The following is a 1,153,433-nucleotide window of genomic DNA, read 5'->3' as shown; positions in this document are numbered from 1 at the left end:
GAGGCCTGCCAGAAAAGGGGGTAAATGTATCAATCACGGGCCACCTTTGCAATTGCGAGAATCCCTCTCCCACTGCCACATCGGGTTCCACCCCCAGCCTTTGCATCCCACACCCCAGCCCCCTACCCACCCACGGGTATCCTGTCCAAATCCCACTGACACCCCCACCCCCCAAAACTTACTTTGCATCTGGCCCAGGTTATTCTTTGCTGGTTGCAGTTCCAGCAGTGGTCACTACTTCTAGTGGCGCTGCTAGGACCAGAGGCGGCTGGCCAATGAGATGACCAGCAGCTCTCAAAGGCGAGACTTCTCAGCCTGATTGGGATAAAAGCCCCATCTCCAGATAATAATGCTCCTCAAGAGTATTTATTGGCTGCAGGGTCGCCATCCTGTTTATAGGAGAGTTCATAATTTTTTCAGCAAAAAAACCCCATCAATCTTTAAATGCTGGCCTTGAACACCAGCATCACTCTTCACATTTCATCCAATTTCACCTATTGCCCTGACCTCACTGTCCCCTCTGACCATCTCCTCTCTGACCTGAAACAATTAGTCTTCAGCGATGGCCTCAGCTTCATCCTTGTACACAGACACCTGAATGAATCTGGAGCATGGCACATGCTGAGCTCTTCTTCCATTGCCTTTCCCTAAGTGGCCACTTCTTCAACCAGAAATCTTGCCCCTGCACAGAGGACCATTTCTCCCATCATCAGAATTCTCTTTTCACCTGGATCCACTCCTTTGGGTCTCTTAGCCACTCTAGATCTTGTCATTGCGAACAGCTAGTGTAAATATTGGTTATTTAAATTTTTCTCCTCTGCTCACTCACTCTAAGCTATCTCCCTCTGAACGTCTGCACTGCATTCTCCAACCCTAACATTGTCATGAAACCAGCTGACAATGGGGACTCTGTTGGTGAATGAAACTTCACCTTGCAGAAACCAAACTCTCTAACACCTCCTCTAATGTCCTCCAAATATGGCCCTCCATGGAACATCAGTGATCATTTCCCAGACTATCACCCACCTCATCTACTTTGAAGATCTTCCCTCCATGGTCTCTAACCTCTGTTTCCAAACCCTACAAAGCCTACCTCCTTCCCAAGATTTATGAATAGGATTGCCCCGGCTGACTCACATGACCTAAATCCTCCCATCCCGCCTGCTGAGGAAATTGGCACAGGCAGGTTGGAGAATTTGGCGGACAAGCAAAAGGTCCATTGACCTCGGGCAGGAATTTCTGCTTCTGGGGCGGGTGGGACTGGAAAATCCCACCCATAGTTTCAGCCAGATCTTGACCCCCATGGAACTGATGTCTTCCTTTCTCAACTCTATTTTTCTCCCCTTGTGTTGTCTTTCCATTCACAATTCTTCCAACGCCCTCCTCCACTTTAACAGTTTCTGATGTTTTGGCATTAACCATGATCTTGTCACCAAATTGCAGTATCCTCCATCTCCTTTCAGAATGGCGTAATGACCCTACACTTCTTCCTTGAACAGAATTGCAACAACTCTCCATCCATTGCCACCCTCCTTCCCTGGCTGAACTTGTTTTCATGTTGACTCCACTCATTGGCAGCAGACTCAAGTTAAAGTTTGTTGAACAACACATTTAGCGGGGTGTTTCTCGGTACTGCAATGGCATTTTGCTGGGTTTTTTTGCTTCAGAAAGATTCTGATCGCCAAGGCCGCACGTATTGTTACAAGTAGGCTTACAGTACACTGCAATGAAGTTGCTGTGAAAAGCCCCTAGTCGCCACATTCCGGCGCCTGTTCGGGTACACAGGGAAAATTCAGAATTTTCAAATGACCTAACAACAGGTCTTTTGTGTGGGAGGAAACCGGAGCACCTGGAGGAAACCCACGCAGACACAGGGAGAACGGGCAGACTCCACGCAGACAGTGACCCAAGCCAGGAATCGAATCTGGGAACCTGGGGCTGTGAAGCAACAGTGCTACCCACTGTGATACCATGCCACCCTTACAGGGTATCTTGCAGATTGGGGTGCCATTTTGACTAGCTGCCCCGATCTCCCCCCATTTTTGTGACCCTCCTCATCCCCCAACCTCGGGGAGGCCCCTGGGAACCCCCCCCCCCCCCCCCCCCCCTCATCCTCCCTCTATCTGGCAAGACCCCAAACTCTGGCAGTGCTAGCCTGGCACCTGGGCACCCTGGCACTGCCAGCCAGGAACCCTAGCTGTGCCAACCAGCACCCGGGTTCCCAATGGGAACCTCTTTGAGTTCTATTTGGCCTGTTCCCTTTGTGTGAAATAAGCATTAATGACTGTATTAGTACTGTATCCTACGCTCAACTCAAACTGGAAAATGTTATTATCTTTCTTTCCAATTTTCACCCTTCCTTCCATTTCACATGGTCCATCTCTAACTCTTCCCTTCCCCTTCTCAACTTCTGTATCACCATTTCTGGTGATAGGCCCTCGAGACGTCCTACCTGGCTCAGCAACATTCACCTCTCCTAGTGGGACTGCCGAGGGTCTAGAAATGACAGCATTGGGAGCCTGCCTGATTTAGTGGCAGCACGATGGCACAGTGGCTAGCATTGCTTCCTCACAGAACCACGTGCTCCGGTTTCCTCCCACAGTCCAAAGATGTGCAGGTTAGGTGAGGTTACGGGAAGTGGGAGTGGACCCAAGGTAGGGTGCTCTTTCAGAGGGTCGGTGCAGACTCATTGGGCCGATTGGCCTCCTTCTGCACTGTCGGGATTCTATGATGCTATATCTATGGAAACGAGGAGGGGTAGGAGCAGGGCAGCTGATTATTCCCTGTTGCAAATTGTGAAAGAATTTTGGTCATTGACAGAATGCTCTTCACCTATCTTTTCTCCAGTTTCCATCATCAGCCAGTCCAACATATAGTGAGCTATAACAGAGGAACTTCCAGACCACACAATTAAATTGCCAAATAAGAGACTGTCACTGATAAACACAGTAAATATTGAGAGCTATCACTATCTAAAATTGAATCCTGGAAGAAGGCCCCTTGCAGTTAAGATTTGTCAGTAACAGGGAGGTTTCTTCAATAGCTTCTTAATTGAGATTTGATCTATACTTTAATGCTTAAGATTTATTATTTTCTATTTCCAAAGAAGCAAAAGACATTTTAAAAAATGGAAATGAATTATTAAAGAAAAGACGATTGAATATCTTGATATCTTCACTAATTAATCTGCATTGGCAAATATTTTTATAAAATAAAACTACCATTGCTTTCTTAGATCATTTAGTAATTTATGAGTAATGAAAGTTCTAACATTGTTGAGATGAATTTGTTGAGATGAATTCTAATAAAATGGTAATTTTCTGCAAACCTCAAATTCCTTTTTGGATAGGTTTAGCAATAACACCAAGTATTGAGGGCATATGATCGTCATCAGCTTTGAGATGCTCATTATCATTCTCATTAGGATGTCATGATAGATATATGAGAATTTCTGTCTCAAATACCTCCTTTCTGACAACTGTCCCTGGGTCCAGTAGGGTAGAGGGCTGGGACTTAGATTCAAGTATGGTAAACCACACCAGCCCAGCAAACAGACGAGTTTAAATAATTCAATGTTTAGTTAACATCAGATTTCCTTTGTTAGGATACCGGACCAGACCCCAACAATTGTTTTAATTTGTAAAACTTTCAGGAAAACTTTAAGGGCAGCACGGTAGCACAAGTGGATAGCACTGTGGCTTCATAGCACCAGGATCCCAGATTCGATTCCCCGCTGGGTCACTGTCTGTGCGGAGTCGGTTCATTCTCCCCGGGTCTGCGTGGGTTTCCTCCGAGTGCTCCGGTTTCCTCCCACAGTCCAAAGACGTACAGGTTAGGTGGTTTGGCCATGATAAATTGCCCTTAGTGACCAAAACATTTAGGAGGGGTTATTGGGTTCCGGGGATAGGGTGGAAGTGAGGGCTTAAGTGGGTCGGTGCAGACTCGATGGACCAAATGGCCTCCTTCTGCACTGTATGTTCAATGTTCTATGTTCTATGAAAGGATACTTCACCCCAGGCATGATGAATGATCAATATGTATCTTTTATGTTAAAACAAATATTGATTTAAACACAGAATGAACCACATTAACATCAAAGAAAATAGCTTTATAATTATCAGTTAAACCGTTCTTGAACATAAGAAAAAACTTGAACTTATTACCTATACCTGCTACTAACTCCAGTTTAGCAACCCAATACAGTTCAAATGCTCCTTGTAAATTCAGTTAACAAACAGATTAATTGCTGAGTTGTGTGGAGCTTTTGGAGAGAGAGACCCTTTCAGGAGCAGAACCAGCTCAACCTAACAACATTTGGCAAAACTGCTGTTCAACTTAAAATCCTTCTGTCTTGCCAGACTCAAATCCTTTGGCAAAACTGTAACAGACCTGGCTCCTCCCATTAATTACATCATCTGTAACCCATGAAGATGTCATATGACCTGCTTAGCTTGGACTAAATTGTCACTTCTCCAGGAAATCTCCACCAATCATGTTCCATTAGCCCTCGATATGTAAACAAGTAGATGGTTAGAATCAATCGTGACCTCACCATTTACAACTTCTTCCTTACAGCTTTAGCAGACTCACAGTGTGGACACTTTAACCTAGGTTATTTAATAATATATACTTTGACACAGGCTATTAATAACATACTGTCACAAATATAAAATACAATGGGCGGGATTCTCCGACCCCACGCCAGGTCGGGAAATTGCAGTGGGGGGGGGGGGCGCGAATCACGCGACGCCGCTGCGACGCCCGTCCACCAATTCTCCGCCCCGTCCCCCCCTCCCCCCACCTCACCAACGATTTTCTGCGCTCAACGGGCCAAATGGTCGCCGAGTCCGGCCGAGTCCCGCTGGCACCGTTCGCGTGTGGTCCTACCCAGTGGGACCTCAGTGTTCATGCTGCGAGGGCCATCTTGGTGTGAGGGAGGGGTATCCGACTCCGGGGTACGGTCTCCACAGCGGCCAGGCCCGTGATCGTGGCCTACCGATCGGCGTGCGGGCTTATCCCGGGGGGGAGGGTGGGGGTGGGGGGGGGGGGGGGTGGGTGATGTTCCTCCGTGCCGGGCCCCTGTAGTGCTCCGCCATGTTGCCCGGGGGCTGGCATGGAGAAGGCAACCCACATGCATACACAAACTCCCGCCGGCCGTGGCACGCATGCACGAACCCACGCCAACCGTGCCGGCGTCCGTATCAGCAGCTGGAGCTGCGTGAAGCGCTCCAGTGCCGTGCTGCCCCCCTGTGTGCCACAGGATCGCTGATCCTAGGGGCCAGATGATGCCGTCGTAAAACACTCCAGCGTTTATGACGACGTCAACACTTAGCCCCAGGATCAGAGAATCCCGTCCAATATATAACAATTTGTTCATTCGTCATAGTACGCACACAAAATGCATTTCAACCCAAAAGAAGCACAAACCTCATTAATAGGTCAGCAAAAGGCAGGCATAAGACAGAACCTTTTCAATACACAGCACAATTGACAAAAATATATCAGCTCAGCAACAGTCAATCTTTTCCGTCAATCAAACAGATACAATTCTGGCTTCATCACCAGCTCACATTGATGAGCAGCTAAGGTTTATCAACCTCAGTGAGTTTGATATCCCATCTTAATTTTCAGCCTGCAAAGGAACCTCAGAATTCAATTTACCCAACCTCCTCTAAATAAGCCGAGGATTTTGTTCACTTATTGGCAGGATTCTCCGTGACTCTATTTTATTCCTGACAATGTGGTTTTATGCTTTTTCATAGTGCCAGGCTAATTCTAAGCAGAGGCCCGATTATGATTACAACGGTTCTCTGTTCCAAGAGGCAACAGCCCTAAAGAAGAAAGGAGAATTCGTTCCCCTGACAATGTTGCAACATTAAGAATAATACTTAGGAACAAACCTGAAATGCCTTCATCATTCAAATCCATCTGGTAATCACAGGGAGAGTTTTACAGTCCCCCCCCCCCCCCCCCCCCCCCCCCCCCCGCCTCCCCAATTTGCATGTATGAAGGGAGTGTAGGGGTGTAAGTACAGTAAAATGGGTGGCTAGCCCACCACCTTCCTGCCCACCCCTGACCTGTCCCCCATAGTACAGTGAGTGGATAAGGTGTCAACCAGCCAGCATGCCAATTAAAGGAAACTTAAATGGGCAGTCCATTATTAAAAAGTCAGAAAGCGACTTCCGGTGGCAGCCTTGGTTGAGTGGTCGCACATTTGGTGGCTCCTGCTCGAAGTGGATTCTTTCAGCCCTTGCCCACCCAAATTGGGCGGTGCCTGAGGGCAAAAGGTGCATGAGTTCTGAGGGAATGTGATACTCCTCTGGAGGGATTGGTGCATGGCTCATCGGTTAAGGAGTGCCACGAGGAAGAGAGAGCAACAGGAGCAAGAACATTTTTGTGGTGCGACACAGGAGAAGATGTTGGAGGGCAAGGGGGCAACGCTGCCCTCCTGGTGATCGACGGAGCAGCTGGTGGAATTCCTCAATGGCAAATTTCAGCAGCAGAGGAAGGAGGCCTCAGAGAATTTGGCCAAGGTGGTGGAGCTGCTTAGGGCGGCAATCAAGTGGGTGGAGTAGAGGTAGGAGGCTCAGGGCCTGGCGATCCAAAAGGTGGAGGCGTTGGTGAGGATCAGTTGACCTCACTGGAAGCGGAAATGGGGATGGTGTTGAGCAGCCAGAAAAGGCTGAGGGAGAAGCTGGAGAGCATTGAGAACTGCTCCAGGAGGCAGAACCTGTGGATTGTGGGGATGCTCGAAGGCATTGAAGGTGTGGAGGCCGGCAAGTACGTGGCGAGCATGTTGGAGAAGCTGATTGAGGAGGGGCCTTTCATCAACCCCTCGAGGTGGTTCGAGCACACAGGGCACTGAGAGGGAGGCCACAGGTGGGGATGCTGCCGAGGGAGATGGTGGTGAGGTTGCATCGGTTCTTGGATAAGGAGAAGTTCCTAAGGTGGGTCAAGCAGACCAAGAAGTGTACCTGGGAGGGGAGTGAGCTGCGGATTTCCCAGGACTTGGGTGCAGAGCTGGTCAAGTGGAGGGCTGGGTATAAACGTATACATGCAACCCTTTACAGGAAGGGGGTGAAATTCAGGGCTGTGTCCCCCACTTGCTAGAGGAGTTTGAAGGCAGACGTTGTGTCTTTTCAGGAGACGCACCTGAAGTTGGGGGACCAGACGATGCAGAGGAAGGGATGGGTGGGGCAGGTATTTCCACTCTGGAGACGTGGACATGAAGACGAGCGGGTGGCGGTGTTAATAATAAAGTAGCGTTTGGGGTGGGGAACATTGTGGCCAATCCGGGGTGGGCATGTGATGGTCAGTGGGAAGCTGGAGGGGATGCCAGCTGTCCTGGTGAATATTTATGCTCCGAATTGGGACGATGCGGACTTAATTAAACAGGTGTTGAAGAGGATCCTGGACCTGGACACGCAACAGCTGATAATGGGGAGGGGGGTCAGGAGGAGGCTAAGATGGATCATCCACTCAGCACTTCTTTCTGAGGATGATTGCAAATGCTTCAGCCTTAACATTTGCACTGATGTGCTGGGCTCCAATATCATTGATGATGGCGATGTTTATGGAGCATCCTCCTCTGGATAGTCGTTAAACTGTCCATTATCATTCACAACTGGATGTGTCAAGACTGCAGAGCTTTGATCTGATTCATTGATTGTGGGAATGCCTATCTGTGCCTATAGTATGCTGCTGGGCAGCAGGATAGCACAGTGGTTAGCACTGTTGCTTCACAGCTCCAGGATCCCAGGTTCGATTCTCGGCTTGGGTCACTGTCTGTGTGGAATCTGTACGTGCTCCCTATGTCTGTGTGGGTTTCCTCCGGGCGCTCTGGTTTCCTCCCACAAGTCCCGAAAGTCGTGCTGTTAGATCATTTGGACATTCTGAATTCTCCCTCTGTGTACCAGAACAGGCGCCAGAATGTGGCAACGAGGGGCTTTTCACAGAAACTTCATTGCAGTGATAATGAAAGCCTACTTGTGACAGTAAAGATTCTTATTAAATATGAATTTGGATAGTAATTGGCTGCTATTAAATGGGATCCAGGTTGGTGCAAATACTGCATCTTTTCCCTTCAATGCTAACAGAATGTTGTTAAAATGAATGTGTTTGTCGGTGACAGTCTGAGAGGAGGCCTTGGGATGTCAAAACCTAATTTATAAGTCTGAGCTATTAAATTATGGTTTCTAGCGAGATGGACTGCTTGGAATTAGACAGGAAGATATGCTCCTGCTCACCAAGGCTGAAGTGCAGGAATTAAATTATACATTTTCCATGTCAGTACTCAAAAGTGTTTAAACACTGGCCTCACTCAGAAGGAATGCATACATTTCAAATGCCCAAAACTTGTTACATATAATGAGTGGGTGAAGACTAGCATTAAGATTGTAGGTGATGTGGCAAGCTCAAGGTCACCCTCATATATCAATTCTCAAGTGCATGAGGAATTTTAACTACTTCATAATCAATTTGATCAATGTCTGAAGATTACAGAATCACTGATACTAACAGTACTAAATTATAAATGTATGTTATACATTGATTCTATGTTATACACATTTATAAATTAGACTGTTATTATTAAGTGCTGTACATTTAATCACAACTTTGTTGAAAGAGAGTTAATTCTTTATTATGGTTCATTAAAATTATCATTGCATTGGATGAACTGATTTGGGGACAAAACTGCCCAACATGATGAATCCCCGGGACCTGATCACTTATATCCCAGAGTGTTGAAAGAGATAGCTATTGAAATAATGGATGCATTAGTGATCCACTTCCAAAATTCTCTTGGTTCTGGAATGTTTCCTGCAGCTTAGAAGCAAGCACGTGTCACTCCACTAGTTTTAAGAAGGGAGGGAGAGAGAAAACAGGACACCACAAACCTGTTAGCCTTACATTGGTAGTAGAGAAAATGCTAGAATCTATTAGAAAGGATGTGGCAAATAGAGACTTGGATAATAATGATCTGATTGGGCATAGTCAACATGGATTTATGAATGGGAACTCATGTTTGATGAGCATGTTGGAGTTTCTTGAGACTGTTACTAAGAGAATTGATAAAGGGGAGTCAGTGGATATGATATACTTAGATTTTCAGAAGTCTTTTGATAAAGTCCCTCACAGATAGGAATAAACGGGTCATTCTCGCATTGGAAGGATGCGTCAAGTGGGGAACTGCAGGGATCAGTATTCAGGCCCCAGCTGTTCACAATACACATCAATGATTTGGATGTGGGGACCACATGAAATGTTTCCAACTTCGTGGATGACACAACACTAGGTGTGAAGTGTATTGTGAGAAAGATGGAAAGTGACTTCAAGAGGATTTGGGCAGACTTTAGTGAGTGGGTAAGGACATGGCAAATAGAATATAATGTGGAAAAATGTGAGATTACCGACTTTGGTAAGAGGAACAGATGCGCAGATTTCTTATTAAATGGTTAGATATTCGCAAATGTAGATACACAAAGGGTCCTGGATGTCCTCGTCAATAGGTTACTGAACATGCAAGTAAAACTTACAAAATAATTAACGGTATAGACAGGGTAGATGCAGGTAAGATGTTTCCCCTGGTTGGGGAGTCAAGAATCAGAGGACAATATTTCAAAAGAAGGGAGAGCCACTTAGGACCCAGATGAGGAGAATTTATTTTACTCGGATGGTTGTTAACCTCTACCTCAGAGGGCTGACACAGAAGCTCAGTCATTGAGTATGTTTAAAGTAGAGATTGATAGATTTCTAAATGCCAACGGCGTAAAAGGATATGGAGATAGTGTGGGAAAAGAGCATTGCAAGTAATGAGCCGTGATCATATTGAATGGCAGATCAGGCTCAATGGACTGAATTGCCTACTCCTGCTCTTAATGTTCATATGTTGGAAGCGAATTTCCTGTTATTGATGAGAATAGAGATTGAGGAATCTTTTGATTGCAATCCCACTCAGATGCCACTCTGAAAAAACATAAGCAATTTTCAAACCAACATTTAATGTCAGTTTGTCAATAAGCTAATTCCCCAATCAGGCATTCCCTGGGTGCAGCTGTGCTCTCGGGGTGCGCTGCTCAAGAGATCCTTGCCAGTCAAGCCACTGATTTCCTGTCCATTAATTTAAATGTATAAAAAAATCAGATTTTGCAGGCTCACAGAATGTAAAAAAGCGAATTATGCATCTAAAATTATGCAAATAAAAGCATTAATATGCATGTCTGTTTTTTCTGAGATTCTGGCAAATGTCTGTCCAACATTTATCCTGCTCAAAATGCACATCAAAGAACAATATACAGCACAGGAACAGCCCTTTCGGCCCTCCAAGCCTGTACTGGTCATGATACCAACTTTTGCCAAAACCCTCAGCACTTCCTTGAGCTGTATCCCTCTATACCCATCCAATCCATGTGTTTGTCAAGATGCTTTTTGAACTCCATTAATTTAACTGCTTCCACAACCTCCCCAGGCAATGTGTTCCAGACACTCACCACCCACTGTGTAAAAAGACCTGCCTCGCCCATCTCCTATAAACTTTTCCCCACGGACCTGAGAGCTTTGCCCCCTGGTGACTGACCCCCCTCCACCCTGGAAAATAGTGCCTGCCCCTCCACTCTATCCATGCCCCTCATAATCTTGTAGTCCTCTATTAGGTCACCCCTCAACCTCAGTCAATCTCATGAAAACAGTCCAAGTCTATTCAGCCTCTCCTCAGAGCTAACACCCTTCAGGCCAGGCAACATCCTGGCAAACTTCTTCTGCACCCTCTCCAAAGCCTCCACATCCTTCTGGTAGTGTGGCGACCAGAATTGTGCACAATATTCCAAGTTTGTCAAAGACAAACAAAGGGTGGGATTTAACCACCGCGTTTTGCCTGGTGCAGCTCGAGGTGAATAGCCGGAAAGGTCAAAATCAAGTTTCGCTTCGGGTATAAACCAGTTTGAAATTCATCCAGCCTGTTCCCGATGCCGAGTTCCGGATCTTGCACAAAATTGGCGAGAATATCATTAACACTCATTTGCGTTCATATCAATCTCATTAGCAAGATTGAAGTTGATTGCAGCGATGACCCAACTCCCCAGCGTAAAATCACGCATTGTTTTGCACTTTTTAAAAAAGATGAAGCTGGCACAATGGCTTCTGAGGGGAACTGAGGAGGTGAATAGCCATTTCGATTTTCAGGCATGCCATCTTAAAATATTGTGGAGACCTATAATAGGGGCAATTACAGCCACAGCCTGTCTGTCCTACCAAACACTTTCAGGACAGGATCCTGCTGTAGCTTCTATCCCGAAAGTCAATTTAACCCACGTTGACTGGGAGCAGCCTCTAGCTTCACAGCTGAAGACTATTTTAAATGGAGAATTAGCCTTGTTAGTTGTGATAACGCTTCACGCTCCTCAACCCTCAAGTGTCTCCTTGAGGGCACATGCGTCTCAGAGGATGGTTAGTACATAGCATGTTAAGCAAACTTTGATACCTGAACAGTGTACTTGAACTCTTAGCACCCTAGCGGCAGTTGCCAACAATCAAACACCATGGGCGCGATTCTCCGCTCCCCACGCCGGGTGGGAGAATCGCGGGAGGGCCGGGCGACTCACAACACGCCCCCCTGGCGCTCCCCGCGATTCTCCCACCCCCCCGCGCGGAAGAATCGCCGCTCTCCGTTTTTCACGCCAACCGGCGATTCTCCGACCCGGATGGGCCGAGCGGCCTGCCGTTCGCGACCGGTTCACGACGGCGGCAACCACACCTGGTCGCCGCCGTCGTGAACATGGCGCCAAAAGCTGGATTGAAGCTTGTGGGGGCGGAGAGGGAAGTGAGCACCACGGCCGTGCTCGGGAGGGGACTGGCCCGCGATCGGTGCCCACCGATCGTCGGGCCGGCATCTCAAAGGGACGCACTATTTCCCCTCCGCCGCCCCAAAAGATCAAGCCGCCACGTCTTGCGGGGCAGCGGAGGGGAAGATGGCAACCGCACATGCGCGGGTTTGAGCCGTCATCCGTCATGACGTCAGCCACGCATGCGTGGGTTAGAGCCGGCCAACCTGCGCATGCGTGGCTGATGTCACATAGGCGCCGCCGTCACGTCACTCTCGGCGCGCCGCCCGGCGGGCGAGAGTTACGGAGCGGCGCTCCTAGCCCCGCCGGGAGGGGAGAATAGGGGGCGAGGAGCGGCCTCTGAGGCCGTCGTGAAACTCGGCCGAGTTCACGACGGCCCTCCCGATTTTTCCCGGGAGCGGAGAATTCCGCCCTAAGGGTGCAATCGAATGGCCTCATCGTGCACAACTAGGTGACGTGGCAAGGCCGGTAAATCTTGTCAGAGGTCTCTCGCGGAATGCTCTGTGACCTGGATCTCCCTCATTTAATAATAATAATATTATTTACCACGTTCTCCCCCCCAAACCCCCAACCTCCATTTCTCTCCTTCTCCCAATCCCACACCTCCTTCATTTCCTCCTTCCGCCCAACCCCCTCCTCACACTTATTCCCTACCCCCCCCCCCCCCACCACCCCCCCCCCCCCCCCCCACCCCCCCGATACACTTCCCCGTCCTAGACCACCCTGTCCCACCCTCCAGGAATTTGTGTAACATCACTCCAGGGGGACGGGCCTGTCAACAGGTCACTATACAAATGAGGATGCCAGACTGGTGTCACAGGCATCCCCGTGACAACCTGCTCTGCCCAGTGCCCTTGTGATGCACTGGTTTCAGGAGGGGCGCATTCGGAAGAACTGGAGACCACCGTTGTCTCCATGGCGGCAGGCCCCGGGTTGGCCTCCAGCACTTACCCCTCTTTGACAGTGCCCATCGGGCCCAGGGGACTTTATGAGCTGAATTGAGCTCTTGAAGCCTCTGACTCATCTGGCTCTGCCAGTTCTAAAGGCTCCCCACCATGTTGTCACTGCCGTCAGCGATCTCCTCAGTGACTCCCCACACTCTGAAGTGTCATGGCAACATGCACCTGTATCTGGGACATGTCCCTCATCAACTGGGACATGATGTTGAGGCCCTCAGCCATCGTCGCCACAGACTGAGCCATGGTTTGGCCACCATCACTCAAGATGCGGACGATGTGCTCCAGGTTTTCCACTGCGGTCACCACCCTAGCAGCGTTGGTCTCGGTGCCATGCATTGTCGGCACTATCTCCTGCGCCTGAAGCCTTTGGGACTCCTCCAATCGGTTTGCAGTCACTGGAATGTCGCTGGAACCCATTCTCTATGTCAAGGCTGCGTCCTATCATCTGCATCACCCCTGGTGAACGTCGTCCAGAGGCTCAACATCTGACTGGACCCGGCTCAGTCCTGGGGTCCAGCAGACCTCCAACTGCTGACTCCCTTGGATATTTATGCCTCCACCTGACGTGCATCAACACCAGTGTGGTGCTCACCAGATTGTGTCCCAGAAGCCTGTCCATTAATGTTGCCCACCGAGATGTATGACTCTGCGCTGGTGGAGGTTGGGAGTGATAGCTGTGATGCCTCGATGGTGGTCTCCTCAGAGCTCTTCTCAGAGGTGGTCTATTGGGTGGCAGGGAGGGGAAATGAACTCACTTGAGACAGTTCATCTGGGTGAAGGGGCAGGGGATCCTCAGCTCTGTGACGCAGGTCAACCTCGCGGTCAGTGACTGCTCTCTCTTCGGACAATCCTGCAATTTCCAGGGCCCATTCCTCATAGGTGAATGCCTGAGGAAGGAGCAGTGCTCCGAAAGCTAGTGATTTGAAACAAACCTGTTGGACTTTAACCTGGTGTTGTAAGACTTCTTACTGTTATAGGGATAGGGTGGGGTGGGCAGTGGAGTGGAACTGGGAGAGTACTTTTTCGGAGGGTCGATGCAGATGGCCTCCTGCTGCATTGCAGGGATTCTACAGACTCTGTATTAATGCTATTAATTCACACATCTTGTTATAAATGCTGCTTTCAGATAAAGAACTGGAAATTCTGTCTGTTTCTATTTCCTGGTACACTCTTGTGCTTGTATGCTCTACCCCCTCCTGCCACACTCTGGTTATCATTCCATATATTGCCTTGTCCTTTCTTGTTAACTTTCTAAATCTCCCCTCACGTGAATCCTCCACCCCCCACAAAAACTACTTTGTTTAAAGCACTATTTACAGTCCTAAATAGTGAATGATTCCATAAATGTTATTATCAAACAGAATGATACCACTGTCTCATGAGTAATCAGAGAGGAAAAACTGAGTGGTTGAGAGAGACTCAGGATAATGGAACAGAAGAAAGTGGTGCAGTGTGCAAATACGATTGAAATGTATCTATACCTCTTCATTGACAAATGTAGGGCCCATCTACAGTTGAAGGTCGGACTAAGGACCCTTGAAGAGGTCCAGCAATTTGTTCATGGTGGTTCTTTTACAAAGAGGCTCACAGCTGAATTTGTTATGGGCAACTGCTTGCCGAGGCATCAAGACTGCATCTTTCAGACTCTTCACATCGATCAGGCAAGATGTTCCTCCAGTAGACCGCCACCTGCATAAAGATGAATTATCGCCACATACTCCAGTCAGGGGTTGGGAGGGTAAATATCCAGATCACAGCCTAAAGAAATCTCAAGACCAGAATAGTCTATCGAGTTGTACACAATGAATAATTTATGGTTATAAAATATGTTTCCTGCCACTTGTACTATAACCAAGTTTGGTTTTAACTACTTGAAAACAATATGTAACTGAAATGTTTCAGCATTGCATAAAACGATATCCCTTGTATAAAGTGCTATTGGGGAAATGTATATTTTATGTGAGGTGGTGGTCCCTTAAAGAACTAGGATCTGAGTTCCGGTTTAAAAAAAACAGCTGGGTTCCAGTAAAAGATCATGTGATAAGGTTGCTTAGGACCTGAACAACAGAAAGAAAACGGTCAACATGTTAATAATACTGCTGAGTAGGTTCCTAAATAGGGGGTATGATCAACAGGCCTCGTTGCGCCTGACGTGGGACGCGACAAGGCTGGTAAATCTCGCGGATTTACGATGCTCATTACACCTTGCGGGATCTAAAGAGATCTCGCGAGGTGTAGCCATCTGGATCCTGTCCTTTAAAAATGGCACCCTGATCTCTTTCTGCACTGATGAGCTGAGCTTGTTAATGCAGGAAATGAGTCGAAGTGCGGCTGTTCCTTGCCGAGGCCCAGAAAAGAAGCAGAGCCCTGTTTAATGGCGGGGTCGTTTTAGGTGCTGCAAGTGCCAGGAAACACCCAGCTGAGCGTGCCCTAAATGCGACTCTGTTTCTTTTCATCATGCCCAGGGTTTTTCTGTTCAAGTAGCTCAGGTTGGGAGTTTAGAATATGCTAGAGTGAAGGAAACATCTCTTCCAGCAGAATTCAGTTGAGGTTCTTGGCGCTGGCTAAAGAAGTTAAAACTCTTGTTTTCTTGTTTCGTCAGTATTCACTCAAGAAAAAGATAATATTGTGGAGGAGAATGCTGAGACCCAGGCTATTAGAATAGATGGCATTGAGGTGCGTAGGGAAGAAGTGTTGGCAATTCTGGACAAGGTGAAAATAGATAAGTCCCCGGGGCCTGATGGGATTTATCCTAGGATTCTCTGGGAAGCCAGGGAAGAGATTGCTGAGCCTTTGGCTTTGATTTTTAGGTCATCATTGGCTACAGGAATAGTGCCAGAGGACTGGAGGATAGCAAATGTGATCCCTTTGTTCAAGAAGGGGAGTAGAGATAACCCCGGTAACTATAGGCCGGTGAGCCTAACGTCTGTGGTGGGTAAAGTCTTGGAGAGGATTATAAAAGATACGATTTATAATCATCTAGATAGGAATAATATGATTAGGGACAGTCAGCATGGTTTTGTGAAGGGTAGGTCATGCCTCACAAACCTTATCGAGTTCTTTGAGAAGGTGACTGAACAGGTAGACGAGGGTAGAGCAGTTGATGTGGTGTATATGGATTTCAGTAAAGCGTTTGATAAGGTTCCCCACGGTCGTCTATTGCAGAAAATACGGAGGCTGGGGATTGAGGGTGATTTAGAGATGTGGATCAGAAATTGGCTAGTTGAAAGAAGACAGAGAGTGGTAGTTGATGGGAAATGTTCAGAATGGAGTTCAGTTACGAGTGGCGTACCACAAGGATCTGTTCTGGGGCCGTTGCTGTTTGTCATTTTTATAAATGACCTAGAGGAGGGCGCAGAAGGATGGGTGAGTAAATTTGCAGACGACACTAAAGTCGGTGGAGTTGTAGACAGTGCGGAAGGATGTTGCAGGTTACAGAGGGACATAGATAAGCTGCAGAGCTGGGCTGAGAGGTGGCAAATGGAGTTTAATGTGGAGAAGTGTGAGGTGATTCACTTTGGAAAGAATAACAGAAATGCGGAATATTTGGCTAATGGTAAAATTCTTGGTAGTGTGGATGAGCAGAGGGATCTCGGTGTCCATGTACATAGATCCCTGAAAGTTGCCACCCAGGTTGATAGGGTTGTGAAGAAGGCCTATGGTGTGTTGGCCTTTATTGGTAGAGGGATTGAGTTCCGGAGCCATGAGGTCATGTTGCAGTTGTACAAAACTCTAGTACGGCCGCATTTGGAGTATTGCGTACAGTTCTGGTCGCCTCATTATAGGAAGGACGTGGAAGCTTTGGAACGGGTGCAGAGGAGATTTACCAGGATGTTGCCTGGTATGGAGGGAAAATCTTATGAGGAAAGGCTGATGGACTTGAGGTTGTTTTCGTTAGAGAGAAGAAGGTTAAGAGGTGACTTAATAGAGGCATACAAAATGATCAGAGGGTTAGATAGGGTGGACAGCGAGAGCCTTCTCCCGCGGATGGAGGTGGCTAGCACGAGGGGACATAGCCTTAAATTGAGGGGTAATAGATATAGGACAGAGGTCAGAGGTGGGTTTTTTACGCAAAGAGTGGTGAGGCCGTGGAATGCCCTACCTGCAACAGTAGTGAACTCACCAACATTGAGGGAATTTAAAAATTTATTGGATAAGCATATGGATGATAAGGGCATAGTGTAGGTTAGATGGCCTTTAGATTTTTTCCATGTCGGTGCAACATCGAGGGCCGAAGGGCCTGTACTGCGCTGTATCGTTCTATGTTCTATGTTCATTCAACAGTGAGTTTAGTTTCTGGTATTTCAAAGTTGAGGAGCAAGAGATACAAAACTCCATAGTTAAAGAAGATTAGAACAAGGAGAGTTCTTATCTGAGGTGGCTACACCCATGTTGAATGGGAAGTTTGCAACCTGAGGAAGTTTGGAGGATATTTGAAGGAACCATCTTGTCAGAAGTGAATGGAAGGCCTAAGAAATCTCAGCCCATGTATGAATTTTTGACGTCCTACTCTGCCCGAGTAGTTAATCATTCATGCTTTAATAAGTATTTGACTGACTTCCGGTGGCGGCGATGTTTGAGTGAGCCGCACATTCGGCGGGCTCTCACTCCGGCGGGGCTTTAGGGCTGATTCCCCACGATAGCGGGACCACGGACCTGTAGGAAGGCAGCAGCGAAAGTGCTGAGGAGCGGGCTGCGGCACATGGAACAGCGGGAGTCCAGAAGGCAGAAGAAAAAAGAGAAAAAGGGACAGAGGCAAGGACCTGAAGAAACTTACCTGGGACCTAAGATGGCGGACACACGGACCCTGGACTCAGCAATCCAGCAGGCGCTGGATAACATGCTCCAGGTAATGAAGTCCAGTTTTGAAGCGCTGAAGCGGGACAGCTTGGACCCAATCCAGAAAGCGGTGGCTCAGCTGAACCAGAGGATGGATGCGCAAGATGTTAAAGTTAAGGAGCTGGGAGAGGCGGTGGAGGAGCAGGCGGATGCGCAGACGGTTGCGGCGCTAGAAATTGACGGGCTGAAGGAGCGGCAGAGAAGATTGCTGGACAGAGTGGAGGAGCTGGAGAATAGAGTCCGCAGGAACAACCTGAGGATGGTCGGCCTCCCGGAGGGGGCTGAGGGAGCTGATGCTGCAGCGTTTGTAGCAGACCTGCTGAAGCAGCTGATGGGGGCCGAAGCCTTTCCGCGACCGCCGGAGCTGGAGGGGGCACACAGAGTGCAGGCGAGGCAGGGGCGGCCGGGCGGATCCCCCCCCGCCCGATGGTGATTAGGTTCCACAGGTTCGTGGACAAAGAGCGGGTGCTGCGGTGGGCAAAGAGCGCCAGGAGCAGCACGTGGAACAACAGTGTTCTCCGCATTTACCAAGACCTAAGCCAGGAGGTGGCTCGGCGGCGAGCAGCCTTTAAGAATGTCAAGGAGGTGCTGTTCAAGAACCACGTGAAGTTTGGTCTGCTGTTCCCGGCTCGCCTATGGATCACGCACCAGGGTCAACACCACTACTTTTCCGAGCCTGAAGAAGCGATGGATTTTGCGAGGGATCAGGGGCTGGTCCCGAAAAGAGGCCCCACGGACGCAAATTAGGGCCCGAGGATTACCGTGGGAAGGTACGCCGAATGGGCCTGGACTGCTGTTCAATGGTTTGCTGGGTCAAAGGTGCCAAGCGGAACATTTGGGACTCTTTCCTTTGTTCATGGACATTGGTTTAGGGGGTTTTTTTTTTCTCATGTTTTTGTTTTTTCCTCTTTTTTCTGTTTTTTCCTTTTTGGGAGGATTTATACTTTTTGTGCAACTCGCAGAGGACACTGGAGCCGGCACGGTAACGAAGTGGGGCCGGTCAGCAAGGGGTTCCTGTGCCAGTGAGTTTGCTCCAGTGGGTTGGAGAGGGGGATGGGGCGCCGGGGAGTGGGGAGGAGGACGGGGAAACAATGGGAATGAAACAGGAAGGCGCCGGAGTGTTGAGTCACTGGGCTAGCAGATTGGCTAGTCAAGAGAGTCAGGTGGGCGGGGAGATCACAGCCAGTGGATGGCAGGGGTGGGGGTATCGGGGGATGTGGTTGGGGGGGGGGTTGTTCTGCTGACGTGGGAGGGACTTAAAATAGGCACTGAAAAGGAGGTCGAGGGTGGAGGCAGCCAACGGGCGGGCCAGGAATGGCGCGACGCACGGCCTGGGGGCCGGCCCGAGAAAGGCTATGGCTGACCGGCGTGGTGGGGGGGTGGGTTGTGCCCCCCGACCAGACTGATCACCTGGAATGTCAAGTGACTGAATAGGCCGGTTAAGAGGGCGCGGGTGCTCGCGCACTTGCGGGCTCTGAGGGCAGACGTAATTATGTTGCAGGAGACACATCTGAAAGTGTCTGACCAGACCAGGCTAAGGAAGGGCTGGATTAGCCAGGTCTTCCACTCGGAGTTGGACTCGAAATCCAGGGGGGTGGCAATCATGATCAACAAGCGGGTGCAATTTGAGGCGGAGGGCATAGCCGCAGACAGGGGGGGCAGATACCTGATGGTACGGGGCAGACTGGAGGGGAGAAGAGTGGTGCTGGTGAATATATATGCCCCGAACTGGGATGACGTGGACTTCATTAAAAGAGTGCTGGGGAAGATCCCGGACCTGGACTCTCGCAGGCTAATAATGGGGGGGGGGGGGACTTTAACATGGTCCTTGACCCGGCTTTGGATCGGTCGTGTCCCAGAACGGGTAGACTCCCAGCAATGGCAAGGGAGCTGAAAAGGTTTATGGAGCAAATGGGGGCAGTGGACCCCTGGAGAGATAGACAGCCGACGGGAAGGGGCTACTCGTTTTACTCGCACGTCCATAAAGTATATTCTAGGATAGATTTCTTCGTACTAAGCAGGGATTGTATAGGGGAGGTAAAGAACACGGAATATGTGGGGAGGCTGCAGAAGGATCTAGACAGTTTGGGAGAGTGGTGCAGGAAATGGCTGATGCAATTCAACGTGAGAAAATGTGAGGTCTTGCACTTTGGAAAAAAGAATCCAAGCATAGACTACTTTCTAAACGGTGAGAAAATTCATAATGCCAAAGTACAAAGGGATCTGGGAGTGCTAGTCGAGGATTCCCGAAAGGTAAACATGCAGGTTGAATCTGTGATTAAGAAAGCGAATGCAATGTTGTCATTTATCTCAAGAGGGTTGGAATATAAAAGCAGAGATGTGCTACTGAGCCTTTATAAGGCTCTGGTTAGGCCCCATTTGGAGTACTGTGTCCAGTTTTGGGCCCCACATCTCAGGAAGGACATACTGGCACTGGAGCGTGTCCAGCGGAGATTCACACGGATGATCCCTGGAATGGCGGGTCTAACATATGATGAACGGCTGAGGATCCTGGGATTGTATTCATTGGAGTTTAGAAGGTTAAGGGGAGATCTAATAGAAACTTACAAGATAATACATGGCTTAGAAAGGGTGGACGCAAAGAAACTGTTTCCGTTAGGCGAGGAGACAAGGACCCGTGGGCACAGCCTTAGAATTAGAGGGGGTAAATTCAGAACAGAAATGCGGAGACATTTCTTCAGCCAGAGAATGGTGGGCCTGTGGAATTCATTGCCGCGGAGTGCAGTGGAGGCCGGGACGCTAAATGGCTTCAAGGCAGAGATAGATAAATTCTTGATGTCGCGAGGAATTAAGGGCTACGGGGAGAATGCTGGTAGGTGGAGTTGAAATGCCCATCAGCCATGATTGAATGGCGGAGTGGACTCGATGGGCCGAATGGCCTTATTTCCACTCCTATGTCTTATGGTCTTATGGTCTTAATATTCGGCAATTACTATCTCAGACCATGCCACGCACTGGGTAGACCTGCAGATCGGGGGAGCGAGCTACCAACGCCCGCAATGGAGGCTAGATGTGGGACTGCTGTCAGAGGAGGGGATCTGTGAGAGGCTTCGGAGGTGTATGCAAAATTACTTGCAGGTGAATGACACGGGGGAGGTCTCAGCGGCGACCCTGTGGGAGGCGCTAAAGGCAGTAGTGCGGGGGGAGCTGATTTCAATTGGGGCCCAAGGCAGACAGGGCAGAGATGGATAGATTAATCAGGGAAATGGGTCGGATAGATGAAGAGCACGCAGAGTCCCCGGGGGAGGTTTTACTCAGGGAGAGGCAGAGACTACAGGCGGAACTGGGGACACTATCCACGAGTAGAGTACTCTGCGTGCTCTTCATCTATCCGACCCATTTCCCTGATTAATCTATCCATCTCTGCCCTGTCTGCCGTGGCTCTGTGGGCCCCAATTGAAATCAGCTCCCCCCCGCACTACTGCCTTTAGCGCCTCCCAAGGGTCGCCGCTGAGACCTCCCCCGTGTCATTCACCTGCAAGTAATTTTGCATACACCTCCGAAGCTTCTCACAGATCCCCTCCTCCGACAGCAGTCCCATGTCTAGCCTCCATTGCGGGCGTTGGTAGCTCGCTCCCCCGATATTGTGGAACAGCTTAGGAAGCCGAGGGGAGTGGTGTACGAGCATGGGGAAAAGGCTAGCAGATTGTTAGCGCAGCAACTCAGGAGGAGGGAGGCGGCCAGGGAAATAGGTAGAGTGAAGGATGGGGAAGGGCGCAAAGTGGAGGACCCGGCAGGATTGAATAAGGTATTCCGGGACTTCTATCGCAAGCTGTATACTTCGGAGCCGCCGGAAGAACCGGAGGAGATGAAAAGGTTTCTGGACGGGTTAACCTTCCCAACAGTAGGTGGGGGGCGAGTGGATGAGCTGGGGGCCCCGATTAGAGTGGAGGAGGTATTAGGGGGCCTAAAGGCCATGCAGTCGGGGAAAGCCACGGGGCCGGATGGATATCCAGTAGCGTTCTATAGGAAGTTTTCTGAGCTGGTGGGCCTGGTCTTGGTGAGGGTTTTCAATGAGGCAAGGGACAGAGGGACCCTGCCGCCGACAATGTCGCAAGCCACTATATCACTGATATTGAAGCGGGGTAAAGACCCGGAGGCGTGGGGGTCCTATAGGCCAATCTCCCTGATTAATGTTGACGCCAAGCTCCTGGCAAAGGTACTGGCGGTTAGAAAGGAGGACTGCGTACCGGAGGTGATTGGTGAGGACCAAACTGGGTTCGTGAAAGGTAGGCAGCTTGCGGCCAACCTGAGAAGATTACTTAATGTGATAATGATGCCCCCGGCGGGCAGGGAGGTGGAGGTAGTGGTGGCGATGGACGCCGAGAAGGCCTTTGACCGGGTGGAGTGGGACTATCTATGGGAGGTGCTCGGACGGTTTGGGTTCGGGGAGGGATTGGTGGATTGGATCAAATTATTATATCAGGCCCCGAGGGCCAGCGTCAGGACTAACAGAGAAGTGTCGGAGTACTTTAGGTTGTACCGAGGGACCAGACAGGGCTCCCCGCTCTCCCCGCTGCTGTTTGCGCTGGCCATAGAGCCGCTGGCGATTGCGCTGAGAGCCGCAGAGGGATGGAAGGGGATGGTGAGGGGCGGGGTAGAACATAGGGTCTCTCTTTACGCAGACGACCTGCTCCTGTACGTGTTGGACCCAGTGGCCGGGATGGGAAGTATACTGGGAATGTTGAGGAAGTTCGGCCAGTTTTCAGGTTACAAATTAAATACGGCCAAGAGTGAAATGTTTGTGGTACAGGCAAGGGGCCAGGAGAACAGATTGAGAGGGCTACCGTTTAGGCTGGTTGAGGAAAATTTCCGGTATTTGGGAATCCAGGTGGCAGGAGACTGGGGCAGGCTGCACAAGTTAAATTTGGCCAGGGTGGTGGAGCAAATGAAGGGAGAGTTTCGGAGATGGGATGCACTCCCGCTGTCGCTGGCAGGGAGGGTGCAGACTGTAAAGATGACAATCCTCCCTAGATTTCTGTTTGTTTTTCAGTGCATCCCGATCTTTGTTCCACAGTCCTTCTTCAAAAGAGTTAACAGGATGATCATGAACTTTGTCTGGGCGGGAAAATCCCCGCGGGTGAAGAAGGCGATGTTGGAGAGGAACCGCAGCGAGGGAGGGCTGGCTTTGCCGAGTCTGATTAATTATTACTGGGCGGCCAACATCGCTATGATAAGGAAGTGGATGGTGGGTACGGGGTCTATCTGGGAGCGGGTGGAGGCGGCTTCGTGCAGGGGCTCCAGCTTGGCAGCCCTGGTCACGGCTCCTCTACCGCTGCCGCCGGCCAAGTACTCCACCAGCCCGGTAGTGGTGGCGACCCTGCGGATATGGGGCCAGTGGAGGAGGCATGTAGGGGAGACGGGGGCGTCGGTTTGGGCGCCAATCTGCGACAGCCATCGGTTTGCCCCCGGGAGTATGGATGGGGGGTTTCGAGTATGGCGGCGGGCGGGGGTTGGAAGGGTGGGCGATATGTTCCTGGAAGGAAGCTTTGCAAGTTTGAGGAGCTTGGAGGAGAAATTTGGGCTGGTAAGGGGAAATGATTTTAGGTACCTACAGTTGTGGGACTTTGTTCGTAGACAGGTCCCATCTTTCCCACGCCTCCCGCCAATGGGGATCCTAGACAGAATAGTCTCTAGGGGGGAAGAAGGGGAGGGTAGAGTCTTGGGTATTTATAAGGTGCTCATGAGGGAGGAAGGGTCCCAGACGGAGGAACTGAAACTTAAATGGGAGGAGGAGCTAGGCGGGGAAATGGAGGACGGGCTGTGGGCAGAGGCCCTGAGTAGGGTAAATTCGACCGCGACATGTGCCAGGCTCGGGCTGATTTAATTTAAGGTTGTTCACCGGGCCCATATGACGGTGGCTCGGATGAGCAAATTCTTTGGGATAGAGGACAAATGCGCTAGGTGCGCGGGAGGACCAGCGAACCACGTTCACATGTTTTGGGCATGCCCTAAGCTGAGGGGGTACTGGGAGGGATTTGCGGACGTCATGTCCCGGGTGCTAAAAACAAGGGTGGCGATGGGTCCAGGGGTGGCAATTTTTGGGGTTTCGGAAGACCCGGGAGTCCAGGGGGAGAAAGAGGCCGATGTTTTGGCCTTTGCTTCCCTGATAGCCCGGCGACGAATACTATTGGCGTGGAGGGACTCAAAGCCCCCGAAGACCGAGTTGTGGCTTGCGGACATGTCGAGTTTCCTGGGTATGGAAAGAATTAAGTTCGCCTTGAGGGGATCTGTACAGGAGTTCGCCCGGAGGTGGCAACCATTTATTGACTTCTTTGCGGGAGAGTGAGCATCAGCAGGGGGTTGGGGGGGGGGGGGTAGAGTAGAGTAGAGTAGGAGGGATAAAATGACGGGTAGTACCGGTGGGAGAGGAGCGGGCTTGTGCAGTATGTTACGATTGAAGTATTGAAAGTACATGGATGTTTGCACACTTTTGCCTTTTTTGCTTTCTTTCTGTTGATGTCTGTAACTGTTTACAAAGCCAAAAACTACCTCAATAAAATTGTTTACTAAAAAAAAATAAGTATATGACTTGAGAATTTTGGAAGACAAGTCGATGCGTGGAAAGTGGAGTGAAGACATTCAATTTAGAAAATAAGTAATTCTATTCTATTTTATTATCTTTAATGTAACTAACTATTTAAGATAGTGCAGTTATTGTAATTCATAGTCTTTGCTTTTTGTGGTGTAAAAATATTTTGTTTAAATGGTGAATCTTGTGATTTCATTCTTAAGTTTGTACCGGATTCTTCTATTAAGGCATTTCTAATTTTATAACAATAAACGATACAAATACAAATGTAAACATAGTGCAAAATACATATCTCCAACTCTCACGAATCCCACCTACCCTAAACACAAAGTAGCCTAACTGCCCCCCCCCCCCCCCCCCCCCCCCACCCCCTTTATTGCCTCTGCTGACAGTTTAGCTTTCCTAGAAGAAGTTGTTAAACGGCTGTCACCTCCAGACGAACCCGAACATTAACCCTCTCAGGGCGAACTTAATTTTTTCTAGTCTGAGAAACCCAGCATGTCGCTAACCCAAACCTCTGATTTTGGGGGCTTCGAGTCCCTCAACACTAATAATATCCGTCTCCGGGCTACGAAGGAGGCAAAGGCCAAAACGTCAATCTCTCTCATCCCCTAGACTCCAGGATCTTCTGACACTCCAAAAATCGCCACCTCTGGACTCAGCGCCACCCTTGTTTTAAGTACCGTGGACATGACATCTGCAAATCCCTGCCAGTATCCCCTTAGCTTCGGGCATGCACAAAACATATGGACATGGTTTGCTGGCCCTCCTACACATCTCGCACACTTATCCTCTATCCCACCGTCATGTGTGCCCAGTGAACCACCTTGAATTGTATCAGGCCGAACCTGGCACATGATGAGGACGTATTGACTCTATTCAGAGCATCCTCCCACAGACCCGCCTCTACCTCCACCCAGCCCATCTTCCCATTTACCCTTTAGCTCATCTATCTGAGTTTCCTCCCACTCCATAAGCTCTTTGTAGATATCCAAAACCTTCCCCTCCCCCGCCCCCGTTCTAGAAACTACCCTGTCCTGTATCCCCTATGGCGGTAGGTGTGGGAAGGTCGAAACCTGCCTTCGCACAAAATCCCTTATCCTCCGATATCGAAACCCATTCCCTCCCGGCAATTTGAACTTCTCCTCCAAATCCTCCAAACATAGAAAGCTTCCATCAATAAATAGATCTCCCATCCTCTCAATCCCTGCTCTGTGCCATCCCTGAAACACCCCATGCAGCCTCCCCGGAACAAACCGGTGATTATCACAAATTGGAGCCCACACCGATGCTCTCTCCCATCTCATATGCTTCCTCCACTGCCCCTAGACTCTCAGGGCTGCCACTACCACCGGGCTTGTGGAGTACCGGGCCGGTGAGAACGGCAGAGGTGCCATTACCAGTGCGCCCAAACTTGTGCCCTTACACGATGAGGATTCTTCAGATTCTTAAAAAAAAATTACTGATCGCTGCTGAGATCACAACACTTGCCAAAATGAATCCAAAGTTCCAAGTCACGATAGTGCCTAAAACTGCAATTGAAGCAATTCGACAGCAGATATATGTAGAAAACAATAATGGAACTAAATCTTCAATTACTGGTTTAATTTCCTTGGGAAACATCTGAACACAAAAGGCCTGTTCTTGCTTCCAAGATAACCAACGTCTCAGCACCCACTGTAACATGTGAACAATAGTATTTGATGCCAAGTTTGAAAAGCAGCATATTGTGAATGCTGGAAATCTGAAACAAAAGCAGAAAATCCTGGAAGCACTGCTGCTTGAGCTGTTGACTTAATTTGACTGTGTCTTAATTAGTTTTTGACTGGTTTCAAAGTACAGCATCGTAACAAAAAGTCCAAAGACTGGCAATATAGTATTTCTAAACTTAAATTATTTTTGTTGTTAAGTACAAGTATGAAAATTTTCTTTAGTTGTCCATCATGATCCATTGGGAGAACTCTGGCCTCGCAGTCAAAGGTTGGAATTTCAAATCCTGCACCTGAGATGTGAGCACAAAATTTAGGTTGCCTGTCAGGTGCAGTGCTGTGTGAGTTCTCTATGGCCAAACGTGCAGGGGACTAAATTCAACAGCCTCTGAATGTGAGAATAGGGGTGAGGATGTGGTATTCACCCAAATCCATTGCTTCTGATGCAGGCAACATGCCAATTATGTGCTGCATGCTAATTGGTATCATTGCTGCGCACAGTCAGTGCTAAACATGCTGTTGAATGATTGCACACCTTAGCAGGAGGCCCAAGTTTGTAAAGGTTAGCCTGCATTGCTTAAAGGCAGGGTGCAATCTGAATAAGGAGGTGCTGGAACTGTTTGTGGAATACATTCTGAGCAGCAGGATGAGTGAAATATGGTGAAACAAGGAAGAGATTGTGCTTCAGGATGCTGATGTTCCTCTCAATGTCTTTGGGGAGGAGGTGGAAAGGAGGAGAGAGGTTTGTGATGTTCTTTGCTTTCTGATTAGGATGGCTTTGATATGTAGTGTTCATGTAAAGTAACAAAGCTGATTTCTTAACACTTCTCAGAACTAAATTCAAATGTCTCACGAAGATACAAAGGTTGCTCAATAAACTATACTACAACTCTATCTACAGATCTCTTGAACACACGACTACTCTCTATCACGCCTAATCACCTTTTCCCAGAATCAAGGGTGTCACGTGATCTACGTGACTTCTCTTTATCACCATCAGGTGTTTAGAGCATTTACATGAAATTGTTAACACTTCATTTACCATACAATATCCATATTGTCATAATCCCCTTTCTTTGAAATTGTTTGGAGACTTGTACAAACATATTTACATGATATGATCAATGTTTGTGCTGTACATGGTTTCATTGTTACTGTCCATGTGTTAACAATTTTTTATTTTCTTTAATGTTCACAAATTGAGTCTGTCCGGTTTCTTTTTTATACGTGTGGACCTTTTCAGGTGTGTTGGTTGTTCCACTGCCGCCGTGGTCTTCACTGCTGTAACAATGTCTCGCTGTTGTGCTGTGGAATTGCCTGAAGTAGATCTGTGTCAAGCTCTGTGTGCGGAAATACAGGTTGAGCTGTCTTCACTTTGACAAGTGCTCTACGGTTCCTTCGTAGGATTGAACCCTCATTTGTTATGACAATGTATGAGTGTGGAGCTGCCTGGCGAATTACACGTGCCATGCAAGACCATCCTCCAGTCAGAAGCTGTACCTGTATATTATCTCCTGGCTCTAGTATTGCTAGATCCTTTGCTGTCCTGTCATAGTAACATTGCTGTTTCTGTTTGTTTTGCTTGAATTTCTGCACTGCATCGTTATTGTCATGATTTGCTGTAGGTAGACACAGTAGTGTAGTATGTAGCTGTCGATTCAACAGTTGTGCTGGTGAGAATCCAGTCACTAGTGGTGTCACTTTGTAGCTTAACAAAATTAAATATGGATCGCTTCTGGAATCCAACACTTTTTGAGTAGTTGCTTGGCTATATGTACACCTTTCTCAGTCTTCCCATTGGATTGTGTATGAAGCGTGCTGGAGGTGACATGCTGATGGTCGCATTGTTTTGAGAACTCCGTCCAGTCACAGCTGTTAAAACATGGTCCATTGTCACTCATGACAGTTCCTGGGATTCCATGCCTTGCAAATATCTTCTTTGTAGCCTTTACGACCGCTTTCTAACTGGAATTGGGTAATTTGATCACCTCGGGGGTAGTTCGAGAAGTAGTCTATGACTAACAAATAATAATTTCCGCGGAAGAAAAACAGATCGATATCGACCTTTGACCATGGTGTCGTGACTATTTCATGCATTGTAAGTGTTTCCTTCTGTTGATGGGACTGGTTCTTCAGGCAGGTTTCATGTGCTGCAGCAAGGTTATTAAAATCCTCATTGATACCTGGCCAAATATGTGCTGACGAGTTCTTCATTTACACTTTTCCATCTGCAGGTGGCCTTCATGTACTTTGCTGAGGTCTTGTCTCAGCAGGAATCCATTTACACTGCTCAGATCCAATCCTATCCTCCTGTAGTTGGGCCAACATGTTCCTTTGGGCCAACCATCTCGCATGTAATACAACACATGTTGGATTGTTTCATCTTTGGATGTTCCTTCCTTGATTGGTTTCATCTTTTCATCAGCGACAGGTAGACTTTCTTGAACCAGGGTTGCTTGCGCTTCGATGAACTGGATGATGTCGATCATCCCTGGATCTTAAGTTGCATGCAACAGTGCATCCGCTACAACAATTTCTTTACCCGGCATGTAGACTAGCTCAAAGTCAAAACTCTGAAGTTTAAGAACCATACATTGGAGTCTCGGAGACATGTCATTCAAGTTTCTTTTATAGTGGATACGAGAGGACAATGGTAAGTTTCCACTGTGAAGGTGGTTAATCCATACACAGACTTATGAAATTTGTTCAGAGCAGTGAGGAGACGCAATCATTCCTTTTCAATTTGCACATAGTGCTGCTTGGTTGGTGTCATCGCTCTTGCAGCATATGCAATTGGTTTCCATTGCCTGTCACATGTCTGCTGTAACAGCACAGCTCCTATACTGTCTTTGCGAGCATCTGTAGATATCTTTGTGTTACTCTAGGGATCAAAGAAGGACAGGACTGGTGCTGTGGTGAGTGCTGTCTTTAGGTCAGACCACTCCTTCTTGTGTTCTTCAGACCAAGTGAAAACAACATTTTTCCGTATTAGCTGTCTCAGAGTCATAGTCCATTGTGACAAATTCAGAATGCAGGCTACCACGATGTGTGCGACCCTCAGAGGACTCTGTCAGAGAGTCTTACCAGAGTGGTACAGGCAGCGGATGCACATCTTAAAAATACCGAAGTACCGCTCAATTTCGCTCCTGGTTGCTGAATGAGCGTCATTACAACAGTTCTCCTTGATCTGGGGTCTCCACACAGGAGTCGTCAGCCATGACCTCAGGGGTTATGGCTTGTCACCCACTAACCAACCCCTCGTCTGAGGTAGCGCCTCAAAAGTGTCAGGAACCTCAAGACTGCACCAGGATGTAAGTGCCATGCACGCTGTCTAGGTATCGTGCACAGACTTCCATGATGTGCAGGTGATTGACAACTAACTGCACGTTCAAGGGGTGGAACTCAAGGGCACTGGTGTATATGTCCTTTCTTTGGGGTTAGCTCTGTTATTCCCCTGCTTTCTCTGGTGTGCAGCTGTGCATCGAAGAAATTCAGTGAGGAATGCCGACACCTGGTGGTCCGGCAATTGGTCATGGCCATGCCCATCCCCTTGATTATACTGCTGAGGCATGAGGGTTTCAGATGGGCAGGCTGTATGGGTCTGCATCTGATCAGTAGACTTCAGAGCATTTCCTGGATACTGGCAGTGCTTTTAGAGCAGCAGCAGTTCTGCCAGGGCACCCCGGTCCCGAGAGGGGCAACCTGGGCACACACACTTGTTACACAGTTGGTCCTCACTAGTCCCAGAGTTCCAGGCATATAACATCTAGCAAGCCCAACAACACCCAGAAGCTCAACACCATCCAGAGAAAAACAGCTTGATTTATCAGTACATAGAACATAGAACATAGAACGATACAGCGCAGTACAGGCCCTTCGGCCCTCGATGTTGCACCGACATGGAAAAAATCTAAAGGCCATCTAACCTACACTATGCCCTTATCATCCATATGCTTATCCAATAAATTTTTAAATGCCCTCAATGTTGGCATGTTCACTACTGTTGCAGGTAGGGCATTCCACGGCCTCACCACTCTTTGCGTAAAAAACCCACCTCTGACCTCTGTCCTATATCTATTACCCCTCAATTTAAGGCTATGTCCCCTCGTACTAGCCACCTCCATCCGCGGGAGAAGGCTCTCGCTGTCCACCCTATCTAACCCTCTGATCATTTTGTATGCCTCTATTAAGTCACCTAAAAGTACCTTTAAGTACCTTAAACATTCACTCCTTCCACATGGGGAAAAGGCAGTGGGTCCATAAGCATGATCCTACTGCCCTCCCTCAGAATGACAATATTTGGTCCCTCACTCCTGCCTCTCTACCAGTAGTCCGATTGATGCCCATGCCAAGATTGTACATTCCAATGTCGGGCTTAATGGGGCCGGGGCTACTCGCAATTGTACCAGAGTCACGGGCCAAGTGACCCCCACAAAGCGACATGCATGCAATCAATGGCATCCTGCAAGATGGGGAAACCTCTAATCTTTGCAAAGCAACATGCTCGCTCTTTTGATGAAACAGAATGAAATGTACTCAACTCTTTTGGAATACAGAGCCTTATGCAACAGTGGATGGAAAACTGGCAGATGTTGCAAATATTGCCAATTCCAGCCTAGAAAGGAGGGTTTCTAAAATGTTCTTTGTCCGAGTGATGTGAGAGTGCCTTTAAGAAATGGGTGTACATAAATGGGTGTGTATATAAATAACTGTAGTGAGAGTACCTTTAAGAAATGGGGGTTTATTACTGCAGTGATGTCAGAGAGTGGATGGAGCTGGGCTGTCTGTCAGCTTTTCACTTTTGTTTTAGGCTGTTTGCTGCAGGGTGTGTTTTAGTTTCGTTTTAAGAGCTGGATAGCTGCAGTCACAGCCAGAAGGTGTATGATTGGATTGGATTGGATTTGTTTATTGTCACGTGTACCGAGGTACAGTGAAAAGTATTTTTCTGCAAGCAGCTCAACAGATCATTCAGTACATTGGAAGAAAGGGAATTGAACAGAATTCAAGAAAGTACATGAGAATACATAATAGGGCTACACAATATATACAATGTAACTACATAAGCATTGGCATCGGATGAAGCAGACAGGGTGTAGTATTAATGAGGACAGTCCATAAAAGGGTCGTTTAGGAGCCTGGTGACAGTGGGGAAGAAGCTGTTTTTGAGTCTGTTCGTCCGTGTTCTCAGACTTCTGCATCTCCTGCCCGATGGAAGAAGTTGGAAAAGTGAGTAAGCCGGGTGGGAGGGATCCTTGATTATGCTGCCTGCTTTCCCCCGGCAGCGGGAGGTGTAGATGGAATCGATGGATGGGAGGCAGGTTCGTGTGATGGACTGGGCGGTATTCACGACTCTCTGAAGTTCCTTGCGGTCCTGGGCCGAGCAGTTGCCATACCAGGCTGTGATGCAGCCCGAGAGGATGCTCTCTATAGTGCATCTGTAAAAGTTGGTAAGGGTTAATGTGGACATGCCAAATTTCCTTAGTTTCCTGAGGAAGTAAAGGCGCTGTTGTGCTTTCTTGGTGATAGCGTCGACATGAGTGGACCAGGATAGATTTTTGGTGATGTGCACCCCTAGGAATAGTCTCTCTCTCTGTATTCTAAAGACTGTAAATCGATCTGCTCTCAGTCGTGACTTTAACCTGATGTGCTTCTGTTTAAAGGTTTTTTTAAAGTCTTCTGTATGTTAAAAGGACAGCTTACGGATTACTTAGTGTTGTATTCTTTGGGGGTTGTATTTGGATTAATGGTTGCTAAGATGTTCACTGTTTGTTTTTAAAAGGTTAACTTGAGTTAATAGAATAAACATTGTTTTGCTTTAAAAAATACTTTTTCCATTACTGTTGTACCACACCTGTAGAGTGGACCATGTGCTCCCCATATCACAATCTATTAAAAGTTGTGGGTCAGGTGAACTCCATGATACACTTTGGAGTTCTCTAAACCCTGGCCCATAACAGCTGGGTCACCTTCACAGCCACTGGCTTGTCATTCTCACCCTGCCCTGATGTTGCAGCTGTGGTTGCAGCAGGTGGCAGATTTCAGGTTGAATGTTCTTACTGAAGCACAGAGTATCCAGTACTTACACTAGAGACCACCAGGATTTCCAGCCTCCTGGTTTTCTTGCTCTTGCTGATAGATGTTCAAAGAATCAAGGTTTACGCAGGTGAAGGAGACACAGCCGGAGTGAGTGAGACACATACAGAGTGGGAATTGGAACTTGGTAACTTAGTGCAGTGAGGTAATCAGGAAAGGTAATATTTTGGTTTATTAACAATTCTACAGTTACATATCAAAAATTACCACACGTTGCAAAGCCTTAACACACTTCAACAGTTACATAGCAAAAAACAGTCGCTCGGCACAAAGCCTTGACACACTTTAACAGTTACATATCAAAAACAGTCACAAGATACAATATCTTCAGTACACACACACATACAACCACCCCCACCCTGAATGGCCATGCCACACCAGCGGAAAAGAAGCTCCAGTGAGCAACGCAGACCACCGAAAATGGGCACTCCAACATAGGGCATTGTACGGGAGAGAGAGTAGGAAACACCCCCCTCTCCCAGAAAGTGGTCATAATGGCACCACCTGCCATTACTGTAGGCATCAATTATAAAGTTGCAGCTTAAACTGGATCCCTATTCCTTGTCACAAATTCCAAGCCCTGTTTTAGAAATCAGGTTCAAAAGTAATGCATGACCAATTATTCTGTGACCAATGATAAAGATGTAGGTATGGACTCTCTGTTTGATTCGCCATCTAAGTATAGTTGGAGCTGCTTGTACTCATTCAAGTATGCAATAGCAACCCACCACCTCCAGTGTCCCACAAGATGCCTAAAATCTCTTACCAGCTTGATAATCATCTCATCAGTGCAGGGGTGATGCCTGACTTTTTGTTCTCCATTAACACTGGGACTGGTTGGTCATTAGGATCACAGAATTCCTACAGTGCAGAAGGAGACCATTTGGCCCATCGGGCCTGCACCGACCCTCCGAAAGAGCAGCCTAGGTAGGCCCATGCCCCACCCTACAATGTAACCCCGTACCCCACATAACCTTTTGGACAGTAAGGGGAAAATTAGTATGGCCAATCCACCTAATCTGCACATCTTTGGATTGTGGGAGGAAACTGGGGCACCCACACAGTCACCCAAGGTCAGAATGAACCCGGGTTCCGGGTCCTGGTTCCAAAGCCTTTTGCAAGGAGGTGAGAGCTATTTTATATCAAAGTGCATTGCAGTACCAAACCAGTAAAGCAATCAAATTGCATTGACACCTGTTATAATTGATAGGGACCGTATTCCAGGTAATTTTATGCTGTTGCACTGGAATATATAGCTATGTATTTGGCGGGAATTCGGCTGTTGGAGTGGGCGGAGCTACAGAGTCGAGCGGTGAGTATTTAAACTAACTGCTTCGCGGATTCGAGTCTTTTCGGCGGGAATTCAGCTGTTGGAGTGGGCGGAGATACAGAGTCGAGCGGTGAGTATTTAAACTAGCTGCTTCGCTGCTTAAGCAGCGGCCACAGGGTCTTTGGGGATAGATTTAAAGAGTGAAATCACAGCAAAGCAGTCACCTGATAGGCTGGGAAGGAAAGTGCTCCAATTAGCAGTAGCTCGTAGAAATTTAACTCTTCGTGTGCTGATAAGTATTGTGATTGGTAAGTAAAATCTTTATTCCTTTCACTTATTCATTATTTGATATTATATTTGTAATCAGTTAAGGTAAAGTGTAAAAATGGCAGGAGATCCCAGACCTGTGTTATGCTCCTCATGCTCAATGTGGGAGTTCAGGGACGCGGCCGATGCCCCTGACTCCTTCATGTGCGGGAAGTGTGTCCAGCTGCAGCTCCTGTTAGACCGCATAACGGCTCTGGAGCTGCGGATGGACTCACTTTGGAGCATCCATGATGCTGAGGAGGTCGTGGATAGCAAGGTCAGTGAGTTGGTCACACCGCAGATTAGGATTGGTGAGGGAGACAGGGAATGGGTGACCAAAAGGCAGAGAAAGAGCAGGAAGGCAGTGCAGGTGTCCCCTGCGGTCATCTCCCTCCAAAACAGGTATACCGTTTTGGATATTGTTGGGGGAGATGACTCATCAGGGGAAGGCAGTAGTAGCCAGGTTCATGGCACTGTAGCTGGCTCTGCTGCACAGAAGGGCGGGAAAAAGACTGACATGGCTATAGTCATAGGGGATTCAATCGTAAGGGGAGTAGACAGGCGTTTCTGTGGTCAAAACGAGACTCCCGAATGGTATGTTGCCTCCCGGGTGCACGGGTCAGGGATGTCTCAGATCGGCTGCAGGACATACTGAAGGGGGAGGGTGAACAGCCTGTTGTCGTGGTGCATATAGGCACTAACGATATAGGTAAAAAAAAGGGATGAGGTCCTACAATCAGAATTTAGGGAGTTAGGAGATAAGTTAAAAAGTAGGACCTCAAAGATAGTAATCTCAGGATTGCTACCAGTGCCGCGAGACAGTCAGAGTAGAAATTCAAGAATAGTCAGAATGAATATGTGGCTTGAGAGATGGTGCAGGAGGGAGGGGTTTAGATTTTTTGGACATTGGAACCAGTTTTTTCCAAGAGTGGGGGTGTCAATTACAAGGGGTCACGATTTCAAGGTGAGAGGGGGAAAGTTTAAGGGAGATGTGCGTGGAAAGTTTTTTACGCAGAGGGTGGTGGGTGCCTGGAACGCTTTGCCAGTGGAGGTGGTAGAGGCGGGCATGATAGCATCATTTAAGATGCATCTAGACAGATATATGAACGGGCGGGGAACAGAGGGAAGTAGATCCTTGGAAAATAGGCGACAGGTTTAGATAAAGGATCTGGATCGGCGCAGGCTGGGTGGGTCGAAGGGCCTGTTCCTGTGTTGTAATTTTCTTTGTTCTTTGTTCTTTATTCAGGTTTTGCCTGCAATATAACCTGAGATATACCTTCTTCCTTTATTGTATTTTGATCCTCATCATTTTCTAATAATTTTCTAAGTGTTGACTGTACCTGTCTAAAATGTAAACATCTGTATGCATTAAACAGTCATATGTTTTGCTTTTTGAACCAGCATTGAATTCCCATTCCTAATTGCCCTGTAATTTAGCCAGCCACTTAGAGGGCATATAAGAGTCAACCACATTGTTTTGAGGGCAGTACGGTGGCACAGTGGTTAGCATTGCTGCCTATGGTGTTGTGGACCCAGTTCGAATCCCGGCCCTGGGTCACTGTCCATGTGGAGTTTGCACATTCTCCTTGTGTCTGCGTGGGTTTCACCCCCACAGCCCAAAGATGTGCATTGTTTTTTTTTAAATTTAGAGTACCCAATTATTTTTCTTTTCCAATTAAGGGGCAATTTAGCATGGCCAATCCACCTAACTTGCACATCTTTTGGATTATGGGGGTGAAACCCATGCAGACACGGTGATAATGTGCAAACTCCACACGGACAGTGACCTAGGGCCAGGATTCGAACACGGATCCTCAGCGCCGTAGTCTCAGTGCTATCCACTGCGCCACCATGCTGCCCTCAACCACATTGTTGTGGTCAGGTAAAGACCAGGGCCGGGATTCTCCAATTCCGTGGCCAAGTTCTGACGCCGGCGTGAAAAGCGGCGGCAACCACTCCAGCGTCAACGATCCTCGATCATCAGGTACGCTCCCCTTCCTCGGGGGCTAGGTTGGCGCCGGAGTGGTCTTTGCAGCTCCAGCCAGCGCGGCAAGGCCGGCGTAAGTTCGCGCATGTGTGCTAGAGCCGCCGCGAGTTCGTGCAGCGCACCAAGGCCGGCATAATGCCATGCATGCATGTGGGTTCCTGTCTCTGCGCTGGCCCCCGAGCAGGGCCTGGGGAATCGCCGACCGGGGGGGGGGGGGGGGGGGGCTTTCAACGGCTCCCAACCAGCGCAGCGGGGATCCTGCAGGCGCCTGAGAATTGGCACCGGAGAATCAGCGAGCCGGTGTCGGGGCGACGTGGCGCGATTCCCCCGCCCCCCCCCCCCCCCCCCCCCCCCCCCGGGCATTCTCTGACCCGGCGTGGGGTCGGTGAATCCCGGCCCAAGTAAGGATGGTAGATTTCCTTTCTGAAGGACATTAGTGAACCAGATCAGTGTTTCTTTCATGACAATGGGTTCATGGTCATCGTTAGACTTTAATTTCCAGATTTTGTTTTATTGACCCAGGTCCCCAGAGCATTATCCTGCATCTCTGGATTACTAGTCCATCGGCAATACCACTAAGCCACGCGCGTCCTTCCCATTGGTTTCAGCACAGAAGGAAGCCATTTGACATGTCAACCTTATGCTGGCTACGTGCAAGGGCAAATTGACGAGTTCCACACCCCTGCCCTTGCTACCTACCCTTGCATTTCCTTTTTCCCTTTCAGGTGCGTATCTAATTCCTCTTTGAAAGTCACAATTGAATCTGCCTCCACTACCCTTTGTTCAATTCCAAAAATTCAGTTGGTGAAGCTCGACACTGGAGCCAATCGCTACTCAGATTTACATTTATTTACAACTTGAAACATTACAAGACTACATTTCCTAACTCAACCACAGCAACAGTTTCAGTAAGTGTCTCTTTTTAAAAGCTCAAACAAAACCAAAACGATTGTCCTACACATTTGTTTAATTAAACACACACTGATATCCAATTAACACCCTTAAAGTAGATTCCAGATCATAACCACTTGCTGCACTTTGGCTGAGGCGATCAAAAGAACGAGGTGAAGATAGAATTTACAGTGCAGAAGGAGGCCATTCACCCCATCGAGTCTTCACCGGCCCTTGGAAAGGTCACCCTACCTAAGCCCACACCTCCACCCTATCCCCACACCTCCACCCGTAACCCCACCTATCCTTTTTTGGACACAATGGGCAATTTATCATGGCCGATCCATCTAACCTGCACATTTTTGGACTGTGGGAGGAAACCGGAGCACTCGGAGAAAACCCACGCAGACATTGGGAGAACTTGCAGACTCCGCACAGTGACCCAAGTCTGGAATCGAACCTGGGACCCTGGAGCTGTGATGCAACTGTGCTAACCACTGTGCTACAGTGGCTGATGGGGGTCTGAGTTACATTCAGTACTCTGGAATCTGTGCACAAGCAGTGAGGGCTGCCCTAAAACCTCAGTACCAAGCAGAGGCAAAGAAAGCAGCAGATGTAAATGTCTAACTAAACAAGTTGAAAGAGTAATGTGACATGAGCAGCGGCCACAGAGTTGAGCTTTTGAACTGGAGAACTCTTTGAGCCATTATCCTGGAAGATGGAACTGCAAATCCATTTAAAGACAATTGCCGTGAACAAAAGGTCTTGTCGCGCCCGACTCAGTGAAGCAACAAGGCTGTTAAATATCACAAGAGGCCTCTCTTGAGATTTTCAATGCTCGAGGCACCTCGCGAGATCTATCGCAGCATCGCAATCTGGATCTCATCCTTACTTGGCGGGATCCAGACTCGCATATTTAAATGAACAGTTAGCTTAACTAAATATGCCGGAGTCTCCCAAGGCACGAGATCAAACGCCCACGGATACCGCCCTGTGACACCGTTTGCACTTGATTCCACAAACATGGACCAAGCGTAACAGCACATTGCGGGCGTCCCCCAGGCGATCGGAGGCCTGGGAGACTCGGAGCTGGTGGTCAGGCCCTGTGCAGGGTGGTATCCTGGCACCCGATTCCACTCGCACACCTCAGCACTGCCAGCCTGGCATCTTGTCAGTGGCACCCAGACATTCTTGCAGTGCTACCCTGAAAGTGCAACCCTACCAGTACCAGGCTGACAGGCACATTGTTAGGGTACCAGGCTGGCAGTACCAAGTTGCCCAGGAACCAGGCTGCCAGTGCCAAGGATCGGGCCCGGGGTGCCCTGCCCTGCCCTAATGGGGTGGGGTAAGGGGGGGGCTCGAGGATCCCCCTAATCGGTAAGTTGGGGGGTTCTGGAGACCAAGGTGGGCGATCTGTTCCTGAATTAACAAGCTGAGCTCCTCAGTGCAAGAAGTGAGGTAAGTGCGGCTTCAGTGGCGCAGTCTCCACAGTGGTCCCAGAAAAACAAAAGTCCCATTTGACAGCGGGGCCATTCTTGGCACTGCGGGTTCTGAGAAACAGTCCACTATTCGCGCCCGAAACAGGACTATTTTCTTTTGTCAAATTGTGCCCTGTGACTGCAAAACTGACTGATAATCAGTGGACAGAATCCTCCGCCGGCGGGATGCTCCGTTTTTCCGGCAGTCCGAGGATTTCCCGACTGCGTGAGGCTGCCCCACAGTGGGAAACCCCATTGGCCGGCCGGCGTAACAGAGCATCCCACCGACAGGGTGAAGCAGAAATGTGGCACGACGGGGCGGAGAATCCCGCCTCTTATTTTCTAAAAAAGAGATTTTCCTCATGTCACCTTTGGTTCTTTCGCCAATCACTTTACATCTGTGTGCTCTGATTTTCATTACATTTGTCAATGGGAACAGTTTCGGTCTAACTACTCTGTTCAAACCCCTCATGATTTTGAACATCAGCTATTTTTTTTAATAAACATTTTATTGAAGTATTTTTGGTATTACAGCAACAACAAAATAAACAATGTACATGAAACTATATAAACATAGTGCAAAAGCCGTCTCCCTCCCTTACAGTTCCCACCTTTATTAACCCTCCATTCTATGTAAACTAACCCCCCCCCCCCCACCCCACCGCCCCTTCTGCTGACGATAAATTTTCCGCGAAGAAGTCGACGAACGTTTGCCACCTCCGGGCAAACGCTAACAGTGACCCTCTCAAGGCGAACTTGATTTTCTCCAAACAGAGAAAGCTAGCCATGTCCGATAGCCAGGTCTCCGACTTTGGAGGTTTTGAGTCCCTCCAGCCTCATAGTATCCATCTCAGGGCTATCAGGGAATCAGGGAAGTACATGCCAGAATGCCTGCCTCTTTCTCCTCCTGGATTCCCAGGTCTTCCAACACCCCGAAAATCGACACCTCTGACTCAGCGCCACCCTTGTTTTTAACACAGTGGATATGACATCTGCAAACCCCTGCCAAAATCCCCTGAACTTCGGACATGCCCAGAACACGTGAACATGGTTCGCTGGTCCTCCCGCACATTTTTCACACCTGTCTTCCACCCCAAAAAACTGCTCATCCGAGCCACTGTCATGTAAGCCCGAGGAACGACCTTGAATTGTATCAGGCTGAGCCTCTGATTCTGACTCTATTCAACGCGTCCGCCCATAGACTATCCTCTATCTCTCCTCCCAGCTCCTCCTCCCACTTGCGCTTCAGTTCCTCGGTTTGCGCCTCCTCTGTCAGAGGCGCTCCCTTCTCCTACCCACCCTTTGGAAATTACGCTGTCCTGAATCCCCTAGAGTTGGGGCAGGAAGGTTGGCACCTGTTTACGTAGGAAGTCCCGCACTTGCAGATACCTGAATTTGTTTCCCGTCGCCAATCCAAACTTCTCCTCCAGGGCCCTCTTACTCAGAAAGGTCCCCTCTATAAACATATCCCCCCATCCTCTCAATCCCTGCTCTCCGCCATATCTGGAACCCCCCATCCATACTTCCCGGGGAAAACCGGTGATTGTTACAAATCAGGGACCAGACCGATGCTCCCCCTGCTCCCACATGTCTCCTCCATTGCCCCCAGACTCTCAGGGCCGCCACCACCATGGGGCTGGTGGAGTACCGTGCCGGCGGGAATGGCAGAGGCACAGTTACCAACGCCCCCAGACTGGTGCCCTTGCATGAAGCCGCCTCCATACCCTCCCATGCCGACCCCTCCCCCCACCACCCACTTCCTGATCATGGCTATATTCGCCGCTCAGTAATAGTTATTAAAATTTGCCAGCGCCAGCCCGCCCTCTCCCCGACTCCGCTCAAGCATTACGTTCCTTACTTGCGGGGCCCAAACGAAGCAAGTGATCACTTTGTTGACCCATTTAAAAAAGGACCGCGGAATAAAGATGGGGAGACACTGAAATACAAACAGGAATCTTGGGAGGTCCGTCATCTTCACCATCTGCACACTCCCAGCTAATAACAACGGGAGCGCGTCCCACCTCCGAAAATCGTCCTTCATTTGGTCCACTAGTCGGACCAGAATTAATTTATGCAGCCGGTCCCATTCCCGCGCCACTTGAATGCCGAGGTACCTAAAGCTTCCCCCTACTAATCTAAACGGCAGCTCCCCCAATCGCCTCTACTGTCCCCTCATCTGGACCGCAAACATCTCACTTTTCACCATATTTAGCTTATAGCCCGAAAACCGGCCAAATTCCCCTAGAATCCTCATGATTTCTTCCATCCTATCTAATGGGTCCGATACATACAGAAGCAGGTAATCTGCATAGAGCGAGACTCTGTGCTCCCCCCCCCCCCCCCCCCCCCCCACCCGCACAGATCAGCCCCTTCCAGCCCCTTGAGCCTCTCAGAGCAATTGCCAATGGCTCTACATCTAGCGCGAACAACAGTGGGGAGAGGGGGCATCCCTCTATCGTCCCCCGTTGCAGTCTAAAATACTCTGATGTTGTCCTATTCGTTCGTACGCTTGCCACAAGAGCCTGATACAGCAACCTGACCCAGTCAATAAAGCCCCGCCCAGATCCGAACCGTCTAAGCAACTCCCACAGATAATCCCATTCTACCCGATCAAAAGCCTTTTCTGCACCTATTGTGATCACTACCTCCACCTCCCTACCGTCCGGGGGCATCATGATCATGTTTAACAACCTTCTTACATTGGCCACCAACTGCCTACCCTTAACAAACCCCTTCTGGTCCTCCCCAATAACATCCTCAATCCCGGAGGACAAAATTTTGGCCAGCAATTTGGCATCTACATTCAACAGGGATATCGGCCTGTAGGACCCACACAGCTCCGGATTCTTGGCCCGCTTCAGAATCAGCGAAATTGTGGCCTATGACTTCGTCGGGGGCAGCACCCCTCTTTCCCTTGCCTCATTGAACATCCTCATCAACACAGGCCCCAACATCCCAGAGAACGTTTTTATAAAACTCCACTGGGTACCCGTCTGGCACCTGAGGCTTTACCCGACTGCATGGCCTTTAGACCCTCCACTATCTCTTCCAACCCGATCGGGGCCCCCAGCCCTTCTACCAGCTCCTCGTCCACCTTTGGGAAATTCAGCCCCTCCAAGAAGTGCCTCATCCCCACCAGTCCCTGAGGGGGTTCCGACCTATACAGCCTACTGTAGATATCCCTAAACGCCTTATTCACCCCTGCTGAATCTCCAACCAGGTTCCCATCTCCGTCATTTACTTTCCCTATCTCCCTGGCTGCCTCCCTCTTTCTAAGCTGCTGTGCAAGCATTCAGCTGACCTTCTCTCCATGCTCATAGATCGCCCCCTCGCCTTTCTCAGCTGATCCACCGCCTTCCCTGCGGTTAACAAGCCAAACTCCGCCTGTCCTCCGCCGTTAGCTTAAAAGCCCTGCCTCTGGAGTCTCCGCATACCTCCGATCGATCTGTAGTATCTCCTATACCAGTCGGTCCATCTCTGCCCTGTCCACCTTCTCCCTATGGGCCCGTATCGAGATCAGCTCCGCTGCTGAAATTTCCCCGTGTCGTTGACCTGCAGGTAGTTCTGAATACATTTCCTCAGCCGCTCGCACACCCCTTCATCAGTCAAAAGTCCCACATCTAACATCGGGCGCTGGTTACTGTCTTTACTAACAGGTCAACCCAGTGCGGAGCATGGTCTGAGATTGTGATCGTCGAGTACCCCATGTCCACCACCCCTGCCAGTAAGGCCCTGCTCAAAATAAAGAAATCAATCCGGGAGTACACTTTATGCACATGAGAGTAGAAGGAGAACTCCTTCACCCTCGGCTGCCCCAATCTCCATGGATCCACCCCCCCCCCCCCCCCCCAATCTGCTCCATGGACCTGTTTAGTTCCTTTGCCATTGCTGGCACCCTGCCCGTTTTTGAGCTTGACCATTCCAAGCCAGGGTCAATAACTGTGTTGAAGTCCCCTCCCATGACCAACCTGTGTGAGTCCAGGTCCAGTATCTTCCCCAGCAACCTCTTTATAAACTCCACATCATCCTAATTTAACGTATACACATTTACTACTACCACCTACACCCCCTCCAGTTTCCCACTGACCATAATGTACCGACCTCCCACATCCGAGACTATTCTACCCGCCTCAAACACCACCCACTTATTGATCAGGATCGCAACCCCTCTAGTCTTTGAATCCAGCCCCGAGTGAAAGTCCTGACTGACCCAGCCTTTCCTCAATCTAATATGGTCAGTTACTCTAAGGTGCATCTTCTGCAATATTACCACGTCCGCCTTCAGTCCCCTAAGATGCGCAAACACATGTGCCCTCTTCACCGGACTATTTAAACCTCGAACATTCCAGGTGATCAGCCTAGTTGTGGAGCTTATTCTCCCCCCCTTCGCCGATCAGCCATCCCCTTTATTGAGCCCGCCTCCAGCCCATGCTCCGCACCCCCATGGGCCCACCCCTAGGCAGGCTCCGCCCCAACCTCCTCTCTGTCTCTTCGCCCAAGCCCCTCCCTCATCAGCAGAACATTTAGCCCCCCTCCCCCCCCCCCCACTAGTAACAACACTGTAATCCAATCCCTTTACTAAACCGAACATATGCACACCCCCCACTGTGCTTCCATGAACTAGCCCACCCAGCCAGCTTGGTGGCCCCCATCCCTGGTGCCGGATAATCTCCCACCTATTGTTCCCTCCCCCCCAACCTCCGCTCATACAAACATAACTCCAACATCAAACAATCCCCGACAGAAAAACACCAAGGTCTGAACAAGCACACCTCCAACCCCCACAGTGCAAATGAAACCCTTAACTCACTCAGCCCTACCGCTGGTCCCAAATCAATGCAAAAGGCATTACAAACAGCTCCCACAAAACGAAAAACTTTTTTTAAAAGAACAGAAAAACAAAAAAAAAAGCATGAACGTTGCAGCAAAGTTCAAAAGTTCTCAGTCCACCACCAGTGCTTTCCTTTTCGCGAAGTCCAGCGCATCCTCAGGCGACTCGAAATAAAAGTGCTGTTCCTCGTACATGACCCAGAGAGGGGCCGGATACAGCAGTCCGAACTTCACTTTTACTTAAAAAGGATCGATCTAATCTGGTTGGAGCCTGCTCTTCTCCTGGCCACCGCCACACTCAGGTCTTGGTAAACCCGCAGGATACTGTTGTCCCACTTACAGCTCCGTGTCTGCTTGGCCCACTGTAGAATGCGTTCCTTATCCAAGTACCTGTGGAATATCACCACCATTGCTCTCAGGGGTTCTCCCATTCGCGGCTTGCTTGCGAGTGCTCTGTGAGCCCTGTCCACCTCCAAGGGCTGGGATAATGTCCCGTCCCCCAGCAGTTTCTCAAACATGTCTACGACGTATGCCCCAGCGTCTGCTCCTTCGGACCCCTCCGGAAGCCCAACGATTCTCAAGTTCTGCTGGCGGGACCTATTCTCTAGGTCCTCCACCTTCTCCAGGAGCTTTGTCTGCTGGTCTCTCAACACCCCACCTCCAACTCCACTGCAGTTTGATGTTCCTCCTGCTCAGCCAGCGCCTTCTCTACCTTCTGGATCGCCCAAACTTGGGCGCTCAATTGACTCTTTTATCAGGTCCAAGCAGTCCCGTTTCTGCTTAGCAAAGCCCTGCTGAATAACTTGCATCAGCTGCTCCGTTGACCGCTGGGTCGACAAACCGTCCTCCGCCATCCTGTCTCCTGCTGAGCTTCAGCCCAAGCCTTATCTGTCTTTCTGTTTCTGCCATTATGAGCACTTCTAGTCCTTCTCTCCATGCACCGATGTGGGAATTCAGTACAGAATTGCCTCTGTCATCAGTTTTACAATTCAAGTCCAGTAGAAAATCAGGGATAAAGGTCCAAAAGTCCGACCCGAGCGGGAGCCACCAAATGTGCGACTTACTCCTTCATAGCCGCCACCGGAAGTCTGTGAACATCAGCAATGAGCTGGCTATGACAGACTAGGAAACATTACTGACATGAAGGACAGCAGGCAGGCAATGGCAGGCATTCGAGGAACGAAAAGGTGAACTCCAAAAGTTGTTTATTCCTATTTGGCGCAAGAGTAGAAAAGGAACTGTGACGAAACCATGGCTTAGAAGGGAAATTAGAGATAGTATTGGAATCAAAGAAGAGGCATACAAATTTCAAGAAAAAACAGTATACCTGAGGATTGGGAACAGTTTGAAATTCAGCAAAGACAGACCAAGGGATTGATTAAGAAGCGGAAAATACAATTTGAAACAAAACTAGCAGGGAATATAAAAACTGACCGTAAAAGTTTCTATAGGTATGTAAAGAGAAAAAGGTTAATAAAAACTAATATAGGCCCCTTACAGTCATAAACGGGGGAATTCATAACAGGGAACAAAGAAATGGCTGAGGAACTAAATTTGTACTTTGCTTCTGTCTTCACAAAGGAAGACATGCATAATGTGCCAGAAGTTCTGAGAAACACAAGTTTTAGTGAGGAGCTGAAGGAAATTAGTATTAGTATTCCAGAGTGGTTAAGGAATTCGCCCTAGAAATAGTACATCTATTGGTGGTCATTTTCCAAAATTCTTTGGACTCTGGAATGGTTCCTACAGATTGGAGGGTAGTGAATGTAATCCCGCTATTCAAAAAGGGAGGTAGAGAAAAAACAGGGAACTATAGATCAGTGGGCCGAACGTCAGTGGTAGGGAAGTTGCTGGAGTCAATTATCAAGGGTTTCATAGCACAGCATTTGGAAAGCAGTGGTGTAACCAGACAAAGTCAGCATGGATTTACAAAAGGAAAGTCATGCTTGAAGATGCAACTAGTCGAGGTGACCAGGGAGAACGGGTGGATGTGGTTTATTTAGACTTTCAGAAGGCTTTCGACAAGGTCTCACACATAAGATTAATATGTAAAGTTAAAGCACATGGGATTACGGGTAATTTCTTGAGATGGATAGAAAGCTGGTTAGCAGACACAAAGCAAAAAGTTGGAATAAATGGGTCTTGGAGTATTTCCAAATTTACAGATGATACAAAGCTGGGTGGGGGGGTGAGCTGTGAGGGTGAGGAAGATACAGAGATGCGTCAGCAGGATTTGGACAGGCTGAGTGAGTGGGCACTTGCTTTGGTAGCAAAAGTTGGAAGGCAGATTATTATTTGAATGGGTGTAAATTGAGAGGTGGATACTCAGCGAGACCTTGTTGTCCTTGTACATCAGTCGCTGAAAGTAAGCATGCAGGTACAGCAGGCAGTAAAGAAGGCAAATGGTATGTTGGCCTCCATAGCGAGAAGATTTGAGTATAAAAATAGAGACGTTTTACTCCAATTGTATAGGGCATTGGTTAGGCCACACACTGTGCAGTTTTGGTGACCTTATCTGAAGAAGAATGTTCTTGCTATGGAGGGAGTGCTGCGATGGGATTCCTGGGATGGCGGGGCGGTCATATGAGGAGAGACTAAATCAGTTAGGATTATATTCATTGGGGTTTAGAAGAGTGAAAGGGGATCTCATAGAAACTTACAAAATTCTAACAGGATTAGACAGGGTAGATTCAGAGAGAATGTGCCCGATGATGGGGGACTAGGGGTCAGAGTTTGAAGATAAGAGGTAAACCTTCTAGAACTGAGGTGAGAAGTTTCTGCAGCAGAGAGTGGTGAATCTGCAGAATTCACAACCACAGAAAGTAGTTGAGGCCAAAACATTGTGTAATTTCAAGAAGGAATTAAATATAGTTCTTGGGTTAAAGGCATCAAGGAATATGGGGGGGGGGGGGGGGGGATCAGGGTATGGAACTTGACGATCAGCCATAATCATAATGAATGGTGGAGCAGGCTCAAAGGGCCAAATGGCTTCCTCCTGCTTCTATTTTCTGTGTTTCTATCAAATCTCCGCCAATCTTCTCTGGAATAGCCCCAGCTTTACCAATATATCCTCGTAACGGAGGCCCCTCATCCTTTTCTGCACTCTTTCTAAAGCCTTCACACCCTTCTGAAATTGTAGTGCCCAAAATTGGAAGCAATACTCCATGATCAAACCAAAGTTTTATAAAGGTTCATGATAACCTCCTTGCTTTATACTTTATGTCCTTACATTTAAAGCCCAGGATCCTATTGGCATTTGTAACCACTTTCTCAATTTACCTTGCCACCTTTCACAATTTGTGTTAATATGCCCCCAGGTCTCCCTGTTCCTGCATGCCCATTAAAATTATACCCTTTGGCTTATATTATCTCTCCACATTCTTCCTATCTCTGTCTCTTCAGCTTTAAAATCCTACCAACCACCCTAATTAGTCAGGAAATCTATCTTTATGCCAATTAAGGGCTTACCCACTGAAAAATATTAACTTGAAACAATTTCCCAATGGAGGCGTGTTTCTGACCTGGTTACTGCTTCTGTACTAAAATTTCAACCTTGATTCTAATGTAAATTATCAAATGCTTTTTGTAAGCTATATATACCACATCAACCCCATTATCCTCATCAACCTTCTCTGTTAGCTCATCAAATGATTTGCATTTAATAAATCCATGTTGGCTTTCATTAATTAATGCAGACGTATCCAACTGAGAGTTAAATTTGGCCCAATTATCATTTCTAAAATCTTTCCCACCCTGAGGTTAAAATTACTAACCTACAGGTGCTCACAGGTTCACACCAAAGGTGCAAGTTTCAGTACAGCTAGCACACAACTGGCATAGCCTTCATTACAACATTAATTGCAACCACATCAAGTTCTATCTAAATCATCCACCACTCAAGTAAATGCTCTATATCTATATCAATCTTGCTTCCTCTTCTTTTCCTGGTTCATCACAGCAAGAGCGGGGGGAGGGGGGGGGGGGGGGGGGGGGGGGGGGGGAGTAGGAGCAGAAGTAAGCAATTCAGCCCTTCGAATCCACTCTGCCATTCAATCAGATCATGGCTGATCTCTTCCCGGTCTCAAATCCATCTCCCTGCCTGTTCCACATATCTCTTTCACCCGTTATTTTTATCAGAAATATATCTATCTCCTTCTTGAAACCATTTTATGATTCAGACTCCACCGCACTATGGGGCAGCAAATTCCACAAATTCACCACCCTCTGCGAGAAGTAGTTTCTCCTCCTTTAACGTGTAAAACTAGAGTCAGTGTAGAGATTGAGGCTGATCTTCAAATATTCTTATGACATTTGCTTATGGTACACATGTGGAGATTTCATTGCGACATGTGCATAGGTGCCCTTTAAGAGCTTTGTGATGATTAGCTACATTAAACTCACTTTATAAATGCAAGCACTTGTCTCAGTGAATTACCTGGGTTCAGAAAATAATCATAAATAAATACATCAGCTGCAATCTGATAGTCACAGCGGGATAGCCAGTTGCATCCCCGCCGTTCCAGGCTCCCCATCCTGGTTTAAGGATATTAAGGACCCACCGGTGGGGGGTGCGGATACGGGACCAGACACTTATTGAAATTTTGCTTTAATTGGCATGGAAACAGATTACCTGTCCAATTAAGGGTAGCGGGCAGACTTTCAAAGCTGGAAGTCCAAACAGAGACCTTCCAGCTTTAGACGAGGACCTACCCCAGCAAGAGGTAAGTAACTGGCTGAGAGGGTGTTCAAACAAGAAAAGGTGTTTTCTCATCAACTTTTTCAAAACTTCAATTGAACAATAGAGAAAGCACCCAAGCTCCATCAGTTGAAGTGGATAGGAGAGCCCTTCTGCAGAGCAGCCTTTGGCTGCACTCCCATCCAGATAACTGAGGACCTGTAGGCACTTCAGCCTCCCACTGATTTACCCCATTGTTTTGCTTTTAATTAGGGGCAGCACGGTAGCATGGTGGTTAGCATAAATGCTTCACAGCTCCAGGGTCCCAGGTTCAGTTCCCGGCTGGGTCACTGTCTGTGCGGAGTCTGCACGTCCTCCCCGTGTGTGCGTGGGTTTCCTCCGGGTGCTCCGGTTTCCTCCCACAGTCCAAAGATGTGCGGGTTAGGTGGATTGGCCATGCTAAATTGCCCGTAGTGTCCTTAAAAAGTAAAGTTAAGGGGGGGTTGTTGGGTTATGGGTATAGGGTGGATACGTGGGTTTGAGTAGGGTGATCATTGCTCGGCACAACATCGAGGGCCGAAGGGCCTGTTCTGTGCTGTACTGCTCTATGTTCTAATTGGCTTCATGGGGACAGGCAGCCCTGCACTCTGGGCCTTCGGGCACTCTGGGCCTTCATTCCCAACCTCAGCAGGGCCTGAAAATCCTGCCTCAAGAGTGTCTTTCCATTACAAAATCTAGCTAATTCTTAAATCAGGTGAATATCCTGGCTGCAACTATCTTTTCTGGCAACCTCTGTGTAAAGAAATATTTCCTAATTTTTTTAGAACTGAACCTACGCTCTTTTATTATACTGACCTGCCCATCCAGGATGAAAAGTCCACGCTTATCAAGTCATTCCGGAGAGCTCTTCCCTCTGACACAAGACTGCTGCTGACTATAGCATTGTCTGTGGGAATTGGATGGCTCTCTGATGTCGCAATGATCAAAACTATATACGATACCCCATATTGCTGGCTGATCAAGGAATCAGAACACAACTGATTTTGCAATATAGCCCAGAATATTATTTGCTTTGTTGCTCTTCTGATTTTCTGAATATTTCCACATTGTTCACAAAAGGCAGTGAGTGAAGAGAAGGAACAATGAGCTTCCTGCATGCCTCTGCTTTCTTGTGTGTTCAGCTAAAGTCAGCAGTATGATTGAAAGCTGGTGTATGGGTAAATCGGTAATCCCACCCCCCCCCCCCCCCCCCCCCCCCCAACCCCGCCTTGTGCTTTTACATTTTGTTTTGTGTTATGTTCTAAATGTTATTTTTAGGGTAAGTAATGAATTCATTGAGAAATTAGTCAGAGAAACATTTTTTAAATTTGGGGAGGGGGAAAGAGAATGTGGAATAAAGGTTTTGTTGTTTAAACGAGTTAACAAAATGGAATATATGTAATTAGAGAGCCGAGGATCACAAATGCTGCACAGAATAAAATAAAAATTCCATAGCAAAGGGGATAGAAAATGCATACACTTAACCGGAGAAGAAATGGACATAATCTTGACAACAATTTGTTTAGGATGTTCATGATGTTTATTAAAGGGGAGTTTTATTATATAGTAGGTATATTTCACTGATCTGTAACTTTGCCTAATTCCCAGGTCATTTACTATTTTTTAAAATATTTTTTATTCTCCTCCTTTTTCACATTTTCTCCCAGATTTACACCCAACAATAAATAATGATAAGTAACGAATATAATGTCAATCCCCATATCAATAACAACTATCCCATCTTCCTACCAAACCCTAGACATTAGCCCGCATGTTAACATAAACAAATGACAAAAAGGAATCAGGAATCACCCATAGTCACCATTAACACATACTGTTCGTCTCCCCCCGAACCCCCCAGCACCTCCCCCCCAATGTTCGATATGATCTAATTCTCGAAAGTGCATAATGAATAACGGCCATGAATTGTGGAACCCCTTCATTCTTCCCCTCAGTTCAAATTTGACCTTTTCAAGCGTCAAGAATTCCAGCAGGTCCCCCCGTCACGTTAGAACACAGGGTGGAGAGGTTGATCTCCACCCTAACAGGATCCGCCTTCGGGCATCAACGAGGCGAAGGCTACAACATCTGCCTCCACGCCCGTTTCCAACCCGGTTGATCCGACACCCCAAATATGGCCCACCAAGGGCCCGGGACCAGTTTCATGTGCACCACTTTAGAGATTACCCTAAACACCTCCTTGCACTAATCCTCCAGCTGTGGACACAACCAAAACATATGAACATGGTTTGCGGGGCCTCCCCGCAACATTCACACACATCTTCTACCCCCTCAAACAGCCGGCTCATCCTCGCCCTTGCAAGGTGCGCTCTATATGCCAGGTCACTTATTATAACAAACTAATTTTGTTCCAAATACCACGGGCTGGATTCTCAAGGACCCGACGCCGAAATCGCGTTCGGCGATGGGGCGGAGAATCCAGTTTCCCGCATTGGGATCGGCGCCGGTTCAGCAATTCTCCGCCCCCCACCCCGAAAAGCGTGCCGATTATAGAATCATAGAATTTACAGTGCAGAAGGAGGCCTTTCGGCCCATCGAGTATGCACCGACCCTTGGAAAGAGCACCCTACCCAAGCCCACACCTCCACCCTATACCCGTAACCCAGTAACCCCATCCAACCTTTTTGAACACTCAGGGCAATTTAGCATGGCCAATCCACCTAACCTGCACATCTTTGGACTGTGGGAGGAAACCAGAGCACCCGGAGGAAACCCACACGGACATGGGGAGAACGTGCAGATTCCACACAGACAGTGACCCAAGCCGGGTATCGAACCTGGGACCCTGGAGTTGTGAAGCAACTGTGCTAACCACTATGCTACCGTGCTGCCCTGGATGGTGATTATCCACCATCTGAGGCTATTGCCATGAGGCCCGCCCCTCTATTCTCCACCCCCGACTGGCCAAATTCCCGACGGCGTGGACCACTCATGGTCCCACCATCCGTGATACCCGCATGGCAGCTGCGGACTCAGTCCGGGGCCAGCACAATCATGGGAGGGCCGATCAGACGGCAAGGGGGGCCTCATTCAGGATTAGTTTTTTTATGCGGGTGGTCTGGGTCGCGCAAGCGGCCAATCGGGAGCACTATTTCCGCGGGTCCAGGTCCGCGGTCTGAGTCCACCATGGAGCGCAGCCTCTGACCCAGAAGTGCAGGGAGCCGTATCGGCAGCAGGATCTGCGAGCTCCACGCCAGCTGCTTGATAGCTCCCTGCAAGGCTGTGAATCTGTGGCCTTTTGACGCCAGTTTTTCTGGCATAGTAGACCACAGCTTTCACGATGGGGTGGGGACATAGTCCCTGAAACGGAGAATCCAGCCCCATGTAATTATTAATAAGTTCTAAAAAATGGAGTGTATTAAATGTGGAATTAATGAAGGGCATTGCAAAATGACATAGTTTTGTGTTCCTTGTGTCAGTACATGGTTTATTTTTAAATTGAATAGCTTTACTGATGCTTCTCACCATCAGGCACAATAGCAACCAACATCACAGCCAACTTCACCAATCATCAGATGGCATAAAATTTCATTTATTTTGATATCAGAGATTGTAGCCCCAAGGGTTTCCATGGTTACTTGATCAGATGATATATCGTACAGCTTTCCATGTCCTGTAGTCATTGTCACTGTGCTGTTTCAAGCCAAGCCACCCACTGGGATTTAATTGGGTAAAACCACAGACACTATCCTTTACATGCTGCATAATGAGCGCAGTAGCTCTCGAACTGACAAACTAAGTAGAAAATGCCTAAGAAACAGCACTTAATGTAAAAAATACGATGGCACAAATCTTCAGGCTAATTATTTGTGCATAAAGCAATTCAAAATTCAATGGATTCATTCTGGTGTGTTATCGGTATCTAATACTGCAATATAATTCTTCCATAAGTAGATCACTATCTTGGTGGTTCAACAAAGTAATACATTTGAGTGCAATGTTAATGTAAGTTTCAGTGTCTTTCAAAAATCCTCTTTAGTATTTACGCAAGAAATACATTTACAGTCGAACTTGAGGGATGTCTCATTACATGCGGTTACAGACAACAAAATATTCTCAGAATTCTTTGTATTATATTACTTAATAAAAAGTTTGAATCAGTTTTGACAAAACATGATGAGTTGAAAATCTAAAACCAAAGAGAAAATGCTGAAATCTCAGCAGGTCTGGCAGCACCTGTAGGGAGAGAAAAGAGCTAAAGTTTTGAGTCCAGATGACCCTTTGTCAAAGCTGAAGATCTGATTGCCTCTGAAAGCGGGTGGGGGGGGGGGGGGGGGGGGAACGGACGGACACAATGCGTGAATCTGCGCCCGTGTAAAGTAAACAGGCAGCAAGCAAGTTTAGCATGAATGTGCATCGGAAGCTCAGGCTGAGGTCATGGAATCTCAGCTTGCTGCATTGCAGGCATAGACTGCTGCCACTACGGCTACTTAAAGGGGATTTCAGCATCTCATAACAATCCAACAATCTGTGCTCCAACACATGACTCAGATTGCTGAGACACTGTGCAGGAGCTGTGCCAGTGGCTCCTTGGAGCACAAAGCTGTTGCCCTCCTTCAAGAGGACAGTATTTGTTCCCCCAAATCTGCCACTCCACTATTGCCCTTGATTATGTCTGTAAGTCAGCAAGCCCAGATTGCTGCTGCCCCCACTTAGAGGCTGCGGTCCAAAGCTGAACCTTCTAGGCTCGAGGGCATCCTGCGAGGCCACCTGCAGTCTCCCCTTACACAGCTGAGTATGAACTCCACCAATCGAGGGCAGGGTTTCCCCTTAACAAGTATAAAAACCCTGATCTGGGTGCAGGTCAAGAAGGGTGGAGTCTTTCATAGTTTAGTGTACACCATAATAAACCAGTCACAGTTCCTACCCTACCGTGTGTTCCTGTGTGTCTTTCCTGTTCGGCTTCTACACTGGCGACGAGGAGGGATACCAGGTTGACCGAAAGGGCTTCACCCAGTGGAAGACAAGGTGCTGGCCATCCAGCAGGCTCCAATCCCTAACTGAGCTCTGTTCCTTTTTGGGACTCATAAACTACTATGGAAAATTCATCCCCAACTTGGCCATGCTGCTTAGTCCGCTCCATAGCCTATTAAAAAAGGGGCACCAGTGGGAATGGAACCGCCCTCCCCCGTACCAGAAACCATTCCAAGAGGTAAAGAGGCAGTTGTCCTCTGAGAAGCTATTGATGCACTTCGACCCAGCAAAGCCGCTTCTTCTGATATGCGACGCTTCCCCCTATGGCGTAGGTGCCATTCTCGCACACCGAATGCCCGATGGGTCAGTGTGACGGATAACTTTTGCGTCTCACACACTGGCCCAAATTGAGAAGGAGGGTCTGGCAGTGGTATTTAGTGTCTGAAAATTCCAGCAGTATGTTTAAGGCCATTCATTTACTGTCCATACAGACTACAAACTGTTACTTGACCATTCAAGGAGGATCAAGTGATTTCCCCCGATCGCATATGCCAGGATCCAGCGATGGCCATTGCTCCTGGCTGCAAATAAATACACGCTGGAAGATGGCCCGGGAACGTGGATCCCATACGCCAATGCATCGAGCCACCTGCCCCCTTCCTCAAAACCACCGACCCTGGCCTCGGTCTGTTGAAGCCCTTGACGCTGAGATGTCTAGCGCCTCATCGGAAGACTCCAACGCAACTCAGACATGGACATTGGCCTGTACGCCGTGATCGTCCAGCCACCCGCAGTGCAAATCCCACCGCCAGCCATGCCACCCCCGCCTCGACGATCTACTCACAAACATCGGTCATCGGTATATTACACACCTCTCGGACCCGCGCCGTCAACACCGGACTGCCATCCACTCCCGAAGTGGAAAAGAGAGCCTTAGCCTGAGGACATGGACATAGATTCATAGAATTTACAGTGCAGAAGGAGACCATTCGGCCCATCGAGTCTGCACCGGCTCTTGGAAAGAGCACCCTACCCAACCGCACACCTCCACCCTATCTCCATAACCCAGTAACCCCACCCAACACTAAGGGCAATTTTGAACACTAAGGGCAATTTAGCATGGCCAACCCACCTAACCTGCACATCTTTGGACTGTGGGAGGAAACCAGAGCACCTGGAGGAAACCCACGCACACACAGGGAGAATGTGCAGACCCTGCAGAGGCAGTGACCCAAGCCGGGAATTGAACCTGGGACCCTGGCACTGTGAATCAATTGTGCTAATCACTATGCTACCGTGCTGCCCACATTTCTCCGGACTTGCATGGGGGGGGAGAGAGGTGTTATAACCCCCTTGGGGACCAAGGACTGTGCTGCATGCCAGTAATATTTTGGTTTTCAATAAGACGAAAGACTCAGTTCAAGTTACTACATTGCATTCATATTGCACTTAGTCTTAGACACAGGTTTGATCCTGCCTTATTAGGTTCTTGATTAATAAGGGGATCTGGGGTTATGGGGAGAAGGCAGGAGAATGGGGATGAGAAAATATCAGCCATGATTGAATGGTGGAGCAGACTCGATGGGCCAAGTGTCCTAATTCTGCTCCTATGTCTTATGGTCTCTTCTCCGATGTGCCCAAAATGGCAGGTAGTCAAGGGCGATTATATGCACTGTTTATAGACTTTAATCTTATTGGTCAGGTGTGGTCAGGAAAACTGGAGAGAATTTTTGACAGAGCCTTAGAGTCTAATCTTGCATTTCTGATCCTGGGTCTCCGAGGTGGGAAACCACTGATTCTAATGCAGAAAGATGACATAATATTCTGACTTTTGCCGCTTGCAAAAACATACTATGCTCCTGGATAAGTGACAAATATCCTTCTATTCAAAACTGACATAGGCTGATTATTGAATGCATCCCTATGGAATTTTTGACATCTGTTCTCAGCTCTAAATCAGATGCATTCTGTAAAGTATGGGATCACTATCTGAAAATTCATAGGCTCCACTTTAGCTGACTTCCTCCTGTTGGGCTTTCCACAAGCGAATTCATCTCATTTCAATTCATTTTAATGCATCTCATGTTGTTAGTCGGAATCGTGATACTTTGGGGTGTGAGATCTGTATTGTTATCCTTCTGTACCAATATAGTCTTGCCCTCTATTTCCCCACTCACTGTGTTAACTTGTTGTTGGATTGATTCAGTTTTGCAGCTCTGGTCCCTCAAGTTGTCCTGTTCTAAATCTATTCTGTACTGTTTTGCTTGTATTTATGCTAGCAATAACACTTCTTCTGTCTGTACCCGTTTGCAACAATTTGTTCTGTTATTTGTCATGTGCATTGTTTAGAAAAAAAGGCAGAAACCTAATAAAAAAATATTTTTTTTAAATCACCTGTCTATCCATTCTGCCAGCCTGTCGAATCCTCTTGAAGATTATCATTGTCCTCCTCACAAATTATTGCACTTCCAAGATTTGTGTCATCTGCTAATTTTGAAATTGTGTCCTGCACACTCAAGTCTAGGTCATTCATTTAGATCAAGGAAAGCAGTGGTTCTAATACTGACCCTGATGAACTCCAATATATATCTTCCTCCAGTTCAAGAAACACCATTACCATCTGTTTCTTGTTAATTGGCTAACTTTGTATCCATGGTGTCACTGTACCATTAATGCCATGGGCTTCAAATTGAAGTTGGTGTGTGAACTTTATCAAACACTTTTTGTAAGTCCATGTACACCACATCAACTGCATTATCCTCATCAATCCTTTCTGTTACTTCATTTAAAAACTCAATCGAATTAGTTAAACACAAGTTGCCCTTAGCAAATATGTCCTGGATGTCCTTCATTAATCCACATTTGTCAAGTGTTAATTCAGTCCTGGATTATCATTTCTAAAAGTTTACCCACCACAGAGGTTAAACTGATTGGCTGCAGTTGCTGGGTTTAGCCTTGAATCCTTTTTTGAACAAGGATGGAATAGTTCTATTTCTCCAATCCTCTGACACCAACATTGTATCTCGGGACGTTTGCATGTTTACGGTCAATGCCTCAGCAATTTCCATTCTTACGTCCTTCAGTATCCTTGGAAACATCTGATCCAGTTCTGGTGTCTTAGCAACTTCAAGTAGCCTTTCTAATACGTCCTCTTCATCAATTTTTAGCCTGTCCAGTGTCTCAACTATCTTCTTTTCACAATGACTGACAGCATCTTTTCCTTGGTAAAGACAGAAGCAAAATGCTAATTTAGCGCCTCAACCATGCCTTTCATCTCCGTATAGAAATACGCTTTCTGATTCATACCTCACACTAATCCTACTTTTATCACTATTTTACCATTGATATTACTTGAGTAGACACTTGTATTCCCTTCTCATATTCGTTCTTTGCTGCTTTATTTTTTTTCACTTCTGTACTTTTTTGTTGATCCTGGTTCTCACTTGTATTATCAATCTTACATCTGCCACATACACCCCTTTTCTGTTTCATTTCACTCTTTACCTGTTTGGTAATCCAGAGAGGCCCTGCTTTGTTTGCTGTACAGTCTCCCTCATGGAAATTGTGGTAACTTGACCACAAAAAGGTCATGGAAATGCGTTCTAAAGGTTAATCTTCTTTAATATATAAAAATGACAACGTTTAAAATACAGCATGGATTCAAAAACGGAGCAGCTAGCGAAATAACAGTAACAGAACTAACGGCCGTTAAATACAAATATACACAGGTAACAACAACAACTAATCATGTCTCAGCACTTACTGACATCAGGAATGGATGTAAATAAGAGGAAGGATAATTGTAAAACTCAATAATCTACCTCTTAAATCCCCATGGGTAAAAAGCAAGGATGCGGGGGAGGGGTGGGGGGTGGGTGGGGTGGGTGGGCTGGCCTTGCAAAATATAATGAACTATTATTGGGCAGAGAATATAGCCCTGGTTAGGGAGTGAGTAGTGGGGGAGGGGTCGGCATGGGAGCTGATGGAGGCAGCCTCATGTAAGGGCACAAGCTAAGGGGCATTGTTGATGGCGCCTCTGCCGTTCTCGCCGACCAAGTACTCCACGAGCCCACTGAAGGACGTCTCGCTGATTACCAATGCAAAGGCTCCTGTGTCCACCTCCATTTTGATTTTCGGTCCATCGACCTCCACACTGCATGCCCCTCACTTATATTAATCATATCGCATTGGTGTTCCTCTGCCTGTTCTGAACTTTCCAAGCAATGCGGCATTGAACGAGGCATCCTTGCATTTGAAGTTCCATGCTCAGCCTTCAGCTTTCTCTTAGCACGCCAGCACTTCTTTGCTAAATGTTCCCCATTGTTGCACTGGTCGCAAACAGCAACCATAAACTTACAATGATTCACATAGTGTGACCCCATTTATGGAGACCACAGAACATAGAACAGTACAGCACAGTACAGGCCCTTCGGCCCACGATGTTGTGCTGACCATTTTTCCAAAACTAAGATCAACCTAACCTACACCCCTTCAATTTACTGCTATCGATGTGCCTGTCTAAGCGTCGCTTAAATCTTCCTTGATGGAACCATCAATTCAGCGAACACATGTAGTTAGATCTGAACAGAGGCTTCAATACACTTATAACAGAGCCAGCCTATTCGTCGTTGAACTCCAGATGACTGCAGGCTGGCTCTAAGGCACTGATCTTTATACATCGATTCCAGCGGGAGGAGTCCTGGGCGGAGCCAAGGGAGGAGCCCAGTACAAACGCCCGCGTACTCCCAGAGCAACTCCCCCTGGTGGATGGATAGTGCAACTGCACTTACAATGGTGGATAGTGAACATATATACACGGAGTTATATTGGCAACTATATACAGCATTGATCTTACAGCAGGTAGATAACGAACATATATACATGGAGTGATATTGGCAACTATATTTTTTTTTAAAATAAATTTAGATTACCCAATTATTTTTCCCAATTAAGGGGCAATTTAGCGTGGCCAATCCACCTACTCCGCACATTTTTGGGTTGTGGGGGCGAAACCCACGCAGACACGGGGAGAATATGCAAACTCCACACGGACAGTGACCCAGAGCCGGGATCGAACCTGGGACCTCAGCGCCGTGAGGCGGTTGTGCTAACCACTAGGCCACCGTGCTGCCCATTGGCAACTATATATAGTGTGAATCACATTCACCACATTCACCCCCTGTTAAAAAAATCAAGTCCGGCGGGGGTGATGGCTCAAAGAGTCTGTCTGTCCGGTGGATGAATTGTCCGTTTTGATCTGCGGAGCACCGGGGTTGCAGCCTCTTGCTGTGGCTGGGCGGGCGTCAAGGTCTGGGGTACGGTTGCCGGCTCTGGGGCGAGTCCCGGAGGGATACTGTGTCCTGGCGACCGTCCGGGAACTCAACAAATGCGTACTGTGGGTTGGAATGAAGCAGGCGCACCTTTTCAACAATGGGGTCGGTTTTGTGCGCCCTGACGTGCTTCCTTAGGAGAACCGGGCCTGGTGTCCTCAGCCACGCCGGAAGTGAGACTCTTGAGATTACATTGGAAATCCAAGCCTAAGAGGAGTGGCGCGCAGAGGTCGGGCAAGACATACAGTTTAAATTTGGAATAGCTAGCGCCTCGAATCATTAGCGTTGCTGTAGTGCGGCCTTGGATTTGGATGGAATGGGAGCCCGAAGCGAGGGCGATAATTGGTTGACGGGATAAATAGGGAGGGAACAGCGTCATACCAGCTCTGGGTGTATGAAGCTCTCTGTGCTCCCGGAGTCGAAGAGGCACGTTGATCTGGACCTCCGTCATCTAATTTCTCAGATGCTTGGGGCGAGATTGGTCGAGGGTGACCGCGTTGAGTTGCGGGCTGCGTGGTGGGTGCCCGGGAGAGTCGAATTCTTCCGTTCGGGCGTCCTGTCGAGTAGATGCCGCTGCGTTCTGGCGAGCTTGATGCAGGAACACTGCACTGAGTTGCGGGCCATGTGGTGACTGCCCGGTGAGATCGTACTCCTCCGATGAGCTGTTTGAGTCTGGGGATGCAGCTAGGGCCCGTGGATTGCACGTGGAGGGTGGTGATGAAGATGGCGTCCAAGATGGCGGCCCCCATGAATCGCACGTGGCCGGTCGCATGGTGGAGGTTTGCCAAGATGGCGGCCCCCATGGATTGCACGTGGCGGGAGGGGGTGGAGCCTGAGCGTAGGCCGCAGCGTTTCGGGCCTGCTGGTACTGGGGGTGATGTTTTTGGACTGTTGGGGTGTTGAGGGCTGGGGCCCTTCTGCCGAGGCACACTCTAGCATAGTGGCCTTTCTTCCCGCAGCTGCTGCAAGTCACGGATCGGGCTGAGCAGTGCTGCCGCGGGTGCTGGCTTTGTCCACAGAAGTAGCAGGCTGGAGCAGTTGAATAACTGGTTTGGGGAGCTGAATAGTGGCAGGCTGGAGCAGTTGAATAACTGGTTTGGGGAGCTGAATAGTGGCAGGCTGGAGCAGTTGAATAACTGGTTTGGCGTGCTGAGTAGCTGGCTGGGGGAGCTGAGTAATTATCTGGAGCAGCTGGATAGCTTGAGTAGTTGACTGGGACAGTAGGGCGACCGGCTGTGGCAGCACGATAGCTGGGGGGCCTTGCGGCACAGGTTTGGGGGGGTCCTCAGGTCGGGGGCCCATGCGGGGTTAGCGGGGTCCGCAGGAAACGTGTTGAGGCTGCGGAAGGAAACTTCCATTGTGATAGCAGCCTCTACGGTAGTCTCTAAGCCCTGGGCCCCATTTTCTAATAGTCTCTGGCGTACATAGTTAGATCGAAGGCCCGCTACAAAAACGTCCGCACAGCAAGCTCCCTATTTTCGGCCGCGGTTACAGCCTGGTAATTGCAATCATTTGAGAGATTGTTCAATTCGCGTGCAAATTCAGCTAAAGTTTCAGTAGACCATTGTCGGCGAGTCGTGAACATATGGCGGGCAAAGACCTCGTTCATGGGCCTAATATACATTTTGTCCAAAATCGCCAGCGCTGCGGTGTAGGAACCGGCTGGATTTAGTTGTGTCGAAATTCTGTGGCTTACCCTCGCGTGCAGTAGGCTGAGCTTTTGTTCCTCCGTAGTTTCAGCGGTGCTGATCTCGGCCAGGTAGGCCTTAAAACATTTCAGCCAGTGGCAGAAGGTTTCTTTCGCCTCTGCATCCTGCGGATCGAGTTCTAGACGTCCTGGTTTTAGAGCGGATTCCATGCTTTACTTCGGCAGCTTCTTAAGTGTATTAAATTGATGGAACCATCAATTCACCACATTCCTAATGACTCTGATTCCACCACCTCTGCTGGCGGTGCATTCCACGCACCCACCACTCTCTGTGTAAAGAACCTACCTCTGACATCTTCCCTGTACCTTCCTCCAATCACCTTAAAATTATGTCCCCTCGTGACAGCCATTTTTGCCCTGGGGAAAAGTCTCTGGCTATCCACTTTATTCACACCTCTCATCACTTTGTACACCTCTATCAAGTCACGTTTCTTCCTTCTTCGCTCCAATGAGAAAAGCCCTAGCTCCCTCAATCTTTCTTCATAAGACATGCCCTCCAGTCCAGGCAGCATCCTGGTAAATCTCCTCTGCACCCCCTCCAAAGCAACCACATCCTTCCTATAATGAGGCGACCAGAACTGGACACAATATTCCAAAACCAGCACTGAATGGTGCTTGCCCGAGATCTACAAGTGTTAGATCCCATTGCCTTAGGCAGGTTGTGGGAGTGCATATTTGAGCAAGACTAGCTGTCTTACCCTAATATATAGATTTACCAAAAAATGATCCACCCACAATGAGCCGGATTCACATCGCGATGTCTCACGAGATGGCGGTAGACCTCGCGAGGCGTGGCGAGGCGGGGAAATCCTGGAAGAGGAATCTCGGCATTTACTGGTCACACTGCGCCACGCTGCCTTTCAGGCATAACACGGCTGGTAGATCGCGCACTCTGTCCTTGTCCTCTCCAGCACATTCTCTCGCTCTCCAGCACTAATATAATTCTGAATCAATATTATCACCCCTCCTTCTTTTATCTCTTCCCTATCTTTCCTGGACACTTTGCATCCAGGAATATTTAGCACCCAGTCTTGCCCGTTTTTGAGCTAGGTCTCAGTATCATAAAATCATACTTCCACATGGCAACAGATTTAGATTCGGCATTCATCTGGCGCGCACGTAATGTCAATGTTAATGCCAAGATAGTGTCAGCCCTGCACCTGTAGGAATTACAGGCGCGGCAGGGATACCATTTTGCTTACAAGGCGGCACCAATACCACTGAAACAAAGGAAATTAATTTTACAGATAGCGTTTTCTCTGGCTCTTAAAAAAAGTGAAATGTATTAGAAAATAAAAGTAGCCAAACATAATGGCCTGACATTTCTGCATGATTTCTGATTTTTTTAATGAGAATGCATGATGCATGCTTTCCCCACTAATCTGCAATGTGCAACCACAGAGGGAGGAATAAGTGGGGTGGCCTATTGATGCAACAGGTGCCAAATACACTTGTGGCTACTGCAGTATGAATTCATACAATTGTGCAAATGATCAGAGAATTGCTAAATGTTCTTTAATTTGTCCTTTTCAGCCTGTCATCTTTATTTGATATGATGTGTACAATTCTGAATGAAAACCCAAAATTCCCATTTGCTCTGATATAGAAAATGGAGAAATTTCACTGACATCCAGAATATAATCATAAACATTTCAACTGCTTTCTCATTATGTTTGTAATTGGCCCCCTTCTAGTTCTTTCAAGGCCTACAGTGAATAATGTCTACTTAGATACTGGAGAGTGATTGAAATCTCTGCACTCATCCTTCCAAACAGCTAATGATTTCAGGAGAGGGAAGGAAATTAACTTCCGTGCATCCCATCATATTACAGCATCAACTTGCATTTATCTAGTGCATTTAACTTGGTAAAACATTCCAAGGTATCCAACATCCAAAGAGCATTTAAAAATATACTTTAACATAAAGCTATATAAGTAGATATGAGGGCAGATGACCATAAACTTGGTCAAAGTCATCTGTTTTGAGCAAAACACTGTGGATGCTGGAAATTTCTGAACTTACGAAGTAGCTTATGAACTTACGAAGGAGTATAGAGAATGCATAAAAAAGAAAATAGAAGGGTAAAGAGAGGCCGGAAAATATCATTGGCAGACAGGATTAAGGAAAACCCCACAGGAATTTTATAAGTATATTAAGAGCAAGAGGATGACCAGGGAAATAATTGGGTCCATTAGGGTCTATAGGGGCAATCTGTGTGTGGAGCCAGGAGACATGGGTGAGGTCTCAAATGGAAAATATTTTCATCTGTATTCACAAATGAGAAATAAATGTGGCAGAATTCTCCATTCCTGAGACCATGGACACAATCTTCCCAAAAGGGAACAAAGTCCCCGAGCGAGTGTGTTTAGCCGCGTATTTCCCAGCACTGGCAGTGCTGAGAAACACATGGCTATTCAACATGACTTGCTTTGAATAAGGGGTCTGAATGAGGAGCGAACGGCTGAGGTTGCACATAGCCATATTTTATGCAATGGGATACTCCGCTCGCCGGAACTCCCCGTTGTAGCAAGAGATCAGGACGCGGGGCCTCCTGGCTTTCAACGGCTGCGTTGCGCTGTGGTGAGCTGCTTTTCCGGTGCAGCATGGCACAGTGGGATATCCTGTCTAAATAATTTAATTGAGTTTTTTGAAAATTAATTAATTTGTTGATTGTAGGGAATTCAGCCATGGCAATGTCATTGAATGTCAAGGGGTGATAGTTAGATCGACTCTTGTAGGAGATGGTCGTTGTCTGGCCCTTGTGTGGCGCGAATGTAACTTGTCAGCCCAAGTCTGGTTATTGTCCAGGTCTTGCTGCATTTGGACATGGATGCTTTATTATCTGAGGAGCCTCGGATGGTGCTGAACATGTGCAGTCATCTGCAAACATCCCCACTTCTGACCTTATGATTGAAGGAAGGTTATTGATGAAGTAGCTGAAGATGATTGGAGCTCGGACATTTATAATGTGGAGTTTGAAGTGTTTTGGTACTTGTCTCCGTCTCTGACCACCTAGATCCCACTTCCAGTCAAAAATCTCCCTAATATTTGTATTAACATTTCTACTTATTTTATTGGAAGAACAGAGTACACAAAATTGCATGAAGTGAAAGATACAGTCGTAATGGGCATTCATAATACAAGCCAAAAAAAGGTATTTTACAGATTATTCTCAGAAACCAAATTAATATTTACAAGCTATTGTGCATGTAGAAATTTTAAAGAAGACACGCAAAGATCAACTTTGACTTTATCAGCAGGATTTTCTCGCTTCAACTGTTCTGGAAGGTTGTCAGCATATTAATTCATAAATCGTGTTTGAGTTTGAGTTCAAACTGTTTGTTCACCATTAAGTCTAGTGGCTGGAGAAGATCTGTGCACAAAACAGGAAAGGATATCAGTACTGCATCTCACTTTTTGAGAATCTGGAGAACATTTTTAGTCATGTGTGCTGAAACAGACCCAGAACGAGGGTGATGTGATGTACTGTTCATGTGGTTGAGCCCTCATAAATTTAATGTTTGTCATGTGCAGTAGCAAAATGGTGTTAATGTAATATTTCCTCCCATCATGGTTGGTCTACTGCATGATAGCCCATTCTAAGGGGATTTGAAAGGCTACATGACATTGCAATGCATTTCCTTCAGAAATGATTAGGAAAGCAAGAGATCCTTGAGCAATGTACACGATAACACAAACAAGCTAAGGAAGTGCCATGCTTTTAATACAGGAGATGTAACACTTTTCATTGTCCAAAGCACCAAACGCACCTTACAGGTAAAGCAGCAATTGAATTGTACTTCTTTCATCTTAGTTTATTATATTTGCTGATCACAATATGATACATATACCTATACACTGGGGAGACCAAATGCTGACTGGTGACGGCTTTACAGAACACCTCTGTTCAGTGCACAGGTATGACTCCGACCTTCCGGTTGCTTGCCATTTCAATTCATCACCTTGCTGTCATGCTCACAGTCCGGCCTTCCAATATTCCAGTGCAGCCAAACACAAGCTTGTGCAATAGCACCCAATGAGACAATTTATAGTCTTGCGATCTCAACATTGAGTTCACCAATTTCAGACTATGGCATTCAGAGAGCACTGGCCTTTATTCTGAGATTAACACATTCTGCTATTTTACTTTCAGACAGCACTAGCCTTTATTCTGCAATTAACACAAACTGTTATTTTGCTTTCAGACAGCACTGACCTTTATTCTGACATTAACACTTTCTGCTATTTTGCATTCAGACAGCACTGACGTTTATTCTGACATTAACACGTTCTGCTATTTTGCTTTCAGACAGCACTGACGTTTATTCTGACATTAACACTTTCTGCTATATTGCTTTCAGACAGCACTCACATCTCTACTCTGTACCAACACTTCGCTCCTTCTCTTCCCACTCTCTTTGCCTTTTGCTCCGTGAAATCTGTACAATCTAATCTCCCCCATCCTCAAACCTATCCTTTACCTTCCCTTTTTGCTCCATCTGACCCTCCCCTTTTTCCAACTGCATAAATCTCAATCACATTTTTGTTTCTCTTCAGTTGTAAATAAGCCAATAATGGACTTTGTATGTTAATGCTGCTTCTCTCTTCGCAGTTGCTGTCAGACCTGCTGCATTTTTCCGGCACTTTTTGTTTTTAGTTATTCTAGTTACTCAACAAATTTATTTTGAGAAGCCCCCATTGTTAACCAATGAGAAACTATCTTTTATAAATGGGCATTTTCTGGTATCACATCTGGGGAATATGGCACTCATTATAAATTAACTAAGATCAATTCAATGAACCTAGGAACCATGGTTGCTGGGTTGTTGTAAACTAGCACAGTAAATGGATCGGTCTGTTAATCTCACCAAATTCAATGGGATTAGTTCATTAACTTCATTTTGAGTTACTTTTCTCCATGTTTGGCCACAAGCTCATGGTGCACATTGACTGCATGTGGGTAGGCAATATGAAGATAAGCAGCTCTAAAAATGAGGGTTGCTACTTTGGAAATATGCTGCTTGTTGCTTTCGGACTTCAACAGAGAGCATTCCAGAAGAATCCTTTCAATCTGGCCCAAAAAAGGTCCAATGGTCTGAACAGTAGGTATGAAATGTCAGAATCCTCAGAATCTCTTGTTGCGTTAATTATTATCCAAGTGAGTCTGCATTTCAATGCTTATATTGTTTCTACCAGTGGAAGCAAGAACTTCAAGAGTAACCTGTATAAAGAGACCTCCAATGCAGATGACGTTTGAGAGACTATGGGCTGGATTCTCCATCCCGGGATGCTCAGATTGCATTCCCGGAAAATCGGGTGTCGGGCAAAATTGGATCGGCACTGGGTGCTGACCCGAATGCAATGCTTCAGCTCCCCGCTGGTGGCATGAACAAGTTCCACACCGCACGCCAACGGAAACATGTAAATAAATGCTAATCATTTGCACCTATTTAGTGGGTCTGCTGCCCTATGTTGCGCCCTTCCGTTATTCTCCAGTCCCCATGGCTGGAAATCACAAGGGGGCGGTTCACTTGGAGATGCAGACACAGAGCCAGGGTCTATAGGAGGGGGTGTCAGCAACTTTCCAGCACCTGCAGGTGGAGTGGAGGGTCCAACATGCAGGAGATCGTGCTGACAACGTATGGTACCCAGGTCAACACCAAAAGAGTGGCATCTGCGGTGGAAGTCTTGAGTGAGAAGGTCGCAACCATGGATCAAGGTATCCAAGGCTTGGGGCACACTGTGCGGTCGATGGCTGAGGGTCAGGACAGGGGAGCATTGGGACCCAGGTTGAGACGAGAGCGAGCCTCCAGGACTGGCAGCACCTGCAGACAGTGGAGCCTCCGGGGCTCACTCCGGTCTCACCTCCATCCCATGGCCTAGCCCAGGGGCCATCGAGCACCCCAAGGGAGATAGGAGTGATAGGGCCCGTGTTGGTGTCCCCTGTAGGGGAGGTGCTGGAACACCCCAGCGCTTCTGAATCTCTCCAACCTGACATTGGACTGATGGGCAGTGGGCAGAATAGATTGGCACCTCATCACCTGTGACACTTGAACGTCGGCCAGGCCCATCCAGGTCCAGGCCATCCAGAGCATGTCCGGCAATGGCACATCAGGTCACAGGGTAAGAAACACAGCAGGCCGCCTCAGTGTCTTTTTAAAAAAAATGTATTTTATTACAAACGTGTATCAAAACATGTTACAATACATAAACACCCCGGAAAACATACTTCCCAGCAATCAACTATACGGTCTGGACAAATATTTTCCCCCTTTTCACTCTCCCACTGGTCGCCTCATTGCTGATGTGTTGTCTGGGGAAACACGTAGAAGAAGTTAAACACCAGTTAAGTTGGCATGGGTGCAGCACATAGGTTTGAGTTCAGGGTCAGGGCACAATAATGTACATAGACACAATAAAACAAATTTGCTCTGAAATTTTGACCTGCCTCAATCGTAGAATCATAGACTCCCTACAGTGCAGAAAGAGGCCATTCGGCCCATCGAGTCTACACCGACCCTCTGAAAGAGCACCCTACCTCGGCCCAAACCCTCCGCTATCCCAGTAACTCCACCTTGGGCCAATTTAGCATAGCCAATCCACCTAAGCTGCACATCTTTGGACTGTGGGAGGAAACCGGAGCACCCGGAAGAAACTCACGCAGACACGGGGACAAAGTGCAAAATCCTCACAGACAGTCACCCATGGTCGGAATCGAACCTGGGTCCCTGGCGCTGTGAGGCAGCAATGCTAACCACTTGTGCCACCGTGCCACCCATAATTCTTTGTCTAATGGGTGTGAGGGATGGGCAATGCTCGGTGTAGAGTGTGCCACGTGTCGGTTGTGGGAGGTTGGTGGTGTGTAATGTTGGACGATGGTACGGCGCAGGACAATCTAATGTTCCACCTAGGGTCATCCTCAGAGGCGGCAGGGAGCAGGGACACAGTATGGGGGTGCCATGCAAGACAGCCTATCCAGTGAGTTACCCATCACCATTCACCATCCCCATTACCGCACCGCCCCCCCAGACACTCAGAGGACATATGGGCCCATGAGATGGAATGGCCAGCAGGCATGCTGGGATAACCCGGGCGGACAGTGGAATGTGATCCCGAAGGCAGAAGTCAGACTTTGTCAAATAATGAGGAGCCCCAGAGCGAGTAGTAATCATCCTCCATCCTGTGGACAAGACCTGGTGAGACTGCCAACTCAGGGCCCACAACCTATAGCGATGCTGGCAGGACTCTTGGAAAGGATGGGGAAGCTGAGGTGGAGGGCTGGAGTGCAGTGAGGAGGGACGGGGTAGTGGTTGTGTGGGAGTATGGAAGGGTGGGGCAGGGTGGCTGATCTGCAATTGGTCAAGCCCCCCAGCCGGCGAACATGGTGGTGATGACGTTTTCCCGTGTGTGATTCCCTGGTGCACAAGTAAGGTGGCCCCCTGTGCCTGCTTTTCCATTTCCTGGTCCTCCTGACCATCAACCCCATCCCCTTCGTCAATTCAATCCTAGCGTCTTCCTCCTCTTCCACCAGCATGTTCCTCCTCTGCTGCGCGAGGATTCAGAATGCAGCAGGCCACCACGATGTGCGAGACCTCCTAGGGTTATCTCGGAGAGCCCCACCATAGCGGTCCAAGTATCAGAGCATCTTCAGGACACTGATGCACCTGTCACTGACGCTCCTGGTTGCTGCATGGGCATCATTATAGCGGTTCTCCACCTCGGTCTGGACCTCCAGATAGTGGTCATTAGCCAAGAACTCAGCGGATAACCCTTTTCGCCCAGGAGCCAACCCCTCACCCGGGGAGTGCCTCCAAGGTGCCGGGAACCGACGGTGCCTCAGGGTGTCGGCGTCGTGCGCACTGCCCGGGTATCGGGCACAGACGAGTATAATGTGCAGTAGGTGCTCCTATAACATCTGCACATTCAGGGAGTGGAAGCCCTACTGCTGATGAAGTGCACCCCATCATGAGTAGGTGCTCATAGGGGGCGATGTGTCCTATCTATCACTCCCTGGGCCTGGGACATGCCACTGATGGTGGTGAATCCTGCTGCCTGGGCATCCCGGTGGGCTTGGTCCATACTAAGGTTCATGTAGTCTGCCGCTGGCTGGGCATATAGGGCAGCCATTACGGCATGGATACTCCTGTGTGCCGATGTGTAAAATATCCCACACAGGTGTCCGCTCGACACCTCGAAAGACCCCGAGGTAAAAGTGTTCAGGGCGACCGTCACCTTGACGGCCACCAGGAGCGGATGTGCTCTTCCAAACCCCCACGGTTCCAGGTACGCTATCATCTGGCACAGATGTTGCACGGTCTCCCTGGCGACATGCTCGGTATGGCGGGTCCCTGAAGGACAAGCACTGACGGTATATACGTGCTCTGATGTGGCCCCTCCTTCGCACCTCTTCTTTAGCCTATTGGGCGGATGGCTCTCCAGCCTCACCAACTGGCCCCTGCTCTTCTGGAGCAGACTCCTGTTCTGCAGAGTGTTCCCTGAGCCACACCTGTGCCTGCAGTATTTGTGTATTCGCAAGGGCAGCTGCAGCCAGGTAGATAGCAAGCATTCGTGGCTGTACTCTGAAATTCATTCTCTGCAGAGGGGGAAAAGAGAAGACATGTTAGGAAGATGTGTATTCCCTTGCCCATCCAATTCCAACAGGCTAACGGTGACCCCGAGTTGTACTTCAGCTTCACCCTCCACGTGCTCCCCCACAAAACCCACCCTCACTCCTCAACCATCCCCACTTACATGTTGCCTCCACATTGCACCTCTGATCCCATCGTTGAGTGTCACCAAGAGGCCTCTATCTCTGTCTCTGTCTCTGTCGACAGAAGTACCGGTGACTGCCACAACCCATATCAGTGGTAGGCACTGCGGCACCCAGTGTCTCCCGGTTGGGTCCAATGTGGGTGTCCTCACTGGGTGGGCTGTGTGTTATTCCGCCAGCAGGGTGGCACCTTGTTGTGCAGTGGAAAGGGTCACAGTGTGCCACCAACTGCCTCCATGCTTGGAGGTTTGTTGGTGGGCAGGTTCTACAGATGAGGTTGAGCAAGAAGGGTGGGCATCTGCTGGGGAGTTAGCTGCATGTGATGTGGGTCCTGGGTGTGATACACAGGTTGTGACAATGTGTCCGGGACAGGATGGATCCTTGTTTATAAATTCCTCTGTATACTTGACCCTCCCTAACTCTATCATCTCCTCCAGCCCTGCAGCCCTCTATGATATCTGCCTCCCCTAATTCTGGCCCCTTGTGCACTCGCAATCAAAACCCTTTTTAACTAAAGTTTTTTGTCATTTGGCCTAATAAAGCCACATGTTGCTCAGTGTAATACTTTGTTTAATAATGCTCCTGGAAAGCGCCTTGGGACATTTAATTACATTAGAGGTGCTATATAAATCTAAGTTATTGTTGTATTTTCAATATACTCAACCTGTTGACTGTGTTATGAACACACCTTCAAGTTGGCCATCAAGTTCTGGGGTTGGACTTGAACACAAGCTTCTGGCTCAAAGGTAGGGATGCTACCTATTGTGCCACAAGACATCAGAATATTGGATAGGCTATATAGTAATTTAGCAATTAGAGGAGTTGTCGAAAACTAACACCATGTTTTTGAATGATGACACCAAGGAGCAGCACATTAATGAGAAATAGGAAGGGGCCAAGGATAGATCTGCCGTAAATACCAGAGGTAACAATGTGGAAGCATGGAGAGAAGCAATGTCAAGTGATACTCTGCCTATCATTATATAGATAAGAATGGAAGCAGGTGAGAGTGATCTTACCCAGCTGGACAACAATGGAGAGGCATTAGAGCAGTCCATGCCCAAATGCAACAAAACCAGGACAATATGCAAGCTTGGACTGACAAATGGCAAGTAACATTTGTGACACACAAATGCCAGGCAATGACCGTCTCCAACATGTGAAAATCTAACCATTGTTCCTTGACATTCAATGGTATAACCATTGCTAAAGCCCCCACCCACCATCAACACCTTGGGGGTTATCATAGATCAGAAACTGAACTAGCCAAATAAATACTGTGGCTTCAAGAGCAGGTCAGAGGCTAGGAAACCTGCTGCAAGTAACTCACATCCTGACTCCCCAAAGCCTGTCTATCATCTACAGGGCACAAGTCAGGAGTGTGCTGAAATGCTCTCCACTTGCCTGGATGAGCATGGCACCAACAATACTCAAGAAGCTCAATACCATGCAGAACAAAGCAGCCTGCTTGATTGCTACCCCTTCCACAAACAGTCATTTCTTCCACCACCACGATGAACAGTGGCAGCAGTGTGTACCATCTACAAGATGCACTGTAGGAACTCACCAAGGTTCCTGAGGCAGCACCTTCCAAACCCACTATCATTACTATACAGAAGAACAAGGACAGCATGGTAGCACAGTGGGTAGCATTGTTGCTTCACAGCTCCAGGGTCTCAGGTTCGATTCCCGGCGTCGGTCACTGTCTGTGTAGAATCTGCACGTTCTCCCTCTGTCTGTGCCCTGCTGCCTCACAGCGCCGAGGTCCCAGGTTCGATCCTGGCTCTGGGTCACTGTCCGTGTGGAGTTTGCACATTCTCCCCGTGTTTGCGTGGGTTTCGCCCCCACAACCCAAAGATGTGCAGGGTAGGTGGATTGGTCATGCTAAATTGCCCCTTAATTGGAAAAAAAATGAATTGGGTACTCTAAATTAAAAAAAAAACAATGGAGTTCCCTGTGTCTGCATGGGTTTTTTCGGGGCGCTCCGGTTTCCTCCCACAAGTTCCGAAAGACATGCTGGTAGGTGAATTGGACAAAAAGTATGAAAGACAATCACAGTCTTGGTGACTTTCCACCAGAGTTACACTGTGAAAATCAAACTTCCTAGACCTGCCTCTATTTTAACTCCAGCTTGGTGGGGAGGAAGATGAGTTGGAAACATCCCCACTGCTGTGAAATCAAGAATACCAAAATATTTTAATTCCTTCTCTTCATTAACATGCTGTCAGTTCACTTCTCTCCCAGAATGGGCAGGAAATGGCTACCAGCCCATGAAGAATTAGGTAGATCGTGGATGTACTGTAGGATCCAGTCAGGTGTTGGTAAGGGATAATATCATTAGATTTATTTATTAGATTTCAAGAAGTTTACTTCGGTTACACAGCTTGGCTGCTCATCCAAGAGACTGCAAAGAAATGACAGTTGGCAGGATTTGTGCAGTTCAGGTTGGAATAAAGAACCGGATTTAACTGCCCACCCAACTGCTGATGGGCAGATAGGCATTATCCATGCACCTCGCCCATGTATTTTACCTTCAATATCTTCATACATGAAATATATCACAACACAATTGTATGAATGGAAATTTCAAATGAAACACAGAGTAGAAAATCTATTTATGCCATCAACATGTTCTATTCAACTAAATTAAGCTACATAGTTTAATTATCTCTGAGATTCATGGTCTGCAGGAGTCAGGAAACACAATAACGTCTATTTCCACTCACAGTTTACAAGTTAAATTACACTGCGAATACAGTTTGGAAAACATAAATATTGTTCTAATATTAACAAACTGGATCGAGCTGACTTCAGTTTTTACAATTTAACCTTTACACAAGTGAGTGCCTCGAATCATTATGATTAAGAACATGTGTTTCCTTGGTGATAAGTCTTCCATTTGCTAGGCAACACTTGAAATAGAATGTGCGAAGCTGAATTCTCCCCTGGGATGTAGCAGTGCACTTGCTAAATCTCTTGCATTTTGATTCAGTAATTAGTTTTGAAGACATTTTACTTTATATGGGAGAATGTTTTGTAATCAGTAGAAGCAGCTTCTTAATGTATGATTCCAACATTTTACAGAATTTGATTTGTAACAAGAATATAAAAAAATGCATAAGTCATAGTCCTTAACATACATTGTATAAAGCACAGGTGTACAAATGACCCCTGTGTTATTCAATGCTGACGAATACAATATAGGATGCAGAAAATGTATCTAAATCACAGTAAATGTCTCTCTCTGGTACTTGAAGGATTGCTTTGGAAAATCTGTAAGGATTGATATTCATTTCACGTCACCCAATCTTTATTGATACCATAGTGGAATGTTAAATGCTCAACACCATAAGTCACAGTCCCATCACTTTGGTGTTTTAATCAGTTAATTTCAACTTTTGACATTCACCTGTCATGCTCATGTGGTAGTATGCGGGTCTGCACATTGTGATGTCCCAATCAATGATCATATGAAAGGTTAGACACTATACATAAAAGGCTAGCTACTTCTCCATGGAGAGGAATGTTTAAAGGGAGTTTACCGAAGACCAGGTTCGTTCAACACATGGCCCGTGGGTCACCACCCAGCCTGCCAAGTCTCTCTATTCGGCGTGCAGATCCTGTGTTCAAATTGCTGGTGTGTCAATTTGAAGATTCTTGAACAAACCGCTCCTCCAATCACAGGCCATTTCTCTCCTGCATTTTCTGTTGCTTGGTGAGCCAATCAACAGCGAACATGGGAGAAAGCTAGTCTCTCTTTGGAGAAACAGCTTTATTCATACAAACATCTGGAAGTATGGCGCAACGGCAGTGGTGACTCTGCTGAGGATAGGGGGAGGTATTCAGGGTGGAGGCAACCAGAGGGGTTGTCTGGTGCTTGGAACGTGCAGTGGCTTCCGAGTTTTGGGGGGGGGGGGGGGGGGGGGGGGGGAATGGCTGCCGGTAGGGACAATGTGGCTGCCAAGTGGGGGGAATGTGGCTGTCAAGATTTCGTGAACCTGGCATGACGGCTGTGGACTGTGTCCAGTGCCGCCACAGTCGGGGGGGGGGGGGGGGGGGCCATTCTGCTGGCCGGGTCGTCTTCAGTGAGGACTGGGGAGACTGGTGGGGGTGGTCCGGGGATGATGAGGGGGTTTACAGGGAGGGGGGCACTATCTGGCAGGCCGGGTTCCCGTGCGGCTGGCGCCACGTTGTACGGCGCAGCTGTCGCTGTGCGTGCTCACGGCGATTCTGAGTCCATATCGGCAGGTAAAGTGGCTTTATGTGACGTGCGGCTGCTAGTCCCCCACTGGGCGGTGTATCGGTGCGAGGGCGGTGACAACTTTTTGGTCGTAAGACCAGACATTTCCTCCGGACATAGCCACAAAATCAGAGAATCCAGCCCAATGTTTTCCCGCTGGAGGAGAATTGCTACCGATATATGTTCACCTGAGAGCACAAATTTATGCATGGCGAGGAATACAAGGGATTCCAAAATGAATCCCGCTATCAGGCTGATATTTTGAGAGGGCCATCAACTGCAAGCCATTCATTGATTTCTAGTAAGTAAAGTCGCCATAGTCTCAGTTGACCTTCGGCTTCTTTTCCTCGGCTTCTTTTCCTGTTTGAGGGGGAGAGCTGACTGGTGGTAATTTAACCTGAGGATCATCACACCTCAGGTGAGGGACAACATTGAGAAGGTGGGACCTTCATGAATAACCTCAGCTGGTACAGGAATTGAACCCGCGATGTTGGTCTTACTCTGCATCACAAACTAGCTGTCCAGCCAACTGAGCTAAACCGGCCCCCATTCCAGTCACTAAGGGCGCGATTCTCCCAAACAGGGAGAAATCGTAAGGCTGGCGTCAAAAACGGGCGGGTTTGACGCCAGCCTCCCCCCCCCCGACTGGGAACCGATTCTGGTCCCCGGTCGGGGCTAGCATGCCGCGGCCGTGAACTCCGGCATCGCGGGCTTAACGAATTTCGTTAAGCCCGCTTGCCAGAGTTTGCGACGGCTGACGCGTCATATGACGTCAGCCGCGCATGCGCAGATTGGAAGACTCCAACCCGCGCATGCGCAGATGACGTCATCGCGCATTTGCGCGAAACCCGCGCATGCGCGGGCCGGGATGCCCCTCAGCCACCCCGCGAATGGATACAGCGGGGCGGCGGAAGGACAAAGAGTGCGCGGGAATCGCACCGATCGCGGGCCCATGGCACCCTTGGCACGGCCGTGGTACTGCCGTGCCAATCGGTGCCATGGTTGCCAAGATCCGAACTTTACGGCCGTTTTTACGAACGGCCAGACCAGGTGTGTTTGCCGTTCGTAAAAATGGCCGTAAAGGGTTTGGACTTCGGCCCATCGGCCAGCTGAGAATCGCTGCTCGCCGTAAAAAAACGGCGGCAGCGATTCGTGTCGGGAGTCGGGCGTGGGGGGGGAGAATAGCGGGAGGGCGTCAGACTAGCGTGGCCGTAAAAATTTACGACCCCCGCTATTCTCCGCACCGTCGTGAGTGCGGAGAATTGCACCCTAAGTGTATAACAATAACTCAAGCACATAACCTCAATGCACTTACAGCTCTTTGATGTGGTTGGTGTTCTAAACATTGTTGTTTCATCACTTAGAGTCACTCATCCATGAACGGAGGTGAATGAATCAAGGCTGCTGCTGTTTCGTGGAATCTGTCAGTGACAGCCCCCTACAAGAAATGAATGAAAGGCTTGCATCTAATGGATCAGAGGGGTTGGAACACAAGACACAGCTGTTCTCTTTCCAGAAATGAGCAAGTAGAGCATCCAGGTAATTTTTACAGCTATAATTCTTTCCATTTGCTAGCTAGTAATATCATACTGATGTGCGAGCATGAACTTTGATCCTACCGCCAATGGGGGAATTAGAGCGCCGGGTTCGGATCAGCACCCCGGGATGGAGAATCCACCCGGAGTGGCTGCCGAGCGTGAACGGAGTGGCTGCCAAGCAGGGAGGGAGTGGCTGCCGAGCGGGAACGGAGTGGCTGCCGAGCGGGGATGGAGTGGCTGCCGAGCGGGGACGGAGTGGCTGCCAAGCAGGGAGGGAGTGGCTGCTGAGCGGGAACGGAGTGGCTGCCGAGCGGGAACGGAGTGGCTGCCGAGTGGGGACGGAGTGGCTGCCGAGCGAGGATGGAGTGGCTGCCGAGCGGGAACGGAGCGGCTGCCGAGCGGGAACGGAGCGGCTGCCGAGCGGGAACGGAGTGGCTGCCGAGCAGGGAGGAAGTGGCTGCTGAGTGGGGTCGGAGTCGCTGCCGAGCGGGAATGGAGTGCCTGCCGAGCAGGGAGGGAGTGGCTGCTGAGCGGGGTCGGAGTGGCTGCTGAGCGGGGATGGTGTGGCTGCCAAGCAGGGTGGGAGTGGCTGCTGAGCGGCAATGGAGTGGCTGCCGAGCAGGGTGGGAGTGGCTGCTGAGCGTGAACGGAGTGGCTGCTGAGCGGGAACGGAGTGACTGCCGAGCGGAGATGGTGTGGCTGCCGAGCAGGGAGGGAGTGGCTGCTGAGCGGGGTCGGAGTGGCTGCTGAGTGGGAACGGAGTGACTGCCGAGCGGGGATGGTGTGGCTGCCGAGCAGGGAGGGAGTGGCTGCTGAGCGGGGTCGGAGTCGCTGCCGAGTGGGAATGGAGTGGGTGCCGAGCAGGGAGGGAGTGGCTGCTGAGCGGGGATGGTGTGGCTGCCAAGCAGGGTGGGAGTGGCTGCTGAGCGGCAATGGAGTGGCTGCCGAGCAGGGTGGGAGTGGCTGCTGAGCGTGAACGGAGTGGCTGCTGAGCGGGAACGGAGTGACTGCCGAGCGGAGATGGTGTGGCTGCCGAGCAGGGAGGGAGTGGCTGCTGAGCGGGGTCGGAGTGGCTGCTGAGTGGGAACGGAGTGACTGCCGAGCGGGGATGGTGTGGCTGCCGAGCAGGGAGGGAGTGGCTGCTGAGCGGGGTCGGAGTCGCTGCCGAGTGGGAATGGAGTGGGTGCCGAGCAGGGAGGGAGTGGCTGCCGAGCGGGGACTGAGTGGCTGCCGAGCGGGGACGGTGTGGCTGCTGAGTGGGGACGGAGTGGCTGCCGAGTGGGGACGGAGTGGATGCCGAGTGGGGATGGAGTGGATGCCGAGCGGGAACGGAGTGGCTGCCGAGCGGGGATAGAGTGGATCCCGAGCGGGGATGGAGTGGATGCCGAGCAGGAACGGAGTGGTTGCCGAGCTGCCGAGCGGGGATGGAGTGGCTGCCGAGCAGTGACGGAGTGGTTGCTGAGCTGCCGAGCGGGGATGGAGTGGCTGCCGAGCGGGGATGGAGTGGCTGCCGAGCAGGGACGGAGTGGCGGCCAGGCAGGGGCAGAATGGCTGTTCAGCAGGCAGCAAGAGTCTGTCAAGTGGTGCCAGAGTAGGTGCCAAGCGGGGTAAGTAGCTGCCAGGTACGGGGTAAGTGGCTGCCGAGCAGAGGAAAAATGCCTGCCAAGTGGCTGCTGAGTTGGGGAATGGAGCGACAACCAGGTGGGGAGAAGAGACTGGTTTCTGGTGCGTGTGTAGTGAGGGAAGAGAAGTTGGCTGCTGGTGAGAGGAGGGAAACTGGATGTTTGTGGGGGCTGAAGAGACTGACTGCTGGTGCAAGAGGCAGGGCGAGACTGGTTGTTGGTTGGGGAGGGAGAAACTGCTTGCCACTTGTGCACAATCAATGGACATAAAACGTAGGTGAAGTCCGAAACGAAAGGCTTTAATTAGCAAGAAGTGAGCCCGGCAGCAGACGTACAGGAAATGGCCTGGCTGCAGGGGAACACGGGTTCTTATACCCGCCTCGTAGGCGGAGTTACCTTCCTCTTAGCCAATAGGGATAAGAGGCATACGATACCTGGGCCAATGGGCAGCGAGCCCTCTGCACCAATGGCAGCTCACACTCCCAGGTACCGTAATACCCCTAGTCATACTACCACACCACTCTGTGTAAGAGTGAGTATAGGGAGCACTCCCTCCGAAGTTGGCCTCCCCATACTCCATACTCATAAACTGCTCCCCTTGTCCACCTCAATTGCCGCACCGCCTTCCCCGTGGACAGCCGATTAAAACAAGCCTGCAGCTCCCTCCTTCTATCTGTAAGTGCAGGATCTGCATCCCCTGCGTAGCACCTGTCCACCTCCAAATTCTCATTGATCAGCCTCTGCCGCTCCACCCTCTCCTCTTTATTCGCCTTAGCCTTAATCAATGTCACCTCTCCCCTCGCCACCACCTTCAGGGCCTCACATACCACCCACTGCGAGACCTCCCCCGTGCAGTTAAAACCCACGTACTCCTCAATTACCCTCCCGGTCTTTTTACAAAAACTTCGGACCCCTAGCAATCCCACGTCCAATCTCCACTCCGGCCTCTGCACTGTCCCCTTCTCCAAGACCATGTCCACCCAATGCGGCACATGATCTGAAATTGATCTCGCCGAGTACTCTGACCCCTTAACCCCAGCCAACAGCGCATTCCTTACTACAAAGAATTCTATCCTCGAATAAACCTTGTGGACCGAGGAGAAAAATGAATCCTCCCTCTCCCTCAGGTGCAGGAACCTCCAAAGGTCCACCCCTCCCAATTCCTCCATAAGCCCAGTCAATGCCTTCACTGACCGCCGCCCCCCCCCCCCCCCCCCCCCCCCCCCACCCCCCCCCCCACCCCCCACGCCACTGGGAAAGCGAGTGTGGCTGCGGCCTATCCAGCCTTGGCACCTGCACAAAGTTCCAGTCCCTAACCACTATCAGCTCGTGCAGATCCAAATCCAGAATGTCCCCACATACCTTCCTCGTGAACCCTACATCATCCCAGTTAGGGCCATACACACTTGCCAACGCCACCAACCTCCCCTCCAATACCCCTGTTACTATCACAGATACTACCTCACTGGTCCGCCACCACCTTCTCCGTCTGGAACATCCCTCTCTCACTGACCAAAACCGTCATCCCCCGCGCCCTACTGTCAAACCCCGAATGAAACACTTGGCTTGCCCAGCCCTTCCTGAGTCTCACCTGATCTTTCACCCCGAGATGAGTCTCCTGAAACACAGCCACATTGGCCTTTAAACTTTGTATGTGCGCAAACACCCTCGACCTCTTCACTGGCCCTCCCAGCCCCGTCATCCTCTTCACTGGCCCCTCCCAGCCTCCTCATGTTCCTCGTAACTAGGAGTCTCTCCCCCCCCCCCCCCCCGCCCCACTCCCCTCCTATGCACCATCATCATAACTCCGGGCCCTGCCCACTGGACCTGACCCGCCCCCTCCCATTGTTACCATCGAGCTCTTTCCCCATCCCAAAATCCACTTCCTCTCGAAAACACCTCACCCAGTATCGATCCCCTCCCCTTCCTCTTCACACCTTCTAGGCCCATTGAAACCTGCTCACCTGGCTCCAATGATCGCCATCCCTCCACCCACCACATCTCCGTTCATTAGCCGACTTAGGCTTGCTAGTGCGGGGGGGCCTGCCCAGCCCCACTCCATTCCCCTCCCCCTGCCCAGTCCCAGGAAAACAACAAGAAAATACATACCCCTCACAAATAAACATACCCAGTGTAAACATACAGAGCCCACAAAAACCATTGCTATAAAAAACAAAGACAGAAACCGCACCCCCCACTCTTATCTTATCTGAAACAACAACGCTACCCTGTTTAACCCATTTTAACAGCATGAAATAAAAAAGAGGACTATATACACTCTTCCAACTCCCCTCCCCTCAGTCCAAGACCAGTTCTCAGTCCCATTCCTCACTTCTGCCCCAATCCTTCCGCCTTCACAAATGCCTCCGCCGCCTCCACTGCCTCGAAATAAAGGTCTTTGGAGTTGCAGGTCACCCTCAACTTCGCTAGGTACACTAAGCAGAACCACACCCCACTGTTATACAGTGCTGTCTTCACTCAGCTGAAGGCCGCCCGCCTCCTCGCCAACTCCACAGTTAATTCCTGGTAAATATGCACACCAGCTCCAGCCTGCTGCACCTCCCACTTCTGCTTCGCCCAACTCAGGACCTTCACCTTCGCGTGGTACCTAAGGAAGCAAATAATCACTGCTCTTGGCAGCTCATTCGCCTCTGTTTAGGCCTCATCGACAAATGAGCCCGGTCCAGTTCATACCAGGAGGGACCCTGTCCCTCCCCCACCAACTCCGCCAACATCTTGGCAAAGTACTCAGTCAGCCTCGGGTCCTCTACCCCTTCGGATACTCAGTCAGCCTCGGGCCCTCTACCGCTTCGGGCAGGCCCACGATCCTGACATTTTGCAGCCTCGATCTATTTTCCACATCCTCCACCTTAGCTGTCAACCTTGTTGGCCTCGACCACCCTCTGCAGCTCCTCACCCATCAGGGTGAGCTAATCACTGTGCTCCGACATGGCTTCCTCCGCTCCTTCATTTTCTCACCCTGCTCCCGCACATCGGCCGACACCTTCGACATAGCCTCCTTTACTAGGGCAATTGCCTCCTCCACCAACACCTTCAACGCCACCATAATCTCCTTCCGCATTACCTCCATGCGCTTTGCGAACTGCTTCTCCAGTTCCAAAGCCATCACCAAAGCCATCACCTTGGTCATCTTTTGTGCTGTAAGCAGTGCAGTCACACTCAGCGACCCAGCCTCCACCATCTTGCCAGCTACCAGGCTGGTCCTTCCACTCTTGCCCTAGGATCGGGCACTAAACTCTAAAACATCAAGCCTCAAGCAGGATCCACCCAAAGTGCGACTTCCTCCTCCATGCTTTCACTGAAAGTCTACAATATTTTGTTTATTAACAATAATAATAATCTTTCTTAGTGTCACAAGTAGGCTTACATTAACACTGCACTGAATTTACTGTGAAAATCCCCTCGTCGCCACACTCCGGCACCTATTCGGGTACACTGAGGGAGAATTCGGAATGTCCAATTCACCGAACAAGCACATCTTTCGGGACTTATGGAAGGAAAGCCAAGCACCCGGAGCAGAACGAGGAGAACGTGTAGACTCCGCACAGGCAGTGACCCAAGCTGGGAATTGAACCTGGGTCCCTGGCGCTGTGAAGCAACAGTGCCAACCACTGTGCTACCGTGCCACTGTAACTTTCCACATAGCACACTAACTATTAAACAACAAGGAAATATCACCGTTCCATATTGGTAACAATACAAAGCTGTAGCAGCTCATTTTCACAAAAAAAATCCTCACCCGACAGGTTCCTCAACAGAAATGGAAGCTGTGCCTGCGAATGCGTTATCATCTCGAGAACATTGTCGTAGAAATTATCTGCCCATCAATGTGTTACTTGTTTCACTTATTAGTACCATTCTCCTTCCAGAGCAACAGCTGTGCAGGCCCTCCACCCACCCCAGGGTGACCCTCGACCTGAAAAGCTTCAGCCCCCCGACCAAGCCCAACTCACTGAGGGGTCCGTCTCAACTCCAGTGCCCTTAAGCTGCATGCCGGAAAATGAAAATGGCTACTCACCTCCTCAGTTCCCCTTAACAGCCATTGTACCAGTGTCACATTTTTACAAAGGAGTATTAAACGATGCTCAAACATTTCAGAAAGAAAGGTGGGCTTGGAGCTGGAGTAGGAATGGCTTCTTTACTTTGCTGTGGACCAAAGCTGGCATTCTCCTCAGTATCTGAGGAGTGATCATGCTGGTCCTCCTGGGAATCTGCTTGAACATCCACTCGGCTGTCCGGGTTGAAGATGTCCCGTTCACTGGAGAGACTTTGAAGATCCAAGCCCCCCCACAAAGAATCTACCGACTGTACGAGTAAGTCAGCTAAACTATACCAGCGTGGTTTCTCACTGGGAAGCTGGTGAATTCCCGGGAGGCCATTGCATTCGATTTCAATCTTGCTAATGAGATGAAAATAAATGAAAATGAGGGTTAATGATATGCTCGCTATATTTGGGCTATCGGGAGTGGGCCGGTTAAATGGCAAACCAATTCACACCCGGCGCAAATCTTGATTTTGCCCTTTCCTGCTATTTAACCGACACTCCCAGATCCTGGCCAGACGCAACGCTGTGGTTAAATCAGTGTTCTTCAAACTTTTTTTCCGGGGACCCATTTTTACCAACCGGCCAACTTTTGGGACACAACCCGGCCGACCTTCGCGACCCACGCCAGCCGACCTCCGCGACCCACGCCGGCCGACCTGCGCGACCCACCATTTTCTCTTACCTTGTTTGCTGCTGACAAAAATGGAGGAAATAGTTTTGATCCCTTTGGCCCTCGTACACGCACCTCCAATGGAACCAGTTGGATGAAGGTGAAGCCTTCCGGTGTCGGAAAGTATGGAGACTCCATCTGTCCAAAGTTCTGCAATTTTTCCTGTAAAATTTTATCAAATAAACCCCTCCCCCTGAACTTGTAAAAAAATAAAATGAATAAAATAAATGAAAAAAAAATTAAATGAATACAATAAATGAATAAAATGAATAAAACCCCCCGAACTTGTAAAACAAAAAGCTGCGACCGTTTAAAAAAAAGTGGCCGCAGTGCGCATGCATGCCCGATCAACGGCGCGCATGCGCATAGTTTTGTGCATGCGTGCCGATGATCTGGCAAGCATTCGCAGTGCGGCCGCATTTTGTTTTACATGTTCGTGGCCATGATCGGGAGCGCCGCAACGGACGGCTCCGCGGCCTTCCTGATACCCGCCTGCGACCCATCCGCGGGTCACGCCCCTGAGTTTGACAATGCCTGGGTTAAATCAAGTCCTGTGTGTGAGCGGGAGAGTATGTGTGAGCGGGATAGTGTGTATGTCTGAGTGTGCGTGAGCGAGAGGGTGTGCGTGTCTGTGTGAGATCGAGAGAGTATATGTGGATTCTAGAAAGGGGATTAATCAACCTTTGTAAACCAAGGAAGTTAAGTATAGTATTAAATGAATGAAATAACATACAATGTAGCAAAGATTAGTGGTAAGCCAGAGGATTGAGAAAGATTTATAAACCAATAAAAGATGACCAAAAACAATAAAAAAAGAGAAGATAAACTATGAGACTGAACTAGCAAGTATAAAAAAATAGACAGAAATAGCCTCTTTAAATGTATTAAAAGAAAGAGAGAGGCCAAAGTCAACATATGCCTCTGAGGGAATGAGACTGGGGAAGTAATAATGGGGAACCAGGAAAAGGCAGAAGAGTTAAATAAATACTTTGCATCAGCCTTCACAGTGGAAGACACTCCAAAAATGCAAAATAATCAATGGGCAAAAGGAAGGGAAGAAATAAATATAATAACTATCACTAGAGAAAAAGTACTAGAAAAACTAATGAGAGTTAAAGGCTGATAGGTCCATTGGGCCAGATGGGTTGCAGCCTAGAATATGAAAGGAAGTAGCTACAGAGATAGTGAATGGACCGGTAATAATCTTTCAAGAATAAAGTCCCAGAGGATTGCAAAACTGGGAAAGTAATACCTTTAATGAAAAACGGAGGGAGCCAAAAAACAGCTTAACATCTGTCATTGGGAAAACGTTGGAATCCATTATAAAGGGTATATTGGAAGAGTCTTTAGGAATACATAATATAATCAGGCAAAGTCAACATGGCTTCATGAAGAGGAAATCATGCCTGATAAATCTATTAGAATTCTGTGAGGTGGTAATGAGCAAGATAGATAAAGACAAACCAGTAGATGTAATGTACTTGGATTTCCAAAAAGCGCTTGATAAGGTAAGAGCCCAGGATGCTGCGAGCAGTATATTAGCATGGAAACAGAAGGCAGAGAGTAGGGATAATAGGTGCATTTTCATGATGGCAACCTGTAACTAGTGGAGTGCCACTGGGATCAGTGCTGGGGGTCACCATTATTTACAATGTATAATAATGACTTGGACGCGGGTAGTGAATGTACAATTGACAAGTTTGTGGATGACACTAAAATAGGTGGGAAGTCAAGCGGTGAGGATGGCACATAGAATCTACAGAGGGATACAAGTTAAGAGAACGGGCAAAAATTTAACAGATGGAATATAATGTCGGAAAATATGACTTTATGCAGGTTAGCAGGAAGAATAAAGGAGCTGAATGTTATTTAAAAGGAGAAAGACTGCAGAAAGCTGTGTCACATAGAGATTTGGGTGTCCTCGTGCATAAATCACAATAACCTAGCACGCAAGTTCAGCAGGTAATAGGGAAGGCAAATGGAATGTTGGACTTCATTTCAAAGGATATCAGTATAAAAATAGGTAAGTCTTGCCAAAACTATACGAGACACTAGTTGGACGCTACCTGGAATACTGTAAACAGTTTTGTTCCCCTTATCTAAGGAAAGATATACTGGCATTGGAGGCAGTCTAGAGAAGATTCACTAGGTTAATCCAGGGTACGGAGGGATTTTCTAATAAGGAGAGGTTGAGTGGGTTGGGCTTGTACTCGTTTGAGTTTAGAAGAATGAGAGACGATATTAAATGAGACATATAGGATTCTTACGGGGCTTGATAGATGCTGAGAGGTTGTTTCCCCTTGTGGGAAGGCCCAGGACCAAAGGGCATATTGAAATTTATGTTTAATGTTGCACCAAACCTTGGATTGGATTCTCCATTTTTTGGACTATATCCCCACGCTGTCGTTAAAACTGTGGACTTTCAAGCCTGAAAAACTGGCGTGAAAGGGCCACATATTCCTAGCCCTGCAGAGGGCAAGCAGGGACCCAGTGTACATCTAGCAGATTTTGCTACAGATACGGGCCTCAGCACTTCCAGGTCGGAGGCCACGGATGCGCAAAGTGGCGGCCTCCAGCGGCCGCACCGTGGTCCATGGCGGACTCAGACTGTGGAGTTGGACACTAAAAATAGATCCACCCGATCGGCCGCCTGACCGCCCCAACATTGCCCGGCCGCATACAAGGTCCCCCTGCCCTCTGCAACCGACACGCTAGTTTCCCGACCATGAGTGATCCATGCCATCGGGACTTCGCCGGTCGGGGGCGGAAGGGGCCTCCAGCAATAGCCGCAGGTAGGTGCGATGTGGCTCAGAGTACTCTCCATAAACACTGCTTTTCGGGGCCTGCAGAATCAGGGAACTGGCGCCAGTCCCAATTCCGTGCTGGAAAATTGATTGTCCGCCCTGGATTCGGCCGCGATTTCGGCGTAGGGGTACGGAGAATCCAGCCCCTTATCTTTTCAAAATGCGCTCATCAGCCACTTGGGTGAGAATTTTTTAAAAATGTGGCCACTTGGAGGTTGGATGAGGGCTGCCCTAGGTTTTCCCATTCACGTGAAGTTGACAGTTCAAGAAGTACACTTTTTATTAGGAATTAATGTGTGGCCTAAAACCTACAATGGGTATAATTTTTAAAACAAATTGTGAACTCATCACATTTTTTTAGTTTCATATGAGACTACTATTGTACCTTTGCCCTAAAAGAGATAAAATCACAGCCTTGACACGGTTTTCCAATAAGAACTCCTCAGATGATATTTTTACTATTGATCTACAAGAGCATGAAATTTATCAGGAGATTTTCCAAGGTCCTGCCTGAATTGAACAGGATCACAGCAACTTTGATTAATATTGGCGCCCAGAGGGCAGCACAGTGGCGCAGTGGGTTAGCCCTGCTGCTTCATGGCACCGAGGTCCCAGGTTTGATCCTGGCCCTGGGTCACTGTCCAAGTGGAGTTTGCACATTCTCCCCGTGTTTCCGTGGGTTTCGTCCCCCAAAGATGTGAAGGGTAGGTAGATTGGCCACGCTAAATTGCCCCTTAATTGGAAAAAATGAATTGGATATTCTAAATTTATAAATAAATATTGGCGCCGAGACAATTATTAAATCCTCATCCTCCCTCCATAAACATGCATCTCCCTATCTGGGTATCTTTCTCCAAACCTCGTTCTACCCAACTGAGAGATCTGCAATCCGGCACAGTAGCACTGTTGCCTCACAGCTCCAGGATCCCGGGTTCAATTCCGGCCTCGGATGACTGTGTGGAATTTGCACATTTTCCCGTGTCTGCGTGGTTTCCTCCGGGTGCTCCGGTTTCCTCCCACAGTCCAAAGATGTGCAGGTTAGGTTGATTGGCCATGCTAAATTGCCCTTAGTGACCAAAGGTTAGGTTGGGTTACAGGGATAGGGTGGAGGCATGGGCTTAAGTAGGGTGCTCTTTCCGAGAGCAGGTGCAGACTCAATGGGTCGAATGGCCTCCTCTACACTGTAATTCTATGATTCTATGATCCTCCCACTCCCATTTCTTGTTTATTCTCCCCTTTCCTTATGCATATCATTTGTGGCCATGCTTGCAATCAACTAGACCTTATTCTCCTCCCTACAATCCGGCCTCCAAACTACCTTGTTTAGTCATATTCCAATAATTCTACCTTTGTTAATTTAAACATCAAGGCCGGAATTCTCCACCGTTGGGACTCTCTGTTCCAGCTGTCAGCACACCCCTGCCCATGGATTTGCCGGTCATGTGGGGCTACAATGGGAAATTCCATGGACAAGCGACGGCACAGAATCCCACCGCCAGCGAACAGCCAAGAAGCACACTTCTGGGGGACCGGAGATTTCAGCCTCAGGTTTTACTCATATTTTTCATATTTTTGCTAAAATTAAAGACAAAAATGTTATTATTCTGTGAGAAGATTATTTTGTATAATCTCGGTGCGAACTGGAAGATATTTAAGCAGAAGTTTCAACTGTACCTCGAAGCCACCGACCTTGAAGCCGCCTCAGATGCCAGAAAGATTGCTCTCTTTCGCTCCACGGCCAGGGACCACGCCATCCACATTTTTAACTCCCTCACATTTGCTGAAGGTGAGGACAAGTCCAAGTTCAAAACAGTTCTGCTCAAATTCGACAGCCACTGTGACATCGAAGTCAATGAAAGTTTTGAACGCTACGTCTTTCAACAGCGTCTGCAGGGTAAGTATGAACCTTTTCAATCTTTCCTCACCCATCTTCGCATCCTCGCACAATCCTGCAATTACGGCTCCACCACCGACTCAATGATCCACGGCCAGATCATTTTCAGAGTGCACTCGGATCCCCTATGCCAGCAGCTCCTTAAAGTGAAACAGCTCACCCTCGCTATAGCCATCAAAATCTGCGTTCTGCATGAGCACGCCACTAACTGATACTCGCACATTCAAGCGGCAGAGACAGCGCGGCAAGGCCCCCACGATGCGGAGCGGGTGCAGGCCGTAAAACAGCTCCAGGGCCTGAGCCTGGATGAGGGCAGCCATTTTGCACACTTTTCCCGGGCTCCCGCGCATGCGCGCAACGACCGAGGGGACGGCGAGGCCGAAGACCGAAGTGCGCAGGCGCGCACAACAGACGACCGCACCGTGCATGCGTGGTGGTGCACTGAGCGTTCTGACTTCACAACATGCAACAACTGTGGCTCCTCCCACTTGAAGCGGCAATGTCCAGCGAAATCTCGACGCTGTCTCCAGTGTGGCAAGCTTGGCCACTACACAGCACTGTGCAGGTCTGCTCAAACACCTACCTCCCGTCGCTCCCAGCAGCAGCGCAAGGACGTCCGAACCGTACAACAACCAGTCACACATTCTGACTCCGACATGGTTCCAGATCCTGACACCGAGGATCTCAAATCCCCATTCCAGGTGGGCATCATCACCAAGCATACGATGCTTCAAAAAAAAAAAAGTCCAAGCCCTTCCCAGTGATGAGCATTGATCCAGACGTTGAGTGGTGTGCCACCCTTATGGTCAGCCAGAATTTGTCGCCCACCACAGAGACTGAATTTATGAACTGACTGAATTCATGAACTGATTGTTTCGTTACCCTGGTTCTTTGTTTGCTCGTTTGTACATACTGTTATTTATATCCCATGTTTTGTTACATACACTCTATCTGCAATAGACACCTTCCCATGTAAATATGTTAGGATTTTTGTATAGAGCCAGGATCATGGTCATGTAAATATGCTCACATGCTCTCTATATAGTCAGGCACATTCACATACGACACTATTTATTGCCACGTACACATATTTTTTTCAAAAAAGGGGAGATGTCATAATATACACACAAGTATATGATGGTGCATAGACAGACACTGATTCACACACTGAATGACCAATCAACACACAGAACACAGCAGCTAATCACCAGACAGGACACGGCCTCTATAAAGCCAGAGGGCACTAGTTTTCCCGCTCTCTTGGGATGCAGCCTCTGAGACAGCCAGAGCCTGTGATCAGCAACACGAACATCTACCATGTGCTAGCAGTATAGTCTGGTCAGGTTAGCCTCAGGTCTCCAGTCAACTTAACATAGTGTCAACCCACAGTGCAAGTATGTTTAACAGCTCATAGTTAAATAAAATAGAGTTGTACTTCTGCAAGTGTTGGCAGCCTGTCTCTTTCACTGCTATGGTAAACGCAGTCCTCACAGACCCAGCATACCCAACACATCAAGACCCGCGCAGACACAGAGAGAATGTGCAAACTGCAGAAGGACAGTGACCCGGGGCCGGAATCAAACCCAGGTCCTCAACACCGTAAGGCAGCAGTGCCACTATGCCACCGTGCCACGTCCTTTCTTTTACATTTGCTTCACTAATTAACTCTAATGGACAAATTGCTTAAATCATAAAGCTGACTTGCTTTATACGCAAAGCATCTTTTTGCAAATATTAGGAGAAGGTAAGTATAACCTACCCTTTTCAAGCTGTACTGATTTGAGCTGCGTAATCGATAACTGATTACATTACATTTAAAAGAAAATGAGTAATTTATAATATTATTAGAATTTTATGACATGACTAAAGATCATGACTAAGCACATACTGTCTGAGTAATAACACAGGAATTGGTCTATGGTATGTCAGCATCACTTGACAGTGCAATCAGCTATGACATATATTAAAATATATGAAATACATCTTGAGCCTCTCTTCCACATGATTCTGCTCTTTGACATCACATCTAGCTCTTCTCTTTCACAATTTCTCTTTTGTGGCCTCTCCTACATATCAGTATCCTTCACATTTTGTCTTTGCTCGGTGTTCTCCTTCACATAGTTCCTCACCAAGTCTCCTCCTGTCTTCATTGTAATGCTATTCACGACAACCTGCCCTCTGTTAGCCTCCAGCTTGCTATCCTCATTGTTATGTTTTCTGCAGCTCACATCATTTGGCAGTCACATTGTCACTGAGGCTTCAGCCTTGCAATTACATCTCAGCTTCAATAAAGTCTCAGAAACATAAATGCCAATTTTTCTGCCACCGTAATCCCGTGCCTTCCCAGTGGAGCAATGCACCCAAAGTGTGCTATTCTTTCTGATCCTTACTGGGATGTCCTGCACTTCAAAGGCAGATGCACTCCTAGCAAAGCCTAGCACCAGTGCCACGGTTAGGAAAAAGAAACACCTACAAATCTCTCAGATGGCACCTGTTTAGGGGTAATGATAAGGACCATCTGCAGATTAGATTTGATTTCAGGGGTGGTCTTTCACCCCTAACTACAGGTGGGTTTAGGTAGTGAGGGATTTAACACTTCTTACAATTCACACCCAAATCCAACCCACTTGCTTCCGGTTTTAACAGCGCTGGGGCAAGTGGGGGACTGGGTCGGGGAGGTAAATGACCAATTTGCTAAGGGGACAGGTTGACCATTGAAAGCTTACTATTTCTAACTCCTGTCAGCTCGTTTCTCTGACCTTGGGAAACGTGGCTCATAAAAGTAAACACAAAGAGATGGATCATATGTGCATTTACAGCATTTCTTATGGGCCAAGAGGAGGAGTGTTTTTTCCCAGCCCCAACAAGCTTGCCTGCAAAGTCCTCGCCAATCTGTCCACCATCTCTGCAATCCCGGACCCCGTGAATGCTCCCTGATCATGCCACAATCTGTCCAAACTCTGCGTTGATGACCTATAAACTCTCTTATGAATTATTAATCAGCCTAGTTCTCAGGCAGTAAATGAAAACACTGCAGAACATTCAGAAAAACTTGTTCTGGATTTCCCTTCCATGATAAGCACATCCACTCTGAGAACATGCTTGGTAGATATCAAGACCCGAGAGTTTCAAGAATGGGGGTAGGAATTATTAAATGAAGGGGACTATCTTGATACATTCGAGCTGAGCAGGATCCCCTCGCACCCTTTGGATAGTTAAAATTCAGGACAGGTCACAGCACCACCATTACGGGGCAAATTTAAGCTGGAGCATCCAACAAGCTTAAGGCCGTCAGAGGTTGAAACAGCAGGCCAGGAACGCCTCTCTTACCTCATTCAACAGTTCTATAAAGTCAATGTCTAGTGTAGGCATAGCCACCCTCTCCTACCCACCATGCTAAAACCCTTTCTATTCCTCAGACCACAGGAAAGCCCCAGAAATGCAGGTTCAGCAAGAAAGGGCAAAGTCACAGGGGTGCAGTCCTTCATCCCTTTTTCCTTGACTTTTAAACCAGGGAAATTATCATTTCCATGAACAAGAATCATAAAAATCTGTCCTATTGAGAGCAGCCGATGCAAATAATCATAGCATTGCAGAATCCTTTAACTGAGACTAGCTCATGCAATACTTTTGCAATTTCAATGCTACCAACAATCCATAAAGCAAAACAAGTAAAACTAATTATCTTTGAAACATTATCTTGCACAAAGCAACATTAAAAAAAAATACAAATTGGATTAAATAAGATGTACAATGGTTTATGAGTTAGATTTTACAAAGTAATTAACCTCCATCATGTAAATATTAATTTGAATGAAAAAAAACAACTGAAGCAAGGGTTACCACTAAGATTGAAAGTAGGCTGTACTGCTTAAAGCATAAAGCTGAGGAAATTACTGAATAGTTGAGATCATCCAATCCACCAAGAGGCAAAACCTTACCTTGGAATCTGAGAACAGAAGTCATCATTTGTTTCATTATACCCTGAAATTAAGCTGATATTAAAAATAAGAAACCTTTTCACTCTGTAATTTCCAGCAGCTGCTTGGACATCGTCTATTATTTTAAAGCAATCACAACTGCAAATTATTAGTGTGAAAATTACCTACTGTAGCTATCTATTAAATTGTAATTGTACAACAGCTGCTTAGACATTAGGTATTACTTTAAGCACCACATTGCATACAATCACAGCTTAGAGTTGTCAATCAGAAAACTAACATCTTTTTCTGGTTTGTTAGTAGGTAGCAGTAAAATTGGAGGATAGAAAATCTGGTTGGGGGACAAAGGTGCAGTGTAATCCGAGGTGGAACCCAAATGTGGGTAAAAGGATCAGGCTTGAGTTTAAAAGTACGTCTTTTTCATTTGTTGTGGAAAGCTTAATTTTAACTGCAGGGTCTTAACTGAAAGAGCAATGTGGGCAAAAGTATCTCTTTCAATGATGAAGCATCAGTAGTCTTTCTGCAGCAATGGAGGTGAAGCAGCCAGTGTCATTTTACGCATTCAACAAAATAAGTTTTCAGACATCTGCAGAAATGGCAAGTATGTTCACATTCATTTGCGCATTTGCTGTTTCTTAGCTCCGTGGAAAGTGTGGCACACATGATTTGTTGTTCACTTTCCCCCTCAGGGCAATCTGTTCCCCTTTCCACGGTACTTTTGCATCTAATACAAGATGCAGGATAATTCTGTAGTTGGATGCTTTTACATCTGTCAGTTAACATTTGTAAATCTCTTCATGCACAGTACTGCCATGATAAAGATCACACTATTTTCTTAGCAAAGTGAATAGTGAATCAATAGTGAAAAACAAAGAATTTGCTTTATTTTGTGCTTTCAGATGCTCACCACATTCCAAAGCACTTCACAGGACAATTAATTTCTTTTGACAGCTTTGTAGGCAAACATAGCAAATTTGCACAGCGCACAACCAAGCCCCGGGATCTATCTGGCTCACTATGCCTCGTGAGATCTAACTCATTCTCGCAAGATGTTGCAATGTAAATTCCGCCCATATCCCTTTTTGGCAAATCTGCATCTTAGAGCGAGGCAGTTAGTCTCACTTTAATATGCAGTTTCCCGAGGCACCCAATCCGTTGGCACCTATCTCCTTCACCACAGAGACCTCGGGCGAGTTCAGTACTTGTCTCCACAAACAGGGACCAGACAGAATGGCACTCCTGTGTGTCCCCCAGTGGATCAGAGGCCCCCATCTGTGCAGTGAGACACTTTGGCACTACTGGTGCCACCTGGGCACTGCCAGCCTGGCACTGCCAGGTTTGTAGTGCCACGCTGGCATTTTTCACGTGGCAGCAATTGGGATGGGGTGCCCTGTGCAGTTGTTGGGATAATTTTTAAATTATGTCCTGATCTCTTGCTGCACTGAAGAGTTCTGGCAAGCAGAGCTCTTCTCAGCCTCGTTTTCTGCACTATGTGAGGACTTGGCCGCGCATTCCTCACCGAGGCCCCCGAACTAACTGGGAACCACGCGGCTAAATGCGCTCGCTATGGGACTTTATTTCCATTTGGTTAAATCGTGCCCATAAGGTAAATGGCTGGTTAATGTGTTTTGTTTCCATAAGTTGGGATAAATGTTATCCAGGGCACTAGGCAAATGAATTATGGCATACATTTTTTTATATCGATAGGATAGAAATATCTTCATTGCTTTTATTATCCAAAGATGGCACTTTCAACAATGCAGCCCACATTCAGTACTATGCTCTAGTATCAGCCTAGATTTATGTGCTCAAGTTCTGGCTTGGAATTTCAACCTTTGATTTTCTGACTCAGGTGTGTGGGCTAAATGTGCCGTCTGAGGTGTGGGAATAAGTTCATTTCATATTTTTAATTTGGTTCTGCTTGCAAGGCTGCAAATTTCCAGTGGGAGAGGATTTTGATAAGTGGAAGCGAAGACACCTTTGAGGCTTTGGGTACTGCCTCCTCCTCCTCAGGGAGAATGCCCACATTATGTTCCCCTAAGACCTTTAAAGGGATGACAAGGATATGTTTGAAGATGTGGCGTCATCACCCAGTAAGTATTTTTCACAGTCCATCCTTCATCTTGTCTCTGGTGCCGCATTTGCTAAGCAACTGTTTCACACACGATATGTTACATTGATTTTATGGTAATGGCTTGGGGATGCAATGTAATTGTACTTGAATCTGTGCTTGAAAGTAACTGCTATGTGTTGTATGTAGTGTTTGTAAAATACTGTCTCAGACAATGCCTGAGACATCACTATAGTATAGTATGAAGAATTTTCTCAAATCCCAGAAGCAAGTGGGAGGGAATTGGTGACAACCAGGCAATCTAAGACAACCAGGCAGGTAGTGCAAGAGTCCATCTAGCATGCTAATTGGTTTTCCATTTTGGATGTTATTGAGGGTGTTGGCTCCTGAGAGGAATGCAGCCAGAGCCAAGCCTGTGGCTCCACAGGCAGCTCACTGTGCAGGGGAGGAAGAAGAATAGAAGAGGAATAGTGATAGGGTATTCTATAGTCAGGGGATCAGACAGGCATTTCTGGGGCAGTAAGCATGACTCCATGATGTTGTGGAGTCTCCCTGGTGCCAGGGTCAAGGATATCACGGAATGGCTGCAGAACATCCTTCAGGGAGAGGGGATCAGCTAGAGGTTGTGGCCCACATTGGTACCAATGGCATAGCTAGGAAGAGGGATGAGGTCCTGAAAGCAGATTTCAGGGAGTTAGGAAGAAAATTAAAAAGCAGGATCTCATGAGTATTAATCTCAGGATTACCCCCAGTTCCATGTGCTAGTAAGCACAGGAATAGGAGAATTGATACATGGCATGAAAAATGGTGTTGGAGAATGGATATCAGATTTATGAAGCATTGGGATTGGTTCAGCTGCAGATGGGGTACATCTTAACAGGACTGGCACTAATATACTTGCAAGGAGATTTGCTAGTGCTGTTGGAGTGGTTCTAAACTACCTTGTCATGGGGATGCGAACCTGAGCTATGGCCCAAATTGGAAGAAAGTAAAATTGATAATAGGAAGTAGTAGTGGGACTAGAAGGCAGGAGGAACAAAGAAAAGCATCAAGTATGTGTCGAATGTGGAATTATGTCAAAAAGACAAAATCAAGGGCGCTCTACCTGAATGCGTGCAGCATTTGTAACAAAATAGATGATCTAAAGGCACAAATAAAGATAAATGGATGATATAATTGCCATTATGGAAATATGGCTGCAGGGTGATCAAGACTGGGAATTGAATATTCATGGATATTGAACGTTCAGGAGGGACAGACAAGAAAGGAAAGGAGGTGGAATTGGGCTGATAATAAGGGATGGGATCAATGCAGTAGTAAAGAAGGATCTTTGATCAGAAGAGAAATATGAGGTAATACGGAATTCATTAAGAAGATGCTGGTAGCCACTCCGGACTTAGACTCATACCAATTGATTATGGGTGGCAATTCCAACTGAGGTTTAGATCCCAGGATGGATAGCTCAAGCCCCAAGTCATTGAAAACATCAGGAATGGCGAAAAGAGTTGGGGCAATTCGGGTTTGAGACCACATTTATCCCTTGGGTGAGATTGCTCTATGCCACCCACACAGTGAGTGTAAGGATGAATGCGGTGAGCTCAGGATAATTCCGGCTGCATAAGGGCACACAAGGTTGCCCGCTGTCCCCGCTGTTGTTTGCGTTGGCTGTTGAGCTTTGGGTATTGTTTTGCGAGCATCAAATGAGTGGAAGGGTATTGAAAGGAGAGGGATGCAGCACAGGATATTGCTCTATGCGGACGACCTATTGCTATATGTCTCAGACCAGCTGACGTGTATGGAGAAGATAACAAGCCTATTAGGGATGTTTGGCACCTTTTCAGGTACAAATGCTATGTGCTGAAGGTGCGATATTCCCGGTGAACCCCCAGGAGAGAAGCACCAAGTTGAGAGCCCTGCCATTCAAGCTGGCCAAAACAAGGTTTAGGAATCTGGGGATTCAGGTGGCTAATAATTGGGGTACGATGTACAAATGGAACTTGGCCAGTTGGTAGAGGGGGTGAGAGCGGTTCTAAAGGGGTGGGAAGCCCACTCTGGTTGTCCTTGGCGGGGAGAGTCCAGACCATTAAATGGTAAGAAATTAGAAGGTGTAGCAGTACAAAAGAACCTGGGTGTCCTTGTCCATAAATCACTGAAGGCTAGCATGCAGGTGCAGCAAGCAATTAGGAAAGCTAATGGTATGTTGACCTTTATTGCAAGACGATTTGAGTACAGGAGTAGTTAGGTCTTGCTCGACTTGTATAGGATTATGGTTAGACTGCACCTGATGTACTATGTGCAGTTTTGGTCCCCATAGCTCATAAAGGATATTATTGCTATAGAGGGAGTGCAACAAAGGTTCACCAGACTTGTTCTGGGGATGGCAGGACTATCTTATAAAGAGAGATTTGGCAAACTGGACCTGTATTCTCCAAGTTTCGAAGATTGAGAGGTAATCTTATTGAAACCTACAAAATACTTAAAAGGAACAAGGATAGATGCAGATAAAATGTCTCCCTTGGTTGGGGAGTCTAACATCAGGGGGCACAATTTTAAAATAAGGGGGATTCCATTTAGGACCGAGATGAGGATAAATTTCTTGACACAAAGGGTTGTGAGTCTTTGGAATTCTCTACCACAGAGGACTATGGAACCTCAGTCATTGTGTATGCTTAAGGTAGAGATTGCTAGATTTCTGATTCACAATAATGTAAAGTGTTATGGGAATAGTGTATGTAAATGACAGTGAAGTGTCTAATCAGCGATGATGGTATTGAATGGCTGAGCAGGCACGATAGGCTGAATGGCCTACTCATGTTCCTATGTTCAGCATTCACAAAACTGGGAGGAACCAAGCACTGAAGGAATTTTCTCATAATTTCTGTCACTGTTGCCATTATGTGAATTACGCGAACACTCGGGAGTCTGTTTCTGCTGGACTGGAAAGACTCAAAGGTTATTTGAAAAATGAACTGATGGTGGCTTGATCTAGTGTTGCAGGATGATGAGGTGTACTTCTGCACCATGGACAATGATCCTTCTAACTTCTCCATAGATGACAACTGAGTTTGACAAGACACATGGTTCTTTCTACCAGAATAGTCATTAAAACGTAGGGCGGCACAGTAGCACAGTGGTTAGCATTGCTGCCTCACAGCACCAGGGACCCGGGTTCAATACCGGCCTTGGGTCTCTGTCTGTGTTGAGTCTGTACATTCTCCCCGTGTCTGCATGGGTTTCCTCCAGGTGCTCCGGTGCACGGTAGCACAGTGGGTAGCACTGTTGCTTCACAGTTCCAGGGTCCCAGGTTCGATTCCCGGCTTGGATCACTGTCTGTGTGGAGTCTGCCCATTCTCCCTGTGTCTGCATGGGTTTCCTCTAGGTGCTCCAGTTTCCTCCCATTAGTCCCGAAAGATGTGCTGTTAGGTAATTTAGACATTCTGATTTCTCCCTCTGAGTACCCAAACAGACGCCAGAATGTGGCGACTCGGGGCTTTTCACAGTAACCTCATTGCAGTGTTACCGTCAGCCTATTTGTGACAATAAAGATTATTATAAATTATAGATGTACGGGGTAGGTGGATTGGCCATGCAAAATTGTCCCTTAATGTCCAGTCATATGAAGGTTAGGTTATGGGGTTTATGGGGTTGCAGGGATAGGGTGGGACATGGATCAGTTCAGACTTGATGGATCGAATGGCCTTCTTCTGCACTGTAGGGATTTTATGATCCTGTGTCAAGGCCTCAGAAAGATGCTTTCACTATATTTATAAATCAAGCAGGTTTTGAAATATATTTCCAATAATGTTTCCACATAGTTGTAACTTCCTGAGCCCTGGACAACGTTTCCATTTAAAAAGGTTAGAACATGGACATTCCTGGGAGATGGGCTTAGTACTTTTGATGTAGAAATTCATAGAGTAGAGCAACATGAACACCATCACCCAAGGATCTGACAGCCGCAAGAACCATCAGAGTTATCAATTAAATGTTTTCATTTGGATAATAAAGTTTACCTTCGTCATTACTGCTGTTATTCTTTCACACCCATCCTAGAACATCATATCACCTCATTGGTCCCAAATGACTTTGCAAGTTTTAATTGTGTATTTTATATCTTAGATCTATGTAGAGATAACACTAATTTCTATGTGCGTGACATGGTTTTGAAATGTTTACTCCATATTTGGAGCTTTGGTATCCAGCTCTTGGTACAGTTTGTTTACTTTTCCCTAAGTCCCCACCCAGGCTAAGCCAATCAAGCACAGTGGGCATCGATCAATTCCAAGACTTCCATAATCAAACACTGAACAATTGAACAGTTCGTCTTTTTCCTCTTGTAAAACTAAAGACAAATTAAACCATTCTAGACAACAAATTATGCACATCTTACTGAAACAGTCTGTGACAATATATAACAAAGCCTGGACAACATTCAAGCTCGGGCTGATATGTGCCAAATAACATTTGCATCACACAAGTGCCAGGCAATGACTATCTCCTACAAGAGAGAATCAAACCATTTCCCCTTTACATTCAAGCATCTGCAAAGCACAAGTCAGGCGTGTGATGAATGCTCTTCACATGTCTGGATTAATGCAGCTCCAACAACACTCAAGAAGCTTAACACCATCCAGGGCAAAGCAGGCTGCGTTTCTGGCACCCCATCTACTACCTTCAGCATCCACTCACTCCACCACGACACACAGTGGCAACAGTGTGTACCCTCCAAAAGATGCACTGGAGCAACTCACCATGGTTCCTCCGACAGTACCTTCAAAACCCATGACCTCTACCATCAAGAAAGACAAGAGCAGCAGAGGCATGGCAACACAATCACTTGTAAGTTCCCTCCAAGCTACACAGTATCCTGACTTGGAACAATATTGCCATTCCTTTACTGCACTGGGTCAAAATCTTGGAACTAACAGTACTGTGGTTGTATCGACACATCATAACCTTCAGCGGTTCAAGAAGGAAACTCACCGCGGCCTTCTTAAGGGCAATTAGGGATGGGCAATCAATGCTGGTCTATCCAACGACGTCCACATCCCAGGAAACAAATTTTAAAAGCATTGAATTATCTCTTAAAGTTCAGCTTGTCCATTTTCAAGCACAGAAATAAACGTTGAAATATAAAGGTCTCAGGTGAAACAGTCTACAAATTTCAGATTGTAGCTCTTGCTGTGTGATCAACTCGGCTGGGTCATCCTGTAAAGTACTCAATCTCACATTTATGCTGATGGAGATGACTTGACCATCTGTAGATGTGTGGAGGTTGATAATCAGATCCTGCCACGGCCAACAATGTGGTTAGCGCTTCTTGATCAGCTCAGAGAGCGAACTTTCTATCATCGAGATACATGTGCAAATGTTCACAAGTGCAGATGCAGGATTTGGATCCTGCTCTCCTGCAGGTATTTCCCTTCAGTTTCCAATAACGGCATGATGCCTAAGTAGGATGGTGTGTTGCCTACCGCGTGCCAGGGTCAAGGATGTCACGGAACTGCTGTAGGGCATTCTGAGGGAGGAGAGTGAACAGCCAGATATCGAGGTCCATGTTGGGACCAATGATATAGGAAGAAAGATAAATGAGGTTCTGTTAGGTAGGGAGTTAGGTTGGAATTTGGAAAGCAGGATGTGACAGATAGTAATCTCCAAATTCCTCCCGGTGCCATGCAATAGTGAGTACAGGAGCACAAACATAGAGCAAATGACTGAGCAACTGGAGAGATGGTGCAGGAGGGAGGGCTTTAGATTCCTGGAACATTGGGACCATCTCTGGGGGAGGTAGGATCGGGTACAAGTTGGGCAGGTTACATCTGAACAGGATGGGACCAATATCGACGCGGGGAGGTTTGCTAGTGGGATCCAGACAAGTAATTCAAAGGGGAGAGCTGAGATGGAATTAGAAGTTAAAACGCTAGTAAGTGTGTCTGAAAGACCGAAGAGACAAACATTAGATGAGAAGGAAGTGAGTCTAGCAAGGTTAAATGGATCATACATTACTGCAACAAGCCTGAGGAATAAGACAGGCGAGCTGAGGGCACAGATAGGCACGTGGGAATATGATATCATAGCCATGACCGAGACTTGGCCAAAAGATGGGCAGGATTGGCAGCTCAACATACCTGGTTCTAGGGTATTCAGACAAGATAGAGGGTTATAGAACATGGGGGTGGGAGTCTCATATTGCTGAAGAAATCATTTATAGCAGTGAGGAGGGATGATATTCTGGAAGGACTAACAAATGAGGCCATATGGGTAGAAGTAAAAAACACAGAAGGGGATTACACACTGTTGAGTGTGTACTATAGGCCCCCAGGGAGAGATAGAGGGTCAAATATGTAATCAAATTTCAGAAATGTGTCGAACTAATAAGGCAGGAATAGTAGGGGATATTAACTACTGAAATATTTAGTGGGGTAGTTTAGTGTGCAAGGTGGAGAGGGAGCAAAATTCTTACATTGCATCCAGGAAAACCTTTTTAGTCAGTACATAGAAAGCCCAGCAAGGGAGGGGGCAACTCCAGAAATGAGCACGGGAAGGTGAAAGGCATATCAAAGGCAAGAATTATGGAGCTTTGACCATAATTCAGTTAGATTTAGGATAGTTATGGAAAAGGATAAGGATGGACCAGGAATAAAGGTGCTTAATTCAGGAAAGGCTAATTTTACTATGATAAAAAACGATTTGTCCCAAGTGGACTGGGAGCAGTGGGAGACTTTCAAGGGAGGAGATATCAAGAGTACCAGACAAATATGTTCCCATAAAGACAAAGGGTGGGACCAAAACCAGAGAACCCTGGATGTCAAGGCACATAAAGGTCACGATTAAGAGAAAAAGAGAAGCCTATGGCAGATACAGATGGCTCAGTACTTCAGAGTCCATAGGAGTATAAAAAGTGCAGAGCCGAAATTAAAAAGGAAATTGGGAAAGCTAAGAGAGTGTGTGAAAAAGCTCTAGCGAGTGGAATAAAGGAAAATCCAAAGGTTTTTAAAAAAATTATAAAAAGCAAGAGAATAACTGGGGAAAAGAAGGATCAATTGTGGACCATATAGGTAACCGGTATGTAAACCCGGAAGATGTGGGTACAGTCCTCAATGAATACTGTGCTTTGGTCTTCGCATTGGAAAAGGACGATGCAGGCGTAGACATCAAGGTGGAGGATAGTGAAATATTAGACAAAATTAACATAGAGACAGAGGAGGTACTATCAGGTTGAACAGTCTTAAAAGTGAACAAACAGGACCGGATGAGATGCAGCCCAGACTGTTGAGCAATACAAGGGAGGAGTTTTCAGGAGCACTGGAGTAATTTTCAAATCCTCTCTGGCAACAGGTGAGGTACCAGAGGACTGGAGGATCACTAACATTGTCCCATTATTTAAAAATGGAGGTTGAGATAGACTCGGAAATTATAGGCCAGTCAGTTTAACCTTAGTGGTGGGGAAGTTACTAGAAAGAATTCTGTGGGACAGAATATATCTTCCCTTGCATAGACATGGGTTAATCAGGTTTAGTCAGTATGGATTTGTTAAGGGACGGTCAGGTTTGACAAATTTAATCAAATTTTTTCAGAAGATCACCAGGAATTGATGAGGGTAATGCATTTGATGTGGTCTGTATGGACTTTAGCAAAGCTTTTGATACAGTACCTCGTGGAAGACTGGTCAACAAAGAAAGGATGCATGGGATCCAAGGCAAAGTGGCACAATGGATCCAAAACTGGCAAGAAGCAGCGAGTGATGGTAGAGGGATGTTTCTGGAACTAGAAGTCTGTTTCCAGTGGGGTTCCACAGGACTTGGTGCTGGGACCCTTGCTATTTGTGGTATACATTAAAAATTTGGCCTTCGATGTAGGAAGCGCAGTGCATAGCACTGCTGCCTCACAGCGCCATGGACCCAGGTTCAATTCTGGTCTTGGGTGACTGTGTGGAGTTTGCACGTTCTCCCCGTGTCTGCGTGGGTTTCCTCTGGGTGCTCAGTTTCCCCCCCACAGTCCAAGGATGTGCAGGTTAGGTGGATTGGGCCATGATAAATTGCCCCTTAGTGTCTAAAGATGTGCAGGTTAGGTGGGGTTATGGGGATAGGGTGGGGGAGTGGGCCTAGGTAGGCTGCTCTTTCAGAATGTCAGTACAGACTCGATGGGCTGAATGCACTGTGAAGATTCTACGAATTCTATGGATTAGAAGGTCGCGGATGACACAAACATTGATAGGGTGGTAACTAGTGAGGATATCCGTGTATTGCCGGAGGGTATCAATGGACTGATCAGGTGGGAAGAGCAGTGGAAAATGGAAATTAACTGGGAAAAGTGGGAGGGAATGTACTTGTGAAGGGCTAACAAGGCAAAGATTTGCACTATGAATGGTAGGACACTGTATAGAACTGAAGATCAGAGGGAACTTAGAGTGCATATCCACAAATCTCTAAATGTAGGGCAGATAGATAAGGTGGTTAAGAAGACTTACGGGATACTTGCCTTTATTAGCCGAGGCATAGGATATCAGGGAGGTCATGCTGGACCTGTATAAAATACTGATTAGGCCACAACTGGAGTGCTGCGTGCAGTTCTGGTCACCACATTATCGGAAGGATGAGATTGTACTGGAGAGGGTGCAGAGGAGAATTATCAGGATGCTGTCTGGGCTGGAGGATCTGAGCTACAAGGAGAGATTGGTTAGACTGGGGCTGTTTCACTTCATTCTTCATTTTCCTCGGAGCAGCAAAGGTTGAGAGGGCACCTGATTATGAGGGGCATAAATAGGGTGGATAGGAAGTCACATTTTTCCATTGGCAGAGGAGTCAATCACCAGGGGGCACAGATTTAAGGTAAGAGGTGGAAGGCTAAGAGGGGAGTTGAGGAGAAACATTTTCACCCAGAGGGTGGTGGGAGTCTGGAACTCACTGCCTGAAAGGGTGGTTGAGTCAGAAACTCTCATAACATTTAATACATATTTAGATACTCACTTGCACTGCCATAACCACCAGGGCTATTGGACAAGCACTTGAAAATGGGATTGGTGTAATCAGATCTTTGCTGACCGGCATGGACACGGTGGGCCAAATAGCCTCCTTCTGTGCTGTAAACAGCTGCAAATCTCTGCGAATCATTTGATTGTTCAGGTTCCTCAATTGTATTTACTGACAAATCAGTTGTGCCATATATTTCTCCGTCTGGGTTGAAGTGCGTGATGACTAGCGGAGATCTTCATCTTTAACACAAATGGAATTTGCTGTGCGATTATACATTGCCATTGTGCATCTTCCGAATAATTTCCGCAATCTCGACATACTTATGAATTTGTTATAAAAGTTGGTAGTACTGATGAATGATGCCAACTCCTTCATGTTTGACAGGGCCAGGTGCGCATGAATGGCTTTGATGTCGTCGTGTGTAGGCCGTACTCCAGCTACGATGACTGTGTGCGAGAAAGTCAATCTTTTTTTTAAAATGTATTTTATTCCAAACAAATTCAAAGGTCAAAAACATCAGTAAATCAAAGAACATTCTCCACTTCACAGTTTGTGCAAGTTTTTCCCCTTTTCACAACCTCCCCGCTCTCCCGCGACGAACGGTTCGTCAAACATGGTCATGAACAATCCCCAAGGTGTCACAAAGCCCTCCACTGATTCCCTCAATTCTAACTTAATTTTTTCCAGCCTCTAGGCAGGACGCCAACCTCAGTGGCATTGTCGACCGCCATTCCAACAAAATCCTTCGCTGGGCAACAAGAGAGGCATTCCTCCCCTCCATCAGCTCCAGCATTTCTGATCCCAAAAGAATCGCCACCATAGTGTCCGGCCCGGCCTCTATCCCCACAATCTTTGATAGTGTCCCAAACACTCCCTCCCAGTATCTCTCCAACTTCTCGCAGCCCCAAACATATGTGCGTGATTTTCTGATCATCGCCCACACTTCTCACACTCATCCGCCATCCCCTGAAAGAACCCACTCTTCCTTGCCTGAGTCATATACACCCTATGCATCAACTTAAACTGAATCAAACTCATTCTCACACACAAGGAAGTTGAATTCACCCTACGCATTACCTCACTCCACACTCCCATCGTGTCTCCATCTCTCCCCCCCCCCCCCCCCCACCCAGATCCTCCTCCCATTTCTCCTTAATCCTCACCACCTGCTGCACTCCTGTATATATCCCCAATCCTACCCTCCCCTTCCACATACGGGAGCAGCAACCACTCCAACAAGGTATACTCCGGCAGCTTGGGAAACTCTCTCCATTCCGTCTGCTCCAAGTACTTCACTTGCATATACCTGAACTCGCTTACCTTCAGAAGCTCCACCCTCTCGGTCAGCTCTCCCAGACTTTCTAACATCTCCTCCAGATATAAGTACCTCGCCCACACCAGCCCCACCTCTCTCCATCTCCTATACATGGCATCCGTCTCCCCTGGCATAAACCCATGGTTCTCAACAACGGTATTAGCACCGACATCCCCTCCATCCTAAAGTGTCTCCTCAACTGGTTCCACACCCTGATCATACACTGTACCAACGGGCTCTCCATATACCTCCTCGGTGCCAGCAGAAGTGCTGCCGCCACCATAGACCTCAGGCTGGACCCCCTATAGAATTCCTCCTCCATCCTAATCCATTGTAACCCCTCTCCTTCCCACCACCGTCTCACCTCTCCGTATTCGCCGCCCAACAGTAGTGCAACATTTGGTAATGCAAACCCCCTTTCTGCCTCTGCCTCTGTAGCAGGGCCCTCTTCACCCTAGGTACTTTCCCCACCCATACAAACTCCAAAATCACTGCATCCAGTTTCCGGAAAAAAACCTTTGGAATGAAGATTGGGAGGGTTTGGAATACAAACAGGAACCTTAGCAGAACGTTCATTTTTACCATTCTGGACCCTCCTCGCCAGTGTCAGGTATAACAAATCCCATCTCTTAAAGTCTTCCCTCATCTCCACCAACTTTGTCAGGTTCCATTTGTGCATTATCGCCCACTCCCCCATCACCTGAACCTCCAAATGCCTAAACCTGCCCTTGGCTACCCTAAATGGCAACACCCCAAGCTTGGCTCCCTGACCCGCCGCATTCACCGGAAACACCTAATTCTTTCCAACATTGAGCTTATAGCCTGAGAAGGCCCTGAATCTCTCTAATATGTCCATAATTCTCCCCATACACTCTAATGGGTCCGATACAAACAACAGCAGGTTGTCTGCATACAGGGACACCCGGTGTTCCCAACTCCCCCTCACAATCCCCTGCCATTCCACTGACCCCCCTGAGGGCCATCGCCTAGGGCTCAATTGCAGTGCGCACAGCAGCACCGACAGCGGGCACCCCTGCCTAGTTCCCCTATGCAACCCGAAGCTCCGTGAACATAACATAAGAATGAGGAGCAGGATTAGGCCATCTGCCCTTCGAGCCTGTGTTATTCCTTTTGTCTGAATAAAGCTCGTAGTCTTACAGTTGAAGTAGATGCTTTATTTGTATGAGTTTGTTCTCTCTCCAGCGCTTATACGATGTTACATCTGAGCTGCCTGTCTGCATCTTGCTCACCAGCTGCCACTCCTGTGAAGAGTCCTCTGACTTCACGTCTGTCTGTATTTATACATCTCCCGTGCTCCCTCTAGTGATTGCTTAGTTATAGTGCATCTACATTGACCCCTTGTATGTATACATATATATACAGATCACTACATCCCCCCTTTTTTCTTGGACAAACCAGTTGGATTAATTATGATATGTATATCTGTACAAGTGGTGATGATATTGATTATTATACAACGCCAATTAATATTTATGAGTCCAATCTTAATAAAAAACATTTCTGAGTCCAAACTTTATGAATTTGTTCGGTTGAGTTTTTTTTTCTTCTGTTGTTGACGTGGTGATGTTGATATTGTAATTCCTGTGAATGTCGTCAGTGTTCTTGTTTTTAAGTAACCAACAAGTCATGATGTGGCGTGGCCACTGGAGGCCACCGCCGTGCACATGCGTGGACTCGAAACCGGAGGTGCGGGGGCCCGTGTCTGCAGCTGCGTGCAGCACTCTGGGTCCCTGCTAGCCCCTGCAGGTAAGTGAATCAGCTTGTATATTTTTCAGGAAACTTGGGAGTGCAGTGCCTGCGTTTTTACGCCGGCGTGGGGACATAGCCCCATTTTGGGAGAACCCAGCCCCATATGTCTCTTTCCAAGGTTAAATCATCATTGTCCATGAGGAGACATTCCATAATTCATGGAATTGAAGTCTTTTCAATTGGTCACAAATGAACTTGTTGTTCAGTGTTGTAATTTACATGCAGAAACTAATTCCTGCAATTTTACCATGTACTGTCTATTGCGTTCACCATTTCCTTGGCATCTCTACCAGAATATATATCCTTCAATCATCATATTTTTATTTGGCCAGGAGTATTTTTCAAGAACATTTATCGCCATATGAAACATGAACATGTCTTCCATGAACTCTCAAATATTTACTGCCATTCTGATCTGACCTTCTTGCAGACCGCTGCCACATTTGGACTTTCCATCCCTTTGGGGCGCAATTAGGTCCTCAACAACAAAATCCATTGATTGTAGGGCATGGACGGTTCTTCCGGCAAAGAAAGCAATAGGTTTGTTGCTATTTTGTTGTATGTTTCATATCTCAGATTTGTGAAGAGATTGTTTTAAAGCGCTGCTCATTCACAAAGTAAAGGAAGAAATTGGAACCAGGCTTTCCTTAATATAGGTTTATTCACAAAACTCAGGGAACAAGACTACCTCTTTGTTCCCCCACACAGGTGGAAGCCAGATCTTGTATAGACTTAAGAATAATGTCCTAACCTTTCCCCAGTTAGTAACTGCTACTCTCACTGACAACTGCAGCATGCACTTCATTGTTACAGGATTGCAACATTAGCAGAGATTACATAAGTTTCTAAGTGTGTGACAGGTTTTATTCACAATGCATTTAAAATGTCTACTCCACGCGTACAGCTCTAGCTTACTGCTCTTCGTACAGTTTGTTTGTTTTGCCCTGAAACATCACCCAGGCTTAACTAATCAAGCATAGTGAGCATAAACCAGTTATCATACTCACATAATTAAACTCCGAACAATTGGAACACAACATTAATTAATAGAATATCAGCATAAAATAAGGACACTTTTTCTATATATGACAATCTCCTTCAGCAGTTGAGCACAACATAGTAATACATGGTAATTAAAAGCCAATCTCCTCTTGTGTTACATCATTCTTTCTCCTTGGTAGCCAAACATACATTTCTTTTCCAAGTAGTTCCCTTGCATGCAAATTGAACAGTAGTATTGCAAAATATCGCTGGTAACTATCATACAAAAGACTCATGGAACTGAGGTGACTTTAATTTTATGTCAGCTTGCACTTGAGAGAGAGCAGCACTTCTAAAGTTGTTCTTTCGACTGTCTGGAATGCCCCTTACATGACACTTGTGTGGTGCTCTGGGGGATAAAGTCAAATGCCTAGTTTATGCTGTTTCTATGAGAAATAACCATTCCATGGGCTCTCTGCCCACACGGATCAGCAGACTGGCTGCTCCAATGACAGCTATTAAATTCTGAGAGACAGCAACCAAGGCCTGAAAGCTGGTATGGAGTTGTCTACTCTGGTACCTACAGCCACAAGAGCTCCCACAAACATTTCCATCGAGATAGAGGACGTTCCGCTAGATCCCAGTCCACTACTGAGGATTCCTTTCGTACATCTCATTTAGCAGTGCATGAAGGTCATGTCCTTTAGTTAAAAATGCCTGAAAGTACCACAAATTGCACATGAACCACTCATCACAGCTTATTGTCAGTCAAATCACTTTGCCAAACATTCTCCTGCCGATCCTGAGCCTACTGCTGCAATATTCGGCAATTCATGGTTTTTAAAAGTCTGTGTTTCCGATTTTCCAAGCCGCTCCAGAGTACACTGTTACACTGAAGTTACATGACTAAAGCACGATTAATAAATAGCTAGGTCAACACTGATTAGTGTCAGTGGAGGCAAGTCCTGGTTTGGGAGCAAAACATGGAATAATGTGGTCAATATCTCATTGCTGTCAAATACAACTAATTTTAATCTACAAATTGAATTGGAAAATGCAACGGTAACTAACTCAGACCATAAACACTTAATTTTGCTTCTTCTGTGATCAGGCTGAAAATCCAGCCACCCTCGGGTGTTAATTTTACATACTGCCATATGTTTCTGAAGGTGCCTAGTTAACAGCCTAAACATTGATTAAGGATATCAATATGCTCTTTACATTGAACTATTTTCACAATGTCTTGCATTTTAATATCTCCAGATTCTGGAAACCACTTTTCAAATGTTCAAAACAGCTCTATTGTGAATAAGATCATGGCAAACAAGTAATTCCAATGGAAATAAGATCAGACGAGATGTAAAATGTGCTATGAATTTGTATCAATCTTTTTACACTATCACACAAAGTCAATATTATGTCCAGTATGTTCATAGTGCTCCCTACTCTGTTAATGCAAACATTACCATGAGTCCAGAAAGGTTCGATGACAGGTGCTTGCTATTTTAGCTTTTGGCTGACACAGCTCATTTCACATCAAGTATGTCGCATGCTAGTAGAAATACTTGAGGTACCTGGGAAATATAGTTTCTAGCTGTAAAATGTCAGCATTAGTATATTTGTCTGAGATTTTCTTCCTCACACTATTTTGTTCACATTAAAGGTTTTTGCTATCCTAACTTAACCTTAAAACCACGTCTCGCAACAATGTCTGTCAAACTGTAGTAGGTTTTTTTATCTGCTCAAGACTAGGCTGGAACTGCCAGAATTCATTAATCTTCCCTGCCGTATGGAAATAGATCTATTGTGATCTGTCCAAGGGGGAATTTGTTTGCAGGCAAAACATAACCTTTCCCACCTGTTGATTGACATTTCCAAACAACTGAGAGATAATTCTGTTGAAAATTATTTTTAAGCTCTATCGATCCCAGATTTTATAAAGGATTGATATTTTTCACATGCATTTTGTAAGAGCTGCTGAAGAATAGAGACAATGATTTTAACCCGGAGCAGGTTTTGGGCCAGTGGGTGGTATGCTGCGTTTGAGACCCACCAGCTGCACTAGAAACAGGCCAGAGTTATTTTAACCCACAGGCTTCAGAGGAATTTCACAGGTGACTTTCCCACCTGATGCGCTGACACCATTGATTGTGATGAGTATACTTCAGCTAAATTATTTAAAGGGGCACTGCAAAGATGACAGTTGAAGGATTATCTACGTGTTTGAACAGAAGAAGAAATTGTACCAATGGATTTTCCATGTGGAAATGCTGTATTGTCAATTCACAGTCTCCCCCCCCCCCCGAAAGCTGGTGCTGCGTTCTGCAAGGATCGGCAGGGACACTCTCCTGCTGCTGTCTGAAGGAAGAAGCCAGCCACAGAGATCAAGAACATGGCTGGAGATTGTGATAGGGGGTTAGCAGCAGGAGTGCCATGCCCTTAGTGGATTTACCGGCCACATACAGCAAGGATACATTACAGCTCCCATACCCATTCAGATAGGGAACATAAGCACCAGACACCCTGTTGTTTTAGTCGACTTACTCTAAACAGCCGAGCACATTCTAGGCATCGATTTTATGAGCTCCCATAATCTTTCCTTTGACCCAATGAACAAATGTGTATGGCGAATGGCCAAAGCAGCTCGGCCCCCCGCTGCGCTCACAGTAGGGGATTATGAACATAGGATTTGCTCAAGGCGAGGGTGCTATTGGTTTAATCCGCAAACAATTAGTGCAGACCAGGCGATCAGCGAGGTCCTCGTGAAACACAAAGCTTTGTTCGCACAACACAAAAACGATTGTGGGAAGATCCCGGCTACAGTCACAATTTCAGGTCCCGATCCAAAACCACGGAAGCAATACGGTTTTCCACAGCAAGCCGAGGGTGAGATATCAAAAGTTATTCATAGTTTATTAGACCAAGGAGTTATTCGGCCCATAGCATCAACAAATAATGGCCCAATTTGGCCCATAAAAAAGCCAGATGGTTCATGGCGATTGACGATCAACTACCGAGAACTTAACAAGGTAACTTCTTTAGCAGCCCCCACCGTTGCCACGAGTCCCGAGACCATGCTCAAGCAGGGAGTACAGGCAAAGTACTTCACAGTGCTGGACATCAGCAATGGCTTTTGGTCCATCCCGTTAAACAAGGCCTGTCAGTATAAGTTCATGTTCACATTTCAAGGGCAGCAGTATACGTGGACATGCCTCCCGTAAGGATTCCACAACTCCTTCTCCATTTTCCACCGACAATTGGCCAACAGACTTTCCAAATTTTCCTGACCCGAATGCCTATACAGTATGTGGACGACTTATTCCTACAGGTGGACACAAAAGAAGAGCATGTAAAGCTCCTTTCGGAATTACTACGACCCCCCGCCGGGTCAGAGAATCGCCCGGGGCTGGCATCAATCCCGCCCCCGCCGTGTCCCGAATTCTCCACTCTCGAGTTTCGGCAGCGGCGGGAACGCACTGCGCGGGTCGGCAGGCCCGCCGCGGCGAGCCTCCGGCCCGCGATGGGCCGAAGTCCCACCGCTGACTAGCCTCTCCCGCCGGCATGGATTAAACCACCTCTCTTACCAGCGGGATTGGCGGCGCGGGAACCGGGGTCCTGGGGAGGAGGGGTGCGGGTGATCTGACCCTGGGGAGGTGCCTCCACGGTGGCCTGGCCCGCAATCGGGGCCCACCAATCGGCGGGCGGGCCTGTGCCATGGGGGCACTCTTTTTCTTCCGCCTTCACCATGGTCTTCACCATGGCGGAGGCGAAAGAGACCCCTTCCCCTGCGCATGCACCGGTACAGCGTCAGCAGCCGCTGACGCTCGGGTGCATGCGCGGACTTACACCGGCCGGCGAAATCCTTTCAGCCCCGGTTGGCTTGGCGCCAAAGGCCATTCACACCAGCCGGCGGAGTGTGAACCATTCCGGCACGGGTCTAGCCCCTCAATGTGAGGGCTTGGCCCCTAAAGGTGCGGAGAATTCCGCACCTTTAGGGCGGCCCGACGCTGAAGTGGATCACGCCACTCCAATGCGCCGGGACCCCCCCGCCACTCCAATGCGCTGGGACCCACCCCCCCCCCCCCCTCGCCCCGCCGGGTAGGGGAGAATCCCGGCCACTGACTCTTGTTTCGGTAATGCTTTTACAACGCTGTTTGGTACAGAATCCTGAGGTTTCCAGATGATGAAAAAAAGACACCGCCTAAGAATTAAGGTTGTCCTAATTTCTGATGGCGCCTGCCCGCCTTTTTTCCTTCTTCTTTTTCTTCTCAATACATGGTTTTAATTAATGTTGGCCTGACACCCAATTTCCTGATACAGTCATAGTTACTCTTCTCACAGAGACACAGAAGCAATTTACGGACCAATGGCCGTTAAAGGCACAATTGTTGGATCTCACATGACTACAAATTATTTCCCCTTGTTTCGGTCACCCAGATAGGGAGTAACGGCACTAATCCCCGCCCTACCTCAGGACCCCAAATGCATCCGGTCAGTTAAGCTCAGGTAGTGGAGCAATGGCACTGATCACCCCCCTACCCAGGGTTTCCACCCATTCTTGCCCTGCCGCGGCCCACACACTCGTCATTTCGAGTACTCTGGAATGGTTCTTCACACATTTCACTGTCCTTGGCAGGTCTTAGTTTCCCCTTCTCTGCTCTTTTATTGTGGTTTAAAGAATGCCCTTTGCCATGCTCTGTACACTCACCCCCTCTTTCCTTTACCTTCCGCGGCCCTTTGGTCACTCCCCACCTGCTATTTACATATATGACACAATTGGTTGCTGTACACGCTGCGCCACGTAAACTACCTCTGGACCCTGGGACAAAGAAACTTTATCAAACTGGCCGCCCTGAAATTCGGCTGGTTAAAATAAGCCTCAACCTCCCATGGTTGTGATTTAGGAAAAGACTGGTCGAGGAAATTGTCATACCACTCTCCACATCGACCACAAGCTGCGAGAGTCTCTGTACTTTTAACATTGGTATTTCTTGTCTCTCAAAACGTTATTTCAAAAAAAAATTGAGGGAGTCACACATGGTGCCGATCATAATGGGTAATTGGAGTAAGGAGGGAAAGATAAATAAAACGAGAAGTAACACTTGTGTGTAAATAAACCATCTTTGAACTCGAACTGACTAACTGGTTGTGTGGTCATTTGACCTGTATGCTGGAAAGCCTTGTGGTTCAGCAAGAGAAATAGAAACACCCACGGTATTGGCGACACTGTTGGGACATAACATCATACCATAAATAGAGCCTCATCACATAAGGAACATCATATTGGTGACTTTAAAGAGCAACATCCCTTATTTCCCCCTTCTTCATTTTTGCTGTTATCATTTAATGGAATATTAAGTCAAGCAGCAGAGAGAATGAGGAATTTTAAAAGTTGCAACATAGTGTGTGGTGGTGGATTTTCAAACTGGCGAACTTAGACACTTGACAGATGGGATGGGACTAGGTTCGATTGGTCGGCTTGTGGCCAATGAATTGGGCAAAAGGCCGTATTCTGCCCGGTAACAGGTGGTGATTGGGTCCTACTCAAGGACCTCAGCTTGAATCTTGGACACTCAGGGGAAGGGCCTGCCCTCTTTTCTCTCTCTCTCTCCCTAAAAAGGCTGGAAGTTGTTGTATTTCTGAAGCTGCAGAGACCTGAATGAATCTACAGGGTGAAACTATTACAGGCTGCAAACAGAGACCTGCATCTGAAAACTTACTTTGAAGAAAGGTCTGCTTAAAGACAACCATCTGAAACAAAGACTCTTTTTACTTTTACTTACTATTTTCGCCTCCCCCCCCCACCCCTCCGTGTTTGTATAGAGGATGGGAGCAAGTTAAAGTGGGGCATTAGGAATTAGATAATAGTTAACCACTTGTATTTGCTGCATGTTTCATTATAGTTCTTGTTAGAAATAAAAAGTAATTGTGTTTAAATTTACAAACCTGGTGCTGTAATTATTGGACAGCCAAGGGTCAAAGACTTTGGGTATTTTCTAAATGTTATTTATTAATTCAATTGTATTGCGACTCCGTGTAAAGGGGGATTGAAATTGACCGTGCCCTAGCTCGGAATCTCATAACAAACCTAATTAGGTCAGGATGTGAATGCAAATTGAAGATTCTGATATGTGTTGAACTCCAACTGCTCCTTACTCTGCCTTCCCAAGCCTATTCTGCACATCGCACACATCACAAGTGAGCAAGAGCAGGTGGTGGAGACAGGGATAGCAGTGAAGTGTTCCCATTTGAGAGCACATTGTGCTCCAAGCTCTGCACAGCTGGACACAGATGCTAAGCCTCAGGGGCCATTAATGAAAAGGATGAATCTGGAGCAGTTTCAGAATATCTGTGAGGTGTTGGCAGCCTTTCCAGCCACACTCTTCACACTTGGAGAGAGGGATTAAAGGAGTCTGTCTCAGACATGAGTGCTGTGATGTTTCAGACCTTTCTGAATTGGCCACCTGCATGGAGCATCAAACACAACAGTCAAGTGAGTGCACACTGGCCTTTCACTGAATTACATACGTACTCAGAATGCCTCCTTGATAGAAAAAACAGAAAGTCAGAGTATTTCTTAAATGGTGAGAGGTCAAGAATTGTAAAAAGGGACCTGGGGGTCCTTGTTCATGAGTCACTAAAAGCTAACCTGCAACTACAGGAACATATTGGGAAGTGGTATTTTCACTGGACTAGTAATCCAGAGACCGAGAGTCACCCAGGGACCGGGATTCGAATCCCACCAGAGCAAATGGTGGAGTTTAAACGCAATAAAAATATCTGGACTTAAAAGTCTAATAATGACCATGAAACCGTTGTCAATTATCGTCCTTTAGGAAAGGAAACCTGCTGTCCTTATCTGTTCTGGCCTACATGTGATCCATAGCAATGTGGTGGATTCTTATATGCTTCTGAAATGGCCCAGCATGCCACTCAGTTGTATTCAACCACGACAAAGAAAACAAAAATGAATGAAACTGCCCCTTAGTGTCCAAAAGGTTAGGTGAGGTTTCGATCCTAGCTTCTTACTATCCTGACTTGGAAATAGATCACCATTCCTTCATTGTCACTGGGTCAAAATACTGGCATTCCCTCCCGAACAGCACTATGGGCATATTTACACTTCAAGCTCGGATTCGTTCTCCCTGACTGTAGAATCTGGAATAAGAGAATATAGGGCGCACGTGATCTTTTGGCATCGTTACAATTGCACTCAAGCATCACGAGGCCGGTGAATAGCGGGAGAGGCCAAAAATGGGAATCGGCCAGACACCAAACAGTTCGCGATGCAACTGGCCCATTGCCATATTCAAATTCTGAATCACACTGCAGCGTGGCGAGATACCACTTATCACCACTTAAGGGCAATTTCCATGCAATTAACGAGAACCAGCAGTCATCCAATGGCCTCCTGTCATTCACCGGCCTCCCCAGCAAGTGCTCACGTGAACCTGCCGGGGGGCTTCTGTGGCGAGCCGAGGAAGGAAGTAGCAATCTTTGCGCACAGGCAACGAGAGCGGGATGCTGTCCTTGCCAACCCAGTGCCTGGCAGGGGATGGGGGAGCCTCGTTTGGGGTGGGCCGCCATGGAAGGGTGGGGGGGGCACTGTGGGGGCAACCACTCACGGCACATACCATGCCATCCCTTGGATCCCAAGTGCATGTCAGGGGCAACCCCGTCCCTGCCCGTCTGCCCCACCAATAACCCACACTGACTACTGAGGACTCGGGCTGCACGACTGAAGGCAATAACTAATAGGGAACCGACAATTGTGGTTAAGTGAGCACTTGACACACGCCAAGTGAGTTCCCGAAGGTAGCATGTAGCATGTGGGAGTTATTGCCTAACATACATGCCTGTGTGGGGGTCATCACCATGCACGCAGCAGCCATCATCCGAACACGCAGTTGATGGGGCACAGCTCCAGGGACGCGACCACGGCCGGAGGGTGGGTTTGTGCCACGGGGAGAGGGGGTTGCCTGAAGAATCAGGCAAAGGGTTCGAGGGTCAGCCCGCATTACAGAAGAAAGTGGCAGAAACGCCATAATGTTTCTGCAAAGAGTTGTTTAATATGTTGTACAACACCCCATTCCCGATCGTGCCCCACCCCAACAAGCCTGGCCCCCAACCCCCCCCCCCCCACCTCACCCACTACCTAACCTCTCCCCTACCCCAGTGCCCTTAATGATGCTCAACGTGCTTGGACCTCTGACATCTACCACTACGTCTTGGTGCTTCCCTATCTGAGATGGGGGCAGCCAGTTGCCTAACTCATCCCATGGCCTTCAATGCCCCTGGTGGGCGTCCTCTTGAGGCTCTGGTATCGGAGAGCCCCGACTCACTTGGTGGCGGCACATGTACAGCTGTGCTGCCTCATCCCGTATGCTCGAGACACGGCCTCGTCAGAGGTGTGGAACTTGGGTGTGCTGGTGGCTAGCCTCGTCACCACATGGTACGGGCCCGGGTTGCCACTCAGCGCCCCCTACTCCCAGTCAGTGCCCACAGGGCCCTGGGGTTCACCTTGGGATAGAGGGGCAGCTGGTTCGAGCCTCGGCTGCCCCTGCATCATCTGGCTCTGCCAGCCCTAGTAGTTTCCCATTGTCCGCACTATCGTGTTGACGCACCCTCGGCGATGCTCCTCAGTGAATGGGACATATCCCCCCTGTGACCAGGCCATTTTCTGCAGTGCCTCAGCCATGCCCACCTGCCCACTGCAGCGCCTCGGCAATTTCCATCTGAGAGCGGGATATGTCCCGCAGAACCCCATCAAGGTCAGCCTGGTACTGGGTGACATCCGCCACCGAGGCAGAATTACTGCCAAGACCATCGGTCATGGCCGTCACCGACGGAGCGACGCCTTAGATACCTTCGCTCATGGTGCCAACATCGTGCACCATGTTCTCCACTGTGGCCTCCACCCTAGTAGTGTTGGCCTCGGTGTCACTTATTGTCAGTGCCATCTCCTGCGCCTGTAGCTTGTTGGACTCCTCCAATTGGCTCTGGATATGCGAGAGTGACACTGACATCTCCATCTGAATGTCCCAGCTGCTCCCTAACATCTCCATCAGCTCCGGGAAACTCTATGCCAGAGTTGCAGCATCACGCTGGGACCCAGTTGACTACAGAGATCTAGCAGACATCCGACTGCTGTCTCGCCTCTGGGTTCCTGCCTCCACCAGATGTTCATCAGCAACAGTATGGTGCTCACCAGATTGTGCCACAGAAGCCTGACCACTAACATCTGTGTCACGACTATAACAGTTGCATCCTCGGAGCTCTCCTCCAAAATGTTCTCCTCGGGGGGGGAGGGGTTCCTCACCTCTGCGGCGTCTGCGAGCCCCCGCGTGGGTGACCGCCCTGTCCACGGCCACACCGACACCTACAGGGCAAGTCTGGACTCTCTCCCGCCGATTATGGGATAGCTTTTCCTGAGGGGACACCGGGGGCGCGGGGGGGGGGGGGGTGTATGAAGGGAGGGTTGGGTGGAGGGAGCGTTGAAGGGGTGGGTGCAGGGTGTGCAGAAGGGGGAGGCAGATAGAGGGAGAGTTGGGGTCGCCTGGGGGGATGCTTCCTTGGGAGGTTGGGGGTGGGATGTTGGTGTCGACTCACTCATGCTGCCTGGTGTAGGCTATTGACCTTCTTCCGACACTGTAGGCAAGTCCTTCTGGTCACACTGCCGGAGCTGACTGCTGCCGCTACCTCGACCCAGGCAGCACTGGCTGCTTTGTGGCTCACTCTCCAGGACCCCCGGGAGAACAAAACATCCCTCCTGGGCTCCACCGCGTCCAGGAGCCTCCCCAGGTCAGCATCCCCGAATCCTGGGGCAGGCCTTCTCGGCGCCATTGTTATGAGCTGGCTGGGCTTGGCTGAGCAAGTGCATCCTAAGCGCTGCTTGAAGTGTTTAGCGGGGGGCTGGCGAGCACGATACCGGCAAATTAGCTAGCGAGCCAGCATTCGGGGCAGGAAACCCGTGAGGACTCATTAAGTGGACCAATTAACATTGAATAGTGCTGCCGGCCTCACCGAGCACCGGGAAACCCGTGGCAATTCCTGCTCAATTGGAAATCTTTCCGGAGAATCGTGCCAATCGTCTCAGAATAAGGGGCAGGCCATTTGAGACAATATCAGGAAGAATTTCTTCAATCAGATGGTGAATCTTTGGAATTCTATATCCCAAAGGGCTGTGGAAGTTCAATCATAGAGCATGTTCAAGACTGAAAACAACAGATTTAGGACAGGAATGGAATCAAGGGATATGCAGATAGTGCAAGAAAGTAGCATTGAAGTACATGATCTAATTGAATGACGCTGCAGGGTGATAGGCCAAATACCCTACTAATATCCTATGTTCCTAAAAAAGACTGATGAAAGCATAGGCTTGGCCCTTCTGTGCTCCACTGATGTGTTGCAAAGTACTTTCCAGGGAAGTACAGGTAGACCATGAAAGTAAAAATGAAGAAAAGGAACATGGAAGCGGGGACTCTGCTCAAAGTTCTTCCACTTTTCAACCCCTCAGTCAATGCCTGCCTCTCGTGTTGTTGGAAGAGTCTACTTCTGCACAGACGTGGGTGGACCAGTCTTTGGTGAAGCCCTTACACGCTTTAAAACCCAGAGCGCATCGGTCAAGAGTATTGGAGCAGTCAGAGCAGGGCTAAAAGAAGCCTGCCTCTACCTCAGCTGAAGTCATAAAGGTTGCACCAAGGAGAAGCAAAAGAAGACCAAAGATTTGTCTTTACTAAGGATATGCACACAGGTGTTTAACAGAATGTAAGATTCTTAAGTTTCTGGTCAATTTTCCAGTCACATAAGCTTGATCACCAGGTCTAGTTCACAAGTAAAATTCTTCCCTCACCTGACACAATCTACCCCCAATAGCAATCTCCATCATCACCGTCCCCCCCCCCCCCCACCCCGACCCCCCGCGCCAACCACCATCTCTCTTCCCCTCAAGCATCATTTCACTCCCACAATCTAGCCATGATCACAATCTGACACCTGACCATTATCAGCCCTCCACTTTAGTCTGTCCCAGCCTCCTCCACTACATGACCGTTCCTCTCCCACCCAATTTCACAAACTCCAAATTTTGAGATCTCTCTCTCCCTCCGTAACTATTTCCCAGCTGCTTCCTTATAGTGTAGGCCTTCCTGCCCAAAATGCAAACAGACTAACAACCATGCTAGTTGTTGAGTGGAAAAAATGCAGGAAAAACATGAAAATGTATGCTGCACTCAACATCTGCAGGATATCTGGATAGTCCCAGATTTCCCATCAGACAGGCAGATGAGTGAAGAATCAACACAGGAACACTTTCCTTTTCCCAAACATCTTCTCCCTCGGACAAATGCCTTTAAAACTGCAGCTTTTTGAAGTGTCAGAGACTTCAGTGCAAGGCCACAGCACTTGAAAAGGCTTCAAAACCCCTGAGGTCCTTTGAAATGCTAAGCATCCATTCAATTTCCCAGAGCAATACCTTTCACAAGCCTGTGATTGAGAGCTTAATGGTTCAGACGGAGCTGGTAGGGGATTTCCTTATTTATCTTTCCCTTCACGCTTGAATGCTTCTCTCTGCTTTGATGCTTCCCTAATGTAAATAATTCAACCCACCCTAACTACAACTTCTTCAGCCAATGGGAGGGGTTTTCTAGCCATTCCCGCTGGCGTGATCTTCTTGTCTCAGTGATGGTCCCCCCAACCCCCCACCACAGGTTCCGGGTAGTGGATGAAGAAATTTCTCCTCATCTCAGTCCTTAATGGTTCACCAAATATCCTGAGACTGTAACTCCCTGGTTCTAGACTTCCCCGCCATTGGGAACATCCTTCCTGCATCCACCTTGTCTAGTCCTGTAGAATTCTATAGGTTTCTAAACTCCAGCGAATATAATCCTCACTGACCCAATCTCTCCTCAAACATCAGTCCACAGTCCCAGAATTCTCCAAAATTGCGGCAAAGTGTTGACGCCGGCATAAAGACTGGTGTGTTTCACGCCGATGTCCACGGGCCTCTTGGCCCAGAGATTCTGCAACCCACAGGGGGCCAGCACGGCACCGGAATGCTTCACGCAGCTCCGGCTGCCGAAATGGGCCCCAGCACTTCCGGGTCCATGAATGCAGGCGGCAAGAATCGCCGCGGGGGCCTCTTTCAATGGCCACCGACCAGCGGCGCGTCGACCAGCGGCGCGTCGACCGCGCGCGCGCAACTGCCGTTGAGTCGCCAGTCGCTGGAAAATCGTGTCTCGGCATCGGACCCGATCGTAGGCATTCTCCATCCTCGCGCTGATCGCGATTTCGGTGCGGAGGCTCAGAGAATCGCGCCCAATATTCCAGGTCTGGTCTCACTGTAAGGTTAACTTACTATTTGCCTTCATTACCGTCTGCTGCATCTATAATAAAAATCAATTATTGTCACAAGTAGGCTTCAATGATGTTACTGTGAAAAGCCCCAAGTCGCCATATTCCGGCGTGTTCGGGGAGGCCGGTACAGGAATTGAACCTGCGCTGCTGGCCTTGTCCTGCATTATATGCCAGCTGTTTAGCCCACTGTGCTAAACCATTCCCTGCATGCTTCCTTGAAGGGACTGCTGTACAATGACACCCAAGTACCATTGCACATTCCCCTCTCTCAATCTATAGCCATTCAGATATGCCTTCCTGTTTTGCTACAAAAGTGGATAATCTCGCAATTATCCACATTATACTGCGTCTGCCATGCATTTTGCCGCTCATTCAATTTGTCCAAATTATACTGACATATCTCTGCATCCTCCTCACAGCTCAGCCCACCACCCAGCTTTGTGTCAATTGCACATTTAGTTCCCTCATCTAAATCATGAATAAACATTGTGAATAGCTAGGGTCCGAGATTCACTATCTGGCATTTGGAAAAAGAATTGTTTATTCCTACTCTTTGTTTCCTATCTGCCTAACATTTTTCCATCCATCTCAATACACTACCCTCAATCCCATGTGCTTTAATGTTACATGCTAATTTCTTTTGTGGAACTTTATTGAAAGCTTTCTGAAAGTCTGTAGTAGTCACCACTGTTGTATATATCACATACGAGATGTAATACTGTACGACAGGTAGGGGGGTAGATCCCTACCTGCTGACTCCGCCCAGTAGGCGGAGTATAAATGCGTGGGCTCACCAAGCTGCAGCCATTTCGGCAGCAGCTGCAGGAGGCTACACATCTCTGCTTAATAAGGCCTCGATTACACTCTATTCTTGTCTCATCGTAATTGATAGTGCGTCAATTTATTACGCAGAGATTTTACAATGATGGACCTCCGCATCAAGCCAGATCGCCTGCAGCTGCACCCTCAAGCAGACAACGTCAAGTCGGCCTTCGCCCATTGGCTAGCTTGCTTTGAAGCCGACATCGGATCTGCGACAGAACCACCCTCAGAAACTCCAGATCCTGTACACGCGGCTCAGCTCCGATATCTTTCCAACCATCCGGGACGCACCGACCTACGCTGATGCCATGGTGTTTCTGAAAGAGAACTTCACACAGCAGACCAACAAACTATACGCCAGACACCTCCTGTCCACTTGGCATCAACTCCCCGGTGAGTCTGTGGAAGATTTCTGGCGTGCCCTGCACGCCCTGGCAAGGACAGCGATTGCCAGGCCGTTGAACATTTTCAACTCTTAATCAGGGACGCTTTCATTACGGGCATAGGGTCGGCGTACATCCGCCAGCGCCTCTTAGAAGGGGCTACCCTCGACCTCGCGGCGACCAGGAAACTCGCGATCTCACTAACAGTTGCCTCCCGTAATGTACAAGCGTACGCCCCGGACCGCACGGCGCCCCCCTCCTGGACATCGTAGACCCCACCAGCGACCGCTCCATCGTTCACCCCACCAGTGACCGCCCCCAGCCAACCCCAAGCCTGCGCCACGCGGCAGCCAGCCAACCTCGGGGGACCCAAGTGCTACTTCTGCAGACAGACAAAGCACGCCCGGCAGCGCTGCCCGGCGCGGAGCACACTCTGCAAGGCCTTGGGGAAGAAAGGACATTTCGTTGCTGTGTGCCAGGACCGCTCAATCGCCGCTGTAACCAGGCCCATTGTTCCTGCACCCCCCACATGCGACCCATGGGCGCCGCCATTTTCGCCCCCGCAACCCACGTGTGGCCCGTGGGAGCCGCCATCTTCCTCGCCTCAGAACACGTGCAGCCCGTGGGCGCCGCCATCTTGCTTGCCTCAGGATACGTGCAGCCCATGGGCACCGCCATCTTTAACGCTTCATCCACACCGAAACGGTAAGGCTCTGCTCCCTCCCAGGATCCGTGGAGATCCGGGGGTTCTGCACCGCCACCCTCACCATCCAGGGCGTAGAGTTCAGCGACTTCCGGCTCTACGTCCTCCCCAACTCTGTGCTGCCTTCCTACTCGGCCTGGACTTCCAGTGCAATCTCCAAAGTCTCACTCTGAAATTCGGCGGGCCCCTACCACCCCTTACTCTATGTGGTCCCACGACCCTCAAGGTCGACCCACCTTCTCTGTTTGCAAACCTCACCCCGGATTGCAAACCCGTCGCCACCAGGAGCAGATGGTACAGTGCCCAGGACAGCACCTTCATCAGGTCTGAGGTCCAGCGCCTGCTCCGGGAAGGCATCATCGAGGCCAGCAATAGCCCCTGGAGAGCCAAGTGGTAGTTGTGAAAACTGGGGAGAAAAACAGGATGGTCGCTGACTACAGTCAGACCATCATCGGTACACGCAGCTCGACGTGTATTCCCTGCCACGCATATCTGATATGGTCAATCAGATTGCACAGTATCGGGTCTTCTCAAGAGTGGGTCTGATATCTGCCTACCACCAGCTCCCCATTCGCAAGGTGGACCCCCGAACACCGCGTTGGAAACGGACGGCTGCCTTTTCCACTTCCTTAGGGTTCCCTTCGGGAATGGGGTCTCGGTCTTCCAATGGGAGATGGACCGAATGGTTGACCGGTAAGGACTGCGGGCCACCTTCCCATACCTGGATAACGTCACCATCTGTGGCCACAACCAGCAGAACCACGACGCTAACCTTTCCAAATTCCTCTCATTAACTCCACCGCTTTCCCCCTGACGGCTGAGACTCACCAGGCATTCAACCGTATCAAGGCCGACATCGCCAAGGCCGTGATGCACACGGTCGATGAGACACTCCCCTTCCAAGTTGAGAACGATGCATCAGACGTCACTCTGGCCGCCGCCCTCAACCAGGCAGGCAGGCCCGTGGCATTCTTTCCATGCACCGTCCATGCCTCCGAAATTCGGCACTCCTCCATTGAGGAGGCCCAAGCCATCGTAGAAGTTGTGCGGCATTGGAGGCATTACCTGGCCAGCAGGAGATTCACTCTCCTCGCTGACCAACGGTCGGTTGCCTTCATGTTCAATAACACACAGCGGGGCAAGATCAAAAATGATAAAATCTTGAGGTGAAGGATCGAGCCCTACACCTACAATTACGAGATTTTGTATCGCCCCATAAGCTCACCGAGCCCCCCGATGCCCTATCCCGAGGTACATGTGCCAGCGCACAAGTGGGCCGACTCCGCACCCTATACAACGCTCTCTGTCACCCAGGGATCACCCGGTCCTTTCACTTCATAAAGGCCCGCAATCTGCCCAACTCCATTGAGGAGGTCAGGGCTATCACCAGAGAATGCCAGGTCTGTGCGGAGTGCAAATCGCACTTCTACCGGCCAGACTGCGCTCATCTAGTGAAGGCCTCCCGCCCCTTTGAACGCCTCAGCGTGGATTTCAAAGTGCCCGTCCCCTCCACTGACCGAAACACAGACTTGTTAAGGTGGTCGACGAATACTCCAGATTCCCCTTCGCTGTCCCATGCCCTGATATGATGTCTGCCACAGTCACAAAAACACTCAACACCATCTTCGCCCTGTTCAGTTTTCCCGCCTACATCCACAGCGACCGGGGTGCCTCTTTTATGAGTGATGAGCTGCGCCAGTACCTGCTCAGCTCGGGCATCGCCTCGAGCAGGACGTCCAGCTACAACCCCCGGGAAACGGGCAGGTGTAGCAGGAGAATGGGATGGTCTGGAAGGCCGTCCAGCTGGCCCTACAGTCCAAAAATCTCCCGGTCTCCCGCTGGCAGGAGGTCCTCCCCGACGCCCTTCACTCCATCTGATCGCTACTTTGCACTGCAACTAATGCAACCCCCCACGAACGTCTCCTTGCCTTCCCCAGGAAGTCCACCTCCAGGGTTTCGCTCCCAACATGGCTGGCAGCTCCAGGACCCATTCTCCTCTACAAGCATGTGCGGCTCCACAAGGCGGACCCATTGGTCGAGAGAGTACAGCTACTCCATGCAAACCCGCAGTACGCCTACGTGGCGCACCCCAACGGCCGCCAAGACGGTCTCCCTCAGGGACCTGGCACCAGCTGGTTCCCCACCCTGCCCCCTCTGCCCCGGCGCCACCCTTCCTCCCCCCAGCACACCTCGCCACAGCCCCCACTCCAGGACAATCCGTCCTCCCCTTGGTCCCAACCGGGGATGAAGATGAGGTCGACACACTCCCGGAGTCACCGGCGACCGAGGCGACGCCTACATCGCCACCGGGACTGCAGCGCTCAGAACGGAGGATCAAGGCACCCAATTGGCTGAATTTGTGAACTTTCCCCAAAATGTTAACCTGAAAATGCATGTAAATAGTTTTTCCACCATCCCCGCTGGATTCTTTTTAACAGGGGGTGAATCTGGTAGTCACCACTGTTGTATATATCACATATGAGATGTAATACGGTAAGGTTCCTGTACTACAGGTACGGGGGTAGATCCCTGCCTGCTGGCTCCGCCCAGTAGGCAGAGTATAAATGTGTGTGCTCACCGAGCTGCAGCCATTTCGGCAGCAGCTGCAGGAGGCTACACATCTCTGCGTAATAAAGCCTCGATTACACTCTACTCTCATCTCGTCGCAATTGATAGTGCATCAAAGTCGAAATAAATTGTATCCACTGGCTCCCCCTCGTCAGCTCTGCTAGTTACATCCTTGAAGAATGCCAGAAGATTTGTCAAGCATGATTTGTCTTTCATAAATCCTTGCTGGCTCTCTCTGATCCTGCCACTGTTTTCCAAGTGCTCTGCTATTCAATATTTTACAATCGACTCTGGCATTTTCCCCACTACCAATGTCAGGCTGACTAATGTAAATCCCTGTTTTCTCTATACCTCCCTTTTTAAACAGTGTGGTTACATTAGCTAGCCTACAATCCCTAGGAAGCAGCAAATGTGTATGGAACAGTTCTACGCAAGACCATATTTTGAACTGTACATAGTTAACGTCTGCCAATAAATGTGTTTATGTTTAAAAATACAAGCCTCAAGATCTCATCAATGAACCATCACCAGTGCAACATTTAAAAAAAACCATATTAAGTACATAATATGAAACTTTGGTAGTGGATCAAGTTAGATCCCTGGAATTTTCGTCGCTGAGACTGGACCCCTGTTCCAAGTAGACATGGAGGGACGGATCGTTCATAAACATGCGGACCACTTGAGGAGTAGAGAGACACTCCCAACAGTCAGTGTTGCCATCAAGAAATGTTTTTGAACCCGTAAGTACCTGATCAACCTGTTGCAGACATAACTTAGGTCTCTGTGTCAGCAAGTAGTAATGAACTGCCTGTGCCAAAACGGGTACCCTTTATTGCAATTGTTATCAATGTCTATCCTGTGGAAACATCTCAGAACCCTGAATGTCTCTGCAAGAAACAGAAAACCATCCACCTCATGTATATTGGGCGCGTTTCTCCGCTCCCCATGCCGGATGGGAGAATCGGGGGAGGGCCGCTCTGGCACCCCCCCCACCCCCACGATTCTCCCGCCCCACCCAAATGGCATGTCGCGTTTTGCGACACGCCGCTTGGACAATCGCCACTCGCCGTTTTTCATGGCGACCGGCGATTCTCCGGCCCCGATGGGCAGAGCGGCCTGACGACCCCGACGGGTTCACGCCGGCGGCAACCACACCTGGTCACTGCCGGCGTGAACATCGCACGACAGATAAGTGTGGGGCCTGTGGGGGGCGGAGAGAGGATCGAGCACCATGGGCTTGCTCGTGAGGTGACTGGCCCGCGATCGGTGCCCACTGATAGCCGGGCCGGCGTCTCTAAGAGACGCACTCTTTCCCCTCCGCTGCCCCGCAAGATCAAGCCGTCACGTCTTGCGGGGCAGCAGATGGGAAGACGGCAACCGCGCATGCGCGGGTTGGAGCCGGCCAACCTGCGCATGCGCGGCAGACGTCACTTAGGCGCCGCCGCCGCGTCATTCTCGGCGCGCCGCTTTGACGCAAGCGTCAAGGCCCGGCGGCCGAGTTTCTCGCAACGCCACTCCTAGCCCCCCCCCCCCAATAGGGAGCAAGGAGCGGCCTCCGACGCTGGAGTGAAACACTCTGGGTCTCACTCCGACGTCGGCCGTTGCGGAGAATCGCGCCCATAATGTTTAGTTAGTATTTAGGACTGAGTAACATAGTTTTTGAAGATTGTATAAAGGAATTAAAGGGAGAAAGGATGGGATGATTTGTGATGATTGTCCCTTTAAGGGCAACACTGCCGAGCAAGGGTCATCTGGCGAATTGAGACTGAGAGTGGGTAGTCACCCCAGGGGTAGAGCCCTCTCTGAGGCAGGAAACATGTAGGGAGTTAGGTACAACCATGTGGCTGATGTTTTTATATTAATAAATCCTTTTTTGTGTTCTGTAATAAGTCCACAGAGGCAGAAGTCCCGTCACCAGAATTTATTTTATTTACAAACCCAACAGCTGAACAACCATGACCATTCAGTCTGCTGTCTACACCAGGAGTACAGAGGATCTGGCACTCCCTGTTATATACACAGAAAGGGGTTCCCTGATTGGGCCACTAATCAGGGAACTCGTATTCTAATTGGCCAATCTCAAAGGCCTGGCCTAAGTCATTTCGTGTTCACAAAAGAAAACTTGTGTTAAAGCTCAAAAGAGTGAGATCCGAGGCCTGTGTTGAACAAAAATCTTCCTGTGCTGACAGTTATGTGGATTGGCCATGCTAAATTGGCCCTTGGTGTCCAAAGATTATGGGGGGTTACAGGGATTATGCAAAGGATTGGGCCTAGGTAGGGTGCTCTTTCGAAAAGTAGGTGCAGACTTGATGGGCCAAATGGCCTCCTTCTGCACTGTAGGAATTCTGTGATTCTATGAATTGGATAGATTTCTTGGCAATTCCCATTTTTGAGGTGATTTCCAGAAGGTTTGGATTATTCTCATGTACAATGGTCATGACAGGCGCTAAGAAGGTATGGACAAATATATGAGCAGACCGTTTGGGAAATGGACCACAACATTTACCCAAGGGATAATAACTGGTCATTCTCAATTGCTTTTAGTAAACTGTTGCTTAAATACTAATGTATGAGTCTCACTAATGCTTAAGTAAAATTATAACTGTTTCTACTATGAAGTCACTTTTAAATTATTGGACAGTGTAAAGAGGTTCAAATTTACTGCATTTGACTTTTGAAAGTGTTCTGCTATATGATTTTAACAAAGCATTGCTCATCACTGAAAGACATAATAAATAACCTATTGCAACCAATTAAGGATTCAAAGACAGTAATTTTTTTTTAAATTAATGTTTTTTTTTAATGCAGCAAACATTTTATTTGACAGTCTTAGAAAAAATGATTAGTTAATTTATTTTTTTAATGAATAGAAATGTTGCATTGTAACTGAATGTAATGGTTATCACAACTGCTGACTACTTACTAACTGAGCTGACAGTGAGATATAAGCACAGCATCCATAAAATACACAGTCTCAACAATTTTTAATTCGGCCCTACTGCAAATGTTCGATTTATGAAGTGTAGGGATTTGACCAAGACAAACGCAAAGGTTAATTTAAAAAATCCTTCTCCCAATATCAACTGTGCGGTTTACAGATAGTCGGTTCCAAAACTGGATCACACAGGCACACTTTTCACTTGCTTCACGACACAGCCAAAATTGTCCCATCAGATGAGGATTAATGTAGTTTTAATGTTCATAAAGTACACTAACTTCAGGCTCGTGATGTGACGGCTTGGATTTTCCAGGGTTTTTCCAACATAGCTCTGGTAGAATACATATTCTTTGCAAACATTCTGCTGGCTCCTTCATCATCCACATTACTGCATCATTTTAAGTGAAGCGCAGATCTGAATGGGTGCATTACAATTAGAGGTGGCTGACAAGAATATATAAAATTATGTGATTGCAGTTGTTTGTCTAGTTGATATAAATCATGTATGTTCACTGCACAGAAGGAGCCCATTTGGCCCATTGTGCTTGCGCCAGCTCCACAGTATTCCAAACTATTTTCCAAATATTTAATTCTAGCTCCTTAGATTCGTGCTTCAAGTATTTTCCTGCTCTCCTGAATAATACAGTGATCTTTGCTTCAACAACTCCCAATGTCAAAGGCTTCAATTTTGCAACGTCTCTTTTGCTTCAGTAACAGTTTTAAATTGATGACCTCTCACCACCAACTTCCTAATGAGAGGATATACTTGCCCTATTTAATTCATCAAACAACTTCATAATCTTAAAATACCCTACTAAATCTTCATTTTTCCTTTCCTTCTCCAATTGAAATAGTCCCAGTGGGTGAAACTCTCCACCTCATGATGCCGCAAACGAAAACCGCGATCAGATGGAGAATTGGACGTCCGGCCAAAATTGTGATCCGTGCCCAGGACCGATACAGGTGTCGTGCTCCACCGGTCCTTCACTGGTGGCGGCAACGAGGTTTCCACCCTGTGCCTGCAGCAGCATAGAAAAACAACATTTGCATGCATTTAAATGTGATTAGCGGGTTGGACACAGTATGCTCCACTCTTCCGCGATGCTCTGCTCTTCTCAGTGGAAGTCTGATGGGTGTGAATTACTACAGGTATTTACAAATGTGGACTGCGGGTCATGACTGTGGAAGTGGAGTGGGAAGCTAAAAAGACACTGAAAAGCCGTTGAAAATTGTCGGACTTGCTGGGGGATGGGGACAGTTGTGGGTAGTGACTTGGTGCCAAATCAATGGACTTGGGGTTTCCTGCTCGAGATTGAAGTGGCCTTGCTCAGACCACCGTTGCTGCTGACTGTGCTGTTTTAGCACAAGGCTAAAGAGTTCAATTCCCGTACCAGCCTCTCCGAACAGGTGCCGGAATGTGACGACGAGGGGCTGATGTGTTATCTGTGTTAGTCTAACATCGACTGCAACTGGATGCAGTAAAACGAGAAACAAGCTTCCAACACAGGAGATGGTCCAACACTGTTTTATTGAACCTGTTGATTGCTGTACATAATCTGCTGTGGGTTAACACTCTATTAACCTAACTGATAACCTCCTACTGGCTTGACCAGACTAGCTCTCTATCACATGGTGATGATGTTCATTGGCCTGTGCACTGCGACTATCTCCCTGACCGTGTCCTGTGAGAGAGGGAGAGCCTTAATGCCCTGTGGGTTTTATAGTAATGGTGTCCTGTCTGGTGATTGGTTGTTCTGTGTCATGTGCGTTCATTGGTTATCCTGTGTGTCAATCACTGCCTGTCTGCATCTCATGATATACATATTATGACAGGGGCTTTTCACAGTAACTTCATTTGAAGCCTACTTCTGACAATAAGCGATTTTTATTTCATTTTAAATGCACTCCTTTGATTCTCCTTTCATGCTGCTAACAGGCTGCTCACCCTGCTGACTGCTGCCTATGTTCTTTAAATGCTCAGAAGGCATCTGGTCATCTGGGGGCCCCCGCAGGTTGCTCTGGACACCCTTATACCCCAGTTGTATCATCAAGGGACAAGCTCAATCAGGAGCCCCCAGGTGTTGGCACTCCTCAGAACTGCTGCCCCATTGCAGATGATGTGGAGATGCTGACGTTGGACTGTGGTGAGCACAGTAAGAAGTCTTACAACACCAGGTTGTTTGTTTCAAACACTAGCTTTCGGAGCACTGCTCCTTCCTCAGGTGAATGAAGAGGTATGTTCCAGAAACATATATATATATATATATATATAGACAAATTCAAAGATGCCAGACAATGTTTAGAATGCAAGCATTTACCGATAATTCAGTCTTTACAGATCCAGATATAGGGGTAATCCCAGGTTAAAGATGTGTGAATTGTTGCAAGCCCAGGTCGGATGGTGGGAGATGAATGTAATGCGACATGAATCCCAGGTCCCGGTTGAGGATGCACTCATGTGTGCGGAACTGGAACATGCCTCTGGAAGATACCTCTTCATTCACCTGAGGAAGGAGCAGTGCTCCGAAAGCTAATGTTTGAAACAAATATGTTGGACTTTAACCTGGTGTTGTAAGACTTCCATTGCAGAGGAAGCAGAGCTCACCCCAACCAGGAGGACATCAGCACTGCAGCGTTTGGAACGCTCCCTGGCGACTCCTCTGCCCCTCAGGTCAGAGGACTCACCAGTGACCCCCATCCCTCCGGTGCGTCTTCCTGGTAAGACTGGTAATGCTGACTGCCTCTGCCACCACCTCCCAGGCAGTGTTCAGAACGGCAGGCTTGAGTCTGTGGCCCATGCTGGGAAGAGGGTATCTCTCCGCTCCTCACTGGCATGAAGCTGTGGGTCCACCTTGGGCTCGCAACCTCTGGTGGGCAAGTCTTCTTTGAGCCATCTTGGTGACTACAGTGAGTGTGCAGTAAGTGGAGCACTTATAAACAGCTCAAGCTGTCAGGCTCTTTGGCACTAATTCCAGGCCCTACGTTTAGAATGTCCGCTTGATTGGGAATTACTCAGAATCCGTGCCATCAGAAGGCTAGCCCATTAGCATTTCCTGATTTTCTCCACAAATTGCACCCTCAACGGGAACACGAACCACACGCAATTCAATCCTGTCATCAACACTTAGGGCGCAATTTAACAAAAAAAACTCCCATTTTGGGCGCATTTCGCGGGATGTTTCTCAACATCTGCAGCACCGAGAATGACGCCACTATCTAACAGGACCCTGCAGGTAACACCGTGCCAAGGCCACACTTGTCTCATTTCCTGCACTGACAGGTTCAACTCAGAATACAGCCCGGTCTTTCGGCCCACGTCAGAATCCCCACCTCATGCCCCCATCCCCCATTGCCCTAACCTACCTCTTAGGGGGTCTCAAACATACCCCGTCACTCCACCACTTAAGGGTAGGGCACTCCCGGGCCCAATTCCTGGCACGAAGAATGATCTGCCATCCTAGCAGTCCCACCCTTGCAGTGCCAGGCTGGCAGTGCTAAAGTGCCCAGATGCCAGCAAGAGTGCCATGGTCCAGAGCCTGACCACCCGCGAACCGCCAATAAACTGAGAGACCCTTCCAGGTGCCATTATGCCTGATCCACGTTTGTGCGGACCAGTGCAAAACAGTGCCATGGCCAGGTTTCCCAGGTGAGGTCATTAGTTCCCCAGCCTCAGGAGAATCGAGGGTAGATGTATTTAAATGAGCCTAATGGTTCTTATCAATACGTTAATCTGGATCTCGCTCAACGAGGGCATGATCCAGATCACAATGTTTTGCGAGATCTCATTAGATCTCGCAAGGCATTCCTAACTGCTTGAATCTCATCAGAGGCCTCTCACAAGATTAAACGGCCACATCATGTCACTAGGTCGGGTGCAAAGAGGCCATTAAATTGGACCTTTAGTCTCCCTTGCGCCTTTAGTCTCCCAAATGGAGAATTTCGCTCGGTATCTCAAGTCTCTGCTGTCATTTTTCACAGCTGAGCAAGACAGCTAAAATCCCTACTGAAGTTAGCATGTTACTATGGAAATAGACACATCCTGTAGAATCCCATTACCAACCTTATAAGCTGTATATTATCTTTTGTTGTTCATTATTGCATTATTCTTTTAAACCTTGCATCCACAAGTGGCCATGAGGCACTCTCAATTACGACGCGAGAGCGAGGTCAGTAATCAAAGGCTTTAATATACAGAGAACAGGACTGCATCCCAGAGAAGTGTGCTCGCAAAATGGAGTCTCATCTTATATCCTGTTTCCAGGGGGCGTAGCCAGAGGCAGAGTCCCCCAGGGTTCCAAGCCTCTTAAAGGGGCACGGTATTCAAGGTAAATACCGATCATCACAGGCCATAAAACAGCAGCTAAAACCTTGTTTAAAAAATGGCCACACTGTTTTGTAAATCTTGCTGCTCTAACTTCCTTAAAGTGCAGCGAGGATTATAAAGCAGTGGCACTCTTTTCAAATTTCTGAAGTTCAATTGAGTATCAATTACATTGGTATGAAGAAGCTCCATCCCAATGCTTTGACAACACCTGCTACTCCATTTCGCATAAGCTAAAATAATAAAATAATGAAATGAAATGAAATGAAAATCGCTTATTGGCACAAGTAGGCTTCAAATTAAGTTACTGTGAAAAGCCCCGAGTCGCCACATTCCGGAGCCTGTTCGGGAAGGCTGTTACGGGAAATCATGAGGTGAGATTGGAGTTCGAGATTCTATTTGAAAAGGCAGAATGTGAACTCAGTTTAATGTATAGAATCACTGGGCTAACTTACTGCATGCACGTTATTTTAATCTAATTTGGGATTCATTAACAATCACCACCCACTCAAGCTGGGCGTTGGAAGCCTGCGTAGCAAGAGGTAACAACAGCAACTAGAGCGAGGAGGAGGTGACAATGACACCTGGAGAGAGGGGAAGAAGGTGGGTTGGAACAGTTGGGTGATCGGCCTCAACTAGAGAAATCTATTACTGAGTGAAGATAGTGCAATCTGCTAGAAGCTGCCCAAATACCATCAACTCCCCACCCAGACACAAAATATGAGGTAAATCAGTGTCTCATCTGACACCTCCAAGTCTCTCCTGATGATATAGTTTGCATACTCAGCATCTTTCTATTGATTCTCAGTGCAAGTTCGCACTTTAATATCCTTTCTATAATGGAGCACATATTACTCGGATGGTGGCCCAACTAATGTTTTATCTAAATTCATCAGTACATCTTCACTCTTGTGGTCTATGCCTCATCTATAAAACCCAAAGCCTTTTTTTGTGGTTGTATCTACCTTCAAATGGGCCGGAATTATCTGTCCGTTCAGGACAATGATTAAACTCCCCCTAAGGATCAGTCTCATATGAAGTTAGATTGAAGTTTCAGTCATATCGATAACTTGATTTACAAACAACCAAAAAAGGGACTTATTTTTCGATCATCCTTGATATAGGCTTTTTTTTTAAATAGTTGAATGATAGAACGATGTATTAATAGTACATTGGATTTAGATTTTTTTTTTTTAATTTCTACTTTTCTTCAGCTGCTCCAGAGACCAACACCTATTCTGCACTCTGACAAGATCCTGCCACCGCCAATCTCTAAGTCAACATGCCTGTCAAAATAATTAAAATAATGTTGAACCTGCAAGCCTAAATAGAATTGGGACATATCTTTGCACTGCCAGAATTTCTACAATGCTGCATTTCTGTTACCAATGTGTAAAATATCTCGGTTCACACATCAAGTCATACATGATAAATCCATTCCCAGTAGATTGATCTTTTTCACAATAGTGAACCAACCAAGTAACATAAGAATGATGAAATTGTATGTGTCACATCTAGTCATTTTACAAGGAAAACATATGATATGGAAAACCCCGTTATTTGTTCCTTTGTGGAATATATCCAAGTCTTTAGTAAAATAAATGTAAATACATTTGTATCATAGCTAGAAATTATTGTTAACAATATAAATGAATGGGCAGCATGGTGGCATAGTGGTTAGCACTGCAGTCTCACACCGCAGAGGTCCCAGGTTCGATTCCGGCTCTGGGTCACTGTCCATGTGGAGTTTGCACATTCTACCCATGTTTTTGTGGATTTCACCCCTACAACACACCGATGTGCAGGGTAGGTTGATTGAACACGCTAAATTGCCTCATAATTTGAAAAAATGAATTGGGTACTCTAAATTTATTTTAAAAAACAATATAAATGAATGATTGCATTCACTTGAAATTTTTCTGTCCACTATTTTATTGCAGGTGTTAACTTGATTATTTTAAATAGGTTAACATCTCTGCTCACAAGAACAAATGAGATAGGAGTATGAGTAGATAACACAGCCTGTTGAGCTCTGCCATTCAACATTATCATGGATAATCTTGGGCTTCAATACTTTCCCACTTAGTCCCCATACCTCTGGAGAGTCCAAAAGTTGTCTATCCAAGCCTAAAATATAGTTAACCACAAACCTCTGGGATCGAGAATTTCAAAGATTCACAACCCTTTGAGTGAAGAAATTCTCCTCAACTCAGTCCTAAATGATCGATCCCTTATCCTGAGTCTGTGTCCCTGTGTCCTAGATACCTCAACCAGTGGAAACCACCTTCCAGTGTCTGTGCTGCCAAGGCCATCCAGAATCTTGCATGTTTCAATGAGATCAATCTCTTTCTTCTAAACCTCAGAGTATAGGCCCAATTTATTCTGTTAAAATGGCAAAGGAAAAAAAATACATTCCTTATATCAACAGCAGTAACATTGAGGCTATTGAGTATATTTTATTAATAATAATAATCTTTATTGTCACAAGTAGGCTTACATTAACACTGCAATGAAGTTACTGTGAGAAGCCCCTAGTCGCTACATTCCGGCGCCTGTTCGGGTACACAGAGGAAGAATTCAGATTGTCCAAGTAACCTAATAGCATGTCTTTCAGGACTTGTGGGAGGAAACTGGAGTACCTGGAGAGAAACCCACGCAGACACGAGGAGAACATGCAGACTCCTCACAGACAGTGGCCCAAGCCGGGAATCGAACCTGGGACCCTGGCACTGTGAAGCCATAGTGCTAACCACAATGCTACCATGCACAATTCACCCAAAAGCAATACTAATCAAATAATGGCAACGAATTTCAATCATAACTATTTGTTAGTGACAAAACCACAATTCCTAACTGAGACCATTGGCGTGATTCGACGGACACGTCACACCAGACCTAGTGGCATGAAGAGGCCAACGGACCTCTCTCTCGAGATTCTCGATGCTTAAGACCTCTTGCAAGATTCAACCGAACCTCGCGAGACATCGCAATCTGGATCTCACCCTCCTTAGGCAAAATCCAGATCATCATATTTAAATGAGCCATCCGGCTCAATGCCCACTGCCAAGGTGCCCAGGTGGCAGTACCAGGGTGTCCAGCTGCCAGGATAGCAGTGCCAATGGTCTGGCCGTCATGCCCATGAAAGGAGGCATAAGGGAGGCAATGAAAAGTAGGGGGCGTGTGAAGGGAGAATATCAAGGGGCCTAATGAAGGTTGGGAGGGGTGAAGGGTGGGGGTCCTGAAAGGGGGGCCCAAAGTGGGGGTGGAGAGGCCTGAAAATGGAGGGGGCCCTCAGTGACCCTATAGAGGGGTGCCCTCACTTAGGGGAGTGGAGGGTAATGGCTTTATGTGCAGGGGATGACACAACCCATGGGTGGGGTCTTGTGGGGGACCTTCAAGCTCACTTGAAAGTCGGGGCACTCTTTCAAAATGGCACCCCGAGCTCTGTGGAGTTGATCTCACTAGTGAGTTCAGCTGCTCAGTGTGGGCTTAACCGGGGAGAAACTCCCCAAGGCTCAAAAAATTACAAAGTATGGTTGAAAAGCGGTGTCGACCTCAGCCAAAAAGCCAGTGATAAACAGCCGTCAAACTCACCCAAAATGACACTTAGGGCTATATTCTCCGGCCGCACTAGCTCGATCACCGGAGAATCCCACCTGAGGCCAATGGACATTTACATGGTCTGTGCCCCGCCCGTGGAGATTTTATGGTGGGGGAGGCAGAAGAATCCAGCCCTCAGAAATCTTTTGGTTGAAACACGCCCCATATCAATGGACCTTTTTAGTATTTGTCTTTGTCAGTTCTTTTACAGTTCTAGCTACATTGCTTCATTATGTTCCATTTTGTTTTTCTTGAAATATTTGAACATTAGGACTAATAATGTGCATATTCATGAAATGCTAGGCATTATTAAATAATATGAACAGCATCTAAATACTAGCAATTTAAAATCAAAGCTACTGAAGGAAATTGGGGACAACAACCTTCAAAACTCCAAATAAATTGCTTGATATAAAAGCAAAAAAACTCAGGAATATTATTTATTACTTAATATTTCAAATCAAATATGCTTAAACGTTTTTATTTGTAGGTAAGAACATTGTGGCAAGTATGCAGGGTGAGTAGATATGTGACAATTGCTTATTTGTAAAAAGTACAAAGAGTATATAATCCATTTTGGTACATACACTGTTAACTATAACTAAATATGAATTTCCCATGTGAACTTAAACCGCTCTAATTATTATGCATTCACTATGCATCTCTTATGCTACTAATTTGCTGATGTCCGGTAAATTAATCATTTTAAAGTTTTACCACATGGATGACTCATCTTTGGATATTCACTTGGAAAGGGTATCATTGAACGTTTTTTTTCATTGGTGTCATTGCTAAAAATGTGGCTGTGATAATGATATTTGAAAGAGGTAATGCTTTGGAATTTTCTGATTTATTTTCTCTTTAACTCAGTTTTATTCTCTCTGTCATTTGCCACCATATACCTCCTCTAGCTGAATGAACAGAATCTGGACTCAATCCTGTTCTGTGGCCAGAGGAATTATTCAGGTGGAGTGAATTCAACATTATCCATTTTTCCTCTCCTCAAGTCAGAATAGCCAGCACTGTAGGTGAACATGAAAACAGTCAGCCAAGTGAAGCAAACATAATTTGAGATCCCAACATAAATCAGAAAATGCTGGAAATACTCAGCAGGTCTGGCAACATCTGTGGAGAAACAAAGTTAACGCTGCAGGGTTTTTAAATTGCTCACCCCAAATTGTCCTTGAAAAGGTGGTGGTGAGCTGCATTCTTGAACTGCTGTAGTACAAGTGGTGGAAGTACACCCACAGTGCTGTTAAGGAAGGAGTCCCAGGATTTTGACCCAACGACAGTGAAGGAACAGCGATATATTTCCAAGTCAGGATGGTGAGTGGCTTGGAGAAGAACATTGAGGTGATGGTGTTTCCATAAGTCTGTTGCCTTTGTCCTTCTAGATAGCAGTGGCCATGGGATGGGAAGGTTCTGTTTAAGGAGCATTGGTGAGTTCCAGCAGTGCACCTTGCAAGTTATACATACTGCTGCCACTGTTGTTGGCGGTGGAGGGAATAAATGTTTGCGGATGGGGTGCTAATCAAGCAGCCTGCTTTGTCCTGGATGGTATTGAGCTCCTTGACTGTTTTTGGAGCTGCACTCATCCAGGCAACTTTTCCATCGTACTCCTCATCTGTGTCTTGTAGACAGGCTTTGGTGAGTTAGGAGGTGAGTTACTCACTGCGGAATTCCTAGCCTCTGACCTGTTCTTGGAGCCAAAATATATATGGCTTGTCCAGTTCAGTTTGAGGTATGTAGTAGCTCCCATGATGTTGATAGCAGGAGAACTCAGCGATGATAATGCCATTGAATTTCAAGGGGCCACGGTTAGATTCTCTCTTATTGGTGGTGGTCATTGTCTAGCACTTAGGTGGCATGAATTTTACTTAACACTTGTCAGGCCAAGCCTGGGTATTGTCCAGGTCTTGCTACATTCAGACATGGATTGTTTCAGTGTCTGAGGAGTCACAAATGATGCTGAATGTTGTGTAATCAACAGCGAACACTTCCATCTTGGATCTTTTGACGAAGCAGCTGAAAAGGGTTGGGCCTAGGACACTACCCTGAAGGACAATTACCTTTTATCAGAAAAATTATTGGATGAAAGATCCATGACTTGAAAAATTAATATTGTTTCTCACTCCATAGATGCCGCAGATCTGTAGAGTATTTGCAGCATTTTGTGTTTTTGTTTCAGATTTCCAGAAGCCACAGCATTTTGCTTTTGAGTTTCAGATAGATGTGCAGTTCAAACTTCAGAAACTTTAGTTACTAGACAAACAAACAATTATTTTGTCTACTAGGGAACTTACTTTGTGTATCTTTAAAGAATTATTCCCCCCTCAAATTCAGCTGCTAATATAGTCAACTCAAAAAAAATCACTTTCCAGATTAGTGGAGCACAAATATTTACATTTTAGTTTTCAAAATAATAAATATGTATTGTGCCAAAAAGCATGAATCAGCAGTGCAATATTTCATTTAATTGTCAATCAAGGGATTGTATTGCCCTTTGTGTATAGACATGAGTAAGCATCTTGCAGAATACTTCACAATGGTGATACTGGTCTTGTAGCTATCTGAAATTCAATTGTTTCTGCTTATTTCACAGGATTATGGATGAAGATTTCACATTTGATTGTAGCTAACAAAATGTGTTATTCAAAATAACAGTGCTAGATAAAATAAAAATATGTGTGATCAATGTGAATATTAAAAAATAACCATTTATTGTTCTGGTTAACAAACTATAATCTGAAATATATTTTTACAGATCCCTTATGACATATAACATTGGTTTCAGTAAACATAAAATGGCTTATTATGTTACCCATAATAATCATAACATGCATCTTTAATAGTCATTCTGAAACACCACTTGGAAAGGATTAATCTTTAAAAAATGATCTTAACCTATATCATTATTTTTTGTGTTAAGTAAATTAGATATAGGAGTCAAGTAGTAAATTCAGGTACTACACGTCTGAACTGCAGACCCTACTCCAATTACTAGCATTAGCGATACAGCACTACTTGACCAGAAGATACCACCACAAATAATAAATATATACTTTATTCACACACCAATTCAAGCTTAATAAACTTTGTTTTTTTAAAGCTTTTCAATTTTCGTCAGAAAAAAACAATTGCTATTTGTATAGAGTTTTGAAAGTGGCAATTATTCCTCTCCATTTTGAGGTCTATAAATGTAGTCAAAATACTTCATTACAAAATCTCACGACTGGGTTCTTATCACACTTTAATGGCATTAATACATTTTGGTACAAATCACAAAAACTCGAAGGCTAGCTAAGTACACGAAATACCCCATTGCTCACTGTCTTCTAAACAAACATCATTCATACCCTCCGGGTTTCTACTAAGCCAATTATATTTACCATCTGGAAAGGAAACTTAATTTACGATGAATTATATTCTTTAACTAAGCAGTCATAAATGAAATTACCAGGATTTATCAACAAAGAAATGATCCGCTGTGGTAACATGATTTTAGAAAGAAGAAAATTAGATTCCAAGTTCCCTTCTGTACGGTTGCTTTGAATACGGTTTGCATTCTCAGAAATGTGGAAGAAAAGAAAATCGAGGCAAAAGATAGCGAAAACCTCTCAAAAACGATTGACTCTTCAGTCAGTGTGTACAACGCAAAATATTAATAAAGTGAAACAAGTCATAAGATGGGGGGCAACGCAGGCATATCGATTGGCAAATGGTAATGTTTAACGTATGCCATATGTTTGGATACAAGAACTGCCCTAAAACGCCATCCTTCATATCATCGAATTCCAACGTCAAACATTTCTAGTCATCAATTGCTCGCTGCCAAATGTATAACTGGACCTTGTTCTTTTTCAAACTGTGCATGGTTAGAGGGGGGGCGAAACATTTCAAACGCACTAGTTTGTGCAGTCATTCAGACATAACAGCCCCTCGCCTGAAGGTATAAACAACTGGTATGGGGAAGGGGCGGCATCACGTTCTCCAGAGAAAACCCTGATTACATTTGTGTTGGGAGCCAGATTCATGACTCCGAACCAGCAGCATGCACAAGCCATCTTACTGAATCCGGCAAATCCGGCAAACTGTTCCTTTTGAACCAGAGACAAATCTTTTATTCTACTTCAATGTCAAGCCAACGACAAATAAGTCACCCAAGTCAAAGGGCGTTGCAAAGTAATATCTTAAATTCACTCTCCCCTTCTGAAATGTCACAAGTGGATTTTGTGCAAAACTTACCCATTCGAGGAGGCGCAGAAACCCCAGGGGCTCCTTGGCGATGCGAAATGTACCAGAGGCGACAAGCTGGCGGGATAAAGTGCAAAGAAGATTTATTTTCAGGGACTCCGGACAATCTAACCGTCACTCTATTTCACCCGAATGCCACTCGCGACCTGTGGAAGGAAGTCTCTTACCTGATTGATGATGTCCATCTCGGCAGCCTGAGAGAGTGCCGGTCGGTCTGTCGGCGTGGGGACTTGGAAGCAGCCGCTTGTTGACAGCTCCCAGTCTCACTCTCCGAAGGTCGGGCTGCTGCCGGAAAGTGCCGAACGTGGACGGAGCTGGGATGAAAGGCCTTCTCCTATTGGACAAGCCGAGCTTCGCTCAGGCGACCAAACCGGGAGTAAGCCTCTCTCCCATTGGTTGCCAGCTCCCCTCCCCCCACCACGGGCCCGGAAAGGGTATTTCTATTGGTCAGTTACCACCGGCGCCTTTGTTGCCTTGGAGATGTCAGGTACTCGTGACTCGGGGCGAGGGACCCAGCGCTGAGGCTGCTCCAGTACCAGGGACTGGCGATGTTTCAGCACTCGGTCAAATAGCACATCTTAAAAGTACCACATGTTGCTGTGATTGGAACGTTTGTTTTGCAACCCCCCACCCCACTCCGGTTTCCTCTGACTGGAGGAATGTTTAGGGTGGAGTTCCTCAATTGCTTGACACCTTGATAGCCTGGACCTTGGCGTCCTGGACACAGTTTCAAAGTTTGCAGATGACACAAAGCTTGGAAGTATTGTGAACTGTGATTTGGGGAAGGGGCTGAATGAAAGTGGTGAATCGAATTTAGTAAGTGGTGTTTCTAGAACAGGGGGGGGGGGGCAATATAAAACATAGGGTACAATTCTAAAGGGGGTGTCAGAGCAGAGGGACCTGGTCATATTCAAGCAGAAATTGTTAAAGCTGTCCAGTCAGGTTGAAAGTGCAGTTAATAAAGTATATAGTATCTGCTGTTTTAATGTTAGGAATATTGAATGCAAGAGCGAGGAAGTAATGTTAAATTTGTACCGAATGCCCTTTTGGCCTGAACTAGAGTATTGTGTCCAATCCTGGGTGCCATGCTCTAGGAAGAATGTGACGATATGTGAGAGGCTGCAGAAAAGATTCATGAGAATGGTTTTGGGGGTGAGGAACTTTCAGTTACATGGACAGTTTTGCGGGTTGGACCTATTTTTCTTGGAGAATGGAAGGTTGACAGAAGATTTGATAGAGGTGTGCAAAATTGTGGGTCCAGACTGGAGTAGATCAGGAGAAACTTTCCATTGGTGAAAGGATCAAACAAGAAGGTACATATTTAGGATAATTGGCAAAAAAAAGGCAATAACAACACGAGGAAAAACCTTTGTACAGTGAGAAATTAGGATCTGGAATGTGCTGCCTGAGATTGTGAACTTCAGTTGAGACATTCAAAAGGGAATTGAATTATTACCTGAAGAGGAAGAATGTGCAGGGCTACAGGGAGAAGGTGGGAAAGTGTCATGCGATGAATTGCTTCTTTGGAGAGCCAGCATAGAAAGGGTGCACTGAATAGTCTCCTGTGCATAACCATTCTGTGATTATTGCCCACCAGGGAGTCTTTGTTGTGTCTAGTGCACTCGACCATTTCTTGGTATCACCTGGCGTGAATGGAATTAGCTAAAGACCTGATGCCTGTGATGGGTGGGGCCTCAAGAGGCCGGGAAGAATCACCCACTCGAAACCTTTGGCTCAAGGTAGTTGACAACATTTCAGTCATTTGCAGTCATACGCAGGATAATTGATAACAGTGATATCATGGCGCCACTTCCTTTCATTCATGGCTTAATTATCCATTACCATTCACAACTGGATGTGGCAGAATTGAAGAAATTTGGTCAGATTGCTAGGTTATGGAATCATTCAGCAATATCTATAACATGCTGTTTCTGCTCTTTCACATGCAGATTTTCCTATCTGCTTCACCAGATTGGCACCTCATTTTCAGATATACCTCACGCTGCTCCTTCTAGGTTCTTCTACACTTTTAATTGAACTCGAGTTGATCATACTGAATAGTTGGTGAGGGATGTGCCAGGCCGCAAGATTACTGATTGTGGTGTTGTGCAATTTGGTTATTACTAATAGGCTGCTGCTCTTCTGGATATCCAGATTTAACATGTTAAATCTCGTCTCACTAGTTGTGAATGGTGGACTATAATTAAGCCATGAATGAAAGAAAGAGGCTCCATCAATATCACTATTGTCAGTGGGGAGACAGTGGCATAGTAGTATTTTAACTGGACTAGTAATCCAGAGACACAGGGAAATGCTCTGGGGAACTGGGTTCAAATCCCACCAGGGCAATTGGTGGACGTTGAATTCAATAAAAATCTAATGATGGAGTCCCTCACCAAGAGTGCATTCTGTGTCTTTTCTACCCTTCGTGGTGATCAACATTATCAGCTGTGGAAGTCTGTTGTATGTGATCAGCAGAACTTTTCCCTATCTATTTGACCTGAACTGTGAGACTTAATGGGATCTGGGGCCAGTGTTGAGGATTCCCTGGAAACCATTATTGCCCACTCCTCCCATTCCCCCACAACATACACCGCTGTCACCCCACTCTGTTGTCCTGCCCATGATTCGGTACTTGCAGAGTAATAATTGTTGAAGGAACCTGGAAGGTTGGTTAATAGGATTGATTCTGTAAGTACCAATGACAATGTCAGATGTTGTTTTACTAGCCTGTGAGATGGCTCTCCCAACTTTGGCACCAGTCCCAAAATGTTAGTATGGAAACCTTTGCAGGGTTCACCTGTGCATGTCATTGTCGCATCCTGATTTAATATTTAGGGATTAGCTGAGTGGCCAGTCCTTTCTTTGTTTCTTTCAAGTGCTTTGACACAGCTGAGCGGCTTGCTAGGCCAGTTCGGAGAGCAATTAAGAGCCAACCATGTTGATGTGAGACTGGAGTCACATAAGAGGCCAGGCCAGGTAAAGAGGATGCATTTCCTTCCCAAAATGACAGTGGTGAACCAGTTCCTGCGGCCAATTCTATAAAATCAGTATTTTTTAAAAATGCAATTGCAAAATTACCAGATTAGTTGCTGAAGTTTCTTGTTTTCCATTGCCACTGAAATATTTAAAGTATTTTTGTGGCCAATGCTTTGCAGTTGTTTGATTTCCTAACCCAGCTGCCGTGGTTCCACAATTGAAACTGCTCAACATCTGTGCTTTTTTTTGAAGAAGGACAGTAACCGAGGAATGCTAGGTAGGTCGGCCTGCATCCCTACAGTGGAAGTATACAGGCAGAAATGCAGCTACATCCATTTGTACAAGGTTTGGTGGCACTGGAGGTTTCAGTTCAGGTAAAACATAACGAGGTTATGGTATGTACTGGCCATGACAGACACGGCATGTCATTGGCTGTGAAAATTGTGTCCAAACCAAGTGTTTATGCTTTGGGAATATTTCAAGCTGCCAGTGGAGATGTTATGAATGTTAACCGATCAGCTGTGAATAGATGTGTGAAGGAGGTCACAGCTGAATTGTTTGCTTGAGCATCGCATCTCATTTCCCTCATCGAAATAGACAATTGCATGATCAGACTCTGCAATGCTACAGACTGGCCAGATTCCGAAAGATGCAGGGGATTGTGGTTCACAAGGATTCTAATTTTCAATCCTTTCTACAACACCGGTACCAGATTGTACAAGTAAATGCTTGCTTTCTGGACAGCTATCACATTGCCTTTCATTTTAGGTTCACCGTTTTACTGATATTGATCATTAAAAACAAATCTCAGGAATATTCCTTGGTGTTCAAGACTATCCTGTACAACCACAGCTGATGATGTCTCTGTGTCAACTTTGGATTCCACCTATAATAATCTTTATTGTCACAAGTAGGCTTACATTATCACTGCAATGAAGTTACTGTGAAAGGCCTCTAGTCGCCACATTCCGGCACCTGTTTGGGTACACAGAGGGAGAATTCAGAATATCCAATTCACCTAACAGCATGTCTTTCGGGACTTGTGGGAGGAAACCAGAGCACCCGGATGAAACCCACACAGACATGGGGAGGATGTGCAGACTCCGCACAGACAGTGACCCAAGACGGGAATCAAACATGGGAACCCGGTGCTGTGAAGCAACAGTGCTACCCTATGAGCTACCGTGCTGCCCATAACTGTAGATATGGCAAGGTTCATGCATCGCACAATATTTTTAATGCTGAAGCAGTATGCTTGGATCAATCTGATGGTGATCTGTAATAATGCCCAGCAAGAGACTTTGGGATTGTTCCTGCCTGCTGTATAGTTTTGCAAACCATGGAAGAAGTAAACCTCATGAGCAGCATGGAAACCAGGGATTTGGAAGACTCAGCAAAAGAAAACATTGGGCGCGATTCTCCGTTGGTCGACGCCAAAATCAGGAAAGACGATTGGGTGGAGAATGGGTAAACCACTGTCCCGATGGTTCTGCCTCCCCTCGGGCCTGGTATAAAAATGGCTAGTCTCTGCCTCTGATCCAGTTCGGGATCAGAGGCCAGGAGGCTTTCAGTTTAGTTTATTAAAGCCTCAGTTTTTTTTTAAATAAATTTAGATTAGCCAATTATTTTTTCCAATTAAGGGGCAATTTAGCGTGGCCAATCCACCTACTCTGCACATTTTTGGGTTGTGGGGGCGAAACCCACGCAGACGCAGGGAGAATGTGCAAACTCCACACGGACAGTGACCCAGAGCCGGGATCGAACCTGGGACCTAAGCGCCGTGAGGCAGTTGTGCTAACCACTAGGCCACCGTGCTGCCCTTTAAAGCCTCAGTTACGTTCACCACTCATCGTGTGTTCATTGATGGCATATCGATTTAATAAAAATCTAAGATGAATTCTAAGAGAAACTACTCAAGCCTGATCGCCTGAAGCTGGACTCACAGGCAGCCAACGCCACTGCAACATTCGAGCACTGGCTATGCTGCTTCGAAGCGTACCCTGGATCCTTCACCGAAAACTTCACCGACCTCCAAAAGAAGCAGATCCTCCACGCACTGGTAAGCCCGCCATCATCCGACCCGGGTGCGGCGCAAGCCTGTGCCGAACAGCAGCCCGCCAACGCTGGAAGCCCGAAGTGCTACTTTTGCGGCCAGGGTAATAATCCCAGTCAACGCTGCCCTGTACGGAACGCGACCTGCAACGGGTGTGGGATGAAGGGCCACTTTGCGAAAGCCTGCCAGGCCCGATCTCTCCCTAAAACTTCTAGGACCAGCAGCGCTGCCTGCTGCCTGTTGGGGCTGCCCCCAGCTGCCGTGCCACCCGCCATGTGCAACCCATGGGCGCCACCATCTTCAATTTCGGCCGCCACGTGCGACCCAAGGGGGCCGCCATCTTTAACGCCATCGCCGATGCCACCCGCCACGCGTGACCCATGGGGTCCGCCATCTTGGAACCACCCTGCAGCCTCCAGGGAGTCTACTCTCCCGATCGTACGCTGGGCACCGCCACCTCCGACTGGCCTACCCATCACCTTCCGAAGCTTGCCTCCATCACGCTCGACCAGTCCCGGCCTCATCACCACACAAAATCTACGATGACTGTCTGGATCAACGGGCACGACACGGCCTGCCTTTTTGACTCTGGGAGCAGACGGCTTCATACACCCAGATACGGTAATGCGCTTCTCCCTTCCAATTTTACCCGCGACCCAGAAAATCTCCCTGGCTTCCGGATCTCATGCAGTAGAAATCCGGGGGTACTGTGTCGCGACCCTTACTGTACAAGGTGTAGAGTATGCTAACTTCAAACTGTACATCCTTTCCCATCTCTTCGCTGCCCTATTACTGGGGCTCGACTTCCAGTGTCACCTCCACAGCCTTACTTTAAAGTTTGGTGGGCCCCTGCTCCCGCTCACCGTCTGTAGCCTCGCGACCCTTAAGGTCGTCCCACCCTCGCTCTTCGCTAACCTCACCCCGGACTGTAAGCCCATCGCTACTAGGAGCAGATGACAGGGCTTTTATCAGGTCAGAGGTCTAGCGACTCCTACGAGAGGGGACCATTGAAGCTAGTACCAGCCCCTGGAGAGCCAAAGTGGTGGTCGACAAGACTGGGGAGAAGCACTGGATGGTCATCGACTACAGTCAGACAATCAACTGGTACACGATGCGTACTCCCTCCCCCGCATATCTGACATGGTCAACCAGATTGAGCAGTATTGAGTCTTCTCCACAGTAGATTTGAAGTCCACGTACCACCAGTTCCCTATCTGCCCGGATAGTCCACGTACCACCAGCTCCCTATCCCGCCAATACACTGCTTTTGAGGCAGATTGCCGCCTCTGCCACTTCCTCAGGGTCCCCTTCGGCGTCACCAATGGGGTCTCGGTCTTCCAACGCAAAATGGACCGATTGGTTGACCAGTACGGGCTGCAGGCCACGTTCCCGTACTTGGATAACGTCATCATCTGCGGCCATAACCAGCAGGACCATGATGAAAACATCACTTCCTCCACACTGCTAAACTCCTGAACCTCACCTATAATAAGGAAAAATGCGTTTTTCGCACAACCCGCCTAGCCATCCTTGGCTACGTTATGGAAAACGGAGTCCTGGGGCCCGACCGCATGTGCCCCCTCCTGGAACTCCCCCTCCCCCACTGCCCCAAGGCCCTGAAGAGATACCTGGGTTCTTCTGTTACTATGCCCAGTGGGTCCCCAATTATGCGGACAAGGCCCATCCACTTATTAAATCCACCACTTTTCCCCTGACGGCTGAGGCCTGTCTGGCCTTCAACCGCATCAAGGCAGATATTGCCAAAGCCGCATTGCACGCTGTGGCCGAGTCCATTCTGTTCCAGGTGGAGAGCGATGCACCGGACTTTGCTCTGGCAGCCAGGGCCGGCCCAAGGTACCGGCAACTCGGGCAGTCGCCCGGGGCGCCATGTGCTAGGGGGCGCCAGAGACTCGGGTCCCGCGCATGCGCAGTTGGGCCGGTGCCAACCAGCGCATGCGCGGTGGCCGCCCTCCCCCCCCCCTCCGGCCACCCCCCCCCCCTCCGTGCGCCCCCTCCGTCCCCCCTCCGTCCGCCCCCCCCTGCCGGCAGTTCCTGGCCTCTTCGAGGAGCAGCCCCCCTCCCCCCACTGGAAGATTTGTTCCTGGGCAGCAGGGGTTACCCACTGCGGTCTTAGCTGATGACGCCTATCTGGAGACCATAGACCAACTATAACGACACCCATGCCGCGACCAGGGGCATGATCGAGCGGAGCTCCTGAAGATGCTGTTCAGGTCCCTGGCCAACTCTGGAGGGGCCCTTCTGTATTAGCCTGGGAGAGTCGCACACATCGTGGTGGCTTGCTGTGTCCTCCACAACATGCAACAGAGGCACGATGTGTTTGAGGAGGAAGATGAATGCCAGGCCTCATCTGACGAGGAGGATGTGGGGGAGGGCAAGGATGGGTCGGACATGAGACTTGGGCAGGCACAGAAAGGCCGTACAACGTGTGAGCCAGGGCCAACAGCCGTGGGATGCTCTGATCAGCTCCAGATTCACCAACTGGGGGGGCAGGACTGGCCAGGGGCACGGACATCGCATCCCATCCACAACCCCCTCTGTTACACCTACCAGCCGCGCTATGGGATGTTGGCGCTGGGTTGACAGTCACAGCGGGTATGGTCCGTGGGATAGAGGATGGTGACAACCCGCTCTGTGATGAGCTCTGGTGCTGCGCATTGTTTGACAACGTCTGACTCCTGCCCAGGGTAACACTTCCCATCGTTCACCTGGATGATCCCTGCAAGTGAGCTGGGCATTCTGCCACACAGTCCCATGGAATCCCTGGGGTGGCGGAGGTGGGGATGGTTGGGGGGTGGAGATGCATAGGGAGGATAGAACACCAGAGCGGTGAGCCCTGACTGAACCGCGGTCCCTGGGCCAAGCCCACCCCCGACGTCCGCCGATTCCCCACTTTCCCCAGACCAGCTCAGACCAGACTATCCTTCACACCCTTTTGACAGAGCACCGAAGCAGGTTGTAACATTGTGCATGAGTGTTTACTGTGATAGCATATGTACAGATTCCCAGAAGGTGAATCCCCAGAAGGTACATCAGGAGTGGAGGCGGTCTGCTGTGATTCCCATGCTGCGACCTGGGTCCCCTCTGGTGACCATCTTCTTTCTGAAGCTGCTGCTTGTGTGCCCCAGGTGGTGTAGTGCTGCCCGCTGCCCATGTGATATGCCAGGGCCAAGGGAGGGGGGGGGGGGGGGGGGTTGTCTGAGCGCTGCGGAGTTTTGGCACCTCTCCTGTGAGAGTCACCGGCATGGGCCCCATCATCTCCTTTCTCGATGTCCTCGATAGCTCCTGGGCTACTCCATGGGACAGGGGTGCGAGCGGACCTATCCTCTGAGGCTCCCCCATCACCTGGCATGTCCAGTCCTGGAGGCCCACTGCTGTCTCGACCTGGGACTGCATGTTCACTGCCATGGAGCTCAGGGAGTGGACCACCTCCATCTGGGAATGTATCTCATCACGCTATGACTCTGCCATCACCTGGTGTGTGCCATTTCAGCCAGTGACTGTGTGATCTCCCTCTGGGACTGGGCCATCTCCCTCTGTCTGCCACGTCAGCCATCACCTGGGCAATGCTGCCGATGCAGTCAGCCATGGCCCCCTGTGACTGGGCCATGCTCAGGAGCACCACTACAATGTCCAGGTGGCCCTGGCACAGGGCTGCCTGGGAGTCGGCCACCGCCTGCCGTGAGTGCCCCAGGCCTTGAACATGTTCATCCATGGCCGAAGCCTTCGCTCCCAAAGCCTCCACCATGGACACCGCCCGTGTGGTATTGGCCTGGGTGGCACTCCTGCACCTGCACGCGGTTGGACTCCTACAACTGCACCTGCAGGTGTTTGATGCTCGCTAACATCCCCTCATGTCACCTCTGGCTCTGCAACTGCATCTCCGATGGGGCTGTCCATTGCAGAAGCCCAGAACGGCAGCTAGTCCCTGAGGTCAGCCTGCATCTACCACCCTCCGCCCTCCCTCCGGTGTTCCCACCTCCACCTGCTGTGGAGCATGTGTTTGGTACGCACGAGATAGTGCCCCAGGAGCCTCTTCACTAACATGCACAAGTGAGGTGAGTGTCTCTGGGATGATGTATGGTGGAGGGTGTTGGAGACAGCTGTGATGGGAAACCTGTGGCATCCCCAGATTCGAGTATCCTAGGATTTGGGTGGCGGGCTCCCATCTGTATCAGTGACATCCTCGTCGCTGGTCGGCACCTGGGTGCTGGCTGGAGCTGTGGCTGGTATCGGAGTCAGGGCTTGGGGACATCAGAAAGGCCTGCCCCATCATCAGCAGCTCCATGCAAGAAGATAAAACCTGACTGCATCGCGTGCCGAGGGAGAGTGGGGTGGTGGGGGTGTGTTGGGGAGTGGTGTGTAGGGGTGGTGGTGGAGCTGGGGTGTAGGAGTGATGGTTGTGCTGGAGCGGGTGTGTGGGTGTGGTGCACAGGTGGTGTGGGGTGGAGGTGGTGTGAGGGTGGTGGTTGGAGGTGAGGTGGCACACACGCCATGGGGAACCACAACTTATAGGGGTCTAATTTCCTTGCCCAATGCCCACCTCCACCTCGGCAACTGCCCTTTCTTTGGGTCCACTGACCACGTCCAGTGCCCTCTGCTCTGCTGCGGTGAGGGGCCGCAGGTCGGACTGGTCCCCTCCAGCACTGCCAAAGTGCCAAGCTGGCATTTCTGTGTGGTGGCAATTGGGCTGGGGGTGCCCTGCGCAGGTGTTGGGAGGGTGCGGCAGGGGCCTGAGGACCCTCCATTAGTGCACTGGGGCTTGCAGGTAGGGCCGGGGATCATTTCAAGGTCTCCAGAGATGCAGAACGCTATTTAAAAAGGGCAACCCAATCACTCGTACACTGAGGAGTTTCGGCAAGCGGAACTCCTCGGTGCACAAAATGGGGCCATGAACCATCTTGGCCGCACGTACCCCACTGAGGCACCCTTTCTAATCTAGGTGCTGTTTTATAGCATTTCTCTCTGCTCCGAGCGCCAGGAAACAGGTGGCTAAACGTGCTCGCTATAAGACTTTGTTCCCATTTAGTTACATCCCGCCCAATAGACTCAATTGAATGGTCATGTCTCACCCGTCAAGCAGCTCGCCACAGCGCAACACGAGACGTTGCGATGCAAATCCCGTCAGGATCATTTTTTGGCAAATCTGCATATTAAAGCGAGACAGCTAATTTCATTTTATGGGCAGCATGGTGGCACAATGGTTAGCACAGCTGCCTCATGGCGCTGAGGACCCGGGTTCAAATCCCGGCCCTGGATCACTGTCCGTGTGGAGTTTGCCCATTCTCCCTGGGTTTGCGTGGGTTTCACCCCCACAACCCAAAGATGTGCAGGGTAGGTGGATTGGCAATGCTAAATTGCCCCTTAATTGGAAAAAAGTCATTGGGTACTCTAAATTTATATTAAAATTAGAAAAAGAAACTAGTCTCACTTTAATGTGCAGTTTCCCGATGGAACCCGAGGGGTTGGGATCTATCCCTTCACCTTCGAGACCTCAGGCGAACACCATTCAATACTGGTCTCTACTAACAGACACAATGGAACTCCTGGAGGTCTCCCAATGAATCAGAGACCCCCTCCCCCCCCCCCTCCCACGTACTTGCCCTTTGGGTAAGGTGGTACCCTGGCACTGCTGGTGCCACCTGGGCATCCTATCAATGAACAGCTTGTCGTATGGGGAAGGGTTTAGGACTCTGGGCCTGTATTCGTTGGAGTTTAGAAGGATGGGGGGGATCTTATTGAAAGTTACAGGATGCTGCGAGGCCTGGATAGAGTGGATGTAGATAGGATGTTTCCACTTGAAGGAAAAACTAGAGGACACCACCTCAGACTAAAGGGACCATCCTTTAGAACAGATGAGGAGGAATATCTTCAGCCATAGGGTGGTGAATCTGTGGAACTCTTTGCCGCAGAAGGCTGTGGAGGCCAAATCACTGAGTGTCTTTAAGACAGAGATAGATAGGTTCTTGATTAATAAGGGGATCAGGGGTTATGGGGAGAAGGCAGGAGAAAAATATCAGTCATGTTTGAATGCGGAGCAGACTCGATGGGTGCAGTCGCCTAAATCTGCTCCTATGTCTTATGGTCTTCGAACAAGAACATAAAGCATACAGTGCAGAAGGAGGCCATTCAGCCCACCAAGTCTGCACTGACCCACTTAAGCCCTCACTTCCACCCTATCCCCGTAACCCAATAATCCCTTCTAACCTTTTTGGTCACTAAGGGCAATTTATCATGGCCAATCCACCTAACCTGCACGTCTTTGGACTGTGGGAGGAAGCCGGAGCACCCAGAGGAAACCCACGCAGACATGGGGAGAACGTGCAGACTCCACACAGACAGTGACCCAGCAGGGAATGAAACCAGAGACCCTGGCGCTGTGAAGCCACAGTGCTATCCACTTGTGCTACCATGATGCCCCATGGTCTTATACCCTGACAATGCCATCTGGGTGCCAGTCTGGCATTGCAAAGGTGCCCAGATGGCACTGCCAGGGTGCCAAGTTGGGATTCTTTGCACATTAGCAATAGGGCCAGGAGTCCCTGGGAGGATGTTGGGAGGGGGGCTGTGGGCACTCCCATAGCGGCTTGTGTGTAGGGGGTTGGGGATCGCTTCGGGGGCTCCAGAGATGCGGGACGCCATTGAAAATTGGCGACACAATCTCTCACTACAAGAGGCTTCAGCGAGCAGAGCTCCGCAGGGCACAAAATGGGGCTATGTATGGACTTGGCCACACGTTCTTCACTGAAGCTGTTGCTCGTTCTGGGTGAGTGTGCTTAACACTCAATTTGGTTACTTAGCTCTGGAGTCGCCAGGTATCGTTAAGATACCGCCACAAGTTTCAAGGTCAAGTTCAAAGCAATAAAACCACACCAATTAGTAAGTTCAAACAAATGAGTTTATTATAATCCAATTATAAACTACTCACGCACACGCTAAGATGATTAAACTATTCCTACCACTAAATATACCAATACTTATCTGAATAAGGAACGGCCGGTTCAGGGGACAAGGCCTCTTGCTCTGCACTGGGTCCGCAGACTTCAGGTTGGTACGGGTTAAAAAGGGGTCAGGAGTGTCTATCTCTGGTAGCGATCGTTGTGAGACACTTACTTGCTGGCGGCTGCTGTCCCAAACCTCTCCTCTCTCTCAGTCAAGGTCTTCTTCGGTAAAGGCTGGTCGAGAGGGCTGGTCAAGAGAGGAGGGCTGGTCAAGAAGAACGAACTAAGTTTGGGACCTGTCTTTTATAGGTCCCAGGGCTTCGCGCCCTTTTGGGTGGACCCTCTATCTGCTGGAGATCAATTGGGGTTCTCCTCAATCGATTTGTTTGAATCCCCCCAATACTGAGGCTGTCCCTCGGTTACTGGGCAGGTCTTCAGGTGCTTTGTCTTCGAACCCCGCTGGTGCCGGGGTGTCTGGTATCCTATACAATGTTGCAATCACTTCCCTATTTGTGTTCATTGTCCCTGGGATCGTTCCATTACGATGTTAACTGTCCTAGAGATTGCCTCATTAGTATGCGGAATGTTCGTTTCGGTGCTGTCTGCTCTCTTAGCAGACAGAATACTCAGTGGCTTATTGCAGCCTGCTTGTGCTGCAAACTTTGTCCATTTTACCCTGCAAGCTTTGCGTTCCTCCATTTTGTATTGAGGGAATGGCCAACTTCGGTGGCTACACTCCCTCCTTGTGATCCTCATGAGAAATCATGAAGGATCACCCAAGGTTGGTGTCTTTGGGTTCCCTGACCTCAGCGAGTTCCATGACTTCTATACTTTCCTCAATTATGGCAAAAAAAATTTTAACTAACAATTTCTGATCGGCGCTATGTCAAAGGGGACAGGCATTATCAATTAGAATCAGAAACCTCTAACTATCCTCAATAAACTACTCTCATCTCATATGTAAACATTCTACAACATTCTAAATCCTTAATCATTCACACAGCAGCATCATTACATTTCATTCTCTCTGACTCGGCAGTCGAGCTCAGAGGTACATCATTAATAGAAAGAATCTCTTTATTGTGCAAAGGCATCGAGTGTAAAAATAAATACTTGATTACATTTCCAGGGGTTCGGGGGACTGGTGGAATCCAAAAATAGGGGATCTCACTCTATACACTGTTGAGGCACGAGAGCGGTAGGCTCTCCTTCTCCATTTCCTCATCCTGAGGGTTTGGACTATAATACAGATGATCGCCATTTCTAAAAGTGATTCTATAACGTACGACAAGGAGTACCATGTCAGAAATCTGGTACACCAGGTCGGGGTACAGTTACCATTGACTGGGCTGGGAGTGGTCTGGGTTTGGGAGAAGTTAGCAAACGTTGTACTGTGGGAAAGGGGGTTCGCGTCCACGCGCAACCACGCAGATGCCACAAAAGCTAAAAAAATAGCAATTGGAGTGCTCTTCATCTTCTCTGTCTCTTCTCTTCTCTTCTCTTTCCTTCCTGGGATCTTGCTGTGCTGTTGCTTCGGTTCCTCTCTCGAACGTCCGAAAGCTATGGAATCAAGCATATTATCTGTTAGTGTTCAGCTTAATATCTTGACTTTAAGTATATCTGTCCTCTTGTTCCAAATTTCCCTTTATGACGGTCACCTCCATGTGACTCCCTCATTTTTTTTTTCAAAAGCGGATTTAGGACCAGACATATACTTATCTACTAAACCAGTGCGAGCCGTCTTGCAGAGTGTTGCAATTTACCATCCCAAAATGTTCCTGAATGTAAATAGCATATGGAGTGGCGGCCGAAGGGCTACCTTAAACAAAATGAAACCAAGCTTTAGAAATGAAAGGTCGAATGAGTTGCGTATGGGCCGCGACGGGTAAGAGTTGAATAGGATCCCCGGGTAGGGCGTGCTGTGCTGTACCCAAGCTTAGCTGACCAGAGAGGTGGTCCTCGGACAAGGCTGGTCCTCAATGCCGTTTCTCCACTGCCTGAGCAACCTGGAATGAACGGGCATGAATGTATTCATTGTGGAATTTGCAGCCTCTATTCCCAGAATAGAGGGGCACCTAAAAAAAAAGGGGGAGCCAAGATGCTCCTAGTGGGGTGAAGGGTGAAGCCTTAAGTTGGGCTCCAGACATTGCAGCTGAGTCAAGTTCTCTGGAATATCGGCAGACAAACTAACGTGCATGTGAGGTGGTCACAAGCTTTTCGGCTGAAAAGCGAGTGGCCAATCTCCATGTCAAACATTTAACAAACAAACATACAAACATGCGTGCAGGTTCCATCAGAAAGGACAGCGTTTCTCTCAAGCGGTTCCTCTTTTACATCATCGGGACACCTCACTTCTCTTCATTCTCTGCGAGCAGGGTCGCAAAGGGGTTGCCGTGTCGGGAGCCAGACTCAGAGTCATCCACTTCTCCCGGATCCCATACCCTTGTATGGATCAGGCATGCAATTTTGGCATTATGTGACCGGGGGTCACTCTCATCATTGCGGACAAGTTGCCATGAATTGTCCCTGTGCCAAATCGTGGGATCTAAATTTGAAGGAACGTTGTCGGGGTCGTCATAGTTGGGCGGTGGGTTTGGGTTTGGGTCTGGATTTTTAATGTAAGTGATCTCTAAATCACTGTTGTCGGTGTCGGAGTTGCTGAAGTGGGGGCTGTAGGGTGGAGTGCTGTGGCTGTCCTCAGTCTCACTGTCACTGTCTCTGCTGTGGCAGCTTGTGGGCGTTCCGGGGCGTGTCCTATAGTCGGTGGGCGGAGTCGAGGTCAAGTCCAATGAGGAACTGGTCTGTGAGGGGGAGGGTGGAAAAGTGTCTCTTGTGGGTGGAGCGAGGTGTTCTGCTGTGTCTAGCAGGACATGGTGCGAGTGGTTTGACTGTGTTCCATAAGCCTTTAATTGGTTAATATGGAACCACACAGTCTTACCGTTGGGGTACTTTATCCGATATACTGCCGGGCTGATTTTGTCCGAAATTGAGTACGGGCCGGAAAACTTTGGTGCCAAAAACGTGCTGGGGTTATACACAGATAACATTACTTGTTGCCCAACCTGAATTTCTGTGGTATGGACATTTTTGTTGAAACAGGCCTTGCTGTGTTTCCGCCTTTTACCCAATTTTACTGTGGCTGCTATCTGAGCAGACCTCACAGTCTCAACTAATTGTTTCACTGCTTTTTCGTGTGTGAGGGCCGTCACTTCTGGGATGGTCATGTCGAGTCCTAAAAGGAATTCTGAACCTTTCATAGGGCGTCCGGCCATGAGTGTGTGTGGGGTGAAACCTGTTGATGAAACAGTATTTCTTATGAACATTAGAGCGAATGGGAGCACTGAATCCCAAGTTGAATTGTTCTCCTGTCCCATTTTTCTAAGGGCCGATTTTAGAGTCCGATTCATGCGTTCCACTATCCCGCTTGACTGGGGGTGATACGCAATGTGAAAATTTTGTTTGATTCCGAATATGGTCAGGACGTTCTTCATGACCCGTCCTGTAAAATGAGATCCCTGATCTGAATCTATACTTCTGGGGAGTCCCCATCTCGTAAAGATGTGGTGGGTCAGGATCTTTGCGGCTGCCTTTGCTGTGTTGGTGTGGGAAGGGAATGCCTCTACCCATTTGGTAAAGGTATCTATGACCACCAGAACATATTTATAGCCATTCCTGCAAGGGGGCAATGGACCTATAAAATTGATCTGGAGGTTTGTTCAGGGGCCATTAACGGGGCGAGTGTGGCTGAGTTGTGCCTTCTTTGAATACCTCTACGGGTTATTCTGTGCACAAATTAAACAATTCTCTATGTAGTGGGTAACATCTTCTCTTAAATTGGGCCACCAACAGAGTTGTCGAAGGTGGGCTGTGGCAGGGTCAATCCCTTGGTGTCCATGACCATCATGGAATAAGGCAATCATTTGATTCCTGTCTTTCTCAGGAACCACACAACTGGTCTTTGATGATCACACCCTCATGTGTGGTCAAAGCGTGTTTGAATTTGTCTTACTGGGCCACAAAGTTTCCTTTTAAAATCTCCCGGAGATTTTCGTCCTGCTTCTGTGCCTGTACTAAATCCTCGATGTCTGTCTGAACTCACAGGGGCGCTAGCTGGTGCGCTAGCTGGGGGTGTCCAAAGATGACCTCGCCTGGAACCTGCTTTAGCCAGTGCGTCAGCTTTCACATTACCGGGGGGGATGATCGATGGTGGCTTCTAACCTTAATAATTCCATACGTCCTATCCTTTGCCTTCTCTAGGATATGGCGGAGTAATGGGGCTGATGGAAGGGGCTTCCCATCCGCGGAGACAAAACCTCTTGTCCTCCACAGGGGTAGAAAATCTGAGGCTGTTACATACATATAGATTGTCCGAATATATGTCTGCTGGGCTGAGGAACGAATCTGGGTGGTCCACTATGTATGCAATGGCCGCGGGCTCTGCTGCCTGTGCGCCTAAGTGACCTGATAACTTTAGTGCTATCTCTTCTAGTGCGCGTTCCTGTGCATCTTCAACATAAATCCCGCATTCTGTAATGTGTTCACCATCTAAAACTGTGGATGAACCGTCCACATATATCTTTTTTTTAATAAATTTAGATTACCCAATTATTTTTTCCAATTAAGAGGCAATTTAGCGTGGCCAATTCACCTACTCTGCACATTTTCGGGTTGTGGGGGCGAAACCCATGCAGACACGGGGAGAATGTGCAAACTCCACACGGACAGTGACCCAGAGCTGGGATCGAACCTGGGACCTCAGCGCCGTGAAGCGGTTGTGCTAACCACTAGGCCACCGTGCTGCCCAACATATATATCTTTAAGGGGGCACACGTGTCTGTGTGCTGGGGGCTCTGGCTTGAATTCCCTATCTTCCTGGGGGGTGTCTCAGCAATGAAGGGTCCTGTGTTGTATAGGGGTGCTACTATTTCGCATTCATGGGGTTGTCCTGGATACTGTAGGTTGTCCGCTAAAAATGTGTGTGTCTTGGTCCGTTTAACTGTTATGTCCCGTCCTTGTAACAGAAGTGTCCACCTAGCTGCTCTTATCTGGCTCACTGAACCGTCCTTCAGTCGTCCGTCTAAAAGTAACTGTGTGGGGGTGTGTTCGGTCAAAATGGTGATGGGGTTGAGTCCGGTAATGTAGGAAAAATATTGTACTGCCCAGAATACCGCGAGCAGGTGCCTTTCGCAGGCTGAGAAACCTTGCTCCACAGGGTCTAACTGTCTGGAGGCATAAACCACTGGCCGTAGCTGCTCGTGCCGTTCCTGAAGGAGCACGGTCGAGAGGGTCAGATCGGTACTAGCTACCTCTATTGCATAGGGGGAGAGTTGGCCCGGAACTTGTAGCGCGGGTGCTGTGCTGAGGGCTTTCTTTAACTCTTCCAGAGCCTCTGTATGCTTCGGAAGCCATTCCCAAGGGGCTCCTTTCTTAAGGAGGTCTGAAAGTGGGGCTGCCTTGGTCGCAAAACAATCAATATGGTTCCGACAATACCCAAATAGTCCTAAAAACGACCGGAGGGCTGAAACATTTTGGGGAAGGGATAATTTGACGATCGAGTCAATTCTTTTGAACTCGATCCCGCGTTTGCCGTGTGTGATGACTGTACCCAAGTACATCACTTGATTCTCCAATATTTGGTCCTCTCTGGGGTTAACTTTACATCCAATGTCTTGCAATAGTTCCAGGAGTTCGGACAGAAGCGTGATGTGCTCTGCCTTGGTGTCTGTCTGCAGTAATAGGTCGTCCACATACTGTACCAGACATTCGGGTCGGGAAACGTTTGCTAGTCCATTTGCCAGCTGTCGGTGGAAAATGGAGGGGGAATTGTGGAATCCTTGTGGGAGGCATGTCCACGTGTACTGCTGTACTTTGAATGTGAAGGCAAATTTGTACTGGCACGCCTTTGCCAATGGGATTGACCAAAAGCCGTTGCTAATGTCCAATACCGTGAAATATTTGGAGTGGAGTCCCTGTTTGAGCATGGTCTCGGGACTTGTTGCTACCGTGGGGGCTACTGCTGGGGTAACTTTGTTGAGTTCCCGATAATCAATGGTCAGACGCCATGATCTGTCGGGCTTCCTCACTGGCCAAATAGGGGCATTATTAGTCGAGGCTACTGTCCTAAGTACACCCTGCTCTAATAAGCTCTCTATAACCTTTCCAATTTCTCCCTATGTTTCTAGGTGAAATCTGTACTGTCTCTGTGGCCTCGGGTCAGGTCCAGTAACTTGAACTTGTCCAGTCATTCTGCCGCAGTCGTGCCGGTGACTGGCAAATGCTGTCCTGTGCTTATTCAAAATTGTCCTAACCTGTTTGTCCGTGCTAAGGGTGGTCGGGTCAAAACAATAGTCGCCTACTGCGCTAATCCTATTTGCGTACTCTCCTACTGTGAGCGTTGCGGGTGCTCTGTCAGATTTCGCCATTTGCCAGACACACTGATTTACTGGATCGAACGACAGGCTGTGGGCATTCATGAAGTCAATGCCCAGTATGTGTTCTGCTGTGCGGGGCAGATTAACTAAAACAACGGGGTGTCTGGTGGAGATATTCTCTAGTTGGATTGATACAGGGGCTGTAATGTGTCGCTGCTGCGAGTGGCCTGTAAAGACGCTGAGTGTAATTGTGGATGTAGTGGGCCACGTGTCTGCCTGTGGTGTAGTGGAGGAATTAATGGTAGTGCGGGACCCTCCTGTGTCCCAAAGTAATTCTATGGGCTTTCCCCGAATTTTCGCCGTGACCACCGGTCTTCCGGATCGGTCCCAGAGGGTGTCACAGACCCAAGTGGGGGAGCCCGAACACCGTCAGTCCGTTCCGTCCACATTGGTCTGTCCTGACTGCGTCCCTATACTATGGATAGGTTTAGCTTTGTTCCTGGTCAGAGTGCCTGTCTGCTGGCCTTTCTGAGATTTCTGCGGACCATTGCATTCCCTAGCAAAATGCCCCTACTGTCCGCAGTTATAACATTCTTGTGACTTCTGTGGGGGGCTATTCTTTCCTTCATTTACCCATGTGGGGTTTTGGTGTGCTCTCACTGCCTGAATATCTGCTGCAGCCTGAGTTTCTTCGGGGTTCTTTACTTTTATCTTGCCTTGGACGGATTGCTCCCAAGCGTGGAACAATCTTTTCAATACCCATTTCGCATTATGTGCCTCTTCTGAGGGGCCGTAATTGCTGCAGACATTCTGTCCTGCATCTGTGGCGTGGGAGATGATGGTGCGGGTCCATTTGACCATATTATCTTGGGTTAAATGTGCGGGGCCTAAACCATCAAAAACAGCAGTGAAATGAATCCATAGCCTTCCTGCGAATGCTGTTGGGTGCTCGGTTCTTTTCTGCCTACACTTATTTAGGCCTTCGACTGGGTCTCCTCTGTTGTACCCTATCGCATCTAAAATAGCTGTATGCATCTCTTCGAGGGTGCCTCCGCCAATGTTCTGTGGGTCGGGGAGGGCTGCTACTACTGATGAGTCTAAACTCAAAACTGTGAGCTTCACCTGCTCTCGCTCATCCAGTCCGTACATGGTCGCCTGCTGTTTCACTCGTGCGAAAAATTGGTGGGGGTCTGCAGTGGGGAGGAAAGGGGTGATTTTCTCACATGCATCCCTTAGTTGTGTTACAGTTAAGGGGGTGGTGTATGTGAGCTCGGGTGTGCCTTCTGCGGTTGCTTTTCTTTGGGTGGTGACTGGGTTCATTGGTGCGGGTGCTATCTGATCTGTGGGGGGTTGGGGCGCTTTCCTTTTCTGTTGCGCTGCTGGCGCACATGTCCCCTGAACATAGCGCTGCGCGGTTTCATTTAATTCCTGCCAATCTGGGGCATTCTCTTCATCTAATTGTGACCCAAATGTCTCTTGGAACCCATTCTGCACAGAAAGCAGAGATTGCAGCTGCGCAATCTGCTTCCTACATTTTGCATGGTCCACTGTGCTTTGCCTTTGCTCAGTGGTGGCAGCATGGAGTGCCCTTAAAGCTGCCTTTAGGTCGCTACACTGTTTCTTTAGTGTCTCTACCTGCTTTTCTGCTTCTTCTCTTATCAAGACTGCACGCTGCACATCTTGATAGGCCTTTTCATATTGAACCTGAGAACTGCTCAGATGGGCTAGACAAGACTGATGTGCCCTCTTGGCATCATCCACCTTTCTATCCTTATCTACCAGTCGTTGCCTTAAACCTATATTCTCCTTTTCAATGTCCCTGACATCCACTTTGCTCATTCGGTTCTTTTCCTCTAACTCTGCTCGGAGCGTCCTGACGACCTCCTCTGTGCCTCGCAATTGTGACAAGCAGGACACAATTGCCATCGGCTTGCGTGCTTTACCTAAACTCTTTTTATGAATTTGAGATAGGTTCTCCCACCAAGTATGTCCTATACTCCCGGGACCTGTCTCCTCATTCACACAAAATTCACTCCAAAGGGGCCATCCTTTCCCTTTGAGGTACTTCCTGAGTTCCAGCTCCCACACGGGACACTGACCTACTCTGCTGATGTTGGTCGCTGCGACCACAAACCGTTCTGGGTTCATGAGGCGTTCCATTGCCTGCATGGCCATTTCTTTTTCTCCTATGCTCTCTTTTAATTTGGAACGAGGGATAATAAGGCAATGCTTATAAAATACGGATACGGCTTTCGCTATGTTCCGACTTATAAAACTCCCGACAGTTTGTCGCTACAAAAATCTATTTTTTTACCTTACAACCCTGTTAGTTACGCATGCAAAAACACACTTCCGAATTAGGAGTATTGGTTTGAACTACTTGAACACTTGTGGTTTTTCCTTTTCCCAATTGGATTTCAGATTCAAATTTCTGGGTTCTCTCGGAGGGGGGGGGGGGGGGGGCACTTCTAATCGAGTCCCGGCGGATGTAGCCACTAAATGGTGCTCGTTCTGGGTGAGTGTGCTTAACACTCAATTTAGCTCTGTTTTGTTACTTAGCTCTGGAGTCGCCAGGTATCGTTAAGATACCGCCACAAGTTTCAAGGTCAAGTTCAAAGCAATAAAACCATACAAATGAGTTTATTATAATCCAATTATAAACTACTCATGCACACGCTAAGATGATTAAACTATTCCTACCACTAACTAACCAATACTTATCTTAAAGGGAACTGCCGGATCAGGGGACAAGGCCTCTTGCTCTGCACTGGGTCCGCAGACTTCAGGTTGGTACGGGTTAAAAAGGGGTCAGGAGTGTCTATCTCTGGTAGCGATCGTTGTGAGACACTTACTTGCTGGCGGCTGCTGTCCCAAACCTCTCCTCTCTCTCAGTCAAGGTCTTCTTCGGTAAAGGCTGGTCGAGAGGGCTGGTCAAGAGAGGAGGGCTGGTCAAGAAGAACGAACTAAGTTTGGGACCTGTCTTTTATAGGTCCCAGGGCTTCGCGCCCTTTTGGGCGGACCCTCTATCTGATGGGGATCGATTGGGTCTCTCCTCAATCAATTTGTTTGAATCCCCCCAATACTGAGGCTGTCCCTCGGCTACTGGGCGGGCCTTCAGGTGCTTTGTCTTCGAACCCCGCTGGTGCCGGGGTGTCTGGTATCCTATACAATGTTGCAATCACTTCCCTATTTATGCCCATTGTCCCTGGGATCGTTCCATTACTATATTAACTGTCCTAGAGATTGCCTCATTAGTATGCGGAATGTTCGTTTCGGTGCTGTCTGCTCTCTTAGCAGACAGAATACACAGTAGCTTGTTGCAGCCTGCTTGTGCTGCAAACTTTGTCCATTTTACCCTGCAAGCTTTGCGTTCCTCCATTTTGTATTGAGGGAATGGCCAACTTTGGTGGCTACAAAGCCCCCTATCTAACCCGGGTGCCATTTTATAGCGTTGTGTTTCTCAGCACTGTGAGCGCCGGGAAACACGCGGCTAAATGTATTCTCAGTGGAACTTTGTTCCCATTTTGTTAAATCCCGCCCAATTTGTGAAGTGACAAAACTTTGTTTGTTAAACAGTAAGTTTTATACAGTATTGCATTAACAATATGAGTTGAAGTTCAACTTTGTTAGGTAATGTTAACCAAATTAAACTGTTCCAATAAATCACGGGCTAATAATCTAATATCAGCAAGATTCTTCATACCAGATATTTCTTTATAAATTTAAATAATCAATGTATATGCAATCATTGGACCATTTAATCCATTAAAATGACCCACGAATATCTCAGCTTTAAAGTCAAAAACATTCCTTGTAAAATGTTTTCAAGCATTTTTACTTGAATTTGTTCAGAAAGCTCTCAATCCTTGTTCAGTGTTGCAGTAGGTAGCTCTGGAGTTAGTTATGGCTCACATATCAAATCAGAATTTGAGAAAAGACAAGACTGATCAAAGTCCATTTGGCCCTATTACAAGGCCAAATTTAATCTAGCAAATATGGTTTTAAAACTTCCAACTGACTGGAAATTTTGCAATTTGAATTGAGACAGAGCAAACTGTTTAAAAAAGCAAGGCCACATACCACGATGAAGTTGAAAAAGCACCAAATTACCCTCAGGTGAATGTGAAGAGAGAGACATTTTGTATAATCCAGACATCAATCGAAATTCATAACTATTTCAGGAAGAGACATTAAGAAAGCAAAGTACTGGAAATTGAAATAATAACTGTCACAGACAGACCCACCCAAAACCTCTTGGAAATACAGAATGGGTGAAGCATTTCAAAGGCAGGGCTGACAACCACTAATATCACTAGACAGATTACAAGTGACACAGGCGGTGCAGAAAGTCTTCAGCAGAGGAAAAAGGCTGAGGTCTGCTCACTTTCTACTTCTCTCTTGGAATAAACGTGTAGCCTGTTCAAGAAGCCAACTGTACTAGAAACCCACCAGCGAACTGAGATCTCGTAATAATTGCAACATCTACTGCATTTGACTACCTTCAAGAAATCATAAAACCTCGGCCTCATGTTAAAAATCTATGCCTCCAGGGCAATCAAAGGATACTTAAGCATATATTCTTTTACCTATTTTATTGGACACTAACTCCATTCATTTCTCATACCTGTATGTGTGTGTGAGTGTGTGTGCAGCAGGGTGAGGAGATGTGGGGGTGCAGATGGTGAGAATACTTGCCATAACAAATTTGCCCTTTCTTTGATTCAAAACAACTTTGTCCATTTGGCTCCTTATTGCTCACAGCTCAAATAGTTAAATGCATTTGATTTGGAAAAGACATATCCTCATGAAAAAATAAATTAAAACCTTTGTTGCCACCAACAGGAGATTGAATAGAGGGGAGCCAGTTCACCCATTCTCACCAGGTCACAACAGATACATAAATGCTCAGTCTTCTATTATCTTAAACTTCCATGAAAACATCTAAGTTTATCATGCACAACCTCAATATTTTTGCCAAACGTTTAAAAATTACTTTTCATTAACTGTTGTTTACATTCTCTGGTGCTACTTTCCGGGCTTGCTTTGAAACTAGTCTGATACACTGGGCGAGATTCTCTGGCCTCCCCACAGCATATTTATCGGAGGCGGGAGGTGGCCCACCATTGGCCGGTAGCAGGATCTTCTGTTCTCGCCGCTATCAGTGGGATTTCCCATTGAATCCACTCCAGCCACCGGGAAACCTGTGGTGGGGGTGGACTGTCGGTGGGACCAGAAGATCCCATCAGCATGAACTGGAAGATCATGCCCAATGATTTATGATATTTGCAATATGTCAAAAAAGCCCCTATCTGATCAATTCCTTGCATTACTCTCCACCAATATTGTTCTTCATTCTCCTAATCCCACATCCTTTGTATCCTCTTTTCCACCAGGTCACTACAGTGGCACTTGGAAATTCTCAACGGTCTTTGGACCTCCATTTACTGCAACACTTCTGCAGCCATTTAGAGTAATTGGATTTCCTTCAGCGTCTCTCACTAAAGGTATGGCTCTCAGAGCAGTGAGATGATCCTTCCCTCCTTGGGCAGCACGGTAGCATAGTGGTTAGCATAATTGCTTCACAGCTCCAGGGTCCCAGGTTCGATTCCCGGCTTGGATCACTGTCTGTGCGTAGTCTGCACATTCTCCCCGTGTGTGCGTGGGTTTCCTCCGGATGCTCCGGTTTCCTCCCACTGTGCAAAGATGTGCAGGTTAGGTGGATTGGCCATGCTAAATTGCCCTTAGTGTCCAAAATTGCCCTTAGTGTTGGGTGGGGTTACTGGGTTATGGGGATAGGGTGGAGGTGTGGACCTTGGGTAGGGGGCTCTTTCCAAGAGTCGGTGCAGACTCGATGGGCCAAATGGCCTCCTTCTGCACTGTAAATTCTATGGATTCTATGAATTAACTAGACCATAGTTAACATCAGAGTCTCCTCCTTACTTGGGGATTTAAGCTAAATATTATTTGAATCATTGACAAAATCCTACTTAAACGTTTTACTGTAATAATATTTGGATTTTAAAATTGGGTTCTCTACCAGAAGTATGATTTTTGGCATGATTGAATGGCCAGGCTGCGCCCGAAAAAGTGTTAACTTGGGCCTTTGGATTCTCAGTCTGATGACATTTGCACTACACCACTATCTCCCCCCAACAAACAGTGTGACAAATCAGATGCAGTGGAAGGGTTGAGTGAGGAGGTTATGGGGTTGAGTGTGCGTCAGGAAAACCACCTACCGGAGTCTCAGACTCGTTGACTGACCCAAATCACAGGGAAGTAATGTTGGGGATGGGGGGGGGAGGATTTGAGGGCGGGGGGGGGGGGGGGGGGGGGGGGGGGGGGGAGGATCACTGAGTGAGGCTGGGTCAGTAGTAAAGACAAGATGCGGCTCTCAGCAGGCCCCACACCCACATCCCAATGTCGAGACCCTCAATCACTGAGATGTCTTCTAAAGGTGATCAGCTGGCTGAACAACATTACCTGCTGTGTATACTGCATGTTGACAGGCTTGCCCACCACTGGGTTAACACCAGTGGCAGTAGGATTAAGCTCTAAAGTGGTCATTAATGGGTCTCAAGAGTCTCAAAAGGAGATGGGGCAGGAGGATCAGCCATGGGCCTCCCTGCCCAAAATGTAATTCTGGTGGAGGTGGAAAGGCGGTGAGTTTCTGATACCCCAACATCCTGCCTATTTACATGCCCTTCTCAACTCCAAACTCACCACTGGTGAGAGCACAAGATTCTATCCTCAGTATCTACCTTCTCAAGTCCCTTAAGAATTAAAAAAAATAAATATGATCACCTCTTATTCTTCTGAACCCTGGGGTACAAGACCCAGTGTACAAAATTGCTCCTTGGGGGATAACCTCCTCATTCCAGGAACTGACCCAGTGATTCATTGTTGCACTTCCTCTAAAGCAGACTTGTCCAACCATTTCCCATGGGAGGAGGAGGAACATTTCAAAACCCGATCAAGGGTTAGATGAGCAAATTTCAGAAAGATAATGTTAGGCACAACATTAAACATGAATTTCCAAAAAATACTGAAGTATGAAAAGAAACAAATTGCTGAACAAAAAACAACAAATAATAAACAAAAAGATGAGTATTAGCGTGTAATAGGGTGAGTGCGTTTCCAACTCACTCTCAGGCTGTTTCCTCAGTCACCCTCATCTATCAGAGTGCATGAGAGTTTATGGTGGTGTGGGTGGATGAGTGTGAGTGAGAAACCTGATACTAGGGGTGAACCAGACCGAGGAACATATTCTGCCCCTGCATCTCCACCCCCCACCGCTCCATACACTTTTTTTTTAATTTAAAAAAAAATAAATTTAGATTACCCAATTATTTTTTCCAATTAAGGGGCAATTTAGTGTGGCCAATCTACCTACCCTGCACATTTTTGGGTTGTGGGGGTGAAACCCACGCAGACACAGGGAGAATGTGCAAACTCCACACGGACAGTGACCCAGAGCCGGGATCAAACCTGGGACCTCAGCGCCGTGAGGCAGCTGTGCTAACCACTAGGCCACCGTGCTGCCCTAGCTCCATACACTCTTACCCTCCCCACACTCCCTCACTCCCCCGTGCTCTTTCTCACCTATCCTCGCACCCTCTCTTCCCCCACACTCTCTCTTCATCCACACTGTCTAACCCAGTACCCTCTCTTTCCCCATACTCTCTCTTTCCCCATACTCTCTCTTTCCCCATACTCTCTCTTTCCCCACACTCTCCATTCCCCCACACTCTTACCCCCACATTCTCTCACCCCCGCACCCTCTCAACCCCCACACTCTCTCTTCCCTCACACTCTCTTACCCTCCCACACTCTTACCCCTTCCACATTCTCCACCCCCTCATACTTTTCACCCCCTCTCAGAATTTACAACCCCCTTCGCACTCTCTCTCTTCCACAGTCTGCAGTCATTCACTCACTTCGATGCCAGTGGGCCCCACAGCTTTTGCCACATGCTCAGCTCCAGCCACCTGGGTGGCCTGGGTCCAATTCATGATATCTGGGCCCCCCACTCCCCAGTACCCATGCTCCCCACCACCACAAAAGAAAATATTTTTTGGAAGCAGAAGTCTCTGAAAGAATTCACAGAGCTTTAAGGCGTAATGTACGGCTATCAAACACCGTTTATCAGCAAGGTGACATAGTGTACTATAAGAGAGACAAGAGAGGGGAGATAGCAAAAATTAAATGGTTAACAGTAGCTATCAATTGTCTGATTGTTTTATGAAAAGAGGGGCTATTTTGCAGAAACGTTTGGATATTATTAATGAAGGTCGCCTGTTTCTGTGACTGCTTTTCTTTTCATTCCAAAAAAAGGAGGAAAAAAGGGAGGTGGAAATTGTGTGTGTTTTTGAGTTTCTTGTAATTTAGTTGATTTTTTGGAAACCAATATTTACCAAATTATTTTTTTTCTCCAAGGAAGGGAACACTGTTAATAAATGGCTTAAGGGACATTCCAATTAGATGTCTCATTGATGTTACGTATCCAATAATTGACACTGATACGTAAAGGGGTTGCAGGTGGAATTTGTTTAGTGTGGTGTGGTGATAGAGGTTTGTATAGAGTGTGTTCCAGGAAAATAGAGGTGCCTTGGGAAAGGAGCAAAACTCTTGACTTTTTGCCCAACAGCGGCCAGAAGCTAACAATGACGTCATGCTTATTGATGGTGGAGATGATTCGAGAGGTCAGGAGGTAAGCTATTCATTACAAACCACCCAGAGCTGAATATTCTATGAGTCAGAAGGGCTCTATGCCTTAGCCAAAATGACACTGGAGCTTGGAATCCAGAAATCCTGCCCTCAAGCCCAGGACTCACCATTTTTGCTGGTGTGGGGGGAATGGGTGGGCAGCTGCATATTTTAAAGTGCATCTGCCTTCAAACTGAAGCAATTTTGATTATTGAAATTTCAGAAACATGAACCAACAACTTTAGACACTTGAGAAAAGGTCAGGTACCCTGGAGAGTCCCATATCCCTTTAGGAGAGCTCAGGTAATCTTTTCAGATTGTTAAGAGTAGACATGAATGTGCGGAAAATGTGGATATCTCTGTGGAACCATCAAGCTATCAAGTCATTTAAATATTTTGCCCTTTAAATTTTGGGGGGAAAACAACCAGTGTGAAATTGAAAAATATCAGTGCTTGCAATCTCACGAGTTGTTTGTTGACAAAAACCTGAATGTTATAATTATAGTATTATTTCTGCTTGACTGCTTCCACTACCTATCATTATTACAGTGAGGATCCTTTAAGTACATGGTTTGATTAATAGTTCAAAGTGGATATAAAGAGATTAGCTGGGGATAAGAATACAAATGTTTCTTTTTATGTTGGATTAAGAACTTGAAATAAAACTTTGTTGTTATTAGGGATTAAGTGTTTGAAGGGATTTACATGTACTGAATGGGCTTTTATCTATTAAAGTGCTTGTTTTAACTATAGATAAATCTCTAATAGATACGCAGAACATCATCTCACCACAGATCCCAAGGTCTGCCCATGGTGGATACTGGGTGGATTTGCGTGCAGGATGTAAGGGAAAAGGGCAGTTGATACGGTCATGAGTTGGCACAAAGTTGACATTGGGGCTGTAAAAGGATGGGGTAAGTGGGGAGTCATGGTTTGGTTTATTGGCTCTTAAGTTGGAATGAGGGATTATGAGGGGACATGGGGGTGGATAGAGGGGCATAGGTTGGCATGGAGGATATGACGGGCCACAGGGGATAGTTGGGGGACACGAGGTTGCATGAATGAAGGGTGAGGGCATGAAGATTTTTTGTTTGACTGTGTCCCAGTTGTACAAAACAAAGTTGCAGAGCACCAAGGTGGGCCTTTTCGCCAGACCGCTTTGGCACTCGGCACCTCGTGTGGCTGTTTCTGAACTATTGCTGTGGGCAGTGGGCCCAACTCAACTCTGGTTAGCACCTGTCCTCCTATCCCCCCTACACCTCAGAAGGAAAATCTAGAATCCCAACTCTGCACTTCCAACCTGGGAGGTCAAATATGGGCCCCAATCTCTTACCTTGATCTTCTAGCCATGTTGTTTATATAGTTTATGCAATTTAGCCTCAGATCAGTGGCAGTTATCTGCTTTCTCTGTCCCGCACCTGCCCGATTCGCACTTCCAATTAAATTCAGGCTATTGGGTCCAGTCCGTAAATTAGTGTTAAATAATTGCAGTGTAAAAAGAACCCACCTGTACAATATAATCAGCTAAGGCCTCCATATTTCATACATGACTCAGAAAAAAGCAGAGTAAGTGCTAATTATCTGGTTCAATTTTTTTTATCAGTATTGTGTAGCGATTTCAAAATATTAATTTGCTTCTGAGCAACACTATTGTGATTTACACTAATTTATTCCATAAGAATAATTTTTTGACTAGAAGGAAAAGTATTGGAAATACATCTTCATTTATTCTTCATACTTCCTCGGTTTCACGTTTCCTGCATGTATTTCCTGTATTTACAACAATGCTCTGTAATTTAAATTTGAGCCTATAATCTAGCATCTGTGCTGCTGGAATCATGTTTCAGCTTCAGTCTCCAATATTGGTTAATTTGAATTAATGGCCGGTAATTCAGAATCAAGACCATTGCTGTAAGATCTTTCATTCACATCTACATGCATTACATGATATTTGGAGGACCTTTAATAAACTTAATTTTCATTGTACTGCCTTTAAAATCCTAAAATTTCATCCATAGATTTAATTAAAATTAAGATCACATCATGATCATAATGAAATCACAGACCATTCAAATGACTGAATTTGATTTGAGAAAATTGATTGGTAATGAATTTGATAGTGTATCTTAATTTATGTTCACAATAAATTAATGTAAAATTATGCTACAAAGGTATCTTGTACGTTTGAGGGAAAATATATTATTTGATAGTTCATTTAGAAAAGGTTAAGTAGTTAATGCTGTAGGCGGCACGGTAGCACAGTGGTTAGCACTGTTGCTTCACAGTGCCAGGGTCCCAGGTTCAATTCTTGGCTTAGGTCACTGTCTGTGCGGAGTCTGCATATTCTCCCTTTGTCTGAGTGGGTTTCCTCCGGGTGCTCCGGTTTCCTCCCACAAGTCCTGAAAGACATGCTGTTAGGTGAATTGGACATTCTGAATTCTCCCTCTGTGTACCCGAACAGGCGCCGGAATGTGGCGACTAGGGGCTTTTCACAGTAACTTCATTGCAGTGTTAATTAAACCTACTTGTGACAATAAAGATTATTATTATGATGCAAGTCAGTGGCTGTTGATTTTTATTCTTACATTTTACTGTTATCATACAACATTTGTCCACTTAAACTTTATAAATAGCTATTTTATCATTTGCAATTGGGAGTGAAGCATGTAACTTTGAAATGTTAGTTAAATCTGGGATAAATGAAAATATGAGAGTAACAATTAATGAAAACGATAATCAGTTGTACATTCTTCATTAATTTACATCATGAAGTCATCACTTTGGTAAACATATTGTGAAATTTCATTTTGAATGATGTGAATTATCATACAAATACTTAATTTGAAATGCACAGCCCTAAAAGTGACACATTCAGAGTACATTTACATAAGCCATCTCTGCAAATGTCACATGATTAGTGATCAAGTTTATTCAATATGAGATCAATTAAAGATACTCCACAGCTTAAGCAAAGCCTGAAGATGGCTCCTGTTTAGAAATGATGGAATTCAAAACTTGCCCCAAGGAAATTCACATAGCATTCTCTGATGCATGAAATATATTTATTATTTTGATACTATTTTATCGCCTCCATGTGATGCATTCACAGCACTACAAAAATAATCACTGATCGAGCCTCGAGTATTTCACCCAATAAATAATGAACAAGGAAATATGCATATATATGGAGATAAATACTAAAGAAACACTAGAGGGCTTACTCACCCCATTACAGTGAAGACATGCTGCATTACCTTTGAAGCTGGGTCAATAATTCTAATACAAGTCATTTGTCACCGCTATTAAGGCCACAGTGTGTTAATACCTATTAAAATATGTGAGTTGATATGATGAAAGGTCTAATTTTCAGCTAATTTAAGAATTTCTGGTAATTCTTACTGCGGGGTTTTTTGAGAAAATGTTTGGCTTAAGGAACTCAGCTAGGATCACAAATATCCCAAAGGTGGTATAAAAAGAATTTACTGTATTTATATTTACGTAGAATTCACAAAGGCGATTCAGCAAAAGACCATTTTGTAATTATGAATGAATAAACTGCATATTTTATAGTCAGTGAGTATTTTGAATTGTCACCTTAATGTTTTTGATTAATATTCTTCCGTTTATTTCATGATGCAAGTGAGTTTAACTGCTGCAATAAAGCACTTGTCTCTATTCATTTACAGACTAAACAAGCTTCATACTTACTAATTTATGTGATTCAAAATGTCCAGCTTATACTTTATTGTATAAGTAATAAAGCACACCATCGTTATTCAAAACTCCTCTGACAACTTTTTAATACCTCTTGGATGGATTCAGTTTGTTTTCACTCAGCACCAGTGACAGTGAGGCTGTTGCTGGGGTGAAGCACATTTTAAGTTAACTTATTGCGATTCTTGTTCATTCTGACCATCAGAATTTTAAGTTCTTGAAAAAAATCTGATGCATTAGCTGTTTTAACTTGGTAGAAATTAATTCAAGCTGATAAACTGCGCAATCCAAATGTATTTGAACAAACATTTTACAAGGCGGAGTTAGAGCTGTGTCTATTCAAGCCATCAATCTAACTGTAGTAAAGCAAATGTTCATATCCTGCGATTTATTAGGAGCCATTTGTCCCTGCAGATTAGCAGTTTCTCACAGTTGGACAGCAAGAAATGAGCTTTTTTTTCATCTCTTTATATTGCCTTTCCAGAAGACTAGGAGAGGGTGGCTAGCCAGGATTCACGGCGATAACTTCCCAGTATTGGACAGTAGAGAGATTCCTCGGTAGTTCCCACAGTCCGCTTTGTCTCCTTTCTTGAAGATGATGCCGATGACAGCAACCCTGATGTCGGCATGAATTTCATATCTGTTCCAGATTTTCAGCAACAGCTGATGGAGCTGACGGGTGATCTCTTCTCCTCCAAGTTTGCAAAATCTCCGCTGGGATCCTGTCTACTCTTGCGATCTTTCCACTCTTCATGTGTTTAATGGCAGCTTCGACTTCGTCCACACTTGGTGAGAGTCTAAGATTATGTTTGATGGGGAGTTGGGGGATTTTCTCATTCATGTCCTCATTTATGGATGTATCACGGTTTAGGAGTTCTTTGAAGTGTTCTCTCCATCGAAAGCCAATGTCTTCTCTGTCTCTTGAGAGGATTCTGACCTTACTCCACACCTGTTTGAGGCCTAGGGTGTTGGGTCTGTATATTTATTTGATAGCACTGAAGAAGCCCCGGATGTCATGCTTGTCAGTGAGGAATTGCAGCTCCTTAGTTTTCTCAGTCCAGCATTGGTTCTTGATTTCCCCAGTTCTTCTTTGTACTTGTAATTGCTGAGTTCTCCTCTTTGCTTTGCTGGTTATGTTCTTTCACCAGGTGCGGAGAGCTTTCCTCTTCTTGTCAATGATGTCTTGGATGGTGTGTTTGTTCTCATCGGACCAGTCTTGATGTTTCCTGGTCTTGTAGCCAATGATTTCTTCACAGCTTAGATGATGGCTGTCTTCAGCTCTTTCCAATTTTATCCACTCCATTAGAAGACATTCTCCATTGGAGAAGACATTATTAGATGTTCATTAGCATGCTTGGCTCTTGAAGCCATTCAATATTGATCTTTTTTCTGAGTTGTTTCCTCATCTTCTGCTGCTTCTGGTGGAGTTTGATGGACATAGAGAATGGGATGAGCCGGTAGCAGATTAGCTGTTCTCCACAGTTGGACAGCAGGAAATTACGTTTTTTAAAAAATCTGCTCGTGGGCTGTTCAAAGAATGTCAGATTGCATATTTACATATAAGTAAATATATGTATAATATGTCATCTTAAATATTTGAGCTTAACTGAGGGGGTCGGTTAACCCAGTTGGCTAGAATGTTAGAGTGTGGTCTGGTTTAACACTGACGACATGGGGTTCGATTCCCATTCTGGCTAAGGTAGACTTGGAGCCTGACTCATGATACAATAACAGAATAAACCCTGTGGTTTGGCGATCCTTGAATAATTGGGGTGCTACCTGGAGAAGAATGAGATCTGATGGAACCATCAATTCACCAGACACGTGTTTCCGATATGGATCTAGGCTTTAATCAACTTACTTCAGAGCCAGCCTGTTACCTGTTGATGAACTCTCTGTGAACTGCAGGCTGACTCTGGACAAGGGTATTTATACAGCAGCACTAGGGGGAGGAGTCATGGGCGGAGCCAAGGGTGGAGCGCTGGACAAGCTCCTGAGCATTCCCAGAGCTACTCCCCCCCCTAGTGGTCGGGTAACGCCACTGCGCTTACAATATACAGTGTGAATTTACCATGTTATATTCACCATAAGATCTATTTAACAGTCACCTTTACTGTGCTTGACTACAAATAAACTATGAATAGTGAGATATAAAGTTTGATATCATGATCTAATTTAAATGTTTTATACTTAATGCAATGGAACTGTCTTTGGTAATTGTTACATGGTGCATTAGATTGTACATAACAGTTCTGGACATTATCTGCCTATTGGAAATGATTTAAGGTTTCAGATCAATCATTATGAAAAAGTAATTTCTGAGGCTTTTGTGGGTTTTTTACCTGTTGACACTGGGTGAAATGAACAATTCTTGTCTTTAACAATTTTCTTTGAAAGGTTGGTTCATTGGGGTACTGATCTTTTACTTAAGCAATGAAGGAATTAACCAAGTTGCCCATCTATGTCTCAATTACCATCTCAACTTCCTTCTTGTTATTTGTGTCTGTGTTGCCTCGGTGCTCTCGCCTCAAGCTCATGATCTAAATGGAACTCGCTTTTGTGTTAGTGCCTGTAGGCAGTGAGGTGAGTGACTTTATTTGTGTGAAATGATCCATTCCAAATGGCCCTAACTGGTTCGACATCATATTTGGAACAAGTTTACATAGAGGGCAAAAGATGTGTTGCCATATTTCCAGGATACAAGATTTTGTTATAGAGATAAGATCCAATGGCTGGTTTAGCTCAGTTGGCTAGACAACTGGTTTGTGATGCAGAACAAGGTCAGCAATGCGGCTTCAATTCCCATACCGGCTGAGGTTATTCATGAAGGCCCGCCTTCTCAAACTTGCCTCTCATCTGAGGTGTGGTGATCCTCAGGTTAAATCATCACCAGTCAGCTCTCCCCCTCAAAGGGGAAAGCATCCTATGGTCATCTGGGACTATGGTGACTTTATCTTACCTTACCGTGGGCAGCACGGTAGCATGGTGGTTAGCATAAATGCTTCACAGCTCCAGGGTCCCAGGTTCGATTCCCGGCTGGGTCACTGTCTGTGCGGAGTCTGTACGTCCTCCCCGTGTGTGCGTGGGTTTCCTCCGGGTGCTCCGGTTTCCTCCCACAGTCCAAAGATGTGCGGGTTAGGTGGATTGGCCATGCTAAATTGCCCGTAGTGTCCTAAAAAAGTAAGGTTAAGGGGGGGGGTTGTTGGGTTACGGGTATAGGGTGGATACGTGGGTTTGAGTAGGGTGATCATGGCTCGGCACAACATCGAGGGCCGGAGGGCCTGTTCTGTGCTGTACTGTTCTATGTTCTTATCTAGATGTGTTCTTCCTCTGTTCTGAATGAAACGAGAAAAGGTAATAAAACAAAACTCAAAATTGATTGGCAGCGACAACAGTCCTGCATAGTCTCCCTCCCTGTCCCCTGAGAGACAAATAGGCCAATAAATAAACCAAAAAAGGACTTACATTTTATTCTGGCCTCAGGACATCCCAAAGTATTTTACGGCAAATTAAGTATTCACTGTTATAATGCAGGAAATACAGTAGTAAATTCCAGCAAGTTATCACAAATGAGATAAAAATGGAAAATGCTGGGAAAACTCAGCAGATCTAGCAGCATCTGTGGAGAGAGATAAACAGATGTATCAAGTCCAATATGACTCTTTGAAACTGGACAGACGTAGAAATGAAACAAAAATCACTTATTGTCACAAGTAGGCTTCTAATGAAGTTACTGTGAAAAGCCCCTGGTCACCATATTCCTGTTCGGGGAGGCTGGTACGGGAATTGAACCCGCGCTGCTGGCCTGCATTAGTCTGCTTTAAAAGCCAGCCATTTAGTCCTGTGCTATACCAGCAAATGTGATAGGCTTTATGCTGTTGGGAAAGTGGGAAAGAGCAGATGGAGCAAAATAGAAGGTCAAGGATATTATTAACACATTAACGTATTCTGCTATTTTCTTTTCAGAAAGTATCAACTTCCTTTCTGCTATTAACGCCCTTTCTGCTATTAACGCATTCTGCTATTTTGTTTTCAGACAGTGCTGACCTTTATTCTGCTATTGTTAAGAAGAAGAAGGAGACTTATGTAAGGCTGAAGAAATAAGGTTCAGACAGGGCGCTGGAGGGATACAAGATAGCCAGGAGGGAACTGAAGAAAGGGATTAGGAGAGCTAAGAGAGGGCATGAAAAATCTTTGGCAGGTAGGATCAAGGAAAACCCCAAGGCCTTTTACACATATTTGAGAAATATGAGAATGACTAGAGCGAGGGTAGGTCCAATCAAGGACAGTAGCGGGAGATTGTGTATTGGGTCTGAAGAGATAGGAGAGGTCTTGAACAAGTATTTTTCTTCAGTATTTACAAACGAGAGGGGCCATATTGTTGGAGAGGACAGTGTGAAACAGACTGATAAGCTCGAGGAGATACTTGTCAGGAAGGAAGATGTGTTGCGCGTTTTGAAAAACTTGAGGGTAGACAAGTCCCCCGGGCCTGACGGGATATATCCAAGGATTCTATGGGAAGCAAGAAATGAAATTGCAGAGCCGTTGGCAATGATCTTTTTGTCCTCGCTGTCAACAGGGGTGGTACCAGAGGATTGGAGAGTGGCGAATGTCGTGCCCCTGTTCAAAAAAGGGAATAGGGATAACCCTGGGAATTACAGGCCAGTTAGTCTTACTTCGGTGGTAGGCAAAGTAATGGAAAGGGTACTGACGGATAGGATTTCTGAGCATCTGGAAAGACACTGCTCGATTAGGGATAGTCAGCACGGATTTGTGAGGGGTAGGTCTTGCCTTACAAGTCTTATTGACTTCTTTGAGGAGGTGACCAAGCATGTGGATGAAGGTAAAGCAGTGGATGTGGTGTACATGGATTTTAGTAAGGCATTTGATAAGGTTCCCCATTGTAGCCTTGTGCAGAAAGTAAGGAGGCATGAGATAGTGGGAAATTTGGCCAGTTGGATAACAAACTGGCTAACCGATAGAAGACAGAGAGTGGTGGTGGATGGCAAATATTCAGCCTGGAGCCCAGTTACCAGTGGCGTACCGCAGGGATCAGTTCTGGGTCCTCTGCTGTTTGTGATTTTCATTAACAACTTGGATGAGGGAGTTGAAGGGTGGGTCAGTAAATTTGCAGATGATACAAAGATTGGTGGAGTTGTGGATAGTGAGGAGGGCTGTTGTCGTCTTCAAAGAGACATAGATAGGATGCAGAGCTGGGCTGAGAAGTGGCAGATGGAGTTTAACCCTGACAAGTGTGAAGTTGTCCATTTTGGAAGGACAAATATGAATGCGGAATACAGGGTTAACGGTAGGGTTCTTGGCAATGTGGAGGCGCAGATAGATCTTGGGGTCTATGTTCATAGATCTTTGAAAGTTGCCACTCAAGTGGATAGAGCTGTGAAGAAGACCTATGGTGTGCTAGCGTTCATTAGCAGAGGGATTGAATTTAAGAGCCGTGAGGTGATGATGCAGCTGTACAAAACCTTGGTCAGGCCACATTTGGAGGACTGTGTGCAGTTCTGGTCATCTCATTTTAGGAAGGATGTGGAAGCTTTGGAAAAGGTGCAAAGGAGATTTACCAGGATGTTGCCTGGAATGGAGAGTAGGTCATACGAGGAAAGGTTGAGGGTGCTAGGCCTTTTATCATTAGAACGGAGAAGGATGAGGGATGACTTGATAGAGGTTTATAAGATGATCAGGGGAATAGATAGAGTAGACAGTCAGAGACTTTTTCCCCGGGTGGAACACACCATTACAAGGGAACATAAATTTAAGATAAATGGTGGAAGATATATAGGGGATGTCAGAGGTAGGTTCTTTACCCAGAGAGTAGTGGGGGCATGGAATGCGCTGCCTGTGGAAGTAGTTGAGTCGGAAACGTTAGGGACCTTCAAGCGGCTATTGGATAGGTACATGGATTAGGGTAGAATAATGGAGTGTAGATTAACTTCTTCTTAAGGGCAGCACGGTAGCATTGTGGATAGCACAATTGCTTCACAGCTCCAGAGTCCCAAGTTTGATTTCGACTTGGGTCACTGTCTGTGTGGAGTCTGCACATCCTCCCCGTGTGTGCGTGGGTTTCCTCCGGGTACTCCGGTTTCCTCCCACAGTCCAAAGATGTGCAGGTTGGGTGGATTGGCCATGAAAAATTGCCCTTAGTGTCCAAAATTCTATGATTAACCTAGGATAAAAGTTCGGCACAACATCGTGGGCCGAAGGGCCTGTTCTGTGCTGTATTTCTCTATCTTATCTATCTAACACCAAACCTAGACCAAAGCTTTTGTCTTTGTACTAACATTGCCACTACCTTTGCCTTGTGTTCTACGGCATCCTTGTCATTTAATCTCGACTGTCATCCAACCCATCCTGACCTTTCATTTTTCTCTGCCTGCCCCGCCCCTCTTTTTCAACGACAAATGGCCCATTCCATTTCTACCACCCTCCAGCTCTGAAGAAGAGTATTATTGGATTTGAAACATTAACTCTGTTTCTCTTTCCACCAATGCTGTCAGACCTACTGTGTTTTCCCAGCTTTCTGTTTTTATTTCAAATTTCCAGCATCTGCAGTATTTTGCTTTTCTTTCCTCAAATGAGATAATCAGCAGATATTCGGATTCCTTTTAAGTAATATTGCTTGAGAGATAGATATTGGCCATTTCCTCACGTTAGATCAGTTCCAGCTGTAGTTCTCTCCTGCACGTACACATTCATTTTTGACGGTTGAGCAGCCTTTTCCTGCAGGCACATGCAAGACATTCAGATGATAAAAATTGTCAGAGCACCCAGCTAGCCAGCCCTATGGCTAGTAAACATCCCTTCTTGTGTGGGTGTAATCCATTGCAACATGCAAGACAATGGCACAAGCACAGAGCAGTAATGTCAGCTTTAAGATGCCACAATGCACACTAAGTCTACGCTGTGCAAAGTTGTGAGTATGCAGCTTTTTTTCTGTCCTATAGAAAAAGAAGAGTTTTGCTAAGTCTCCTTGATGCCAGTCAAATGCTGCATTGATGTCAAGGGTAGTCACTCTCACCTCTGCTCTTCAGTTCAGTTCTTTTGTCCATGTCTGCACCAAGGCTATAATGAGATAGGAAGCAGAGTGAATCTGACTGAATCCAAACTAAGCACAATGAGTAGATTATTGTTGATGGAATGCTGCTTAATAGTACTGTTAGTGACCAGCACACTGATGATGAACAGTAGACTGATGGGATAGCAATTGTGCGGGTTGTATTTGTCCTATTTTTTTGTGGACAGGATCTGACTTTCCCTATTGTATATAGTGGCTGATTCTGGTGATAATACTGTAATGACGATGACTACCCATTCCAAGAGCTACCAGCCCAATCAGAGTCCCAGCTGCTCAGAAGCACTGGCATTAGTGGTGACAATATTAGGGTGGCACCTGGAAATGTGGCTGTATCAACAATTGCAGTGCACCCTCAAAAACAAATAATTGGATTTCTGGTGAGCTGACCAGACAGGCAGGTCCAGTTGTTTGGACGTGGGTGCAGGGCAGGAGAGTGCATGGCAATTATGCAGGGCGAGAAGGGATGGTTGTCATGATATTAGGGCATTTGTGGTTGGAAGGGTCAATGTACCACGGGGAAATAATACTACTCAAATTATGATGTACAGAGTCACATCAGGGTAGAAGAGTCTAGTAGGGCATCTGGTAGCTGTCAGCTGGGAGATGGCACCCAGTCAGGACAGTACATGTAAATAGTTAAGTGTTATTAATAAATAATTACTGCTCAACCTCTTCATGAAACAACACACATTACAACATGGCGGCAGCAGGTGAAGGACCCCCAAAACCCTGAGAATTAAATAGTAAAGAAACTGAAGTCTGACCTGAGAAAAGTCTAACTTGAAGACCTCAACTACACAGCTAATGATTGCCTATGAAGTTCCATTACTAGCATGGAGGCTGAAAAGCTTGAATAAGAAAACAAAGACTGAACAAGTAAATATGCTATTCTATTCAGTAGGTGCCAATAGCTGATGATATAATGGACAATCAAGGAATAAATTCATTTTCTGAGACCATTAAGTCCTTTGCCATCTACTTTAACCTAAGAAGCTGTAAAAGTTCGGAGGGAGCTAAACTTAAAAGAGTCCAACAGCCTAGTGAACCCAGGCACTCTTTTGTAAATGAGTATAGATTAGCTGAAGGCTGTAACTGTGGTGATCTTAAGTCAGAGCTCATAAGAAACTTAATAGTAGTAGGAGTGGCTGATGATACTCTATCAGATGCACTCCAATTTTAAAAAGTTCTGACTTTGGAAATGCCATTCAAATCATCAGACACTAGGACTCCCACCAGTAAAACTGATCCATTTTAAGTGGCAACATTAAACTGTGGTGCAAAGCAACCCCAACAGTCCAGCTGATATAGCAAGAAAAGGTCAAGGAGATATGGGAAAAGAAAACATGTACCCAAATAAAACACAAGATGGTGGCAGATCATGTCAGTGCTGTGGCACCAAAAGATCTCACAATGCTCACTGTTGAGTGATTTCAGTGCAATCGCCTGGGACACTTTGGAAACGGGTGTAAGTCGTAAATCCCACGGCGTGCAGAGGATCCTGAACGGGCCCGTGAGATAGATGAGCCATCTCAAGTCCTAAATTAATTGGGATAAATTAAGGGTCATATTTTAGAATGCTGACATACCTGTAAATGATCACGCCAGAAATTTTGAGTTAGACACAGGAGCCAGTGTGATGGTCCTATCAGATTAGGAACTCTGCCTACACAATTTCTGATGTGGAGATGCCGGCGTTGGACTGGGGTGAGCACAGTAAGAAGTCTTACAACACCAGGTTAAAGTCCAACAGGTTTGTTTCAAACACTAGTGTTTGAAACAAACCTGTTGGACTTTAACCTGGTGTTGTAAGACTTCTTACTGTACACAATTTCTAGCTATGGATGGCAAACACACCACTGTATGTTGCTGGAGGAATACAACTACCAGTCATAGGAATAATTCAATAGCCACTCCAGTTTGGCCACAAGCAAAAAAGCAAAATTCTCTCTGTCATCCATACTAAACCCTTTTCTCTCCTGAACAGAGATGCCTGTGTTGCCTTCAACTTCCCCAAAACAGAAGACATCAAAACAACCACTGTAGCCAACTACACTGAATCGGAGACTCCTGAGGGATCCACTAATGTCAATGATCTTGACTGGGACTTTAATTTGGAAATTGACCTCACTTTTTGCAGTGGCAGCTATTCCAGTTCTTTTGCAGACAGCAAAAAATCATCCACTTTGGTCAGACCAGAGAAACCTCCAGGTAAGCACCAACAAAATTACAACAGAAGATACAGAGAAGAAGGAGCAGTAGCAGAAGGTTGAGCCCAAACTTCAGAGTCAAACAATTACCATCACAAGGCTTTCAACTGCCTTCACCAAGGATCCACTTCCAGGATTGCAATCTCTCCTTTCAATACTTCTCTGCCTTGCCACGTACATTCAAGCTTCCACACAATTTCTCAGGTACCTAGCCGTGCCAACAGAATGCCACTGGGGGACTTCCGGTAGTGGCAATGAAGGAGTAAGTCGCACATTTGGTGGTTCCCGCTCGGGTTGGACTTTTGGACCTTTTCCCCCGATTATCTACCGGTCTTGAATTGTAAAGCTGATGACAGAGGCAATTGTGTATCAAATTCCCACATCGGTGCATGGAGAGAAGGACTAGAAGTGCTCGTAAAGGCAGAAACAGAAAGACAGAGAAGGCTTGGGCTGAAGCTGCAGCAGGAGACAGCATGGCAGAGGACCGGACCTCTGGTTTGTCGACCCACTGGTCAATGGAGCAGCTGATACAAGTTATTCAGGAGGGTTTTGCTAAGCAGAAATGGGACTGTTTGGACCCAATAAAAGAGTCAATTGAGTGGCTGGAGCTTAGATTGGACGCACAAGATCAGGGGATCCAGAAAGTAGAGAAGGCACTGGCTGAGCAGAAGGAACATCAAACTGCGGTGGAGGTGGGGATGCTGAGAGACCAGCAGAAAAGGCTCCTGGAGAAGGTGGAGGACTGAGAGAATAGGTCCCGTTGGCAGAGCTTGAGGATCGTTGGGCTCCCAGGAGGAGTCCGAAGGAGCGGATGCTGGGGCATAGATAGCGGATATGTTTGAGAAGCTGCTGGGGGAGGGGACATTCTCCCGACCCTTGGAGGTGGACAGGGCGTACAGAGCGCTTGCGAGGAAGCCGCAAACGGGGGACCCTCCGAGGGCAATGGTGGTGACATTCCACAGGTACTAAGATAAGGAACGCATTCTACAGTGGGACAAGCAGACACGGAGCTGTAAGTGGGACAACAGTATCCTGTGGGTTTACCAAGACCCGAGTGTGGAGGTGACCAGGAGAAGAGCAGGCTCCAACCAGATTAGATCGATCCTTTTTAAGAAAAAGGTGAAGTTTGGACTGTTGTATCCGGCCGGTCTCAGGGTCTTGCACGAGGAACAGCACTTTTATTTTGAGTCGCCTGAGGACACACTGGACTTCGCGAAAAGGAAAGGACTGGTGGTGGACTGAGAACTTTTAAACTTTGCTGCAACTTTCTTGTTTTGTTTTTTTTGTTTTACTATTCTTTTAAATAAAAAGTTTCTCATTTTTCGTTTCGTGGAAGCTGTTTGTAATGCCTTTTGCATTGATTTGGGACCAGCGGTAGAGCTGAGTGAGTTAAGGTTTTCATTTGCACTGTTGGGGGATGGAGGTGTGCTTGTTCAGATCTTGGTGTTTTTCTGTCGGCCAATGCTGTGGGGATTGTTTGATGTTGGAGTATGCTTGTCTGAGTGGGGGGGGGAGGGAACAATAGGTGGGAGACTATCCGGTGCCAGGGATGGGGGCCACCAAGCTAGCTGGGTGGGATTGAGACGCACCTTCGGGTAACTAACCAGATTAGATTGAGGAAAGGCTGGGTCAGTCAGGTCTTTCACTCGGGACGAGACTCAAAGACTAGAGAAATCACGATCCTGATCAATAAGCGGGTGTTGTTTGAAGCGAGTAGAAAAGTCTCAGATATGGGAGGTCGTTACATTATGGTCAGTGGGAAACTGGAGGGGGTACAGGTGGTATTAGTAAATTTTGTATGCGCCAAATTGGGATAATGTGGAGTTTATAAAGAGAATGCTGGGGAAGATACCGGACCTGGACTCGCACAGGTTGGTCATGGGAGGGGACTTCAACACAGTTATTGACCCTGGCTTGGACTGGTCAAGCTCGAAAACGGGCAGGGTGCCAGCAATGGCAAAGGAACTAAACAGGTCCAGGGAGCAGATGGGGGTGGGGTGGATCCATGGAGATTTGAGCAACCGAGGGTGAAGGAGTTCACCTTCTACTCACACGTGCAGCAAGTGTACTCCCGGATTGAGCAGGGCCTTACTGGCAGGGGTGCTGTACACGGGGTACTCGGTGATCACAATCTCAGACCATGCTCCGCACTGGGTTGACCTGCAGGTTAGTAAAGACAGTAACCAGCGCCCGCACTGGAGGTTAGATGTGGGACTTTTGGCTGACGAAGGGGTGTGCAGCGGCTGAGGAAATGTATTCAGAACTACCTGCAGGTCAGCGACACGGGAAATTTCAGCAGCGGTGGTCTGGGAAGCACTAAAGGCGGTGGTCAGAGAGAAGCTGATCTCGATATGGGCCCATAGGGAGAAGGTGGACAGGGCAGAGACGGATCGACTGGTTAAGGAGATACTACAGATCGATAGGAGGTATGCAGAGACCCCATAGGCAGGGCTTTTAAGGGAACGGCGGAGGCTACAGGCAGAGTTCAGCCTGTTAACCACAGGGAGGGCGGTGGAGCAGCTGAGTAAAGACAGCTGGCGAGCGGGGTGATCTATGAGCATGGAGAGAAGGCCAGCTGAATGCTTGCACAGCAGCTTAGAAAGAGGGAGGCAGCCAGGGAGATAGGGAAAGTAAATGACGGAGATGGGAACCTGGTTGGAGATTCAGCAGGGGTGAATAAGGCGTTTAGGGATTTCTACAGTAGGCTGTATAGGTCGGAACCCCCTCAGGGGCTGGTGGGGATGAGGCACTTCTTGGAGGGGCTGAATTTCCCAAAGGTGGACGAGGAGCTGGTAGAAGGGCTGGGGGCCCCGATCGGGTTGGAAGAGATAGTGGAGGGTCTGAAGACCATGCAGGCGGGTAAAGCCCCGGGGCCAGACGGGTACCCAGTGGAGTTTTATAAAAACGTTCTCTGGGATGTTGGGGCCAGCGTTGATGAGGATGTTCAGTGAGGCAAGGGAAAGAGGGGTGCTGCCTCCGACGATGTCACAGGCCACAATTTCGCTGATTCTGAAGCGGGACAAGAACCCGGAGCTGTGTGGGTCCCACAGGCCGATATCCCTGTTGAATGTGGATGCCAAATTGCTGGCCAAAATGTTGTCCTCCAGGATTGAGGATTGTGTTCCAGCCATTATTGGGGAGGACCAGACGGGGTTTGTTAAGGGTAGGTAGGTTGTTAAACGTGATCATGATGCCCCCGGATGATAGGGAGGTGGGGGTAGTGATCGCAATGGATGCAGAAAAGGCTTTTGATCGGGTAGAATGGGATTATCTGTGGGATATACTGGGACGGTTCGGATTTGGGCAGTGATGTACCATCAATTGAACGCGAGACGAGTTGCTGTACAAAAGTATGGCTTTAATTAGCTAGATGTTAGCCCTGCAGTCGACTACAGTAAATGGACGACCACAGGGCGTACTGGGTATTTATACCCCGCCCTGGAGACGGGGTTAACCCAGTCTCTCGACCAATCGAGGAGCCGTCACATGACTGGTCTCAACCAATTGGTCGAGAGGCACATGACCGACCAGGGCAATGGTAAGCCGGTGTTCTGCACCAATGGCAGGCAGCTATGTTAATCATACCACCATATTCACCCCTTGCAGAGAAAGAAGCCGGGGGGGGGGGGGGGGGGGTGTCAACGAGAGCTGGGGGGGGGGGGTGGGGGGAGAACTGGTGGTATGAGTAGTAGCGAGAGAAGGAAAAACAATGTATCCTTGGCTTTCCACTGGCCCAGACATTTAACAACAGTACATACTGTCCATACAAGGTCCATGGTGTTGTTGAAAGTTAAATAGACTCGAGCAGCCTTTTCGTTGCCCGTGACGTCCTGGAAGACCGCCGCAGTGGAGTTGGTGACGCTGGTTCAGCCAATGGTGGTGGTTCTGCTGATGTCCTGGAGTCCGGGAGCGATGGTCCTTGAACTGTCTCCGTCACCCGAGCTGGTGGTGGAGACGCCATGGATGGGGGAGGGGTGGCCTGGGTGGGGTGCTGGGGGAAAAAGAACAGGAGGGGTGTCTGTGGTGAAGAGGGGGGAGGGCCGCACGCCGGCGGGTGCCAGGTCCCGGAGGGAGACCGTGTCCTGCCGACTGTCGGGGTACTCCACGTACGCATACTGCGGGTTAGCGTGGAGTAACTGGACTTGTTCCACCAACGGGTCGGACTTGTGCACCTGCACATGCTTCCGGAGCAAGATGGGTCCGGGGGCGGCCAGCCACGTCAGGAGAGGGGATCCGGAGGACGACTTCCTGGGGAAAACAAGAAGGCGTTCATGAGGTGTATGATTAGTTGTGGCACAGAGGAGTGAGCGGATAGAATGTAGGGCATCGGGGATAACCTCTTGCCATCGGGAAATAGGGAGATCTCTGGACCGGAGGGCCAGTAGTATGGTCTTCCAGATGGTGCCATTCTCCCGCTCGAACTGTCCGTTACCCCGAGGGTTATAGCTGGTCGTCCTGCTAGGGGCAATGCCCCTGTTGAGCAGGAATTGACGCAGCTCGTCACTCATAAATGAGGACCCCGATCGCTATGTATGTATGCGGGGTTGCCGAACAGGGAGAAAATGGAGAGGAGGGCCTTAATGACGGTCGATGTTGTCATGTCGGGGCAGGGAATGGCGAAGGGGAAGCGGGAGTATTCGTCGATTACCATCAGGAAGTAAATGTTGCGGTTGCTGGAGGGAAGGGGCCCCTTGAAGTCATTGCTGAGACATTCGAAGGGGCGAGATGTTTTGATCAGATGCGCGCGCTCGGGGCGGTAGAAGTGCGGTTTGCACTCTGCGCAGATGTGGCAGTCACGGGTTGCTGTCCTGACTTCCTCGATGGAGAAGGGCAGGTTGCGGGCCTTTATGAAATGGTAGAAACGGGTCACCCCTGGATGGCAGAGGTCCGCGTGGAGGGAGCGGAGGCGGTCTATCTGCGTGCTGGCGCAGGTACCGCGGGACAGGGCATCAGGAGGCTCATTGAGCTTCCCAGGATGATACAAGATCTCATAGTTGTATGTGGACAACTCGATCCGCCAGCGCAAGATCTTGTCGTTCTTAATCTTGCCCCTCTGTGCATTATCGAACATGAAGGCCACTGACCGTTGGTCTGTGAGGAGGGTAAACTTCCTGCCGGCCAAATAGTGCCTCTAATGTCGCACAGCTTCGACTATGGCCTGGGCTTCCTTTTCCACAGAGGAGTGGCGGAGTTCGGAAGCCTGGAGGGTTCTGGAGAAGAAGGCCACGGGTCTGCCCGCTTGGTTCAGGGTGGCCGCCAGAGCTACTTCTGATGCGTTGCTCTCGACCTGGAAGGGGAGGGACTCGTTGATGACGCGCATCGTGGCCTTTGCAATGTCCGCTTTGATGCGGCTAAAGGCCTGGCAGGCCTCTGTCGACGGCGGGAAGGTCGTGGACTGAATGAGGGGACGGGCCTTGTCGGCGTAATTGGGAACCCATTGGGCGTAGTAAGCGAAGAAACCCAGGCAGCGTTTGAGGGATTTGAGGGTATTGGGGAGAGGGAGTTCCATCAGGGGGCGCATGCGTTCAGGGTCGGGCCTATCACTCCGTTACGCACTACGTAACCGAGGATGGCTAGATGGTCGGTGCTAAACACGCACTTATCCTTATTGTAAGTTAGGTTAAGGAGTTTTGCGGTTTGGAGAAATTTTCGGAGGTTGGGGTCATGGTCCTGCTGGTCGTGGCCGCAGATGGTGACGTTATCGAGATACGGGAAGATATCCCGTAATCTGTACTTGTCGACCATTCGGTCCATCTCCCGTTGGAAGACCGAGACCCCATTTGTGACACCGAATGGAACCCTAAGGAAGTGTTAGAGGCGCCCATCAGCCTCGAACACGGTGTACTTGCGGTCACTCGCGCGGATGGGGAGCTGGTGATAGGCGGACTTGAGGTCCACAGTGGAGAAGACTTTGTATTTCGCGATCTCGTTTACCATGGCGGAAATACGGGGGAGAGGATACGCGTCCAGTTGCGTTAACCGGTTGATGGTCTGGCTATAGTCGATGACCATCCGGTTTTTCTCCCCAGTCCGGACCACCAGCACTTGGGCTCGCCAGGGACTGTTGCTGGCCTCGATGACCCCTTCCTTCAGCAACCTATGGACCTCGGACCTGATGAAGGTCCGGTCCTGGGCGCTGTACCGTCTGCTCCGGGTCGCGACGGGTTTGCAATCGGGGGTGAGATTAGCAAACAAGGAGGGGGGGTCCACTTTGAGGGACACGAGGCTGCAGACAGTGAGGGTGGTATAGGGCCGCCGAATTGGAAGGTCAAGCTCTGCAGGTTGCACTGGAAGTCCAGTCCTAGGAGTGCCAGTGCGCAAAGGTCAGGGAGGACAAGAAGTTTATAATTTTTTAAAACCTTCCCTTGGACCGTGAGGTCCGCGATGCAGCAGCCGGTGATGCGGACGGAGTGCGAACCTGAGGCTAACCCGATTTTGTGTTTTACAGGATGGACAGGGAGCGCGCAGAGGCTTACCGTGGCAGGGTGAACGAAGCTTTCCGTGCTCTCGGAGTCCAGCAGGCAGCCCGTCTCGTAGCCGTTGAGGTGGATCAGCGTCGTTGTTTTGGCGAGCGTGCGTGGCCGTGACTGGTCGAGTTGAATGGCTGCGAGCCGTGGAGAAGATCCATCGTCGTAGTCGTCGTCGGCCGAGTAGGTGCTGGCAGGACCTTGTGTGCCAGTCCAGGATGGCGGCGCCCAGGATCCGCACGTGGAGTCGGGGCCCCAAGATGGCAGCGCCCAGGACCCGCACATGGAGTCGGTGCCCCAAGATGGCGGCGCCCAGGACCCGCACGTCGCGTCCGGGGCCCAAGATGGCGGCGCCTGCGGGACCCTCGTGGTTGCTGGGGGCGTGGTTAGCGGTGCCGGCGGGCCGATCGGAGCGGCTGAGAGCGGGGGCAGAGAGGCGCGCAGGCCGGGCGCAGGGGCCCGGGGGCGGGGGGGGGGAGAGATAGGCGCGGTGCGCTGGAAGGGCCCGGAAGGGCCCGGAGCAGGAGGAGAGGCACGCAGGCCGGCCGCAGGGGCCCGGGGGCGGGGGGGAGAGATTGGCGCGGTGCGCTGGAAGGGCCCGGAAAGGCCCGGGGGGGGGATCCCCGGTTGCTGCGTGGTACAGCAGCGACCGATTTGGCCTGGCAGACCGACGAAAAATGGCCCTTCTTCCCGCAGCTCTTACAGAGGGCGGAGCAGGCTGGGCAGCATGGGTGGGGGTGTTTTGCGAACCCACAGAAATAGCAGCGGGGCCCCGCGGACTTGTCGGGGCGTCCCGTGGCGCAGGCCTGAGGGGGGTCGGGAGCGGCGGATGGCAGTAGGGAAGCGTGCCAGGAGGCCCAGGGCGCTGCAGTGCGGCTGGGGACATAGGCGCGGGCGTTTAAGTCGGCGACCTCCAGGGAGGTGGAGAGAGTCCGTGCATCAGTTAGGCTGAAGTCGTCTTTTTCTAGCATCCCCTGGCGGATAGCGGCGGACTGCATCCCAGCCACGTAAGCATCTCTAATCAAAAGTTCCATGTGCTCCGTGGCTGAAACTTGGAGGCAGGTGCAATTCCTCCCCAGGACAGCGAGGGCCTGGTAAAAATCGCCTAATGACTCACCGGGGAGCTGTTGTCTGGCAGCCAGCAGATGTCGGGCGAACACTCTGTTTGCCGGTTTAAGAAATTGTCCTTTCAGCTTATCATGGCCATGTCATAATCTTTTTCCTCCCCTATCATCGCGTAGGCTGCCATGCCCTCGCTGGAGTGGAGGATATGAAGTATGTGCTGTACAAAAGTATGGCTTTAATAAGCTAGATGTTAGCCCTGCGGTCGACTACAGTAAATGGACGACCGTAGGGCGTACTGGGTATTTATACCCCGCCCTGGAGGCGGGGTTAACTCAGCCTCTCGACCAATCGGGGAGCCATCACATGACTGGTCTCAACCAATCGGTCGAGAGGCACATGACCGACCAGGGCCAATGGTAAGCTGGTGTTCTGCATCAATGGCAGGCAGCTATGTTAATCATAGCACCACAGGCAGGGCTTTATTGACTGGGTCAGTTTGCTGTATCAGGCTCCTGTGGCAACTGTACGGACGAATAGGACAATATCGGGCTATTTTAGATTGCACCGGGGGACGAGACAGGGATGCCCCCTCTCCCCACTGTTGTTCGCGCTAGCTATAGAGCTGTTGGCAATTGCTCTGAGAGCCTCAAGGGGCTGGAAGGGGCTGGTCCGTTGGGGGGCGGCGGGGGGGGGGGGTAGGGGGCGGGGTGGAGCAAAGAGTCTCGCTTCTGTATGTATCGGACCGAATAGAGGGGATGGAAGTAATCATGAAGATTCTAGTGGAATGTGACCAGTTTCCGGGCTATAAGCTAAATATGGGGAAAAGGGAGATGTTTGCGGTCCAGGCGAAGGGACAGGAGAGGCGATTGGGGGAACTGCCGTTTAAATTAGTAGGGGGAAGTTTTAGGTACCTAAGCATTCAAGTGGCACGGGAATGGGACCAGCTGCATAAATTAAATCTGGCCCGACGAGTAGATCAAATGAAGGACTATTTTCGGAGATGGGACGCGCTGCCGTTGTCACTGCTTGTCACTGCTTGGGAGGGTGCAGACGGTGAAGATGACGGTCCTCCAGACATTCCTGTTCATATTTCAGTGTCTCCCCATCTTTATTCCGCGGTCCTTTTTTAAACGGGTCAACAAAGTGATCACTGGTTTCATTTGAGCGGGCAAGACCCCACGAGTAAGGAAGGTAATGCTTGAGAGGAGTCGGGGAGAGGGCGGGCTGGCGCTGCCAGATTTTAGTAACTACTACTCGGCGGCGAACATGGCCATGACCGGGAAGTGGATGGAGGGGGAGGGTTCGGCATGGGAGCATATGGAGGCGGATTCATGCAAGGGCACCAGTTTGTGGGCGTTGGTAACTGCTCCTCTGCCATTCCCGCCGGCACAGTCCTCCACCAGCCCCGTGGTGTTGGCGGCCTTGAGAGTCTGGGGGCAATGGAGGAGACATTTGGTAGCAGAGGGAGCATCGGTCTGGTCTCCAATCTGTAATAATCACTGGTTTGCCCCGGGAAATATGGATGGGGGGTTCTGGATATGGCGGAGAGCAGGAATTGAGAGGATGGGGACATAGAACATAGAACATAGAACAGTACAGCATAGAACAGGCCCTTCGGCCCTCAATGTTGTGCCGAGCCATGATCACCCTACTCAAACCCACGTATCCACCCTATACCCATAACCCAACAACCCCCCCCCCCTTAACCTTACTTTTATTAGGACACTACGGGCAATTTAGCATGGCCAATCCACCTAACCCGCACATCTTTGGACTGTGGGAGGAAACCGGAGCACCCGGAGGAAATCCACGCACACAGGGGGAGGATGTGCAGACTCCACACAGGCAGTGACCCAGCCGGGAATCGAACCTGGGACCCTGGAGCTGTGAAGCATTTATGCTAACCACCATGCTACCCTGCTGCCCCTAATGTTTATTAGGACATGTTTATAGAGGGTAGCTTTCTGAGTATGAAGGTGTTGGAGAAATTTGGGATGGCGAGGGGAAACAAATTCAGGTATCTGCAGGTGCGGGACTTCTTACGTAAACAGGTGTCAACCTTCCCTCTCCTACCGCGGGGATTCAGGACAGGGTAGCTTCCAGAGGGTGGGTAGGAGAAGGGAGTGTCTCGGACATTTACAAGGAACTTATGGGGTCAGAGGAGATGCAAACCGAGGAGCTGAAGCGCAAGTGGGAGGAGGAGCTGGGAGGTGAGATAGAGGATGGTCTATGGGCAGAAGCGTTGAGTAGAGTCAACGCGTCCGCAGCATGTGCCAGGCTCAGCCTGATACAATTTAAGGTTGTTCACCGGGCTCACATGACAGTGGCCCGGATGAGCAGATTCTTTGTGGTGGAGGACAGGTGCGCAAAATGTGCGGGAGGACCAGCGAACCATGTCCACATGTTCTGGGCATGTCCGAAGCTTAGAGGATTTTGACAGGGGTTTGCAGATTTCATGTTCACGGTGTTAAAAACAAGGGTGGCGCTGAGTCCAGAGGTGGCGATTTGCGGGGTGTCGGAAGACCTGGGAATCCAGGAGGAGAAAGAGGCAGACGTTCTGGCCTTTGCTTTCCTGGTAGCCGGAGACAGATGCTATTAGCTTGGCGGGACTCAAAGCCCCCAAAGTCGGAGACCTGGCTATCGGAAATGGGTAGCTGTCTCTGTTTGGAGAAAATCAAGTTCGCCTTGAGAGGGCCACTGTTAGGGTTCGCCCCGAGGTGGCAAACGTTCGTCGACTTCTTCGCGGAAAATTAATCATCAGCAGAACGGGGGAAGTTGGTTTAGCTTAGAGTAGGGGATTAATAAAGGTGGGACCTGTAAGGGAGGGAGACGGCTTTTGCACTATGCTTATAGTTTCATGTACATTGTTTATTTTGTTATTGTTACAATACCAAGAATACCTCAATAAAATGTTTATTAAAAAAAACAGAACGCCACTGCTTGACAGGCTGCAATAAGGTGTCGACAACCTGAGATTACTTTAGATGCCTGGCTTCTTGTGAGTTAACTTCTCCAGGTCTGCACCCCACAGCTCTGTCCTTAACTGGGAGCCTCTCTGCTCCTTTTTTTAACGTCAGTGAACAGTACCCCATGTTCAGATTCCAGGTCTTTGTGCCTTTAACTTAAGTGTTTTCATTAAGACATACTTTTTTCCCCAACTCCTAGGTTTCTGTATTTCCTTTTGATCCTTTGGGAAGTATCCTCCTTGCAGCTGTCTTGTCCTGTCAGTGTCTTCTGGGTCCAGCTTGGAACTAAACTCAATCGTTATTTCCAACATAGGGTGGCCCCCGGTTGCTAAACAACAACTAGTTTTTCCTTTAAACCCGTTTTACTTTCACATTGTGACATGGGAGTGTACCTTTAAGAAATGGGTATTATCAAATAGCTGCAGTGATGTCACTGTGGACCTGGGTGGTGTCTCTGGCTTTACTTTCGTTTTGAGCTGGAAGCTGTTTGTGGCTTTGTGTTTTACTTTTGTTTTAGGCTGTTGAAAGCTGAATTCAGACAAGGAAGGTTCATTTTGTCTCTCTCCCTGTATGTTAAAATGTGCCCAGATCACTTGATAATTTAAAAGTGATAGCTGCCTTGTGTAAATAATTTAAACCTACTGCTTTGTTAAAAAGGGGGTTTGGCTTATGGATGTTATTAGGGAAGTTATTAAGTGTTACATATAGAGTACTGTATCTGTGGGGGGTAGTTATGTTGGGAGTTGATAAAATGTTTACTGTGTGTGTATAAAATGTTAGCTGAATTCATAGAATAAACATTGTTTTGTTTAAAAATACTTCAGGCCTCTTAACACTTGGAAAGTAGGCCCTCGCGCTCCTCATAACCAAAATCTATTAATTGTCGGTCAAGTAAACGCCATGATATACTTTGGAGTTTTCTAAACCTGGCCCATAACAATTGTACATCCTTTAATTACAATGCAGTCACAGTTTAGCATGACCAAAAACCACAGACATGTGGACACATTTGTTTAACAGGAAGCCAACTAAAGTTTTAACACTTTTTAATACAGAACCACAAAATTAAATTTACTTGAAGCTATACTTTTGCTCCTAATATGCACAAAAGCAAATATAGATCATTTAAAACTGTTTCTGTTTCTTGACAACGACATGATGTCGATATTGGAATAGGAATAAAGCGATAACCAATTCACCAAGATAAAACTCAGGAAGGTGCCATTACACATGAGTAAACAATGTGCAGCATTAGAAGCCAAACTGTATGATGAGGAACATACAAATATAAGGAAGGTAAACTTTCAGCTTTTAGGAAGAACATGGTATACCGCACCAAAAAGGAAAACCCAACTCCACTCTATGTATGAACAGAGCGAATATTCCATCCAGAGAGAGAGGGATAAGCCCATGGTATCTCATCAAAGTGAAATACAACACGAAGGAGCACAAGAAGTGAGCCAGACGTTAATACCAAACAATTGAAAGTACTGAATCTTCAACTCCAGACCAACAAAGTCAGCCCAAAGCAATTGATATTGCCACTCCATAATCCCAACCAAGCTCATATTAAAGCTGCAAAACCTGTGACTTGGCTCCTCCCTCTGCAACTGGATCCTCGACTTCCTGACCCATAGACCACAATCAGTAAGGATAAACAACAATACCTTCTCCAGGGTAGTCCTCAATACTTGGGGCCCTGCAAGGCTGCGTACTTAGTCCCCTACTATACTCCCTATACACACATGGCTGTGTGGCAAAACTTGGTTCCAACTCCATCTACAAGTCTGCTGATGGCACGACCACAGTGGGTCGGATCTCAAACAACAATGAGTCAGAGTACAGGAGGGAGATAGAGAATCTAATGGAGAAGTGTAATGACAACAATCTCTCCTTCAATGTCAGCAAAACTAAAGTGCTGGTCACTGTCTTCAGGAAGCAAAGTATTGTACACAGCCCTGTCTACATCAATGACACCGAGGTGGAGATGGTTGACAGCTTCAAGTTCCTAGGCGTGCACATCACCAACAATCTGTCCTGTTCAACCCTCATCATGCTACGACCAAGAAAGCACAAAACTAAGGAAATTCGTCATGTCCACATTGACTCTTACCGATTTTTACAAACGCACCATAGAAAGCATCCTATCTGGCTGCATCACAGCCTGGTATGGCAACTGCTCGGCCCAAGCCCATAAGAAACTACAGAGAGTCGTGAACACAACCCAGTCCATCACGCAAACCCGCCTCCCATTCATTGACTCTGTCTACATTTCCCGCTACCTTGGGAAAGCGGGCAGCATAATCAAAGACCTCTACTATCTGGGTTATTCACTCTTCCAACTTCTTCCATGGGGCAGGAGATACAAAAGTCTGAGAAAACACACTGACAGATTCAAATACAGCTTCTTACCCGCTGTTACCAGACTCCTGAATGGTCCTCTTATGGACTGATCTGATCTCCTCACACAACTTCTCTACTGAGTAGTATTACATTCCTGTATGCTTCATCCGATGCCTGTGTCTATGTATTTACATTGTGTATTTCTGTATGTTCTATGTTTTTTTTTCTCATGTGTGGAATGATCTGTCTGGACTGTACGCATAACAATAAATTTCACTCTACCTCGGTACACGTGACAATAAAACAAATCCAATTCAATCCTACAAACTTGAAAAGAACGAGAGTTGGGTGAGTCACAAAGCCTCCAGACCATCTGAATCTGGAAAGTCAGAGATTTGGAGAGAGAAAGGGTACCGTGTAAATATTATTATACATACATTTGAGTAAAGACTTGGGGGGGGGGGGGGGGGGGGGGGGGTAATATTAGGGTGTTTGGGATTGTAAGGTTTAATGTATGATTGGGGAAACTGTATCACCCACATTACGATATAGTGAGTCACATGTAGTAGGATTGTGCAGTAAAAATCTGGTAGAAGCCAGCATGATAATAACACCTAGTCAGGACTGTATCCTTTATATATGTATATATTTGTGTGCTGTTAATAAACAGTTATTATTTAACAATACAAGCCTCATTCAATATTAAATAGGTGTCACTGAGAGCCGGCCCTAATGTGGGGGAGGAGATAATCACTACGGTCAGACCCATTGTAGGGGGTTGTGCAAATTCTGACTGCAGTCAGGCACAATTGTAGGGGGTGGGGCAAATCTCTCTTTGTGGTCAGGCCCCGTTGTGTGGGATAGGTATTCATGGTGGTCAGGCTCCATTATCGGGGTTAGGGCATGCTCACTGAGGGTAGGTTCCATTGTGGGGGCTGGGGGGTCGACAGGTGTTCACTGCAGTCAGGCACCATTATGAGGGGCAGAGGTATTCATTGAGGGAAGGCCCATTATTTGGGGGTGGGAGAAGGTGATCTCGGCAGGCAAGGTGCTCAGTGAGAGCAGGCCCCATTGTTGGGTGTGTGTGGGAAAGGTTGTACACTGTTATCAGGGAGTCGGCAGTGGAGGTGTGGTCTGCTGGTATGTCCTGTTGAAGTAGATAGGGGAAGTGTTCACTGTGGGCAGGTCCTGTGGAAGTAGGGAAGGGAAGTGCTTATAGTGGGCAGCTCCCCTGTGGAGGGGGAGTTGTTCACTCAGGGCAGGCCCCATTGAGGGTGTGTGTTTTGTTGAGGGCACCCTTACCATCAGGGCTGTTCAAAGGGTTCTGCCTCTCCCAGCAACAGACCCCTGCACCACTTGAGACAGGAAAAGGCTCTTAATTGGAATATGCTACCAGCAGGTAGCTCATTTGCCATCCTTCCCACAATAGCAAATGGCATTGTCTTCCCATGCAATTTTGGACACTTTCCCACTTCCCAGGTCGTACCTAAAATTCAGCCTATAAGGGGCCTCACGGTAGCATGGTGGTTAGCATCAATGCTTCACAGCTCCAGGGTCCCAGGTTCGATTCCCGGCTGGGTCACTGTCTGTGTGGAGTCTGCACGTCCTCCCCGTGTGTGCGTGGGTTTCCTCCGGGTGCTCCGGTTTCCTCCCACAGTCCAAAGATGTGCGGGTTAGGTGGATTGGCCATGCTAAATTGCCCGTAGTGTAAGGTTAATGGGGGGATTGTTGGGTTACGGGTATACGGGTTACGTGGGTTTAAGTAGGGTGATCATGGCTCGGCACAACATCGAGGGCCGAAGGGCCTGTTCTGTGCTGTACTGTTCTATGTTCTATGTTCTATGTTCTAATGTATTAGGCCTTATTTGTTTACATGCATAAGTCTTTGAACTTTAATAATAGATTTCAGATGAATAAACAATAATACTTCAAAAGATTTATCAGCTCTATATTGTATGTTGAGGCTGCCCAATAACTACTTATGGTAAATGTTACTGAGAAGGTAATTTCCTCTCCTGGGGAGATGGTGGCACATCGTTATTGTCACTGGGCTGTTGATCCAGAGACAGGTTTGAAACCTGCCATTGCAGATGATGAACTTTGAATCCAATAAATATCTGTAATTAAGTATCTAATGATGAGCGTTCAACCATTGTCGATTGTCATAAAAAGCCCAGCTGATACACGAATGTCCTTTAGGAACAGAAATCTGCAGTCCTTACCTGGTCTGGCCTACATGTGACTCCAAACCCACAGCAATGTGGTTGACTCTAAAATGGCCTGGCAAGGCATGCAGTACAAAGCCTAAAAACTGGAAAGAAACGGACTACCCAGCATCGACCTAGGTACTGGAAATGACAACGGCAGACCCAACCCTGCAAAGTCCTCTTTACTAACATCTGAGGACTTGACCAAAATTGGGAGAGCTGTCTCACAGACTAGTCAAGCTGCAGCCTGACATAGTCATACCTTCAGATAATGTCTCAAGCATCATCATCACCATTCCTGAGTGTGATCATTCACAATAATCTTCAGTCAGAAGTGCCGAGTCAATCATCCATGTTGGTCTCCTCCAGAGGCCCCCAGCTTCACAGATGCCTAGGTTCAGTCAATTTGATTCACCCCACGTGACATCAAGAAATAACTGAAGGCACTGGATACTGCAAAGGCTATGGGCAATATTCTGGAAATAGTACTGAAGACTTGTACTCCAGAACCTGCCATGCCACAAGCCAAGCTGTTCCAGTACAGCTCCAACATTGGCATCGATCCAGCAATGTGGAAGATTGCCCAGGTATGTCCTGTACACAAAAAGCAGAGGTGGTCATAGATAGTGGCTTTAGGGTTGTAGTTAATCCAAAGAATCAAGATAGATGGGTGACTGTGAGAGGGGCTGGGAGGAAGCAGTCAGTGCAGGGATCCTCTGTGGTTGTTCCTCTCAGTAACAAGTATACCATTTTGGATACTGTTGAGGGGGATGACCTACCAGGGGTAAGCCACGGTGAACGGATCTTCAGCACTGAGTCCGTCCCTGTGGCTCAGAAGGGAAAGAGGGAGAGCAGGAGCGCAACAGTTATTGGGGACTCGATAGTTAGAGGGACAGATAGACAGTTCTGTTGCAGCGAAAGAGACTCACAGATGGTATGTTGCCTCCCGGGTGCCAGGGTCCGTGACGTCTCGGACCATGTTTTCAGAATCCTTAAGGGGGAGGGGGAAACAGACACAAGTCGTGGTACACATCGGTACCAACGACATAGGGAAGGGAAGGGACGGTGATTTAAAACAGGAATTTAGGGAGCTAGGGTGGAAGCTGAGAGCCAGGACAAACCATGTTGTACATCTCTGGTTTGTTGCCGGTGCCATGTGCTAGTGAGGTGAGGAACAGGGAGAGAGTGCAGATAAACACATGGCTGCAGGGATGGTGTAGGAGAGAGGGTTTCAGGTACGTGGATAATTGGAGCACATTCTGGGGAAGGTGGGACCTGTACAGACAGGACGGTTTGCACCTGAACCAGAGGGGCACCAATATCTTGGGCGGGGAAATTTGCTACGGCTTTTTAAACAAATTTGTCAGGGGGCTGGGAAAACGAGTTGTAGTCCAGAAGCCAATGTTGATAGTAGTGAGGTACTGAGGAGGGTATCAAGGTCGCAGGAGTGTACCGACAGACAGAAAGGATGGTTGAAGTGTGTCTACATCAATGCAAGGAGCATCTGGAATAAGGTAGGTGAACTTGGAGCGTGGATTGGTACTTGGGACTACGATGTTGTGGCCATTACAGAGACATGGTTAGAACAGGGACAGGAATGGTTGTTGGAAGTTCCGGGGTATAGATGTTTCAGTAAGAGTAGGGAAGGTGGTAAAAGAGGTGGAGGAGTAGCATTATTAATCAAGGATAGTTTAACAGCTGCAGAAATGCATGTCCGAAGGGGATCTGCCTACTGAGGTAATATGGGGCGAAGTTAGAAATAGGAAAGGAGTGGTCACATTGTTAGGAGTTTTCTATTGGCCCCCAAATAGTAATAGAGATGTGGAGGAAGAAATTGCAAAACAGATTTTGGGTAGGTGTGGCGGTCTCAGGGTAGTTGCCATGGGCCACTTTAACTTTCCAAATATTGATGGAACCTCTATAGGTCGAACAGTTCGGATGGGGCAGTTTTTGTACAGTGTGTGCAGGAGGGTTTCCTGACACAATATGTGGATAGGCCGACAAGAGGGGGGGCCACATTGGATTTGGTACTGGGTAATGAACCGGGCCAAGTGTTAGATTTGTTTGTGGGAGAGCATTTTGGGGATAGTGACCACAATTCGGTGTCTTTCACTATTGCAATGGAGAGGGATAGGGCCATATGGCAGGGCAAGGTTTATAATTGAGGGTGGGGTAATTATGATGTGATTAGGCAAGAATTAGGGAGCATAAGATGGGAACAGAAACTGTCAGGGAAAAGCACAAATGAAAAGTGGATCTTGGTAGAGAAACACATACTGCGTGTCCTTGATAGGTATGTCCCTATCAGGCAGGTCCAAGGCTTTTTACTCTTATGTGAGAAATAAAAGAATGACCAGGGTAAGAATAGGGCCGGTCAAGGACAGTAGTGGGAACTTGTGCATGGAGTCAGAAGAAATAGGAGGCGTTGAATGAATACTTTTCTTCAGTGTTCACCAAGGAGAGGGGCCATGTTTTTGAGGATGAGAGTGTGATACAGGCAGGTAGGCTGGAGGAGGTAGATGTTCTGAGGAAGGATGTATTAGCAATTTTGAAAACCCTGAAGGTCGACAAGTCCCCTGGGCCAGATGGGATATATCCCTGGATTCTTTGGGAGGCAAGGGATGAGATTGCAGAGTCTTTGGCTTTGATCTTTGGGTCCTCACTGTCCACGGGGATAGTGCCAGAGGACTGGAGAGTGGTGAATGTTGTTCCTCTGTTCAAGGAAGGGAATAAGAATGACCCTGGTAATTATAGGCCAGTTAGTTTTACTTTGGTGGTCGGTAAGTTAATGGAAAAGGTCCTGAAGGATAGGATTTATCACCATTTGGAAAGATGCAGTTTAATCCGGGATAGTCAACACGGATTTATGAAGGGTGTCTTGCCTCACAAATTTGATTGAATTCTTTGAGGAGGTCGTATACATGGATTTTAGTAAGCCGTTTGATAAGGTTCCCCATGGTCGGCTCATGAAGAAAGTAAGGAGGTGTGGGATGGAGAGAAATTTGGCCAATTGGATAAGTAACTGGCTATCACATAGAAGATAGAGGGTGGTGGTGGATGGGAAATTTTCAGACTGGAGACCAGTTACCAGCAGTGTACCACAGGGATCAGTGCTGAGTCCTCTTCTGTTTGTGATTTTTATCAATGACTTGGAGGAGGGGGCTGAAGGCTGGGTCAGTAAATTTGCTGATGACACCAAGATTGGTGGAGTAGTGGATGAGGTGGAGGGCTGTTGTAGGCTGCAAAGAGACATTGATAGGCTGCAGAGCTGGGCCGAAAAATGGCAGATGGAGTTTAACCCTGATAAGTGCGAGGTAATTCATTTTGCTAGAAAAAATTTGAATGCGGATTACAGGGTCAACGGCAGGGTTCTGAGGAATGTGAAAAGAGAGATCTTGGGATTCATGTCCACAGATCTCTGAAGGTTGCCACTCAAGTAGATAGAGCCGTGAAGAAGGCTTATAGTGTGTTAGCGTTTATTAACAGGGGGCTTGATTTTAAGAGCCGTGGGGTTATGCTGCAACTATACATGGTCCTGGTGAGACCACATTTGGAGTATTGCAGTTCTGGTCACCTCATTATAGGATGATTGTGGAAGCATTGGAACAGGTGCAAAGGAGATTTACCAGGCTGCCTGGTTTGCAGGATAGGTCTTATGAGGAATGGTTGAGGGAGCTAGGGCTTTTGACTTTGGAGCTGAGGAGGATGACAGGCGACTTGATAGAGGTTTATAAGATGATGAGGGGGATAGATAGAGTGGACGTTCAGAGACTATTTCCGCGGGTGGATGTAGCTGTTACAAGGGGGCATAACTATAAGATTCAGGGTGGGAGATATAGGAGGGATATCCGAGGTAGATTCTTTACTCAGAGAGTGGTTAGGGTGTGGAATGGGCTGCCTGCTGTGAGAGTACAGTCGGACACTTTAGGAACTTTCAAGTGGTTATTGGATAGGCACATGGAGCACACCAGAATGACAGGGAGTGGGATAGCTTGATCTTGGTTTCGGACAATGCTTGGCACAACATCGAGGGCCGAAGGGCCTGATCTGTGCTGTACTGTTCTAGGTTCTATGTTCTATCACTGCTGGAGTCCCTCAGGGTAGTGTCCTAGACCCAATCATCTGCAGCAGCACGGTAGCATGGTGGTTAGCATAAATGCTTCACAGCTCCAGGGTCCCAGGTTCGATTCCCGGCTGGGTCACTGCCTGTGCGGAGTCTGCACGTCCTCCCCGTGTGTGCGTGGGTTTCCTCCGGGTTCTCCGGTTTCCTCCCACAGTCCAAAGATGTGTGGGTTAGGTGGATTGGCCATGCTAAATTGCCCGTAGTGTCCTTAAAAAAAAAAGTAAGATTAAGGGGGGGGGGGTTGTTGGGTTACGAGTATAGGGTGGATACGTGGGTTTGAGTAGGGTGATCATTGCTCAGCACAACATCGAGGGCCGAAGGGCCTGTTCTGTGCTGTACTGTTCTATGTTCTATCAATGACCTTCCTTCCAACATAAGATAAGATGTGGGGAGGTTCACTGGTAATTCCACAGTATTCAGTACCATTTGCGACTCCTCAGACACTGAAGCAGTCTACATGCAAATGCAGCAAGAGCTGGACAATATCCAGATTTGGGCTGACAAGCGGCAAGCAACATTTATGCCACACAAGTGTCAGGCGATGACCATCTTCGATAAGAGAGGATCAAACCGTCACCTCTTGACTTTCATTGGTATTGCCATCACTTATGGCGGCAAAGTAGCACAGTGATTAGCACTTGATTTGATTCCCAACTTGCGGAGTTTGCACGTTCTCCCAGTGTCTGCGCGGGTTTCCTCCGAGTGCTCCGCTTTCCTTCCACAGGTCCCAAAAGACGTACTTGTTAGGTGAATTGGACATTCTGAATTCTCCCTCAGTGTACCTGAACAGGCGCCGTAACGTGGCAACTAGGGGATTTTCACAGTAACTTCATTGCAGTGTTAATGTAAAAGTATTTGTGATACTATCAAAGATTATTATTATGGATCCCCCACTATCAACATCCTGGTGGTTATCATTGACCAGAAATTGAACTGGACTAGCCATATGGATGCTGTGGCCACAAGAGCAGCTCAGAGACTTGGAATCCTGCAGCGAGTAACTCACCTCCTGACTCCCCAAAGCCCATCCATTACCTTCAAGGCATAAGTCAGGAATACAGTGAGAATTCTTACAACACCAGGTTAAAGTCCAACAGGTTTCTTTCGAATCACTAGCTTTAGGAGCACTGCTCCTTCCTCAGGTAAATGTAGAGGTGGATTCCAGAAACATTTATATAGACAAAGTCAAAGATGCAATACGATACTTTGATGCAAGTCTTTGCAGGTAATTAAGTCTACAGGTCCAGATGGAGCAACTGGAGAGAGGGATAATCACAGGTTAAAGAGGTGTGAATTGTCTCAGGCCAGGACAGTTGGTAGGATTTTGCAAGCCCAGGCCAGATAGTAGGGGGTGAATGTAATGCGACTTGAATTCAAGGTCAAGGTTAAGGCTGTACTCGTGTGTGGAACTTGGCTATAAGTTTCTGTTTGACGATTCTGCGTTGTCGTGTGTCCTGAAGGCCGCCTTGGAGAACGCTTACCCGAAGATCAGAGGCTGAATGCCCTTAACTGCTGAAGTGTTCCCCGACTGGAAGGGAACATTCCTGCCTGGTGATTGTCGCACGATACCCATTCATCCGTTGTTGCTGAGGGACCTGGAAATCGTGCACACGTGTTCTGGTCGTGCTCAAAGATGGCGGACCTTTAGACATCCTTTTTTGAGACTATGTTGGCAATCCTGAAGATTGGATTGTAGCCTTGCCCATTGCTCGCCATTTTTGGGATTTCAGTTGTGCCTGAACTCCGAACGAGGGCGGAGGCACACGTCCTGGCCTTTGCCTCACTTGTGGTAAGGAGGGGATCCTCACGAGCTGGAGGTCGATTACACCGCCAAGTGCTTCAGCGTGGCTGGGTGACTTGATAGTTTTTACATCTCAAGAAGGTTTAGTTTCCCGTGAGAGGGTCAATGGCAGGGTTTTACCGCAGATGATGCCGATTTATATTGTACTTTAAAGAGTTGGTCACTGTTAGCTGTGGGGGAGGGGGGAACAGGGTGGTTGGGGAGAGACATAGTAACTATGTTTTACTGTTGTAAGGAAAGGGGGGAGGGGACTCTTATTGTTTAATTGTTATTCTATGTTTTTGTAGGTTTTGTATTACAATTGTTAAAAGATTTTACTAAAATTATTTCCAAAAAAAAAGAAATGTCACTTATATATTGAGATGAGCAGTGCTGATCTGCTCTCACTATATGTCAGTTTTCATCTGTACTTGAACCAAATATTTTAGCAAATTGAAGTGAAATATGAAACTCAAGTTTATTTTGGTCAAAAAGACTTTAGAATAAATCATATGTGACTTTGTGCCTCTAAAGAACGTGACATAGCATCATACAGCACAGGCCAATCATGTCTAAAGTACTGTCAGCTTGAAGCTGAAAACTATTACCTTTTTTGTTATTCTTTTAATCTTTTTCAAATGTGTATCCAATTTTTGTAAGCCATTGTTATTGGCTGTTTCAGGAGCAGGGCCCGATCTCCAGTGCGGGCAAGCTACCACCTGGGCACCATGACATTGCCAGGGTGGCACCCAGGTGGCACTACCAGGAGCCTGGGTAGCAGTCATAGGTGCCTGTCTCGCAGTGTCACAGTGCTCCAGTGGCAATGAGAGTACCAGCGTACCACGCTGCCCAGGGCTCAACGACCCAGGCGTCCTCCATCGCCTGGGAAACACCCCACCCCCCACCCCCAACCAAGTGCTGATAATCCACATTTGTGTAAACCAGTGCTAAACAGCACCATGCTTGGGGGGTCTCCAAGCTGAGGCTAAAGGTCATGAGTAGATCCAGGGTAGACATATTCAAGTGAGACTAACTGCTTACTTGAATATCTACAGCTGGGTCTCGACCTCAATGGGCGGGATCCAAATCGCGAAGCCTCGTGAGATTTACCGGCTTCACCGATCCCATTATCTGCTGTCCAATCTTTCTCAGTACCTGGATTCTTTTCTACTTTAAATTCTATCATCTTATCTTTGCAGATTCCACATCCTCGTCAGTATTTCTACTTTCACGTTCCTCTGTGAGAATGAAGGTGCAAAATTTAGTAGCATTTCTAAATGGTTCCACCTCTTCTTTGACTAATCCATAATTTACTTATTTTGTGTTTATAAAAAGCCCCAGTTCTTACCTTCACATTGACTGCCTTTTTCATACAACCTGTTCACATTCCAAATTTTCTCAATGATTCCTTCCTATACTTTGTATATTTCACAATTTTCTTCTGAATGATCTTCCCTATATTTATCATACATACATCTCTTTTTAGAACATAAATTTTGCTCTAATTTCACATAATTATCCATGAAACCTCAGCCTTTGACACATCCTTTTAGTACCAGTCAAAATATATTTAACTAGTATCATAATGATCCTCTATTAAATATTTCCCATGGCTGGTCTCCTGTTTCAAATGCCATTTTATCCAGCCAATTAATCTGTTGGGCCTCCTTTCATTCAACTTAGCTAAATTATAGTTCAACACCTTTATCTTGAATTTCACACTTTCTTTATCGATTTTAAATGTAAACCTAATTATATTCTCGTCACTATCTCTCTTGCTGTCCTTCCATCAAGTGACTTACATGTCTTACTTCCTTACCCAGGGCCATATCTAGCACTGCAACCTTCCTTGTTGAACATGTGCCATTCTGCAAAGTAAAATGGTATTCGGCAATCTAATTACCAACATGAAAAATAATTTGAGCCATTTACCAATATTCGAATGTCTACTTTTACCCTTAGTAACTAGTGAACAAAAAAATCAGACAGTTTCTAGGTTTAGTGTTCTTTTAACTTCATTTTACTTGGGACATCCTATCGTTTATTAGAGCGGACCTAAGATAATCACGTTTTTGGGAAAGAAATACATTTTTAGAAACACCACCAATTCCACAGTGTAAGATTATCCATCCTTGGTGCCACATTAATTATTAAGTCTGTTCTTGACTGTATGGGGTTTGGAGTAATTTCTTTCCTCTTTTTCTACCATCTCGCGTGCATATTAACAGATCGACTTTTGAATATCAAGTTTGCATAATTACCATGTTTTAGTTCGAATTTCCCCTGTGATCTGATTAGTATGCACAGAAATTGCTGTGCACATTTTTCACATATTGGAGGTAATGTGTCCTATTTACAGTTTCAAAATCCAAATGCACCGAAATCTGCACCTGCAGATATGGGCAGAAAAGGAAACTATTGATTTTAACCTCTGGTTTACTGAATCTGCAACATTAAAAATCCATCTCTGGGTGAATTTGTTTGATATTTTGTTTGATTACAGCAGTGATGTTGCAGAATATGTTGACGGAACAATGTTTTATTGCACGAGTACATTTCATATTAGAAGTTATGAAACAAAAGTTCCAGGTGAGATTGAGCAATATTGATGAAGCTCATAAATTGAATTTTGAAATGAATTAAATGCTAAAAATACACTGTTTACTTTATTTCTAAAATGGATGCTGTCATGTCTATCTGAATTTTGCTTTTGTAGACGATGGAATGAGAGACATGGTTTCAATTCCAGCTTCAGCTGTCATTCATACTTAAACTTCCTCCAGATGGTAAGTTGTTGATCTCAGCTGTTACACAGAGAAGAGGCAAGGTAGCTAGCTGACAAAAGAGGGAAAAATCAGCAGGGGTGCAACCTTGGCTTCTACTTCAACATCCTCACTGACTAGCCACAGAGTGACATTGGCAGATGTCATGTAAATGACGGCAGTTGCCTGTGATCATTTCAACCAAATGCATGTACATGCCCATGGAGACCATGAAATGAAAGATCCTGGGACTATATCATATTCAAGGAGTCATTTATGTTCACTTGGACAACCTTAAAACTACTGAATCACCATATTTATTCCAAGCCAATTAAAAGTCATGGATTATTCATAATTATTACATGATACTAAGGGTAAGACATATGATTTGATTCAGTTTGCACCGTGAAAGATAGGTGGGTGTGCAGTCAAACTAACTCATGGGACATAGCAGCACTGATCCCAGTTGCCTTCTTAACCTTCTCTGAGCAAGTGAACGTGATACCCACCAATAGCAGCGAGGTTCGCTTTTAAACATACAGATAATGTTATCAGAGCCAAAATACATTTTAGTTACAGGTCTGGTTGGGGAAGCTGTTGGATTTGTTCATGCAGTGGGATCCTGCTGACGGGCCTGAAAGCAAGGGGAAATGCAACTTTGGCAGTCTGCGGGTCCCAAGACCACATCTTGCCATGAATGATTTGGACTTCTCCTGGACACAACGGGCTGTATTCTATGGAGGTGAGGGGTGATGGGGGGCAGTGAATTGCCCATCATCTTTCCAGAGCTGTGCTATCTTGCCGGCAAGGGATAAGGTGCAGCGGATAGTCCTTCATCTAAAGAGCAGCATGGTGGGTATAGTGGTTAGCACTGCTGCCACCCACCGAGCTCCGGAGGGGGAATCCTCCTGTTCTTGCATTCTTTATTCCAGAGAGGGGGCCCCTTCCTGCCATATTGCAATGGCACTGCCTGCTCTCATCAACGCCCTCCACCCCCTCAGTGGGGCTGCCTGACAGGCATCCATCCATGGCATCCTCTTCTTCCAGGTCTACTGCCACTCTCCGATTGCTCAGCTTCCTTTGTGGGAAAGGCGAAGCAGGAGAGTTCCTTTGGGTGCTACAACAAAATATTCAGCCTCCAGTACTCTGGCCTCACCTCCTCACAGAGCCTCTTGCCTCCTGACAACCCACTCCTGCCCAACAGCCAAATGCCATTTCCTGGTGGGATACTGACAGGGTCCTGTGGCTGAGGAGTCAAATCTCCAATGCCATCGCACAGAAAAACAGGGACAATTTCCCCTGCACCTCTGCTTCTGCCATCACAACACCTGCCCCGAATTTAAAACATGCCTACGATATTCCATAAACCTCTGTGCTGTTTCACTGCAGGATTGATTTTATGTCATATTGCATTTGTTTGAAAACCTCATCCAGAAGGTGGTGCCACAGGCTTTTCACTGACTACAGGGCTGTATCATTCGTGGAAGCATGCACATTAGTTTCAGGAACTGGAAGGAAAAGCCTCAAGCAATGAGCCTATAAAACAATAAATATATTTCATATCAAAAATGTCCCAGCTGATGAAAATCTGATTATAATGGATAACTGAAGCTCTGGGGCCAGTTATCTGTCTGTGGTAAATACAAAGTTATAAATGTGTTGCTCTAATTCTGAGTGTGATTTGGTATTGTGTTTACTTGGTAGTGTCCTGCCATTGTAGAAAGGGACGCTGATTCCGATAGACATCGCTATCATTCTGTAATGTGTTTTCAGCTGTGTTGAGAGGAATCGTGTTTCAGGCTGATGAACGTGTTCACATGAATGACTTTCTTTTTTCTGAGTTCTGTTCCATTTTGACATTTTGGAACCTGAATCCGAAATATACTTTCAGAGCTTTGTTCTTTTGAGATACCGGGTACAAGAATTTCATTAATTCAGTTTGTTTACTGCAATGTCGTTTTTCTAAAGGCGACATCCAATTTCTCCACAGTTCTTGTCTGCAGTCCCTTTACTGCTGATTAAATGAACAGAGACTGAGCAATTTGTCATTAATTAGCCTGATGAAGCACAAAGAAGTGAGCTGGACTGTAAATTTCGCCTCAGGCAAAGTACAAAAATTGCAAATAAGAACAGCTTCCTGTGCCTGCCAAAGTGATGACACTGTGAATGCAAATTAGCATAAGCTATGCTGACAACTGAGCTATTTCTGTCGACATTATGGCTGCTAGGCACACCAGCTTTAGGATGGCTACAGCTGTACTGTGAAGATCTGATATTAATCCTGAAGTCGTAAGGGAAAAATAGAGCATGCAGGTAGAAAGCATTTTTAATGACAAAACAATAACAAGAAATATTGATATTTACTAGCGCAAATATACTATCAATTCCTCAAATTAAAAGCATTTAGACCTACACCCTCGATATCACCATGTACAATTGTTTATTGAATGAATTGTGCAGGCTTTTCACACAAGTAATAGAACCACCATATCCTCTGACCTTAGTACAGTTACACTGTTAATTATATAAGCTTAATGCTTTTGTGAACATTCACTCTCTGGTACTCATTGCATAGCACCTCCTTACCCAGATCAGGCTAGCCTAGGTGCCTGCACACAATTATCCCCATCTGTTCGCAGTTTTCCCTTGTGATGTAGGCTGATAGCATCATCTGTCATTCTCTGAGTTTGGTGCCCTCCAACTAGTCACAAAGCAATGCAACTGGCAAACATACCACTCTTGTTGCCAAAGACTGTGATCTTGTTGTTGCCAAGTCTTGTCTTTCAGGCCGTCCTCCAAGTCTTTCTGCACATGATCTCAATTTCTGAATCACTTTTCCAATTCATGATTTTTTATGGAGCTTTTAATTTTTGAAAAGTATTTGACACAAACGCTCTCACTTTTGATTTTTTTTTTGCTGCAATGGTTTACATCAATACAGGCATTCAAGATCAAACACTGGGCAGACATCTAAGATTTCTGAAAATCAGTACAGTTTGCATTTATATCAAGTGATAATATCAACAAAAGTCTTTCCCTTTGCCCTCCTGGATATGATACACATGTCAGGCTCTTCATCGTGTTGACTGACTTTCAGCCAGATGGGTCACCAAGAGACTATATTACGGCCCTCTTTGGAGTTGTTCTCAACACCTTTCTCAATCTCATCATTAAAGGCAACTTCCATAGTTGAGTTGATACTTCCTACAATCAAAAATTCAGAAACGTAACCTTAAGCATTCAGTTTATGGAACAGTGTGCTGCACTGAAAATAACTGTATGGGCGGAATTTCCCCCCCAAAATGGCAAAGTGTCAGGTTCAGTCAGTAAGCTGGTGTGTTTCTCCGGATGGGATCTTCCCATATTTTGCCATTTTTTTGAAGAGGGCATGTTTTGCACTATCTTGTGAGGGGCTGGGCCTAAAGATGAGGTCAAGACTGGCATAACAGAGATCAGGACAGCAGTTTAAAGTGTGCACTGAGCTCAAAGTGAAGTTAAAGACCCTCCTCCAACCCCCCCCCCCCCCCCCCACCACTAATGGACATTGGAACTCCCCCTCGTTGATGGCATGTTTCTTCCACCTCTCCCCTTCCACCCACCCCCAACTCCCACGACCAAACATAAATCACAGGCCTGATCTCCAACACCTTCCACACCCGGCACACCCCTGAATATAGATCACCATCCTTGGGGTCCTCCTAGGCAACAGATGAGTAAAAGTATTAACACGCACAAGCAACCTCCGGTCAGTCTGAGGTCACCTGACTCTAACATTCACTTATATACTAAGGAGACTCCTGGAGGTCAGTTGGTGAATTACAACACAACATGATATTACCACAAGGTTGAATTCGAGAATCTCTGGAATTCTGGATCGTCAGGTCTATCGTGACTTGAGAGAGAGGTCTCTCGAGGTCTGCTTTGCTGGTGATAATCATTTATGGGAAACCTTGCACCTTGTGGAATGATTGTTGCGATTTGGTATGGTGGGGAGAAGTGAACCGCTGTTGGAGAGTTAGGAATGTCTTTGAGACCGTCCCTTTAATGTTACATAGCTGCGAAGAGTAAAAGCGTTTTGAATAAAGGTACTTTGTAAAGCATCATTTCATTGTTAGTTAGTGATTGTGAAACATATCTTTTTCTTTAGTTTTATGCATCAGTTGCCTGTTAATTGATGTTTTATCTATGTTCGTTTTAATTTGTTTACTACAACAAAAGTCTTAAAAAGTGAGATCTTGACCTTCGGTTACTCCCATTAACATTGTGGTGATTCAAATCTTTTTTTAAATTATCAGTCTCTATGGGGATTGTAATAAAGTCTAAGTTACAACATGTGAAAAATATTTCTCCGCGTAATAAGATGTTACATAATACTAACTGCAGCACAGCTCAGAAATCAAAACCCTCGATTTCCCTGAAGGCAATATGTAAGTGTCTGGCATATAAGGGCCAGAAAAGGTGGGGAAATTTAAAACAGCAGGCTTTTTTCAAGCTTGGATAATAACATTCAGCTCTTATGTCTCTCTTCTCACTCACTCCCACTCAAGTGTACACACAACTGCAGAAACATCATGTACGGTTAAATGTCTTGTAATACGAGCTCTATTTGAAGATATATTTTGGAATCAAGACTTTAATATTTGTTCCTCTTCTTTCATTGTGGGCCTACAAGTGGCCAGTCATGCCAGAAGAATGCAGCAAGATACAGCACCCTGCATCATCCTTGCTAAAATTAACGAGGAACAATAGAGTTACACGTTTCCCAAAGGCTATTATTTGTGACTTTAAGGATATCGCAGTGGGTGAATCAGAGTGCACAAGGAAAGAGGAACAAATGTACTTGAGGCACATCCAAATTTACCCTTTTCATTAGCTATACCTTCACCTGTCAACTATCATGGGACACTGCACCTTGAACTTAGTTGTCCTCTGGCTCCTTATTCACCTGTGAAAGTTGGTAGTGAAAAACTTGTCTTCATGGACCCTGTCTTCTCCCATTCTCCTGCTCTGAAGTCAGGAAATGTTTCATTTATTTTTGAATTTATGGTGGACAATAATGCACTATGATTTTCAGGACATTTAGAAATATTCATCGCTATGAATACATAAAATATGGTTGCTCGACTTCCGGTGGCGGCCATGGAGTAAACGGTCCCAAATTCAGCAGCTCTCGCCCTTAGTGTTGTTTTTTTAATGGTGTTTAAGCCGGATTTTTCAGAAAATTTCTCAACAGAAGTTGATCGAAGGAAGAGGAAAAGGAGGTGACCCTCAATTTATGGAATCGTGTCCAAATAAGAGTTGAAAAAGGAGAAACCAAAAGATGAGTGAAAGCAAGAATCAGAGATCATCAATCTCAATGGTAACGAGACAAAGTGTGTCCACGCCAGCTCACTGGTCAATGGAGCAATGGGTCGAGTACCTGGATGAGAAGTTAGCCCGGCATCGCAATGAGTGTACAGAAGATGTCACCCAGACGATAGCCTCTATTAAGGAGGTGGTTGACCGGGTGGAGGAGACAATGACTCTGCAGGGACAGGAGATTCTAAAGTTGCAGGAGCTGGCGACTGAACAAGAGGAGTCCGCTGCAATGGCTTTGGAAATTAGCATACTACAGGACAGCCAGAAACGACTGCTAGATAAAGTGGAAGACTTGGAGAACCGGTCTCGCAGGCAAAATATCCGAACCGTCGGGCTGCCCGAGGGGAAGGAGGGATCAGATGCGGGAGCGTATGTGGGAAAGATATTGCAGGAGATGGTCAGGGCCGATGTGTTTGACAAGCCGCTGAAGGTGAACCGGGCACACAGGGTGCTTGCATGTAAGCCCCAGGGCCGTGAGACACCGAGGGCCATGGTGGTGAGGCTACATTGATTCCTCGACAAGGAGCGTATCATGAAGTGGGCCAGGCAGACAAAACGGTACACATGGGAAGAATCAGAGATCCGGGTGTACCAAGACTGGGGACCAGAACTCGCAAAGAGGAGAGCAAGTTTCAACAAAGTTAAGGAGGCCCTGTTTGAGAAAGACATTAAATTCGGACTGTTATACCCGGCGCGTCTTTGGGTGACCTACGAGAACCGGGAGCTGTACTTTTATTCTCCGGAAGAGGTGGTTACTTTCATGAAAGACAAAAATCTGGCTTAAGGACTCTTAAATTCTAACTGTGGTGAGCTGAGTTTGAGGGAAGGGATGGAGTGGCGGGGAGGAGAGAAAAATGATGCTGTGTTCTGCTTTGTCTTGTTTAAAAGTTCAGTCCTTTAATTCTGTGAGTTCAGTTGCGATGTTCGGGAAGTAAAGGGTTTGGGTGTTTTATTTTCAAAAGAAAAAAAATGTTTTCCTCTCTTTTCTTTTCTCTCATCTTGTGTAATTTGATTTAGATTTAGTCTCCGTAACAAAGATGGTTTTTCTTGCAAGCATAATTTTGATTAAGCTGCTTGAACCTTCTTCATTTGTGTTTGATTCTCTTTGAAGGTGACGTGACTGATAAGAATCGGTCGGGGGGGGGGGGGGGGGGGGGGGGGGGGGGTGTAGAACCTGGCAATCTGGTGTAACAACTTTTAAACTCAAACTGTGGTGGTCTGAGTTTGGGGGATGGACAGGATGGCGGGGAGGTGAGAAAAATGGTTCTGTGTTTTGCTTGGTCTTGTTTAAAATTTCGGTCTTTTAAGTCTGTGAGTTAAGTTGCAATGTTCGGGAAGAAAAGGGTTTTGGTATTTTTTTTTCTTTCTCTCTTGTTGTGTAATTTGATTTTGATTTATTGCTTTATGTACTGAATCACAGAGAGAAGAACTTTTAGATGCGATGGGGTGTTTCAATTTCTGCAAGAAGGATGGTTGATTTTAGCATGCATCATTTCGCTGAAGCTGCTTGAACCTTCTTTTGTGCTGGATTCTGTTCGAAGGTGATAGGACTGATAAGAATTGGTTAAAGGGGGAGGGGTTTGCCTCATTGCCTGTGCGTTGGGAGATGGTATATTTGCTTTTTGGGATTGTTGTTACTGTGTTGAGTGTTTGTGTTATTGCTAGGTCTGATAGAATCTGGCAGTCGGCCAGATGGTGGCAGATGCTGAGCCAGCTGGATAGCTGGTTCACGGGAGCAAAGTGGGGGGAGAGCTGAGGAAAGATGAAGTAGGGGGGCAGGAGGGGGGTACTACTGACTGTAAGGGACAGTTAGGAGACTGGAGATGGAGATCAGATGGCGGTCGCCGCCGAGGGGCAGATCAAGTGAGGTGCGGAACACGGGCTCGGAGCTGGCCTAGGAAAGGTCATGGTTGACCGAGAGGAGAGGGGGCAAAAGCCCCCCCCCCCCCCCCCCCCCCCCCCGACCAGACTGGTTACATGGAATGTTTGTGGACTGAATGGGCCAGTTACGAGAGCTCGTGGGTTCGCACACCTGAGACAGTTAAAAGCGGACGTGGTTATGTTACAGGAGACACACTTGAAGCTGGGAGACCAAATTAGATTAAAGAAGGGATGGGGTGGGCAAGTGTTTCATTCAGGACTGGACTTTAAAACAGGGGGGGTGACTATCCTGATTAATAAAAGGGTGACATTCGAGGTGGGGAGGATAGAGGTAGACCTGGGAGGCAGATTTATTATGGTTACTGGGAAGCTAGAGGGAATGGCAGTGGTGCTGGTGAATCTATATGCCCCAAACTGGGATGATGTTGTGTTTATCAGGAAGATGCTGGGGACGGTCCCAGACGTTTACTCACACCGGCTGATCATGGGGGTGACTTTAATATGGTCCTGGACCCGAGGTTGGACCGGTCGATTACTAGATTGGGGAAGCTATCAGCAATGGCAAAGGAACTGCAAGGGTTCATGGAGCGCATGGGAGGGGTGGATCCGTGGAGATTTGAGAGACCAAGGAGCAGGGAATATTCATTCTACTCCCATGTACATAAGGCGTACTCCAGGATAGATTTCTTCATGCCAGATAAAATACTGTTAGCAGGGGTTGAGGACACTGAGTACTCAGCAATTGTGGTTTCAGATCATGCACCACACTGGATAGACCTACGGGTAGGCACGGGAATGTCCCAGCGCCCACAGTGGGGACTAGTTAGCAGATGAGGACATCTGTGAGCGAGTGAGAGAGGCCATTCGGGGGTACATAAAGATCAATGATGTGGGAGAGACTGCAGCTGGGGTGGTCTGGGAGGCAATGAAAGCGGTCATTAGAGGGGAATGTATTTCGATTCGGGCCCACAGGGATAAAACTGAGCGGTCTGAGCTGGACAGGTTGTAGGAGAAATCCTACAAGTGGACAGGAGATATTTGGAGTCTCCATAGAACATAGAAGATTACAGCGCAGTACAGGCCCTTTGGCCCTCGATGTTGCGCCGTCCTGTGAAACCATTCTAAAGCCCATCTACACTATTCCCTTATCGTCCATATGTCTATCCAATGGCCATTTGAATGCCCTTAGTGTTGGCGAGTCCACTACTGTTGCAGGCAGGGCATTCCACGCCCCTACTACTCTCTGAGTAAAGAACCTACCTCTGACATCTGTCCTATATCTATCTCCCCTCAATTTAAAGCTATGTCCCCTCGTGCTAGACATCACCATCCGAGGAAAAAGGCTCTTACTGTCCACCCTATCTAATCCACTGATCATCTTGTATGCCTAAATTAAGTCACCTCTTAGCCTTCTTCTCTATAACGAAAACAGCCTTAAGTCCCTCAGCCTTTCCTCATAAGATCTTCCCTCCATACCAGGCAACATCCTGGTAAATCTCCTCTGCACCTTTTCCAATGCTTCCACACCCTTCCTATAGTGCGGCGACCAGAACTGCATGCAATACTCCAAATGCGGCCGCACCAGAGTTTTGTACAACTGCAACACGACCTAATGGCTCCTAAACTCAATCCCTCTACCAATAAAAGCTAACACACCAGACACCTTCTTAACAACCCTCTCAACCTGAGTGACAACTTTCAGGGATCTATGTACGTGGACACCGAGATCTCTCTGCTCATCCACACTACCAAGAATCTTACCATTAGCCCAGTACTCTGTCTTCCTGTTATTCCTTCCAAAATGAATCACCTCACACTTTTCTGCATTAAACTCCATTTGCCACCTGTCAGCCCAGCTCTGCAGCTTATTTATGCCCCTCTGTAACTTGTAACATCCTTCCGCACTGTCCACAACTCCACCGACTTTAGTGTCATCTGCAAATTTACTCACCCATCCTTCTACGCCCTCCTCCATGTCATTTATAAAAATGACAAACAGCAGTAGCCCCAAAACAGATCCTTGTGGTACACCACTAGTAACTGTACTCCAGTCTGAACATTTCCCATCAACCACCACCCTTTGTCTTCTTCCAACTGGCCAATTTCTGATCCAAACTGCTAAATCACCCTGAATCCCATGCCTCCGTATTTTCTGCAATAGCCTACCGTGGGGAACCTTATCAAACGCTTTACTGAAATCCATGTACACCACATCAACTGCTTTACCCTCATCCACCTGTTTGGTCACCTTCTCAAAGAACTCAATAAGGTTTGTGAGGCACGACCTACCCTTCACAAAACCATGTTGACTACCTCACTGGTCTATTGTTACCGGGGTTGTCTCTACTCCCCTTCTTGAACAAGGGGACATTTGCTATCCTCCAGTCATCTGGCACTATTCCTGTAGACAAAGATGACTTAAAGATTAAAGCCAAAGGCTCAGCAATCTCCTCCCTAGCTTCCCCGAGAATCCTGGGATAAATCCCATCCGGCCCTGGGGACTTATCTATTTTAACACTTTCCAGAATCTCTAACACCTCCTCCTTATGAACCTCAAGCCCTTCTAGTCTAGTAGCCTGTATCTCAGTATTCTCCTCAACAACATTGTCTTTTTCCTGTGTGAATACTGACGAAGAATATTCATTTAGCACCTCTCCTATCTCCTCGGACTCCATGCACAACGTCCCACTACTGTCCTTGACTGGCCCTACTCCTACCCTAGTCGTTCTTTTATTCCTGACATCTATAGAAAGCTTTAGGGTTATCCTTGATCCTACCTGCCAAAGACTTCTCATGTCCCCTCCTGGCTCTTCTTAGCTCTCTCTTTAGATCCTTCCTCGCTAACTTGTAACTCTCGAGCGCCCTAACTGAACCTTCACGTCTCATCTTTACATCTGCCTCCTTCTTCCTCTTGACAAGTGTTTCAACTGCTTTAGTAAACCACGATTCCCTCGCTCGACCACATCCTCCCTGCCTGACAGGTACATACTTATCAAGGACAAATGAGGAGCTCCTGAAGGAGCGTCAGAGACTTCAAATAGATGACCATCAGAGACTTCAAATGGAGTTTGGGCTCCTTTCCACAGGAAAGGCGGAGGGTCAGCTGAGGAGGGTAAAAGGGGCAATATATGAACATGGGGAGAAAGCTAGCAGGATGCTGGCACATCAGCTGAGGAAACAGGAAGCCGTGAGAGTTGTAGGGAAAATAAAGGAATTGAGGGGGAAGACAGTGACAGACCCGGGGGCAGTGAATGAAGTGTTCCGAGAATTTTATAGCCAGCTATACGAATCGGAACCCCCGGTTGGGGAGGAGGACATGAATGAATTCCTGGGGAGGCTAGAGTTCCTCAAGTTAAATGAGAGGTATGTGGAGGCCCTGGGGGCCTTGATTGGGCTTGGGGAGTTGATAGAGGGACTGGGGGCGATGCAATCGGGTAAAGCCCTGGGACCTGATGGATTCCCAGTGGAATTTTATAAGAAGTTCTCTGGGTCACTGGGGCTGCTCCTGGTTAAGGCTTACAACGAGTCCAAGGAGCTGGGCATACTCTCCCCCCCCCCCCCCCCCCCCCCCCCCCGCCCCCCAACGTTCTCACAGACATCAATTTCTCTCATCCTGAAGCGTGACAAGGATCCGGAGAGCTGTGGATCGTACGGGCCAATCTCTCTCTTGAATGTAGTTGCCAAATTATTGGCAATGACCCTGGTCACATGAATAGAGGATTGTGTCCCAGAGATAATTGGGGAGGATCAGATGGGATTTGTAAAGGATAGGCACCTGACATCCAACAATAGACAGCTTCTTAATGTAATTATGATGCCAGCGGAGGGGCGCAAGGCTGAGGTGGTAGTTGCCATGGCTGCGGAGAAGGATTTCGATCGAGTGGAGTGGAAGTATCTATGGGATATTTTAGGCAGGTTTTGGGTTTGGGCAGGGATTTGTGGAGTGGGTCCGGCTACTGTACCATGCCCTGGTGGCAAATGTAAGAAGTAACCGGGTGCGGTCAGAATACTTTAGTCTTTGTGGGGGGACAAGGCAGGGATGCCCGCTCTCCCCATTATGGCCATAGAACCCTTCGCAATAGCTCTGGGAGCAGCGTATACCTGGAGGGGTATAGTGAGAGGTGGGGTGGAGCACAGGGTCTCTCTCTATGCGGACAATTTGTTGCTTTATATCACGGACCCGGTGTGGGGGTTGACCAAAATCATGGAGGTATTAGGAGAATTTGGGTGATTTTCAGGCTATAAGTTAAATATGGGAAAAAGCGAGATGTTCGTGATTCAGGCACAGGGCAAAAAAGGAGACTGAAGGAGGTACCTTTTTAAAGTGGTTGAGAAGACTTTTAGGTATCTGGAGATTCAAGTGGCCAAAGATTGGGGACAGCTTCACAAGTTAAATTTGGGCAAAGCAGTGGATCAAATGAGAAGAGATTTTTGTAGATGGGACATGCTCCCATTGACGCTGACGGGGAGGGTTCAGACGGAGAAGATGACGGTCCTTCCGAGACTGCTTTTCTTTTTTCAATGTCTCCCAATTTTTATCCCAAAGGCTTTTTTCAGAAGTATGAATGTGGCTATATCAAGGTTTATATGGGCGGGTAAAACCCCGAGAGTAAAGAGGACACTCCTGGAACGGGCTCGCGGAGAAGGGGGATTGGCACTCCCGAGCTTTATTAACTATTACTGGGCTGCCAACATATCAATGGTCAGGAAGTGGGAAGTGGGGGAGGGGTCGGTCTGGGAGCGGATAGAGGCAGCATCCTGCAAAGGTACGAGTCTGGAGGCTTTACTGACGGTGCCCCTGCCGTTCTCGCTGGCTCGGTACTCCGCAAGTCCTGTGGTGGTGGCAGCCCTGAGGGTGTGGGGGCAATGGAGGCAGCACATGAGACTGGAGGGGGCCTCAGTTTGGTCCCCCATCTGGGACAATAACCGGTTTGTCCCAGGGGGACTGGATGGGGGCTTTAAGGTATGCCAGCGGACAGGGATTGAGAGGTTTGGGGATCGATTCATCTAGGAGGGCTTTCCGACCTTGGAGACATTAGAGGAAGAGTTTGATTGGACAGGTAGGAACAGGTTTCGGTATCTTCAAATGCGGGACTTTGTACGGAGACAAGCCCCAAGCTTTCCTCGCCTCCCCCTGAGGGGACTACAGGACAAAGTGCTGTCAAAAACAGGGGTTGGAGGTGGGAAGGTTTCGGACATATACAGGGAATTGTTAGAATGGGCATTATTACGAAGTGCGAATACGCCACACCGGACACATCGCGAGTCCAATCAATCCTGGCTGTGGATTCCGAGGACGAATGGCATGCAGTGATGAAGGTCAACCAATGCCCCACCCAGTTCAAACTGGACACAGATGCCTCCGCCAACCTGATTTCTCAGGTGGACTTCAAGAGAATCAAGAAACCCCCCACAATCCTTCCAGCTGCCTGCAAATTCCTGGACTACAATGGAAATGCAATCAAGTCACTGGGGTCCTGCCATCTGCAGATGTCCAGCCGACACACACAAGCAAGCTTACGCTTCGAGATTGTTAAACCAGACAGGGCGTCCCTGCTAGGTGCGCACACCTGCAAGCAACTGAACCTCCATTCAAAGGGTCTACACCACAACGCCATCCCATTCGGATCTTCAGGCCAGCATCGACAACATCCTAACCCAGTACCCAGATGTATTTAGCGGGATGGGCACGCTGCCATACGAGTACAAGATTCTACTGCAGCCTGATGCTAAGCCAGTTGTCCACGCACCACGACGTGTCCCTGCTCCACTGAGAGAGCGCTTGAAGGCAGAGCTCACGAGTCTACAACAAAAAGGCATCATCTCCAAGGTCACTGAACCAACCGACTGGGTCAGCTTGATGGTGTGCATAAAAAAGCCTTCGGGGGACCTATGCATCTGCATTAACATTAACCCCAAGGATCTAAACAAAAACATTATTCGGGAACATTGCCCCATCCCAAAGAGGGGAGAAATCACGAGTGAGATGGCACATGCACGCTTCTTCACAAAATTGAACGTATGCCAAGGATTTTGGCAAATCCAACTTGAAAAATCCAGCAGAAGCCTCTGCACCTTCAACACGCCTTTTGGCAGATTCTGTTACAACTGAATGCCATTTGGCATCATCTCGGCATCAGAGATTTTCCATCGCATCATGGAACAGATGATGGAGGGAATAGAAGGGGTTCCTGTCTACGTTGACGATATCATAATCTGGTCCGCAACCCCAGAGGAACACGTGTCGCGACTCAAGAAAGTATTCCGACGCGACATGAACATGGCCTGAAGCTAAACAGGTCCAAGTGCTGTTTTGGGACATCCACGCTGAAGTCCTGGGCAATCAGATTCCGCAACATGGTGTGCGCCCAGACACAGACAAAATTAAAGCCATCGAGGCAATGTAAGTCCCCGAGGACAAGAAGGCAGTACTGTGCTTCCTGGGAATGATCAATTTCCTTGGCAAGTTCATCCCGAATTTGGCCACACACACCACGGCCCTATGCAACCTGGTGAAAAAATCAACCACCTTTGAGTGGAAGGCGGAGCACCGAACAGAGTGGCTGGAGCTGAAAGCCAAGCTCACCACTGCACCCGTCCTTGCATTCTTTGACCCAGACCGAGAGACCAAGATATCTGCAGATGCGAGTCAGGGTGGCATTGGGACAGTGTTGCTTTAAAGAGACGGCACATCATCCTGGGCACCAGCAGCATACGCGTCACGGGCAATGACACCCACTGAGACCAGATATACGCAGATTGAGAAGGACTGTTTAGGTCTTCTCACCGGCATCCTCAAATTTCATGATTATGTCTACGGCCTGCCGACATTTACTGTTGAGAAGGATCATAAGCTTCTGGTCCACATCATCCAAAAGGACATGAATGACATGGCGCCTCGTTTGCAGAGAATTCTGCTCAAACTCCGGAGGTATGATTTCAATTTGGTGTACACAACTGGCAAGGAGCTCATCATCACCGATGCATTGTCCCGCTCCGTCAACTCACCCAGTGAACCGCTGGAGATCATCCAGCACATTGAATTGCAGGTACAACTGTGTGCAAGCACTGTCCCAGCAACAGAAGACCCGGTGCTGCAGAAGATGCAGCAGCTTCGCGACAGCCAGAAGCAGGGTTATGATGCACATGCCAGCGACCTGGACGTGCTATCCCTGGCAGACACGGTCAGGAACAAGATACCGGATGGGGTGGTCTGCCCTGGCTGTCATTGTTCAACAGGCCGCACCCAGATCTATGTCATACGTATGGCTGATGGGTCCATTGTGCAAAGGAATCGAAGGGCATTGCAAAAAATTGCTTGCCCACAATCACTTTCCCCTCCGTTTCCACATGTCGAATTGCCACCTCCAGACACCTTGAAACACAAGGCGACCTGTCATGCCTCCCACTCGCCTGTCAAGACACCGTGATCCCCTCCACCACCTCTCCGGTGGTCGACAAGGATCAGACGCAAGCCTCAGAGACTGGACTTATGAGCATTTGTTTTGTTTGTTCTTTTCTATATTCCTCAGTCAGTCACATTAGATAGACACATTCACATGTATATACATTTTTTAAAAAGGGAGATGTCATGATATGCAAACATGCAACCCATGAACACTCAAAATAGGACACAACCAATGGGCAGTCAGGACACTTCAGAGGTAGCATCACCACAAGGGGGCATGACATAAACACTATAAAAGGGATGAGGCACTCACACCCTGCCTCTTTCCACAGACAGACATCTAGAGAGTTCGACATGTTTGATCAGCAGCATCACACTCCAGCGCATGGCTTAGAGCAAGCTGGTACAGTCAGACTGAGTTACTACAGCTAGATTAGCAGAGAGTCGAACTTATTTGAGAACTGTGTTAATAGTTCAATAAACACGTTGAACTCATTTCAGGGTCTGGAGCGTCCTTTAGTTAAGACTGCATCAAGTAGCAGCCTGCGTTATCCGAAGCAGCATAACACAACAAATAGGAGGCATGGTAATGTTAAATAAGGACAGGGAATTTAGTATATGGATAATTGGGGCTAGGACGGGAGAAGTGGGGTACGTGGTTTACTGTGTGTTGTTATTTTAGGGGTTATTTTGTGCGTTTACCCGCGCGGTTGTTTAAAAAATTTCCATAAGTTAAATCGTGAAAATTACAAATGCTTCAATAAAATATTTTCCCAAAAAAAAATGGTTGCTCCAAAAAAAATCCAAAAATACTTATTTTTAATAATCATACAAGCATTGAAAATTTTGGAATCAAACAATCTGAACCAAAAAGACACTTTTAAGTCGGAATTGAATAATCCTGTTGACCTTTAAAAGCTCTGTTGTACATGGAGTTCCCCTTGATCCCATTCTAAATGAAATTTGAAAGCAAACAGTGCAACACGGGTGTAAAAGCCAGGAAATGGTGGCATGTATGCATTTGAATATTTTCAGATGAATTCTGAGAACTAAATGAGCCTTTGACATAAAATAAATGATAATACTTTGACAAACAAATGCAGCTGTCTAAGCTGTTTAGAAAATTGGAGGATTAAGAAATTAGATCTAAAACGTGCCGAAGACTCATTTGCCAAAACTTACAATCCCTTAATGTCGATTTTGAATCTGCATAACTGCATAATAAATCTCTGTTCCTGTGTCTCAGCCACAAGTTGACCTTTAAGTAACATACAGCTTATATTTTGAGTGCGATATGTTTCTTAAAGCCATTGAAATAAAAGTGAAAAAAATAAAACAATTGATATAATTCTATTTTGGCACAACCTTATCATGCCAACTCATAGGAAGGAGAGGATTATACAAGAAGGAGGTACACGTGAAGACATTTGTAACTGCACATGTCTGAGGAGATTTGTACAAGGAGATTATGATTTATGAGGGATGTTGTGACAGAACTACGCAAGTAATGCAACAAGATATTTGAAACCAAACTGAACTCTGGGACAGCTCCATTATTGGCAATCAGGGTGACAGCTACAATACATTTTATGCCAAAATGTTATTCCAGGTATCAGCAGAGGATACCTGATGAGTATTCAGAGCTTCGGTGTCATGTCTAGAGTTCCAGGCATCATACAGGTGACAAACGTATTATTTAGTCAGCTAGAGATTTTCTTGGTCCGACTGAGGAGGAAGAAGACTATCCATGGAACCCCTGGTTTATGATTACTTAGCACACTAAGATACAAGAAGAGATTAGGAATGCAATGAAGCATGCACACTATCAGAATCTTGATGCAGTAGACCATTAGATGTTTAAACAAAGATTCAGCTGGTTCAATGCTGTCAGGGAAATTCAAATGTGCAACTCAGACATCCCCGATTATTGTAGTCAGCCTTGTTTTATAAAATGTTGTCCATTGAAGATTCATTTTGCCGTGGATCAATGAGAGAAAGAGAGGCAACCTCAAACCAATGGCAGAAGAATACTCCAGCCAAGAATCAAAATAGACTGCAGCTAGCTGACCCCACTGTATACCTGGGAGTCTTATGTCAAGCTCAACTATTACTGCTTTACTTAAGAGCCAATACGCAGCAGTAATTTACACAAATACATAATACCTTAATTTTTCTTTTATTTGTCCATGGTGGGATGTGAGTGTTGATGACTGGGCCAGCGTTCATTGCCCAACCCTGAGGGCATTTAAGAGTCAACTACATTGATGTGGTTCTGGAGTCACATGGCGGCCGGACCAGTATGGATGACAGATTTCCTTCCCTAAAGGACATTAGTGAACCAGATGGGGTTTTTTGACAATGGTTTCACGGTCATCATTGGACTTTTAATTCCAGATTTTTATTGAATTCAAATTCCATCATCTGCCCTGGTGGAATTCAATCTCAGGTCCCCAAAGCATTACCCTGGGTCTCTGGATTACTTGTCCAGCGACAATACCACAACATCACTGCCTTCCCATAATAAGGAAATTCCACCATTGTCTTCGACTTAACTTCAATACTAATGTATAGTTCTCTTGTTCTCCATAACCACAGAAAGGTTGAATAATAATCAAATTGGATGGATTATCCTGCAATGGCTGAAGCAACAGAAACAAAGTCGATCCTGCAAAGACCTCACTATCATCTGGGGACTAGTGCAAAAGTTGGGAAAGGTACAAAATGGTCACAGACTGCTTCAGTAACTGAGGAGTTTTGCATGCTACTGAGCACTGTACATCCCCACTTCAGACCATCTGGTGGGAAGGTAATTGATGAAGCAGTTGAAGAGTGCTGGACCAGTAAGAGAATTAGAAATAGGAATAGGCCATTCAGCCCATCGGGCTTCCTCCAGCATAAGTAAGATCACGGCTGATCTTAACTCCACATTCCTGCCTGCCCTTCATAGAATTTACAGTGCGGAAGGAGGCCATTCGGTCCATTGAGTCTGCACCAGCTCTTAGAAAGAGCACCTTACCTAAGGTCAACACCTCCACCCTTTCCCCATAACCCAGTAACCCCACCCAACACTAAGGGCAATTTTGGACACTAAGGGCAATTTAGCATGGCCAATCCACCTAACCTGCACATCTTTGGACTGTGGGAGGAAACCGGAGCACCCGGAGGAAACTCACGCACACACGGGGAGGATGTGAAGACTCCGCACAGACAGTGACCCAAGCCGCAATCGAACCTGGGACCCTGGAGCTGTGAAGCAATTGTGCTATCCATAATGCTACCGTGCTGCCCCGATTCTGGAGCCCGCAGCTCTAACAAGGTCCTCCTCAAAGTTATCAGGGAGGCAAAGGCCAAAATGCTAGCCTCTCTCCCCTCCAGCACTCCCAGATCTCCTGACACCCTAAATATCACCACCCACAGGCTCGGGGCCACCTTCATCCCCAAGATTTCCGACATTGCCCCCAAAAAGGACTCCCAAAATCCCACTAAGTTCGGACAGGACCAGAACTTGTGGGTGTGGTTCGCCGGCCCCCTTAAACACTGCTTGCATCGGTCCTTAATCTATTCATGCAAGTCTTTGGCATGTGCACTCTTTGCACCACTTTAAATTAAATTGAACTCAATCTCGCACATGAGGAGGTTGATCTTTTCCTACGCAAGGCCTCATTCCAAACTGCTTCTCTCAAATGCCACACTCAACTCCTCCTCCCACTTCCTCGGTGTCCCTCGGCATCTGAAACCTCTCTACCAGTCCCCCCAACTCTGCTAATCCACTTTCCATGAAAACCTCTCTACCCCTCCAATTCCCAAACCCCTATATGTCGAATTCAAACCCACTGGCATAAATCTATGACTTCCACAAATCGGCACCCACAGTGACATGTCCTCCAGCTTAAAATGTTGCCTCAACTGATTTCAAACTCTGAACCAGGCAACCTGCACCGGTCTAGTAGAGTATTTGGCTGGCGCGAATGGAAGCGGAGCCATCACCAGTGCCCTCAGACTTGACCCTCTACACGAAGCATCGTCCCCCAAACGGACCCTCCCTTCAAGGCCCATTTCTGAACCTTCTCCACATTCGCTGCCGAATAATAATTAATCAAATTCGGCAACGACAACCCCCTCTCCCCCTGCCCCCCCCCCCCCCACCCCCCAACTCCAAATCTGAGGCAATTTACCTGCCCACATAAAGGCCAAAATTATCCTATTTACCTTCCCAAAATTAATTTAGGCAGGTCAATTGGGAAATTCTGGAAAATAAATAAAAACTTCGGAAGGATCGTGATTTTCACGGTTTGAACCTGCCCTGCCAATGATATTGGAAGAACATCCCACCTCTTTAAATGCTCCTTCGCCCCCTCTACCAGCTTGTGCAACACAGCCCAGCTATGCAACACCCATATTCCCAGATACTGAAAACTTGACCTGACCAACCAAAACAGCAACTTTTCTAGGCTCCTACCTTGTACCTGGGAACTTACCGAGAACACCTCACTTTTAATTTATTGCCTGAAAAAGAGCCAAATGTAGTCAGCATCTCCATAATCCTACTCACACCAGACAGCGGGTCCATCACATACAACAGCAAGTTATCCGCACATAGGGACATTCAATGTTCCAAACCCCCTCTCTATTCCCCTCCACTATGTCAATGCCCTCAGCCCCATCGCCAACGGTTCAATTGCCAATGCAAAAACCAACAGGGAAAGTTAACGTCCCATTCGTTGATCCCTTGTGTGAACACAACTAGCCAGATTTGTTGCGTTAGTACGAAGACTAGCCATGGGGACCCTGTACGACAACATAATCCAGCCAATGAACACCAGTCTAAAATTAAACCGCCCTAGTACCTGTAAAAGATATACCCATTCAACCCGGTCAAACGCCTTCTCCGCGTTCATGGATATTATCATCTCCGTTTCTTGACACATCGGTGGCGTATCACCACGTTCAATAACCTCCTAATGTTGGACAACAATTGTTGCCCCTTCACGAACACCATCTGATCCTCAGCTATCGCCCCGGCACAATCCTCCAGGTGGGTTGCCAACACCTTGGCCACAACTTTGCATCAGCGTTTAACAGTCATATCGATTGATAAGCACCACACTCCTCTGGATCTTTGTCCTTTTACAAAATTAATGACATCATCAACATTCCTGTCTCCAAAGAGGGAATCCTATCCTCGTGATCAGCAACCATCTCCTCCACCTTCTGAATTGACACATTCTGCTGTTCCACCATCTCCAGAGCAGCCTCAGTGACCATCTACCTTCGTTTTTTTTAATTTGGCTGAAAGGAACTTGCCCAAATTCTTCATCGACCACTGTGCGGGTAACAGGTCCCTCCATTATCTTTTCCCCTGCTGCACTACGCGTATCCTCAAGGTTTGAAGAATGCCCCTTGCTCGACACACTCCTTGCCTGGTAAATCTTTGGCATCACTCCCAGAGGAGGAATCCTATTCTTCAATATTATCCTTTTTCCACCTGCATCACCCCCCGTAAAACAGGCAAGAAGACCAAAAAAAAATCCTCAGGCAGAAGCCACCTGTGTGCGACCACTCACTCCATGGCCACCACCAGAAGTTACTGATAACTTGTTAACCAATATGACAACTACTGGACCTGATAATAAATCACACCCCAATTGCACTTTATACAATGGAACTGGAATATAATCTCCACTTATCCCATTCACTAATACACTAGCTGTCATTGAACTCTCTCTCCAGTAAAAGAGTTTGTATAGCACCTGTGTCCCTTAAAATAGTTATGGATTTGGCGACATCATTTGATGAAAATTGAGTGATCTTCCCCTTTGACAAAACCCGACATATTTTCACCTACCTCATTTCCACACCTGCTCCAACAACAGTGGGTCTCCTAGTTCCAGTCAAAGTTAAATGATCTTTTTTATTGTCACAAGTAGGCTTACATTAACACTGCAATGAATTTACTGTGAAAAGCCCCTAGTCACCACATTTCAGCACATGTTCAGGTACACAGAGGGAGAATTCAGAATTCTCAGCTGGTATAGGAATAGAACCCACGTTGCTGGCCTTGTTCTGCACCACAAACCAGCTGCCTAACCCGCTGAGCTAAACCAGCTCCTACATACAGCTTAGTAGTATTCTCCACTTTCTTTCCCTTTTGGAGTTCTCCTTATGAACCCCAATATGCCCCAAGGGCTTTCCTCGCAATGTCCAACATGTTGAACGAACATCCCCCACTTGATTGCAATGATAATACTTAGGCTTTAGAGTCTCTCCTCCACCCTCTGCCTTCCTTCCTTATCTGAGGAGGAGATCTCAGAACATTCCCAGCTATCCTTCCCTACCTTGGCTATGTGCCCTCCTTTCACTCTCCCACAAATCTTTTCTTTTTATACCTCTTTTTTTTAACAAAAAAATCATGTTTAATGTTGTGCAAACTTTATCTTTCCGAAATTTGCTCATTGGCCCCTTGAGGCAGCAAAATTTTAAAATGTGCCCCCCCCCCCCCCCCCCCCCCACTCTCCCACCTCCCAAGGGGGCTGGACAACCCTGGCTTAGACACCATGCCTCCTAACTCAGATGTAACAGTGCTACCACTGGGTCAAGGCTTTTTCAACATAATACTTCCTCAATCCAAAAACAATTCATCAACTGACTAATTACCCCCTCCCCCTCCCTTTTTTGTTGCTGAATGAGGCTCATTCCTCAAAGTGAGAAATAAATGGACACCATCTCTTGTGAACCCCTCCTCATTCCCTCTGAAGCTAAATTTAACCTTCTTTAGGTTGATGTATTTACCTTCCATAAAATTTCGCACCAACACCCTTCCTCCAATGTCTCCCCCAATTCCTCCTCCCATTTGGCCTTCATCCCATCCAGTGATTCTGATCCTTCTTTCATAATTTTTCCATAAATAACTGAGCTAACTCCCCCCTCTATTTCCAACACCATCAACACCTCTTTCAAGATTTTGCTGTTGACTAGCTTTACACTGTTTATTATCGTTGGGTGTACACTTCAAGCCAGTTTCACTAAGAGAGATTTATGCAGATGATGAGGTACTTTGTTAGTTGCCTGCAGGTTTTGATTAAGCTTTAATCAGTTTTTGTACACACACATCTAATTCGTTTCAACTTAATTTCACAGTTATTCAGTGCTCCTAGACCAGAAAGTGACCCTGCCTGTGAGCCTTCACATCATCTGTTTCCAGGCCACCACCAAAGTTTCTTGAAGCCTCCTGCAATAAATGTGACAGTTGCTGCGAGATGACTTGCTGTCTAATTTTCTTCCCCATAGAGAAGTGACTGGCATTTATTTGCCTGGCAACAGACCTGTGATTGACAAGCATTGCAGAGCGGTAAATCAATGGCACAATCGTGTGTCTCATAATTCTGCGGTGCTGCATGTTGGAGCTGTACCAGCGCGCCAGCTTGTGCCTCATTATTGCTCAGATAGTTAAGTTATTTGTCGGGCTTGAGCAGAACGCTACATACCTGGTTTTGTAGTTTGTGGACTTCACACGGAACACCTTGCTTTGAACCATGAGCAGTAAACACTGTCATTCATATATTGCTGCCTTATCTGCCAAAGACTGTAACCATATAAACTGATGCATACACAATGTTATGGAAGCATATGCCTCATAATGAATATATGCTGCACTTACAGATGGTACAGATAAATTCATCTATCTTGTATAGAAAAAAACTTACATTCAGGTACAGCCTTTGGAAACCTCAAGACATCCCAAAACACGTTATAGCCAATTAAGTACTTTTGAAGTGTTCCCTCCCTCAGATCCCAAGATGGTCCAATCACAAGTTAATTTCCCAGCACGGTTTTACTCGTATTAGTTTTGCAGGGTGTCCACATCATTGTATTTTTTTTTATGTGATGGACAGGCCTCTCTCTAACCTGGATGCCTCCTTTTCTGTAGAAGCATTTTATTTACGCAGCTCAAAATGGTGACATATTACCAAATGAGGGACGAGTGTAATTACTAAGCACACTTGGTTTGCGAGTTTTCAGTTGTCATCATGAATATTTATTTTATAACTGAAAGGCTTGCTAAATCATGATGCCTTTGGAATAAAACTTTGGAAAATATTAAAGTGAGTACACCACTAAATGTAGAGTGTTCCAGTATCTTTAGCCATCCTGTTTTCTATTGCTGGCAAGTGCTGTTTCTAACAGAGCTCCCAGATAGGAGGTGTTATTGTGCAGTAGGTGTTGAAAAAAAAACAAGCTAATCACCCCGAGGAAGATAAGTGATAACTTTCCCAACCTGGCAGCCATACAAGTGGATAAATCAACAGAAGTTCCTGCAGAGATCTGTTGCTAATTTTTTTTCAAAATTCTGCGACATCACTGGCAAGGTGGCATTTATTGTGGTGGATCACCTTCTTGTTGCAGTCTGTGGTTGCGATTGTTTTGATATAACTGAGTTGCTCACTTGACCAGCTGATGGGACAGTTAAAAGTCAACCACATTGGTGTGGGACTGGAGTCACATTAAGGCCGAACTGGGTAAAGACAATATACTCGTGAATCAGTAGAGGAGGCCATTCAGCCTCTTCAGTCTTTTCCGACATTCAGTTGGATCTTGACAAATATGTATTTCAACTCCATTCACCCACTTTTGCTCCAGATACCTTAATACCCTTATTCAACAAAAATCTATTTCTATCTATCTATAGCAAGTAACATATGTCATTCTTGAAATTTTCAATTGACCCATTGGGCACAATTCTCCGGAAAATATTTTACATGTGGTAGCAAGCGGGAATTGCTGCAGCTTCCCGGCGCTCGGTCCAGCGAAGCCGGCAACGCAATTCACCGTTTATTGGGCCATTTAATGGGGTCTCATGGGCTTCGCGTCACAAATGAAGGCTCGCCAGCTGATTCGCTGACACCGCGCTCGCTAACAAGGTCGAGCAAAACTGAAGCTGCACTTGCTCACCAACCCCAGCCAGATACCCATTCCCTATGGCCTTGAAGGTCACTGCAGCCTGGAACATTTATGCCACTGTTTATTCCACGGCTCAAGCAGGGACTTGTGTGGAATATCACAAGCTATAGCCCACAAGCGCATCCGTAAGGTCGCGGATGCCCTGGACAGCTGACTATATCAATTTTGAGCTGGACCAAGCCCATCAAGATGCCCAGCCACAGGATTCTCCGCCATCGTCAGGGTGGCCCAGGCCCAGCGGGTTACTGATGGCATGCATGTCGTCTTGCACGCACTTGGCTACCAGGGAGTGCCTTTCGTTAACAGGAAGGGGTTCCATCCCTGAATGTTTCATTCACGTGCGACTACCACCTCCGGATTATGCACTTGTGTGCACGCTTCCCAGGGAGCATGAATAATAGTTACATTCTGGGGCAGTCGGATATCCCTGGGCTCTTTGAGGACCACCCCCGGATGACAGGTTGGCTCTTGAGGGTTAAGGTGTGCCAACTGAGGTCCCAGCTGTCGATGCCAGTGCAGAGGCCAGAGACCATGGCTGAGAACTGATATAACTGAATTGGGTTACAGGAATATGATGGGGGCATGGGCTTAAGTAGGGTGCTCTTTCTAAGGGCCAGTGCAGGCTCAATGGGCCGAATGGCCTCCGTCTGCACTGTAAATCCTATGATTCTATGATAGCGAAGCCCATATTGCCACCCGTGCTGTAATTGAGCAGTACATTGCCTGCTGAAAATGCAGTTCCGATGCCAGGACCGCTCTGGTGGTGCACTGCAGTGCACTGCAGTACACACCACAGAAGGTCTCCCACTTGTGGTGGTCTGCTGTTCCCTCCACAACCTGGCACAGCAGCGAAGTGACATGCTGGAGGAGGTGGGGGGACATAGGAACATAGGAACATAGGAACTAGGAGCAGGAGTAGGCTGATCTTTTGTGGACTCAGCTCCACTTTCCGGCCCGTATACCATAACCCTTAATCCCTTTATTCTTCAAAAAACTATCTATCTTTACCTTAAAAACATGTAATGAAGGAGCCTCAACTGCTTCACTGGGCAAGGAATTCCATAGATTCACAACCCCTTGGGTGAAGAAGTTCCTCCTAAACTCAGTCCTAAATCTACTTCCCCTTATTTTGAGGCTATGTCCCCTAGTTCTGCTTTCACCCGCCAGTGGAAACAACCTGCCCGCATCTATCCTATCTATTCCCTTCATAATTTTAAATGTTTCTATAAGATCCCCCCTCATCCTTCTTAATTCCAACGAGTACAGTCCCAGTCTACTCAACCTCTCCTCATAATGCAACCCCTTCAGCTCTGGGATTAACCTAGTGAATCTCCTTTGCACACCCTCCAGCGCCAGTACGTCCTTTCTCAAATAAGGAGACCAGAACTGAACACAATACTCCAGGTGTGGCCTCACTAACACCTTATACAATTGCAACATAACCTCCCTAGTCTTAAACTCCATCCCTCTAGCAATGAAGGACAAAATTCCATTTGCCTTCTTAATCACCTGTTGCACCTGTAAACCAACCTTCTGTGACTCATGCACTAGCACACCCAAGTCTCTCTGCACAGCGGCATGCTTTAATATTTTATCGTTTAAATAATAATCACGTTTGCTGTTACTCCTACCAAAATGGATAACCTCACATTTGTCAACATTGTATTCCATCTGCCAGACCCTAGCCCATTCACTTAACCTATCCAAATCCCTCTGCAGACTTCCAGTATCCTCTGCACTTTTCACTTTACCACTCATCTTAGTGTCATCTGCAAACTTGGACACATTGCCCTTGGTCCCCAACTCCAAATCATCTATGTAAATTGTGAACAATTGTGGGCCCAACACGGATCCCTGAGGGACACCACTAGCTACTGATTGCCAACCAGAGAAACACACATTAATCCCCACTCTTTGCTTTCTATTAATTAACCAATCCTCTATCCATGCTACTACTTTACCCTTAATGCCATGCATCTTTATCTTATGCAGTAACCTTTTGTGTGGCACCTTGTCAAAGGCTTTCTGGAAATCCAGATATACCACATCCATTGGCTCCCCGTTATCTACTGCACTGGTAATGTCCTCAAAAAATTCCACTAAATTAGTTAGGCATGACCTGCCCTTTATGAACCCATGCTGCGTCTGCCCAATGGGACAATTTCTATCCAGATGCCTCACTATTTCTTCCTTGATGATAGATTCCAGCATCTTCCCGACTACCGAAGTTAAGCTCACTGGCCAATAATTTCCTGCTTTCTGCCTACCTCCTTTTTTTAAACAGTGGTGTCACGTTTGCTAATTTCCAATCCACCGGGACCACCCCAGAGTCTAGTGAATTTCGGTAAATTATCACTAGTGCATCTGCAATTTCCCTAGCCATCTCTTTTAGCACTCTGGGATGCATTCCATCAGGGCCAGGAGACTTGTCTACCTTTAGCCCTATTAGCAATCCTCTCAAGGTCCTCACCTGTCATAGCCTCATTTCTATCAGTCGCTGGCATGTTATTTGTGTCTTCCACTGTGAAGACCGACCCAAAAAACCTGTTCAGTTCCTCAGCCATTTCCTCATTTCCCATTATTAAAACTCCCTTCTCATCCTCTAAAGGACCAATATTTACCTTAGCCACTCTTTTTTGTTTTATATATTTGTAAAAACTTTTACTGTCTGTTTTTATATTCTGAGCAAGTTTACTCTCATACTCTATCTTACTCTTCTTTATAGCTTTTTTAGTAGCTTTCTGTTGCCCCCTAAAGATTTCCCAGTCCTCTAATCTCACAGCAATCTTTGCCACTTTATATGCTTTTTCCTTCAATTTGATACTCTCCCTTATTTCCTTAGATATCCACGGTCGATTTTCCCTCTTTCTACCGTCCTTCCTTTTTGTTGGTATAAACCTTTGCTGAGCACTGTGAAAAATCGCTTGGAAGGTTCTCCACTGTTCTTCAACTGTTCCACCATAAAGTCTTTGCTCCCAGTCTACCTTAGCTAGTTCTTCTCTCATCCCCTTGTAATCTCCTTTGTTTAAACACAAAACACTAGTATTTGATTTTACTTTCTCACCCTCCATCTGCATTTTAAATTCCACCATATTATGATCGCTCCTTCCGAGAGGATGCCTAACTATGAGATCATGAATCAATCCTGTCTCATTACACAGGACAAGATCTAGGACCGCTTGTTCCCTCGTAGGTTCCATTACATACTGTTCTCGGAAACTATCGCAGATACATTCTATAAACTCCTCCTCAAGGTTGCCTTGACCGACCTGGTTAAACCAATCGACATGTAGATTAAAATCCCCCATGATAACTGCTGTACCATTTCTACATGCATCAGTTACTTCTTTGTTTATTGCCTGCCCCACCATAACGTTACTATTTGGTGGCCGATAGACTACTCCTATCAGTGACTTTTTCGCCTTACTATTCCTGATTTCCACCCAAATGGATTCAACCTTATCCTCCATAGCACCGATGTCATCCCTTACTATTGCCCGGATGTCATCCTTAAATAACAGAGCAACACCACCTCCCTTACCATCCACTCTGTCCTTCCGAATAGTTTGATACCCTCGGATATTTAACTCCCAGTCGTGACCATCCTTTAACCATGTTTTAGTAATGGCCACTAAATCATAGTCGTTTACGATGATTTGTGCCATCAACTCATTTACTTTATTCCGAATACTACGAGCATTCAGGTAAAGTACACTTATGTTGGTTTTTTTACCTCTGTTTTGAATCTTAACATATCCAGTTTTATTCCTTTTGTTATTACTGGGCCTATTCACTGAGCTCCCCTCAGTCACTGTACCTTGTACTGTCACCCTTTTAGATTTTTGACTATGTCTTCTCTGCCTTGCACTTTTCCCCTTACTTCCTTTTGCTTCTGTCCCTGTTTTACTACCTTCCAACTTGCTGCATCGGTTCCCATCCCCCTGCCACATTAGTTTAAACCCTCCCCAACAGCTCGAGCAAACACCCCCCCTAGGACATCGGTTCCAGTCCTGCCCAGGTGCAGACCGTCCGGTTTGTACTGGTCCCACCTCCCCCAGAACCGGTCCCAATGCCCCAGGAATTTGAATCCCTCCCTCTTGCACCATCTCTCGAGCCACGCATGTGGCCTTATCTGAGGAGGAGGAGATAGACCAGGAGGGGATGGTGGTACAAGCTCCAAAGGGAGTTGGAGGGGGAGATGGAGGATGGAGGACAGGCGTAGCAAGGGTCCGGCATGCCCAATGGACCAGGGAGACCCTCATCCTCATCCACTTCTCATTGGACAAGGCTTTGTCAGCTCCCCACCCTCACGTCCTGTGGCCTTTGATGCCCTTTGGCGGATGTCCTCTGGAGGACCTGCAGCCGGAGGGTCCTGGCCATCATATCAGTGCCACAGGCAAGTCTGTGGCACCTTGCTCTGCCCAATAACCTTGAGACGTGCCAGTGCCAGAAGTGGGGTATGCAAAAAACTTATATCACTGTCTTCACCTTGGTGATAGACACTAGGTTGGCACTTTCTCCTCCGCTACAGTGCCCATTGGGCCCTTGGAGTCTCCATGGTATGGAGGGGTAGCTGGAGTGAGCTCCAGAAGCCTCCGAGTCATCTGGCTTTGAGACCCTCATGCATGGTCATCACGGACTTAGCCACACCTTGGACACCACCACTCCAGACACTGACCTCATGCTCCAGGCTTTCCAGTGTGGTCACCACACCAGCAGTGTTGGCCTCTATGCCATGCATTGTCACCATCATTTCCTGCACCCATAGCCTTTTGGACTCCTCCAATCAGCTATGTTTTTGCCATAATTGAAGGCAGCACTGTAGCATTGTGGATAGCATAATTGCTTCACAGCTCCAGGGTCCCAGGTTCGATTCCAGCTTGGGTCACTGTCTGTGCGGAGTCTGCCAATCCTCCCTGCGTGTGCGTGGGTTTCCTCCGGGTGCTCTGGTTTCCTCTCATAGTCCAAAGATGTGCAGGTTAGGTGGATTGGCCATGATAAATTGCCCTTAATGTCCAAAATTGCCCTTAGTGTTGGTTGGGGTTACTGGGTTATGGGGATAGGGTGGAGATGTGGACCTTGGGTGGGGTGCTCTTTCCAAGAGCCGGTGCAGACTCGATGGACCGAATGGCCTCCTCTGCACTGTAAATTCTTTGTCTATAATGTCACTGACATCCCCTCCTGAATCTCACAGCCAGCATCTATATCATCTCTGGGTTAACCTTGTCCAGAGGCTTGGCATTTGACTGGGACCCAGCTGAGGCCTGGGATCTAACCGACCTCTGACTGCTGTCTCCCTTGAATATTCCTGCCTCCACCTGATGTGCAGCTGGTCAAGTGTGATGCTCAGCACATTGTGCCCCAGAACCCTGTCCACTAATGGCACCCATTGAGGTGTGTATCTTTGCACTGGTCGAAGGTGGGGGTGGCAGCTGTGATGCCTCAATGGCGGTCTCCGCGGCACTCTCCTCCCAGGTGTTCTCTTGGATGGGGGGCTCCTTCAGATTGCGGAGGAAGGATCATTTTGTCTGACATGAACAACTCACTTGAGGCAGGTCATCTGGGTGAAGGGGCAGTGGATCCTCACCTCTGCCGCACAGGCCAACCTCACTGTTGGTGAATGCTCCTTCTCAGTCAACCCTATGATCTCCAGGGCCCATTCCTCATAGGGTAGGACTCATATCTCAGGTACTCTGCCTCCCGTATTGGCACTTTCCTGTTTATTATGGGCTACCTTCTCCTGTGGGAATGAAGAGAGGGCATTGTGAACTGCCGCTTTATGGATCAGGGTGGTCTATATCACGTGGCATATGTGGGCACCACACATGGGCATGAAGATGTTGTACTAGTGGGAGCCAGGCAGTTCTGAGGAACAATCATGAAGATTGGTGTGGGCAAGGTGCGAGGTGTCAGCCAGGGGTTGGGGATTTGTGGGCTGGCAGGTGGAATTGATGCCAGGAGAGAGATGGTAACTAACCCTTGCAGCTCGGTGGAAGTCATTGGTCTTCAGCCAACATTGAATGGCGGTCCTTCTGTTCATGCTGCCCACAATGGCAGCCGCTGTCTCTGCCTTCTAGGCGGTATTGATGACCACTGCTGCTGCCCCTCGGGTCCCTTCCAGTCTCACATCCACTGTGTCTAGAAGCATGGCCAGGTCAGCATTGGGGCTGGTTTCGCTCACTGGGCTAAATCGCTGGCTTTTAAAGCAGACCAAGCAGGCCAGCAGCACGGTTCGATTCCCGTACCAGCCTCCCCGGACAGGCGCCGGAATGTGGCGACTAGGGGCTTTTCACAGTAACTTCATTGAAGCCTATTCGTGACAATAAGCGATTTTCATTTTTCATTTCATTGTCCAAGTGAGCAGCAGGTCTGTGCGTTACCATGCGTGTGTGTTGTCTGGAGTGAGTGGTGAGGAAGTGTTTAAAAGCAGCTCCCCCTAGTTAATGGAAAGACGCTGATGCGTGAGTCTAGCGAATCAGATGGCTAGACTGCCAGTAATGGTGAAAAGCTCATGGGAAAAGCTAATTACTGAACAAGTGGTGTTAAAGGTGGGCCGCGTTCTTGCCAATACAGCCATCAAGAAACACCCCGCCAAGCTCGCACAGAATGACACTTAGAAATGTTTCCGTGAAATCGCACTCGATTATGTAAAAAGCCCACAAGGCAAAATTCACTATTGGATCTAGAATGAGCCAGAGTAGGGAAGAAAAGTAAAAGTAGGGAAAAATCTAAGCAATAGTGGCCATAATATAATAGGTTTTAACATGAAGATAGAGAAGAACATCAGTATGATGAAAGCCAGTTTAATAGATGGGTAAAAAGCTGATTTTGAGAGACCGAAAATGGAACTTGGATAAATAAAATGGCAACAATATCGATCAACAACAATGTAGAACAACAGAAAACATTTAAAATAGTGCTCAGCAGAGTTCAGGCAAAATATATTCCACTAAAAGGAAACTACAAACTAACATTAGTGCAACTCCATGGACAATAAAGACATGAGGGATTAGGAAAGATAAACATGAAGTGCATAGGCAGTGTCATAATATCCACTCATGTATATAATGAGGTACAGACAGGCGTGATTGACATACAGGACGACCAGTAAGCACACGACACAGTGCAGCCAATCACCAGACAGGACACTACCACTATAAAGCCAGAGGGCACTAGGTTTCCTGCTCTCTCTGGACCCAGCCACTGAGACAGTCAGAGTCCACGAGCTAGCCAGTGCAAACACCATGCGGTAGCTAGTGAGTCTGGTCAGGCTAATACAAGGTCTCCAGTCAGTTCAGTAGAGTGTTAACCCACAGCTAAACATATATATCAGTTCTTTCATTAAATAAAACAGTGTTGGATTTTCACCAGTGTTAGACATCTGCTTCTAACTTCTCTGCATCAAGTGCAGTCCACATCGAACCAGCCTGCCTAACACATCATGGTACCAGAGTGTTACTGATATTGACCTTGAGTGAATCAGCATTGACCAGCAAGCAGCCATCTGGTAAAATAAAAAACATCCATCCTCCTCCGCAGCTCCGCATCTCCGGCAACCTCGGCGCCAATTGGAAGATCTTCAAGCAAAAGTTCCTCTTGTACATCGAGGCCTCCGACCTCGAAGCCGCATCGGATGCCAGGAAGATCGCGCTATTTCTCTCCACAGCAGGGGACCATGCCATCCACATCTACAACTCCCTTACGTTCGCTGAAGGTGAAGACAAAATGAAATTCAAAACAGTCCTGCTGAAGATCGACAGCCACTGCGACATTGAGGTGAATGAGAGCTTTGAACGGTACGTTTTCCAGCAGAGGCTTCAGGGTAAGGATGAACCTTTTCAGTCTTTCTTGACCAATCTCCGCATCCTAGCGCAGTCATGTAACTATGACTCGATGGCTGATTCCAAGATCCGGGATCAGATAGTTTTCGGGGTACACTCCGACTCCCTTCGGCAGCAGCTCCTGAAAGTCAACCAGTTGACCCTCCCTGTCGCTATCGAGATGTGCGTTGTCCATGAGCATGCTAAGAATCGTTACTTCCACATCAGGGCAGCAGAGACTGCAATGTTGGCCTCCCACGAGGCGGAACGGGTGCAGGCCATCGCACAGATGCAGGGCCTGAGCATCGAGGAGAGTGGCCGTTTCACGTGCTTTTCCCGGGCCCCTGCGCATGCGCGCCACTACCGAGTGGACGACGAGACCGACAACCCAACTGCACAGGTGCATACGCCGACCGACCGCATTGCGCATGCGCAATGGCGCACGGAACGCGCTGACTTCGGTGTCATGAGGTGTCCGAATAGTGGTTCCACTCACTTAAAGCGGCAAAAGGACGCCGGTGTCTACAGTGTGGCAAGCTTGGCCACTATGCAGCCCTTTGCAGATCTGCTCCACCACTCAACAGCCAGCGATCCCACCTGCGCCGCAGAAGTGTTCGCTCAATACAACAAGGCATGCCAGATTCTGATCTCGACAGCCCAACAGACCCTGATGCTGAGTGCCTCAAGTCCCCATGCCGGGTGGGCGTCATAACTACACATGTGCTGCCTTCCACCACAACGGCGAAACGCCTCTCCATCCTCAGTGTGGATCCCGACGACGAGTGGTGTGCTGTCCTCACAGTTAACAAGGCTCGCATCTGGTTCAAACTGGACACCGGTGAATTAACAAACCTTGGGCTGAATTCTCCACTCCCACGCGGCATCGGGAAGGCCGCCATGAACTTGGCCGAGTTTCACAACGGCCTCGGAGGCCGCTCCTTGCACCCTATTCACCCCCCCAGGGGACTAGGAGCGGCGGTCCGTAAATCTCGGCCGCCGGGCCTTGATGCTTGCGTCAAGGCGGCGCGCCGAGAATGACGCGACGGCGGCGCCTATGTGACATCAGCCGCGCATGCGCAGGTTGGCCGGCTCCAACCCGCGCATGCGCGGCTGACGTCACGCCGGCTGCCAGCTGCAACCCACGCATGCACGGTTGCCGTCTTCCCCTCCGCTGCCCCGCAAGATGTGGCGGCTTGATCTTCCAGGGCGGCGGAGGGGAAAGAGTGCGTCGCTTGGAGACGCCGGCCCGACGATCCCAACGGCCGTGGTGCTCACTCCCCTCTCCACCCCCCACAAGCCACAAACGGAGATTTGGCACCATGTTCACGATGGCAGCGACCAGGTATGGTTGCCGCTGGCGTGAACAGGTCGGGAACGTCAGGGCCGGAGAATAGGCGGTCGCCGTGAAAAACGACGAGCGGCGATTCTGCGAGCGGGCGGGTGGGAGAATCGTGGCGGGTGCCAGGGCGGTGTGTCGCCCAGCCCTCCTGTGATTCTCCCACCCGGCATGGGGAGCGGAGAATTCCGCCCCTTATCTCAAAATCCGACCTCGACACCATCCACGCCAGACCAAACATTCTTCCACCGGCCTGCCAGTTCCTTGACTACAATGGCAATGCCATTGCTGCCAGTGGCTCGTGTCAACTAGGGGTATCCAACAAGGCGATCAAGGCCACGCTGCGGTTTGAAATCGTCGGGCCTGACAGAGCATCCCTGCTCGGTGCTCGAGCCTGCAAGCTCCTGAACCTGGTTTAGCGAGTCCACACCATGTCATCATCACCGGCAACGGCCTCACCTGATGGAAACTTGCAAGCCGACATAGATTACATCATCACGCAGTACCACAGCGTATTCGATGGGATGGGCACGCTCCCATACCGATATAAAATCCTGCTCAAGCCGAACGCCACCCATGTAATTCCTAGAGTTCTAAAGGAGATAGCTGAAGAAATAGTGGAGGCGTTAGTTACGATCTTTCAAAAGTCACTGGAATCAGAGAAAGTCCCAGAGGATTGGAAAATCGCTGTTGTAACCCCCCTGTTCAAGAAGGGAACAAGAAAAAAGATGGAAAATTATAGGCCAATTAGCCTAACCTCGGTTGTTGGCAAAATTCTAGAATCCATCGTTAAGGATGAGATTTCTAAATTCTTGGAAGTGCAGGGTCGGATTAGGACAAGTCAGCATGGATTTAGTAAGGGGAGGTCGTGCCTGACAAACCTGTTAGAGTTCTTTGAAGAGATAACAAATAGGTTAGACCAAGGAGAGCCAATGGATGTTATCTATCTTGACTTCCAAAAGGCCTTTGACAAGGTGCCTCACGGGAGACTGCTGAGTAAAATAAGGGCCCATGGTATTCGAGGCAAGGTACTAACATGGATTGACGATTGGCTGTCAGACAGAAGGCAGAGAGTTGGGATAAAAGGTTCTTTTTCGGAATGGCAACCGGTGACAAGTGGTGTCCCGCAGGGTTCAGTCTTGGGGCCACAGCTGTTCTCTTTATATATTAACGATCTAGATGACGGGACTGGGGGCATTCTGGCCAAGTTTGCCGATGATACAAAGATAGGTGGAGGGGCAGGTAGTATTGAGGAGGTGGGGAGGCTGCAGAAAGATTTAGACAGTTTAGGAGAATGGTCCAAGAAGTGGCTGATGAAATTCAACGTGGGCAAGTGCGAGGTCTTGCACTTTGGAAAAAAGAATAGAGGCATGGACTATTTTCTAAACGGTGACAAAATTCATAATGCTAAAGTGCAAAGGGACTTGGGAGTCCTAGTCCAGGATTCTCTAAAGGTAAACTTGCAGGTTGAGTCCGTAATTAAGAAAGCAAATGTAATGTTGTCATTTATCTCAAGAGGCTTGGAATATAAAAGCAGGGATGTACTTCTGAGGCTTTATAAAGCACTAGTTAGGCCCCATTTAGAATACTGTGAGCAATTTTGGGCCCCATACCTCAGGAAGGACATACTGGCACTGGAGCGGGTCCAGCGGAGATTCACACGGATGATCCCAGGAATGGTAGGCCTAACATACGATGAACGTCTGAGGATCGTGGGATTATATTCATTGGAGTTTAGGAGGTTGAGGGGAGATCTAATAGAAACGTACAAGATAATGAATGGCTTGGATAGGATGGACGTAGGGAAGTTGTTTCCATTAGCAGGGGAGACTAGGACGCGGGGGCACAGCCTTAGAATAAAAGGGAGTCACTTTAGAACAGAGATGAGGAGAAATTTCTTCAGCCAGAGAGTGGTAGGTCTGTGGAATTCATTGCCACAGAGGGCGGTGGAGGCCGGGACATTGAGTGTCTTTAAGACAGAAATTGATAAATTCTTGATTTCTCGAAGAATTAAGGGCTATGGGGAGAGAGCGGGTAAATGGAGTTGAAATCAACCATGATTGAATGGTGGAGTGGACTCGATGGGCCGAATGGCCTTACTTCCACTCCTATGTCTTATGGTCTTATGGTCTTAATTCATGCACCACGCCGGGTGCCGGCACCCCTCAAGGATCATCTGAAGAAGCAATTACAGGACCTCCAAAACCAGGGCATCATATCAAAGGTCACAGAGCCCACAGACTGGGTCAGCTCCATGGTCTGCGTAAAGAAGCCATCAGGGGAGCTTTGCATTTGCATTGACCCGAAGGATCTATAACGCATCATCATGCGGAAGCATTACCCAATACCAAAACGTGAAGCATTGACCAGTAAGAGCGCTCATGCCAAATTCTTTACAAAGCTGGACGCCTCCAAGTGTTTTTTGCAAATACAACTGGACGCGTCCAGTCGCAAGCTGTGCACGTTCAACACCCCGTTCGGTCGCTACTGCTACAACCTGATGCCCTTTGGCATCATATCTGCCTCCAAAGTATTTCACAGGATCATGGAGCAGATGATGGAGGGCACCGAGGGGGTGCGAGTGTACGTTGACAACGTAATTTTCTGGTCCACAACGCCCCAGGAACACATCGCTCGCCTCAAGGGCAGCACGGTAGCATTGTGGATAGCACAATTGCTTCACAGCTCCAGGATCCCAGGTTCGATTCCCGGCTGGGTCACTGTCTGTGTGGAGTCTGCACATCCTCCCCGTGTGGGCGTGGGTTTCCTCCGGGTGCTCCGGTTTCCTCCCACAGTCCAAAGATGTGCAGGCTAGGTGGATTGGCCATGCAAAATTGCCCTTAGTGTCCAAAATTGCCCTTAGTGTTGGGTGGGTTACTGGGTTATGGGGATAGGGTGGAGGTGTTGACCTTGGGTAGGGTGCTCTTTCCAAGAGCCGGTGCAGACTCGATGGGCCGAATGGCCTTCTTCTGCACTGTAAATTCTATAATTCTATGAAGAAGATATTCCAGAGAATCCATGAACGTGGTCTCCAGCTCAACAGGGCCAAGTGTTCATTTGGTCAATCGGATATCAAATTTCTAGGTGAGCACATTTCGCAACAGGGCATGCGGCCAGATGCCGACAAGGTCTCGGCGATCAACGCCATGAAAACCCCGGAGGACAAGAAGGCGGTCTTCCGCTTTCTCGGGATGGTCAACTTCCTCGGGAAATTCATTCCCTATATGGCATCCCATACCACGGCCCTCCACCATCTCGTCAACAAGTCGACGGAATTCCAGTGGCTGCCCACGCATGAAGAGGAATGGCGTGAGCTGAAAGCAAAGCTCACCACAGCCCCGGTTCTAGCGTTCTTCGACCCAGCCAAGGAAACCAAGATATCAACTGATGCAAGCCAGGACGGCATTGGGGTGGTGCTCCTTCAGCGGGATGACTCCTCGTCCTGGGCTCCAGTAGCGTATGCCTCCAGGGCCATGACGCCCACTGAGCAACGGTACGCTCAAATTGAGAAGGATTGTCTGGGCCTCCTGACAGGGATAGTCAAGTTTCATGACTATGTTTATGGCCTGCCAGAATTCACCGTAGAAATGGACCACAGGCCTCCAGTCCACATAATCCAGAAGGATTTAAATGACATGACACCTCGGTTGCAGCAAATCCTTCTCAAGCTACGCCGCTACAACTTTGAACTTGTCTACACGCCAGGCAAAGAGCTGATCGTTGCAGATGCCCTATCCAGGTCCATTACCACACCGTGTGAACAAAGTGACTTCATCTGCCACATAGAAGTGCAAGTTCAATTGTGTGCCACTAACCTTCCGGCCTCTGATGAACGGGTGGTCCAAATTTATTAGGAAACGGCCAAGGATCCTCTGCTGTAGCGTGTGATGCAGCACCTTACCAATGGCTGGCAGAAGGGACAATGTCCCCAGTTCTATAACGTAAAAGACGACCTGACGGTGGTGGAAGGCATCCTTCTGAAATCCGACAGGATCGTAATTCCTCAGAGCATGCGGGCTATGGTGCTGGTCCAACTCCATGAGGGTCACCGTGGAGTCAAGAAATGCTGACGCAGAGCTTGGGAGGCAGTCTATTGGCCGGGCATCAGCCAGGACATTACCGACACAGTCCTCAACTGCCCCACCTGTCAGAAGTTTCAGCCAGCTCAACCCAAAGAAACGTTGCAGCAGCACGAGATTGTGACCTCTCCATGGTCCAAAGTAGGTGTAGATCTCTTCCACACCAAGGGGCGTGACTACTGGTCGACTACTTCTCTAGTTAACCAGAGGTGGTGAAACTGTCCGACCTCACGTCGTAGGCGGTATTCAAAGCTTGCCAAGAAACGTTAGCCCAGGCATGGGATACCGCTCACGGTAATGAGCGACAACGGATCTTGCTTTTACAGCCAGGAATGGTCTGATTTTGCACAGTCCTACAACTCCGTCATGTAACCTCCAGTCCCCACTACCTGCAGTCAAATGGGAAGGCCGAGAAAGGGGTCCATATTGTAAAGCGGTTGCTGTGCAAAGCTGCAGACTCAGACTCCGACTTCAACCTGCCAATGCTGGCATACAGGGCAAACCCACTGTCCACTGGATTGTCTCCAACGCAGATGCTCATGAATCGCACTCTGAGGATCACAGTTCCAGCCATCCATGTTCCAGACCTTGACCACCTCATTGTCTTACAGAAAATGCCGCAATCACTGGCCCAACAGAAAGCCACATACGATGCTCATGCTTTGGATCTACCCGAGCTGGCCCCTACTGATCATGTTTGTGTCCAGTTGCCTGAGGGCGGCTGGTCAGCCACAGCTGTTGTGATCAATCAAGTGGCCCCAAGATCGTTCCTTGTCCGCATAGCTGATGTCTCCCTGCTACGGCGCAACAGACGGGCACTGCGAAGAGTTCCACGCCCGCTACCTGACCCACGTGCCCCACCGCCTACGATGCTTCCTCCGGATGTACCCTGCCACGAGGCCACCAATCTATCAGCAATCCTGCCGGCCCATGTGACCACCGCGATGGCAGCGATCCTGCCTATCCAAGTGCAGGCGGCTCCTGGTCCACCTTCGGACAGGGGCTGGTTTAGCTCACTGGGCTAAATCGCTGGCTTTTAAAGCAGACCAAGCAGGCCAGCAGCACGGTTCGACAGGCGCCGGAATGTGGCGACTAGGGGCTTTTCACAGAAACTTCATTGAAGCCTACTCGTGACAATGAGCGATTTTCACTTTCATTTCATTTTCTGCGGCGATCGACAAGAATTCGTTACCCACCACAAAGACTAAATCTATAGGCTGAACTCTTGTACATTTTGTAACTTCATCGATTTAACCTTATCGAACCAGCCAGCCTAACAGATCAGGCAGCAGAGGAGGGAATGTCAGAGAGAATATGAAAAAGTCAAATAAATTAGGGAGGTAAAGAGGAACAATAAAAATAAATTACCACGAAGCATAAAACAAAAAGTAAGATATTTTACAGATGCATCAATAAAAAGGAAGGCAATAATGGAAATTGGACCATTAAGGCATAGATAGGATAATATCACAGGGAACAAAAGAGAATGGAAGGAAAATTAAATCATTAATTTGCTTCAGTATTTACCGGGGAGATAGGACAGGTAGACAGGACATTGATGAGATAAGCAATGCAATAGTTTAAAATTAAAAAGAGGAAATGTTGAATGAACTAATTAAACTCAAGGCCTTAGTTCAGATTGATTGCATCCACATATTTTAAACGAATCCAGCGAAGAATAGTGGAGGTACTACTCCACGGGCGCGATTCTCCGCTCCACACGCCGGGTGGGAGAATCGCGCGAGGGCCGGGCGACTCACGACATGCCCCCCTGGTGCCCCCCGCGATTCTCCCAACCCCCCCGCTCGGAAGAATTGGGGCTCGCCGTTTTTCACGGCGGCCGGCGATTCTCCGGCCCGGATGGGCCGAGCGGCCTGCCGTTCCATACCGGGCATACTCCTAGCCCCCTGGGGATGAATAGGGTGCAAGGAGCGGCCTCCCAGGCCGTCGTGAAACTCAGCCGAGTTTCACGACGGCCTTCCCGATTTATCGCGGGAGCGGAGAATTCCGCCCCACATGTTAAGTAATTCATTAGAAAAAGATGCAGTGCAAAAAGATTGGAGGATAGCTAGTATAATTCCTGTATTTAATAAGAATATATCCACGGAATTAAAGATCACTCAGCTTAACATTTGCGCCATGAAAAATAATGAAATCCTGCAAAAAGAATAGAATAGAAAGGTATCTTCAAACTAAAAATATAGCAAAGAATATTGATTTCACAACCGCAAAGTCAAGATAAATAGTAATAAGTGACTACCTATTCTTCATAACAAAATGCGGCATGGTGGTACAGTTTTTAGCACTACTGCCTTACAGTGCCAGGGATCCAGATTCAATTCCAACCTTGCTTGACCGTCTGTGTGGAGTTTACGCCGGGTGCTCCGGTTTCCTCCCACAGTCCAAAGATTTGCGAGTTAGGCGAATTGGCCATCATCAATTGCACCGAGGTGGCGTTACAGGGTTAGTGTTGGGGATTGGGCCGAGGTGGGGTACTATTTCGGGGGGGGTCAATGCAGACTTGAAGGGCTGAATGGCCTCCTTCTGCACTGTAGGGATTCTATGATTCTATGAAAAAGCAATGAGTGAGAGTAAACGGTGGTTATTCAGAGTGCCTGAAGGTGGGAAGGTGTGTTCCATAAGATCCATGCTGGGAGCACTGCTAGTCACAACTTACATTCATGATTTAGATTGTGGAATCAAAAACAGAATTTCTAAATTTGCGAATCACTCCAAATTGGTGATGATAGGAAAACTGTAACAAATTATAGGAGGACATTACTGAATGTGCAGAATAGGAAAGTTATTGGCAAAGGAAGTTCAATGCTTTTTGTTAGGAAAAATAGGGTGGTCACTTATTACTTAGAACATGTAAGGTTGGGAGAGGAAACTTGGGGTACAAGTGCACCACTCACTAAAAGTTGTGCCACAGCTTAGCAAGGCCAAAAAAACAAGCATTAGACTTTATTTCTAGAGGGTTAGAATTGAAAATTGGGAAATTATGTTAAACCTAGGTTACACCATGCTCAGAGTACTGTATGCAGTTCTTGGTGCCATGTTATTAAAAAGGATATAGAGGCACCAAGGGTGCAGAAATGATTTAAAAGGATAAAACCTCAGGAAAAGATTGACAGACTGTGGGCTGGGTTCTCCGCTGGTGGGAAGCTCCATTTTGCCGGCAGCCCAGGGGTTGCCCGACAGCCTGGGGCTGCCCCACAATGGGAAACCCCATTGACCAGCCGGCGTAATGGAGCATCCCGCCAGCGTGCTGAAACAGAAATGTGGCGGGGTGGAGAATCTAGTCTTGTATCTCTTTTCTCTTGAAAAAAGAAGCCCAAATTGAAGTGGTAAACAACACCCATGGGCACATTTATAAACATAACCATGCTATTTTTTTGGGGGCTAATGTTCTGACTTCCATTACAGCAAAAAAACTTGCATCCAAAGCCAGAGTGCTGCAGTGAAAGCTCAGACTACTGTCATCAGAGCTGTGGAGGGCTTTGAAATATGCCGGCCGCGATTGGCTTTCAAGAATGCCAGCCGTCCGACGCATATGTGCCCCCTCAGCCGGATGTAGCAGTGCGCAGACCCGGAGCCCAACACGCAGACCGCCTCCTCTGTACATCAGTGCACTGCTCCAGGAGCAGATTTTAAAAAAAAAGATTCTTCTTTCTGCCAGAAGCGGGGGAAGAGACATGGGGCGAAATTCTCCGACCCCCAGCAGGGTCGGAGAATCGCCCGGGGCCGCCGAAAATCGCCCGTCCGCCCCCGTCATGTCCAGAATTCTCCCACCCGCAAAAAGTCGGCGTGCCGCCAATCACGCCGCCCACCTCAGAGAATGGCGGGGGCCGGCGGGAAGCTACGGGTTTCTGTGCTGCCATTATTCTCTGGCCCGGATGGGCCGAAGTCCCGCCACTAAGAGGCCTCACCCGCCGCCGTGGTTTGAACCACCTCTGTGCCGGCGAGATCGGCGGCGCGAGCGGGCCCCCGGGGCCCTGGTGGGGGGGGGGGGAGGGGTGATCGGACCCACGGTGGCCAGGCCCGCAATCGGGCCCCACCAATCGGCTGGGCGGGCCAGTGCCGTGGGGGCACTCTTTTTCTTCCTCCGCCGCCACTACCTCCACCATGGTGGAGGCGGAAGAGAATCCCCCAGCGAGCATGCGCTGGTGGTGACGTCAGCGGCAGCTGACGCACCAGCGCATGCGCGAACCGGCGAAGGCCTTTCGGCCAGCCCCGGTGCCGGGCAGCGGGCGTCAAAGGCCGTTGTTGCCGATTTTGGAGCCAGTCGGTGTGGTGCCAACCGCTCAGGCGCGGGCCTAGCCCCTCAATGTGAGGGCTTTGCCCCTAAAGGTGCGGAGAATTCCACACCTTTGGGAAGGCCCAATGCCGGAATGGTTGGCGTCACTCCGCTACGCCGGGACCCCCCGCCCCGCCGGGTATGGGAGAATTTTGCCCCAGGACACATGCCCGGTACACTGACAATCGTGTACTCGGCATGAAATTACTGAGGAGAGCTTCCCTCATTATTTAGCTGCCAGGGGCAGCAGGGTAGCATGGTGGTTAGCATAAATGCTTCACAGCTCCAGGGTCCCAGGTTCGATTCCCGGCTGGGTCACTGTCTGTGTGGAGTCTGCACGTCCTCCCCCTGTGTTCGTGGGTTTCCTCCGGGTGCTCCGGTTTCCTCCCACAGTCCAAAGATGTGCGGGTTAGGTGGATTGGCCATGCTAAATTGCCCGTAGTGTCCTAATAAAAGTAAGGTTAAGGGGGGGGTTGTTGGGTTACGGGTATAGGGTGGATACGTGAGTTGAGTAGGGTGATCATGGCTCGGCACAACATTGAGGGCCGAAGGGCCTGTTCTGTGCTGTACTGTTCTAAGTCTAAGGACTGTGTGAAGAATTGAAGATGGATCTTCTTGGACTAAGGAAGAGATGGCCAGAGCACAAACGGCGAGGATCTCACAGCTGAATCTGCTGGAGAGAGCTTCACAGGAGTGTCAGAGCAGGACAAAGCAGTGCTGGTGTAAGCTCCAGACCATCTGAAGAACAACCCATACAGAACTGTAACATTGAATGACAAAGCAAGTGAGATCGTGAGGACCAAGCAGGCTCACCTGTCGCATTAAAGGTAAGTGAAAATGGTGGGTCGCGCAGCTCGGCTGGTTGGTAAAAATAAGTTTGAAAAACACTGCCATAGCGAATAATTGGAACCTCACCTGCTTATGAACTATATTAATGAAGGAATCATCTATATTGCAGCCAAATTTGCTGATGATCCTAAGATAGATAGGGAAGGAGTTTGTGAGGAGGGTTCAAAGATTTTTCAAAGTGTTTTGGATAGGTTAATTGAGGGGCAAGAAATTGTGGTACTGATCAAAATTAATGCAGTATAAATGTGGGAAAATGTGAGAGGCTGGATTCTCCGATCCCCGACGCCGAAATCGTGTTCGGCGACAGGGCAGAGAATCGCGATGACGTCCAAATTAGGTGCAGTGGCGCTTTTGCGACGCACCTTGAAAAGCGGCGTACTCGCCGTACCATGGCCTCCGTACAGTGGCTGAGGCCCTCCCCGCAATATTCCGTTCCCGATAGGCCGAGTTCCCAATGGCGTGGGTCGCATTTGGTCTCACCCGTCGGGTACTCAGCGTGGCAGCTGCGGACTCAGTCCACAGTCACAGTCGGGGAGGGCCGATCTGCTGGCAGGGGTGGACATATTCAGGGTTGGGTGCACTGTGGTGGAGCAGTCCAGGGCGTGCGAGCCGGCCCAAGGGGGGACTATTTCATGGGGGGGGGTCCGCGAGTGGCATCTGCCACAAAGTTGCAGGTCGCAAAGTCGCTGCAGGCCACCGCCGCGTGCACATGCGGTCATGGACCTGACAATTCTCTAGGTCATATCGGCAGCTAGAACCGGGTGCTTTACGCTTCCTCCCTGCTAGCCCACAGAAAAACGGGGAATCAGTGGCCGTTTTGCACCAGTTTTCCTGGCATACGCCACCGTTCCCATGCCGGCGTGGGGACATCGTCTCCAAATCGGAGAATCCAGCCCGAGGTGTCCACTTTGACAGAAGAATAGAAAAGCAGCATTTTCCTTAATGCTGTGGTATAGTGGGATCTGAGTATCTTCGTACCTGAATCACAAGAAGTTAGCATGCAGGTACGCAAAATAGTTTGGAAGGGAAGTGGAATGTTGGCCTTCGTTGCAAGGGGGGATGGAGTATAAAGGTACAAGGCACTGGTGAGTTACCACTTGCCTCAACAATTGTGTGTTGAGTATTTTGTGCAATATTTCTTACATAAATTGCGATATACTTGAAGTGCAAGCTGTTTAGCGAATACTCACTAGGCTGATTCTTGGAATCAAAGGCTTTGTACTCTGAGGGAAGGTTAAGCAGGTTGGGCCTGTACTCAGTGGAGTTTAGAAGAATGAGAGAGATTGACTTACATCCTGATGGGATGTTACAATCTAGAACAAGGGGACACAGTTTAAAAATATCAATCAGGTCTCCCATTGAAGACTGCGATGAGGAGAATTTATATTCTCTCAGATGGTTGTTAAGCTTTGAAATTCTCTTCCACAGAGAGCAGTGGAGGCTGGGTCATTGAATATATTCAAGTCTACGTTCGAAAGACTGATGTACCATCAATTGAACGCAAGACGAGTTGCTGAACAAAAGTATGGCTTTAATCTACGAGATGTTAGCCCTGCGGTCGATTACAGTAGAAGGACGACCACCAGGAGTACTGGGTATTTATACACCACCCTGGAGGCGGGGTTAACTCAGCCTCTCGACCAATCGGGGAGTCGTCACATGACTGGTCTCAACCAACCGGTCAAGAGGCACATGACCAACCAGGGCCAATGGTAAGCCGGTGTTCTGCACCAATGGCAGGCAGCTATGCTAATCATACCACCACATTCACCCCTTGCGGAGAAAGAAGTCGGTGGGGGGGGGGAGGGTGTCAACGAGAGCTGGGGGAGGGGGGGGCGAGAACTGGTGGTATGAGTAGTAAGGAGAGAAGGAAAAAATATATATCCTTGGCTTCCCACTGGCCCAGACATTTAGCAACAGTACATAGTGTCCATACAAGGTCCATGGTGGTGTTGAAGTTAAATGGACTTGATCAGCCTTTTTGTTGCCCGTGACATCCTGGCAGACCGCCGCAGTGGAGTTGGTGACGTTGGTTCAGCCGATGGTGGTGGTTCAGCTGATGTCCTGGACTCCGGGAGCAATGGTCCTTGAACTGTCTCCGTACCCCGGACTGGTGGGGGAGACGCCATGGATGGGGGAGGGATGGCCTGGGTGGGGCACTGGGGGAAAAGGGACGGGGGGGGTCTGTGGTGAAGGTGGGGAGGGCCGCACGCCGGCGGGTGCCAGGTCCTGGAGGGAGACTGTGTCCTGCCGACCGTCGGGGTACTCCACGTACGCATACTGCGGGTTAGCGTGGAGTAACTGGACTTGTTCCACCAACGGGTCGGACTTGTGCACCCGCACATGCTTCCGGAGCAAGATGGGTCCGGGGGCGGCCAGCCACGTCGGGAGGGGGGATCCGGAGGCTTCCTGGGGAAAACAAGAAGACGTTCATGAGGTGTCTGATTAGTTGTGGTACAGAGGAGGGAGCGGATAGAATGTAGGGCATCGGGGATAACCTCTTGCCATCGGGAAATAGGGAGATCTCTGGACCGGAGGGCCAGTAATATGGTCTTCCAGATGGTACCATTCTCCCGCTCGACTTGTCCATTACCCCGGGGGTTATAGCTGGTCGTCCTGCTAGAGGCAATGCCCCTGCTGAGCAGGAATTGACGCAGCTCGTCGCTCATAAAGGAGGACCCCCGATCGCTGTGTAAGTACGCGGGGTAGCCGAACAGGGAGAAGATGGAGAGGAGGGCCTTAATGACGGTCGATGTGGTCATGTTGGGGCAGGGAATGGCGAAGGGAAAGCGGGAGTATTCATCGATCACCGTCAGGAAGTAAATGTTGCGGTTGCTAGAGGGAAGGGACCCCTTGAAGTCTATGCTGAGATGTTCGAAGGGGCGGGATGCTTTGATCAGATGCGCGCGCTTGGGGCGGTTTGCACTCTGTGCAGATGTGGCAGTCACTGGGTACTGGCCTGACTTCCTCGATGGAGTAGGGCAGGTTGCGGGTCTTTATGAAATGATAGAAACGGGTCACCCCTGGATGGCAGAGGTCCGCGTGGAGGGAGCGGAGGCGGTCTATCTGCGCGCTGGCGCAAGTACCGCGGGACAGGGCATCAGGAGGCTCATTGAGATTCCCAGGATGATACAAGATATTGTAGTTGTACGTGGACAACTCAATCCACCGCCGCAAGATCTTGTCGTTCTTAATCTTGCCCCTCTGTGCATTATCGAACATGAAGGCCACTGACCGTTGGTCTGTGAGGAGGGTAAACTTCCTGCCGGCCAAATAGTGCCTCCAATGTCGCACAGCTTCGACTATGGCCTGGGCTTCCTTTTCCACAGAGGAGTGGCGGAGTTCGGAAGCCTGGAGGGTTCTGGAGAAGAAGGCCACGGGTCTGCCCGCTTGGTTCAGGAAGGCCGCCAGAGCTACTTCTGATGCGTTACTCTCGACCTGGAAGGGGAGGGACTCGTCGATGACGCGCATCGTGGCCTTTGCGATGTCCGCTTTGATGCGGCTAAAGGCCTGGCAGGCCTCTGTCGACGGCGGGAAGGTCGTGGACTGAATGAGGGGACGGGCCTTGTCGGCGTAATTGGGAACCCATTGGGCGTAGTAAGCGAAGAAACCAAGGCAGCGTTTAAGGGATTTGAGGGTATTGGGGAGAGGGAGTTCCATCAGGGGATGCATGTGTTCGGGGTCGGGGCCTATCACTCCGTTACGCACTACGTAGCCGAGGATGGCTAGACGGTTGGTGCGAAACACGCACTTATCCTTATTGGAAGTGAGGTTAAGGAGTTTCGCGGTTTGGAGAAATTTTCGTAGGTTGGTGTCATGGTCCTGCAGGTCGTGGCCGCAGATGGTGACGTTATCGAGATACGGGAAGGTAGCCCGTAATCCGTACTTGTCGACCATTCGGTCCATCTCCCGTTGGAAGACCGAGACCCCATTTGTGACACCGAATGGAACCCTGAGGAAGTGGTAGAGATGCCCATCTGCCTCGAACGCGGTGTACTTGCGGTCACTCGCGCGGATGGGGAGATGGTGATAAGCGGACTTGAGGTCCACCGTGGAGAAGACTTTGTATTTCGCAATCTCGTTTACCATGGCGGAAATACGGGGGAGAGGATACGCGTCCAGTTGCGTAAACCGGTTGATGGTCTGGCTGTAGTCGATGACCATCCGGTTTTTATCCCCAGTCCGGACCACCAGCACTTGGGCTCACCAGGGACTGTTGCTGCCCTCGATGACCCCTTCCTTCAGCAACCTATGGACCTCGGACCTGATGAAGGTCCGGTCCTGGGCGCTGTACCGTCTGCTCCGGGTCACGACGGGTTTGCAATCGGGGGTGAGATTAGCAAACAAGGAGGGGGGGTCCACTTTGAGGGACGCGAGGCTGCAGACAGCGAGGGGAGGTATAGGGCCGCCGAATTGGAAGGTCAAGCTCTGCAGGTTGCACTGGAAGTCCAGTCCTAGGAGTGCCGGTGCGCAAAGGTCGGGGAGGATAAGGAGTTTATCATTTTTAAAAACCTTCCCCTGGACCGTGAGGTCCTCGATGCAGCACCCGGTGATGCGGACGGAGTGCGAACCTGAGGCTAACCCTATTTTGTGTTTTACAGGGTGGACAGGGAGCGCGCAGCGTCTTACCGTGTCAAGGTGTACGAAGCTTTCCGTGCTCCCGGAGTCCAGCAGGCAATCCGTCTCGTGCCTGTTGAGGTGGATTTGCGTCGTCGTCTTGGCGAGCGTGCGTGGACGTGATTGGTCGAGCTGAATGGCCGCGAGCCGTGGAGAAGATCCATAGTCGTCGTCGTCGGCCGAGTAGGTGCTGGCAGGACCTTGTGTGCCAGTCCAGGATGGCGGCGCCCAGGACCCGCACGTGGAGTCGGGGCCCCAAGATGGCGGCGCCCAGGACCCGCATGTGGGGTCGGGGCCCCAAGATGGCGGCGTCCAGGACCCGCACGTGGAGTTGGGGCCCCAAGATGGCGGTGCCCAGGACCCGCACGTGGCGTCCGGGGCCCAAGATGGCGGCGCCCGCAGGGCCCTCGTGGTTGCTGGGGGCGGGGTTAGCGGTGCCGGTGGGCCGATCGTAGCGGCTGAGAGCGGGGGCAGAGAGGCGCGCAGGCCGGCCGCTGGGGCCCGGGAGATTGACGCGGTGTGCTGGAAGGGCCCGGAGGAGGAGAACCCCGGTCGCTGCGCGGCACAGCAGCGACCGACTTGGAGTTGCAGACCGTCGAAAAATGGCCCTTCTTCCCGCAGCTCTTACAAAGGGCGGAACGGACTGGGCAGCACGGGTGGGGGTGTTTGGCAAGCCCACAGAAATAGCAACGGGGCCCTGCGGACTTGTCGGGGCGTCCCGCAGCGCAGGCCTGAGGGGGTCGGGAGCGGCGGATGGCGGTGGGGAAGCGTGCCAGGAGGCCCAGGGTGCTGCAGCGGGTGGTGCAGCGCGGCTGGGGACATAGGCGCGGGCGTTTAAGTCGGCGACCTCCAGGAAGGTGGAGAGAGTCCGTGCCTCAGTTAGGCTGAGGTCGTCTTTTTCCAGCATCCGCTGGTGGATAGCGGCGGACTGCATCCCAGCCACGTAAGCATCTCTGATTAAAAGCTCCATGTGCTCAGTGGCTGAAACTTGGAGGCAGGCGCAATTCCTCCCCAGGACAGCGAGGGCCCGGTAAAAATCATCTAAGGACTCACCGGGGAACTGTTGTCTGGTAGCCAGCAGATGTTGGGTGAACACTCGGTTTACCGGCTTAAGAAATTGTCCTTTTAGCGTATCCATGGCCAAGTCGTATTCCTTTTCTTCCCCTATCATCGCGTAGGCCGCCATGCCCACGCTGGAATGGAGAATATGAAGCTTCTGTGCCATGGTGGGGGGGCTGCTTGCAGTCGCCAGATAGCTATCGAAACACGGCAGCCAATGCTTGAAGATTTCCAATGCGTTCAGAGTTTGCGGGCTGATGCGGAGGCATTCGAGCTTGATCCGGAGCTCCATCTTCAAATTTCTAATAGATTAAATTGATGTACTATCAATTGAATGCGAGACGAGTTGCTGAACAAAAGTATGGCTTTAATCTACTAGATGTTAGCCTTGCGTGCGGTCGATTACAGTAGAACGACGACCGCCGGGAGTACTGGGTATTTATACCCCACCCTGGAGGCGGGGTTAACTCAGCCTCTCGACCAATCGGGGAGTTGTCACATGACTGGTCTCAACCAACCGGTCGAGAGGCACATGACTGACCAGGGCCAATGGTAAGCCGGTGTTCTGCACCAATGGCAGGCAGCTATGCTAATCATACCACCACAAAGACTTGTTGAATTACAGTCATAATCAGATCAGCCATGGTCTTATTGACTGGCGGAACAGGCTCGTGGGACCAAAATGGCCGACGTACTCCTGCTCCTATTTCTCACGTTCTCATGTTCCTAAGTGCGGCGCAGGTTATTTTGGATTTCTCAGGCACTTAGTTACAATGTATAGGCATATCACAAATCAAATACCCATCCTATTGTTCTAGTTCTGACGAAAGCTTTCTGGATTGTGCAGGTGCAGGCTATTTTGACAACACTAAGCCATTATTCATTCACTTTAGGACTTTGAAAATTGAAGATATGCAGTTTTTACAAAATGCACTCCCTATGTTTCCATTCCACTCCAATCAATTGCCATCTTTTTGGACAAGCCTAGTTGCAACAGCAGTGAACTGCAATAAAAAAGAATAGCCAAAGCTAGTGTTTTGCCACAGGCACACATCACTGAAATGAAACAAGGCAGATGAACCTTATGGAGTACAGAATATATTTTGAAGCTTGCATGTTAGTCAATTGCTGAAAATATTTTCCCGTTTCCAGTCCTATAATGCAGGCATTTTAAAGTGGGGGTTACAAGCCACGGGTGGGTTTCGGGAGGGTCGTGGAGCCATCCATCACAGCGATACCAATTGCGGGAATTCACACGCAACAGCCACAGCAGCCAGCTTTTAACAATGCCGGCTGCGAGTGGCTTTATAAATGAAGGCTGCGACCAGCTAAAAAAATGCGGGTGCACTCAGCATGAGTGCCTGCTCATCAGTGGAGCCCAGCGAAAAGCGTCACCTCCTCCTGACGTCAGCGCGCTGACCCAGGAGAAGATTGTTTTTCAAATTGAATGCAATCTTCCTGCCTGAAGCGAGGCAGAGAGCAGGTCACGTGCCCCGAACGCTGATTACATAGATTACATAGAATTTACAGTGCAGAAGGAGGCCATTCGGCCCATCGAGTCTGCACCGGCTCTTGGAAAGAGCACCCTACCCCCTATCCAAGGTCAACACCTCCACCCTATCCCCATTACCCAGTAACCCCACCCAACACTAAGGGCAATTTTGGATACTAAGGGCAATTTATCATGGCCCATCCACCTAACCCGCACATCTTTGGACTGTGGGAGGAAACCGGAGCACCCGGAGGAAACCTACGCACACACGGGGAGGATGTGCAGACTCCGCACAGACAGTGACCCAAGCCAGAATCGAACCTGGGATCCTGGAGCTGTGAAGCGATTGTGCTATCCACAAGGCTACCGTGCTGCCCCCCTGATGTCATGTGCTTTGGGAGCGACTCCGAATCCTCCATTTTGTCAGCAGCAAACAAGTAAATGAGGACCAAGCAGGTTCACCTCTTGCATTAAAGGTAAGAGAAAATGGTGGGTCGCGAATGTCAGCCGGCGCGGGTCGCAAAGGTTGGCCGACGTGGGTTGCAAAGGTCAGCCGGTGTGGGCTGTGAAGGTCAGCTGGCTTGGATCCCGAAGATTGGCCGGTTGGTAAAAATCGGTCCCTGGAAAAAAAGTTTGAAAAACACTGCTATAATGTACATCTGGTCAACCCAAAGATTACTTTAGCTTATAAATTAATAAGACAGACTGACCTAAGTATGTGGAATTCAATACCCCTGGACATATGAAGCAGCGTAACAAAACTTTTATTCAAGTCTAAAGTGAAAGCTTTTGCCATAATAGATAGTACTGATAATATAATAGCAAATATCTGACCACTGGTCTCTTCTATCATTCACACTCTTTATACACATTAAGAACTTGTCATTTTATTAAGCTTTAATCACAAAATGTATGAGCTTCTTTAATATTTATCTGACATTCATAAAATTTATGATCCCAATATTAACTATTGCACTAAAGCTCATATTTCTTCAAAGTTCCTTCTAAAGAGTCCAGGGACCTGCCCTTTTCATCACATATTGAACCGAGAAATGTTTGAAAGTAAATTCCCTGGTTTCATTTGTTGCAGCTTTTAAATATATTTATCCAATCAATTCTGGGAGCAGAAACACATAAATTAAAATATGAAAATCTAATGATTACCTCTCTCAAGGATGATCTTAAGGATGATTTTCATTAGTTACATTTTAATATGGAGTATAGACTTGGAAAAGGTATTAATATTAATTGGGGAAATTGAAGTTCTTATTCCTGATGAACAAAAGATAAAATATTCATTAAGTTCGACAAGTTATTAAATTCAACTCTTTAGGGTTTTGGCCAAGGGTGGTATAATGACTGGTACGGGCTTGGAGGGCCTGTTCCTGTGCTGTACTGTTCTTTGTTCTTTAAGTCAAAAGGACTTAAAAATTGCTGAATTATCCCAAGATGACTTGAAACAGAAGTTGGCATGAAATATCATGTAACTATTTCCATTCATCAGAGCGAGTATCGATAGCCCATGCAGGAGCAGGAAGTATGTGAATCCTGCTCAGGGACAACAAACACTGGATTCCATTCATGACCAGAAAATAACAAGAAAAAATTAACTTGAATGTTTATAAACTGCCTTTCACAACTTCAGGATCTCCTGAACAAAAACACAAATTAACCAGCCAATTTGTTATTAAATTATAGAGTCATTGATGTCTACAACACAGAAAAGGCCCTTTGGCCCATCGTGTCTGCGGCAGTCAAAAACAACCACCTAACTATTCTAATCCCATTTTCCTGCAGTTAGCCTATGATCTTGTATGCCTTGGCATCACAAGTGCACATTTAAATACTTGTTCAACGTTATGCAGGGCTCTGCCTCCACCAGCCTTTCAGGCAGTGAGTGCCAGACTCCCATCACCCTTTGGGTGAAAGATTCTTTCCTCACATTCTCTCTAAACCTTCTGCCCTTTACCTTAAAACAATGCCCCCGGTCATTGATCCCTCCAACAAGGGTAAAAGTTTCTACCTGTTTAGTTTATCTATACCGCTCATAATTGTATACATCTCAGTTTCCTCTCCTCAAAACAACCCCAGTCTGTCAAATCTCTCTTCACAGCTAAAACTCTCCAGCCCAGGCAACATTCTAGTAAATCTCCTCTGCACTCCTTCCAGTGCTATCATATCCCTCCCATAAAATGGATTCCAGACTGCACACAATACTCCTGATGTGGCCGATCTAACATTTTATACAGTTCCAGCATATCCTTCCTACTCTTAAACTCTATGCCTCGGCTAATAAAGGCAAGTAAACCATATGCCTTCTTAACCACTGTATCCACCTTAGGAGACTGATGTACATGATCCTCTGATGCTTGGTGCTTCCAAGGGTCCTGCCATTTATCATGTGTTCCCTTGCCTTGTTTGTCCTGCCCAAGTGCATCACCTCACACTTATCCAGATTCAATTCCATTTGCCACTGATCAGCCCATCTGACCAACCCGTATATATCCTCCTGTAATCTAAGGCCATCCCCACTATTTGAACCCCATCAATTTTCTATCATCCACAAAGTCACTGGAAGCACGGCTCAGTTGTACCATTTCGAGTCAGAAAGTTGTGGGTTCAAGTCTGACTCTAGACACTTGCCGAGACTCCCATGCAGTGCTGAGGGATTGCTGCACTGTTGGAGGTTACATCGTTTGAATGAGATATTAAAACGAGCCTCATTTTCTCTCTCAGTTGCCATAGCATTATTTCGAAGAAGAGCAGGCCCTCGAACACCATAATTAAAAGACAGATTATACGGGCATTATCCTCATTGCTGTTTATGGGAGCTTGCTGTGTACAAATTAGCTGCCTACATTACAGAAAGTGACGACACTTAAAAATTGGTATTTAAAGGCCATTCAGCACTTGGGACATCCAAAGGTAGTAAGCTAACTCGATAAAAGCAAATCATTTTTTATTTGTAGGAAAATGCAAGAGCCAATTTGTTTGCAGAAGTTTCACAAAGTCCAAAATAGATAAATGATAGCAGAATAGTCTTTACTGTTCCTGTGTCAACCAGAACAGGAAGATTTAATAGTTCAATTTAGTTTAATATCTTGTCTTCTCACAATCCAGCAGCACAGGCATTTCATGATGTGAATATGCACTTGCAAACCATACATGACTAGTCAACATTTATATTCCATGCAGGATCAGCAAGCACAGTCCCTACTGCCTATTGTTATAGAAGTAATTTACCTGCTATAAGCAGTACAGAATAAAGCCAGTCTCTGCTTCATAATAACAGCCAGTCACCAAAGCCCCTTGTTTGAGACCAAGCAAACATAAAATATTCGCATATTTTCATCTTCATGCAGCTAGATCATGTTTTAGGGTCTACGCTCCAGTCTATACATATTAATTCACCTATTGTAACACGTAGTAGTTCCAGTGATTTTTTTTTCAGTGGCGACATGGGGATTTTCACAGTAACTTCATTGCAGTGTTAATGTAAGTCTATTTGTGACAATAAGAAAGATTATTATTATGAGAGATACTTTAATCCCCTGTACCACTGCTTCTGCAACCATTAAATCCTAATTTAACTTGGAACAGTTTATCACAGACATTCCCATGCAGTACATAAAAATGAATAGTAAACAGGGGAGAGGGGTGGTGTAAAGCCGACTGTAAATTTTTATGTAGCTGGGATTAACAAAGTACAAAGCATGGGCGAAATTCGCCCCTACCTGGCGGGGCGGGGGGTCCCGGCGTAGCAGAGTGGCGCCAACCACTCCGGCGTCGGGCCTCCCCAAAGGTGCGGAATTCTCCGCACCTTTGGGGCTAGGCCCGCACCGGAGTGGCTCCCGCTCCGCCGACTGCCGCCAAAACTGGCGCCAACGGCCTTTGGCGATAAGTCGATCGGCGTCGGGGCTGGCCGAAAGGCCTTTGCCAGTCGGCGTGAGTCCACGCATGTGCCGGAGCATCAGCGGCCGCTGACGTCACCATCGGCGCATGTGCGGTGGAGGGGGTCTCTTCCGCCTCCGCCATGGTGGAGGCCGTGGCGGCGGCGGCAGAAGAAAAAGAGTACCCCCACAGCACTGGCCGGCCCGCCGATCGGTGGGCCCCCGATCGCAGGCTAGGCCACCTTGGGGGCGCCCCCCAGGGTCCTATCGCCCCGCGCCCCCCCCCCAGGACCCCGGGGGCCCGCTCGCGCCGCCAAGGTTTAAACCACGTCGGCGGGAGAGGCCTGACAGCGGTGGGACTTCGGCCCATCGCGGGCCGGAGAATCGCCGCGGGGGGCACACAATCGGCGGGGCGCGATTCCCGCTCCCGCCGATTCTCGGGTGGCGGAGCATTCCAGCCACGGCGGGGGCGGGATTTACGCCGGCCCCAGGCGTTTCCCCGACCCTACGGGGGGTCGGAGAATTCTGCCCCATGTGTTGAATTGTTCAAAATAGCCAGATCACTTCCTATATTTAAAGTGCTGCCTGTGTAAGTGATTTCTTTGGTAATGAGAACTGGTGAATGGTCCAATATATGAGGCAAGTATGGGGACTGTCCCTGGATTACAGGTAAGGGCAGTAACAACCTTAACCCATACTGAAGCAGCAATGGCACATGCAGGAGTAACAAGTAACCGTGGAGCTGATCAATGCTATCAGCACTAATAAACTGCCAAGGCCAAGGTTGTACTAAAACATCAGATTATCGCACATCCCGTGCAAGGTGGGGTGGGAGGGCTTGAGGATCACCCAACAACTGAGTTGAAGCGTTTGGGGGTGGGGTGGGGGGGAGGGGGTGGGGGGGGGGGGAGATCTGGGGGTCACATCGGGGCTTGTGTGATTGGGGCATCATTTTATAAAAAATATTTTTATTCTCCCCATTTTCACATTTTCTCCCAAATTTACACCCAACAATAAACAATAATTAGTAGCGAATGCAATGTTAATCCCCATGGTAATAACAACGATACCATCCTTCCACCAAACATTAGCCCGCATGTTAACATAAACAAATAACAAAAAGGAATCAGGAATCACCCATAGTCACCATTAACACACACCGCCCCCCTCCCCCAACTCTCCCAACCCCACCACCGCCCCCTAATGTTCGATGTGATCCAATTCTCGAACGTGCATAATGAATAACACCCATGAATTGTAGAACCTCTCCGTCCTTCCCCTCAGTTCAAATTTGACCTTCTTAACAGTCAAGAATTCCAGCAGGTCCCCCCGCAACATTCACACACATTTACTACCCCCTCAAAGAGCCGGCTCATCCTTGCCGTTGTGAGGTGTGCTCTATATACCACCTTCAGCTGTATCAGTCCCAATCTTGCACACGAGGTGGAGGCATTCACCCTCTGGAGCACCTCACACCAGAACGTCTCCTCCATACCCTCTCCCAACTGTGATGGGGAGGGGGTGAGGCTCACTGGAAATGGAGGGGGATGTGCATGGGTGGATGTCCCAGGTTCTGAGAGGGTTGTGGATAAGGACATTGTCAGGACTCCTCATTGCTCACTTTGATGTTCTCCTCCTTTCAGTTTTTGATTCTAGAGAATCATGGAGCCAGTCAGGTTGGCAATTCGTTTGGTTGTGATTGACCAGCAGCAGTAATATTGACATGCCATTGCACGCGACCAGCAACAGTGCCCTGCAGAGGAGGGGGAGGCAGTGCCAATTGATTCTCCAGGAGCTAGGCTGCAAATGGCTGTGCCTCGGAGAAGACACCAACAGCCACACGGTATTCTGGTGTACAACTTCTTATATCCAGATATCAAGGGCTGCATTCTCCATTTGGGAGATTAAGTCCCCATGCCGGTGTGAAAATGGTGGTGTTTTACGCCAGGCAAACTGACGCAAAACGGCCACCGATTCCCTGCCCCGGGGGGTGCTCGCAGCCAGGTGCGTGGAGCTCCAAGCTCTAGCTGCCGATACAGACCGGAGCATTGCCGGGGCCGCTGGCCATGCATGCGCACATCTGTAGCCTGCAGCGGCCGCGCCGTACTTCATGGCGGATGACGCTCCCAGACCCGGCCCACAAATATAGCCCACCCCCCCTTCGGCTGGCTTGCGCACTCCAGACCCCCCCCCCCCTACAGTGGCCCCAGCCCCGAATAATGCCCCCCCCCCACCCACAGATCGGCCCTCCCCGACTGTGGTGGCACTGGACTGAGTCCGCAGCCACCACGCCAAGTTCCCAATGGGTGAGACCACACATGCCGCACGCTGCTGGGAACTCGGCTGGTCGGGGACAGAGCACCGCAGGGCTAAGGCCTGAGGCTGTGGATACAGAGCGCGGCGCAGGGGGCGGAGCATCGCAAAAGCGGTGCCGCTCCCGATTTCGGCGTCATCGAGGATTCTCCGCCCTATCACTGAACGTGATTTCGGCGTCGGGGATCGGGAAAATCCAGTCCCAGAGTTCCAATATCAGAGAAGACTTGATCTGTCCTGGGGGACGGTAGACCACCTGTTCCAGGTGATGCAAGAGTTGCCACCATATAGACTGGGAGGTCACCCATTGCCTGTGATTCTGCAAGATACTGCCCATCTAAACTTCTATGCCAGCAGCTCATTTCAAGGCTGCATGGGTGACCTGTGTGGCATGTCCCAGTCAACGGCACACAAGTGCATAAGGGAGCGCAGATTAATGTTTGTGAAGGCCCACAGGTACATCAAATTGAACCTGGACTGGTCAAGACAGGACGCCAGGGCCATGGGTTTTACCCACACAGCAGGCATTCTCCAGGTGCCGGGTGTTATCGACTGCACCCATATGGCTCTGCACTCCCCATGGCGGCATGAGTACCATATTCGAACTGCAAGGCACTCCACTACTTTAATGTCCAGATCGTCTGTGACCATGCAAAACACATGGTACAGGTGTGTGCCTGTATCCTGAGGAGCGCCATTATAGTGTATTTTGGAACATTCACAAATGCCAACCATTTTTGAGGGAGAGAAGCAGCTGGAGGGACAGCTACTCAGGGACAAAGGCTACCAACTCAGGAGGCTGATGACACCAGTGTAGAGGCCAGAAAGACCTGTGGAGACTCGCTATAATGAGGTTGATGCTTCAACGCATGCGCTGGTCGAACAGGTGATTGGACTGGTCAAGATGTGGATCCGGTACCTGGAGCAGTCGGGGTAACTCTCCAATACAACCCCAGGGGGAGCCCCACACCATAGTTGTCTGCTGCATTCTGCACAACCTGGCACGAGCGGGTAGAGGAGCTGTACCAGGAGGAGATGGGGCAGCGCCACATCTGCTCGGATGAACATGTCGAGGAGGGTGGCAAGTGGCAACACACGGAGGAGGTGGAGGAAAGACCTTGGGCAATGGCCGGTGCCCACCTGGGGCGTTGGGCGAGGGATGCCCTTGTTGACTTTCAATTTAGCGACGTCCAGGACGACGTCATGAAGACCTCTCCTACCATAGGGTCTGACATCCACTCACTGTTGAGGTGTCTACGTGAGGCCATCGTGATGGTGGCTACATTCATGTGCAGGGTGCTAAAGCAATTGGCTGGACACTGCAGGAGAATGATCATAACTTGCAGTGAGGACAGAGCAGTGCTCCTCTCATCCTCAGTGATATGTCTGACTGCTGCCTGACAGAGAGCTGAACGCACTCTGCCAACGGACAGATGTAACATGGGACCCAAAGACGCTGGATGACAAATCTCAGCTACTACTGCCTCCTCCAAGGTTAGAGGTCCTAGTATTTTTCTCCACCCTACATTTGAGGTGGACAGGCGCTCAACACATTTTCAGCCCTTGGGATTCTCATCACTAGAGAATACTGGCAGACAGGCCGGGCCTGAGCATTGAAGCTTGGCCGTGGGGGAGTGGGGAATGGAAGGGGGGAGGTGCGGGGCGGGGGGGGCTTTGGTGTTTCTTTCCATGGATGGGGGAATGGTGGGGATGGTGGGGCTGGGGGGCATGTGTCAGCAGGGTGCGACTATATGATTCGTCAGTGTGGAAGGTGGAAGAGGAATAGCGCTGCCATTTCTCACATTTCACAGAGCTGAAGTCCCGAGTGTGCACAGGGGCTTGCAGAGGATATTGCCATGACATGATAGCATGGAGGATCTTTATGGGGAAACAAAGAGCAATATTACAATGGTGACTTACCTCTATGAGTGTCTACATTCACCATGCCCACCAGATGTCCATCATTTATTACTCTTGCTCACCTTCCCGCGATATCTAAGTGTATCCCAGGATCCGCAAACAGCTGAGGTTGAGAGAGCCTACTGAATTCCATATCCTGTTGCTTGAAATGACCTTGGCGTGCATCCCCCAGGGAACCTGGCCTTTGAGGGCCCAGGCCTACCTTTGGTTTGCACGGGTGTTGCAGTGCTGCCTTCCTCGGTGTTCAGGGCTGGAGGTGTGTCACTCACAGGAAGGGGGGTGTCAGATGGTTTGGACACCCCAGGGTCTCCTAGGTGAATCATCGTCCCTTCGAGTTCCTCCATGGGATGGAGGGGCAGCTAGAGTGAGATGCCGAAGCCCCGCCATCCTCTGTTACTGACACGAGTGGATTCCCAAGTTGAAGCCCTCCACCATGGAGCTGAAACATGGAGCGGGTATCCCCTGCCAAAGAATGCACATCCTGCGGCAAGCTCTCTATTGCGGACGCTACCCACTGAGTGTTGGCCTCGTTGCGCAGGAGTGTCGGCAACATTTCCTCAGACAGAAGGCGATGGGGACTTCTCCAGTCAGCCTTGGAGTTCGAGGAAGGGTGCGCTGCGATCCCGCCCTGATGCTCGCAACTCTGTCTCTGTAGTTCCAGCAGCTCTGGGATGACCTGACCCACTGGCACACCATTGGCCTGGGCTCTGGCATCCCTCTAAATGCTGGTTCCTTGGGATGTTCCTTCCTCCACCTATGGATCTTCAGCTGTGAGGGGCAGCACTGTGGCACATTGGCTAGCACTGCTGCTTCACAGCGCCAGAGGCCAGAGTTCAATTCCTGCCTCAGGTGACTACCTGTGTGGAGTTTTCACTTTCTCATTGTGTCTGTGGGCGTTTCCTCCAGGAGCTCCATTTCCTCCTTCATCCAAAAATGTGCGGGTTAGTTGGATTGGCCATGCTAAATTGCCCCTCAGTGTCCAGGGATGTGCAGCTGAAGAGGGTTATGGGAGCTGCAGGGATAGGGTGGGAGCCTTTCAGAGGGTTGGTGCAGACACGATGGGCCGAATGGCTTCCTTCTGCAATGGAGGGATTCTATGATTCCATGAGGTGGTCACCAGTCAGCGACCCAGAAGCCTGCCTACTAGTTAATCCCACAGAGGTATGAGTATCAGCATTGGAAGAGGGTGTGGGTGCCAGCTGTGACGCCTCCTCAATGCTTGTCTTCGAGATGTCTCCCTCTTAACTGCTCTGGTCTGTGGTGTTTAGAGGGTGTGATGATGGTCCGGGCTAGTCGACTGATTGACCTACAAGGGAAGCAAGATGGAATTAGTGCATCATGGGGCATTAAATGATGGGAGAAAGTTAACTCGCCTGAAGCTTGTACCATCGCAGCATATCTTTCGGGTTTCTCACTTTTGTCTGCTGCCCTCAGCTTGCCCTCTGAACAAGTACGGTCCTGCACCTTGCCTGCTCAAGGGCTCTCTCCTCAAACAATGTCAGGCATCTCAGCTCGGGCATGACTGACAGGCTGTGCCCACTCACGCTGGTTGGGCTCCGGTTTGTCCTGCAATGAGACAGATGGGGAGAGTATAGGTGGGAGGCCTGTCAGGTCAGATAGTGATGAAGTCTGGTATGCGTGGGACATAGGAGTGAGCGGGAAGGTGGGGAACAGGCTATCTGCTGGGGGAGGGGGGTGCTGGTGGGAGACCATGGGATGTGGGGGGAGGGCGCCATGACGTGTTGGGATCCCGTGAGGTGGCTGAGTGAGAGATCACAGTGGAGGTGTAATGGGTGTGTGAAGGGATGCAGCTTAACAATTCTCTTGAAGGTCAAGGTACTTTCTTAATCAAAGGTGTGCCATTAATTGTTGTAAGTTTTTAGAACAAAATGCATTAAACATAAAGAGCATAAACTTCATCTTGTGCAGTCATTTGTTGAGGGTTATCCCTTGAGCGATGTACTGGATTCATCAAAGGCAGTTGAATAAAAGCTCTCGGCTGCCTTGCTGATCAGAAATACTCCTGGACTGATTTTAGCACAGCATATTAATGAGGCGTTTTCTACACCTTGTTCGAGAGTTTATCATTCACAGAAGGTGCAAATATATACACATGAAGTGCTCAGCCTAAGAATCAACACTGCACTAATGAAACTTCCGTCCTTCCCCAGGTACACTTTGTCCAGATGCATAATTTTTCATGTAAAACTTAACAAACACAGACTCCTGCAAATTTCTTACTTGCAGAATCATACTTATTTTGAAGTCTGCACATTTGTGAACAATTTACCGACTGCTGTTTCAGAGTTTATATAATTGAAAGAAAAGCTACTTGCAAATTAAAGTAAAATCTGCCTGTATTGAACCACTAGCCTTCCTTCTCTCTAAGGTATGAATGTCAAAATAAAAAAATACTGTAGATAAAGGTGCTCGATATCAAAAAGGATACAGATTAGCCAAAAACCGCACTGTCTGGTCGAAAGCTGGGCAGATGGCCACCCTATTTTGAATACTCATTAAGCTAAAAGTTTCAATAAAGTCCTACCCTTGTTATAAAGTCAGTGACATACAAGTATCTCATGGCATATTGTCATCATTCTTTAAAGGGAGCGTGCACGTGCCGGCTCTGTGCAATTGTGACTAAGATAAGCAGGTTTCCATGTTGAACCCAGTGGCACAAGGTGCTGGGAGAAACAAGGTTGGTATTCGGGTGCAGGAAGGTGTAGATCAGGAACGGAAGGTGGACAGAGAGGATTGTTTGGGTGTAGGGAGTTGCAGAGGAAGGAAGGGCCTAGCTATCTAGGTGTGGTGGTCCTGTGAGGGGGTGGGGATGGGTGTGCAAGCAGGGATTGAAGGATAGATGAAGGATGTAAAGAGGGAGGTCGGTGCTATCAATGGTGGGGCCATGAGGGTTGAATTAAGGGTGCTGGGTGGTGGACGGAAGAGTCAGTCAAGCGGGGAAACTGTACTCAGCATGACGGTCGGTCCTGAGTCAAGTTTGAGCATTGGATGGTCCATTGGGGTGCATCACAGGAGCGAATAAAAAAATGGAGGAGAATAAAGAAAAGGTTTAGGGTGGGCATTCGCATGGCCATGGGAGCAAGCACAGTGTGGGGGGGGGGGGGGGGGGGGGGGGTTGTGTTTAATGTCACCAATACAAAAAGACCTTCTCCAGGGACCAACAACTTTTCTTGTTTATCTTGTCCATTGAAATGATAGCGGAATGGACAGGTTTTAAATCTCAAAAATCAAAGCTATAAATTCTTCTACAGGTCCAATGCATCCATCTTCTTAAATATAAAATGAGCTCCATAATTGTCATAATATACATGTCATGGTGCAGACACACACTGATGGACACACACAGGGACCAATCAACATGTACAAACACCGCAGCCAATCACCAGTTAGAATACACACACTATAAAGGCAGAGGGCACCACAGTTCCCGCTCATTCTGGGTGCTGCCTCTCAGTGTAACAAGAACTCATCCAGCCCAGCACAGACTCACACCACGTGCTGAGAGAATCAACTGGTTCGGACAAGGCTTAGGTCTCTAGTTTAAGTTTGCATCATTTAGACCCACAGTCATTGTGTGTTAGTTAGTTAGAAGTAGTTAATAAAATTGAGTTGAACCTTCATCAGTGTTGGAAGTGTCTGTTCATCTCTCAAGTCTACACTAGCCAACACATCAATAATTACCTGAGTCTTGATTTAAAAAGAGAGCATCAACTCCCCAAAGTACAAGTCCAATTTCCTTTGAGGGCTTAGAATGGCTACCTACAGTAAAGATGCAGAGTTTTGTTAGTAGTAGTACAAAAAAGGGGAATTCCTAACACCATAGGCTGGATTCTCCGTGAAGTAATGCTGAAATCACGAAACGCGATAGGCAGTAGAATCGGCTCCGACGCCGAAATCGGGCTTGACGCCAGTTTTGTGTCGATTCAGCATTCCCTGGACTCCACAACCCCACAAAGTCGCAGCACACGCCGTGCGGCCCGGAAGTACAGTATCCATCTCATTATCTGCCCTGACAACCGATTCTCCAGGGCCTCAGCAATTCTGGGCCCCCGATGGGTCGATTTCCCAAAGGCATGTTTTAAATGTGCTAAAAAGATTGTGAAGCCGGCGTGCTGGCTGAGGCAGCTGCGAGAGGTAGGAGTTGGCATGGGGGGACCGCGGGCTCCCGTATCGGACACTGGCCGTGCTTTCTGCAGGGAGAGGGCCCTGCCAGGGGCGAGGGGGGGGGGGGTGAGACCCGGCCAGGGGAGGGGCGAGGAAGGAGGGGGACAGTCCGAGCAGCCACGGAGCCCCAACAGGACAGGGCAGTGCCCGCTCACCAAGCACCATTATAGCAGCCATCCTACTGCCCACCCACCCCGGCCCCTGGGTGGATCAAGAGAAAACAGCCATATGGGTAGGTGCCCCCACCTCCCTGGCCACCCCACGCACTCTGCTGCCACCAACGGCAGCCCCCAGTGAGGGAACAGCATTCAAACGGTGGCCCTGGCAGCAGGGACAGGCACCAGGGCAGGGGACACTGATGGGGCCGGGATGCAGAGCATGCGTGGTTGGGGCACGGGGTGACAACTGGGGCCACCGTGCAGCCCACAGTACCTGGTTGTGCATGGGTATATGCGGGATGATTACATTTTTTCCCCTCAGCCCCTGCAGATAATTATGGCATTCGGTCATCAACCAGCGATGTTGGTGGCCGTGGAAAAGGCCACTGCCCTGTGGCAGCATGAGCGGGGATGGCTCAGAGAGGAGGTGGAGGCTGCAGCAGAGGAGGCAGGCTGGAGGGCCGGCCACCTGACAGGACGAGGAGGAGGAGGATGAGGTGGAGCCAAGGAGGCACGTATGCCACGACTGCATGTCCTTTGAGGACCTCCCGGACCGGTCATGCAAGTGGAGACTGCAGATGAGCAGGGAGACAGTGAGACACATCTGTCACATGATGGCACACATGGCACCGCATGGGAATGGGGGAGGACACCCGCTCCCGGTGGCCGCCAATGTGACGGTGGCACTGAGGAGCACTGCTGCAATGTCCAGCTAGCTCCGGCACATGGTTGTCTGTGAAAAGGTAGCCCTGGCCTGGGTCTTAGCCCCCACCTGCACAGAATGCCCTTGGCCTTGCAGCCATTGACCCATGACCATCACCATCGCCCCCCCCCCCCCCATTGCCTCCACTGTGGATGCCACCTGTGTGGTTTCGGCCTGGGTGGCACGGATGACCGGCACTACTCCCTGCTCCTCCATGCAGATGAACTCCCCTACTTGCCCGTGTGGTGTGGGGTGAGGGGGGTGTGGAGTGTGGAGGGTTGGGGTGTGGGGTGAGGGGGGTTGGGGTGTGGGGGGTTGGGGTGGGCACACTTGTGTGTTGGGGATAGGGGGGTTAGTGCCAGGGGCACAGCGCTGGGTACTCACCCTGGCTGCCCCGAGGATGTTGTGCAGTTTTTTCCTGCACTGGTCTCCAGCCCGTGCCACAACCCCAATGGCACTCACGGCGGCTCCCCCTCCACCCAGCCACGGCGAACTATGGCGTCAACACTTAGTCTCCAGAATGGAGAATTCAGCCCCATATGCTTGTTGAATGAATCAGTCATTTATTTTCAATAAACATTATGGCGCTTGATGACCTCGTCCCGGCTCGGGGTACAGCACCAGCCTCCTCTCTTCCACGTCTTTCCACCCCCATAGGAGAAATAACTTGAGTTTATTCTAGACACAGCACTAAGATTTCTGAGTAACACGGTATAAATAGTCTAAAAGAAATTTGACAGCTACCAAAAATTTATAATAAACTCTTTCTCAGATCGTTGAAAGTAAAAGTTGTGTTTTGACCGTCAAGATAAATAATAAATAATTATGAGCTCAGCCTTTGTATTATAAATATCTTCACCAGTTTCTAGAACATTGTCCTTTCCACTATATATTAAATTGAGTCACTTCAAGTACATTAAAAGCAGAAATTATTAACTTTCAGACATTTTTAAACTTAAATCATTTTACTGGTAGTTTGTTAAGCTTATTTATGCAAAGCGTTACTGCCATTTTAGCTTTGAGCCAATTGGCAGTAAAGTGAATCTAATGCAGGGGTGGGCAAACTTTTCCGTGCAAGGGCCACATTCAGAAATTCACAATTTTAAAGGGCCGCATAGTATATTAAGTAAAATAATTACTTCACCCGGTTATGATTCTGGGCGCCTCATATAGGACATAGAACAGTACAGCACAGAGCAGGCCCTTCGGCCCTCGACGTTGTGCCGAGCAATGATCACCCTACTCAAGTCAACGTATCCACCCTATACCAGTAAGTAACCCAACAGCCCCCCCCCATTAACCTTAAAAAAAATAAAAAAATAAAAAAATAAAAATAAAAATTAAAAAAAAAATTATTATTTTTTTTTTAATGACTTGGTGGGCCGCATAAAGACCTTTGGCGGGCCGCATGCGGCCCGCGGGCCGTAGTTTGCCCACCCCTGATCTAATGGGATGTAACACACTTTTGGTACATTGCATCACTTGGTAACTAATTTCAATGTTCGACTACTTGGAATTCAGACATGATTGAGGCAAGATTCAGAAAGAAAGGTTTCTGGAGCATTGACGTTAATAAGGTTCCAAAGTACAGTGCATAAATTGGATACTTCTCCATAATTCTGCCCCCCATATAAGCAAGATTACAGATGCAATGGAAGCTTGCAAAATCTGATTAACGTCTCTTTGCTTGCTGCATGTCGGGTTCGGGTATATAAATGTCCTCCTTTGTTACTGTACTTTGTTCAAAGTGAGGTGGGTTTCTTAAAGGGTTATTATTTAAACATTCAATAATCAAACATTTTAGTATATTTCACTGAGCTTTCAATCCCTTCAACCTCAAAAGATCAGAATTTGGTAAGCGTTATTAAACAATTTTATCTTAAAATCTTAATTGGCTGTCAGGAACAAGAAGATCTGAAAGTGAGGTGGATAGATAGATAGCTAGAGAAATACAGCACAGAACAGGCCCTTCGGTCCACGATGTTGCGCCGAACTTTTGTCCTAGGTTAATCATAGAATTTTGGACACTAAGGGCAATTTTTCATGGCCAATCCACCCAACCTACACATCTTTGGACAGTGGGAGGAAACCGGAGTACCCGGAGGAAACCCACGCACACACGTGTAGGATGTGCAGACTCCACACAGACAGTGACCCAAGTCGAAATCGAACTTGGGACTCTGGAGCTGTGAAGCAATTGTGCTATCCACAATGCTACCGTGCTGCCCTTAAGAAGAAGTTAACCTACACTCCATTATTCTACCCTAATCCATGTACCTATCCAATAGCCACTTGAAGGTCCCTAACGTTTCCGACTCAACTACTTCCACAGGCAGTGCATTCCATGCCCCCACTACTCTCTGGGTAAAGAACATACCTCTGACATCCCCTCTATATCTTCCACCATTTATCTTAAATTTATGTTCCCTTGTAATGGTGTGTTCCACCCGGGGGAAAAGTCTCTGACTGTCTACTCTATCTATTCCCCTGATCATCTTATAAACCTCTATCAAGTCGCCCCTCATCCTTCTCCGTTCTAATGAGAAAAGGCCTAGCACCCTCAACCTTTCCTCGTATGACCTACTCTCCATTCCAGGCAACATCCTGGTAAATCTCCTTTGCACCTTTTCCAAAGCTTCCACATCCTTCCTAAAATGAGGCGACCAGAACTGCACACAGTACTCCAAATGTGGCCTGACCAAGGTTTTGTACAGCTGCATCATCACCTCACGGCTCTTAAATTCAATCCCTCTGCTAATGAACGCTAGCACACCATAGGCCTTCTTCACAGCTCTATCCACTTGAGTGGCAACTTTCAAAGATCTATGAACATAGACCCCAAGATCTCTCTGCTCCTCCACATTGCCAAGAACCCTACCGTTAACCCTGTATTCCGCATTCATATTTGTCCTTCCAAAATGGACAACCTCACACTTAGAACATAGAACAGTACAGCACAGAACAGGCCCTTTGGCCCTCGATGTTGTGCCGAGCAATGATCACCCTACTCAAACCCACGTATCCACCCTATACCCGTAACCCAACAACCCCCCCCCTTAACCTTACTCTCTAGGACACTACGGGCAATTTAGCATGGCCAATCCACCTAACCCGCACATCTTTGGACTGTGGGAGGAAACCGGAGCACCCGGAGGAAACCCACGCACACACGGGGAGGACGTGCAGACTCCACACAGACAGTGACCCAGCCGGGAATCGAACCTGGGACCCTGGAGCTGTGAAGCATTTATGCTAACCACCACGCTACCGTGCTGCCCCAAAGTTTACCCTTGTCAGGGTTAAACTCCATCTGCCACTTCTCAGCCCAGCTCTGCATCCTATCTATGTCTCTTTGAAGCCGACAACAGCCCTCCTCACTATCCACAACTCCACCAATCTTCGTATCATCTGCAAATTTACTGACCCACCCTTCAACTCCCTCATCCAAGTCGTTAATGAAAATCACAAACAGCAGAGGACCCAGAACTGATCCCTGCGGTACGCCACTGATAACTGGGCTCCAGGTTGAATATTTGCCATCCACCACCACTCTCTGTCTTCTATCGGTTAGCCAGTTTGTTATCCAACTGGCCAAATTTCCCACTATCCCATGCCTCCTTACTTTCTGCACAAGCCTACAATGGGGAACCTTATCAAATGCCTTACTAAAATCCATGTACACTACATCCACTGCTTTACGTTCATCGACATGCTTGGTCACCTCCTCAAAGAAGCCAATAAGACTTGTAAGGCAAGACCTACCCCTCACAAATCCGTGCTGACTATCCCTAATCAAGCAGTGTCTTTCCAGATGCTCAGAAATCCTATCCCTTAGTACCCTTTTCCATTACTTTGCCTACCACCGAAGTAAGACCGAAGAAGGATCTATACTTTAACTACTAATCTTTACATATTGTATGAAGAATAAAATGATCTCTCAAGTACTGTAACAAATGAAGCTTGAGGGAGATGGGGAGAAACTATTCCTTCTCGCTCCGAATCAAGAGGCCTTTCAAGAAGGAGAATATAAACAGAATACAACTTAAATGAGTGAAAATCTTTAAAACTCCCTAGCCTTGTTAAGGGCAAGGAATATATCATTGAGGACATTGTTAGAGTGCTCCATCCCTTTGCAAACATTTGAAACTATCATTATTGAAACAGTTATCGCACGTTGGATTTAATAAAGATAACATGAGAATGTTAGATTTAACCTCAAAATATTGCCACACCAAAGCAAGTATAATGCACAGGTCAAATGTGCCTTGCTAAATAGGAAGCAGTGCAACCCCTCCAACCCAGTATGTCACATAAAAAGAGTTATGTATTCTGTTCCACCTTTTGATTCTTTATGGACTAGATGATGGTCCATTATTTGATAAAACTGCTTTGGGATGCTGCCCGCCTGAGAGGAATCTCTCCGATTACTTTCAATAGACCTTTATCTAAAAGGTCATGTTTTAAATTAAAACTGCAGCAGTGCATTGTCTTTAAAAAATCTCCAAAAATGATTTGCCAGTATCATCAGTGAACTCTTGGTTCTCTCGCTTTTATGACGTCATCATCGTGTTTTTGCCGTGTTTTGAAAATGAAGGCATCTAACCGTGTCCTTGGTAATATTAAGAAGTATCAGGATCTGTCTACAGCTACACAATCCAGTGAAGTATGTAATAGGAAGGAATTTCTTTTCTGTCCTTTGTTTTCCCAGCCATTTCTGTGGTTCAGAGTTGCTCCTGCCAGGACCTGTTTTCACATTCATCACGAGTTCATTTGTGTATCCAGCATTGGATAATCTCTGTAAAACTGCGTTTTCTGTTCAGCTTTTGATGGATCGATGTGCAGCAGCTCTAAAACCACTTGAGGAAAGGTCAAAAGTCTACTTCTTGAATTTAATTTAGTTCATTTGAGGGCCTTAACTATTGGTATTCAGAGGGATTTGGAGGACTTTTTTACATGAATCTCAGCAAATTAACTTGCAGATATAGGTAGCAATTAGGATGGCAAATGGCATGTTAGCTTTTATTGCAAGGGAATTGCAAGAGTAAAGAAGTCAAGTTTTGGTCTCAAAACTAAAGAAGGATATACTTGAGGGTGGATGCAACTAAAGTTCACAAGTTTGATTCTTGGGTGGGGAGGGTCTGTCCTGTGAGGAGAGAACAAATAGAATGGCCCATATTCTGTGGACTTTAGAAGAATAAGGGGTCTGTCTCATTGAAATGTGTGAAGTTCTGAGAGGGATTGACTGACTAGATGCTGGATGGTTGTTTCCCTTAGCTCGAGATTCTAGAACCAGGAGGTATGCTCTCAAGATAAGGGATTGGCCATTTAGAACTGGAGGAGAAATTTCTTCAGAGTGAGCTGTAAATCTTTGGATTTCTCTGCCCTAAAATCTGTAAGTGTGAATTCAATGAATATCTTCAAATTGAGATCAATAGGTTTTTGATCACTGCAGCATGATGATGCAGTGGTTAGCACTGCTGCCTCACAGTGCCAGGGGCCTGGGTTCAATCCAGCCTTGGTTGACTACGGGGAGACAAGGCATTGTCGCCTTGTTTTCATGGGTCTCCTTGGAGTGCTCCGGTTTCCTCCCACAGTCCAAAGACGTACGGGTTAGGTGGATTGGCCATGCTAAATTGCCCTTTAGAGTCCAAAGATGTGTAGGTTAAGGGGTTATTAGGATATTAGGACGGGGGAATGGGCTTGGGTGGAGTGCTCTTTCAGAAGGTCGGTGCAGATTCAATGGGCTGAATGGCCTCCTTCTGCACTGTAAGGATTCTATGAGGATAGGGTGGGAAAGTAGAATTGATATTAAAGTTCAGCCATTTTTAAAAAATATTTCTTTATTCTCCACCTTTTTAACATTTTCTCCCAAATTTACACTCACCAACAATAAACAATAATCAGTAACAAATATGTCAATCCCCATATCAATAACAATGATCCCATCCTCCCACCAAACCCCAAACAGTAACCTGCATGTTCATATATACAAATTACAAAAAGGAATTAGGGATTACCCATAGTCACCATCAACACACACCGTCCCCCAACCCTCCCACCCACCCCCCCCCCCCCAACTAATGTTTGATGTTATCCAGTTCTTGAAAGTGCATGATGAATAATGCCCATGAATTGTAGAACCCCTCCCTCCTTCCCCTCAGTTCAAACTTAACCTTCTCAAGAGTCAAGAATTCCAACAAGTTCCCCGCCATGCCAGGGCACAGGGTGGAGAGGCTACCCTCCATCCCATCAGGATCCGCCTTTGGGCAATCACCGAGGCGAAGGCTACAACACCTACCTCCGCACTCGTTTCCAACTCTGGCTGGTCTGACACCCCGAATATGGCCACCCGGGGGCCCGGGTCCAGTTTCACGTGCACCACTTTAGAAATTACCCTAAAAACCTCCTTCCACTAATCCTCTAGCTTTGGACAGGACCAAAACATATGAACGTGATTAGCGGGACCCCCCGCAACATTCACACACATCTTCTACTCCTTCAAAGAATCGGCTCATCCTCGCCCTCATGAGGTGTGCTCTGTATACCACCTTCAGCTGTATCAGCCCCAACCTCGCGCACGAGGTGGAGGCATTCACTCTCCAGAGCACCTCACACCAGAACTCCTCCTCCATATCCTCTCCCAACTCTTCCTCCCACTTTGCTTTGATCCTTTCCAATGGTGCCTTCTCCTCTTCCAAAATAGCTCCGTAAACCGCTAACACTACCCCCTTCTCCAGTCTCCCTGTCGTCAGCACCTCCTCCAGGAATGTGGAGTCTGGCTCCTCCGGGAAGTTCTGTATCTCCTTTCTGGCAAAACTCGAACCTGAACATTTTCCCCTGCTCCAGCCCATACTTCGCTTCCAGCCCCTTCAATCCTGAAAACCGACCCCTAAGAAATAAATCTTTCAGTGTCTTAATCCCCTTCTCCTCCCATTTCCGAAAATTTCCATCCCACCTCCTTGGCTCTAATCTATGCTCCCCCGAATCGGCATTTCCCTTGAACCTGCCCCCAACCCGAAGTGTTGGCGAAACTGCCTCCAAATTCTCAATGAAGCTATTATTACCGGACTCCCTGAGTACTTCCCCGGAGCTATGGGGAGCGGCCCTGTTGCTAGTGCTTTGTTCAGCCATGTTTTTATTGAATGACGGAGCAGGCACAAAGGGTTATATGGCCTGCTACTGTTCTTATTTTGTGCCAAGAATGTCTTTTAACTACACCATATATGAATCAGCAATAGTTTTGATGCCATCTTCCTTTGCCAGATGGCCACGGTATCCATTGTGGGTCAAGAGGAACATTTGCCTCCTCTGACTACTAATCGGAAATTAAATGGAATCTAAAAATAGGGGAATTACAGTGTTGCTCTTTCCACACTTTACATAGCAACACAAGTTATAAACTGGCTATTATTTTTTATTGTGAAAAATATTAGCGTGGAGTTTTCCAGATATTTCTAACAAAACATTTCGGAGCACAAGATCAGCCAAGTTGACGAAGAAACCTGTTTCAAAGATATCCTGAAAGAATCCTCATTTAATAAAGTGGATTGAAGGTGCTATAGTTTGAAGAGGTCTGCTATTTGATAAGCATTTTTGGGTGCTGATATGAAACCACATTGAAAAAAAGTATGCTCCCCTACACTGATTGTCAAAACACTTTGAAGGTTATGTACTAAATACATGAGGTCTTTGACTCCTGGCTAGTGTCTTAATTACATTGGCTTGGGGAGGTTGACGTGAGGGACGAGAGGGAGGCCGCAATTGGCAAAGGTTTCCCTGAGGGATGGGTGAAGAGCATTCCAGAACTTTCGGGCCCATGTTATCGAACAAACTTAACTTCTGGAGTCAGGAGCATCCACCACCAAATTGCTGCCTGACTTTCCAAGCCACGGGAAGTCCAGTCAGCAAGAGCTAAATTTAAATCAGGCTCATAATTGCACTGTGAAACTCTGATTTAAATATGTTAATGAATTGTCCCATCTTGGACAGGTCAAGCTGCCCTTCCACCATATAAATGGCAGCAGCTTATATGCATCAGTATTGGGGCTGCATTTACTTTTATTTAGGATTAACTGCCCCATCCCCAGGCTCTTCCTTCCTGTCATGCCAGAATCTGAACCGTTTGTTTTTCCTCGTTTCAGTGGCTGGGATTTGACATTTTGTAACTTCGATAAGTTTAATAAAGCCCTTAACTACAACTCATTCACAAATCTTTTCCATTAAAATGCGGCCAAAATATTCTTAAATGTGATATGTGTTAGCTTCTGGCTGCTGTTGAGTAAAGAGTCAAGAGTTCTGCTCCTTTCCCAAGACACCTTTATTTTCCTTGAACACACTCCATACAAACCTCTCTCACCGCACCACACCAAAGAAGAGCCACCTACAACCCCTTTACATATCAGTATCAATTATTGGATACTTAACATCAATGAGACATCTAATGGGAATGTCTCTTCACCCATTCCTTAACAATCTGAACATTAACATCTCTTTTTTGGTCAGCACGATATATCTGGAATAAACAATTTTTGGTTTTATCCCATTATGCATATGCCAATTTTTAATTTAACTGCTGCTTCTGTAGATAAGATAAGCTTGGTAGTAATAAGTCTCTGACTTCAAAAACACATTACAGGTTATTCTGTTTTACAAATAGACTGTCAACGATATGACCAGATTTAGTTTTCCAGCATCTCACTGACAGTCCTAAAATTCTAAGTGTATAATTAGGAAAAATTAGGTCCTCTGGGAAGTATCTGGCAGTCATTTATTTTTGGATGTGGGGGAGGGGGGTTGAGGATCTGCTTATTTTACGCCCCACTTAAGTTCTGCTCCAAATGTGGTCAGAAATGAGGCGAGGAAGGCTAGACGTGTTCATTCTAGCAAGACTGCAGTCAGGCAAAAGACGGGTTTAGGCTAAGATGATATAATCTGTCCTGCATTCCGTAATTATTGCTCCAAGAAGGACTCATCAGTCTATAAAGCAGGTTGCTTACCACAGCAACTGATGAAGGCTGATGCTGGAATATCAAAGGTGGATTATTGCAATGTCTCAGTGTGTTGTTGGACAGGTCCTTTGTCAAAAAGATTTTGCTCTTTATTGCTGATGTCCTCAGCTCCATTTAAAAGTCTCACGAGAAACTGTTTCCTAAAGTGAGAGAGCAGGCTAGAGTGTACGGCTGCTAACTGAGATTCCACCTTTGTGGCATACATGTTGGAGGAGGCACAACAGAGAAGTTAAGCTCAGACAGCAGCACCGAGGGAGATGAGGTCAAACTACCTTGCTCCAGGGTGTTCAAGCTCAGATCTCACTTCAATATATCACTGCAGTAAAACATAGAGAGGTTATAAATCAACCTAAAAGACCCAGAAGAGCTTTGCTGCATCCTACAGGGAGATCTTCAAATTTCATCACAAATCATGTCCACATCAAAGTGAAAACTTAGTATAATTTGGAATAATGTTCAAACACATCCGCACAACTATTCCTCCCGAGTTTGGCTGCAAATTCTACATCTATTAAAATAATATTTATGTTATGTTTAACTAATAAAGGCGTTCAAAGTAATGTTATAGCTCATTTAATTTAATCCTGCTGGATGGGACACAAATGCGATCCCCATTTGGTATTGAGTGTTTGAGAGGACTGTGGGAATGAGGGGCAGAATTATCTGATATTTTTTCCAAGTGTGGCGCTAACAATTGTACACAAAGACTCGAGTCCAGTACAAGAGAGGCTTTATTACAGTGAGATGCTATTACTCCGGCGGCAGCTGTAGAATGGCATCTCCTTGAAACTTATGAATATGTATACTGCTCCCTGTGGACGGAGCTAGCCGGCAGGGGCTTACCGGAGAAACCTGTAATACAGGTACGGCCATACATCCCCCTACTGCAAGCACACATATGTACATTGGTTAGATCACCACATTCACCCCCTGTAAAAATGAGTCCGGCGGGGGTGACGTGGAACTATAATACATCAAGTGATCTATTTACAAAAGGGCAAAACAAAAGGCAACCAAGAGTCCATCAGGCAATCCGGTCACAGGTTGAGTCTGATCTGCGGTCGAACGTTCCGTTACGAGCGACGTAGCTGTGGTGGCGACGTCTGCACAGGCGGCGTTGGTGACGACGGTGCAGGTGCTGCCGGTGTTGGTGCTGGCCAGTGGCTGGATGACTCCGGAAGCGAGCCGAAATCTTCCATGTCCTCCAGCGTGAGCAGGGAAACGACGGATAGACCTGGTGGGGATGAATACAGGGGCGCTGGGGAAAAGGACGATGGCGCGGGGGGGGGGGAGGGGCGTGGGCATGGGATCGGCACCCAAAGGAGCCAGGTCCCGGAGCGAGACTGTGTCCTGGTGGCCAGCGGGGAACTCCACATAGGCATACTGGGGGTTCGCGTGGAGTAGGCGTACCTTGTCCACCAGCGGTTCTGCCTTGTGGTGCCTGATATGCCTACGAAGGACTGGGCCTGGAGCCGTGAGCCAAGTCGGGAGCGACACCCTGGATGTAGACTTCCTAGGGAAGGCAAAAACACGTTCATGGGGTGTGTGGTTAGTTGCGGTGCTCAGCAGTGACCGAATGGAATGGAGCGCGTCAGGGAGGACCTGCTTTCCCGTTCTCCCTTTCTACCTGCCCGTTACCCCGGGGGTTGTAGCTGGTCGTCCTGCTGGAGGCGATAACCCTGCTGAGCAGGAACTGACGCAGCTCATCGCTCATGAATGAGGATCCCCTGTCACTGTGGATATAGACGGGGAAACCGAACAGAGCAAATATGGAATCAAGGGCCTTGATGACAGTGGCAGACATCATATCTGGGCATGGGATGGTGAAGGGGAACCTAGAGAATTCATCGACCACACTAAGAATGTAGGTGTTGCGGTTAGTGGAGGGGAGGGGCCCTTTGAAATCCACGCTGAGGCATTCAAAGCGGCGGGACACTTTCACCAGGCACGCACGGACCGGCCGGTAGAAGTGCGGCTTGCACTCCGCACAGACCTGGCAGTCTCTGGTGACTGTCCGTACTTCCTCAACGGAGGAGGGCAGATTGCGGGCTTTGACTAGGTGGTACAACCGAGTGACCCTCGGATGGCAAAGGCTCTCATGCAAGGCGCGGAGCTGGTTCACTTGTGCGCTGGCACATGTACCTCGGGAGAGGGTGTCTGGGGGTTCGTTGAGCTTGCCGGGGCGATACAAGATCTCGTAATTGTAAGTGGAGAGCCCGATTCTCCACCGCAAGATTTTATCATTCTTGATCTTGCCCCGCTGTGTGTTGTTAAACATGAAGGCTACCGACCATTGGTCAGTGAGGAGAGTGAATCTCCTGCCGGCCAGGTAATGCCTCCAATGCCGCACAGCTTCAACGATGGCTTGGGCCTCCTTTTCAACAGAGGAGTGTCGGATTTCGGAGGCATGGTGGGTGCGGGAGAAGAATGCCACGGGTCTGCCGGCCTGGTTTAGAGTGGCGGCAAGGGCGACATCTGATGCATCCCTCTCTATTTGGAAGGGCAGTGACTCGTCTACTGTGTGCATCCCGGCCTTGGCTATGTCGGAGCGGATACGATCGAAGGCTTGTCGCGCCTCGGCCGTGAGGGGAAATTGTGTGGACTGGATCAGTGGGCGGGCTTTGTCCGCGTATTGTGGGACCCACTGAGCATAGTAAGAAAAGAACCCCAGGCATCGCCTGAGAGCCTTGGGGCAGTGAGGGAGGGGAAGCTCCATGAGGGACGCATGCGGTCGGGATCGGGCCCCAGTAGTCCGTTTTGGACTACGTAGCCGAGGATGGCCAAGCAGTCTGTGCTAAAAACGCACTTCTGCTTGTTATAGGTGAGGTTGAGGAGAGATGCAGTGTGGAGAAATTTGGCAAGATTGGCGTCATGGTCCTGCTGATCGTGGCTGCAGATGGTGACATTGTCTAAGTACGGAAACATGGCCCGCAGTCCGTACCAGTCAACCATTCGGTCCATTTCACGTTGAAATACCGAGATCCCGTTAGTTACGCTGAAGAGAACCCTAAGAAATTGATACAGTCAACCATCCGCCTCAAAGGCAGTGTAGGGACGGTCCGATTTACGAATGGGGAGCTGGTGGTAAGCGGATTTCAGGTCAATTGTAGAAAAGACCCAGTACTGTGCGATCTGATTGACCATATCAGATATGCGAGGGAGGGGGTACGCGTCGAGCTGCGTGTACCAATTGATGGTCTGGCTGTAGTCCACGACCATCCTGTGTTTCTCCCCAGTTTTAACCACCACCACCTGGGCTCTCCAGGGACTGTTGCTGGCCTTGATGATACCCTCCCGAAGCAGCCGCTGGACTTTGGACCTGATGAAGGCCTTGTCCTGGGCACTGTACCGTCTGCTCCTGGTGGCGACGGGCTTGCAATCTGCGGTCAGATTGGCAAGGAGTGAGGGAGGTTCGACCTTGAGGGTCGCGAGGCCGCAAATGGTATGGGGAGGTAGGGGTCCGCCGAATTTGAGAGTGAGGCTCTGGAGGTTGCATTGAAAATCCAGGCCCAGTAAGAGTGACGTGCAGAGGTTGGGGATAACGTACAGGCGGAAACGGTCGAATTCCACGCCCTGTACAGTGAGTTTAACCAGGCAGGAGACCCGGATCGGGACAGAGTGGGAACCAGAGGCGAGGGAGATCTGCTGGTTGGCGGGATGGACCGCAAGGGAGTAGCGCCTTACCGAGTCCGGGTGAATGAAGCTCTCGGTGCTCCTGGAGTCGATGAGGCAGGAGGTCATGTGGCCGTTGACGAGCGCCGTCGTGGAAGAGGGCGCCAGGTTGCGAGGACGGGTCTGGTCGAGCGTCACGGAGGCAAGTAGCAGGCAATCGGCCGACGAGTCTGACTAGTCCGCCGAGTAGCGGCAGCGACCCGGGTCCCGTGGTCCCATCCCGAGGTGAGGACAAAATGGCGGTGTCTGGAGTACCTGTGAGGAAGAAGGTGGCGGTGGACAAGATGGTGGCGCCCATGGAGTGCACGTTGTGGGGGCAGGACAATATGGCGGCGGGCAAGATGGCGGCGCCCACTGATCGCACGTGGGGTCGGGGGCAGCGGACGGCAGGGCCCATTGTGCGATCGGCTGAGGCGAGGGGGGGTTCGGGCGCGATAGCGGCAACCGTTCAGGACTGGCACACCGCTGCAAAGTGGCCTTTCTTGCCACAAGCTTTGCAGGTCGCGGTGCGGTCCGGGCAGCGCTGGCGGGGTTGCTTCTGCTGACCGTAGAAGTAGCAGCGGGGACCCCCAGGGTGCGCGGTGCGGTGAGCAGCGCAGCGGTAGTGCGCGGGGGCAGCTGGCGTGGGGGGGGCGGTTGCGGGGTCCACGAGGGGTAGGACGGGTGGGCCGAGAGGCTAGCGGGTAAGGATCGCACATTACAGGAGGCGGCCGTCATTGATAGCGCCAGAGTCTTTGTAGCTGCGAGATCGAGAGCGGCCCCTTCCAGCAGTCGTTGCCGGATGGGGTCCGATGCAATACCCGTAACAAATGCATCCCGCATGAGTAAATCGGAATGTTCTGTGGCCGTGACGGCCTGGCAGCCGCAGTCTCGTACTAGAGATATAAGGGCCCTCCAAAAGCCCTCAATCGGCTCACCCGGTTATTGGACGCGAGTAGAGAGTAGATGTCTCGCAAACAGGGTGTTCGCCGACTGTGCGTAGTTCTCTTTGAGCAGTTCCATGGCCCAGGCGAAGTCAGGCGCGTCTCGAATTAGCGGAAACACGCTGGAGCTGAGTCTTGAGTAAAGAAGCTGTCATTTCTGAGCCTACGAAGGTGGAGAGTCCGCTGAAGAGATGTAGGCCTCAAAAACTGCAAGCCAGTGAATTAAGTCTTTCCTGGCGTGGGGCGACTGCGGATCCAGCTGCAGGCGGTCAGGTTTAATCCTGATGTCCATGGTGTAAGGAAAATCTCACTGTAATAAATTGTGGGACTAACAATTGTACACAAAGACTCGAGTGCAGTACCAGAGAGGCTTTATTACAGTGAGATGCTATTCCTCCAGTGGCAGCTGCAGAATGGCATCTCAGTGAAACTTACGAATATTTATACTGCTCCCTGTGGGTGGAGCTAGCCGGCAGGGGCTTACCGGAGAAACCTGTAATACAGGTACGGCCATACATCGCCCTACTGCAAGCACACATATATACAGTGGTTAGATCACCCGGTATGAAAACCAGGGAGAATCCTATCAGCAAAACGTGCCATATATTCAGCCTCCTTAACAAAACATTTTATTTCTACGTATTTCACATGGCACTCATGGCAGCTTGCCTCTGAATGGATCACCCCGGGTAAGTTCATCTTTGTAATCAGTGGGGCGTTCCTTTTAAATGCCTCTCCAGCACTTGTTCCAAGTCGGTTCGGGGAATGACTGTCATGTTTCACAGAGATAGCCCTCACCAAACGTCTGGATGGGTGTCGAGCAGAGGCGTGACATCCTTTACTCGCGATCGTTCAGACGTCCAGCAAACAAAGTCACCAACCCTGCGAGGCTGTGGCCGTGTGAGTGAGTGTCAGCTCGCTTCAGAAGAGGACAGGGCTCCAGTGCCGAAAGAAGATGAATAGCGTTCTTTGTGCTCACATCTCCCGCTGCACCCCTTAACACACCCATCACACCTCCACACTGATATCTCTCCCAACCACCGTCCATCCCCCTGACCCGTCGCTCATACACCCTCCCCCCCAGTAGATAATCTTCTCCTCATATCCCCACTCCTACTCACCTCCCATGCATGCCAGATGTCATCACCATCTGACCTGAAAGGACTCCGGTCGACATTCTCCCCGTCTGTCTCATTGCAGGACAAACATGAGCACAATTGGGGTGAGCGGGTACAGCCTGCCGGAGTTATGCCCAAGCTGGGAAGCCTAACTCCCTGTGAGGAGAGAACTCTTGAGCTGGCTGGCAAGAAGCAGGACTGTACCTGTGCAGAGGGTGAGGCGGGGGCTAGAGACTAAAGTGAGAACCCTCAACACTCTGGGCTGGTTTAGCACAGGGCTAAATCGCTGGCTTTGAAAGCAGATCAAGGCAGGCCAGCAGCGCGGTTCAATTCCCGTACCAGCCTCCCGAACAGGCGCCGGAATGTGGATACTTGGGGCTTTTCACAGTAACTTCATTTGAAGCCTACTTGTGAAAATAAGCAATTTTAATTTTGTTTTCAACACATGCAGCCATGGTGGAAGTCTCATGTGAGTTAACTTTCTCCCATCAGTCTGCCCCTGTGATGCACTAATGCCATCTCGCTTCCTCTGTAGTTCAATCAGTCGACCAGACTGACCACTCACGTGCCCTTTGGAGACCACAGACCGAGCAGCTCTGAGGGTGACTCTCAGAGACAAGTGTGCGGAGGTGTCACTGCTGTCACCCACACCATGCACTGGCGCAAATATTCACACCATGGTGGGGATAAATGGCAGGCTTCTGGGGAACTGTCTGATAAGCACTTCACAGCAGGCGGAGGAAGGAATGTCCCAGAGACCCGGCACTCAGAGGGATGCCGGAGCCCAGGACTCTGCTGAGCCCAATGATGTGCCCCTGGGTCCGCTTGTCCCAGAGCTGCTGGATTTACAATGACAGAGTGGTGAGCAGCATCCCTCCCCGGACTGCAAGGCTGACTGGAGGAGTCCCATCACCTTCTGTCTAAGGAGATGGTGCCATCAGTCCAACACAACGATACTGACACCGCGTGAGTGACATCCGCAGTGGAGACCTTGCCGCAGGACGTGCACTCCATTGTGGGGGATGACCGCTTCGTGGTTCAGCTCATGACCGCCATGGTTGAGGGCACAACTTCCATGGTGCAGCGCTTCAACTGCATGGTGCAGGCACTGGTGGACATACACGAGTATCAGTGCCAGAGGATGGCGGGGCTTCTGGATCTCACTCCAGATGCTCCTCCATCCCATGTCTTTCCCACCTCACACATTGAAAAGCCGCACCCAACACCCCCCCCCCCCCCCCTGCCCCACCCATGGAGCATTCCTCCCCCACCCCCAACAGTAATGCTCAACCCTCTCCTGTCTGCCGGCATTCTATAGTAATTGGGATGTCTATGGCTAAAAAGGTGTAGAGTCTGTCCACCTTGTCAATAGGTGGAGAAAAACACCAGGGCCCCTGACCTCGGAGGAGACAGTGGCAGCTGAGATGTGTCATTCAGTCTCTCTGGGCCCCTAGATCATCCTCTTTGAAGACAGGTCGCATTCAGGCAGGCAGGCAGGCGTCGCAGAGGATAAGAGGAGCAGCACACTGATCTCACTACAACTCATCATTCTCCTGCAATGTCTGGCCAATCGCTTCAGTGCCCTGCCTATGAATGTAGCCACCATCACAATGTCCCCCAAAGGTACTACAGCAGTGAGAGGATGTCAGACCCCCTGGTGGGAGAGGTCATCACACCGTAGTCCTTTCATGCAGTGCAAAAGGGCATGGAAGACATTTCCACGAGTTGGCTCAAGCTGTGGGACTCCGACTCCCGAGGCGGGGGGGGGGGGGGTTCGGGACTTAGAACCAATGTGAAGTTCAATGTGAAAGAGAGAGAGGTGCAGCGCAAGGCGACCGTGTTCCAGTCTTTGAACAGGTCCTGATAAAAGATGGGTAATGCCTACAGAGGAGTTACAAAGACCTGTTAGGTCTATGAACAAGGAGCTGCACATCATAGTTCAGGCTGTGCACCTGGCAGGAGAAGTACATTGCCAGGGCACACCATCTAGGAGGGGGCTCGATGCAGGGTCTGAAGGATGCCACCTGGATGTCAAGGCACATCAGTGACACGGGAAGCGCGGCCAGCATACCAGCTGCTAGATCCCTTCAAACCTAGAGACTCACAGCCATTAAGGACTGTTAAGACCTGAGAACGACACCACAGCCCCCACCTCCGGCCCCTTGTGAGTTACACTTATCTGTGTCCCATGCAACCCCTCCGGTGCCCCTTCCACCATTGGCACCCTGGAGTGTGATGGCAACCTGGGCGTTCACCTCTGATATCCCCTTCGGAGGCGAAGTTGCCAGGTTCTCATTTTTATACAGTTGTTGTAATCGGGGGGTGTTACTCGCTGATGAGATGCTAACATATTCAAATGAGGTTCCGATCCAGGGTTCTCATTACGTCACTGGCAAGAGGCCTGGGGAAAAAGAACCCGGAAAATGTGATCTCAGCGCAAATACCACCTTTCCCGATTCTCACCCAAGTCATCGTTCGCACTTAGCCTAACCGGGCTGAAAATTCAGCCAGTTAGTGTTTGTTAAGAGGCTGAAACTGTAAGATTTAACAGTGTGCTGCACTTAAAGCAGAGCCAGCAGCTCAGTGTTTCCACAGCTACTTTCATCATTGCTTCCACCGCATTTAGAATGTTAGTGAGGGCTAACATTCTCACAAAATGATTCTGTTTCCGTTGGCATGTGTCATATATAGTTATGACATCCTTTGGCAACTACTCAAAAGTTATTGTTTTTTTTAATAAAGGTAGTTTGATGCTGTAGAGACACCAGTTAAAATACAAATGACAGGTTTCTTCAGCAATGGTGTCACTCATAATACCAAATACCAGGCAATAATGATACAAAATGGAATTAATTTTTGATGCGCATACAAAAGCTTGTATCTGAGCTTTTAGAAAAATTAAAACCACCGTGAAGCAAAAGCAAGTTGCATTTCTACAGTGTCTTTAACATAGAAAAACAGTCCAAAGTGTTTCAGTTGTATTCAGGAGTAAAGTATATACTGAAGCAGAGAATAAACTGTGTAGATTTTGAGGAGATTTTGAAAGTAGAGGTGGGGAGGGAAGGACTTACAGAGCATTTGGTCTCGATCAGGATTTTTCAAAGTGCGGGTCGCAGACAGGTGTCAGGAGGGCTGTGGAGTGATTGATTGCAGAGTTCCCACGGTGGTCCCGATTGCGGGAGAAGCGTGCAACAGTCCCTACTAGGAGACAGGTTTAGATAAAGGATCTGGATTGGCGCAGGCTGGGAGGGCCGAAGGGCCTGTTCCTGTGCTGTAATTTTCTTTGTTCTTTGTTCTTTGTCATTTTTATTGAGAATGGCGGCCGCTGCCATTTTTTAAATGAGAAGAATTGAATCTGTGTGCAGTTGTTCAACCAGAAGTGGCAGCAGAGAGCAGGTCACATGCCCTGCACATGCACAGAGGAGCAGCACGGTAGCACAGTGTCAGCACTGCTGATTCACAACGCCAGGGACCTGCCATCAATTCTGGCCTCGGGTGACTGTCTCTGTGGGGTTTGCACATTCTCACTGTGTTTGCTCCGGTTTCCTCCCACAATCCAAAGATGTGCAGGTTAGGTGGATTGGGCATGCTAAATTTCCCCTTAGTGTCCAGGGATGTGCAGGTTAGGTGGGGTTACAGGGATAGGGGTGGAGACAATTGAGGATAAGGGGTAAACCTTTTAGGACTGAGGTGAGGAGAAGTTTCTTCACCCAGAGAATGGTGAATCGGTGGAATTCACCACCACCAGTTGAGGCCAAAATGTTGTATAATTTCAAGAAGGAATCAGATAAAGCTCTTGGGGTGAAAGGAATCAAGGGATATGGAGGGAAGGCAGGATCATGGTATTGAACTTGATGATCAGCCATGATCATAATGAATGGCGGAGCAGGCTTGAAGGGTAAAATGTCCTCCTCCTGCTACTATTTTCTATGTATGTTTCTGTGCAGGATTATGATGTTGTGACTGCTGCCAGAATACCAGGCATTCACCAAGAGGATCTACTGGTCTTGGCCACACACCAACTGGATGGTGCAGCTATGAAACACCTTCCCATTATATTGCTGCTGGAATTCCAATGTCCATTGTCTGCAGGGGGTGAAAGGCCGACATGTTGGCATGGTGCGTACCGCCACGCACAACCAGGTCCAATGGGCTACATAATGCCCCGGTTGGCACTGTGGACCCTACTTGTGCATGTCCCCCTCCCCATCCCCACACTACTAGCCCCATCAGTGCCCGGCACCATGGAGGCCCCTGGCCCTGGTGCATGTCCCTGCTGCCAGGGATACCGTCGATTGGTGCTGCCCTTGCCAGTGATACACTCTGTGGCACCCATCCAGCGCCTTCCCTGTAGGGGCTACAGTGGGCATTGCCCTGGATGGCCCGCCTTGTGCCCGCTGGTGGGTGGCAGTGGTAGGGGGAGGTATGGCAGAGGGTGGGGTGCGGGGGTGGAGGCTAGTGTGATAAGGTGGGGGCACCCATACGGCCGGTGTCACTCTGCAGAACCGGGGCCAAGGTGGGTGGTCAGTGGGGTGAGCAGCAAGATGGGTGCCTTGCAGGCCGCGGCAATGGCGGTCCATGCCTGAGTACTGCCCCTGTCCTATGGGAGGTCACCCCAGCCTCATGGCCCATTGCCCCGTCACAACGCCCCCCTCCTGCCTCCCCCCCGCCCTGACTGGGCCATCCCCACCCCAGTCAGCGTGACCAGTGTCTGGCTCGGCAGCCCACAGTCGCTCCTCTCTGTGTCCTCGCTCCTCCTTCTCCCTCTGCAGCCAATACGCTGGTTTCAGGTTTAAAAGCACAAGTGACCCGTGAGGAATCCACTGCAATGGTGGCGAAGAATTGCAGAGACCCCAGATAATACTGGGTCGGGCCCTCTTAACGATTTGTCAAGGTTGTTTACTGTAAAGGCATTGTTCTGAAACGCATTGACGCTGCTGTCAAGGCAATGGAAAATTGCAATTTGGCGTGAAACCGGCGCCCGCCACGATTTAGGTGTCGGAACAGATTCTCCACCCAATCATGGTTCCCGATTCTGCCAGTGGCTGACAGGGAATCCCGATCTCTAAAGAGAGCCTTGCAGGAACGTTTTGGAGCAAATTGTGGGTCTGCTGAAGCAATGGTCTTGTTGCCTGGACCATTCAGTGATATTGTCACTGGACCAGTAAACCAGAGACCCAGAGTAATCCTCTGGGGACCCAGGTTCAAATCCCACCACTGCAGGTGGTGAAATCTGAATTCAGTAAAAATCTGGAATTAAAAGTCTAATGATGGCTATGAAGCCATTGTCGATCTGGTTCACTAATGTTCTACCTGGTCTGGCTGACATGTCACTTCAGACCAACAGCAATGTGGTTGACTCTTAACTGCCCCCTCAAGGGCAATTAAAGATGGGAAATAAATGCTGGTGCAGCTTGCAATGCCTACAAATAAAAAAACAAATTAAAAAATGTTTTTAAAGTATTTGCCAGAGTATGACATTAAAGTTCCTGGTGGGTTGCTGCCTCTTCCACAATCTCACTCTTATAGGGATGCAAGCATTGCCACCAGGCCTTTGGAAGGTGCTTAGTGAAGGCAGGAAAGGGGCTTTGGGGCCCTCGTGCTCCGGATTGACTGCAACGATACTGATACTGCAGTTCCCCCGAGATGTCATCCCAACATTACAGTTGCTCCAAGATTCTCCACTTTCAATCCATCTTCTACAGACCATCACAATGTCCTCTTGGCCAGTGTCCTGCAACAAATGTCACAACAAAATAAACATTATATAACATTTTCCACAACTTCCCCTCCCATCCGAACAGTCTGTACCGTTGTACATTTCTATTTCTTTAGTGTATGTTTTGCAGGTGCCTTTGTCTGGCTTAGTGTTCTTCAGCAGCCTTACACCAGTGTCTGTGGAATATCTGCTGGCCTTCACTGGCAGAGACTGCAGATGGCCTTACCAGCAGCTCTGGGCCTTGTGACCAGGCCTCAGGGCAGAATCTGCACGTAGTCTGGCCTGACTAGCAGAACGACAACAGCAAAAACACTGGTGCCATGATAGTGTTGGGTGCAGGAATGCTGAAAAACTGAGCGGGAATGGAGCCACTGCCACTCCTAACCCTCCCTCATGCCACACCACCTGTCTCCATCACTCCTACAACCAGTGCAGCCTCAGCAATCATAGTAATTTGTTACAGCACAGAATGCTGGTTGGCTGGGAGAGCCTTTGAACAGAGATCCATAACCATGATGAAGACAGTTTGCACCAGCATGAATCTCATCACCTCAGGCCGAGCTAAACAGCCACACTTAAAGAGGGCGTCTTCCTCCTCCGCATTGGCCACCGGATGCTGCAGCACAGTTGGGTTAGCAAGTGCTGTCATGGAGACATTCTGGAATAAATGGTCTCCAAGCTCTGAGTGATGTCCTATGCCGAGTTGGAGACAGATAGCTCCATAATCTGTGCAGTGTCGGGAACTTGGGAGACCAGTCGATGCAGCAAGCATCTCATGCTGCCTGCCCAATGTTCTTCTCCACGCCCCCTCATCGGAGTCTTCTGCAGCAGAATTTGGCTGTGAATCTCACTCTCTGGGAAGCTGGCACATAAACTATCATTTAAAAAAATAATAATAATCTTTATTCATGTTTAGCTCAGTGGGCTAGACAACTGGTTTGTGGTGCAGAACAAGGCCAGCAGCGCGGGTTCAATTCCTGTACCAGCTCACCTGAACAGATGCTGAACATGGCGACTAGGGGCTTTTCACAGTAACTTCCTATTTGTGACAATAAAAGATTATATTATTATTATAAGTAGGCTTACATTACACTGCAATGAAGTTACTGTGAAAATCCCCTTGTCGTCACATTCCAGCGCCTGTTTGGGTACACAGAGGGAGAATTAAGAATGTCCAAATTACCTAACAGCATGTCTTTCGGGACATGTGGGAGGAAACCGGAGCATCCGGAGGAAACCCACGCAGACTCAGGGAGAACATGCAGACTCCACACAGAAAGTGACCAAAGCCGGCAATTGAAATCAGGTCCCTGGCACTGTGAAGCCACTGTGATAACCGTTGTGCTACAATGCCACCCACTCACATGTCTGGTCCCAATTCTGTACTATTCCCTATTTGAGCTGGAGGCTGTGACTGCCAGGTCAAATTACATTGCTTCTTCATCAGAGGTCAGGTGGAGCAGTGGTCCTTCAGCACAAAGCTGCACTACTGGCGAGTTGATAGTTCTTGGGTACCTGAAAACATAACTGCAGAAGTGAAAAGATGGAGTAAAGAAGGAGGGTGGGGAGGAAAGTAAGATGCCCTCTTGCAGTTTGCATGCAATACCAGTTAGCCGCATAAGGGTAAGTTGGGAGTTGAGAAGAGTGAACAAGGCAAGAACAGATCATTGTCTTGAATGTTCATGGTGATGCTGCTTCAATGACCTCAGGCCCCATAATGCAGAACACCATCTGTAAGCTCAAGCCATGCATGTGTGCCTATCCCCCATTAGTTGTGCACCAGTCCTTGCAGTTATGGCCACCTGGTTCTGCAAGAGAGGGAGGAATGTCAATGAGTGTGTTGTCCTGTGTTTGGGAGATGTGCCTATCATTGTTGAACAGCTGGGAGGTATGTGGAAGCAGCGAGAGATGGGTGTCAGCTTGAGCATTGGTCGTTGTCTGTGCATGAGGTTGAGTATCTAAGTCTCGATCGCTAGAGGCTGCTAATAGATGAGTGCTGGGGGTGTGTTGCATCGAGCGGCTTGGGGTGGTGGTGGAGCGGTGGATAGGCAATGTTATTTGAAGATGCGATAATTGACCCAGGACGGGATTGTCCGTTTCTGAGACTAAGGGCTGGATTCTCCGATTGATATGTCCACAGGATACGTCTGGTCTCACGACCAAAAAGTCGCCGCCGCCGGTTAGCAGCCATTCCACGTAAAGCCCCTTTATCTGCCAATATGGACACAGAATTGGGGAGTCCGTGGCCGCGCATGCCTATGGCGGTGGCCTATGGCGGCCGCACCGTACAACATGGCCTTCTACAAACTGCCCTCTGTAACCCTCCTCGCTACGCCCAGACAACCCCCCACCAGTTCTCCCAGCCACTGCCAAAACCCTCCATGCCCCCCCCCCCCCCCCCCCCCCCCCCCCGGACAGTTGCGGCGCTGGACTCAATGAGAGGACAAACGGCCCACACCATCAGGGGACTCGGCCCATCGGGACTGGAGCATCAGAGGAGGGCCTCAGGTGATGTCCTGAGGGTGTCCCGACGGCATGGGGCATACTCCTTGAGAACAACATTTTTGAGGGGGGCGGAGTATCGGAAAAACGCACCGCCACTGATTCCGGCGTAAAAATGGATTCTCCGGCTGATCGCCGAACACAATTTTGGTGCGAATAGGCAGCAGTGTGCTACTGGCACCAATCCTTGTCCCACACACCCATAACCCAACCCCTCCCCGGAGGGTGGCCGTACCCCCACCCTGCACCACATACGGGTACCCATAGCAGCCGCCATGGCCAGGTGCCCTGGCCACTGAGGTCATCACTTACCCACCACCAACTGGGCTGCTTTGGATTGTCTAAAACTGTCCTTTCCTGTGTCCCCACAGAGATCCACCACCCCATCCCCCAGGAGAAGGCCGTGAACAACATGGCTACATGAGGGATTGACAGCGAGCATCCAGTACCTGCAGGCGCAGTTGGAGGAGTTCAACCGCATGCTGTAGCTGGAGGTGGTACCGACCATGCTTGCCACACAGGCCAACACTGCACGGGTGGCATCCGCGGTGGAGGCATTGGGGACGATGGTCTCAGCAATGGATCAACATGCCCAAGGCCTGGGCATTCTGTGCAGGTGGTGGCCGAGGCTCAGGACAGGATTGCTGCCTCACAGGTTGCCATGTCCAGAGCCACCTCGATATTGAAGCGGTGCTCCTAAGCGTGGCCCAGTTACAGCAGGCCATGGCTGGGAACATCAGCTGCATTGCCCTGGCACTGGCGAATGTGGCACAGACACAGAGTGAGGTGGCCGAAACCCAGAGGGAGATGGCGCAGTCACATGTGATGTGGTGTAGTCCCAGACAGAGATGGTCCACTCCCTGTGCTCCATGGCCATAAGCATGCAGGCCCTGGTTGTAATCAGAGTTGGACTCCAGGACTGGCAGCATCAGGTGGCGGGGTAGCCTCAGGGGATACCTCCCTCACACAACCGTCCCACGGAGTAGCTCAGCAGCTATCAGGGCATCCCGAGGGAGTTGGTGGTGATGGGTCCCGTGCTGGTCGCAGGAGAGGTGCCAGAACACCGCAGCACCTCGGACTTCTCGGGGGCAGCACGGTAGCACAAGTGATTAGCACTGTGGCTTCACAGCGCCAGGGTCCCAGGTTCGATTCCCTGCTGGGTCAGACTCGATGGAACAAATGGCCTCCTTCTGCACTGCATGTTCTATGATCCCCCCTCCTGTCCTTGGCACACCTCTTGGGCAGCGGGCTGAACAGGGCGGCACTACGTGACCCAGGCACCCGAGCAGGACCGGGCTTCATCCAGGCTCGGTCGCCCCAGAAGACACCCGCCAACGGGGACCCATCTCGTAGGGCAGAAATCGCAGCATGCCGACTCCACTCCTGCTGTACTGTCTGGGGAGCATAGTTTTACACCCGTAAGGCCTGAAAGTTAGACACCAGTTAAGTTGGCACAGGTGCGGGCACAGTTTAGTCATGGGGCTGGGGCACAAATCTGTAAATATTTGTTCACAATAAACACCCGTTACCACTGTTACAGCCTGTCTGGCAGGCTTGTCTAGGCTGGCTGGAGGAGGTGGGGAGGGGGGCGGAAATGGGTAGAAGTTGGAGGGAGGAATGGGAAATCCGTGACCATCCCCACCACCGCCAGCCAAAGGATCCGATGGGACCGTGTGATGGAATGGCCAGCTCAGATGGACAGTGGAAAGTGCTATCGTGGGCAGGCGTTAGATGCTGTCAAATGATGTGGAACACCAGAGCTCATCGCAGAGCGAGTTGTCATCATCCCTTCATCCCATGTACCAGACCCGTTGTTACTGCCAACCTAGGGCCCTCACTCTGTCGTGTGACAGGTATGTATCACGGAGGGAGTCGCAGGCAGGGGGTGGCTGGGGGGAGGGGTGAGTGAGGGAGTGTGGGGTTGGGATGCAGTGCCCGTGCCCCTGGCAAGTACACCCTCTTAACTCCTAATCAATCAACCTGGAGGCGATCAGAGTGTCCCGTGCATGTTGGCCCTGTCGCACCCATTGTGCAGTCTCCCATGCCTGCCCATCCTCGCCCTCCCCCCCATCCTGCTTGTCAGACGAGGCCTGGTGTTCCTCCTCCTCCTCCTTCAATACATCGCCCCTCTGTTGTGCGATGTTGTGGAGGATGCAGTAGGCCGCCACAATGCGGGCGACCCCAGCATCGTACTGGAGGGCACCTCCGGAGCAGTCCACGCACCTGAACCACATCTTCAGGAGGCCGAAGCACCGCTCGGGTGTCGTTGTAGCGGGTCTCTGCATCGGTCTGTGGCCTCCGGATAGGCATCAGCGACCATGATTGCAGCGGTTAACCCGTCACCCAGGAGCTGGGGGTGGGGGGGGGGGGGGGGGTGTCGTGCACACTGCCCGGGTATCAGGCACAGACATGTATGATGCACAGCTGATGGTCACACACCAGCTGCACGTTCATCGAGTGAACCCCCTTTTGGTTTGTGAAGAGCGGCCTGTTATCTGCAGGTGCCCATAGGCATCCCGCTGATCACCCCATGTACCCGGGGACTCCCGTCGATGGTGGCGAACCCCGCTGCCCAGGCATCCTGGTGGGCTCGGTCCACACTGAAATGGATGTATTCAACCGCCTGGGCATATAGGGCCTCCATGATGGCACGGCTGCACCTGTGTGCAGAGGTCTGTAAGATCTCGGACAGATACCCACTCGGTGCCTGGGAGGACCCAATCGCATAAAGGTTCAAGACGACCATCACCTTGACGGTCACCAGGAGCGGGTGTCCTCCCCCTATCCCCGCAGGTGTTCCACGATCTGGCAGATATGTCGCACTGTCTCTCTGTTCAGCTGGAGTCCTCGAATGACAGATAGTGCCAGTACACGAGGCCTCATGCAGCGCCTCCTTGGCACCTCCTCCTCCTCGGCCTGTTGGGCAGCCGGCTCTCCAACCTGGGCGGCTGCCACCTGCCCCTCTGCTGTGCGCTCCGCTGCTGCAGTTTCCTCCTCCTCGAGCAGGGCCAGCTCTTATAGCCGCAGGTCATCCCCCAGGGCTGCGGCAACCATTGCTGGTTGTATTCCAATATCCATTATATGCAGGGGGTGAAAGGCTGACATGTGAGCATGGTGTATACTCCTGTGCCCAACCATGTCCTACCAGGCTAGATGGTGGCCCCGGTTGGCACTGTGGGCTCTGCACCCGCATCTCCCTTCACCCCGCCTCCCCGCAGCCCTGGCCCCGTCGATGCCCAAAACTGTGAGGGGTTCTGGCCCGAGCTCCCTTACCTGATGCCAGGGTACCATTGGCTGGCACTGCCCTCACCTTGGGCTACTGTGGGTGTTGCTCTGGGTGGGACACCAGTGGGAGGTGGCTGGGTGGGGGGGGGGGTGGTTGGTTTGGCAGGGGTGTGCGTGAGTCGGGGCGTCCATACAGCCGGTGTCATTCTGCAGAACCAGAGGCCAAGGTGGGTGGTCAGTGGTTGCACAGTAAGATGGCCGCCATAATGGCAGTCCGTGCCTGGACACCGTCCCAGTCCCATGGGAGGCTCACCCCAGCAACTCGGCCTGTTTCCCCCATTCCCCCCCCCTCCCCAGCCCTGGCAGGGCCTGCCCCCCAATCCAGCCAACCCAACCAGTGTCTGGCCCGGCAGCCCGCAATTGCTCCTCTCCGTGTCCTACCTCCCATCTCTGCCACCATGCCAGTTTCACGATTTTTAAAAGCAGAAGAGAACCGTTGGGAACTCGGCCCATCGGTGGAGGAGAATCGCGGAGGCCCTGGAGAATACCAGGTCAGGCCCGCTAATGATATGCAAACAGTGTCTACTGTATGTGCATTCTGGTACGCATTGATGCCGTTTTCTAGGTGACGGAGAATTGCAATGTGGCGTCAAATCGGCGCCCGCTGTGTTTTTGCCATCGGAACCGATTCACCGCTCAATCGGCTTTCCCGATTTCGGCATTGGCCAACGGAGAATCCTGCCCCTAACTTTTCTGCGGTCACTGACTTAGACTTTTCCTTGGCAAGGGGAAATGTAAAATGTGTGTGCTCCCTGACAGGGAGCCAGATAATCGCGCATCATCATCTCGGCAGACAAAAATGGACCAGGATGAATTTTTCTCCCCGAATGAATAACTTCTTTAGAAACTCGTGATATTGGGACATTTATTGCCAGAAGGTACCTGCAGAAAAATCGACAAATTGCCAGGGATATTTAAACAAAGTTGTATTATTGAAATGGCATTAAAAACATGTTCCATTTTAATGTTCTTACAGAATATTGTTACTGATGAAATCTTAAGAGCCTGGTTTCTTTTTTTTAATGGACTGATCTCATGGCAAATGAAGTCTGATGGTTTCAGCTTGTGGTTCTTTTTTCCATCAGCTGACATTACTTCAACTAATGCGTCCAGGTGACTGCACAGCTATGGATTTTGCTCTAATGCTACGGCTTTTCTTTTAGCGGACATCTATATGCGGGCTCTGCATTTGGCTTGAGATACTGCAAGTCACCTGCCTGCAGCTTGGCATTTTTTCGGACCTCTGCAAGTGTGTAATCTTGGAGAATATTTCCATCCTCAAAAACAGTAACCAGGAGGTCCTAAAGACAAGTAAAAATAATCATGTTAGTTATTTATAAAGCTGCAATAACACTTTCTCCACAATTTATGTCCAAACTCCAAAGCAAAACCCGAGCCATTTCAACTTGTCTTATAACCTTGGAGATAGAGAGAGTTCAGCTTCCAAAGTGTAGCTTAGATGTTACTCAAACACAAGTAATAGCATTACAGGAGCACTTAAGAGTGAACCTTTTCAAAAAAGTATCAAATGTGCCAAATCCAGGAAGTGGATACTTCAATCGCCGGGCAATCTTAAAGGTGCAACAAGCTATTTAGATGACATTCACAACTGAATAGGCTTAGACAGCAGAACAGATTAAAGGGATGAATGTATTTATCTGACAATGGACTGGGGCCATCAGAGTTCAGTGAGCCCCAATGGGGTCAGGAACACTCATCTTGAACACAGTGTCACGCGAATTCTGCAAACGATAGTTTTTTGCTAACTTATCGGTATGATGTTTCAGTGTACCGCCTTCTACAAATATTTGTTACAGTTTGGGTGGCTTAACACTATCTTTGAAAAACTTAGGACAGAGGTCTGCCATGGGGTAAGTCCAAAGTTGTCCGGACCACCCCAAACAGAAGAGTGTGAAGGTTATTCCTACATAAAGTTGAACGTTGTACATATTGTGCTGTACTTGACCCTGAATGTCAACCCTTTTTGTTTTCATGATTGTTTGATCAGGTCTGAACTATCCTGGCGGATAATCAGATTAATAGACATAGACATAGAATTTACAGTGTAGAAGGAGGCCATTCAGCCCATCGAGTCTGCACCGACCCTTGGAAAGAGCACTCGACCCAAGCCCACAACTCCACCCTATCCCAGTAACTCAGTAACCCCACCTAACGTTTTTCGACACTAAGGGCAATTTAGCATGGCCAATCCATCTAACCTGCACATCTTTGGACTGTGGGGGGAAACCGGAGCACCCGGAGGAAACCCACACAGACACGGGGAGAATGTGCAGACTGCGCACAGACAGTGACCCAAGCCGGGAATCGAACCTGGGACCCTGGAGCTGTGAAGCAACTGTGCTATCCACTGTGCCACCCTAAATCCATGCTGCCAAATTTCACTATCAAAAGTATTGCAGGTGTTAATCTCGGATTTGTCACATCAACATTTCCCTTCACTGTGCTTATTCTTCCCCCTTTCCCTCGAGTAAAGACACATTTTCAAAAGAAAAGAAATAAGAACAGAAGTAAGTTGCCCATACCTCCTCCGGATTCCCCTTCCCCTCTTGTATTGTTTCAAATATTCCATCTGTATTTCTCCTCAGAATTAGCTGGCCCCTCTTTGAATCTTTGATAGGATCAGTTACTGGCTGTTTGTAGACATCTAGCTAATGATAACACACACACACACACACACACAAGTAGTTAAATGCTGAACCAGGGGTAGATGTTGCTGATTGTCACTCTTGCAAAGCACGCATGATCAGTGAATAAGCAAAACATTTCAAATCGCCACTCTCATAAATGTTCTTTAAAGACAGAAAAGTTCACAAACAGAAAATGTGGCTCACGAAAATAACAGTATTTGCTAACTGATTAATTACATGTGTCAACATCATTAATTCATGTTGACCTTCTGACCTACGACATCTATTACTGACAGAATTCAGATGAATAGGGAAAGGCAAGTTGGGCTGCTGGTGCTTGGGCACAGTTCCTGTTGAGCTGGTGCTCTACGGCACTTTCACTCTGAATTGTGAAAATCACTTCCTTCGCTTTTGAGCACAAGCCTAAAACAACACTCCGGGCATTCCAGGGAGGTTGACGTTTCTTTTTCCCTGTTGTTTGGACAGACCTCTTTCCCCCAGTATTGACTCATGAAAATCAGATGTGAAGGGAATGTGGAACTCTCATCTTCAAATGGGCAAAGCCAGACACGGTATTCTCTAATGAAAATATGTGCATATCAACGAACTGTGATGAGGATACAGAGATCCGACAGCATGATCTGGACAGGTTGGGCAAGTGGGCAAATCAATGGCAGATGCAGTATAATTTGGATACGTGTGAGGTTATTCACTTTGGAAGCAAAAACAGGAAGGCAGATTATTATCTGAAGGAGAGTGTGCAGCAGGACCTGGGTGTCCTTGTACACCAGTTGTTGAAGGTAAGCATGCAGGTGCATCAGGCGGTAAAGAAGGCTAATGGTATGTTGGCTTTCATTGCGAGAGGTTTCGAGTACAGGATTAGGGATGTGTTGTTGCAATTATACAGGACCTTGGTTAGGCCACACCTAGAATAGTGTGTGCAGTTTTGGTCTCCTTTTCTGAGGAAGGATGTTCTTGTTCTCGAGGGAGTGCAGCAAAGGTTTACCAAACTCCTTCTAGGGATGGCAGGACTGTCATATGAGGAGAGATTGAATAGGTTAGGATTGTTCTCGCTGTAGTTCAGAATAATGAGGGGGGATCTCATAGAGACTTTAAAAATTCTAACAGTACTAGACAGGGTAGGTGCAGGGAAGATGTTCCCGATGGTGGGTGAGTCCAGAACCAGCGGTCACAGTCTGAGGTTCAGGGTTAACCATTTCAGACAGAGATGAGGAGACATTTCTTCACCCAAAGAGTGGTGACCCTGTGGAATTCATTACCACAGGAAGTAGTTGATGCTAAAACATTGAATATATTCAAGAGGCAGCTAGATATAGCACTTGGGGGAATGGGATCAAAGGTTATGGGGAGAAAGCAGGATAAGGCTATCGAGTGGGATGATCCGCCATGATCGTGATAAATGACGGAGCAGGCTCGAAGGGCCGAGAGGCTCCTCCTGCTCCTATCTTCTATGTTTCAATGTATCTATGTAACTCAAAATGTGAGCAGATTTTCCATGCTGTGATTTTCCACAATTGATGATAGGAAACTGAGATAAGGATAGGAAAAGAGTGACCTTGGGAGTGCATGTTGGCAGATTCCTGAAGGTGGGGAATAAGCAGAAAAGGTGGTTAAGAGGCATATTGGGTACTTGCCGTCACCGAGATATGGAATAAAAGAGTGGGAATATAGTGCTGGAATTGGCCAAGGCACAGCCAGAATGCAGCTCTGCCCACCACACTCTCAGAAAGATGTGACTGCACTCAAGAAGGGATGGAGGAGATTTATTTTCCCTGGACTGGAGAATTATAATTGTGAGGAAAGATTGGATAAGATAGACTTGTTTTCTTTGGGTCAGAGGTGGCCTGGGGTGACTTTTTTGAAGTGTATAAAATTGTAAGGGATCTGGACAGAGTAGGTAGGCTCAATTCCTCTCGGTTGAGAGGTCCATAACCAGAGGGCACAGATTTTGGGTTCGAGGTAGGGGGTTTAGAGGAATTTGAAGGGAATTACTTTTCACCCAGAGGGTGGTGGTGAATTGGAACTCACTGCCTGAAAAGGGTAGTGGAGGCAGAAACCCTTGTAACATTTGAAAAGGATACTTGGTTACGCACTTGAAATAACCTACAAGCTTATGGACCAAGAGCTGAAAAGCGGAATTAAGCTGGTTGGCTACTGTCGGCTAGTACGGACACAATGGTGTCTTTCCCACCTGTACATTTATGAGTCTATAATTCGAAGACTATTCATAGATATTTATTTAAGGCTTTGAAATTAGTCAAGACAGTCAAAATGTCTTTATAACAAGTATATGCAAATATAAATGTAAACCAAAAGGTGCAATTTTTGAATGATCTTTGTTTCATCCTTCGACATCATTTTAAAACACTCACTCAGTGATGGTTATGTATTCAAAGGACAAAGTTGAATACCGGTTTAGGAAAGACTGCTGAAAAGGGATTGCGTCCTGCAGGAAGGGAAGCTTTGCCCATTGGAAATGGATCATTAAAATTTAAAATACACCTGCACATTGTTCACGGCTTTCCAACCATAATGTTGGACCGCAGTCAGGCCCAATTTCCAGTCTGCCCTACATCGTCCTTTTAAAATAATATATTTTAACCACACTGGTGAACCGGAAAACGTATCCACGCATCAAAAATAATCAAAACTTGGCAAAATATTTGATAGCTATTGAGATGACAGATGTGTATTCAATGAGACAGCATCATTTGCGGGGGGCGTAAAAATGCGGCATAATCTTTTGTTCCTACCCTCTGTAAAATCAGAGGTCTGTTAGATGATATTTTCTGGCAATTCCCATTCACATTCTCAAAGTCTTGGTGTGCTACCAACTGTAGCCCTTATCCGGAGATTTTCTTATTATTTGTAACTCAAGCCAGGAAGCATTTTTACCCCTTTTCCATTTTGTTCAACATAGCTACATTTGAAAGAGCAACTCAGGGTATCTCTGTTGAGCTTCTGCAGAAGAGCACTGCCACAACCAAAAAAAATATTCTCTGCACTCCAGTCTTCACTTTTAAGAGCTGTTAGGATCTGAAAGACAAAATAAAAATCCAGATTTGACAGTAAACCTTTATGGACGAAGTTCATTTGTGGGTCCAATAAAATACTGAAAACAAAAATCCACGTACTTTTTCTATGGAATTTAGATTTATTGCGTCTCCTTGAAAGACACGGATGAAAGATGGTAGCAGCTTATAGCCCTGATGGTTCAAGGTACTTCCAAAGACTTCTTCCAGAATTTTAATGACCTGTAGGTTATGAGAAAATGATCATTGCTGCACAATAGCTCAAACTGTGGCCTTTATCATTTCAATCATCTCCATAAAACCAGCGCATCACCTCTGCTGGACAGTCATCAAAGCTCATAAATGTTAATTATGTTAATAATTTAGGCATGACAATAGCAACAGCTGGCTCAGTTAGAAGCTTGGCATTGTCGACGCGGGTTTTACAAAAGTATTCTGGTAATGCTCTATATTAGGCTATTCATCATTATTACCTGTGTGGACCACCAAAGAATAAGGCAATCTTTGTCCACATTGCTTACAGGATTCCCAATCAACCGATCAATTCCTGCATAAAAGGAGTACGTCTTGTGGGGATTGGTTGATACTTATATGCTTGGGTTCAAATTCAGCCCAGAAAAAGGAAAAGAAGGCTTCTCTTGTCAGCTTTGGACAGCCCAAATTTTTATGTCGAAATGTGGACACTTTGCAAAGCTTTTTTTTTTAAATTTTAGATTATCCAATTATTTTTTCCAATTAAGGGGGCAATTTAGCGTGGCCAATCTACCTACTCTACACATCTTTGGGTTGTGGGGGCGAAACCCACGCAGACACGGGGAGAATGTGCAAACTCCACACGGACAGTGACCCAGAGCCGGGATCGAACCTGGGACCTCAGCGCCGTGAGGCTGCTGTGCTAACCACTAGGCCACCGTGCTGCCCGACACTTTGCAAAGCTGACATAGGTGGACATTTTCCACCTCCTCTGTAGTGTGTTTTGTGATGATAGAATCTTTAATTTACAGTGCAGGAGGCCATTCGGCCCATCAAGTCTGCACCGGCCTTTGAAATGAGAACCCTACTTAAGGCCACATTTCCACCCTATCCCCATAAACCAGTATCCCCCCCCTAATCTTTTTTTTTACTCTAAGGGACAATTTAGTCTGGCCAATCCACCTAACCTGCACATCTTTGAACTGTGGGAGGAAACCGGAGCACTCGGACGAAACTCAAGCAGACACGGGGAGAAAGTGCAAACTCCACACAGTCACCCGAGGCTGGAATTGAACCTGGGTCCTCAACGTCGTGAGGCAGCAGTGCTAACCATTGTGCCACCATGCCACCCACAACACGGTATTACTAACTTTAGTATCATCAAGATAATAGCCAGAATTCTCCGTTTCAGAGACTAAGTGCTGACGCCAGGACTCAATCACATGAGTTCTTTGACCCCGGTCCCGGAGCTGCAAGTAGCAGAGACCATGAGCCCCATCACCAGGACTGGGCAACAGTGCCGGAAGAAGCTGCACGACCTCCTCAGGGTGGCCAGGATGAATCACCAGCTCCATGCCCCTGGTACCAACCCCATCCTACAGCCTTCCCTCCACCAGACAGACCAGTAGGCAGCGATGTGCGAGGATGGGCAACACCCCCCAGGTCACACAGGGTGGGTCATCACCACCACCGTGACCCTGGCACCACATGTCAACACCTACACCGCCCGCCATGGATGTAAAACGTTTAAGGTGCATGTTTTCACAATTAGAAAAGTGATTATAATTGCAGTTCATGTGGGAAGATGTGACCTCTGACCTGAGTTACTGACGAAACAAATACAATTATTGCATTGTTATGCATGTGTCCCATTTTCCTTCTTGCTGTGTTGTTGATTTTTTAAAGCAGGTGTCCTCCACTTCATAGCTGCACACATTACATTGCGTTGTATGCTCTGCTTTTTCTTTTTGAACAAATAGATAGATCATCTGACAAAACACTTTAGTGGTGTTCATATGAGGACAGTATAAGCTTGGTGGCTACTCGGGTAGCAAATGATTTGCAACTCCTGATTAAAAAGGTTGTGAATCACAGTTGCATTTCTTGAGGTGGTCACAATCTAGTGTCAGCTGAATGCTTCTTTGATATTTACACAGCCCGAAAGGCAGGATTTGGGATATAGGTTTCCGTGATCCCCTGCATGGCAAGAGAGATTTTGAAGACTTTTTTTTGGATTTCTTGAAGCAAGGGCAAAGTTTTGCAGTGGAATTATTCCACTCGCTGCCTTGGTGCTTCTCCGGTTAGAGTTAGTGCTAGGGAATGGAATGTTTTTCCATTTTGAACATCAAGCAATAAAATTCCCTCTGTTCCACCCCAACAATAAATCTCAAACTCAATCTCAGAAAAAGCCCTTTACAACAATGATGTGACTTTTATTCCAGATCTCTAAATTCCTTCATATCCAGTTTATACCCAGTTAGCAGCATTTTTTATGGTCTCCTCAAGCTGTCAAGGAGTTGGGTTTCGATTACTCAGCCTTTTCTGGAGCCTGATAGTACCTTGGTTATGTTACTAGATTGATAACCCAGAAGACTGGCCTAATAACCCAAAGAATAGGCTTTCACTAGGCGGCACAATGGCAAAGTGGTTAGCACTGCTGCCTACGGTGCTGAGGAACCGGATTTGATCCCGGTCCCGGGTAACAGTCTGGAGTTTGCACATTCTCCCCCTGTCTGCGTAGATCGCACCCCCAAATCTCAAAGAAGTGCAGGTGAGGTGAATTGGCCATGCTAAATTGCCTCTTAATTGGAAAAATATAACTGACGACTCAATATTTATTTTTTAAAAAGAATATGCGTTCAAATCCTACCGGAGTAATTTGAAAATTAAGATTTATTATCGAAAATTACCTGGAATTTTAAAAATTCCATTTCAGCAACCATGAAACTGTTGGATTGTGATAAAAATCCAACCAGTTCCAACCATACCACAGCTCCAGGGTCCTGGGTTCAATTCCAGCCTCGGGTGACTGTGTGGAGTTTGCACTTTCTCCCCGTGTCTGCATGGGTTTCCTCTGGGTGCTCTGGTTTCCCCCCACAGTCCAAAGATGTGCAGATTAGGTGGATTGGCCAGGCTAATTTGCCCCTTAGAGTCAAAAAAAAAAATTAGGTGGGGTTACTGGTTTATGGGGATAGGGTGGAGATGTGGCCTGAAGTAGGGATCTCAATCCAAGGGCCGGTGCAGATTGATGGTCTGAATGACCTCCTTCTGCACTGTAAATTCTATGATTCCATCATCACAAAACACACTATGGAGGCGGGGGAAAGTGTCCGTCCTATGTCTGCTTTGCCAAGTTTTCACATTTCGACAGTGTTTAAATAAAACTTGGGGGTGTCCAAAGCTGGCAAGATCAGCCTTCTTTTCCTTTTTCTGGGCTGAATTTGAACACAAGCGTATACGTATCAACCAATCCCCACAAGATGTTCTCCTTTTATGTAAGAATTGATCGGTTGATTGGGGAAATGAAATGAAAATCGCTTATTGTCACGAGTAGGCTTCAATGAAGTTACTGTGAAAAGCCCCTAGTTGCCACATTCCGGCGCCTGTACGGGGAGGCTGGTACGGGAATTGAACCGTGCTGCTGGACTGCCTTGGTCTGTTTGCAAAACCAGCAATTTAGCCCTAAACCTGCCCCTAGCCTGTGAGCAGGTGATTTCATATTGCAAATATGCAATAATATGTTTACTCTGACACGCAGTCACTGCTGAACTCCGGAGGTTATCTACCTACAACAGGAGTTTAACAGGAGTTGAAACGTTGAACTTGTAATGGTAGGGAGGTAAATAGCACATTCAATACACATGCTTACCTGCACTGGAATCTGGGCTATAACTTCCTGAATTTATATGGGAACAGTATTCCACATGTAGAAGTATAAATTTGGTCCAAAGCCACAGTAAAAATGGCATAACTTGCTCAAAACATTAGTCTTTAAAGTACCTCCATAATGGTCTCTACAGGATCCCCTGAATCAAGCCGAATAACCAGCATTGAATCCGCGTTCCTCTGCTCAACAAAATTTTTAAGATCATCTCCCCAGATTTGCTTACAGGCGTTGAAAATGTCATAACTGTCACTGACTATTGAAATAGGAGTGGATGGAAATTGTTTGAGCAAATATTCAAATGCATCTTTTTCACGACTCCTTCCCCAAGAGATGATAGTGCTGAGAAAATAAAAAGTTGAATATAAATGTCTTAAAAGGAGAAAACATAAATTTTAAACACAAACATAAATTTAAAAACAGGTAAATAAACAAGGTCTGACTTCCCAAACTAAAATGGTTATGTTAAGAACAGATGCATCTTTGCTGTTGGGAACAGTGATTATATTGGTCAACAAAAAAGCCAACTTGTGCTAATATTATATAACTTCATAATAACAAGAAAAGTTATCACAGGATCCGAAAATACAAAATCAAGGCAAGCAAAACATTCCTTATGCCCCTCCACACAGGCAGATGGCAGCCTCATGAGTACATGTACATTCAGACCATTCTACTCAATTGTAATAGAAAGTCCTGGAATTCCTAACTCACCAATGGCATTTAACAGAACTGGGGCTGGATTCTCTGATTTTGAGGTTATGTCCGGAGGATGTGTCTGGTTTTACGACGAAAATGTTGGTGCCACACCCGCACCGATGCTCCGACCGGTGAAGGGCTAGCAGCCGCACCACATAGAACCGCCGGCCTCCACCGCTGGGTCCGTGGCTGCCACGTGCACACAGCGACGACCGGCAGCGGTCACGCCGCACAACATGGCGCCGATCATGCGCGGACCCGGCCTGCCAGATAGTGTCCACCTGGACACCCCCTTGTCATCCCCTGGCCACCCCCACCAGTGCCCGAGCAGCACAGCTCCATGCTGACTGTGAAGCCGCTGGACGCAGTCAGCAGCCGCCATGCCGGGTTCCTGAAAACTGAGAGCACGCGTCCCCTGCGCCGTCGGGAACTCGGCCCATCGGAGGCAGAGCATCGGGGGTGGGCCTTGAGGTAACGTCCCAACGGCATGCGGCGTACTCCTCGATGATGCTATTTTGGAGGGGGCGGAGCATCCAAAAACAGGCGTCACTCCCAATTCGGTGGGAAACAGGGATTCTCTGCCCAATCGTCGATTACAATATCTGCGTCGGGCAACGAAGAATCCTGCCCCTTGTCTTTCAGAGCTACTGAGGCAGTATTTGAAGAGGCACCTAACGATCAGAGTATGCATGTGCCATTGTGCTGTTTGGATTGTCAGGAAGATTATTAGCATCCAGAATGATTGCTTCTGATTTTTGTTTTGCCTTACTTGCCCTAAGTGAGCATCATCTGCTCATCACGGATGTTATTGTTGTCAGTTTGATTTGGACGATGGGAAGAGGTTGGGCAAGATGAGCAGCGGGCATCTAACAGCCAGCATCAGGAACAGTTGTGGCCATCACAAGACAGCAGGTAAGGAAGACTGCACACAGGATGCGATACTGAGCACACAGGCTGATTGATCTGATCTTGACCTCAACTGGTACCTGTTCCCCATGACCTTTGATGCACCTATAGGTCAAGAATCTGACAAACTCAGCCTTGAAAATGTTCAATGACTCAGCCTTCTCAGCTTTCTGGGAAACAGAATTCCGAAGATTCATGACCCTCTGTTAGAAGGAAGTTCTCTTCATCTTTGCTTTAAATGGCAGATCCCTTCTGAAGTTTCAACTTCCAGTGGCGGCCATGGATGGAGCAGTCGCACATTTGGTAGCTCCCGCTCAAGGTGGAATTTTTCAGTCCTTTACCCTTCTGAGGGATGAAACTTTTGGATGGTGATGCACTATCAATTACGCAAAGAAGAGAGTAGGATGTAATTGAGGCTTTATTACACTGAGATGTAATATTATTACACTCCTACAGCAGCTGACGAAATGGCTGCTGTACGGGGAACACACATATTTATACTCCGCCTTCTGGGCGGAGCCAGCAGGCAGGGATCTACCCCCGTACCTATGATACAGGGGCCTTACCGTAAAACACATATATATATATACAGTATATTTATCAGTGCTGACTACCACATTCGCCTCCTGTTAAAAAATGAGTCCAGCGGAGGTAGTGGAGAACTATATACAAAAAGTTGTGTTTAAAATTACAGATAATATTACAAATTCTGGCGGTCCGGTGCCTTGATCTGCCGTCGAGAGCGCTGCAGTGTTGGTGGCGACTCAGGCGGCAGCTTGGTCTTCAGTGACTTGGGAGCGTGTCGAAATCCTCTTCATCCCCGGGTGGGAGCATGGGGAGGACGGATTGTCCTGGAGCGGAGGCTGCGGTGGGGTGCGCCAGGGGAAGGGAGGGTAGCACCGGGGCAGAGGGTGTGTGTGTGTGGAATCAGCTGGTGCCAGGTCCCTGAGGGAGACTGTGTCTTGGCGGCCGTCGAGGTACGCTACGTAAGTGTACTGCGGGTTGGCGTGAAGAAGCTGTACCCTCTCAACCAATGGGTCCGCCTTGTGGAGTCGAACATATCTACGGAGATGAACGGGTCCTGGAGCTGCCAGCCATGTTGGGAGCGAAACCCCAGAGGTGGACTTCCTGCGGAAGGCAAAGAGACGTTCATGGGGGATTTCATTAGTCGCGGTGCACAGGAGCGACCAAATGGAGTGAAGTGCATCGGGGAGGACCTCCTGCCAGCGGGATGCCGGGAGATTTCTGGACCGTAGGGCCAGCTGGACGGCCCTCCAGACCGTCCCATTCTCCCGCTCCACCTGCCCGTTTCTCCTGGGGTTGTAGCTGGTCGTCCTGCTCGAGGCAATGCCCCTCATGAATGAGGATCCCCGGTCACAGTGGACGTAGGCGGGAATCCGAACAGAGCGAAGCTGGTGTTGAGGACTTTGGTGGCAGACGTCATATCGGGGCATGGGACGGCAAAGGGGAATCGGGAGTATTCATCGACCACACTGAGAAAGTACGTGTTCTGGTCAGTGGAGGGGAGGGGCCCTTTGAAGTCCACACTGAGGCGTTCAAAGGGGTGGGAGGCCTTCACCAGGCGTGCATGGTCTGGCCAGTAGAAGTGCGGTTTACACTCCGCGCACACCTGGCAGTCTCTGGTGATAGCTCTGACTTCCTCGATGGAGTAGGGCAGATTGCGGGCCTTAATGAAATGGTAAAAACGGGTGACTCCTGGGTGACAGAGATTGTCGTGCAGGGTCCGGAGTCGGTCCACTTGTGCGCTGGCACATGTACCTCGGGACAGGGCATCAGGGGGCTCGTTGAGATTACCGGGGCGATACAAAATCTCGTAACTGTAGGTGGAAAGGTTGATCTTGCCCCGCTGTGTGTTGTTAAACATGAAGGCAACTGACCGTTGGTCAGTGAGGAGAGTGAATCTCCTGTCGGCCAGGTAGTGCCTCCAATGTTGCACAGCTTCGACGATGGCTTGGGCCTCCTTTTCGACGAAGGAGTGCCAAATTTCGGAGGCATGGAGGGTGCGAGAAAAGAATGCCACGCCTGGTTGAGGGTGGCGGCCAGAGCGACCTCTGATGCATCGCTCTCGACTTGGAAAGGCAGCGTCTCGTCGACCACGTGAATCGCGGCCTTGGTGATGTCGGCATTGATACGGTTGAAGGCCTGGTGAGCCTCGGCCGTCAGGGGAAAAACGGTGGATTGAATGAATGGGCGGGCCTTGTCCGCATAGTTTGGGACCCACTGGGCATAATACGAAAAGAATCCTAGGCATCGTTTGAGGGCCTTAGGGCAGTGGGCGAGGGGGAGTTCCATGAGGGGGCGCATGCAATCGGGGTCGGGCCCCAGAACTCTGTTCTGGACCACATAGCCGAGGATGGCTAAGTGGTTCGTGCTGAACACGCATTTCTCCTTGTTATACGTGAGGTTGAGGAGAGTGGCGGTGTGGAGAAATTTGGAAAGGTTGGTGACATGGTCCTGCTGATCGTGGCCGCAGATGGTGACATTGTCCAGGTACGGGAAGGGGGCCCATCTCCTGTTGGAAGACCGAGACCCCTTTGGTGATGCCGAAGGGGACCCTAAGAAAGTGGTAAAGGCGGCCGTCTGCTTCGAACGCAGTGTATGGGCGGTCCACCTTACGGATTGGGGGCTGGTGGTAGGCAGATTTCAGGACCACTGTCGAGAAGACCCGGTACTGTGCAATCTGATTGACCATATAAGATATGCGTGGGAGGGGGTAAGCGTCTAGCTGTGTGTTCTGATTGATGGTCTGTTTGTAGTCAACGACCATCCTGTGTTTCTCCCCAGTTCTGACCACTACCACTTGGGCTCTCCAGGGGCTGTTGCAAAAAGGGAAGGCGGGTCGACCTTAAGGGTCGCGAGACCGCACACAGTAAGGGTGATAGGGGCCCGCCGAATTTCAGGGTTAGGCTCTGGAGGTTGCACTGGAAGTCCAGACCTAGTAGCAAGGCAGCGCAGAGGTTGGGGAGGATGTAGAGCCGTAAGTCGCTGAACTCCACGCCCTGGACAGTGAGGGTGGCGATGCAGTACCCCCGGATTGCCGTGGAATGGGATCCGGATGCCAGGGAGATTCTCTGGGTAGCGGGGTGTACCGCGAGGCAGCAGCGTCTTACCGTATCAGGGTGAATGAAGCTCTCAGTGCTCCCGGAGTCCAGCAGGCTGGACATCTCGTGCTCACTGACCTTCACTTTAGTTGAAGCAGTCACGAGGTTGTGTGGTCGAGCCTGGTCAATCGTGACCGAGGCGCGACGCGGCTGGTCGTCGGCGGTTGCAGGCGATGAGCGGCCAGATGAGGTGCCCGATGGTCAGGGGTTCTGAGTCAGGTAAGATGGCGGCGCCCATGGGCCGCATGTGTCGTGGGGAGGCAAGATGGCGGCGCCCTGGGGCTTCACGCGTTGTGAGGAAGGCAAGATGGCGGCACCCGTTGGTCCTGGGAGGGACAAGATAGCGGCGCCCACAGGCCGCACGTGGTCCTAGGAGGGGAAGATGGCGGCGCCAACTGGCCGCACGTGGGGGTGCCGGGACAATAGCGGTGATTGAGCGGGCCTAGCACACTGCAGCGAAATGTCCCTTCTTGCCACAGGGCTTGCAGAGGGCGCTCCGCGCCGGGCAGCGCTATCGTGGGTGTTTTGACTGCCCACAAAAGTAGCATTTGGGTCCCCCCCCCGGGGTTGGTTGGCTGCCGCGCTGCACAGGCGTGGGGTTGGCTGAGGGCGGTCGCTGATGGGGTGGTCGCTGATGGGTCCACGATGGGGCGGCCGTCTGCGGAGTCCACGATGCACAGTGGGGGTGGGCCGTGTGGTCAGGGGCATAGGCCTGAACGTTGCGTGATGCGACTGTAAGTGAGTGCGCTCGTTTTTGGTCGCCCCGAGATCGGGCATGGCCCCTTCTAAGAGGCGCTGACAGATACAGTCAGACCCTATGCCCGTAACAAATGCATCTCTCATTAGTAAATTCGAGTGTTCTGTGACCGAAACGGCCTGGCAGTCACAGTCTCTAACTAGGGTGAGCAGGGCACGCCAGAAATTTTCCACCGACTCACCGGGAAGTTGGCACCGCGTGGAGAGGCGGTGCCTGGCGTAGATTTTGTTAGTCTGCTGAGTGTAGTTTTCCTTCAGTAGCGCCATGGCCTCTGCGTAGGTCGGCACGTCCTGGACGAGGGGAAAGACATTGGAGCTCAGCCGCGTGTAAAGGATCTGGAGCTTCTGTTTTTCTGGGATTGTGTCTGACGCAGACCCGATGTAAGCTTCAAAACAGGCTCGCCACTGTTCGAAGTCCTTTTTGGCGTTGTTTGCTTGAGGATGCAGCTTCAGGTGATCCGGCTTGATGCGGAGGTCCATCACTGAAAAATCTCAGTGTAACAAATTGATGCACTATCAATTATGCAAAGATGAGAGTAGGACGTAATTGAGGCTTTATTACACTGAGATGTGTAGCCTCCGACAGCAGCTGACGAAATGGCTGCTGTACGGGGAGCACACATATTTATACTCCACCTACTGGGCGGAGCCAGCAGCCAGGGATCTACCCCCGTACCTGTAGTACAGGGGCATTACCGTAAAACACCTATATATACAGTATATACATCAGTGGTGACTACCACAGGTGGAAAGAGGTGCAGGAGTACCTGGAAAAGGTGTAACTCCTCTGGTGTGGCTGATGGATGGATCCACGAACTAGGAGTGGGTCAAGAAAAAGGGAGCTGTTGGAGCAGGAGAGTCTTCGAGGTGAACCAGAGAGTAAGATGGCGGAGGGCAATGGGCCTGTTCTGCCCGCCCAGTGGTCAATGGAGCAGCTGGTGAATATTTTAAATGATAAGTTCAGTCAGCAGAAGAGTGAGGCCCTCGAGGACCTGGCCAAGTTGGTGGAGCCGCTCAAAGCGGGTTTTAAGAGAGTGGAGCAGAGGCTGGAGTCCTCGGGCCGGGCGATCCAGAAAGTGGAGGAGGCGATGGGGGAGCACAAGGAGCAGTTGGCCTCATTGATAGCCAAGATGGGGGTGATGCGGGAGACCGAAAGGAGGCTGGGTGCCCCCTCTCCATGTCGCTTTTTGCCTTGGCTATAGTGCTATTGGCAATGGCACTTAGAACGTCGAGGGGTTGAAAAGGGATTTTGTGGAGGGGGCCTTGAGCACGGGTTTTGCTGTATGCGGACGACCTGTTGTTATATATTTCGGACCCACTGGGTGGCATTCGGGGCATTATGAGGATTTCGGAGGACTTTGGCCGGTTCTCCGGGCACAATTTGAACATGGGAAAGAGTGAGGTATTCCTGATTGAGACCAGAGGCCAGGAGAGGAGGTGAGGGGATTTGTCATTCAAGGTGGTGTGGGTGAGCTTTAGATACTTGGGCATTCACGTGATGTGGGGTTGGGCACAATTTCTCAAGTTGAATCTCACTCGGCTGGTGGAGCAGATGAAGGGGGATTTTAAGAGGTGGGATGTGCTGCCATTGTCGTTGGCGGGACGGGTACAGACAGTGAAGCTGATGATGCTGCCAAGGTTCCTGTTCATGTTTCAGAACCTCCCCATCTTTATGAAGGTTGATGTGCTGATCTCGGGGTTTGTAAGGACGGGAAGACTCTGCAGGTCCAAAGGGCTTTTTTGGAGCGGGGGGGGTGGGGGGGAGTTGGTCTGGGGGCGGATGGAGGAGGCCTCTTATTGGGGAACGAGCTTGAGGGCATTGCTAACGATATCTCGCCGGCCAGATGCTCCATGAGCCCAGTGGTGGTGTCGGCCCTGAGGGTATGGGGGCATTGGAGACATCATTTGAGACTGGACGGTGCCTCGGTGTGGCCACCAATCTGTGATAATCATCTGTTTGCTCCGAGGGGGTGGGGGGGTTGGGGGGGGGGGGGGTGCTGAATGTGAGGTTTCGGTTATGGCGGCAGGAAGGGATTAGGTGATTTGGTGGCCTGTTCATAGGGAGCAGCTTTGCAGAATTAGAGGACCTGGAGGAAGAGTACAGGCTGCCGAGGAGGAACATTTTCAGGTACTTGCAGGTCCAGGATTTTATGGACAGAGGTGCCGTCCTTTCCTGGGTTGCCGCCCCTGGGGCTGCAAGATGATGTGCTGTCGGGGGAGGGGATAGGGGAGGGAATGGTGTCCGAGGAGCTGATGGATTGGAAGGGGGCCCTGGTGAGGATATCTTACAGTATCAATACCTCTCGCTTTCTATGCCTTTTTGCTTTGACAAAGAGTCATCGGACTCGAAACGTGAGCTCTTTTCTCTCCCTACAGATGCTGCCAGACCTGCTGAGATTTTCCAGCATTTTCTCTTTGGTTTCAGATTCCAGCATCCGCAGTAATTTGCTTTTATTCTAGTTAGCTTCCTAATTACTTGCTCTACCAGTATGATATCATTTTGTTTCATGGAGGATGGCACTTCAATCCCGCTGTAACACTAAATTCTCCATTGAAATAATATTTTGCTTTTCTACTTTCCAATTTTCTCACATTACACTCCACTTGCCATTTTCTTTCCTCTCAGCTAGTCAACCTATCTCCCTTCGCAGGTGCTTTGTGTCTTTCTCACAATCTTTTTTGGCATCTATGTTTGTATCATCAGCATATTTGGCTGCAATACAGTCAGTCTCTTCATTCAAGTCACTGATATCGATCATAAATAGTTGACACCCAGCACTGATCTCTGTCACACGTCACCAGTAACAGCTGACCAACCTGAAAATTATCTATTTATCCTAATTTTCTGTTTGGTGTTAGTTCGCCAATCCTCTATCCATGCTAACTGCTAATCTGAACACCAAGAGCTCTTATCTTGTATATACCTTCCATATAACAGGCAATCAAATATCTTTTGGAAATCTGAAAACATTACATCGACTGGTTCCCCTTTATCTGCCCAGCTATTTATATCCTCAAAGAACCCTCATAAATATGTCAAAGAGGATTTCTCTTTCATATGACTCTATTGACTCTGCTTGATTGTGGTACGATTTTTAAAACATGTCCTGCTACCGCTTCTTATGGATTTACAAATGACAGATGCTGGATAACGGGTCTGTAGTTTTCTACTTTCTGTCTCTATGCTTTCTTAAATAGGGGCATTTCATTTGCCATTCTCAAATGCACTGGGACAGTCCCAAAATTCAGGGATCTTTGGAAGATTACAGCCATTGCATCCACTATATCTGCGGCACAGTGGTGTGGAGACAGGGCTCAGAAACATCATTATAAACCAAACCCTAATGGCACAGTTGCTAGACTGGGTCTGCAGCACATGGTGAGGGAACCAACAAGAGGGAAAAACCTATGTAACACCATCCTCACCCAATTTTAAATGCATCCGACCAGGATAGTGTTGGCAGGAGTGACCACCACACTGTCCTTGTGTAGATGAAGTCCTGCCTTCACATTGGGGATACCCTCCATCGCGTTGCGTGGCTCTACACTTGGAACAAATCTCGCAATTCAATTGCTGTGGGTCATCAGCAGAATTAATCTGGCTTTTCGCTCATTCTACTATGGTGGCAGACAATTACACAAATAATTGAAGGATAAGGCTCCATGAACATCCCATTCTGAATGATGGTGAAGACCAGCACTTCAGTGCAAGTCAAGCCAGAAGTCTCGAGTGGGCAATCCATCTTCGCCTCCTCCCGAGATCCCGTTCATCATGAATGGCAGTCTTCAGCCAATTTGATGTTCTCCACTTCAAATCAAGAAACAGCTGAGCACATTTGATACTGCAAAAGCTATGGGTCCTGTCAATTTACCAGAGTTAACATGGAAGACGTGCTTTAGAGCTAGTTGTACCCCTAGTCAAGTTGTTCAGTACAGTTACAACACTGGCATCTACCCCGCAATGTGGAAAATGTCCACAAAAAGCAGGACAAATCTAAAATGGCTAATTGCTACATAATGCTCTATTTTTGATCATCAGCAAGGCAATGGAAGGTGTCATTGAGTGTGCCTTCAAGCACTACTCATCGATGTTCAGTTTGGGGTCCACCAGGGTCACTCAGCTCCTGACCTCATTAACAGCCTTGAACCAAATGTGGGCAAAAGAGCTGAATTCTAGAGGTGAGGTGAGAGTCACTGCCCTTGACATTAATGCAGCATTTGACAGAGCGTGGCTTATAGGGGCCCTAGAAAAATTGGAGCCAATGGAATCAAGGGGAAAGTTCTCCAATGGCTGGACCCATTCCTAGTACAAAGGAAGATGGTTGCAATTGTTGGGGGCCAACCATCTCAGTGCCAGAATATCATTGCAGGAGTTCCTCAATGCAGTGGTCAAGGCCGAACCATCTTCAGCTGCTTTATCAATAACTTTCCACCTCCACACAAGGTTAGAAGTGGGGATGTTCTTATATGGTTGTACTGTGTTTGATATCTTTTGCAACTTCTCAAACAATGAAGAATCTGCGCCAACATGCTGATCAATGTTGAGGTTTGGGCTGCTAAGTTGTAAGTATAATTCATGCCACACAGTGGCAGGTAATGACCTTGTCCAACAAGAAAGAATCTAATCACCTCTCTTTGACTTTCAACTGTTTTACCATCAACATCCTGTGTTTTACCATTCTGCTGGAAATTCTGTTCCATCTCCAAAAAGACTGATTCATTTCTGCATATTTATCCCATGTTGTGAAGCCAGTTCACCAGAAAAGTGAATTATACAGCACTGGTTTTCAACCCGTCGACTTCAGGCAAGGAATATCTAATTGGACTTTGATTCTGGAACCCACACAAAACAATATTTATGTGGTCTCTGTTCTCGAGACCCTTCTTCTCTCTATCCCTCCTTTACTGTATGATTATGAGGGAGTGACATTGCGACCCTCCTTTCCATATTTTGAGTGTTCAAATAAATTAACCCTTTGAGTTTATTCCATCTCAGATTTGCTGCAGGGTTATTAATTGAAAATTGGATCACACCAAAACTGAGGGGTTGGGAAAGAGGGAAGCCAATCAAAAATACTTTTCATTTACAGATGAGTGGTGAGAGGAGGAATTAGTGTTCGTTAAATTAACCTTCCCTCCTGTCGGTAACAAATTTTTATTTTTATAGGACTAGGCGGAGCAATGTAGCCCTCTTGGATCCACAAAACAAATCTTCTGGCTCAGAGCCGCCCCTCTGAGATAGTGGCTCCCCATGTTAAAGCCTGACCTGCCACCCAACACAGCCAAAGTCTCACCTGCGGACTGCTCCAGGACATATGTTTGCCAGCTGCAGCTTGCTATCAGCATTTTTAAAGAGCCAAACATCAAAATGCAAGTCTTCTTTGTGCAAAGAAATGACCCGCAAAAAGGGTCCACTAAATGAACGACCTGAAACAACCTGGACAGTCCACTGTGTAATGCTCCATACCTGTGTTCTGCTGCTGGGATTGAAAATCCAGCTATTTGGCAGTTGTAAAATTGTTTGGCCATCAAGAGTCCGGCCACTGTGTCCGTGCTTTGGAAATTCACCAGATGGGCGGCCCCTCCGAGAGCTGCAGACTGGAAGGAAAGTCAAACAACCAATCAAAGATAATAGCAACAACCAATCAGAACCTGCACAGAGTCAGGGACACTTGCACAGCTTTTCTAAACCTTGACTGTTCAAATACTTTTTGCTTTCAATTAGAATCACAGGGTTGAATTTCAATCTCTTAAAAACCCCAAACCCTGGAGGTGGCGTTGGTTATTTCAGTATTATAATGAGATTGAGAGCCTCACATTCAACCTGTTTACATGCTCTCACAGAATAGAATTATAAAATGGGTTACAGTGCAGGAGGCAGCCATGTCCACGCTGATTCTGTGCAAGAGCAAATCAGCTATTCTTAGTCTCCCGCTCTTTCCCCATAGCCCAGCAATTTTCCTCTTATCAGATGCTTATCCAAGTCCCTTCTGAAAGCTATGGCTGAGCCTGCCTCCAGCAGACTCTCAGACAGCTCATTCCAAATCCTAACCACTTACTGCACCAATGTTTTTCCTCATGTCCAGAGTGCTTCTTTTGCCAATCTTCTTGAAATCACTACCCTCTGGCGAATCACTGGGAATAGCCTCTCTCTGTCCACTCTATCTAGTCCACTCATGATTTTGAACACCTCAACTAAATCTCCTCTGAACTGCTACATTCCCAGTTGGTGTCACGACTGGACAATAAGATCCCAGAATGGAACCCCCCCCCCCCCCCGCCCCCGGTTCAATAGGCCATAGAGATGTGCAGGAACAGATTCACAGGACTTTCAATTAGCTTTCAACAAAAGAATAAATCATTTACAAAACATCAAAGGTTGACTATAATACTCGACTTCTTCACCCCCCCTTATATCAAAGCTAAATACTGCAGATGCTGGAGGTTTGGAATAAAAACGGAACATGCTTGATAAACTCAGCATGTCTGCAGCAATTGTGGGGAGAGGAATCGAGTTAACGTTTCAAGTCCAATATGATTCTTCTCCAGAAATGGAGAGAGGTAGAAATGTGATGGGCTTATGCTGTTGAGAAAAGGGGGAGGGGCAAATGGAGCAACATAGAAGGTCAGGGATAAGTTCGAGGATAGGGGAAATTAAAGGCAAATAAGTTATAGAACACAACACAAAGGAATTGGTAATAACAGTATTGAAGACAAAATCTTTGTCCGAGTGTAGGTGTTAATGGCTTTCCATGAATGCTACCAGTCCTATAGAGTTTTCCCAGCATTCTTGTTTTTATTTCAGATTTCCAGCATCTGCAGTATTTAGCTTTGATATAGCTGGGGTGAAGGAGTCCTGTATTATAGTCAAACTTTTTATGTTTAATAAATGTTTCATTCTTTCGTTAAAAGCTAATTGACAGTTCTGTGACTCTATTCGTCCACATCACTTTACAAATAAAGGTCAGCACTGTCTGAAAGCAAACTAGCAGAAAGTGCTAAGAACAAAGGTCAGCACTGTCTGAAAGCAAAATAGCAAAATGTGTTACTAGCAAAATAGAGGGGCTGGATTCTCTGTTTTTGGGACTATGTCCCCAAGCCGTCGGGAAAACTGTGGTCCTTTACGCCAGGAAAACTGGCATGAAAAGGCCACAGATTCCCCGTTTTGCTGGGGGCTAGCATGCAGCTCTCATAGAGTTGCAGCTCTAGCTGCCGATGCGGCCCCCCACACTTCCGTCCTCCAGCAGCCGCGCCGTGTTCCACAGCGGACTCAGCCCACGGTCCTGGACCACCAAAATAGTGCCCCACAACGGCCGCTCGCGCGCTCCGGACCACCCGCACACATTGTCCTCAGCCCGAATGAAGTCTCCGCTGCCCACCGATCGGCCCTCCCCAACTGTGACGGCCCCAGACTAAGTCCGCAGCCGCCACGCGAGAATCACGGATAGTGGGACCATGTTAGAACCATGCCATTGGGATTTCGGCCGGTTGGGAACAGAGCATCGCGGGGCGGGCCGCCTGAGGCGGTGGATATGCGGCATGGCATACTCCACGAGTATGACGATTTTCAGGGGGCGGGGAATTGCAAAACTGCTGCCGGTCCCGATTTTGTGCGCCAAAAGGGATTCTCTGCCCCGTCGCCGAACAGGACTTTGGCGTCGGGGGGGGGGGGGGGGGGGGGGGGGGGGGGGCGGAGAATCCAGCCCAAGTTCAGTGCTGTCTGAAAGCAAAAACATGAGAGCAAGATATAGACCAGAAGCTGGTGGAATAAATCAAAAGGAAGGGCAGAGTTCATGGTTTGAAGTTGTTCAACTCAACATTGAGTCCAGAAGGCTGTAAAGTGCATCAATCACATGCCGTTCCTGCAACTTGAGTTGGACTCCATTGGAACATTGTAGCAGGCCGAGGGCAGAAGTGTGAGCATGAGAGAAAGACCATGACTGGCGAGTGACTGGAAGGTCAGGGAGATGTTTGTGGGCAGAGCAAAGGTGTTCACAAAGTGGTCACTCAGACAGCGTTTGGCTATCACAATGTAGGGGAGACCACATTGTGAGCAGCAAATACAGGAGACTAGAACATAGAACATAGAATGATACAGCGCAGTACAGGCCCTTCGGCCCTCGATGTTGCACCGACATGGAAAAAATCTAAAGGCCATCTAACCTACACTATGCCCTTATCATCCATATGCTTATCCAATAAATTTTTTAATGCCCTCAATGTTGGCGTGTTCACTACTGATGCAGGTAGGGCATTCCACGGCCTCACCACTCTTTGCGTAAAAAACCCACCTCTGACCTCTGTCCTATATCTATTACCCCTCAATTTAAGGCTATGTCCCCTCGTGCAAGCCACCTCCATCCGCGGGAGAAGGCTCTCGCTGTCCACCCTATCTAACCCTCTGATCATTTTGTATGCCTCTATTAAGTCACCTCTTAACCTTCTTCTCTCTAACGAAAAAAACCTCAAGTCCATCAGCCTTTCCTCATAAGATTTTCCCTCCATACCAGGCAACATCCTGGTAAATCTCCTCTGCACCCGTTCCAAAGCTTCCACGTCCTTCCTATAATGAGGCGACCAGAACTGTACGCAATACTCCAAATGCGGCTGTACTAGAGTTTTTTACAACTGCAACATGACCTCATGGCTCCGGAACTCAATCCCTCTACCAATAAAGGCCAACACACCATAGGCCTTCTTCACAACCCTATCAACCTGGGTGGCAACTTTCAGGGATCTATGTACATGGACACCGAGATCCCTCTGCTCATCCACACTACCAAGAATTTTACCATTAGCCAAATATTCCGCATTTCTGTTATTCTTTCCAAAGTGAATCACCTCACACTTCTCCACATTAAACTCCATTTGCCACCTCTCAGCTCAGCTCTGCAGCTTATCTATGTCCCTCTGTAACCTGCAACATCCTTCCGCACTGTCTACAACTCCACCGACTTTAGTGTCGTCTGCAAATTTACTCACCCATCCTTCTGCGCCCTCCTCTAGGTCATTTATAAAAATGACAAACAGCAACGGCCCCAGAACAGATCCTTGTGGTACGCCACTCGTAACTGAACTCCATTCTGAACATTTCCCATCAACTACCACTCTCTGTCTTCTTTCAACTAGCCAATTTCTGATCCACATCTCTAAATCACCCTCAATCCCCAGCCTCCGTATTTTCTGCAATAGCCGACCGTGGGGAACCTTATCAAAAGCTTTACTGAAATCCATATACACCACATCAACTGCTCTACCCTCGTCTACCTGTTCAGTCACCTTCTCAAAGAACTCGATAAGGTTTGTGAGGCATGACCTACCCTTCACAAAACCATGCTGACTGTCCCTAATCATATTATTCATATCTAGATGATTATAAATCGTATCTTTTATAATCCTCTCCAAGACTTTACCCACCACAGACGTTAGGCTCACCGGCCTATAGTTACCGGGGTTATCTCTACTCCCCTTCTTGAACAAAGGGACCACATTTGCTATCCTCCAGTCCTCTGGCACTATTCCTGTAGCCAATGATGACCTAAAAATCAAAGCCAAAGGCTCAGCAATCTCTTCCCTGGCTTCCCAGAGAATCCTAGGATAAATCCCATCAGGCCCCGGGGACTTATCTATTTTCACCTTGTCCAGAATTGCCAACACTTCTTCCCTACGCACCTCAATGCCATCTATTCTAATAGCCTGGGTCTCAGCATTCTCCTCCACAATATTATCTTTTTCTTGAGTGAATACTGACGAAAAGTATTCATTTAGTATCTCGCTTATCTCCTCAGCCTCCACACACAACTTCCCACCACTGTCCTTGACTGGCCCTACTCTTACCCTAGTCATTCTTTTATTCCTGACATACCTATAGAAAGCTTTTGGGTTTTCCTTGATCCTACCTGCCAAAGACTTCTCATGTCCCCACCTTGCTCGTCTCAGCTCTCTCTTTAGATCCTTCCCCGCTTCCTTGTAACTATCAAGCGCCCCAACTGAAACTTCACGCCTCATCTTCACATAGGCCTCCTTCTTCCTCTTAACAAGAGATTCCACTTCTTTGGTAAACCACGGTTCCCTCGCTCGACCCCTTCCTCCCTGCCTGACTGGTACGTACTTATCAAGAACATGCAATAGCTGTTCCTTGAACAAGCTCCACATATCCAGTGTGCCCAACCCTTGCAGCCTACTTCTCCAACCAACACATCCTAAGTCATGTCTCATGGCATTCAACTAAATTGAAAAAACAACAAGTGGCCCATTCAATACAGAGTTCAACAAGTTCAGACCATGAATAGGGCGGCACAGGGGTGCAGTGGTTAGCACTGCTGCCTCACGGCGCTGAGGACCCAAGTTCGATCCCGGCCCGGGTCACTGTCCGTGTGAGGTTTGCACATTCTTCCTGTGTATGCGTGGGTCTCATCCCCACAACCCAAAAGATGTGCAGGGCAGGTGGATTGGCCACAGTAAGTTGCCCCTTAATTGGAAAAAAATAATGTTTGGGTACTCTAAATGTATTGAAAAGAAACTCCAGATCACAAACTCTGTACTCAATTTTGATTTTCCTCGGCCAACCCCTCATGTTTTTCCTTTCAGACTGATCTCTACCTTTTTCTGCTCCTAACGCATTCTACTATTTTGCTTTCAGACAGTGTTAACCTTTATTCTGAAATAAATACACAAAATGGTGGGAAAACTCTGGGGGCATCTGTGGAAAGAAAAACAGAGTTAACATTTCGAGTCCACATTCTTCAGAGCTGACCTTTATTCTGCTATTAACAGCTGGGAGATGATGGGAGAAAGCACTTTTATTGCTTTCTGCATCCTATTGACACTCCCTGTTTCCGTGGCCAGTGGTGAGCAAAGCTTTTCCAAATTAAAACTGATCAAAACGTACATTAGCTCCTCAAAGGTGCAAGAAGGACTTGACCTGAAGGAACTCGTTTCTACATTTTCAGAACTCAAAGCATGGACAGGTATATTCTGAATCTTCATCAACTTTCAGGAACATGCACAGTTCAGTATCATGTCATGTGAGCCAATATTACATATTAATGCATGTGTATTGTACACATAATATCCTGTGAACTGTGTACACCAGGTTTGGCCAACCTTTCCAATCGGGGGGGGGCACATTTCCATTTTCTACTCCCTCATGGAGCCGGAGCATATTTTGGAAAGAAAAGGCTCGGCACAACTTCATAAATAAAAAATTGAGGTATTAAGAAAATAGACAATTGCTGAGAAACAATGGGTGGAATTCTCCAAACCCCCATAGGGTCGGAGAATCGCCCGGGGCCAGCATAAATCCCGCCCCCGCCGTGGCCGGAATTCTCCGCCACCTGGGAATTGGCTGGGGCCGGAATCGCGCCGCGCCAGTCGGCGGGCCCCCCGCGGCGATTCTCCAGCCCGCGACAGGCTGTTCCCGCCGGCGGGAATCAGAGCACATCTGGTGTCGGCGGGAGCAGGCGGCGGGAGCAGGCCCCGGGGTACTGGGGGGGGGGGGGGGGGGGCGCGGTGATCTGACCCCGAGGGGTGCCCCCACGGTGGCCTGGCCCGCGATCGGGGCCCACCGATCGGCGGGCTGGCCTGTGACGTGAGGGCACTCTTTTTCTTCCGCCACCACCGCAGCCTCCACCATGGCGGAGGCGGAAGAGACCCCCTCCACCGTGCATGCGCCGGGGTGACGTCAGCTCACGCCGGCCGGCAAAGGCCTTTCGGCCAACCATGGCACCGGTCAGCGGGGCGCCAAAGGCCGTTTGCGCCAGTCGGCGGGGTGCCAACCACTCCGGCGCGGGCCTAGCCCCTAAAGGTGCGGAGAATTCTCGCCACTCCGGTACGCCGGGACCCCCCCGTCCCACCGGGTAGGGGAGAATCCTGGCCAATAAAGCAATGGCACAGCAATAAGTTTCAAAGTTTAAAAAATGAGCAAATAATAAAAATGACCAGACGCATTCACAGTCTTAAGGTACTCTCTCACTAACCCACACCCACTTGTGTGTGTGTGTGAGTGTGTTGGTGTACATTGGTGAAAGTAGGTGAGAAACATCAGACTGGGAGCAAGGATCACACACAATCTCTCACTTCCCAACACCCTCCCCCATCTCCTCCACACACACTTCCTCTCAGTCACCCACACCTGCCCCCCCCCCCCAGTCCCCATCCCCTCCCCCACCCACCCACACACACATACAATCTGTCTCATTCACAGATATTCCCACTCTGGCCTCAGGCAGAAAGGGGGCATCTCTCATGGCCCCCTTTCCACATGAGGGACCCCCCATCCCACCCCAGGTGCTCCCTCCTCTACTGGCACCTTCATCAAGGCTCTTCACCCTTTCTCCCCACCTCCCCAATTTAAGAACCCCTCTATACTTACCTGGTAATAATAAGAAAAATAATAATCGCTTATTGTCACAAGTATGCTTCAATTAAGTTACTGTGAAAAGTCCCTAGTTGTCACATTCTGGTGCCTGTTCGGGGCAGCCGGCATGGGAATTGAACCCACGCTACTGGCCTTGTTCTGCGTTACAAGCCAGCTGTTTATCCCACTGTGCTAAACCGGCCCTTCTTAAGAGTCCTGGACTCTATCTTTTTAAATTTAGATTACCCAATTATTTTTTTCCAATTAAGGGACAATTTAGTGTGGCCACTCCACCTATTCTGCACATCTTTGGGTTGTGGGGGTGAAACCCACGCAGACACGGGGAAAATGTGCAAACTCCACACGGTCAGTGACCCGGAGCCGGGATCGAACCTGGGACCTCGGCGCCGTGAGGCAGCAGGGCTAACCCACCGCGCCACCGTGCTGCCCTCGAGTCATAGAACATAGAACATAGAACAGCACAGCACAGAACAGGCCCTTCGGCCCTCAATGTTGTGCCAAGCCATGATCACCCTACTCAACCCACGTATCCACCCTATACCCGTAACCCAACAACTCCCCCCTTAACCTTACTTTTTATTAGGACACTACGGGCAATTTAGCATGGCCAATCCACCTAACCCGCACATCTTTGGACTGTGGGAGGAAACCGGAGCACCCGGAGGAAACCCACGAACACAGGGGGAGGACGTGCAGACTCCACACAGACAGTGACCCAGCCGGGAATTGAACCTGGGACCCTGGAGCTGTGAAGCATTTATGCTAACCACCATGCTACCCTGCTGCCCCCTGGACTCTTAAGACATCTTGGGACGATGTGTCGTCCCAGTCGCAGCCACTGCTGGGACTACAGTGCTGCCGGCCGATCAGATTGGCTGCCAGCTCCCCGAGGCGGGACTTGCACCTGAGCGAGGAGCAGAAATCTCTTCGCCAGCCAATTAATACTGGGGAGTTGCTGTGATTCGTGAGGATGCTTTTCCCATTGGGACAGGAAACCCCACTCTCCAACTACTCCTGCCCTCAATTTACTAATTGAATTTAGTGCCCCCAGCTATCTTGGTGGGATTTAAACTCATTGCTGGTGCATTATTCTGGACCTTTGGATTACTAGTCCAGTAACATTACCACTTTGCTAGTTTTCATTACCGTGCTAATTTGAACCTATTTGACCCAAGCCAACACTGTTACATTTTGCTCTCTGATAGAACTTCTGACCCTGACGTGAAGGGATAAAATAAGGTAAAGCTTACCATACTTTCATCATATGACTTTAGTGAACATTCAGATTCATAATTTCCTTTTCCTTCCCTCTCTTTTTCTGCCAGGCATCCTCCCACCTCTGACCTTTGAAGACCTTGTCCATGTAGCACAGACTAACTCATGTAACTGGATCATGCTGAGCGACATACCGCACCTTTATTTGATCAATAGATATTGATATAAACAGAACCGAGCTGGAGAAGTGGTGACCTTTTCTTCAATGACATTGCTAAACGACTTGGCCAGTTTCATTGGCCATACCCACAGGTGCCAAGCTGGCTGAAGGACACAGGCATAGAGTTCTTACACATCAGGGTAAGTAACAGCTTCCCATTGAACATCAAATTATTGTCAGTTTCACAAATCTGAAATTAAACCAAAATAATTCCAAACTGATAACACCATATTCACACATAAATAATTCCAGTAACAGTTATCCTGACATTGGGTCGTGAGCAGAGATAAAACAGTACGAGCCTGCAATTAATAGACTGATATTTCTCACTCTGCTCCTTCATCTGAAAAGTTCAGGGTACAGGCTGTGGTGATATGCATCACTGTAAATACACAAGGAGTTAATGTAAATACACTTAGACTAGATAGACACTAGAGGGAGCACCGGAGACATGATACACAGACATTCAACCAATAGACCAGTAAGATAGGACACGACCAATGGGCATTCAAGAAACACACAGAGGTGACACTACTACAGGAGGGCATTACGCCAACCCATATATAAGGACACAGCTCACATGATCTTCCTCTTTCCAGTGGAGACACTTAGTTAGTACACAGGGTTGATTGAAACACATCACACCCACCACGTGGATTGTAGCAGGCTGGTTAGATAGTCTGAGTAGCTATAGCAGGATTAACAGGAGAGTCGAATCCAAGTAGGAGAATCGTTAACAGTTTAATAAATGTGTTAAAGCTATCTCCAAGTCTGAACCTTCCTTTGTCAGAGTGCACATCAAGGAAGCAGCTTATGCTACGTCAAGAGCATAACAAAACACAGGCCTGTAAACCAGGCTCCACTTGGATTGAGAAACTAAGGGAATTGGGAAGTTGTAAAGCCTAAAGTTGAGAAGGAGGAAAGACTGAGAGGGCAAAGGATTTCCGCATTTATCAGGGAATAGTCTGGCTACATGAAACTGGAATTCAAACCAGGAGGGGGGAAAATTATTCACGGCTGCTAACTTGAAGCTCAGAAAAAATAAAATTTAAAGTAATTCAACAAAATTGTAAAAACTGGAAGGAGGAAGAGAGAGGTTGGAGGTGACAGTAAGGAATGGGTTGTCTATGCTATTGTATCCTGTCCAAGGGTGGAACAGAAGGAACTTCAGCTGCCAGTCAGGTTCGCAGAGTCAGGAAAATTCCCCATTCCACAAACCCGACTTTTTAAAAATGCCTGCCCCCAAGTCAGTTTTCAGTCTGGCTGGTATTAGGAGTTAGGGTGGGCGATCCCAGTAAGTAGTGAATGATCAGAGGCGGGCCCAAGGTGTCTCAGGCACGGAAAAAAGTGGGCCTTCAGAAAGGCTCACGAGAGAGGTTAGTCGTTCATACTTACCTTCTTGTATGTCTGAGGAGATGTCATTGTCTTGAGTGTAAATAATATAAATGTTGTCCAACTTAGCTGATCCTGAAATGGATGGCTTATCAGGGACTTGAATTGTCATTGTTGCTGCTGATTCACAGTGTACTCTGCTGAAACACTGGAGCCGTGGAGTGGATTCTCAATACACCATAATGCTGATGGCATTGTCTTACCACCACGATCTTGAATATTCTGCATTGATGTACTTAGCTGCCAAGACTCAGAAGATGAATAATGAACAATGTCCTGCTCATGATCCCATTCACTTCTCTCTTGCCACCCATCATTCAGCATGCGCCCATAGTGTTGCCCCTTGGCCAGGACTCCCACATCTGCACACTGTCAAGTCATAACAGCGTAACTAAGAGGGAGGAAGCCAGTAGAGCTCTCAGTGGTCCTGGCGCACAGAGTTCTTCTCTCCACCACATTGTCAACAGTAATCATTGAAATACAGAAAATTATAATAATCATAATAATCTTATTAGTATCACAAGTAGGCTTACATTAACATTGCAATGAATTTAATGTGAAAATCCCCTAGTCTCCACATTCCGGTGCCTGTTTGGGTACACAGAGTGAGAATTCAGAATGTCCAAATTACCTAATGTGGTGATATGCATCACTGTAAATACACAAGGGGTTAATGTAAATACACTATGACTAGGTAAACACTAGAGGGAGCGCCAGAGACATCATTACATGCAGACATACAGCTAATGAACACATAGAATAGGACATGGCCTATGGGCAGTCAAGGCACCCAGAGGTGACACTACCACAAGGAGGCATTACACAGTCCATATATAAGGACAGGGCACACATGCTCTGTCTCTTTCCACAGGCGACACTTAGAGAGTAGGACAGGGGCAGATCAGAAGATCACACCCACCACGCGACTTAGAGCAGACTGGTTAGTTAGACTGAGTTAATATAGCAAGATTAGCAGGAGAGTCAAACTCATAGAGAACTGTGCTAATGGTTCAATAAATCAGATTGAACTTTAAAGTCTGGAGTATCTTTTGGTTAAAGCTGCATCGAGTTGCAGCCTGTGTTATCCCAGAGTACATAACACAACATGGTACCAGTAGTGCCTGTTGAATCTATATAGTTCAACTTAGTAAGATCCGTGACTACCAGCAACAGCACCCAGACAAGATGATCAAGACCCCGCTTCCTCAGCAGCTCAGGTACCATGGCAATCTCAGTGCCAACAGGCGTGCAAGCAGAGATTTGAGATTTACATGGTAGCATCCGACCTAGATGGCGTGGCTGATGCTGAGACGATAGATCTTCTACTCACCATTGTAGGTGAAAGTGCAACAGAAATCTTCAACTCCTTCAAGTACTCCAAAGGGCAGGACAAGAGAGACTTCCAGACAGTCGTGAACAAGTTTGAAAACTACTGCGAGGTGAACACAACAGAAATCAGTAAAACTGGTGCCTATACTCACCACGAGGCAAAGGTAGGCTTGCAACAGAAGCAAATGGCAATTTTTATTGGCAGCCATCTTGCGCAAGGCGCGCACATCCGCAGTTCCTGAGAAGACGCGAACCGGCGAAACAGTGTTTTGCGCATGCAAGAGAAGCCGCGCATGCGCAGTTGCGAAAAGAGCGCACAGTGAAGGAAAAGCGATCTGCGCATGCGCAATCCATTCCTGCGCTCTACATCACAAGCGTCATGACATCAGAGGCACCAGACCACGCCCACTTAAAGGGGAAATGTCCGAAAATAGTGGGGAAAAAAATTAAAGCCAGAAAGCACAATTCTTTCACCTGGAACGACAGCACAATGCCTGAACTTCGACCAGTAGCTGAGAGTAACCTCTGCAAAACCCTGCAACGAGCAGTTAGCACCCCCTAAGAGATGATTTAGTCCTTGAAGACTACAACTCAGACGATGATTTCATCATTGAACGTGGCGACCTCAGTACCAAATCTGAACTGCAACGAGATGTGTTGTACATTGAAGCATCCGACACAGACATGGACGAGTTCTTCAGATTTGAGGATCCTCAGCCCAGCATAGACAACATCCCGACCCATGAGTACAGGATTCTGCTGCGGCCTGACGCCAAGAGACAGAGAGCGGTACAAGCCCACAGAGAGCAGCCTGACTCCAAGAGAGTGGTCCATACACCACGAAGAGTCCCCGACTCCGCACAGAAAGCGATGACAGACTCCACAGCGAGACCACTGCTCGACTCCACACAGAGAACACAGAAAGACTCCACAGAAAGACCACTGCACGACTCCATTTGAGAGCACACAGATCGATTCCACAGCGAGACCACTGCATGACTCCACACAGGGAAAGATGCCAGACTCCACAGAAAGAGCGATACAAGCCCCCACAGCGAGCTAATTGACAGATTCAATGATGGAAGCAATGCAAGACTCCAGAGTGCAGTCCTTGCATGAACAAGACCATGAAGGTCTAGCAACCCTATCTGAGCAACCAGCAGCAGACAATGCAAGTCTGCCACGCTCAAGTGCACAGCAAGACGACTATGGCAGTCTAGCACGCTCACGTGAACAACAAAAAGACTCTGACAGTCTACCCAGCTCATCTAACCGACAAGAAGACTCTGAAGGTCTACCCACTGTAAGTGCGACAAGTGACAAAGGCTTCACAATTCCCATACAAGATGTGCAACATCTCAGCGAGACTGACAGATCTCAGCTAATATGTACAGAGGAACTCGACAATCAAAGTGAGGCTACTAGTGCCTCCAGTGACCACGTTAATTCAAACCTCATCTACTCGAGCCTCTCCACAAGAACCTGAAATTACTCCAGACGGGGAGCATCGACAAGCCAAAGATGATTCAGGTGAATCGGACATGACTCCAGACGGGAAGCACCGAGGAATCAGAGACGTCACGCTCAATGATACAGCAGATGCCACAAAGGACACTGACACAAGTAACTTTGTGAAGAACTCGAATTCTCCACTCGGTGTGGTTATTGAGCGCAACAAACACAACAACAAAACCTACAAAATAACAACAAAGACAACAACAATTGGTACGACATGGTACAATTCTGCCCATAAAGGACAATGTTGCTGCTCAGCTCAGAATGATGACGAGAGTGCAAACATACCATGGCATGTCAACGCATCTTACCAATTCACGTTTGCTATACTACGGACAAACAAACCAGCTTTCAAGAAAGATGTCATCAAGAATTGCTGCCACAAGCATAAAAAAAAGAGTCCACCTCAGACAATGAAGTGATTTGACCATTTGAACACCTTCTGATGACTTCCTGGTTGCGTAAACACCAGGACACTGATAGCGTTCACAAGGGAATGACAACATCAACATCGACACTTCCATAACAGCACAAGAAAGCCACTCGACCGTGTAAATTCATGAACTTTGGACTCATAACTATTATTTGGTATTGTATAATGCTCAATGTAATCATAACTATTCTTTGATCTTGTATAGTCATCACAGTCATCATAATTTGTACATGTCATCACTTATTTACCTGTTTTTGTTCAATTTTTCTTTAACATTGTACAGAAAATATGTAACACGAGAAAGGGGGGAATGTGGTGATATGCATCACTGTAAATACACAAGGGGTTAATGTAAATACACTATGACTAAGTAAACACTAAGGGGAGCACCAGAGACATCATGACATGCAGACATACAGCTAATGAACACACAGAATAGGACATGACCAATGGGCAGTTAAGACACCCAGAGGTGACACTACCACAAGGGGGCATTACACAACCCATATATAAGGACAGGGCACACATGCTCTGTCTCTTTCCACAGGCGACACTTAGAGAATAGGACAGGGGCAGATTAGATGCATCACACACACCACGCGACTTAGAGCAGACTGGTTAGTTAGACTGAGTTACTATAGCAAGATTAGCAGGAGAGTCGAACTCATAGAGAACTGTGCTAATGGTTCAATAAATCACAGTGAACTTACTTCAAAATCTGGAGTATCTTTTGGTCAAAGCTGCATCGAGTTGCAGCCTGTATTATCCCAGAGTACGTAACACAACACCTAACAGCACATCTTTTGGGACCTGTGGGTGGAAACCCACACAGACACGTGGATAACGTGCAGTCTCCGCACAGACTGTGACCCAAGTCGGGAATCGAACCCGGGATCCTGGCGGTGCGGAGCAATAGTGCTAACCACTGTGCTACCATGCTAAATTGTTGCTGCATGATTGTACACAAAAGTGAAAAGCATCTGGGAAGGACGTGAACACCTAGAGGTTCAATGCCAAGAGGCAACTGAAGCCTCTAGAGGGCAGCACGGTGGCCTAGTGGTTAGCACAACCGCCTCACGGTGCTGAGGTCCCAGGTTCGATCCCGGCTCTGGGTCACTGTCCGTGTGGAGTTTGCACGTTCTCCCCGTGTCTGCGTGGGTTTCGCCCCCACAACCCAAAAATGTGCAGAGTAGGTGGATTGGCCACGCTAAATTGCCCCTTAATTGGAAAAAATAATTGGCTAATCTAAATTTATAAAAAATAAAAAAAAATAAAAAAAACTGAAGCCTCTAGGCATGTGGCAACCTGGGCACCTCACCCACTCTCCTCCAACCACCGCCTACCCCACCTGTGACTGAATCAGTAGGTTTTACATTGGACTCCTCAGTTATCTAAGAAGTCATTTTTATTGTCGATGCAGGGGCTGCCCAAAAAGACAACGACAAAAGTGAATCAGAACATCTTTATCTGAATTGCTCATGCTTTTTGCATTGTTGATAGAATATCACATCGCAGAGTTGCAGGGCAAGGGATTGGTCCGGATGCCCCACCCTGTTCACGACCTTCAAGTGTTCATGGAGGAAGTACAGAAAAGAAGACCAGTACTTTACCCTGCTGGCCATCAAAATCCATCTCCTACAACCAAGAAGGTCTGAATGAAAATGGCGGCCGCAGTGAGTGTAGCAGGTTCATAAGCTTTCCTGGAATCAGTGCCGGAAAAGGTTCAGTAACCAATTGTGTTCTGGCAAGGGGAGTAGCTTGACTCGTCCACAAAGAGCTCCGAGGGTAGGGTCATACCTGCATGCTGCAGCTAAGGTGGGTGACCTGGTTCATACCTCGAATTCACCATTGAAGCTTGTATGTACAAGCAGCCTTTGTAGGTGCGTAAAGGATGCATGCGAATCAGCACTGTCATGCTCAGGCACAGTGAAGAGAAATATCACTGCATATACAATATATTAGAATGGGGCACAGTGGGCTGTGGTTAGCACTACTACCTATGGTGCTGAGGTCCCGGGTTTGATCCCGGCCCCAGGTCACTGTCAGTGTGGAGTTTGTACATTCTCCCCGTGTTTGCGTGGGTTTCACCTCCCAACTCAACAATGTGCAGGGCAGGTGGGATTGGCCACTCTAAATTGCCCCTTAATTGGAAAATAAAATAAAAATTGGGTACTCTAAATTTTAAAAAAATACAATATATTAGAACAGCTATGAACGCGAGGGGTCAAATGGCCTACATCTGCTCATTTTTGTATGTTCATATTCGGTTCACATGAATTCATATTGTCGCTCCAGCCGAAAAGAGAAAAGGACACTAAGGAGATGGCCTAGAATTGGAAGTGTGTCAGCCTGGCTCAGAACAATTTGCTTGGTTGAACAGTTGCCCATAGTGGTTGCCAGAGTCCCTGAGAAGCTGTCTGTTGGTGATGGTGAATCGCAGGTAGCAGGTAATAAGAAGTCACCCTGTTGCATAGTGAAAGCCATACAGTCACTTCATTGAGCACAATGGGACATTGGTGTCTGAGGGAGTTCAAGTGTTAGGAAAACAAAGGTAGATTTAAGGGAGTTCTATTTGTACTGGTAAATGGCTATAAGAAATTGCTTTTAGAATACTAAAGAGGGAACATTTCTCTCAGCCAGCCTCGCTAGAAGAAAAGCCAGACTATGTAGTAATGATTAAGAAAACAGATGCCGGAAATCTAAAGTGCAACTAGTTAAGGAAACTGGAGAAGTGTCAAAGAAGTCCAGAGTTAAGTGAACAGAGACCAAAGTATTGTTTAGAAGAATTCAAGGCAGCATAAACAAAGTGTTCAGTGTTAAAGGGACAATTGCAGTAACCAGATTCAAAATGGGACAGTAGCCTTCAAAGAAACATTGCAAAAGCAAGGAAATGGGCAGTGGAGGAGCAGTCAGTTTAGGAGCAGATAGAGGCGGCCTCGGTTAGGGGGAACCACCTTGGGACATTGTTGTTGGTGCCCCTTCCATTCTCGCTGGTTCGGCACTCCACGAGTCCACTGGCGGTATCAGGGCTGAGGGTTTGGAACCAGTGTCGGCAGCACTTTGGATGGCAGGCATGTCACTGTGGGCGCCGATTGGCGACAATCATACGTTTACCCGATGGGGTTAGATGCGAGGTTCCAAGGGTGGCGGCAGGTGGGGATAGATTACTTCAGGGATTTGTTCATGGGAGAAAAGTTTGCAGGCCTGGAAGTGCCCGAGCAGATGTATACGCTGCCAAAGGGGAATAGGTTCAGGTACCTGCAGGTTCGCGACTTTGGCCGGAAGGAGATGTCATCATTCCAGCACTGCTGCTGTGCTGCAGGATAAGCTTCTGTTTGGTGAATTATGTGCATATCTTTCAGGCATGTCCGAGGTTAAGGGGGTTTTGGAAAGGAATTTCTGACAAAAAGGTCAAAGGTTTTGTGGGTAGAGGTAGCTCCGAGTCCGGAAGTGGCGATATTTGGAGTGTCAGGAGGATCCGGAAGTTCAGGTGGAGAAGAGATGCCGACATGTTGGCCTTTGCCTTGTTGATAGCCTGGAGATGGATTTTGTTATGTTGGCAGGACTCGGAGCTGCTAAAGGCAGGGGGTATGGGTGAGCTATTTGGCAGAGTTTCTGAATTTGGAAAAAATTAAGTTTGCCAGTCGAGGGATGGAGGAGGGGTTCACCTTGAGGTGAAGCTGTTTATCGCCTTCTTTAAGACGCATTGAGTCATCAGCATGGGGTGGGGGGGGTTACTTTTTGTTTGGGCAGCAGAGGATGGAGAGCTAGGTTGGAAAAGGGAGGTGGATACCGAGGTGACGGGGTTGGGGGATTTGTTACCTATTGTCACGGCTGGCTTTTTTATTTTTGTGAATATGTATCTATTGAAAATGCCTTCAATAAAATATTTTTTGAAAAAACAATTTAAAAAAAGAACCGGTGGGGGGAATTATTCTGGTGTCCTGACGGATTATCTGTTCATGATCACATTAACGTTGGTGGAAGCCTGCTGTGTAGACATTGGCTGCCACCCTTCCTATATTACAAGAGCAGCTACACTTTAATGTACTTCACTGGCTGAGAAATGCTTGGAGATGTCTGGTGGTCACTAAATCAAATCAATTTATGTTTTCTCTGCAGAACTTGTCTGTGACAAAGTCCTCCAGTGAGTGAACTATCCTTGACCCCCCCCCCCCCCCAGCCTGCATGCCGTCTATTCATGCTCACATGACTTACCAACCCAATACCAGCCTTCAAGCGGTATCTGAGCTGGAGGCTGAGTGTCAGATTAAGTGATGGGACCTCTTCATTAGTGCTTTGCTGAACAACCAGTAATTCTTGCACATTAAAAGCAGGAACTGAGATGGGGAGGTTAGGTTAAGGTGAGAAGCACGCAGTCATGTTCATACAACCTACAGCTTCCTCATCCTGCTGGGCTGCAGGATGACAGTGAGCTGGAAGTTGAGAAGGAGCGTAAGGTAGGAACATATCGTCACCCACAATGTTCTGTGTCACCAGATGACACGGGTTCTGTCACTATTGCTGACAGCCATCTGCGTCATCAATTCCATTCTGCTATTTTCCACTATTGTCCTACAAAGGAGATAGCAGTGTTAGTGATTTTGTGACGTGCTGCCATACTGAATAGCTGAAAGTATATGGAGTCAGTGAGATGTGAAATTGCCAAGATTGATGGGGTGTGCAAGGATAAGGTGATATATATGAAAGTGAGTCCTGTGTGCCAGTGATTTCTGATGGCTGAGTGAGCAGTACCAGAGGTTAATGGCTTGGAGGGTATGAGATGTCATTTGAAGATGCAAGCACTGACCTTGAACACATACAAAAGGTCATTCTACTTCTTGTGGTGCTGCTGTCAGGTCTTTGGTTCCAAATGCCTTCCCATCCATTTGCACCCACTCCTATGACAGGGTGGTCCTTGAGGGCCCCCTGGCCACCTCGCTCCTGCTGCCCATCTCCTCCACTAATGTTCTTTTTTTTTAAAATTCCAATTAAGGGGCAATTTAGCATGGCCAATCCACCTACTGTGCACATCTTTGCATTGTGGGGGCGAGACCCACATAGACAGGGAGAATGTGCAAACTCCATACGGCATCCTGAAGGGGGAGGGCAAACAGGCAGAGATTGTGGTACATATTGGGACTAACCACACAGGCAAGAAGGGGGATGAGGTCCTGCAGCAGGAGTTCGGGGAGCTAGGCAGAAAGTTAAAAAACACGACCTCAAGGGTTGAAATATAGGGATTACTCCCTGTGACACGTGCCAGTGAGGTTAGAAATAGGAAGATAGAGCAGCTAAACACGTGGCTAAACAGCTGGTGTAGGAGGGAGGGTTTCAGTTATCTGGACCACTGAGAGCTCTTTCGGGGCAGATGTGACCTGTATAAGAAGGACGGGTTGCATCTAAACCGGAGAGGCATAAATATCCTGGCCGCGAGGTTTGCTCGTGTCACACGGGAGGGTTTAAACTAGTATGGCAGGGGGGTGGGTACCGGAGCAATCGGTCAGAAGGTGAAAAAATTGAGGAGGAACAAGGAAATAGGGCCAGTATGGCTCTGAGGAAGAGCAGAGAGAGAGATGTTGCTGAACACAGCGGGACTGGTGGCCTGAAGTGCATATGTTTTCATGCAAGAAGTATAACAGGTAAGGCAGATGAACTTAGAGCTTGGATTAGTACTTGGAACTATGATGTTGTTGCCACTACAGAGACTCGGTTGAGGTAAGGACAGGATTGGCAGCTAAACATTCCAAGATTTAGATGTTTCAGGCGGGATAGAGGGGGATGTAAAAGGGGTGGAGGAGTTGTGCTACTGGTTAGGGAGAATACCACTACTATACTGCCGAAGGACACCTCAGGGGGCAGCGAGGATATATGGGTAGAGATCAGGAATAAGAAGGGTGCAGTCACAATGTTGGGGGTTTACTACAGGCCTCCCAACAGCCAGCGGGAGATAGAGGAGCAGATAGGTAGACAGATTTTGGAAAGGAATAAAAGCAACAGGGTTGTTGTGATGGGAGACTTCCCAATATTGACTGGGACTCACTTAGTGCTAGGGGCCTGGACAGGGCAGAGTTTGTAAGGAGCATCCAGGAGGGCTTCTTAAAATAACATGTAGATAGTCCATCTCGGGAAGGGACTGTACTGGATCTGGTATTGGGGAATGAGCCCGGCCAGGGGTAGAAGTTTCAGTCAGGGAGCAGTTCAGGAACAGTGACCACAATTCAGTAAGTTTTAAAGTGCTGGTGGACAAGGATAAGAGTGGTCCTAGGGTGAATGTGCTAAATTGGGGGAAGGCTAATTATAACAATATTAGGCGGGAACTGAAGAACCTAGATTGGGGGCGGATATTTGAGGGTCAATCAACATCTGACATGTGGAAGGCTTTCAAATGTCAGTTGAAAGGAATTTAGGACCGGCATGTTCCTGTGAGGAAGAAGGATAAATATGGGAAATTTCGGGATCCTTGGATAATGAGAGATATTGTAGGCCTGGTCAAAAAGAAAAAGGAGGCATTTGTCAGGGCCAGAAGGCTGGGAACAGACAAAGCCTGTGTGGAATATAAGGAAAGTAGGAAGGAACTTAAGCAAGGAGTCAGGAGGGCTAAAAGGGTCATGAAAAGTTATTAGCAAATAGGGTTACGGAAAATCCCATGGCTTTTTACACGTACATAAAAAGCAAGAGGGTAGCCAGGGAAAGGGTTGGCCCACTGAAGGACAGGCGAGGGAATCTATGTGTGGAGCCAGAGTAAATGGGCGAGGTACTAATTGATTACTTTGCATCAGTATTCACCAAAGAGAAGGAATTGGTGGATGTTGAGTCTGGAGAAGGGTGTGTAGATAGCCTGGGTCACATTGAGATTCAAAAAGACGAGGTGTTGGGTGTCTTGAAAAATATTGAGGTGGATAGGTCCCCAGGGCCTGATGGGATCTACCCCAGAATACTGAAGGAGGCTAGAGAGGATATTGCTGAGGGCTTGACAGAAATCTTTGGATCCTCACTGTCTTCAGATGATGTCCCGGAGGACTGGTGAATAACCAATGTTGTTCCTTTGTTTAAGAAGGGTAGCAAAGATGATCCAGGGAACTACAGGCCAGTGAGCCTTACGTCAGTGGTAGGGAAATTACTGGAGAGGATTCTTCGAGACAGGATCTACTCCCATTTGGAAGCAAGTGGTTGTATTAACGGTTTTGTGAAGGGGAGGTCGTGTCTCACTAACTTGATGGAGTTTTTTGAGGCGGTCACAAAGATGATTGCTGCAGGTAGGGCAGTGGATGTTGTTTATATGGACTTCAGTAAGGCCTTTGACAAGGTCGCTCATGGCAGACTGGTACAAAAGGTGAAATCACGTGGGATCAGAGGTGAGCAGGCAAGATGGATACAGAACTCGCTAGGTCATAGAAGGCAGAGAGTAGCAATTGAAGGGTGCTTTTCTGATTGGAGGGCTGTGACTAGTGGTGTTCCGCACGGATCAGTGCTGGGACCTTTGCTGTTCGTAAATATATATATATAAATGATTTGGAGGAAAATGTAACTGGTCTGATTAGTATGTTTGCGGACGACACAAAGGTTGGTGAAATTGTGGATAGCGGTGAGGACTGTCAGAGGATACAACAGGATTTAAATTGTTTGCCGACTTGGGCAGCGAGATGGCAGATGGAGTTTAATCCGGACAAATGTGAGGTAACGCATTTTGGAAAGTCTAATACAGGTAGGGAATAGACAGTGAATGGTAGAATCCTCAAGAGTATTGACAGTCAGAGAGATCTTGGTGTACAGGTCCACAGGTCACTAAAAGTGGCATCACAGGTGGAGAAGGTAGTCAAGAAGGCAAACGGCAGCTTGCCTTCATTGGCCGGGGCACTGAGTATAAAAATTGGCAAGTCATGTTGCAGCTGTACAGAACCTTAGTTAGACCACACTTGGGGTATAGTGTTCAATTCTGGTCGCCACACTACCCGAAGGATGTGGAGTCTTTAGAGAGGGTGCAGAAGAGATTTACCAGGATGTTGCCTGGTATGGAGGGCATTAGCTATAAGGAGAGGTTTAATTAACCTGGTTTGTTCTCACTGGAACGACAGAGGTTGAGTGGTGACCTGGTAGAGGTCTACAAAATTATGAGGGGCATAGACAGAGTGGATAGTCAGAGACTTTTTCCTAGGGTAGAGGGGTCAGTTGCTAGGGGGCATAGGTTTACGGTGCGAGGGGCAAGGTTTAGAGGAGATGTACGAGGTAAGTTTTCCACAGAGGGTAGTGGGTGCCTGGAACTCGCTGCCGGAGGAGGTGGTGGAAGCAGGGACGATAGTGACATTTAAGGGGCATCTTGGCAAATACATGAATAGGATGGGAATAGAGGGATATGGACCCCGGAAGTGTAGAAAATTTTAGTTTCGATGGGCAGCATGGTCGGCACAGGCTTGGAGGGCCAAAGGGCCAGTTCCTGTGCTGTACTTTTCTTTGTTCTTTGTTCTTTGACAGTAACCCGGGGTCGGGATCAAATCGGGTCCTCGGTGCCATGAGGTGGCAGTGCTAACCACTGTGCCACCGTGACACCCTGGCTCCTGCACTAATGCCTCCAGTACTGCAAACATCACCATGAAATCCTCTCTTTGCCCTGGTGTTCAATTTTCATCATTTAAATTCTGATATTATTCAATGCTGCTTCGCTTCAAGATGGACAGCCTGTCCTTCGGAAGATCAGGATGGCTGCACCACATGGGTATCTGCAAAACACTACTTCACTCCCCTGCTGAGCATAGATACAACCACCTACATGAAGGAGGAGGATTACATGCAGAGGAGGTGAGTGGATCAAATTTGTCTGCTGCCTACCTCGAGCGGAACCAGCATTCGAGAGCCAAGAACCCAAAACCTGAGGCGCACAAATGTCTAGCCAGTTATTTTGATAACCCTCTGGTAGCCATGTAATTGACAGGAAGCACTTTCAGGAACAAGTTAATGCTGGAATAGCCAAATGGAAAGGACATTCGGCAGTGTTTGTGACAGGCCCAGGTATCCAATATCGGCAGTTATCCACCGCTGCCAAATTTTAAAGTTAGCATCACCCGTAAAACTGTAAACCGCAAATACTGGACTCGGGCACCCAATTTCCACTAGAAAACCGTTCTTGCCAGCTTGTACAGTAAGATTACATAGAGAAGGGGGGGAGGGGGTTACATTTTATTTCATTTATATCCTCCATTTTATGGTACTGTCACAGTAGTACCAATAAAAAGTAAATCTCTGAAGTACTAATGTGTCAAAACTGACATCTTCGGAAAACAGATCTATAGATTGTTTGATTGAAGGTCGGGATTGCTTCATCCTGTTATTTTACAGACAGACTTTAAGCAATCTTCATTGGCTACAAGGGGGAATAGAGTTTAACTTCATCGGACAGCTGTTGACCCACTAACTGATATAAATTCTACTCGTCCAACATTAGATTGCTTTGAAATAAGTTTGTTAGCCTGCAGTGAATTCTGCACTTGACTTCCAAGAGATAGAAGCAGCAGTAACATAATCTCAAGGGAGAGGTGAAAGTCATAACAAATCAAAGGTTTCAGATAGAATGCAGGAATAGCCCAAAAACATCATTTAAGATAAAGTAAATGCTGGATCCATTGCAAAAACAAATTACGCTGATATATTGGTAAATTGAAAATATGAGATCCCGATTCTGCAGGAGAAACACAAGGTCACACCTGAACCATGACTAGCTGAGAACAGTATAAACATCTGCAGTAACTGGATTAGTCCCTCAGTGAAAGACAAATTCTTCGCTGGTGAAGGATATCTGAAGAACATGCCTGATACTTAACCTCCAAACAGTGAGGCTCACAAACCAATACCAGCACATGATATCCAACCTCTTTACCCACAGAGAGATGGCTGAAGTTGGCTATGTTGAAAATCTTGCCAAATGAGTCTATGTGAGGGTTAGCTTAAAGTATAAAATACAGATCTGTGAGCAAAGATGATCAGGCTAGAGCCAGCCGATCTTCCAGGGCAATCCAAATGGGGTGTTGAGGACAAGCGTGGTCATCCAGGTGAAATGGCATTGTGAGGTGGCATAATAATTCGACCAGAGTTCGCAGATATATTTCAGATTCCACTTTTATAGCCAGATATTTTATTCTGATAATGGAAACTACCTGTGCAAATGGCCTAAAATCAGTCGGGCTCTTCTTTAAATGAGGGCCTAAACTTTCAGGTTGGCAAGCATTTGGTGCCCACCATCTGGAAAGTCAGTGTTTTGTTACCTGTGTGGTAGGTAACATGTGCTACTCAATCCTTGACTGATGAAGAGGTCTTCTGAATGTCGATGAAGAAGACTCGAACTGATCCAGTGGTAACAAAAGGTTTATTGAGTAACTACAACAATAATTGCATGAGTTCTTTACTTTATCTTTGATACTAGTGGTAAGGTTAACAAGATCTAACTACAGTAAATATACATAACTCCACGAGCCATTTGAACTACTCTGCTATTGCCCTGGTCACAGTGCGCCCCCGAGAGAGCCAGAGACCCAATGTGGTTGTCTTTTGTACCCCTGTTGGTCCGGCCCTCTAGTGATCATGTGGTGCTACTGATTACACATTAACCTCTTGTGTACATGCACATACAGAGATCACTAGTCAACAGGGCAACTCCTGGTCAACGAGGCCAGTGGATGGCGGGAGAAGCCAAGAATGAGAACCTCGCCAGGCGCCAACCAGTTTACGATGCAACCAGCCCGCTCTCCTGGGCTAAATCAGGATCTCACCGTAGCTTGGCGAGGAACCAATTATCATCACTTAAGCCCATTTCCATACAATTAACGGGAGCAACCCCATATCCAACGGCCTCTCGTCATTCAGCGAGATCCCCAACAAGTGTTCACACTGGCACCGATTAGTACTCATTTTGAAAAACGTGAACCTGGTGGAAGGGCTTCTGTGGGCAGCCGATGAGTTGAGTAGCCATCTTTGCTCACAGGCAAAGAGCCCAGGGGCGCTGGCATGCCACCCCAGCGCTTGGCTGGGGGTGGGGAACCCTCCGCAGGGGTGGGCTGCCATGAGAGGATGGGGGGAGGTGCTGAGGGGGGAGGGGGGTCTGCATATGACACCACCATGCCAACCTCTTGATCATCTGTACCAGTTCTGGGGGCAACCCTTGCCCCTGCCGGTCTGCCCCACCAAACACCCATAACGTCCATCGACTGCTGAGGCCTCTAGCCGTGCAGCTGAAGGCTATTGATAATAGGGAACTGACAATCATGATTAAGTGAGCACTTCACACAACCCAAGTGGATTCCCATGGGTAGGCGGGCCTTGTAGCATATGGGACTCATTACCTAGCATCCTAATCACACCTTGATGCCTGGACTGTGCCTGAAGACTGCAGGAGACAACACCACACACACAGCAGCCAACATCCGAACACCCAGGCGATGGAACGCAGTACCGGGGACTTGTCCACGGCCAGAGGGTGGATGAATGCCACAGGCGGGAAGGAATGCCTGGAGAGATGGGCCAAGGGTTCTGAGGTCAGCCTGCATTGCGGAAGAAAGTGACAGAGGCATCATACTGGTTGTGCACAAGGGTGTTTATAGTGTGACAATTCCCCACTCCGCCAATGGTGCCGCCCCCTTCACCCCTACTGCCCACTCACCCATGACCTACCCCCCATCCCCTCCCCTGGTGCTCTCAGTGATCCTCTATGTGCTTTGTCTTCTTAGCTTGACTGCTACATCTAGGTGTGTCCCCAGGATGCACATCAGAGGTGGAAGCAGCCAGCTGCTTACCACGACACATGGCCTTCGATGCCCCTGGCAGGTGTCCACTGAGGGCTCTGGGGCCGGAGGGCTCTGGCTCACTTGTCGGAGGCACATACGCAATCTCATCAGAGGGATGGAACTCTGGGGAGCTGGTGGCCACAGTCGGCACTCCATGGTATGGGTCTGGGTTGGCACTCAGAACCCCTCTTCCCAGTCGGTGCCCATAAGGGCCTCGGGTTCACATTGGGCTGAAGGGGCAGCTGGGCATCATCTGGCGCCGCAAACCCTGGTGCTTCTCCATGGTCTGTACCATTGTGTCGCCCCCGTCAGGGGGTCGGAGAATTCCGCCCCTGGTTCCTCGCACTGACTACATAATCCGTGCCCAAAGCATAAGGCATTACTTTGTCTCTTCTTACAAGATGTCCCTTGAATTGTTTAGCCAAGATCAAACACACAGTATCCCTCACCAATGATCTAAACCCCAGAGGTCTTTCAAACATAAACAATATTCCATTAGCTAGCTATATGTAAACAAGTAAATGGATCTCAAGATCTATCATCAGAACACTTTACCTGGAACACGATGATTTCCCCTCTTTTCCAACACCTTCATCACTGCTCCAGCAGCCATACTGCCTGAATGCATCTTAACCCAGGTTTTAATAATAATGATAGTAACAATCTTTATTAGTGTCACAAGTAGGCTTACATTAACACTACAATGAAGTTACTGTGAAAATCCCCGAGTCGCCATACTCCGGCACCTGTTCAGGTACACTGAGGGAGAATTTAGAATGTCAAAGTTTAGAATGTTTCCTCCCACAAGCATGTCTTTCAGGACTTGTGGGAGGAAACCGGAGCACCCGGAGGAAACCAACGCAGACACGAAAAGAACGTGCAGACTCCGCACAACAGTGTCCCAAGCCGGAAATCAATAACATTACTGTAAAAAAACAAAAAATATAAAATGTGACAATTTCTTACATTCATCACAAATGGTAATGTCCCTGAGGAACCCCAGTATATACTTCCCCCCAGGTTGAAAAACAGCCATTCACCACTATTCTGTGTTTCCTGTTGCTCAGTTAACATCACATCCATGCTACTACTGTCACTTGTATCCCAATGGCTTTAAGTTTGTTGACAAGTCTGTTACATAGCAGTTTATCAAATACTTTTTGGAAGTCCACCTACCACATTAACTGCATTACCTTCATCAACTCTCTTTGTTACCTCATTAAAAATCTCAAGCCAATTAGTTAAGCACGATTTGCTTTTAACAAATCTGTGACGGTTTTCAATAATTAATCCACATTTTGCCAAAGTGACTGTTAATTTTGTCATGGATCATTTCGAAAACATTTCTCACCACTGAGGTTGAACCACCCGGCCTGCATATGCTGGGTTTATCCTCAAACCTTTCCTTGAACAAGGGTGTAACAACTCGTAAAAGGATCTGAACACCCCATTAATGTCCCTGCCACTCCGCACCAGGTTCCCTCCTGCATCTGTGACTCCCCCTATCTCTCTCACTGCCTCCCGCTTCCGGAGCTGGTGGGCCAGCATCCGGCTTGCCTTCTCCCCGTATTAATATACCGCCCCCTGCGCCCTCCTCCACTGCGCCTCCGCCTTCCGGGTGGTCAGTGTATCGAACTGCGACGCTTCCTCAAAAGCCCCTCTTCCGGGACATCCGCATACCTCCTGTCCACCCTTACCATTTCTTCCACCAACCTCTCCCTCTCAACCCTCTCCCCCCTCTCCCTGTGTGCCCGAATAGATATCAGCTCCCCTCTAACCACCGCCTTCAGCGCTTCCCAGACCACTCCAACTTGCACCTCCCCGTTATCATTAGCTTCCAAATACCCCTCTATACCCCTACGGACCCGCCCACATACATCCTCCTCTGCCAGAAGCCCCACATCTAACCTCCATAGCGGGTGCTGATCCTTCCCCTCCCCCAGCTCCAGGTCCACCGAATGCGGAGCATGGTCAGATATGACTATCGCCGAATACTCCGTCCCCACCACTCTCAGGATTAGCGCCCTGCTGAGAACAAAAAAGTCAATCCGGGAATAAGCCTTGTGGACATGGGAGAAAAAGGAAAACTCCCTACCTCCCGGCCTCAAAAACCTCCAAGGGTCTACCCCTCCCATCTGATCCATAAACCCCCTCAGCACTGTGGCCGCCGCCAGCCTCTTGCCTGTCTTAGACTTCGAACGATCCAGAGCTGGATCCAACACAGTATTAAAATCCCCTCCCAAGATCAAGCCCCCCGTCTCCAGGTCCGGGATCTCGCTCAACATTTGCCGCATGAAACCTGCATCGTCCCAGTTGGGGGCGTACACATTAACCAGAACCACCCGCTCCCCTTGAAGCCTACCACTCACCATTACGTATGTACCACAGCTATCCACCACCACACTCGACGCAACGAACGACAAGCTCTTACCAACTAAAATCACCACCCCTCGATTCTTCACATCTCTCCCTGAGTGACACACCTGTCCAACCCAGCCTCTTCTCAGCCTCACCTGATCCGCCACCTTAAGGTGCGTCTCCTGGAGCATAGCCACGTCTGCTCCCAGCACCTTTCAAATGCGCCAAGACCCGGGACCGCTTCACCAGTCCATTCAGCCCCCTCACATTCCATGTGACCAGACAAATCTGGGGGGTCTTCCCCCTCCCTCTGCGCCGGTCAGCCAAAGCTCTCCCTTGGCTCACCAAGTGCCCGCAGGACCCCCCAGGCCCGTTCCCCACGGTGGCACACCCTCCTCCCAACCTCCCCCATCACCAGCAGTTCCCCTTCGGCCCCTGCAGCAGCAACCCGGTACCCCCCCCCTCCCCCCCAGCTGCTTAACCCCTTCCATCGTCCTTCCGTAAGTCAGCCGACTCCTGCTGACCCCGGCTGCTCCCACCATCCCAACGACACCCCCCCCCCCCCCCCCCCCCCTGATGCAACACAACCACCATTCCCCCCTCCCAGTGCCGGCCCCGCCCACTGCTCCACCAGCGTGTGAAGAAAACCCGCGCTTCCATCCCAAACCCCGCCCCCCGACCCAACACGCGGGAAAAAGATGGCCACATGACCCAGCTCCCCAACCCTCCACCAATGAAAAAACGAAAAAGCAGCCAAATAAATAAGTAACAGTCCCAAAAAGCAAAAAATCAGAAAAGCAAAAAGGCATCATCAAACACAACCAATAAAAACAAAAGGATACCAAGGAGGACAAAGCCTCCGGACTATGTACATCATTTCCCAGCCCCCCAGTCCTCAGTCCTGATAGATCCTGATCTCTGCATTCTCCCACTTGCTGCTCCTTTCTTTCTTCACCCATCTCAGCACACACTCACGGTTAACGAAGCGGTGAAAATGGACCAGCACCGCCCTAGGAGGCTCGTTCGCCCTGGGCTTCCTCAACAGCACTCGATGGCCATCCTCCAGCTTCAAGGGTCCCTGGAACGACCCCGCTCCCATTAACGAGTTCAGCATCACATCCACATAGGCCCCCAAAATCCGAACCTTCCAGCCCCTCCGGGAGGCCCAGAATCCACAGGTTCTTCCGACGGGAGCGGTTCTCCATCTCCTCCATCCTCGCCAGCCACTTCTTGTGGAGTGCCTCGTGCCGTAGCTCTTGGATCTCTACACCCTGAGCCGTCTGAGTCGCCATGAGCTTGTCCAGCGAGGCCTTAAACGGTTCCAGGATCTCAGCCTTCAGCTCTCTGAAGCAGCGCTGAAGCAGCTCCTGCTGCTCCTGCGTCCACTGCTGCCACGCTGCAGGTTTCCCGCCCACCGCCATCTTGTTTTTCCTGCCTCGCACCTTTCTCTGCTCCAAAGCCGATTTTTGACCGCTTCGCTCCTGGTTCAGTCCATCCACCGGCAGATAAGCGTAGTGGATGTGTTCCCACACAGGGAAGAGTCCAACCAGCACCGCTACAGGCTTCCAAGACTGATCCATCTCTACATGCCTATCCCATTGTGTAAAGTCAACACCACCAAAAAAGTGAATTCGGCAATACTGTTTTTTCAGCTCACAACCTCCATGATGAATACTCATTGGACTTTGATTCTGGAACCCACGTGACCCAATATTTACTTTTGCTGTGGACTCAACACTGTAAATCCTTCTATTCTCTATCCCTCCCTTTACTTTGAGTATGAAGGTGACATTGCGACCCTCTTACCATGTTAATGCAAATAAACTGACCCTTTGAGTTCAGCCTATCTAGAGTTTACTGCGAGCTTATTAATAGAAAATCCGATTGCACCAAGAGGAAAAGAAATCAAAACAACTTTATGTTTACAGATGGCTGGTGGGGGGAGAAATTAGCACTGTTTAAATTAACCCCCGTCCTGTCTATAACAAGGTGCATTTCTGTGAAGGCCTTTATCCGGTTGTTCTTCAGTGATTTGAAAATAGAAGAAAAATCAGGGGCAGGATTCTCCGAACCCCCGCCGGGTCGCAGAATCGCTGGTTCCGTGTTCCTGGTTCGTATCTATGGGTGACTGTATTGGGTCTATGGGTGGGTGTGGTAACTCCAGGAACCCGGGACCCGTCTGGGCGGCAGATGGTTGCTGGGTCCGGCCTGCCCCCCGATGGCCCGGCCCCTCGGCTGCTCCTACCTCCACCTGCTGTACCGGTACGGCTGTGTTGTGCGCACCAGACAGAGTACTAGAAGCCTCATCGTTAAAGTGCCCAACCGAGGTGAGTGTCTCTGCGATGGTGGAGGGTGTTGGAGATAGCAGTGGCGTTGTGTCATGATCATCGTCCAACCCAGAATCCATGGTCCCCTGGGATGGCGGTTCCTGTCCATCTGTCCACTATGTTTCAGTGTCCTATGTGTCGGTGTCATGTGTGTCAGTGTCCCGGGTAGGGCTGTCCTGGGTAGTGGTGTCCTGGGTAATGGTGTCCTGGGTAATGGTGTCCTGGGTAATGGTGTCCTGGGTAATGGTGTCCTGGGAAGGGCTGTTCTGGGTAGGGGTGTCCTGGGTAATGGTGTCCTGGGTAGTGGTGTCCTGGGTAGGGGTGTCCTGGGTAGGGGTGTCCTGGGTAGGGGTGTCCTGGGTAGGGGTGTCCAGGATAGGGCTGTCCTGGGTGGGGCTGTTCTGGGTAGGGGTGTCCTGGGTAATGGTGTCCTGGGTAGGGGTGTCCTGGGTAATGGTGTCCTGGGTAATGGTGTCCTGGGTAATGGCGTCCTGGGTAGGGGTGTTCTGGATAGGGGTGTCCTGGGTAATGGTGTCCTGGGTAGGGGTGTTCTGGGTAGGGGTGTCCTGGGTAATGGTGTCCTGGGTAGGGGTGTCCAGGATAGGGCTGTCCTGGGTAGGGCTGTCCTGGGTAGGGGTGTCCTGGGTAATGGTGTCCTGGGTAGGGGTGTCCTGGGTAGGTTTGTCCTGGGTAGGGCTGTCCTGGGTAGGGGTGTACTGGGTAGGGCTGTCCTGGGTAGGGCTGTCCTGGGAAGGGCTGTCCTGGGTAGGGCTGTCCTGGGTAGGGGTGTCCTGGGTAATGGTGTCCTGGGTAGGGCTGTCCTGGGAAGGGCTGTCCTGGGTAGGGCTGTCCTGGGTAGGGGTGTCCTGGGTAGGGGTGTCCTGGGTAGGGCTGTCCTAGGTAGGGGTGTCCTGGGTAGGGGTGTCCTGGGTAGAGCTGTCCTGGGTAGGGGTGTCCTGGGTAGGGCTGTTCTGGGTAGGGCTGTCCTGGGTAGGGCTGTTCTGGATAGGGCTGTCCTGGGTAATGGTGTCCTGGGTAGGGGTGTCCTGGGTAATGGTGTCCTGGGTAATGGTGTCCTGGGTAGGGGTGTCCAGGATAGGGCTGTCCTGGGTAGGGGTGTCCTGGGTAATGGTGTCCTGGGTAGCGGTGTCCTGGGTAGGGATGTCCTGGGTAGGGCTGTCCTGGGTAGGGGTGTCCTGGGTAGGGCTGTTCTGGGTAGGGCTGTCCTGGGTAGGGGTGTCCTGGGTAGGGCTGTCCTGGGTAGGGCTGTCCTGGGTAGGGCTGTCCTGGGTAGGGGTGTCCAGGGTAGGGCTGTTCTGGGTCGGGCTGTCCTGGGCAGGGCTGTCCTGGGTAGGGCTGTCCTGGGTAGGGGTGTCCTGGGTAGGGCTGTCCTGGGTAGGGTGTCCAGGGTAATGGTGTCCTGGGTAGGGCTGTCCTGGGTAGGGCTGTCCTGGGTAGGGGTGTCCAGGGTAGGGGTGTCCTGGGTAGGGCTGTCCTGGGTAGGGGTGTCCAGGGTAATGGTGTCCTGGGTAGGGGTCTCCTGGGTAGGGCTCTCCTGGGTAAGGCTGTCCTGGGTAGGGCTGTCCTGGGTAGGGCTGCCCTGGGTAGGGCTGTCCTGGGTAGGGCTGTCCTGGGTAGGGCTGCCCTGGGTAGGGGTCTCCTGGGTAGGGCTGTCCTGGGTAGGGGTGTCCAGGGTAATGGTGTCCTGGGTAGGGGTCTCCTGGGTAGGGCTGTCCTGGGTAAGGCTGTCCTGGGTAGGGGTGTCCTGGGTAGGGCTGTCCTGGGTAGGGCTGTCCTGGGTAGGGGTGTCCTGGGTAGGGCTGTCCTGGGTAGGGCTGTCCTGGGTAGGGCTGTCCTGGGTAGGGCTGTCCTGGGTAAGGCTGTCCTGGGTAGGGCTGTCCTGGGTAGGGCTGTCCTGGGTAGGGCTGCCCTGGGTAGGGGTCTCCTGGGTAGGGGTGTCCTGGGTAGGGCTGTCCTGGGTAGAGGTGTTCTGGGTAGGGCTGTCCTGGGTAGGGCTGTCCTGGGTAGGGCTGTCCTGGGTAGTGGCGTCCTGGGTAGTGGTGTCCTGGGTAGTGGTGTCCTGGGTAGGGCTGTCCTGGGTAGTGGTGTCCTGGGAAGGGCTGTCCTGGGTAGGGCTGTCCTGTGTAGGGGTGTCCTGGGTAGGGCTGTCCTGGGTAGTGGTGTCCTGGGAAGGGCAGTCCTGGGTAGGGCTGTCCTGGGTAGGGGTGTCCTGGGTAGGGCTGTCCTGGGTAGTGTTGTCCTGGGAAGGGCTGTCTTGGGTAGGGCTGTCCTGGGTAGGGCTGTCCTGGGTAGGGGTGTCCTGTGTTGGGGTGTCCTGGGTAGGGGTCTCCTGGGTAGGGCTGTCCTGGGTATGGGTCTCCTGGGAAGGGCTGTCCTGGGTAGGGGTGTCCTGGCTCAGCTGCGACGGGGGCCTGTGGCTGCCCCCCTCGTCGCTGGGTGTCGCACACCTGTATCGCCGCACTCGCACGATGCGGGGGCGTCGTCTCTGTGTTGCTCCGGGCCTGTCCCTGTCTCATGGCCGCCCTGGGGCATCGTGTGTGTGTCGCCTGTCCAAGAGGCCGGGTCTCTCCCTGTCTCGTGGCCGCCCTGGGGCATCCTGGGGGCGGTCGGCATCCGCGGGGACGGGTGCCTCGACGTTTGGTCCTGCAATACACAATACAGCAGCATGGTTAGACATGCGGGTGGTGATCAGGGGATATGGGGAGGGGGGATATGGGGGAGGGGGATATGGGGAGGGGGGATATGAAGGAGGGGAGATATGGAGATATGGGGGATATGGGGAGGGGGGATATGGGGGAGGGGGATATGGGAGGGGGGATATGGGGGAGGGGGATATGGGAGGGGGGATATGAAGGAGGGGAGATATGGAGATATGGGGGATATGGGGAGGGGGGATATGGGGGAGGGGGACGGGCCGTGGGGGCTCACTTGGTGTTGCGCCCTCGACCTCTACATCAGCAACCTCCCTCGCTCCGCCTGCCAGTTCCAGGGCCCTCTCCTCATGAACGGTGAGTGGTCTCTCATCAGCTGGGTCCCCGCCGGTCCTCTCACGCTCCCTGTTGTTGTGTGCGCGCTTCTCCTGTGGGGGGCGGGCGGGTGGGTGGCAGGGATAAAGGGCAACAGTGTTAGGCAGGGATATACATGCAGGCCAGCGGTTGTGCGTATATTGGCATAGGTACGCAGCTCATTAGGATTAAGGTTAGTTGCACCTGAAGGGGTGCTGGCACATCAGTGGGGGAGGGCTACTCACCCTGGCAGCTCTGACAAGGTCATTCCCTTCTTGTGGCACTGGGCGCCTGTCCTTGGTGTCACAGCAACAGTGCTGACGGCCTCTGCCATCTCCCTCCACAGGCACCGGCTGAGGCGTGGGGCAGCCCTGCGGCCGTGTCCGACGTACAAGGCCTCCCCCCTCTGCTCTACTGTGTTCAGGAGCGCCTCGATGTCGCGCTCCTGGAACCTCGGAGATGCGCGGTGGGTGGCCACCTTGTCGAGTCTCCAGGGGAGGGGGGTCATCTTTAGTGCTGTGACGCTGCGCGTCCGCGACGGGTGACGCCGTCGCGAATGCCGTCACGCCGCTACTAGCCCATTCAGGGCCGGAGAATTTGTGCCGTTTGGGGGGGCCCGACGCCCGAGTGATCCACACCGTTTCTGGCGCCGGGTTCTGGCGATCGCGCCGATTATGGGAGATTCCTGCCCCAGGTTGATTAGTTCCAAAAATCCAATTTTTTTAATATACTGTGCGTCTTGTTTCTCCAATGCATTGGATACAAATCAAGGAAAATCACACAAATATGTAAGCATACTACATTGTCATTTTCATTGGAATGATCTATGTTATAAACTAAATTTCAACATTGCAGAATGAAATCCTTTGATTCATGTCAATACAGAAGAAGTTATTAATGCAATTACAGTGTTATGGGCCAGGGTTTAGAGAACCCCAAAGTGTATCATGGAGTTCACCTGACCCACAACTTTTAATAGATTGTGGTATGGGGAGCACATGGCCCACTCTACAGGTGTGGTACAGCAGAAATGGAAAAGTATTTTTTAAAGCAAAACAATGTTTATTCTATGAACTCAAGTTAACCTTTTTAAAACAAACAGTGAACATCTTAGCACCATCAATTCAAATACAACCCCCAAAGAATACAACACTAAGTAATCCTTAATAGCTTCCCAAACAACATCCAGAAGACTTACAAAAAACATAACCTTTAACAGAAGCACATCAGGTTAAAGTCACTACTGAAAACATGTATAATTCTGAATTCAACAAATGAACAAGAGATAGTCTTTTCCTGGCAGAGAGAACAGCAGTACAGCAGCTTTGTCTGACTTCAGCTCCAACACTGAAAACGAAACTAAAACACACCCTGCAGCAAACAGCCTAAAATGAAAGTAAAACGCTGACAGACAGCCCAGCTCCACCCACTCTCTGACATCACTGATAAACACCCATTTCTTAAAAGTACATTTCTTAAATACCCATTTCTTAAAGGTACTCTCACATGACAACAGTCTAACACATTTGGGTAGCAGTACAAATTCCCTTGCATACAAAAACATGGGGCTAAATTTTACGGGGCAAACATATGTTGGCCATCAGCCGAAGGCAGCCCGGCAGCTGGTGGGTTAAAAATGGTGAGAGTGGAATTCTTCTCCCCATACCTGCCTAATTCCTCCTCCCCAAGTAGGAGGCAATCCCCCACCCTTAATAAGTGCCCATCAATCTGATTGGCCAGCAGCTCCATCAGTCCCAGCAGCACCAGAGTTCCGTAGCGGGTGCTGCCGGGACTTTGAGGAGGAGCAGGAACAGGAAGGCTGCTGGAGCTCGGTAAGTTCCAGGCTTTTACGACGGGAAGTATCCAGGGAGGAGGGAGATGCAAGTGGAGGGTCAGGTCTTGGAAGGCAGATGGAGAGGAATGAATGGCGGTTTCCCCTAATGTACACAGGGCACGCCCCTGAATGGTACCCCCACCCCCCACACCCAAACTAATTTGAACAAATTATCCCAATAAAACCTACCAAAATGAAATGAAATGAAATGAAAATCGCTTATTGTCACGAGTAGGCTTCAATGAAGTTACTGTGAAAAGCCCCTAGTCGCCACATTCCGGCGCCTGTCCGGGGAGGCTGGTACGGGAAACTTTTCTCATTTAATGGAAACACCTCCCAAGTTCATGTTTGGTTTTTTTGCTGTCATCATACGCATCAGTGGGCGGCACGTGGCACAGTGGTTAGCACTTCAGCCTACGGCGCTGAGGACCCGGGTTCCTCCCGTCCCTGGGTCACTGTCCATGTGGAGTTTGCACATTCTCCTCATGTCTGCGTGGGTTTCGCCCCCCACAACCCAAAGATGTGTAGGGTAGGTGGATTGGCCATACTAAATTACCCTTTAATTGGAAAAAATAATTGGGTACTCTAAATATTTTTTAAATCATACGCATCAGAATGGTTTATTGGTCATCCCCAATCAAAATTACATCATAAAGCACAAAATCCAATCACAACCACTGTTGAAATGAAATGTAAAATAATAGTACCTCCTGAGAAGAAACTCCCCTGTAACCAAAGTCATGTAATCTGAATTCCAGAGTGTCCAGGCTGCCTGATGTATTGTGTAAGAACAGAGCTAGAATCTTCTTAAATTCCCTGGATATGGTCGCAACAGTAATAGGATACCAGGCCTGTACCAGAATGGTCTGTTGAGAGAAGGCATAGATTCATTATCGCTAGATTATTACTAGGGAAAGATGGAATACAGTCTATTCAGCTCATTTTAATCACAGATTCTCAAAGCAGAGCTTCGTTACTTGTTTCAGGGTCAGTGCCGGTTTTAATTTTCCAACATTTCTGAGATTCTGGGAAATTCCATTAGATTGGAAAATAACAAATGTAGCTCCTACATTCAAAAAGAGAGGGAGACAGTATGCAAGAAACTGCAGGCCAGTTAGCTTAACATCTGTCATAGAAGCTATTAGAAAAGGCACTGTAGCACGGCCGAGTCAACATGGTATTGTTTGATCATGTTTAACCAATTTATTGAAGCTCTTTAAAGTAATGACAGGTGCTGTGGATAAAGGGCAATGGATGGATGTACTGCATTTAGATTTCCAGAAGGCATTTGATGAGGTGCCACATCAAAGGGTATTGCAGAAAATAAAAGCTCATGTTGTAGGTGTAACATATTGACATAGAACAATACAGCGCAGTACAGGCCCACGATGTTGCACCGACATGGGAAGTCAAAAACTAAAGGCCATCTAACCTACACTATGCCATTATCATCCATATGCTTATCCAATAAACTTTTAAATGCCCTCAATGTTGGCGAGTTCACTACTGTTGCAGGTAGGGCATTCCACGGCCTCACCACTCTTTGCGTAAAAAACCTACCTCTGACCTCTGTCCTATATCTATTACCCCTCAATTTAAGGCTATGTCCCCTCGTGCTAGCCACCTCCATCCGCGGGAGAAGGCTCTCACTGTCCACCCTATCTAACCCTCTGATCATTTTGTATGCCTCTATTAAGTCACCTCTTAACCTTCTTCTCTCTAACGAAAACAACCTCAAGTCCATCAGCCTTTCCTCATAAGATTTTCCCTCCATACCAGGCAACATCCTGGTAAATCTCCTCTGCACCTGTTCCAAAGCTTCCACGTCCTTCCTATAATGAGGCGACCAGAACTGTACGCAATACTCCAAATGTGGCCGTACCAGAGTTTTGTACAGCTGCAACATGACCTCATGGCTCCGGAACTCAATCCCTCTACCAATAAAGGCCAACACACCATAGGCCTTCTTCACAACCCTATCAACCTGGGTGGCAACTTTCAGGGATCTATGTACATGGACACCGAGACCCCTCTGCTCATCCACACTACCAAGAATTTTACCATTAGCCAAATAGTCCGCATTCCTGTTATTCTTTCCAAAGTGAATCACCTCACACTTCTCTACATTAAACTCCATTTGCCACCTCTCAGCCCAACTCTGCAGCTTATCTATGTCCCTCTGTAACCTGCAACATCCTTCCACACTGTCTACAACTCCACCGACTTTAGTGTCGTCTGCAAATTTACTCACCCAACCTTCTGTGCCCTCCTCTAGGTCATTTATAAAAATGACAAACAGCAACGGCTCCAGAACAGATCCTTGTGGTACGCCACTCGTAACTGAACTCCATTCTGAACATTTGCCATCAACCACCACCCTCTGTCTTCTTTCAACTAGCCAATTTCTGATCCACATCTCTAAATCACCCTCAATCCCCAGCCTCCGTATTTTCTGCAATAGCCGACCGTGGGGAACCTTATCAAACGCTTTACTGAAATCCATATACACCACATCAACTGCTCTACCCTCGTCTACCTGTTCAGTCATCTTCTCAAAGAACTCGATAAGGTTTGTGAGGCATGACCTACCCTTCACAAAACCATGCTGACTATCCCTAATCATATTATTCCTATCTAGATGATTATAAATCGTATCTCTTATAATCCTCTCCAAGACTTTACCCACAACAGACGTGAGGCTCACCGGCCTATAGTTACCGGGGTTATTTCTACTCCCCTTCTTGAACAAAGGGACCACATTTGTTATCCTCCAGTCCTCTGGCACTATTCCTGTAGCCAATGATGACCTAAAAATCAAAGCCAAAGGCTCAGCAATCTCTTCCCTGGCTTCCCAGAGAATCCTAGGATAAATCCCATCAGGCCCCAGGGACTTATCTATTTTCACCTTGTCCAGAATTGCCAACACTTCTTCCCTACGCACCTCAATGCCATCTAGTCTAATAGCCTGGGTCTCAGCATTCTCCTCCACAACATTATCTTTTTCCTGAGTGAATACTGACGAAAAGTATTCATTTAGTATCTCGCTTATCTCCTCAGCCTCCACACACAACTTCCCACCACTGTCCTTGACTGGCCCTACTCTTACCCTAGTCATTCTTTTATTCCTGACATACCTATAGAAAGCTTTTGGGCTTTCCTTGATCCTACCTGCCAAAGACTTCTCATGTCCCCTCCTTGCTCGTCTTAGCTCTCTCTTTAGATCCTTCCTCGCTTCCTTGTAACTATCAAGCGCCCCAACTGAAACTTCACGCCTCATCTTCACATAGGCCTCCTTCTTCCTCTTAACAAGAGATTCCACTTCTTTGGTAAACCACGGTTCCCTCGCTCTACCCCTTCCTCCCTGCCTGACTGGTACGTACTTATCAAGAACACGCAATAGCTGTTCCTTGAACAAGCTCCACATGATTGACATTGGGAGAAAAGTGGCTGGCGAACAGGAAACAGAGAGCAGGCATAAATGGGTATCTTTCTCCTTGGCAAGATGTAACAAGTGGTGTGCCACAGGGATCAGTGTTGGGGCCTCAATTTCGTACAATTTATATAAATGACTTGAATGAAGGGAGCAAACGTATGGTTGCTAAATATGCTGATAACACAAAGATAGGTAGGATAGTGAGATATGTGAAGATGACAGATTGAAGAGGACAGAAAGCGGCTATTAAGGGATATAAATAGGTTAAGTGATCGGGCAAAGATCTGGCAAATGAAGAATGATGTGGTAAAGTGTAAAATTGCCCACTTTGGCAGGAACAAAAAACATTATCGAAATGGTGGGAGATTGCAGAGCTCTGAGATGCAGAGGGATCTGCGTGCCGTCGGCGTGAATCATAAAAGGTTAGTGGGCATGTACAGCTAGTTATAGAATGTTACCATTCATTGCAAGAGTAATTTCATACAAAAGTAGGGAGGTTGTGCTTCAGTTATATAGGACATTGGTGAGACCACATCTGGAGTATTGCCTACAATATTAGTCTCTTTAGTTAAGGGGCTGGTTTAGCACAGTGGGCTAAATAGTTGGCTTGTAATGCAGAACAATGCCAACAGCGCGGGTTCAATTCCCGTACCGGCCTCCCCGAACAGGCGCCGGAATGTGGCGACTCGGGGATTTTCACAGTAACTTCATTGAAGCCTACTCATGACAATAAGTTATTATTATTATTATTATTATTATTATTATTATTATTATTATTAAGGAAAGTTGTAATTGCATTGGGAGCAGTTTAGATTTACTAGACTAACACCTGGATTGGATGGATGTCTTATGAGGACAGATTGGACGGGCCAGGCTTGAATTTGTGGAGTTTAGTAGAGTAAGGGGCAACTCCACAAGAATAGTCACAGTGCAGCTGGCCATTCAGTCCATTGAGTCTGCACTGGCTCTCTGCTTGATTGAAACATATAGGTCCGTAACTTCCTCAGAGTGGCAATCTCTGTAAAATTGCGTGGTGAGACTGGGAATGGGGAGGGGTTGGGGGTGTCCAGTCCGTGGTTGGATCTTGGTTATTTTTAATAGTTATTCTGGGGTTAGAAGTGATTTCTTTCCTTTAACTCTTTCAGAGTAACTATTAGGGTAAAACTGGCAGAACCATTTAAATTGCTTCTGTCGGATGGTTCCCAGCCCAGCGCAATTGTCCAGAGGAAGTTAGCACTTCTGGGCAATGTCTGGGTAAACCCTTACGTGGCAACTGTCTAGAGAGATACCCCAGCGCATCATTGGGGTACCCCCTAAATGCTACATTGTAGGTTAAGGGCCGACAGATCCTGAAGGGTGGTGGAAGCAGAACCTTTGAATATTTTTAAAAGGCAAAAGCAGATAGATTCTTTACAAGAAATGGGGTGAAAGGCTATCGGGGGTAGGCAGGAATGTGGGGTTGAGGTTATAATCAGATCAGCCATGATCTTATTGAATGGCACAGCAGGTTCAAAGGGCTATGTGGCCTACTCCTGTTCTTAATTTGCATGTTTGTATGTTGTTAAATGTTCGTAAGGTTTTCAATGGATACTGTCCATGTGGTGTTTGTACATTCTCCCCATGTCTGCGTGGGTTTCACCCCCACAACCCAAAATTGTGCAGGGCAGGTGGATTGGCCACACTAAATTGCCCCTTAATTGGAAAAAAATAATTGGGTACTCTAAATGTTTTTTTAAAGTTTTTAATGGATAGTACAGAGAAATGGTGATGGCAAATGGAGCAAGTAGTACTTGCATCCACTCCCTTACAACCTGACATCAAAAATGCAGATGGATAGCATTAGTCACTGAAATTCCTACTATTCGTGACTCTCATGCTCCCAATATATAGTATGCCTAAAAGAGTCTGAAATTAGGTCTACAAAAGTAATTCCTATCAATTTTATGACCTGGAACACTGGAGAGAAGTAGATTCTGCCACTTGTGATACTGATTTCCAGTTTTCACTAAAATATCTAACTTGACTTGTTGCCTCTGCCTCCAAGGGCTTGTCTACCACCATATTTTCCCCAAGCGCCATCCCCAGTGTGGGGCGAGGGGTGCAAAACAGCTGGACCAATCCTGATGTTGGCAGCTGCTGACATTATGCAGATGACCTGATCGTTGGAATTCTTAGATCAGGCATCAAGATTTAACGATAAGCAATGAAAACAAACCTCAATGTAGTTTGTCAACCAAAAGCAGTTGGGATCCGTATTCTCCACCGTGAAAAGGACATTACCACGAGGGATGATGCTTCCTTCGGGAATGGCTTTAATACGAATTGGTAAATGTCCATTATGTTTCTGAAACAAAAGATTTCAAGGCACTTTCAGATGGATCATACTATACAATGATAATGAACTTTATTAGCGTCACAAGTCGACTTACATTAACACTGCAATGAAGTTACTGTGAAAATCCCCGAGTCGCCACACTCCGGCGGCTGGTCAGGTATACCGATGGAGAATTCAGAATATCCAATTCACCTAACAAGCAGGTCTTTTTGGACTTGTGAGAGGAAACCGGAGCACCCGGATGGAAGCCATGCAGACACAGGAAGAACGCAACGACAGTAACCCAAGCTATTGCCAGATCTGCTGGGTTTTACCAATTTTCTGTTTCTACTTGAGATCTCCAGCAACCACGGTATTTTGCTTTTATTATTGTAGTATACTTCACTGTATTTTCTAATAATACAAAGGCCTAAGATCTATTTCACTCAATAGGACATAAAAAAACCCATCTTAACAGGTGGTGCACAATGCATTGTGGGAACAAACAGCAGCCTATAATTTCAGATGTAGATTGAAGCAAGATTCAGAAGTCCATTTAAATTAGTTTTGCTTAACAATAACGAAAAAAAGGTTTTCAGAGCTTTTTGTAGACTTCAGAAATCAAATAGATGTTTTTGCAATCACTGGAATGTGTCACCTGACCTGGGCATTTGTGTAGGCCATTAAGCTGCTACGGGTCAATGTGCTCCAGTCCGTGGGTACTATGTTTTCAAATCACGTCCCACAATTACATTGAGCAGTTCAATTGTGAGTTCCTAAGATGCAACTTTGACAGAGTGAAAAAAGTTCAGTAAAAGTTCTGGATTATAGGGAATAAAAGCACAGCAGTTACTGCTGAGAAAGATCATTTAAATCCCCCCAAAATAATGCCTTATTTAACGAGGGCAACTCAAGTTCAAGGTGTGCGTCTATGGATTGGTATTCAAGCATGAATCACATTACTGACAGTGACATAGCTGTATTTGCAATTTAACTGTGAAACTAATACATAATAAAAATGGTAAAGAAAAACATTCCGCATCATGAATATACTCATAGGATTGATCTAAATAGAACTGCTTGTACATTCTAATAACACCCTGAAGGGATAGATTTTTACCTTTACAATGTATCGCCATCCTTCCTCATGAAAAACAGACTGCTTGAAATGAAGATCATAGATTTGTTTGGCTTGTTCAATCTTTTCCTCTGTCACAACTGAACCTGTATAGGATGTATTAATGAGGCAAAATGGTAATATGTCAATGCAGGACCCAAATGAATAACTGAATGAATCTGTGTCCCAGGACAAACTGAAATAGTTAGGTACTAATAGTACTCCCCTGGCCATAATGGGCACAAATCAAAATTGCACTCCTCTTTCACCAACCAATTATTAAAAGACCAAATAAAAACTTCTACTTAAGTGTCAAACAGTGAACAGTGTAAACTGCAATCTACTTTAGTCATGTTGCTGCTTAACATAGTCATTCCATTCCTGTGAAACTAATAGCAAGACGGGAACCAGGGAGAACAATTCATATCCTTTACCCTGCCAAGTGTTCAGAACTATTTTGTAGTAATTACAGATGGAGATTGAGCTGTAATGGCCATAGTATTCCTGGAAATCATGTGTGTTTTCTCATAGAATATGTTAGTCTGCTCAAGACTGGCACTTTATGCCAAGAGCTAGAAGAGCTTAGAAGCTGTTGAGGCTTGGGAGCATCTTAGAAGGAGAAAGAGAGAATTTGCGTGAAGTTGTAGACCAGAGTTAAATGAGCTATCAGAAATCAAGGATATCGAAGTTGGAGTCACTAAGCAAGAGGGCAGTGAAGCCCATGTTTGAGCTGCTGTGTCCACAATCATGAGGTACTTCAGAAGAGTTGGAAGGTCACTTAACTAAATGTTAGCATAAGGACCCCAAGAAATCTTGTACCTTGAAGAATATCAGGAACACTGAGGAGAATCACAGTGAATTCCTGAAAGCTGTGGCACACCTTGGTTTGATCCCAGGAGAAGAGGAACACTTAAGATCCTGTAACGAATAGGGAAACGCTTAGGTGGAAATGAAAATAGAACACGAAGAGTCCTGTTGTGATTTACGGGCTTAAAGAACGAGAGTTTACAAAATATAGTTTCAATTTGTTTTCCAATTTAAGGGGCAATTTAGCGTGGCCAATCCACCTGCCCTGCACACCTTTGGGTTGTGGGGGTGAGACCCACACAGACACGGGGAGAATGTGCAAACTCCATATGGAAAGTGACACGGGGCCGGGATCGAACCCGGCTGCTCAGTGCCGTGAGGCAGCAGTGCTAACCACTGCATTACCATGCTGCCATAAAATGCAGTTTCAAGTTAGAAATACTTGCATTGTTTAGCTCGTGTAGAGTAAAAGTTTTTTTGTTTAAAACATGAAACCTTGTGGTGTAATTCTTTCAATTAATAACTCAAGTGTTTGGATTTAAAGGTTAATTGCTGACCCTCACCTAAAAATAAGAGAGAACCACATGGACACACGGGGAGCGATAGTGGAGGAGTGGGGAGACAGGATGAACAAGAGAACAACAAATAGATGGAAGGAATAAGGGTGAGAAAAAAAATTCAGAAAACAAAATTTACACTGTCAGCATGCAACATTTTACAAACAAAATACAGAAAATGCTGGAAGTATTCAGCAGGCCAGGCAGTAAGTTAGTCGGCAGAATTTCATCCAGCCCATTATGGCAGAAAATGTGGCAGCCAGGCCCACTTAATCAACTCCTTGCAGCAGCAGAAACTCCCGCAACTATGATGGAAGCGTAAACGGGCCATTGCAGGAAATTGGCCTGCTGGTGCTGGAATGTTGATTGAGGCTCATCATTGAGTCAATTGACACTGATTATCTCTGAACCCACCAGGATCTATCAGTAGCTCAGGGATTAAATGCGGATGGCACAGCTATTCCGTGCCTCCCGAATGCTGCCATTCAAAGACTTTGCCTGGGCTTTCTTGGGGGTATGGGCAGCACGGTAGTACAAGTGGCTAGCACTGTGGCTTCACAGCGCCAGAGTCCTAGGTTCGATTCCCCGCTGGGTCACTGTCTGTGCGGAGTCTGCATGTTCTCCCCGTGTCTGCGTGGGTTTCCTCCGGGTGCTCCAGTTTCCTCCCACAGTCCAAAGACGTGCAGGTTAGGTGGATTGGCCATGATAAAATGCCCTTCATAACCAAAAAGGTTGTGATGGGTTGTTGGGTTGCGGGGATAGGGTGGAAGTGGGGGTTTAAGTGGGTCGGTGCAGACTCGATGGGCTGAATGGCCTCCTTCTGCACTGTGTGTTCTATGTTGTGGTTGAAAGGGTGTCCCTCTTTTAAAGAGATATAGTGCCTGATGGAGGAACATGGCATAGGGAAGGCTGGACGGATGCAAAAAACTACCCCCTGCCTTCAGCTCACACTGGGACTGCTGAAAAATAGAGATCTGCCGTCCTCTGATTGACTCGCAGCTTGAGAGATGATATTTCTGCCAACAGGGTTCTATATCCTCAGGTACACCTGGCACTGGTCAGTTAGGCCTCCCCACAGAGGGGACATGGGTTTCCCCTCCATTCTCCAACTGGAAGGTAGGATCCACCTTAAGAACATTAAATTCTGCCCAACGTTTCAGGTCAGTGATCTGTCATCATAACTCAGAAATGTGAAACATTAACTCAGTTTCTCTCCCTACAGGTGCTACATTTCCAACAATTTCTGTTTTTATTTCAGATTTCCAACATCTGCAGTATTTTGCTTTAGCATTTCATGGCAGCGAAGAGGTTTGAATAGAGCTCTTGCTGCTATAGTATGGGGCCTTAAGGGAATCTGCAGCATAGCTAAAATTCTAGGCCAACTTTCATTGAATTCGGCCTAGTTAAGGATGTGTTCTAGTGAATCCCACCTCTCAGCCAGCATATAAAAATGCAAAATAAAATTAGAATTTCTACTAAATTGTGGCTTGTCTACTCAATGGTTTACAGTATAGATTTTTGTTTTAAACCCCTGGTCAACAATATTTTACCTGACAGATATTTTTTCAGGATATACTGTAATCCAAAGAACACAATTTCTTTGAAGTCATCAGCTTTTCCTTTACGACATTCAAAATAAGAGTAGATTTTACAGGTGTTCGGTGGATACTGTTTGAAATGGGTAACCTGAGGAAACATTAAAAATCTTTAATGTCAATTGTTTTAAGTCTCAAAATAAAATTTACCCACCTCAATGGTGAACATTTGAAAGACAGCTGTCACATTTCACAGGCTTTTAAAAGATCAAGTTGTCAAGAGTGCAAAGATGGAGAGAGGAGAAAGACAGAGAGAAAAGGAGAAACAGATCATGAAAGAGGGGAAAAGAAAAAAGCAACAGAGCGTAGAGGTGTGAGTGGAGAAAGAGAATGTTAAAAAAAAAGTATTTGTGTGAAAGAGCCATACTACACAGTTAGACAGACAATTATGAAAGATCAATTATATCAGTGCTTGTCATTAACCAAAGTACAATCCCACTGTTGTTATCTAGCTCTAGCTGCAAGGAATCATTTAACAGGCAGACACAATGTTAATATAAAATCATGGGGCGGGATTCTCCGATCGGCGATGCCGAAATCACGTTCGATGATCGTTCCGGAGAATCCCCATTTGCGCCAAAATTGGGGGCTGCGCCACTTTTGCAATGCTCCGCCCCCTCAAACACACCTTTGGGACGGCCTCAGGACATCACCTCAGGCCCTTCCCCGATCCTCCCCCCTCGATGAGCTGAGTTCCCGATGGCATGGAACACTTAGGGTGTATTTTTTCATGGACCCTGCATGGCGGCAGCGGACTGTTTCCAGTCAGTGGGGGGGGCGGGGGGGGGGGTGCTACTGGCCGGGGGTGCTTGGGCGAGGGCTGGGGGGGACTGGTGGGGGGTGGTACGGTGGTGGCAAGGGTGGTTATGGGGGACATTATTTTGGCAGGCTGGGTCCACGCGCAGCAGGCGCCATGTTGCACGATGTGGCCACCGAAGGCGACCGGCGTGCGCATGCGCGGCCATCGACCCTGCCATTCTCCGGCCGTATCTACAGGTAAAGGGCCTTTACGATGCACGGCTGCTAGCCCCCACCGGATGGAGGATCGGTGCAGCTGTTGTTCCATTTTTTCTGGCGTAAAATGCCACTGTTCCCATGCCAGCGTCAGCACTTAGTCTGGAAGTCGGAGAATCCAGCCCCTGGCATTAGTATAACCTAACAACTGTAAAAATCAAGATTGTGATTCCATTTGCTACATGACGAAACAATTCCAGTCGCTGCCGTTCTCAAAGGGGGCTTCCGCTGGCAGCAAGATTGACTATTAGTTTCAGACATCAGAGCTTTCTAATATGCAAATAGAGGTGGAATGATGACCAAGTCATCGACAACGAAACTTTCAATTGCCCAACTTCCCAACTCATTATCATGAAATCGGGAGATTTCTGTAGCCATTGATTTGTTCAAACACACCCTCATTTCCATCTTTGATGCTCATTTGATATTTTTACACCTTTATTCTCTCCATTCTGTTTAGCCTTTTTTGTTTCCTCAAGTCGGGGGTGGGGGGGGTTTTGCAGATGAGCGAATCCGGACCACAGCTGGCTGACCTCGATTGAAATTTTGCTGGACAGACAGGAAAAGGCAGAAAAAGCACCAAAACATATTTCTAATTTTTTTCTGTGTAGCTAGGAGGAGCAAGAATACTGTTCCAGGCTACAGAAGAATGATGCAGAGTGCATCATTTCTAACAGTAAAAGCTATTCTGGACAGTCAAACATGATCACAGCTTAGACAAATATTGTCATTCCTTCAACATTGTTGGTCAAACCCTTGGATGTCCCTAACTCACAACATTGTGAGAGTGTGTTCATATGTAGTTTAAAAAACAAGGCCCACCATCACTTTCTCAGGAGCGACTAGAAATGGGCAATAAATTTCCAGCAAAATCCATATCCTGAAAATGAATTAAAAATACCACTGCAATATGTTGTGCTACAAAATGCAGCTGCAGAAATGGCAATAATAGAAGGCACGGAAATAAAATGTCCAGATGGTTGTAAATGTTTTCAAGCAATAATACTACAAGATTACATCCTTGATTGCTAACAGTAAAATCTCTGCTCTCCGGATTTTATGTAACATTTGCACTGTTTTCCAAATCGGTGGAGTGTAGCACAGGTTTTTAAACAGTCACCTGCTTTCCTTTGTACGATCAACAGTGAAAATTGCAATGTGGGAAGATGACCTTTCTTCGAAGGTTACCTTCACACTGCAAATGAAGCAATATGACAAAGAGATTTTGCTTCACAACAGTAAAAAGTGATACTTAAATTCAACGTTAAGGCCCAGCTCGACCCCAAAGAAATTCGGAGGAAGGCTGCTACTTTCTTCATTATTCCAACCTCCTCCAGTCAGGTTGGGGTCCCTGACTGTAGATTCACACTACCACTGCAGTTTATTTTTTCATTTTTAGAGTGTGGACTGGCATGGCCACGCTCATTTTGCATGCAAATACAGCTGCAGCATTTATTGTGCAACGTGTTTCTCCAGGAAAATAAAGTAATGAAATTATGCTATCATATCAGGCATATGTGGGCAGTAATTTACACTAACAAAACAGCTGCTCTCCAGTGTCATGATATGTATATTGGCTGGGATGTAAAGGCTTAACAAGTTAATGGTAATGATTCATACCACGAGAGGGCAGCACGGTAGCATTGTGGATAGCACAATTGCTTCACAGTTCCAGGGTCCTAGGTTCGATTCCGGCTTGGGTCACTGTCTGTGCGGAGTCTGCACATCCTCCCCGTGTGTGTGTGGGTTTCCTCTGGGTGCTCCGGTTTCCTCCCACAGTCCAAAGATGTGCAGGTTAGGTGGATTGGCCATGATAAATTGCCCTTAGTGTCCAAAATTGCCCTTAGTGTTGGGTGGGGTTACTGGGTTATGGGGATAGGGTGGAGGTGTTGACCTTGGGTAGGGTGCTCTTTCCAAGAGCCGGTGTAGACTCGATGGGTGAATGGCCTCCTTCTGCACTGTAAATTCTATGAATTCTATGATAACCACTGGACAGTCATATATATATATCATGTGACTCTGGGATAAGAAGAGTGAGAAGATTAGATAGAGAGTTGTGAAAGGGAGCAGTTGTATACTTGAGAGTTCTGTAAGTTAGAGATAGCATAGTTTTAAACAACAATCTTCTACTTTAGGAATGTGAACGAATCTTAGTTCGCAGTGTAAATAAATTAATAGTTTTGTTTGTTGACAAAGCTTTGTTCAACACTGTGTATCAAAGCCATCCAGGTAAAGCAGAATAGAGAACACAATTTCCAGGCCATGTGACTTTAAGAACCGTGATATAGTTGAAGAATTTGCTACAAAATAAACGTTTCAGTGTACAGTAATCCTTTTAACTTTGATGCTCTGGGATAAATCAAAAACTCAGTGCTCAAATTTGCACAAATTATTTGGCTTCAAAATTTCAATACAAGATGGTTAAATTTGAAGAGGGTAACCACAGTTTTTAAAAAGAGGAAAGCAAAACAAGTTTTCAAATACAATTATTCAGTTAGTAATGTAATTTTCTTTAAACCAATATTATTTGAGTGAAAAGGTGAGATTTCTGCAATGACATGCAATGATACAATTCTTTATATAAACACTGGGTACTTTACAGTCGGTGAATCTGAGCTGCTTTTATTACTTAAGCATTAACAAACAGTTTTTAAAAACTTATATAAAATTGTGCAGGTTGAGCAATGAAACTGGACCCCATTGGCACTTGTGCGCAAACACTTGTTCACAACTGCAAAAAGATTTTTTCCTTCATCCCAGAGTTTCAAAAAACCTGCTGAACAACAAGAATGGGTATATAGATTCCAAGTTGACAAACTGTAAAGGATTATACTCTGAACCATTATTTTGAGCAATGTTCCACTCTCCTATTTGTGGATAATATTACATGCACTCAGCAGTGCAACCTCCCACCAGCAGGTGGCATCAGACATCAGTCATGCGACATCCAGCTATCGGCAGAAGGCTGCAAGGTGTACATTACGACAGTCACACATAAGGGTAGTTCCAGGAGAGTCTCATGTAATTCTATGATAACTTGGTCTGCATTGCATTTTGATTGTTACCTTACCACTTGTACATCAATAAATCATCATTCTGGTTAAGTCGCCTATGCAATGTAGTTCTGTACAAAACTTGCAACGAGAAGATCACAGAAAACAACATGCAACTGGGAGTGCTGAAGATTTTAGGGTAACATCGGAAAAGGCAAAGTTAAATCGTTTGAAGAACCGACCTGGTGAACTGTGACCATTGGCGACTCAATGCAACAAACGACACTGAAGTTCGAGGTGGAGGGTTTACAAGCACCCCACCAGCTTCAAGTCTTGGATAATGTAGACGAAAACTGGCGTGTTTCAAACAGCAGTTTAAGCTCTATGGGCAGGATTCTCCGACCCCCCCCCCCCCCCCCCCGCCGGGTCAGAGAATCCCCGGGGGGGGGGGGGGGGGCGGCGTGAGTCCCACCCCACCGCTCCGATGCCGTAGTCTCTGCCGCCGGTTTACAGGCGGGATTTACGCCAGCAATTCTCCGGGCCCCGATGGGCCGAGCGGCCATCGTTTCCTGGCCAGTCCCACCGGCGTGAAATGGACATGGTCCACCACGGCGGGACCTGGCTTGTCAGCCATCTAGCGGGATCCTCGGGGGGGGGGGGGCGTGGGGGGCGGCTCATGAGGGAGGGTCAGGCTCCGCTCCGAGCTGACACTCACTAGTCCGGGGCAGTGTATGTCACCTTGCTGTGCGCAAGGGACATACACTGAGCAGGCATATCATGTCTATGGACACACTAGTTAAATTTGTTCATGTTGTTTATACCAAACCAAAAGTAAAGATTTTAATCATGTTTGTACATAAACATCAATATCTCCAAAGGAGGGGGATGTGGTGCTATGCCAGTGGAGAATATTACATGTACTCAGCAGTGTGACCTCCCACCCAGCAGGTGGTGTCAGACATCACTCCTGTAACATCCAGCTATTGGCAGAAGGTTGGAAAGCGTACACCAGGACAGTCACACATGAGGGTAGTTCTAGGAGAGTCTATGATAACTTGGTCTGTGTAGCATTCTGATTGTTACCTCACCACATGAACATCAATAAATCGTCATTCTGGTTAAGTCACCTTAGTTCTGGACAATACTTGCATGAACACGATCACAGAACACAGTATTCACCTGCCCACTGGCCTTTGTGTTGGAGCAACAAATGCTTCAAGGCAACGGATATACCACAACTATTTTTCATCTTGTCAATCCAGCTCACCTGGAGAGAAACAGGGCTGGCTATTTGGGGGAACAGATTCTCCACTTAATCCTCTACCCTAGTGAAGGTTCAGAAAGTGTCAGTCAGGATTAGTAAGTGTTTAAATCCAGCACACGTTGTGTGCTCACACTGAAAGAGTTAGCAGGCATAAAAAGTAGAACTTGTATAATAGAAACAGTGAGTTTTTTCCCAGCTGTTCTATTCCAGTTGCAGTCACTGCCAGTGGCGGATGTATCAAGTGTGACTATTGCTCGTTGCAAGGCTGCAGGTTGATCAGTCAGCCCCACTGAGTCCAACACCGCAGGGCACAGGTAACAAAGAGGCTGACAATGAGCAGCTGACGCCCGGCTCCCCGGCTGCAGCATCAGCCTTTCACTCTACCTTGTAGGAATCGGTGGCCAACAAGATGTTGAAGTCGAATGAAGCAACGTCGGGTGCAGTGGCGGCGGCGGCTTCAGCCATAGCCCCACGCACTGAACTCTGCCCCGGACTAGTGAGTGTCAGCTCGGAGCGGAGCCTGACCAAATCTAACGTCAACCCTGACACAGCGTCACAGCCCACGGCGGAGACGGGACAGAAACCAGCGCAATCCCGGATTTACACCGGAGTCATCCCGGATTGCCGATCTTCGGGAGTGGAGTAATCTAGGAATTATCCTGGATTAATCCAGAACTCATCCCAGATTTCCGACTTCTGATGAGGAACCTGGAGTGATCCCAGAGTAATTCAAGAGTAATCACAGAGGGATCCCCAAATGCCGGTGGGTGGGGTGGGGGGTGCTGGAGTAATCTCGGCATAATCCTGAACTAATCCAGAAGTGATCCTGGATTGGTGGCTCCCGGGGTTGGAACCTGGACTCATTCTGGAATGATCCAGGAGTGAACCCAGATTGTGCCAGGATTTCCGACTCCTAGGGAGTCTTCCCTGAGTGATCCGAAAATAATCATTTAGTCCAGGAATGATCGCGGAGTAATCCAGAAGTGTTCCCAGACTCCTGATGAGAAACCTGGAGTATTCCTGGAATGAAATCAGATTGTTCCCAGAATAATCCAGGAGTGATCCCAGAGTAATCCAAGAGTGATCCCGGATTATCGACTGCTGGAGGTGGAACCTGCAGTGAACTGAGTTGGCATGGAACAGCTTTTCTCTATCCTTATTGGTTTGCCTTTTGGTGCCTTGATTGGCCTTTTGGTTAGAATGTCCCAATTGAACCAGATTTTGAGCCGGAGGTGAAGAAATGGTTTTGAAAAATTCCTTTTTACCCAAACTATCAGACCAGAAAATGTAAACTGAGAAAAGTACATCCCTCTGAAGGGGATGGCAAAATCAGGGATAATTCAATTTTTGCAGAGGGGGTTTGAGGGGTAGAGGAGAGGATCAAAAACTGGGGCTGGACTCTCCGTTTCAGCGGCTTAGTGCCGGCTCGAGAATTCGCGGGAGGTTTACGACCAAAAGTTCGGCGCCGGCCCCTCACCGATTCCAGGACCAGTGAGGGGCTAGCAGTGGAGCCGGCTGAAACTCCCAGTTTCCCACACCAAAAATAGCTCATGAGATTGCTGTTCCACTGGTTTTAATGATGGTTACAAAATGTCTGCTGACAGAAACAAATATATATGCAGAGTAAAGTTCCACTGGGACAATCAAAATGATACTCCCTATCCGGGCCGACCTTTATTCTATGTATTTATGAGCACAATAGCAGTGAATTCATATTCCATGAGTACCACGGGGAGATCAATCAGGGTATCCCCATGGACCTCATGGGGGTTATTACATGCCCACCCCAGGCCTAAACGTTCCCACTCTGCAACCATCTGAGGAGGCTTTCTGTGCCAATTTGCAAACAGTTACGCATCTGCCAGCAGCAGTTTGGGGGCAGGAAGCATATAGGGGTTTGTAGACTGCCTTTTCCGAGATGATCTCCAGAGGGTTTCAGCTCTAGACATGACGCCGTCCGTGAGCGTGGACGCTTTGGTTTCCATCTCCAATCCTGAGTCGTTACGTGATGGTCTGGGCTTTGGACCAGGGCGGCTTGCACTCCATGGCTAAGGAATGGTCCATAAGACGGTGGAGGTACTGATGTCCCTGGATGGGCGTCTTCTGAGGCGGGCTCTCATCTTTTCAGATGGTCGATATGCTTACACAAGATCTTCCCTTAGGTCTTGACCTTCTAAGATATGGGCCCTGTTTTTTCCAACACAATCCTCAGGAGCCAAAGGGCGCCATCTCCGAAATTCCATATATAAGTAGCATCTGCCAGTTGAAAGGTTCTCCCCGACGCCCTGTGTTCATTATGCCTCTTTTGCATATCTCGTAACAACTCGACTTGGGAAAGTCAGACTTAAACGAGTTTGGAGACACTGGCCCATTAGCGGCTCTGCCGGCGCTACACCTGTCATGACCTGTGGTATGGTTCTGTAACGAAACAGAAATCCTGCCAATTAGGTGTCCAGGGAGCCCGTGGTCTGCTTCTGCATGCTCCACTTGAATGTCTGCACCTCTGCTCTACCAAACCATTTGAGGATGGGTAGGACAGGGTGGTACAGTTGTGTCTTCTCTTTTTTTTGTCTACAAATGTGGAGAACTCCTCGCTCCTAAACGGGGTCCTATTATTGGTAACCAGCGCCTCTGGAATCCCATGGGGGCTAAAAAAGCACCTTCATTTTTCAACAGTGGCTCTCGAGATGGTGGAGGTCACCCTGCATACATTAGAATGGGCATCCACAAGGATTAAGAACATGGTCCCCATGAAAGGTTCGGTAAAGTCAGCATGCAACCTCACCCAGGGCACCCTGGCCATTCCCAGGGGTGAAGAGAGGCTGAAAGAAGTGCTCTTGACATGCTGGACATCTTTTCACTACTCGTTCGATGTCTCCAGCGATACCTGGCCACCAGACATTCCTCCTTCCCAACATCTTCAACTTTGAACCCCTGGGCGACCACTATGTAAGTCCTACAGGATCAATTCCTAGCCGGAATGACACCACAAACTCTCCACAGGAGGATGCCTTCTTCTACACTCAGCTCCTGCTGTTTCAAAACTTAGGTCTGCTGGGCCAGGGGGAAGAGGAGGGGGGTTTCCCTGGGCGTTCCCTGTAATCTGCCATGCAGTATAATGTGGTGATGCTTCACCAATGTGCCATTCCTCTGTGTCCACATGCAAATCTGTGTGGCTGGTGGAGTTTCCATGAAATTTAAAGATGCCACGACTTTGTCCACCGGGTGGTGCAGTGGGGGGGAGGGGGGGTGGGTGCTCTTACAGGCAGGGGAAAACAGCTGAGGGCATCGGCATATGCTATTTGCACCCCTGGGGATATTGAAAGGTGTATTCATATGTTGCCAGTAATAGAGCCCAATGCTGAATGCAGGCCGAGGCTAGAGGGAGAATGTCCTTGTGCACCTTAAAAAGACCCAGGAGTGGCTTATCATCTGTGATAATGCGAAATTGCCACCTATAGACATATTCATGGAATATTTTACCGCGAATATCACATCCAAGCCTTCTTTTTCAATCTGGATGAGGCAGAGTTCCATATCTGCCAGAACTCTGCAAGCATATGTGTTGGGGCGTCCTATGCCATTGTCCCATCTATGGGATAGCATCGCGCCGATGGCATATGGAGCACACATCCAGGCAGCTCCAACACTCAAGAGGCTCAACAACATCCAGGACACAGCAGCCCGCTTGATTGATCCTCCTTCCAGAAACATTCAAACCCTCCACCACCGGCCAACAGTGGCAGCAGCATGTACCATCTACAAGATGCACTGCAGTAACTCACCCCCCAAAAAAGATTTCAGTACAGGGGTCAAGCAACACTATGGACACTATAGTCCATGGAACCTTGGAGTTCCTGATCCCCGTTCTCGCTGGACAGCATTAATTCAATTACTCTCTTCAAATCAAGCATATGCTTTGCCAACAGCTTCCCCTGTGTGACCATGTTAATAAGGTGGTGAAAAAGGCATATGGTACACTTGCTTTTATCAATCGTGGCATAGATTACAAAAGCAAGGAAGTCGTGTTGGAGTTGTATAGAACATTGGTGAGGCCACAGCTGGAGTACTGTGTGCAGTTCTGGTCGTCATGTTATAGGAAAGATACACTGGAGGAGATGCAGAGGTGTTTCACCAGGATGTTGCCTAGGATGGAAAATTTTAGTTATGAAGAGAGGTTGGATAAGCTTGGGTTGTTTTTGAAGGAGCAGAGAAGATTGAGGGGCAACTTCATTGAGATGTACAAGATTATGAGAGGCATGGAAATGGGTGTAGGGAACAGCTTTTCCCCTTAGTTGAAGGGTCGGTTACGACGGGACACAAGTTCAAGGTGAGGGGCGGGTGATTCAGGGGGGACTTGAGGAAAAATGTTTTACCCAGAGGGTGTTGAAGGTCTTGATCGCACTGCCTGGGAGGATGGTAGAGCCCGGTTGCTTCACATCCTTTAAAAAGTACCTGGATGAACACTTGGCACTTCTTAACATTTGAGGCTGTGGGCCAAGTGCTGGCAAGTGGGATTATGATTGGCATATCAGGTGCCTTTCATGCAGAGGTGCAGTGTCGATGGGCCGAAGGGCCTTTTCTGTACTGTATTTTTCTGTGATTCTGTGATATTGTCTCCATTGTTCTTGCCACAGAATTCAGGCCATTAAATCTTGTTGCTGCCCAAAACTTGATTTTTTTTTTTGCATAACTGTCAATCAGTGCTAAACTATAGTGGCAGGAATGTCTGACCTCCTAAATTTTACTACTTTATATGCTGCTGTGTGTGTAGATTGTAAAATGAAGAGGGACAACATATTAGTTACCTTCTTATGATCTTAATTTCTCAGGGCATTCTCCATTCAACGCACTCCCTCCTCTCATCCCTGCAGGCTTTGATAAAGGTTTATATCGAGAATTCAAGGTGCATTGTCTGGTTAGATAATGTAGCTGTAAGTCAAACTGAACAGACAGGACAGGAATATGGCCTTTTATAGAGGATAAACCAGTCAGTCATATGTTAACAATGAGGCCTGTGACATCACATTTTGCATATATGACTCCTCGATCAATAAGATTAAAGGACAGATTCCTAAAGTGCGTAGAGAATGTTCGCAATCAAAGAACAACTGTAGGCAATTGTTAAATATGATACGGAATGGAAGGAATGAACTTCACCCTCCAAGTACCTTTCAAAACAAAGAGAATCATCTGGGGCTCCGTTAGTGATGAAAATCATCCAGTTGGGTGGGATTGCACTCAACTAGTTCCATTCTAATCGATCGAACTGTAGCTAGAGGCGGTCTTGTGATGCAATGGGTAACACCTCTGCCTCTGAGCCAGAAGCTCCGGGTTTGATTCCTATCCCAGGACTTGACAGCCACGATTGGGGGCGTCCGTAACGTGGCCAAGCAGGTTAATTGTCAAGCTGTAAATACTTTCAATAGATTGATGGTAAGCGGTAAGAGTGGGAGAGATTCCTGGTCAGCCAGTCTTGATGAGGAGTGGTGCCCCTCAACCTCTATCCCCTGGATTCAGGCTAGCAACCTGTTCCGAGAAAAACAAGTTGCACAAAACACACATGAGAATGGGCATTTCCTGCCTCATGCATCGCTAGCCATGGGAAATCTTCTAAGTCTAAATCTAATTGCAGCCAGAGAATTACCTGAAATAGCTTGCTGGCAACAAGCTAAACTAGCAGACTTATTTTAAATCATTTAATAAGATCTGTTGATGAAAATAAGAAGAAATTATGAAGGGGAAGAATCCATTTGCCACCTGGAACTAATTCTGGACAGTATACCATTTTGTAACTATTGTCGAGGTCTCCAACTGACCAAATCGAAATTCCTGAGAAAGGAATATATACTATGGTGTCATGTGAGAGTACCTTTAAGAAAAGGGTGTTTAAGTATGTACTTTTAAGAAATAGGTGTTTAGTACTGCAGTGATGTCAGAGTGTGGGTGGAGCTAGGCTGTCTGTCAGCTTTTTACTTTTGTTTTAGGCTGTTCGCTGCAGTTTTAATTTAGTTTTCAGTGTTGGAGCTGAAGCCAGACCAAGCAGGTGTACTGCTATTCTCTCTGTCATCAAAAGACTATTTCTTGATCATTTGGTGAATTCAGAATTATAAATGTTTTCAGTAGTGACTTTAACCTGACGTGCTTCTGTTAAAGTTCTTTTTTTTAAGTCGTATGGATGTTAAAAGGAAAATTAAAGGATTAATCAGTGTTGTAGTCTTTGGGGGTTGTATTTGAATTATAGTTGCTAAGATGTTCACTGTATGTTTTAAAAAGGTTAACTTGAGTTCGTAGAATAAACATTGTTTTGCTTTAAAAAATACTTCTCCTTTTCTGCTCTAACACACCTGCAGAGTGGGCCGTGTGCTCCCCATACCACAATCTATTAAAAGTTGTGAGTCAGGTGAACTCCATGATACACTTTGGGGTTCTCTAAACCCTGGCCCATAACAATAGGATATAGAGCATAGAAACATAGGGCGGGTTCAACCAAATATTTGAAGTGCCATTTTGGGTGAGTTTGGCAGGGTGATTCCCACTGGCTTTCTGAGTGAGATCAAAACCAGTATTCACCCACACTTAAGATGCGATCTATCGGCCGGCCAGAATCAGGGCGCGACGTGACCTGTAGATCCCGGAGGAGGGCTCTCCCAGGATTCTCGCCAGCCGTTACGTCTTGTGAGATCTAACCAGCTCTCTTGAGATCGCATTCTGGATTTTGGCCATAATGACGGGACCCAGTCTCGCACGGCTAAGTGAGTTCAAGAACCCACTTAGCCGTGCTGCCGCCGGGTCTAACCACCACCCAGCATCTATCGACCTCGCTGAGGAGAACCCAGCCGGGCACCGTTCAGTACTGGCCCCGACAAATGGGGACCAAGAGCAACAGCACCTGGGGGGGTCCCCCAGGCGACTGGAGGCCCTGGGTAGTCGACGTCCAGGCTGGGTGGCACCCTGGCACTGCTGGTGCTTCTCTGGCACCTTGGCACTGCCAGATTGGCATTCTGGCAGCACCACCTGGCATTGCCAAGGTACTCAGATGGCACTGCCAGGCTGGAAGGAGCACTGCCAGGGTGCCAGGCTGGCAGTGCCAAGGTACCATGCTGGCATTTTGCCCACACCAGGGATCAGGCCCGAGCACGTCCTGCCTATGTGAGGTGGGATGCGGTGCCCCGAGGATCCCCCAACAGGTGAGTTGGGGCACGGGGGGGGGGGGGGGGGGTGGGGGGGGGGGGGGGGGGGGTGCATTGGGGTTTGTGTCAGCTGATGGAGAGATCAGGGTACCATTTATATATGGCATCCCAATCTCTTACTGCACTGAGTAACTCCACTCACTGGAGCTCCTCAGTGCAGGAAATGATGCTGAGTGTGGCCTCGGGTAGCATTCCCCACGAAAAAAACCAAAGTGCCATTAAATAGCTGGGTAGCGCCAGGTACTACACTCCTAATCCCACCCAAACAGACTCAACTTTATGGATTGGATTTGTTTATTGTCACATTTACCACAGTACAGTGAAAAGTATTGTTCTGTGTACAGTTCAGACAGATCATTCCGTACATAAAAAGAACATACATAGTGTACAGTACTTTGCTTCCTGAAGTCAATGACCAGCACTTTAGTTTTGCTGGTATTGAGGGAAAGATTGTTGTCGTTACAGCACTCCACTAGATTCTCTATCTCTTTCCTGTATTCTGACTCATCGTTGTTCAAGATCCGACCCACTACTGTTGTGCAATCAGCAAACTTTTAGATGGAGTTGGAGCCAAATTTTGCCACGCAATCATGTGTGAACAGGGAGTAAAGTAGGGGGCTAAGTATGCAGCCTCATGGGACCCCAGTATTAAGGACTATCATGGAGGAGGTGTTGTTGTTTATTCTTACTGATTGTGGTTTGTGGACCAGAAAGTCGAGGATCCAGTGGCAGAGTGAGGAGCCACGTTCTACGTTTTGGAACTTTGATATGAGCTTGGGCGGGATTATGGTGTTGAAGGCGGAGCTGTAGTCAATACATAGGAATCTGGTGTAGGAGTCCTTAATGTCGAGATTCTCGACGGATGAGTGTAGGACCAGGGAGATGGCGTCTGCTGAGTACCGGTTGCGGAGGTATGCAAATTGCAGTGGGCATAGGCATTCTGGGAGTATGGAGTTGATGTGCCTCATGACCAACCTCTCGAAGCACTTTGTTACATTCAATGTAAGGGCCACCGAACGGTAGTTATTGAGGCACGTTGCCTGGTTCTTCTTTGGCACCGGTATGATGGTGGTCTTCATGAAGCAGGTGGGGACGTCGCAACGGAGTAGGGAGAGGTTGAAGATTTTTGCGATGTTAAGCTGAATGTTGAATTCATGATTTGTGCGAAGTATCTTTATCCTAATGTATCCAGGGGAGAAGACAAGCAAAACAGGAGTCAGAGGAGGGGTGGAGAGCTTGGGTTGGTAGAATTAGTTCTGTTCTCACTATGCTCGAGGAATGTTCCTCGAGTGAGAGCTAATCTTTTTTTGCCGTGCTTTTTTCCCCCTCAGGCCAAGGCAGACTGTGTATTATCCTGTTGAGGACTGGGGTTCATTGGATCCCCTTTAAACGGGGAGTCTGTCGTTTCTCCTGATACACTCTTTGACTGTCCTAACTGCTTTCAGAGCTTTTGTGAGTGAGGCCAGTCTGAGGAGTTAGTTCTACAGTTCTTGCTTTTCTTCTTCACTCTTCTTCTGCCTTTGAGAGGTTTGGGGGGTCTTGCTTGTATTTCTCTCTTAGTATTGGTGCCAGTGAGGGCTGGCTCTTGTGGCGTTGGATGGTGGGTCTTGGTGTCATGGACATTCAGATGCAGATCTATGTTGGCTTTGGGATGGCCTTATCCTTCCTTTTTCTGAGTGGCCCTCGTTGTGGGGAGGGGATCCCATGGTTCTGGGCAGTGGGTCTGCCCTCCCTCCCAGGGCAGTCCCCAGTATTGTTAAGTAATGGGTTAAGAGACATTGCAATTAGTTGTCTCATTTATGTTACGTGTTCAATGATTGTCTCATTTATGTTAAGTGTTCAATGATTGACACTGATATGTAAAGGGGCTTCAGGTGGACTCTGGAGCTTGTGATGATCTGTAGAGTTCTGTGCAGAGTGAGTTTAAACCATTAAAGGTGTGTTGGTGAAAAAGGAGCTGAACTCTTGCCTCTTCATACCACAGCATCTAGTACATGTTAACAATGGTAGCAGAGGATGTTTGCTGTGTAAATGTGAAGGCTTGAAAGATACAATTTTTCCAGATCAAACCAGGGAGTGAAAAAAAAAAGGGAAACATGGCTGAAACCAGGACAAAGATGGCTGGTTATGATTATCCTCCCCTATTTTCTGAAAGGAATCATACGACCAATGGAGAAGTGCAGTAGTTATGTGGACTAAGGTGACTGTTTTAGGAAAGAGAAAACAAGGTATGGCATTGGCTCTTTCTTTACCATATGGCAGTAAAATCCGAAACAAAGTGCTTTCTGAGCTGGAGTTGGAAGATTTAGACTCAGAAGAAGGTCTGGTGACTTTATTACTTTATATGGACAAGATTTATAAGAAAGATGACTTGTTAAGTGCGTATGAAGCATGGTCGGATTTTGATAAGTTCTGGAAAATGGAGGATCTATCTATGGAAGACTATACAATGGAATTTGGCAGACTATATAAAAAGCTGCAGAAACACAGGCTGGAATTTCCAGTCTGTGTTGGCTTTTAAATTACTTGACTGTGCTAGAGTGAGCAACATGAATAGGCTCCTGGTTTTGACAGGAGTTCAGTTTACGGATAACGATACCTTATTCGAACAGATGACAGCAGCTTTAAAAAAAAATTTGGGGAAACATTCGATTCCAATGGCTCTGATGACCCAAATAGGTCAGCCTGCTATAAGGCAGAATATGGAAGATACACTACTAACAGGATGGCAAAATCGTATGGCTACGAATAGGCCTCAAGACTATAAAAGGAGACCGAGACAAGGAAATTATGAAGCCAGAAACCCAGTTAGAACCTGCAATAGGAGGATGAACCCCAGAAATGCACGGGGCATGATAAATCGATGTTTTCGATGTGACTCTCAATACCATTATGCTTTCAACTGTCCAACTCGTTATGATAGAGTATTGAAGCGACACATGACACGGAAGAGTCAGAAGAGGAAAAAGATAGTGACCAGAAAGAAGGCATTGTCCTATTAACAAGCTGTTTTACGCCGGTAATGAGGGTGTTGGTTGCAGAATCCTTTAACTGTGCTGTATTGGACAGTGGCTGCACATCTACTGTGTGTGGGATTGACTGGTTAAAATGTTATCTGGACTCATTGGATGCTGAAAATTGTAACAAGGTTAAGGAATTTAAAGTTCCACAAGTTTCAGGTTTGGGGATGATAATACTCTGAAGTCGCTGAAAAGAGTGGTGATCCCTTGCAATATTGCTGGAGTGAATCATTTTATTAGCACAGATGTTGTATCAAGTGAGATACCTTTGCTTCTGAGCAGACCGTCGATGAAGAAAGCACACATGAAGCTGGATATGGAACAGGATAAGGCAACAGTTTTTGGAAAGACAGTGGACTTACAATTTACACAGTCGGGACATTATTGTATTCCATTATTGACAAATAATGTTTCAAGTAGAGTGGTTAAGGATGTATTAATGACAGTTGATAATGCGACTTTAGCTGATTAAAAAGCTTGTTGTAGTAAAACTGCATAGACAATTTGCACATCCGTCTCCTCGGAGGCTGAAAAATTTATTAAAGGATGCAGGGGTAAGGGATGACGACTATACTAAACTGATAGAACAGGTTAGTGATTGCTGTGAAGTTTGCAGGAAGTACAGAAGGACACCAGCACGGCCGATAGTAACCCTACCTTTGGCCAGGGATTTTAATGACATTGTGGCCATGGACCTTAAGATCTGGGATAAAGCAAATAATAGCATTTATAATAATAGCAAATAATAGCAAATATTTAGCATTTTGTGGATTTAGCTACCAGATTTAGTCAATCAACGATTGTACGAAGTAAAGAAAAGAGAGTAATTTTGGACAAAATTGTGGAAAAATGGATCGGGACAGGAATGGGTCCACCAGCAAAATTCTTTACGGACAATGGGGTAGAATTTGCTAATGATGAGTTTAGGGATATGTGTGAAAACATGAATATCAGAGTTATGAACACGGCTGCCGAAAGCCCGTTTAGTAATGGTGTCTGCGAAAGAAATCATGCTGTTATCGATGACATGCTTCGGAACATTTTGGGAGATCGACCAAACTGCACGCTAAATTCAGCTTTAGAATGGGCGCTACATGCAAAGAATTCATTGCAGATGGTTGGGGGGTATAGTCCTTATCAATTAGTGTTTGGTAGAAATCCTAAAATTCCCTCCATTTTGGATGACCAGCCGCCAGCTTGGGAAGGGACTACAATTAGCTCAGGTTTTGCTGAACATTTAAATGCGTTACATAGCAGTAGAAAAGCTTTTTTGGAAGCAGAAGTCTCTGAAAGATTCCGCAGAACTTTAAGACATAATGTACGGCCATCAGATGCCGTTTTTCAACAAGGAGAAATGGTATACTATAAGAGAGACAATTCTAATGAATGGAAAGGCCTAGGGAAGATCATAGGCATAGATGGCAAAACATTTATTTTGCAACATGGTAATCAAACTGTTAGGGTACATTCATCAAGGATAATGGGTACCGATTACAAATTTTCAAATTTAGACAGAGCAGACAGACAAGACGAGGAACCAGAGTCATCTGGTACGCATGTGTTACAGAACTATGAGGACCAGTTAACTGATATAGACAGGGTTTCTGTAGCGGAACACGACACTTCTGATAAATTAGATCAGGCCATTTTTCCGAAAGGGCAACTGACAAAGGTTGGTACAAAAGTGACATACTTGCCTGAAGGGTCTAGTCAATGGAAGGATGCAACTGTTATTAGTAGAGCAGGGAAAGCCACTGGAAAGTATAAACATTGGTTGAATGTACAGCATTCAGGGGAGGAAGTTAAGACAATGGATTGGGAAAATGAAGTTCAAAAATGGAGGGCACAGAAATGCAGTCCTAGTTCAGATAGTACATTGGATAGTGAACAAGTTCGCAGGAAAAGGTCGAGAACTATTGAAAGGACATCCCGCTACAGAAGAGAAAGATCAAGCAGTAGCAGTACAGAACTAGATACCAGGCAGGAAAGGGGACGTAGTTTATCAAGATCTCGGAACAGGAGTAAGACTACGAATACTAATAGAAGTAGAAGCCCACATGCACGTGAGATTTTGGTGGCTTCAAATAAATTAGATGAAAAAGTTATCAAAGTTGCTAAACAGCAAGAATTGCATAGTTGGAGTGAATTTGGGGTATACACGGAAGTACCGGATAGGGGACAAAAAGCTCTATCCCACAGATAGATTTGTACAGAAAAGGTTCTTCCAGATGGAACTTATAAGGCAAAGGCCAGGCTTGTGGCAAGGGGATTTGAAGAAAACTTAGATGATCAGGACTTAAGGGTAGATTCACCTACAGCAGGAAAGGTTATTTTAAAGATCTTCTTGGCTCTATTAGCCACAAAGGCATGGGACTGCAAATCGAGAGATATAAAAGCTGCTTTTTTGCAGGGGCATCAGCTCCAGAGAGACATTTTTCTCCGTCCTCCTAAAGAAGCAGCTAACACAGAAGGGGTACTGTGGAAGTTGAACAAATGTGTATATGGATTAAATGATGCATCTAGAGTGTGGTACTTTTCGGTGAGGTCAGTCTTGTTAAAGTTAGGCTGTTGCCAGTTGAAAGCAGATCCTGCAATGTTTTACTGGCACTATAAAGGAAATCTTGCTGGCATCTTCATGATGCATGTCGATGATTTTTTGTGGGGTGGGACTAGTGATTTTGAAGCTATTGTAATCTCTGGTTTGAGGAAAGAATTCAGGGTTGGAAGTCAGGCTTCCAGTGCATTTAAATATATTGGTTTGGAAATCGGACAGACTCAGTTAGGGACAACTTTACGTCAGCAATCTTACTTGGAAAGCATCAGTCCAATAGCAATTAGTCGTGGCCGGGTTTCACAAAAAGACGCAATGGTTTTGAAGATAGAAAAAGAGCAACTGCAAAGTTTAATTGGGAAACTGAACTGGTTAGGAACACAGACTAGACCGGATGTGAGTTTTGGTTTTTAGAGTTGAGTACAAAGGTGAATGATCCCAAAGTGGAAGACATAATAAGAGCAAATAAAGTGTTGGCCAAACTAAAAATGCAGGAGTGTGTTTTGAAGTTCCCTGTTTTAGGTGATCCTAGGCATTTTAAACTCATAGTTTATAGTGATGCGTCCTATGCAAATTTACGTGATGGAGTTTCAAGCGCAGGAAGTTTTATAATTTTTCTTTTGGGGAACAATGGTAAATGTTTCCCTCTTGTGTGGGAAACAAAGAAAATAAGGAGTGTGGTCAAAAGCACTTTGGCTGCTGAGACATTAAGCTTCGTGGTGGCGGTGGATATGGCCTTTTATATAAGTCAGATATTGACAGAAATTTGGGGATTAGAGGATTTAGGTAATATACCTATTGACTGTCACATTGACAATAAATCTCTGTGGGAAAATGTGCACTCTACAAAAAGTGTCAATGAAAAGAGGTTACGGATAGACATCGCAAGTTTAAAGCAGATGTTGGACAGAGGGGAAATAACAAAAATTAAATGGGTTGACAGTAGCTATCAACTGTCAGACTGTTTCATGAAAAGAGGGGCTAATTCACAGAAACTTTTAGATAACGTGAATGAAGGGCACCTGTTTCTGTGAATGTTTTTTTTTCTTCTACTTAAAAAAAAGGGGTGAATCAGGTGTGTGTTTTAGTTTCTTGAAATTTTAGTTTCTTGAAATTTTGTTTTTTTAACTAATTTTTTTTTTCTCCAAGGAAGGGGAGACTGTTAAGTAATGGGTTAAGAAACATTGCAATTAGTTGTCTCATTTATGTTAAGTGTTCAATGATTGTCTCATTTATGTTAAGTATTCAATGATTGACACTGATATGTAAAGGGGCTTCAGGTGGACTCTGGAGCTTGTGATGATCTGTAGAGTTCTGTGCAGAGTGAGTTTAAACCATTAAAGGTGTGTTGGTGAAAAAGGAGCTGAACTCTTGCCTCTTCATACCACAGCATCTAGTACATGTTAACAGTATGGGGGTCGCTCAGATGGCCCTCCCGTCCTGGAGTGGATTTTCTCCCTATCTTACAATTGGGACCAGTTGATATTCATTTTGTCCCTTAGCCCCCTGTTGTCACTTTGAGGGCGGTACTGCTGCTGGTGGTTGGGCGATCTGTTTTATCCTTTAATCTGGGGCATGGAGATGGGATTCTGGAAGTTTGGATTCTTGCTCCTGTTCATGCTCGATGACCTGATGCTGAGTATTATGGTTTGGTTGTACCTGGTCCTCGCTTTGTATTTGTTTTTGTTATTTTGCCATCTCGAGGATATTGGATAGCTGCCTGTTCCATTCTGGATCTGGAAAAGAGTTTAAATTGCACTGCAAGCGATAGTCAATTTCCCCTTCGCACTGGGGTTCTCGGGGTATTGTTTACTTTTTCTTCACTTTTGTTTTATAGCTTTGAGTGAGATGGAGGTCTATAATGGTGCTCGTATCCTGTTTGGTTGTAGATCTATCATTTACCCGTGGAAGAAACATGTTGTGGATTTGTCCCTGACTCATCCTGTCTTATTTGTTAAAAGCAAATTACTGTGGATGCTGGAATCTGAAACCAAAAAGAAAATGCTGGAAAATCTCAGCAGGTCTTATTTGTTCCCAGTTATGTAATGACTATTGTTTTGTGCTGTCCCTGTTTGCATGAGTTCATCCTGTTTATTTTCTTTGTTCACCTTTCTTTGTTCCATGGACCCAGCATTGGAATGTGCCTTTAAGTAGAAGAGTCCGAGTTGAAGCAGCTGCTTGCCGGGACACAACATTGCCAGCTTTTCTTTTTGGAAAGGAGAAGTCGGAGAGTGGTCTTGGAAACCAGGTTTGGAGGGAGTTTGATTGATTGGTTAACTGGCAATTAGTGGGTTGGCCGGTGGCTGGTTCGTGTGTGATGCTTTCTGAGAGAACTGGACAGAAGCGTTCAGACCTGGAAAGTGAAAGGAACACCCTCTCTCTCTCTCTCCTGTTACCTGAAGTGAAACAACTGCTTCATTGTTCTGAAAGCGGAGAGTGCCCAGCACAGTCTTTGCTGTGAACTTGGAAAGATGAAGAGTCTGCAGAACATGAGAGACAACCTTGCCAGAGAAGGTATCAGTATCAAAACAAAAACTGAACTTTGGAGAGACAAGGAAGAACAAAGAAAATGACAGCACAGGAACAGGCCCTTCGGCCCTCCAAGCCTGCGCTGACCATTCTTCCCATCTAAACTAAAATCTTCTGCACGTCCGGCGACCGTATCCCTCTATTCCCATCCTAAAAGAACAAATAACCAGAAATCAGCCCAGTGCATCAAAGATCTTTATCCTTTTATTTTATTAATATTGTCTTTACCCTTTCCCCTCTGTGGTGTTTGTATGTGTGTGTGTGTGTAGGGAGAGTGGGGATAGTGAGGACGGGAGGGTTGGGAAAGGGGTATTAGACAGTTACATTTCAGTCAGTCTAATTATAATACTGCACCAAATAAAAGGTTGTTTGTGCTAAAGTTACAAACCTGGTTACTGCAGTTTATTGGCCAAGGACCTCGGGTATTTTAAATAAAATCTAATATTGCTGTGTTGTGACTCCGGGCCAAGAGGGGCTGGAATTGCCACGCACTAGCCCAGGGTGTTGCAATATGTTGCGATACTTATAGCTTTTTCTGCTTTTGTTTGTTTGATGTAAGTTGTTGTGTTACAAAATGTAAAATCCCAATACATTTCACAGTAACGTCATTGCAGTGTTAACGTAAGCCTACGTGTGACACTAATATGACACGAGTCAAGATTATTATTATTATGAGATTTTTTAAAAAATAGATGGAAGGCTCATATGATCTGCTACACTTGTGATCTTTTTGGGTATGTCAACTTAATAGAATAACAGAAATAAATTTAAGGATAAATTAAAAGGGGGCAGCTCCTGGTAGGGGCACTGCCCAAAAATAACAAAAAGCAACGGAAGCTTTCAGCCACCTTTGTTGTGCTGGGGATTGCAGGATGAAGTTAAGGATTGTGTTGAGTGTAATCTGGAGGCCTGAAATGAATTAGGTTAGCCTTGTCTGCCATAGGAGGAAGTCATTTCCCTAATAACATCCCTGGTTCTTCCTTGACGAATTATGCCCATTAAGTCACTATTGTAATGCATGATCCTGCCACTGATTGGCGCCCACCAATTAACCCTTTGTTGGGAGCTGAGCCCCCAAGCATTGAACTCCATGGCTTGCACTCACGTTTCAATAAGCGAGAGGTGATGCAGGTTTAGCCCCCAATACAGAGACAAAGGTAACAGTGCTCAGCAGGCAGCCCTGAAACAAGAGCCATGTGCGACTGCACATGGATAGGACCAGTGCCCTGCAGAGGAGGGGGTGGCATGAGTGCAGGACCACACATTGAGGTGCCTCAGAGGCGATACCACCAGTCACGGGTGTACCAGAGGAGAACGTACCTCCAGATAATGGAGAACCAGTGCCAGTGACAACTGCGTCTGTCACAAGGGATGGTGGATCGCCTGTGCCAGGTGATGCAGGAGTTGGTGTCACATGGACTGGGAGGTCATTCATTGCCTTTGGCCCTGAAGGTCACAGTCGCACCGAACGTTTATGCTAGCAGTTAATTTCAGGCCTACATGGGTGACCTCTGCAGCATCTCCCAGTCTGCCACACATAAGTGCACAAGGGAGGTTACCAATGCTCTATTTGCCAGGGTACATAAGTTCATAAACTTTTACCAGGACCAAGCTGGCCGGGACACCAGAGCCATGGGCAAGGTCTGATTGACTGCACGCACGCGGTTCTGCATTCCTCATGCCAGCATCAGGCACCATAAGGGATTCCACTCCCTCAATGCGGGGATCATCAGCAACAGCACCAAGAGCATCATACAGACAAGTGCCCAATTCCCAGGAACCGTCCACGATAGCCACATTCCCGGCTGCTCTCAGCTCCCCGCCGTCTTTGAGGGAGACCACTGGCTGGAGGGATGGCTTCTCGGGGACAAGGGGTACCCCCTCATGAGGTGGCTGATGACGCCAGTAGGGATTGTACAAACACCTGCTGAGACTCGAGACAACAAAGCTCATGCTGCTACACGTGTGCAGCTGGATCAGATGATCGGCCTGCTGAAGATGCAGTTTCAGTGACTGCACTGGTCCGGGGGGGGGGGGGGGGGGGGAGAGCTCTTTAGTACAGTCCCAGAGGGTTTTGTGCATTGCCATGGTGTGCTGCACACTCCATAACCTGGCACTACAACAAGGGTGAGGAACTGGATGAGGAGATGGAGAACCGACATATCATCTCAGATGAGGCAGGGTGCCTGTGACCAGGATTACATCAGCATCATTGCATCATTACAGTGGAAGGGGGACAGCGACTATTCAGCTGCCATCCCCTCTGAGGGGAGATTGAGGATGAACCGGCATAGTGTTTCCAGCCTAAACGTAAGGGCTGGCTATGCATGCTGCAATTAAATAAGAGCGGGGAAGCATTTTAAAGATGCTTAACTTGACTTTTGATAGATTAAACGGTGCTAACATAGGTGGTTAATATCTACTTGTGCTTAAACTCACCCATGCATACTCTGTGACTATAATCTCTTAACCTTCCTTACCCATGTGTCACGTCTATATGTTTCCCCGGGATCCACAGCTGAGGTTGAGGTGGCCTGCTGACTGCCAAGCACTGTTGCCTGTGATGACCCTGGCGGGGGTCCCCTGGAACCCAAGACCTTGAGGGCCAGACCTGCTTTCAGACAGCATGGATATTGCAGTGTTACCCTCCTCAGTGTACGGGACTGGAGGTACTGTCATGTGAGAGTACCTTTAAGAAATGAACGTTTATAAATGGGTGTGCATATAAATATCTGTAGTGGGAGTACCTCCCCATACCACAATCTTTTAAAAGTTGTGCGTCAGGTGAACTCCATGATACACTTTGGGGTTCCCTAAACCCTGGCCCATAACAGTATGTCAGTCACAGGAAGTGGGTAGTCAGATGAGCTAGTCTCCTGGGTGGAAGACCCCAGGCTGTGCACTGGATAATCCTCCTCCATGAATGGAGATCCAGAAGCCCCACCGACCTCGGGCACAGCCACTCATGGATTCCTAACAGTGCCTGCACCATGCAGGTGATGCCCCGAGGCATCACTAGGCAACAACACCTCCTCCATGATCATTATCAACACCGGTGCCCCGTGTCCTCAGCCCCCTACCATACTCCTTATATACCTATGACTGTGTGGCCAAATTCCCCTCCAACTCGATTTTCAAATTTGCTGATGACACCATCGTAGTGGGTCGGATTTCAAAAATGACGAGACAGAGTATATGAATGAGATAGAAAATCTAGTGAACTGGTGCGACGACAATAATCTCTCCATCAATGTCAACAAAATGAAGGAGATTGTCATCGACTTCAGGAAGCGTAGTGAAGAACATGCCCCTGTCTATATCAATGGGAACGAAGTAGAAAGGGTCGAGAGCTTCAAGTTTTTAGGTACACAGATCACCAACAGCCTGTCCTGGTCCCCCCATGCCGACACTATAGTTAAGAAAGCCCACCAACGACTCCACTTTCTCAGAAGACTAAGGAAATTTGGCATGTCAGCTACGACCCTCACCAGCTTCTACAGATGCACCATAGAAAGCATTCTTTCTGGTTGTATCACAGCTTGGTATGGAGCCTGCTCTGCCCAAGACCGCAGGAAACTACAAAAGGTTGTGAATGTAGCCCAGTCTATCACGCAAACCAGCCTCCCATCCATTGACTCTATCTATAATTCTCGCTGCCTCAGAAAGGCAGCTAGCATAATTAAGGACTCCACGCACCCCGGACAGACTCTCTTCCACCTTCTTCCGTCAGGAAAAAGATACCAAAGTTTGAGGTCACGTACCAACCGACTCAAGAACAGCTTCTTCCCTACTGCCATCAGACTTCTGAATGGACCTACCTCGTATTAAGTTGATCTTTTCACCTTACTAAAACTGTAATATTATATTCTACAATCTCTCCTTACTTCCCTATGTACGGTATGCATTGTTTGTATACCATGCAAGAAACAATACTTTTCACTGTATACTAATACATGTGACAATAATAAATCAAATCAAATCAATGAGCTGTACCATGGAGAGGGCAATCCCCGCCATGCAGTCCATGTCCTGCACTAAGCTCTCCCTTGTGGTGCTACCCAGTTTTAGCCTCATTGCCTCGCTGTGGCGGCCCCATCATCTCAGAACAGATTCAATCTGCCCTCTCACGTCAATTATGCTCGAGCTTGTCCTGAAATGAGACAGATGGGGAGAGTGTAGTCAGGGCATTTTCTGGGTCAAATGGTACAGATGCCTGGCATGCATGGCAGATGAGTGGGAGTCGGAATGTGAGGATCCACTGGGGGGGGGGGGCGTTTAAGGCCGAGTGTTGGGACCCCGTAAGTTGATGGGAGTGGAATGAATGTGGTAGTGGGTGCGGGTGGAGACATGAGAATGGTGACTTACCTTGGCTGCATGAAGAAGATCATTCATCTTAAACCAGTGGATACCTGTCCTCTTATTGAGCGAGCTGGCACTCACTAGCGCTGCCATCGCCTCCCATGTGGGATAAGTCACCTTGTGGTAGACTGTCTGCCCGTGCAAGGGGAGAGAGTGTCACACCTCTCTCTGCTCCACCCCATTCAGCATCTTCGCCAGGGCTCCCTCCGAAAATCGTGGGGCTGTCTTGCAGGCTGCCAACCCCCCCCCCCCTCCCAATTGGCCTTGGAACAAGTGCTGGGGAGGTGTTTAAAAGGTGTACCTCCCACACCACCTGATTGCTGAGATCCAGCAGTCATGCCAGGGTGAGGCAGGTCACAACGAGCACAGTGTGAAACTCGTGAAAAAATACTTTACTTGCAAAGTGGTCGAAGATACGTCGGTATCTCTTTTCCAACAACGCCATCGAGATTCTCTCCTGTTCTTTTGATGAAACTAACATTTTGTAAAAATATCAGATGATTTCACTCAATGCATCCAGATTCTCTGCATAAAGAGGTTTTTCCTTATGCTTCTCGTTCATTTGTCATTGACCTTAAATCTGTGTCCCCTGTTTCTCAACCGTTTCACCAATGGAGCAACCCTTTCACCAATGGAGCAACCCTTTCACCAATGGAACAACCCTTTCACCAATGGAACAGTTTTTGCCTGTCTCCTCCTCCTCGGGCAGCACAGTGGCACAGTGGTTAGCACTGGTGCCTCACAGCTCCAGGTTTCCCAGGTTCAATTCCAGCCGTGGGTAACTGTGGAGTTTGCACTTTCTTCCTGCATCTGCGTGGGTTTCCTCCGGATGCTCCAGTTTCCTCCCACAGTCCAAAGATGTGTAAATTAGGTGGATTGGCCATGCTAAATTGCCCCTTAGTGTCCAAAAGGTTAGGTGGGGTACTGGGTTATGGGGATAGGGTGGAACCATGGGCCGGTGCAGACTTGATGGACTGAAAGGCCTCCTTCTGCACTGTAAATTCCATGATTTTGAACACCTCTGTCAAATTTCCTGTCAACTTTTCTTCGATACGGATCCCCAACTTCCTTCAGAATGGCTTCTGCCTTCACCTGGAGAAAATTGAGAGATCTGTCTTTCAATTGGCTTTTTTGAGGCATGGAAGAACCACTAATGCAATGGGAGGATTTGGTTCACTCAATTATCCTTTTCAGGCTCACATCATCTGGTTTTCAGGCTGTATTTTGAACACAGAAAAATGCCCTGTCCATCCATGTAAGAAACGTAAGCCATTCCTTCCCCTCTCGCATTGGGATCCACTTATTTTTCCTTTGCTTGATTTGGCCATTTACTGATTAAATGGTAGTTTTGGATCATCTCATCTTGTTGGTTCCTTCCGATCTGTCATATTCTTCTCAATATTTCAGCTCCTCATTTAATCCCATGTAAAATGTCATTAAAAGTGAAAGGTAATTAGTGTTTTTTTCCTTCTTACTTCTTCTGGTCAGTTGGAATATTTAATTGTGATTGGGGGCTTATTGTGCTCTGTGACATCACTGTTAGATGGCTGGAAAATGCCTTTACTTTGTATTGAATTCAAACTGACAACAGGAAAGGGGAAATCCACACCAGAGAGATCATTCGATCTTTGTGGGCAGCTTTCCTCCAGGTTAGGGGTGAGCATTGTCACTTTGCAGCTGACCATAAATCCTGGGCCAACAACAGAAATTACATATAAAGCAAGAATACCTCTGACTAAATGCACTGTATTTTTGCACAACAGATAGGCAGGTATGACGCTGACAGACAACTGCAGAAGCAGTGCTAGGCCATGAGCGAAAAGTGCACCATTTCAACTGCTATCACAAAGTGCATGATATGCTCTTACGTACAGCTGCAGTGTCTGTCATACACCTCGGTAATCAAGAAGGCTCCAGGGACAGTCTAATGGCAAATTAAGCCATTCATTTCAAAGCCAAACTCCATACATTTCCCAAAATTAAATAGCAGTGGGACTGATGTGGCACACCCTAATACCAGTATATCTTAAACATACAAACCGGGTTCTGTTCATTGGCCAAATTAGTAGGAGGTGGTTATATTTGTTTGACATCCCAGATAAGCACCAACAAAATATAAAATGTTGGAACTCCCCATAGCCTGTTTGAAATGCTTCAAAATTAGTTCCACAAAAGTACCCAAGCCAAAGGAATTGGCTGCTGAAACATAGCAATTATACTTTGATATACAAAGCATTTTTCAATTAATTCATTACTTTGGAAATGCAGTCACTATGTTATGCAGGCAAACAGTAGCCAGCCAGGTTCAAGGGACAGTAAATGAAGCAATTAACCAATTAATTAATTCAGAGTGTTCATTGCAGGATAAATATTGGACAGGACATTGAACAAACTGAAAGTGTGCTTCAAATACTACCTTGAGATAATTTTGATTCGCCTGAACAGGCAGATGGTACCTCAGCTTGACATTTCATCCGAAATAATCTTTATTAGTGTCGCAAATAGGGTGGCATTAACACTGCAATAAAGTTATCGTGAAAAGCCCCTGGTTGCCACATTCCAGCACCTGTTCAGATACACTGAGGGAGAATTCAGAATGTCCAATTCACCTAACAAGCACATCTTTTGGGACGTGTGGGAGGAAACTGGAGCGTCCGAAGGAAACCCACGCAGACACAGGGAGAACGTGCAGTCTCTGCACAGACAGTGACCCAAGCTGGGAATCGAATACAGGTCTCTGGCACTGTGAAACAACAATACAGCACTCCCTCAGCATTGTACTAAATTATCAGCAGCTTGTCGGCTTAATTCCTGTATGATGACCTTGAACCCATAGTTGGCTGAGTGCAACCATCTCAGCTCAAACTAGGTAAACAGGAGTAAAGTTATAATTGAAAAATGCACATTTTCCATCAATAATATTATTCTGAACCTTGCTCCTATTCTAAAATAATTTAATGAGGCAATATTTATGCAAAAACGTTTTAAGTCTTTTGAAGTAAACAGCAAAGGAGAGTCCAAAGAGTTGATAAGACATTTATTCAGCATAACTCCATTTGGACATACACATTATTGAAGTTACGTCTACGGAGCAGGATGGCCCCAAGGCATAACTCCCAGTACAATCATTTCTCAAAAGCATTGTCTGCAGCACAATTGCACTCTACCTGCATCTGGATTAGCTTTTCAATTGACAGAAAAGATAATCATTGACCTTTTTTATTAGAAAGAACAAAATATAGCCCAAAGAACTAAAGAATAGCTCAGAAATCTGCCAACCATTGATATCAATATAATATTTTCATTTATTGGAGGGGAAAACAATTCATAGAATCCCTACACTGCAGAAGGAGGCCATTCGGTCAATCGAGTCTGCACTGTCCCATTGGAAGGGCACTTTATCCATGTCCCCTTCACCCTATCTCCATAACCTAACCTGCATATCCCTGGACACTAAAGGGCAATTATCACAGCCAATCCACCTACCCCGCACATCTTTGGACTTTGGGAGTAAATCGGAGCACCCAGAGGAAATCCATGCAGACATGGGGAGAAAGTGAAAACTTCACACAGACAGTGACCCAAGGACAGAATTGAATCCAGGTCTCTGGAGCTGTGAGGCTGCAGTGCTAACCACTGTACCACCATACCATCCTAATTGATTTCATTAAATCTAATATAGCTGTCAAATATGGGGTAAAATCAAAATGGGGCAGTTTTTCATCCTTCCATCAGAGGGGAACGTGGTTGTGGCATGGCAAAAGTGATGCTGCATAAGCCACTGTGGTGCCAATAGTCACTGAGATATCACTAATGATGCAAGCCAATTGTGTTATCAGTAGTTTCTCTGTAAGGGAAGGCGGTCTAGTGCTATTGTCACTACTACTAATGCAGAGACCCAGGGCAATACTCTTCCATGTTGAACACCACTTGGAGGAAGTACTGTTATGGGCCAGGGTTTAGAGAACCCCAAAGTGTATCATGGAGTTCACCTGACCCACAACTTTTAATAGATTGTGGTATGGGGAGCACACGGCCCACTCTAGAGGCATGGTACAGCAGAAATGGAAAAGTGTTTTTAAAACAAAACAAAGTTTATTCTATGAACTCAAGTTAACCTTCTTTTAAAACATACAATGAACATCTTAGCGACCATTAATTCAAATACAACCCCCAAAGACTACAACACTAAGTAAACCTTTAAGCTTTCCTTTTTAACATCCGTACGACTTAAAAACATGACAGTACTGAGGATTGCAAGGGACGTCAATGGTAGGACCACCACAGACTCAGCTGGTCGGGTCCGAAACGACATAGCAGCTAGATAGGTCTGTGTCAACAAAACGAAAAAACATCCTTGAGCTCATCCTCACCAGCCTGGCTGCTGTAGATTTGTCTGTTTGTGACAGTATATGTAGGAGGAACTACCGCACAGTCCTTGTGGAGACAAAGTCCCGGGTTCACATTGAGGATACCCTCAAGCTGTTGCAGTATAGTTACAACATCCGGCAATGTGGAACATTGACCAGGTGTGTCCTGTACACAAGCAACAGGATAAACCCAACCTGGCCAATTACTGCTCCATCTGTCTACTCTGAATCATCAGTAAAATGACGGGAGGGGTCATCAAAATGATAGTGCTATCAAGTGGAACTTACTTAGCAATAACCTGCTCACTGATGCTCAGTTTGGGTTCTGCCAGGGTCACTCAGCTCCTAACCTTGATTCAAATGTGGACAAAAGAGCTGAACACCAGAGGTGACTGCCCTTGACATCAAGATAGCATTTGATCGAGTATGGAATCAAGGAACCCGAGCAAAACTGGAGTCAATTATAATCAGGGGGGAAATCGTCCATTGGTTGAAGTAATACCTGGCACAAAGGAAGATGATTGTGGTGGTTGGAGGTCAAGCATCTCAGCTCCAGGACATCAGTGAAGGAGTTCCGAGGGGAGTGTCCCTTGGCCCGATCATCTTCAGCTGCTTCATCAATGGCCTTCCTTCCATTATAAAGTCAGAAGTAGGAATATTCGTTGATGATTACAATGTTCAGTACTACTTGCGACTCCTCAGATACTGAAGAAGTCCATGGCCAAATGCAGCAAGACCTGGGCAAGGTGGCATGTAACATTCGTGCCACACAAGCGCCAGTAAATGACCATCTCCAACAAGAGAGGATTTAACCATTGCCCCTTGACATTCAATGGTATTACCATCAGTGCATACCCCACTGTCACCATCCTGGGGTTACCACTGACCAGAAATTAAACTGGATTAGCTATAAAAAAAATACTGTGGCTATAAGAACAGATCAAAAACTAGGAATCCTGAGGCAAATAACTCGCCTCCTGACTCTCCAAAGCCTGTCCACCAACTAGAGTCACAAGTCATGGCAGGGGTGTGATGGGATACTCTCCACTTGGCTGGATGAGTGCAGCTCCAACAACACTGAAGAACAACGTTGAACTGAGTACTCCGGTTTCCTCCCACAAGTCCCAAAAGATGTGCCGTTAGGAATTCTCCCTCAGTGTACCCGAACAGGCGCTGGAATGTGGCGACTAGGGGCTTTTCACAGTAACTTAATTGCAGTGTTAATGTAAGCCTACTTGTGACAATAAAGATTATTAATTATTATTATTATTAATTAAGAAGCTCAACACCATCCAGAACAAAAGTAGCCAGTTTGATTGGCACTCCTTCCACATTCACTTTTTCCACCCCGACTAACAATGGAAGCTGTGTGTACCATCTACAAGTTGCACTGCATGAACTCACCAAGGAACCTTAGGCAGCATCTTCCGAACCCATGACCAATACCATCTAGACAGATAAGAGCAGCGGATACCTGGGAACACCACCACCTGGAGGCTCCACTCCAAGTTACTCACCACCCTGACTTGGAAATATATCTCTGTCCCTTCACTGTCACTGGGTCAAAATCCTGGAATCCACCCTAACAGCACAGTGAATGTACTTACACCTTAAAGACTGTGATGGCTCAAGAAGCCAATTCACCACCACCTTCTGAAGAGCAACTAGGGATGGGGCGATAAATGCGGGCCCAGCCAGTGACGCCCTCATCCTGTAAATTGATTTTTAAAAAAATTAAATTGGAGTCCCATCATGCAGGTCGAAACCAACCTTCAATTTAAACTTTGAAAAAAAGAGGAAGCCACTGTATATGTTTGACCTGCACCGGAAGCTGGCTAGCCATGTGGAGCAACATTTAAAGGGGCCATAATATGGCAGTTTTTGAATCAGTGGATGTTACTGGAATCTCAAAGGGCTAATGTTTTAGGAGGTTCCAATTCTGCTGCTAGGTTGTTCCCACATTGAGTCTCCTGCAGCCAAACCTGGCATTCACAATGAGAGGCAGCTATGTCTCTGACGATAATGTTGCACAGCATGTCTGAATGCAATCCTGAAATCCATCTGTTTTCATCTCCAGTTCATCCTAAGCTGCAGCAGGTCACACGTCAGCTCACTTCGAAGATTATCAATACCACTTTCTAAAGGGCCAGCATGTACTTCAAGTTTGCCTTGAATGACAAAGACAATTGGAGAGGACGTTGTACTGTGCAAGCAAAATACAATTCACCCAAGTGAAGTGAACTATGGATTGCACACGTATTCTCATTTGGACCATGAACCAGTGGCATTCCAGAACAGAAAGCCGTATTATTACTGGCACCAAATAAGTGAAATTTCTTTCATTGTAGTAAATTATTCCTCTGAATTAGTCCTTGGAAATATTATATTCGCTTGCAAGTTATATAAGATCTAGATTGACTTGATACAGAATTAGGAGGGCTAGTATTAAAAGTGCGGAGTAATGTTTGTTGTAATCTATTTTGTCACACTTTTATGTCAATTGTTTTTATTAGAAATGTTATATCGACATTCATATTGGAAACACCTCAGTAAACTTCGCAAACAATCTAACCACCAGGTTTATTTGTGTCCAGTTCGTGAAAAGCTTCACAGAGCCTCTCAGAAAACGTTTGAGTCTTCGTCCATCATTTTGTTTCTCCCTCTGGTATATTAATGTTTCGGGTTTGTCTTGCTTATTTCTCAATTATTTTCTGAAATGTATACAGTCTGTCAGCCTGCAGTCTGTTTGCTCCGATTATTAAATAAAGCTTTGACAGGAACAAGAATAGACCAATTAATGGCTCATGCCTGTGCCACTATTCAGTTGAATCATGGCTAATCTGATCCTCAGCTCTATCTACCTCTCTTTGTCCCACATCCCTTGATACCCTTACATAAGAGCATCAGAATTAGGAGCTCAAGTACACTATTTGGTGGGTCTTCTACCCCAACATCACTTTCCCATACTCTCCCCAGCTCCCATCATTCCCTTAAATGTATTGATCTCAGTCTTGAATATCCTCAACAACTGAACATGCACAGCTCTGGGGTGGTAAATTTTAAAATTCACAGCCCTTTGAGTAAAGACATTTCTCCTCATTTTGGTCCAGAATGGATGACTCTTATTCTGAAGCTGTGACCTTATGTTCAGATTCTCCAGCTAGGAGAAACATGTTCCCCATCTCTATCAAACCCCACACAAATTTTATAAGTTTCAAGTTCATAAGTTCAAAAGAAAAAGGAGCAGAAGTAGGCCATTTGGCCCATTGAGTCTGCTCCACCATTCAATCATGGATGATCTCATCCTGATCTCAACTCTGCCATCCTGCTTCGTTCTCCATAACCCTTCAACCCATTACCAATTAAAAATCTGTCTAATTCCTCCTTAAATTTACTGACTGTCCCAGTATCCACTGCACTTTGGGGTAGCGAGTTCCACAGATTCACAGCCCTTTGGGAGAAGTAGTTTCTCCTCAACTCCATTATAAATTTGCTATCTCTTATCCTAAGACTATGACCTCTTGTTCTAGAATGCTCCACAAGAGGAAGCATCTGTTCCACGTCCACTTTGTCCATACCGTTTATCATCTTGTATACCTCAATTTGATCTCCCCTCATTCACGACAATTAGATCACCTCTTATTCTGCTAAATTTTGGAGAAAATAGCTCAAGTAGTTATGGCCTACCCGAGTGTGTCGTGTTTATTCCTACTCCGTGTTCTGTCCGTTGACCAATCCTCAATATATGCAAACTATTACCCTTCATCCTATAGTTCCTAATATTGTGCAATAACCCAACCAAAGTCTATCAATCTCAGAATTGAAAAATTTAACTGACCCAGACCCACAGCTCTTTAGGAAAGAGACCACTGGACTTCCATTCCCTTTTATAATAAAAAGTGCTCCCTTTCTCCTAAATAGCCTATCTTTAATTTGAGGATTGGGCCTCCTGCTTTTGGATTCTGCCACCAGAACATAGGCTTTCTGCAACCACTCCTTCAGATCCCTAATCATTTTCAGTTGTTTGATTAGATTGCCTTTCCTTTAATCTTCTAAACTCAAGGGAATATGCAACCCGCTCTCGTAGCCTTGATATTATTTTGGCCAATCTGTACTGTCCCCCTTCTAAGGCCAATATATACTTCCAGAGATTCAGTGGCCAAAAGTAAGCACCGTACTCTGAGATTCTAAACAATGAAGCATCATTTTGTCACCATTGAGATACAGCCCAACTTTGGGAGGGCAGGTAGCATTTGTTTAAACAATAAAAGGTAAGAATAGATGGGATGTTAGGCTTTCTTGTTTTCACAAAGAGTAGTGAGCCTCTGGAATGTGTTGCCAGCTGTGATGGGTACTAACTCTCTGGATGCCTTCAAGAGGGAGATGGACTGAATCTTGATTGAACCACAAATTGCATCAAATAGAAGGAGAGGAATTTTGCAGGGTATTTTGTCCCTATTGGCCCTGAGTTTTTCTTTGTTTATATACCTCTCCCAAGAGATCACTGTGATGGATAGGAAGTGTCCAGTCATGGTGTTCCAGACATCATGAGTGCGGTTTGATGGACCAACAGGTCATTTCCTGTCCATCATTTTTGTGTTTTCATACAGTCTTTTTGTTTACTTTGTTCATACCTGTACACTAAACCTTATTGTTCCTCCACAGCTCCTAGCCTCTCAATGTAAAGAAAATATTCAGATTTTGCATTCTCAGATCCAAAGTCAATGATCTCATGCTTCCTCACATGGAACTCCAACTGTCACATATTTCACTATTCCCTCAGTCTCTCAGTCACTTTGTAAATCCTTCTCCCATCCACGCAATTTTCTGCACAGCTTATCTTGGTGCCATTTTCAGGTTTGGATGTACAACTTGATTTCATTGCATCACAGCGCCAGGGTCCCAGGTTTAATTCCCGGAATGGGTCACTGTCTATGTGGAGTCTGCACGGTCTCCCCGTGTCTGCGTGTGTTTCCTCCGGGTGCTCCGGTTTCCTCCCACAAGTCCTGAAAGACGTGCTGTTAGTGTAATGACTTTGGCCAGGCCTTTGAGATTGGCCAATTAGAATACGAGTTCCCTGATTAGTGGCCCAATCAGGGAACCCCTTTCTGTGTATATAACATGATGTGGAGATGCCAGCGTTGGACTGGGGTGAGCACAGTAAGAAGTCTTACAACACCAGGTTAAAGTCCAACAGGTTTGTTTCAAACACTAGCTTTCGGAGCACTGCTCCTTCCTCAGGTGAATCAGGTAAATAAAAGGAATTCTGGTGACGGGACTTCGGCCTCCGTGGACATATTACAGTTAGGTAATTTGGAAATTCTGAATTCTCCCTTTGTGTACCCGAACAGGTGCCAGAATGTGGTGACTAGGGGCTTTTCACAGTAAATTCATTGCAATGTTAATGTAAGTCTACTTGTGACAAAAAAAATATTATTGTTAGCAGTAGATATACTGTAACTAATATCTAGTGAAAAGGAGGGGTCCCACTATGGATTCCTGGAGACACCTCACCTTGCTAATCAGAGTATTAATGCTTTATCCCTAGTCGCTGTCTGCTATCTCCCAATTAACCAATGACCAAGGTTAACTCCAACTCCATAGGCTTTCATTTTTGCTACTTTGAGTAGGATCGTATGAAATGCCTTCCAGAGGTTCATATGGTTAATGCCTTTAAACAATCCCCTATCCATCATGCCAGTGACCTAACCAAATCCTGAACTAGATTAGTTAAACATGGCTAAGCCCTCACAAATCTATGCTATTCTCTTCGATCAGCTGATATTTGGCCAAGTGATGAGTCATTCTGTCTGTGATAATAGATGCCAGTAACCTCCTCATAATTTTAAAAAAATACATTTAGAGTGCCTAATTCATTTTTTTCCAATTAAGGGGCAATTTAGCATGGCCAATCCACCTACCCTGCACATCTTTGGGTTGTGGGGCCGAAACCCAAGCAAACACAGGGAGAATGTGCAAATTCCACATGGACAGTGACCCAGAGCCGGGTCGAACCTGGGACCTCGGCGCCGTGAGGCATCAGTGCTAACCACTGTGCCACCGTGCTGCACGCCTCCTCATAACTGATGCTAAATTGGCAACTCTGTAGTTAGCTGATTTCTCCCGCCTTCCTTTCTTAAATAAGGGAGTGACATCTGCAATTTTCCCAATCCAGCCACACAGTTCCTGAATCTAGCGACCTTTTAAGATCGTGACAAATGCACCTGCAATTTCTTTACGTATTCCTTTCAATACTCTGAGTTGGAAACAGTCAGGGCCGAGAAAGGTATCCATCTTAACTCAAATTATTTTCTGCAGCTCCATTATTTACACTTAAGTACAATTCGAGTAAAAAAAACTTAAATCTGAATTTTTTTCTCCACCCCTAATCATTGTTGTCTGTATTATCAACAGATCTTCACATTTTGAACAATGGAAATGATCACAATAGAGAATTCAGCAAAAAGTACTAAAAGCCTTTTCTCCAATTTAATTTAACTGTCAATGCCACTCTCTGTTCTCATAAGATAGCCTTTCTTATCCTCGCCCAGTGGAACCAATTGCTCATAACAATCTTGCACTTTGAAGTGAACAGTGGCTTTAATCAACTAGAACAATGCCTGCCAGCAACTGCTCTGTAAATGAGAGCCGCCTACAGGGCAGCTGCTCTTTATACCTCCCTTCAAGGGGGCGGAGCCTGGGGCGGAGCCCACAAGGGCACCAACATGATACAATCAGTGTAGTACATTACAATGGTCCATAGGTGGAGCCCACATGGGCAACAGCGTGGTACAATGTAGTACAGTGGTAAATGGTTACCATAATACGTTCACCACACACAGTGTCGGGGGAGGCATAATGCAGTGAAATACTGAAAAGGAAAATCGACATATTCTCTTAACTAGAATGTGAAGACTAGACACTATAGATAATGAAAACATCTTTAACACCGCATTCACAGGCTTGTGGTCTAATAGTTAGATCTTCACCATTTGCCCCATTTCACTGTATAGGAGTATATTAACCTATTTTCCAGAACTTCACAAATTCTTGTACTTTGCCCTAACACCCATCATCTGTTATTTGGTTCCAAAGTCCCCTCGCACTGAACATGTCCAACATGCAATGCCCCTTCCCCTTTGAAGCTTAATTTCCAATACTTCCCTGACTCAGAAGAATGACTGCAACGTTGACACTCCTCCCCTTCTGGTGATAATTTTCAACACCATCCATCCCAAACTCTCACTGAGAATTATGAAATCCTCCATCGCCATTATGTATTGATTCCAGGCCATGCCTGTACAGCATGATTTCCACTACCCAGCTCTGCCCGGTGAGGAGCTTGCCCAGGCAGCACCCAAAACTCAGATCAATAGGTTGCTAAATCTTCTGCAGTTATAAATGTATTTGAATGGGTTTAAATGAAGCATTTACTCATTTTTCCTCAGACGCTACCTGATCTTTCCCTGTAGCAGAGTAGCAGAGAACAAAAGGAGGAAGGGAGAGGAGGAGAGATGGGAAGGAAGTAGAGGGAAGGGAAGAGGAGGTGCAGAGGAAGAAAGAACTGGAAGGAGGAGAGTGGGGGAAGAGGAGGACTGTAAGATGGGAGGAGGGAGAGGAATTCTGTGCAGTATAATTTGCATAAATGTGAGGTCACCCACTTTGGGAGCAAAACGGGAAGGCCGATAATTGGTATGACAGCCTTCATAGCGAGATGATTCGAGTACAGGAGCAGTGAAGTCTCGCTTAAATTATATAGGGCGTTGGTGAGGCCACACCTGGAATATTGTGTGCAGTTTTGGTCTCCTTTTCTGAAGAGGGATGTTCTTTTTCTAGAGGGAGTGCAGCAAAGGTTTACCAAACTGATTCCTGGGATGGCGGGACTGACGTATGAGGCGAGATTGAGTCGGTTAGGATTGTATTCGCTGGAGTTCAGAAGAATGAGGGGGGATCTCATAGAAACCCATAAAATATGAACAGGACTAGACAGGCTGAATGCATGAAGGTGTTCCCGATGGTGAGTGTGTCCAGAACCTGGCGGCACATGGAACACAATCGATTCCAATGAAATACGGTGCAGGATTCGCCAAGTCCGTGATTGATACTCGGGAGGCTGACAAGCTGCAGCCGCATATACAGATTACAATCCCCGCACACACCATGCCAGCCAACAAGATGGCACTGGATGTGCTGGTGTACGCCCATACAGCTGATGGGTTAGCTGGGGCCAGAAGGCACCTAGGGGGGGTGGCCTGGGGGAACACCCATAGGACATGTGGCCCTAAGTTCACAGTGGGCCAGCAGCGTGCGCAGCTGCATGTTTGCCTTTCCGGCTGCAGCAATGGTGTTCCATGCCCGTCGACCCTGACCCCACAGCCCACCCCCAGACCTTCCACCCTGGCCAGCGGCACAACTGTCAACAAACTATGGCAATGTTGGACACTTTCCATACCCCCTCAGCAGCCACACGATTTTTAAAAGCACAAGTGAACCGCTCCGGCAGGAACTCTAGCCCGTCGGAGGTGGGGAATCACGGAGGCCCCAGAGAATACTGGGTTAGGCCCACTAATGATATGCAAACGTTGTCCACTGTCTGTGCGTTCCGGACTGCATTGATGCTGCTGAGGTGATGGAGAATTGCGATTTGGCGTCAAATTGGTGTCCATCACAATTTTGGCGTCGGAACCTATTCTCCACCCAATCACGTTTCCCGATTTCGGCATCAGCCAACAGAGAATCTCGCCCTGTTTCAAGAATCAGTTAATTTAGCATGTGGGGCTGAGGAGATCAAAGGATATGGGGGAAAGGCGGGATTAGGGTATTGAGTTGAATGGTCAGCCATTATCATAATGAATGGTGGAGCAGGCTCAAAGAGCTGAATGGCCTCCCCCAGCTCCAGTGCTCTATGTTCTATGTTAATGGCAGCATTAAGGACTGAAGAAATGCTGCTGGTTGTATAAAGGTGAGATAGCAGAATATGTGAATGGGTGAACAAAGGTCAGTATCCAGTGAAAGCAAAACTGGAGAACAAGTGACAGGGGGCCCTGTGGATGCTGAGTTCAGGAGACTAGACATAGACGAGGTGACCACTTCGCACAGTTCACAAACATTATCCCAACCTCCCCGGCACTTGCCATTTCAACTCACCATCTTGCTCTCATGCCCACATGTCTGTCCTTGGCCTGCTGCATTGCAATGTTCCAGTGAAGCCCAATACAAGCTGGCGAAACAACGCCACACCTTCAGAATGGGCACATCACAGCCTTCTGGCTCAACATTGAGTTTAGCAAATTTAGACTGTCATCTTTTCCCTCCATCTTGATGCTTTTTTGACTTTGTAGCCTCGGTTTGTTCCAATTCAAACAACACCCTCCCCCACAAGGCCATATGTCACTGGTTCTACCCATGCAATGTTTTTCTGAAGCACTGATTAAGATGTTTCATCTCAGCCCAGTTGATACCAACATCACTTACTGTTTTTTTAAAAGATATTTTTATTCAACTTTTTAAATTTTATACATAAACAGCAAAACAATAACCAACACCCCAGAACGCCCTCCCCCCACTGTGCAAAAAGAGCCCCAACAGAATGCCCCCCACCCTCTCCTCACTCCCCCTCCCTAACAGCTAACGGTGACCAGCTCTTTTAAGTACAGACTAAACCGTTGCCATCTCCAGTAGAACCCCTCTATTGCCCCCCTCAAGGTGTATTTAACTTTCTCGAGATATAAAAACTCCATAAGATCCCTCTGCAATACTGAGGCACTGGGTGGAGAAGCTGGCCTCCATCCCAGCAGCACTCGCCTTCGAGCAATCAGTGAGGCGAAGGCCAGAACATCATCTCCAGCCCCAGTCTGCAGCTTGGCAGTTCCATTACCCCAAAGGTCTAGTTAGTTATAGTTAGCACACTTAGATTAGTAGAGTGTCAACCCACAGCAAGTTGTGTGCACTGCTATAGAAGTTCAATAAAATGTATTGAACCAACGTCAAAGTTTGGTGTCTATTTTCCAGTACAACTGCATCCAGTTGCAGTCCGTGTTACCCCAGGGTGATTAACACGACAGGCTTCAGTTGAATTTGTAGTATTACCAACATGGTGCTTAAGAAGGAGACCCAGAACCCCAAGAGCTTAGGACACGATCAGAAAATATGCACATGATTTGGGGCGGCGCGGTGCTACAGTGATTAGCACTGCTCCCTCACAGCACCAGCGACCCAGGTTCGATTCTGATTTGGGTGACTGCCTGTGTGGAGTTTGCACATTTTCCCCGTGTCTATGTGGGTTTCGACCTACATCCCCAAGATGTGCAGGTTCGGTGGATTGGCCATGCTAAATTTCCCCTCAGTGTCCAAATGTTAGGTGGGGTTATGAGGATAGGGCAGAGAGATTGAGCCTAGGGAGTGTGTTCTTTTGGAGGGTCGGTGCAGACTCAATGGGCTGAATGGCCTCCTTCTGCACTGTAGGGAATCTATGATTCTATTCTATGATTAGCTGGCCTCTCCCACAACGCTCACACTCATCTTCCACTCCTGCAAACAACCTGCTCATCCTGGATTTGGTCAAATGTGCCCTATGCACTACCTTCAGCTGTATCAACCTTAACCTCGCACATGATGACATTGCATTCACCCCAATCAGAGCATCACACCAACCCCCTTCTCCAACTCCAACCCCAACTCCTCCTCCCACTTAGTCTTAACCCCTCCACAGAAACTGCATCTTCCACCATAATCCTACCTTAAATCCCTGATGCACTCCCCTCCTCCTTCTCCGCCAGCGACAAAGCCTTCTCCAACAACGAGGACGGCAGCATTACAGGGAACGTCAGAAAGATCTTCGTGAAATTGCAAACCTGTAGGTACCTAAATATGCCCACTTCTGAAGCCCAAATTTCTCTGACAACTCCTCCAAACTCGCGAATCACCCCTCCAAAAACATCCCTTCAACCCTCTTCTCTTCCCACCCCCTAAACCTAGTATCCAACCTCGCCGACGCAAACATGTGGTTCGCACAAATCGATGCTAGCCTCGATGCCACCCCTAATTCAAAGTGCTACCAAAATTGTCTCCATATCTTCAGTGTGTAGACCAGCACTGGCTTTGCAAAATACTTGAAAGGAGAAAACGGCAGCGAAGCCATAACTAACATCCTTAAATCCGACCCCCTACATGACCCTGACTCCTTCCGCATCCCTACAGCCTCAGGATCCCCACACCATGCCAGCACCTTCTCAGCATTTGCAGTAATAATATACCAAGCTCGGCAATACCAAGTTCCCTGACTGCTGGTCCCTCTGAAGGACAATCTTCCGAATCCTGGCCACTTTACCCACCCAGAAAAGGCACAAAATCAATCTCTTCGCTCCCCCAAAAGGATTTTTGAAGAAAAACTGGCCAAACTGGAAACAGAAACAGAAACCGTGGTAAAACATTTGTCTTTACCAACAGAATTTTGCCTGCGAAGGACAGAAGGAGACTATCCCACCTCTGTACGTCAGCCTTAACCCTGCTCACCAAACCCGTGACATTCAACTTCTGTAGCTGGGCTCAATCCCAAGCTATCTGAACCCTTAGGTACCTAAAATGGAAACTCGTTAAGCAGAAGGGTAATATACCCAGATTGGTTCCCGTCTCCGGCAGAGTGACCAGAAAACAGTCACTTTTCTCCCAATTAAGTGTACACCCTGCAAAAGCCCCAAAGCGCTTCAGCAGCTTCATGATAGCATCCATTGTGGGGATCGAATCCGTCATCAGCGTATAAGGGCACCCTGTGTTACAGCCCCCCTACTCCACCACCCCAATTATCCCTTTCCACTATACCAGGCCTTCAGGGCAATGGCCAAAGGCTCAATTACCAACGCAAACAAGGAGGGGGGACATGGGGCACCCCTGCCTCATTCCCCAGTGCAGCTGAAACTATTCCGAACTCACGTTATTTGTACAGACACAAACCTTAGGTGCCTTGCATAACTACCAAACCCACTACACAAATTTAGGCTCTATCGCAAACTGTTCCAACACTGCAAGCAAACATCTCCATTCGACCTTATCAAGCACCTTCTCAGCATCCAATCCCACAATAATCTCCTGCTCTTTCCCTTCTGCCTAGGGCGATACCACGTTTAAAAGCTGCCTCACATTAGACGACAGCTACCGATCCTTCACAAACCCCGTCTGATCCTCCCCAACAACCCGAGGGAGGTGCTCCTCCAACCCCAACGTTAAAAGATTGGCCAAATTCTTGGCATCCACAATTAATAAAGAAATAGGGCAATACGACCCACATTCCACCAGGTCCTTTTCTTTCTTTAGCAGAAGCGAGATGAATGCTTGCATCATTGTCTCCAGAAAGACCCTACTCAATCCTCAAACATCTACACCAATGACGGCACTAGTCGAGCAGCAATCGTTTTATAACAATCCTCCGGGAACCCATCTGCCCCAGTGAAATGGTGCTTAACCTGGAATCAGTGTTTTGGGCCTGGGATGTTAAGCATGGAAGAGGTAAAGGGACAGGTGTTACACCTTCACTTTCACTTGCACCTCTTTCAATTTGGTCTATTGCATTTGCTGCTCCCAATGTGGTCTCCTCTATATCTGAGAGACCAAATGTAGACTGGGTGGTCGCTTTACTGAGCATCTTTGGTCTGGGCACATTCAGGACCCTGACCTTCCCGTTGCTTACCATTTTAACACAAGACCCTGCTCCCATGCCCACATATCTGTCCTTGGCCTGCAGCAATGTTCCAGTGAAGCTCAATGCAAATTGGGGGAACAGCATCTCATCTTCCGGTCAGGCACGCTCCAGCCTTCCGGGCTCAATATCGAATTCAACAACTTCAGATGATTAGCACTACCCCACCTTGTCTGCTTTGTTTTCATCCCATTTCATTTTAACTGTCTTTTACCTTTTATTTCTTTCATGTCTTTCTTTATCTATATTTTCCCCCCACTCTTTTCCCCATCTTATCTGCCTTTCCTTACCTTATCTCCCCTTTGCTGCTCCCTTCTTCTCAATTTATCTCTCTCCCACCCAAGTCCCCCCCGCCACCCAAACACATCTACATCTGTCACAACGTACCCTCTGAATTTAGTTTCTCTGCTATTTGGTCATTCACACCTTTTATTCTCTCTGGGGATTGCCATGAGCACTCTTTCCCCTTGCTTTCTGTGGCTATGACTCATCTTTTATTCCCTCAGCCTACAGTATAAATATCTCCCGCTTTCTAAGCCTTTTAGCTTTGACAAAGGCTCATCTGCACACGAAAGTTAGCTCTTTTCTCGCCTGACAAATGCTGTCAGACCTGCTGAGATTTTCCAGCATTTTCTCTTTTGGTTTCAGATTCCAGCATCTGCAGTAATTTGCTTTTATGAAAATATGTTTCTTTACAATGCAAAAAAGGCAAAATAACATATACTAGATCAGATTTTTACAGTAACATTGTGAATATTACAGTTTTGAAGAATAACTATAAATTGGCTGTACCTTGAGGTTAAATGGTTGCAGTTTGATGATAAAGTAATTTTAGGAAATGTCAGTTACTTGGATATTTTTGAATCACTTGAGCTATAGTGAATTGTTAGGTTAGCTTTCTGACTGTAGATTTCAGCTGGCAGCACACTTGCTGTTGGGTTTTTGTGACTTTTTTTGAGGACCAACAAATATCAAAATGTCTAATCAAAACATTAATATAACCCATTGCATGGAGTGACTATCAGTTATAACCCCATAATAATACTCTCAACAGACTCATCTGATCTTGTAAGCGTGACACCTTTATTGTTTACACTGACCTTGGCAAGATGAGGTAAAAGTCCCTCAGTGGATCCATTGGTGCTGTATCTTTTTAAGGTTAGCTGCATCTCCCTAACTTGACATTACTACATAAACATGTCCCATCTAAATGAGATTAGTACACAAGTAAGTTTACCTAATACCATTGTGGTAAGTGACATTTCTGCTTCCTTCCTGCATTTGCAAATGTGTATTATTACTATTCTTTGTGTTCATTGTTCTTGCTACATGAATGATCAGGGAAGTCAGACACAGCCATCAATTATCTAACTCACTATTTCTTCTTCAAGAGAGAGAGAGAGAGAGAGAGGGGCGAGAGAGAGAGAGAGAGAGAGAGATCTATTAATTCCTTACATTTTCTTGTAAGTCCAGAGAGTTGCCATCATTCCTGCTCATTTAAATTCCTTTTCTTACATCTTTGCACTGACTCCTGCTTGTCTTTTAACTTAGAAACTGACTATGTCCCTATTAATGCATACAGAGACTATTCAAGTTAGTTTAATAACTCTTCTATTTAGTGTGTTTAATATCACACCACTCGGCACAGTGGGTACCCCCTTTGCAATCTTATTGTAAATGCTATTTGGAGGAAGGAAAATGGTGAGGAAGAACTTTTGAACATCAAGGAAATGAAGCACTGTCTTAGGAGGCAGTGATGGAGAATGGCTCTAGGTTATGTTGGAGCATGGTGCATAACTTATTGATGGTTTCTTTTGTTATATTGTCATGTGAGAGTACCTTTAAGAAATGGGTGTTTATAAATGGGTGTGTATATAAGTATCTGTAGTGAGAATACCTTTAAGAAATGGGTGTTTATTACTGCAGTGATGTCAGAGAGTGGATGGAGCTGGGCTGACTGTCAGCTTTTTACTTTTGTTTTAGGCTGTTTTCTGCAGGGTGTGTTTTAGTTTCCTTTTCAGAGCTGGATAGCTGCAGTCACAGCCAGAAGGTGTATTAGAGTCTCTCTCTGTAATCTAAAGAATGTAAATCGATCCTTTGGTGATTTAAAACTAATAACTGCTCTCAATAGTGACTTTAACCTGATGTGCTTCTGTTTTTTTTTAAGTCTTCGAGATGTTGAAAGGGCAGCTTAAGAATTACTTAGTGTTGTAGTCTTTGTGGTTGTATTTGAATTAATGGTTGCTAAGTTGTTCACTGTATGTTTTAAAAAGTTTAACTTGAGTTCATAGAGTAAACATTGTTTTGCTTTAAAAAACACTTTTCCATTTCTGGTTTACCACACCTGTAGAGTGGGCCGTGTGCTCCCCATGCCGCAATCTATTAAAAGTTGTGGGCCAGGTGAACTCCATGATACATTTTGGGGTTCTCTAAACCCTGGCCCATAACAATATACAGTTGAGGAGTTGGATCAACTGAAGGGCGAAGAACATCAATCTGTAATATGGGGTGTGAGGATTTTAGTTGGTGTATGCTGTATGTTTCTGGCACTGCCTGACTTTTCTTCATTCCTCCGCTTCAACAGCTTCAAAAAGATAATAGGAATTGTGAATGAGGCCTCATTATTGCCTTTTTAGAATGTGAATGTGAAAGCCCCACAGCAGGAGCCACAAAGGTGAATGCTCAAACAATTTCTGCAGACAAAATGGAGCTAAATAAGCTTTCTGTGAATTCATTTAGTCTTTCTATTGGGCTCTTAAACTTACCGTTGCCATTTTTGCAACATCTAGCAGTGGAACATCATTAGAGCTGATGGAAAATGATATGATCAGAATGGAAAATAAATAATTACCCAGCAATAATAATTACCTATGGTGAAGTGCTGACTTTGAAGGAAGAAGTCCAGAAGAATGCACTCTGTGGCATGGATTTCACCCTTCCCAATGTTAATTTGAATGATACAAATTTTGTGATTATAAAGTCAGTGAAACTGTCCATCATTGCTCAGTTTTCAGACTTGGTGACACTTAGCTGCACGTTATTTCTCACGGCTCCTCAGCTGCCTTCAAATGATAAGACTGCTTGCCCAACATCCAGTGCAGATAAGCATAAATTTCCTCCAATTATACATTGGAAAGATCAAAACCACGGTCTTTGGTCCCTACTACAATCTCTATTCATTAGCCATAGACCCCATCACTTTCCCTTGCAACACTCTTGAGGCTGAAGGTTTGCAATCTTGGTGACTTATTTGAGAGAAACTTTCAACCACAAATTTATGTCATCATTAAGGCCACCTATTTCTACCTCAGTAGCATTGCCTGACTCTGCCCTTAATTCACCATCATTCATACCTTTGTTGCCTCAGGACTTGATTATTTCAATGCACTTCTAGCTCGCTCCCAACAATTTACCTTTCAGGAACTTGAAGTAACTAAAAACTATGCTGCCATATTCTTTGCTCACACAAAATCCTGATCACCTATCATCTCTTACTCACTATCCAACAATTGCCTTTCATCTGTACACTCAATGACCAACAATCACTTATCATCCCTGTACTTGCTGACCCACAATCACCTATCATCTCCATACTGACTGACCTATATTGCTGTTGCATGCCCATATTCAACAAAAAATGACCAGAGTTCAGGGCATTCATACGAACACTTGCAGTGGATGCCTTAAACAGTAGCCGAATACAAGAAATAAATTTGTTGCCAAAACACAGATCTTCCAAGAATCTCAAATAGAAACTCCCATTCCACTCTGTCGAATGCCTTTTTGACATCGAGGGAAAAATCATCTCCAGTTTTGGCACGGAGGAGGGGAAAAGGACAACATTGAGCAAGTGACATATATTAGCCAACAATTTTTGACCCTTCATGAAGCCGGTCTAACAATAATAATAATCTTTATTGTCACAAGTAGGCTTACATTAATACTGCAATGAAGTTACTGTGAAAATCCCTCAGTTGCCATATTGCGGTGTCTCTTCGGGTACACAGAGGGAGAATTCAGAATGTCCAAGTTACTTAACAGCATGTCTTTCAGGACTTGTGGGAGGAAACCAGAGCACCTGGAGGAAACCCACGCAGACACGGGAAGAACATGCAGACGCCACACAGACATTGACCCAAACCGGGAAACAAACCTGGGAGCCTGGAGCTGTGAAGCAACAATGCTACCCACTGTGCTACCATGCTGCCTAATCCTCCATGATTACATTTAGGAGGCAGGCCTCCAGCCAAAGCGCCAACACCTTTGCAAGTAACTTTACATCCGCATTCAACAGTGAGATAGTAGCATTGCTGCCTCACGGCGCTGACGTCCCAGGTTCGATCCCGACTCTGGGTCATTGTCCATGTGGAGTTGCACATTCTCCCCGTGTTTGTGTGGGTTTCGCCCCCACAACCCAAAAGATGCGCAGGGTATGTGGATTGGCCATGCTAAATTGCCCCTTAAATGGAAAAAATGAATTGGGTACTTGAAATTTATAAAATAAAACAGTGAGATAGGTCAGTACGACCCACACTCCATTGGGTTTTATCCTTCTTAAGAATCAAAGAGATAGAGGCTTGTGTGAGGGTTGTTGCAGCACCCTGAGCGAGGGCGCTGTCAATTCCAGCTCTCCTTTACCCCGAGTCACAAAGCAATTGAATTAACAAATAATTCTTAGAATAATACCCGCAGTCTTTGGTCCTTGGCTGCCCAGTAATTACAGTCACCAGGTTTGTAAATGTAAACACAATTACTTTTTATTAATTGCAAGAACTATAATGAAATATGCAGCAAGCCCAATTGGTTCATTATCAACTAATTCCTAATCCCCACTTCAACTTTCCCCCCACCCTCTACACACACACATATAAACAAGCAAGGAAGAGAGAGGTGAAAATTAATAAGCAAAAGAAAAAAGAGTCTTTATTTCAGATTGTTGTCCCTTAGTACAGCTTCCTTCAAACTGGGCTTTCAGGTCGAGGTCACTGTTTGCACTCTGTAATGGTTTTCAATGTAGATTCATTCATTCAGGTTCTCTGTAGATTCAGGAGGACAGCAGCTCACCGTATTTCTGGAGAGAGAGAGACATCGAGAGCAGGCGCTTAAAGCTCCTTCTTCTTCAGCGGCCACGACCCAATTGCTTTCTTTGGGTACTCAAGTAGGACCCAACCACTACCTGTTAGTACAGAATATGGCCTTTACTAAGTCATTGGCAACCAGCCAACCAATCAAACCAAGTCCCACCCCATCCCTCAGGTGCTAAAAGGTTTGAATTCTCCAGTTTGAAGACCAGCACCATATACTATGTTGCAATTTCTTGAATTCTTCATTCCGTCTGTTGCTTGACTTACAAATACATATCCATTAAGCATCCATGGATCAAAAATGTTAATGGCAAAAATAAAGAAAGGGGAAATAAGGGAATCAACAGGAAGGACCCTTACAGAGTGGAGGGCAATGAACCCCGGGATAAGGAGCCATTATTAAAGGCACCCGTGGCACTGGGCACCCGCACCTAAACAGAACTCGTCTTCAGGCTATTAGCGAGTCAAAGGCTCATTCATCTGCACTCGTCCTTGTCTGAAGCACCGGTGAGTCCACCAACAGTCATGGCTCCAGCTGAACACCCCAAATCCCTGGCATTGTATCAAAAATGGAGGCGCAGAAACTAACGAGCTTGTGGCAAGACCAAAACATCTGTGTGTGATTCACCAGCCCCATAGAGCACCACTCAAACCTAGCCCCCCCCCCCCAAGAAGAACCCATTCATACACACTCTGGTCAGGTGTGCTCTGTCACCACCTTGAACTGGATCAGGCCTAACCTTACACATGAGGAGGTGAGGTTGACCCTGTGAAGAGTCTCACTCCAAACTCCTCCATCAAAGACCAAGCCCAGCTCACCCTCCTACTTCCTCTTCACCTCCTCCAATGGCTTGCTGATGTACAATCGACTATAACTGCACACCCAACCAGGGTGTGATAAGAGTACTAACTGACCAACAACAGCCTACCATATCCACACTCACTGACCTACAATCACCTATCATCACTACACTCACTGACCTACAATCACCTATCATCTCTATACTCACTGACCTAAAATCTCCTATCATCTCTGTACTCACTGACCTACAACCGCCTATCATCTCTACACTCACGGACCTACAATCGCCTATCATCTCTATACTCACTGACCTACAATCGCCTATCATCTCTATACTAACTGACCTACAATCGCCTATCATCTCTATACTCACTGACCTACAATCGCCTATCATCTCTGTACTCACTGACCTACAATCGCCTATCATCTCTACACTCAGTGACCTACAATTGCCTATCATCTCTATACTTACTGACCAACAATGGCCTATCATCTCTATACTCACTGACCTACAATGGCCTATCATCTCTATACTCACTGACCTACAACCGCCTATCATCTCTATACTCACTGACCTACAATGGCCTATCATCTCTATATTCACTGACCTACAATCGCCTATCATCTCTATACTCAGTGACCTACAATTGCCTATCATCTCTATACTCACTGACCTACAATGGCCTATCATCTCTATACTCACTGAGCTACAAACACCTATCATCTCTATACTCACTGACGTACAATTGCCTATCATCTCTATACTCACTGACCTACAATGGCCTATCATCTCTATACTCACTGACCTACAATCGCCTATCATCTCTGTACTCACTGACCTACAATCGCCTATCATCTCTGTACTCACTGACCTACAATCGCCTATCATCTCTGTACTCACTGACCTACAATCGCCTATCATCTCTGTACTCACTGACCTACAACCGCCTATCATCTCTATACTCACTGACCTACAATCCCCATTCATCTCTATACTCACTGACCTGCAATCCCCATTCATCTCTATACTCACTGACCTACAATCCCCATTCATCTCTATACTCACTGACCTGCAATCCCCATTCATCTCTATACTCACTGACCTACAATCGCCTATCATCTCTATACTCACTGACCTACAATGACCTATCATCTCTATACTCACTGACCTACAATCGCCTATCATCTCTATGCTCACTGACCTACAATCCCCATTCATCTCTATACTCACTGACCTACAATCCCCATTCATCTCTATACTCACTGACCTACAATCCCCATTCATCTCTATACTCACTGACCTGCAATCCCCATTCATCTCTATACTCACTGACCTACAATCCCCATTCATCTCTATACTCACTGACCTACAATGGCCTATCATCTCTATACTCAGTGACCTACAAAAGCCTGTCATCTCTGTACTCACTGACCTACAATCGCCTATCATCTCTATACTCAGTGACCTACAAAAGCCTGTCATCTCTGTACTCACTGACCTACAATCGCCTATCATCTCTATACTCACTGACCTACAATCGCCTATCATCTCTATACTCACTGACCTACAATCGCCTATCATCTCTACACTCACTGACCTACAACCGCCTATCATCTCTATACTCACTGACCTACAACCGCCTATCATCTCTATACTCACTGACCTACAATCGCCTATCATCTCTATACTCACTGACCTACAATCGCCTATCATCTCTGTACCCACTGACCTACAATCGCCTATCATCTCTATACTCACTGACCTACAATCGCCTATCATCTCTATACTCACTGACCTACAATCGCCTATCATCTCTATACTAACTGACCTACAATCGCCTATCATCTCTATACTCACTGACCTACAATCGCCTATCATCTCTGTACTCACTGACCTACAACCGCCTATCATCTCTGTACTCACTGACCTACAATCCCCATTCATCTCTATACTCACTGACCTACAATCGCCTATCATCTCTATACTCACTGACCTACAATCGCCTATCATCTCTATACTCACTGACCTACAATTGCCTATCATCTCTATACTTACTGACCAACAATGGCCTATCATCTCTATACTCACTGACCTACAATCGCCTATCATCTCTATACTCACTGACATACAATTGCCTATCATCTCTATACTAACTGACCTACAATCGCCTATCATCTCTATACTCACTGACCTACAATCGCCTATCATCTCTGTACTCACTGACCTACAATCGCCTATCATCTCTATACTCAGTGACCTACAATTGCCTATCATCTCTATACTCACTGACCTACAATGGCCTATCATCTCTATACTCACTGACCTACAATCGCCTATCATCTCTATGCTCACTGACCTACAATGGCCTATCATCTCTATATTCACTGACCTACAATCGCCTATCATCTCTATACTCAGTGACCTACAATTGCCTATCATCTCTATACTCACTGACCTACAATCGCCTATCATCTCTATACTCACTGACCTACAACCACCTATCATCTCTATACTCACTGAGCTACAATCGCCTATCATCTCTATACTCACTGACCTGCAATCCCCATTCATCTCTATACTCACTGACCTGCAATCCCCATTCATCTCTATACTCACTGACCTACAATCCCCATTCATCTCTATACTCACTGACCTGCAATCCCCATTCATCTCTATACTCACTGACCTGCAATCCCCATTCATCTCTATACTCACTGACCTACAATCCCCATTCATCTCTATACTCACTGACCTGCAATCCCCATTCATCTCTATACTCACTGACCTACAATCGCCTATCATCTCTATGCTCACTGACCTACAATCCCCATTCATCTCTATACTCACTGACCTACAATCCCCATTCATCTCTATACTCACTGACCTGCAATCCCCATTCATCTCTATACTCACTGACCTACAATCGCCTATCATCTCTATACTCACTGACCTACAATGGCCTATCATCTCTATACTCACTGACCTACAATCGCCTATCATCTCTGTACTCACTGACCTACAATCGCCTATCATCTCTGTACTCACTGACCTACAATCGCCTATCATCTCTATACTCACTGACCTACAATCGCCTATCATCTCTATACTCACTGACCTACAATGGCCTATCATCTCTATACTCACTGACCTACAATCGCCTATCATCTCTATGCTCACTGACCTACAATGGCCTATCATCTCTATATTCACTGACCTACAATCGCCTATCATCTCTATACTCAGTGACCTACAATTGCCTATCATCTCTATACTCACTGACCTACAACCACCTATCATCTCTATACTCACTGAGCTACAAACACCTATCATCTCTATACTCACTGACTTACAATTGCCTATCATCTCTATACTCACTGACCTACAATGGCCTATCAACTCTCTACTCACTGACCTACAATCGCCTATCATCTCTGTACTCACTGACCTACAACCGCCTATCATCTCTATGCTCACTGACCTACAATCCCCATTCATCTCTATACTCACTGACCTACAATCCCCATTCATCTCTATACTCACTGACCTGCAATCCCCATTCATCTCTATACTCACTGACCTACAATCGCCTATCATCTCTATACTCACTGACCTACAACCGCCTATCATCTCTATGCTCACTGACCTACAATCCCCATTCATCTCTATACTCACTGACCTACAATCCCCATTCATCTCTATACTCACTGACCTGCAATCCCCATTCATCTCTATACTCACTGACCTGCAATCCCCATTCATCTCTATACTCAGTGACCTACAATCGCCTATCATCTCTATACTCACTGACCTACAATCGCCTATCATCTCTATACTCAGTGACCTACAATCACCTATCATCTCTATACTCACTGACCTACAACCGCCTATCATCTCTATACTCACTGACCTACAATCCCCATTCATCTCTATACTCAGTGACCTACAATCGCCTATCATCTCTATGCTCACTGACCTACAATCGCCTATCATCTCTATACTCAGTGACCTACAATCGCCTATCATCTCTATACTCACTGACCTACAATCGCCTATCATCTCTATACTAACTGACCTACAATCGCCTATCATCTCTGTACTCACTGACCTACAATTGCCTATCATCTCTATACTCACTGACCTACAATCGCCTATCATCTCTATACTCAGTGACCTACAATCGCCTATCATCTCTATGCTCACTGACCTACAATGGCCTATCATCTCTATGCTCACTGACCTACAATCGCCTATCATCTCTATACTCAGTGACCTACAATCGCCTATCATCTCTATACTCACTGACCTACAATCGCCTATCATCTCTATACTAACTGACCTACAATCGCCTATCATCTCTATACTCACTGACCTACAATCGCCTATCATCTCTACACTCAGTGACCTACAATTGCCTATCATCTCTATACTCACTGACCTACAATGGCCTATCATCTCTATACTCACTGACCTACAATGGCCTATCATCTCTATACTCACTGACCTACAATGGCCTATTATCTCTATACTCACTGACCTACAATCGCCTATCATCTCTATACTCACTGACCTACAATCACCTATCATCTCTATACTCACTGACCTACAATTGCCTATCATCTCTATACTAACTGACCTACAATCGCCTATCATCTCTATACTCACTGACCTACAATCGCCTATCATCTCTATACTCACTGACCTACAATCACCTATCATCTCTATACTCACTGACCTACAATCGCCTATCATCTCTCTACTCACTGACCTACAATCGCCTATCATCTCTATACTCACTGACCTACAACCGCCTATCATCTCTATGCTCACTGACCTACAATCACCTATCATCCCTATACTCACTGTCCTACAATCGCCTATCATCTCTATACTCACTGACCTACAATTGCCTATCATCTCTATACTAACTGACCTACAACCACCTATCATCTCTATACTCACTGACCTACAATCACCTATCATCTCTGTACTCACTGACCTACAATCCCCATTCATCTCTATACTCACTGACCTACAATCCCCATTCATCTCTATACTCACTGACCTACAATCCCCATTCATCTCTATACTCACTGACCTACAATCACCTATCATCTCTATACTCACTGACTTACAATTGCCTATCATCTCTATACTCACTGACCTTCAATGGCCTATCATCTCTATACTCACTGACCTACAACTGCCTATCATCTCTATACTCACTGACCTACAATCGCCTATCATCTCTATACTCACTGATCTACAATCGCCTATCATCTCTATACTCACTGACCTACAATGGCCTATCATCTCTATACTCACTGACCTACAATCGCCTATCATCTCTATACTCACTGACCTACAATCGCCTATCATCTCTATACTCAGTGACCTACAACCGCCTATCATCTCTAATCTCACTGACCTACAACCGTCTGTCATCTCTATACTCACTGACCTACAATGGCCTATCATCTCTATACTCACTGACCTACAATTGCCTATCATCTCTATACTCACTGACCTGCAATCGCCTATCATCTCTATACTCACTGACCTACAATGGCCTAACATCTCTATACTCACTGACCTACAATCGCCTATCATCTCTATACTCAGTGACATACAATTGCCTATCATCTCTATACTCACTGACCTACAATCGCCTATCATCTCTATACTCACTGACCTACAATCGCCTATCATCTCTATACTCACTGACCTACAATCGCCTATCATCTCTATACTCACTGACCAACAATCCCCATTCATCTCTATACTCACTGACCTGCAATCGCCTATCATCTCTATACTCACTGACCTACAATCGCCTATCATCTCTATACTCACTGACCTACAACCGTCTGTCATCTCTATACTCACTGACCTACAATCACCTATCATCTCTATACTCACTGACCTACAAAAGCCTGTCATCTCTATACTCACTGACCTACAATCACCTATCATCTCTATACTCACTGACCTACAAAAGCCTGTCATCTCTATACTCACTGACCTACAATCGCCTATCATCTCTATACTCACTGACCTACAAAAGCCTGTCATCTCTATACTCACTGACCTACAATCACCTATCATCTCTGTACTCACTGACCTACAATCGCCTATCATCTCTATACCCACTGCCCTACAACCGCCTATCATCTCTATACTCACCGACCTACAATCGCCTATCATCTCTATACTCACTGACCTACAATCGCCTATCATCTCTATACTCACTGACCTACAATCGCCTATCATCTCTATACTCACTGACCTACAATCGCCTATCATCTCTGTACTCACTGACCTTCAATCGCCTATCATCTCTATACTCACTGACCGACAATCACCTATCATCTCTATAGTCACTGACCTACAATCGCCTATCATCTCTATACTCACTGACCTACAATCACCTATCATCTCTATACTCACTGACCTACAATCGCCTATCATCTCTATACTCACTGACCTACAATCACCTATCATCTCTGTACTCACTGACCTACAATCGCCTATCATCTCTATACTCACTGACCTACAATCACCTATCATCTCTATACTCACTGACCTACAATCACCTATCATCTCTATACTCACTGTCCTACAAAAATCTTTCAGCTCAATAATCCCTGGCCTTCAATCACCCAACATCGCTTTACTCAATGTCCTTCAATCACATATCACCTCTGTACTTAATAACCTATCATCTCTGTACTCATTGACATACAATCACCTATCAGCTCTGCATTCACTGACCTACAGTGGCTCCTTGTCAAGCAACATCTTGATTTCATAAATTTCATCCAATTGTTTCCCTATCTTTCCGTGACCTTGGCCCTCTTTATCTTTCTACGTTTCTCCTTATCTGGCTCAGTCTATAAGTTTGCTTGATAGCATTCTTGCCAACTGCGTTGGGACGTTTTGTGACCTTCCAGATGTTCTACAATTACAAGTTGTTGTTTTTTAACTCGATGTTCCTGACAGCATCTTCTGGATTTCGATATTTAACATGTTGTTGGACAGTTTCTGGATGAGTGACATCTTCTATAGCTAGTGGCCACTCCACGCCATGAACTTGTGAGATCTTTGTGGGCAGCTTTATTCGAGGTCGGCAGTGGGCATCGGCACTCCACTCACTGCAAATCTGGCCCATAATTTGCTGATAATATCACCGCCTCATCTGAAGATACCTGAACACTTAAGAGTGGGCACTTCCACCGTGGGCTGGGAACGCTGGTGGAAAATTGGGCAAGGGCAAACACCGATGGTGATCAGGCATAACTCCCTGCTCTACCCTCCTGCCAGAATACAACCTGAAAATATACTATGTTGAAGCACAAGTTATGACTGCTGCTTCATATAACGCGCTATGGATATTGGTTTTACATTTTATGAATGGGTCTGGAAAATCCTCTGCACTACCTGTCTTTATCGTTTCTTTGCAGCAGGGGGAGTAAGTGGTAGAATTCCGTTGAAGGCCACTTTCAGAGGGAGCGAGTAATCCGCTCTAATGTTAGGATGTTTCATGTGAAACCTTTAACAATTGTGTCTCTAAACACGTCGACAAACCTACGCAATTTAGAATATGTGAAAGGGTTTTCATGAAGCGATTGAAATGAAGGTTCCAATAGAAAATTCACCTGAGTGCACATTGACAACGTTTATCTGACAATTGCTGTGTGTGTGATTAAATGGTGTCTTATATTGTGTCATGTAAAGAGCAGAAAGCTCCAAACTTTTAACTTCTCGATGTGGGAATTTCGTTTCTGAGAATGAGTAAATTGGCACAATCTAGTTTCGCTCGCGACAAAACAGCGGATTTAAAAAAAATGGATTATCTCAATCGTCAGGAAATTATTTTTGTTTATTCATTTCCCTTTGCGAATTGTCTCATTTATAAATGCACGGTTTGAATAAAGTGGGGGTGAACTTCAATGACACCAATGAATGGATATTTCCGATTTTCACAGTAGCCTCATTGCAGTGTCAGCCTACTTGTGACAATAATAAAGATGATTATTAGTTAATTTCACAGTTTCTGTTCAATACTTTGACATGAGATATGCCAATGAAAAGTGACACTGCGTGTGTCTGGGTGTGAAATATTGTTACATATTTGCCAGTCGAATCAGATTCTTAAGCGGATAATCCTGGCAGTGAATAGGTGCTCTTTTCTGTGACCGTCCTGAATAAATGTTTTTTTTTCCGCTCCTCGCTACGTTGCAGACCTGGAGCAGGAAGTGCTGGCCATCGATCACATTGTATTGACAGAATCCGGCTGGCAGAAAGGGATTGTGGTTGAATAAAGCCTCGATCCTGAGCTTTGCACATCCCCTCCACCCCTAATACCTTCTTCCCTCGGTGAGAGCAGAGTTAAACCACACAAACGTAAGCAGTCGGCTTCCTGCTTGCTGACAATCCGGGCAAAGCACAGAGAGAGAGAGAGAGAGAGAGCTTCCTCTCTTGCCTGGCTTTACTAGCACACGCTACCTGCAGTCTCTTGTCCCTCTGCACTGTGTTCACAGTGTCAGTGAGTGTGTGCAGGCAGCGGACCCACGATGTTGGACCCGTCGTCTAGCGAGGAGGAATCGGAGGAGATAGTCGAGGAGGAGAGCAAAGAGGTGCAGCCTCCGGCCCCGGGCAGCCGGTTGTCCCCGAGCAGGACGAGCGACAGCAGCGGGGGTTTGCAGCCCAGCAGCCGGAGCAGCAGCATCCGACCGTCCAGCCCTAGCCCGTCCGTGGTGAGTGAGAAGGAGAAAGAGGAGCTGGAGAGGCTGCAGAAGGAAGAGGAGGAGAGGAAGAGAAAGCTCCAGCTGTACGTTTTTGTGATGAGATGCATCGCCTACCCGTTCAATGCCAAGCAGCCCACAGACATGGCGAGGAGGCAGCAAAAGGTAAGGCAAAAGCCAAAAAGGGGGATGAGAAATCCCTGCCTCCGAGCATGAGCAGCCTTTGTGGGTACAAGGGGGCACCTCAATCCCTGGCAACAGCTTTAACCCTCCTGTTAATCAGCTGCTGACCAAAAATAAAAAATTGCAAGCAGCTTTTGACATTGCCCGTGTCTTAGGGAGGCTGGAAACGGATCGATGTGGGTGCTTATTTTGCTTCTCACTGCAGTAACAGTCCTTCATCCAGTTACAGAGGAGCCAGTCTGCGGAGAAACACTTTATTGCACTTGCGCCCTTTAAATAGAACCAAATAATTAGCACTTCAAGGTGACTTCTTAATCATGGCGGGGAAGCCGAGACAACTTTGAGGTCGCTCTTGGCTTTGTGGCCCGCTCTCAGGAATTGCAATCAGGCCGAACTCTGGCCAGCTAATGCAAAAACTTGATTTCCAAACGCATCCTTTCTGAAGAGATGTCTGGATATGTCCCTTTGTTCTCTGAGATGCGCATATTTCATTAATGCCCTGCAGCACATACTGTGCAGCAAAGCACTGCCATTAAATAAACCCAAGACCGATTTTGGACGTGCTTAACCTGCCCATTTTTTTTAGGAACTCTTGTCCTAATAGACAAATAATCATACCTGCACTCGGATATGGAACATGGGGCGTCATCATCCTCATGTATGGATCAGTGTCACCGCCAAGTGGCGCTCACAATGGTTATTCCAGCATCAGTGCTAATACATTTCAAAATCAACACAATGCATAGCTTGTATCAAACTCAAATCTATTACTTTCAGCTGCAATACATAGATTTAGAGAGCCTGTTAGTAAAGTGAGAACACTAGAGTTGGAACACCCCTGCCCTGGCCTGTCACCCTGTAATACAGACTGTATTCCCAAACTGTTACCCACAGATCATTCCCTCCTACCCTGGGAGGACGACCCTCTTCTGCTGCATACACCATTTACTGTCCCTCCTGGCACCGCTGTCATCTGGAACCGTCTGATTTGCTTTGGGAAATATTATGCCTGCTCTTTGCAATTTGGGTTAGGCACTTACTTCGGAAAGGGGAGAAAGAAACCAAAAAGCTGGATGAATTCCAGTGTCCATACTCTCTTTGGCTGTGTGTATTAATTGTAAGCAGTTATTTTCCACGTTATTTGGGTATGCCACATTTTGTAGCACATGATGTATTATTTTGCAAGGAAGCAATTTAAATGTAAAACTTCACTAGGCCAGAAGGTTTGAACAATAAATTGGTCATTTAACGTCACTGTAAATCCCAAGCTCTAAGGCGAATAAAGTGCCAACTTACTGCTGTTTAGGTTAAAAAAAAGTAATATTGATACACTTGATACTTGTCTAAATCTCTCTTTAGATTTGACAAAGAGTCATCCAGACTCGAAACAAACGTTAGATGCTGTCAGACCTGCTGAGATTGTCCAACATTTTCCGTTTTTGTTTCAGATTCCAGCATCCACAGTAACTTGCTTTTATCTCTTTGGATTGTTATGGATCTGTATGACAAAATAGTTAAAGACTTGTTAAAACATCAAACAATGGCATATAACTTAAAGAATCAAAGGAATCTTGGTCTGCTTTGGTAGAGAATTCCTTCAATTTAAATATGGCACTGAAACCATACAGTCACGATTGCCACTGTAATAATATGCTGAAGTGATACTTAAATAATTCCGCAGTTCAATATCTTTAATGGACGTGCCAGATTTTCAGGAAGAATCATGGTTAATCGATCATTTAATCTGTGAATTACCCGGACTTTGCATTTGGAACAAGAACATAATACTCATTGCGTCCTGCATAATTTGAAATGAAGTATAAATCTTTGGCATCACAGAAGTACTCCACATGCTGCCAGATTAAATGTATGTTTTGTACTCTAACAATTATGTCCAAAATACAACCTTGACTTATTAGGCATCACAAATTGTAGTGTGTCACTGAAGAGTTATGGCATAGCTAGGGAGAAAAAACATCGGCTATACACATATATTAAGATTAGGTTATCCGCATAATAGGTGACACCACCCAAATTCCTTCCAATAAAGGAAAATCCATGGCTATCGGATACAGTGAAGGTCAATACTACAGTTTATGTCTGTCAAACACACGCCTTTCATCTCAGCTTGTATTCTGGGATTCACAGATATATTTTCTCATTTCGACTAGGTATGTTTGTCCACTGTTGCTCAATTCCTCTGGTGCCAATATAGCTAAGGAACAGCTCCCTCCCATTTTTCAATTCAGTTAATGAAATGACTTCTCCCTTACCTATCCTGTGAGGCTCTGTCTGATTTCAAATCAGTAGCAGACGCTAAAGTTGAATTTGGGAGAGGGAAGTACGAGAAACACCCAACAATAGCAGCTGGTTGCAATGTAGTGATAAAGCATTGTTGCTGGGGCGACCACCTTTTGCTTGGGTAGTAATTCGAGGAGAGAAAATTGACTTGGCATCACACAACACCACCCTTCACTCATTTATCCACTTTTCGCCCCAAATTGTGTCAAAAAGTTTTGTCTTAATATATAAATATATTTTTTAAATGCATTATTTGATTTGGTAATGAGTGGTGAGAATTACTGTTCTTTCGACGTTGTTCCCAACAATTAAATACATTTATAACAAAAGTAAGAGGCAGTTTGAGTTGATGATGCAGAAATTCAGATTTAAATCTGCATGCCCCAAGAATCACAAAAAACACAGAAACATAATTTATGTTGTTAGAGGTTTGAAGCTGTTGGGGCACCCAGCATGTTTGGTATCAACCTCTAGCTTAATTTTATCAGGGATTTCCTGAATGCACAATTTATTTTTACTTAATGTCAATCAATTGCTGGTCACTTATTGATAGACTATATTGAATGCATCACAGGTGTCCTAATCTGTACTATGAGTGTTTGCGTGCATTTGACAATGATCATTTACAATAATGGGTGATTTGGGCCTAAAATTAGTAAAGGTTGATGTAGCATAGCTTGGATTCTTCATTGGACAATAAGTAAATGGCTATAAAATGTGGAAAATATCTTCACTAGGCTAGGCCATTTCCCATCCCTAGTTGACCTTGAGGAGATGGTGGTGAGCTGCTGCTGTAGTTCATGTGGTGTAGGTACACCCACAGCGCTGTTAGGGAGGGAATTCCAGGATTTTGACTCAATGATGGTAAACAAACGGCGATATATTCCCTAGTCAGGATGGTGAGTGACTTCGAGGGGAACCTGCTACCCTTGAATCTGCTACCCTTGTCCTTCTAAATGGTAGCTGTCATGGGTTTGGAAGGTGCTGCCTGAAGAGCCTTGGAGAGTTCCTGCAGAGCATCTTGTAGATGGTACACACTGCTGCCATTGTTCGTCGGTGGTGGAGGGAATGGATGTCTGTGGAAGGGGTGCCAATAAAGCTGGCTCCTTCACCCTGGATAGTGCTAATAGTGGCAGTAGTAAGTACGTGGAACAATATAGTTGAAGGCAGGTCAATGAAATTATTCACCCTTATTCCATGTTCCAGTTAAAGTGTTACTGGAGAGAGGGCCAACTGGATTTTAATCTCAGTTTTCTGGTATCAACAAGTTAAAGATAAGGGGCGGTATTCCCCTCCCCCCCCCCCCCCCCCCCCGCTGGGTGGGAGAATCGCTGGGGTGGCACGCGAATCGCGTCACACCACCCCGACCCCCACACGCGATTCTCCCACCCACCCCATAACCAGGGCCGTGCGAATCGTGCCGGGCTGCTCAGAGAATCGCCGCAAACGGCGAGCGGCGATACTCCGGCCCGGAAGGGCCGAGCGGCCAGGCGTAAATGGCCTAGTCCCATCGCCGCCGTCCACAACTGGTCGCTGCCGGCTGGTATTCGTCACGAAGACTTGGGGGGACGGCCTGTAGGGTTTGGAAGGGGGCTCCATTCCCCCTCCCCGGGCCTACTTCCTTGCGCAACCGGCCCCAGAACTCCGGCGCCATGTTGGTGAGGGGCCGGAATTCTCCGCGAGGTTACCGCGCATGCGTCGGTTGGCACCGGCGCCACTGTGCATGCGCTAGTTGGTGCCGGTCCAACTGCGCATGCGCGGGACCCAAGGCGCCATGTCTTTTATGCGGTGCCACACCGAGGCCCCGACCCCGTAAATCGCACAACGCCCCTGCCAGCCCCATGGAGGGCGGAGAATAGGGGTCTGGGAATGGGCGCCGACGCCGGAGTAAAACACTCCGGTTTTTACTTCGGCGTCGGCACTTAGACGCCCGTTGGGAGAATCCCGCCCAAAATTCTCTTCTGTTTGGCAGGTTGTGGGGGTACAGTAGAGGAGTGGTTATGTTATTGAACTAGCCATCTAGAGACCTGGACTAATGACCTGTGGACTAGAGTTCAAATCCCTCCATAAAAGCCTGAGAATTTAAGTTCAGTTATTTAAATAGCTGGTGACCAAACGAGAGGTGCACTCCGCACCTTGAGCTTGCTAGACCTTTGTGGGCAGCTTTCTTCGAGGTTAGCAGCAAGGTGCTGTCAGCAATTTTCCTACTGAGCAGCATATGTGTGTTGGAACAACTTGGAAAGCGACACGTAAAACATGTTCCTTTGTAAAGTACCACAAGATGAAAAAATTGACTGGTTACTCACAAGAACATTTTAGAAGGAACATTGAGTGCCGGTAGTGGTGACCATGAAATTGCTACATTGTCATTTTTTAAAAAATCATTTGGATAATAACGTCTTTTAAGGAATAAAATCTGCTGCCCGTACCCAGTCTGGACTGCATGAGATTCCAGACTCACAGCAATTTGCTGGGCCTTTTATATGCCCTCTGAAATGGCTAGCAAACTACTCAGTTGGGGCATGGCTCCAGCATATGTACTTTTTTTCAACATGATTCCATGAAAGTTGGCCGCGACATTACCTCTGATCAGCCATTTGTTTATTATAATAAGTGGGTAATGTCAGAAATTTTAAATTCATTACAGTGAGAGAAAGGTCTAGACTGTATGTTCTGCAGACTAAGAAATCCCAGCAAACCAAATTGAACCAGCCAACTCATTTTGGGTTTCATTTGACTGTCATAATCCGCTTCACATTCCGTCAAGTGTCGCAATATTGCTGAAGTCATTGACGAAATTATTCTTTTGGAATTACTCTTATTTGTCTATTATTATTTTTTTAATCAATGCATCATAGATTCATAGAATTTACAGTGCAGAAGGAGGCCATTCGACCCATCGAGTCTGCACCGGCCCTTGGAAAGAGCATCCCACCAAAGCTCACACCTCCACCCCGTAACCCAGCAACCCAGCCTAACCTTTTTGGACACTAAGGGAAATTTAGCATGGCCAATCCACCCAATTTGCACATCTTTGGACTGTGGGAGGAAACTGGAGCACCCGGAGGAAACCCACGCAGACACAGGGAGAACGTGCAGACTCTGCACAGACAGTGACCCAAGCCGGGAATCAAACCTGGGACCCTGGAGTTGTGAAGCGACTGTGCTAACCACTGTGCTACCTAGCCGCCCATATTTTTATTATTTTGTGAATTATACAGTATATATGTCCAAAGTATCCTTTGACTTCTAAATGTGTTATATTTGCATGATAATACACAACATTTAGACATATCTTGGTATGTACTGCATCCACATTATATTCATGCTGTTTCTTATTGTCTTGATACGTGTTGTGAATCTTCCTTTGCAACTCATTCTCTTTTTGTTTTCTCATTTTCTTTCAAATTCTCTTGAGCCTTACTCCTCAGCATCTAGTCCTAAACTCAGTCCTGTCATTGAAACATTACAGGTCAAGTTACCCAACATCACACTCAATCGTTGGTCACTTCCATATACATTTGCTGAAGACAAAGCCAAAATATACTTCTAATCAAATAACCTGAACCATGTTTGACCGTCGCAATTACATACATTGCAGAGTTTTCTTTGAAGTTAAAGGACTTGTTGAGGTTTGATTGCAATCTATAAACTTGTTGTTTAAATTTTAGAGTACCCAATTCATTTTTCCAATTGATGGGCAATTTAGCGTGGCCAATCCACCTACCTTGCACATTTTTGGGTTGTGGGGGCGAAACCCACGCAAACACAGGGAGAATGTACAAACTCGACACGGACAGTGACGCAGAGCCGGGATCGAACCTGGGATCTCAGCACCGTGAGGCCACAGTGCTAACCCACTGTACCACCGTGCTGCCCTTGCAATCTATAAACTTAAGGACATGTATGCAAATAATTCCAATGAGAAATCATTGCTATATATTTCTCAACCTTCATTTGAATGCATTTAACAAAGTTTTAGCTCAACAACAGTAAAAACCACTTGTATCAACCTAAGGAGGTAAGCAAACCTTTGAATCTTTTCGGGCTTGCTGGGGGAATGTATGCTTGGACTTCAGAGAGTAGCAGGAAACAACTTGGTGACAAGTGCATGGACTCGGGGCGTTCCCCTCGGGATTGGGGCGCCCTGGCTGAGACCCCCATTGTTGCATAATTTGTTTAAACCCACCCCATGGCTGCACCTTAAGACTCCTGGCTGTTGAGGCTGCTGACAGTGTGCTGCAAATGCTCTGAGGGCTTCTGGACATGTATCAACCCACCCAAACCTCCCCTCTGGATACCCTCATATCCCATCAGTATCATCAAGGGGATGGGTGTGGCCATGCGTAGTCAATGGCTCACCAGGTGGAGTAAATTTTTAGAAAACTTACTGTTGGGAGTTTCCAGCTGAATCCGGTCGGAGTGGGGACAGAGTGACTGCTGGGTAAGCAGTAAAGATTTAAATTGTTTGCGCAGGCCCATAACCTGCTGTTCTTGTGTGGGGCACAGTGGTTGCTGGTTAAGTGTTTTATTTTTAACCTGTATTTAAGTTGGGCAGTTCCTAAACCCTAGACACTACACTTGTAGTGTCCCCCATCCTTCCACCTCCTTTAATCTAAGAGGTCGAGTGAATAACAGGTAAGCTCTTTCTTTCTTTTTCTTTTTTTATCTAGAGGGGATGACAGGGAAGGCAGTGCAATGTTCCTCCTGCAGAATGTTTGAGGTGAGGGACGCCGTCAGTGTCCCTGCTGATTTCACCTGTGGGAAGTGCACCCATCTCCAGCTCCTCATAAACTGCGTTAGGGAACTGGAGCTGGAGCTGGATGAACTTTGGATCATTCGGGAGGCAGAGGAGGTCATAGATAGTAGCTTCAAGGATGTAGTTACTCCGAAAAATCAAGATAGATGGGTGACTGTGAGAGGGGCTGGGAGGAAGCAGTCAGTGCAGGGATCCTCTGTGGTCGTTCCCCTCAGTAACAAGTATACCGTTTCGGATACTGTTGAGGGGGACGACCTACCAGGGCTAAGCCACGGTGTACGGATCTCCAGCACTGTGGCTCAGAAGGGAAGGAGGGAGAGCAGGAGAGCAATAGTTATTGGGGACTCGATAGTTAGAGGGACAGATAGACTGTTCTGTGGCAGCGAAAGAGACACGGATGGTATGTTGCCTCCCGGGTGCCACGGTCCGTGACCTCTCGGACCGTGTTTTCAGAATCCTTAAGGGGAGGGGGGAACAGTCACAAGTCGTGGTACACATCGGTACCAACGACATAGGGAAGAGAAGGGACGGGGATTTAAAACAGGAATTTAGGGAGCTAGGGTGGAAGCTGAGAGCCAGGACAAACCATGTTGTACATCTCTGGTTTGTTGCCGGTGCCATGTGCTGGTGAGGTGAGGAACAGGGAGAGAGTGCAGATAAACACGTGGCTGCAGGGATGGTGTATGAGGGAGGGTTTTAGGTACGTGGATAATTGGAGCACATTCTGGGGAAGGTGGGACCTGTACAGACAGGATGGTTTGCATCTGAACCAGAGGGGCACCAATATCCTGGGAGGGAAATTTGCTACGGCTCTTCGGGGGGGTTTAAACTAATTTGTCAGGGGGCTGGGAAAACGAGTTGTAGTCCAGAAGCCAGTGTTGATAGTAGCGAGGTACTGAGGAGGGTATCAAGGTTGCAGGAGTGTACCAGCAGACAGAAAGGTGGGTTGAAGTGTGTGTACTTCAATGCAAGGAGCATCTGGAATAAGGTAGGTGAACTTGGAGCGTGGATTGGTACTTGGGACTAAAATGTTGCGGCCATTACGGAGGCATGGTTAGAACAGGGACAGGAATGGTTGTTGGAAGTTCCGGGGTATAGATGTTTCAGTAAGAGTAGGGAAGGTGGTAAAAGAGGTGGAGGAGTAGCATTATTAATCAAGGATAGTTTAACGGCTGCAGAAAGGCAGTTCGACGGGGATCTGCCTACTGAGGTAATATGGGCCAAAGTTAGAAATAGGAAAGGAGCGATCACATTGTTAGGAGTTTTCTATTGGCCCCCAAATAGTAATAGAGATGTGGAGTAAGAAATTGCAAAACAGATTATGGATAGGTATGGAGGTCTCAGGGTAGCTGTCATGGGTGACTTTAACGTTCCAAATATTGATTGGAACCTCTATTGGTCGAACATTTAGGATGGGGCAGTTTTTGTACAGTGTGTGCAGGAGGGTTTCCTGACACAAGATGTGGATAGGCCTATAAGAGGGGGGCCACATTGGATTTGGTACTGGGTAATGAACCGGGCCAAGTGTTAGATTTGTTTGTGGGAGAGCACTTTGAAGATAGTGACCACAATTCGGTGTCTTTCACGATTGCAATGGAGAGGGATAGGGCCATACGGCAGGGCAAGGATTATAATTGGGGGAGGGGTAATTATGTTGCAATTAGGCAAGAATTAGTGAGCATAAGATGGGAACAGAAACTGTCAGGGAAAGGCACAAATGAAAAGTGGAGCTTGTTCAAGGAACAAATACTGCGTGTCCTTGATAGGTATGTCCCTGTCAGGCAGGGAGGAAATGGCCGTGTGTGGGAACCATGGTTCACAAAAGAGGTTGAATGTCTTGTCAAGAGGAAAAAGGAAGAGTATGTAAGGATGAGAAAACAAGGTTCAGTTGGGTCACTTGAGGGTTACAAGGTAGCAAGGAATGAGCTAAAAAAAAGGGCTTAGGAGAGCTAGGAGGGGGCATGGGAAGTCCTTGGCGGGTCTGATCAAGGAAAACCCTAAGGCTTTTTACTCTTATGTGAGAAATAAAAGAATGACCAGGGTGAGGATAGGGCCAGTCAAGGACAGTAGTGGGAACTTGTGCATGGAGTCAGAAGAAATAGGAGAGGCGTTGAATGAATACTTTTCTTCAGTGTTCACCAAGGAGAGGGGCCATGTTTTTGAGGATGAGTGTGTGATACAGGCGGGTAGGCTGGAGGAGGTAGATGTTCTGAGGAAGGATGTATTAGCAATTTTGAAAAACCTGAGGGTCGACAAGTCCCCTGGACCAGATGGGATATATCCAAGGATTCTTTGGGAGGCAAGGGATGAGATTGCAGAGCCTTTGGCTTTGATCTTTGGGTCCTCACTGTCCCCGGGATAATGCCAGAGGACTGGGGAGTTGTGAATGTTGTTCCTCTGTTCAAGAAAGGTAATAGGAATGACCATGGTAGTTATAGGCCAGTTAGTCTTACTTCGGTGGTCAGTAAGTTAATGGAAAAGGTCCTGAAGGATAGGATTTATGACCATTTGGAAAGATGCAGCTTAATCCGGGATAGTCAACACGGATTCGTGAAGGGTAAGTCATGCCTCACAAATTTGATTGAATTCTTTGAAGAGGTAACTAAGTGCGTAGATGAAGGTAGAGCAGTTGATGTCGTATACATGGATTTTAGTAAGGCGTTTGATAAGGTTCCCCATGGTCGGCTCATGAAGAAAGTAAGGAGGTGTGGGACTGAGGGAAATCTGGCCAATTGGATAAGTAACTGGCTATCACATAGAAGACAGAGGGTGGTGGTGGAAAATTTTCAGACTGGAGACCAGTTACCAGCGGTGTACCACAGGGATCAGTGCTGGGTCCTCTGCTGTTTGTGATTTTTATCAATGACTTGGAGGAGGGGGCTGAAGGGTGGGTCAAAATTTGCTGACGACACCAAGATTGGTGGAGTAGTGGATGAGGTGGAGGGCTGTTGTAGGCTGCAAAGAGACATTGATAGGATGCAGAGCTGGGCCGAAAAATGGCAGATGGAGTTTAACCCTGATAAGTGCGAGGTGATTCATTTTGGTAGAAAAAATTTGAATGCGGATTACAGGGTCAACGGCAGGGTTCTGAGGAATGTGGAGGAACAAAGATCTTGGGGTTCATTTCCACGGATCTCTGAAGGTTGCCACTCAAGTGGATAGAGCCGTGAGGAAGGCTTATAGTGTGTTAGCGTTTATTAACAGGGGGCTTGAGTTTAAGAGCCGTGGGGTTATGCTGCAACTATACATGACCCTGGTGATACCACAATTGGAGTCTAGTGTGCAGTTCTGGTCACCTCATTATAGGAAGAATGTGGAAGCATTGGAACGGGTGTAAAGGAGATTTACCAGGATGCTGCCTGAATTGCAGGATAGGTCTTATGAGGAAAGGTTGAGGGAGCTAGGGCTTTTCTCTTTGGAGCGGAGGAAGATGAGAGGCGACTTAATAGAGGTTTATAAGATGATGAGGGGGATAGATAGAGTGGACGTTCAGAGACTATTTCCTCGAGTGGATGTAGCTGTTCAAAGGGGGCATAACTATAAGATTCAGGGTGGGAGATATAGGAGGGATATCCGAGGTAGGTTCTTTACTCAGAGAGTGGTTAGGGTGTGGAATGGACTGCCTGCTGCGAGAGCAGAGTCGGACACTTTAGGAACAAGGTTGTTGGATAGGCACATGGAGCACACCAGAATGACAGGGAGTGGGATAGCTTGATCTTGGTTTGGGACAATGCTCGGCACAACATCGAGGGCCGAAGGGCCTGTTCTGTGCTGTACTGTTCTATGTTCTATGTTCACTCCTCAGTGCACTCCTTAGAAGCACAGAGGAAGCAGGGGACCGTCACTGGCACACAACCCCTCTCAGAGTAAAAGCCTCACCAGTGACATTGTCAGCTAGCTCACCCTTGAGGATCACAAGATGTCTCTGCCTGTCCACCACGCCGCTGAACCCACCCATGTCGCCCCCGGCCACAAAACCTGACCAGCTCCCTCTCACTAACTGTATGTAAAGCACAGATTCCACATCACACTGTAGCTAAGGTCCAAGCAAATGTACGCTTCCCTTGCCCACCCCCATAATGTACGACCTGCCCGCACTCCAGGCTCTTATCATGGAGATGAATGACTGCACATTATGAATGTCTCCATCACACAATCAGTTGCCACCCTCCTGGCGGGAGAGTTAAGACCCAACCAGTGAGGAAATCCACAATAGAACCCACTCGGAGAAACAAGACAGGGGCCGAGCTTATCGCTAACACTAGTTGCTTGCAGCAGCCACCAGTACTCTTGTTGGCAGGGAAGGGTAGTGAGGATAGAGGCTCTCCACATCACCAGGCTGCGTGCTGGTCACTGATGGGGTCAGGGATGCAGTGCGGACACGTCATTTCAAAGGGGTCGGTGTGGGGCAGGGGGCATGTTGAGGTGGCGCAGCAGTACAACTCAGGGTGACCATGTAGCCTGGTGGTATTGGATGGTCAAGGGGATCCTCATCTTGCTGACATTCTCTATCGCTCTTCACCCCCCCCCCCCCCCCCCCCCCAAACTTCCCTCTCAGAGACATGGATTTCAGACTATAACCAGCCATGCTTGCTATCTACCAGACTGCTGCTGCCGTTGTGGATGCACAGCGGTGAGAGCGTCAGTGCCAGTCCAGGGAGGACCCTCCATGAAAAGAGCCTGCCTCGGAAAACCAGGGGCCAGCTGACAAGGCTCAAGTACCGGCCTTCCAACAGGCCGAGTAAATGGTGCAAAGGGGCACCACACCAGGCCACATTTATACTGTGGGCACCTGACATCAAGGAGCTGCCGGATTGCATGTGCTTTCTCTGGCTCACCAGGGAGACTGTGCACACCTGCGGCAGATGCTGGTTCACCTGGCACCGCAAGGGTTAGGAGGAGGACAACCACTCCCAGTGGCCGGCACGTGGCGGTCGCCCTGAACCTTTAAGATACTGGCTCATTCCACAGCTCGAGCGGGGACCTGTGCGGGATCTCGCAAAAGTCCGCAAACAGGTGCATCTGCACTGTCACAGAAGCCTCAAGCGCATCGGACTACATTACCTTCAACCTGGGCCAGGCCCAACAGGATGCCCAGGCAGCAGGATTTGCTGCCATTGCTGGCATGCCCCAAGTCCAGGAGAAGATCGATGTCATGCATGTCTCCCCCTGAGCACCGGTTTGACATGGGGTGCACTTCATGGCAAGTTGCCCTGCTGCTGCGCAATGTTATTGCACATTCAAGAGAATGTGCAGTTGCTGTGCGGCCAGCAGCTGCACATCATGCACGTCTGCATCTGTTTTGCAGACAACATGCATGATGCATACATCCTGGCGTGTTTATCAGTTCCCAGCACCTTTGAGGCACTCTCTTGGGTGAGGGACTGGATAGTGGGCAACAAGGATTACCTGCTGGTGTCATGGCTATTGACACCAGTGCAGAGGCCGCAGGCCGAGGCGAAGAACCGTTATAATGACGCTCACTCTGCAACCAGGAGCAACATCAAGCGGTGCAATGCAGGACTGCTCTGATGGGGCACTCCAGTATAGCCGCCAGAGGGTCTCAAGCATTGTGGTGGCCTGCTGCTTGCTCCATAACATTGCGCAGCAGCAGGGCAACATGCTGGAGGAGGAGGCCACCACAGCCAGGACAACCCCATAGCCTCCCGATTTACCAACAAGGAAACCAGGCCACCAGCAGCTCCACCACCGTGTCCCACATCTTTCACCCCGCCACCCAAAGTCCAGTTTCCCCTGAGCCTCTCAACCCTGTCTGCGGGAGGGAGCAGGATAATGATGAACCACAGTGAGATGAGTTCTGCTGCTCCTCATTGACAAGGTCTGTCTCCTGTATTTAAGATAACATACCACTGTCCACCCGGGTGATCTCATCATGTGTGCTGGCAATTGTTTCTCACAGCCCCAAATACGTTGGGGGGTATGGGGGATTTGGAGGAAGATGGTGAACAGTTCGGGCTTGCACACTGGGGGTGCTGTCATACAAGGCGGACTCACACTGCTTACCCCCATGCCTTGTCACGCCTCAGTGAGGATGTAAGCATGTGGTCCATTCATGTGTCGTGGATGCCCTAAACCACCCCACCCACCACCACCCGCCCCATCTGACCACCGCACAACACCCAGCCGCAGCCCATCCTTCACACCCATGAGACAGAGACAGATTAGACTGGTGGTGCAGAAGTTTTTAATGATGAGTATTGACATCATGTGTGCCCTTCCCCATTCCTATCTACTCTCTACTACACCCGCGCCAACCTAAGAGTCATCTATCTTTCTAATCTTTCCTGGCCTATTGTATCTACCCCAGACAGCACATCTGAAGTGGAGTCGGCTTGCTGCTTGCCTCGCCTTCTGCCCAGTGATGCCCTTGCCTGGACCTGGACAACCTTTGGGTGTCACAGCTGATGACGCGTCATCCTGTTCTGACCGCAAGCCCTGCAGATGTGCCAGTGTTAGGTGGGCGTGATTCGGAAGGACTGAGCTGCTATCCATCACTTGTCCTTGTCTCGGGGTGCTCACTGGCCCCCCCATGCTACTCCATGGGTGGAGGAGAGGATGAAGTGAGCTCCGGAGGCCCCACTGTCACCTGGCGCTGCCATTCCTGGGACCCGCCCTCATCTTAACCATAGCCTCTATGCCCTCAGCCATGGCATGCTGGGACAGTCATGAGCGACAGTGACTGAGCCATGCCCCTCACTGTCTCGGGCATGTCCCTCTGTGATGGTGTCATGACCCTCAGTTCCTCAGAATGTCCATCTGTGTCTAGTTATTGTCCCTCAGTATCCGATCAATGCGCTTGATGCCTCAGCCATGACTCTTTGTGAATGGGCCAAGCTCTGGAGTGCTACAGCAATGTCTACTTGCGTCCAGGACATGTCCGCCTGAGGCTGGGCTCTTCTGTCCTGTGCCTCAGCCATGCACACCACAGTCTGCCCCAAGCCTTGGACGTCCTGATACATGGCTCTGATGCTTTGCCTCAGGCCTTCCATTGCAGATGCCACCCTATCAGTGTTGGCCTGAGTGCCATGCATTGTTGGCAACATTTCCAGTGCCCTAAGGTGGCTGGATTCCTCCAGCTGCACTTGCAGGTGCATGAAATTTGCTGACACCCTCTGCTGTAAATTCTGGCTCTGCTTCTGCATCTGTGCCAGTGATGGGATCATCTCTTCCAGAATCTCGGCGACAGTTATTCCCTTGGATTGGGCAACCCTCCGTTCATCTGCTCCTTTAGAGTCCCTACCGCCACCAGATTTTTAAAGGGTGGCAGGGTAGCACAGTGTTTAGCACTGTTGCTTCACAGTGCCAGGGTCCCAGGTTCGATTCCCGCTTGGACCACTGTCTGTGTGGAGTCTGCACCTCCTCCCTGTGTCTGCATGGGTTTCCTCCGGGTGCTCTGGTTTCCTTCAATAAGTCCCGAAAGACATGCTTGTTAGGTAATTTGGACATTCTGAATTCTCCCTTAGTGTACCTGAATAGGTGCCCGAATGTGGCGACGAGGAGATTTTGGCAGAATTTCATTCCAGTGTTAACGTAAGCCTACTTGCAACAATAATAAAGATTAATAAAGATATAAAATGTTATTTATTTAATTCATTCATTCATTTCCACGGGATGTGGGTTTCGCTGGCGAGGCCAGCATTTATTGCCCATCCCAAATTGCCCTTGACAAGATAGTATGTACTGCCTTCTTGAACCGCTGCAGTCCATGTGGTGTAGGTACACCCACTGTGCTATTAGGCAGGGAGTTCCAGGGTTTTGACCCAGCAATTGTGAAGGAACAAAGATGTATTTTGAAGTCAGGATGGTGAGTAACTTGGAGAGGAATCTCCAGGTGGTGGTGTTCCCATGTATCTGTTGTCTTTGTCCTTCTAGATGGTAGTTGTTGTGGGTTTGGAAGATGTTGCCCAAGGAGCCTTGGTGAGATGGTGCAGTGCATCTTGTAGATAGTATACACGGCTGCTACTGCGCGTCGATGGTGTTAGGAGTGAATGTTTGTGGAAGGAGTGCCAATCAAGCGGACTACTTTGTCTGTATGGTGTCTAGCTTCTTGAGTGTTGCTGAAGCTGCATTCAAGCAGGCAAGTGGAGAATATTCGATCACACTTCTGTATTGTGCCTTGTGGGTGCTGGACAGACTTTGGGGAGTCAGGAGGTGAGTTACTCGCTACAAGATTCCCAGCCTTTGACCTGCCACATTATTTGTATGGCTAGTCCAGTTCAGTTTCTGGTCTCTGGTAACCCCCAAGATTCAGTGACGACAATGCCATTGAATGACAAAGGGAAATGGTTTGATTCTCTCTTGCAGAAGATGGTCATTGCCTGACACTCCTGTGCAATGAATGTTACTTGCAACTTGTCACCCCAAGCTTGGATATTGTCCAGGTCTTTCTGCATTTGCACTTTGCCTGCTTCAGTGTCTGAGGACTCGCAAATGGTGCTGTTTTATTGAAGCAGCTAAAGATGGTTGGGCCTTGGACACCCTGAGGAACTCCTGCAGTGATGATGGACCTCAAACAGCCACAATTATCTTTCTTTGTGTCAGGTATGACACCAACCAGCGGAGAGTTTTCCCCCTGACTCCCATTAACTCCAGTTTAGCTTGGGCTCCTTGATGCCAAACTCGGTCAAATGTTGCCTTGATGTCAAGGGCAGTCACTCTTCCTCACTCATTCAGCTCTTTTGCACACGTTTGAACCAAGGCTGTAATGAGGTCAGGAGCTGAGTGACCCAGATAGAACCCAAACTGAGCATCAATGAGCAGGTTATTGCTAAGTAAGTGCCCCTTGATAACACTGTTGATGACTCCTTCCATCACTTTATTGATGATTGAGAGTAATCTGATCGGACGGTAATTGGCTAGGTTGGATTTGTCCTGCTTTTTGTGTACAGGACATACCTGGGCAATTTTAGGATAGATGCCAGGTTTGTAACTGTACTGAAACAGCTTGGCTTAGTGGTGCAACAAGTTTTGGAGCACGTCTTCAGTACTTTTGCTGGAATATTGTCACGGCCCATAGCCTTTGCAGTATCCTGTGCCTTCAGCCGTTTCATGATATCATGTGGGGTGAATTGAATTGACTGAACATTGGCATCTGTGATGCTGGGGACTTCTGGAGGAGACCAAGATGGATCATCCACTTGGCATTTCTGGCTGAAGATTATTGCAGATGCAATCACATTTTTTGCATAGATGTGCTGGACTCCTCCATCATTGAGGATGGGGATATTTGTAGAGCCTCCTCCTCCAGTGAATTGTTTACTTGTCCACCACCACTCATGACTGGATGTGGCAGGACCGTTGGTTGTGGGGTCGCTTAGCTCTGTCTGTCACTTGCTGCTTATGTTGTTTGGCATTTATGTGCGACATGTGTCTTGTGCTCACAAGAGGGTGACCCAGGAGCCTGATAACTAACATTACCCATCGAGGTTATAGTCTCTGCGAAACTGGATGGTGCTGGTGAAAGCAGTGTCGAGACGTTGCTGTCTTCCCCAGAGTCGTGCTCTGAGAGTTTGCATGGGGACAGCAACCTCGGATGGCCCGGCCTTGTCTGATGGGGATCTAGCAAGGCAAAAGACATGGGATGAGATATTGGGAGGGACTGCTGGTGACTCACATGCTACAAGGACATCTGTGTTGCATTGAACTCTCATTTTTCTGGTGCATGCCAAACTCCATTCCAACCACTGGCCTCTCCTTGGACTCCCCCGCAAGTTGCAGGGCCCTTTCCTCAGATGAGGTGTGGACCCGAATATCTGGGGCTTCCCCTCCCGTCTGCTGTCACTCCTGAAGACTGTGGCCTGCTTTATCTTTGAGGTAGGCACTATCCTTTATCCTTGGGGACACAGAAAGGACCGAGTGAGAAGCTCGGATGTGGGTTTTAGGGGGGATTTGTAGCTGGTGTCATGTGTGTGCAAGGCTCCTGGCCAAAGAGGACAATACGTGTGTTGGGTGTTCATGGCGGTTGGGCTGTAAGGGAGATGCAGGCAGGTGGGATGTTATTGATCTCTAGGGGATTGGAGATAGATGTGAGGAGTGAGGGACGGGAGTGATGTTTGGAGGCAGCAGTGGAAATGATGCCAGGGGCACACATATGGTTACTCGCCTAAGTGTGCATGCCGGTCCTGTTGGTGAGGCTGGCAGCACTCACAGTCTCTGCCACCTCATCCCAGGCCTCGTTCAGTATAGGGGCTTGAGTCTCTACCCCACCTTGGGATAGACAATGTCCCTCAATGGCATCCGGCATGCGTTCAATGTCAATGGAACTTTGGTGCTGGTCTTATTTTAAAACTGCAAAAACGTTAATAGTGAATAAATCCCTTCAGATATGCCAGAACTAATTACTTTTGTAACTGTCATAATTGCTATACCTTTACAAAATTAGATTAAGTAAAATGGGCAAATTTGTGCAATTTAGGATGTGGATTATCAGTTATATAATCTTTCTAACCTGATAAATTTTAGCTCAATACCTTCAAGTTACCATTATATTTGCTTACAACAGTGACTGCATTTTAACAGTTATCAATTGGATCTAGAATTCTTTCGGATATCGCTGGGATGTGAAAAGCAGTATACAAGTGCTCATTTTTCTTTGCCATCTTGCACCAAGTTACCTGTTTAAATTCAGCATTTGCATTTTATTGCACCTTTTAATGTAATAAAATGTCCCAAGTTGTGTTGCCCTATTATATATTTTCGTTTATTTCCTTTTCTTTTCATGTACTTAATGATCTGTTGAGCTGCTCGCAGAAAAATACTTTTTACTCTACCTTGGTACACGTGACAATAAACAAAATCCAAATCCAATCCAGGTGCTTTACAGTAGCATTATAAAATATGACACTGAGCCACATAAGGTGTTACGATCCCTGTAGTGACCGATAGCTTTTAAAATGATACTTGAATTTCTAGTGACTGATTTGATCACATGGCAAGATTTCAAGTTTTAAGACTTTTACTGTAACAAACTAAAAGCAACATTTTATGAACAGTTTTTCAGTAAGCAATTTATATTCCAATGTTTCCTCATTTCCATAGATATTTCAAAGGCTGGATGAGATCACAGATATATGAAGGGTATTATTCTAAACTTTACAAGCATAATTTATCATATAAATCGATGCAGTTCAAAATAAAATCAGTCTTAGATGAACAAATGAATACCTGCGAGTGATTACAAAGATGCAATCTATAGTCTTGAGATGATGCCCAAATGCTTTACTGGAAAGGTGATTCATATTTAATCTGAAACCTTGTATTAATTTCCTTTCATCTCTTTCTTTGGAGAGAGTGTTGATTCAGTTCTAGTCGGTTTTGTGCTAACTGCAGATTTCAGCCCCCTTCATGTCCTTGACGTTCACACAATTCCATTATGTTGTAACATCCACAAATGAATCAGGGAAAACTACGGAATCAATTGCTGTGAATCATCTGAAATTCAGTTTTCAACCAATTTAGCCTGAATCATGAAAAACATTTCAATACATTTGTTTGTATTAAATGTAAAATAAAGAGCAATTCATAAAGTGGACAAATATGTATAAACAGGCAGATGACGTTGACCTATAGAAAAGTGTCAGGATGTTATACCAACATTTCTGTTGGTTATTGTGAGCTCAATGCTCACACAAAAGCATTAGTTTAGCCTTGAAGAAGAACAAGAAAAATCCACGTTTCTGGCAAATGGTGTTCGAAACTGCATTGTAGCACACTCCCATTTTTGATCCTTAAGACTGTTGTGAATTTAAAGCTGTGAATAGAACTGTGCCCAGCTCCCCGCCGTTCACAATTACTTCCTGCGGTACACTAAAGCTGTCAAGAATATCACAACAACATTTTGTCAACCATAGATATTTTACATAAAACAGCTATTAGAAAACCTACTCCGACATAACATTTTTCCCAATTCGGCAACTGTAGCCATTTGAAGAGTTAAAAATTAAATTGATTCTTCTTGAACGCTCACTCTCGTTTTTATTAATAAACATAGATGAAGGGCGAAGGCCAATAATAGAGTACCGCCAAGGTTACAAAGCATGAAATGGAAAAATTATGTGTCTTGGAAACTCAAGAGTTTCTGAAATTATTATTTAAAATATTTCCTGGAATTGAAGCATTTTAATTATGAGCCAAGCAGAATTAGACTTTTTATTGAACAATCTTTTTTTTCATTTTTACTTGTTCCCCAGTGCTTGACAATATTACTAAGTTTGTATTGTTGTTCCATTCATAACATGTTAGAAGTTACCATATAAATAGTTAGCTTGCTGGATTGATGTGTGTTATTTTATGATTCTAGTTCAGACCAGTAACTTTAAACAGAAGTCTGAAATCCCAGTTATTTAAAGAATGAAAGAACAAGATTCTACTATTTAAAACTAAACAATTTTTAACATACAAAAGTCAGACAAAGCAAAAACTAAATACATCTAAAACCCCAAATCATCATAAGTTAAATATGAATTAACGGGCAAATTGTGGTCAATTATAAATGACACATTAAATGGCAGATACAACTAAGGCAGATCTTAATAGGCTTGGCAGCCCTTTCAGCAGAGATGTAATCAATTTCAGTCCTTAAAACTCTGTGTTCCTCACAGGAGAATTTTAGCTCCTTTTGTAGGATTTAGCCTGATCCTCTAGCTGACAGGAACCCAAATTCCACAGGCACGATCGCCACCAAAAATGGCACACCTTTGCACATACCTCAACTCTGCTTACAATAATCTGGATGGTGTAGATACAACAATCATATTTGCAACTAACAGAAACAGCTGTAGCTGCTGTTATTTGTCCATTCAGTTTCTATTCCTAGCCTCTGTCTTCTTCAGTCTGCCTTTACTGCACCACTGGGATCATCATCTGAGCTGTGATGGGTCCCTGTCCTTTTACATGGTTTCAACCTGTCTTAGTCTCCCAGGAATTTTGGTTTCCAATTATAGTTTTAGTCCTAATTTCTTTAGGAATTGGAAGGCGAGCTTCTCAGTTTCACTTTTCAGTGTCTACTTTCAATTATGGTCTATCTCAGAAAATACAAACTTTGAAACAATAGATTCCATCACAATCTAGAACACTTTAGCCTATTTAGCTGTCTGGTGGTATTGTCTCTCCATTCAGTATAACAGTGATTCATCATGACTATGTACCATATCAAGAATGGGTTGGTTGATGTCTAAACATCCTGTCATCATAATTGTCTTTAATTAATCATGCATATTGAATAGGTGTGCCAATGATAAACAGATTGTAAACAAGCAATGGGCAGCATTATATTTCTGGTCACTTGACTATGATGCTGTGTATAAATATTAATGAAGAGTCAAGAAACAACTGACATCAAATTAAATGTATTGAATTTGTGTAATATACCAAAATCCATGATTTATGTGTCCCCAAACCGCTAATTTGAGTTTAAAAGAAGTGGCAATTAATTTGTCTCCATAGCTAGTTCAGGTTCAGTTGCTTTTGAAGGTTTCTTCTTAGGTTCTGCCATATGTCAAGATTGCAGTTTTCAGTCTTATTGATGTTAAAATATTCACAATCGTGCATTTCCTCAAATAAGGCAAGGATCCCATAATACATGTATTTAGTGTAGCATTGAGTGAGGGCTGGATTTTGATTACATTGGGAAGCAACTGCATTTGCTGCTGACTCTGAAGAAAGGTATCCACAAACAAGGTCCCCTTTTATTTATGCGTATAGTCCCATTAAATGTTTATGTAACCATGCACATATAGTACCTTAGACACTGACTTGTGCATGGCCTGTGTGTGAACTTTCCGCTTGCTGCGTTGCTGTGCAGTTTACGGGAAACATTGTGCACAAAGATGGGTAAAGTGCTCATTTGAAGTGTCGGTGCAGACCAGATGGGCCTCCTTCACTGTAGGGATTCTATGATCTCGCAAACTTGGTGGCATACACTTCCACTTTCCTGACACCAGTTTAAATCTGGTATCAAGTGAATGGGATCTCCTGGTGTCCAACTGCAGTGATGTGAGGAAGCAGAGTAAGCAGCCAATAACATTGATGCATTCTCACAGGCCGCAAACTAGGAAGTTAATTACACTGCATCTCTGCACTTTTAATTTACATTTTCGTAAAGCAAAATAAATAATTATGATTGGTTAAAATACAAACTAAATTATAAATAGGTGGAGTTTTCTACCGTGGAAAGAATTTACATTCCACACAGAGAAATTGGCTTTTCAGGTGCAATGAGTGTGTTTAGCAGTAATTAAGGAGTTAGATGCCACTAAAACCTGGTACATCTTATTCACCAATTTGTAACACTGGAACTAAGGAGGTTGAGGGGTGACCTGATAGAGGTCTACAAAATTACGAGGGGCATAGACAGAGTGGATAGTCAGAGACTTTTCCCCAGGGTAGAGAGGTCAATTACTAGAGGGCATAGGTTGAAGGTGCAAGGGGCAAGGTTTAGAGGCGATGTACGAGGCAAGTTTTTACACAGAGGGTAGTGGGTGCCTGGAACTCGCTGCCGGAGGAGGTGGTGGAAGCAGGGATGATAGTGACGTTTAAGGGGCATCTTGACAAATAAATGAATAGAATGGGAATAGAGGGATATGGACCCCGGAAGTGACGAAGATTTTAGTTTAGACGGACAGCATGGTCGGCGCAGGCTTGGAGGGCCGAAGGGCTTGTTCCTGTGCTGTACTTTTCTTTGTTCTTCGTTCTTTACTTGTTCACATTAGGTGGGGACTCCCATCAGTTTCAGTGCAGTAATGATGGTGAACGCTGATAGTTTTACCGCAAATGCCACCACAAAATCCAGGCCATAGAATTTACAACATAGAAACAGATCACAGAAGCATCTTGTTAGACAGTTGAGGCTTTACTTTCTTACCTGTAAATAATGAAGTATTTAACGTCTCACACTATTGTGCCTTCCAAGTTCCTTCTAATATATATTGTTTTCATTAGATTTGTGAAAACACGGATTATAACACAGTTTTAGCTTTGGCTATGAACTTCTGTTATTCTGCAGTGTCTCTTTGAATACTGATACAGGGATCATGTTATTTTTACAAAAATCATCTAGTTTCATGGACATCATTACTGTTTTATTTTTATTATTTTTTTTAATTTAGAGTACCCAATTATTTTTTTTTCCAATTAAGAGGCAATTTAGCATGGCCAAACCGAAGAAGGCACTCCCAGTGCAGACTGAGGTGGAGAATGGCTGCTGCTGTTCTCTCTCTTGGTCTCTCTCTGGGCTGGATTCTCTGCCCTGCCACATTTCTGTTTCAGCACGCCGGCGGGATGCTCCGTTACGCCGGCAGGCCAATGGGGTTTCCCATTGTGGGGCAGCCCCACGCCGTCAGGAAAATCTCCGGGCTGCTGGCAAAAGGGAGCATCCCGCCAGCTGAGAATCCAGCCCCTCTGTCTCTGCTTCTCAGTTTGCTGCCTGTTTTCAGGGTTAGTTGCTGCTGAGCAGCCTGGAGGAAAGAGAGGGGATGGAAGGAAAGAGAGAAGGACAAGAAGGCAACTTCAACACCAAGGTGGAAGCAGAGCCCTTTGGACGGTTTGTTTGCTGGACCCCTCCCAGACTGAAGGCCCTGCCTGGCTCAGCCAGGTTCTCCTATTCATCAACATTTGGCTTCAGCAAATACAAAGCCTTCCTTCTTCCATCAGATGTGCTTGTTCCAGCACAGGGGAATCCAGTGGACAGTGTGTTTGTTCCTCCCGGGCAGAAGACCTCGTACACCAGCGGCCTCTTTGGGCAGGGAGGACATCGGACTCCATCAGTGTGGTCGTCCTGGGGTAGGAGAACGGACTGTGTTTTTGCTGGGCTCCCTCACGGGCTGAAGATCTGCTTGTGCTCACTTATCCTCCCAACCTCCAACTTCACAGGAGTCTCAGGAGTCTCCCACCTCAGGCACCAATCCATCCACAGTGCCTGACCCTCCTTTGACACTATCCTCCTCCTCCCGCTGTGGCCCTTGCTCTCACTTCCCTTCCTTACCTTGTTCCTTCGCATACCTTCTGAGGGGCAAGAGTACATTGTTCCACCTTGCTCTTCCTCTACCACCCCCCCCCCCAGTCTATTTTCTAATCTACACCGTCACGGTGAAGACCACATTGGGGTGGGCGTGGCACTTGCCCTGAGTGCCACTCCACTTAGGCCAGTGGAGTGGCAATCTAGAGCCTCTTTAGCCCCCATTCCTCCAGCAGCCCTGCCATCTTCCCATTGCTAACCCAGAAACTGGGGGTTAAGTGCTGCGCTCACCCCACCGTCACCATAGAGGTGTGTGTTCGTGCAATGACTGGGGTCATCAGCCCCTTGCCATTGTGGCTGCTGCTCGTATGGACAGGAAGATTGTATTGTTCTTGAAGACTGTGAGGGCGGTCCACCTCGCCCTTGAAAAGGGGCTCATGGTGGGCGGGATCTACGTGGTGGAGGACCATCTTGAGCCCACCACCAAGAGGGTCATACTCTCCAATGTCCCGCCCTACCTCCCTATGGAGCTCCTCCTCCCCCACCGTTAAGGTACTTTCCGAGGTGGTGCCGGTTCCTCTGGGCCTAAAGGATGCCCCCCTCTCCTATCAAGGGGAGACTTCCATAAATGTTGGTCTATGGATGGCGTGTGATGCCGTGCCTGCGAGAAGGTAATGTGCAAAAGAATTGCCCCACCTTCCAAGGCCACCATGGACATCAACGTGGCCAAGGCTGGCACTTACGCCCCCTATCTCCCCACTGATGTTACCATCCCATCCCCACGAGAGCACCTCACACCAGCGCCTACCAGCCAATTGGCTACCGGCGTGGAGGAGGACCACAAGCCCTTAGGAAGGTGAGGCGGGGATCGTCCCCCGACACCCCGATCCCGTCGGCCGAGACAACCGTGCGACCTGGAACTCCGGCTCGGGGGGGGCTACTGACAGGCATTGCCCCGCGGACACTCCACCTCATCTGGGGCGCTTTTACGCACCCTGTAGGCGTTAGTTTTCACGACCATGGAAGGCTGCGGCAGCTCCCCAACCTCAGGGTCGGTGGTGGCGTGGAGAGCACCCCTCCCTGCCCCAGCCTCCGACGCCGGGGCCTTCCATTTCCATCCCAGAGCATTTCCGGAATTATTCCCGGATCTGTCTGGTGGCCCGGCGTCGCAAGAGGAGACGGGATCTGAGCCACCGCCTCCCTCTGCCCCAGTTCCCCGAGAGGTGCCCGTGAGCAAACCGTCAGTTGACGATCCGGGGGGGGGGGGTGGGGATCGAGGCAGACCCAGAGCTAGTTGGTGGGTCCATGCCGTCCAACATACTCAATATGGCGTGGGAATCGGTCCCAGAAGGCAACTGTCTGGAGGAGGACAGCTCGTCGGTGGGGGCATGAGGATGATTTTGGGTCCATCTGTAACGAGGCAGTGGACTCCCTCGTACTGACACCGAGTCACCCCTCATCCCCCAAGGGGAACTATGGGACCTTCTAAATGCCAACTGCGGTTGTCAAAATCGAGTACAGCTAGCCCTAGACCGGTGGTCGGACATGGCACTGCTCATTAAGTCTTCCTGTGCCAACGTTAAAGAGGCGGAAGATGCGGGTGCGGCTGAGCAGCGCTGGCTGAAAACTTTCCTCGCCGGACTCCAGAGGAACACCTGAGTCACCTGACCTCACATTTAGTCGGAGTGGCGATCTTGTTCTAATAATCTCATAATAATCTTTATTAGTGTCACAAGTAGGCTTACATTAATACTGCAATGAAGTTATTGTGAAAATCCCCCAGTCGCCACAATCTGGCGCCTGTTCGGGTACATAGAGGGAGAATTCAGAATGTCGAATTCGCCTAACAAGTACGTCTTTTGGGAGGAAACCAGAACGCCCAGAGGAAGCCCATGCAGACACGGTGCCAACGTGCAGAATCCACACGGACAGTGGCCCAAGCCGGGAATTGAACCCGGGATCCTGGCGCTGTGAAGCAACAGTGCAAACCACTCTGCTACTACGCCACACCACTTTTTCAGCTGGAGATCTTGGAGGTCAAGGAGCCAGTACCAGGCTGGTTGCTGCACCTGACTGTCCGAGGTACTTCACTTTGTGAATATCTACGCACCACAGGCTGGCCAGCAGCAGACAACTTTTTTCGAGCAAGTGTCCTCTCATCATGGCACCATCGCCAAAGGCGATCGCGTGCGTCGCCCTGGGGGAGGGGGGGGATTTTAATTGCACCCGCGGGACAAAGGACCACCTCAGTACCCAGTGCGGTGGTGAAGTTAAGGAACCTGGTCGAATTCTTTGACTTGGTGGATGTCTGGCGGACTCTCCAACCGGGCTTCAGCGTCTTCACACAGTGAGGCCGGGGGTCGGAGCGTCCAGAATCGCCTGCCTCTACATTTCAAGGGCATTCCTGTCCTGTGTCCCGATAACTTCTGTGCAGCAGGTGTCAAGCTCGGACCACCGTCTGGTTTAGGTGGAGCTCATCCTTTTTCACGCTCAGTCGCGGTCCTCATAATGGCATTTTAACAACCTGCTGATGGAGGACGAGCGGTTCCTGGATTCGATTTGTCGCTCTGGACCATCTGGAAAATGAAGCGTGGAGGCTTCTCCTTCTTGAGGCAAGACTCCCGTGCGTACATTTTGTCAGGAGTATGCGAGGGGGACGACAAAGAGGCAGAAATTCTGGGTGGAGGAGTTTAAGAAGGAGGTACTCGACCTGGAGTCACATCTCAGTCTGTCCAATGAGGACCCGGTCCTGTGGCTGGTGTACAGAGAGAAGAAGGGCACGATGCAGGACCTGCAACTTGTTGAGTCCCGGAGTGTGTATGCGAGATCGCGGATCCAGATCCTCACGGACATGGACCACAGCTTCCCCATCTTCTACTCGCTGGAAAAAAGGCTCGGGGTCCATCAGCAGCTCCTTACACTGCTGGCCGACAACGGGTCCCTCGTCTCGGATCCGGATCAGGTTGGGGCCCAAATTCGAAGCTTCTCCAGCGCCTTCTTCTCTCCAGGTCCATCCAGCGAGGATGCTTGCAGAGTTTTGTGGGAGGACCTATCGCAGATCGGGCAGGAGGGTTCCGGGAGGCTTGGTACCCCTCTATGCTTGGAGGGGGGCTGATCAGCGCCCTTGCCAACCTGTCCAAGGGCAAAACCACAGGGCTGGACGGGCTGACCGTGGAGTTCTTCAGGGCGCTCTGGGATGCCCTGGGGAGCGACGTCGCGGGGTCCTGGGGTAAAATATCATGACATGCCCCTCGATAGCGCAGGGCCACCATTATCCTGATGCCTAAGAGGGGGATCTCTGCCATCGTAAAAACTGGTGACCGGTCTCCCTCCTCAGCACAGATTACAAGATCTTCGTCAAGGCAATGTGTTTGCGCCTTGGCACTGTGCTGGACCACATGATCCACCCTGACCAGTCCGACACAGTCCTGGGCTGCGCAATCGATGACAACATCCATCTGATCCGAGACCTGGTCCATAACTCCCAGAGGCCTGGTCTCACGAATGCCTTCCTGCCCCTTGATCAAGAGAAGGCGTTAGACAGGGTGGTATATATTCGATACTCTGCAAGCATTTTGGTGCCCAGATCCAACTTCTGTGCACTTCTGTGTCCAGTTAAGGTTAACGGATCCCTGATGGCGCCTCTTCGCTTTGGGACAGGAATACGTCAGGCTGCCCCTTGTCCGGTCAACTCTATTCTATTTGCTGGAGCCTCCTGTGGAGGACGTTGTCGGGACTGTTTCTGTGTGGGCTGGGCATTGGGGTGGTCCTCTCGGCTTACGCTGATAACGTGCTTCTCATGTTCACCAACCCTGTTGTCCTGCGGAGGATGCAGGAGTGTCAGGCTGTGTATTCCGCTGCATCCTCTGCCAGGTTCTAATGGGCCAAGTGTTCCGGACTCCTGGTCGGTCTGTGGCAGATGAGACGCCCTCCCAGAGGACCTCAGGCCTTTCAACTGGAACAGGACCAGCCTCCTCTATTTGGGTGTCCATCTTTGCCCGGCTGAGGAATCCTGGCCGGCTAACTGGTAGTTGCTGGAGGCCAAGGTCACTGCTCGCATGAGACACTGGGCAGGACTGCACCGAGTGCTGACTTACAAGGGTCGGGTTCTCGTCATAAACCAGCTGATAACCTCTGTGATGTGGTACTGGCTGATCACTTTGACCCCTCCCCCTGTCTTTGTCACATTACTTCAGAAATGCTTGTAAAGCTCGACTGGAACAGGAGACCGCACTGGGTGGCTGCTGAGGTTCTGAGCTTCCCGCTTAGGGAGGGCGGCCAGGCGCTGGTGTGCCTTCGCAACCAGATGATGACCTTCCAACTTCAGACCCTGCAGCGATACCCTTACATGAGCCCCCTCCACGATTGTGTGCCCTGACGACGCATTTCTTCCGCCAGATGCACGGCTTGAGTTATGACGTGCAGCTCCTGTTCATAGATCTGCAGGGTCTTCGTTATCCTCTGCAGTGCTGCCCGTCCTATACCAGGACCTGATCAAAGTATGGAGCATGGTCACGTCGCGCTGCAGCTCATCCCCATCAGGAGTAGTAGCTGTCGTTAGGGAGCCACTGCTCAGGAATCAGCACCTCCACCAATACATTTCAAGTGGCTGGCAGAGGAGCAAGCTGTGTCTGCCAAAGTGACCAGGAATGGGGATATGCTGGGTGGTGGAGGAGTGGGCTGGATGACAGCCCACGAGTTAACGTAACGCACAGCGGTGGACATCCGGCTTGCGGACATCCGAGACCTCATAACATTTGTGCTTGGACCCAGTGACACTCACGGTCTGGAGGGCGCGCAGGTGTGAGATGGTATCCTGTCAGGGCGAACCCCTGCCCGGATGGAATTCCACATTGGCCCCAGGCCCTGAAACCTCCCTCGGGGCTCGTGCCCCACAATCCTAGCCGCCTCGCGGAAATGCACTCCGTGCCTTTTCCCACTGAATGGACAGGTTTCCTGTACAGGCTGCTGCTGCACACCTTTCACATCCTTACCCTTACCCGTTGTATGGACACGCCATGGTGTGCCTTGTTGCTGTCCGGAGGCGGAAATCCCCACTGGAGATCCCTCGATGGAAGAGTCCTCCCCCTCAATCTTGGGGACTTGGGGTGGAGGGTGTTGCATGCAGCACTGCCGTACAATCACCGACTGCACCGGTTCACGGACTCCCAAGAAGCCTATCACTTTTGCAGCCTTGTGGAGTCCGTGGACCATGTCTATGTATTTTAAAATAAATTTGGAGTGCCCAATTAATTTTTTCCAATTAAGGGGCAATTTAGCGTGGCCAATCCACCTACCCTGCACATCTTTGGGTTGTGGGGGCGAAACCCACGCAAACACAGGGAGAATGTGCAAACTCCACACTGACAGTGACGCAGAGCCGGGATCGAACCTGGGACCTCAGCGCCGTGAGGTAGCAGTGCTAACCACTGTGCCACCGTGCTGTCCCTTGGACCATGTCTATGTTACGTGTTATATAGGCTGCACTCCCTTTTTAGTTTTCTGACAAATCTTTTCTTGAAGTTTTGTTTGCATTTCAGCCCCACGCTCCTGATGTACGGTTACCCGGTGAGGAGAAAGGGAAGGTGGAGGGCCTCCATGTGAACCTGCTCCTGGGCCTGCCGAAGCGCGCCATTTAGAGGTCCAGGCAGCGGGCGACCGAGGGGGTCGTCCGATCAGACTGTCTGCAACCTCTTCCATGGTTACATTTGCGGCTGGGTCTCCTTAGAAAGGGAGCATGCGATGTCCATGGGCACCACGGGCACCTTCCACGCCCGGTGGGCACCCCAAGAGTTGGGGTGCTTTATTGTGCCCTTTAATTGCACACTCATTTGCTGTTTTTAAGTTTCCGTTGATCTTTGTTACGTTCGGGCGGTGTCCCTAACAGGATTGGCCCTTGTTGCTTTGTCCATAAGTTTGTTTCCTTTCTTTTATTTTGTTGGTTGACCTCAAAAGAGTGGCCAATCCACCTACCCTGCCCATGTGGGGGTGAAACCCACGCAGACACGGGGAGAATGTGCAAACTCCACACGGACAGTGACCCGGGGCCGGGATCGAACCAATGTCCTCAGCACCGTGAGGCAGCAGTGCTAACCACTGTGCCACCGTGCAACCCCATGACACCATTACTGATGTCACCTCCTTATTGCAGATTTAATTACATTGAATCTCTTGCTGCCGTAGTGGGTCTTGGATATATCTCCAGATCAGTAGTCCTTGTTTCTGAATTATTGGTCCAGTAACATAAGTGGTGTGCTGTCATATTCCATGTGGTAGACAACTTTATCTGTTTTTTTGGAGTGCCTGACAGGGCTGCATATATTAAATGACAGTATTTTCCGTATTTCTGTGGTGTCGCCAGCAGAGAGTTCGCCTGTGTTTTCCTGTGGATTAGTTACAGCTGTTCCCTTTTGTTATCAGACAGCTAATTCAGACTTGCATAATTCATGATTACAAGGTGTTTGCACTTGATGATAAAAGAAGCTGATGTTTAATTTACAAGCTTCGTGCAGGATATTGGACTCCCCAGATACGCAAATAGCTATGTTAATTGAGAGCAGCAGCACCCATGTAATTCCGTTGACACTGTGTCACGACTTTAAAAAGTTGTTTGCCTTTCGAAGCGTCACACTCAGTTAGATATAGGATCCGCATTGAAGTCATGTGTTTGTTGGCGCTTCTCTTGAGTAGATTGGTCTGGGACTGCAAAAAAGGATGGTTCTGTTACATCAAACAAGGCATGTCTTTTGTTTCTATTTTTGAATATGACCGCATGCTGTCCGTTGGCGAATTTATTTTGTCTCGAAAAGCACCATGTTTTTGTCTGTGCCACATATTAATAAACAAAGAAGCATGATTTGACTATGCACTGAATTCAGGTGACTACCAAAATTTGAAAGGCCTAGCTTAGTTATATGTTAAAGTTGGGGGGGGCGGGATTCTGTGATCCTGAGGCTAAGTGTTGACGCCGTCGGAAACGCCGTTGCGTTTCTCGACGGCGTTAACACGGTCTCAGGATCAGCACGGCACTGGAGGGGTTCATGCCGCTACAGCTACTGATCCCGGCGTCAAATGGGCGCCGTGGGATCTGCGCGTGTGAACTGGCACCGGCGCCAATGCAAGCATGCGCAGTGGCTTCCTTCAACGTGCCGGCCTCGACGCAACATAGCGCAGAACTACAGGGGCCGACGCGGAAGAAATGAGGCCCCCAGCCACCAAGGCCGGCCCAGTGATCGGTGGGCCCTGATTGCGAGCCAGGCCACATTGGAGGCCGCCCCGAGCCTTCCACGCTGAGTTCCCGTCGGCTGAGAGCAGGAGTGGACGGTGGCGGTGGGACTCGCTGTTTTTACGACAGCCGCTCGGCCCATCCCAGTCCAGGAATCAGTGGGCTGGCCGCATAGAGTGGCCCCCGACTGGTGCCAGGTGGACCATAGCGACGCCAATGGCGCCGGTTCTCCGCTCTGCGGAGAGCATAATGAACTAGAAATCTCATGCATGTTCCCAATGTACTCCGCTCTGCGAAGAATCGCGTGCCGGCGTCGGGGGGGGGGGGGGGGGGGGGTCGTGCGTGGTATATGTGCCGGTCGCTGGGATTGCTCGGCCTCAGGTTGAGAGAATCCCGCCCATTGTTCCCTAATAACTGCAATCAGGATTTGAGGCCCTAGGCCATGTTTGCCCGGCTAGCAATAAAGTCAGGTAAGACATTTTTTAGACGGTATAGAGTATGTGCGGGATTCTCCTTTTCGGTATTAAAGCCGGCGGAGAATTCGTGGACTTCCACAACAGAAAAACTGGCACTGCACCTGGACCGATTCTGCTACTGTTAAGGAGCCAGCAACCAGCGCCATGCAGAACACATATATTTGTTTTGTTTAGTTGAGGGGAAATAGTGCATTCAAAGATTTGAGTATTTCCATAACTTTGTACACAGCTTTATCAGGCAAAGTTAAAACAAAAGCAAAATCTAACACAGCTGCTTAGTAACTCAGTGCTGTGGCAATGGTAATCTGACTCATATTCCTCCGTACAAAGCTATTGTAATAGATTACAGGATATGAATTAGGATTTCCTTTCCAAGGACGAATTAGGTGTAACCAAATTGAAAACTCCTTTAGCAAATTAGGACTTCCTGTTTAACAGCAGAAATTACATCAAACGTTTTAAAAGGAAAGGTAGGCAGTTTGTGAAACTTGGGACTAAAGTGAAGCTATGGGCTCTTGAGTTTTTTGAATTGTAATAAATTATAATTGGCCAAATTGTTAAAAGCAAGAAAAATGATTATGTTGATTCAAATCCACAAATCTATCTTAAACATAATGAGCTAGAAATCTCATGCATGTTCCCAATGTACTTACCAATACACATACAAGTAATTTTGAAATGCAACCCATCAAAGTGATTTTTGACATGTTTTGTTTTCATCAGTCTCGTTGAAATCTGGATTGCGTAGTCGCAATTCTCTTATTTTCCTGTTTTAGTTATCCCTCGCGCCTTTCTTGCAAATGTCTTTCACGTTCTGGGCGGCACAGTGGTTAGCACTGCTGCCTCACTGCTCCAGGAACCTGAGTTCAATTCCGGCCCCGGGTGACTGTCTGGAGTTTACACTTTCTCCCTGTGTCTGTGTGGGTTTTCTCCGGATCTTCCAGTTTCCTCGCACAGTCCAACAATGTGCAGGTTAGGTAGATTGGTCATGCAAAATTGCCCCTTCGTGTCAACAAGGTTTAGGTGGGATTACTGGGTTAGGTAGGGTGCTCTTTCCAAGGTATAGTGCAGACTCGATGGGCCGAATGGCCTTCTGCACTGTAAATTCTACGATTCCCCATATCTGTAATTTACTCATATTCCCTCGATCATAGACATAGAATTTACAGTGCAGAAGGAGGCCATTCGGCCCATCGAGTCTGCACCGGCTCCTGGAAAGAGCACCCTACCCAAGGTTAACACCTCCACCCTATCCCCATAACCCAGTAACCCCACCCAACACTAAGGGCAAATTTGGGACACTAAGGGCAATTTATCATGGCCAATCCACCTAACCTGCACATCTTTGGACTGTGGGAGGAAACCGGAGCACCCGGAGGAAACCCACGCACACATGGGGAGGATGTGCAGACTCCGCACAGACAGTGACCCAAGCTGGAATCGAACCTGGGACCCTGGAGCTGTGAAGCGATTGTGCTATCCACAATGCTACCGTGCTGCCCAAGCCCTTTGTTCCTTTTCCTTTCATTCTTTCTCTCTTTGTCTCATTTAATTTTGTTATTTAAAAGTTATAATTTTAGGCTTATACCTAGATAATAAGCACCTGAGATAATGACACATTTTCATCTTTTTATTTTTTCCTATAAACATGCCTATCAAATGTTCTTTTTGAAATGCGACATTGAATTTAGGGCCCTAACTTCATTAGGATGTTGTGATGTATCTGAAAATGGTACAACACCCCCAGTGTTAAGCAGTTAATATATTACAGTAAGTTCAAATCATATAGGTTTCCTAGCCTGGAAATTTAGGAAAGAATTTCTCGAGACTGTGGATTAATGTAATCTCTTTTCCTTCTGTCCTATGTCATATTCAACAACGGCCTGGATTTTCTGATCAAATTAACATTGAAGTTAATCAGTCTCACAATGACTGTACAATAAACCAGATAGCAACTTCTAGTGTTCTCACCACCGCATGGTAGCACTGTGGCTACTGTGGCTGCCTCACAGTGCCAGGGACCCAAGTTCAATTCTGGTCTTGGGTGACTGTCTTTGTGGAGTTTGCACATTCTCCCTATGTCTGCTTGGGTCTCCTCCGGGTGCTCTGGTTTCCTCCCACAGTCCAACAATATGCAGTTAGATGGATTGGCCATGATATTGTCCAAAGATGTGTAGGTTAGAATACGAGTTTGCGGGAATAGGGTGGGGGAGTGAACTAGGTAGGGTGCCTTTTGGAGGGTTAGTGAAGATGTGATGGGTCGAATGACCTCCTTCCCTGCAGAGATTCTGTGCCCAGTTAAACACAGAAACTGGAGTTTGTTCTGCAAGTGGCCATGCTTCTCTTAGAAGCTGTTCTCACCGAGAGACTCATTCAGATACGTGGAATGGTTGATTTTGAAGAACTTACACGCTAGATACACATAATACTAGGAAAAGTGTACATGAATTTTTACCTGCATGATAAGTCTTAATTACTAATAAGCAACCTCTTGTGCACAGAAAAATAACGTCGACAAGTGTGAATTCTCATTTCTTCTGATTTGAGAATATAAGAACCATAAAAAAGTTATGGTGCAGAAAGAGGCCATTCAGCCCATTGTGTCTTTGCCAGCCAAAAAAGAGAGAAACAAACTAGCCTCTCATTGTAATCCCACTGTCCAGCACCTTGTCCGTAACCTTGCAAGTTACAGCAATCCCGATGCAGATCCAGGTGTCTTTTTAAATGAGCTGGGCATTTCAACCTCAGCCACCAACTTGAGCAGGGATTTCAAGATGTCCACTACCCTCTGGGTGAAAAAGCTTTACCTCAAGTCCACTCTAATACTTCTACCAATCACCTTAAATCTATGTTCCCTGGTAATTGACCCCTCAGCTACGGGAAATTCTTTCCTGTCTACCCTATCTAGGCTCCTCAAAATTTTGTGCACATCAGTTAGGTCGCCCCTTAGCCTCCAAAACAACCCGAGCCTAACCAATCTCTCCTCATGGCTGCAATTTTCAGGCCTTGTCAACATTCTTGTAAATCTCCTCTGCACTTCCAGAGCAATATGTCCTTCCTATAATGTGGTGACTAGAACTGTACACAAAATTCCAGCTACGGCCTGACCAGTGTTTTCTACAGTTCCAGCATTATATCCCTGCTTTTGTGTTCAATACCTTGCCCAATGAAGGAAAGCATTCCATATGCTTTCTTGACCACCTTGTCCACCTGTCCTGCCACCTTCAAGGACCTGTGGACACGCAGTCCAAGGTCTCTAATTTCCTCAACCCCTCGCAATATCGTATGTTTAGTAAGTATTCCCAAGCTTTACTCTTTGAGATTTTTAATAAATATAAAGAATACATGTATTTAGCATTTTTATTTATCTTTTATCCGTCTGTTACTCCTCTCTATTTTGCTTTATGTACATGATTTAACATCAAATTTAACATTCTAACCTACACTTTGGTTTAGACTCTGCATATCTCAGTAAGAATTCTTCAATCTGTTTGGTAAAGGAGACACTTTGTTAGTTAACTTGTTCACATAGGTCTACGATCCCTTGTTTCGAGTGTTACCTTCTAACACCTGTTCCGGCACAATAATCCACAGAAAATCTACGGACAAGCATAAGTGTGAATGAATGATCAGTGTCATTGACTGCAAAAGCTGGACCATTATGTTTCTCTTCAAGCTACAAATTCAATTTTACCTGGAAGATATCTGAACGTTTGCTCCTGCAGGCTCCCTGAGTAAACTATAGTAATTGCCTTTTCCAATGTTTCTCTCTCTTAACTTGAACTTCTGCTGTCCATATTTTGATTGTGCCAAATCCTGTTCATCCATTACCTACCGTACCTCAATTTTAATATTCTTAACCTGGTTTTCAAATCACTCCGTGGCCTTGCCCCTCCCTATACCTGTAAGCTTCTCCAGTCCTACAGTAACCCACTGAGGTGTTTGCACTCCTCCAATTCTGGCCTCTTGTGTAATGCTGATTATAATCGCTTGCGTTTTGTGCCTTCAACTGCCTCAGTCCTAAACTTTGGAAACCCCTCTCTAAATTTCTCTACCTACCCCTCCCAACTTGATACCTGACCAGGTTTTTGGACACCTCTCCAGATACATCTTATCAAATTTTGTTTGCTATCGCTCCTGTGAAGTGCATTGGAATATTTTACTACATTAAAGGCTCTATTTAAGGACGTAGAACATTGAACATACAGTGCAGAAGGAGGCCATTCAGCCCATCGAGTCTGCACTGACCCACTTAAGCCCTCACTTCCACCCTATCCCCGTAACCCAATAACCCCTCCTAACCTTTTTTGGTCATTAAGGACAATTCATCATGGCCAATCCATGACCTGCACGTCTTTGGACTGTGGGATGAAATCGGAGCACCCGGAGGAAACCCACGCAGACACAGGGAGAATGTGAAGACTCAGCACAGACAGTGACCCAGCGGGGAATCAAACTTGGGACCCTGGCGCTGTGAAGCCACAGTGCTAGCCACTATGCTACCGTCCTGACAGAATCCAGCACATTTGAACTCCTGTTCCTTTGTTTTGCTGGACCGGAGGAGCCCACTGGTGGGAAGGCCTGGAAAATTCCGATCCCTGAGACTTATTAATTGTAAAACCTTGTACTTATCCCTCCATAATTTTCTGCTTTTCAATATAGATAAAGAATATTGTTGTGACTAATGGCAAATTTTCTTATTCTGTATTTTGTAACATCAGGAGTGAGGACATTGCCAGGAGAGGTCATAAAATGTTCAGAGCCAAACTTAAGTCATGGAAGAGACATAGAAATTTCACAAGGTGCCATTTGCCAGGCCTCATGAAGATTAACAAGGCACATGCACCCTCCTTTGGCAAAAAAACCCAGCTTTCATTCAGTGCATAGCTCTGTTAACAAGGTGAATCGTGCAAAGTGAACACAGACCTTGTGCAATCATACAGCACAGAAAGATGATAGTCAGGACATTATGTCTGTCTCTTTGAAAGGCTGTCTAATTAGTCCTCGTCCCCTGCTCTTCACCACAGCCCTGAAAATGTCTCCTTTTCAAAAGCAAATTCATAACTGTGCTAAAGACAATTGCCTGTGTAGCTAAAGGTGAAGTACATTGAAATCTTCTGGGAACAGAATCACTTACTAAGTTGAACATATTTATCGTCAATCAGTTAAACTGAGCTATACCTATTTGAGGTTGTTGAGCATTGATTAGAATTAGTGCCTTGGGCATATCTGTATTCATATTTTGAAATGTTAAGCTATAAGCCACAGGAAATCAAAAGCAATTTATTGATCAGGCACATACAGAATTGTACTGTTGACTTGTTCAATGCCTTTCAAATCTATTATTATCTGAGCAACAGTCCTCAGTTGAATAGATAACTTTACCTGAACAACCACCATCTAAAGGAGAGGACTTCTTTTAAGCTGTTTAGTTTGCTGATGAACCTTCCACCAGTAGTTTTATATAATTACATTCTAACTTGTCACCAATAGCGCTGACATAAATATGACCATTCTGGTTTTCAACGCGTGATATTTTAGTCATAAATTACTTTTTCCTCCATTGTTATTTTCCCATCTCCTCCTGACAGCATTGATTCCCTGCTGAAGTAGTTTCTTTCTGTGCCTTGGCAATGACCAAAGAAGCTGCTCCAAGTGACATTTCATCCAAATGGCTCAATGCAGGAATAAAGTCCTCATCTAATGATAGACACTCGCTGGCTCAAATTGTGGGATTGCCTTTTATGGAATTTAAGGCAATGAAATAAATTGAAAATCGCTTATTGTCACAAGTAGACTTCAAATGAAGTTACTGTGAAAAGCCCCTAGTCGCCACATTTCGGCGCATGTTCGGGGAGGCTGGTACGGGAATTGAACCGTGCTGCTGGCCGGCCTTGGTCTTCTTTCAAAGCCAGCGATTAGCCCTGTGCTAAACCAGCCCCTTCAATGAAGTAGACACTTCTATATTCAACAGCAGCAACAAATCATGTCTGCATGATACCTTTTAATGTAATAAAATATCCCAAGGCTCTTCATAGGTACCTTTTATAAAGCAAAGTTTGATAGCAAGCCACAAAACACATTATCAGGTTAGGTGGCCAAACTGCTTGGTCAGAATGGTCAGTTTTAAGGAGATTCTTAAAGGAGGAAAGAGATGCAGCTTGACAGAGGTTTAGGAAAGAGATTCCGATGTTTAAGACCGAGGCAGTTGAAGGAATATCCATCAGTGGTTGATCAATTAAAATTGGGGATGCTCAAGAAGCCAAAATTATATGAGTGCAAATATGAGGGTCAGTGCATTCTGCACTGGTTCCCCTCACCCCACCATTGCAAACACCGCTCTGCTGAGTTAGCCTCCCAGCTGTCTGCTAGTGCCATGATGAACATCGGCAGAATGTCTGGTTGGGGTATGAAGATGGCCAGGGAGGTCAGCTCCCAGTATTTGAACCTGAGGACTTGACAGCAGTGCCACAAGAAGACTCCTGCTCTCATTCGGACGGTTAAGGAAAATGACTGCATCTTGATGTATTTACCACTGCACTGGCTAGACCACCAGCCTCTCACGCTGCTCAATACATCGCTCATCCAGCAATGCTCATTGACACACAGGACTGACTCCTAATAGCTAGATACTCAACCTCAAACACCCACCAATGCTTTTAAAAAAAAAAAATTTAGAGTACCCAATTCATTATTTCCAATTAAGGGGCAATTTAGCGTGGCCAATCCACCTACCCTGCACATCTTTGGGTTGTGGGGCGAAACCTACGCAAACACGGGGAGAATGTACAAGCTCCACACAGTAACTCAGAGCCAGGATCGAACCTGGGACCTCGGCGCTATGAGGGAGCAGGGCTAACCGTCTCCGCCACCGTGCTGCACTATCCACCAATGCTGCCAACCTCGCACCTACCTTTCACTGCCTCTGCATACCTACAATTATTCAGCACTGACAGTCAAACACCCAAACAAAAGGAAACACGATCACTGACATTCTGCCATTTATATTGCAGCACAGGGTGAAACACAATAGAAGGGAGCAGAGCTGAGACAGTGCATTGGCACTGTGGTTAGCACTGCTGCCTCACATCTCCAGGGACTCGGGTTCAATTCCGGTTTTGGGTGACTTTTCAGTGGAGTTTGCACTTTCTCCCCATGTCTGCGTGAGTTTCCTCCGGGTGCTCCGGTTCCTCCCACAGTCCAAAGTTGTGCAGGCCATGGTCAATTGTCCCTTAGTGTCCAAAAAGGTTAGGTTAAGTGGCGTTGTTGGGTTAAGAGATAGATTGGGGCCCTTCCAAAGGTTTGGTGCAGAATCGATGGGCCGAATGTAGTGATTCTATGGGGGAACAGGATGTACTGAAACCAATGGAGAAGACGGTTCTCTGTATCATGGGGTTGGCTGTGACAGAGGCTTTCGTGTCTGGTGAAAGTTTAGGATGATGATAATATGTTCTCAACTCCCAGGTCACCCCAATGCTGCTGATTGGCATGATGAACAAGCTGCTGTTGGTGTGATTATGGATCAATTCCAACCCCCTCCCTCACTCCAACTTTTCCTTTCTGATTTCCTGTTTTCAGCCACCCAAGAACTTCCACCTTCCCAGCCAGAGCAGCCCTTGCAGGAAGTGTGAGAGCATAGCAGTGCAGTAATGAAGAGGCCTTGACACTTCATCAGAGACTAGCAGCCACAAGAGTTCAGATACTGGCACTGTGCTTGCCTTGGAGTCTAACGTAGAGTGTGGATTATCCATGGTCAGTCACCGGGCATGTGGACTGCAGACAGACTGGGGTTAAAGGATGGATCCATTGTTATTTCACCAGACGGTGACGTGAATAGCAAGTACTGTTGTGAAAGATCAGATGAGGGACTCAATGGGATGACATGCAGAAGAATGCTGAAAGGCATACATACTATGGTGCCAAGTGCATTTGCTCGCCAGCTTGGCCAAAGATGGAGGAGTCTGGATCCAAGCTGGCAGTGGGCATTATGCAGAGCTTGCCTTCTATGAAGCATTTCCATGTCAACCTGTAGACCCAGGGGCACTGCCACTGCTTTATTGCAACCTCTGTGTATACAGTTCACCAGACCCCCCCGACCCCTGGCAGTAGCACTGCCTGCTAAATTCAGGAACTCCCAATACCTCCAGCAATATTTCAGAACACTTTCACACTTTGCAGCAGCAGGGGTTCTTCACATTCACCTTGTCTGTAAGTTGGGTGCGTGGCCCTTAAAATATCACTGGTGCTAGACCTGTCTTTTGCACTTGTTCTTTGGTGAATGATATGCACATTTGTTGAATGGCTCTGTGTGGTTCGAATTAGGTCAATGGGTGTCACATCAGCCCGTAAGACAGTGCAGTATCAGGATAGCACTAGCTCAGCCGCATCTGGTGCATGCAGGGAGCATTTCTGTGAATGGCCTTCTTCGGGTGGAGGGCTGAGCAGGGCGCACTGGAACTGGCACCCACCCCCAGGAGTGGGATGGACTTCTGTATTGCTGCTGAAAGCGATGCTATGGAAATGGATTCCATCCCCTAGCCTCGCCTCAGCAAACACCTTATTAACTTTGATCTATTTAGCTGCTCCATTAAATTTGGATCTCATCGGGGTGCGCGCAAACAAATTTGTGCAGCAGCATGCTGACTCAACGTTTCGGTGAACATTCATTCAGACTGAACTGGAATAAATGGAGGGAAATTGAATTGTTGGGTTAGATCTTTGATTAGCTTGCTAATGCAGAACTGAATACAATGCAGCAATTCAGGAAGGTGTAGGTTTTCTTCCTTTTATTAGCATGATGGAGGCAGTGGAATTTGTGCTCTTTGCTGGTGTTTTATATTGTTATGGAACCATTCGCTGGTGAATGCAACCACAATAAAGTAACAGCTTTGGATACTTTTCATCATCCTGCAGAATTAACATGCTCTCTGCTTTATAGTTGGCACAGTGGGAGAATCTTACCACCCATAGTTGATGCAAAGGAAATAAAATGTGTGACTGAGAAGATGAGAAACAGCTGGAAGTTGGAGTCTGAGATTGCTGCTGTCATGAATAGGACTACACTGTTCAAGGCAGTTGTCAAATTTAGCCCCATAGGTATTAACTTAAAAAAAGCTGCTCTTGACAAAAGAAAAACAATTGCAACCAGCGTAGGAATTTTCATAATTCTACTACTACTAAGCCAAGGGATCAACTCTGGTTCAATAAGGAGTGCAGGAGGGCACATCGCCAGGGCCCCAGTTTCGATTTCAGCTTTGGGTGACTGTGTGGAGTTTGTATGCTCTCCCGTGTCTTGTGTGGGTGCGCCAGTTTCCTCCCACAGTCCAAAATCTGAATGTTAGGTGGATTAGCCATGCTGAATTGCTCCTTAGTATGCAAAGATATTCAAATTTGATGTGGTTATGGGGATAGGGCAGGGGAATGGGTCTAGGGAGGGTGCTCTTTCAGAGGGTCAGTGCAGTCTTGATGGGCTGAATGGCCTTCTTCGGCACTGCAGGGATTCTGTGGATTCAGACCTAAAAATGAGGTAAAGCTACAACACAGGGCAACTTGTATGTCAAACAGCCTAAGCAGCAAGTGATGGGCAGAGATAAGTGATCACGCAGCCAACAGTTCAGATTTAAGCTCTGCATTGCTGCCACATACAATTGTGAATAGTGGAGGGCATTTAAACAACTCACTGGAGAATGAAGCTCCACAAATACCCCCATCCTTAATGATGGAGGTGCCCAGCACATCAGGACAAAAGATAAAGCTGAAGCATTCACAACAACCATCAGCTATAAGTGCTGAGTGGATGATTCTTATCGACCTTCTCCAGAGGTCCCCAGCATCGCAAAGGCAGTCTTCCGCCATTTTGATTCACCCCACATGATGTCAAGAAACGGCTGAAGATACTGGATACAGCAAAGGCTATGGGCCCTGAGAATTTTCCAGCAATAGAACTGAAGACATGTGCTCCAGAATTTGCCGCACCTCTAGCCAAGCTGTTCCAGTACAGTTATAACCCTAGCATCAACCCGTCTTATGGAAAATTGCACAGGTATGTCCTGTACACAAGAAGCAGCACAAATTCCACTCGACCAATTACCGGCGCATCAGTCTACTCTTGATCATCAGTAAAGTGATTAAGAATGCAATTAAGCAGCACTTGCTTCATAATAACCTGATCACTAATGCTTAATTTGGGTTCCGCCAGGGCCACTCAGCTCCTGACCTCATTACAGCCTTGATTCAAACATGGACCAAAGACCAGGGGCTGGATTCTCCGGAGCCCCGCGCTGAAATTTTTTTTTTTTTTTTAAATAAATTTAGTGTACCCAATTAATTTTTTTTCCAATTAAGGGGCAATTTATTGTGTTCAATCCACCTATCCTGCACATCTTTGGGTTGTGGGGGTGAAACCCACGCAAACACGGGGAGAATGTGCAAACTCCACACGAACAGTGACCCAGAGCCAGGATCGAACCTGGGACCTCGGCGCCGTGAGGCAGCAGGGCTAACCCACTCCGCCACCGTGCTGCCCTGCCCTGCGCTGAAATTGAGTTTTTAGTGCGGGGCGGAGAATCCATTTTTACGTGGGGATCGTGCCAGGCGCCGCTCCCGTGATTCTCCCCCGGAGAATCGCTCACACGCGGATTACGTGGCTGGGGGGCCATTGATAGAGGCCCCCTGGCGATTCGCGGGGCAAAACTGCCTGAGTTCCCGACGGTGCGGTTCTATCCATGTATTGCCTGTCGGGAACATCGGGTGGCGGCTGCGGTCTCAGTCTGCGGCCGCCCTGGTGGGGGCGGGAGGTTTGAGCACTGGGCGTGAGGCCTCACGGGAGGCTCAGATCTGCGGGTGTGTGCCATCTTGGGGGGGCATACATTTCTGAGGTCGCTCCGCTGTCCGAGTCCTCCATACCGCATGGCGCAGCCCCTGCAGGCTGCCGCCGTGCACATGCGCGGACTCCCAACCAGACATGGGGACCAGTTTCCGGAGCCAGATCTGCGAGCAGCTCCCCGGGGCCCTGCTAGCCCCCTGCAGGTAGGAGAATCGCTCTTAACCTTTCCAAGGAAAGTCAAGAATGAAATGCCAGCGTTTTTATGCTGGCGTGGGGACATAGCCCCAATTTCTGAGAATCCAGCCCCAGAGGTGAGAGCGACTACCCTTGACATCAAGTCATTTGACCAAGTGTGACATCAAGGAGCCCGAGTAAGCCAGGCGCGAATGGGAACTGTGGTGGGGAGGGCATTCTGCCTGTTGGACTCCTACCTAGTACAAAAAGCAAGATGGTTGTAGTTATTGGAGGTCAGTCATCCCCGCTTGAGGACATCACTACAGAAGTACCTCAGGGGAGTATCCAAGGTCCAATCATCTTCAGCTACTTCATCAACGATTTTCCTATCACCATAAGGCCAGAAGTGGGGGTTCACAATGATTGCACCATGTACAACACCATTTGTGTCTCCTCAGATACTGAAGCAGTCCATTTGCAAATGTAGCAAGACCTGCACAATATTAGGCTTGGGCTGACAAGTGGCAAGTAACATTTGTGCCACACAAGCACCAAGTAATGACCATCTCTATCAAAATAGAATCTATCACTCCTTGACATTCAATGACATTACCATCACTGAAACCTCCACTGTCAACATCCTGGAAGGTTACTGTTGACCAGAAACTGAAGTGGACTAGTGGCTACAATAGAAGGTCAAACACAAGGAATGCTGCGATGAGTAACTCACCCCCTGACTCCCCAAATCCTGTCCACAATCTGCAAGGCACAAATCTGGTGTGTGATGGAATACTCTCCACTTGCCTGGATGAACGTAACTTCAATAACACTCAAGCTTGACACCATCCATGTCAAAGCAGCCCATTTGATTGGCACTCCTTCCACAAACATTCACTCCCTCCACCACCAACAAATAGTGGCAACAGTGCATACACCTACAAGATGCAATGCAGGAGCTCAGCAAAGCTCCTTAGGCAGCATCTTCCAAACCACAATCACTACCATCTAGAATGACGAGCAGCAAATAGATCGGAACACCACCACCTGGAAGTTCCCCTCCAAGCAATTTGCCATCTTCACTTGGAAATATTTTGCTGTTTTTTCACTGTCATTGAGTCAAAGTCCTGGAACTCCCTCCCAAACAGAACCTACAGCACATAGACCGCAGCAGCTCAAGAAGGCAACTCACCACCACTTTTTCAAGGGCAGTTAGGGATGGGCAATGAATGTTGGCCTAGCCAGTGAAGCCATATCCCTTGAATGAATTTTTAACAATGTATCTGTGGCTAACTAAATGATCTACATTTGATCAGATTGATTCATGTGTTTCATTTTACTTGGAAAACACTTTCATTAGTTAGGCAAAATTAATGATATCTTGTATTGAATAATACTGTTATGTTTGTGAACAGTTTTGATATTTTTTTCCTACATGCATTACAGCTTGTATTATATATTCAAATATAGTAAATAAACTAGCATTGATTCTCACAATGTTTCTCAGTTTAGATGTGATATTGGCAGGAACTCTCGGGCCTATGTGATTCACTTTTCCCACCGACAGCGCATCCCCGCTCGCGGGTTTCCCGGTGGGGTGGGGAGGTTACGACAGGAAATCCCACTGACACTCGGCGGGAAGATAGAATCTCGCGGCCAACGAGCATCGCGTGGACTGAGAAACACGCAACTGGTGGGCGGGAGAATCCCGCCCATTGTTAATTCTGCGACACATTACCATAGCCCTGTTTTTGTGGAAGTGATTTTCTTTTGATCCTGTCACCTTTTATGTTCTCTAACTTTAATGAGAAAGCTTGGCAATAAGAAGTGGCCAGTTGTATGGTTCTAGAACAAATCTGTTTTGAAAATAAAATTAGTGATATTTGGCAACGGAGCTATAGCAATTTGTCTTGAAGCTGTGGTGTTGAGTAATATGTCTACTAGCTTTATATAATTATAAAACGGGCACAGGGATCATGATTACTTGAATGTTTGCTTATTTTTACAATTTTAATTCTTTCTGACTCCATGCAACATTGCTGCTTTTTTTGAACTGTTCCAGTGCAACAGTTTTGTTGACTGGGTACTCTTCGATGAACGGACTTGTTCTATCAGAGCTCACAGGTCTGAGTAATGAGCTAGTGGAAGACCTCTGCAAAAGCATTACCAAATTAATGTGCGGTGAGAGCTGCTAATGGATAAGGCAGATTGCCAGCATTTTGTCATTTCCAGCCTCTGTCCTTCTTTAAAGCATACATTAACCTTCTCTAAATGCTTCTGTTTCTTTTTCTTGCTGATGTGCAAGGTTAGGACAATTCAATAGTAACCTATTCTGAAGTACTGTAGTTTGATCTGTACCGTATAGAATGAACTTCCTATTCGTATGTTTTGATCATATTTCTAAAAATAGAAATAACTGCAGGCAGTACATTTAATTACCTCAGCACCAGTAATTACAGTAACTGGATCTCTTTCAATGCAGTATTAGTTACCTTTTGACAGTCTTCACAAAGATTTAATGGAGCAGCATAATGCATGATGATTTGTAACAGTTCCTGTTCATTTCAAGTGCGTCAGCATGAGTTATGTCTATTCATAGTGTATTAAATTAGTGTTACAATTAAGAGGTTTACAAGATGGCTATGTTTTGGGACTGTGTCTTTAACTTAAGTAAAATGAAAGGGGTTATTTGACCTGTTCTGAGGTCTGCTTGTCAGTAAGCCTGGGTCATGTGATTGTTAGAGATGAAAGAGAACTCAGATTATTTTACAGAAAGAAGATACAAGGGGCGGGATTCTCCTGTACCCGGCGGGGCGGGGGGTCGCGGCAGGACGGAGTGGAGTGAATCACTCCGGCATCGGCCCGCCCCAAACGTGCGGAATCCTCCGCACCTTCAGGAGCTAGGCTAGCGCTGGAGTGGTTTGCGCCCCACCGGCTGGCGTGGAAGGCCTTTGGTGCCATCCAGCGAGAGTCCGCGCATGCGCGGGAGCGTGATGTCATCCCCGCGCATGCATGGGGGGGTTCACCTACGCATCGGCCATCGCGGAGGCAGACACGGCTGACGCGTAGGAAAAGAATGCCCCCATGGCACAGGCCCGCCCGCGGATCGGTGGGCCCCGAACGCGGGCCAGGCCACCGTGGGGGCACCCCCCGGGGCCAGATCGCCCAGCGCTTCCCCCCCCCCCCCCAGAGCCCCCCCACGCCGCCAGGCCCTGCTGGTAAGGGACCTAGTCTGATCTACGCTGGCGGGAGTGGCAAAGAACCAGCGGGAATTCAGCCCATCGCGGGCCGTAGAATCGCCGACCGGCGCAACGCGATTCCTGCCCCCGCTGAATCTCCAGCGCCGGAGAATTCGGCGGACGGCGGGTTCGTGGTTCACGCCCCCCCCCCCCCCCCCCCCCGGTGATTCTCTGACCCGGCAGGGGGCCGGAGAATCCTGCCCAAGGTGTTATGCAGCAACCTGTATGCTTACAGTGGGATAGACCTGTGAGTCATCAAAATCACGGACAGGTGTTCAGATTCTGGGTTGCAAATAGTTGTGCATTAAACTGTCCATTTAAAGTTCCAAGAAAAAAGAGGTGGGCTGTCAAGACTAACTAATCGGTATTTGAATACAAGGCCCATGTGATTCATGTTGATAGCCTTTGAGATGGCAATTTTACAGATAACGTGACAGACTTTCCTAAAATATCACTGGGCATCATAGCCACGGTCCATACGTGAGAGGAAGAGCTAGAGGTCGGCTGCCTCTATAGTTTGCCCCACCACATTGGTAGAAGCTTGTGCTTTGATTGAAAAGAAAAAAAATTGTGAGGAGTTAAAATGAAACTGGACGATTTGCCTAGTTTTAGCTGGAGTGAGACATCACCAGTTATTACTGTGAAGGATAATTTTGAGATTAACTGTTAGCTGAGAAAAGAGCAGAACAGCAGTAAACCTTTGAGAGCGAAGAATCATTTTGGACTGATTCTGGGAGAAATGAAAGTCTTCTTAAAGGACAGTGTAATATATGCCAGTGAACTGTATTTTTTCAGTTGAGCTAAAAATAGGAAGGGAGATATTCCATTTTAAATATAAATTGTCTATAAAGATGCAGCTAAAGTGGTTTAAAAGCATTCCGGAAAGGCTGCATCATCATGGAAATGGGTAGAGCTTTAAGAAGGTTCTCTGGTTTCAATTTATCAGTGTGTCTGTTGGGAGAGTGAGTAGGTTGCAATTTAGACCTTGTGTGATTTGCAGCTCACAGAGAACCTCTGGGAGCTATTAGGCTTCAGGCATTGAGGGTTCAGTGAAGTCCTAGGAGAGCTGAGATGGCGGCGGAAGGTCACTGGTACTGTGTCAGGCAGTTAGGGCTCAGAGAAGCCCTGGGAGCTATTTGTAGCTTGGTGCAGCCAGGACATTGGAGTTCAGAGAAACTCTGGGACAGAGACAGCTTAGTGAAGCTAATAATTTGCAAAAAGAGTTGTAATTGTGCCGGCAATTCGAGGCTGTAGTACAGCTTTGCGAATCCCATATAACACAGTCCCAAGGGGAGAGATTGAATCAACAGGAGGTGAGCCGTCATTGATGTAGTCAGAATTGGAGCAGCGTTTGCGGGAATTTGGAGGTTTTATTTTCAAAAGTTAATAATTGAAATCCCTTGCGAGGGAGAGAGAGTTTTAACAATATATTATAGCTCACAGTGTTCACTGATGTCTGGATGGGTTCGTGAGAAATTTCTGGAATGTCCTGTTGGTCACATCTTCCTTTAAATGTGCAATGTTCCACCACAATGTGCCTGTTAATTCATATTTACCTCATGTTAATTCTGAATGTTAGAGTATAAAATAGATCTTATAAATTGTTTTACTTTTCTGACTTTATATAGTGACATTTATTTTGTTTGTTTAAAACTATGGAACCTGGGTGGCACGGTAGCACAGTGGTTAGCAGTGTAGCTTCACAGCACCAAGGTCCCAGGTTTGATTCCCAATTGGATCACTGCCTGTGCAGAGTCTGCATGTTCTCGTCATGTCTGCGTGGGGTTCCTCCAGGTGCTCTGGTTTCCTCCTACTAGTCCCAAAACACGTGCTTGTTAGGCGAATTGGACATTTCTGAATTCTCCCTCTGTGTACCCGAACAGGCGCTGGAGTGTGGCAACCAGTGGCTTCACAGTGGCTTCATTGCAGTGTTAATGGAAGCCTACTTGTGACACTAATAAAGATTGTATTATTACTACTGTATTGTGGTTTTATTCTCCAAGTGGGTAACTGGCATTTCAGACTTAATCTACTTTAAACAAAGTTACTGGTCTCTAACTGGATCATAACTTGAATGGTTGAACCCTTTGGTTGTATGAGGCACATCTTGTGCTTAATAGCAAGTTAACAAAATGATCTGTATAGAAGCATATGTGAGGCTCTTTTGAGAAATTGATCTTCTTTGATCCCATTTTCTCGTGGTAATACCACAGTGCTACAGCTGAATACCTCATCTATGATGATTGCAACCAGACTAGAAAACCTATCAGGAGTGCACTAGGTATGTGCAAGTATCCTCATGACACCTGATGTATATTCTTATTTTTTCTTAAAGTTGACAGGCTTTCTAATTTGGCTAGTGTGTTTGAATTGGAGTGCCACCTATCTATTTGATTGTTATTTAAATAGGACAAACATGTGTTGGGAACTGTTAGCTAACTAAGTGAAAAATTAAGCACATAATCCAAAATCGATGCTTGAATGCTTAATGCAATCTTGACCTCCAGTCCAGCATTGACCTTACTGAAATATGCAGTTGTCTGTGATAAAAAGCTACCTCTCTGGTTTTTTTAATAATCCTTTTAATCTTGGATTATTTGTATGCTGTTCCCGTGTCTTATGTAACATCTGGCAGAGACACTTTTCATTTGTTGGTTTTACACTAAAAAAAAAAGCAGCTTACATTTCTCAGTTCTGTCTGGATACAGAATCCAATAACCAAAATATGGACCAATGGTCTTGACACCATCCTCCATTGCTGATAAATAGAGAGCTGGAAAGTCATCTAGTTTAAAAATTAAATGGTAATTGATTTTCCTTCCCCTTGTTAAATCTCCTCTGAGGTGATTAAGCCTCTGTATTGAAATGTTCTGTATTAATATAGTCAAGGGTTATATAGAATGACTTCATGCTTTTGGGTTTGGACCATCTACTAATTGCGAATGATGTCTCAGCAAAGGAAGAACCAATTTTCATTCTGCACCACATATTTAACTGCACCACAGAAATATTAGAATGTTCCCAATGTGGAAGAGCACAATTTCACCTCATTGCTTTTCAATCAGAGGGAGGCAACATAGTGAAGTTGGAGGGTGGTAGGAATCAGTGGCGGATTTTAACCTTCCACGTCTGACAATATCTGGGTGGCCGTGTTTAAAGTACACTGGGTAACTATGTCCTCCCTGGATCCCACTGTTGCCAAATTTTACCTGAATTTCTCGGTGGATGGCTAACCCGTTGCTTAAAGCCACTGGAGCCCTTATTTAAATATGCAGATTGGGGATTGAGTAATGTCATTAACTCCAGCCTCAGTGAGTAGCTTCATCCGTACCTGTGTCAGTGATGACCTGTCAAAAGAATTCAAAAGCAGAAGAGGCCGTGTACGGCATGGGCACAATTCAGCGATCGTGTTGTACCCGCGCATCTGAGCATGCCAGATGAATCCCAGGAGAGCCCCAAATCATGCTTCAAGCCGGGCTGATTCACCTGGCATGATCAGGATCTCGTGCTCACTGGGCATGATCCAGGTCAGCATATTTAAATGAGCCATTAGATTCCTGTAAAACGTGGGTGCCAGATTCACCCGGCGCCTGGGAAGCAACAGCAGCACTTGCGAGACCTCGCCAGGGCGTCATTTAGTAAATGTCTACACAAACGTGGACCAGGAGTAACAGCATGTAGGGAGGATCTTGCAGGGCAATAGAGACCTCCTGGCCCATGGCACTTAGCACATTTGCTTGGGACACTGCCAGAGTTCCAGACTGGCAATGGCAGGGGTCGAGCCCAGCGGGCCTTACCAGTTGGGGGCTTCCTGGAGGCCGAGAGAAGATTGGTGGGAGGAAGGGGGGACCTGAAAGTGGGGTGGGTGGAAGGGGGTAAAGATCGGGGCAGCCGTTCAAAATGGTCCCCCATCTGCCAGCAGACGTTGCTGCTGGTGAGATCAACGGGATACAGGGGACCCTCCCATGTTGAGTTGGGGCTGGGGAAGAGGTCAGAGATTCATTTTGTGGCCTCAGCGATTGGGACGCCATTTATAAATGGCGTTTAAAAATAGCGTCCCAATTTCTTGCTACAACGGGGAACAGCGCTCACTCAGGGACTTTGTTTCCTTATGGGTTGATCGCGCCCTGAGTCATTTTGTGAGAAAATTCCACCCTAGATGATTCTAGAGTAGGTGAGTAAATGCGAATGACAGAATGATCGTCAGCTGCTGCCTTAAAGCAAACAAAGGGAAAAAACAAGACAGCAAAAACAAAGCATCCAAAGCGAAAGGAAACATAATGGGTGCAGAGGTTTTGGTCTGAAATCATTGAACTCAAATGATGAGTCCGGAAGGTGAGGTGTTGTTTCCTCAAAGCTATGTCGAGCTTATTTGAGGAAGGATGGAGTTGCATTCGAGGCAATTCAGAGGAGGTTAATTAGATTGATTCCAGAGGTGAGTGGTTTGTCATATGAAGAGAGATTGAACAGTTTAGGCCGAAACTCTCTCAAATTTAGAAGAATGAGAGGAGATCGAATTGAGGTATATAGGATAATAAAAGGTCTGACAAAACAGATGTTGACCGGATGTTGCCTCTTATGGGGTGATCTACAACCAGGGTCACACTTTTAGGATAAGGGGCAGCAGAGTTATAAGGAGAAAAGGTGAGGAGAAATTACTTTACTCAAAGGGATGTGAACTGTGGAATTCACGACCCCAGAGTGCGGTGGATGCCGGGACATTGAGTAAATTTGAGGAGGAGATGGACAGTTTTTAAATTAGTAATGGGTTGAAGGGTTACGGAGATGGGGCAGGAAAATGGAGTTCAGGCCGGGATGGGATCAGCGATGATCGTATTGAATGGCAGAGCAGGCTTGAGGGGCTGAATTGCCTACTCCTACTTCTTGTTCTCATGTGCATTGAACTTCATTAGAATACGACATGAGGTCAGGGACAGTAATGTCAGCGTGCGAGAAAGGTGGAGAATTAGAATAACAGATATACAGGAGCAGAGTCAAACTTGCAAACTGAATGGAGTCATTCCATTCCGCGTTTGTTCTCCCCAATGTTGAGCAGACCACATCATGAGCAGCAAATGCAGTATAATAAACAACTACATTTACAAAGCACCTTTAACATTATGAAACACCCAAAGGTGCTTCACAGGAGCATTATAAAATTGAATTCAACAGTAAGCCACGTAGGTGATATTAGTCCAGATGACCAAAAGCTTGACCAAAGAGGTAGGTTTTAAGCAGTGTCTTAAAGATGGAAAGCAGGGCAGAAAGATTTAGAGAGGGAATTTCAGAGTTTCGGGCCTAGGCAGCTGCAGGCATGACTGTCAATGGTGGAACAATTACATTTGGGTGCTGAAGAGGCCAGAATAAAATGAGTGCAGATATCGCGGAGCTTTCTGGGGTTGCTGGGGTTTGCAGAAAGGGAGGGACAACGCCATGGATGAGGATTTTCAAATCAAGATATTGCTTTATCGCGAGCCAACGTAAGCCAGCAAGCACAGGGGGTTTAGGTGAACAGGACCTGGTGTGAGTTAAGGCAAGAGTAGCAGAGTTTTGTATCTTCCCAAGTTTACAGGTGGGTGACCAACCGGAGTGCAGTCAAGTCTCGAAGTAACAAAGGTATGAATGAGGGTTTCAGCAGCAAATGAGCTCAGACGGGGACAAAGTTCAGCGATGGGAGTTAATATGGCACCAAGATTTTCAGTTTCAGTCAGTTGCAAGGGAGAGGGATGGAGATGGTGGCTATGGATCGGAATTAGAGAGGGTACCAAAAACAATGGTTTCAATTTTCCGAATCTGTAATTGCAGGAAATTACTACTCATCCAGTATTGGATGTCGGATCAGGAGTCCGAAAATTTAACAACAATGGGGGAGTTGAGAAGGGAGGTGGTGAAGTTGAATTGGGTGTCGCAAGTTTAGGTGTGAAAACTGATGCTGTGCTTTCAGATGATGTCATTGAGGTACAGCCTGGGGGGGCACCATTGATAATGGTGCAGTTAGCAGGAAGGGAAGCGATCGTCAGTGAAAACTCTGGCTACAATTGAACAACATTAAAATTAGATTAAAATAAAGGGAGAACACTGTTTTACCTGGAAGGAGTAATTGGAGACCTATCCAGAAGAATGATCTAAAACCACCACTGTTGTATCTTCTTGGGCAGCACGGTGGCACAAGTGGATAGCACTGTGGCTTCACAGCGCCAGGGTCCTAGGTTCAATTCCCCGCTGGGTCACTGTCTGTGCGGAGTCTGCATGTTGTCCCCGCATCTGCGTGTGTTTCCTCCGGGTGCTCCGGTTTCCTCCCACAGTCTAAAGACGTGCAGGTTAGGCGGATTGGCCATGATAAATTGCCCTTAGTGACCAAAAAGGTTAGGAGGGGTTATTGGATTACGGGGATAGGGTGTAAGTGAGGGCTTAAGTGGGTCGATGCGGACTCGATGGGCCAAATGGCCTCCTTCTGCACTGTCTGTTCTATGTTATACAATCGCAAGAGGTATAGATAAGGGAGGGACTGTTGAGATGTGAACTGGGGTATTAGGGAAAGAATGGTCCCTTTGGAGTGCTGAAAGGGAGAGGAGGGGAAGATCTGTTTGGTGGTGGCATTATATTGGAGGTGGCAAAAAAGGCAGTGGATGATCCTTGGATATGGAGGCTGGTGGGGAAATTCACTTCCATCTGCCACCAATTGAGTTTCAATCTTTCCTTTTGCCTAGTTTGAGGCATGTAAACAATAGTCAGTTAACTCCATAGTCTTCATACTTGTGACAATAATAGGTTATTATTATTTTGTGTTGGCCCATCCTTAGACAAAGGGGTGTATGAATTTGAAAGAGAAAATGCTGGGGGAAGGGTCGTATGAATTCCTTGGATGTCGATATTTAATTAGGTATTCAAATGAAATTTGCTATGCCTGTAGCTCAATAGATCGCATGATATGCAGCAGCCATTTTAATAGCTTGCTTGTGTCCAGTTCTTTAAAGTATTTCACTGGAAGTTCATGATATACATGGGCATGACACAGTTCAAGCAGGGAGCTTACCACACCACCTCAGGGTAATTTTGGAATGATGTCATTGCCATGGAATGTTAACTTTATTTCTCTCCATCAATGGATTCTGCCAAATCTGTTGAATATTTCTGGCATTTGCTGTTTTTTATTTCAGTTTTCCAGCATCCACAGTATTTTGCTTTTGTAATGAATTGCCAACGACGCCCAGATTTAAAACAAAATCCACTCAAAATAGAATACTACAGATCCTGGAAATCAGAAACAAAAACACCGAAAATACTGAAACCACTTAGCAAGCCCTTCAGTATCTGTGAAGGAAGGAAAACTTTATTCTAATGGCCGATAATAATATTTCCTCTTTCTTTGCAGCTTATCGAAAGGTTTGATTTTGTTTCTATGTAAATCTGATTTTTGCTCGCGCACTGGTTTTTCATGATTAGGTTCTTTGTAGCGATGTCGGTGTCATCTTTGTTCTTCTTTCCTGCTTTGCCACATGAAGTGACATGTTTCTCCTGCAGTATTTAGTTGTTTTTCTGCATGGAGTTGGTGCTAAGGCCCCTGGTTTCCTGTCTCAGCGTGGCTTTCCTTCAGCGATTCATATCTGTACTCACTATTTCCTAATTTGCTTGAGGTATTGTTTCTTCAGGAAGGGAAAAACATTGGGGTGAGAAGTTTGACAGCAACCAACAGAATAATTAATGCTGGTTCACTTTTGTGTCTTTACACTGGCTGCCTTTAATGCCGTCTGACTCACCCACCAAAAGCAGCACTTTGATGCATCAAAGTGATTGCTGTGTAAGGGCAGAGAAATCATAAATAAATCACGTTGCTGATCTATTAACCATGCAGTAGTTTACAGAAATTACTTTGGATTATTAGTAAGTGAGGAAAGCTACTTGGGCCCCATTACCTTTTGGGGGGGGGGGGGGGGGGGGGGGGTGGGGGAAGAGCAATGCGAGTTGCAATTAAGAGAATTCACCAAAATAAATAACCATAGCAAACTCATGAGTCCAATTCGTTTTCGAGTAATGGTACAATAGAATTCTCCTCCATGTAAATAAAGATGTGAACAGGGGATGTTTCCATTTGCATATTGCAAGTAACAACATTAAGGAAAATGGAGCGAGGAGTGTCCAGTAGCAGCCCTACTGGATGTAGGTGAAGAGGAATGTTGTTGGAACCATGATGTACTGGGGAACCTCAATGTCTGAATTTTCTCTCATTCATTACTGAAATTCCATCCATTCATTCTTTACAAATCTTGTGACCTGTTAATTTGCAGGATTTATTAGTTCTGATACGAGTGTTCCCTTTTGACTTCCTTTGCTCATCTAGTGAAGGATATTGGGACTAGAAATTAAACATTTCTCATTTAAGTTAAACAGAGAATCTGGAGTTTTCCTGTATATACCTTTGGGATATAGAGGGAAAAGCCTGAAGAAGCTTGTGTAAAGAAAATAAAAATTAGAAATTATGATGTGCAATATTACCATTTAAATGGCAATTTTAACCTGAAAGATTTCCCCAGCTACTTCATAAGTGGAAAAATATATACAGGAAAGATGGCAAGTTATTGAATGTGGGATTTGAATGAGCGACTGCAAGAAAATATTGATTTTGAGAAAGAAGAGATTTAGCAGTTCAGATGTTTCAGACAGTTGAATCGAGACTATTGAAGGATCTCCCGCTAATGATGGAACAAGGAGGAAATTAGGAAAAGTTCAAAGTTGGAGGACCTTGGCGGGCAACTAGTTTCTCTATCCACTGCCAGATCTGATTGGACCACATAAAGCACTATCGGGTCCTGTTCTCATCTGGTAAAGCTACTCATTCCAGGATCAGATTGTTTGAACCTTGGTGTCATATTTGACCCCTGAGTTGCACTTTTGACCAGATCACCAAAACTATCTATTTCCACTTTTGTAACATCGTCCGACTCCACCCCTGCCTGAGCTCATCTGCTACTGAAATGCTCATTCATGCCTTTGTGACTCTAGACCATTATGCACCCTGAACCTGGATCAACAAATGTTTGACATTTCTACCAAGTTGGGTGGATTGTTAGCTCCTTGAGAAGGGTTGAAGGATTAGTGCTGCAGATGTATCATGACTGAGTGATATTTTAGATTGCCATGAATGGTATTTGGATTATGCTCATTCCCATGATTTTGTAGAAATCCATTAATTTCAACAAAATACAGCCATTTATTGTAATTGCTGAGGAAACATGAGCTTTGGCCTTTGCAACAAAATAATAGTGGGAGAGGAAAATATGGGAAATCTGGAAAGGAGTCGAAGGTTCCTGTAGCCCGAGAATAGAGCAGAAGAATGATAGATTGACTCCAGGCACATGAAGCACCTTATAGGCTGTAGACTTTAGGGAGTCCACATTGAAACCTGCAGTCTCCACGTCCTTCCCTCCTAGTAGCTCTGGTGCAACCAGTTTCCATTACCAGCACCTGCCTGAGGGAAAATGGCTGCAATGGTTACGATCTAAAGCTGGCAAACTCAATGTTGCATTCTGAAGGCTGTAAAATGCTGTCTAGAGCAACAAGGTGTTGTTCCTTGTGCTTCCATTGGGTTTTGGTAGAGCAGTGTCAGAGACCAAGGACAGCGTGGAAGTCGAGTAGGAATTAAAGATACAAGCAACTGAAAGTGCAGAGTCAGCTTATGGACTGAATAAAGGTGTACAGCAAAGAGATCACTCCATCTGTGTTTCATCTCAACAGTGAAGGCAAACCACACTGTGAGTAGTGTATGTTAAGTTGGAAGATGTACAAGTAAATCACTGCTTCCCTCTACGAGACTGTTTGGGACACTAGACTGTGTGAAGGGAGGAAGTGAAAGACAGATGTTGCATCTCCTGTACTTGCATGGGCAGGTGCTGGACGAGATGGAGCGGGCTTTGGAGTTATGGAAGCATGGATCACCAATTGAAGTAACAGTCCCCCAGATGGATAGAGGAGAGGGGTGGTGGCATCTCATTCTCAGTGTTGGAAATGGTGGAGGATGATCTGTTGAAGGTGAAGGCTTGTTGGATGAAAAATGAGGACAAGGGGGAATCCTATCAAAGTTCTGGGAAGAAGGGAAAATGGTAAGAGTATAACCGTGGGAGATAGGATGGACAGTCACAGGCCCTGTCGCTCGTGGCGGAGGGGAATCTTCAGCTGAGGAAAAAGAAAGACATTTCGGAAGCTCTTTTTGTGAGAAGTGACATTGTCAGAATAGATACAATGAAGGTACGGAGAAAATGGAAGCGTTCTACTGGGAAATGGGGGAGGAGGAATTACAATTGAAGAAGCTATGGGAGTGGATGGGTTGCTAGCAGCATTAGTAGACAGCCTATCCCCAGAAATGGAGAGAATGTCTGGAAAGGAATCTCCAATGACCAGTCTTGAGCAAAATAACAGCAATGGCACATAAGGCACCTGCCATAGTGCATAATATGGAATGGACTACAAAAGGGGTATGGTACCACGTTGGAGCCAGAGGTAATGGCCCTATTCTACCAATTCTAATTGACTTTTTGATCATGTGTAGTGTGTCTTGATTTGATTCTTTCGATGAAAATGAGGCTTCAAATGAAGTTACTGTGAAAAGCCCCTAGTCGCCACATTCCGGCGCCTGTTCGGGAAGGCTGTTACGGGAATCGAACTGTGCTGCTGGCCTGCTTGGTCTGCTTTGAAAGCCAGCGATTTAGCCCTGTGCTAAACAGCCCCTATGTGTACATACCACAAAATATATGATGAAAAGCCTGTGTTCCTATATCATTCACTTTCCTACACCATTAGTCTTCTTCAAATTATACTCCAAGAAGGTTACCCTAGTGCCATAATATTGTTTAGCTGTTCGAAGATTTTCATTACTTAATGGCACTGCGCAAGCAAAAGAAAGTGGTGTGTGTGCAAATATGAAAGACCAAAAGACTTGATATATGCTGAATGAATCGAGCCAAATTGTGTTTCAAATCTAATTTGGAAATTACAATCAATTTGTCAGAATTCATTATTCAATTAAAATGTCTGTCACATGCTTGAAGCTTGTACACTCCTCAGTCAAAAGACATTTTATTGGCCAGCTTCTGTTTTCTATATTTATATTCCTGCATGGAAGAGTTAAAAATAATTCTTCATACCTGTCACTTGTCCTTGTGTGAAGTATTTGATGATTGAAAAGGATATTAAATGGGGAATAATGGATCGCCAGAAGTGATTACAAAACAACAATGTCATTGAAGGACTCAGTTGATGTTGTAAACCCACAGATGAAATTACAGCTTTGAATTCATGCCCACATCTCCATTATATTTCTAATGCACTGTCAGATCATCCATGTCATTTCATGCAATGAGTGAGAGGATGTGATGGTGGGTTTTAACTGCCTGTCAGTCACCCGGCCTGCAGAGCAGGCGGGTCAGCTGCCCAGGTTTCTTCAGGTGGGAGGTCTGGTATGTTTCAAGGACCAAGTTTAATTAAAATGCAACTGACGAGCTGCAAGCAGTGAATGGGCAGCCTGAAGAATTGTGGCAGTTGCGCAGGGTAGAATTGGCCCATGTTGGTTTTGCATATTTTTGGGCGGAGCTCAGTAGTTCATTCAAATTACATTTGGATCCAATGTACATCACCGGATGATGATAGAATCCCTACAGTGCAGAAGGAGAACATTCGGTCCATCAAATCTGTACCAACCCTCCGAAAGAATAATCGACCGAGGCCAATGCCCCCTCAATCCCATTATCCCATCCAACCTTGGGACAATAAGGGCAATTTAGCACGGCCAATCCATCTAACCTGCACATAGAACATAGAACATAGAACGATACAGCGCAGTACAGGCCCTTCGGCCCTCGATGTTGCACCGACATGGAAAAAAAAAAAAAAAACTAAAGGCCATCTAACCTACACTATGCCCTTATCATCCATATGCTTATCCAATAAATTTTTAAATGCCCTCAATGTTGGCGAGTTCACTACTGTTGCAGGTAGGGCATTCCACGGCCTCACCACTCTTTGCGTAAAAAACCCACCTCTGACCTCTGTCCTATATCTATTACCCCTCAATTTAAGGCTATGTCCCCTCGTGCTAGCCACCTCCATCCGCGGGAGAAGGCTCTCGCTGTCCACCCTATCTAACCCTCTGATCATTTTGTATGCCTCTATTAAGTCACCTCTTAACCTTCTTCTCTCTAACGAAAACAACCTCAAGTCCATCAGCCTTTCCTCATAAGATTTTCCCTCCATACCAGGCAACATCCTGGTAAATCTCCTCTGCACCCGTTCCAAAGCTTCCACGTCCTTCCTATAATGAGGCGACCAGAACTGTACGCAATACTCCAAATGCGGCCGTACCAGAGTTTGGTACAGCTGCATCATGACCTCATGGCTCCGGAACTCAATCCCTCTACCAATAAAGGCCAACACACCATAGGCCTTCTTCACAACCCTATCAACCTGGGTGGCAACTTTCAGGGATCTATGTACATGGACACCGAGATCCCTCTGCTCATCCACACTACCAAGAATTTTACCATTAGCCAAATATTCCGCATTCCTGTTATTCTTTCCAAAGTGAATCACCTCACACTTCTCCACATTAAACTCCATTTGCCACCTCTCAGCCCAGCTCTGCAGCTTATCTATGTCCCTCTGTAACCTGCAACATCCTTCCGCACTGTCTACAACTCCACCGACTTTAGTGTCGTCTGCAAATTTACTCACCCATCCTTCTGCGCCCTCCTCTAGGTCATTTTTATAAATGACAAACAGCAACGGCCCCAGAACAGATCCTTGTGGTACGCCACTCGTAACTGAACTCCATTCTGAACATTTCCCATCAACTACCACTCTCTGTCTTCTTTCAACTAGCCAATTTCTGATCCACATCTCTAAATCACCCTCAATCCCCAGCCTCCGTATTTTCTGCAATAGCCGACCGTGGGGAACCTTATCAAACGCTTTACTGAAATCCATATACACCACATCAACTGCTCTACCCTCGTCTACCTGTTCAGTCACCTTCTCAAAGAACTCGATAAGGTTTGTGAGGCATGACCTACCCTTCACAAAACCATGCTGACTATCCCTAATCATATTATTCCTATCTAGATGATTATAAATCGTATCTTTTATAATCCTCTCCAAGACTTTACCCACCACAGACGTTAGGCTCACCGGCCTATAGTTACCGGGGTTATCTCTACTCCCCTTCTTGAACAAAGGGACCACATTTGCTATCCTCCAGTCCTCTGGCACTATTCCTGTAGCCAATGATGACCTAAAAATCAAAGCCAAAGGCTCAGCAATCTCTTCCCTGGCTTCCCAGAGAATCCTAGGATAAATCCCATCCGGCCCCGGGGACTTATCTATTTTCACCTTGTCCAGAATTGCCAACACTTCTTCCCTACACACCTCAATGCCATCTATTCTAATAGCCTGGGTCTCAGCATTCTCCTCCTCAATATTATCTTTTTCTTGAGTGAATACTGACGAAAAGTATTCATTTAGTATCTCGCTTATCTCCTCAGCCTCCACACACAACTTCCCACCACTGTCCTTGACTGGCCCTACTCTTACCCTAGTCATTCTTTTATTCCTGACATACCTATAGAAAGCTTTTGGGTTTTCCTTGATCCTACCTGCCAAAGACTTCTCATGTCCCCTCCTTGCTCGTCTCAGCTCTCTCTTTAGATCCTTCCTCGCTTCCTTGTAACTATCAAGCGCCCCAACTGAAACTTCACGCCTCATCTTCACATAGGCCTCCTTCTTCCTCTTAACAAGAGATTCCACTTCTTTGGTAAACCACGGTTCCCTCGCTCGACCCCTTCCTCCCTGCCTGACTGGTACGTACTTATCAAGAACATGTAATAGCTGTTCCTTGAACAAGCTCCACATATCCAGTGTGCCCAACCCTTGCAGCCTACTTCTCCAACCAACACATCCTAAGTCATGTCTAATGGCATCATAATTGCCCTTCCCCCAGCTATAACTCTTGCTCTGCGGGGTATACTTATCCCTTTCCATCACTAACGTAAAGGTCACCGAATTGTGGTCACTGTCTCCAAAGTGTTCACCTACCTCCAGATCTAACACCTGGCCTGGTTCATTACCCAAAACCAAATCCAAAATGGCCTCACCTCTTGTTGGCCTGTCAACATATTGTGTCAGAAAACCCTCCTGCACACATTGTACAAAGAACGACCCATTCAATGTACTCGAACTATATCTTTTCCAGTCAATATTAGGAAAGTTAAAGTCTCCCATAACAACTACCCTGTTACTTTCGCTCTTTTCCAGAATCATCTTCGCCATCCTTTCCTCTACATCTCTAGAACTATTAGGTGGCCTATAGAAAACTCCCAACAGGGTGACCTCTCCTTTCCTGTTTCTAACCTCAGCCCATACTACCTCGGAAGAAGAGTCCCCATCTTGCATCCTTTCTACCACCGTAATACTGTCCTTGACTAGCAGCGCCACACCTCCCCCTCTTTTGCCCCCTTCTCTGACCTTACTAAAGCACCTAAACCCCGGAACCTGCAACAACCATTCCTGTCCCTGCTCTATCCATGTCTCTGAAATGGCCACAACATCGAAGTCCCAGGTACCAACCCATGCTGCCAGTTCCCCTACCTTATTTCGTATACTCCTGGCATTGAAATAGACACACTTCAAACCACAGACCTGAACACTGCCGCCCTCCTGCGAAGTCAAAACTGTGCTCCTGACCTCTCTACTCTCAATCTCTCGCACCCCAAAACTACAATCCAGGTTCCCATGCCCCTGCTGAATTAGTTTAAACCCCCCCAAAGAGTACTAACAAATCTCCCCCCCAGGATATTGGTGCCCCTCAGGTTCAGATGTAGACCATCCTGTCTATAGAGGTCCCACCTTCCCCAGAAAGAGCCCCAGTTATCCAGAAATCTGAATCCCTCCCGCCTGCACCATCCCTGTAGCCACGTGTTTAATTGCTCTCTCTCCCTATTCCTCATCTCACTATCACGTGGCACGGGCAACAACCCAGAGATAACAACTCTGTTTGTTCTCGCTCTGAGCTTCCATCCTAGCTCCCTAAAGGCCTGCCTGACATCCTTGTCCCCTTTCCTACCTATGTCGTTAGTGCCAATGTGGACTACGACTTGGGGCTGCTCCCCCTCCCCCTTAAGGACCCGGAAAACACGATCCGAGACATCACGTACCCTTGCACCTGGGAGGCAACATACCAAACGTGAGTCTCTCTCGCTCCCACAAAATCTCCTATCTGTGCCCCTGACTATTGAGTCCCCAATTACTAATGTTCTACTCCTTTCCCCCCTTCCCTTCTGAGCAACAGGGACAGACTCCGTGCCAGAGGCCCGTACCCCATGGCTTACCCCTGGTAAGTCGTCCCCCCCACAAGTATCCAAAACGGTATACTTGTTACTCAGGGGAACGACCGCAGGGGGTCCCTGCACTGACTGCTTCTTCCCAGTCCCTCTTACAGTTACCCATCTATCTCCAGTCTTTGGTGTAACTACTTCCCTGAAGCTCCTATCTATGACCCCCTCTGCCTCTCGAATGATCCGAAGTTCATCCAGCTCAAGCTCCAGGTCCCTAACACGGTTTTTGAGGAGCTGGAGTTGGGTGCACTTCCCACAGATGAAATCAGCAGGGACACTGACGGCGTCCCTCACCTCAAACATTCTGCAGGAGGAGCATTGTACTGCCTTCCCTGACATCCCCTCTAGATTAAAAAAAAAAACAAGAAAAAGAAAAAGAAAGGAAGAGCTTACCTGATATTACCTCAAACCCTGATCCCGCTGAAAGGTAAGCAAATTTAAAGGCACTCACTCACCTTCACGACAGGCCCCTGCTCCCGCTTCCCAACCACCGTGGGGTGGGGGGGTTGGTTAGAGGAGGAGGTAGGGTGGGAAACACTCACAAAGTGTTTCGGGTTTAACTGTCACTTGCTGACAGCCCCTCCACAAACCACCTTCAACTTAGGCTGACCGCACTGCACGTATGCAAATTTCCCCAGAACAGCTGATCAGTAGCTCTGCTCTGCTGCCCTCTGCTGGTTGCTTGCCTTTACTCAAACTCCTTGGGTCTTCTTCGCAGGTTCACCTTCAACTTAGGCTGACCGCACTGCACGTATGCAAATTTCCCCAGAACAGCTGATCAGTAGCTCTGCTCTGCTGCCCTCTGCTGGTTGCTTGCCTTTACTCAAACTCCTTGGGTCTTCTTCGCAGGTTCACCTTCAACTTAGGCTGACCGCACTGCACGTATGCAAATTTCCCCAGAACAGCTGATCAGTAGCTCTGCTCTGCTGCCCTCTGCTGGTTGCTTGCCTTTACTCAAACTCCTTGGGTCTTCTTCGCAGGTTCACCTTCAACTTAGGCTGACCGCACTGCACGTATGCAAATTTCCCCAGAACAGCTGATCAGTAGCTCTGCTCTGCTGCCCTCTGCTGGTTGCTTGCCTTTACTCAAACTCCTTGGGTCTTCTTCGCAGGTTCACCTTCAACTTAGGCTGACCGCACTGCACGTATGCAAATTTCCCCAGAACAGCTGATCAGTAGCTCTGCTCTGCTGCCCTCTGCTGGTTTCTGTGTGGAGAAACCGGAGCAACTGGAGGAAACCCACACAGGGACAGATGAAATTACAAACTCCACACAAACAGCCACCTAAGGTCAGAATTGAACTCTGGTCTCTGACACTGTGAGGCAGCAGTGCTAACCACTGCTGTGATTTGCACAGTTTAGTAAAACTCCCGCCTAATCCACCTGGTCTCTTTGGCTGCCCAGCACAAGATGACACTGGTGCAAAAATCAGATGGTAAATTCATAACTTCCATTTCAATTACCCAATGTCAACTTTTGCTGATCGAATGAGAGATTTTGGCCGGGGTCCTTCAACCCCGCGCCGGGTCGGAGAATAGCCGGGAGGGGGGGCACAAGAATCACGGCACGCTGCACCGACTCCGGCTCGCTGATTCTCCGCCGCCAACGGGATCGTCGCTGCGCCGGTCGAGGGGGCCCCCCGGTGGTTCCGTAGGGGCCTATGTTCCTCCGCGCCAGACCCCTGTTGGGCTCCGCCTTATTGTCCGGGGGCCGGCGCGGAGACGGGAACCCACGCACATGCGTGAATGTGTGCCGGCCATGGCGCGCATGCGCAAACTCGGGCCGGCCATGGCACGCTGGCTTTCAGGTCCGGAGCTGCGGACACCACTCCGGCACCATACTAACCCCTTAGGAAGGGGTGGATACCTACCACTTGAGGCCCGTTGATGCCGGAGTGGCTTGCGCCGCTTTTCACACCGGCGTCAGAACGTGGCCGCAGGATTGGGCAATCCCAGCCCTTAACTCCCCTCTTTTAATATACTGGAAGTATATAAGTCGCATAGATTTCTTCCAACATACTGTCAGATTATAATCAGACGAGTTACTTTATTTTCATAGTAAATTAGGTTAGAAGACATTTGCTCCCCAAAATTGAACCCCCTAGATTGACACAGTCTGAATGGAATCCTGGGTGAGCTTGTTGTCATGAAAGGCTAGTAACACTGTAGCTCTAAGATTCCAGTTTTTGTATTGCCAATAGACTCAGTAAGTTAGAATAAGAATTACTTAGTGCAAGCATTGACAGGATCAGATGGGAGAGATGGTATTGAGGAGTTTGTGAGCCTGAAGAATGTGAAGAGTTTTGATAACTGCAGTTGGGATAATATGCATCGTTTCTGTTTTGATATCCTCCCAGACGTAATTGTACTTGCTTTGCGACTAGTGGAGGAGTAGAAACTGCACAGTAAAGTAATATACTCCAGCTGCAAAACAATATACAGACAACACGGGCCATGATGGAATCTTGGTGTGTTCTATGTCCTATGTGTATATGAAGTGTGCACCATCAAAGAGAAAGTCGGGGATTTATGATATCTGCTGCATGAGGACCTGAAGCTAGAATCATCTTAGCTGTAATTCTCTCTCTCTCTCTCACTTTGGCTATGATGGTGATGCATTATTTTTCAGTTTTATGATTCAGGGATATTTCATGTAGGCACAGCCAGATGACTCGCAGGAGAGCGAGGGAATTCCTCACCTTTGACATTGTAGTAAAGCATCAGTGAGACTAGGCCTGCAAGTTTCAAAACATTGTTGGCTTTCCTGCTGTTTAGGGTGCAGCAGTTAACTTCGACAGAAAGTATCTTCAATCGGAAGGACTTCCACTCTCTGTGCAAGTTGTGTGCAACAACAGACAAAGGATCCTACACCTCAATGGGAGATGTGCTGGAAGTTATCACAATGTAGTCTCTTTAAGAAAATTTTTTGTCTTATCACTTGGCTTCAGTGATGTCATTTTGTGGGTGGAGCTGGGCTGTGGCACTGTGAGCTGTGTTTACTTTTGCTTTTCATTTTGGCTGCTGTGGACTACAGACAGAGAAAATACATTTTTTCGCCTGTCTCTCTCTATTTTCATTTTAAAGAGTTATTCCAGAAAAAACCCCATTGATTATAGCTACCTGTTTTGGTAACTTAAAAGATATAGTTTGCTTTCCGGAAGGGTTTAAACCAGCTGGTGAGACGGGGTCAGGATCTCGGGGAAAGCCAGTCTTACTCGAGTGAGAATGCGGAGTGCTGGGCCACGCCCTTGAAAAGTGGTTTTTGGTTTATGAGATTTTATTTTTGAATTGGAACAGTTACGGGGAATTCATTAAGTGTTATACATAGATTACTGTAACTGTGGGGTATCTTTATGTTTGTAATTGATAAACGTTCTTGCTGTGTGTTTATATAAATGTTAACTAAGTTCTTAGAATAAAGCTTATTTTGATTAAAGTGTCTGGGAAGACAGTTGAATCACACCTGAAGGGAAGGTTCTTGTGTTCATCCTAGCCAAATTCAATATAAAGGTTGTCGGTCAGGAGGACTTCATAATATACTTTAGAGTTTCTAAGCTCTGGCCCATAACATCATCCTTTAAGTAATGTCATTGGATAGCTTGTGGGTAGCTAAGCTTGCTTGCATGGATAATGACCCGACCAAAAGTAGCCTGAGTAACAGCAGGGGAACACAAAGTATTTACCTCCACAATAATTGTCACTGAGTGACCCATGTGAGTTCAAAGAGGACTTTCATTGTTACAATGGGGTGAGAGGCTTTCTACAATATGCTTCAGCTTGTGTATCACATTTGGTTGTAGCCGATATGGCCCAGCACATCTTTTGCCATACAAAATACCTTGGACGTAGACTTGTTAGGAAGGCAGCCTTGGTTAGGTGGATTGGCCATGCTAAATTGCTCGTGGAGGAGAGAATATCATAGAACCTCTTAGTAACTGCTGCAAGAGGCATCCAAACACTGAAAACATCACTGAAAACTTCTCTTCCACCTTTACTCAGTCTAACTTTGATACGAGAGCTTTTGCCTTCTTCATCCTCCAAATGTAAACAAAAGACTGAACCTTCAATGTATTTTTCACCTTGACCATGGCAACAAATCAACCTTCTTTGTTCCATATGAATAATAATCATGCATTCAAATTCTGCTTTAATATAACAAAGCCTAAAATAAATACAAACAACCTATCCTTTCCTACATTGTGCTTCTTTCTTTCATATCTTTTATTGCAGCTGCTGCGAGCTGCAAGCGATTGTTGGCTGGCTGTGTTCTACAAAGAGTTATAAAATGAAAGCTGTTTTCCTCTCATGGCAGTTGTTTCTGTAAATGAGCCATTCCGGGCAGCATCTTGTTATTGTGCTGCCATTATTCTTGTAAGGGCAAAGAGTAATCTGGTCAAGTCATTAAAAGTTCTCTAATAGTGGACTACTGTTGTTAGCACTGATGCCATCTCTCTGTACATTGCACAAGTGTATTCCATAGACATCCAACACCTAATCTCGCCTGTATGCTATTTCATTTTGGACATAATGAAATTGTGATATCCTTCTCTTCCATGGTGTCTTCTTTCCTCCCTCTGCTTTGAAAGTCATTCAGTCATAAGAAATGTAGTCAATCTTTTTGACAGTTAGCTCTGAGTGAAGCATGACTTCTTGTGATTCTGTTGCTCCCCGAGGTTGCTGCTGCAAACTTCAGCATGATCAAGCTTTTTAAAGGCTGCTCTCTAATATCCACACACCCCAATTTAATATTTCAAATTGAGCTTTCCACCAATCCATATTCCAAAGTTTATCCTATACTTGTCTGGGAAGTTCATCTCCAGCCCACATGTGGAACTCATTTTCTATTGGCAATGCAATTCACAGTGTGGAGGTTTATGTTATTGCTCTCCCCCTTTATACATCATATACATACACAGACACAAGTAAGTTTGCATATGTGAACTACAAATCTTTTTTCAGTATCAGTTACTTTTATGTTCCTTTTGCATATATATTTCCATTGTTAAATGTTGATATGTTATCTCCTTCTAATGATATATTGTTTTCTTTATCATTGAAGCAATGGAATCACAGAAAATTATTTTTGGAAAATAAAAGTTTGTCTGCAATTTTTTTCCCCAGTCCACAATAAAACTTTTTGTTTTACAATAGCTATCAAAATGTGCTTACAAAATTGTTTGTCTCTTTTCATAGCTTCATGAAAATGCTTACCTGAAGGAATCGGTCAGTCTCAAAAGTTTAGAAATGACTAGATATTGTTACATTAGATTCAGTCTTTGATATTCAAAGTCTCATTACAAAGTATTGCCTGGATTTTGCAGCCAGTGGTGAAACAAGGGCACTCACTCACTGCTGATTTTTAGGAAAGCTCTGAGGGGAAAAAAACTAGTGATTTCTGTGGCCGGGGAGATCATAGAATCCCTTCAAAGCAGAATGGGGGCCGCTCTGCATTGAGTCGGCACCAACCCTATGAAAGAGCTCCCTACCTAGGCCCACTCCCTTGTCCTAACCCTGCAACTCCACATAACCTGTACATCTTTGGACTGATGATGGTTTCGAGGTAATGTCAATGTACTAATAATCCAGGTGCCTAGACTAATGCTCTGAGGACATGAGTTCAAATCCGAACATGACAGCTGGTGGAATTTAAATTCAATTTAAATCTGGAATTAAAGTATGACTAGTATCAGAATGGTGACCAGGAAATGATTGGATTGTCATTAAAAACCCACCTGGTTCATGAATGTCCTTTAGCAAAGTAAATCTGCCATCTTTACCCAGTGTGACCTACATGTTACTCCAGCTCTATAGCAATGTGGTTAACTCTTAACCATCCTCTCAAATGGCCGACCAAACTACTGGGTTCAAGGGCTATCAGGGACAGGCAGTAAATGCTGCCCGTCTCATGTTTTAAGTGAAATTCTCCCATTTGTGATAGAAGTTTAAAGCTTGCGCAGGGTGATGGAATGTCGTGCCATGCAGCAGTAGCGATCACTATTTACTCTGCTTGGTGACAATATTGCAGCATTCTCACAGGGAGCAAGCTAGGAAATTAAAAGCGCTTAAAATTCTCCACTTTTTTCATTTGATTTTTCAGATGGCAAAATAAACGTGGAACTGTATTAAGTTAGAAGCTTGGCAATCAAGGGGTAAACCGACTTTTAGAAAGAAAAAAGGTTTTGAGATTGTGATTATGTTTTTTTTAAACATTAGGAAGAAATGTATCTTTCCATAAATATAAAATTAGTTTTTCTGGGCCAGTGAGGGCTTTTAAAGCAATTATGAAGTCATTCTGCTCATTGAATGAGCTTTAATGTTTTTACAACAAAACTAGCCATGTAAAAGTGAATGTTTATGTCAATTCATGAATGCAATGGAGATTATAATCTGTGGAGTTCCGACAGTGCATCGTGTGGAAGAGCGTAGAGGCACTGACAACAATTTCTGGATTTCCACATTATTCTCAATGTCCCAGCTACATTACTGTCAGTTTCAGTGGAGTAATGATGGCAAATGTTACCAATTACCCCATTATTACCACTTAAAGGAAGCTACAATTCAAACATGACAATTGGATTGGATTGGACTGCTTTATTGTCACTTGTACCGAGGTACAGTGAGTGATAAGTATTTATCTGCGAGCAGCTCAACAGATCATTAAATACAGGAAAAGAAAAGAAAAAGAAAATACATAATAGGGCAACACAAGGTACACAATGTAACTACATAAATACCGGCATTGGTGAAGCATACAGGGGTGTAGTGTTAATCAGGTCAGTCCATAAGAGGATCGTTTAGGAGTCTGGTAACAGCAGGGAAGAAGCTGTTTTTGAGTCTGTTTGTGCGTGTTCTCAGACTTTTGCATCTCCTGCCCGATGGAGGAAGTTGGAAGAGTGAGTAAGCTGGGTGGGAGGGGTCTTTGATTATGCTGCCTGCTTTCCCCAGGCAGCGGGAGGTGTAGATGGAGTCAATGGATGGGAGGCAGGTTTGTGTGATGGACTGGGCTGTGTTCACGACTCTCTGAAGTTTCTTGCGGCCTTGGGCTGAGCAGTTGCCATACCAGGCTGTGATGCAGCCAGATAGGATGCTTTCTATGGTGCATCTGTAAAAGTTGGTAAGAGTTAATGGGGACATGCCTAATTTCATTAGTTTCCTGAGGAAGTATAGGCGCTGTTGTGCTTTCTTGTTGGTAGCATTGACGTGGGTGGACCAGGACAGATTTTTGGTGATGTGTACCCCTAGGAATTTGAAGCTGCTAACCATCTCCACCGTGGCCCCGTGATGCTGAAAGGGGTGTGTACAGTACTTTGCTTCCTGAAGTCAATGACCATCTCTTTAGTTTTGCTGGCATTGAAGGATAGATTGTTGTCACTGCCCCACTCCACTAGGTTCTCTATCTCCCTCCTGTATTCTGTCTCGTCGTTATTCGAGATCCGTCCCACTATGGTCGTATCGTCAGCAAACTTGTCGATGGAGTTGGAACCGAACATTGCAATGCAGTCATGTTTGTACAGGGAGTATAGTAGGCGGCTAAGTACACAGCCTTGCGGGGCCCCGATTGAGGACTATTGTGGAGGAGGTGTTGTTGTTTATTTTTACTGATTGTGGCCTGTGGATCAGAAAGTTGAGGATCTAGTTGCAGTTAGGAGCCAAGTGCTAGGTTTTGGAGCTTTGATATGAGCTTGGCTGAGATTATGATGTTGAAGGCGGAGCTGTAGTCAATAAATAGGAGTCTAATGTAGGAGTCCTTGTTGTCGAGATGCTCTAGGGATGAGTGTAGGGCCAGGGAGATGGCGCCTGCTGTGGACCGGTTGCGGCGGTATGGATTGCAGTGGATCAAGGCGTTCTGGGAGTATGGAGTTGATGCGCTTCATGACCAACCTCTCGAAGCATTTCATTCCGACTGAAGTCAGGGCCAGTTAAATAACAAAGTTTATACTTATAGCAAATAAGACTTTGGATACAACCTGTTAATAGTACAAGGTTCTGAGGTGATTAAACTTCCAGCGATCTAAAGTCTGTCCGGTTCTACTTTGGGAAAGATTGGAATATTCTGTGCTTTGGACCCACACTTTGAAATGAATCAATGAGTGATTAGTGTGTACAGTGTTTCCCAAGCCGCACAACCACCGAATAACTTCCTCATATTCCACAATTAGTGGGAAAGTTAAGCATTGGTTCTGATACTATGACCCACAAAGAAAAGTTAACTCCAGGAGACAAAAATGTACGGAGGTTTATTAAAGTCCGTTAAACAGGTGCAATAGCAACTGAGTATCTAAAATCCCTATTCTAAAGAAAAGCCTGCATAAAATACTGTTCACACACTAGTTAGAGTTTTCTCCGCATTTGTGCATTCTGAGATTACATTTTAAGCATATTCTTATATTCTGATTTTAAGAAAATAATTTAGTCCCAACATGGAGTTTCGATTGGAAGTTAGATCCGGCAGGGAAATTAAAATGATCACGACAGCTAATATCATAGCATACTGCAATGCTACCACTCTTAAACCTTCTCTTATGATTTTAATTTGTACGTAATCTCTTTCTTGATCCACTGCTGTATGTGCTATCTGGACTTATTGCTCTGTTCCATTGTCTGGTTCCACTGCTGTGGTGCGCTCTTTATCTTCCTACATCCTAGATCCACAGTAGCATTGTGGTTAGCATTGTGGCTTCACAGCGTCAGGGTCCCAGGTTCGATTCCCGGCTGGGTCACTGTCTGTGCGGAGTCTGCACGTTCTCCCCATGACTGCGTGGGTTTCCTCCGGGTGCTCCTGTTTCCTCCCACAAGCACCAAAAGATGTGCCGTTAGGTAATTTGGACATTCTGAATTCTCCCTCAGTGCACCCGAACAGGCACGGAAATGTGGCGACTAGGGGCTTTTCACAGTAACTTCATTGCAGTGTCTTGTGTCAATAAAGATTATATTATCCTTCGTCCAGTTATATGTTCTACAGCTCTTTGCTACTCAGCTCAACTCTCCGCTATTCTCCCAAGTTGCCCCACCTCTGCTGCTTCTTGCTCCCTAGCTCCCCTCCTGTAAGCCATTCCCATCTCAGAATGACATCAAGTTAAACATAACCATGTTTATCAGGCTATGCATGATATGGTCAATCCTCCATTGTATGAATAAAAATGTAATATTGTCGATTACTTTTAAAAGCCAACTTCATTATTTTATGTCCTCTGTTAAGAACAGTGAGTTCTCTCAACATTTTAGTGATATTGCAGGTGTAAATGTTTTGAATGTAATATAATATCTAGTGACATAAATTTATAATGACAGAGCCATCCAAAGCAAAAATAAGGAACCTTTTAAGAATATGCCGAAAACCTTTTTTGAAAAGGAAAGCAAGGCGCTGAACTCAGAAAGATAATTAAAACATATGAGCTGGAAAACACTCGCAATTGATTGCGGTTGAACGCAGTCTGCAAAGAGGCGACACTCTGAACTCATCAATTAATGTCAAAACTGCAAAAAGATTACCAAAAAAGATTCCCTTTTGAACAATTTTGGCTTCTATAAACTATAAAATGACTGCTGGAAATTCCTGTCCGTTATGGCATTATTAATCCCTCACTAGTTGGCTTCTATGGAAATAGAAATCAGGAGAGGCATAAAATGGGGGAATCACTAACTCCCATTTTCCATGATTGCACAAAATTAAGGCCTCCCTTTCTCTGATCTTTCACCCACCCTCCACTTTTTACACAAAGAGTTCTTGACTCGTGCAACATCACAGGAGGTCAACCCAGTATCTTAAAAATGTATTCAACTAAATTTAATTTTGTCATATAAAGGCTGACGTCAACGCCCCAAGCCTTGCCCTCCCCAGGATTAGCTCAGTTGCCTAGATGGCTAGGGTGTGATTCAGAATAACGTCAAGAGGTTCAATTCCTGCTCTGGTCAAACTACCACTGACAAAAACCGCCAAAGAAAACTGTTCAGGATAAATTATCAGCAGAGAGTGAGGCAAGGACATGTCTTTGGGCAGATGCCCTTCCTGATGGTAATGGGGTGCATGGAGTGGGCATTAAATTGTTGCAGTGTGGTTTTCATCTTCACCACGTCATATCTGTTCCCTCCATCATCCAAACAGGCACATTCTGGGCAGCATGTATGGATCCCTGTCTGAAGCAGGTGAGGACTTCATAGATATGCAAATATAAGACTGTAAGACCATAAGACATAGAAGCAGAATTAGGCCACTCTGCCCAATGAGTCTGCTCCACTATTCAAAGATGGTTGATATTTTTCTCATCCCCATTTTCCTGCCTTTCCCCCCCATAACCCTTGATTGCCTTATTAAGCGTCTTACATTAATATCCATGTCTGATGATGCCATTAAGACTCAGTATGATATTGTGATGCAGGTGTATCCTTACCTTGCTCTGGTGTCGCAAACTGTTATTAGACGGGCATCAAAAGGCAGACATGCTGAGGAGAATCAGCTTAGCAGCTTCAATGGTGAAGGATCAGTGAAGGACCAATCTTCAGTGCTGCTTTACAGGAAATGGGCGATGCATTCAATGATGAAAACAATCTTCTCAAATCCAGTTTTTGTTGTTAAAGGTGTGCTATTTAATTCTCAGCAGTTGCCTCTAACAGGGCATAGCTAATCCCTTGGTTCTTGCTTAAGCAGTAACCATGTTCTAGACCCATGTCCTCGACCTCTGCAAACCCTTAGTACTTGTCTTCTGTGCTCACTTCTATTCAAGTATTCCAGTAAACTATTCTAGTATTTCCCCAATGACTGCAGCATGGGTGACGGAACATTTGCTGAGCGTCCATTTCGGGCACTTCAATGTCCTTACTTAGTGTCGTTGAGAAGCTTTTGGCCTCAAAAGCTTGGCTATAGACTGTAGCATCTCTGCATTGTCAAGGCAGTTTGTGTTGGCTGGCTCTGTACCACTAAGATCCCTGGCAGAGTGAGTGGTGTAGAGCATCCTGAGAGAGGACAGGAGATGCGTCAGCCATGAAGCTATGGGGACTCTCTGAGGGCAATGATTCAGCTCTGTGCAAGAACAACAGCCAGGAGGACTGTGGTGCTCCAGAAGACCCTTGCCAACACTGGCCCTCAAAGCCAACTTAGCAGCCATCTGGGTTTCCATGACAGTAAGTGTGTGTTATAACCAGGGAGTGAAGGATAGAACTGGAGCTTAGTCTTTATACACTTAAAAGCTTTCATTTACAAAGATACACATTGCACGTTGTGCAACTTCTATCTGACCATCACTGTTTGAGTCTGTTCCAGTGAGCCAAGGTGAGTCCCCAATTAATGCCCACAAGCTGAGTTATAATTAAACACCCAATAAATATAGAGTTAACAGAGTGAGCCTCTATGGGAGCTGTCAGAACAGGCTGATGGGTGGCTGCCACTTCCATGTTCACAGAACAGATCACTCGACCAATGTTGTAGAAAATGTTTGCCATGCTCTGTTCAAAGCCCCAACATAATTGGAGCTGCAGTTCTTCATACTTTGACCTCACTGACAGGCAACTGGTAATTACTGATATATTCCTACCAGCCTTTTCCAGTAAACTGAGCCCTGAACGTTAACGTCCTCAGCAGCAGAGCTGAATTATGATTTCATGCACCCAGTACGCCACTTAATTAAATCCCCTGATCTAGCCCGTGCACACTTGCAGCAGGTAATTCACCTCTAACCTAACCTGTGAAGTACTCCTGGTGTCAGTCTCTTTGCAACTCCCTATTGGGAACGCAGCATTATTGGACTTACCGATAAGTTCAATAGTTGTGATTTGTTCAATGGGGCCTCGTTCTTATCAGTGTGACATACATAATATTTCTTGTGTATTGCTTCAAAAAGAGACACACCATCAAAGCCTTTCATTTTGCACTGATCAAGACATGCAAGAATCCTAATGTTGTTTGTTAAAATATTACTATAATTATTATATTGTTTTCACCAATAGTTGTTAAAAGAAGAAAAACATGCAAAATGTGGAATTAAAGTACACTCCTCCCTCCATAAGCTCTTTCTATAATGAGCAAAACACTGAGGATGCTGGAATTGGAAACAAGAACAGAGGATGCTGGAAAAACTGTGCAGGTCTGTCAGCATCTATGAGGAGAGACAATGGACACGATTCTCCTGATCGGAGACTAAGTGCTCCCACCAGCGGGAAAACCAGAGTGATTCCTGCTGGCACTGGGTGCTGCCCTGATGTGCCATTCAGTGGCACTTAGGAAAGGTTTTGCCCTCAATCGGGTTTTCAGTGCCATTCCATGGCACACGGGTCCTTGCTGGAATTGCCTCCACCCTAATCACTGGCACAGGGCCCCCCTCTCAGTATCCTCCTCCAGCCACCCCCCTCATTCCCCTTCAGTCCCTCCCATTCCCTTCTCATCCTGCAGCCCCACACCTTGGCAATGCCAACATCTGAGGGGTGGCAAGAGGGTGAGTGCCCTCCCTACAATTGCTTCCAGGTTGCCAAGGGGGGTCCTTCATGAGAGGAGACCAGCTTTTTCTATATATATTGTGCACAGTGTGTAAGCTGGCATGTGTTTCAAAAACATAACACATTTCAGGATGGAGAGATCATAATTGTGACATCTGTTCAAATCCTTGATATATAGACATCTTATCACATCCCACAGCTTCTGTTTCCTCCAGCCCATTGTGTTTGTAAGTATCTTTATTCCTCTACTTGGGTAAAAATAGACCAGAAGGATCATGCCTATTCAGTGGGAAAATGCTCAAGATATTGTAATGTCTTTTTTTGCTTGTATATGAAAAGATAATTTTAACATATCAGTTGCCTGCCTTGAACAGTTGCTATGGTACCCATAAAAATAGTACATTGTGATACCCTCAGTAAAATGTGGCTATTCAGATTGTCTGTTCACTTCCAAATGTTCTTTTTGTTTCATAGAAAGAGAAGGTTAGCAGATGGATTGACAAAAACCTTTCATTGTAGACCCAATTTTTTTTTAAAAAGCTGTTGTGTTATGCTGCTTCGGATAATACAGGCTGCTACTTGATGCAGTCTCAACTAAAGGATGCTCCAGACTCTGAAATTAGTTCAACGTGTTTATTGAACTATTAACACAGTTCTCAAATGAGTTCGACTCTCTGCTAATCTAACTGTAGTAACTCAGTTTGACTGTACCAGCTTGCTCTAAGCCACATAGAACATACAGCACAGAACAGGCCCTTCAGTCCACGATATTGTGCCGATGCTGGGGTTTGATGTTGCTGATCAGCAGGCAGCTGGAAGGATTGTGGGGGGTTTCTTGATTCTCTTGAAGTCCACCTGTGAAATCAGGTTGGCGGAGGCACCCGTGTCCAGTTTGAACTGAATGGGGCAGTGGTTGACCTTCATCACTGCATGCCATTCATCCTCGGAATCCATAGCCAGGATTGATTGGACTCGCGATGTGTCCGGTGTGGCGTATTCGCACTTTGTAATAATGCCCACTCGGTAAGTGCTGTCCAGGTATTCATCACCTGGATCCGTTGCACTGCCTGGATCAGAGTCATGCATTCAGTGTTGCACACTTATGATGCGCCGCTGTCGGAATTGGGAGTGCTGGCTCCTGACTGGTGGTGCAGATCTGCAAAGGGCTGCATAGTGGTTTGATTTCCCTCAGTTTAAACAGCGTTTGCCTCTTGCAGGGCAGGTTTTTTAAATGGGCGGTGCCGCAGTTCGCCCATGTCATGACGTCGGCATCATGACGCTCAGTGCATCGTTGCGCACACACAGTGCGGTTCTCGGACGTCTGCACCTGCGCAGTGCGGTTTCCGGCCGCTTTGTGTTCCCGATCGCATTGCGCATGCGTCGGGCCCTGGGAAGAGTGCGCAAAATGGCCGCTTTCGTCAATGTAGGGGCGCTGCATCCGGGAGATAGCCTGAACGCCCCCCACCTCGTGGGAGTCTTGTTTTTCACTTTCTGCCGTTTTGTACAGTGAATAGCGATTTTTAGAGTGCTCATGCACAGTATACGTTTCAATTGCAATTGGCAGGGTCATGTGCTTGATTTTCAACAATTGTTCTCACAGAGGATCAGAGTTGACTCCAAAAACAATTTGGTCTCTGATCATGGAGTCAGTGATGTCACCGAAGTTGCAGCATTGTGCTAGCAGTCTCAGGTTAGTTAGATAGGAGTTGAAGGATTTGTCTTTACCTTGCATCCTCTACTTGAAGATGTAGCGCTCGAAGATTTCATTGGTGTCCACCTCGCAGTGGCTGTCAAATTTGTCCAGGATGGTTTGGTACTTTGTTTTGTGCTGCCCTTCGGAAAAGTGAAAGGAGTTGAAGATCTCTACCGCATGGTCACCTGCAGTTGTGAGTCGAAGAGCTATCCTCCGAGCATCGGTCGCGCCATGGAGGTCGGATGCTTCCACGTATAGTTGGAATTTCTGCTTGAATGATCGCCAGTTGGCACTAAGATTGCCGGTGGTCCTGAGCTGATGAGGAGCCTGAATCTTGTCCACCGTGCCTGTATTCAGTAGCTGGTTGTCACGGATCTTGCTGAGGTGAACTAAATAGAGTGAACAGTCACTCCTGGTATCATGTGTTATGCTGCTTCAAATAACACAGGCTGCTACTTGATGCAGTATTAACTAAAGGATGCTCCAGACTCTGAAATGAGTTCAACGTGTTTATTGAACTATTAACACAGTTCTCTAATGAGCTCGACTCTCTGCTAATCTAATGTAGTAACTCAGTCTAACTGTACCAGCTTGCTCTAAGCCATGCGCTGGAGTGTGATGCTGCTGATTAACCCTGTCTAACTCTCTAGACGTCTGTCTGTGGAAAGAGGCAGGGTGTGAGTGCCTCATTCCTTTTATAGTATTTATGTCATGCCCCCTTGTGGTGATCCCCTCTGAGTGTCCTGACTGCCCATTGATTGTGTCCAATTCTGAGTGTTCATGGTTGCATGTTTGCATATCATGACAAAAGCCACACTGGATTTTGTTGCTAATGCTGTTATCGTGTGTTTTATTTGAGCTAAATGGGTCTGTTTAAGAGAGCTATGAACAATGTGCTGGAAATACTGAGCAGATCTGGCAGCATCTGTGGAGAAACCGTTAGTGGGCCAGATTTCACAGAGTTGCACCAACTCTGGAGGCCTTTAAAATGCCAGGCAGGATCTGGATCCAGACGCCCTGCCCCTATTTCCGGCAGATCTCACTTTTGCCAGCGGGGGTGGGGTAGGGGCATGAATCACACTGGCAGGAATCTCGAACTCAACAAAGCCATTTGAAACTAGTGATGAGTTTAAACCAACCCTATTTTTTCTGTTCCAAGGGTCTTAACTCATAATATGGAAGTCATGAATTTCTGAAGGAGGTAAATGCTGTTAATGGTCATTAAGGTCTTGTAATGACTTAGGCCAGGCCTTTGAGATTGGCCAATTAGAATGAGTTCCCTGATTAGTGGCCCAATCATGGAACCCCTTTTATGTATATAACAGGGAGTGTCAGATCCTCTGCACTCCCGGTGTAGACAGCACACTGAATGGTCATGGTCGTTCAGCTGTTGGGTATGGAAACAAAACGAATTCTGGTGATGGGACTTCTGCCTCCGTGGACTTATTACAGGTCTATTTAATTGTCATTACCTGAAGTTATTTAAATCCTTGGCAGCTTAAAGCTGAATTAAAAAGTAGGCTGCAGCTTTCACGTGGAATACAAAAGGAAGACAACGGCTGCTGGTGTACATTGCATGACAGGCCATGTGGTGTGGTTTAGAGATAAAACATTAGTTACCTCTTCCTGAAGTTTGGGAACTTCCGGTGGCGGCACGTAGGAGGAATGCGCACATTGGGTTGCTTATGCCAGAGTCCTGAGTTTTGGGCCCTTTTCACCTATTTTTTTGTGGGGAAAATTGCATGAAAATATTTCCCTGTCAAGATTGGTTGGTGGAGAATGGCCAAGAACCTGCGGATAAATCGGGGGAGGAAGGATCCAAACGCTGGTCCGTCAGGAGGTTTGAGCACAATGAAGTGTTCGTGGGCAGGGGGTGGGCTGGGAGGGGCAGCCTATATAACGGTGAATACATTGATGGAAGTGATGGCGGTAGAGTTTTAACAGCAGTTCATTAAACACTTTGAGGGTCAAGGGAAAGAGATGCTGGAGTCCGTCAAGCATTTGGTGGAGGGCTTTCCCTGATAAGGGATACACTTGGAAGAACGTCGGAGATAGTGCGGGAGCAGGGTAAGGTATTGAAAGGGGTGGAGGAAGCACTGTCAAGGTATATTGACCAGCTCCCCTCGCTTGAAGCCAAAATGGCCAAGATGGAATTGGGGCCTGAGAGCAAAGGTGGAAGATCTTGAGAACCGGTCTTGGAGGCAGAACATACAGATTATGGGGCTGCAAGGGATGTGGAGTGTCTGAGGTCAACAGGGTTTATAGCAGAGATGCTGAGGAAGCTGATGTGTAGGAGGAAAATGTCCCCCACCTTTCACCGCCCCCTGAAGTCAGATAGGGCCCATCAATCGTGCTGACTGAAGCCACGGGGGAATGAGCCGCTGAGGGCGGCGATCGTGTGCTTTCATAGCTATCAGCTGAAGGCGAAGGTGCTGAGGTGGGCCAAGCAGGCCAAGGAGATGAAGTGGGAAGGCACTGTGATTCGAATTCACCAGGATCTCACACTGGATTTGGCGAAAAGGAGAGTTGCCTCCAATAAAGCAAAGGCGGCACTGTATAAGGGTGAAGTGCCCTATGGGGTGGTCTTCTCAGCGAAGTTGAGGGTCATGTACAATAGGAGAGACCATTATTATGAGATAGCGAAGGAGACGGAGGTATTTGTTCAAACAGAAGGAACTGGGACTTGGCTGGATCATGGCGGATGAGGGACATTGGTGTTGGAGCTGTATTGGGGCTGGTGAGGGAACTAATTTTTTGATAAATTTGTATGTTTTGTTTTCCTAGCTGTTCTAATACCCTTATTGCCTTGGAGGGCAGCTGGGAAGGGGGTAAGAGTTCAGGGGCCGGTCCTTTGGTGGGGGTTTTGTGTTTTTCGTGGGGAGATATGGGGTGGAGAGATTTTGATTCCTTTGTTTGAGTGGGGGGAAAGGGACTCTGGTGGAGGGGCGACCACACTAGAAAGCGTGGTTAGCTAGTGAAAAGGAGCGGAGTGGGGCAAGCTGTGGCCTGCCAAACCTGTTCAGACAGGTTTCGGTGAGCCTAGGCGGTATGAATATTAGGAGGATGGGTAGGGTGAGGAAGATTTCAGCTCTGGAGAAGGTGAATAGTGTTTGAGGTGTTTTACAAAACTTGTACAGCTCGGAACCTCTGGAGGACGATTCGGACATGTTGATTTTTGGAGGGATTTGGAGCATCCAAGGGTGGAGGAGGAGGACCGGGAGAGATTGGAGGAGCCCCTGGGGGCAGAGGAGGCCTGGAAGGCAATTGGGAATATGCAGACGAAGAAGGCATCGGGGCCGGATGGGTTCACGGTTGAGTTTTTTATATAAGGTTTGTGGACAGGTTGGTCCCGATGCTGATGGAAGCATTTTCAGGATGCGATGGCTCGGGAAGTGCTCCCAGAAATGATGGCTCAGACTTCCATTTCACTCCTGCTGAAGAATTTTAGGGACCCAGTGGAACGTGGGTCATACCGACCAATCTTGCTGTTGAACGCATAGATTTTAGTGAAGGTGTTGGCGGCGCTCAGGTTGGCGGGTTATTTCCAGCAGGTCATTGGGGACGATCAGATGGGATGCATGAAGGGAGGGCGATTGTCTTCCAATGTGGTGTTGTCTCAGGCAGAGCGGGATAAGCAGGAAGTGATTGTGGCGCTGGATGCAGAGCAGGCCTTTGATAGGTAGGAATGGAGGTATCTGTTCATGGTGCTGGAGTTATTCGGGATAGGGCTGAAATTTGTGTCGGGGGTTAAGTTGTTGTATCAGGAGCCAACTAACTTCAGTGTGAAATGTGGTGCAAATGTTCCACCTTCATGAAGATTTACATGGGGAAGAAAAGGGGTCAGGGTCGCAGATAACATGATCAGCAATTTGAGTTTTATGATATTCATCACACATTGTGAGGTTTAAAATGTACAATACTCATCAAGGTCGCTAAGTGCATTTAAATTAAAGGTATTTACCCTGTCGCCGCATGCAGCGTTCAGAGTGATTTCACCACCCCCTACCACCGCACCCCCATATTGTTTTTGTTGTCCTGTAGTATGATAATGGTAAACCATGACAATTATGTCAAATATATAGAAAAATGTCTTAAACAATCACAATAGAGATATTTTGCGACACAGAGAAAAATATTCCTGGAAGGTGACATGGTTCATGCAATGCGAAAATAGCAGTGTACTGAGATACTTCTCAACAGTACCGGTCGTGTGCTAAAATTAAACTGCAGTGTACCTTGTTCTATTTAATCAGATTTCTCATCAGCTTTATTCCAGAGCTTTATTCTGGGAGGAAGAGAAGGTTAAAAGATTGTATGCCCAGTAGTATTACATTTTTCCATTACATTCTCTTAAAGAGCAACACGGTGGCACAGTGGTTAGCACTGCTTTCTCACAACGCCAGGGACCCGGGTTCAATTCCCGGTTCGGGTACCTATCTGTGTCGAGTTTGCACATTCTCCCTGCGTCTCTGGGTGTTCCAGGTTCCTCCCACAATCAAGTGCAGGTTATTTGGATTGACCATGCTAAATTGTCCCTAAGATTAGGCAGAGTTACGGGTTTGTGGGAGAGTGAGCCGGGTAAGGTTCTCTTTCAGAGGGTCAGTGAAGACTCGATGGGCCGAGTCCTGCACTGTAGTGATTCTATGATTTCTATGATTGTTTGGCACTCAACAACTGAAGTATGGTTCTTAGCAGTAGTTACCCATTGTGGACTGTCAGGAAACCAAATTTCTTATACAAGTAGTAAATGGGTATATTAGGTGCCAGTATTCTGATTTCACAGGCACGAACGAATGGCCTTGTCACGCCCAACTCAGAATCCCTCACAAATTTAACAAAATCTTGCAAGACATCGCAATCTGGCTCTCGCCCAGTGAGATCAACACATTTAAACGAGCCATTAGACTCATTTAAATATGTCACTGCCCGATTCTCCTGACGCCCGGGAACAAACGCCTGTCCCTGGGAGACCTCACCGTGGAGCCATTTAGCACTGGTCAATACAAACATCGACCAGACATAATGGCATGTGAGGGGGTTTCCCAGGCCACCGGAGGGCCCCCAGATTGTACCCTGGCACTCCTGCCAGCCTGGCATCTTGGCACTGGCATGTGGACACCCTGACAGTGCCACCCAGGCACCCTGACAATCCCAGGTACTGCAAGGCTGGCAGGGCATTGCCAGATTGCCAGGCTGGCAGTGCCAGGTACCCGGATGCCAGGTTGCCCTTGTCAGGGTTCTGGCCCGGGTGGTGCCTGCCTTTGAGAGGCAGAGTGAGGGGGTTCGAGTACCCCCCCCCCCCCCCCCCAAGAGGTAAGTTGGCGCAGTCGGGGGATCTGGAGGTCGCGGTGGGGCGTCCGAAGTGGGGGGGGGGGGGATTGAGAGATTCGGGTGGCATTTAAAAATAGTGCCCTGATGTCTTCCTGCACTGATGAGCCAATGCAGGAAGTGAGGTCAGTGCTGCCTCAGGCTCGGAAAAACAACAGAATCCCATTTGATAGCGGGGTCATTCTTGGAGTTGCAGGTGCCGAGAAAGACCCTGCTACACGTGCCCAAAAGGGGACTCTGTTTTTTGCAGGTTAAAGCGTGCCCTTTATTTTATAGTTCCGCTAAGATTGGTATCTATTCATGTGGTTTCTGACCATAAAAATCTCTATTGTTTTACTTTGGTGCTGAGTAAAGGAACAAAACCTATTCTTGTTTTGGGGATTCAATGGCCTAACGGGCTATATCTATGCCCTTTCATCCTAGCACTCTAGCTTTGAATCTACCTCAGGCTGGTGGGATTAGAATCTTCTTTCCCTGTCATTTGGACGCGCCGCGTGTGAAATTAATGTAGGAATATTCAACTCAGTTCCCAAGAAGCACACAAAACTAACGAACAGCAGTGGAACAAACAGGGATTTCTGTGGCTGCAGACCACTTCCTGGTTGGTATGTTGCCTGCTTGGTGCCAAGGTCAAGGATGCCACTGAGTGGCTGCGGAGAAGAGCCAGAGGTTATTATCCCTATCGGTATAAACTACCTGGGTAGAAAGGGAGATGAGATCCTGTAGGCAGATTTAGAGCTAGGAAAGAAGCAGGTCCGAAAAGGTAGCAATTTCTGAATTACTCCTGGTGACACATATTCATAGGCACAGAAATAGTGCAGCTGGATGCATGGATGGAGTGTTGGTCCAGGCAGGGAGGGCTTTAGCTCCTGGTCACTGGGATCGGTTCTGAAGGAGGTGTACAAGCTGAATGGGTTGAACAGGACTGAGGTCAGTGTCGTCGTGGGGTGGTCGGCTAGAACTGAGAGTGAGAGTTTGAAATAGCTAAAATGGGCGGGGGCGGGGGGGGGGGGGGGGGGGGAGAGGGGAGGTGGGAATCTGAGTGTTACATCTTTTGCCCCAAAACATGAAGAAACTAGACTCGTGCCGGAAATCTCCCACGGCAGGATTAGTGGGGCAGCTGTGGAGAATCGGGCAGGAGCCAAAACTCTGCTTGTGTCTAATCACATTGCAATTCTCTTAATGGCGGGTCAAAGGCTGGCCGGTCTTCCCGCTGGCTGGTGGCGTGAACGTCATTTGAATTAATTTACACCTCGTGAATGCTCATTAAAACAGCTGCCCGCCGGAATTCCGTCAGGCCTTCCAGTCTTGCATCATGCCAGTGGGAAGTCACAGCTGTATCAGATCTGATTGATAAGCACTAGAATGTGAGTGTAGCAAAGGCTACATGCTACAGTGCTGCTGCATTGCTCCTGATGCACTGTTCACCACTCTGCTGGGGCAGACCGATTCCTGCTCTCCATCTCCATGCCGAACTGGGCATCATGGACAGCACCATGCTGTTCTAACCCCCACCCACAGAGCCACAGACCAGTGTCTATCTGGACAGCACTGTACTGCAGCCAACAAATGTCCGAAGTTCGACCGGGATGTGTGGCATGATGAGGATGAGCGAAGATTAGGGGGTGCAATGTGGAAGGAGGGAAGGAGGATTGTGCAATGAGGGGGGTAGTGAAGGGCAAGGCTTCATGGTGGTGGGCAGAAGGGCAAGGACATGGATGACGAGGTCAACCAGTGGAAGGTGAAAATGAAAATGAAATGATAATCGCTTATTGTCACAAGTAGGCTTCAAATGAAGTTACTGTGAAAGGCCCCTAGGCGCCTGTTTGGGGAGGCTGGTACGGGAATTGAACCGTGCTGCTGGCCTGTCATGGTCTGCTTTAAAAGCCAGCTCTTTAGCCCTGTGCTAAACCAGCCCCAGATCGATGGAAGACCAAGGGCAAGCAAGCTGCAGGCTGCATAAAACACAGACAAATAAGGTAGTCAAATGGATAGCACGTGTCTGACTGGAATGAAGATTGCAGATTACGGGGTGGTGGCCTGTTAGTGTGGTATATTAGGTAAGGTTCACAGAAGTATTGAACAGGATGTGGCTGCAGTGCTTTATTGTCGTCCAGAGCCCTCTTTGGAAGCAGGAGCTATGTCAAACCCCCGTTTGAGTCCAGGTGCTGGCAGACAGTCAGAGTCCAGGCATTCCTGCTGCAAAATGGAAAGGAATCACAGATGATGGGGCTATGTGGGTCTCACAGTCCGAGGTGTGGGAGGACGGCTAAGCTAGGCTCTGGGGCTCCTTCTTGGAATGCATACTCACTTGTTGGTGCCGCTACAGTGGACAGGATCCAGGTCTATTACACAGGGCACATACCCTGTTGCCCTGGAAGCAACAGCAAGCCAGTTTTCTGGATTTGCGCTTTTAAATTGCAAAAGCTACATAGTGGAAGACAAGAATGCAGCCTTGGAGAGCGGAAGCTATACTGAAGGGTGCACAGCTGCATCAGTATGCCATCCCATCAGTGAAGAGGAATCTCAGGTTAACAATTAAGGTCATTCGTCAGTGGCCAAACAGATTGCAGTCATTCATCATGAGGGAACAAATGCTCCTAGCTATGCCAAATCTATGAACAGAGCTCAGAGGCACATTGGTTCAACAATGTAAGGCACAACTTCTCACCCCTGACAAGGCTCCAGATGTCCCATCTGTGGAATGGATGGCTGCTGACCTCTGTGTGTGTGTGTGTGTGTGTGTGTGCGCGCGCTAGAGTCTCAGGGGTAAGGTAGCAGGAGGAACAATACAAACCAAGGTGCCAAAGCTCAGCTGCCCAACTTCTCCTATAGGTCTATTGTTCACACATTTATACTCAACACCTTTTAACCATTCTGGTCTTCAATATCTCTTTTCAGAGAGGAGGCAAAAATGTGAATGGATCCAGTGGTCCAGGGAGCTTTGTTCATTCAAGGCAGGAGGCGAAGGAGGGAAAGGTGTCGACGTGTACAGTCTCTACAGCATGTTCTGCATGTGGGACAAGGCCAGGGGAAATATGAGCATCAACAGTAGACTGAGGAGCAGAGACCCAGATTGCAGAGACAACGCACCACATCGAGGGTCTATCATACACAAGTCTCCATTCTACAAATAGGTGAGACGCAGTGCAGGGCAAGGCTAGTCCACCACATATGCCACATGCTCTGAGAAGACCTGATACCATGTGTGTTTGGAGGCTTCTGCCTGTCAGTGGCCCTGTAGGTCACAGCAGCACTCCATTCTTTGGCTCCGCGTCTTTCCAGGGAACAACTGGAGACCTGTACAGCATTTCACCGTCAGCACACTTCATTAAATACAGGAGGTGACCAATGCTCTTTACAGAAATTCACGGGTTTCGCAGCTGTAATTGGATTTCCCAGGATGCAGGGTACAATAAACTGCACCCATGTGGCGAGAGGGGTTCACTGGCAGCAGCCCTTGAGGTTAATCAACCACAAAGGCTTAAATTCCTCTGCAGTCACTCCCCTGGTTCTCAGTGTCCTTGATCACTGTGTTGAATCATTTGATGTCACCATTCGATTGCGGGTCGTATCACGGTGTGAATTCTGTAGCTTGCTTAAAAACTCTGTGAACTGACTGGGGACGAACTCAGGTCCATTGTCCATAATGAAAGTCTCTGGAAAACCCGACTCTGTAAACAACTGGCCTAAACTGTCAATAATCACAATGGTGGTTATTGAATTTGTTGGAACAATTTCTGGTCATTTGCTGTGTACTTCATGAACAACAGGCAAAAAACTGATTGCGAAGGACTGCTTGCACTTCTCTGAAAATGTCATTGAGTTATTGCGACGGTTTTGTTGGCCATGGAGTCAGTTGTAAAGTTGCAGGGACATGGTTTAACTGATTTTCCACTGAGTGTACAAAACTATACAGCTTTAAAGAACTCTCTTAAGTGGCACCTATTGCCGTCCCCATGACTTCTTTGTGGGATCGTTGTTTCATCTTAACAACACCCAGACGTCCTTCAGGACCAAGATGAAATACATGTTGCTGCAGCACTTTCAAGATAACCACTTGAATTCAGCCTGCCATGCAATTGCTATTGAACAATGTGTATTCAATGCATGTCATGGAGTGTGGGACCAGTTCTTCCTCTATTGTGCAAGGTTGGTCGAATTTTAGGTGCTGGCTTACTTTCTGGAATACATTGTCTGCCACAGACTCTGCCTTCAACTCCTCTTGCTTCACAAGATTCACAGTCCTTTGAGAAATCACCACCATTACATTGTTTCCAATGCCACAAGTAACTTCGCCATCACTAAAACTGTCTGTGATAGTCGTGCGGCTTTAGTAGTGTGGCTAAGCATGTCAGCTCACAATGTAGTCAGCACTTGGTGATTGGTGCAGAGAGTGAACTTTCTAATGTATGGATAAGGCGACAAGGTGGCGTAGGCGCAATGGTTAGCACTTCTGCCTCACAAAACTGAGGACCCGTGTTCAATCCCGGCCCTGGGTAACTGTCCGTGTGGAGTTTGCACAGTCTCCCTGTGTCGGCGTGGGCCTCACCCCCACGACCCAAAGATGTGCTGGGAGGTGGATTGGCCATGTTAAATTGCCCCTTAATTGGAAAAAAGAGGAATTGGGTACTTTAAATTTAAAGAAATTCTAGTGTATGGATGCATGTGTCAATGTTCACAAGTGTAGATACAGGTTAGTGCTTCCCACTTTCCAGTGGACTATTTGCATTCAGTTTCCGATGACAGGTGTGACACAAATGCAATCAGTCATTCAATGTTCTTTGAGGATGCAGCTTCCATTGTGTTTCCTGACACGATTGTTGTAACTTTCGGCACGTAGGTTGAAATTCGCGAGGACTGGCTGAGATGCTATCTTCACGTCTAACATGCCAAATGTTATTTGACGTACAGTTGTCCACTTACATCATGTATCTTTCGCAGTGGCATTTGAAGAGGCTGTGCAGACTTTAACGTGCCCACTACGTGTGGAATTGGAGACTTCACTGTGATGCACTATCAATTACGACGAGATGAGAGTAGAGGGTAATCGAGGCTTTATTTTTTTGTTTTTTTAATAATTTTTATTGAAAAATTTTGAATTTATACAACAATAACGCACCAGAGTAAAATACCAAAAATAACAATAATATTAACAATCATAAACATTCGCCCCACCCCCATGCACAACACAGCATTTTAACAATAACGCAAATTAACACAATATAAAGTTACAGAATAGAAACTACAATAAGGAACACCCCCCCCTCCCCCCCCCCCCGGGGTTGCTGCTGCTATTGACCAAGATACCTATCTTTGCGCCAGGAAGTCCAGAAAAGGCTGCCATCGTTTATAGAACCCTTGTATTGATCCTCTCAGTGCAAGTTTGACCCTTTCCAGTTTTATAAATCCTGCCATGTCACTGATCCAGGTCTCCACACTTGGGGGCCTTGCATCCTTCCACTGTAGCAGAATCCTTCGACGGGCTACTAGGGACGCAAAGGCCAGGACACCGGCCTCTTTTGCCTCCTGCACAATCGAGGCTTTATTAAGCAGAGATGTGTTGCCTCCTGCAGCTGCTACTAGAAGTGGGAGCAGCTCGGTGACCACACACATTTATACTCCGCCTACTGGGCAGAACCAGCAGACAGGGATCTATCCCCGTATCTGTCGTACAGGAGCCTTACCGTATTACCTCTAATACACGTATTATACAAACATTGGTGACTACCACATTCACCCCCTGTTAAAAAAGAGTCCAGCAAGGGGGGGGTGGAAATAACAATTTACAAGTATGTGAGAATTTAATGTTTACAGTCTTTTGAAAAATTCACAAATTTAGCCAGTCGGGTGCCTTGATCCTCCGCTGAGAGCGCCGCAGTCCCGGTGGTGATGCATGCGCCGGCTTGGTCGCCTGTGACTCCGGGAGCGTGTTGTCCTCATCTTCATCTACGGGTGGAACCAGTGGGAGGACGCATCGTCCTGGGGTGGGGGCTGCAGTGAGGTGCGCTGGGGGGAGGGTGGGTGGCGCCGGGGTAATCAGAGGGGGGGGGTGCTGAGTGGTGTGGGGCCATGGGTGGGGATCCAGCTGGTGCCAGGTCCCTGTGGGAGACTGTGTCATGGCGCCCGTCAGGGTACGCCCCGTAGCGTACTGCGGGTTTGCATGCAAAGCTGTACCCTTTCGACCGACGGGTCCGTCTTGTGGAGCCGCACGTATTTGCGGAGGAGGACGGGCCCTGGAGCTGCCAGCCACGTTGGGAGCGAAACCCCGGAGGTGGACGTCCTGGGGAAGGCAAGGAGACGTTCATGGGGGGTTTCATTAGTCGCAGTGCAAAGTAGCGATAGGATGGAGTGGAGCGCGTCGGGGAGGACCTCCTGCCAGCGGGAGACCGGGAGATTTTTAGACCGCAGGGCCAGCAGGACGGCCTTCCAGACTGTCCCATTCTCCCTCTCCACCTGCCTGTTTCCAAGGGGGTTGTAGCTCGTCGTTCTGCTCGAGGCAATGCCTGTGCTGAGCAGGAACTGACGCAGCTCATCACACATAAAGGAGGATCCCCGGTTGCTGTGGACATAAGCGGGGAAACCGAACAGGGTGAAGATGCTGTTGAATTCTTTAATGACCGTGGCAGATGTCATATCAGGGTATGGGATGGCGAAGGGGAATCTGGAGTATTCATCGACCACGTGCAGGAAGTACGTGTTTCGGTCAATGGAGGGGAGGGGCCCCTTGAAGTCCATGCTGAGGCGTTCAAAGGGGCGGGAGGCCTTTACCAGGTGCACTCGATCTGGCCGGTAGAATTGCGGCTTGCACTAAGCGCAGATCTGGCAGTCTCTGGTGATAGCCTTGACCTGCTCAAAGGAGTAGGGCAGGTTGCGGGCCTTTATGAAGTGAAAGAATCAGGTGACCCCGTGGGTGACAGAGGCTATCGTGTAGGGCCTGGAGTCGGTCCACTTGTGCGTTTGCACATGTACCTCGGGATAGGGCATCGGGGGGCTCATTGAGCTTCCCGGGGCGATACAAAATCTCGTAATTGTAGGTGGAGAGCTCGATCCTCCACCTCAAGATTTTATCATTTTTGATCTTGCTGCGCTGTGTGTTGTTAAACATGAAGGTAACCGACCGTTGGTCAGTGAGGAGAGTGAATCTCCAGCCGGCCAGGTAATGCCTCCAGTGCCGCACAGCTTCTATGCTGGCATGGGCCTCCTTTTCGACAGAGGAGTGCTGAATTTTGGATGCGTGGAGGGTGCGGGAAAAGAATGCTACGGGTCTGCCTGCCTGGTTGAGGGTGGCGGCCAGAGCGACGTCCGATGCATCGCTCTCGAGCTGAAAAGGGAGGATCTCATCGACCGCGTGCATCGTGGCCTTGGCGATGTCAGCCTGTGGTGAGATAACCACAGTAGGGGGATGTATGCCTGTACCTGTAATACAGGTTCCTCCGGTAAGCCCCTGCCGGCTAGCTCCGCCCACAGGGAGCTTGTCTATAAATATGCATGAGAGCTGCTCAGACCCTTAGTCTACAGTTGCAGATGGAGGGACAACATCGTACAACAATAAAGCCTCTATTGAACCAGTCTCTCGGCTTTGAGTATAATTGTTAGCGCTACAATTTATTGTTGTACGATGTTGTCCCTCCATCTGCAACTGTAGATGCAACCTCCAGAGCCTCACCCTCAAATTCGTCGGACCCCTACCTCCCCTCACCGTTTGCGGCCTCGCGACCCTCAAGGTCGACCCTCCTCACTCTTTGCCAATCTGACCACAGATTGCAAGCCCGTCGCCACCAGGAGCAGACGGTACAGCACCCAGGACAAGGCCTTCATCAGGTCCGAAGTCCAGCGGCTGCTTCGGGAGGGTATCATCGAGGCCAGAAACAGCCCTTGGAGAGCCCAGGTGGTAGTGGTTAAGACCGGGGAGAAGCACAGGATGGTCATGGACTACATCCGGACCATCAACTGGTACACGCAGCTCGACGCGTACCCCCTCCCCCGCATTTCTGATATGGTCAATCAGATTGCACAGTACCGGGTCTTCTCTACTATTGACCTGAAATCCGCCTACCACCAGCTCCCCATCCGTAAATCGGACCGTCCCTACACTGCCTTCGAGGCAGACGGTCGTCTATACCAATTTCTTAGGGTTCCCTTCGGCGTCACGAATGGAGTTTCGGTATTTCAACGAGAAATGGACCGAATGGTTGACCGGTATGGACTGCAGGCCACCTTCCCATACCTCGACAATGTCACCATCTGCGGCCATGACCAGCAGGACCATGATGCCAACCTTTATAAATTCCTCCACACCGCATCTCTCCTTAATCTCACGTACAACAAGGAGAAATGCGTGTTCCGCACAGACCGCTTAGCCATCCTTGGCTACGTAGTCCAAAACGGACTACTGGGGCCCGATCCCGACCGCATGCTCCCCCTCATGGAGCTTCCACTCCCCCACTGCCCCCAGGCCCTCAAACGCTGCCTTGGGTTTTTTTCTTATTACGCCCAGTGGGTCCCACATTACGCGGACAAGGCCCGGCCACTTATCCAGTCCACACATTTTCCCCTCTCAGCCGAGGCACAACAGGCCTTCGCCCGTATTCGCTCAGACATAGCCAGGGCAGGGATGCACGCAGTAGATGAGACTCTGCCTTTCCAAGTAGAGAGCGACGCTTCAGATGTCGCCCTTGCCGCCACGCTGAATCAGGCAGGCAGACCCGTGGCATTCTTTTCAAGCAGCCTCCACGCCTCCGAAATTCGGCATTCCTCTGTTGAAAAGGAGGCCCAAGCCATCGTTGAAGCGGTGCGGCACTGGAGGCATTACCTGGCCGGCAGGAGGTTCACCCTCCTCACTGACCAACGGTCGGTAGCCTTCATGTTCAACAACACGCAGCGGGGCAAGATCAAGAATGACAAAATCTTGCGGTGGAGAATCGAGCTCTCCACCTATAATTACGAGATCTTGTATCGCCCCGGCAAGCTCAACGAGCCCCCAGACGCCCTCTCCCGAGGTACATGTGCCAGTGCACAAGTGAACCAGCTCCGTGCCTTGCACGAGAGCCTTTGCCATCCGGGGGTCACTCGCTTGTACCATCTGATCAAAGCCCGCAATCTGCCCTACTCCGTCGAGGAAGTACGGACAGTCACCAGAGACTGCCAGATCTGTGCGGAGTGCAAGCCGCACTTTTACCGGCCAGATCGCGCGCGCCTGGTGAAAGCATCCCGCCCCTTTGAACGCCTCAGCGTGGACTTCAAAGGGCCCCTTCCCTCCACCGACCGCAACACCTACATCCTTAGTGTGGTCGATGAATTTTCTAGGTTCCCATTCGCCATCCCATGCCCGGATATGACGTCTGCCACCGTCATCAAGGCCCTGGATTCCATTTTCGCCCTGTTCGGTTTCCCCGACTATATCCACAGTGACAGGGGATCCTCATTCATGAGCGATGAGCTGCGTCAGTTCCTGCTCAGCAGGGGTATCGCCTCCAGCAGGACGACCAGCTACAACCCCCGGGGTAACGGGCAGGTAGAGAGGGAGAACGGGACAGTATGGAGGGCCGTCCAGCTGGCCCTACGGTCCAGGAACCTCCCAGCCACTCACCGGCAGCAGGTCCTCCCTGACGCGCTCCATTCCATTCGGTCGCTACTGTGCACCGCAACTAACAGTACACCCCATGAACGTGTTTTTGCATTCCCTAGGAAGTCCACATCCGGGGTGTCGCTCCCGACGTGGCTCACGACTCCGGGCCCAGTCCTTTTCCGTAGGCATGTACGGTACCACAAGGCGGAACCCCTGGTGGACAAAGTACGCCTTCTCCACGCCAACCCTCAGTATGCCTACGTGGAGTTACCCGACGGCCGCCAGGACACAGTCTCGCTCCGGGACCTGGCTCCCTCAGGAGCCGATCCCATGCCCACACCCCTTTCTCTTCCCGCGCAAACCCCGGCGCCCCCCTATTCGTCCCCACCAGGTCCATCCCTCATCCCCCTGCCCACCCTGGAGGACACGGAAGATTTCGGCTTGCTCTCAGAGTCATCCCGCCAGCAGCCAGCACCAACACCGCCAACACCTGCACCATCGTTGCCATCACCGCCGGCGCCGACGTCACCACCACAGCTACGCCGATCACAGTGGAACGTTCGACCACCGATTTGGCTCAACCTGTAACCAGCTAACCGGATGGACTCTTGATTTTCCTTGTTGGGCCCTCTTGTAAATTGCATCCTTTGTATTAGAGTTACATGTCACCCCCGCCGGACTCATTTTTTACAGGGGGTGAATGTGGTGAGATAACCACTGTAGTTATGCGTACTGCAGTACGGGGATGTATGCCTGTACCTGTAATACAGGTTCCTCCGGTAAGCCCCTGCCGGCTAGGCTCCACAGGGAGCTTGTCTATAAATATGCATGAGAGCTGCTCAGACCCTTAGTCTACAGTTGCAGATGGAGGGACAACATCGTACAACAATAAAGCCTCTATTGAACCGTTCTCTCGGCTTTGAGTATAATTGTTAGCGCTACACAGCCTTGATGCGGTTGAAGGCCTGGCGGGCCTCAGCCGTCAGGGGGAAAACTGTGGAGTGGATGAGTGGGCGGGCCTTGTCCACATAGTTCGGGACCCACTGGGCATAATAAGAAAAGCCCCGGGCATCGTTTCAGGGCCTTGGGGCAGTGAGGGAGAGGGAGTTCCATGAGGGGGCGCATGCGGTCGGGGTCGGGCCCTAGAACTCCATTTTCCACAACATAGCCAAGGATGGCTAAGCGGTTGGTGCGGAACACGAACTTCTACTCGTTGTACGTGAAGTTCAGGAGTTTGGCGGTGTGGAGAAATTTGAAAAGGTTAGCGTTGTGGTCCTGCTGGTCGTGGCCGCAGATGGTGACGTTATCTAGGTACGGGAAGGTGGGTCGTAGCCCGTACCGGTCAACCATTCGGTCCATCTCACGTTGGAAGACCGAGACCCCGTTAGTGACGCCAAAGGGAACCCTAAGGAAGTGGTAAAGTTGGCCGTCTGCTTCGAACGCAGTGTATTGGCGGATGGGGAGCTGCTGGTAGACAGATTTCAGGTCCACTTTCGAAAAGACCTGGTACTGTGCAATCTGATTGACCATATCAGATATGCGTGGGAGGAGGCACGCGTGGAGCTGCGTGTAACGATTGATGGTCTGACTGTAGTCAATGACCATCCTCTGTTTCTCCCCAGTCTTTACCACTACCACTTGGGCTCTCCAGGGGCTGTTGCTGGCCTCAATAATGCCCTCCCGCAGCAGCCGCTGGACCTCCGATCTGATGAAGGTCCTGTGTTGGCCACTGCACCGTCTGCTCCTGGTGGCGACGGGTTCGCAATCCAGGATGAGGTTTGCAAACAGGGGAGGTGGGTCGACCTTAAGGGTCGTGAGGCCGCATAGGGTGAGGGGTGGTAGGGGTCCGTGGAATTTTCGAGTTAGGCTTTGGATGTTGCACTGGAAGTCCAGGGCAAGTAACAGGACAGCGCAGAGGTTGGGGAGGGCGTTGAGTCGGAAGTTGTTGAACTCTACCCCCTGGACGGTGAGGGTGACGATGCAGTATCCCCGGATTTCCACTGAATGGGATCCGGAGGCCAGGGCGATTCTCTGGGTAACGGGGTGTACCGCGAGGGAGGAGGGGTGGATGATACTTTCTGTGCTCCCGGAGTCAAGAAGGCAGGATGTCTTGTGCCCTTTGACTTTAATTGTCGTCGTCGCAGTTGCGCGATAGTGCAGCAGAGACTGGTTGAACGTGATGGAGGCGAGTTGTGGTTGGTGTTGGTAGGCCCCAGGCTGGTCGGCGGCGGTGGCAGGCGATGAACGGCCCGATGAAGTCCCCGACGAGCAGGGGTCCTGAGGCGCCATCCAAAATGGTGCCGAAGATGGCGGCGCCCACGGGGTGCACATGGCGGGTGTTGTTAAAGATGGCGGCGCCCACGGGTCGCACGTAGTCGGCTGAGAGGAAGATGGGGTACCCGCATGCTGCACGTGTTCTGCTGGGAGGAAGATGGCGGCGCCCACAGGCCACATGTGGTCTGCGGGGACGAAAATGCCGGCGCCCACAGGTCGCACGGGGGGTGCAGGAACACTGGGCCTATGTACAGCAGCGATCGACTGCGCCTGGCACACGGCAGCAAAATGTCCCTTCTTTCCGCAGGCCTTGCAGGTTGCAATCCGTGCTGGGCAGCGTTGTCGGGAGTGCTTTGTCTTCCCGCAGAAAGAGCACTTGGGCCCCCCCGGGGTTGGCTGGCTGCCGCGCGGCGCAGGCTTGGGGTTGGCTGGGGGCGGCCGCTGGTGGGGCCCACGATGACCATGAGGGTGCTGTGCGATCGGGGGTTTATGCCGTGCGGTCAGGGGCGTACGACTGCATGTTAAGGGAGGCTATCGTTAGCAAGTTTGCGAGTTGCCTGGTCGCCGCGAGGTCGAGCATACCCCCTTCTAATAGGCGCTGGCGGATGTACGCGACTGTAAGCCCGTAATGAAAGCGCCCCTGATTAAGAGTTCTGTATGTTCCACGGCCAAAACTGCCTGGCAATCGGAGTTCCTTGCCAGGATGTGCAGGGCACACCAGGAATCGTCCAATGACTCACTGGGGAGTTGCTGCCTCGTGGATAGGAGGTGCCTGGCGTAGAGTTTGTTGACCGGCCGGATATAGTGTCCTTTCAGAAGCTCCATAGTTTCAGGGTAAGTGGGCGCATCCCGGATAAGGGGAAAAATCTCGGAGCTCACCCGTGAGTACAGGATCTGAAGCTTCTGTGCGTTGGTTGCTTGAGGGTGCAGCTGTGGGCGATCTGGCTTGATGCATAGTTCCATCGCTGTAATATCTCTGCTTAATAAATTGATGCACCATCAATTACGATGAGACGAGAGTAGAGGGTAATCGAGGCTTTATTATTCCATTCCAGCCTTTCCATTCACCTGAAGAAGGAGCCGTGCTCCGAAAGCTCGTGTTTGAAACAAACCTGTTGGACTTTAACCTGGTGTTGTAAGACTTCTTACGAGGCTTTATTAAGCAGAGATGTGTAGCCTCCTGCAGCTGCTACTAGAAATGGTAGCAGCTCGGTGTGCACACACATTTATACTCTGCCTACTGGGCGGAGCCAACAGGCAGGGATCTATCCCCGTACCTGTAGTACAGGAGCCTTACTGTATTACCTCTAATACACGTATTATACAAACAGTGGTGACTACCACACACTGTCTGCAGTAGCGTACCCATACCTTATTTCACTCTTAGGAATAGATTCCTCCACGGAACTGATTGAAAAAGTCGTCATCGTCTTTGACTGCATGCCTTTGTGAAGCGATTCATCTTTGCCATAGATTGCACCTTTCACTCGGTGCTAGCATAATGATAATAATCTTTATTGTCACAATTAGGCTTACAGCAATAAAGTTACTGTGAAAAGCCCCCAGTTGCTACATTCCAGCGCTTGTTCGTGAGCGAGAATCAAGAATGCCCAATTCACCTAACAGCACGTCTTTCGGGTCTTGTGGGAGGAAACCAGAGCACCTGGAAGAAACCCATGCAGACACAGGAAGAACGTGCAGACTCCGCACAGACAAGTGACCCAAGCCGGGAATCGAACATGGGACCCTGGTGCTGTGAAGCAACAGTGCTACCCACTGTACTGTGAATCCATAGTTAGCTCCACAATTTAGATATGTGTTTGAGAGTATCTGACCATGATGAGGCACGGATTGATAGGACTGCTGAGGTCCCTTTGTCTCTGTCTCTAACCCTTACATTTGAACTGATTGATTGGAAAAGCTGTGTCTGGAACCCTGATCTTGAGGGTGCATTTTTGGGTAACATCTTCAAATCTAACAGGGCAGATTCTATTTGGAAGGCCAAGGTCAAACCATTACCCTCCATGGGTGGGTGTTCAGTAATTCGTGAGATTGAGATTTTTTTCAATAAATTGGTGATGGATTAGCTCATTATTTAGTGCGCCAAATTTGCATATGGAAGCCAACTGACAAAACACTGCCACATATTGTTTGTTGAGTTCACCACTTTCCTAGAATGTCTGGCAAATACATATAGTTCAATTACCCCAATTTTCTCCAGGCCAAAGTATTTCTCAAGCCTTGTTGTCGTAACAAATGAAGACATGTCATGCATTAGATGTTTGAATGTAGTTTGCCCTCTGCTCTGAGGTAATTCACGCACATCACCTTCTTGAGCGTCACTGCTAAACCCACGCCCGTAGCGAGCAAGTAGGTTTCAAATTCAGAAATCCATCTGTCCCATGAAATGGGCAGATCTCCCAGTGATGACAGGAAAGGCACTGGGGCTAGTGGATTTAAATTACTCCCCATCCTCATTGCCAGATGTTATGTTTCCTACCCCAAAACGCAAAGAAAGCAGACTCAGGATTTCTGAGTGCAAAAACATTTATTCAGGATGGCTACACACAGACTGAGCATGTGTAGCAATTCCTCTCTGTTTACATTCCAGGGGACTGCGCCCTCTTGGTTGGCTGACAGCATTGAAGGCAGACTCACGAATTTAGAAGGGACGGCAACAAAGCTGGAAATGAAAGGCAGATAATTAATTTTTTTGCAGTTGTTCATGGGATGTAGGCATCGCTGACTGGGCCAGCATTTATTGCCCATCCCTGAGGACATTTAAGAGTCAACCACATTGCTGTGGATCTGGAGTTACATGTCGGCCAGACCAGGGAAAGCGACATATTTGCTTCCCCGAAGGACATTAGTGAACCAGATGGGTTTTTGCGACGCTGGTTTCATGGGCACCTTTTAATTCCAGATTTTTAAAATTGAATTCAAATTTCACCGGCGGGATTTGAACCCGGATCCCAAAAGCATGACACTGGGTCTCTGGATTACGCCACTGCCTCCCCAGTAAGCCAGATAGAAAGCAGAGAAAACAAAGACAAGAAATAGGTGACAAAGCAGTTTGGCAAAGTCAATGCAATAAGTCTGGTGAGTAAGTTAGATGAGCTGAGGACACTGACAGATTGCTGGAAGTATGATATCATTGCTATTTCTGAAATATGACTTAAAGAAGGGAAGGAATGGCAGCTCAACATTCCTGGTTACAGGATTTTCAGACAAGATAGAGATGGGAATGACATTTTTAAAATGTTAATGATAGCGATCATAATTCAGTTAGATTTAGCGTGGACAAGAAGAAAGATAGGCCAGAAGTAAAAAGCCAATTTTACTGAGCTGAGGTGAGATGCTTCTAGAGCTGCAATAACTGAATTATGATCGCTATCGTTAACATTTTAAAATAATGTCTCTATCTTATCCAAAAATTCTGAAAGCTGGAATGTTGATCTGAGATGAGATTTAGCAAAAAGGGAGTGGAAATAGTGAAGTGAAGGTACATCAGTGTCAGAACAGTGTTGTACCCTGGAGGCAGGGCCGGCTCAAGGCACCGGCAACTCGGGCAGTCGCCCGGGGCGCCATGTGCTAGGGGGCGCCAGAGACTCGGGTCCCGCGCATGCGCAGTTGGGCCGGTGCCAACCAGCGCATGCGCGGTGGCCGCACTCCCCCAAGGTGGCCGCACTCCCCCACGGCGCCCCCCCCCCTCTGTCCACCCCCCCCCCGTCCGCCCCCTCGGTCCGCCCCCCCCGCTCGGTCCGCTCCCCCCCCCCCCGGTCTCGGGTCCGACCCCCGCCCCCCCCTCGGGTCCGCCCCCCCCCTCCGCCCCACCCTGCCCCCCCCTCCGCCCTGCCCCCCCTCGGGTCCGCCCCGCCCCCCCTCGGGTCCGCCCCCCCCTCGGGTCCGCCCCCCCGCTCGGTCTGCTCCCCCCCCCTCGGGTCCGCTCTCCCCCGACCCCCTCTCGCCCCCGACCCACTCCCTCTCGGCCCCCGACCCACTCCCTCTTGGCCCCCCCTCTCTCGGCCCCGCCCCCCCTCTCGGCCCCGCCCCCTCTCGGCCCCGCCCCCCTCTCTCTCGGGCCCGCCCCTCTCTCTCGGCCCCGCCCCCCTCCAAGGGCGCCAAAGTTCAACTTGCCCGGGGCGCCAGCAACCCTAGGGCCGGCGCTGCCTGGAGGAGTGTTTACTCCTCAAAATTATTGTAAATCACATGTGATGCTTCACCGTATGGCATTGGGGCAGTTTTGTCCCATCGAATGGACGACGGCCATGAGTGTCTAATCGCTTTTGCCTCTGGGATGCTGGCTGCGGCCGAAAGAAAATATGTGACCACTTTGACACTTCGCACATGGTTACATGGTGTTCATTCATAACTTCAACAACCGTGCTTGCCGCCTCTCTGGAAATATTATCCGCCAAACGAGATCAGTCTCTTACCGAATTCGGGTCCAGGGGCAATAATGAAATGACACCTGGATATGCAGGGACCTGCATATTGGGGCGGCACGGTGGCACAGTGGTTAGCACTGCTGCCTCACCGCGTCAGGGACCCAGGTTCGATTCCAGCCATGAGTGACTGTCTGTGTGGAGTTTACACATTCTCCCTGTGTCTGCGTGGTTGAGCTTGGTAGGGTGCTCTTTCAGAGGGTTGGTGCAGACTCTACGGGCTGAATGGCCTCGTTCTGCACTGTAATGATTCTATGATCATACTCGCTCACGGAGTTTGCTCCCTTGTGAAGTGCCTCGAAAGAAGCCAAACCTGGATCCTCTAGCTCCATTGACGAACCAGCCTGCTGTGACACCTCCAGTCTCAACCGACGCTGATATGCCTGATGTGAGTCTTCCAGCTCTGAAATGGAGACGCAGACATTGGAGGTCTCGGATGCCGACTCTGTAGTTCAGCCACCTCCTGCCGACCGTCCACCACATCGTTCCTGCCGGAGCTGGCGTTCACCAGCACGGTATATGGCAACTGATCTGGCGCATTAACTCCATCAGGACTTACTGGAGCCAAAGAAACTCTGATGTCCTCCGCTTACTCTTCCTTCTCCATCTCATCACTCGTCGACGGGTCTTCAGACTTTTGGGGGGTAGGAATGTAATATCCCTCATGGGACCTACGGGGTGAGAATCCTTGTTTTCCCCGTACTTCTTGAGGAGGAGGAGCTCCCACGCTAGGGACGGGATATCTCAATTACCCAGAGTACATAAGGTCAGCCTGTAAGGCACCGATCTTCCCGGGGATCTACCGGGGAGTGTATATCTATATAGTTTGTAAATAAAACTTTGTTCTTATTTTTACTTGGTGTCAACTCCCCATGTCTTGGTTAAACTGAGTCTGCATGGGTTTCCTCCGGATGCTCCGATTTCTTCCCACACTCCAAAAATGTGCAGATTAGGTGGATTGGCCATGCTAAATTGCCCCTGAGGGTACAATGATGTGCAGCTCAGGGTGAAGTTACAGGGATAGGTCAGGGGAGCGGGTCTGGGTAGAGTGCTCTTTCAAAGAGTCAGTGTAGACTTGATGGGCCGAATGGCCTCCTGCACTGTAGGAATCCTATGATTCTGTTCTATAAATCACCAAGCTGCTAAGTATATTCCAAGATTGTAACAAGAAACAAGGGAGAAAATAGTGGAGTCTCTGACCATCATTTTCCAAATCCTTCATCTCTATATGTATGCTGCTGGAGAGTGAGTTCAGGTATCTGCAGGTTAGGGACTTTGCACAAAAGATCTGCAGGGGGTTCCCTAGGTAGCCGGGATACACCCTGCTGGAGTGACTGCTGATTCCAGATGTGGAAGGGGAGGGAAGAATTGGGGATATATACAAGTGGCTGGGGGAACAGGGAAGCGAGCGGGTGGTGAAGATCAAGGAGAAATGGGAAGCGAAGTTGGAAGGGGAGATCAATTGGGGAGTATGGAGTGAGGCACTGCATCAGGTAAACAGGACCTCCTCTTGGGCAAGGATGAGGCTAAAGATGGTGCACAGGATGCATATGATTTGGGCAAAAATGAGTTGGTTCTTTCAGGGGGTAGCAGATGAGTGTGAGAGGTGTGGGCAGGGGCCAGCAAATCACACGCACACACTTTGGAGTTGCGAAGAATTGGGAAGATTCTGGGCGGGAGTGTTCACGGTCTTGGTCAGGATAGTGGAGGATGTGGACCCTTTGGTGCCGATATTTGGGGTTTCAGAGAAGCCGGAGCTCGTGGAGAGGAGGAAGATCGATGTTGTGGCCTTTGCCTTTCTGATTGCACGGCGGCGAATTTTACTGGAGTGGTGGTTGGCATCGCCACCGGGGGTAGCGGCTTGGTTGGGTGACCTGTATGACTTCCTGCGGTTAGAGAAGCTAAGGTATGAGTTAAGGGGCTCATTCGCCGTGTTTGAGAAAAGGTGGGGGATGTTTGTGACCGTGTTTGAGGAGCTGTTCGTCGCAAGGGGGTGGGGGTGGGTGATGTGGAGGGGAAGGGTGAGAAAAGGAGAATAATCTGTACAAACTGTATAGCTGATTGTTGGGAAGTATGTTTCCCGGGGTGTTTATTTGCTATAACCTACATTGAAACAAGTTTGTCATAAAACGCGTTTTTAAAAAAAATTACAGGATGAAATGATATGAACACTTTACAAGTTTGTCCGAAATGGCTTTGTGCTCTATTGTAACAAAGCATGAACTCATTTATTTTAAACATTCGTACGCTGTTACCTACACTGTAATTTTAGGGCCCTAGTCTCCATGCAGCCACAACGTGGAGGTGAATATCATTGGATGAAGGGCAGCATCACATTTACACCTGCAAACTTCAATGTCTCAACATCCATCCAACATTTTGAGCTCCTGATTTAGAATGACCAACTCAGGAATCTAAATTACGATCCTTTGGCCTGCATTCCATCCTTTGGATGAGACGTTAAACTAAGATCCCATAGATCCCAATATTTACTCCTGCACCATCACTAAAACAATGGGGAGGAAGGCCGATGTGGTGGCCTTCCCCTCTCTGGTTGCAAACAGCAAATTTTACTGGAGTGACGGTCGGCATCGCCACCGAGGGGAGCAGCATGGTTGGGTGACCTATACAACTTCCTGTTGTTGGAGAAGATAAAGTATGAGTTAAGGAGCTCTACGGGGGGGGGGGGGGGGGTTGAGAAAAGGTGGGGATGTTTGTGACCGTATTTGAGGAGCTGTTTGTTGCAGGGGGGGAGGGGGGGGGGGGCAGAAGGAGTGGGGTGAAAAAGAGGAAAACATATTTGTACAGGTTGTAAAGTTGATTGCTGGGAAGTATGTTTCCCGGGGTGTTAATTTGACGTAATCTGTGGTGATACATGTGTGTAATAAAATACAGTTTTTAAAAAAATGCATGTTGCTGGAGAACTTCTAATGTTCTTTAAAAAGGGAGAAGGCGATAGATGGAGTTAGAATAGCCCAGTCAGCCGAACCTCTATGGTGGCCAAATTAGGATGATAGCACTTAGGAGCAGGAGTAAACCATCCAACCCTTCAAGCTGCTCCTCCATTCAATAAGCTAATTACTGATCTGGTCTCAGCCCATTTTCCTGTCTGGGCCCCCATAATCATTGACTCTATCTGTCTGACTCCCCTTGAATAAATTTAATGGCCCAGCCTCCACTGCTTTCCAGGGAGGCGAATTGCACAAACTAATGAGAGAAAAAAGTTTTTTTTTATCTCCGTCTTAAATAGTGGACCTCTCATTCTTAAACTATGTAAAATTATGGAAGAAATTCTGAGGGAGAATATTAATTATCATTGAAAGGCATGGATCAATGAAAGACAGTCAGCATTTAAAAGAAAAAATTTCAATTAAGGGGCAATTTAGCGTGGCCAATCCACCTACCTTGCACATCTTTGGGCTGTGGGGCTGCGACCCATGAAGACATGGGGAGAAATTGCAAACTCCAAAAGACAATCAGCATTTTTCTGACAAAATTGCTTGATTTTATTTTGAGGAGGTAACAAGAAAGATCGGCGAGGGTAGAGTGTTTGATGTATTTTAGCTCGGCTTTTGACAAAGTCCCATGTGGCAGATTGTTCAGAGTAGTAAAAACCCATGGGATCCGTAAGACGTGGCAAGTTAGATCCAAACTTTGGCTCAGTGGCAGCAGGCGAAAGCTAATGTTCACAGGTGTTTTTGTTATTTGAAAGCTGTTTCCACTGGGGTTCACAGAGTTCAGAACTAGGTGCCTAGCTTTGATTTGCTTATCATTGATTCGATCTTAAATATAGGAGGTATGATTAGGAAGTTCGGCGATGATACGGAATTTGGCCATGTGGTTGATCGAGGGGAAGGAAGCTAAACTTGCAGCAAGATTATTATCAAGTAAAATAGTGGCAAATTGAATTCAGTCCAGAGAAATGTGAGGTAATATGTTTAGGAAGGACAAAGGAATGCACAATAAATTGTAGGTTTCTGAGGAGTGTGGACAAATCGATGGACCATGGATTGCATGTCCACAGATTTCTGAAGGTAGCAGCACAGTTATGTAAGGTGATTGGGAAGTCATATGGGACGCTTTCCTTATTAGTCAAGGGTAGAATATAAGAGGCAGGGAGGTAATGCTTGAACCATATAAAGGAGGAGTTAGGCGATGTAAGAGCACTATACACGGTCCTGGTCACACATGAGAGAGCATGAGGATATCAGGAAGGGAGAATTTTAACGACGAGGAAAGATTGGATACAGGGGGGTTGTTTTCTTTGGAACAGAAGCTGAGCAGTGATTTAATTAAGGTGCATAAACTTGAGGCCAGAAAGGGAGACTAGGGAGGACCTGGTACCCTCAGTTGGCAGGTTAACAAGTAGGGGTCATCAATTCAGAAGAACCTTCTTTATCCAAAAGGTTGTGAGAATGTAGAACTTGCCACAACAAAAAAAGGTTGAAGCAAATATATATATGCATCTAAGGAGAAGCTAGACAAGCATGTGAAGGCGATGAGAATAGAGGTTATTGTGATAGACTTGGATGAGAAAAATAGGAGATTTAAGTGGAGCATAAACATAAACCCCAGTATGGATTGTTTGGACTGAATAGCCTGTTTCTGTTCAGCTACATAAATGATGTTATACCAGCCTGGAAATTGTCTGATGAAGATGCTTTCTGGTAAAAATTGAGTTAACATCCAGTTTCCGATGAAGAGAAACCAAAAACTAAAAAAGAAAACTTGGCAAAATACCTTCCCACCTGGCAGCCTTGAATAAACTTTACCAGGATTGTTTACTAAGTTAGCCATGAACCAAAGGTGGCTAATTAGGAAGCCAGGTTTTAAAAATTGCATTTCTAATTAGCACACAAAGAGTGATAGACACCAAGGGCTGGATTCTCCGCTGTCGGGATTCTCCGTTCCGCCGGCAGCCTGGGGATTTCCCGACGGCGTGGGGCTGCACGCAAAGGGAAACCCCATTGGCGGTTGGCGAGACGGAGATTCCTGGGGGCGTGCCGTACCCATCCTGCCCCAAGTTTGGGCATGTGAATTCCACTCATTCTCACAATGTGTACAGGAGAAGGAAAAAATGCCAGTTACAAGGCGTACTTCCAAAGAGAGGAACTTCATGGATTTAATGTAAGTTTTCAATGCTTATTTATTAGGATTATCAATTTTTTGCAAAAGATTTGCATCAAACAAACAAAAGCAGAAAGATAGCGATTGGTATCAGTGTACAGCAGGTACAGCTCAGAACAGTAGTCATTACATAACTGGGAATAAATGAGACCAAATGAATCGGGGACAAAATCCCCAACATTTTCCTTCCACAGATAAATGACCTGTCCGCAGGATACGGGCAACATGATAGACCTACATCTCACACAGCTGTAAAACAAAACTGAAGAAAATGTAAACAATACTCCGAGAACCCCAGGGCTAAGGGGAAATTAACTATCTCTTGCAGCGCAATTTAAACTCTTCTCCAGATCCAGAATGGACAGGCAGCCATCCAATACCTTGGAGATGGCAAAATAACAAAAAAAAAGATTGGATTGGATTTGTTTATTGTCACGTGTACCGAGGTACAGTGAAAAGTATTTTTCTGCAAGCAGCTCAACAGATCATTCAGTACATGGGAAGAAAAGGGAATTAAACAGAATTCATGAAATAAAACGAGGACCAGGTACAACCAAACAGTAATACTCAGCATCGGGTCTATCATAGAAGAAGTAAAGAGAGAGCATGAACAGGAGCAAGAATCCAAACTTCCAGAACCCCATCACCATGCCCCAGATTAAAGGATAAAACAGATCACCCAACCACCATAAGACCACAAGACCATAAGACATAGGAGCAGAATTAGGCCACTTGGCCCATCGAGTCTGCTCCGCCATTCAATCATGGCTGATATTTTCTCATCCCCATTCTCCTGCCTTCTCCCCATAACCCCTGATCCCCTTATCAATCAAGAACCTATCTATCTCTGTTTTAAAAACACTCAGTGAATTGGCCTCCGCAGCCTCCTGCGGCAAAGAGTTCCACAGATTCACCAGCCTCTGGCTGAAAGAATTCCTCCTCATCTCTGTTTTAAAGGATTGTCCCTTTAATCTGAGATGGCGTCCTCTGGTTCTAGTTTTTCCTACAAGTGGAAATATCCTCTCCGCGTCCACTCTATCCAGGCCTCGCAGTATCTTGTACGTTTCAATAAGATCCCCTCTCGTTCGTCTGAACTCCAACGAGTACAGACCCAGAGTCCTCAAACGTTCCTCATTCGACAAGTCCTTCATTCCAGGGATCATTCTTGTGAACCTCCTCTGGACGCTTTCCAAGGCCAGCACATCATTCCTTAGATATGAGGCCCAAAACTGCTCACAATACTCCAAATGGGGTCTGACCAGAGCCTTATACAGCCTCAGAAGTACATCCCTGGTCTTGTATTGTAGCCCTCTTGACATGAATGCTAACATTGCATTTGCCTTCCTAACTGCCAACTGAACCTGCACGTTAACCTTAAGAGAATCGTGAACAAGGACTACCAAGTCCCTTTGTGCTTCTGCTTTCTGAAGCTTTTCCTCGTTTAGAAAATAGTCTATGCCGAGATTTCTCCTTCCAAAGTGCATAACCTCACATTTTTCCACATTGTATTTCATTTGCCACTTCATTGCCCACTCTCCTAGCTTGTCCGCATCTTTCTGCAGCCCGCCTGCTTCCTCAATACTACCTGTCTCTACAGATCTTTGTATCATCTGCAAACGTAGCAACAGTGCCTTCAGTACCTTCTTCCTGATCATTAATGTATAGTGTGAAAAGTTGTGGTCCCAGCACAGACCCCTGAGGCACACCACTAGTCACTGGCTGCCATCCTGAAAAAGACCCCTTTATCCCCACTCTTTGCCTTCTGCCAGTCAGCCAATCCTCTATCCATGCCAGCATCGGACCCTGAACACCATGAGCTCTTAACTTATTTAACAGTCTCCTAAGCGGCACCTTGTCAAAGGCCCTCTTGAAATCTAAAGAAATCATGTCCACTGATTCTCCAACTTGCTTGTTACCTCCTCAAAGAACAGATTTTTTAGACGCGACCTCCCTTTGACAAAGCAATGCTGACTCAGTCCTATTTTACCATGCACTTCCAAGTGCTTCGCGATCTCCTCTTTCATAACAGACTCTAAAATCTTATCAATGACCAAAGTCAGGCTAACCAGCCTATAATTTCCCATCTTCTGCCTCCCTCCCTTCTTAAACAGTGGTGTTACATTAGCCACCTTCCAGTCCTCCGCCCTTCCTGCATCCAGTGATTCCTGAAAGATTATCACTAATTCCTCCACAATTTCCTCAGCTATTTCTTTTAGGACCGGTCCAGGTGACTTGTCCACCTCCAGACCTTTCAGTTTCCCCAAAACCTTCTCCTGAGTAATGGTCACTGCACTCACCTCTGGCCCCTTGTTCTCCTGGAGCCATGGCATCCCACTGGTGTCTTCCACCGTGAAGACTGATGCAAAGTAACTATTCAGTTCATCTGCCATTTCTTTGTTTCCCATTATTACTTCTCCAGCCACATTTTCTGGTGGTCCAATGTATATTTTTGCCTCTCTTACCTTTTATGTATTGAAAAAAATCTCTTCCTTTCTTCCTTTATATTGCTAGCTAGCTTGCACTTGTACTTCATCTTCTCCCCCTTATTGCTTTTTTAGTTGTCCTCTGCTCGCTTTTAAAGGCTTTCCAATCCTCTAGTTTCCCACTAATCCTCGCCATTTTGTATGCTTTTTCCTCAGCCTTTATGCTGTCCTTGACATCCCTTGTCAGCCATGGATGCCTTGTCCTCCCCTTAGCATGTTTGCTCCTCCTTGGGATGAATTTCTGTTGTGCCTCCCGAATAACTCTCAAAAACTCCTGCCATTGCTGTTCCACTGCCTCCCTGCTAGGCTCCTTCTCTAATCAACTCTGGCCAACTCCTCCCTCATGTCTTTGTAGTTACCCTTACTTAATTGTAATACTGTTACATCTGATTGCAGCTTCCTACTCTCAAACTGCAGGGTAAATTCTATCATATTGTGGTCACTGCTCCCGAATGGTTCCTTCACCTTAAGTTCCCGAATCAAGTCTGCCTCATTACACATCACCAAATCCAGAATTGCCTGTTCCCTAGTTGGCTGTCACAAGCTGCTCCAAAAAAAATCTTAGACATTCCACAAATTCCATTTCTTGGGATCCACTACCAACCTGATTTTCCTAGTCCACCTGATTATTGAAGTCCCCCATGATTATTGTAATATTGCTTTTTTTTACATGCCTTTTCTATCTCCTGATTTATGTTCTGCCCCACATCCTGATTACTGCTAGGGGCCTGTACATAACTCCCGTCAGGGTCTTTTTATCATTCCAATTCCTCAGCTCCACCTACAGAGATTCTATGCCTTCTGATCCAATATCGCTCCTTGCTATCAATTTAACTTCATCCCTTACTAACAATGCAACCCCGCCCCCTTTGCCCATCTGCCTGTCCTTTCGAGAGGACATATATCATTGGATATTTAGATCCCAGCCCTGATCCCCTTGCAGCCACGTCTCTGTGATGCCCACAACATTGTACTGGCCAATTTCAATATGTGCAACAAGCTCATTTACCTTGTGCCGTATACCGCGCGCATTTAGGTAGAACACCCTCAATCCTGCATTGGCCACCTCCCTTTTCACACTCTCCTCAGTCACTGTACCCTGTACTGTGGCCCTCTTTGATTTTTGACTATGGCTTCTCTGCCATACATTTTCCCCCTTACTGCATTTTGTTTCTGGCCCCGTTTTACTCCCCCCCCCCCCCCCCCCCCCCGACTTCCTACATTGTATCCCATCCGTCTGCCACATTAGTTTAAACCCAGCACCAGTACTGCCCTCAAGTTGACAACAGAATATTGAGGGGTCAAAAGCCAACAAGAATATCAACTGGTCCCAGTTGTAAAATAGGGAAGAAAACCACTCCAGGATGGGAGGGCCGTCTGAGTGACGCCCATACTGGGGACTTCCCTGGGCAACCCACTGCCCAGAACCATGCGATCCCTGCCACAAATAGGGCCACTCAGAAAAAAGGATTAGGCTATCCTAAAGCCAACATATCCGTACCTGAGTGTCCATGACACCAAGACACACCATCCAACAACACCACAGTCAGCCCTCACTGGCACCAATACTAAAACCTCTCAAAGTGAAAAGAAGAATGAAGAAGAAGCAAGAGCAGTCAGAACAAACCCTTCAGACCGGCCCTCACTCACAAAAGCTCAGCCAGCAGTTTGAACAGTCAAAGAGGGAGACTCATATCGGGAGCCGGAGGATGGAGGACAGGCGGTGGTAAGGGTCAGGCATGGCTGGGAAGGTGAGGGAGGCCCTCATCCTCACCACATTCTCTAGGACGAGGCTGTGTCTATCACCTCGTGCCATCCGTTTCACTCCCTCCCCCAGCCCCCCATTTCCCTCCTTTGCCCCTCAATTCCCTCCTTCCCTCCCCAATCCCTTGCTCCCTACCCCATTTCCCTCCTATCCCCCATCCTGCCATTTCCCTCCTTCCTCCCTCTTCCTTCATTCCCCCCCCCCCTCCTAATACCCTCATCCCTCCCCCCTTCCTCGCCCACCCTGTTGTATCCTCCAAGGTTCTGTGTAAGATCACTCCAGGATGATGGGCCTGTGTCGGCACTGTCAGCGGGTTAATATACAAGGCAGGAGAGCGATGATATCCCACGGTGAGGAAAGCTACAGTGCTCCTCAGTTTATGCCAAAGTCTGATTCCTATCTTTCTGCCAACAGTGCGCTCACACCCATCCTCTGAACCTTATCAGAGCTGGGGCTGGTTTAGCACAGTGGGCTCAGACAGCTGGCTTATAATGCAGAACAAGGCCAGCAGCGCCGGTTCAATTCCCGTACCGGCCTCCCCAAACAGGAACTGGCAACTAGGGGCTTTTCACAGTAACTTCATTGAAGCCTACTTGTGCTAATAAGTGATTATTATTATTATTATCCAGAGGCTCGGCATCTGACTGGGAGCAGCTGAGTCCTGGGAGCCACCAGATCTCCGACTGCTACCTCCCCTGGATGTTCCTACCTCCAACTGATGTGCACCATCAACTGTGTGGTGCTCACCTGATTGTGCCCCAGAAGCTTGCCCACTAATGCCCCACCCAGTTGTGTGTCTCTGCACTGACGGAAAGTGGGGGTGATAGCTGTGACACCTCAATGGTTTTCTTCTTGGAGCTCTTCTCCAAGTTGTTTTCTTGGGTGGCCAGGGAGGGGTGGGGGAAATGACTCCGGGTGGCCCACCCTCATCAGATGGAGATCCTGCAAGACCAATGACAGGGAAGGACGAGAGCTGGAAAAATGATTTCACTGTTCTTGGTCAATATCCTGGAACTCCCTCCCTAATAGCACTGTGTGTATACCTACACCACATGGACTGCAGCAGTTCAAGAAGGCAGCTTACGTCCACCTTATCAAGGACAATTAGGGATGGGCAACAAATGCTGGCCCAGCATTTATTTGGCCACTGAACTACAGGCAACGAACGGTTAAAGCTACCTATTTATTTTTTTTAAATCCAGAACTTCACTCATATTACAAGCAAAATCTTGCAATGTGCAACCTACAATAGAATGTAATTGAAATTACAGCACAGAAACTGCAATTTGGACCAACTGGTCTATCCTGGTGTTTGTGCTCCACATGAGCCTCCTCTAGCCCTATTCATCTCATCCTATCTGTATAATGTATTCATTTCTTCCTTGTGTATTATCTAGCTTCTCCACCTTTAATGCATTGAGGAACATGGCTGATTTGGTAGGCTTGTTGATACACCAGAAATATTTTAAGGGAATAAAAAATATTCAGTCCACAAAAGTTACCCGTAAAGTCTCAAGCTTTGCTTTTATAACCTAATAAAAAGGATTTGTATATACCCTGTTTTACAGTTATTGTTAAAATGGGCAATTGTGAAACAGACTGTGTACTGCTCTCTGCAGCTGAATTGAGGATTGGGTTTATTTTAAATACCCCTATTTGCCTTTCCACCTGGTGAACGATCTTCTTGACCACTGCAGTCCATACGGGTATACACCAACAGTGCTGTTTGTTGGGGTGGGGTGGGGGGGTAGGAAGTTCCAGGATTTTGACCCAAAGACAGTGAAGGAGCGGCCTTATATTTCCAAATCAGGGTGATGTGTGACTCGAACGGGAACTTGCAGTTAATGGTGTTTCCATGCATCTACTGCCCTTGTCCGCCTAGGTGGTCGAAGTTTGCAGGTTTGGAAGGTGGTGTTGAAGGAATCTGAGCGGCATGGTTGCACAGTGGTTTGCACTGCTGCATCACAGCGCCAAAGATCCGGGTTCAATTTCGCCCTTGTGTGACTGTGTGGAGTTTGCATGCTCTCGCTGTGTCTGCATGTGTTTCCTTCGGGTGTGCCACTCTCCTCCCACAGTCCAAAAATGGGCAGATTAGGTGGATTGACCATGCTAAAATTGTTCCTTTGTGTCCAAAGATGCGCAGGTTAGGTGGGTTATTGGGATAGGGTGTGGATCTAAGTAGGGGCTCTTTCACAGGGTTGGTGCAGACTCGATGGGCCAAATGGCCACCTTCTGCACTGCGGTGCCAGTGGGATCTGAAGAACAAGCGCGAGGATCAGATGTGAGGAGGGTGCAAGGTGTCAACCAGTGATTTGTGGGGGTGGAGGTTTGGGAATTTGAGTGGTGCCAGTGGTGCCTGGTGGCACTTCCAGCCAGGCAGCATTGCTGACCCTGCTGTTGGTTCTCTGACCTCCCTCAGGGAAACAGGATGCTCCATCTCACGTCAAGAAACCTGGCAAGGTTGGCATCCCCAAAGTGAGGAGCAAGTCAGTGCGCTGCCTTGCTTGTGTGTTGACTGGGAGTGAGTGCTGAGGGAGTGTTTAATAGCATCTCCCTTGCTTTTTTAATGTATTTTATTACAAACATGCATCAAAACCGGTTACAGCAAATAAACACCCTGGAAAACATACTTCGCAGCAATCAACTATACAGTCTTGTACACCTTTTTCACCCTCCCCTCCCCTCCGAGCAGCACTCCCTTGTTAGCAATGAGCTGTTCAGGCGCGAGCCAAGCGAATCAGACGGCGAGAAAACCAGTAAGGGCGAGAACCTCGTAGGGGCTCATTTTCGGCACTAAGGGCTGTGAAATATGGGCCATGATCTCACCAATGCGGCCATCGAGGAACACCCCGAAACGTGCCCAAAATGCCATTCAGGAATTTGTCTGTTAAAGCGTGCCCTTAAGAAATACTTCACTTTGCCTTAAATTAGTGAAGATTTTCAAATAATTAAGCGGTGGATTAAATAATTAAGGCAATTATATTTTAATGAGGTGAGAAAAGCTTATTGAATTGCCCAAAATAGGCATTGCACTTAACAAGCAGTGCCTTTGCAATTGACTTCAGTGCAAATGAAAAATGAATAACACCATTTTCTCGAGGTTACTTGTAATAAACGTAAGGGTGGGAACTATATTTGTAATGAGAACCCACAGAGTTAGAAGTTTTACATTAGTTGTGAATTGGTTGACAACTGAGAGCCATGGGGTTGAATTTTTATCTGGGTGTAGAGGCGTTTTTAGTGCACTAATAGCCAGGCTTAGGCTTTTTTGGAGGAAGTCTGAGTTTCCTCCGCATTCCTGAACCCGTGGAATTTTCCTCTTTTTTGTTGGTCAGCAATGCCTAGTGTGCCCATCCCCCTGATGCTGAGTCCACCTTTTTAAATGGAGGACAAAAATCAGATTTGGTCTTGCACACAATTTGTATTGTATGGTGTGAGGTTTTTGAAGCCCATTAAAGAATATCAGGCTTGAGGGATTCTGAAGAAAATGGAAAGCCTGCTGAGGAGACTGGAATCTTTTGAAAGGCAAGTTCAAAGTGTTTCCACATCTTCAAATGTCACTAAATGCTCCTGGTAGATTTTTTAAAAAAAAATGGATTTTGACCATTGGAAAAAATCCACTCTTTAAAACAACTTATTTGAGAGTACCCAATTATTTTTTTTCCAATTAAGGTGCAATTTTGCATGGCCAATTCACCTACCAGACACATCTTTGGGTTGTGGAGGTGAGACCCATGCAGACACGGGGGGAAACATCCACTCTTGAAACAAATGTAACCACTTTCATTGATTGACAGGCACTCTACTTTGAAATGTAAAGGACTAGCTGTTGTTCTTCTCAGAGATTAGACAATTGTCTGGACAGCTGTGACCATTATCAATACTTGACTGAGTTTCAAGTACTAATGGATTTCGGCAGTGTTCCATTCAACTGTGAATGAAATGCAGTTTCAAAAAGCTGTAAGATTGTCCCGTTGATGTATTTCCTGGTTTGTTGACAGAAGTTAATAAGATTACCAATATTACAAAGTTTGTTCACATGGTAGAATGCAGTGTTTCTCCATCAATGATATGGGCTTTTGTTAGATGATGAGAAGTTTATTTCATCCCAAGGAATGTATTTTCCATTGATATTGCATGGAATCTGAAGACTGTACATATTGCTTACAGGGTGAGTGGCATTGGAGGATTCATTGGGCATACAGGTGGCATGGAGTAGCCTGGATGATCTGAGGGGAATGGGCTCGCCCTGGGGCGGGTCAGTAGGGGAGGGAGAGGGAAATGAGCTGTGAAATTTAGGGAGTTTTGAAAAGAATGTTTGAAGCTGGGAAACTGTGTCGAGAACCAAGGCAGGTTTTCTATCTGGCTCATCTCCACACCCCCACTCTTCACGGTCTCCAGTCTGTTCACAAATTGCACTGCGAGCCTGACCCCAGTGTGAAATGTCAAAAATGGCATGTGACATCACATAGGTCAAGTGTGCAGTTTGTGAATTGCTTGATAGCGCCAGGGTCCTGGGTTCAATTCCTGCTTGAGTCACTGTCTGTGCGGAGTCTGCACGTTCTCCCCGTGTCTGCGTGGGTTTCCTCCCAGTGCTCTGGTTTCCTCCCACAAGTCCTTTAACAAGTTTGTTAGGTGAATTGGACATTCTGAATTCTCCCTCAGTGTACCCGAACAGGTGCCAGAGTGTAGCGACTGGGGGCCTCAGCTTTTTGTTACATATGTGTGGATGAAGGAAAGCAGAGTTGTTTCAGATGACACTTCGGGGTGGGATAAACCCCCCCCCGCCCCCCCCCAAGCATGTTTTCCAGTGGTGGAAACGAACAGCCTTGGCCTTCCAGTCCCGCCAGTGCCAGTCCCGCCAGTGCCAGTCCCGCCAGTGCCAGTCCCGCCAGTGCCAGTCCCGCCAGTGCCAGTCCCGCCAGTGCCAGTCCCACCAGTGCCAGCCCCACCAGTGCCAGTCCTGCCAGTGCCAGCCCCGCCAGTGCCAGTCCTGCCAATGCCAGTCCTGCCAGTGCCAGTCCCGCCAGTGCCAGTCCCGCCAGTGCCAGCCCCGCCAGTGCCAGTCCTGCCAGTGCCAGTCCTGCCAGTGCCAGTCCTGCCAGTGCCAGTCCCGCCAGTGCCAGTCCCGCCAGTGCCAGTCCCGCCAGTGCCAGTCCCACCAGTGCCAGTCCCGCCAGTGCCAGTCCCACCAGTGCCAGCCCCGCCAGTGCCAGTCCCACCAGTGCCAGTCCCGCCAGTGCCAGTCCCGCCAGTGCCAGTGCCGCCAGTGCCTACAGCATTTTGCGTGATTCTCAATCTCTGCTGCTGGGAAACCCACTATGGGGGTTTGCAATCGATGGGACTGGATGATCCCACCGTTGAAGGGCCAGAAGATTCAGCCCGAAGTTAGGAAGTACGGTAAGATGTGTGGGTGGGAAGAGGAAATTGCAATGGAGTCAAAGACAGACTCATTGAATTTGCAGAATATGTCAGTTGGAATACAATGTAATGAAATGTAAGGCCTTTCATTTTGAATGTCAAAAAGACATCTAAATATTTTATTGGTAGCGACTAGAAACAGTGGAGGAACCAAGAAACGTAGATATCTTGTCCAAAAATCATTAAAAGTCTGCGCACAAAGCACACTAAGTAAAAGGTTAATGGCATATTGGCCTTTATCTCAAGGGGATTGGGTTGTAAAAGTGAGGGAATCATGCTTCAGTTATACCGAGGCTTACGCAGACCACATTTCGAATGCTGTGTTCAATTTTGGACACTGAGTCTCATGATAGTTAGATTGGTCTTAGAATCGGTACATACAAATTCACCAAAAGGTCACCATGAAGACATAAGGGTTTAAATTACGAGGTCAGGCTGCTTGAACGAGGCTGCATTTCTCTGGGAGGTTTAGAACTGACCCAATTCAAACATTTAAAACCTTCAAATGCACATGTTGAAAAAATACTTTCAAGCATAATGTTTGAAATTATTATAGTTATAAAATCGCTGTCATCGATAAAGCCATTTCTCATGGTTAAATACTTTCCATGACCCTCTCATGATGCACAACTCAATTATGTCATTGTAATAGGTCACAGGGGTCAAATTTGGGTCAATCTGCAATTTTTAAATCGATGGTGAAGACAAGGGGAGTATATTCTGACTTAACCTGTCAACCTCACAAGGTTAAGCTTCAGAACCGAAAGACATTTGCCTCGCGATTTTGAAATACTCCCTCAACATTTTAATGCAGCAGTATTGATAGTTTTTTGAGTAACGTGTTTATCTGCCATGACCTCAAGAAGAAAGTGCTGTGTGCCATGTTCTGATATGAATGATGCACTACAGAACATCTAGTTTAAATAATTTATTATGAAACAACTGCGTGGTAAAGAACTACAGGATTATTGGAGGGAGGCGAATGTTATTCCCCTGTTCAAGAAAGGGAATAGGGAAATCTCTGGGAATTACAGACCCATCAGTCTTACGTCTGTGGTGAGCAAAATATTGGAAAGGATTCTGAGAGATAGGATTTATGATTATTTAGAAAAACATAGTTTGATTAAAGATAGTCAGCATGGCTTTGTGAGGGGCAGATCATGCCTCACAAGCTTCATTGAATTCTTTGAGGATGTGACGAGACACATTGATGAAGGTCGGGCAGTGGATGGGGTGTATATGGATTTCAGTAGGGCATTTGATAAGGTTCCCCATGGTAGGCTCATTCAGAAAGTTAGGGACATAGGATACAGGGAAATTTGGCTGTCTGGATTCAGAATTGGCTGGCCGAAAGAAGACAGCGAGTGATAGTGGATGGAAACTATTCCGCTTGGACGTCGGTGACCAGTGGTGTCCCGCAAGGATCTGTTCTGGGACCTCTGCTCTTTGTGGTTTTTATAAATGACTTGGATGAGGAAGTGGAAGTGTGGGTTAGTAAGTTTGCCGATGGCACGAAAGTTGAGGGAGTTGTAGATAGTGTTCAGGGTTGTTGCAGGTTACAGCAGGACATTGACAAGATGCAGAGCTGGGCTAAGAAGTGGCAGATGAAGTTCAACCTTGATAAATGTGAAATGATTCATTTTGGAAGGTCGAATTTGAATGCTGAATACAGGGTTAAAGGCAGGATTCTTCGAAGTGTGGAGGAACAGAGGGATCTTGGGGTCCACGAACATAGATCCCTCAAAGTTGCCATCCAGGTTGACAGGGTTGTTAAGAAGGCGTATGGTGTCTTGGCTTCCATTAACAGAGGGATTGAGTTTAAGAGCTGCGAGGTTTTGCTGCAGCTTTATAAGACTCTAGTTAGACCACACTTGGAATATTGTGTCCAGTTCTGGTCGCCTCATTATAGGAAGGATGTGGATGCTTTGGAGAGGGTACAGAGGAGATTTACCAGGATGCTGCCTGGACTGGAGGGCATTTCTTATGAAGAAAGGTTGAGGGAGCGAGGGCTTTTCTTACTGGAACGAAGAAGACAGAGAGGTGACTTGATAGAGGTGTACAAGGTGATGAGAGGCAAGTGGATAGCCAGAGACATTTCCCCAGGGTGGAAATGGCTGTCACGAGGGGACATCATTTTAAGATGATTGGAGGAAGGTACAGGGGAGATGTCAGAGGTAGGTTCTTTACACAGAAAGTGGTGGGTGTGTGGAATGCACCGCCAGCAGAGGTGGTGGAGTCAGAGTCATTAGGGACATTTAAGCGACTCTTAGACAGGCACATAGACAGCAGTAAATTGAAGGGTTAGGTTAGGTTGATCTTAGATTAGGATAAATGGTTGGTACAGCATCGTGGGCTGAAGGGCCTGTACTGTGCTGTACTGTTCTATGATCTATGTTCTATAACTGGAATAAATAAATAACAAACTACTGACACTATCTAACTATTATAAAGTTACTGCAAACTATGTCTCTCCTCCAACACTACTTACTCCCAACTGCCTCGAGGCACAGGGCTGCATGGTAGACTTACACTGTGATAGATTCAACCATTTGGTTTCAGCAGCACTTTGCGATTACTGGAACTCGGTAGAAATTTAAGTTAAAACTTCTCGGGTGCAAATAGGAATTGTTTTATTTGTCTTCTATTGATTACAATTTTAAAGTAATTTTAAAGGCAATTCGTAGACAATTTGAAGCTTTCAAAGAATCACAGAAATTATCTTCTTGCTTAGGCAAACCTCTCGCAATAACTTTAAAAGTCAAAGTCTGAAAATGAAATATGAATACAGGAAGACAATGAATAGTTCAGATCAAAGTATAGATGATTCATGAAAAAGAGAGAGAGAAATAAATCCAGTTAATGATCCAGCCCAGCTCCAACAACAACAACTACAAATGGCCGAATGAAACTTGCAGCTATACTGTTTCATATCTGTCTTAAGCCATCTAATCACACCCCAATATAATCCTAATCGGTTTGGGTTAGACTCAAACACATCTGATTTGACGGCAAGCCGTCCATCTTTAATATGCAACATTAGTTCTAATTGTTTTGTATCTGCATACTTGTATTTGTTAAAGAATCCGATATTGTGCTGTTATCAAGGCCAGTTTGAATTGGTCTTTTGCTGGCTTAGCAGTCATAACGAGAGAGCCTTCATGTTACCTTGCCGTGCCATGCTGGGCTATGGCTGTTACTGTGGATCCTTCTCTGTCCTTGCACACCGTCTTGAAAAATGTATTCATTAAATCAGTTAAAGTGTTTGTTTTAATCTAGTAAAGTGAATTATGCTGCTTCTATGCTGTTTTGTAAACTGTTAAGTTTTGAGTTGACCTGAGGTTATGAGAGTGTAGAAATCCTTAATTTTAAAATGGGTAAAACTGGGGCTTAATATTTATCCTAAATAACTATCCTCTACCTATTAGGTGTGCCAGGAAACAGTTGACTTCTACATTCCCTGCTTTTGATAAATCGAAAGATTAAGTGAGGTATACCACACTGCCACCTGCTGGTCGGAGGTTCTGTACTATATTATGTACAGAACTGCTTTATGCATATCATAACACTGTGGTCTGAAGCATCACAAATAACTGAGGGAAACCGAATACCGCATCTGTGATTCCTCGACTGTGATAAGTGAGAGACTGAGAAGAAGATAAATGCTTCCTGTAGATAGGGAGGGAGAAACGGAGGGCTGTTTGCTGAGGACTGTTCAAGAGGACAGTTCTCTCCAGTAGGAACCTGTATGGTCACGGGCAAATTTCATCAGGGATAAAAGCTGTATGGACATGGGGAAATGTCATCAGGGAGAAATAGAGTTTCTATGTATGATATCATTTTTGAAATATTTCCAGTTGCTTTGGGAGTAATTGTTGCTTTGAGAGTGATTGCTGCTTTGGGAGTGATTGTTGCTTTGAGAATGATTGCTGCTTTGGGAGTGATTGTTGCTTTGGGAGTGATTGTTGCTTTGGGAGTGATTGATTGTTATTGCAGTGCTGCATTACTCAAGCATGAAGGAGAAATTGAAAACATTACACTATATTTACGAGGATGAACCATGGAGATATCAACACTCCAGTTTAAAAAAAAATCAAAATGTTCAGTTCCAATTATTTAGACAGGCAAACACCGTACCTCAGGGGAAGAAGGGTGACCAAAAACAGGAGGCCAGGTTGGGATTTAAATTATGATCTAATGCTTTAGGTAAGAATGATATCAGAGACAACAGCTTGCATTGATATTGCATTCTTAGCAGTAATGTTACTGAAGACTTTGAATCCTTAAGTTACAGAATCACGCACCTGATTCTACCTGAGGGAAAGGAAGGTCCAGCGAGGAAGTTTGTTCATGGATTTTGGTGGTGGTGGCCAGTTAGGAGCACTCTCGCCTTCTCAAGTGCAATTTCATTTCATATACTGCCTTAAATTGAAAAGGAAAACAGCAGAGGAATAACTATGCTGTCAAAATTGCAGCTATTGACAGAATATATTAGTCGTGAAGGCCTAATAGTGATTCGAGAGGCCTGAAGCATTGCAGGTTTGAATGAAAAGGCTCAATCTGTTATCAACATGATTTCTTTGGCGAGATCCACCAAAACTGTATTTAAAGTGAAACCTTTTACGTGGCATTATTGATGCAGCATTTTTCTGTCCCTTCAATCTGAATGGCTTTTAAATATTTCAATGTTTGTACATAGTTATTTATTATTCCTGTTTGTCTTTTCTAGATAAATAAGCAGCAACTGCAGACAGTGAAAGATCGCTTCCAGGCTTTCCTGAATGGAGAAACACAGATTGTGGCAGATGAGGCCTTTATTAATGCTGTGCAAAGTTATTTTGAGGTAAGATGATTTTTCAGGTGATATTTTTGCTCGTAAGTTAATTGCCCGAATCTTCCAACGTGAGAAGGGTTGTCCGACTTACCTTGCATTGCTAATAAACATCCACACCTGAGGAAGTCCTGGTGTGTGCACATCCATGGTACCTACAGGGAGGGGAAAGCACCCTGCCCGGATTGCCTGTGATTCCAACTACAGCAGGATCAGATGGCCAGAACCCCAGAGATTTGGGCTGTTTGTGCTATATCTACCTGGCTTTTCACACAGGTTTATTTAGGGATTTTCATAGTAGGCATAAAGCCAGCAAAACCCTTAAGTAAATCAGTAGGAGTGTCAAAGCACTTGACTAAATGTTTATCCCGCATTCCCTGCCCTGGCAACGTTCACCTACCTCCTGGCAATGCACCCCCCCCCCCCCCCCTCCTCCTCCCCCACCCCCACCCCATGCTCTCCCATCTCTCAGACGTCACAGGGATATTTGAACTGTACATGGAAAAAGCATGAATGATTGTACTTTAAACTCTGATTCAGTCTCAGTTAGTGTGCAGAACTTTCACAGGGCCAGTGAGCATATACTCCACTGAGTGTTCATCAGAGACAGAATTCTCCAGATCGCCTGCAGAATTACCGTATGGTTTAGACGTTTAGGAGAGGGGGGTAAACGCTGTCAGGGGTGGGCAGGTACCACTGTCAGGGGTGGGCAGGTAACACTGTCAGGGGTGGGCGGGTAACACTGTCAGGGGTGGGCGGGGTAACACTGTCAGGGGTGGGCGGGTAACACTGTCAGGGTGGGCAGGTACCACTGTCAGGGGTGGGCAGGTAACACTGTCAGGGGTGGGCGGGTAACACTGTCAGGGGTGGGCGGGTAACACTGTCAGGGGTGGGCGGGTAACACTGTCAGGAGTGGGCGGGTAACACTGTCAGGGTGGGCAGGTAACACTGTCGTGTGGGCAGGTAACACTGTCAGGGGTGGGCGGGTAACACTATCGTGTGGGCAGGTAACACTGTCAGGGGTGGGCGGGTAACACTGTCGGGGTGGGTGGGTAACACTGTCAGGGGTGGGCGGGTAACACTGTCAGGAGTGGGCGGGTAACACTGTCAGGGGTGGGCGGGTAACACTGTCAGGAGTGGGCGGGTAACACTGTCAGGGTGGGCAGGTAACACTGTCGTGTGGGCAGGTAACACTGTCAGGGGTGGGCGGGTAACACTGTCAGGGGTGGGCAGGTAACACTGTCGGGGGTGGGTGGGTAACACTGTCAGGGGTGGGCGGGTAACACTGTCGTGTGGGCAGGTAACACTGTCGGGGGTGGGCAGGTAACACTGTCGGGGGTGGGTGGGTAACACTGTCGGGGGTGGGTGGGTAACACTGTCAGGGGTGGGCAGGTAACACTGTCAGGGGTGGGCGGGTAACACTGTCGGGGGTGGGCGGGTAACACTGTCAGGGATGGGCGGGTAACACTGTCAGGGGTGGGCGGGTAACACTGTCAGGGGTGGGTGGGTAACACTGTCAGGGGTGGGCGGGTAACACTGTCAGGGGTGGGCGGGTAACACTGTCAGGGGGGGTGGGCGGGTAACACTGTCAGGGGTGGGCGGGTAACACTGTCGGGGTGGGCGGGTAACACTGTCGGGGTGGGCGGGTAACACTGTCGGGGGTGGGCGGGTAACACTGTCAGGGGTGGGCAGGTAACACTGTCAGGGGTGGGCGGGTAACACTGTCAGGGGTGGGTGGGTAACACTGTCAGGGGTGGGCGGGTAACACTGTAAGGGGTGGGCGGGTAACACTGTCGGGGTGGGCGGGTAACACTGTCAGGGGTGGGCGGGTAACACTGTCGGGGTGGGCAGGTAACACTGTCAGGGGTGGGCGGGTAACACTGTCAGGGATGGGCGGGTAACACTGTCAGGGGTGGGTGGGTAACACTGTCGGGGGTGGGTGGGTAACACTGTCGGGGTGGGTGGGTAACACTGTCAGGGGTGGGCAGGTAACACTGTCGGGGGTGGGCGGGTAACACTGTCAGGGGTGGGCAGGTAACACTGTCAGGGGTGGGCGGGTAACACTGTCAGGGGTGGGCGGGTAACACTGTCGGGGTGGGCGGGTAACACTGTCAGGGGTGGGCAGGTAACACTGTCGGGGTGGGCGGGTAACACTGTCGGGAGGGGTGGGCGGGTAACACTGTCGGGGTGGGCGGGTAACACTGTCGGGGGTGGGTGGGTAACACTGTCGGGGTGGGCGGGTAACACGGTCAGGGATGGGCGGGTAACACTGTCAGGGATGGGCGGGTAACACTGTCAGGGGTGGGCGGGTAACACTGTCAGGGGTGGGCGGGTAACACTGTCGGGGTGGGTGGGTAACACTGTCGGGGTGGGCGGGTAACACTGTCGGGGTGGGCGGGTAACACTGTCGGGGGTGGGCGGGTAACACTGTCGGGGTGGGTGGGTAACACTGTCGGGGGTGGGCGGGTAACACTGTCGGGGTGGGCGGGTAACACTGTCAGGGGTGGGCAGGTAACACTGTCGGGGGTGGGCGGGTAACACTGTCAGGGGTGGGTGGGTAACACTGTCAGGGTGGGTGGGTAACACTGTCAGGGGTGGGCGGGTAACACTGTCGGGGTGGGCGGGTAACACTGTCAGGGGTGGGCAGGTAACACTGTCGGGGTGGGCGGGTAACACTGTCAGGGGTGGGTGGGTAACACTGTCAGGGTGGGTGGGTAACACTGTCGGGGGTGGGCGGGTAACACTGTCAGGGGTGGGTGGGTAACACTGTCAGGGTGGGTGGGTAACACTGTCAGGGGTGGGCGGGTAACACTGTCAGGGGTGGGCGGGTAACACTGTCGGGAGGGGTGGGCGGGTAACACTGTCGGGGTGGGCGGGTAACACTGTCAGGGTGGGTGGGTAACACTGTCAGGGGTGGGCGGGTAACACTGTCAGGAGGGGTGGGCGGGTAACACTGTCGGGGTGGGTGGGTAACACTGTCAGGGGTGGGCGGGTAACACTGTCAGGAGGGGTGGGCGGGTAACACTGTCGGGGTGGGCGGGTAACACTGCCAGGGGTGGGCAGGTAACACTGTCAGGGATGTGGCGGGTGAACAGTGTCAGAGTGAAAGAGTGGTTGAACACTGTTGAGGTAAGGGAAGGGTGAACACACTCGGGGTGAGGGAGGGGGTGAACACTGTCAGGGTGAGGGAGGGGTAAACACTGTCAGGGTGAGGGAGGGGTAAACACTGTCAGGGTGAGGGAGGGACATGGACACTGCCAGGGTGAGGGAGGGACATGGACACTGTCAGGGTGAGGAAGAGACGTGGACACTGCCAGGGTGAGGGAGGGACATGGACACTGTCAGGGTGAGGGAGAGACGTGGACACTGTCAGGGTGAGGGAGAGACGTGGACACTGCCAGAGTGAGGGAGGGACATGGACACTGTCAGGGTGAGGGAGAGACGTGGACACAGGGTGACGGAGGGACGTGGACACTGTCAGAGTGAGGGAGAGACGTGGACACTGCCAGAGTGAGGGAGGGATGTGGATACTGTCAGGGTGAGGGAGGGACGTGGACACAGGGTGAGGGACGGACGTGGACACTGTCAGAGTGAGGGAGGGACGTGGACACTGTCAGGGTGAGGGACGGACGTGGACACTGTCAGAGTGAGGGAGGGACGTGGACACTGTCAGGGTGAGGGAAGGACGTGGACACTGTCAGAGTGAGGGAGGGACGTGGACACAGGGTGAGGGAGGGATGTGGACACTGTCAGGGGTGTGGGGAGCAAACATTCTCAAGGGGTGACGGAGGGACCAAACACTGTTGGGGTGTTGGAAGGGGTGAAAAATGGCGGGGTAAACACTGTCAGGGTGATGGAGGGTTAATCACTGTTGGGGTGAACACTGTCAGGGGTGAGGAAGGGGGAGAACACTAGCGGGGTGAAATTGCCAGGATGTGGGAGGGGGGTCCAGGGTGAAGGAGGGGGTGAAAAGTGTCAAGGGTAAGATTGGGGTGGACTGTGTCAGGATTGAGAGAGGAGGGATGAACACTTGAGGGTGAGGGAGGGTAAACACTATCGAGGGTGAGAGGGGGAATGAACACTGTCGAGGGTGAGAGGGGTAAACACTGTCGAGGGTGAGGGAGGGTAAACACTGTCGAGGGTGAGGGGGGTAAACACTGTCGAGGGTGAGGGGGTAAACACTGTCGAGGGTGAGGGAGGGTAAATACTGTCTCGAGAGTAGGGTGGGGGGGTAAACACGTCGGGTCGAGGGTGAAACACTGTCGAGGGTGAGAGGGGGTAACACTGTCGAGGTTGAGAGGGGAATGAACACTGTCGAGGGTGAGGGGTTGAATGCTGTCAGGGTTGGGACGGGGTAAACAGCGTAAGGGAAGGGGGAATACTGTAGAAGGTGAGACGAGGTGAACACGATTGGGGGTGAGATGGAGTAATCATGGCCTGGGGTCAGTGAGGGGGGGAAATACTGTTGGTGGGGGGGGGATGAACACTGTGTGGGGTGAGATGGGGTAATCATGGTTGTGGGTAAGGGAGGGGGGTAATACTGTTGACGGTGAGGGGGGTGATCACTGTCTGGGTGAAATGAAAAAAAAGAACGAAATGAAAATCGCTTATTGTCACAAGTAAGCTTCAAATGAAGTTACTGTGAAAAGCCCCGTCGCCACATTCTGGCGCCTGTTCGGGGAGGCTGGTGCGGGAATTGAACTGTGCTGCTGGCTTGACTTGGTGAGTTTTAAAGCCAGCTATTTAGCCCTGTGCTAAACCAGCCCCATGGGGTCAACATGGTCCGGGGTAAGGGAGGAATACTGTTGAGGGTGAGACGGGGTGAACACTGTCGGGGGTAAGGGAGGCGGTATACTGTTTGAGGGTGAGAGGGGGGGTAAACACTGTTAGGGGTGAGGGTGGAGAGGAGAACATTACCAGGCAGTGTCCATTGTTGGGGTGGAGGTGGTGTTAGCACTGTCAGTGGGGATGAGGCTGTGTAGCGTTGGGGTTAGCATCGCCATTGAAAACAGTGTAAGCCAATGAACTGAACCTTAAAGAGCATAAGACCAGAAGACCATAAGACATAGGAGCGGAAGTAAGGCCATTCGGCCCATCGAGTCCACTCCACCATTCAATCATGGTTGATTTCAACTCCATTTACCCGCTCTCTCCCCATAGCCCTTAATTCCTCGAGAAATCAAGAATTTATCAATTTCTGTCTTAAAGACACTCAATGTCCCGGCCTCCACCGCCCTCTGTGGCAATGAATTCCACAGACCTACCACTCTCTGGCTGAAGAAATTTCTCCTCATCTCTGTTCTAAAGTGACTCCCTTTTATTCTAAGGCTGTGCCCCCGCGTCCTAGTCTCCCCTGCTAATGGAAACAACTTCCCTACGTCCATCCTATCCAAGCCATTCATTATCTTGTAAGTTTCTATTAGATCTCCCCTCAACCTCCTAAACTCCAATGAATATAATCCCACGATCCTCAGACGTTCATCGTATGTTAGGCCTACCATTCCTGGGATCATCCGTGTGAATCTCCGCTGGACCCGCTCCAGTGCCAGTATGTCCTTCCTGAGGTGTGGGGCCCAAAATTGCTCACAGTATTCTAAATGGGGCCTAACTAGTGCTTTATAAAGCCTCAGAAGTACATCCCTGCTTTTATATTCCAAGCTTCTTGAGATAAATGACAACATTACATTTGCTTTCTTAATTACGGACTCATACCTTTAGAGAATCCTGGACTAGGACTCCCAAGTCCCTTTGCACTTTAGCATTATGAATTTTGTCACCGTTTAGAAAATAGTCCATGCCTCTATTCTTTTTTCCAAAGTGCAAGACCTCGCACTTGCCCACGTTGAATTTCATCAACCACTTCTTGGACCATTCTCCTAAACTGTCTAAATCTTTCTGCGGCCTCCCCACCTCCTCAATACTACCTGCCCCTCCACCTATCTTTGTATCATCGGCAAACTTGGCCAGAATGCCCCCAGTCCCGTCATCTAGATCGTTAATATATAAAGAGAACAGCTGTGGCCCCAACACTGAACCCTGCGGGACACCACTTGTCACCGGTTGCCTTTCAGTTCATGAGAGGAAAAGGGGGCATGGCTGCACTGACTGTTTGCCTTCCAACTGTTTTTGTCCCTGCATCCGTACTGGAGCCAGCATCAGAAGGTGTAAAGGCTGCAGCCTAAAAGGTAAGTGGGCAGTTTAAATTACAGTCAGTGTTGCATACACCCTCAACAATGCTGACTGGAAGATATGGGCCATTTCTTTCAGCTCTGTTATTACATATCCATTTATAAAGCAATAATTTAAGATTGCTGAGTGCCACAATTTGGACATTTTTCTTGCAAATATAGCTTTCTTCCTCCACATTTGAATATCCTTGAGAGGGATCACTCACTTATCCATTGTTTTGTTCGAATGTGACTGATACAATTGGGACAGTTAACGAAAAATACCAGAGAGTACAAATGGTTTGCAGCTCAATATTTGTAGCACAAACGAATATGCAAGTACCCGGGTATTAAAGAAGAATACTATTCTTACTTCTAATCTTCAAGAGTATATAAAGTATAAAATATTACATTATACTGGTATGGTTTATGGATAATTTTGTAATGGCTTCTGATCAATACAGTAACCATTTATATTAGGGGAACATTAGAAATTCCAGTTAGTAGTGAATTCCAGTTGGGAGAGTGTCAGATAGCACAACATCCACTGTATATCATAATGTAGTGATGTCCACCATTGCGTCATTTACTATTGGGTCACGACAAGAATTTAAATGTGTCACTGAAATCAACCTCACTCTTTATTGAATTCAGCAGTCACAGAGATATTAGAACATAGAACATAGAACGATACAGCGCAGTACAGGCCCTTCGGCCCTCGATGTTGCACCGACATGGAAAAAAACTAAAGGCCATCTAACCTACACTATGCCCTTATCATCCATATGCTTATCCAATAAACTTTTAAATGCCCTCAATGTTGGCGAGTTCACTACTGTTGCAGGTAGGGCATTCCACGGCCTCACCACTCTTTGCGTAAAAAACCCACCTCTGACCTCTGTCCTATATCTATTACCCCTCAATTTAAGGCAATGTCCCCTCATGCTAGCCACCTCCATCCGCGGGAGAAGGCTCTCGCTGTCCACCCTATCTAACCCTCTGATCATTTTGTATGCCTCTATTAAGTCACCTCTTAACCTTCTTCTCTCTAACGAAAACAACCTCAAGTCCATCAGCCTTTCCTCATAAGATTTTCCCTCCATACCAGGCAACATCCTGGTAAATCTCCTCAGCACCCGTTCCAAAGCTTCCACGTCCTTCCTATAATGAGGCGACCAGAACTGTACGCAATACTCCAAATGCGGCCGTACTAGAGTTTTGTACAACTGCAACATGACCTCATGGCTCCGGAACTCAATCCCTCTACCAATAAAGGCCAACACACAATAGGCCTTCTTCACAACCCTATCAACCTGGGTGGCAACTTTCAGGGATCTATGTACATGGACACCGAGATCCCTCTGCTCATCCACACTACCAAGAATTTTACCATTAGCCAAATATTCCGCATTCCTGTTATTCTTTCCAAAGTGAATCACCTCACACTTCTCCACATTAAACTCCATTTGCCACCTCTCAGCCCAGCTCTGCAGCTTATCTATGTCCCTCTGTAACCTGCAACATCCTTCCGCACTGTCTACAACTCCACCGACTTTAGTATCGTCTGCAAATTTACTCACCCATCCTTCTGCGCCCTCCTCTAGGTCATTTATAAAAATGACAAACAGCAACGGCCCCAGAACAGATCCTTGTGGTACGCCACTCGTAACTGAACTCCATTCTGAACATTTCCCATCAACTACCACTCTCTGTCATCTTTTAACTAGCCAATTTCTGATCCACATCTCTAAATCACCCTCAATCCCCAGCCTCCGTATTTTCTGCAATAGCCGACCGTGGGGAACCTTATCAAACGCTTTACTGAAATCCATATACACTACATGAACTGCTCTACCCTCGTCTACCTGTTCAGTCACCGTCTCAAAGAACTCGATAAGGTTTGTGAGGCATGACCTACCCTTCACAAAACCATGCTGACTATCCCTAATCATATTATTCCTATCTAGATGATTATAAATCGTATCTTTTATAATCCTCTCCAAGACTTTACCCACCACAGACGTTAGGCTCACCGGCCTATAGTTACCGGGGTTATCTCTGCTCCCCTTCTTGAACAAAGGGACCACATTTGCTATCCTCCAGTCCTCTGGCACTGTTCCTGTAGCCAATGATGACCTAAAAATCAAAGCCAAAGGCTCAGCAATCTCTTCCCTGGCTTCCCAGAGAATCCTAGGATAAATCCCATCAGGCCCCGGGGACTTATCTATTTTCACCTTGTCCAGAATTGCCAACACTTCTTCCCTACGCACCTCAATGCCATCTATTCTAATAGCCTGGGTCTCAGCATTCTCCTCCACAATATTATCTTTTTCCTGAGTGAATACTGACGAAAAGTATTCATTTAGTATCTCGCTTATCTCCTCAGCCTCCACACACAACCTCCCACCACTGTCCTTGACTGGCCCTACTCTTACCCTAGTCATTCTTTTATTCCTGACATACCTATAGAAAGCTTTTGGGCTTTCCTTGATCCTACCTGCCAAAGACTTCTCATGTCCCCTCCTTGCTCGTCTTAGCTCTCTCTTTAGATCCTTCCTCGCTTCCTTGTAACTATCAAGCGCCCCAACTGAAACTTCACGCCTCATCTTCACATAGGCCTCCTTCTTCCTCTTAACAAGAGATTCCACTTCTTTGGTAAACCACGGTTCCCTCGCTCGACCCCTTCCTCCCTGCCTGACTGGTACGTACTTATCAAGAACATGCAATAGCTGTTCCTTGAACAAGCTCCACATATCCAGTGTGCCCGACCCTTGCAGCCTCCTTCTCCAACCTACACATCCTAAGTCATGTCTAATGGCATCATAATTGCCCTTCCCCCAGCTATAACTCTTGCCCTGCGGGGTATACTTATCCCTTTCCATCACTAACGTAAAGGTCACCGAATTGTGGTCACTGTTTCCAAAGTGCTCACCTACCTCCAGATCTAACACCTGGCCTGGTTCATTATCCAAAACCAAATCCAATGTGGCCTCGCCTCTTGTTGGCCTGTCAACATATTGTGTCAGGAAACCCTCCTGCACACATTGTACAAAGAACGACCCATCTAATGTACTCAAACTATATCTTTTCCAGACAATATTTGGAAAGTTAAAGTCTCCCATAACAACTACCCTGTTACTTTCGCTCTTTTCCAGAATCACCTTCGCCATCCTTTCCTCTACATCCCTAGAACTATTAGGTGGCCTATAGAAAACTCCCAACAGGGTGATCTCTCCTTTCCTGTTTATAACCTCAGCCCATACTACCCTCGGAAGAAGAGTCCCCATCTAGCATCCTTTCCGTCACCGTAATACTGTCCTTGACTAGCAGCGCCACACCTCCCCCTCTTTTGCCCCCTTTTCTGAGCTTACTAAAACACCTAAACCCCGGAACCTGCAACAACCATTCCTGTCCCTGCTCTATCCATGTCTCTGAAATGGCCACAACATTGAAGTCCCAGGTACCAACCCATGCTGCCAGTTCCCCTACCTTATTTCGTATACTCCTGGCATTGAAGTAGACACACTTCAAACCACCTACCTGAACACTGGCACCCTCCTGCGAAGTCAAATCTGTGCTCCTGACCTCTATACTCTCAATCTCCCGTACCCCAAAACTACAATCCAGGTTCCCATGCCCCTGCTGAATTAGTTTAAACCCCCCCAAAGAGCACTAACAAATCTCCCCCCCAGGATATTGGTGCCCCTCAGGTTCAGATGTAGACCATCCTGTCTATAGAGGTCCCACCTTCCCCAGAAAGAGCCCCAGTTATCCAGAAATCTGAATCCCTCCCGCCTGCACCATCCCTGTAGCCATGTGTTTAATTGCTCTCTCTCCCTATTCCTCATCTCACTATCACGTGGCACGGGCAACAACCCAGAGATAACAACTCTGTTTGTTCTCGCTCTGAGCTTCCATCCTAGCTCCCTAAAGGCCTGCCTGACATCCTTGTCCCCTTTCCTACCTATGTCGTTTGTGCCAATGTGGACTACGACTTGGAGCTGCTCCCCCTCCCCCTTAAGGACCCGGAAAACACGATCCGAGACATCACGTACCCTTGCACCTGGGAGGCAACATACCAAACGTGAGTCTCTCTCGCTCCCACAAAATCTCCTATCTGTGCCCCTGACTATTGAGTCCCCAATTACTAATGTTCTACTCCTTTCCCCCCTTCCCTTCTGAGCAACAGGGACAGACTCCGTGCCAGAGGCCCGTACCCCATGGCTTACCCCTGGTAAGTCGTCCCCCCCACAAGTATCCAAAACGGTATACTTGTTACTCAGGGGAACGGCCGCAGGGGATCCCTGCACTGACTCCTTCTTCCCAGTCCCTCTTACAGTTACCCATCTATCTCCAGTCTTTGGTGTAACTACTTCCCTGAAGCTCCTATCTATGACCCCCTCTGCCTCCCGAATGATCCGAAGTTCATCCAGCTCAAGCTCCAGGTCCCTAACACGGTTTTTGAGGAGCTGGAGTTGGGTGCACTTCCCACAGATGATATCAGCAGGGACACTGATGGCGTCCCTCACCTCAAACATTCTGCAGGAGGAGCATTGTACTGCCTTCCCTGACATCACCTCTAGATTTAAAAAAAACAAGAAAAAGAAAAAGAAAGGAAGAGCTTACCTGATATTCCCTCAAACCCTGCTGCCGCTGAAAGGTAAGCAAATTTAAAGGCACTCACTCACCTTCACGACAGGCCCCTGCTCCCGCTTCCCAACAACCGTGGTTTTTTTTTTTGGTTAGAGGAGGAGGTAGGTTGGGAAACATTGACAAAGTGTTTCGGGTTTAGCTGTCACTTGACAACAGCCCCTCCACAAACCACCTTCAAATTAGGCTGACCGCACTGCACGTATGCAAATTTCCCCAGAACAGCTGATCAGTAGCTCTGCTCTGCTGCCCTCTGCTGGATGCTTGCCTTCACTCAAATATTAAAGCAAAGGATTTAAATAATGAGTCACTGTTGGTGAATCAGTGTTTCTGTTACAGAAAATAAACTTTCTCCAAAACGTAGAAAATAGGAGTAGGCCAATCAGCCCATCAAGCCAACCCCGCCACTCTCAGTGTGAGCATGGCTGATCTTCTATCTCGGTACCATATTCTCCCCGTACCCCTTGACTCCTTTAGTGTCAAAGAATCTGTCTATTTCTTTCTTAAACACAATTCAGTGACTTGACCTCCACAGCTTTATATGGTCAAGAATTCCAGTTAAGAAACAGAAAATGGAGGATAAACTCAGCAGGTCTGGCATCATCTGTGGAGAGGGTAACTCAGTTAGTCTATCAGATTTCCAGCATCCGGATTATTTTGCATTGATACATGAGAATTCCACAGTTCACCAGCCTCTGAGTGAAGAAATTTCACCACTTCTCAGTCCTAAATGGCCCACCCTGTGACCTTTATTCCTAACCCCTCAGCCAGGGGAAGCAACATCCCTGTATCCAGTCAGTCCAATCCCACCAGAATTGAATATGTTTCAATGAGATCCCCTCCAATGAATACAGGCCCAGTCGACCCAATCCCTCCTCCTATGACAATCCTGCCATCCCAGGAATCAGTCTGATGAAGCTTGGCTGCACTCCCTCAATGGCAAATATATCTTTCCTTGAGTAAGGAGACCAAGATTGCACCTTGGATGTGCTCTCACTACGAGCCACTACAGCTGCAGTAAGACATCCTTGTTCTTGTACTCAAACACTCTTGCAATGAAGGCCAACATACCATTTGCCCTCCTAACTGCTTGCTGTAGACTGAGGGCATAACTGAGATAAACTCACTAATTACTCTTCAACAGTTTATCCTAATAAATTATTCATATTGTTGTTTCACTCTCTCTCCGTTCTTCTCTCTGTTTCTTTCATCCCTTTCTCAGTCGCTTTCTCTCTATTTTCTTTGTCTGGAATAATCATTCTCTGCAATAACTTTCACAAGGATCTTTTTCCCACCTGATTTTATCCTCACACCCTGTGCCTGCATTCTGTCCATGAATCACGGCATTGGCCTTCCTCTTCTCCATGAGCTCCGGCTTCTCTGAAACCCCAAATATAACCACCAAGGGGTCCCGGTCCACCTCCTCCTCCACTATCCTGTCGCTCCTGTAGGATGTATCCGGCAACCCAGGGAACCCTCGTCAGACCTTTTGCGCAAAGTCCCTAACCTGTAGATACCTGGACTCATTACCCCTGGGCAGCGCTACCCTCTCCCTGAGCTCCTCCAGACTGGCGAACCCTTCCTCCAAATACAATTCCCTCACCTTGACCAGCCCCACTTCCCTCCACCTCCTGTATACACTATCCATCCCTCCCCGGCTCATACCCATGATTCTCGCACAGCGGATTTAGCACCAACATACCTTCCACCCTAAAATGCCTCCTCAGCTGATTCCCTATCTTCACCGTGGACTGCACCACTGGGCTCCCTGAATACCTACTCGGAGCCATTGGCAATGCTGCCGTCACCATAGCCCTCAAACTAGGCCCCTTACAAGATTCCTCCTCCATCCTAACCACTTCTACCCCTTCACCTTCCCACCACCGCCGCACCTGTCCACATTTGCCGCCGAATAATAATGAAGCAAGTTTGACAACGCCAACTCCCCCCCCCCCACCCCTGGCTGCCTCTGCCTCTGTAGCAGGGTCCTCACCACCCTTGCCACCATCGCCGCCCATACAAAGTCCAAGATGATCGTGTCCACTTTCCAAAAAAAGGTCTTTGCTATAAAGATCGGGAAAGCCTGAAAGATAAACGAGAACCTCGGCAGAATATTCATTTTCACCACTTGGACCCTCCCCGCTAACGTTAAGTGCAGTGTATCCCATCTCTTAAGATCCTCCCTGGCCTCCTCCACCAGCTTCGTTAAGTTCCACTTATGGAGCCCCGTTCATTCCCTCGCTACCAGAATCCCCAAATACTTAAACCTATCCCTTGCGACCATAAATGGCATCCCCCCTAAATTAGCCCGCTGTGCCAGTTCATTCACCGGGAATACCTCGCTTTTTGCGACATTCAGTTTGAACCCTGAGAACCCTCCAAACCTCCCCGACAGACCCATAATCCTTCCCATACTCTCCAACGTATCTGAAACATACAGCAAGAGGTAATAGGCATGGAGTGATGCCCGATGCTCACTCTGCCCCTCATTATCCCCCACCACTCCGCCGATCCCCTGAGAGCCGTCGCCAATCGCTCTATGGCCAGCGAAAACTGCAACGGGACATTGGGCACCCCTTCCTCGTATCTCTCTGTAAGTCAAAGCTTTGTGAGCTCATATCATTCTCCCTCACCCTTGCCCTTGATGCCACATACAGCAACCGCACCCATGCCATAATTCTCAGCCCAAACCCAAACCTTCCAAAAACCTCAAACAAGTACCGCCAGTCTACCTAATCAAATGCCTTCTTCGATCCATGGACATCACCACCTCTGATACCAGAGCCCCCGACGGATTCATCACTGCATTCAACAGCCGCCTTATATTACTCGTGAGCTGCCTGCCCTTCACGAAGCCTGTTTGATCTTCTGCCACCACTCTCGGGACACAGTCCTCCATCGTCCCCGCCAACAACTTAGCCAATACTTTCACATCCGTGTTCAATAGCGATATGGGTCTGTATGACCCACATTCAACCGGATCCTTCCCTTTTTTTGGGATCAGTGTGAACACTGCCTGCGTCATCGTCTCCAGAAACTCCCCCTTCTCCAGTGCTTCATTAAACACCCGCACCAGATTTGGTGCCGGGTCCGCCGCAAATTCCTTATAAAATTTTGCCTGGTACAATCCAGCCCAGGGGCCTTCCCTGACTTCATATCGCTGATGCTATCCAACACCTCCCTCAACCCCAGGGGCTCCTCCAATGCCTGCCCCTTTGCTTCCTCCACCTGGGGATATTCCAGCTTGTCCATGAACCTCCCCATGTCCCCCGCCTCTCCCCCCGAATCTATCTCATGGTAATACTCTCTGAATGTCTTATTTATTTTCCCCGACTCCGATACCACATCCCCAGCCCCAGTCCGGATCTTCAATATTTCCCTGGACGCAGCCTGCCGTCCGCAGCTGGTGCGCCAGCATGCGGCTCGCCTTCTCCCCATACTCATATTGCACCCCTCTTGCCCTACGCAGTTGCACTACCATCCTCCCGTTGTCAGTCTGTCAAACTGCCCCTGCAACTTTTTCCTCCTCACCAACCTCTCCATGGTGGGCACCCTCGAATATTCCCTGCCCACCTCCACTAGCTCGCTCACTAGACGGTCATGTTCTGCCCTCCTTTCCTTATCCAAAAGAACCGTAAACAAAATAATTTCTCCCCGGACCACTGCCTTCAGTGCTTCCCAAAAAATGCCTGCTGACACCTCCCCAATCTGATTCAACTCCACATATTCCTTAATCGCCGACCACACCTTATCACAAAAGTACATCTGCCAACAACCCAGAGTCAAACCTCCACGCCGACCTCTGCTCACGTCCCGTTCTAATCTGAATCTCCAACCAGTGGAGTGCATGGTCCGAGATAACTATCCCGGCATAATCTGCCCCCTCCACTCCAACCAAAATCTCCCGACTCACTACAAAATAGTCAATCCTCAAAAACACCTTATAGACGTGCGAAAAGAAGGAATACTCCCTTTCCCCTGAAAACGCCATGGGTCCACCATACCCATCCTCTCCATAAACCACCCCCCCCCCCAGCTCCCTTGCCATTTGCACCCTACCCTTCGACCTGAGGCTCGACCTATCCACCCTCGGCTCCAGGACACAGTTAAAATCTCCTCCCATGATCAAATGGTGCGCAACCAAATCTGGGATCGCTGCCAGCAACTCCCTCATGAAATCCACATCATCCCAATTTGGGGCATACACATTACCAGCACTACTGGTGCCTCTAACCCGGGGCTGGTTTAGTACAGGGCTAAATCGCTGGCTTTGAAAGCAGACCAAGGCAGGCCAGCAGCACGGTTCAATTCCCGGACCAGCCTCCCCGAACAGGCGTCGGAATATGGCGACTAGGGGCTTTTCACAGTAACTTAATTGAAGCCTACTCGTGACAATAAGCGGTTTTCATTTCATTTTCATTTTTCTTTTCTCTCAGACAGGAGGGAATGAGCGGTAGGGCTGGAGCCAGGATTAGACATTGAGGAGGTAGGACTCACTCAAGTAGAATCAGGAGAGTGCAAAAGGTGGACAGTGGTCTGAACATAGAACACACAGTGCAGAAGGAGGCCATTCGGCCCATCGGGTCTGCAACGACCCACTTAAGCCCTCACTTCCACCCTGCCCTCGTAACCCAATAACCCCTCCTAACCTTTTTGGTCACTAAGGGCAATTTGTCATGGCCAATCCACCTAACCTGCACGTCTTTGGACTATGGGAGGAAACCGGAGCACCCGAAGGAAACCCACGCAGACACAAGGAGAACGTGCAGACTCCGCACAGACCCAGCAGTGAATCGAACCTGGGACCCTGGCGCTGTGAAGCCACAGCGCTAGCATACTGCCCCTGCAGGTCTGCTTGGGCCTGAGAGGCAACAGTTGGAATGCAGTGAGCTGGTGTCCGCAAGAGAGTATTATAGTCCTCCCTTTGCCTCCAGCTCCCAGCCCCATCCTGTCTATTCATTCCAATGGTTGCTGCAAAGTGCAGCTCTGAAAGTAGGCAGTGATGAAATCCAGTGCTAGGATTTGGTGACAGTGAAGGCCAGCATTGGATGAGGATTGGGAGAGACCTGTAGTTGAAGAATCGGATGGAGAGCTGAGGAGTGGCAGCAACCAGGCAAAGGGCTAGGGAACACAACCTGGAGCCTTTAAGAACACAAGGGAGCTGCAGAGGCAGGGGTTGTAGCAGTGGTGGGCAATGAGACTGGGGTACCATACAGCATGTATGGCACAGGTTAGCTGAAGGAAGAAAGGAGAACATCACAGCCACTTCAAACAAATATCTGGGCATTTATCTCATCACTGTATGTGAGAGCATGAGTGAACAAATGCCTTTTTCATGTATTGGCATAGAATAGCATAGCACAGCAAAAGGCCATTAGGTCAGTTAGTGCCATTTCCCTGATGTTTCCTTTTGCATCCTGATTTTTTTTACTCCTTCAAGTACTAATCCAAGTCCACTTTGAAGGCTACTATTGAACTTGTATCCATCACCTTATCAGACCGAGCATTCCAAGTCCTAGCCACTCGTTGCATAGAAGTTTTTCTTCATGTAATCTCTGTTTCTTCTGCCAATCACCTTAAATCCATCCTCTTGTTATCAACCCTTCAGCTATCAGAAATAATTTCAGCTTATTGATCCAACGAAACTCTTTATCATGATTTTTAACACCCCTGTTAAATCTCCTCCTCGCCATCTCTGCCCAGAGGGGAACACCACCTTCTCCAGTCCATCCATGTATTTGTAATCCCTCATCCTTGGAATGATTCCAGTAAATCCCTTCTTAACCCTCTCCAAAACCCTCACTTCCTTCTAGAATCGTTCAAAAGTGCCATTTATTTCAACTTCTTTAGCTGCTTTTCATAGATCGATCCGTATCTTGTTGTGAAATATTTGAGAATTTAATTTGAAGCATTGTTTGTGAAGAAAATTTTTATATGTGACTGGAGGAAAAAAAAACTAACGGTGGTAACTGTTGTTGAAACCACTTCATATATTCTAGGTGTTTCTGAAGAGTGATCGTGTGTCCAGAATGGTGCAAAGTGGTGGATGCTCTGCCAATGATTCTCGAGAGGTGTTTAAGAAACACATTGAAAAGCGAGTTCGAAGTTTGCCGGAAATTGATGGCCTCAGCAAGGAGACAGTCCTGAGTTCCTGGATGGCAAAGTTTGATGCTATATATCGCGGTGAGGAGGACCCACGCAAGCAGCAGGCCAGAATGACGGCGAGTGCAGCATCGGAGCTGATCCTCAGCAAGGAACAACTGTATGAAATGTTCCAGCAAATCCTGGGGATCAAAAAATTTGAGCATCAACTACTATACAACGCATGTCAGGTGAAGGAACCTTTTCTTGTTTCCTGTTATGGCCCACCCCTATTAACTCAAAGCACTGAAGGAAGGCAGATTGCAGACACTGTTGGTTCAGTTATTTCGTGATTGTTGTTGTTTCGATTTGTCGAGCAGCCAGAGGCAGCAGTTTTTAAAGAGCATGATCATGAGGTCTCTGAAACCAAGACAGAAAATGGTGGAAAATCTCAGCAGGCCCAACAGCAGCTGTGGAGGGCGAACGGAGCTAACGTTTCGAGTCTGGATGACTCTTCGTCAGAGCTAGGACAAAAGGTCGTCCAGACTTGACACGTTCGCTCCCTTTACTCATCACAGATGCTGTCAGACCTCCTGGGATTGTCCAGCATTTTCTGTTTTTGTTTCTGATTCCAGCAACCGCAGTAATTTGCTTTTATATTATTATGATCATGAGGTCTCACCTGGTTGCAAAACAGAAATAAAGTAGTCGAAACATTTCAATGTGTAAGAAATGCTGCGTGCAAGTGTGCGTTATTTTTGGAGTGTTGTCACAAGGAGGTTCCAGACCTCCATATTGTTAAAGATGTCAACATTCTTGAGGTCCATTGTGCTTGCTGTTGAACGTGCTGTCATGTTGCTGTTTATTTTATCTGGCAACTAAAACAAAGCATTATTTAGTCACATAATTCATTCCACTTGTTGAAATAGAAATGTAAAATTGTGTGGATGGAAGAATATTTCAGAAATTGATGAATCGATGTCAACACTTATTTTATAAATGTAGTGGGAGTTATTGATTCGTGTTAGGTGCAAGTGCAAAGAATTATAGGAACGTGGCAACTTGTTTTTCAGTTTTTGAATGATGAAGTTTAGGATGCAGGTAAGAATCTGCCCGAAAGTCTGGAGTTTGAGTGAGGAGGATAATATGATTAATGGATGAGCATGTTGCATCGTTATTGGCTGAGAATAGTTTCCTCAGGCCACTTGAAGGCCCACACGTTATCCGAATGAGAATTTATTCAAGACTGTAAACATTTGATGATAGCAGCAATGAAATAAGTAAATTTCAAGTGATCTCACCCCCCACCTCTCAACCCCAGTTTGTCAGAAGAGGATTTTAAATAAAGTAATACAATTTTTTTTACTTGAACAGACATAAGTAATAGGAAAAGGTCAAAATTAATTTTATAAGTTGGGCCATTGAAATGGACAGGCATGTTCTCTTGCATCCTCTATCATGCACCAAGTGTGGAGCTCACAGGCATATTGATAAGTGGATAAAAGCAAATTACTGCGGGTGCTGGAATCTGAAACCAAAAATAAAATGCTGGAAAATCTCAGCAGGCCTGGCAGCATCTGTAGGGAGAGAAAAGAGCTCATCTTTCGAGTCCAGATGACCCTTTTCAAAATGTTAGCTCTTTTCTCTCCCTCCAGATGCTGCCAGACCTGCTAAGAGTTTCCAGCATTTTCTCTTTGGACATTGATGAGTGGGATTTTCTTGTGTGATTTGGGGTTTATAATTCATGAACAAGTTTTGAAACAAAGGCAAAGAACCATTGTTATCCTCATTACGCACACAATATATGTATGTATATAATATGTTTTTGTCATTGTAATAGTTCTCTAAATACCTGTCAAATACCAGGACAAATCCTTGTCAAAATACTGGATTTCTCTTAGTGGTAACTGCTCAATTGGCTCCACAAATGCACTGTTTCGGAATTAGGATCTCTAACTTGACATTTTTGATTGGAAATTGCTCCATGCCTGGAAACGTTAGGCAAAGAAATTCCATGTTTATTGCCTGTAATTTGTAAGAACTTTCCTCTTCAGTCAAAAAGAACTGCAAATCTTGGAAATTTGCAGTCGTGCAAAAAGTTGCTGGGAATGTGAATCAGGTCTGTTGGTGTTTGCAAGAAAGAATGGCAGAATAATGCATCGCTATGGATCATTATCAGTTCTGATGAAGGACACGCACTTGAAAAATCACGACCTGTCTTTTTTTCTGCTGACTAACCTGCTCTGTCTCCAGCAATTTGTGTTTTCATTTGAAACTTCCTGTCAACTGCTTTCAACATTTTAAGTTACAAGCCAGTTCCAGTTTTTTGCCCAGAGATTTATATCCAGGTCGAGCCGTTGCTCATGGATTGCACGGTAATTATTTTAAAAGTATTTTGGGCTCTTGACACAAGTGTTTGCATTGATATAATTTAGTGCCATATTTTTATCAGGAGGAAATAAGGGAAAAAAAGCCATGTTTCTTCTTCTATGGTACATTTTCTGGGAGAACATTGAGACCATTGTTTTAGTGATGATGCAGGAGTAAATACTGGGATCCATGGGATCTTAGTTTAACGTCTCATCCAAAAGACGGAATGCAGGCCAAAGGATCGTAATTTAGATTCCTGAGTTCATTTGAAATCAGGAGCTCAAAATGTTGGATGGATTTTGAGACATTGAAGTTTGCAGGTGTAAATGTGATGCTGCCCTTCACCTAATGATATTCACTTCCACGTTGTGGCTGCATGGAGACTTTGGCCCTAAAATTACAATTAGGTAACAGTGTACAAATGTTTAAAATAAATGAGTTCATGCTTTGCTACAATAGAGCACAAAGTCATTTCGGACAAACTTGTAAAGTGTTCATATCATTTCATCCTGTAATTTTTTTTTTAAACACGTTTTATGACAAACTTGTTTCAAAGTAGGCTATAGCCTCCAGACTGGCAAACCCTTCCTCCAAACACAAATCCCTTCACCTCCTGTATACACAATCCATCCATCCCGGCTCAAACCCATGATTCTTGCACAGCGGATTTAGCACCAACATCCCTGCCACCCTAAAATGCCTCCTCAGCTGATTCCATGTCTTCACCGTGGACTGCACCACTGGGCTCCCTGAATACCTACTCGGAGCCATTGGCAATGCTGCCGTCACCATAGCCCTCAAACCAGACCCCGGGAAACATACTTCCCAACAATCAGTTATACAGTTTGCACAGATTTTTCTCCTTTTTCACACCCCCCACCCCTCCACATCACCCACCCCCCCACCCCCCTGCGACGAACACGGTCACAAACATCCCTCACCTTTTCTCAAACTCCCCCTGCTGAGCCCCTTAACTCATACTTTATCTTCTCTAACCGCAGGAAGTCATACAGGTCACCCAACCAAGCTGCTACCCCCGGTGGCGATGCCGACCGCCACTCCAGCAAAATTTGTCGCCGTGCAATCAGAGAGGCGAAGGCCACGACATCGGCCTTCCTCCTCTCCATGAGCTCAGGCTTCTCCGAAACCCCAAATATCGCCACCAAAGGGTCCGGGTTCACCTCCTCCTCCACTATCCTGGCTAAGACCGCAAACATCCCGCTCAGAATCTTCCCAATTTTTCACAACCCCAAAACATGTGTGGTCCCCGTCCACACCTCTCACACTCATCTGCTACCCCCTGAAAGAACCCACTCATTCTCGCCCGAGTCATATGCACCCTGTGCACCACCTTAAACTGTATCAGGCTCATCCTTGCACAAGACGAGGTCCCGTTTACCCTTCGCAGTGCCTCACTCCATATTCTCCAATTGATCTCCATTCCCAACCCCGCTTCCCATTTCTCCTTGATCTTCACCACCCGCTCGCCTCCCTGCTCCCCCCAGCCACTTATACATATCCCCAATTTTTCCCTCCCCTTCCAAATTTGGAAGCAGCAGTAGCTCCAGCAGGGTGTATCCCAGCAATCTACGGAACCCGTTCCAGATCTTTTGCGCAAAGTCCCTAACCTGTAGATACCTGAACTCATTACCCCTCGGCAGCTCTACCCTCTCCCTTAGCTCCTCCAGACTGGCAAACCCTTCCTCCAAACACAAATCCCTTCACCTCCTGTGTACACAATCCATCCCTCCCCGGCTCAAACCCATGATTCTTGCACAGCGGATTTAGCACCAACATCCCTGCCACCCTAAAATGCCTCCTCAGCTGATTCCATATCTTCACCGTGGACTGCACCACTGGGCTCCCTGAATACCTACTCAGAGCCATTGGCAATGCTGCCGTCACCATAGCCCTCAAACCAGACCCCTTACAAGGTTCCTCCTCCATCCTAACCCACTCTACCCCTTCTTCTTCCCACCACCGCCACACTTTGTCCACATTCGCCGCCCAATAATAATGAAGCAAGTTCAGCAACGCCAACTCCACCTGCTGCCTCTGCCTCTGTAGCAGGGTCCTCCCCACCCTCGGCATCTTCCCCGCCCATACAAAGTCAGAGATGATTGTGTCCACTTTCTGAAAAAAGGCCTTTGATATAAAGATCGGGAGAGCCTGAAAGATATACAAGAACCTCGGCAGAATATTCATTTTCACCACTTGGACCCTTCCCACCAGTGTTAAATGCAGTGTATCCCACCTCTTAAGATCCTCCCTGGCCTCCTCCACCAGCTTCATTAAGTTCCACCTATGGAGCCCCACCCATTCCCTCACTACCTGAATCCCCAAATACCTAAATCTATCCCTCGCTATCGTAAATGGCATCCCCCTAAATTAGCCCGCTGTGCCAGATCATTCACTGGGAATACCTCGCTTTTCATTACATTATGGTTTAGCACAGTGGGCTAAACAGCTGGCTTGTAATGCAGAGCGATGCCAGCAGTGCGGGTTCAATTCCCATACCGGTCTCCCCGAACAAGAATGTGGCGACTAGGGGCTTGTCACAGTAACTTCATTGAAGCCTACTTGTGACAATAAGCGATTATTATTCTTATTACATTCAGCTTGTACCCCGTGAACCCTCCAAACCTCCCCAGCAGGCCCATAATCCTTCCCATACTCTCCAACGGATCCAAAACATACAGAAAGAGGTCATCAGCACAGAGTGACACCCGATGCTCCCTCTGTCCCCTCATTATACCCTGCCACTCTGCCGACCCCCTGAGAGCCATCGCCAATGGCTCTATGGACAGCGCAAACAGCAGCACACCTGCCTTGTACCCTTGTGTAAGTCAAAGTTTCGTGAGCTCATATCATTCGTCCTCACCCTCACCCTTGGTGCCACATACAGCAACCGCACCCATGGACACCACCACCTCCGGTACCAGAGCTCTCGACGGATTCATCACTACATTCAACAGCCGTCTTATCTTATTCGTGAGCTGCCTGCCCTTCACGAAGCCTGTTTGATCTTCTGCAACCACCCCCGGGACACAGTCCTCCATCGTCCCCGCCAACAACTTAGCCAATACTTTCACATCCGTGTTCAATAGTGATATGGGTCTATACGACCCACATTCCACCGGATCCTTCCCTTTTTTGGGGATTAATGTGATTACTTCCTGCATCACTGACTCCGGCAGTTCCCCTTCTCCAGTGCTTCATTAATCGCCCCCAAGCAAGGTCCGTCGCAAATTCCTTATAAAATTCCGCCGGGTATCCATCCGGCCCAGGGGACTTCCCCGACTTCATACCCCTGATATTATCCAGCACCTCCCTCAGCCCCAGGGGCTTCTCCAACGCCTGCCTCTTTGCTTCCTCCACCTGGGGAAATTCCAGCTCGTCCAGAAACCGCCCTATGTCCCCCTCCTCTCCTCCTGGGTCTGCCTCATAAAGTCCCTGATAATACTCTCTAAATGCCTCATTTATCTTCCCTGGCTCTGACATCACATCCCCAGCCCTAGTCCGGATCTTCAATATTTCCCTGGATGCAACCTGTCTCCACAGCTGGTGCGCCAGCATGCGGCTCGCCTTCTCCCCATACTCGTATTGCACCCCTCTTGCCCTACCGCCCTCCCCATTGTCAGCCTGTCAAATTGCCCCTGTAACTATTTCCTCCTCGCCAACCTCTCCACGGTGGGCACCCTCGAATATTCCCTGCCCACCTCCAGTATCTCCCTCACTAGACGGTCATGTTCTGCCCTCCTTTCCTTATCCAAAAGAACCGTAAACAAAATAATTTCTCCCCGGACCACTGCCTTCAGTGCTTCCCAAAAAATTCCCGCTGACACCTCCCCATTCCGATTCAACTCCACATAATCCCTAATCGCCAACCGCACCTTATCACAAAAACCTCCATCCGCCAACAAACCCGAGTCAAACCTCCACTCCGCCCTCTGCTCTCGTCCCGTTCTAAACCAAATCTCCTGCCAGTGAGGTGCATGGTCCGAGATAACATATCTCGAGATAGCATTTGTCCTGTAATTATAGTGTCTTTAAGCAAGCTGATTGTCAGGAAACAGTCTGAACATAATTTAAAAGAATCCAGACCGCTTCTGCTCCAAGCCGGCAAGAATTTGGAGCATGTATTAAAATGATCACTTTATAAATCTATGGCATAATAATCCAGACCTTGTTGTCTTGTATTCCCATGTTCTGATCTCTTTGGAATATTGGGACAGGTGTAGCCCATGTATTCCCTTGAGCCTGTTTCACTACCAGACATGAACCTGCTCCCGCAAATAGAATTTTCTTGCTGGTCGCTGTCTGCCTCAAAAGTAACTGTCAGAGCCTTCCACACTTTTATTGCCAGAGCATCAAAACCTTGCAGCTGTCAACTATAGCCCCGATTTTAACTCTCTTTGGGAGTCAGGTGCATGACCGAGGGCCAAGTTCAACATCAGTCATGAGAAAGCTATTAGAATTGTCACTTGAACAAAAACGAGTGCATCCAAAATGGCCAGCATGATTTTTTGAATTTGTCCTTGTAATACAAGCAAGGGATGTGAAAACTAGAATTTATTGCATCCCTAATTGCCCTTGAGAAGATGATGGATAGCGCCTTCTGAACCACTGCAGTCCCTGTGGTGTAGGTCAAGCCACAGTGCTGTTAGGGAAGGGTTTTGACCCAGTGACAGTAAAGGAATATTTAGTTCCAAGTCATGACATTGTGATATAGAGAACTTGCAGGTGGTGGTGTTCCCATGCATCTGCTGTTTTTATCCTTCTAGGTAGTAGAGGTCACGAGTTTGGTAGGTGATGTTAAAGGAGCCACGACAAGTTGCTGCAGTGCAGCATGTGATGGACAGAGCACATTGCTGCCACTGTGTGTCAGTGGTGCAGCCAAGTAATCTTTTTTTTTTAATTTAGAGTTCCCAATTTATTTTTTCCAATTAAGGGGCAAGTTTGCGTGGCCAATCCACCTACCCTGCACATCTTTGGGTTGTGGGGGAGAAACCCATGCAAACACAGGGAGAATGTGCAAACTGGACAAGGACAGTGACCCAGAACGGAGATCGAACCTGGGACCTCGGTGCCGTGAGGCCGCAGTGCTAACCTGTGCGCCAACATGCTGCCCTGCAAATTAATCTTAATGGTAATTAATGGGGTGCTGATCAAGCAGGCCGCATTGCCTTGGATAGTGTCCAAATTCTTGACTGTTGGAAGAGCTGCACTTCTCCAGGCAAATTGAAAGTATTCCGCCGCATTCCTGACTTGCGCCTTTTAGGTGGTGGACAAAGCTTGGGGAGTGAGGAAGTGAGTTTTCACAGCAGAATTCCTAGCTTCTGACCTGTTCTTGGAGCCACGGCACTTCTATGCCTGGTCCAGTTCAGTTTTTGGTCAATGATAACCCCCAGAATGTTGATAGGGAGGGGCGATTAGTGAACGTCAAAGGGAGTTGGGTTGGATTCTTTTTTGGAGATGGTCATTGCCTGGCACTTGCCTGAAGCGAATGTCACTCGTCATTATTATCCCAGGCATGAATATTGTCCAGGTCTTGGAAACAACATCTTCAGTACCTGAGGATTTGTAAATGGGACTGAGCACCTGTGCAATTCTCAGCTAATATCCCCACTTTTGACCTTATGTAAGAGGGAATGTCATTGAGAAGCAGCTTGAAGTGGCTCAGGACACTACCGTGATGAACTCCTGCAGTGATGCCAAAGGTAAGTCATATCTGACTTAAACTAGTCGGGCATTTTGAGGAGGTCAGAGTAAATGGGTGCTATCTATATAGACTTTCAGCAGGCATTCAATAAAGTGCCACATGAAAGATAATTGGAAAAAAGAGAGCAAATTGAATTGGAGCCTTTTGACTTGCGTTAGAAATTACTTGGGAGATAGGAAAACAGAGTGACACAGAGGATATGTACTGGGATGAACGAGAACGGCTAAGTGATATTCCCAGGTATCTGTTCTGGGCCTCAACATTTCAGCATATTTGTGACTTGGTTAAAGGAATAGAGAGCTGTAGCTCCAAGTTTGCAGATGACACAAAATTAGAAGGGACGACTGGTGCACATAGGAGCAAGAAGCTGCAATGGGAAGATAGATGAAGTGAATGAATCAAATTTTAACAGATGGAGTTAAATGTGGGCAAGTGTGAACTTATTGGGCTGGATGCTCCACAGGCAGGATGCTCCGATTTGCCGGCAACCCCGGGGTTTCCCAACGGCGTGGGGCTACCCCACATTGGGGAACCCCATTGACCGGCCGGCGCAACGGAACATCCCGCCGCCGGCGTGAACCTGAAATGTGGCACAGCGGGATGCAGAATCCGGCCCATTGTCTGAAAGCTAAATTTGAATATTTCCTAAATGGTGGGAAAGTAGGAATAATAGAGGAACAAATAATTTTGAGAGCTCAGGCATACAAAGCATATAAAGACGTTTTTTAAAAGTTCTAAATTCTACTTGTTTTTGAAATCAAAATGTCAGGGACTAGGGGATTATATAACGGTACATTCATTTGTTTTGTACTCCTTGGAGAATAGAAGGTTAAGGTTCCATCGAGGTATTTAAGATGTGAAAATGATTTGATTGGGTACATGCAGAGAAACTGTTTACTCTGGTGGAAATCAAGAACAAGAGGGACATAATCTCAAAGTTTTAAATTTCAGAGGGAATTCAGGAAGCACTGTTTCAGATAAGAGGTAGGAGCAGTCTGAAAATCTCTCCCTTAAAGCTGGAAGAGTCAGAACGTTAAAGGCTTAATTTGATCCAATTTTGATAGGTGGTGGTTTGATGGGATATTAAATCATGGTGGGTAAATGGAATTGAGGTACAGATAACCGATAACCCAATTGAATGGTGGAGCATGTTCAGAGCTAATCTATCTACTCCCAGCATGAGTTACTGCCAAGCTCAGGCACCTGATCCAGCAGGAAGTCATGTTGCAGGATCATGCCAGGAGAAATGCAGACTCCTAATAAACCTCCCTTCAGGTGGAGCCAAGAACATGGCTCCTGGTGTGTAATATACCCTTGGTGCTGGATATGGACTTCTGAGCAGCCCCTCACCTGCTGTCTTCTAAAACCTCTGCTGTTGCTCATGCTGGCCGCCTAGTTTGCTGCTGATGTTGCTACTCCTGCCACTTCCTATTCCATCCCATGGAACTGGTGGTAGCAGCAGGTAAAGCTTGCTAAGGGAATGTGATAGAGGCAGAAATGCCAGAACGAAGCAGCCTGCAAGTTGAAAGCTCTCCTGGCGATCCTAACAACACAACTGAATGCAGATTGTATGACCCAGTTACTTGCAGGTAAGGTATTCAAGTTCTGTTTTAGTGTCTCTGAAAGACCAATCCTGCTACTTTCCATTGCTAATTTCTCACTAAAACAAATTTCCATTAAGCCCATAACATAAAACAGGATAAGAGGAGATATATAAACGCGCAGCTTTAAATCAGGAGCAACAGTCGAACATATCGTTAGACAAAAGAGAAGCAGTGGACGTGATTTATTTAGATTTCCAGAAGGCCTTTGACAAGGCGCCGCATAGGAGACTGTTAAATAAGTTAAGATTCCATGGTGTTCAGGGTCAGATGCTGGAATGGATAGAGGATTGGCTGACTGGCAGAAGGCAGAGAGTGGGGATAAAGAGGTCTTTTTCAGGATGGCAGCCGGTGACTGGCGGTGTGCCTGAGGGGTCAGTGCTGGGACCACATTTCACAATATACATTCATGATCTGCAAGAAGGAACTGAAGGCACTGTTGCTAAGTTTGCAGACGATACAAAGATTTGTAGAGGGACAGATAGTAATGAGGAAGCAAGGGGGCTGCAGAAGAATTTGGACAAGCTAGGAGAGTGGGCAGTGAAGTAAATAGAATGTGGAAAAGTGTGAGGTTATGCACTGTGGAAGGGGGAATTAAGGTACAGACTATTTTCTAAATGGGGAAATGCTTAGGAAATCAGAAGCACAAAGGGATTTGGGAATCCTTGTTCACAATTCTCTTAAGGTTCACGTGCAGGTTCAGTCGGCAGTTAAGAAGCCAAATGCAATGTTAGCATTCATGTTGAAAGGGCTAGAATACAGGACCAGGGATGTCCTGCTGAGGCTGTATAAGGCCCTGCTCAGACCCCATTTGGAGTACTGTGAGCAGTTTTAGGCCCCGTATCTAAGGAAGAATGTGTTGGCCTTGGAAAGGGTCCAGAGGAGATTCACAAGAATGATCCTTGGAATGAAGAACTTGTCGTATGAGGAACGGTTGAGGACTCTAGGTCTGTACTTGTTGGAGTTTAGAAGGATGAGAGGGGATCTTATTGAAACTTACAAGATACTGCGAGGCTTGGATAGAGTGGAAGTGGAGAGGATGTTTCCACTTGTAGGAAAAACTAGAACCAGAGGACACCATCTCAGACTAAAGGGATGAACCTTTAAAACAGAGGAGGAATTTCTTCAGCCAGAGGGTGGTGAATCTGTGGAACCCTTTGCCGCAGAAGGCTGTGGAGGCCAATTCAGAGTGACTTTAAGACAGAGATAGATAGGTTCTTGATTAATAAGGGGATCAGGGGTTATGGGGAGAAGGCAGGAGACTGGGGATGAAAAAATATCAGCCATGATTGAATGGCGGAGCAGACTCAATGGGCCGAGTGGCCTAATTCTGCTCCTTTGTCTTATGGTCTTATGGTATCATATTTAATCTTTTTGTTGCAAATTCTGTTACTCAAGATGTACCTAAGTCATTGACTGTTGCAGAGAGGAGGAGAAGGCAGTTAATAAAGCACACAGTATCCTGGGCTTTATTAATAGGGGCATGGAGTACAAGACCACAGTGGCCCAGTGGTTTGCAAAGCCTTGGGTGACTGTGTGGAGTTTGCACATTCTCCCCGTGTCTGCGTGGGTTTCCTCCGGGTGCTCCAGTTTCCTCCCACAGTCCAAAGATGTGCAGGTTAGGTGGATTGGCCATGATCAATATGCAGGCTTACGAGGATAGGACGGGGTAGTAGGCCTTGGTAATGTGTTCTTTTGGAGGGCCGAATAACCTCCTTCTGTGCTCTAGGGTTTCTATGGAGAGCAAGGAGGCCATGCTGAACTTGTATAGGACACCTAGTTATCTTGCAGATAGAGTATTGTGTATAGTTCTGGGTGCCACACAATAGGAAGGATTGTGAACGTGTTAGAGAGAGTGCAAAGCGGTTTACAAGAATAGTTCTAGGGACAGGAACTTCAGTTATGAAGGTAGATTGGAGAATTTGGAGCTGCTCCCCTTGGAGAGGATAAGGCTCAGAGGAGGTTTTATAGAGTTATTCAAAATCATGAGGGGGCTGGGCAGAGTAATTAGGGAGAAATTGTTCCCACTTTTAAAAGGATTGAGAATGGGTGGGGACAGATTTCAAGTAATTTGCAAAAGGAGCAAATCTGATCAAACATTTCCACACAGCAAGTGGTTCAAGTCTGGAATGCACTGCCTGAAAGTTTGGCGAAGGCAGGTTCAATTGAGACATTCAAGAGGGCATGAGATGATTATTTGAATAGAAACTATGTGCAAGGGTACGGAGAGAAGGTAGGAGAATAGCACAAAGTCATGATGCTTATTCAGTGAGCTGGCACAGACACAATGGGCCAAATGGCCTCCTTCCGCACTGAAATAATTCTGTGACTCCGTGAAGAATATATTGTCAAATTAGGCAAATCTATATTTGGAATATGACCCAAACAAATGGTAGTGTGTTGGTCAAAATGATTCTGTCGATTTGCCACTGCTGTCCTTTCAATCCGAAAACATTTTTGCCATTAATATTTCATTTTGTCAACCTGAGAGAGATTGGGAAAGCAGTGAAGGTTCCCTAGAGGTTGCCAGCGCTCTTCATTCCCACTCTGGTTTAATGAAAAGCTTCCTGAAACATTTTCTGAGTATGGGGCCTCACGGTAGCATTGTTGGGTTACGGGTATACGGGTTACGTGGGTTTAAGTGGGGTGATCATTGCTCGGCACAACATCGAGGGCCGAAGGGCCTGTTCTGTGCTGTACTGTTCTATCTATGTCTAGGTTGTGGAGCATGAGAAAGGCATCACCAATATATTTCAGCAACTCGGAGAATTCAAAAATGGCAGTCTACTGGATAATGTTCAATTAATTTTCCAAACAGGTATTGTCTGACACTTACCCTGTTCTGGTCACCATCGTTGTAAACGCCTGAATTTGTGATTCCTGAATATCAAGATGGCTATCAAAAATTGACTATTGAAGGAAATGGCTGTGACTAATGTAGATCAGCTATTTTGCAATGAAGTAACTTTTGTTCAGAAAAGGCTATGTTAGAATATATATAACTATGGCTTCAGTGAGCATCATGCTTTGTGAAGGAAGCCTATGGACGCAATTCTCCGAGCCCCGCGCCGGGCCGGAGAATCGCCGCAACCGTGCCATGACGCCCCGCGCCGGCGCGCGATTCTCCGAGGTGCGGGGAATCGCCGCCATTTGCGCTGGCGCGTTTGATGCACTGGAATCGGCGGGGCAGCCGATTCTCCAGCCCGGATGGGCCGAGTGGCCACACAGAATAAGCAGAGTCCCGACGGCACCGTTCACCCTTGGTCGCTGCCGGCACGAACTCTGCGCAAAGGGTTGGGGGGGTGGCCTGTGGGGCGGGGTAAAGTGCTCCTTCATCAGGGGGTCCTCCGATGGGGTCTGGCCCGCGATCAGGGCCCACTGATCGGCGGGCCGGCCTCTTCCCCCCCCCCCTGGGGCCTACTTTGTTGCGCGACCAGCCCCTGAACCCCCACGCCACGTTGCGTAGGGGCCAGCGTGCTGAAGAAGTCCCCTGCGCATGCGCGGATTGGCACGGCCCAACTGCGCATGCGTGGGTTGGCACGGTGCCTATTTGGCGCCGGGAAGGGAGGCTGGAGCGGCGGGAACCTCTCCAGCGCTGTGCTGCCCCCCTGTGGGGGACAGAATCGGTTGTCCCCGTGGCCGTTTCGCGCCGTCGTGAAACGCGACAGCGTCCCCCTATGTGTTCACAGAAATCATATTTTTATTTGTCTTTACTGCAGGAATGAATTAACACAACCAATGTTTATTCCTTTAACCTGACAAGTTGTCATATTATGTTGCATTCATTTATTTCAGTTTTATCTCTATCTGGCCATTAACGCATTGCTCTTCATGGGTGCTTGCAGTGCACCAATTGACTATACTTCAAAAGTGTTTAATTGGGTGGAAGGCACTTTGGGGTGTCCAAACTTCATGATAGGCACTCTATAAATGTAAAATCTTTTCTCTCTCCTTTCATTTAACATCATTAAAAGAGATTATTGTCCAATTGTTTCCCTTATCTTAAAGCTTGGTGTTGGGCTGAAGGAACTCCTTCTGTCTCGTGCTTATAGCCATGTCAAAAGCAACTGACATTATGCTCCTCCATACTTGTAAACTAATTTTCAGGTCCGCAGACATTGTTCAGCGGTATTTGTCTTATTAAGCTGTTCAAAGCTCACAGAGCTGAATGCACTTGCCTTAACTTTCCATCTATCTTTAATGTGGGAATGGTGGTGAATTAGTCCCAAGTCCATGTCACTGCAGTGATCTCAGTGTTGAATCTATCTGCAAAGACTGCAGCAGTGCACTTTATGCAGGAGAGCGGCATTTCCATGTTTAACTAAGCTTGGTAGGGATGCCAGAAGTTGCCATCCGACATATGCTGTAAGAACCGCCGGTACTGATAGCCTCAGCTTTGAGATTCAAATGAAATCTGGGCTGTAGGAACTTTAAATTTGTGGCTTTAGGACACCGGTAGTTCAACAAGAACCGAAGTGATCGATGAACAGGAGTTGGTGTGGAGCAGGATATGAGCAGGAGTGTTTTGAATGGACAACAGTTTATGGGCTACAATAGAAAACGGAAGGCCAGAAAGGAAAGCATGAGATGATGTGGGGTGGCAGTGGTGTAGTGGGATTGTCACTGGGCAAGTAATCCAGAAGCTCAGGGTAAAAGCTCTGGGAACCTGGGTTCGAATCCCATTGGCAGATCACAAAATTTGAATTCAATAAAAATCTGGAATTAAATGACCAATGATGACATGAACCATTGTCATCTGGTTCACAAATGTCCTTTAGGGAAGGAAATCTGCTGCCCTGACCTGGTCTGGCCCACATGTGACTCCAGACTCACAGCAATGTGGTTAACTCTTAACTGCCTTCTCAAGGGCAATACGGATGGGCAATAAATTGGATTGGAAGTGGATTTGGATTTGACTTATTGTCACGTGTACAGAGGTACAGTGAAAAGTATTGTTCTGCGTACAGTCCAGGCAGAACGTTCCATACATGAAAAAGCATAGGACATAATAAATAAACAATGTAAATACGTAGACACAGACATCAGGTGAAGCATACAGAGTATAGTACAACTCAGTAGAAAAGATGTGTGGATAGATCAGTTCAATCCATAAGATATGCTGCCTGCTTTTGGAAGGCAGCAGGCAGTCTAGTCAATGTATGGGAGGCGACTTTGTGTGATGGACTGGGCTGTGTTCACGACTCTCGTAGTTTGTTACGGTTTTGGGCCGAGCAGTTGCCATACCAAGCTGTGATGCAGCCGGATAGGATACTGGGCCAGATGGCGACGCCCACATCCCATGAAGAAATACATTAAAAAAGATAAGGGGCGGGATTCTCTGGTATCCAGCGGGTGGGCCGTACCGTCGCCAAAGAGTGGTGTGAACCATTCCGGTGTCGGGCCGCCCGAATCCTCCGCACCTTCGGGGGCTAGGCCGGCGCTGGAGTGATTGGCGCCGGCCGGCATGAGTTGGCGCATGCGCAGGAGCGCCAGCCTGTTCCCAGAATTGCCGCCATGATTCCTGCGCATGCGCAGTGGGTTTCTTCTCCGCGCCGGCCATGGCGAAGCTTTACAGCAGCCGGCACAGAGGGAAAGAGTGCCCCCACGGCACACGCCGGCCCGCAGATCAGTGGGCCTCGATCGCGGAACAGGGCACCGCGAGATACCCCCGCACTCCTCCGAGGATTCTGCAGGCCGCCCGCAAAGCCAGGTCCCGCCGGTAAGAACCTTGTGTAATTTATGCCTGCGGGACAGGCCGAAAACGGGCGGCCGCTCGGCCCATCGCGGAGCAGAGAATCGGCGGCGGGGGGGGGGGGGGGGGGGGGGGGGGCAGCTGCCAATGGCCCCCGACCGGCGCGACGCGATTCCTGCCCCAGCCAAAAAAAACGCCGCCGGAGAATTCGGCAGCTGGTGTCGGGGCGGGATTCATGGCCTCCTTCTGCAGGCATTCGATATGGATTCTATGGAGAGCAGTCTGCCAATATAGCGCCTTTTGAGAGATTGTTAAACGTAGAACTGAGTGTCGTCAAGTATAACCTGTCCAAGTGGTCATGTCGATGAGGTATTGGGGGATTCAAGGGCAAATCTTTGGGGCACACTACATTTAAGAGTTGGAACAGAAGGAGAAACCATTGCTTGATATGTTCTCGATACAATCAGATACTTAAGAGTAAGGAACTATGTGAAGCAGATTCCGATGAATTGAACAAGGATCAAAAGATGTTAAGTGAACTTTCAAATGCGTATTACTGTTAGATTGAGGCATGTTTATGGTGCAGATCCACAATTACTAAGAACGGTGTTCAGATTACAAAAACTGAAAATGCTGGACAATCTCAGCAGGTCTGACTGCGTCTGTGGAGAGAGAACTGAGCTAATGTTTCGAGTCTGGATGACTCTTTGTCAAAGCTAGCGAGAACTGGAAATAGGATGGGATTTATACTCTTGTTGGGGGGGATGGGGATGTAACATAGAGCAGTGGGACTGGATAGAGGGCCATCAATAGGTGGAGATTGACAAAGGTGGACCATGACCCCACCACCGAACATCAAGCCATTGTTTCCAGGACTGTCACTGACCTCATCTCCTCTGGAGATCTTCTCTCCATAGATTCCAATCTCCTATTTCCCAACCCCAGACAGCCCCGCTTCTACCTTCTCTCCCAAATCCACAAACGGGATTGTCCCAATAAAGCCATTGTGTCAGCCTGTTCCTGCTTCACTGAATTCATTTCTTCCTATCTTTTTCAATTTCACTTCCAATTTCCACACCTCCATCACCTTCACACCCTTCCCTTCACTTCTTTAATCTCTCTATCTCCATTTCTGGAGATATGGGCGGTATGGTATGGTCTCTGTCTGTGCGGAGTCTGCACGATTTCCCTGTATTTGTGTGGGTTTCCTCCAGGTGCTCCAGTTTCCTCCCACCAGTCCCGAAAGACATGCTGTTAGGTGAATTGGATGTTCTGAATTCTCCCTCTGTGTACCCAAACAGGCGCCGGAATGTGGCGACTAGGGGATTTTCACAGAAACGTCATTGCAGTGTTAATGTAAGCCTACTGGTGACAATAAAAGATCACCAGCCTGGTAAATATATTCCAGGATTGTTCCAAGAAACAAGGGAGAAAATAATGGAGGCTCTAACCATCGTTTTCCAAATCCTTCATCTCTATATGTATGTTGCTGGAGAACTGTTAATGTCGTGCTGTTCTTTAAAAAGGGGGAAGGCGATAGATGGAGTTATAACAGCCTAACCTCTGTGGTGGCCAAATTAGGAACATAGGAATTAGGAACATAGGACATAGTAATATTATTATTACTCTTCCTGCAACCCCACCCTGAGGGGCAATTTAGCATGCCTAGTCCACCTAACCTGCACAACTTCGGACCGTGGGAGGAAACCAGAGGAAACCCTTGTAGATTCAGGGGGAATGTGAAAAATCCACAGAGACAGTTACCCGAAGTTGGAATCGAACCCGGGTCCCTGGCGCTGTGAGGAACAGTGCTAACCACTGTGCCAAAGGACACTTACTTTCCATTGCAGCCAACTGAGATGATGATGTAAGCATTCTGCCCCACTATCTTTGGCAAGCCTCCGCATTTCTCAATTTCCTAAAATTATCGGTATTCTTACCCTTGAGTTCATTCTCCGATAATATTGCATTTCATGAGTCTTCACCATGAAGTTGTCAGTTCTCGTTGAACTTCAAAGCTTCCTGGGAGAAATGCATTAACAGATGGTGAGTTGAGCAAAGATGTGGCCACATCCAGGTACAATAGATTGATATTGGCATGATGTCAAACTAGTATATCTTTATGAGCGAACAGAAGTTTTCTTTTACTTTCATTTTAGGGACGTGGGAAAGAAACCTTCAGAAATAAAATGTCAGGTGTTATCATGTTAGTGTAATTCTTGTGGTGCACAGCACATAAACCAGTTATGGCACTCTGAGGAAATGCGTACTTCAGACTGTTTATAACTCTGACAATTTACATTTCTACATGCATTTTTATAGCGCACTAATGGATCATAGCAACATTGGCAACATACGCTATTTTGTCAATGATATTCTAATTTTCCACTATTGCTTTAATGTACGTGACTTAATGAGATTGAATCTGTATGGTTCCATGCATTAAAACCAGAATGCAAAAACCAATAAATCATCAATGAAATTCTGAGTGTTGGACAATACGGTGACTGGATTGTGTTGCTCCTTTATGTGTTATGTTTTAAGTAATTGCTTTAAATAATCCATGATATACTGGGCTGGATTCTCCGATCCTGTGGCTATGTCTGTAGAATCCGTCTGGTCTCATGACCAGAAAGTCATGAGACCAGCTTGGTGGGGGGGGCTAGCAGCTGTACAGTGTAAAGCCACTGGCTTTACCTGCAGATACGGCTGCAGAATGGCCGAGTCCATGGTCGCACATGTGGACGGCGGCGGCCTGTGGCCGCCACGCCGTGCAACATGGTACCGGCCGTGCGCGGACCTGGCTTGCCAAAAACTGCCCCCTGTAACCAGCCCCGCCACCCCCGGATCACCCCCCACCAGTCTCCCCAGTCCCCGCCGAAGCCCCCTTGCCAGCGGAACGGCTCCCCAAAACAGATGAAAGCACACGTGAGCATCTGCGTCGGGGACTCAGCCCATCGGGGGCGGAGAATCAGAGAACGCCTCAGGTGACGACCTGAAGCAGTCCATAAGGCGTGCAGCGTACTCCCTGAGTACTCTGTTTCTGAGGGCAGAAACTCTGTTTCTGAGGGCCCCGATTCCAGCATAAACATGGATTTTCTAGCCGATCGCCAAACGCGATTTCGACGTTGCCGATCGGAGAATCCCACCCACTATATTTAAAGCAAGGAGAGTCAGTTTGTATATGTGCACATTAAAAAGTATTGTGACTTTTGCAAAGAATGGATTGGATTTAAAAGTGATTAATAATTTCTTGTCCTTCACTTACTCGTACATTTTTGTTCATTTACCATACTTCAGGAAGGTAACCAAGATAACTGGGAAGTTCTGAAATACTTGTCCTTTTAAGAGATTGACATTAGAATTGCTTACTCTTCTCGAATGTAAGGGAAACCTTATCCTCACTACCAGCAGCAGTTTGCCCCTGCTATCGAAAGCCACTAACACTGCAGAACACAAAAGTCTAGTGTTTCTTCAGGGTGCCATAACTGGTTTATGTGCCATTGTATGATTCCCTTATTCCCTCTTTCTTTATTTTTTTTGCTGTTATCATTTTGATCTATGGCTGCTTAATGGACATGTACCTTTAAGTCAAGCAGCAGAGAGAATGAGGGGCAGAATTCTCCGATAAAACAGGGTGTGGTGTGAGATGAGCGCCAGTGTGTGTGTGTGTGTGTGGGGTGATAGAACGTTGGCCTCAGGTGAGTGTGCCGCCTCCTCCCCCCGGTCGCCCTCGCCATTCCCCGGGCAGATGTCGGGACCATGCGCTGCGGTGTTGCGGCCGCATGTAGGGATGGTCCGGTTGGAGGGTGGTACTGTGGCCATGGGTCAGGCATTGTCCAACGATGTAGAGCCCAGAGCTCATCGCAGAGCGGCGTGTCATCATCCTCCATGGCCTGCAATAGACACGCCTCCACTGGCGACTGTGTGAGCCCTGCCCGTTGTGCCGCAGGTGGATGTGCAACGGAGGGGTGGTGTGCATGCGGGTGGAGTGAGGGTGGTCGGTGGTATGCATGCGGTGGGGTGAGGGTGAATGAAAAATGAAAATCGCTTATTGTCACGAGTAGGCTTCAATGAAGTTACGGTGAAAAGCCCCTAGTCGCCACATTCCGGTGCCTGTTCGGGGAGGCTGGTACGGAAATCGAACCGTGCTGCTGGCCTGCTTGGTCTGCTTTAAAAGCCAGCGATTTAGCCCAGTGAGCTAAACCAGGTTGTTGGTGGGTGGGTGAGGGTGGTGGGTGGGGGGTGAGGGTGGTCGGCTGGTGCCGTGGTGTGCAGTTTGTGTCCATGCTCGGCGATTCCCATGCATCCGTAGTCAGTGAACCAGCGGCTATCAGCCTGTCCCTTGCTCGCTGGCCCAGCCGGTAACGGTGGGCAGCCTTCCGTCCATGTCCAGCCCGTCTGTCCTGACCATTGCCCCCATCCTCCTCATCTGGGGAGGTCTGCGCCTCGTCTTGCTGCTCCTCCACTTCTCCCTCCTCTGCCTGCGGCACATCGCCCCTCTGCTGAGCTATGTTGTGCAGACGCAGCAGACCACAATAATGCGGCCAACCCTATCTGGCGGGTACTGGAGGGCCCCTCCAGAGCAGTCCAGGCACCTGAAACGCATCTTCAGCAGCCCAAACACCTCTCTCTCACACCCCTGGTCGCTGCATGGGCATCGTTGTAGAGGTTCTCTGCGTCAGTCTGTGGCCTCCGCATAGGCGTCATCAGCCACGACCACAACGGGTAACCCCTGTCGCCCAGCAACTAGCCCCTCAGCTGTGGGGGGCGTTCCTCGAACATGCCGGGGATAAAAGATTGCGCCAATACGAATGAGTCATGTACACTGCCCGGGTCCCGGGCGCAGGATCATCATGCGGTGGTCACAGACCACCTGAATGTTCATGGAATAGGTCCCCTTCCTATTGGTGAACACGGCCCTGTTATCTGCAGGTGGCCGCAAGGCGACGTGCATCCCATCGATCGCGCCCTGGACCATGGGCATCCTGGCCGCCACAGTGAAGCCCGCTGCCTGGGCATGCTGGCTGGCCCAGTCCACCGGGAACTAGATGTAGCGGTCTGCAATGGCATATAGGGCGACTGTCACTGCCCGGATGCACCGGTGCACCGATGTCTGCGAGATGCCGGACAGGTCCCAACTCGGTGCCTGGAATGACACTGTGGCATAAATGTTCAGGGCCACCGTAACCTTGACGGCCACGGGGAAAGGGTGTCCTCCCCCAGTGCCACGCGGTGCCAGGTGTGCCAACAGGTGGCAGATATGGGCGACGGTTTCCTGGCTCATCCGGAGTCTCCTCCTGCATGCCCGGCCAGTGACCTGGCCACTGAGAGAGAAGGACCTGCTCGCTCCTTCTGTATCTCTCTCTCTCTCTCTCTCTCCAGAAATGCTGTGAGCTTCTGTATTTCTGAACCTACAGTGAATCTGAAATGAATAAATCTACAGTGGAAACCATTACAGACCAAAAATATAGACCGCGACCTGAAAGCTTGGTTTGAAGAAAAGTGTACTTCAAGGAAAACATCTGACACAAAGACACTGTCATTTTACTTATTATTTTCATCCTTCTCTTGCCCTCTGTGTTTGTTTGCCTTGTGTGTTTGTGTGTGTCTGTGTGTGTGTGTGTGTGTGTCGAGGGTGGAGTGAGTTAAATTGGGGGATTAGGAATTAGATCATAGTCAACCAATTGTATTTGCTGCATATTTTATTATAGTTCTTGTGTTAAATAAAAAGTAATTGTGTTGAAATTTACAAACCTGGTGACTGTAATTATTGGGCAGCCAAGGGCCAAAGACTTTGGGTATTTTTATAAGAATTATTGGTTAATTCAGTTGTGTTGCGACTCCGGGACAAGGGGGGGCTGGAAATGAGCTCACCCTAACCCAGGGTGCACTACAAGAGTTACACGGACATGATGGCATCTGACATGAATTGCCTGAAATTGGCCAAACCAGCATAAAAGATTGAGGAATTTTAAATGAAATGAAAAATGAAAAAAATGAATGAAAGTTATGTTGAGTTTTTTTGATTGCTCATACTAACTTGAAACACTTGCTGTGGGAAGCAAGTCCTGTCCACCAAATTGGCCTCACCTCCAAACCAAAATAATTAGCATGGCATGTTTCCACTGCTCATGTCCCTTTGTAAGTGTTCTAGAAGGGTGATGTTCTCCAAGGTCAAACAAAACATTTTGTTTTAGGTGCAAAGATACATATATAAGTTTTAAACATTTAAAGAATTTACCCAGAAACTGACTCGTGTTTAATATAATTTTTTGCCATCTATTTTCAGCAATTTATAAATCCGGTTACTCGCAGGCGGACTGACTGATTAAAAACACTTATTTTCATGAAAAACCCATTTTCAACTGTATTAATAAACCGACACCACTTCAACATATCAATTGCATTTTTACTGCAAGGGAACTAAAATAAATAATTATGCGCTGTTGGGCTGAATGATTCGCCCTGCATTTACATTTTATCTTTGTGATTATGCAAATGAGTTTCAGTGGAAATTTGAACTGCAATTCCAAGCACCATTGATGCTCAGGTTGCTGATTGTACTGAAAGCAGAAACTACCCTCACGCTTATTAATCTGCTTTCAGTCTTCTGTTTCCTAATAGGGTGTTTTGCATTGAAATAGTTCATGGGGATATATTATGAGGTACTGCATTCAGCAAGATAGGAAACTGAGAGGCCTTGCTTGGAGTGCATGTCCACAGGTCTTAGAAGATGGCAAAACAGTGGATAAGATGGTTAAGAAACCATATCTGGTACTTTATGGTCAGAAGCGTTTCTCTGCATAACGTTTTCCTTGAGGAACAGGTGGTATACCACGGTCCATCTACTTGCAGCGTTCCCTGATAGCGTGGCCAGACCCATCCTTCATAACACCGGGGTCAGGTAAAACCACAACACGTAGTGATATTTGGTGTTTGCGTACTGAGGATCTTTTCTCAGCTTGTTGCAGCCACACACAAAGGTGACCAACAGGATTCGGGCGATGTTTTTTCTCTTTCATCTGGCGGTCTGTATATCACGTCCCTGCGAACGCCAACCATTTTCAACCACCAGATGAAGCGGAAAATGGCTCGGCTAATCACCACAGCGCAGGAATAAGGAATTTGGAAGACCTGTGCCATGTACAGCGACACTGAGAGTGCGTCATACCGGATGACCAGCAATGGAGAGGGTGCGTTTCTCCCCCATACAGTTTTTGTTTCATTATACCTACTCGCTCTTTCCAGTTTCTAAAGTAACAGTCTGCCCAGTTCCCATTGAACACGGCCTCGATCTTGCCACGATTTACCTGGGCACCTGAGGCGAGTTTGAATTGGTCACAGATATTGATTGGCCTGCCCACCAACAGCGGACCTGAGCAAAAGATGGTGATGTTCTCCATGTACAGGAGGGCTTTGACCTGAGTGCCTCCACTGCCTGGGACCATCATTCCTCTAATGCTCGAATCTTTCCAGATGGATTCAGGAAAGAGTTCTATGCCAGACATGAACAGGACATTTGAGACGTAGAATATTGCGCAGAGCGGTTATCCTACAAATTTATAAAACACTAGTTAGGCCACAGCTAGAGTACTGCATACAGTTCAGCTCATTACAGAAAGGTGTCACTTGAGTAGATAAAGGGAGATTTAGGAGGATGTTGTCAGGAATGGAAAATTTAGCTCTGAGGAAAGATTCTGTAGTCTGTAATCGTTTTCTCTGGAACAGAGGCGGCTGAGGGCGATTAGGGATAATGGGGAGAAATCGGGAGAATAGGGATGAGAAACATATCAGCCATGATTGAAGGACGGAGCAGACTCGATGGGCCAAATAGCCCAATTCTGCTCCTATGTCTTGAAAATGAATGAAAAAATGAAAATCGCTTTATTGTCACAAGTAGTCTTGAAATGAAGTTACTGTGAAAAGCCCATGGTCTTAATGAGAATTATAGGGCTAAGTGCCGGATGGAACGGAGAATTTGTGGGATGTTTATGTGGAAAAAAAATCGGCGTGAACCCCTCATTGATTCCGGTACCGATGAGGGCCTAGCACCAGCACTGACTGAAACTCCTGCCTCCCACGCCGAAAATGGCCAGGTCCCGGGCCGTGCAACGCATGGCTGATGACCTGCAGTCGTGGCGCCGTGCAACATTTAAAAAAAATAAATAAATTTAGAGTACCGAATTCATTATTTCCTTTTTAGGTGCAATTTAGAGGAACCAACTGAACTACCCTCCCCCCCCCCCCCCCCCCCCCCCCCCCCGGCCAGCGGCACAGATCCCAGCCGAGTGTGGCGGCACTGGACACAGTCCACAGCCGCCACACCAGGTTCTTGATTTGTGTGACCACACGTGTCCCACACCGACGGGAATTCAGCCCATCGGGAGCGGAGCATCGTGGGTGGGCCGACCGATGAGGCGCCAACATCATTGCGACTGCATGCTCCACGATGTCACCATTTTAGAGGGGGTGGAGCATGGCAGACCAGCGTCAAACCGACGCCAGCCCCAATTTTGGCGTTGGAGCCCATTCTCTGCCCAATTGCCGAACACGATTTAGTCGTCGGGCAAAGCAGAATCCCGCCCACAAATAGAGTCCTATCGAGTCCATTCCAGCTTTCAGTGGAACCAGCCAGTCCCCCTCCCCTGCTCGAAACCTGCAGCTCTGCACGTTTATTTTCTTCAGGTGACCATCCTATTTTCTTTTGAAATCATTGATTGTTTCTAATTACAGCCCCCTCATGGGCAGTGGTTTTCAGACTATTGCCACTCGCTGTGTAAAAAAATTCTTCCTCAAATTCCCCCTGGATCTCTTACCCAAACCTTAAATCTGTGTCTCCTATCAGCTAACGGGAACAGTTTTTTCCTGGTCTACCTTATCCAAACCTGTCATAAACATTTCTATCAAATCTCCCCTCAATTTCCTTTGCTCCAAGTCGAACCACATTAACATTTCCCACTTAACCTTGCAACTAAAATCTCCCATCCGTGGAACTATACTGGAAAATCTCTTCTGCACCTTCTCAAGGCTCCTCGTATTCTGCCCAAAGTGTAGAACTGGTTGCAATACCCTAGATGGGCCTAACCATAGCTTTCCTAAGGTTCAGCATACATTATTGAGGTGTATAAAGTTATGAGAGGCTTAGATAGAGAGAATAGAAAGGACCAAAATCCCTTACCAGAAATGTCAATAATCTGGCGGCTTAGACTTAAAGTGGTGGTCCTGTAGTACAGCGGGTAGCGTCCCTGCAGCTCTGGGTTTGAGTTGCACTCCAGCACTTGACGGCCAAGGAAGGTGCATTCATGATGTGGTCAAACAGGTTGAGTGTTAACTTTCAAACCCTTCCACACATGCCAATGGCCATTGGTATGAGCGGGAGAGACTCCTGGTCAGCCATGTCTGATGCGGAGTGGCACCCCCTCAGGCTATAAGCTTCTGGTGACAGACTAGCAACCTGTTCCAGGAATGACTAGCAATGAAAAGAGACAAAAGTCTGCCTTAGTGCGTGACGAGGTGCAGGAAGGGAATTGGAATTGGAATAGATTTGAAGTAACTGGTAGAAGACTGAAGGAGAGTTGAGATGGTTTTTCACCCAGTTGGTGATGGGAGTCTGAATCTCACTATCTGAAAGGGTTGCATGTAAAAATCACTTGGATATGCACTTGGATGCTGTAACCTAGTGATATGAACCAAGAGCTGGTCAGTGGGATTGGGATAGCTCTTTTTTGCTGGCATGGGCATAATGGGATGAATGGCTCCTTCAGCACCATAGACTTTTACGATTCTGTGAGGGAATCGGAAAAAAACAAATGCCATTTGTAGTTGATGCCTGATTCCAAATATTAGGATGGAATTCTCCTGAATGCAAAATTGCTCTTCAATTGCAAATATCTGCTTTCTTTTAACGTCGTGTTCCCGTGCATATTCTCTCAGGATCATGAATTCTGATTATCCTGTTTAAAGCTAATCAGCTTCCTCTTCCTGCTTGTTTTCAAGTGGCAGCATATGGTATAAACTGTGCTTTAAAATCTGTTTGGCGAACCAGTGATTGGACATCAGGAACGGGGTCCATTCTAGGTTTGGTATCGAGGAATGAGCCAGGCCAGGTGATTGATGTTTCAGTGGGTGAGCATTTTGGGCTTGTCGAGCATAATTCCATAAGGTTTCGGATAGTCATGGATCAGGATAAGAGTGACCCGTGGGTGAGGGTGTTTAATGTGGGAGGCTTTTCAAGACCAGTTGATTAAAGTGCAGGACAGGCATGTCCCTACAAAACTGAAGGATAGAAATGGCAAGATTCGGGAACGATGGATGACAAGGGAAATTGTAAGCTTAGTCAAAAGGAAAAAGGAACCATACGATAGATCTCGGCATCTTAACCATCCGATAGGTCTCGGCATCTTAAAAACTGACAAAGCAGTTGAGGAGTACAGTGAAACTAAAAGGGGCCATGAAATGCCTTTAGCAAACATGGTCAAGGAGAATCCCAAGTCTTTTTATGCATATATTAGGAGCAAGAGGGTAGAAAGAGAAAGAAAATGCCTGTCATGTTAAGCACACTGAGATAACACGGGCTGCAACTGGAAAATGTCAGGTGCACTGGCCTATAATTTGCTGGATTATCCCTACTTCCTTTCTTAAACAAGGGAATAACATTGGCTGTTCTCCAGTCCTCTGGAACCTCGGCTGCGGTCAAAAAGGATATGAAGATATCTGTTCAGGCCCCAGTTATGTCTCACTTGCCTCTCGCAGTAACCTGGGATAGATCCCACCTGGCCGCGGGAACTTGCCTCCATTAATGCAATTTAGATTACTTAACACTTCCTCCTTTGATATATTTACGTTCTCAAGAGCGATCACAGACCTATAACTGAAATATACTCCAGACCTTGAAGTTCAATTTGATTTATTGAACCTGTCACACAGTTACCTCAGTTCTCCGTGACTTCGACTCTTTGCTAACCTAAGTGTGATTACACTGTCTGACTGAACCAGACTAGCTCTCAGTCATGTGCTGTAGGTGTTATGTGATATATACACCCAATTCACTCTGTAGATTTCACCAGGTGTCTGAGGGCCGTGGTGTGTGAGGCCAGGTTTGGGATAAACTTGCCCAAAAAGTTTACCATGCCTAGGATGCGCAGCACTGCCTTCTTGTCTTCAGGGGTCTTCATGGCTTTGATGGTCTTGACCTTGTCTGTGTCCGGGCGCACATCATGCTGAGATATCTGTTCACCCAAGAACTTAAGTGTCGACATGCCAAAGCAACACTTGGCCCTGTTCAGCTTGAGGCCATTGGCATGGACACAGCGGAATACCTGCTGGAGATGAGAGATGTGCTCTTCAGGGGTTGTGAATCATATGATAACGTCGTCCACATACACAGAACCTCATCAATGCCCTCCAGCATCTGCTCCATGATTCTATGGAAGATCTCCGAGGCCGAGACAATGCCGAACGGCATACGATTATAGCAGTACCTGCCAAAAGGTGCGGTGAAGATGCAGAGCCTTCTGCTGGACTCATCCAGCTGGATTTGCCAGAATCCATGTGACACATCTAACTTTGTGAAAAATCGGGCATGTGCCATCTCACTTGAGTTCCTCCCGCTTCGGGATGGGGTAGTGTTCCGTCATTATATTCTGGTTGAGATCCTTAGGATCAATGTAGATGCGCAGCTCCCCCAAAGGCTTTTTTACACATAACATCGAGCTGACCCAGTCAGTTGGTTCTGTAACTTTGGAGATGATGCCCTGGTCCTGAATATCCTTTAGCTGCATCTTCAGGCGCTCCTTCAGTGGAGCATGGATCCAGCGCGGTGCGTGGACCACAGGCGTGGCATCAGGCCGCAGCAGGATCTTGTACCAATATGGCAGAGTGCCCATCCCGTCAAACACATCCGGATACTGAGCGAGGATGTTGTCAATGCCGGCTTGAAGATCCACGTTGGGGGAGGTCATTGTGTAGACCCGCTGCATAAGGTTTAGCTGCTTAAAGCATGTGCGCCGAGCAGGGAGGCCCTGTCTGGCTTGACGATTTCAAACCTTAGCCTTGCGTGAATGCTCCTGTTGGAGACGAGCAGATGGCAGGATCCCAGTCCTGTGATGGCATTGCCGTTATAGTCCAGGAGCTGGCAGGCTGCTGGAAGGTGCTTGGGTGGCTTCTTGATGCGGTTGAAATCTGCCTGTGAAAGGAGATTGGCAGAAGCACCGTGTGTCCAGCTTGAACTGGATAGCGCATTGATTTACTTGCATCACCGCACGTCATTCGTCCGCAGAATCCACAGTGAGGATGGGCAGGCTCCGTGATGATGTCGGTGAGGCATGTTCACGTGTGGTAATGATGCTTACATGGTAGGGGGACTCCAGGCAATCGTCCTCTGGATCCATTGTACTACCAGGATCAGAATCCTGTAAACCTTGTTGGACACTCCGAAGGCACCTGCGTTGGAGTCGGGAGCGCTGGCCCTTGACTGGTGGTGCAGACCAGCACAAGGCTGCATAGTGTCCAGTCTTTCCGCAATTTAAACATCGCCTGCCTCTTGCAGGGCAGTGTTTCTTTAAGTGGGCGGTGCCGCAGTTCGGGCACGTCATGACATCATTACGTTCCGTGCGTCGTCGCACATGCGCAGTGCGATCGGCAGACATTCGCACATGCGCAGTGTGGTGATCGGCCGCTTTGTTATCCCATTCGCATCGCGCATGCGTGGGGCTCCGGGAAGAGCGCGCGAAATGGCTGCTTTCATCAATGCTGAGGCGCTGCATCCGGGCGATGGCCTGCACGCTCTCTGCCTCATGGGAGGCAAGCTTCTCATTTTCAGCCGATTTGTATTGGGAATGCTGATTTTTGGCGTGCTCATGCATTGTACATGTTTCAATCGCGACTGACAGGATCATATGCTTGATTTTCAGTAGCTGCTCTCTCAGAGGATCAGAGTGAACTCCAAAAACGATTTGGTCTCTGATCATGGAGTCAGCAATATCACCAAAGTTGCAGGACAGCGCTAGTAGACGGAGATTAGTTAAGAAGGAGTTCAAAAGATTCATCTTTACCTTGCAGGCGTTGTTGGAATATATAGTGCTCGAAGATTTAATTGGTGTCCACTTCATAATGACTATCAAACTTGTCCAGGATGGTCTGAAACTTTGTCTTGTTCTGGCCTTCGGTGAAGTTAAACGAGTTGAAGAGTTGGATGGCTTGATCCCCGCAGTTGAGAGGAGAAGCACGATCTTTCTTGTATCTGATGCACCCTCGAGGTCTGAGGCTTCGATGTACAGCAGAAACCTTTGCTTGAAAATCCGCCAGTTGGCACTGAGATTACCGGAGGTCAGCAGCTGTTGAGGAGCCTGGATCTTCTCCATGGTGCTGGGATGCATTTGCTGGTCATCATGGAACAGATTGAGGTAAACCACCTCGGGATAGCAGTCTTCTGGTACCATGTCATGTTAAGCACACTGAGATAACACGGGCTGCAACTGGATGCAGCTATAATTGAAATATACTCCAGACCTTGAAGTTAGTTCAATTTGATTTATTGAACCTGTCACAGTTACCTCAGTTCTCCGTGACTTCGACTCTCTGCTAACCTAAGTGTGATTACTCTGTCTGACTGAACCAGACTAGCTCTTAGCCACGTGCTGTAGGTGTTATGCGATATATACACCCCATTCACTCTGTAGATGTCCCCAGTGGAAAGAGGCAGAGTGTGAGTGCCTTGTGCCTGTTATAGTGGGAAACCACCCCCAAGTGTTCTGCCTGCTGATTAGTTATGTCCTGTTCTCTGTGTTCATTATCTGCTTGTCTATATCTCATTATGTCCATGTCTGCATATCATGACAAGGCCCACTCAAGGACAATGGAGAGATGTTTTGTGTGGAACCGCAGGAAGTGGGTGAAATCCTTAGAGTATTTTGTATCAGTATTCACCAGGGAGAAGGACATGATGGATGTTTGTCAGGAAATAGGTCTGTGATCGCTCTTGAGAACGTAAATATATCAAAGGAGGAAGTGTTAAGTAATCTAAATTGCATTAATGGAGGCAAGTTCCCGCGGCCAGGTGGGATCTATCCCAGGTTATTGCGAGAGGCAAGTGAGACATAACTGGGGCCTGAACAGATATCTTCACATCCTTTTTGACCGCAGCCGAGGTTCCAGAGGACTGGAGAACAGCCAATGTTATTCCCTTGTTTAAGAAAGGAAGTAGGGATAATCCAGCAAATTATAGGCCAGTGCACCTGACATCAGTGGTGGGGAAGCTTTTGGAAAAGATACTGAGGGACAGGGTATATGCATATTTGGAGGAAAATGGACGAGTTAGTTGTACGGGGAACGTCATGTCTCACTAACTTGATGTAGTTTTTCTAAGAGGTGACAAAGAAAATTGATGAGGAAGACTTCAGTAAGGCATTTGACAAGGTCCCACATGGCAGACTGGTACAAAAACTAAAATCCCATGGGATTATGGTTGGACTGGCTGGATGGATACAGAATTGGCTTGGTTCTAGATGATAGAGAGTAACGATGGAAGGATGTTTTTCAGAATGGAGATCTGTAGCTAGTGGTGTTCCGCAGAGATCAGTGGGACCTCTGTTGTTTGTAGCATATATAAATGATCTGGAGGAAAATGTGGGTGGTCTGATTAGTAAGTTTGCGGATAACACGAAGATTGGCGGAGTTGCTGATAGTGCCGAGCATTGTCAGTGGATGTAACAGGATATAGATAGATTGGAGACTTGGACTCAGAAATGGCAGATGGAATTTAATCCAGACAAATGTGAGGTGATGCATTTTGGAGGATCAAATCTAGGTATGAATTGTACTGTAAATGGCAGAACCCTTAGGAACATTGACATACAGAGTGATCTGGGTGTGCAGGTCCACAGTTCCCCAAAAGTGGCAAACAGCTGGCCAAGGTGATTAAGAAGACATATGGCATGCTAGCCTTCATAAACCGTGGCATTGAGTACAGGAGTTGGGAAATCATGTTGCAGCTATATTAAAAACTGGTTAGGTTGCATTTGGAGTATTGCGTGCAGTTCTGGTCACCACATTATCAGAATGATATGGAAGCTTTGGAGAGAGGGCAAAGAAGGTTCCTGGTCTCGAGGGTGTTGGCTATGAGGAGCGGTTGAATAAACTAGGATTGTTTTCACTGAAAAGACGGAGTCTGAGAGGAGACCTGATAGAGGGCTACAAAATTATGAGGGGCATAGACAGGGTGGATAGTCGGAGGCTTTTTCCAAAAGTGGAAGTGTCAATTACAAGGGGGTACAGGTTCAAGGTGAGAAGGGGAAAGTTTAAGGAAGATGTACGGTGTTGGTTGGTTTTTCACACAGAATGTGGTAGGTGCCTGGAACGTGCTGCCAGAGGAATTGGTGGAAGCAGGCACATTAGCAACATTTAAGAGGCATCTGGATGGGTACATGAATAGGGAGGAAATGAAGGAATATGGACCAAGTAAGGACAGAAGGATTTTTTTAGGGCATCATGATCGGCACAGGGTTGGAAGGATCTGTCCCTGTCCTTACTTTTCTTTGTTATCATTCAGTTTTTGTTTTGGTCAGAATGTATCAATTTCACATGCCAATTTCTAAAGTGAGACGTAGATTTCACCACATACAAAAGGAATATACAATCCTGTTACTGAAATATACAAAACAGCAATCCTCAGTGCAAGTCAAATTGTTGATTGAATCAAAGTCTTAACAATGGGAATTTCGCAGGGAAGTTCTATTTAAATCAATGAAACCATCTGTAAATTAAATCCATGAGCCAATCTTTGAATATTATGGTCTATTTCAGTGCTTTTTTCCAGAACCCACATTTGCCAACCAGCCGACCTTTGCGACCTACGCCAGCTGATCTTCGCGATCCACACCGACCAATCTTGGTGACACATACCACGCAGCTTACCTTCAATGAAAAGGGGATCCTGCTTAGTCCTCACAATCTCATTTAATCAGGTTCATAGGAGGAGAGGGCAATGTGCATACAGGTGCAGAGTTCAGCCAGTTCCTTTGTGCCGTCTTCATCTTTATTAAAATGGAAAATCCAACCTTGCACATATAAGTCGACATGAAGGGCAATAGCAACAAAATGCCTGTTTTACTCAACACTGGATACTTTTAGGAAATGCTACACCAGAATGCTGACAACCTCATGGACTTTTGGTATGTTTTAATGTGTTATTACAGGTCAGCTACAGTACATAGAACATAGAACAGTACAGCACAGAACAGGCCCTTCGGCCCTCGATGTTGTGCCGAGCAATGATCACCCTACTCAAACCCACGTATCCACCCTATACCCGTAACCCAACAACCCCCCCCCTTAACTTTACTTTTTAGGACACTACGGGCAATTTAGCATGGCCAATCCACCTAACCCGCACATCTTTGGACTGTGGGAGGAAACCGGAGCACCCGGAGGAAACCCACGCACAGACGGGGAGGACGTGCAGACTCCGCACAGACAGTGACCCAGCCGGGAATCGAACCTGGGACCCTGGAGCTGTGAAGCATTTATACTAACCACCATGCTACCGTGCTGCCCCCTAGCGTAGTCTTTTCATTTGGAGTCAGCTCTAAGTTAATAACTGACTCTGTCTGGAGTCTCGACCTCAAAAGGAATTTTTCACCCACCACTTCTCTTTCAAAATTTGAAACTTCTCCTCTCATTTGCCAGCATATCCCTGCATATAACGCACATGGGTTTTGCATCCTTATTTTGCATACTTGCACAAGTGACAAACCCGCACCTCAAGAAATCACCTTTATACAACTTTGTTCCTGAGTTAGGTTTTATCTTAGTAGGCTGTTAACCAGAGGCCCTGGAGCTCTGTACAGAGCTAACATTAGCACTGCTTTGTCCTGCCCTGGACTCTTCTGAGCAGCTTTCTCCAGCAGATTCCGTTGTGAAATTAATGCCAATAGGTAAACTGCCTATCTGAATCTCTGGCTGTTTCCTACTTTTAAGAAAACCCTTCCTCTTCACGGTTCACTTGCCTAGTTTGCCAGCAGGTGGAGAATGGAAGCAACACTGCTCCGTGATTTGGCAGCAAAAGCAGGTACCTGGAGGGCACTTGATGTTAAGTGTGCATGCAGGGGATGTGACCTGCTCTCTGCTGCCACTTCTGGCGAGAAGACTCCACACAGCCGCATCCATTTCCATTTAAAAGGTGGCGGCCGCTGCCATTCATGGTGCAAGAGCTGGTAGCGGCAGTCAGGTGCTTCTCCCGCGATCGGTACACCCCGGGAACAGCATAGACCGATCACTCCGCGACTCACCCATGGGTAGTGATCTGCGGTTTGAAAAACCCTGGTCTACATAATACAATACAGATGTGTGTTTGTGTATTTTTATTAAATGTAAAATAAGATGGAAAGCAAACAAAAGTGTAATTGTATATTTGTTTTAAGAATCCCCAAAAATAAATTATATGACTTGTCGATAAAATATTCCATTGTTTAAGAGTTGGAAAATGTGAATCAAGGAACTTTGAGTCCCCTGCACTGAGGATAATCACTTATCTCCGTGCACTCCATACAGATGTTGCACTCTGATTTTTCATAATTAAATTTAACGCAAACATGCTGTTCCGTTGAACAAACTAAATTAAATTCATCATTGTAATGTATTCTCGAGCGAGAGCTGATAAATATATTCTCAAAGAATTTCAGATAGATTTTGATGGATTACATCTGAGAATAGTCAATTAAATTCAAGAGCACTGTTAAAATTGTATTAGTGCTGGATTTACACTATGTTACCTATGTGACATACAATGTGGTTGGTTTATATTAATATTCAGTGATCATTTGGTAGGTGTGTTTTTCTTCGTTTGGTGATAGACTGTTTATAAAGCCATCCACATACAGAAGTATGAAATTAAAAAGTCTGAGCCTCCACAGACAACATATCTTACTCCATCTCAACCTAATTATTGCTGTTAGAAAGCTCTGCATAAGTATGATTGGTGCATAAGATGATGAAACAAAACATGAGAACATTGTCACATCTGCACAGTTGAACCATTGCTTCCTGCCCTTTATTGTTATCAACTGCTCTCTCCACAACCCCCACCCTACCCCATCATGATTGGAATTATTGGTCCCACTGCCAAGGAGCATTATTTAGCCCTTTCAAAATTAAGTTAAACTCTGCCAACATCTTCACACGGCTGAGACCTCATGCCCAAGGACTCATCACATCATGTAACATAAAAGAAGGCTATCTGCCTCATTTTGTCTGTGTTGGCTCTTTGCAAGCTACCAATTAGTCACACTCACCTTTTCGCTGCCTGTCGCTCTGCAGAAATCACCCGTTCAAGTACATATCCAAATAATTTATCTTTAATACTCTCTTCTGTACTCTCTCCACTACATCAGAGCCTGTATTATTCTATCCGCTTGTTGGGAATGGGGCAGGCAGATGGGTAAACATATTGTTCAGACATTTCCCTCTCTGTTTCTGACATGCTTCTACTTGTTTAGAGAATCCATAGACTCCTTACAGTGCAGAAGGAGGCTGTTTGGCCCATCGGGTCTGCACCGGCCCTCTGAACGAACACTCTACTTATTTGCAGTCCCCTTCCCTATCCCCAAAACCCAAGCATTGATCATGGCCAATCCACCTAATCTGCACATTTTTGGACACAAAGGGGAAATTTAGCATGGCCAATCCACCTATCCTGCCGTTTTAACTGCCCTTTTTGGTAGCTTTGGAGCCACCTACTGTCCCTACAGCCTCACGAGGAAATCTTTGGCTAGACTTACCTCAGCACTTCTGACAGTAAGTCCTTCACCAGGCACCCAGCACCCTGATGCCCAAAATCTTGTTCCTGCCCACCATACAGGTGCAATTCCCATCAGATTTTGCAGGAAAGCCCATTTCCCAACTGGAATTCTCCTACTGTGGAACAATAAATGTCATGCAAGCTAGACAGTTGTTTAGGCCCCATGCATACCACACTCATGCTCTGCATTAACATCAGGGCTAAAAATGTCATTTGAAGGAGGGTGCCCAAAATTGCATGCAATATTCCATACATTGTGACACACCAAGTTCTTTATAGATGTTTAGCATAGCTTCTATCAACTTGCATCTCTCTCACTAAATTCCTCACTGATGACCATATGAGGACTTTCCTTAAAAATAATTAGGGTTGTACATTTGTAGGCTTGAGCAGAGTCCAGGAATGCCAATAAAATATTAATATTTTACCTTGATTTAAAGGAACATTTTTAAACATCATGGGGCTCTCCTAACTTTGTGGAGCCTCTCAGATTTTGCACTGTCTTTGCAAAGTGCAAGTAGTTATAATTTTAACAGGAGTATACAGTAGCAGCTATTAAGAGATGTCATTGATTATGTGCTGTTGCATGCATACTCTGACATCAAAGTGACACTAAACTGAAAATAAAATACATTGACCCAAACTTTGGTCGTTATCGATCAGTTCTTCCTAGTTGCCGGTCTTAAAAAAAGTTGCTTCCTTCTGTCCCCTCATCTGCCGTGAAGACTTCTACTCTGCCTCTGCGTCGAGTATTTGGGAGGGAGCGTCTCTGGATGCTTCTTATACCCCTCTTTGCGTCCTTCCAGAAGCTTCTCTAGCTCTCAGCCAATGAGATCTCGGGGCGGGAGTTTCAATAACCAATAGAGCTGCCAATGGCAACACTACAGGACACCACAAATCCCACAGAGGGCCATCTGCAGGTGCATTGTCCACACGTAACCTTATCCCATATATGGTAATGGCGGGAAATCTCGGTGCCAGAAAGTCTGGCTTCATTTGGGCAATCCACAACAATTAATCCCTTTGAATGGGACCCATTATCTTCCGATGTCTTGTTTACAGGGCAGGCCCAGACATACCCCGGCTGTCTGTCTTTGTCCAGTGTTTTTGAACATGGCTTTTTGAACTCCCATCAGGCCAGTCTGTGGTTCGGACTGTGGTTTAATTTAAAATGCCCAATTCTTAATTTAGAGTGTCCAATACTGTATTGGACCTAAAATCCAGGCCGTTAGCCATTTTACTTCAAATGGCTCTTCATAAATGAAACAAATTAAAGTCATGTTCTCTGTGTCAAAATAAACCCACATTATGCATAGTCACTCACTGAGGTCAAGCCAACAGGGAGTGCTGTCCGTGTGTTCCTAACTAGCTGATAATCTTCTTAAAGCATTGAAAGATTAAATATTACTGTAGTAGGGAAGCAGTACGTTCAGCACGTTAACAACTCTGCATGTGAAATAATAAGAGCATTTATAATTGTGATTAGCGCTGTATTGAGCAGAGGCTGAAGTCCACCTGATCCGTAATGAAAACTTCTCCCGGGACAATTAATAAATTACAAGGCCTCCAGTCCTAATTGGCATGATAATAGGGTGGCTCTGAAATCTTGCCTGCAACTCCTCTGAAAGGTATTGGTAAAATTCCACCTTGTGCATGGAACAGATTTTTCTCTGTTGACCTGACCGATTGGAGGAGGTCTGTGAATTCTATTACGTCGGTGGGTGACGACCAGGACGGAATTCCCAAGGGCATGGCATTTGCTTTCAAGCAAAAACTGGCCATGTGACGCATGCTGTGTTGTACCGGCGTCAGCTATTTGGGTAAAATATTTGAGGAAAGATCAAATCACACAGCGACAGTCTGGGACACAGCAACAACTAACACTTTTTCAGCATCCCAAGGCACTTCACAGGAGCTTTCAAAAGAGCAAATCCTTGAGGATGTCTTTGTGCATATATTTTCCTCAGCCTTAACTTGAACAATATTGCTCAGATTTTGAAGAGACCGTGGTCTAGATTTTAACCCAGTTTTGATGTAGACGATGAAGCAAACCCGTTCAGAGAGCCCTACTGCCAATCCCTGGGAAGCCATAAAGCCAGTTGCATTTATTTTTATTCTTTCATGGGTTGTTTGTGTTACTGGCAAGCCCAGCATTTGTTGCCCATCCCTACTTATCTTTGAGAAGGTGGAGGTGAGTGACGTTCTTTCACCATTGCAGTCCATCGGGTGTAGGTATACAAGGAGTGCTGTTCGGGAGTGGCTCCTGGATTGTGGCTCAATGAATGTGGAGGAACGTCAGTATGGTTTCAAATCAGAATGGTGTGTGGCATGGAGGGAAACTTGTAGGTGGTGGTGTATCTTGTCCTTCCGGGTGGTAGAAGTTGTGGGTTTGGATGGTGCTGTCAAAAAGACTTGAAGAGTTGCTGCAGTGCAGCTTGCACACACCATATACATTGATTGGGGAGGGGGAGTGCACATTTAAGGTAGTGGATGGGGTGCCGATCAAACAAGCTTCTTTCTCCTGGATAGTTTCAAGCTTTGCTGGAGCTGCGCCCTTTCAGGCAACTGGAGAGTATTCCATCACATTCCTGTCTTGTGCCTTGTCGATGGCTTAAGGGAATCAGGAGGTGAGTTACTCACTGCAGAATGTGTTCATAGTAGAACAGCCTTCAGTGATCTGTGGAAGCAAAATATATGGCTCAGTGGGGGAGGAGGGGGTTTCAAAAAAAAAAATCAAACTGGAGGACAGAGTTCATGGTCTGAAGTTGTTTGACTCAATGGTCCACAAGGCTGGAAAGCGCCTAATCAGAAGATGAGGCGCTGTTTCTCAAGCTTGAGTCGGGTTTCACTGGAATATTGTCCTCTGTCGATGACAGAAATGTGAGCATGAGAGGAAGGTGGTGAATTGAAATGGCAAGCGGCACGAAGGTCAAGGCCATGATTACGGACTGAACAAAGGTGTTCCGCAAAGTGGTCACCCAGTGTGCATTTAGTCTCCCCAGTGTAGAGGACATTGCATTTTGACACACAAATGCAGGAGACTAAATTGAAAGAAGTGCAAGTAAATCACTGCTTCAAAGTGAAGGAGTGATTAGAGTCTTGGACAGTGAGGAGGGAGAAGAAAAAGGGGAAGGTGTTACATCTCCTGTGATTGCACAGGAAAGCAACGTAGGAAGGGAATGAAGTGTTGAGGTGATAGTGAAATAGACTAGGGTGTCACGGAGGGAATGGTTCCTCATGGAATGGTGATTGGAGTGTGAGGGGAAGAAGAGTTTGGTTGTGGTATCATGGTGGAATTGGCGGAAATGGCAGAGAATGATCCTTTTATTATGGAGGCTGGAACCCTATCATGGTTCTGGGAGGGTGGGGAAAGGATGAAGGCAAAAAGTGCAGGATATGGGTCGGATACAGTTGAGGACCACGTCAACCATAGTGTGGGAGGAAACCTCAGTTCAGGAAAAAGGCACCCAAGTGAGAACCCCCATTTTGGAAGGTAGCACCATTGGACCGGGATTGTTCGAGCCCCTGTTCAAGGAAGAAGTGGAGAGCCCTCACACCGTTCTGTTGGGGGTTCAAAGTTTAAAGTGATTGTACATCCCTCGTGAAGTGGAGGTGGTTAGGGCTGTAAAACTGGAAATTGTTAAAATGACGTAGGGATCAGAGGAATCACAGATGTAGGTGGGAAGAGGTTGAACAAGGGAAAGAAAATAGAGTCATTGCATGACACATATTTTGCAAGAATGTTAGGTGCAATTTATCAACCCAAGTCTGAATGTTGTTCCGGTTATGCTGACTATAGACACGGACCGCATCGATATGGGAGGAGTTGCAAGTGATACTGAATATGGCAAAACCATCGGCAAACATCCCCACTCTGACCTTATGACAGACGAAAGGTCATTGATGAAGTTTCTGAAAATGGTTGGGACTTGGACATTTCCCTGAGGAACTCTTGCAGCAATGTTTTGGTTGAAGATCTCTAACAACCACAAATATCTTTCTTTGTGGTGGAAAAGACACGACCAGCAGAGTTTCCCTCTGATTCCCATTGACAACAATTTTGCAGGAAGTGCCACTTGATAACCCTGTCAGCAACATTTTTCAGCACTTTGCTGATAATTGAGAGCAGACCGATGGAGCAGCAATTGACCAGAATGAATTTGTCTTGGTTTTTGTGGACAGAATATACCTGAGCAATTTTTCACATTTTATAGTAGACACCAGCATTGTAGCTTTAATAGAACAGCTTGCCTTGGAGTGCACTGAGTTCAGAGCACAAGTCTTCAGTCGTACTGATTGAATGCTGTCAGGGGCCCAAAGCCTTTGATGTATCAGTCCTTTCCAGATATCACATGGAGTGAATTGAATTGGCTGAAGACTGGCACCTATGATACTGGAACTGGGGGAAGACGCCAAGGTGGATCATCCACTGGGCACTTATTCCAGAATATTTCAACACCTTGAGATGTAGGCAGCCCCCAGTATCTGCCACACTGCATGTGTATCAGATGTGAATGATGCAGTGCCACCAACATTGAATGTCCATTCCCTACTGTCTCCAGCCTGCTTCAATATCAGAACCTGCATGAAAGAGGCTTTCTTATTTCCTAAGTGGCATTGCTACTGTTCTTGACCATCTTATTAGTTTAGTGTACTTGATGAAATCTTGGTTTAAACAACAGCAACAATTTATATTCATACACCACCTTTAACATAATGAAATATCCCAAAGTGCTTCAGAGAAACATTATCAAGCAATGTTTTGACAGAGGTCTGAATAGAAGAGAGGGAGTGAGAGAGGCAGGGAGGTTTAGGGGTGGAATGGCAGAGCTTAAGACCCTGACAGCTGAACGCATGGTCGCTAATAGTGCAGTGAAAGAAAATTGGGGACGTTCAAATGGCCGGATTGGTAGACCATAGATACCTCAGATGGTTACAGGCTGAGAGACGATGGAGGTAGGGAGGGAGAAAACCATGGAGAGATTTGAAAGTGAGGATGAAAATTACATAATTGAGGAGTTACTTAACTAGGAGCCAGTGTGGGTCAGTGAGCACTGGACTGATGTTTGAACTGGACTTGATGTGAGTTAGGGCACAGGTATCAGAGTTTTAGCCAAGTTCAATTTTACAAGGGTAAAACGTGACAAGTCAGTCAGGAGTGCACTGGAATACTCAAGTCTAGGGGTAATAAAGAATGTTTTATTGTTACCTTTCAGGGATATTTCTATCTCCACTTTACTATGACCTTCAACATTGACTTGATGCTGTGGGAATTCAGCTATGAAACACAGCATTGATGTTTCCATTAGGGATTCCACTGTACTGATGTTACGATCAGCAATGAAAGGATGGTGAAGAAGGGCAATGTGGTAAGCAAGCAGCTGATGAGTTGTTTCAGGAAGAATTGGCCTAAGAGAATTAATTCCCAGCTTCATACAGCTGGGCACAGGTCAGAAGGGACATCTTTGGCTAAATAAAATTGATGCTCACTACCAAATTGACCTTGCTTTATGGTTCCCCTTGAGTGAATATATCAGACCATTCACTTGCTGTCATGTAACTCATTTCCACAATTACCAAGGCTTTCGCTTGGAAATGATTCTGCTGCAGGTAACCCCTTTATCTTGCCCCAAATCATTCTGCCTGCATCCCATTAGTGATTAGAAACATTTTCATAGATAGAAATCTGCATGTTTTCTGCATTTTTCTTTAACGATTGTTTCCCACTTTTTCATGCTTAGAAATAAAGTAGAGTAGTCCTCTAGGGTTCGATTCAACCAAATGGGAACAAAGTCCCACAGCGAGCGCGTTTAGCTGAAATGAAATGAAAATGAAAATGAAAATTGCTTATTGTCACAAGTAGGCTTCAAATGAAGTTACTGTGAAAAGCCCCTAGTCGCCACATTCCGGCGCCTGTTCGGGGAGGCTGTTACGGGAATCAAACTGTGCTGCTGGCCTCCCTTCGTCTGCTTTCAAAGCCAGCGATTTAGCCCAGTGAGCTAAACAGCCCCAGCTACATGTTTCTCGACGTTTGCAGTTGTATAAGGGCCCTCAACAGGGAACATGATGCTGCGGCCGCACATAGCCTTTTTATTGTACATTGGGGAGCTCGCTCGCCAGACCTCTTCACTGTAGGAAGGGACCTGGCCCCCAAAGTGATCACCAACCCCACCCCTACCCGAACCCACTGTGGGAAGGTCCCTGGCCTCCCCAAACACCCACACAAGGCACACCAGCCCATTTGCGCTCATGGAAATAATGGCAATTATTACCTTGGCAGTGCCAACCTGGCATCACCCATGCCACTTGGATACCTTGGCAGTGCCAGGGCACTATACTTCCCAAAGGGCATACAGCTGGGAGCCTCTGATCCCCTGGAAGATGCCCGCAAGTGCTGTTCTATCTGGTCCCTGTTTGTGGGGACGAGTGCTGAGTAATGCTTACCCGAGGTCTCCAAGGCAAAGGGAATGAATCCCAAAGCCTCAGGTACCTCAGGAATCTGCACATTAGAGTGAGACTAACTGTCTCCCTCTAATATGCAGATCTGCCAAAAAGTGATCCCGCCCGGAGTTACATGGAAAAGCCTTGTGAGATAGCGTTGGATCTCGCAAGGCATACGAGCCGGGTAGATCCCGGGAGTGGGGTCTCCCAGCATATTGGCTGCGCTTCGCCGCGGCGAGCTGATTTTCTGGCACAGCGTGGCCATTGGATCGCGTCAACATTTTCTAGAGTTCAGAAGAGAGACCGATGACCTTACTGAACAATGTAAAATTCTTAGTGAGCTGAACAGGGTAGATGCTGGGAGAGCGTTTCTCCTGACTGGGGATTCAGATAAGTAGGGATCGCAGTCTCAGAATAGGGAGTCAATCATTAGGGATTGAGATGACAGGGAACAGTCTGATATTAAGCCAGTTTGTTCACATTTTATGCCAAGATGAGCTTCAGACCTTAACTCGCCCCATCACAAAGATCACCTGTTTCCACCTGCATAACATCACTTGACTTTACCCCGTCTTATCTCCTTTACTGCTGAAATTCTCATTCATGCCTTTGTTATATCTAGACTTGTATCCTTGAATATTCCAGCGCATCCCTGGCTGGTCTCCCATATTCCAACCTCCATCAACTTGAAGTCATCCAAAACTCTGCCTGTGTCAGAACACGCAGCTGTCCCATTCCCCTATAAGCCCTGTGCTCGCTGACTTACTTTGGCTCCCGGTGAAGCAACATCTTGATTTTAAAGATCTCATTAATGTTTTAAAATTCCCCCATGGCCAAACCCCTCCCATCGCTGGAATTTCCTTCAACCTCGCAATGCTCTGAGATATCTGCGCTCCTGTAAGTCTGGCCTCCTGTGCATCACAAAGCTTAGAGTATCCAATCCATTTTTTCCAATTAAGGGGCAAAGTAGTGTGGCCAATCCACCTAGCCTTCACATCTTTGGGTTGTGGGGGTGAAACCCTTGCAAACACGGGGAGAATGTGCAAACTCCACACAGACAGTGACCCAGAGCCGGGATCGAACCTGGGACCTCGGCACCGTGAGGCAGCAGGGCTAATCCACTGCACCACCGTGCTGCCCTGCATCACTAATTTTAATTGCTCCATGTCAGTGGTCCTGAAGTTACCTCAGCCCCAAACTCTGATATACCCTCCCTACACCTCTCTGCCTCTTTGCCTCACTTTCTTCCTTTAAGACATAAATGATCGAGCTAGTGAAACAAGGCTTTATTTTAAATTATGTACAATACTTTGCTCATGGCAGAAACTCTCCACAATCCTCGTAGGGGTTATTTTTTCTTTCATACTCATGGAAGCCATGCAATGGCAGTCAAGACACGAAACTGCGGCAGCCAGTTTAATGCTGCAAAGGCATCAGACTCCCTCTCTTACTCTTCCAGCAGCACCAAGCTCCCCATTCAGAATACCAGTAGCACTGGACTCCCATTCATACTGAACTAGAGTTCAGTGAAAAATACAATAGGACCGGCTTACAGCAGAGTCACTCTGGTGACTGGAATTGCAATGATAGCACACCTGGGCTAGTTATTCTGATGTGGGTGAAATTCAAATCCCGTGACTTTTAGTTTAATATATGGTTATATTGGTTTCTTTATTAACCTCCAGTAGAATTGATCCATGCAGAGAAGTAGCAGTTGCCCTCATTCCGGAAACGTGAGATAAACTGCTTTCTATGTTCTCATCTTATGACTTGAATTTTTAAAACATTTATTTTTTTTAACAAACAATTTTAATGAGATATGTTTGGCATTACAAGCATCAACAGTATAAAAACAGTATACAAAGAACAATAAACATAGTGCAAACACCGACACCCATCCCTCCAAGGCCCGCCTATTTGACCCCCTATTCTACGCTACCCTAGCCCCCTCTCCCGCTCCCCACCCTGCTGACGATTAATTCTCCGCAAAGAAGTCGTGAATGGTTGCCACCTCCAGGCGAACCCTAACACTGACCCTCTCAAGGCGACCTTAATCTTCTCCAGGCCGAGAAAGCTCGCCATGTCGGTTAACCAGGCCTCCGACTTTGGAGGCTTTGAGTCCCTCCAAGCTAGTAATATCCATCTCCGGGCTACCAGGGAGGCAAAGGCCAGAATATCTGCCTCTTTCTCCTCCTGGATTCCTGGATCTACTGACACCCTAAAAATCACCACTTTTAAAAACATTTCTGACCATACATGTGGAAAAGGTCATGCCATGAAATGGGAAGGTACACAGGCGAGATTCTCAGACCTTCCCGTGGCGCATTGCTCTGCGGCAGGAAGTGGCCTGCCATTGGCCGGTGGTGGAATCTTCTGTCTCCCGCTGCTGTCAATGTGATTTCCCATTGAATCCACCCCACACAGTCAGGAAGCCAGCAGCGGGGGAGCTGTCATCGGCAGGACCAGAAGATTCCGCCGGCTTGAACAGCCAGAAGATCTCGCCCTACATATTGGAGAAGAATGGGGTCAAACCTCCCAATGGGCTTTGGGATATTTAAGTGAATATTTATTACATGGAGAAGAGGTTCATTAAAAGGCCTACTGGTCTAATTGTGAGCAATCTTTATGTATCCATTTATAGTTCCTAGTCGAGAAATTTGTGAAATAGGTCGCCCACATTGTGTGTTCATGCTGATTGCAATTACCTGAAAATCAGATTGTTCACCATTTATAATGATTGATTAGCATAGAAATTGGTAAATGTGACCTCCTTGCACTGGATTTCATGGTAAAGGAAAGTTACAAATAGCAGAGCTGTCACTTCCAATGAACACCAGAGATGGCCTGTTCTATCTGATTTCTTTTAATGTGCTTGTTTTTAACTATTAGAAAACAGATGCAAGTGCTTCAAAACCTTTATTTTGGCTCATAATATTGTTCTGGCAGTTTGGGTTGGAAAATATCTGACGGTGTTGTATACTGGATCAACTGAATTAAACACTGACCCTTAGCCGCACATCCTGTGTTTTCATTTCAAACCAAAGGCCCGAGCTGAAACCTCGTGACAGAGATTGAGTTTCCTTCTTGGTGGAGGACAGTTAAGAGGTCAGTTCGGCTGTGCGCCCTTGAGTTGATTCACATGTTAGGATTTATTTTCCGTATAAAGGAATTAGGGGGAAAGAGCTACTTTTGACGTTGGGTGTCATAAACAAGCGGGTATAAACTTGTCTTTGACAGCAATAAATTGGCAGCCCCTTTCTACACTACCTGATTTGCTTTTCCATTGACTATCGCTGCTGAGACAAATTTATACCGCATTGTGCACTTTCATGAATTTAAAAAGGGCATCTGGTTGAAATGCTAAACAGGAGATGTTTTCTGCAGAGCTGAAACAGTAAGTAATTAATTAGCATAAATGAGCATTGAAAAACACTTCACGTGTATGGTATCAGAAAACCCTTTGATCTTTGTGGAAAAAGAGAAAAGAGGGACCGAAAAGCTTTTGCAACATGTAGCCTGTGAGAGCAATGAAGCATGGTAAACGGAATGTTGTGAGGGCCTTATTTTGGCGAAAGAGTTAAGAAATGCTCGGAGATCGGAGATCTCAGCTGAGAAACACCATTCACTAACGCGGGGGAAACATGGCAAATTTTTAATTTGGTGTCATTACGCAAAGTGAAGTCACACTAAGTCAGTGGGCGGGATTCTCCAGTCTTGCCAGTGGCGGGTATCATGATGGGTTGAACCGGAGAATTCGGAGTGTGGCCAAAAGTCAGGTTCCTGCCGGCCTGAAAACGTGTCACAATTTTTCCACTCCAGAGTTTCATTTTTTTCATATACATTTCGAGAATCCAATTCATTTTTTCACAATTCAGGGGCAATTTAGCATGGCCAATTTGCCTACCCTGCACATCTCTGATTTGTGGGAGTATGATCCATGCAGACACTGGGAGAATGTGCAAACGCCACACGGAGGGGGCAATTTAGCACGGCCAATTTGCCTACCCTGCACATCTCTGATTTGTGGGAGTATGATCCATGCAGACACTGGGAGAATGTGCAAACGCCACACGGAGGGGGCAATTTAGCACGGCCAATTTGCCTACCCTGCACATCTCTGATTTGTGGGAGTATGATCCATGCAGACACTGGGAGAATGTGCAAACTCCACATGGACAGTGACCTGGGACCGAGATCGAATCCAGGTCCTCGGCGCCATGAGACAACAGTGCTAACCACTGTGCCACCGTGCGCCCTGGCCATGATCTTTTTGCATAATTTGCACAGCAAACTCCAGGTAAGATAAAATAAACGGGTTGGTTTATTTCACGCACACACAAAATGTGGAGAGGGGTTTTGTAAGATCTGCCCCTTTTTGCACTTCACTCACACAAAGGGGGAGAACGGAAAGGAAGGAGGTTTAGGGCCAGGCCACAATAAAATACAGGTTATGGTTTTAAGTGCAAGTCAAGAATCAATAGTCTATTGGAATGGTTCTACAGAGGGAGGTTGATTATTTCTGTGTGATCATTTTTCTAGAAACATCACTTCCACCAGGGGAGAAGGCACGTGGAGTTGAGTTGGTTGTAAAGGCACAAGTTCCAATGTTCCAGTAGTTGGAATTTTGGTGAGGGCTAGAGTTCTTTCTGCTGCCACCTGCTTGATGCCAAGATGGTGGATAGTGCAGGCTGTGGCCTGGAGCCACTATTTCTCTTCCGAGCTCAAGCATTAATTGACTTCAGAAAGGCACCTATTACACTGATATGACTGTGAAGCATTGCATCTGATAGAAGACCGATTCACTAGATGAGAATTTCAGAAAAGCAAAATATATTTACAGATGTGCAATGTATATACAGTGAGTGAATAAGCATGCTACCTTGTGCTCTCAATATTTCTTAATTTTTCTTACTCTATCACTTCATCGAGGTGCTTTTCTGCTATCTGCAGCAGAGGTGGATGCAGACTGCTGACTGCTATGCCCTGTTGTCTGGTTGCTGACCTTGGCAGGCGTCCTCAGGAGAGCCAAGTCTGGAGAGCCCCTACCTGCTTTGATCCTCCTGCTATGGGCAGGCTGTCTGAGCAGCTGGAATTTCTGGGGTCACAGGCAAAGGGACTTGGAGCAGCTACACAGCCCAGAAGAGTCCAGGATGGGTTGCCCGGCATGTTCGGCTGTTCCCCTCTTCCCTATTGGTGCACATGGGCCTTTCCCTGTGTCCTTGAAGAGAAGTAACTCTGAGGGGAGATAGACTTGCCTCATCCCCCTCTCATACAGCCACTGATGGATCCCACTCACAGCTACAGCGATGGTGTGCAGAACCTCACGCTTATCCAGCAGAAAACGAGCATTCTATTGGACCAGGATCTCCTTGGCAGTCGCCTCCCTTCCAGTGGTGACCTCAATGTACTGACATGTCTGCACCACAACATCAGACAGAATGCTAATGGACTTCTCCATCCTCCATTCTAATATGCTGATAATCTCTGCCAATCCTGCCTGCTGCACCGTGACACAGTGGTGAGCACTGCTGCCTCAACGCCAGGGACCCGTGTCCAATTCTCTGCGAATGCCTGTTGGCCTTCTGAAGAGTGTGAGCTGAGAGAGAGGAGAAGGTTGACTTACACTAGTGGAATGGATGAGATCATTCATCCTCTGCCTGCACTGGACAGAAGCCCTCTTCTGAGGAGCACTGACCCTGGCGGCCTGGCCTTGGTGGTGAGGTTGGTGGACCTCCGACTCCCATCACTCGGGTTAAGGATCTCCTGTTGGTCCTCGACTGCCTGGAGATATGCCGCCAGTGTCTTGTTGCTGAACTTGGGTGCTCAGCATTTATCCCTGTTCTGGTCCATCAGGTCCTGGGCTGCAGAGAGTGAATGTGTGGGCAGGTGCCACTTCAATATGGCACCCAGAAATTTGAGCCGATGAAGTAACACCCCAGCGCGGAAAAATCTCAGCCTGCCCTGCCACACGGTGTGCATCTCATTCATGCATATATAATGAGGCAAAAATTGAACAATCTGGTGCAAAAACCCACCAAATGGCATCCATTCCTCCCAGTAAATCTGATTATAACTGGTTTTGCAGCTTCATGATTCATATCAAGCTTAACTTTGGAGGAATCGAGGAAATATAAGTCCAAACAACATAGATCAGAGGGTGGTGGAAGTGGTGCCAGTAAAATGGGCTGCTTTTGTCTTGGATGGTGTCGAGCTTCTTGAGTGTTGTTGGAGCTGCACTCATCCTGGCAAGTGGAGGGTATTCTATCACACCACTAACTTGTGCCTTGCAGATGGTGGTGGACAGACTTTAGGGAGTTAGAAGGTGAGTTACTTGCTGCAGGATTGCCAACCTCTGACCAGCTCTTGTAGCCACAGTATTTATGTGGCTGGTCCAGAGAGTAACCCCCCCAGAATAATGGGGGATTCAGTAATGTTGATGCCACTGCAAGTCGGGGAGATGGTTGGATTTTCTCTTGTTGGATAAGGTCATTGCCTGGTACCTGTGTGGCATGAATGTTCCTCGCCACTTAGCCCAAGCCTGTATATTGTCCAGGCCTTGCTGCATATGGATATGGACTGCTACAATATCCAAGGAGTCACAAATGGTGCTGTTAATTTACTGTGATTCTCGAAGGAGAAAACGCACATGCTACCATGATGAGGTTGGAGTAGCATTAGTATTATAACAACAATATAAGGTAAATTACAAACAGCAAATATGAATTTTTAAAAACACCTTAAATTCTGCATGTCATTTCAGTTCTTTTGTTGCCATTCTCTCTTCTCCTTCAGTGATGTTTAAATTATTTTATCTCTTTTAGTTTCTTCACATCACTATTCTTTTCTCTTTAATACTGCTCTAAATTAAACTGTTTTAAATTTTTTTAAATCATCATTCAGCTGGCTCGAACAGAAGACTTTAGAGATGGGATTAATTTTCAAAAAAATAGGTTTAACTTGCACTTCAAAAAAGGTTGGAAAGAGCTTTTATTGAACCAAAAGGCTCATGCGTTACAGGCATCAACATCAATGTTTGGCATATCTTTAATTAAAACAGCAAGGGGCTATAAACAAATAAATAATAATTTGTGCTGTGACTGAAGGCATTTAATACGCAATAGATTTATACTATACATACGATGAGAGAAACATATATGTAACATGACGAAATGGGAATTAGCAGAGTGAATACTTTTACATTGTTGCATAACCCTTGCAGCTGCAAAAAGAATGCTATAACATGCATTTAGCGAAAAGCGCCAGACCTTCTACGCAGCAGAATATAACCTCCATTTCAGAGCTCGACTTCCCAGGAAGTTCTCGGGTCCAGTATCCATGTTGACCAGTGTCCATTAGGTCAGCATTAAAATTGACCATGGAATCACTGAGCTAATGGGAGGGGGGGGGGGGGGGGGGGTGTGTGTGTGTGGATGCTATGCGATTACAGGATTTTTACATGTTTGGATGTGGAGTGAGCACCGAATCCCACTTGGCTGCAAAGTCCCTCTGGCCCTGTAAGACTGACCTATAAATAGAGGTCACGTGAGAGTTACTGGCTCATAGAAATAGATCTCAGTCATCGCCTTCAGGAGAGGAGGAAATTGGAGGAAAAAAAATCAACTATGACAGTCTGTTCTTGCATTTAAAACCGACAATAGCTATAACAGGATTGCAAACACAGTGAGAACACACGAATGCACTTCTAGGATTGTGCATACGTTTTCATAGCAATATGTGAAACGGCTTCCAAGACCACAGTTTCTCCTGCTGCAACAATCATTTCATTGTATATACCATAAGAATTCTCAGTGGGAACTACAATTCGAGAAAAGTCAAGAGGCTTATCTGTTATTTGTTGTAAAATGTTACTTAAATATGTAAGAATTAATTTTTAACGAGGCTCCTGCTGCTCTAATGCATAGCAGGAATCTTTCTTGATTGTTGTACTGCAGAGGTATGGCAGTTAAGTTCATAGGTTCATTACCCTGGGGGTATTTTGAAGGATTCTTTTAATATATGAAAAGAATGGCAGTCGAGATGTGATCATGATTGCGTTAACAGCACCGTTTCTTCAAGTTAAAAGGAGATCACATATTGTGACATAGTGTTTCTACTCCACGATCGAGGTTTGTGTGCTGCCATCGAAAATGCTGGTAGCCATAGAAACGTAAAATGAGGCAGTGGTCCACCCAACAGTTTAAATAGTGTCGGCAGCAATTGTAAACCCAGCAAGTGAAGAAAATGTTATCTCCGTCCCTAAATTTCTAACAAGAGTTGAGATGCATTTGCCCTGCATTGGATGATAAAAGCCGAATTCCAATGTTGTAAGAAATATCAAAGCAGAGACCAAACCTATGAATAAATTTATAGAAGAGAAAGATTAAAAACTTTACTGATGAAATATATTATAGGATACTTTTTCCCCCGAAAGCGTACTTTGTAGATCATGATAGTAAAGTGGGAGCTATCAGGTTAGCTGGACAGGATGCAGTAATGAAGCTATTCATAAAAGAAAAGAAGAGAAAATGTGAACGCATGCACATTGTGCTTTATTCCTCGTGGTGGACATTTTCTTAGAACGCAGATCATTTCACACTATGGTTGATTGGTTAACATTTTGGAATGCAGCAAGGTTAACCACCTCCCTCATACCTGCAAAATCCTTCTCATGCCTACCTGAAATGATTGGATGATTGCCGTGATCCATACCATGACCTTCCAGCTGCAGCACACATGAGGCCGGGTTAGGTGGGCTGGGGGGCACACGCAGATATCCTGTTGAACTCAATGGCCTAGTTGGTATTTTGTAGGTCAATGTCCTGTCCTACAGCTGACCAAGTAGACAGCCAGGCCGGCAAGTGGGAGTGCCAATGTCAGGAGGCTCGGGGGAGGGGGGGGTGAGCAGAGAGGCCAAAAGCATCCTTAAATGGCCATGGGAATATTCCTGCTCCGCCAAGCCCGCACGGAGTGCTGTAAAGGTAGTTATATTGGGGAACGGCAGCTCCCACTTCCTTGTTGTTGCCAGGTTTCCTGAATTCTGAGGAACATATGCAGCAGCAGTAAATTTCAAATTTGGCTCACAATTTCAATATTTTAATTTTGGCCATTGTGCACCCCCCCCCCCCCCCCCCACACCCCCCCCTCCCCACCCCCGCGCGCACACACACACACACACACTGAAGCCCATACCCATACCAGCCTTCCAGAACAGGCGCCGCCGGAATGTGGTGACTAGGGGCCTTTCACAGTAACTTTATTGAAGCCTACTCGTGACATTAAGCGATTATTATTATAGTATTAATATCTGCCTAATTTAAGTGTTCAGATTATATACAGTATTTTGCTATTTAACCGCCCCGACTGACCCCTTTCACCCATCAAGCAGGATTGTGTGGTTAATATTGAAGCCTAAGAATCAGACAGTGGAGTAAGGTAAGATTCCAATAGAGTGAGGAGGAGGTGGCGGGATGTTAAGGTGGAAAATTCAAAGTAACAACAGTTACTTTGTGACAACAGTTTTGATAATAATAGACAGGATAGGTTGCAGAAAACAACTGGGGCAAAGCTGGGTGAATTTTAACCTAATCTATCCTTTTCATCAGTATGGAGAGAGGTTACAGAAATAAGGTGCTGGATTCTCTCCAACCCGGCGGGGCGGGGGATCCCGGCGGGACGGAGTGGCGTGAACCACTCCGGTGTTGGGCCGCACCAAAGGTGCGGAATCCTCCTCACCTTTAGGGGCTAGGCCCGTCCCGGAGTGGTTGGCGCGCCGCCGGTCGGCGGGAAAGTCCTTTGGCGCCATGCCAGCCGGGGCCGAAGGGACTCCGCCAGCCGGCGGAAGTCCACGCATTCGCGGGAGCGTCAGCGGCTGCTGAAGTCATCCCCTCGCATGCGCGGGGGGGGATCACCTCCGTGTCGGCCATCGCGGGGGGGGGGGGGGGGGGGGGGCACCAACAGGCGCTGCACGATTCCCGCCCCCACCGAATATCCGGTGCCGGAGACTTCGGTGGCCGGCGGGGGCGGGATTCACGCCGGCCCCCGGCGATTCTCCAACCTGGCGGGGGGGGGGGGGGGGGGGGGGGGGGGGTCAGAGAATCCAGCCCAAGTTCTCAGATATGCAAGTAGATTTGAAGTCTTGGATTTTGGCTCATAGGGAATAAAAAGTTATTAAAAGTTATTAAGCCTCATTAAATTTATAAAAATGAATAATATAATTTTCTACATTTTCCCAATAGAAATACGCTGTTATGATGAGAAAAATGCAGCATAGATAGCATTTGATCTAATTACTTTAATAACTTATCAAATGGTGATGAATATGTTTAATTTATAATGGTGAAATTATTATGATTAGACCCCCAATTGAACTCATCCTTAATATACTGGTGCTTTTTAGGGACTCACATACAACGCTTGAGTATAATTTTCTCCCCAAATAATTCAGAGTTGAAAAATTGGTTGCAAATGGAAAACATGAGGATTCGAGGGATCAGCTGGAGAAACAAATACATATATTGAAAATATTCACGTTTGATATCATCAGGATCAACTCTAAATAACCAGAAAACAGCATGAAATGTCCATAGATTGTGTAGCACGGAAGCAGGTGATTCACCCAGTGGGTTTGTGTTAACGTTTATGCGATTCACCAGTTTCCTCTGACCCGCCTTCATCTAACCCGATCAGCATAACCTGTTATTTACTCCCTCATGTTACATAGCTTCCCTTTAAATGCATTGCACATTGTGCATTACTCTTCATTCATGAGTAATTCATTATAGTTGGAGCAGTGTAGTCCCAATGTATTTGTGCATTACTATATTTATGATTTATCCACAAAACAGAATGAGTAGGTTTGAAACTATAATGCAGCAACGAAGATGCTATATTACTGCTCTCAGGGGTTTGAAATGCGCCCCAATCTGTTTGAATGAAGCAGCAGGGTAATTGTGGCTTATCACTACTTGAGCTCTTTCATATTTATGATGCTTGTCACTCAGTCAGACCCAGTATTTAGTCTTGTTCATTTGTGCTCCCTGCCTGAACAGGGGTTTTGAGAACTGGGCATTCTAATCTCTCTTGCCTCATGGGTGTTTTCTAATAGTTTACAGTTGGTTTATGCTTTTCATTTCATCTATCTGAACCTTTTTAGCAGTTTTTTAAGGGAAAACAAGTGTACACCTTGCAGCTGGTTTGTTACCTTTGATTGTAAAGGATCAGTTATGGTTTATTAAAATCAAGCAATCAGTTTGGGTTGGTTATTGAGCAAATAAGCCTTCATATTTTGAATGTAGAAAACTACCATCAATAGATGTGTTTTATTCAAGTGGAGCATAAATGGGCTTCAGCTGACCCAGACTGGCAGCTATGTTCATTTTCTGATTGGAGTTCCCCCCCTAATTTGAATAGTCCATTGATGGCACAAAAATAATTCAGAAAGCTTGGTCTGTAACAAATTTAGTGAGGAAGCAGAAAGCCTGGAATGAGAACTCAACAATAAAGGGCAGGTTGTGGCAGTGCGAGAAACATGGATGAATTGTCACAGTCGTACAGTGGAAATGGTGCTGGGAAAATTGATGGGATTGATGGCGGATAAATCCCCAGGGCCTGAGATCTGCATCTCAGAATGCGTAAGGAGGTGGCTGGAAATAGTGGATATATTGGTAGTCATCTTCCTGGATTCTATAGACTCTAGAACAGTCTCTCCAGATTGGAGGGTAGCTCATGTCACTCCAATATTCAAAAAGGGAGGTAGAGAGAAAGCCTAACATTGGTAGTGGGGAAAATTCTTGAATCCATTATCAAGGACTTTATAGTAGAACATTTAGGAAGCAGTGGCAGGATCAGTCAGAGTCAGCATGAATGTATGAAGGGGAAATCATGCTTGACAAATCTGTTGGAATTCTTTGAAGATGTAACCTGTACAGTTGACAAGGGAGAGCCAGTCGATGTGGTATATTTAGGCTTTCAGAAGGCGTTTGACAGAGTCCCGCATAAGAGATTATTGTGCAAAATTAAAGCGCATGGGATTGGGGAAGTATATTGAGGTGGGTAGAAAACTGGTTGACAGAGAGGAAATGAAGATTAGGAATTAATGGGTCCTTTTCAAATTGGCACGCAGTAACTAGTGGGATGCCACAGAGAGTGGTGCTTGGGCCCTAGTGTTCACAATATATATTAATAATTTGGATGAGGGAACAAAATGTAACATCTCAAAATTTGAAGATGATACCAAGTTGGGTGGGAGGGTGAACTGTGAAAAGGATACAAGGATCCTACAGCATGATCTGGTCAGGTTGGGCGAATGGGCAAATCAATGGCAGATGCAGTATAATTTGGATAAGTGTGAGGTTATTCATTTTGGAAACAAAAACAGGAAGGCAGATTACTACCTGAATGGTTAAAAATTGGGAGAGAGGAGTGTGCAGCGGGGCCTGGGTGTCCTTATGCACCAGTTGCTGAAGGTAAGCATGCAGGTGCAGCAGGCGGTAAAGAAGGCTAATGGCATGTTGGCCTTCATTGCGAGAGGTGTGCAGTTTTGGCCTCCTTTTCGGAGGAAGGTTGTTCATGCTTTCGAGGGAGTGCAGCGAAGGTTTACCAGACTGATTCCAGAGATGGCGGGAGTGTCATATGAGGAGAGATTGAGTAGGTTAGGATTGTTCTTGCTGGAGTTCAGAAGAAAGAGGGGGGATCTCATAGAGACTTATAAAATTCTAAGAGGACTAGACAGGGTAGATGAAGGAAAGATGTTACCAATGATGGGTATGTCCAGAATCAGGGGACATGGTCTGAGGATTCAGGGTAAACCATTTCTGACAGAGATGAGGAGACATTCCTTCACCCAAAGAGTGGGGAGCCTGTGGAATTCATTACCACAGGAAGTAGTTGATGCTAAAACTTTGAATATATTCAAGAGACAGCTAAATATAGCACTTGTGGAGAATGGGATTAAAGGTTATGGGGAGAAAGCAGGATCAGGCTATTGAGTTGGATGATCGTGATAAATGGTGGTGCAGACTCGAAGGGCCAAAAGGCCTCCTCCTGCTCCGATCTTCTATGTATCTATGTAACAGCATCATCTCTGCAGTGTGAAATTGGCACCGGTTGTTTGGGTTCTCTGGATGCAGTTTGGGGTCCAAAATGGCACCTGCATTTATGGCCGGTCAGCATGATGCCAGATTTATGAGGTAACGTGTGTGACTTTTCTGACACCTCCTGCTTAAAACCCAAAAGGTCAGAAGGATCGTGAGGCCCCACTTTCACGGTCTGTATTCGTACTGAAAATCAAGATCAAGCGAGCGTTTGCCCTTCTACTCCATGGGAGGTTTCTGTCCGTGAACAGGCGTGTAATGAACAGGAACTGAAGTATGTAGAGCAAGTGGATCATGATGTCAATTAGCTTGCAACATAAATTTGAAGCTAGTGATGCCGTTTTGGAGCCTCCTCACCAGCTAAGACGCTCTCTTAACCTCATACAGTTGTTGCTCTGTTTTGGGCCCAACAGCATCGCCAGTACTGTGGGTATTTCTATTTATCTTAGTGAACCACAAGCCTTCCCTTATATCGATCAAATGACCACACAACCAGTTCGTTAGTTCAAAAGATGGTTTATTTACATACACAAGAGTTATCTCAACATGCAAACACAATACTACAAGTTAAACCACACCTATCAGCTACAAAAAGCTTTCCTTAATTTCAGGGTGACCGGTATAGAACATAGAACATTACAGCGCAGTACAGGTCCTTCAGACCTCGATGTTGCGCCAACCTGTGAATCCACTCTAAAGCCCAATTACACTATTCCCTTATCATCCATGTTTATCCAATGGCCATTTAAATGCACTTAATGTTGGCGAGTCCACTACTGTTGCAGGCAGGGTATTCCACACCCTTACTACTCTCTGAGTAATGAACCTACCTCTGACATCTGTCCTATATCTATCTCCCTCAATTTAAAGCTATGTCCCCTCGTGCTAGCCATCACCATCCGAGGAAAAAGGCTCTCACTGTCCACCCTATCTAATCCTCTGATCATCTTGTATGCCTCAATTAAGTCACCTCTTAACCTTCTTCTTCTCTAACGAAAACAGCCTTAAGAGCCTCAGCCTTTCCTCATAAGATCTTCCCTCCATACCAGGCACCATCCTGGTAAATCTCCTCTGCACCCTTTCCAATGCTTCCACATCCTTCCTATAATGCGGCAACCAGAACTGCACGCAAAAGTCCAAATGCGGCCGCATCAGAGTTTTGTACAGCTGCAACATGACCTCATGGCTCCGAAACTCAATCCCTCTGCCAATAAAAGCTAACACACCATACGCCTTCTTAACAACCCTATCAACCTGGGTGGCAGCTTTCAGGGATCTATGTCCATGGACACCGAGATCTCTCTGCTCATCCACACTACCAAGAATCTTACCATTGGCCCAGTACTCTGTATTCCTGTTACTCCTTCCAAATGAATCTCTTCTCACTTTTCTGCATTAAACTCCATTTGCCACCTCTCAGCCCAGCTCTGCATATTATCTATGTCCCTCTGTAACCTGCAACATCCTTCCGCACTGTCCACAACTCCACCGACGTGCCATCTGCAAATTTACTCACCCATCCTTCTACGCCCTCTTCCAGGTCATTTATAAAAATGACAAAAAGCAGTGGCCCCAAAACAGATCCTTGTGGTACAACACTAGTAACTGAACTTCAGGCTGAACATTTCCCATCAAACACCACCCTCTGCCTTCTTACAGCTAGCCAATTCCTGATCCAAACTGTTAAATCACCCTGAATCCCATGCCTCCATATTTTCTGCAATAGCCTACCATGGGGAACCTTATCAAACGCTTTACTGAAATCCATATACACCATATCAACAGCTTTACCCTCGTCCACCTGCTTGGTCACCTTCTCAAAGAACTCAATAAGGTTTGTGAGGCATGACCTACCCTTCACAAAACTGTCTTGACTATCCCTATCAAATTATTCCTTTCTAGATGATTATAAATCCTATCTCTTATAAGCCTTTCCAAGACTTCGCCCACAACAGAAGTAAGGCTCACTGGTCTATAGTTACCGGGGTTGTCTCTACTCCCCTTCTTAAAAAAGGGGACAACATTTGCTATCCTCCAGTCTTCTGGCACTATTCCTGTAGACAATGACGACATAAAGATCAACGCCAAAGGCTCAGCAATCTCCTCCCTAGCTTCCCAGAGAATTCTAGGATAAATCCCATCCGGCCCAGGGGACTTATCTATTTTCACACTTTCCAGAATTGCTAACACCTCCTCCTTATGAACCTCAAGCCCTTCTAGTCTAGTAGCCTGTATCTCACTATTCTCCTCGACAACATTGTCTTTTTCCTGTGTGAATACTGACGAAAAATATTCATTTAGCACCTCTCCTATCTCTTCGGACTCCACGCACAACTTCCCACTACTGTCCTTGATTGGCCCTACTCTTACCCTAGTCATTCTTTTATTCCTGACATACGTATAGAACGCTTTAGGGTTATCCTTGATGCTACCTGCCAAAGACTTCTCATGTCCCCTCCTGGCTCTTCTTAGCTCTCTCTTTAGGTCCTTCCTAGCTAACTTGTAACTCTCGAGCGCCCTAACTGAACCTTCACGTCTCATCTTTACATAAGCCTACTTCTTCCTCTTGACAAGTGATTCAACTACTTTAGTAAACCATGGTTCCCTCGCTCGACCACTTCCTCCCTGCCTGACAGGTACATACTTATCAAGGACACGCAGTAGCTGTTCCTTTCAAGGACACGCAGTAGCTGTTCCTTGAACTAGCTCCGCATTTCAATTGTGCCCATCCCCTGCAGTTTCCTTCCCCATTCTATGCATCCTAAGTCTTGCCTCATCGCATCATAATTGCCCTTCCCCCAGCTATAACTCTTGCCCTGCGGTATATACCTATCCCTTTCCATCGCTAAAGTAAACGTAACTGAATTGTGGTCACTATCACCAAAGTGCTCACCTATCTCCAAATCTAACACCTGTCCTGGTTCATTACCCAGTACCAAATCCAATGTGGCCTCACCTCTTGTTGGTCTATCTACATACTGTGTCAGGAAACCCTCTTGCACATATTGGACAAAAACGGACCCATCTAAAGTACTCGAACTATAGTGTTTCCAGTCAATATTTGGAAAGTTAAAGTCCCCCATAACAACTACCCTATTACTTTCGCTCCGATCCAGAATCTTCTTTGCAATCCTTTCCTCTACATCTCTGGAACTTTTCGGAGGCCTATAGAAAACTCCCAACATGGTGATCTCTCCTTTCCTGTTTCTAACCTCAGCCTATACTACCTCAGTAGATGAGTCCTCATCAAACGTCCTTTCTGCCACCGTAATACTTCCTTGACTAACAATGCCACCCCTCCCCCTCTTTTCCCAGCTTCCCTGAGCTTACTGAAATATCTAAACCCCGGCAACTGCAACAACCATTCCTTTCCCTGCTCTATCCATGTCTCAAAAATGGCCACAACATCGAAGTCCCAGGTACCAACCCATGCTGCAAGTTCACCCACCTTATTCCGGATGCTCCTGGCATTGAAGTAGACACACTTTAAACCACCTTCCTGCCTACCGGTACACTCCTGCAACCTTGAAACCTTACTCTTACTCATTACCTCACTACTCTCAACCTCCTGTATACTGGAGCTACAATTCAGGTTCCCAACCCCCTGCTGAATTAGTTTAAACCCTCCCGAAGAGCATTAGCAAATTTCCACCCCCCCCCCCCCCTCCCCCCAGTATATTTGTACCCCTCTGGTCCAGGTGCAGACCACCCCGTCTGTAGAGGTCCCACCTACCCCAAAATGAGCCCCAATTATCCAGGTATCTGAAACCTTCCCTCCTGCACCATCCCTGTACCCACGTGTTCAATTGCTCTCTCTCCCTATTCCTCGTCTCACTAGCACATGGCACAGGTAACAACCTAGAGATAATAACTCTGTTCGTTCTAGCTCTAAGTTTCCACCCTAGCTCCCTGAATTCCTGCCTTACATCCCTATCCCTTTTCCTACCTATGTTGTTGGTGTCTATGTGGACCACGACTTGGGGCTGCTCCCCCTCCCCCTTAAGGATCCCGAAAACACGATCTGCGACATCACGGACCCTGGCACCTGAGAGGCAACACACCAACCGCGAGTCTCTCTTGTTCCCACAGTATCTCCTATCTATCCCCCTAACTATGGAGTCTCCAATGACTAATGCTCTACTACTCTCCCACCTTCCCTTCTGAGCAACAGGGACAGACTCTGTGCCAGAGACCTGTACCCCATGGCTTACCCCTGGTAAGTCCACCACCCCCCACCAGTATCCAAACTGGTATACATGTTACTAAGGGGAACGACCACAGGGGATCCCTGTACTGACTGCTTCCACCCAGCCCCTCTCACCGTCACCCATCTATCTTCATTCTTCTGAGTAACTACATCCCTGAAGCTTCTATCTATGACCACCTCTGCCTCCCGAATGATCCGAAGTTCATCCAGCTCCAGCTCCAGTTCCCTAACGCGGTTTCTGAGGAGCTAGAGATGGGTGCACTTCCCACAGGTGAAATCAGCAGGGACACTGATGGCGTCCCTAACGTCAAACATTCTGAAGGAGGAACATTGCACTGCCTTCCCTGCCATCCCCTCTCGATAAAACAAGAAAAAGAAAGGAAGAGCTTACCTGATATTCACTCAACCCCTTAGGTTAGATGAGGTGGAAGGGTGGGGGGCACTGTGCAAATGGATAAGGCCTTTATCTGGATTTCACTTGGCTGGTTCGTAGAAAGTGACTCTGTCAATGCTGGGCTCATCCATCAGGTAGCGATCGTTGGTCTTGAACTTGGCTGGCTCTCTAAAATAGAAAAAGCTCTGGAGTTGCATCACTTAGCAGAGTGGATGTCTATATTCATGTTGGGGTGGGAGGAGGCCTGAATGGAGCATAAGCACCAGCACAGAGTAGATGGGCTGAATGGCCAGTTCTATGAGATAACTGCCTGTTTACTCACTTTGATCTTTACGGGATGTATTCTGCATGCTGCACATCCTTGCCATCACATGGGGATACCGCTTTTTGTCGACTACGGAAAACAGCTGAGGTGTATGAGGAGGCCGAGCAAGTGCATGAGGAGAAGGAAGAGAGAAGACAACCTTGATGGTCCCTTTCTGATTGGGCTCTTCATGAAGAACACACGTGTGATACCAATAACTGCAACCAAGCATTCACCAACAGTCCTACACTTTATCTTTACTCTGCTAATCATCACAGGGTCTCCTTAGCAACAATGCAAAAACAAAGCTACAGGAATTACAATTCCAAACCAAATTTATAAATAACATCTCTTAGTGTTGCCCAAAAATTCAGCTGATCACCCATCTGAACTCCTTTAGTGGCTGTCAACCATGTGCCTTTGATTGATGCAGTACCCCTGTGCAGGGCTAGCCCAATGGTTACAGCAGGGCTGGTGTTAATTTGAACCTCTGTGGAGGGTTCTATAAATAGTCCTGTTGAACAATCCAGAGCAGCTCTGGGTCTGTGTGGTGAATGTGATTCACACCGGATTATAAACTGTATATACTTGTGTCTATATTGTAAGTGCAGTTGCACTACCTGACCACCAGGGGGAGTAGCTCTGGGAATGCTCGAGAATTGTACTGGGCTTCTCCCTTGGCTCCGCCCAGGACTCCTCCCCCTGGAGCTGCTGTATAAAGATCAGTGCCACATGGTCAGCTGGCCAGTTCACCGAAAGTTCAATGGCTAACAGGCTGGCTCTGTTGCGAGTATATTAAAACCGCTATTCTAATCCTACAAGCACGTGTCCGTCGAATTGTTGGTTCCAACAGTCTGGAAAGTCAGGCTGTGGACTGGGTTGCACCATCTCAAAATGGGTGGCAGTGTTCGGGACTGGCTGACTGAGGGACAACAGTAAAGGCACAGATGAAATCTGAGGAAATGTGCCCTCTCCTGAGCGATGAGAGCAGGTTCGTGCTCCATGGAGCCACAGCTATTCCCCTGGGGTGGCCACTCAGCAACCCTAGTAATCTGTAGAAGGACTGATTGCTGAACTGCTTTGACGCCTTGTACGTATACTGCAATCCACAGTCTGAGCTTGCATGGTAGCAAACTGATCTTGCATGACGTCAGTCAGAGCCCTGTGCAGCTCTCACACTTAATGGAAGCTGCTCGTGCTGTAATGAAAGCTGAGGTATCGGCCATCCGACATTGAATCATGGCTGGGTTCACATGTGCGCTGATGGTTTTGACCACCATTTTCCAGGCTGGAATGAATGGTTTCCAAGCTTTACAAAAACCCTTTGCTCAATTGGTGTTGGATTTCCCCATGCTCTGTGGCAGTAAGCATTTCATTGTGTACACCGATCAGCATTCTTCTGTATGCTGTGCCAATGAGTGTTTTGGCAATCTGTTTGGCTGATGTGGCTGTCATGGTTGAATAGCTGACGTTGTATTTGAACTAATGGGAGCCGGAAGACATAACAGGAGCCAGTCGGTCTGCCTGGCAATCTCTGAGCACTGGTCTGGGCCTACAGTTCACCACAAGGACCTGACCTTAAAATGGCTCTGGCCTCACTCATGGTAATTGATGGGTGTTTGAATGTAAATCATCGCATTTGATGTATGTTTTCCAGTAGATCAATAATGATTCAATCCTATTAGTTGCAAAGTATTCTGATTTAACTACATTTGTACGCTGTCTATAATGTACTGCATATTGAAGAAAAGATCTTGAAATCAGTCTGTAATTAGAATTATTAACGTTTTTAAATTATATACTTAACTTTTTGCTGCCATGAGATTAGCGGGTAGGGTGCTGATGAATATTTTGCGTAAATTACTGTTCTGCAAAATATTTACCTTTAAGATTTACTGATCAAATCAGTGGACCTCTTGTCACATTTTTTAAAATGTTTTTTTGAGCTACATAAATAGAAGTTATTGGTGTTTTTAATATCATTTTAATTAATAGTATTACAAACTACCAATAGAAATAGAATGAGGCTGTTACTAAACAATGATCTAATGATGAATGTTAATAAGTTTTACAGATAATAATAATCTTTATTGTCACAAGTAGGCTTACATTAACACTGCAATGAAGTTACTGTGAAAAGCCCCTAGTCGCCACATTCCGGCGCCTGTTCGGGTGCACAGGGAGAATTCAGAATGTCCAAATTACCTAACAGCACGTCATTCGGGACTTGTGGGAGGAGATCGGAGCACCCGAAGGGAACCCGCAAAGACACGGGGTGACCCAAGCCGGGAATCGAATCTGGGACCATGGAGCTGTGAAGAAACAGTGATAACCACTGTGCTACGGTGCCACCCAGATTGGATCAAAAGAGAGAAACTTTCAGTTGTCTTAGTCATAGCCAAATAAAGAAAAGTGGCAGAAAATAATAGCATAGAAACTGTTCTATCTTATGTGTAATTACCTGGGAAATTGAGTATTTGCTTCTGAGAGTAGTCTTTTAAAGTAAGTTTCAGATAACATTCAAAGATGTGTCAATGTAATTTATTTTGTCTCAGTAACTTGTCTGAATATGTTGTTTTGAAAAGCCCACTTACGCTATGAGGTGTTAGTGGTAAATAATAGCGTTTGATCCTTTATGCTAAAAGATCATGGCCAGGGCGCACAGTGACATATTGGTTAGCACTGCTTGGCTCACGGCGCTGAGGACCCGGGTTCGATCCCGGTCCCGGGTCACTGTCCATGTGGGCCTGCGTGGGTCTCATCCCCACAACCCACAAAGATGTGCAGGATAGGTGAATTGCCCCTTAATTGGGGAAAAAGAATTGGGTACTCTAAATTTATAAAAACAAAAGATCATGGCCAGAATTCTCTGGCCGTCGGGATCCACTTTTCCCATTGGCAGCGCACCGCCGCCAGTGGCTTCCTTGGTGGCATGGAGTGGTTTCAATGTGAAGCTCCATTGACAAGCGGTGGGAGGATAGAATCCCGCCGCCAGCGCACGGCGCACGGCTGAGAAACACGCGGCTGGGGGACCGGAGAATCCCACCCCATATATTTTGTGTTGAAGTGCTTTCACTTTTGCATTCAAGTAGTGTATAATGTAGTGCAAGCATCATCTTTTCTACATAGGTATATGTTAGTAAAGCATTGTGAGTTCCAGCAAGCAATTGGAGACTCCATATTTAACCACCTGAAGTGTAACTATATTACAGCTGGTACAAGACCAAGTTGAAAAGGAAAGTTTAAATCTTTCTAATGTTAACTAAGGGCTAAACAACAGTGGTTTAAAAATTACCTGGTATTCAGATGCTAGCGATCGTAAGTTCTGTGCCTCTGTAGCCACATACGTAAAATAAACTGTTTCCTGATTAAAGATATAAGTATCTTGGGGCCTGTTATCCTTAGATCATTGTCAAAAGATAATACTTTCAATTAACCTACCTGCAGTATATCAATCTACTGTGATGTTCTCTGTTAGGTCTATCAGGATGCTCAGAGAATGTCGTGTTAGCAAAGAACATCAAGCTGAGTTATTGAACAAAGCCTTTTTTTAAAAAAATGTATAGTAACCAATTCATTTTTTCCAATTAAGGGGGAATTTAGAGTGACCAAGCCACCTACTCTTCACATCTTTGGATTATGGGGGCGAAACCTAAGCAAACATAGGGAGAATGTGCAAACTCCACACGGACAGTGACCCAGAGTTGGGATTGAACCTGGGACCTCGGCGCCATGAGGCAGCAGTGCTAACGAATGCGCCACCGTGCTGCCCGTGTTATTGAACAAAGCTGATTTATTTTACACTACTAAATTAAAGATTCTAACCAGTCAACAAGGAAGAAGTTATTAAATAAAACAATACGATATCTCTTACAACAGAACTTTATGCTATATATCTCTCTTAACACCTTACAACCTTCTCACAAAATCCCAGAAGTCACATGATATTTCTACCACTGCTCCTTATCGCCATCTGGTGGTGAGAAGTATTATTACTTTATTGTTAACCTTTTGTATTCATTACAATACACATATTCCTACCTGCAGTAGAACGACACACGTAGCTGAATTGTAACTGGTGGTTTCTTTCCCAACCATCTGTCCCCATGAACTGGGACACAAACTTTGAGAGAAAAACTGATAATGTTGTTGCTTTGTCCCTGAAGTTTTTACGGTGGGATCATAGAAGCTTGACTGTGGCTTTATCCCGTTATAAGCCATTGAACTCTGCACTGTTTGCAGACATTGGAAATAAGAATGAGGGACAAAATAAGGATGTGCAACTTAAAGCCTTCAACTTTGAGGATAAATTACCAACAAATGGAGGTTAGACCAAATTGAAATCATCCAAGGAAGTTAAGCCTTTGAGTTCCAAAAGAAGATTTGGAATCCCACACCATACCTGATCATCTGCCATGAAATTTACTTCTAAAAGAATATCAGTGATCAAAAGGCTGATATCTCATCATTGTGAAATGTAATCAATGCCCTAATTTGTCAGCAGGTCTATCTAGAATTATACTTGTGATGAGACTGGAAATTTGCCAAAGCATAACTAAAAGATTTAGAGAATTATAGATTGTGTTTACTGCAGAAGCAGATGGCTAATACAGTATCAGGAGGCAAAGAATTTGCATCTTTACCATTCGTAATTTACCATAGTCTAGACATGCAATCAGGAGGCTCAGTGAGCTAAATATGATCAATGGTAATATTAGTTGCTTCAAAAATTACTTTTGATATGTGCACATTAACTAATATCACAATGTAAACATATATTTTGCTTGGTTTCATGCTGTCTGATATGGTTCTGTGGTTTCCACTAGAAACTGTATACTATAGTCTCTGATTTTACCATTTGCTCTCTCGGGCTGAACTCCACAGTGTACAAATTTGGGGTGTCTACTTGACCTGAACTAAGCTTTAAATCCCACAGCTGAAGAATCTCAAAGAAAGCCTAGTTTATTGGGCTCTTGAGTACCATCCTACATACACTGCAACACATTTCGTACAGCACTATCCTATTGCGTACTGAACCCTACTCCTCTATTTTCCTTGTCTTTCAGAACGTTGTCAGTTCCCTTTTGCTCAAGTGGCAATTTCAAAACCCAGGACCTCTTTTTGTATATTAATCTCTTGCAGATCCTTCCAACCCCATTGACAACCTCTGCTTTTCTGCATACGGTCCCTTCATCCTCAATCGCAGAGCCAGCCACTATTACAGCCTCTGGACCCTCCTTCCTCAATTTTCTACCTTTTGATGTATTAATCTATAAGTAAAACATGGGGCTGTTTAGCACAGGGCTAAATCGTTGGCTTTGAAAGCAGGCCAGCAGCACGGTTCGATTCCCGTAACAGCCTCCCCGAGCAGGCGCCGGAATGTGGCGACTAGGGGCTTTTCACAGTAACTTCATTTGAAGCCTACTTGTGACAATAAGCGATTTTCATTTTTTCATTTTCATTTCAAAAAGCTCCTTTTAACCGATCTTTGACTGTAACTCCAGTTGCCTCCCATAATTCTGAACGTTTGCTGAGTATCTGTTTTCCAGACTGTTGTGTGATATTTTACCATTGCAGTTCTTGTAATCACTGCCTTTACCATGAGTGAAAGTCACTGTACTACTAGTAAAGTCTGTCGTGGGCGCATAATATAATATCAACTCATCTTTATCTACTGCCTTTAACAAGAAGTTCAAGGCTCTTCACAGGAGTTTTATGAAACAAAATTAAACTCTGAGCCATATTGGGTGATATTGGAGCAGCTGGTCAAAAGCATGCTCAAAAGGTGGAGAGTCAGTGAGGTTTAAGGATGCAAGGGAAACTGAAGGCACGGCTCCAATGATCGGAAATGTTCAACAGGTCACAATTAGAGGAGCGCAGATATCAAGAAGGGTTATGGGGCTAAAGGGGATTACAGCTATCGGGAGGGACAAGGCCCTGGAGAGAGTTGAAAACAAGGATGTTAATTTTACAATCCAAGTGTTTCTAGACTGAGAGCTGGCGTAGGTTAGCCAGCTCAGGGGGATGTGTGAAATGGACTTGGTGACGTAAGGACACTGGCAGCAGAGTTTGGGGTGACCAAAGTTAACGGACCATAGAATGTGAAATGCCAGGCAGGAATGAGTTGGAAATAGTCCAGCAGTGTAAAGAAGCTAGCAATTGTTTATCTACTAATCCAAAATATACAAATTTTAATTGAAAACAATTTCAATTAAAACACAGTAAAACCACAACACACAACAAACATAATTCCAAACTTATTTTCCCTCCCAACCCCCTCCCCAAAGATTAAAACAGAACATAACCAGACCCTTAACGCCCCCCGCCCCAGCATCTGACAGTGACCAGCTCCCTGAAATGGGAAATGAAAGGCTGTCAACTTGAGTAGAACTCTTCTGCCAACCCTTCATGGTATACTTGACCTTCTCTAAGTATAAAAACTCCATAAGGTCACTCAATTAGGTTGAAGCACTGGGCAGGGCCGAAGTCCTCTACCCAAGCAGAATTCGTCTCTGGGCTATCAATGAGGCGAAGGCAAAAGCATCCAGCTTCACCCCCGTCTGCAGCTCCGGTGTGTCCGAGACTTTGAAAATGGCCACCAGCGGGAAAGGCACCAGCTTAATCCCAAACATTCCTGACATTGTGTTGAAGAAAGAGACCCAAAACTTGACAAGCTCAGGACATGACCTGAACATGCATGAATTTTTAAACAAAAAGAAATTTCGAGGGAAAGGACATTCATTGCAATGAGCATTTACTGTTGATTTGATTTGATTACTTTTTAATATAATGCCATTATCAGTAATATACTTATGTGGTGTTTGTCCCTTTAAGGGCAGCACAGCAGAAGAGGGTCACCTTGCTTGAGAGGCCAATTGGGACTGGAGTGAGTAATCACCCAGGGAGTGGAGTCCTCTCTTAGGCACAAGACATCTAGAAGATATGTAGGGACTGATGCAGCCAGGGGACTGCTCCAGGGCAGCTGGGACCTGCTGGCCTCTGTGCAGTTTTGGTTTATTAATAAATAGCCTCTGTGTTCCTGACCAAGTCTGTGAGCATGCAATTACTCCATTGGTGACGAGGATAACACGGATGATTGATGACACTGTCTGTTACCTGACATGTCTGAGTATCTTACTTTAATCAAAGTCTGCAGAAGGGCAAATGCTGACTTGAATGCCTGTCTTTGAGCGAAGAGAACCCAGCAAGATGTTGAGATGTTGCCGGACCCTCAGGGATGGATGCGGAGCGAGGCTAGCTTGGCCAGTGCAATCAAAAGTTTAGAAATATATAAGCGAAAAAATTGACGAGAAAGTAACCCTGAGAAGCAAGAGCTGTGATTTTGAGTTTTAAGGAAAAGCGGGACTTAAGTGTGAACAAAACACAAAGAGTTGCTGCACAGTTTCTTTTTGAAAAAAGAAAGCAAAGAGAGATAAGAGAGCAATGTTGTTAAGTGATTGAAGGAAAATGCCCCAGGGATCTGTAGCAAGATCTCTGGAGGCACTGGAAAATGAAGAGGCTGAGATTGCCGTGCTTCAGATCCGAGTGGAGCTTGCAGGAGTTCTGCGCCAGTGGTCCCTGCGCTGCGTGACTACAAGCAACAAAGTTTGAAAGTTTTAAAAAGTAGAGAGGACCTCAACCTGTTTAAAAGAAAATAAGTTAGAGTTACAAAAACTCTTGCTTGCCCAAGGGGAACTCATTAAGGTTCATACGGCTGTGTCCTTGGAACACTGCCCCCACCCACCACCATTTTAACTGTGCACCATTTGGAGTTAACTGAAGCCGGTGCCAAAGACAGTTAGGGTCATTGTGAATATATGTAAATTGGGATATTATGCAATTCTGACACCAATACTGTTTTTTTTTATAACTTTAGAGTGCCCAATTCATTTTTTTTCCAATTAAGGGGCAATTTAGCGTTTTCAATCCGCCTAGCCTGCACATCTTTGGGTTTTTACATAGAATTTACAGTGCAGAAGGAGGCCATTCGGCCCATCGAGTCTGCACCGGCTCCTGGTAAGAGCACCCTACCCAAGGTTAACACCTCCACCCTATCCCCATAACCCCGTAACCCCACCCAACACCAAGGGCAATTTTGGACACTAAGGGCAATTTATCATGGCCAATCCACCTAACCCGCACATCTTTGGACTGTGGGAGGAAACTGGAGCACCCGGAGGAAACCCACGCACACACGGGGAGGATGTGCAGACTCCGCACAGACAGTGACCCAAGCCGGAATCGAACCTGGGACCCTGGAGCTATGAAGCAATTGTGCTATCCACAATGCTACCATGTGGGGGTGAAACCCACGCAGACACGGGGAGAATGTGCAAACTCCACACGGGCAGTGACCCAGAGCCGGGATCGAACCTGGGACCTCGGCGCCGTGAGGCAGCAGGGCTAACCCACTGCACCACCGTGCTGCCCACCAATTCTGTTTTAACTAGAAAACGCAACACAGAAGTCCTACTCAGTGCTCCACCCACCAGTAAAGTGTGCTGCAATTGGTTTCTCAGCCACTAACACACACCTACAGCTAATAGGATCATAGGATGTCTGCTGTTGTGCTGTTGGGATCATCAGGAGAGTTTTCAGCTTACAAGGAACAAAGAAATTTACAGCCCCGTAACAGGCCCTTCAGCCCTCCCAGCCTGCGCCGATCCAGATCCTTTATCTAAACCTGTCTCCTATTTTCCAAGGTCTACTTCCCTCTGTTCCCGCCCGTTCATATACCGGTCTAGATGCATCTTAAATGATGCTATCATGCCCGCCTCTACCACCTCCGCTGGCAAAGCGTTCCAGGCACCCACCACCCTCTGCGTAAAAAACTTTCCACGCACATCTCCCTTAAACTTTCCCCCTCTCACCTTGAAATCGTAACCCCTTGTAACTGACACCCCCACTCTTGGAAAAAGCTTGTTGCTATCCACCCTGTCCATACCTCTCATAATTTTGTAGACCTCAATCAGATCCCCCCTGAACCTCCATCTTTCCAATGAAAACAATCCTAATCTACTCAACCTTTCTTCATAGCTAGTACAGATCACAATTTTTTAATGCTTTATTACAATCAGTGAGCTTTTATTTATTTTATCTTGCCAATCTTATGTGGTTGGAGGAATAGTTAGAGGAGGAAGCAGCAGCTATTGAAACCAACAGTAGGATCCACCAGAAGACAGCAGGTGAGAGAGGCTGCAGGAGACTATACCCAGTATGTGTGGTTTACAAGCTACGAGACACTTTTTTGGATTGATCTAAAGGGCATCAGGAGTCTACGATTCTCCAGGCTGGATGTTGCTGATCTCTGCAGCCCCCATGATATGACCTGCTGCCTGCTTGCTGGATCAAGGGCTCATTCTTTTCAACAGGCTATCATAATTACCAGGGTCCTTAAATTCCTTGTCACGAGTCCTTCTAACCTGCTGCACACAGCTGTGGATTATCATTGAGTACTCACCATAAAGAAGCTGAAAGAGAGTTTGACGTATCCCAATAGGTCTGGGCCGCCCTACTCTATATCTCACAAAGTAGTATTGTGGCAATGTGCTGAATCCTGCACATGCTCACATTGTAGAGAGATCTTCATTTGAAGGAGGCTCAGTGGCAGTAATTTGTTCAGGGGAACTTGGAGGAGATGGTGAAGGAGAGGAGCCACCTCAGTGCTTTGTGGCGAGGGATAGAAGGAATAAAGTAATTTCACACTGATTATGGTAACTTGCTCATTCCCCTGTCCTCAATGTCACCTAGGACGTGTCTCCATTAATAGTCATAGAATCACAGAATTTACGTGCTGAAGGAGGCCATTCAGGCCATCGAGTCTGCACTGGCCCTTGGAAGGAGCACCCTACTTAAGTCCCACACCTCCAGCCTATGCCCGTAACCCTGTCTAACCTTTTTGGATGTGAAGGGCAATTTAGCGTGGCCGATCCACCTGACCTGCACATCTTTGGACTGTGGAAGGAAACCGGACCACCCGGAGGATACCCACGCAGGCACAGGGAGAGCGTGCAGACTCCACACACAGAATGACCCAAGCCGGGAATAGAACCTGGGACCGTGGAGCTGTGAAGCAACTGTGCTAACCACTGTGCTACCGTGCTGTCCCTTGTTACATCTTTGACTAAACCCTTAATCCTCTGCTAAAGAACCATTAGCCAAACTGTCAATAACTGACTCACAGTGCTGACTCAGAAGCTGCAATTTAAACACACTGCAGACCAATGTGCCAAATTTGATATAAGAGGGTTCATTTAATACAACAACTAATATCATAACTGTTGTTGGTTCTTTCCTTGAGTCCACAATCTTAATTCAGTGTTTAGAGTCAAACACAGAAAATTTCCATCAAGGGAGGAATGGAAATATCATTAAAAACTCTAAAGTGAATTCCAAAATTAATAATTATATAGCTGAGAATACGAATAAGTTAGTTATATTTTAACATGTTCGTGGCCCTGTTTGGAAACTCCCAGAATTTGTAGTTGAATTACCTTGGGGTACATTACTGAATGTTACCTCCTTCCTTCACACAAACTTTTCTTCTCAAATATGAATGCACTTTCAACCAGCTGCATCTATACCAAGCGTGAAGACACCAGATACCTAACCAGCATATCAAATACTGTAATAAACTCATGGCTACTTTTCTATTCTTCATACAAGAGAGCACAAAAACATTAAAGAGGTAATATCACATTTGTCTGCCATGGGGTAAGTAACTGATTCCCTGTCTTAATGAATAATCCATCATTTTAAGATTGATAATGTATCCACGTGCATAGTTAACATTTTATGCCTCCAGATATCTATCAGTAATAAAACTGTAAATCTTTTGTAGCTGTATTACGATAAAGGGGAGGTGGTAGCATAGTGGTATTGTCGCTGGACTAGTAATCCAGAGACCCAGGATAATGATCATCGGACCCAGGTTCGAATCCCATCACAGCAGGTGATGGAATTTAACTCCATAAAATATCTGGAATTGAGAATCTAATGGTGACCAAGGAACCATTGTCGATTGTCATAAAAACCCATCTGGTTCACTGATGTCCTTTAGGGAAGGAAGTCTGCCGTCCTTATCTGGTCTGGCCTACATGTGACTCCAGACCCACAGCAATGTGGCTGACTCTTAACTACGCCCCCTCAAGAGCAATTATGGATGGGCAATAAATGCTGGCACAGCCTGCGACGCCCACGTCCCATGAACAAATAAAAAAAATAAAATAAAAGTTTCTAATTCCACCTTGGTTGCTTCAACTCTTGACTCTATATCAACGCTAACCTTCTGAGCTAACACTTGGGTCAAAAATCCTCCTCCAGCTGAGGTTCTATTCCTCTCTGCTGCCACTGATTCTGATCTTCTACGTGACTTTGGCAATCCTACAATTGGCACTGACATGATCACAAAGTGGTAGCGCTGCTAATAAACCTTGCAATCTGTGCAATGGTTATCAGGGTTAGCAAACTTCCTTACATTTAACACTCCTGCATCTTTAGATTTGTTTTTGTTGTGTTCCTCTATCGGTATCATTATAAGTAATTAAAATTGAGAACGATGAACTGGACTGCATAGTCAATTGTCAATGAGATTTATGAATTTTATTTAATGCAGCCACTTTTGTGAATTCAGGCTACAACTCGAGTATTCACATAACATACAATGAATTGAATGCCTTTGTCCTTTTAAAAGAGGCAAAATTAACATTGAATAATTGTTGATACTTCATTGTATTCAACTTTAAATTCAAAGGCTAATGTTGATTTAGATGAATTAATTTCAGATTTACATTTTCCTTTACTGCAACTTTAGGAGATTAAAAACATTGCTACATTGAAAGTGCATTGATTTTAGATTGTAGATTCAATGACGTGAGGAGACTACTGAGAACAGCTTAAGTAAAACGTCTTGCCTACAATCAGGTAAAGTGCCAAAATAAGTTTCCATTAATCATTCTTCAGTGATCAACCTCAATTGTGGAAGACACAATTCATATCTCTCTTTCCTAAAGTAATTGTAAGTGCGTAATATCTTCTCCATGTACCTTTTGTGGCCAACTCAAATTATTTCTCCTTTTGCTGGGGCAGCAGGGTAGCATGGTGATTAGCATAAATGCTTCACAGCTCCAGGGTCCCAGGTTCGATTCCCGGCTGGGTCACTGTCTGTGTGGAGTCTGCACGTCCTCCCCCTGTGTGCGTGGGTTTCCTCCGGGTGCTCCGGTTTCCTCCCACAGTCCAAAGATGTGTGGGTTAGGTGGATTGGCCATGCTAAATTGCCCGTAGTGTCCTAATAAAAGTAAGGTTAAGGGGGGGGGGTTGTTGGGTTACGGGTATAGGGTGGATACGTGGGTTTGAGTAGGGTGATCATGGCTCGGCACAACATTGAGGGCCGAAGGGCCTGTTCTGTGCTGTACTGTTCTATGTTCTATGTTCTATATGTTAGTTGATAACGGTTAGTATCCCATCTCTCTTTCTAACATATGATCAACACAGAGAGTTAAAATCATTGGTAATAAAATAAACTTGTGATTTGGACCTCAACTGTGACAGCATCACCTCCAACAATTTTTCTGTTTTACTGCAGCGTTCCAAGCTGGAGGGCCAGATCACACAACTCACCCCATATATTTACTTCAAATGCTTGATTAATTTGTAGTTCCTATTTTAAATTTGCTAATCCTGAAAAATACTTTCATGTAACCAGCAATTATCCTCTTGGGTGCCTTGTGTTAGAACATGATTTTTTTTTAACTATATAGATGATTTTGGAGCCCCAGAGGAAATGTAAGGGGAAGAGGGTGGTTTGTGTACTGGCTCACTGGTGGACACGCTGCACGTGTGCTACTGCAGAGGACACCGCTGGGAACTTTGATGAGGTGGCATACAGGAGAATGCTGATGGGCATCCACACTGAGCTGCTTGGTCCCAAACAGTCCGCTGTCACTGCCATGGAACATAGATGTTTCTGTTACTAATTTGACACAGGGATTCTCGTAGAGCTTGGATCCCACCCTTTGCAACATGACGATAATGGCAACCCCATGACAGCACTTGCAGATCTAACTATGATGCGGTGTCTGATGGGTGATGGCTCAATTTCCAATGCAGCACAACAGAAGTCACTCAACATTCTAATGCTACAGGGAAACTCAGTCTGAGGTCATGCTGATATTTCTGCTTGTTAGATGCAAGCCCTGCTTGGTGCAATAGAGACTGAGATGGCGCATCATGGTTGTGGATGTCAGTGCTCAAAGGGGCGTGCAGGCTCTCACAACAGTCCAGCAATCTATCCTCTAACAGATTGTTTGGGTTGCTTAAGTTGCACCCTGGTAAATGGCAGTGGATCTGTGGAGCATGAACCTTCTGCCCTCTTTTAGGTTGATCACATTTCTGCTCCCACTTGCCACTCCACTAGTGCCATTACTTTGGCCATTACAATGCCAACTAGCCTGCACTGGTGCTGTCTGTTCATGAGGTTTTGCACTCTGAAACTGGGCCTACAAGGCAGAACACCCACAGTGGACGGGTCCCGGTTGCCTCCTCCCACTCCTCCTCCTCTGACCAAGGTGACGTTGATGCCTGATAGTAAGGGCAGTGCCCTTATGATAACGGGGTTATTGAGGACACTGCAGATCACCTTGAACTTTGAAGACCCAATAAGTGGTCCAAGCAGTGAAAGCACTGCTTTAGCAAGGCAATGTTCCATTACATTATAGACACACTGTCCTCATGTGGTTAGGTGGTGGAGGTCTGTCATTAGCCAGATGCTGAGCTGGTATCCCTTGTAACCCAGCAGCCAGCCTTGGGTCCTTCGTGATGAGTCAAAGTTGGCAACTGCAGCTGGCTGGTATAAATGAGTCATTCACCAGGAGCATCTTCTTGGCATTGGATCTTCTCGTATCCTCTTACATTACATTTTCTTGGCAATTCCAGGTTCTTTCTCATCCCGATTCTCTTTGAGAGTACAGTGAAGTCCTCACTCTATCAATATCAGGCCTTTGTGACCTCTGATGCAGTTACGGACATGTTGTTCACTGGGAGAGAGATGTGGGATAATTTCCCCTTTGCTCACCTCTTGGCTGACGGCAGCAAGATGTTTCTGAGAGGAGTTTTCACCCTTTTGTATGCTGTGGCTTTAAAGAACATGCACAAAACAGGTTTTCTTGTAAATTGAAATCAAAAGAAAGGATGAATGTTTATTTTCCACAACACCCAAAATGTAAATGCAAAAACACCCACTCCTCCTTCACCAAGATACGCATTGTATTCTAAAGATGTAGCATGCAATTAGTTGTCACAAAGAGTTTTTTAAAAAAATCTCTTCTAATCAGTCCTCAAGATGATAGTTGAAACATTGCCAGCCGAAAGGATTCTCTCTTGGTATACTGAAGAAAGATGAATGTTGGAGTTTCTGGTGAGTAATTCACACAGTTTCTCTCCAAATAACAACTTTAGCTTTCCAGTCAATGTTAGTTGAGCCCATGGAGTGGAGAACTATAATTTTGCAAGTAAACCCAATACTCCCCAATTCTCTCCTCAAGGTGAATTTTGAGTTGGGGCCCCACTTCTGAGTGAGACATGGCTTCCCTCTAATCTCTGTAACCCAACTGACTCACTGGGCTACCCTTGTAGATTAAGATTGGCTATCTCTTGCCAGTTTTGGTCATGTGACAACAGTGTTGGTGTATTTCATTTTCCACACAATGGGTTGATGGCAGATGCAGCAGAATAGGAAATGAATGATATCCCATCAACATTCCAGCATTGAATATCTTTATTTGAAATGCCACCATCATTGGATCAGCAAAGTCTAATGGCCATTGTTACTTTAAATCTGTACAATTGAAATGAAGAGGGCAGTTATCAACAGCTCGGGAGGCCATTTACATTTTAATGACTTTCTGAAGGTATGTGCAAACATGTTCAGCTCTGAAGAAGAATAATTTGTCCAGACATGAAGTTAGTCACAGTCTGTAAAGAAACTACAAAAAAATCACCTGACTACCTGGAAGTCCATTTATTTGCAGGTAATTGTCCATGTGTCAGGCTGCTTTTTAAGTAATATCCCCAGCTTCCAATTAGATTTTAGATGCATATGATGTGATCTTAATGGATGGCATATAGTGAGATGTTGTTTATGTCACCAACTCCTTCTTGGAAGGATCCAGTGGTGTGGAAATTTAAGACCTGGGTGAACTTGATTGCCAGTGGCAACACTGTCCTGCAGGTTGGGTTGTAGGAAGTGGCACAGTTCAGTGGACACCTCCTTGCTGAATCACCGGCACTTCACACACTGCTCATGGCTGTGGTGGAGGTAGGAGAAGTACTCCCGAAAGAAAATTCTATTAAGAGCCCTCACCCTCCTCCATCTCCTTTCCTGTCTTCATCGCTTCTTCTGTTAGCTGCCTGGGCTGCATCTCCAAATAATATTGCAGCCCAAAATGTACTCCAATGATAGCCCTCATTATTGAAGCAGGCTTTCTCTTGACAGGCCAAACAACTGCTCTGACTTCCTTGTCAAGATCCTGCATTACACCATGGAGAATGATTGTGGTTAACTCGACGTGCACTGTCCGAAATAGCAGATGGCACATAAATCAGCATTTGGTGGATGTTTGCTACCACAAACCACCCACTTGCATTCTTCCAGCGCCTGCTAAGTCGGCGCATACTGTGAGCTGCACCAGAAATACTCAGAACCATTCTGATGGCCAATTTTGATCTTGGAGCTTTTATGGTCCAGGACCAGCAGGGCTACTGAGAGACATTTTGCAGCCCAAAGGTTTATAAACTCCAAACTTGATTAAATGGGATCTTGGTTTACTTTGCAATGCAAATACTGTCGCATAAAAAATTCAGGTTTCATTCCCCCTCTTTCTGTTTCCTTTTTCTGTTTCCTTTTTCACTTCCATGAAGGAAGCGTGGCAAGAAAACATTGACAAAAAAAACTAAAACATTAGACTGTCCCTTAGGGGCCCATTTATGTCCAGTGTCTTGGAGACAATATCAGCAGAATGATTACATATCCAACTGTCATGAGGAAGGAATTAATTTGAAATTCTTATCAAATCCTCCAGCTTCTATAGTAAATGTCAGCCCTGGCACTATACTGGCATACTCGTTTCTTGAGTCAGAAGGGTGGCATGGTGGCACAGTGATTAGCACTGCTCCCATACAGTGCGAGGGACCTGGTGGAGAGAGCATTTAATAAAGCATACAGTAACCTGGGCTTTATTGATCGGGGCATAGAGTACAAGAGCACGGTGACGCAGTGGTTAGCACAGCCTTTGGTAACCGTCTGTGTGGAGTTTGCACGTTCTCCCCGTTTCTGTGTGGGTTTCCTCTTGGTGCCCTGGTTTCCTCCCACAGTCCAAAGATGTGCAGGTTAGGTGGGGTTATAGGGATACAGGGAGTGGGCCTGGTAGGGTGCTCTTTCAGGCGGTCAGTGCAGACTCGATGGGCCACATGGCCTCATTCTGTACTGTAACAATTCTATGGCTCTAAGGTCATGGATTCAAGTTTCATTTCAGGTGAAAGGTCACAGACCTGGAATGTTAACTCTGTTTTTCTCTCCACATGCTGCCAGTCCTGCGGAGTGGTTCCAGCACTTTCTGTTTCCATTTCAGCTTTCCAGCATCTGCAGTACTTTGCATTTATATTATTGGTTTCCGAGAGCTTTAAACGATGGTCAGAATATCAATTATCATCAGTGAAACTAAGCATTGGCACCTGACATTGAAGTGTTTATTAGCCTGCAGCAGAAATCTTTATTGATCTTCTGACATTCTGCCCTCCATCTCCTTGTCATCCAAACCTCTGGTTCCTATGTCTTAACTCACAGCAAGTCCTGTGCCCCACTAACCCAATGCCCATTCATCCATTAGCTACCATGCAAATGGTACCTTGATTTTAAACTTGCCATCCTTCTTTTCAAATAACTCCATGGCCTTGCCCCTCCCTATATCTGTAATCTCCTCCAGTCACATCTCCCACCGAATTATCTGCAGTCTTCTGATTCTGGTCTCTTGTGCATCCCCAATTTTAATTTCTCCACCTTTGTTGGTTGCTTCTTTAGTTAACTGTGCCCCCAAACCTGGAATACCTTTCCTACACCTCTCCATCTCCATCTCATGTTGAGACACTCCTTAAAACCCACTTCTTTGACCAAGCGTTTGGTCATCTGACTTAATATCTCATGTGTTCAGTCTCATACTTTGTTCTATAATGCTCCTGTGAAGTGCCTTGGGATAATTTATTTTGTTAGAGGTGCTGTAAGTTGTTGATTTCTTGATACTTTTCTGGTTTCTTACAATGTACTTTGCCTTTTTTAGAAGATTGCCTTTGTGATTAAATAAGGAACAGCACTGTTAGTGAAGTAATTCTCCAGAATAAACTCCTACAGTGGCCTTGTCCCTGGGTGTTTGTCTGAAAGGACAACCAGGGACGGGATTCTCTGCCATCTGGCGGGGTGGGCCGTACCGGTGCCGAGGAGTGGCGTGAACCACTCCGGCATCGGGCCACCCGGAAGGTGCGGAATCCTCCGCACCTTCAGGGGCCAGGCCGGCGCGAGTTGGCGCATGCACGGGGGGTCATCCCAGCGCATGCGCAGGGGGTTTCTTCTCCACGCCAGCCATGGCGGACCGTTGCAGCGCCCGGCGTGGAGGGAAAGAGTGCCCCCACGGCACAGGCCCGCCCACAGATCTGTGGGCCCCGATCGCGGGCCAGGCCACTATGGGGGCCCCCCCGGGGCCAGATCCACCTGCGCCCCCCCGAGCACTCCGCAGGCCGCCCGCAGAGCCAGGTTCCGCTGGTACGGACCTGGTATAATATATGCCGGCAGGACTGGCCGAAAACGGGTGGCTGCTCGTCCCATCACGGGCCGGAGAATCAGCCGGGGGGGCCGCTGCCAATGGCCCCTCACCGGCGCGACGCGATCCCCGCTCCCGTCGAAAAACCCAGCTCCGGAGAATCTGGCAGCCGGTGTCTGGGCGGCGTGGCGGGATTCACGCCACTCCCCGGCGATTCTCCGGCCTGGCCGGGGGGGGGTCAGAGAATCCCGGCCTATATATTTGATCATTGAAAAATATATTTCAAACCATTCATTAATTTTGGTGGAAGAGCAAGGGTATTATAGGATTTAATGCTAAGCCACAATGCAAGCTTCCAATTCTTGTTTTCAGAATAGCAGCTCTAATCAGGAAGGTTTGTTTAAAAAAAATCATTTTGATCTTCCAAATAAATTTGAATCCCAAGAATGAATCCATTCTAATGATCAAACCTGGATTATTTCAAAATTCATGTTTGCAGTGCGTGGTAGCTTAATCTCCTAACTATAAGTGTGATGGTATTTTTCATTCATTCTTGTGCAATCAGTAACAAAAATGGGGCAATAATCTATTTAAGGAGTTGGAATGCAATAGATTATTTTGGATGACAGTAGTCTGCAAAGACAGAAAAAGGGAGTACCTGTTTGAGAAGTAGGTGGTAATGGCGGTATTGAAAGGGAAGACGGTAGTATGTGTAAAGGAAAGTTACTTACAATGTCAGCCAGTACAGAAACCGGGATGGGAAGTCAGGTAGTCAGCAGTTTAATAGGAAGAGGGAGAAGGAGGTGAGTCTTGTGGATCGAACATATGGGAAGATAGAAGAGAAACTATCAAGAAACATGGGTGAGGAAAATGGGCGCAAGTTTTGCTTGGTAGAAAAGAGGAAGTGGGGAAGCAGCAGAGACAGCTAAATGATTGATACCAATCTCAGAAAAAGCCTGCAAGCTTTTTGGAGGCGAGGGTGGAGTGGGTAGAGGAGGGGATTTACCAAGATGATTGATGTGAGGAAAAAAATAAACCAAAGTTATCATTCCTCTTCAAGATGATCCTGGAGTAGTGTATGTTTTTGAATGGAGTGAGAGCCCACACCGCTGTTGATGTACATGTATCCTAAACTGCTGTCTGTCACTATCACTGATACAGGATGTGATGTAGCAAACGCATGACACTGAACATCGCCTACAGCAGCAGCAGCTTGGAGAAGTCAGACATGCAGACTCAACCTCCCAGATAACATTATATGTCAGTGGTCTTATCTTCAAATAAAGAACCCCCATTATTGTTTTACCAGACTGTGTTGTGTGATTGGTTTATGTTGAATAGAAGAACATAGCAACCATTAGGGCCTGGATTTAAGCAATGATGGAGAGCCCCTCTCTGTCAGCATGAAAATGCAGAAAAGACCAAATTTGAAGGTCCTGCCCCCAAACACGGCACCTACCATTTTGGGAAGGGGGTGGGACTGAAATGGCCCAGGTTGGGATTTGCATGTGTGCATTTTGCAGAGACAGCTGTCTATTAAAATCAGCGGCTGCCATGCATCATATAATTTTGATGTGAGAGGGGTCTGAAACCCGGCATGCACACGTTACACCCACTAAGATCAGGTACGAACTTTGTTTGGATATTTAGGGTGCATTATCCCTCTGGATGGAATCCCCAGACACCTTTTGGAGAGGTCTGATGCCTTTGGGAATTCATAAAAGTAGGCATGAATGTGCGTTTAAAAATGAATAAGCTCAGTAGAACTGTGAAGATTATTTGAACTGTCAAAAACTGTTAAGGAACATCTGGTGGCGGCTTGTAAGACGAAGTTGCACACATGGCGGCTCCTGCGAGAGCTTATGATGTTTTTGGCCCCTTTGGATCCAGTTTTTGGTGAGAATTTTATCTGAACATTGTGGGAAAGCTTAAGGCAACTAAAGGATGTCAAAATCCAGAAAAAGAATACAGGAAAAAAGGGGGTGAGTGAAAGTCAGCCAGTGAGTTTGGTGGGAGTTCAGTGGGAGGAAAGATGGTGGGAGGAAGCTCGTCAAGCAGGGTCATGCCCATTGCCGTGGATAAGCTGGCTGAAGTGATGGTAGGGGAGTTTAGGCGGCTGTTTTCGAAGCACTTTTAGAAGCGTCAAATGGAGATGATGACCTCACTCAAGGAGTGGATAAGTGACCCTTGCCCCGATGAAGGAGGATTTGGCAAAGACGTCGACAGTGGTATGGGAGCAAGGACAGGTGTTGAAAGGGGTGGAGAAGGCATTGTTGCAGCACAGCGACCAGTTGACCTCGATGGGCGAAGAGCTGCAGAGGGTGATAGCGAGTGACACGGAGCTGAGAGTCAAAGTGGAGGACCTGGAAAGCAGGTCACAAAGGTAGAATCTCAGGATCGTGGGACTGCCTGAGCGGCTGGAGGGCCGGAGATGTTCACTAAGCTGATGGGGGAGGAGGTGGTGAACATGGCCCACTGGTCACTCTGGCCGAAACTAAAGGCAAATTAACCACTGAGAGCTGTGATCGTCTGCTTCCACAGCTATCAGATGAAGGAGAAGGTGCTGAGATGGGTGAAGTTGAAATTAGGGGTGAGGTGGACAGGCAGGTGGCTTGGGACTGGGCTCTGCTCTGCTAGTTGAACTTCATGAGTCTGGTGGGCAGAGTTAAAGCAGATTTGCTGAGGTGGGACAGTCTTCCCCTTTCGTTGGCAGGCCGATTGCAGGCGGTTAAGATGAACATTTTGCTGTGGTTTTTATCCTTGTTTCAGTGCTTACTGGTCTGTTCGCCGAAGAAATTTTATATGGGGATGGTGAGGCTGATTTTATCATTTGTGTGGTCAGGTAAGGTAGCAAGGATTAGGAGGACAGGGCAACAGTTAGGGGGCTTGGCCCTTCTGAACTGTTGTACTACAACTGGGCAGGGAATGCTGAGAAGGTGCGAGGCTGGATTTGGGAATCGGAGGCTTTGTGTGTGAAGATGGAGGCAGGCTCTTGTATGGGGCCAGGGTTGCGGGTGTTGACAGTGGTGCCGCTTCCCTTTGCCCGGGGAGTTATTCAGGGAGCCTTGTGGTGGTAGCCATGCTGAAAATATGGAGGCTGTTTCAGCAGCACTTTAAGTTTAGGGTGGGGTCAAAGTTAATGCTGATTTGGGGGTGGACCATGGGTTTGGGCCTGGGGGGATGGATGCGAGGTTTCGGGGAATGGGAGGATCGACAGGTGGTGGAATAACGGATCTGTTGCTAGTAAGGCAGTTTGCAATTCTCAAGGAGTTGGGGCAGCATGGTAGCACAAGTGGATAGCACTGTGGCTTCACAGCACCAGGGTCGTTTTCCCCGCTGGGTTATTGTCGTGCGGAGTCTGCACGTTCTCCCCGTGTCTGCGTGGGTTTCCTCCAGCTGCTCTGGTTTCCTCCCACAGTCCAAAGACGTGCAGGTTAGGTGGATTGGCCGTGATAAATTGCCCTTAGTGTCCAAAAAGGTTAGGAGGGATTATTGGGTTACGGGGATAGGGTGGAAGTGAGGGCTTAAGTGGGTCGGTGCAGACTCGATGGGCCGAATGGCCTCCTTCTGCACTGTATGTTCTATGTCCTATGAAGTTTGGAGTGCTGCGAGGAGAGGGTTTTAGGTACAAGCTGGTGTGGGATTTTCCAATTTTTCCAGTGGCGTCACCCTCCTCTTTGCTGGAGAGGGTGTTGTCAGAAGTGGGGTTGGAGGAGGAGTGATCTTGTTGTTTTATGGGAGGACTTTGGAGAAGGATAGGACGTCTCTGGAGGGGGTTAAGACCAAATGGGAAGCAGAGGTTGGGATGGTGCTGAAGGAGGGTGAATTCCTCAACCTCATGTGCGAGGTTTGGGCTGATGCAGTGAAAGGTAGTACAGAGAGCACATGACAAAGTCGAGGATGAGCCAGTTGTTTGAGGGGGTGGGGGATACTTGAGTGGTATGGGAGGAGCCCAGCCAATCACGTACACATCTGGCCCTGCCCAAAGTTGGACATGTTTTGGGGGTAGTTCGTAAGCACCATGTTGGCAATTTTACATGTGGACTTAGAGCCCAGTCCCCTGGGCGCCATATTCCTGTGTCAGACTTGGAGTTACAGATGAGAGCAGGGAAAGATGTTCTAGCCTTCACCTCATTGATCATGCGCATGATCCAGTTGGGATGAGGTCAGCTTCCCCACCCTGTGCCTCGGTGTGGCTGGGGGATCTAATGGAATTCTTGTATTTGGAGAAGGTGATATTTTCTCTGAGGGGGAAAGTGAGGGGTTCCGCAAGAGATGGGGGGTTGTTTGTATTGCATTTTGGGGAGCTGGTTGCTGCCAACTGTTAGGGGAGGGTTGGAGGGGGGGGGGGGGGGGGGGGCTGGGGTTTTGTTTAATTTTGGGTTGGTTGTATTTTGTAAATTTTATGTGTTTCATATATTTAATTGTTAAAATGTGAAAATTTGAATAAAAATATTTTAAAAAACAACTGTTAAGTGTCAAGATGAGCTTTCAGAATCAATTGTCAGAAGTGCCAGAATGAACTGCCAAAGAGCGCTGTCAAGTCATTTAATACTCCTGCCCTTTAAATCTTTGAAATAAACTGTCTTAAGTGTTACCAGAAAATGCTGGCTATTTCACTCTTTTGACGTAAGCCTTAGGGCTGCCATTACTGGATTACTGCTGCATGACTGATTTCGCATCCATTCATTGTCACAGCATGGGTCCTGAGGTCAGCCCTGGGGAAAGGGTGGTGGGTCAGGGGCCGGGTTGGTATGAGTTGGCACTATGTTGGTGTGGGGCTATAATGGGCTATGGTGTTGGCAAAAGGGCACTGGTTCTCATGGATTGTATGAGGGCCTTGGAACAGGCAGAAGAGCACATATTAGAATGGAGGTTATGAGGGAACCATTGGAAGGGGGCATGAGGTGACCAGAGTTGGCATGGATTTGGAATGTGTGTGTGTGTTGGGGGGGTGAAGGGCTGTGAGAGGGAGCCCCCCCTCCCCCAATGAAAATCTAACATTCAGTCAGATATTTATGGAAGTTGGTCTTGGAGAACTGGGAGTTCTCTCGATTCGGCGCACCCAAAGCACAAGTGGAAATGTTAGTCTAGGTATTGTCCAGCCAGATATGGTGAATAATCTGGTTGTGTATCAGATTGAGGCCCTCAGACTTGAGCAAATGTTTAGTGATTATTTTTTAAAAAGCTATCATAGATTCTTGGGGTCCTATGGGTAGTGTCCCTGCCTCAGAGGCAGATTCTCTGGGTTCGATCTCCACCCCAGGACTTGATGGCCAAGGAAGGTGCGTCCACAACGCAGTCAAACAGGTTGAGTGCGAACCCCCTATAAGTGTCTGCCGATAGATAGCGATATGTTCCAGGAATTACCAGCCATGGAAACCAATAAATTTCTGCCTTACTGCATCACCAGGTGCGGGAAGAGAATTGGAAAAATTCTAGATTCTTTTTCCACTTCTGGTCCTAGGACTGCATCTATGTCCTAACAATCCTCTACATAAATCCTCTTAGCCTCTCCTTTTGTTGATGACCTGAAATATTTGTGCTCTAGTTATCAAGTTCCTACCAGCTGTAATTTTTCCCCTTAATTACCTCATCAAGACTCTTCATTTTGAATTTCAGGTTTTTTAACTTTCTCTGTTCCAATGAAACAAGGCTTAATTTCTCTATTCTTTAATTCTAGTCAAAGTCTCTTGTTTGAGTGGCAAGGTAGCACAGTGGTTAGCATGGTTGCTTCACAACGCCATGGTCCCAGGTTCGATTCCCGGCTTGGGTCACTGTCTGTGCGGAGTCTGCACGTTCTCCCTGTGTCTGTGGGGGTTTCCTCTGAGTGCTCCAGTTTCCTCCCACAATTGCAAAGAGGACTGCCTGCATCTTTAAAAGGATGCAGATAAAGACTGGGGTTGAATATACATTTGGTAAAATGTAACGTGCAAAAATGTGAGGTGATACATTTTTGTGAGGAAAATGTGTTCACGTACACAAATGGGAACATTTTAAAAAGGAAGATGTTCTTGTTCGGTGAATTAGACATTCTGAATTCTCCCTCAGTGTGCCCGAACAGGGGGCGGAGTGTGGCGACGAGGGGATTTTCACAGTAACTTCATTGCAGTGTTAATGTAAGTCTCCTTGTGACACTAATAAAGATTATTATTAATATCAGTACAATTAAGTAATCTCTTCTGTGGATCAGCGAACCACGTCCATATGTTCTGGGCATGCCCGAAGCTTAGGGGATTCTGGCAGGGGTTTGCGGAGGTCATGTCCACGGTGTTAAAAACGAGGGTGGCACCGAGTCCACAGGTGGCGATTTTTGGAGTGTCGGAAGACCCGGGAATCCAGGAGGAGAAAGAGGCAGACGTTCTGGTCTTTGCTTCTCTGGTAGCCCGGAGACGGATACTATTAGCCTGGAGGGACTCAAAGCCCCCCACGACGGACACCTGGCTAACTGACATGGCGAGCTTTCTCTGTCTGGAGAAAATCAAGTTCGTCTTGAGAGGGGCAATGTTAGGGTTCGCCTGGAGATGGCAGCTGTTTGTCGACTTCTTTGCGGAAAATTAACCTTCAGCAGAAAGGGGGGGGGGGGGGGGCTGGGGGTTAGATTAGTTTAGTGTAGGGGGTTAGTAAATGTGGGATCTGTAAGGGAGGAAGACGGCTTTTGCACTATGTTTATAAATTCATGTACATTGTTTATTTTGTTGTTGTTGTAAAACCATAAATACCTCAATAAAATGTTTATTTTAAAAAAAAAATCTCTTCTGTATCCCCTCTGGTTTAACGCTCTTTCTTTTTGGTGTCCAAAACTATTCTAACTGTGGTGTAACCAATGATTTGTGTCATTGTATCACCGTGCCTTTGCTCTTGCGCCTGATTTTAGAAAAACCCAGGATTACATTTTTTCACAACCCTTTCAATTTGTCCTCCCACCACGTTTAAAGGCCTGTTAATCTAACCCCCTGAATGTTTCTGCCCCCCCTATTCCTTTTTAACATGTTACCATTTGTGTACGTGAACACATTTTCCTCCCAAAAATGTCACATCACATTTTTGCACACTGCATTTTACCAAACGTATGTTCAACCCGTCTTTACCTGCATCCTTTTAAAGATGCACGCTGTCCTCTTTGCAATTAATCAAACTTTTGGGAGGACGGTACATATTAATAACTAGTTGGAATGCACTCCACTGCAGACACGTTCGTCACACCAGCTACCTTTTGATTTCAGCACAGTACTTCATAGAACAATATGCTAACTACCTCCAATTCATACGATGGTGAGCCTCTTGAGTAATTTATCCAAGTGGTTCTTTCCCGAGGATAATCCACAGGTTTGGTAAGGAGGACAGGGAGAGAGTATTAGTTTGACTTTAACGGATTAAAACCAAAGAATCAAACTGACAAGTCAATAGACGTTCACAAAATTAAATTACAGGTCAATGTCTGTCAGATATAATGGTGTGTTGGATAATAGTGTCTTTGCTCCAGATAGTACAGTGAATTAATGCCTTGACTGCTTCCACCACCAATTTATCAATAAAAAGCAAACTACAATAATCTGTGTTTAGTTTATATTTTACCACCTTTTATTGTAACAATTCATAGAGCAGCTGAGAAAAATTAATTTCAAAATGAGCAAATTAAAAAATAAAAGATAATTATTAATTACAGCAATCACTGGTAATGAACACATATAACTAACAACTGAATTTATGAGGTGGATTATCTAATTGCATTCCCTCTCTGAATAGTAATTACTGTGGCTTTAGTCTAATATTTACACATACTATAGGCCACTCTGATTCAACAATTCCTTCAGGAAAACCGACCTCTTTCATTCTCACAGTAACTCTCAATTTAGCGTGGGCACTGTGTGAAGACAATGTCCGAATTCCTATAAACTCTGGTGCTTTCTCAAAATCGCAGCTCTTTATGTATAAACCCATATGGGGATTGGAGGGAAGCAATTTAATCATGAGATATCACAATTAACCCAATCCCAATCTCCTAATGATTCATCCACTCAGTTTTCACCTGGGATTGGGGGGGTGACAGGGAAATCACAGGACTGAATTATGCAACTCTTTCTTCTCCAGTTAGTGTCAATTACATAGGGCGCGATTTACCGTTCCCGTTGTGTCCAACTTGATGATGCGACAAGGCTGTTGAATCTCGTGAGATTCGCGACACGTGAGACATCTTGAGATTCAACCGAACCTCAGAAACACGTCGCTCGCTCTGGACGAGATCCAGATCACATTTCAATGAGCCAGATTATCCCGGGGACTAACTGCCTCCCCAGCTAGGCATCGACCGGGCAGCGTTTAGCATTAGTCCACACGAACGTGGATCAGGTATAACTGCACCTGGGGGGGGGTTGCACACTATAGAGATCCCTGGGTGGTCGTAGATAAGGGGGCCCTGACGTACTGGGACATTGCGCTGACATCAGGAGGAGGTGGTACTGGGACATTGCGCTGATGTCAGGAGGAGGTGGTACTGGGACAGAGCGCTGGCGTCAGGAGGAGGTGGTACTGGGGCAGCGCGCTGACATCAGGAGGAGGCGGTACTGGGACAGCGCACTGACATCAGGAGGAGGTTGGACTGGGAATGCGCGCTGACATCAGGAGGAGGTGGGACTGGAACAGCGCACTGACATCAGGAGGAGGCGGTACTGGGACAGTGCACTGACATCAGGAGGAGGTGGTACTGGGGCAGCGCGCTGACATCAGGAGGAGGCGGTACTGGGACAGCGCACTGACGTCAGGAGGAGGTTGGACTGGGAATGCGCGCTGACATCAGGAGGAGGTGGGACTGGAACAGCGCACTGACATCAGGAGGAGGCGGTACTGGGACAGTGCACTGACATCAGGAGGAGGCGGTACTGGGACAGAGCGCTGACATCAGGAGGAGGCGGTACTGGGACAGAGCGCTGACGTCAGGAGGAGGTGGTACTGGGACAGCGCACTGACATCAGGAGGAGGCGGTACCGGGACAGTGCACTGACATCAGGAGGAGGCGGTACTGGGACAGAGCGCTGACATCAGGAGGAGGTGGTACTGGGACAGAGCGCTGACGTCAGGAGGAGGTGGTACTGGGACAGAGCGCTGACATCAGGAGGAGGTGGTACTGGGACAGAGCGCTGATGTCAGGAGGAGGTGGTACTGGGACAGAGCGCTGACGTCAGGAGGAGGTGGTACTGGGACAGCGCACTGACATCAGGAGGAGGCGGTACTGGGACAGAGCACTGACATCAGGAGGAGGCGGTACTGGGACAGAGCGCTGACGTCAGGAGGAGGTGGTACTGGGAATGCGCGCTGACATCAGGAGGAGGTGGTACTGGGGATGCGCGCTGACATCAGGAGGGGACGGTACTGGGACAGCGCGCTGACATCAGGAGGAGACGGTACTGGGAATACGCGCTGACATCAGGAGGGGACAGTACTGGGACAGCGCGCTGACATCAGGAGGAGGTGGGACTGGAACAGTGCACTGACATCAGGAGGAGGCGGTACTGGGAATGCGCGCTGACGTCAGGAGGAGGTGGGACTGGGACAGAGCGCTGACATCAGGAGGAGGTGGGACTGGGACATTGCGCTGACATCAGGAGGAGGTGGTACTGGGACATTGCGCTGATGTCAGGAGGAGGTGGTACTGGGACAGTGCACTGACATCAGGAGGAGGCAGTACTGGGACAGAGCGCTGACATCAGGAGGAGGTGGGACTGGAACAGCGCACTGACATCAGGAGGAGGCGGTACTGGGACAGTGCACTGACATCAGGAGGAGGCGGTACTGGGACAGAGCGCTGACATCAGGAGGAGGCGGTACTGGGACAGAGCGCTGACGTCAGGAGGAGGTGGTACTGGGACAGCGCACTGACATCAGGAGGAGGCGGTACCGGGACAGTGCACTGACATCAGGAGGAGGCGGTACTGGGACAGAGCGCTGACATCAGGAGGAGGCGGTACTGGGACAGAGCGCTGACGTCAGGAGGAGACGGTACTGGGACAGAGCGCTGACATCAGGAGGAGGTGGTACTGGGACAGAACGCTGACATCAGGAGGAGGCAGTACTGGGACAGAGCGCTGACGTCAGGAGGAGGTGGTACTGGGACAGAGCGCTGACATCAGGAGGAGGCGGTACTGGGACAGAGCGCTGACATCAGGAGGAGGTGGTACTGGGAATGCGCGCTGACATCAGGAGGAGGTGGTACTGGGGATGCGCGCTGACATCAGGAGGGGACGGTACTGGGACAGCGCGCTGACATCAGGAGGAGACGGTACTGGGAATACGCGCTGACATCAGGAGGGGACAGTACTGGGACAGCGCGCTGACATCAGGAGGAGGTGGGACTGGAACAGTGCACTGACATCAGGAGGAGGCGGTACTGGGAATGCGCGCTGACGTCAGGAGGAGGTGGGACTGGGACAGAGCGCTGACATCAGGAGGAGGTGGGACTGGGACAGCGCGCTGACATCAGGAGGAGGTGGTACTGGGAATACGCGCTGACATCAGGAGGAGGTGGGACTGGGACAGAGCGCTGACGTCAGGAGGAGGTGGGACTGGAACAGTGAGGCACTCTCAATTACGAAGCGAGACCGAGGTCAGTAATCAAAGGCTTTAATATACAGAGAACAGGACTGCATCCGAGAGAAGTGTGCTCGCAAAATGGAGTCTCATCTTATATCCTGTTTCCAGGGGGCGTAGCCAGAGGCGGAGTCCCCCAGGGTTCCAAGCCTCTTAAAGGGGCAAGGTATTAAAGGTAAATACCGATCATCACATTCACCCCCTGTTTAAAAAAAAACACATAGTCCGTCGGAGGTGAAGTGTTTTAAATTATAAGTTCAGTCTTTGTGGTGGTCTGATAGTCCGAGTTGACTTTCGCCGCTCCGGTGGTGGCGCCGTGGATGCGGTCGGTGTCCGATGGTGGTCTATCCGGGAGCACGGTTGACTGAGCCTTTGCCCGCCTTGGAGAGGGGGGGTATCAGGAGTGATTAGGGTGGTCGGTGCCGGTGCCTGCTGGGGGGCAGGGGGCGCTATGGGGGGGCGCTGTCAAAGTCGGCGGTCGGTGCGGGGCCGGGAGCGTCGGTAGAAGGGGGGGAGTCGGTGGGGAAAAAGTCGGGGTCGGTGGGAGAGACGGTGGCGTCGGTGGGAGAGCCAGCGGGTGCCAGGTCTCACAGGGAGACAGTATCCTGCCTGCCGTCGGGGTGCTCGACGTAGGCATATTGAGGGTTTGTGTGCAGCAGGTGGACCCTCTCGACTATTGGATCCGTTTTATGGCTCCTCACGTGCCTCCGGAGTAGGACTGGACCCGGAGTTGTCAGCCAGGGTGGAAGCGAGACCCCAGAGGTGGACTTCCTGGGGAAGACAAACAAATGATTGTGAGGGGTTTCGTTCGTGGCCGTACAGAGGAGCGACCTAATGGAGTGCAGGGCATCGCGTAGGACCTCCTGCCAGCAGATGATAGGGAGACTCCTTGACCGTAGGGCTAGGAGGACAGCCTTCCAGACTGTCGCGTTCTCCCTCTCCACTTGCCCGTTTCCCCACGGGTTATAGCTCGTCGTCCTGCTCGAGGCGATGCCCTTGCTGAGCAGGTACCGACGCAGCTCATCGCTCATGAACGATGTACCCCGGTCGCTGTGAATATAAGCGGGGAAACCAAACAGTGAAGATGCTGCGCAGTGCCTTGATCACGGAGGCCGAGGTAGTATCGGGGCAGGGGACAGCAAAAGGGAAGCGGGAGAATTCGTCGATGACGGTGAGGAAATAGATGTTGCGGTTGTTGGATGGGAGAGGCCCTTTGAAGTCTACGCTTAGTCGCTCAAAGGGCCCAGAGGCATTTATCAGGCGGGCCTTGTCTGGTCGATAGAACTGCGGTTTGCATCCCGCACAGATCTGGCATGCCTTAGTCATGGCCTTGACCTCTCCTGTGGAGTAGGGTAGGTTGCGGGACTTGATGAAGTGGGCAAGCCGGGTGACCCCCGGGTGGCAGAGGTCATCGTGGATGGATCTCAGGCGGTCCACGTTGGCGCACGTGCCGCGAGACAGGGCATCTGGGGACTCGTTGAGCTTCCCCGGGCGATATTTAATATTGTACGTGTTGGTGGAGAGCTCTATTCTCCACCTCAGAATTTTGTCGTTCTTTATTTTGCCCCGTTGTGCTTTATCGAACATAAAGGCGACCGACCGTTGGTCGGTGACGAGTGTGAACCTCCTACCGGCTAGGTAGTGCCTCCAGTGTCACACGGCCTCCACTATGGCTTGTGCCTCCTTCTCGACTGCAGGGTGCCGAATTTCCGAGGCGTTGAGGGTTCGGGAGAAGAACGCTACCGGTCTGCCTGCTTGGTTGAGGGTAGCAGCCAGGGCGACGTCTGATGCATCGCTTTCTATTTGGAAGGGAATGGCTTCGTCCACCGCGTGCATGGCGGCCTTGATGATGCCGGCCTTGATACGGTCGAAAGCCGACTGGGCCTCATCCGTCAGGGGAAAAACCGTGGTCTTAATGAGTGGCCGGGCTTTGTCCCCATATCTGGGGACCCACTGGGCGTAATAGGAGAAAAGCCCCAAGCACCGTTTGAGTGCCTTGAGGCTACGGGGGAGGGGGAGTCCTTAAGGGGACGTATGCGGTTGGGGTCCGGGCCTAGGACCCCGTTCTCCACGACGTAGCCGAGGTTGGTGAGCTGGGTTGTGTGGAACACGCATTTCTCTTTGTTGTACGTGAGGTTGAGGGCCCGGGCAGTCTGGAGGAACTTCCTCAGGTTTGCGTCGTGGTCCTGCTGGTCATGGCCGCAGATGGTGACGTTGTCCAAGTACGGGAAGGTCGCCCGTAAGCCGTACTGGTCCACCATTTGATCCATCGCCCTCTGGAAAACGGAGACTCCGTTTGTAACACCAAAGGACCGGCTGCTTCAAAAGCCGTGTAGGGGCGGTCCTCTGAGCGAATAGGGAGTTGATGGTAGGCCGATTTGAGGTCAACCGTGGAGAATACCCGATACTAGGGGCTTTTCACAGTAACTTCATTTGAAGCCTACTCGTGACAATAAGCAATTTTAAGAGGGGCTGGTTAGCTCACTGGGCTAAATCGCTGGCTTTTAAAGCAGACCATGGCAGGCCAGCAGCACGGTTCAATTCCCGTACCAGCCTCCCCGTACAGGCGCCGGAATGTGGCGACTAGGGACTTTTCACAGTAACTTCATTGAAGCCTACTCGTGACAATAAGCAATTTTCATTCATTTCATTTCATACTGGGCGATTTGAGTCACCATTTCAGCTATGCGGGGATGTGGGTAAGCATCGAGTTGTGTGAAGCGGTTTATTGTCTGGCTATAATCCACTACATTCGTTGCTTTTCCCCGGAGCGGACTACCAATACTTGGGCCCTCCAAGGGCTTTTGCTGGCCTCTATGACCCCCTCTTTTAGTAGCCGCTGAACCTCTGACTTGATAAAAGTCATGTCTTGGGTACTGTACCGGCGACTCTTGGTGGCGATGGGCTTACAGTCGGGAGTGAGGTTCGCGAAGAGGCGGGGTGGCGCAAATTTGAGTGTCGCCAGGTTGCATACTGTGAGTGGGGACAGGGGTCCGCCGAACTTCAGTGTCAGGCTCCGGTGGCTGCACTGAAAGTCGAGGCCGAGCAGCAGGGGGGCGCAGAGTTGAGGAAAGATGTAAAGTTTAAAACGGGAGTATTTCGCGCCTTGAATTGCGAGGTCAGCGACACAATACCCCGTGATTTGAACCAAATGGGATCCTGAAGCGAGGGCGATAGATTGGGAGGCAGGGTGGATGTGCAGGGAGCAGCGCCTTACCGTGTCTGGATGGATAAAGCTCTCCGTGCTCCCGGAGTCGAATAGGCAGGGAGTGTCGTGGCCGTTGATTCGCACCCGCGCCATTGAGTTTCGCAGGTGTTTCGGCCGCGATTGATCGAGTGTGATCGCTCCTAGTTGCGGGCCGTCAGAGTCGAACTCACAAAATGGCCGCCCGGAGTCACGAGATGGCCGCCGCTGCCGGTCGCACGTGTCGGGTTTCGAAGACGGCCGCCGCCAAGATGGCCGCTCCCATGACTCACACGAGGTCGATGAAGCGTCGGAAGTGGGCGTGCCCGGCCGCAGCAAGGCCGAGTTGCGGGGTCTGTGAGGCTGGGAGTTTGATTTCTGGGCCTGATGAGGGTTTCGTTTGTGGCCTTTGGGCCCAGCCAGGCAGACTTTCGCGAAGTGCCCTTTCTTCCCGCAGTCGTTGCAGATCGCGGATCGGGCCGGGCAACGCTGACGTGGGTGCTGGCCTTGCCCACATAAATAGCATGGGGAGCCCCCGGAGTGAGTGAATCGTCGCGTGGCACAGGCCTGTAGCGTGGCCGAGTCTGGAGGGGATCGAGAGGGGTTTGTAAGGTCCGCGGAGTACGTACGGAGGTTACGGTGGGCCGTTTCGAGAGAAGAGGCAAGCGTTACCGTGCCTTGGAGATCCTTTGCCCCGTATTCTAGGAGCCGCTGCCGGATGTATGAGGACCTGATACCAGACCCAAGGGCGTCGCGGATATGTAAGTTCCTGTGTTCTTCTGCCGTCACTGCTTTGTGGTCGCAGTTCCTCGCGAGCGCATTGAGTCTTTCCACAAACTCGTCCAGCGTTTCCCCGGAACGTTGGCTGCAGGTTGAGAGCAAATGTCTGCCGTGTACCTCGTTAGTAGTTTTTATGAAGCGTTTCTTCAATATTTTGATCGCCGCCTCATAGGTCGTAGCGGTTTCGATCATGGCGGAGAGTCGGTGGCTCACCCGGCCATGTAGTAAGCGCAGCTTGCGAGTTCTGTCGACATCAGTCGTTGAGGAGTCCAGATAGTCCTCGAAACACCGGAGCCAATATTTAAACATTTCCGGGGCTTCCGACGACCTGGCGTCCAGGTTGAGCTTCTCCGGTTTTAGAGCGCTGTCCATCTTGATGTGCCTGTAAATTAAATTGAGGCACTCTCAATTACGACGCGAGAGCGAGGTCAGTAATCAAAGGCTTTAATATACAGTGAACAGGACTGCATCCGAGAGAAGTGTGCTCACAAAATGGAGTCTCATCTTATATCTTGTTTCCAGGGGGCGTAGCCAGAGGCGGAGTCCCCCAGGGTTCCAAGCCTCTTAAAGGGGCAAGGTTTTAAAGGTAAATACCGATCATCACAGACAGTGCGCTGACGTCAAGAGGAGGTGGGACTGGAACAGCGCACTGACGTCAGAAGGAGGTGTGACTGGAACAGCGCACTGACGTCAGGAGGAGGCGGTACTGGGACATTGCGCTGACATCAGGAGGAGGTGGGACTGGGAATGCGCGCTGACATCAGGAGGAGGTGTGACTGGAACAGCGCGCTGACATCAGGAGGAGGCGGTACTGGAACAGCGCGCTGACGTCAGGAGGAGATGGTACTGGGGCAGCGCGCTAACATCAGGAGGAGGTGGTACTGGGACAGCGCGCTGACATCAGGAGGAGGCGGTACTGGGACAGCGCACTGACGTCAGGAGGAGACGATACTGGGACAGCGCGCTGACGCCAGGAGGAGACGATACTGGGACAGAGCGCTGACATCAGGAGGAGGCGGTACTGGGACAGCGCGCTGATGTCAGGAGGAGGTGGTATTGGGACAGGGCGCTGACGTCAGGAGGAGACGATACTGGGACAGCGCACTGACGCCAGGAGGAGGTGGTACTGGGACAGCGCTGACGTCAGGAGGAGGTGGTACTGGGATAGCGCACTGACGCCAGGAGGAGGTGGTACTGGGACAGCACACTGACATCAGGAGGAGACGGTACTGGGACAGAGCACTGACATCAGGAGGAGGTGGTACTGGACAGCGCGCTGACGTCAGGAGGAGGTGGTACTGGGACAGCGCGCTGACGTCAGGAGGAGGTGGTACTGGGATAGCGCACTGACGCCAGGAGGAGGTGGTACTGGGACAGCACACTGACATCAGGAGGAGACGGTACTGGGATAGCGCACTGACGCCAGGAGGAGACGGTATTGGGACAGTGCACTGACGTCAGGAGGAGGTGGTACTGGGACAGCACACTGACATCAGGAGGAGGTGGTACTGGGACAGCACACTGACATCAGGAGGAGACGGTACTGGGACAGCGCGCTGATTTCAGGAGGAGACGATACTGGGACATTGCGTGGCATCAGGAGGAGGCGGTACTGGGACAGCGCACTGACGTCAGGAGGAGGTGATATTGGGACAGCACGCTGACGTCAGGAGGAGGTGGTACTGGGACAGAGCGCTGGCGTCAGGAGGAGGTGGTACTGGGACAGCGCGCTGACGTCAGGAGGAGACGGTATTGGGACAGAGCGCTGACGCCAGGAGGAGACGGTATTGGGACAGAGCGCTGATGCCAGGAGGAGACGGTGCTGGAACAGTGCACTGACATCAGGAGGAGACGATACTGGGACATTGCGCTGATGTCAGGAGGAGGCGGTACTGGGACAGTGCGCTCACGTCAGGAGGAGGTGGTACTGGGACAGAGCGCTGACGTCAGGAGGAGACGGTATTGGGACAGTGCACTGACGTCAGGAGGAGACGGTACTGGGACAGGGCACTGACGCCAGGAGGAGACGGTACTGGGACAATGCGCTGATGTCAGGAGGAGGCGGTACTGGGACAGCGCGCTGACATCAGGAGGAGACGGTATTGGGACAGCGCGCTGAAGTCAGGAGGAGGCGGTACTGGGACAGAGCGCTGGCGTCAGGAGGAGACGGTACTGGGACAGCACGCTGACGTGAGGAGGAGGTGGTACTGGGACAGCGCACTGACGCCAGGAGGAGGTGGTACTGGGACAGCGCACTGACGCCAGGAGGAGGTGGTACTGGGACAGCGCACTGACGCCAGGAGGAGGTGGTACTGGGACAGCGCGCTGACGCCAGGAGGAGACGGTATTGGGACAGAGCGCTGACGTCAGGAGGAGACGGTACTGGGACAGCACACTGATGTCAGGAGGAGACGGTACTGGGACAGCACGCTGACGTCAGGAGGAGGCGGTACTGGGACAGCGCGCTGACGTCAGGAGGAGGTGGTACTGGGACAGCGCGCTGACGTCAGGAGGAGACGGTTTTGGGACAGAGCGCTGACGCCAGGAGGAGACGGTATTGGGACAGAGCGCTGATGCCAGGAGGAGACGGTACTGGGACAGCGCGCTGATGTCAGGAGGAGGCGGTACTGGGACAGAGCGCTGACGTCAGGAGGAGACGGTACTGGGACAGCACGCTGACGTGAGGAGGAGGTGGTACTGGGACAGCACACTGACGTCAGGAGGAGGCGGTACTGTGACAGAGCGCTGACATCAGGAGGAGGTGGTACTGGGACAGAGCGCTGACGTCAGGAGGAGACGGTACTGGGACAGCGCGCTGACGTCAGGAGGAGGTGGTACTGGGACAGAGCGCTGACGTCAGGAGGAGATGGTACTGGGACAGCGCGCTGACGTCAGGAGGAGGTGGTACTGGGACAGCGCGCTGATGTCAGGAGGAGGCGGTACTGGGACAGAGCGCTGACGTCAGGAGGAGACGGTATTGGGACAGAGCGCTGACGTCAGGAGGAGACGGTACTGGGACAGCACACTGATGTCAGGAGGAGGCGGTACTGGGACAGCGCACTGACGTCAGGAGGAGGTGGTACTGGGACAGCGCGCTGACGTCAGGAGGAGGTGGTACTGGGACAGAGCGCTGACATCAGGAGGAGGCTGTACTGGGACAGCGCACTGACGTCAGGAGGAGGCGGTACTGGGACAGAGCGCTGGCGTCAGGAGGAGACGGTACTGGGACAGCGCACTGACGCCAGGAGGAGGCGGTACTGGGACAGAGCGCTGGCGTCAGGAGGAGGTGGTACTGGGACAGAGCGCTGACGTGAGGAGGAGGTGGTACTGGGACAGCGCGCTGACGTCAGGAGGAGACGGTACTGGGACAGCACTCTGACGTCAGGAGGAGGTGTTATTGGGACAGCACGCTGACGTGAGGAGGAGGTGGTACTGGGACAGAGCGCTGACGTCAGGAGGAGGTGTTATTGGGACAGCACGCCGACGTGAGGAGGAGGTGGTACTGGGACAGCACACTGACGTCAGGAGGAGGTGTTATTGGGACAGCGCGCTGACGTCAGGAGGAGGCGGTACTGGGACAGCGCGCTGACATCACGAGGAGGTGGTATTGGGACAGCACGCTGACGTGAGGAGGAGGTGGTAATGGGACAGAGCGCTGAAGTCAGGAGGAGGTGGTAATGGGACAGAGCGCTGACGTCAGGAGGAGGTGGTAATGGGACAGAGCGCTGACGTCAGGAGGAGGCGGTACTGGGACAGAGCGCTGGCGTCAGGAGGAGACAGTACTGGGACAGCACGCTGACGTGAGGAGGAGGTGGTACTGGGACAGCGCGCTGACGTGAGGAGGAGGTGGTACTGGGACAGAGCGCTGGCGTCAGGAGGAGGTGGTACTGGGACAGAGCGCTGGCGTCAGGAGGAGGTGGTACTGGGACAGAGCGCTGGCGTCAGGAGGAGGTGGTATTGGGACAGAGCGCTGGCGTCAGGAGGAGACGGTACTGGGACAGTGCGCTGACGTCAGGAGGAGGTAGTATTGGGACAGAGCGCTGGCGTCAGGAGGAGACGGTACTGGTACAGGGCGCTGACGTCAGGAGGAGGTGGTATTGGGACAGCGCGCTGACGCCAGGAGGAGACGGTACTGGGACAGTGCGCTGACGTCAGGAGGAGGTGGTATTGGGACAGAGCGCTGACATCAAGAGAAGGTGGTATTGGGACAGCACACTGACGTCAGGAGGAGGTGTTATTGGGACAGCGCGCTGACGTGAGGAGGAGGTGGTAATGGGACAGAGCGTTGACATCAAGAGGAGGTGGTATTGGGACAGCACACTGACGTCGGGAGGAGGTGGTACTGGGACAGCGCGCTGACGTCAGGAGGAGGTGTTATTGGGACAGCGCGCTGACGTCAGGAGGAGGTGGTACTGGGACAGCACACTGACGTCAGGAGGAGGTGGTAATGGGACAGAGCGCTGACATCAGGAGGAGGCGGTACTGGGACAGCGCACTGACGCCAGGAGGAGGCTGTACTGGGACAGGGCGCTGACGCCAGGAGGAGGTGGTAATGGGACAGAGCGCTGACGTGAGGAGGAGGTGGTACTGGGACAGTGCGCTGACATCAGGAGGAGGTGGTATTGGGACAGCACGCTGACGTGAGGAGGAGGTGTTATTGGGATAGAGCGCTGACGGCAGGAGGAGACGGTACTGGGACAGGGCGCTGACGTCAGTAGGAGGTGGTACTGGGACAGGGCGCTGACGTCAGGAGGAGGCGGTACTGGGACTGTGCGCTGATGTCAGGAGGAGGTGGTAATGGGACTGTGCGCTGACGTCAGGAGGAGGTGGTATTGGGACTGTGCGCTGACGTCAGGAGGAGGTGGTATTGGGACTGTGCGCTGACGTCAGGAGGAGGTGGTATTGGGACTGTGCGCTGACGTCAGGAGGAGGTGGTATTGGGACTGTGCGCTGACGTCAGGAGGAGGTGGTATTGGGACTGTGCGCTGACGTCAGGAGGAGGTGGTAATGGGACTGTGTGCTGACGTCAGGAGGAGGTGGTATTGGGACAGCGCACTGACGTCGGGAGGAGGCGGTCTGCCTTGCTGAGCTCCGGGCCACCCTCCGGGTTATGGAGGAATACCCACAGGACCCACAGGAACGGAATGTGGCTCTGAGAGCGGAGCGGGGCCGGTGCGGGTTTGACTGCTGGGGAAAGCCAGTGTAATGGTCGAGTTTGTGTATAGAGGAGACTGGAGGGGGTGGGCCTCAGATCTCGAGACTGCACACTGTCCGATCCATCTGAGGGGGCACGCATGTGCGGGCGGCCAGCATTCTTGTAAGCTCTGCGGCCCTTCCGACTCCGGCCTACAGCCCACCCGTGGGTTGCGACCCTGGCTTTGAAAAACCTGCTATTTACCATGCAGCAGTAAGAGCTGGAGTACTGATCAAACAAAGTAGACTCTCCATGCTATAAAAAACAATATTTTCTCTCCATAAGCCAAATTAATTCTTATATAAACCACCTACTCCCTGTGGAACAAGAGAGTCTCTTCAGTTTGATTTAACAACACTTTTTAACAGTGAAAAACAGCATTCATACTTCTTTGCAATGTCCTCATGTTAAATTATTTTCTGCTGATTAAAATCAATTATCACTTTTTACCTAACATTGAAGTAGTGGGAGATCATACTGGCCCTGAACATTGTCCAAGCAGAACACACCAGTTTCCACTCTCCACACCATCCCTGATTTTTCCACTTCACCTTTATAGGTTTGTCACAAACTGTACACATTTAGTTTCTTAGTTTTAATTACTAAACAGTTATTACCTAACACAATCTAAAAATTACGCTAGTTAATTTTTGAAAATGTTTTTGTGAATGCTTTAATGGAAGTCTTGCACTTGGCAGATGTTGAAATGAAAAACGGGCATTTCTGCCGCCTTGTTAATCCAAATCCTGGAGATCTCAGCAGCAAAGCTGTTATCAGGAAGAAATATCAGCGAGGGAAGTGATCATTGTCGTGGAACTTCAGTTTGTCAATTAAAAAGGAACAAATATGGTTAGGAGCTGTGGAAAGGCATATTCACAATTTTTTTCCATGTACTGAGCTAATGCCCTGATTTTTGAATCGGGAACCACAATTCTTCATTAAGCACAGTTGTTTTGATTTGACATGCTGAGCATTCATCATCCATTCCTAAGATGTTGCTGTCAGGTTTTGAAACCTTCCCACAAATAGTCAACAATATTCTCTTTGTGTCCGTGTTTCTTTTCCTTCACCACCGCCCCCCCCCCCCCCCCCCCCCCCCCCCCAACCCTCCCATCACTTCAGTTTTAGAAAGAGATCCTATGAATCTTATCTCAAAATCCTTGACTGGAACCACAGAACTGTATTGCAGTATCAGCCTTTGAAAGTACTTTTCCCATTAGAGTAAAAAAATTAGCAGACTTTTTTTTGTGTGAAGAGTTCACTCAACATGCATTCCTAAAATGAAATGTTAGTTATTTTCAGTGTGCCTTTATTGAACACTTACTGATCAATACACCATCCGCTTGTGTGGTTCAGTGGCATATCATTTCAGTTTGCAGCCGTACTTAACCAAAGTGTACAGGTAAAGTGGGCAGTTGTGATCATGGCGCTGAAAACTTTGTATGTTGTCCTACTGATCATATCTGTAAATGCACAGTTATTCAAAAGCTGAAGGTCACAAATATGGTAACTTTATTTGCTTTCCCATGGTCCTTGAGTATTGTAGTCTGAGAGTTGTAGTTAGTGCTACTCAACTTGAACAAGGGTTAAGTTTGGCACAGATCCAAAATAATAATACACTTGAGGAGCATAGTTGATGTGGTGGGTGCTCTGGATCCGTGAAACACATTCAGGCCACCAACATTTAAAATAGTACAACACTGTTTTATTAGACTATAAACTGTTGGACATACTCTTACTGTGGGTTAACATGATGTTAGATTAACTAAAGGCCTGTGCCTGTCCTAACCAGTCGGATCACTCAGCACATGGTGAGAATCGGTGCTGTAAACTATAAGGGCGTGATTCTCCGCTCCCACGCCTGGTGGGAGAATCGCAGGAGAGCCTCTCTGGCACCCCCTGCGATTCTCCCACCCCCCCCCCCCCCCCACCCCCCCAAATGCAAGACCCCCGCAAGATCAAGCCACCACGTCTTGTGGGGCAGCGGAGGTGAAGACGGCAAGCGCGGGTTTGAGCCATCATCCGTCGTGACGTCAGCCGCGCATGTGCGGGTTGGAGCCGGCCAACCCGCGCAGGCGCAGCTGACGTCATTAGGCATGCCGGCCGCGTCATTCTCGGCGCGCCGGGCCTTGACGCCAGTGACAAGGCCTGGCGGCCGAGATTTACAGCACGGCCCTCCTCGCCCCCCGGGGGGGGGGGGGGGGGGGGGGGGGGGAATAGGGGGCCGGGAGCGGCCTCCGACGCCATCGTGAACCTCTCCGGGTTTCACGACGGCGTCGGGGCTTGCGGAGAATTCCGCCCTAACCTCTTGTACTTCTGAAAGGCTGCATCCCGAATGAGTGGGAAAACTGATGCCCTCTGTCTTTATAGTGAGTGTGCTCTAACTGGTGATTGGCTGCGGTGTTATGCATGTTGATTGTCCTATTGTATGTCCATCAGTGTGTGTGTCTGCACCATGATATACTGGTGTATATTATGACAATAGTTAGCATTGAGAAAGACTGTAATAAAACAAAAGACAACAGCGGCACGGTGGTTTGCACAGCTGCCTCACAGTGCCAGGGACCCGGATGATTGTGTGGAGTTTGCACTTTCTCCCAGTGTCTGCGTGATTTTCCTCCGGGTGCTCCGGTTTCGTCCTACAGTCCAAAGATGCACAGGCCAGGTGGGGTCATAGGGTTATGCGGATAGGGCAGGGTGTGGGCCTAGGTAGGTCTACTTTCAGACGGTCAGTGTAGACTCGATGGGCCAAATGGCCTCCTGCACTGTAGGAATTTGATGATTTTAACACTGCCAAGCTTACATGATGGTTATCTATATAGTACACTGTGGTCGGCGGAATAAGGAGACCACCTTCTCCTTGGAAAATAAAAGTTTAAATATGGTGTAGACATTTCTGCATCTTGTGTATAGATTCACAAAATATTAAAAGGAGGAATACAGTTGAACAAAGCTATAGAAAATTAAAACAAAGCAATGGAGTTAATTTCTGGCTGAAGATCATTCAAAAGTAGGGAAGTTTTCCAGAAACCTTGGTGAAGCCACACTTCGGATACTGTGTACTGTTATGGTGTCCATGTTACAATAAAATTCTAGAAGCACTTAAAAAAAAAGATTTACCAGGATGGTAATAGAATTGAGAGGATACAGCGAATGTAAATGACCGAACTGGATGGGTCTCTTTTCTCTAGAAAGCACAAGGCAACATAAATAACCTGATGGAGATCTTTAAGACGATGCAAGCGTTGGATAGGTTAGATATTTCTACTTGTGAACACGTCCAAAACTAGGGGCCGTAAGTATATGATTGTTGCAAATAAATCTGTTGAGAGCACTTTTGCCTTGAAGTTCCAGGGTTCTGGGTTCACATGCGACTCCAGAGCTTGAGCACTGAAATCAGGACTGACACTCCGATGTTGTACTGAGGGACCGCTGGTGGTGTGGTCCTTCAGATCAGACATCAAACCAAGGCCTCAACTGCCTGCTCAGATGGATAAGACCCCATGGAGCGTCCAGGTCAATTAATGTTGCAAAAAACAGATTGTTTGATCTTTATCACACTGCTGTTTTGGGAGTTTACAAATTGTCTGCCGCTTTCCCTACATTACAGAAAACCTCAAGTACTTCATTGGCTGTAAAGTGCTTTGAGGGGTCTGGTGCTCATGAAAAAAAAACTCCATATAAATGCAAGCCTTTCTTTCCCACAAGGAATTCCGGAAGAATTATTTAACTCAGAATTGTGAGAACGTGCAGCTAGCTACTACACAGAGAGGTTGAGGTAAATTTGCCGCAACAAAGATGATTACGTAAAATAAGAGCTCATGGTGTGGGGCGTAACATATAAGCATAGATAGAGGATTGGTTAGCTGGCAGGAAGCAGAGTGGGAATTAATGGGTCATTTTCAGGTTGGCAAGGTGTAATGAGCAGATGGATCAGTGCTAGGGCCTCAACTATTACCATCTATATCAACAACTTAGATGACTGGACCGAATGCACCATCGCTAAATTTAATGGTGCACAAAGGTAGGTTGGAAAATAAGTTGTGAAGAGAAAATTTAAAAATCTGCAATGGGATACAGATGAGTTAAATGAGTGTGCAGAAATTTGAGAGCTGTAGTAAAATGTGAACTTGCCGGGCGGGATTCTAATAATAATAATAATCACTTATTGTCACAAGTCGGCTTCAATGAAGTTACTGTGAAAAGCCCCTAGTTGCCACATTCCGGTGCCTGTTCGGGGAGGATGGTACGGGAATTGAACCCACCCTGCTGGCTGTGTTCTGCTTACAAGCCAGTGATTTAGCCCACTGTGCTAAATCAGCCCCATGGATTCTCTGTGAATCGGCGAGATGGCCCAACGCCGGCACCAAAAATTGTGCGAAACACTCCAGCGTTGCAAATCCTCCAGCTGGGAATGGTCTAGCAGCAGCGTGAGGCCATTCGCGATGGCGTCACCCATCACTGACGCCGCGTGGCGTCGCAACACAAAAAATGCCCTCCGGAGGGTGGGAGGGATAGACAACATGACGTCATTGCCCATACCACCCCACCCCCCACAGCCAGGTGCCATGGGCTGCATGGTCACGACTGTTGCAAGATGGCACCTGGCCAGGCGGACACCATTCCCAACACCCCCCCCCCCCCCCCACCGGCATGCACCCCCTCCATCACTCGCCTTGCCCGCCCCCCCCCCCCCCCTCCTCCTCCCGGGCACGCACCCTCCCCAAACCCCCCCACTCCTCCCCGGCATGCGTCCTCTCCATCACTCGCCTTCCCCAGCCCCCCCTCCCCAGCCCCAGCCCATCCCCAAACGCCCCTCCCCACCCCTATTATTTAGATAAAATAACTTAACTGAGTTGAACGAACCACTACACTAGTTGTTACGTCAAGACAATGAATGTTGTTGGGAAGAAGCACATCAGAAACCATTCGACAAATTCAAGGAGAGGTTGATATCATCAGAGATTTTAGCACATTGCAATCCAGAGCCATGTACAATAACGGCAGTGGATGCAACATCCTCCACAGTATGTTGGACACAGTATGTTTCCAGGAACAAAAGAGATGGAAAACGCAGACCAATCTATTGCGCTGTTATTCATGGGTACATTGAAGAGATGAGTAGTAAGAAAGAACATTGGCAGCCATTTAAAAAAAAACTTAGAGTACCCAATTAAGGGGCAATCTAGTGTGGCCAATCCACCTAACCTGCCCATCTTTGGGTTTTGGGGGTGAAACCCACGCAGACACGGGGAGAATGTGTAACCTCCACACGGACAGTGACCCAGGGCCGGGATTCGAACCCGGGTCCTCAGCGCCGCAGTCCCAGTGCTATCCACTGCGCCACACGCTGCCCTAACATTGGCAGCCATGTGGGCATGTGAGAAATTTTCTGACTTCATCTTGGACCTTCACATTATATGACAGAAACAGACACAAACCATGTGCCACCTGCAGCGCTGCCATCATGAGTTAAAAGATTGAAATCAAGTTTGATGATGTTTGATACTCATATAGTATATTCTCAAGGGAAGCAACAGAGCACAGGCGATGCATTATCACGCACTGAAATGGAGCTTTCAGAAAAATGCGTTACAGAATTTGTGAAGTAATTTGCTATAATGACAGGGCAAGCGTTACCAGTAACTACACAAGGATTGAGGGAAGCTTCAAAATCAGACGAGGAATGTAAGCAGATCTGAGAATTTTGCATTAGAGGATGGCCCACATAAATACCACACATCCTATCTTGAGACCATATTTGGAGCAGAAAGCACATCTGACAGTGATCATTGCTTTATTGTTATACAGCGATAGAATAGTAATCCCAAGAGCATTGATACTTGAAAGCTTACAACATCCACATCAAGATCATTCAGATATTACCAAGTACCGAGCCAGACCAAAGTATTCAGTTTGGTGGTCAGGTCTGCCAAAATCATTGGAGAAATGATATCTAGATGTACAATTCACAGACAGGAATCAAAAGTACGACTAATGTCATCATCTTTCTACAAGACCATGGGAATGCCCAGAAATTGAATTGTTTGAGCATAAAGAAAAAATAATCATTATAGTAGATTACTGCTCGAGGTGGTTGAAGTGAAACAATTACATAAGCACACACCTGAAGTAGTGATTACCGCCTTGAAAGTTATTTTCGCAGTCCATGGGATTTCTGATATTGTGATACCAAATAATGATCTACAATCCACACAAGAGTTTACAGAATTATTTGAATTTGTCACACAAATTCACCAAAGTTATCTCGGGCTAATGGAGAGGCTGAGAGATGTGTCAGAACTGTAAAGGCGTTACTGGAAAGGAATGAGGATTTTCATCCGGCACTCTGGCTTATAGATTCTCAACTTTGCCGAATGGTTTGTGTCCATGGGAGTTCCTCATGGGAAGAAGATTGTGATCACCAATTCCCACCCTTCTCACATTTATTGATATCACAGGTCAGATATGGAGAAAGTGTGAGAGAGAGGAAACTTCACAAAGTAAACAGATGAAACACTCTAGTCATCACAGAGCAAGAACATTATCAGATTTTTGTCAGAGAGAACAGGTTTTGATCAGGTGGGGTTTGGCCAAACCACCACACCTGAGATTTTACGTTGTCCAGATGGACCAGGGCACGGGAAGAAGAAACCGAAGAGCTTTGACTGTAATTGATCAACAGAGCAACATAGGAGACTAAAGAGGTCGCAATCATAAGATATGAAGACCACACCGAAGCAGGTGATCCTAAGCCATCTGCATTTAGAGGACGATTAGTAGAATGAAAATGCTTTAGGCTGGATTCTCCCAAAATGGGACGATATCCCCATGCCGGCGTAAAAATGCTGGTGTTTTACTCCAGAGATTCCTGGAGAAAAGATCAGCTAATTCAATGCCCTGCAGGGGGCTAGTAGTGACCAGGAGTAATTCACGCAGCTTTAGCTGCGGATACAGGCCCCCACACTTCCGGTTCGTAGTCCACGCATGCGCATGCCTGTGGCCTCCAGCGGCGATGCTGAGCTCCATGGCAGACTCGGACTACTGAGCTAGGCACAAAAATTAGAAACCCCCCCACGATCGGCAGTGCGCCCGAGCATCTAACCACGCGGATCTAACCCGCGACCGCCTATAAGGCCCTCCCCCGGTGTCCGATCCCCCCGCCTCCCACCAGAGCGGCCGCAGACTATGAGTCCGCAGCTGCCACGCCATCTTCCCGGCCGCAATAGGTGGTTAGTTCCACACTGTCGGGAACTCGGCTGGTCGGGAGCGGAGGATCGTTGGGCTGGCCTCTGTCAATGGCCCCCCCCCCCCCCCCCCCCCCCCCCGCCGCGTGGTGTACTCCACAATCACGCCAATTCTGGGGTCCCGGAGAATCGCTGGGCCTGATTTCAGCGTGAAAGTGGATTCTCCGGCCCCACGCCGAACGCGATTTCGCCGTGGGTCTGCGGAGAATCCAGCCCAATCTTCCCTTCAAATGAGAAGAGAAGGAGGTACGGTCGAATAGTGAAGGCTTATTGGGAAGAGAAGGTGAGACTCTCAAATAAACGGGAGAAGAGAAGAGAAACCAAGAAGAGAACATGGAGAGCAACAAAAAATTATATTTACGTAAGAAAACAAAAAGAAGCTGCATTTCCTACCAGACATCAAAACGCTGAACTGTTCAGAATGACTAGGTGACATTGGGTTTCCAGGAATGGCAGAGAACAATGCAATCTGAACAGGGACTTCGGGGGAGATAGTAGCATGGAGTCTGTCAAACTAGTTTTTTGGACAGAGTGGAAAGAATTTGACAGAAAGACAAGCTGCTGGCATGACCAAAGGTAACAAAGTATTTCCACTAAACTGGATAGGAGAATCTGTTGGCGACTACAGTAATGGACAAGGTTAATGGTTTAAATTAATCTGCCTGATTACAGTGCCATGTCTGTTCCTGTCTAGGTAATAACAAAGTAAAATTAACTAGTTGGTGGGGAGTTGGTGCTTATATTGTACTGAAAACTTAGAACATGAGGATGAAAGGCCTTCATTACCGTTTGGACAGCTGTCAAAGATGTGTGAGAATGGTACAGATTCACAGAACTGTGCACTGTTGTTATGTTTTATTAAAGACATTTTTCTCCGCAAAAATCACAGGGCATGTGCCTGCGATTTTCCACTGTGCAATGATAGTGGGTGAAATTCCTCACCAACCGTGTGGACTCTGAGGCATTAAACACATATGAACGAACCTGACACAAAATTCTGAAAGTTAATTCCTTAGGTATCTTTGAACAACTACGAGGGAGAGTGTGAGCTTGTGATGCACAAGAACGTAGAGTCCAGAATAAGGAAAAGGTCAACCAGTCCACACTTTCCACTGGACATTTAAACATTATCCAGTCATGCACTCTCTACTGCCCAATTAATCTCCTGAGAGAAAGTCGAACACAGTTGCTCCTTCCAGATAATTAACTGAAACATTAGAATATTTATATCTGCATTAGTCACCCTGACATACTGAATCCCACATATAACTCCATTCCTCCCAGACTGTTGCTCTGACCCTGAAGCAGACAATCGTTGGGGATGAAATCAATTTTTATTGCACCTCTCTTGGGTGAAAAATTGAGGTGAAAAGACCAATTTCACAAGGTTATGACCAGCTCCCAAGAACATCGGAAATATGCTCAAAACCCTGCTGGTTTTCAGGTGGTGATCTTAAACATGGTTAGGTCCCTTAAATGTATTAATTAGTAAACTAGTACCTGTTAAAGGACCTTTTTCTTTGTGAAATTAGCAGGGGTCTGCTTTACTTGTTTTTTTGGTTCCTAATGCATCCTAAAGGGAAGTAAATTGTTACAATCTACTTTGAAGTAGATTTTTCAGTGGAGAGATTCAAGAGGGCAGATGATTACTTGAATAGAAGAAATGTGCAGGTTTATGGGGAAAAGGTAGGGAGTCACACTAAGTTATGATGTTCGTTTGAGGAGAGCTGGTGCAGACACAATGGGCCAAATGGCCTCCTTTTGCGCCGTAACTATTCTGTGATTTAGGGACCGCTCTGTCTCTCCGTAAGCTGGTTGCAGGCCCATGATTACCCCCACTCCAGCTGCCCTGCCTTCTCCTCTATTTAACATTGTCAATATCAAACTAATGAGATGTCTCTGAATTCCTGACTGGCATCCGCATCTCACCAGAAATATGCTGATGGGCGCCAAGGTTCGGTGTCAGGTGACCCCAAAAACAGAGGTAACTCCAAGCTCGATTCCTTCTCCTTTATCTCCATGCTTCATCCTGTGAATCTTTATTTAACGCCTCTCCTTATCCCTTGTCATAAAAGCCTATCTCTACAATTCACATCCATGCTCCCTCCATGACACATGCCATATTCCCGTTCTCTTTTAGATGCACACCCATACTCTCCGTCAGACATGCATGCTCTCTCCACTAAAAAAAATCCACTTAAAGGTAAGATTGTAACAATTTTCTTACCTCTAGGATGCATCAGGGCAGCACGGTAACTCAGTGGTTAGCACAGTTTCTTCACAGCTGCAGGGTCCCAAGTCTATTCCCGTCTTCGGTCTTGGGTCGTGGAGTCTGCATGTTCTCCACGTGTCTGTGTGGGCTTCCTCCGGGTGCTCCGGTTTCCTCCCCAAAGATGTACAGGTTAGATTGGCCATGATAAATTGTCCTTAGTGTCTATAAGGTTAGGTGGGGTTACTGGGTGACGGGGATGGGGTGAAGGTGCGGGGTGCTCTTTCCAAGAGCCGGTGCAGGCTCGATTTGCCGAATGGTCTCCTTCTGCATGGTAAATTCTATGATTAGGAGCCAAAAACCAAGTAAAGCAGGCCGTGGCTAATCTCAGAAAATAAGGTCCTTAAACAGGTACTAGTTTCCTCATTGATCTATTCAAGGGACCTAACCATGTTTAAAATCACCACCTGAATATTGCAAGAAACCAGCAGGGTTTGGGGCATACTTCAGATGTTCTTGGGAGCAGGACATAACCCTGTGAAATTGTCCTTTTACCTCAATTTTCCACCTAAGAGAGAACAAAGAACAAGAACAAAGAACAAAGAAAAGTACAACACAGGAACAGACCCTTCAGCCCTCCAAGCCTGTGCCGACCATGCTACCCGTCTAAACTAAAATCTTCTACACTTCCGAGGTCCGTATCTCTCTATTCCCATTCTATTCATGTATTTGTCAAGATGCCCCTTAATAGTCACCATCGTCCCTGCTTCCACCACCTCCTCCAGCAGCGAGTTCCAGGCACCCACTACCCTCTGTGTAAAAAAACTTGCCTCGTACATCTCCTCTAAACCTTGCCCATCGCACCTTAAACCTATGCCCCCTAGTAATTGACCCCTCTACTCTGGGGAAAAAGTCTCTGACTATCCACTCTATCTATGCCCCTCATTATTCTGTAGACCTCTCTCAGGTCGTCCCTCAACCTTCGTCGTTCCAGTGAGAACAAACCAGTTTACTCAACCTCTCCTCATAGCTAATGCCCTCCATACCAGGCAACATTCTGGTAAATCTCTTCTGCACCCTCTCTAAAGCCTCCACATCCATTTGGTAGTGTGGCGACCAGAATTGAACACTATTTTCCAAGTGTGGCTTAACTAAGGTTCTATACAGCTGCAACATGACTTGCCAATTTTTATACTCAGTGCCCCGGCTAATGAAGGCAAGCTGCCGTTTGCCTTCTTGACTACCTTCTCCACCTGTGTTATCCCTTTCAGTGACCTGTGGACCTGTACACCTAGATCTCTCTGACTGTCAATACTCTTGACGGTTCTACCATTCACTGCATATTCCCTACCTGCATTAGACCTTCCAAAATGCATTACGTCACATTTGTCAGGATTAAACTCCATCTGCCATCTCTCCACCCAAGTCTCCAAATGATCTAAATCCTGCTGTATCCTCTGACAGTCCTCATCGCTATCCGCAATTCCACCAACCTTTGTGTCGTCCGCAAACTTACTAATCAGTTTGGTAATCAGAGAGGTGCAATAAAAATTGATTTCACCCCCAATTCAGGATTTCAGGGCATCACAGATGTGCTATAGAGAACATCCTATCCGGCTGCATCACAGCCTGGTATGACAACTGCCAAGATCGCAAGAAACTGCAGAGTTGGTGAACTCGGCCCAACGCATCACATAAGCTTGCCATCCGCTCATTGATTCTGTCTATACCTCCACTGCCTCAGGAAGGCACACAGTATTATCAGAGATGCCTGCCACCCAGGCTTTGCCCTCTTCCAGACCTTTCCATCAGGCAGAAGATACAGAAGTCTGAAGACCCACACATCCAGACATAGGAACAGCTTCTTCCCCACAGCTACTAGACTCCTCAACGACTCTCCCTCGGACTGATCTGTTCCCTGTAAGAACACTATTCACCACGTACTATGCTGCTCTTGCTCATTTATTTGCTTTGTTTGGTCCCTTGTTCCGGACTGTAACCAATCACTGTTTGTCAATGTACCATTTGTCAATGTACTCTGTTGATTTTTTTTTTGTCTACTATGTACATAGCATGTACGTTCCCTTGGATGCAGAAAAATACTTTTCACTGTACTTCGGTATATGTGACAACAAATTAAATCAAATCAAATCAAAAATCAAATAAAAATAAAATCAAATTCTGGGCACCAACCACCCTTTGGAAAGGAAGTGAAGGTCTTGGAGTGCAGGAGAGGTTTACCAGAGTGGTTCCTGGTATTAGGGACTTCAGTTACTTGGATAGATTGGAGAAGTTGGGGTTGTTCACCTTCATTAACTTGGGCATCTACTATTGAGGAATAATTGACCAAGCTTCCTATTCCTGATCCTGCTGGAAAGTTCACATGTTTCCGGATCAGATCAGGCTTCACAGTGATGCCCCGAAACCTTGAAAATCATTAGTATTTTTGCAAAGTTGCAGTAAGATACTACGAACGTTGTGTTTCTAAATATTTGAAAGAAATTCTGATGAAAAAGTTAGATCAGGTCCCTCATGTGTATACGTGAATGTGAATTCAATTCGCAAGATCTGGTACAACACTTAGAATCACTTAGAGTAGCAAACATGCTTTCACCCCAGCCATTAATATCAATTATTAATAAGGAAGCTCTTGAAGTGGTTAAGGATAAAATCTTACCTCATACAACATTGCTGGCTTTCCTATTCTGTTTTGTGCTATTGATTGAAATGTTTTTTTGCCCTTATTTGGTACAGGACACTCTGTGATTATTTTAATAAGCGGCATGCAAGCAAGTTATTCAATTCGCTTTTACTTTCTCTGATCAACATTTTGCCCGCTCTCAGAGACCTGGAAAATGGTTTGTGCCCATACATGGGGGAAGCAAATTAGCACCCAAGGAAGCACACATTTTCAACCCACACTGCAGCAAAAGAGATGCAAATGTGTACGTCTCTCCCTGTCAGCCTCTCCATCGACAAGTCTTCAACTGTGCCTCATTGTAGCATCACAGGAAAACTGGGCCCCTCACAGTCCAAGGCTCGCAAAGGAGGTTTGGCCCCTCAGACATGCAACGTGCAGACCCACTGGTATGTGGACAGCCCTTGGCACTCCCTTTTTACAATTGATATCAATAATTTAGATGAAGGGGAGAAAAGGCATGACAGCTGAATCAGCAGATGACACAAAGATAAGTCGGAAGGTATGTGGGGGAGCGGACATAAGGAGGTTGCAGCTGGTACAGATACAGTAAGAAGTCTTACAACACCAGGTTAAAGTCCAACAGGTTTGTTTTGAATCACTGGATTTCGGAGCACTGCTCCTTCCTCAGGTGAATGAAGAGGTAAGTTCCAGAAACATATATATCGACAAAGTCAAAAATGCAAGACGATACTTTGAATACGAGTCTTTGCAGGTAATTAAGTCTACAGGTCCAGACGGAGCACCTGGAGAGAGGGAAAATCACAGGTTAAAGAAGTGTGAATTGTCTCAACCCAGGGCAGTTGGTAGGAATTTTCAAGCCCAGGCCTAAATATATGTTTAGATATATATAAACAAACCTGTTGGACTTTAACCTGGTGTTGTAAGACTTCTTACTATGTTCACCACAGTCCAACGCCGGCATCTCCACATCACTGGTACAGATAGGTTGAGTGAGTGAACAAAGAACAAAGAAAATTTACAGCACAGAAACAGGCCCTTCGGCCCTCCAATCCTGCTCCGAAGCCTGTGGACAAAGGTATGACAAATAAAGCATAATGTGGGAAAATGTGTAGTTGTTCGCTTTGGCAGGAAGAATAAAAGAGGCCAAGTATTACTTACATGGAGAACGGCTGCAGAATTCTGAGGTGCAGAGGGACCTAGGTGTTCTAGTGAATGTGTCATAAAAAGTTAGTATACAGGTATAGCAAGTAATTAAAAAGGCGAATAGAATGCTGTCTTTTCATTACAAGAGGATTTGAACATGAAAGTAAGGATGTTATGTTTCAGTCATACAGGGCACTTGTGAGACCACACCTTGAATATTTTATGCAGTTTTGGTCTCTTTCATTAAGGAAGGATGTAAATGTATTGGAAACAGTTCAGGGGAGGTTTACTAGATCAATCCCTGGACTTAGTTTTTGACTTGTGAGAAAAGATTGGACAGAACACTGGAGTTTAGACGAGTGAGGGGTGACTTGATTGAAATGTATAAGATCCTGAATGGTCTTGAAAAGATGGATGTGGAAAGGATGTTTCATCTTGTGGGTGAGTTCAGAATGAGAGAGCACTGTTGTAAAATTAGGGGTTGTCCTTTTAGGACAGAGATGAGGATATATTTTTCTCTGAGAGTTGTGTGACTTTGGAACTCTGCCTCAAAAGGCGGTGGAGGTGGGGACATTGAATATGTTTAAGGCGAGGTAAATTCTTGTTAGACAAGGGAATGAAAGGTTAACAAGGGTATGTGGAACTGTGGAATTTTAAACACAAACAGGTCAGGCATGATCTTATTAAATGGCAGAGCAGGCTCGAGGGCACGAATGGCCTACTTCTCCTTTTTCCCATGTTTGCATGAATCAAACTTCCAGCTCTGGGTGAATATCTTAGGAGAGCTGAAGGCAAAGCAAGTAAAAAAAATCTGGTGGGGAGTTCGAAGTTGGACTGGTGTCTAAATATGTCGGGCGGGATTCTATGATCCTGAAACTAAGTGTTGAGGCCGTCGGAAACGCCATCGCATTTCTTGACGGCGTCAACACGGCCCCAGGATCAGCAATTCTGACCCCTACAGGGGGCCAACAGAGGGCTGGAGCGGTTCACGCTGCTCTAGCTGCTGATCCGGCCGTGGAATGGGCAAAGCACTGTTGGGGAGGCACTGAAAGACAAACAGAAGTCTGGGGAGGACCGTCATTTCCACGGTCTGTACCCTCCCCGCCAGTGATAGCGGGAGCATGTCCCATCTCTTAAAGTCCCCTTCCATTTGTTCTACCAACCGGGATAGGTTTAACTTGTGCATTATCTCCCATTCCTGGGCCACCTGGATTCCCAGATATCGAAAGCTCTTCCCTATCATTCTAAGCGGCAGCTCTCCCAGTCTCTTCTCCTGTCCTCTTGCCTGGATCGCAAACATCTCGCTTTTCCCCATGTTCAATTTATACCCTGAAAATTGCCACATTCCCTCAAGATTCGCATTACTTACCCCATCCCCTCCAAAGGGTCTGAAATGTACAAGAGTAGGTCCTGAGCAACATTCTCAACACACACACATACCACAGCGTCTACTGTGATACAGATCACTCCCTGGAGGGCACTATTATTATTATTACTATTACTAGGGTGGGAATGAAAGCCTTGAAGCTGTTTCATGCTCAGCAGAAATTCTGACCTTGTATGAGCATCAGCATTATTGCCTACCCAGATAAAAACTAACAGTTCCGTCACTCGATTAAATAAGCACTCCCTGGCATTCCCACACAAGAGTGCAGAAGCAAAATAGAAATTTCAAGACACAATTTACAATACTGAACTCTCAACAAATGGAAAGCAAGGATGGAAAATTGCTGACTGATTCTAAGCTAAAATCACAGTGATGGAACCTGCCATTAAAGATAAGCGGTTCATTCTCATTAATTCCAACAGGCTGCTGCAAGTAGGTGCACCAAGGATTGACTTCCAATTCTGATAGAATATCTCGATGCACTTTGACAGAGGGAATGTTAGGGGCATGTATGAAGGGATCAAAAAGAAACCAGGTCCATCAGCAAAGAAAACAGCTCCAATGAAAACAAAGATAGGAAGGTTATCACTGACTGCATTAAACAGTGGGAGCGATAGGTGGAACTCTAGGGAGAGTACTGCACCGGGGAAGCTCCAACACCATGTAAAGCCTGCCTATCATGGCAAAGCTGCATATTGAAGCCACAGTGGAGGAGTTGAGCAAAGCTCTTGACTCACTTGAATGGGCAAAGTGGTAGGTGCTGGTGCTATACCTCCTGAACCCACCCAGCATGGAAACCAGCAGCCCTGCAGCAACAGCACAGACCTCTCTGTCTCTGCTGGAGGGAAGAGATGGTCCCAGGATATGCATAATGCCAAGATAGTGACCTTGTACCAGAACAAGGACATCCATGGCTATTGCACCAATTCTCAAGGCTCTCCTGGATATTGTGGGAAAGGTATTTGCCTGTGTTGTCCTGGTTAGACTAAAGATCCTGGCCGAAGGCATCTATCCTCAGACCAGTGTGGATTCAGGACTGAAATATTTACCATTGACTTGACCTTCTCACTCCGGCAGCTGCAAGAGAAATACAGTGAACACAGGAGACCGACACATATTGACTTGTCAATTTCAGCCGGCACCTGACCATTTGACCATTATTGCTGGAGAAAATTGGCTGCCCGCCAAAGCTGCTTAATGAGATCTCCCTTTTACATTTTAAAAAAAAATTTAGAGTGCCCAATTATTTTTTTCCAATTAAGGGGCAATTTAGCACGGCCAATCCACCTAACTTGCACATCTTTGGGTTGTGGGGGTGAAACCCACGCAGACACGGGGAGAATGTGCAAACTCCACACCGACAGTCACCCGGGGCCAGGCTCGAACCCGGGTCCTCAGCACCGTAGGCAGCAGTGCTAACCACTGGGCCACCGTGCCGCCCCATCTTCCTTTTACATGACAATATGATGGGTGAGGTCAGCTATGGTGGGGCAACATCAGAATCCTATGAGATTCGCAGTGGGATCAAACATGGTTGCATACTGACACTGACTTTCATGAGCATATTATTTTTGCTGCTGACATGTGCATTCAGTTCATCTACAGAGGGTGTCTACTTACATTCCAGAACTAATGGAAACCTGATCAGCCTTGCTTGCCTATGATACAAGACAAACATGCGGCAAGTCTTCATCTGAGAGTTTCTCATTCCGTATTGAGGAATACCTGCAATGGCAAAGAGACCCTATCATGCCTGTAAAGATTGGTTTGCCGATCAGCATCAGGAAGATAAGTGTCATTGGCTGGGATGTTGGCATGTTGCCATCTATTAACACTGACAATGTGATGCTGGAAGTTATTGATATTCACATAACTAGGATCCTAACCCTAACTCTAATCACCAGCAATCTGTCACATGATGCTGAAGTCAGCAAACACATCACAAAAGCTGCAGCTGTTATGACCAAGCTGAGTGAGAGTGTGGGTCAGTAATTTGACCGAGAACACCAAACTACAAATCTACCAAGCCTGCTTCCCCAGTGCTCTCATCTACAGCGGTGAGACCTTGACAATGTACGCTCGGAAGAGGAAAAAACTGAAGTTTTCACCGTTGCTGTCTCAGACGTACTGTCAGCATCTATTAGCAATTCAAAGTCGCTAAGGCAACAATATCAATGCTGTCTCGGTCACATTAGTCGGATTCCTGACTGGATCTCAACTTCCTGGGCATCCATACCTCCGCCACGAGGATACCTGCAAGGGAGGTATGAAGATTGCAGATTTTGACACTTGACAGTTGGATTACAGTCTCTGACGGCGTGAGCTCTGGAGGCTGTCTGTTTGGAAGAATATTGCAAGAGGTGAGGAGAAACAAAAAGTTCAGCTGGCCAAAAAGGGCCCAGAGAAAACAGAGATCAGCAAATCATATCCCTTCTTGGCCCATTGTCTTCCTCCGCAGCAAACCTGACAGAGACTCCATGCTAGGGTGTGACCCCTCAGCCATACTAGGTGACGTTTAACACAGAGTTGACCATCACAGCGCAAAAATTCATCCGAAAAAAACAAAAGGGAAATCTCTCAGCATTCTGCTACACGGCCCACATTTTGACGTCCTTGTTATTGATGCCATGATCTATGCACATGAATTAATTAGAAAAGGTTCTGGGCTGGATTCTTTTGCCCCGCCCACCGCAAGATTGCCAAGGACGGGACATGAACCATGTAACGGTCCATTGATATCGGGCGGGAATTTCCAGTTTCCAGGCGTATGCAGTCCCACCCTCGGTCTCCACCTTTCTAAAGTGAATACAGTGGTTAGCACAGTTGCCTCACGGCACCAGGGATCCCTGTTTAATTCCAGCCTTGGTAACTGTATGGAGTCTGCACATTCTCCCCGTGTCTGTGTGGGTTTCCTCCTACAATCCAAAGATGTGCAGGTTAAATGGATTGACCATGCTAAATTTCCCCTTGTGTCCAAAGATGTGCAGGTTAGGAGGGGTTATGGAGATAGGGCGGGGGAGTGGGCCTAGGTAGAGTGCTGTTTCAAAGGGTCAGTGCAGACATGATGGGCCGAATGGCCTCCTTCTGCACTGCAGGAATTCTATGGGTCTATATAGTGCTGCACATTACACTTCACACTTCATTTTGTTCCAGATGCATGTGAATGTAGCCAGTGTAATGTTCCAGAACTATGTGTGAGAAATGGAAAAGGACACGTTCAATATGTATTCCAAACTGGCCGTGGCACTGAAAAACACATTGCTCTGAAATTATTCAGTGTTATGATTTTTTAAAAATTAAAGTAACCTAAATGACATATAAAGATGTATAGAAAATCCTTTCACTGCATCAATAATTGTATCCACTGAATAAAGTAACAAAAAACAGAATTATGTATCAATTATGGAAGAAATATAATATCAAATTCATTGCTAATTTTATGCAGGTGGAAAGACCAACAATAACTTTCTGCACAGAGCTGAGGTTTGCTATTCGCATGCTGCAGATTTTTGAAAGCTCTTGACTTTAATTGCTTTAATAATGCTGCCCATTTACTTCTGAGAATTTTGTTCCGATAAATCTGTATATGTTATTATGTCAGGATATATGTCAGGGGCAGCACGGTAGCATAGTGGTTAGCATCAATGCTTCACAGCTCCAGGGTCCCAGGTTCGGTTCCCGGCTGGGTCACTGTCTGTGCGGAGTCTGCACGTCCTCCCCGTGTGTGCGTGGGTTTCCTCCGGGTGCTCCGGTTTCCTCCCACAGTCCAAAGATGTGCGGGTTAGGTGGATTGGCCATGCTAAATTGCCCGTACTGTCCTAAGAAGTAGGGTTAAGGGGGAGTTGTTGGGTTACAGGTATAGGGTGGATACGTGAGTTTGAGTAGGGTGATCATTGCTCGGCACAACATCGAGGGCCGAAGGGCTTGTTCTGTGCTGTACTGTTCTAAATCTAAATCTAAATATGACTATTTATATTGTTAATCTGCGGCTTTGTGTAATTTTAATGTCTGCTAGCTCACATCTAATAATCTTTTTTGTTCTCAAGATGTGGGTTTTGTTGGCAAGGCCAGCAGCAGCACGGTGGCACACTGGGTAGCACAGTTGCCTCACAGCTCCACAGTCCAAGGTTCAATTCCTGGATTGGGTCACTGTCTGTGCGGAGTCTGCACGTTCTCCCCGTGTCTGCATGGGTTTCCTCCGGGTGTTCTGGTTTCCACCCACAGTCCAAAGATGTGCAGGTTAGGTGGATTGGCCACGCTAAATTACCCTTTGTGTTAAAAAAAAAGGTTAGGTGGGGATTGGGTTATGGGGATAGGGTGGAGGTGGGGGCTTAAGTGGGGTGCTCTTTTCAAGGGCCAGTGCAGACTCAATGGGCCGAATGGCCTCCTTCTGCACTGTAAGTTCTATGATCTTTTGTTGCCCTGAGAAGGTGGTAGTGAGTTTACTGTTTGAACCACTAGTAAGTAGATTGATACAAAATACTGGCTTTCTATGCTATTTCAGAGGAAGCAAGAATCAACCACATTGGTGTGGGAGCAGAAACACAGACTGAACCTAAGGGTACAGGGTAGATTATAGGACGTGAGGCAATTGTTGGGACAAAGCACTGAAGGAACTTACTAAATGAGGTGGAATTCTGAATTTGATGTTGAGGGATTGGGAGTCAGTGAAGGTCTCTGAGAATGAGAGTAAGTGGTGAGTATCGAGCACGATGGAGATTGTGGGGCTTTGGCCAAGTTAGAGGTTTTGTATGATGGCAAGCAGAGCATTGAAGAAATTGAATCTGGAGATAACAAAAGCGTGAGAATGAGTTTCAGTGATATTGAGGATTACAAGTTTATGACGGGGGTGGTTGGTGTAGCGCTGGAAATAAGCAGGGTTGATGACGATTATGATGTACTCCAGGATTTTTCATGCCCCTTTACAGAAGTCCCCAAATGGTTTTTGCACCGGCGGGATTTCCCATTCCAGTTGTCCTCACCCCTACCAATGATGCAATGGGGCTCCCACCATGAAAGGTCTATATCTTTACATCTAATTAGCATTTCATTATCCGCTCACATTAGCTAATCCCCACTTCGGGCGGACGGGGGTGGAGGGGTGGTTTTGCAATAGGCCCTGACAAACAGGAACCTGGCGAAGAGAACCTGCCGAGAGCACACAGGTAAGTATAGCCCCCATGGGAAAGAGGGTCATGGCCGCACAGTACCCAGACAATGTGCCTGGGGGGTGACTGGACAGATTTCCCTGTCCGATGGTTGGAGGGAGGGATGGTTATAGTCTCCATGTCCACGGGGAGGATCCTTTATAAAATACTTTTTTAAAGGCCGGGGTTGCTGGCAGGGCGGGCTCATAGTGTGACCTCGTGGGAGCCGCCTCCTGAGAATTTTTAAACTAAATGTCCAAAACTACAGTGGAAAAGGCGGCAGTGGAGTCGGCGGGCAGCACACTGCTTTTCCCAACTGCGTCGGCATGATTAGAAAATGATGACATTCCACCCCCTTGGGTTTGAAGTTCAGCTCAAGGCAATCAAGACACAGAAATTGCTCACCACCTGGTTAACCTGAACGAACAGCTGGTGAGAGGAATGTCGTTGAGACGAGAGCCGTGAAAGATTTTGTGGAACAAAAAGTGGCTTTGCTCTTATCTGTAACTTGAGATCTGAATAAAATGGAAGTTATTGTGGAGTGGAGGGTGCTGGTGAAGAGGTAGAACTGGGTTTCATCAGACTGCAGGGTCAGCAGAAGATGCCATTCCATAGTTCCCCCGATGGGGGAACTGTAAACCAAAATGACCAAATTTACTGAATGACCCCCAAATAAAGAAATTATTAATGAGATTCCACTTTTTGTACCTTTTACTTTAATATGAATTTCACTTTCAATCGTCGATATAAAAGATATGTCTTACGCAACCACAAGCATTTGCATTACTCCCCGCACAAATCTGACACTTTGTAGCCAGGTAGTTCTATAATGTGCTGTTCTTTATTCCCACAGGGTGGGTCGGGGGTCCAACAGCTTTCATCTTTCCGTTTCAATGGTACGATTATCATCAACAAGACACACTTCTGTGAATCCCCACTCCCTTGGGTCACAATCCTCTTTAAAACAAAATATTTTCATTAACAGTTTTCAATCTATAAAATACAAAATAGAAAAATTAAACATTTACTTAGATCAACCAGACAAAACAGAAAAATAGAACCTAAATCTCAACCCCCCCTCCGTAGCTATTAACGCTGACCAATTCCATGAAATAAACAATAAAAGGTTGCCATCTCTGAATGAACATCTCGATTGCTCCCTTCACGGTGTACTTGACTTTCTCGAGGTATGGGAACTCCAGCAGATCCTCGGCCATACTGAGGCACTGGGTGGAGGTGGAGACCTCCATCCCAGCGGTACTCACCTCCATGAAATGAAATGAAATGAAAATTAAATGAAAATCGCTTATTGTCACGAGTAGGCTTCAATTAAGTTACTGTGAAAAGCCCCTAGTCGCCACATTCCGGCACCTGTCCGGGGAGGCTGGTACGGGAATCGAACCGTGCTGCTGGCCTGCTTGGTCTGCTTTAAAAGCCAGAGATTTAGCCGAGTAAGCTAAACCAGCCCCTGTGAGCTAAACCAGCAGCGAGGTGAAGGCCAGGACATCAGCCCTCGCTCCCATCTCCAGCTTCGGGAGTCTGACACCTCAAATATGGCCACTACATGGCAGGGATCCAGCTCGGCCTTCAGATTCATCGACATGGTGCTAAAGAAGGAGACCCAGAAACCCACAAGCTGGGGACAAGAAAAGAACATGTTTGTGTGGTTAGCCGTACCTCCTGAACAGCGCTTGCACCTGTCCTCCTTTAAAGAAACGACTCATTCTGAACTTGGTCAGGTGCACCCTAAAAACTACCTGAAGTTGGATTAAACCAAGCCTTGTGCACAAGGACGTGGAGTTCACCCTGTGAAGGACCTCACCCCACACCAGGATGATTCCATATTTTTATTGAATTCAAATCTCACCATCTGCAGTGGTGGGATTTGAACCTCTTGAAGCATTACTCTGGGTCTCTGGATAACTAGTCCAGTGACAATACCACTAAGCCACATTCAAAAACATTTACAAATTCCATAGATATTCTGATGCAATTTCTCATTTTTATTGTACTGCTTCTGGGTCAAAGGTCGTCACAATAGATGATGAGTTGGTTATGTTGGAACATGTGACAGTGAACAGCAAAATGGTTCTGATTGGTTTCACATGAGTGCGTTTCCATTCTTGTGGCGAGTCTGCATCATTTCCCCATAACTACTTCAATTCCTAATGCACACTAGGTTGTTCAGGTGCGTCTTCTGCTATGTTGCTGTGCCATTATAGATCTCCTTCCAAGTTATTAGCTGTCCTGCTGGTGGATTGTGATTGAGTTTGTTAATTAGATATTTTGGCATGTTATGTGAGGATTGATACCTTCATTTTCATTATAAATGGTGAGTTAAGCCTGGCTGTTTTATTGAAGACCTGTCAGGAGTTGAATAAGACTGGAGATAGTAAGCAACAATGTTTTGGAACAAGTTTAACACAATACAGCATTCATAGATAAGAAATATAACGAATCACGCATAATCCTCAGTGCACCAAGAAATTTTCTTTGAATTTGTTCTAGATAGTCAGTTAATTTAATATACATTACCAAAATATTGACTACCGCTAAAGCGATAACAAAAAATCCATCGACCCAAGTGTTGCAGAAGTGACTGAATGTCCATTCTAATCACTGAACCTGAAAACAGAGCACAGTTAAGGGTCACTCTTCTAATCTGAGGGCAGCAGTTTGTTTTATAACATGATGAATATTTTATAATCCCTGTCAACTGAGATTCAAAATGGAAGCCCTCTTATGCACGTACATTCTGTTGCCTGTGACATCAGTGGCAGTAGGATGTTATTTTGATGTCATTCTGTCATCATTCACTTTATCAATGACCAAGCGGTACTTGAATACATTTTCTGGCTCCAAAGGCAATGGTGTCCACTGTTACAGTCTAAGAAAGTAATAAATATGTACTTCAATTTTTCTACTCATCCTTTTGCTGCCTGCATACCCATTCCTCCCTTTTCCTCAGCTAGAAGCATTGGACATGCCATTCTGCAAAATTCTTTGCGGATTTCCTGCATTCTTTTCCCAGTTAGTCCACATGTACTTGTATTTGAATAAGATCATAAGACATAGGAGCAGAATTAGGCCACTCGGCCCATCGAGTTTGCTCCGCCATTCAATCATGGCTGATATTTTTCTCATCCCCATTCTCCTGCCTTCTCCCCATAACCCCTGATCCCCTTATTAATCAAGAACCCATCTATCTCCATCTTAAACATAGTGAGCACTGTAATAGAAGTTGTATTTGTTTTCAATTGATCTCAAAACAAAGTGTTCATTTAAAAGAAATTATAAAACTTTTCTTCTGAGGTAATAATTGGAAAATAATAACAATTAAACATAATTGCTTTTAATTGGGTGATAAGTGATCATTCTTGGCCTTATACTGGTTGGATGTAGGTGAAGAAGTCCACAGAGAAAATGATTACTTGGATTTTGCAGTCAGTGATGAAGGGACACCACTTGAGCTGACCTCAAAGACAGCTTCCCACAAAGATAGCCCTGAAGATTTCATTTCCCCCATTGAAGTGTCAAACTCATCCTGGCACCATCAATAGGGACCTCTGATATCCAGGAACAGTGAAGTCATCAAACAGGCTGAGCAACCAGACAGATTGAGGAACTCTCACAGACAGCAAACCAAAAGTTAAAAAGCATAGATTATTATTCACTTCTTAATCATTTTCCAGAAAGTGAAATAAAGATCGGGACATTCACCTCGGATTAAGGTAGAATTTGAAATGTAAAACGCCACAGTTCCTCCGCACTTAGTTTCAGAAACAGTGAATCCAGCCCATTGAATTTACGTTAATTTTATTGTTTGTTTGGCAGTACCAATTAAAGTAGATGAAGGGGAGTGACACAACATTTTTTTCTCAATTAAGATTGTTAAGGGCATTTAAAGGACTTTCTCCAGGTATACATATATATTTTTGTATTTATAATTATCTCTTACTGTGGTTGAATGCATCCATTTGCTGGGTACTCTTCCATTTTTGTTTTCCTTGTTGATATCTTTTTCTTCATTCGTTTTAGTTACTGCTGGTATTTAAATGCCACCTGCAAAATACTAATTGAAGGGTGTAAGGGGTCAACATGTAGGTGTGGCATTGAAATGACACCCATCAGTATCACATACCTAGTGTTAAACACCCCTCTACACATACCTGAAGAAAGGACCTCAGATATTTCGCATACTGACCGGATTGGATTTGTTTCTTGTCACATGTGCCAAGGTGCAGTGAAAAGTATTTTTCTGCATGTAGCTGAAACAGATCATTTAGTACATGAGAAAAAAACAACGTAACAGGGCAATACAAGGTACACAGTGTAAATACATTGACACAGACAGCAGGTAAAGCATACAGGAGTGTAGTATCAGTCAGATCATCCATAAGAGAGTTGTTTAGGAGTCTGGTAACAGCGAGGAAGAAGCTGTTTTTGAATCTATTCGTGTGAATTCTCAGACTTCTGTATCTCCTGCCCGATGGGAGAAGTTGCAAGAGTGAGTGAGCCGGGTGGGAGGGGTCTTTGATCATGCTGCCTGCTTTCCCAAGGCATCGGGAGGTTTAGATAGAGTCATGGGAAGCAGGTTTGTGTGATGAACTGGGCTGTGTTCACGACTCTCTGAAATTTCTTGTGGTCTTAACCGAGCAGTTGCCACACCAGGCTGTGATGTAGCCAGATAGGATGCTTTCAATAGTGCACCTGTAAAAGTTGGTAAGAGTCAATGTGGACTTGCCAAATTTCCTTTGTTTCCTGAGGAAGTATAGGCGTTGTTGTGCTTTCTTCGTCGTAGCGTCGATGTGGGTGGACCAGGTGATTTTTGGTGATGTGCACACCTAGGAATTTGAAGCTGTCGACCATCTCCACCTCGGCCCCGTTGATGCAGACAGAAAGGAAAAGCAAAACAAAACGTTACATTTTTTAAATCTTTAAATTGAAACTTGAGGAGTTAGACACAACCCCAGCAATGGTTACTTTTCAGTGCTAGAGCGGTTGACTGGCGATAATTAACACTTAACCACGTCAATAAATGGTGTCATTAGCCTCACTGTTATTCTGACAGCACATTATTGCCGAAGGTTCCAAAAGCATTGATTGATGCATGACTCTGCCCATTTATGTCTAATGTCAACTTTACTTGCTATATCAAATCTATGCTAATATTGGAAATTAAGTTGGGAATCAGTATTTGGAATTGTACTTCAGGAATCTTGGAATGGCTTTCACAGTCACTTTTGAAATTAATTTATTTGGTTTCAAATAGGCCGAATTTTGGGTTGGAAGTTCTTCAGCAGGAGGTCAGTGAGTATAAGATTTATTTAAAGAATTGTCCACCTCCTACTTTGTTTTTTTAAGAGTGAAGTATGCAGGCAACAATTGCCACCAAAGTGCCTTGCTGTGGTTAGCCAAGACTTTAGAGCGTGATTTTTCGAAGATATTTTGAAAAAAGCCTTGAAGGTGGCCAAAATGGGGCCTTACGCTGAAACACTAGCTATGTCCACATTTTGTGCAGGATGCCAGCTTGGTAAAGGAATTGAGATGAACAGGAGGAACTGCTGCCTAGAGGACGGTTAAGGAAATGATTGCCATTTAAATTGTCTGCTGGTACTCATTAAGGAGACTGTGCAGTATTTTGGAGGATTAGCTTGACCTAACGGCAACCAGCTGTTTGGAAGCGAACAGAGGATTTCAAGATATATCATATTTTACCTCGCTGCTGGAGGTTTGGAGAGGACTTTTGAACTCGCCGTTATCAAGACTTCACCAGCTATAGGTCATTCCTCCTGCACCAGAGCCTCCAGTGCTGTATCCAAGAACCAGTGTGTCCTGTGTCTCGTCACCTGGCTCTGAACCATCCTGAAATATCCCTCTATGTCAGCCTGCAAACTCCACAGATGGAAGTTTACCTTTTTTCTTCTAAGTGCCGGCTCAGGCTTTTCTCACCATATTGTTAAACACTCCGAAGAAAATCTGGAGACGTGGCCCACACCATGACACTGGCGGAGGGGGACCGTAAAAAACTGGCTACAGCGAATCAAAGAGTCCCCCAATCTCCAGTTAAAATAGATAAACCCCTAGCACTGTCAAGACATGTCCATCTCCCCCCAAGGGACTATACTTACCTGTGCACCCCTGGCAGGTTCCCTTTGCCTGTTTCCCAATTTAAAAACCTGTTGTAAACCTCGCTGATGTGGCGCCAGTGAGGGGGAAGATCCCAATTGGGGTATAATATGGTGGGGAAGCCCTATAATTAGATGTTCATTTATCTTTATGAGGTCCCCAACTTTCCTAGGTGGGAACCTCATCACGTCAATGGATGGGGGGGGGGGGAAGTGGGGGCTGTGCAGGGGCGATTGTGTCTGTGAGATTCTCGTTCTTTGACTCTTGCGGGAGCTTGCACCCACCTTGCCATTTTAAATTCCCAGCCCACACTTCAGTGCAAGTGGATGCGTGTAATGCTCCACAAAAATGGTGTCTAATCAGCGGTTGGTTGTTAAATCTGCAGCTGCCTGGTTAGCACTTCCAGGCAAATTCAAATTATGGTAATCAGCAATTTGTATGCTAAATCCAGACTTTCAAACAGATGTGTTTTATTAGTACAGCACCTACTTATCACTTGTTTTCACCTTTTGGCCAAAATAACTCTTGTAAACCCAACAGATTGGAGCCATGAATTTGATTGATGTCTTGATCAGAAATTGTTGAGGTATATAGAATCTCGAAGTCCAAGATTTGGAGGATGATGCATTCCAAAAATCCCTTGACTGGCTTGGGGCCAACTCATTCATCTTTGCTTGTTTTCCAGATCAACATGGCATTTACTTTGAAGTAGTTCTCGATGACTGAACTCAGAAATTTTTCTCACTGTAAAACTGAAGACATTACATTATGCATGACATTTTAAGAAGGCAAAAAGAAGTGCAACAATAATTATTCATCAAAATGTATGGTCCATAAGGTGCACAAAAAATAAATTTGGTAACTGTGAACGTGAAAGCATTAGGTCATTTCAACAACATAAACCAAAGTGCTAAATGGTACAAAGAAATGGGTGGTTGGGATGTGTGGCTGAATAGTTTTGGAAGGGAAAGAATGTGCTGGAATCTCTGGGCCCCCACTTGCCTGTTTCTTGACGGTGGCCATTCTCTTTCCTGCCACTTGTTAATGGGATTTCCCATTGAAGCCACCTCACGCCGTCAGGAAACCCACGGGCGGGGGTGCACTGCCAGCAGGAATCGTGAATCCCAATAGCCGGATAATTCCGGCCCAGGAATCAGTCTTTCAGCCAGTATTGCTTTGGAACTTTTGTTTTTACTGTCTGTGCCTTTCAGGTGTAAATTTGATGCAATAAAATAAAGTATAGATATTCGTTAATTAGAAACACATGGAACTGCCGCAGTAGAAACTGGAGAAACAGCATAATTAGTTGTCTGTACATATCTCCATGGTTTCCACTAAATGATCTTCTACCAAAGTTAAGGCAGGAGATCAGGAGAACCTTTTTTTGGAAATTTGACTCCATTTTGTACACTTTACAGGCAACATACGGGGCGGGATTCTCCAAACCCCCGCCGGGTCGGAGAATCCCCGGGGAGCGGCGTGAATCTCGCTCCGATGCCGGCTGCCGAATCCTCCGGCGCCGGTTTTCAGGCAGGGACGGGGATCACGTTGCGCCAGTCGGGGGCCGTTGGCCGAGCGGCCATCGTTTCCTGGCCAGTCCCGCCGGCGTGAAATGGACATGGTCCATCACGGCGGGACCTGGCTTGTAGGCCGGCTAGGTGAGTCCTCGGTGGGGGGGGACACAGGGAGATCCGGCCCCATGGGAGGCTCCCACGGTGGCCTGGCCTGCAATCAGGACCCACCAATCTGCGGGCAGGCCTGTGCCGTGGGGGCACTCTTTCCTTCCGCGCCGCCCTCTGTAGGGCTCCGCCATGGCCGGTGCAGAGAAGAACCCGCCTGCGCATGTGCAGGAACACGCTGGCTGGTCTGCGCATGCGCCAACTCGCGCCGTCCCTTTGGCACTGGTTGGCGAACCGCCAACCCCTACGGCGCCGGCCTAGCCCCCGGAAGTGCGGAGGATTCGCACCTTCTGGTCGGCCCGACGCCGGAGTGGTTCACGCCGCTCTTGGTGCTGGCGTCGGGCCATCCGGCCAGTTGCGGGAGAATCCCGCCCACAGGGTATGTAATGGATTTATTGCTTTTCTTTGTAATACAGAGTCTGCACCTTTGATATCAAGACAGTTGGGACTTTAAGAAATTTGAATGTTAAAGAGGTGATCATTCAGAGTTTTGTGATAATCACTGAAGCTTACAATTTTTAATGTCCTGACCTCAAATATCATACAATTACTGCTGGAGTTCCTCAGGGTAGTGTTCTAGGCACACCCATCATTAGCTGCTTCCTCAATGATCTTCCTTCCATCATAAGGTCAGAAGTGGAAATGTAATATGAGTGCAAAACCCATCTTCTGCAGAAAATTTGAGACTCCAGTAATATTGGTCCTGGGGCCTCATTTTAATTTGACTGATGGTTCATTGACACAGTGGGAAGCTTACCCACTATCTATGTACAATTTCTGGAGGGCTGCACACCCCGAGCTAAAGCAGTGGAGGAAGAAACCAATGAAAGTGGATGTGCAGATTCTTTAACTCTTCCACATAGGCATGGGCATCAGCTCCCCCTGCCCCGCCCAGCCCAGATCTGAATATAATACAAGAGTTAAAAAAATCCTCATTTCACTATCTTCTGAATAACATAGTCCTTTCTGCCCCCTCCCTACTTTCTGAACACTTTGAACAATTTCCTCCCTTTCAGCACCTCACCATGCAATGCAAGAGCACACCACATCTCCTCTCATTCTCACTGGACACACACTCGCCTCCTCCTTGCTCTATTTACAGTGGTACTAAAAGCATTCTCTTCTGAATTGGTAATCATTGAAGAAACACTGTCCTCTGTCATGGTTCAATCCTCCCTTGAGATTCTGGAATCATGCCTTCTGCTCAACACCTCCCCACTCTGTTTGCGTTCTGCTGTTTCTGTCTCTCAGCATATGCAGAGCAATCAGAAACCCCAACACATTCACTCTCCTCTGCAGAAGATAGTCACTAACTATTGCCCTCCTGTTCGGCAGGACGGAATATATATGAGAAGAGTAAGACTGAGAGGACCAGCTATCATCATGCATTCCTTTGACCTGAGAAGAGGAGATTTTGAGGCCAGGGAATTATCTGACCAGGGCGTCTGCATATTTTCTTGCACCCCTCATCAACCTCAGAGAAATCATTTAATCAGGCCATTTAGTTTCGTCAAGCAGTGATGTGGCGACTACCACCCACTACTGGCCAACTCCTCCCCTTTCCCTTTTATCTTGGCTTCCTCAGCAGGTATGCTGTGGCAGAATAACTCTCAGAGAAGGAGAGTCTTTCTGAGGAAGATTCCTAAGCACCAGCACAGAGATTAACATTGCTGACTGGGTTAAAGTTTTTTAAATATAATCTTTATTGTCACAAGTAGGCTTATATTTACACTGCAATTAAGTTACTGTGAAAAGCCCCTAATCACCACATTCCAGCGCCTGTTCAGGTACATAGAGGGAGAATTCAGAATGTCCAATTCACCTAAGAGCACGTCTTTTGGGACCTGTGGGAGGAAAGCGGAGTGCCCAAAGGAAACCCACGCAGACACAGGGAGAACATGCAGACTCCACACAGTCTCCACGTTCTCTCCATGATTGCATGGGTTTCCTCAAGGCGCTCCGGTTTCCTCCCACAAGACCCGGTTAGACAGTGAGTTAGAGGGGTCTTCACATGTTTAAAGATCCCCAGACAGAAGTGAAGACTTCAGTGGCCTGGCCAAGAGGGGAAAATTGCTTTATTTGCACAAGCCATTGTACAAGATATTGGAAAGCCTGAACAGGAATTTTGGAAGCAAGGTTGAAACTACAAGCATGTAAAAGTTCCCAAAAAAGGACAACAGCAGCTATTCATGCAGCATACAGTCACTGTCCGCAATCATCTTTTGTCTCATTCATTCCTTAATAAAATGGGAATTATGCGACCTAGTGCTTGATTTCTGCCGGCATCATTCTGTATAGCTGCTCGGAGGCTTGCACAAATGGCACCTGTTAAGATCCGGGGCCAGACCCCAGCATTTGTTAGGATAACTGACAAGAACCCCAAACACTTTTTTTTTATTTGAACAAGAATGAGGAAAGGATACTTCCTCCAGGAGTGATTCCACTGACAAATAGGGATATGTTATATTAAAGCAAACTTTATGATTACTTTTTTAATATAAATTTAGAGTACCCAATTATTTTTTTCCAATCAAGGGGCAATTTAGCGTGGCCAATCCATCTAATCTAACGAGCCTCCCCGAACAGGCACCGGGATGTGGCGAATAGAGGCTTTTCACAGTAACTTCACATGAAGCCTACTTGTGACAATAAGCGATTTTCATTTAATTTCATCTTTGGGTTGTGGGGCGAAAACCCACGCAGACAGGGGGAGAATGTGCAAACTCCACATGGACAGTGACCCTGGGCCGGGATTCGAACCTGGGTCCTCAGCGTGCAGTCCCAGTGCGAACCACTGTGCTACGTGCCGCCCCAACACTCAAACTACATTAACATCACAGACAATAGCTTACATTTAACAGTCAAACAATTCTTAACGATAAAAGGAAACACTTGAACTTCAAAATGATAACTTCTCCATCTCCAATTAAGCAAAGTCCATCACAGGTCAAAAGCCACTTATAAGTTCATAAGATATTGGAGCAGAATTAGGCCATTTGACCCATCGGGCCTGCTCAGCCATTCGATCATGGCTGATCTCAACCTGGCCTTAATTCCACCGTCCTACCTGTACATTCTTCATAACCCTTCAACCCATTACCTATTAAAAATCTGTCTAACTCTTTCTTAAATTTATTCCCTGTCCCTGCATCCCTTTGGGAGAAGTAGTTTCTCTTCAACTCTGTTTTAAATTTGCAACCTCTTATCCGAAGACTATGACCACTCATTCTCAAATGCCCCACAAGAGGAAGTATCTGCTCCACGTCTACTTCATCCATACCTTTTATCATCTTGTATGTACCTCAATTTGATCTCCCCTCATTCTTCTAAACTTAAGAGAGTATCAGCCTAAACTGTTCAATCCCTCATCATACGAAAAACCCCTCGGGCGGGATTCTCCCCTACCCAGCGGGACAGGGGGTTCCCGATGCCGAGGAGTGGCGTGAACCACTCTGGCGTAGGGCCGCCCCAAAGATGCAGAATCCTCTGCACCTTCAGGGGCTTGGCCAACCCCGGAGTGGTTTGCACCGCGCTGGTCAGCGGGGAAGGGCTTGGCGCCACGCCAACCATCCCAGCGCATGCGCAGAGGGGTTCGTCTCCGCACCGGCAATGGCAGACCGGTGCAGCCGCCAGTGCGGAAGAATAGAGTGCCCCCATGGCACAGGCCCACTGCGGATTGGTGGGCCTCGATCGCGGGCCAGGCCACTGTGGGGGCACTTCCCAGGGCCAGATCCCCCCGCCCCTCCCCCCGAGGACCCCGGAGGCCACCTGCGTAGCCAGGTCCCACCGGCAAATACCTGGTGTAACATACACCGGCGGGGCTGGCCGAAAACGGGCGGCCACTCGGCCCATTGCGGACCGGAGAATCGCCGGGGGGGACCGCTGCCAGCGGTCACCAACTGGGGCGGCACGATTCCTGCCCCCGCCAAATCCCCGGCGCCGGAGAATTTGGCAGCCGGCAGGGGCAGGATTCACGCCGCCTCCCCGGCGATTCTCCAACTCGGCGGGTGGTCAGAGAATCCAGCTCGAGCTCTGGAATTAACCGAGTGAACCTCCTCTGAACTTCCTCCAATGCCATTACATCTTTCCTCAAATAAGGGGTCCAAAACTGGGTGCAATATTCCATGTGCAGTACAGTTACAACAACACTTCCTTACATTTATACTCTGTTCCTTTAGTTACAAATGCCAACATTCCATTTGAATTCTTTATTATCTGCTGTATCTGCAAGCTAGTTTTCTGTGACTCATGAACAAGGAACTCTAGATCCCTCTGCATCGGAGCACCCCGAAGTCTTTCCCCATTTTGATAATAAGTTGCCTTCCCATTTTTCTGACCAAAATGCATGACCTCACACTCATCCATATTAAACATCCACTCTCCTAACCTATCTATATCCATCTGTATGGTTCTTATTTCCTCATTGCGACTTATTTGTGTGCTTTCCGCAAAAAATAAATGAAGTTTGCAAACACAGGGATACTTGAGAAATTCTTGGTACAGATTTCTTGGAAAGTCTGCTTCAAGAGAGCGAGAAACCCTTGCAGACACCATCTGAAAATCTTGCTTCCTTTTGGAGACTACTGCTTAACCTGACAGCCTTTGGCAAAAACGTCTGCTCAGCTTCCAGCTCCTGGCAAAAACTGAAAGCTAAACTGACTGTTACGGAGCTGACTCTCCCATTAATTATATCATCTCTATCCTACTAACTGGATTATGACTACCTTACTAAAGCTAACCATAACCCCTCGATTATCTAAACACCAGGAAACTATCTTTCAATAACAAAATTACATTAGTCCAATGTAAGTGAACAATATACATGGTTGGAATGAAGAATGATTTCACTTTTACAACATGTTAATTGCACATTCTGCAGGCACAAAGTCTGTAAGTCAAACCAGGATTTTGAAAAAAAAACTGCACCAGATATACCATATATACTCGCGTAACATGCGACTTTTGAGCACCTAATTTGAAGCCTAAATTTCAGGGGTCGCATGATACGCGAGGTACAAAAATCGCGGGTGTGAAATGATGGGAAGATGTTCAGCCACTTGACGTTTCCATTCATGTTTTTATGAATGGAAACGGCAAGTGGCTGAACGACGCTAATAAAGCCAGCTGGAAAGCTGTTCGAATCGCGAACAGCTTTCACAGCAGAACCCACTCTTCCCATCTTCCCATCAGAATACTACTCTTCAGATTTCCAAAGAAGTGACTCGCATACATGAGGTATACCATAAAATCATGTTTTGGGGATGAAAATTTAGGGGTCGCATGATACGCGAGATCGAAGGATACGCGAGTATATACGGTATATATATGTACCTTAACCCAGGTTTTTTTAAAGTCACATTACTGCAACAGATTATATAATACAAACTATATAAAAATTTCCAACTTTCATCACACATCCTGTTGTGCAGAAAAGCACGAAGCTTCTCTCCAGTAGTTGGCTTGGCATATGGTTGACCCATGCCAAGCATCTTCTTGAATCTCTGGACTTTTAAAAATGTTACGCTTGGTTATTTGATGTGATTTTACACTTTTTTTCTTGAGCTCTGCACTTTACAGAACTGCCCCATAGTGATGATGCTTGTGATTGAGAAAACAGTAGTAGGCGTAATAGCCAAACTTTTAGTATCATCTGCTCCCTGACTAAACTCTATTTCTGTCATTGAACGTAGTGCTGTGAACGCAACAAAAATGATACTTCTAATGCATTAAGAATAACTATGAGTACAGAGTCAAGCTCTATTGTAATGCAATATTATTATATTTTTATTATTAAGTCTGAAATTTTACAACAGAAGATTACATTTGGATACCTCTGTTAAAGATAATAATTTACTCGGGATGCAATGAGGCCCTTAACTCTCGCGAGAGGCCACTCACAAAATTTACCTGGCTTGCCACGCTTCCCGAGATCTAACAGGATCTGCCGAGACTTCACGATCTGAAACCCACAATGGGTGGTACCTAAATTTACATATTTAAGTGTGCAGTTAGGTACATTTGAATATGCACTCCCCTGGTCTAACCAGCACCTGGAATTGAATCCCCTCACTGAGGAGACGCTAGCTGGGTGCAATTTAGCACTGGTCTCTGAAAACGGGGATCAGGTGGAACGGCACTTAGGAGGGTGTTCAAGGCGATCGGAGGCTCCCAGGCCGGTCTTTCGGCAGCACTCTGGCACTGCTGATGCCACCCAGGCACCCTGGTAGTACCAGGCTGACATCTTGACAGTGCCACCTAGTGTCAGCCTGGCACTGACAAGGTGCCCAGATGGCACTGCCAGACTGGAAGTGTCACATTGCCAAGGTGGCAATTTGCTCATGCTGGGGATCTGGCCGAGGGTAGCCATACCCTTATGAGGTGGGACTCGAAACCTCCCAACAGGTAAGTTTGGGGGGGGGGGGGGGTCTGGGGTTCACATTGGAGGATCGAGAGATCGGGGAGCCATTTAAAAATGGCACCCTACTCTCTTCCTGCACTGACGAGCAGAGCTCCTCAGTGCAGGAAAGTAAGGCATGTGCGGCCTCGGTAGTGCCCAAAAAAAACCCAGAGTCCCGTTCAATAGCGGGGTCTTTCTCAGTGCTACAAGCTTCAGGAAACACCCCGCTAATCCCGCCCACAACGGAACTCTCTTCTTTGCATTAAATCGTGCCCTTAGGCTTAATCAAACTCATACCTCAAAACCCCAAAGCTATGGGGCGAAATTCTCCCATCGGGAGACTAAGTCGCGACGCCGGAGTGAAAACCGGAGTGTTTCACTCCGCCGTCGGAGGCCGCTCCTTGCCCCCTATTCACCCACCACCGGGGGCTAGGAGTGATGCCACATAAATGACATCACCCGCACATGCGCAGATTGGCCAGCACCAACCCGCGCATGCGCAATTGCCGGGCGCCCCGCAAGAAATGTCGGATTGTTGTGGAGGGGAGGTTCGCGAGCTTGGGGGAGTTAGAGGGGAAGTTTGGGCTCCCCCCCGGGGAACATGTTTCGGTACATGCAGGTTAGGGCGTTTGCCAGACGGCAGGTGGAGGGGTTCCCCTTGTTGCCCCCACGTGGGGTACGGGACAGGGTGCTCTCGGGGGTGTGGGTTGGAGGAGGGAGGATTTCGGACATATACCGGGTAATGCAGGAGGTAGACGAGGCCTCGGTGGAGGAAGTGAAGGGTAAATGGGAAGAGGAGCTGGGTGAGGAGATTGAGGAGGGGACGTGGGCGGATGCCCTGGAGAGAGTGAATTCCTCCTCTTCCTGTGCGAGGCTTAGCCTCATACAGTTCGAGGTGATGCACAGGGCCCACATGACTGGGACGAGGATGAGTAGGTTTTTCGGGGGCGAAGACAGGTGTGCTAGGTGCTCGGGGAGCCCAGCAAACCACGCCCATATGTTTTGGGCGTGCCCAGCGCTGGGGGAATTTTGGAAGGGGGTAGCAAGGACGGTGTCAAGGGTGGTGGGATCCAGGGTCAAGCCAGGCTGGGGACTTGCAATTTTTGGGGTTGCAGTGGAGCCGGGAGTGCAGGAGGCGAAAGAGGCCGGTGTCCTGGCCTTTGCATCCCTAGTAGCCCGGCGGAGGATTCTTCTTCAGTGGAAGGATGCGAGGCCCCCAAGCGTGGAGGCCTGGATCAATGATATGGCGGGGTTCATCAAATTGGAGAAGGTGAAATTTGCCCTGAGGAGATCAGCGCAGGGGTTCTTTAGGCGGTGGCAGCCTTTCCTGGACTTCCTGGCGGAACGGTAGGGAATAAGGCCGACAGCAGCAGCAACCCGGGGGAGTGGGGAGCGGGGGGGGTTTGGTTTGGTTTGGGGGGAGGGAGAATTGCGTACATGGGTTTGGATGTGGCGGGTGTTATCTCTTTCCTTTTTGTTGTTTGCGTTTTTATTTTTCTCTTTTTTTTTTGTTTGGTTTTGTCGTTGCTTTTGTAGTTGGGTGGGTGTTTTTCTTGGGTTTATACCATGGTTGTTTTGTTAATATTGTTTTGTTGTTTATATTTTGTGAAAATCTTAATAAAAATTATTTTACAAAAAAGAAATGTCGGATTGATCTTGCGGGGCGGCAGAGGAAAGAAGGTCCTCCTTTAGAGAGGCCGGCCCGCCGATCGGTGGGCACCGATCGTGGGCCAGACCCTTTTTGAGGCCCCCCCTGGTGCTGGATCTCTCCCCCCCCCCCACTGCCCCCCCCCCCACCCCCCCCCCCCCCCCCAGCGTTCCCGCCGGCAGCGACCAGGTGTGGACAGCCGCGCCGGCTTTGGGGGGGGGTGGTGGGAGAATCGCGTGCGGGTGCCAGGGCGGCGTGGCGGGACTCACGCGGCACCCCGGTGATTCTCCCACTCGCCGTTGGGGGCGGGGGGGAAGAATTGCGCCCATGGATACTGGTTTTGCACCTTAAAAAGTAAAGCTTAATATACAGTCGGTTATTATAAATGTAAACACCAAGAAATGTATGAAACAACTTGAAGAATATATGCAAAAGTTCTGCCCTGATCATGCCAATGAGAATGCATTAATTTATCAAAATTTAAGCAAAGTTGACACAATAGTCGTATAAAGAATTATGAATGCATACTGTTATTAATCCTGGAAAAGTTGGATTATATCACGAAGACAAGGGATTGAAGGATGATTTTCCTGTTCTGTACTGCATAGTACTAGTCCAGGTAATTCACTTATCCTCTAAACTCTGAGTGCAGTTCCTTTTTAACAAGGTAACCGACGAGTACATTAATTACAGCTGCTTGGTGATGTAGTTTGGGAAATCAATACAATGCACATTAGGATGTCTGCTTTCCCAAAGGGTTGGGATTTCTTGATCAGACAATTGATTCAGTCTGTAGTAACCCACGGGAGGCAGGAGTTCCGTCACCACACCAATATTTATTTACAATAACGATATTACAGGAGCAGCTATAAACAGTGCTGCTATCAGTCCAGTCAACTTAAGACTGGCTCACAAAGCCTACACAGGTGATTATATGGGCCCCCTCAATGAGCTATCATTGAGGGCGCTCATACTCCAATTGGCCAACCAATAAAGCCAATTGGAGTTCATTACACAGTCCTTTTTCCTTAAGGAGTGAAGCTGACACTCATGGTGAAATGACCTCGGCTGCCTCTCGCATTAACCACCAGTGAATTCACATTTGCATTTACAGAGACCAATTAACCAGTCCACCTGACTGCTCGGGCAATAATGAGGGATAATTTGTGTCAAATGTAAAAGGGAAAAAACAACTTAATAATTAAGTCAAATATTAGGTTTTCTACATGCAGTTTCTCGAAAGTGAGCTGAGGTAAATACTTAGCGCAGGCTTTGTATCAGGAGAGGTTTGAGCCTCACGGTTCTTGTCATTTTTGTGAATATTGGATGTGAAGGAATGTAAATATATTAATTATTCAGCAGAACAAGACACCAACTGGTTATTGGATTGGCTGCTGACAGCTCATTTAAAATTTGCATCCTCATATTTGAATTTCTCATGGTTAAGCCACATGATATCTCTGCAATCTTTATCCTGCCCTGCAAATGGTACAGGATTCTGCAATCCTGTCTTTTTCTCTTATATCACCTTCTCTTCACTCCACTTTTCGAAGCTGCACCTCTAGCTACTTATCCCCATGCTTTGGAATGCCGTCCCGCTCCACCTCCCTTTCCTCTTTAAAACCTTTCTTAAAACTGATTCCTTTTGAAATAGCTTTTGATCAACCCTTCCAATATGTCTCCGTGAAGTGTTTTGAGACATTGAAGGGACTATACATACATGTTTTTATCAAACATTGAACACTGTACCAAATGAAAATTTAAAATTTGAGATAATTTTATCGAACTATTCTGGATAAATGGAAAATCTACAGAATCCCTGCGGTGCATAAGAGAGCAATTCAGCCCATTGAGTCTGTACCGAGCCTCTGAAAGAGCACTCTATGTAGGCTCACTCCCCCGCCCTATCTCCATACCTCCCGCGCAATGATCATGGCCAATCCACCTAACCTGCACTTCATTTGAAAGTAATTGTCTTATGCAAGCTTGAAGTGTTTTCTCACTTCCAACAATACAGTTTGGAATCAGTTTTGCAATTAGCCTTCTTTCCCAGAAGATAGAAACAGAGCTTTAACTAATTAGTGGGGGGATTCCCATGAGGGAGATTTAGAAAGGACTGGGCAATAGTGCAGGATAGCAATGTGGGTATTGATAACCAGAGTGTGACAGGAAGTGGGGCACCTGAGGAAGGAGCAGCTCTCCGAAAACTAGTGTTTGAAACAAACCTGTTGGACTTTAACCTGGTGTTGTAAGACTTCTTACTGTGCTCACCCCAGACCAATGCCGGCATCTCCATATCACGAAAGTGGGAGAGCATACAGATATTGTACCAGCAACTAAGCAAAAATGGCATAAAGGCAGGATTAAAAACTCTTTTTTTGCATGCGTGTAGCATTCATTACATGACATATGAATTAACACAAGTGGAAATGAATGAGAATATGATAGTCATTACAGAGACATGGGTGGAAAGTGACCATAGTTGGGTCCTGACTGTTCATGAGTATTAGACATTTTGGAAATACAAAGGAAAGGAAGAAAGGAAAGTAGGTGGGGTAGCTCTGTTCGTAGAAGATGAGGTCAATACAGTAGTGAGAAATGATCATGATTCAGAAGATCAAATGTAGTATCATTTTCGATGGAGATAAGGAATACCAAAGGAAATAAATCACTCGGGGGAGGACTTATAGGCTTCTGACATTATAGGATAGAGTATTAATCAAGAAATAATGGGGAAGGGGGATTTGAATGACAGGTACTGCAGAAATTGTGGGAGATTTTAATCTGCATTTAGATTGGACAGATCAAGTTGGCAAAGGCAGCCTGGAGGATATGTTCATAAGAGTATATTCAAGACAGTTTTTTTGAGTAACACATTCTGGAGCCTACCAGAGAATAATCATTATAATAATAATCTTTATTTTTGTCACAAGTAGGCTTATATTAACATTGCAATGAAGTTACTGTGAAAAGCCCCTAGTCGCCACACTCCGGTGCCTGCTCAGGTGCACAGAGGGAGAATTTAGAATGTCCAATTTACCTGACAAGCACGTCTTTCAGGATTTGTGGGAGGAAACTGGAGCACCTGGAGGAAACCCACACAGACACGGGGAAAATGTGCAGACTCTGCACAGACCATGAGCCAAGCCGGGAATCGGACCTGGGACCCTGGCGCTGTGAAGCAACAGTGCCAACCATTGTGCTACTGTGCCGCCCCACAAACTATTTGGGCCTATAGTGTATAATTAATACCTTCACCTAGGTAAGGGGATAGGTAACATGGATAGAATTTCACAATGTGAATATCTATTTCATGGCTAATGTTAATGTTTTAGCATTAATGTTCAGTTCTGGGAAGATTCTTATGAAGGCATAGTAACGAAAATGCTGGGCTTTGGAGATTTTTAAAACTCCAAAGGCTCGGAATCGGACTACCTCAATGACTTTTCACCCCCTGATGGTTCAATCTGTTGTCCTGAGATTTTGTTCCATTGGATTCACAAAGTTGCACTCCTGCCTTTAATTACTGCCACACTTCCAACTCTTTTACAGACTGCTAGTTTCGCTAAGCAAGAACTGCCTCTAGGTTTATCTGAATTTCAGTTTGCCAGCTACACTGAGCTATAAATAGCACCCAGGACTTCTTCTGAGCCCTAATCCTCTCCAGCTTGGAACCAGTGACCTTCCAACTCTCCCCAGGACTCCTGTGAGCCTTAACTACCTGGCACTTGTTAACCAATGCCTGGATTTTCTGTGTGCTGCAAATCACACAAGGGCTAAACTTCAACCATCGCTCTCTCTCAGCAAACACAAAGATAAATTGAAACCAGAGAACCTTCTTATGCTCTAAGCATCTCCATGACAATGTAGTCTTTCAGGATGTACTGAATCCTTTTGGACTAATATAGCTCTACCTCCCAAGACAATGCATCTCTCTGCACTGCACTTCTTTGCGAGCAATGTAGACATCACGGCTGGGATTCTCTGACCCGGTGTTGGGTCGGAGAATCCCGGGACAGAATTTTAATGAGGTTGTATAACTTTGGGTGAGTTGCTGAGAAATCCCTGGGATCTGTTCTGGTCACATTTGCCATTTAATGTGCAGTGTGGTGTGTTTGACCACAATTAATTAATATTTACCTCATATCAATCCTGAATTTTAAGAGTCTAAGATAGATATTATAGATTATTTAACTTTTCTGACATTGTACAGTAACATTTATTTTCTTGTTTATAAAATCTTGGAATCTTCTAGCTTTAGTTCTCCTATAGGGTAACTGGGATTCACACTTTGTTCAAATAAAAAGTTACTGATCCCTAACCGATTTGCAACAACATTCAGCGTGAGGGTGAGAAATGTGGGTCTGAAGCTAGTGTCTTGAACTTAAATGAAGACAATGGAATGGGTTAAACAAGTTTTAACAAATTAAAAGTAAAAGGCTGGAGCAGCATCGGCAGGCCATTGACGAAGAAGTTTCATGACCCTCAAGAAAGATAATTTCCATTGAAAATGAAAAACTCCGGTGGGAAAAATGTCCATTGATAACTAAGGAAGTTCAGAATGGACCTAGATAAAAATAATAATAATAATAATTGCTTATTGTCACAAGTAGGCTTCAATGAAGTTACTGTGGAAAGCCACATTCCAGTGCCTGTTCGGAGAGGCCGGTATGGGAATTGAACCCGCACTGATGACCTCGTTTTGCATTACAAGCCAGCTGTTTAGCCCACTGTGCTAAACTAGCCCTGGTTTATGACAGACAATGCTCCAAAGTTTAGTTGTAGGCCAGAGATTGTGAACATTTCAGAAACCAGCAAAGGATAACAAAAAAAATAAAAAGGGAGAAATTGGAGTGTGAGAAAGAGCTCTCAAGAAACATATAAACACGTAGTAATAGCTTTTGCTACAATGGAAAAGAGTAGCTAAAGTAAGCATGAGTTCCTTAAGGGTGAAACTCAATAATTCATGTTCTGATCTTTGTACTTGAGCAGGAATATTCTTGAATTGGAAGGTTTATTAGGCTAATTGCTGGAATGAAGGGGTTATTTTATGAGGAAAGGTTGAGTGAGTTTGACGTTTGCTCATTGGCATTTAAAAGAATGAGATGTAATCTAATTGAAACATAGAAGATTCTGAGGGGGCTTGACAGGTTGGCTGCTGAGAGGATGTTTCCACTCATGGAGGAAGCTAGAACTAGGGGACATGGTTTAAAAATAAGAGGTCTTACACTTAAAACAAAGGTGAGGAATTTATTCTCTCAGGGGGTCATTAGTCTTTGGAATCCTCTTCTCCACAGAGCAATGAACTGAATCATTGAATATATTCACTGCTGAGTTAGACAGCTTTTGATAGCAAGGGAGTTGATGGTTGGGGGAGTGAAAGGGCAGCAAGGTGGTGCAGTGGTTAACTGCTGTCTCACGGCGCCGAGGTCCCAGGTTCAATCCCAGCTCTGGGTCACTGTCCGTGTGGAGTTTGCACGTTCTTCCTGTGTTTACGTGGGTTTCGCCCCCACAGCCCAAACGATGTACAGAGTAGGTGGATGGGCTACGGTAAATTGTCCCTTAATTGGAAAAAATTAATTGGGTACTCTTAAATTTATTTTTAAAAAGGAAAGGGGAGCGCAGGCCACAATCAATTCAACCATGACCTAATTGAATGGCAGATTGGGCTCGATGGGCCAAATGGCCTATTCCTGCTCCTGTGTTTTATGATCTAAGTATCTTATCTAGGCTAAAAAGATCAATTAACTTCTTTTTGCAGAGGAGCCTAATCAACAATCAAAGGGATGTTGAGAGAAAAACAAGTTCATTACAATATGAAAGAAAAGGCGGAGGTGTTCAGTGCTATTAGTCAGTGGCTCCTGGAAGCTGCAGTGGCCTAGGATCAGTGGGTGGGTAGGGAAAGCTGGAGGATGCACTTATTTAAATATTCAAGTCAGGAAGAGAATTGTGCTTGGGAAATGAATGCACATGCAAGGTTTTAAGGTCAATTTGTGGACAGTTTCAGGTGTTTATTGTGGGTTTTTAAGTGTGTTACACTTCAGCCTTATTAGACGTTGGCTTGTGTCTGTGGGTGGGATTCTCCGTTGGCTGATGCTGGAATCGCAAATTACTATTGGGTGGACAATACGGTGTCAGCTGAAAAGCGAGGTCGGCATCAGGCGCCCAGCGGAACGCTTCAGCACTTCGATAGCAGCATAAATGCGGTCCATGCGGCACTGGCGTGGGCATGCAAAATGTACGGTAGCATGAATTAACATTTCATTAGTGGTAGTCACTGGCCTCCCGCGATGCTCCACCCCTGCCAGGCGGAAGTGATGACGGCGAGGTTCACTTGTGGTGTTTAAAATCAGGAAAGAAGAGCCGTGGCTGCTGATGGAGAGAGAGGAGGTAGGTCATGACCCCAAAAGCAGAAGGGTGGTCTGACAGTTGTGCCGCTGGCTGAGAGACATCTGCCAGGGCCTGGGGGAGTAGCAGGGGGCTTCCAGGAGATGGGCCGTGGGGTCAGGGTGTTCCCCCTGGGACCAGTGCCACGGCCTGCAAGGTAGCCATCTGGCTGTGCACTCCGCTGATTGCCCACTGTGGCCCGTAGATTCGCAGAGCATCACCAGCTGTATGGCTGCCCCCCCCCCGCCAGGGGCCCACAGACCCCAGCCGACTCATTCACGGGATGTGCGTGGTCCATCGCAATCTGTGGCCCACCAGGTGTTGGCATACCCCCGTGCACCCATCGGAGGCGTTGTCCCACTGCAGAGGCAGCAAGGGAGCTGCGGACCATGCCTTGACTGCAGGCACACGCACCGTGGCCATCGTCACCCAAGCTGGCAGACTGGCCCTCGCAGGGTAGTCGTCCCACCAGTGACACCATCAGCTCACCCATCCGACAGGACCACCAGCTGTCACCAAGCCCTGTCTGCCTACTGTGCCCTTGCCCTCATCCATCCTGCCCCCGGAGAAGTCGGCTCAACCAGTGCACTACACAAAGGACCCACAGCACATCACAGTTATGGTCCCAGCAGGTGTCCACCCCACCCTCACCGAACACCATCCCTGGGCCCTGCCTGCAAGCATACCACCTAGCATAGCACCGTGTGATACCCGGCTGGCGGGGTATCACACAGCCCACCCAAGGAGGATTCCCACAGTAGATCCCTCAGGAGGGTGCAGGATAGGGGCAGCAGTGCTTACTGCTTGCATTGGTAGTATCAGCCACCAGTAACCCTGCTGGTAGAAATGTATGGCAGGATTAAGGCCTTCCAGTACAGGGCCAGGAGTGCGGTGTGAAGGGCAAAGTGTCAGGGGGAACGGGTGGGAGTGGGAGGTAGGGGGGACATGCGGAGGCAGGGGCTTCAGTGTTGGACAGGGTCTCCATGCAACCCTGGACCTGGTTGGGCACGGGAGTACTCACCATGCTAACATGTGTGCCCTTCACGCCCTGCAGGTAATAGAGTTTGGTATCCAACCAGGAGTGATTGGCATCTCGAGGCAGCACAGGGGCGCAATAGTTAGTATTGCTGCCTCATGGCACCAAGGTTCCAGGTTCGATCCCAGCTCTGGGTCACTGTCCTTGTGGAGTTTGCACAATCTCCCAGATTCACCCCCACAACCCACAGATGTGCAGGGTAGGTGAATTGGCCACGCTAAATTGCCCCATAATTGTAAAAATGAATTGGGTACTCTAAATTTATTTTAAAAAAGGAGTGATTGGTATCTGCCTGTCTGTGGTGGCCCTTGCGGACACACTGTGGCTGCACGAGCAGGAGCTGCTCGGGGAGGGCCCAGCAGAACTGTAGCCTGCCCCAGAGGAGCAGAGGCCAGCCATTGAGGTTGGAGAGCCGGCCAAAACAGGCCAAGGAGGAGGTGGGAAGGAGGTGTCGTGTCAGGGCTTGTATACACCGGCAGCTCCTGTCATTCGAAGACCTGCTGGACTAAATATGTTGCCAAAGGCTCCAACTAACCAGGGATACCGTACAACATATCTGCTGGATTATTCCGCATCTGGAACAAAGGGGATATGGGGGAGGACGTGCTCCCGGTGACTGTCACGGTGACGGTCGCCCTGAACTATGCCATGGTATCCTTCCAGGTGCCAAGTGGGGACCTGTCTGGAATCTGGTGCATCTGTGCCATAACGGACCCTATATACCTAATTGGCACAATAGATCAACGTGAATATGGACCAAGCCCGCCAGATTGCCTGGGCAGCGGGATGCCCCAGGTCCCGGGATGATCGACGGGGCACATGTCCCCCTCAGGGCCCTGCCGCAAACCGGATAGGGAGTCCACTCACTCAATGTGCAGTTAGTGTGTGATCACCAGCTCTAATGATGCCCATGCAGCAACCAGGCGCATCATCGAGCGGTACATCAGCATCCTAAAGATGCAGTTCAGGTGCCTCATCTGTTTTGGCGGGGCCCTCTAATACAACCCTGAGAAGGTCTCCCGTATCATGGTGGCTTGCCCACCACAACATGGCGTCCTCCACAATAGAGGAGTGACGTGCCTGAGGAAGAAGTGAATGGGTAGGCCCTACCACATGGTGTGCGCACATATCGGCCTGCTGCTTATCTCACTTATGTCAATTTACATGGATCAATCTATGTAGTGCAATTGAACACTAGGGATCGGAACACTTCTCCGTTCCCCACGTGGCGTGGGAGAATCGGGGAGGGCCCCCCAACAAAATTCATGCGCCCCCCCCCCCCCAACCTCCCGCTCGGAAGAATCGCCACTCGCCGTTTTTCACGGCGACCGGCGATCCTCCGACCGAGCGGCCTGCTGTTCGCGGACGTTTCACGATGGCGGCAAACACACCTGGTCGCTGCCGTCGTGAAACGGGAGTGAAAAGCCCATTTGGGGCTTGTAGGTGGCCTAGAAAGGAAAGAGCACCACGACTGTGCTCGGGAGGGGACAGGCCCGCGATCGGTGCCCACCGATCGTCGGGCCGGCGTCCAAATCGGACGCACTATTTACCCTCCGCCGCCCCGCGAGATCAAGCCGCCACGTCTTGCGGGGCGGCTGAGGGGAAAGACGGCCACCGCGCATGCGCGGATTCATGCCGTCAGCGTTATGACGTCAGCCGTGCATGCGCGGGTTGGAGCCGGCCAACCTGCGCACGTGCGGCCGACGTCATTAGTCGCGCCGGCCCCGTCATTCTCGGCACGACGCCCCCGCGGCCGAGATTTACACAGTGCCGCTCCTAGCCCCGCCGGGAGGGGAGAATAGGGGGCGAGGAGCGGACTCCGAGGCCGTCGTGAAACTCGGCCGAGTTCACGACGGCCCTCCCGATTTTTCCCGGGAGCGGAGAATTCCGCCCTAGAGGTCTCACTATCAGAACCTATATTAATGGTTTTCCCGCTCCTTCTGATGAGAGTGTGTATCAGGATAAAATAAATAAAATAATCTTTATTGTCACAAGTAGGCTTACATTAACACTGCAATGAAGTTACTGTGAAAAACCCCTAGTCGCCACATTCTGGTGCCTGGGAGGGAGAATTCAGAATGTCCAAATTACTGAACAGTCCATCTTTCGGGACTTGTGGGAGGAACCTGGAGCACCCGGAAGAAACCCAAGCAGACACAGGGAGAACGTGCAGACTCCGGCGCCTGTTCGGGTATTGAGAGGGAGAATTCAGAATTCTCAGTTGATAAGGGAATTGAACCCACGGCCTTGTTCTGCATCACAAACTAGCTGTCCAGCCCACTGAGCTAAACCAGGAGTGAAGAAAGAACAGACACAGTAAAGCTAAAGAGAGAAGTTATTTGTTATCAAGGCATTGTATTGTACAATTTAATTAGTTATCTCTACAATTGTTTCTTTGTTTTACTCGTTTAGTATTAAGTAAAAAAAACTCTCAATATTTATTTATATTACTCAATAAATTAGTTTACGTTTACAAGAAGACAACTGCTGATTTCAACAACTCGGCTGGTTCAGAAGAGTAAAATATGTATTACGTAAGGTAATATAACAATCTCCTTTGGCGGCCATCATCTGTAGTGACTGGGCCCAGCAATCTTCCAGAACAGGTGCCACCATGTTCTGTCTGCTGCCCATTGGATGCAGCAAGGACAGGTGGGGGGTGATTCAGAGGCGCTGAGGTGTTCCAGCACCTGCGGACTTCACCGGCATAGGCCCCACCACCTCCTCCTCCCTTAGGATACCCGATGGCCCCCGAGCTATTCCTCAGGACAGGGGGTTGCCGGAACGAGTTCCAGGGCTTCCCCACCACCTGCCCTGCAAGTCCTGGAGGTCCGCTGTTGGCTTCACCGAGGTTTCGATGCTCGCTGCCATAGAGCACAAGGATTGCACCACGTCCCTCTGCAACTGTGTCACATCCCTCCGGGGCTCTGCCACATCACTCAGGGACCAGCTCAGGCCGGGCAATGCCAGGTCAATGCCCTTGCCGCTCGCAGCCATGGGCCATTGTGACTGGGAAAACCTCTGGAGTGGCACTGCAATGTCCATGTGGCCCTGGAACATGGCCACATGTGACATGGCTGCCTTGTCCTGTGCATTGGCTACCGCCTGCACAGGGTGTCTCAGGCCTTGGACATCTTGACCCATGGCCGATACCTTCAATCCCAAGGCCTCCACCACTGACACCACTCATGCGGTGTTGGCCTGGGTGGCATGCATGGTCGGCACGCCGCCTCATACAGGCGGTTGCTCTCCTCCAACTGCACCTACAGGCGCTGGATGGTTGCTAGCACCCCTTAGTCCCCGGCAACGCATCTGCATCTCCAACATTGATGGGACTACCCTTTCCAGAAGCCCTAGACACAAAAGGATGGCAGCTAGTCCTTGGCGTGGGGCCACCCTCTGACCGCCCACCGCCTCGGGGGTTTCTACTGCCACCTGATTGTCGCCAGTTGGGGGGTTGCAGCGGGGGGGATGAGGGACCCCCGATGGACCCGTCTCATCATCAGGCGATCCTGCAAGGCTAGATCGGCGGTAGGCTCGGTGTGGGGAGAGGGGTGGCTTGTGTACCATAGCGACATCACAATTCACTGGCGACTCACTTGGATCTCCGAAACTGACCTCCGTCTCGGCGACTGCCCACTCTTCAGCCCCACCAACCGTGGTGGTGGTGGGGGGGTGGGGGTGGGGGGGGGGTGATAGATGTGCTTTGTGTGGAACAGGGGAGTTATGTACAGACCTCCTAACAGTGGTCAGGACCAGGGGCGCAACATGTACCGGGAAGTAGAAAAGGCATGTCAGAAAGGCAAGGTCACGGTGATCATGGGGGACTTCAATATGCAGGTGGATTGGGTAAATAACGTAGCCAGTGGATCCAAAGAAAAGGAATTCATGGAATGCTTACAAGATGGCTTTTTGGAACAGCTTGTCATGGAGCTCACAAGGGAGCAGGCTATTCTGGACCTAGTGCTATGTAATGAACCAGACTTTATAAAAGATCTTAAAGTAAGAGAACACTTAGGAAGCAGCGATCACAATATGGTTGAGTTCAGTCTGCAGTTTGAAAGAGAGAAGGCAAAATCGGATGTAATGGTGTTACAGTTAAATAAAGGTAATTACGAGGGCATGAGAGAGGAACTGGCGAAAATCGACTGGAAGCAGACCCTAGTGGGGAAGACAGCAGAGCAAAAATGGCAGGAGTTTGTATGCATAATTGAGGACACTGTACAGAGTTTCATCCCCAAGAAAAGAAAGATTATCCGGGGAGGGATTAGACAGCCATGGCTGACAAAGGAGGTCAGGAAATGTATCAAAGAAAAAGAGAGATCCTATAAAGTGGCCAAAAGCACTGGGAAATCAGAAGATTGGGAAGGCTACAAAAACAAACAGAGGTTAACAAAGAGACAAATAAGGAAGGAGAGGATCAAATATGAAGGCAGGCTAGCCAGTAATATAAGAAATTATAGTAAAAGTTTCTTTCAATACATAAGAAACAAATGACAGGCCAAAGTAGACATTGGGCCAATTCAAACTGATTCCGGAAGGCTAGTGATGGGAGACGAGGAAATGGCTGGAGAACTTAATAAGTACTTTGCGTCTGTCTTCACAGTGGAAGACATGAGTAATATCCCAAAAATTATAGAGGGTCAGGGGGCTGAGTTGAGTATGGTTGCCATTACAAAAGAGATGGTGCTAAAAAAGCTAAAAGGTCTTAAAATTGACAAATCTCCTGGCCCCGATGGGCTACACCCTAGAGTTCTGAGAGAGGTGGCTGCAGAAATAGCGGAAGCGTTGGTTGAGATCTTTCAAAAATCACTGGAGTCAGGGAAAGTCCCGGACGATTGGAAGATCGCTGTTGTAACCCCCTTGTTCAAGAAAGGATCAAGACAAAAGATGGAAAATTATAGGCCAATTAGCCTAACCTCGGTTGTTGGTAAAATTCTAGAATCGATCGTTAAGGATGAGATTTCTAAATTCTTGGAAGAGCAGGGTCGGATTAGAACAAGTCAACATGGATTTAGTAAGGGGAGGTCGTGCCTGACGAACCTGTTAAGAGTTCTTTGAGGAGGTGACAAGTAGGTTAGACCAGGGAAACCCAGTGGATGTGGTCTATCTGGATTTCCAAAAGGCCTTTGATAAGGTTCCACACAGGAGGCTGCTGAGTAAGGTGAGGGCCCATGGTGTTCGAGGTGAGCTACTGGCATGGGTTGAGGATTGGCTGTCTGACAGAAGGCAGAGAGTTGGGATAAAAGGTTCTTTTTCGGAATGGCAGCCGGTGACCAGCGGTGTCCCACAGGGTTCAGTGTTGGGGCCGCAGCTGTTCACCATATATATTAATGATCTGGATGAAGGGACTGGGGGCATTCTAGCAAAGTTTGCCGATGATACGAAGTTAGGTGGTCAGGCAGGTAGTGCTGAGGAAGTGGGGAGGCTGCAGAAGGATCTAGACAGTTTGGGAGAGTGGTGCAGGAAATGGCTGATGCAATTCAACGTGAGAAAATGTGAGGTCTTGCACTTTGGAAAAAAGAATCCAAGCATAGACTACTTTCTAAACAGTGAGAAAATTCATAATGCCAAAGTACAAAGGGATCTGGGAGTGCTAGTCGAGGATTCCCTAAAGGTAAACATGCAGGTTGAATCTGTGATTAAGAAAGCGAATGCAATGTTGTCATTTATCTCAAGAGGGTTGGAATATAAAAGCAGCGATGTGCTACTGAGCCTTTATAAGGCTCTGGTTAGGCCCCATTTGGAGTACTGTGTCCAGTTTTGGGCCCCACGTCTCAGGAAGGACATACTGGCACTGGAGCGTGTCCAGCGGAGATTCACACGGATGATCCCTGGAATGGCGGGTCTAACATATGATGAACGGCTGAGGATCCTGGGATTGTATTCATTAGAGTTTAGAAGGTTAAGGGGAGATCTAATAGAAACTTACAAGATAATACATGGCTTAGAAAGGGTGGACGCAAAGAAACTGTTTCCGTTAGGCGAGGAGACGAGGACCCGTGGGCACAGCCTTAGAATTAGAGGGGGTAAATTCAGAACAGAAATGCGGAGACATTTCTTCAGCCAGAGAGTGGTGGGCCTGTGGAATTCATTGCCGCGGAGTGCAGTGGAGGCCGGGACGCTAAATGGCTTCAAGGCAGAGATAGATAAATTCTTGATGTCGCGAGGAATTAAGGGCTACGGGGAGAATGCTGGTAGGTGGAGTTGAAATGCCCATCAGCCATGATTGAATGGCGGAGTGGACTCGATGGGCCGAATGGCCTTACTTCCACTCCTATGTCTTATGGTCTTATGGTCTTATGGTGCCGGGGCATGGAGTTGGTGACTCACCCTGGCCACCCTGAGGAGGCAGTTCAGCTTCTCCGCTGTTGCCCAGTCCTGGCAGTGGGGCTATGGCGCTCACAGCCTCTGCCATCTGCGCCCACAGGCCCAGTTGATCTCGGCAGGTGGCAGCCTCTGTCCAATCCCGGGGAACAGGGTGTCCCGCTTCTCCTCCACGGCATCCATCAGTGTCTCCAGCTCTGCATTGGCGAACCTCGATGCCGTTTTTCGGGGTGGCATCTTTGGCTGGAATGCAAGTGTTTGGGGAGTGGAGTGCTTACATGTGGCTGCAGCTTGTCAAGCTCTCGCGTGCCAATCCCGACCCCGGCAAATCACATGCTGGCGTGTGTTGGAATTGCACTAGTTCCACGTGGCGTCGGTGCTGGCCCATTAGCATGTCCTGAATGGCACCGGGACCGGTGACCCCCATCGTGACCGGAGAACATCTGCGGTTCTGTCCCGGCATCAGCGCTTAGTTTCTGAAACGGAGAATCCCAATATCTTTCAATATTTTGCTCATATATTCACAATGTTTACGTTATTAGGAATTTCTAAGCTTGACATCATTGCCATTTGCTTTCTTACAAAGGGAAACAAAAGTAATTGCTCATCATAGAAGGACAATTTCTAGATGGCACATTTAATGAATTTGTAATGTTAAGCAAAGCTCACTGAGTGGGTTCACTGCCCTGTGTAGTTTGTCTGAGTCATGTTTGCACAAATTAATTTCTACAGATTTAGGTAATTATCAGCTTATAAATCTTTATTATAAGTCCTAAAATCTCGTTTCCTGTAAAGGTGAGTTGAATCTGATCCAAATATTCATGCTCGTGTCTGCCAGGTGTATTGCATTGGTGCTTTTTATTATTCAATTAATGAGCAGATTGATTTATTTGGAGTGTTACAGGATGGATCGTGAAAAGCATCACCGAGTGCAGTACAGCTGCATATAAAACGAGGGACAGATTTTCCTGTCCCTCCCACACCCCTAGACAGGAGCAGGGCGAACCAAAGTTGGCTTCTGATATTATGTCCAGAAATATCTGTCCCAAGCTATAAGCATGGCCTTGGGAGTTGTCCTGATATGCAGACATGCAGATAATGATATACAGACAGGCACAGACTGGCAGCTAATGAACTCAGAGGACAGGACATGACCAATGAGCAGGCAGGACACTCAGGGGTGGTATCTCACTATAAAAGTCACGAGGCGCTCACACTCCGCCTCTTTCCACTGATGAACATCTATAGAGTGAGTCAGGGTGTATTTACAGTATCACACCTTCAGCACGTGGCTCAGAGCTAGTCTGGTTTAGTCAGACAGAGTAACCACACTTAGGTTAGCAGAGAGTCGAACTCATGGAGAACTGTGCTAACTGCTACTGATTCAATAAATCAGATTGAACTAACTTCAAGGTCTGGAATATCTTTTGGTTAAAGCTGCATCCAGTTGCAGCCTGTGTTCTCCCAGAGTACATAACACAACATGCTACCAGGAGACTGCTTAATCTAGGTGGTTTACCTCAGTCCGTTCCGTGACGACCAGCGAATGTATCCCGGCACCATGGAGATGATTCAGGCTCCTCACCAGCTCAGGACCTCCGGCAATCTCAGTGCAACTGGCGGACATTCAAGCAAAAGTTTCTGCTGTACATCGAAGCTTCAGATCTCGTGGGTGCGTCTGATGTAAGGAAGATTGCGCTTCTCCTCTCAACAGCGGGTGATCAAGCCATCGAACTCTTCAACTTTTTTCACTTCACCGAAGGCCAGGACAAGACAACGTTTCAGACCATCCTGGACAAGTTTGACAGTCACTGTGAAGTGGACACCAATGAAATCTTCGAGCGCGAGATATTCAAACAGCGTCTACAAGGTAAAGATGAATCTTTCAACTCCTTCTTAACTAACCTCCGCCTGCTAGCGCTGTCCTGCAACTTTGGTGATATTGCTGATTCCATGATCAGAAACTAAATCATTTTTGGAATTCACTCTGATCCTCTGAGAGAGCAGCGGCTCAAAATCAAGTATATGACCCTGCCAATCGCAATTGAAACATGCACAGTGCATGAGAACGCCAAAAATCGCTATTCCCAGTACAGATTGGCTGAAAATGAGAAACTTGCCTCCCATGAGGCAGAGAGTGTGCAGGCCATCTCCCGGATGCAGCGCCTCAGCATTGATGAAAGCGGCCATCTCACGCGCTTTTCCTGGGGCCCCACGCATGCGCGATGCGAACGGGATAACGAAGCGGCCGACACCCGCACTGCGCATGTGCAACGATGCGCGGAGCGTCAGGACGCCGACGTCATGACGTGCTCGAACTGCGGCAACGCCCACTTAAAGAAACACTGCCCTGCAAGAGGCAGATGATGTTTAAACTGCGGGAAGCCTGGACACTGCAGCCTTGTGCAGGTCTGCGCCACCAGTCAGGGGCCAGCGCTCCCAATTCCGACGACGGCGCATTCAGAGTGTGCAACAATGATTACAGGATTCTGATCCTGGCAGCACAACGGATCCAGAGGAAGACTGCCTGGACTCCGCCTACTGTGTGGGCATCATTACCAAATGTGAATATACCACATCCAACTCATCACAAAGTCAATCCATCCTCGCTGTGGATTCTGCGGACGTATGGCGTGCAGTGATGCAGGTCAACCGCTGCTCCATCCAGTTTAAGCTGGACACAGGTGCTTCTGCCAATCTCCTATCACAGGCAGATTTCAAACTCATCAAGAAGCCCCCCCTCAAGGTCCTTCCAGCAGCCTGCAGGCTCCTAGACTACAACGGAAATGCCATCATGGCATTGGGATCCTGCCATCTACTCATCTCCAACCGGAGCACCCATGTACGGTTACGGTTTGAAATTGTCAAGCCAGACAGGGAATCCCTACTTGGCGCGCATGCCTGCAAGCAGCTGAACCTCGTGCAGGGGGGTTAAAACAAAGACATCCTCCAATGTGGATCTTCAGGCCGGCATTGACGACATCCTCGCTCAGTATCCGGGTGTGTTCGATGGGATGGGCACGTTGCCATATCGATGTAAGATTCTGCTATGGCCTGATGCCAAGCCAGTGGTCCACGCACCGTGCCAGGTCCCGGCTCTGCTGAGGGATTGCCTGCAGGCACAGCTCAAGGACCTTCAGCAAGAGGGCATCATTTCCAAGGTAACCGAACCGACTGACTGGGTCAGCTCGATGGTATGTGTTTGAAAGCCTTCGAGAAACCTGCGCATCTGCATTGATCCCAAGGATCTCAATAAGAATATAATGCGTGAACACTACCCCATCCCGAAGCAGGAGGAACTCACCAGTGAGATGGCACACACGTTTTTTCACCAAGTTAGATGCGTCACATGGATTTTGGCAAATCCAGCTGGATGAGTCCAGCAGAAGGCTCTGCACCTTCAACACACCGTTTGGCAGATACTGCTATAATCACATGCCGTTTAGCATTGTCTCGGCATCGGAGATCTTCCATCACATCATGGAGCAGATGATGGAGCGCATTGAAGGGGTTCGTGTGTATGTGGACGTCATCATCATATGGTCCACGACCCCTGAAGAACATGTTTCCCGTCTCCAGCAGGTATTCCGCCGTGTCCATGCCAATGGCCTGAAGCTGAATAGGGCCAAATGTTGCTTTGGCATGTCAACACTCAGGTTCCTAGGTGACCAGATCTCTCAGCAGGGCGTGCGCCCTGACACAGACAAGGTCAAGGTCATCAAAGCCATGAGGTTCCCTGAAGACAAGAAGGCGGTGTTGCGCTTCGTGGGCATGGTCAATTTTCTGGGCAAGTTCATCCCAAACCTGGCCTCACACACCACGGCCCGACGAAACCTGGTGAAAAAGTCCACTGCCTTTGAGTGGAAGGCAGCACATCAGGCAGAGTGGTTGGAGCTGAAAGCCAAGCTCACCACTGCACCCTTGGCATTTTTTGACCGAGACAGCGAGACGAAGATCTCGACAGACGCGAGCCAGGATGGCATCGGTGCGGTGCTGCTTCAATGCGATGACACTTCATCCTGGGCATCGGTAGCCTACGCATCGAGGACCATGACGCCCACCGAAACAAGGTATGCACAAATAGAGAAGGAATGCCTGGGTCTTCTCACTGGCGTTCTCAAGTTTCACAACTATGTCAACAGCCTGCCGACATTCACTGTCGAGACGGATCATAGGCCTCTGGTCCACATTATCCACAAGGACCTGAACGACATGATGCCTCGGTTGCAGCACATCCTCCTCAAACTCAGAAGGTACGACTTTGACTAGTGTACACACCTGGCATGGAGCTCATCATCGCTGATGCATTGTCCTGCTCCATCACATTGCCTAGTGAACTGCTGGAAATCATTCGGCAGATTAAATCACAGGTGTTGCTGTGTGCTAGCACCCTCCCGGCATCTGATGAGAAGGTGGTTCGTATCCGCGAGGACAGCCAAAGACCTCCTCTTGCAGCGTGTCATGCACCACCTCGCCAATGGCTGGCAGAAAGGGCAGTGCCCTCAATTTCACAATGTGAAGGGTGACCTGACGGTGATTGATGTTATCCTCCTCAAGCTGGACTGGATTGTCATTCCACTCAGTCTCCAGAGCTTGGTGCTCCGCCGTATCCATGAGGGACACCTGGGCATCGAGAAGTGCAGACGTAGAGCCAGGCAGGCTGGCTACTGTCCCGCTATTAGCCAGGACATCTCGAACATGGTCCTCAACTGTGCGACCTGTCAACCCTTCCAGCCAGTGCAGAGCAAGGAGACGCTCCAGCAGCATGAAATCGAGACCTCCCCGTGGTCCAAGGTTGGCGTTGACCTCTTTCGTGCAAATGGTCGTGACTACGTGTAGATTATTGACTATTTCTCCAATTACCCTGAAGGCGTGAAGCTCTCAGACCTCACATCTCGGACCATCATCAAGGCCTGTAAGGAGACATTCTCCAGGCATGGTATCCCACTCACTGTCATGAGTGACAGTGGTCCGTGCTTCAACAGCCACGAGTGGTCTATGTTTGCCAAGTCATACCATTTCAAACATGTCACTTCCAGCCCACACTATCCGCAGCCAATGGGAAGGTTGAAAAAGCGGTGTACATTGTGAAACAGCTCATCTGCAAGGCCGCGGATTCTGCTTCTGACATCTACTTCGCGCTACTTGCGTACAGGGCAACCCCACCGTCCACTGGCATGTCGCCGGCTCCACTTCTGATGAACAGGGACCTGCGGACGACACTTCCAGCCACACACTTGCCCAACCTGGATCACCTCCCGGTGCTGCAGAAGGTGCAGCAGCTCCGAAACCAGCAAAAGCAGGGCTATAATGCGCATGCCACCGATTTGCCCGTGTTATCCCCAGCAGACACCATCAGGATCAAGATACCGGATGGTGGCTGGTCTGCTCCAGCTGTCGTTGTTGTACGTATGGCTGATGGTTCTGTTGTGCGATGAAACAGACGGGCACTGCGCAAAGTTGCCTGCCTGCAACCGCTTTCTTCTCCGTTTCCATCAGTTGTTTTGCAACCTCCTGATACCTCGAACTAAGGGGCCACCAGTCAGGCTTCCACCCACCTGTCAAGGCGCCATCGTCCCCACCACCACCTCTCTGGCGGTCGACAAGGATCAGATGCAAGCCCCAGAGACTGGACTTATGAACATTTGTTTTGTTTGCTATGTTCTGTTTTCTCACATTATACAGCTGTCTTCACATGTAAATACGTTCACATATGCCACCGCTTGTCAATATGTTAATATATGCCACCACATGTAAGTACGTTCCCATATGCCAACAAAACATAAAAAACAGGGGAGATGTCATGGTATGCAGACATGCAGATAATGATATACAGACAGGCACAGACAGGCAGCTAATGAACACGGAGAACAGGACATGACTAATGAGCAGGCAGGACACTCAGGGGTGGTATCTCACTATAAAAGGCACGAGGCACTCACACTCTGCCTCTTTCCACTGATGAACATCTACAGAGTGAGTCAGGGTGTAGTTACAGTATCACACCTTCAGCACGTGGCTAAGAGCTAGTCTGGTCCAGTCAGACAGCGTAACCACATTTAGGTTAGCAGAGAGTCGAACTCATGGAGAACTGTGCTAACTTAACTGTTCAGTAAATCAGATTGAACTAACTTCAAGGTCTGGAATATCTTTTGGTTGAAGCTGCATCCAGTTACAGCCTGTGTTATCCCAGAGTACATAACACAAGAGGAGTATCCCAACACTGCCCCAACAGCAATCAATAGCCAGAAGATCTTGTGCTAATATTTGGGGGCATGGAGGTGGGTGGGGGTGGGAGTGGATGGGTGGAGTGATTGTGTGGAGAGACATTAGACGGTTGCCTTTTGAGGCATTGTAACCTCTGACCAATCCAGCTGGATGAAGACATGCCATGTAGTGGCAGAGCCAAGCTGACTGGTTTTGTTGGGGACCATTATGCATTTAATGGAACAAGTTGTCTGTAAGTGACAGGCACATCAGTCACCTTGGTTGCAAATCTCTTTCATCCATTTCCATGAAGAAGGCACCGTTAACATCTAGAAATCCAAAGGAGCTGCCCTTTGAGATATTTGATAAATATCAAACTGTAGAAGAAACGTGTGTCTAGCATTTGGGTAGAGAAAAGTTTAGCATATTTGTTTGAAATACAACGATCAGACATCAGTGCTTCATCATTATTCATCACATATGTCATCAACAGAAAAAAATGTGAATCATGATACCCTGTAAAGGGTGGTGAGAATTTTTTTTAAAGCCATTTTAGGGCTTTAAGAGGGGGAATGGGCAGAAAATGGTAGAATGCTTTCTCCTGGATTATAATTATATTTGAAAGATCTAAGCATGGACTTCTGATTAGTTGTGCTCATTTCATCAGCACAAACGGGCAAAACCAACAAAAGATCCAAGTATTTAAGTGCATTTTGCATTCAGTGCATCTCGAGTTGATGTGATATTGTCCGAGAGTTTTAAATGCATCTTGCTGGAAGAAGGCTCTGCCTACATATTTGCTCCTCTGGGACATGTTCAAATACCACCTTGTCAACAGCAGAGTCCATGATGCAAAATTGACCAACACCAACTTGGCAGTTAATCCAGCAGTCTTCAGAATGTCGTTCAGCCCCTCGAGAATTGGCCAGTTTTGCGGGAAGGACCTGATTCCAGCATGATTGACACTGATTACAAACACTTTTTTTGTGATTCCATTTTCAGCAAACTTCATCGAAATATCACTCTTAAAAATATGTAGGAAAGGTTTTTAAAAAAACAAAACGAAAATTTCACATTTTATAATTCACCGCAGTTCCATTGGCTTAGAACAGATTTTCCATTGGCCGATACTGAGAAAAGGGTGAGTGGAAATCCAGGATGGGAAGGGGCAGGGTAGTACCTCCCAAAATTGGTACAATTTGCGCTATAAACACTGATTCCACCCAAAGCAGGAACTCCTACCCATAACATTTCATTTAGTTCCTCTCCTGGCATTATCACATCGGGATACGGTGACGGCACTCAACATCAAATCTCAATGCCACAGTCTTGAACCAAGCTGCAGCCAAATGTATGCTCCATTTTCTTTCCTTCCTGTGCATTAGCTGAGTCACACTAATTTACCACATGTTATTGAGGGAAAGCAAAGACCTTTGCATTGATAAGTAGCTTAATCTCTGGCACTGGAACTTGATGCAAATACATCACCAAGTTAACATTCTTAACCTTGAAAAAACAGTTTTCCTGCATTTTAATCTGTCAGGAAATAACTGGGAATGTGTAGAAAACAACCTCCTGTAATGTAAAATATAATTATGTATCATTGTTGCATTATGAATTCATATTTGGAGAAAACTATTTCAATTGCTTTAACTATGTTCTGTATCATATCATATTTCTCAACCAGTGAGTCATGAGAGTAATGATTATGGGTCTTGAAATGTTCCAGAGAATTCTTGTTTAACATTTTTGTCTACTCGTGTACTGTTGATGTAAGGGCAGGCAGTGTCAGTGCAATCATAGCAGGCAGCATTGCATAGCATGCAAAATGTGATTCAACAGTGACAATTGAGAATCACGGAGGGCGAAATTTGATTTATCCCCAAAAACAGGCACAGGGTATCGCAGTGCGTGATTAACTCATGTCTGGTGTTTATAATGCAGGCAGGGAGCCAATTTTGCGCTGCATGATCATTTTAATCTCTTTTTCCGGCTAGCACTAGCCACATTGTCCATTGACTGCACCAACAGGTAGCCAATATCCGGGGGGTGGGGGGGTTGTCACGACTTAAAGCCAGCCCGCATCCCTTAAAGAGGAGGTGCCTCGTGGCTGAAGCAGATGTGGAGAGTTGTGCTTGAAGATAATCTGACCTGGGAAATGAGTGAGTAATGGAACAACAGGGGAAAGTGGACTCCAATGTTTTCAGCCTTGGTGAAGAGGATGGAATGGAGGAAGCCCTCCAGACGACCGGACCAGGCAGTGATAGTTAATGCACAACATCATCATTTGATTTCATGCACTCAGCCACCAGCTCAGATACTGACAGTAAGGATAGATTAGCAGTGGGATCTACATCTGGTGAGACACTGGGCAAGAGTGCACTTGCAGCCAGGCAAGAATAGCAAAGATGCCAGCGCACCTAAGCGTTCTTCTTTCGAGGTGAAGACTTTGATCAGGCAACTCAAAAAGAATACTGATGGGTCGGCACAACAAAATGCTTGGTGTATTGGAGAGCTTGCCAGAAAGGCTGTGTACAATGCCAAGGAACATGGAAGCTTTTCAAAACTTGGAACATAAACCTTTTAGCAAAGAAGTGGTGGCCAACTCCAGCATATTTGTAGATTCAGCTATGATGCAGTTTCTGACGGCTGACATCTCCACTTCCATTACAACATGAGCAGCAACCAGCCAATGTCTGCAGTGACAACGTAGACTTAAGTCCTGGAGGGTCAAACCGCTATCATCATGACTGGGTTGCACCATGCACAAGGGCTTGCCGGCTCTTGCAGCAATTAAAAATGAGTCCTCCAGTTGCTGGTTTAACTTAGTAGGCTGGACAGCTGGTGTGTGATGCAGAGTGTGGGTTCAATTCACATACTAGCTGAGGTTATTCGTGAAGGCCCCACCTTCTCAACCTTGCCCATCACTTGAGGTGTGGTGATCCTCAGGTTAAAATGCCACCAGTCAGCTCTCCATCCAGCCCCTGATATTTACACTGCTTGCAAAGAAGTTCAGTCCAGAGAAGTATTTTGTTTCAGAGGTTGGAGCTAACTTAAAGTTGTTCAGTGTACCCTAAAAGGCTACATTGTCATGGTGATGGATGGAGCTGAAGAGAAGTTAAAATTTTTAATTTCTCTGCTTCTTTTCTGGGAGGGGTTGTTGGTTGCAGTTTGGACTTTGTGTGCTTTGCAGCACCCGGATAACCGCTGGAACCTGTCAACTGCCTTCTTGCAGTGAGGACTCAGCGAAGTTCTGAGAACTGAGAAGATGGTGGAAGGTCACAAGTTCTGTGTCAGGCAGTTAGGGCTCAGAAGAAGCCATGGGAGCCATTTTAGCTTGGTGCAGGAATTAGAGTTCAGAGAAACCCAGGGGCCATGCAGGCTAGCGAAGCCAGCGGACTACAATTGTTGGAACCATGTCGGTTATTGGAGGTGGGAATACTTTGTGTATCCTGTGGGATGCGGTCTCAGGAGCAGAGATTAAACCATCGGGAGGTGAACAGTAATTGAGTCCAAGTTGGAAAGTTTTTGGAGAGATTCCAGAGGCTCGATCATCGAATGGAGTTAAAATTCCTCATGTAGGAGACAGAGTTCATGAAATTTTGTGACTCACAGTGATTACTGACTTCTAGATGGGTTGCTGAGAAATCAGTTGGATTTGGCTTGGTTGTGAAACGAAAGAGAAAATGCTGGAAAATCTCAGCAGGTCTGGCAGCATCTGTAAGGAGAGAAAAGAGCTAACATTTCGAGTCCAATGACTCTTTGTCAAAGAGTCAAAGACTCTGTCTTGGTTGTATCTGCCATTTACTGTGCAGTGTGTAGAATTTGACCTCAGATTGCCATTAATTCATTGTTACCTGATGTTAATTCTGAATGTTAAAATATAAGATAAATATGGTAGATTATTTAAATTTTCTGCCCATGTACAGTAAAGTTTATTTTGTTTAAAACCGTGGAATCTTGTGGTTTTATTCTCATAACTTGGACTGCTTTGAACAAAATGTTGCTGGTGTTTAACCGATCTGTAATATAAGTTGGTGGCTCGTCCAGTTTCTCAAATCCACAGGCGAATATGGGTGCTGGGACTGATGAGGCTGATAAGATTTTCACAGTGAATCTTAGAAAAATAATGCTCTGTTGTTGCAACTTTTCTGGAGAGGGAAAGATTTATCCCTCAGTGATATACAACAGTTAATCAAGGTTAGGTTAATCACATGAGCAGAAAAGTTGAAGCTAGTATTAAAAGCAGGGGCTTAGAATGCAGACGCAATTGAAGTTTTTGAACAGCCCTCAGAAGTAGGAGAAGATAGGGCGGAATGGTGGCGCACTGGTTAGCACTGCTGCCTCACGGCGCCAAAGTCCAAGGTTCGATCCCAGCTCTGGGTCACTGTCTGTGTGGAGTTTGCACATTCTCCCCGTGTTTGCGTGGGTTTCGTCCCCACAACCCAAAGATGTGCAGGCTAGGTGGATTGGCCGCGCTAAATTGCCCCTTAATTGGAGAAAATGAATTGGGTACTCTAAATTTTAAAAAAAGAAATAGAAGAAGAAAAGCCTGACAAGGATAAAACGCAGCTTGAATTAGCTTTAATTCAATTGAAGGTGAAGCAGCTTGAGATTGAAAGAGATAGAGAAAAGGAAGAACTTGAACTTGAAAAAGAGAAGAAAGAGAAATGCGGAAGCTTGAACTTGACGTCCAGGGAGAGAACTTAGCAAGGGAGAAAAGAGATAAGAAAAGAAACCAAGAGCTTCAAACAGAGAAAGAAATTGGACAGTTTTAACTGGTTTAAAAAAAAGCATTTCTTATGGGTGGAAGAAGAGACAGTTTGTATGATGTCTTGAGTCCGACGCTGTGGTTTAGAATATGGAAGAATCTTCACCTAGAGCCTAAATTCACTGAGGACAGAGTTGAAAAATATTTTGTCTCATTTAAAACTGTGGTTACAAAGCTGATGCTCCCAATGGACATATAGAGTTGGATTCTCCATTGCATGCCGCCGGTAGTAGATTTCCTGACCCAACGGAGAATCAAGTGGTGGCTGGAAAACAGGATCGGTGCTCTTCCATTGCTCCGGACCCCCGCTGGCGCAGCAGCAGCAAGATACATACCCTGCACCAGCAGCAACATGCAGATAGGTCATTAGCACCCATTTTCTTCCATTTAACAGGCTGGCTGTCCGATTTGACAGGCCACACAGCCGGGACTCGGTGCAGGTATTTTCAAGCGCGGCCTTGACCCCCGAGGTGGGTCAAGTGGGTAGTGCCAAATGGAGGTGTGTCCCAAAGCCTATCGGAAGACCCCACCTCCTCCCTAAGTTGCAAATTCCCATCAGACGTCCCCTACATCAGATCCCCCCTCCATCAAACCCCCTCCATCAGACGTCCACCTCAATCAGATCCCCTTCCAGCAGGCGCCCCCTCCATCAGATGCCTCCTCCATCAGATCCCCCCTCCATCAAACCCTTCTCCATCAGACACCCCCAGCACTGCTGCCTCATGGCACCAAGGACCCGGATTCTATCCCAACCCGGGGTCACTGTCCATGTGGAGTTTGCACATTCCCCGTGCCTGCGTGAGTCTCACCCCCACAACCTCAAGATGTAAATGGCAGGTTGATTGACCATACTAAATTTCCCCTTAATTGAAAAAAAATGTTTAAAAGAGATCTCCCCCCGCCCCACAATCAGAGATCCCCCTCAGAGAAACCCCACCACGGATTTCTGCAGTGAAAAATGGAAGTGAAAGCACTTTGCTGCTTTTGATTTGGTGAGGAACTGTCAGTCTTAGCAAGAGTGTTTACAAGCATTGTGGTTAGCATTCAGGCAAGGTACTTGTGATGCATTCAAGAGTCAAGGGAAACATTGATCAACAATTCACCAAGCACCTGTCTCTGCAGTAATAAAACTGTCAATCATTGGCAAATGCAATATATTGCTGTGTGAAATTGAATGGGAGATTTGTATTTCAAAGGCTGTCAAGGGATTTGAAGCCCTTTGAAGTGTACTTGGCTTTTGAGGAAGCCTCTGACATTTGAAACACCTGCTGCATTAAACATGAGGCAGTAGATGCTATGGAAGGGTAAATCAAAATGCATTGAGTTTTCACTCTATTGCCTGGATTCCTCTTTAGGTTTCAGGCATGGGTCTCTAATGGGGTTCTCTGATGGGGATCGCTGATGGGGATCACTGATGGGGATCACTGATGGGGATTTTCTGATGGGGATCTCTGATGGGAGGGTCTGATGGGGGCTGAGGGGTCAGTCGAGGTGGTCAGGTGGGGGGCAGGATTTGCGTTGTGGGGAGAGTGGGTACTTACAGTGGACTTGGGGGTACCTCAGTTATGCACTGATCCTCTTGACCCACCAAAGGGTCCACCACATCAGGGCCACGCTTGGGAAAATTGGCACCAAATCCCACCAGGAGGACTTCCCGCTTGGGGGGATCAGTGCATAATTGGGGAGTGGAGACTTGGCCTTCCGTCTCATTAATTGGATTAAATGGATGCAAATCGATAATTTGCATCCTCCTACCGACGCGTAGTTCGCTGCTGCCACTGAGAGCCTTTCGCATTTTATAGCCAACACCCCATTCTCCGCCCAATTGGGAAAACCACAATGGCGAATCCACCTCAGTAGTCATCCTTCCACTTAGGCCGCTTTGCCAGTGCGCTTGTTGTAGCATATTAGTCAACTAGCCCAGACCACTGCCACCCATGCCAACACGGTGCAACCTGCAGTTAGGTCATCAAGACCCAGAGCTGCTTGAGGTAGTCCTCCAAGGCCATCTGCAATTTCCTCCACTGAAAGCCAGGAATCGTCCATGCAGCAGACACCAGCACTCTGTAGGAAGACTAGGACAGGTAATGGGCACAAGGGGGATACAAGAGGAGCATTTGTGTGCAAATGCATGATTTTGATCGTAACATTTGGTATGCTTATTTTGTAATAAGTCTAAAAATCAGTTACAGAGAGAGGTTATGTGTGGAATTGATGCTGAATGTAGAATTTGGGGTTGCAAGTACAAGTATGACTCTTGGGACAGTCCTTTGCAACCAACCCAACCAAAAAGGAGCTGTCTAGGTTTTTGCAGGTTTCGTGCCTCCTGCTCTGTCAGATTTTGTGTGGCAGCATGGCTCTCATTGTATGCTGTGGGTGTGGGTGAGTGGGTTACGCCCCAAAGTATTCTTTCTACTACTGAAAGTAGTGCTAGGTTGGTTGGAAGTTGAACTCAAAAATGGCACCACTCACGTCAGATTATTGTGAAGGGCTGATTAACGTTATGATCTATCTGCTCTGTATACTCCTGGTGGGCGTTTATCACATGCAAACTCATGCCTGTATCTCAGTATCAATCGACGCAGTTCGCTCCAGAATTGCACACATGCACTGCGGGTGCCATTTTGGAGCTTTCAGATCACTTCTGAAAGTTGCAACAGCCACCCAATTTCTTGGTCTATTATTCTTAATTTCCTTCTCTTCCACAGCAGTGACAGTGAATCAATGCCAAATTTAAAATTTATGAATTCTATTGTGTTTCCAGCTTGATAACCCCGATGAGCAGGCAGCTCAAATCAGGCGGGAGCTGGATGGACGTCTTCAGATGGCAGATCAAATAGCAAGGGTGAGTAAAAGGGCAGCACTAAACATCAACAGATTTCTCTCCCATTCTTTGCGCGATGTTTTCCTCCATATGCTCTTTTCCCATTTTCTTTTGAGAAATAGTGAGCAGTTTCATTTTTATCTCCGTTGATTTTTTTTAAGCATTGTAACTTCGGAGTGCCTGAACTTATTTAAATAGATGGAAATTGTCTCTGCTTATTTCTGTAAAGCACAACATTTAAAAACTGAGACTTTCCCACTGACGATTACCCTGAGCAAATAAATGACTCAACTGCAGGTTATATCACGCAGTAGAGCTTACTGACTACACTGTCAAGATTTATTCCTTGAGTGGTTTCTGGTGAATGTACTGCAAGACGATCATGGCTTCAGAGACATCCAATGGAACTAAACACATGCTGTGAGCTATTATATAATCTGACTGTTTCAATTTAACCTTTAATAGTGAACAGAGTTTTCATTGTTGCAGCATAATTTCTAACCGAGTAAAAGTATTTCATAGATATTTCATAGAATTTACAGTGCAGAAGGAGGCCATTCGGCCCATCGAGTCTGCATCGGCTCCTGGAAAGAGCACCCTACCCAAGGTCAACACCTCCACCCTATCCCCATAACCCAGTAACCCCACCCAACACTAAGGGCAATTTTGGACACTAAGGGCAATTTATCATGGCCAATCCACCTAACCTGCACATCTTTGGACTGTGGGAGGAAACCGGAGCACCCGGAGGAAACCCACGCACACACAGGGAGGATGTGAAGACTCCGCACAGACAGTGACCCAAGCCGGAATTGGACCTGATACCCTGGAGCTGTGAAGCAATTGTGCTATCCACAATGCTACCGTGCTGCCCACATATCTAATTTGCCTAATCATGCCTAATTTGAAAAAATAATCAAATATTTATTGTCAAAATTGACATTAAAATTCAGTTGTCACACTGCAATCTGCAAAGGGTCATAGATAGGTTAAGTGAGTGGGCAACAATTTAGCAGATGGAGCATAATGTGGGAAAATGTAAACTCATCCACTTTGGCAGGAAAATTAGGAATGCAGCATATAATTTACATGGAGAGAGATTGCAGAACTCTGGGATACAGATCTGTGTGTCCTGGTATAATAATCAGAAAAAGTTAGTATGCAGGCACAGCAAATGATGAGGACGGCAAAAGGAAAGTTGCTGTTTATTGGAACGGGAATGGAATCGAGAGGTAGGGATGTTTTGCCACATTTGTACAGGGCGTTGGTGAGACCAGTCTAGAGTATTGTGTAAGTTTTGGTTTTCTTGTTTAAAAAAGGATATAAATGCGTTAGGACCAATTCAAAGAAGGTTCACTCAAATGATACCTGGGGAAGGGGGAGGGTGTATCTTACGAGGAAAGGTTGAACAGACTGAGTCTTAGTCCTTCAGAATTTTGAAGATTGAGAAGTGATCCTACTGAAACACATAAGATCCTGAAGGGCATTGACAAAGGGTGGATGCTAATGGATGTTTCCCTTGTGGGAAGACTAGAACTAGGAGACTCACTTTAAAAATAAGGGGGCTCCCATTTAAGACAAGAGATGAGAATATTTTTTTTGTCTCAAGAGGGTTGGAACTCACTTCCTCAGAGAGCGGCAGAGGCGGGGTCAATGAATATTTTTACGGCAGAGGTAGAAAGATTCTGGACAGGTAAAGCGAATCAAAAGTTATCGAGCCTAGGCAGAATGTGGAGTTGACACCACAATCAGATTAGCAATGATTTTACTGAATAGCGGAGCAGGCTGGAGGGACAAAATGGCCGACTCCTGCTCCTAATTCATATTCTTGTCTGTAATCTCTTTTTTTTTTTTCCTGCCTTTTAGATGAAAAGGTAATGGTTGATTTCTGTGGTGCTGTTATCATTTGGTACATGGGACATATAATAATGCACTGTTTCCCCATAGCATGCAATTAAATAAAGCCTATTAGTGCTTCAGTTCAAAGCAAGTGATTCAATCCAGGAAGCTGGCCATACACCACTGTGCATTATGGCATTCGCAGTACTGGAGTATGTATGGATGGATTAGATGACAATAATAAATTGCTCTAACGTCATCTTAAGCCATTATCATGTTACTAAATTGAACCATAATCCACCCTATGCTTTATCGTACATGTTTTACTGTATTGTTTGTGATGTTACTGGAGAAGCTCTTGATAACTCAAGTGTGTGATAAAATCATGCTGCATGTTAATTATAAACAGCAGTTGGTCAAGTTGTGGTACAGTACGTTACCGCATCAGTGCCAGGCTATCACTGACTAGGCATTCATCCAAATGCCCCATCTGCCCAATGCACCAACAGTTCTTTACATGCACACAGTGTAATTTCCAAATTCATCCTTGGCTGGGAACTTCCTCAAAGCTGCTCCCACTTCATTGGCATAACTTCATTGAAAATAGGGCAGTTATCCTGTTTCCATATGTATGTGGGGTTCCTGCTGCACTTTGGCAAAATTACGATGGAAGAGACAGAGCGGCTCTGCAGAAATCTTGGCCTCCTTCGGTGGCATCACTTTTTTGCTTTTGTTTTAATTTTTGGAATCCTTGCATGCTAATAGAGTAACATTGGGTGGTAAAATAGAGAAATATTCAGCCCTTTGTGCCTTGAAAATCATAATGTATATGTCACATATTAACATTAAGGTTTTATGAAGGGTAAGTCATGCCCGAAAAACTTGCTTGAGTTCTTTGAGGATGTCACCAGCAAGGTGGATAATGGGGAACCTGTGGATGTGATATATCTAGACTGCCAGAAGGCGTTTGACAAGGTACCACATAAAAGACTGATCCAGAAGATGAGATCACAGGTGATTGGGGGTAGAGTACTAGATTGGATTGAAGATTGGATGACTGACAGAAAGCAGAGGGTCAGGATAAATGGGTCTTTCTCTGGCTGGTGAACTGTAACTAGAGGGGTGTCACAGGGGTCAGTCCTCTGCCTTTAACTATTTACAATCTATATAACTGATCTGCAAGCAGGGACAGAGTGTAACATAGCAAAACATGATAATAAAATAGGTGGAAAAGCAGGCAGTGAAGAGGAAATAAAGAGTTTACAGATGGAGAAAGATAGGCGAGGAGAATGGGCCAAAATGTGACAGATGGAGTTTAATGTGGATAAGTATATGCCGAAAAAGAGACTGGCAAATTATTATCTAAATGGAAAGTGGATTCAAAATGCGTCTGGGCAGAGGGGTCTGGGTGTCTTTGTCCATGAATCGCAGAAGGTCGGTATGCAGGTACAGCATGTAATAAAAAAGGCAAATGGAATTTTGGGTCTTATTGCAAAAGGACTGGAGTATGAAAATAGAAAGGTGTTGTTACAATTGTATTAGTGAGAGTATTGTGCACAGTTTTGGTCTCCTTATTTGAGGAAGGATATGGTGGCATTGGAAACAGTTCAGAGGAGATTCACCAGATTGATTCCGGGGAAGAAAAGGTTGACATATGAGGAGAGATTGAACAGTTTGGGTTTATACTTGCTGGAGTTTGGAAGAAAGAGGGGGGATCTGATTGAGGAATATAAAATACTAAGAGGGATTGATAAAGTAAACGTAGACCAAATGTTTCCCCTTATGGGATAATCTAGATTTAGAACTGCTTTTCGGAGAGGGTTGTGAATTTGTGGAACTCATTGCCTCACAGTGTGGTGGAGTCTGAATTATTAAATGGTTTCAAGATGGAGATCTGATCAAAAAAATGGGTTAAAGGGACACGGGGAACAGGCAAAGAGGTAGACTTGAGACCAGATAGAGATCAGCCATGATCTGATTGAATGGCGGAGCAGGCTCGAAGAGCTGAGTTGCCTACTTCCACTCCTAATCTCTATGTTCCTCTGATCATATTATGGGTAATATTTAATGCCCTCCCCTATTGCAGGTTTGAAGGCAGGGAGGGCATTTAATTGGGCAGGCCGATGGCACGTGGGAATCCCACATCCATCCCGCCTCCACCTTAATGAAGTCTATGGCGGGAAAACCCATGGATGGCCTTCCCACCCCACCGCCTATTGTTTCCCTATTATAAGAACTAGGAGCAGGAGTAGGCCATCTGACCTCTCGAGCCTGCCCCGCCATTCAATTAGATCGTGGCTGATCTTTTGTGGACTCAGCTCCACTTTCCGGCCTGAACACCATAACCCTTAATCCCTTTATTCCTCAAAAAACTATCTATCTCTATCTTAAAACATTTAATGAAGGAGCCTCAACTGCTTCACTGGGCAAGGAATTCCATAGATTCACAAACCTTTGGGTGAAGAAGTTCCTCCTAAACTCAGTCCTAAATCTACTTCCCCTTATTTTGAGGCTATGCCCCTAGTTCTGCTTTCACCCGCCAGTGGAAACAACCTGCCCGCATCTATCCTATTTATTCCCTTCATAATTATATATGTTTCTATAAGATCCCCCCTCATCCTTCTAAATTCCAACGAGTACAGTCCAAGTCTACTCAACCTCTCCTCGTAATCCAACCCCTTCAGCTCTGGGATTAACCGAGTGAATCTCCTCTGCACACCCTCCAGCGCCAGTACATCCTTTCTCAGGTAAGGAGACCAAAACTGAACTCTAGGTGTGGCCTCACTAACACCTTATACAATTGCAGCATAACCTCCCTAGTCTTAAACTCCATCCCTCTAGCAATGAAGGACAAAATTCCATTTGCCTTCTTAATCACCTGTTGCACCTGTAAACCAACTTTTTGCGACTCATGTACTAGCACACCCAGGTCTCTGTGCACAGCAGCATGCTTTAATATTTTATCATTTAAATAATAATCCCTTTTGCTGTTATTCCTACCAAAATGGATAACCTCACATTTATCAACATTGTATTCCATCTGCCAGACCCTAGCCCATTCACTTAACCTATCCAAATCCCTCTGCAGACTTCCGGTATCCTCTGCACTTTTTGCTTTACCACTCATCTTAGTGTCGTCTGCAAACTTGGACACATTGCACTTCGTCCCCAACTCCCCAACAGATTAAGTTGGGTCCAATATCACCGGAGACGCAACACAGCATAGCTTTATAGATTTATCAGGTAACTGATATACTCTACCAGAGAGTCTTAATTTAAGCCATTCCTGAGAGGGTGCAAGCATTCATTCGCTATATTCCTCAATTTAGAAGGATGAGGGGGGATCTCAGAGAAACATATAAAATTATGAAGGGAATAGATAGGATAGATGCGGCAGGTTGTTTCCACTGGCGGGTGAAAGCAGAACTAGGGGGCATAGCTTTAAAATGAATCCCCAACAAATTATGGGCAGTTAATGCCGCTGCTGCTGGTATTAAACTGGGCAAGCCTTGCACTGGACACACTTCTGTCATGCCAATTGCTCGATCATTACAGACCATACTCATTCAGCCCATGCTTGCAAAACCCAAAACAAATAAACTACTGTTAAATGTGACTGTGAAATTGGGTGCACTTACTTAACAAGTCTGAATATGCTAATAGCTACACTAATAACCAGTGTAAGATTGTCAGTGGAGCTCATAACATTGTTCATTTATGCTTACCAGAATCAACATACACACGCAAGAGCATATTATCTGCAAACAAAAGGAATTTGTTCAAGCCTTGCACCTTTTGTGAATTACCCAGAAGCATGGGTGCCTTAGTTCCCCACTGTTTTCTCCATGGCAATATCTCAGTCAATCAGATTTGGCTTCCCAACCACTCAGAAACCCTTTTCTCCTGCTATATAAATCGATGTGTGTAATACCCTGCACAGGACTTATGGGGGTGGGAATGATTATCTTCCATGTGGTTCTTGTGGAGTACGAGCTCCCTCTGAGGGCCGGGGGAACTCCATTCAGCAATGCTTAAAATGCCGGCCAGTAAGGCATTGATCAGAAAGTGACCTGGTAGGGACTGACTGGGAAATGTGTGTACCATCATTGTAAATAAATCAAAGTTCTTTATTTTGTTTGGTGTGGATTCCCCGTGACCTTAATAAAACGGGATTGTTTGAAATTTGGCATTCTTGGTTTTGTCCTGATGACTAAAAGACAAGACGCTTTGGCAACATATCTCTATTTACAACAATGAATCACTATTTTTATAGCGATTGAAATTTAATGAAACTATAATTATTGATGAGCATTGTGCTCATTGGAATGGGTTATTCAAAGTTTGCATGTGCCAATAATGCATATCGAGGATAACCATTTTTCTTCTACACTATCAGTCAATGATTATTCTGCACTGTTTACAAAAGAATTATTTACTAGCTAGAAATACTGAAGGTTGGATTTCATGTTGAGTGGGGGATTCAAAGTGTATAAGGGACCCTGAGCAATGAATGCTTGCACCCTCTTCAGGAATGGCTTAAGACTCTCTGGTAGAGTATATCAGTTACCTGATAAATCTATAAATCTATGCTGTGTTGCGCCTACGGTGATATTGGACCCAACTTAATGCCAAACACATTGCATGTGTAAAAGCAGGAAACTGAGCGACAAAAGCATTGGCTTCTTTGAATATGTAACTGAGCTGACTTGTGCAGGCAAATTGCAGGAAGAACCTTAAGCCCAGAAAAATTTGGGTAACAATCAATTCTGAGGCTGAAACTTCCATATTGGTTGTTTCATCAATATTGCTGCTGGAGAAGTTATTTTTCCACATCATGGATCCTGCAATTACGCTAAAAAGGACCTGGGATTTCTGGGAATGTATTTTCTTAAAATAAACTATTCGAAATAACAGAAGTGTGCATAAACAATGATGACAATTTCTTCTTTATTTAACATTTATTCTGGGTTAAGTAGCCAATGCAATGAAGACTCCTGTTTGTTTAGTAATTGCCAAAATAATTCTCTCTGCTTTTTCTCATTTAAAAGACTAGTCCTTCTCCTCCCCATTACCAAATTAGACTAATCTTCTATAGTCAGCTTGAACATTTATTTAAATGTGACCTGGCTGTGGCCCAGATAGTATTATTGAGTTTCTGCTTGATTTAGAACTAAAAATAACTTTACTGATTTATGTCAAGTCCTGGTTTCGAAACCACCATCAATTGAAGAAATGCTATTCCACTAAAAGATACTTAAGTCTGCTGCTTTAATTCTTTTTGTGGAACGTATTTGTTCTGTTAGATCCTATTGGGAAGCTAATAAAGGCTATATTTTTTTTAGGACATCATTAAAGATAGATAGTTTTGAAAGCTGCAGTTGTCAAGATCAGAAAGTCCAATCGGGACCATAAATCACCCTTTTTCCCATTCCCAGCTGCACCTTTACAGTGAATAAATAAATGAAAGTATTAAAGAAAGGAGGCATTTCCTTCCAAGTTCAACTCATTGAAGTAAATCTCAATGCTGGGTCTAAATATGTTTCTGTTATTGTCAGTGCTAAGTGCCACAATTCATAATAAAATCATTACATGCATTTATGGTCCTGAATTAACTTTACAGCGGGGTTCTCCTGGTTGTTTACAATGACCTCTGTGGAAAATCTGCAGAATGCACAGCATTTGTGTCCTTTGGGGTTTCTGTGGATCTTTTACCAAAGTTACAGTGGGTGTTTGGCAGACCCCCATAGAAATTCAACTCCAGTACAGCCTGTTCACTGAGTGGTAACCATTCTAGCACCTCTGTTACCCATCACAGATACGTAGACTATAATCAGAGTCTTTTATTCTGCAGGAGGCGGTCACGTAGTGGTATTGGATGATATGTTCTGTGGGAGGCAATGGCGTAGTGGTATTGTCACTGGACTAGTAATCCAGAGACCTAGAGTACTATGGGGTCCCAGGTTCAAATCCCACCACTGCAGATGGTGAAATTTGAATTCAATAAAAATCTGGAATTAAACTGGTGATGACTGGTGATGTTGATTGTCGTAAAAAAAACCCTTCTGGAAGTAAATCTGCTGTCCTTATCTGGTCTACATGTGAGTCCAGACTCACAGCAATGTGGTTGACTTCTGCTGCCCCTTAAGGGCGATTAGGGATGGACAACAAATGCTAGCGCAGCCTGCAATGCTCAGGTTGCATGAACAAATTTTTAAAACCCATAAAACACACATTGTTAACCTCGTGGTTATGATGCTGGATTGTCTGTGTTGAGTTCCAATCCCATGAAATTAAATTAAATAAATCTGGAGTTAGCACCAGCTATCAAATTCTTGGAAAAATCCAACTAGTGTACGATCATCCTTCAGAGAAGGGGATCTGTCAACCCTGCTGTTACAACACCCTAGGCTAGTACACGGTTAATTACACCCCCCCCCCCCCCCCCACCCCCCAACACACACACACACACACACACACATACACCTGACCCGGAGAAACAACACAAGTGAAAACCAGTAATTTGTAAAAATAAATCTGAGGTTTTTGGCCATTGGAATATACTCCACTGAAAATCACAATACAAATGTAAAATTTGTCTTTCTTTTCTCTTGACTGTAATTATTGCCTGTCCAATAATTACAGTCAGCAGGTTTGTAATTTTAAACGCAATTACTGTTTATTTATAACAAGGACTATAATGCAGAAAATACAACTCGTTAACTATTTCCTAATTTCCCCACTTCAACTTGCCACTCCATCCTCTGCACACATACACAAGGCAGACAGATACAGAGGGGAAGAAAGGGGAGTAAAAAGGGGAAAGAGAAAAGGAGTCTTTGTTTCAGATGGGTGTTCCCAGCAACTTGCTCCTCTTCAAACCTTGCGTTCAGGTCAAAGTCTTTACTGTAGATTCATTGAGGTCTCTGTAATTTCAGGAATAGAGCACTCATATCTTTTATGGAGAGAAAGAGAGAGGGAGTCCTGCAGATTTATTCATTCAGGCTCTCTGTAACTCCAAGAACACTTTCTGGAGAGGGCGAGAAAGCATGTCCTTGTCTTTTTGTGTGCAGGAGTCAAACTAAAACTCCTTGGACTCTTGAGAACCATCCCACTTGGATAGGATCCAATCATCACTCCAATCATCCTTTTGGGACTATTCATTGGCTCCCAGCCAATCAATCAAACCAAGTCCCAGCCCATTCTCTCTCTGGTGCCGAGAAGTCTGAAGCTCCTGTTCAAACTAGCAGAGTGTTCTCAACTGCAATTTCTGAATTCCTCATTCTCTCTGCTGCTTGACTTAAAGATATTTGTCCATCAATCAAACATGGGTCAAATATTTTAACTGCTAAATAAAAGAAAGAGGACATAAGGGAATTAACAGGAATTATCCTTGCACTGCTCAGTTTACTTGACATGTGATTCCCATTCTAAACTATGGCATTGATTTTTAATAGTAATAATAATAATCTTTATTAGTGTCACAAGTAGGTTTACATTAACACTGCAATGAAGTTACTGTGAAAATCCCCTATTCGCCACACGACAGCACCTGTTAGGGTACACTGAGGGAGAATTCTAAATATCCAATTCACCTAACAAGCACATCTTTCAGGACTTGTGGGAGGAAACCGGAGCACCTGTAGAAACCCACGCAGATACGGGAGAACATGCAGACTCCTCACAGACAGTAACCCAAGCGGAAATCGAACCCAGGTCCCTGGTGCTGTGAAGCAACAGTGCTAAAGGCTGTGCTACTATGCCACTATTGATTTTGATGTTGTCTGAAGAAGCCTATCAAGCAGCTAGTTGAAAGCTATCGCGAGGAATTCACCATTGACACAATGACTGTAGCTGTTCAATGTGAAGGCCCATTGCCACCTTCTCAAGGCAATTATATTGCGATTTTCAGTGGAGTCTATTACATCATGCTCTTGAACCGTGTCTTGTAGGTTGTGAACCCTTTTGGGGGGGGGGGGGGGTCAGAACTGGGGAATCACCTCAGATTTACTTGCCTCTGACCTGCTCAGTATTTACTTGGCTGGTCCAGTTCAGTTCATGGTCAATGGTAACCCCCAAGATGTTGATAGTGGGGGATTCAGCGATGGTAATTCCATTGAATGTCAAGGGGCGATAGTTGGATTCTCCACTTGTTGGAGATATTCATTTCCTGGCACTTGCGTGATGAAAATGTTACTTACCACTTATCAGCCCAAGCCTGAATATTACCCAGGCCTCGCTGCACATTGGCAAAGACTTCCTCAGCATCCAAGGACTTGCTCTGTATGCTTTCTGTGCACCTCATTCACTAACTTTAGACAAGAGTTCATCTAAATGATTTGGTGAATGTGTTTTCACTTTTAATTTTTTTTCAACCTTCATGTTTGACAATATTCATTGCCCAATCCTGCTAATCATGTTGACTTCTTGGGAACAACAGCATTTTGTTTTAAAGTTGGAAACGGTTAAGTCACTTTGTGTAATGAATATGGAATTCGGTGATATCATTGCCAAGCCTGGTGCTGATTGCTTCTTCTGGGGAAAGAATCCTTCATGGGGTATGGTATAAGACAGTCAGATGGACAGTTGAAGTTCCTTAATATGCCAAGATTGGTGTGATTTCCACCTTGTCTGGATGTTTGGTTCATGAGATGTAGGAGGCAACTGTTGTGAAGAATGAGGATTATTCCATGCTTTTTGCTTTGCGTAATAAATGCAATGATATTGCATAATATTATTCTCACTGTTTTGTAGGAACGCAAGTTTCTAAAGTTTGTGTCCAAAGAAATGGAGAACATGTTTATTGAGGAGCTTAAGTCATCTGTAAATCTACTGATGGCAAATCTGGAAAGTATGCCTGTTTCTAAAGGAGGCTCGGAATTCAAACTGCAGAAGCTGAAACGCAGTCACAATACCTCCATCATTGACATGGGAGAGGAAAATGAAAATCAGCTGTCCAAATCTGATGTTGTACTGTCTTTTACACTTGAGGTGAGTGGATAGCAAATATTATTTGGTATTGTAATTTGTAAAGCTGCAATAATGTAATTTGTCAAGTAAGCTTTCCTTGATCTTCCCACTTTACATCGTTGTTTGCAGCATAATTAGGTCCTTCTAAGACAAACTGACTGGACAGGTAGTGTATTGCAGGCCTCTGGTTGGGTGGCCAACATTGTCGGTAACTTACCTACTATTTGACACACCCCAACTCCTCGGGTGAAATGTTTTCCCACAGCTGCATATTTGGAAATCTGAAGCAGTTGTCTTTGACTCCACCACAAACTCTGTTGCATTTCAAGAAGTTGAATTAAAATAAATGACGACAAGCTCTGAGAAGACATCAGTTGAAATTTTCAAATGATGAAAGTTTTGCTGCATTGGTTTAGTGAAAGTGAAGTTGAAGTTGGGAGGTCTCTCGAATATATGGGTTAATTTAATTCAAGCTGCATTGAAAGAATTTCCTTTCTGGCTCTTGTGCATCTCTATTAAAATATGTTTATGTAAATTTGCACGAGTTCGAATGAGTGTGAGCCAGTGGAGTGACTCAGAAACTGACATTAATTGCATTCTCAAGGGGCTCAAAGGCTGGGGAGCAGAGGAATTGAAAGTCATGTTGGTGCAGTGGCTGATGTCCCAATAAGGTGTGAATTTACCTGAACCTGACCAGTGAGTGCACAATACTCTGTCCAAACGTTGCAGAGATATCTTCACATGTCGCAGTTGCACGTTTACCAACACCAAAATGAAAAGGAGAAATGATTTGAAAGATTAAAGTTATGGTGTTAAATTATTTTGTTTTCCAGGTCGTGATCATGGAAGTGCAGGGTCTCAAGTCTTTAGCACCAAATCGCATTGTGTATTGCACAATGGAAGTGGAGGGAGGAGAGAAATTGCAAACTGATCAAGCTGAAGCTTCTAAACCAACGTGAGTGGCTTTGTAATTTTGTTTTACACATGCAGTGGATTCATTCTTGTCTTTTTTCACCAACTAGGTATTGTGTGCCTTCTGCAGACTGGGATTCAATATTTCATGATTGCAAAATTCACAAACATACATGGACACTCCCTGAAATATTAATGATTTCCGCTGATCCTGTGGGTCTGCAGTATACAGTACACAAAACATGTGTGTGCAGTTGCTATTTCTTAATTTCTGAAGACTTGGTTAGCACAGGTGAACAGGGGAATATCTATGGATGTTTTTTATATGGCTTCCAGAAGGTATTAAATAAGCCTCTCAAAAAAAAAACTGTTTGCTGAATTTGAAGTGCATTAAATTGAAATAATTATTGACCTGGTTAAGAAATTGACTGGGCAACAGGCTATAGTGGATGGGGATAATGACGGGTACTCTTAATTAATATAATGTGACCTGTTTTATCCTGCAAGGTACTGTAATGGCCTCAATTATTCACCGTATTTGAAACAGTTTAGATGACGGAATAGAAAGCTACATCTCCAAATTTTCTGACAACACAGAGATGGACAAGATTGTAAGCAATGTGGTTGAAAGTGTACAATTGCAGTGATATATTAATAGATGAAGTGAATGGGCCAAACTGGAAAATGAATTTCTGTGTAAAAAAAATACGGTTGCCAGTTCAGAGTGAGGACGGATTGAACGGTATACTTTCTAAATGGGGAAATCAGATCATTATAATATGAACAGATACAGAAAATAATCAAAATAACTAATGGAAAGCAGACTATTATATGTAAAGACCAGGGGTACAAGGTGGTAAAATGTATGCTCCAGGCATAAAAAGGGCGAGTTAGACCACGCCTGTTAAACTGAGCTGCTCTGAGAATGACACTTTAGGAAGGGTTTATTAGCCTTGATTAGCCAGAATGTGGCATGTTTGCCCAAGGAGGGATTACCCAAACTAGAGCCGCATTCCCTGGAATCCAAATAATGAAGAAGCGATTTTTTAAAAGAATTTAGCGTCCCCAATTATTTTTTTTTCCAATTAAGGGGCAATTTAGCGTGGCCAATCCACCTATAATGCACATCTTTTGGGTCGTGGGGATGAAACCCATGCAGACGTGGGGAGAATGTGCAAACTCCACACGGACAGTGACCCAGGGCCAGCATTCGAACCCACGTCCTCAGAACCGTAGTCCCAGTGCTAACCACTGCACCACATGCCGTCCATGAAGAGGCGATTTGTTAATGATACTGAAGGGACTGATAGGTAGACAAGGGGAAACTATTTCTATTGGGTGTTTAGGGCTGTGGACATTGGAACCAGGCCTTTCGGAAGTGAGGTAGGGAAACATTTCTATGTGCAAAGATGGTAGAAGTTTGGGATTCTCTTCTGCAGGCAGGAAATGATGCTATTTGAATTGTTTGATTTAAAATCTGAGATTGATTTTTGTTATCAAAAGATATTAAGAGATATGGGATAAAGGCAGGAGGACAGAGTTAGGTCGCAGATAGACCATGATCGCTTTGAATGGGGAGCAGGCTGGAGTGGCTAAATGGCTTACACCCATTTCTGTTTTCTTTGGGGCGCGTTTGGAGGACTAGGACAGATGTTGTCTTTTTATCCAACCCAATTTCCAAGTCAGGATGGTGAGTGACTTGGAGGGTAACCTCTAGGTGGTAGTGCTCCCAGGTATCTGCTGCTCTTGTCCTTCTAGATGGTAGTGGTCATGGATTTGGAAGGTGCTGTCTAAGGAACCTTGGCAAGTTACTGCAGTGCATCTTGTAGATGGTGCACACGGCTGTCACTGTTTGTCAGTGGTGGAGGGTTTTAATGTAGGCGGAAGAGGGAGCAATCAAGCGGGCTGCTTTGTCCTGGTTGGCATCGCGCTTCTTGAGTGTTGTTGGAGCTGCACTCATCCTGGCAAGTGGAGAGTATTCCATTATATTCCTGACCTGTGCTTGTAGATGGTGGACAGGCTTTGGGGTGTCTGGAGGTGAGTTACTCACCGTAGGATTCCTAGCCTTTGACGTGCCTTTGACAGTAGTTTTTAAAAATATTTTATTCAAGGCATTTTCATATAAACAAACAAACACAGAAGCTGCATTTCCCGTACCAGCTTACCCAAACAGGTGCCGGAATGTGGTGACTAGGGGCTGTTCACAGTAACTTCATACTTGTGACAGTAAAAGGTTATTATTATTATTATAGAAGAACATCCATACAACTTTATAAACAACCAACATCCACTACACCCCCGCTCCCCCAATACCGGCCCCCTCTCCCAACATGTCTTCCCCATTTTAACCCTCTTTGCTGACCCCTCAAACCTCCTTAAAGAAATCAATAAACGGCTTTCACTTCCGAGTGAACCGATCAACCGACCCCCTCAAGACAAACTTATCCTTCTCCAGCCTCTAGAATTCTGTCAGGTCGCTCACCCACACACCTCGGCTCAGAGGCGCTCCACCCAAACAAGATCCGTCTCCGGGCTATCAGAGAGGCAAAAGCCAAAACATTGGCTTCTCTCACCCCCTAGACTCCCAGGTCTTCCAACATCGCGAATATCAGCACCTCTGTCCTTGGGGCCACCTTCACCCCCGGCACCTCGGACATTACTTCTGCAAGCCCTTGTCAGAACCCCTTCAGTTTCGGACATGCCCAAAACATGTGGACGTGATTCGCAGGCCTCCCCGCTCACTGCCCACCCCAATCCTCTACCCCTTCAAAAACCTAGCCATCCTTCCTACCGTCATCTGTGCCCTATGGACATTTTAAACTGAATGAGGCCTAGCCTCACACACAACGAGGATGCATTCACTCTCTGCAGGGCCTCAGCCCATGTCCCAACTCCTCCTCCACTTAATGCTTTCTGCTCCCCACTCGGGCTCCCTCCCAGTCCAACAATTCCTTATAGACTCAGGCACCTTCCCCTCCCCTCGCTCATCCCTCGCCAGCACCTTATCCTGCAATCCCATGGGTGGCAGATGAGGAAAGGACGGCACCTCTCTCTTTAATAATTCCCGGACCTGCAGGTGCCTACAATTGTTTCCCATGGCAGCTCGTACTCTTCCTCCAGATTCTCTAACCTCGCATACTTGCCCTCTATAAACAAGTCACCAAATCGCTTTATCCCCGCTTGCCAACACCCACAAAATCTCGCGTCCGACCCCCTTGGCGCAAAACTATGGTCATTGCAGATCGGTGCCCACACCGAGGCATTTTAACCACAGTATTAATATGGCTAGTCCAGTTCAGTTTCTGATCAATGATGCCATACTCTGGCTCCTTGATGCCATACTCAGTCAAATGCTGTCTTGATGTGAAGGGCAGTCACTCTCACCTCACCTCTGGCATTCAAGCTCTTTTGTCCGTGTTTGAACCAAGGCTGTGATGAGGTCAGGAGCTGAGTGACCCTGGCGGAACCCAAACTGAGCGTCCGCCAGCAGGTTATTGTTGAGTAAGTGCTGCTTGATAGCACTGTTGATGACTCTGAGACGCAGAGAAGGGAGACACCGCGCATGCGCGGAAATCGTGCCAGTCCCACTGCGCATGTGTGCGTTGGCGCCGGTGCCACTGCACATGTGCGGACCCCGCGGCGCCCATCTGATGCCGGGATTGGCAGCTGGAGCAGCATGGGCACTCCAGTGCCATGCCGGCTCCCTGTAGGGGCCAGAATTGCTGATCCTGAGACCATGTTGACGCTGTCGGGAAACGCGACGGCATTTACGACGGCGTCAACACCTAGCCTCAGGATCAGAGAATCCCGCCCAGAATGTTTTGTTCGCCTTTTTCAGGATCACAATCCACTTGACCTTTTACTTAAATATCATCCTAGATTTGCAGCAAGTCAAAAGGCAAATAGCTTGGTTAGCCCAGTTTCAAATTAATACTGTGTTGCGATAATTTACGGATTTGAATCATTTTGTACTCCTAAACTCTGCTAAATTGCATTTTGGTTTAATTAAGCTCAAAATTATTCTGTGCTGTAAGAACAGAATCACAAGTTTTGCAGCTTATTTACACATTTGTTCCTCTTGTGTTGTGAATATTTAAACTACTGGGATTTTGAGAGCAATGAAATGTGTTGAGGCCTGCAAATAATTTCTGAAAAAACTCAGCTCTGATCATTAAGTGTTGGGATGTCGGAATAATTTGCTACTTTCCAAATATGGATGGTAATTATCGTATTGCTTCTTATTGATGTACATGGTGAAGTGGTTGCAATTGCAGAGACAATTATTAACTGAAAGTGTTGCATTGCAGACATTTTTGATTTATCCTTGCTGGATCCACATCTAAAACCTGCAATGAAATGTCTGCTCAGTAAAGACTGAATGGTCTTCACATATGCGTAAAGCACTTTGATTTTGATTTTTGATTTGATTTATTGTCACATGTACCGAAGTACAGTGAAAAGTAATTTTCTGCGGCCAAGGAACGTACACAGTACGTACATAGTAGACACAAGAATAATCACCAGGTTAAAGTCCAACAGGTTTGTTTCAAACACGAGCTTTCGGAGCACGGCTCCTTCTTCAGGTGAATGGAAAGGCTTGTTCCAGAAATGTTTATATAGACACAGTCAGAGATGCCCCGGAATGCGAGCACCTGCAGGCAATCAAATCATCAAAGATGCAGAGAGAGAGGTAACTCCAGGTTAAAGAGGTGTGAATTGTCCCAAGCCAGTTCAGTCGGTAGGCCTCTGCAAGTCCAGGCTTGTTGGTGGGGGCCGAATGTAATGCGACATGAATCCCAGATCCCGGTTGAGTCCGCATTCATGCGTGCGGAACTTAGCTATAAGTTTTTGCTCAGCAATTTTGCGTTGTCGCGTCTCCTGAAGGCCTCCTTGTAGAATGCTGACCCGGAGATCAGAGGCTGAATGTCCTTGACTGCTGAAGTGTTCCCCAACTGGAAGGGAACAGTCCTGCCTGTTGATAGTTGCACGATGCCCGTTTATTCGTTGTCGCAGTGTCTGCATGGTCTCGCCAATGTACCACGCTTCGGGACATCCTTTCCTGCAGCGTATGAGGTAGACTACATTGGTCGAGTCGCACGAGTATGCGCCGCGTACCTGGTGGGTGGTGTTTCCACGTGTAATGGTGGTGTCCATGTCGATGATCTGGCATGTCTTGCAGAGATTACCCTGGCAGGGTTTTGTGGTGTTGTGGTTGCTGTTCTGAAGGCTGGGTAATTTGCTGCAAACAATGGTTTGTTTGAGGTTGCGCGGTTGTTTGAAGGCCAGTAGTGGGGCCTCACAAGAGAGAGGCCATATTCTCAACTTGCGCTCAGGACACAGCAGACCAGCTGCGGAACACCGCCAAACAGATGAGACAGCAATACTATGCCACCTACATGCACACCAAGAACAGGAAGCTTGAGAAACTTGGCATCACCACCAGCAGCAATCAAGCTTCTCCCGGTACAACAGTCGAAAACAATACAGGGAAATCCATTGTCAACTTGTCAGACTACACCCTTCAACCAGACGAAATCGAAGTCCTCAGCAGAGGGCTCAATTTCTGCACCACCACCAAAATGGACCCCATCAGTCTCGCGGCAGATACGGAGGAATTCATCAGGCGAATGAGGCTCCGGGAATTCTTCCACAGACCCCAAGAGGCCGACAGCGAACCCAGGGACACGACCAATGAACCGGAACAGCAGACCGCGAGATCTGCAGTGCAGCAACCGAAAAGGAAAGAGTCAAATTGGACCCCTCCGGAAGGCCGCTGCCCTAGACTCGACATGTATGCTCAAGCCGTCAGAAGTCGTGTCAATGCCAGATTCATCACTCGCAATCACAAGGCAGCCTCAAACGTCACCCAAGCACAACGCAACGCCATCCGCACTCTCAAGACCAACCGCAACATCGTCATCAAACCAGCAGACAAAGGAGGGGCCACCGTCATACTGAACAGAACAGACTACTGCAAAGAAGTATACCGACAACTCGACAACCAGGAACACTACAGGCAGTTACCCGCAGATCCAACCAAGGAACACATCCGCCAACTCAGCAGACTGATCAAGACCTTAGATCCAGACCTTCGGTACACCCTACGTGCTCTCATCCCACGTAATCCCCGCATTGGAGATCTCTACTGCCTCCCGAAAATACACAAGGCCAACACACCAGGCCGTCCTATCGTTTCAGGCAATGGGACCCTGTGTGAGAACCTCTCTGGCCACATCGAGGGCATCTTGAAACCCATCGTACAAGGTACACCCAGCTTCTGTCGCGACACGACGGACTTCCTACAGAAACTCAGCACCCATGGACCAGTTGAACCAGGAACATTCCTCGTCACAATGGATGTCTCGGCACTCTACACCAGCATCCCCCATGACGACGGCATTGCTGCAACAGCCTCAGTCCTCAACACCGACAACTGCCAATCTCCAGACGCAATTCTGCAACTCATCCGTTTCATTCTAGACCACAACGTCTTCACCTTCGACAACAAATTCTTCATCCAGACGCACGGAACAGCCATGGGGACCAAATTTGCACCTCAATATGCCAACATCTTCATGCACAAGTTTGAACAGGACTTCCTCACCACACAGGACTTTCAACCGATGCTATACACCAGATACATCGATGACATTTTTTTCCTTTGGACCCACGGCGAGACATCACTGAAACGACTACACGATGACATCAATAAGTTCCATCCCACCATCAAACTCACCATGGACTATTCTCCAAATTCAGTTCCACTCTTGGACACACTCGTCTCCATCAAGGACGGTCACCTCAGCACCTCGCTTTACCGCAAGCCCACAGATAATCTCACGATGCTCCACTTCTCCAGCTTTCACCCGAAACACATTAAAGAAGCCATCCCCTATGGACAAGCCCTCCGTATACACAGGATCTGCTCAGACAAGGAGGAGCGCAACAGACACCTACAGATGCTGAAAGATGCCCTCGTACGAACGGGATATGGCGCTCGACTCATTGATCGACAGTTCCACCGCGTCACAGCAAAAAACCGCACCGACCTCCTCAGAAGACAAACACGGGACACCACTGACAGAGTACCCTTCGTCGTCCAGTACTTTCCTGGGGCGGAGAAACTACGACATCTTCTTCGCAGCCTCCAACACATCATCAGCGAGGATGGACATCTTGCCAAGGTCATCCCCACACCCCCACTACTGGCCTTCAAACAACCGCGCAACCTCAAACAAACCATTGTTTGCAGCAAATTACCCAGCCTTCAGAACAGCAACCACAACACCACAAAACCCTGCCAGGGTAATCTCTGCAAGACATGCCAGATCATCGACATGGACACCACCATTACACGTGGAAACACCACCCACCAGGTACGCGGCGCATACTCGTGCGACTCGACCAATGTAGTCTACCTCATACGCTGCAGGAAAGGATGTCCCGAAGCGTGGTACATTGGCGAGACCATGCAGACACTGCGACAACGAATAAACGGGCATCGTGCGACTATCAACGGGCAGGACTGTTCCCTTCCAGTTGGGGAACACTTCAGCAGTCAAGGACATTCAGCCTCTGATCTCCGGGTCAGCATTCTACAAGGAGGCCTTCAGGAGACGCGACAACGCAAAATTGCTGAGCAAAAACTTATAGCTAAGTTCCGCACGCATGAATGCGGACTCAACCGGGATCTGGGATTCATGTCGCATTACATTCGGCCCCCACCAACAAGCCTGGACTTGCAGAGGCCTACCGACTGAACTGGCTTGGGACAATTCACACCTCTTTCACCTGGAGTTACCTCTCTCTCTGCATCTTTGATGATTTGATTGCCTGCAGGTGCTCGCATTCCGGGGCATCTCTGACTGTGTCTGTATAAACATTTCTGGAACAAGCCTTTCCATTCACCTGAAGAAGGAGCCGTGCTCCGAAAGCTCGTGTTTGAAACAAACCTGTTGGACTTTAACCTGGTGTTGTAAGACTTCTTACTGTGCTCACCCCAGTCCAACGCCGGCATCTCCACATCACAAGAATAATCAACAGGGAACATTGACAAATGGTACATCGACCATTGGACTTGAGGTCTGCGCTGGTATTACCACATGCAGTTCTTGGTTTTACACAGTCTATTTCAATTTTTTCTTTTACCCCCTTCCTCCAGCCCCCGTTTCATTGTGTTCCCCCCCCCCCCCCCCCCCCCACTGTCTAACCTTGTTCAACTCACTGAGCGGCTGCTCCCACATTTCTTCATTTCTGAGTCTCGACTGTCTGTGGTGTTAGGTATTCAACCTTGTGCATCAATATAGCAGAATCCAATTTGATCCCCACCTGATGTCTCTGTGGTGTGGTTTCAAGATATCCTTGCTTAACAATAATATTGCCAATTGAACAGCTTTCGTTGATGCTAAATATGCTGGGAATAGTTTACTCAGCTGAGGAATTGAACCAGCAATCTTCTTGGAATGTGTGTTTATCACCACACTGCTTTAACCAATTGACTATCAAGGGAGCGAGTAGAATTAACTTGTTCCTAAACATCATAGCAATCTGGTGCAACATTGACCAGCCCAACATATTGTGGTGGATGCTGGTGTTCTCAAGATGATGCCTTGGATTCTGAGAGGTAATGAGGCAGTTATTTATCTTTCAATTTCTGTTATTCATTTGCAGAAAATACACTGACCCAGTCAATAGTTCAACAGTGAGAAATTCCATTTAGGTACCACTGAATGTCTTTCCCTGGACATTTTTTGATTGTATACTTTGAATATTTAGCGCCAAAGTTTATAACATTTCAGATTAAAAGACAATTCACGCTCTTGTTTGGCTATCAAAGCATTTAGGATTGCATTTGGCTATGTAGCACAGAAACAGGCCATTCAGCCAGCCTTTATGCTCCACTCAATCCTCCCATATTTTTTCATCTAAATCTTGCATTGTGACCCTCTATTCTCGCCTCTCTCATCTGCTTGTCTCCCTTCTCCGTTAATGCATCTCCAGTATTGTTTGGACAGGGGAGGGTTGATAAGGATAGTTCTCCTTTTTCCACCTCTTGATTGACTGAAGTCAGTGTTGAAGAGAAAGAAGTGTTCCAACCCCATGAGTACGATAACTGTCAGCAACTGGCATGTGGCAGATTTTCTCAAACATTTTTCAAAAGAATGATAATTTTTTATTGTTCAACATCTAAATATATATGCGATCAGACTCACCTGCAGAGTCATACAGACACACAAACATGCACTGCACTCAAAGTACAATTGAAGTTCTGCAGCAAAAACCTGGTCTGGTCAACCGGAATTTTCTGGAAATGGGTGTTTCTTTGGCAGACTCATGTTCGTATGCTGATCTAGATGATTCATCCTCAATGCTCCAAAATGTTGTGCCTTATTAAATCTCCAGTGGTGGGCATGTGCAGAAAATTAAGCGTGAGTCCCAAAGTCTGAATACTCAATGAATATGTAAATCTCTAGATTGGCATTCTCCCTCCCAATTACCTGCCATGCCGGCGGGAAATACATAGAATGAAAGAATCAGAGAATCTCTACACTGTGCCACCTTGCCGCTCTGAATCACCACCAGATATAAGTCGCCTGGAGCTGTCCACCTTCACTTTGTATGTGATTTCAAAGTGAGAGCAACATTCACAGTCAATCTGCAATAGCACTGCTCTGAGTTGTCAGCGATACCAAAGCTGCTGTATCGGGCAAGACTGGTGGAGATGTCTGGTGGGTGCTGCCCATAGTAGGTGCCCCTTGTGTCCCGTGGATCTTAGGTATTTAGTGATGCTGCACACGATGGGTGCTTCGGAGGTCCAATGCGTGATGTTCATGGTGGGTGTCTCGGGTATCTAGTGAGTGCTGCTCACAGTGGGTACCTCGGCTATCTCGTGGGTGCTGTTCATGATCGATGCCATGGGTGTCTAGTGGGTGCTGCTCACGGTGGGTCTTTCGGGTATATATTGGGTGCTGCTCACAGTGGGTGCCTCGGGTGTGTATTGTGTGCTGCTCACTCTGAGTGTCTCGTGTATCCAATGGGTACTGCTCACAGTGGGTGCCTCAGGTATGTAGTGGAAGCTGTTCATGGTCGGTGTCTCTGGTGTCTTCTGGGTGCCCGTGGTGTGTAGTGGGTGCTGCTCATGGTGGGTGCCTCGGGTGTCTGATGGGTGCTGCTCAGGGTGGGCGCATTGGGTATCTGGTGGGTGCTGCTCAGGGTGGGTGCCTCGGGTGTCTGGCGGGTGCTGCTCATGGTGGGTGCCTCGGGTGTCTGGCGGGTGCTGCTCATGGTGGGTGCCTTGGGTGTCTGGTGGGTGCTGCTCAGGGTGGGCACATTGGGTATCTGGTGGGTGCTGCTCAGGGTGGGTGCCTCGGGTGTCTGGCGGGTGCTGCTCATGGTGGGTGCCTCGGGTGTCTGATGGGTGCTGCTCAGGGTGGGCGCATTGGGTATCTGGTGGGTGCTGCTCAGGGTGGGTGCCTCGGGTGTCTGACGGGTGCTGCTCAGGGTGGGTGCCTCGGGTGTCTGACGGGTGCTGCTCAGGGTGGGTGCCTTGGGTGTCTGGTGGCTGCTGCTCAGAGTGGGTGCCTCGGGAGTGGTCCTAGGGTGAATGTGCTAAATTGGGGGAAGGCTAATTATAACAATATTAGGCGGGAACTGAAGAACCAAGATTGGGGGCGGATGGGTGAGGGTAAATCAACATCTGACATGTGGGAGGCTTTCAAATGTCAGTTGAAAGGAATTCAGGACTGGCATGTTCCTGTGCGGAAGAAGGATAAATACGGTAAATTTCGGGAATCTTGGATAACGAGACATATTGTAGGCATCGTCAAAAAGAAAAAGGAGCCATTTGTCAGGGCTAGAAGGCTGGGAACAGATGAAGCCTGTGTGGAATATAAAGAAAGTAGGAAGGAACTTAAGCAAGAAGTCAGGAGGGCTAAAAGGGGTCACGAAAAGTCATTGGCAAATATGGTTAAGGAATATCCCAAGGCTTTTTACATGTACATAAAAAGCAAGAGGGTAGCCAGGGAAAGGGTTGGCCCACTGAAGGATAGGCAAGGGAATCTATGTGTGGAGCCAGAGGAAATGGGTGAGGTACTAAATGAATACTTTGCATGCGCATTCATCAAAGAGAAGGAATTGGTGGATGTTGAGTCTGGAGAAGTGGCAAGTCATGTTGCAGCTGTATAGAAACTTAGTTAGGCCACACTAGGAGTATAGTGTTCAATTCTGGTTGCCACACTACCAGAAGGATGTGGAGGCTTCAGAGAGGGTGCAGAAGAGATTTACTAGGATGTTGTCTGGTATGGAGGGCATTAGCTATGATGAGCGGTTGAATAAACTCGGTTCGTTCTCACTGGAACGGCGGAGGTTGAGGGGCGACCTGATAGAGGTCTACAAAATTATGAGGGGCATAGATAGAGTGGATAGTCAGAAGCTTTTTCCCAGGGTAGAGGGGTCAATTACTAGGGGGCATAGGTTTAAGGTGCGAGGGGCAAGGTTTAGAGGAGATGTCCGAGTCAAGTTTTTTACACAGAGGGTAGTGGATGCTTGGAACTTGCTGCCGGAGGAGGTGGTGGAAGCAGGGATGATAGTGACATTTAAGGGACATCTTGACAAATACATGAATAGGATGGGAATAGAGGGATACGGACCCAGGAAGTGTAGAAGATTTTAGTTTAGACGGGCAGCATGGTCGGCACAGGCTTGGAGGGACAAAGGGCCTGTTCCTGTGCTGTACTTTTCTTTGTTCTTTGTGTCTGGCGGGTGCTGCTCACGGTGGGTGCCTTGGGTGTCTGGTGGGTTCTGCTCACAATGGGCCAAGATGTGGGCAGCTGCCTCTTAGGATTTTTATCTCGGGGTTTTAGCTGCCACGAGACTAACCAACCCAAGTGGTCAGATGGGACACAGGTCCAGGGACTAGTGAAATGGCAATGTTTGGAGGTGACCTTGATAGGGCTGCTCACTATCCATTAAGATACCAGGAATGCTCTCTTCCCTTTAGGGCTCCAACCCTGTGTGGGCGGACAAGAGGTGAGAAGTGCCAGAGCTGCAAACAGCAGTGACTACCCATCAGGGTACATTTCAAAACCCAGGGAAATATTTGTGAATCTTAGGTTCACTGGGGAGCTATTGGTGTTCGAAAACAAGATGCCCTTTTATTCTTTTTTATTCATGGAGGTTAATTATTGTAATGAATTTGAGTCGGCTACCTGCAAAATTCAGTGGCATCAGTGATTCCCATAAGATGTGTGAGCATCGTGGTTTTCTGGTCATTGACTGACACAGCCCTGTATCTACTTGTACATCAGCATAACCAGGGGATGTTTAAATTAAAACATTTGTTACAATCTGAACAGGATACATGCTTGTGGTTTTTTTTTCAATCATCATCGGCAGAACAAATTCATTAGATGAAGCAAAATATGGTTCAAGTCACAAGCTGCTTTATTCCGCAGCAAGGTGGGAGCAGAGCCATTTAGTTTAAACAAAGCAGTTTAGATTACAGTGTTGCTGCTGCCAATGGCTTGCTCATGGAGCCACATCATATCTTCCATCAGTACAAATTAGACTGTAATCAGCAAATTCACTGAGATCATGTTACAGGCGTGCACCTCACGTCTTGTCAGCTGCTGTTTTATGATCACAGTACAATGTCTACTCCCAGTTTATTATTTCCTGTTTGTTTACCGTGTTTGTTCCAATGACAGGTAACACCATACACATTGTGGCCTTGGATAGCGAACAACACTTTCAGAAGGATATTAATGTTTGCAGCATCAGTGCTACTTATTGCCTGACTTTGTTTGAAGGCTGAGTAATGGGGAATACTGTGCAAGTGAGCATTAGCACTGTTTTCATAGTCATCGAGTTATCACAACATTCAAGTGCAAAGTGGGTGGATTAAGTTCCATTAAACAGTGTGGGCTTTCAACTGCACACTGCATTGCCCATTAGAAATTTTCCAGAGGTTAATGTGATCATATTTCTGTCATTGCAGCCAACAGTTTTTGTCCATGTTATAAGCAGCATGCCACTAATCACTGCATCACATTTCCAAACAAAAAGGATATGCACACTTTTATTAACAAATGTTGTTACTTTGCCAACACGCTGGAAAGCAAGGTGAGTCACTTTCACTGTTAAAAGAACAACCTTATTATTAATAGTTTCGCTTTTACATTTGTACACTATGTCAAAAGAACAGTTCTCAGCGCTCAAGGCTGTGCTCTTAGATGCAACCCACTCTTGCCCTGTTTGTTTTCTATTTGACGTGAGAGCAGAAGATTCTGCTGTAAACATTAACCTAAAACTTCAGCATATATTTCCAGTGAGTGTATTGTGGGGTAGTCTTGTTTCAGAATGGTGTTAATAAAGACATTTTGTATTCAGGATCTGTAGTGATTTTATGCTCTCCAAACAATCGAGACAATTATTCCAAAATGCTCATATTGAATGTCTGAATCCTATCTTTATTCAGACCAGGTTGCGTGACAGTTCACTTAGAAGACTACATATTACTGTCAGCAATATTAGCAGACTGAAGTATAATATTTGCTAATTTATTGAAGGCATTCACCCATTTAATATTAAGTAGTTGATGTATTTGTTGAAATAACAGACAAAGGAATGCCAGATGAACGTATTAAATATCTATCTGCTACTATCACTATCAACAATTTCAAACCTATAATATTTAACTCAAATAAATAATTTGCATTTGTCGAACTACCACCTTGTTAAATATATCTGTCGTCAAGATATGTTTTCAAATGTGAGCTGCTGGGATTAGGTGAAAGAGATCACAGTAAGTCAAACCAATTCAGAAATCAGAGTAGTCCAAATGAAAACTATTAACTAAATCTATGAATTAATTAGCATGTAGGTGTTAGACTTCTTGGGTTCTTGTTCATAAAGCTGAGTTATATCCCCACAAAATATTTTTCCTGTTTCTGTCTTTGGCATGGATTTACCTCTGCTATTCCACCACAAAGAGTTCTATCCAGGAGCTGACACAGACACAATGGGTCAAATGTTGTCCTCCTGGGCTGGGGAGATGGTGGCATAGTGGTATTGTCTCTGGACTAGTAATCCAGAGACCCAGAGTTCATGCTCTGGGAACGCAGGTTCGAATCCCGCCATGGCAGATGGTGAAATTTGAATTCAAGAAAAATCTGGAATGGAAAGTCTGAACCCATTGTTGGTTGTATTACAAACCCATCTGGCTCATTAATGTCCTTTAGGGAAGGAAATTGCCTGGTCTGACCTACATGTGTTTCCAGACCCACAGCAACGTGGTTGACACTTAAATACCTTCCTGGATGGGCAATAAATGCTGGCCCACACCCCATGAATGAATTTTTAAAAAAAAATTATTATTTGATTTTACGGAATCGGGTAGAATGATATTCTGAATAGCGCGGCTAATTGATCAGATCTCAATTTCCCTCTCACTGACCTGTTCACACCAATGCTGGCGGCTGACAGGGGTGGGTCTGTATCCCACCCCTCCACACCCTCGTAAGGCCATTGGAAACGGGCCCTTGTGCTTTATTAGCGTGTTTCTGATGAGATACAGGCACCAATTGGATACCTAGACACAGCTCATCAGATTGACCAGGGTTGATTCAGGCTGACTGCCTTCCCAGCCCGCAGGTAGGCCATGGGTTTGGGTGGAGGTCAAGGTGGACGGCAGGTGTGAAGGGGAAGAACAGGTGAGGAAGATCGGCGACTGACAGTGGCTCACAGGAGTGTTGTGGGGCCAGGAAGAACACTCCTGCTTCTTATTGAAAAACCATGGAAGGGGAAGTGGACATTTTGCTGCAGGGTCATGTCTTGCTATTCGGTGACCACCTAAATATTGACAAAATGAAAGTCAGAGGGTCATGAGCACCGTGACATTGTACCTAGAGATCTTGATGACTGTTTGGTTTCCTCTGACACTAGAAAACTAGAAAATCAATGAACTGCCATGCCCTTCAAATCCTTGTTGTTTTCCTGTGGGGAAAGTAGTGAGTCTGTTTGCCCTGCCTAACAATACCTCAGATGTATGTTTGACCGGCATGTGCATGGAGTATTGACTGATGCTGTAAACATACCTGCGGTAGCTTGAGAAGAGCCAGAAATCTAAAAGCTCACAGAGGTGATCTTGATTGACGCCAGCAATGCTGACCCATGGTGGAAATTGTCTGCATGTCAAACAGCACAATTGCATTCGGGCAGGTTGTATACACAATGGAATCCCATTTTAAAGAACAAAATTGTCACCTGATCTCATTTTCAAATGGTTTATAATGATTACAATGATTCACCAATGCATTCAATTTACGCTGGGAAAAGGTCAGCAAATGTAAGTTGAGCAAGGCTCCAGCAGAACTCTGTCCGATTTTCTGATATCCATATACATGAGTAATGTGATCATAACTTTCTGTGTGTTCAGATCCTCCAGGCTGGAGCAGCTGACATCTCTATCATATTCCTATTTATTATCCTCTGCTCTCTAAGGGGTGGAATGGGTGTGGCTGATGCACTTTATGGCACAAGAGGGGAGTATGTGATGTTCTCTCTGGCATGAGAGAAACAGGCCGAGTGTACACATGACTTTGGGCTTCCCGATACTGCAAGGTGCCATAGATTGCACACACATGACTTTAGTATTGCTGAGAAAAGAGACTTTTGAAAAAACTTTTCAGTTTGCACTCATAAGGACATTTCGCAAGAATATAAATCCAAGGGAGGCACAAATATACGTGTGAGAAGAGAGTACTCATTGGTGGCAAGTGGACTCAGATTGGCAGAGAGGTTGCCATGGAGAATGCACCAGTTGATTGTGACTGACAGTTAACTGCCAAGAATTGTTTGAAACTTAATTCAGACAGCTTGACTGAATGGACAAGGCATTGCCTTGAGGAATAAATCAGTGAAACCTGATAATTATTTTGTTTAGCCGAAGCAGTCACATTGGTGTGTACATGTTCTTTCTGTCTGCAAATAACAGGGCCCTATATATAGTAATATATGTAGCTTCCAGGACATACACATGCAACATACTGCGAGCCTGACTGACAATCTTAAATTGGTTGTGCATATAATTCTTAGCACACTGTGGATTATTTTGCAAATTTTGTCCAATTGCGGAATTGCATCTAATGTTGGGCACTGTGTTTTACATTTTGCAAGCATGGGCTGGTTGGGTATGGCCTGTACCTTGTCCGTTGTGAACAGTGGAAGGACATGCTGTTTGATGCAACCCATCTTTGAGATGTTCTGCCTACATACTTGGCATCGCACTGGCAATCAAATTCATAGACCACATTACTCATTTGTGTGATAGACCGAATGTGTTTTTGGTTTGATGGCAGTATTCTGTTGGTGATGAATACCACTTATATTGCTACAGCATAGAAGCAGCGTGGAACAGCTAACTTCACCAGTTGCTCAAATGTTTGAGGTACCCTGTCCTTCCAGGGTAATCTGAGGTAGACTGGGTACCTTTCAGGGCTGAAAGTGACGGCCTCAGACTTGTTCATTAGTCTGCGTAATATATAGAGCAAAATTATCGAACCATGGTAGCCATTATCCCACAGAATGTCTTTGATGGGTTCTGCTTTAGCATTTAGCTTGCATGGTGAGTAAATGGCTTGGGCCCTGTAGCAGCCCCACCTCTGGTCACTCCAGTAATGGTAAGAACTATCTTCTCTCTGGAGTTGTGGGCAAGCAGTCGTGCCTGACCCCTACTGGCTGGATGCAGCTGTGTGTTGCACCACTCCAGTGAGGGAAATGCTTCACTGAGTGGAGTGTGTTGGGACTGTCATAGTTGAATAGCTGGAAGTGTGTGCAAGTTAAGAGATGTGGGTGTGAGGCTTGCAGAAGTATTAAGTGTGTGAGGGTGAGTTAAGGCTATGAATATTAGGTATGAGTTGTGCTAAATAGAGAATGCTGACAGGTGAGTGGATGGAGCAGTCTGTTATTTTACTTATAAGGGTTTAACTTTTGAAGATGCATTCATCGGTCTTGACCAGTCATAAGGGTATTAAACAACTTGCACTACATCTGAAGGTTCAGGGCTAGACCTCTTGTATTAACAGCGATGGCACTCTGCTCCCACTGCCTTTTCAGTGTCTTGTCTAGAGAGGGCCTCCTGTGGGGAGGGACCTTTCTCCTTTCCACCTCCTGCATCAAGGCCTCCAGTGCTGCATCAGAGAAGGTTGCAGCATACTCTCTGCCCTGTTGTGCTATTTTCACTATTAGTCCTGCTTAGTATATCTTCCCCAGCCACTTCCAGCAGTTGCAGGCTGGCTTTAAGTAGGTTTGCTTTAGTTGGTGAGAACCTTGCACAAATTGAGGTGTGCAGTCATTCAGCAGTGCACTTAATGTCAGCCTGCTCGTTGCTACTATTAATTAGCAGGCAGCACGAAATGTGCATGCTGCCTCCACAGCAATCACAGATTCGGATCCCTGTGCCGATATTTGGGCTTTGTTGATTTTATTTCCTCCTCCATGTTTTGGGACTGTTTGGGACCATTTTATAAACCATTCCCAATCTCATTGGTATTTTAAATCATTGGTGTTTACAATGTGGAACTGGCTACTACATGGAGTAGTGGAGGCAAATAATGTAGTTGGATCAAAGGGAATACATGAGAAATAATACTTAAGAGAGAAAGGGATTGAAAGGTCTGATGCTGGTTTGAGGGTTCATTGGAGCAGAATTATTGGCATAGACTGAATGGGCCAATATGTCCCGTGCCTGTGCGATAAATGATAATAATCTTTATTGTCACAAGTAGGCTTACATTAACACTGCAATGAAGTTACTGTGAAAAGCCCCGAGTCGCCACACTCAGGCGCCTGTTCGGGTACACAGAGGGAGAAATCAGAATGTCCAATTCACCTAACAGCACGTCTTTCGGGACTTATGGGAGGAAACCGGAACACCTGGAAGAAACCCACGCAGACACGGGGAGGACGTGCAGACTCCGCACAGACAGTGACCCAAGCCGAGAATTGAACCTGGAACCCTGGCGCTGTATAATGCCATGGAAATATCACCTTTATTATTATCTGGGTTATTATTTGTATCTCTGAGGACTCATTTCTAAAGTGTAACAGTTTCACACTGTGAAAGTGGTTTAAAATGTCACATAAACCATGATTTTAGTCTTTATGATCAGTTTTCTTTGCATGAGCTGGAAATTAATGGTTTGGACCTCCCCGGAGCCTGTAATTTTGTGAAATCCTTTATTAGAACTTGACAATTCCGTGCCATTTTAACCAATGATTGTCTCACTTGAAATTGATTTGTTTCAAATCAGAAAAGCTATTTCTGTTAGGTGTAGCTATAGTATGGATTGAGCCCTTAAAAGTGGCAAAAGTAGAAAGTGTCCTCTACTGCAGGGACGTTGAAGGCTGTTTGCAATTTATTCCCTTACTACAGTATGCTACTCAGGACTAAGCAGGCTTAATGGAACTTTGTCATTGGTAAGGTCACTGTTTCTTGTGGTTTGAGTGTGCTGTAAAATGCCACAGTGCCTAACCATCAATTACATTACACACTAATATTTTGTGATAATACTCAGAATGAATCTGTTGAATGTATCGTTCAATGTTTTCAGTGGATATTGATGTGTTGGGCTGGCTGGGTCGATGTGGACTGCACTTGATGCAGTGTGGCGAGAGAAAGACTTCCAACACTTGATGAGATGCAACACGATTTTATTTAACATCTCAACTATTATACATGTTTAACTGTGGGTTGGCACTATGCTGACTTGAATGGAGACCTGACACCAGCCTGACCAGACTTACTAGCTACCACATGGTGTTTGCACTGGCTAGCTCACGAGCTCTGACTGTCTCAGAGGCTTGGTCCCGGGAGAGCGGGAAAACTGGTGCCCTCTGGCTTTCTAGTGGTCGTGTCCTGTCTGGTGATTGGCTGCTCTGTTCTGTGTGCTTACTGGTCATCCTGTGTGTCAATCACTGCCTGTGCACTCCATTATATACATAGATGTATATTATGACATATTCCCCCTTTTTGTTTTTACATTGTTTGTGTTCAGATAATAAATAGCAAGGTGCATGTGCGTGTGGACGTGTATATTTGCGTGACTATATACAGAATGTGCGAAAATGAACTTATATACATAGGAAGATGTCGCTAGTGCAGATATAAGGCAGATGAAACGGTAGAAACTATATTTACCGAGGTTAAAACGATGAGGTAACAAAATTGTGGAAAAGGTCAGTCTATAAGTTTAATCTTTGTGGCGGGCGACGAATTCTGGTTGACCGCCTCAAGGATGGATCAGGGGCCGCCTGCACTTGGATAGGCGGGACTGCCGCCAATGCGGTGGTCACAGAGGTCGGCAGGATTGCTGGTAGATCGGTGGAAGAATGCTTGGTTTGACGCGGATGGTGTCGAGATCGGATTTCGAGATGAGGTTCGCCAATGCGCTGGTGTCCAGTTGAAACCGGATGCGAGCCTTGTTGACTGTGAGGACAGCACACCACCTGTCATCAGGATCCACGCTGAGGATCGGGAGGTGCTTCACTATCTTGGAGAGAGGCAGCGCATGCTTCGTAATGATGCCCACCCAGTATGGGGATTTGAGGCACTCAGCCTCAGGATCTGTTGGGCTGTCGGGGTCAGAGTCTGGCATGACCTGCGTATTGAACGGACGCTTCTGCGCCGTGGCTGGGATCGCTGGATGGTGGGCAGTGGAGCAGATCTGCAAAGGGCTGCGTAGTGGCCAGCTTGTCATACTGTAGACACCGTCGTCATTTTGCCAGACTTTGCCGCTTTAAATGGGCGGAGCCACAATTCGGACAGGTAATGAAGCCAACATCAGCGCGTTCCGTGTGCCAACTTGCATGCACAGTGCGGTCCAACGACGTATGCACGGGCGCAGGCTGGTCGTCTGCCCCGCCGTCCCCTTGGTCGTGGCGCGCATGCGCAGGGGCCCGGGAAAAGCGTGCAAAATGGCCACTCTCGTCGATATTTAGGCCCTGCATTTGTGCGATGGCCTGCACCCGTTACGCCTCGTAGGAGGTTTGCTTTTCCGTTTCTGCCGCCCTGATGTGGGAGTACCGATTGTTCGCATGTTCGTGGAGAATGCATGTTTCGATGGTGAGGGTGAGCTGCTTGACTTTCAGGAGCTGCTGGCGAAGGGAATCGGAGTGGACGCCGAAAACGATCTGATCCCGGATCATGGAATCAGTTGTCGAGTCATAGTTACATGACTGCGCGAGGATGCGGAGATGGGTCAAGAAGGATTGAAAAGGTTCATCCTTATCCTGAAGCCTCTGCTGGAAAACATACCATTCAAAGCTCTCATTCACCTCAATGTCGCAGTGGCTGTCGAACTTCAGCAGGACTGTTTTAAATTTTGTCTTGTCTTTGCCTTCAGTGAATGTAAGGGATTGTAGATGTGGATGGCATGGTCCCCGGCTGTGGAGAGGAATAGTGCAATCTTCCTGGCGTCTGATGCGGCCTCGAGGTCGGTGGCTTTGAGATAGAGTTGGAACTTCTGTTTGAAGATCTTCCAATTTGCACCGAGGTTGCCGGCGATGCGGAGCTGCGGAGGAGGGCGAACGTTTTCCATGTCACCAGATGGCTGTTTGCTGGTCAACGCTGATTCACTCAAGGTAGGTCCGTCAATTTTCAGCATCACTACCTGGTACCATAATGTGTTGGGCAAGCTGGGTCGATGTGGACTGCACTTGAGATTGAGTACCTGTCAGGGCTGAAAGTGACGGCCTTAGACTTGTTCATGGGTCTGCGTAATATATAGAGCAAAATTATCGAACCATGGTAGCTATTATCCCACAGAATGTCTTTGATGGGTTCTGCTTCAGCATCAAGCTTGCATGGTGAGCAAATGGCTTGGGCCCTGTAGCAGCCCCACCTCTGGTCATTCCAGTAATGGTAAGAACTATCTTCTCTCTGGAGTTGTGGACAAGCAGTCGTGCCTGACCCCTACTGGCTGGATCAGCTGTGTGTTGCACCACTCCAGTGAGGGAAATGCTTCACTGAGTGGAGTGTGTTGGGGCTGTCATAGTTGAATAGCTGGCAGTGTGTGCAAGTTAAGAGATGTGGGTGTGAGGCTTGCAGAAGTATTAAGTGTGTGAGGGTGAGTTAAGGCTATGAATATTAGATATGAGTTGTGCTAAATAGAGAATGCTGACAGGTGAGTGGATGGAGCAGTCTGTTACTTTACTTATAAGGGTTTAACATTTGAAGATGCACTCATCGGTCTTGACCAGTCATAAGGGTATTAAACAACTTGCACTGCATCTGAAGGTTCAGGGCTAGACCTCTTGTATTAACAGCGATGGCACTCTGCTCCCACTGCCTTTTCAGTGTCTTGTCTAGAGGGGGCCCCCTGTGGGGAGGGACCTTTCTCCTTTCCACCTCCTGCATCAAGGCCTCCAGTGCTGCATCAGAGAAGGTTGCAGCACATTCTCTGCCCTGTTGTGCTATTTTCACTATTAGTCCTGCTTAGTATATCTTCCCCAGCCACTTCCAGCAGTTGCAGGCTGGCTTTAAGTAGGTTTGCTTTAGTTGGTGTGAACCTTGCTCAAATTGAGGTGTGCAGTCATTCAGCAGTGCACTTAATGTCAGCCTGCTCGTTGCTACTATTAATTAGCAGGCAGCACGAAATGTGCATGCTGCCTCCACAGCAATCACAGATTCGGATCCCTGTGCCGATTTCTGGGCTTTGTTGATTTTTTTTCCTCCTCTATGTTTTGGGACTGATTGGGACCATTTTATAAACCATTCCCAATCTCATTGGTATTTACACTGTGGCTACAATGTGGAACTGGCTACTACATGGAGTAGTGGAGGCAAATAATGTAGTTGGATCAAAGGGAATACATGAGAAATAATAGATGAAAGAGAAAGGGATTGAAAGGTCTGATGCTGGTTTGAGGTGAAGGAGGGTTCATTGGAGCAGAATTATTGGCATAGACTGAATGGGCCAATATGTCCTGTGCCTGTGCAACACAGACAGTGACCCAAGCCGAGAATTGAACCTGGAACCCTGACACTGTGTAATGCCATGGAAATATAATGTCTATTATTATCTGGGTTATTATTTTGTGTCTCTGAGGACTCATTTCAAAAGTGTAACAGTTTCACACTGTGAAAGTGATCTGAAATGTCACATAAACCATGATTTTAGTCTTTATGATCAGTTTTCTTTGCATGAGCTGGAAATTAAAGGTTTGGACCTCCCCGGAGCCTGTAATTTTGTGAGATCCTTTATTAGAACTTGACAATTCCGTGCCATTTTAACCAATGATTGTCTCACTTGAAATTGATTTGTTTCAAATCAGAAAAGTTATTTCTGTTAGGTGTAGATATAGTATGGATTGAGCCCTTAAAAGTGGCAAAAGTAGAAAGTGTCCTCTACTGCAGGGACGTTGAAGGCTGTTTGCAATTCATTCCCTCACTACAGTATGCTACTCAGGACTAAGCAGGTTTAATGGAACTTTGTCATTGGTAAGGTCACTGTTTCTTGTGGTTTGAGTGTGCTGCAAAATGCCACAGTGCCTAACCATCATTTACATTATACACTAATATTTTGTGATAATACTCAGAATGAATCTGTTGAATGTATCGTTCAATGTTTTCAGTGGATATTGATGTGTTGGGCTGGCTGGGTCGATGTGGACTGCACTTGATGCAGTGTGGCGAGAGACAGACTTCCAACACTTGATGAGTTGCAACACGATTTTATTTAACATCTAAACTATTATACATGTTTAACTGTGGGTTGACACTATGCTGACTTGAATGGAGACTTGACAGTAGCCTGACCAGACTTACTAGCTACCACATGGTGTTTGCACTGGCTAGCTCACGGGCTCTGACTGTCTCAGAGGCTGGGTCCAGAGAGAGCGGGAAACCTAGTGTCCTCTGGCTTTATAGTGGCCGTGTCCTGTCTGGTGATTGGCTGCTCTGTTCTGTGTGCTTACTGGTCATCCTGTGTGTCAATCACTGCCTGTCTGCACTCCATTATATACATAGATGTATATTATGACAGATATTATTTTTGTGTTTGCTTAGTTTTTTTTAACAGTTGCTCATTCCCCATTGCTTACATATGCAGCAACAAAAATAACTCATTTTTAAACAGTGTCTTCTACGTATAAAAACATCTTGAGTCACTTCCCAAGTGTATAATCAGACAGCAATTGAACTGAGCCACTGAATTAAATGTTAGAACAGGTAACTAATTGTTTTGTCAAAACTGGTCGGTTTTAAGAAGAGACTTAAAGGAGAGATTTATTGGCTGCGGCATTGCTCCAAGGCAGCTTTATCCATTCCTTCTTCACTCAACTTGTCCTTTAGCCTGTCAACTGACTTGTATGAAATCGGATCTATGGGAAGCAGGGAGGTTATGAAGCTCTATGTAACATCTTTTGCAATCCAACCCACCAACATGTTGGAGGCCAACGAAAGAGCTTATTGTACACTGGGGGCCAAGGTTGCGATAACAACTGTCTGAACGTTCACAAGAGAGACACTGACTGGATTCAGAAGCCAAGATTCAATTGCAAATGTATGCTGGAAATGGAATAGACTGCGGCCCTGATAATCGCTTTTGCACAGTTACAGGTAGTTGACTTTTCCACAATTAATACTGGACCTTGCAGGGTACTGTGTACAATATAAAGGTACTGCAGAAAATTATGCTTTTTAGGTTGCAGGCTTTAATATTCCAACCTGATGAGATTCTAACAGAACATCTACAGAAATTGAAAAGGAACAAATGTTGCATAACATGGTAATACTGCACTATTGTCTTTGAGAACATATCTGTGTATTTATCAGTTATTGCGGAGAGAAAGAAAATAAGAGAAAAAGGATGATGAATCTAACTCCACCCATTCCCCATTGATCCACAGTGTCTTCTATTGTTACTTCCTGAAAGTGGCACACAGCCATAAAATTGAGGGGCAGAGCTCCACATATATGTACATATATTTATAGCTCCATATATATCTCCACATATCTCTCTCTCTCATATATATATACCACCATATATAGAGCTCCACCCTGCAGGAACAGTGCGGACTGTTTGGAAGGCTGAAGGACACAAATCATAACTTCCAATTGTCTGTCTATATCTCAGAGTGTGGGCTTGTATCATTCTTTTATATTGGATTAACTTCTTCAGGAAACACCTAGTTTGCTGCTGGACATTGACCTCTGTTATAACATTGGCATATATGTAAAGGAACAAAGCAGTTGTTTTGTGTGCAGTTCCAGTTCATGTGGAACAAGGTTGGGGAAACATTCATATTTGCCTTGCTAAAGGAAATGTTGGCATAGTCGTCACGTGGCAGATTATGTGATGGCTGAAAAGTTCTATTTCCTTTTGTGACGTACAGTGGTTGGACATGATCATTTCCTGGACTTCATCAATGGAGAGAGAACACTGGAATGCCGATGAGAGCTGCTCTCCTTTGGCACACCTTTAATGTTAGGAACGATACTTAAGTTGGAATTGGGGTTTAATTGTTTAATAGATTGCATTTTTTTTAATAGACTGCACCAATATATAAAGGGAATCAGGCGGCACTGATTTGTTGGAGTACTGAACACAATAAACTTGGAGGCAAAGATGTCAAGATTTGATTCCTTGTTCTTATAAAAGAGTGACCATTGGAGCTTAACATCTAGCAGCATATGCTCCAGTTTAGTATCGATAAATTATGCATCTCTTCCTTGATGCAGTTCCCTAAATCTTCATTTTTAAAGTTTCAGCCTGTGCTCCTTTAACTTTGCAGCAGATGAACTTGCCTTTAAATATGTGGTGCAGTCTTTTTAACAACTGCAGCATCAATGCAGGGTTCCCACCCCCACTGCTGTGTGAGTATCTGACAGCAGGCTCAAATTGCACTGAGAACATGGGATACTTGAGTTTGAAGTTGGGACACGGTGACAGAGGACTTCTCCCACTTTCAAGGTATTGCTGTTTATTACCTCGGTTGCTTATATGATTTATAGCAAATTAGATAGCTCTCTGGTGGAATTCTGTCTGCAGAACAGCTTCTTGCTTTTTTTAAAAAAGCAGACAGCAAAATGGCTTCCTCATCATGTGACTTTCTCACGTTCAAAGTCTTTTTCCAAATGAGGTTGATTCTACACCTTGAGAGTTTGAGACAGCCAGTGTCTTTGTGTTTGAAAAAGCCATTTAATTTGATAATACACTTTTGAATTAGTTTCAGGAAAGGTGATTGGTCTTGTTGCCTCTTGAGACAGGAGGATGGTTTCAATCCAGAAGAGTAGCCAGCTGATCCTTGGGCAGCCATCATTTTTGCAGCCTTTTGTGGTTTAGTTTTAAAATATAAAAGTATTCTAGGTGTGGTGAATGTGATTCACACCGGATTGTAATCTATACATACATGTCTGTATTGTAAGTGCAGTTACACTACCTGTCCTCCAGGGGGAGTAGCTCTGGGAATGCTCGAGTTCTATGGGGGCTTATCCCTTGGCTCTGCCCAGGGCTCCTCCCCCGCAAGCTGCTGTATAAATGTCACTGCCACATGGTCAGCCGGCCAGTTCACTGTAAGTTCAATGGCTAACCGGCTGCGTCTGTTGTGAGTACATTAAAACCGCTATTCTAATCCTACAAGCACGTGTCCGTAGAATTGTTGGTTCCAACACTAGGACATGGCACTTACCAAGTTTCTATATTATTCTGCAGCTCCCAGGCATAGGAGAAGGTTTGATTCAATGGGTGGATTCTTACCAAAAAATGGCAAAGTGTCAGTTCCGGTTACAAAAATGGTGAAAATCCCCCTGAATTCTCACGGAATGTTGAGCCTCCTTGTCAAAAAATGTGAGAGGACGTGCATTACACAGTCACTCTTGGCGGGGTGGGGTCTCTTGGAGCGGGAACTGGCTCCAAATATATCGTGGCACCATATTTAAATGGTTCCCTCACCAGCGGTGTAGTCTAACAGCCCAACCAACCCCCGACATTCATCACCGGCCTCTTCCCCCCCCCCCTAAATGTTCGCTCCCTGCACCCCCCACCCACCATGCATATATATGCACCCCCCCCTCCCATGTGACTCCCACTCGGTCCCACCCTGGCTCTGTCCCCTGGTATTTTCTCCATCTCCATTACACCTGTTCTCATGATACAACTTTCCACACCAGCACTTCAGATATGTCCTCTTCCTGAAAGCAAAAATTCCCTCCACCAGGATTGACGGTCCCCCAACCAGTCCCATTCCAAGGGCCTACTCCTGCCCCTATTTTCTATTTTTCCATTTCCTTCACTTTTGGTCTCAGTCCCTTCCCCTGTCTCTGAGGACAATGTTAGGGTTCCCCTTGAACTCACCTTCCACCCCACCATTCTCTGTAATCAACAGGTCAACTGTCACCATCCCTGTCACCTCCAGCATGATACAACCATCAAGCACATTTCTCCGTCATACCCTGGTCCACTCGTCAATCACCCCCAACTGCATATTTCAATGCAAGAGATGTAACACCTGCCGTTTTACCTTCTCTTTCCTCATTGTACAAGGTTCCAAGCACAGTCTTCAGGTGAAACAGCAATTTACTTGCACCTCTTTCAATTTAGTATACTGTATTCAGATGGCACCATCTCCTTTATATTGATGAGACCAAAGTCAGATTGGGTGACCGCTTTACGAAGCATTTCTTTTTAGTCTGCAAGCATAACCCCGAACTCCCAGGCACGTATCATCTTAATCCTTCGCCTTGCTCCCACTCTAAGCTTTCTGTCCATAGTCTCCTGCGATGCCCAACAAAGTCCAAGGCGAGCTGAGGGCCACGGCATTTCATTTTTCAACTAGGTTGGTCTCAACAATTTTCGATTGTAATCTCATTTTTCCCCATTTTGTTTTTTTTCTTTGCTGGTTTTGCTTTTTCTCCCCTCTGGTTTCTCTCTAGTCTGTTAGTTGCCGAGCAGAGGTGGCCCCCTTAGTCCTCCTGCAAAATTGAACCACCTCACATATATTAGTATTAACATTAATTTTCCATTTACATTCTCGTTCTGCGCTTGCATCCATGTACTGCACTGGGGTTACTAAATTCCATCTTTGCAATAATTGGGTCGACCCTGAAATTATTTTGATTAGAATTGCCGAAACGGTGACCCCAATTTTAATTAGCCCACCAGGCAGAAACCAGGGCAGGGACTTTCCGCTCCCTTTCGCATCAGGTGGGTTCAGTGGCGGGAGTGTAAAATGTCGTGAGATGTATTTTACGTCGGCATGAATGCATGACGTGATTGTCTCATCCCTCTTGCTGCCCTGGGGAAGAAGCTCATGCCCGGGCACTAGCCTGGTGCCCAGATGGTGCCGGAATAGTGTCCAGGCAGTGCTTGTGGGTTGCCGAGGGTTCCAGGTTGAACTGATTTGGTTGCTGTGTGCTAGGGTGGTCTTCAAATACAGCACCCTGGATTCTCGAGTTTCTAAGTTGCTGGTGGGGCGAGTAAATCAGAGGCTTCCCAGCCAGCAATACGTATAATAACAATCTTTGTTGTCACAAGTAGGCTAGCATTAACAGTGCAATGAAGTTACTGTGAAAATTCCCAAGTCGCCACAGTCCAGCGCCTGTTCAGGTACACAGAGGGAGAATTTAGAATTTCCAAATTGTCTAACAGCACGACTTTCAGGACTTGTGGGAGGAAACCGGAGTACCCGGAGGAAACCCACGCAGACACGGGGAGAACGTGCAGACTCCGCACCGACAGTGACAGTGACACAAGCCGGGAATCGAACCCGGGACCCTGGCGCTGTGAAGCAACAATGCTAACCACTTGATGCGCGATCAATTGCACGAAAGACTCAGATTAGTACAACTGTGGCTTTATTACAGTCAGATGCGTGGCCTCCTGCTGCAGCTGGCGAAATGGCTGATCAGGAGGAGGTCATGCATATTTATACGGCTCCTTGTGGGCGGAGGTAGCCGGCAGGGGCTACCGGCGAACCTGTAGTGCAGGTCCTACCTTACATCCCCTAATACAGATGCACACAGTGGATCGCCACATTCACCCCCAGTTAAAAATGAGTCCGGTGGGGGTGGCGTGGAATTATATATAAATTTACAAATAATTTACAGAGTGGAGGGGGAAAAAATATATGTCCATCTTGTAGTCTGGTGCCCGTCAGAGGTTAAGTCTGTCCGGTGGTTTGATGGTTCGCTGGGAGCGACGTAGCGGTGGTGGCGATGTCGGTGCTGGCGGTGTCGGCGTCAACGACATCGGTGCTGCAGTGTTGGTGCTGGCCAGTAGTTGGATGACTCCGGGAGCATATCGAAATCTTCCTCACCCTCTAGCATGGGCAGGGGAAGGAGGGATGGACCTGGTGGGGCTAATGCTGGGAGCACCGGGGGAGGGGAGGGTGGTGCGTGGGTGGGGAAGTGTGTGGGATTGGCACCCGAGGGAGCCAGGTCCCTAAGTGAGACCATATCCTGGCGGCCGTTGGGGAACTCCACATAGGCATACTGGGGGTTGGCGTGTCCACCAAGGGGTCCGCCTTGTGGAGTCGGACATGCCTACGTAGAGGAACCGGTCCTGGAGCTGCGAGCCAAGTCAGGAGCGACACCCCAGATGTGGACTTCCTAGGGAAGGTAAAAACACGTTCATGGGGTGTGTTATTTGTGGCGGTGCACAGTAGTGACCGGATGGAGTACAGTGCATCCGAGAGGACCTGCTGCCAGCGAGCGGCTGGGAGGTTTCTGGACCGTAGGGCCAGCTGGACGGCCCTCCAAACCGTCCCGTTCTCCCTCTCTACCTGCCCGTTTCCCCGGGGATTGTAGCTGGTCGTCCTGCTGGAGGTGATACCCCTGCTGAGCAGGAATTGACGCAGCTCATCACTCATGAATGAGGATCCCCTGTCACTGTGGATGTAGGCGGGGAAACCGAATAGAGCGAAGATGGAGTTGAGGGCCTTGATGACTGTGGCAGACGTCATATGGGATGGCGAAGGGGAACCTGGAGAATTCATCGACCACACTGAGGATATATGTGTTGCGGTCGGTGGAGGGAGGGGCCCTTTGAAATCCAGGCTGAGGGGTTCAAAGGGGCGGGACGCTTTCACCAGGCACGCACGGACCGGCCGGTAGAAGTGCGGCTTGCACTCCGCACAGACCTGGCAGTCTCTGGTGACTGTCCGTACTTCCTCGACGGAGTAGGGAAGATTGCGGGCTTTGACGAGGTGGTACAATCGAGTGACCCCCCGGGTGACAAAGGCTGCCGTGCAGGGCACGGAGTTGGTTTACTTGTGCACTGGCACATGTACCTCGAGAGAGGGTGTCTGGGGGCATGTTGAGCTTGCCGGGGCGATACAAAATCTCGTAATTATAGGTGGAGAGCTCGATTCTGCACCGCAAGATTTTATCATTTGTGATCTTGCCCCGCTGCGTGTTGTTAAACATGGAAACTACCGACCGTTCGTCAGTGAGGAGAGTGAATCTCCTGCCGGCCAGGTAATGCCTCCAATGCCGCACTGTTTCAACGATAGCCTGGGCCTCCTTTTCAACAGACTAGTGTCGAATTTCGGAGGCATGAAGAGTGCGGGAAAAGAATGCCACGGGTCTGCCTGCCTGGTATAGAGTGGCGGCGAGGGCGACATCTGAAGCATCGCTCTCTACTTGGAAGTGCAGTGTCTCCTCTACTGCGTGCACCCCGGCCTTGGCTATGTCTGCTCTAATACGGGCGAAGGCATGTTGTGCCTCAGCCGTGAGGGGAAATTGAGTGGACTGTATAAGTGGGCGGGCCTTGTCTGCGTAGTTTGGGACCCACTGGGCGTAGTAGAAGAAGAACCCAAGGCAGCGTTGAGGGCCTTGGGGCAGTGGGGGAGGGGGAGCTCCATGAGGGGGCGCATGCGGTCGGAATCGGGCCCCAGGAGTCCGTTTTAGACTACGTAGCCGAGGATGGCTAAGCGGTTGGTGCTCAACACGCACTGCTCCTTGTTGTAGGTGAGCTTGAGGAGAGTGGCGGTGTGGAGAAATTTGGCACGGTTGGCGTCGTGGTCCTGCTGATCGTGGCCGCAGATGGTGACATTGTCCAGGTACGGAAACGTGGCCCGCAGTCCGTACCGATCAACCATTCGGTCCATTTCTCTTTGGAATACCGAGACCCCGTTAGTGACGCCGAAGGGAACCCTAAGAAAGTGATAGAGGCGACCGTCTGCCTCGAAGGCAGTGTAGGGTCGGTCCGATTTACAGATGGGGAGCTGGTGGTAGGCGGATTTAAGGTCAATCGTTGAGAAGACCCGGTACTGTGCAATCTGATTGACCATATCAGATATGCGAGGGACAGCGCCGGCCCTAGGGTTGCTGGCGCCCCGGGCAAGCTGAACTTCGGCGCCTTTGGGGGGGGCGGGGCCGTGGGGGGCGGGGGGGCGGCGCCGAGGGGCAGGGGGGGGGGGGCGAGGGGGGCGGGACCGAGGGGCGGGGGGGGCGGGGCCGAGGGGGGGCGGACTCGACAGGGGGACAGACCCGACGGGGGGGACGGACCCGCGGGGGGGGGGGGGCGCGGACCCGCGGGGGGGGGCGGACCCGAGGGGGGGCGGACCCGAGGCGGGGCGGGGGGGGCGGACCCGAGGGGGGGGTGGACCCGAGGGGGGGGGCGGGGGGGGGAGCGGACTGAGCGGGGGGAGCGGACTGAGCGGGGGGGGCGGACCGAGCGGGGCGGACCGGGGGGGGCGCCTTGGGGGAGGGCGGCCACCGCGCATGCGCTGGTTGGCACCGGCCCAACTGCGCATGCGCGGGACCCGAGTCTCTGGCGCCCCCCAGCACATGGCGCCCCGGGCGACTGCCCGAGTTGCCGGTGCCTTGAGCCGGCCTGGCGAGGGAGGGGGTACGCGTCGAGCTGCTGTATCGATTAATGGTCTGGCTGTAGTCCACGACCATTCTGTGTTTCTCCCCAGTTTTAACCACTACCACTTGGGCTCTCCAGGGGCTATTGCTGGCCTCGATGATACCCTCCCGAAGCAGCCGCTGGACTTCGGACCTGATGAAGGCCTTGTCCTGGGCGCTGTACCGTCATCTCCTGGTGGTGACGGGCTTGCAATCCGCAGTTAGATTGGCAAAGAGGGAGGGGGGTCAACCTTGAGGGTCATGAGGCCGCAAACGGTGAGTGGGGGTAAGGGCCCGCCGAATTTGAGGGTGAAGCTCTGGAGATTACACTGAAAATCCAGACCCAGCAATAGTGCAGCACAGAGGTTGGGGAGGATGTAGAGGCGGAAACTGCTGAATTCTACGCCCTGGACAGTGAGATTGGCCACACAGAAACCTCGGATTGAGACAGAGTGTGATCCGGAGGCCAGGGAGATCCGTTGGTTGGCGGGGTGGACCGCGAGGGAGCAGCGCCTTACCGTGTCCAGGTCGATGAAGCTTTTGGTGCTCCCGGAGTCCAGTAGGCAAGAGGTTGTGTGGCCGTTGATTTCCACTGTCGTCGAAGCGGTGGCCAGGTTGTGAGGACGGGACTTGTCTGGTGTCATAGAGGCAAGCTGCGGGTGGTCGTCCGATGATTCAGATGGGGTGCGTCGGCGACCCGGATCCAGCGTTCCAGTCCCGTGGGGGAGACAAAATGGCGGCGGAGAAGATGGCGGCGCCCATGCTGCGCACATTGTAGGGGCGGGGCAAGATGGTGGCGTCCATGGAGCGCACGTTGCGGGGGTGGGGCAAGATGGCGGCGCCTGTGGTGTGCTCGTTGTGGGGGCAGAGCAAGATGGCGGCGCCCACGGGCTGCACGTGGATCTGGGGGGAGAAGATGGCGGCGCCCACTGGTCGCACGTGGCCCGGGGAGCAGAAGATGACAGCGCCCATTGTGCGATCGGCTGGGGGAAGGGGGCGATTGCTGGCGTGATAGCGACGACTGCGCGGGCCTGGCACACAGCCGCAAAGTGGCCCTTCTTATCGCAGGATTTGCAAGTGGCAGCGCGGGCTGGGCAGCGCTGGCGGGGGAGCGCTGGCGGGGGTATTTCTGCTGGCCGCAGAAGTAGCAGCGGAGTAGCGGAGTAGCAACCACCCCCAGGGTGCGTGGTGTGGTGAGCGGCGCAGGCATATTGAGTAGGGGAGGCCCCAGCCGGGGGGGGTCGTTTGCGGGGTCCAGGAGGGGTTGACCGCGCGGCGAGCGGGGTATGATTGGACGTTGCAAGATGCGACCGTCATGGAGAGCGCAAAGCTTTCGTCTCCGCTAGGTCGAGCGTGGCCCCTTCCAGCAGTCGTTGTCGGATGGGGTCCCCGTCACGAATGCGTCACGCATGAGGAGATTGGAATGTTCAGCAGCCATGACAGCCTGACAATCACAGTCCCGTATGAGTGGGATAAGAGCCCGCCAGAAGTCTTTGATCGACTCACCAGGTAGTTGTACGCGAGTGGCGAGTACTTGCCTTGCGAAGAGTGTGTTTGTCTTCTGAACTTAGTTCTCTTTAAGGAGTGCCATCGCTTCCGCGTAACTCGGGGCGTCCTGGATCAACGGGAACACGCTGGAGCTCAACCTGGAGTAAAGGACTTGGATCTCCTGAGCTTCCGTCGGCGTGGGGGTCGCAGCGTTGATGTAGGCCTCAAAACAAGCCAGCCAGTGATTAAAGTCCTCTCTGGCGTCTGGTGAGTGCGGATCCAGCTGCAGGCGATCTGGTTTGATCCTGATGTCCATAATGTAGAAAAATCTGACTGTAATAACTTGATGCACGATCAATTGCACGTAAAACTCAGATTGGTACAACTGTGGCTTTATTACAGTCAGATGCGTTGTCTCCTGCTGCAGCTGGCGAAATGGCTGATCAGGAGGAGGTCATGCATATTTATACGGCTCCTTGTGGGCGGAGCTAGCCGGCAGGGGCTACCGGCGAACCTGTAGTGCAGATCCTACCTTACATCCCCTAATACAGGTGCACACAGTGGATCACCACACCACTGTACTACCGTGCTGCCCCCCGTGCTTTGAATTGGGGCCCGTCTTTTGAATTTTTAAATCTAAGTCCAGCCCTATATGATGGAGAACGCCGCCATTGCTGTCAGCGACTTCAATGCCGCTTTTCGCACCCGACATTGGTCTTGGCGGATATCCGGGAAAATCCCAGCCCAGTGTGCGGGTCTGTTAAAATAAGAAGCACAACTCGCCCCATCCAATTCCACTGCCTTCTAGACAAGTCTGAATATTAACTTGCTCTTTTGTACAGCTGATTCAGACACAAGCTTGCAGGAATCTTTTTTTAAAATATTACATCAGTGGGACCCAATCTGCTATTTCTAAAATGTTGAAATTCACAGAGGAACTTCTCAGTATTTCTGTACCATTGCCTAAATCACCTAAGAATTCTGGTTGATGCAGCCCACACAATGTGAATAATTTCACTTGAAAGGACTAGCACCTATTAGGATAAACAGCATTCTGATAAGAGGTGCATGTTATTTATGCAATTGATGGAAGGTGTTAATAAGACTCCAGAAGCTCGGCTGGATTTTCACGGAGTTGGGGAGACTCCATGAACCTTTAAAAATCTTGGCGGGGATCCAATTCTGGGATTCCTGACCCTATTCATAAGAACATAAGAACTATGAGTCGGCAATTCAGCCCCTTGAATCCACTCAGCCATTCAATACGATCATGGCTGATTTCACCTCGGACTCAACTCCACTTTCCCGCCCGTTCACCATTCAACCCATTACTAATTAAAAATCTGTCTATCTCCTCAAATTTATTCAATGTCCCAGCATCCACCGTACTCTGGGGTAATGAATTCCACGGATTTTTAACAGTGACGTTTAGGGGTTTGGGTCACAAGATCGCACCCTACATTCCTGACTTGGTCAGCTCTGTTGCAGGGATATGCATGTCCTCGTCCTCCACAATTTTCATGCTGTCAAGCCAGCTTTCTAGAGAATCACGGTTCAGAGCAGCTTAGAGGTGTCGTGAACCATTGACTGCATGGGGGAATCTTTGAAGGGGAAATTCAAACGGTCCTCCTCATACCCTCCATGCAAAGGCTTCCCATACTCATCCCCTATGGCCCCCCCCATGCCCACTAACCCAAGTTCTGACCCCCAGATATCCCCAAAGGCCCCTCATGTTCCCCCTTACCAAGCAATAGCACTCCCATGTTCATCTAGCCACTATACAATTTATAGAATCAATAAACTCTAAGGTGACAATCAGATGTGTAAAAAAAACTTTAAAAAAATACATTGATAACTTGCCACGTTCTGAAAGAAAAACTTCTTTTTGCTATAGATCAGTAAAGATTTCTATTATCCAGGCTCTTAAAGTATCAATTGCAGAAATTGAAAACATTCAAAACCCCTTTTTCATACGTAAATAAACATTGTGCAATTGACAAAATCAATACGAGATAAGCAATGTTTCCCCTGGGGCTCGGGTGCTTCAGTAAACTAATCATTGTGCATTCTTGGCAGAAAACCCAGAAATCCAATAGAGTACTGAAACACCTGCACCCAAAGGAAAACATTGCCAAATAGCTCTGTCTCTATGGTCTGTGCTGTAAATTCTACAATGTTTATTTGCACAAGATAAAGAGTGTGGTGATTGTACATCTGAGTAGATGCAATACAACTGAGCAAGCACTAGAGGGAGCACGGGAGAGCTATAAATACACCGGGACAGGAAGTGAGGACACACTTCACGCAAGGCAGAACTGGTAGCAGGACACAGACACACAAGCAGGCAGCATTTGAGGTAGCCGTAAGTTGAGCTCTGAAGACAGAACAAATTCACAATAAAGCATCTTCTCCAACTTTGAGACGACAAGCTTTATTAAGACACGGGGAACAACACATGGTACCAAGAGTGGCTTCAGACGCTTACTACAGGACAACTCAGCTGCAGACACAGGAAGAACAAAATGGCATGGAAATCCCCTACTGGACATTGGACTTGGGAAGACATCGCTTATTCGAGGATGTGGCATGGAACCCCACCTCAGCTGGACATGACCGGCAATGTAAGAAATGTCTGGAAAATGTTTAAACAAATGTTCGATTTATATATCATAGCTAATGATGCAGCAGCAGCCTCAGCCGAAATTAAAATAGCAATGCTCATCGCAGGACATGAAGCTAGGAAAGTATATAATGGATTTAAATACTCAAAAGATGAAGACAGCAACAACTTACAAACAAGACTAAACAAATTTGAAGAGTACTGTAAGGAATTTGAACAGCACGGTATGCTCAGAGGCCAAACTGCACAGAGACTGAGTGATGCAAAACTCTACAAAAAGAAAGGGTTCAGTCAAGAAATCGCAGTGAAAAGTACAAATCAAAAAGAAGAAATAACTTACATTTTTTACAAAGCCGAAACGCTGAAATCCAGTCCAGATCGAAAGGAAAAGGTAACTTACAACTTTCAGAAAGAAAGAACGCTGAAATCCACGAGAAAATGGCGTCTGACCACATTTTAGAGTCTTGGGCAGACAAAGAACTAATATCTGTGTCTGCGCATGCGCAGGAAACAGAAGCCGCGCATGCGCAGTTACAATCATCCGTTTATCGTTCTGCGCATGCGCCAGCCGCGCATGCGCAGTTTTAAAAAGTTTGTGTTGTTGATCGTTATGCGCATTCGCAAGTCGCGCATGCGCAGTCTCAAAACGTTTTGGTTGCAGATCGTTATGCAGATCGTAATGCATGCGCATTGGACACAAAACCGCACAGTAAAGGAAGGCCGATTTGCGCATGCGCAATTCATTCCTACGCATGACGTCACGAGCGTCCTGACGTCTGAGCATCCGGACCACGCCTACTTAAAAGGGAAATGCCCGATAATTGAAAACAAGATACTTAAAGCGGTAAAACCAAACTTTCTTGCCTCAGAAGACAAAAAAACCGCCTGAACTTAAACCAGCAGTTGAAAACAACTTGCACAACACCCTGGAAAAAGAAGTATGCACCACCCAAAGTGAAGAGAACAAAAAGAAATCCGAAACAAAAAAAGATGATTTGTTTTTCGAAGAATACTACTCTGACATGGCTGAGTTATTCAGATATGCTGATCACAGCATCAGCGACACGGTCGCAAAGCTCAGCACGAATCTACTCGTGGTAGATGAATCCAACACCATGGTGCCATGGCTGATCGTCGATACATTGGATGACAGCAATACCCAAAACGAAGACGACGCCACACAGAGAGCACAGAAAGACTCCACAGAGAGAGCGATGACAGGCTCCACAGTGAGAGTGATGAAAGACTCCAAAAGGGAAGCAAGCAAACACTCCCTGGCGAACACCATGCATGAACAAGACCATGAAGGTCAACCCGCCGTATCTGAGCCACCGCAAGCAGACTATGAAAGTCTACCAAGCTCACATAATCAAGAAGAAGACAATGTACATCTACCCACTGCATGCGAAAACAGTGACAAGGTGATCACACTCGACATACAGGAGGTACAGGATCACAGCGAGACTGACAGTTCTCAGCTTGTCTGTACAGAAGCACAGAGTCGGACACCCAAGAGTCCAGAGAGACAACGCCAATAGAAACCATGCAGATTTTGCCTCCAGAGGAGGAGCACCAAGAGTCCAGAGAGACCACGCCAATAGAAACCATGCAGATTTTGACTCCAGAAGAGGAGCACCAAGAGTCCAGTGAGACCACATCAACAGAAACCATGAAGATTTTGACTCCGGAAGAGGAGCACCAAGAGTCCAGAGAGACCGCGTCAAATGAAATTGCGAAGAATTTGACTCCAGAAGAGGAGCACCAAGAAAGCAAAGACGACGAATCAAATCCACAACAAATGACTGATGTTACCAGCATCAATGCAACATCAGATCATTCTCACCATTCTCGAGACGAAACGTTCAATGACTCAAATTATCCACACGGGACACTCATTGAGCATAACAAGAAAAACAAAAGCCACAAGAGGCACAGCAGAAACGAGAACAACAACAGCAAGAACAAAAGCAACATGAAGCGCGACAAGAACAACAAAAATCGCAAGAAGCACTGCAGAAACAACAACAGCACCAACAAAAACTACAAGCACAACGACAAAAACTACAAGAAGAACAACAGAACCAACAAGAAGCATAACAAAGATAGCGACAACAACAAAGACAGAAATGACAAAAACAGCAACAAGAACGGCAACGAAAACAACAAAGACAGGAACGACAGAAACAACAGCAATGAAACAACGACTTATACAAAATGGTACAAATCTGCACATGAAGGACAATGCCACAGCACACTGCAAAACAATGACAAGACTACAAACATGCCATGGGATGACAACGAATCGCACAAACTCACATCTGCTCCAGAACAAGGAAGCACACCAGCTTTCAAGGCAGATGACATAATAAATCGATACCACAAGCACAGAAAAAAGCCCATGTCAGTCAACATCAGTGGTTCGACCATGCAAACACTTCGGGATGACGCATTGGTTACTTAAAATAACAAGAACACCGACAACATTCACCACGTCAACACCAACAAAAGAAAAAACTCAGTGAACAAATTCATCAAGTTTGGACTCATAAATGTTTTTATTAAGAGTGGACTCATAAATATAAATTGGCTTTGTAAAATATGCAATAGCACCATCACTTGTATAGATACACATATCATAAGTAACTGTTTTGTACAATTTTCTTTAACGATGTACAGAAAATATGTAAAGAAAAAAAGGGGGATGTGGTGATTGTAGATCTGAGTAGATGCAATACAATTGAGCAAGCACTAGAGGGAGCACGGGAGAGCTATAAATACACCGGGACAGGAAGTGAGGACACACTTCACGGAAGGCAGAACTGGTAGCAGGACACAGACACACAAGCAGGCAGCATTTGAGGTAACCGTAAGTTGAGCTCTGAAGACAGAACAAATTCACAATAAAGCATCTTCTCCAACTTTGAGACTACGAGCTTTATTCAGAAACGAGGAACAACACAAAGAGGTTTGAAGAACTTGCAGTTTCTGCTATTGATACTTTAAAGGATCTGGATGGTTGACACTTTTATTAGCCTTTAGTAAAGAACCCATGCGTTCATGGGTCCTATACAGTGTACAGTGGATGAATGAGAATACAAAGGCATGAGGATGCATGGGGCATTGGTGGGGGGCATTGCTTGGCATGGGGATATGAGGGCCTCAAGGCTGGATGAGAGTGGCTTAGCTTTGTATGAGTGGTATGGGGGGGGGCAATGGGAGGCGGGTGGAGGATATGAGGTGGCATGGGGAGTGTGTGGGGTGAGAAATGAGGGCTGGAGAGTCTTTCTGTTGTTATAACTGGGAATTAAGTCCCACAGCCTCTGTGTTTGCCTCCAAACTATTTCTTGAGTCGACTGGTCTAACTGCAGCCTGCAGCCATCCCCATCCTCCACCTCCACCTCCAGGAATGAACTCCAGTCTTTATGGGCACTTTCCCCTGAGGTGGGCGGAGCAAGATGAGAATTTCCCTGACTTCTGATCCCTGCGTTCAGGGTGAAAATCAAACCCACTGTTGCATATGCCAAGTATTACAGCTGTGGCCCTTTAAATCTATTTCAGAAACTATTTCAAGGCTTGTTTCAGACTAAATCAGACAGTTTGCAATTTCACTACATTATTCAACTCCAGGCAGAACTTCCAACCCACTTAACCTTCAGCACAAAGTCCTTCTAGTTCCACACCGTAACATTGTCCGCCTCTGTCCCTAAAACAGCCAATCTACCTTGTAACCCTCACCCTTACCCTTTTGCTCTCTAGATTTGACTACTGAAATGGTCTTCTCGCTGGCCAGCCATCTTCCAATGTATGTACACATCAGCTCAACCAAAACTCTGCTACCCATATCCTAACTTGCATTTGGTTCTACTCACCCAAGATCACTGTCCTTGTTGACTCACATTGGCTACCAGTCCCCTAACACCTCCTGTTTAACATTGTCATCCCTTGTATTTAAGCCCCTTTATGCTCTCACCCCCTTTCTATCTCTGTAACCTCCTCTAGTCCTCAAAGTCTTCACTAACGCAGCATTCCTCAGACTCTGTGCATTGCAGCCTTTGTACCATCTTTGGTGGACAGGCCATCAACAGTCAAGGCCCTGCACTTTAGAACTTACTCCTTAAACGTCTGGCTGTCTCCATGCCGTCTCCCCTAGAACAAAAGAACAAAGAACAAAGAAAAGTGCAGCACAGGAACAGGCCCTTCGGCCCTCCATCCCGTGCCGACCATGCTGCCTGACTAAACTACAATCTTCCACACTTCCTGGGTCCGTATCCCTCTATTCCCATCCTATTCATGTATTTGTCATGTATAAAGCACACCTATATGAGCAAGCCTTTGATCTCTCCTTGCACTCTCTTTTGTCTTTATTTATTTTATGTCTGGTTGTGCCTACTGCCTTGGGATTTTTTTATTGCATTATCAGCACCAGAACAGTGTAAGTAGTTATTGTTTTATATCTCTGCAACTTCAAAAATCCCATATCACAAGTAGGGCCAATAGAAGTTCTGATCTAAGCAGTTCTAGTTTTTTTTTAACATTTAGAGTACCCAATTCTTTTTTCTCCAGTTTAAGGGGCAATTTAGCGTGGCCTACCCACCTAACCTGCACATCTTTGGGTTGTGGGAGTGAAACCCACGCAGACATGGGGAGAATGTGTAAACTCCACACGGACGGTGACCCAGGGCCGGGATTCTCAGCGCGCAGTCCCAGTGCTAACCATGTGCCACATGCCGCCCTTCAGTTCTAGTTTTTAATAAATGTACACAATGTGTAATTACTGAATCCATGAAAACTGAATGCTGTCAGTTCTGTGCAGTAAGGTGTGTTCCTTTGCTGTTGAATTCAAACTGGGAATTTATTAAACATTATACTAAAAACAAGAATTGTTTTTGTTTCAGAAGACTTTATTAATTTCAAGTATTTGTTTTTTAATAAACATTTTATTGAGTTATCAAATATAGACAATAATATTCATATTGACAAAAATATACACACAATATAACTTTCATAAACAACCAAACACTAGCCTACCCACCTCTACGCCCCTTCCCCCAGCCTCCTCCCCTCCCCCCCCCCAACAGCACTCTAACGTGTCCAGATCCTTAAAGAATAAATGAATGGTTGCGATCTCTGGTAGAATCTCACCACCCAGCCTGTGATGGTACTCTAACTTTCTCAGGTATTTGTTTTTGATAGTTTATCGTGTTTTGAAATTAATTGGCTGTTTAAAAGCATGGTTTTATATGCGCCCAAATTCCACACACCTGCACTGTCAGTAAGATTCCCAGATGAACGCTGAATGAGGGTGATTTCACCCCCGTCCGTCCGTCCGTCCATCTCCCATCCCTCCCTCAATGATGAATGCTGATCGAGTCTAATTGCAGACCCACTGTCATGACAACCGTCATCAGCTAATTCACCACAGCCTGTTTTCTTGGGAACTATTTTCTTGACCTTCTTGGAATGTTGATTCAACTACTCAATGGATACATTTGCTGAAGCATCTGTGAAGCACACTCTTTACCGTTCACCCAGCAGATGCTGGAAATCTGAAATAAAAACAGTTAACACTGGAAATACTTACGGCAACACCTGTGGAGAGCAAAGCAGAGTTAATGGGCTGGATTTTACACCCCCCTGCTGGAATTGATTCGTCAAAAGCAGCACGAGGCCTACCTGCCAGACCCCAACCAAGATCCCATTTTACAGTAGGAGTGAGAGGCGTCGGGCACCCACCCAACCTTGGGTCTATTAAGGCCCTTAAACGGCCAACTAATGGTCACCTAAGAGCCTTATCCTGCTTCTGCCACTATTTTACCCACGGCAGGGGGAGGCCCATGCAGGATAGATAGCCTAGCAGCATTTTGGGCTGGTGTCTGGCAAGGGGACCTACCCCCATCCTCAAGGTTATTAACTCCTTTGATCCTCCCCTCCTCAGCCCCGGCCTCTCAAATACAACACCCTTCACCTTCTCACCCACCCCGTCCCCCTCACCACCTCACCCCGCTCCCCTCCTCCCCATCCCTTCCCCCTCTCAGATCTATCAGCCAGGCCCTGTTGATGCTTTGGACTTACCTTGAATTCTGACTGCAGAATCCGACGAAGTGACCACACAGGAACACAGAGTTGGACATTATTTATCACAAAGCAACAACTGTCCACTCCCTGAAGGGTCTCCCACCTCGGCCTGCACCAAGTCGAGGTTTTTATACTGAGAGGCCCCCCTTGTTAAGGGGGAAGCCCCACCCCATTCACCAGGGATGTTCATATTCTGAGGGAATCATGGGGGAACGGATAGTGCATACCCTGTGACCTCCAAGGGGGTCATAACAATAACATCCTTTTGTTCAGAAACTGCCCGCAGTTCCATCAGTGATCATGGCTCAAACCTGCTGCTGCTGGGATTACAGATTTGGCGGTCAATCAGATTAGCTAGCAGCTCTCTAAAGCGACCTCCTCCCCCGGTGGGAGTGCAAGATTCAACATTAGGCAATTACACTTCCAGTGTAAAATGCCCACTAGACAGCTAACTTTTTGGTGGGCGCATTCCCGCCCAATGTTTCTGGGGGTGGAATATGAGACCTCATAAAATGCAAGTTAATGAGCTTTCATCAGAAACTTTTAATATTGTCCAAACTCTGATGCAAAATCTCACTTTCACTTTGCACCAGTTATATTTTAGCCACTGAAATGTTAAAGCAGTTCAAGCCAACCACTCTGAATAGCTCTGTCTATAATTGTCAGCTCAACTCACAATGCCAAATTGCTTGGTTTCCTAAATGTACAATAGGACCCTGTCTTTACAAATTTATGAGGTTCTCTCCCACCTGCAGTAAACTCCTTGGATATCTTCCAAAACCCTGGAATAAAAATGGTGTTGGGGTGGAATGCAGAGCAAATGGAGAGGTGAGTACACAGCCCCAATTTTAACTCGCACCCCGTTCCCCTTGGATATGGGATTGTTGGCTGTTGCGTGTTGAAATCAAAACTTTTGATTGAGAATTTGTGGCAAAGTACAATCTGCTCTCAAAAACAGAACCGTACCATGTATCCAATTACAGCAACTGACGATTATCCTTCACCTGGAATTAAAGATCAACTGACTGATTTCTGACCCATTCTTAGAGGTTAACATAAGAGTCTAAGAAATAGGAGCATGGTCAGCCATGAACCCCTGGACCCACCTCCAGCTTTCAATAAGATCATGGCTGATCTTTGACCTCAATTCTACTTTCCCACCCAATCCTCATAACCCTTGATTCACTTAAGAATCCAAAGGTCACCCACTCTCAGTATTGAATATGTTCAACAACTGAAGTCCTCCGAGATAAAGAATACCAAAGACTCAAAAGGCTCAGGTGAATAGGTTGCTCCTCTTCCCATTTCTATTTGGCCAACCCTTCACCCCGAGACTATGGCCCCTGGTTCTCCAGCCAGGGAAAACAACCTGTCAGCATTTACTGGCTAAATCCTTCTCAGAATCTTATACATTCCAATGAGATCATAATAATAATCTTTATTATTATTATTGAGTGAAATCACCTCTCATCCTTCTAAACTCTCGTCAATATAGGCCCATTCTTCTCAATCTCCTGCCATCTACTTTGTCCTTTGAGGCAAAAGTGACCATGTCCATCTCCTGGGGTGATTGACACGCTTTTAGTTGGTGAATAGATTGTTAAGGTCAATCTACACCTGGGAGATACTGCTGAAACAGGACATGATGCCACAGGAGATGAAGTTTTACACAAATTGCTGCTTCTGGATCTCCTCTCCTTGCATTATTTGTCTGCCTCTGATGAACACTAGCTTTCAAAAGAGGCCGTGCCCTTTTTTATTTGATTGCACTAGGTGCAGTGATCCTAGGCAAGCTCCTGGCTCGATATAAGGACTCCTAATTCACGCTCTCCAGAGAAGATTTGCTTTGGTAAGTGAGTGACTGACAAATTGGCTACATGACCAGCTCGGTGTGGTGTGGATGCTTGGCCAACTCAGGTGGTCACCTTTGTGTCTGGTATTTTGTCCTGCCATCTGATCTTTCGCTGCTTCTGAATGCAGCTCAAGTGAAAGTGGTTGAGCCTCTTGACTTGACCCTGCTGGTAAACAGGCCAAGTCTGGCTACGTAGAGCCAAGTAGGCAGGACTACTGTTTTACGGACTTCCAGTTTGGTCACAGACTTGCTCTTCATTCCTAGAATGGTGATTGAAGGTTGCTGAAGGCTACACTTACTTTGGCAATTCTAGTGTGTGGCTTGTCATCAGTGTGAGCAACTCGAGAGAGTATGACTCTGAGGTGAGTGAACTTATCCGCTGCTGAATGATTCTGATTATGGACTGAAATTTTGGGTTTGAGATAGGACTTTCCTGGAGCAGGCTGGCACAACACTTCAGCTTCTCCGAGCTCATCATAATGCTGAAGTTGTCACATAATAATCTTTATTGTCACAAGTAGGCTTAGATTAACACCACAATGAAGTTACTGTGAAAATCCCCTAGTCGCCACACTCCGGCACTTGTTCAGGTACACAGAGGGAGAATTCAGAATGTCCAATTCACCTAAAAAGCATGTCTTTCGGGACTTGTGGGAGGAAACCAGAGCACCCGGAGGAAACCCACGCAGACATGGGGAGATCATGCACAGACAATGACCCAAGCCGGGACTCGAACCTTGGACCCTGGAGCTGTGAAGCAACAGTGCAAACCACTGTGCTACTGTGCCTTCCATGCATTGGAGAACAAGTCTGTGCTCTGTTACATGCCCAGCTCTGCTCCAGCAGCTAGTGCACAGTCTTTGGCAAGCAGGTAATCATCAAATATGTTCTTGGAGACCTTGGTTGTCTCAGTGTAAGCCGCTTCGGTCCACGTGATATCTGATTTTGATTCCAGGACCACCATCATGGAAGGCATTGCAGAGCATAGCAGAGAAACCTTGCTGAAGAGGTTTGGAGCTATCACACAGTTCTGCTTAACTAATTTAGTCGAGGAATGACTCAGAAGATTCACCATCATCCAGGATATATGCAAGCATGCTGTCATAGAACTATAGAAACAGTGGGATGAATTTCTCAGGGCATCCAAAAGCCCTCATGGTTTTGGGTCAGATCAACAGACATGGTATAAAGGTCTATGTTCTGTTCTTAGTATTTCTGCTGCAGTTGGCTTAACTACAAACACTTTGTCAGTGGTTCTTAGACTTTTTCTAAAATCTCACTGGTTCTCTGGTAGCAAGTCCTGGTCGAGATAATGCAAACAGCAGTTCAGAAGGATTCTGGTGAAGATTTTGACAGTGAGAGAGTGGACTGAGATTCCTCTTTGACTCTCACAAGATTGCTGAGGTCCTTTCAACTTGGTGACATGTTTGCATTCTTGCGGAATAGCTCCTTGCTCCCACATAGACTAAATGAACTTCATGAAGAGGCATTGGTCTCTGGCCTTGTAGATACCAACTCCTGGAACTTTACCATCATAATAATCTTTATTAGAATCACAAGTAGGCTTACATTAACACTACAATGAAGTTACTGTGAAATGCCCCAAATTGCCACACTCTGGCGCCTGTTCGGGAACACTGAGGGAGAATTCAGATTGACCAATTCACCTAACAAGCACGTCTTTCGGGACATGTGGGAGGAAACCGGAGCATCCGGAGGAATCAGACGCAGAAACGGGGAGAACATGCAGACTCCACACAGACAGTTACCCAAGCGGGGATCGAACCCCAGACGACGGTGCTGTGAAGCGACAGTGCTAACCACTGTGCTACGGTGGCGTCCAGTTGATTGATGTCTTTTATTTGTCTATGTACCAAAGGAAGGACAACCTTCAGAGCCCAGCATTCACTCTTGTGAACCTCCATGACCTTCGGTTCGAGGCAAATCCTTCCTTATGTACATAGATAGATAAAAGCCATCAATCTCCTGGGTGGCACGGTAGCACAGTGGTTAGCACTGTTGCTTCACAGCACCAGGGTCCCGGTTTCGATTCCCAGTTGGGTCACTGTCTGTGCGGAGTCTGCATGTTCTCCCCGTATCGGCGTGTGTTTCCTCCGGCTACTCCAGTTTCCTCTGTGCTGTTTTGGTCTATGTACCAAAGGAAGGACAACCTTCAGAGCCAAGCATTCACTCTTGTGAACCTCCATGGCCCTCGCTTCGAGGCAAATCCTTCCTTAGGTACATAGACCAAAACAGCACAGTACTCGAGGTGTGGTTTCCCCAAAACCCCTTACATTTGCAGCAAGTCTGCCACACTCCAGTATTCTAACCCTTTTTTAAGAAGGCTGACATGGCTTCCTCATTGTGAATGCTACCTGCATGGAGTTTTCATTTCTCATGTTCATTGAGAATTATTTTTTTTTAAAAATTCATTTAAAGCATGTGGGCGTCGCTGGTTAGGCCAGCATTTATTGCCCATTCTTAGTGGCCCTTCAGAAGATGGCGGCGAGTTGCCTTCTTGAACCGCTGTAGTCTCTGAGATGTAGGTACACCCACTTTGCTGTTAGGGAGGGAGTTCCAGGATTTTGCCCCAGCGACAGTAAAGGAACGGCGATATATTGAATGTCATAGGGCAATGGGTAGATCGTTTCTTGTGGGAGATGGTCACTGTCTGGCACTTGTGTGGCGCAAATGTAACTTGTCCAGGCCTTGCTGCATTTGGACATGGATTTCTTCATTATCTGAGGAGTGAATGGTGCTGAACATTGTGCAGTCATCTGCAAACATACCAACTTCTGACCTTATGATGGAAGGGAGGTCATTGATGAAGCAGCTGAAAATGGTTGGGCCGAGGACACTGCCCTGAGGAACTCCTGCAGTGATGTCCTGGAGCTGAGATGATTGACCTCCAACCACCACAACCTTTGTGCCCGGTGTGACTCCAACCAGCGGAGAGTTTTCCCCCTGATTCCCATTGACTCCAGTTTAGCTCGGCCTCCTTAATGCCATACTGGGTCAGATGCTGCCTTGATGTCAAGGGCAGTCGCTCTCACCTCACCTCTGACACTCAGCTCTTTTGTCCATATTTGAACCAAGAGTTAATGAGGTCAGGAGCTGAGTGACCTGGCAGAACTGAAACTGAGCATCCGTGAGCAGGTTATTGCCAAGTAAAGAAATATGCGGAATTTAAAAAATGAAGTATTTTTAAAAATGTTTATCCATGGCTTAATGATCACCATACCTTTTATTCTAATTTTCTAAACTACCTCAACCAACTCACCCCTCATGCCTATGTAATTCAGTTTATTTAAGTATCTCGCTCTCAGTATGAAAACCATCATACTGTGCTCATTTTTCTCCAGAGATCCCTTACTATGAGATTACTTATCAACGCTGTCTCAATATACAAGACATGGTTCCAAAATAACTGCTTCCCCGCTGGTTCTATGACGTGCTGTTGTAAGGAACTGTCTTGAATGCATTCCATGAATTTATCCTCCAAACTATTTTTGTCGTTTTGATTTGTCTAGTCTATACGAAGATTAAACTGCTCTACAATTATTATCTCTGTTAGAAGCTCTTTTTATTCCTTGATTACTTGATCCGAAAGTAAAGCTCCTGTTAGGAGGCCTGCAAACTACTTCAGTCTGTGTTTTCTGCCCCTTGTTACCCATTCAGCCAAAGAGGTTTTATGTCCTGATCTTCCAATCCAAAGTCCTTCCACACAATTCTCCTTACATTCACTTTTAATACGTCTCCTCATTTTCCATCAGGTACCCAAAATATTTGGTTCCCAACCCAGGGGCGGAATTCTCCCATCCCGCCCTCAATGGATTTGGTGGTAGGCGGGAGCACAGAATCTATCAGGAGGCAAAGCGTTAGATCGGCGCAGGCGTAAAATCATGTTGCCATTCTCCCAGTGGTGGGTTAATGGTAGGCCGGTCTTTCCGTTGGCAGGTGGTGTGAATGCCATTTGCATTCATTTGCATCACATGAATGATCATTAAATCAGCTGCCCAGTGGTTTCCCGGTTGGCCTTCCACCCTCTTATCATGCCAGCAAGAAATTACATCGGTCGAAAACGTGATTGATAAAGTCCAGTGAGCACAAGGCGATCCTCAGTTTTCAAGAGATTTCAAGGTGAGTGCAACAAAGCTTTTCTGGCACAGTGCTGCTCCACTCCAGATGTGCTGTTCACCACTCTGCCGGGGCAGATCAGATCCTGCCCTCCATCTCCATGCCAAACTGGTCTTCATGGACAACACCATGCTGCTGGACACCTGGACCCTCCTATATCACGGTCTCAGATCAGTACTGCACCTGGAGTTAGGGAGTGCTGGGATCTCCTTCACCTCTGGTGTGACACACCAGTGTCTATCTGGACAGCACTGTGCTGTGGGGCACATGCAGCCAAGACAACATAGTTTCAAATTTCGACCTACGATGGAGTGTGAAGTGAGGCTGAGGGGGAGGTGGTCTGACAAAGACAAGGGGAGCGATGTGGAAAGAGGGCTGTGCAAGAAGTGGGGTGAAGGGTGAGGGCTCACAATGGAGTGCAGAAGGGCAAGGTGGTGGATGAAGGAGATGAACAATAGAAGACCGAGGGAAAATCAAGGGGAAGGGAGCTGGAGCCCGACAAGGCTGCATAAAAAGCTCACAAACAAGGGAGTCAAAGGGATATCCCATCGTTTTCGGCAGGGTGCACAAAGATTCCGGATGGGGTGGATAGAGGTCCGAGTGGGACATGGGCCTGGGGAGAGGGTGGGTGATTCAAGGAACAGACTTCTTCTTGAGATTACTAGCATTTTTCCTCTGGGTTGTTGACATCCTGCACAGTGTGGTGAAGACGGGTGGGCTGGAGAGAGAGGTAGGAGTGTGCTGGACGGTGTTTAAATATGGCGCCGGGTCCTTCAAAGCCACCAGCTGTAGCGGGCAGACAAATCAGGTGCGGGCTCACCCGGTGACTCAGAGGGGAGCTCACCTGTACATAATTAATGAGGGTCCAAGTGCCGAATCTGGTGAGGTTCCAGCCATTTTGGCCAGCGGTACAGGCACCACTGGACCTGCTCGCTACCGTACTCAGTCTCGGAACAAAGATTATTGTCCTTGGTCACCGTGCAAACAGCTTGCAAACAGCTTGCTAGAATGGTTATTAGACTAAACCCATTGATCTTCTATATTTGAACCATCACTTCATCAAGCTTGTAATGAATGTTTTATGCATTCAGGTAAAATTTAAATTTTTAACCTATTTTCCCTGATCTGATCTCATTTACTGATGCACTATTAACTCACTGTTCCTTCCTGTTATACTCTGCATATCTTCAGAATAATGTAGGCACTGCTCCTTGACCTTGACTTTTCTCTTTAGATTTATGAATTCCCTTTGACTTGAACTCCTCCCCACCCTACCTTATTCATTTATAGCCCTTTTTATGACCCTAGTAATCTCATTTTGATTCGTTAGAACACTGGTAACAACAACGGTTTAAATTGAGCTCAGCACAGTTTCCTCTTTCCCCAGTAGTGATATAGAAACATAGAAAATAGGAGCAGGAGGAGACCATTTGGCTCTTTGAGCCATTTTTTATGACCATGGTTGATCATCCAATTCAATCGCCTAATCCCGCCTTCCCCCCATATCCTTTGATCCACTTTGCCCTAAGGGCTCACTTTAACTGTTTCTATAATGTTTTGGCCTCAACTACTTCCTGTGGTAACGAACTCCACAGGCTCACCAGTCTCTGAGTGAAGAAACGTCTCCTCATCTCTGTCCTAAATGGTCTGCCCTGTATCCTCAGACAGTACCCCCTGGTTCTGGACACCGCACCATCGGGAACTTCCTTCTTCAATCTACCCTGTCTCGTTCTGTTAGAATTTTATAGGTTTCGATGAGATCCCCCCTCATTCTTCTGAACTCCAGCGAATACAATCCTAACTGACTCAATCTCCCCTCATACGTCCGTCCTGCCATCCCAGGAATCAGTTTGATAAACCTTTGCGGTCCTCCTTCGAGAGCAAGAACATCCTTCCTCAAATAAGGAGACCAAAACTGCACCTAATATTCCAGATATTTACAGGTGCTCTATAGAAAACATCCTATCTGGCTGCTTCACAGCCTGATATGGCAACTGCTTGGCCCAAGACCGCAAGGAACTTAGAGAGTCTTGAACACAGCCCAGTCCACCATACGAACCTGCCTCCCATTCATTGACTCCATCTAGACCTCCAGCTGCCTGGGGAAAGTGGGCAGCATAATCAAAGACCCCTCCTACCCGCCTTACTCACTCTTCCAACTTCTTCCATCGGGCAGGAGATACAGAAGTCTGATAACACGCCCGAACAGACTCATAAATAGCCTCTTCTCTGCTGTTACCTGACTCATAACTGACCCTCTGATGGACTGACCCTTTATGCTCCACCTGATGCCGGTGTCCAGGAATTTACATTGTGTTGCCCAATAATGTATTTTGTTTTCATTACATGTAGTAAATAACCTGTTTGAGCTGCATGCAGAAAAATACTTTTCACTGTACCTCAGTACACGTAACAATAAACAAAATTCAAATCGAAGATGCGGCCTCACCAAGGCCCTGTATAATTGCAGCACGACATCGCTGCCCCGAAATCAAACTCTCTTTCCATCATAAGGGTCCTTCCCGTTGACTCCCTTATTTCTCCTTTCTTTATTTCTGCCATGATTATTTTTGATCCATGGATGATTGATGGACATGTATCTTTAAGTCAAACAGCAGAGAGAATGAGTAATTCAAGAATTTGCAACATAATATATGGTGCTGTTAGCTTCGGAGAGCAAGACCCAGACTGCTCGGCGCTTGAGGGATGGGGTGGAACTCTCCCTCTCTCTCTTTGCTCTCTCTATTCTCTCTCTCTTTCCTCTCTCTCTATTCTCTCTCTCCTTTCTCTCTCTTTCTTTTCTCTCTTCTCTCTATCTCTTCTCTCTCTCTCTCTCTCTCTCGAAAGGCTGTGAGTTGATGTATTCCTGGACTTACAGAGAAGCTGATTGAATAAATCTACAGTAAAACCATTGCAGGCTGCAAACAGAGACCTGGATCTGAAAACTTACTTTGATGAAAGGTCTCCTTAAAGACAACCAGCTGAAACAATGGCGCTTTTTCCTTTTACATCCTTCTCCTCCCTTCTGTGTTTGCCTGTCTTATGTGTGTGTGTATAAAGGGTGGGGAAAGTTAAACGGGGAAATTGGGGATTAGATGATAGGTTTTTAAAAAAAAATATTTTATTGAGGCACTTATATATTAACAAAACAAACATAATCACTAACCAAATCAAGCCCCCCCCCCCTCCCCGCCGGGCACACCCCTCCACCGACCCTCCCTCAGCAAACTTTATCTTTTCTAACCTGAGAAACTCTCCTCAGTGCCTCTTCCCACAGTGCAGCCTCCAACTCCCAACCCAACTCTTCCTCCCACTTGGCTTCCTCCCAATCCGTCAGCACCTTGTAAATTTCCAACACATTCCCCTCCCCTACCTCTGTTCTTGACACCACATTATCCTGTAGACCCTGGGGTGGCAGGTGAGGAAAGGACGGTACCTGCCTCCGAAAAAGTCCATCTCCTGCAAATACCGGAACCCATTCCTGACGGGCATCACAAATTCCTCCTCCAAACTTGAAAAGCCGCCGCCGTCGACGAACAGATTCCCAAACCGCTCAATCCCCGCCCGCTGCCACCCTTGAAAGTCCCATCCTGCACGCCCCTGCCCCCAGAGCAGACCGTGATTACAACATATCAGTGCTAAAATCAATAGACCCTCAAACCGCAGGTGCTTCCGCCACTGTTCCCACACCCTGAGGACCACCACCAACACCGGGCTTGTGGAGTACCTGGCCAGGGTGAACGGCAGAAACGCCGTTAACAGTCCTCCCAAACTCGTGTCTTTAAAAGAGGCTGCCTCCACCCGCTCCCATACCGACCCCTCCCTCACTATCCACTTCCGAACCATAGCTATGTTCGCCGCCCAGTAATAATTCATGAAGTTTCGGGGAGCCAACCTCCCCTCACCCCTCGACCCTGCTCCAGCAGCACCTTCTTCATCCGCGGGGTTTTACCCGCCCACAAACCCTGAAATCACCGTGCTCACCCTCCTAAAAGAAGCGTTAGGAATAACAATCGGGAGGATCTGGAACACAATCAAGAACCTCAGGAGGATTGTCATCCTCACCGTTTGCGCCCGTTCCGCCAATGACAACGGGAGCACATCCCATCTCCTAAAATCCCCCTTCATATGTTCCACCAATCTGGCCAAATTCAGCTTGAGCAGCTGCTCCCACTCCCATGCCATCTGAATGCCCAAGTACCGAACCTTCCCCCCCGACCACCCTAAATGGCAACTCCCACAGCCTCTTCTCCCGCCCCCTCATCTAGATCGGAAAGACCTCACTCTTCCCCATGTTCAATTTATACCCGAGAACCGGCCAAATTCCTTCAGAATCCACATAATCCCCCCAATACCTTCCAACAGGTCTGAAATATAGAGCAGCAAGTCACCCGCATACAGCGAGACCCTATGCTCCACCCCCATCAAGTGCTAATCCCTTGGTGCTCTCAGCGTCATTGCCAATGGCTCTATAGCCAAGGCAAAGAGCAATGGGGAGAGCAGACATCCCTGCCTCGTCCCCCGCTGCAGCCTGAAGTATTCCGAGCGCACCCGATTTGTCCGTACACTCGCCACTGATGCCTGGTACAACAATCTGACGCAATCCACAAATCACTGCCCAAATCGAAACCACCCCAGAACCTCCCACAGATAGTCCCACTTCTCCACATCCATGGTGACCACCACCGCCACATCTCGTCCCTCGGGGGACATCATTATCATGTTTAGTAACCTCCTAATGTTGGTCGACAGATGCCTCCTCTTGAAAAACCCCATCTGGTCCTCCCCTCTCACCCCAGGCACACAATCCTCGATCCTCAAGGCCAGGATCTTAACCAGTAACTTGCCGTTCAAATTTAGTAGCGAAATTGGCCTCGAGGACCCACACTGCTCTGGAACCTTGCCCCTCTTTAAAATTAAGGAGATCGAGGCTTGTCGGGGAAGCTTCCCCTTCTCCTTTGCCTCATCAAACACCCTCATCAGCAGACGCATCAGGACCCCCAAAACCTTTTTGAGACATTCCACTGGAAATCTGTCCGGGTCCGGGGCTTTCCCCAACTGCATCGCCCAAGACCCTCTATCAGCCCAATGGGGCCCCCAGCCCCTCCATCAGGTCTTCCTCCACCCTCAGGAACTCCAACCCCTCCAAAATTCGCCTCAGTCCCTCCACCCCGGCTGGGGGTTCTGACTCCTACAGCCTCCCGTAAAAACCCCCAAACACCCCATTCACCCCCACCAGCCCCAAGACCATGTCCTCCGCCCCCCCCCCCCTATCCTTCACATTTCTGATCTCCCTTACTGCCTCCTGTTTCTTCAGTCGATGCGCCAACATCCTACTTGCCTTTTCCCCATATTCATAGACTGCACGTTCGCTCTCCTCAGCTGCCCTACTGCCTTCTCGGTAGATAATAACCCAAACATCATCTGCAGTTTCTGCCGCTACCTCAGCAACATCCCCTCCGGGGCCTCCAAATACCTCCTGTCCACCTGCAAGATCACCTCCACTAACCTCGCCATCTCCGCCCGCTCCGTCTTATCCCTGTGTGCCTGTATCAAAATAAATTCCCCCCTCACTGCCGCCTTCAATGCCTCCCACAACGTGGCAGCCATAATCTCCCCCATGTCGTTCAGCTCCGACTATTCTCGAATGGCAGCCTTCACCCGCTCACAGACCTCCTCATCTGCCAACAGTACCACATCCAACCTCCACTGCGGTCGCTGCCCCCCCACCCTCCTGCAAGTCCACCCAATGCGGCGCATGGTCCGATACTACAATTGCCGAATACTCCGAACTGACCACCACTGCCAACAACATCCTGTCCAACACAAAATCGTCGATTCGGGTGTACACCCTATGCATGTGGGAGAAAAACGAAAATTCCTTCGTCCTTGGCCTGTCAAACCTCCACGAATCCCCCCCCCCCCCCCCCCCCCCCCCAATGTGTTCCATAAACCCCCTCAGCTCCTTCGCCACCGCTGATACTCTCTCTGACCTCGGACTCAACCGATCCAACTTTGGACCCATAATTGTATTAAAATCCACCCCTCCCCCCCCATTATCAACTGGTGTGAGTCCAGGACGAAATCCAGCTTGCAACACCTGGCGAGATGTTGTGAACGTTGCGAATCTCACGAGAAGCCTTTCATGAGATTCAATAGCCTCGTCCCAACACCAAGTCAGGCGTGATGAGGCCATTAAATCGCACCCCTTATATGTGTATATAAACAGTCTTTCACATTTATAGACCAGTCTGGAAATGCATCAGATGGTTCAAAATGGTCTGAATTGCCTACTCCTGCTCCCTATATCGTGAGCATCAGTGATGTCTAAAAGGCTAATGGATGTAGGTTGGAATTTAAAAAATGAGAAAGTGCTCATCAGTTGCCTAGAACCTTGGTCAGACCCCATCTGGAGGACAAGTTCAGTTTTGCACACCAACATATTGGCTAAGGAGGGAAAAGTGTGCATATCAAGTTCATTATTAAGAGTTGAATTATGTGGTTGCCTATTCCTTTGACTTTGGAAAGTTGACAGATGAGCTAAATAAAGACTTTGAAATTATGAAGGGATTTGTTAGGTTAGATGTCGAGAGCCTACTTCTGCTGATAAAGGAACCCAGAAGAAAGAGGTAAAATCGTAAAACACTTTTTTACCACAAAGGGTAGTAAAAATCTAGAAAACTTTCCTTCCAAAAGGATGTGGCTCATTTGAAATATTTAAGACTGAGATCGATAGATGTTTCTTAAGGTATCATGGAATATGGATCAAAGGCAGGGAAATAGAGCAGAGATACAGATCAGCTATGATCTAAATGAATGGTTGAATTGAATGGAGCAGGTTCAAGGGAATAAATGGCCTTGTTCTGTTCTTATCTTCCTATAATATCTATTATCATGCAAATAACCCCAATCGATGTATTTTGTTGATTATTTAGTTTACTAGAGCAGACTGAAACTGTCTGTGAGGAATTATTCATGAATGTATAACAGCAATGTGTTTTTCTTCAATATTTTCTAAATTACAGACAATAATGGGTATATTTTCTCAATTCTGCTTTGAAACTGTTTTGCATATTGGCCTGCTTTTACATACAGCCACAAATAGGTTATTCAAAAGAATTATTGTACCTTCTAACAATGAGCTGGTAAAGCTGGTGAAAGCAGCAACGCTAATCTGTTGCCTTCAGAGGAAGATTGCAAAGAAGAGGCATTCATTTATACAAGGAAAATGCAAAATTTGCACAAAGAAGAGGTTGTGTTTTGGGTGTTCCGAACGGTTTAACATGTATCATTCAGGGTATCGGTAGGTATTACGCGGGCTTTGTTAGGTTGCGATCAAATGTCTGAGCAGCCACTGATTTGGATGAATTAAATGTCCCAGTTGGACTTGATTAAACACAAGTTACGACTGACAAATTTGATTGAGTTCTTTGATGAAATACCAAGAGGGATGGTAAAGGGAGTGCAGTTGATTTTGTGGATGTGGGCTTTCAAAAGGCCTTTCTTAAAGTGCATCATAATCTTACTTTGCGTGAACACAATCCAATACAAAGCAGTTTGATCAGCAGTTTGTACACTCACCTAAGCATCCATCCCCTTCATCAACATCTCGCGGCTGCTATCTATACTTTCTACAGCTGACACTGCAGCAACTTACCAAGACTTGATTTGGCAGCACCTCTCACATCCGTGGAATCCACCTTCTAGAAGACCAAGGGCAACGATGAAAACATGATCACTTCCCAGTCTCTCACCATACATTGCCATTGCTAGTCCACGCATGTTACCCTGCGCTCACCAGGCCATCTGGGGGTGCACTATGTTAACCAAAAGGGGTTCCACTCCCTCAACATACAGCTCGTGTGCGACCACGGGATGAAGATAATGCACGTGCGTGCCCACTTCCCGGGAGTGTGCATGACCGCTACATCCTGGGGCAGTTGGTCATCCCCGCCCTCTCCGAGGAGCACCCCAGGATGGGCGGTTGGCTCTTGGGGGATAAGGGGTATCTGCTGAGGACCTGACTATTGATGCCAGTGCAGAGCCTGGTGATCAAAGCGAGACCCAGTAGAATGAGGCCCACGTGAGCACCCGATCAAGTAGTGCATCAGACTGCTCAAGATGCGTTTCCAATGCATCAACCGCTTGGGGGGTGCCCTGCAGTACACTGCCCGGAGGGTCGGCCATTTTGTGGTGGCCTGCCGTGCCCTCCACACCCTTGCACAACAGCATGGCGATAAGCTGGAGGTTGGTGATGAGGAACATGTGGCCACCTCCAAGGAGGACAAGGATGATGAGGTGGCACCAGACCACCAGAGTCTGGAGGATGAGGCCGGGGAGGAACCTGAGGCCCAGCCAAAGGCTGCAGGGCAGGCATCGAAGGTCCAGCAACCATGGAGGGCCAGGAAGGCTCTCATACCCACCAGATTCACTGAGGACGTGACCGCCCCCCCCCACTCCCATTTCCCACACTCCCAGGGTATGAATCACATCAATCCAGGATGCTGGGATTGTGTCGGCACTGTCAGCGGGTCAGTGTCGAGGGCAGAGGGGTGATGATAACCTCCATAGAGCTGAGCGCCGGTGCTCCTCAATCTATGCCAGTCTGACCCTTGCCTGTCTGCTGAGTGCTTGTTTACACCCATCACTTGCACGTGGTGTGCCCAGGGAGGGGGGGGATGTCTGGACAGATGGGCCTGCATTGCAGAAGAAAGTGATAGAGACGTCATAGTGGTTGTGCACAAGGGTGTTTAATGGGTGATACAAGTCTCGACTCTCCCGATGGAACCCCCCCACCCACCCCGATGTGATCCTCGATGTGCTTTGCCTTCCTAGCTCATGGTGCCAAAGTCATGCACCAGGTTCTCCACTGCAGTCACCACCCTAACAGTGTTTGCCTCAGTGCCACACATTGCCGATGACATCTCCTGCACCCATAGCCCCTGGGACTCCTCTAATCGGCTATGGATCTGCTAGAGTGATACTGACACCCGCTTCTGAATGTCCCGGCTGCTCCCTATCGTCTTCATCAGCTCCGGGTAACCCTGTTCCAGAGGCTCAGCATCAGGCTGGGACCCAGCTGGGTCCTGGGATCCAGAAACGCTCTGACTGCTGTCTCGCCTGGGGGTTCCTGCCTCCACCTGATGTACATCAGCAGCAGTGTGGTGCTCACCAGAGTGTGCCCCAGCAGCCTGACCACTAACATCTCCCACCGAGGTGTGTCAATCTGCGCTGGTGCAGGGTGGTCTCCTGGGAGGCAGTACCGGAAGGGACGGTGCTGCTGACTGGACGACCTGCGAGAGAATGGACATGTGGTCAGTGGGAGGGATGGGTCAGTCAGTAAGGCAATAACACGTTTGACAGGTCCCCCAGGTGGAGCCCGGTGGTTCCTCACCTCTGCGGCATCCGCCAGCCTCCGTGTGGGTGACCGTTCTGAACTCGGTCACTCCAGTCACCCCCAGGGCATGCTCCTCAAAGGATTCATAAGTCCGGCAGCCCTCTGTGTGCTGAACCTTGTCAGCGGGGGGGGGGTTAGCGAGGGCGGTCGTGGCAAATCAGCCGGCGAGCCTTCATTTGTGGCAGGAAGTCTGTGGGACATCGTTAAGTTGACCAATTAATGTTGAATTGCATTGTCGGCCTCGCAGGGCCGAACGCTGGGAAGCTTGCGGCAATTCTCGCTCACTACCACACTTAGAATTTTTTCCGGTTAAATTGCGCAATAAGTGTTGCCGCCGGGATTGAACAGCATGCAATTTGTCTTTCCGTTGCGGGCACTATTCGTTCCATGAGTCAGGACATACAAATAGGCCAGCACTCTGCTGGTGAGAATTGGAAGCAATTCCTGGTCCAGCACACGGTGTAACCGCTGGGGTCGGAATTAGTGCTCAAGGGCCGACGAGCTGGAGCTGCTTTTCAGTGCTCCACTCACTGCTCACTCAGAGTCTGAGGTAGACCCAGTACTCAATGCCAATGGGGAGAGGTGGAACAGCTTCGGACCATCCTCCTGAACAGCGCTTGGCAGGTGATGGCAGAGGCAGTCAGCCTCACCAGGAGGAGACAGCTCATGAACCATACGGGTGGAGGCCACTGGTGAGGATTCTGCCCTGAGAATGGCAGAGTACCAGGGAGCGTTTCAAAGGCCATGGTACAGGTGTCCTTTGTCTGGGGTGAGCTCTGCTAATCCCCTGCCTCCTCTGCAGTGGGGCAACACTTCTGACAAATGCCAACACCTTGTGGGCCACAGATTGAGCATGGCCATGCCCATTCCTGGCCACGGCCATGTCCTTGATGATACAGCTGCAGTATGAGGGTTTTCAGAGGGGCGGCTTGGTTGGTGTACATCACCAGAGGCTCTCTGAACATTTACAGGACACAGTGAGCAGTCAACAGTGTGAGCAGCCAGGAGCATGTAAATATCACCAAAGGGGGAGGCGTTTAAATCCAGATACTGCAGCAATAATGGTCTGAGCCAGGCCACCCTGATCCCGAGTGGGACAACCTGGGCGGGATTCTCCCTTCTGGGGACTAAGACCCCACACCTGCCAGAAAATGGGCAGGAATCACTCCGGACGTTTTCCTAGATCTCCGTCCTCAAGGGGGCCAGCTGGGCCTCGGCGTGCGTCCCGCAGCTCCAGCTACCGACGGGGCCCTGCTCTGCAGACAGCACGGCCGCACATGCGCACGGCAGCCAGCCGCGGATCTGCGCATGCGCGCAGTGGCCATCTTCACGCTCGGCCCCGCGCAACATGGCGGCGCCCCACAGGACCCTCGCGCGGAGGAACATAGGCCACCCCCCTCCCCTGCCACCAATCACAGGCCTGGCCACCGCGGAGGCCCCCTCTCAGAGTCGGATCCCCTCCACCAGGATGGGTGGGGCCACCCGGATGTGAACCACCCCGGTGGAACTCGGCGGGCACTTGGCCCGCGAAGAATGTGTCGATCGCGCACGCGCGACTGCCGGATTGTCCGGTTGACGGAGAATCGCCTGCCGGTGTGGGAGCGTGATTTCGGCACGGAGGCTCGGAGAATCCCGCCCCGAGTCCACGTACTTGGCACCAAATCATTCACCGGTACTCCCCCCAGCCCAGGCAGCCACCCCTCAGCAAGCCCAACAATCTTTGAGAGTTTACTTAGCCTCCTGCTCCACCTCAACAGCTGTGGCCCCACTTGTAAATACGTGCACAAATTCGCACCCGCATGATTTCTACCCAAGAGGAGCAGTTTATCGCGGGGGGCTGGAGCATGAAGTGTCCAACCGCTAATGAGATTTAAATCCATGCAAATGATGGTTTTGCATGGATCTGCTGGTGGAGGATGCAAACTTCGATAACGCCACCAGTGAGGGACCAGAGCATGGCGACGAAATCGGCGGCGGGCGCAAATCGTGATTGTTCACTTGCAGACAATTCTCTGTCCGATCGCAATTCTCGCTGCCAGAGAATTCAGGCCAGAATATTTCTAGTGAGAGGAGCCCAGAATGAGAGATCATTGCAATAAAATGAAATGAGGGGTTTGGGCCAAAGAGCAAAAGAAACTTTCTTTAAAAGGGGGGGGTGAGGATGTGGAATTCATTAATGCAATTAGTGATTGAAACCGAGGTCTTGTCAAGATTTAAGAATAGATTAGATAAATGGTAAAGGAGGAAGGGTGGAAGGATACAGGAACAGAACAAACATATAAATTAGCATTAGATAGAGAATAAATACCAGGACTGATCAGTAGAGTTAAACGATCAATTTTCATTGAATAATGTTTGTGAAACCTACCTTTTTCTGAGGAACATCCCCTCATGTTCCTGATTTTAATGGGTACGCAGCCATTTTCCACTAACTTTCCAGATTTGATCTGGTAAGCCACTTGTCTGGATGCTAAAATCTGCCTATTAAGACTTAATTGCTGCAATTCTGACCTGAAAAGAAAAGTTTTAAGTATTGAAAATTCTGAAAATAAAACATGAAGTGCTGGAAAGACAGGGCAGGTTACTGAAAGAGAAAGAAGATCAATTTTCCATTAACACCCTCAATGCAATGGTCTCATGAAAAGCATTTTCCTCTTGGATGGCTGGCTTGCTATATACTAATATCATTCCCTGTTTCTCTTGATCTTGCTGTCAAAATGACGTGAGGGGCAGTGAGGATAATACCGCCCAGCAATATTGATGTATTAATGTCCCAGCAACTTCAGGCAGGGTAAATTACAGCTAAATGCAAATATCTGACTGAGGATGCGAACAACAGGAAACCCCTGTTGACGGCGACAGGACTGGAAGATCCCACTGCCAGTCAATGGTGGGTCGACTCTGTCACCACAAAACAATGCATCATGGGGGTAGGCAGAGGGGCCAGGAGGAAGAGAACCCCATGTTAGCCTCTAGCTGCTGTTGAGTAAAGAGTCAAGAGATCTGCTCCTTTTCCCAAACACCTTTATTTTTCTTTGAACACACTCAGCACCAAACTCTATCATCACATCAAATGCTCCAAAGGCCACCTGTAGCCTCTTTACATATCAGTGCCAATTATTAGATCAATGAGACATCTGATTGGAATGTTTCTTAACCCATTCCTTAACACCACAGGGGTGTGGTAGAAAACACCGCCCTTTATTCCCGTAATTCATTTTCCTGCTCAGTTTTTTTTTCTCTTCCCCCTTTTCCAGGTCCTTTAAATCCTATTGGTTAAGGAGTTGCCTATAATGTGCTGTCAGGCCGGGAATGCCCTGTTCCTCCTCACTGCACCGTCATCGGCTCACGCTCTCAGCAAATTTCTGGCCAATGAAATTTGAGCTGAAGGGTGTAGGGGCAAGTCTAACTGATGCAGGCACCAGTAGGTGCCCCGTGGCACAGCAAAATCTATCCCAATAAATGTTTCCTCCTCTGTGGCTCTTACTGAGTTTGTGGTGCAAGTAGACACATGATTAAGTAAAACTTCAAAAATGCTTCTTGAATTTTGTCTTTTATTTGGGGCCTTTGAAAGCCATGGCTGGGTATGGGCGGTCTCTGAAAATATGTAGTTGCATGTTTCAGTTGTCAGTTCTGCTGCTGCAGTAGTAGTGGAGCCCATGTTATTATTAGCAAATTTATAAAATCAAAAATAGTTAGTGAGATAGTAAGGCTCAATCAATCAATCGATGATGACAGCAGATTGTTGTTTTGCACCGTAGGTATTGACAATGTGGTTATGTTAATGAATATCGAAAGGGAACTAATTGCATTTCTATTTGATCTCCACCATGTAGTTTTTTTTTAAGCAACGATGTATATCTTTGAAAATGCTTTACAGATGTCCTAACAGTAACCTAAATGTGATTCTGGCTAAATTTAGCAAGTACATGGATTTTAAATCCTGTGCACATATGCTGTGTATTCTTCAGGAATACAAATTAGATTTTGTTTTCCGACAGATACATGGTCCTGTGCTGGCTGTTGCCTTGGCAACTAATGACATCATTCCACGTTCCATTCCGCTTCACATACAGTCCTTGAAAGGTTTAAATTCTTCACTGGCAGAAATTTTTATTATGAACCTGATTTTTATTGTTGGATGTATTTGTGGGTTTTTTTGGCCGTGTTTACAAAGTTGTAGTGCAATGTTTACTGTAATTGTCAAAGGCTTATGACCTTGCAATTCAATATTTTCTTTTCAAGGGAGATGCAAAGAAATTACAGTGGGTCTAGTCCGTTCATGGACTTGTGGTAATGGCATATGGTCTGGTGAGCTTCAAGCCAATAAAAGATGTCATTTTTATATGCAAAACTAACAGCAGCCAGATAAATTGTGCTCGGGGAAGCTAAATTAATTATTTCAGCTGTTTCACGTGCGATTCTTTCACTAACTCTCGTACCTCGCAGTTCATTGCTTTTCTTGCAATTAAGGCAAATAAAACAATTTGCCAACACTGATTTAGCTTTAATTCTACACCTCAATGTAAACAAAGTTAAAGACCAGAGATTGGAATCATTCCCACTCAATACTTGGGTCGAAAAGAAATGCCAGATGGTGTCATGAATGCAGCTGAGTAAACCTGATCAGGCTGCAGCAAGTGACATCACGTGCCACTATCCTTAGTTACATGGTCATGATTTAGAAACGGATTTGTTCTTTAACCTCTAATTCATTCGATAATGGAATTCCGCAGCATTGACTTTATTCATCAATTTGTTGTCAAAATTCGGGGAATTATCCTTGAGTTCTGAAAACGAAATTGTCTTTCTATTATTTTGAACAAGAGGGGAGAAGTTGCTGTTTCGATGTACACCCTGTTGATAGATCAGGGCCTTGAGCTTTCAAACTAAGCTTGACAAATACTAGCGATGTAGCTCGCTGTAAACATTTTGCTTCAGTTCAAGTGTGATCATGGGACTGGAGAACAAGATCACAAAATTGACAGGAGTAATGGCATGTTGGAAAATTATTTTCCACATCACAGGGATGGAATCACAGCAAAATCCATTTCGTGTTTTATTGACTGACTCTTTCAAAAAGGAGCCGGAAGATTATTTTGTTAAGCGCCAGACCATAGGTAAGAGAAATGATGAAACAGGTAACGTTTACTGGGCTGCGAAGGCTACAAAAATATTGATGGAATGCAACCAGTCAGGAATATAATATTGAAATTTGAAATATCCACCCAATTGCATTCCAGAATTAGGGAAAATGTATATAATTTTGTTGCCACAAGCTCGGCACTCCAGTTCTTCCCTGTGCTCTACTGTTTATAACCTAGACGCATAACTGCCCTGCTTCATTCTGAGCAAGCCTCAACTTTCAGAGCTAGTCCATCATTTACGCTGCCCTTTTTCACCTTTTGAAGTAAAGAACATCTCTTCCCCTGGCTCACGGTGACCACAGCCTATGATCTCGTCTGTGCGCCTTGGACTCTTTCAGGCTCATTTTTCTGACGGCCTCCCAGTCTTTCTCCCAAAACTGGAATGCTTCACCACATCAAAAGGCACTACTGAATATAAGTTATTGTCATATTATCACATTTGAGTCTCACAATGTAGGGTGAGAAATTTGAAATATTTAAATAACTCTGGGACATGAAAAGACAAACTGCGTCCAGCCCGTTGTGAGGAAAGCTCAGTGAGCTGAATCAAGGGGCACGATTTAATGGCCATGTTGTGCTTAAGTGAGAGTACGAGGAGGCTGTTAGATTGCGGGAGAGGCCAAAATTGAGAACCGCGATGGGCGGCGGCCGCCGATCTCTTTGCGATCTGACCAGCCTGCTCCCATTGGCCAAAACAGGATCCTGCCTTGGCATTGGGGAGAAACCAATAATCACCACTTACGGCCAATCACCAAACACGGCCAATCACCAAACAATTAAAGGGAGCAACCCCCATCTAACGGCGTCCCCCGCAAGTGGCACTGAGGGTGCCGCTTCGTGCACCTTTTTAAAAACGTGAAGCTGGTGGAAGGGCTGCTGAGGATGTCCGAGGAAGTGAGTAATAATAATAATCTTTATTAGTGTCACAAATGGGCTTATGTTAACACCGCAATGAGGTTGTCATGAAAATAGACATCTTGGCTGCCGGGAAATGAGCCTGGGGGCACTTGGATTGCTGCCCCGGTGCTCGGAGGGGGATGGGGTATCCCCCAGAGAGCCAACCACAGTCGGGGTGGGCTGGCATCGGGAGGGATTTGCTGAGCAGGGGGTAGTTGCCCATGGCCTCAGATGGGAGAAAAGATGGGTGTCTCAGCACCTGCGGGTCCACCATGCGACCCCTGGATTGTGAGTTCCGTTCCTGGGGCAACCACAGTCATAGCCCGCCAGACCCACCAATCATCCAGAACTCCCACTGACCGCGGAAGCCTTTGGCTGCGCAGTTAAAGGCTATTGTTAATTGGGAATTGGCAATCATTGTTAAGTGAGCACTTTACACCTCCTAAGTAGATTCCTGTGGGTGGGCGGGCCACGAAGCATGTGGGAGTCATTGTCAAGCATCCCAATCAGACTGTGATGCCTGGACACTGTGGTAGGCAACACCACAGATGCAGCAACCAACAATCGAACACCCAGGGATATTTCAGCGACCAGAGGGTGGGCATGTGCACCAGCGAGGGGACCAGCACCCGGTCCAAGTAGCTACGTGTGGGTGTCTGGGGTACAAGATTTGGGGTCCTGTGACCAGGTCCCCCGCTGCAGCAATGGGGGAATGCATGAATGCGGGGGGGGGGGGGAGGGGGGGTGCAATGGGGGTATGGGGTAGTGCAGTGGGGAAATGGAGAGTCCCGGGCTGGGGGACACCACTGGTTGCCAGTCTCACGCCCTCTCCAAATTCCTGACAGTTACACGGGATGGATGATATCTTGGACCCCGTGGAAGCTGCCCTTGTGGTGCTGCTGGCAGGCCAGGTGGTCAGACACCAGAGGAGATGCAGCAGTAGCGTCGACAGACCCGAGGGAGGCCGGCGATGGCCCAAGATGTACAGGCGATGCTGGTCTTTCGAACAGATGACAGACAGCGTGTGCTGCATTCGCCACACTACCAAAAGGATGTGGAGGCTTTAGAGAGGGTGCAGAAGAGGTTTACCAGGATGTTGCCTGGTATGGAAAGCATACCTATGAGGAGATGTTGAATAAACTTGGTTTGTTCTCACTGGAATGGAGGTTGAGGGGCGACCTGATAGGGGTCTACAAAATTATGAGGGGCAGAGACAGACTGGATAGTCAGAGACTTTTTCCCAGGGTAGAGGGGTCAATTACTAGGGGGCATAGGTTTAAGGTGCGAGGGGTAATGTTTAGAGGAGATGTGCGAGGCAAGTTTTTTACATAGAGGGTAGTGGGTGCCTGGAACTCGCTGCCAGAGGAGGTGGTGGAACCAGGGACAATAGTGACGTTTAAGGGGCATCTTAACAAATACATAATCAGGATGGGAATAGAGGGATATGGACCTGGAAGTGTAGAAGATTTTAGTTTAAACGGGCAGCATGGTCGGTGCAGGCTTGGAGGACCGAAGCGCCTGTTCCTGTGCTGTACTTTGTTCTTTGTTCAACAAGGGGAAGGTGCAGCACCTGTGCCATGTCCTCGCGGACATGGTGCCACGTGAAGGAGGAGGATTCCCATCCCACGTGGCCATCAAGGTCACTGCAGCACTGAACATCTATGCCTCAGGATCATTCCTCAGCTTGACCGGGAACTTGTGCGGCATTTCACAAGCTGCAGCCCACAATGCATCCATGGAGTCACGGATGCCCTATTTGCCCAGACAGTGAACTATATAGACTTTGACATGGACCAGGCTCAACAAGATGCCCAGGCAGCTGGATTCTTCGCCATTAACTGGATGCCGAAGGTTCAGGGGTTAATAGATGACAAGCATGCTCACTGGGCCATCTGGGAGTGCCCTACATCAACCGAAAGGGATTCCACTCCCAGAACGTCCAGCTTGTGTGCAACCACCACATGAAGATCATTCACATGTGTGCACACTTCCCAGGGAGTGTGCAGGTTGGCTACATCCTGGGTCATTCAGCCATCCCCGATTGGCTGTTGGGGGGATAAGGGGTACCTGCTGAGGACCTGGCTAAAGACACCAGTACGGAGGTCGGTGACCGATGCGGACACCTGATACAACGAGGCCCATGTGACCACCCGATCATTAAGTGGTGCATCGGACTCTTCAAGATGTGGTTCCAATGCCTCGACCTCTCTGGTGGTGCACTGCAGTACACCTCCCAGAGGTCGCCCATTTTGTGGTGGTCTGCTGTTCTCTCCACAACCTGGCACAGCAGCGACGTTACGTGCTGGAAGTGGAGGAGGGGGATGAGGAGGCACCGAACCAGGAGGGGCTGGAAGATGAGCCCAGGGAGGACCAGCCAGTGAATGGAGGACAAAGGCAGCAGCAAACGTCCGGCAAACCCGGAGGGCCATGGAGACCCTCATCCTCCCCTGCTTCACATAGGATGTGACCTCATCCTCCATCACCTCCCGCCTTCCCACCATACCTCCCCCCATCCCTCAGTCTTCCCCCTCATCTCACCACCCCCACCCAAAGGCGTCATATTGACCGAGTTCAACTTTTAAAAATTCAATACCCTCGTGCTCCAATCTCCCAATGGTGCCGCCCCATTCCCCCATATCTCCCCCCGCAACGCACCCTCACCCCTAACTCGCTCCCCCCCAGTGACATCTCAATGATGCTCGATCTGCTTAGCCTTCCGTGCTCTCCCACTACGCCTAAATGTGTCCCCAGGATGCACATGAGAGGTGGAGGCATCCAGCTGCTTACCACATCCTGTGGCCTTCGAATCCCCTGGTGAGCGTTCTCTGGGGGCCCTAGTCCCAGAGGACCCCAGGACACTTGCCAGTGGCACATGCCCCACCGTGCACCCTGTTCCAGGTGATGACTCTGAGATGCACCTTTGTCAGGGGGTTGGGTCTCAGGGGAGCTGGTGGGCACTGTCGCCACTCCATTGGGTGCCTCCAGGTTGGCACTCAGTGCCCCTTCTTCCCAGTCAGTGCCCATTGGGCTCTGGGTTCACCTCGGGACGGAGGGGCAGCTGGATCGAGCCCCGGCTGCCCTGTGTCATTTAGCCCTGCCAGCCCTGGTGGCTCCCCAATGTTTGCAGCAGAGTGTTGATGCGCTTGGCGATGCTCCTCAGTAACTGGAACATGCTCTGGAGCGCCCCAGTAATGCCCACCTGCAACTGGGGCGTGCCTCGCTGTGCCTCATCAAGGTCAACGCTCTACAGGGCCCCGTCCCCCAGCGACTGGGCCGTACTCTTGAGTCACTCAGTCATGGTTGCCACTGATTGAGCTCCGCTTTGGACTCCTCCATTCATGCTGCCGACGTTGCCAGGCTCTCCACTACGGTTGCCACCCTCAGTGTCACGCATTGCCGGCACCATCTCTTGCGCCCATAGCCTCTGGGACTCCTCCAAATGGCTATGGAACTGCTGGAGTGTCACTGACAACTTCCACTGTATATCACGGCTGCATCCTATCGTCTCCATCAGCTCTGGGTAAACCTGGTCCAGAGGCTCAGCATCTGGATGGGACACAACTGGGTCCTGGGATCCAGCAGACCTCCGACTGCTGTCTCGCCTGGGGGTTCCTGCCCCCACCTGATGTGCATCAGCAACTGTGTGGTGCTCACCACAATGTGCCCCAGAAGCCTGTCAACAAACATTTCCCACCGAGGTAAGTGTCTCTGCGCTGCTGGACAATGACCATGTGGATCTGGCTTTCCAAGCTGTGGAACTAGTTGGAAGACTGTGCTACATGTTGGAATAATATCTGTGGCAAGCCTGTACTGTAGAAGCAGCACAGCCCATGGCAGTTAGCTTACCCTGAATTCCTCTGCCTTTGCCACCGTTCACGCCAGATTAGCACTCGCCTGATGTAGGAACCAATGTGTTGCCCAAATGTGTGTCAGACAGCTGGCTGGTGCATTGGTCAGTGTGGACTACTTTTATTTTCTTTCCAATCAAATAGCAGAGGGAGTGTGAGTTGGTCACCTGAAGGAAACAGTGAAATTCTTCAGTATATGAAACAAAAGGTAGTCATGAAGGCAACCTCAGCGTAGTCTTTGTTGAATGATTTTTCCCTGCTGTTACAAGACTCCTAAACGACCCTCTTCTGGACTGACCTCATTAACACTACACCCTGTATGCTTCACCCGATGCCGGTGTTTATGTAGTTACATTGTGCACCTTGTGTTGCCCTATTTTATATTATCTTTTATTTCCTTTTCTTTTCTTGTACTTAATGATCTGTAGAGCTGCTTGCAGAAAAATACTTTTCACTGTACCTCGGTACACGTGACAATAAACCAAATCCAAATCATACATTATATAGATATGTTCTGTTACAATGACTGTTTTTACATAGCTCTTCAAAGATGGGAGTGTGTTGAGGGCTGCTCAACAGGTGACCTCCTATATCAGAGGAGTTGTTGATACTTGCTGCGCACCCAAAGCAGTTTCGCAGAGCTGACCGTCAAAATTACCGCAGCAGTGGACAGCACTCATGATGTCCTCCATCCTATTCCCAGTCAGGAACGCCGGAATTGGCAAGTCTAGGCTTTGCAGCACCTTGGAAACCGATCAATCCCTGGCTTCTTGTTAATAAACAGGCAATCCTTTTAAACCCGGTGAACAGGCTACAATATTGTTGTAGAGCGCGACGAAGAATGTGCAACAGGTCTCACTTTGCAGATGCACAGAACATCCAGAAGCCAAGCTAACCCATTAAAAAACAAATCAAGTTTACAACTTGTAGTCAAGTGGGTGTAGTGCTTGGCACAATGTTTTCAGAACTTTAAAAAAACTTTTAATGCGGTGTGCACAGGCCACTGGTTCGGACTAATTACTGTTGCCTGTTCCAGCTAATTAACAGAGAATGGTTGATTATTTAGGACCCACATAGACATTACGCACTGTTGGGATAAAGAGATAAAAGCTCCAACATTTTTATTAACAGAATATATATGGCTCCCCAGCACCTGTTCTGCTCCAGTGCTACTAACCTTAACGACTGTAAAATATACGTCGACTTATTGTTACAGTATCATTACAGTATCGTTTTACAAGTCAATATATCTGCACATAATGATTCAGCTATCAGCGTGTGGTACTGAAGGTTCAGAAGCTTTGTAATTCATGACATCTCAATGCCTGTAAAATGCTAACTTATTGGTTCATAACCAAAAACATCATCTGATGCGACCCTATTTAACAGTGAAGTAATAATCTGGCCACAGTCTTTTTTTCGTGTTGTGACAATCCATGCTTACTAACTGGACCATAAGGGGTTTAAAGTGCTTGCTGTGTGTTATTTAATTTCCCAATTAATTACGTGTTTGGATTGGTTCACGCCAGTCTTTAGAGTAGTCGTAAACTGTTAACTCTGTACTGTAGCTGCAGTGTTAATGGTTCAAAGCAAGAAAACTGGCTTTTTAAACCGAAGATATAAATTTCCAATAACTGTGTTAAGATCCATGACTTGTAGGTAAAGAGGGAGGAGGGATGATGCCCGGTGGATTGATAATTCAGGCCAAAAACCCAGAAGCGCAGGGTAGTCCACCCAGAAATCCTGCCACCATGTACATTTTTATCATTAATTTCCGCCCTGCAGAATCCAGCCAGACTGGCAGGCTGCGGGACGGCCTTACTGAAAGCTGGGCTGGTTGACCATAGTAGGAGAAGCAGAGGGAGGGAGAGAAGTCAGAAAGGCCTTTGGGAGATGGAGACGACTGGGGATGGGAGGATGGTTTGTAGGGGGTGGTGTGAACAGATTACCAGTAAGGTTAAGTTGATGAGGTGGGGGAAGTATGTTCCTGCTGCGTGTCTTCTTTCTCAAACCCTGGGAAACCTGGCCCAAGGACATAAAAATGAGACGCTGATAGAGTTTGAAACACTTAGCCTCGTTAACATATTGAAATAACTGTCCTGCCTGACGAGAGCAGGTTAATTTTAAAGCACCTTCACCCCTGCACCAATCCCATCCCGTCCTCTGCCTGTTCTTGGGATTTAAAACTCCTCTCCTGGAGCTGAAATTCTGTGCTTAGATGAGGATCTTGTATAGAGGTGTTGTAGCCGTCGTGCCGGTTTGCTGGCACCATCTCGTTATGGGTCACACAGGCTACCTGTCCACAGGTAGTCAATTGAAATAAGATAATGGTCTGCCAAGACCTACTGCCAGAAGCCCACTGGAAAGTTCCAGTTAAGTGTGCCCCTCACAGCAGCAGGAACAGGCCAGTGGCCTGGAGGCAGCCTTCTGGTGGCAGAGTAGGGGTTTAGCACTCAGACTGGCTGTGAAACCTCCCATCTACCTGGCGAGAATCACAGCCTCGGGCTGCCTGTGGAGAGGTCCCCCCTCCACAATGGTAGTCCAGGTGCTGAGGCCACTTCCTTTTTGATTTCAAATTTGTAAACGTTGTGGTCAGTGTGTCTCAAAATGGAGAGCGAGCCCGCCCTCTCTCCGCCCATTGGCCATTTGGGGTCAAGTCACTGTTGTGGGATTGTTTCCCATGCTGTGCAGGGTTGTGACCCCATTTGACCCAACGGGCTGGATTCTCCCGCCCCGCTCGCTGCAAGAATGACACGGGCGAGACGCCGATAATGGAAAAATCCATTGACCTCGGGCAGGATTCTCCGGTCACTGGGCGAACTAGGCCAGTGAATCCCGGCCAAAGTCCCAAATCCTACCCATGGTTTCAAAAATTTTAATGGGAGTGAAAGTAGTCTTCATGAGTCACTCAAAATGGATCGGAATTAATTGGTCCTTGAACTGTCTCCGTACCCCGGGCTGGTGGGGGAGACGCCATGGATGGGGGAGAGGTGACCTGGGTGGGGCGCTGGGGGAAAAAGGACAGGGGGGGGTCTGTGGTGAAGGGGGGGAGGGCCGCACACCGGTGGGTGCCAGGTCCCGGAGGGAGACCGTGTCGTGCTGACCGTCGGGGTACTCCACGTACGCATACTGCGGGTTAGCGTGGAGTAACTGGACTTGTTCCACCAACGGATCGGACTTGTGCACCCGCACATGCTTCCGGAGCAAGATGGGCCTGGGGGTGGCCAGCCAGGTCGGGAGAGGGGATCCAGAGGACGACTTCCTGGGGAAAACAAGAAGACGTTCATGAGGTGTCTGATTTGTTGTGGTACAGAGGAGTGAGCGGATAGAATGTAGGGCATTGGGGATAACCTCTTGCCATCAGGAAATAGGGAGATCTCTGGACCGGAGGGCCAGTAGTATGGTCTTCCAGATGGTACCATTCTCCCGCTCGACCTGTCCGTTACCCCGGGGGTTATAGCTGGTCATCCTGCTAGAGACCATGCCCCTGCTGAGCAGGAATTGACGCAGCTCGTCGCTCATAAAGGAGGACCCCTGATCGCTGTGTATGTACGCTGGGTAGCCGAACAGGGAGAAGATGGAGAGGAGGGCCTTAACGACGGTCGATATGCTCATGTCGGGGCAGGGAATGGCGAAGGGAAAGCGGGAGTATTCATCGATCACCGTCAGGAAGTAAATGTTGCGGCTGCTAGAGGGAAGGGGCCCCTTGAAGTCAATGCTGAGACGTTTGAAGGGGCGGGATGCTTTGATCAGATGCGCGCGCTCGGGGCGGTAGAAGTGCGGTTTGCACTATGCGCAGATGTGGCAGTCACGGGTTACTGTCCTGACTTCCTAGATGGAGTAGGGCAGGTTGCAGGTCTTTATGAAATTATAGAAACGGGTCACCCCTGGATGGCAGAGGTCCGCGTGGAGGGAGCGGAGGCGGTCTATCTGTGCGCTGGCGCAGGTACCGCGGGACAGGGCATCAGGAGGCTCATTGAGCTCCCCAGGACGATACAAGATATCGTAGTTGTACGTGGACAACTCGATCCGCCACCGCAAGATCTTGACGTTCTTAATCTTGCCCCTCTGTGCATTATCGAACATGAAGGCTACTGACCGTTGGTCTGTGAGGAGGGTAAACTTCCTGCCGGCCAAATAGTGCCTCCAATGTCGCACAGCTTCGACTATGGCCTGGGCTTCCTTTTCCACTGAGGCGTGGCGGAGTTCGGAAGACTGGAGGGTTCTGAAGAAGAAGGCCACGGGACTGCCCGCTTGGTTCAGGGTAGCCGCCAGAGCTACTTCTGATGCGTCGCTCTCGACCTGGAAGGGGAGGGACTTGTCGATGGAGCGCATCGTGGCCTTTGCGATGTCCGCTTTGATGCGGCTAAAGGAACCCTGAGGAAGTGGTAGAGGCGCCCATCTGCCTCGAACGTGGTGTACTTGCGGTCACTCGCGCGGATGGGGAGATGGTGATAAGCGGACTTGAGGTCCACCGTGGAGAAGACTTTGTATTTCGCAATCTCGTTTACCATGGCGGAAATACGGGGGAGAGGATACGCGTCCAGTTGCGTAAACCGGTTGATGGTCTGGCTGTAGTCGATGACCATCCGGTTTTTCTCCCCAGTCCGGACCACCAGCACTTGGGCTCGCCATGGACTGTTGCTGGATGACCCCTTCCTTCAGCAACCTCTGGACCTCGGACCTGATGAAGGTCCGGTCCTGGGCACTGTACTGTCTGCTCCGGGTCGCGACGGGTTTGCAATCGGGGGTGAGATTAGCAAACAAGGAGGGAGGGTCCACTTTGAGGGACGCGAGGCTGCAGACAGCGATGGGGGGTATAGGGCCGCCGAATTGGAAGGTCAAGCTCTGCAGGTTGCACTGGAAGTCCAGTCCTAGGAGTGCCGGTGCGCAAAGGTCGGGGAGGATAAGGAGTTTATAATTTTTAAATACCTTCCCTTGGACCGTGAGGTTCGCGATGCAGCACCCGGAGATGCGGACGGAGTGCGAACCTGAGGCTAACCCGATTTTGTGTTTTACAGGGTGGACAGGGAGCGCGCAGCGTCTTACCGTGTCAGGGTGTACGAAGCTTTCCGTGCTCCCGGAGTCCAGCAGGCAGCCCGCCTCGTGCCCGTTGAGGTGGATTTGCATCGTCGTCTTGGCGAGCGTGCGTGGACGTGACTGGTCGAGCTGAATGGCCGCGAGCCGTGGAGAAGTTCCATAGTCGTCGTCGTCGGCCGAGTAGGTGCTGGCAGGACCTTGTGTGCCAGTCCAGGATGGCGATGCCCAGGACCCGCACGTGGAGTCGGGGCCCCGAGATGGCGGCGGCCAGGACCCACACGTGGAGTCGGGGCCCCAAGATGGCGGCGCCTAGGACCCGCACGTGTGGTCGGGGCCCAAAGATGGAGGCGCCCAGGACCCGCACGTGGAGTCGGGGCCCAAAGATGGCGGCGCCCAGGACCCGCACCTGGCGTCCGGGGCCCAAGATGGCGGCGCCCGCAGAACCCTCGTGGTTGCTGGGGGCGGGGTTAGCGGTGCCGGCGGGCCGATCGGAGCGGCTGAGAGCGGGGCCAGAGAGGCGCGCAGGCCTGTCGCAGGGGCCCGGGCGCGTGGGGGGGGGAGATTGGCGCGGTGCGCTGGAAGGGCCCGGAAGGGCCTGGAGGAGGAGATCCCCGGTCGCTGCGCAGCACAGCAGCGACCGATTTGGCCTGGCAAACCGACGAAAAATGGCCCTTCGTCCCGCAGCTCTTACAAAGGGCGGAGCGGGCCGGGCAGCGCGGGTGAGGGTGTTTGGTGAACCCACAGAAATAGCAGCGGGGCCCCGCGGACTTGTCGGGGTGTCCCGCGGCGCAGGCCTGAGGGGGGTCGGGAACGGCGGATGGCGGTGGGGAAGCGTGCCAGGAGGCCCAGGGTGCTGCAGCGCGGCTGGGGACATAGGCGCGGGCGTTTAAATCGGCGACCTCCAGGGAGGTGGAGAGAGTCCGTGCCTCAGTTAGGCTGAGGTCGTCTTTTTCCAGCATCCGCTGGTGGATAGCGGCAGACTGCATCCCAGCCACGTAAGCATCTCTGATTAAAAGCTCCATGTGCTCAGTGGCTGAAACTTGGAGGCAGGTGCAATTCCTCCCCAGGACAGCGAGGGCCCGGTAAAAATCTTATAAGGACTCACCGGGGAGCTGTTGTCTGGTAGCCAGCAGATGTCGGGCAAACACTCGGTTTACCGGCTTAAGAAATTGTCCTTTTAGCTTATCCATGGCCACGTCGTATTCCTTTTCTTCCCCTATCATCGCGTAGGCCGCCATGCCCACGCTGGAATGGAGAATATGAAGCTTCTGTGCCATGGTGGGGGGGCTGCTTGCGGTCGCCAGATAGCTATCGAAACACGGCAGCCAATGCTTGAAGATTTCCGATGCGTTCGGAGTTTGCGGGCTGATGCGGAGGCATTTGGGCTTGATCCGGAGCTTCATCTTCAAATTTCTAGTAGATTAAATTGATGTACCATCAATTGAGCACGAGACGAGTTGCTGAACAAAAGTATGGCTTTAATCTACTAGATGTTAACCCTGCGGAGAAAGAAACAAGAGTTAGCATTTCAGGTCATTGAGCTTTCCATAGAATCCCTACAATGAAGACGGAGACCATTTGGCTCATTGAATCTGCATTGACCCTCTGGAACCAGACCTTACGGAGGCCCACTCACCTGCCCTATCCCCATGATCCCACTGATGTACCATCAATTGAACGCGAGACGAGATGCTGAACAAAAGTATGGCTTTAATCTACTAGATGTTAGCCCTGCGGTCGATTACAGTAGAAGGACAACCGCCGGGAGGACTGGGTATTTATACCCCGCCCTGGAGGCGGGGTTAACTCAGCCTCTCGACCAATCGGGGAGCCGTCACATGACTGGTCTGAACCAACCGGTCGAGAGGCACATGACCGACCAGGGCCAATGGTAAGCCGGTGTTCTGCACCAATGGCAGGCAGCTATGCTAATCATACCACCACATCCACCTCACATCCCTGGACACTAAGGGAAATTTATAGAACATAGAACAGTACAGCACAGAACAGGCCCTTCGGCCCTCGATGTTGTGCCGAGCAATGATCACCCTACTCAAACCCACGTATCCACCCTATACCTGTAACCCAACAACCCCACTTAACCTTACTTTTTTTTAGGACACTACGGGCAATTTAGCATGGCCAATCCACCTAACCCGCACATCTTTGGACTGTGGGAGGAAACCGGAGCACCCGGAGGAAACCCACGCACACACGGGGAGGACGTGCAGACTCCGCACAGACAGTGACCCAGCCGGGAACTGAACCTGGGACCCTGGGACCCTGGAGCTGTGAAGCATTTATGCTAACCACTATGCTACCGTGCTGCCTTTAGCATGGCCAATCCACCTAACCTGCATATCATTGGACTGTGGGAGGAAATTAGAGAACCCGGAGAAAACCCACTCAGACACAGGAGAACACAGATAGTTACCCAAGGCTGGAATTGAACCCGGGTCCCTGGCACTGAAGGACAGCAGTACTAACCACTGTGCCACTTTGCCACCCAAGGGTTATTTCATTAGAACCCTTTCTGTTCTTTTATTTGGTGTCTGGTAGGGTGTTAAATGGGATTCACCATTGTCTCTTCTCACAGTAGCATCAAAGACTCTCTGCTGTCGGGATTCTCTGTTACGCCAGCAGCACACCCACGTCTGGGGATTTCCCGACAGCGTGCGGCTGCCCACAGTGGCAAACCCCACTGGCCGGCTGGCGGAACGGAAAATTCCGCTGCTGGCGGGGGGAGGGGGACGCCATACCCGAAAACTGGTGCGACGGGATGGAGAGTCCGGCACCAACTACTTCCCCCGACTGTCAGATTAGTTAAAAATCATGGGCGCAATTAGAACCAAGTTTATCTCCTTTGGGAAGTTACGATTATAGTGCTGGCTGGAGTGATAAGGCCTGAGTAATGATAGTTAATGACAACCTTTTGCTGGCGGTCTGATTAATCCATTTTTTCATGCATTAAAACAATTGTTAGAGAGACGCACTTTAACATGTTGGCCTGCATCCCAGAAAATCTCCACATGGCAGTTGCTAACCTATTTTCAGTAATCTATTCTTTCCCTTCCTGTATTTTTAAGATCTCTTCTAGTTTTCTCTGTGGATTTTATTAAACTTCAGGAAAGCCATGCTCGACCAAGCCATATATCATTTATTCCTTTAGAAACCACTGTAGCACGAAAAGTGTTCCTCGAAACACTGAACTCTTGTGTGCGAGCAAGCATTGGAGCACAATGCATTTTCTCATGCAGAGGCTTTGATTTGAAAATCATTGCAAAGCAGGATCAAAGCTTTATCCGGCAAGAGCTTTTCCATGTTTTTGTTAAGGACAGCTTTGACTCTGGGGGGGGGGGGGATTGATCCAGCATCTGAATAATTAGGCCCAAGGCTCACCTGATATGAGGCCTTTGCTTAAAGCTGCACCTGAATGTTTTTGAGTTGTTACTTGCAGCCACTGAAAGCAAAACTGGCAATTGGAGAGAGTTAAGAGCTGGAACCTGCCTGAAGGGAGAGTTTACATTACATTTGGTTGAAAAGCTCAAGTCGAGCAGTGAAATATGGATTTTAGGCACAGATTTGATTTCAATTTCACGACAAATTGTAAATTTACATCCAAATGGAGGAACATGGGGCTAGATTCTCCAAATCTAAGTGCTGATCCCAACACAGAATCCGTGGATTTTCACGTCAGAAAAATCGGCGCCACACCTGCACCAGTTCTGCTACCACCGGCCCTTGGTGGAGCACCTTCAAATCCCACGAAAAAGGGTGTGGGTAGCGCCGGGTGTGTGATGGACACTCACAGGGCTGACAAGCTGCAGCCACGCATAAACAATACACCCCCTCCCACTCACGCTGATCGCAGCCGTAAAGATGTGACAGGTTGTGCTGGAGCGTCCATACCGGTGATAGGTCAGCTGGACTAGAGAGCACCCAGGGATGTGCGCTATGGGGAGTCATCTATACGACCCAAAGCACCAGGTTTAAAGCGGGCTGTCAGCGGCATGCGCAGCTGCATGGCTGCCTTGCCAGCTGCGGTAATGGTGTTGCATACCCGTCCACCCCGACTCCACTTCCTAGTCACCCCCCACTACTCATGCCGGCCCTGGCAGAAGCCCCCTGGCCAGCGGCACGGCTGTTGGCAAAATGTGGTGGTGCTTGACACTGTCCATCTGCCCTCTCTCTCTCTCTCTCTCTCTCAGCAGCCACCACGCCAGGTTGACGATTTGTGAGAGCACACGTGGAACTCGGCCCATCGGAGGCGGAGAATCGCGGGTGGGCCCACTAATGACACGTGAACGGTGTTTGAGCCACGCGCGGCATGCATCGCATTCACACCGTTTTTCAGGAGGCGGAGCATCACGATTCAGCGTCAAAGCGCTGCCTGCCGCGATTACGGCCTCGGGAGCTATTCTCTGCCCAATTGCACGCCCCGATTTCGGTGTCAGCTGAGGGAGAATCCTGCCCATGATCTTTGTGTCCAGGGAGGGGTAACTAGTGTCTTTCCTGCTTCTTAGTAATATCAGTCCTGCCCCCTCTTTTAGATTGACCCCCCTTCCCTCACAGACTGACACTCCCCCTCCCGTACTAATCTCCCAGTCTGACCCCTTTCCAATCCAACCACTCCTCCAGGACTGACCCGTCACTCCCAGTCCGATCTCCCCTTCATCCGGATTGACACCCCCTCCAGTCCGACCACCTCTCTCCTGGACTTCCATCCCCATCCCGGACTGCTTCTCAATCACCCCCCCGCGCTCTCTCTCGGGTCCGACCCAACCCCCACATCACCGTTGCCACTTACTTTTTAATTGTCCCTTTAAACACCTCCTTTACAGCAGCTACTGCTCTAAAATGTAGGAGTGACTTACCTCTCTGTGCTCCACTTACTCCAAACTGATGCAGTCAGGGGCACGCTTCTCTGCTCCTGCCCCCTCCGCCCCGAGTGAAGATGGTGTGGGCAAGTCCATCGAGAGTATCAATCCACTGGTGATTGTCACTCTGAGGAAGTTACAGGCCATAGAGGAATTATTCCCCTGTATCTCAGCCAAACCCTGGGGATTGCGCAATAAAACTAAATACTCAGCATAGGGCTCACTTATATTCCTGTGCTTGTTCTCATGCAGTCTAAGGGGATGAAGTGTTATGGGTAGCCCCCTTGAGGGCACAAGCAGGTAGACAAGCTAGCAACCAAATATTGCTCTACTTCCAAAAGCTATACTTTTAAAATTCCATTGATGCGTGGTCAAGCAAATTCTTCAAAGCCAATTTCCGATTCTAATACCTAATATAATATAATTAAGCTTGTTGCAGTTTCTAAATATACTGTGCTGTGTTTTGTTTGGATTTTCATTTTACAGGCTTCTGGTTTAGTGGCGATGGATTTTCATTCATCAGTTCTTTAAGATATGAACAGTGGTTTTAATCTACTTACAACAGAGCCAGCCTGTTCCACGTTGAACTCTCGATGAACTGAACGACTGGCTCTGAGCATTGGTATTTATACAGCAGTCCAGGGGGAGGAGTCGTGGGCGGAGCCAAGGGTGGAGCCCTGTACAAACTCCTAAGCATTCCCAGCGCTACACCCCCTAGTGGTCAGGCAACGCAGATGCGCTTATCAATGCATGGTCTCGTGTATATACAATACAGTGTGAATTACGGAGTTACATTCACCCCCTACAAAAAAAATCAAGTCCGGCGGGGGTGGTGGTTCATAAATTGAGTCTGTCCGTTGGTCGAACTGTCCGCTGCGATCTGCGGAGCACCGGGGTTGCAGCCTCTTGCGGTGGCTGGAAGGGTGTTGTGGGTTGGGGTACGATGGCAGACTCCAGGGAAGATCTCGTCCGAGCCCCATACCCGTCTGGTTCGACTGGGGACTGGGGGTTAGCCGGTGCAGGCGCGCGGAACAGGTGGAGCGAGCTAGCGAGCTAGTGGGCTCGGGAGCGCGAGGGGGCGGCTGGGTTGCGCGGAACCAATGCAGTGAGCTAGTGGGCTCGGGAGCCCGAGGGGGTGGCTGGGTGGGATGTAGGGTGAGGGGTGCATCTGTAGTGATAGAGGGGATGCTGGATCCGGCGGGTGCAAGGTCCCGGAGGGATACGGTGTCCTGACGGCCATCAGGGAACTCGACGAAGGTGTACTGGGGGTTGGAGTGAAGCAGGCGCACCTTCTCTACAAGGGTTCGGTTTTGTGCGCCCTAACGTGCTTCCTGAGGAGTACAGGGCCCGGTGTCTTCAGCCATGCAGGAAGTGAGACCCCCATGGTAGTGCCCCTGGAAAAACTAAAGAGCCGCTCGTGAGGGGTCTGATTGGTCGCTGTGCACAAGAGGGACCTGATAGTATGGAGCGCATCTGGGAGGACTTCCTGCCAATGGGATACTTGGAGATTCCTGGACCGGAGGGTCAGTAGGACGGTCTTCCAGACCGTCGCATTCTCCCTCTCCACCTGCCCGTTCCCCCTGGGGTTATAGCTGGTAGTCCTGCTCGAGGCGATGCCCTTGTCGAGCAGGTACTGACGCAGCTCGTCGCTCATGAAGGACTGTTGGTCGTTCTGGGTGAGTGTGCTTAACACTCAATTTGGCTCTGTTTCTTTTCTAAGCTCTGGAGTCGCCTGGTGTCGTTAAGACACCGCCACAAGCTTCAAGGTGAAGTTCAAAGCAATAAAACCGTACACCAATTAGTAAGTCCAAACAACTGAGTTTATTACAATACAGTTATAATAACTACCCATGCACACGCTAAAAGGATTAAACTTACTCCTACCGCTAAATAAACTAATACTTATCTTGAAGGAACTGCTGGGTCAGGGAACAAGGCCTCTTGCTCTGCTCTGGTCTGCAGACTTCAGGTTGGTATCAGTTAAAAGGGGTCAGGAGTGCCTATCTCTGGTAGCGATCGTTGTGAGGCACTTACTTGTTGGCGGCTGCTGTTCGAACCCTCTTCTCTCTCTCGTTCAAGATCTTCTTGGCAAAAGCTGGTCCACGGAGGAGTGTTGGTCAAAGAGAGAGAAGGGCTGGAGGGCTGGATCAGAAGACTGAACCATGTGTGGGACCTGTCTTTTACAGGTCCCAGGGGATCCGCGCCCCTTTGGGCGGACTCCCTTACCTGCTTGGAATCAATTGGGTCTCTTCCCAATCGATATGTTTGAACCCCCCAATCATAGGGCAGTTCCTCGGTCACTGGGGCGGTTCTTGGGACTTATTGTTTTGGGCTTCTCTGGCGCCGAAAGGTCTGGCCTTCCATTCAATGTATCGATCTGTGTTTAACTTGTTTCCATTGTATCTGGGGATCGCCCGGTATCGCCTCATTAGTATGTTAACTGGTTTCTTTTCACAGTGCTGTCTGGTTTCTGCAGCAGTCAAAACTGGTTTCTGCAGCCGTCCCAATATACAAGCGCTTTGCAAGCTGCTTGCTTTACAACATGTCTGTTTTCCCTGCATTCCTTGCAATCTTCCATTTTGTGTTGGGCAGTGGCCACCCCAGGTGGCTACAGGACGAACCCCGGTCGCTGTGCACGTAGCTGGGGAAACCAAACAGGGTGAAGATACTATGCAGGGCCCTAATGACTGTGTGGGAGGTCATATCGGGGCACGGGATAGCAAATGGAAAGCGGGAGAACTCATCCATGACGTTTAAAAAGTAAACGTTCCTGTTAGTTGAGGGGAGTGGCCCTTTGAAATCGATCGCGAGGCGTTCAAAGGGCCTAGAAGCCTTGACTAGGTGGGCCCTGTCTGGTCTATAGAAGTGCGGTTTGCACTCCGCACAGATCGGGCAGTCCCTGATGACGGCTTTTACCTCCTCAGTAGAGAAAGGCAGATTTCGGGCTTTGATGTAGTGAGCGAGCCGGGTGACTCCCGGGTGCCAGAGGTCGTTGTGGATGACTTTCAGGCGGTCGATCTGCGTGCTGGCGCATGTCCCGCGGGATAGGGCATCTGGGGGCTCGTTGAGCTTCCCCGGTCGATACTTAATATCGTAGCTATAGGTGGAGAGTTCAATCCTCCACCGCAGGATTTTATCGTTTTTAATTTTGCCCCTTTGCGAGTTGTCAAACATAAAGGCAACCGATCGTTGGTCGGTGATGAGGGTGAACCTCCTACCTGCGAGGTAATGCCTCCAGTGACGAATAGCCTCCACAATGGCTTGTGCTTCTTTTTCGACTGCCGAGTGTCAGAGTTCCGAAGCGGATAGGGTACGGGAGAAAAATGCAACTGGCCTTCCTGCCTGATTTAAGGTGGCTGCTAGAGCTACCTCTGAAGCGTCGCTCTCTACCTGAAATGGAGTGGATTGACCACCGCCCGCATGGCCGCCTTGGCGATGTCCTCCTTGATGCAGCTGAAGGCCTGGCGCGCCTCAGCTGACAGGGGAAATAGTGTGGCCTTAAAGAGTGGGCAGGCTTTGTCCGCATATTGAGGGACCCACTGGGTGTAGTAGGAAAAGAAACCCAAGCACCGTTTGAGGGCCTTTGGACAATGAGGGAGGGGGAGTTCTAAGAGGGGTACGGTCCAGGTCTGGGCCCAGGACTCCGTTCTCCACGACATAGCCGAGGATGGCTAGTCTGGTTGTGCGGAAAACGCATTTCTCCTTGTTATAAGTGAGGTTTAATTTCTGAGCCGTCTGGAGAAAACGGTAGAGGTTGGCGTCGTGGTCCTGCTGGTCATAGCCGCAGATGGTGACATTGTCCAAGTACGGAAATGTGGCCCGCAGCCCGTACTGGTCCACCATTCGGTCCATTGCACGTTGGAACACCGAAACCCCGTTAGTGACGCCGAAGGGGACCAGGAGGAAATGGAAGAGGCGGTCATCGGCCTCGAATGCCGTGTAGTGGCGGTCCTCCGGGCGGATTGGCAACTGGTGGTATGCAGACTTCAGATCCACTGTGGAAAATAGCCGATACTGGGCGATCTTGTTTACCATGTCTGCAATCCTGGGGAGGGGATACGCGTCAAGGAGCGTAAATCTATTTATGGTCTGACTATATTCGACAACCATACGGAATTTTTCCCCGGTCTTGATGACCACCACCTGAGCTCTCCAGGGGCTGTTGCTGGCCTCTATGATCCCCTCACTGAGAAGCCTTCGGACCTCCGATCGGATGAACACCCTATCCTGCAGGCTGTACCGCCTGCTGCGAGTGGCTACGGGTTTACAGTCCGGGGTGAGGTTGGCAAAGAGAGGAGGGGGGGGAGATTCGCAACGTGGCTAGGCTGCAGATAGTGAGTGGGGGCCGAAACTGAGGGTGAGACTCTTGAGATTACACTGGAAATCAAGGCATAATAAGAGTGGGGCGCAGAGTTCGGGCAGGACGTAGAGCTGGAAATTGGCATAGCTAGCGCCTTGGATTGTGAGCGTCGCGGCGGTGCGCCCTTGGATCTGGACAGAGTGGGAGCCGGAAGCGAGGGAGATAGTTTGCCGCGCGGGGAAAATGGGGAGCGAACAGCGTCTTACCAGATCTGGGTGTATGAAGCTCTGTGCTCCCGGAGTCGAAAAGGCACGGTGTGTTGTACCCGTTAATTTGGACCGTCGCCATCGAGTTTCGCAGTTGCTTCGGGCACGATTGGTCCAGAGTGACTGCGCTGAGTTGCGGGTCGTCAACGGCTCGATCAGCTGTGCTGGAGTGGCCCCGTGATGACTGCCCTCTGAGTTCGTAGTCGTCGATGTGAGTTTCAGAGTTTGAAGGGGATGGATCCCAAGATGGCCGCCCCATGAGTCGCACATGGCCGGCCGCATGGAGGGGGATTGCCAAGATGGCCGCCCCCATGAGTCGCACATGGCCGGCCGCATGGAGGGGGATTACCAAGATGGCTGCCCCCATGAGTCGCACATGGCCGGCCACATGGAGGGGGATTGCCAAGATGGCCGCCCCCATGAGTCACACATGTCGGGTGGGGGTGGAGTCGGCATACAGGCTGCAGCATTTCAGGGCCTGCGGGCCTGTGAATTCAGGGAACGCGTGCTTTGAGCCATGGGAGGGTTAGAGGCTGGGGCTTTCTTCGCCAGACACACTCTGGTATAGTGTCCTTTTCGCCCGCAGCTGCTGCAGGTCGCGTTGCGGGCTTGGCAGTGCTGCCGCGAGTACTGATCCTGGCCGCAAAAGTGGCAGGCTGGGGCAGCATTGTGGCTGGGTGGCCACGTGGCGCAGGCCAGGGGGAGTCGCTGGTCGGGGTCCCATGACAGGGTCGCGGGGTCCGCGGGGAACGAGGTGAGGCTGCGGAAGGAGCAAGTTCAACAGTCGCTTCAAGATTTAGGGCCCCCTTTTCCAGCAGTCGTTGGTGCACGTAATTTGACCTAAGGCCCGCAACAAAGGCATCGCGTACAGCAAGTTCTCTATGTTCTGCCGCGGTAACCGGCTGGTTATTACAGTCAGTAGATAAAGTTTTAAGCTCTCTCAGGAAATCTGCGAGCGATTCCGTAGGCTGCTGGCGGCGAGTAGTAAACACGTGTCACGCGTAGACCTCATTTACAGGCCTTACATACATTTTGTCGAGTAGCGCTAGGGCTTCAGTATACGAACCGGCACAGTTTAGTTGAGTAGAGATTCTGTGGCTCACCCTCGCGTGCAGTAGGCTCAGTTTCTTCTCCTCTGTTGTTTCGGCTGTGCTTGCTTCTGCCAGGTAGGCTTTAAAACACCGCAGCCAATGAGAAAAAATGTCTTTTGCCTCTGCATCCTGTGGGTCGAGTTCCAGTCGCTCAGGCTTGAGGGCTGATTCCATGATTGATCCTGACTTTCTTAAGTAGATTAAATTGATGGAACCATCAATTCACTAGACATGTGCTTTAAGATATGAATAGTGGTTTTAATGTACTTACAACAGAGCCAGCCTGTTCCATGTTGAACTCTCGATGAACTGAACGACTGGCTCTGAGCATTGGTATTTATACAGCAGTCCGGGGGAGGAGTCATGGGCAGAGCCACGGGTGGAGCCCTTTACAAACTCCTAAGCATTCCCAGCGCTACTCCCCCTCGTGGTCGGGCAACGCAACTGCGCTTATCAATGCATGGTCTCATGTATATACAATACAGTGGGAATTACGGAGTTACATTCACCACAAGTTCTATTAGCATTATAGTAGTGTTCTGGTTGTCTTATTGACTTCTTCATCCAGAGGTCTGGACTGATAATCTAGAGTTTACCTGCCATCTTGTCAATAGCTGGAGTTTGGGAGTTTTAAATTCGGAAATGTCACCATCAGTGCAACCAGCGATGGACAATAAACGGCAGCAATTATGCAGCCACTCACAACCTAAGAATCATGTTTGTTTTACATGAGTGACTCGTAACAATGAAAATGTGAATTCCATATCAATTTGAACTTCCTCTTGCAAATATTGAATCTTTTAAAATTGTTACATGTAGGGAGTGAGTTTTGCTGCATGACTCTGCTGAAGATACTTTTTTTTGAGTTTTCTAAGCAGCTACATGTAGTTTTACCTTTTGCCCCTTGTTATTATCCTGTATCTGACAGATTTTGCATGCAGAAAAAAGCTCATTCTGTCTTCACTGTGGGTGTTAATAGAGCCAATCTCCGGGACAAAGGTAAATTTCCAGCCTTATTAATCTCAAACAGCAGCAAGCCACCGCCTGCATATGTTCCCACTGAATTCCCGTGGGCTTAATAACCCCGTGGGCGTTTTACATAACTTTAACCCCATGTTTACATCAGACAGTAATTTGGGCCAACATAAAGCTCAGTACACTTAAATGGATCAGAATCCGATTTCTGCCAAGGTAGAAGTCATCGAAGTGACAGCTTGAGGCCTGAGCCATTTGGAGGCTTGAGCTTCATTGACATGCTGCCGCTGAGCCCTCAGCAGCTCATCTGTTGTATGGCGACGTGGTGTTGTTGGGGGGTGGTGAGCGGTTCTGGACGGGGGTGGGAGTGGTTGAGTGATCAATACGGTTGCCTTCAATGGGATAACAGCGGGTTGAACTCTTCTTTGGGTCTCCAAGAGAACCGCAGTAAGGGCCCCTGGATAGGCTGCTCAATGGGCGCTGCTTGCAACCCCCACCCCCCTCCCCCTCATCTGCCCCTCAGAATTATAATGGATATTGGCAACTGGTTTGCACATTTATGCTGCCTCCTGCTTGTCTCATTTCAAACGCAACTGAAAAATACGTCTGGCAATAAACAGGCCTTGTGGACTGAGGAGCCAACCCACTCCCTGTCGCTTCCCTGCCTACCCACCATACCCAAACTCCCACCCCCCCCCCCATACTATGCCAATACATTTCCGATGAGAAAGGCTACTTGAATTAGATGAAAAATGTAGTGGAAACAAGGGTGTTGTGTAAATATATTTCAGGTCTTCCCAACATACGATTACTTTTACTGAAGGAGATAAAAACCGTTGTACTTTTTTTTTAAGCAATGATTGATTTTCACGTTATTTTGAGGGGGGCCAGCAGAGAAGTCAGGAAATAAGTGCTGAAGGTGCAGGAATTTATTTCTTAGAGTGCTGGGTGGTGTAATCAGAAAAATGTGATACTTGATGTTTTATTTGCTTTATTTTCTGATATTTTGCCTTTACAGCACAGTAGCACATGTAGCCCAAGAAGGGGCAGCACGGTAGCACAAGTGGCCAGCACTGTGGCTTCACAGCGCCAGGGTCCCAGGTTCGATTCCCTGCTGGGTCACTGTCTGTGCGGAGTCTGCACATTCTCCCCGTGTCTGCGTGGGTTTCCTCTGGTTGCTCCGGTTTCCTCCCACAGTACAAAGGTGTGCAGGTTAGGTGGATTGGCTGTGATAAATTGCCCTTAGTGGCCAAAAACATTAGGAGGGATTATTGGGTTTTGTGCATAGGGTGGAAGTGAGGGCTTAAGTGGGTCGGTGCAGACTCGATGGGCCGAATGGCCTCCTTCTGCACTGTATGTTCCATGTTCATGTACAGCCCAGAAATAGGCCATTCAACCTAACTGCCATAACCTGTATCCATATGATACGTATAGCATCGGGGATCTCATATTCCCAGAATCCTGAGGGAACACCAGGAGCTCCCTGCCGCTGCGCCTCTTCATCCCTGGACTGGCCGGGCCACCCCTGGGTCCGGGTTCATGCTGACTTCACTGGTCCATTCATGGGTTCCATGTTTCTCCTGTTGGTGGACGCACATTCAAAATGGTTGGAGATCCACCGGATGACAATGATCACCTCTCGCGCTACCGACTATAAACTGAAGCTCTATTTCCATGAATGGCATTCTCAATGTCCTCTTTACAGACAACGGGGCTTCGTGGCGTTCATTAAGGCTTTACCACTCAACGTTTAATGGCTTGACTGAGCCGGTCGTCCAGGCATTCAAGCAGGATTCTGCAAGCAGACAGTGGTTTGCCTATCAAACCACGCCACACGCAGTAATGGGATTAACTCCAGCAGAGTTGCTCATAGGCGGTGCGGCTCCGTAGCCGCCTGAGTTTGTCCCTGGATGTTGGGGAAAAGGTCCACCAGACCCAAGAAGAGCAGGAATGTTGCCCTGCTCCACGTCCTCCACCCTAACAATTTTCTCCAGGGGATAGTGTCCATCCAAAACATTGCCATTGGTGCTCACTTGCTTTCGGGGACTGTTCTTCACCAGATTAGTCCAATCTGGATTCATGTCGGCAGCCAGCAATTACGGCGCCATTTAGATCACCTTCGGTCGTGAAGACCCCCTTTTTGTCCGGTTCCTGACGTGCACCATGTCCAAGAGGATCTGGTCCTGCAGTCCAACAACCAGACCACTGTGGCACCTCCTGCAGGCCTTGCTATGCATCGACAGGACATGCCCTCTTCAGAGTCCAAAATGGACTCGCAGCCTTCAGCGGCCTCTGAGGTGGAATCCACTGCACAAAAACCTTCTGCTAACATCCTACTGCGGCGCCCCCATCGTTCCCTGGGGCAGCGCCATCAGACCCAGTGCCTCGAACACATGATGGAGCCGAAGAGAGTCTGTCGCCCTCCTCTCCTTCTGTTTCCCCTCCTCCTCCTCCTCCCCATCTGCAGCCAGTGAAGGATCCTTCGGTCTTTGGGGAATGGATGTCATCACCTGTATCCATATGATACGGCATTGGGGATCTCGTATTCCCAGAATCCTTGGGGGAATAGGCACTTTCCCGTTAAGGGGAAGAGCAACTTAAGCACTTCTGGTATAAGCTTGGTTGGGTAGCGTCGAGTGCCGTGTATCCATTGTTATTTCACTCAACTCGGTGAGGACTACCCTTTTTTACAGATACAACACCAACCATCCATGCCGATGTTCATCGTCCACTCATGCCTCCTCCAATCCTTCCTCATCTAACATTTATCAGCCAAACTCTCTTGATTTTCCCCTTAAATACTTTTCTCACTTCCCCGTAACTATCTCATAAATACCGTTCCATATGATAGTGAGTTCAACAATCTTCTATTTTTAGTGAACAACTTATATCGATGGCGACTTGTTTTGCTCTTTCCCACAAATGGAAGCACACGCGACTGAATTTTCTTGGCCCTGTGAAGACAAGGTGAAAGACAGGAAGCCTCTTCGGGTCAGGTCTCTCCATATTCCTGCCCTTGAGGCACTTATTATTCATTTACAGGTTGTGGGTGTTGCTGGCTAGGCCAGCATTTATTGCCCATCCCCAGTGTCCTTTCAGAAGATGGTGATGTTCTGTCTTCTTGAACCACTGCACTCACTGAGGTGTAGGTACACCCATAGCGCTGTTAAGGAGGGAGTTCCAGGAATTTGCCCCTGTGGCCAGGATCAGGGTTGGCTGCCCACTCCAATGAGACAGGCAATCAATTTGAGCATTTAAGGGCCCACTTTGGGACCATTTTGTGACAGCGCCAGTAGTTTCCCCACCATTGGTGCAGTCCCCTCTTTGAGTACAGGAGGCCGCCACCTCATTGGAGGCTGCCTCCCAGCAGTGAGGCCCAGCAGCCATCAGGGCCAGAGAGCCCATGCCCCAATAATGAGGGCGCAGGGCCTGAAAAATATCAGTTCACAAGTCCACCTCGGAACTTTCCCTCCACCTTTATAGCCCTCTAGGCTTCGGGCCTCTTTATTTGCTAACTTCTTTGCAGGCATTCAGCCCGCACACACTCACCTACATGCCTCAGCAGTGCCCACTTCCGCTGGCGTCATATTGCTGCAAGCCTTCGGATTAGACTTTGTTGGTCTGCCTGTCATCCTAAATTGGACAGGACCTCCCAGAGGCAGCTTTGTGAAGGTTGCACATGATGTCCCACCATTGCCAACTCCAGACTCCTGACCTGGAATTGAGGTTGATATCAGGATCGTGACCCATCCGCGAAAATCCAGACTCCCTTCTCTGTTAAAAACGTTCTAATTTTAAAGACCTCTATAAAGTCACTTTTTTCAAGGCCCAGCCTGATCATCTTTTCCTGATCGGTATAACCTCACTGTTCTGCTCTCACCGTTGACATGTGAGAGTACCTTTAAGAAATGGGTGTTTAAGAAATGTACCTTTAACAAATGGGTGTTTATCAGTGATGTCAGAGTGTGGGTGGAGCTGGGCTGTCTCTTAGCTTTTTACTTTTGTTTTAGGCTGTTTGCTGCAGGGTGTGTTTTAGTTCCGTTTTCAGTATTGGAGCTGAAGCCAGACCAAGCAGCTATTCTCTCTGCCATGAAAAGACTATCTCTTGATCATTTGGTGAATTCAGAATTATAAATGTTCTCAGTAGTGAATGTAAACCTAATGTACTTCTGATAAAAGGTCTTCTGGATGTTGCCTGGGAAGTTAGGAAGGATTACTTAGTGTTGTATTTTTTGGGGGTTGTATTTGAATTAATGGTTGCTAAGATGTATTAAAAAGGTTAACTTGAATTCATAGAATAAACATTGTTTTGCTTAAAAAAAAATACTTTTCCATTTCTGCTGTACCACACCTGTAGAATGGGCCGTGTGCTCCCCATACCACAATCTATTAAAAGTTGTGGGTCAGGTGAACTCCATGATACACTTTGGGGTTCTCTAAACCCTGGCCCATAACACCGTTGTCAATCGTTTTTGCACCCTCCACAGAACTGCCCTCCAAATGTGGCCTCATTAACATTCAATACAAGTTTAACATTACTTCTCTGCTTTTCAATTCTGTCCCTTCAGAAATAAGCCCGAGTGCTTGGTTTGGTTTTTTTGATAGTTTTATTGACAACATTGTTACTTTTATTTATTATTTTTAAAAATAAATTTAGAGTACCCAATTATTTTTTTTCCCAATTAAGGGGCAATTTAGCATGGCCAATCCACCTAACCTGCACATCTTTGGGTTGTGGGGGTGAAATCCACGCAGACATACGGAGAATGTGCAAACTCCACATGGACAGTAACCCAGGGCCGGGATTCGAATCCGGGTCCTCAGCGCCGTAGTCCCAGTACCGACCACTGCGCCACGTGCTGCCTCCAACGTTGCTACCTTTAGTGATTTTAGTTCCTGTCGGTGGGATCTTCCAGTCCTGGCAACGGAGACCCCCCCCCCCCCCCCCCCCCCCCATGCAGGTTCTCCGGCAACGAAGAGTTGACAGTGGCAGAACCAGAAAATCCTACTGCCGGCCAATGGATCACCGCCTCCGTAAAACATTCCCCGCGGGGGGGTGCAAGCATGTGGGGTGCAACGATCTGACTGGTTTATATTAACAACCTCCAATAGTAGTGAAAACAATTACTTTTATTCAGAAACTCTAAAGCTGACACATTGGATGGTATTTCATAGAGACGCCAGCAGTCTCACCTGCCTGCGCGAAACCTGCCGTGAATCCCACATAACTTTGAGTGACCAAATATTCCGGTTCTGCTCAGAGCGTCCTGGTTTTTAATTAAACATGCCAGTGTCCCGACAATTTCCTCAGAATTGCTGAAATGTTCTGGTGTTCAACATTGTCCTTACATAAACCATGGATTTCCGTCAGCGTTCTGGCTTTTCGCAAAGCACCACGTCTCTTCTCTTCCTCGTCCTGCCCCTTTACCTAGTGCTCCATTTACTGCTGACAAGCTTTAAAAAAAAACCTACTGCACCTACCGCACCATGGGAATAAGAATGCTGCCCATTCGCCACCCATTAAGCGACTGCAAAGGGATGCTCCTATATGCACAGAAATTACTCCCACCTCTCTCCGTGTTTCTGATTTCTCTCAGGGGATGTTTGCTGCCCATCCCTAATTATCCTGATCTGTTGCATCTTCCTCCTCAGACTGAACTTTTCTGGGGTGGGGGGGGGGGGGGGGGGGGGGGTCCTTGCCCGAACCCCGCCCCCTTGGACTTTGCATCACTTTTACCTGGGGCAGTGAACGAGGTGCCTGATGTGACCATTTTCCAATCTGCACTCACATCGTATTCAGCTGGAAATGCAGCAATATTATGCAAAGGGCAAACCCAGGGAGTTGAAACCCCAGGGCTGGTTCCGGGACTGTCGGCTGTCTCACCGAGAAAATCCCAAATAATCTCTCCTGGAGGAGAAATTTCTTACGGCCGAACTCTGTCAATCCAATAAAATTGGATGTTGACGCAGGGTAAATATTTTAACTCAACTGCAGGTTAATCGGAAATCTCTGCTCAGTGAGGCCCAGGTTTTCATTGAAAGTGAAATGTTTGTGAAATGATCCCGGGTATTGGTACTGGTGGTAACCTTCAGAGGCACTGGTGTTATGTAGGTTAAAAGCAAATTACTGCGGATGCTGGAATCTGAAACGAAAGAGAAAATGCAGGAAAATCTCAGCAAGTCTGGCAGCATCTGTGACAAGCTTTGACAAAGAGTCATCGGACTAGAAACGATAACTCTTTTCTCTCCCTACTTGCCAGACTTGCTGAGATTTTCCAGCATTTTCTCTTCGTGTTATGTAGGTAATTTATCGAAGGTCATGAGGAGGAAATTGTTGGAATATGCCTTTAAGAAATATCAGCATGGCATCACTGCAAGGGAAGTGTCTCACGTGAGCCAGTCTTAGTTTATTTTTTGCTCTCAGCAGAGCACACACGCAATCTGATACCTTCAAGCTTTATAACTGTATAACTATTGTCATGTGCCTCGTCTTAATAAATTAGTCCACACCATGTTTATCCAATCCCTTATGAGTGATTGGTGTTCTGTGTCCTATATGGTAAATAAACTCAATTATCATAATAACACAACATAGTGATCAGTGGTAAGGCAGGTGACAGCGATATGAAGCAATGCAACATGGTGAACAGCCTTAGATCATGCTACATGGCCTGAAAAGACCATTGATCTTTTGGTCAGACAACAACAATTTGTTGTATTGGAGTGTGTTGAAAATGCAGTGTGGTGACTGCAAAGAAGAGCTTTGGAGACACAGCGCTGAGCTAGTGCTCAAGTAAAGAGTTGATAAGCAGACGGATCCATCGTGGTGAGATTGCAGTGCATGGCCTCTCAGGAATTGCTGAACAGTAGATTGATTAAAAAGCAAAGACACCATTACCCCATGGTCCATTCCCACCACAACTTGTCCTCGACGGTGGAGCTTTAGAAAATTGCACGAAAGCGGCCAGGGTGACACTCACCCCAGGCACTGCAGAAGAAGGAAGGTCAAAGAGGTTTTATCAGAATGTCCATTAAATTCCCCAGCTTAAACTAAAATGTGGATGACCTACTATCCAAATTCCAAATATTTAAACAATGTACAGAGCGATAAACATTATCCTTACAAAATACGCACAGCACCAGAGTTAAATGAGATTTCCAGGTGCAAACTTCTGCTCAAAGCGATGCCAAGCACGGTTACTGCTCAGTACATCTCGCGGAGACTTTCCAAGAGCTTTCTACCTTTTGTAATCGATCTCTTTCAAGTTCACATGTCATGCATTGTACCAGGATGCATCTATATGGGAGGAGATTGCTGCGCCGTTGGCGATGATCTTTGCGTCCTCACTCTCCACTGGAGTAGTACCGGATGATTGGAGGGAGGCGAATGTTGTTCCCCTGTTCAAGAAAGGGAATAGGGAAATCCCTGGGAATTACAGACCAGTCAGTCTTGCGTCTGTGGTGAGCAAAATATTGGAAAGGAGCCTGAGAGATAGGATTTATGATTATTTAGAAAAACATAGTTTGATTAAAGATAGTCAGCATGGCTTTCCAAGGAGCAGGTCATGCCTCATAAGCCTCATTGAATTCTTTGAGGATGTGACGAGACACATTGATGAAGGTTGGGCAGTGGATGGGGTGTATATGGGTTTCAGTAAGGCATTTGATAAGGTTCCTCATGGTAGGCTCATTCAGAAAGTTAGAGGGCATGGGATTTAGGGAAATTTGGCTGTCTGGATACAGAATTGGCTGGCCAAAAGAAGACAGCAAATGGAAGTGGATGGAAAGTATTTTGCCTGGAGGTCGGTGACCAGTGGTGTCCCGCAAGGATCTGTTCTGGGACCTCTGCTCTTTGTGGTTTTTATACATGACTTGGATGAGGAAGTGGAAGGGTGGGTTAGTAAGTTTGCCGATGACACAAAGGTTGGAGAAGTTGTAGATAGTGTTAAGGGTTGTTGCAGGTTACAACAGGACATTGACAGGATGCAGAGCTGGGCTGAGAAGTGGCAGATGGAGTTCAACCTTGATAAATGTTCAGTGATTCATTTTGGAAGGTCGAATTTGAATGCTGAATACAGGGTTAAAGGCAGCAATTCTTGGAAGTGTGGAGGAACAGAGGGATCTTGGGGTCCACGTACATAGATCCCTCAAAGTTGCCACCCTGGTTGATAGGGTTGTTAAGAAGGCGTATGGTGTGTTGACTTTCATTAACAGGGGGATTGAGTTTAAGAACCGCGAGGTTTTGCTGCAGCTTTATAAAACCCTAGTTAGACCACACTTGGAATATTGTGTCCAGTTCTGGTCGCCTCATTATAGGGAGGATGTGGATGCTTTGGAGAGGGTGCAGAGGAGATGTACTAGGATTCTGCCTGGACTGGAGGATATGTCTTATGAAGAAAGGTTGAGGGAGCTCGGGCTTTTCTCACTCGAATGAAGAAGGCAGAGAGGTGACTTGATAGAGGTGTGCAAGGTGATGAGAGGCATGGAAATGGCTCTCATGAGGGGACATCATTTTAAGGTGATTGGAGGAAAGTATAGGGGAGATGTCAGTGGTTGGTTCTTTACATAGAGAGTGGTGGGTGTGTGGAATGCACTGCCAGCAGAGGTGGTGGAGTCAGATTTATTGGGGACATTTAAGCAACTCTTAGACAAGCACATGGACAGCAGTAAATTGAAGGGGTGTAGGTTAGGTTGATCTTCGATTAGCATAAATGGTCGGCAGACCATCGTTGGCTGGTAATCCTTGTGGGAAGAACAAAGCAAGAACATGACTATAATCTGCAGTTATTGATGCAGGCGACATGTAATGAAGGATTGGTATTCATTAGCCTGAAATTAAACACCAAAATGCTGCAGATGAATTTCTTCAGTTCTATTCATTCCTGCTGATGTATGTCCTAATTCAAATAAAATACATGATATTAAAATTATGCCAAACCTTAAAGATAAGGACAATCCTTGAAGATGTCTGGGTCACTTTAATTCCTTGTCTCCATCCATTTCCAATTTTGCTCAAAAACTTTCCTCACTGAGGGAATTGTTATGAAAAGATGTGCTTTTCTTGTGGCACAAAGAACATCAATACCTCCTTCGAAGCACTGAAACAGTCATTATCAGAAGCATCGACATTGTAATTTTGCAATCCTCGAGAGACAACTACCCTGGAAATAGATGCCTCACAGAAAGATCGGAGAGGATATATATGACAAAAAGGCAAACAGATTGCCTTTGGCTTCAAAATCTGTGTCTGCAACACAATCTAAGTATTGCAACATTGAGCTTTACTATTTGGAATCATGTGATTTATTTCCTATCTCTTCGGCAAAAGATTCGTGGTAGAAACTGATCGCAAGCTGCTGGAGGTAATTTGGTGAAAATCATTGGCCGGTGCATCACCAAGATTGAAACACATCTTGATAAAGATTCAAGGATTTGACTGTGAGGCTAGGTACAATACAATTCCCAGGTTCAAATGGGGTTCTAAATATTAGACTGTACCAACTAGCCTCTCATCTTGGGTTTGTAAGGGACTGGGTGAGGCAGACCCAACCTCCATTTGGCTCGATATTTAAGCAGTCCAGTCAGCTTTCCCTTTGCAGGCCTTGTTAGTTTATGAACTTTTGGTCAGACCACAAGGTATAATATTAGAGTGTGGTGAACATTAAGTCATGTTCTGCTGGGTGCAATAGTCCTATTACTATTAATACTCTTAAAGCACGGAGGATGGTCCGTCAATTAGAAGAGAGATCTAAACAGACAGCCACTCTTTGTCCAATCCAGGGCTGTCCAGATATCCCACAGGATCTTAGAAACCATGGATTCGATACTTGGAGAGCGGAGAGATACAGGGCGGGATTCTCCGACCCCCCCCCACTGGCGGGGTCGGAGAATCCCCGGGAAGGGGCGGGGGGCGAATCTCGCCCCTGCGCCGGCTGCTGTGTTCTCCGGCACCGTTATTCGGGCGGTGGCGGGATTCACGCCACGCCGGTCGGGGGCGGTTGGTCAGTCCACCTAACCTGCACGTCTTTGGACTGTGGGGGGAAACCGGAGCATCTGGAGGAAACCCACACAGACACGGGGAGAACGTGAAGACTCCGCACAGACAGTGACCCAGCGGGGAATCGAACCTGGGACCCTGGCGCTGTGAAGCCACAGTGCTATACACTTGTGCTACCGTGCTGCCCCGAAGTGTGGCGACTAGGGGATTTTCACAGTAACTACTTTTCAGCGTTAATGTAAGCCTACTTGTGACAGTAATAAAGATTATTATTATTATTATTAGTCCCAAAGAAGAAAGCAGTTTGACTGTGGCAAAAACACGTCTCAGCACATTCCTCCAATAAGAACACTCCTTTTCGAACTGAGTCGATTACGCAGAATCAATTCTTCCAGGTGATTTACATATTTGAATAAATGCACACATAGTTTTAATATGACTTTTGGAAGTTCCATGATGAGCAATATCTCTTCCAACATTTATCCAGTTAGAGTACCTGGTTGACAAATGATTGTTTCCTTTTACTAGGGTAAGGGAATTATTTGCAAACATAACAATAGACTGCATTAGAGGTTTCCAAAAAATAATCAGCCAATTTCTTCTTTCTGTCATGCCATTTCTCTTCACTGTCAGAAAATGGGACTTGTGAAGACTTCTCAGCTGCTTTCAGCCTTGAACTTCAAACTTTTTTCTCAAATTTCCCATGTTACCTATGTTCTCTGGTCTATTTATCAGAAAATATTCAATCGTACCCAGTGGAACAGATTTTGTCCTTAAGGCAATGTCTTCAGGGTAGGTTTCTTTCCTCCCGTCAGAAGCAGAACAATGGGCACGATTCTCCGCTCCCCAGGCCAGGTGGGAGAATCGCGGGAGGGCCGCTCTGGCACCCTCCGCGATTCTCCTACCCCCCCTCCAAAATGGCGTGTCGCAAAACGCTCAGAGAATCGCAGGTCGCCGTTTTTCACGGATGGGCCGAGCGGCCTGCCGTTCCCGACCTGTTCATGCCGGCGGCAACCACACCTGGTCGCTGCCGGCGTGAACAGCGCGCGAAAGGTGAGTTTGGGGCCTGTGGGGGGCGGAGAGGGGAATGAGCACCACGGCCATGCTCGGGAGGGGACTGGCCCGCGATCGGTGCCCACCGATCGTCGGGCCGGCGTCTCCAGGAGACGCACTCTTTCCCCTCCGCCGCCCCGCAAGATCAAGCCGCCACGTCTTTCGGGGCAGCGGAGGGGAAGACGGTAACCGCGCAGGCGCGGGTTAGAGCCGGCCAACCTGCGCGTGCACGGCTGACGTCATTAGGCGCCGCCGGCCGCGTTATTCTCGGCGCGCCGCCTTGACGCTAGCGTCAAGGCCCGGCGGTCGAGTTTGATGAAACGCCGCTCCTAGCCCCCCCGGGGGAGGGGGAGGGGGGGAGAATAGGGGGCGAGGAGCGGCCTCCGACGCCAGCGTGAAACACTCCGGGTTTCACGACGGCGTCGGCCGTTACGGAGAATTCCGCCCAATGAGTTTGAACAGTATCTTGTAGTTTTCTTCCCATTTTAGAGTTCGCTTGTCCTTCTTGTTCACATTTTTCAGACAATGTGTTGTCTCCGGAAATCGGCAGTTCAGTCATCAGACAAGTCACCAAAACATTCAGTGGATGTTGCAGTTGGGGATGAATGTGCTGTTTGTGAACTGCTCAATACTTCAAACTTTTTTAAAAAAAATTAGTGTACCCAATCATTTTTCCAATTAAGGGGCAATTTAGTGTGGCCAATCCACCTACTCTGCACATGTTTGGGTTGTGGGAGCGAAACCCACGCAAACACGGGGAGAACGTGCAAACTCCACATGGACAGTGACCCAGAGCCGGGATCGAACCTGGGACCTCAGCGCCGTGAGGCCGCAGTGCTAACCCAATGCGCCACATACTTCAAACCTTTTATAGTAAAGTGCCAAACTGTTTTTTTGCCTAGCTTCGTCCTTTTTCCTCGTCTTCAACTTTCTGCATTTTTGACTTCTAGGTTCATAGTTTCACTTCATATTGACTGGGGTGATCGGTCTTGATTTCAGTGATTCACAAATAAGTCTTCAAAATCTTCCGTTGAGTGAAGCCTCCTTCAGCAAAAGTAGCCCATTGTTTAAGCTGCTCAAAACCAGACAAATTAAACCAAGCTTATGGAAGAGTTGGGAGGGGGATAGTCTTCAGAAATTATGAAAATAATTGGTGTGAGTATGAGCCGGAGTTCACTGCCAAATTCCTACAAGAGTAACTGGCTGCTAGAAATAATTTTGGGGAAAGCTGTGATGCCGATGGTCAAGGATATCATAAAAGACACCGGCATCAATTCAAGAAATGGCAGTGAATTCAACATGCTAAAACAGGAAGAAACAAGATGTTGGTTGCTGTCCAGCCCTCTCTCTCTCTCAGCCCTGCCCGGCTGCCCTCTGACTCTGGTCGAGTTGCCCCATTCCTGCTGACCGCTGATACCTGAAAACCACTATACCGGTGCTTGCCTGGCCTTCTTCGCACCTCCAAACTGCTGCTCTGCTCACCCCTCCGCTCTCGCTCAGGTGGCCAGACCTCAAGCCTCAACCTTCAATGACCATGCGTGCTTCAGGCTGGCTGCTGCTACTGGCTATCTGGCCTAGCCTCTGTTCTTTGTTTGGTTGATTGCCTGCCCGCCCACCCTCCTCAGCCCTGGTCTGGAGATCGAGAGTCCTCCCGCCGCTCCCCTAGATGGCCGTTGACCAGTGCCTCCTCCTTGCCTCGCTATAGGTGTTGCAGGCTCTCACACTCCGAATGTTAGATCGGTGACCTAACTTTTGCCTCAGGCTGACCACCGAGCTGAATGCCAGAAACCTGGCTGCAGCCTTGTACCTTTACTCACTGAAAGTTCAGAAACTTCACACCAATTCAAGAGATCCGTGTCTGAACTGTCTTAAGTCTCCACCACCTCTCAACGTCTGGCAAATGTTTTTCCCACTCTAAGGGGGTGGCCATTAATCAGAGCCGATGTTATTCTGTGTTGCCTGCAGGTAGGCTCTTGAACCTATCAGCAAATTCAGGGCCACCAGGCTCTGTATGGGTGCCCCCCCTCATTGGCCAGGGTCCTTCATTGCACCATTGTCTGTTTCATTGAAAGTCTATTGGGTGGACCCATATATGCCTCTGTATATAATGAACTTGCATTTCACAAATAATTACAGTGTAACTGGGATTTAATAACAGTTGAATTAAAATAACGGCCGGAAAACAAATACGTCAGAAATCAAAATGTGCATGCAATATTCTTGATAGAATTATCGATAAAAATGTTTACATAGATTGACATCGCATCTTCTCTCCATCACCTCCCCTTGCCCACCCTGGCCTTATCACTGACCCTTCTCAAGCTTTCTCATGTATCCTACCCAGCAAGCATGGTGACTACATTATAGTAATTAATTCTGTCAGAATGAAGCCAGCATGCTTTAAGGGGGCTGTACATTTCACCTCCCTCCGTCGCTGTGACTCTGTGCGGACCTGTTTCAGGTTTAAATGTTGTGACAGTTCCCAGCTGTGCTTAGAGCTTTTCTCTTTTCACGTTAGTCCATGTGACCTTTCCTGATTTAACTCTTATTTAATTCTCCAGCTGTGCAGTAAACCTTAGCTTTCAATTCTGAACAGTGCAAACATTTTGCAATTAGCATTTTCTGTGAGGATGCTTTTTAATGAAAATAAATGGTGACTGTGGTTGAGCCCAGCAATTTAAGTTATTTCAAAGCCCAACTTTTGATTTTGCACTGTGGATTGAAGTTCATGATGTCAAAGGCCGATTAGTCACTTGATCTTTAGTTCTGGTATTTCAAAGACACTGGATTTACTATTTCTAAAACGGTTTCTCTTCTGCAGCTGGGGTACCCAAGGTGACTTTACCAGCACACACCCACTTCCTGCAGTAAAGGTGAAACTCTTCACAGAGAGTACTGGCGTGTTGGCTCTGGAAGACAAAGAGCTTGGGCGGGTAAGTGCTTCTTGCAATTAATGATTTATGCCAGTGAGACAGTGCCAAGTCCGTACTGATTGCATTTAGAGTCTACAGCCAAAGAGGTACTTTGCAGTAGCAATTGCACACTCTGATACATCTCTCCAAATCTCTCTCAGAAAATAACAAATGTGTAGGAACTGCCTTTACTTCCTAAAGCTATTAAAAACATCTTAATAGAGAAGCAATGAATGCATCTTGTACAAGGGACTGATCTTCTGTCGGAGATCAGTGTAATACTGCAGCTGCTAGTCAGTAAAGCTGCCACTTTAATGCTTGTCTCTTCACCCACACCCCCTCCCACGCAGAATATTTTACTGTTTTTAAGAGCCTTTAACTCATTATTTTATGAACCAGACCACTTTGACTGGAAAGTCTATAAAATATCCTGACGTTCATGGTGCCGATATGAGAACATCTTTCCACCTACCTCGACCCCTATCGGTGGAACTACTTGCTTGAGTTAAAATCAGTTAAGAATTTCCTTTCTGTGATGTTCAAGGACATTGGTAAATAATGCATACAATCAATGTTGACTTATTTTTCACACACTGGGGGTGATTTTGAGCCTGCCTGTGAGAACCTCGCATGGGCTCAAAATCCCGAGAGAATCAAAATTCTCTCTGGTGTGATTGTGTTTTGGAATTTTCGACCCCCTTTCCAGTGGAGTGCTCTGCGGGAACCTCACAGAATATTCAACCAGCGCTGCTATGGTGTCACACTGCATAATTTACAATAAATTTGGCCAGGTGGAAGAGTTGGGAGAGGATATGGAGGAGGGGTTCTGGTGTGAGGTGCCCCGGAGAGTGAATGCCTCCACCTCGTGCGCGAGGTTGGGGCTGATACAGCTGAAGGTGGTATACAGAGCACACCTCACGAGAGTGAGGATGAGCCGATTCTTTGAAGGAGTAGAAGATGTGTGTGAAGGTTGCGGGGAGGGGAGAGGGGGGGGGGGGGGGGGGGGGGGGGGGGGGGCTAATCACGTTCATATGTTTTGGTCCTGTCCAAAGCTAGAGGATTACTGGAAGGAGGTTTTTCGGGTAATTTCTAAAGTGGTGCACGTGAAACTGGACCCGAGCCCCTGGGTGGCCATATTTGGGGTGTCGGACCAGCCAGGGTTGGAAACGAGTGCGGAGGTAGGTGTTGTAGCCTTTGCGTCGTTGATCGCCCGAAGGTGGATCCTGATCGGATGGAGAGCAACCTCTCCACCATGTGCCCTGGCGTGGCAGGGGGACTTGTTGGAATTCTTGACTCTTGAGAAGGTTAAGTTTGAACTGAGGGGAAGGATGGAGGCGTTCTACAATTCATGGGCATTATTCATCATGCACTTTCAAGAACTGAACAAAATCAAACATTAGTTGGGGAAGTGGGTGGGAGGGTTGGGGGAAGGGGGGCAGTGTGTGTTGATGATGACTATGGGTGATTCCTGATTCCTTTTGGTCATTCGTTTATGTGAACATGTGGACTAATGTTTGGGGTTTGGTGGGAGGATGGGATCATTGTTATTGGCATGGGGATTGACATATTTGTGACTGATTATTGTTTGTTGTTGGTGGGTGTAAATTTGGCAGAAAATGTGAAAAAGGAGGAGAATAAAAAATATTTTTTTAAAATAAATACATTTGGCCAGGCGTGAGGCAATCGAGGGTTTCCCTCCAGATGTACAGAAGTTGTTGTAGCTCCAGGGGGGTAGAGGGATATGCCCAGGCAGTGCCTTGGCACTGTCCCCTAGCACAGATGCCAGATGATTCGCGAATGTTAGGGGTTGGGGATTCTAGTGATGAATGTGTGAATGTCGGACGGTGAACGGGGGGGGCGATTTAGTATCACAGAATTCCACTGCCGTGAATAGACGGAGAATCTCGCCCAATATCTTTCATAAAATTAAATTCTTAGCCGGTCTCTGGACATGCACTGCTTAGCTTAGTTTTCAATCATGAGGATGGCACCGCCTGCTCAACATGCAATTGTGCGCTAAAATCACGTAGAGACCCTGGACTGGATTCTCCCAAAATGGGACTATGACCCACGGTGGCGTAAAAACGCTGGAGTTTTACTCTGGCGATTCCTGCAAAAAAGATCAGCTAATTCAATGCCCTGCAGGGGGTAGCAGGGACCCAGAGTAATTCATGCAGCTTTAGCTGCAGATACAGGCCCCCCACCAGGGGGGCCGCAGACTGAATCCACAGCCGCCACACAAGCATCCCGACTGGCAATAGCAGGTTACTTCCACACCATTGGGAACTCAGCTGGTCAGGAGCGGAGGATCGCTGGGGCTGACCTCTGTCAATGGGCCCCAGCCGCGCTGGGCATTCTCCGCGATCACGTCGATTCTCGGGTCCCAGAGAATCGCCGGACTGACACCGGACCCGAATTTGACGTTAAATTGGATTCTCTGCAGCCCCGCCCCAAAATCGCATTCGCCGCGGGGCTGCGGAGAATCCAGCCCCCTATTTATTATGTTAAAGGGCCCTGACGTTTCCATACGTATGAGGGCCTTGACTGGAAACACCAAAAGCTTCCGATGTTGTCCAAATCCCATCTGTTCGATTGCTGTGGACTGTGAGTGCACCGGAAACAGAAACGTTTGCTCAATGCCCCGATTATGAATCCCCTCCCTGTCCTACAGACCCCTTTTTGGCAGTTATTGGGGGAGGGTAAAAGTGGTTCTTCAGTTTACTACATTCTGTTCATCCCAGTTGGCAAGTAGTAATAACTTAATATATGGGTTAGAATTTTGTAACGTTACTAAAAGGGAAAGAAGTGATATTCTAAATATTTAGAGTACAACCGTCTGTGATGATGATTTCCAATATACCCTGAAGATGATGCATATTACAGACAAGAATGAAAGAAAGTTTGCATTGAAATGAAAGAGAAGATAACAGTTCAGAAAGACAGAAAAAGTAGAAGACGAACAGAAAAAGAGAGATAATTTGGGAAGAAGTAGAGAATATCATATCTACAAGCAATGACATTGGTGAACAGTAAAAATCTTTCGATTATCAGCTATGTTGTGGCTATCAATGCACTGACTCAGTCATTTACGTCAAATAATGTAGATGCTGGGAATGGACAATATATTCATCAGCATTTCATTGAATCATAAAGCACAGAAGGAGACCATTCAGCCTGTTGTGTCTTTGCTAGCATTCTGACAGAGCTATCCAATTTGTCTGCCTCCCCTGCTCTTTTCCGATAGCTTTGCAATCTTTCTTTTCTTTTGTAGCTTACGATCCAATTCCCTTTTAAAAATTGCTCATTGAATCTACTTCCACCACCCTTTCAGGAAGTGAATTTCAGGTCATAATGGCTCACTAAGTTTAAAAAAAAAAGAAATTCTCTTTCTCTTCCGCCGAGTTTTTTTTTTCCAATTATTTTAAATGTGTCCTCTGGTTCTGGATCTTCTGCCAGTAAAAACAGATTCTCTCTGTCTGCTCTCATCAAAAGCCCTAATAATGTACAGCACCTCGATTAAACCTTCTGTGCTCTGTGGAAAACAATTACGTCTTTCTCGTCTCTCCTGAAATTTTTATCCGTGGTATAATTTTTACAAAGCCATTCTGCACCCTCTCCAAGGCCTTCCTAAAGTGCGCTGCCCAGAAATGGTCACAATACCCTAGCCGAGGTCGAACCAGTGACCTGCATCTAACCAAAAACTGGGTTAATTTGTCCATAAATGCACAGCACAGGTGCCATTTCAGGAGAATTGACTGTTTTGTCCAATGGTGAGGAATAATCAGAAGGCGATGTACTTTTCTGCGGTGCACATTTAAAATGCCAATTAAAAAAACCAGTCTCGCATACATAATAAAGATTTGCAATCAGGATGGAGTAGTATTACGGTGATTATTTAATCACTGATGAGTTGTCTGCATTGCAGATGTCTTGCTGTTTCAAAAACAGTAACTAATTACCCTCAAGCAGAATACAAAGGATACAGACTCGACCATCCAGTCATTGGGAAGCCACCCAGTAACGTATAGAGCCATCAGTCACAGGCATAACCATTGGGAAGGCCACCGAGATGCAGTTGTAGTCAGTAGTCACAGACAGAGCCAATAACACAGAGGCAGAGACGGCAGCAACACGCAGAGATCCCAATACATCTATAATACAGATAACAATAACAAATTGAGAGATTCATCAATGCAGATGTAAGGGATAAGTCTACAAAATGCAAGGATACATATAACAGACATCAGGACAGTTGAACACAGAAGCCAATAACAGACATATGCCATTCGTAGACATTGACAAAATTACAATTGTAGCAGAGACATTTTTTTTAAAATTCCAATTAAGGGGCAATTTAGTGTGGCCAATCCACCCACCCTGCACATCTTTGGGCTGAGACCCACACAGGCATGGGGAGAATGTGCAAACTGCACACAGACAGTGACCCAGGGTCGCAATCGAATCCGGATCCTCGGTGCCATGAGGCAGCAGTGCTAACCACTGCGCCACCGTACCGCTCGATAGCTCAGACATAAGCCATAGATAGAGGCAGCAGGATCAACAACTTGTATTTATATAGTGCCTTTAACAAAATAACATACCCCAAAGCATTTCACAAATGCATTATAAAACAAAATATGATACCAAGCCATTTGAGATATTGGGGCCAATGAACAACAGCATGGCCATAGAGACAGCTTTTAAGGAGTGTCTTAAGGAAGAAATTAAGTGTTAGGCAGAGATGTTTAGGGAGGGAAATACAGAGCTTAGGGTCCAGCTGAAGATATAGACATCAATGGTGCAGTGATAAAAGCTGGGAATGCTCAAGTGTGAATACCTTAAGGAGCACAGATATTCTTAGCACTGTAGGGTTGGAAACAATTAAAAATATAGGGAGGTGCTAGACCACGGAGGTTTCAAAAAGAACATGAGAATGTTAAAATCCAGCTATTGTGTAGTTAGGAGCCAGGTAGGTCAGTGAGCACAGGTAGGATGGAGAAATAGCATTTGGTGTGAGTGGGAACAGTTTAAGCCACAGTTCTAGTATGGACAAATGTTGAGTTTGAAGAACACTTTTCGTAACGTTAGTAACCCCAAAGTGCTTTATGGCGAATGATGTACTGAGGTATAGTCACTGTTGTAATGTAAGAGAAATCCCAATAACTAACAATAATAATAGGCAAAGTCGAGCAGAAATAAATATTTCATGTAACGCATTAAATATTTGCAACTGTTATCTCATAATGTAATGTCAGGTCCCAGGACTCACTGGCAAGATAAATATGCAATATAATAGAAACTAGTCTAAGAATCAGCGTCAGATTTTCAGTGCGAGTTTCTCTGGGTGTAGCGAACACTCTCTATGCCCTATCCATGCCAACTCATGTCAGCCTTTGCCCCTTTACCCAACCCCATGGCCCATCATACCTTCCACTCCACCTCATAAGCCCCGATCCACCCCCATGGCCCCCCACACCTTGCTTGCCGACTTAAGCCCAACCCATGACAAATCGTGACACCCTCACTCATCCCTATAGCCCTTTATAGCCCCATATCAACTTCATACCAATTCATACCAACATATACCACCACTACTAGCCCTTATGCCCTTAATGCCAACTCACCCAGTATCTATCATGCACAACCATGCTGCAATGAAATAAAATCAAGTTATAAGTACCTTTTATTACTTCATGATATAAAAAAAATTCTCATTGTTAAAAGCCCTTGCAATGCAAGTAATTCCCTTCAGATACTTAATCCCTCAAATAAACAAAATTTCCTTCAAATACTTTTTCCTTCAGTAAAGAATAATTTGTATTCATACCACCACATCAAAGACAGGTAACCACTTAGATTTATATTTATAAAATGCCTTTAAGTAATAAAGCATCTCAAAGAACTACATAGAAGTTCTATAAAACATGATGGGCCATAACCTCAGAGCTACAGGGTGTAATAAGTGGGAGGTATCCCAAAGTTGCACTGGGGAAAATAACAATTCCCCACCACACCCCGGAGGTTCCCAAGTGAGGATTGCACTGCAATTGCCTGCAAAGTGCAAACTTCCTCTGGGTAGTTCCCTTGCACTGGGAACCATCCTAAAATTGAGACTTAAATCGCCAATTTCGGATTGTACAGACCCACACATAAGTCCCAGGGGAAAACCCCAATCCCGAGATACAACCCCCCCCCCCCCCCCCACTGGAATGCACCCGACCTTCATCGACCTCCCCATGCTCCCCCAAGGCCCAGCCTAACTGGACTCCCAGCCCAAGGCCTGGCCTAGCCCAACCTGAACTCCTCCACCCCCAGAGCCCACTTAACATTGCATGACCTCCCTCCACCTGCCAAAGGCCTGACCCGACCCAACCCCCTCTCATTAAAGGCCCCCAATAGGATCCCTCCACCCACCAAGATCCAACCCCATGCCCCCACCCCTTACGACCCGACACGCTCCAAATCCTACCCACTTATCTATGCACTTACCTTGTTGTCAGACCTTGAAACTTACCTGGTTTACAGCAGCCAGTGCCATTTAAACATGGTCATGGCTTACTTACCTCTGACACTGCAGCCCTCGATAGTAGGCCCCGGGGACATGTTGCTCTGCCCAGGTCTCGCCTGGCCTGAGTCTGAAGTCAAGTGACGTAGGATCAGCTAGAATGTCAGGTCAGAACATTGGAGTGGAATGGGAATCCGCCTCAATTGCCACTCAATCGGAAGTTATGGTGTAATATGACACTGAGAGACATGAGGAGATATTAGGGCAGGTGACCAAAGACTTTGTCAAAGAAGTAAGCATTAAGGAATATGTTAAAGAAGGAAAGAGATGTACAGAGGCGAGGAGGTTTTGTGATGGAATCACAGAGCTTTGGGCCTTGGCAGCTGAAGACATGGCCATCAATAAGCGATTAAAATTGGCATGTCCCAGGAGGCAGAATTGAAAGAGAGCAGATATCTTGGAACATTCTGGGTCCTGAGAGTACAACTAAGCCATGCCAGGGAGAGATTTAAAAGCTAAAGTGAGAATTTTACAATCATAGCTTTGCTTAGCCAGGAGTTAATATAACTCAGTGGGCACAAGGTTGATGGATGAACCGAACATGGTACAAATTGGGAAAGGGGCAGCAGAATTTTGGATGATGCCAAATATATGGAGGGTGCAACTTGGGAGTTTACCCAAGGATGTGCTGGAAAAGCCAAATCTAAAGGTCACAAAGAGTTGGATGAGTTTCGGGGCAAATAGCTGAATTGGAATAATGACTTCTTCTGTACAGTGGTGTCCATGTACTGATGTAACTCGCTTTTGTAAATGTATAAAATGTCAATTAGCAAGGTCAGCCATGAGGATATATAATTAGAAAGCAGATGGCAGAAAATAAGTTGATAGAAACAGTTGTGAAACCAGGGTCTTGTCTTTAAGATGATTGATTTCCTGCTCCTGAGAAACATTTCTTGGTCTTGGAAGGGCCGGTACAGAACCACAACTTATCTCAGCATACTGGGCCGAAGGAATGCCTAATGGACAGAATTTTCAATACAGACCAAGGAACAACCCAATAGACAGCCTCAAATGTCATGATCACCACTCCTCCACTCCATCCCTCTTTACTCCTCCACTCCACTCCTCCATTCCATCCCTCTTCTTCCCCTCCTGATTAGGATTTGAAATGGACTTCAATGGGGAAGCTTGGTTCAGATGTTGCTTTTAACTCCTGGCCCATCATGATTCTGGTTTCATTCAATCTCACCCCAGGAACTTTGGCCCTTGATACACCAGTAACAACCACCAGAGCAACAGAAACAGAACAGACACACATATGCACAAAATAACATGCAGCCTGAAACAGCAGTAAGGGGTCAGCCGACGCAGGAGTAACAGGCTGACAGGCACAGTGGTACTAGGCAGACGGACATAGCAGTAATGGACAGACCATCACAGCAGTAACAGGCAGACGGACACAGCAGTAACAGGCAGACAGACACAGCAGTAACGGACAGGCGGACACACCAGTAACGGACAGACGGACACAGCAGTAACAGGCAGACGGACACAGCAGTAACAGACAGATGGACACACCAATAACGGACAGGCGGATACACCAGTAACGGACAGACGGACACAGCAGTAATGGGCAGATGGACACACCAGTAACAGGCAAATGGACACAGCAGTAACGGACAGGCGGACTAAGCAGTAATGGGCAGATGTACATAGCAGTAACGGGCAGACAGACACAGCAGAAATGGACAGACGGACACAGCAGTAACAGGCAGATGGACACAGCAGTAACGGGCAGATGGACTAAGCAGTAACGGGCAGACAGACACAACAGTAATGGACAGACGTAAACACCAGAAATGGACAGACGGACACTGCAGTAACGGGCAGATGTACACAGCAGTAACGGGCAGATGGACTAAGCAGTAACAGGCAGATGGACACAGCAGTAATGGGCAGACGCACAAACCAGTAATGGACAGATGGTCACAGCAGTAACTGACAGATGTACATAGCAGCAATGGGCAGATAGACACACGAGTAATGGACGGACCAAAACATCAGAAATGGACAGACGAACATACCAGTAACGGACAGACGGACACAGCAGTAATGGACAGACGAACATACGAGTAACGGACAGACGGGCACAGCACTAACAGACAGATGAAACAGCAGTAATGGACAGACGAACACACCTAATGGACAGATGGTCACTACAGTAATGAACAGACGGACTGAGCAGTAATGGGCAGAAGCACATAGCAGCAACGGCAGATGAACACACCAGTAATGGACAGACCAAAACACCAGTAATGGACAGGCGGACACAGCAGTAACGGACAGGCGGACACAGCAGTAACAGACAGGCGGACACAGCAGTGATGGGCAGACGGACACGCCAGTAACGGACAGAAGGAAACAGCAATAACGGGCAGATAGACACAGTAATAATGGACAGATGGACACAGCGGTGACAGGCAGACCTACATAGCAGTAACAGGCGGACAGACTGCCCATTACTATGTGTCCATCTGTCCGTTACTGGTGTATCCGTCTGTCCATTACTGCTGTGTCCATCTGTCCATTACTGCTGTGTCCATCTGTCCATTACTGCTGTGTTCATCTGTCTGTTACTGGTGTGTTTGGCTGTCCGTTACTGCTGGGCCCATCTGCCCATTACTGCTGTGTCTGCCTTTTCGTTACTGCTGTCTCCATCTTTCTATTACTGGTGTATCCACCTGTCCATTACTGGTGTGTCCGTCTGCCCGTATCTGCTGTGTCCGTCTGTCCGTTACTGCTGTGTCCGTCTGTCCGTTACTGGTACGTTCGTCTGTCCGTCACTGCTGTGTCCGTCTGCCCATTACTGCTGTATCGGTCTGCCTGTTACTGCTGTGTCCGTCTGCCTGTTACTGCTGTATCCGCCTGTCCGTTACTGCTGTGTCCGTCTGCCTGTTACTGCTGTGTCCGTCTGCCTGTTACTGCTGTGTCCGTCTGCCCGTTACTGCTGTATCCGTCTGCCTGTTACTGCTGTATCCGTCTGCCTGTTACTGCTGTGTCTGTCTGCCTGTTACTGCTGTGTCCGTCTGCCTGTTACTGCTGTGTCTGTCTGCCCGTTACTGCTGTATCCGTCTGCCTGTTACTGCTGTGTCCGTCTGCCCGTTTCCGCTGTGTCCGTCTGCCTGTTACTGCTGTATCGGTCTGCCTGTTACTGCTGTGTCCGTCTGCCTGTTACTGCTGTGCCCGTCTGCCTGTTACTGCTGTGCCCGTCTGCCCGTTACTGCTGTATCCGTCTGCCTGTTACTGCTGTGTCCGTCTGCCCGTTACTGCTGTATCCGTCTGCCTGTTACTGCTGTATCCGTCTGCCCGTTACTGCTGTATCTGTCTGCCTGTTACTGCTGTATCTGTCTGCCTGTTACTGCTGTGTCCGTCTGCCCGTTACTGCTGTGTCCGTCTGCCTGTTACTGCTGTATCCGTCTGCCTGTTACTGATGTATCCGTCTGCCCGTTACTGCTGTATCTGTCTGCCTGTTACTGCTGTGTCCGTCTGCCTGTTACTGCTGTGTCCGTCTGCCCGTTACTGCTGTATCTGTCTGCCTGTTACTGCTGTGTCCGTCTGCCCGTTACTGCTGTATCCGTCTGCCTGTTACTGCTGTATCCGTCTGCCTGTTACTGCTGTGTCCGTCTGCCCGTTACTGCTGTGCCCGTCTGCCTGTTACTGCTGTGTCCGTCTGCCTGTTACTGCTGTGTCCGTCTGCCCGTTACTGCTGTATCTGTCTGTCCATTACTGGTGTGACTGTCTGTCCGTTACTGGTGTATCTGTCTGTCCTGTTACTGCTGTGTCCGTCTGCCTGTTACTGCTGTATCCGTCTGCCTGTTACTGCTGTGTCCGTCTGCCTGTTACTGCTGTATCCGTCTGCCTCTTACTGTTGTGTCCATCCGCCTGTTACTGCTGTGTCCATCCGCCTGTTACTGCTGTATCCGTCTGCCTGTTACTGCCGTGTCCGTCTGCCTGTTACTACTGTGTCCGTCTGCCTGTTACTGCTGTGTCCGTCTGCCCGTTACTGCTGTGTCCGTCTGCCCGTTACTGCTGTGTCCGTCTGCCTGTTACTGCTGTGTCCGTCTGCCCGTTACTGCTGTGTCCGTCTGCCCGTTACTGCTGTGTCCATCTGCCTGTTACTGCTGTGCCCGTCTGCCTGTTACTGCTGTGTCCATCTGCCCGTTACTGCTGTGTCCGTCTGCCCATTACTGCTGTGTCCTTCTGCCTGTTACTGCTGTGCCCGTCTGCCTGTTACTGCTATGCCCGTCTGCCTGTTACTGCTGTGCCCGGTTGTCTGTTATTGCTGTATCTGTCTGTCCGTTATTGGAGTGACTGTCTGTCCGTTACTGGTGTATCTGTCTGTCCTGTTACAGCTGTGTCCGCCTGCCTCTTACTGTTGTGTACATCTGCCTGTTACTGCTGTGTCCATCCGCCTGTTACTGCTGTGTCCATCCGCCTGTTACTGCTGTGTCCATCCGCCTGTTACTGCTGTGTCCATCCGCCTGTTACTGCTGTATCCGTCTGCCTGTTACTGCTGTGTCCGTCTGCCCATTACTGCTGTGTCCGTCTGCCCGTTACTGCTGTGTCCATCCGCCTGTTACTGCTGTGTCCGTCTGCCCGTTACTGCTGTGTCCGTCTGCCTGTTACTGCTGTGTCCGTCTGCCTGTTACTGCTGTGTCCGTCTGCCTGTTACTGCTGTGTCCGTCTGCCCGTTACTGCTGTGTCCGTCTGCCTGTTACTGCTGTGTCCGTCTGCCTGTTACTGCTGTGTCCGTCTGCCTGTTACTGCTGTCCGTCTGCCCGTTACTGATGTGTCCGTCTGCCCATTACTGCTGTGTCCGTCTGCCTGTTACTGCTGTGTCCATCCGCCTGTTACTGCTGTGCCGCTTGTCCGTTACTGCTGTGCCCGACACAGCAGTAACGGACAGACAGACACACCAGTAACGGTAAGGCGGACGCAAGAGTAATGGACAGATAGACACAACCGTAACGGACAGACGGACACACCAGTAATGGACAGACGGACACACCAGTAATGAGCAGACGGACACACCAGTAATGGACAGACAGACACACCAGTAATGGACAGACAGACACACCAGTAATGACAGACAGACACACCAGTAATGGGCAGACAGACACACCAGTAATGGGCAGACAGACACACCAGTAATGACAGACAGACACACCAGTAATGGACAGACGGACACACCAGTAATGGACAGACAGACACACCAGTAATGGACAGACAGACACATCAGTAATGGACAGACAGACACACCAGTAATGGACAGACAGACACACCAGTAATGACAGACAGACACACCAGTAATGGGCAGACAGACACACCAGTAATGGGCAGACAGACACACCAGTAATGACAGACAGACACACCAGTAATGGACAGACGGACACACCAGTAATGGACAGACAGACACACCAGTAATGGACAGACAGACACATCAGTAATGGACAGACAGACACACCAGTAATGGACAGATGGACACATCAGTAATGGGCAGATAGACACACCAGTAATGGACAGACAGACACACCAGTAATGGACAGACAGACACACCAGTAATGACAGACAGACACACCAGTAATGACAGACAGACACACCAGTAATGACAGACAGACACACCAGTAATGGACAGACAGACACACCAGTAATGGACAGACGGACACACCAGTAATGGACAGACAGACACACCAGTAATGACAGACGGACACACCAGTAATGGACAGACAGACACACCAGTAATGACAGACAGACACACCAGTAATGGGCAGACGGACACACCAGTTCAGCTCAACAAAATCCGTCTCCAGGCTATTAGGGAGGCAAAGGCCAAGACATTGGCCTCACTCCCCACCTGGACTCACGGATCTTGCAACACTCTAAATATTGCCGCCTCTGGACTCGGGGCCACCCCCACACCCAGAACCTCGGACATAACATCCGAGAACCCCTGCCAGAACCCCCTCAGTCTTGCACACGCCCAGAACACGATTCATGAGCCCTCCCACCCCCTACAAAGGACCGGCTTACCCTTGCCACCATCATGTAGGCCCAATGCACCACCTTAAATTGGATGTGGCTTAACCTTGCCCATAACGAGAATGCGTTCACCCTCCGCAGGGCTTCCTTCCACATCCCAGCCCCCCCCCCCAACTCCTCCTCCCATTTGTGCTTGATCACCTCCACCGGAGTACCCTCCCTCTCCATCAGTTCTCCATAAATGTCCGACACTCTGCCATCTTCAATATCATCCCCAGACAACAGTTTGTCTTGCAGCACTTGTTCCGGCAGCCCCGGAGAGGACAGCATCTCTCTCCACACAACATCCCTCACCTGCAGATATCTGAAACCATTCCCTTTAGGCAGCTCATGCAATTCCTCCAGAAATGCCAGGCCTGCAAACTTGTCCCCTCGGTAAAAAGTCTCTGAAATACTCTATCCCACCTCCGGAACCTCGCATCCAGCCCGACTGGCACAAACCTGTGAATATTGCATGTCGACGCCCACAACCACATGCCCTCCAACCCAAGTGCTGCCTACACTGGTTCCAAACTCGCAATGCTGAGACCTCCACTGGGCTCACGGAATACCTGATGAGCGAAAATGGAAGGGGCGCCAACAACAGCACCCTCAAATTTGGCCTCCCACACGACGTTGCCTGCATCTGCCCCCAAATCGACCCCTCCCCCACTGCCCATTTTCTAACCATTGCGATATTCGCTGCCCAATAATAGTTCAGCAAACTTGGCGATGCCCTCCTCACCCGCAGGGACTACCATGCCACACAAACAACAAAATTATCCCATTCACCTTCCTAAAGAAAGACTTGGGAACAAAGATGGGGAAGTTCTGGGACGGGATCTGGGCAGCACCGTTATTTTAACCGCCTGCATGCGCCCAACCAGTGACAGCGGCAACTCGTCCCACCTCTTAACGTCCACCTTCATTCCCTCCACCATTCGTGCCAAATTCAATTTATGCAGCTGTGTCTGAGACCGAAAACTTGTCCCCTCCACCCAGAACGTCAACTCCCCCAACTTCCTCTCCTGCCCTCTAGCATTAATCGGGAACATCTCGCATTTCCCTATGTTCAATTTATACCATGGAAAACAGCCAAATTCCATCAGGATCTCCATGACCCTATCAAAGCTGTCCGCCGGGTCTGAAAATGTCCGCATACAATGAGCATCTATGCTCGGCCCCAGCCTGCTCAATCCCTCTCTAACCTCTCGATGCCCTAAGTACCATTGCCAACGGCCCTATCGCCAGAGAAAAAAGCAACGGGGAGAGAGGGCACCCCTGCCTCATCCCCCGATGCAGCTTGTACCCAGAGCTCATCCTATTCATCTGGACAATAGCCATCGGCGCCCTGTACAGCAGCCGAACCCACTACATGAATCCCTAACCTAACCCAAACCGGCTCAGCACCACCAACAAATACGCCCACTCCAACCAATCAAACGGCTTCTCCGCATCCATTGTCACCATACTTCTACCTCCTGCCCCTCCAAGGGCATCATCATGACATTGAGCAACCTGTGCACATTCGCCGACAGCTGCCGACCCATCTGCTCCTCCCCCATCATCCCCGGCACACAATCCTCTATCCGTGACACTAAACACTTTGTTAACAACTTTGCACCCACATTCAGCAGCAGGATCGGTGGGGGGGGTAATCGACCCACACTGCACTGGGTCCTTATCTTTCTTTAAAATCAGTGAAATGGACGCTGTGGAGGGGATCTTCCCCCTTCCCCTCACCTAACTATACATCCCCACAAGCAGAGGCCCCAGCTCTGCACCAAAACTCTGCTGGGAATCTGTCCAGCCCTGGGGCCTTCCCTGCCTATATCGATCCTACACCCTCCATTGCCTCCCTCAGCACAATCGGGGCCCCCAACCCCAACCCCTTCTCCTCCTCCACCCTGGGATCTCCAACCCGTTCAAGAAACACCTCATCCCCTCCTCCCCAGGCGGAGGCTCCGACTAATTCAATCTTCTGTAGAAGGCCTCAAACACCCCATTCACCCCTTCTGGGTACAACACTATCTTGCCCCTCTCATCCCTCTCATCCCTCACCCTACCAATCTCCCTCATCCCTTGGAGCCACCAAATGTGCGAGCACTCACTCCATGGCTGCCAGCGGAAGTCAATCAGCAATAGATAAACACACAAATACAGCTGTGGCAGGTATTGCAGTAATGAAATCTCAAATATCCTTCTCAAAGGCAGCACGGTGGCGCAGTGGGTTAGCCCTGCTGCCTCACAGCACCGAGGTCCCAGGTTCGCTCCTTGCTCTGGGTCACTGTCCATATGGAATTTGCACATTCTCCCGGTGCTTGCGTGGGTTTCGCCCCACACCCCAAAGATGTGCAGGGTAGATGGATTGGCCATGCTAAATTGCCCCTTAATTGGAAAAAATTAACTGGGTACTCTAAATTTAAAAAATATATATTCTTCTCAACCTTGCACCTCGCGTGAGATGTGGTGACCCTCAAGTTAAATCACCACCAGTCAGCTCTCAAGGGGGAAGTAGCCAACAGTCTTCTGGGACCACGGTGACATTTACATTCCAGTAATAACTACACAAGAAATCTACAATAGACTGATATCAAGCTAATAAATGCACAACCACAACAGACATAGGTATCAGGAAGTGTGATGGATACCCTACTTAAAGGGGGCATTTGGCAAAGTTACATTGGAGGAGCAGTTACAAATCTCCACATGGTTAATTTCACTGCTGAAGACAAATGAGCTCCAAAGATGAAAATAAGATTAATCAGAATTACCTTAACTGACACACTTCCTTTCATTAACATTCTCCGTGGTTGACTGTCACTGCATTTTGTCGAAATGATATTATTTCTTAATTATTATTTATGAATATCACCTCTGCAGCTGTTATTGTTTTCATCAGATTTCTACAACAATACCGACTTCACCACATAGCTATAGTATAAATGTTAGAATCCAAGAAAGAATAATATACTATTCCCCTGTTGTGGCACCTTTAGCCAGACCTGAGTGTTCATAGTTTTCTGCCTCCCAATTATTTATTCCTGGGGAACAAACTGAAACTTTGTGCTTCCCAATGATGGTAATCTAGTTGACAGTGGCACTGCACAGTCAGTAAGACACCGCTAGTATTTGTCTGCTCTTTTTCAGGTTGTCTTACATCCTACACCGAATAGTCCAAAATCAGCCGAATTACACAAAATGGTTGTTTCAAAAAACAGCACCGATCAGGATCTGAAAATTAAACTGGCCGTTCGAATGGACAAACCACAGAATATGAAGCACTGTGGGTAAGTATGCAACCTGTAAATAAGGGGAGGGGCTGTTGGTTTGAAAGAAATAACATAATTTAAGACTCATGACATTTGGTTGTCTTGACGATCATGTTTGATCTCTTCGGTCATTTCCAAATATTGAAATCAATTCCGACCCTTGGCAGCATTTCTGTTCTTTCTTTATAATGTCCCAGTTACAAATGTCAGTGACATGTATCAGCTTGAGTTCAGCACTTAGGAATTATGGTTCAATATCAAAACTAATTTCTAGGATTTTATGCATAATGTTTCATTTGACTCTTGAGTCATCCTACATAACTGGTTAATCATCGTTTTACTATTGGTTCATCCGGCCCATGATGAGCCAGTGAAAAGAACACATAAAGTGGTTTCCAGTAAAAAAATCAAATTATTTCACCATTATAATGGATAAGACAGTTGTCAATATGACATTGTAAACCAGACTAATAACTTGATTTTGGGATTATGTTAACATAGCATTTGCTGTTAAACCTAATCAGAGCATAACTTAATTCAGAAAGTTAATGTAATGCTGAATTCAATTTACTGGAATAACACTCAGGTTCCAATAGGTGGTTGGCAACTGTCTGTAGTATAGCAGAGAGCTGTCATATACGTCCTGTTTCTGTCTATAGCTTGGATGATATTAATGTAAGAAGATGCAGGGTGAGATTCTCCTCCAATAGTGCTGCGAATGGCTCTGAGTTCCCAATTTGGCCTCCACTCACTTGCTTTTCAGAACTTGATCCCTGCCAAGGCAAACACAGCAGTCCCTTGGTAAATATTACAAGTACTTTTGCCCCTTTAAGAGGCCAGTTGTCTCTTTTGATGAACGGTGAGGTTCTACCACTGCCAATAACAGGAACCCTTGTGGTAGCTTCCAAACAGTAAAATTTATTCTAACATTTAAGGGCAGAATCTTGTGAACTCTGAAAATTAATCAAGGGTTGGGGCCATTTCTGAGTCCTGGAAACGAGCAGGATAGATAAAAGGGAATCCAGTAGATGTGATATACTTGGATTTCCAAAAAGGTTTCAAAAGGTTGCTTAAAAGATAAGAACCCATGGTGCTGGGAGTAATACTTGAACATGGATAGAGGAAAACTATAACTAATAGAAGGCAGAGAGTTGGGATAAGAGGGACATTTTCAGAATGGTAACCTGTAACTAGCGGAGTACCACAGGATTCAGTGCTGGGGCTACAATTATTTACAATGTATTGTCATGTCTTGGATGAGGACAGTGAATGTACTATTGCCAAGTCTGCAGATGACATAAAAATAGGTGGGAAGGCAAGAGTCTGCAGAGGGATATTGGCAGGTTAAGTGAGTGGACAAAACTCGGCAGATGGAATATAATGTAGGAAAATGAAATGTCAAGTTATGCACTTTGGTGGGAAGAATAAAGAAGCTTAATATTATTTAAATAGAGAAAGACTGCAGAAAGCTGCAGCACCTAAGGAGTTGGAATGTTTGTGCCTAAAGCACAAAAAGCTTGCATGCAAGTTCAGCAGGAAATAGGGAAGGCAAAGGAAATGTTGGTCTTTATTTCAAAGGAAATGCAGTATAAAAATAGAAAAGTCTTGTGAAAACTACTAGTTAGGCCACACCTGAAATACTGTGAACAATTTTGGTTCTCTTACCTAAGGAAAGGTATATTGGCTTTGGAGGCATCCAAAGAAGGTTCACTATGTTGATCCTATGGAGGTATGGAAGGATTTTCTTCTTCGGAGAGGTTGAGTAGATTGGGCCTATACTCATTCACGTTTAGAAGAAAGGAGGTGACCTTATTGAGACACATAGGATTCTCAGGGAACGTCTCAGAGTAGACGTTGAGAGGTTGTTTCTCCTTGTGGGAGAGTCTAGGATCAGAGGGCATAATCTCCGAGTAAGGAGCAGCCCATTTAAGTCAGAGATGAGGAGGAATTTCTTCTCTTGAGGGTAGCGAATCTGTGGAATTATTTACCGCAGAAGCTATAGAGTCTGGGCCATTAAGTATGTTCAAGGCTGAGATAAACAGATTTTCAATCGGTAAGGGAATCAAAGTTTATGGAGGTAAAGCAGGAAAGTGGAGTTATATCAGATCAGCCATGATCTAATTGAATGACGGAGCAGACTCGATGGGCCGAATGGCCTACTTCTTCTCCTACATCTTATGGTCTGATGCAACACTCGCTGTCAGGACATCCACCTGGAAGATATGCCCAGAGGAAGTCAATTCACCGGCCCCCTCAGGGCCCACTGTCCAATTAACAGTAGCGGGTAGGTTCCTAGGGCTGCAGTCACATTAGAGGGCGAGGTCCACTCCGCCAAAGGTGTCTTCTGCCAATGCGAGATCGTGACCATGACGGTTCTTTCATCTTGAGGCATCACAAAATTACATATAGTGGATGTACCCAAATCTGCTGCACCTGATGGCCCAAAACACCTCATCGATACCTAGTTTTGACATATCACAGTTCCTTCGCTGTCAATAAGTCCTGGAGCTCCCTTCCTAACAGGACTGGATTCTGAACTTCGGACGCTGCAACACATCAGTGAGGGGAGAAGTACCTGGACACTGTGTTTTAGGAGGCAGTCACAGCCCTTAGACTAACTACCTTAAATTCAGCCAGTGGCAGGGACAGGAGCATGTGGCTGCGAGTGAGGCAGGCAGAGGAATCCAGGAGGTAGATTTGTAGTAGCGTAAGCCCTTGACTTTGTCCAACAGGTTCAGATTCTTATAAAAGCAAATTACTGCGGCTGCTCGAATCTGAAACCAAAAAGAAAATGTTTGAAAATCTCAGCACGTCTGGCAGCATCTGTAGGGAGAGAAAAGAGCTAACCTTTCGAGCCCAGATGATTCTTTGTCAAAACTAAAGATATAGAAAGTATTGGCAGCTTCCAGTTCACAGGCCCCAACCACCTCCTATTCACCAGGGTTGTTACAGATCCATCCCACACCAGGATGGTCTGAGAGCTCTTCACTTCTTTCTCGAAAAGAGGCCTGGACAATTCCCATTCACTACCAATCTCCTCCACTTGGCTGAACTCGTTCTATCTCTCAACAACTTCTTTAACACATCCCATTTTCACCAAATCAAAGGTGCAGCAATGGGTATCCGCGTGGGTCCTAGCTACACTTGTCTTTTTATGGGGTATGTGGAACATTCCTTGTTCCAGGCCTACCCGGGTCCCCTCCCACAACTCCTTTACCGATACATTGATGACTATTTTGGTACCACTTCATGCTCTCGTCTGGACCGGGAAAAATTCATCAACTTCGATTCCAGTTTCCACCCCTCCATCACTTTCACCTGGTCCATCTCAGACACTTCCCTTCCCTTCCTTGATCTTTCTGTCTCCATTTCCGGCAATAAACTATCTGCTAATATCGACTACAAGCCCACTGACTCCCACAGCTATCTGGACTACAGCTCTTCGCACCCTACACCCTGTAAGGACTCCATCCCTTTCTCACAGCTCCTTCGCCTCCATCGCATTTGTTCCGATGATGCCACTTTCCAAAATGGTGCTTCGAAAATGTGTTCCTTCTTCCTCAACCGTGATTTCCCACCTACAGTTGTTAACAGGGCCCTCAACAGTGTGCGGTCCACCTCCCGCGCCCTTACCCTCGCCCCTCCCCTCCCTCCCAGACCAAGGATAGAGTCCCCCTCGTTCATACATTTCACCCCACCAGCCTCCATATGCAAAGCATAATCCTCCGCCATTTTCTCTAACTCCAGCATGATGCCACCACCAAACACATTTTCCCTTCACTCCCTCTGTCAGCATTTCGCAGAGACCGTTCCCTCCGAGATTATCTAGTCCACTCCTCCACCATACCCAGTACCTCTCCCATCACCCATGGCATCTTCCCATGCAATCGCAGAAGGTGTAACACCTGCCCCTATACCTCTTACATGCTTGACATCCCAGGCCCAAAACACTCATTCCAGGTTAAGCAGCGTTTCACTTGCACCTCGTCCAATTTGGTCTATTGCATTCGCTGCTCCCAATGTGGTCCAAACCAAACGCAAACTGGGTGATCGCTTTGCTGAGCACATTCGGTCTCTGCGCATTCAGGACCCTGACCTTCCTGTTGCTTGCCATTTTAACAAAAGACCCTGCTCCCATGCCCATATGTCTGTCCTTGACAAAGAACAAAGAAAAGTACAGCACAGGAACAAGGCCTTCGCCCCTCCAAGCCTGTGCCAACCATGCTGCCCATCTATACTAAAATCTTCTACACTTCCTGTGTCCGTATCTCCCTATTCCCATCCTATTCATGTATTTGTCAAGATGCCCCTTAAATGTCACTATCGTCCCTGCTTCCACCACCTCCTCTGGCAGCGAGTTCCAGGCACCCACAACCTGCTGCAATGTTCCAGTGAAGCTCAACGCAAACCGGAGGAACAACATCTCATCTTCCCGTTAGGCACGCTACAGCCTTCCAGTCTCAACATCGAATTCAACAACTTCAGATGTTTAGCTCTACCCCACCTCGACCCATTTGCTTTCATGCTATTTCATTTTAACTGTTCTTTACCATTTCTTTCTCTCTTGTCTTTCTTTACATGTATTCACCCCCTCCATCTTATCTGCCTTTCGTTACCCATTCTGTGGCTATGACTCACCTTTCATTCTCACTACACAGTATAAATATTTCCCACTTTGTCTTCAATTTTGACAAAGGGTCATCTGGACTCGAAACGACAGCTCTTTTCTCTCTCTACAAACGCTGCCAGACCTGCTGAGATTTTCCAGCATTTTCTTTTTGGTTTCCGGTTCAGATTCTTGCTCTCTGTGTGGACAGGAATGGGGTGAATGAGCAAACTGACCACAGCACTGTAGTACAGGGAGCCATTCAAGTCAGGGGAGAGAACATAATTGTAGTTGTAAAGGGGAATAGTATAGTTAGGGGCATAGACACTGTTCTCTGTGACCAGGATTGAGAGTCCCAATGATTGTGTTGCCTACCTGTGCTCGCGTTCTGGATATCTCACCTGGGCTGCTAAGGAACTTGGAGTGGGAGGGTAAAGAACCAGCGGTCCACGTAGGTACTAGCATCATAAGTAGAACAAGAATAGAGGTTCTCCTGAAGGAATATGAGCAGCTAGGGGCTAAATTAAAACGCAGAACCAAAAAGGTAATAATCTTTGGATTACTTCCTGAATCAAAGTTAAAGGAGAAGGTGAGAGTGCAGGTTAATGATGAGGACTTTAAATGAGTTAAAGGGGCCGAGGGTTCAGGAGAGGTTAGCATAGTATCCAGAACACGGAATAGAACAGAGTACAGAAGGTGGCAGGAATCTAACTTCAAGCAGAGCAAAAAAGGGAACAACCATGAGAAGGCCGGGGGGGGTCAGCACAAGACTGAGGGTGTTGTATCTAAATCTGCACAGTATACAAAACAAGATAAATGAGCTTATTGCACACATTGAAATTGGCAGTAGAATGTTGTGGGCATCTCAGAGATGTGACTGCAAGGGGATCAGGGCTGGGATCTAAATATCCAAGGATATGTGTCCTATCGAAAGGACAGACAGATGGGCAGAGGGGGCGGGTTGCACAGTTAGTAAGACAAGAACTTAAATCGATAGCAAGAATCAATATAGGGTCAGAAGACATAGAATCTGTGTGGATGGAGTTGAGGAATCGCAAAGGAAAAAAGATCCTAACGGGAGTTATGTACAGGCCCCCCAGCAGTAGTCAGGGTGTGGGGCATAAAATAAATCAGGAGATATAAATGGCATATAAGAAAGGCAATATTACAATAATCATGGGGGACTTCAATATGCAGGTGGACTGGGAAAATCAGGTTGGTAGCGGATCCCAAGGAAAGGAATTTGTGGAATGTCTACAAGGTGGTTATTTGGAGCAGCTTGTGGTAGAGCCCACGAGGGAACAGGCAATTCTGGATTTGGTGATGTGTAATGAGACAGACTTTATTAGGGAACTTAAGGTGAAGGAACCCTTAGGGAGCAGTGACCACAATATGATAGAATTCACCCTGCAGTTTGAGAAGGAGAAGCTGGAGTCAGATGTAAAGGTTTTGCAATTGAATAAAGTTAACAACAAAGACATGAGGGAGTAGCTGGCCAGAGTTGATTGGAAGGGGAGCCGAGCAGGGGAGACAGTGGAACAACAATGACAGGAGTTTTGGGGGGATTATTTGGAAGGCACAACAGAAACTCATCACCGGGAGGAGGAAACATGCTCAGGGGAGGACAAGGCAACTGTGGCTGACGAGGGAAGTCAATGGCAGCATAGAAGCAAAGGGAAACGCATACAATGTGGGCAAGGATTCGTGGGAAGCCTTTAAAAGCAAGCAAAGGACAACTAAAAAAAGTAATAAGGGGGAGAAGGTGACATATGAGTGTAAGCTATCTAGTCATATAAAAGAAGAATGCAACAGTTTTTTTTGATATAAAGAAGGTAAGAGAGAGGCAAGAATGGACATTGGTTCAGGATTCTCTTTGGGTTAACATGCAGGTTCAGTTGGCAGTTATGAAGGCAAATGCAATGTCAGCATTCATGTCGACAGTGCTAGAATACAAGAGTAGGGATATACTTCTGAGGTTGTATAAGGTTCGGGTCAGATCCCATTTGGAATATTGTGAGCAGTTTTGTGCCCCGTATCTAAGGAAGGATGTTGCTGGCCTTGGAGAGGGTCCAGAGGAAGTTCACAAGAATGATCCAGAATGAAGGGCTTGACATATGAGGAGCGGTTGAGGACTCTGGGTCTGTACTCGATGGAGTTTAGAAGGATGAGGGGGATTTCATTGAAACTTACAGAATACTGAGAGGCCTGGATAGAGTGGACATGGAGAGGATGTTTCCACGAGTGAGAAACTAGAACCCGAGGACACAGCCTCAGACTGAAAGGACTATCCTTAAAAACAGAGATGAGGAGGAATTTCTTCAGTCAGAGGGTGGGGAATCTGTGGAACTCATTGCCGCTGAGGGCGGAGGAGGACAAGTCACTGAGTCTTTAAGACAAAGACAGCCAGGTTCTTGATTAGTAAGATATATGGGGTTATGGGGAGAACATAGGAGAATGGAGATGAGAAACATACCATGATTAAATGGTGGAGTAGACTCGATGGGCCAAATGGCCTAATTCTGCTCCTATATCTTATGGTTTTATGTCCCTGGGTGTACGTACACCACATGAACTGCAACAGTTTGAGAAGGTGGCACAATCACCCTCCGAAAGAAAATTAGGGATGGGTAACAAATACTGGCCTAGCCAGTGGTGCCCAGAGCCCATGAAAGAATGGATAAATAAACAATTGCTTCCAATCCCACCTTCAAGGCTGCCCTCGCAGGCCTCGGAACATCCTGCCCAAAATGTCTCAATTGTAAGTTAATAAAAGCAAAATATCACTGATTTTGGAAATCTGAAATAAAAACAGAAAATGCTGGAAAGAGAGAAACAGTTCGTATGACTTTATTTTTTATTATTATGGTCTAAATTGTCAGACTTATCTAACATCCAATACTGGACAAGCAGGAATGTTTTAAAATTAACACTTATCGAAACAAACAGGCCTTTGTACAACTAATATGTGGTGTTGTCCATATTTCCTCCACTTCACCACTGTTGATGTGTTCAGGCTTGTGATTTGAGTAGAGTTCCTCAAGAAATTCAATCACAATGAACAAGTGCAACCATTAAAATTATACAATATTTAATCACTATTCTTTATAGTGCTTGCTATGAATTTCATTTTTATTTCTATCCAAAAACACAGAAAAGAATTCATAGAATGTGACAGAATATGCGGCGAAGAAATATTCGGCCCAGCCAGCCTGTGCTGGGGTTCGTGCTCCACTTGAGCTTCCTTGCACCTTTCCTTATCTCAATCTACCATTACAACCCTCTATTCCCTTTTCCCTCAAATGCTTCCCCTTAAATGGATCCAGACCATTCGCTTCAACCACATTGCCACCATTCATTGGGTAAAGAAGTTACTTCTGAATTCCCTTTGAATTTCTTAATATTGATGACCTCTAGTTATGGTCTTCCCCACAAGGGCTGTTGACAATGTGATCCTGTTGACCCCAATGATGATTGCAACTTGGAACGAATGCCACCATTTGTTCACAGATTAACCATGTTTTTTTTTACATTCTTGATATTTAGCATTTGAACTGACATGATATAGTTAGGAATCTGGGAAATATGTTGAAAAAAAGGCACATTATTTGCAAGGGAACATTTCTTTGATTAATAGATAGACTCTTGAGGAGCATGTGAGTAGAATATGGATGAATGCAGAAATAATTGGGTCATTACAGACGCATTTCACTGACAGTGATGTGTGTGCAAATGGGAAGTGAGTTAGAACCTGAATGGCGAGGGACCAAGAGGGGAGTGAGCATTGAGGTTTAGCTGAGATCTAACTGAACAACTGTAATAAGAAATATTCACCATGGCAAATTGAGCAAATGTATGAAGAATTAGAATTGCTAAGAAATGGTAAAAGTTCACTGTTTAATTATACATAAAATCCCAGCTCTCCACCCAAAGTCTCAATCGGTCCTGAAGTCTGTGTTTTAATCTCACCCCTGAAGACTTTGTGTTTTAACCTCTGTCCTGAACCCTCACTGTTTCAATCTGTTCTTGCATTCTACCTCTTGTATACTTGTAAAAAAAACCTTCGTTATTTTCCTTTAAATTGATTATCAGTCTATTTCAGGCATTGAAATTCAGGTGCGCAACCTGCGGGTGGGTCACGGGCGGGTGTCGGGAGGGTGGCGGAGGCATCCGTCGTGGCGATCTCGATTGTGCAAATCCACGCGTAACACCCACAGCAGCCGGCTTTTAATAATACCGGCTACGAGCGACCTACAAAATGGCCAGGAACAGATTTTAAAAATTTGGCCGCACCGCGCATGCGCACTGATGATCGGCCATGCATGCGCAGTGCGGCCGCATTTTTTTAATATGGTTGCAGCCTTTTTTTTCAAGTTCGGAGGACCAAAGGGACCATTGGGGCCAAATGGACCCAAAACCATTTCCTCCATTTTTGTCAGCAACAAACAAGGTAAGAGAAAATGGTGGGTCGCGAAGGTCGGCCGGCGTGCGTCGCGATGGTCTGCCGGGTTGGGTCGCAAAGGTTGGCCGGTTGGTGAAAATGGGTCCCCGGAAAAAAAGTTTAAAAAACACTGGTCTATTTTTATGCTCCCTGGCAGGTTTCCTAATCCCTCATGGTGCTTCCCTTCTGTGCTTGTTTATTACTTTGTCACTGTTTAAAATTTCATTTTATCCTGTTTTATCTATCCATGTAGCCCTAGGATATGTTTTAATGGGAAAAAAAGATTTCTCCCGGACTCCCAAGGCCCAGGATAGACTCCGCTATTAAACGGGACTCTTTTTATGGGGTGCCTCAATGAGGAAAGCCTCGCTGAGGCCTCACTTATATTCATATATTGCACTGGGTTAGCATTGCCAGGGTGCCACGCTGGCAGTGCCCAGGTGCTCAGGTGGTATCGGGAGTACCAGGGTACCACCCTGTCCAGAACCACCCATGGACCTCCGATTTCCTGGGAGCCCCAGGTGCCGGTAAGCCTGGTCTACATTGGTGTGCACCAGTGCTAAACGGCGCGACGACGAGATGTCCGAGGTGTGGGTGTTTTATCCCAGGCCTTGGGAGACTCCGGCGCAAATATTTAAAAATATATATTTTTCTTAAACTTTATTATTTTATACCCAAAAATTACAAAAAGTACAAAAATGACCAACAACAACAATAAACCAAATAATAAGAACAAAAACCGAGCGAACCTACCCACCTTACTCCCTCCCCCACCTACACCACTGCCCTCACCTACCCAAACAGCTAACTGTGACCGATTCCTTAAAGTACAATATGAACAATTGCCATAACCCCCTCACGGTATATTTGACCATCTTGAGGTGCAAAAGCTCCATTAAGTCACCTCGCCACACCGAGGCTTGAGGCGGCGTCACCAGTTTCCAACGCGGGAAGATTTGCTTCCGAGCAACCAGCGAGGCGAATGCCAGGGCATCCGTCCCCTTACCCGTCTGCAACTCCGGCAGGTTCAATACCCCGAATATATCCACTAAAGGTCAGGGATCCTACTCAATATTCAGGATTGCCGATATGGTATTGAAAAAAGAGACGCAGAAACCAACATAGAACATAGAAGAACATAGAACAGTACAGCACAGAACAGGCCCTTCGGCCCTCAATGTTGTGCCGAGCCATGATCACCCTACTCAAACCCACGTATCCACCCTATACCCGTAACCCAACAACCCCCCCTTAACCTTACTTTTTATTAGGACACTACGGGCAATTTAGCATGGCCAATCCACCTAACCTGCACATCTTTGGACTGTGGGAGGAAACCGGAGCACCCGGAGGAAACCCACGCACACAGGGGGAGGACGTGCAGACTCCACACAGACAGTGACCCAGCCGGGAATCGAACCTGGGACCCTGGAGCTGTGAAGCATTTATGCTAACCACCATGCTACCCTGCTGCCCCAATGTTTGAGACAGGACCAGAACATGTGCTAATGAATAGAATAGAATAGAACAGTACAGCACAGAACGGGCCCTTCGGCCCTCGATGTTGTGCCGAGCAATGATCACCCTACTCAAACCCCCACGTATCCACCCTATACCCGTAACCCAACAACCCCCCCCTTAACCTTACTTTTTAGGACACTACGGGCAATTTAGCATGGCCAATCCACCTAATCCGCACATCTTTGGACTGTGGGAGGAAACCGGAGCACCCGGAGGAAACCCACGCACACACGGGGAGGACATGCAGACTCCGCACAGACAGTGACCCAGCAGGGAACCGAACCTTGGATCCTGGAGCTGTGAAGCATTTACGCTAACCACCATGCTACCGTGCTGCCCCATGGTTCACAGGCCTTCTCGAACAACACTCGCGCCTATCCTCAACTCCCTCAAAGAAACAACTCATTCTGGCCTTGGTAAGGTACACCCTAAACACTACCTTGAGCTGGATCAAACTCAGCCTCGCACAGGGTGACCCTGCAGAGGGATTCACTCAACACCTCCTCCTCAAGTATGGGTCCCAGTTCCTCCTCCCATTTAGTCTTCACGCCTCCGGCGAGACCAACTCTTCCCCTAAAATCAGTCCATAGATGCCGGACATACTACCCTCTTTTGACCTCAGACAGAAACCCTATCCAATAACGAAGGTGACATCACCAGAAATGTTGGGAATATACGTCAAACAAAATTTTGAATCTGTGGGTACTTAAACGCATCCGAGTTCAAGAGCCCAACTTTCTCTTTCAGCTCCTCCAGGTTGGCAAACCACTCCTCCAGAAATAAATCACTCACTCACTCCACCCCTTCCACCCCCGAAATGTGGCATCCAACTTCGCTGGTTTGAACAAGTGCTTCATGCAAATAGGGCCCACCTTGGCACTGACACCAGCTTTAAATGCTGCTGGAGTGGCCCCTATGGTTTTAACGTTGAGAAAACCACTGGGTTTGTAGACAACAGGTTAAACTGCATTTGCAGATTTTTCCTGCATGCCAATAGTTTCGGAGTTGGCTCCCTCACATATCCACGGTCCACTCCCAGGATCTCATCCACTAACCCCTGTTGCTCCTTTTTTGGCCTCCCCATCCACATACGTCTTGTACAATATGATTTCCTCTCTAATCACTGCCTTGAAACATAAACATATTTAACTGAGCTTAACTGCACACTTAAATATGCAAATCTGGATCTCACCCATTGAGGGCAAGATTCAGATTGCGATGTCTCACGAGATCACGTTTGGTCACGCGTGGTGTCCCGAGAAGCCTCTCGCGAGATTTACCGGCCCCGCCATGTCACCGAGTCGGGTGTGATGAAGCCGTATGATCGCGGCTATAGTCTTCATTATTCTCCATGGGAATCTTTAGTAAAAGGCAAAAGATTTGCGCGATCTGGAAGACAAACCAGGGTATGTCTTCATTGTTTACCAGAAAATATTTAATATGTGTTTTACTACCTTGTATTTCTATAGGGGCTGGTTTAGCACACTGGGCTAAATCGCAGGCTTTTAAAGCAGATCAAGGCAGGCCAGCAGCACAGTTCAATTCCTGTACCAGCCTCCCCAAACAAGCACCGGAATGTGCTCTTTTCACAGTAACTTCATTGAAGCCTACTCGTGACAATAAGCGATTTTCATTTTCATTTCATTTCTATATCCCTCACTCTCATCGCTATTCAACCTCCAATATTTTCGATCAATTAATCTTTAATTCCCTTTCATTTCAGTGAAATTAGCAAATTTATAGTCCAACATCTTTAACTTGGACTGTTCTTCCCCATTATCTATTTCAACCTAAATCCAATTAAATTATGGTGTTTATTTCCAACGTGTTCCCTGCCTCCAGGTTGCTTGCTTGTCCTGCATCGTTATATAATGGTGTACCTAATACCAGATCTGGCAAGACAACAATGAAACAGTCTTGAATACATTCCAGGAACCCTCCTCATACTGACCGCAAAGGATTGTTTAATCCAAGTCCACTTTAGGTTAGTCGAGGAATCCATTAATGTAATTGTACGACTGCTGCTCAAAGTTGCCAACTGTGATGGACCCTTGTGGAGTACACAATAAATAGGGAGGTTTTTTTTCCTGGAGGTTTTCCTTTAAGTGCCTATTCCACATAGCTGGAGTTCAGTTTTGGGCCTTTATTAGTCTTACGCAAAGTTTGAAGTTTTCATTGCTGTGCAGCTTCCATGGGAGATGTGCACTAAGGACAGTAACACAGGGTTTCAGCACTTGGTCTTCCCATAGCATCATTAGTCCTATAGCAGCACCAAGGTCATTGCTGTCTTTTCCTACATTTAGTTCTTGACAGTTCACAGGAACTTGAGTAATCTTGTGCAGGGAACATAATGATGGTAAAAGAGCAACCAAAAGCTAAATGTCCTGGCAATAAAGATACTCATCCTATTTTGGTGTTTCCAGTAATAAGTTCCTTGTACCTCAGTAACTGATGCCTGGATCACCCATCAATTTTCTCAACTGACAGTGTTACACTTGTTAGCAAGGCTTCCGGATGGATGACGGGTTAAAATAACGGAAAGGTTTACAATCCAACTGACTCAAATAAAATAACGGAGGACAAGCAGACTGCAGGGAGAAATTAGGGAAAGTGATTTGGAACATATTCATGAGAGAAAACAAACTTAAAATTTAAAATATTGAAACTATCTGTTCTGGCAAGGTTAGAGTTAACATGCAGGAGTTTTTTTAAAAAGTCTTCTACTTTTCTAATAAACCTCAGACTACAGCACTTCAACTTCTGCTAGTGGAGATTAATAGCACTTGAAATTGTAAATGCAAATTGTCACCAATACATGTTCCTCCTACTCGAATGTCTAGTTCAACTGGTGCCAGCCATCCAGACACAGGCAAGGATATTTTGCTGGGATAACACAGAGACAAACCTTCCTAAGCACAGTGAATGGTTCCTAACTTGAAAAGTGCTAAATCTTTGTCCACAAAATACAGTACCCTCTAAAGTTAAACATAGAACATAGAACATAGAACAGTACAGCACAGAACAAGCCCTTTGGCCCTCAATGTTGTGCCGGGCAATGATCACCCTACTCAAACCCATGTATCTACCCTATACCCGTAACCCAATCCCTCCCCTCCCTAACCTTACTTTTTAGAACACTACGGGCAATTTAGCATGGCCCATCCACCTAACCCGCACATCTTTGGACTGTGGGAGGAAACCGGAGCACCCGGAGGCAACCCACGCACACACGGGGAGGACGTGCAGACTCCGCACAGACAGTGACCCAGCCGGGAACCGAACCTGGGACCCTGGAGCTGTGAAGCATTTATGCTAACCACCCAAACTAATTGTAATCCGTACATACATGCATGTGTAGTTACATTTACTACTGCTGTGAACTGGCAAGGTCATTTCACAACGTCACCATTAAAATTATAGTTTCCCACAGTGTCCACTAATTCTGTGCACGACTAGATGTTAGGTGGAGGAGGCCGAGCGTCTAGACAAGAACTGGTGATTTATTGGCTTTTCAATTGCAGTTCATTTGAGAGTTGTGTTCCATATCCATTACAGGCAAAGTGACCTAAAAAGAACTGATTCATACCCATTGAATGAAGACTTACTGGCAGACTTACTGTATTGTGCAGACCTGTTTGCTGATAGCAGGTAATTAGCAGGCATGGATGCACTGGAAGTGATACAAAGATTGGATGTGGTATTTGGTTTGAACGTGCAGTTTTCAGTTGTCGCCAGTAATTCTTTGCGTGCTTTTAGTAGTGAAATGGGAATCAGCGATGATTCTTCGAAACAAAATTTCATGCCCACAACCGAGCAAGCACCAAGAGAAGAAAAAAAAGCAGCACTGATTCACAGGATTGGGAAACAATTCAAGGCCAAGAAAAGTCTTTAAATTACTAATCATTTGCAGCAGCAGTGTTTTATAGTGCATAATTCAAATTACATTAAACCCTTCTCTTCAGTCCTGATGATAGGAAATAATCAAACCATTTTTGCATGGAACTTGCACCATAAATCAATACTTTAAATTTATTTTTGTTATAAAAGATTAATGTAAATTACTTTAATGTTTTTGAATGACTTCATAAATTGCCTTGAGCAACTTTATAAGAACACAATACGTTGTTTGTTTATATAATAAATATATCCTTTAATATTTCATTATGCCATTTAGAAACACTTCCAAAATGCAAATTTATGTTCAAGTCAAAATGACCTGAAACTGGTGACATTCAGGAACCAATATTCATGGATCTGCAGGTTATCTAAGCATATTTTAGTCTTCTAATTGTCCTCTGCAGAAATTGTATCTATTGCTCTGCTCTACTCTTCCCATCCCATAGCAGAATGGAAACATTGGATGCTGCAAGTCAGGTGCAATCTGTTTGATATTCCCTGCCTTGTTGCTCACATTGTGGCATTCATCCAATACAATGTGAATGATGGCATGGTCGTAATGAAACAGCAACGATGATGTTCAAGGCATGATAATGATTTTCCTGGTGAATAGGTATTGACATTCGAATCCATCAACGGCTAGAATGGATTCTCAGGAAGACCTTTTCAGACCAGGAGCCCGAACGCACTTAAATCAATGGGAAGATGGTCACGCATGCTTTTGAAAGGATGAGATCAAAGGGGCTAAAGTATTTTTGGATTGTTTTACATGAAGGGTTTCAAAATGTCTTTGTAGTGGTAAGCTACAACATTGTTATCTTTTGTAGTTAATAGATGGAATTGAATTTATTGGCTCTGAAATGTCAGAAATCACTGCATTCATCTAATTCATGACCTCAAGAGTATTCCCGACTTCCCCACCATTGGCAACCGTGCCAGGCCCTAAACTATGGAATCTTCGCCTCAAACCCGTCTTTTTCCCCTTCCCCCTTGAAAATATTCACGAAACAAACCTTTTTTAAAAAATATTTTTATTCAAGGCATTTTCATATCGTGCACACTGCCCGGGTATTGGCGCAAGGGTGAATGATGCATATCAGCTGCAAGTTGACCAAGTGGTACCCCTTTTGGTTAGAACATAGATCATAGACATTGCAACGCAGTACAGGCCCTTTGGCCCTCAATGTTGCGCCGACTGTGAAACCAAACTAAAGCCCATCTACACTATTCCACTATCATCCATATGATTATCCAATGACCATTTAAATGCCCTTAATGTTGGCGAGTCCACTACTGTTGCAGGCAGGGCATTCCACACCCTTACTACTCTCTGAGTAAAGAACCTACCTCTGACATCTGTCCTATATCTATCTCCCCTCAATTTAAAGCTATGTTCCCTCGTGCTAGCCATCACCATCCAAGGAAAAAGGTTCTCACTGTCCACCCTATCTAATCCTCTGATCATCTTGTATGTCTCAATTAAGTCACCTCTTAACCTCCTTCTCTCTAACGAAAACAGCCTCAAGTCCCTCAGCCTTTCCTCATAAGATCTTCCCTCCAAACCAGGCAACATCATGGTAAATATCCTCTGCACCCTTTCCAATGCTTCCACATCCTTCCTATAAGCGGCGACCAGAACTGCACACAATATTCCAAATGCGGCCGCACCAGAGTTTTGTACAGCTGCAACATGACCTCATGGCTCCGAAACTCAATCCCTCTACCAATAAAAGCTAACACACCGTACGCCTTCTTAACAACCCTATCAACCTGGGTGGCAACTTTCAGGGATCTATGTACATGGACACCGAGGTCTCTCTGCTCATCCAAACTACCAAGAATCTTACATTAGCCCAGTACTCTGTATTCCTGTTACTCCTTGTAAAATGAATCACCTCACACTTTTCTGCATTAAACTCCATTTGCCAATTCGCAGTCCAGCTCTGCAGCTTATCTATGTCCCTCTGTAACCTGCAACGTCCTTCCGCACTGTCCACAACTCCACCGACTTTAGTGTCATGCGTAAATTTACTCACCCATCCTTCTACGCCCTCCTCCAGGTCATTTATAAAAATGACAAACAGCAGTGGCCCCAAAACAGATCCTTGTGGTACACCACTAGTAACTGAACTCCAGGCTGAACATTTCCCATCAACCACCACCCTCTGCCTTCTTACAGCTAGCCAATTTCTGATCCAAACTGCTAAATCACCCTGAATCCCATGCCTCCATATTTTCTGCAATAGCCTACCGTGGGGAACCTTATCAAACGCTTTACTGAAATCCATATACACCACATCAACTGCTTTACCCTCGTCCACCTGTTTGGTCACCTTCTCAAAGAACTCAATATGGTTTGTGAGGCACGACCTACACTTCACAAAACCGTGTTGACTATCCCTAATCAAATTATTCCTTTCTAGATGATTATAAATCCTATCTCTCATGATCCTTTCCAAGACTTTGCCCACAACAGAAGTAAGGCTCACTGGTCTATAGTTACCGGGGTTGTCTCTACTCCCCTTCTTGAACAAGGGGACAACATTTGCTATCCTCCAGTCTTCTGCACTATTCCTGTAGACAATGACGACATAAAGATCAAAGCCAAAGGCTCAGCAATCTCCTCCCTGGCTTCTCAGAGAATCCTAGGATAAATCCCATCCAGCCCAGGGGACTTATCTATTTTCACACTTTCCAGGATTGCTAACACCTCCTCGTTATGAACCTCAATCCCAGCTAGTCTAGTAGCCTGCAGCTCAGTATTCTCCTCGACAACATTGTCTTTTTCCTGTGTGAATACTGACAAAAAATATTCATTTAGCACCTCTCCTATCTCCTCGGACTCCACGCACAACTTCCCACGACTGTCCTTCACTGGCCCAACTCTTACCCTAGTCATTCTTTTATTCCTGATGTACCAATATAAAGCTTTAGGTTATCCTTGATCCTACCTGCCAAAGACTTCTCATGTCCCCGCCTGGATCATCTTAGCTCTCTCTTTAGGTCCTTCCTGGCTAACTTGTAACTCTCAAGCACCCTAACTGAACCTTCACGTCTCATCTTTACATAAGCCTCCTTCCTCTTGACAAGTGATTCAACTACTTTAGTAAACCATGGTTCCCTCGCTCTACCACTTCCTCCCTGCCTGACAGGTACATACTTATCAAGGACACGCAGTAGCTGTTCCTTGAACAAACTCCAGATTTCAATTGTGCCCATCCCCTGCAGTTTCCTTCCCCATCCTATGCATCCTAAGTCTTGCCTAATCGCATCAAAATTGCCTTTCCCCCAGCTATAACTCTTGCCCTGCGGTATATACCTATCCCTTTCCATTGCTAAAGTAAGGGTAACCGAATTGTGGTCACTATCACCAAAGTGCTCACCGACCTCCAAATCTAACACCTGTCCTGGTTCATTACCCAGTACCAAATCCAATGTGGCCTCACCTCTTGTTGGCCTATCTACATGCTGTGTCAGGAAACCCTCCTGCACACATTGGTGGTGTAGAGTGGCCTGTCATCTGCAGGTGCTCGTCGGGGTATATGCATCCTGTCGATCACCCCCTGGACCCAGGGCACCCCAGCGATGGCGGTGAATCCCACTGCCCGGGCTGCCTGGTGGGCTCGGTCCACATTGAAGTGGATATATTGACCCGCCTGGGTATATCGGGCCTCCGTCTCGGCGAGGATGCACCTGTGCACTAACGTGTGTGAAACCCCAGACAGGTCCCCACTTGGTGCCGGTCAGGTACAGATTCAGGGCAACCGTCCCCTTGACGGCCACTGGGAGCGGGTGAGCCTCCCCCGACACCTGCGGCACCAGGTGTGCCCTCATTTAGCAGATATGTCACAATATCTCTCTGCTCCCCGGAGTTTTCGATGGCATGCCCGGTCCGGAAGGTCCTTGAATGACAGGCGATGCCGGTACACCCGAGGCTTTATGTGGCACCTCCTTGGCATCTCCTCCTCTTCGAGCTGTTGGGCGGCTCGCTCTCCATTTTGGGCGGATGCCACCTTTTCCTCTGTGGCACGCTCCGCTGCTGCCCGCTCCGCAACTGCAGCTTCCTCCTCCTCGAGCAACTCCAGCTTGTCCAACTGCAAGGCATCCCGCAGGTCTGCGGCGACTCGCAGGAAGGCCATCATTGCTGGTTGAATTTCAATATCCGTTGTCTACAGGGGGTGAAAGGCTGACATGCTAGAGTGACGCGCACCTCTGTGCCCAACCAGGTCCAACGGGCTGCATAGTGGCCCCGGACGTCCTCCGAACCCCCCCCCCCTCCATCCCTGCACCCCTGGTCTGTCGCTGGATGATACCATTGGGGCCTCCAGCCCTGGCACCCATCCCTAATGCCAGGGATACCTTTGGCTGGCACTGCCTTCGCCAATGGTACACTCCGTGGCTCTCAGAGGGGCTATTGTGGGGGTGGCCCTGGGTGGGCCACCGGCGGTTGTCGGCCAGGTGGGTGCAGGTGTGGCGGAGAATGGGTGTGGGGGGTGGGAGGTGGGGCACCCATACGGCTGGTGTCACTCTGCAAAATCAGGGGCCAGGGTTGGTGGTCAGTGGATGCACAGCAAGATGGCTGCGGTAATGACGGTCTATGCCTGGACACAGCCCCAGTCCTGTGGGGATCCCCTGTGCCGTACGTCCTTTTCCCCCCCTCACCCCCCCCCCCCCCCCCCCCCCCCCCCGCCCAATAGTCCTGGCAGGGACCCTCCACCCCAGCCAGCCTGGCCAGTGTCTGGCCCAGCAGCCCACAGTCGCTCCTCTGTGTCCTACCTCCTCTCTCAGTCCCTCAGCAGCCACAACGCCGGTTTCACGATTTTGTGTTTTATAAATCCTCCTCTTTTTCACATTTTCATCATATTTACCACGACAAATAATTAATAACAACAAATACAATGCAATCCCTTAGCCAACAATCCCCTCTTCTCACCCACCCTCAAACAGCTCCCAACATTTTGAATTCAAAACACCACTCAGAAAGAATCATCATTGATTTATATATGCCAAACCCCCCAACCCCTCCCCTAATGTTCGATGTCATCCAATTCGTGAAAATGCATGATGGTCCATGAGCTGTAGAACCCTTCCATCCTCCCCCTCAACTCAAACTTTACTTTCTCGAGCGTTAAGAACTCCAGCAGATCTCTCTGCCACGCCGAGGCACAGAGCGGAGAAGCCGACCTCCACCCCAACAGAATCCGCCTTTGGGCAATCAGCGAGGCGAAGGCCAAGACATCTGCCTCAGCACACGCTTCCAACCCCGGCCGATCTGACACCCCGAATATGGCTTCGGGGGGACCTGATTTGACAAGCTTCCAACGAATAGAGGGGAAGAAGTGTTTGTCAATAATGGCATGATGATCCTGCTGAACCCCTCTCCATGAGGACAATGGTCATGTAAGACGCAACTTTGCATCCATGCTATTATGTGACAGAGCACCACGCCCTGATATTGATGACATCTTGGGGCTCAGTATGAAAATGAGGATTCTGCATTAGTCATGTGGAAGAGCTGGTGTTTGGAAAGATGGTGCTGTCCAGATGTAGCTCTTTCTTGAGACGGTCAGGCACGAATGATTGACTTTTATAGTTGGAGTGGCCTTGCTGAGCTGCTGGCACACAGGCATGAGTGCATCCATGTGAGCAAAAGCATTTCATCTTCCGAAAGAATGTCATAGCCACTGACGTATTAACTTCATGGTTGAAAGATGTGCATTATGTGTCGCTGTTTAAGGATGTGTGCTTTTCACATTCTCCAGTGGCTACGTAGCCCCTTGGCTACTGCACTTTTCCAATAATTACCTCATTAATATTAATAATCGCTTATTGTCACAAGTAAGCTTCAATGAATTTACTGTGAAAAGCGCTTAGTTGCCACATTCCGGCACCTGTTCGGGGAGGCCGGTACGGGAATTGAACCCGTGCTGCTGGCATTGTTCTGCATTACAAGCCAGCTATTTAGCCCACTGTGCTAAACCAGCACCTGCTATCATTAGTGTTGAAGGTGACATATACTTTGCGATCATTGTGAGATGTTGAAGATGACAGTAAGAATGTTGTGTCTCCTGCATCAAAGCCTGAAGAGAACTTCAATTGTGAAAACTTGTCTTCATCTTATTTCTCTTGTAATCTTATAGCAATGAGTTTGTCACAGGCATGTCTGCCACGTTGTACTTGGGCAACGGCATTCACATGTGGCTCGTCTGAATCTTCTCTCTCTTCAGCTTTATACCTTTGCAAGTCCTCCTCGTCTGAGGAGATGTCTAGCTCCTCTGTGTTTCCCTACAGAAACAAATCCCCCCCTTTGCAGCACTTGGCTGTGGAGGGTGCATTAACAATGGTGATGAAGGACACTTTCTGTGGTTCTTATTGGAGAGCCTCGCCAGACAGTTACAAACATCTGAAATACATCTATTATAGGCCTGTATTGTGCTCTACCAGGGACCTTGTGGCTGAATATCCAGTATTATATCTCTTTGCAGATGCAATCTGTGGCTGATGAATGGATATTATTAGCCATGCATTCTGGTGTACACCTTAAATCAAGGAGCCACCTCTAGGAGCCAAGCAAATGATTGCTGCTGATTGTTTATATATGAACTTTGAAGTGGGCTGTCAAAGTTCAACAAACTGTCCTCATCTGGTGTCCACTGGACTCACATCTAGCAAAATGATGATCAAAATGGAACTTTGCTTGATGTTCCCCTTCTTAATCCAGAGATATTGAGTTGAATTTTATGATCCCATCAGGGAGGGGTTGGGGCTGGAAAATTGAGTTAGATGGGAGCAAAAAATTACACCCATTCATGCCAAATGGAACCATCCATCAAGTGCCCCAATTGAAATCAGTTAGTTTATACATACGTGGGATTACAGCTGGGACCTTACAGGTGCCTATGATTCAACAACTCACTGGATAAACCCATGTCGGCAGCCTTCAAAATTCATCCTTAGTTTAGACCATTCTACCTCAGGGCTCAGAACGTACTCTGGGTGGGAGCCTTCAATGTCCCTCATCGAGAGTGGCTTGGGAGCTCCAGAATGCATAAAACTGATCAAGTCCTAAAGGACATAGCCGATCGACTGGGTCTGCAGCAGGTGGTGAGAGAACCAAAAAGAGGGGAAAAAAACTTGACCTCATCCTCACCAACCTGCCTGCCGCAGACTCATCTGTCCATCAGAGTATTGGTGCGAGTGACCACCACACAGGCCTCGTGGAGACAAAGCTTCTTCTTCACACTGAGGATACTGACTGTTGTATTGTGTGGCATTACCACCCTGCTAAGTGGGATACATTTCAAATAGTTCTAGCAACTCAGGACAGGGCAACAGCGAGGCGCTATGGGCCATCAGCAGCACCACAAATGTACTCAACTACAATCTGTAACCTCATGATCCAGCATATCCCCCACTCTACCATTCCCACCAAGTCAAAGAATCAACCCTAGTTCAATGAAGAGTGCAGGAGGGCATGTCAGGTGTAGTACCAGTCATACCTAAAATTGAGGCGTCAACCTGGTGAAGCTACAGCACTGAACTACTTGCGTGTCAAACAGCATAAGCAGCAAGTAATAGACAGAGATAAGCGATTCCACAACCAACGCATCAGATCTAAACTCTGCAGTCCTGCCATATCCAATCGTGAATGGTGGTGGACAATTAAACAACTCACTGCACAAATAATCGCAACCTCAGTGATGGAGGAGCCCAGCACATCAGTGCAAAGGACAAGCCTGAAGCATTTGTAATCACCTTCAGCCAGAAATGCCGACTGGATGAGCCATCTCAATCTCATCACAGATGAAAGTCTGAATTCGATTCACTCCATGTGATATCAAATAATGACTCATGGCACTGGATACATTCCGGCAATGATACTGAAGATTTGTGCTCCAGAATTTGCCGTACCCCTAGCCAAGTTGTCTCAGTACACCGACAACATTGGCATCTACCCAGCAATGTGGAAAATTGCCCAGGTATGTCCTGTACACAAAAGGCCGGACAAATCCAACCCGGCCAATTTCTGCCCTATCAATCTACTCTCAATCATCAATAAAGTGATGGAAGGGTGTCATCAACAGTGCTATCAAGTGGCACTTACTTGGCAATAACCTGCTCACGGATGCTCAGTTTGGGTTCCGACAGGGTCACTCAGCTCCTGACCTCATGACAACTTTGGCTCAAACATGGGCAAAAGAGCTGAACTCCAGCGGTGAGGCAAGTGAGATTGCCTTTAACATCAGGGCCACATTTGATTAAGGAGGCATCAAGGAGCCCGAGCAAAACTGGAGTCAATGGGAATCATGGGGGAAACTTTCCACAGGTTGGAGTTGTATTTAGTGTAAAGGAAGATGATTGTCGTGATTGGAGGTCAAATATCTCAGTTCCAGGATGTCGCTGCTCGAGTGCCCCAGGGGTTGTGTCGTCGGCCCAACTACCTTCGGCTGCTTCATCAATTACCTTCCTTCAATCATAAGATCAGATGTGGGGATGTTTGCTGATGATTGCATAATGTTCAGCACAATTTGTGACTCCTCAGATACTGAAACAGACAGAACGGGATTCTCCCGCAATTGGCGGGACGGCCCGAAAACGGCTCCAAGAGCGGCGCGAACCACTCCGGTGTCAGGCCACCCAGAAGTTGCGGAATCCTCCGCATTTCTGGGACTAGGCCGGCGCCGTAGGGGTTGGTGCCGCGCCAACCGGCGGCAAAGGGCCGCCGTGGGCCGGCGCGAGTTGCCGCATGCGCAGAACCGCCGGCGTGTTTCCTGCACATGAGCAGGAGGTTTCTTCTCCGTGCCGGTCATGGCGGAGCCTTACAGAGGCCGGCGCGAAGGGAAAGTGTGCCCCCATGGCACAGGCCCGCCCGCAGATCGGTGGGCCCCAATCGCGGGCCAGGCCACCATAGGGGTCCCCCCCGGTGCCGTATCCCCCCGCTACCCCCCGAGGACCCTGCTAGTCGCCCTCCAAGCCAGGTCCTGGGATGGACCATGTCCATTTCACGCCGGCGGAATTGGCCAGGAAAGCGCGGCCGCTTGGCCCATCGGGGCCCGGAGAATTGCCGGGGGGGGTCGCTGCCAATGGCCCCAACCGGCGCGCCGTGATCCCCGTCCCTCCCGAAAACAGGCGCCAAAGAATTTGGCAGCCGGCGTCGGAACGGCGGGGCGGGATTCACGCTGCCCACCAGCGATTCTCCGATTCAGCGGGGGGTCGGAGAATCCCGCCCACAGTGTCTAAATGCAATACTCAGACTTGGGCTGACAAGTGGCAAGTAACATTCATGCCACACAAGTGCCAATTGCAATGACAATCTCCAAAAATCATAGAATCATAGAATTTACAGTTCATAAGGAGGCCACCCGGCCCATCGAGTTTGCACCGGCCCCCAGAAAGAGCACCCCATTGAAGCCCACGCATCCCCCCTATCCCCGTAACCCAGTAACCCCCACCTAACAAGGAATCTAACCATTGCCCCTTGACATTCAATGGCATTGCCATCACTGAATCCCCCACTATCAACATCTTGAGGGTTACCATTGACCAAAAACTAAAGTAGACCAACCATATAAATCCTGTGGCTGCAAGAGCAGGTCAGCAGAGACTAGGAAATCTCTGGCAAGTAACCCACCTCCTGACCGCAGAAAACCTGTCCATTCTCTACAAGGCGCAAGTCAGGAGTGTGACAGAATCCTCCCCACTTGCCTTGATGAATGCAGCTCCAACAACACTCAAGAAGCTTGACACCATCCAGGAATAAGCAGACCCCATTGATTGGCACCCCTTCCACAAACATTTAGTCACTCCACCACTAATGAACAGTGGCAGCAGTGTTCACCATCTACATGATGCACTGTAGGAACTCACCAAGCCTCCTTGGACAGCACCTTCCAAACCCAGGGCCCCTATCATCTAGAAGGACATGGGTAGCAGCAGCGCCGGCTCTAGGGTTGCTGGCGCCCCGGGCAAGCTGAACTTCGGTGCCCTTGGGGGGGGCGGGGCCGGGGGGGCCGGGGGGGGCGGGGCCGAGGGGGGGGCCGGGGCCGAGGGGGGGGCCGGGGCCGAGGGGGGGGGGGCCGAGGGGGGGCGGACCCGAGGGGGGGCGGCGCCGAGGAGGGGCGGACCCGAGGGGGGTGGCGGACGCGGGGGGCGGGCGGACCCGAGGGCGGGGGGGCGGACCCGAGGGCGGGGCGGGGGGGCGGACCCGAGGGCGGGGGGGCGGACCCGAGGGGGGCGAACCCGAGGGGGGCGAAAGTGAACGGGGGGGCGGACCGAGCCGGGGGGCCGCCCTGGGGGCGGGCGGCCACCGCGCATGCGCTGGTTGGCACCGGCCCAACTGCGCATGCGCGGGACCCGAGTCTCTGGCGCCCCCAAGCACATGGCGCCCCGGGCAACAGCCCGAGTTGCCGGTGCCTTGAGCCGGCCCTGGGTAGCAGATGCAAGAGAGCACCACCACCTGGAAGTTCCCTTCCGAGCCACAGCTGACTTGGAAATATACCGTTGTCCTTTCCCTGTCGCTGGATAGAAATCCTGGAGCTCCCTGCCTAAAAGCACCATGGGTGTATCTATATGGACTGCACCTCATCAGCACCTTAAGGGCAATTAAGGATGGGCATTAGCTCTGACCTAGCCAGTGATGTCTACATCCCATGAACAAGTTTTTAAAAAATTATTTTGTATCATTTTCCACCTCCGATATTATTTAAATGGTGAATATCTAAGATTTCCAACACTGAAATGTCGAAGAGATTTAAAATGTTCCCACAATATCCACAAAGCTCTAACTTATAAGAATGTGTAGAGATCACTGATTAATTTGGGAGGAATTTCAGCAAGATAACTTTGGAAAGGCGTTTTGATCTACTTGTTAAAATATTGAATTTGCAACATATTGTGGTGAGTAACTCACTCCTGACTCCCCAAAGAATGCCCATCGTTTTCAAGGCACGGTTTAAAGTGTGATGGAATACTCTGCAATTGCCTGTTTGAGCGCGGCTCCAATAACATTCAAGAAGCTTGACACCATCCAGGTCAAAGCAGTCATTTGATTGGCATCCCGACTCGTATGTTAAACTTTCAATCACTCCACCAGTGACATATCATGTCTGCCACCTACAAGTTGCACTCCAGTAACCTGCCAAGGCTTCTTCGACAGCACTTTCCAAACCTGTGACTGTGACTGGATAGTAGAACAAGGGCAGCAGGTGCAAGCAAACACCATCACTTATACATTCCCCTTCAAGCCACGGACCATCCTGACTTGGAATGATATCGCCATTCCTTTTCTGTCACGGAGTCAAAAACCTGGAACACCCTTTCTAAAAGCTCTGTTGGTGTACTTACACCTCCTACACTACAGCGATTCAAGAACTTGGCTCGCCGACACATTCTCAAAGGCAATTTGGGATGGACATTAATGCCAGCATTAGCAGGGATGCTCTCATCCCATTAATAAATGAAACAAATAAAAACCTCCTGTGTAATGAGAGCTGACTTCACAAATACTCATTTTTAACCAATGGTCATTTCTGTCCAGTAAATAGGTTTGAGTAATAAAAGGACGGAATCAGTTCCAGTCCAGTCCAGACGTTCATGCCGTCCATTACAAAGGTGCTAAAAGATACTTCTTAAGTAACTTTATCCACGAGTCTAGAGCCACCCGATGCTTGAGAATGCTGTCTCAGTACACACAGGCAGCATGAAAGAATGGGAAAGCTGTGGTTGGAATTGTGTGGTGGCTATGGGATGGACAGCTAACGGAAGCCGCATGTCACTGTTTTTTCAGGAAGGCCTGCCGCGCTCCACTCAGGCTCTTTGACAATGCAAATGTGGGCATTCGCCAAGAATCAAGGACCCCAGGGATGGGAAGTCCCACCGATCCAGACTGCCAGCTAATCAGAGGCCAGCAACTCCATTGAAAAGCAGCACCATTAGCGAGGGGTGTCTGCTACGGCACAACACCCACCCACCTGAGGCCTAGGATTGTTGCTGAGTCCCAGGCCAGAATTGAGTGATGTTGGGAGTGGGTGTACAGGTGGGTGCTGCTCTCAGCGCCCAACACCCCCCCCCCCCCCTCCACTCTATTTCCTGATGCCAGGTCCCTCAGGCATTGACTACTGTTGAATGAATGTGTCCCCACCACCACCCCCTAGAGCCCTTAAGCACCCCTGATGGGGTTTGCTTGTCATGTTCCACACATGGTGGGCACCCCCACCCAGGTTAATACCAGTGGCAGTGGGATGAGGTCCTAATTAGGGGCTGGTTTAGCACAGTGAACTGCACAGCTGGCTTGTAATGCAGAACAAGGCCAGCAGCGTAGGGGCCTCCCCGAACAGGCGCTGGAATGTAGCGACTAAGGGCTTTTCATCAATACCTTCATTGAAGCCTACTTGTGACAATAAGTGATTATTATCACTATTATAATTGGCATTAATTGCCCACTTAAGAGCCTCAGTAGAAACTTTTGTAGTAACCCGGTGAGGTACAATAAAGGAGATTGTTTGTATCCTCACAATTAAAATATATTCAAGAGAGGAAGACAGTAAGAGGGTAGAAAACATCCATGACTAAGCAAGGAGGTTAAGAACAATATAAAGACAAAAGCAAAGATATATCATATTGCAAAGGGAGTGACAGGCTGGAAGATTGGGAAACTTTCAAACATAAACACAGGGATACTAAAAAAGTAATAAAAAGAGCAAAGGTAAATTATGAATGAAAGCTAGCACAAAATATCAAAAAAGGATAGCAAAACTTCTAAAGTACATAAAAGGGAAGAGAATCACTAAAATGACTGTTGGTCCCTTGGAAGATGAAACCGGAGAGTTAATAGTAGGGAATACAAAAAAGGAATTTGATAAGGTGCTGCACAGAAGGTGCTGCACAACGTTAAATCACATGGGGTTGGGGTAATTTATTAGCTTGGATAGAAAACTGGCTGACGGACAGAGAGTCAGGATAAATGGGTCTTTTTTTGGATGGCAAAATGTAACTGGTGGGGTGCCACAGGGTTCGGTTCTGGGGCCCCAACTATTTGCAATCTATATTAACGACTTGGTTATCAGTCTAGAAGGTTCTATAGCCAAATTTGCAGTTGGCACTAAAATAGGTGGGATAGTAAGTTGCAATGAGGAAGTAAGAACGTTATAAATGGATATAGATAGGTTGGAAGAGTGGGCCAAAATGTGGCAGGTGGAGTTTAATGTGGATAGGTGTGAGGTCATCCATTTTGATCGGAAAAATGAAAAAGCAACTTATTATCTAAATGGGGACAGACTTCGGGGTGCTCCGGTGCAGAGGGATCTGGGCGTCCTTATGCATGAGTCGCAGAAAACTGGCATGCAGGTGCAGCAGGTAATAAAGAAAGTGAATGGAATGTTGGCATTTCTAACTAAAGGACTAGAGTATAAAGGTCAGGAAGTGTTGTTGCAACAATACAAGGCATTAGTGAGACGTATTGCGCACAGTTTTGGTCCCCTTATTTGAGGAAGATGTAGTGGCATTGGAGGCAGTTCAGAGGAGGTTCACGAGATTGATTCCAAAGATGAGGGGTTTGTCATATGAAGAGAGATTGAGCAGGTTAGGCCGATACTCTCTCGAGTTTAGAAGAATGAGAGGAGATCAAATTCAGGTATATAAAATGATGAAAGGTATGGCTAAAGTAGATGTGAAGTGGATGCTTCCTCTTATGGGACATTCTAGAACAAGAGGTCAGAGTCTCAGGTTAAGGGATGGCAAATTTAAAAATCAGAGATGAGGAGAAACTACTTATACCAAAGGGTCCTGAATCTGGGGAATTCACTATCCCAGAGTGCAGTGGATGCTGGGACAGTGAGTAAATTTAAGAAGTTAGACAGATTTTTTAAAAATATTTTTTATTCTCCTCCTTTTTCACATTTTCTGCCAAATTTACACCCAACAATAAACAATAATCAGTAACGAATGTAATGTCAATCTCCATATCAATAACAACTATCCCATCCTCCTACCAAACCCTAGACATTAGCCCGCATGTTAACATAAACAAATGACAAAAAGGAATCAGGAATCACCCATAGTCACCATTAACACATACAGTCCGTCTCCCCCAACCCTCCCAGCCCCACCCCCCTATTGTTCGATGTGATCCAATTCTCGAAAGTGCACAATGAATAACGCCCATGAATTGTAGAACCCCTCCATCCTTCCCCTCAGTTAAAATTTGACCTTTTTAAGCGTCAACAATTCCAGCAGGTCCCCCCCCCTCACGCCAGGGCACAGGGTGGAGAGGTTGATCTCCACCCTAACAGGATCCGCCTTCGGGCGATCAACAAGGCGAAGGCTACAACATCTGCCTCCACGCCCGTTTCCATCCCCAGCTGATCCGACACCCCAATATGGGGCTGGTTTAGCTCACTGGGCTAAATCGCTGGCTTTTAAAGCCGACCAAGCAGGCCAGCAGCATGGTTCGATTCCCGTACCAGCTTCCCCAGACAGGCGCCAGAATGTGGCGACTAGGGGCTTTTCACAGTAACTTAATTGAAGCCTACTCGTGACAATAAGCGATTTTCATTTTCATTTTCATATGGCCTCCCGAGGGCCTGGGTCCAGTTTCACGTGCACCACCCCAAACACCTCCTTCGAGTAATCCTCCAGCTTTGGACAGGACCTAAACATATGAAAATGGTTTGCGGGGCCCCCCCCGCAACGTTCACACACATCTTCTACCCCCTCAAAGAGCCGGCTCATCCTCGCCCTTGTGAGGTGAGTTCTATACACCACCTTCAGCTGTATCAGCCCCAACCTCGCACACAAGGTGGAGGCGTTCACCCTCCGTAGCACCTCACACCAGAACCCCTCCTCCATACCCTCTCCCAACTCTTCCTCCCACTTTGCTTTGATCCCTTCCAGCGGCACCTTCTACTCCTCCAAATAGCCCCGTAAACCACCAATACTACCCCCTTCTCCAGTTCCCCTGTCGTCAGCACCTCCTCCAGCAATGTGGAAGCCGGCTCTACTGGGGAGCTCTGTATCTCCTTTCTGGTAAAGTCTCAAACCTGCATGTATCTAAATATTTCCCCCTGCTCCAGCCCATACTTCGCTCCCAGCTCCTTCAATCCCGCAAAATGACCCCAAAGAACCAAATCTTAGTGTCCTAATTCCTTTCCCCTCCCATCTCCGAAAATTTCCATCCCTCCTCCCTGGCTCAAATCTATGGTTCCCCCGAATCGGCATTTCCCTTTACCCTGCCCCCAACGCTAAGTGCTGTCGAAACTGCCTCCAAATTCTCAACAAAGCTATTATTACCAGACTCTCTGAGTATCTCCCCGGGGCCGTCAAAAGTGGCGATGTCGCTAGTGCCTTCAATCCCAACCCCCTACCCAAACTCTCCTCCATTCTGACCCATTGGGAGTCAACCCCTCTGACCCAGCTCCGCATTCTCCACATTCGTCGCCAGTAATAATACATCAGGTTCAGAAGACCCACACCCCCTGCCTGCCTTCCTCTCTGCAGCAGCACCTTTTTAATTCTGGCCACCTTCCCTCCCCATATGAACGAGGTAATCATCCCATCAATCTCTCTAAAAAATGCCTTTTGCAGGAAAAGTTAGACAGATTTAAGTGGTAATGAATTGAAGGGTTATGGACAGTATAGTAGCACAGTGGTAGCACAGTTGTGTCACAGCTCCAGGGTCTCGGGTTCGATTTCCGGCTTGGGTCACTGTCTGTGCGGAGTCTGCATGATCTCCCCGTGTTTGCGTGAGTTTCCTCCTGGTGCTCCAGTTTCCTCCCACAGTTCAAAGATGTGCAGGTGGATTGGTTGACGATATTTTGCCCTTCGTGTCCAAAAAAGGTTAGCTGGGGTTACGGGGATAAGGTAGAGGTGTGGGGATAGGGTGGAGGTGTGGGCTTAGGTGGGGTGCTCTTTCCCAGGGCCGGTGCAGACTTGATGGGGCCGATGACCTCCTTCAGCATTGCAAATTCTATGATTCTATGACGAGGGGCAGGAGAGTGGAGATGAGGCCATGATGAGATCAGCCCTGATCGTATTGAACGGTGGAGCTGGCTCGAGAGGCTAACTTGCCTACTCCTGCTCCCAGTTCTTACGTTCTAAGAAAGAACTATTCTGTCCAATTCCACCTTTCAGCTCTTGATCTGTAGCCCTGTAGGTAACAACACCTCAAGCACAAATCTGGTGTTCTTGATTAATAAGGGGATTAGGAATTATGAGGGGAAGGCAGAAGAATGGGGATGAGGAACATATCAGCCATGATCAAATGGCGGAACAGGTATGATGGGCCGAATGGTCTAGGTCTGCTCCTGTATCTTATGTTCTGATGATATGATCATTTGAGAGTTTTCGGACGGAATTCTCTGTCAATGGGGCTATGTCCCCACGCCCGTGAGAAAATGGGTGCAAATCACTCTGGATTCCTGGAGAAAGTCCAGAGTGATTCTCCATTTTGAGGGGCTTACAGGGCCCCGGAGTACTCCACGCAGCTCTGGCTGCCAATACAGGGCCCTACACTTCCGTACCCACACAGTGGGCCAGTCCCAACAATATAGCCCCCCCACCCCAAGAACGCGCGCGCCCACCAATCGGTGGCCCCGATCGGACCCTGGCTGTTTTGGAGGGTCCCCCCCCCCCCCCCCGTGACGGATCCTCCCGCCGCCCATTAGGGCGGCTGCGGACAGCCACTCCCAAGTTCCTGTCAGGTGGAACCGTGAGGGAACCACACTGGCGGGAACTCAGCCAGTTGTCGGTGGAGAATCGCTGCAGGGGGCCACTTTCAATGGGCCCTGGACGGCGCCGCATCGACCGTGTACGCGCGACTGGCGGCAATTCTCCGGTCTGCGGAGAATCGCGGGAAGGTGTTAGACCCGATCGCGGGTCTGACACCCCATTCTCCGAGCGCGATTTAGGCGCGGAGAATCCCGCCCTTGATGTTTTGTTCGTAACGCTGGTTGATCCGCATCCAAGATGCAACGCTCCCTTCCACCTGATTAAAAGTCACCTGCCACCAAACCCAGCAAGAAGATGGCACATGATGCTTTTTAAAAAATGTATTTACAGAATGTGGGCTTTGTTGGTCAGGCCAGCATTTATTGCTCATCCGTAGTTGCCCTTCAGAAGGTGGTGGTGAGTTGTCTTCTTGAACCGCTGCAGTCCCTGAGGTGTAGGTGCACCCACTGTGCTGTTAGAGAGGGAGTTCCAAGGTTTTGCCCCAGCAGGAGTGAAGGAGCGCGATATATTTCCAAGTCAGGATGGTGAGTGACTTGGAGGGGAACCTCCATGTGGTAGGGTTTCCAGGTATCTGCTGCATTTGTCCTTCTGGGTGGTAGTGGTCGTGGGTTTGGAAGGTGCTGTCCAAGGAACCTTGGTGAGTTATTGGAGTTAGAACATAGAACATAGAACGATACAGCGCAGTACAGGCCCTTCGGCCCTCAATGTTGCACCGACATGGAAAAAAAACTAAAGGCCATCTAACCTACACTATGCCCTTATCATCCATATGCTTATCCAATAAACTTTTAAATGCCCTCAATGTTGGCGAGTTCACTACTGTTGCAGGTAGGGCATTCCACGGCCTCACCACTCTTTGCGTAAAAAACCCACCTCTGACCTCTGTCCTATATCTATTACCCTTCAATTTAAGGCTATGTCCCCTCGTGATAGCCACCTCCATCCGCGGGAGAAGGCTCTCGCTGTCCACCCTATCTAACCCTCTGATCATTTTGTATGCCTCTATTAGGTCACCTCTTAACCTTCTTCTCTCTAACGAAAACAACCTCAAGTCCATCAGCCTTTCCTCATAAGATTTTCCCTCCATACCAGGCAACATCCTGGTAAATCTCCTCTGCACCCGTTCCAAAGCTTCTACGTCCTTCCTATAATGGGGCGACCAGAACTGTACGCAATACTCCAAATGCGGCCGTACTAGAGTTTTGTACAACTGCAACATGACCTCATGGCTCCGGAACTCAATCCCTCTACCAATAAAGGCCATCACACCATAGGCCTTCTTCACAACCCTATCAACCTGGGTGGCAACTTTCAGGGATCTATGTACATGGACACCGAGATCCCTCTGCTCATCCACACTACCAAGAATTTTACCATTAGCCAAATATTCCGCATTCCTGTTATTCTTTCCAAAGTGAATCACCTCACACTTCTCCACATTAAACTCCATTTGCCACCTCTCAGCCCAGCTCTGCAGCTTATCTATGTCCCTCTGTAACCTGCAACATCCTTCCGCACTGTCTACAACTCCACCGACTTTAGTGTCGTCTGCAAATTTACTTACCCATCCTTCTGCTCCCTCCTCTAGGTCATTTATAAAAATGACAAACAGCAACGGCCCCAGAACAGATCCTTGTGGTACGCCACTCGTAACTGAACTCCATTCTGAACATTTCCCATCAACCACCACTCTCTGTCTTCTTTCAACTAGCCAATTTCTGATCCACATCTCTAAATCACCCTCAATCCCCAGCCTCCGTATTTTCTGCAATAGCCGACCGTGGGGAACCTTATCAAACGCTTTACTGAAATCCATATACACCACATCAACTGCTTTACCCTCGTCCACCTGTTCAGTCACCTTCTCAAAGAACTCGATAAGATTTGTGAGGCATGACCTACCCTTCACAAAACCATGCTGACTATCCCTAATCATATTATTCCTATCTAGATGATTATAAATCGTATCTTTTATAATCCTCTCCAAGACTTTACCCACCACAGATGTTAGGCTCACCGGCCTATAGTTACCGGGGTTATCTCTACTCCCCTTCTTGAACAAAGGGACCACATTTGCTATCCTCCAGTCCTCTGGCACTATTCCTGTAGCCAATGATGACCTAAAAATCAAAGCCAAAGGCTCAGCAATCTCTTCCCTGGCTTCCCAGAGAATCCTAGGATAAATCCCATCAGGCCCCGGGGACTTATCTATTTTCACCTTGTCCAGAATTGCCAACACTTCTTCCCTACTCACCTCAATGCCATCTATTCTAATAGCCTGGGTCTCAGCATTCTCCTCCACAATATTATCTTTTTCCTGAGTGAATACTGACAAAAAGTATTCATTTAGTATCTCGCTTATCTCCTCAGCCTCCACACACAACTTCCCACCACTGTCCTTGACTGGCCCTACTCTTACCCTAGTCATTCTTTTATTCCTGACATACCTATAGAAAGCTTTTGGGTTTTCCTTGATCCTACCTGCCAAAGACTTCTCATGTCCCCTCCTTGCTCGTCTTAGCTCTCTCTTTAGATCCTTCCTCGCTTCCCTGTAACTATCAAGCGCCCCAACTGTTATTGCAATAACAACTGTTATTGCAGTCTCGTAGATGGTAACCATGGCTGCCACTCTTTGTCCGTGGTGGAGGGTTTGAATGCGTGTGGAAGGGAGAGCAATCAAGTGGGCTGCTTTGTCCTGGATGGATTTGAGGTTCTTGTGTGTTGTTGCACTCATCCATGCATGTAGAGAGAATTCATTCACTCCTCACTTGTGCCTTGTAGATGGTGGACAGGCTTTGTGGGGGGGTGTCAGGAAGTTAATTACTCACCGAACGATTCCTAGGCTTGACCCGGAGAATCGGCGGACCGGCGTCGGAGTGGCATCGCATGAATTCACCCCCCCCCCCCCCCCACCCGGGGCGATCCTCCGAATCCCGCCCCCTGTCTTTGACAGCACAACCTTCTCTCCCTTTCACATAAAGCAACTTTCTCTCAACCCACCACTTATCCTACAATGTGACAATACATCAGTCTTCTTTGTCTCTACTGGACTGTGCAAATCAGTCTCTCCTGAGAGAAATATAAGTACCACACAAGTACATCCTTTCTTGTATGACACCAACCTCCATCAATAATGAAGTGCTAAATGTGTGCACATTCTGTTTTATTGAAGAATAAAGGGATTAAGGGTTATGGTGTTCGGGCCGGAAAGTGGAGCTGAGTCCACAAAAGATCAGCCATGATCTCATTGAATGGCGGAGCAGGCTCGAGGGGCCAGATGGCCTACTCCTGCTCCTAGTTCTTGTGGTCTTATTACAGTGAATTCCAAAATGTGCAAAATCAGCCATCATTTTCTCTACACAGTGCTTTCCTTGTGAATCTCCATGTGCCTTTCTTTTGTCTAATCGCTTGCTTCTTTTGGCTGCCATTTGAGGACTAGGATTATCTGAGCTGCTTGGCAGCTCATGTTCGACAGGAGGTTAACTGAACTATGATGACTTCTATCCCGTTCACTGGCCCCTTAGCATCTAGTGGCCTTTCCCAGATTCCAACGGGGTAGTACTCTGAGGGAATGGCTGAATGGTCTGATATGTGCTGCTGTCCTGAGAGATGACAGTACCATGCAACTGGAACTCCTGGGTGGCTTACATCCACATCCTCATCATCCTCTTCCTGCTCCTCCTGTAGCACCCACTGCTGTGCTGGATTTGCCATAAGTGTTCAGAGAAGCCATGCAAGGGTGAGCTCCGTCCAACTGGGATTTGAAAAAAAATTAATTCCCAGGATGTGTATCACTTGCAAGGCCAACATTCCGTTTTCCAAGGGCAGCACAGTGGCGCAGCGGTAGCACTGCAGCCTCATGGCACCGAGGTCCCAGGTTCGATCCCGGCTCTGGGTCACTGTCCGTGTGGAGTTTGCACATTCTCCCCGTGTTTGCGTGGGTTTCGCCCCCACAACTCAAAGATGTGCAGGGTAGGTGGATTGGCCACGCTAAATTGCCCCTTAATTGGAAAAATGAATTGGGTACTCTAAGTTTATTTTTAAAAAACCTTCCATTTTCCTCCATTGTTGTCTTTGAGTTGCCTTATTGTTGAACCTTTGCAATCCGTGTGGTGTAGATATACCCACAATGCTGTTCGGTCGCATCTGACGAAGGAGCTCTGCTCCAAAAGCTAATGATTCAAAAAACACCTGTCGGACTTACATAGAACATAGAAAAATACAGCACAGAACAGGCCCTTCGGCCCACGATGTTGTGCCGAACTTTTTTCCTAGATTAAGAACAAATTAATCGACACCCCATCATTCTACCGTAATCCATGTACCTATTCAATAGTCGCTTGAAGGTCCCTAATGTTTCCAACTCAACTACTTCAACAGGCAGTGCATTCCACGCTCCCACTACTCTCTGGGTAAAGAACCTATCTCTGACATCCCCCCTATATCTTCCACCATTCACCTTAGATTTATGTCCCCTTGTAATTGTTGTAAGACTTCTTACTGTGCCCACGCCAGTCCACGCAGACATCTCCACATGATGATGGAGTGAGTGGATATTTAAATCAGCAGGTGGGGTGACCATAGAGTGGAGTTCATCATAATGGATACTCTCGAGCTTTTTGGGTGTTGATGGAGCTACACTCATTGAGGTAAATAAAGACTATGTAACCAGACTTGTGACTTATTGATGCAAAAGCAGCTGAATATCGTGTAGAAATTCCGCCAGGTTACTCATCCATGACCCTACCCTTGATGGCTCCGAAACCTGCCAACTCAGCAAGATCTTCCTTCGAGCTAGCAGAGAGGCAAAGGCTGCTGCGTCAGCCATTTTCACCATCTGAACACCCGGGTCATCTGACACTCCAAAAATTGCTACACACGGTGTTACCTCCACTTCCAAAACCTTTGAAAATACCTCCGTGACCCCCTTCCAGAACCCAAACTGCCTCCGGCATGCCCAGACATGTGTGTGTGGTTCGCCGGTATCCAGGCACATCGCCCGCTTTGGTCCTCTATCCCAGAAAGAATCAACTCATCCATGACACCGTCATATGAGCCCTGTGCACCAGCTTAAACTGTATTAGGCTTAATCTTCCGCATGACGAAGATGTGTTAATCCTGAGTAGAGCATCCTTCCAAATCCCTTCCTGCATCGCCCCATCTCATTTCTCCCTACTTTTGCCCAATTTCCTCCACTGGTGCTTCCTCCTTTTTGCTCAGCTCCGCATAAATGTCTGAGATTTTGCGATTCCCAATCATGTCCTCTGATAAGAGCCTGTCCTGCAGCCCCGGGGGTGGCAACATCGGGAATGAGCCCACCTCCTTTCTCAGAAAGGCTCTGATCTCCAGGCACCTGAACCCATTTCCCTTGTGCATCCCTCTTTTAGCTCCAAAAAGTCCGCAAACTTCCCCCCAGCAAACAGGTCTCTAAAACACCCAACTCCCAAAACCTCGTGTCCAGTCTCGCTGGAACAAATCAGTGGTTGTCACAGATCGGAGGCCCCATGTACATGTCCTCAATCCCAAAGTGCTGCCAGCACTGGTTCTCCATCCTCAGTGCAGTAATCACTAGCGGATTTGAGGAGTGTCTATTCGGAGTGAACGGTGGAGGCGCAGATCCTTGTCTCAGTGGGACAAAACTTTCCAGCACTCGCAGTAAGTGCTCCTTAAAACTCCCACATTACTGTTGTGCATTTCCCTGAGAACATTTGTTCCCAATTTATGCTCCTCTGCTCCTGTTTAATAGCAGTATAATTTCCCCTCCCCCAATTAAATACCTTCTCATACTGTCTGTTCCTATCCCTCTCCATGACTCTGGTAACGGTCAAGGAGTTGTGATCACTGTCACCGAAATGCTCTCCCACCGAGACATTTGACACCGGGCCTGGTTCGTTGCCAAGCACCAAATCCAATATGGCCTCCCCCCCCCCCCCCCCAGTTGGCCTATCTATATATTGAGTCGGGAATCCTTCCTGTCGCACCTGACAAAATCTGCTCCATCCAAACCATTTGCACTAAGGAGGTTCCAGTCAATATTAGGGAAATTGAAGTCACGCATGACAACAACTCAGTTACTTCTGCACCTTTCCAAGGTCTGCTGCCCAATCTGTTTCTCCATCTCTCTGCTGCTATTGGGGGGTGTAAAGAAAACTTCCAATAAAGTGACTGCTCTTTTCTTGTTTCTGACTTCCACCCATACTGACTTAGCGGACAAACCCTCCTTGACTACCTCCTCTTCTGCAGCGGTAATGCACTCTTGAATTAACAGTGCCACTTCCTCTCCTCTTTTACCTCCCTCCCTAAAATATCCAAACCCCGGAACATCTAACAACCATTCCTGCCCCTGTGAAATCCATGTATCTGTAATGGCCACAACATCAGCACAGATCTGGACCGGCATTTCCCATGGTCCCTGGGCTTGGATTCAAACGTTGTACATCTTGTCATTATCAAAATAAACTAGAGTTTGCATGAAGCCTGGCTTGGCAGAGTTATGATATGGAAAACACTGACCGTCTTTTAGACCCCTCATTTTCTTACCTTGACTGAATATCCCCACCACCCACTCCCCCACCACACCCAGGACCCCAAGACCTTCCCACTTCAAGCCTCCATGGCCTCAGCCCCACTCTTTGATCTTCTTTGGATCCCTCTTCCACTCTCCATGCCCCCCACACCACTCTCCACCACTCCCTCATGCCTGGCGTGCCAATTCCAGTCCCAAGCCTCCATGCAAACTGCCATTTTCCTTCTCTTGTTTTCCTCCCTTGTGCTGCAGAATTCAACAACTGCACAAAGCTGACCGTCGCACGCCACCTTTAAATGAACTGAGTGGAAGGTAGAATGCAATTGTAAAAGATGTTAATATAATCAGTATTCAAGGCATGCAGATGCATTACAAGTACAAACTCGCCGTGGGGCGGCAGGAGGCCTAACCTGCCACAAACATGCCCCTGATTTACTCTCGAAATTTGAACCTGCTTTTGGGAAAACAAAATGTCAGCTCCTGATTTTATGGAGCCCACAAGGTTACAGCATCCACACTCAAAAGTAGCACAGAATTGAACCATCGTTACCTTCATGTGTAGATGATGCTGAGCACAAGGTCAATGAATCAACTGAACACCGGACGCTGTCATCCCTGAGAAATGAGATGAAAAATTATTCTCTTAACTGACTAATTATTGACTTAACTTGATTGCTGAGCTAATTAGTCAAGTTCAGAATGATGTCTTCTCCAGAGGAAAACTTCAATATTGTGAATTCTTATGGAAAATTGCCTAGTCAAACAGAATTCTTATAGCCGTGCCGAATATAGGGCAGAATATAGGCGGTGGAGTAGTGGTATTGCCGCTGGATTAGTAATCGAGACACCCATGGGCGGCATGATGGTGCAGTGATTAGCACTGCTGCCTCACGGTGCTGAGGACCCGGGTTCGACCCCGACCCTGGAGTTTGCACCTTCTCCCCATTTCTGCGTGACTCTCACAGCACCCACAACGCTAAAAGATGTGCAAGGTTGGTGAATTGGCCATGCTAAATTGCTCCGTAATTAGAACAAAAATAATTGGAAAAAAAATAATTGGGTACTCGAAATTTTATTAAAGATTTTTAAAAAAGTAATCCAGAGAATCAGGATGATGATCTGGGGACCCGGGTTCGAATCGTGCCATGGCAGGTGGTGGAATTTAAACTCACTAAAATATCTGGAATTAAAAGTCTAATCATTTAAAAAAAATAAATTAAGAGTACCCAATTATTATTTTTTATCCAATTAGAGGGGCAATTTAGTGTGACCTAACCTCCACACCTTTGGGTTGTGGGGGTGAAACCCACGCAGACATGGAGAGAATGTGCAAACTCCACACGGACAGTGACCCAGGGGCGGGATTCAAACCCGGGTCCTCAGCGCCGCAGTCCAGTGCTAACCACTGCACCACATGCCGCCCTGAAAGTCTAATGATGACCATGAAACCATTGTCGATTGTTTTTAAAAACCCATCTTGTTCATTAATGTCCTTTCGGGAAGGAAATCTGCCACCCTTCCCTGGTCTGGCCTACATGTGACCCCAGACCCACAGCAATGCCCCTCTTAAATGCTTTCTGAAATGACCCAACAAGCCATTCAATTGTATTCAAAAATACAAAGAAGGAATGAAGCCAGACGGACCACCCGGCCACCAGTAATGACCAGAAACGACATTGGCAAACCCAGCCCTGTTTGGGTTCCACCAGGGTCATTCAGTTCCTGATCTCATTACAGCCTTGGTTCACACATAGGCAAAAGAGCTGAATGCCAGAGGTGAAATGAGAGCAACTGCCCTTGAGGCAGCATTTAACCGAGTATGGCATCAAGGACCCCTAGCTAAACTGGAATCAGTGGGAATCAGGGAGAAAACTCTCAGCTGGTTGAAGTCATACTTGGCATAAAGGAAGAACGTTGTGGTGGTTGGAGGTCAATCATCTCAGCTCAAGGACATCACCGCAGGAGCTCCTCAGGCTAGTGTCCTAGGCCCAACCATCTTCAGCTGCTTCATCAATGACCTCCCTTCCATCATAAGATCAGAAGTGGGGATGTTTGCGGATGACTGCACAATGTTCAGCACCATTCACGACTCCTCAGATAATGAAGCAGTCCATGTCCAAATGCAGCAAGATCTGGACAATGTCCAGGCTTGGGCTGACAAGTGGCAAGTTACATTTGCACCACACAAGTGCCAGGCAAGGGCCATCTCCTACAAGAGAAGTTCGAACCACAAAAAAAAGTCTTCAGAATTTGCTTCCGCCTGGAGAAATGTTTGTTCAAACATCACAACCAGTCTCTTCTGAGTCAGGATCGCCTCACTCCTTCAACAGCCAATCCTGGAATCTGCTACACTTCAGACAACTCAGTGCAGCTTATCTCAGATCATTGAGAATACAGAAAGTTCAAAGCACTTTGAAATATATAACGGAGACCAGTTCTGACACACAAATCAGTTGGCTGAAGGCTCCAAAAATACAAGGAAATTTAGGACTGAATTCTAGTTTGGATGTTGGGAACCAATATCAGACCCATGTGGGGGTCCTGAGCCTACTCTTATTGCAGCATACCCACCAGTGCAATTTTGTGGGGGGAAGCCCCTGAATTGGCTGACCCTGTCCTCTCTGCGGAGAAGCGCTCAATTAAAGAGACCTGGCGTGGGTGGGGAATTGGGATGTACAAGAAACCACTGCCAGGGCTGTTGTCTAATGGGGCTGTTGTCTAATGGGGCTGTAGCCCTGTCATTGAGGCAGAGAGTCTATGACTTAATTTGCTTTCAGGAATGCTGCTGGGAGTCAACCCAATTGAGCTGGTGGCCCCAAAACAAAGTGGGGGATAGTTTCAACATCAGTAAAATAACAGTGCCGGTGCAAAACGGCCTATATGTGAAGCCTTAATTACCAAACTAGCTGCCTTCCTCCACACACTGAGCAAGTGACGTGGCTTGCAGTCTGCCTGGGAAACTCCCCTGAAGGGGAAATGTGTTAGGGAGCTGGCCTGATGTGACTCCCCATTATTTCCTATCTTCCTGGCCCCATTCTTCAGCTCCTTCAATCAGGGAATGGGGAAATCCAGACCTTAGTGTCTTTTAAAGGCAGATATTTGGCAGAAACTGCTGCCATCTGAAATTCCTTGCAAAATAATTTATTTTACTGTTCCTGCATGACACTTAACACCAGAAAAGGTGAGAAAACTTACCCCTAGACGGTCATAGTAATGAACTGGAGCCGTAACCATCTGGCTCACCCACTAAATATTTTATCTATCTGAAGATTTAGACCTACTTCTGTGAGAATAAAGTAAAAATCAGTCAGACAGTGGAAGCAGATTTAGTATTCGGTTTATCAGTATGATGTGATATAATCGGTTCCTGTGCTACATGGACAGTTTCTTTATCACCTGCTACGACATATATTTGCAAAATGGGGATTCCTGAGCCCTGACATCATTCATTTTCCGTTTCTGCATCATCAGATTGTTATACTCTTCTGTACTTATTGATTAATTATCTAATTGTGAGCCAATTTGTGAGCTTCTGCTTGAAGGAGGAGCAAGGGGAGAGATCGCACGATTTCTGCAGAGTTCATTATCTTCCATGACACCATGATAAGCCTCCTGGAGGAATGCAGTCCCTTTCGCACTCCTTATGAAGTTAAGAGCTTCCCTGTCAGCTTGGAGCTGTGTTCTTGCACAGTGAGATTAGGCCAGTTTTGCAATAAATCCTGTGATAGAAGTGGATTAATAGAGAACTCCTAGAAAATACAGTGGAAGAAGAAACTAAAAGCCACTTGGATCGATGTAATAAATGAGCATTGTCTGCAAAAAAGATACTCTCGATAAAGAGCTGTAATAAACTTAATCAGGATTCTTTGCAGCATTTAATAGCTGGAAAATATTTTCCCCGAATTAGGTCAATACGTAAGCATCAATAGAGGCATATGCTTTGTACTCATCCTAAAAATGTACTAAGAAATGAATACTGCTCGCCAAATAAGCTGGAATTATTTCATTACTTTTGATCCCATGTTTCGTTCAAGGAAGTTGTTTTTTTATTTCCTTTTTCCATCCAGCAGAGGGCAGTCTTGGCTCACCCTGGAGTTGAGCAGCAGCTGATACAAATCCACTTCCCTGAATCAAATTCACTGAATCCTTTTTTAAAAAAATTTCAATCAAATGGGCATTTCTTACCCCATATCAAAGTCATTTTGGTGCTGCCTCTGTGCGCCATGTGTGAAGAATGACGTGTGAAATGTCAGTGTGATTAGTTTTGCTAAACAGGTCACCAATTTTCTGTCAGTTTTTCATGCGGCAATCACTGATGCGTGTTATTAGTTCTTGTGAGCTTTATTTATCACGATGATCCAGAACTTTACGATTCCGTTCCAGGGCTGGGGTACGCTTCATAATTCCCAGCCTTAGCCATAATGAGCTTTGTTCATTCCGTTATTGTTACAATTGTACGAAACGACACAACCGATTCTTTGATGAGATAACTGAAGTGTCACAGAAATGTTGTTTTGCACTGTTTACATATTAGGCTTTAAAAATCTGTTCTATTAATGATTAATCATAAAACTAAGCAAGGTCAATTAAAAACAGAGAACATAGAATATGCAGAAGGAGGCCATTCGGCCCATCGAGTCTGCACCGACCCACTTAAGCCCTCATTTCCACCCTATCCCCGTAACCCAATAACCCCTTCTAATCTTTTTTGGACACTAAGGGCAATTTAGCATGGCCAATCAACCTAACCTCTACATGTTTGGACTGTGTGAGGAAACTGGAGCACCCGGAGGAAACCCACACAGACACAGGGAGAACGTGCAGACTCCGCACAGACAGTGACCCAGCGAGGAATCGAACCTGGGATCCTGGAGCTGTGAAGCCACAGTGCTACCGTGCTGCAGCAATTGCTACAGCAATTTTTATATTAACACCTTCAACTGTGAAAATAAATGTTCTCTACAAAGACACAATAAAAACTCTATTGTACTTTATTAGTTAGCCTTTGGTCAAAAATATGATATTCCGTAGCCACATTTTTCTTAAAAAAGCACTCAACACCTGATTGTTAATTAATTAAAAGTAATTACATAAAAAGACGAACAAAAGTAATCCTCCATTTGATATGCCAATTCAATACATCTGACACTAAATTATTTTTTGTGATTCTAGTGATAATTGACCGTTATGTTATTTACCACAATATGTGTGTCAGATATTAAGTAAAAATTTATACGCAAATTTTTTCCAAGTTAATTTCCCAACATTTAACCAAATGTATTCAGAATGATAAGAATATAAGGAAATGCAAACCAAATCACTTTTTGTGTATGAATACAGGGAGGATGTGGGTAGTGTTAAAATCAACCTCCATGTTATGACAGGAAAAGTATAACTATTAATCGTTACTAGCTGGGTAGTATTGTATGTTTAGTGTGTGAAACCACAGATCAGGGCCAAATCCAAAGATTTGCTGTTTCCCTGTATATTAAATGATATTTTTTGGCTGGCGATGGAAAACTTTTATAATTAGAATTGTTTTTCTAAAGTAATTGGCTATTGCTGCTAAAGACCAATATTCATGTTGAACTGCTTTGTGGAAGCTACCAGGTTATCCAAAATTTGTTTCCCCTACTTTTTTTATCATCAATGTACAATCATCTCACCACATCTCGCCATTGCATAGATTATTGTCCTGAGAGCTGCTTGAATAATGTTGAAATAATGTCCAAAAGGATGTCCTTTTAAAAAAGAATTAACATTAAAATTATGTTTTTATATCAACATAGCGGGCACGATCTAACGGAAAGGTTTCTACGTGTCTATTATAACCTGCCCAGTTCCGATTGACTGGGGCAATTGGTTACCCCATGGTATTTGAGGAATATAAGCTCCCCCAATGCGGTGGGGAAGGGGGGAATGAAGGATGGGGGAGCGCAGGGTGGATATGAAGGGGCCCCTGAAAAGTTGGGGGCTGAGTGATGGGGTCCTGGAGGGTGGCAGGGCCCGGGAGGGGGAGCGGGAGGGCCTAAAGTTGGGGGCCCTCAGTGACCCCATGGTGGGGTGTCATCACTTGGGGAGGTGAGTATCACAGCTGTATAAATAGAGCTGGCCAATGTTGTACTGGCGAGAGAGGGAGCCAGTAGTGAACTCCTGGCCCTGTGTAAATAAAGTTACTTTCTGCTTGACTGTACAAACTTGTGCTGGATTCTTCATGGCCCTCACAAAAGTGTCATTTGGGACGTGTTTTACTAGGGTTTCTCGCTGGCTCTGTTGGCAAGTTCCCCACCGCTATCTAACCACATTTAGTCACTTCGTGGGCTCTGGGGAGTTTCTCCCTGATTAAGTCCACAAACACTTAGAATTATTTTCATCACCAGGGAACTGAACTTGTTGGTCAGACTCATTCTTCAGTGATCGGGCCACCATTTTGAAAGGAGGCCCCGATCTCTAAGTGGGCTTGTGGGTCCCCCACACCCCTACCCATGGGCAATGTCACTCCCCAGACACATGTAAATTACCCCCCACCAAGATAATGCCCGACTGTGGGGTCACTGAGGGCCCCAGTTTTTGGTCCTTCCCACTCCTCGTTTTGGGCCTTCCCACCTTCCGGGACCCCCACCCTTCATCCCCCCAGTCGGGAGGTCCCTCATGCCCGCTCTGCACTCCCTCATCCTTCATACCCCTCCTCGAATCTCCTTTCACGGGCATGACTCCCCCTGGCCCAGACTTTTGGCGCCCGGACACCCTGACACTGGCACCCTGGCAGTGCTTCTGCCAGCTTTGCAGTGCCACCCTGGCACCTTGGCAGTGCCTGGGTGGCAGTGCCAAGATTCCAGCCTCGCAGTGCCACGGTGCCCGTGTTCCAGGGGGGAGGGTCAGAGGGCTACCCTGCCCTGTCCCTGACCACCCAGGAACCTCCGATTGCACGGGTGCGATTCTGCCTGGTCCATGTTTCTGTGGACCAGTAATGAACGGTGCCCAACAGGGGGCTTCCTGGTGAGGTGGCTGGATGCCGGGAGTCCCGTACATCCTCGGTGAGCATGCCTAAGTGGGTTTTAAACTGACTTAGGTGTGTGAGGCTTGGTCACGTCCATTGTGAGTGGGATCCTAATCGCAACGCCTTGCAAGATCTGGGTAGATCTCACAAGCCACGCTGGCTGCCTGGAAGCACACGGAGGCTTCTTCCGGCATCTACCGGCCGCATCACACTCCCATTCAGGTGCAACGCGGCCAGTAGATCAGACCTATAGAATCCTTCCATACTTGTCAGGGAAACCAAATTTAAAGTGGCTACTGTTAGGAGAAATTTCACACTGAGAGAATTCTCCTGATAAAATCACTTTTTGTGTGAAAGAGCTTTGAAATATCCAGATATTTGTATTTAGTAATGTGAATTGGATGGAAAAGTATGAATTTAATGCTAAAAAAATGAAATATATATTTTGAATTTGCACTTGGAATATTGTGCACAATTCTGGTCGCCACACTACCAGAAGGATGCGGAGGCTTTGGAGAAGGTGGAGAGGAGGTTTACCAGGATGTTGCCTGGTCTGGAGGGTGTTAGTTATGCAGAGATGCAGAATAGACTCGGACTGTTTTCATTAGAACGATGGAGGTTGACGTGTGATCTGATAGAGGTCTACAAGATTATGAGGTGTGTGGATAGAGTGGATGGGCAGGCACTCTTTCCCAAGGTAGATGGGTCAGTCACCAGGGGGCATAGATTTAAGGTCCATTGGGCAACGTTTAGAGGAGATGTGCGAGGCAGAGGGTGGTGAGTGCCGGGAATGCATTGCCAGGGGAGGTTGTGGCAGCAGATACATTAACGGCATTCCGAAGGCATCTCGACAGACACATGGAGAGGATGGGTATGGACAGATATGGCACATGGAAGTGCTGAGGGTTTTGGCCAAGGTTGGTATGACCGGCACAGGCTTGGAGGGCCAAAGGGCCTGTTTCTGTACTGTATTGCTCTTTGAATTATGAGACGAAGTTATATAAGATACTGCACTGAATTCTACGGTGTTTATTTAGGTTTGCACTGTTGGAAGTTTCAACAAAGCTTCAGACTGTTGACTTTGACCTTGTCTTTCAAATATCAGCTGCTACCAGAAAAATGGAACAATGACTGACCATCCAGATGCTTTACCTGATCTTTAAATTTATGCTTGCATGACTTGGTGATCGCCTGGCATCTGTTTAGTGCTCATTTGAGTCTGGAATTTGACCATTTTATTTTGAAATGCTCTGAGCAAGTCAATACGCTCTGTAAGAAGCACTGCTGAATCTGTCTGTGACTCAGCTGGCAGCACACCTGCCACTGAGCTCAGATTCCCAGTCCAGAAACGTGAGCAGGAAAATACAGCTTGGCACAGGCAAGGCACTGAGGGAGTGCTACACTATGGGAAGTGTTGCCTTTTTCAGGATACATCAAACCCAAAGCCCCAGCTGCGCTCTCTCGGGCGAATGTCGGCCCATCGTTCTGTTGCGAAGCAGAATGGGGGCATTCCTCATTGAATTTAGAGTGCAGGGGGAGGCCATTCGGCCCATCGAGTCTGCACCAGCCCCTGGAATGAGCACCCCACTTAAGCCCACACCTCCACCCTATCCCTGTAATCCCACCCAACCTTTTTGGGCACTAAGGGCAATTTATCATTGCCAATTCACCTAACCTGCACATCTTTGGACTGTGGGAGGAAACCGGAGCACCCGGAGGAAACCCACGCACACACGGGGAGAACGTGGAGACTCCACACAGACAGATACCCAAGCCGGGAATCAAACCTGGGACCCCGGAGCTGTGAAGCAATCGTGCTAACCATTGTGCTACCGTGCCGCCCCGGGTTATTTAGACGGGCAGCATGGTCGGCACGGGCTTGGAGGGACAAAGGGCCTGTTCCTGTGCTGTACTTTTCTTTGTTCTTGCCTTGTTCTTGGCTTCCAATGATGTAAGCTGCTCACATTGCCTCATCAGTGCCCTCTCCCCCTCTCCACACCCTTTAGCATCTCACCATGCTTCTTTATTACCTCGGTGGTCTTATCGAGTTTCACCCGGACGGCTCCTCAATCGATTTTTGTGGACTCTCCAACACCAACATCCCTTGCTCGTCAAAGTGTTTGTCAAACTGCTTTGCAAACGCACCCGAGAGCATGTTCGCTGTTATTAGGTCGGCCATCGTCGACAATGCCGCCGCCGCCATTTTCTCTCGGCTGGCGAAGCCTCTGAGTCCGATGAAGAATTACCTTCTGTGGGTTTTTTGTTTCCTTTGCTTTTTGGCAGATGTTTGGTGCAGGAACCCTGTATTACCGATCCAGAATGCTTTCCTTCAAGAATAGCCTGAAAAATCAGGCAGAAAGGCCTAAAGTAAACGCAGATCCTGGTTAGAGCTATCTAGCGGGCGAACTCCCCTCACCTGCCGCCACCGGAAGTTCTTGAGATCAAATGTGACACCATGGCTGTTAATCAAGAGGCTCGAACTCAGACTGGTTCCAGTGAGAATGATGCAATCATTAGCTGGGGAACAGAATCGGTGGCACAGACTGAAAGCAATGGCTTCAATCTTCCCAATATTTACTTGTAGAAAATTGGGTTTGCAGCAGCCATCAATACTCGTTACACTCAATAAAAGCAGATCTTGGGACAGCCTGCAACTTCGGAGGTAGGTTTTCGCATTTCCTTCCCTGAATCTGAAACCAGGAGAAGCAAGAGTGCCAAATTGTAAGAATAAATATTACAAGGAGAGCTGCTTTTACTGGTGAAGCACATACCATGTGCCATCAAGAGTAGGGTGGAGGCAGAGGATAAACAAGAATTTACTCACTCCAGGAAGAGCTCAGATATATTCTTCAGCTCAGTGATCTCACCTTCATGTTTGAACAAATTATGCTGTCTGAAATACTATCATTTTCTACAGCCAATACAGAATGACCTCAGAACCCTCAAAGGTTTGCTGGCCAGTATACAGCACAGTGGGACATTCTCTTGTCACTATTGAAGCCTTGGACTCCCAACTGGCTCGGCCCAATATACAAGAGGAGTGGATGAAGACACCCATTATACATGGCCTCATTCCCATCCTGTGCCCTACTACACAACTAGGGCACTGCTGCCTCAGAGCGCCAGGGACCCGGGTTTGATTCCAAACCTGCATGCCTGTCTGGAGTTTGCACATTCTCCCCGTATCTGCGTAGGTTTCATCAGGGGACTCCGGTTTCCTCCTTACAGTTCAAAGATGTGCAGGTGAGGTGGATTGATCATGCTAAATTGCCCTTTAGTGCCCAACGGTTAAGTGGGGTTACGGAGATAGGGTGGGGGATTGGGCATAGGCAGGGTGGTCTTTCGAAGGGTCGGTGCAGACTTGATGGGCCATATGGCCTCTCTCTGCATGGCAGGGATTCTATAATACTAACTCATAGGGCATACTGAGAGAGTGACCAGGTGGAGGAACGTGGCTGGGGAAGACACGGTTGAGGCTGCTGCCCCTCAGAGTGATGAAACATCCTCTCCAACTTCCCTTCTGACATTAAATGTCACCGAAAGTGAACAGCCTTCTGCAGCATTGTGACTATCCCATGGTCTATTTCAAGCAGGCAATGACCCATTTCCCTTCACAAGTGCCTCCCCTGAGACCCAGCAGCTAACATCTTTGACACTAAAACTGAGGGAACACCTAGAAAAACAGGTTGAAGAGTGCTGACACACACTGTCACCAGTGTAGGGAGCATAGAATTCAAGCGTTGCAGAACTAAACTTGGTTGAAATTTATTCATCCACTGTGCACAGAGATTGAGAGGATGATATAGTGTAAGGTTTTGACGGATGAGAGAAATGTGGACCCATGGTTGTCAGATCATTTTTGGGCGAGTTTTTGGGGAAGGAAAGAAAATGGGGCACCATTAATAGATAGGGCAGATGGTACTTGGGTGAACCTTGTGTTTGGCTCTGTCTTTCCTCAGTGTCCTGCAGTAAGAATCTTTTCTGGCTGTTTGTTTTTAACTTGCTCAGTTCCTGGCTGTGTCTGCCTCCTTCAAGCAGCTCTGGATGACACATTTGTGCAGCAGGCAGAATACAACAAATCTCTTTGGAAACTTGGCAGAACTCTACTGCATTACAACCCGCCAGATCTGCCCAGCCACCTAAAACACTGTTTCAACAGCCCTGGCATGGGTTGAGTGATGATCTTAATGGCTACACGGTTGTACTTGCAGTGAAATTGGTGGAACAAACCTGCAACACTCAAATTTCTATTTGAAGTTGCAGGGTTGCAAAATCACGAGTCTCCCTTTAAACACTGATTTCACCTAAGCTCGAAACAGTTGTCCCTGTTAAACCTGATCTACACCTGTGACGCTAATGCACAACACACACTGAAAATAGACTAGAGCTGCATTACAATATTAAAATCACTGTTACTGAGAGGTACATCGTTTATGCTGATTTTAATATTCTCATGGGCTTGTCCCTATTTTTGGTTAGCTTTTGCACTTTTCCAGTCTGCCTCAACTGTGTAGTCATGTATGCACAGAGAACGGGTGGATAGTTAGCAGTCAGATTCTTTGCTTATTTCCTGACCAACGCAGACCTCCCATTGCATGCCGCCATCTTCAACTGTGACAATTCAAAGGTATACCCTGATGTTCCCATGGGATTTCCACAATGCACCACTGTGCATAAATAAACCCACTTTGGATATTATCTCTGTGAATCTCATATACCCTAATATTATATTAAGTTTGGACAATTGTAACAGACAATTTGAACATGTGATAATTAGCACACTGAGCTCTATGTTCTGCTCCATAATAATAGCATGGCTTGAGCTGTGCCTTCATATTTTGTATTTTTTGTATATTATTTTTTGCTAAATAATATTTGTTGTTCATCTCACCCAGTTTCAATATATCTGCTTCAATGATGCCGATATCCTGCTTTCTTATACAGCTTCATATCATTTGAAAATATCAATGTTCTATTTGCCTTCAACAAGCTTACGAATGAAAAATACTTGCAGTCCAAATAGCCACAAGTCCTGAAAGATGTGCTTGTTGGTGAATTGGACATTCTGAATTCTCCCTCAGTGCCTCGAACAGGCGCCAGAGTGTGGCGACTAGGGGATATTCACAGTAACTTCACTGCAGTGTTAATGTAAGATTACTTGTGACAATAAAGATTATTATTATAACGGCTGGCAGTTTTGTCTGCTAAAAATGTGTCCCACAATATGTGTATGGGTTACAAATTGGAGTACATGGTTAAGTCTGAAAATTTATCCATAAAAAGTACGCAGAATAGTTGATCAGGATGCAGTACGGATGTGACTTTACTCCAGATGGTTACTGATATTTATCCATGCTTATCAACACTCACATTTTGACAAGAGTATTTCCAATTTGATGAAATTCAACCTTACTTTATATCAGATGATTGCTGTCTCACAAAAAGGAGAGGGAAACCGGGAGGATTCAGTTTAACCGAATAGCTGAAGGTGTGAAACAGCCAAGGAGAAGTGGATGAGTGTCACGGAGTTCAACCTCAACATGTCCTGCAGCAATATACAGCGTTTTTAAAAACCTGCTCAGTTGTAACTCACTTCCTTTATAAGACAAACCAGAACGATGTAAAGGGAATGGGACAGAAGGAGTGATATTTGGAGACCTCATCGCAGAGAGCAATCAAGTGGGTGTCCACTGTCACATTCCTTCGACACCAGTACAGTGGTCTGAGATAATCCAGAATGAAAATCCAAAACATAATGCAAAGCAGTCTGTTCCGGCACCTCGCCAAAGCAACAATAAATACTTGACATGTGACATTGTCCTATGCTGTCTCACAGTAGAGCAATGTGAAGTACTTAGAATTCAGGATGACTTCACCTTCTCAAGTTATTCTGAGCCACGGTGTCATTTCTGACACACATGCTCATATGTCCGCACCAAGGTGTGGGCTTGAAAGGGCACAAGTTAATACATCTTTTTTTAATGGCTACCACAAAGCTGTGGAAAATTAATATTCAATAACCCGGCAAATGATGGTCACTTATACATGCAGAAAACTTGTGGCATCATTTCCTGTTAAGTGTGAATTCCCACCGATGATCTATCTTTCCTTTGCCAAACGTTGCAGTAGCCTCCTGCTGGGTCTGAATCACAGAGTATCAGCAGGCCATAAATTTAACATTTGACGTTCAGTATGTCCTCCTCACATTTACACCACAAAAGCATTCAGATTTGCACAATACGCATCAAACTATCTTGGCAGAGATTCTTGCTTTGAAGCAGGTGCACTACTGAATGCCGCTAAAGACGTCACCAGGACCAACTTTAAATTCCTTTTCCAGAAGTTAACCATCCAAAAGTGGCATTGCATCACTTATCAGAACGACAGGAAGAAAGTAGATGGGGGTAGCTCTGTTAATAAACAATGATGAGTACAATGGTAAGAAATTATCTTGGTTTGGAGGATCAAAATATGGAATCAGTTTGTGTGGTGATAAGAAATAGCAAAGGAAAAAGGTCACTAGTGGGAGTGGTTTATAGACAATCTGACTTTATTTAGACTGTAGGACAGTGGATAACTCAAGGAATAATGGGGGCTTGTAAGAAAAGTACTGCAATAATTATGGGAGATTTTAATTTCCATATAGATTGGATGAAATCAGGGGAGGCGGTGGCATAGTGGTATTGTCACTGGACTAGTAACCCAGAGACCCAGGATATTGATCTGGCGACCTGAGTTCAAATCCCACCACGGCAGCTGATGGAATTTAAACTCAATAAAATATCTGGAATTAAAAGTCTAATGATGACCATGAAATCATTGTCAATTATTGTAAAAACTCATCTGGTTTGCTAATGTCCTTCAGGGAAGGAAACCTGCCATCCTTACCTGGCCTGGCCGACATGTGAATCCAGACTCACAGCAATGTAGCTGACTCTTAAATGCCCCTCAATGGCAATTAGGGATGGACAATAATACTGGCACATCGTGCAATGCCCATGTCCCATGAACAAATAAAAAAAATCAAATTGGCAAAAGTAGCCAGTGACGTCAATGCAGGCTGGAGATGGTACCCCATGTTCCCGGGCCGCAACACACTCTAACAAGGAGAAATCCAGAGGGGGAAACCAGCAACAGCCCAAGGTGTACAGACACCGTTGGTCTTTTGAGGAGCTGACGGACAACATGTTCGGATGAAGCATACGGAGTGTAATACTACTCCATAGAGAATATGTGTGGAGAGATCAGTTCAGTCCATAAGAGGGTCATTCAGGAGTCTGGTAACAGCGGGGAAGAAGCTTTTTTTGAACCTGTTAGTGCGTGTTCTCAGACTTTTGTATCTCCTGCCAGATGGAAGAGGTTGGAAGAGAGAATATCCCAGATGGGAAGGGTCTTTGATTATGCTGCCCACTTTCCCAAAGCAGTGGGAGGTCTAGACAGTCAATAGATGTGAGGCGATTTTGTGTGATGGACTGGGCTGTGTTCACGACTCTCTGTAGTTTCCTATGGTCTTGGGCCGAGCAGTTGCCAGACTAGGCTGTGAGGCAGCCAGATAGGATGATTTTTATGATGCAATTGTAAAAATTGTTTAGAGTCAGTGTGAACTTGCCAAATTTCCTTAGTTTCCTGAGTAAGTACAGGCTCTGTTGTGCTTTATTGGTCGTAGTGTTGACGTGGGTGGACCAGGACAGATTTTTGGTGATGTGCGCACCTAGGAATTTGAAGCTGTCAACCATCTCCATCTTGGCACCATTGATGCAGACAGGGGTGTGTACGATACTTCACTTCCTGAAGTCAGTGATCAGCTGCTTGGTTTTGCTGACGTTGAGGGAGAGATTGTTGTTGTTACACCACGCCATTAGGTTCTCTACCTTCCGCCTGAACTCTGCCTTATCTTTGTTCAAGATCCGACATGTCATGTCATCATCAAACTTGAAGATGGTTACTATCCCAGTTCACCTAGCTAACTCAGCTTTCATACCCACATACTTTCTCTTATTTAACTGGATGACAAATTTCATCATATTGTGGTTGCTGCTACCTAGGGGTGCCTTTACTCTGAGGGAATTAGTTAGTCCTGTCACATTATACAATACCAGGTGTAATATGACCTGCTCTTTGGTTGGTTTCAGAATATGCTGCTCTAAGAAACTATCTCCAAAGCTTTCTGTGAATTCTTTATTCAGGCTACCACGGCCAACCTGAGTTTTCTAGTTTATACATTGATTAAAGTCACCATGATTAATGACATTATTACATAAGCACTTTATATTTCTTTTTGTATATTTTGTCCTACATTGTAATTACCGTTAGGGGGCCTGCAGACCACTCCCACTAGTAACTTATTTCCCCTACTATTCGTTATCTCCACCCAAACCGATTCTACATCCTGATCTTCTGAACCGAGATCATCTCTAATTGTTGTACAAATGCCATCCTTGATTAAGTTACCTCTACACTTTTATCTAGCTTCCTCTTCTTCTTAATTGTCATATAGTCCTTATTATTCCGAATCCCTGTTGTCCTACTCTCCGTAATGTCTCCGTAATGGCTGTTAGATCATAATTATTTACTTTGATGTGCGCTTTCAATTAATTTACTTTATCATGCATGTTCCACACATTCAGGTACAGAGCCTTTAGTTTTGTCATTTTGTTTACTTTGTAGCATTGAATCCTGTTCCTTAATGCTTTCTTAGGCTTTTTCTCGCTGTCCTTTCCTGCCATTCTTCAAACCTAAGTTTCCATTTTACTATTTTCCTTTCTTACCAAAGGTGGGATTCTCCCCTAGCCGGCGGGGCGGGCCGTAACGGTGCCAAGGAGTGGCGTGAACCACTCCGGCGTCGGGCCATCCAGAAGGTGCGGAATCCTCTGCACCTTCAGGGGCTAGGCTGGTACCGGTTGGGTTGGCGCCACGCCAGCTGATGCGGAAGGGCTTGGCGCCACGCCAACCAGCACGGAAAGGCTTGCCGTCATGCCAACCAACTTGCCAACCAACGCCAAAGGGCCTCCACCGGCCGGCGCAAGTTGGCACATGCACGGGAGCGCAAGCATGTGCTGGCGTCATCCCAGCGCATGCGCAGGGGGGTTCTTCTCCGCGCCACCCAGATGATTCGTATACATTGAGCTACACAAAACTCTGGTTAGACCACACTTTGACTATTGTGAGCAATTCTGGGCAACACACCTTCGGAAGGATATTTTTAGGCCTTGGAGCGTGTGCAATGTAGGTTTACAGAACTGATACCTAGTTTACAGAGGTTGAGTTACGAGGCGAGGTTACTCAAATTAGACCTGTTTTTACTAGAATTCAGAAGGCTAAGGGGTGATCTAATTGAAGTATTCAAGATATTAACAGGGTAGATAAAGATAAATTATTTCCACTGTTAGAGATTCTAAAACTAAGGGGCATACTCTAAAATTAGGGCTGGACATTTTAGGAAGAGATGTTAGGACAAACTTCTTCACTTGAAGACTGGTAGAGGTTTGAAACTCTCTCCCACAACCAGCAGGCAAAGCTAAATCAGTTGTTAATTTTAAGTCTGAGATAAATTTTTGCCAAGCAAAAATATTAAGGGACATGGTCCAAAGGCATGTATACGGAGCTAAATCATAGACACAGATCAGCCATCTAAATGGAGGGACAGACTGGAGGGGTTGAATGGCCTACTCCTGTTCCTATGTTGTACCTTGTCTCACTACAACTTCCAAACGAGGAATTTCAAATGCTGCTTTAAAAAAGTCACACTTTCAAATTATGCTTTCCCTCCACACCTTCCATCAAGGTTTTGCTTTCACGTTTAATACCTCTGCCATCAGGGTTCCTTTGTCTGAAAGGCTTTTACACAAACCCCGAGGTCCAGCCGTCAATCTTCAGTATTATTTCAAATAATGTCTCCAAAACTGTAATACTCTCTCACAAACCTTAGCACTACAGCAGATAGCTTTCGGGCACTCATGATCCATGGCCTTTTCAACTCTCTGTGACTTTACTGAACAGCAATCTGTTCTGGTTCCCAGTTTCATCTGTTGCTTTAACTATAGACTTCTTGAAAACCTCTCTTCATTTTTCTAGCTTCCTTAACTAACTGGACTTGGTTTCCAGCGTTTGTTTTCTTATCCATTACTCCATGGTATGGCTTTTCTTCTCGCAAGGCTGAGAAAGATGTTCCTCATTTAGCGTTCTAAAACCAACTGCTTCTGTTGAGAGCTGTGAGAGCTGCCTTCTCTCTCACTACATATCTCCAACTGCAATCAAATTTAGCTCAACTAAAACTTTAAAACTTCTCTCCCTTACAAGGCCCCTGTTGCTAAGCAACTACTGCTGGTTTATTTACTCTTCATGCAATAGTCCTCTCTAAGCACAATAGAATCACAGTTGTAATTGAAGCTCGCCCCTATCTACACAATACCTTTGCCCAGCGTGAATCTAACAATAGGTTTTACTTCCAGGCACAGAAACATCAAATAAACACACTTAGAACTATACTTTATTGTATTGTTTACCAATTCAAATAAAATTCCTTAATCTACCTTTGTTTTCCTAACAATGTACTTTTCTGTGGCTTGTTTTCTAGGTATTTGTGGACCATCGGTAAAAATGTGTGGAAAAGATGGAAAAAACGATTCTTTGTTCTAGTGCAGGTAAATGAAAATGAATACTCCATTTCTTTGTCTTCATTGTTCTCCAGAATTATAAATTGGTGACACAATTTGCAAAAATCAAACTGTCAAATATGTATTTTTTTTATTAATGTGCAATTTCATTTGAAGTATTTTCCTTCATCTGCTGGTGTTAAAAGTGCCAGCTGACTGTCAGCTATAATAGTTTGTAGCAAGTATATAGGAACTCAGCTGTGTTTGACTAAAATTCAAGAATTGTCCACAAGGTGGGCTGCCAGAAACAGTGTGAGTGCTTGGCAGTGTCTTTCTGTTGCGAAGAGAGGAAAGTGAGGAAATGGATCTAATAAAGACAAGAAATACGTGGTTGCAGACAGGACAAGGTTAGCAATTAAATACTGCCGGCTATAATGTATTTAACAATGATGGAGAAAAATGAAGGGAGTGGTTGGTAGCTGTGTTAATCACAAACAATACCATCATTGCAACAAGAAAGGATATAACTAACAGAGCTATAAATGGTCTCATTATTATGGGTGTGCTACATACCACCAAATATTGCAAATCTAGTGCAAGGGAGCGGCACGGTGGCCCAGTGGTCAGTACAGCTGCCTCACGGCACCGAGGACCCGGGTTCGATCCCGGCCCCGGGTCACTGTCCGTGTGGGTCTCACTCCCACAACCCAAAGATGTGCAGGGTAGGTGGTTTGGCCATACTGAATTGCCTCTTAATTGGGAAAAAAAACATTTTTAAAAGAAAATCTTGTGGAAGGAGAAATATGAAGGTAAATATATGATCAAGTTTTTGAAAAAACACAATCATGATTATGTGGTAATTTCAACGACGCCCATATAAAGTAGGTGAAAGGTGTGAAGGAGATGGAGCTTTTTACAGGCTGCAGAAACACCCCTTTCTGTTCCAATATGTAAGAAGCTCAACAAGAATGGAAGCAATGCTAGATCTAATAGTGAGAAATGAACCAGAGCAGGCCAGTGCAGCAACAGAGATGTGTAATAAGGTTTAAGATAATTATTGGTCGAGATACAGATCGTCCAAAATCCAAAGTAATGGATTGATGGAAGCTAACTTAATGTAGTCAATCATACTGAAGTCTTTGAAAAACTAACAAAAAGAATAGACAAGGTTACTTGGTGCAGTGTGCATGAGCTTTCAAAAAATGTTCTACGTGGTAGTAGGTAAGAGGCATTGTTAGGGTGTTTGGTGCTAGGGGTCAAATAACAGGTTGGGTTGAAAGATAGTTACGAACAGAAGGTGGGAGTTAAGGTAGGTTTCTCTGACAGGTAGAAAGTGAGAAGTGCTGTCCTGCTGGGATCCATGCTGTGATCGCTGTTTTTCACCACATAAACTATTCATAGCTAATCTGAGGGATTGCACCGAAATGTAGGAAGACATGAACAGGTTTGCAGAGTGGGTGGATAAGTAGCAAATTCAATTCAGTATAATAAATTGTGAAGTGCCTCATTTTGGTAGGAAGAGTCCAGGTTTGGAAGGTAAGAAACTAAATGGGATAGAAGACAAATGAGGGGCACGATCCCCCCCCCCCCCGTGATGCGCCCAGAGCACCTCCAACTTCCTGGAGAATAGCGGGGGAGGCCCTGAACAAAGTTTGCGTCAGGCACTGAACGGAGCGCAATGCTCCTGGTCCACGGCACCAGATGCTATTTGTTTCACGGCCTCACTGGTGTGAACTAGACTCATGTATTTAAATGAGTGTTCAATCTCATTTGAATGAGTTGCTGCTAGGGGTTCAAACTCATTTAAATATGCGTTTCCAGATTTTAGCCGGAGTCCCCAGCTCCAGGATTCACCGCCCCTTTGGTGCAACGTGAGGCCAGCGGGAAGCACTATAGGTCTCCATCACCAGCTGTGATGACAATGCTGGGGGGCTCAGAGGCCATTGAAATGCCCAGGTCGCTATGGGCAGGGCAGTGTGAGCCCCTCACATACCCCTGTTGTCAGGCGATGGATGGAAGGCATTCCTCACCAGGAAGCTGTAGACATCAAGGCCGAGATTAAGGTGGCTGTCAAGGTGGCAGAGGCGCTGGCCGCCATGCAGATGGCCCTCGATGGCATGGGAAGGAGACTGGAAGCCCAGGGGAGCACTATAAAGGAGCTGGAAAAGGTATCGGCTGATTGTCGCTCTGGAGGCCGAAATCAAGAGGTTGGTGGCGGCCCAGGGGAGCCGGAAAGGAAGATAAGAGGACCAAGAAAATCGGCCAAAGCGGCAGAACATCTGAATAGTGGGCCTGCCAGAGGGAATCGAGGACACGGGCCCGATCAACTACGTGGCCCAAATGCTGGGTCACCTAGTGGGGAGGGACAGCTTCCCCAAGCCACCGGAGATCGACAGGGTTCAGGTCACTCCGATCAAAGCCCAAAGCGGGGAAGCAGGAGAAAGTGGTATTAGTCAAGCGATACAAGTACCAGGACCAGGAAAAGATCCTGCGCTGCGCCATTCAGACGAAGGCATGCAACTGGGAGGGACATAAAATCAGAGTCTACCACGACATTGGAGCGAACCTAACAAAACGCAGGGCGGATTTTAACCAGGTAAAGTCAGCTCTATATAAAAACAAACTCAGATTTGGGATGCTATCCCAGCTAGAGTCTCAGTAACACATCAGGGCAAGGCACACTACTTTATTGCCACCGCAGAGGCATACGAATTCATCTGTAAGAACGGTTTGGTCAGACAGCAGGAGAGGCAGCGGTGAGGAAGGTACAGAGGAGACGGAGCAAATCAACAGACAATTTTGCGTGGGACTGCATCGCCTCACTTTGAACAGGGGAACCAGCTCATAGGAAGGAGGGGGTGTGTGCAGGAGATGGTGAGGAAGTGAAAGTAGGGTCACCAGCAGACATAGGAGAGAGTCCGATCGACCCTGGGGGGAGGGTCACCATACTAGCGGGAAAGCTAGTGTCAGGAGGTATGAAGGAGAGGGTGCTGCGGTGCATTTCCCAACGGGGAGACAGCATCTGCCGGGGGGAGGGGGGCTACACACCATTGGGGGGGTAAGGCAGAGGGGTACACAGAAGCGGGGGACACGGGGGGGGGGGGGCGGTAGTGTGGAGCAGCGAGAGGGATGGGGGAAAGAAAACTGCAGGGGTAACTGTCATGTGAGAGTACCTTTAAGAAATGAGTGTTTATAAATGGGTGTGTATATAAATATCTGTAGTGAGAGTACCTTTAAGAAATAGGTATTTACTATTGCAGTGATGTCAGAGAGTGTGTGGAGCTGCGCTGTTTGTCAGCTTTTTACTTTCATTTTAGGCTGTTTGCTGCAGGGTGTGTTTTAGTTTCGTTTTCAGTGTTGGAGCTGAAGCCAGACAATGCAGGTATACTGCTGTGTTCTCTGCCATGAAAAGACTATCGCTTGATCATTTGGTGAATTCAGAATTATAAATGTTCTCCGTAGTGAATGTAAACCTAATGTGCTTCTGTTAAAAGGTGTTTCTTTTGTCTTCTGGATGTTGTTTGGGAAGTTATTAAGGATTACTTAGTGTTGTATTCTTTGGTGGTTGTATTTGAAGTGATGTTTGCTAAGATGTTCACTGTATGTTTTAAAAAGGTTAACTTGAGTTCTTAGAATGAACATTGTTTTGCTTTAAAAAACACTTTTCCATTTCTGCTGTACCACACTATAGAGTGGGCCATGTGCTCCCCATACCACAATCTATTAAAAGTTGTGTGTCAGGTGAACTCCATGATACACTTTGGGGTTCTCTAAACCCTGGCCCATAACATAACAAAACAACAAGAGGGGAAGGGTTCTAGATTGGCTTCTCCGAAATGTGGAACAAGATGGCACCGCAAGCAGCCGCTTTGGAGGGTCCCTGAACAAAGGGAAACCCCGGAGTACAGGGCCCATCCTCAAGGTGAGTATGGTTGATTCCGCAGGAGTTGTGGGGGAGGGGACAGAAATCCCCCATCAGAATAGTCACCTAGAACGTCAGGAGACATAACAGCCCAGTGAAAAGATCTAGAGTCTTCGCCCACCTAAAAAGTATGAAAGCCGGCATGGTCTTCCTCCAAGAGATGCATAGGATTTACAGTGCAGAAGGAGGCCATTCGGCCCATTGAGTCTGCACCGGCACTTGGAAAGAGCACCCTACCCAAGTCCACACCTCCACCCTTTACCCACAACCCAGCTACCCTACCCAACACTAATGGCAATTTTGGACACTTAAGGGTAATTTAGCATGGCCGATCCACCTAACCTGAACATCTTTGGACTGTGGGAGGAAACCGGACTACCTGGAGGAAACCCATGCACACACGGGGAGAACGTGCAGACTCCGCACAGACAGTGACCCAAGCCGGGAATCGAACCTCAGACCCTGGAGCTGTGAAGCAATTGTGCGAACCACTATGCTGCCATGCTGCCCAAAATCTGAGGGAGAAGGACCAACTGCGGGTAAGGAAGGGCTGGGTGGGCAGACATACCATTCCTGCTACAGGACAAGAGCCTGGGGGGTAGCCATACCGATAAGTAAGAGGACAATGTTTACTGCGATGAGGACGTTAACGGAACAAGGGGGCAATATGCCATGGCCAGCGGTGCCTTGGGCAGGTCACCAGTGGTCCTGGTAAATGTCTACGTGCCCAACTGGGACAAGATGGAATTTGTAAAGAACACCATGGCGAAATCCCTGACATAGATACACACCGACTGATCATGGGGGGAAACTTTGTATAGGACCCACTGATGGACAGGTCGAACCCCAGAATGGGGAAAACGGCAAACACGGCTAGAGAACTGGGAACGTTTATAATAATAATAACCTTTCATTGTCACAAGTATGAAGTTACTGTGAAAAACCCCTAGTCGCCACATTCTGGCATCTGTTAGGATTTATGGAGCAGATGGGGGCAGTGGACCAAAGTAGTTCCTGCGCCCAGCTGAGAAGGAATTCCTTTCTTTCTCGCCAGTACACGGGTCTCCACACGCATCAACGACTTTGTAATGAGTTTGGTGTTTCCAGAGATAATCAGAGCAGAATAGTCCACGATTGTAATCTCTGACCACGCTCCACGTTACATGGATGTGAGGTTGGAGACAAGCCATGCCCAACGCCCCACATGGAGTTTGGACATGGCCCTCTTGGCCGACAAGGTCTTCTGCCAGAAAACATCACAGGCCATAGGCGAGTACATGACTAACAACCGGTAAGTCTCATCTTCCACATTCTGGGAGGCACTGAAGGCTGTGATTATAGGAGAAATAAGGCACACAGAGACAAGGAAGAGAGGGCGGTTAGGGAGCAACTGATCAACTCCATTCTGGAGACCGGCGGGAGATACACCAAGGACAGAACAGTAGTGCTACTGGTCGAGAGGAAAAAGGTACCAATGATCTTTAACCTGCTATCCACTCGGAAAGCAGTGCACCAACTCCACCAGTCATGGGGGACCTTCTACGAACATGGAGACAAGGCTGGCCACCTGCTGGCTCACCAGCTGAGAAAGCAGGGAGCCACGAGGGAAATAGCACGGGCGAAGGATAGCATAGGTGAACTGGTAGCCAAACCAAAAAAGGTCAACGAAGCGTTCAAGGCCTTCTACTGGGGATAGTACATCGCCACGCCCCCAACTGGGACTCGGGAATTAAACAGTTCCTCGATGGATTGGACATGCCAGTCGTGGGGGACAATAGACGGAGGGGGCTGGAAGTACCAGTAGGACTGCGAAAAATCATGGAGAGCACTGGTTTATCACAGGGCTAAATCGCTGGCTGTGAAAGTAGACCAAGGCAGGCCAGCAGCACGGTTCAGTTCCCGTACCAGCCTCCCCGAACAGGCGCCGGAATTTGGCGACTAGGGGCTTTTCACAGTAAATTCATTTGAAGCCTACTTGTGACAATAAGCGATTTTCATTTCATTTCATTTCAAATCCATGCAGGCAGGGAAGATGCCAGGACCTTACGGGTTCCCAACGGACTGCTACAAAACATTAGTGATGGTACTGGCCCCACACCTGCAGGAGATGTTCATGGGCTTACTGGCGGGGGCACCCTGCCTCCACACTAACACAGGCCACCATATCGCTGATACCCAAGAAGGACAAAGACCCAACGGAATGCAGATCATACAGACCCATTTTGCTGCTCAATGTAGACACAAAAATACTTGCAAAAATCCTGGCTAAGCGGCTGGAGATGTGCATATCAGAGGTGGACGCATAAGATCAGATTGGCTTTGATATGGGTAGATAGCTAACTGCGAACATCAGACAACTGCTGAAAGTGATATTGACCCCATCCGGGGCGAGAACACCTCAGATGATTGTCTCCCTGGACGCAGGGAAGGCCTTTGAAAGAGTCGAGTGGAAATAACTCATTGAGGCAGCATTTTGGTTTGACTGAAATGTCCACCATGGCTCTCATCTGCGGCAACCATAGGTTCGCACCAGCCTTGCTTGACGCCACCTTTAAGAGGTGGAAACAGGACGGGGGGGACACTGATGGTTAGAGACTTCGACACTGAGGACAGACTAGCGACGTTAAAGGTACTGACTGAGAGCCTGGAGTTACCTAACGGAAACAAACTCCGACATCTACAGAGCAAGAACTTTCTCCGCAAGGAGACAACAGCTTATCTATGTAGCCTGAGAAACACGATGCTTGAGGAATTACTGTACACGAACAGTCTGAGGAGGGGAAACTGCGGGGACTTGGACAGACGACTGTTGGAAAGGGTACGCTCCCCACTAGACGAAAAACAGGAAAAATGGGAGGAAGAGCTAGGGACGAAAATAGGGTGGGGACTCTGGAGCAAAGCACTGAGCAGGGTCAACTCCACCACCTCCTGCGCAAGGCTAAGCCTCATGCAGCTGAAAGTGGTGCACAGAGCACACCTGACAAGAACCCAAATGAGCAGATTCTTCCCGGAGGTGGAGGACAATTGTGAACGATGCCAGGGAGGCCCGGCCAACCACGCCCAAATGCTCTGAGCCTGCCCCAGACTTCTCGGGTTCTGGACAGCCTCCTTCGAGGCAACGTCCAAGGTTGTGGGGGTGAGGGTGGAACCGTTCCCAAGGGTGACAGTCTTCTGGGTATCGGACCAGTCAGAACTATTCATGGGGAACATGGCCATGCCCTTGCCTTTGTTTCTCTAATTGCCCGCCGGATAATCCTGCTCGGCTGGCGTCAGCAGCACCACCCACATTTGCAGACTGGCTGGCTGACCTGGAATTTCTCCACCTGGAGAAAATCAAATACACTGTCTGAGGGTCGGAGGATGGCTTCCACAAAGCATGGATGCTATTCACCAACTTGTTCCAGGACCTTTTCGAAGCCAATTGCCAAAAGTGGGGGGAAGGGTAGGGAATAACACTGAACACAGTGTTAATAACTGCCCACTGTACAATAGGCGACCCAGGAAAGGACCCTGAAGCAACAAAACGAGGGGTGGGGGGGGGGGGGGGGGGGGGGGGATGATGGGAGGGATTGGAGGGTTGGGGGGGACGGCTGGATCGACACAGAGGGAAATGACTTGTATAACTTGTATATTGTAACCAACGCATGTATGTACAGTCTATAAAATGTAAATACTTCAATAAAAACATTTTTTAAATGTTGCCCCAATCTCCAAAGGTCCTGTCTTGGTGGGAATCTCCAAAGTCTCCAAAAAAATGACTAAGTATGGGTGGATTGCGATGGGAATCGCGCCTGAACAGCAGTTTTTTTCCCCGGCTCCACTGCGTCATTTTTTGGTGGAATTCTGCCCGAAATCTGTGAATTCAGATCATGGGACGGGAAACTTCCTCTGAGTGGCAATCAGCGTCAAATTGCCACTCGGTACCCACTTCCCTATGCCTGGTTTCTCCCGTGCCTATCTTGCCTTACCTTCCGACTCAGGCTGGGTGCGATCTAGGCAGTTCTACTGTCTCCAACACCTAAATGCAGGACAGGCAAATTGAAGGAGCATTCGGCCCGTTCTTTACAGCACCAGCTGCTGGGAATCAAGTAAGTTTAAAATCCCATTGAAATTAGCGGACCAAGGAGAAGGTAAGTGCCCAAGGTAAGTGGATAGGATTTGGAGGGTGGAGGGGATTGGGCATAAGGAGTGGGGGGGGGGGTCAGATATCGTGGATGGTGGGGCCGGACCTTGTTTGGGGTATGGGCTGTGTGCAGACCTCAAGGAGGTTGAGACCTGGAGAGGAGGTGTTCGGAGGTGTAGGGGGTTGAAGCCGGGCGGTTTGTCAGTTTGAGTTGGGCGGGGGGGGGACGGTCGGGTTGGGGAAGGATTTGGTTAGGTTAGGAGTGGGTGGGCTTTGGTTTGGACCTTGGGGGTGGGAGGGGGATCGGGGTCGAGCCTGGTTGTTGTTGTCTGATTGCATCGGGGTTTGGGAGTCGGACCCTTGGGTGCCGGGGGGTGGCGTTGCAGTATTGTGTAGGTGGGGGGGAAATCCCGTGATTGGGGCATAGTGTGGGGAGGAGGGGTTAGTTGGGGGTGGGGTTGTCCTCTGGGGTTTAGGATGGAGGGGAGTTCGCTCAGGGTTCATGGGTGTCGAAGGAGCCCCGTGAGGACGGCCAGTCTGGATCTTGCAACAGTTACCCACAACCTAGGAGAGGTTTTAATATTTATATTTCTGAGTAATTATCGGTGCAACTTTGTCGGAACCATCTGAAGTTAGCCAATTTGAAGCACATTTTCAGATTATTCACAGTACGGGCAATTGCTTACAAATGATAACCTGTGAAGTTCCGAGAGGAATTCCTCACGCGTCTTTGGCGTACACATCCCATGCCCCTCAATCCGACGCTGAGGAACTCTGAGAATTGTTAAAAGTAGCAACATAAAGTTGTTAGGACTTTCAGGGTTGCAACAAAGTGGTATAATATTCAAAGGCTGAATGTAATTGTTAGGTTCTTTGTTGTAGCCGCAAAGAGAAAGAATCAGAGTGACTCATGTTGAGTTTGAATAAATAGTGCAAGGGGTTTATTTACAAGATGCTGTTCAAACAAGGTACGATGATGAACTCCACAAAAGCCCACAAAAAGGTCCGAGGAGGTATTTGTGTATCATATGACATTACACCGGCCAAAGGTGTTACTCTGCTACATAACACCCCTCCCTCTTTACTCCGGCCGGGCGCTGGACGGTCCCAGTGGGCAGGGTGTGTGAAGGGACAGAGGATGGGGGAGGTGTCTAAGTGGGCAGGGTGTGAAGGGACAGAGGATGGGGGAGGTGTCTAAGTGGGCAAGGTGTGAAGGGACAGAGGATGGGGGAGGTGTCCAAGTGGGCAGGGTGTGAAGGGACAGAGGATGGAGGAGGTGTCCAAGTGGGCAGGGTGTGTGAAGGGACAGAGGATGGGGGAGGTGTCCAAGTGGGCAGGTGTGTGAAGGGACAGAGGATGGGGGAGGTGTTCCAATGGGCAGAGTGTGAAGGGACAGAGGATGGGGGAGGTGTTCCAATGGGCAGAGTGTGAAGGGACAGAGGATGGGGAGGTGTTCTAATGGGCAGAGTGTGAAGGGACAGAGGATGGGGAGAGGTGTTCCAGTGGGCAGGGTGTGTGATGGGACAGATGATGGGGGAGGTGTCCAAGTGGGCAGGGTGTGTGATGGGACAGAGGATGGGGGAGGTGTCCAAGTGGGCAGAGTGTGAAGGGACAGAGGATGGGGGAGGTGTTCCAATGGGCAGAGTGTGAAGGGACAGATGATGGGGGAGGTGTCCAAGTGGGCAGAGTGTGAAGGGACAGAGGATGGGGGAGGTGTCCAAGTGGGCAGAGTGTGAAGGTACAGAGGATGGGGGAGGTGTCCAAGTGGGCAGGGTGTGAAGGGACAGAGGATGGGGGAGGTGTCCAAGTGGGCAGGGTGTGAAGGGACAGAGGATGGGGGAGGTGTTCCAATGGGCAGAGTGTGAAGGGACAGAGGATGGGGGAGGTGTTCCAGTGGGCAGAGTGTGAAGGGACAGAGGATGGGGGAGGTGTCCAAGTGGGCAGAGTGTGAAGGGACAGAGGATGGGGAAGTGTCCAAGTGGGCAGGGTGTGAAGGGACAGAGGATGAGGGAGGTGCCCAAGTGGGCAGGATGTGAAGGGACAGAGGATGGGGGAGGTGTTCCAATGGGCAGAGTGTGAAGGGACAGAGGATGGGGGAGGGGGGGTGTTTGTCATGCAGGGTTGTCTCACTTGTTGCAACTCCGCCAACCTCGCATTGCGCGATCTCCCGGGTGGCAGATCCCCCAACAAGGTCCAGTGCCCTCTGCTCAAATGTGGTGAGGGGGTGCAGGATGGGTGAACCCCCTCCAGTCTTGTTCCGCTCATGAGTGTTGTGAGCGGTCTTGTCCTGTTAGGGGAGGGGGCATAGGTACGATCATTACAATACGGCAGGTATCAGCAGGCCGTTCAGATGCTGGCACGGTTTGGGGGTCAAGTTGTAATAAGACCATTGCATCTCTCCACGGGGGCCAGAGCGCTGGGTCTGTGACTACTTTGTGAACCACCCTCAACTCACTCTGTACCAATCCCCCTCCACCCCCCATGCCCGGGGGGGGGGGGGGGGGGGGGGGGGGGGTGATTAAGTTAATGGGGGAGGGATGGTTGTTACCCGGGGGCACCCTCTTGGCACTTACCCTGGCAGCCCTGGTGAGGTCGTGCATCTTCTTCCTACATTGCTCTGGAGAGAGAGGGTCTGCCCCACAAGCACTGACAGCAGCAGCCACGTCACGCCAGGGCCCTGCTGCGCACCGCGCTGGCAGGGTTGGTGATGCCCTCTACGCGGGCAGATGATGCCCTCCTCTGCTCGATTGAATCCAGCAGCGTCTCGACGTCAGCCTCCAAGAATCGCGGGGCTTCTCTCCTTTGCTCCGACATCCTGGCCTACCAGTTTCTGTGCTCGCCCGCGCCTTTTCACGGCGTCGGGGGCCTCACGTGGGCGTGTTCGTGTCGTCGTCGCGTTCCGGCGTCATCGCGCACGTGATTTACGCGGCCAAGCGTTCCTAGCCCATTTCCCGGATGTGAATACGTCGGGAACGGGGCCATGTTCGGGCGTCGCAAAAGTCGGCCGCAGGGTGCGAGATGGCGCCAAGTGTCCGCATTCGGGTGCTGTTCAGACCTTTGGCCGCGATTCTCCGCTGCCCCCGACGGGTCAGAGAATAGCGGGAGGGCCTTCCCGACAATTTTCACGGCCTCCCGTTATTCTCGCCCCCTCCGGCCGCCCCCTCCGGCCGCCCCCGCACACGAATCGCTGCTCGCCGTTTTTTTACGGCGAACAGCGATTCTCCGCAGGCCGATGGGCCGAATACCGCGGAGTTTACGGCCGTTTTCAAGGCCGCGATCACACCTGCTTTCAGCGTTCGTGAAAACGGCCGCAAAGTGCCCGTCCCGGACAACCATGGCACCGATTGGCACGGCCGCACCACGGCCGTGCCAAAGGTGGCATGGGCATGCGATCGGTGAGCACCAATCACGGGCAGCGGGTCCGATGCCCGCGCACTACTTGTTCTTCCGCCGCCCCGCAGGATCAGTCCGCGGGGCGGCTGAGGGGCATGACGGCCGCGGCATGCGCGCGTTTGACGCGTCTGCGTGATGACGTCATCCGCGCATGCGCAGGTTGGAGCCGTCCAACCCGCGCATGCGCGGCTGACGTCATCGTGCGCGTCAGCCACGTGACTCTTGGCGGGCGGAGTTAGTGGGGTTCGCTAACTCCGCGTCGCCGTGATTTCCCCGGCCCCGATACTGGGAGGGGAGAATCGGGCCCCGGGACGGAGCTCCGAGGCTGGCGTGAAACACGGCCAGTTTCACGCCAGCCCTCACGGCACACTGGATTTGCGGAGAATCGCGCCCATTATATTTGGTGACATAATCACGTGCCAACAAGATTAATGCTCAATGTTGTAATTGACTAGCAGTGAGCGAAGGGATCCTCTTATGTAGCCCAAATAGTTTTGTTAAGGGACGATGGTTGATCAATAAAGTATATTGACAGTCAAATAAATAAATAATGGGGGAACCTTCAAATGCCAGAAATAATGCTGAGAGCTTCATTCTCTTTTCATGGCCAGACCTTGTAACCAGTTTCTCTTTTGTTATATTATTTGTTGTAGCCGCAAAGAGAGAGAATCAGAGGTAGCACAGGTTGAGTTCGTATATCATGGTATAAGGAGTTTGTCTACAAGTTGCTGCTGAAACAGGGTACAATGGTGAACTCCACAAAAGCCGATGAAATGCGCCGAAGATGTCATTGTGTAACATGTGGCATTTCACCAGCCAATGGGTGTTACTTAGATACATAACCGTAATGTTAACTTTGTATGGAACTCTAGTTAGATCATACTTGCCTACTGTTTGTTGCTCTAGACTCCTTTCTACAAAATGATGTTTAAGCACTGGAAAAACAGCAGACAAAATTGATGAGGTGGTTCCCAGAAATGACGGGACTGTAAATATCAAGACATATGAATAAGACCCATCTCTGGTTTAGCACAGGGCTAAAGAGCTGGCTTTTAAAGCAGACCGAGGCAGGCCAGCAGCACGGTTCAATTCCCGTACCAGCCTCCCGAACAGGCGCCGGAATGTGGTGACTAGGGGCTTTTCACAGTAACTTCATTTGAAGCCTACTTGTGACAATAAGCAGTTTTCATTTAATTTCATTTCATTTCATTCTTTTCTCGGAGAAGGAAAAGCTATGATTAGACCTACCAGAAGACATTTAAAACTATGAACAGATTCTAGCAGGTGGGTATAAAGAAAATGTTCCAACTAATTGAGTGAGTCAAGAAGAAAGAGACATGAATATAACACAGCCATGAACAGGTCAAAAACATTTGGAAGCAATTTCTTTAAAAAGGAAGGGGTGGTACCCTGGAACTTGCTGCCACATGGACTGGTTGAAGCTCAGCCCATCAAAATATTTAAGAGGAGTGAGAGTGAAAGGAATTGAGGAATTCATGGACAGAGCCTGAACAGGTAATTAGAGCGCAATCTACCAGCTACGCTGCACCCGTAAAGCAGCGCACTACGACGCAGTGTAAATGACGGGAGACCCTGTTCCCGGGTTCTACTCGGCTCGCAACACCTTGCAAGATCTAACATGATCACGGGGGATATTACAATGTGACGCCCCATAGCATGGTGGGTAGCACTATGGCTTCACAGCACCAGGGTCCCAGGTCGATTCCTGGCTTGGATCACTGTCTATGCGAAGTCTGTACGTTCTCCCCGTATCTGCGTGGGTTTCCTCCGGGTGCTCCGGTGTCCTCTGTTGCTATCCTTATTTACAAACCATAGCAGCGAGTATGTTTCTTGTATTGACCAAAATGGACCACCACAACCAGGATGTTAGTTCAAAGAAGACAGTTCATTATTAAACACAAGACTTATCTCCCTGTGCAACGATACGCATTAAACTACATCTATCAACTAAGATGACCTTTACTTAACTTCTGGATAACCCAACTCTCTGCAGGAAGATAAGGCCTTTATCTGAGTCCCCCACGTGTGTCGGCTGGAAATTGTCCGTGTAAGCACACTGAGATAACACGGGGCTGCAACTGATGCAGCTGTGACTGAAATAGACTCCAGACCTTGCAGTTAGTTCAATTTGATTTATTGAACCTGTCACACAGTTAGCTCAGTTCTCTGTGAGTTCGACTCTCTGCTAACCTAAGTGTGATCTCTCTGTCTGACTGAACCAGACTAGCTCTTAGCCACGTGCTATATGCGTTACGTGATATATACACCGGATGCACTCTGTAGATGTCCCCAGTGAAAGAGTCGGAGTGTGAGTGCCTTGTCCCTTTTATAGTATGAAACCACCCCCAAGTATTCTGCCTGCTGATTGGTTATGTCCTGTTCTCGGTGTTCATTAGCTGCCTGTCTGTATCTCATTATGTGCATGTCTGCATCGTCAGGTTCGTCTCGGCTCCGGCTCGTCTCTCTCAGGTTACGATCGCGGGTCTTGAACTTGGCTGGTTGGTATGCTGCGATTGGTGTGGGCACAGGTTGGTCCCAAAAGAGATCGATCCCGAGTGTGCAGGGCTTCTTATCCTTCTTCTCTTTCGTGCCCTTTTGGGCGGGGTTAACTCAGGATCCAATGGATCGATAGGGTCTCAATCACTCTAATCGATACTGGCCAATTAGGGCTGGGTACCTTGATGGCTGGGCGGGTCCTAGCATTATTGTTCCAAGTGCGTAGGCCTTTCCAAATAAGGGGCGGTGTCGCCTGGGGGGTCTGCTACTGTTGCTTATCCCTTAATTTGCGTCTATTTTCCTGGGGAACTTGGTGATTGACCTTTAACAGGTGCAAGTTTCAGTTAAGTCTGGTTTTCCTTTGCACAATACACAGAGGTTGTGTACTGTCTGTGTCCCGACTGGACCACAATTCCCTTTATCCTTTGCGGGCGGCCATTTTAGATGGCCACACCTCCCACAAGTCCCAAAATGAGACTATGTCCAACACCAGCGTAAAAATGGTGAAGTTTTACTCCCAAAATTCCTATAGAATGTAGAACGAATTCAATGTCCTGCAGGGGGCCAGCAGGGACCCGGAGTAAATCTCACAACTATATCTGCGGATATGGGCCCCGCACTTCCGGTTTGGAGTCCGTGCATGCGCACGGCGGTGGCCTCCAGCGGCCATGCCGAGCTCCATGGCGAACTCGGACTATAGAGCGACACAGGGAAAGGAGACCCGACCCCCCCCCCCCCCAACGATCGTCCACGCGCACGAGCCTGATACTGCGCAGATCTAATCCCCGGCCGCCTATAAGGCCCCCTCCTGGCCTCCGATCCCCTCACCCCTGACCAGGGCGGCTGTGGACTGAGAATCCCCACCGGCAATAGGTGGCTAGTTCCACACCATCGGGAACTCGGCCTGTCAGGAGTGGAGGATTGCTGGGCTGGCCTCTGGTAATGGCCCTCCGGCCGCACGCTGAACTCTCCGGTCACGCCGATTTTCGGGGCCCGCAGAATCGCCGGACCGGCACTGGGCCTGATTGCGGCATAAAAGTGAATTTTCTGCCCCCGCGACTAGGGGCTTTTCGCAGTATCTTCTTCATTGCAGTGTTAATGTAAGCCTACTTGTGACAGTAAAGATTACTATTATTGTGGGCGGGATCACATTTTGGCAAATCTGCATATTAGAGTGAGACAGCTCGTCTCATTTTACTATCCAGTTCCATGAACTAACCAAGGCATTAGGATCTATCCCCTTCACCTTAGAGATCTCGGGCGAGCACCGTTGAGTCCTGGTTTCCACAAACAGGAACTAGATGGAACAGCATTTGTGGGGGTATCCCAGGGGATTGGAAGCCCCAGGTGCATGCGCTCTGGGCAGGATGGTGCCCTGGCACCACCCTGGTACTGCCAGCCTAACACCCTGCCAGGGCCACCTGGGTGCCAAGCCTGCACTGCCAAGATGCCTCAGTGACACTGTCAGCTGGCAGGCGACTGCCATGGTGCCAGGCTGGCACTGCCAAGGTGCCGAGCTGGCATTTTTTGCACAATGGTGATCGCCAGAGATGTTGACGGGGCTCTGGGGACCCCCTTACAGTGAGTTTTAGCTTGGGGGGGTGTTGCGTCGGGGGCTCAAGAGATCGGGTATCCCAATCTCTCCCTGCACTGAGGAGCTTCGGCGAATCGGGCTCCTTAGTGCAGGAAACGGGACTAAGTGTGGCCTCAGCCACATGTTCCTCGCTGAATCCCCATATCTAACCCAAGTCACGTTAGATAGCGTTGTGTTTCTCTACACTGTGAGCTATAGGACATTGTTCCCATTTGGTTGAAGCGTGTCCTTAGAGTGAGAAATGCTTGTGAGGACTATAAACACAAGCATAGATGGGTTAGATGGAATGGCCAATTTCTGTGTTGTAGATTTTATGTAATTCCGTTCAGGAAAAGCACAAGAGAAACCAGTAGAAAACAGATCATACACTGACTGCAAGAGGTTAGATAAATGATGAAGAGGTGAAGGCATGGAATTCATTTCATGGCATTGCTAAAAACAACTAATATTCATTTTAAAAATAGTTACCAAATTTAACGATGAATTTATTTAATTCAAGTTCCGTTTCAATCACAAACTTGTAATATCTCAAAAGAATAATTTGTCATTTGCATTATATTTTGGCTTGTATGCAAAAGAGAGACAGTTTATGTTTATTTATAATGCTGACATTAAATCCCCAAATATCTCATATTGTGAAGGGATGATGGTCAAGGAGATGAAGCCAACTAAAATGGATGATGACGATATTGTTTGCAAAGGGGATACTGCACTGGACATCTCTGGATTGAGTATAGCTTAGACTGACAGATTCATCTCTCTGCCTGCTGTCAGGACCCAAACTGAAATGTGTGTGGGCAGAGAACTCTGTTCCGAGTGGGTATGAGCCGACTGCAACAAACTACCCATAATTTGGCATAAGTTAAAATGAAACTGGGAATCTAATTTGGCAAGCATATGAGAACATTGACTGAGGAGAATTTAAAAGTTTACCCTCATTACCCTCATACAGTAAGGTTGAGATTTTTTGCTGGGGATCCAGATACATTGCTTGGGAAGAACAAATGGAAGAGAGGAAGAGATGACCTCTAAAGTCTTCAAGTGGGTAAATAGCAAGTGATAATGCCAAGTTACTTCCATGCAGCAGCACTCAGCCCACTTGCTTCCAAAACTCTTCTTTGTGACTTCATCATCTCCAGACTTGATCACGAGAATGTTTTCTGGGTAGTCTCCCAGTTTCCATCCCCTGAAAATTTAAACTCATCCAAAGCACTCTTGTCGATATCCTACTCCTAAATCCCTTTAACCCATCAGGTTCATCCTTGCTGACCTATATTAATTCCCCTACAAGGCAAAATTCTTAACACTCTGTTTAAATCCCCCCACAGCTATGTCCCCCTCTCTCTAGTAGCCTTTACTCAACCCTTCTCCCCTTCCCACCCCATCCCAATGACTCTTCATTATTTAAATTTAGGCCTCCTCTTTATCCAGCTGCTTTCTGCTTCACCACTGACACATGTCCCTTTAGCCTGCCAGGGACGTGACTCTCTAATCTCCTCTATCTCACTGCTTTCCTATCCATTTATAAGAACTTATAAATTCTCCCGTACCCGATGGGGCAGGGGATCCCGGCGGGACGGAGTGGTGTGAACCTTCAGGGGCTAGGACCGCCCCGGAGTGGTTGGTGCACCGGCGGGATGGGGCCTGGCGCCACGCCAACTGGCGCCAAAGGGCCTCCGGCGACCAACGTGAGTCGCCGCATGCGCGGGAGTGCCAGCGCATGCTGGCATCGTCCCCGCGCATGCGCACAGGGATTCACTTCCGCATCGGCCATCACGGAGGACCACAACGGTCGATGGGGAAGGAATAGAGTGCCCCCACGGCACAGGGCCCCGACCGCGGGCCAGGCCACCGTGGGGGCACTTCTCGGGGCAAGATCCCCCCGCGACCCCCAGGAACCCCGGAGCCCGCCCGCGCCGCCAGGTCTGCCGGTAAGGAACCTACTCTGATTTACGCCGGGGGACCGGCTACAGGCGGGCAGGATTTGGGCCTATCGTGGGCTGGAGATTTCGGGCGGCCCCGGCGCCCATTGAGTCGCACTGGACCCCGCCATTCTCCGAGGCGAGCGGCGCGAGTCACGCCACGCCGGTTTTGTAGGGGCGGGAGAATTGGGAGGACAGCGAGGGTGGTATTCATGCCAACCCCCGGCGATTTCCCACCCGGTGGGGGGCCGGTGAATCCCGCCCCATCTCTTTAATCAGTCTTTTGGTCACTCCACAGAATTGCTCCATCTTTAGTTCGGTGTCCATCTTCCTTACGTCTCCGCGAAGCACCCTGGAGCGATTTTCTCTGTCAGAGCTGCAATATAAATACTATTTGTTGTTATTATTCCTACTGACTCTGATTGTTCCATTGCCAATTGACATTCACAATGTAACAAAGCAGGCAAGCCACAGGTTCCTTTTCCTCCCTTCCCGCCATCCCAGTACAACCGCAGTAAACCTTCCGGGTTTCAACAAATGGTTTATTGTGCAAAAGTCAGGACGCTGAAAGCAAAGAAAGCAGCCATTGAGTAAGCTATTTTTGTAACAGTGCATAAGAACAGCAGGTGGTAGCACTGAATTAATATGGTCAAAATATACTGGCAACCTTGCTTTCCCATGTGCACAGATCTCTAGTACTTTGCGTTACCATATAAGATGCTAATATTAAGGTGTTTTTTTCATCAGCAATCTTCTAAACAAAAACAGCAACAATTAAACGTCTTGTATCCCTTCACTAAGATACAAACATGCTAGTTATTTGTTCAGATTCTTTTATACTGGATCTATATTTCCACTGTCTTACCTTATGGAGTTAATGGTACTCCACAATATAAGTGTGCAGATTCAGTGTGTGTCATCAAAACATGGTTAGCTTTAGCTGAAATGTCATGGTTAATGAATTTCTTACTGTCAAGAAACTATGCCAAATAATGCACTTCCAGTTCCATTGGGAAAAACCTATCCTCCATAACAGGGCACCCTTGGTGAAACATTTTGTTGATGTACTGATTTAACTGTATCATGTAACCTATTTATGTCAAGTACATTGCACATTCTAAGGATGCTATTAGCCCACTTCAGTAGTAGTTGCAGCATTTTACCTTGCACTATTATCTTCAATGGGAGACAGCAGGAAAAGGTTTTTGATGCCCTTGCGGAGGACTTCCATTTCAGATTTTTATCATTTTCTTTACATGCCCCACAATGTAAAGACCATTTTTGGGTAGTAGTGCTTTTATTACTTTTCTCAAACTTAGTCACTCTGCCTGTGAATTTGCGCTCCAGTTCACAGCGTGCGTGAATGGCGACGGGAGCCAAGAGGAGGCCCAAAATGCAATTAATGCCATTGTCATCACCTCTCTCCCCCCCCCCCCCAATGCAATGAGAATCCCGCCAATGGCGTGAGAACACACAACATGAATTAAGACAGGTCTCCCACGGCGTACATGTGCATATGGTGAGGAGATCAAGTGAGTGCATTTCTCAGTGGGGAGAAAATCATGCCCCCGTCACTGCTTGGCTACTGCCCTTGGCATTGCCCCGTTGCACTGCACAGGGAACTGCCCTGGGGCAGTGCCGATGGGGGTGTTGTGTGGGGTGATGTTCCATGGGATGGGCGTGATGGGGGGATGTTGCATGGGGTGGTGTTCCATTGAGGAGGGGGGGAGGTGTTACTTGGGGGTGGGGGGGATGTTGTTTGGGGGGGGTGTTCCATTATTGGGGGGAATGTTACTTGGGGTGATGTTGTTTTGGGGGGGGGGTTCTATTTTTAGTTTTTTGTATCGGGTGGCCTGAGTAAGGGGGATTTTATAGCCGTTCCCACCTGTGGGCTTTTCCAGTCTAACAGACGGTGAACCCCCGCCGCAGGTTTTCTCGCCGCGGTGGGACCAGGAGATCACGCTGCCAGCCAAAGGCAAAACAGGCAGCAGGAGGTGCTGAAAATCCCCGATCTTTTGAACCCGCTGGCGGGCGGGTTCAATCAGCCTGTCCCACCAGCTTTATATAGAAACTTAGAAAATACAAGCAGGAAGAGGCCATTCAGCCCTTCCGACCTGCTCCACCATTTATTATGGCCATGGCTGATCACCTGACTCAGTAGTCTGCTCCCACTTTCCCCAAAATTCTTTTATCCCTTTCACCCCAAGTGCCATATCTAACTCATTCCTGAAAAATACAATGTTTTGGTCTCAAATGCTTTCTGTGGTGGAGAATTCCACAGTCTGGCCACTCTCTGGGTGAAGAAATTCCTTCTCATCTCAGTTGTAAATGGTTTACCCCGTATCCTTAGACTGTGAGCCCTGGTTCTAGACTCCAACGCTATCAGGAACGTCTTTCCTGGATGTGGGACCCGTTCCTTCACATTTCTTTAGCTACCAGCCGAACTGTACAGGGGGAAAGCTGTTGTTGGCGCTGGCAGCTTCCACGCCATTTTTCCCACCTGAATCGCCAATAAATGTGGAAATCCTGGCCTCAGCACCAATTGTTTTTCAGTAAAATGTGTTATGATGTCTTACTTGTTGAAATATATTGCAGGTTGAGTATCCGTTATTCGAAATTCCAAAATCTGAAAAACTCTGAAATCTGCTCATTGTTGGTTATCCCTAGCATTGTGTCCTGTTCTTTTGGCCGAACACCCATGCAGATTGACGGCACAAGTTAATTGCACCAAAAGAATTGAAGCCGGGACCTGATTCCCTGTCAGGAGGGAAACTACGTACCCTCCGTCAGACACAGCACCAACCAGTAACTCCGAGCTGTGTCCGAGGGTTTTTGCAGCTTGGTATTCCAAAATTCGAAAAATTCCAGAATCCAAGACACTCTTGGCCTCGAGAATTGCGAATAAAGGGGACTCAACCTGTACTTACATACAGCTTAGATGACTGAATGTGACAACGGTGACACAGTGGTTAGCACTGCTGCCTCATGGTGCCAGGGACCCGGGTTCAATTCCAGCCTTGGGTGACTGATTGTATGGCGCTTGTACGTTCTCCCCGTGTCTGCGTGAGTTTCCCTCTCCGGGTTCTCCAGTTTCCTCCCACAGTCCAAAGATGTGCAGGTTAGGTAGATTGGCCATGATAAATTGCCCCTTAGTGTCCAAAAGGTTAGGTGGGGATACTGGGTTACGAGAATAGGGTGGGGGCTTGGGCCAAGTTAGGGTGCTTTTTCAGAGGGTTGGTGCAGACTGGATGGGCCGAATGGCCTCCTTCTGTACTGTAGGAATTCTGTGATATGATAGGGATTCTATGTAACTGGTGTGTATTTACAGGAAGCTTGTGGATGTATGATGATTTCTTAACGAGTATCGATTCTGCAGTTATTTTTTGCTGTGTTTGTCCTTTGATTTTCCTCCTCCCATCCTTACCCAGCCCCAACCACTCTCTTTGAATTCTTACTACTAGGGTTGTTTATTTCTTTCACTCTCAATCGGCTGCTTTCATTACCATTTGCCCCCTGAGATGAGCTGAAGCTTCCATCATATGTGACCATTTCTGATTCTTAGACTACTGGTTGTAAAAACTGATTGTTCTGTTTCTAACAAGCAGTTTTATCAACCATTGGTTCCATATCCTTTGTTACAATCCACGTAGAGACTGATAACTTTTCAAAAATGTTTTAATTCCCCTCCACCGCTTAAAGACATTTAATGATAAGATTTGAAGTTTTAAGATGTTAATGTAAAACCTAATACTCCAAACTACAGAAAAATTAACCCTTATTAATGCTTTAATGGACTGCTAACCTTACGACATATGTGTTGTAATGTTCTAGTCAGGTGGCCTGATTTATATTACAAGAACACTTGTAGCTAACCTATAAACGATTATATAACATTAACTGTGGGTCAAATATATACAAAACAACAGATGAAATAACAGATGAACATGCACAATCCCAATCTCTCTCCAGCTCCCTCGTCAGTCTCAGGTCACCTTACTCTAACATTCACTTATATACTAATGAGGCTCCTGATGATCAGTTGGTGAATTACAACACAACCTGCTATCACTACATCCCTTTCCTCATCACCGCATGTATTTTAAATGGAGCATCAGTTTGCAATTTTTTAAGTGCTGGAGAATTTTTTGATGTCTCCAAAAAATCATTCTTCTTTGTTATTACTCCAACAAGCAATGATGTGTCTTCCACTGTGCTGACTGATCTGGGGTTGAGCTCAGAGTAACAATTCTGAGTGAAGTGATTTTTTTTCCTTTGCATCTGGAACAAAATTAGCCAAATGCTGGACACTGCCTTAATTTGTGCCTTTGACCACATATTTTACACCAAAATACTTCATTCTTATTTTTAATCTGTTTGTTGGTGTGCGAAGAGTTGCAAGAACTTTCCCTCCCTTTTTCCAAAGTTTCCTGCCGTTTTGGAAAACGGGCGGCAACCGGAGTGTTTTCCTTCATGAAGACGCCGCCATTATTGAGAAACATTTTAGAATGCCATGCTGCTAGCTTGTGAGCCTGACAACTCTTAACTCCTTGTTCCAAAGACAGCTCCGATTCCCTCAGCAACTGTTCCCTCAGCCTCCCCGGACAGGCGCCGGAATGTGGCGACTAGGGGCTTTTCACTGTAACTTCGTTGAAGCCTACTCGTGACAATAAGAGATTTTCATTTCATTTCAATTTGGTCCCGAATCATGGAAGATTCCACCGCAGAAAAATTACAGGTTTTAGAGTTTAACTTTAAATCAGTGATGAAATCATCTATGGATTCTTCGTTCTTCTGTAAACATGATGTAAACACATAGAATTCTTAAATTACATTCTTTCTGGGAGTGCAATGTTCATCAAATCTTAAAGTTACTTTGTTAAAACTTTTACTATCTTCATCGTTTGCAAATTTAAACATATTAAACACAGCGATTGCTTTGGGCCCTGCCACTGTTAGGAGCATCGCTACCTCACGCAAATCTGATTGATCTCCTAAATTTACTGCAGTGAGAAACAGATTAAATTGTTGTTTAAAGACACGGCAGTTGGTGTCCACATTACCAAGAAATCTGAGTCTCATTGGTGGCTTCAACCGCTCCATGGAGTTAATTTGTGCAGTCTGCAAAATCTTCAAATCTCTATGGACCTCGTGGCAAGCTTGGTGATAGTTTTTTCTCAGTAAGAAGTCTTACAACACCAGGTTAAAGTCCAACAGGTTTGTTTCAAACACGAGCTTTCGGAGCACTGCTCCTTCCTCAGGTGGCCACAGTTCTCCACTCTGCTGGCCACACCAACTGTAGTCTTTTGACTCTGTGAGTTTTTTCTCTCTCCCCCTCTCTTTCTGTCCAAAAGCTCAGGGGCCTAAAACCTATCCACTGTCAGATCAGTCGCTCTTGCTTTGATTTCTGGTGAGAATATTTCACAACTTGCTCCCAGTAAATCTCACCCCTGTCACCATGGTGACAAGCAACCCAAGCTCATTGTCAGGCAGAATTCACAGCAGATCACATGACTCGCTTCATTCCTCCATTTTACTTTGATTTGAAGAGGCGGTCCCAAAACATAATTATCTTACAAAACACTTATTTAGCCCTTCAGGCTTAAGATTCCTTCAAAGTTACTCCCCTCTTTTCTTGAAGGCTCATGCCACAGTGTTGTTCTAAAAGTACTTGCAGCTCTCTGGTACCATTCTTGAATCGCCGCTCTTCAGGCTGGAACACTGACACTGAGCACCACCAAACGATATGACTGTGGATGATCTTACAGTAAAGACAAATCATTTTATCTTCTAACATCGACACACATACATGTCCACACATATTTCAGCAGAGTTTAGTTGCTTAGAATCCCAGCAAATACGGTGGCATATTGGTTATTTCCAGACAATCCCAACAGTGCAGAAGGAGGCCATTCGGCCCATTGGGTTTGCATCGACCCTCTGAAAGACCACCATACCTAGGTCCACTCCCTCACCCTATCCCCGTAACCCCACCTGACCTGCACATCTTTGGACACTAAGGGGCAATTTAGCATGGCCAGTCCACCTAACCTGCACATCTTTGGACCGTGGAAGGAAACCAGAGCACCCGGAGGAAACCCATGCAGTCACGGGGAGAAAGTGCAAACTCCACACAAACAGTCATCCAAGGCTGGAATTGAACCTGGGTCCCTGGCGCTGTGAGGCAGCAGTGGTAACCACTGTGCCACCATGCCACCCTGTTACTTTATTAGTAACAGAGGTTTGGATGAATAATTCAGTGATATGAGTTCAAATCCCATTGTGCAGTTAAGGAAAGAAAATTCAGTCAAGTAAATAAATCTGGAATCAAAAGTTAGTTGAAATAATGGTCATTATTAAATTGCTGAAGTTTTGTAATAGGCCATCTGGTTCATTTATGTCTTTAAGGAAGGGAATCTGTTGTGGAAACGGCCACATGTTGGTATAGCACTTAAATATCGTGCTCATCAGGTGAAATGCAAATTTCAAATGATCACAGCAGAAAAGGGTGCTGATTGGTTGACAAGTTGGCTCTAATTGGCCTAGTCATTGCCATGGAGGTAGCAATGGTGAATTATTCGCTCCCCAAGCTCCTGAGTAATTGAAAAAAGGCCCAAGGCTTGAACATTTTCCGTTTGTTTGCAGAGAACGTGTCCCTTTGTATGAATGTATGTCGCTTCTAGCAAGCGTAAATGAGACGCATTGCTATTGTGATTAATTACCTTACATTGGTTGTTAGTGCAGCTATGAACAACACCCTGACTAATAACACTGAGGGAATACCTACTTTACAAAGACTGCAGCAGTTGAATAAGCCGGTTTCGCAAAAGGCAATAAATTCTGCCATTGTCATGGACAGCCAAATGCCATAAATAAATTTTTAAAAACCTGAGGGAACATGGATGCCAAAGAATTCTCTGTCCTATTTCGAATATCAATCGCATAATTTTAGATCTTTCCTTGATGTGAAAAAGTTGTTTGACAACCAAGTGGAAGGGTGTTAGTTTGCCACATGCAGAATTTGCAATAAGTTATTCATAAGCGGGGACGACTTTGCCGTGGTCTCCATGCCGTCCAACAGGTAGCTAGTCATGCTGGTGACTTCCTTTGGCCCCAATTCACATTCAGCGGTTGGAAAGTTACTTTTCTTGGATCAGGAAAAAAACGATTATTTGCCCTTGATGGCCATGAATACTTTCATGAAATTGTTGACTTCTCATGCTCCCTACGACTTCACTGCCACCATCCCTGAGATAAACTGACTCAGCAAAAACAAAGGATTGAATATATGAAGTATTCTCAGTCCACATTGCTCCTCACCACACCACTTGGCACATTTGGGGCAGAATTTATCGGCTGTTCACACCGGCGGGATATTCCGATCCCACCAACGGTGCACCCCTCCCTCAGGTTTCCCAGCAACAAAGAGTGCATTCAACGGGAAATCCCATTGACAACGGGACCAGAAATCCCGCCAGTGGGCCAACTCCGCAGTCGAAAAACATGCGGCGGATTGCTCAGTAAATCACGCCCTTGGTGAAACATTTGGGGAATCACCATCTTTTTCACCTTTTTTGAAATTGCATCTTTAACAGTGTACCTTCATAAAATAATAAAATAATAATATGTAATTAGTTCCTTGGTGTTAGCCTTGGCTCAGTGATCTGACCTGCTGAAGAGATTAGAGTACATAGTCTATCCTGATGCATTTTCTGTGCAATGTTAAGGGAATGCTGCACTGACAGAGGTGTCGCTTTTCAATGAGGTGTTAAATTTAAGCTCATCTGTCCTGTGAGGTGGATGTAAAATAACCTATAGTTATTATTTGAAGAAGAGTTGAGGAATTCTCCCGGTGTTTTGGCTAACATTTATCGCTAGACCTGCATCACCAAAAAGTAGATTTGCTGATCATATATTTTGTTCCTATTCACAGAGCACTGCTATGCGCAAATTGGTTTCCTATATTACAACCGTGTCTGCACTTTAAAAGTACTTAATTGATGGTGAACCACTTTGGGAAATACTAAGATCATGAAAGGCACTATTTGATCTGTGTGGAGTTTGCACATTCTCCCTGTGTCTGCTTAGGTTTCCTCCGGGTGCTCCGGTTTCCTCCCACAGTCCAAAGATGTGCAGGTTAGGTGGATTGGCCATGAAAAGATTGCCCCTTCATGTCAAAGGTTGTGCAGGTTAAATGTTCACTTCTAAGTGCGAGTTGTTTCTTTCTTTGAGATTTCATATAATGTTAGATATAGCCATCTATATCTGGAATTTAACTGACAGGAGGCGATACTGCAATAGAACAGGAAGGATTCGGAAAGTTTCCAAGTTCCTTCTGATAACTGGTATTGATGAACATAAAGAAGAGATTAAAAGAGGTGTTCGAAATTATGATAGGTTCTCTGAAGTAAACAGGGAAAATAGTTATGTAGTCAGTGATTAGAGGGCATAAATTTAAGATAGTCATTGAGAAAGTATGAAAGGAGAAATTGGAGCGTTCTTATGCAGAAACCTGCATGGAATGTCATATTAGAAAAATTAATGGAAGCAGAATGCAAAATAGTTGTTTTAAGAGGAAGTGAATATTTTCATATTCTTTCATGGGATGTGGTGGCGCTGGAAAGGCCATCCTTTGTTTCCCATTGCTAATTGTCTTTGAAACGGTGTTAGAGAGCTGCCTAATTGAACCATTGTAACCCACGAGGTGCTGATTTGGTGCTATGGGGAAGGATATTCCAAGAGTTAAATCCCATGACAGGATCATAAGTGACTGGGAGAGGAACTTGCAGGTGGTGGTGTTCCCATGATTCTGCTGTCCTTGAAAGTAAAACAGTATTTTCTACAATGGTGACATATAAATTCACTGCTAAGTTTGGGTAAGATTGTGTGAAATTAAGTATGTATTAACTGGTTTGTATTCCACCTGAGCTATATATGTATAATTCAGATATATATGTATAGGACAAAAGATAATCCTCCAAGACGCAGAAATGTCAAGTATAGAAGCCATGATAAGCTCACATCAGCTGAGATAAACAGGACATGCCCGACTTGAGACTGCCCAAGCAGGAAATCTACCCAGAGCTACACCATGGAGCCTGTTCCCTCAAGGACCAAAGATAATGTTTCAAAGACAATCTCAAAGCCTCCATGAAGATTTGCTCTGTTAACATCAACACATGGAAAGTAGTTGCCTAATTGTGTCCAAAATGGCAATCCAAAATCAAAAATGATGTCAAGACCTGAAATCAACAAGAGAAGCCACTGAGAGAGATGGGAAGTGGTGCGGCTGCTCAAGCCACCAACCCACTACCAACCTCAACAGTTGACAACAGATGTCCTCACTGTGGGAGAACCTGTAAGGTTAAGATACAGGCCATAAATGATCAGCCAACACTGACACCTCAATTAAATCAGCAAGGAAGAATTATCCTCAAAATGAGGGATTGCAGATGACGATAATATGTATTGTAACAGTATGTACTTTATCAAAGGATCTAGCTAGGATATCAGAGCTGGTGCTCAACCTGCTTCTTAGAATTCAAGACCGCAATGTTTTTATTAGACATGTGATATGTAGAGGTGCTTTCTCCCAGTACAACAGGACCACATGTTGTTGTCCTTTTAATCATGGAATCCCTACAGAGCATGAATGAGGCTATTTGGCCCATCGAGTCTGCACCGACCCTCTGAAAGAGTACGTGACCTAGGCCCCCTGCCCCGCCCTATCCCCATAACTCCACCTAACCTTTAGGCACTAAGGGGCAATTTAGCATGGCCAATCCACCTGACCTGCGCATCTTTGGAATCATTAGAACAAAAGTTATACAAAATTCTGATGCAATCTGTCATTAAAAATGGCTTGTACTCGTTTTGCTAAATATCTAAATGAGAGCTTCAGCTGTTCACAGATTATTCAAAGGCTGTCATGTAGAGTGGTTGACAATTAAAGCGCTGTGACGTTCTTGACAGAGTTCGTTGTAGTCACTGAGGCTGTAGAGCTTAAGGTGGCACTCGTAAAGAATGAGGTAATCCAAAAATCATGAGGTAATCAAAGAATCTAATTTGCAGTGTAAGATCACCTTTATACCTTTGAAATCTTTAAATAGTGGAACGCTGTACAAGCACCTAGCCTGGAGCCTGGAAAATCCTATGTTTTCTAACAGCTTTTCCTTTCAGACAATCCAAAACTTCATTGCCAAATGTGAGCTGGGGTCTGATGCAGTCTGATGGTGTCCTGAAGGCATATTGAGGCTCACAGAGCCTGCAAAAGACCCTGCGGCTCAGTGACTTGCATCAAGAACATGACATTGAATTCATCGTGCTATCCAGAAGCAAACTAAGAGGAGTGAGAGCTGCCATTTACAGCAGTTCTGACAACAATTGCTCTGATGACTGAGATTTAAGGATTGCTTAAACGTGACTGGCACCAAGGCGGTCAACTCACATTGTTTGTGACAGGATGTCACTCCTAACATTTTCTGAACTGAATGATAGAGTGCACAAACATCAGCACAAGCTATAGCTCAACACAACACTGTCGGTTAGTTCAGAGCCCTAACAAGTGTTATTTCTAAACAATTCACAATTTGAGCAGCTCTGCATTGTTGACATCTCTGCCACATAAGTCTTTTACAAAGCATGGGTAAATATATACAGTAATTTAATAGTAGGAAATTCAGCATTTTATTCCTTTTATTTTGAAGTGCAGCGCCACCAATTATGCTGCATAGATTATGATTATACAGTACCGGATTAGTATTCAGGAGAATCTTTAACATGACTGTTACGATAATTTGTCCAATGACCTCTTTTAATTCTGCTTCCTTAGGCACAACCTTGCTTAACCGACAAGGCTATTATTTATCCTCTCCTTTATTCCCTTTATAAGTTATTTCCTCCAGCAACGTCTTCTGCCTGATATGCCCATTGCTCTTGAAAATGATTGGCCCTTTTCAAAAGGTAAACACAAATTAAATAATTTATTTTACAAGGTTACATCGTGCCACCTAACAAACCAGCTAAAAATGGCAACAAGCATTGCATGCATGGGGTGGCAGAGCTACCATTGGGGTGCAGAGCTACCATTACCGTGATGTAAATCTGCTACAAAAGCGATACAGTTTAACCGTTGCGACGAAATATCGTAATGGTTTCTCAGTTTCAAAGTCAATTTTTAAAAGATTTTATTGCAGGGTCCCTGTGTTAATCTCTTCAATTAAAATATATTTAGCCCATCTGTTTTATGTTTGTGCTTCATTAATTTTAAGGAAGTAACTAATTAATCAGTGGGAATTTTTTGAGTACACATCATAATGTGGAACTTCACCTCTGCACCAAAACATGCCGATTGTTTTGAAAATCATGGGCAGTGCATCTGACATTTCCCGACACGTCATGGCAATCGCCAAGGTGCCACAGATGACTGTGCTGGGAAATTTTCAACAAATGTATAGATTTTGTTATGCAACGTGGTAAGTTTAAAGAAAAGGCAAATTATTTTTCATCCGTTTCTCTTTATTTATTCAGGTCAGCCAGTATACATTTGCAATGTGCAGCTACCGCGAGAAAAAAGCTGAGCCTCAGGAACTGCTGCAACTGGACGGATACACAGTGGATTACACTGACCCACAGCCAGGTGAAAGGCTTCAGTGCACAACTATTGAATCAATTCAACACTAACGTCTATAGAAAGCAATGTAACATGAAAAAGCTGCATAGAAAGTGGCTTTTCTATGGCTTTTACTGATGTTTCATCATATCATCACTATAACTTTAAGTAAAAGGCCCATAACTTTTTTCAAAAAGGCCCATTCATCATTGCAGCAGCCGTCATCCAGCATGCCATTCTTCATGATTTTCATTTTCCCTGCCTTGGCAGTAATCTGCCATGATGGATCATCGCCTTTTGTAGAAGGCCCACACCTGATAGAAGGCCCACACTATAATGGTTAATCCTGGAAACTAGCCTCCCACCGTCCATCTATCACTTAACAAGTTAAATTAAGAGTTTACAATCCCTCTCCACGATGTCTTCCCACTTTGAAACTGAATTCTCTCCAGCTGTGTGTGTCATTCTATATTCTTCATTTTCTGACTTTTGACCTTTGTATCTTTGCCTTTCCCTCCCACTGCATATTCAGTGGCAGAGATTTCAGCCTTCTTAGTCCTGCGCTCTCAAACAACTACTCAATTTTATTACCCCTGTTACCACATACAAAGTCCTCCATAAATCTATCTTTTTACTACACCTGATCTCCTCCACAAAATCATCACCAACTACTGCCTGGTGTCCATTCACACCTTGGGATGTTTTGGAAAATGCAAATTGTCATTTTAACAGTGCAATACAAATGAAATTTAATCTGTAAATAGCAAAAGCATTGACATTTTAGACCAGGTGCATTGATCCCAGCATTGATCCTGTCTCTGAAACTTTATTTCCTGCTCTCATACATTTATCCAATTCTGCCTGGACTGTACGCTGTACGCAGAACAGTACTTTTCACTGTACGTTGGTAAACGGGACAATAAATTTAAATCAATTCCATGTCAACTTTTTCCATGATAAATTCATATGTCCACCTTTTTTTAAAAAATATTTTTCTTGGTGTTTTCCAGTTTTTATAGCATAACAGCTCATGTGTATCTGGTGTTTACAAACAAGTTTGTGTCTTATTTACAACGGTTTTTACATGAGGTCCCCCCTCTTCCTCCCCCTCCTCCCCTCCCCTTCCCTCGTTGGTAGTTTAGTTCCCCTCTTAGTGTTGCTGTCTACCCTGGGCACCCCGTATTGTGCTCCACTTTTTTATGCTGGGGCTTTTAATTTTTATTGTTGGGAGGGGGGGTTATGTCTACATTTATAACGCACATTGACTATGTAACATTGTGAATACTGTAATTACGTTCTCCCTCCAGTGGCCGTGCCAAAGTACTTCAACTTTGATTGTCGGCCTGCAGGAGAATCGTTAAGTGTTCTGCTGACTAAATTGCAAGCAGTTTTGACAATTATCTATAAAGAATATTATAAAAATAAGGAAAGAACATATGACTTTAAAATGAAGATCAAATAATAGCTGCACACCCTGTTATCATTCCCTCCTGCCCCTTTAATTCTACTTCTATTTCAAGATTACATGTGGTCTTTAGTCACTCCTTGCAACACAATGCTAACAACATATTAAAGTTCTTGCGCCTAGCACATTTTTCTTGTTAGCATCAGTTACTTCTTTGTCACACTTCAGCCATCACACTTCAGATATCACCTTTCCATTATATGCTCGTACTCATGCAAAACGCCACAGAAGATCTGTTCACTCCATAAATTATTATTGTTTCAAGAATTAATTTGATGCCTTTCTAGAGGCGACAAAATGTGTTGTATTGGAAGAATGTAAGTGTATGGATTGGCTTGTGAAAAAGTGCAGGACTGTTGGGTGAGCTTCTGCCTTCTGTGGGCTAACCTCATTCAGTTGCAACTGTCCAAGTATAGATGCAATGCACTTGAGGTGTTAATAAAACAATTGAATAGGTATATTGTATAGAAGGGCATTGGAGCACATTTGACCATAGAACATAGAACATTACAGCGCAGTACAGGCCCTTCAGCCCTCGATGTTGCGCCGACCTGTGAAACCCCTCTAAAGCCCATCTACACTATTCCCTTAATGTCTATCCAATGACCATTTGAATGCCCTTAGTGTTGGCAAGTCCACTACTGTTGCAGGCAGGGCATTCCACGCCCCTACTACTCTCTGAATAAAGGACCCTCTGACATCTATCCTATATCTATCTCCCCTCAATTTAAAGCTATGTCCCCTTGGGCTAGATATCACCATCCGAGAAAAAAGGCTCTCACTGTCCACCCTATCTAATCCTCTGATCATCGTGTTTGCCTCAATTAAGTCACCTCTTAACCTTCTCTCTAACGAAAACAGCCTCAAGTCCCTCAGCCTTTCCTCATAAGATCTTCCCTCCAAACCAGGCAACATCCTGGTAAATCTCCTCTGCACCCTTTCCAATGCTTCCACATCCTTCCTATAATGCGGCGACCAGAACTGCACGCAATGCTCCAAATGTGGCCGCACCAGTGGTGTTTACTGCAGGGTAGGCTGGTTTAATCCTCAATCTTAGCCATGCTGCTGAGGAAAGATGGTATCAAATGTCAGAAACCAAACTATAACTGGAAGAAAAGACAACGAGTCAACAAGTCTCTATTGATGTGCCTGCTAGTAGCTAAGAGTAGGTTAATTGGTGGTTCCTGTGAGGACACAGGAAACAGCAGAAAATCAGGGCAACAAGGATGTAATAAATCAGAATGAGAGGAAATCTATAGTAAATAAAACTGAATTACAAAATATATGTTTATAAAGCATTAATGAGCACTGATTTAATGCTCCCACATGTATAATATAACTAATCAGTTATTCACACGTACCTTCCTGTGCCGAGTGATCAAACTAGATGCTGCTGATTCATGGTTCAATTCAGTTCTAGCCATTCCCTCCCTTGCCTGTAATCTATGCGCGATTGCATTAGAATGAACTAACTGCAGATAGTCTAAAGTTTTCAGAGAAAAAAGAAAGACTTGCAATTATAGAATGCCATTCCCAAAGCACTTTACAGTCAATGAAAGGCTTTTGAACTGTAGTCAGTGTTGTCAAGCAGGAAAAGCAGCAGCCAATTTGTGCACAGCAGGCTCCCACAAACAGCAATGCAATAATGACCAGTTAGTCCATTTGAGCGATGTTAATTGAGGGATAAGTAATGGCCTGAACTGCCTACCGCCATTGCTCTTGTTCAAAATAGTGCCCTGAGATCTTGCATGTCCAACTGAGAGATCTTGGTTTAACGTCTCACCCAAAAGACCTTTGGCAGTGTAGCACTCCCTCAGTGCTGCACAGGTGTGCCATCCTTGATTTTGTCCTCAAGGATTGGTATTGCTCTGACACAGAGGTGAGAGTGCCAACAACTGAACCACAGCTGGCAAAAAGACTTTGCAAGAATTTAGGGTAAGTTTTTAAAAATCATAAAATTAATTATAAACTTCTCAAGAGTAATTGAATAAAGGGGAAAAATTGAATTACCAACCACTTGAAAAATGGGCAGCTCAGCATTAAATGTCTGATGAGGGCCATGGCACCTATTTTCCCCCTGAAACAAGTTTTAGGCAGGCCTGCAGGTGGGAGGGAGTTTATTTAATATGTAAATATGTAAATACAGGTTCTATGCTATTTTCCATTACGCTCTGCCATATTTCTACAACAGATTAATGCCTCCACCTCCCTCTGGAAATAATTCCTCTGAGTTATTTTCCTATTCCTATCCTATTTTTCCTGTTTCCTGACGTTTTTTGCATTATTCATTTACGAGATGTTGACATCGCATTTATTGCCCATCCCGTGTTGCTTTTCAGAAAGTGGTAATGGGCTGGCGCTGGAACTGCTGCAGCACCTGTGGTGTAGGTACACCCATAGTGCTGTTATGGAGAGAAAATCCCCATCCCACCCCTGTTGATTTGTCCGCTCTGTTTCAAAAAGCCACCTCCCTGTGGAATTTCAAATAGCAAATTGGCAAATTGTGTATACTGTCCTTTTACGATACCATCCTGTCGAGACTCCAGGAAAAGAATGGAATGGATTGGCCCGACCAAGTGCAGCCTCACGTTTCATGTGGGTCAGGCCGCTTGCATAGGGAGCAAATGATTTTGTGAGTAAACTATTGAAAGTCCCAATGGTAAAATTTGATTGAGTTCACCTTTAAACAAGCTGTCAAGCTGTTCAGACAACACCAACTTTAAAGACCGTGGCGGGTTTCTCCATTCCGTCGCACCAGATTTCTGGTGTGGCACACTGTCTGGATGCACCGTTTCACCGGTTGGCCAATGGGGTTTCCCATTTTGGGGCAGCCCCATGCTGTCGAGAAACCCCCGGGCTGCTGGCAAAACGGAGAATCCCAACAGCGGAGAAATTATTCAGACACTTTATTGTGGTTAGAAATCAGTGCTAATAATGTAAAAGTAGTCCTTAATATGTTAAGTAAGTGGTTCACAGTTCACAGTTACGAATGTCTGTTGAACAAGTGGCAATAGCCATTGTATGTGTCGCACAGGTTTTATAACCTGCAATATGGAGAATTGTCCATATATTTCAGTGCATCTTATACATTGGATTCCATTACTAGTTTTTTTTAAAAAGTATTTCCAAACTTTTTGAACAAAGTGTTTTCATAAATCTTTGGTTTGTGTATGAGCAAAGATCTTTTGGTACGAGTGTCTCAAAAGTGGCGATAGCTATGTGAATCCAGGCAAATGCAGTTCCTGAACTGTTGCAAAGGTATATTAATTGCATTAATGTCTGCTGATTTAGGAATGCAAATGTGTATACTCTTCTCATAATTGTTAAATAATTTACCGTCTAGGTTTGGAGGGTGGTAGGGCATTCTTTAATGCAGTTAAAGAAGGAGACACTGTGATCTTTGCCAGCGATGATGAACAGGACCGCATCCTTTGGGTTCAGGCAATGTACCGTGCAACTGGTCAATCCCACAAGCCTATTCCTCCAACTCAAATCCAAAAACTTAATGCCAAGGGAGGAAATGTACCCCAGTTGGATGCTCCCATCTCCCAGTTTTGTAAGTTATTAACCATATTTTCTGTGAAATTGCATGTTGCATGAGTTAATTGTACTTCTTTTGATAATAAAACTTAATGGGCACAAAGCTAAGATATTTGTCTAAATGCTACTCTAATACAGAATGGGCTTTCCATGTCCCTCAGGTATTTTTTAGAATGTGTGACTATAATAATATTTAAGATGAAAGTTTAGAAGTAAGAAAACTATTTGAATTATGTTTTTGGTGCTTATAGAGGAAGCATACTTTGAGGAAAAACCCCATATCCATAAATGTTATGAAGGAGATTACCTGAAGCTTTCATTGGTGTCACTTAGTTACCAGTTGTTGCTCCATTTTATGCTTTCAAACCTGATTGGCAGTGGATACGTTGGTATAACTCCAACTCCTGTGATATCATCAACTTCTGTTGATCTTTCTTTTCAAAATTCGCACTGACAATTCTTCTTATACTCTTATATTTACCTTTAAGCAAAGATTTCAATATCTTCCCTGCCACTAACTGGTCTATATTTCACGAGGTTCGTTTTACCTTCCCTTTTGAAAGTTGGCATTACTGTCTTCAGTCCTCGAATACAGTTCAGTTAATTGAGGTTTTATATATCAATGCTAATGTCTCTACTATTTTCTCCCTGGTTTATTTGGGTAACTACAGTGCAATTTATCTGGACTTTAAGTTTTTTCCTTCTTAAGTTCTGGCCATGGGTGAATCAATAATCGGAAACATATATTAAGATAGACACAAGCAGATCAATTAAATAATTTTAAAGGATTTTCTTTGAAGAGAGACTTGTTAGATTGTAGAACTTCTTGCCATATGGAACGGTTGGAGCAGATGGTATTGATGCATATAAAGGGAGGGTTGATACTTACATGAGGGAGAAGGGAAAGAGGATTTAGGGCAGGGAATGGGTAATTAAACTAGGAGAAGACTTGTGTGGGTGATAAACATCAGTAGAAACTGGATACAACACTAATAAATAGTAAGGGAATCAAGGAATATGGGGATAGCACAGGAAGGTGAAATTGAGATAGAAGATAAATAAGCCTTTGATAAAAGACTGAATGGCATACCCCCGATTCTGATTATGGATCTATGTTCCTCCTTGCAAGCCTATTCAGTGAAAATTTAAGCAAAGGCTTGATTTCTGCAGAATCGTGGCCTTATCCCAAATGGTACCAGGATCCCGAATCCAGGAGACCCACCCCCATTTTCAACAGATCCTATTTTTTGCCGTTCAGGGAAAGGGGCCAGGATGTGATTCACACGTGGGAGAACCCCAAATTCAGCAGGGCCATTTGAACTCAGTGCTGAGTTCAAACAGACCTCATTTTCGTTTAAACATAATTTCTCACAGAAAACGGATAAGTGCTCTGGAACTGTCAAGCGGCAAAGTTATTTCAATCCCATGCCCTTTAAATTAAGGAAAAACAGCCTGTCTGTGCCACTGAGTTTTAAAAAATGGTGCATATGATTTAAATTGCTATCTGTTTGGCACAACCGTACCGGCTATCATTATAGCATTATTACTGCTTGACAGTTTCCACAACCAATCATTGTCTCTGCAAGGTTTCCTAAATTCATAGTTTGATTGACAGCTCCAAGTTGTTAATAGGGATTAGCTGTCTTTGATGTGGAATTATGAATATAAATGTTTATTTTTGTGAGAGATTACGAATTTGAAGGGGTTTAAATGTATTGAATGGGCTTGTATCAATGAGAGTGTCTTTGAATATAGTGGGGTCTATAATAGATGCTTAGAACTTTATTTTATTTAATCTCAGCATGGCTCCTGAGGTCGAACCATGGTGGATACTGGGTGAGTTGGCATGGAGGGTGTAAGGGAAAGGGGTGGTGATTGGGGGACATATGTTGACATGCGTTGGCACTAAGTTGGCATAGGGGTTATAACGAGCTGCGGGGATGAGTGGGGGTCATGGGTTGGCACTAGGGTTGCTAATTTTGGTTGGACATATTCCGGGAGACATGAGGGAAATCCCTAGAAGTGATGCCATGGAAAGCCGATGGATTGGCATGCAATCTATTTAAAAAACAATCTTTATTTATAGAATAGAACAGTACAGCACAGAACAGGCCCTTCGGCCCTCGATGTTGTGCCGAGCAATGATCACCCCACTTAAACCCACGTAACCCGTATACCCGTAACCCAACAATCCCCCCATTAACCTTACACTATGGGCAATTTAGCATGGCCAATCCACCTAACCCGCACATCTTTGGACTGTGGGAGGAAACCGGAGCACCCGGAGGAAACCCACGCACACACGGGGAGGACGTGCAGACTCCACACAGACAGTGACCCAGCCGGGAATCGAACCTGGGACTCTGGAGCTGTGAAGCATTGATGCTAACCACCATACTACCGTGAGGCCCCGATCATCATTTTTCAAAGCAGCTTCCTTGAAATATTTCTGATATTTCAATGCAGGAAATGGTGGCAATGTTTCAACCCTATGGAGAGTGAAAGTGTACAAGGGGTCACACATGGACAGATACAATTAAATCAATATGCTCTGCATTGGGGAAAAAATATTCCTCTCTAACCTTTGAGTTTCTGATACTTTCCACGGATTTCAGCAGCAATTTTGAACCTGCTTCTTACTCCCAGTTGTAACCTTTTTCATCCTGGCATCAAGCAAGGCACCAAAGATACAGGCCCCATACATGTCAGCTACCTGCATTTCACAGCCCCAAACAAAAACAGAAGAAAGTTTCACTCGCTTCCCCTCCACCCCTCACCGCTGATGTTGTGGTGCATGATGATGTCATCACGCACAAGCATATGCTGGATACTGGAAAACAAAGAAGCAGACACACTCCAATCTCCAAGAATGCTTTTGTTGGCCACTGGGGTATTGATGTCAATTCCGGTAGACTCCCAGCATTCCGGGAGAGTTTGCAATGCTAATTGGCGCTAAGTTGGCATATGGGTTACGAGGAGCTGTGGGGATCAGTGGATGAGGCATTGGTTTGGGATGAAGTTCCACAGAACTGAACCAGCCTGCCTCAGCATTTAGCAGACCCTGTGTTTGCCTCTAAACTGTTTCCGGGGATGGACGTCCCGACTTTATCCTGCACCTGTGACCTCTGCGCCCCCTCGAACAAAGATCCCACCATTCAGGGCACGATTTCCCAAGGTGGGTGTGACTAGCTCGAATATTTCCTGACTGCGCACCTGCCGCACCTGCCTTGGCAGCATCTGTTAAATATCTTTCCCATTTCAGATTTCAGTGTCAGATCCTGACATTCATTAAACTGTAAGCTTATGATGTTAGAGGAAAGGAGTTTGATGCAAAAAGCCTGATTCATTAACTTGTAAAGCAGAAAATGGAGCAATAAGAGGCACCAACAAGTAGATACGGATCCCCTTTTACACATTTGTATATGGAGAAAATCTTTAGAGTATACTCCCCCAATAAATACTGTAATCGCTGTAAATGGTAATATATGTACCTTAATGAGAAAAAGCTGATGGCCTAGAAATTGGATCACGCTGCACTGTTTTACAAGTGTAAATTGGCACCAAGTTTCTAATATGGCAGGTGGCATGTCTGTGCTCTTTCTACTCTGAAAGTACAGTCTGGTTTGATTCCAATAGTTAAATAAGCATTCCACTTTGCAGCCACACCTGGAACCTCAAACCAGGACATGGACAGCACTACCTGTGGCTATCAATATCACAGTAGCCCATATTTTTAACATAAATATCCCCCAATTTTCTGAGCACCATTATTTCAGGGAGATCCCAAAGGCAGTGTGTGAGCTGCCATTAAAACAATCATCTGTCAGCAGAGACTCCAGCCTGACTTGTTTATACAAGTAACCACTTCTTTCACATCAGACAGAATGGTCTCCATGCACCAAACAAAATCTTTACAAGCCATTGAGAGTGGGTTTACTGACAGGCTCTACAGTGCACCTTGCATTTCCTTATGTTTGCCCATCAACGTTCTTTGGTTTGTCCATTAATGTTCTTTGGTCGACCCAGCCCTTAAAGTCAGTGTTGAATTTGCTCTAGAGAACTACTGTGTGATCTCACCCTCTGCCACCATTGGCACCCGTGGCCTCCTAATCCTTTGCCCTAGGTCCTTTAGATTATGGCCAGTAAGCCATCAATTAAAGACTACTCTTCTAATTAAGGTAAGCATGGTGCCTGTATCTCAACTGCTACTTGCAAGTGCAAGATATTGCACCTTCGAGAAGGCTGGCATCTTGTTCCTGAAGTGACACCAGCATCTCAACTCTTTCAGCACCTGAAAGAGTGAATAGTGGCTTCTGGATGCAGTTGAAAATTTCATTTTAGAATGCGTAGGGTGAAATAGAAGTAAAAAAGGGAAAAGTTGATAAGGTAAGAAGAAACCCTGTGCAACATTTCCTCTGTTGTCACTCACCAAAGTGAGAAACCACCGCGGGAAACGTTTTGTAGGCATGTTCAGCCTCTTCCAATCACCACCATCTTCCTTGTGTGTGACCATTTCCTGCAAGAGGTAAGGATGTGGTTTGACCTTTTGAGCTGCTTCACAACTCGCCCTGCCATGGTCATACAATTTGTACGTTGTATGCAAGATATGAAGTGTCGGCAAATGACGGTTGCAATAGCAGTGTATGTGAGAACAAGAACAGAACAAGATGGATTCTGGTGCAGTGATTGTAAGAGAGTGTTGAAAAGCAGGGGAGGGACATGTTGTGAGTAGTGGGGCTGTAAATGATGCATGTGCGATGAGAGAAGTTATGTGAGAAGTAAAGTTTTTACCTTGATAATTCCGGGCTGGCCATTGAACTTTTATCAGTATTTCAGCCATCTATGCTGAAAGCTAAGCTCCTGACAATGAGCTCCCCAGAGACGCCTTCCAACTGGCATCAGAGGTGTTACCTTGAGGGCTTACTTTGCCAGTGGAGACCAGGATCTCCATCTTCCTTTCACTGCCTTGACCAGGGACGTCAATATTGCATTTGCAAACCTGGGTGCCCTCCCAGTGCCTCTTGCAGCCTTTTGTGCACATGCATAATTTCTTTGTTGTCTGCAGCCAGCGCAAACTTTCCCTATAAAAGGTGTTGTCTGCTTTTAATTTGTACCAAACTCACAATTTTGTCACTTCACCCCCCCCCCCCCCCCCCCCCAATATAAATTTAGGTCCCACATGGACCCACATCAACAGACCCCCGAAGCAACAGTTTGCAGGTGTGATCGAATTTCTGGGCCGATATGCAAACAATTTGAACTGTTGATTTCAAAATCACAGGAAGACAATACCCAAGATTGTGAAATGAAAATAAGAAAATTGATGTTACTATTAAAAATAAGTTCAACTGCAATGATAGGCAGTATTATTCGGTTTATATATATGGTCTTCAGGTTTAAAAGACATTAAATTATCCTAGATTAAAATAATAGATCCTGCTATTCATGCAAACTAACATGACAAGTTTTTAACTGTATGTTTTGAGACAAAGTGTTTTATGAAAAATATTCAACTGTTCATTTAATATAACAGTTGGAAGATCAACTGAGTACTTACTTATTTAACTGACGTTTGGGTACCTGCAGTTTTTGAGGGAAATTGTGCAACACAATAGCTCAAAATCAGTAATACTTTTGTTGCCGATTTAATATTGGGTGGGATTCTCCATCCAACTGGTGTGGCACGTCCCTGCCGGCAGCAAGATTCTTCGTCCAGGCCAACGGCGTTTCCCATTGTAGGCATCCCCACGCCCGCCATCGGGAAATCCACGGACATGAGTGTGTTGCTGGCAAAACGGAGGATCCCGCCAACGGAGAATCCAGCCCATTTTGTATGAAAAAAATTAGATTTCATACATATTTAAACATTATGCCACTGTTCAGAATTTAACATTTTAAAATTGCCTTCTGAAGATGATGTTTATTAGTAGGTAAAATGTTTCACTTAATTTAGAGCTTAACAGTTATCCATAAAGATTGGCAGCATGATAATATTTTGTCTGTTAACCCTTTGACTCCCATAATGAAAGGAGATGGAACATCCACAAGATTAGGTCCTTATTTGCAGAGAACTCACTCACCACTTTCTTGCTCAAAGCATTGTTGTGTAGTGAGCATTTTTGGTTTGAAAGTGTGCAATGAGTTTTTTTTTGTAATGCCTTTCTGATAGAATACCTAAGGGACATGCTTACAGAAAAATAGGCTTTAATAAATGTATACAGCCAACCATACCCCAGCCAGAGGTTTGAAAAGGAGGCAGTTCAACACACAAGCATTTGATAACCTTTGTAGACCAGGAAAGAATTTGCTGTAAAATATTTTGGAACCTGTACTTGAACTAAGATTGTACAATAATATATGCTGGTCATAGAATTTCTTGATAATCCACTGTGGGATGTTTTTAAATAACCTTACAGTAATAATCCAGTGTGAATATTATTATGTAGTGATGGCACAGAGTGGTCTGGCACATGGTGCCAGATTGAAATGAACTCCAAACTGAATACATTTGTTACACTGAAATCAGTATTATATATGATAATAAATATAACTGATAACTCTGAGCATCTGTGAAGCAGTATTCTAACCAAGGTTTTTTGTTTGTTGCCCTGGCTTTTGACATCATCTGAATACTTGAACTAGTTCCCTTGGCCATTGTCTTGTAATCATTTCTGTTATTCGTTATTCTCAATGGAAACCAAGCCTCTATACCATTTACTCTGCTATGCCCCTATATTCAATAGCTTCAACATTAGGTCTGCCTCAAGCAATTACTTTCTAAAGCTGTTGAAGGGGCCAGTTAGATGCTTATTTAAGTCTATAATATTAATTTAAGTAATTGATATAACAGTTATACTTTGAGAGTGAAAGTTATAAAAGAAATATCAAGCAAATCATGTGGAAAATATATATCACATGTATTAATAGTGCATGTCAATTGTAACTGTGCTGAGAATCTGAACAAATGGAAAATGTTGGTCAGACAGTATCTTTGGAAAGAACAAACAACTTTCCATGTTTGGTGTAAAACTATTCTTCAGAACTGAAATCTAGGAGGTGGACAGTTTATATAAAGTAGAGGAAGAAAATAGAAGTTCTTACTTAAACATGGACAAACACAGAAAGGAATCTAGAGAAATACATTAAGATACTAAAGAAACAAAGGATGTGTAAATGCCTGATCATGATCATGGGACAGGACCCTCACTCCCCACCCAGATGCCATATCCTGGACAGGACCACTTGCCCTCCCCCTTCTGCTTTCTAATGAGATGGTTCTCTCCGCAGCATCACAGTTCTGTCTTCCGCCACTCCGATTTGTCTATATCCTTCTCAGGGCACCTTCCTTTGCAAATGTAGGTGATACAAAATCTTCCCATTCGCTTCTTCCCGGGTGGTTATCCAGAGTCTTTAACACTGTTTCCATGGGAGTCATCAACTTACGCACACTCGCTCTATTCTGACATATCAGCACGGTAGCACAGTGGTTTGTGCTGTTACTTCACAGCGCCAGGGTTCCAGGTTCGATTCCCGCTTGGATCACTGTCTGTGCGGAGTCTGCACATTCTCCCTGTATCGCGTAGGTTTCCTCTGGGTGCTCCGGATTGTTCAAGAAAGGATCAAGACAAAAGATGGAAAATTATAGGCCAATTAGCCTAACCTCGGTTGTTGGTGAAATTCTAGAATCTATCGTTAAGGATGAGATTTCTAATTTCTTGGAAGAGCAGGGTCGGATTAGAACAAGTCAACATGGATTTAGTAAGGGGAGGTCGTGCCTGACGAACCTGTTAGAATTCTTTGAGGAGGTGACAAGTAGGTTAGACCAGGGAAACCCAGTGGATGTGGTCTATCTGGATTTCCAAAAGGCCTTTGATAAGGTGCCACACAGGAGGCTGCTGAGTAAGGTGAGGGCCCATGGTGTTCGAGGTGAGCTACTGGCATGGGTTGAGGATTGGCTGTCTGACAGAAGGCAGAGAGTTGGGATAAAAGGTTCTTTTTCGGAATGGCAGCCGGTGACCAGCGGTGTCCCACAGGGTTCAGTGTTGGGGCCGCAGCTGTTCACCATATATATTAATGATCTGGATGAAGGGACTGGGGGCATTCTAGCGAAGTTTGCTGATGATACGAAGTTAGGTGGTCAGGCAGGTAGTGCTGAGGAAGTGGGGAGGCTGCAGAAGGATCTAGACAGTTTGGGAGAGTGGTGCAGGAAATGGCTGATGCATTTCAACGTGAGAAAATGTGAGGTCTTGCACTTTGGAAAAAAGAATCCAAGCATAGACTACTTTCTAAACGGTGAGAAAATTCATAATGCCAAAGTACAAAGGGATCTGGGAGTGCTAGTCGAGGATTCCCTAAAGGTAAACATGCAGGTTGAATCCGTGATTAAGAAAGCGAATGCTATGTTGTCATTTATCTCAAGAGGGTTGGAATATAAAAGCAGCGATGTGCTACTGAGCCTTTATAAGGCTCTGGTTAGGCCCCATTTGGAGTACTGTGTCCAGTTTTGGGCCCCACATCTCAGGAAGGACATACTGGCACTGGAGCGTGTCCAGCGGAGATTCACACGGATGATCCCTGGAATGGCGGGTCTAGCATATGAGGAACGGCTGGCGTTCCTGGGATTGTATTCATTGGAGTTCAGAAGGTTAAGGGGAGATCTAATAGAAACTTACAAGATAATACATGGCTTAGAAAGGATGGACGCAAAGAAACTGTTTCCGTTAGGCGAGGAGTCGAGGACCCGTGGGCACAGCCTTAGAATTAGAGGGGGTAAATTCAAAACAGAAATGCGGAGACATTTCTTCAGCCGGAGAGTGGTGGGCCTGTGGAATTCATTGCCGCAGAGTGCAGTGGAGGCCGGGACGCTAAATGGCTTCAAGGCAGAGATAGATAAATTCTTGATGTCGCGAGGAATTAAGGGCTATGGGGAGAATGCTGGGAGGTGGAGTTGAAATGCCCATCAGCCATGATTGAATGGCGGAGTGGACTCGATGGGCCGAATGGCCTTACTTCCACTCCTATGTCTTATGGTCTTATGGTCTTATTCCTCCCACAAGTCCTGAAAGACGTGCTGTTAGGTGAATTGGACATTCTGAATTCTCCCTCCATGTACCCAAACAGGCGCCAGAATGTGGCAACTAGGGGTTTTTCACAGTAACTTCATTGCAGTGTTAATGTAAGCCTTTTTTCACAGTAACTTCATTGCAGTGTTAATGTAAGCCTACTTGTGACAATAAAGACTATTATTATCATATCATACTAATTACTTACAATTGGTCTCCTCTGCATTGAGGAAAATTTGATGGTCTTTGCATTGAGCAAAACGAATGAAAATTAGCTACCTTTGGTCTTACAAGTGAGCTTGTAAGCTTCCTATACCTCGTCATGTTAACTGCTCCTTGCATTCCCACTCTGTCCCCTGTTGTTGATCTTGGGCATTCCTAAGAAGCTCACAGCCAGTTTCAAGAACAATATTGCATCTTTTTTCCAAGCATCCTGCAACCCTTTGTTCTGAACATCAATTGCAATGGATTCACAGTTGAGCTTTACCATTGTTTGCAAACCTATCTTCATTTGGTGAATACTGTGAATACTGCCTATTTTCACCTCAATAACATCATCATACTCCACCCCTGCCTCAGTTTGTTGATGCTAAAAACCCTCATGCATGCCTTTGTTCCCTCTAGAATTGACAATTACAAAGCACTTCTGGCTGGCTTCCCACTTTCTACCCTCCACAAACTTGACATCATGCAAAACCCTTCTGCCAGTGTCTTAACACCATTCACCCATCACCCCAATGTCTATATTGGCTCAGTTGAAAAACGCTTCAAGTTTTACAATTCTCATTCTGGTTTTGAAATCTCGCCATGCCCTTGACTGACGAGATATATCTGCTTCTTGAATTCTGGCTACTTTTAATTACTCCATCATGGTCATCATGTTTATCTGCCAAGGTGCAAGCCTCTGGAATGTACTCTCAACCTTTTGACATCACTATCTCCTCCTTACCTCTGTATCCAAGCTGTTGGTCATCTGCCCTAATATCTCCGTATCTGGCTCATTGTCAAGTTTTGTTTGATAACACTCCTGTGAAGCACTTTTGGACATATTATTATGTTGAAGGGGCCATATAAATACAATTTTTTGTTGTTGATAACCGACCCCAGGTTTTCTGTTTTTCACATTTCTCAGGCTACCATTTCCTTAGCTATTTACCTTTGCTTACAAATGTACAAATGTTTCTGCCCCTTTCTTAACTGTGATGATGATTCAATCACTCCTCTCCACGTATGTTTTTAGAAAAGTTTATACATATATGTTTTTCCGTTCTTCCTCTTATTTTACCATTCTGAAGAAGCATCTGCACCCAAAAAATAGACATATCCATTTTCTCCACAGATGCATTATATTTCCAGGGATTTTTGCTGTTGTCAGAAGCAGTGCATGTTAGATTCAAGTATTTTTTGTACATTATTGCCTGCAATATGTAGGCCCTAGAATCCTTTGCACAATTTATGTGTTGCCAGTTATAACTCTTACTTTACTTGCCTTGTTGGACCATATGGCCCATGGCATGCACCCACATGAGAGTAAATAGTGTTGTTGTGTTTTGATCTTAACAGTGGATTTTCATGAAATGTGTTTAATGCCCTTTCCACGGAGCACTAAACACATACATTTGCTTAATATTTTATATTTGTAAATAAAAATTTAAACTGTAACCTAAATGAAAAAGTCATGGTGAAGGAGCATCTTCAGAGATCAACAAGCAATTACTGTACATAACCCTCATCAAAAATGATCATTATGTTTTGTGTTAGACTCTGTGTGACCTTTTTTGAATACATATTCAGCCAGCTGTCTACTTTTCCTGTTTATTTAATGATAATTAAATTCCTGCATGTAGGCATATTTCACCTTAAAGAAATCTGTTTCAAATGACATCTGCTGTGTTACTAACATACAGATATATAGTGCAGTTGAAGGGTTTCATGCTGCCAATTAGTCATATTTAATGAAACAAGAAAAAGTTGCATCATTGAAAAAATATTTTACATTGAGTTTTGTTTGCTGCTCTTCATAGTTTATCAAAAGTTTCCGTGTTGATATCTGACCTCCTTTGCAATGTGCTGTCTGAATGCAATAGGCAGTCTATACTCAATATAAACGTACAGTAATTTGTTTAAAATTCTGGTATTTTACATTATTGTTGAATTCGGTTTTGGTCAACTCAATGACAATTCCACAACAGTAGAAATTATGTTGAGCAATTAGTCACTTACCAACTGGACGTCTTCTATGTTTACGTATTGTATATGCAAATTTAATCTGTATGATTTAAAATTTCATGGTGATTTTAACCACAAGAGAAGTGTTTTGCTAGATGTTCTGTTGTCTTTTCTTTTTGTTATCTTTTTCTTTGCTTGAACCCTAGTACTTTGAATGACACTACCTGCTGCTAGGTTAGGGCTCCTATCTGCTTTCCTAAGCCTTGTTGCTAGTCTTTATGTTGTTCTGGTTTGTTCCTTCTTACCCTGCTAACTTCTAGCTGGACTAAAGGGTAAGTGCTTCCCTGTAGCTGGCACAGGTCAGATAATCAGCACTGATTATCTGACAAATGCAATGTGTTTTTTCTTCTCAAATCTATCATGTTTAGAATTCTGTAGTTATTATTCATATTTCCTGAATTTAGGTTTGACATGAAAGCTTCCATACTGCAAATCCAGATGCATGCGGTATTTGCATAATTGCCCTCTCTCTGGCTTTTATTGTAGTCAAAGGCTCCTCTTAGTAAGACTTAGATATTTCTTAACATTTTCTAACCTCCATGCAATATAAACATGAATTAACATGACAAAAAAGATGTCAGTAATATATTTGTTCAATTATCTCTACAGCTAATTGACTGTGTAATGCTTGAAAACAGATTGCCTTGCACAATGATATCATAATGCTTGTTACTTCACAGCAATGATTAGCACCACTGTGGTAATTATAGTCTACTGCCAGGATAAGCACAACAAATAAACTCCACATTTATATACAGCACCGGTTTACTGTATTCTTTCCATACTTATCAAGCAACATGTGTTGTATCACATGAATATTAGTATGTAAAGTGTTACAATGCATGTGGAAATAGAGGTATTATGACATTGCTACAAAATAAGCTTTCACTGAGCATTATACTGCATCGAAACTATTTAAATAATACCAATTTTCTTGAATTGAGAGTTGTCATTCAAAAATATAATAAATTTCAATTCCTATTGGATCATTAATTTTATCCATGAAAAAGCTTGAAATATGACTTTCCATTTATATTGAAAAAATACATTTTGTTAAAAAGACATAATTTTGTTACATTTCTTCAGTGATGTCTATTACAGCTTTTTAAGTAAAGCTATAACATCAAGCCTTAAGAGAATTTAGTTTTGCAAGTTACTGCATGGAGTTTAGTTAATGAAGGTTATACTCATAGGAGACAATAGCAAAGGTTGTGGGAGTTGGCAAATATGTATTTGGAGTATTCCGAATGCAAAACCGAGGAGTAGGTGTTGCCATCCCTCCTTATCATGAAAAATACTCCTGTTTACTCATAGACTTACCGTTGAATAACAGGCAGAAAATTCCAGCATTTAAGACAGATCTTATTTGTTTCTGTTTGATGCCTGACAAATATTCTGTATTTTGTTTTCTTTTGCTGTAGTGCATTTTGGTGGAAATACAAGGTAATTGTGAAACACTAAATGGTGCATCAGACTCCTCCCCCCCCCCCCCCCCATAATGAAAAAATGCAAAGCAGTATCCATGTATTTGCACCAAACTTTGTTGCTATCCTATTAGAATGGTTTGGTAGTTTTGTATGCTTTAAATGCTACATATTTTATCATCAATACACTGCTGTAATATTTTTAGTATTTTCAAATTGCAATTGCTACATTTGAGGAATGCAGTACCACAATCGAGTGAATTTAATCAATGCACTTAATTTGCATGTTTTTCCTTAACTGCAGTACACTATAAGCCACTTACTTTGAAGATACCAATCAAATGCATGAGTGACTAATTTAGAATTTTACAAATTCATATAATTCAATTTTTATTGATACTTGTGAATTAAGGAAGGATCTAAAATAAGTTTTACTCAAAATGTAGATCAATATTAAATAACCAGTCAGTGCCCTGTCTGTGTCTAACTTTGAAAACTGCTGGCTATCTGATCTGCGTCACATTTAAAAAAAATTTTTTATTGTTTACTGAAAGCAAAGTGCTTGAAAATACTTAAAGGATCCAACTGAAAAGATATAATTAGCGTTTTCTGGGCCACTAGGAAATGATGGTGTCCTGCAGTATGCCCGTCATGTTCTTGTTATATGCCTTTATCAGAATGCTGAGATGTGACAAGGGGAATGTCATCCAGGCCAACAAAACAGATACTGTATTTTAATAAGAAAATCAGAAATATGCCACAGCATTTGTGTTTAATTTTTTTATTTGTTTGATGAATTAATAAATCTCTAACTATGATGGTGAAAGTAAAAAGGTACGTATCATTGATATTTACATTTTAAAATGCTTAAAATAATGGAGATCAGTTTCTCATTAGAGCATTAGACCCCACAGAACATTCTCGCAGCTCTTATCTGCAAATGGATAGCTGCCATCAATCATTGCCATTTCTTCTTTTCACTTCTCCAGCTGAGGTTGACTAGTGTCATTGTTTGTTATTGTCCAAAACAGATCTTCATTCTTTTAATGTCAAAGAGATATGACATGTGTGCATTTACCAGAGGACTGTGATAGAAAGTCACCTTTTTCATGTTTGACATCTCATTGTGAACTTTCTGCCGGAAATGTTAATAAATGTGTGTGACAATATTAATTGTCTCTGTGCTGATACGTTAAAGAGCACTGCAATGAGAATTCACTGCACATTATTATCTTACATTAGGAAGATTAATATTTTATTCAAATAATTTATTATTTAAACCCTTCAAATATTGCCACATCTTCTTTGACAGCCATCAGCTTCCAGGTTGAATTTTGAAAAATACAATTTAGTATCAAAATACTGTTTCATCAATTTGCTAATCTTTAATTCAAAGATCTTTTTTTTGTTTTTAGGGATAGATAATTATCAGTGTGACACATTAAACAAATGAGTGGAAAGGATGCTGTCTCACACTGGAGCAACACAGTTAAATTTTTTGCGGATTAAAAGATTCTAATTAATTTAAATAAATCTCTGAAAGTACGCAGATTATGATATCTAGTATTATGTAAAATATGCATATATGTTGTATGAAGTACATGTGGAATTAAAGTACAACTTGGTATTCACTGGTAATTGATGGTGCTTTTCAAATATCATCATTTGTAATCCTTGTATATTATATGTACCTATATAATATTATATATATACACAGACATATGTTTTATATAATATATATATAATTATCAATTATTCTAATAAAATTATTATTTTAAGAATTACATTTATACATAATGACAATTCCCAGTGCCATAAAATTGAAGTTTTAACATTCTAGCCCAGCCAGCACACAGATACAGGCCAGTTAAATTTGGGGTTTATTTCCAGTATTATTCAACGAATGGAATGAGATCATTACCATGAATATATTTAATTATTCACATTCTGGATTTATCTTTTAGTTCTAGTGCTTTTTAAGGTGTAAAATATATCAAACGATTAATATGATTTTGTTTCTAACATTTCAAATGCTGAACATCATTATAGATGTTGACTAATGACTGAATGCTAAATATTATTTGCTGGTTATTTCTTGCTGATGAATGCGAAACATGAGCTTTTGCCTTTTTTAAATAATTATCTTACCATCTAGAGTCAGACTCGCTCTTCACGACTGAAGTTATCAATATAAAGAACACACAATTATAACTAACGTTTGCAGAGACTTCTATAAATTACCAAATTATTTCCTGTTTCATACATTTTTTAAATCCTGCTTATTATAATGTTAGCTGTAGGTTATTTACCAAAAGTAACTTTCAGAAATCTAAGAGATACATATTCAGACTTTGAGAGCTGTTAAAGAGAATATCGTACTGAAAGGATTCATCTTTCCCAAGGTAGTACCTCTGGCCCAGAGAAGTCATTCTCTATGTAGTATCAATGGATAGAAATATCAGCTATAGAATTCTGTTTGAATCCAATCACATCACAAACTTCATCACATAATTCTGTATCTGACGCAGGAATCCATATTATACTGTATCATTCTTGCTCCTACTTAGACACAGAAAGGCTGTTCTTAGTGTGCATGAAAAATCCTGCATTCAAAAATGGAAGGATTTCTCATAAGAGAACTGATTCTCGGGCAGTGCTAGCAGTGGCTTTCTGCAGGATATTAATCTGGATCTTTAACAGTAATGTTGTAGTATAAACCCATAGCATTATTGTCCAACATGAGCTGTAAAAATACACCAGCAGAGGTTTTTTTTTTGGTAAAAGCAGTCCTTTGGAATAAATTTCCTATTTATGTGATCATTCAGCACTTAAGTATTTAAACTGCTCAATTATCATCTCATCAAAATTATCTATAACTGCCTTTCAATATTAATTTAAAAAAATATATTCTTTCAATTTTGCATTGAAAACGTCCTGAGCAATCCTCACTAACTGATAAAGGAAATAAATTGTTAATTTTAAATGCTTATTGCATTTGAAAACATTTGAATGAGAAATAGTCTAGCCACAGTATATAAAAGATAGCGTTCAGGGCACTGAAAATTAGTTTCATATAAATAATTGCAAGTTACTGATGAGTGTGATTATTTCTTTTCGTGGTTGGTTAAGTGTTTGAACCTTTATGGAATAACACCTAAGAACTTTATGTTTGCTGTTTTACATTAGCGTTTACTAAATAGGAAACACGCACAAAATGAGAATAATATCTGCTGTAATATGACTCATTGTATTTATTTAAATTTTCAAGTTCAGTCCATTTCAAACTGCCATAGTTTTACTTTATTTTACGTTGTCATGACACATTGATTCATTTTGAACTGATTTTCCCCAAAACAGAATGCTAGTTTTGACCATTAATAACAAATGGCAAAAGCCACTCATCTCATATTTAGTACTAAAGCATTACTGCTTTGGAAATGCAAATGGATAGTCTTGTGGCCTCTATGTAAAGTAAAAGCTGGGGAAGTACGTGACAGTGGTGAGAAGGAGAAGGAATTAAAACAAAATCTTTAGTTGCATAGGGTTTGGAGAAAAGTCCTTGTAATGGGAAACTGACTGTATGAAATAGACAGTGAAGTCTGTCTTTAATTTGACTGACAGGTACAAGAGCATTCTAGTGACTAAGGTGATTCTGGCCACACCCAGAAGATTGGCTTCTGTTTTTGTTTCTTTGGCTGATTATAGTATTTTAGCTATGCATGTTGAGATTAATTAGTTAGTCCCTAGGTGGTTGTGTCGACAGGCTTCAGTTTGAAAAGAAAGCATGAATGTTCCTACTTCATTAATTCACAGCAAATAGCAGAATGTAACCTTGCTGTGCCAGTCCTTTATGTTTTTTCGTTGTGCAGTACAGATAGTGTCAGATTGTGTTCCATCATGAATCCATTTTAATCTGCAATGAGGTATTCTGAATCATTTCATTGCATATATTAATCATCTTTAATTTTTCAGTCACACTCTAACTCATTTGAGTTGTAAAGATTACAATGACCTCTTGCTTTATTAATGCCATTTAACTTGATATAAACAATAAATGTTGCATTTAAAATGTAATCTGTATGTATTTAAAATGATTCCACTTGATATCACTACTTCCTCCTGTTGATTGTACTGTTATCTCATGTCTGTTTTGTCCCTCCTTCGCACAAGTTAGTCCCCATAGCCGTACTAACAAATTTCATCGGGTGTATGGAATAGACCAGCACAGATGTTGTTAGTGCAACTCCTCAGTCAATCCACCAGGAGGTGCACTTGAGCAAAAATGATCGACATTCAGGTATCTCAGCCTGGACTGGAAGAATTCTCCTGTATCCCCTTCCCCCACCTCTGCAGGATGCTCAAATTCAACATTAATGATATGTCCATGTCTTGTTAGTTTAAATGAGAATTTTCTGTATTTTTAAATAATTAATTTTGACAAGTGCAAATAGAAAACTAAAATATTATACCCAATCTAAACATTCACTAACATTGTTAGAAAACTGGTTTGAGTACAATTTCCCAGGACAGGACTGGTCCTTATCATGGTTCTGATCTTAGTTTTGCACCAGCACATCAGTTTTAAGATTGATTCTATTGTAAAAGAATTGTGATCTCATTTTTGTGATATACAATATGTACTCTTTCAAATATAATATTCTCACTTAACTTCTCAGTTAAAATTTGACACAAAACTGGTGTGACCAAAATGGACCAACATTGGAAACCATATCAGTTCTATTGATTTTTCTGGTACCTAGTGGCAAAACCATCCTTAAATACAATCTGAATTAGAATTGCATTCTGTGGAATGGCAGAATCTATTGTGTAAAATGTCTTACAGTAAAAATGTTAGTTAGATATCAGTACACGTTGTTTGAGACCTGACTGGATATAGTTGTTTGTGTAATGTGCGATATCTTTTACATTTGTGTTGTATCGGAATTGAACATAACGTTCCAGCGGGATAGAATCTACTGCATGAAAAGTTTTTAGAAAGCGAGAAGTGAAAGCTTAATCATGCCCAAGTAGTTACAGAGGGATACATAATCCTAAAGAGCTTGTCTGCTCAATTTGTCTGCTCAATTATCATCTTTGAAGTCCTTCCCTAAGTGTACTCTTTTCTGTATATGTGCCTGGAAAACAGATGCAGACAGAGCGCAGAAGCATGGGATGGATGAATTTATCTCTGCCAATCCTTGTATGTTTGATCATGCTACACTCTTTGAAACGTTACAAAGACTGACTCTGGACCACAGACTTAATGATTCCTATTCTTGTTTGGCAAGTATATTACTCATTTATAAAATTCTGATAATTTTGAATACAATTGGAAAATTATAGTTGAGCTGGCAGATTTTAAAGACTGTAAACTGGTCAAAATGTATACACTGAAGGGGAGCAATTAAAATTGTATAGATTGAAGTAATGGCAACACAAACATGCTTTATTACTCTTCAGGAGATTTCAGTTCTGTTTCATCCAACTGTAGCCATTCACTTCAGCTGTAAATTTCTACGTTAAATTGGACTTGGATTATCCTCCTTTATCCCCCTCCCAGATTGGGAGGGATAGTGTGAAAATAGAGTGAAAATTCAGACACATTAACTCTCCCTGCTACCTCAACAAAAATCTCATTCAAAGTAGTCAAAGATGATGGGTGGGATTCTCCAGCTTCCCAGCCACAGGGTTATTGGCAGCGGGAGGAGGCGCGTCATGCGCTGGTGGAGGGATTCTCTGTTCCTGCCGCTGTCAATGGAAATTCCCATTGAAGTCATCACACGCCGCCGGCTGTGATGCCGGTGGTACCAGAGAATCTCACCACCAGCAAACTCCCAGAGAATTCCTGCCAATTTTTGCTTATAAATCAAAGCTAATTTTCCTTAATTAAACCACATTTATCCATATGGCTGTTATTTTTGTCCAGGATTATTGCTTCAAAGAGCTTTACCACCACTGCGTTACACTGATTGGCCTGTGGTTGCTTAATTATATCCTGACATCCTTTTTTGAACGAGGGTGTATTATTTTCATGCCTCGCCTCATTTGGCACCATCCCCTCCCCCTCCTCAATAACTAAGGAAGACTGGAAGATTGCAGACAGTATGTCCACAATTTCCACCCTTACATTCCTTGATATCCTTGGTTGCATCTGATCTGGTCCTTGAAGCATCAGTTTTAAATACAGTCAGCCTTTCTCATACCTCCTCTTTATCAAATTTTAACCCACCCAGTGTCACGGCTACCTCCTCTTTCACAGCAACTTTGGCAGCACTTTCTCCCTTGGTAAAGACAGATACAAAGTGTTCATTTGGTATCTCAGTCATGCTCATGCTGTCTCCATGAATAGATCCCCTTTTCAGCCCCTAATCATCCATGCTCTTCCTTTCTGTATTTATATAACTAAAGAAGACTTATGTTGACTGCCAGTTTCTTCTCACACTGTCTCTTTGCTACTCCTATTTTTTCTTTCAATTCCTCTCTGAACGTTCAATGTTCAGCCTGTTTCCCACTGCTATTATCAACACAATATCTGCGGTATATCTTCTGTCAACCAGGAGGCACTGGTGTTGTTTCTTCGACTTTTCCCTCTTGCAGGAATGTACCCTGATTTTACCCAGATTGAAGGCAACCCATTCTTCAATCACAGTTTTAGCTTCCAATCTTTGATTCCAATTAATTTGGCTGGATCCATTCTCACCTCACTGAAATTGGCCTTCTTCCAATTAATTAATTTTACCCTGCATTACTCCGTGTTCTTTCCCATAGCTAACTCAAACCTTATCACACTATGGTCATTTCTCTGAATGTTCCCCAACTTAATCCACTTGTTTCCCCCCTCATTCACCAGAGCCAAGTCCAGCAAGACCTCATTCTTCGTTGGACTGGAAGCAAACTGATCCAAACACTCTCAAGGCCTTCTGTATTTGAAAGTTTAATATTCAAGCTGACATTCCAGATCAGGACTTGCCCAACTCTGGTGTCATGGCACAAGATTTGGGGATTGCGTACTCGGAGGAGCAATAGTGGTTGTGGAGCTCAGACTGATTTCTGGCAGTTGCAAGGCCTCTTTAAATCCTTGCTTGTTCTGTGGTGGGGCTGGCCTATTGGACTGCTCTCTGAGGTCTGATTGCTGCAGCAAAAAAAGGCCTATATTTGTTTCCTGTTTGTGAAAAGGCCGTGTTTTCATCAACTCAATAATAATAATCTTTATTGATGTCACAAGTCGGCTTACGTTAACACTGCAATGAAGTTACTGTGAAAATTCCCTGATCGCCACATTCCAGCGCCTGTTGGGGGACACAGAGGGAGAATTCAGAATGTCCAATTCACCTAACAAGTCCGTCTTTCGGGACTTGTGGGAGGAAACGAGCACCCAGAGAAAACCCACGCAGACATGGGGAGAACATGCAGACTCCGCACAGACAGTGACCCAGCGGGGAATCAAACCTGGGACCCTGGTGCTGTGAAGTCAGAGCGCTAACCACTGTTCTACCGTGCCCACACTCAAATCCTGTTCTCCCACCCACCCAATCAAGCTTTCCCCCAACAGCTGACTACTCCCACATCCCCCACCCAACAGCTCAATCCTCCAGTCTCTCCATCCAATAGCTGAATCCTCCCATCCCCCCCACAACAGGAAAATCCTCTCACAACCCACCACCCAACAGCTGAATCCTCTACTCCACCGAACCTTTGCTCTGGGGCCACACATAGTCTCAGGCATTAAAATGGGACCACACCAGGAAGAACAATGAGAAAGCATTGTTCTAAATCATTCTCTCTCCTCAGACATGTCCTGCTTCCTTTAAGAATGGATTCTGTCAGCCCTTCTCTGAAAAAACAAATCTATCCTTGGACCCTCTGTTCTTGAAAGCTATTGCTCAAATCTGAACTCCCTTTCTTCTCTAAAATCCTAAATCATGTTTGCATCCTAGGCCTCTCTCCTGCAGCTCCTGTGACTCTGATAATGATGCATTATTCCTCTGTGACCTACCTGAAGCCTCTGATAGGTCTTTCTCCAATGCTTCTCTTCTGTTATCCAATTAAGTGGGACCTCAGTTTATTTTGATTATTGATTCACTGGATGTCAATGTTAGTAGAACCAGCATTTATTGTCCACACCTAATTGCTCTTTAGAAAATGGTGGTGAGCCTCAGCTTTATGAACTGAGTGACTTACTAGGTTATTTCAGAATCACCGTAATCACAGATGACCAATAGGCTGGTTTCCCCTTTGAGGGGGAGAACTGACTGGATCACCACACCTCAGGCGAGGGGCAAGGTTGAGAAGGTGGGCCTTCATGAATAGCCTCAGCCAGTACGGGAATTGAACCCATGTTGTTGGCCTTGCTCTGCATCACAAACCACCTAACCAGCCAACATTCCGGCACCTGTTCAGGTACATGGAGGGGGAGGAAGAATTCAGAATGTCCAATCAACCTAACAGTCTTTCAGGACTTGTGAGAGGAAAGCAGAGCACCCGGAGGAAACCCACGCAGACACAGGGATAACATGCAGACTCCGCACAGACCGTGACCCAAGCCAGGAATCAAACCTGGGACCCTTGTGCTGTGAAGCACCAGTGCTAAACACTGTGCTACCATGCCGCTTTTGGAGAGAAGTGGGTTTAGTGTTGGACTTGAGAGCGGTGGGCCAAAATGTGCTGACAGGTCCCGCTCCTTAAAGATCAGGGTGCTCTTTAAAAAGGGTACTCCGATCTCTGGATAACAGAGCAGCACGGTAGCACAGTGGTTAACAGTTACTTCACAGCTCCAAGGTCCCAGGTTCGATTCCCGGCTTGGGTCACTCTCTGTGCGGACTCTGCGCGTTCTCCCGGTGTTTGTGTGGGTTTCCTCCGGGTGCCCCGGTTTCCTCCCACAGTCCAAAGATGTGCAGGTTAAGTGGATTGGCCATGATAAATTGCCCTTAGTGTACAAAAAGGTGAGGTGGGGTTACTGGGTTACGGGGACAGGGTGGAGACATGGGCTTCAGTAGGGTGCTCTTTCTAAGGGCCCGTGCAGACTCGATGGGCTGAATGGCCGCCTCCTACACTGTAGATTCTATGAACATGGCAGCACTCCTCCCCAATTGCCGGAAAGTCCTAACCCATCACTGGCATACTCACTAATCTTTGGCAAGCCGTTCCACCCCCCCCCCCCCCCCCATCAAGTGAGTGGCACCCCTTTATGGGCTCACCAAATGTCCCCCATTTCAGTGTCCCCTTTCAGGCCCCACCTCAGGCCCCATGCTTGCAGTGCCAACCTGGCGTTGTGGACTCCAAGGGGGACAAAGAGGTGAGTACCTTCTCTACACTTACCTCCAGGGTGCAGACCTGGGTTCTTTGGAGGTGGGGGTTGAGGGCTGGACTGAAGGGACTTAGGTCAGGGTCTTTCCCAGGGTGATGGTTGTGTGGCAGGTCTTCCCTCTGTAGCTTTGAAAATCATTAAACTATCTGCCAGCATATTAGGTTGTAGTTACAAGTCTTCCCTCAGATGTGTTGGAATCTTTTGATGTCTCTCCCAGCGTGTCAATATCAATAGTCTGACAGCTGAAGTTCTACATCTTCCCTTTGATCTATTGGAAATCTTTGAAATGCTTCCGTCACAGTCAATTTCATTCCTGTCTGACTGCTGCCCTGCACCTGGTCTTTCCAAGAAGCTCTTCAGAACAAAGAAACAACCTCTTTAAAAAGATTGCGGTTAGAAACAAAACCTGCTCAAAAGAGGTACTTCACAGTTAATGGACCATAAAGAGCTATGAAAACAAAGCAAACTTTCCTTTGAAATAGCCTGGACCTGTCAATCCAGAGGTTTGTAAAATGTAATGAAACGTGAAATTGAATATGAACAATGCAATTCAAAGCCTTTAGGCTTCTGCCCAGAGGCTTGAAAAAGTTAAGGGGAATGGAATTAACTGTACAAAAAGCACTTCAAAGATTTCCAACACATCAAAGGGAAGGTTTTCGTCATCATCTGACAGATCATTGATATTGACATGGTGGGAAACACATGAAAGGTTTCCAATACATCAGAGCGAAGACCTACTACACAACACCATCTCGGATAAGACCACCAACCTGCACCCCTCCAGTCCAGCCCGAGCCCCTAGGACCTCCACCTCCCCTGAAGGCCCCTCCTTGGCTCCCTGGGAATATGTGTAGAGAGGGTATTCATCCCCTGAGCCGCAACCCCCTGCCTCAGGGCCCACAGTCCATAGTACCCGCATGTCAGGACCAGGAAATCGCAGGGTGGCACGGTTGAGCAGTGGTTAGCATTGCTTCCTCACGGCACAAAGGACCCGGGTTCGATCCCAACCCTATGTCCATGTGAGTTTTCACATTCTCGCCGTTTTTGCGTGAGTCACACCCCCACAACCCAAACATGTGCATGGTAGGGGGATTGGTCACGCTAAATTGCCCCTAAATTTTAAATTTAAATTTATTTTAAACAAAGAGAAAAAAGGACCAGGAAATCTCGCCTGTGGCTAGTAGCCCTGGAGAATCGTGGCCATTATCATTTTATTCCAGATACATTTAATTAATTTAATTTAAATTCTCCAGTTGCTGTGGAGGGATTTCAACTCATGTCTCCAGACTAGTCCACACTCCAGAAACAATTATTAAAATTGTAACATAACCAAATTATTAAAATTGTAACATAACCAAATATTGGGGAGGCCAAAACCCATAATCTTTCATGCCTGCAACAAAATCCATACACCGCCCCAGTGTTTCAGATCAAACCAGATAGTTCACAACCTTTACATCTTATTTAACCATGAGAAGGCTCCAATTCCATATCCGCTTGCTCACTGACCACTTTCCGTTCTGTATTATTGGCTTCCTCCAAATCCACTTCAGCCTATCTCTGGCCGAAACACCCATTCATGCCTTTGTGTCTCCCAAGCTGGTCTATCCCAGTCACACCTGCCTTGCCTGACCTATATTAACTCTCAGTCCATCAATGTGTGAAATTTCAAATTATGTTTCATATTTTTAATATCTCAATGACTACCCCCCCCCCCCCCCCCCCCCCACACACACACACACACAATCTCTATAGCCTTCTCTGGCACTGTGATTCCCGATCAAACTCTCTATTTCTTTACATTGACCACTTCTGCACCCTCTCTTCCTTTCATCCAATCCTTGGCAGATGTGTCTTGAGCTCCTGAAGCCCCATTACTTGGGAGCCCTTTCTGAAACTTCTTAGAGTTCCATCTCCCTCTCTTTCTTTAAGACCTATACATAAAATCTATCTCTCAGGCCAAGCCGTTGATAACCTCTTGCAATATTATTTTCAAGCTGGCATCGGTTTTATTCCTCATGTTCCTGTGGAATAATTTTCTACATCAATGAACTATATTTAAAGCTGTTAACCTTGGCAGCATTCTCACCTCTTGAGTCAGAAAGTTTTGAGTTCCAGAAGAACTTCCTAGACTGTGTATATAATCGAGCCTGATGCTTGAGGAGTGATGGTTGTTGGAGTTCCGGGCCCACAGCAGAACTGTTAAATCAAGGTACATAGCCTGCCTTCCAGGTAGGCATAACACCTGGAACAAGAACGGAGAGTTCTCTCAATGTCCTATGCTTCTTGGCGATGCCACAGCACTGTCTGGGGACATATACTATTTTTACATTTGGGCATCGTTTGAATGTATTTGGAAAGGTATGGGCAAACAAATGAGGACTTTGTTGCAGCTCGTCATTTCATAGAATCATCGAATTTACAGTGCAGAAGAGTGGCAGGGCGGGAAAGCAACTTGCTCCTGTAGTGAGTCGGTCAGCAAAGCAGGTCTAGAAAGACTCCAAGGTGGGTGAGCTCAGGCTACCACTCTATCCCCACCCCACAAAGTCTCTTCTCTGCTGTATGTAACCTTCTGGTTGGAATCCGATTTGGATAAGCTCAGTCCAGGTTCTAGTAGGCAGAGAACCACAGAACAACGTTCACAATTAGTCACAGGTTTACACTTATTTTTCAACCTCAAAGTAGAATAAAAGGACCTTTATGTTTCAAATGGCTTTGCCATAGTAGAGTTCAGCAGTGCTTGATGCTCAAAAGTGATTAATTGTTCCATTCATAGCATCAAATTCCACACATTGGTGAACACAAAATTCCCCCCAAAAGGTGTTCCATTTTGCTTGTGAAATTGTAATTTTACTGTAAGCTTGAATAAATGCTTATGTTCAACAAATGTTTTCTAATGTAGATTTCCAAATGATATTGCAAATGGCATATTACTAATTATTGATTCACATGCCGACTGTAATATAAATGATGTTCCAAAGAGTAATTAATAACATTAGATCTTTCACACAACCTTTCTGAAAGATTTTGATTTTCTATTCCACAGGGCTGGTTTAGTCCTGGCCAGGTATTCGTGCTAGATGAATATTGTGCACGTTATGGAACCAGAGGCTGTCACAGACATCTCTGCTACCTCAATGATTTGCTTGAAAGGGCAGAAAATGGAGCAATGATTGACCCAACCCTTCTTCACTACAGCTTTGCCTTCTGCGCTTCACACGTTCATGGCAACAGGTAGAGTTCAATTACAATGTAACTTAAGAGACCATAGGCAATGTGATGAACCAAATAGTGGGGTTTGTATTCATGTTTGTATTTCAATACTTGTGATGGTAAGACGAGAAGAAAATGAATTGCTGACAACACAGGATGATCCTTTCCATTCAGTGGTTGTACCCATATTTTCCATTCAACGCTGGCATGTAACATAGCACTAGCACACCAATACCCTACTCTGTCTTTGTTTTATTTCCAAGCAACCCTGTATTTATTATCCGTGGTGTTTAAAGTGTTAGATGGGGGTGACCAAATCAAATGGAAGAAGATTCACTGAAAGGTGAAATGATCATAAGGTGGGAGCAATTCCCATAAATACCTTAGCATCTAGAAACTGGCATATCACCAGTAGAGCACATTATACGCAAGTATGCAGACAGCTCTGATGTTGTATTGAAGTGTACGAATATATCTTAGTGTAGCTGCACAATACAATAGGAAATGTTCATTAGTAGAAAAAGTCTGTTGTAAGAATTTGAAGTGGAGATCTGTCACATGTTGCAATTTATAAGAATTACTATACACTTCAACATGGTGGATATATATATTGTTTTACTGGAATATTCTAAGAAGTCACCATTTATATTTGAGCATAGTTAACTTCTATTTGCATTTACTTAATACTTTGTGTGATGATATGCTGAATGGTTCTGCCGAAGACATTTATTTCATTTTAATTGAATTTTTTTCCAGGTGTAATCCTTGATTTAGAAGTGATTTTGTTGGTTTCTGTTTTTCACTCATTTATTCATTATTCCTTTTCCGTGTTTACTTTAGCTTGTTGCACTTTGATTTTTCTTTATTTCTTTCACGCTTCCTTGGTTCTGTTTCTGGCTTTCTACAAACCAACTATCATTTAAAGTGTCAAAGTGGCAGAATTACTTGTCTCACAGCCGAGTGTAGATGGTGAGGGGGATAAATCACTCAATCCCACAGCAAATGAGCCAGAGAGTGACTTTAAAAAGGACAGAAAGGAGTCTAGAAAAGGTTCTAGAAAGGATGCCAAACCACAACCAAAATCTGAGCCAAAAAGGTAAGTGCCATTTTGTGCAGTTAAAGGTAAAGTTATGTGAAAGAGAAAACTGCACATTTTACATAGTAGCTAACTTGATCAGACATGGCAACAGGTCTCTTTCCTCTCCGTTTTGATTCCTTTCATTGTTTATATTTTTTGATTTCCTCCACCCCATTACTGTAATATATATAATTCCTGACCAAGAGAACTCTTCCAAGATCTCTGTTAAACTTGTTCTGTAGCTGGCCTTTAGCTGGCTCATTCACTTGACCTCAAATTCTCTAATTCCCCTCGTGGGTAGATGCCTCACTTTTTGCACTGTTCCTAGCTTTGACAGTTGACATCTCAGAATTTCCATCTAAAGAATTCAAATGCAAAGTATACCCCAACTTAGCAAATTGGTATACAAATTCCCCGAGTCTCTGAACCAGGAATTTGACACTTATTATTCACTTTTAATGTAAGTGTTTCATATGTTTTGTTACATAAAAGTGCTCTTGAAATATAGCTACAAAGGATAAAGAAAACATCTTGTAACTGAAATCTGAAACATATCCAAGGCTGGCTGGAAGGATCAATAAGCCAGATCCAAGTGTCACTGTTTCACAAAATATCATTTGCATAAATGCATCACCAAAAAAATTTGAAGTCCACATTTGCAAAAACAAAAGCGACTGAAACCAGAAATATGAAAGTTAATGTTGAAGAAAGATTTCCAGCTAATACAAATCAAACAAAGTCAAATCTGAATGTTAGGCTTTCACCAGTATTATTTAACCAGGGGCTTGTTTAGCACAGTGGGCTAAACAGCTGACTTCTAATGCAGAACAATGCCGTACCGGCCTCCCCGAACAGGCGCCGGAATGTGGCGACTAGGGGCATTTCACAATAACTTCACTGAAGCCTACATGTGACAATAAGCGATTATTATTATTATTATTATTAATAATAATCATAATGTCGATTTACCTGAGTATCCATGGTCAAGAGTATCTGCGCACAATTCACAAAAGTAAATGACAAACAGCATTTGGTAGACATACAAGACCTAAAAGTAAAATAAATGTAATTTTATATAATGAGATTTATTCAAGTCCTCTGTGAACATTAGAACACAGTTAAGAACGCAAAAAAGTTGTTCTTCAAGCATTTGAAGGCTTCAGTTAAAATAGAATTATAGCCATTTATATTGAAATAAATAGGGTCAAATGTAGGTCCAACTACGTGTAGATTTTAATATGTGCAAGAGATAAACATTATCTTTTCATGTGACGGAGTTGCAGTAAGTTGTCTGTTTGTATTGTGTTATTATTGGGTCAGACAGTGAGACAACAGTAGCTTGCAGTCAGTCAGAGAGTACAGAGCCAATGTGATTCAGATGTTACAGGACAGCCTGAAGGTCAAGACTGACAGAATGACAAGCTGTCACCAAGAAGAAACTAACTAGCTGGTGTCCTAGGTTCCAGTACACTGAAATGGTCTTGCTATCTGATCAATGTCAGTGTAGAAAGTAACAAAGGTTTCTATGAAAAACATATATGTTGTTATTTGCAAACATTAGAAGACATATAAAAATTGTTTGGCCTATAGGGTGCAAAAGATTTCTATGCATACTTTTCTGAGAAAGATATTTTCAAAAATACAAAAGCAATAGGTAATGATTAAATTATCAAACAAGGCAACTATTATGAAAAGATCTATCAAACAATGGAATTAATATTGCTTTAGGAAGTAATATTTCATAACTCCATTTAAAGCAACTCTGCAGAAAATTCTTTGTCGTAAATTCCACTGCCAGGCAATTGCAAATCTGTATTCCCTCCATCCTTTATATGAATAAATATTGACAGTAGCTCTGATAGTGTATAGTATATTGCTTTTTTATTGAGCTACTTTAAAAATTAAGACTTCATCCTTATCACAAAGTCAGATTTTCATATAATCAAATCTAACATAACTCTGCTTGTGCAAAATGTTAATAATTTTCAACCTTATATTCTCATCATTTTTTAAGAAAGATCCACTAAGCCATGAAAGCTATAAAAAGTCGCATAGCAGGGGCTTGACTATTTGTAAATTTTGACAAAAATCATTGGAAATTTTATTATTTGTGACATGGCCCGAGATAGGAGACAGTGAGGAGAGTGAAGCTGACAGAACTGGTGCTAACCACTGTGACAAAGACTTGAAAAGCAACCAACATGACATCTTTCCTATCACACTGCCGAAAATGTCATCTTTGTGAACGACAGTGAGAAAATGGTTTGCCGAAGTTTTGAAAGGTAGAGTCGAAAGACGCACATCATGTCAGATGTAATATAGTCCGCAGCTGTTTGAGAAAGGAAATCCTAGTGGCCATGATGGGTTTCTGTTGGCAGGCCCTCCGAGACATCGAAACCACTCCAAAAATGGCTACAATTGACCTGTGGATTGTACTACTCTTATGGTCAAATGCTCAGTTTCCATCACCAGTTATGCGACATAATAGCCAGCTGTTAAGCATCTGCTTTGAAGAAAGGCTTGGGTTTCTGTGATGACTTTGAGCCAAAGTTATTTCAGTTTCTGTGATTATTGGAAGCAAATAGAATTTTTAAAACGGAATCTAGTTTAATTTTTCAACATGCTTACGTTTTGTTTTATTGGTTCACATGGTCCTTTTAAATGTACTGTGAAGGGGTTACTTTAAATGTTTGAGGAAAGAAAATCCTGCCCATTTTGTGAACAATACTATTAATGTCATTTTGTGTTACGTGCTCAACACGGCTTTTAGCTCCAGTATCAAAATGTCCTGCAACTAGGAGGAATTCTGTCCTGCTGTAAAAATAAAGCAAAATGTGCACTCGGCACAGTTTATCTTGTCACAGTTGTCAATGCACAAATACCGATTCTTTTATTGTGGCCTGTTAATATTCCATTAATATCTTAGTAATGCATTAATAAGTAGCACTTTATTAACTGGTGTGAATCTTAAACCTCAAACCAAAGGCTTAATAATTTCAAGATCTTATCATTCTATGTTTGAATATAAAAGCATCTCATCGGACTTTTAACAGTGGAAGGGGCACGTATTTGGAGTTGCGACGCCTTTAATCCAACATGTTTTTATTTTAGTTTGTTTAGAAAATCTGTGCATAATTGAAAAGTTCTTGAATTTATATTATCCATACTGAGATTTTTTTTTACTGTAATTTAAGTGTGTAGCTTGTAACAATAAGCTCCACCAAAATAAGCATAAAAAGAATTTGCTTTCCACGCTCTAGAGTAGGATTTCATGTGGGATGATTTGCCATATTAACAGCTTTCTAGCTTGTTGGTCACTGCAGCACTGCAGTATAGATGGTAATTTCTGAGCCTAAGGTCACAATGATGCTTGCAAATAAAGAGGAATAAAGCTGACCAATTAACCCCTGACAGGAGGTTTATTAGAGGTTCTGTAATCCTTTATCATGCTTTTGTGTTGCCAAACAGGCTGGTGCTGGGGATTTGCACAGCTTAAAGTGTACACTGAAGGAGGTCTATGGAAAAGGACTGTTTATTCTATTCACAGTCTACTCACACTACAGAAAGGGAGACTGAGCTAGTGTGGACTGGAGAGCAAAATACAAATCCCTCCACTTTGCTTTTGACTGAAGAATCTGGTAATGTTGTTTGTCTGGGCTGTTGCTTCCTTTCGTGAAAGGATTAGGTCGGCCTCTTTCCCTCTTATTATGGACTATTGGCTGGTGTAAATATTCAGGAACTATCCATATTGTTTAACCTGAAGTTGTGAAATAATAAGGAAATGCTTGTTTGTGCAGGACTGAATTTGTCCTCTTTTATAAAACACACTTCATCCAAAACTTAAGCCATATGGGAAATAGCCTGGGAAAAGCAACCTTCTTGTTGTTTTAATGATATGTTACCGGCTTACTAAGTAGAGAAGTGCCACTGAGTGTTTAACACAAAGATATTGCAGCACAATATATATTTTTTAAATCTAGTGTGTCATCCTTAAAATCCATGAGGTGAAAAGCAATTTTTAAAATAATTTTTAGCTCCTTTTGGTTCAATGGAGATGGAATACACATTTAAAAAAAATGTAAATCCTTTATTTCATATTCACAATTTGCAAGACTAGTTAAATTACTTCTTTTAGTGCTGTAGTGTTCAATGAAAATGTTCAGTAGTGTGGCTGCAGGTTAGCATCCGAAGCAAGGTTGGTACTTCAAGTTGTCAAACTGGCAATGAATATCACCATTAGTTACAAAATATATGTAATTTCACGTCAGCATGCTTTCCTCATCGGTAAATGGATTGTACTTACATGATTCCCACCCTGCACAACCAGGGTGCTGGCGAGCTGAAAATGGAGCGCAGTGGCTGATTGCCCTGTTACTGTTACTGCGGTGACCATTGCTGTTTTGCTGGGGTCATTTGAGGAGGCGACAGGACAACTACTTCAAGAGGGTGCCTAACTATTTGCAATATTAACATTGAGTTCATCTGATGTCACTTGGATTTTGATATCAGTCTATGGACTGCGCTGGGTGCAGCATGCACCACTGCATCTCCAGTCTATATCAACTGGCGCGACAAAAGTTAAGTTACTCTTTGTGAGAGGAGAGAGGAGTTTCTCCAAGCACCAGAAAAGCAGTCTGGGCACTACTTCTAATACCGCTTCCCTTCCATCCCAACGTCTTTCAGCCAGAGGTCGGCTGCGGGTGGGCTGCTCCAGGACATGTGATTATCCGGACGCTTCCCACCGTCCCAAGCCTGGACCTCAAAGCAGAGCAGGTCTCATGTCATGACAACTGATGGCTTGCTGTTACATCTCGCCTGCAAGATGCCCGAAGCCTGCTCAGATGAAAATACACACCGAGATGTTTTTAATAGCAGGGATAATACTAAATCAATTTCTCACCTGAAACTTTGTTTGATAGCCCTAAAGAAACTATGCACCAAACCTTAGAACAACCACAAAATAAAATAGTTCCTTTGTCTTTTAACCATTAAGGGGTTGAACAGTATTTCTGGCTCAGAGCACTGCTATATTTAATGGAAAATTAAAACCAATGAATATTTAATTAGAATTTGTGAATCTAGGGCGGCATGTGGCGCAGTGGTTAGCACTGGGACTGCGGCGCTGAGGACCCGGGTTCAAATCCCAGCCCTGGGTCACTGTCCATGTGGAGTTTGCACATTCTCCTCATGTCTGCGTGGGTTTCACCCCCACTACCCAAAGATGTGCCGGTTAGGTGGGTTGGCCATGGTAAATTGCCCCTTAATTGGAAAAGAAAAATAATTAGCCACTCTAAAAAAAAATTTAAAAGAGAATTTGTGACTCTGTTGTCAAATAATTCAGTCAGATATTAAACGCAGCTTTTACAAATGAAGGACATCCCACTGCGGCCTCTGGACCCTCCCCCCCCCAATGCCCCAAGTACCTCTCAGGGGGGTCCTCGTGCCCCGCCTCACCCCACCTCTTGAGGGAAGGGCAACCCTGGGCCTGATCCCTGGCATGGGCAACCTGGCACCAGGGTGCATTTGTACTGCTAGGGTGCCTGGGTGGCCAAATTGACATGCTGGTGTGCCAAGGTGCCCACGTGCCAGTGGGAGTGCCAGGGTACCACACTACCCAGAGCCCAATCACCCAGGGGCTTCCGATGGCCTGGAAGACTCTCCAGGTGCCATTACACCTGTTCCACGGTTCTGTGGACAGTGCTAAATGGTGCCATGGTGAAGTCTCCAAAGTGCGGGCAATAGTTCCGGGGCCTCAGGAGAATCGTGCGCAGACATATTTAAATTAGTCTAATATCTTATTTAAATATGTTAATTTGAGGGCGAGATCCAGATCGCAATGTCTCGCAAGATCACATTAGATCTCAGCCATCGGAGGCCCCCGGGTGGTTTCATTAAATCTCGCAAGGTATTCAGGGTGTCTCAAATCTCGCGAGATGCCTCTCGTGAGATTTAATGGTCTCGCTGCGTTACCAAGTGGGGCGCAACGAGGCCATTCGATTGCACCCGAAGTTTAGCTTTTTCAATTGCTGTAGAACTCCAGTACAAAAGCACAAAAGTGTATCCTATTTATACCACAGCTTTAAGATGCGGATATATGTAAAAAGCTAAACTGAAGGGTGGAATGGTAGAATTGAGTAAATATTAGTTCACAGGTTTCCGGTTATGAATTAAATTGTGAAAGGACAGAGCTAAATGTTATTTTCTCTCTCTCCAGACCCGATGGAATAGGAACTGTAACAGTGGAAGAAAAGGAACGTTTTGAGGAGATTAAGGAGAGACTGCGCATACTACTTGAGAATCAGATTACTCATTTCAGGTGAATACGAATGAATAGAATGTCAAGCTTGTTGATGCACTTTCTACTTATTGCAAATGATAAAAGGTTGTGTCATTTTATTGCTGAGAATAGCGGAGGCAGTGGCGCAGTGGTATTGTCACTGAACTAGAAATCCAAGGACCCTAGGTACTCCTCTTAGAACCTGGGTTCGAATCCCACCTGAACTCAATAGAACATCTGAAATTAAAAGTCCAATGATGACCATGAAACCATTGTCAATTGTCGTAAAAACCCATCTGGTTCACTAATGCCCTTTAGGGAAGGAAGCCTACTGCCCGGGTCTGGCCAACATGTGACTCTTAAATGCCCTCTGAAATGTCCCAACAAGCCACTCAGTTTCTTCAGCCACTACAAAAAAAACAGAAAGGAATAAAAGCGGACAGACCATCTGATATCGACCTAAGCACCGGAAATTACAACAGTAAATCCAGCCCTGCCAACCCCTCCTTACTAATATCTGGAGATTGTTCCAAAATTGGACAGCTTCTCACAGACTAGTCAAGCGACAACCTGACATAGTCATATTCATGGAATCAAATGCAGGGCAGTGTTTTTCAAATCATTTTGCCCGGACCCATTTTTACCAACCGGCCAACCTTCGGGACCCACGCCGGCCGACCTTCGGGACCCACGCCGGCCGACCTTCGTGACCCACGCTGGCCGTCCTTCGGGACCCACGCCGGCCGACCTTCGTGACCCACGCTGGCCGTCCTTCGGGACCCACGCCGGCCGACCTTCGTGACCCACGCTGGCCGTCCTTCGCGACCCACCATTTTCTCTTACCTTTAATGCGAGAGGTGAGCCTGGGCTTATATTCTATAGACTAGAGTGGCGAAGAATGAGAAATGACCTAATTGAAACAAGCATTATTCTCTCAGGACTCCATAGAGCAGATGCAGAATGTAAGTTTTCCTCAGATGCGTGGTTTACAGCCTGGGAATATAGTCTGCAAATTACAATGCGACAATTTTAGACATAGAAGAGGAGGAATTACATAACCTAAAGTATTGTGAAATTGTTTTAATCTCTAAAGTTCACTATCAAAGAGAGTTCTGCAGGCTCGGGCCATCGTGCATATTCAAGACATGTAGGGAGGGAGACAGGGTCAGGAGGAAGTTGCGTTTCTCTCTGAGCTCCGGGCAAGCGCACTGATGAACGTGCACAGTGCGCCCGCATTTTTAAAGCCAGTCGCAGGCCGTCATTTTAAAGCCGCTCACAGCCGACATTTTTAAAAGCTGGCTGTTTCTCCTGAATTGACATGATCTGGAACGCCTCAATGGATGCCTCCGCCACCCGCCCGCCACCCACCCGTGGGTTGCGACCCCCACTTTGAAAATGCCTGCCTTAGGCATAGGGTCCCAGATCACTCTTCCTCGGTACATCCTGTCCCACTGGCAGGACAGACCCAGTAGTGCTGGTGGCACAGTGGTTATACAGTTGGGATGAAGTTTCCCTGGGAGTCCTCAAAATTGACTCTGGATCCCATGGCACCAAGTCAAACTTGGGCAAGGAAATCTACTGATCATCATGTATTGTCCCTCTTAGTACTCTTCCATGTTCAACACCACTTGGAGGTGGCACTTGAGGATGGCAAGGGCACAGAATGTATTCTGGGTGGGGTACTTCAATGTCCATCACCAAGAATCGCTCGATAGTACAAGCACAGACCAAGTTGGCCGGAAACTAAAGGACATAGCTGCTAGACTGGGAATGCGACAGGTGGTGAGGGAACCAACAAGAGGGAAAACATACTTGTCCTTATTCTCACCACCCTGCCTACCACAGATGCATCTGTCCATGACAATATCGGTTGGACTGAACCTCACAAAGTCCTTGAGGATATTCTCCATCGTGGTGTGTGGCACTACTGCTTTGCTAAAGGGGATAGACTCCGAACAGATCTAGAAACTCAAAACTGGGCATCCATGAGGCACTATGAGCCATCAGCAGCAGCAGAATTGTACTCAAGCACAATGGGTAATCTCATAGCCCGACACACCCCCACTCTACCAAGACAGGAGATAAATCCTGGTTAAATGAAGAGTGCAGAAGGGCATGCCAGGAGTAACACCAGGCATAACCGAAAAATGAAGGGCAGTATTCTCTGACCTGCCAGCCGGTTAAAGGGATTTCACATCATGGGCAACCCCACGCCATTGGGAAATCCCTGGGCATGGGTGTGCTGCCGGCGCAACGGAGAATCCAGCCCAAGGTGTCAACCTGATCAAGCTGCAACACAGGATGACGTGCATGCTAAACAGCATAAGCAGCAAGTGATAGGCTGAACCAAGCGATCGCATAACAAATGGATCAAATCTAAGCTCTGCAGTCCTGCCACATCCAATCGTGAACGATGGTGGACAATTAAACAACTCACTGGGAGAGGAGGTTCCACAAATATCCCCATCCTTGATTATGGAGGAACCCAGCACATCTATGCAAAAGATAAGGCTGAAGCATTCGCAACAATGGTAAAGTGGAACAGTGTTTAGCACTGCTGCCTTACAGGACCAGGGACCCAAGTTCAATTCCAACCTAGGATGACTGTTCTCCCCGTGTCTGCATGAGCCACTTCTGGGTGCTCTGGCTTCCTCTCACAGTCAAAATATGTGCAAGTTAGGTGGATTGGCCATGCTCAATTGCCCCTTAGAGTCCAAAGATGTGCAGGTTAACTGGGGTTACAGGGATAGGGCGGGTGAGTGGGCTATGGTCGGGTGCCCTTTCGGAGGGTTGATGTAGACACGATGGGCCAAATGGCCTCCTTCCACATGTAGAGATTCTATGGAAGTTAGGACTATAGTGGAATATTCCACTTGGATGAATGGAGCTCCAACAACACCGAAGAAGCTTGACACCATCCAGGACAAAACAGCCTGCTTGATTGCTCCCCCTTCCACAAATATTCAATCCCTCCACCAGCAATGAATAGTGGCAGCCGTGTGTACCATCTACAAGATGCATTGCAGTAACTCACCAAAGTTCCTTAGGCAGCACTTTCCAGACCACTACCATCTCGAAGGACAAGAGCAGCAGATACTTGGGAACTCCACCACCTGGAGGTTCCCCTCCAAGTCACTCACCATCCAGACTTATATTTTGCCATTCCTTCACTGTTACTGAGTCAAAATGCTGGAATTTCCTCCCTAATAGCATTGTGGGTGTGCCTATACCACAAGGACTGCAGCCATTCCAGAAATACGCTCACCACCACCTTCTGAAGGGCAACTGGGCAATAAATGCTGACCGAACCAGCAATGCCCACATCCTGGAAATGAATTTTTGAAAACAGCAAAAATTAACTTTATGGACTGTGGTGGTATGATTAACATAGCTGCCTGCCATTGGTGCAGAACACCGGCTTACCATTGGCCCTGGTCGGTCATGTGCCTCTCGACCGATTGGTTGAGACCAGTCACGTGACGGCTCCCCGATTGGTCGAGAGGCTGAGTTAACCCCGCCTCCAGAGCGAGGTATAAATACCCAGTACGCCCGGCGGTCGTCCATTTACTGTAGTCGACCGCAGGGCTAACATATAGCTTATTACAGCCTAACTTTTGTACAGCAACTCGTCTCGCGTTCAATTGATGGTTCATCAATTTAATAAGCTAGAACGTTGAAGATGGAGCTCCCGATCAAGCCCGAATGCCTCCGCATCAGCCCGCAAACTCAGAACACTTCAGAAATCTTTAAACATTGGCTGGCACGTATCGATGGTTACCTGGCGTCCGCAAACAGCCCCCCCCACCATGGCACAGAAGCTTCATATCCTCCACTCCAGCGTGGGCATGGCGGCCTACACGATGATTGCGGAGGAAAAAGATTATGACGCGGCCATGGATAAGCTGAAAGAACAGTTTCTTAAACCGGTAAACAGAGTGTTCGCCCGACATCTGCTGGCTACCAGACAACAGCTCCCCAGTGAGTCATTAGACGATTTTTACCAGGCCCTCGCTGTCCTGGGGAGGAATTGCTCCTGCCTCCAAGTTTCAGCCACGGAGCACATGGAACGTTTTGATTAGAGATGCTTACGTGGCTGGGATGCAGTCTGCCGCTATCCACCAGCGGATGCTGGAAAAAGACGACCTCAGCCTAACTGAGGCACGGACTCTCTCCACCTCCCTGGAGGTCGCCGATTTAAACGCCCGCACCTATGTCCCCAGCCGCGCTGCAGCACCCTGGGCCTCCTGGCACGCTTCCCCACCACCATCCGCCACTCCCGACCCCCCTCAGGCCTGCACCGCGGGACGCCCCGACAAGTCCGCAGGGCCCCGCTGCTATTTCTGTGGGTTCGCCAAACACCCTCGCCCGCGCTGCCCGGCCCGCTCCGCCCGCTGTAAGAGCTGCGGGAAGAAGGGCCACTTTTCAACAGTCTGCCAGGCCAAATCGGTCACTGCTGTACTGCGCAGCGACCGGGGACCCCCCCCTCCGGGCCTTTCCGGGCCCTTCCAGTGCACCGCGCCAATCTCTCCCCCCCACTCCCGGGCCCCTGCGCCCGGCCTGCGCGCCTCCCCCTCTCCTCCGGGCACTTCCGGGCCCTTCCAGCGCACTGCGCAAATCTCTTCCCCCTCCCCCCCACCCCCCCCCCTGCCCCCGGGCCCCTGCACCCGGCCTGCGCGCCTCTCTGCCCCCGCTCTCAGCCACTCCGATCGGCCCGCCGGCACCGCTAACCCCGCCCCCAGCAATCACGAGGGCCCCGCGGGCGCCGCCATCGTAGGGCGCCGACTCCACGCGCGGGTCCTGGGCGCCGCCATCGTGGGGCGCCGACTCCACGTGCGGGCCCTGGGCGCCGCCATCTTGGGACCCCGACTCCACGTGCGGATCTTGGGCACCGCCATCCTGGACTGGCGCGCAGGGTTCTGCCAGCATCTACTCGGCCGACGACGACTACGACGATGGTTCTTCTCCACGGCTCGCGGTCATTCAACTCGACCAGTCACGGCCACGCACGCTCGCCAAGACGACGGCGCTGATGCACCTCAACGGCCACGAGACGGGCTGCCTGCTGGACTCCGGGAGCACGGAAAGCTTTGTTTACCCTGCCACGGTAAGACGCTGCCATCCTGTCCCTGTCCATCCTGTAAAACACAAAATCGGGTTAGCCTCAGGTTCGCACTCCGTCCGCATCACCGGCTGCTGCATCGCGGACCTCACGGTCCAAGGGAAGGTTTTTAAAAATTACAAACTCCTTGTCCTCCCTGACCTTTGCGCACCGGCACTCCTAGGACTGGACTTCCAGTGCAACCTGCAGAGCTTGACCTTCCAATTCGGCGGCCCTATACCTCCCCTCACTGTCTGCAGCCTCGCGTCCCTCAAAGTGGACCCCCCCCTCCTTGTTTGCTAATCTCACCCCCGATTGCAAACCCGTCGCGACACGGAGCAGACGGTACAGCGCCCAGGACCGGACCTTCATCAGGTACAGAGGTTGCTGAAGGAAGGGGTCATCGAGGCCAGCAACAGTCCATGGCGAGCCCAAGTGCTGGTGGTCCGGACTGGGGAGAAAAAACGGATGGTCATCGACTATAGCCAGACCATCAACCGGTTTACGCAACTGGACGCGTATCCTCTCTCCCGTATTTCCGCCATTGTAAGCGATATCGCGAAATACAAAGTCTTCTCCACTGTGGACCTCATGTCCGCCTATCACCAGCTCCCCTCCGCGCGAGTGACCGCAAGTACACCGCGAGGCAGATGGGCGCCTCTACCACTTCCTTAGGGTTCCATTCGGTGTCACAAATGGGGTCTCGGTCTTCTAACGGGAGATGGACCGAATAGTCGACAAGTACGGATTACGGGCTACCTTCCCGTACCTCGATAATGTCACCATCTGCGGCCACGACCAGCAGGACCATGACACCAACCTCCGGAAATTTCTCCAAACCGCAAAACTCCTTAACCTCACTTACAATAAGGATAAGTGCGTGTTTAGCACCGACCGTCTAGCCATCCTCGGCTACGTAGTGCGTAACGGAGTGATAGGCCCCGACCCTGAAAGCATGCGCCCCCTGATGGAACTCCCTCTCCCCAATACCCTCAAATCCCTCAAACGCTGCCTGGGTTTCTTCGCTTACTACGCCCAATGGGTTCCCAATTACGCCGACAAGGCCCGTCCCCTCATTCAAACCACAACCTTCCCGCCGTCGTCAGAGGCCTGCCAGGCCTTTAGCCGCATCAAAGCGGACATCGCAAAGGCCACGATGCATGCTGTCGACGAGTCCCTCCCCTTCCAGGTCGAGAGCGACGCATACGAAGTAGCTCTGGCGGCCACCCTGAACCAAGCGGGCAGACCCGTGGCCTTCTTCTCCAGAACCCTCCACGCTTCCGAACTCCGCCACTCCTCCGTGAAAAGGAAGCCGAGGCCATAGTCGAAGCTGTGCGACATTGGAGGCACTATTTGGCCGGCAGGAGGTTTACCCTCCTCACAGACCAACGGTCAGTGGCCTTCATGTTTGATAATGCACAAAGGGGCAAGATTAAGAATGACAAGATCTTACGGTGGCGGATCGAGGTGTCCACGTACAACTATGAGATCTTGTATCGTCTTGGGAAGCTCAATGAGCCTCCTGATGCCCTGTCCCGCGGTACCTGCGCCAACGTGCAGATAGACCGCCTCCGCTCCCTCCACGCGGACCTCTGCCATCCAGGGATGACCCGTTTCTACCATTTCATAAAGGCCCGCAACCTGCCTTTCTCCATCGAGGAAGTCAGGACAGTAACCCGTGACTGCCACATCTGCGGAGAGTGCAAACCGCACTTCTACCGCCCCGAGCGCGCACATCTGATCAAAGCATCTCGCCCCTTCGAACGTCTCAGCATTGACTTCAAGGGGCCCCTTCCCTCTAGCAACCGCAACATTTACTTCCTGGCGGTAATCGACGAATACGCCCGCTTCCCCCTCGCCATTCCCTGCCCCGACATGACCACATCAACCGTCATTAAGGCCCTCCTCTCCATCTTCTCCCTGTTCGGCTACCCCACATACATACATAGCGATCGGGGGTCCTCATTTATGAGCGACGAGCTGCGTCAATTCCTGCTCAACAGGGGCATTGCCTCTAGCAGGACGACCAGCTATAACCCCCGGGGTAACGGACAGGTCGAGCGGGAGAATGGTACCATCTGGAAGACCATACTACTGGTCCCTCCGGTCCAGAGATCTCCCTATTTCCCGATGGCAAGAGTTTATCCCCGATGCCCTACATTCCCCTGCTCCCTCCTCTGTACCACAACTAATCAGACACCTCATGAACGTCTTCTTGTTTTCCCCAGGAAGTTGTCCTCCGGATACCCCCTCCCGACGTGGCTGGCCGCCCCCGGACCCATCTTGCTCCGGAAGCATGTGCGGGTGCACAAGTCCGACCCGTTGGTGGAACAAGTCCAGTTACTCCACGCTAACCCGCAGTATGCGTACGTGGAGTACCCCGACGGTCGGCAGGACACGGTCCCCCTCCGGGACCTGGCACCCGCCAGCGTGCGGCCCTCCCCCCTCTTCACCACAGACACCCCTCCTGTTCTTTTTCCCCCAGCGCCCCACCCAGGCCACCCCTTCCCCATCCATGGCGTCTCTACCACCAGCCCGGGTGACGGAGACAGTTCAAGGACCATCGCTCCCGGACTCCAGGACATCAGCGGAACCACCACCATCGGCTGAACCAATGTCACCAACTCCACTGCGGCGGTCTGCCAGGATGTCAAAATGTCTGGGCCAGTGCGAAGCCAAACCCTTTTTTTCCCCTTCTCTGGCTACTACTCATATCACCAGTTCTCCCCCCCCCCCCCCCCCCCCCCACCACCGGCTTCTTTCTCCACAAGGGGTGAATGTGGTGGTATGAGTAACGTAGCTGCCTGCCATTGGTGCAGAACACCGGCTTACCATTGGCCCTGGTCGGTCATGTGCCTCTCGACCGAACGGTTGAGACCAGTCATGTGACGGCTCCCCGATTGGTCGAGAGGCTGAGTTAACCCCGCCTCCAGGGCGAGGTATAAATGCCTAGTACGCCCGGCGGTCGTCCATTTACTGTAGTCGACCGCAGGGATAACATCTAGCTTATTACAGCCTAACTTTTGTACAGCAACTCGTCTCGCGTTCAATTGCTGCTTCACCATGGCCATGCTCTTCTGATTGATTTAGCAGTGATCTTTCAGACATTTGTTGTTGTGCTTTAGGATGCAGAGGAGGTCCCGACCCTTGGCAAATATTCAGTACTTGCCCAGGAATTTCAAACTTTGATGGGCAGGGAATTACGCCTCAGGACCCTGCATGGCTTCCTCCAAAAATGACCTTGCCATTGTAGACTTAGGCTACTTGCCTTGAGCCTATCCAGAAATTTACCCCAGGATACCCACACCTGTTAATTACAGGCATAGGACTTTTGTGGAAAGGTCTGCAGTCCTGCCTCATCCAATCATCAATGGTGGTGTACAATTCATCAAGAAACTAGCAGAGGAGGCTTCACAAACATTCCCATTCTTAATGATGGGGGAGCTGATCCTGTCCTTGCAAAGGAATGGGCTAAAGCATTTTCAAACACCTTCAACCAGAAGTGCTGAGTGAATGATCCATTTCCCTGAGGTCCTCAACATCACAGATGTCAGTCTTCAGTCAACTCAAGTCACTCTGGGCGATATCAAGGAATGGCTGAAGGCACTGGATTTAGCAAAGGTTATTGACCCTGATAGGGGAGTAGTGGTATTGTCACTGGAATAGTAATCCAGAGACCCAGAGTACTCTGGGGTCCCAGGTTCAAATCTCGCCACTTGCATATGGTGAAATTTGAATTCAATAAAAATATCTGGAATTAAAAGATGGCCATGAAAACAATGTAGATTGTCGTAAAAACCCATCTGGTTCACTGCTGTCCTTTCAGGAAGGAAATCTGCCGTCCTTACCTGGTCTGGCCTACTTGTGACTCCAGACCCATAGCAATGTGGTTGACTTTTAACTGCCCCTCAAGGGCAATTAGGGGTGATAAATCTTTCATCTTTCATTCTTATTTCCCACTTTCTCTGTCTTTAGCTTTGACAAAGGGTCATCTGAACTCAAAACGTTAGCTCTTTTCTCTCCCTACCGATGCTGCCAGACCTGCTGAGATTTTCCAGCATTTTCTTCTTGGTTTCAGATTCCAGCATCCGCAGTAATTTGCTTTTATAGGGGCAATAAATGCTGGCACAGTCTGTGATGCCCACATCCCATGAACAAATTTTTAAAAATCCTAGCTGACAAATTGTACTTCAGAATTTGCTGCTCCCATAGCCAATGCTGGCATCTACAGATATCTTCAAAGTTGCACACCCTGTGGTGGCCTCAATGCCACTTTTCCTGCCTGCCATCTGTGAAAATTGCGCCTATGAGCGCAATTCTCCGGAAAAACTTTGAAGTGTGCCAGCGAGCGGGAATTGCCCAGCGAGGCCGGCAATGCAATTCCATGTTAATTGGTCCACTTAACGAGGCCTCCTGGGCTTCTCGCTGAAAATGAAGGCTCGGCAGTTGATTCGCCGAGACAGCGCTCGCCAGCCACCTGCCTCCCCCCCCCCCCCCCCCCCCCCCCCCCCCCCAACCTCGTTAGCAAGCACTTAAGCTGCACTTGCTCAGCCAACCTCGGCCAGCTCGCAACAATGGCGCCCAGGAGATCGGCACCAAGATTCGGAGATGCTGACCTGGGGAGGCTCCCTGGATCCAGTGGAGACCAAGAGGGATGTCCTGTTCCCCAGAGGGTCCCGAAGGGTGAGCCAGTGCTGCCTGCAATGAGGTGGCGGCAGCTATCCGCTCGAGGAGAATGACCAGATAAAGGATGTCAACGTACAGGCAGCACCGAGTGAGTAGACATCAACACCGATCACACCCCTCTCCCCCACAAAGGGAGCACCCAGCCCCCAAGTCCCCATGCAACCCCTAGACATCCATCGCCCCTCAACCCACTCCAACCCCGCCTTCTCACCCCCTCTCCCACCACTATAAATCACACGTGTGGCTAACAATGCCCTCTTTGTACCTCCCCAGGAAATGCTCTCCCATAATTGTCGGGAGAGGGCCCACACGGGCGGAAGGGTGCCAGACATAAGAATCCTCACCTCCTTTGAGGAGCGGGCACTTTTGGTGACCGGTGTGGTCAAGGACAGATCAGTCACCAACGCAGAGGCTGGCGGCCGCCACAAAGGTGAGGAACCACCGGGTTCCACCCGGAGGACCTATCAAACGTCAGTTGTTTGCCTTACTGACTGACTGACTCATCTCCCCACTGACCACATTTCCATTCTCCTGCAGGTCCTTCAGCCGACGGAGCCAGCCTTCCCGGTCGGCACGCTTTCCTGACTCTGAGGAGAACACCTCGAAGGAGAGCTCTGAGGATGCCACCGTAGTTACGGCACAGCTGTCATCCTCACCCCCACCAGCGCAGATACACACACCTCGGTGGGAAATGTTAGTGGCTTCAGTGGCGCAATCTGGTGAGCACCGCACTGCTGATGATGCACATCAGGTGGAGGCAGGAACTTCCAGGAGAGACAGCAGTCGGAGGGCTGCTGGATCCTAGGACCCAGCTGGATCCCAGCCTGATGCTGAGCCTTTGGAACAGAGTTACCCGGAGCTGGAGGAGATGATAGGGATCAATCTGGGCGTTCAGAAGGCGATGTCAGCGTTACTCCAGCAGACCCATAGCTGCCTGGAGGAGTTCCAGAGCCTAGGGACACAGGAGATATCATCGGCAATGCGTGGTGCCGAGGCAAAAACTGCTAGGGTGGTGTCCACAGTGGAGAGCCTAGTTCACGATGTCAGCAGCATTAGTGAAGGTGTCCAAGGCGTCGCGCAGTTAGTGACGGCCATGGCTGAGGGTCTCAACAGGATGTCCGACTCGCTGGGGGATGTCACCCAGCACCAGGCCACCCTTGATGAGGATCTGCGAGACATGTGGGCATGGCCGAAGTGCTGCAGAGCTTGTCCCAGTCATGCTCAGGCACTGCAGAGAATGGGCCAGTCACTGAGGAGCATCGCCGAGGGTGTCGACACAATGGTGCAGACCATGGGGATCCGCCAGGGCTGGCAGAGCCAGATGATGCAGGGGCAACAGCGCTTGAACCAGCTTCCCCTCCATTCCAAGGTGAAGCCCAGAGCCCTATGGACACTGAGCAGACGGAGGGAATGCTGGGTGCGAAGCCGGGCCTGCCCCATGGAGCGGCAACAGTGACCACCAGCTCCCCCGAGTTCCACCCCTCTGATGAGGTTGCGTTTCGCAGTCAGCACACGGGACTGGCTAGCACTGCTGTGCATGTGGCACTTACAAGTGAGCCGGGGCCCTCAGGCCCCAGACCCCAAGTGGACGCCCGCCAGGGGCATCGTCGGACATGGGACGTGGCCTCAACCTTTAGATAGACATAGAACAGTACAGCACAGAACAGGCCCTTCGGCCCTCGATGTTGTGCCGAGCAATGATCACCCTACTTAAACCCACGTAACCCGTATACCCGTAACCCAATAACCCCCCCATTAACCTTACACTATGGGCAATTTAGCATGGCCAATCCACCTAACCCGCACATCTTTGGACTTTGATGTGCATCCTGGGGAAACACCAAGACGTAGTGATAGTGCTAGGATGACCAAGCATGTCGAGGATCATTGAGGGCACCGGAAGAGGGGGCAGGGGCTGAGGGTAGGTAGGGAGTGAGGAGAGGGGGTGGCGGTTGTGGGGGGGGGCACTATCGGTAGTGCAGTTTGTACGGGACATTAAACACCTTTTCGCAAAACCATTATGATGGCTCTGTCACTTCTTGTTCTGCAATGCGGGCTGACCCCCGGACTCTTTGCCCATCTCCCAAGCACCCCCCCCCCCCCCCCCCCCATGGAGGCCCTCCCCTGCGGAGGGTCCCCCACCGAACACTGGGGTGACAAGCCCAGGGTCCACGGGCTCCTTGCCTGTGAGCAAAGATGGCTACTCACCTCCTCGGCTCCCCACAGATGCCCTTCCAACAGGTTCGCATTTTTCAAAAAGAGTACTAATCAGCGCCAGCATGGGCACTTGCTGGAGAGGCTGCTGAATGACGGAAGGCCGTTGGTTATTGGGAGGCTATTGTTACTTGTATGGAAATTGGGCTTAAGTGGTTTCTCGCGACGCTACAGCGGAATCCCAATTTCGTCAAGGAGAGGGGGCCGGTTGCATCGCAAACTGTTTGGCGCCTGCCGCGGATCTTGTTTTTGGCCTCTCCCGCAATGAGAATCGCGCCCTATATTACTATCCCCTCATTGTCGCAGGGTCAAAAGCCTAGAACTCCCTTCCTAACAGCACTACAGGTGTGTCTACACCACATGGACTCCAGCAGTTCAAGAAGGCGATTCAGCACTACCTCCTTAAGGCAATTAGAGATGAACAACAAATGCTAGCTTTGACAGCAAAACTCCCATCCCATGTATTTATTTTAAAAATGTACTGTTCAGGGGATGAAAAGATGGAGCCAAACTATTTAGCTGCCTATCGTCTTTAGTTCAGCTTGTTTGCGTGAACACCACGTGGATGTGTAAATATTGTAATGCAGAGTAAGATACTGTTCTTTTAATCTACGCCAATGAGAAAGCTCAAGTTATCCAGTGAACTCTGATTTTTGTGGTCTATTAAGTTACACAGGATGAACGTTTTAAGACATCCTGTTGGTAAGTAATTAATAAAATGCGTCTTGCTAACAGATACTGCTTTCCTTTTGGACGACCTGAGGGTGCGTTAAAGGCTACCCTGTCTCTCCTAGAGAGGGTGAGTAGTTAATGTTTTGCTGCCTAAGTTTCACATTTCAGAAGTAATTTATAGTTAATGTGCCATACATATTCAAAGCATCATTATCCAGCATCTCTACGAATTCCTCCCAAATACTGCAGATATTGTCAGGCCAAATCTTTGTTGGCAACATTAATTGCTGTCCACTCCAACTTCATCATGTGTCAGGAAAGGCCATATGGTATAAGTCATAAAGAGCTTCCATGTCCCGTAACTCAGGACATGTAGGTAATATACTGTCATTTCTGTAATTACAAAGGTGCTGATGAAGGATATAGTAACCCCTGTTCCCCAAGAAGAAGTTAAAGTTGTTATTCGGAAATGTCTGGAGAAAGCTGCACTCGTGAACTACACACGACTTTCTGAGTATGCCAAAATTGAAGGTAAGTAACAGAGTGGTTTCTTGTGAATGCAGTTCAGTGGACGAAGCACTTGGGGGACAGATTATTCTTATAAATCCATGTGTAAATGAGCATTTATTCAGACAAGGTTTATTTTAAATATGTGTAGTCCTGAAAATAAAATTGAGATATTTCACAAGCAATTCAACATTTCTTCACAACTTATAGTTAGCACCAGAAGATTTATGAGCAGTGCATTGCAGATCTGATCTTACTGTTATTAATGGTGTCAGGTAATCATAGCAGACTACTTCCTTTTTTGTTGGAAAACTTGAGAATCAGCATTCAATTCCAAGTGCAGTGTTTCAACACACATTTGTTTATGCAAACTCAAACCCTGGTATCTCTAGAATTATAAATTACTGGTGGTAATCTGATTTGTCATGATCCACTAGTTTAGATTTGGGCATCTCTAAAGAAAGTGACCTTCATTACCAGATATACTATGCAACAAAAAAAGAAATCACAAGTAGAGTTTAAACAACATTTTATTATCATCTGCATGCATGAAAAGAAGGTAAGCTTTTTCTGGAACATCACTGGAATTCGAAAGGGTTCTAAAGTGCTATATCAGTTATATATGTGCTGCAGAGTGAGATAAGGTAGAATATTAACATTACTGTTACACTTGTGTCCAAGAGTGACAGAAACATGGAAGAATTATGGTGTTGAACTACATTGGAGCATTAATGCACAGTGCCACACAATGACAAAGCATAGGTTTGTTTTCCGTTACATACGGAGTTCCTGGTTTCAGTTCTGTTGCTGTCAGGTAAAGAGGAAAGCATAATCTCAGGAACAGAATTAAAAATAGGACAGGGAGGCATCTACAGTCACAATCACACATCAAGTCTGGGGCCACACCAGGAAACCTTCAGCTGGCAGTCTGGGACATGGTCACCGAACCTCCCATCCATGATAATTTCAGCAGCTGGATAGGCTAAAATAAATTAGAAGGCAAGAGAAGTAAATACAAAGGGACTGAATTTCAATCTGGGTTCTCCCACTTTTCTGCCAAACCTTTGGTGCAGGAGCTGTAGTAACCCAGAACTACACTATTTACACTGTTTTTCCAGGAGTTTTGTCATTCTTCCACTGAAGTTCAATCAAACGTGCTGAGTACTTCACAGAAATTCACCCTAAACATTTAAAATAGAAAGTCACCCTCAAAAGACATTTGGGAGAGAATACAATTTTTTTTTTAAAGAATCAATCTGCATTTATTAATCAAATCTGTCTATTAACTACTATCTGTAAAATGATAATTTCACATTGTGTCTGTTGAAGTCAAGTTCATAATTGATTTGTTTATGTTTGTTATATTCACAGATTTTTAAGCTCCTATTCAACAGGATTTTTTGAATTTGTATACTGTTGATGTGAAGATGGGAGGGTCTAATTTCTTTTACTTTCAAAGCAAGATATGAAAGTGGTATTTGATCTTGCTGGCTATAGTCCTTATATACTGATACATTTTTATTTTGATTTACAAATGTTTGAAAAAATTGACATGCTCCAAATTGATTTAATGTTTGACTAGTCAATCCTCACTCCCTCGTTTACACTATTACAGGTCAAAATTTTGTACAGGTGAATCACTAGTTTCTTGTTGCTGATAAGAGTAAGACATTCCTGCCATTTAAACTGACCTGACGCCTCGACAAAACTGAAACTATAGTATCACTTAGTGTTAAGACCAGTAGAATGATTCCTCCAATACCAACCAGCCATAATTGTGTCTTTATGGAAACTTCTAATTTTTAAAGAGTAAAAGTGCGTGAAGAGCTGCAGAAAGGTGTTGTTCACTTTGTATATTTAGTAGGGTGACATTATTCTTCCATTTGGTTGTGGTCACAAAGTTAACTGTGTACTAAAGGGAGAGTTTTCATTTCTTGCAAGTAGATAGGCAGCAAATAGCACAAACGTTTGAGTTAAGAATTGGGCACTTAAGGTTTTTTGGAACAACAACTTTGAAAAATAGGTGGAGAATTTGAAGTTTTATTTATTTTGATATGTTGAGGTTCAATATTATATTTCTTATAGATTTGCCAGTTACATAAAGTTGTGGAATAATGTAAACAAACTAACATCTTTTTATTGTTTGGAAATGTTAGATTCTTACTTAGCTGCTGAGATCTGCAGTTCTCTGCAAATTTAGACAGAGCTGAGTGCATTTCTAGTAAGTTTGAGCACAAGATCGGTATGTGTAAGTAAAAATGCATTCAATTCCAGTGTAGATCCCATAGTCTTTGATTATTTCCCTTTTGTGCCTCAATTCTTTCTGGTTCCGTTAATGTACCCTCTTTTGCACTGTGACTTTTAGGTCTTGGAATACTATGAAGCAACCAAACACTTTTTTTTCCAGCTCTTTGTTCAGAGAAGTAATTCATTCCGCACTACCTGTTCTTTTCTGCTTCTCTCCTTTCTTGTTTATTGACTTAGTCACTTTTTTATATTCCTAAAAAAGTGGCTGTAGAAGTACTTAGTGGCCAGCATGCAGGGATTGTGGTCTCAGCAACCCAGCATTCACCAACTGCATGTACCAGGCTTTCTTCCATGGGCATAGTCCATTCTGTACTTTATTGAAAATAGCTCAACTACACTGCCTGAAATTTTAAAATAGGCCAGTCTGTTCTATTCCCTGTTGTTTCATTGTTAACATGCGAGGATTTTATTCAAAGCTGAATTGGCTTTAGTTGGAATCCTTTTGACAATATGGCTTACCATGTAATCAATTGAAATCAAAAAGCATCTTATTAGTACAATGATGGCCTAACAGTGGAAGTATCAGTCAGGTGGGAAAGTGCTTACAGCTATGCCTATGAAGAAATACCTGAGAGTGGTGTGGATACTAAAAGCATCTGCATTTAGTATCTTGCAGCCTAAATCAACAAAATTCTGTTTTCCTTTATTCATTATGTTTTTTCATTGACAGATTATAAAATCTGAAGAGATTTGTCAAAATCATGGTCACAGCTTCTTTTGTGACTCATGAGCATGCTGAATGGTTAAACCTGAATTATTTACAAATTCAAATATATTTTTCCACTGTCCAATGAATATCCCAAAACAGCACCAAAGCTTTTTATTCTTTCTGACCTAATATAATTTTCCTCTGATCTATGATCTCTTTACTTCTGACCTAAGCTTCTTGCATGCCCAAATCCTCTTTTATAGGGAAAAACAGAGAAATGTATGAGCATCCTGTCTTCTGCTTGGCCTCTCAAGTGATGGATTTAACCATTCGTGAGTACTTACCACATCCTTTCCACGCTGTCTCTCGCTCTTTCTGTTGACATGATTTTAATACCAGTCAAAGCCAGTCCCTGACCAATCCCACTCTTGCATTTTTCCTCCCTCAGCCTCCTTGTCTGTTGCTTCTGTTTGTGATCTCGAATGTTTGAAGTCCAGCTTTTGATCTACGCCAGGTTTTTACACATGGCCCATTGTTTGTGATGAACTCAAAATATCTGTAAATTTTAAGTTATTGTTATTGTCTGTGACTTGAATGCATTTTTACTTTGCTTCTGTGTATTCCTGAGTTGTAAACACTTGTCATTGGTACACTATACAAAGCCAGGACTCGCATATTTAGCCAGTATCACAGAACTGGCGATGAGAAATGGGATGTTGATTCACCGTTAATAAAGACATTCTGTTAGATCTGTGTGGATATTTTAACCTTAGTCTGTCTTGTCTGTGACTAATTAAACAAATGCAATCATATACATACATGTTCTTTTTACATACTTGAATCTTTTCTCAATTTCAAGCTGCTGACGGATCATCTGATTTATTTTTACATTTTAGGATTCAATGATTCACTTCTATCTTGAGCCCATTGCTTGCCTTCATCTCAGAATCTTAATTGCTGACTATCCATCTGTGTGGTGCACTAGTGTTAGCACTTCCTTTGCGTGGAAGGCCTTTATAGTAGCATCCATTCTGTTGAGGGGAGTTAGAGGCATTGGGCAAACTCTTTGCAAGTCATTGGTACCACACATCTAGGGTGTAGCTTTTGGTTCACTTGCTCATTAATCGTGCATATTTGTCTTGTTTTTCTCCCTTTCTCTCCTTGTTGCTCTCTCTTTCATATAGACAATCAAAAGGATCCAGGTGAACTATTGTATTCTACATCTTAATGTAGTAGGACAATATCATTAGATTATTTCTAACATTTAAAAGTAATTTTGAGCAGCCTAGCTTCTTCTGAGGTGCTCTTCAGCAGGCTCAATTAATATTTAATGAGTCTCTGGGGTAGACACACTTAAGGAGTTAATTTGTGCTGTCTATCGAGAGTATGGAATAGTATTAGTAGACAACAACTTTATAGCTTTAGAAGTAAACAATCAGGATTTCAATTAGTTTGCAAGTTACATCATCTTCACAGTTTTTTATGTGGGTAAAATTAAAGTAAATGAAAAATTAAAGAACATCAAATTCTGTTTCAATGATCAAAATAGCAGTAGCAACTATAGCTTCTTTAATGTGACATTTTACTGATAGTCTTAATCATTCAGTAACATTTGTTCCAAAATCTTCCAGTGGCTACATATTAAAATCAATTTTATGACTGAGAGCAGTTCAAATATAAATTGGGTACACAGTTATATTTTGCACATACAAATAATACATGATATTTTTGCAATGAAGAGTACCACACCTTTGCTATTTCTTTGTAAATAACTTAAACTGCCTTTACTTCCATGATCACCATCAACTTGTATACCCTGAAACATAGCTCTGGAGAGAGTGCAACTTGCAATTTTATTTTTAATGTAGACCACCATTTAATGCATTCATGTGCACAGATCTCAGGGTAGACTTCTGTACGATGTAATGTTTGACCTATACAAGAAGAAAAGTTATAAATAAGGTTTGTTTCAGTTGTGTTTTATTTCACTGACATTAGTTTTTAAGGATCTTTGCCTCTTCTCTGAATCATAGTAAAGTATGTATGTATCATCTGAGCCAAGAAAATTCTTCTTCCAATTGTGGATATGGATGATTAAAATGCCCAAGTTACCTTTAGATCAAAACAGTCTGTACATAACTTACATCAGTGCATTACAGATTCATAAAGAACCATTCAACAATAGCATAATTGACAGACTCGAAAGTTCTGGTAATATTAGATCTTACTTTAGGACAGGAATTAAGACATTCCTTACATGAGAGCAAACAGTCAAAAACATTTCAAAAGCATTGTAATATGAAGGCTATAATAAATAACCAGAGAGCACCATGCCTGTCTTTTCATCTGGGATTAAGCGCAGATTGTACCATCTGTGGGCATTAAACAAAGCCAGTTGTCAGTCAATGAGTGTACTACCAGAAATTCAGTTGTAAGTCACAGAGTCATAGAATTGTACAGGACAAAAAGAGGCCCTTCAGCCCATCGTGTCTGTGCCAACCATCAAGCACCTATCTATTCTAATTCCATTTTCCAGCACTTAGTCCTTGGATTTCCATGGGCTCTTACTTTCCTATGGAATCATGGAATTTACAGTGCAGAAGGAGGCTATTCGGCCCATCGAGTCTGCACCAGCCCTTGGAAAGAGCGCCCCACACAAGCCCACACTTCCACCTATCCCCATAACCCAGTAACCCCACACCTTCTTGATCAGTCTCCCATGCAGGACCTTGCTAATAGCCTTCCAGAAGTCTATGTAAACTATATCAACTGCACTGCCCTCATCTAAACACCTAGTCACCTCCTCAGGTTTGTTAGACATGATCTCCCCCTAACAATGCCCTGCTGACTATCCTTGTTTAATCTTTGTCTCTCCAAGTGGACATTAATTCTGTCCCTCAGAATTTTTTCCAATAATTTCCCGAACACTGATGTTGGACTCACCGGCCTGTAATTACCTGGGTTATCCCTACTTTCCTTCTTGAATAATAAGTCTTTGATGTTGCTTGACTAATCCTTGAGAGATGGGCCCTAACACTCCCTGGGCCCAGTTTCAGCATAAGCCAGTTCAGTAGAAGAGGAGGACTCAAGACCCAGATGTGCCGAACCTCAGTTCAGGCTGCTAGGTTTCATTAGGGACTGTTGGTGCAGACCTTCAGACTTGAACTCAGCATGCAGGTTTGCTCAGAGACACGAGAAGCAGTTCAGCGGTCTAAGGTGGGTTCACCTGGAGTCCAGACCTTGGTATCAATAGAAGTAATCTTTTCACTCTCCTTTTAAAGTGGGACGTTAGAACACATGAATTAGGAGCAGGAGTAGGCCACTCAACCCCTTGAGCCTGCTTCCCCATTCAATAAGATCATGGCTGATCTAATTTTAACCTCAACTTCACATCCCTGCCTGTCCACAATAAATGTTCACCCCTTTGTTTATCAAGAATCTATCTACTTCTGCCTTAAACATATTCAAAGGCTCGACCTCAACCTTTTGAGGAAGAGAATTCCAAAGTCTCACAACCCTCATCTCTTTCTTAAATGTGCGACCCCTTGGCTTGAAACAGTGGCCTCTCATTTTAGATTCTCCCCAAGAGAAAACATCCTCTCCACATCTACCCTGTCAAGTTCCCTCAGGATTTTATATATTTTGATCAAGTCACCCTCTGACTGTTCTAAACTGCAGCAGGTACAAGCCTAGCCTGTCCAGCCTTTCCTCATAAGACATGTTGTCCATTCCAGGTTGTAGTCTAATAAACATTCTCTGAATTGTTTCCAATGCTTTTACATCTTTCTTTAAATGAGGGGATAAATACTGTTCAGAGTATCCAGATGTGGGCTCCCTAATGCCCTGTATAACTGGAGCACAACCTTCCTACTCCTCTTTATTGCCAGGGAAATTGAGTTTGATAACATTCTATTAGCTTTGCTAAATACCTGCTGCATCTGTATACTAACTTTGCGCTTTATGCACTGAGACACCCAGATACGACTACACCTCAGAGTTCTGCAATCTCTCACCATGTAGATAAAAAGCTTGTCCTGCCGAATGGGACATCCTCACATTTTTCCATGTTATACTCCATTTGCCAGATCTTTGCCCGTTCACCTAACCTATCTATATCCTTTTGTAGCTTCCTTATGTCCTTTTTACAATTTACTTTCCTACCTATCTTTGTATCAGTAAATTTAACAGCCGCACAATCACTCCCTTAACCCAAATCACTTATATAAAGTAAAAAGCTGAGGCTCCAGAATAGATCCCTGTGGCACACCACTTGTCACGTCCTACCAGTCAAAGTATGACCCATTTATGCCTGCCCTGTTTCTTGTTAGCTCACCAATTTTCTATCTATGCCAATATATTACCCCCGACACCATGAGCTTTAATTTTCAGCAGTAACCTTTGATGAGGCACTTTATCAAATATCTTCTGAAAATCCAAGTATAGTACAGCTTCTGGTTCCCCTTTATCCCCTGTTACTTCTTCAAAGAACTCCAATAAATTGATTAAACATGATTTCCCTTACATAAAACCATGTTGACTCTGGCTGTTTATCTTGAATTTACCTGTGGGCCCTGTTTTGAAATCTTTAATAGGGTGGCACAATGGTTCACACTGCTGCCTCACAGCTCCAGGATCCCGGGTTCAATTCTGCCCATGGGTCACTGTCTGTGTGGAGTTTGCACTTTCTCCCCGTGTCTGTGTAGGTTTCTGCCGAGTGCTCTGATTTCCTTCCACAGTCCAAAGATTGTGCAGGTTAGGTGGATTGGCCAGGCTAAATTGCCCCTTAGTGTCCAAAAGGTTAGGTGAGATTACTGGGTTACAGGGATAGGGTGCTCTTTCCAAGGGACGGTGCAGACTCGATGGGCTGAATAGTCTCCTTCTGTACTGTAGATTCTATGATTCTATCTTCTAACATTTTGCTTCGGATAGACGTTAAGCTAACTAGCTTATAGTTTCCCGCTTTCCATCTTCCCCCCTTTTTAAATAAAGGAGTTAAATTTCCTATTTTCCAATCTAATGGAACTGTCCCTGATTCTTCCCCAAATCTAGTGTATTTTGGAAAATTAAAACCAATGCATCAATTATCTCATTATCCATTTCTTTTAACACCCAAGGATTAAATCCATCAGCACCTGGGGACTTGTCAACCTGCAGTTCCAACAATTTGCTAAGTATATCTTCCCTGGTGATTGTAATTTTCTTGTGTTCCTTTCTTCCAATTCTTGACTGATAGCTATTTCTAGATTGTCATCTGTATCCTCTATAGGGAAGACCGATGCAAAAAACCTGTTCAATTCATCTGCCATTTCGTTATTGTCCATTATTAACCCCCTCAGACTCATTTAATATAGGACCAAAGCTCAGCTTATTAACTCTTTTCTTTGTTAAATATTGACAGAAACTCTGACTATCTGTCTTTATATTCCTAGCCAGCTTTCACTTGTATTCTAATTTCCCCCTTGTTAAAATTCTGGTCATGCTTGGCTGTTTTTTAAATTCTGGCCAGTCTTCTGACCTACACCCCTTCTTTGCACAATTATAACCTTTTTTTTTTAACAGACAATTTTATTGAGGTATTTTTTGGCATTGTAAACAGTAACAATATACATTAGTGTGCAAATACCAGTTACAAAAAATATAATGCAAATATCAGTTCCTCTCTCGCAAATAGACCCGCCTATTGTTCCCTTCTACTGTACACTATTCTACCCCCCCCCCCCCCCCCCCCGAAGAAGTCGATGAATGGTTGCCACCTACGGGAGAACCCCGATAGTGATCCTCGTAAGGCAAACTTGATTTTTTTCCAAGCCGAGAAAGCTTGCCATGTCTGACAGCCATACTTCGGTCTTTGGGGGCTTTGAGTCCCTCCAGGCCAACAGTATTCGTCGCCGGGCTATCAGGGAAGCAAAGGCCACAACGTTGGCCTCTATCCCCTCCTGGACTCCCGGGTCCTCCGACACCCCAAACATCGCCACCTTTATTTTCAGTACCCGGGATATGATATCCGCAAATTCCTGCCAGTATCCCCTGAGATTTGGACACGCCCAGAACATGTGGACATGATTCGCTGGTCCTCCCCCACATCGAGCACACTTGTCCTCCAGCCCAAAGAATTTGCTCATCCGGGCCACCGTCATGTGGGCCCGGTGAACCACCTTGAACTGAATCAGACCGAGCCTGGCACATGTTGCGGTTGCATTTACCCTCCTCAGAGCGTCTGCCCATACGCCTCCCTCCAACTCCCCACCAAGCTCCTCCTCCCACTTAAGTTTCAGTTCCACATTCCCGTGTCCTCCGCTCCCATAAGCTCCTTATAAATATCTGAGACTCTCCCCTCTCCTACCTCACCCCTGGAAATTACCCTGTCCTGGATCCCCCTTGGTGGAAGGCGTGGAAAGAACGGGACCTGTCTACGTACGAAATCCCACACCTGCAAGTACCGAATGTCATTCCCCCTCGCCAGCCCGAACTTCTCCTCCAGCACCCTCATGTTCGCAAAGCTCCCTTTCAGGAACAAGTCGCCCATCCTTCCCACCCCCGACCTCCGCCACGCTCGAAAACTTCCATCCATCTTCCCGGGCCAAATCGGTGGTTGTCACATATTGGGGACCAGACCGACGCTCCCACTTCCCCCGCATGCTTCCTCCATTGGCCCCAAATCCGCAGAGCCGCCACCACTATAGGGCTGGTGGAGTACCTGGCCAGCGGGAGCGGCAGAGGAGCCGTGACCAGGCCTGCCAAGCTGGTGCCCCTGCACGAAGCAGCCTCCACCCGCTCCCAAACCGACCCCGTACCCACCATGCATTTCCTTATCATGGCTATGTTAGCCGCCCAGTAGTAGTTGCTGAGGTTCGGCAACGCCAGTCCCCCCTCGCTACGGTTCCGATCCAGCATTCCCCTCTTTACCCGCAGGGATCACCCCGCCCAAACAAATCCCAGGATGATTTATTGATTCTTTTAAAGAAGGACTGCGGATTGAAAATAGGGAGACACTGAAAAATAAACAGGAATCTCGGGAGGATCGTCAACTTCATCGTCTATACTCTCCCCGCTAGTGACAGCAGGAGCGCATCCCACCTCCGAAACTCGCTCCTCATTTGCTCCACCAGCCTAGACAAGTTCAACTTCTGTATCTTGCCCCAGTCACATGCCATTTGTATCCCTAAATACCTAAAACTTTCCCCAACCAGCCTAAACGGTAGCTCCCTCAGCCTATTCTCCTGACCCCTCGCCTGCACCACAAACATCTCGCTTTTTGCCATGTTCAACTTGTAGCCCGAAAACCGGCCAAATTCCCCTAGGATTTCCATAATCCTATCCATCCCTGCCGCTGGATCCGACATGTACAAAAGCAGGTCATCCGTGTAGAGCGAGACCTTGTGTTCCAGCCCCCCCCCCCCCCCCCCCCCCCCCCCCCCCCCCCGACCATTCCCTTCCATCCCCTTGCCGCTCTCAGAGCAATTGCCAGCGGTTCTATGGCCAATACAAACAGCAATGGAGAGAGGGGACATCCCTGTCTTGTCCCGCGGTGTAGTCTAAAATACTCAGATGTCGTCCTGTTCATCCTTACACTAGCCTCCGGGGCCTGATATAGCAGTTTAACCCAGTCCACAAAGCCTTCTCCAAACCCAAACCTCCCATAAATAGTCCCATTCCACGCGGTCAAAAGCCTTTTCGGCATCCATTGCCATCACTATCTCCACCTCTCTGCCCTCCGGGGGCATCATAATCACATTGAGTAGCCTTCTTAGATTGGCTACTAGCTGCCTGCCCTTAACAAACCCAGTTTGGTCCTCCACAATCACGTCCGGTACCCAGTCTTCGATTCTGGACGTCAGGATCTTGACCAGCAGTTTAGCATCCACATTAATCAGGGAGATTGGCCGATAGGACCCACAAGCTTCCGGATCTTTATCCTGTTTTAATATCAGCGAGATGGTGGCTTGCGACATCGTCGGGGGTAGCACCCCATTGTCCCTCGCCTCGTTAAACACCCTAACCAGCACCGGCCCCACTATCCCCGAGAACTTTTTGTAGAACTCCACTGGATACCCGTCCGGCCCCGGGGCTTTACCCAACTGCATGGCCTTCAGGCCCCCCATTACTTCTTCAGATCTAATCGGGGCCCCCAGCCCCTCTACCATCCCCCTGCCCACCTTTGGGAAGATCAGCCCATCTAAGAAGTGCCTCATCCCCTCTGGCCCCGTGGGGGGTTCCGAGGTATACAGCTTGCTGTCAAAGTCCCTGAATACCCTGTTCAGTCCTGCTGGGTCTCCAACCCGGTCCCCTGCCCCGTCCACTACCGTCCTTATTTCCCTGGCCGCCTCTCTCTTCCTAAGTTGCTGTACAAGCATTCTGCTGGCTTTCTCCCCATACTCATACACCGCGCCCCTGGCCTTTCTGAGCTGCTCTTCAGCCTTCCCAGTGGATAGCGCCCCCAGCTCCGCCTGCAGTCCTCCGTCGTTCCCTAAGTAGCTCTGCCCTCGGGGCCTCCGCATATTCCCTATCCGTCCGTGTCATCTCCTGCACCAGTATGTCCATCTCCGCCCTGTCCGTTCTGTCCCTATGGGCTTGGATTGAGATCAGTTCCCCTCTCACCAACAGCTTGAGCACCTCCCAGAGCACCGCTGCTGAGACTTCCCCTGTATCGTTGACCTGCAAGTAGTCCTGCATGCGTTTCCCCACTCTCTCACGCATCCTCTCCTCTGCCAACAATCCCACCTCTAACCTCCATTGTGGGCGCTGGTAACTTTCTTTGCAGACCAGCAGGTCGACGCAATGTGGAGCATGGTCCGAAATAGTGATCGCCGAGTATTCTGTATCCCTCACCCCCTCCAAAAATTCCCTACTCATAATAAAGAAGTTAATACGAGAATAAACCTTGTGAACATGTGAATAGAACGAGAACTCCTTCCTCGTCGGCCAGCTGATTCTCCAGGGGTCTACCCCCCCCCCTCATTTGTTCCATGAACCCTCTCGGTTCCCTTGCCATTGCCGGGACCCTGCCCGTTCTGGAGCACGACCGGTCCAGGTCGGGATCAAGGACTGTATTAAAGTCCCCACCCATAATCAATTTGTGCGAATCCAAGTCAGGGATTTTCCCCAGCAGCCTTTTGATGAAACCTACATCATCCCAGTTTGGAGCGTAAACATTCACTAGGACCACCCTCACCCCCTCAAGCTTGCCCCGGACCAATCCGCAATCCCCATCCGCAATTGTGCTGTCCGCCTCAAATTTAATCCATTTGTTAATCATGATCGCGATCCCTCTGGTCTTATCGTCGAGCCCCGAATGGAAGACCTGGCTAACCCAGCCCTTCCGTAATCTAATCTGGTCCGCCACTTTCAAATGTGTCTCCTGCAGCAACATTACATCCGCCTTCAGAGCCTGTAAGTGCGCGAACACATGTGCCCTCTTGACCAGCCCGTTTAACCGTTTAATCCTCTAACATTCCAGGTGACCAGCCTGGTTGGAGGGCACCCAGCCCCCCCCCCCCCCCCCCACACGCCGATCAGCCATCCCCCTTCTTGGGCCCACTCCCTGCTCATGTGCCACGCCTCCCCTGGTCCGCCTCTTGGCAGCACCCACCCCCGACCTCATCCCTGTTACCTGGTTCAGTTCCCTCCCTCGTCAGCAGATCATCCCCCCCCCCTCCCCCCGCAACAACCCCTTGTAACCGAACCCCTGCCATATACTGGCTGTATACACACCCCCCACCTCGCTCCCGTTGACTAGGTCAAAGCAGCTAGCCTGGTGGCTCTCAACTCCGGCGCCACCATGTCTCCCACCTATTGTTCCCCGCGGCCCATCGACACCACCTCCCCAGAACAGCCCTGTTCGAGCAATCGCTCTGGGACCAAAACAAAGAGAAAACAAACAAAGAACAAAGCTCGCCCCCACAATAGTGCAATTCAAACTGTGTAATGAGGTGGGCGCTACCACCCACCCCCCTCCCAACATTCCTAGAAAAATAGCAAAAAGAACCTGCACAGCCCCCCCAGCACCCAATAACAAACTTTAACTCTAACTTTGGCTTCAACTTTAAAACTTTCAAACAGGCAAACACAAACACAAGAACATCCCCAATTTTAAGTAAAAGAGCATGCCGAACGACATCGCTAACACGAAGGGCAATCTGCGAACAAATGCAAACATCCCTTAATATACTCTAATTTGAGTCCATGGATCCTCAGTTCGGCACCAGTCCATGCCCCTTAGCGAAGTCCATCGCTTCCTCCGGGTCGTCAAAATAATGTTGCTGTTCCCGGTATGTGACCCAAAGCCACGCCGGGAAAAGTAGCCTGGACTTGACCTTTTCAAAACAGGATCTCTTTAATTTGTCTGTAGGCTGCCCTCCTTCTGGCCACCTCCTGGCTCAGATCCTGGCAGATGCGCAGGACACTGTTGTTCCGTGAGCAGCTCTTCGTGCTCTTGGCCCACTGTAGAACCCGCTCCTTGTCCACGAACCTATGGAACCCGACCACCATCGCCCGGGGGGGGGGGCCTCGCCGCTGCCTCGCCTGCACTCTGTGTGCCCTGTCCAGCTCCAATGGACGCGGGAAGAAATCATCCCCCACCAGCTCCTGCAGCATGTCTGCCACATATGCCATGGCATCCACTCCCTCGGCCCCCTCCAGGAGCCCAATGATTCTCAGATTCTGCCGGTGAGACCTGTTTTCCAGGTTCTCCAGCTTGCCATCAGCCTTGATTGTTGCTCCTTCAACTTTCTAATTTCCACGTCCGCTACCGTTTGGAAATCCGCCTGCTCTTCCACTGTCTTCTCCAGTGCCAGGACCTTCTTATCCTGAGCGCCCAGCCTCTGGTCCAGTCGCTCCACCGCTTTCTGGAGCAGTTCCAAATGATCCCGCTTCAGTGCTGCAAAGCTCTCTTTCATGACCTTCAGCATGTTGTCCAGTGCTGACTGGACCATCCGTTCCGTGGTCCATTCATCGGTCATCTTTCCTCCCACTTGAGCTTCCACACCACCTTTGTTCAGCCCCCTCTTTGCCTGTTTTCGCTCCCTTGTGCTCCTTAAGTCCATACAACTCTGTATGGATTCAGATCTAGAGTGCTATTGTTTTTCACTCCAGCGTTCAAAAGTTCAAAGAAGTCGGGGAACAGGTCTTAAAGTCTAACCGGAGCGAGAGCCACCAAATGCGTGACTTACTCCCTCATAGCCGCCACCGGAAGTCACAATTATAACCTTTTACTTTAAATTTGATACTATCTATGACTTTTACATTAACCTACATGGATCCATGAGGCTAGTCAGATGGTTAGTGACATTAGCAGGCTAACAGATGACAAACATCCCTTGTTCCAACTCCCAGCCCCTCCTGCAGGTGTCCCAGATGTGCCCATATTAATCGGGGCACAGTGAAGTGACTTCTTCCCGACCCCAAATATCTTTGTGGGATCATAGGCAGAGGTTGGCACCCAATTAGCATGTCATGGCTATATATTTTCATTGCCATTAAGTCACAAACAGTACAAATGTGGCCAAAATCACACTTTGTAAATACAGCAAAATGTAAACAGATAGAGGAAAGGTTGGGGACGATGTCTTTAATATCAAATTCCTTTAAAATATATTTTTGTCTGTCATTGTTAACTTGAGAATGCCATCATGATAAACATATAATTTTGGCTACTATGGTGAAAGATAGAAGCAAAACTCTGTCAGGTGCAAGGGAAAAATAGTCCAAGTTGCTGTTACAAGTCCAACTACTTCTTTGTAGAGGTTAGAAAGAAAGGAAGTATCCTCAAACACCGTTAAAATCAACAGCAACAGCTTCCATTTATATAGTGCTTTCAAGCCAGTAAATTGTCCCAAGGTTCCACACAGGAGCATTATTGTAAAGCTGTAATCAAAATACATTTGTGCTGGTATAAAAAATCCAGTAACTACTGCCATACCTGGTTCATTGTGATGATATTTCATCCTATAAGAACCCATGGTATATTGTATTGGGGTTGCTTAACATACAGATTATCAATTTAATCAACATAGCCACAGTGAAATAAAGTAAGGATGACCTTCTGGTCTGGATTTCCATGATTCATCCATCAGAATTTACTCTTGCAATCACAGTGGAGTTGCCATTAATCCCTAATTTAATCTACCCAAACCTTAATAGAGATCAATAGAAATTAGAAGGATGTATAATTTATGATTTTGGAAATGTTGCAGTTATTATAAGAAACCATTTGTAAACATTATTCATTACTTCTGTTTCCTCAGAGGCTCAGATGTTATGTTACAATGATAGAGAATAAGGCGAGGGGCTTAACCTTGGTGGTTTTTAGCAGTGCATGTGAACAATTCAATTTATCTCTAAAGATGTTAAATCAGGTATTTTGATCAATATATGATCTAAAATATTGAAGTAATTGTTGTACAGGGCATTTCATGAGCAGCTTTTCTACTGAGATATTTACTGTATTTGCTCAGCAATAACCTGCTCACCAACGCTCAGTTTGGATTCCTCCAGGGCTTCTCAGTTCCTGACTGCATTCCAGCCTTAGTCCAAACATGGACAAAGTGCGACACTCCAGAAATAAAATGTGAGTGACTGCCCTAGACATCAAGGCAGCAGTTGACCCAAGTGTAGGATCAAGGAGCCCTAGCAAAACTGGAGTCTGTGGGAATCAGGATGAAAATGCTCCACTGGTTGGAGTCATAGCTGACACAAAGAAAGACAGTTGTGGTGATTGGAGGTCAGTCATTACGGTCCCAGGACATCACTCTAGGAGTTCCTCAGGGTAGCGCCCTGGGCCCAACCATCTTCAGTTGCTTTCCAACATCAAAAGGTCAGAAGTGGGGATGTTTGCTGATGTTATCATAATGTTCAGCACCATTCAGGATCCTCAGGTACTGAAGCAGTCACATAAATCTGTGGGTATAGTTGCAGGCCAGAGGGTAGGAATTCTGTGGCGATTAACTCACCTCCTGACTTTCCAAAGCCTGTCCACCAGCTACAAAGCACAAGTCAGGAGCTTGATAGAATGCTTTCCACTTACCTGGATGAGTGCAGCTTCAATAACACTCAACAGCATCCATGACAAAGCCGCTTGCTTAATTTAAACTTCAACGTCAAGGGAATTACAGAACTTAGAATGTGCAGCTGAAGGCACATCTGCCAAGTGATGAAGGCGGCTGCCCATGATAAGTAAAGACAATATAAGAATGGGGCTGTATCTGAGCTGCAGGATCCTAACACTTTGCATAAGATATTGTAAAATCATTGTTCCGTTTTAAAATCATTGGAAGTGTTAAGTTTCTAAACTTTAGGAGCAGCTCAGATACAGCCCCATTCTTATATTGTCTTTACTTATCATGGACAGCCGCCTTCATCACTTGGCAGATGTGCCTTCAGCTGCACATTCTAAGTTCTGGAATTCCCTTCCTAAACCTCTCTTTCTCTCTACCTCTCTCTCTCCCTGAGGCACTACTTTGAGCAAACTTTTTTTGCCTGAACTAACGTCTTCTGCGTTGGCTCAATATTAATTTTTGTTCTAATCGAAAGGAAATTATGCTTCTTCCAAAAATCTACTGCTTCAAATAACATCTTGTTTCTTGTTAAATAAAGCCTTTGGATCAACCATCATAGGTCTAATATGCTGAGGTATTGTATAATGAAATTAATAACAACTTTGCCTTGCATCATGTAACACGTAAAAAAAAAATCAGGTATTGATCACTGATATGGGTCTTGACATTCTCCAGTTTGGAGAAATGAAACAAAAAGCATGTTGTCCAAAGTACTAAATAAACCACGAATAAAACTGACAAGGTGTCACATTGCTTAGAGCGAAGTGTAAGGTGTGCAAATTTATAACGGCAATGAAAAAGCAGAAACTTAAAATTACATATTTGCGGTAAAGATCATTTTAAGCTTTGGATGCAACTAACTAGAGATTTTGAGAAGTCAAAGAATGCACATGTGCAATATGGAATTGTGATGGAAAATGGCTTATGGATAACATCACAAAGATAATTACAGCAAGGGCTCTGTCAGCCACATTTAGAAGGAAGACAGGATTATATGGCACCCTTGCCTAGCTCAGATTTTCTGTACTTTTTACAATGGAGTAGATTTGTTATCTACCTATAGCAAGGTATAGATTTCATCCAGCACCAGCAAATTTGAAAAAGCTTGCTCACCTTGTCTGCAATTTACCAATATGCAATTGACAGAAAATTAGGTGCCTAATTACAGGTGAAGAGTAAAGACCTTGCTAATATGTGACCTGGAGGTCTTGTGGCACAGTAGGAAGCATCCCTGCTTCTGAGCCATAAGCCCTGGGTTCGAGTCCAACCCCGGACCTGATGGTCAAGGAAGGTCCGTTCATAGCACTATTAATCAGGTTGAATGTGTCAAACTGTAAATTCTTCCATACATGCCATTGTCTGACATAAAGAGCATGAGTGGCACCCCTTAAGCTATAAGACCCTGGTGACAGACTAGCGACCTCTTCCAGGAATAACTAACTATGGAAAGAGACTAAATTAGGCCTTGTGCACCACTAGGCATGGAAAGAGAATTGGAATATGTGACCTGACTGTGTTTATAAACAAAAGATTGTAGATTTCCAAAGTGTAAAACACCTGTAATTAAAATTTCAACATTCCGAATTCTTAATTTCTAACACTAGGATCTTCAGTTCTGCTTCACCTAACAAGATACAGTAACTAATATTTATTAATCAAGCAGAATTTATTAAGCAAGATTTTGTGCATATTTAACACAAAAGAGTGAAGGTAACATTGAAGTCCCTCATTCCTCAAGTCCCCAGGGGCTCTTGAGCGTTGCCAGCACAGGCAATTTCTTTCTCTTCTATGTCTTTAAAGTGATGATGAACTTTGTCCAGAAGAGTGGTACCTCAGAAGCCATGGTACCACCGTGCCAACAAAAATTCCAGTCTTCCAACTTTTATCCCCACTTCTCATTATTACGGGATCCCTTATTTGGAAACAGTCCAAATTCATCTCTTCCATTGGCAGGGGGTAGAAGTCATCTCGCGTCATCCCAGCTCCTTAAGTAGAGACAAATGGACTAAAGACAACTGTTTCCTTCCCTTTCCAGAGTTTGCATTCAATTGCAAACTATACATTTCCATACAGTTACAAAGTCATATCTCCTTCAACATATTTTAACGCAAGCCCTACAGGTATTAAAATAGAAAGAAAAATGTTAAAAATGGTTCCTATCATAATGTCAAAATAGAAGGAAAAGCTTCCCTCCAATATAGATGTTCTATCTTACAAATATGGTTAATCAATTAAATCAATGCATGGCTTTTGTTTAAAGATAAAACTATCCAAAGTTCAAAATACTTTTAGCCAGTCCTTCAACATTGATAACATAAATCACCTAACTGTATTGTGGGCAATTAGGACAGCATACAGCTGCTGTAACTCAAGACTCTCACCAACTTAAAGTCGGAAAACAATTAAGTGTAAAGTATCTTGACTACCCATTGTCTCCCGAACAGAAAATCAAATGGAACCATTTAATTTAAAATGACGTTAAAGAATAGAATCCAAAGATCTTATAGAGCAACAGAAAACCCTGAACATTAATAGAATTATCAAAATCTTACAAAGGGCATGATTGTGCAAGCAACGTTGATGAAGTACTTAAATGTGCCTGTATTAATGTATTAATTATGGCCCATCTACATTCCAAAGAAGCGAGGATAGTTAACTGCCAAAAGTAGCCAAATATACAGCTGAACACCAACCTAAAGCAGACACCAACACAAGTGCACATAGTGATACAGATCAGAGGGAAGATGACGAACCAGCAGCTGAGATACTCTGAATTAGTTAAGGGGGGGTAGTCGTGGTTGTGATGTACTCAACTTTTGCCACAAATGACATCAGTACAATCCTACAGCTAGCACCGGAAATGAACATCAAGCTAGCTCAGTAAAGACTTTTATTAATGGTGAAGAAAACCCCATAAATTCAAGGAATATTTTCTGATGCATCTTAATTTCCAGATCCAGATTTTGGGGTGGAACATAGTCCTGCTGAGTGTCTGCTCTGTTTTCCATCCACTATGATTTCCAGTTCGGATGATCAGCCATTTCCTTCACCACCCCTTCAGCAGTCTACACATACACAAGTAAGATAGAAATAATGGGATATTGGACGACATCATGGTCTGTTTTGTTCAATGCTATGCCTCCAAAGTGCCAGGGGCTGGTTTAGCACACTGGGCTAAATAGCTGGCTTGTAATGCAGAACAAGGAAGCAGCACAGGTTTAATTCCCGTACCAGCCTCCCCGAACAGACCGGCTTTTCACAGTAACTTCATTGAAGCCTATTTGTGACAATAAGCTATTATTATGAATATTATTATTTGCAGTACACTCACATACTTCTGGTGTTGGTGAGAGTATCCAAAGTAGGTAGCCAGGTCATCAATTAAAAAACAGATAAAACTAACTTGGGGTAGATTTTCATAAAGTCCCTTCACTTGTCCACCGTAATTTTGGTGTTCACGACATTTTTCTAGGATATCCAAGACTTTGTGAAGTCACCCCCTGGAGTGGTTTGCCTGATGGAATTCTTCTACTTAATGTTGTCTGCAGAACTTACGACTTTTAAATGTTTCTCAGCCATAGCTGTATTTTGGGGGATTTTTTGTTCTGGCAAGAGTTGCATAGACTTTAAGCTGGTTCTAGTCACCTGCAACTTTTAACCCATAGTAAGGTATAGTGTAAAGAGGTATGGGCTTTCCAAGATTTTTTCCTGAATGCATGATCAAGGATGAGGAGGAGAATGAGGCAGTTGAATAGAGGGAGCAGGGCCAACCTACACTGCAAGTAGCTGCCGAAGTCAGTACAACTGACAACTGGCTCCTTCCAAGCTGTAAGCAGCGACTCCGGCCGTCATGCATTCCCCAGATCCCTGCTACCATATTCTCCAAAGCTGAAGAGTTTATCCATTTTGGGATGACTTCTAGGATATAGTATAATAAGGCCCGCAATTCTGTTATGGTGCTAATTTTTAACAAAGTTCAGAGGGTAATAGATGACATCCATGTTGCTTTATTGGCTTCTAATGTGAATACATTGAACTGATTTCTGTAGAGTCAGTGGGAATGTTGGGTTGGGAAACTCAATATACCAATCTCCTTTAAAAGGGACCAGGCCCACCATACTTACTTTTGAGGTAGCCAGGAGATGGAGTTGGGCACTCCGCCTCCGGAGGGATGCCTGGCAATGGAGGCGAGCAAATGGCCAGACAGGCAGGCTAGAATGTCCACCTCCATTTACTGGGACATTGGCCCAGTTTTCTTTTATACATTTAGAGTACCCAATTCATTTTTTTCCAATTAAGGGGCAATTTAGTGTGTTCAATCCACCTATCCTGCACATCTTTTGGGTTGTGGGGGCGAAACCCACGCAAACACGGGAAGAATGTGCAAACTCCACACGAACAGTGACTGCGCCATCGTGCTGCCCTAGCCAGTTTTAAAGATGGATGTCAGGCCCTCACCCTCCCTCACCACCACCCCCACCAACTGCCCATTCCCCATGTCTCCTTATACCTCCAAGTGCCTTCTATTTCCCTCATAATCTTAGTGCACACTAATATCCGACATGCTCCCACTTCCAAAGATGTGCAGATTAGGTGGATTGGCCATGATAAATTGCCCTTAGTGACCAAAAAGGTTAGGAGGGGTTATTGGGTTACGGGCATAGGGTGGAAGTGAGGGGTTTAAGCGGGTCGGTGTAGACTCAATGGGCCGAGTGGCTTCCTACTGCACTGTATGTTCTATGTTCTATGCTCCCTCATACCCTCACACACCCATGTATCCCCCATAGCTACTCAGCCAGTATCTATCATGGCCAGACCTTAGGATGTCCTGAAATGGGCATTCAAAAAAAATCTAACAAAGTCTCATTCAAAAACACCATACTCAACAAAACTCCTTTGAAGAAAGGCCACAAAAAAATAAATCCAAGCAATAGTCAATGTTTCAAAACAACCAACCACCTATTTCAGTAACCACATCAAAGACAGCTCGTGCTTCAAAAACCTCTTAAAATTATGAATTAAAATGCTTATACATCACCCCTCCACCCCCACTGAAATAAGTGATGCTGGACCTTTTGAAACTCACATAAGCATTCACAAAGGGTTCAGCTACAGTAACAAATTTGGGGGAATGTAAACAATAGAGTCTGTAGAAATGAAAAAATCAGCTGATCTTTTGTTCTTAGCCACAGCAAATGTCTTGTCAAAGTAATCCAACAGCAGTTAGGGACTTTTTCTTTCCAAAGTGAAATGTTTTAATTTTAAAAGGACTATTGACATTTAAATCACTTTGAGTTATTACAATAGACAGCCCGGGGAAAAATGCTCTTGGGCAATGCAAAGTTGAAGAAAAGACTTCTTGGGATCGCTAGTCTGGTAATTTTCAACTTACACTTTCAAAGCCCTATAATCAATCACTGCAGTATAAATACAGGGCATGTGCTGCACGTCCCCCCTGCCACTGCCATTTTTCAAGGGCCCCAAAGTCACCCTGCTCAAAAGTAATCCGGGTCATTGTGCTTTCTAAATGGAAAAAGTATTCCATTCTCTCAATGTTCAAATTATCTGCAATCAGCAACAAAGAATTCCCCATGCCAATACAAAACTTGTGGGCATTGCCATAATGGCGTTATTTTTACACTTCCTATTCCCTGCCTTTCCCAGGTTTTCTGGAATAAGACCCAAGGCATTAAATGATGTTGAGCATTTGAAGTGTATATCACACGTGACAAGCATCCATCTAATATGCTAAAATAAGAGAGGTGCTGGAGGAAAACAGTGAATGGGGGATTGATGTAAAGTGTTGCAGGCTTGTTTTTTTTTAATTCTGTCCGAGGATTCGAGCATCACTGGCAAGGCCGGCATTTGTTGATCATCCCTACAATGATCCATGATTTTGACCAAATGAAGGAACAGTGATATAGTTCCAAGTCAGGATGGTACATGGCTTGCAGAGGATCTTGTACGGTGGTGGTGTTCCCATGCATCTGCTGCCTTGTCCTTTTACGACAAGTAATAACAGTCACAGGTTTAGAAGGTGCTGTTGAAAGATCCTTGACAGGTTGTTGTGGTGCATTTTGTAGATGGTACACACTGCTGTCACTGTGTTTAGGTGGTGGAGGGAGTGAGCGTTTAAGACAGTCAATCAGCCTGTTTTGTCCAAGCTGGTGGTGAGTATCTTGACTTGTTGCAGTTTCACTCATTGGAGTAGGTGGAGAGTATTCCATTACGCTCCTGACTTGTGTCTTTCAATAACTGAAGGCTTCAGGGAGTTGTGGGGGGGGGGGGGGGGGGGGGGGTGCAGCTGAACTCACTGCAGAATTCCCAGCCACTGACCTGTTGCTGTCGCCACAATATGATTGGTCCAGTTAAGTTTTGAGCAAAGTTGGTCAGTGAACTCCAAACACGGTTTGTAGGTGAAAGAAATAGAATGCCAACTTAACTTTCAATGTAAGAACTGGGGGTTATGTGTTTGGGGTTCCTTTATTGTCTTAGAGAAGGACGCAGTCACAGCTCTCTTACATTATCTACCATTGTTAGGTCATTGAACTTATTTTGATATTGAGACGACTCTGAATTTCAGCAGCACCAGTGGCCGTCTGGCACAAATGCAATGTGCAGCCAAGAAATTTTAGCCCTCCCAACATTTCTTCTGATATATTCTTTAACAAGAATGTTAAATTCCTTGTCTTCTCCAAACTTAAATCCCATTATAGCTACTGTGTCTATCTCCATAGTTATAAAAGCATCAAAATCTCTAATATTTTGGAATATTCCCTAATTTTTCCTGATTTGTCATTTTTATATACCTTGCCCGACAACTATTTCCCACTCGCTCCTTTTCTTTCCCCTTTTCTAATAGTTTCCAAATCTGAGGCTGCTATTGCAATAACTTTATCTTGAGCCTCAAATTTGGACCTTCCCCAATCCTCTGGTCCATTAGCGTTTAAGGGACAGGAATGCTAAGAGCATTGATTCATTCCTTGCAGCTTCTTATCTTTATCCCACTAAGTTACTTCATCTTAAAGCTCCATAACCAGGGATGTCAGCTAATTTTCAAAATCAAATCCTGAGTGTTAACCTAATAGAGCAAGGTTACACATCATTGTACAACCTCCTGAGCACCTCATTGTTCTCACTGGGATGTGTATCAGATGGGTGTTGCAATGTGTGAGCAAACCAGCCTGCAAGATTATTGTCCATTCGACAAAGTTGAAAAGGGTTCCTGTTGATCCTAATTGCAGCCATCGAGAAGACGAACAACAAATACACATCGAATAAGTAAATCATAAACAAAATACCTGATTTAACAATAGATTTGGAAGCTATTCTCTAGGAGAGAATTATTTTTAGAACATTTGATTTCCTGTGCCATTTCATTACTAAATTCAAATAGTTTCTGTAAAGAAAACCGTATAGTTGAATATTTGAGTGAACTGCAGTATTTAACATAACTGAACTAAAATAATGCCGAGAAGTTGATGGCTTGTGGCATATCCTAATATTAGACAAAATTCATGCATTTTGTTGTGCTTAAAATATCTGCTATACGGTGCATTGTTGAGATCTTTCGAAACATCTGGTTACAGTTGTAATTAGCAGTTACAAGATTACCTCCTGAATTGTCATAACTATGCATATATTTTTTTCACTATATGAGTTTTCCATTACTTGTACCATTTCTCATTTGGTCGCCTGCTTGCTTACTTTACCTGTCTCTTTCACTCATGCATGACAGCACGACGATCTTGGCCTAAACCACCGCCTGCACTTCCACCCATAAAAACGTCGCAAAACATTCTTAGTCAGAGAATCAGAGGCATGCCTAAACAAATACCAAGTACTGTTACAGCTTTTATTTTAGTTGTTTGATTTTTTTTTCAAATTTGTTTTCAAACAAGACTTTCTTGCCTTGGTTGTATGAGTTTGGTGTAGAAAAATACGGTCTGATAGTAACTTAATAAAAAAATTGATGTTTCTTTTTTATGATTTGTTGAATTTCAAGTTAGATTCTAGAAATCAAGTTAGATTATACTTTTGCCTTCTTTGTTGAGCATTTGGTGCACACAACATTCACAAATATAACGTCAGCACAAACTAACAGTGTTGCTGCATAACATATTGCATGATGACTTTAAGTTCTTTTAGTAAACAGTGTTGTGCAGTAATATTTTTTTTGGCAGCTAACAGTGTTCCAATTAGATCTTTCCTTTGGTGTTCTGGCTCTTTGCTTCAACTGGTGCATTTATAACTTAACTTTCGTCTGAACATTTGAGGACTTTTTCATGGAACTCACCATTCAATTTCCCCCAAAATATCACTGGGTCCAAGAGAAAATTTTAAACGAATTTTCAGGAATGTGAGACTCAACAGAAATTGGAATACACCTCCCACATTAATGTCCTAAAGTATACTTACATTTTCATGGATTTGTCACAATTTTGAAAATCAGAACATAAGTTTGAAACTGGATAGAATCCTAGCTGGAGCATTGTACTGAATAAATTATATAGTATATATTATCTTTTTTTTTAATAAACTGGTTTTGTTAAATGTTTATTAGGTTAAGTGCTTAAAAGATCAAAGTACAAAAAATTTGAAATCGCTTTCTTGTAAAGAGTGCAACTTGAGGAAAATATAGTTTGTATTGTGTTACTCACTTTTAATACTATTTACCACAGAAAATGTAGGACAATTAGTCACTCCCTCCAAAAAACTGGAAGATACAATTCGTCTTGCTGAACTGGTTATTGAGGTGCTGCAGCAAAACGAAGAGCACCATGCAGAGGTGAGTGTTGCACCTGCTAGGCCATAGACTAAATTATTGAAACCATTTTAAGGGAGCTGGTTCCTAATGTGAAACATTAGTTTAATAATCCCATGATGTTACTCAGCCCAATCATTTCGTATACCTTTACTTTCCGGGGTGATAGATTTCTTCTAGTTGTTGCAGTAGCAACGTTATAAACTTAGCAGAAGCATGTCTTCTTGAATGGTATTTCCAATGAAATCATAAGGGCTATTATTTTGGAATGTGTTCTTTCAATCTGGCCCAAAATAACAAACATCTTTCTGCTATATTTGTGTTGCTAGAATATAATGACCAGATAAAATCTCATATCTTGGAAGCTCTTCAATAATGAGATAGTGTATATCAAAGTACCTGGATCTAAACTAGGTATGATCGTTGATTGTACAAATTCCATTCCTTCCAACAGATCTTGTACAATTTGCATATAGATATTATCCAGTTTTTTAAATAATCTCCCACGGCGGGTGAATCACTATGGGTAACCTCCGAGAAGATAATTCTCTATGAAATTCCTTGGCATTCCCTACATGGTCTTCTCAGCATGACTAGCTTTTAAGATTTTAAATGCTGGAATATTGATAAAGAAGCTTTGATCATAAGTACACTATTTAAGTTCTTTAAAAACAACATGGTGGGCCACAGCAAATAGAGTCAGCTGCTGTATGTGCATCTCTATTGATGCTGGATTTAACTATTCTAACCTGTTTCCAAGCCCCAAACTCCTGATCCTTTCCCAGTATCCCAGTGTTGATTTCAAATTTCCCAAGACATTTAATGTTGACCTGTAATATTTCTTCCAGGTTAAATACTGAAAAAATTTCTGAGTAGGGCATAATTAAATTCCAATCACCTTGGTAGTCCAACAAAACTGAGTGGACATTTCAAGATTGGGGGGCTATGCCACTTATAGGGATTCAGTCTTGGAAACCAGAGCTACAATGTTGTAGCCCTGTTGCCAATACATGTTCCCATCAAACTTAGCTTCCCTGTTAGAAGCACACATTAATTTCTGTATCATTAGACAATTTGTCTCTATGCATAATAAAAGCAATGCTATTAAATGCTAAGCAGTTCAACAATGGGGTAGCACTCAAACCTGAAATATGTTGTTGGTTTCAGCAAACTCTCCCTCTTTGTCAGACTGATGTACATGGCAATGGAATATACAGCCTTTCACTCACACTGTGTGTGAGTACATGTATGAATTCATAGCTTTTGTGCATACCACTCAAATTGATTTTTACAGAAATAAACCGATTTAATTACACCATACTGAAACTTGTAAAAGGTATATTTTCCCTCGAGGATTTCTAAGTCTGAAATGTTTCCATTTGTTAAAGTTTTCGTTTCATCTGTGAAATTAATTTGACTATACTTATCAAAAAAATTGCATGTAGTAAGTAAATTCCACTAAATGGCCTCCTTCCTCAGTCATAATATCAAACATTTGTTATTCCAGAGTCTTTAGTTTTTAAATATTTCTGAATGTTGCTTCATTTTCCAGTGTGACAGTTCTTGCTATTAATTTCTGCATTTTGGACGACATTTAAGTTTATATTGAGAGTGTGAACATGTTAACCTGTAGAAAGAAAGTGTGAAACTGGAGTATTGAATCCATAGTGCCTTTATTATATGGTACAAAGTTAATGCACCAGTCCCAACTAATGCTTGATTTGCATATTCAAATTTCCTCCCTACTGTTCAATCAATATTGGATTACTACAGGGAAAAGAGGTATGTGACTAATCTGAATGAAATGAGTCACCTCCCCATATGTCTCGTGCATGTCCTAAAGATCATTTTTTCCTCATGGGATTTTACCTGGGTCTTCCCCGCTCCTACTCTTTTTCCAAATAATCCACTACCAACCGCCAACACAGTGCTTGTAGAACTGTTATTTGCAATGAGTAACAAAAATAGTTTGCGTGGGCTGGCCAAACAGCCTCTGCATGTACTAGTGGATGCTATGTCAAGCAGTGGAGTTGCATCCTAACACCATTCTTCACCCTTTGGAAACTTCCCCGAATCTGCTGTATTTGTCTGTGTAGATTTGATTTCTGTGCGTTCCAGTTTTGGTTTATAATACAGAACGATGCGTCTGTTCATGTGCAGCTGATTATATTAAATATCAGTTCTCAAGTATAGAGTCATTATGATGAGTCAGTGCTCAATTACATTAAAAAGTCAGAAAAAATGTTTTTGCTGTTTCTACCAATGTGACTATGAATGATGAATCATGCATTCCACCATGTAGTTGCAAGATTATGTAGTCACTGGGGCAAAAAAATACTAATTTGGGAAAGAGATATATGAATCGGAAAAACTGATTTAAAAGTAGGCTGTTTGATTATTAGCATATGAACAGGTTAGTGCCTCCATTAAAGTACTGCAGAGAAACTTTATGTGAATGCAATAAGCTTTGATTGCGCTCCGTGAAAATGTAGCCTGCTATCATTCACTGTGTAGGCTTACGAATGAAATAACGAAGATTGGCCATTTGGGTGAAGTACTGAAGACAGCCAGTAGATGTAGAACTGTACTTCAAAACAAGTTAATACCATAGAAAGAGGTGTGGAGGAAAATGGAAGGAAACACTTACTAAGATTTCCAATAAAAGGATCATAATGCTATGTTAATTGTTGCATTGAAATGAAGACAAAACTAAATAAATATTATAAAATATACGTAATCCGTATTAAATAAGCATTGCACAACATGCGGCATAAATACTTATAAGGTCATTTTCCAATATTCATATACCTGGGTGAGGAACCCCCCAGTAGAGCAACTAATTAACAAACTAGAGTGACCATTGGTGTGACAACCCAAAACACCAACTGATTTTTCAAACTGACATCTGTCAAAATCCAATATGGTCAAGAAAAGGTACCCCCGAAAGGAAAATTCTCAGAACCAGATAATGGTAGTTCCTCTACCCACCAGAGAGAAGGCGGTAGTAGTAGGCCTGGTCGGTAACAGTAACTGTGCAATAATGTCACTCTCTGGATAGAAATGGGCGCGAGAGCAGAATTCACTTCCTACATTCCACCACCAACACTTACCTGCTAATTGGTTGCAGTTATGGTAAAGGCCCTCAAGGGACACCAGTTCAGATCTTTTGGGTGTTTCTGTAACACCATTGGGATTTTTCTCTTCATATTATTGGACTGCCTGCCTGGTGGTATGAATGGCATGACAAGCTGCTGTGGGTAAAATTTTAGAAACCAGCAAAAAGATGACTGAAAAAAAATAGAGAGGGGGATTTGGAATATGAGAGAAAACTAGCAAGAAATATGGAAACAGACTATAAAAGCTTCTTCCACTATATGAAAAGAAAGAGAGTGGCTAGCATTTGTGTTGGTCCCTTAGAGAGTAAGACTAGGGAATTAATGATGTGAAGCAAGGAAAAGACAGAGACGTTGAAGAATTTTTTTTTTTTCTATCTTCAGAGTAGAAGACACAAAAGCATCTCAAGAATAATAGAAAATCAAGAGGCAAAAGGGAGGGAAGAACTTAAAACAATCAATATAACTAGAAAAAAAGTACTAGGGAAACTAATTGGACTGAAGTTTGACAAGTCCCCCAGATCTTGTAGTCTGTATCCTAGGGGTTTAAAGGAAGTGGCTGCAGAGATCCCCTGGATTTTGGAAAGATCCTAACAAATTGGAAAACCACTAATGTAACCCCCTATTCAAGAAAGGAGGGAGGCAGACAGCAGGAAATGACAGGTCAGTTGATCTAATATCTGTCATTGCAAAAATGGCAGAATTCAATATTAAGAAGGCAGTAGGACATTTAAAAGAATGCATTCAGGCAGAGTCAGAATGGTTTTGTGAAAGGGAAATTGTGTTTGACAAATTTATTAAAGTTTTTTTGATTGATTGATTGATTTATTGTCACATGTACCGAAGTACAGTGAAAAGTATTTTTCTGCGAACAAGTACACAGTACGTACACAGTAGACAAAAAAACAAATCGACAAATAAGTAATTGGTTGCAGTGCGGAACAAGGGCCAAACAAAGCAAATACATGACCAAGAGCAGCATAGGGCGTCGTGAATAGTGTCTTACAGGGAACAGATCAGTCCGAGGGAGACTCGTTGAGGAGTCTAGTAGTTGTGGCGAAGAAGCTGTTCCTATTTCTGGATGTGCGGGTATTCAGACTTCTGTACCTTCTGCCTGATGGAAATGTCTGGAAGAGGGCAAAGCCTGGGTACTAAAGGTTTCTGACAATGCTGCCTGCCTTCCCAAGGCAGCGGGAGGTGTAGACAGAATCAATGGGAGGGTGGCAAGCTTGTGTGATGTGTTAGGCTAGGTTTGCCATACTCTGCAGTTTCTTATGATCTTGGGCTGAGCAGTTGCTATACCAAATCATGATGCAGCCGATAGGATGCTCTCTATTGCACATCTGTAGAGGTTTCTGAGGGTTGATGCAGACATGCCAAATTTCTTCAGCTTCTTTGAGAATGTAGCAAGCAAGGTGGATAAAGGGGAAACAGTAGGTATGGTGGGCGCGATTCTCTGCTCCCCACGCCGGGTGGGAGAATCGTGGGAGGGCCAGGCGAATCATGACACGCCGTCCTGGCACCCCCCGTGATTCTCCCACCCTCCCCAAAATGGTGTGTCGCGGAATCGCCGCTCTCCATTTTTCACAGCGACTGGCGATTCTCCAGCCCAGATGGGTCGAGCGGCCTGACGTTCCTGACCTGTTCACGCCGGCGGCAACCACACCTGGTCGCTGCCGGCGTGAACATAGCGTGAAAGGTAAGTTTGGGGCCTGTGGGGGGCGGAGAGGGGATTGAGCACCACGGCCGTGCTCGGGAGGGGACTGGCCCGCAATCGGTGCCCACTGATCGTCGGGCCGGCGTCTCCAAGAGACGCACTCTTTCCCCTCCGCCGCCCCACAAGATCAAGCCGCCACGTCTTGCAGGGCAGCGGAGGGGAAGACGGCAACCGTGCTTGCGCGGGTTGGAGCCGGCCAACCTGCGCATGCGCTGCTGACGTCACTTAGGCGCCGCCGTCGCGTCATTCTCGGCGCGCCACTTTGACGCAAGCGTCAAGGCCCGGTGGCCGAGTTTCTCACAACGCCGCTCCTAGCCCCCTGGGGGGTGGTGAATAGGGTGCGAGGAGTGGCCTCCGACGCCGAGTTCATGACGGCCTTCCCGATGCCGCGCGGGAGCGGAGAATCGCGCCCGGTGTGTTTGGATTTACAAAGGGTATTTGATAAGATGCAATATAAAAGGCTCCTGCACAAGATAAGAGCTCATGATGTGCTTGATATATGGATATAGTGGGGATAAATGGGTCATTTTCACATTGGCAAACTGTAATCAGTGAAGTGTCGCAGGGTTTAATGCTGGGGCCTCAACTATTTACAATCTATATTAATGCATTATAGCCAATTTTACTAATGATATAAAGATAGGCAGGAAGGCAAATTGTGAGGTGGATGCAAAGAATATGCAGAGGTGTGTAGATAGTTACGTGAGTTGGCAGAAAATGGTAGGTGAATTATAATGTGGGAAAATGTAAGGTTGTCCACTTTGACAAGAAGAATCAAAAAACAGAATGTCATTTCAATGTAGAGAGACTGCAAAATGCTACAGCATAGAGAGATCTGGGTGTCCTTGCTCATGAATCACAAGAATTGTGCATGTAGGTGTGGCAAGTAATTGGGAAGACTGATGGAACGTTAGCCTTCATTGCAAGGGGGATAGAGTATCAAGGTAGGGAAGTCTTCAGGTGTATAGGGCATTGGTGAGACCATCCCTAGTATACTGTGTTCATTTTTGATCACCTTAATTGAGGAAAGATATACTTGCATTTGAATCAGTTCAAAGATGGTTCATTCGGCTGATTCCTAAGAAAAGGCATTGGGCCCGATCTAACTGTGTTGAAGGCGTTTAGCAAGGTGCTTCCCAGCACTCGCAATGCCAAGAAACACCATGTTATCTAACGGACTTTGTTGCAATCCGTGGCCTCAGTGGGGAATGCCGCGCCAAGGCTGCTCTTAGTCCCGTTTACTGCACTGAGGAGCTCCAGGAGGAGATCGGGACATCACTTACAAATGGCATCCCGACTTCTCTACCCTCCCCCCGATGCGACCGCTAGATGCCCCCAAAGCCCCAGCTCACTTATGAGGGGGCTGTTGGGGGGCGTCACCCCATATCTCACGGCCAGGGCATCCCCAGGCCTGATCCGGCATAGGAAAAATTCCACCCTGGCACCTTCGCACTGCCAGCCAGGCACTGCCCCTGCCAGCTGGCAGTACTAGGCTGGCATCCAGGTGTCACTGCCAGGGTGCCAGGTTTACAGTGCCAGAGTGGCAGTCCCAAGGTGCCCAAGTGGTACCAGCAGTGCCAGGGTGCCACCTTGCCCAGTGGGCAATCACCTGGGACCCTCCAATCCCCTGGGGACCCCCCCCCCCAAAGTGTTGTTCCATCTGGTCCCCGTTAGTGGGGACTAATACTGAACCGCACTCGCCTGAGGTCTCCAAGGTGAAGGGGTTAGATCCCAGGGCCTCAGTAGGTTCGATGAGCGCATATTAGGGTGAGACTAATATACGGATTTGCCAAATCCTGATCCGGCCCACAATGGCAGGATTCAGATCATAACGTCTCCGAAGATCCCATTAGAGGGTGAAGGGGGGCAAGGTGCAGCCAGTAGATCGTGCCCGTTGTCTTGTGAATAAAAGTTGAACAGAAGAATGAGAGATTATCTTATTGAAACATATAAAATTCTGAGGGGCTTGACAGGGTAGATGCCGGGGTGATATTTCCTCTTGAGGTGGAATCTAGAACTAGGGGACATGATTTAACAATCAGCGTTCTCCCATTTAAGACAGAGAGAGGAGTAATTTCAACTCTCAGAGGGTAATTAGCCTTTGGAATTCTGTACTCCAGAGAGCACTGGAGGCTGGGTTAGTGAATATACTCAAGGTTGCGTGAGGAAGATAATTGATCAACAAGTATCAACGGTAATGGGGGTAGGCAGGAAAGTGCAATTAAGGTCACAACCAGGTCAGCCATCATCTTATTGAATGGTGGAGCAGGCTTGACGGGATGCATGGCCTACTCCTGGTCCTATTTCTTATGATGTTGCCTGATACCAAATGATCCCAACAGAGGGAATGGGGTCGGAGTTGAAGTGAAATTGGAAGAGTGGTTGAAAGTCACACCCCACCAGAGCTTCATGCCAAAGTGGAGAATCCAGGGCATCATCTTCAGAAACAAATGCACTTTGGGGAATGTGTTCTCACCTGTCATCACCTGAGGACTTATGTTTACAGAGTATGTGTTTTTAAATCTCTTCTATACTCAATACTTGCGATTTTCCAGCCTCTTTATTTTGGATTATTCTCATTTGTGAGTTCCAAATTTCTATGTCTTCAAGGTCGTCCATACCAGCCTTGATCAATAGGTATTGTTTTTGTTAATGTGCCGCAGATATGCACATTAATGCAACAGTAATGCAGAGAAGGAGAACAGTTTTTGTTTGAAGTTGCTGGAATTATCTGACACCTGCATTGAGAATCTCCATCATCTTTGATAAGTAATAGCAGATCACATTCTCAGACCTCATTTTAGGTCCAATTTATAACATGGGTTATTTTACGAAATCCGAACAAATGAGTGGCAAACAGTGATATATTTACAGTGGAAATCTTTCTCTGTCGATCCTTTAAAAAAAGCAAAAGGTTGCAATTTAATGCTAAACTATTATTTTATGGAACACTTTTTATATGCACAGTGTTTCTTATATTGTTGTCACTGAATGAGTTGATACCGGCTCAGAATTTCAAACAGCGACAGCACCTTAAGTTTCCTCCAAACTAGTTGCTAGAACTTCCTATCTTTGACTGACTGTTGACCACAATCAAAATTACTAAATTCTGGAACTGAATGAATCTAACAGACTTTATTTTCCTAAATCAGATTAATTGCTCCCTTGAAACAGCAGGGGCTGGAATTTTCAGTCCAGGATTGGGCACCCAAAGTCAAGCTGGTGATGCGTTCACTCTGGAGCAGAAAATGGTGCCGACATTATTTGGCAGCCTGAGCGATTAAATAGATAAATATTAGGAGACTCAGACTGGTTTTGCAGACCAGCTACTGACCACAATCAAAAACTTTGCATAGTATCACATTGCACATACAATAAGACCCATGCTACTGCGGAATTTGCTATGGAACTTGTAATAGGTTTGTTGTTTGAAATCACAGAATTCCTACAGTTCAGAATGAGGCCATTCAGCCCATCGAATCTGCACCGACCCTCTGAAAGAGCACCCTACACAGGCCCAATCCCCTGCCCTAGCCACACAATCCCACTTAGGGGCAATTTCGCAAAGCTAATCCACCTAACCTGCACATCTTTGGACTGTGGGAGGAAACCGCAGCTGCCGGAGGAAACCCACACAGACACGGGAAGAATGTGCACCTACATAGAACATACAGTGCAGAAGGAGGCCATTTGGCCCATCGAGTCTGCACCGACCCACTTAAGCCCTCACTTCAACCCTATCCCCTTAACCCAATAACCCCTCCTCAGCTTTTTGGTCACTAAAGTCAATTTATCATGGCCAATCCACCTAACCTGCATGTCTTTGGAGTGTGGGAGGAAACCGGAGCACCCGGAGGAAACCCACGTAGACACGGGGAGAACGTGCAGACTCCGCACAGACAGTGACCCAGCGGGGAATCGAACCTAGGACCCTTGCACTGTGAAAGCACAGTGCTAGCCACTTGTGCTACCCTCTCAGCCTCCCCTGCCCTACACCCGTAACACCATAACCCCACCTAACCTGCACATCTTAGAAAACTAAGAGACAATTTAGCATGGTCAATCCACCTAACCTGCACATCCTTGGACTGTGGGAGGAAACTGGAGCACCCGGAGGAAACCCACACAGACACGAGGAGAAAGTGCAAACTCCACACAGACAGTCACCCAAGGCCAGAATTGAACCCAGGTCCCTGGTGTGGTGAGGCAGAAGTGCTAATCACTGTGCCAACGTCCGTCCAGACAGTGAACTGCTTTAAATCCAGTCAAAGTCTCCGAAGATCTGCATGCATTCAATCCACATGGCATCTCTGATTTAGGCAACACCCAATGCTGCCACACTTCCAAATGATTCCCCAGTCTGTGAAATCCACCAGTGATGGTCATTTATCTGGAGCCCACAATCTTAAATAAGTGGATTGAGGAGAGGTTTCCCTACCCACAGATGCTGCCTGGCCTGCCGAGCATTTCCACCATTTTCTGGTTCCATTTGAAGATTTTCAGCATCCATCGTACCTTTTTAAATTTGAAACTGTTTACTGCTCATTTGGGGAAGATTGCTTTGAATCTTAGGTGGAATGATAAATAGCACATGTACCACCTGGAACACTTATGAAATCTTTCCCAATGATGATTTATTCAGTTTTACTCTCAGCTTAAGCACCTGAAACAGTCGCAGACCTGTAATAGATTCATTTTATCCTTTAACTTTATGTCAGCATTATTTATAATTAAAAAAATATGAAATTGAATTCAACAAATCTGGTGATTTATTGGCCAGCACCAGAAAATAACCACAAGAGCTACTGTCAAAAACCCAACTGTTTATTTGATGTCCTTAAGGGAAGGTAACCCGCTACCCAGATTTTTCTGGTCTGCATGTGACTCCAGTCCCATACTAGATGGTTTACTTTTAATGTCTTTGGGATAACTGGTGACAAGCAATAAATACTGCCTTGTCAGATTTAGCAATATTCTGAGGCAAAAAAGTTTATATTTTAAACATAGCAATCACGGCTTTGAAACTCCGGGCGACATGCTATGTAGAAATAAGGCATACATGTTGAAATAACATGTGGTTTGACCTTTTCCTTCTCCAGCAGTACCCATTATATATAGGTGCCAGGGGCTTCAAGCGCTGTAACTCAAAGATTCCATTGTAGTTTTTGGTATCTTTAGGATTCCTCGGTGCATAAAGCTTCATAGATGATACACAGAGCTACTGTTTGGACAGACTGTCTGTCACAAAGTAGTAGGATGCAGGTTTGTGACTGCCAATGCCCACCTGCTGAGTTTCTGGTATTGGCTGTGCTGTCAGAGGAAGGCACCAAGCAGAGCTCAGGAGCTCCCCCACAGGGAGGGAGAGAGGGAACTAAGATCGGAGGATAAGTCACTAGTTATTATACAAAGTGCATTGGCAAAGGGCTGGGAATATACCACCTGTCCACCCTCACCTCATACCCTTGGGGGGGGGGGGGGGGGGGGGGAGAGAGAGACTTTCTATTTTAATATGTACTGATGGATGCATACAGGATAACATAAATTCCTGACTGGAATGGAATAAATGAATTTATTATCACAATGCATAGATAACTTTTCCAGTGCCTTAAATCATTTCAATTAAAAGAAGGTATCAACATTTTCCTGAGTAAAGTTTCCTCCCTGCACAGCCTATCCAAGCTCATTCTGTACATGGAACCCACTTCCAGCTCTCTGCTACAAACAAATTCCCCCTCCTGGCCCCCATGTTAGCTGACATTCTTGCACCTCAGATGCTACTGCCGTCCCTTTTTAATCAGCTCCCGCCTCAATAAGTGCACCTTGACCCTGCTGTCCTTGCAAATTTCCAGCATATTTTCAATGTCACATTCCTCCCAAGTCCTTGAAAGTGTTGTCACCTCCAAAATCTACACCCATCTTTCCTGTAGTTTCATGTTTGAACCCCGTCCACAACACAGAAGTGGCTTTTTTCAAACTCACAAATGCCATCCTTTGTGGCAAAAGTAAGCTATCCCATCCTTCTCGCCTTGTTTGCAACATTTGACGCAGTGTATGGCACCATTCCTATCCAAAGTTTTCCTCAGTCATCCAGCTGGATCCTCCTGTCCATGAGAGGCTAGGGTAAGCTCAAGTCAACCAGCGCTACCTGTATCTCTAAAGGGATGGTGCATTTTGGCTGGAGCAGGTGTTGAAAGTCATGCTAGAAGTCAGTTTGACCTGAGGCACAGAAATAACATAACATGACATAGAGCCCACTCCAACATTTTTGCTGCAGGAGGCTGACAGTAGGAGAGAGGCCCTCTAATCAGAGGGGGTAGGAGCCCCCGCAGAGATGACAATTTAAACAGATAGCCATACAGGTGAATTCCAGGAATGAAGCCATCAGAACCTGGATGCAGCGATGAGAGAAGTTCAAAGTCCTCATATAAGTGATCAAGGCTAGTCAGTGCATCTTCAAACACCACCTCCTGACAACTGCACTACAGCCTCACACAGCGCTCTGTGCACTACACCTCCATCATTCATCTACCAACAAGCCCTATCAATCACAATTAATACCACACCCTCATACAGTGAGCATTGCTGCAAGCTAGCACCGATTTCTGATATCTTGCACATACTGCCAGCTGTTCAACCATGATACAGGCGGCAGCAGCATGGTAGCGCAGTGGTTAGCACTGCTGTCTCATGGTGCCAAGGTCCCAGGTTCGATTCCAGCTCTGGGTCACTGTCCGTGTGGAGTTTGCACATTCTCCCCGTGTTTGCATGGATTTCGTCCCCACAATCCAAAAGATGTGCAGGACAGGTGGATTGGCCACGCTAAATTTCCCCTTAATTGGATAAAATGAATTAGACACTCGAAATGTATTTAAAAAAGCAGGATGGGCATATCACCCAACCACATTAATGCCTCCGCACACCAATGCCCATGCTGCTGCCCGTTTTCCTGCCAGTCCAGATAACTGCCACCCATGTGGAAGTGGTGTGGTAAGAACAAAGAAAAGTACAGCACAGGAACAGGCCCTTCGGCCCTCCAAGCCCGTGCCGACTATGCTGTCCGACTAAACTACAATCTTCTACACTTCCTGGGTCCGTAACCCTCTATTCCCATCCTGTTCATGTATTTGTCAAGATGCCCCTTAAATGCCAGTATCATCCCTGCTTCCACCACCTCCTCCGGCAGCGAGTTCCAGGCACCCACTACCCTCTGTGTAAAAAACTTGCCTCGTGTATCTCTTCTAAACCTTGCCCCTCGCACCTTAAACCTATGCCCCCTAGTAATTGACCCCTGTACCCTGGGGAAAAAGCTTCTGACTATCCACTCTATCTATGCCCCTCATAATTTTGTACACCTCTATCAGGTCGCCCCTCAACCTCCGTCGTTCCAGTGAGCACGAACCGAGTTTATTCAACCGCTCCTCATAGCTAATGCTGTGTCAGGTCTGACGAAGTCAGGCCTTCTAGAGCCACAGCTGCTCAAGGGTGTCGTGCAAGGTGATCCACACTCTCCACCCATTGCAAATCCGCAACACTTCACCAGCAATATTGCAGTCACTACTGTAGCACTGTGTAGGAGCACCAAGCCAGGTAAAGGCCCACAGAAGACAGACACAAATAGAATATACAAGGGATTTTAATTGATCATGTTTTGAATATTGGATGGATTGTTTGTTAATATTGGTTTGGAATGTTGATGCTGTGTTGAATTTCAGTTCAGCATTGTAACTGAGAGGATTTTTAAAAAAAATTATGTTACGGGATGTGGGTGTTGCTGGTTAGGTCAGCATTTATTGCCTATCCCTAGTTGCCCTTCAGAAGGTGGTAGGGAGCAACCTTCTTGTACCACTGCAGTCCATGTGGTATAGGTACACCTGTGCTCCTCGGGAGGAAGTTCCAGGATTTTGACCCAGCACCAATGAAGGAACAGCAAAATATTTCCAAGTCAGGGTGGTGAGAGACTTGGAGGGAAAACTCCAGGTGATGGGTTTCCCAGGTATCTGCTGCTCTTGTCCTTCCAGATGGTAATAGTCGTGGGTTTGGAAGGTTGTGCCTCAGAAACATGGTGAGTCATTGCAGTGCATCTTGATGGTACATACGGCTGCCACTGTTCGTCGGTGATGGAGGGTTTGAACGTTTGTGGAACGACGAGCAATCAAGCAGGCTTTGTCCTGGATGGTGTCGAGCTTCTTGAGTGTTGTTGGAGTTGCACTCATCCAGGCAAGTGGAGAGTATTCCATTACACTCTTGACTTGTGCCTTGTAGATGGTGGGGGGCTTTGGGGGGTCCGGAGGTGAGTTACTCGCCGTAGGAATTTTAGCCTTTGACCTGCCCTGGTAGCCATAGTATTAATATGGCTAGTCCAGTTCAATTTCTGATCAATGGTAATGTCCAGGATGTTCATTGTTGGGGATTCAGCCATAGTAATGCCATTGAATGTCAAGGGGCAATGGTTAGATTGTCCCTTGTAGGAGATGGTCATTGCCTGACATTTGTGTGGCATGAATGTAACTTGCCACTTGTCAGCCCAAGCCTGAATATTGTTCAGATCTTGCTATATTTGTACGTGGATTGCTTTATTATCTGAAGAGTCGCGAATGGTGCTGAACATTGTGCAGTCATCTGCAAACTTCCCCATTTCTGACCTTATGATGGAAGAGAGGTCATTGATGAAGCAGCTGAAGATGGTCTAGGACACAACCCTGAGGAGCTCCTGCAGTGGTGTCCTGGAGCTGAGATGTTTGGTGAGGATGTTGTCATAGGGACATGGTAAGGTGTGAGACTGTTGTTGAATGGGTAATTGAGGTTCTGTTCACTGGTACTGCAACTGGATGAGCCAATTCCAGATAGCTCAGCCAGAAAACAGATATATTAATTTCCTCCTCCTCGCCCTCTTCCTCTCTCCCTCCTTCTCCACATCTTCCTCAGCTGCTCACCATATGTCTACAAAGGACATGCCCTCATTATAGTCAGGTTCTGCATGCTGCAGCAGATCATGATAAATCATACCACAGATTCGATAATGTTGGCTTCATCCAGAGCCACCTTCACAGCGAAAATATTGCTGAAGCACTTCTGTTTGATGGCATCTGGCATGCAATGTGACTGCCATTAAATGGACAATGCTCACAATTGTATGCGGTTGTGCATGGTGTCATGAGCCAGGTTCACAGAGTCATAGAATCCCTACAGTACAGAAGGAGGCCATTCGGTCTATCGAGCCTTAACCGATCCACCAAAAGAGCACCCGACCGAGATGAGCTCCTCCATCCACCCCACCCTACTTCCATAACCCTGCAACCTAACCTGCACATCCCTGGATACTATGGGCAAATTATAATGGCTAATCCACCGAACCTCCCCATCTTTGGACTGTTGAGAGGAAACTGGAGCACCCGGAGGAATCCCACGCGGACACAGGGAGAACATGCAAACTCCACACAGACAGTCACCCAAGGCTGGAACCCAACCTGAGTCCCTGGTGCTGTGAGACAGCAGTGCTAACCACTGTGCCCAGGTTGTCATTGGATAGCCCTTGTTGGCCAGTAGTCATCCTCTAGTCTTACGTGGTGGCACAATGAACTAATGCCGAATAAAGGCATCACGACTGGTGCCAGAGTAGCAAACATTAACCTGCATGTTTGCGAAATAGGGTCACATATCAGCTGCTTGTTGAGGGATTTGAAACCTTTATGGTTGAGATGTCCCTCTGAATTTGGATGCAGTACACCCAAAGCAACATGTGGTGCGGTAATTGGCGACATCCGCCAGGGGTACGTCTGTTACCCTGACATGCTCTGAGACCCTTTCTTTGTATACAGTGCATTGGTCACTTCTTTTGCAGAAGAGTCAAGGTGGAGCCTGCGTAAAATATGACCAGGGCCACAGTCAACTTCACAGCCATTGGCAGTACTGTCAGTGCCTGGCTCTGAACTGTCGGTTTGTCTGCAACAGGCGACAGAGTTCAGAGAGAACTTCCTTCATGAAACAGAACACACTGTTCCTCGCTGAAGCTGAGGAAGGAGAGTTTCTCCCTTAAGACCCTGAATGAATATGGCCTCTTGCTGAGAGCCTTTCTGCCCTGTTCCTCTTGCTCTCTGTTCAAGCAGCTTGACCTCCTGTGTGCCACCTCTGCTTATTCTCCCTCTCGCGCTGTCGGCCAAGGCAGATTGAAATTACAGCACACATTGCCTGGCTGCAAATGGTCTGAGCAGAATCCTTCAAGTCAGAACGAAAGCGCTCGCCACATGTCACACTGCTCGCTGTAAATTTCTGTCAATGACAATACAAGTAGCGCAAACAGAGCTAACTCAACAACAGTGAGTAGAAATCAATCAGCAACTAATCCGAGAGTGAAGCCCTAATGGGATCCTTCCTTCTGCTGAGTTTGTGTTGTGCAATTTGGGATTACGATAGGGTATTAACTGAATGTTCAGGGCGAAAAAGGCTCTGCTACCGTCAAATTAGCATTACAAACTGACCAGGTCATAACCTGCCTACTCTGCATACTTTTGCCATGTGCTTCTAGCTCCAGTGCTACCAAAATCAGAAGTGTGCATACATGTTTTGGCTGCGAAATGGGGCCTGCAACCAAAAGTGTGGGTGCTACAGAATCAACTCATGTGGCTAAAGTACCGAATGGGCCATTCGCATTTTGCAAATCACGTTAGACACCACTGGATTTCCATTCCACTTCCACTGTGGTGTCAAACTTATCGAAAGTGAGACTGTTTCCTCCACAAGTTCATTGCTTCTGAGTCTCAACCCAGACTCCAGATTAACACTGTCAGTTTAACATCATTGTGAAGTGGAAATCACATAACATTGTCACAAAGTTCGCAAAGTGATTCCGCCCTTAAGTACATGTGAAAAAATATTTTCAGCAAGAGTCACACTATTTTCTCCTTGTTTTCAGCAGGGTCAGTTAGACTTTGAGTCCAAATGGACAAAATAAATCTGCCCATCTGTCAGCACAGTGAGATTCTGTTATGTCTGTAGGACGAACAAATAAATGCAGTTAATCAAATTTGAATGTAAATTTGAATGCATCAGGACTGGCAAAACTAACTAACTATATAACGAGAAAGAAAATGAGTCAGCTCACCATTTCTGTGCAGCGGATGGTGTAAAGAATTGCCTATAGCAATTTGATCTATGGATTTGACTAACATTTAGGACAAAATCGATACAAATCTCAAATTGGACTTCTTTATAAATCAAAGTTGGGCAAACTTAAAATGTCAAATACCCTTTTTAAAATGTCATTACATTCAATAATGGAGCATCTTGACAAATGCTGTTATTAAGTGTAGGTGATTCGTCATATTGTCGTCACATCCAAAGCAATTCTATTGGCCCAAGATATGCTGGAAATGGGTCCAATGCTAATATTAATAAAATGACCTAATCTTTCTTTCCTTCAATTTCTCTTTTGGTACCTAATATGCTTCGAATTCACCCTACTCCGTCGTTCCTCTGTTCCTTTCTCTATCTCTAAATCTCAGTGGTTAAGGAAATATACTTGAGCTCCTGTTTGCTCCAGATAGCCCATTGACCATTATCAGTTTGCACTTCCAACTCTTTGCAGCACAACATTTTTTCCAAACTGAAAGATGAGGAATCATAACAAACAGATGACGCTGCGTGATGTCTCACTCCAGGAAATTCTGGGCCATTTAGTTTATTCCGGCTAGACAGTAGCCCCACAGTGCCACCTATCAGCTTTTCTTTAACCAACCCACAGATTGGGAGACTTGGGTATGATTCACAGTCTTGGCTGACATTTCCACTTGAGTTCCACAGAAACACTAAGCACCAGTCCGTGGCAGGTCTTGGCCAACAGCAATGAGAAGAGGTGAGCGGACAAGCTGACAGGATAGGAAGAGACTTGCTAGAGGTTTTAACTCTAGTTGTCTTTTCGAGCCCTCTACCCTTGGCCTTAGAACGATATCACCAGAATGACACTACCAGAAATCATTGATAGGTGCACCGCACTCACTTGTCATACCAGCTGGAATCCAGAGTAAGCAACCTAAGAAAACTACAAAATATGAGCATAACACTAATTCTAGAATTTTGAATAGAATTTAATTTATATGATCAGTTATTAAAAATGGTATACTATTGAATGTCATGTAAGGCCTTCAGAACATAGACAGAAGAATCTCTGTTAAATGAGACTGGCATTACGCCTTTATTGTATTAAGTTCCTTTGTTGGCACTATTCATGTTGCATGTTACTAGCCAGCAACAGATACACAACAAACATGCATGCATTTTTCAATACATTCACATCTCAGTCACCCAGAATGTGAATGCAACTCCCCCAAACGCATTGGAAGCCTGCCTCAAAGGCTGGAAAGCATGCACAAGTCTTAGCTGCATGAGTATCTGGAGTGCAAACTAAAAGTAGCCAAAATACCTAAAGAAGCATTGTCTTGTAGTAAGCTGGTAAATGGCATGACTTCAGTGAGTTATTGTTAAGAGAACAACAAAAATAAATCAAACGTTTACTGCATTCTACCTGTATATGTTGCTCAGACTGCAAATGATTGTAATGTCCTATACTGTGCAAAGATTGGGAATACAGACCAGACTTCTCCATCGGAATGAATTGGACTAAGAAAGAGAAAGTGACTAATGTTATTGAAGCCTCATATCAGGATTCTTGTTTCTTTACAATAACTCCTTTGGTTCCCTAATATGAACATCTACCCTATAGAATTAGACTCAATCCAGATTACTACCGAGCTTTATGAAGTGGTTAAGAGGTTTCATTTGTATTTATTCTTATTTTTTCCTCTGGCTTTGTCCTTCGAAGGCCTTTGCTTGGTGGTCAGATTTGATGGTTGAACATGCAGAGACTTTCCTGTCACTGTTTGCAGTAGATATGGACGCTGCTTTGGAGACACAGGCCCCGGACACCTGGGACAGCTTCCCATTATTTCAACTGCTCAATGATTTCCTGAGGAGTGATTGTATGTATCACATTTTAATAAAACTTTTAATATTCATGTTTTACGATTATTTTCTTGATTCATTCTTAACCTTATTAATTCACTTCTACATGACAACAATCATTTTTATTTAGCCATAGAGGACCGCATGTAATTGGGTTTGAGAATGTGTGGTAGGATAATTGAAAACACATGCTCCTTTCATGCACTATTGAGGAGACTAATTCTTGTTTTTGAGACCTTTTTGAAAATTGGGCCACACTGGGCAAGCAGGCACTGAACCTTCCCCACCCAGGTTTTCCTCATGTAGGTAAGGTATAGCAATTGGCAACCACCCAAAAGGCAAGCCCAAACAAATGTCACTTTTCTCCATAGCTGCACAGCACCCATAAGTGCTATTGGGTGCAATATGCTCACCCCACTGTACTGCTCCCGTCCTCCACCCATCCTTGGCATTTTCTGGAGGCCATAACTGGAATGTGTTCCCACAGAAGTGTTGCTACAACAGGCACTAACAGTTCCCATATTTCCCATATTAGACAAGGCTTGAGTAAAATTTTAGGCTGGTCTTAGGTTTCTCGGTTCAGGCACTTGTTGCAATTGTACAGCCTAAAACCAGTTGCTGATTTTTAAAAACGTTCCACAGTGTTTATAATAATTGTAAACTGTTTTTACAATCTATCCTGTCTCCCATTCAGGTTCTTCAGAGAATACTACCTAATGTTGTTGGAGAGGATGTATCACAGATTCAACAGAATGATATGAGGGTTTAAGAGGGTTAAATAATGAGGACAGTTTGCACCAATGTGGCTAGAATTCCATTGAGTATAGAAGACAAAGTGCTAAAAATGTTTCAAAAAATTTGCTAGAGTAAATGTTGAACAATTATTTATTTGTTGGGGACATCAAGAACAAGGGGTCACAATCGTAAAATTTGAGTTAAGTCATTCAAGAGTGAAATCAAAGAGCACTTTTTCACATAAGAGGTGGTAGAAATTTGGAACTCATCCCCAAAAGGCTCTGGATCCTGGACATTGGAACTTTCAAGACTAAAATAGATTTTTGTTAAGGTAAGGGTTTAAAGGGATATGAAGCAAAGGTGGGAAAATACAGTTGAGGTACAGATCAACCATGATCTAGTTCAAACGTGGAACAGGTCTGCATAATTGAATGACCTACTGTTGTTCCTAATATTTTACATTCCTAATGATGCAACTTAATAAACCTGTTTATCAATTCTCAATTATAGATAATCTATTAAATGGAAAATTCCACAAACACCTTCAAGATGTCTTCGCTCCTCTTGTGGTTAGATATGTCGACTTGATGGAGTCATCAATTGCACAGTCGATTCACAGGGGCTTTGATCGAGAATCATGGGAACCTGTAAAGTAAGGGCACCTCCTTTGATATATTTTTGATTTGGATGCTGATGGATGAAGATTTACACATGGTAACTAAATTTCTTGCAGTCAAAGCTAGGCTATCAACTTTTTATGTGAACAAGCATAGCATCTTCAAATGAACTTCTTGATTCAAAATTAGGTTAACTATCAGCATTCAACATAAAGAAAACCTCCAGGCTGTTTTCAGTTTGCTGTAGTCGTTTCATTGATTATCTTTTGGTTGTTTCCACATTGTCCAAAATGTTTCCCTGGCATAAATGAATTTCCGCTCAACGGATTGCTTTTTGTACCACTTGGTTTCTTCTGTCACTCTTGAAGACCTTGTAGTCCAGAAACTCCAATGCCTCGACTGTAAACTATGTGTTAAAACAAAGGCAGTCAAAATGCATGTTTGTCATGAGCGGGAGCAAAACTCGACAATTATACAGTGTTTCACTTGTTCAGTTGTTGTAATCAGAACAGATTCATATGGTTGGAAAGTCTGGGTGCAGACATGCCAATTAAAATTCATGTTTGTTCTGTGAGGAGTAATTTGATAGGAAAGGAGAGCTGAAGGTTCTAGAAAATTTAAATTGAAAAATAAAATGAGAAGAGGGTGTGTTTTTAAGGTAAAGTACTCAAGTTCTGGTCAGAAACGTAAAAGTGAAAAAGTCAATTACAGCCTGGAGAGTTTCTTTAAATGTTTCACATTTAAATTGTCTGACTAAGTTTTAAAACTGTGTTGAGCAAACTTAATTAAGCACAACATAAAACCACTAAATTATGTAATGTTGTGACGTATAAAAGGCACACGAGTTGGAAACCATGGGGGTAATTTTCACTTTGGATGCAGATGGAAAACTGCTGAAACGTGCCCCCCTCTCCTTCCAACGACATATTGCACTGTTGAAAATTTGTTCCGAACTTTATAGCATTCAGCCACCTACGCCAACATCCCAGTAAAAGCGTGAACAAAAGTAAAGGAAACTTACATTCACAAATTTCTCTCATTTTCCTCTAATGACTCACTCAGTAAATAAACCCCCAATCTGAACAGCAACGTTCTACTTTTGTATGGACACATTCGTTTAATAGTTATCTCAATGAATTAGTAAACTGAGGTTCTGAGTTCAACTTGGGAAACTAAATCTAATCATCAGTGTAGAGGCAGAGGGCATGGTATCAAATAAGTACTTTGCATCTGTCTTCACTGAGGAAATCAACATTATAGAGGAAAGGGAAGTTACGGATAGGACACTAATAGATAGAGAAGATGTACTAAAAACACTTGCATTACTGGAAGTTGTTAAGATACATGATCCAGATGGAATGTGTCCGAGGTTATCAATGGAGCGAAAGATCAAAGTACCAGGAGCATTGGTCACAAGTTTTCAATCCTCATTGGATACAGGACTAGTGCGAGAGGACTGGAGGATTTCTAATGTTAGGCCATTATTCAAGAAAGGGGAAGAAAGATAAACAGGAAACTACTGGCCAATCTACCTAACAGCAGTGTTGGAAATTTTGGAAACCATTATGAAGAACAAAATAGACTTCCACTTGGAAAGCTGTGGGTTAACAGAGAAGCAGCGTGAATTGGTTAAATGAATGGGGGAAGTGGTTTAAGGCTTCAGGTGGGTAGGAATAAAGGAGGGATTATATCTAAGGGGGGGAGGCTGACCCCCGATCGGCAAAGGGCAGCCATGATGATAGAGCCCCCACCCCACCCCACCCAAGTCCCTCCTTCCTGTCCTGTGAATAATTTATTTTAAAAATTGGGTTGCCCATTCCATCCAACTGCCCATGTGAGTATCTTTTGACCTGGGTAACCTGTTGTCAGGGTGCTGCCTAATTCGGCATCCAGGCACCTCCCCATTTTATGTGCCATCCCACTGCCGAAAACACACCTGGCTGTGGCACATAAAATGCAGCCTATTGTCTGATTTCCTATGAAAATCGAATAGCACCCAAAGTTCTAATAATTTTTACCCTTGAGATAAATTGTTTACATAGTGGGTGATTTTCTGGCCCCATTATGTCCCGGCACAAATCCCGTCATGGCTGGAAACTTTTGCGAGAAGTCCATAAAGGATTTTGTGCCGGGGAGATCTCAGAATTAGAGTTTCTTCAACAGCAACATAGAAACATAAAAAATAGGAGCAGGAGGAGGCCGTTTATCCCTTCAAATCTGCTCCGCCATTCATCACGATCATGGCTGATCATCAACTCCGTAGCTTGAACCCGCCTTCCCCTATGTCCTTTGATCCCCTTCGCCCAAAATGTTATGTTTAACTGCTTCTTGAAAACAATATCAGGTTCATGCCCAGCAGCTTAACACCACTTAATTCCTTGAACGGGAGGAATCACTCCTGGTATCCAAAAACGAAGACCAGAAATGACAATCACGCCAAGGGCTCAGAGGTCAATGTAGCCTCCAGGTGGTCAGGGACATTGCCCCCTGGCACCCTGCCTGGGGACAACTCCTGGTCTGCACTGCTAACAGACAGGGTTTGAAGGGAACAGGACCTATAGGGAAACCCATTGGGAGGACGTTGATGCCAACAATCCTCGGGGCAGGGGGGAGCGCGGTTTGATGCCGGCAATCATTGATGGGGTGAGGGCGGTCTTTAACTTCATTTTGAGGCAGCGGTAAGCTTGCCATCTCTGTGGAGCCGGGCTCATCTGCCTATTTAGGTTCTGCCACTCACAATGACGGCGCAAAACATGCCCCCTTCTAAAAATGGCAAAGTGTGGGAAGATCTCAATGGAAAACCTGCCTGAAACATGGCGGTTTAGAACAGAACCTGACACTGTGCCGTTTTTTGGGAAAATTCCATCTGGACATTCTAATAAAGTTTTATTTGTGTTCTTTTGGTAACCAAACAGGTGTTAATTCATACTTCAATATAAAGTGCAGCTTTTTTGTTTTAAATATGGACATCAGTCTAAAGGTTTCAATTAACTGAACGTTAATTGAGTGTTGCCAATGAAATCCATACAAACCGGTTAGTGCCATTAGCATTTATGGCACGGCGCCGGAATGTGGCGACTAGGGGCTTTTCATGGTAACTTCAGTTGAAGCCTACTTGTGACAATAAGCGATTTTCATTTTTCATCTATGCAAATAAGTATCATTGTAATTTGCTCAGAGGGTATATTTACTGATTACGTCGCTGAGTATTAGATATCCTAGTAATGCATTGTGATGCTACTTTACAACCTGCTATTCTTGTTCAGTTTAACAGTCTACCCTCACAAGTAAATATAAAAGATCTTGTGACACTTGTTTGAATTAAAAGACCGTGTGTCATTTTTATTTTGACAATACTGTCAAACTTATGCAAAATACATGCCATTTGTGCCTATTCAATCGGCAGTTGGATTCTGTCTTCCTCCGCACTGCTGCCAACAGTATCATAAATTGTGGTAATGTGGAGGCAAATCTGATTCTTTCCTCATTTTGCCTCTAATTGGTGCTGTCCTCAAGCTTCCTCTGATGTATATTTCTGACTGTGCCAGTGATGTCAGTGAATGTCAGGCTATTGCAGCCAATGCCTTGACAATCTTTGACAGGTGTATTTCACAGACAAACTCGCCCATTGCTAAAGTGATGCTAATGATTCTTGGGCTGCTGTTTAGAACTAATTCGTCTTGAGAAAGAAGTTGGCCTTGATTTTTGGTTTTATCAATAGGCACTAATTTAGCCAGTTTAGGATCAGGGCTCCAGGGGACTAGATTAACCAAGCTGATCTTAACGGTACCCAGTTGCTTTCTCTTTTTTGAATCACAAGGGAGTCAAGGGTAATGGGTGGGCAGACAGGAAATTGGAGATCAGCCATAATCTTATCAAATGGCGGGTACAGTGGCCTACTCCTGCTTCTAATTCTTGTGTTTTCTTTGAACTAAGTATGAATCCAAGAGGGCGATTTTCCGAGCCCCGTGCCATGCCGGAGAATCGTCGCAACCGCGCCACGACACCCCAACACCGGCACGCGATTCTCCAAGGCGCGGAGCATTGGCGCCATTTGCGCCGGTGCGTTTGGTGCAGTGCCAGCCACGGGCTGCTGGAATCGGCGGAGCCACCCATTTTCCTGCGCGAACGGTCGGGGGCCGCCTGTGGCGGGGGGCTCCTTCACTGGGGGGGGCCTCTGATGGGGTCTGGCCCGCGATCAGGACCCACTGATCGGCGGGCCGACCTAATCCCCCCCTCCCCGTCCTACTTTCTGGTGCGGCCGGCCCCTGAACAACGACGCCATGTTGAGCCGGGGCCGGCGTGCTAAAGAAGTCCCCCGCGCATGTGCAGGTTGGCGCGGCCCAACTGCGCATGCAGGGGTTGGCGCGGCGCCCATTTGGCGCCGGGAAAGGAGGCTGGAGTGGTGTGAACCGCTCCAGCGCTGTGCTGGCCCCCTGTGGGAGCCAGAATCGGTCGTACCCAGGCCCGGTTCGCGCCTCACGACGGCACGAACACTTGGGCTTAATATTGGAGAATCGCCCCCAAGGTGTCAGTGTTTATGCAGGTCTACATTATTCACTCCAGCTGGTGAATCTATCACCACAGTGAGGTCATCATTGCTTGGAGAGGTGTAACAAATGGAAGGCTAACTCTAGAGTCAAAGGATACACTTTCTAAAATGATGTTAATACTGCTATTAAAATAATATGGATGGAAAACCCACACTGGCTGAGTTTCCAGTGGGATAAGTTTACACAAACCAATATGCAACTTATTGACGATAAATGTGGTAATTTGAAAAGTTGCTGAAAATGTTACCAGGCCTTTCCAGTTCCAATGTGGTATAGATTTATCTTATGATGTGTACTGTTTGTGCTTTTATATACTCAATAACATTAAAAATAACGGTTGTCGCTAACATTGCTCGGAATTCTAAATATTTGTATTTCACTCCATTAGTGATTTACTTTTGGCATCTTCTGACATGGTAACAATTCTGATTTCCAACTATTTCATTATATTGTGCAACTTTAGCATTTTGAAAAGACAATGATTATATTAACTCCGAAGTTTTACATTTGACATGCATTTCCGTGAATCATACATTTAATCCACATAAACCTATTAAGATCAGATACCCATGGGCGGGACGGTGACACAATGGTTAGCACTGCTGCCTCTGCGCCAGGGATGCTGGTTCAATTCCAGCCTTGTGTGACTGTGTGGAGATTGCACGTTCTTCCCGTGTCTGCGTGGGTTTCATCTGGGTGCTCCGTTTCCAGAAATGTGCAGGTTAGGTGGATTGGCAATGCTCAATTGCCCCTTAGTGTCCAAAGGGGTTACGGGGATAGGGTGGGTAGTGGGTTTAGGTAGGGTGCTCTTTCAGAGGGTCGGTGCAAGCTCGATGGGCCGAATGGCCTCCTTCCGCACTGTAGGGATTGTATGGGCTTCTAAAAGATCCTCATTATCCACTTCATCATGATTATTAAATGCATTTCCAGCAAAAGGTATTAATTTGATGATAATTCTGGGATGAGGTGTCTCTTTAGCCTACTTGCAACATGATAGTTGTGATTTCTTTCTACCCTTCGGTATATCTGTACATTTCTTTGCAGGTATGCTGCCCTTGCGTGTAGTCAGATATTTTTGGGGTTAAATTTTATCATGCATGTAAAGTGAAATTAGAAAGAAAACTTCATTAATCTGTCGACGGATGCTAATAAAGGCAGAAACTGCACACAAGTCTAAAAGTATGCCACATTCAGGGACGTTGCGAGTGTGCAAAAGGATGATTTTCATTTAGTTGTTATTTAAAGGCAATAACATATTTCATGCCACAAGCTATGTTTTCTTTTGTTTCTGTCCAAAATCTACTTATTTGCTTCTAAGCTTCTTGATGCGTGGTACCCTCGTTCTTATTTTCTCTAACTTTGCTTGTTTCTTGCAACTGCAGACTCAGAAAAGCCACAGCAAACACACATTTCACATACACATGCTTAAATAACGTGATTTTTTTTGTAATTCGTTTTTTGCTGTGAATTTTTTGATAGTTTTGCAGATTTATTTGGGGTTGTCACATGCTTCCACATCTGCATCTACATTGTCACTGTTATGGTATTTTCTTTCTGTCTGTTTCTTCCACAGGAGTTTAACAAGTAATCTTCCCAATGTGAATCTACCAAATGTGAATCTCCCCAAAGTACCAAATCTACCAGTTAACCTCCCACAAATGCCTAGTTTTTCTGCTTCGTCGTGGATCGCCAATATATATGATGCTGAGTGTGTATTCAATACACGTTAGGTCTGATTTGTCACTGATAGTAACCTGGCATGAATCTGTCCTTGCAATCAGGAAGTTGGATAAAAGTAAATTAAACCAGAAATGCTATTCACCTTTCAGTGGGGATACATGTTTTAGATTCTTCAATAAAAGCAGTGAATAATGTGCTTAAATACTTAAAGATTAACATTGCCCTTTCCTCATTTACAAATAGTTTTTTTAAAGTTAATTTTTGAACAAGCCTTTTTCTCTTAGAATTTTAGAAAAGGTATAATTTTGGAAGCCTGTGTCTAATAAGACTCTGATTCTGAAATGTTTGCATCTATTGGGAGTGGAAAATTCTCTCAGCGGTGTTTTTCAGTTTCATGTATATGCTAGCCAACATGTAACCCAGGAGGTCTCACACAACACTGATGATGTATTATATCAGACTTTATTAATCATCCACATTTATTTTAAAAATGCAGCTCTAGCACAGTTCCTGTGTGGTGCAAGTCACTTCTTTGCCATACTTAGCATATAAACATCTTATTACAGTACTCGGTGTCTCACAGATCATCAAAAATACCAGCCAAAGCTACAATATTAGTTTTGCTGAGGCAATATTCAGCACCCCTAAATCTCAGTGAGTTAGATACGATGTGCAGTGGTTTAACTGCAACAATGTTTGGCTGCCAATACCACCACTATATAATTAGGAACTAAGCAACTAGACACAAAAACAAAAGGTTTTAATTTTGGTTCACAAAGATGGTGGATCCCTTGTAATTTTTGCATTTTTGTAAATACCCCGATTTGAATTATTTAAAAGGAAACATTTTAACAAAGTGATGTGTAAAGTTGTTAACATGAATGCACATTTAACAGTTTAAATGTGTTTAAATTGCTCAAAGCACAGGATACAGCACTGCAAAGTGGAATCATTCCAAAAACAATAAAAAGCATTTTCATGCCGGGTTGACTATATGGAAGGCTAGATTAGGAAAAGCGCGGAAATGGAAAGCATAAGTGCTTTTCCATTGTCCTCTGTTTGCATGCTATGTGATAGTTTGGAAAGATATGGATCAATCATTTGAGGAAAACTAAGTCAACAACCGTTATCAAATCTTTAGAGTGCACCCCATTCTCATTACAGGGCTCTCAATTCTAGCACTATCTCGGATTGTAGACTATTGTATGTTGACTCACAATGTATTAGCCTTATATATTATACCATGTTATGAGACATTTAATACAGCATTAAAACCATTATAATGTGTCTAATATTTGGCTCCTGAGATCTAATATATTGAGGATGGAGTGTACTTTTTATAGTGCTTGAGAGAAATTAGGCTGCTAATACTTACAGCTCGTAATCCTTGATTGTGTGGTTGTATTCTTGGTTCTTCAGAAGTAATGGCTTTAAACTTCAGTACGCTCGCAGAAAGCGCTTTGTTGTGACATGGATATGTTATGTCAAAATTAAGTAGTTAAAATGCTTGATTCTATATCTTTCCAATGGAACTGGACTATTTCTAATCCCTTTCATGCAATATTTTCAATCCTTATCATGCAGTAGATAAATTACTTTAACTGTAATTGCTGTGTACAACTGATTAAGAGTCCCCAAAACAAATGAACCCTTTTAGGAATATGTTCCTGTCACCACAGAGTTCCCAGAAGGTGAGGGTTACCTTGGCATGCTGGGATATGGTCTCATCCCATGGTAGCTTTCTCCACGCTCTGAAGCATTCATTACTTCAGTGCAGCTGGCATCCATCATATTGGAAACACACGCTGCCATATGTTGTTTCTGAAGATGATGCCAGCAGTAATGGTAATGCATGGTGTGTACAACATCTAAAAAAAAAGTACAGTGTTGGCATTAGTGGTTTGCGAGGATGCATTTCATGAGATGAGAAAATGTGTTTCAAATCTCACAGTGAAGCCAAGCTGCTAGAATTTTGAATTACATGGGTACATTTCATCAACGGGTATTGGTCATTATTAGCCTACATATTTTGATGATGCTCAGGATTTTCTGTGGCAAGGCATGTTTGAATATTTTTAAATTATTTACTCGTAATGTCCCAAAATACGACAGCTGTTGGCTAAGTGTCCTAAATTGTTGCAGGTCAAGAGAATAGCAAACCCTCGCCCACCACTAATTACCACAAAGCCACCTGAATCCCAGCAGCTAGTTGTTCTTGTTTTGAGAGACATGTTTAAGTATGCATGAAATCACAAGACAAAATAACCGCACATGCCCTATGGTTATAAACCCAGGTTACTTTTTACCATACACTTTTAATAAACATATTTGTTCTCCAGCAATTTCTAAAACTTTTCCTTTGCAGTTGGGTGAATTGTTAAGTGTTGCATAGCACGAGACTACAAACCAGATAAGGTGTATGATAAAAAAAATCCAGTCTTTGACAATGAAAACCTTCTACCCAACATTTTCCTTTGCTTAAGACTGCTGTGTACCCCAGGCATTAGTCTCCATAATCAGTGACAGTAGCCTGAGACTACTCTGACGGCTGTTTTCCCTGTTTTTGCAGCAATGGCTCAGGAACGTCAGAAGATTTATTCTGGAAGCTGGATGCCCTGCAGACCTTCATTAGAGATCTGCATTGGCCAGAGGAGGAGTTTGCAAAACACCTGGAGCAAAGACTAAAGCTCATGTCCAGCGATATGATTGAGTCATGTGTTAAAAGGTTAGGCTTCTTACAGAGGAAATGGAAAGCAAGCCCAACAAGTATTTGTCTGAGAGCATAATCCCTATTTAGTGGATTATCTGTAAGATTTAATTATAATTAACGATTGCCAATTTAGAAAGAAAAGAAACCTTGCTGTATTACAGCGGCATGCTTGACACAGCACATCAGTCAGTTGCTGTCAACAATCCATATTATGTCAATTTCCAAACATAATCTGATTTGGATATTACATGGGAATGTTCACTAGTAACATGGTTAGACCCAAAAATAGGAGTAACATATAGAGAGGTGGTGTGAAGTATGATGCTAGAATCTCACAAGCTGCCTCTACCAGTTTCATTTGAGATACAAGTAAAAGGTAATTGGAATACTTTAGCTAGCACTGTACAGAAAAATAGAAAGATATATTTGGAGGTAATTTGTAATTCACACTTTTTCTATAAAGTTACGATGAATACAAAATGAAAATAATTAATATTTTCAGTAAAAACATACTATTTACATGCTTGTAAACATGCCCCTGACAGATGGCCCTGAACACTATTTCTGATTTTAAAACAATCCTTTCTTTCATAGAACTAGGATTGCATTTGAAGCCAAGCTACAGAAAACAAGCAGGTCAACAGATTTCCGTGTCCCACAGTCAATATGCACCATGTTTAATGTGATGGTGGATGCCAAGACACAGTCCACAAAGCTTTGCAGCATGGAGGTGGGCCAGGAAGTAAGTTAACACTTTTCCACAAAAATAATTATTTCCGATAAGGAGCTTACACTATAACTCAGATTCAATTGCCGCACATTATGATCAAATTATAACTTTTAAAGCAAAATATTTATACTGCATATAAAGAGGAATTATATTCTGTATAATTCTTTAAATATTAACCCTTTGAATATTAAATCTTGTGTCACAGTAACAACGCATAAATGTTTTATTCAAGAGTATCTGCACAGTATGATCTCTCTAATTTCATTGTGGAATAATATGAGATAGAAATAAATAAACATCCACAGCGACTTGATATTTCTGATTTGACAGGATTAACAGAATAGCATCTTTCAAATAATAGTAACTTAAGTTCTCCAATTGCAGCACAGCACTCCACACCGAGTGTAAGATCAGCAAACATACCTCTCATGATTTGTTTTTTGTTGTGAAATTTTATTCACTAACTGAAGTTTAATCTGGTTATCACTCATTAAGAATTTTCAATGACTGTTCATTTAGCTTTTGTTTCTTTGAAAAATTATTTGTAGAATTTATATATTGGAACATTAACCTGTTAACTCTCTGTGTTAACCTTGGTATACACAGGACTCAGTGGAATTGACACATACTTGAAGCAGAATTCAACAAATGTCCAAAGCTGATTTTTTAAAGTTCAAAATGCAAAGCATTTTTGAATCAGCAATCACTGAATCGTACAGCACAGAAAGTGGCCATACAGCCCATTGTGCCTGTTCTGGCTCTTTGAAAGAACTATCCATTTAGTTCCACAACTCATCTTTTTCCAAAAACTGTGCAAATTAGTCCTATTGAAGTATTAGTTATTTTGACATCTGCTTCCACCAACCTTCTCCAACAGTGCATTCCAGATCTTAACAAATTGTTGTGTGAAAAAAAACTCTTCTTATCCCCTTAGTTCTTTTGCACTTTATTTAAGTTTATGGCCTCTGGTGACAAGTAGAAACGTCTTCTCCCTACTTTCTACATCAAAAACACTAACATTTTGGCAGGTTTCCCCTAAGGAGAACAATTGCAGTTTCTTCTGTCCCTCCACATAATGGAAGACCCTCTCCCTGACACCATTAATGTAAACACCCCCTGCAACCTCCTCAAGGTCTTGATATCTGTCCTAAAATGTGATGGCCAAAATTGTGAACACTACCCCAGCTGAGGCCTAACCAGTGATTTGTAAAGGTTTCTCACAACTTCCTTGTTTTGTATTCAATGTCTTAATTACAAAAGCATATTTACAAGAAAATTGACAACACTATCAAGGTCCTTGAAATTGCGTGGGTGTTCTTGCGGTCTCCCAGCAATTACAAGAAATGTCTGTTTTCAGCCTGTTACTCTATTTCTGATGGCATGTCTGCTAGGATCCCACTTCATTTACAGTGGGGTCTGAGAAAAGCCCATGAAACATTAAAATCTTGAGCTTTGTGAAGATTATATTTTTCATGCATTAAATGATAGCAGCCCTTTATTGAATGATGATCTTTAATCAGATTTGTACATCGATCCTTTTATTATTTCAAACAGGTTACAATTAATTAATAAGGCTAATTAAAAAGTGAGCTGTGCATAAATCAGATGAGAATAAATATAGCATCATTTCAAAGTAAAGATATAATAGTGCCATTTTTCATCTGTTCAATTATAGATTAGTTAGTTAGTTGTAAAATGTATGTACTCAGGAAATTGAACTGTTGTTGGCTGTGCTAGTTGCCTATCAGAAACATGTTATATATCCTGAAGGAACTAATTCTCACATTGAAAAGCTCTTTCTGGAAATTAATAGGAATTCTGCACAGTAACACTGCTCTACTGTTTTCTCGATTGAAAGTTGATTTCTGAATTATTTAAACATGACTCCAAATGATTTACAATGGATGTATTTATCGAGACTGAAATACTGGTTTTGTTTATATAGAGAGGAAGTATAATTTTAACACACCTAGAGTTGTAATTTTAAAACTTATTTTTAATGCTTTTTATTGATTTAATATTTATTTGAATTTAGTTTTATGGGCCATGTTATATTGTTGGATAATAGTATACAAATACTTAAAGATGTTTATCTGAAATGCCAATCTATTATTTTACGAGAGACATTACCCTTTCAGATTAGGTAAGCTTATTCTTTAAGTAAAATAGCAGAGAGGCAGACACATAAAATGTTTGATGCCAACATAGCACATTGTAACTTCAGGGACATGTTCTTCGTGCCAAAGCTTAATGTATCAGTAGCATTCTGCATTCAGGGCTTCCTAAGTATTATCTGAAATACTGTTAGAGGTGCACAAATGTACCATGAGGTAATTCATGCCCAATTCTTGCTGACTGTGGGGGTGGATTTACAACAAGGGTGTGCTCAAAGCAAATGTCATACCTGCTCATTGTGGCTGAAGGGCGATCAAGTGGAGGAGAAAAATGCAAATTTTACAAGGTGAAGACTTGACAGGTCTCAGCTAGCATGTTGGTTTAAAAGTGAATATCCCATTTTGCCCATGTTTTTTTCTATTCCTTTCAGCGGCAATACCATTCTAAGATTGATGAGTTAATTGAAGAAACTGTCAAAGAAATGATAACACTCATGGTTGCAAAGGTACAGTGCAAAATAGCTATTAGGACTGTCTTAGAAATCTGAAGTCTTTAAAAAAATTTTGAATACCCAATTCATTTTTCCAATTAAGGGGCAATTTAGCGTGGCCAATCCACCTACCCTGCACATTTTTGGGGATGTGGGGGCGAAACCCACGCAAACTCAGGGAGAATGTGCAAACTCCACACGGACAGTGACCCAGAGCCGGGTTCGAAACTGGGACCTCGGTGCAGTGAGGCAGCGGTGCTAACCACTGCATCACCGTGCTGCCCGAAATCTGAAGTCTTAATAAGACACTCTTACGAGTTAATCTCAATGGGAAACTTCATGCAGATAATATTCAGAATTGGCTATCATAAATCTCAAACAGAGAGGAGCCAGTTTCATCGATTCACCATGTTTAAAATGGAACTTTCAACTGTCACTCTCTAATTTCTCTAAATGTTTAATGGAATAATTAGCAAGCAACTGGTTATTATTGCAATCATTGTTAAATGCTACTTAGTTGATGTCAAGCACATACCACCATCACTGCAGTGTTAAAGAACCTTCCAAAAATGGTAATGAATTAAAGAAATATACTATGGGTGTTCCTATTAATTGATTCAGTTATAGGAAATGAGTAGACAAAGAGCATATTCACTAATGTAACTGAGAAATGGTAATAGGATTATACTCATACGAAAATTGAGTTTCCAATTTGCAACGATAGTAAGATATATGCAGCAGTTCATTGGATAATGATAGTAGCCAACATGGAGTTCATGTTCTTCAATAAAGCAAGAAATAGGTTCAAGCTTAGATTCTTCAACCTTGTGAGGCAACAATGACCTTTTTAAGATTAGAAGAAACAGAACTGTTAAGCCCAATTAAGTTAATGTACTTTTAACCATTTTCTCTCCCTAGTTTGTCACGATTTTGGAAGGAGTGCTGTCCAAACTATCTAGATACGATGAAGGGACACTCTTCTCATCTTTTCTGTCATTCACTGTAAGAAAAAAGTATTTTAATTAATTTATTGTTCTTGGTATTATTTAGAGAGAATTAAAATAGAGATTTCTTCTTGTTCAGAAAAAAAATAATTTGGAAATATTCTCAGTTTTCAGTCAATGATGCTGCATTTGCATTGCAGGATGTACAGTAGAACCTCTGGTGTACATACTCCCAATTTCCCACCTTCCTGGTTATCTGCCAAAATTTTGTGGAACAACCCCATATGCGAGATTTCACCCTATTGTACAGCTTGCTGACCTTACAGCAAAAGAAAGGTTAAATTTATCTTGTGCTATTGCAAATGGATTCTCTCCATTCATCTCCATGTCTAAAGTACGGCCTAATGTGTAGAATCATACCTGTAAAAACATGATTATCTGGTAAGCTATACAGTACACTTTTATTATGACAGTTAATGAAGGTTTCACTCGAGGCATTTCCTGAAGTGCAAAGAGACGTGTCTTAGAACAGTGAACCGTTTTGGTCCCCTTATCTAAAGAAAGGTATACTCGCATTGGAGGCAGTCAAGAGATTCGCTAGGTTGATCCTGGGTATGGAGGGATTTTCTTATGAGGAGAGTTTAAGTAGTTTGGGCCTGTACTCATTGGAGTTTAGAAAAATGAGAGATAACCTTATTGAGACATATAGGATTCTCAGGGGGTTTGACAGGGGAGGTGCTGAGAGGATGTTTCTTCATGGGAGAGTCTAGGACCAGAGGGGATAATCTTTGAGTAAGAGGTCACACACTTTGGACTGAGATGAGGAGGAATTTCTTCTCTCAGAGATTACTGAGTCTGTAGAATTCTTTACCGTAGATGGCTACAGAGGCTGGGTCATTCAGTATGTTCAAAGCTGAGATAGACTGATTTTTAATCAGTAAAGAAATCAAGGATTATGGGTTAAGGCAGGAAAGTAGAGTTGAGGATTATCATTTCACATCAGTCCTGTTCTCATTGAATGATGGAACAGACTTGATAGGCCGAATGGCCTACTTCTGTTCCTACATCTTATGGGCTTACTTATGGGGCACAATCTACCAGTCATGTCCCGTCCAAACGGGGGCGCAACACAGCCAGTAGATGCCGGGAGAGGCCTCTTCTGGGATTTATCCGGCTCACCACTAGATCATGCAAGACGTTGCGATCTGGATTCCGCCAAATATGGGCGGAATCAATCTTTGGCAATTCTGCATATTAGAGTGAGTAGCTAGTCTTACTCTAATATGCAGCTCATCTGGCCAACCCAAGGCGTTAGGATCTGACCCCATCACCTGACACCTATGCGTGCGCCATTCAGTACTGGTCCCCACAAACAGGGACCAGGCGGAATGGCACTTGGGGAGGTCTCCAGGGGATCGGTGACTCCCAGGTGATTGGCCTCCAGGCAGAATGGCACCCTGGAACTGCTGGTAGTTGGTGGTGGAAGGGGGGGGGGGTGGTTGGTGGTGGAAGGGGGGGGGGTGGGGCAGTTGTCCCTATCTCATCCTGCACTGAGGAATTGAAATGGGACTGGGCACGGCCTCACCGGCGTTCCCCACTGAGGCCCCAGATTGCAACAGAATCCCATTCGATAACGTGGTCTTTCTCGGCGCCAGGAAACAGCGGGCTAAACGTGCTGGACATGGTACTCTGTTGCAATTCAGTTAGATAGTGCTCCAGGTTTCTTAGATGTCTCAAAAATTGCTCACTAAGTTAATATTATATTTTTGATGTGTATTTTTGTCATCGCCCTTCTTTCTATTTTATTTTAAAGGTGAAAGCAGCTTCCAAGTATGTGGATGTCCCCGTAAGTGTGGCTATAATCCTATCAGCTTCTGTGTTGACATGCAAGTTAAACCTCTGAATTCTGAAACATGTAGATGCTTGACGATAAAAGAATAGGTCCATTTTACTTAAAGAAAGTTTGTCAAACTCAGGCACCATGTTTATAGAGAGAACTAATGAGACAATCTGAGACTTATTCTGTCCTTAAAATTGGTTCAGATTATTGTTTTGCTGCAGCCTCACTAGATTAGACTTTAGAGAGACAACAATTCCTCTGAAATGCAGAAGGATTCAATAATAGTCAAGTTTAGGCAATGTTTGCCCAATCTTCTTACCTTCAGTCCTGAAGACGTTAGGAATGCATTTCTATGGGAATGCTGCTGATCATAGTAACATTGCTAGAAGAGTCACAAAAAACCCAGGCTGTCTGGTATTTCCTCTCCCTGGGCTGGGGCATCATGGTAATTCCCAGCACTCATTAGCCACTGTTGAACTAGAGATGTCTTCACTCCCCATGTTCGCCTCTAGATCAACACAATACTTCTCCATTTGGAGTGTGCGTGTGAGCATCTGTGCTAATAGCTTAAATTAAATAGGAATTGTGCCTTGAGAATTAAGGTGGGCACTACACTTTGCAGTTATTACCTAGCTGTTATTAATTCCCAAATTATCATTAGCCTATTTTTCTCCTAGTAACAGGATAAAGTTGTTGGATTTTAGTAAAAATGTCGAGTAGCTGAGTAGATTTTTCAATAAACACAAACTGCTGCAGGCGGTACAGGAACACACGTGAATACTGCCCACAGCCTGAAAACTAAACTTATGTTTCTCTGTGCCCTTTGTTTTCTGGATACTAAATCCAAGTGATTATTACTACCTATCTGTTACCTGTGGAAGAAAACAACCAACACTTTAAAAAGCTGTGATTTCTATCTTTTGGAACGTTGTATAAATTTTTCACTTGATAGAGTGATGGAAGTCTAATTTAAAGGTTTATTTTCTGAACCGGCAGCTTGTGACTGCAGAATATTTCTGACAAACTAATAACAGGAGGAACAGGCTATTTCTTAAATTTTCTTGAAAGGAATACATTTTAATTCTGCCAGGAAGCCCAACTGGTGAAAGCTTGGGAAATACTCCTCACTTCAGAAAGCTTGCAGTGTTTCAGTATAAATACTGCAAAGTAAATCTATTGACTGTTTGATCAAGAGGAATTGTTTGTTTGAGAAAAGCGACAGTGATTTAACAAGATGTTCTGCCCATCTAATTATCAGTAGATGGCTTTGAGAGATGGATTGTACTGATAACACATTTTCACCTGGTGCATTGTTGAATAATTTCCCCATCACTGGAACAGCAGGTGTAAATAATACTGTCATGATCCTGAGAACCAAATATTATTCCCTTGCTCTGTAATTATTTGCTTTATGCAAAAATCTTGCAGGTTTGCTCCTTCCTAAAGCCATGCTCATTTGCACCCTGGAAAGTAGACTGAAGTGTGCTAACTAACTGCAACTTCTGGTGACTGGCAATCAAATATTCTCCTGAATGGGTACCCTGTGGTCTTAAATATATCTCATTAGCAAAACCAATTCACAGCAATAGCTTACCAGTATATACTTAGGATGGAAACTGTAGATATCTGAATGCCACCTCGTGAAAACAGCCTGCTAATTTGATTGTTTGGTATAAGAAAGCTATAAATCTACAAGTGAGTTTGAAGATTACATTTTCTGCCTTGAGAAAAAGAAACAGTTGATAGTTGAGTATCTCTTACTGACAAAGTTGTGTGAATTAACTGCCTTGGAGAAAAAGAAACACAGGAAAATTTGATTTCCTGATTCAGAGCTGATAGAATGAAATATAAGTACAGAGTATCTTATTAACCTTCAAAGTCACACACAATTCTGTCTATTTAATAAAGCATGAGTTATCGCAGTTAACATACATGAGTGGCATAGATTTTCTGACAATAGCCCATTAATTGGGTTATCCAATTATATTCATAGTATAATCAGAACACCTAAGCCTTGTTCCGTTGCCATGCTGAAGGCCAGCATTTGCCAACAATTGCACAAGACTAATAACAAGGGGAGGTAATGGAATTGTGATAATGTCACTGGACTAGAATCCAGAGACCCAGGGTAATGCTCTGGGGACCCAAATGTGAACCCCACCATGGCATATGGTAGAATTTGAATTAAATAAAAATCTGGAATTAAACGTCTAATGATGATCTTGAAACCATTGGAGACTGTCGTAAAAACCCATCCAGTTCACTAAGGAAGGAAATCTGCCATCCTTATCTGATCTGGCCAAAATGTGACTCCCGATCCACAGAAATATGATTGACTCTTAAAAATGCCCTCTGAAATGAGCAATTTGGGATGGGGAATAAATGCTGGCCCATCCAGCAGTGCCTGCATCCAATGAATAAAGAAAAGATACCTAAATTTAATTGTTTCTTGATATCACCTGCCGTGAATCAAATTGACAGAAGACTGATCGCTGCAATGCTGGGGGCTCAGGAAGAGGTCAAGATGGATCATTGACTCAGCACTTCTGGCTTAAGATGGTTGCAAATGTCCTTTTTGTATTGATGTGCTGGGCTCTACCATCACATGGGTTGGATGTGTTCATGGAGCCTTCTGCTCCTTATAATTGATTTATTGTCCATCAGCATTCATGACTTGATGCGTCAGGACTCCGGAACTTTGATCTGATCCATTGGTTGTGGGATCACTTAGCTCGACCTACAGCATTCTGCTTATGTACCCCACTGTTGTAGCTTCACCAGTTGCCACCTCATTTTTAGGTATGCCTGGTGTTGGCACCTGGCATGCTCATCTACTCCCCTCATTGGATCAGGGCTGGCCTCCTTCTCCCTGCTTGATTGCACTGGTAGAGTGAGTGATATGCCAGACCGTGAAGTTAAAGATTGTGCTCCAATATAATTCTGCTGTTACTGCTGCTGAGGGTCCACAGCACCTCATGAATGCCCAGTTTTGAGCTGACCCGAATTATCCCTTTTAGCCTGGTGGTGGTGCCACATAACATGATAGAATATGACCCCAATGTGAAGACAGAATATCCGATCCACAAGGATTGTGCATTCGTCATTCTTACTGCCATGGACAATTGCATCTGCGACAGCTAGATTGGTGAGGATTAGTTCAAATTGGTTTATCCCTTGTGTTGGACCTTGCAGCACCTGCTGCAAGCCCAGTCTGTCAGTTATATCCTTCAGTGTGTTGTGCAATCCAGTCTTTGTTTCACTTTTGCCTTTGAGCAGAACACACACACAGCTCTACTGTTGATGTCTTCACATTTTCTGTCCATGAATATCTGCTCTCCTGTGCTTAGTCTAAATAAATTAACCCACAAAGTGTTTCCCCACTCCCTTATGAGTAACTGATGCATTTACTCATCCTTAAAGCAACACAACATGGTGCTCAGAGGTGGTCAGACAGCCCAGCAGCAAGTTTAGGTACAGGCACAACATGGTGAACAGCCTTAAATGGTGCTACATGACATGAGGTGACCCTTGACATTCTGGTCAGACCTCAACAGAGTCGGAACGTTGGAGAGTTGAAATCGCAATGTGTGTTGGTTGCACAGAAAAGCTTCAAAGACAGGGTCCTGGGATAGACTCAAATCAAGCTCTGGTAAACAGTTCAATCCCTCATGAAGAGTTTGACGCACATAGCCTCTCAGTGCAATGAATGGACAGCGCATTGAGAAGACCAGCACTAGTCTATCTCAGTTGGGACAGGCGAGTGACCAGGATGTGGGCCACGTTGATAGCAAGTGAGGGAGAGTCAAACAAACAAATAGAAGATTTGTAACAAACCAGAGAAGATTACCATTATAACAGGCGGAGCTTCAGAAAAGTGCATGAAAACAGCTACATCACTCATCCCAGGTACTATTGAAGAATCAGTGGGAGCTGAAAAGCTGGAAACCAGCCTGTGTAAGAACAGTTTTCAAATCTCCCGAAGGAGAAGTCGGTTCTCCTGCGGCCTGAAGGCATGAAGCCATTTGCATTGATTTGCATCTCACAACTGATCGCCGAAATCTCATCAGGTCTTCCAATCTCCAATCTTGTGTCACACCAGTGGAAAATTACAATGGCACCAGTTGTTTGAAAAAGAGTGGCATGCACAAGGCAAACATCAATTTGCTTAAGATTTTGAGGTGAGTTCCTACCTGTCATAGTGCTATGACAAAGGGTCATTTGGACTCGAAACATTAGCTCTTTTCTTTCCCTATAGATGCTGCCAAACCTGCTGAGATTTCCCAGCATTTTCTCGTTGGTTATTTTACTTCATAGTGCTATGCCGTTTCTGTTGATTTGAATGCTGCTCTGCTGGGGCAGAGACGTTTGTGCCCTCCAGGCTGCCCTAGATGGAGGGCCAGGCTGTGGATGGAGGGCTATGCAAGATTGGGGAGAGGAATGATGAGAGGGCACGATGGCAAGCAGAGGTGCAAGGAGGGTGGTTGAGGATGACAAACAATTGAAGACAGAGGGAAGACTGAGGGGAGAGAAGCTGGATCCTGATGAGACTGCATGAAAAGATCACAAAAAAGGGGGTCAAAGGGATATTGCATTGTTTACTGAAAGGCGATGCAGGAAAACTCCAGATGCAAGAGGTTCATGCGGGCATGGGCACCTTGCAGGCGATGGGCTTGGGGAGGGGGTTGAATCGAGAAAAGGACTTCTCCTTGAGGTGCTGGCCTTTTTCCTCTGGGTTTTGGACATCCTGCATGGTCTCGTCGGGACAGGTTGACTGGAGAGAGTGGTATGAATGTGCTGGACAGACATTTATGTTGGATCCCTAGATCTTTGAACCCGCTAGCTGATGGTAGCCAAATTAATCAGCTTCTGGTCGGCCAAGTGATTTGGAGGGGAACTTGCCTGTGCATAATTAATGAGGTTCCAAGTCCAGAATATAGCATGGGATCCCGCCATTCAGCCCCGAGGAGCCGCCTGCCATTGTATGTAGTCTCAAAAGCTAAGAATCCCCCATTGAACCAATCTGGCTGACAATTAGATAACACTGACAGCCTGTAGGGCCTGGACTCTCTTCTGAGTTTGTACCTGTTTTGCAACAGATTTGGGGGAGCAAATAAAAGAAAAATGTGTTTGTAAAATTTGCTACCTCAAATCCTCCACAAATAGTAGAGGGGGTGGGGCAGCATTCACAGGATTGGGGTTGTGGGAGAGTGGTGCAGGAACTCCAGCAGCAAGGATAATCTAATAATAGTCTTTTTATTCGTGTCATGAGTAAACTCACATTAACACTGCAATGAAGTTACTGTGAAAATCAGGAGGGTGACACTCAGTGGACCTCTCTTCCCAACGTGTTCAGTCCTTCGATTGGGCACTAAGTGCCTTTAATCAAAGGAGCCCCCCTCCACTCCATCACTGGAAATGAGAAGCTGATGGCACAGTTTTACATGTTATGCAGGCTGCATGGGAATGGGCCCGTCTACAGCTAGGTTAATACCAGTGGCGGCAAAATGAGGCCCTTAAGCGGTCATTAATTGGCCACCTAATAGCCTCAGTAGGCAGCGGGACGGTACGATCAACCATTTGGGAGCAGCTGTTGACTGAGAAGCACCCGTGTGGCCATCAGAGTGAAGCATTGTATTTCCCAACGTAGATCATTAACATCTCTGGAGGCAGCCTGCCACAGAACAATGACAACAGAGCCTCGTGCGGGGAGAAGGAGCAGGAACTATGGCTGCTGAACTCTCAGGTCTTATACTACAAGCAGAGCCTTCAAAGACAGGGCATGGTAACTGCAGATATGAATTATTTACAAATCTAAAAAGAAGACTGAAAGAAAGAACAAACATTTGCCTTCCTGCCTTCAGCCTCCCCTCAAACACTATTACTGACCCTCTGCTGAGTGGGGCTCTGGAGGCAGGCCATGGCATCATGTTCCATGCCTTATTACACTTAGATGTTCATTGAACATTGCATCAAGCAAAGGAGAAAAATGACCAGGAGCACTTTCTCTCACCTCACTGGCAGCACATAACAGGATCTGTACCTACTGCACACCTCACTTCCATGCCCTAAATATCATGGGGCTGGTTTAGCACACTGGGCTAAATCGCTGGCTTTTAAAGCAGACCGAGCAGGCCAGCAGCACGGTTCAATTCCCGTACCAGCCTCCCCGAAAAGGCACCGGAATGTGGCGACTAGGGGCTTTTCACAGTAACTTCACTGAAGCCTACTTGTGACAATAAGCAATTTTCTTTTCATTTCATGAGGTTTCATAAAGCAGAGATTAACATAATTAGTTTCAGCTCCATTTTCCCTAATATATGTGGCTAGAAAAATGGGGCAGCACCTGGAGGCAAAGATCAGGAAAGTTGACACCTACAGAAACATGCCATGTGTTTGCAAATGAATAGGAAGAGATTTTCAAACACCTCTTCTTGAAGATACCGCATTTTAACCAAACTGAAAATGTTATTAGAAACATTCACCACCTCTGAATAACTTCAAGCCATAATTATCTTAACTTCTTCTACACCTTTGGTATAAAAATTCTGGCTGGATTCTCCGATTTGGAGACTATGTCCTGACGCCGGCATGGGAACGGTGCCGTTTTACGACCGAAAAATCTGTGCAAAATGGCCATCGATCCTCTGTCTGGTGGGGGGGATAGCAGGCACACAGCATAGAGCACCCGACCCTAGTTGCCGATATGGCCGGAGAACTGCCGGGTCCGTGGCTGCGCATGCGCACGGCGGTGGCCTGCAGCGGCCGTGCCGTGCAACGTGACGTCGATCGCGCGTGGACCCGCCCTGCCAAATAGTGCCCCCCCCTTTGGCCAGGCCCACCATTCCCGGACCACCCCCTCCTCCCCGTGGATTGGCTTTTCCCCGACTGTGACGCCGTTCGAATCAGTCCGCAGCCGCTACGCCGAGTTCCCGAAAAAATATAGCATGAGGGACCCAAGCCTTCGGGAACAGGGCCTGTCGGGGGCGGAGCATCCAGGGGAGGGCCTCAGGTAACGTCCTGAGGCTGTCCATACGGCATGTGGCGTACTCCTAGAGTATGCTGTTTTGGAGGGGCAGAGCATCGCAGAAGGGGCGCCGCCCCCGATTTCAGCACAAACGTGGATTCTCCGGCCCATCGCTTTTGGCATCGGAGACCGGAGAATCCGACCCCCCCATCTCTCATTACAACTGCTCAAACCATTGGCCGGCAGTTTCATATTGATGTAGCGACACTCCTTAGGGGTAACCACCAGCACCAACCCTTCTCCCCGTGTTCAAATTAACCTTTATAAACTGCTCAATGACATAAGTGTATTCCTAACAATGCAATGCTTAGCTTTTCAGCAGTGATCACACTTTATGATTTGGTTGAACCTTGTAAATCACTTGAGCTATCTAATAATTTCTCACTGTTAAGCAGCTACAGTGTATTAAAACACTCCAGTAAAAGTGAAAGTGAAGTCCCAGCAAATGGTATTTAGTAGGAGGTAAGTGTATTAACGTGTTAAATTTAAAACAATAAGTTACAAATTCTATTGATTTCCTGATTTGGATTTTACTTCCTTCCCTCCACTTTTCAGATCATTTAGCACTTCAATTCTTGAGGATAAATAGACAAACTGGCCTGATGTCCATGCATACTTACCTTAGAATTTAATTTTTAGGAGGTGGGTGCGGGTGGCATGTGTTACCCATGACCCTTGTATAGTTTTTAATTTGTTGCTCCGTGACATTTGTGGCTTAAGTATGAACCAGCCATTTGATGAATCAGAGGCACTTATCAATGTGATATGTTGATAAGGAATAACCCATGTGGGCTAGCTGTTAATGTTGACTCCTGTATTATTGCAGTGAAGCAGATAATATAAGGTAGACTGGAACTATACAGGCTGTAAGCACGAAACAATGTATCATTTGCAAAAATGCTCACAACAACAGGAATAGTTATGGGTTTTCACAGAAAGAAAGAGATTGGCTGAAGTTAGATTATCTGAAAACTTCCATTTGCGGAATAACTCAGTGAGCTTTCTTTGTTTTTTTCTTCGAGATTAAACAGCTGAATGCACCTTCTATGGTCAAGCTAGGTAATTATAGTGTTGAATGGGCTTTGTTTTTGCTCCATGCCAATCACCATCAGAAACCTCATTCACATATCATTGAACTGCTGTTTGGCTGGTGCAGGAAAACTCTCAGTATTTATTGAAGAGAATGGCTTACCGTCTTAAAAAGTACAAACCATCTAACGTCATTTTGTCTTTCTTTTTTTCTTACCAGAAACCTGGGATGGATTTGGCAGATGCTTACGTGACCTTTGTGCGCCAGAGTCAGGATATCCTGCGTGACAAGGTCAATGAGGAGATGTATATAGAAAGGTTATTTGATGTAAGTAAATGCCTTCTCCTCCTTGCTGGTCAGGGAGGAGACCATCCAAAATGTGACAATACTAATGAACGAGGGATAAGTCACATTTTGAGACAAATTCAGTGGCTGTTTAGATCTTTTCTGTCCCTCTGACTCAGGCTCTTCTCTGCCTCTCTCTGTTCTGACTCTGCACTGTAATCTACCATGTATGTTGTGTCAGCACCTGGTCTGTCTGCATGTGACTTCTGTCACAGTGCTTTCTTATGAGGAAGCTTCATTAGCTCAAGTCTGTGAGCAACTTGTTTAAGAGATGGAACAGTATACTCCCCAGTGCACACAGAACGTATATTATAAAGTAACATAAAATAAATGCTTGTTTTTATTTCTGTGTAACTGTTAGGTACCCATAAATAAATATACTTTTGTGCTCTTGAGTGTCATCAATATGTAGAATGATAGTTGTGAATTCACAAAGATAAATGTTCACGTGAGCTCTTAATGTCGAGACCTTTGGCAGTAAATAGGTAAATATTCCACATTTGCAATAGGTAAACTGTGGCTAAGATTATTATTTACTTTGAAAGACTTAGGATAACATTGACAGAATTATTTATGAAATTTAATGCATTTGCGTATTTAGTTAGAATACCCAGAGAATATTTAGAAGATATTTGTCCGTTATACCGTTTGGTAGATCACTGCTTTCTGTCGTTTTGTGGTTTGCAATGTGCACATAGATTTAATCATTTTTTACAAATCATTGTTGCTGCTCTTTTTTAGAGCTTATCTATTTAGTAAGGTTATTTGCAAAAATCTGTAGTGTTTAAAAGGAACATATCTGGTAGTGCTTGCCTTCAAAGTATTACATCACATTTTTAAAGTTATTTACTGTAATGTTGAATTTTGTTAGCTTCTGCTTTAAGTCGCACTCTTCTGATTGAGAGCTTTGTGCAGTAAGGCAGTTTCATATTATGTTACCTCGCTAATATGCTTTGATAATGGCTGTGTCAAATGTCCAGTTTCTGTTCAAAAATTCCTTCCTATCCTTTATTCCTTTCTAATTGCTTTCCATCTCTACCCTTTCTCTCATCCGTTTTCCAATAATTAAAATGAAACTTATCTCTCATATCCAGTGTTTTGTCACATTGTATCAAGCGGCACGATTTTCAGTCAAATAATCTTCCTGTGTACATCTACTATCATGACCCACATCTTAAAAGAATGTTTCATACATGCATAAAGCACGTTAAGAGCTTGTCAAAGCTCTATGCATGGATGCCTAACAGGGATTTTAAAGGTTGTAAGAAATGGGGGAAAAAAATCACCCATCCGGTAGACATTGGAGACATGGTCAATCCAACTAAATGACTAACTTTCAATTGCCATTGTACCATGGAAATCATTTTGTTATTGAGTAAATACTGACAGTCAAGCACGTCAATGGTGAGTCAGTTGTTATGTTGGTTGATTCTGTCTAATGTCTAGTTAGTATGTCATTTTCTCCAATTGTGTTGCAATAAACTGCCCAAATGCATTTTTAAAAAATATTTACTTTATTCCTCCATTCCCCCAACCTATTATGAATCCTCCCATTTCCAGCTGCCAAACGGCTGGATGGTCTCTAGTTGCATATTTACCCATTACCATCATCAGTACACCAATATATCTGGCTGGCAATAGGTAAGCTTTTGTAGGGTGGGGCTAGTCCTTATCAGCTTATGATCCTTGTTAATAATGTATGGGAGAACTAGTAAAATTCACCAAAGGAATCGTGTTCCAGAAATAGAACCCCTTAGATTTAAATGTATGGCCGTCAGTTAAAAATATCTGCTATCTTAATGATCTGCATTTGTGTGCAATAAGTACAGCGAAACATTTGAGTTGCTCAACAAATCGCAAACAATGCTCAACAGTTGTATTATTCCAAGTAAACTGAGTTTTTTAAGGTAACGACACCAGAATTTACACGTCCTTGCATAATCTATTTTGTTATAGCTTACTTGCTAAAACCCAATCATTCAAGATGTCCAAATAATTTTTTGATTGCTTGTTTTGGTGCATTGCATTTGTATGCAACCACTTTAATGAAAATAAGTCATCGTAATCTGAAATTCAAATTAAACAAACAAAAAAGGCAAATGATGAGCAATTTGGAAAAAAAAGGTTTGGACGAACTTAATTATGTTCCGAGCTGTATTCATTGAGCTGTATTCATTCATTCTCTTTAAAGGTGTCATCTGAGCACTTTTGGAAAGTAATATTCTGATCGGCAAAAATGAATTAAAGATGCTACTGGGCAGTATCTTTCTTGCTGGAAGCTCAGCTAATGGGAGCAGCTTTAATATTTTCTCCCTGTACTGTAATTAACAGTTACATTCAGTTAATTTTTATTTAATCGTTTGAGAATTTGTGCCAAAGGCATTATAAAATTTTGCAAGAGTATTACCTGAGAGTATTACCTTGTGCGCTAGGGCTAATGTTGGGGTTTGATACATTGCAGGGTGTTTGCTTTTTCAAGTTTATACAGTATGTCAAAACATAATGACTGGCATGTTTAATTCTGACATATATTACATAAAATTTAAATTTAATTTTAATCAACTGGTCCCAGATCATGATTTTAAATGGTCTTATGTAGATATGCTTATATTCCTGGTTGATTAGAAAAATGGGTAGGTCATGCATTAAAGAAATATGTTATACATGAAAAATGTGAGAGCATATACATGCCATGATTTCAAGCTTGGTATTAAGAAATACAATTAATTTGGGATCAATAAGTTATATTGACCTACTTTCATAATTTGTGAATGGATAGAGTTGATTTTCCGGACAACATTAAAAGCTAACATAGAGAATAACTAAACCGTCTTGAATTATCCTGAATCTAAAATAAATCGGTTCGGATTTGTATTAAGTATTAATGCCGCTGAATTCTGAAATTGTTGTATAATTACAGTACATTGCATCTTTCTCCCTCATTTTTCTTTCTTTTTCCCTCACTGCCACTTCCAGTATTTACCTTTTGTGACTTACCATGTTTGTTTTCTCCATTTTATAAGAGGATGGATGATGTTAGTTCTGTCATGTTTCTGAGAATATTTGAGGTAATCCTTCAGGAACTTGAATTTGAATTCGTTATTCATAAATAATTTTAAATCATTCTGCTGTTTTATTTTTGTATTAAAGTACATGTTTAAAAGGGATCTCTAAGCAAGCAGTGATATATTATTGTACACAGATTTGCTGCACAGTACTGTTCAGATATCTGTGCTTTCAAGAGATTATGTAGCTTCTAATATTACTTTCCATGTTCTTTATTTTAATCTCCTTTGAGAAGGAAATTAGGTGACCAGTCAACTTTGGAATTCCGTTGTACCTCATCATTTCATTTCATCATTTTATTCAGGGTCACAGAACTCACTTTAATATAATGTGCTTTGCTCCAGATGCTGGAAAGTTATTTCATTGCTTTAAAAAACAGCAGGTAATGGTGCCTGATAGAATTGTTTCAAATATATATCTTTCTTTTGTCTTTTTAAAGTAGATTTTGTTTGAAAAGAATTATGGATATTAATAGAGTTTAATTCAGTCTTTTAAACAGCTAAGTAGAAATTAGCCTCCAGTTTTTGTACTGCTGAGCATAGCTTAGATTAAAACTGAAGATTTGGAGGGGGATGGTGGCAGAGTGGTCATAACATTGTCACTAGACGAGTAATCCAGAGGCTCTGGGGACATGGGTTCAAATCCCAGCACAGTAGCGATTGTAATTTAACTTCAGTGAATAAACTTGGAATATAAAGCTCGTCTCAGTAAGGGTGACCATGACAATTATCATTCATTGTTGTAAAACTCCATGTGGTTCACTATTGTGCCTTAGGGAAGGAAATCTACCATCTGGCCTACATGTGACTTTAGATCCACAGCAATATGGTTGACTCTCAGCTGCCCTCTGAAAAGGCCAAGGAAACCACTCAGTTCAAGGGTAATTAGGGCAACCGACACCCACGTCCTGTAAAGAATAAAAGCGAAAAAACGCCTCATCAAATTTCTGTAAAAATAATAGCGACATAAATTTTATCGGCAAATATCTCTAGCCATGTGTTAAAGGTTGATTGGTAATGCAGAGCAAGACATTTTGTAGAATCCTCAAGCATACGTATATAGTTTTAACCTGTCCCACTGGGCAGGGAAGGGCTAGGTTCGGATTTGCCACCAGCTATATGCCTGACCCCATTAACTTCAGCAGCAGAAAATAGCAGAGAAAGTCCCGATTCAACGTTTGCTTTGCTGATTAATGTGTATTTTGCATTAAGATTGACTGCCAGGGAGAAACTCCTAACAAATGCTCTTCACGTCAGCAATTATGACCAGGATGCACTGCTTGCATCAAGAGCTAAGGTGGCTGACACCAAAATCAGTTGGTTAAAAATTCCAGAATATTTCTAAAAATAATTTCTTATAATGGTGCAAGCTTTTCTGCAATTCTCTGCATTCATAGCACATGTAAGTTTTACTGTCAGCAAGCAGTCAACAAGTTAGAAGTGCATGATTCAATCTTTTTAAATTGTTCTCAGAATTTGCCAATTCCCACTTTGAACTTTGTAAATCATTACATACGTGGCAATAACTGCTGAAAAATTACACTTTGAAAGCACTTTATTTGTGAAACTACTTAGATTGCCAAAGTTGGAAAATATGACTTGTTACTGTGTTTGACAACAGTTTTATGCAGTATTTCAGTATATTGGTGCAGTTTATTGGAGGAAAATAACATAAGTAGGAAGAGACTTGCAGTGAGTGGCATATTTTCAACTGTAAGGACCGTAAGTACCACAATTTTGTTAAACATATTATTGCTTAATGGCACCAGACTATTTAAACGTTTGAGTTATCACGTTCTACATGTTGATTTATGTCCCAATTAAGATTGCAACCTTAAATATTATTTAATTATTTGTACTGTTGTTTCAAGTGAATAGTAAATTTTCTGTTTAAATTGCATAAGACGTAGTTATGATATTGAATTTATTTTGCTTCAAAAAACCTTTTTAATGTCCTTTTCATGACATGCGGCAAACTCTTTGAAATCTACTGGTCTGAAATATTAGCAGCAGTCACTGCAATGAATTCAGTTATTTGAATTCGCTGAAGATTATCATAATCACATTTACCGGTATGCAGCAAAGCTTGGCAGACAAAATGAAACCTGTGACAGCTCAAAAACATAATTTTCCTTATTTGTCATGCATGTCTTTCAAAAGACCTCTGTGTGGAAGTAAGAATCTGTATCTTTCCACTGTTACCTACTTAATTATGCAAGGGTAATTTATAAGATTGCAAACAGGCTATTGCAATGTACATTGTGGCAATTTATGATGCACATTAGGACATGTCACCAAAGAGGCTTGTACCAAAAATGAGGCTCCCTTGAATTTATACGCATGTTTGCATACCATTATATAATAGCTTACAAAGTTTCATCATGCAAATAATCTGCTACTTGTACTTTTCTACTCATCAGGGCAGCTGATAAGATTTTGAGAGTGAAATTAATCTTGGGCAGTGATGTAAAACAGTGGGGCATCAGCAGCCATTTTATGCGCTGTAGAACTTCCCTTTCCAATTCCGAATAATATCGAATGCAGGTGTCTAAGCAGCCTAATAAACGGCATAGTTAAGGTGGTGTGGTCAGGAATCGAGCTGGTTTTACCTGACTGGCCACCCTGTTCCCAACAACTGAACTGTGTTTAAAAAATGCCACAGCGGATTGGATATTACAGTAGCAAATAGATAATTTCCCAATGTTTATGATCTTTTCACTATTTGTTTTATTCCACCGCATTCAGCTGGGTAGGATGATATTCATCTGGTTCCATTTTTATTTATGTAATCATAGCCAGAGGATCACTTTTAATGGCTTATTTTCCCCCTCCCGCATCATTACCTGTGGTGTCTCCAACTATATACTGCCCCTTGGCAGCATCATCCAAAAACACAGCATCAGCTTTCACACTTACATTAATGACACTCAAATGCACCTCACCACATCTCTTACAACTCTCCGCTGTCTGACTCCCAATATAGTTTGAGCAGAAATTTCTTCCAACTAAACATTTAGCAAACAGAACCACTGCAAATTGTTCTTGTGCTACTGACTCCATCGTTCTCTCTAGAACTGACCCAGGCTGAACCAGACTGTTTGCCACCTTGGTTATCATATCAGACTCCCAAGGTGCGCTTACAACCACATGTCCATGTCATCACTAGGACCACCTAGTTCCACTTCTGCTAACATCGCCTGACTCTGTCTCTGTCGAAGCTCACCTGCTGCTGAAACCCTCATCCATGCCTTTGTTGCCTCTAGACCTGACTGTCTTAACACAAATACAAAAGCAAAATACTGCGGATACTGAAAATCTGAAATAAAAACAGAAAATGCAGGAAATACTCAATGGGTCAGGCTGCAACTGTGCAGAGAGAAACAGAGTTAGCGTAACCTGCTGAGTATTTCCAGCATTTTCTGTTTTTATTTCTGTCTTAACACAATCCTGACCAACCTCCCCATTCTACCCTCTGTAAACTCTGTCCTTACATCAAGCCCCATCCACCCATGACCCTTGACCAACATTGGCTTCCAAGCGTCCCATTTGGTGCATTGCCAAATTTTTCATTATAACACATTTGAAACATTTTGTTACAGTAAAGATGCTATATAAATTCAAATTGCTGTTTCTTATTGTTTCCCCTTCTTACTTCTCAGAAACAGCTAGTAGCTAGAGCAGTACCTTCAGAAAGTTCTAGCTTTGTGGTCAGCAAGAATTCATAAAAGAGAATTTGTGTTTAACTTGCCAGTCCGTCCCACAGGTTAAATCACCACCAGTCTGCTCTCAAAGGGGAGAGCAGCCCATGTGTCCTCTGGGAACCGTGGCGATATTCACGTTTATTTACACTTTTAGAAAGTGATGGTTAGGAAAACAGCTGTTGACATTATATAGCACCTGGATATTCAGAGATCTTTTGATACACCTCCATACAATGGTTAACATAAGGTAAGGATTCATGCTTTATTCACCTAGAAACATAGAACAGTCATAAGCCAGAACATTTCAAACTGAAAATAGGTTAAATGCAGTGTAACCCACAAGATGAATTTTGAAATCTTGCTATCTGTTTTATATTAACAGTTTCACATATTGTGCACAATTCCTGTGATAAATGGGAAGGTTGGGAAAGTTTGCGTATCGCCATAGCCTAACGTATATTTAGATTATACTTACCCAACAGCCCTCCACTCTCTCAAGATTTGTAATTCCATGTTGGCATTGTTGCTTCACAGCACCATCCACCTGATTATTGAAATCAAGCCTTTTCGGTTTTACAGTTACGGCTAAGATCTTCTTTGACTAAAAAGAAAGGAAAAAATCTATTGCAGATACAATAAGTTCTCCTCTTTATCCTTCTTTGATTTGTGACTTTCTTACATTTTTGTACTATTGGTAATTCACTACACGCGAGGTTTCTTCAGTATAGTCTCGGCCACCCTTGGCCCAAGCACCCAGCGCCCCACCCCACTGCTGGCCAAGAACGGGGAGGTGCTCATCAAGAGCAGCGAAGAAGTCAGTGCCCACTGGAAGGAGCAGTTCGAAGACCTCCTTAACGTCTTCAACGTAGGTGCCCTGGACTCCAGCCTGCCTACCACCATGTCAGCACAAGCCCAACCGACACAAGGCCATCCAACAGCTAAAGAACAACATGGCATCTGGACCAGGTGGAATCCCTGCTGTAGCACTACATGGTGAAGAAGCACTATTTTCATGACTACATGATCACACTTCTCTTATCTGGAAGGAGGAGAACATGCCAGGAGATCGCAGAGATGCTGTAATCATGACCATCCTCAAAGAAAGGTGACACATCTGACTGCAGTAACCACAGAAGAATTTCCCTGTTGTCGGCCACAGGAAAGGTCATCGCAAGAGTCCTCCTGAATCACCTTCTACCTGTGGCTGAAGAGCTCCTCCCAGAAAACCACTACTGATTTTTCCCTCTAAGCACAATTCCCGTACCTGCTAAGGCCCGTCTTCTCAACCTCGCCCCTCTCTTGAGGTGTGGTGATCCTCAGATTAAAATCACCACCAGTCACCCTCAAAGGGGAAAGCAGCCTATCTAAGTCATAGAACATAGAACAGTACAGCACAGAACAGGCCCTTCGGCCCTCAATGTTGTGCCGAGCCATGATCACCCTACTCAAACCCACGTATCCACCCTATACCCGTAACCCAACAACCCCCCCTTAACCTTACTTTTATTAGGACACTACGGGCAATTTAGCATGGCCAATCCACCTAACCCGCACATCTTTGGACTGTGGGAGGAAACCGGAGCACCCGGAGGAAACCCACGCACACAGGGGGAGGACGTGCAGACTCCACACAGACAGTGACCCAGCCGGGAATCGAACCTGGGACCCTGGAGCTGTGAAGCATTTATGCTAACCACCATGCTACCCTGCTGAGACTATGGAGACTCTGCTTTATTTTCATATGACGGTCACTCTCTATGTGATCTGCCTTTCTTCACTCCTTCGTGGGTTACATCATCGAATGACTCTGTTTGATTCCCCTTTGATCAACGGCTCGTTCCTTCCACTTGAACATTGCTGTCTCTCTTTTCCATCTAAATCGTTGCATCAGATAGATCGAGCGGCAATAATGCTTAATAATGGGGTAAGACAGCAATAGGGAAGGAAATAAAAGGAAGCAAATTCTGAAACTCTGGATCTCATGCCAGGTCATGGAGGGAATCAGCAGTATCTCGTGTGACCACCTGAGTTCTGGCTCCCACCATGTCCACAGGCAGGTTCCGAATGCATTTTGGTTGGCTGGAACAGGGGCAGCTGTTTGTCTGAGGTTGACAGGGTTTCCTTGGATTGAGGCTGAGGAGAGGCTGATGGCAGGGTGAGGATTGGATGATCTCAGGCAGATGAAATGTGGTCTCGAGCAGATGCGCCGTGGTCTCCAGTAGTGGATGTGTGGTGTCAGACTTGTGAGGCTGCTCTCGAACTGGAGGCTTCCTGCTGGACACAGCTGCATTCAGGACCCAAGTACCTTTAAACATGCCATTAGCATCTTCCTCCATCTCTGATGATGACACAGCAGCCACCTCAAGTATAGCCTCCAAACCCTCTCCCCCATATGCAGGATCATCAGCAATCCTGCCCGCCCGCCAGCTGCTAATTGGCCATCCAGCAGGCGATCACTGGATGAACAGAGGTCGGAGCAGGAGAGCCTCCACCACCTGCTTCTGATTGCACTTTGGTCGGCAACTCCTTCAATACAGTTAAAGCTCTGACCATTATTCATGAATGGTCACTTCATTTACTCTGATGGATTCAGCTCTAATAAAATCTTTATCGGTTTTAGCTGGTCACAGATGCAGCTTTCAAGACTGGGGACCTACCCAGGAAATAGAATGAAGATGAGCATATAATCAATGTACAACATGACTATAAGAGACTAACCTCCACATCAGTCACTCAGCCACAATGACTAGAGCTGTAGTTTCTGTGCCACTTTCTGCAGACACATCCTTCCATACTGTAGCCTAAATTTCCAATTCCATCATTTAGATCAGGGTAATCAAATAGATCTATTTCTTTACATTTTTACCATCCTAATTCTACAGTAGATCAAGAGAGGCAAGGCAACATTTCATGGTTCTCTTACTAAAAATGCAATTAGTTGCTCTTTCTCAAAAGAGAGATCGTTTTTCTGAGAGGGAAGGAATGTTTGGCACTCAAATGTGCCCAGCCTCTAGTTGAATGGGTTGGAAAAAAGCCTGGGTTTATCAAAGAGGGGTAATTTGCTCTGTTGTTGAGATCATGAGAAGGGTCATTCTGAAGTTGGATTCTGAAGTATTGAGGTAGTTTCACAGAACCTGGACTCAAGCCCAGTTCTGTCAGTGTGCATACCACAGCTCCTTCAGCTTACCGTGCTTCAGAGTGTGCAGTGGAATAAGGATTCATCCCATGCTGTCATACATTTTGTGAAATAACTCTGGGTCAGAGTTTCTCACAAGGCCATTGCTCCCTGGAGAAATAATTTTTTTTCACAAGCATGTGTAACCTGCTTTTGAACCTAGGTTCTGCGACTATGTTAAATCTTCAATTGCAGTTTTTTGGAAAAGATTTGGAGATGCAAGCCAAATTGTCTTTGGTATAAATAATTCACTTAATGGCCAGGATTCTCTCAGCCCACGCCGGGCTGGAGAATCGGCGGCCAAGCGCGATTCGCGCAGCGCAGCCCCAACGCCAGTACGCCGATTCTCCGGAGAGAGGAGAATCGGCGCCGGTTGGGGGCCACTCTAAGCGGCCACCCCCCGCCGCCCCCCCCCCCCCCCCCCCCCCCCCCCCGCCCCCGTGCGATTCTCCGCTCAGGATAGACCGAGCAGCCGCAAAACAAATCCGAGTCCCGCATGAGCAGTCCACGTATGGTCTTACCCAGCAGGACCTCGGCGTGCATGCATCTGGGGGGGTCTGGTGGGGGGAGGGTGGGGGGTCCGACCCCTGGGGGGGGCCTCCGCTGTGGCCTGGCCAGCGATCGGGGTCTACCTATCAGCGGGCCGGCCTCTCAGGCTGGGGGTCACTTTTGCTCTGCGCCGGCCCCTGCAGCCCTACACCATATTACGTTGGGGCCAGCGCGGAGTAGGGAGCCACTGTGCATGTGCGCGTTGATGCCGGCCACACTGCACATGCGCGTATTGCTGCACGGTGCCCATTTGACGCCGGCATCGGCAGCTGGAGCGCCGTGGGTTACTCCAGTGCCGTGCTGGCCTCCTGTAAGGGTCAGAATCACTGCTCCTGTGGGCATGTTGACGCTGTTGTGAAAACGACGGCGTTTACAACAGCATCAACACTTAGCCTCAGGATCAGAGTGATGTACCATCAATCGAACGCGAGACGAGTTGCTGAACAAAAGTATGGCTTTAATATACTAGATGTTAAGACCTGCAGTCGATTACAGTAGAAGGACAACCGCCGGCAGTACTGGGTATTTATACCCTGCCCTGGAGGCGGGGTTAACTCAGCCTCTCGACCAATCGGGGAGCCGTCACATGACTGGTCTCAACCAACCGGTCGAGAGGCGCATGACCGACCAGGGCCATTGATAAGCCGGTGTTCTGCACCAATGGCAGGCAGCTATGCTAATCATACCACCACACAGAGAATCCCGCCCAATATTTTATGTTGATGACACTAAAACGTAAAGGAGAAAGATGTGTTGGCTGAATGAAAGCCATGTCTTCTCTTAGCCCGACTGATGTTGGAGCAGCACAGTAAATGCTGTACAGCTTTCTAGTCTTCAGTAAGAAAGGTACATCATTTCTTTTTATTATAAATTTCGACTACCCAATTTTTTCGAATTAAGGAGCAATCCACCAAGCCTGCACATCTTTGGGTTTTGGGGACGAAAACTATGCAAACATGGGGTGACTGTGCAAACTCCACACAGACAGTGACCCAGAGCTGGGATCGAACCTGGGACCTCGGTGCCATGAGGCAGCAGTGCTAACCACTGTGCCACCGTGCTGCCCAGGTACATAATTTCTATTCATTTCTTTGGGTAGTCCATTGTGGCAGAATGCCATATAATATTAGATTACAATTGCCTATCTCTAATAAAACTTTTGTTTCAGCTTCAATACACACATTTTTTTATATTTGTCAGTCAAGTTATTGACCTGTGAAAGCAGCTTTAAAAACGCTGACCCAATGCATCCAAGTTCGAGGATGGAACTTGGCAGCTTGGAGAATTAGCAGACATACGTTTGGTATGTTGCCTCCCAGGTGCAAGGGTAAGTGATGTCTCGGATCGTGTTTTTCGGGTCCTTAAGGGGGAGGGGGAGCAGCCCCAAGTCGTAGTCCACATTGGCACTAACGACATAGGTAGGAAAGGGGACAAGGATGTCAGGCAGGCCTTTAGGGAGCTAGGATGGAAGCTCAGAGCGAGAACAAACAGAGTTGTTATCTCTGGGTTGTTGCCCGTGCCACGTGATAGTGAGACAAGGAATAGGGAGAGAGAGCAATTAAACACGTGGCTACAGGGATGGTGCAGGCGGGAGGGATTCAGATTTCTGGATAACTGGGGCTCTTTCTGGGGAAGGTGGGACCTCTATAGACAGGATGGTCTACATCTGAACCTAAGGGGCACCAATATCCTGGGGGGGAGATTTGTTAGTACTCTTTGGGGGGGTTTAAACTAATTCAGCAGGGGCATGGGAACCTGGATTGTAGTTTTGGGGTGCGAGAGATTGAGAGTAGAGAGGTCAGGAGCACAGATTTGACTTCGCAGGAGGGTGCCAGTGTTCAGGTCAGTGGTTTGAAGTGTGTCTATTTCAATGCCAGGAGTATACGAAATAAGGTAGGGGAATTGGCAGCATGGGTTGGTACCTGGGACTTCGATGTTGTGGCCATTTCAGAGACATGGATAGAGGAGGGACAGGAATGGTTGTTGCAGGTTCCGGGGTTTAGGTGTTTTAGTAAAGTCAGAGAAGGGGGCAAAAGAGGGGGAGGTGTGGCGCTGCTAGTCAAGGACAGTATTACGGTGGCAGAAAGGATGCAAGATGGGGACTCTTCTTCCGAGGTAGTATGGGCTGAGGTTAGAAACAGGAAAGGAGAGGTCACCCTGCTGGGAGTTTTCTATAGGCCACCTAATAGTTCTAGAGATGTAGAGGAAAGGATGGCGAAGATGATTCTGGAAAAGAGCGAAAGTAACAGGGTAGTTGTTATGGGAGACTTTAACTTTCCTAATATTGACTGGAAAAGATATAGTTCGAGTACATTGGATGGGTCGTTCTTTGTACAATGTGTGCAGGAGGGTTTTCTGACACAATATGTTGACAGGCCAACAAGAGGTGAGGCCACTTTGGATTTGGTTTTGGGTAATGAACCAGGCCAGGTGTTAGATCTGGAGGTAGGTGAACACTTTGGAGACAGTGACCACAATTCGGTGACCTTTACATTAGTGATGGAAAGGGATAAGTATACCCCGCAGGGCAAGACTTATAGCTGGGGGAAGGGCAATTATGATGCCATTAGACATGAATTAGGATGTGTAGGTTGGAGAAGTAGGCTGCAAGGGTTGGGCACACTGGATATGTGGAGCTTGTTCAAGGAACAGCTATTGCGTGTTCTTGATCAGTACGTACCAGTCAGACAGGGAGGAAAGGGTAGAGCGAGGGAACCGTGGTTTACCAAAGAAGTGGAATCTCTTGTTAAGAGGAAAAAGGAGGCCTATGTGAAGATGAGGCGTGAAGTTTCAGTTGGGGCGCTTAATAGTTACAGGGAAGCGAGGAAGGATCTAAAGAGAGAGCTAAGACGAGCAAGGAGGGGACACGAGAAGTCTTTGGCAGGTAGGATCAAGGAAAACCCAAAAGCTTTCTATAGGTATGTCAGGAATAAAAGAATGACTAGGGTAAGAGTAGGGCCAGTCAAGGACAGTGGTGGGAAGTTGTGTGTGGAGGCTGAGGAGATAAGCAAGATACTAAGTGAATACTTTTTGTCAGTATTCACTCAGGAAAAAGATAATATTGTGGAGGAGAATGCTGAGACCCAGGCTATTAGAATAGATGGCATTGAGGTGCGTAGGGAAGAAGTGTTGGCAATTCTGGACAAGGTGAAAATAGATAAGTCCCCGGGGCCTGATGGGATTTATCCTAGGATTCTCTGGGAAGCCAGGGAAGAGATTGCTGAGCCTTTGGCTTTGATTTTTAGGTCATCATTGGCTACAGGAATAGTGCCAGAGGACTGGAGGATAGCAAATGTGGTCCCTTTGTTCAAGAAGGGGAGTAGAGATAACCCTGGTAACTATAGGCCGGTGAGCCTAACGTCTGTGGTGGGTAAAGTCTTGGAGAGGATTATAAAAGATACGATTTATAATCATCTAGATAGGAATAATATGATTAGGGATAGTCAGCATGGTTTTGTGAAGGGTAGGTCATGCCTCACAAACCTTATCGAGTTCTTTGAGAAGGTGACTGAACAGGTGGACGAGGGTAAAGCAGTTGATGTGGTGTATATGGATTTCAGTAAAGCGTTTGATAAGGTTCCCCACGGTCGGCTATTGCAGAAAATACGGAGGCTGGGGATTGAGGGTGATTTAGAGATGTGGATCAGAAATTGGCTAGTTGAAAGAAGACAGAGAGTGGTGGTTGATGGGAAATGTTCAGAATGGAGTTCAGTTACGAGTGGCGTACCACAAGGATCTGTTCTGGGGCCGTTGCTGTTTGTCATTTTTATAAATGACCTAGAGGAGGGCGCAGAAGGATGGGTAAGTAAATTTGCAGACGACACTAAAGTCGGTGGAGTTGTAGACAGTGCGGAAGGATGTTGCAGGTTACAGAGGGACATAGATAAGCTGCAAAGCTGGGCTGAGAGGTGGCAAATGGAGTTTAATGTGGAGAAGTGTGAGGTGATTCACTTTGGAAAGAATAACAGGAATGCGGAATATTTGGCTAATGGTAAAATTCTTGGTAGTGTGGATGAGCAGAGGGATCTCGGTGTCCATGTACATAGATCCCTGAAAGTTGCCACCCAGGTTGATAGGGTTGTGAAGAAGGCCTATGGTGTCATGGCCTTTATTGGTAGAGGGATTGAGTTCCGGAGCCATGAGGTCATGTTGCAGTTGTACAAAACTCTAGTACGGCCGCATTTGGAGTATTGCGTACAGTTCTGGTCGCCTCATTATAGGAAGGACGTGGATGCTTTGGAACGGGTACAGAGGAGATTTACCAGGATGTTGCCTGGTATGGAGGGAAAATCTTATGAGGAAAGGCTGATGGACTTGAGGTTGTTTTCGTTAGAGAGAAGAAGGTTAAGAGGTGACCTAATAGAGGCATACAAAATGATCAGAGGGTTAGATAGGGTGGACAGCGAGAGCCTTCTCCCGCGGATGGAGATGGCTAGCACGAGGGGACATAGCCTTAAACTGAGGGGTAATAGATATAGGACAGAGGTCAGAGGTGGGTTTTTTACGCAAAGAGTGGTGAGGCCGTGGAATGCCCTACCTGCAACAGTAGTGAACTCGCCAACATTGAGGGCATTTAAAAGTTTATTGGATAAGCATATGGATGATAAGGGCATAGTGTAGGTTAGATGGCCTTTCGTTTTTTTTCCATGTCGGTGCAACATTGAGGGCCGAAGGGCCTGTACTGCGCTGTATCGTTCTATGTTCTATGTTCTATCTCAGGACAGAGTAGTTATAGCATTAAGCAGGTTATTCATACTGTGCTGAAAATGTCACATACAGTATTGCTGGAAGAACCACTGGACTCATTGGGCGGGATTCTCCGGCTGCGTTAGCTCAGTAACCGGAGAATCCTGCCCAAAGTCAATGCATTTTTCCATTGTCGGCGTCTCGCTCTTATGAGGGGGCGGGGCAGAAGAATCAAGTCCATTGACACTTTTGGGGGAAGTGCAGAGTTGGTCTTATTTGAAGCGCTGACTTTAACTCTCAGCTATGTTAAAAAGGGAAATATTCAATAAGACCCATTTTCAGGATGTGTAATTACCCATGTCCATTGAGGCAGGCAGTATGTGGACGCACATCTAACCTGAACTTCATAGGTACAGCCTGTCTCTCTTCAATGGGAAGAGAACTCAGGATGTTACAGCCACTGGAACAGTCTCAGAAAGGCTTGGGTTGAAGGGAGAAGACAGGTACCGGAGCAACAGGCCGGAGGAATGGCTCCCTGTTTCTCAGATGTAACGCTGAAGGCCTTGGCAATGGAGGTGAAAAGGAGGAGAGAGGTGATGTTTTTACAGGTGCAAGGAGAGCCTTGAGGCATATCTTCTGAAAGGTGGTGAAGCAGATCAGTTTCTGGTGCCTGATCCCGAAGTGTGTTCCAGGATTTTAAACTCAATGACAGTGAAACCTGAAACTCCCTTCCTATCTCAAAATTTAAACTCCTGTGTTTGTGTTTGCAATGGAGGGCAAAATCACACACAAGTTCTGCTGCAGGGGACTCAGACGAGGACTTCACTGAGGGGGAATATGAGAGAAAACTGATGGCCATGCACACCAATGTGCTTAGTGCATTGGCAGGCCAGCCACAGAGCCTCACGCCATTGTCAAGAAGCATGGAGTCGTCTGGCACAGGGGCTTCACACAGAGATTGGAGTCCATCCACCCCAGCTCCATGACAGCCGTGCTGGAAGTCATGTGACAGCAGCTTGTTTCTATCTGCTGACTCAGTCTATTGTCATCATGGAAGTACTTAAAGGTGCTTTCAGGGTCTCACAGCAGGTCAGCAAATTGTGCTCCAGTGATGACTAGGATTTCTGAGGCACCACCCTGTGGAATGTCAGTGGCTCTGTGGAGCATGAGCCTGTTACCCTCTCTCAGCATGATAATATTCATGCTCCCACCACTGCCACCCAGCAGTGTCCATGCTGTTGCTCTTTAGCCAGTTCAGCCACAGTTGCCCATGCCAAGGTGGTACAGTCCAAAAGCCTGGACCTCAGGGCCCTGAGCTGCTTGAAGACCATCAGTCAATGGGATAACACTGCATTATCATAGATCATAGAATTTACAGTGCAGAAGGAGGCCATTCAGCCCATCGAGTCTGCACCGGCTCCTGGAAAGAGCACCCTACCCAAGGTTAACACCTCCACCCCATCCCCATAACCCAATAACCCCTCCACCCCATCCCCATAACCCAATAACCCCTCCACCCCATCCCCATAACCCAGTAACCCCACCCAACACTAAGGGCAATTTTGGACACTAAGGGCAATTTATCATGGCCAATCCACCTAACCTGCACATCTTTGGACTGTGGGAGGAAACCGGAGCACCCGGAGGAAACCCACACACACACGGGGAGGATGTGCAGACTCCGCACAGACAGTTACCCAAGCCGGAATCGAACCTGGGACCCTGGAGCTGTGAAGCGATTGTGCTATCCACAATGCTACCTGCATTGGAGCATTAGGAGAGGTAGAGGCACATGTTAGACCGGTGCTAAAGGAATGCATAAGGCGATAGTTCAGTTTTGTATGTATTATTGGAAGTGTTGTTATGGAATGTTATCTTTTGGGATTCTTTTCAGGATTTTGACCAAAAGAACACTGTGAAGGTCCACAATAAAGGTGGAGAACTGTAGAACAAGCCTGATGAAGAAATGTGATGTCAGAGGTACCAGATAAGTAGGTGGTTACAGATATGCCTTCTGGAGTGAAAGGGTCCTGGATGCATCCTCTATTCCTCTACTACCTCCACCACACACAACTCCCACTCTCGACTGCCTGGGCTCCATTTCAAGTCATGCTGCAGCCAAAGAGAAACTGCAACTATAGCCCCCATTACTGAAAGCAGGCATTTTTCCTGACTGGCCTTTCAATTGACCTCTTTGTAGAAGTCCAGCATTAGACGCTTGTAAATCCAAAATCTTTTCCAATAAAACAGCAAGGTGGCACAGTGATTATCACTGCTGTCTCACAGGGTCCGGATTCTGGCCTTGGGTGGCTGTTTGAAGTTTGCACCTTCTCCCTGTGTCTGCATGGGATTCTTCCAGGTGCTCCAGTTTCCTCCCATAGTCTAGCAATGTGCAGGTTAGGTGGATTGGCCATGCTAAATTGTCCCTTGGTGTCCTGGAATGTGCAGGTTAGGTGGGGTTTCAGGGTTGCGGGGATATGGCGGAGGAGTGAGCCTAGGTAGGGTGCTCTTTCAGAGGGTCAGTACAGACTCGATAGGCCGATTGGCCTCCTTCTGCACTGTAAGTATTCTATGAACGCTTAACACCGTCCTTCAACTCACTCTGCAGCAACAATAAAAACATCAAAAGCAATTCACCTGCAAATCCCATGGTGAATCCCTTTAAATAACAATAGTGGGGATGCCCTTGTGCAACTGAATGCATGTTTATCTGGGAATGTTTAAGAGCAGGTAGTAACAAGACCTGTGAGGTGCTACATGACAGACTGGGCACCAAGTCAGCATTAGGCGCTACCTGACATCATTATCCACCCACTCCACATGCTTCCAGCACCTGCATGGCACAGCTCCACCTGCACCTTGCAGTGCCACACGAACTGCGTATGTTTTTAATTTAATCTCCAAATATGCAGCAAGAAAATCTTTCAAAATAAAATTCATCCGTTGTCCTTGATCAGGCAAAGAGAAAAAAAATTATGAAAACATAAATAAAATTTATTAGAAACTAAAATATACAATTAGGGTGAAATCTTAAAATTAAATATATATATAATATATCCCTCTGAAAGCATGCTTCTAAATTTATTTTTTTCGAATAATGACTCTTGTGTACAGGGTAATTATGCAAAACTAAAATAATTAGAAATCTGTGAAAGCACTAAAAAAGCAAATAGTAGTCCTCGGCTTCTGAATCTAAAACTGAAAATTGCACAGCGAGCCAGCTGGATGGGTCACAATGGTCTATTCTAGTTCTATACATTTTGGTGTCCGTGTACTTTGTACTTAAAAACAAGCTGTGTTCATTTTAGATAAAAAATTATGTCATTGTGCGTGAAATTGCTGCACCTTATTCAGTCTAACCAGAAACATTGAATTCTCCCTCAATGTACCTGAACAGGCGCCATAGTGTGGCAACTCAGGAGGGTTCACGGTAACTACATTGCAGTGTTAATGTAAGCCTACTTGTAACACTATAAAGATTATTACTATTAGAACAGGATGATGAGCACCAAAAAACAGCAATAAATCATAGTTTTGCTTGTATTTTATTTGTTTCAGTTTTCATTGTCATAAATAACATACCCTCATACCATTGGTTTTCGAACCCGAACAAAAACATGTTAAGTTAAAGAGAACATTGAAGGGAGAACATTTTGTCTGGATTTCATATTCCTAAGAATATATTGTTCAATGTTCAGAATATAGGAAAAGGGGGATATTTTAATATACTGTATTATGATAAGGTACAACTGAATAGTAATTTGAATGGGTCGGATCATGCAACAAAGCTTTTAAGGTTATCAAGGTGATGCAAAAATTAATTTATTTTTGCTTCATGTAGTCACAGAGGAACAGCCTGTGTAGAGATAAGGATCTAACAACTGTGCTAAGCTGTAGCTCATCAGCTTAAATCTAGCAGCCTCTTTGATTACAGATCAAAAGCTATCTTTGTAGCTTTCATCAGATACACTGCTATGATCTGTAAGATAGTTTTCTTACAGGCAAGGTGCCAGTTTGAAACAGACAGACTCTAAAACGTGACAGGAGATGATACATGGATTAGATAGGTCAATTATATACTTAATCTGCCTTTGGAGGATTAGATGGTCATTGATTTGGTTTCTGCATATGGCTTGACCTTAACAGTTACCAGATATGGTAAGTTTCCTTGGACCAGTAAGTACTTAATCATTCAGTGACTGGATTTACTGCCAATGTGCCAGGAGTTGAAATGTCATGGTTATGCATCCAAAAGATGAAATACAATTTTACAGCTTCAAATTTATAAAACTCGAATGTTAATGTCATGATATTATCTGAAGCCTTTTTTAAAGGCTTTGATTTTTCTCACTCCTCCCTCTACTTTCATTCTTCTTATGATATTGACTAACGTTGGAGTTCATTTCCACCTGCATGACACCCACTGGTGCCTTGATCAAGTCTCCATTGTTTGTGGATAGCGGTGAATGTTAACATGCTCCATGGCTTCAGTGTACGTTACAACCAGGTCCAGTCTTGTCCCCGTTGAATTTTAAAAAAAAAGATTTTTAATTTCTAAGAAACAAGGGATTTGATTTTTAATTCAGGGTTGTGTACGTTCACGCAACACAATCTTCGAATGTAGATCCTCTAATTGTGCTGAAGCTAAGCTCTGCCAGGAGGTGGGAGCTGTCTACTGAGCATGATCATGAAAGGCAGATGGCCACCAAGACAGGGTCTGCCGCTATCTTGTAGGAGAGAGGAGGCAGGACAATTGAGGACCAACAGCCTCACGGTGCAGAAAGGTGGCCAAACACCTAACTACAAAGGACTGTGCCTGACCTCTCACAAAACCCTCGAGTGGCAAAGTTTCTCCTCGTCAACAAATTATTAATCGTTCCCCGCATTGAATCCTGTTAGCTGTGCACTAACGCAGTGCCAATGCGGCACAGTGGTTAGCACGGCTGCCTCACAGCACTAGGGACCCCAATTTGATTCCTACCTTGGGTAACTGCCTGTGTGGAGTTTGAACATTCTTCCCGTGTCTGTGTGGGTTTCATCCAGTTGCTCTGGTTTCCTCCCACAGTCCAAAGATGTGCAGGTTAGGCGGATTGGCCATCTAAATCGCCCCTTACGGTGGGGTTGCAGGAATAGGGAGGGGGATTTGGGCCTAGGCAGGGTGGTCTTTTGAAAGGTCAGTGCAGACTCGATAGGCCGAATGGCATTCTTCTGCAATGTAGGGATTCTATGAATGCGCACCATCCTGTTCGGATTTGGTGGTTTGTGAATTGGAAATTGCCATCTGGCTCTCCTCAACCCATTAACAAGCTCCCCAAGGAGCTTAACAGGCTATTACTTGGGGTTGAGGGGGTTTCCCAACTCCCCCACCATCCCTGTCCTCACTATGAAAATACCTGTGCATTCCAGAGGTGCCGGGACACTGACATGTCATCTGGGAGCATCATCTTCAAAGCACGCCCACTCCCTTTCTTGCGCCAGGGAGGTTGAAAATTCCAACCTAAATGTCACCATTCACTATTTTGCACTCCACTAACATCACACAAATAAATCAAAATTAGCTGGCCGTTCATCTTCATCCCAATTGTGGGTTTCCTGGCACAGAATGGAATTCCAAATGTAATTCAATGAGATGAAGTACAAGTATTATTCATTACTTTTGAGACATTTAATTATGCCATGCAAATAACCAGAATTGTACTTTCCTTAAAAAAATTTTGTTAAACAAACAAAATGAATATAACTATTTTTACTCAATGTAAAATAATTAGAAATTAAGTAGATATTTTGACATGATATGGTGCAAATGCAAGTATAACATCCTTAATGTAAAATAATTATTAAGGGCAGTACAAAAGTCAATTAGAACAAATTGTGAAACCAAAAGGAAAAATCAATGTATTGTAATAAACCATGAACATAATTACGATAGTTAGTTTCCAACAACATTTAATTTTGGAATATATTGTGATCCTCGAAAACTAAATTTTTGAAATATCCTTGTTTTCCTACATTAAGACACAACACATCACCAGAATCTCTCTAACTCTGACTCTCAAGACATGTTCTGTGAGTGCAAGGTTAGATATAAAGGGGTTCATTTCTCCCAATCATCTGCTGTAGTAAAAGCTATGTAAACTCCAGAAACACAGTAGAGATTTTCCAATGTTTGCCACTTTACAACCAAACCGAAGTAGAAAGGGTCGAGAGCTTCACATTTTTAGGTGTACAGATCACTAACAGCCTGTCGTGGTCCCCCCACGCCGACACTATACACTATAGTTAAGAAAGTCCACCAACGACTCGACTTTCGCAGAAGACTGAGGTAATTTGGCATGTCAGCTACGACCCTCACCAACGTCTACAGATGCACCATAGAAAGCATTCTTTCTGGTTGTATCACAGCTTGGTATGGAGCCTGCTCTGCCCAAGACCGCAGGAAACTATAAAAGGTCGTGAATGCAGCCCAGTCCATCACGCAAACCAGCCTCCCATCCATTGACTCTACCTATAATTCCCGCTGCCTCAGAAAGGCAGCCAGCATAATTAAGGACCCCACGCACCCCGGACATACTCTCTTCCACCTCCTTCCGCCAGGTAAAAGATACCAAAGTTTGAGGTCACGTACCAACCGACTCAAGAACAGCTTCTTCCCTACTGCCATTGGCAGTTTGAATGGACCTGCCTCGTATTAAGTTGATATTTTCTCTACAACTTGCTATAACTGTAACATTATATTCTGCAGTCTCTCCTTCCTTCCCTATGTACGGTATGCATTGTTTGTACAGCATACAAGAAATAATACTTTTCACTGTCTACTAATACATGTGACAATAATAAATCAAATCAAATCAAAAAGTTATGGTGGATAAGTGACAGAACGCCAATGAATATTCACCATCAGATTATTTAAATTGTATTGATTGCTCTGTTGGTTTAATTTCCTTTTCTTTTATAAGTTGCTCTTTCAATACTTCTGTTCCCTGCTCAGAAATCTGTATTATTTTTTACTTCACCTTTAAGTTGCTGGTTCTCTGTCTGTTTCTCTCCCTTCTGCTCCTTTCCACCTTTCTCATTCTTGCTTCTCAGCAATCCTCTCCTTTATTCCTTTCATTTCTTCCATTTTTTTGCATCGGCATAATGGCGCAGGCTGCATCTCCTGCCATTTTACATAGAATTTACAGTGCAGAAGGAGGCCATTCGGCCCATCGGTCTGCATCGGCTCTTGGAAAGAGCACCCTACCCAAGGTCCACACCTCCACCCTATCCCCATTACCCAGTAACCCCACCCAACACTAAGGGCAATTTTGGTCACTAAGGGCAATTTATCATGGCCAATCCACCTAACCTGCACATCTTTGGACTGTGGGAGGAAACTGGAGCACAGGAGGAAACCCACACACACACGGGGAGAACGTGCAGACTCCGCACAGTGAACCAAGCCGGAATCAAACCTGAGACCCTGGAGCTGTGAAGCAATTGTGCTATCCACAATGCTACCGTGCTGCCCTTTGTTTGTTTGTATTATTCTTATCAAATTCTGAATCCCATTTGTGTACCTCCTTTCCTATTCCGTTTCATCTTACATACCTTCCCACTTTCTCTCTTTCACTCATCTTAATATTTCCACCATCCTCCATTTGTTCCCATTGCCTTTGCAATCCCACTCTTCTCACCTCAGTCCCCTCATGCGTTCATATCTTTGCTCATTTTCCATTATCTTATTGTTTTTCTTCATGCCCTTCTGCATTCTTTCCTTTTTTACGTCTTCCTGCTTTTACTTTAAAATTTAGATTCCCTGGGCTGGATTCTCCGTGCCGAAATCGCGCTTGGCGCTGGGGTGGAAAATCCGAGATTGGGTCCGATGCCGCTCCTGTGATTCTCCGGTCCCCGGAGAATCGCCGCCAATCGGGCGCGCGCGGTCGATGTGGCGCCGGTCGGGGGCCATTTAAAGAGGCCCCTGCAGCGATTCTCCAAGTGCAGCTGGCCGAGTTCCCGCCGGCGTGGTTCACTCATGGTTCCACCCGGCAGCACTGGGCTTGGCAGCTGCGGACTCAGTCCGCATGCGCCTTGTGGGGGGGGGGGGGGGGGGGGATCATGCGCCTTGGGGGGGGGGGGATCATGCGCCTTGGGGGGGGGGATCATTCGCCTTGGGGGGGGGGAGATCATTCGCCTTGGGGGGGGGGATCATTCGCCTGGGGGGGGGGATCATTCGCCTGGGGGGGGGGGATCATTCGCCTTGGGGGGGGTGGATCATTCGCCTTGGGGGGGGGATCATTCGCCTTGGGGGGGGGGAGATCATTCGCCTTGGGGGGGGGGAGATCATTCGCCTTGGGGGGGGAGATCATTCGCCTTGGGGGGGGAGATCATTCGCCTTGGGGGGGGGAGATCATTCACCTTGGGGGGGGGAGATCATTCGCCTTGGGGGGGGGGGAGATCATTCGCCTTGGGGGGGGGGGAGAGATCATTCGCCTGGGGGGGAGGGAGATCATTCGCCTTGGGGGGGGGGGGAGATCATTCGCCTTGGGGGGGGGTCCCCAGGACTGCCAGGCTATTGATCGAGGGCCACTGATCCGCGGGCGAGTGCGATCTAGGGGGCGCCTCTCTTCTTGCTGTCGCTCCCCGGTGTGGGTCCGCCATGTCGCGTGAGGCAGCCGACACAGGCAGCCGCTGTGCGCATCCGCGGACCCCCAACCGGAAGTGCAGGGCCCCATAGCGGCAGCTAAAGCTGCGCGGAGCACTCCGGGGCCCTGCTGGACCCCTCCAGGTAGGAGAATCACTCTGGACTTTCTCCAGGTAAGTCCAGGGTGCTTCGCGCGCGTCTTTTCGCCGGGCGTGGGGGCATAGCCCGATTATTGGAGAATCCTGCTCCCTATATACTGATCCCAACCTTCCCCTTCTCACCTGATTCCTTTAATCATACTATCTTCTGTCATCTCCAGAAGAGTTGACTACACAACCATATCCTTCTCCCTTTTCTGGCTTGCCCTTCAAATCTTAGTCCCCATTCCTTCCAATCCATCAAGAGTTAACCTCACTTCAATCAATGTCCCTGTCTCCACCACTTCAACCCACATCCTTTCTGCCCCACCAGCAGAAATATTCAGTCAAAATACCTGCCCACACACAAATGCCTAAAACCTAATTTTGAAACCCAACACTTTCACTTGAAAGAGACCAAGGCCACTTATTTCTGTTATCATGTCAACTGCCTAATCTTCACTAGTTTTGAAAGTGGCCTATGCCTTCAGCATCCTCCCCTACTGCCTAATCTTCACCAACTGGCGCATTGTAAAAATTGTATTTGCAAAGTTGAAAGATAGAAAAAGCTGATTTGCACACCCTGGTGCAATTTATTGTTGTTAACTGTATAAATTCTGGATAATTCCCCCCACGGCACAGCTGCCCAAACTTCCGTCTCTGCCCCAACATTTAAAATTATCCTCGCATTCTGATTCATTAAAGGGTCAAGTTGCATTCAGCACAAACAATAAAAGCAATAGTGCAGCACACCCCACATGATTGCATCTCAGATTGTTTTCATATTTCACCTCTATTTGCAAGGGGAACTCGTTTGTTCATCATTCTGCAGTGAGAGGATAATGAGTTATTTTGCTTAAAAAACATCTACAAGAGCTTTCATTTCTCTCCCCCGCTGCTCAGGAAGAATCCAATTAAATACCATTTGACATATCAACATTTCAGTATTTCAGCATAATTAAATACAAAATTCCACAAGACATTATTAATAAATCATACTCCTGAAGCTACAGTCACATTAATCTTGATCCACGATAAAGGCATCAGGTTTCATTCAATTCTTTCTCGCTCCTCGCTTGACGTCACTGATCTTTTGACACCACTGTCGGTTTTCTATTCGATAGAAACTACCACTCCTATTCCAGTCCTGCTCATGAGCATCAGAATCCACACCTTGCAAAGTGGCCGTCCTTCTCCCTTGAAATTCTGATCACATAGTAAATGACGCCTGTCCTCAGCGGTGAAAGCTACTCAGAGAGTAGAGCACCACCAATGATGTTGAGTGGCCAAAGGGCCACACTTTAGCAACAGAAATGAATACCCCCCCCCCCTCCCCCCGTAATGATCATTTAATGACAAACACCCAGAATAGCTTTTAATAATATTAGCTTAAAACAAAGTTGGCACTTATTTTCTGGAGGGTCATTCATAATTGTAGTCATTTTTGTAATGGGTCAGGACTAATACTTTGTGTATATTGCATTGAATATTTCAACTTGTATTCCTGATAATTGTCTTTGACAATTGTAAGAACCTTGCTAATAAGGCAAGGATTTTGTTTCCATTTTTAGGTGCCATTTTCTTAAGCTTCTCTCCTGCAAGAATTGACATGCTGGAATACAATTCCAAGTGTGTTGTTCAAGCTAGTGCATGTTGGAGACTTTCTTGATCTCTCTCTGATCAATCTTACTGCACAGTCCACCTGGCTGATCATGTGATTCAACATGATTTTCAGAATAATGTTAATCATTTGTTATTTTATAACAAAGAAGTCAATTTACAGAGCATATGATAAATTTTACGTGCACTCTGCGGCCGCAATTCTGTCGGGCCGAATGGAGTCTTGCCCGCTGCTCAGAGAACACCCTTCAGTTCCATTAGGTAGGCTCGATGGAATCAAATAGTGAAGTGGCCACTGTCGGGTCTTCCCAATGAAGACCCCAATGCTGGGCATCTCACCCACCAAGAGGTACCAGTCACTCACAGGCTAGCAGCTCTTCATGTCTCCAGTGAGGCATCCTGGTGGCAGGATCTTCATGGGATCCCAGACCAAAGATGATTGAAAGTGGGGTGGTGCCCAGGTGAGAGGGGTGCAGTGTGGGTCAGAGACAAGGGCAGATGGTGGCTATCAGGCACCCCTGCCATAAACCGACCATAAAAGATGTTGATTAGTGATCAGGCGGCATTGTTCCCGTGACCCACTGAGCAGCTTCCAGAAAACCAAAGACTTTGTGTTCCGGGGGGAAAATGGTTGCAAAGCTGAAACTTAAAGGTATTGATGGAAGGGCACCACCAGGAGTGGAGCCTTCGGCTTAATTTGACCCAACACGGGAAACCTCATCCGACCCGGACACGGAATCCAATGCCAGGTCCCTCAGTTCGGTCTAGAATGCATGATAATGAGGGACATTCCCTGGGAGGCTGCTGGCAAACTCAACAGGGCTCGTTCAGTGTCCTTCTGAGGGAAGCCTTTGTCAGCCCCTTCATTGCTCTGACTTAATCAGAGGGGACTTTGCTACTGCTGGGAGATAGATGCAGGGCTTCACCCACAATTGAGTGGATTGCATTAAACTCAGCCCCACATTTTGGTCTTGGAAATAAGCAGATGCAGCGCAGCTTTTTGCATACATTGAGCATTAGTTGTTCAGTGCTTATTAAGCAAAAATTAAAGGGCAAGGTGTGCATTTGCTTAGCAGCGGCTTTATTCTCACAGTGTGAGAAGAACCTACCCACATTCGAAGCAGATGTTTTAACAGTAGAGGGAGCTGAAGAGTTTGAGTTGGTAAACATAATTGGATTGAGCTCAATTAATTTTAGAGTGGAAAACCTGTTTGAACACTGCAACATGGGTCTTGTGTTGGTATGACTTTGCTGAGTACTTTAGAGGGAGGTGAAGTGAACATAACCCAGGAGCTTGTGGTCTGTATTCACTTCCAGTGTTGTAGTGTGAGGACCTCAGTTGTGCCAGATGCTCATTCTCTCTGAGGTTCAGTGTGTGCAGAGACCATGTCAATCTGAGAAGATAATCACAAAACGCCTGCAATCAGTGCTGCAGCCAACAGCAAAGGCTTACACTCACATTGTGCCTATGAATGTAACCAATATCCTAAGAAACTGTAGAGGAACATATGGACGTTCAGTATCAGATCAGACTTAAATTACTGGAGGTTGGATTGACGCAGCAGCAGTAAATGTTCTCTGATCCAAGGGATGTTTCCTGTTGGTGCTTCAAGGTTCAGTACGTTGGGACTTCTAGTGGCGCAATGTAAGGGGAAGACGCATACGAGGTGGCTCCCACTGAGGAACTGGGTCTTTTCACCTTTTTCCTTGGCACCACAGGTTGTTTATTCCTTGCAAACTCCTGAAAGTTATCGGTGTGGACTTCTCTCTTTGCTGAGATGTCCAGTAAAAACAAAGCTGAGAAAGTTTTGAGCAGAAACTCGTCAACGGAGTCTGAAGCCTCTCGGGGCTCAACTGGAGGTAATATGGCAGAGTTAGCTTCTTCCCCTCCGTCCATCCACTAACGGCTGAGACTTTCATGAGTATTTTGGTGAAAGTGTTTGAAAAACACCGACAACGCATGTCAGAGGATCTTAAAAGAGCAATCGAAGAGGCCTTGGCCCCCATTTGAATGGCTCTGGAAAAAATTAGAAAGACCGTCGAAGTCCATGGAGTCAGGACTAAGAGCTTGGAGGCGGCTTCATTGGACCACAGAGATTGGATTGCCGCACTGGAATTCGACCTGACTTCGGTGGTTGAAACTAATAAGTCATTAAGAACCGAGCTGAATGACCTGAAAAACAGGTCTCGGAGGCAGAACATCCAGATTGTGGGGTTGCTGGAGGGGATTGAGGGCCATACCCCCACGGAATATTTCTCAGACTTGTTCCTCAAAATGCTGGATGTGGGCCTGAATTCCCTGCCTGAATTAGACCGGGCCCACCACTCTCTTCGACCGAAGCATTGTTCTGAAGATCCACAACATGGTGGATCATAAGATTCCACAGTTTTAAAGAAAAAGAGAGGGTTCTACGATGGGCGAGTGTTCGCAGAGTTTTTGTTTTGTTTGGTTCTGTTAAATTGAGTTTTAGCTTTAGGGTCTTTGTCTTGCTTTTATTTATTTTGGGGTTTGGTTACGTTCAATGGTGATAGCATTTTGGCGAGGGGGAGGGTGGGGGTTGGGTGTAGTCTGCTGACAGTGTCTGCTGGTTTTTCTTTGTCCAGTCTTCTGACTTGGCTCAGTGGCCATCTTGGATGGATGGTTTTGCTTTTATTTTTTCATTGTCCCTGGGTTGCTCTCTCTTGGTGGGAATGGCTGACTCCAGATTAAGGGGTGGTGGGAGACCTCGATCCGTTTGATCACCTGGAACGTTAGAGATTTGGATGGCCCAGTAAAAATGTTCGAGGGCATTTGCCCATCTTAAGAGCTTAAACTCTGATGTTGTTTCCTTGCAGGAGACCCACTTGCGTATCAGGGATCAGACCAACCCACAAGGGGTGGGTTGTGCAGGTTTTTCATTCCAGTTTCCATAAGACCATAAGACATAGGAGTGGAAGTAAGGCCATTCGGCCCATCGAGTCCACTCCGCCATTCAATCATGGCTGATGGGCATTTCAACTCCACCTACCAGCATTCTCCCCGTAGCCCTTAATTCCTCGCGACATCAAGAATTTATCTATCTCTGCCTTGAAGCCATTTAGCGTCCCGGCCTCCACTGCACTCCGCGGCAATGAATTCCACAGGCCCACCACTCTCTGGCTGAAGAAATGTCTCCGCATTTCTGTTCTGAATTTACCCCCTCTAATTTTAAGGCTGTGCCCACGGGTCCTCGTCTCCTTTCGATGGCAGGGCTATGGGTACAGCGATATTAATTAATAAAAGAGTTCAGTTTTCCTCCTCTCAGATTATAGCCGACCTCATTGATCGATACGTTATTGTTGTGGCTCCCTGTTGAACACCCCGGTAGTTATGGTCAACGTTTGTACCCTCAACTAGGATGACACAAATTTTATTAATTCCCTGCTGGCCTCCCTCTCCAATCTTAACTGACATCAGCTTATTTTAGGTGGTCACCTGAACTGTGTTTTGGACTCTAGATTGGACCGTTCCAAACCTAAATCCCTATTCAATCTGGGGTGGCCAAGGCTGTATCTTCTTATATGAACCGTATGGGGAGTAGATCTTTGTTCTTTGCACCAGAATGATAGTGACTTCTCTTTTGTTTCACACGTCCACCATGCATTTTCCCGTATTGATTTTTTTGTTTGTGATAAGGTTCTCCTGCCTTCAGTGATGGCGGCTGAGTACTCAGCAATTGTTATTTCAGACCATGCCCCACACTGGATATGTAATACACATTGTTAGCTGATTGAAAATTTTGTCAGCGTGTGTCCACCCCCATAGTTGACTATAAAAAAATCTAACAGGTCCAATTCAATCTCACCTCCCATGCTGTGGGACTCATAAGGCAGTCCTTAGGAAGGAAGCTATCTCTTACGGAGCATATATGTTGAAGACAACGAAGTTGGTGCAGCAGAGACTGATGGATTCCATTCTAGAGGTGGATCATCAGTACTCACCTGATCGTACTCCAGAACTATTGGCAAGTAGGAAAAAAGTACAGACCCAGTTCGAGCTATTGTCCACTAGTCAGGCGGTACGTCAGTTACAATGCCCCAGGAGTACTTTTTATGAGTATGGGGAGAAGGTCAGTTGTCTTCTGACTCACCAACTCAAATACCAAGCAGCCTCCCGTGATACCACTCAGATATTCAATTCATGTGAAAAGCTCGTTTCCGCCCCTCCCCAGATCAATGCCGCTTTTAAATCCTTTTACTGCGATCTTTACAAATCGACGCCCCCTGCTTGAAATTGGTGACTTCTGACTTTCTGGACAGTCAACCCATCCCAACATTGAGGTGGATAAGAGCAATGAGTTGGACTCCCCGTTACACCCCAGCAAGATTTTATATGTATTGGGCTTATGCAGTCTGGCAAGGTCCATGTTCAGGATGGTTTCCAATTGAATTTTACAAGAAGTTCTCGGAACAGCTTGTACCATTTATAGTTGGATATGCTCAATGATTCCCTATCCTGGAGGTCATTGCCTCTTATTTCCTTGCACCTTAAGAGGGACAAGGCCCCGACAAAATGTGGTTCATACCGTCTTATCTGGCTTTTGAATGCAGATGTCAAGCTGCTTGCTAAGGTTTTGCCGCTCCAGTTGGAGTATTGCCTCCCAAGTATAATTGAAGAGGATCAAACAGACTTCATGAAATGCCGACAATATACATCTCCTATTAGATGTCATTCTTTCTCCCTCCCTGTTACCCAAACCTGATTGACCATGATAAATTGCCCTTCATGTCCAAAATGGTTAGGTGGGGTTACTGGGTTACGGGAATAGAGTGGAGGTGTGGGCTAAAGTAGGGTGCTCTTTCCAAGGGCCATGCAGACTCGATGGGCCGAATGGCCTCCTTCTGCACTGTAAATTCTATGATAATTGTTTGTTGTACCTGAAACCTGACTCTTTGTTATGTTTTCTGAAGTTGTATTAATGACACACCTTCCAGTCCTTCCTGCAAATGGGAATGCTGCTGGTGTAGTTGCATTGAAACCTTCTTAGCTCCAGCCATTGATCTTAAATAGGAGAAATATCTTTTTGGTATTCTAATTCCAATGCTCTTCTGCACGTTCTCGCCATGTCTGCATGGGTTTCCTCCGGGTGCTCTGGTTTCCTCCCACAGTTCTAAGATGTGCAGGTTAGGTGGATTGGCCATGCTAAATTGCCCTTAGTGTCCAAAATGGTTAGGTGGGGTTACTGGGTTACGGGGATGGGGTGGAGACGTGGGCTTAAGCAGGGTGCTCTTTCCAAGGGCCGGTGTAGACTCGATGGGCCAAATGGCCTATTTCTGCACTGTAAATTCTATGATTCTTTTTGTTTGAGATTCTCAGGCGATTTGGATTTGGTCATAAATTTGCTTCCTGGATTCGCCTGCTATATAATGGCCCTATTGCCAGTGTTCATTTGAATGCTTTAAATCCTGAAGAGGGGCACGAGGCAGGGCTGTCCACCTTCTCCACTCTTGTTCGCCCTGACAATAGGGCCACTCTCTGTAGTTGAGGTCCTCTAGTCAACGGAAGAGTATTAGCCGAGACGTGGTGGCACATTGGGTTGTCTTTCCATGTGGATAACCTTTTCTTTATATTACAGACCGCGCCCCCTCCACCAATGGCATAATGGAATTCCTTAACAGCTTCAGCTCCTTCTCGAGGTATAAATTGAATTTAGGCAAGAGTGAATGTTTCCCGGTTAACCCCCCTGGGTGGCGAGCCTAATTGGGGGCATTGCCTTTCGCCTTTCTAAGACAAGCTTTCACTATCGGAGTGTCCGCGTGGCCCACAACCGGGCCTCACTTCACAAGTCGAATTACACAAGCCTGATTAATATGTCAAAATGGAATTGCAGAGGTGAAACAACCTTCCCCTATCTTTGGCAGGTATGGTTCAATCTATTAAAATCAACGTGCCCCAAGATTTTTATTTATCTTTCAGTGTGTTCCCATTTTTCTGCCAAAATCCTCTTTTTTAATGTTTTATTGGATTTCCACATCTTATATTTAACAATTCCTTTTACATTACAAATTTTAGTTTGAACATTGAGTTCCAGCTGTCGTACCCATGAGTAGTATTTTACAAAGGCATTCAGGGTGCGGTTCTGCTTTATCCAAGAGAAAAGGATAAAAGTTTTTTAAAATCAAACGGTCAACCAAGGTGCGGACAAACTAGGCTCGCTTTGCATTTTTACAATTGTCTGCTTTGTCTCCCAGTTGTGGCTCTGGGCCTTATTTGGCCGGACTGCCTCTACTATTCTGCCTGTTGTTGGCCCTGGCTTGTGCTTCTCTGCTTGTTGCCATTAACTCTGGCCCTCCTTTGCCCTTGGGTTTGTCCCTCTGCAACGATGCCCCTTGCGTCTCGCGATCTTCTCATGGGTTTTTACCCCCTCCCCTCCATCTCTAGTCCCCCACACTCCTTCCACTTCCTTTGCTATCCAGGACTCTTCTGTGTCCAGCCCCCCTCCCCCCCACTCTATTGGTTGTTGGCTGCAAACAGGTCCTGGAACAAGTTGCCGAATGTCAGCCACATTTTGTGGAAGCCCTCTTCCAACCCTCGGATGGCAAATTTGATTTTCTCCAGTTGGAGAAATTCCGATAGGTCTGCCAGCTAGTCTGCAGCTTTGGGTGGTGCTGCTGATTGCCAGTCAATCAGGATTCTTCGGCAGGCGATTCGGGAGTGAAGAGTTCTGGCTGGTCTGATACCTCGAAGACTTCCACTTTCAGGCTTGGCTCCACCCTCATCGCCACAACCTTAGACATTGCCTCAAAGAAGGCTGTCCAGAACCCAACAACTGTGGGGCATGCCAGAACATGTAGGTGTGGTTGGCCGGACCTCCCTGGCACTGATTACATTTGTCCTCCAACTCCAAGAAGAGCCTGTTCATTCGGATTAGGTGTGCTCTGTGCACCACTTTCAGCTGCATTAGGCTGAGCCTTGCATATGTGGAGGTGGAATTTGTCCTGTCCAGCACTTCGCTCGAGAATCCCATTCTATTTCTATCCCTATTTCTTCCTCCCATTTTTCCCATGTCTCATCCAGTGGGGAATGTGCCTCTTCTAACAGTCGTCCATATAGGTCCCCGCTGTTCCCCCTTCCTCGGTACTCTACGGCCAACAGTTTCTCGATTGTTGAGTGTTTCAGCATCCCTGGGTATGAAGTATCCTTGTGGAGGAAGTTTTTGATTTGTAAATGTCGTAGTTCGTTAACTTTGGGCAGTTGCAACCACTCTGTCAGCTCCTCTAACATCGCTAGTTTGTCGTCCGTGTAGAAGTCCCTAACCATCAGTGTGTCCCCTGTCCTGTCTCCATCTCTTAAAGGTGGCATCCATTGTGGCAGGTGCAAGCCTGTGGTTGTTGTGGATGGAGGCCAAGGTGGAATTTCGACCAGGTTGAAATGTTGCCTTAGCTGGTTCCATATCTGGAACATGGTTATTACCTCTGGGCTTGTCGAGGTTGGGAGTGTTGCTGTGGCAAGTGCCCGGAGGAACGTCCCTAGGCAGGAATTCTCCCCATTCTGTTTTCGGCTCCCTTACGTATCCTCTCACTCTTTCCGCTGTGGCCTCCCAGTGGTAGCATTGAAGACTTGGGAGGACCAGGCCTCTTACATTCATCTTGATTGTCTGCACCCTCCCCGCCAGGGAGAGTGGGAGTGTGTCCCACCTCTCAAGGTCCTTCTTTACCTCCTCCACCAGATTTGTCAGGTTCCAATTGCGGATCCATGACCAGTCGTGGGAAAGTTGGATCCCCAGGTAGCGGAATTTGATTTGGACTTGCTTAAATGGCAGGCCCTCCAGCTCAGCCTCTCTCCCTTGCAGGTTCACATGAGAATATTTCACTTTTGCTCAAGTTTAGTTTGGGGCCTGAGGAGGCTCCAAACTCTTTCAGGAACTTCATGATCCCCTCCAAGCTGCTTTTGGGGTCCGAGACATAGAGGAGCAGGTCCGCATAGAGTGAGACTCTGTGCTTTCTGTTCACTCTCTAAATCCCCTTCCAATCTTTCGCCGTCCTGAGGGCTGTCGCCAGTGGTTCAGTTGCTAGGACGAATAGGAGCAGGCATCCCTATCATGTACCTCTGTGTAGTTGGAAGTATTCAGAACTGGTGGTGTTGGTCCCAACTCTTGCCATGGGAGCGCTATACAGGAGTTTCACCAAGGGGGTGAAACCTGCTCCGAGCCCAAACCACTCCAGCACCTCTATGAGGTACTTCCACTCGACTGTGTCAAAGGCCTTTTCTGCATCCAGGGAGATAATCACCTCTGGTGTTCTCATCCTGGGTGGGGTCATTATCACGTTCAATAGGTGCCTGATGTTCGATGTTAGCTGTATATCCTTTACAAAGCCCATCTGATCCTCTGCGATCACCTCTGGTACACAGTTTGCAGTCACCTGGCCAAGATCTTGGCCAGTATTTTGCGTCTGCGTTGAGCAGCAAAATGGGCCTAGCAGACCTGCATTTAGTCGGGTTTTTGTCTTTCTTGGGTATCAGCAATATTGCGGCTTGTGCTAGCATTGGTGTCAGCGTGTCCCTTGCCTAGGGTGCCTGTGAGCATCGCCCGCATGTGCGAGACCAGTGCTGGCGTAAATGTTTTGTCGAAGTCCACCGGGAATTCGTCTGGGCCCCGGGATCATCCCTGCATGCATGGAGTTCTTGTTCTCCCTGACTTCTCTCAGTTCTTTTTTTTAATGTATTTTATTCCAAACATGTGTAAAAAAAAGTAACATGTACAAGAATACATTCACAACCTCCCAGTCCACAGTTTGTGCAATTTTCCCCTTTTTACCCCCTACCCCCATCCCCCACGATGAACAGTTCCTCAAACATTGTCATGAACAACCCCCACCATGTTTGGGGCCTCACGGTAGCATGGTGGTTAGCATCAATGCTTCACAGCTCCAGGGTCCCAGGTTCGATTCCCGGCTGGGTCACTGTCTGTGTGGAGTCTGCACGTCCTCCCCGTGTGTGCGTGGGTTTCCTCCGGGTGCTCCGGTTTCCTCCCACAGTCCAAAGATGTGCGGGTTAGGTGGATTGGCCATGCTAAATTGCCAGTAGTGTAAGGTTAATGGGGGGATTGTTGGGTTACGGGTATACGGGTTACGTGGGTTTAAGTAGGGTGATCATTGCTCGGCACAACATCGAGGGCCGAAGGGCCTGTTCTGTGCTGTACTGTTCTATTCTATTCTATTCTATGTCTCAAAGCAATCCACCAACCCCCTCAACTCAAATGTAATCTTTCCAACCAAAGAAAATCATACAGGTCCCCCAGCCAGGCCGTCACCCCCAGCGGCGCACCCGACCTCCAATTCAGCAAGATCCTTCGCCGACAATTAGAGAGGCGAAGGCTGTGACATCGGCCCCCTTCCCCTCCAGCAGTTCCGGCATTTCCGAGACCTCAAAGATCGCCACCATTGGATCCAGCCTAACCTCCACCCCCACAATCTTCGATAACGCCCCAAACACCGCTTCCCAGTATCTCTGTAGCAAACCCAGAACATGTGCACGTAATTCACCGGCCCTCACCCATACTTCTTGCACTCATCGGCCAACCCTTTGAAAGAACCCTATGTAACACCTTGAACTGAATCATGCTCATCCTCACACAGGAGGAGGTTGAATTCACCCCATGCATCACTTCGCACCACAGTCCCCGGCCCATTTTTCCCCCAAACTCCTCCTCCCATTTGCTCTTGATCCTTACCACTTGCACCCCCCTCCTGCTCCACCAACCACCCATCTATGTCCACAATCCTACCCTCCCACAACTCATCCAGGAGCAGTAGTTGTTCTAATAGGTATACCCCGGCAACCTGGGAAATGTCCGCCACTCCTTTCTTGCGAAGTCCCTCACCTCCATGTACGTAAATTTAACCCCGCTCGGAACTCAAATCTCTGCCGCAACTCACCCAGACCTGCAAACTGCCCTTCCAGATACAAGTCCCTCACCATCACCAGTCCTGCCTCCTTCCACTTCCTGTACATCCCATCCATCTCCCCGGGCATAAATGTATTTTATTCCTGCACAGTGGTGTCAACACCAACATCCAACTTAATATGTCTCTGCAGCTAATTCCACACACTAACCATCGACTGTACCACAGGGCTCCTCGTATACTTCCCTGGAGCTCATGGCAGTGGAGGTGTCACTAGATCAGTCAGACTGGATTCCCCCGCAGGACTACCCCCCCCCCCCCCCACCTTTCCCACCCATATAAACTCCAAAATCACTGTCTCCAATCCTTGCCAGTGTCAGGTGCAATGTATCCCATCTCTTAAAGTCCCCCCAATCTCCTCAACTAATGTTGTCAAATTCCATCTGTGCATCGTAGCCCATTCCCTCGTCTCCTGAATCGCCAAGTACCTGAACCTTTCTCTAGCTGCCTTAAATGGCAACATCCCCAAGTTAGCCCCACTACCCCGTTGCATTCACTGGAAACACTTCGCTCTTCCTGACATTTAACTTATATCTCGAGAAGGCCCCAAATCTCTCCAATATTCCCATGATCCTACCATACTCTCCAGCGGGACCGACACAAACAACAACAGGTCGTCTGCGTACAACAAAATCCGGTGCTCCCTACTCCCCCTCATAATCCCCTGCCCAGATCCTCTAAGGGCCATCGCCAAGGGCTCAATCGCCAGCACGTAACAACAACGGCGACAGTGGACATCCCTGTCTTGTACCTCTGTGCAGCCCAAAACTCTATGAACGCATCCCATTTGTACATACACTCGCCACTGGAGCCACATATAACAAATGCGTCCATGCCACAAACTTGGGGCCAAAACCAAACCTACCCAAGATCTCAAATAAATACCTTCACTCCAACCGATCAAAGCCTTCTCTGCATCCATAGAGACAGTGATCTCCGGCACCTGCCCCACTGACGGAGTCATGACCACATTTAATCGCCTCCAGATGTTACTGGAGAGTTGCCTGCACTCTACGAAACCCGTTTGATCACAGCGACCACCCCTCTATCCTCCCTGCCACCAACTTAGCCAGCACTTTCACATCTGTGTTCAACAGCAAAATGGGCCTATATGACCTATACTCCAACGGATCCTTCCACTTCTTCGGAATTAGCGTAATTGGTGCCTGTGTTAGTGTCTCGGACAGCTCCCCCTTCTCCAATCCCTCACTAAACATCCCCAACAAATGTGGTGCCAACTCTGTTGCGAACATCTTACAAAATTCCACTGGAAAGCCATCTGGCCCTGGAGCCATCCCCGGCTTAATGCCCCTCATACTGTCAATCACCTCCCACAGACCCAGCAGCTCCGACAATGCCTGCCTCCTCTCTTCCTCCAACCTTGGAAACTCCAATCCATCCAGGAACAGTCCCATATCCTCTTTTTCTTCACCCGGCCCTGCCCTGTACAGCTTCTCGTAGTATGCCCTAAACACTGCATTTATCCTCCCCGGCTCTGACATTACCGCCCTCTTGTCTGTTCGCGCCTTTAAGGTTTCCCCGGATGCATTCTCCCCTTATTCATATTTCACCCCCCTCGTTCTCCGTAGCTGCCCACCGCTCTTCCCGTCGTCAACTTATCAAACTGCCCCTGCAACCTCTTTCTCTCCGCCAACAACTCTTTAGTGGGGGCGCCCGCGTATCTTCTGTCCACCTCGACTATCTCCTCCAACAACCGTCCATGCTCCTCCTCCTCCACCTGTCCCGATGCGCCTTGAATGAGATAATCACACCTCGGACCACCACCTTCAACGCCACCCAGATCGTGGCCGCCAACACCTCCCTGTCCTGTTTCATTTCCACGTACTCCCGATCGCCGACCTCACCTTTTCGCAGAGCCTCTTATCCACCAACAAACCCAAGTCTAGCCTGTATTCCGGCTTCTGCACCTGTCTCGTACCAAGCCTCACCCCCAGCCAATGCAGCGCATGTTCCGATATCATAATTCCCGTATACTCCGCCCCACCACCCCCAACAGCCGTCCTTGTTGCTGTGAACATCGTCCTCTTATTTAGTAGTATTGCTTACCCCCCTCACCAGCTTTCATCCCATAGCAGTAATGGTACGTCTGTCTCACCCAGCCTTTTCATACCTACAGTCGTACCTTCTCCCTCAGGTGTGTCTCTTGGAGGAAGACTATGTCGGCTTTCATACTTTTCGGGGAGGCGAAAACTCTGGATCTTTTCATTGGGCCGTTAAGTCCCCTGACATTCCTGGTGACTATTCTGATGGGGGCTTTTGTTCTCTTTCCCCCACCCCCCCACTTCCTGTGGGATTAACCATATTTACCTTGTGGATGCGCCCCTACACTCCGGGGTTCCCCTTTGTTCGGGAGCCATTCAAAATGGCCATGGTTACTGTATTCACCATGCCACTGTGCCCCTGCGCTCTGGGGTTTCCCTTTGTCCAGGGGCCACCCAACATGCCCACCAACTATGTGTACGCCATGTGGATGAACCCTTACACTCCGGGATTTCCCTTTGTTTGGGGACCCTCCACGTTTACCCCCCTGGCTATTCCCCCGCTCGTGATGTGTACCCCTCCCCCATTGCCAGATGCTCTCACCCTTGCAGGAGATGCTCTGCGGCCCCCCTCACTCGTACCTCCTGGCGCGAGCTTTCCCGCTGGTGTGGTGGCACCCGTCCTGGGGTCAATTTTAAGTCTACCCTTCGCCACTACATAGATTCCCCCCTTTTCATCCTCCTCGCCTTCTACTGTGCTCTGCTGCTGTCAAACCCCTCCTTCCTCCGTTTTGATTCCCAGATTCAGAGCGAGGCAGTACAGTCCCACACAAAGTGTCTCTTAGATCATTTTAGTCCCTCCGGGTGATCTTTTCACTGCTGCCTTTGTTTCTGTCTTCCCGGCCCATTATTCTGGATGAATTTATCTGCGTCCACAGTGGTTAAGAAACAATGCTCGAATGTGACCCATAGTTTGGCCAGGCACAGAATCCCAAATTTCACCTTGTTGTACCAGGCTGCCTTAGCTCTGTTGTTGAACTCCAGTCGGCGCTTGGCCAGGTCTGCCCCAATGTCCTGGTGAATCCTGATCTGGTGTCCTTCCCAGTTACAGGACTTTGTTTGCCTGGCCCAGCGCAGGGTTCTTCCCCTGTCCTGGTACCGGTGCAGTTTTGTGATTATCGCCCTCCGCTGCTCTCCAGCTTTGGGTTTTGGACGTAGCGGCCTGTGGACTCTGTCTACCACTGGTGGGTTGGGGAAGCTGTCCCTTCCCACCAGGTTTCCCAGATTCTGGGCCGCATAGTTTATGGGATCCCCGCCTCCAGTTCCCTCCAGCAATCCCACTATTCTTCGGTCTGTGACCGGTTCGCCGAGTCCTCTATTTTCCCCATTAGACTGCTCTGCAACGCCATCAACCTCGCTATTTCCATCTCTAGGACGACAATCCAGTCGCCCTGGTCCATTGAGGCTCTTTACAATTCCTGGACGGTGTTCCCCTGGGCCTCCAGTTGTTTCTCCAGCTTGTCCAGGGCCACCTCCATTGTGGCCAGAGCCTCGGTGACTGCCACCCTGACCGCTGCTTTAATATCATAAGAACATAAGAACTAGGAGCAGGAGTAGGCCATCTGGCCCCTCGAGCCTGCTCCGCCATTCAATTAGATCATGGCTGATCTTTTGTGGACTCAGCTCCACTTTCCGGCCCGAACACCATAACCCTTAATCCCTTTATTCTTCAAAAAACTATCTATCTTTACCTTAAAAACATGTAATGAAGGAGCCTCAACTGCTTCACTGGGCAAGGAATTCCATAGATTCACAACCCTTTGGGTGAAGAAGTTCCTCCTAAACTCAGTCCTAAATCTACTTCCCCTTATTTTAAGGCTATGTCCCCTAGTTCTGCTGTCACCCGCCAGTGGAAACAACCTGCCCGCATCTTTTTTTTTTAGAATTAGAACAGTACAGCACAGAACAGGCCCTTCGGCCCTCGATGTTGTGCCGAGCAATGATCACCCTACTCAAGCCCACGTATCCACCCTATACCAGTAACCCAACAACCCCCATTAACCTTATTTTTTAGGACACTAAGGGCAATTTAGCCTGGCCAATCCACCTAACCCGCACATCTTTGGACTGTGGGAGGAAACCGGAGCACCCGGAGAAACCCACGCACACACGGGGAGGACATGCAGACTCCGCACAGACAGTGACCCAGCCGGGAATCGAACCTGGGACCCTGGAGCTGTGAAGCATTGATGCTAACCACCATGCTACCGTGCTGCCCCATCTATCCTATCTATTCTATCTATTCTATCTATTCCCTTCATAATTTTAAATGTTTCTATAAGATCCCCCCTCATCCTTCTAAATTCCAACGAGTACAGTCCCAGTCTACTCAACCTCTCCTCATAATCCAACCCCTTCAGCTCTGGGATTAACCTAGTGAATCTCCTCTGCACACCCTCCAGCGCCAGTACGTCCTTTCTCAAGTAAGGAGACCAAAACTGAACACAATACTCCAGGTGTGGCCGCACTAACACCTTATACAATTGCAACATAACCTCCCTAGTCTTAAACTCCATCCCTCTAGCAATGAAGGACAAAATTCCATTTGCCTTCTTAATCACCTGTTGCACTTGTAAACCAACCTTCTGTGACTCATGCACTAGCACACCCAAGTCTCTCTGAACAGCGGCATGCTTTAATATTTTATTGTTTAAATAATAATCCCGTTTGCTGTTATTCCTACCAAAATGGATAACCTCACATTTGTCAACATTGTATTCCATCTGCCAGACCCGAGCCCATTCACTTAACCTATCCAAATCCCTCTGCAGACTTCCAGTATCCTCTGCACTTTTCGCTTTACCATTCATCTTAGTGTCGTCTGCAAACTTGGACACATTGCCCTTGGTCCCCAACTCCAAATCATCTATGTAAATTGTGAACAATTGTGGGCCCAACACGGATCCCTGAGGGATACCACTAGCTACTGATTGCCAACCAGAGAAACACCCATTTATCCCAACTCTTTGCTTTCTATTAATTAACCAATCCTCTATCCATGCTACTACTTTACCCTTAATGCCATGCATCTTTATCTTATGCAGCAACCTTTTGTGTGGCACCTTGTCAAAGGCTTTCTGGAAATCCAGATATACCACATCCATCGGCTCCCCGTTATCTACTGCACTGGTAATGTCCTCAAAAAATTCCACTAAATTAGTTAGGCATGACCTGCCTTTTATCGATCTTTATCGCTTCCTTAGCTCCCCAGTGAGGAACCTCCGCCATTCACCCTCCGGTGAGGGGGAGCCCTGTGTGCGGTTGGTTAGTCCCTCTCGCTCTGGCATTGCTGGCGTCGCTTCATCTCATGCGTCCACCGTCTTGATCACTTGCTTCTCTTAGCTTCTGCCGCATTTTGCTTCTTGGCGGCCTCTTGGAGTTGTTTGGCATCGTATCTTGTGATGCTGTTGGATAGGGTGAGGGGATGCCCTTTTCCCTGTTCTATTGGGCTATTTTGGGTAAAAGAATTTTGGGATTCTTAGGGGGAGAGCCACCTTTTGTCGTCCACTCAGCACATCCCTATCACCGGAAGTCCACAGCTCTAGAAAGTTGAATGGTTTAGTGGATAAGACGCCAAATCTTTTTTTTAATCAGGTTACATTTGTAACTTCTGTATTTGAGCAGGTAAAGATTCCAGTATCCTTAGTATTCTGCTCCATAGGGATAGACTGTCGGGGAACTTGCCCCACCCACCCCCTATTTATTGTTTTATTATTGAGCTGCTAACTTCCAAACAATTTTGCTATGGATCATTGACCCCAATTCTATCTGGGGACAGATGGAGGCTCACTCCTGCACTATTTCTACTCTTCTTGCCATAGTCAGTGCACCATTGCCCTGTTCGCCCATTAGGTTCTCCTCAAACCCAGTGGTGGTCTCCTGTCTTTGAATTTGGAAATGGTTTCGACCGCATTTTAAGCTCCTTTCCCTGTCTTCATTAGCCCCTATTTGTAACAATCCCTTTTCCCACCTTTCGGATTGGGCCCCACATTTAAATTTTGAGAAGGGAATTGTTTGGAGCATTTTGAGAAGGGAAGTGTCTGTGGAGGACGGGAGGTTTGCTAGTTTTTTTCGGGACTTCGCTGATAAATTTCAACTGCCCAACTCCAGCCTTTTTCAGTATTTTCACGTTCATGACTTCCCGCGTAAGGTTTTTACATAGAACATACAGTGCAGAAGGAGGCCATTTGGCCCATCGAGTCTGCACTGAGCCCTCCTTCCACCCTATCCCTGTAACCCAATAACCCCTCCTAAACTTTTTTGGCCACTAAGGGCAATTTAGCATGGCCAATCCACCTAACCTGCATACTGTCCTAACCTTTGGACTGTGTGAAGAAACCGGAGCACCCGTAGGAAACCCACGCAGACACAGGGAGAACGTGCAGACTCCGCACAGACAGTGACCCAGCGGGGAATCGAACCTGGGACTCTGGCGCTGTGAAGCCACAGTGCTAGCCACTTGTGCTACCATGCTGCCCTTCCTTTCCTTAGGCCGCACATTCTGCCTTGATGAAGAGGATTCTATCACTGGTTCAGCCTGGCAACAGGTCTATTTTGGATCTACATGGCCATATTCTTTTGTCGGATTCCACTCCACTAAGCGGTGTGAGGACAAAATGGGAAAGTGAATTGGGCCCTATACTAGTGAGGTTTGGAGTGAGGGTCTTCACAGGATCAACTCCACATCCTCATGTGCGCGGTTGAGCCTAATTCAGTTCAATGTGTTACACAGGACGCACTTGACCAGGGCAAGGATGAGTGGGTTTTCCCTAAACGTTGATGATAGGTGTGATCGCTGCTCTCTTGGCCCAGCTAGCCACACGCATATGTTCTAGTCCTGACCCAAATTCATAGGCTTCTGGGCTTCCTTCTTTCGTACCATATTAGAGATACTCCATGTGGTTTTAGACCCATGTCCATTATGGCCATATTTAGGGTATCGGATTCACCACTAATTTAGTCTGGGGCAGAGGCGGACATTGTTGCCTTTGCCTCACTGATAGCCCAGAGGCGAATATTGTTTGGTTGGAGGTCTCCCACTCTGCCCAATGCCTCTGCTTGGTTGGGTAAATTAATATCACTCCTACATTTGGAGAAAGTCAAATTCACCATCAGAGGGTCAGTGGAAAGGTTCTACCTAAAATGGCAACCATTTATTTCCTTTTTCAAGGATTTTGTCACCATCAGTTGTAAGGGGGTAAGATTAGTTTTAGTATTTAAGTTAATTATGTGTTGTATTTTTTTTTTACTTCTTATTTTACTCAGTTCAACTTTGAGCACCTCATTTGGTTTATCGCGAAGACTGTACACTTACACTCTGTAATATTGTCTACATTGGAAGAGCTTGGGCACTCGAAGCACTGAGGCATCACAGAGCACATGCATGGATTCTTCCACTGTCTGCCCATAGTTCCATAATGCCTCAGGGATCTCCAAAATTCAGAGATTCATCTGCCTCCGATCTCTTTGTTTGTGATGCCCGAGGCCCAGCATCTTCATCCAGTGGAGCGTGGCCTCCAAGCGGGTGTAATCTCATCTGACTCCACCTTAATCTCCTCTTCCTGCTCATTTGTGATGAGTCGTTCACCCACTGCTCCCCATTCTAGTCTTGATGGTGAAACGTGGGAAGGAATGATGCGATGATGCTGTCTCAGAAATGTCTCACCCCACTGAGGATGTTGGCAATGACTGAGCTGAGACATTCTGCTCCCCCTCTGCAGCTGGTCATGTGGGAAACATAAGAAAGCGACAATGAGATGTTGAGCTACAAAGCAGGTGCCTCAGCAATACCAACCCAATAGATGGCAGTGGTTGTACAGCCACAGCATACATTGGGCAGGAGTGCCTTCCATGCCCCACATCCTGAAGACATTGCTATCAAGCGACTCTGCTCTTCATGGCCTCCCACCTCGCCGTCACTTCTTGATTACTCAATTGAACTCTCACGGTTTCCAGCACCACCTCTTCCATCGGAGATAGAGTGTGGAGGTCCGGCACACCACCACCCATCTGAAACATTTCCCTGGTGTTGTGGGCTTTGTTTTCCTACAGGAAGAGGAGAAGGATTTATGAATGAAATGCCCTCACTCACCTATTCTGGAATGACATTAATCTGAGATGTTGCTTTTCTTAGTGTTGTTTCTTGTTCAATTGTAGCCCATCTGTGAGGTTTGTTGAAGCCTCAGTGATGCAAGTGGCCATAACAAAGTTATGGAGAACTCTGACCACTCAATCTGTTCAGCTCATGTGCACACTTTTACCCAGAGTTAGAGGTCTATCACCTGGATGCTGCTTGTCACTCACCTTCCCAGGTCCTTCAGTCTATTTTTACAGGTCCTTTTGGTCATTCTCCATCTGATAACCTCTCCACACCCATCCAAGTCACCTTTGTGTCTCTGGACATTTTTTTTTTTGTCAGACACTGGGAACAAGATATGTCTCCCATATGCCACTGCATTGGTTAAAGCATCAAGGGAGAGACCCATGAACCTTCCTGTCAGCCGTGGACACCTGCCTATGCTAATACTGGCCTTTTGATGACCCACTTCTCCATCATGAATGGTGAACATTGTCATGGCTGTCATTCAACTTTTTTCACAATGTCCTTAGGAGTGCAATTCCCCCATCCAGGCTGCATGTGTTACCCCTAAATGGGGACAAAACTCACCCTGGGAAGAGTTTGCATACGAAAATTGAGTTGTTTCATTGATGCTGACAGGATGTGGGATAAAGACCTGGAAAAGATCCTGGCATCAGGCTTCTACCTCCTGAATTGAAAATCCAACCTCTAATTTCAACATTCATTCAGCATATTTTAGGATGTCATAAGGCATTAGGTTTCAGACAATACTAATGTGTGGCATTTCCTGGAAAACAACATTGGCTATCCATATATGGGTGGCACATTAACACATTATGTAGCACTGTTATTTCACAGCTTCAGGGTCCCAGGTTCGATTCCCAGTTTGAGTCACTGTGTGGAATCTGCCCGTTCTCCCCGTGTCTGCGTGGGTTTCCTCCTGATGCTCCGGTTTCCTCCCACAAGTCCCAAAAGACGTGCTGTTAGGTGTAATAAGTCCACAGAGGCAGAAGTCCCTTCACCAGAATCACTTTTATTAACAAAACAATCAGGAGTACGACCATGTGCACCACAGCTTGCTGTCTACACTGGGAGTGCAGAGGATCTGACGCTCCCTGTTATATACAAAGAAAAGGTTCCCTGATTGGCCCATTAATCAGGGAACTCGTATTCCAATTGGCCAGTCTCAAAGGCCTGGTCTAAGTCATTACATTAAGTAGTTTGGACATTCTGAATTCTCCCTCTGTGTATCCGAACAGGCGCCGGAATGTGGCGACTAGGGGCTTTTTAGTAACTTAATTGAAGTGTTAATGTAAGCCAATTTGTGACAATAAAGATTATTATTATTATTTTCTTTTTAAAATATTTATTGAAGTGTTTAGGCATCGCTGGCTGGGCCAGCATTTATTGCCAATCCCTGATTGCCCTCTTAACTGAGGGGCTTGCTAGGCCATGTCAGAGGGCATTTAAGAGTCAACCACATTGCCTTGGATCTGGAATCACATGCAGGCCAGATTTCCTTCCCGAAAGGACACAAGTAAACCACATGGGTTTTTGCAACAATCAATAACAGTTTCATAGTCAGCATTAGACTTTTAATTCCAGATTTATTTTAATGGCATTCAAATTGCACCGTCTGCCATGGTGAGATTCAAACCCAGAGCATTACCCTGGGTTTCAGGATTACTAATCCAGTTACAATACCAGAATGCCACTGCCTCCCCCTGTGTAGTCACTCGTGCAGTTTCTATTATTAATATAGAGTATACACAAATGATATGAGTTCACTGTTAGAAAATACAGCACTCCAATGCTCATTTTTTAAGCAATGCTTACAAAGGACAGATTCCTCATTCAGTCAAATATTCCACCAAAACCAGTAGATTGCAAGGTTGGTATAAAATCTTCAGGAGGCCCGAGAATGTGATCCAAACATCGTTTTATTTTCTAGTCAAAAGAAAAGGCCACGACACAGCATACAGCACAGAGATCCCAACCGGGACTGCCGATCATGTTGGTCCCAAACCGGGCCAGCATTTAAGCGTTGGTTTCATGAGTCCCAACCGCGGGAGAGCTCGCATTCCATGAGCCCCATGGGGAAATTAGTTGGGTCGTCCCCGTGGGTCTTGTGAGGGTTCTACTACAGTTGGTTCCTGGAAAATAAGAACGATTCAATCCACACGTGGCTGACAAAACCTGTGCGAAATTTCGAAAGCCTTCCTAAAGGGACTTTCAACTCTACGTGTTTGTAAGACAGAAATAGCGAATCTACCCTTTTCCTTTTGAACCTGCTCTGTGGTAAGAGTATGTGAATTATAAAATAGTCTACTCTCAGCAACAGCCAGCCTGGTTCAGCCTCACTCTGTTCCTTTGCCAGTGATCTGACTCACCCTATCATCCCTCTGCCAAGGCGATCTTGAATGCCTCTGCTTGAGCTTTTGTATGCTGCAACTGTTGTAAATGATGCTGAGTTGGATATTGCTGTGCCAACAAACAGGTTTTATCCTCCTCCTTCTCAGTTTGGGGCTTTTCACTAGAAATAGAAAATCCCACTATATGAGCAGAAGGTGTAAGCATATTGCAGTCGCAAAGTGGTTCTGAAATTAAGCAGTCATTTTGGGGCAAAAAGTAGTGTTGTTGTGGCGTAGAAGACTGGGACTTGGTGTATATGTTAGAGATGCCAGAGTTGCATCCATTCTAAAATACACGCTAAATCCTGGTAGGATTGGCTGCTGACAAAAGATGCATCCATCACAGATGGATTTTCTCCAGGGCTGGTGAATGCAAAGGTGGAATTCTGCTCGCGCCTTCCACCCCCTTCTCGTCATAAAAATGTTTTGGGATTTTCTAGTTGAAAAGAAAATGAAGAGAAGATGTAATATTAGGTGAGTGCCATGGTTGTTCCGCTGGAGCTATTTCAGGCACCCAATCATGTTCCTTGCCAATTTATTTGTGCTGTTGAAGTGCAAAGACTTGCTGTGCATGGACAAGATCTTTTTCTTCCTATTTCTCAATCCCCAACAAGTGTGAGCGACGGATGCACTGAAATCTCCAAGGTTACATCCTCATGAGAGCACAGAGATCTGTTGCCGGGGAGCTGATCCCCAACTATGGCTCGATATTCCTGCTAATTATGAGCCACCTGCTCCTATTAAGAGAAAATAAATGGTGTATTACAGCAAATTCTTTTGACATATAAGGTTATGAGTGCCACGCGTACAAAGAAATGGTAATAATGGGTTGGGAGAGCACGTTTCCTACCTTGGCTGCTCTAGTGAGATCAGACTTATTCCTGCACTGCAACAAAGACCTGGGGCTCAGAAAATAACAGTTTCTTCCATTGCCACATGCTTAGCAAATCTCCTGATTCTAACCCAAAATAGCCCAGCCATTCTGCTCCACATCTCTGTTAAGAGGATATCTGGATCATTTACCCTGATGTTTGTGACTCATCCCTTTGTTCTGGCTGCTGTTCTTCTTGCCCAAATTGCCTGCTTCCTCGAATGGTGCCATTGCCCCTTTAAGTCGCTGCCCACGCTAGATCGCATTCCTACCTGCACCCCTGGCATCTTTGAGCCATTGTAAGCTGGATTTACAGAACTTGCAACCCTCTCGGTATTTAGATTATCTGACCACACCATTTGCACTGGGATCAGCACCACAATATCACAGCTGGTGGAAGTCCTTGCCCATCTCACTTCCAATGGTGTGACAATGCTGCCAGAATTTGGACCCACAATTTGCTGTGTTTAGCAATGGTAAAAATGCACTGCAGTAGAGTCAGTGGTGCAGGCAACATATGTGCATATTATTTTGTACACCAGAGTGTCAATGTTTTCTCCACCAACATCGATGTCCTGCAAATCAGTGATTGACATGCAAGTGGCACCAATACGGTTAAGAGTTTCCACATGGTGGATGCCACATCCAGTCTCCTGCCTACAAACTCACCTTGAATACAGGCTCCGTCTGGAAAGAAAAGAACTGTATGCATTCAATCAAACTAGAGTTGCTCGATCATAACAATAACATCATTTTTAGATGCTGCATAAGACCAAGATGCATGGCATTAAGGGTAAAGTAGTAGCATGGACAGAGGCTTGGTTAATTAATAGAAATCAAAGAGTGGGGATTAATGAGTGTTTCTCTGGTTGGCAATCAGTAGCTAGTGGTGTCCCTCTGGGATCAGTGTTGGGCCCACAATTGTTCACAATTTACATAGATGATTTGGAGTTGGGGATCAAGTGCAATGTGTCCACGTTTGCAGACGACAATTAAGATGAGTGGTAAAGCGAAAAGTGCAGAGGATACTGGAAATCTGCAGAAGGATTGGGATAGGTTAAGTGAATGGGCTAGGGTCTGGCAGATGGAATACAATGTTGACAAATGTGAGGTTATCCATTTTGGTAGGAATAACAGCAAAAGGGATTATTATTTAAAGGATAAAATATTAAAACATGCTGCTGTGCAGAGAGACATGGGTGTGCTAGTGCATGAGTCACAGAAAGTTGGTTTACAGGTGCAGCAGGTGATTAAGAAGGCAAATGGAATTTTGTCCTTCATTGCTAGAGGGATGGAGTTTAAGACTAGGGTGGTTATGCTGCAATTGTATAAGGTGTTAGTGAGGCCACACCTGGAGTATTGTGTTCAGTTTTGGTCTCCTTACCTGAGAAAGGATGTACTGGCGCTGGAGGGTGTGCAGAGGAGATTCACTAGGTTAATCCCAGATCTGAAGGGGTTGGATTACGAGGAGAGATTGAGTAGACTGGGACTGCACTCGTTGGAATTTAGAAGGATGAGTGGGGGATCTTATAGAAACATATAAAATTACAAAGGGAATAGATAAGATAGATGCGGGCAGGTTGTTTCCACTGGCGGGTGAAAGCAGAACTAGGTGGCATAGCCTCAAAATAAGGGGAAGTAGATTTAGGACTGAGTTTAGGAGCAAGCTCGAGGGGCCAGATGGCCTACTCCTGCTCCTAGTTCTTATATTCTTATGTTCTTATGCGCAATTGAAATGTAAATTACCAGAAGGAGGCCATTCAACCTATCTTTCTTTTATAGAGCAATCAAACTAATCCCACTCCCTCCCTTGTCCAAAATACAATTTTATTGCTAATTTATTGCTAATTAGTTACTTCAACACATTTGCATAAGAAATAAATCAAAACTGAAAACCGAAATGTCAAACAGTACATGAGTCGGTCAACTACTCATAAATGATAAAAGTATAAAGAAATCACTTTAAAATAAACAAATGGAATTAGGCAGGCAAGAACTCAGGAACGAGTCCTTGACACAAAGTCTTACTCTTAAGGGAATCCTTATCTATGGTCTAGTCCCTCATTTACTCTCATTGGTATGTAATTCTCAGCTGAGACCTCCTGGCTTGTTCAAACAGATGTCTGTTACTTAGAGGACAATTTATTAATTAAACATTGGCCATTACTTAAGATTGCCTGGTATCCGTCAGGAATAATGGCCGGGATTCTCCCCTACCCGGCGGGGAGGGGGGTCCCGGCGTGTTGGAGTGGCATGAACCACTCTGGCGTCGGGCCACCCCAAAGGTGCAGACGTCTCTGCACCTTTAGGGGCCAAGCCCTCATATTGAGGGGCTAGGCCCGCGCCGGAGTGATTCCCACTCCGCCGACTGGCGTGAACGGCCTTTGGCACCACGTCAGCCGGGGCCGAAAGGACTTCGCCGGCCGGCGTAAGTCCGCGCATGCGCTGGAGCGTCAGCGGCTGCTGACGTCATACCGCCGCATGCGCAGGGGAGTGGGTCTCTTCCGCCTCCGCCATGGTGAAGACCATGGCGAAGGCGGAAGAAAAAGAGTGCCACCACGGCACAGGCCCGCCCATCGATCGGTGGGCCAGGCCACTGTGGGGGCACCCCCCCGGGGTCAGATCGCCCTGCGCCCCCACCCCCCAGGACCCCGGCGCCCGCCCACGCCGCCAATCCCGCTGGTCAGGTAGGTGGTTTAGTCCACGCCGGCGGGAGAGGCCTGTCAGCGGCGGGACTTCAGCCCATCGCGGGCCGGAGAATCGCCGCGGGGGGCCCGCCGACCAGCACGGCACGATTCCCGCCCCCGCCGAATCTCGGGGGGCGGAGAATTCGGGACACGACGGGGGGGGGGATTGACGCCGGCCCCGGGCGATTTTCCGACCCAGCGGGGGGTCGGAAAATCCCGCCCAATTTAGTGTTTACTTGCGCAGCCTTACGAGAATGGAATTCTCATGCCACAGCTAGCCATTAACCTTGCTGTAACTAATTATTTGATACATTTTTATAACTAAATGTGCTGGAATATAATGGTCTATTCATTATATGAAACATTTGTTGAAGCAATGTCTGAATTTCTGCAGACACGACCCAAAAGTACAATAGTTTATTAATTGTCTGAAACAATGATTCTCTTTTCACAGTCATGGCCTTTTGAATAATTCCATTCTCTAGCTATGCACTCAATCAGTACCTAAAGACATCAATAAATCAATGACTCAATAAATCAATAACGTATCACCTGTCTGTCTGATTGAATTCCTACACCATCCTCCTCAGGGTTCACTATCCCAAAAAGTTCCATTTCATCTGCACGCTTTGAAATTGTTTCTTATATACTAGGTTAATAATATATATCAGGAAGAATAGGGGTCCTAACACTGATCAGAAACTCCATTTTGTTCCTCAGTTCAAAAAGCAACCATTTACCACTACATTGTTTCCTATCACTCAGCCAATTCCATATCCATGTTGCTCCTGTTCCTTTTATTCCTTGGGCTGTAACTTTGTTGTGTGGCACTTTGTCAAATACCTTTTGGAAGACCATGTACACCACATCAACAACATTACCCTCATCAACCCTCTCTGTTAACTAAGCAAATAAACGCAAGTAAGTTAATTAAACACAATTTGTCCTTAACAAATCCATGCTGGTTTTCCTTAATTAACCTGCATTTGCCCAAGTGATTATTAATTTTGTCCTGAATTATATTTATAGAAACTTCTCACCACTGAGGTTAAATTGACTGACCTGTAGTTTCTGGACTTATCTTTGCACTCTTTTATGAACGGTGGTATAATATTTGCAATTCTCCAGACAGCTGACACAACCCGGACTGGTTCAACCCCAGCTCCTCCCATTAATTTCATCCTCTATCTCACTAACTAGACTATGATCATCTCACTAAGACTAACCACCCTCAATTATCTAAACCATGGAGAACTTCTTTCTATAAACAAAATTCCATTAGCACAATTCAGATAAACACTGTACATTGTTGGAATTAATCTTTTATGATGCTTTATACAGAATTATACATTCTGCAGCCACAGTGTCTGTCTGTCTTTTAAACCAGGAATTTAAAAAAATGTAGTATGCAGCAGCAAAATAAATACAGCAACTACCCAGGCTTTTGACCATTCCTGTACCACATACATATAACACAATATAATCTGAAATTCCTATATTCATCACACCACTTGGCTTAAAGTGTGTTCCTTGCAGCTCTTTCGCTAATTTGGAGCCTATTTCCCTGCTACTTTCTTTCATCATAACTTAACGGGACCTATTTCTATTCCCTATTTTTGTCCCTTACCTGGGACTTTCTATTTGGACTTCCCCTTGTCCCCTTACCTGGGACTTTCTATTTGGACTTCCCCTTGTCCCCTTACCTGGGACTTTCTATTTGGACTTCCCCTTGTCCCCTTCCCTGATTTGGGATATCTCTCTGTCCCCATCCCATGTCCTGTTTTCTGGGACACCGACTGGATAATGGCCCTCTGTATCAGGTCATCTGATCTCCCCTTTTCGCACCAGTGATGCCACCAACTGCTCAAGCTGGAAACCCCTGAGCTCTAGCTACTACAGCTGCTACCACATATGGCATCTGGGTCACAGCGAATGTCCTGAGGTTACCTAATGGAACAGGATGCACCCTCCAGAGGTTGGAGCTGCCCTGCCATTCCTCTGTCTGTTGGATAATAAAACTTACTGCTTAAAAACACTTGGACTTGCCAGCTACTCACTTCTCTTCCTCTGTTGTCACTTAAATAGATGGCGGTTAATTTAAATGCTTTACTTAACCCTTATTGTCAAAAAAGGAACTGGATAAATTAAATATTGCAATGCCCTTTAGTACATGTACTTAGGTAAGCATGGAAAATGAATCCAAATGATCCAAATTGCCCAGTATCATCATATGGAGGAATGGAAATATTTGGCGCTTATTTAATCATACCTATGCAATTTGGAGACCAACTCACACACATGTTACCATGTATGACAAAGAGTAAATATGGGATTGGTGCTCTGGAATATTGCTTCATTTGCCTGGTGATTTCTTTTTTGGTAGGATACCCTGCAGACACTTTGAGAAAATGCCAACATTCTCTCCCAGTCCACCATTATCTATGGAATTTGCTGTGTGAAGCAACATTTCCTACTTTGCCTGGATGCTTCCATTACAACACAGACACACAATGCACTGTTACCTCATCCATTACTTCTGACACACTTAGCTAGTGAACACATGATTCAGGATTCTTAGAACTGCATGCTCCATTTCTGAGTGTTAGCAGTGCTATACCCGTGAAAAACAATGTTGAGTCAACAACTGTGGCAAAAAAAAGGAGAGTTTAGCACAGCATCACACTATGTGATGCATTTATCCACTCCTATGAGCTGAATAATTTGCTCCTCGATCGGGAGTGTTTCCCACTGTGGAGTGTATTATTGATGACGTTGGCACCATTTACATCATCGTGCCTGTTTGCAATAATTCAAAAACTCAGGAACCTGTCTGCATTATTTAAAAATCTATTTAAAAGGCAACTCAGCTAATGAACTACCCATCTTTCTGCAATAATACGATCAGGGTGAGATTTTAGGGCGAGATTTACAACAGGTGGACAATCTTTTTTTAAGAGCAAGCTTATTTGGGCGGGTTTGAAAACTGCAGCTGAGACCAGTCTCCGTTTTGCAGTTCAAACTCCATTGCCTGCAGAGACTGCTTACTTGAGTGGACAGAGTGACATTTTGGATATGTTTTCATGAGGAAGAATCTCCTGTCATTCAGGGAGGGTCTTTTGATCATTGAATATACTGTCCGTAACCTGGTGTGAGGGGTGAGAATTCTGAGAGACAGATGGGGATTGTAGCCTCAGGTGGATACACAATCTCCAGTGAGGGGGAGAGAATGATTAGGAGGTGGAGTAGGATGAGAGTAAGAAGGGAACACAGGGATACTCAGAATGCTGAGGTTCTTTGTGAATGGGACAGAACAGCTTCAGACCCTAATGATCAGGAGGAGCCCAGAAACACTCAGAGGAGGCGCAGAAGTGCTGATGCTGCCTCAAAGGTATAGAGGCAGTGATTCAGCACCCTGCACCTGAGGAGACTCGGTGTCAGAGAAGACCCAGAATTTCAAGTGTGACTGACATGCCTGTGAGCTGCGTGAAGGGGCGATCTCATCCAACTGCACTGGGAGCCACCCAACGTCTGTCACATTGAAGGTGACAGTAGCGCTGCACTTCTTTGCAACAGGCTCATTGCAGGCAACCTGCGGGGACTTTAGGGGAAAAGCACAGCCTGCTATACACCATTGCATCAAGGCATTCACAGTTGCAGTATTACAAAGAGCTGGGAATTACATCTCCTTCAAGTAGGATGTCCAAAGTCAAATGGATAGAGCATCAGTATTTTCAGTGATTGCACGTTTCCCCAGGGTGCAGGGAGCCAATGACTGCGCACATATAGTCATTAAGGCTCCTCCTGCAGAACAGCCCTGCAGTCTTATAAACAGTCAGGCCTTCCACTCAGTCATTGTGCAGCTGGTATGTGACCGTAGGCGGTGGGTTATGCAGATGTGTGCCAGGTATGCGGGCAGAAGTCACAACCAAAACATCCTCAGAAACTCGCAGATTCCAGATCTTTTCACTGGCCTAGATTTCTTAGAGGGATGGCTACTAGATGATGAGGGCTATCCATGAAAAGATGCCCTGTACAGTGCTTAGACTTGATGCAGAGAGGAGATACAATGAGAGCTACACCACAGACAGGGCCATATTGGAGCAGACCACTGGTCTAAAGATGCAATTCCTATGCCTGGGCAGATCTGGAGGTGCGTTATATTACTCCCCACACATGTGTCCCCGATGGTCGTGGTTTGCAGTGCGCTCCATAACATCATCCAAAGAAGAGATTCCCTGGAGGATAATGGCATGCCAGGTAGCAGCCAATCCTCTGAGGAGAAGGGTGATGTTGAGTTGAGTGACCACGGAAACTGCTCCTGCTGACGGACCTGGCCATAATCAAGTGGATAGCGGTGAAACTGCATGTATGTGAGAATGGTTTCTCACATACATCTTGCACTGTTACATAAGGGAATTGATGAAAACTTGGCCCTCCCTTTCCCAGCGCTCACCATGAACCGGTCACATTGATCATATACTGCACACAGGAGGACGCCGAAGGCAGTCTCACTGAATTTGGGGACAGCATTGCCTCTTCTCGAACACCTCTTCCCTCGCTCCGATAGTGCAGACATCTATGGATGAAAACATGTAATAAATATACAACTCCTCAATGCCAAAAGATGGGAGACATGCTGATTTTCTAAATTTCTGCCAATGTGAAGATTGACATGGTTTGTTACAATTAGCTCAAATTGAAATTGATTTACCTGGCCAGACCAGAAAATACACAAAGTTTCTTTATGTATAGTAGATGTATTAAATTGATTATCTGATAGCTAGCCTGACACTGTCCCACACATGCATGGGGACCCTTTAAGTGTTAGCCATTACCTTGTTCCAGGTCATGGGTTGCCTCATAAACCAGCCATTCAGCACTCATTGGGCATGGTGACACTTTGTAACCTGCTTTTGTCACTAATTCGTAGCAATTACTGTATTATCGGGTGTGCACCGACGGTGAACTCGGAAGTCACGACATGCCAACTTCCAGGTGCGAAACCCGCCGTCAGGTAATACATGCAATTGTATTATTCAGCACCATTTTATGGGACCTGTGTCTTTATCAGAATGTGTAGCCTCGAAATGTCCACAAATGTATCCACATTGTGACATATAATTGACACGCAATTCTTGGACTTGTGCCAAGTCCTTTTGAAACCCACAGTAGCTTTGCTATAGTAAAAACAATGGGGGCGATTTTCCAAAATGGAGACCAAGTGTTCGCGCCGTCGTGTTCGCGCCGTCATGTTCACGATGGCGTGAAACGGGCACGGGGACGACTGATTCTGTCCCACACAGGAGGCCAGCACGGCGCTGGAGCGGTTCACGCCGCTCTAGCCTCCCTTCCCAGCACCAAATGGACACCACGCCAACCCGCACATGCGTAGTTGGGCTGCGCCAACCTGCGCATGCGCGGGGGACTTCTTCAGCACGCCGGCCCGACCCAACATGGCATTGGGGTTCAGGGGCCGGCCACGCAACAACGTATGCCCGGGGAAGGAGAGGCCGGCCCGCCGATTGGTGGGCCCCGATTGCGGGCCAGACCCCATCGGAGGGCCCCCCCCCCCCCCGGTGAAGGAGCACTTTTCCCCGCCCCACAAGCCGCCCCCTGACCCTTCGCGCAGAGTTCCCGCCGGCAGCGACCAGGGGTGAATGGCGCCGGCAGGATTCTGTCGTATCCGCGCCACGCCTGGTCAGCGCCACGTCAAACGTGCCGGTGCAAATGGCGCCGATTCTCCGCACCTCGGAGATTCGCGCGCCGGCGTTGTGGCGTGGTCGCGGCGATACTCCGTCCCGGCGCGGGACTCGGAGAATCGCGCCCCATAAGTGTAGAATTTGTAACTTCAGTCAAAGAACACTTTAATGAACAAAATGCCTTCTATAATACATTCCACGAATGCTCATTCCTAAATGAAATGAAATGAAAATCGCTTATTGTCACAAGTAGACTTCAAATGAAATTACTGTGAAAAGCCCCTAGTCGCCACATTCCGGCGCCTGTTTGGGGAGGCTGGTCCGGGAATTGAACCGTGCTGCTGGCCTGCCTTGGTCTGCTTTAAAAGCCAGCTATTTAGCCCTGTGCTAAACTAACCGCTCTTGGAAAAATATGACATTTTTAAAAGCAGACGGTGTTTTAATTACTGCTAGTGTCCATGCTGACAATGTTACAGTCAATGAATGATTCGGGCAATATTTTCCCGCCATTGTTTAGGCGAAACCTTTGGGTTGAAGGCTTATGCCAGCCGTTACATTGGAATTGAGGACTCTGGACCAAACAAGCATGAGTGCCAATGACAAGTATTGTGTTAAAACAACAATTTTATTGAATAATAATGATGTGACAATTATAATTGATAATGTAAAAGAAGAGAAAAATAAATACAAAGATAATAATATTGAAAAGAGAAAGGCTTCCAGAAGAAAAAATGAAGTAAGACAGATTGTTCAAAAGCACAAACAATAGCCCCAAATTAGTCTGTTTCATGACAGCTCCCCAAATTGGTACATAAATTACCATCCCCTTGGTACATCTATTGCCAAGATACTGAGTAACCTTATGGTGACTATTCCATTATGACTGCAGCAGCTAGTCCTCGAAGCAGAGTTCTGTCAAATCAAATTCCTGGTTCCATTCCAGTCTTTCAAGGTCTGGTTCTCAAAACAAGTCTCAGTCCATTTCAGTTCTCCTCACAGGTACTGCATGGCCATGTAGACTGCACAATATCCATATGTTTACATTACTTTTGATGGTGTCTTCTCACCTGCCATCCATCAAATGTTATGTCGGTCAATCAAACTTCATCTGCTGATGCTTCAGTGGTTGACCACCCCAAGTAAGACAACTGGTAATCGGTCCAAGGGCCATTGGGTCCAATATAATGATAATATTTATTAGTGTCACAAGTAGGCTTACATTAATACTGCAATGAAGTCAACTGTGAAAATCCCCTAGCTGACGCACTACGGCACCTGTTCGAGTACACTGGGGGAGAATTCAGAATGTCTAATTCACCTAACGAACACATTTTCAGGTCTTCTGGGAGGAAACCGGAGCACCCGGAGGGAACCCACGCAGACACGGTGTGAATGTACAGACTCCGTACAGATAGTGACCCAAGCCGGGAATCGAACCCGGGTCCCTGGCGCTGTGAAGCAACAGTGCTAACCACTGTGCGACCGTGCCGCCCTAATAAGAACAGTTCCTCTTTTTAAACAATGGTGAACAGAATTTTGAGCGGTAGTGTACCTATAATCAGCCAATATAGCAGCTGGCAGGATGATGTGCGAGAAAAACTCTCGGGGAACATGTCCAAATCTACCAGTTAATGATATTACTGATTACATATTTGATCAATAGTCGAAACAATCCACATCTAAGTTTAAATCAATGTCTACAAAATAAGATTCAATACAAAATTGCTTTAAATAGTCACGCTAGGCTTAAAATCGATAACAAAGCAGAAATAAAATGCAAACGTACAAGATTGCAAAGATTAGTGGTTGCAGGCCTCAGGCCTATGCCAACATTGTCCTTTTTAATGTGGGATCTGTCAACTCCAGAGCCCTGGGGTCTTCAATCTACTGATCCAGTATTTGATTCCTCAGGTGCCACCACCAGCTGCTCCTGCTCAGTTGTGCTCTGTGAGTTAATAAATACATTCCTCTCTGGCCTTTTTCCCAATTTGTCTGAGGAATATCTCTAGCCTGGTGCTTGGGATTGATAGAAAGTCACAGTGGGTGCTGCAAAGATCTGTAGGGCCAGTGTCCTGCAGAAGCACATGTAGATGAAGGAAAACAGAGAAGGTTAGAATGGTTTCACGATGAGTGAATCATCAGTTGATCTGATGAGGGTTTTGTGATACACTTCACAGACAATGCAGGGCACAATACGAAGAGCAGGAGGATGGCATGATGAACATTCAGTTGGCAATGCTCCCCAAAAAAACTCTCTCCTTCCAAAGTTTTTCACTGCTTCTTCTTGATAGTGAGCTAAAGGTCTGAAGATTTGGGTCATGGGGTAGGGAGAGGGGGGGATCACTCGGTGGGATTTGGTGTTTCCGTGTTGCAGCTCATTCTTGAATAATATGGGCTGCCTCCCCATTGAAAAGGGGTATAAAAAGTGAGATTTACTTCTTTTTCCATGACATACAATAAATAAAATGTCAGCATGCAGCCCACACCAAATGAGATGACAAGTTTAGGCAGAAAGCAGTTATAAGGTTGGTTTTCTGCTACTGGCACAATTAGAGTTTTTGTACTGTTACTGGACCAAACCTAGCCAACAGCTCCTCAAATTTACCATTATGGCCCATTTGAATAATTATTCATAGCTGCCAAGGAATGTTGGTGCAAGACATTTTGATGTAAAAAGCCATGGAAGAACTTTTAAATGAGCTTTGCATCATTTTTGACATGCATTCATGTTTGCAGTTGACAGGCCATTTATCCCAACAGATCTATGCTGGTTTTTAGGCCCCACACAAACCTTTCCTCCCATCCATCGTTATCTCATCCAATCAGCTGAACCTTCTATTCCTTTCTCTCTCACCTTTATCTATTTTACCTTTAAGTGCATCTTTGTCTTTTGCCTCAATGGCTCCGTCATTACCCAATGAACCGTAACACCAACATATGAATGCATGAACAAGGAGCAGGAACAGGTTATTTGGTCCTCGAGTTTGCTCCGTCATTTAATAGCATGATGGCTGATCTGTTAATAACCTCAAATCTGCATCCTGCCTACTCCTGATTACCCATCATCCTCTTGATTCCCATCTACTCCCAATAACATATCACACCCTTGTATCCGAACATATGCTGGAGTGTGGCGACTAGGGGATTTTCACAGTAACTTCATTGCAATTTTAGTGTAAGCCTACTTTTGACACTAAAAAAGTTGAAAAGATTTTAAAAACAGATTAATTATGACGGGTGCAGACACAGATTGTGTGATGGAAAAAGTCAGTTTCCCACCAGTAGGAAATTAATTTGGAATTTTGTTCTTCAGACTTTGATGGCAGGTCACAGGTGGGTTTAGTTTCCCGCGGTCCTGTATCAGGAACCTTATTTGATTCTCAGTGCTTGCTCATTTTAAAGATCAACTCACCGGAATTATGTTCTTTCTCCAAATTAAGTGCCCGCCAGCGAAAGTTTAGAATGGTCGGTTTCCCAACGACATATAATGGCATGTACTTGGGAAGCTTCAGTTCATCAATGACTTTGAGGTCCATAGATTTTGATTGCTCCTCCTCGGGGACCTCACATAATTTCACCTGAGTGCCCTGAGCAAACACTGTGCAAACACAGAGGGCAGGTGAAGGTTAGAAGTAGAGGTAGGATGGAAGGCTGGAGTGAAGACTGGACAGAGGAGGCGTATGGGGAAGGGTAGGGAGAATGTCAGAGAAAGGTGGGAAAAATGTCATGGGGGGGGGGGATGTCCAGGGAATGGGAGGTTAATGAGGGAAGGGTTCAAGTAGGAGTCTTAGAGGGTGGGGTCAGTAATGTCAATGGTGGGATCGATGAGGAGGACTCAGGGTACTGGTGATAGGTGGGAATAGTCAGAGCCAAAGGGCGAGTGGGCTGTGGTGGTGTTGCAGGTCTGACAGGTGAAAGTCTCATTGGGTGGGTTACAGAGGGGGACAAAGCAGGAGACTTGGATAGTGGGAGGGGGTGGGAATGTGGATGGTAATTGTTGTTGGCTCCGACAGGAGGAAAGGCATATGGAAATGGATTGTGATAGGGTCCACAATAACGGGAAGATTCAAGGATAACAGAGGGGAGAGGAATGGTGATATTAGGTAGGTCAGTGGTGATGGGTGACAGGGGCAGAGTAGAAGATGGTGGAGATAGTGCACACCATTTTTACAATCTGACATTGGCCACGCAGTTAGTCAGTCAATGAGATCCCTCGAGTTGGGAGGAAGGTCTTTCTGGAGCAAGTGGAGTTCAAGGTCAACACAAGTGACTGACGAAAGGGACACCCTAATAATTATGATACAACTGGATCTCAAAGATGCTCAGTTGTGTTCTCCCCTCAATGGTGAAGCCTGTTGTGCAACGGGTTTGTTTCCAACTCATGGGTCTTATAACAGCGAGATCTCAACAAGGTTTGGAGCTGTTGTTCATTCTGTGCCATTTGGCATTAGCTGCAGTCAGAGGCAGGGATGGAAGGAGGCAGAATGCTTGGGAAACTAAAAGGTCTGAAGGTTGATAAGTCAGCTGGACCGGATGGACTACACCCCAGGGTTCTAACCGGGATAGCTGAGGAGATTGTGGGGACATTGGTGATGATCTTTCAGGAATCACTGGAGGCAGGAAGAGTCCCAGAGGACTTGAATGTAATGCCACTGTTTAAGAAGGGAGGAAGGCAGAAGACGGGAAATTATAGGCCTGTTAGCCTGACTTCGGTCATTGGTAAGATTTTAGAGTCTGTTATTAAAGATGAGATTGCGAAGTATTTGGAAGTGCATGGTAAAATAGGACTGAGTCAGCACGGCTTTGTCAAAGGGAGGTCATGTCTGACAAATCTGTTACTGTTCTTCGAGGAGGTAACAAGGGAGTTAGACAAAGGAGAACCAATGGACGTGATTTATTTAGATTTCCAGAAGGCCTTTGACAAGGTGCAGCACAGGAGAGTGTTAAATAAGTTAAGAGCCCATGGTATTAAGAGTAAGATCCTGGCATGGATAGAGCATTGGCTGACTGGCAGAAGGGCAGAAGGCCTAGAATGGGGATAAAGGGGTCTTTTTCAGGATGGCAGCCGGTGACTAGTGGTGTGTGTCAGGGGTCTGTGCTGGGACCACAACTTTGCACAATATACATTAATGATCTGGAAGGAGGAAGTGAAGGCATTGTTGCTAAGTTTCCAGATATACAAAGATCTGTTGAGGAACAGGTAGTATTGAGGAAGCAAGAGGGCTGCAGAAGGATTTGGGCAGGCTAGGACAGTGGGCAATGAAGTGGCAGATGAAATACAATGTGGAAAAGTGTGAGGTTATGCACTTTGGAAGGAGGAATTTAGGCACAGACTATTTTCTAAATGGGGAAATGCTTCGGAAATCAGAAGCACAAAGGGATTCGGGAGTCCTTGTTCACAATTCTCTTCAGGTTAACCTGCAGGTTCAGTCGGCAGTTAGGAAGGCAAATGCAATGTTAGCATTCATGTTGGGGGCTAGAATACAAGACCAGGGATGTACTTCTGAGTCTGTATAAGGCTCTGATCAGACCCATTTGAGGTATTGTGAGCAGTTTTGGGCCCTGTATCGAAGGAAAGATGTGCTGGCCTTGGAAAGGGTCCAGATGAAGTTCACAAGAATGATCCCTGAAATGAACAGTCGTGTGAGGAACAGTTCAGATCTCTGGGTCTGTACTTGTTGGAATTTAGAAGGATGAGGGGGGATCTTACTGAAACTTACAGGATACAGTGTGGCCTGGATAGAGTGGACGTGGAGAAGATGTTTCCACTTGTAGGAAAAGCTAGAACCAGAGGACACAATCTCAGACTAAAGGGATGACCCTTTAAAACAGAGATGAGGAGGAATTTCTTCAGCCAGAGGGTGTTGAATCTGTGGAACTCTTTGCCACTGAAGGCTGTGGAGGCCAAATCACTGAGTGTCTTCAAGACAGAGATAGATGGGTTCTTGATCGATAAGCGGATTGGGGATATGGGGAGAAGGCAGGAGAATGGGGATGAGAAAAATATCAGCAATGATTGAATGGCGGAGCAGACTCGATGGGCCGAGTGGCCTAATTCTGCTTCTATGTGTTATGGTCTTATGGGAACAAGGTTGGTGGAGGGCAGCAAACTCATGACTCCAAACCTCCACGCTCCTAGGTGAATATATGGGAAGTTGCACAACTTTGACCCAATGAGGTAATGGCAAGACGGGCGACTTCGCAGCCTTCCATGAGATTCGCCGAGTTCTCCGCTGGTGCAGAATTAATGAGCTGAAAAGCGGAAGACTGCACATGTTCATCTGCTCTGTTACCCGATGGGAATGATGCAAAATTTTCTGTCCACCACTGGACTTAGGCTCCAGAATGGAAAATTCTGCCCATTGAATGGAATGCAAGCAACAAGGAACTGCAGCAGGACAGAATGTGAAAACAAAATACTAAAGAAGAGCCGCATGAAATATAAAAATAATGGAAAAAGGTGAGAAGTAGCGATAGAAGGAAGTGTGAGGAGAAGAAATAAGGAAAAGAAAGGGAGGAAAATTGTGAAGAAGAAGGAAAAACTGAAGACAATTTTGGTTTTTTAAAGTTAGGTGCTGAATGGGATATGAGTGGACACCAGCAAAGGGACATATATATTTTCTTTGTGACCCACTTAGTGAGCTGTGTGTCCACCTGCTGCAGTGAATCAAGACCTACAAAGGAATTCATTGATGGTCCTATATTATCCCAGCTGTTTGCCAATGAGTATGTCATGCTTCGTCACATGCTTTGTCCCAGTACTGGCAATCAGCTTTAATTCATGGTGATTGACCCAAGAATGTGGAATCATGCATTACCTAGAGTCCAAGCACCCTCTCAATATCAAACTATTGAGAAAGACACGGACCTTGGGGACAGGTGGAATGTCCAACACATTTGTATGGGCAGAGGCTGCAGGGATCACGAGGGAAACATGAAGGAAGCTGGATATTCTTCTCTTTTTAATTCTACTGAATGGTAAGCTCCAATTGGAAACACAGGTAGTATAAAAATGTTCCTCCACAGAGCTACATTTATTCACTTGCCTGTATGAGTGCAGCTCCAGCATCACTCATGAAGCTCAATACCATGCAGGACAAAGCAACTGATCGGCACTCCAGTCAGAAAACTGACCACCCACTTCCTCCAACATCAGTGCAGTACCCGTTTCTTCTCTCCCTACTGACCTGTTTCTCTTATGGCTGCTCTCTCTTTAAGTCTGTTCCTCTCATTTTTGCTACTTTTTGTCCCTCCAGATCTTTCCACCTGATGTCACCATCTTCAGTCTAATTTCTATTTCCAAGACAGCTACTCCCTTTCTATTTCAAATTCCTGCCATTAGTTCAACTCCCTGAAAAGCTAACCAAAGCCTGCAATTCGACAATAAGGTTCGGTTTGTCCATCTTCAAATTTTCTCCTGCCAGTGCTATCCAAAATATTTTTACGTAACTATTCATATCTGATAGTAATTTACAGGAAACTTAATAAATTGCAATAATGATGCTCGTTGGTTGTTGTCTGATATTGTTTAATGATCATGAAAGCTCATTACTTACATATCAACTCATGTTTAAAACATGGTTAAGGGAGACGGTCTTTCAGTTTTATTGCATATGATTTGTTCTCCTGGCTCAGTTCCTGCGTCACAGTTCAGCAACGTGAACTTAAGGTGAGAAAACCTGAACAATTAGCACCAATTTCAGTATATTGTATTTGAGTAAAGTGTTTTGTTCAGTTGACAAAAAACACAGAACCAATTTTTTTTGAGTTCTTAATACAATCAGACTGTGTTATGATGACATTCAGTTTGCAGAACACCATTGATCCCAAACAAAAATTGATCTAAGTCCAATATATAAATAGACTGGGCGCTTTTTCATAATGTGGGTGCGACACTGACAAAGCACATTATACCATGAGCAGTTGTGAGATACCCATTTAATAAAGGATTTTGTTTGAAGGAAATTAAGTTATTTTTTAATTAGCAAATCATGTGCCAGTTAACCTCCAAACCTCAATTTGTGGTGTGGAATTAGAATAACTTGAAGTTCGTGTTCAATGAGCCCTATTGTTTCTTTCTCAAACAAATCAGCTAATGTCAGTAAGCACAGTTATCTTCATCACTAAACAGCCTTGCATGGTTAACTGTGTCCAAGGAGACGCAGTGTTTAAAATTCAATAATAATATAGAATCCATTTGTTTTGTAATACCTGCTGGAAGGAAGAAAAGATTCTTGTGACAGCGATTTATTTTAAGAAACAAGGGTTTCGTTCAAAAATGAAGTGTTCTCTGTACAGTGTGTATCCCTATAGTGTGGTTCTTGCTTGTACAAAGCAGGATATGGTGGCATTTGTTTGATTAACTTGCTCGACAAAAGTGACAGCTGCTGCGGGTGCATGTAGATGAGCTGCACAGTGCGGTTCCGCCTTTGTACATCTGTCAGTATAAAGGGAAAAATAAAGAGTGAAAAGAGACAAATTGGTCCCAAAAGGCAAGCTATTCAACTTAGGAGGTTTCTTCTATTAAGATGCACAGTGTGAATCTCGAGTACTTGGTCGCTTATTTAATTTCATTTGGTCTAGAGGCTGACACCACACATGTTTCATTGAAGTTCTGCTCCAGAACTGAGTTGGGGAAACTTTTCTTTACCTCAAAACCCATCACCAGGCAAAGATCCAACGTGACGTTGTCTAACTGCTGCTTTTAAAATGGTTCTTAATAGATTTGTTTCTCATGTTTGGATTCCATTTTTTTAAATTCACCAGATTCTTCTAAATTTTAATACAGTTCAATTTTTAGAATGCATTTTTTTGCTTAAATGAGTGGGTGTACCACGGCAGGAAAAATATTTCAGCTAATAAATTATGCAACAATTAGAGAAAAGAAGCAGTCAAGGCAATGCAGATTAACAATGCATTAGTTTTTGAAGTAATAGTTGGGGGACTGGTGTTCTAATTTTTACAGAGTAGAGACAAATTTGATACGGTTTACTTTGAACATGAAGCAATGTAATTACATGTACCTACATTTTTCAAATGTTGCTGGAACACGCTGAGAATATGTTTTCTGCCGACAAAATCCAAGTCAATACTTCTCTATTGTATTTTTAAGGGCATATTTGTGCCATATATATGCATAAATACACATTAAAAGAAAAGAGACATTGTGTAGATGATGCTGGAGATGTTTCTAAAAGCTCACACTACTACATCACCATAATTGGCACAGAAATTAATTATTTTGTAAGTAAGACATCCTTAAAAATAAATCCAAGCAGTTTTAAAATATTTACATTTTAAACCTGCGAGTCAGTTTTCAAATTCATTTTTTTGAAGGGAGAGCACAATAAGATTCTTCTCCTTTCCCAGTTATTTGATGTTTGCACATTCTATGCCTGTAGAAACTATAAAAAAAAACTGAATTAACCTCCATGTGCAGCAAATTACTCTTCACAATGGCACTTACACAGGGAGCCTGATTGGCATCATATAGCTGTGTGTGAAAACACTGAAAATAGCAGCATTTTCACAAAAATTGCAAAGTGCAACTGCAAAAACCAGTTTTGCAAAAGCTCTCTTGAAAGAAGCATCTTTACCTTTGATAAACTGCAGCAAAGAAACCAATTACAAAGAATTTACTGACAGATCAAATTCCATAAAGAATATTTTTTTGCTGAATCCCTGGCAATGTGAACTGTAATATACAAAGTGTCCTCTGAAGGAGTTCTATCCATCCTTTTTAGCTGAACGTAGACATGGCAGAAAAGGCCTATGCAAGGGTGTATGCTGTATTTTATTTATTTCAGATGGGGTATTGTGGATACAATAGCTGCCTATTAGAAATGATTCAGCAAAAGCTCTACTTTGATATTGTAGAAGAGTTGGCTTCAGTCAGAGCAGATCATCAAACGATTTCCATTTTAGAAGTTTCCATTATGCTGTCTTTCTAACGAATTTTATTTGTAACCCCTTTTTCAAGTTGTGTCGTCTCCCCTGCTGATCACATTGTGTCAATGAGGCAATTACAGCCATTTGAATCCTTTAGCATTTCTCTGACACCTTGGATCCAGAGATTATCTCAAGATGCCCATTCAGCTTTCCCATGCAAATCTATGGCCTGGGTGAGAAGAAACCAGACTGGCCCTGGATTTCCCTAGTGCATTATTTATCACAATTATAAGTAGATTTGAACTGCTTGGATTGCCTTCAGTTGGATAGAAGGTTCTGAAATGAGGGGTCACTGGTGTGGGTTTCTATGGTAATTGAGTAGTATTGCCAATAGTTTTCCTCTCATGAGCAATAAAGCACATAATAATAGACAAACAACAGTGGTTAAAGCAAGCAGGTAGGATTACTATGTCCTTTTGTCGGAAGTATATAATGTGGTGTAGTCAGATTTAAAGACTTCTCAACCCCCCCAAATCCACCCTACAGGCACCTGCTGTGTCATTTTCTAAGCCTAATCTCCATCCGCTAACTACAGGCCTCTTGCTAATTTGAGGCAAACGGCCAGATTTGCTGCTGAATAGTGTAGTGAAAAGCCTTAACTCATGAAAATCTTCCCCAAAAAATGAGCCAAATATAGCACTTGCATGACAAATCCGTGATATTTTCTAACACAGGATGCCATTGACGAACTGCATTTCTTTACCCCCACATTATTAGTTTACAAAAATTGCAGAACTTCCTCACTGGAGCAGCCGCCCCCACAAAACTTGTCACTTCACATTGCTGTCAGTCACCACAATAACAATCATTTCATGCCTCCTGCTAATTGCAAGCACAGCTGGGGCCCAGCAGGGTGCTCTTGCACAGTCCCAGGCCTTTATACCAGTCCCAATCTGTTCTGTAGCACACACACGCACACACACACACAAGATTACTAGCAAAGGCAGAAAGAGGCAGAGTCACAGGTTGCTTATAATCCACTTCCCCACTAAGAATTCAAGCCTACTAAAATTCCAGTTTTTGTTTTAGACCATACAAAAGTGGCAGTGACCTGAAGTCACCAGAATTTATCTTCTGAGTAAGAAACACAACTCCTTCAGGTGCATTAAGCTGTGGCACTGCATCTGGCTTGGTGCATTCTGTTTGCAGCACCCCTGGAGTGAGTTGCAGCTTCCTGTAACATGTAAAATATGAGTGTGAACTCAAGGTTCATGGCAGGGAGCAGGGAGACTGAAGCAGGAGGTCAGACAGCCTTTCAGATCTGGCTGTAGAACAAGGTTGCAGATGTTCCTGTGTAAGTGTAATGACACCAGCTCCCCGAGAACACAGGAACCCAGTGCTTCCTTCTCCTCATTTTCACGATTGAATGCCATAATCAGTATGCTGCTTGCAGATTTATTCAAATCAAGTTTTATTTTACATATTCAGAGATCAGTATGGCATCAGTGTAAGTTATGACGTTCAATTTAACAGGGCTCATCCTCTATTGAAGTTAAGGCCTTCTATATTAAAGGATAACACTTGTTAGATTTCTTTACCACACATTTTTATTACCTCTGACAGTAACCGCGAAGTGTTAAATTAGGAAAATATTTCAGTATTAGATTAATTCTGATTCCGAAGCTCCATTCTTTATGTTGGTTGGTGAGGTATGGTCAGCATTTTACTTAAAGGATATCTTTATTGGGACACTTTACAGAAACCAGACTCTACATATTGAATATGTTTAAATTTCAAGCTGACAACACTTTCAATCTCTTTCAGGCAAAATTGCTTCAGTCTTTCGTCAAAAGAACTGGCTCAACCATAGGAAACAATACCATAGGAACAATTGTAACCTTGCAATAATGGAGCAGAAAGATGATTAAAATTCACTACCAGACATTTACCATTCAATTCCTGCTGTATTCTTGTTGGCCACCATTTTAACTGAGACAGCTGAAGTGCCCATCAGAAGTAGGCCAGGGCTTCCATCAGTACATGCAATTCAGTGTACTGTAACATAATTAGGTTCCTGACTTGATTTTGACATAAGTACCAGAGCCCAGTATCCACTAGTACCCAATCTGCCAACAAAGCCGAGTTGGATTGGTGTGTCAGAGCCACAGAAAATGTATTTAAAGGGACACTCAGTTGCAGATAATTGGTTCATGGGATTTTTATATCCTTATGTTTGCTTGGATTGCCAGTTGAATTTCCAGCTTCCAGAGTATATCACTTCGTAATTTTATACCTTAATTACTCTCAGTAAGTTCTCTCTGCTTATCAATAGTGATATTATTACCAGTTTGATTTGGTTGGAAGGAGAGGTGGAGCAAGAGTACGAGAGAATCATTATCTTTATTATATAGAATGTGTGACCAAATGTTACGATACTCGGAATCGCAAAAATCATATTGAATTAGATAGAATGTAGCCGAGAACAGACCTGACATCCAACCAGTCTTTGAAGATGTTTTTGATTGTTTTTAAATCATTCATGGAATGTTGGTGTCTCTGTTTTGCCTAACGTGTATTCCCTATCCTTAATTGCCGTTAAGAAGGTGATGGTGAGCCACTTTCTTGAACCTCAGGAACCCATGTGTGGATATACACCCACAATGCTGTTAAGATAACAAATTCTTGGATCTTGATGCAGTAACATGGAACAATAATGTATTTACAAGTCAGGATAATGCGTGACTTGGAGTGGAATGGTCAGGTCATAGTGTTCCCATGTGTCTTCTGCTCTTGTTCTTCTATGCAATGGCAGTCAAGGGTTTGGAAGGTGCAAATTGCTGTAATACATTTTGCAGATGGTCCACGCTGGCAGCATAGTGGAGGGAGTGACTATATCAGTTGCTGGATGAGTGGTAATCAAGCGGGCTGCTTTGTCTTGGATGGTATCGAGTTTCTTGAATGTAGTTGGAGCTGCGCTCATCCAGGCTAGTGCTCCACATGAGTCTCCTCCCACCACTCTTTTTCTGACCCTATCAGCATACTTGTACTTGTGTTTATCTAGCTTCTTCTTAATGCATATATGTTTGTTACCTCAACTGTTCTTTGTCACAGCAAATTCTGCATTCTAACAGCTCTGGGTAAAGATGTTTTTCCTAAATTTGCTGTTAAATTTCTGAGTGGCTTTCTAGTGTTGGGCGCCCTCACAAGTGGAAACATCTTCTCCAAGTTTGGCCTATGAAAACTTTCATATTTTTAAAAATCTCCATCAAATCATCCGATGGCCTTCTCTTTTCTGGAGAATCCCTTCCTATTATTAATGAACCTTTCAGGGTGGGCGTAAATATTACAGACCCTATGCTTGTAATCAGTCAGTCATGGTCATAAAGTCATAGATGTTTACAGCATGGAAACAGGCCCTTCGGCCCAGTTTGTCCATGCCGCCCAGCTTCTATCGCTAAGTTAGTCCCCCTTGCCCGCATTTGGCCCATATTCCTCTATACCCACCCTGTAGGCATGCATATTAACAATGCATATTAACCATAAAAGACTGCACGTCCAGGCACCTCGTAATTATTTTGTCATTGAGTGCAAATGTTGTGTGCCCAATGCATTGTTTGAAACATTTATTTCAGTTGGGTTTACAGAAGACATTTTTATGATAAGTAGGCTAGTTTTACATCTCAGATGCCTGCTGTTTTGTGGCAACAGTGACAAGTGAAACCACTTTGATCTGCTCCATATCATTCTCGAATGAATGTAATAAAATAATTACTTAGTGTCATGTAGGTGCTGCAGAAGTTGCATCTAGTTATTCTTAATATTCATTGAGGGCATCACTGGCTGGGCCAGCATTTATTACCCATCCCTGATTGCCCTGCCAGGCCATTTCAGAGTCAACCACATTGCTGTGGGTCTGGAGTCACATGTAGGTCAGATCAGGTAAGAACGACAGATTTTGTTCCCGAAAGGGCATTAATGAACCAGATGGGTTTTTACGACAATCAACAATGGTTTCATGGTCATCATTAGCCTTTTATTTCCATACGTTTATTGAACACAAATTTTGCCATCTGCTGGGGTGGAATTTGAACCTGGATACCCAGAGCATTACCCTGGGTGTCTGGATTACTTGTCTGGCAAAAATACCACTGTGCCACCCCTCCCTGGACCTATCCTGATCACAATCCCTCAGTGTAATTGCATTCAACCCATTGACAAAAATACATGCCTTTGCCATTTCTCTGCAACCTTCTGGCTCAGAACAGAAGAATGTAAATTCACTGTACAGTTTGAAATAAAGGCAGCTAGTTCCCAGGAGCATCTTGTCAGTAGCATTACCAAGCATGACGAGGGAAAGTGATGTGGCAGTAATGAAACATTTTTTGTCTGCATTGCATCATAATTTGTCATCTTTATTTCTGTCATATGTATGTGTAAATGGAGTCGCTCGCAACAAATGTCTCAACTTGTTGAGATGCACCAAAATATAGCTCCCACTCTAGCATCTCAAGTATTGTGCAGCAGCTCTCTCTCCCGGAAGGGCGTTTGGGATTTGCCAAGCAGCCATAGAAATAGAAACAGATGGCCATTCAGAATGTAATACGATGTTCTGGTCCGTAGGTTGAAGTTCTGAGGGGCGCCCTTTAATTAACTGAGGGGCTTTGTCGCACCTGATTTTTGTTATGTTTTCTTTAGCACATCCATGCTGATGCATTCATTCAAGGGATGTAGGCATTGCTGGCTTGCCCATCCCTAACTGCCCTTGAGAAGGTGGTGTTGAGCTGTCTTCTTGAACCGCTGAAGTCCATGTGGTTTAGGTACACCAACAGTCATGAATCTGTGGAATTCGCTACCCCAGAGTACGGTGGATGCTGGGACAATGGGTATTAAGGAGGGGTTAGACAGCTTTTTAATAAGTAATGGGTTGAAGGGTTACAGAGAATGGGCAAGACGGTGGAGTTGAGGTTATAATGAGATCAGCCATGCTTGTATTGAACGATGGAGCAGACTCGAGAGACTAAATTGCCTACTCCTGCTCCAACTGCTTATGTTTGAAGAAAGAACTATTTATCCTGTCTAATTCCACCATCCAGCTCTTGGTCTGTAGCCCTGTAAGTAACAACATCTCAAGCATAAATCTGCTGTTCTTGATTATAGGGGATTTCTTGATTAATAAGGGGATCAGGGGTTATGGGGAGAAGGCAGAATAATGGGGTGAGCAGACCTGAGCCAAATGATCTAATTGTGGTCCTATATCTTACGGTAGGGCAGTACGGTAGCACACGTGGCTAGCACTGTGTCTTCACAGCGCCAGGGTCACAGGTTTGATTCCCTGCTGGGTCACTGTCTGTGCGGAGTCTGCACGTTCTCCCCGTGTCTGCGTGGGTTTCCTCCAGGTGCTCCGCTTTCCTCCCACAGTCCAAAGACGTGTAGGTTAGGTGGATTGGCTATGATAAATTGCCCTTAGTGACCATTAAAAAAGGTTAGGAGGGGTTATTGGGTTACGGGATAGGGTGGAAGTGAGGGCTTAAGTGGGTCGGTGCAGACTTGATGGGCCGAATGGCCTCCTTCTGCACTGTATGTTCTATGAAAGGGGAAGGCAGGGCAAGGAACCAAAGAAAAGGCCTGTGACAGGGTGCTAAACAAGAGAGATTGATTGACAAAAAGATTGGTGGGGCAATACCAAAGGGAGTGGTAATGTGACAAGTAATGAAGTAAAAGATGTGACTAGAGGAGGTGTGAATGGCTGATTGATGAAAGCTGATATCTGAAAGCCAAAAAATCCCGAAAAATGATTTAAAACCAAAATTTGCAAAGACAAAGGAGACAAATTGGGGGTACAGGTTAGAATCCAAAATTGTTGAACTCAATGTTGAGCCTATATGACTAAAATACCTAATCAAATAATGGGGTGCTATTCATGAGCTTCATTGAACACAACTGGAGGCTGAGGACAAAAGTATCAATTTGGAGAATTAACCCCGTGTTTGTGTGGGTTTCACCCCCACAACCCAAAGATGTGCAGGGTAGGTGGATTGGCCACGCTAAATTGTCCCTGAATTGGAAAAAATGAATTGGGTACTCTAAATTTATAAAGAAAAAACTTGGAGAATTAAAATGAGAAGCAAGCGGAAGCTTGAGCTTACACTTAAGCTTACACGGCCATGCCATTGCCGAAAACAGCGTGCCGCGCGCAATGTGGCCAATGACTTCATTTTAGGAAGGATGTAGAATCTTTGGAAAAGGTGCAAAGGGGATTTACCAGGATGTTGTCTGGAATGGAGAGTAGGTCTTACGAGGAACGATTGAGGGTGCTCGGCCTTTTCTCATTAGAATGGAGAAGGATGAGGGGTGACTTGATAGAGGTTTATAAGATGATCAGGGGAATAGATAGAGTAGACAGTCAGAGACTTTTTCCCCGGGTGGAACAAACCATTACAAGGGGACATACATTTAAGGTGAATGGTGAAAGATATAGGGGGGATGTCAGAGGCATGTTCTTTACCCAGAGAGTAGTGGGGGCATGGAATGCACTGCCTGTGGAAGTAGTTCACTCGGAAACATTCGGGATCTTCAAGCGGCTATTGGATAGGTACATGGATTACGGTAGAATGATGGGGTGTAGATTAATTTGTTCTTAATCTAGGACAAAGGTTCGGCACAACATCGTGGGCCGTAGGGCCTGTTCTGTGCTGTATTTTTCTATGTTCTAATAGAAGCCAGGAAATCCCACTCCAAGGATCTACCCGTCTCACAAAGCCTCGCGAGATCGAGCACGATCTCGTGAGACATTGCAATGTGAATACCGCTCATTGTGGGCAAGGATAACTTTTTGGTAAACCATCATATTTGAGCAAGACGGTGAGTCTCACTTTAATATGCAGTTTCTCGATGCAGCCAAGGTATTAAGATCGATCCCCTTCACCTCCCAGAGCTCAGGCGAGCGCTGTTCAGTCTCCACAAACAGGGACCAGGCAGAACGGCACTCATGGGGGTCGCCAGGGGACTGGAGGTCCCCAGGTGCTTGTGCTCCGGGCAAGATGGTACCTTGGCAATATTGGTGCCTCCTGGGCCCTCTGACACTGCCAACCCGGCACTGGCATGTGCCCACATGGCACTGCCACCTGGCAAGGTATCAGGTTGGCACTGCCAAGCGAGCATTTTGCGCACGGCAGCGATCGGACTGGGGGTGCCCTGCGCGGGTGGTGGGGTGTGCGTGGGGCATTTCCTGGAGCATCCTCACAGTGCATTTGGGCTTGGGCAGGTGGTTGGGGGACACGTAAGGTCTTCAGATCTTGGTGCCCCATTTTTAAATGGCATCCAGATATCTTGCTACAGATATCTCGCTACACTAAGAAGTTCCGCCAAGCGGAGTTCCTCAGTGCAGAAAAAGGAGCTGTGTGCAGCTTTGGCCGTGCGTACCCCGCTGAGGCCCATGTCTAAACTGAGTGGCATTTGATAGCGTGTTTCTTGGCACTGTGAGCGCTGGGCAGCACGAGGCTAAACGCACTCGCTATTGGACTTTGTTCCCACTTAGTTAAATTGCGTCCGTTGACTGAATGGAGGTATTCCATAAAACATTCACCCAATCTGCATTTGGATTCCCCAGCATTGAGTAGGGGACCCAGTTAGCTCAGTTGGTTAGGGTGTGGTGCTTAATGGGTTCAATCCCTGTATCAGATGAGGTAGTTCTTGGGATCTGCCTTTGCTACTTGCTCATTGTGACATCACGTCAGAGATGTGTGGAGAACCATGATGAGCAACCATCGGACAACAACAGCACTATTTGAAGAGAGTATTTAGCAGCCAGTATTGCAAATAGCGAATACAGTATACCAGATTGAAAGAAATAAAAGTAAATTGCTGTTTCACCTGGGGTCTTGGACAGTGAGGAAAGAGGAGGTAAAAGGATAGGCAGCAGAGAAGGTACTGTGGGAAGGGAAGGAGGTGGTGGGAGTGATTGGGAGTGAACCAAGGTGTCATGAGAGAATAGTTTGTATGGAATGAGGAAAGAGGAGGGAGAGATGTGTCATGCTGGAGATGGCATAAATAATGTTAGGAGAGCCCTAACTTTGTTGTGGGAAGGAGAGGAGGGGTTGAGAACAGAAGTGTGTCAGATCAATTGGACATACTGGAGGGCCCTGTCAACCAAAGTGGGAGAGAATACTCCATTGAGGGAAAGTAAGAAATATCAGAAGCACTGGTATGGAAGGTTGCATAACCAGACTTGGTAGAATTGAAATGGCTAAACTGGGAGTGTGGAATGGAGTCCTTACAGGATACAGGGCTTGAGGAAGTGGTTGTGGTGTCCATGGGAGCTAGTGGGCTTAAAGTGAATATTTGTTGATAGCCTATTCCCAGGAATAGAGGCAGAGAAGTCTAGGATGGAAAGGGAATAATCAGATAGGCCATGTGGAGGTGAGAGAAGGCTGAAACCTGGAAGAAATGTTGATGTAACTTTCCAATTCAGAGCAGGAAATGGCACCAATATCGTTATCAATGCGGTTACCCTTAACAACACCATTTTATTTGGAAAAATGAGTGGAGTTAAAGGAGATGTTTTTCAATGTGAGAACAAATTCAACCAGGTGGTGGATGGATACCAGTGGGCCTCCATTCAAGGAGGAAGCAGAGAGCTCTCAGATGGCCCTGTTCGGGCTTGGGGATATAGAGGGATTGGGCATCCATAATGAAGATGAGGTGGTTAGGACCAGGAAATTGGAAACCATTATAAAGTGACAGGGGACAGCGGAAGAACCACAAGAGATGGGACAAGGATAGGAGAAAAATAGAATCGAGCCAGAAAGAAATCTGTTCAGTGAGGCTGGAACAGGCTGAAATGATTGATCTACCAGGATACTGTTTGTGGATCTTTGAAAGGAGGTAGACACATCCAAAACTGTTTGCAATGAAAATATCACCCTTCTGTATTGTAAGCAAACACTTGCCAAAAGGCTAGCCTAGCAAAATGCATTTTAGCTTTTTTTTAAATTAAACTCCTTCAGCAGAACCCAACATATCCAAAACATCTGAGATGCTGCATGAATAAGGGCGAAGGCCCAATTTTTATATCAATGGGCTGCTCATGTTTGAGGGCCTATGAAATTGGAGGCCATGGAGGGAAGCTCTCCGGAGGAGGGGAGGTCAGTGGAAAACCTGGAGATAATGGCCCGATGTTTGAGGGATTTGTAAGCGAGAGGCTAGTAAAATGCCACACATTGTTTTCCCACTTCCTACCTACCCACCCCAAATCTGTCTCCCATTTTATAGAGGGAGGGTGGAGGCGTGAGGCAGCTTACCTACCCTTGAGCCTATTGAGGACTGTTGGTGGCCAATTAAGTGCATCATCCGGCCCCTGCATCCAATTGGCGAGCAGTTTTCTAAGGCTCTCTTCCTTTCCAGGGCAGAAGACTCACCCTTAGCCGAATAATGACTAGCCAAACACTAAATGGCTGTGGACCAGCCCATATTGGCGAGAATGAGTACCCCATCGACTCTTTGAGTGGTGGGACAAGAAACCCCAACACCCGAACAATCCTCCCCATTGTCCAAGGGGAGGCAGGAGAAAGTGTCAAGAGCAATGGCATTTGGCCTCTGCAGGGTAGAGATCAGGGGCGGGATTCTCCGACCCCTCGCTGGGTATCTGCGGGCGGGCCTGTGCCGTGGGGGTACTCTTTTTCTCCGCGCCGGCCTCTGTAAGGCTCCGCCATGGCCAGCGCGGAGAAGAAACACCCTGCACATGTGCAGGATACACGCTGGCGGTTCTGCACATGCACCAACCCGCGGTGGCCCTTCGGCGGCGGTTGGCACGGCGCCAACCCCTCCAGCACTGGCCTAGCCCCCGGAAGTGTGGAGGATTCTGCAACTTCTGGGCGGCCTGACGCCGGAGTGGTTCACGCCGCTCTTGGCGCCGGTACGGGCCGCCCCGCCAATTCCGGAGAATCCCAGTCCAGTTCTTCAGCCAACAACAGCACTGCCTTGTCAGCAGATTTGATGACAATGTTAGAGTTAGACTTAAGAGAATGGAGTGCAGCAAGCTCATAGGGAGACAGGTTACAGTGAGTGAGGGGAGCAGAGAAATTGAGACAACGATGTAATTCTCAATGAAAAGACCAAGTTTGGGGAGGATACTGGAGACGGCTAAAATAGACCATTGTGCAATGGCGGTCGACTGGCCAAATGACTGCACATGGAGGCAACATCCACAGAAGAAGAGCTTATCATTATTGCAGGAAATAGGCCCTGTGCTGGAGCAGGCAAAGCTGAGGTCCATTGAAATTGAAATCATGGCCTCATTTAAATTAGACTGGTGCACTATGGACACCTGAAGGCATCTCATTGCCAAAGCCGATATCAATTTAAAACAACAGTGACAGTGGCCCACAGGTACGTCCTGGGAAAGGAGGGAGGTGATTGAGTGGTGGCTAGAAATGCTGTTCAAATTTTTGCAGTCAGGAGGAGCATGAATTTTCCTTCCAGTACCTCATTCAGGTAGGTATTGTTCACAAATTAATTGGGATATTTGAGGACTGCAGTTCGACATGTCGGCATTGTTATCCTGAACGTTCTCAACCTGATACTCGTGTCCCCAATTTCCAAATTTGAGGAGTCCTAAAATAGATGATGGGCTATATCATAGCACAAGCTATGATAAAGCTTAACTCCTGTTTCAGGAATGAGTCGTGGACACCTGTGCTGACCTTTTATATGCACATACAAGCCTCTCACCATTGTAGATGTTTTGGTGACCATTTTACAAATGCATTTCTTAAATTTGTGGAAGAATTAACAAAACCTGTCATCCAGAATTATATGATTGAAATATGCAGCAGAATAATTCTATAAGAGAATTTGCCAATTTTTACAGTGCTGTAAAGCTTCAGAAATAGGATGGGGTACGGCAGAAGGATTGACCTCTACTTAAGCACTTAGGAAGTCTTGTGGTCCACTCGGTAGCACTTCTGCCTCTGAATCAGAAGCTCCAGGCTCAAGTCCCATCCAAGAACTGATGGCCAAAGAAGGTGCGTTTATATCATAGCTTTCCAGGCTGATTCTCAACCTGCAAATTCTGCCAACACATGCCAATGACAGGCAGTAAGAGTGAGAGAGATGTCTAGTCAGCCATGTGATGGAAAGTAATTTGGAGCCTCTGCCATCACTGTCCATAGCTCTGGACCACAATGTACATGTAAAAGTACATGTTGCCACAGGAATTTGCACTTCCTGAGTGATCCATAACACACCACCACGAAAGGACTTTAGAAAGTAAATATGTTGTGAGATTATGTATCTCAATGGGTACAATTTGCAGTGCATTTCAGCAGCAATGAGATGCAAGTATCAAGGTACTTCTAAAGTATTCTTGGTGCGCTGTCAGACAGCAGTTGGAGCTCAGCATTAATCTTGTACATATAAATGCTAACACAGATGATACAAGATGATTCCCATTATGAGGTTCAAAAAATTCACAATTATTTTGTTACAATGAACAGCAAGCTCGGTCCAATTGTTCTTAACCTGAAATCAGCTGCATTCTTGCATCGTCACCACAATGATGCAGCAGCACTAATAATGCCCAATATGTTGACATTATGTCGTTACACAAGTGTAGGTTTCGTTTATTAATAATTTTCTAAGCATGTATTGGATAAATGCCATAATACTTTGTTGCAAGGAGAGACAGAAGTGGGAGATTATAAAGCTGTTAATTTCAATGCGATTAGAATTTAATATAGGGAGCAAACCCTTATGGAGAAATATTTTCCTGCCTCCAGTTTCCTCACAAACTGCTAATGGAGACATGAAAAACCTACTCTGCTTTGATTTGCGGACATTCCAAGCAGTCACAACTGGAAGTGCACTCCTAAGTGTTAGAGCTTCAAAGAGATCCTCTTAACAAGTGAGGGGGTTCATTATGTGATTCAGCAGCCCTAGGGGGAAATATATGCAGATCAACTTAAATTGCTCTTCATCTAATGTCGCTCTATTGCAGTTCCACTTCAGCAGTTTTTTTTAACCACACTGAGATTCCCATTCTTCATGTGTGAAGTCACAATTTAAATGCCAGCTGCATTTGAATTTGGAAGGCGCCAACAAACCTGATCCTGTCCTTACCCAATGCCCACAGATTTCCAGCATTCATACTGGGCAGAAGCCAGGATCAGAAGCTTGAGCAGACTGTTTTGCTTGCCTCTCAAAGAATGATTAGGCCAGTTGGTATCAGTCCCACCATCGTCCCCAGCTAAGACCTTCTAATTATGCACAAAAAAAGGAAGCTAAACGTGGAACGTTCCTGGTTTATATGGTTCTGTGCATTGATCCATCATGGGAAGCTATTGTTAAAGAATAAAACAGTATTTGCAACACAAGGTGACCTGAATTGTATGAATCTGGGACACTGAGATTGTGCGACAGTATAATTTGTCCAGTTTGAGGTAGAATACAATCAAAATAGTTTGTGTGATTGTATTCCTGTAATAATGTCCCTCAGGCAATCAACCTCAATTTTTAAAAGAACAAGCAAAAGATTTGGTCATTATCTCATTGAGACTTTGCCATGAACAGGTTGGCTGCTGTGTTTCTTGTATTATAATGTTGACTACACTGCTTCATTAACAGTAAATCGCTTTAGGATGTCCTGAGGTCATGAAAGATGTTGTATTAATAAAAATTATTTCCTTTCTTTCAAAGTAGCAACAGTGCTGGAGTAGTTTGTTAATATGATTGGGGCAGCTGAATACAAATTTTGCACAGCAATTAATGTAATTGAAGAAACTGCAGAAGAGGTTTGTGTCAATGCCTTGTCACAACCGAAGTTCTTTTACCTAAAATGTTTTGTGCCTAGAATGCGATTCCTGGAGAGACTCCGTCGATGTATTCATTCATCCGATTGCTGTAATACTGAGATTCTGTAAAAACATATCTCGGTACGATCTAAACCACTGTAATTCTTATGCTGGAGAATGTTGCTTTTTTTTTTTCAGCAATGGTACACGAGTTCCATGAATGTGATCTGCACCTGGCTAACAGATCGTATGGACCTACAGCTTCACATCTACCAGCTAAAAATCCTCATCAGGCTTGTCAAGGTGAGAAAGCCCTTTTAATAAATGTAGCAAATCTGACTTTTATTTATTTTTTAAAAATTTAGAGTGACCAATCATTTTTTCCAATTAAGGGTCAATTTAGTGTGGCCAATCCACCTAACCTGCAGATCTTTGGGTTGTGGGGGGCGAAACCCATGTAAACACGGGGAGAATGTGCAAACGCCACATGGACAGTGACCCAGAGCCGGGATCGAACCTTGGATCTTGGCACCGTGAGGCTGTAATGCTAACCACTGGGCCACCGTGCTACCCGCAAATCTGACTTTTATGATACTCAATATATAGCCACAGAACCATGCCACAGTTTTACTGAGCTAGCAAACCTGTCATTTTTTAAAAAATATTTTTATTGAATTTGAAACATTTTGTACATAAGTAATAGTCAAACAATAAAGCATGTATCAAAAACCTCAACAAACAATACCAACCAAAAACAAACCCCCCCCCCAACAATTATAACCTCCCCCCTCCCCAATAGAACACCACCCGCCAACAGCTAACAGTGATCAGGGCCGGGATTCTCCCCTACCCGGCGGGGCGGGGGGGTCCCGGCGTGATGGAGTGGCGTGAACCACTCTGGCGTCGGGCCGTCCCAAAGGTGCGGATATCTCCGCATCTTTAGGGGTTAAGCCCTCACCTTAAGGGGCTAGGCCTGCGCCGGAGAGGTTCCTGTCCCGCCGGCTGGCGTGGAAGGCCTTTGGCGCCACGCCAGCCGGGGCCGAAGGGACTTCGACGGCCAGCCGAAGTCCGCGCATGCGCCGGAGCGTCAGCAGCTGCTGACGTCACCCCTGCGCATACGCAGGGGAGGGGGTCACTTCCGCCTCCACCATGGTGAAGACCATGGCGAAGGCGGAAGGAAAAGAGTGCCCCCACGGCACAGGCCGCCCGCCGATCGATGGGCCCCGATCGCGGGCCAGGCCACCGTGGGGGCACACCCAGGGGCCAGATCGCCCCGCGCCCCCCACAAGACCCCAGAGCCCGCCCGCGCCGCCTGCTCCCGCCGGTAAGGTAGGTGGTTTGATCCATGCCGGCGGGAGAGGGTTGACAGCGGCGGGACTTCGGCCCATCGCGGGCCGGAGAATCACTGGGGGGGAGGGGGGGGGGGGCTCGCCGACCGGCGCACCGTGATTCCCGCCCCGCCGAAACTCTGGTGGCGGATCATTCGGGACACGGCAGGGGCAGGATTGACGCCAGCCCCCGGCGATTCTCCGACCCGGCGGGGAGTCGGAGAATCCCACCCCAGATCCTTGAAATGCAATATAAACGGACAGCATCTGCGATAGAACCCATCAATCGCTCCCCTCATCGTGAACCTAACCTTCTTGAGATGCAAAAGCTCCATGAAGTCACCCAGCCATGCTGTGGCACTGGGCGGTGCCACCTGCCTTCAACTCAGCAGGATCTGCCACTGAGCCAGCAAGGAGGCAAAAGCCAACGCATCCGCCATCACACCTGTCCTGAATTCCTGCTGGTCCGACACCTCGAATATTGCAACTAATGGGCAGGCTCCAAATCCACATTTAAAATTGCCAGCCAATATGGTGTTGAAAAAAAAAACCCACCAACTTGGGGCAGGACCAAAACATGTGCATATGATTCGCAGGCCCTCTTGAGCACCGCTCAAACCTATCCTCAACCCCCTTGAAAAAATGACTCATTCTGGTCTTGCTGAGATGTGCCATAAACACCACTTATCACCTTGTATCAAACTTAACCTTGTGCAGGATGACGTAACATTACCCTACGAAGAGACTCATTCCACACCACCTCCTCCAAAATGGGACCCAGCTCCTCCTCATACCGAGCCTTTGCCTCCAGCTCTGAGATCTGCTCCTCCCCCATGATCCATCCATATATCCCCGACGTGCCCCCCCCCCCCCCCCCCCCCACACACACACACACACACACACACACACACACACAGGAAACAATCATTTCTACCAAATTGGACGGCAGTGCCACTGGAAATGTCAAAAAGATTGACAGACCCAATTTCACCTGAAAGTACCTGAACATATCCACCCTACCAAGGCCTGCCTTCTTCCTCAGCATCTCCCAGTCAGCAAACTGACCCTCCAAAAATAAATCCTTCACCCGCGCCAGCCTCTTACCTTTCCAGCCCCCAAATATGGCATCACATTTCCCCGGCTGAAACAAATGGTTCCCACAGATGGGGGAACACCTTGAAATGCTGGCGGAGCTGTCACCATATCTTTAACATGAAGATAACCGCTGGGTTTGACAAATTTGTTGTCTGAGTGGATATCAGAGTAGCCATCGCCAACGCCTCGAAGCACGACCCCTTACATGACCCCCAACTCCATCTTTTTTTTTTCTTTTAAAAAAAATTTAGAGTAACCAATTAATTTTTTCCAATTAAGGGGCAATTTAGCATGGCCAATCCACTTACCCTGCACATTTGTGGGGGTGATACCCACGCAGACATGGGGAGAATGTGCAAACTCCACACGGACAGTGACCCAGAGCTGGGATCGAACCTGGGACCTCGGCGCTGTGAGGCAACAGGGCTAACCCACTGTGCCACCATGCTGCCCGTCCCAACTCCATCCTTACCCAGACAACATTCTGGTCCCCCAGCCAGCCCCCCCCCCCCCCCCCCCCCCCCCCCCCCCGGCCTGCCTCTCCCACTGTATGAACCCCCTCCTAATCCAAAGTGGTTGCCCCACCCATATAAACGCAGTGATAAGCTGCTCCAGCTCCCAGAAAAATGGGAGGGAGGCAATTTTGGCAAGATATTCACCTTAATCGCCTGCACCCGGTAGCAATGGAAGGCTGTCCCATTTCTCCAAAGCCACCCTCGCCCTACTCACCAAACTAGTGAAGTTCAGCTTGCGAAGCTGCGCCCAGACCTGCGCCACCTGGGCCCCAGATAGCAAAAGCTAGTCCCAGCACAGCAAAAAGGCAGCCCCCTCACCTCAGCTCCCCCTCCTCCCTAAAGGGACCAACCACAAAATACTTTATCTTCCCAATATTCAACTTATACCCCGAAAAAGAACCAAACCTCTCAATATCCCGATAATATCACACATCTCTGTCCCCAGATTACTTACATACAACAAGAGATTGTCGTCGTACAAAGATACCCTGTGCTCTACCCCCTCACAATCCCTCTCCACTTGATCGAGGCCCTCAAGGCAATTGCCAACGAGAAGAATAACTGAGACATAGGACAACCTTGCTCAGCCCCCTATGCAACCTAAAATGCCCCAAACTCATGGTGTTCGTTTGCACACTAGCTGACAGTACCACGTACAACAGCCACACCCAGGACACAAACCCAGGCCCGAACCCAAACTTTCCCAGAACCGAAATTGAGTAACCCCATTCAATCCTATCGAAAGTCTTTGCTGCATCCAACGACACAATTATCTCTGGCTCTCTCTCCACCGCCGGTGCAAGAACCACATCAAGCAGCTGCCTCACATTAGATGACAGTTTCCTGCCCTTTATAAAGCCCATCTGGTCCTCTCCCACGACCTCTGGAAAATACGGCTACAACCTTAATGCCAGAACTTTCACTTGGGGTTTTGCATCCACATTCAGCAGAGAAATCAGCCAATACGACCAACACTCCATGGGATCCTTATCTATCTTAAGAAGCAGGGAGATAGAAGCCTGCCTCAACATCTCCGGAAGGGACTCCTGTGCCAGTGAATCATTAAACATTCCCAACCGCAATGGGGCAAACTGATTCACAAACTTTTTGTAAAATTGTACCGGGAACCCATCTGGCCCCAGGCCTCCGAAGCCTGCATCTTCCCCAAAGCCGTCTGCACCTCCTCCAACCCCAACGGCACCTCCAAAAATTCCAGTAACCTCTACCTGAGGAAACCCAACCCCTCGAAAAACCTCAACATCGTCCTCCGACTTTTGAAGCGCTTTATAGAAGGACAGAAACACCCCATTGATCTTCTCTGGGGCACTGCAAATCCCCCCCACCCCGGGGTCCCGCACCTGCACAATCTCTCCAGCAGCTTCTTGCAACCTCAACCGATGGGCAAAAAGGTGACGAGCCTTCTCGCCATACTCCCCATACACGCCCCCTTTAACCGACGCAGCTGGTGCGCCACTAAGTCCGTGGACAACAGGTCAAACCGCATTTGCAGCTTGTTCCTTTGTGCCCAAGGCTCTGGCGTAGGATCACCCACATACTCCCGATTCACCACCAAGATCTCATCCACCAACTTCTGACCCTCCTGCTTTGCCTCCCTATCCATATTAGCCTTGTACAAAATGACGTCTCTCCCGGTCAATGCCTTTAATGCCCCGCACAATGTAGAAAGCGAGAATGTCCCATTATCATTCCATGCCACAAAGTCCTCTATGGCCTGAGAAATCTTCACACAGAACATGAGCCACATCCAATCGCAGCCCATACGCTGTGCCTGATCCACCTCCAGAATCAAATCCACCCAGTGCAGCGCATAGACGAGATGACCACCGCCAAATATGCCGTATGTTTTAACCCAGGAAGCAAAGTCTTACCCATAACGAAGAAGTCAATCCCCGAGTAAACCTTGTGCACAGGCAAAAAAAATGAAAACTCCTTACACCTCAGATTCACAAACTGCCACAGGTCCACCCCCTTCTGCTTCAGCCATAAATGCAGCCGACACCCTCGTCATCCCTGAAAGATCTTTGCCTGGAGTGGTCTAACCTTAGATCTAAAACACAGTTAACATCTCTCCTTAAAATCAACTGGTGTGTATCCAACTCCGGAATGACAGCCAACAGCCATTCCATAAACTTAACATCGTCCCAATTTAGGACATACATGTTCACTGGCACCACTGCCAGTTTACCTTTCAAATGGGAGAAAAACCCTGACATTCCACAACCTTGTTCCACCCCCCCCCCCCCACCCCCACCAAGTCAGCCATCAGCACCCTGATTTAACATTCCTGCCCAAATTCCCAGATCCCAGGCCCACCTAAGATGGTCGTCCACCCCACCCCTAAAGTGAGGCAAAGAAAAAGAACTTGGACACTGTTTGCACTCTTTCTCTCCACCCCCCCCCCCACCCGCCCCTCCTCATCACTAGCAAACTGATCCCCAGCTAAAGCCAAGGCCCTGCATCAATATCCCCTCAGAAACAACAACCACCCTTCTGGCTCAAACCCACCATCATTAACAAGCCTATTTCCCCTCCAAAACACACAAAACCAGCTCTTCAACTTTATTAAACCCCCGCCCAAACAAGGTCAAAAACACATATCCCACAAAAGCACAAAGGCATAAGTACAAAACATAAGCATCCCCCTTCATACAAGAGTCCCAAACAGTGCATCTCACATCGGTCCCAACTTCTTTGGGCAGCACGGTAGCATGGTGGTTAGCATAAATGCTTCACAGCTCCAGGATCCCAGGTTCAGTTCCCGGCTGGGTCACTGTCTGTGCGGAGTCTGCACGTCCTCCCCGTGTGTGCGTGGGTTTCCTCCAGGTGCTCCGGTTTCCTCCCACAGTCCAAAGATGTGCGGGTTAGGTGGATTGGCCATGCTAAATTGCCCGTAGTGTCCTAAAAAAAAAGTAAGGTTGGGGGGGGGGGGGGGTTTGTTGGGTTACGGGTATAGGGTGAATACGTGGGTTTGAGTAGGGTGATCATTGCTCGGCACAACATCGAGGGCCGAAGGGCCTGTTCTGTGCTGTACTGTTCTATGTTCTATGTTCTTCTCCCTGATTAAGGCCTGATGTGACCATCAATTCACTCGAGACACGATAGGAAGTAAACTGTGGTATGCAGACTTCAGATCCACCATGGAGAATATGCGGTACTGGGCGATCTGGTTGACCATTTCTGCAATTCTGGGGAGGGGGTACGCATCGAGCAGCGTGAACCAGTTAATGGTTTGGCTGTAATCAACCACCATCCGGAACTTTTCCCCGGTCTTGACGACCACCACCTGAGCTCTCCAGTGGCTGTTACTGGCCTCTATGACTCCCTCACGTAGGAGCCGCTGGACTTCGGCTCTGTGAATACTCTGTCCTGCAGGCTGTACCGCCTGCTGCGGGTGGCTACTGGTTTACAGTTAGCTGTTAGGTTAGCGAAGAGTGGAGAGGGGTCGATTTTTAGAGTCGCTAAGCTGCATATAGTGAGAGGAGGTAGGGGTCCGCCGAAGCTGAGTGTGAGGCTCTTGAGGTTGCATTGAAAGTCGAGCCCGAGTAAGAGTGGGGCACAGAGGTCTGGGAGTACGTACAGCTGGAAATTAGAGTAGCTGGTGCCCTGAATCGTTAGGGTCGCAACGGTGCGCCCTTGTATTTGGACCGAGTGCGTGCCCGAGGCGAGGGAGATAGTTTGCCATGCAGGGAAGTTAGGGAGCGAACAGCGTCTTACCAGGTCAGGATGTACGAAGCTCTTGGTGCTCCCGGAGTCGAAGAGGCACGGTGTCTTGTATCCGTTGATTTGAACGGACATCATCGAGCTCCTGAGGTGCTTCGGACGCGACTGGTCGAACATGACTGCGTTGAGTTGCGGGTAGTCAGCGGCTTGATCAGCAGTGCTGGAGTGGCCCCATGCTGACTGTCCGCAGAGGTCTTAGTCGCCGAGGTGAACATCGGGTGATGGCCAAGATGGCGGCCCTAGTTGATCGCACGTGGCGGACGATGAAGGAGATGGCGCCCAAGATGGCGGCCCCCAAGACTCACACATGGCCGGCCGCGTGGGGGAGGATTGCCAAGATGGCGGCCCCCATGAGTCGCACACGTCGGGCGGAGGCGGAGTCGGCAGACACGCTGCAACGTTGAGGGGCCTGCGGGCCTGTGAGTTGGGGGAGCGATTGCTCTGGACTGCAGGGGAGTTAGAGGGTTTCGATTTCACCAGGCGTACTTTGGCATAATGTCCTTTTCGACCGCAGCTGCTGCAGGTCGCGTTGCGGGCCGGGCAGTTCTGCCGTGGGTGTTGGGGCTGGCCACAAAAATAACACGCTGGCGTTCTATAGTGGGTGGGTGGCCGTGCGATGGTCCACGATGGGGTCGCTTGGTCTGCGAGGAATGAGTTGAGACTTTGAAACGTGACCTCCATTGTGGTGGCTAGCGCTACCGTGTCCTCCAAGTTCTGGGCCCCTTTTTTGAGTAGTCGCTGGCGCACATAGTTAGACCGGACCCCCGCAACGTACACATCACGGACAGCGAGTTCCATATGCTGGGAGGCAGTTACAGCCTGAAAGTTACATTCCCGAGCAAGGGCTTTTAAGTCACACAGGAACGTAGACCTCGTTTACCGGCCGCACGTATAATCCGTCAAGCATAGCGAGGGCCTCGGTATACGAGTCGGTACAGTTGAGTTGCGTAGAGATGGGATGGCTCACCCGTGTTGCAGTAGGCTGAGTTTCTGCTCCTCTGTAGTCTCGGAGGTGGTCGATGCAGCCAGGTAGGCCTTGAAACACCGAAGCCAGTGTAGAAAGATTTCCTTCGCCTCTGCAGCCTGCGGGTTGAGTTCTGGTCAATCAGGTTTGAGGGCTGATTCCGTAGTAGTTTTCTTAAGTCTATTAAATTGATGTGACGATCAATTAACTCGAGACAGGATAGGAAGTAAACTGTGGTTTTAATAGACTTACAACTGAGCCTGCCTGCGACCAGAAGAACTGAGGGCAGGCTCACAAGGCTGCAGCACTTTATAGAACATAGAACAGTACAGCACAGAACAGGCCCTTCGGCCCTCAATGTTGTGCCGAGCCATGATCACCCTACTCAAACCCACGTATCCACCCTATGCCCGTAACCCAACAACCCCCCCAACCTTACTTTTATTAGGACACTACGGGCAATTTAGCATGTCCAATCCACCTAACCCGCACATCTTTGGACTGTGGGAGGAAACCGAAGCACCCGGAGGAAACCCACGCACACAGGGGGAGGACGTGCAGACTCCACACAGACAGTGACCCAGCCGGGAATTGAACCTGGGACCCTGGAGCTGTGAAGCATTTATGCTAACCACCATGCTACCCTGCTGCCCTACTTCTGGTAGTGGGAGGGGTCATCGGCGGAGCCATGGGCGGAGCCGAGGGTGGAGCCCTGTGCAAGCTCCTCATCTCCCCCTGTGGCCAGAGCCGTGCAACGGCTCACAGACAGAGCCCACAAGGACACAATACTATACAGTGTGAATTACATGAAGTACATTCACCACAGGCCTCTGCCTGCTCTGCCATATCGAAAATATTATCCTTCGAATCCGGTGACCCGCAACCTCGACAGTTATACTACCCAAATTGCATGCCCTTACTGTAAAAAAACAGCCTTCGCCTTGTTGAAGGCTGCCCGCCTCTTCGCCAGCTCAAGTCCAATGTCCTGTTATATCCGCACTGTGTGCCCGCCTCAGGACCCTCTTCATCCATTCCAAGACCCACTCCTGCCGCTGGTCATTATGAAAACTGATAATCACCGCCCGCGGCAACTTGTTCGGCCTTGGCTTTTGCCTGAAACCCGGTGAGCTCTGTCGAAGAGGGGGGAACACCATATCCCCACCCGCCAACCAAGAAAACATCTCCAAAAAGTACTGGGTTGGCTTCAAGGCCTCCAATCCCTCCGGAGTCTCACCAACTTGAGGTTTAACCGCCTTGACCTGTTCTCCAGATCCTCCACCTTCAACCTCAGGCCTTTGTTGCTATTCACCACCATCAGCAACTCAACCTGCAACGAGGCAAGCTGATCCTCATGCTGCGACAGGGCCTCCTCCACACCCTTCAAAATCTCACCTGAATAGGGTTCAGAGCCTCCTCGACAGTGACCTTAAAACACTCTTTTATCTCCTTGCCCTTCTGCTCAACTGCCAATCTATTTGTTTGCTGAATTTCTCAAGTTCCCGTGCCATCAGTACAGCCAACATGTCTAAAGTAGTGGGCAGGGCGTCCATCTTCCCTCCTTCACCTTCCTTCGATGGGCTACCCTCCTGAACTTTCTTCAAGTTAAACTTCTTTGATGGCGTTTTCGACATGACTCCGTTGAGGAACAGTTCTCCAACCCCCTAACGGGCGAGTGTTCATCAACATCCCCCAAAAAGACAGGCAAAAGTGATCAAAAATAAAGGTCCGGCCGAGAGCCACCTTTCGTGCTTCCTTGGAAGTCCTGGTAAACCTGTCATACATTTCAAATGGTAGAGACCTGGATGCACAACAGGCACAATGTGGTTCACCCATAAACCATTAGCTGTTCTAATTTTTCAATTAAAGGTAAATAAAAGAAGAGGCTGTTGTGCCAGTTTTTGCCGCTTGACATTTGTGTGCTGGCATAACCAATTGGTCCTGCAGCACTCTGTAAGCGCTTACCTTCAGTGAATTTAAATATTCCTAAAACACAAACTGTAGTTCTTGATTATGGATCAGCAATTGTGGTCCTTTTAACTCAAATTTAACGGATCAGGTGCAGTTCCTCATGTGATTCATGATGAAGGCAGCATGTCACTGAGTAGTACAAACTAAAAGGTCCAACGTTTGATTCGCAACCTGCACTGGCTGAGTTATATTGATCTCAGTTGAAGTGACAGCAGGGGTGCTACAGTTAGCATCAATAGCCACAAGCAAAAGAATCACAGAATAATACAGCGTAAAAGCAGACCATTCAGCCCATCAAGTCGTTGCTGGCATTTTGAATGGGCATCCCAATTAGTTCCACTTCACTGCTTGCATACATAACTCTACAAATGGTTATTTTGTAAGTATACTTATCCAATGCTTTTCTGCAACTTTCTCATGAATCTGCTTCCATCACCCCTTCAGGTATCCTAGATCATAACAACAGGCTACGTTAAAAAAATTAATCTCCTCCATGGTTCCTTTGCCAAATATCTTGGATCTATGGGCAGTATTTCTACAGAGTCAGGAAGACTCCACAGACCTTCAAAAATGGTGGGTGGGATACAGATGCAAAGATCCAGACTCCATTTCAACAAATCCAATGTTTTTCTAGTAGAGGAAAAAGGGTGGGGCACATTTGCGCAGGTGGGAAACCCAAACTCAGCAGGTCCATTTGAATTCAGTCCACATTTAAGAACATAAGAACTAGGAGCAGGAGTAGGCCATCTGGTCCCTCGAGCCTGCTCCGCCATTCAATGAGATCATGGCTGATCTTTTGTGGACTCAGCTCCACTTTCTGGCCCGAACACCATAACCCTTAATCCCTTTACTCTTCAAAAAACTATCTATCTTTATCTTAAAAACATTTAATGAAGGAACCTCAACTGCTTCACCAGGCAAGGAATTCCATAGATTCACAACCCTTTGGGTGAAGAAGTTCTTCCTAAGCTCAGTCCTAAATCCAGTACATCCTTTCTCAGGTAAGGAGACCAAAACTGAACACAATACTCCAGGTGTGGCCTCACTAACACCTTATACAACTGCAGCACAACCTCCCTAGTCTTAAACTCCATCCCTCTAGCAATGAAGGACAAAATTCCATTTGTCTTCTTCATCACCTGTTGCACCTGTAAACCAACTTTTTGTGACTCATGCACTAGCACACCCAGGTCTCCCTGCACAGCAGCATGTTTTAATATTTTATCATTTAAATAATAATCTCTTTTGCTGTTATTCTTACGAAAATGGATAATCTCACATTTGTCAACATTGTACTCCATCTGCCAGACCTAGCCCATTCACTTAACCTATCCAAATCCCTCTGCAGACTTTGGTATCCTCCGCACTTTTTGCTTTACCACTCATCTTAGTGTCGTCTGCAAACTTGGACACATTGCCCTTGATCCCCAACTCCAAATCATCTCTGTAAATTGTGAACAATTGTGGGCCCAACACTGATCCCTGAGGGAGACCACTAGCTACTGATTGCCAACCAGAGAAACACCCATTAATCCCCACTCTTTGCTTTCTATTAATTAACCAATCCTCTATCCACGCTACAACTTTACCCTTAATGCCATGCATCTTTATCTTATGCAGCAACTTTTTGTGTGGCACCTTGTCAAAGGCTTTCTAGAAATCCAGATATACCACATTTCCCCGTTATCTACCACACTGGTAATGTCCTCAAAACATTCCACTAAATTAGTTAGGCATGACCTGTCCTTTATGAACCCATGCTGCGTCTGCCCAATGGGTCAATTTCTATCCAGATATCTTGCTATTTCTTCCTTGATGATAGATTCCAGCATCTTCCCTACTACCGAAGTTACGCTCACTGGCCTATAATTACCCGCTTTCTGCCTACCTTTTTAAAACAATGCTGTCACGTTTGCTAATTTCCAATCCGCCGGGACCACACCAGAGTCTAGTGAATTTTGGTAAATTATCACTAGTGCATTTGCAATTTCCCTAGCCATCTTTTTTAGCATTCTGGGATGCATTCCATCAGGGCCAGGAGACCTGTCTATCTTTAGCCCCATTAGCTTGCCCATCACTACCTTCTTAGTGATAACAATCACCACAGGGTCCTTACTTGTCATTGCCTCATTTCCATCAGTCACTAGCATGTTATTTGTGTCTTCCACTGTGAAGACCAATCCAAAAAACCTGTTCAGTTCCTCAGCTATTTCCTCATCCCATTATTAAATCTCCCTTCTCATCCTCTAAAGGACCAATATTTACCTAAGCCACTCTTTTTTGTTTTATATATAGAAACTTTTACGATCTGTTTTTATATTCTGAGCAAGTTTACTCTCATAATCTATCTTTCTCTTTGTTATAGCTTTTTTAGTAGCTTTCTGTTGCCCCCTAAAGATTTCCCCAGTCTCCCACTAATCTTTGCCACTTTGTATGCTTTTTCCTTCAATTTGATACTTTCCCTTATTTCCTTAGATATCCACAGTCGATTTTCCCTCTTTCTACCGTTTTTTGGTATAACCTTTGCTGAGCACTGTGAAAAATTGCTTGGAAGGTTCTCCACTGTTCCTCAACTGTTTCACCATAAAGTCTTTGCTCCCAGCCTGCCTTATCCCATTGTAATCCCCTTTGTTTAAGCACAAAACACTAGTTTTTTAATCCCCTTTGTTTAAGCACAAAACACTAGTTTTTCATTTTACCTTCTCACACTCCATCTGTTTTTTAAATTCCACCATATTGTGATCGCTCCTTCCGAGAGGATCCCTAACTGTGAGATCATTAATCAATCCTGTCTCATTAAACAGGACCAGATCTAGGACCGCTTGTTCTGTAGGTTACATTACATACTCTTCTAGGAAACTATCGCGGATACATTCTATAAACTCCTCCTCAAGGCTGCCTTGACCGACCTGGTTAAACCAATCGACATGTAGATTAAAATCCCCCATGATAACTGCTGTACCATTTCTTATTTCTTTATTTCTTTGTTTCTTGCCTGCCCCACCATAATGTTACTATTTGGTGACTACTCCTATCAGTGACTTTTTCACCTTACTATTCCTGATTTTCACCCAAATGGATTCAACCTTATCCTCCATTACACTGATTTCATCCCTTACTCTTGCCCGGATGTCATCCTTAAATAACAGAGCTACACCACCTCCCTTACCATCCACTCTGTCCTTCCGAATAGTTTGATACCCTTGGATATTTAACTCACAGTCGTGACCATCCTTTAACCATATTTCAGTAAGGGCCACTAAATCTTGGTCATTCACGATGATTTGCGGCATCAACTCATTTACCTTATTCTGAATACTAAGAGCTTTCAGGTAAAGTACACTTATATTGGTTTTTATACCTCTGTTTTGAATCTTAACACCTTGATCTGTAACCTCTCCGAAGTTATTTTTCTTCTTAACTTTTCTCCTAATTTTCCTTGTCATTGAACCCATATCTTCATGTACCGCGCTGTTTTCGATTTATGTTTTTACAATCCATTTTATTCCTTTTAGTATTACTGGACCTATTCACTGAGCTCCCCTCAGTCACTGTACCTTGTATTGTCGTCCTTTTTGATTTTTGACTGTGGCTTCTCTGCCTTACAGTTTTCCCCTTTACTGCCGTTTGTTTCTGTCCCTGTTTTACTACCTTCTGACTTCCTGTATCGGTTCCCATCCCCCTGTAAACCACTACTAAACAGCACTGTGGCGAGTCTCCCAGGCACAACTGGTGAGTCCCAGGTGCTGGGTAAATCCAGCGTCACGGTATATAAATGAGCTGAAAGGTGACTTGCGCAAGGTTTCGCACCCAGCGCAGAGCCTGATTTCGGCTCATGTGTGATTCACCTGTTGCTCCCAGATCCATGCTGGGCGCAACAGGGTCGCTGAATTGCACCCTTTATCTTTGATTGACAGATGTAGGTTAGAAAAAAAAGTAGCATCGCGTCATGCAGTTTCAATAAAGTTCTTTGTTGACTTTTTCCCAGTGGCTATCATTATGTCATTATGAAAGCTTGGCTGAGTTTTAAAAACAACAGTTATCTCAGCAGGGCATTCTCAGTTTATAGGTACATAGTTCACAGTTTGATTTACAGTTTAAAAAGTCTAGTAAAAGATGAACTAGCTTTGATGTGGTTATTGAATAGAAGATTGCTCATTTTATTAAGCAATTAACGACTTGAGTTTTAGATGTTCTCAATGGATTGATGAATGAGAGTTTTTTCACTATCAAGTGTCTTGGAGTGAGAACTGTATTAGATTGTTAGAAGTTTATTTTTTCTCATCTCCACAGGGCTCCTGAGGTCACACTGCGGTGGGCATTGAGTGAGTGTCTATGGAGGGGTGAGGAGCCAGGTGGGAAGGGTTGTGGGGGGGTATGAGTTGTCGTTTGTTTGGCACGGAGGGTATGAGATGCTTATGAATTCTATGATCTATGAGGGTGGTTCAGAGGTGAGTGCTTGAGGGCCTCAAAACTTCTTAAAAAGAAACTAGGACAAAGGTTCAGAGACCCAAGGTAATCCGTCTATCCAGCCACCTTGGCACTCACCCACTACGTGACTGCTGTTTTAGGGGTTGGCAGGCCTGAGCTGTCATAGAAATCATATATTCAAAGAATCCCTAGAGTACAGAAAGATGCCATTTGGCCCATCGAGTCTGAACCAGCCCTTGCCCCGATGGAGCACTCTACCTAAGCTCAATCCCCCGCCCCCATCCCTGTAACCCGACCTAACCTTTTGGGCAATTTTAGCGTGGTCAATCCACCTAACCTGCACATCTTTGGGCTGTGAGATAAATAAATGAGCTCAAGGGACTAACTGGCCTACTCCAGTTCCCTTTTTAAAAGTTAATTATAATCCTCATATTTATGATGCTCATGCAGAAGATCCAGCAATGTTTTGCAGACAGTGGTTTGTACACCTGGCTGGATCTCTCGTGTCACTGTCGACACTGTAGATCAGCCATGATCGTGATAAATGGCGGAGCAGACTCGAAGGGCCAAAAGGCCTCCTCTTGCTCCTATCTTCTATGCATCTATGTATAAACAAGAGCCTGAACCACTGGCCTGGATCTTCCAGAATAGTGAAAGGAAATTGTAAATAATGATTTGGTTAACTTAAATGTTGAAGTACATGAAGTAGAGAAAGCATAATAAAGAATATCATGTACTTGTATGCACATAAGGAAAATAGTGGTACATGGAAATCAAATGACTGAAGCAGGCCAAGTAAGTTGCTTCAGCCTGTGACAGTGGTAAACTCTGCAACTCTTGTAATCCTGCAAATATTCATGGTAGTTTAATTAAATGCTTTGTAATTGCTATTTCTAACAATTTTACTTTACAGGTTAAGTTGAATGTCACAAATTTCACAAACTAAATGATTATATGTGGGTTTGGTTCAATGAAAGAAGGCTGGATTGTCATCTGAAGGGAGGGTAGCTGGAGACAGATAATTTCCTGACCCTAAGCACCTTCCTCAGGGAAAATGTGCACCAAATGCCTTTTCACTCCAGGGAGACAGGTGTGGAGCAGAATCTGGCCCACTGCCCCTGGCCACTGATCGGACGGAGCCACAGAGGCAGCTGAGTGCTAAGGTGGGCTGTTTAAAAATGTTCTCTGGGACATCATCCCAGTTGTATTGTTAAATATTAAGCCCTCATCCGTCATACCCTCTCAACCCACCACAAATTTCCTCTGGCCACTCTATGCACCCCACCCCCAATGGCCCTTCTTACTATCCATGGGGACCCATGTTCCTCCATACACCTATTGCTCCTTATAGCCCCTGTGTCAACTTAGTGCCAACTCATGGCCCCCACTCATCACCAAGGCCTCTTACAGCCCTTATGATAACTCAAGCAAACTCATGACACCCCACCTACTCTTTGCCCTTACACCCTCAATGCCAAATCACCTTGTATGCACCAGGGACAGCGGCAGGAACCATGCTGAGATTAAATAAAATAAAGTTCTATATATCTATTATAGACTTCACAAAATAAAATAAAAATCTCAATCACAAAAGCTTGTTTAATACATTTAAATCCGCTCAAGTATATCATACCTTCCTCATCGTGTGCCAGGCTTAGCCTGAAACAATTCAAGGTGGTCCACAGGGCACACATGACTGTGGCCCGGATGAGCAGGTTCTTTGAAGGGGTGGAGGATGGATGTGGGTGATGTGCGGGAGGGCCCACGAATCATGTCCATATGTTTCGGGCATGTCCGAAGCTTAGGGGATTTTGGCAGGGATTTGCCGATGTCATGTTGAAAGTATTGAAGGTAAGGGTGGTTCCGAGTCCAGAGGTAGCAATTTTTGGTGTGTCAGAAGACCTGGGAGTCCAGGGGCGAGAGAGGCTGATGTCTTGGTCTTTGCCTCCCTGGTAGCCCGGAGATGAATCTTATTGGCTAGGAGGGACTCAGAGCCCCCGTAATCGGGTGTATGGGTTGGGAGCATGGCTGGGTTTCTCAGGCTTGAGATGGCCAAGTTCGCCTTGAGAGGATCGATGCTGAAGATTTTCCCGGAGGTGGCAGCCGTTATCGACTTCTTTGGGGAAAATTAAGCTATCAGCAGTGGGGGACGGTAAAAGAAAAGAGGGAGGCATGGGGGTTGGAAAAGGTGGGAAATGTTTAGTGGGAAATTGGGATTCGGGAAATGTGTACGTAAGCCATGTTGGCTGGGTTTGGTTGCTGGTTGGGTAAGTGTTGTTCACTTTTTTTTGTTCTTGAAAATTGTTAAAATTATAAATGCCTTAATAAAAATATATATTTTTAAATTATATTATGCCTTATAAAAGCAAACATTTCTATGCATAACTCCACATCAAAGTCAACTAAGTCTTTAATAACCTTTTGCAGCTGTCAGGCAAACTGTGAACTTACACCGGCTCGTAATAATGCCAGGTTATGGAAGCAGTCAATCAGTAATAATGGCATAATGATAGTCGTTAGGTTTATATCAACAAACATCTATTGAAACTGCTAGAACAGATTTGTTTCACTGTCACAGACACTGATAGGCCTTTTTTCAAAGTTTAAAGGGCTGGGGACTTAAATAGATTGACAGCTTGACAGCTCTACATACCGTATGTACTCTTCATGAGAATTTGTGTTCCCAAGCATCTGTTGCCCTTGTCCTTCTATATGGTGGTGGTTGTAGGTTTGGAAAATGCTGTCTTGGTGCGTTTCTACATTGCATCTTTTAGGTGGTTCACATAGCTGCCACTGTTCATCTGTTCATCGGTGGTGGAAGGAGTGAATATTTGTGGTACCGATCAAGTGGGTTGCTTTGTCTTGACTGGTGTCAAGCTTCTTGAGTGTTAGAACTGCACTCATCCAGGCAAGTGGGGAGTATTCCATCACACTCCTGACTTGTGTAGATGGTGTACAGGCTTTGGGAGGTCATGAGGTGAGTTTATCGCCGCAAGAGTCATAGCCCCAAATTGCTCTTGACACAATATTTATATAACTAGTCCAATTCAGTTTTCTCACTTGTATGAGATAGAACATAGAACAGTACAGCACAGAACAGGCCCTTCGGCCCTCGATGTTGTGCCGAGCAATGATCACCCTACTCAAACCCACGTATCCACCCTATACCCGTAACCCAACAACTCCCCCCCTTAACCTTACTATTAGGACACTACGGGCAATTTTAGCATGGCCAATCCACCTAACCCACACATCTTTGGACTGTGGGAGGAAACCGGAGCACCCGGAGGAAACCCACGTACACACGGGGAGGACGTGCAGACTCCACACAGACAGTGACCCAGCCGGGAATCGAACCTGGGACCCTGGAGCTGTGAAGCATTTATGCTAACCACCATGCTACCGTGCTGCCCCGATGGCCATTGACTGGCACTTGTATGGGCCAACTGTTATTTGCCACTTGTCAGCTCAAGCCTGGATATTATTCAGGTCTTGCTGCATTTGGGCATGAACTGTTTCTGTACCTGAGTAGTCATGAATGCTGCTGAACATTGTGCAGTCATCTGCGAACATCCCCACTTCTGACCTTTTGTTGGAAGGAAGGTCGTTGATAAAGCAGCTGAAGGTGGTCGGACTGATGACACTACCCTGAGGAACTCCTGCAGTGATGTCCTGGGACTGAGATGATTGACCTCCAACCACCACAACCATCTTCCTTTGTGCCAGATATGACTCCAAGTAAAGCATCACTTGAAGTAGCTGACAAGAGAGCTCTATGAGCAACTTTACTTACCATTTCAAGTGATGAATAAATCAAATGGTCAATCGAACATAGCTGTATTTTAATGTTGTAAAAGTCTCACAAATACCCGACACTTCCCATAACAGCCTTGGTTCAGTACTAACACTCTGGCCTCTGTCAGGAAGTTATGGATTCAAGACTTGAGCACATAATCTCAGTTTACCTTCCAGTGCAGTAATGAGGAAGCAATGGTGACCCACAGGTGAGTTTTTTGAAGTAATCCAACAAAAGATTGCTGGACCAAGCATAAAGGATTGGCAGCGGTGCCATCTTTTGCTGAAATATTAAACTGAGGTCCAGCCTACCCTCTCAGGTGAACATTAACGACCCGACTGCAATTTTAAAAACAGGAGTTCTCCCCAGTTTGCTGACCAATATTTAGCCCTCAACAAGCATGTAAAAACAGATTAGCCAGTCATTATCATATTGCTGTTTATGTGCAAATTGCCTGCCACATTTCCAACCTTACTACAGTGACTACACTTCAGACGTTCTTCACTGGAGGTAAAGCACTTTGGGATGCCCTGAGATAGAACCTGTAGAATCCCTACAATACACAAGGAGGCCATTCAGCCCATCAAGTCTGCTCCGACCCTCTGAAGGAGCACTTTACCCGACTCCCCCACCCGATCTCCGTAACATCTTAACCCCACCTAACCTGTACATGCCTGGACACTAAGGGGAAATTTTATCATGGCCAGTCCATTAACCTGCACATCTTTGGACTCCAAAGGTGCGATATAAATGCAAGCTACCTACTTTCTTCCTTAACTCTAACCCTAATACATTTTCTAAAAAAACTAAAATACTTTCTTTTCACTCATTTTCTGCCATTATTTCCATCATGTTAAACTGCCATTCATAAATTGCTATTTCTAACCCCATTTCTTAAACTTACCTCTGATTGGCTCATTCTTCCACATGACACACTTAATTTCTGGTCCTGCCATCTGCTGATTTTCACCCGCATACTGCAGGGTTGATGTTCCTCAAAAGTCTGCATACTTAAGGCCTTTGAACGTGCGGCCTCTCGTCGACCCAAGTTGCTGCTGCCTCTTCCCTGTTAAGATCTTTGTAGAGATCTCTAACTTTTAAAAAGAGATTTGAATTTTTGAGTTGATAGCTGATGGAATCACACAGGATTTTGCATTGTAACACTTCTACTTTAACAAATGACTAAAAACACTTCTGATAAACACTATTTATTTTCATGAGTAACTTATACTTTAAACTTCAGAAAGAAATGTTCCCCTTTTATACTTATCATACACCACTCTCGCTAGAGAATTCTAGTCTTACAAGCAAACAATCCAGAACTATTCCTAGCTTCCAAAAGGTCCATATTTTCTTTTTTCGCTAAGTAGTAAATTTGAGTAACAGCTTGCAGGCACACCCTTAGGTTTTTTTTACAGTTTCCTAAATCTACTGCCAGGAGTAAAACCTGTCCAAATGATTCTTCCCCTCTGGCCATGGCAGGATGAATCTTTCAGAATCATTAAATGGCTGTGGGATGCATCTCTTCTACTAGAGAATGTCTCCCTTCTGCATCTGACTGTGGTGGTTTGCAAAGACAAGCAGCCTCTTCTTTCTACTGACATACGGAATTGATGTCTGTCTGATATTTGTTGACTTTGGGCACGTCTGTAACCTGATCTCAAAAATGGCTTCCTGTCAACTCATCCCTATGGCAACGTGAAACAAATTAGCCTTGCACCCGGAAATAAATACTGATTAACTATTCTTGACCCCAACTCTCTTTTATCTTCAAAGTAAATAGGTTACAGACAGTTGTTCACAACTCAACACATTCAACATCTTTCTGAGACTTTGGGAAACTCAGAATCTACCCATTGTGAACTTGGAGTTTGCTGCCATTGTCTCCAACTATGAACACCATTTACAACAACATCCACCTGGTCCGGGACCTGATCCACCATTCCCAGAGGGAAGGTCTGTCGAACGCCTTCCTGGAGAAGGCATTTCATGAGGTGGATCACAAATACTTATTCGGAACTCTGCGGGCATTTGGGTTAAGGGAATACTTTGTCGCCCAGATCAGACTTCTGTACGCTGCTGCAGAGTGTCCCGTTAAGGTCAGCAGGTCCCTGATGATATCCATTCACTTTGGGAGAGGAGTGCATCAGGGCTACCCCTTGTCTGGCCAAATGTATTCTATCTGTGTGGAGCCTTTTCTGGGTCTCTTGCGGAGGAGGTTGTCGGGATCGGTTCTGCACGGGCTGGGCATCAGGGCGTCCTTTCCACCTACGCTGATGACATGTTCCTCATGTTCATGGACCCAGCTGATCTGTGGAGGATATGCGAGTGCCAGGCTGTGTACTATGCCATAATCAACAGGGCTAAGTGATCTGGACTCCTGGTTGGTCTGTGGCAAATGAACCCCCTCCATGAGGAGCTCAGGCCTTTCACCTGGAGCAGGACCAGCCCTCTCCATGAGGGGATCCATCTTTGCCCAGCTGAAGAATCCTGGCCGATGAATTGGCAGGAGCTGGAGGTCAAGGCCACTGCCTGCCTGAAACATTGGACAGGACTGCTCTGCGTGCCGCCCTCCAGGGGTTGGGTTTTGGTCAGAAACCAGCTGATTGCCTCCAAGCTGTGGCTGGTCACGTTAATGCCTCCCCCGATTTTGTCACAACCATCCAGAGAATGCTCAGACAGCTCTTCTGGAACGAAAGGCTACACTGGGTCGCTGTTGTGTTCTGAGTTTCCTACTAAGGGAGAATGGTCAGGTGCTGGTGTGCTTTCACACCCAAATGGCGACCTTTCACCTTCAGACCCCACAGGGATATCTGTACATTGAGCTTCCTCCTAGCTGGTGTGCCCTGGTGACGTATTTTTTCTGCCGGGTGCGCGGCCTCAAATATGACATGGAGCTCCTGTTCATGGACATGACAAGTGTTCGTACCTCCTTGCGGGCGCTGCCCATATTTTACCAGGACCTACTCAAAGTCTGTAATATGGTCACCTCGCATCGCAGCTCTCCCCCGACTGGTGTAGTGGCTGTCATCAGGGAGCAGCTGCTCAGGAATCTTTACCCCCACCAAAAGCATTTCCAATGGCTTCTGGGTGACCAGGATCGGGGACGTGCTGGGTGGCAGAGGAGTGGGCTGGCGACAACCCACAAGTTAGCATATCTCACTGCGGTGGGTGTCTAGCTCACAGCATTGCCACTCATGACCTCAAAACAGTTGTGCTTGGACCCAATGGCACTGCATGGTATATGCTGGACCCCCCCCCCTCTGAGCACACCCCTACTCGGAATGAATTTCACATTGACCCCTAAGCTCCAAAGCCCAGCTCAGGAGCCAGAGCCCTGTAACCTGAGCCACTTTGTGTAAATGCCTTCCCTGCCCCTTCGCCCTGCACAGAGGGGTTTCCTGTATGGCAGCTGCTGCACATCGTTCACTTCCTTGGCTCACCTTGTTGCCTTCCGGCCGTCAAAGTCCCCAGCTGAAGTCCCTCTACAGAGAAGTCCACCCCCATAACATGGGGGATCTGGGGCAGCAGCCCCACACAAACGTAGGCTGCATCAATTCATGGATGCCAAAGATGCCGGCCCTTTTTGTGCCCTTGTGGAGTCCGTTGATCATGTGTCTATAGGTTGCTTTAGGCTGCACCCCCTTTTTGGTCATTTAAAAAACATCTTGTCACAGTTTTGTTTGCACTTCAGCCCCACATTCCTGATCTTCAGGCACCGGGTGCAGAGAGGGACGGGGGAGGAGGAGGACCATTTCATGAACCTGCTCCTGGGCCTGGCTAAACATGCCATCAACAGGTCCAGGCAGCGGTTGAGTCATCTGATCCGATTATCTATCCCTCCACCGCGGCGACACTAGCGTCTGAGTGTCCCATAAGAGGGAGCATGCGCTGTCCGCTGACACCGATGAGATCTTACATGTTCTTAGGGCATCGCAGAGATTGGAGTGCTTTATCAACCACTTTAATCACATTTTTGTTTGATGTTTTAAGTTTCATTTGTGATTTGCTTTTGTTTAAGGCAGTATCCCTTTTATTTTGTCCCTCAGTTCATTTGATTTAGTTTAATTGGTTTACACAAAGAAGTTGAAAGTGTTGCCCCCAAGCATTGAACTCCAAAATTCATACACATGTCTACATAAGAGCATTGACACAGATGTTGCCCCAATGCAAAGCGTTATGGTGAAGTCCCTCATTATTCACCCCATTCAAGGCGATGACAAGGAGGTTGCATCATCTAGGTCCCTCGTGAGTTTAGAACGCTTGTCCATTGAATGTACTCAACTGCCCTAACGCCTCATGCTTTGCCCAGGGGGGTTGTGGGTGGTGAGGGAGGGCTGTCGAGACTCTCAAGAGCTGAACTGCTTCATTCAGGTAGAGTTGAGAGGGAGGTCACTGATGCGCTATTAGCGAGGGTCCAGATGTACATCAACTTGGACTGGGGCCAGGCAAGCCAGGAAGCCAGGGACATGGTATTTGCCCAGATAGCCGGCATGCCCCAGGTGCAGGGTGTCATTGACTATACCCACATGGCTCTGTGGTCTCCATGGCAGAATGGGGCATCATTTAAGAGCCACAATGGATACCACTTCCTCAGCATCCAGCTTGTCTATGACCATACGGTGTGCATCATGCAGGTGTGTCCCCATTTCCCAGGGAGTGTCCATGATAGATACACATTGCAGCGCTTGCAGATCCCAGCTGTCTTTGAAGGAGAGCAGTGGATCGAGGAATGACTCCTTGGGGCAAAGAGTAGCCCCTCAGGAGGTGGCTGCAGAGGCCACAAACACCCGCTGAGACTTGCTACACCAAGGCTCTTGTGTCAACGCAAACACTTGGATTGTGCAAGATGCAGTTCTGGTCGTGTGGAGCCCTCCAATACATTCCGCAGTGGGTGTCCCGCATCATGGTGACTTGCTGTGCTCTCCACAACCTGGCACTGGAGCGGGGAGAGTAACTGGACCTGGAGGAGATGCAGCAGCGCCACATCTACTCAGATGAGAAGCAGGTTGAGGAGGGTGGCGAGAATCAACACGCAGAAGAAGAGGAGGAAGGATCTCAGGTGATGTCCTGGGCCTGCATGGGGTGAAGACTAGGAACGCTATCAAAGCATCTCGGTTTAGTGATGAGCAGCACTAGGGAGTGAAGAGCTCTCCCACTCATTTAGTGCCTGTGGAAGGTCCTCATGATGGTTCCTACATCACCTCGGGTGAGTGCCATTCAGTACTGGCCTCCCCAAATGGGGACCAGATGGATGGTACTCGTTGAGGTCTCCAAGGGGATCGGAGCCGCCAGGTATATGCCCTTTGGGCAGGGTCGTACCCTTGCACTGCTAGTGCCACCTGGGCACCCTGGCACTGCCAGCCTGGCACAGGTACCCTGGAAGTGCTGCCTGGATGCCAGCCTGGCACTGCCATAGTGACCAGGTGGCACTGGCAGGGGTGGTGCCAGGTTGTCACTGCCAAGCAGTCATTTTCTGTGCGGTAATGTTTGGGTCAGGGGTGCCTGTGCGGGTGGGGGAGTGGTGGTTTGCATCGGGACCCATTTAAAATGGTGTCCCGGTAAAGGGAAAAATAAATGATGGTTCCTACATTCATGTGCAATGTGCTAAAGCCATTGGTCTCAGGCTGTAGGTGAATGATGATGACTTGCAGTGAGGACAGAGCGATGTTCCTCTCATCCTCAGTGATATGTCTGACTCCTGCCTGACAGAGAGCTGAACGCACTCTGCCAATGAACGGGTTTATTATGGGGTTCAGAGATGCTAGATGACAAATCTCAGCTATTACTGCCCCCTCCGTGGCAGGGGTCCCAGTGTTTTACTCCACCTTACATGCAAAATGGACAGCATCTCAACGCTTTATCAGTCCTTGGCATCCTCATCACAAGGGTAGAGTGACAGACATGAGGGGCCTGAGCATTAATGAGGGGGGTGGATACTGGGTGCCTATGCCACCTATGCCCATCTTTACTGCATCGGCAGTGTGGGAGATGGGAGAGACAAGGCGCTGCGATTCTCACTCCACAGGGATGACGCATGGCGTGTGCGTGGGGGGGGGGGTTTACGGAGCTTGGCGCAATGAAATGACAGAGTGGTGGATCTGTATGGGTGAACAAAGTGATGTTTAATACAAGAGCGAAATTACAATGGTGACTACTAATGCCTAGCTTCACCCGTGCCCACTAGCTGCCTACAGATAAATGATGAGGGAAAGTTAACTCACCTGAGGCTTGCACCATGGCTGCATGTGTTGGCAGTTGTCACATTTGTCTGCCGCACCCACTTCACTCTCTGAACAGATGCAGTCCTGTTCATCGCCTGTCAGCTCAAGAGTTGTCTCCTCAGGCCGTAATGCATCTCAGCTGGGGCATGACTCCTGCAGGCTGTGCCTGCTCACATTGGTTGTGCTCAAGTTTGTCCTGCAGTGAAGAGATGGGGAAGAGTGTAGCAGGGAGTCCTACCAGGTCAGATGGTGATGAAGTCTGGCATGCTTGGGATATGAGTGGGAGCGGATATGTGTGGAGCAGATTATCTACTGGGCGGAACAGGGGGAGTAGAGAGTAGAGGCGATGCTGGGGAAAGGGGGTGGGTGGGGGCGCCATGAGACGTGTTGGGAATTTGTGAGGTGGCTGGGTGAGAGATTACCGTGGGTGTGTGGAGGAGTGCAGAGGTGTATATCAAGAGACTTGCATGGGCTGCATGAAGAAAATCATCTTCTTCCAACACTCTTGCTTCATCCTCTTATGCACTGAGCTGGCATTCACTCTCGGGACCGCTGATAGCCAGGCAGGGGGTGGTGAACTCCAAGCTTCTCTGGGAGTACTGCTGACAGGGTGCCTTCTGAGACGACTTGTGATTCCGGCTTAAGGGCCTGATAATTATATATTATTTACTATACTCATGATAATGTTGAACGTCGGGAAATGTGGCCGGACCATAACAGGGAGAGCGGACGGTCGCTTCCTAGTTTGACATGGTTGTGAAACGCAACTTTGACCTTCTCCATGAAGTTTCTGCTCCAATTGCCCTTCACTTGTTGCTAGGGGCCCGATTCTCCCAAAAAATGTTGAAGTTCATTTGTGACGGGATTTTCAGGGAGTTTCCCGCCAGCTCTGCCGGCATGTTAACCCACCGCTATTAATCTTTTGGGCCCTGGGGAGTTTCTCACCGGTTTAGCCCACACGTGGGGTGGGTTTCTCCGTCCCGCTGCACCAGATTTCTGGTTCAGCATGCCATTGGGAATCTACGCTTCACCAGATGGTCAATGGGGTTTCCCACTGTGGGCAAGCCCCATGACGTCAGAAACCCCCGGGCTGCCGGCAAAACGTAGCATCCCGAGGTGGAGAATTCAGCCCCTCGAGTTTTATTAGCACTGGGGACCTGAACTCAGAGATTCGGCCGCCATTTTGAAAGGGTGCCCCAATCTCTAAGTGAGCTTGTGGGTATCCCACAACCCCCATCCATGGGCAATGTCACCGCCCCCCACACACATGGGCATTACCGCACACCCCCAAGTGTGGACACCCCACTATGGGGTCGCTGGGGGTCCCCCTCTTCAGGTCCCCCACCCATCACCCCCCCATCCTCCCGGAGACCCCTACTTACCTGCCCTGCACTCTCCCAGCTTTCAAATGCCCCCTCACCCTCATTTCATGGGTATAACCCCTCGACCCCTGACCTTTGCACTGCTACCCTGGCATCCAGGCAGTGCTCCTGCTGATTTGGCAGTGCCGTCCGGGCATTTTGGCAGTGCCAGGGTGGTGGTGCCAGCTGGGCAGTGCCAAGGTGCCCGTGTTCCAGGGGGAGGGCCAGGGTACCACCCTGTCCTTACCCTGTCCATGCTGGGATCTCCGGTGGCCGGCGGAGACCTCCCGGTGACGTTCCGCCTGGTCCACGTTTGTGTGGACCAGCACTAATTGGCGCCCGGCTGCAGCCTCCCTGGAGAGGCCGAAGAATCAAGGGAGGCAGGTAGGTCATAAGTCCTGCCCATTTGGGGGCGGATTTCTGATACCGCTGTCTCGCGGGACCTCGGAGAATCTCGCGAGGCACGGAGGCTGTCGGGCGGCACGCTTGAGTGCTTTTCCGGCCGCGATGCGCTCTAGCGAGAGCCCAACGTGCCCAGAGATTCGTGCACTAACTTTCTCCATCATTTTCAGTACTCTCACCTTGCAATCAATTTCTGATCTTAACACTTATTGCCACTTGTGTCTGGCTCTCACCTCCTATTCTACCTTTCTCACCTTCCTATTGGACTCTTCTCTTCTTTCTGTGTCACCATCCCTTTTCTTTTCCTGTCTCTCACTTTCTCTCATGTCTATTCCTACCACTACCAATGTTTTGCTTTCATTTTTTCCCTTTTTTCTCTAATCTTTCATTTTCCTCCCATTTCTCTTTTTCCTGTATATGTTTGTTTGCCTTCTCTTTCTCTCATTCCTTTATGTCTACTCCTTCCCTCTCTCTATCTGACTCTACACATTGCCTCTTCCCACACTAATTCTGCATCTTCCCTTCAGATTTTCTCTTCCCCTTCTGTGTGTGATTCTCCTCTTTCGTGTTTGTACCTTTCTTTCTCCCTTCCTCCTAATCTTCCTTCATCCTGTCTTATTTTTTTCTACTTTTCTTATTCCTTTCACGGGTTGAAGTTTGGCTCTTTCACCGTGTGGTTCATCTTTGGTATTCGTTTCTCGTTCCCTCTCCCTGGGCGGGATTCTCCGCCCAGCGAACCCGGAACCGCAAAGCACGATAAGGGAGAGAATCACGCGTCAGCCGAAATCGAGGCAGGTGCCAGGTGGCGATCATTAATGCATTCTACAACCCACGCCGGTGTGGACATGCAAAATGTACCGTAAATGCCATTGGCATTCTCCAGGCCTCCAGCGATGCTCTGCCTCCAGAAGGAGGAATTACCGATGGTGAGATTTACTTGTGGTATTTGAAATCAGGAACAGGCACCATGGCTACTGATGGAGTGAGAGGAGGTAAGACATGTTCCCAATAGCCCAGACGTGGGTTGCCAGTCCTGCTGCTGGCCAGGGACCGAGCGACTGTCGGGGTCGGGGAGGATAGCTGGGGGCTACTAGCAGATGGGCCATGGGTTTGGGGTGAGCCCGAGGGCTGGGGTGTCCAGGCACAGACTACCATTGCCACGGTCTGAAAGGCAGCCATCTTGCAATGCACCCCACTGACCTCCCACCATGGCCCGAGTTGCGCACGGCGCCACCAGCTATATGGGTGACCCCCAAGGCCTCCCAACGAGGAACCCGTAGGTCCTGCCCCAACCCACAACCAGGCGGCACCCTGCTGGTGGTACACCACGCAGCGCGCCTGAGGGGATGTCCACAGTAGATCCTATGGGAGGGCGCAGGGCAGAGGCTGTAGAGCATGCCGCTGGCATGGGTAGTGCCAGCCACTAGTACTTCTGCCAGCAGAGACGGGTGCCATGGTCAGAGGACCCCCAGTGCCAGGCACCAATGAGGTCAGGGGTGTGGTGCAGGGGTCAACATGTCCAGGGGACTGGCTGGGGTGGGGGGGGGGGGGGGGGGGGGGGGGACGGGACGTGGAGGCAGGGGCTGCAGTGCATGTTTGAGCATACGAGTAACCACCATGCTAACATGTCTGCCTTTCATCCTTAACAGAGAATGGATTTGGTATCCAACCAGGAATGGTTGGCATCTGCCTGGCCACCACAGTCCTGGCAGACGCCATGAGGCTGTGCGAGCAGAAGCTGCTCGGGGAGGACCCTGCAGAACAGGAGCCTTTCCCAGAGGAGCAGGGGCCAGCTACTGAGGACGGAGAGCCGGTTGTCCAACAGATCAAAGAGGTGGTGGGAAGGTGGCGCTGCATCAGGCCTCATGTGTATCAGCAGCGCCTGTCATTCGAGGACCTGCAGGACCAAGCGTGTTGTCAAAGACTCCGGCTAACTATGGAGACCGTGCAACATCTCTTCCCCACTTTGATGTACCTTGAACGGTGGGGGGGGAGGGGGGGAGGACATCCGTTCCCGTTGGCCGTCAATGTGACGCTCACCCCGAACCTCTACGCGACGGTGTCCTTCCAGGTGCCGAGTGGGCACCTGTCTAGGACCTCATAGATTGATGCAGAGGTGCGTCCGCACCATTACAGAGCCCCTGTATGCCCGGGAGGCGCAACACATCAAGCTGAATATGGACCGAGCCCATCAGTTTGCCTGGGCAGCGGGATTCGCCACATCGCTGGGATGCCCCAAGTCCAGGGGGTAATCGAGGAGATGCATGCCCACGCCACCATGAGAGGGGCTCGCCTTCACAAACTGAAAGGGGTTCCACTCGATGAACGTCCAGTTGGTGTGTGACCACCAGCTTCTGATCATGCACGTCTGCGCCCAATGCCCAGCCAATGCGTACAATGCCTTCATTCCTGGTACAGTTGACCGTGCCCAACACCTTCGAGGTGCATCCCGGGGTGAGGCGTTGGCTATTGGACGACAGGGGTTTTCCCATGCGGTCGTGGTTGATGACGCCTACACAGAGGTCCTAGACCGAGGCGGAGAATTGCTACAACAATGCCCTTGCCGCGACCAGGGACCTGATCGAGCAATGCATCGATGTCTTGAAGATGCGATTCAGTTGCTTGACCCACTCTGGAGGGCCCCCTGTATAGCGCTAGCAGGTATCCCACGATGTAATGGCCTGCTGTGTCTTTCGCAACATTACGTAGCAGAGGGTCATGCTGGAGGAACAGGGTGAATGCAAGGCCTTGTCTAACAAGGAGGATGCAGAGGAGAACCAGGGTGGGCAGTGCATGGGGCCCAGGCAGCCATTAGAGACCGCACAACGTGTGCGCCCTGGCCGCCATGCATGGATCACTCTCTTATCACCACCAGGTTAACCAACGAGGGGGCCTGGCCACTGGCGGCTCAACCATCCAGTCCCACCCCCACACATCCACTACCGCCACCGTCCAATCACCTCCTCCCTTGTGCACCCTCACCACTCCCTCCCCCACCCTCCCATGCAATCACCCTATCCCCTGTGCACCCTTGCTGCACCCATCACCCCATCGCCCTCCGTGTTTCTTACCTGCCTAACTACAGGGTGCAGGCCCTGGGTTCGTAGTATCAGTGGGTCTAGTAAATGAAATAGCGACCCACTCTGCCATGAGCCCTGGTATTCCACATCGCTGGAAGCAGTCTGACTCCTGCTCTCGGTAGCACACTCCACTTTCCAGCCGGGTGAGCCCTGCATGCGTGTTGGCCATTCCATCTCATGGTCTCACCCAACCCCTGGGATGGCGGGGTGGGGTGGGGTCCAGGCCGGGTAACAGGATGTGCCCTGTCCCGTGCCACCTCCACGCCTGCGCCCCACATTAATGGGCTCCCCCCACCCACCCCTCCCACTTGGCATACCCTCTGCTCCCAGCCCATCCCTCACACTCTTCTCACAGAGCACCGAGGCAGTTCGGAACATTGGTGAAGGGATATTTATTGTGCAATTTGCAGGTATTGTGCCCTCACCCCTATCACTAACCTGTGTGTTCCATCCGTGCAAACTTAACTGGCCTTACTGGCCCTGACGCTCCATCTAGGCGGTTCCCCAGGTGGTACTTCAGGAGAGGAGGTGGCCTGCTATGATTCCAGGCCTGTGACCTGGGTCCCCTCTGGCGGCTGTTCCCTGGAGCGACTAGGCCTGAATGAGCTCAGCTGAGTTCCGGATGTCACAGGTAGGCTGGTGCCATTCTGTTCTGCCTGCTGCTCATTGATGTGCCAGGAACAGGTGGGGGGGTTTCAGAGACGCTGAGGTGTCCCAGCACCTGCCCTGTGGGAGTCAACAGCCTGGCCCATCAGCTCCTCCTCCCTTGGAGTACCCAATGCCCCCGGGCTACTCCTTGGGACGGGGTGCAGCCAGAGTGAGCTCTGGGGCACCGCCATCGCCTGGCGTTGCCAGTCCTCGAGGCCCGCTCTCGTATTGACCATGGTCTCCATGCTCACAGCCATGGAGCACAGGCACTGTGCTGTATCCCTCTGGGACTGTGCCACGCTGCTCAGGAACCGTGCCACATGGCTCAGTGACCGTGTCAGGTCCCTCTGTGTCTTGTTCAGGTGAGCCAGCACCAAGCCAATGTGGTCAATGACCGCAGCTATGGCTAGTTGTGTTTGGGCCAAGCTCTGGAGCGCTTCTGCAATGTCCATGTGACCCTAGTACATGGCTGCCTGTGACATGGCCGCCCTGTCCTATGCCATGGACACTGCCTGCGCAGAGTACCCCAGACTATGGACATACTGACCCATGGTCGATACCATCGCACCCAAGGCCTCCACCGCATGCGCCACCCGTACAGTGTTGGCCCGGGTGACATGCATGGTCGGCACAGCATCCCTGCAGGCTGTTGGACTCCTCCAACTGCACCTACAGATGCTGAATGGTTGCTGACATCCCTTGTTGCCCCTGGCTCTGCGCCTGTGTCTCCAACATTGATGAAACTACTGTTTCCAGAAGCCTGAGACCCATCTGGATGGCAGCTAGCCCCTGGGGTCGGACCCTCCTTCAACCATCAGCCCCTCGGCTGTTCTGACCTCCTCCTGATGTACCGCAGCATGTGTGTGGTACACACCAGATGATGCCTTAGGAGCCTCTTTACTAAAGTGCCCAACCAAGGTGTATCTCTGGGGAGGTGGAGGGTGCCAATGATAGCAGTAACGAGAAGTCAGTGTCGTGCCCGGACATGTCCTCTGAGGTGTCACGCAGTTGCAGCTGATGGCGGGGAATGCCCGATCGCCGAGCCTCATTGCCAAGTGATCTCGTAAGACAAAAGACAAGACGTATGGTTAGGTCACAGGTGGGTGTGGTGGGCATTGTGGAGGTGGGAGGGGTCGGTGGGATCGTTGTGGTGTGGGGGTATTGGGTAGCTGGGGTGTGCGGGGATATGTGTTGGGTTGGGGTGGGGGGGTGGAGCAGGGGTACCACACCTGCCATCGGGACACTGCAATCCGCTGGGGGCTCATTTGGTTTCCCGATGCCGACCCCCGCCTCGCCAACTGCCCACTCTCTGGGCCCACTGAGCAGGTACAACGCCCTCTGCCCTGCGGCATTGAGGGGCTGCAGGTCCGGTGGGCCTCTCTAGTCTTCTCTCTCTCCCTGCAGTTGTGGGTCGCTATCTCCTGGCCGGGGGGGTTGTGTGTGTGGGGGGGTGGACAGAAATGCACAGTGGCACCCGGTCATGGCGGGCGGTATGGGTGTTGACATGTGGTGCAGGGTGGGATGCTCGTGGACAGCCGGCGGGTGCGGGTTGATCGCCTGCTAAAGGTGTGTGGGAACAGGGGTTGGTGCCAGGGGCACGGTGGTGGCGGTGGCTCACCCTCACCCAGCGCTGCCTGCCGAGCCATCTGGTGGGGGCTGCTTTGGGGGGGGGGGGGGGGCGGTACCAGGGGCATGGAGATGGTGATTCACCCTGGCCGCCCTGAGGTGGTGCAACTTCTTCCTGCATTGCTGTCCGGTACTGGAGGTGTGACGCACAGCGCTTATTGCTTCTGCCACCTGCGCCCAGGCCCTGTTTATCACGGCGGGTGGCAGCCTCCTTCCCACCCTGGGAGCAAGTGTCCCGCCCCTCCCCCATTCCATCCAACAATGTCTCCAGCTCTGCATCTGCAAGTCTCGGGCTGTTCTTCGGGGTGGCATCATCTTGACTGGAATGAATGTGTGTGGGGTGTTATATGCGGCTGCAGCCTGTCAAACTCTCCAGTGTCAATCCAGATCCCAGCGAGTCAGACGCCGGCAATGGTTGGAATTGCACTAGTTCCACGTGGCGCACCACGGTGATAGCCTATTAATATGTCCTGAATGGCACCGGGACCAGCACCCCTTTCGTCAAGGTAGAATCCTCGCCATTCAGTCCCGGGGTCAGCACATAGTCTCTCAAATGGAGAACCCTGGCCCCCATTCTTTGCTTCTCTCTTCTCCCTTTTCATTCTTCTTTTCCATGATATGGAGATGTCGGTGTTGGACTCGGGTGGGCACAGTGAGAAGTCTTACAACACCAGGTTAAAGTCCAACAGGTTTGTTTTGAATCACTAGCTTTCGGAGCGCAGCTCCTTGGTGAAGGAGCTACTCTCTGAAAGCTAGTGACTCCAGACAAACCTGTTGGACTTTAATGTTGTCAGACTTCTTTTCCATGATCTATCTTACCTCTCTCCCTTGGTTTGTTCTGTGTGTTTCTCTCTTTTGTTCCTCACTCTGTCTATTTCCACCTCCACTTTCCTACTGAGTGGAGTGTGGGGAAACGGTGGGTTGAAGGGGCAGAGAAAGCAGATGGAAGCAGGCAGATCGATGGTAATTGAATCTCTGGCCAAGGCTCTGAAAAGGCATGCTGAATATACAGAAGTGAATGACAACACCACGGGGCCAATCAGAATGGAGCAATCAGCCTGGGGCCCGTAAACCCCAATCCATGCATGTGCTGAATGACTTTCCTGCAAGGCAAAAAGCCACACTTTATAAATAGAGCTAGTTCTGAGCTGTTTTACATTGTGGTCCTTATTCATCACTATCAATGTCCCTCTTACTGGTCAGCCAACTGCTAGATTACTTTTTTTTCCAATTAAGGGCAATTTTAGCATGGCCAATCCACCTACTCGTCTTTGGGTAATGGGGGTGAGACCCACGAAAACACGGGGAGAATGTGCAAACTCCATCCGGACAGTGACCCAGGGCCAGAATCGAACCCGGGTTCTTAGCGCCGTGTGGCAGCAGTGCTAATCACTGCGCCACCGTGCCACCAAAGCAATTAGATTACAACTTGACAAATTTGCACCTCTAGAAAACCCTCTCACACTCTGAAGTGTTGCAGCATGCCCAGTACTTACCTGAAACCTAATACTTGCATCTGTTTATCCCCGGCTTTCTAAATGCACAAATTAAGTACCTCGGTAAACCAATATATAATAATCAAATCAAAAAAAATTGATTTATATTGTTCACAGATCATTGGACAGAAATGCACAATTTGATCTTCAAAACATCCATAAAAAATCTCAATTGCTATCTAATAAAATATGTAATATCATAAATAGGTTGTCTTCACAACAATGCCATGTGTGTTGGGGCATAACACTCAATTATTGTAAAACTGTTTGCTCTTTCACTCACCACAAGCAATGTCATAGCATATCCACTACTAAATCATTTAATCATTTTTAATTAAATGTTTCAAGGGCAATATTTTTTTTTAAAAATTTTAAGTGTTTTTTTTATAAGTTTAGAGTACCCAATTCATTTTTTCCAATTAAGGGGCAATTTTGTGTGGCCAATCCACCTACCCTGCACATTTTTGGGTTGTGGGGGCGAAACCCACGCAAACACGGGGAGAATGTGCAAACTCCACACAGACAGTGACCCAGAGCCGGGATCGAACCTGGGACCTCGGCGCTGTGAGGCTGCAGGGCTAACCCACTGCACCACCGTGCTGCCCTTCAAGGGCAATATTATCTGTAGAGTTCAGTTTGTACAAATAGGTTGAAATTGCTGTGCAATACTTTTTTTAAATTATAACAATCTTGCCAAGGCCAGTGTTCCAACAGCATACCTTTTTATTTACATAACGGGAAAGGCCACAGCCACGGCTTACAGCGCACAAGTCCAAGCCTGGGGACCTACAGAATACTGGCCCAGGTTGAAACAGCGGGTTTTAAACTCCCGCTGTTCATTTCACATTGTGCGAGTTCCCGCTGCTCAATTGGAAAGTTCATACTCCACAAAGGGAGATCTAGTGATGATCCCCTGTCCTTTGTCACCACCATAACATCCTTCCACCGCTTGGCGATCAGTCTGAGGTCACTTGAGGATGAGACCAGATCTGGTGGTGTGAACCGAATTGGGGACCTTCGTTTCCAGAGGGAGCTCCAAAGACTTACTGACGCAGATTCCTCTTTGGGATCTGCTTCAGTGAGGTCACTAGCTTCCTCCACTTCCATTTACGAGCCCGTGCCCTGTTATCCGTGGGACGGGCACTGAGTCTTCAAGCTGTCACTCTGTACTGGCAGCAGTTACCTCCATAGCCAGTAACAAGGCTTGATCGGGGGCGGACTTCCTGCTCGTGAGGTGGTCCAGGTGTTTCTTTATGACCTTACCCTGGACCTTCACCTTGTGAGACGCTGAGCGCATTTTCTCCATTATGATCCCAAGGACTCAGATGGGAGCATCTCCAAAGTTCCTCACGTAAACCTGATCACCTGTCTTGAATGTTCTTTCTGTTCTTGCAGAGTCGTAATTTCTTTTCTGGTTCTCTTGTTGGGATACCACCCTCCTGCCAGGTTTGGGAATAGTGGGCTTACTCTCATATGAAGCCACCATCCCATTAATAGTTCCGCTGGGTGATTCCTGTTGTGAGAGGAGTAGTCCTATAGTTGCTTAAAAATTATGCCGATTTGGTCTCTGTATTTTTTCATGCCAGTTTTAAAACTCTGCACCGCGTTACTATAGTCCATTTGATGACAGGAGGTAAAGTGCTGTTCAGATGTGTCAGATACCATTGGATGGCATGACGTTTTGGAATTTACTGCTGGTGAAGGACAACTACCCGGGACCCCCAGAGAATGATATTGCCCTCAACACTGAGCTTGTCTTTCTAGTCAGATAGGGTTTAATTTCATTAAAGGTTGTCCTTGGGAACCACCGTTCATGATCATGTACTTTAGTTTAGACAGAGTTGGAGTCTTTTGCATTCAGGCCTTGATTTGCCTTGCGGGCACCGACAAAGTCTCCAGAAATGTTTGAGTCATCGCGACCTCTTCCAATGCTGGTAAAGGAGCCGGGGTTGTGGGTCATGGGAGGCAACTCAACACGTTAGCTATCTAGGTTCCAAGGCGGTGCTCTGAAAAATATTCTTTTTTTTAAAATAAATTTAGAGTACCCAATTATTTTTTCCAATTAAGGGGCAATTTAGAGTAGCCAATCTACCTATCCTGCACATCTTTTGGGTTGTGGGGGTGAAACCCACGCAGACACGCTGAAAAATATTCGTAAGCGTCAAGTAACAGGGCCCAATGCGGTAACCGAGCAGAGGAAAATGGGGAATTGCTTTATCCTCTTTAAGAAGTCCCAAGAAGAGCTTGTCGTCAGTTACCATTATGAAATGCCTACCATAGACGTATTGGTGGTACTTTTTTACACCAAACAGGACCGCCAAGCCCTCTTTCTCAATTTGAGAAAATCTCCGCTCAGCACCCGAAGGGTCCTGGATGCATATGCTATAGGCCTTTCTGTTCCATCTATTTTGCGGTGTGAAAATACCGCCCCAACCCCATAAGAGGAAGCATCAGATGTCAAAACAAGTTCCTTCTTCGGGTCAAAATGGGCCAATATGTTGTATGACAGCAGTTGTTGTTTAACTTTATTGAAAGTCGCCACCTATGGTGCCTCCCAAGACTATCTGTGGTACTTCTGTAGTAGGATATGCACAGGGATCGTCAGTAATGAGGCCAAATTCAGGATAAATTTCCAGGAATAATTTACTAATCCCTGGAAGGATTTTAACACACGTGGCTTTACTTGGAGTTGGTGCTTTCTTGATGGTCTTCACCTTGTCCTCTACCAAATATAAATCTTTTTATCCACTCGATAGCCCAAGTAGGTTACTTCATTTGCTTGAAAAACACATTTTTCCCTCTTCAGGTATACCCCAGCTCTCGAGAAACTTCTCAAGAACTCTTCTAGAATCGCCAAGTCCTCTCATTCTGAAACTCCCGTGACCAGGATGTCATCCAAGTACACCGTTGCTTTGGATAACCCTTGGAATATGTTCTCTATGATCCGCTGGAATAGGGCGCACGTTGATGAGACCCCAGAGGGCAAGCGAGTATGCTCATATTGACCCTTTTGTGTGTCGACTGTTACACACTTCCAAGAAGGCTCGCCTAATGGCTCACACCCAGTGAGGGCGAGATCCAGATGGTGATGTCTTGCGAGACTTTGTTAAATCCCACGAGGGATTTTGAGCATTGCAAATCTTCCACAAGGCCTCTCGCAAGATTCAACGACAGCTCTGCCCTGACACCCAAGGCGGGCACGATGAGGCCTCTGAATCGCCCTTTTTGTGCTTCTCACCTGGTCCTTGTGCTAAATTTGTGATATCTGTTTCCAGTTGTCAGCATCTGAGTCTATCCTTGTCAGCTGTCTAACGACTAATTATCCTCTTTGGGCTTGGTTTAGGGTCAAGGAGACTCCAAGAGAAAATTTGAGGCAATGGAATTACAATCAACTATAGCAAACTCGGACAGCACGGTGGCACAGTGGATAGCACTGCCCCCTCATGGCGCGGAGGTCCCAGGTTCGATCCCGGCCCTGGGTCACTGTCTGTGTGGAGTTTGAACATTCTCCCCGTGTTACATGGATTTCTCCCCCACAACCCAAAAGATGTGCAGGGTAGATGGATTGGCCATGCTAAATTGCCCCTTAATTGGAAAAAATGAATTGGGTACTCTAAATTTTAAAAAAACTATAGCAAACTCTACTCCATAATTGAGCCAGACAAGTCTGCAGTACACCTATGAAATGTCAATGGTTAAAAAGCCAATCCAGCTCATTACTGATCATAGGAAGATGTAATATATTTCACACATGCTCAAACGTCCTGTGGATATCTGCATGATGGGCCTAAATATTTCTTTTCCCTGACTCTATCAATTTCGCAGTGCATGGTGAAAAATGTGCCCAAGTTGAATTAAATTGTCCCGAGAGTTTTGCATAATGAGAGTTATGTCAATATTTATATTTGTATCCTGGCTAACTCCTAGATAGATTGTAGATCTGTACAGACAGGAACATTAAAACTCTTTGCAACACCCCTGGCATCACAGAGGACATTCTTTCAAATAAACATTGAAGTGGGGTGAGTACATAGTTTAGCGTTAATATTAACCAGGTATTTAAAACTCAGACATTTCCATTTTTACAATCCAGTGAGAAACATCTTTATGAGTGATTTTGTGATTTAAAAAACCTGTTAGCATATTGGTTGTACTTTCTAACATTTTTTAAAATACAGTGCTTAAGATTAAGTTTAGGGGCAGCAGGGTAGCATGGTGGTTAGCATAAATGCTTCACAGCTCCAGGGTCCCAGGTTCGATTCCCGGCTGGGTCACTGTCTGTGTGGAGTCTGCACGTCCTCCCCCTGTGTGCGTGGGTTTCCTCCGGGTGCTCCGGTTTCCTCCCACAGTCCAAAGATGTGCGGGTTAGGTGGATTGGCCATGCTAAATTGCCCGTAGAGTCCTAATAAAAGTAAGGTTAAGGGGGGGGGTTACGGGTATAGGGTGGATACGTGGGTTTGAGTAGGGTGATCATGGCTCGGCACAACATTGAGGGCCGAAGGGCCTGTTCTGTGCTGTACTGTTCTATGTTCTATGTTCTATGTATGAAGATGATTGAAATGTACGACTTTAAAATTGCCATGTATTGTCCAAAAGAAAATCAGTAAAGAATGATTCTTAATATATAATGATGCTTCTGCAAGTTAATAGAAGTCAAGTCCTATATCTTTGGACTCTTATAGAAAGCTTATCGAGACTTCAGGCTGCAGGGAGTACTGGATTCGACATTGAACAGTAAGACCTATGAGACAATTCGAAACAGACTGACTGTAGAAGAAGCCACAGCATCAGTTTCTGAAGGAGGTGGTCTCCAAGGGATTACAATGAAGGACAGCGATGAAGAAGACGAGGATGAAGATTAGACCACAGTTAGATTTAGAGGCTAAATTTTGACATAGCCTGGTGACAAATGCATGTACCACTCTTTATTCAGTTAGCCAAAATAGGATCTTGTTTTTCAACTCCATGTAATTGAAATGAGGGAACTGTTATCAGTCAGATTGAAATTTTAGCTGTGAGAAAAATTTAGCACTTATTTAAATCATTTATTTCTAAATTAATTTCTATATGTTCATAAGCAATATGGAGTATCCATTGTTTGATAATGTTAAGTGAGATATGTAGGAATATTGCTAGGTGTGTCCCTGTTAAATGCAGAACCTATTTGGCGCTTCATCAATGTAATGTATATATATATATCTTGATGGTAAAATGTTGTGGAGACGAGTGAGTTAGGTAATTTTATTTATTTATTTATATTCCTTTACTGGCTGCCAAGTGCTTAAAAAGAAAATGTCCTTGTATAAGTGTGATATATAAGTTTTATTAATAACCCTAATACATTTTTGTTCGGCATTCATTTTTCATTTTGGTGTACCTCCTTGTTAAATTCCTCCTTGAATGCATTTCTACGTATGCAGAAGAGGCATGCAGAAGAAGGTGTTGCAACAGTCTTATTTTCAAATGCTTTCTGAATTGAGTTTTTCCTTTGGGATTTATGGAAGTGGTACATCTATGCCCAAATTAATAGCACCCAGTTCTATATATATGTATACACAAGGAAGTATTATGCAATGTATATTGGGTAATCCTAATGAATTATCTCCAAAAATCTGAAGTGTACTCAATTTGTTCATCTGTCTTTTTAAATTAAGCCTCAGTCAAAGTTGAATTTAAATGCTCTCGACTGCACAACTTCCTGTTCAAATGTGTTATTTGAGTAATGTGAGATATCTTCACATTGTTTGTCCATTTTTTTCACACATCTTGTTTCACAGTTGGTTTCTTGTATATACAATGCTGTAAAATGCATGACAAAGGGATTTCCTTTTCCTCCAAAAGCTATTAGTTTCTGTGTGAAGTAGCTGGTGGTGGAATAATCCATCTGCTTTGGCCTTATAAAAGCCCACAGCTGTAACATGGAAAACTCTGGATTCTTAGTAAATTAATTGTACAAACACCTATCACTTGTGTTTTTTTAAAGTGTCTTGTAAATATGCTATTCTATACCATCGCAATGTCCTCACGTAATGGGCACAATTCACCGGAGACATTTGTCCGGTTTCGGGTGCGTTTAGTGGGGTGTTTCATGACGGCTGTGGTGCCGAGATTGACACTGCTTTTCAAAGACACCTAGCCATTTTTATGGGACCTCGGCGAGTTTCTCCCTGTCGAGGCCACATTTTGAAGCTTTTCTGGCACTGGGGAGCTGAGCTCACAGGACCTGCTCCTAAGAGTTTGGGGTGCCAGTTCGAAAGGCTGCCCTGTCTCTACACTCCCCATCACCCCCCCCCCCCCCCCTCTTTCAGATCCTGCGCTTTCAGGACACCGTGCATTCAGGACACTGCCTTCACCCCCCGCCCCCCCCCTTTTCAGATCCTGCGCTTTCAGGACACCGTGCATTCAGGACACTGCCTTCACCCCCCCTCCCCCCCCCCCAGCCTTTCTGTAGCCCCCTCAACCCCCCCCCCCCCCCTTATTCCCCCCTCACTTTCATGGGCATGCCCCACCCCCAGACCCCGACCCTTTGCAGTGCCAAACTGACACCCGGGCACCTTGGCAACATGGAAGTGCCCCTGGCAGTGCCAACTTGGGCACAATGGGAGTGCCATTTTGGCATTGCCAGGGTATTTGGGTGGCATTGCCAGGGTAAGTGCTAGGGTAGTACCCTACCCTCTCCCCGACCACCCGGAGAGCTCAAATGGCCTTTGAGGACCCCCCCCAGGTGCCATCATGGGGCTGTTTAGCACACTGGGCTAAATCGCTGGCTTTGAAAGCAGACCAAGGCAGGCCAGCAACACGGTTCAATTCCCGTAACAGCCTCTCCGAACAGGTGCTGGAATGTGGCGACTAGGGGCTTTTCACAGTAACTTCATTGAAGCCTACTCATGACAATAAGCGATTTTCATTTCATTTCATTTTCGGGCAGCACGGTAGCATGGTGGTTAGCATAAATGCTTCACAGCTCCAGGGTCCCAGGTTCGATTCCCGGCTGGGTCACTGTCTGTGCGGAGTCTGCACGTCCTCCCCGTGTGTGCGTGGGTTTCCTTCGGGTGCTCCGGTTTCCTCCCACAGTCCAAAGATGTGCGGGTTAGGTGGATTGGCCAAGCTAAATTGCCCGTAGTGTCCTAAAAAGTAAGGTTGAGGGGGGGGGTTGTTGCGTTACGGGTATGGGGTGAATATGTGGGTTTGAGTAGGGTGATCATTGCTCGGCACAACATCGAGGGCTGAAGGGCCTGTTCTGTGCTGTACTGTTCTATGTTCTATGCCTGGTCCAAATTGTGGAAACCAGTACTAAACAGCGCCCAGTTGAGGCCTCGCAGACACGGCCATTAACTCTTGGACACCGGGTGAATACTGCGCCCAGGAGAGATGCAGTGGGAAAATCGGACTCAATATTTTTTGCCATGTTCACAATATTGAGAATTAAACTACAACAGAAAGTGCCAGGAAAAATACAGGGTTGAAACCAACTTACCACTATCATGTTTAAAAGTTATTGTGATGAATGACCGCCAAATCTTATTTCGGAATAACATCGGCTGTGGGTGAAAGGTCTGTGTAAACATTTACAAAAACTACGGTAGCATTTTATTTCAAAGTGATCCTGTACCTTTGAGTTCACTGGATCTTAGGCAAAGATGATAATAGGTTCTGTTTCATCCAATATTAAACATCCAGGAAATTCACTACAAAATAAAAAGGTTAGGAGGGGTTATTGGGTTACGGGGATAGGGTGGAAGTGAGGGCTTATGTTTATGTTCAAATGGTCAATCAAGTGCTACATTGCAAAATGGAACCCAGAGCATCTATATAAATATGTACATAACAAATGTATTAAGTTATTTTTTAGCCTTATCTACAAGTATGTTCAAAATCTGGGGCAAATGTTCATGCCTTGCCATCACTGGTTTATTACAGTTAGTAATACACTTATATTTTAGATTACCATCTTGACAACAAGGCTCAATGCCCTACTGTTAATCTGTTTGTCATAGTCAATTACAATGTGTTGCATTGTGTGAAAACTCAAATATGAGATATACAGGGATATTGCTAAGTGTAACCCTGTGAAGTGCAGAACTTATTTCATGCTTAATCAGTGTAATATAATTTAATAGAAATAATATAGATTTTTGTGGTGACATTTCTGTGCGGATTCTCCCATTTATCCACTGGCGCAATGGGAAAAATGCCATGGGGATCTGGGAAAAACTGACTAATTGTGGCAGTTTTAAGAGGAGGTTACAATGGAGAAATGGGAAAACACTTGTGGACATTCATTTCCAATATCCAAAATATATTAAAAGCCTCAAATTTAAGCACACACCACCTGTCACATTTCCTTCTGTAGTTCTCATGGTTTTTTTTCTCACTCTTAATTATTAGGAAATTTATTACAATTAGTCCTAATTTTATTCCAATCTAATTTTATAATGTCATTTGCAGTCATCCACTCGTTTTATATCCAACAATTTATAAATTACAAAAGCGTGGCAAAACCAACGCAGAAAGTATCTTCACAACTACTGTGATCGTTACCCCTTTTAGTTGACCTACATATTTTACATTTCCCAATACGGCCAAAACATGTACTTACAGGCATTTGGTTTGGGCCTTAGCTTGCCCTCGGACGGGTCCTTTGCGGCTTTGTTCCTCCTGCTTGCCCTTGCGTTCTTTCACCCCTCCCCCCTCCCGCCCACTCATTGTTCTCATCTGATGCTTATCCTCCCAACTGCATGTATGATTCACAGAATAATACAGTGCAGAAGAGGGCCTTTGGCCCATTGTGTCTGCACTGATGCATGAAAGACATTTGACCTGCCTACCTAATCCCACCATCAAGAAGAACATTTTGTCCACTTTGAGGTTCTGTTTCATCCACCTGCTGTGTTTTCCAACACTTAAACTATTTAGAAATATTGGGCGGGATTCTCCGATCCAGCGGCTAAGTGTTGACACCGTCGTTAAAAAACGGAACGTTTTACAAAGGCGGGAACGGGCCGCTGTGAGTAGCGATTCTGGCTAGCAAAGGGGGCTAGCACAAGCGCCACGAGAAGCGGGGGGTAGCGGCCCCAGACCGGCATTGGATAGGCACAACGCGTCAATGATGCTGGCCCGCGTCGCTTAAGGTGCGCGAGCAGCGCTCAGTCCCAAGATGGCCGCCGCCCACCGTGCCGCCCCGAGGTTCAGGGACCACCACCTGGACACGCTGCTGGACGCAATGGAGGAGAGGAGGGCGGTCCCCAGATGTGGACACCACCACCTGTGCAACACCATCCAGCGTTTCTGGAGGGAGGTGGACAATGCCGTCAGCACTGTGGGGCACACCCCACGTACCGGCGAACAGTGCAGCAAGAAGATGCACGACCTTACGAGGGCAGGCAGGGTAAGTACACAGTGACTGACGTGCCCCTGGCACCACTCCTGCATACCACCCACACATGTGAAAGGCGCCCCCCACCCCCCAGGGGGATGGCGCAACCCCCTACCTGACCCACATAGGCTGCACCCACCCATGCCATGTGGTTTGGCCAGGTGCCCTGTGCTGCCAAGCCACCATTTACCCAACATCTCTGCTGCCTGCGTCGGCCTGCCTAACACTGGTGTTGTTTCCCCACCCCCAGGATAAGACTGCCCACATCAACAGGGAACGGGAGAGAACTCGAGGGGGTCCACCTGCACTGCACCCCCTCACCATCCATGAGCAGAGGGCATTGGACCTCGCAGGCGGAGCCGAGGACCGGGAGGTTGCCGGCTGCCAGGTCGGCGACGAACCAGCAAGTGAGACTCCTCTGCCTGACTCCACCCCATCCCCCCCCATGCCCCACTGCACCCTCTCCACCCCATGGCTCACTGCATCCCCCTCACCCATCCCAACTGCACCCCCCTCACTGCCAGCCACCTGTCTAATGATACATGCTGTCTTGTGTCTTACAAGACCAGCCGCCGGTGGTCCCAGCCCATCTGGGGTGGCACACCCACGGCCAGCGCCAGGTCCAGTGGCCCCCAGGGATGCAGGCCATGGTGGGGAGGCCAGGTGCCATGGAAGCCCTTCCACTGACACAGAGACCCAGGACACTGAGACCCAGAGGACGGACACCGAAAGCCAGGACACGCTACCCAGGACCCAGATGCACACGACACCGAGGACACTGACACACAGAGGATTGACACACAGGAAACTGACACACAGAGGACTGACACACACAGGATGGCAACCCAGAGCACTGACAGACCGGACAGTGGCACGCAGATGAAGGTGACCCAGGGACCATCGGGCCAGGGGTCGGCGCAGGAGACCCCGTACTTTGGCTCCGACGACGACCTTGACTTCTCAGCACTGCTATCTCCTACACCAATCGCAGAGACTATCACCTCAGTTGGGCACTTTAGTGATGAGGCTTCTGGGGCAGTGACTGGTGCTTACCACACAGCCGTACCGGTACGGTGGAGCAGCCGAGGGGCCAGACAGTCGGAGGGCAGCCCAGCCCCAGCAACCAGCTGCCGCCCAGACGGTTCCCGGGTTCCTGGACTTACCAGACCCATCCCTAGACCCGATGAAGTTAGACACCCAGGGACGAGACAACAGGATGACGGCAGGCATCCAGCAGATGCAGGTGGAGGAGTCCATCCGCGTCCAGGAACAGGGAGTAGTGCCAGTCATGGCTGCCACCCAGGCGAACACTGCACGGGTGGCATTTGCGATTGGGGCAATGGTGTTGGCCATGGGTCAGGTTATGCAAGGCGTGGGGCTTCATGCGTCATCCGTGGCCCAGGATAGGGCTGCCCTCTCACAGGCAGATATGTGCCAGAGCCAGCTGGACATTTCAACAGTCTCCATTTCTCCGCAGTCTGGCCGAATCTCAGCAGGCCATCGCTGAGAGCATCGGCGGCCTGGCCTAGATGCTGGGTGGTGTCGCACAAGCTCAGAGGGAGGTGGCGCATTCCCAGAAAGGGATGGCCCACTCCCTGAGCTCCATCGCTGCTGATGTAAGGCCCCTGGTCGATACCACAGCTGTCCTCCAGGACTGGCAGCACCAGGTGTCGGTAGTGCCTTGGGGCTTGTCTCCGCTCGCACCCCCGCCACATAGAGAGGCCCGGGGCCACCGGTCACTCTGAGGGAGCAGAGGGTAGGGGGTGGGGCGCATGCCGGTGACTCCTGCAGGGGAGGTCCCGGAACACCGCAGCACCTCGGACTCCCCTCGTTCCGTCCCTGGTACATCTGGTGGGCAACGGGCAGAACAGGGTGGCATCACGCCATCGAGAACGCCCGAGGAGCAGCCTGGCACATCCAAGCTGGGCCGTCACAGGAAATGATCGCTGACGGGGAGCCAAGTTGCAGGGCAGGAGTCTCAGTAGTCCGCCTCCACTCCTGCTGTACCATCTGGGGAGGTACAGAGATGTAGTGGGAGGGCCCATAAGGCCAGGAAGATAGGCATCTAATAAGTTGGCACGAGTGCAGGGCACAGTTTAGTTATCGGGGCTAGGGCACATGTATATAACCTTTCTAATTAAACTCACTGTTACACCAACGCAAGCTGACTCTGTGCTATGCCCGATGCCTGCGGGGTCGGATAGGGGACTGAGTGCCACTGTGGACGATGGGTGAATGAACTTGAGCCCCGGTGGGTATAATGTGTGCCGCCCCAGACGTCCACGCCACCCAGACACATCAATTCGACAGGGCCATGCGATGGAGTGCCCAGCACGCACAGGGACCACCCAGGTGGAGGGTGTAACTGTGACCATGAATCAGACATTGTCTAACGATTTGGAGCTGATAGCTCATTGCAGAGCAGGCTGTCATCATCCTCCATGGCATCGACCGCACCCGCTTCCACAAGTAACCATGTGAGCCCAGCCCGTTGTGCCGCAGGTGGATGTGTAATGGAGGGGTGCGGTGCATGAGGTTGTGTGGGAGGCAAGGGTGGTGGGTGGTGGGGGGAGGTGTGTCTCATGGGTGTTGTGTGATGTGGGAGTGGAGGGTGGTGAGGTGGTGCCGTACAGTGGGGTCAGTGCCCGTGCTCAGCGAGCCCCTACCACCTAGTTGGTGAAGCGTGCGGCGATCAATGCCTCCCGTGATCGCTGGCCAAGCCGGTGGCGTCGTGCAGCCTCCCCTCCATATCCGGCCCCCGTGTCCCATTGATTGCCCTCACCCTCCCCATCCTCCTCATCTGGAGAGCCGTGCCCTTCCCCAGGCTCCCTCTCTGCCTCCTCCTCCACCTCCTCCTCCAGCACATCGCCCCTCTGCTGGGCTATATTGTGGAGGACGCAGCAGACCACAACAATGCGGCCGACCCTCTCCGACGAGTACTGGAGAGCCCTTCCAGAATGGTCCAGGCACCTGAAGTACACCTTCAGCAGCCCAAAGCACCTCTCCACCACACCCCTGGTTGCTGCATCGGCCTCATTGTAGCGGGTCTCTGCGTCGGTCTGTGGCCTCCGTATCGGCGTCATCAGCCATGACCGCAATGGGTAACCCTTGTTCCCACAGGGAACTGGATAGGCCAGTCCACAATGTCTTACAGGGCATCCATCACTGCACGGGTGCACCGATGCCTGGGAGATATCGGACAGGTCCCCACTCAGCGACTGGAACGATCCCGTGGCATAAATGTTCAGGGCCACCGTAACCTTGACAGCCACCGGGGTAGCATGTCCTCCCCCAGTTCCATGCGGTGCCAGGTGTGCCATCATGTGACATGGCCGACGGTCTCCCGGCTCATCTGGAGTCTCCTCCTGCATGCCCTGTCCGGCAGGTCCTCGAAGGACATGCGGCATCGGTAGACACGAAGCCTCATCGGGCGCGTCCAGTGCCGTGGCACCACCTCTTCCACCTCCTTCTCCTCCTCCCCATCCACATTGGTACCCCCATCCTGTGCCTTGCCCCCGTCGTTGTCCTCCTCCTCCTCCTGCGTCTGTCAGGCGGGCGGGCCTGCAGCCTGAGCGGGTGCCACCTGGCCCTCTGCAACCCGTCTCTCTGCTGCTGCCGCCTGCACTGACGCTGCCACTGGGCTGCATGCAGGGCAGTGGCCCCCACCACGGCAGCCAACATCGCTGACTGGTGCCCAAACATTATGATCTGCAGGGGGTGGGAGGGTAGACAACAGGTTTAACCACGGTGCATGGCCAGCTCCACAACCATATGCCATGGGCTACATGGCCGTCCTGGTTGGCCTCTTGAGCCACACACCGCATGCACACCCAGCCCTGGCCGCACCCTCTGTGCCTCAACTCCAGTTGCCCATCCCTCCTGATAGCGCCACCGTTGGATGGCACTGCCATCACTGTGTGATGCCCTGGGTGCGGCGCTGGACCCACCCACCGGTGAGTGCCACCGGCTGGGTGGCCTGCCCCCGGGGGGGGGGGGGGGGGGGCCCGGCACCCATCTGCACGGCCGGGGGCTTGCGCTCAGCCAGCGCCCAGTGTCGATGCCCATCAGCCTGGCCGCCATAATGGCATCCGTGGCTTCGGCACCGCCCTGCCATGGCGGCCCGTTCCCGGCCGGCAGGGCTATCCCCCCATGCCCCAACCCCCCGAACCTGGAGGCTTTCGCCTCATCACCCCCTGCTCCCCAGCCATAGCCGTGCCCGTCCCGCCACCTGAAGGTCCCCCCACGCTGACCCCCCCACCTCCTGCTTCCGGATCGTGAGCCAGCACAACTGGCTCATGATTTTTAAAAGCAGGTTAGAAGGGCACCGGCGTGACCTGGGGTCATGTGGTCGGGTCTTTGGCCCATCCGGGCCGCAGAATCGCCGGAGCCCGGGAGAATCACTAAACGGACCCACTCCGGTGATTCTCCAGACCGCTCAGCGCCGAGCACGACCACGCCGGTTTCGCTTGTTGGCAGAATCGCGAAACGGTGTTGGACCGTCCTCGCGCAAAATACCATCGGGAACGGAGATTCTCCAAATCGGCGCGGGCTGAGAGAATCCCGCCCATTGTTCCTGTATTTACATTCCCCCCTAACTCACTGGGTTATATTTTGGAGACCCCACTTGGAGAACCTCACAAGCAGCCAGTGTATGTAAGTAAATTGCAAACATGCTGTCCTTGTTCAG

At 46.9% G+C, this 1,153,433-nt stretch overlaps 3 protein-coding genes and 1 long non-coding RNA gene across 26 annotated transcripts in view; 1 reads left to right on the top strand and 3 right to left on the bottom strand.

Annotated features, from left to right (window-relative positions):
• synpr (synaptoporin) overlaps positions 1–136,424 on the bottom strand; it is a 471,385-nt gene extending 334,961 nt beyond the window's left edge. Inside the window, exons 1-2 of the mRNA XM_038810565.1 lie at positions 136,211–136,424; positions 136,035–136,100 (exon numbers count right to left, since the gene is read on the bottom strand). Of these exons, the coding sequence (XP_038666493.1) occupies positions 136,035–136,100; positions 136,211–136,228 (84 nt within the window). The 5' untranslated portion in view covers positions 136,229–136,424. The remainder of the gene's footprint in view (positions 1–136,034; positions 136,101–136,210) is intronic.
• Positions 136,425–289,233: 152,809 nt separating this feature from the next.
• nampt2 (nicotinamide phosphoribosyltransferase 2) lies at positions 289,234–358,826 on the bottom strand. The gene is made up of 11 exons (XM_038810563.1): positions 358,703–358,826; positions 353,003–353,138; positions 350,092–350,195; positions 348,873–349,001; positions 343,932–344,090; positions 308,890–309,020; positions 298,056–298,281; positions 294,186–294,305; positions 293,947–294,087; positions 290,926–291,051; positions 289,234–289,683 (listed from the first exon to the last, which is right to left on the bottom strand). The coding sequence occupies exons 1-11, from the start codon at positions 358,781–358,783 to the stop codon at positions 289,528–289,530; spliced, it is 1,509 nt and encodes a 502-aa protein (XP_038666491.1). The 5' UTR covers positions 358,784–358,826; the 3' UTR covers positions 289,234–289,527.
• Positions 358,827–409,172: 50,346 nt separating this feature from the next.
• cadpsa (Ca2+-dependent activator protein for secretion a) lies at positions 409,173–1,145,333 on the top strand. 23 transcript variants are annotated; one of them, XM_038810539.1, is made up of 33 exons: positions 409,178–409,827; positions 525,452–525,565; positions 542,370–542,702; positions 701,762–701,842; positions 712,412–712,648; positions 713,461–713,582; positions 810,265–810,376; positions 826,089–826,228; positions 881,497–881,563; positions 910,513–910,621; positions 915,403–915,615; positions 927,151–927,162; positions 933,461–933,597; positions 940,668–940,855; positions 941,760–941,930; positions 948,127–948,228; positions 960,923–960,986; positions 961,267–961,390; positions 965,507–965,524; positions 985,113–985,214; positions 986,056–986,162; positions 987,912–987,920; positions 1,003,786–1,003,942; positions 1,005,171–1,005,312; positions 1,011,404–1,011,538; positions 1,014,080–1,014,235; positions 1,014,815–1,014,962; positions 1,017,499–1,017,570; positions 1,018,474–1,018,557; positions 1,020,313–1,020,345; positions 1,028,613–1,028,720; positions 1,106,894–1,106,998; positions 1,144,053–1,145,333. In XM_038810539.1, the coding sequence occupies exons 1-33, from the start codon at positions 409,492–409,494 to the stop codon at positions 1,144,230–1,144,232; spliced, it is 4,218 nt and encodes a 1,405-aa protein (XP_038666467.1). In that variant the 5' UTR covers positions 409,178–409,491; the 3' UTR covers positions 1,144,233–1,145,333. The 23 variants fall into 23 exon arrangements, with proteins under 23 accessions (XP_038666478.1, XP_038666477.1, XP_038666489.1 ...); XM_038810538.1 differs by having other exon boundaries at positions 1,017,496–1,017,570; XM_038810549.1 differs by lacking the exon at positions 1,011,404–1,011,538 and having other exon boundaries at positions 409,174–409,827; positions 1,017,496–1,017,570.
• LOC119973074 lies at positions 1,005,389–1,051,855 on the bottom strand. The gene is made up of 4 exons (XR_005462226.1): positions 1,051,588–1,051,855; positions 1,035,980–1,036,105; positions 1,013,213–1,013,378; positions 1,005,389–1,005,683 (listed from the first exon to the last, which is right to left on the bottom strand). It is a non-coding gene; the product is annotated as an uncharacterized LOC119973074 (long non-coding RNA).
• Positions 1,145,334–1,153,433: the final 8,100 nt, after the last annotated feature.

Source organism: Scyliorhinus canicula, chromosome 11 (assembly GCF_902713615.1).
Source record: "Scyliorhinus canicula chromosome 11, sScyCan1.1, whole genome shotgun sequence".
NCBI classification, from domain to species: Eukaryota; Metazoa; Chordata; class Chondrichthyes; order Carcharhiniformes; family Scyliorhinidae; genus Scyliorhinus; species Scyliorhinus canicula.
This window is presented reverse-complemented; position numbering and strand designations above follow the sequence as displayed.

Coding starts and splice junctions, on each gene's coding strand:
- nampt2 (XM_038810563.1), bottom strand. CDS start 358,783: ATGGCTGAAGCCGCCGCCGCCACTGCACCCGACGTTGCTTCATTCGAC. Junction 349,002..350,091: donor GATGGCGATACATTGTAAAG/GTAAAAATCTAT, acceptor CTTTTGTTTCAG/AAACATAATGGACATTTACC. Junction 294,088..294,185: donor ATCTAAATTCCATAGAAAAA/GTACGTGGATTT, acceptor TTTGTCTTTCAG/ATCCTAACAGCTCTTAAAAG.
- cadpsa (XM_038810538.1), top strand. CDS start 409,492: ATGTTGGACCCGTCGTCTAGCGAGGAGGAATCGGAGGAGATAGTCGAG. Junction 960,987..961,266: donor CCCTGTCTCTCCTAGAGAGG/GTGAGTAGTTAA, acceptor GTAATTACAAAG/GTGCTGATGAAGGATATAGT. Junction 1,020,346..1,028,612: donor CCAAGTATGTGGATGTCCCC/GTAAGTGTGGCT, acceptor TTTTCTTACCAG/AAACCTGGGATGGATTTGGC.